The sequence below is a fragment of the Phyllobates terribilis genome, unplaced genomic scaffold (assembly GCF_046119375.1).
Source record: "Phyllobates terribilis strain yellow unplaced genomic scaffold, ASM4611937v1 Scaffold_7__3_contigs__length_470593459, whole genome shotgun sequence".
Classification (NCBI taxonomy): Eukaryota; Metazoa; Chordata; class Amphibia; order Anura; family Dendrobatidae; genus Phyllobates; species Phyllobates terribilis.
Genome location: NW_027362767.1, coordinates 37,561,923 through 38,651,003, shown reverse-complemented (window position 1 = coordinate 38,651,003; position 1,089,081 = coordinate 37,561,923). Strand labels below are relative to the sequence as shown.

General features: G+C 44.6%; 3 protein-coding genes across 6 annotated transcripts; all 3 read left to right on the top strand.

Moving 5' to 3' along the window:
- Window positions 1–159,610: 159,610 nt before the first annotated feature.
- EXOC3L4 (exocyst complex component 3 like 4) lies at window positions 159,611–645,219 on the top strand. 3 transcript variants are annotated; one of them, XM_073638361.1, is made up of 14 exons: window positions 159,659–159,716; window positions 160,407–160,479; window positions 255,466–255,614; window positions 525,256–525,805; window positions 528,959–529,610; window positions 535,805–535,922; window positions 537,033–537,161; window positions 545,304–545,404; window positions 553,674–553,769; window positions 604,052–604,166; window positions 606,127–606,249; window positions 633,829–633,981; window positions 637,259–637,380; window positions 643,912–645,219. In XM_073638361.1, the coding sequence occupies exons 4-14, from the start codon at window positions 525,283–525,285 to the stop codon at window positions 644,093–644,095; spliced, it is 2,316 nt and encodes a 771-aa protein (XP_073494462.1). In that variant the 5' UTR covers window positions 159,659–159,716; window positions 160,407–160,479; window positions 255,466–255,614; window positions 525,256–525,282; the 3' UTR covers window positions 644,096–645,219. The 3 variants fall into 3 exon arrangements, with proteins under 3 accessions (XP_073494461.1, XP_073494464.1, XP_073494462.1); XM_073638360.1 differs by lacking the exon at window positions 160,407–160,479 and having other exon boundaries at window positions 159,611–159,716; XM_073638363.1 differs by lacking the exons at window positions 160,407–160,479; window positions 553,674–553,769 and having other exon boundaries at window positions 159,611–159,716.
- Window positions 645,220–696,012: 50,793 nt separating this feature from the next.
- LOC141153502 (tumor necrosis factor alpha-induced protein 2-like) lies at window positions 696,013–748,268 on the top strand. Of its 2 annotated transcripts, XM_073638359.1 has the most exons (13): window positions 696,013–696,158; window positions 707,397–707,614; window positions 732,215–732,415; window positions 736,563–737,172; window positions 737,330–737,444; window positions 738,119–738,241; window positions 738,835–738,935; window positions 740,226–740,324; window positions 740,470–740,596; window positions 740,688–740,810; window positions 740,968–741,123; window positions 743,194–743,315; window positions 747,173–748,268. In XM_073638359.1, exons 3-13 carry the CDS (start codon window positions 732,229–732,231, stop codon window positions 747,309–747,311), a joined length of 1,902 nt encoding a protein of 633 aa, XP_073494460.1. In that variant the 5' UTR covers window positions 696,013–696,158; window positions 707,397–707,614; window positions 732,215–732,228; the 3' UTR covers window positions 747,312–748,268. The 2 variants fall into 2 exon arrangements, with proteins under 2 accessions (XP_073494460.1, XP_073494459.1); XM_073638358.1 differs by lacking the exons at window positions 696,013–696,158; window positions 707,397–707,614 and adding an exon at window positions 729,197–729,341.
- Window positions 748,269–795,898: 47,630 nt separating this feature from the next.
- LOC141155346 (uncharacterized) lies at window positions 795,899–796,858 on the top strand. Its single transcript, XM_073642226.1, has one exon. It carries the CDS (start codon window positions 795,899–795,901, stop codon window positions 796,856–796,858), a length of 960 nt encoding a protein of 319 aa, XP_073498327.1.
- Window positions 796,859–1,089,081: the final 292,223 nt, after the last annotated feature.

The following is a 1,089,081-nucleotide window of genomic DNA, read 5'->3' as shown; positions in this document are numbered from 1 at the left end:
CATTTTTTTGTTCTTTATTAAAATGAAAAGGTTGAAAACTCTGCTGTGCATAATAATTTGGAACATGCATTTTGAGTGCAGTTTGAGTGTTTTATTTTTTTAAAAATATACTGTTATCATAGGCAGTTTGTACAAAAACCTTTCAATTGTACTCTAATAGTTATTTGACTGGAAAATTACAATGACTGCAATTCATATAGGTAATTTGGGAAAATCTGAGAAAATATTATTTGCATAATAATTTGGAACACAGTGTAGTTTGCTCCTAAAATACTCTGTGCTGCTTTGGGTCCTTTTCACTATACCCACCAGTCTATGATTTCCTATGACTGCCCTGATCGTATACAGCCCTGTACTTATTAATATCACATAAGAGCACAGGTCACATCCCACTATACGAGTAATATAGTCTGCTCCTAAAATACTCTGTGCTGCTGAAGATCCATTTCCCACTTCCTCTCAGTCTGTCACCTCCCACTTGTCTCCTTTCGCTTACTCCCATCACGATTAGTCCCCGGTACTCGGCCCCAAAAACATCAAATGGACGGGAAGAGAGATAATTTGCATATTTTTTCCCCAGGGATCATTGCCTATAAATTGGGGTAACAATGCCCCTTAAAGGATTAAATGTGGGTTTGGTTGGGAGAGCCCTACCTCAGCTTCCTGGCATGGAGGGAGGGATATTGGGGTTCCTGCAGTCAGACCTGGATATTGATGGATCTCCTGGGTAATGGCGGTGCCGTAGACTAAGGCTGCGCTCGACATGATGGGTGACGATCGATCTTCTCCGCTCCTCAACATTGAAGCTGCAGAACAAGGGCGTACATAGGAATCATGGGGCCCCATAGCAGAAGTTCTAATTGGGCCCCCCCCCCCCCCACCAAAAAAAATGTAAATAATTGTCGGGGTCACAGAAGAGCAGATCCCACAAGCTTCCAGCCTTTACATAGTAATTTTCCTCCTGCTGAAGTCCTAGATTCCTTTTTCATTGCCCATTGTGACGGATCAACCCCGTACTCCAAGATTTTGCCACATGGGGGTTGTCGTAGCGCCTATGCAGCTAATGGGACATAATCTTATAAAGTGGGGTGAATATTGTGGATCGCATATTGTTGGACATTCTGTGATGTGACCGAAGCACTCTTGGCCCCCACCTTCCTGTGCTCACTTAGCAGTGGCAAACAGACAATGTGCTGATTAATGGGTTGTTGCATAACTGCTGTCTGGGAGCCTACTGTGGGTATTATCTGGTGAGAACAATGGGTGCTAAAAATAGCCTGTGTGATTTCCTATAAAACCTGCTTGTGAGAATAAAAGTTAAGTTCATCTTGGAGACACTGTGCGATAGTCATATTTTATACATTCCAGTGTAAGAAAAGCCTTTCCATGTCAGGGGCCTGCAGAAGAAGATTGGACATCTGCGGATGGGGTAACTAGCTCCCGTCACACTGGTGTCAGAAGTGGGATGCGGTCCATCTTCTTCAGGAACCAAGGACTGAATGGAAGACATCTACCAGAAGCTAAAGAGGAATACGTTGAAGGACCTTGTGGAAGCTCGAGGGTTAACCGCCAGCAACAAAACAAAAGTGGATTTGATAGCAGCCATTATGGAGCTTGACAACGCAACAACCTCCAACGGGAACGTGGGAGAGACTGAATTCCAGAGGGAGGTAAAGAGCAGACTGGCACTTTATGCTCCCAACCCGGCAGTACAGATCATAGATAAGGTGATGGCTGATGTGCGTACTGATCTGGATAAAAAGATGGAGATGGAGAGGGCAGAGCGGATGGAGCTAGCCAGGATGGAGAGAGCGGAGAGAGAAGATACAGCGAGCAGGGGGAGCCCTGGCTTCCTCCCCGGTACCAGCAGGGGTAAGCCACAAAAAGATCCAATACAATGCCTTCCGACAGTTGAGGGAGGCAGAGGAAGACATCGATGGCTTTCTGCAGGACTTTGAGCGGCAGTGTACCCTTCATAAAGTGGAGCCGGAGGATTGGGTCCAGATTCTGGCCAGCAAGCTGACAGGCCGGGCAGTGGATGCCTATCGCACTGTATCGGATAAGGACTGTATGGACTATAAGCGAGTGAAAGAAGTGATCTTGGCCCGGTATGCACTAACACCAGAGGCATACCGTCAAAAGTTCCGCAAAACCACAAAACGGGAAACGGATACCCACGCTGAATGGGCCTGTAAACTATGGCGGTCACTGCTACAGTGGGTACAAAGTAACAAAGCAGACACGAAGGAGGACGTCCTACAGCTCATCGCGTTAGAACGATTCTTTACTGGGTTAACTCCCGAGACGCAAGAATGGTTTCTGGACCGACGACCAATGACTCTTGAGGAGGCTGCACGGCTGACCGATGAACAATATGATGCCAGGAGGGCCCAATTGTCAGGGTCCAAAACTGTCTCAAGGGGCCCTCCCATGGGTCTGGAGGCCCCTAAACCACAGAAGCTTGGCGGGGGACCCACCAATACCCCGGCCTACCAGAGTCCTCCTGGGGTGCAATGCCACACCTGCCATCAGCTGGGTCACCTGCAGAGACACTGTCCCAACCGTACCCAGCGCACTCAGTGGCCAAAACCGGAAACAGCTACCTTCAACCGGGCCGCTGTACACTGCTACCAAGGCGAAGCCGACCCGGCATCGGTGGTATGGCTAATTATGGGATGGAAGAGATAGAGGGAGTGCTGCATGAAGTGGACCCTGTGCAGGCAGCCCAGGCGGATAATCGACAACAACATCGACAGTCGATGTGGATTAATGGGAAATGGCTGCAGGGATTAAGAGATTCCGGAGCTACTCTGACCCTTGTGAAGTCGCATCTCGCCCAAGACCAAAAGACGGGTCGGACAGTGGCGGTCCGTGTAGCAGGGGGAGCCATACATCGACTGCCCACGGCCAAGATTCACCTGAACCGGGGGGTCGGGGATGGCCTTGTCGAGGTCGGCATGATGAAGGATTTGCCTGCAGATGTCCTGCTGGGAAATGACTTGGGGCCCCCCTGGCTGAGACATATCCTGTGACTACCCGGAGACAAACTCGAGCTGCGGAGGCGGAATCACTCTTGGAGGAGGCCTAGGTAAGACACTACAGCCCTTTGCGTATTCCCATAGCCAGACACATTTCATGGGACACCCCAGCAGAATTTAGGAGAGAGGTACTAGAGGATCCCTCATTGCAGAGGTATCGCGGGAAGGCACAGGAGGGGAGAGGGGTACTGGAAGGTGAACAGTTTATATGGCATCAGGGACTCCTCTACAGGGTTACAGAGCAAACTCACTCAGGGACGAGCCCCACTGTAAAACGACAGCTGGTAGTTCCCAAAAAGTATAGGCAGGAGTTGCTGCGAATCTCTCATGACATACCCTTGGCGGGGCACCTCGGAGTCAGCTGCACCAGGCATCGTCTGACACAAAACTTCTTTTGGCCAGGGTTATCCCATGATGTTCGTCAGTACTGCCAGACCTGTGACAGTTGCCAGTGCATTGGCAAGAGGGGAGATCGCTGCAAGGCCAAATTACACCCCCTTCCCATTGTGGAGGAGCCATTTAGCCGAGTAGCGGTCGATCTGATAGGGCCGTTAGCCAAACCCAGTCCGTCAGGGAAAAGGTATATATTGACAGTGATAGATTATGCCACGTGGTATCCAGAGGCGGTTGCCTTACCTAACATACTGGCAGAGACGGTGGCGGCTGCCCTGCTCCAGGTTTTCTCACGGGTTGGATTTCCCCGGGAGATTATCTCGGATCAGGGCACCCAATTTACAGCAGAGGTGACCAGCCAACTGTGGAGACTGTGTGGTGTAAAGTCCATTAGAAGCGCCCCATACCACCCACAAACCAATGGGTTGTGTGAGCGCTTTAACGGAACGTTAAAACAACTCATTGGGACGTTCACCCGGACCTACAGGGACTGGGAGAAATTCTTGCCGCACCTCCTGTTCGCCTATCGGGAGGTGCCCCAAGAATCTACGGGGTTCTCCCCATTTGAACTGTTATATGGGAGGCGGGTGAGGGGGCCCCTAGACTTAGTGCGAGAACTCTGGGAAGGGGAGGAAACCATAGCAGGAACCCCTATCGTGCCCTTCGTGCTGGAACTCCGGGACCGCCTGCAGGAGTTGACTCAGGCTGTTCGTGTGAACATGCAGGCGGCCCAACGGCGCCAGCGCGTATGGTATGATCGGAGGGCTAGAGAACGCACCTTCGAGATAGGACAGAAGGTCCTGGTACTAGAACCGGTTAGGTAGAACAAATTCCAGGCCGCATGGCAGGGGCCTTACCGGGTAGTGGGGAAAATAACCGACACCACCTACAATGTCTCCGATTGTGACGACCCCAGGGTTATCCGCATGTTCCACGTGAGTATGCTGAAGCCCTACCGGGAGCACCCTGAAGAGGTAGCTGCCATCTGCACTCCCGAAGCAGAGGATTTAGCTGAACTCCCCTTGCCTGATGTCTTAGATGAGAGGACTCAGTCGAAAACCTGGGACTAGGTACACTTAGGAGAAAACCTAGGGGCCCGGGAGGGAGAGCAGGCCAAGACATTGCTGAGGCAGTGGCAGAGGATGTTCTCAGAGAGACCAGGGTTCACCCGACTTGCACAACACAAGGTTGAGACACAAGATCAGACCCCCCTGAGACAACCCTCCTTCCGTATCCCGGAGTCTGTACGAGAAGGGATGCGACAAGAGATACAGGAGATGTTGCGTTTACGGGTCATTGAGGAGTCAGATAGTCCCTGGGCGTCCCCTGTAGTGTTAGTGCCTAAGAAAGATGGGACTACCCGGTTTTGTGTAGACTATCGCAAGCTAAATGAGAAAACTGTGACGGATGCGTATCCCATGCCGCGTGTGGACGAGTTGTTATAGAGGCTGGCTGGGGCAAAGTATTTGACCACCATCGATCTATGCAAAGGCTATTGACAGATCCCCCTAAGTCCTGACGCTATTCCCAAGTCTGCATTTGTCACCCCGTTTGGCTTATTCCAGTTTCGGGTTATGCCATTTGGGATCAAGAATGCCCCCGCGACCTTCCAGAGGCTGGCTGACCGGCTTCTGGATGGTCTCCAGGACTATGCTTGTGCCTACCTGGATGACATCGCCGTCTACAGCACGACATGGGATGAGCATCTAAATTACCTAGAGACAGTATTGGATAGGATCCACAAAGCCGGAATCACCCTGAACCCCAACAAGTGTCACGTAGGCAAAGCAGAGGTGCAGTATTTAGGACATTGGGTGGGGGGTGGAAAACAACGACCGGAACCCGCCAAGATTGAGGCCGTAGCCAAGTGGCCCACCCCACGTACTAAAACCCAAGTCATGGCCTTTCTAGGGACAGCGGGGTATTATAGGAAATTTGTCCCTAATTACAGCAGCATTGCCAAGCCCCTCACTGATCTAACACATAAGAACCTCCCGCGCCAGGTAACCTGGACCCCTGAGTGTGAGGAAGCCTTCCGCCAGCTAAAGGACGCTCTCACAAATACCCCGATATTGACCGCACCCGATCCAACTAAACGTTTCCTGGTTCACACAGACGCATCTATGTTTGGGTTGGGGGCAGTACTGAGCCAAGTCGGGCCGGACGGCCAAGAACACCCAATAGCTTATCTGAGTCGGAAATTACTGCCTCGAGAAGTCAGCTATGCGGCCGTCGAAAAGGAATGCCTGGCGGTAGTATGGGCTGCCAAGAAGCTCCAACCATATTTGTATGGAAGACAGTTTTCCCTCATAACGGACCATAACCCCCTGGTATGGCTTAATCGGGTCTCTGGGGACAATGCCAGACTACTACGGTGGAGTTTGGCGCTGCAACCGTTAGACTTCACCATCCACTATAGACCAGGCAAGCAAAATGGTAACGCCGATGGACTAAGCCGACAAACTGACCTGCTACCAACCTCATAAATCGTGGACCTCCTCAAGCTGATCCGTCTGGGAGCAGACTGGGTAGGCCGATCCTGTCCGGGAAGGGGGAGCATTGTGACGGATCAACCCCACATTGTGACGGATCAACCCCGTACTCCAAGATTTTGCCACATGGGGGTTGTCGTAGCGCCTATGCAGCTAATGGGACATAACGTTATAAAGTGGGGTGAATATTGTGGATCGCATATTGTTGGACATTCTGTAATGTGACCGAAGCACTCTTGGCCCCCACCTTCCTGTGCTCACTTAGCAGTGGCAAACAGACAATGTGCTGATTAATGGGTTGTTGCATTACTGCTGTCTGGGAGCCTACTGTGGGTATTATTTGGTGAGAACAATGGGTGCTAATAATAGCCTGTGTGATTCCCTATAAAACCTGCTTGTGAGAATAAAAGTTAAGTTCATCTTGGAGACACTGTGCGATAGTCATATTTTATATATCCCTGTGTAAGAAAAGCCTTTCCATGTCAGGGGCTTGCAGAAGAAGATTGGACATCTGCGGATGGGGTAACTAGCTCCCGTCACACCCATAAAGTGTGGTGCCAACAAAAGTGCCCCCCAAACACGGTATGATACCCCCATGGTGAATTCCTCCACATGCGCAGTATAATGACCCTACTGTACCCCACCTCAACTCCCAGGGCAAAGTATGTTGACCCCAACACAGTATGATCCCCCAACTGCCTTACACATCCCCACACTCCATAGAGTATAATGCACTCGCCATGGTCCTCCACACAGTATAAGGCACTCGCCATGGTCCTCCACGCAGTATAATGCACTCCCTCGAGGTCCTCCACGCAGTATAATGCACTCCCTCGTGGTCCTCCACGCAGTACAATGCACTCCCCGTGGTCCTCCACACAGTATAATGTACTCCCACATGGTCCTCCACCCAGTACAATGCACTCCACGTGGTCCTCCACACAGTACAATGCACTCCCCCATGGTCCTCCACACAGTACAATGCACTCCCCCATGGTCCTCCACACAGTATAAGACACTCACCATGGTCCTCCACTCGGTATAATGCATTCCCACAGGGTCCTGTACGCAGTATAATGCAGCACCCCATTGGGTAAAATGCAGCCCCCACCATTGGGTAAAATGCAGCCCCCACCATAGGGTAAAATGCTGCCCCAGTCCTCCAGTATTATCAGTACTCACTGATTTATGAATAAATACATACTTACCGCTCCTCGTTCCCTACTGCTTCAGTCTCTGCAGCGCGTCTCTGTCATCACCTCAGCAGCTGCCAGCTCCACTGTCTGACAGAGCGTGGAGCGTCATCACGCCGCTGCATCAGACGCAGAGGAGGAATGATGGGAGAGGGAGTGTCACATGATGCTCCCTCCTCTAGGTTTTCGTGGGCCCCGGGCGAAAGAGTCTCAGTGGCCCCTTTAAGGCTGTGTGCCCACGTTGCGTATTACAAGCGTATATGCTACGGAATTTCCGCAGCGTAAACGCTTGTAAAACGCATGTATATCCGCACCCCATGGTCCCCAATGGCAATCCGCAATGTCAATGCCCATGCTGCGGATTTTTCCGCAGCGTATATGCTGCGGTCAAAAATCCGCAGCATGTTCATTAATTTTGCGGAAGCGCAGCGGAATCAATGTGCGGATGGTACCCAAGTCTGTAGGAGAGGAGACTCTCATCCAGACCTGGGTACCAAAGAACCTGTAAAAAAAAGAAAAAATAAAGTTTATACTTATCTTCTGATGTCTTCCCGGTGTTTTCCCGCCGTCGCGCTGTTGTGTGAAGGACCTGCCAGGTCATTGAGTCATGTGACCCATCACATGACTCAATGATGTCACCGCAGGTCCTGCACACAACAGCGTGAGCCGCTCAAGACTCCGGACGGGGCAGAGAATGCATCGGAAAGTGAGTATAAACTTTATTTTTTTATTTTTTACCATTCTGATTCTTTTTTTTTAACTATTACTTGGTCACACTATATATGCCGGTTGCATGGATTTATATAGTGTGAACAAGTTGTCAAGCACTTTTCCAAGTGATGCTTAAATCACTTGGAGAAGTGCTTGATAACCCGCATGCGGAAATGCATGCAAAGACGCCTCACAAACGCTTCTACCTGGCGGGAAAACCGCATGTAAAATCCGCATGCGATTTTCCCGCCAGGGAGAAGCGGAAAAAATATGCTTCAGTTCCGCAACGTGGGCACATAGCCTAACACATCCAACCATTCATGATGCACAGATACTGCAGAGAAATTATAGATATAGATATTGTACAATGCCAAAAATTTCACTGACTTCTTACATTACATGAGTGATATCTATAGTAAATTCTACAATAGCTCAGAAACCGGTGAATCCTCGCAGCGCACAGTGCAGACCGGACAGTATAGTCCTCCATACAGTATTATGGCACCACTAAGTCCTCCATACAATATTATGGGCACCACATAGTCCTCCATACAGTATTATGAGCCCCATATAATGCTCCATACAAAATACTGGATCCCATATAATGCACCATAGAGAATACTGCCTGGTTCCCATGTAATGCCCCATGCAGGCTGGGCCCCATGTAATGCCATATGCAGGTTGGACCCCATGTAATGCCCCATGCCTCCTGGGCCCCACACAGAGCCCCCACAAGCCCGCTGCATCCCCCCCGGGACCCCCACAAGCCTGCTGCATCCCCCCCGGGGCCCCCACAAGCCTGCTGCTTCCCCCCCGGGGCCCCCACAAGCCTGCAGCACCCCCCAGAGCCCCCACAAGCCTGCAACATCCCCCCCAGAGCACCCACAAGCCCGCAGCATCCCCCCAGGGCCCCACAAGCCCACAGCATCCCCCCCAGGGCCCCCACAAGCCCACAGCATCCCCCCCAGGGCCCCACAAGCCCACAGCATCCCCCTCAGGGCCCCACAAGCCCACAGCATCCCCCCCAGGGCCCCCTCAAGCCCACAGCATCCCCCCCTAGGGCCCCACAAGCCCACAGCATCCCCACAGGGCCCCACAAGCCCACAGCATCCCCCCCAGGGCCCCCACAAGCCCACAGCATACCCCCCAGGGCCCCACAAGCCCGCAGCATCCCGCACCAGAGCACCCACAAGCCTGCACCATCCCCCCCAGAGCACCCACAAGCCCGCAGCATCCCCCCCAGAGCACCCACAAGCCTGCAGCATCCCCCCCCAGAGCCCCCACAAGCCCGCAGCATCCACCCCTGGGCCCCACAAGCCCACAGCATCCCCCCAGGGCCCGACAAGCTCTCAGCATCCCCCCAGAGCCCCTACAAGCTCGCAGAATCCCCCTTAGGGCCCCCACAAGCCCGCAGCATCCCCCACAGAGCCCTCACAAGCCCGCAGCATCCCCTTAGGGCCCCCACAAACACGCATTATCCCTGCATTATTCCCCAGAGCCCCCTAAGATCTCCACAAGCATTAATTAACCCCACCAGACTGCCCTCCAGCATTAACCCCCCCAAATCCCTCACTCGCAAGTATCAAGCCCCCTCACCCCAAAAACAACAAGAAAAAAAGACATCAGACCAGCAATTAATAGAACAATCTCCTGTTTCTCTGCTTAGGATACTGATCTCCTCCTGCAGCTTCACCGGCAGCTCTGTCTCTGCATGAGACTCTGGAGTTTGGTGCTGAACTAGAACACGCCCCCAGAAATGACATGATACCTGGAAGGAGCCCATACATTCTAGCGTCTAGGGCACGGAAAGAGGTAAGTATTGTGCCGGCGGGGGCCCTGAGCAGGCGGGGGGCCCATAGCGCGCCGGGATGCCCGACGACGAGTAAGCGCCCCCCCCCCTGCTCAGGGCCCCGCCACTTGCCTGGGTGCAGGAGGGGGACACGATGCGGGGGTACACAGTACAGGCGACTGCTATGGGGCCCCCCCAGCTCACAGGCCCCATAGCAGTCGCGTGGCCTGCCGCCATTGGCGGGACGCCACTGATGCAGAACCAAGAAGCAAAAGCAATGGAATTACAGAAAGCACCGGATGGAGACGTCACTGATCTGGAAATGATGGAAAAGTGGAAACAAGATTTTCTACACCTCTGTCACTGAGGTTATTAATGATCGTCTGAGGAAGGTTCTGCCTATGGATGTACAAATCATCAAGATCCACTGCTGGCAGTTCCTGTGTAATCACCGACCAATGGCGTCCCAGATGGAGGCTGGAATGGAGGTCCACCTTCACCGATGAGTCATACTTTTGTCTTGGATGCAATGATGGCCAGAGAGTGGACTGGAGACCACGTGGGAACGTCTTAATGTACACTAACCGGACCCCTCTAGTCTTCATTTCAGGTCACTAACAGCTCGGTTTTACATTGATTTGGTGGAACCCGGGGTGTGGCCATTTCTGCAAAGTGTCTCAGGAGCCGTTTTCCAAAACGACAACTCCAGGCCGCTGGTGCTCCTCAGCACATCAGTTGCCAGCATCTCTGGTCTTGTCTCCCATCGAGCACATCGGGGACGTCATTGGTCGGTGATCACAAGGGCGCTGCCAGCAGCGGATTTTGATTATTTGCAGCAGAACCTTCCTCAGATGACCATCAATGACCTCAGTGAGAGCAGCTGAGGGGCCGGGATTTCTGTGCTCATACGACACTGAGTTTCGTTTCCGTTTTTTTTATCATTTACAGATCATCCGGTAATTTCCGTAATTCCACGACTTCTCCTTTTATAATTTACATGTTGAGGAGTTTAATATCTATATGTGCGTGTATCTATATATAATGTATATTCTCACCCAGAGACATCAAGCTCTGGACGCACGGAGAAGGAGCCTGACAGATTTCCCAGCAGCTGTAGGGGTGCGCTCATGAATATTTGAACATGAAGGCAATTCCAGTGTGTGGGCGGAGATGAAAAAGCCAAAATTAGGTTTTCTTTGCACGTGAAAGCCCCTCTCCGGCTCCAGAGACACTGATGCCTCGTCTTATACAGCAATTAATACGCTGTCGAGAGGCGGAAAATTCAGATTGTGGAGGCATAGCATGGGTTAAAGGGACATCCAGCCAGAGATTAATGTCAGGTCTACGACAGCCCCTGTGCATCACATGCCGCGTACACATAGTGCCGTCTTCTTCAGTGGTAGAGGGGCCATCGAGCCTGAAATAGACCCCTGGTGTGCTGGCCTCCTCGAATTTTCTCATGGCTTTGATGTATATTTAGAAAAATTGCCTCAAAATAAAATGGCCATACACCTCCACCAGTGCAGTATAGTGGCCATATAAAAGTGCCATATAGTGCCCATCTACTACTGCAATAGAGAGTCCGTATAATAGTTCCATACATAGCCATCCATGCAATATAGTCACCATATCAATGTACAGGGCAGTGCCCATGTACCACTGCAATATAGTGGCCATATAAAAGTGTTATATAGTGCTCATGTATTACTGCAATATAGTGGCCATATAAAAGTGTCATATCGGCTTAATACTACTGCTGTACATTGTGGCCACATAAAAGTGTTATATAGTGCTTCTGTATTACTGCAATATAGTGTCCATATAAAAGTGACATGTAGTGTACACATACAACTGCAATATAGAGGTTATATAATAGTAGCATACACCACCTTCCATGCAATATAGTTGCCATATAAATGTAGCATAAGTGCCCAGGTACTACTACAATAAAGAGGCATATAAAAGTGTCCTATAGTGCCACGTACTACTGCAATATAGAGGCCATATAAAAGTGTTGTATAGTAGCTTAATGCTACTGTTGTACATTGTGGCTATATAAAAGTGTCATATAGTGCTCAAGTACTAGTGAAATCTAAAGACCATACAAAAGTACAAACAGGAGAAAGTCCAGCTAATGGACTTGTGAACAAACTTCTTTTTTTTATTCACCAAAACTTGCCCCGTAGAGGATAAAACAAAATCAGCGATGTAAGTTACATGATATACGACATCGCCGCTTTTCAGGTGACTGCGCACCCCTAATCGTGATTGATTAATGATACTGAGCACTTTTTGGTGAATAAAGAAAGAAGTTTGTTCACAAGTCCATTGAGCTGGATTTTGTCCTGTTTATGTGATTGCCCTACGCTCTGACGCAGCGTTTTCCTGTGCTCCGAACACCTAAGGATGTTTATTACAGTGAGCTGGACTTATATTTCTACCATATAAAAATGAAATTGCAATGGCAATTCAGAGGTCATATAATAGCAGCATTCACCACCTTCCATGCAATATAGTCACCATATAAATGTAGCATACACTGCCCACATACAGTTGCAATATAGTGGCCATAGAAAAGTGACATATTGTACCCATGTTCTACTGCAATATAGAGGGCATATAAAAGTGTCATAAAGTGCCCACATACTACTGAACTATAGAGGCCATATAAAAGTGTCATACAGTGGCTAGATACTACTGCTGTACAGTGTGGCCATATAAAAGTGTTATATAGTGCCCATGTACTACTGCAATACAGTGTCCTTATAAGAGTGCCGTAATAAAGTGCCCATGTACTACTGCAATACAGTGTCCTTATAAGAGTGCCGTAATAAAGTGCCCATGTACTACTGCAATACAGTATCCTTATAAGAGTGCCATAATAAAGTGCCCATGTACTACTGCAATATAGTGTCCTTATAAGAGTGCCATAATAAAGTGCCCATGTACTACTGCAATACAGTGTCTATATGAGTGCCATAATAAAGTACCCATGTACTACTGCAATACAGTGTCCTTAAAAGAGGGCCATAATAAAGTGCCCATGTACTACTGCAATACAGTGTCTATTTAAGAGTGCCATAATAAAGTACCCATGTACTACTGCAATACAGTGTCCTTAAAAGAGGGCCATAATAAAGTGCCCATGTACTACTGCAATACAGTGTCTATTTAAGAGTGCCATAATAAAGTGCCCATGTACTGCTGCAATACATTGTCCTTATAAGAGTGCCATAATAAAGTGCCCATGTACTGCTGCAATACAGTGTCCTTATAAGAGTGCCATAATAAAGTGCCCTTGTACTACTGCAATACAGTGTCCTTATAAGAGTGCCGTAATAAAGTGCCCATGTACAACTGCAATACAGTTTCCTTATAAGAGTGCCATAATAAAGTACCCATGTACTACTGCAATATAGTGTCCTTAAAAGAGGGCCATAATAAAGTGCTCATGTACTACTGCAATACAGTGTCTATATAAGAGTGCCATAATAAAGTACCCATGTACTGCTGCAATACAGTGTCCTTATAAGAGTGCCATAATAAAGTGCCCATGTACAACTGCAATACAGTTTCCTTATAAGAGTGCCATAATAAAGTACCCATGTACTACTGCAATATAGTGTCCTTAAAAGAGGGCCATAATAAAGTGCTCATGTACTACTGCAATACAGTGTCTATATAAGAGTGCCATAATAAAGTACCCATGTACTGCTGCAATACAGTGTCCTTATAAGAGTGCCATAATAAAGTGCCCATGTACTACTGCAATACAGTGTGCTTAAAAGAGGGCCATAATAAAGTGCCCATGTACTACTGCAATACAGTGTCCTTAAAAGAGGGCCATAATAAAGTGCCCATGTACTGCTGCAATACAGTGTCCTTATAAGAGTGCCATAATAACGTGCCTATGTACTACTGCAATACAGTGTCTATATAAGAGTGCCATAATAAAGTACCCATGTGCTACTGCAATACAGTGTCCTTATAAGAGTGCCATAATAAAGTACCCATGTACTACTGCAATACAGTATCATTATAAGAGTGCCATAATAAAGTGCTCATGTACAACTGCGATACAGTGTCCTCATAAGAGTGCCATAATAAAGTACCCATGTACTACTGCAATACAGTGTCATTATAAGAGTGCCATAATAAAGTACCCATGTACTACTGCAATACAGTGGCATTATAAGAGTGCCATAATAAAGTGCTCATGTACTACTGTGATACAGTGTCCTCATAAGAGTGCCATAATAAAGTACCCATGTACTACTGTAATACAGTGTCATTATAAGAGTGCCATAATAAAGTGCTCATATACTACTGTGATACAGTGTCCTTATAAGAGTGCCATAATAAAGTACCCATGTACCACTGCAATACAGTGTCTATATAAGAGTGCCATAATAAAGTGCCCATGTACTACTGCAATACAGTGTCCTTATAAGAGTGCCATAATAAAGTGCCCATGTACCACTGCAATACAGTGTCCTTTTAAGAGGGCCATAATAAAGTGCCCATGTACTAGTGCAATACAGTGTCCTTATAAGAGTGCCATAATAAAGTACCCATGTACTACTGCAATACAGTGACCTTATAAGAGTGCAATAATAAAGTACCCATGTACTACTGCAATACAGTGACCTTATAAGGGTGCCATAATAAAGTGCCCATGTACTACTGTGATACACTGACCTTATAAGAGTGTCAAAATAAAGTACCCATGTACTACTGCAATACAGTGACCTTATAAGAGTGCCATAATAAAGTGCCCATGTACTACTGCGATACAGTGTCCTCATAAGAGTGCCATAATAAAGTGACCATGTACTACTGCAATACAGTGACCTTATAAGAGTGCCAAAATAAAGTGCCCATGTACTACTGCGATACAGTGTCCTTATAAGAGTGCCACAATAAAGTGCCCATGTACTACTGCAATACAGTGTCCTTATAAGAGTGCCATAATAAAGTGCCCATGTACTACTGCGATACAGTGTCCTCATAAGAGTGCCACAATAAAGTGCCCATGTACTACTGCAATACAGTGTCCTTATAAGAGTGCCATAATAAAGAGCCCATGTACTACTGCGATACAGTGTCCTTATAAGAGGGCCATAATAAAGTGCCCATGTACTACTGCAATACAGTGTGCTTAAAAGAGGGCCATAATAAAGTGCCCATGTACTACTGCAATACAGTGTCCTTAAAAGAGGGCCATAATAAAGTGCCCATGTACTGCTGCAATACAGTGTCCTTATAAGAGTGCCATAATAACGTGCCTATGTACTACTGCAATACAGTGTCTATATAAGAGTGCCATAATAAAGTACCCATGTGCTACTGCAATACAGTGTCCTTATAAGAGTGCCATAATAAAGTACCCATGTACTACTGCAATACAGTATCATTATAAGAGTGCCATAATAAAGTGCTCATGTACTACTGCGATACAGTGTCCTCATAAGAGTGCCATAATAAAGTACCCATGTACTACTGCAATACAGTGTCATTATAAGAGTGCCATAATAAAGTACCCATGTACTACTGCAATACAGTGGCATTATAAGAGTGCCATAATAAAGTGCTCATATACTACTGTGATACAGTGTCCTTATAAGAGTGCCATAATAAAGTACCCATGTACCACTGCAATACAGTGTCCTTTTAAGAGGGCCATAATAAAGTGCCCATGTACTACTGCAATACAGTGTCCTTTTAAGAGGGCCATAATAAAGTGCCCATGTACCACTGCAATACAGTGTCCTTTTAAGAGGGCCATAATAAAGTGCCCATGTACTACTGCAATACAGTGTCCTTATAAGAGTGCCATAATAAAGTGCCCATGTACTACTGCAATACAGTGTCTTTATAAGAGTGCCATAATAAAGTGCCCATGTACTACTGCAATACAGTGACCTTATAAGAGTGCCATAATAAAGTGCCCATGTACTACTGCAATACAGTGTCCTTATAAGAGTGCCGTAATAAAGTGCCCATGTACTACTGCAATACAGTGACCTTATAAGAGTGCCATAATAAAGTGCCCATGTACTACTGCAATACAGTGTCTTTATAAGAGTGCCATAATAAAGTGCCCATGTACTACTGCAATATAGTGTCTTTATAAGAGTGCCATAATAAAGTGCCCATGTACTACTGCAATATAGTGTCTTTATAAGAGTGCCATAATAAAGTGCCCATGTACTACTGCAATACAGTGTCCTTTAAAGAGGGCCATAATAAAGTGCCCATGTACTACTGCAATACAGTGTCCTTTTAAAAGGGCCATAATAAAGTGCCCATGTACTACTGCAATATAGTGTCTTTATAAGAGTGCCATAATAAAGTACCCATGTACTACTGCAATACAGTGTCCTTATAAGAGTGCCATAATAAAGTGCCCATGTACTACTGCGATACAGTGTCTATATAAGAGTGCCATAATAAAGTGCCCATGTACTACTGTGATACAGTGTCCTTATAAGAGAGCCATAATAAAGTACCCATGTACTACTGAAATACTGTGTCCTTATAAGAGTGCCATAATAAAGTACCCATGTACTACTGCAATACTGTGTCCTTATAAGAGTGCCATAATAAAGTACCCATGTACTACTGCAATACAGTGTCCTTATAAGAGTGCCATAATAAAGTACCCATGTACTACTGCGATACAGTGTCCTCATAAGAGTGCCATAATAAAGTGCTCATGTGTTACTGCAATACAGTGACCTTATAAGAGTGCCATAATAAAGTACCCATGTACTACTGCAATACAGTGGCCTTATAAGAGTGCCATAATAAACTACCCATGTACTACTGCAATACAGTGTCCTTATAAGAGTGCCATAATAAAGTACCCATGTACTACTGCGATACAGTGACCTTATAAGAGTGCCGTAATAAAGTGCCCATGTACTGCTGCAATACAGTGTCCTTATAAGACTGCCATAATAAAGTACCCATGTACTACTGCAATACAGTGTCCTTATAAGAGTGCCATAATAAAGTACCCATGTACTACTGCAATACAGTATCATTATAAGAGTGCCATAATAAAGTGCTCATGTACTACTGCGATACAGTGTCCTCATAAGAGTGCCATAATAAAGTACCCATGTACTACTGCAATACAGTGTCATTATAAGAGTGCCATAATAAAGTACCCATGTACTACTGCAATACAGTGGCATTATAAGAGTGCCATAATAAAGTGCTCATGTACTACTGTGATACAGTGTCCTCATAAGAGTGCCATAATAAAGTACCCATGTACTACTGTAATACAGTGTCATTATAAGAGTGCCATAATAAAGTGCTCATATACTACTGTGATACAGTGTCCTTATAAGAGTGCCATAATAAAGTACCCATGTACCACTGCAATACAGTGTCCTTTTAAGAGGGCCATAATAAAGTGCCCATGTACTACTGCAATACAGTGTCCTTTTAAGAGGGCCATAATAAAGTGCCCATGTACCACTGCAATACAGTGTCCTTTTAAGAGGGCCATAATAAAGTGCCCATGTACTACTGCAATACAGTGTCCTTATAAGAGTGCCATAATAAAGTGCCCATGTACTACTGCAATACAGTGTCTTTATAAGAGTGCCATAATAAAGTGCCCATGTACTACTGCAATACAGTGACCTTATAAGAGTGCCATAATAAAGTGCCCATGTACTACTGCAATACAGTGTCCTTATAAGAGTGCCGTAATAAAGTGCCCATGTACTACTGCAATACAGTGACCTTATAAGAGTGCCATAATAAAGTACCCATGTACTACTGCGATACAGTGACCTTATAAGAGTGCCGTAATAAAGTGCCCATGTACTGCTGCAATACAGTGTCCTTATAAGACTGCCATAATAAAGTACCCATGTACTACTGCAATACAGTGTCCTTATAAGAGTGCCATAATAAAGTACCCATGTACTACTGCAATACAGTATCATTATAAGAGTGCCATAATAAAGTGCTCATGTACTACTGCGATACAGTGTCCTCATAAGAGTGCCATAATAAAGTACCCATGTACTACTGCAATACAGTGTCATTATAAGAGTGCCATAATAAAGTACCCATGTACTACTGCAATACAGTGGCATTATAAGAGTGCCATAATAAAGTGCTCATGTACTACTGTGATACAGTGTCCTCATAAGAGTGCCATAATAAAGTACCCATGTACTACTGTAATACAGTGTCATTATAAGAGTGCCATAATAAAGTGCTCATATACTACTGTGATACAGTGTCCTTATAAGAGTGCCATAATAAAGTACCCATGTACCACTGCAATACAGTGTCCTTTTAAGAGGGCCATAATAAAGTGCCCATGTACTACTGCAATACAGTGTCCTTTTAAGAGGGCCATAATAAAGTGCCCATGTACCACTGCAATACAGTGTCCTTTTAAGAGGGCCATAATAAAGTGCCCATGTACTACTGCAATACAGTGTCCTTATAAGAGTGCCATAATAAAGTGCCCATGTACTACTGCAATACAGTGTCTTTATAAGAGTGCCATAATAAAGTGCCCATGTACTACTGCAATACAGTGACCTTATAAGAGTGCCATAATAAAGTGCCCATGTACTACTGCAATACAGTGTCCTTATAAGAGTGCCGTAATAAAGTGCCCATGTACTACTGCAATACAGTGACCTTATAAGAGTGCCATAATAAAGTGCCCATGTACTACTGCAATACAGTGTCTTTATAAGAGTGCCATAATAAAGTGCCCATGTACTACTGCAATATAGTGTCTTTATAAGAGTGCCATAATAAAGTGCCCATGTACTACTGCAATATAGTGTCTTTATAAGAGTGCCATAATAAAGTGCCCATGTACTACTGCAATACAGTGTCCTTTAAAGAGGGCCATAATAAAGTGCCCATGTACTACTGCAATACAGTGTCCTTTTAAAAGGGCCATAATAAAGTGCCCATGTACTACTGCAATATAGTGTCTTTATAAGAGTGCCATAATAAAGTACCCATGTACTACTGCAATACAGTGTCCTTATAAGAGTGCCATAATAAAGTGCCCATGTACTACTGCGATACAGTGTCTATATAAGAGTGCCATAATAAAGTGCCCATGTACTACTGTGATACAGTGTCCTTATAAGAGAGCCATAATAAAGTACCCATGTACTACTGAAATACTGTGTCCTTATAAGAGTGCCATAATAAAGTACCCATGTACTACTGCAATACTGTGTCCTTATAAGAGTGCCATAATAAAGTACCCATGTACTACTGCAATACAGTGTCCTTATAAGAGTGCCATAATAAAGTACCCATGTACTACTGCGATACAGTGTCCTCATAAGAGTGCCATAATAAAGTGCTCATGTGTTACTGCAATACAGTGACCTTATAAGAGTGCCATAATAAAGTACCCATGTACTACTGCAATACAGTGGCCTTATAAGAGTGCCATAATAAACTACCCATGTACTACTGCAATACAGTGTCCTTATAAGAGTGCCATAATAAAGTACCCATGTACTACTGCGATACAGTGACCTTATAAGAGTGCCGTAATAAAGTGCCCATGTACTGCTGCAATACAGTGTCCTTATAAGACTGCCATAATAAAGTACCCATGTACTACTGCAATACAGTGTCCTTATAAGAGTGCCATAATAAAGTACCCATGTACTACTGCAATACAGTGTCTATATAAGAGTGCCATAATAAAGTACCCATGTACTACTGTGATACAGTGTCCTCATAAGAGTGCCATAATAAAGTGCTCATGTATTACTGCAATACAGTGACCTTATAAGAGTGCCATAATAAAGTACCCATGTACTACTGCAATACAGTGACCTTATAAGAGTGCCATAATAAAGTACCCATGTACTACTGCAATACAGTGTCCTTATAAGAGTGCCATAATAAAGTGCCCATGTACTACTGCGATAGAGTGTCTATATAAGAGTGCCATAATAAAGTACCCATGTACTACTGCAATACAGTGTCCTTATAAGAGTGCCATAATAAAGTGCCCATGTACTACTGTGATACAGTGTCCTTATAAGAGTGCCATAATAAAGTGCCCATGTACTACTGCAATACAGTGTCCTTATAAGAGTGCCATAATAAAGTACCCATGTACTACTGCAATACTGTGTCCTTATAAGAGTGCCATAATAAAGTACCCATGTACTACTGCAATACTGTGTCCTTATAAGAGTGCCATAATAAAGTACCCATGTACTACTGCAATACAGTGTCCTTATAAGAGTGCCATAATAAAGTACCCATGTACTACTGCGATACAGTGTCCTCATAAGAGTGCCATAATAAAGTGCTCATGTATTACTGCAATACAGTGACCTTATAAGAGTGCCATAATAAAGTACCCATGTACTACTGCAATACAGTGACCTTATAAGAGTGCCATAATAAAGTACCCATGTACTACTGCAATACAGTGTCCTTATAAGAGTGCCATAATAAAGTACCCATGTACTACTGCGATACAGTGTCCTTATAAGAGTGCCATAATAAAGTACCCATGTACTACTGCGATACAGTGACCTTATAAGAGTGCCGTAATAAAGTACCCATGTACTGCTGAAATACAGTGTCCTTATAAGAGTGCCATAATAAAGTACCCATGTACTACTGCAATACAGTGGCCTTATAAGAGTGCCATAATAAAGTACCCATGTACTACTGCGATACACTGACCTTATAAGAGTGCCATAATAAAGTACCCATGTACTACTGCAATACAGTGGCCTTATAAGAGTGCCATAATAAAGTACCCATGTACTACTGCGATACAGTGACCTTATAAGAGTGCCGTAATAAAGTACCCATGTACTGCTGAAATACAGTGTCCTTATAAGAGTGCCATAATAAAGTACCCATGTACTACTGCGATACAGTGACCTTATAAGAGTGCCGTAATAAAGTACCCATGTACTGCTGAAATACAGTGTCCTTATAAGAGTGCCATAATAAAGTGCCCATGTACTACTGCGATACAGTGTCCTTATAAGAGTGCCGTAATAAAGTACCCATGTACTACTGCAATACAGTGTCCTTATAAGAGTGCCATAATAAAGTGACCATGTACTACTGCGATACAGTGTCCTTATAAGAGTGCCGTAATAAAGTACCCATGTACTACTGCAATAAAGTGTCCTTATAAGAGTGCCATAATAAAGTACCCATGTACTACTGCGATACAGTGTCCTTATAAGAGTGCCATAATAAAGTGCCCATGTACTACTGTGATACAGTGTCCTTATAAGAGTGCCATAATAAAGTGCCCATGTACTACTGCGATACAGTGTCCTTATAAGAGTGCCATAATAAAGTACCCATGTACTACTGCAATACAGTGTCCTTATAAGAGTGCCGTAATAAAGTACCCATGTACTACTGCAATACAGTGTCCTTATAAGAGTGCCATAATAAAGTGCCCATGTACTACTGCAATACAGTGTCCTTATAAGAGTGCCATAATAAAGTGCCCATGTACTACTGCGATACAGTGTCCTTATAAGAGGGCCATAATAAAGTGCCCATGTACTACTGCGATACAGTGTCCTTATAAGAGTGCTGTACTAAAGTGCACACAAGTAACCGCAGTAATGGACACTTCAGAGCCGTCATGGTGCTGGAGGCTCCGGGGTAAGTGCCCATATAATTCAGCCCTGGGAATGTTCTACAATAAATCCTCTCTTCTGGACAATCGGTTCCTGGTACCGGGGGCCCGTGTACTGTTCCTCCACAGGGGCCCCTGCTATGGTGGCAAAACCTCAGAATCTTATATGTATATCCATAATTTACAAAGCAGAGGAAGAGGCAACTTTCCCCAAAGATCCGCTGATGAGGGCAATACGGTCGCCGACAAGTCTCCAAAAGCGAAATCTCCACCCCCACCCGGAGAATAAAGCGGGACCCAAGAAAAATACGGAGTCATTTCTGCGCTCGCTGGCTGCTTCTTTGTAGGAGCCTAATAATGACAGTTTATAATTTCTTGTTATAACCCAGAAATATACCATGCAAAAATAAACCGCTGTGGATCACGCTGCGCTGTTTTTTTTTCGGGCAGCAGAATATGTTCAGCTGCATTTCCAAATTCAGAACAATTAGGAGACTTGAAAAAAAAAAGCAAAAAACAAAACAAAACTAAGAATAAAAGAAAAATAAGAATTTTTCTCAGTAGAATTGGGAAAATGACAGTAGCGCCTAAAGAATGGGCATTTGTTATTTTTCACCCCTCCACAAAGCTCAGACTGGAACAGAGGGGCAGGGGGTCCCCATCTGCCATTGCCATTTATAACACTTGTGTCTATTAATGTGGCAGAGGGGCCCCCAGGAGCCATATGCGACCTCTACACCCCTAGACTAGTCTACCAGGTGATCCTTTGGGGGTCCCAAGCTGTGACCCAATGATGGTCTCCAGTGATCTAGCATAAGACACCCAAAATTAGACCTGACCTGACATTCCATGGAAGGAAGTGCTGTTTGAGAAACTCAACATACATTATGGAGTTCATCTTTACCCCTTCAGGGATCCAAAAAGGGCCGACAATCTCTCTCCCCATGATTCCAGCCCAAAACATTACTCCACCTCCTCCTTGCTAGCGCCGTAGCCGTGTTTGCATGGGGTGTCCCATCAACCAGCCATCCTCCACTCCATCCATCTGGACCATCGAGATCATTTCATGCATGATAATGCCCCGTCTCATGCTGCACATAACACATCTGCATCTCTGGCTGCTATGGGCATAAAAGGGGACAAACTTATGGTGTGGCCCCTATGCTCCCCTGACCTCTACCCCATTGAGAACCTCTGAAGCATCATCAAAAGGAGTGTCTATGATGGCGGGAGGCAGTTCACATCTAAGCAACAGCTCTGGGAGGGTATTCTGTCCTCATGCAAAACAATTGAAGCAGAAACCATCCAAAACCTGACAAATTCAATGGACGAGAGAGTTCAGAAGCTCCTTTCGAACAAGCGGTCCTATGTGCAAATGTAACATCACCTAGAATAAAGTTTTGAGTTGAAAACTGTTTGATTTCAGTTTGTAATAACCTGCTAATGCTTATAATTTCAAAAATGACCATTTTTTTGTTCTTTATTAAAATGAAAAGGTTGAAAACTCTGCTGTGCATAATAATTTGGAACATGCATTTTGAGTGCAGTTTGAGTTTTTTTATTTTTTAAAAAATATACTGTTATCATAGGCAGTTTGTACAAAAACCTTTCAATTGTACTCTAATAGTTATTTGACTGGAAAATTACAATGACTGCAATTCATATAGGTAATTTGGGAAAATCTGAGAAAATATTATTTGCATAATAATTTGGAACCCAGTGTATATACAGTACAGACCAAAAGTTTGGACACACATTCTCATTTAAAGATTTTTCTGTATTTTCATGACTATGAAAATTGTACATTCACACTGAAGGCATCAAAACTATGAATTAACACATGTGGAATTATATACTTAACAAAAAAAAGTGAAACAACTGAAAATATGTCTTATATTCTAGGTTCTTCAAAGTAGCCACCTTTTGCTTTGATGACTGCTTTGCACACTCTTGGCATTCTCTTGATGAGCTTCAAGAGGTAGTCACCATAAATGGTCTTCCAACAATCTTGAAGGAGTTCCCAGAGATGCTTAGCACTTGTTGGCCCTTTTGCCGTCACTCTGCGGTCCAGCTCACCCCAAACCATCTCGATTGGGTTCAGGTCTGGTGACTGTAGAGGCCAGGTCATCTGGCGCAGCCCCCCATCACTCTCATTCTTGGTCAAATAGCCCTTACACAGCCTGGAGGTGTGTTTGGGGTCATTGTCCTGTTGAAAAATAAATGATGGTCCAACTAAGCGCAAACCGGATGGAATAGCATGCCGCTGCAAGATGCTGTGGTAGCCACGCTGGTTCAGTATGCCTTCAATTTTGAATAAATCCCCAACAGTGTCACCAGCAAAGCACCCCCACACCATCACACCTCCTCCTCCATGCTTCACGGTGGGAACCAGGCATGTAGAGTCCATCCGTTCACCTTTTCTGCGTCGCACAAAGACACTGTGGTTGGAACCAAAGATCTCAAATTTGGACTCATCAGACCAAAGCACAGATTTCCACTGGTCTAATGTCCATTCCTTGTGTTCTTTAGCCCAAACAAGTCTCTTCTGCTTGTTGCCTGTCCTTAACAGTGGTTTCCTAGCAGCTATTATACCGTGAAGGCCTGCTGCACAAAGTCTCCTCTTTACAGTTGTTGTAGAGATGTGTCTGCTGCTAGAACTCTGTGTGGCATTGACCTGGTCTCTAATCTGAGCTGCTGTTAACCTGAGATTTCTGAGGCTGGTGACTCGGATAAACTTATCCTCAGAAGCAGAGGTGACTCTTAGTCTTCCTTTCCTGGGGCGGTCCTCATGTGAGCCAGTTTCTTTGTAGCGCTTGATGGTTTTCGCAACTGCACTTGGGGACACTTTCAAAGTTTTCCCAATTTTTCGCACTGACTTTCATTTCTTAAAGTAATCATGGCCACTGTTTTTCTTTACTTAGCTGCTTTTTTCTTGCCATAATACAAATTCTAACAGTCTATTCAGTAGGACTATCAGCTGTGTATCCACCTGACTTCTGCACAACACAACTGATGGTCCCGACCTCATTTATAAGGCAAGAAATCCCACTTATTAAACCTGACAGGGCGCACCTGTGAAGTGAAAACCATTTCCGGTGACTATCTCTTGAAACTCATCAAGATAATGCCAAGAGTGTGCAAAGCAGTCATCAAAGCAATAGGTGGCTACTTTGAGGAACCTAGAATATAAGACATATTGTCAGTTGTTTCACACTTTTTTGTTAAGTATATAATTCCACATGTGTTAATTCATAGTTTTGTTGCCTTCAGTGTGAATGTTCAATTTTCAAAGTCATGAAAAGACAGAAAAATCTTTAAATGAGAAGGTGTGTCCAAACTTTTGGTCTGTACTGTATGTTTATTTAGCTACCCGTAAGGGTATATATAAAGGACTCGGTGGCTGAGGACTGTGAGCAGCCCAAAAACTGTCCTGTACATAGTTGCACTCCCTGGAGTGCCCCTTAAGTGACCACGGAACAAAAACCCATTTGGCGTGACCGAAGACGTGGTCCAGCACCTGGATCACCTATGTCCTGTAGCCACGCCCAGGGCCTACGTTGAGGGTTTTCAGGCGGGTCCCTCATGTTCTTTCTTCGGTGAAGTGGACACCAGGTTACGGGACTTGCTGTAACTTTATTGTTATTATTGTATTATAATGTTACCTGTAACGTTTAAGAAAAGTTCCTCCCATAAAGAGAAGAAATGTTATTGTTAACCTGTTTTGCAAAAAAAAAATGCTTCAGTCCAGGAGTACTGAGTTGTACTAGGGGGGAATGAGGCACCCTGCTGCACATTGGTGCCACAGAACCCAGAGGGGTGCATGGATGGACTTCTCCACAAGAGGCCCTCACACATTCACACATCTCCACCCTACCACCTCAGACCAGCAGAGGAAGCCCGTTAGGCATATATATAGGGAGGGTGGAGCCAGGCAGCTCAGATTAGTCAGTGTTCAGAGATAGAGAGGAACACAGCTCAGAGTTGAGCAGAGAGCGTGCTGACGCTCAGAGAGCCGTGAAGAGAGCAGCACGTTGGCTGCTGTGCTTAGTCGAGCCAAGGCCTACAGCACGTGTAAAGGCCTAGTGAGGGCCTTGAGTGGGCCGAAGGCGAGAGGTGAAGGAAGAAGTAGCGAGGGGGCAGAGGAGCATACCAGGCTCACCCCGATATATATACCGGACACCGGGTCCGCGCCTACAGGGACATTTATACCCAGTAGGAACCACCAGAACCCCTGGAGGACTACAGGTCCCAGGTTCACCAAACGCTGAGTACAGTACCAGGACTAGGAGTCACGGAGGACCCAGCGTCCCGGGAGAGTGATCTCCAAAGAGAAGGCCCTACCACCAGGTCAGCAGGTGCAAAGAGAGACAGTAACCAAGCTAGGCCTAGTTCCAGGCAGGTCGGAAGCTTAGAGAATAAAGCAACGGATCAGGAGGCCCTATACCCGCTCACACAAAAGTGTGCCCTTCGCCTGGAGTACCCTGGACCGTGCCTGCAACATCACCAGTAAAGGTACTGAAGCTTACCCCCGTGTGAGTGTCCGTCTTTCCTCCGGGACCGTCCTTCCGTCTCTCCCCTGCACCAACATCCATTACACCCCACGCTGCCCTGGAGCTAGTTCTACCTGTGTAGAGCCACACCATCCCTGCTGCCGTAACACCAGCTCCAGAGGACTGCTCCGCAGCGGCGGCCCCTTAGCCGCATTCCACAGGTGGCGTCACAAACACAAATCCCCTATAACTATTCCCCTTTTACTGACCGCCCTGGGCCACAGACCGGGCCAGCTACCGTGATATCCCCCAGCAACCAGAGGCCCGGCTGCTGAGTACCCCACGGCCCAGGGGGCACGTCAGTCCCCTATTATTGTAATTGGTGGGGTCCCAGGTGTCAGCTCACTGATGTAACAATTATTCAGTAGATAGGGGATCAGTTTTTATGACAGCAAAGGAGAGGAATTAAGGGGGATCCAGGGCTATGATAATAACCTATCCCTACGATAGGACATCCATATGAATTTGTTGTGGTTTCAACTCCCGACACCACCACGGATGAGCTGCAAAAGGTGACGTCCCTTTAAATTCTTCACCAGCATACATTACGCTGTGCCTGGTATTACAGGTCATAATCGCCCAACCAACTGGTCTCTTTTTTAGTTTCCTTGTGGGCCCTTTAAATCCAAACATAATCTGATTCTCAAGGAGTTCAAGGCACGAAATAAAGGAAGTTTTCTCATTTCCTGTCGACACTTGTGAAAACAGAGTTGTGTTGTGATCCAGATCTCGTTCCTTTCACCTGGATAATAAGTGTGTCCTTGGCTTGGAGGCTTTCGAGAAGAAATGACAACACCTAAAGCAAATACGTATAGATTCCTGCTGTGACATTTGTGGCAGGTCAGTGAAGATTGTTCTGGATCCTTCATCTTCCATCTATTTATATCCGTGCGCTCAACGGCTTCCCATAAAAGTCAATGGCAATTTAATGGGAATGAGTTCGAAATCAATAGGATTTACATTACACATGAAGAGTCATTTATCACACTGCTCGGGTTAGTCTATAGGACGAGGCATCATGGACGATGACCACAAGAATTGTGCAACTTCATGGGTCGTCCTGTGACGTCTCAATGGTCTTGACTATTATTATTGGGGTTGTCTGGTTTGATTATCACCTTTACAAATATTCTTATGGAATTCTTAGCTAATTCTCGACACAACCAATATCATTTTTTTTGCTTTTATATTTTTCTCTGCTTTTGCCAAAAGTTTTTTTTTATTTTTTTACTTTTTTAAGTCCCTTTAGAATAATTGAACCTGCGATTGTTTGGTCACTTGTTCCATATGCCAGCATTGCAGTATATAGAGAAAATCACATTCTTCTATGAAGGCGCTGCTGTCAGAGATTTTAAATGGTCAAACAGCAGCGATCGGAGCCATCTCTGGTCGCTGCTGTTACAGGTGGGTGTCATGTGCAAGGAATGGTGCAGTCAGTTTCTGAGCCCTTTCCATACATGGAAACATACTATTATGTCCCACATGGGAAAAGGGTTAATAGAAAGGGTTCCTAATTCAGGACCCTCATCTATTATGCAGAGGGAAAAGTCTAGGAGGACTGGGCACATCCATTCATTGCATAGTCAGACTATTAATTTCGATAGACACCGTGCGATGCTTCATTTTTCCCTGCGATGATGCTGTAGGAAAAGTTAACACTTCTTCTTGCCAGGACTAGTCCCAACAGATAATTGATTAAAAGGGATTATCCAAAATGGTCAAACACTTTAACAGATCACTAATGGCTGTATAGAGCAGGCTCAAGAGCTGATCCTGCTTCATAAAGGACAGATGCCGGCTGTGTTACATAACCAGTATCTTCCTGTAATAAAAGGGGCTGGATCTAGCTCTGATCGCTGCTGTTAATCATTTAGTTGCTGCTTTCATTAATTGACAATGGCATTTAAAAAAGGCCATTGCCAATGTGCTTGCACACTGGTCTCTATTGGCTTGCTCATGAAATGATCACAGAAACCCAATGGGTCACTATATCAGTTGGGGACCTATCTGGCATCGGATTGGTGATCCTTTTTGATAGGTGGGGGTCTAAGCGCTGGGAGGGAGGGATGGCGCACTTTCTCCCCTCTGAAATGGTTAGACAGCTGCTTCATTCATTTTCTATGGAGCTGCTGGAAAAAGATGAGTGAGGCTCTTGGTAGACCCTTGAGGAATGAATGGAGAGGCGGCCGGGCATACACACGGCTGCTCCATACTCATGAGGGTAAAAGTGACCCATTCTGGCGATCAGTGCCAGACCCAGTGGACAGAACCATACCGATCAATAACTTATTACCTATGCTTTGGAAAGATGAAAAGTTATTTTTGCTGGACAACCCCTGTATTGGAGCAATGGTTACTATGTTAGATGGGAAAAGAGAGATGTGGAAAGGGGCAGCATGGTGGAAAGTGATGAATTTTATTCTCGATGCAACCAGCAATGACAGTGATGACTAAGACAGTAATTGTATGTTATCCCTTAGGCTGCAGAGCAAAGAGCTTTGTTACCACTTTGCACTTTCTTTAGTCATTCCTTTTCCAATACATTTCCATAAGTTACTGGCAGAAATCAAGAGATTCAGCAGCCAAAAAGATAAGTAATGAATCATGAATGCACCTCGGCATCCACTCCCCATGATTGGCACAGTAAATCAAACACGGACACCTCCGGAGATCTGAAATCAAAGGACCACTCATTATTGTGATTGACGCTTCACCGGGCGACAAACTCGCTGCTCCGTAATCAATTAAACCGCAATTCATCAACCGTATATTAGTGGCAGATTCACACAGTGTTTTCCCTTGGATGTTGTTGGAATATAAAAAAGGCTATAATCACCGAATCTCCAGCATCAGTAATATTCATGAAAAGACACAATTTAAAGCCAAGTCTGAGTCTTGCAGAAACACAAACTATGGACGAGCGAGCAAACCGGAGGACGACGGCGGACGAATTTACATGAAAATACTGCAAAGTCTCAGCAATGGAAGGAAGGTGTCCGAAAAACAGAGAATCTCCAGGACCCGAAATAAATCACTGAAGAAGAAAAAAGGCGACTAATAAGTGTCACAAAGACAAACCGCAATTATCTAATAGAGGAAATAATGTAATTATATAGCAATGTAAACAAGTATTATAGCAGTTATATTCTTGTACATAGCAGCAGTATTATAGTAGTTATATTCTTGTACATAGCAGCAGTATTATAGTAGATATATTCTTGTATATAGGGGGCAGTATTATAGTAGTTATATTCTTATACATAGGAGCAGTATTACAGTAGTTATATTCTTGTACATAGAGGGCAGTATTATAGTAGTTATATTCTTGTACATAGGGGGCAGTATTATAGTAGTTATATTCTTGTACATAGCAGCAGTATTATAGTAGATATATTCTTGTATATAGGGGGCAGTATTATAGTAGTTATATTCTTGTACATAGGGGGCAGTATTATAGTAGTTATATTCTTATACATAGGAGCAGTATTACAGTAGTTATATTCTTGTACATAGAGGGCAGTATTATAGTAGTTATATTCTTGTACATAAGAGCAGTATTATAGTAGTTATATTCTTGTACATAGGGGCAGTATTATAGTAGTTATATTCTTGTACATAGGAGCAGTATTATAGTAGTTATATTCTTGTACATAGGGGCAGTATTATAGTAGTTATATGCTTGCACATAGGGGCAGTATTATAGTAGTTATATTCTTGTACATAGGGGCAGTATTATAGTAGTTATATTCTTGTACATTGGGGCAGTATTATAGTAGTTATATTCTTGTACATAGGGGCAGTATTATATTAGTTATATTCTTGTACATAGAGGACAGTATTATAGTAGTTATATTCTTGTACATAGCAGCAGTATTATAGTAGTTATATTCTTGTACATAGGGGCTGTATTATAGTAGTTATATTCTTGTACATAGGGGCAGTATTATAGTAGTTATATTCTTGTACATAGGGGCAGTATTATAGTAGTTATATTCTTGTACATAGGGGCAGTATTATAGTAGTTATATTCTTGTACATAGGAGCAGTATTATAGTAGTTATATTCTTGAACATCGGAGCAGTATTATAGTAGTTATATTCTTGTACATAGGGGCAGTATTATAGTAGTTATATTCTTGTACATAGGAGCAGTATTATAGTAGTTATATTCTTGTACATAGGGGCAGTATTATAGTAGTTATATTCTTGTACATAGGGGCAGTATTCTAGTAGTTATATTCTTGTGCATAGAGGCAGTATTATAGTAGTTATATTCTTGTACATAGGGGGCAGCATTATAGTAGTTATATTCTTGTATATAGGGAGCAGTATTATAGTAATTATATTCTTGTACATAGGGGGCAGTATTATAGTAGATATATTCTTGTACATAGGGGGCAGTATTATAGTAGTTATATTCCTGTACATAGGGGCAGTATTATAGTAGTTATATTCTTGTACATAGGAGCACTGTTATAGTAGTTATATTCTTGTACATAGGAGCAGTATTATAGTAGTTATATTCTTGTACATAGGGGCAGTATTATAGTAGTTATATTCTTGTACATAGGAGCAGTATTATAGTAGTTATATTCTTGTACATAGGAGCAGTATTATAGTAGTTATATTCTTGTACATAGAGGGCAGTATTATAGTAGTTATATTCTTGTACATAGGGGCAGTATTATAGTAGTTATATTCTTGTACATAGGGGGCAGTATTATAGTAGTTATATTCTTGTACATAGGGGCAGTATTATAGTAGTTATATTCTTGTACATAGGAGCAGTATTATAGTAATTATATTCTTGTACATAGGGAGCAGTATTATAGTAGTTATATTCTTGTACATAGGGGACAGTATTATAGTAGTTATAGTCTTGTACATAGGGGGCAGTATTATAGTAGTTATATTCTTGTGCATAGAGGCAGTATTATAGTAGTTATATTCTTGTACATAGGGGACAGTATTATAGTAGCTATATTCTTGTACATAGGGAGCAGTATTATAGTAGTTATATTCTTGTACATAAAGGGCAGTATTATAGTAGTTATATTCTTGTACATAGGAGCAGTATTATAGTAGTTATATTATTGTGCATAGAGGCAGTATTATAGTAGTTATATTCTTGTACATAGGGGACAGTATTATAGTAGTTACAGTTATATGAAAAAGTTTGGGCACCCCTATTAATCTTATGCTTATTGTTTTATAAAAATTTGTGTTTTTGCAACAGCTATTTCAGTTTGATATATGTAATAACTGTTGGACACAGTAATGTTTCTGCCTTGAAATGAGGTTTATTGTACTAACAGAAAATGTGCAATCTGCATTTAAACAAAATTTGACAGGTGCATAAGTATGGGCACCTCACCAGAAAAGTGACATTAATATTTAGTAGATCCTCCTTTTGCAAAAATAACAGCCTCTAGTCGCTTCCTGTAGCTTTTAATGAGTTCCTGGATCCTGGATGAAGTTATTTTTGACCATTCCTCTTTACAAAACAATTCCAGCTCAGTTAAGTTTGATGGTCGCCGAGCATGGACAGCCCTCTTCAAATGATCCCACAGATGTTCAATGATATTCAGGTCTGGGGACTGGGATGGCCATTCCAGAACATTGTAATTGTTCCTCTGCATGAATGCCTGAGTAGATTTGGAGCGGTGTTTTGGATCATTGTCTTGCTGAAAGATCCATCCCCTGCGTAACTTCAACTTTATCACTGATTCTTGAACATTATTGTCAAGAACCTGCTGATACTGAGTGGAATCCATTCGTCCCTCAACTTTAACAAGATTCCCGGTGCCGCATTGGCCACACAGCCCCAAAGCATGATGGAACCTCCACCAAATTTTACTGTGGATAGCAAGTGTTTTTCTTGGAATGCTGTGTTTTTTTGCCGCCATGCATAACGCCTTTTTGTATGACCAAACAACTCAATCTTGGTTTCATCAGTCCACAGGACCTTCATCCAAAAAGAAATTGGCTTCTCCAAATGTGCTTTTGCATACCTCAGCCGACTCTGTTTGTGGCGTGCTTGCAGAAACGGCTTCTTTCGCATCACTCTCCCATACAGCTTCTCCTTGTGCAAAGTGCGTTGTATAGTTGACCGATGCACAGTGACACCATCTGCAGCAAGTTGATGCTGCAGATCTCTGGAGGTGGTCTGAGGATTGTCCTTGACTGATCTCACCATTCTTCTTCTCTGCCTTTCTGATGTTTTTCTTGGCCTGCCACTTCTGGCCTTAACAAGAACTGTCCCTGTGTTCTTCCATTTCCTTACTATGTTCCTCACAGTGGAAACTGACAGGTTATATCGCTGAGACAGCTTTTTGTATCCTTCCCCTGCACAACTATGTTGAATAATCTTTGTTTTCAGATCATTTGACAGTTGTTTTGAGGAGCCCATGATGCCACTCTTCAGAGGAGATTCAAACAGGAGAACAACTTGCAAGTGGCCACTTTAAGTAGCTTTTCTCATGATTGCATACACCTGGCTATGAAGTTCAAAGCTCAATGAGGTTACAAAACCAAAAAAAGTGATTTAGTAAGTCAGTAAAAAGGAGCTAGGAGTATTTAAAACAAGAAAATGATAAGGGTGCCCATACTTATGCACCTGTCAAATTTTGTTTGAATGTGGATTGCACATTTTCTGTTAGTACAATAAACCTCATTTCAAGGCAGAAACATTACTGTGTCCAACAGTTATTACATATATCAAACTGAAATAGCTGTTGCAAAAACACCAATTTTTATAAAACATTAAGCTTAAGATAAATAAGGGTGCCCAAACTTTTTCATATAACTGTATATTCTTGTACATAGGGGGCAGTATTATAGTAGTTATATTCTTGTGCATAGAGGCAGTATTATAGTAGTTATATTCTTGTACATAGAGGGCAGTATTATAGTAGTTATATTCTTGTGCATAGAGGCAGTATTATAGTAGTTATATTCTTGTACATAGGAGCAGTATTATAGTAGTTATATTCTTGTACATAGGGGGCAGTATTATAGTAGTTATATTCTTGTACATGTAGTGCCGGCGTCCCTGCCCTCTGCTAGGCAGGGACGCTGTTCCCCTCACCACTCTGCTCCGTGCCCGGCGTCCCTCTCCCGCTCTGCTGGCAGCGCGCGCTCCTTCCCGGCCACTGTGCTTAGGGCGCGCGCGCTCTCCCTCCCTCTTAAAGGGGCCGCGCGCGCCGTCCTAAGGAGTCCCCGGCCAATGGCCGGAGGACTTTACCATATATAAGGCACCTCCTCCAAAATGGAGGTGCCCGAGCAATGTTGTTTGCACCTGTGTCTCACCTGTGCTTCAGCCCTCAGGTCCCGTTGCCAGTTACCTGCCAGATTCCTGCCTGATTATCTGTTACCTGCCTGCTAGTCTGAGGTCCGACGGTCTGCCTTACTACTCCTGTCAGTCTGTCTAAGGACCAGCTTGCCCGCTCACCTGGGAGCGCACATCAGCTACCTGCCTGCCTGCCTGAGGTCCGACGGTCTGCCTTCCAACTCCTGTCAGTCTGTCTATGGACCAGCTTGCCCGCTCACCTGGGAGCGCACATCTGCTACCTGCCTGCTAGCCTACCTGGAGGCTCCGCCGTCACGTGCTGTGACCACCCGCCTGTCCAGTGACTCCTGCCCGCTCACCTGGGAGCGCTCATCTGTCGCCTGTCCGCTGGTCTTCCTGGAGGCTCCGCCGTCACATGCTGTGACCACCCGTTCATCCAGAGACTCTCGCCTGCTCACCTGGGAGCTCACGTCTATCTTCAGCCGCCACAGGTCGTACCAACCCTATACCTAGAGACTGCCCCGGTCACTCAGAGACTGTCCCGTTCACTCAGAGACTGTCCCGTTCACCTGCTGAGACTTCCAGCCCGTCTTCCCTGGTCGCCACCCGCTCCCTTACAAGGACCGCCCCCTTGTATATTAGCTCAGAGGTTCCGCCTCCCAGACCCGTTACAGTACATAGGGGGCAGTATTATAGTAGTTATATTCTTGTACATAGGAGCAGTAGTATAGTAGTTATATTCTTGTACATAGGGGGCAGTATTATAGTAGTTATATTCTTGTACATAGGGAGCAGTATTATAATAGTTATATTCTTGTACATAGGGAGCAGTATTATAGTAGTTATATTCTTGTACATAGGGGGCAGTATTATAGTAGTTATAGTCTTGTACATAGGGAGCAGTATTATTGTAGTTATATTCTTGTACATAGGGGGCAGTATTATAGTAGTTATATTCTTGTGCATAGAGGCAGTATTATAGTAGTTATATTCTTGTACATAGGGGTCAGTATTATAGTAGTTATATTCTTGTACATTGGGGGCAGTATTATAGTAGTTATATTCTTGTACATAGGAGCAGTATTATAGTAGTTATATTCTTGTATATAGGAGCAGTATTATAGTAGTTATATTCTTGTATATAGGGAGCAGTATTATAGTAATTATATTCTTGTACATAGGGAGCAGTATTATAGTAGTTATATTCCTGTACATAGGGGCAGTATTATAGTAGTTATATTCTTGTACATAGGAGCACTATTATAGTAGTTATATTCTTGTACATAGGAGCAGCATTATAGTAGTTATATTCTTGTACATAGGGGCAGTATTATAGTAGTTATATTCTTGTACATAGGGAGCAGTATTATAGTAGTTATATTCTTGTACATAGGAGCAGTATTATAGTAGTTATATTCTTGTACATAGGAGCAGTATTATAGTAGTTATATTCTTGTACATAGGAGCAGTATTATAGTAGTTATATTCTTGTACATAGAGGGCAGTATTATAGTAGTTATATTCTTGTACATAGGGGCAGTATTATAGTAGTTATATTCTTGTACATAGGAGCAGTATTATAGTAGTTATATTCTTGTACATAGAGGGCAGTATTATAGTAGTTATATTCTTGTACATAGGGGCAGTATTATAGTATTTATATTCTTGTGCATAGAGGGCAGTATTATAGTTGTTATATTCTTGTACACAGGAGCAGTATTATAGTAGTTATATTCTTGTACATAGGAGCAGTATTATAGTAGTTATATTCTTGTACATAGGGGGCAGTATTATAGTAGTTATATTCTTGTACACAGGGAGCAGTATTATAGTAGTTATATTCTTGTACATAGGGGGCAGTATTATAGTAGTTATATTCTTGTACATAGGAGCAGTATTATAGTATTTATATTCTTGTGCATAGAGGGCAGTATTATAGTTGTTATATTCTTGTACACAGGAGCAGTATTATAGTAGTTATATTCTTGTACATAGGAGCAGTATTATAGTAGTTATATTCCTGTACATAGGAGCAGTATTATAGTAGTTATATTCTTGTACATAGGAGCAGTATTATAGTAGTTATATTCTTGTACATAGGAGTAGTATTATAGTAGTTATATTCTTGTACATAGGAGCAGTATTATAGTAGTTATATTCTTGTACATAGGAGCAGTATTATAGTAGTTATATTCTTGTACATGAGGGGCAGTATTATAGTAGTTATATTCTTGTAAATAGGAGCAGTATTATAGTAGTTATATTCTTGTACATAGGAGCAGTATTATAGTAGTTCTATTCTTGTACATAGGGGCAGTATTATAGTAGTTATATTCTTGTACATAGGGGCAGTATTATAGTAGTTATATTCTTGTACATAGGGGGCAGTATTATAGCAGTTATATTCTTGTACATAGGGGCAGTATTATAGTAGTTATATTCTTGTACATAGGGGCAGTATTATAGTAGTTATATTCTTGTACATAGGGGCAGTATTATAGTAGTTATATTCTTGTACATAGGAGCAGTAATATGGTAGGTATATTCTTGCACATAGGAGCAGTATTATAGTAGTTATATTCTTGTACATAGGAGCAGTATTATAGTAGTTATGTTCTTGTACATAGGTGCAGTATTATAGTAGTTATATTCTTGAACATAGGAGCAGTATTATAGTAGTTATATTCTTGTACATAGGGGCAGTATTATAGTAGCTATATTCTTGTACATAGGAGCAGTATTATAGTAGTTATATTCTTGTACATAGGAGCAGTATTATAGTAGTTATATTCTTGTACATAGGAGTAGTATTATAGTAGTTATATTCTTTTACATAGGAGCAGTATTATAGTAGTTATATTCTTGTACATAGGAGCAGTATTATAGTAGTTATATTCTTGTACATAGGAGCAGTATTATAGTAGTTATATTCTTGTACATAGGAGCAGTATTATAGTAGTTATATTATTGTACATAGGAGCAGTATTATAGTAGTTATATTCTTGTACATAGGAGCAGTATTATAGTAGTTATATGCTTGTACATAGGGAGCAGTATTATAGCAGTTATGCTCTTGTACATAGGGGGCAGTATTATAGTAGTTATATTCTTGTACATAGGGGGCAGTATTATAGTAGTTATATTCTTGTACATAGGAGCAGTATTATAGTAGTTATATTCTTGTACATAGGAGCAGTATTATAGTAGTTATATTCTTGTACATAGGAGCAGTATTATAGTAGCTATATTCTTGTACATAGGGGCAGTATTATAGTAGTTATATTCTTGTACATAGGAGCAGTATTATAGTAGTTATATTCTTGTACATAGGGGCAGTATTATAGTAGTTATATTCTTGTAAATAGGAGCAGTATGATATTAGTATAGAGCTCAGAATACAACTGTTTGGAGATGTTTCTTTTTTACTTTCTAAATGTAGGAGTTTTCTTTAATGGAATATTGGACATTTTCTCATCTTGTTTTATAGGTTCCGCTTGAGTTTTATATTGGATTAATCATGTCTGTGACAGGTGATATTGAATCTTATATCAGACTGGAACCAATGTCTCTAATCACTTACTGGTTGAACTTGAAATTAATTGATTTACCACACTGATTTGTGATGTTTCCCGGTTTTTCCAGTTCTATTTAGTATCATTGGCTGCAGTACGATTGTTTTTCATTGATGAGTACAGTGTAATGTTTCCCATTTCACATTATCCAATGGTTGTGCCATAAATGTAAGTTAACATCCTTCCACCAAATGGGTGATATTTTTCTAAGTGTATATTTCCCCTGAAGCCTATGTGGGCTTAGGACCACCCAAGAGGGGCAAGGAACAGCCAGACAGGAGAAGTCTCTAAGCTGATGCCAAACCAGGTGGCCATAGACTTCTCCTGGTGGATCCTTGCCCCTTTCGGGTGGCTAACAGCTCGCCTACCTGGCGCAGGGTGACTGCGGTACCATAATAGGAGGAAACATACACGACGTCCGTCCATTCCATTGTCTTTGCACGGTTCACATTTACCCCCAGCACACGTGGAGTTACAGGAGGCAGCTCGTATCACTAAGCATTAATATACGGAAAGGTTTGCCTAGAGGGCGGCCATTAAATCAGACAAGCTTTTATCTTGGCGCTGACAATTAAATTACTGTATTTAAGTTTTATTTCAATATTCTAGGATTCTTCTCTAATTCTGTTCAGATTTCAGCAACTTAATGTCCAATTACCATCAAAGTATAAAAAAAAAAATAAAAAAAGAAAAGTTGTCATGAAGGATTTTTTCGCTGTGCACTAACATTGGAAAAAATATTTGGTTGGGGGAAGGGGCCATAAAAGTCCAGAAGCTGAAAATTTACACTGTCAAGACCAGTGATGTGGCACATCCCTCCCATGCTGGGTGCCAGGGGATGTCAGGAAACCTTCAATGGCTACAGAAACATCAAAAGTGTACATACGGTATGTTACATGGGGTTTTTCAATGTAATTCGTTTTAACTTTTTAAAAAAAATCATGATTAAAGCACGATCAGTCGATCACTGATGATCCTGCAGTGGCCACTACAGGAAAAATGTGGTATTACATGGGAAAGATGGACTGCTGTAGAGCAATGTGCTATGTAAAGAAGGTCAGTCAGATCAATGTAACACACAGACAGCTCCTGTCCACCAAAGAGGGGTCTGCTCCATTCTGGCTTATACTTTGTGGTCCCAAGCTATAAGACGGCCATATACCCTGTCTTCATGAAATATGGGCACAGGAATAGGGACAGTCCACCGGGGCATCCCCACCAGTTTTTAAGACCACCCTAACATTGTATCTGATCCGAACTGGTTAGACTGGTAGAAGTAAAGACAATGGGTTTGGTAATGGATGTGGCTTATTTGGAAAATTCAGTGTAACTCAGATGATTCACAGATGATTCACTTGTTTTACACCTGAAGTTTCCATCCCCGAGTGTGCGGACAGTGCCTTAGATCAGCAGAGCCGAGTTGGCAGTCAGGTAACAGATTGTAGCAGACCTGAATGTGTGAACAAAGCCCTGGACTAGTGGAGCTGAGAGGACAGTCAGGGAACCTAGTTGCAGTATAGCTGAATGTGTTGTCTGCAAGCTGGAACAGTGGAGCCAAGTTTGCAGTAGTTACCTTGAAGTATCAGAACCCAGCAATGTCAGAGCTAAGTTAGACATGTGGTTAGGAAGGGTCTAGACATGTGGCTTACTTCCTGAATACTCAATTAGCCAACAGACACCTGAGTGTGCCTTCAGTGAGTTTGGGAGATGATGTCAGAGGTGTGCGCCAGATTACTACAGTGACCCAACATCCATGATAGCAGTGAGACTTGACCGGGCCAGATTGTAGACGCGTGGACTGGTTCTGGAGTCATGACAGCTGAGTAACATGAACTGGCAAAACTCTATTCCATCATACTGTGAGTAACCATCATGCTCTGTGACTCAGCTTTGAAATGTAACCAGCAAGCTCTGAGTCTCAAAACTAAAATGTAACCACCGAGCACTGAGCCTCAACTCTAAAATGTAACCAACGAGCACTGAGCCTCAACTCTAAAATGTAACCAACGAGCACTGCGCCTCAACTCTGAAATGTAACCAACAAGCACTGAGCCTCAACTCTAAAATGTAACCAACGAGCACTGAGCCTCAACTCTAAAATGTAACCAACGAGCACTGAGCCTCAACTCTAAAATGTAACCAACGAGCACTGCGCCTCAACTCTGAAATGTAACCAACAAGCACTGAGCCTCAACTCTAAAATGTAACTAACGAGCACTGAGCCTCAACTCTAAAATGTAACCAACGAGCACTGAGCCTCAACTCTAAAATGTAACCAACGAGCACTGAGCCTCAACTCTGAAATGTAACCAACGAGCACTGAGCCTCAACTCTGAAATGTAACTAACGAGCACTGAGCCTCAACTCTGAAATGTAACTAACGAGCACTGAGCCTCAACTCTAAAATGTAACCAACGAGCACTGAACCTCAAATCTAAAATGTAACTAACGAGCACTGAGCCTCAACTCTAAAATGTAACCAACGAGCACTGAGCCTCAACTCAGAAATGTAACTAACGAGCACTGAGCCTCAAATCTGAAATGTAACCAACGAGCACTGAGCCTCAACTCTAAAATGTAACTAACGAGCACTGAGCCTCAAATCTGAAATGTAACCAACGAGCTCTGAGCCTCAAATCTGAAATGTAACTAACGAGCACTGAGCCTCAACTCTAAAATGTAACCAACGAGCACTGAGCCTCAAATCTGAAATGTAACCAACGAGCTCTGAGCCTCAACTCTAAAATGTAACCAACGAGCACTGAGCCTCAAATCTGAAATGTAACCAACGAGCTCTGAGCCTCAACTCTAAAATGTAACCAACGAGCACTGAGCCTCAAATCTGAAATGTAACCAACGAGCACTGAGCCTCAACTCTAAAATGTAACCAACGAGCACTGAGCCTCAACTCTAAAATGTAACCACCGAGCACTGAGCCTCAACTCAGAAATGTAACTAACGAGCACTGAGCCTCAAATCTGAAATGTAACCAACGAGCACTGAGCCTCAAATCTGAAATGTAACTAACGAGCACTGAGCCTCAACTCTAAAATGTAACCAACGAGCACTGAACCTCAACTCTGAAATGTAACTAACGAGCACTGAGCCTCAACTCTGAAATGTAACCAACGAGCACTGAGCCTCAAATCTGAAATGTAACCAACGAGCACTGAGCCTCAACTCTAAAATGTAACCAACGAGCACTGAGCCTCAACTCTGAAATGTAACCACCGAGTACTGAGCCTCAACTCTGAAATGTAACCAACGAGCTCTGAGCCTCAACTCTGAAATGTAACCAACGAGCACTGAGCCTCAACTCTGAAATGTAACCAACGAGCACTGAGCCTCAACTCTGAAATGTAACCACCAAGCACTGAGCCTCAACTCTGAAATGTAACTAACGAGCACTGAGCCTCAAATCTGAAATGTAACCAACGAGCTCTGAGCCTCAACTCTAAAATGTAACCAACGAGCACTGAGCCTCAAATCTGAAATGTAACCAACGAGCACTGAGCCTCAACTCTAAAATGTAACCAACGAGCACTGAGCCTCAACTCTAAAATGTAACCACCGAGCACTGAGCCTCAACTCAGAAATGTAACTAACGAGCACTGAGCCTCAAATCTGAAATGTAACCAACGAGCACTGAGCCTCAAATCTGAAATGTAACTAACGAGCACTGAGCCTCAACTCAGAAATGTAACTAACGAGCACTGAGCCTCAAATCTGAAATGTAACCAACGAGCACTGAGCCTCAAATCTGAAATGTAACTAACGAGCACTGAGCCTCAACTCTAAAATGTAACCAACGAGCACTGAACCTCAACTCTGAAATGTAACTAACGAGCACTGAGCCTCAACTCTGAAATGTAACCAACGAGCTCTGAGCCTCAACTCTGAAATGTAACCAACGAGCACTGAGCCTCAACTCTAAAATGTAACCAACGAGCACTGAGCCTCAACTCTGAAATGTAACCACCAAGCACTGAGCCTCAACTCTGAAATGTAACTAACAAGCACTGAGCCTCAACTCTAAAATGTAACCAACGAGCACTGAGCCTCAACTCAGAAATGTAACTAACGAGCACTGAGCCTCAAATCTGAAATGTAACCAACGAGCACTGAGCCTCAAATCTGAAATGTAACTAACGAGCACTGAGCCTCAACTCTAAAATGTAACCAACGAGCACTGAGCCTCAACTCAGAAATGTAACTAACGAGCACTGAGCCTCAAATCTGAAATGTAACCAACGAGCACTGAGCCTCAAATCTGAAATGTAACTAACAAGCACTGAGCCTCAACTCAGAAATGTAACTAACGAGCACTGAGCCTCAACTCTGAAATGTAACCAACGAGCACTGAGCCTCAAATCTGAAATGTAACTAACGAGCACTGAGCCTCAACTCTAAAATGTAACCAACGAGCACTGAGCCTCAACTTTGAAATGTAACTAACGAGCACTGAGCCTCAACTCTGAAATGTAACCAACGAGCACTGAGCCTCAACTTTGAAATGTAACTAACGAGCTCTGAGCCTCAAATCTGAAATGTAACCAACGAGCACTGAGCCTCAAATCTGAAATGTAACTAACGAGCACTGAGCCTCAACTCTAAAATGTAACCAACGAGCACTGAGCCTCAACTTTGAAATGTAACTAACGAGCACTGAGCCTCAACTCTGAAATGTAACCAACGAGCACTGAGCCTCAAATCTGAAATGTAACCAACGAGCACTGAGCCTCAACTCTAAAATGTAACCAACGAGCACTGAGCCTCAACTCTGAAATGTAACCACCGAGCACTGAGCCTCAACTCTGAAATGTAACCAACGAGCACTGAGCCTCAAATCTGAAATGTAACCACCGAGCACTGAGCCTCAACTCTAAAATGTAACCAACGAGCTCTGAGCCTCAACTCTGAAATGTAACTAACGAGCACTGAGCCTCAAATCTGAAATGTAACCAACGAGCTCTGAGCCTCAAATCTGAAATGTAACCAACGAGCACTGAGCCTCAACTCTAAAATGTAACTAACGAGCACTGAGCCTCAACTCTAAAATGTAACCAACAAGCACTGAGCCTCAACTCTAAAATGTAACTAACGAGCACTGAGCCTCAAATCTGAAATGTAACTAACGAGCACTGAGCCTCAACTCTAAAATGTAACCAACGAGTACTGAGCCTCAACTCTGAAATGTAACCACCGAGCACTGAGCCTCAACTCTAAAATGTAACCAACAAGCACTGAGCCTCAAATCTGAAATGTAACTAGCGAGCACTGAGCCTCAACTCTAAAATGTAACCACCGAGCACTGAGCCTCAACTCTAAAATGTAACCAACGAGCACTGAGCCTCAACTCTAAAATGTAACCAACGAGCACTGAGCCTCAACTCTGAAATGTAACCAACAAGCACTGAGCCTCAACTCTAAAATGTAACCAACGAGCACTGCGCCTCAACTCTGAAATGTAACCAACAAGCACTGAACCTCAACTCTAAAATGTAACCGAGCACTGAGCCTCAACTCTGAAATGTAACTAACGAGCACTGAGCCTCAACTCTAAAATGTAACCAACGAGCACTGAGCCTCAACTCTAAAATGTAACTAACGAGCACTGAGCCTCAACTCTGAAATGTAACTAACGAGCACTGAGCCTCAACTCTGAAATGTAACTAACGAGCACTGAGCCTCAAATCTGAAATGTAACTAACGAGCACTGAGCCTCAATTCTGAAATGTAACCAACGAGCACTGAGCCTCAAATCTGAAATGTAACCACCACGCACTGAGCCTCAACTCTAAAATGTAACCAACGAGCACTGAGCCTCAACTCTGAAATGTAACCACCGAGCACTGAGCCTCAACTCTGAAATGTAACCAGCGAGCACTGAGCCTCAAATCTGAAATGTAACCACCGAGCACTGATCCTCAACTCTAAAATGTAACCAACGAGCTCTGAGCCTCAACTCTGAAATGTAACTAACGAGCACTGAGCCTCAAATCTGAAATGTAACCAACGAGCTCTGAGCCTCAAATCTGAAATGTAACCAACGAGCTCTGAGCCTCAAATCTGAAATGTAACTAACGAGCACTGAGCCTCAACTCTAAAATTTAACTAACGAGCACTGAGCCTCAACTCTAAAATGTAACCAACAAGCACTGAGCCTCAACTCTAAAATGTAACTAACGAGCACTGAGCCTCAAATCTGAAATGTAACTAACGAGCACTGAGCCTCAACTCTAAAATGTAACCAACGAGTACTGAGCCTCAACTCTGAAATGTAACCACCGAGCACTGAGCCTCAACTCTAAAATGTAACCAACAAGCACTGAGCCTCAAATCTGAAATGTAACTAACGAGCACTGAGCCTCAACTGTAAAATGTAACCACCGAGCACTGAGCCTCAACTCTAAAATGTAACCAACGAGCACTGAGCCTCAACTCTAAAATGTAACCACCGAGCACTGAGCCTCAACTCTAAAATGTAACCAACGAGCACTGAGCCTCAAATCTGAAATGTAACCAACGAGCACTGAGCCTCAACTCTAAAATGTAACCAACGAGCACTGAGCCTCAACTCTAAAATGTAACCAACGAGCACTGAGCCTCAACTCAGAAATGTAACTACCGAGCACTCGAGCACTAAGCCTCAAATCTGAAATGTAACCAACGAGCACTGAGCCTCAACTCTAAAATGTAACCACCGAGCACTGAGCCTCAACTCTAAAATGTAACCACCGAGCACTGAGCCTCAACTCTGAAATGTAACCACCGAGCACTGAGCCTCAAATCTGAAATGTAACCAACGAGCACTGAGCCTCAAATCTGAAATGTAACCAACGAGCTCTGAGCCTCAAATCTGAAATGTAACCAACGAGCACTGAGCCTCAACTCTGAAATGTAACCACCGAGCACTGAGCCTCAACTCTGAAATGTAACCAGCGAGCACTGAGCCTCAAATCTGAAATGTAACCACCGAGCACTGAGCCTCAACTCTAAAATGTAACTAACGAGCACTGAGCCTCAAATCTGAAATGTAACCAACGAGCTCTGAGCCTCAAATCTGAAATGTAACTAACGAGCACTGAGCCTCAAATCTGAAATGTAACCAACGAGCTCTGAGCCTCAACTCTGAAATGTAACTAACGAGCACTGAGCCTCAAATCTGAAATGTAACCAACGAGCTCTGAGCCTCAAATCTGAAATGTAACCAACGAGCTCTGAGCCTCAAATCTGAAATGTAACTAACGAGCACTGAGCCTCAACTCTAAAATTTAACTAACGAGCACTGAGCCTCAACTCTAAAATGTAACCAACAAGCACTGAGCCTCAACTCTAAAATGTAACTAACGAGCACTGAGCCTCAAATCTGAAATGTAACTAACGAGCACTGAGCCTCAACTCTAAAATGTAACCAACGAGTACTGAGCCTCAACTCTGAAATGTAACCACCGAGCACTGAGCCTCAACTCTAAAATGTAACCAACAAGCACTGAGCCTCAAATCTGAAATGTAACTAACGAGCACTGAGCCTCAACTGTAAAATGTAACCACCGAGCACTGAGCCTCAACTCTAAAATGTAACCAACGAGCACTGAGCCTCAACTCTAAAATGTAACCACCGAGCACTGAGCCTCAAATCTGAAATGTAACCAACGAGCACTGAGCCTCAACTCTAAAATGTAACCAACGAGCACTGAGCCTCAACTCTAAAATGTAACCACCGAGCACTGAGCCTCAACTCAGAAATGTAACTACCGAGCACTCGAGCACTAAGCCTCAAATCTGAAATATAACCAACGAGCACTGAGCCTCAACTCTAAAATGTAACCACCGAGCACTGAGCCTCAACTCTAAAATGTAACCACCGAGCACTGAGCCTCAACTCTGAAATGTAACCACCGAGCACTGAGCCTCAAATCTGAAATGTAACCAACGAGCACTGAGCCTCAAATCTGAAATGTAACCACCGAGCACTGAGCCTCAAATCTGAAATGTAACCAACGAGCACTGAGCCTCAAATCTGAAATGTAACCAACGAGCTCTGAGCCTCAAATCTGAAATGTAACCACCGAGCACTGAGCCTCAAATCTGAAATGTAACCAACGAGCTCTGAGCCTCAAATCTGAAATGTAACCAACGAGCACTGAGCCTCAAATTTGAAATGTAACCACCGAGCACTGAGCCTCAAATCTGAAATGTAACCACCGAGCACTGAGCCTCAACTCTGAAATGTAGCCACCAAATTCTGAACCTCAACTCTGAAATGTAACCACCAAGCACTGAACCTCAACTCTGAAATGTAACCACCAAATTCTGAGCCTCAACTCTGAAATGTAACCACCAAGCACTGAACCTCAACTCTGAAATGTAACCACCAAATTCTGAGCCTCAACTCTGAAATGTAACCACCAAGCTCATTGCCTCAACTCTGAAATGTAATCACCAAGTTCTCAGCCTCAACTCTGAAACGTAATCACCAAATTCTGAGCCTCAACTCTAAAATGTAATTAATCACCAAATTCTGAGCCTCAAATCCGAAATGTAATTAATTACCAAATTCTGAGCCTCAACTCTAAAATGTAACCACCCAGCACTGAGCCTCAACTCTAAAATGTAACCACCCAGCACTGAGCCTCAACTCTAAAATGTAACTACCCAGCACTGAACCTCAACTCTGTAATGTAATCACCAAATTCTGAGCCTGAAATATAAAATGTAACTACCATGCTCATTGCCTCAACTCTGAAATGTAACTACCGAGGACCGAGCCTCAATTCTGAAATGTAACCACCAAGAGGTATCGACGATAGTGTGTGTAACTACCAAAATTGAGAGACTGTATTCTATGTTGCCTTGTGATGAGTTGAGTATTGTACTGAGTTGAGGGTCGTAGGCAACACATCTATAAGTGACTTTCTGACACGTACAGTCACATCCTATAAAACGGCTAGTTCCACGATGGTGACCTTTAAGAACGTGACCTCCGGTGACTTCCTCTTCCTTGAGAACTTGATGTTGAATATGAATTATCTTTTGCTACATGAACATTAAACAATAATTTGCTTTTTTCGTCATTCTCATTGTCGCGAGCAGCTTGCAGCCCACACAATGTCAGGAAAACTTCCCAATGAATTGATATGAGCAGCCCAGGACATATTCATTAATCCCGGCTCATGGTGGCAGACGTTTCCCCCCGATCCACCCGAAGCCGCTCAGAGTAAATGTGGAGGACGGGGCTCACAGGAAACCTCAACTCCTAATCTTTGCCTATTCCAAGTCTATGGAGGAAGCTGTAATCAATCACCAGAAGAGGGCAATTAGTATTAAAGCCAAGGTCCAGACGCCTCGCCCTCACTGTAAAGCAGTATAAAGCATGGGGGACATCACAGCAGCTTGTGATGAATAGGAGGTTGGATTTCAGATTACGTGAGACTCCCGTGGACAACGCAGCTCGGCTGGAGTCACTGATCACAGCGGGGCCCTGACAGGGGACGTCGGTCAACGGATGGAAAAATCATCAAAAAAAAGCCTAATCTGAGGATATAACAGACACCCCAGCAGCACAGAGTATTTCAGACGTTTTCAGCTTAATCTGCTAATATTGGTGTTAGAGGATCATTATGTGAAGAGGGGACAGGAGACACATAGGGAGTCACATATAAGATTTATTACAGAGAAGCAGCAGCACAGAGTATTTCAGGAGAGCAGTATGATGATCTTGCAGGAGTGTCAGGAGCAAAAAGGAGGCAAGTCAAAGGTCTAAAAGGTCAACTGCAGGATGGGCCTTAGTGGAAGGGGCAGGCTTCACCAGCTGCACAGAGTGTTTCAGGAGAGCAGTGTGCTGATCTTCCTGGAGGGTTATGCTCCACCAGCAGCACAGAGTGTTTCAGGGGAGCGGTGTGCTGATCTTCCTGGAGGGTTATGCTTCACCAGCAGCACAGAGTGTTTCAGGAGAGCAGTGTGCTGATCTTCCTGGAGGGGCAGGCTCCACCAGCAGCACAGAGTGTTTCAGGAGAGCAGGGTGCTGATCTTCCTGGAGGGTTATGCTCCACTAGCAGCACAGAGTGTTTCAGGGGAGCGGTGTGCTGATCTTCCTGGAGGGTTATGCTCCACCAGCAGCACAGAGTGTTTCAGGGGAGCAGTGTGCTGATCTTCCTGGAGGGTTATGCTCCACCAGCAGCACAGAGTGTTTCAGGAGAGCAGTGTGCTGATCTTCCTGGAGAGGTATTCTCCACCAGCAGCACAGAGTGTTTCAGGAGAGCAGTGTGCTGATCTTCCTGGAGAGGTATTCTCCACCAGCAGCACAGAGTGTTTCAGGAGAGCAGTGTGCTGATCTTCCTGGAGAGGTATTCTCCACCAGCAGCACAGAGTGTTTCAGGAGAGCAGGGTGCTGATCTTCCTGGAGAGGTATTCTCCACCAGCAGCACAGAGTGTTTCAGGAGAGCAGGGTGCTGATCTTCCTGGAGAGGTATTCTCCACCAGCAGCACAGAGTGTTTCAGGGGAGCAGTGTGCTGATCTTCCTGGAGGGTTATGCTCCACCAGCAGCACAGAGTGTTTCAGGAGAGCAGTGTGCTGATCTTCCTGGAGGGTTATGCTCCACCAGCAGCACAGAGTGTTTCAGGGGAGCAGTGTGCTGATCTTCCTGGAGGGGCAGGCTCCACCAGCAGCACAGAGTGTTTCAGGGGAGCAGTGTGCTGATCTTCCTGGAGGGGCAGGCTCCACCAGCAGCACAGAGTGTTTCAGGAGAGCAGTGTGCTGATCTTCCTGGAGGGGCAGGCTCCACCAGCAGCACAGAGTGTTTCAGGGGAGCAGTGTGCTGATCTTCCTGGAGGGTTATGCTTCACCAGCAGCACAGAGTGTTTCAGGAGAGCAGTGTGCTGATCTTCCTGGAGGGTTATGCTCCACCAGCTGCACAGAGTGTTTCAGGGGAGCAGTGTGCTGATCTTCCTGGAGGGGCAGGCTCCACCAGCAGCACAGAGTGTTTCAGGGGAGCAGTGTGCTGATCTTCCTGGAGGGGCAGGCTTCACCAGCAGCACAGAGTGTTTCAGGAGAGCAGTGTGCTGATCTTCCTGGAGGGTTATGCTCCACCAGCAGCACAGAGTGTTTCAGGGGAGCAGTGTGCTGATCTTCCTGGAGGGGCAGGCTCCACCAGCTGCACAGAGTGTTTCAGGAGAGCAGTGTGCTGATCTTCCTGGAGGGTTATGCTTCACCAGCTGCACAGAGTGTTTCAGGAGAGCAGTGTGCTGATCTTCTTGGAGGGTTATGCTCCGCCAGCAGCACAGAGTGTTTCAGGGGAGCAGTGTGCTGATCTTCCTGGAGGGTTATGCCCCACCAGCAGCACAGAGTGTTTCAGGAGAGCAGTGTGCTGATCTTCCTGGAGGGGCAGGCTCCACCAGCTGCACAGAGTGTTTCAGGAGAGCAGTGTGCTGATCTTCCTGGAGGGTTATGCTTCACCAGCTGCACAGAGTGTTTCAGGAGAGCAGTGTGCTGATCTTCCTGGAGGGGCAGGCTCCACCAGCAGCACAGAGTGTTTCAGGGGAGCAGTGTGCTGATCTTCCTGGAGGGTTATGCTTCACCAGCTGCACAGAGTGTTTCAGGAGAGCAGTGTGCTGATCTTCCTGGAGAGGTATTCTCCACCAGCAGCACAGAGTGTTTCAGGGGAGCAGTGTGCTGATCTACCCGGAGGGGCAGGCTTCACCAGCAGCACAGAGTGTTTCAGGAGAGCAGTGTGCTGATTTTGCTGGAGGGGTATTCTCCGCCAGCAGCACAGAGTGTTTCAGAGGAGCAGTGTGCTGATCTGGCTTTAGGGTTATGCTCACTAGCAGCACAGAGTGTTTCAGGAGAGCGGTGTGCTGATCTTCCTGGAGGGTATGCTCCACAAGCAGCACAGAGTGTTTCAGGGGAGCAGTTTGCTGATCTGGCTTTAGGGTTATGCTCACTAGCAGCACAGAGTGTTTCAGGGGAGCAGTGTGCTGATCTTCCTGGAGGGTATGCTCCACAAGCAGCACAGAGTGTTTCAGGAGAGCGGTGCGCTGATTTACCCGGAGGGGCAGGCTTCACCAGCTGCACAGAGTGTTTCAGGAGAGCAGGGTGCTGATCTTCCTGGAGAGGTATTCTCCACCAGCAGCACAGAGTGTTTCAGGAGAGCAGTGTGCTGATCTTCCTGGAGAGGTATTCTCCACCAGCAGCACAGAGTGTTTCAGGGGAGCGGTGTGCTGATCTTCCTGGAGGGTTATGCTCCACCAGCAGCACAGAGTGTTTCAGGGGAGCAGTGTGCTGATCTTCCTGGAGGGTTATGCTCCACCAGCAGCACAGAGTGTTTCAGGAGAGCAGTGTGCTGATCTTCCTGGAGGGGCAAGCTCCACCAGCAGCACAGAGTGTTTCAGGAAAGCAGTGTGCTGATCTTCCTGGAGGGGCAGGCTCCACCAGCAGCACAGAGTGTTTCAGGAGAGCAGTGTGCTGATCTTCCTGGAGGGGCAGGCTCCACCAGCAGCACAGAGTGTTTCAGGAGAGCAGTGTGCTGATCTAGCTGGAGGGGCAGGCTCCACCAGCAGCACAGAGTGTTTCAGGGGAGCAGTGTGCTGATCTTCCTGGAGGGGCAGGCTCCACCAGCAGCACAGAGTGTTTCAGGGGAGCGGTGTGCTGATCTTCCTGGAGGGTTATGCTCCACCAGCAGCACAGAGTGTTTCAGGGGAGCGGTGTGCTGATCTAGCTGGAGGGGCAGGCTCCACCAGCAGCACAGAGTGTTTCAGGAGAGCAGTGTGCTGATCTTCCTGGAGGGGCAGGCTCCACCAGCAGCACAGAGTGTTTCAGGGGAGCGGTGTGCTGATCTTCCTGGAGGGTTATGCTCCACCAGCAGCACAGAGTGTTTCAGGGGAGCGGTGTGCTGATCTTCCTGGAGGGTTATGCCCCACCAGCAGCACAGAGTGTTTCAGGGGAGCAGTGTGCTGATCTTCCTGGAGGGGCAGGCTCCACCAGCAGCACAGAGTGTTTCAGGGGAGCAGTGTGCTGATCTTCCTGGAGGGTTATGCTCCACCAGAAGCGCAGAGTGTTTCAGGGGAGCAGTGTGCTGATCTGGCTTTAGGGTTATGCTCACTAGCAGCACAGAGTGTTTCAGGAGAGCAGTGTGCTGATCTTCCTGGAGGGGCAGGCTCCACCAGCAGCACAGAGTGTTTCAGGGGAGCAGTGTGCTGATCTTCCTGGAGGGTTATGCTCCACCAGCAGCACAGAGTGTTTCAGGAGAGCAGTGTGCTGATCTTCCTGGAGGGTATGCTCCACAAGCAGCACAGAGTGTTTCAGGAGAGTGGTGTGCTGATCTAGCCAGAGGGTTCTGCTCCACCAGCAGCACAGAGTGTTTCAGGGGAGCGGTGTGCTGATCTTCCTGGAGGGTTATGCCCCACCAGCAGCACAGAGTGTTTCAGGGGAGCAGAGTGCTGATCTTCCTGGAGGGGCAGGCTCCACCAGCAGCACAGAGTGTTTCAGGAGAGCAGTGTGCTGATCTTCCTGGAGAGGTATTCTCCACCAGCAGCACAGAGTGTTTCAGGGGAGCAGTGTGCTGATCTTCCTGGAGGGTTATGCTCCACCAGCAGCACAGAGTGTTTCAGGAGAGCAGTGTGCTGATCTTCCTGGAGAGGTATTCTCCACCAGCAGCACAGAGTGTTTCAGGGGAGCAGAGTGCTGATCTTCCTGGAGGGTTATGCTCCACCAGCAGCACAGAGTGTTTCAGGAGAGCAGTGTGCTGATCTTCCTGGAGGGGCAGGCTCCACCAGCAGCACAGAGTGTTTCAGGAGAGCAGTGTGCTGATCTTCCTGGAGGGTTATGCTCCACCAGCAGCACAGAGTGTTTCAGGGGAGCAGTGTGCTGATCTTCCTGGAGGGTTATGCTCCACCAGCAGCACAGAGTGTTTCAGGGGAGCAGTGTGCTGATCTTCCTGGAGGGTTGTGCTCCACCAGCAGCACAGAGTGTTTCAGGGGAGCAGTGTGCTGATCTTCCTGGAGGGGCAGGCTCCACCAGCAGCACAGAGTGTTTCAGGAGAGCAGTGTGCTGATCTTCCTGGAGGGGCACGCTCCACCAGCAGCACAGAGTGTTTCAGGGGAGCAGTGTGCTGATCTTCCTGGAGGGTTATGCTCCACCAGCAGCACAGAGTGTTTCAGGGGAGCAGTGTGCTGATTTTCCTGGAGGGTTGTGCTCCACCAGCAGCACAGAGTGTTTCAGGAGAGCAGTGTGCTGATCTTCCTGGAGGGGCAGGCTCCACCAGCAGCACAGAGTGTTTCAGGAGAGCAGTGTGCTGATCTTCCTGGAGGGGCACGCTCCACCAGCAGCACAGAGTGTTTCAGGGGAGCAGTGTGCTGATCTTCCTGGAGGGTTGTGCTCCACGAGCAGCACAGAGTGTTTCAGGAGAGCAGTGTGCTGATCTTCCAGGAGGGTATGCTCTACAAGCAGCACAGAGTGTTTCAGGAGAGCAGTGTGCTGATCTAGCCAGAGGGTTATGCTCCACCAGCAGCACAGAGTGTTTCAGTGGAGCAGTTTGCTGATCTGGCTTTAGGGTTATGCTCACTAGCAGCACAGAGTGTTTCAGGAGAGCGGGGCGCTGATCTTCCTGGAGAGGTATTCTCCACCAGCAGCACAGAGTGTTTCAGGAGAGCAGTGTGCTGATCTTCCTGGAGGGTTATGCTCCACCAGCAGCACAGAGTGTTTCAGGGGAGCGGTGTGCTGATCTTCCTGGAGAGGTATTCTCCACCAGCAGCACAGAGTGTTTCAGGAGAGCAGTGTGCTGATCTTCCTGGAGAGGTATTCTCCACCAGCAGCACAGAGTGTTTCAGGGGAGCGGTGTGCTGATCTTCCTGGAGAGGTATTCTCCACCAGCAGCACAGAGTGTTTCAGGAGAGCAGTGTGCTGATCTTCCTGGAGAGGTATTCTCCACCAGCTGCACAGAGTGTTTCAGGAGAGCAGTGTGCTGATCTTCCTGGAGAGGTATTCTCCACCAGCAGCACAGAGTGCTTCAGGAGAGCGGTGTGCTGATCTACCCGGAGGGGCAGGCTTCACCAGCTGCACAGAGTGTTTCAGGGGAGCGGTGTGCTGATCTTCCTGGAGGGTTATGCTCCACCAGCAGCACAGAGTGTTTCAGGGGAGCGGTGTGCTGATCTTCCTGGAGGGTTATGCCCCACCAGCAGCACAGAGTGTTTCAGGGGAGCAGTGTGCTGATCTTCCTGGAGGGGCAGGCTCCACCAGCAGCACAGAGTGTTTCAGGAGAGCAGTGTGCTGATCTTCCTTGAGAGGTATTCTCCACCAGCAGCACAGAGTGTTTCAGGGGAGCAGTGTGCTGATCTTCCTGGAGAGGTATTCTCCACCAGCAGCACAGAGTGTTTCAGGAGAGCAGTGTGCTGATCTTCCTGGAGGGTTATGCTCCACCAGCAGCACAGAGTGTTTCAGGAGAGCAGTGTGCTGATCTTCCTGGAGGGGCACGCTCCACCAGCAGCACAGAGTGTTTCAGGGGAGCAGTGTGCTGATCTTCCTGGAGGGTTATGCTCCACCAGCAGCGCAGAGTGTTTCAGGGGAGCAGTGTGCTGATCTTCCTGGAGGGTTATGCCCCACCAGCAGCACAGAGTGTTTCAGGGGAGCAGTGTGCTGATCTTCCTGGAGGGGCAGGCTCCACCAGCAGCACAGAGTGTTTCAGGGGAGCGGTGTGCTGATCTTCCTGGAGGGTTATGCTCCACCAGCAGCACAGAGTGTTTCAGGGGAGCGGTGTGCTGATCTTCCTGGAGGGTTATGCCCCACCAGCAGCACAGAGTGTTTCAGGGGAGCAGTGTGCTGATCTTCCTGGAGGGGCAGGCTCCACCAGCAGCACAGAGTGTTTCAGGGGAGCAGTGTGCTGATCTTCCTGGAGGGGCACGCTCCACCAGCAGCACAGAGTGTTTCAGGAGAGCAGTGTGCTGATCTTCCTGGAGAGGTATTCTCCACCAGCAGCACAGAGTGTTTCAGGGGAGCAGTGTGCTGATCTTCCTGGAGGGTTATGCTCCACCAGCAGCACAGAGTGTTTCAGGAGAGCAGTGTGCTGATCTTCCTGGAGGGTTATGCTCCACCAGCAGCACAGAGTGTTTCAGGAGAGCAGTGTGCTGATCTTCCTGGAGGGTTGTGCTCCACCAGCAGCACAGAGTGTTTCAGGAGAGCAGTGTGCTGATCTTCCTGGAGGGTTATGCTCCACCAGCAGCACAGAGTGTTTCAGGAGAGCAGTGTGCTGATCTTCCTGGAGGGTTATGCTCCACCAGCAGCACAGAGTGTTTCAGGAGAGCAGTGTGCTGATCTTCCTGGAGGGGCAGGCTCCACCAGCAGCACAGAGTGTTTCAGGAGAGCAGTGTGCTGATCTTCCTGGAGGGGCAGGCTCCACCAGCAGCACAGAGTGTTTCAGGGGAGCAGTGTGCTGATCTTCCTGGAGGGTTATGCTCCACCAGAAGCGCAGAGTGTTTCAGGGGAGCAGTGTGCTGATCTGGCTTTAGGGTTATGCTCACTAGCAGCACAGAGTGTTTCAGGGGAGCAGTGTGCTGATCTTCCTGGAGGGTTGTGCTCCACCAGCAGCACAGAGTGTTTCAGGGGAGCAGTGTGCTGATCTTCCTGGAGGGTTATGCTCCACCAGCAGCACAGAGTGTTTCAGGAGAGCAGTGTGCTGATCTTCCTGGAGGGTATGCTCCACAAGCAGCACAGAGTGTTTCAGGAGAGTGGTGTGCTGATCTAGCCAGAGGGTTATGCTCCACCAGCAGCACAGAGTGTTTCAGGGGAGCGGTGTGCTGATCTTCCTGGAGGGTTATGCCCCACCAGCAGCACAGAGTGTTTCAGGGGAGCAGTGTGCTGATCTTCCTGGAGGGGCAGGCTCCACCAGCAGCACAGAGTGTTTCAGGGGAGCAGTGTGCTGATCTTCCTGGAGGGTTATGCTCCACCAGCAGCACAGAGTGTTTCAGGAGAGCAGTGTGCTGATCTTCCTGGAGAGGTATTCTCCACCAGCAGCACAGAGTGTTTCAGGGGAGCAGAGTGCTGATCTTCCTGGAGGGTTATGCTCCACCAGCAGCACAGAGTGTTTCAGGAGAGCAGTGTGCTGATCTTCCTGGAGGGGCAGGCTCCACCAGCAGCACAGAGTGTTTCAGGAGAGCAGTGTGCTGATCTTCCTGGAGGGTTATGCTCCACCAGCAGCACAGAGTGTTTCAGGGGAGCAGTGTGCTGATCTTCCTGGAGGGTTATGCTCCACCAGCAGCACAGAGTGTTTCAGGAGAGCAGTGTGCTGATCTTCCTGGAGGGTTGTGCTCCACCAGCAGCACAGAGTGTTTCAGGGGAGCAGTGTGCTGATCTTCCTGGAGGGTTATGCTCCACCAGCAGCACAGAGTGTTTCAGGGGAGCAGTGTGCTGATCTTCCTGGAGGGTTGTGCTCCACCAGCAGCACAGAGTGTTTCAGGAGAGCAGTGTGCTGATCTTCCTGGAGGGTATGCTCTACAAGCAGCACAGAGTGTTTCAGGAGAGCAGTGTGCTGATCTAGCCAGAGGGTTATGCTCCACCAGCAGCACAGAGTGTTTCAGTGGAGCAGTTTGCTGATCTGGCTTTAGGGTTATGCTCACTAGCAGCACAGAGTGTTTCAGGAGAGCGGTGCGCTGATCTACCCGGAGGGGCAGGCTTCACCAGCTGCACAGAGTGTTTCAGAAGAGCAGTGTGCTGATCTTCCTGGAGAGGTATTCTCCACCAGCAGCACAGAGTGTTTCAGGGGAGCGGTGTGCTGATCTTCCTGGAGAGGTATTCTCCACCAGCAGCACAGAGTGTTTCAGGAGAGCAGTGTGCTGATCTTCCTGGAGAGGTATTCTCCACCAGCTGCACAGAGTGTTTCAGGAGAGCAGTGTGCTGATCTTCCTGGAGAGGTATTCTCCACCAGCAGCACAGAGTGTTTCAGGAGAGCAGTGTGCTGATCTTCCTGGAGGGTTATGCCCCACCAGCAGCACAGAGTGTTTCAGGGGAGCGGTGTGCTGATCTTCCTGGAGAGGTATTCTCCGCCAGCAGCACAGAGTGTTTCAGAGGAGCAGTGTGCTGATCTTCCTGGAGGGTTATGCTCCACCAGCAGCACAGAGTGTTTCAGTGGAGCAGTTTGCTGATCTGGCTTTAGGGTTATGCTCACTAGCAGCACAGAGTGTTTCAGGAGAGCGGTGTGCTGATCTTCCTGGAGGGTATGCTCCACAAGCAGCACAGAGTGTTTCAGGAGAGCGGTGTGCTGATCTACCCGGAGGGGCAGGCTTCACCAGCTGCACAGAGTGTTTCAGGGGAGCGGTGTGCTGATCTTCCTGGAGGGGCACGCTCCACCAGCAGCACAGAGTGTTTCAGGGGAGCAGTGTGCTGATCTTCCTGGAGGGTTATGCTCCACCAGCAGCACAGAGTGTTTCAGGGGAGCAGTGTGCTGATCTTCCTGGAGGGTTGTGCTCCACCAGCAGCACAGAGTGTTTCAGGAGAGCAGTGTGCTGATCTTCCTGGAGGGTATGCTCTACAAGCAGCACAGAGTGTTTCAGGAGAGCAGTGTGCTGATCTAGCCAGAGGGTTATGCTCCACCAGCAGCACAGAGTGTTTCAGTGGAGCAGTTTGCTGATCTGGCTTTAGGGTTATGCTCACTAGCAGCACAGAGTGTTTCAGGAGAGCGGGGCGCTGATCTACCCGGAGGGGCAGGCTTCACCAGCTGCTCAGAGTGTTTCAGAAGAGCAGTGTGCTGATCTTCCTGGAGAGGTATTCTCCACCAGCAGCACAGAGTGTTTCAGGAGAGCAGTGTGCTGATCTTCCTGGAGGGTTATGCCCCACCAGCAGCACAGAGTGTTTCAGGGGAGCGGTGTGCTGATCTTCCTGGAGAGGTATTCTCCACCAGCAGCACAGAGTGTTTCAGGAGAGCAGTGTGCTGATCTTCCTGGAGAGGTATTCTCCACCAGCAGCACAGAGTGTTTCAGGGGAGCGGTGTGCTGATCTTCCTGGAGAGGTATTCTCCACCAGCAGCACAGAGTGTTTTAGGAGAGCAGTGTGCTGATCTTCCTGGAGAGGTATTCTCCACCAGCTGCACAGAGTGTTTCAGGAGAGCAGTGTGCTGATCTTCCTGGAGAGGTATTCTCCACCAGCAGCACAGAGTGCTTCAGGAGAGCAGTGTGCTGATCTTCCTGGAGGGTATGCTCTACAAGCAGCACAGAGTGTTTCAGGAGAGCAGTGTGCTGATCTAGCCAGAGGGTTATGCTCCACCAGCAGCACAGAGTGTTTCAGTGGAGCAGTTTGCTGATCTGGCTTTAGGGTTATGCTCACTAGCAGCACAGAGTGTTTCAGGAGAGCGGTGCGCTGATCTACCCGGAGGGGCAGGCTTCACCAGCTGCACAGAGTGTTTCAGAAGAGCAGTGTGCTGATCTTCCTGGAGAGGTATTCTCCACCAGCAGCACAGAGTGTTTCAGGAGAGCAGTGTGCTGATCTTCCTGGAGGGTTATGCTTCACCAGCTGCACAGAGTGTTTCAGGGGAGCGGTGTGCTGATCTTCCTGGAGGGTTATGCTCCACCAGCAGCACAGAGTGTTTCAGGGGAGCAGTGTGCTGATCTTCCTGGAGGGTTATGCTCCACCAGCAGCACAGAGTGTTTCAGGGGAGCGGTGTGCTGATCTTCCTCGAGGGTTATGCCCCACCAGCAGCACAGAGTGTTTCAGGGGAGCAGTGTGCTGATCTTCCTGGAGGGGCAGGCTCCACCAGCAGCACAGAGTGTTTCAGGAGAGCAGTGTGCTGATCTTCCTGGAGAGGTATTCTCCACCAGCAGCACAGAGTGTTTCAGGAGAGCAGTGTGCTGATCTTCCTGGAGGGTTATGCTCCACCAGCAGCACAGAGTGTTTCAGGAGAGCAGTGTGCTGATCTTCCTGGAGGGGCACGCTCCACCAGCAGCACAGAGTGTTTCAGGGGAGCAGTGTGCTGATCTTCCTGGAGGGTTATGCTCCAACAGCAGCGCAGAGTGTTTCAGGGGAGCAGTGTGCTGATCTTCCTGGAGGGTTATGCCCCACCAGCAGCACAGAGTGTTTCAGGGGAGCAGTGTGCTGATCTTCCTGGAGGGGCAGGCTCCACCAGCAGCACAGAGTGTTTCAGGGGAGCGGTGTGCTGATCTAGCTGGAGGGGCAGGCTCCACCAGCAGCACAGAGTGTTTCAGGAGAGCAGTGTGCTGATCTTCCTGGAGGGGCAGGCTCCACCAGCAGCACAGAGTGTTTCAGGGGAGCGGTGTGCTGATCTTCCTGGAGGGTTATGCTCCACCAGCAGCACAGAGTGTTTCAGGGGAGCGGTGTGCTGATCTTCCTGGAGGGTTATGCCCCACCAGCAGCACAGAGTGTTTCAGGGGAGCAGTGTGCTGATCTTCCTGGAGGGGCAGGCTCCACCAGCAGCACAGAGTGTTTCAGGGGAGCAGTGTGCTGATCTTCCTGGAGGGGCACGCTCCACCAGCAGCACAGAGTGTTTCAGGAGAGCAGTGTGCTGATCTTCCTGGAGAGGTATTCTCCACCAGCAGCACAGAGTGTTTCAGGGGAGCAGTGTGCTGATCTTCCTGGAGGGTTATGCTCCACCAGCAGCACAGAGTGTTTCAGGAGAGCAGTGTGCTGATCTTCCTGGAGGGTTGTGCTCCACCAGCAGCACAGAGTGTTTCAGGAGAGCAGTGTGCTGATCTTCCTGGAGGGGCAGGCTCCACCAGCAGCACAGAGTGTTTCAGGAGAGCAGTGTGCTGATCTTCCTGGAGGGGCAGGCTCCACCAGCAGCACAGAGTGTTTCAGGGGAGCAGTGTGCTGATCTTCCTGGAGGGTTATGCTCCACCAGAAGCGCAGAGTGTTTCAGGGGAGCAGTGTGCTGATCTGGCTTTAGGGTTATGCTCACTAGCAGCACAGAGTGTTTCAGGGGAGCAGTGTGCTGATCTTCCTGGAGGGTTGTGCTCCACCAGCAGCACAGAGTGTTTCAGGAGAGCAGTGTGCTGATCTTCCTGGAGGGTATGCTCCACAAGCAGCACAGAGTGTTTCAGGAGAGTGGTGTGCTGATCTAGCCAGAGGGTTATGCTCCACCAGCAGCACAGAGTGTTTCAGGGGAGCGGTGTGCTGATCTTCCTGGAGGGTTATGCCCCACCAGCAGCACAGAGTGTTTCAGGGGAGCAGTGTGCTGATCTTCCTGGAGGGGCAGGCTCCACCAGCAGCACAGAGTGTTTCAGGGGAGCAGTGTGCTGATCTTCCTGGAGGGTTATGCTCCACCAGCAGCACAGAGTGTTTCAGGAGAGCAGTGTGCTGATCTTCCTGGAGAGGTATTCTCCACCAGCAGCACAGAGTGTTTCAGGGGAGCAGAGTGCTGATCTTCCTGGAGGGTTATGCTCCACCAGCAGCACAGAGTGTTTCAGGAGAGCAGTGTGCTGATCTTCCTGGAGGGGCAGGCTCCACCAGCAGCACAGAGTGTTTCAGGAGAGCAGTGTGCTGATCTTCCTGGAGGGTTATGCTCCACCAGCAGCACAGAGTGTTTCAGGGGAGCAGTGTGCTGATCTTCCTGGAGGGTTATGCTCCACCAGCAGCACAGAGTGTTTCAGGAGAGCAGTGTGCTGATCTTCCTGGAGGGTTGTGCTCCACCAGCAGCACAGAGTGTTTCAGGGGAGCAGTGTGCTGATCTTCCTGGAGGGTTATGCTCCACCAGCAGCACAGAGTGTTTCAGGGGAGCAGTGTGCTGATCTTCCTGGAGGGTTGTGCTCCACCAGCAGCACAGAGTGTTTCAGGAGAGCAGTGTGCTGATCTTCCTGGAGGGTATGCTCTACAAGCAGCACAGAGTGTTTCAGGAGAGCAGTGTGCTGATCTAGCCAGAGGGTTATGCTCCACCAGCAGCACAGAGTGTTTCAGTGGAGCAGTTTGCTGATCTGGCTTTAGGGTTATGCTCACTAGCAGCACAGAGTGTTTCAGGAGAGCGGTGCGCTGATCTACCCGGAGGGGCAGGCTTCACCAGCTGCACAGAGTGTTTCAGAAGAGCAGTGTGCTGATCTTCCTGGAGAGGTATTCTCCACCAGCAGCACAGAGTGTTTCAGGGGAGCGGTGTGCTGATCTTCCTGGAGAGGTATTCTCCACCAGCAGCACAGAGTGTTTCAGGAGAGCAGTGTGCTGATCTTCCTGGAGAGGTATTCTCCACCAGCTGCACAGAGTGTTTCAGGAGAGCAGTGTGCTGATCTTCCTGGAGAGGTATTCTCCACCAGCAGCACAGAGTGTTTCAGGAGAGCAGTGTGCTGATCTTCCTGGAGGGTTATGCCCCACCAGCAGCACAGAGTGTTTCAGGGGAGCGGTGTGCTGATCTTCCTGGAGAGGTATTCTCCGCCAGCAGCACAGAGTGTTTCAGAGGAGCAGTGTGCTGATCTTCCTGGAGGGTTATGCTCCACCAGCAGCACAGAGTGTTTCAGTGGAGCAGTTTGCTGATCTGGCTTTAGGGTTATGCTCACTAGCAGCACAGAGTGTTTCAGGAGAGCGGTGTGCTGATCTTCCTGGAGGGTATGCTCCACAAGCAGCACAGAGTGTTTCAGGAGAGCGGTGTGCTGATCTACCCGGAGGGGCAGGCTTCACCAGCTGCACAGAGTGTTTCAGGGGAGCGGTGTGCTGATCTTCCTGGAGGGGCACGCTCCACCAGCAGCACAGAGTGTTTCAGGGGAGCAGTGTGCTGATCTTCCTGGAGGGTTATGCTCCACCAGCAGCACAGAGTGTTTCAGGGGAGCAGTGTGCTGATCTTCCTGGAGGGTTGTGCTCCACCAGCAGCACAGAGTGTTTCAGGAGAGCAGTGTGCTGATCTTCCTGGAGGGTATGCTCTACAAGCAGCACAGAGTGTTTCAGGAGAGCAGTGTGCTGATCTAGCCAGAGGGTTATGCTCCACCAGCAGCACAGAGTGTTTCAGTGGAGCAGTTTGCTGATCTGGCTTTAGGGTTATGCTCACTAGCAGCACAGAGTGTTTCAGGAGAGCGGGGCGCTGATCTACCCGGAGGGGCAGGCTTCACCAGCTGCTCAGAGTGTTTCAGAAGAGCAGTGTGCTGATCTTCCTGGAGAGGTATTCTCCACCAGCAGCACAGAGTGTTTCAGGAGAGCAGTGTGCTGATCTTCCTGGAGGGTTATGCCCCACCAGCAGCACAGAGTGTTTCAGGGGAGCGGTGTGCTGATCTTCCTGGAGAGGTATTCTCCACCAGCAGCACAGAGTGTTTCAGGAGAGCAGTGTGCTGATCTTCCTGGAGAGGTATTCTCCACCAGCAGCACAGAGTGTTTCAGGGGAGCGGTGTGCTGATCTTCCTGGAGAGGTATTCTCCACCAGCAGCACAGAGTGTTTCAGGAGAGCAGTGTGCTGATCTTCCTGGAGAGGTATTCTCCACCAGCTGCACAGAGTGTTTCAGGAGAGCAGTGTGCTGATCTTCCTGGAGAGGTATTCTCCACCAGCAGCACAGAGTGCTTCAGGAGAGCAGTGTGCTGATCTTCCTGGAGGGTATGCTCTACAAGCAGCACAGAGTGTTTCAGGAGAGCAGTGTGCTGATCTAGCCAGAGGGTTATGCTCCACCAGCAGCACAGAGTGTTTCAGTGGAGCAGTTTGCTGATCTGGCTTTAGGGTTATGCTCACTAGCAGCACAGAGTGTTTCAGGAGAGCGGTGCGCTGATCTACCCGGAGGGGCAGGCTTCACCAGCTGCACAGAGTGTTTCAGAAGAGCAGTGTGCTGATCTTCCTGGAGAGGTATTCTCCACCAGCAGCACAGAGTGTTTCAGGAGAGCAGTGTGCTGATCTTCCTGGAGGGTTATGCTTCACCAGCTGCACAGAGTGTTTCAGGGGAGCGGTGTGCTGATCTTCCTGGAGGGTTATGCTCCACCAGCAGCACAGAGTGTTTCAGGGGAGCAGTGTGCTGATCTTCCTGGAGGGTTATGCTCCACCAGCAGCACAGAGTGTTTCAGGGGAGCGGTGTGCTGATCTTCCTCGAGGGTTATGCCCCACCAGCAGCACAGAGTGTTTCAGGGGAGCAGTGTGCTGATCTTCCTGGAGGGGCAGGCTCCACCAGCAGCACAGAGTGTTTCAGGAGAGCAGTGTGCTGATCTTCCTGGAGAGGTATTCTCCACCAGCAGCACAGAGTGTTTCAGGAGAGCAGTGTGCTGATCTTCCTGGAGGGTTATGCTCCACCAGCAGCACAGAGTGTTTCAGGAGAGCAGTGTGCTGATCTTCCTGGAGGGGCACGCTCCACCAGCAGCACAGAGTGTTTCAGGGGAGCAGTGTGCTGATCTTCCTGGAGGGTTATGCTCCAACAGCAGCGCAGAGTGTTTCAGGGGAGCAGTGTGCTGATCTTCCTGGAGGGTTATGCCCCACCAGCAGCACAGAGTGTTTCAGGGGAGCAGTGTGCTGATCTTCCTGGAGGGGCAGGCTCCACCAGCAGCACAGAGTGTTTCAGGGGAGCGGTGTGCTGATCTAGCTGGAGGGGCAGGCTCCACCAGCAGCACAGAGTGTTTCAGGAGAGCAGTGTGCTGATCTTCCTGGAGGGGCAGGCTCCACCAGCAGCACAGAGTGTTTCAGGGGAGCGGTGTGCTGATCTTCCTGGAGGGTTATGCTCCACCAGCAGCACAGAGTGTTTCAGGGGAGCGGTGTGCTGATCTTCCTGGAGGGTTATGCCCCACCAGCAGCACAGAGTGTTTCAGGGGAGCAGTGTGCTGATCTTCCTGGAGGGGCAGGCTCCACCAGCAGCACAGAGTGTTTCAGGGGAGCAGTGTGCTGATCTTCCTGGAGGGGCACGCTCCACCAGCAGCACAGAGTGTTTCAGGAGAGCAGTGTGCTGATCTTCCTGGAGAGGTATTCTCCACCAGCAGCACAGAGTGTTTCAGGGGAGCAGTGTGCTGATCTTCCTGGAGGGTTATGCTCCACCAGCAGCACAGAGTGTTTCAGGAGAGCAGTGTGCTGATCTTCCTGGAGGGTTGTGCTCCACCAGCAGCACAGAGTGTTTCAGGAGAGCAGTGTGCTGATCTTCCTGGAGGGGCAGGCTCCACCAGCAGCACAGAGTGTTTCAGGAGAGCAGTGTGCTGATCTTCCTGGAGGGGCAGGCTCCACCAGCAGCACAGAGTGTTTCAGGGGAGCAGTGTGCTGATCTTCCTGGAGGGTTATGCTCCACCAGAAGCGCAGAGTGTTTCAGGGGAGCAGTGTGCTGATCTGGCTTTAGGGTTATGCTCACTAGCAGCACAGAGTGTTTCAGGGGAGCAGTGTGCTGATCTTCCTGGAGGGTTGTGCTCCACCAGCAGCACAGAGTGTTTCAGGAGAGCAGTGTGCTGATCTTCCTGGAGGGTATGCTCCACAAGCAGCACAGAGTGTTTCAGGAGAGTGGTGTGCTGATCTAGCCAGAGGGTTATGCTCCACCAGCAGCACAGAGTGTTTCAGGGGAGCGGTGTGCTGATCTTCCTGGAGGGTTATGCCCCACCAGCAGCACAGAGTGTTTCAGGGGAGCAGTGTGCTGATCTTCCTGGAGGGGCAGGCTCCACCAGCAGCACAGAGTGTTTCAGGAGAGCAGTGTGCTGATCTTCCTGGAGAGGTATTCTCCACCAGCAGCACAGAGTGTTTCAGGGGAGCAGTGTGCTGATCTTCCTGGAGGGTTATGCTCCACCAGCAGCACAGAGTGTTTCAGGAGAGCAGTGTGCTGATCTTCCTGGAGAGGTATTCTCCACCAGCAGCACAGAGTGTTTCAGGGGAGCAGAGTGCTGATCTTCCTGGAGGGTTATGCTCCACCAGCAGCACAGAGTGTTTCAGGAGAGCAGTGTGCTGATCTTCCTGGAGGGGCAGGCTCCACCAGCAGCACAGAGTGTTTCAGGAGAGCAGTGTGCTGATCTTCCTGGAGGGTTGTGCTCCACCAGCAGCACAGAGTGTTTCAGGAGAGCAGTGTGCTGATCTTCCTGGAGGGTTATGCTCCACCAGCAGCACAGAGTGTTTCAGGAGAGCAGTGTGCTGATCTTCCTGGAGGGTTGTGCTCCACCAGCAGCACAGAGTGTTTCAGGGGAGCAGTGTGCTGATCTTCCTGGAGGGTTATGCTCCACCAGCAGCACAGAGTGTTTCAGGGGAGCAGTGTGCTGATCTTCCTGGAGGGTTGTGCTCCACCAGCAGCACAGAGTGTTTCAGGAGAGCAGTGTGCTGATCTTCCTGGAGGGTATGCTCTACAAGCAGCACAGAGTGTTTCAGGAGAGCAGTGTGCTGATCTAGCCAGAGGGTTATGCTCCACCAGCAGCACAGAGTGTTTCAGTGGAGCAGTTTGCTGATCTGGCTTTAGGGTTATGCTCACTAGCAGCACAGAGTGTTTCAGGAGAGCGGTGCGCTGATCTACCCGGAGGGGCAGGCTTCACCAGCTGCACAGAGTGTTTCAGAAGAGCAGTGTGCTGATCTTCCTGGAGAGGTATTCTCCACCAGCAGCACAGAGTGTTTCAGGAGAGCAGTGTGCTGATCTTCCTGGAGGGTTATGCCCCACCAGCAGCACAGAGTGTTTCAGGGGAGCGGTGTGCTGATCTTCCTGGAGAGGTATTCTCCACCAGCAGCACAGAGTGTTTCAGGAGAGCAGTGTGCTGATCTTCCTGGAGAGGTATTCTCCACCAGCAGCACAGAGTGTTTCAGGGGAGCGGTGTGCTGATCTTCCTGGAGAGGTATTCTCCACCAGCAGCACAGAGTGTTTCAGGAGAGCAGTGTGCTGATCTTCCTGGAGAGGTATTCTCCACCAGCTGCACAGAGTGTTTCAGGAGAGCAGTGTGCTGATCTTCCTGGAGAGGTATTCCCCGCCAGCAGCACAGAGTGTTTCAGGAGAGCAGTGTGCTGATCTTCCTGGAGGGTTATGCTCCACCAGCAGCACAGAGTGTTTCAGTGGAGCAGTTTGCTGATCTGGCTTTAGGGTTATGCTCACTAGCAGCACAGAGTGTTTCAGGAGAGCGGTGTGCTGATCTTCCTGGAGGGTATGCTCCACAAGCAGCACAGAGTGTTTCAGGAGAGCGGTGTGCTGATCTACCCGGAGGGGCAGGCTTCACCAGCTGCACAGAGTGTTTCAGGGGAGCGGTGTGCTGATCTTCCTGGAGGGTTATGCTCCACCAGCAGCACAGAGTGTTTCAGGGGAGCGGTGTGCTGATCTTCCTGGAGGGTTATGCTCCACCAGCAGCACAGAGTGTTTCAGGGGAGCAGTGTGCTGATCTTCCTGGAGGGGCAGGCTCCACCAGCAGCACAGAGTGTTTCAGAAGAGCAGTGTGCTGATCTTCCTGGAGAGGTATTCTCCACCAGCAGCACAGAGTGTTTCAGGGGAGCAGTGTGCTGATCTTCCTGGAGAGGTATTCTCCACCAGCAGCACAGAGTGTTTCAGGAGAGCAGTGTGCTGATCTTCCTGGAGGGTTATGCTCCACCAACAGCACAGAGTGTTTCAGGAGAGCAGTGTGCTGATCTTCCTGGAGGGGCACGCTCCACCAGCAGCACAGAGTGTTTCAGGGGAGCAGTGTGCTGATCTTCCTGGAGGGTTATGCTCCACCAGTAGCGCAGAGTGTTTCAGGGGAGCAGTGTGCTGATCTTCCTGGAGGGTTATGCTCCACTAGCAGCACAGAGTGTTTCAGGAAAGCAGTGTGCTGATCTACCCGGAGGGTTATGCTCCACTAGCAGCACAGAGTGTTTCAGGGGAGCAGTGTGCTGATCTTCCTGGAGGGTTATGCTCACTAGCAGCACAGAGTGTTTCAGGGGAGCAGTATGCTGATCTTCCTGGAGGGTTATGCTCCACCAGCAGCACAGAGTGTTTCAGGGGAGCAGTGTGCTGATCTTCCTGGAGGGTTATGCTCCACTAGCAGCACAGAGTGTTTCAGGAGAGCAGTGTGCTGATCTTCCTGGAGGGTTATGCCCCACCAGCAGCACAGAGTGTTTCAGGGGAGCAGTGTGCTGATCTTCCTGGAGGGTTATGCTCCACTAGCAGCACAGAGTGTTTCAGGAGAGCAGTGTGCTGATCTTCCTGGAGGGGCAGGCTCCACCAGCAGCACAGAGTGTTTCAGGGGAGCAGTGTGCTGATCTTCCTGGAGGGTTATGCTTCACCAGCTGCACAGAGTGTTTCAGGAGAGCAGTGTGCTGATCTTCCTGGAGAGGTATTCTCCACCAGCAGCACAGAGTGTTTCAGGGGAGCGGTGTGCTGATCTTCCTGGAGGGGCAGGCTTCACCAGCTGCACAGAGTGTTTCAGGGGAGCAGTGTGCTGATCTTCCTGGAGAGGTATTCTCCACCAGCAGCACAGAGTGTTTCAGGAGAGCAGTGTGCTGATCTTCCTGGAGGGTTATGCCCCACCAGCAGCACAGAGTGTTTCAGGAGAGCAGTGTGCTGATCTTCCTGGAGAGGTATTCTCCACCAGCAGCACAGAGTGTTTCAGGAGAGCAGTGTGCTGATCTTCCTGGAGGGTTATGCCCCACCAGCAGCACAGAGTGTTTCAGGGGAGCAGTGTGCTGATCTTCCTGGAGAGGTATTCTCCACCAGCAGCACAGAGTGTTTCAGGAGAGCAGTGTGCTGATCTTCCTGAAGAGGTATTCTCCACCAGCAGCACAGAGTGTTTCAGGAGAGCAGTGTGCTGATCTTCCTGGAGAGGTATTCTCCACCAGCAGCACTGAGTGTTTCAGGGGAGCAGTGTGCTGATCTTCCTGGAGGGTTATGCTCCACCAGCAGCACAGAGTGTTTCAGGGGAGCAGTGTGCTGATCTTCCTGGAGGGGCAAGCTCCACCAGCAGCACAGAGTGTTTCAGGAGAGCAGTGTGCTGATCTTCCTGGAGGGTTATGCTCCACCATCAGCACAGAGTGTTTCAGGGGAGCAGTGTGCTGATCTTCCTGGAGGGTTATGCTCCACCAGCAGCACAGAGTGTTTCAGGGGAGCAGTGTGCTGATCTTCCTGGAGGGTTATGCTCCACCAGCAGCACAGAGTGTTTCAGGGGAGCGGTGTGCTGATCTTCCTGGAGGGTTATGCTCCACCAGCAGCACAGAGTGTTTCAGGGGAGCAGTGTGCTGATCTTCCTGGAGGGGCAGGCTCCACCAGCAGCACAGAGTGTTTCAGGAGAGCAGTGTGCTGATCTAGCTGGAGGGGCAGGCTCCACCAGCAGCACAGAGTGTTTCAGGAGAGCAGTGTGCTGATCTTCCTGGAGAGGTATTCTCCACCAGCAGCACAGAGTGTTTCAGGGGAGCGGTGTGCTGATCTTCCTGGAGAGGTATTCTCCACCAGCAGCACAGAGTGTTTCAGGAGAGCAGTGTGCTGATCTTCCTGGAGAGGTATTCTCCACCAGCTGCACAGAGTGTTTCAGGAGAGCAGTGTGCTGATCTTCCTGGAGAGGTATTCTCCACCAGCAGCACAGAGTGTTTCAGGAGAGCAGTGTGCTGATCTTCCTGGAGGGTTATGCCCCACCAGCAGCACAGAGTGTTTCAGGGGAGCGGTGTGCTGATCTTCCTGGAGAGGTATTCTCCACCAGCAGCACAGAGTGTTTCAGGAGAGCAGTGTGCTGATCTTCCTGGAGAGGTATTCTCCGCCAGCAGCACAGAGTGTTTCAGAGGAGCAGTGTGCTGATCTTCCTGGAGGGTTATGCTCCACCAGCAGCACAGAGTGTTTCAGTGGAGCAGTTTGCTGATCTGGCTTTAGGGTTATGCTCACTAGCAGCACAGAGTGTTTCAGGAGAGTGGTGTGCTGATCTTCCTGGAGGGTATGCTCCACAAGCAGCACAGAGTGTTTCAGGAGAGCGGTGTGCTGATCTACCCGGAGGGGCAGGCTTCACCAGCTGCACAGAGTGTTTCAGGGGAGCGGTGTGCTGATCTTCCTGGAGGGTTATGCTCCACCAGCAGCACAGAGTGTTTCAGGGGAGCGGTGTGCTGATCTTCCTGGAGGGTTATGCCCCACCAGCAGCACAGAGTGTTTCAGGGGAGCAGTGTGCTGATCTTCCTGGAGGGGCAGGCTCCACCAGCAGCACAGAGTGTTTCAGGAGAGCAGTGTGCTGATCTTCCTGGAGAGGTATTCTCCACCAGCAGCACAGAGTGTTTCAGGGGAGCAGTGTGCTGATCTTCCTGGAGAGGTATTCTCCACCAGCAGCACAGAGTGTTTCAGGAGAGCAGTGTGCTGATCTTCCTGGAGGGTTATGCTCCACCAGCAGCACAGAGTGTTTCAGGAGAGCAGTGTGCTGATCTTCCTGGAGGGGCACGCTCCACCAGCAGCACAGAGTGTTTCAGGGGAGCAGTGTGCTGATCTTCCTGGAGGGTTATGCTCCACCAGCAGCGCAGAGTGTTTCAGGGGAGCAGTGTGCTGATCTTCCTGGAGGGTTATGCTCCACTAGCAGCACAGAGTGTTTCAGGAAAGCAGTGTGCTGATCTACCCGGAGGGTTATGCTCCACTAGCAGCACAGAGTGTTTCAGGGGAGCAGTGTGCTGATCTTCCTGGAGGGTTATGCTCACTAGCAGCACAGAGTGTTTCAGGGGAGCAGTATGCTGATCTTCCTGGAGGGTTATGCTCCACCAGCAGCACAGAGTGTTTCAGGGGAGCAGTGTGCTGATCTTCCTGGAGGGTTATGCTCCACTAGCAGCACAGAGTGTTTCAGGAGAGCAGTGTGCTGATCTTCCTGGAGGGTTATGCCCCACCAGCAGCACAGAGTGTTTCAGGGGAGCAGTGTGCTGATCTTCCTGGAGGGTTATGCTCCACCAGCAGCACAGAGTGTTTCAGGAGAGCAGTGTGCTGATCTTCCTGGAGGGGCAGGCTCCACCAGCAGCACAGAGTGTTTCAGGGGAGCAGTGTGCTGATCTTCCTGGAGGGTTATGCTTCACCAGCTGCACAGAGTGTTTCAGGAGAGCAGTGTGCTGATCTTCCTGGAGAGGTATTCTCCACCAGCAGCACAGAGTGTTTCAGGGGAGCGGTGTGCTGATCTTCCTGGAGGGGCAGGCTTCACCAGCTGCACAGAGTGTTTCAGGGGAGCAGTGTGCTGATCTTCCTGGAGAGGTATTCTCCACCAGCAGCACAGAGTGTTTCAGGAGAGCAGTGTGCTGATCTTCCTGGAGGGTTATGCCCCACCAGCAGCACAGAGTGTTTCAGGAGAGCAGTGTGCTGATCTTCCTGGAGAGGTATTCTCCACCAGCAGCACAGAGTGTTTCAGGAGAGCAGTGTGCTGATCTTCCTGGAGGGTTATGCCCCACCAGCAGCACAGAGTGTTTCAGGGGAGCAGTGTGCTGATCTTCCTGGAGAGGTATTCTCCACCAGCAGCACAGAGTGTTTCAGGAGAGCAGTGTGCTGATCTTCCTGGAGAGGTATTCTCCGCCAGCAGCACAGAGTGTTTCAGGAGAGCAGTGTGCTGATCTTCCTGGAGAGGTATTCTCCACCAGCAGCACTGAGTGTTTCAGGGGAGCAGTGTGCTGATCTTCCTGGAGGGTTATGCTCCACCAGCAGCACAGAGTGTTTCAGGGGAGCAGTGTGCTGATCTTCCTGGAGGGGCAAGCTCCACCAGCAGCACAGAGTGTTTCAGGAGAGCAGTGTGCTGATCTTCCTGGAGGGTTATGCTCCACCATCAGCACAGAGTGTTTCAGGGGAGCAGTGTGCTGATCTTCCTGGAGGGTTATGCTCCACCAGCAGCACAGAGTGTTTCAGGAGAGCAGTGTGCTGATCTTCCTGGAGGGGCAAGCTCCACCAGCAGCACAGAGTGTTTCAGGAGAGCAGTGTGCTGATCTAGCTGGAGGGGCAGGCTCCACCAGCAGCACAGAGTGTTTCAGGGGAGCAGTGTGCTGATCTTCCTGGAGGGGCAGGCTCCACCAGCAGCACAGAGTGTTTCAGGAGAGCAGTGTGCTGATCTAGCTGGAGGGGCAGGCTCCACCAGCAGCACAGAGTGTTTCAGGAGAGCAGTGTGCTGATCTAGCTGGAGTGGCAGGCTCCACCAGCAGCACAGAGTGTTTCAGGAGAGCAGTGTGCTGATCTTCCTGGAGAGGTATTCTCCACCAGCAGCACAGAGTGTTTCAGGGGAGCGGTGTGCTGATCTTCCTGGAGGGGCAGGCTTCACCAGCTGCACAGAGTGTTTCAGGGGAGCAGTGTGCTGATCTTCCTGGAGAGGTATTCTCCACCAGCAGCACAGAGTGTTTCAGGAGAGCAGTGTGCTGATCTTCCTGGAGGGTTATGCTCCACCAGCAGCACAGAGTGTTTCAGGGGAGCAGTGTGCTGATCTTCCTGGAGGGTTATGCCCCACCAGCAGCACAGAGTGTTTCAGGGGAGCAGTGTGCTGATCTTCCTGGAGGGGCAGGCTCCACCAGCAGCACAGAGTGTTTCAGGAGAGCAGTGTGCTGATCTTCCTGGAGAGGTATTCTCCACCAGCAGCACAGAGTGTTTCAGGGGAACAGTGTGCTGATCTTCCTGGAGGGTTATGCTCCACCAGCAGCACAGAGTGTTTCAGGAGAGCAGTGTGCTGATCTTCCTGGAGGGTTATGCTCCACCAGCAGCACAGAGTGTTTCAGGAGAGCAGTGTGCTGATCTTCCTGGAGGGGCAGGCTCCACCAGCAGCACACAGTGTTTCAGGGGAGCAGTGTGCTGATCTTCCTGGAGGGTTATGCTCCACCAGCAGCGCAGAGTGTTTCAGGGGAGCAGTGTGCTGATCTTCCTGGAGGGTTATGCTCCACTAGCAGCACAGAGTGTTTCAGGAGAGCAGTGTGCTGATCTACCCAGAGGGTTATGCTCCACTAGCAGCACAGAGTGTTTCAGGGGAGCAGTGTGCTGATCTTCCTGGAGGGGCACGCTCCACCAGCAGCACAGAGTGTTTCAGGGGAGCAGTGTGCTGATCTTCCTGGAGGGTTATGCTCCACCAGCAGCACAGAGTGTTTCAGGGGAGCAGTGTGCTGATCTTCCTGGAGGGGCACGCTCCACCAGCAGCACAGAGTGTTTCAGGGGAGCAGTGTGCTGATCTTCCTGGAGGGTTATGCTCCACTAGCAGCACAGAGTGTTTCAGGAGAGCAGTGTGCTGATCTTCCTGGAGGGTTATGCTCCACTAGCAGCACAGAGTGTTTCAGGAGAGCAGGGTGCTGATCTTCCTGGAGGGTTATGCTTCACCAGCAGCACAGAGTGTTTCAGGAGAGCAGTGTGCTGATCTTCCTGGAGGGGCAGGCTCCACCAGCAGCACAGAGTGTTTCAGGGGAGCAGCGTGCTGATCTTCCTGGAGGGTTATGCTCCACTAGCAGCACAGAGTGTTTCAGGAGAGCAGGGTGCTGATCTTCCTGGGGGGTTATGCTCCACCAGCAGCACAGAGTGTTTCAGGGGAGCAGTGTGCTGATCTTCCTGGAGGGTTATGCCCCACCAGCAGCACAGAGTTTTCTGCTTTTCGGGCTCTGCAGAATCTCATGCCCCTCGGATGGCGCTGCAGGTGTCTGGGGGAGCGACGTGCAGTCTTTGGGCGCCAGCACTTAGCGGCCCCCGGTTCTCGTGACTTCTCGGCTCATCTGGAACATATTACAGTCACATCTCATCACTTCTACTCAATTTGCTGTATCCTCAGCGGAGGGCGGCTCATCACCTGCCATCTTCTGGAAGGAAAGTAGAAAATACACGAGAGATATGGCCGGACGGCGAGATACCGACAAAAGCCGGAGCGGACCCTGCCGTGTGCGACCCCAGAACGATGACCCCAGGATCAATGACGACTAATACCGGGGCCGGTCTATGAGATAATCAGTATAGAGGAGCCCCCCACAAACAGTGCTGGTACAGTCAATATCAACAGGGTCCCCAAAATAACAGGGACATCCACAGTGCTCCCATAATAACAGTGATATCCACAGTGCTCCCATAATAACAGGGACATCCACAGTGCCCCCATAATAACAGTGATATCCACAGTGCTCCCATAATAGCAGTGATATCCACAGTGCTCCCATAATAACAGTGATATCCACAGTGCCCCCATAATAACAGTGATATCCACAGTGCCCCCATAATAACAGTGACATCCACAGTGCTCCCATAATAACAGTGACATCCACAGTGCTCCCATAATAACAGTGATATCCACAGTGCTCCCATAATAACAGTGATATCCACAGTGCCCCCATAATAACAGTGACATCCACAGTGCTCCCATAATAACAGTGATATCCACAGTGCCCCCATAATAACAGTGATATCCACAGTGCTCCCATAATAACAGTGATATCCACAGTGCCCCCATAATAACAGTGATATCCACAGTGCCCCATAATAACAGTGATATCCACAGTGCCCCATAATAACAGCGATATCCACATTGCTCCCATAATAACAGTGATATCCACAGTGCCCCATAATAACAGTGACATCCACAGTGCTCCATAATAACAGTGATATCCACAGTGCTCCCATAACAGTGACATCCACAGTGCTCCCATAATAACAGTGATATCCACAGTGCTCCCATAATAACAGTGATATCCACAGTGCTCCCATGATAACAGTGATATCCACAGTGCCCCCATAATAACAGTGACATCCACAGTGCTCCCATAATAACAGTGATATCCACAGTGCTCCATAATAACAGTGATATCCACAGTGCTCCCATAATAACAGTGACATCCACAGTGCTCCCATAATAACAGTGATATCCACAGTGCTCCCATAATAAGAGGGACATCCACAGTGCCCCCATAATAACAGTGATATCCACAGTGCCCCCATAATAACAGTGATATCCACAGTGCCCCTATAGTAACAGTGATATCCACAGTGCCCCCATAATAACAGTGATATCCACAGTGCTCCCATAATAACAGTGATATCCACAGTGCTCCCATAATAACAGTGATATCCACAGTGCCCCTATAATAACAGTGATATCCACAGTGCCCCCATAATAACAGTGATATCCACAGTGCCCCTATAATAACAGTGATATCCACAGTGCCCCCATAATAACAGTGATATCCACAGTGCCCCCATAATAACAGGGACATCCACAGTGCCCCCATAATAACAGTGATATCCACAGTGCCCCCATAATAACAATGACATCCACAGTGCTCCCATAATAACAGTGACATCCACAGTGCTCCCATAATAACAGTGATATCCACAGTGCCCCCATAAGAACAGTGATATCCACAGTGCTCCCATAATAACAGCGATATCCACAGTGCTCCCATAATAAGTGATATTCTCAGTGCCCCCATAATAACAGTGATATCCACAGTGCCCCCATAATAACAGTGATATCCACAGTGCTCCCATAATAACAGCGATATCCACAGTGCCCCCATAATAACAGTGACATCCACAGTGCCCCATAATAACAGCGATATCCACAGTGCCCCCATAATAACAGTGATATCCACAGTGCCCCCATAATAACAGTGATATCCACAGTGCCCCTATAATAACAGCGATATCCACAGTGCTCCCATAATAACAGTGACATCCACAGTGCTCCCATAATAACAGTGATATCCACAGTGCTCCCATAATAACAGTGATATCCACAGTGCTCCCATAATAACAGTGATATCCACAGTGCCCCCATAATAACAGCGATATCCACAGTGCCCCATAATAACAGCGATATCCACAGTGCCCCATAATAACAGTGATATCCACAGTGCCCCCATAATAACAGTGATATCCACAGTGCCCCATAATAACAGCGATATCCACAGTGCCCCATAATAACAGCGATATCCACAGTGCCCCATAATAACAGCGATATCCACAGTGCCCCATAATAACAGCGATATCCACAGTGCCCCATAATAACAGTGATATCCACAGTGCCCCCATAATAACAGCGATATCCACAGTGCCCCATAATAACAGTGATATCCACAGTGCCCCCATAATAACAGTGATATCCACAGTGCCCCCATAATAACCGTGATATCCACAGTGCCCCTATAATAACAGCGATATCCACAGTGCCCCATAATAGCAGTGATATCCACAGTGCCCCCATAATAACCGTGATATCCACAGTGCCCCCATAATAACAGTGATATCCACAGTGCTCCCATAATAACAGCGATATCCACAGTGCTCCCATAATAACAGTGATATCCACAGTGCCCCCATAATAACAGTGATATCCACAGTGCCCCCATAATAACAGTGATATCCACAGTGCTCCCATAATAACAGTGATATCCACAGTGCCCCCATAATAACAGCGACATCCACAGTGCTCCCATAATAACAGTGATATCCACAGTGCTCCCATAATAACAGTGATATCCACAGTGCTCCCATAATAACAGTGATATCCACAGTGCTCCCATAATAACAGTGATATCCACAGTGCTCCCATAATAACAGTGATATCCACAGTGCTCCCATAATAACAGTGACATCCACAGTGCCCCCATAATAACAGTGACATCCACAGTGCCCCCATAATAACAGTGATATCCACAGTGCTCCATAATAACAGTGATATCCTCAGTGCTCCCATAATAACAGTGATATCCACAGTGCTCCCATAATAACAGTGATATCCACAGTGCCCCATAATAACAGTGATATCCACAGTGCCGCCATAATAACAGTGACATCCACAGTGCCCCCATAATAACAGCGATATCCACAGTGCTCCCATAATAACAGTGATATCCACAGTGCCCCATAATAACAGGGACATCCACAGTGCCCCCATAATAACAGCGACATCCACAGTGCTCCCATAATAACAGTGATATCCACAGTGCTCCCATAATAACAGCGATATCCACAGTGCTCCCATAATAACAGTGATATCCACAGTGCTCCCATAATAACAGTGACATCCACAGTGCCCCCATAATAACAGTGACATCCACAGTGCCCCCATAATAACAGTGATATCCACAGTGCTCCCATAATAACAGTGATATCCACAGTGCTCCCATAATAACAGCGACATCCACAGTGCTCCCATAATAACAGTGATATCCACAGTGCTCCCATAATAACAGTGACATCCACAGTGCCCCCATAATAACAGTGACATCCACAGTGCCCCCATAATAACAGTGACATCCACAGTGCTCCCATAATAACAGTGGTATCCACAGTGCTCCCATAATAACAGTGATATCCACAGTGCCCCCATAATAACAGTGACATCCACAGTGCTCCCATAATAACAGTGACATCCACAGTGCTCCCATAATAACAGTGATATCCACAGTGCTCCCATAATAACAGCGATATCCACAGTGCCTCCATAATAACAGTGATATCCACAGTGCCCCCATAATAACAGTGATATCCACAGTGCCCCATAATAACAGTGATATCCACAGTGCCCCCATAATAACAGTGATATCCACAGTGCCCCATAATAACAGTGATATCCACAGTGCCCCCATAATAACAGCGATATCCACAGTGCTCCCATAATAACAGTGATATCCACAGTGCCCCATAATAACAGTGATATCCACAGTGCTCCCATAATAACAGTGATATCCACAGTGCCCCCATAATAACAGCGATATCCACAGTGCTCCCATAATAACAGTGATATCCACAGTGCTCCCATAATAACAGTGACATCCACAGTGCTCCCATAATAACAGTGACATCCACAGTGCCCCTATAATAACAACGATATCCACAGTGCTCCCATAATAACAGTGATATCCACAGTGCTCCCATAATAACAGCGATATCCACAGTGCTCCCATAATAACAGTGATATCCACAGTGCCCCCATAATAACAGTGATATCCACAGTGCTCCCATAATAACAGTGATATCCACAGTGCTCCCATAATAACAGTGACATCCACAGTGCCCCCATAATAACAGTGATATCCACAGTGCTCCCATAATAACAGTGATATCCACAGTGCTCCCATAATAACAGTGACATCCACAGTGCTCCCATAATAACAGTGATATCCACAGTGCCTCCATAATAACAGTGACATCCACAGTGCCCCCATAATAACAGCGATATCCACAGTGCTCCCATAATAACAGTGATATCCACAGTGCTCCCATAATAACAGTGATATCCACAGTGCTCCCATAATAACAGCGATATCCACAGTGCTCCCATAATAACAGTGATATCCACAGTGCTCCCATAATAACAGTGATATCCACAGTGCTCCCATAATAACAGTGATATCCACAGTGCTCCCATAATAACAGCGATATCCACAGTGCTCCCATAATAACAGTGATATCCACAGTGCTCCCATAATAACAGTGATATCCACAGTGCTCCCATAATAACAGTGATATCCACAGTGCTCCCATAATAACAGTGATATCCACAGTGCTCCCATAATAACAGTGATATCCACAGTGCTCCCATAATAACAGTGATATCCACAGTGCTCCCATAATAACAGTGACATCCACAGTGCCCCCATAATAACAGTGATATCCACAGTGCCCCCATAATAACAGCGATATCCACAGTGTCCCCATAATAACAGTGATATCCACAGTGCCCCTATAATAACAGCGACATCCACAGTGCTCCCATAATAACAGTGATATCCACAGTGCTCCCATAATAACAGTGATATCCACAGTGCTCCCATAATAACAGCGATATCCACAGTGCTCCCATAATAACAGTGACATCCACAGTGCCCCATAATAACAGTGATATCCACAGTGCTCCCATAATAACAGTGATATCCACAGTGCTCCCATAATAACAGCGATATCCACAGTGCCTCCATAATAACAGTGACATCCACAATGCTCCCATAATAACAGTGATATCCACAGTGCCCCATAATAACAGTGATATCCACAGTGCCCCCATAATAACAGCGATATCCACAGTGCTCCCATAATAACAGTGATATCCACAGTGCCCCATAATAACAGTGATATCCACAGTGCTCCCATAATAACAGTGATATCCACAGTGCCCCCATAATAACAGCGATATCCACAGTGCTCCCATAATAACAGTGATATCCACAGTGCTCCCATAATAACAGTGACATCCACAGTGCCTCCATAATAACAGTGACATCCACAGTGCTCCCATAATAACAGTGATATCCACAGTGCCCCATAATAACAGTGATATCCACAGTGCTCCCATAATAACAGTGATATCCACAGTGCCCCCATAATAACAGCGATATCCACAGTGCTCCCATAATAACAGTGATATCCACAGTGCTCCCATAATAACAGTGACATCCACAGTGCCCCTATAATAACAACGATATCCACAGTGCCCCATAATAACAGTGATATCCACAGTGCTCCCATAATAACAGCGATATCCACAGTGCCCCCATAATAACAGTGATATCCACAGTGCTCCCATAATAACAGTGATATCCACAGTGATCCCATAATAACAGCGATATCCACAGTGCTCCCATAATAACAGTGATATCCACAGTGCCCCCATAATAACAGTGATATCCACAGTGCTCCCATAATAACAGTGACATCAACAGTGCTCCCATAATAACAGTGATATCCACAGTGCCCCCATAATAACAGTGATATCCACAGTGCTCCCATAATAACAGTGACATCCACAGTGCCCCCATAATAACAGTGATATCCACAGTGCTCCCATAATAACAGTGATATCCACAGTGCTCCCATAATAACAGTGACATCCACAGTGCCCCCATAATAACAGTGATATCCACAGTGCTCCCATAATAACAGTGATATCCACAGTGCTCCCATAATAACAGTGATATCCACAGTGCTCCCATAATAACAGTGATATCCACAGTGCTCCCATAATAACAGTGATATCCACAGTGCTCCCATAATAACAGTGATATCCACAGTGCTCCCATAATAACAGTGATATCCACAGTGCTCCCATAATAACAGTGACATCCACAGTGCCCCCATAATAACAGTGATATCCACAGTGCCCCCATAATAACAGCGATATCCACAGTGTCCCCATAATAACAGTGATATCCACAGTGCCCCTATAATAACAGCGACATCCACAGTGCTCCCATAATAACAGTGATATCCACAGTGCTCCCATAATAACAGTGATATCCACAGTGCTCCCATAATAACAGCGATATCCACAGTGCTCCCATAATAACAGTGACATCCACAGTGCCCCATAATAACAGTGATATCCACAGTGCTCCCATAATAACAGTGATATCCACAGTGCTCCCATAATAACAGCGATATCCACAGTGCCTCCATAATAACAGTGACATCCACAATGCTTCCATAATAACAGTGATATCCACAGTGCCCCCATAATAACAGCGATATCCACAGTGCTCCCATAATAACAGTGATATCCACAGTGCCCCATAATAACAGTGATATCCACAGTGCTCCCATAATAACAGTGATATCCACAGTGCCCCCATAATAACAGCGATATCCACAGTGCTCCCATAATAACAGTGATATCCACAGTGCTCCCATAATAACAGTGACATCCACAGTGCCTCCATAATAACAGTGACATCCACAGTGCTCCCATAATAACAGTGATATCCACAGTGCCCCATAATAACAGTGATATCCACAGTGCTCCCATAATAACAGTGATATCCACAGTGCCCCCATAATAACAGCGACATCCACAGTGCTCCCATAATAATAGTGACATCCACAGTGCCCCCATAATAACAGTGATATCCACAGTGCTCCCATAATAACAGTGACATCCACAGTGCCCCTATAATAACAACGATATCCACAGTGCCCCATAATAACAGTGATATCCACAGTGCTCCCATAATAACAGCGATATCCACAGTGCCCCCATAATAACAGTGATATCCACAGTGCTCCCATAATAACAGTGATATCCACAGTGATCCCATAATAACAGCGATATCCACAGTGCTCCCATAATAACAGTGATATCCACAGTGCCCCCATAATAACAGTGATATCCACAGTGCTCCCATAATAACAGTGATATCCACAGTGCTCCCATAATAACAGTGACATCCACAGTGCCCCCATAATAACAGTGATATCCACAGTGCTCCCATAATAACAGTGATATCCACAGTGCTCCCATAATAACAGTGACATCCACAGTGCCCCCATAATAACAGTGATATCCACAGTGCTCCCATAATAACAGTGACATCCACAGTGCTCCCATAATAACAGTGATATCCACAGTGCCTCCATAATAACAGTGACATCCACAGTGCCCCCATAATAACAGCGATATCCACAGTGCTCCCATAATAACAGCGATATCCACAGTGCTCCCATAATAACAGCGATATCCACAGTGCTCCCATAATAACAGTGATATCCACAGTGCTCCCATAATAACAGTGACATCCACAGTGCTCCCATAATAACAGTGATATCCACAGTGCCTCCATAATAACAGTGACATCCACAGTGCCCCCATAATAACAGCGATATCCACAGTGCTCCCATAATAACAGTGATATCCACAGTGCTCCCATAATAACAGTGATATCCACAGTGCTCCCATAATAACAGTGATATCCACAGTGCTCCCATAATAACAGTGATATCCACAGTGCTCCCATAGTAACAGTGACATCCACAGTGCCCCCATAATAACAGTGATATCCACAGTGCTCCCATAATAACAGTGATTTCCACAGTGCTCCCATAATAACAGTGATATCCACAGTGCTCCCATAATAACAGTGATATCCACAGTGCTCCCATAATAACAGTGATATCCACAGTGCCCCCATAATAACAGTGATATCCACAGTGCTCCCATAATAACAGTGATATCCACAGTGCTCCCATAATAACAGTGATATCCACAGTGCTCCCATAATAACAGTGATATCCACAGTGCTCCATAATAACAGTGATATCCACAGTGCTCCCATAATAACAGTGACATCCACAGTGCTCCCATAATAACAGTGATATCCACAGTGCTCCCATAATAAGAGGGACATCCACAGTGCCCCCATAATAACAGTGATATCCACAGTGCCCCCATAATAACAGTGATATCCACAGTGCCCCTATAGTAACAGTGATATCCACAGTGCCCCCATAATAACAGTGATATCCACAGTGCTCCCATAATAACAGTGATATCCACAGTGCTCCCATAATAACAGTGATATCCACAGTGCCCCTATAATAACAGTGATATCCACAGTGCCCCCATAATAACAGTGATATCCACAGTGCCCCTATAATAACAGTGATATCCACAGTGCCCCCATAATAACAGTGATATCCACAGTGCCCCCATAATAACAGGGACATCCACAGTGCCCCCATAATAACAGTGATATCCACAGTGCCCCCATAATAACAATGACATCCACAGTGCTCCCATAATAACAGTGACATCCACAGTGCTCCCATAATAACAGTGATATCCACAGTGCCCCCATAAGAACAGTGATATCCACAGTGCTCCCATAATAACAGCGATATCCACAGTGCTCCCATAATAAGTGATATTCTCAGTGCCCCCATAATAACAGTGATATCCACAGTGCCCCCATAATAACAGTGATATCCACAGTGCTCCCATAATAACAGCGATATCCACAGTGCCCCCATAATAACAGTGACATCCACAGTGCCCCATAATAACAGCGATATCCACAGTGCCCCCATAATAACAGTGATATCCACAGTGCCCCCATAATAACAGTGATATCCACAGTGCCCCTATAATAACAGCGATATCCACAGTGCTCCCATAATAACAGTGACATCCACAGTGCTCCCATAATAACAGTGATATCCACAGTGCTCCCATAATAACAGTGATATCCACAGTGCTCCCATAATAACAGTGATATCCACAGTGCCCCCATAATAACAGCGATATCCACAGTGCCCCATAATAACAGCGATATCCACAGTGCCCCATAATAACAGTGATATCCACAGTGCCCCCATAATAACAGTGATATCCACAGTGCCCCATAATAACAGCGATATCCACAGTGCCCCATAATAACAGCGATATCCACAGTGCCCCATAATAACAGCGATATCCACAGTGCCCCATAATAACAGCGATATCCACAGTGCCCCATAATAACAGTGATATCCACAGTGCCCCCATAATAACAGCGATATCCACAGTGCCCCATAATAACAGTGATATCCACAGTGCCCCCATAATAACAGTGATATCCACAGTGCCCCCATAATAACCGTGATATCCACAGTGCCCCTATAATAACAGCGATATCCACAGTGCCCCATAATAGCAGTGATATCCACAGTGCCCCCATAATAACCGTGATATCCACAGTGCCCCCATAATAACAGTGATATCCACAGTGCTCCCATAATAACAGCGATATCCACAGTGCTCCCATAATAACAGTGATATCCACAGTGCCCCCATAATAACAGTGATATCCACAGTGCCCCCATAATAACAGTGATATCCACAGTGCTCCCATAATAACAGTGATATCCACAGTGCCCCCATAATAACAGCGACATCCACAGTGCTCCCATAATAACAGTGATATCCACAGTGCTCCCATAATAACAGTGATATCCACAGTGCTCCCATAATAACAGTGATATCCACAGTGCTCCCATAATAACAGTGATATCCACAGTGCTCCCATAATAACAGTGATATCCACAGTGCTCCCATAATAACAGTGACATCCACAGTGCCCCCATAATAACAGTGACATCCACAGTGCCCCCATAATAACAGTGATATCCACAGTGCTCCATAATAACAGTGATATCCTCAGTGCTCCCATAATAACAGTGATATCCACAGTGCTCCCATAATAACAGTGATATCCACAGTGCCCCATAATAACAGTGATATCCACAGTGCCGCCATAATAACAGTGACATCCACAGTGCCCCCATAATAACAGCGATATCCACAGTGCTCCCATAATAACAGTGATATCCACAGTGCCCCATAATAACAGGGACATCCACAGTGCCCCCATAATAACAGCGACATCCACAGTGCTCCCATAATAACAGTGATATCCACAGTGCTCCCATAATAACAGCGATATCCACAGTGCTCCCATAATAACAGTGATATCCACAGTGCTCCCATAATAACAGTGACATCCACAGTGCCCCCATAATAACAGTGACATCCACAGTGCCCCCATAATAACAGTGATATCCACAGTGCTCCCATAATAACAGTGATATCCACAGTGCTCCCATAATAACAGCGACATCCACAGTGCTCCCATAATAACAGTGATATCCACAGTGCTCCCATAATAACAGTGACATCCACAGTGCCCCCATAATAACAGTGACATCCACAGTGCCCCCATAATAACAGTGACATCCACAGTGCTCCCATAATAACAGTGGTATCCACAGTGCTCCCATAATAACAGTGATATCCACAGTGCCCCCATAATAACAGTGACATCCACAGTGCTCCCATAATAACAGTGACATCCACAGTGCTCCCATAATAACAGTGATATCCACAGTGCTCCCATAATAACAGCGATATCCACAGTGCCTCCATAATAACAGTGATATCCACAGTGCCCCCATAATAACAGTGATATCCACAGTGCCCCATAATAACAGTGATATCCACAGTGCCCCCATAATAACAGTGATATCCACAGTGCCCCATAATAACAGTGATATCCACAGTGCCCCCATAATAACAGCGATATCCACAGTGCTCCCATAATAACAGTGATATCCACAGTGCCCCATAATAACAGTGATATCCACAGTGCTCCCATAATAACAGTGATATCCACAGTGCCCCCATAATAACAGCGATATCCACAGTGCTCCCATAATAACAGTGATATCCACAGTGCTCCCATAATAACAGTGACATCCACAGTGCTCCCATAATAACAGTGACATCCACAGTGCCCCTATAATAACAACGATATCCACAGTGCTCCCATAATAACAGTGATATCCACAGTGCTCCCATAATAACAGCGATATCCACAGTGCTCCCATAATAACAGTGATATCCACAGTGCCCCCATAATAACAGTGATATCCACAGTGCTCCCATAATAACAGTGATATCCACAGTGCTCCCATAATAACAGTGACATCCACAGTGCCCCCATAATAACAGTGATATCCACAGTGCTCCCATAATAACAGTGATATCCACAGTGCTCCCATAATAACAGTGACATCCACAGTGCTCCCATAATAACAGTGATATCCACAGTGCCTCCATAATAACAGTGACATCCACAGTGCCCCCATAATAACAGCGATATCCACAGTGCTCCCATAATAACAGTGATATCCACAGTGCTCCCATAATAACAGTGATATCCACAGTGCTCCCATAATAACAGCGATATCCACAGTGCTCCCATAATAACAGTGATATCCACAGTGCTCCCATAATAACAGTGATATCCACAGTGCTCCCATAATAACAGTGATATCCACAGTGCTCCCATAATAACAGCGATATCCACAGTGCTCCCATAATAACAGTGATATCCACAGTGCTCCCATAATAACAGTGATATCCACAGTGCTCCCATAATAACAGTGATATCCACAGTGCTCCCATAATAACAGTGATATCCACAGTGCTCCCATAATAACAGTGATATCCACAGTGCTCCCATAATAACAGTGATATCCACAGTGCTCCCATAATAACAGTGACATCCACAGTGCCCCCATAATAACAGTGATATCCACAGTGCCCCCATAATAACAGCGATATCCACAGTGTCCCCATAATAACAGTGATATCCACAGTGCCCCTATAATAACAGCGACATCCACAGTGCTCCCATAATAACAGTGATATCCACAGTGCTCCCATAATAACAGTGATATCCACAGTGCTCCCATAATAACAGCGATATCCACAGTGCTCCCATAATAACAGTGACATCCACAGTGCCCCATAATAACAGTGATATCCACAGTGCTCCCATAATAACAGTGATATCCACAGTGCTCCCATAATAACAGCGATATCCACAGTGCCTCCATAATAACAGTGACATCCACAATGCTCCCATAATAACAGTGATATCCACAGTGCCCCATAATAACAGTGATATCCACAGTGCCCCCATAATAACAGCGATATCCACAGTGCTCCCATAATAACAGTGATATCCACAGTGCCCCATAATAACAGTGATATCCACAGTGCTCCCATAATAACAGTGATATCCACAGTGCCCCCATAATAACAGCGATATCCACAGTGCTCCCATAATAACAGTGATATCCACAGTGCTCCCATAATAACAGTGACATCCACAGTGCCTCCATAATAACAGTGACATCCACAGTGCTCCCATAATAACAGTGATATCCACAGTGCCCCATAATAACAGTGATATCCACAGTGCTCCCATAATAACAGTGATATCCACAGTGCCCCCATAATAACAGCGATATCCACAGTGCTCCCATAATAACAGTGATATCCACAGTGCTCCCATAATAACAGTGACATCCACAGTGCCCCTATAATAACAACGATATCCACAGTGCCCCATAATAACAGTGATATCCACAGTGCTCCCATAATAACAGCGATATCCACAGTGCCCCCATAATAACAGTGATATCCACAGTGCTCCCATAATAACAGTGATATCCACAGTGATCCCATAATAACAGCGATATCCACAGTGCTCCCATAATAACAGTGATATCCACAGTGCCCCCATAATAACAGTGATATCCACAGTGCTCCCATAATAACAGTGACATCAACAGTGCTCCCATAATAACAGTGATATCCACAGTGCCCCCATAATAACAGTGATATCCACAGTGCTCCCATAATAACAGTGACATCCACAGTGCCCCCATAATAACAGTGATATCCACAGTGCTCCCATAATAACAGTGATATCCACAGTGCTCCCATAATAACAGTGACATCCACAGTGCCCCCATAATAACAGTGATATCCACAGTGCTCCCATAATAACAGTGATATCCACAGTGCTCCCATAATAACAGTGATATCCACAGTGCTCCCATAATAACAGTGATATCCACAGTGCTCCCATAATAACAGTGATATCCACAGTGCTCCCATAATAACAGTGATATCCACAGTGCTCCCATAATAACAGTGATATCCACAGTGCTCCCATAATAACAGTGACATCCACAGTGCCCCCATAATAACAGTGATATCCACAGTGCCCCCATAATAACAGCGATATCCACAGTGTCCCCATAATAACAGTGATATCCACAGTGCCCCTATAATAACAGCGACATCCACAGTGCTCCCATAATAACAGTGATATCCACAGTGCTCCCATAATAACAGTGATATCCACAGTGCTCCCATAATAACAGCGATATCCACAGTGCTCCCATAATAACAGTGACATCCACAGTGCCCCATAATAACAGTGATATCCACAGTGCTCCCATAATAACAGTGATATCCACAGTGCTCCCATAATAACAGCGATATCCACAGTGCCTCCATAATAACAGTGACATCCACAATGCTTCCATAATAACAGTGATATCCACAGTGCCCCCATAATAACAGCGATATCCACAGTGCTCCCATAATAACAGTGATATCCACAGTGCCCCATAATAACAGTGATATCCACAGTGCTCCCATAATAACAGTGATATCCACAGTGCCCCCATAATAACAGCGATATCCACAGTGCTCCCATAATAACAGTGATATCCACAGTGCTCCCATAATAACAGTGACATCCACAGTGCCTCCATAATAACAGTGACATCCACAGTGCTCCCATAATAACAGTGATATCCACAGTGCCCCATAATAACAGTGATATCCACAGTGCTCCCATAATAACAGTGATATCCACAGTGCCCCCATAATAACAGCGATATCCACAGTGCTCCCATAATAACAGTGATATCCACAGTGCTCCCATAATAACAGTGACATCCACAGTGCCCCTATAATAACAACGATATCCACAGTGCCCCATAATAACAGTGATATCCACAGTGCTCCCATAATAACAGCGATATCCACAGTGCCCCCATAATAACAGTGATATCCACAGTGCTCCCATAATAACAGTGATATCCACAGTGATCCCATAATAACAGCGATATCCACAGTGCTCCCATAATAACAGTGATATCCACAGTGCCCCCATAATAACAGTGATATCCACAGTGCTCCCATAATAACAGTGATATCCACAGTGCTCCCATAATAACAGTGACATCCACAGTGCCCCCATAATAACAGTGATATCCACAGTGCTCCCATAATAACAGTGATATCCACAGTGCTCCCATAATAACAGTGACATCCACAGTGCCCCCATAATAACAGTGATATCCACAGTGCTCCCATAATAACAGTGACATCCACAGTGCTCCCATAATAACAGTGATATCCACAGTGCCTCCATAATAACAGTGACATCCACAGTGCCCCCATAATAACAGCGATATCCACAGTGCTCCCATAATAACAGCGATATCCACAGTGCTCCCATAATAACAGCGATATCCACAGTGCTCCCATAATAACAGTGATATCCACAGTGCTCCCATAATAACAGTGACATCCACAGTGCTCCCATAATAACAGTGATATCCACAGTGCCTCCATAATAACAGTGACATCCACAGTGCCCCCATAATAACAGCGATATCCACAGTGCTCCCATAATAACAGTGATATCCACAGTGCTCCCATAATAACAGTGATATCCACAGTGCTCCCATAATAACAGTGATATCCACAGTGCTCCCATAATAACAGTGATATCCACAGTGCTCCCATAGTAACAGTGACATCCACAGTGCCCCCATAATAACAGTGATATCCACAGTGCTCCCATAATAACAGTGATTTCCACAGTGCTCCCATAATAACAGTGATATCCACAGTGCTCCCATAATAACAGTGATATCCACAGTGCTCCCATAATAACAGTGATATCCACAGTGCCCCCATAATAACAGTGATATCCACAGTGCTCCCATAATAACAGTGATATCCACAGTGCTCCCATAATAACAGTGATATCCACAGTGCTCCCATAATAACAGTGACATCCACAGTGCTCCCATAATAACAGCGATATCCACAGTGCTCCCATAATAACATTGACATCCACAGTGCTCCCATAATAACAGCGATATCCACAGTGCTCCCATAATAACAGTGATATCCACAGTGCTCCCATAATAACAGTGACATCCACAGTGCCCCCATAATAACAGTGATATCCACAGTGCCCCCATAATAACAGTGATATCCACAGTGCTCCCATAATAACAGTGACATCCACAGTGCTCCCATAATAACAGTGACATCCACAGTGCCCCCATAATAACAGTGATATCCACAGTGCCCCCATAATAACAGCGATATCCACAGTGTCCCCATAATAACAGTGATATCCACAGTGCCCCTATAATAACAGCGACATCCACAGTGCTCCCATAATAACAGTGATATCCACAGTGCTCCCATAATAACAGCGACATCCACAGTGCTCCCATAATAACAGTGACATCCACAGTGCCCCCATAATAACAGTGACATCCACACTGCCCCCATAATAACAGTGATATCCACAGTGTCCCCATAATAACAGTGATATCCACAGTGCCCCTATAATAACAGCGACATCCACAGTGCCCCCATAATAACAGTGATATCCACAGTGCTCCCATAATAACAGCGATATCCACAGTGCTCCCATAATAACAGTGACATCCACAGTGCTCCCATAATAACAGTGACATCCACAGTGCTCCCATAATAACAGCGACATCCACAGTGCCCCATAATAACAGCGACATCCACAGTGCCCCCATAATAACAGCGACATCCACAGTGCCCCCATAATAACAGTGATATCCACAGTGCCCCATAATAACAGTGATATCCACAGTGCCCCCATAATAACAGTGACATCCACAGTGCCCCATAATAACAGCGATATCCACAGTGCCCCCATAATAACAGTGATATCCACAGTGCTCCCATAATAACAGTGACATCCACAGTGCTCCCATAATAACAGTGATATCCACAGTGCTCCCATAATAACAGTGATATCCACAGTGCCCCCATAATAACAGTGATATTCACAGTGCTCCCATAATAACAGTGATATCCACAGTGCTCCCATAATAACAGTGATATCCACAGTGCTCCCATAATAACAGTGATATCCACAGTGCCCCATAATAACAGGGACATCCACAGTGCCCCCATAATAACAGCGACAACCACGGTGCTCCCATAATAACAGCGACATCCACGGTGCCCCCATAATAACAGTGACATCCACAGTGCCCCCATAATAACAGTGACATCCACAGTGCTCCCATAATAACAGTGACATCCACAGTGCCCCCATAATAACAGTGACATCCACAGTGCCCCCATAATAACAGTGATATCCACAGTGCTCCCATAATAACAGTGATATCCACAGTGCTCCCATAATAACAGCGATATCCACAGTGCCTCCATAATAACAGTGATATCCACAGTGCCCCCATAATAACAGCGATATCCACAGTGCTCCCATAATAACAGTGATATCCACAGTGCCCCCATAATAACAGTGATATCCACAGTGCTCCCATAATAACAGTGACATCCACAGTGCTCCCATAATAACAGTGACATCCACAGTGCTCCCATAATAACAGTGATATCCACAGTGCTCCCATAATAACAGCGATATCCACAGTGCCTCCATAATAACAGTGATATCCACAGTGCCCCCATAATAACAGCGATATCCACAGTGCTCCCATAATAACAGTGATATCCACAGTGCCCCCATAATAACAGTGATATCCACAGTGCTCCCATAATAACAGTGACATCCACAGTGCTCCCATAATAACAGTGATATCCACAGTGCTCCCATAATAACAGTGATATCCACAGTGCTCCCATAATAACAGCGACATCCACAGTGCCCCCATAATAACAGTGATATCCACAGTGCTCCCATAATAACAGTGACATCCACAGTGCCCCTATAATAACAACGATATCCACAGTGCTCCCATAATAACAGTGATATCCACAGTGCTCCCATAATAACAGCGATATCCACAGTGCCCCATAATAACAGTGATATCCACAGTGCTCCCATAATGACAGTGACATCCACAGTGCTCCCATAATAACAGTGATATCCACAGTGCCTCCATAATAACAGTGATATCCACAGTGCCTCCATAATAACAGTGATATCCACAGTGCTCCCATAATAACAGTGACATCCACAGTGCTCCCATAATAACAGCGACATCCACAGTGCCCCCATAATAACAGCGACATCCACAGTGCCCCCATAATAACAGTGATATCCACAGTGCCCCATAATAACAGTGATATCCACAGTGCCCCCATAATAACAGTGACATCCACAGTGCCCCATAATAACAGCGATATCCACAGTGCCCCCATAATAACAGTGATATCCACAGTGCTCCCATAATAACAGTGACATCCATAGTGCTCCCATAATAACAGTGACATCCACAGTGCTCCCATAATAACAGTGATATCCACAGTGCCCCATAATAACAGCGATATCCACAGTGCCCCCATAATAACAGTGACATCCACAGTGCTCCCATAATAACAGTGACATCCACAGTGCTCCCATAATAACAGTGATATCCACAGTGCTCCCATAATAACAGTGATATCCACAGTGCTCCCATAATAACAGTGATATCCACAGTGCCCCATAATAACAGTGATATCCACAGTGCCCCATAATAACAGTGACATCCACAGTGCTCCCATAATAACAGCGACATCCACAGTGCTCCCATAATAACAGTGACATCAACAGTGCTCCCATAATAACAGTGATATCCACAGTGCTCCCATAATAACAGTGACATCCACAGTGCTCCCATAATAACAGTGACATCCACAGTGCTCCCATAATAACAGTGATATCCACAGTGCCCCATAATAACAGTGATATCCACAGTGCCCCATAATAACAGTGATATCCACAGTGCCCCATAATAACAGTGATATCCACAGTGCTCCCATAATAACAGTGATATCCACAGTGCCCCCATAATAACAGTGATATCCACAGTGCCTCCATAATAACAGTGATATCCACAGTGCCCCATAATAACAGTGACATCCACAGTGCTCCCATAATAACAGTGATATCCACAGTGCCCCCATAATAACAGTGATATCCACAGTGCCCCCATAATAACAGTGATATCCACAGTGCCCCATAATAACAGTGATATCCACAGTGCCCCATAATAACAGTGATATCCACAGTGCCCCCATAATAACAGTGATATCCACAGTGCCCCATAATAACAGTGATATCCACAGTGCCCCCATAATAACAGTGACATCCACAGTGCTCCCATAATAACAGCGACATCCACAGTGCTCCCATAATAACAGTGATATCCACAGTGCTCCCATAATAACAGTGACATCCACAGTGCCCCATAATAACAGTGATATCCACAGTGCCCCCATAATAACAGCGACATCCACAGTGCTCCCATAATAACAGTGATATCCACAGTGCTCCCATAATAACAGTGACATCCACAGTGCTCCCATAATAACAGTGACATCCACAGTGCTCCCATAATAACAGTGATATCCACAGTGCTCCCATAATAACAGTGACATCCACAGTGCCCCATAATAACAGTGATATCCACAGTGCCCCCATAATAACAGTGACATCCACAGTGCTCCCATAATAACAGTGATATCCACAGTGCCCCCATAATAACAGTGATATCCACAGTGCCTCCATAATAACAGTGATATCCACAGTGCCCCATAATAACAGTGACATCCACAGTGCTCCCATAATAACAGTGATATCCACAGTGCCCCCATAATAACAGTGATATCCACAGTGCCCCATAATAACAGTGACATCCACAGTGCTCCCATAATAACAGTGATATCCACAGTGCTCCCATAATAACAGTGACATCCACAGTGCTCCCATAACAGTGATATCCACAGTGCCCCATAATAACAGTGATATCCACAGTGCCCCATAATAACAGTGACATCCACAGTGCTCCCATAATAACAGTGACATCCACAGTGCTCCCATAATAACAGTGATATCCACAGTGCTCCCATAATAACAGTGATATCCACAGTGCTCCCATAATAACAGTGATATCCACAGTGCCCCATAATAACAGTGATATCCACAGTGCCCCCATAATAACAGTGATATCCACAGTGCCCCATAATAACAGTGATATCCACAGTGCCCCCATAATAACAGTGACATCCACAGTGCTCCCATAATAACAGCGACATCCACAGTGCTCCCATAATAACAGTGACATCCACAGTGCTCCCATAATAACAGTGATATCCACAGTGCTCCCATAATAACAGTGACATCCACAGTGCCCCATAATAACAGTGATATCCACAGTGCCCCCATAATAACAGTGACATCCACAGTGCTCCCATAATAACAGTGATATCCACAGTGCCCCCATAATAACAGTGATATCCACAGTGCCTCCATAATAACAGTGATATCCACAGTGCCCCATAATAACAGTGACATCCACAGTGCCCCCATAATAACAGTGATATCCACAGTGCCCCATAATAACAGTGACATCCACAGTGCCCCATAATAACAGTGACATCCACAGTGCTCCCATAATAACAGTGATATCCACAGTGCCCCCATAATAACAGTGATATCCACAGTGCCTCCATAATAACAGTGATATCCACAGTGCCCCCATAATAACAGTGATATCCACAGTGCCTCCATAATAACAGTGATATCCACAGTGCCCCATAATAACAGTGATATCCACAGTGCCCCCATAATAACAGTGATATCCACAGTGCCCCATAATAACAGTGACATCCACAGTGCTCCCATAATAACAGTGATATCCACAGTGCTCCCATAATAACAGTGACATCCACAGTGCTCCCATAATAACAGTGATATCCACAGTGCCCCATAATAACAGTGATATCCACAGTGCCCCATAATAACAGTGACATCCACAGTGCTCCCATAATAACAGTGATATCCACAGTGCTCCCATAATAACAGTGATATCCACAGTGCTCCCATAATAACAGTGATATCCACAGTGCCCCATAATAACAGTGATATCCACAGTGCTCCCATAATAACAGTGACATCCACAGCACTCCCATAATAACAGTGATATCCACAGTGCTCCCATAATAACAGTGATATCCACAGTGCTCCCATAATAACAGTGACATCCACAGTGCTCCCATAATAACAGTGATATCCACAGTGCCCCCATAATAACAGTGATATCCACAGTGCTCCCATAATAACAGCGATATCCACAGTGCTCCCATAATAACAGTGACATCCACAGTGCTCCCATAATAACAGTGATATCCACAGTGCTCCCATAATAACAGTGATATCCACAGTGCTCCCATAATAACAGTGATATCCACAGTGCTCCCATAATAACAGCGATATCCACAGTGCTCCCATAATAACAGTGATATCCACAGTGCTCCCATAATAACAGCGATATCCACAGTGCTCCCATAATAACAGTGATATCCACAGTGCTCCCATAATAACAGTGACATCCACAGTGCTCCCATAATAACAGTGATATCCACAGTGCTCCCATAATAACAGTGACATCCACAGTGCTCCCATAATAACAGTGATATCCACAGTGCTCCCATAATAACAGGGACATCCACAGTGCTTCCATAATAACAGTGACATCCACAGTGCTTCCATAATAACAGTGATATCCACAGTGCCCCCATAATAACAGTGATATCCACAGTGCCCCCATAATAACAGTGACATCCACAGTGCTTCCATAATAACAGTGATATCCACAGTGCCCCCATAATAACAGTGATATCCACAGTGCCCCCATAATAACAGTGACATCCACAGTGCTTCCATAATAACAGTGATATCCACAGTGCTTCCATAATAACAGTGACATCCACAGTGCTTCCATAATAACAGTGATATCCACAGTGCCCCCATAATAACAGTGATATCCACAGTGCCCCCATAATAACAGTGACATCCACAGTGCTTCCATAATAACAGTGATATCCACAGTGCCCCCATAATAACAGCGACATCCACAGTGCCCCATAATAACAGTGATATCCACAGTGCCTCCATAATAACAGTGACATCCACAGTGCTCCCATAATAACAGTGATATCCACAGTGCCTCCATAATAACAGTGACATCCACAGTGCTCCCATAATAACAGCGACATCCACAGTGCTCCCATAATAACAGTGACATCCACAGTGCTCCCATAATAACAGTGATATCCACAGTGCTCCCATAATAACAGTGACATCCACAGTGCTCCCATAATAACAGTGATATCCACAGTGCTCCCATAATAACAGTGACATCCACAGTGCTTCCATAATAACAGTGACATCCACAGTGCCTCCATAATAACAGTGACATCCACAGTGCCCCCATAATAACAGTGACATCCACAGTGCCCCCATAATAACAGTGACATCCACAGTGCCCCCATAATAACAGTGACATCCACAGTGCTCCCATAATAACAGCGACATCCACAGTGCTCCCATAATAACAGCGACATCCACAGTGCTCCCATAATAACAGTGACATCCACAGTGCCTCCATAATAACAGTGACATCCACAGTGCCCCCATAATAACAGTGACATCCACAGTGCTCCCATAATAACAGCGACATCCACAGTGCTCCCATAATAACAGTGACATCCACAGTGCTCCCATAATAACAGTGATATCCACAGTGCTCCCATAATAACAGTGATATCCACAGTGCCCCCATAATAACAGTGACATCCACAGTGCTCCCATAATAACAGTGACATCCACAGTGCTCCCATAATAACAGCGATATCCACAGTGCTCCCATAATAACAGTGATATCCACAGTGCCCCATAATAACAGTGATATCCACAGTGCTCCCATAATAACAGTGACATCCACAGTGCCCCCATAATAACAGTGATATCCACAGTGCTCCCATAATAACAGTGACATCCACAGTGCTCCCATAATAACAGTGACATCCACAGTGCCCCCATAATAACAGTGATATCCACAGTGCCTCCATAATAACAGTGACATCCACAGTGCTCCCATAATAACAGTGACATCCACAGTGCTCCCATAATAACAGTGACATCCACAGTGCCCCCATAATAACAGTGATATCCACAGTGCTTCCATAATAACAGTGACATCCACAGTGCCTCCATAATAACAGTGACATCCACAGTGCTCCCATAATAACAGTGATATCCACAGTGCTCCCATAATAACAGTGACATCCACAGTGCTCCCATAATAACAGCGATATCCACAGTGCTCCCATAATAACAGTGATATCCACAGTGCCCCATAATAACAGTGATATCCACAGTGCCCCCATAATAACCGTGATATCCACAGTGCCCCCATAATAACAGTGATATCCACAGTGTTCCCATAATAACAGTGACATCCACAGTGCCCCCATAATAACAGCGACATCCACAGCACTCCCATAATAACAGTGATATCCACAGTGCTCCCATAATAACAGTGATATCCACAGTGCTCCCATAATAACAGTGATGTCCACAGTGCCCCCATAATAACAGTGATATCCACAGTGCTCCCATAATAACAGTGACATCCACAGTGCCCCCATAATAACAGTGATATCCACAGTGCCCCCATAATAACAGTGATATCCACAGTGCTCCCATAATAACAGTGACATCCACAGTGCTCCCATAATAAGAGTGATATCCACAGTGCCCCTATAATAACAGCGATATCCACAGTGCCCCCATAATAACAGTGATATCCACAGTGCCCCCATCATAACAGTGATATCCACAGTGCTCCCATAATAACAGTGATATCCACAGTGCTCCCATAATAACAGTGATATCCACAGTGCTCCCATAATAACAGTGATATCCACAGTGCCTCCATAATAAGTGATATTCTCAGTGCCCCCATAATAAGTGCTATCCTCAGTGCCCCCATAGTGACATCCGCAGGGCTTATTGTGGGGTATTATCTGGAATCCATAATAACGTTCTACACTTCAGGATCTCTGCTTGCTGTCAGTGTCCGCATTGATCTTGCTTATATTCTAGATCTCATTCCTGTCTCAGCTGCTGCTCGTTACAATGTATCAGTAGAGGCCATCAATAGTGATTGAAGCAATAGCATCACAAATCTCTGTCCTAGACCGATACATTGTAACAGAGTGAAGCTGCGTTAGCTGCTGGGTTTGGGGGATTTTATCCCACTATGTATCTATCACAGAGCAGCGCTGCTACATTGTGTCACTTACACACAATATTGGCTGTACACTAAAGTCTGCTCCTCCTGCATAAGAATATAAAGGCTGTCACATCCCAGATCCTCCATGTTTTCAGCCCGCGCCTTCATATTTTTCGGATGTCACTTTGTGTTACCTTTATAATTGCAGGATAATTACAGTTTTAATTTATTCTATTATTAGGTTAGCCGCCACATACGACGCTCTGCTCCCTGACGAGATGATTAAAGATTTGCTATCTAGAGACTTTCCCAGAATCCCATACTGCGTGTCTGCAGACCCGCGCCCGCGTACTGCCAATAATGCATTTAATCCTCCGATTCAAGAACGTATATGACGCTTGATTTTATATACTGCTACATTTATCGCCCTGTGGGTTTTATCACCTAAAGATAAAGAAATGCGTAAAAGTATGTGCCCCCTCTGATGCCTTCTATTATTGTATAATAGATATTGGACAAAAAACCCAAGCAGTCCACCTTCATGACACATGTACAAATGTAACCGTCCCTTTAAATTTAAAGGTGTTGTCCATCTTTGGGGCTTTTTTTTTTACTTTAATTTTAAAAATCTTTCTTACATTTGGGTTACATTAAAAATATGGGCACCGTTTGCCTTTTCTAGCCTCTGTGCTGCACTGTTTATTGCTGGCGGCAGAAAGAGTTAACTGAGGATCCGTCAGTGAGCTCATTCTAATGGGGCATTTGTAAGTCTTATTTGTTGTTTTTGTTATTTGTTTGTCATTTGTCTTTTTCTCAGCTCCAAGCGGATTTATGACCACAGACCACATCAAAGTTGAATGCACAGGGAAACAAAGAGCCTGTAAAAGCCAAACAGTGCAGAACTTTAAAGGATTTTTCCTATATATTTATGCTTTAAAAAGTCTCTCTAGTCAAGGTAACCCCAGAGGACTCAAGACTCAGCGAAACACAGTAGGTCCAGCTTCAGAATCCCCTGATGACCAGCACATACTGCCCAGCCTACATTCCCCATGTTGCAACTTCTGCAGGAAAATATAGGATTACATGCTGCCATTTATTGAATAGCTGACCATGTAATACTTGGACTGGGTGGGAAATGAGTGAGACCCCTCTCTCTCTGATGCCCTCCTATAATAGTGTTGTCCGTGGCTGAGGAGAGGGCAGGATAGTCCATCACTTAAAGAAAGCTGTGAGTTCGACACCCCAGAATTCTTCATTCTCTACTGCAACTTAGCTCCCATTGAAGTAAATAGGAGCTGAGCTGCAGTATCCCAGAATGGCCACCATACAATGTACAGTGCTGTGGTGTTCCGTCAATTGTTGGGGGTGACGAGCGTTGGACCTTAACCCTTGTAAAATTGACGACCTATCCCATGTTCATCAATATTTTATTTTTGGACAACCCCCTTATCCTTATAACAAAAAGTTCTACAAGTTTGCATTTTATTTCAAACTTTTTGCTTGCTGTCAGTGAATGGGGACAGTCCTGCAGATTTCAGGCTGTGCGCTCCATCCACGTACAGATATCCCGCATGACGCGCTCCATTATTAGAGATGAATGTGAAGCCTCTTTCTTTGACTGATTTGTGCAGTGTAACGATCGTGCTGACAACTGACGGCTCAGAAATAGCAATCCTCGGGCATCTGCTCCTATTCTGCGTGATTCATAAAGGCGCACAAGTGCGAGGAGGCCGGGGATGGAGACGTTCCTCACCAGCGTCGCGTACAAAGGCGATTTGTCATCTTCTTTGTTACAATCTGACCACAAATCCAGCGTTTAGTGGATGTAATTATACAAAATCAAGAGGAGGAAGATGAGCAGGGGGTGTAGTAACACATTGTGCTGCGGATTACAGAGGCTTATCCGCAATACCCCAAATCTGTCATGGCACCAATAGCACAAATCTGTGCAGAGTAAGAGAAGATGGTCTCATCAGGGGGGTCAGATCGCAAAAATACACACATTTACCCCGTTCTCTTATGTCTCCGCATCCATTTTGTGGTTTACAGCTCATAGTCTGTGGCTGCACCCGAGCGACTCTACCTAATTTATACCTACAACTTTAACTCTACAGCCTGGCAGCACATGTGCACCACTGCCTATTCCTTTCTCTCCACAGCCTGGCAGCACATGTGCACCACTGCCTATTCCTTTCTCTACAGCCTGTCCACACATGTGCACCACTGCCTATTCCTTTGTCTCCAGAGCCTGGCCACACATGTGCACCACTGCCTATTCATTTGTCTCCACAGCCTGGCCACACATGTGAACCATTGCCTATTCCTTTCTCTCCACAGCCTGGCCGCACATGTGCACCACTGCCTATTCCTTTCTCTACAGCCTGGCCGCACATGTGCACCACTGCCTATTCCTTTCTCTACAGCCTGGCCGCACATGTGCACCACTGCCTATTCCTTTCTCTCCACAGCCTGGCAGCACATGTGCATCACTGACTATTCCTTTGTCTCCACAGGCTGGCCGCACATTTGCACCACTGCCTATTCCTTTCTGTCCACAGCCTGGCAGCACATGTGCATCACTGACTATTCCTTTGTCTCCACAGGCTGGCCGCACATTTGCACCACTGACTATTCCTTTGTCTCCACAGCCTGGCAGCACATATGCACCGCTGTCTATTCCTTTCTCTCTACAGCCTGGCCACACATGTGCACCACTAACTATTCCTTTCTCTCCACAGCCTGGCAGCACATTTGAACCACTGCCTATTCCTTTGTCTCCACAGGCTGGCCGCACATGTGAACCACTGCCTATTCCTTTGTCTCCACAGGCTGGCCGCACATGTGAACCACTGCCTATTCCTTACTCTCCACAGCCTGGCAGCACATGTGCACCGCTGTCTATTCCTTTCTCTCTACAGCCTGGCTGCACATGTGCACCACTGACTATTCCTTTCTCTCCACAGCCTGGCCGCACATGTGAACCACTGCCTATTCCTTTCTCTCTACAGCCTGGCCGCACATGGGCACCACTGCCTATTCCTTTGTCTCCACAGCCTGGCCGCACATGTGAACCACTGCCTATTCCTTTGTCTCTACAGCCTGGCAGCATATTTGCACCACTGCCTATTCCTTTGTCTCTACAGCCTGGCCGCACATGTGCACCACTGCCTATTCCTTTCTCTACAGCCTGTCCACACATGTGCACCACTGCCTATTCCTTTGTCTCCACAGCCTGGCCGCACATGTGCACCACTGACTATTCCTTTCTCTACAGCCTGGCCGCACATGTGCACCACTGACTATTCCTTTCTCTACAGCCTGGCCACACATGTGAACCACTGCCTATTCCTTTGTCTCCACAGCCTGGCCGCACATGTGCACCACTGCCTATTCCTTTCTCTACAGCCTGTCCACACATGTGCACCACTGCCTATTCCTTTCTCTACAGCCTGGCCGCACATGTGCTCCACGGCCTATTCCTTTGTCTCTACAGCCTGGCCGCACATGTGCACCACTGCCTATTCCTTTGTCTCCACAGCCTGGCCACACATGTGCACCACTGCCTATTCCTTTATCTCCACAACCTGGCCGCACATGTGAACCACTGCCTATTCCTTTGTCTCCACAGCCTGGCCGCACATGTGCACCACTGCCTATTCCTTTCTCTACAGCCTGTCCACACATGTGCACCACTGCCTATTCCTTTGTCTCCACAGCCTGGCCACACATGTGAACCACTGCCTATTTCTTTGTCTCCACAGCCTGGCCACACATGGGCACCACTGCCTATTCCTTTATCTCCACAGCCTGGCCACACATGTGAACCACTGCCTATTCCTTTCTCTACAGCCTGGCCGCACATGTGCACCACTGACTATTCCTTTCTCTACAGCCTGGCCACACATGTGAACCACTGCCTATTCCTTTGTCTCCACAGCCTGGCCGCACATGTGCACCACTGCCTATTCCTTTCTCTACAGCCTGTCCACACATGTGCACCACTGCCTATTCCTTTCTCTACAGCCTGGCCGCACATGTGCTCCACGGCCTATTCCTTTGTCTCTACAGCCTGGCCGCACATGTGCACCACTGCCTATTCCTTTGTCTCCACAGCCTGGCCACACATGTGCACCACTGCCTATTCCTTTGTCTCCACAGGCTGGCCGCACATGTGAACCACTGCCTATTCCTTTGTCTCCACAGGCTGGCCGCACATGTGAACCACTGCCTATTCCTTACTCTCCACAGCCTGGCAGCACATGTGCACCGCTGTCTATTCCTTTCTCTCTACAGCCTGGCTGCACATGTGCACCACTGACTATTCCTTTCTCTCCACAGCCTGGCCGCACATGTGAACCACTGCCTATTCCTTTCTCTCTACAGCCTGGCCGCACATGGGCACCACTGCCTATTCCTTTGTCTCCACAGCCTGGCCGCACATGTGAACCACTGCCTATTCCTTTGTCTCTACAGCCTGGCAGCATATTTGCACCACTGCCTATTCCTTTGTCTCTACAGCCTGGCCGCACATGTGCACCACTGCCTATTCCTTTCTCTACAGCCTGTCCACACATGTGCACCACTGCCTATTCCTTTGTCTCCACAGCCTGGCCACACATGTGCACCACTGCCTATTCCTTTCTCTCCACAGCCTGGCCGCACATGTGCACCACTGACTATTCCTTTCTCTACAGCCTGGCCGCACATGTGCACCACTGACTATTCCTTTCTCTACAGCCTGGCCACACATGTGAACCACTGCCTATTCCTTTGTCTCCACAGCCTGGCCGCACATGTGCACCACTGCCTATTCCTTTCTCTACAGCCTGTCCACACATGTGCACCACTGCCTATTCCTTTCTCTACAGCCTGGCCGCACATGTGCTCCACGGCCTATTCCTTTGTCTCTACAGCCTGGCCGCACATGTGCACCACTGCCTATTCCTTTGTCTCCACAGCCTGGCCACACATGTGCACCACTGCCTATTCCTTTATCTCCACAACCTGGCCGCACATGTGAACCACTGCCTATTCCTTTGTCTCCACAGCCTGGCCGCACATGTGCACCACTGCCTATTCCTTTCTCTACAGCCTGTCCACACATGTGCACCACTGCCTATTCCTTTGTCTCCACAGCCTGGCCACACATGTGAACCACTGCCTATTTCTTTGTCTCCACAGCCTGGCCACACATGGGCACCACTGCCTATTCCTTTATCTCCACAGCCTGGCCACACATGTGAACCACTGCCTATTCCTTTCTCTACAGCCTGGCCGCACATGTGCACCACTGACTATTCCTTTCTCTACAGCCTGGCCACACATGTGAACCACTGCCTATTCCTTTGTCTCCACAGCCTGGCCGCACATGTGCACCACTGCCTATTCCTTTCTCTACAGCCTGTCCACACATGTGCACCACTGCCTATTCCTTTCTCTACAGCCTGGCCGCACATGTGCTCCACGGCCTATTCCTTTGTCTCTACAGCCTGGCCGCACATGTGCACCACTGCCTATTCCTTTGTCTCCACAGCCTGGCCACACATGTGCACCACTGCCTATTCCTTTATCTCCACAGCCTGGCCGCACATGTGAACCACTGCCTATTCCTTTGTCTCCACAGCCTGGCCGCACATGTGCACCACTGCCTATTCATTTCTCTACAGCCTGTCCACACATGTGCACCACTGCCTATTGCTTTGTCTCCACAGCCTGGCCACACATGTGAACCACTGCCTATTTCTTTGTCTCCACAGCCTGGCCACACATGTGCACCACTGCCTATTCCTTTGTCTCCACAGCCTGGCCACACATGTGAACCACTGCCTATTCCTTTGTCTCCACAGCCTGGCCGCACATGTGCACCACTGCCGATTCCTTTCTCTCCACAGCCTGTCCAAACATGTGCACCACTGCCTATTCCTTTCTCTACAGCCTGGCCGCACATGTGCACCACTGCCTATTCCTTTCTCTACAGCCTGTCCACACATGTGCACCACTGTCTATTCCTTTCTCTCTACAGCCTGGCCGCACATGTGCACCACTGACTATTACTTTCTCTCCACAGCCTGGCCGCACATGTGCACCACTGCATATTCCTTTCTCTCTACAGCCTGGCCACACATGTGAACCACTGCCTATTCCTTTGTCTCTACAGCCTGGCCGCACATGTGCACCACTGCATATTCCTTTCTCTCTACAGCCTGTCCACACATGTGCACCACTGTCTATTCCTTTCTCTCTACAGCCTGGCCGCACATGTGCACCACTGACTATTCCTTTCTCTCCACAGCCTGGCCGCACATGTGAACCACTGCCTATTCCTTTCTCTCTACAGCCTGGCCACACATGTGAACCACTGCCTATTCCTTTGTCTCTACAGCCTGGCAGCACATTTGCAAGACTGCCTATTCCTTTGTCTCTACAGCCTGGCTGCACATGTGCACCACTGCCTATTCCTTTCTCTCCACAGCCTGGCAGCACATTTGCACCACTGCCTATTCCTTTGTCTCCACAGCCTGGCCGCACATGTGCACCACTGCCTATTCCTTCCTCTACAGCCTGGCCGCACATGTGCACCACTGCCTATTTCTTTCTCTACAGCCTGGCCGCACATGTGCACCACTGCCTATTCCTTTCTCTACAGCCTGGCCACACATGTGCACCACTGCCTATTCCTTTGTCTCCACAGCCTGGCCGCACATGTGCACCACTGCCTATTCCTTTCTCTACAGCCTGGCCACACATGTGAACCACTGCCTATTCCTTTGTCTCCACAGCCTGGCCGCACATGTGCACCACTGCCTATTCCTTTCTCTACAGCCTGTCCACACATGTGCACCACTGCCTATTCCTGTCTCTACAGCCTGGCCGCACATGTGCACCACTGTCTATTCCTTTGTCTCTACAGCCTGGCCGCATATGTGCACCACTGCCTATTCCTTTCTCTACAGCCTGGCCGCACATGTGCAACACTGCCTATTCCTTTCTCTACAGCCTGGCCACACATGTGAACCACTGCCTATTCCTTTGTCTCCACAGCCTGGCCGCACATGTGCACCACTGCCTATTCCTTTCTCTACAGCCTGTCCACACATGTGCACCACTGCCTATTCCTTTGTCTCTACAGCCTGGCCGCACATGTGCACCACTGCCTATTCCTTTGTCTCCACAGCCTGGCCACACATGTGAACCACTGCCTATTTCTTTGTCTCCACAGCCTGGCCACACATGGGCACCACTGCCTATTCCTTTGTCTCCACAGCCTGGCCACACATGTGAACCACTGCCTATTCCTTTCTCTACAGCCTGGCCGCACATGTGCACCACTGACTATTCCTTTCTCTACAGCCTGGCCACACATGTGAACCACTGCCTATTCCTTTGTCTCCACAGCCTGGCCGCACATGTGCACCACTGCCTATTCCTTTCTCTACAGCCTGTCCACACATGTGCACCACTGCCTATTCCTTTGTCTCCACAGCCTGGCCACACATGTGAACCACTGCCGATTTCTTTGTCTCCACAGCCTGGCCATACATGTGCACCACTGCCTATTCGTTTGTCTCCACAGCCTGGCCACACATGTGAACCACTGCCTATTCCTTTGTCTCCACAGCCTGGCCGCACATGTGAACCATTGCCTATTCCTTTCTCTCCACAGCCTGTCCACACATGTGCACCACTGCCTATTCCTTTCTCTACAGTATGGCCGCACATGTGCACCACTGCCTATTCCTTTCTCTACAGCCTGTCCACACATGTGCACCACTGCCTATTCCTTTGTCTCCACAGCCTGGCCACACATGTGAACCACTGCCTATTTCTTTGTCTCCACAGCCTGGCCACACATGGGCACCACTGCCTATTCCTTTGTCTCCACAGCCTGGCCACACATGTGAACCACTGCCTATTCCTTTCTCTACAGCCTGGCCGCACATGTGCACCACTGACTATTCCTTTCTCTACAGCCTGGCCACACATGTGAACCACTGCCTATTCCTTTGTCTCCACAGCCTGGCCGCACATGTGCACCACTGCTTATTCCTTTCTCTACAGCCTGTCCACACATGTGCACCACTGCCTATTCCTTTCTCTACAGCCTGGCCGCACATGTGCTCCACGGCCTATTCCTTTGTCTCTACAGCCTGGCCGCACATGTGCACCACTGCCTATTCCTTTGTCTCCACAGCCTGGCCACACATGTGCACCACTGCCTATTCCTTTATCTCCACAGCCTGGCCGCACATGTGAACCACTGCCTATTCCTTTGTCTCCACAGCCTGGCCGCACATGTGCACCACTGCCTATTCCTTTCTCTAGAGCCTGTCCACACATGTGCACCACTGCCTATTCCTTTGTCTCCACAGCCTGGCCACACATGTGAACCACTGCCTATTTCTTTGTCTTCACAGCCTGGCCACACATGTGCACCACTGCCTATTCCTTTGTCTCCACAGCCTGGCCACACATGTGAACCACTGCCTATTCCTTTGTCTCCACAGCCTGGCCGCACATGTGAACCATTGCCTATTCCTTTCTCTCCACAGCCTGTCCACACATGTGCACCACTGCCTATTCCTTTCTCTACAGCCTGGCCGCACATGTGCACCACTGCCTATTCCTTTCTCTACAGCCTGTCCACACATGTGCACCACTGTCTATTCCTTTCTCTCTACAGCCTGGCTGCACATGTGCACCACTGACTATTCCTTTCTCTCCACAGCCTGGCCGCACATGTGAACCACTGCCTATTCCTTTCTCTCTACAGCCTGGCCACACATGTGAACCACTGCCTATTCCTTTGTCTCTACAGCCTGGCAGCACATTTGCACCACTGCCTATTCCTTTGTCTCTACAGCCTGGCTGCACATGTGCACCACTGCCTATTCCTTTCTCTCCACACCCTGGCAGCACATTTGCACCACTGCCTATTCCTTTGTCTCCACAGCCTGGCCGCACATGTGCACCACTGCCTATTCCTTTCTCTACAGCCTGGCCGCACATGTGCACCACTGCCTATTTCTTTCTCTACAGCCTGGCCGCACATGTGCACCACTGCCTATTCCTTTCTCTACAGCCTGGCCACACATGTGCACCACTGCCTATTCCTTTGTCTCCATAGCCTGGCCGCACATGTGCACCACTGCCTATTCATTTCTCTACAGCCTAGCCACACATGTGAACCACTGCCTATTCCTTTGTCTCCACAGCCTGGCCGCACATGTGCACCACTGCCTATTCCTTTCTCTACAGCCTGTCCACACATGTGCACCACTGCCTATTCCTTTCTCTACAGCCTGGCCGCACATGTGCACCACTGCCTATTCCTTTGTCTCTACAGCCTGGCCGCATATGTGCACCACTGCCTATTCCTTTCTCTACAGCCTGGCCGCACATGTGCAGCACTGCCTATTCCTTTCTCTACAGCCTGGCCACACATGTGAACCACTGCCTATTCCTTTGTCTCCACAGCCTGGACGCACATGTTCACCACTGCCTATTCCTTTCTCTACAGCCTGTCCACACATGTGCACCACTGCCTATTCCTTTGTCTCTACAGCCTGGCCGCACATGTGCACCACTGCCTATTCCTTTGTCTCCACAGCCTGGCCACACATGTGCACCTCTGCCTATTCCTTTATCTCCACAGCCTGGCCGCACATGTGAACCACTGCCTATTCCTTTGTCTCCACAGCCTGGCTGCACATGTGCACCACTGCCTATTCCTTTCTCTACAGCCTGTCCACACATGTGCACCACTGCCTATTCCTTTGTCTCCACAGCCTGGCCACACATGTGAACCACTGCCGATTTCTTTGTCTCCATAGCCTGGCCATACATGTGCACCACTGCCTATTCGTTTGTCTCCACAGCCTGGCCACACATGTGAACCACTGCCTATTCCTTTGTCTCCACAGCCTGGCCGCACATGTGAACCATTGCCTATTCCGTTCTCTCCACAGCCTGTCCACACATGTGCACCACTGCCTATTCCTTTCTCTACAGTATGGCCGCACATGTGCACCACTGCCTATTGCTTTCTCTACAGCCTGTCCACACATGTGCACCACTGCCTATTCCTTTCTCTACAGCCTGTCCACACATGTGCACCACTGCCTATTCCTTTCTCTACAGCCTGGCCGCACATGTGCACCACTGCCTATTCCTTTGTCTCTACAGCCTGTCCGCACATGAGCACCACTGCCTATTCCTTTGTCTCCACAGCCTGGCCGCACATGTGCACCACTGACTATTCCTTTCTCTACAGCCTGGCCGCACATGTGCACCACTGCCTATTCCTTTCTCTACAGCCTGGCCACACATGTGAACCACTGCCTATTCCTTTGTCTCCACAGCCTGGCCGCACATGTGAACCATTGCCTATTCCTTTCTCTCCACAGCCTGTCCACACATGTGCACCACTGCCTATTCCTTTCTCTATAGCCTGGCCGCACATGTGCACCACTGCCTATTCCTTTCTCTACAGCCTGGCTGCACATGTGCACTACTGCCTATTCCTTTCCCTACAGCCTGTCCACACATGTGCACCACTGCCTATTCCTTTCTCTACAGCCTGGCCGCACATGTGCACCACTGCCTATTCCTTTGTCTCTACAGCCTGTCCGCACATGTGCACCACTGCCTATTCCTTTGTCTCTACAGCCTGGCCGCACATGTGCACCACTGCCTATTCCTTTGTCTCCACAGCCTGGCCACACATGTGCACTACTGCCTATTCCTTTATCTCCACAGCCTGGCCGCACATGTGAACCACTCCCTATTCCTTTGTCTCCACAGCCTGGCCGCACATGTGCACCACTGCCTATTCCTTTCTCTACAGCCTGTCCACACATGTGCACCACTGCCTATTCCTTTGTCTCCACAGCCTGGCCACACATGTGCACCACTGCCTATTCCTTTCTCTCCACAGCCTGGCCGCACATGTGCACCACTGACTATTCATTTCTCTACAGCCTGGCCGCACATGTGCACCACTGACTATTCCTTTCTCTACAGCCTGGCCACACATGTGAACCACTGCCTATTCCTTTGTCTCCACAGCCTGGCCGCACATGTGCACCACTGCCTATTCCTTTCTCTACAGCCTGTCCACACATGTGCACCACTGCCTATTCCTTTCTCTACAGCCTGGCCGCACATGTGCTCCACGGCCTATTCCTTTGTCTCTACAGCCTGGCCGCACATGTGCACCACTGCCTATTCCTTTGTCTCCACAGCCTGGCCACACATGTGCACCACTGCCTATTCCTTTATCTCCACAGCCTGGCCGCACATGTGAACCACTGCCTATTCCTTTGTCTCCTCAGCCTGGCCGCACATGTGCACCACTGCCTATTCCTTTCTCTACAGCCTGTCCGCACATGAGCACCACTGCCTATTCCTTTGTCTCCACAGCCTGGCCGCACATGTGCACCACTGACTATTCCTTTCTCTACAGCCTGGCCGCACATGTGCACCACTGCCTATTCCTTTGTCTACAGCCTGGCCACACATGTGAACCACTGCCTATTCCTTTGTCTCCACAGCCTGGCCGCACATGTGCACCACTGTCTATTACTTTCTCTACAGCCTGTCCACACATGTGCACCACTGCCGATTCCTTTCTCTACAGCCTGGCCGCACATGTGCACCACGGCCTATTCCTTTGTCTCTACAGCCGGGCCGCACATGTGCACCACTGCCTATTCCTTTGTCTCCACAGCCTGGCCACACATGTGCACCACTGCCTATTCCTTTATCTCCACAGCCTGGCCACACATGTGCATCACTGCCTATTCCTTTGTCTCCACAGCCTGGCCACACATGTGCACCACTGCCTATTCCTTTGTCTCAACAGCCTGGCCACACATGTGAACCACTGCCTATTCCTTTGTCTCCACAGCCTGGCCGCACATGTGAACCACTGCCTATTCCTTTCTCTCCACAGCCTGTCCACACATGTGCACCACTGCCTATTCCTTTCTCTACAGCCTGGCCGCACATGTGCACCACTGCCTATTCCTTTCTCTACAGCCTGGCCGCACATGTGCACTACTGCCTATTCCTTTCTCTACAGCCTGACCACACATGTGCACCACTGCCTATTCCTTTCTCTACAGCCTGGCCGCACATGTGCACCACTGCCTATTCCTTTGTCTCTACAGCCTGTCCGCACATGTGCACCACTGCCTATTCCTTACTCTCCACAGCCTGGCCGCACATGTGCACCACTGACTATTCCTTTCTCTACAGCCTGGCTGCACATGTGCACCGCTGCCTATTCCTTTGTCTCTATAGCGTGGCTGCACATGTGCACCACTGACTATTCCTTTCTCTACAGCCTGGCAGAACATTTGCACCACTGCCTATTCCTTTGTCTCTACAGCCTGGCCACACATGTGCACCACTGCCTATTCCTTTCTCTACAGCCAGTCCACACATGTGCACCACTGCCTATTCCTTTCTCTACAGCCTGGCTGCACATGTGCACCACTGCCTATTCCTTTGTCTCTACAGCCTGTCCGCACATGTGCACCACTGCCTATTCCTTACTCTCCACAGACTGGCCGCACATGTGCACGACTGACTATTCCTTTCTCTACAGGCTGGCCGCACATGTGCACCACTGCCTATTCCTTTGTCTCTATAGCCTGGCTGCACATGTGCACCACTGACTATTCCTTTCTCTACAGCCTGGCAGAACATTTGCACCACTGCCTATTCCTTTGTCTCTACAGCGTGGCCACACATGTGAACCACTGCCTATTCCTTTGTCTCCACAGCCTGGCCGCACATGTGCAGCACTGCCTATTCCTTTCTCTACAGCCTGGCCGCACATGTGCACCACTGCCTATTCCTTTCTCTACAGCCTGGCCGCACATGTGCACCACTGCCTATTCGTTTCTCTACAGCCTGTCCACACATGTGCACCTCTGCCTATTCCTTTATCTCCACAGCCTGGCCGCACATGTGAACCACTGCCTATTGCTTTGTTTCCACAGCCTGGCCGCACATGTGCACCACTGCCTATTCCTTTCTCTACAGCCTGTCCACACATGTGCACCACTGCCTATTCCTTTGTCTCCACAGCCTGGCCACACATGTGAACCACTGCCTATTTCTTTGTCTCCACAGCCTGGCCATACATGTGCACCACTGCCTATTCCTTTGTCTCCACAGCCTGGCCACACATGTGAACCACTGCCTATTCCTTTATCTCCACAGCCTGGCCGCACATGTCAACCATTGCCTATTCCTTTCTCTCCACAGCCTGTCCACACATGTGCACCACTGCCTATTCCTTTCTCTACAGTATGGCCGCACATGTGCACCACTGCCTATTCCTTTCTCTACAGCCTGGCCGCACATGTGCACCACTGCCTATTGCTTTCTCTACAGCCTGTCCACACATGTGCACCACTGCCTATTCCTTTCTCTACAGCCTGTCCACACATGTGCACCACTGCCTATTCCTTTCTCTACAGCCTGGCCGCACATGTGCACCACTGCCTATTCCTTTGTCTTTACAGCCTGTCCGCACATGAGCACCACTGCCTATTCCTTTGTCTCCACAGCCTGGCCGCACATGTGCACCACTGACTATTCCTTTCTCTACAGCCTGGCCGCACATGTGCACCACTGCCTATTCCTTTGTCTCTACAGCCTGGCCACACATGTGAACCACTGCCTATTCCTTTGTCTCCACAGCCTGGCCGCACATGTGCACCACTGCCTATTCCTTTCTCTACAGCCTGTCCACACATGTGCACCACTGCCTATTCCTTTCTCTACAGCCTGGCCGCACATGTGCACCACGGCCCATTCCTTTGTCTCTACAGCCGGGCCGCACATGTGCACCACTGCCTATTCCTTTGTCTCCACAGCCTGGCCACACATGTGCACCACTGCCTATTCCTTTATCTCCACAGCCTGGCCACACATGTGCATCACTGCCTATTCCTTTGTCTCCACAGCCTGGCCGCACATGTGCACCACTGCCTATTCCTTTGTCTCCACAGCCTGGCCACACATGTGAACCACTTCCTATTCCTTTGTCTCCACAGCCTGGCCGCACATGTGAACCATTGCCTATTCCTTTCTCTCCACAGCCTGTCCACACATGTGCACCACTGCCTATTCCTTTCTCTATAGCCTGGCCGCACATGTGCAACACTGCCTATTCCTTTGTCTCCACAGCCTGGCCACACATGTGCACCACTGCCTATTCCTTTCTCTCCACAGCCTGTCCACACATGTGCACCACTGCCTATTCCTTTCTCTATAGCCTGGCCGCACATGTGCAACACTGCCTATTCCTTTCTCTACAGCCTGGCCGCACATGTGCACTACTGCCTATTCCTTTCTCTACAGCCTGTCCACACATGTGCACCACTGCCTATTCATTTCTCTACAGCCTGGCCGCACATGTGCACCACTGCCTATTCCTTTGTCTCTACAGCCTGTCCGCACATGTGCACCACTGCCTATTCCTTTGTCTCCACAGCCTGGCCACACATGTGCACCACTGCCTATTCCTTTATCTCCACAGCCTGGCCGCACATGTGAACCACTGCCTATTCCTTTGTCTCCACAGCCTGGCCGCACATGTGCACCACTGCCTATTCCTTTCTCTACAGCCTGTCCACACATGTGCACCACTGCCTATTCCTTTGTCTCCACAGCCTGGCCACACATGAGAACCACTGCCTATTTCTTTGTCTCCACAGCCTGGCCATACATGTGCACCACTGCCTATACCTTTGTCTCCACAGCCTGGCCACACATGTGAACCACTGCCTATTCCTTTGTCTCCACAGCCTGGCCGCACATGTGAACCATTGCCTATTCCTTTCTCTCCACAGCCTGTTCACACATGTGCACCACTGCCTATTCCTTTCTCTACAGTATGGCCGCACATGTGCACCACTGCCTATTCCTTTCTTTACAGCCTGGCCGCACATGTGCACCACTGCCTATTGCTTTCTCTACAGCCTGTCCACACATGTGCACCACTGCCTATTCCTTTCTCTACAGCCTGTCCACACATGTGCACCACTGCCTATTCCTTTCTCTACAGCCTGGCCGCACATGTGCACCACTGCCTATTCCTTTGTCTCTACAGCCTGTCCGCACATGAGCACCACTGCCTATTCCTTTGTCTCCACAGCCTGGCCGCACATGTGCACCACTGACTATTCCTTTCTCTACAGCCTGGCCGCACATGTGCACCACTGCCTATTCCTTTCTCTACAGCCTGGCCACACATGTGAACCACTGCCTATTCCTTTGTCTCCACAGCCTGGCCGCACATGTGCACCACTGCCTATTCCTTTCTCTACAGCCTGTCCACACATGTGCACCACTGCCTATTCCTTTCTCTACAGCCTGGCCGCACATGTGCACCACGGCCTATTCCTTTGTCTGTACAGCCGGGCCGCACATGTGCACCACTGTCTATTCCTTTGTCTCCACAGCCTGGCCACACATGTGCACCACTGCCTATTCCTTTATCTCCACAGCCTGGCTACACATGTGCATCACTGCCTATTCCTTTGTCTCCACAGCCTAGCCACACATGTGCACCACTGCCTATTCCTTTCTCTACAGCATGGCCGCACATGTGCACCACTGCCTATTCCTTTCTCTACAGCCTGGCCGCACATGTGCACCACGGCCTATTCCTTTGTCTCTACAGCCGGGCCGCACATGTGCACCACTGCCTATTCCTTTGTCTCCACAGCTTGGCCACACATGTGAACCACTGCCTATTCCTTTGTCTCCACAGCCTGGCCGCACATGTGAACCATTGCCTATTCCTTTCTCTCCACAGCCTGTCCACACATGTGCACCACTGCCTATTCCTTTCTCTACAGCCTGGCCGCACATGTGCACCACTGCCTATTCCTTTCTCTACAGCCTGGCCGCACATGTGCACTACTGCCTATTCCTTTCTCTACAGCCTGTCCACACATGTGCACCACTGCCTATTCCTTTCTCTACAGCCTGGCCGCACATGTGCACCACTGCCTATTCCTTTGTCTCTACAGCCTGTCCGCACATGTGCACCACTGCCTATTCCTTACTCTCCACAGCCTGGCCGCACATGTGCACCACTGACTATTCCTTTCTTTACAGTCTGGCCGCACATGTGCACCACTGCCTATTCCTTTGTCTCTATAGCCTGGCTGCACATGTGCACCACTGACTATTCCTTTCTCTACAGCCTGGCAGAACATTTGCACCACTGCCTATTCCTTTGTCTCTACAGCCTGGCCACACATGTGCACCACTGCCTATTCCTTTCTCTACAGCCGGTCCACACATGTGCACCACTGCCTATTCCTTTCTCTACAGCCTGGCCGCACATGTGCACCACTGCCTATTCCTTTGTCTCTACAGCCTGTCCGCACATGTGCACCACTGCCTATTCCTTACTCTCCACAGCCTGGCCGAACATGTGCACCACTGACTATTCCTTTCTCTACAGGCTGGCCGCACATGTGCACCACTGCCTATTCCTTTGTCTCTATAGCCTGGCTGCACATGTGCACCACTGACTATTCCTTTCTCTACAGCCTGGCAGAACATTTGCACCACTGCCTATTCCTTTGTCTACAGCCTGTCCACACATGTGCACCACTGCCTATTCCTTTGTCTCCACAGCCTGGCCGCACATGTGCACCACTGCCTATTCCTTTCTCTACAGCCTGTCCACACATGTGAACCACTGCCTATTTCTTTGTCTCCACAGCCTGGCCACACATGTGCACCACTGCCTATTCCTTTGTCTCCACAGCCTGGCCGCACATGTGCACCACTGCCTATTCCTTTCTCTACAGCCTGTCCACACATGTGAACCACTGCCTATTTCTTTGTCTCCACAGCCTGGCCACACATGTGCACTACTGCCTATTCCTTTGTCTCCACAGCCTGTCCACACATGTGCACCACTGCCTATTCCTTTCTCTACAGCCTGGCCGCACATGTGCACCACTGCCTATTCCTTTGTCTCTACAGCCTGTCCGCACATGTGCACCACTGCCTATTCCTTACTCTCCACAGCCTGGCCGCACATGTGCACCACTGCCTATTCCTTTGTCTCTATAGCCTGGCCACACATGTGCACCACTGCCTATTCCTTTCTCTACAGCCTGTCAGAACATTTGCACCACTGCCTATTCCTTTGTCTCTACAGCCTGGCCACACATGTGCACCACTGCCTATTCCTTTCTCTACAGCCTGTCCACACATGTGCACCACTGCCTATTCCTTTGTCTACAGCCTGGCCGCACATGTGCACCACTGCCTATTCCTTTGTCTCTACAGCCTGTCCGCACATGTGCACCACTGCATATTCCTTACTCTCCACAGCCTGGCCGCACATGTGCACCACTGACTATTCCTTTCTCTACAGCCTGGCCGCACATGTGCACCACTGCCTATTCCTTTGTCTCTAAAGCCTGTCTGCACATGTGCACCACTGACTATTCCTTTCTCTACAGCCTGGCAGAACATTTGCACCACTGCCTATTCCTTTGTCTCTACAGCCTGGCCACACATGTGAACCACTGCCTATTCCTTTGTCTCCACAGCCTGTCCACACATGTGCACCACTGCCTATTCCTTTCTCTACAGCCTGGCCGCACATGTGCACCACTGCCTATTCCTTTCTCTACAGAATGGCCGCACACGTGCACCACTGCCTATTCCTTTCTCTACAGCCTGGCCGCACAGGTGCACCACTGCCTATTCCTTTGTCTACAGCCTGTCCACAGATGTGCACCACTGCCTATTCCTTTGTCTCCACATCTTGGCCGCACATGTGCACCACTGCCTATTCCTTGCTCTACAGCCTGGCCACACATGTGAACCACTGCCTATTCCTTTGTCTCCACAGCCTGGCCGCACATGTGCACCACTGCCTATTCCTTTCTCTACAGCCTGTCCACACATGTGCACCACTGCCTATTCCTTTCTCTACAGCCTGGCCGCACATGTGCACCACTGCTATTCCTTTGTCTCTACAGCCTGGCCGCACATGTGCACCACTGCCTATTCCTTTGTCTCCACAGCCTGGCCACACATGTGCACCACTGCCTATTCCTTTATCTCCACAGCCTGGCCGCACATGTGAACCACTGCCTATTCCTTTGTCTCCACAGCCAGGCCGCACATGTGCACCACTGCCTATTCCTTTCTCTACAGCCTGTCCACACATGTGCACCACTGCCTATTCCTTAGTCTCCACAGCCTGGCCGCACATGTGCACCACTGCCTATTCCCTTCTCTACAGCCTGTCCACATATGTGAACCACTGCCTATTTCTTTGTCTCCACAGCCTGGCCACACATGTGCACCACTGCCTATTCCTTTGTCTCTACAGCCTGACCACACATGTGCACCACTGCCTATTCCTTTGTCTCCACAGCCTGGCCACACATGTGAACCATTGCCTATTCCTTTTCCACAGCCTTGCCGCACATGTGAACCATTGCCTATTCCTTTCTCTCCACAGCCTGTCCACACATGTGCACCACTGCCTATTCCTTTCTCTACAGCCTGGCCACACATGTGCACCACTGCCTATTCCTTTCTCTACAGCCTGTCCACACATGTGCACCACTGCCTATTCCTTTGTCTCCACAGCCTGGCCTCACATGTGCACCACTGCCTATTCCTTTGTCTCCACAGCCTGGCCGCACATGTGAACCATTGCCTATTCCTTTGTCTCCACAGCCTGGCCGCACATGTGAACCATTGCCTATTCCTTTCTCTCCACAGCCTGGCCACACATGTGCACCACTGCCTATTCCTTTGTCTCCACAGCCTGGCCACACATGTGCACCACTGCCTATTCCTATGTCTCTACAGCCTGGCCGCACATGTGCACCACTGCCTATTTCTTTGTCTCTACAGCCTGGCCGAACATGTCACCACTGTCTATTCCTTTGTCTATACAGCCTGGCTGCACCTGCGCATCATTGCCTATTCCTTTCTCTACAGCCTGGCCGCACATGTGCACCACTGCCTATTCCTTTCTCTCCACAGCCTGGCCGCACATGTGCACCACTGCCTATTCCTTTCTCTACAGCCTGTCCACACATGTGCACCACTGCCTATTCCTTTCTCTACAGCCTGGCCGCACATGTGCACCACTGCCTATTCCTTTGTCTCTACAGCCTGGCTGCACATGTGCACCACTGCCTATTCCTTTGTCTCCACAGCCTGGCCACACATGTGCACCACTGCCTATTCCTTTATCTCCACAGCCTGGCCGTACATGTGCACCACTGCCTATTCCTTTCTCTACAGCCTGTCCACACATGTGCACCACTGCCTATTCCTTTGTTTCCACAGCCTGGCCACACATGTGCACCACTGCCTATTCCTTTGTCTCCACAGCCTGGCCACACATGTGCACCACTGCCTATTCCTTTGTCTCCACAGCCTGGCCACACATGTGAACCATTGCCTATTCCTTTGTCTCCACAGCCTGGCCGCACATGTGAACCATTGCCTATTCCTTTCTCTCCACAGCCAGGCCACACATGTGCATCACTGCCTATTCCTTTCTCTCCACAGCCTGGCCACACATGTGAATCATTGCCTATTCCTTTGTCTCTACAGCCTGGCCACACATGTGCATCACTGCCTATTCCTTTCCCTCCACAGCCTGGCCGCACATGTGCATCACTGCCTATTCCTTTGTCTCTACAGCCTGGCCGCACATGTGCACCACGGCCTATTTCTTTGTCTCTACAGCCTGGCCGAACATGTCACCACTGTCTATTCCTTTGTCTATACAGCCTGGCTGCACCTGCGCATCATTGCCTATTCCTTTCTCTACAGCCTGGCCGCACATGTGCACCACTGACTATTCCTTTCTCTACAGCCTGGCCGCACATGTGCACCACTGCCTATTCCTTTGTCTACAGCCTGTCCACACATGTGCACCACTGCCTATTCCTTTGTCTCCACAGCCTGGCCGCACATGTGCACCACTGCCTATTCCTTTCTCTACAGCCTGGCCACACATGTGAACCACTGCCTATTCCTTTGTCTCCACAGCCTGGCCGCACATGTGCACCACTGCCTATTCCATTCTCTACAGCCTGTCCACACATGTGCACCACTGCCTATTCCTTTCTCTACAGCCTGGCCGCACATGTGCACCACTGCCTATTCCTTTCTCTACAGCCTGTCCGCACATGTGCACCACTGCCTATTCCTTTCTCTACAGCCTGGCCGCACATGTGCACCACTGCCTATTCCTTTGTCTCCACAGCCTGGCCACACATGTGCACCACTGCCTATTCCTTTATCTCCATAGCCTGGCAGCACATGTGCACCACTGCCTATTCCTTTCTCTACAGCCTGTCCACACATGTGCACCACTGCCTATTCCTTTGTCTTCAGAGCCTGGCCACACATGTGCACCACTGCCTATTCATTTGTCTCCACAGCCTGGCCGCACATGTGAACCATTGCCTATTCCTTTATCTCCACAGCCTGGCAGCACATGTGCACCACTGCCTATTCCTTTATCTCCACAGCCTGGCAGCACATGTGCACCACTGCCTATTCCTTTCTTTACAGCCTGTCCACACATGTGCACCACTGCCTATTCCTTTGTCTCCACAGCCTGGCCACACATGTGCACCACTGCCTATTCCTTTATCTCCACAGCCTGGCAGCACATGTGCACCACTGCCTATTCCTTTCTCTACAGCCTGTCCACACATGTGCACCACTGCCTATTCCTTTGTCTCCAGAGCCTGGCCACACATGTGCACCACTGCCTATTCATTTGTCTCCACAGCCTGGCCACACATGTGAACCATTGCCTATTCCTTTCTCTCCACAGCCTGTCCACACATGTGCACCACTGCCTATTCCTTTCTCTCCACAACCTGGCCACACATGTGAATCATTGCCTATTCCTTTCCCTCCACAGCCTGGCCGCACATGTGCACCACTGCCTATTCCTTTGTCTCTACAGCCTGGCCGCACATGTGCACCACTGCCTATTTCTTTGTCTCTACAGCCTGGCCGAACATGTCACCCCTGTCTATTCCTTTGTCTATACAGCCTGGCTGCACCTGCGCATCATTGCCTATTCCTTTCTCTACAGCCTGGCCGCACATGTGCACCACTGCCTATTCCTTTCTCTCCACAGCCTGGCAGCACATGTGCACCACTGACTATTCCTTTCTCTACAGCCTGGCCGCACATGTGCACCACTACCTATTCCTTTCTCTACAGCCTGTCCACACATGTGCACCACTGCCTATTCCTTTGTCTCCACAGCCTGGCCACACATGTGCACCACTGCCTATTCCTTTCTCTACAGCCTGGCCACACATGTGAACCACTGCCTATTCCTTTGTCTCCACAGCCTGGCCGCACATGTGCACCACTGCCTATTCCTTTCTCTACAGCCTGGCCACACATGTGCACCACTGCCTATTCCTTTCTCTGCAGCCTGTCCACACATGTGCACCACTGCCTATTCCTTTCTCTACAGCCTGTCCACACATGTGCACCACTGCCTATTCCTTTCTCTGCAGCCTGGCCGCACATGTGCACCGCTGCCTATTCCTTTCTCTACAGCCTGTCCACTCTTGTGCACCACTGCCTATTCCTTTCTCTACAGCCTGGCCGCACATGTGCACCACTGCCTATTCCTTTGTCTCCACAGCCTGGCCACACATGTGCACCACTGCCTATTCCTTTGTCTCCACAGCCTGGCCACACATGTGCACCACTGCCTATTCATTTGTCTCCACAGCCTGGCCACACATGTGCACCACTGCCTATTCCTTTGTCTCCACAGCCTGGCCACACATGTGCACCACTGCCTATTCCTTTCTCTACAGCCTGGCCGCACATGTGCACCACTGCCTATTCCTTTCTCTACAGCCTGGCCTCACATGTGCACCACTCTCTATTCCTTTGTCTCTACAGCCTGGCCGCCCATATGCACCACTGCCTATTCCTTTGTCTCTACAGCCTGACCACACATGTGCACCACTCTCTATTCCTTTGTCTCTACAGCCTGGCCGCCCATATGCACCACTGCCTATTCCTTTGTCTCTACAGCCTGACCACACATGTGCACCACTGCCTATTCCTTTGTCTACAGCCTGGCCTCACATGTGCACCACTCTCTATTCCTTTGTCTCTACAGCCTGGCCGCCCATATGCACCACTGCCTATTCCTTTGTCTCTACAGCCTGACCACACATGTGCACCACTGCCTATTCCTTTCTCTCTACTGCCTGTCCGCACATGTGCACCACTGCCTATTCCTTTATCTCTACAGCCTGGCCGCACATGTGCACCACTGCCTGTTCCTTTGTCTCTACAGCCTGGCTGCATATGTGCACCACTAACTATTCCTTTCTCTACAGCCTGGCTGCACATGTGCACCACTGCCTATTCCTTTGTCTCCACAGCCTGGCCACACATATGCACCACTGCCTATTCCTTTCTCTACAGCCTGACCACACATGTGCACCACCTCCTATTCCTTTGTCTCCACAGCCTGGCCGCACATATGCACCACTGTCTATTCCTTTGTCTCTACAGCCTGGCCGTCACATGTTCACCACTGCCTATTCCTTTCTCTCCACAGCCTGGCCGCCCATATGCACCACTGCCTATTCCTTTCTCTACAGCCTGTCCACACATGTGCACCACTGCCTATTCCTTTCTCTACAGCCTGGCCGCACATGTGCACCACTGCTATTCCTTTGTCTCAACAGCCTGGACGCACATGTGCACCACTGCCTATTCCTTTGTCTCCACAGCCTGGCCACACATGTGCACCACTGCCTATTCCTTTGTCTCCACAGCCTGGCCACACATGTGCACCACTGCCTATTCCTTTATCTCCACAGCCTGGCCGCACATGTGAACCACTGCCTATTCCTTTGTTTCCACAGCCAGGCCGCACATGTGCACCACTGCCTATTCCTTTCTCTACAGCTTGTCCACACATGTGCACCACTGCCTGTTCCTTTGTCTCCACAGCCTGGCCGCACATGTGCACCACTGCCTATTCCTTTCTCTACAGCCTGTCCACACATGTGAACCACTGCCTATTTCTTTGTCTCCACAGCCTGGCCACACATGTGCACCACTGCCTATTCCTTTGTCTCCACAGCCTGGCCACACATGTGCACCACTGCCTATTCCTTTGTCTCCACAGCCTGGCCACACATGCGAACCATTGCCTATTCCTTTGTCTCCACATCCTGGCCGCACATGTGAACCATTGCCTATTCCTTTCTCTCCACAGCCTGTCCACACATGTGCACCACTGCCTATTCATTTCTTTACAGCCTGGCTGCACATGTGCACCACTGCCTATTCCTTTCTCTACAGCCTGTCCACACATGTGCACCACTGCCTATTCCTTTCTCTACAGCCTGGCCGCACATGTGCACCACTGCCTATTCCTTTGTCTCTACAGCCTGGCCGCATATGTGCACCACTGCCTATTCCTTTGTCTCCACAGCCTGGCTACACATGTGAACCATTGCCTATTCCTTTGTCTCCACAGCCTGGCCGCACATGTGAATCATTGCCTATTCCTTTCCCTCCACAGCCTGGCCCCACATGTGCACCACTGCCTATTCCTTTGTCTCCACAGCCTGGCTACACATGTGAACCATTGCCTATTCCTTTGTCTCCACAGCCTGGCCGCACATGTGAATCATTGCCTATTCCTTTCCCTCCACAGCCTGGCCATACATGTGCACCACTGCCTATTCCTTTGTCTCTACAGCCTGGCCGCACATGGGCACCACTGCCTATTTCTTTGTCTCTACTGCCTGGCCGAACATGTCACCACTGTCTATTCCTTTGTCTATACAGCCTGGCTGCACCTGTGCATCATTGCCTATTCCTTTGTCTCCACAGCCTGGCCATACATGTGCACCACTGCCTATTCCTTTATCTCCACAGCCTGGCCGCACATGTGCACCACTGCCTATTCCTTTATCTCCACAGCCTGGCCATACATGTGCACCACTGCCTATTCCTTTCTCTACAGATTGGCCGCACATGTGCACCACTGCCTATTCCTTTGTCTCCACAGCCTGGCCGCACATGTGCACCACTGCCTATTCCTTTCTCTACAGTCTGGCCGCACATGTGCACCACTGCCTATTCCTTTCTCTACAGCCTGGCCGCACATGTGCACCACTGCCTATTCCTTTCTCTACAGCCTGTCCACACATGTGCACCACTGCCTATTCCTTTCACTACAGCCTGGCCGCACATGTGCACCACTGCCTATTCCTTTCTCTACAGCCTGTCCACACATGTGCACCACTGCCTATTCCTTTGTCTCCACAGCCTGGCCACACATGTGCACCACTGCCTATTCCTTTGTCTCCACAGCCTGGCCTCACATGTGCACCACTGCCTATTCCTTTGTCTCCACAGCCTGGCCGCACATGTGAACCATTGCCTATTCCTTTGTCTCCACAGCCTGGCCGCACATGTGAACCATTGCCTATTCCTTTCTCTCCACAGCCTGGCCACACATGTGCACCACTGCCTATTCCTTTGTCTCCACAGCCTGGCCACACATGTGCACCACTGCCTATTCCTATGTCTCTACAGCCTGGCCGGACATGTGCACCACTGCCTATTTCTTTGTCTCTACAGCCTGGCCGAACATGTCACCACTGTCTATTCCTTTGTCTATACAGCCTGGCTGCACCTGCGCATCATTGCCTATTCCTTTCTCTACAGCCTGGCCGCACATGTGCACCACTGCCTATTCCTTTCTCTCCACAGCCTGGCCGCACATGTGCACCACTGCCTATTCCTTTCTCTACAGCCTGTCCACACATGTGCACCACTGCCTATTCCTTTCTCTACAGCCTGGCCGCACATGTGCACCACTGCCTATTCCTTTGTCTCTACAGCCTGGCTGCACATGTGCACCACTGCCTATTCCTTTGTCTCCACAGCCTGGCCACACATGTGCACCACTGCCTATTCCTTTATCTCCACAGCCTGGCCGTACATGTGCACCACTGCCTATTCCTTTCTCTACAGCCTGTCCACACATGTGCACCACTGCCTATTCCTTTGTTTCTACAGCCTGGCCACACATGTGCACCACTGCCTATTCCTTTCTCTACAGCCTGTCCACACATGTGCACCACTGCCTATTCCTTTCTCTACAGCCTGTCCACACATGTGCACCACTGCCTATTCCTTTGTTTCTACAGCCTGGCCACACATGTGCACCACTGCCTATTCCTTTCTCTACAGCCTGGCCGCACATGTGCACCACTGCCTATTCCTTTGTCTCTACAGCCTGGCTGCACATGTGCACCACTGCCTATTCCTTTGTCTCCACAGCCTGGCCACACATGTGCACCACTGCCTATTCCTTTGTCTCCACAGCCTGGCCACACATGTGCACCACTGCCTATTCCTTTGTCTCCACAGCCTGGCCACACATGTGAACCATTGCCTATTCCTTTGTCTCCACAGCCTGGCCGCACATGTGAACCATTGCCTATTCCTTTCTCTCCACAGCCAGGCCACACATGTGCATCACTGCCTATTCCTTTCTCTCCACAGCCTGGCCACACATGTGAATCATTGCCTATTCCTTTGTCTCTACAGCCTGGCCACACATGTGCATCACTGCCTATTCCTTTCCCTCCACAGCCTGGCCGCACATGTGCATCACTGCCTATTCCTTTGTTTCTACAGCCTGGCCGCACATGTGCACCACGGCCTATTTCTTTGTCTCTACAGCCTGGCCGAACATGTCACCACTGTCTATTCCTTTGTCTATACAGCCTGGCTGCACCTGCGCATCATTGCCTATTCCTTTGTCTCTACAGCCTGGCCACACATGTGCATCACTGCCTATTCCTTTCCCTCCACAGCCTGGCCGCACATGTGCACCACTGCCTATTCCTTTCTCTACAGCCTGGCCGCACATGTGCACCACTGACTATTCCTTTCTCTACAGCCTGGCCGCACATGTGCACCACTGCCTATTCCTGTGTCTACAGCCTGTCCACACATGTGCACCACTGCCTATTCCTTTGTCTCCACAGCCTGGCCGCACATGTGCACCACTGCCTATTCCTTTCTCTACAGCCTGGCCACACATGTGAACCACTGCCTATTCCTTTGTCTCCACAGCCTGGCCGCACATGTGCACCACTGCCTATTCCATTCTCTACAGCCTGTCCACACATGTGCACCACTGCCTATTCCTTTCTCTACAGCCTGGCCGCACATGTGCACCACTGCCTATTCCTTTCTCTACAGCCTGTCCGCACATGTGCACCACTGCCTATTCCTTTCTCTACAGCCTGGCCGCACATGTGCACCACTGCCTATTCCTTTGTCTCCACAGCCTGGCCACACATGTGCACCACTGCCTATTCCTTTATCTCCATAGCCTGGCAGCACATGTGCACCACTGCCTATTCCTTTCTCTACAGCCTGTCCACACATGTGCACCACTGCCTATTCCTTTGTCTTCAGAGCCTGGCCACACATGTGCACCACTGCCTATTCATTTGTCTCCACAGCCTGGCCGCACATGTGAACCATTGCCTATTCCTTTATCTCCACAGCCTGGCAGCACATGTGCACCACTGCCTATTCCTTTATCTCCACAGCCTGGCAGCACATGTGCACCACTGCCTATTCCTTTCTTTACAGCCTGTCCACACATGTGCACCACTGCCTATTCCTTTGTCTCCACAGCCTGGCCACACATGTGCACCACTGCCTATTCCTTTATCTCCACAGCCTGGCAGCACATGTGCACCACTGCCTATTCCTTTCTCTACAGCCTGTCCACACATGTGCACCACTGCCTATTCCTTTGTCTCCAGAGCCTGGCCACACATGTGCACCACTGCCTATTCATTTGTCTCCACAGCCTGGCCACACATGTGAACCATTGCCTATTCCTTTCTCTCCACAGCCTGTCCACACATGTGCACCACTGCCTATTCCTTTCTCTCCACAACCTGGCCACACATGTGAATCATTGCCTATTCCTTTCCCTCCACAGCCTGGCTGCACATGTGCACCACTGCCTATTCCTTTGTCTCTACAGCCTGGCCGCACATGTGCACCACTGCCTATTTCTTTGTCTCTACAGCCTGGCCGAACATGTCACCCCTGTCTATTCCTTTGTCTATACAGCCTGGCTGCACCTGCGCATCATTGCCTATTCCTTTCTCTACAGCCTGGCCGCACATGTGCACCACTGCCTATTCCTTTCTCTCCACAGCCTGGCCGCACATGTGCACCACTGACTATTCCTTTCTCTACAGCCTGGCCGCACATGTGCACCACTACCTATTCCTTTCTCTACAGCCTGTCCACACATGTGCACCACTGCCTATTCCTTTGTCTCCACAGCCTGGCCACACATGTGCACCACTGCCTATTCCTTTCTCTACAGCCTGGCCACACATGTGAACCACTGCCTATTCCTTTGTCTCCACAGCCTGGCTGCACATGTGCACCACTGCCTATTCCTTTCTCTACAGCCTGGCCACACATGTGCACCACTGCCTATTCCTTTCTCTGCAGCCTGTCCACACATGTGCACCACTGCCTATTCCTTTCTCTACAGCCTGTCCACACATGTGCACCACTGCCTATTCCTTTCTCTGCAGCCTGGCCGCACATGTGCACCGCTGCCTATTCCTTTCTCTACAGCCTGTCCACTCTTGTGCACCACTTCCTATTCCTTTCTCTACAGCCTGGCCGCACATGTGCACCACTGCCTATTCCTTTGTCTCCACAGCCTGGCCACACATGTGCACCACTGCCTATTCCTTTGTCTCCACAGCCTGGGCACACATGTGCACCACTGCCTATTCATTTGTCTCCACAGCCTGGCCACACATGTGCACCACTGCCTATTCCTTTGTCTCCACAGCCTGGCCACACATGTGCACCACTGCCTATTCCTTTCTCTACAGCCTGGCCGCACATGTGCACCACTGCCTATTCCTTTCTCTACAGCCTGTCCACACATGTGCACCACTGCCTATTCCTTTGTCTACAGCCTGGCCTCACATGTGCACCACTCTCTATTCCTTTGTCTCTACAGCCTGGCCGCCCATATGCACCACTGCCTATTCCTTTGTCTCTACAGCCTGACCACACATGTGCACCACTGCCTATTCCTTTCTCTCTACTGCCTGTCCGCACATGTGCACCACTGCCTATTCCTTTATCTCTACAGCCTGGCCGCACATGTGCACCACTGCCTGTTCCTTTGTCTCTACAGCCTGGCTGCATATGTGCACCACTAACTATTCCTTTCTCTACAGCCTGGCTGCACATGTGCACCACTGCCTATTCCTTTGTCTCCACAGCCTGGCCACACATATGCACCACTGCCTATTCCTTTCTCTACAGCCTGACCACACATGTGCACCACCTCCTATTCCTTTGTCTCCACAGCCTGGCCGCACATATGCACCACTGTCTATTCCTTTGTCTCTACAGCCTGGCCGTCACATGTTCACCACTGCCTATTCCTTTCTCTCCACAGCCTGGCCGCCCATATGCACCACTGCCTATTCCTTTCTCTACAGCCTGGCCACACATGTGCACCACTGCCTATTCCTTTGTCTCTACAGCTTGACCATCACATGTTCACCATTGCCTATTCCTTTCTCTCTACAGCCTGGCCGCACACGTGCACCACTGCCTATTCCTTTCTCTACAGCCTGGCCGCACACGTGCACCACTACCTATTCCTTTCTCTACAGCCTGGCCGCACATGTGCACCACTGCCTATTCCTTTCTCCACAGCCTGACCGCACACGTGCACCACTGCCTATTCCTTTCTCTACAGCCTGACCACACATGTGCACCACTGCCTATTCCTTTCTCTACAGCCTGGCCGCATACGTGCTCCACTGCCTATTCCTTTCTCTACAGCCTGGCCGCACACGTGCACCACTGCCTATTCCTTAGAAAACAGTTTGACGCATGTGACTCGCCCCCTGGGCCATGGAGCACCCGGAACCGGGCTTCGGTGCAATGTTGGGGGTAGTAATGGCAACCCGATCCCGTGGCTCGGGTGGTCATACCAAATGCTGTGGCAGTCTATTTGTAGGGTTTTGAATGTCCGACTACGCCACCCGTGGATTGCGGCAGGGATGACCGCTGCTGCAAGGCAGACCGTTGAGGCTGATGTTAGTGTGCAGCACAGGGATAGGATAACTCCCCATGGGAAGAGTGTAGCCTCAGGGCAGTGTAATAGGATGCTGGGGGTGATGGTGCAAGCCGCAATAATAAGGGTTCAGAGTCTGCTTCAAACAGTCCAGGGTCTTTATTGTAGGTATTACTACTGACCCAACAGGAGTACCGAGCAGGAATGGGCCTGGGTGTCTGAGAGCATTCGGGCGAGCCCCACTGGTCAGGGTCAGTGGGTAGGCCTACCGTTCTCTCTCTGCCCTTGCTGACTATCCCCCTTTTCGTGGTGTGATAACCCACGTCCCTGAGCTGGCCGTGTACTACGCCTGTATGGCTTGCGACTCGGGCCTTAGGTACCTGTTGCTTCTCCGTGCTGTACTGGTCCCTCTGTGTAGTGGAGCCTCCAGGCTTCTCAGGCCAAGGGACCTGAAATCCCTTGCAGGTTGGTTCTCTGCTGCTGGGCTTGCAACCCTGACAGCCTCGGACCCCAGTGTCTGGTTGTGTAGTTCTCTCTCAGCCAGGACCGGCTCTCGTCGCCTCTGTCCCTGGCTTTCTGCTCCTCCTTTGCCTCCTGGACTCCTCAGCTGCTGCTGACCTGTCCCTCTCTTCTGGGAACCCTTCTGGACACTTCAGAAGTGGGTCCTGGTCTCTAACCCTGCCCTCAGTTCCAGCTTTTATAGGGGCAGCCTGCTCCCCCTACTGGCCTGGGACAGGAGGTGCTGAATGCTAATGGTCCCTGACCAGGGAACCTCCCTCCTGCTCTCAGACACAGCCTTTAATATTTGTGGCATCCAGGCCTGGGGTGACACACATGATAGGATTAGATAGAGCAGCTCAGCAGAGTATCACACATGATAGTATTAGATACACTGTTGAGCAGACAGTATCCCTTGGGATAGGATGTGGGTGTCATCGATACTAGTGACATTCAGGACAGATTAGTAACAATGGGAGAATTCTGCATTTCTGGAGCTTCACTATAAATGTCAGGATTAATCGATTCTGTGATGACTGGATCTCTGGGTAAATGCTGTCTCTGCCTGTATAATGTACTCAGTACCTGCAGCCGTGAGTCATCACTCCTCATAGGAACATTCATCTGAGACAAAGTGCGACACTCAGTGCGGAGGAGGCTGCTCGGTGCGCAGATCCTCTACACTGAGATCCGTCACATGCAGCTGTTTGCAGATCTGCTGCTTCATCCAGAGGAAGCAAAATTCAGTGTTTTCATAATTTCTCTCTGTGGACTTTACTCCTCTTACTGTAAAGAATCCTTTCCTAAAATTGATGCTTGATTTGCTTTTCTAGTACATATGATGTCCGCTGTACACTTCCTGGAAAACTTCAGCATTCACCTTGCGAGTAGTACCAATTTTCCAACTATCCAGCCCTTTTATTAATTTAGCGGAGCTCTTCTCCAGTTCCATTAGATCATTTATAAAGTGCGATGTCAAAATATTCCAGATAAGTCACTAGCAGTGGGGATATATATGTGGATCATAGGTTTTATGTGTTGTTGTTTTTTTTTATAGTAGCCTAAAATATCTCTTGCTTTTGCAGCTGCTGATTGACATTGAGTGCCACTAATAATAACTAGTATTGAACACTGGTCCTTCTCTTCTTGCCTTTGCAAATAAGGACAACTAACAATTGTAAAGATTCAAAATTCTAACATATTAATAAAGAGATTTCCTTTTTCCAAGCCTAACCCAAAAAACAATGGCAAAATTAAATTTCTTCCCACCATTTCACTTCAAACTTTTCCCCACTTTTCAGTACATTATATGGCAAAATGAATGGTATTCTTCAAAACAACAACTTGTCCTGCTAAAAAAATCAAACTATCATTTGGCTAGGTGGATGGAAAAATAAAAAAGTTATAGCTCTTGGAAAAAGGTAAGAAAAAAAAAACAAAAACAAAAATTGGTCACTTCGGTTAGAGGTTAATATAGTAGAGCTGTTCTCTTATATCCTTTATAAGGTGCAGTTCCCAAATATTGTAAATGTGTTACTTATAGTGAAGGGATATATATCTAAACCATAGTCTTTTACCTCTATTTTTTGGTGACCAAAAAACATCACTTGCTTTTGCAGCTGCTGCTTGGCATTGAGCACCATTACTTGTACTGAACAGTATTCTGGGTGTTCTCTTGCTCCCTTTACAAGACAAGACAACTACAACTAATAGTTGGGGAAATTCCAATAATATTGCTGTTATCCTGCAGATGGATTACTAAAACCTTTCCTTTTCCCAAGCCGTACACTCCTAATATCCCAGCACCGAATCCTTTAATTAATATAGTAGAGCTCTTATCCGGTTCCCTTATATCCTTAATAGAGTGTAGTTCCAAAACATTCAAGATAAGTGAGTTGTAGAGAGGGGATGTTGATTGGGTTAGCAGGTTTGTGTTATCTCTCTTTTATAGCAGCCTAAAATGTCACTTACTTTCGCAGCTGCTGCCTGACATTGAGCGCAGTTTCTAGTCATCTTTGCCACCATGCCAGAACAAAAAAATAGAGAAAGTTCCAAAAACAGTCTTGCTGTTGACGTGCAGGTATAATAATAAAAACTTTCCTTTTTCCAAACTTTACATGCCATATTTTCCCATCAACAAGCCCTTTTCATAATCCAGGGGAGCTCTTTTCCATTCTATTCTATCTTTCTGGTTCCCAAATATTCAACTTAAGTGGCTTGTAGTGGAATAATATATATATCTGGATAGATGCTTTTTTTGTTTTCTTTGTCTTTTTTGGAACCTAATTTGCTACTTGCTTTCGCAGCTGCTGCTTGGCATTGAGCGCTGTTACCAGTCATCACTTCTCTGCTGCTGTCCTGCAGACACCTCCTCTACCAGACAGCAGTGATTATTACTTCTGCAGGCTCTATTTTTGCTTTCATGGTTTAGAAAGTAATGAAACGCGTTTCTACAGCTCTCAGTTATTCTCATCATCTAAGCTAAGATTGGATTTATCTGTCCTCAAGAGCCCTTGTTCTAATTACCGGAGAATAAAAGGGAGAACACCTACTGTATGTGCACAACGCGGCCAGTGATAAAAACAGCCTAGATGGCGGAAGATGAGAGCACTTGTCCTTTTATAAGAGCAGCAATAAGCCTGTGCCAAATAATCCCACTCAACCGTCCTCTGAGCCGTCATTGATACTTGGTTGCTCTTCTTAATTGAGCTTGGTTCTAAGTATCTGAGGGTCATAAATAGAGATGAGCGTTGTTCTACTCGAACTGTTCGCCAATCTCAAATTCGAGCTGTTTTGGGCGGTGTTCGAGCCGGTCGGCGAACACGAACAATTTGAGAAAAATTCGGCTGTTCGAGGTTATGTTCGATAACTGTTCGTGCACCAAAATCATAACTGGATTTTTTCTCAGTAATGATGAAAATTAATGTTAATACGCAGTTTGAGTGTACAGCGGGGTGGGGGGAGGGGCAGGGGATGGATCTCTGCAGGAACAATGAAGATCTCCATTTTTTTTTCTCTTTCCCGCATTTGCAGTGGGGAGGTGCAATCTGTCAGTCTATCAGCAGCGCACACACGGAGCGAAGTGCTTTTTTTCACACAAGCAAGGGCATGTGTGATTGGCAGTGTATGTCACATGTCCTTGCCCTATAAGACCAAGCCATTTTCCCCGTCGCCACCATTTTCTCACTGCTGCAGCTGCGTGTTAGACGGCACCGCTGTTGCTGTGTGCGCTATACCTTGTTAATTTCAAGCCAATTTTCGCACAAATATACAGATAGCTTGGGAGTAGGGAATAGTTGTGATTGCAGTCCTTTTAAGGACTAGGTTACAGCATTTCCTACGACTTTTATCAGGCAGGTCTGTGCTCTTAAATAGATAGATTGTGGGAGTAAAGACTAATTGTAATTGGAGTCCTTTTCAGGACTAGGTTACATCAGTTCCTATCAGTTTTTGCCAGGCAGGTCTGTGCCAGTGCTGTGCAAGTTTTTTTTCACAGCATTTGGCTGAATCTAGCAAAGCTAATCCTTTTTGGCCTATTGCAGAGTGTGTTAGTCAGTGGAGTAGCCTATCTGTGTTGCAAGATATACCACCTGTGTATAGAATACCAATTTTTTTACTGCACCTAGTGAAGTAAAATCTTTTGGGCATAGCATCATTCTATTAGTCCATCTATACTGACCTCCATCAGGTTGCAAACTGAATATAATTTTTTTCTTCATTTAGCTCTGAAAAAATATTTGGGCTTCTAGCAGTGTGTGGGACTTGTTCTATTAGTCCATCTATACTGACCTCCAGCAGGTTGCAAATTGAATATAATTTTTTTCTGCATCTAGCTCTGAAAAAATATTTGGGCTTCTAGCAGTGTGTGGGACTTGGTCTATTAGTCCATCTATACTGACCTCCATCAGGTTGCAAATTAAAAATAATTTTTTTCTGCATCTAGCTCTGAAAAAATATTTGGGCTTCTAGCAGTGTGTGGGACTTGGTCTATTAGTCCATCTATACTGACCTCCATCAGGTTGCAAATTGAATAAAAAAATTTTCTGCATCTAGCTCTGAAAAAATATTTGGGCTTCTAGCAGTGTGTGGGACTTGGTCTATTAGTCCATCTATACTGACCTCCATCAGGTTGCAAATTAAAAATAATTTTTTTCTGCATCTAGCTCTGGAAAAATATTTGGGCTTCTAGCTGTGTGTGGGACTTGTTCTATTAGTCCATCTATACTGACCTCCATCAGGTTGCAAATTAAAAATAATTTTTTTCTGCATCTAACCCAGCCAATAGTTTTGGCCTAATACCACAGTTTGGCCACTCAGCTCTACTCGGTTACCATCCATTGTTTTTTTGTGCAAACAACTCCAGAGTTGTGAATTAGTTAACCACCAAAATGAGTGGAAAAAGGCCTGCTGCTGGTGGAAAGGGGAATAGGCGTGTTGGGAAGGGGAAAAAAGGTTGTGTCCGTGGGGTAGGTGTTAAAGCAACAGTAACATCTGCAGAAGAAAGACCATCTTCCAGCCAAACTAAAATGTCTACTTCTTTTAGCGGACAATGTGATAAGATCCCTTTCTTACGGCCACGCCAATCGCTACAAATTCCAGATGAGGCACAAAAACAGCAGGTGCTTCAACGGATATCAAGTGCTCCTTTAAGTGGGCTCTCCTCCACATCAACTTCAACATCACAAATACTCCAGTCCTCAAAGGTGTCACCCAAATCGCACTTGCTTCCTCACAGCTCCCAAATCTCCAGCTGCCCGTCTGAGTATGAGGTAGAACAGATGGTTGAGTCTGCAGAGCTGTTTACTCATACTATAGCCTGGGAATCAGAGGTCGACTCCAGCGCTTCTGTGAATCCAGACGAGGAAATCATCTGCACTGATGCCCAGAATCTTTATGAGTCGGATCCAGGACCAGACGCAGAAGGTTCTGACCATAATGTAGACCCTCATTCCCAAACTGTAACTCCTGTTGGTGGAGACAATGAGGAAGACGATGATAAGACTCAAATACCTGATTGGAGCGACAACTTTAGTTTTTTGTCAGGGCAGGAACAGGTTGGCTCTGAGGACGACGGGTGTGATAACGCACAGGGTGATGATGATGAGGTCGGAGATCCTACTTACTGTCAACCCACAGTCAGCCAAGAGATGAGGTCAGCAGAGGAGGTGGAGGAAGATGCTAGTGACGACGAGGTCAGGTTGCGCCTTCCTGGACAGAGACGTAGTACTGGAAGCACGTCAACAACTGCATCCTCAAACACAACTCTGCCTCTCACCACAAGTCGTGGTGGCTCTTCAGGTCTCATGGGTGCTAAGCCTTGCATAGCCTGGGCATTTTTTCAGATCGATAAAGATGACCCAACTCGTGTTATCTGTAACATTTGTCAGCAAAAGCTAAGTAGAGGCCAAAAAATACATAGTTTGAGTACTTCATGCATGAACCGGCACATGGACATGAAGCATAAGTTGCAGTGGGAAGCTCAGTGTGCTACAATGCGGTCTAGCCGGCCGGGCCAACCACCGTCTGCCATATCTTGTGCATCCGCGGCCTCTTCATCCTCTGTGACTGGGGGGACAGCAGTCACACCTGTTTTGGGGCGCAGACCTGCCACCTCTTTACCCGCAACAGCCAGCGTGATTGGCAGGTCATCATTTTCTTTGGAGGTGGTAACACCAGCTGGTGTTGAGCGCTGTCCGACATCGATAGCACCACCTTTGGATCAAGGCAACCTAACATGTCCGCCTGCATCTTCCTCACAGACCGGCAGTTTGCCGGGGACACCCTTATCAACCCCGTCTAAGCACAATAGCCAGCCCTCGGTCCCTCAGATGTGGACAAGTAAAAGACCATTTCCTCCTAGCCATGAGAAAGCTAAGAGGTTGAATTTCACCATCTGCAAGCTCTTGGCTACAGAAATGCTGCCTTTCCGCCTGGTGGACACAGAGGATTTTCGAGACCTTATGTCCGTCGCAGTGCCCCAGTACCAGATGCCCAGTCGGCACTACTTCTCAAAGAAAGGTGTGCCTGCGCTCCACCAGCATGTCGCACACAACATCACCGCTTCTTTGAGAAACTCTGTGTGTGACAGAGTGCATTTCACCACAGACACTTGGACGAGTAGGCATGGACAGGGGCGTTACATGTCACTGACTGGGCACTGGGTAACTATGGTGACAGCAGGACAAGGGGCTGCTGTCCAAGTCTTGCCGTCCCCACGAGTTGTGCGTCAATCCTCTTTATGTCATTTTTCCTCCACTGCTTCTGCCTCCTCAACCTCCTCTCGGTCTTCCACCTGCACCCAAAGCCTGTCTGGTCATGCCACAAGCTTTCTAACTGCGCAGAAGGGATCCTGCACACCTCCTTACTATGCTGGCAGTAGGGCTCAACGTCATCAGGCGGTTTTTACATTGAAATGTCTGGGAAATGTGAGTCACACAGCTGAGGAGTTGTGGTCAGCTCTGGAGAACCAATTTCATGAATGGTTGTCTCCACTGGACCTGAAACCAGGGAAGGCCGTGTGCGACAATGCTGCAAACCTGGGTGCGGCCCTTCGCCGGGGCAATGTCACACACGTGCCTTGTATGGCTCACGTGTTGAACCTGGTTGTCCAGCAATTTTTAGCCCACTATCCCAGACTAGATGGCCTTCTGCAGAGGACACGGTCGCTGTGTGCTCACTTCCGCCGTTCGCATCCCGCAGCTCAGCGACTTACATCTCTACAGAAGTCGTTGGGCCTGCCACTTCACCGGCTAAAATGCGATGTGCCTACCCGGTGGAATTCAACTCTGCACATGTTGCAGCGACTGTGGCAGCACCGACAAGCCCTGGTGCAATACGTTCTGACGTATAGCCTGGGCCAACGAGATTCAGAGGTGGGGCAAATCACGCTGGAGGAGTGGTCTCAGATCAGGGACCTATGCACCCTTCTGCACAGTTTTGAAATGGCGACGAAGATGTTTAGTGCTGACGATGCCATTATCAGCATGACTATTCCGGTAATTTACATGCTGGAGCACATGTTAAACAGAATTCGGAGTCAGGTGGTGGCACAAGAGGAGGTGGAGGAAGTAGAGGAGGAGGAGTTGTATGCGGAAGGGCTAACATCTGCAAGGTCCAGACGGTCGGCAGCACCAAGGCGGCAGGCATGTGAGGGTGGGGGAGATGATTTTACCAGGGCGCATGGTAGCAGCCAAACTAGTGAGGAAGGTGCAGGAGCCCAGGAAGAAGTGGAGGACGAACTGATGGAAGACTCATCAGATGAGGGAGACCTTGATCACATTTCTGTTGTGCGAGGTTGGGGGGAGAGGACAGAGGAAGGAAGCATGATTGTTACCTCGCCACCAACACAACAGGGACTTGGTGCTCCTGGATGCGCAACACACATGAGTGCCTTCTTGCTGCACTACCTGCAACATGACCCTCGAATTGTGAGAATTAGAAATAATCCTGACTACTGGGTTGCCACACTGTTAGATCCCTGGTACAAAAGTAAATTTGCAGAAATTATTCCTGCCATAGAAAGGGATGCACGCATGCAGGAGTATCAGCAGAGACTGTTGCAGAATCTTACATGTGCTTTTCCACAAAATACCAGTGGTGCACGTAGTGAATCTCACAGTTCCAACTTGCCAACCGTGGGACCGTCAAGTGTTCAGCACTCAAACCGTAACAGAACCACAGTATCTGCTGGTAACATCAATTTTGCGGAATCATTTCACCACTTTTTTAGCCCATCCTTTGCAAGGCCACAGGAGACAAGAAGTCTGACACATAGTCAACGCCTAGAGACGATGGTACAGGAGTATCTCCAAGTAAACATTGAAGCCACGACTGTGTCACTGGACCCTTGCTCTTTTTGGGCTTCCAATCTGGATAAATGGCCGGAGCTAGCCACTTACGCCTTGGAGATCTTGTCATGCCCCGCAGCCAGCATTCTGTCTGAACGTGTGTTCAGCGCTGCTGGTGGTGTGCTGACAGATAAGCGCACGCGGCTCTCCACTGATAATGTAGACAGACTCACGTTCATAAAGATGAACAAATCATGGATCCGAAACGACTTTTCTACCCCTGTGTCATCCTGGGGAGAGTAAAAGCTTGATGATTGTTTAAAAACACCCTACCAACCGTTTTAAGCTTTCAAATTACTAATCATGTTTATCTGTATCTTGACTGGAAAATAATTTGGGCTTTGTAGCAGTGTGCAGCACTGATCCTATTAGGCCATCTATACTAAAGCTTCACCAGATTTAAAATTAAAAATAATTTTTAGCTGCATCTAGCCCGGAAAATAATTTTGGGGCTCCGAGATGCGCAAGACACATAAGTGCCTTCTTGCTGCACTACCTGCAGCATGACCCTCATATTGTCAGAATTCGAAGTAATCATGACTACTGGGTTGCCACACTCTTAGATCCCCCAAACTTTTCGATCAACCTTTTCATTTTAATAAAGACCAAAAAAATGGTCATTTTTGAAATTATAAGCATTAGCAGGATGTTAGAAACTGAAATCAAACAGTTTTCAACTCAAAACTTTATTCTAGGTGATGTTACATTTTCACATAGGACCCCTTGTTCGAAAGGAGCTTCTGAACTCTCTCGTCCATTGAATTTGTCAGGTTTTGGATGGTTTCTGCTTCAATTGTTTTGCATGAGGACAGAATACCCTCCCAGAGCTGTTGCTTAGATGTGAACTGCCTCCCGCCATCATAGACACTCCTTTTAATGATGCTCCAAAGGTTCTGAATGGGGTAGAGGTCAGGGGAGCATGGGGGTCACACCATAAGTTTGTCCCCTTTTATGCCCATATCAGCCAGAGATGCAGATGTTTTATGTGCAGCATGAGATGGTGCATTATCATGCAGAAAAATGATCTTGCTGTGAAATACACGGTTCTTCTTCTTGAACCATGGCAGGAAGTGCTGTTTGAGAAAATCCACATACATTATGGAGTTCATCTTTAGCGCCTTCAGGGATCCTAAAGGGGCCGACAATCTCTCTCCCCATGATTCCAGCCCAAAACATTACTCCACCTCCTCCTTGTTGGCGCTGTAGCCGTGTTTGCGTGGGGTGTCCATCAACCAGCCATCCTCCACTCCATTCATCTGGACCATCGAGCGCTGCACGGCACTCATCCGTGAACAAAACAGTTTTGAAATCAGTCTTCATGTAATGTTTGGCCCACTGGAGCCGTTTCTGCTTGTGTGAAGTGGATAGAGGAGGTCGACAGGATGGCATATGCACAGCTGCAAACCTCTGAAGGACCCTGCATCTTGTTGTTCGGGGGACGTTGGAGGCACAAGCAGCTTCAAAAACTTGTCTGCTGCTATGACAAGGCTTTTTTGCCGCTGCTGTTTCAACCTGACGTAATTGCCTGTAGGAAAGAGTCCTCAATTTGCCCTTATCAGCACGCACACGTGTGTACTGTGAATCAGCTACATACTTCTTGATTGCCAAGACACTTCATCCTGATCATCGCACAATGTTGATTGTAGTCATGGCTTGACCTAAACACTCCACAATTTGTTGCTTCTCAGCAGCCGACACATCCTTTTTCTTTCCCATTTTGGCAGAAAATGTAGGCTGCTTAATAATGTGAGACAGCCTTCTTAAGTAGTCTTGCCTTTCATTGGACACACCTGCCAAACTAATTAGCACAGGTGTCTGCAATTGCTTACAGTGATATAAAGAGCCCTGACACACATCACCATCAATGAGTTTAACTGACAAACAAACAAATTCTTCCCTTATCACTCCTAAACACTTTTTGCATAATAATTTGGAACGCGGTGTACATATGCTTTTCCACAAAACACCAGTGGTTCACGTAGTGAATCTTACAGTTCTAACTTGCCAACCGTGGTCTGTATGGAGTTGTTCAATAAAGGGCCCAAAATTAAGATAACATAGATGGGAGAGGTCTCTATGAATAGGAATTCCTAAGTATTTGATACCCTGTGAGGGCCAGGCAAAGGGAAAGTTGAACTGGATGGAATCCTATATGGATTTAGGGAGGGAGACATCGAGGGCCTCAGACTTCGCTGCATTGATTTTAAAATTTGACCATGTAACAAAGTGATCTATTTCAGCCATAACAGCATGGATGGATATATGTGATTGAGTGATATATACTAGGACATCATCAGCAAATAGAGAGCACTTGTACTCGGTGCCTCCCACCTCAATCCACCTAATATTGGGGTTATGGCGAATTGATGAGAGCAGGTGCTCCGTCACTAGGATGTATAAGAGAGGGGACAGAGGACATCCCTGCCTTGTCCCATTGGTGATTGTGAAAGGTGATGAAAATGTTCTGACGCGCCCCCTGGGCCTTGGGACACCCGGAGCCGGACCCTTTTTGGTGGATGCTGGTGGTTGTAGTCTTCGTGGCGGCGACCCAGTTCCGTGGCTCAGGGCGGTCAAACCAGTGGCGGAACTATTTATGTGGTTTTGATGTTTAAATGTCCGACTACGCCACCCGTGGATTGCGGTCAGAGTGAACCGCCGCTACAGGGCAGACCGCTGAGGCTGGTGTTGTGGGTGCAGCAGAGCGTAGCATAACTCCCCACGGGAGGAGTATAGCCTCAGGGCAGTGTATGCGGAGGATGGGGGTGATGGTGCAGGGCAGCAGCAGTAACGACACGGAGTCAGTGATGCAGTTCAGGGCCTTTACTCACAGTTCTTATTATCCAGACCACGTCTGCAGGTAACGGCTGCCCACGTCGTACTGTGCTCACCAGGTGAGGGGCTCAGACAACTCCCAGATAACTTTGGAGCGCTTCACAGGACCCCCTTTGTGTGTCCTTTGTCTGGCCTTTCTTACCAACACTTCTGTCCGGCTGCCTCGGGCCTCCTCTTGGTAAACTTGGCGCCAGTTTCCCTGACCCTATGTGGTGCCTTCCTAGCGGGTGGAGCAAGGGGCTGCGCCACATAAAATGTCAGAGCCTCCGGTTTCTAGCTGAGGGTCGTTTCCTGCCTCCACTAGTTCGGGGACCGGTCTCCCCCTTTGGCCTGACCCCTCCACGCAGGTGGATTCGGGCGTGCGGTGGCGACTCGCCCGTCCGCACCCCTGGGATCCCTTCATTCCTCGTTCCTGGAGCCTTCTCCGCTCCTCTTCCTTCCTTCTCCCTCTTGCAGGCCTGGGCCTCTGTTACTAGGCCCGCCTCCGGAGCAGAGCTCATGCAGAGCCCCTGCTCCCTGCCACTTCTGCTCAGACTTCTCTGCACTGAACTAAGATGGTGCCCACCTTTTATACTCCCTTCTCAATGCACCCAGGAACTGCTTCCTCCCTGCTCCTGCACTGCAGGGTTCCCCTTCCTCAGTGTTCCCTCCCCCCACTCCAGCCAGGGACAGGGACTGTCGTGCCCATCTCAGGGGCATATTGGTCGCCCTGCCCCACGGCAATGTGGTGTAATGCATGCAGGTGTCGGGTCCTGATCCACACTCCATCCTTATCTGAGAGTGAGATATCACACCTCTGGGTGAGGTGCAATACGTCTGTAGCAACCGAGCCCTCGGTGCTACAGTTCCATTTATCTTCAGCCTAGGTGACGTATTGTGATACAGGGCCGTGATTTTGGCTATAAAAGGGTCCCCTAGACCCCTACCCCAAGCTTTTTAAGAGAATCATATATGGCGTGCCAGGAGACTCTATGGAATGCTTTCTCAGCATCCAACGAGAGTATCTACTTACAAATTTTTAACTGCATCTAGCCCAGGAAATACTTTGTGCCTAGTAGCAGTGTCTGCTAGTCAGTGGATTATCCCGGCTGTTAAGCAAGCTACACCACCTGTAGTTTGGACACTTAATTTTTTCAAAGGAAATGCTTCGGGACCACGGGATACTTAGTGAAGAGCATCAGGAGGCACCCCAAGGCATAGGGGCTGGGACTGGCACTAGGATGCCTTGCGGTGGACAGCCGAGCTCGATCCTTATAAAAGCTTTTTAACTGCAGCAGCTTTAGTGGACGCTACTGGAGCTGGAATTACGCGGCTGCTGGCATGAGACTTGCCCTCCAATAGATCCTTGTAAATGAATTTAAAGTGTATTCATTCAAATTAGAGGGACAATTTAAATTAAAAAGCTTAGAGCTGCCTCCACCACAGGGGGGCTCTCTCGACCCACCAGCGGACAGGCACCAGTATTGGGAGAGGGGGGCTGGCCGTCAGGGTTCACCGCGGCTCTGGCACAAACCCGGCGACACGGAGGTGGCACGGGCAGGAGCGGACTGGCCGTCTCGGCTTCTCACTTTTTGGATTTTAGAAGGGCATGACATGCCTATATCTGTGTCTCCCCCTCCTTTTACTCCTCCACCTCTTTTCTTTTCGCATGACTATATGTACTTGTCACTTTTCCATGTGTTAGTTGTGTCTTCTGAGCAGTTTGTCAGCTTTTGGACACCTTTGAAGGTGTTTTCTATGTGTTTCTATGTGTTTTTGTTTGCCTGCCATTGGTTTTAACGGTGTTCGAAGGTGTTCGACGAACAGTTCGACGAACAGTTCGGCGAACACACGGGTGTTCGACGAACCGAACCGAACTCGAACACTACGGGGGTGGCTCAACACTAGTCATAAACAATTTGGCAGTAATTTCGGGACATGGCGGTCTGATGGTGGATGGTCCCTCCGTAGAGAAGACTTATAATAGGAGGAGATGTGGATGATTCTATCTGGATTGCGCCATCTAGTGGCGGCTGGAGGCTTTCAGAAAATGTGGCAAAAGGTAAAACAACACAGGACTTTAATATTAATGGCCAATTCCATAGACCATCAAGTCCGTGTCATTACATTACCTACACACTTGTAAAGAATTGTTAGCAGAGGGGGTGGAGAAGAGAGCCAAAAAGGATGCAAATAATGGAGTGGCCCCTTTATTGGGCCGATGAGCGGAGGTCCTGCCGATCCTGAGGGTGTCAGTCCCAAGACAACCCCTTTAAATCAAAGTGTTCACTTACAGCCCATGCCATGTGGATTTTAATCTTTTTTTCTATTCCTTATGGAAAAATCAATAATTTATTACCCGAACATTGCGTTCACTGACAACAAGCAGAGATCTTCACTGTAATCAAAACTTTTTATACATGGTGGTTTCCTACCAAAGAACACCATGGCGGGCATACACGGATATATCATAACCACCTGAGTGGTCCCCAGTGGTCAAGCGTCCCCTACTACATGCAAAAACTTAATATGGTGGAAATGCACATTTATAAGGGGTTGCAAATGCAAAGGAACAAGTTCAGATTTTCCCCTAGAAACAGTGCCACTAGTGTCCATGTTTGGTACTGCACTTCAGCGCCATTCAAAATGAGGCTGAGCTGCAATACCAAAAATAAACAGGGGTGGCACTGTTAATAGAAAAACAAATGCCCCTGCCCCCAACGAACCCTGTAATTATGAATGAGGCTGAGCTGCAATACCAGATTTTAACACAGGTGGCGATGTTTATAGGAAAAAAAAAAGCCTTACAACTTCCAAATCCTGACTACAACCTATAATGTATAAGTCTAACCTTCTGCACACTACATGGGGTCTTTAAAGATAACTAAAAATTCATTCCAGACTTAAACAATGCCCCTTGTGTTTAAGTCTGGAACTGCAATCAGCGCCATTTAATTGAAAGCGACTAACTTGCACTACCAGAAATGAACAGAGGTGGCACTGCTTCTGGAAAAAAAAAACTGACAACCCCAAACCTTGTAAATCTGACAACCTCTATAACCCTAACCATCTACTTGCAAACAAAATTAAATGAACCCCTCATTGTCACCGATCAGCCCTATAACACACCCCTCCCCCACCGCATTCGATATCTGTGTTGATGCTTCGTCATCCAGCCGCCGACTTTTGCTTGAAATGTATAAAATCCCTTGGAATGAATGATCCTTTCATCTGGGGGAGCGACACTCATCTCACACAATGTCGACGCTCTGGGGTTTTTTTTCACCTCCTCATTCAACGCTATGAACATGTCAAAATCCTTTTACAACTAGTGTGGGAAATGGATGAGAGTGCAGCAAGTGAACAAGCTAAAAGGAGGAAGCATAGGGCGCATCCAAGGTAAAGCCGAGGAGGAGGCGGCGGAGGGGGCGCAAGAAAAATTACATAATAAAAGGCGGAAATGTGACTCCAACAACGCCATAAATGGTGCCGGCGGACACAGATAATCCACGTCCCTGACCATGATGGGGCTTGTAGTCTCCTAGCAGCAGGTCCTTGCCTTTTTCTCCATGCAAGGCAGGCTTACCTATGGCAGAACATGCTGGGATATGTAGTGCTACGATGGCAGGGGCACCAGTACTGGTCCTACACCTTTGCTTCTAAGCCAAGACCCCCCTCTAAATATCACATAGTACCCCAAGATGATAACCATACATTCCCGCAATGTGAGTACTCGTTAGAGCCAGGGCAGGCACCAAAGGCGTAACGAGAATCTGATGTGCGCAATTTGGACCTGGCCCCCCACCTGCATGTTGGTCAGGTATATGGGCCCCTGTAACGTTCTAGATCCTATAAGGACATACGTGTTGCCTCCCCTCCCCCAGTATGTAGTACTGTACCCCATCCTGTACTAATGTCCTCCATCCTGGGCCCCTTTCTAGTATATATGTCCCCCATCCTGGTATATATGTTCCCCATCCAGGTATATATGTCCCCCATCCTGGTGTATATGTCTCCCATCCTGTATATATGTCCCCAATTCTGGGTATATGTCTCCCATCCTGGTATATATGTCCCCCATCCTGGTATATATGTCTCCTATACTGGTATATATATCCCTTATCCTGGTATATATGTCTCCCATCCTGGTATATATGTCCCCCATTCTGGGTATATGTCTCCCATCCAGGTATATATGTCCCCCATCCTGGTGTATATGTCTCCCATCCTGGTATATATGTCTCCCATCCTGGTATATATGTCTCCTATACTGGTATATATATCCCTTATCCTGGTATATATGTCTCCCATCCTGGTATATATGTCCCCCATTCTGGTATATATATCCCTTATCCTGGTGTATATGTCCCCCATCCTGGTATATATGTCCCTCATTCTGGTATATATGTCCCCCATCCAGGTGTATATGTCCCCCATCCTGTATATATGTCTCCCATCCTAATATATATGTCTCCCATCCTGATATATATGTCTCCCATCCTGGTATATATGTCTCCCATCCTGATATATATGTCTCCCATCCTGGTATATATGTGTCCTATCCTGGTATCTATATCCCTTATCCTGGTATATATGTCTCCCATCCTGGTATATATGTCCCTCATCCTGGTATATATCGCCCATTCTGGTATATATATCCCTTATCCTGGTGTATATGTCCCCCATCCTGGTATATATGTCTCCCATCATGGTATATATGTCCCCCATCCTGGTATATATGTCTCCCATCCTGGTGTATATGTCCCCCATCCTGGTATATATGTCCCCCATCCTGGTATATATGTCTCCCATCTTGGTGTATATGTCCCCCATCCTGGTGTATATGTCCCCCATCCTGGTATATATGTCCCCCATCTTGGTATATATGTCTCCCATCTTGGTATATATGTCCCCCATCCTGGTATATATGTCTCCCATCCTGGGGTATATGTCTCCCATCCTGGTATATAGAATCATAGAATCATAGAATGGTAGAGTTGGAGGGGGCCTCCTGGGTCATCGGGTCCAACCCCCTGCTCAAAGCAGGATTCACTAAATCATCTCAGACAGATGTCTGTCCAGCCGCTGTGTGAAGACTTCCATTGAAGGAGAACTCACCACCTCTCGTGGCAGCCTGTTCCACTCATTGATCACCTCACTGTCAAAAAGTGTCTTCTAATATCTAATCTGTATCTTCTCCCTTTCAGTTTCATCCCATTGCTTCAAGTTTTTCTTTGTGTAAATGAGAATAAAGATGATCCTTCTATAATGTGATAGCCCTTCAGATATTTGTAGACAGCTATTAAGTCTCCTCTCAGTCTTCTTTTTTGCAAGATAAACATTCCCAAATCCTGTAACCGTTCCTCATAGGACATAGTTTGCAGACCGGTCACCATTCTGGTCGCTCTTCTCTGAACTTGCTCCAGTTTGTCTATGTCTTTTTTAAAATGTGGCGCCCTGAACTAGACACAGTATTCCAGATGAGGTCTGACCAGAGAGGAGTAAAGACCGATAATGACTTCACGTGATCTAGACTGTATGCAGGGCCGGCGTCAGCACCCGGCGCACCCGGGCAAGTGCCGGGGCCCTGAGCAGGCAGAGGGGCCCACTGGCGGTCACGCACTCCGCTGGGCTATGGGCAGAGGAGAGCGGTGTCAGCGCCCGCCCTTCCCCCCGCTTGCTCAGGGCCCCGGCAGCCGGATACTTACCTCTCCCCGTGCCTTCGCTGATCCGCTGTCTTCCTGGTCTGCGCTCCCTGTGACGTCTCAGGTCAGAGGGCGCGGTGACGTCTTTACACCGCGCCCTCCCCTGAGCCGTCACAGGGAGCGCAGAGCGGGAAGAAGCCGACAACGCTGGAGTCCGGACCCCAGCAGCTGCAGCAGGTGAGGAGGAGGGAGGTGAGTATTTGATTTTTTTTTTTTTAATGTATGGAGGCATGGGGCATTATAAAGAGGGGGGGGGGCATCCTGCATGGGGCATTATAAAGAGGGGGGGGCATCCTGCATGGGGCATTATAAAGAGAGGGGGGGTGGCATCCTGCATGGGGCATTATAAAGAGAGGGGGGGTGGCATCATGCATGGGGCATTATAAAGAGAGGGGGGGACATCCTGCATGGGGCATTATAAAGAGAGGGGGGGTGGCATCCTGCATGGGGCATTATAAAGAGAGGGGGGGTGGCATCCTGCATGGGGCATTATAAAGAGAGGGGGGTGGCATCCTGCATGGGGCATTATAAAGAGGGGGGGGCATCCTGCATGGGGCATTATAAAGAGAGGGGGGGTGGCATCCTGCATGGGGCATTATAAAGAGAGGGGGGGTGGCATCCTGCATGGGGCATTATAAAGAGAGGGGGGGACATCCTGCATGGGGCATTATAAAGAGGGGGGGGCATCCTGCATGGGGCATTATAAAGAGAGGGGGGGTGGCATCCTGCATGGGGCATTATAAAGAGAGGGGGGTGGCATCCTGCATGGGGCATTATAAAGAGAGGGGGGGTGGCATCCTATCCTACATGGGGCATTATAAAGAGAGGGGGGGTGGCATCCTGCATGGGGCATTATAAAGACAGGGGGGGTGGCATCCTGCATGGGGCATTATAAAGACAGGGGGGGTGGCATCCTGCATGGGGCATTATAAAGAGGGGGGGGCATCTTGCATGGGGCATTATAAAGACAGGGGGGGTGGCATCCTGCATGGGGCATTATAAAGAGAGGGGGGGTGGCATCCTGCATGGGGCATTATAAAGAGAGGGGGGGGTGGCATCCTGCATGGGGCATTATAAACAGAGGGGGGGGTGGCATCCTGCATGGGGCATTAAAAAGAGAGGGGGTGACATCCTGCATGGGGCATTATAAGGTGGGGAAAAGCCTGCATGGGGCATTATAAAGGGGGGGCAGCCTGCATAGTGCATTATGTGGGGGGAACAGCCTGCATGGAGCATTATAAAGGGGGGGCAGCCTGCATAGTGCATTATGTGGGGGGAACAGCCTGCATGGAGCATTATAAAGAGAGGGGGTGACATCCTGCATGGGGCATTATAAAGAGGGGGGGTGACATCCTGCATGGGGCATTATAAAGATAGGGGGTGACATCCTGCATGGGGCATTATAAAGAGAGGGGGTGACATCCTGCATGGGGCATTATAATGTGGGGAACAGCCTGCATGGGGCATTATAAAGGGGGGGGGCTGCCTGCATAGTGCATTATGTGGGGGGAACAGCCTGCATGGAGCATTATAAAGAGAGGGGGTGACATCCTGCATGGGGTATTATAAAGAGGGTGGGGGGTGACATCCTGCATGGGGCATTATAAAGATAGGGGGTGACATCCTGCATGGGGCATTATAGAGAGAGGGGGTGACAGCCTGCATGGGGCATTATAAGGGGGGGGGGGACAGCCTGCATAGTGCATTATGTGGGGGGAACAGCCTGCATGGAGCATTATAAGGGGGGGAAGCCTGTATGGGGCATTATGTGGGGGGTAACAGCCTGCATGGAGCATTAAAAGGGGGGGACAGCCTGTATGGGGCATTATGTGGGGGGTAACAGCCTGCATGGAGCATTATAAGAGGGGGGGCAGCCTGTATGGGGCATTATGTGGGGGGTAACAGCCTGCATGGAGCATTAAAAGGGGGGACAGCCTGTATGGGGCATTATGTGGGGGGTAACAGCCTGCATGCAGCATTATATGGGGGTCAGTATCCTGTATGGAGCGTTATAAGGGGACCGGTATCCTGTATGGAGCGTTATAAGGGGACCGGTATCCTGTATGGAGCGTTATATGGGGGCCAGTATCCTGTATGGAGTTTTATAAGGGGACCAGTATCCTGTATGGAGCGTTATATGGGGGCCAGTATCCTGTATGGAGCTTTATAAGGGGAACAGTATCCTGTATGGAGCGTTATATGGGGGCCAGTATTCTGTATGGAGCCTTATATGGGGGCCAGTATTCCGTATGGAGCCTTATATGGAGGCCAGTATTCCGTATGGAGCCTTATATGGAGGCCAGTATTCCGTATGGAGCCTTATATGGGGGCCAGTATTCCGTATGCAGCCTTATATGGGGGCCAGTATTCCGTATGGAGCCTTATATGGGGGCCAGTATTCCGTATGCGGCCTTATATGGGGGCCAGTATTCCGTATGCAGCTTTATATGGGGGCCAGTATTCCATATGGAGCCTTATATGGGGGCCAGTATTCCGTATGGAGCCTTATATGGGGGCCAGTATTCCGTATGGAGCCTTATATGGGGGCCAGTGTTCCGTATGGAGCCTTATATGGGGGTCAGTATTCCGTATGGAGCCTTATATGGGGGCCAGTATTCCATATGGGGCCTTATATGGGGGCCAGTATTCCTTATGGGGCCTTATATGGGGGCCAATATTCCGTATGGGGCCTTATATGGGGGCCAGTATTCCGTATGAAGCGTTATATGGGGGCCAGTATTCCGTATGGAGCCTTATATGGGGGCCAGTATTCTGTGTGGAGCGATTCACCGGTTTCTGAGCTATTGTGGAATTTACAATAGATATCACTCATGTAATGTAAGAAGTGAAATCTTTGCATTGTACTATATATATATATATATTTCTCCGCCGTATCTCTGCATCATGAATCGTGGTATGTGTTAAAGGGGCCCACTGAGACTCTTTCCCCCGGGGCCCAGAAAAACCTGGAGCCGGCCCTGACTGTATGCTTCTGTTAATACATCCCAGAATTGTATTTGCCTTTTTTGCTGCTGCATCACACTGTTGACTCATGTTCAGTCTATGATCTATTAGTATACCTAAGTCTTTTTCACATGTACTGTTGCTTAGCTCTATTCCTCCCATTCTGTATATGCTTTTTTCATTTTTATTGCCCAGATGTAGTACTTTGCATTTTTCCCTGTTAAAAACCATTCTGTTGATTGCTGCCCACTGCTCCAGTTTATTTAGGTCTTTTTGAATCCTCTCTCTCTCTTCTCTAGTATTAGCTATCCCTCCTAGCTTTGTGTCATCAGCAAATTTAATCAGTTTACCCTCAATTCCTTCATCTAAATCATTGATAAAGATGTTGAACAATACAGGTCCCAGGACGGAGCCCTGTGGTACCCCACTTGAGACATTCATCCAGCTGGATGTGAAGCCATTTACGACCACTCTTTGAGTCCGATCACTAAGCCAGTTATGAATCCACCTAACAGTTGCCTTGTCCATTCCATACTTGGCAATTTTTTCAATGAGGATGGTGTGAGATACTTTGTCAAATGCTTTGCTGAAGTCAAGATATACTATATCTACAGCATTTCCCTGATCCACGAGGTCAGTGATTCTGTCATAGAAGGAAATTAAGTTAGTCTGACATGACTTGTTAGTTACAAACCCATGCTGACTCTGGTTAATCACTTCATTCTTATCCAGGTACTTACATACATGTTGTTTAATAATTTGTTCAAAGATGTTTCCTGGTATAGAAGTCAGACTCACAGGCCTATAGTTCTCTGGGTCCACCTTCTTCCCCTTTTTGAAGATAGGAACAACATTTGCTCTTCTCCAGTCTTCTGGGACTTCTCCTGTTCTCCAAGAATTTTCAAAGATTATGGAGAGTGGTTCTAAAATTTCTTCTACGATCTCCTTCAGTACTCTGGGGTGTAATTCATCTGGACCTGGAGACTTGAACTCATTTATGTTAGCTAAATATTCCCTCACAATCTTTCTGTTTACAGATAACCTGGATTCTTCTATTCCTTTAATAGGACAGAGAAGATCAGTTGATGTTACATTTTCTTTCTGAAAGAAAACAGATGCAAAGTAGGAATTAAAAAGTTCGGCCTTCTCAACATCCTTTCTTACCATTTCACCATTTTCATCCTGTAAAAATCCTATAGCATCTTTGACTTTTCTTTTACTTTTGACATACCCCCAAAATCCTTTTTTATTGCTTTTGACATCTCTTGCAAGCCTTAATTCATTGTCAGCTTTAGCTAACCTGATACGTGCCCTACAGGATCTGCAGACTGCATTATAATCTTCTTTAGATATGCCTCCCTCTTTCCATTTGATAAACATTTCTTTCTTTCTTTTTAGCATGTGTTTAAGTTATGTGTTCATCCATCCTGGTTTCCTTAAATGCTTCCCATTCTTCCTACTTTTCGGGATTGTTAATGATTGTGCTTTGAGAATCTCATTTTTAAAAATTTCCCATCCTTCCTGGACATTTTTGTCCTTAAGGACATCCAGCCATTGGATCTCTCCTATTCTCTTTCTGAGTCGCTTAAAATCTGCCTTTCTGAAATCTAACCTTGAAGTTTGAGTCTTCACAAGTCTTCCTCCTCTAGTTATCCAAAATTCTATAATAGCATGATCGCTGCCTCCTAGGGCCCCAGCCACCTTTACCTCCTCAACCATTTCCTCACTATTTATAAGGATCAGATCCAAAGTAGCAGATCCCCTTGTTTTCTCCCCTACCTTTTGGAAGATAAAGTTGTCAGCAAGAGAGGATAAGAATTTGCTTGACCTGTTAGTTTTACTTGAGAGAGATTCCCAACAAATGTCTGGATAGTTGAAATCTCCCATGACCACTACGTCATATTTTTTGGAGAACTTGGTCATTTGATACATAAAGAGTTCATCCATATCTTCAGCTTGCCCAGGTGGCCTGTAGTAAATGCCTACAATGCAGGGTCGGACTGGGGTGTCTGGGGCCCACAGGGGTAATTGACTCTAGGGGCCCACCTACAGAAATATGCAAATATCTGTTATCCGCTATCCCTGTTATAGTGGAGCATTGACTGGCGGCTCCTGCACATCTACTGTGCGACACTAACCGTGATGTAGAATTACTGTAGTTTGCATTAAAGGGGTTCTTTGGTTAAAATAAGTTATCACCGATCCATGGGCTCTACAGGATAGGTGATAATTTATTGATCGTTTGGGTCAGAACATTGGAAAACACACCTATCGGAAGAATGGGGTAGTTTCATCCCTGACAGGACACTTATCCCCATTTTAAAATGCAGCGACAGCTGGGACGTCTGACCGCAGCTCCATTCATTCTCTTGGGGGCTTCCTAAAAAGAGCAGCGCTCACAGCCACTGAGGGAATGAATGGATCAGTGGTCGCATCTCACATGCCGCTCCAGTCTAATGGGGAGAAAAGCTCCACATTCTGCCGATTGTGTCCCAGCAGTCAGACCCCCATCAATCAATATTATCACTGATCCTGTGCAGAGGTGATTACTTGTTTTCACCGGAGAACCCCTGTAAGTGCATCTCTGCTGCTCTGGTCCAAGTATTTAATCTCTAAAGCCACGGCCCCACTATCAGTATTCGGTCAGTATTTTTTTTTTCAGGAGTGGGAGCCAAAACCAGGTGAGGAACAATCAGAGAAAAGGTAGAATAGAAACAAGTCACCAATTCTGCATTTATCACCCACTACTTGATTTGGCAGCGACTCCTGAGAAAAAATACTAACCAAATACTAATGGTGGGGCTGTGGCCTAATGGAAAAAAATCTTTTCCAAGTTAATATCAGCAAGAACAAAATGACCGCCATACACAACACAGTTCACTATATCAACACCAATAATACCACATACAAAAGGGACAAATATCGCCACACCATGACTAGATCACATATTACCACCACATAGTGACCGAATAATACCACATACAAGGAACAAATATGGCCACACCATGACCAAAAGCATGTTAAAGGTAAAGGTTATAAGATCATCTCCAAGCAGCTTGATGTTCCTGTGACTACACTGTCACATATTATTCAGAAACTTAAGATCCATGGGACTGTAGCCAACCTCCCTGGACGTGGCCACAGGAGGAAAATTGATGACAAATCAAAGAGACGGATAATATGAATGGTAACAGAAGAGTCCAGGATAACTTCTAAAGAGATTAAAGGTGAACTTCAAGCTCAAGGAACATCAGTGTCAGATCGTACTATCCATCGTTGTTTGATCCAAAGTGGACTTCATGGGAGACGGCCAAGGAGAACACCATTGTTGAAAAAAAAAATAATAAAAAAGCCAGACTGGAATTTGACAAACTACATGTTGACAAGCGACAAAGCTTCTGGGAGAATGTATTATGGACAGATGAGACAAAAATGGAAGTTTTTGGCAAGGCACATCAGCTCTATGTTCACAGATGGAAAAATGAAGCATATCAAGAAAAGAACACTGTCCCTACTGTGAAACATGGGGGAGGCTGTTATGTTCTGGGGCTGCTCTGCTGCATCTGGCACAGGGTGTCTTGAATCTGTGCAGGGTACAATGAAATCTCAAGACTATCAAGGGATTCTAGTGAGAAATGTGCTGCCCAGTGTCAGAAAGCTTGGTCTTAGTCGCAGGTCATGGGTCTTGCAACAGGATAATGACCCAGGAATGGCTAAGAGGAAAACATTGGACTATTCTGAAGTGGCTTCTATGAGCCCTGACCTAAATCCTATTGAGCATCTTTGGAAAGAGCTGAAACATGTCGTCTGGAAAAGGCAACCTTCACACACGAGACAACTGGAGCAGTTTGCTCATGAGGAGGGGGCCAAAATACCTGTCGAGAGGTGCAGAAGTCTCATTGACAGTTACAGGAATCGTCTGATTGCCTCAAAAGGTTGTTCAATAAAATATTAAGTTAAGAAGAACCATCATTTCTGTCCAGGCCGATTTCATGAGGTTAATTTTTTTTTAAATTCTGTGGAAGCAGAAAATCAATGTCTGACTTTCATTTGTTCATTTTCAAAAATTTGTAATTTATCAAATTCAAGTTATTTCTGTGACCATTGTGGGTTTTTCTTTCATGAAACGAGGGGTACCAACAATTTTGACCACGTGTGTAGTGTAAGTGTACATGTAATACACTGACTCACCAGTGACGTCTCTAGGTGAAGTCCTTCATCTTCGCTTTTCTTCTTCATCAGGCACAGTCCGCCATCACTTCTTCCAGCCAGGAATCGTCTCTGCAGAAAATAACACACAGTTATTAATAACTGATCTCTTCTAGAGAATATTCCCACTTTTCCTCCCTGACTTCTACACTATACCAGTTGAATAAAAAAAGCAACATAGTGCCGTCCTGCACAGTAACAGGACTCCTCTTTTGTCCCATCCCATGGAAAACAGTTTCCTAAAAAGTAAATTATATTACAGAAGTAATAATGTAATAATAATAATTGGAATATAAAGTAATAATGTTCCCCACTGGCCACCATAAACTAATAAAGTATGTTCCTCAATCTGGCCCCGAAACAGTAATTAAATCCCTTGTCCAGCCAGGCACCCCCATATGTCCCTTCTGGCCCCCATATGTCCAGGGTGGCCTCTCCATATATTTATCCTAGCCCACATGCATCGAGCCTGCCCCCCCCCATATATCCATCTTAGCCCCCCTGTGGCCAGCCTGCCCCCCCCACATATCCATCCTTGCCTCCATGTTTCCAGCCGGCCCCCCCATATATCCATCCTGGACTCCATGTATCCATCCTGACACCCCCCCTACATATATCCCTTCTGGCCCCCATTTGTCCAGTGTGACCCCTCCATATATTTATCCTAGCACACATGTATCGAGCCTGCCCCCTCCCATATACCCATCCTAGCCCCCTATGTGGCCAGCCTGCCCCCTCCCATATCCATCCTTGCCTCCATGTTTCCAGCCTGCCCCCCCATATATCCATCCTGGACTCCATGTGTCCAGCCACCCCCCATATATCCATTCTGCCCTTCCCCCCTGCATATATCCATCCTGACACCCCCCCATATGTCCATCCTGCCCCCCCATATATCAATCCTGGACTCCATGTGTCCAGCCTGCCCCACCCATATATCCATCCTGGCCTCCATGTGTCCAACCTGCTCCCCCTACATATCCATCCTGGCCTCCATGTGTCCAGCCTGCCCCTCCATATATCTATCCTGGGCTCCATGTGTCAAGCCTGCCCCCCCCTACCTATCCATCCTGGCCTCCATGTGTCCAGCCTGCCTCCTCATATATCCATCCTGCCTTTACCCCCTGCATATATCCATCCTGACACCCCCCATATATCCAGCGTGCCCCTCCATATATTTATGTTAGCCTACATGTATCGAGCCTGCCCCTCCACATATCCATCCTAGCCCCCCATGTGTCCAGCCTGTCCCCCCCCATATATCCATCCTGGCCTCCATGTGTTCAACCTGCCCCCAGCATATATCCATCCTGGCCTCCATGTGTTCAGCCTGCCCCCTCTACATATCCATCCTGGCCTCCATGTGTCCAGCCTGCCTCCTCATATATCCATCTTGCCCTTACCCCCTGCATATATCCATCCTGACCTCCATGTGTCCAGCCTGCCCACCCATATATCCGTCCTGGCCTCCATGTGTCCAGCATGCCCCCCCATATATCCATCCTGGCCTCCATGTGTCCAGCCTGCCCCCCCCATATATCCATCCTGGCCTCCATGTGTCCAGCCTGCCCCCCCCCATATATCCATCCTGGCCTCCATGTGTCCAGCCTGCCCCCCATATACCCATCCGGCCCACCCCCCTTTGCCTGGGTCCAGCCAGGGTCCTCCCTTGTGTGTCCAGCCAGGGCCCCCCCTTGTGTGTCCAGCCAGGAACCCCCCCTTGTGTGTCCAGCCAGGGCTCCCCCTTGTGTGTCCAGCCAGGGCCCCCCCTTGTGTGTCCAGCCAGGGCCCCCCCTTGTGTGTCCAGCCAAGGCCCCCCCCTTTGGTGTCCAGCCGGGCCCCCCCTTGTGTGACCGGCCAGGGTTCCCCCTTGCGTGTCCAGCCAGGGTTCCCCCTTGTGTATCCAGCCAGGGCTCCCGCCTCGTGTATCCAGCCAGGGCTCCCGCCTCATGTGTCCAGCTTGGCCCCCCCTCGTGTGTCCAGCTTGGCCCCCCCTCGTGTGCTCAGCCAGGGTTCCCCCTCATGTGTCCAGCCAGGGTTCCCCCTTGTGTGTCCAGCTGGGCCCCCTTGTGTGTCCAGCCAGGGTTCCCCCTTGTGTGTCCATCCAGGGTTCCCCCTTGTGTGTCCAGCCAGGGTTCCCCCTTGTGTGTCCAGCCAGGGCCCCCCCTTGTGTGTCCAGTCGGCTCCCCCCTTGTGTGTCCAGCTGGGCCCCGCCTTGTGTGTCCAGCCAGGGTTCCCCCTTGTGTGTCCAGGCAGGGTCCCCCTTCTGTTTACAGCAAGGGCCCCCCCTTGTATGTCCATTCGGCTTCCCCCTTGTGTGTCCAGCTGGGCCCCCCCTTGTGTGTCCAGCCAGGGTTCCCCCTTGTGTGTCCAGCCAGGGCTCCCGCCTCGTGTATCCAGCCAGGGCTCCCCCCTCGTGTGTCCAGCTTGGCCCCCCCGTGTGTGTCCAGCTTGGCCCCCCCTCGTGTGTCCAGCCAGGGTTCCCCCTCGTGTGTCCTGCCGGGGTTCCCCCTCGTGTGTCCAGCTGGGCCCCCCCTTGTGTGTCCAACCAAGGTTCCCCCTTGTTTGTCCAGCCAGGGTCCCCCCTTGTGTGTCAAGTCATCTCCCTCCTTGTGTGTCCAGTCGGCTCCCCCCTTGTGTGTCCAGCTGGGCCCCCCCTTGTGTGTCCAGCTGGGTCCCCCCTTGTGTGTCCAGCCAGGGTTCCCCCTTGTGTGTACAGCAAGGGCCCCCCCTTGTGTGTCCAGTCGGCTCCCTCCTTGTGTGCCCAGCCAGGGTTCCCCCCTTGTGTGTCCAGCCAGGGTTCCCCCCTTGTGTGTCCAGCCAGGGTTCCCCCATTTTGTGTCCAGTTGGCTCCCCCTTGTGTGTCCAACTGGGCCCCCCTTGTGTGTCCAGCTGGGCCCCGCTTGTGTGTTCAGCCAGGGTTCCCCCCCTGTGTGTCCAGCCAGGACCCCCCCCTTTTGTGTCCAGTCGGCTAACCCCTTGTGTGTCCAGCCAGGCTACCCCCTTGTGTGTCTGTCCAGCTGGGCTTCCCCTTGTGTGTCCAGCTGCGCCCCCCCTTGTGTGTCCAGCCAGGGGCCCAGACCATTACACACACACACACCCCTCTTACCTTCCTGCGCTCCCGTGCGGTGTCCTCCTTCTCCTGAGTTGCGTGCCTCCTTCACAGCAGGCGCATGACGATGACGTCATACGCCGGCAGGCGAAGGGAGACGCGCAGCTTCAGCTGCTTCACAGGGACGTGCGCCGTGGTGGTTCAGGTAATGAACGCCGCGTGCGCGCGTCCCTGCATACACTGTGCCTGCGCTTTTAAAGGGCCCGTGCCCCTTAAAACCGCAGGATTTTTTTTTTGCTCTCTTCTCCCCCCTCTCCTCTGCAGCAGGGGGCGGGGCCCACCGGGAAAATTCCCGGTATCCCGCCAGCCCAGACCGACCCTGCTACAATGGTGTCCTTTCCGTTGTTCTCTCCTTGTATTCTTACCCAAACAGTTTCCACAGAACTCCCAGTCTCTGAAGCTTCAATCTCTGTGCAGATATACGCTTTTCTAACCTACAATGCGACACCTCCTCCTCGTTTATCAAGTCTGTTTCTTGCAAATAAGTTGTATCTGACGCGCCCCCTGGGACATATTCCTTTTTGAGGGGAATACCCGGCACCGGATCAGATGGGGGGTTGTAGTCTCCGAGCGGCTGTGACCCGGCCCCGTGCCCAGGGCGTCAAGCTCAGTGTTATGTGGCAGTCCTACAGATGTTACTAAGTTCTTAATGTCGACTACGCCACCCGTTGTGTTGCGGTCACTATGGCCGCCGCTGCAGCAGGGTCCGCTGAGGCTGATGGTATAGGTGCAGCTTGTGATGGTATAACCCCCAACGGGTGGGGTATAGCCTCAGAGGGGACAGGCGCAGAGGATGGGGGTTGTGGTGGTGTAGTGCAGACGGCAGTGAAGACAGAGTCGGGTTGTGCAGTTAAGGGTGTTTACTTACTGCAGATGTTGTACTGGTCACTCCAGCTGCTAGTGACCACCCGAGCCGTGCTGCGTCCACCAGGTCCTGGATCCAGCCAACCCCCAAACAAGTCCGGAGCGTGGCCCTGAGCTCTCTTTCTGTCCCGTTCTCTGGCCGTCCCCACCAGTAATCCACCTAGGTCCAGCTCCCTCGGGCCTTCTGTTGGGACACCCTTGGCCCTGGGTTCCCTGACCCTTCATGTGGTGTGCCTTCGGGGTGGATGTGATGGGTGACCGTGGCAGACGCTGCCCACGGTCTCCGGTCTCTGGCTGGGGAATGTTTTTACCCCCACCAGCTTGGGTTCCGGTACCCTGATGCCGACTCTTCACCCGGGGATTTTAGTTGGGATCTCAGAGTCCTTTTCTTCTGTGCCTCTGGGTCTCTCTCTTTTCTCCTCTCTCACTCTGGGTCTTTCTTCTCTCCTCTGCTCCTGACTTGTTCTCTGCAACTGACTGACCCTGATCTTAGTTGGTGCCCACCTTATATACACCCTCTATGTGTGAGCTCAGGTGACCAGCACCCAATGAGCTCCTATCTTTACCCAGGCTGCTCCCCCTATCTGCCCCTACACTACTTGGGATGTACCACCCCCCTCCCACTCCAGCCAGGAACAGACTCGGTCGTACCTGCACATTTCTAAGTGGGAGTACCGTCGGCCTGTTCCTCGGAAATGGGATGTATGTAGTGCATGCAGCCTACCGAGCTCAGTTCCACTCTCCATCCTTACCCGGGAGTGGAATATCACACCTCTGGGTTGAGGTGCAATACTCCTGTAGCAGCCGAATCCTCAGGGTGCTACATTCCCCCCTGGTAAATCACAGCACGTCCTCGGGCTGTAAGACATAAAACACCAAACATACATTTTTTTTTCATAAACATAAACATATAAAACATCATATAAAACTTTTCATATAAACATTCTCGTCGTTTCTTGTTTCTGGTTCCTCCTCCGGACACTGTGCAACGTGTGTCCGGGAAAAGTGCGACAGTCTCTTTGAAAAACTGGTTTTCTATAAAACCGGTAGGGGGCGCTTTAGGACGCGCAACTATTTACAGGGGAAGTTGGCCGCTCTCAGTCCTCGGCCAGGTAGAGGGAAGGGAATGGCTGCTCACAGTCCTCAGCCTGTAGGATGAAGGGGTTAATGGGTAAACAGTTCACTGGTCCCAACGGGGACTATTTTAGCAGCAAAGGTTCACTGTGCCCCGACGGGCAACTATATACAGTCTCTACCCCCGTCCTTAACGACGGCTCCCTCCTGCTTTTTCTTGGTGATATGGTGTTACTTCAGACCCGTCCGGGTCCTCTTGCTCCTCCTCCTCGCACCGCAACTCCTCCTCCGTCAAGCGGTGTACGTGGAGGGCGTAAGGTCCTTTGGCACACTTGTGCCGGGTGAAAGTGACCTCGTCTCCTACGTAGAGGTCACGGCCTTTGTGACCTTCCGGCAGGTGGGACTCGACGTCTCTGCGGGTCACAAAAACGTCACCGCGGTTGTTACGGTCCCGAATAAAGCCCCACCCATGCTGCGGGTTGAACTTTATCACCGTCCCGATGGTGCGGGGACAGTGCGCTGCACGGGGGTTCCTCCTAGTCCGGCTCTTCTGCTCCGCGCTCCGGATTTGGGCCTGTTGTTCTCTGACCCGCCTCTCCTCCCGTTCTCTCGCAAACTCTGCTAGCTGCTGACGACAACACTCAGTACGCTCAGCGGCGACTGCCCGAGTTTCTCCGGTGAACCCCATCAAATCTTCTCCCGTGGGGTCCCACACGAATTGGGCTTCTTCTAAAGGAGGCGAGACCCGAGTCACGGGCTTCGGAGCCGGGATCAGGGGCTCACACAAGGGCCCTAGTCTTTGTTGCCGCTCCAGCTCACAAAACTCCTCGGGCCAGATAAAGGGCCGCCCGTCCGGCCATGTGAGCTGGCTGAAGAGGTCCTTTCCCAAACTCGGCACCCTTGGTTTTACGGGTGCGGGCGCGGTGGTGGTGGCGCCCGGGTTGCCCAGGCCTTACGGCCAGGCCTGGGGCACCTGGAAGGTGAAGGGCACCGTTAGGACGGCGGCGCCCTGGGCTACCTGGCCTTGCGGCCAGGCCGGAGGCTCCGCGGAGGTAGGGGGCGCTGTTGGTGATGCGGGGCCCGGGAGTACCGGGCCTTGCGACCAGGCCGGAGGCTCTTCCTGCTTGGTCACGCTCCGGGTCGGTGCGTGTGACGTCACAGGGGTCGCGGCGGCGGCTTCTGGTCGGGGCCTAGTCATTAGCGGTGACATGGCGGTTACTGGCACGGACGGGGGACTTTCGGGCTCTGCGACGGGGAACCGGGGCAGGTGGGCGGTCTCTCGGTATGGGGTATAAGCGTCCCCTTTACCTGCCTTCATACGTTCGGCTCCCTTCTCAGCGCCGTCTCCGACCTTGGGTCCTCCCGCGTCATCCGTAGAGGTAGTTGGTGTCCTCTCCCAGGGGAGCATGCTCCGTGGACGGGTTCCAGCTTGCTGGGCCATCTCCCGGCTCCACTCCGCCAGTATCTCTCGCTGTACCCGGGCCATCCTCCTTGCGAGGCCCTCCAGGGCAGTTTGTGCACACTCCCGGTCTCGGGGGAGCTGCGCTAAGATCTCCGCTAGACCTAGCGGGGTTGTGGACTCTAGCAGGCTCCTGACCATCGGGTCGGTGCTGCTCTGCTCTTCTTCCGGCAGGCTCCTGGCCAGCGGGCCGGTGCTGCTCTGCCCTCCTTCCTCGGTCTCTAGCAGACTCCTGGCCAGCGGGCCGGTGCTGTTCTGCTTTCTCTCCATCTCCGGGTGAGCTCCTCCGCTACTCCTCGTTAGACCTCTTGCCTCCGGGTCCGCTCGCTCCACCCTGCTCCAAGCGGCACCCATCTTTTTTCTTTTCTTTCGTCTCCTCCCACCTCGAGGGCGGTCCCGGGGCAACTCGGTGACTGTCAGCTCCAGGGGTAGTTCTTTCACGCTGACAGACACCTCCAGCATCACAGTCTCTGTTGGTGGGGGCGGTTTCCACTTTTGGCGCCATTTTCTGTCCCGGCCCACGATGGGAGGTGGCCTCTTGCCCTCCTTTGGCACGCCCATAATGGCGTCCGCTGCTCTTCCAAGGCGGGAAATCTGCGGTTTTGGCGGGAAGCGTCGCCCAGTGGCGGGAAACTCTGCAGATGGCGGGAACAAGTTGGAAATGGCGGACAATCGGCGGGAAACGACTGGTGATGGAGTCCGATGGCGTGGACCCTCCGGAACCGGCGGGAGACTTCTTTCTGAGGTAAACTTGCACTTTTCTTCAGGCACGCAGTACCCGGGTGTTGCGGGCACGTAATCCTGCCGACTACGCCAAAGTTGACGCGCCCCCTGGGACATATTCCTTTTTGAGGGGAATACCCGGCACCGGATCAGATGGGGGGTTGTAGTCTCCGAGCGGCTGTGACCCGGCCCCGTGCCCAGGGCGTCAAGCTCAGTGTTATGTGGCAGTCCTACAGATGTTACTAAGTTCTTAATGTCGACTACGCCACCCGTTGTGATGCGGTCACTATGGCCGCCGCTGCAGCAGGGTCCGCTGAGGCTGATGGTATAGGTGCAGCTTGTGATGGTATAACCCCCAACGGGTGGGGTATAGCCTCAGAGGGGACAGGCGCAGAGGATGGGGGTTGTGGTGGTGTAGTGCAGACGGCAGTGAAGACAGAGTCGGGTTGTGCAGTTAAGGGTGTTTACTTACTGCAGATGTTGTACTGGTCACTCCAGCTGCTAGTGACCACCCGAGCCGTGCTGCGTCCACCAGGTCCTGGATCCAGCCAACCCCCAAACAAGTCCGGAGCGTGGCCCTGAGCTCTCTTTCTGTCCCGTTCTCTGGCCGTCCCCACCAGTAATCCACCTAGGTCCAGCTCCCTCGGGCCTTCTGTTGGGACACCCTTGGCCCTGGGTTCCCTGACCCTTCATGTGGTGTGCCTTCGGGGTGGATGTGATGGGTGACCGTGGCAGACGCTGCCCACGGTCTCCGGTCTCTGGCTGGGGAATGTTTTTACCCCCACCAGCTTGGGTTCCGGTACCCTGATGCCGACTCTTCACCCGGGGATTTTAGTTGGGATCTCAGAGTCCTTTTCTTCTGTGCCTCTGGGTCTCTCTCTTTTCTCCTCTCTCATTCTGGGTCTTTCTTCTCTCCTCTGCTCCTGACTTGTTCTCTGCAACTGACTGACCCTGATCTTAGTTGGTGCCCACCTTATATACACCCTCTATGTGTGAGCTCAGGTGACCAGCACCCAATGAACTCCTATCTTTACCCAGGCTGCTCCCCCTATCTGCCCCTACACTACTTGGGATGTACCACCCCCCTCCCACTCCAGCCAGGAACAGACTCGGTCGTACCTGCACATTTCTAAGTGGGAGTACCGTCGGTCTGCTCCTCGGAAATGGGATGTATGTAGTGCATGCAGCCTACCGAGCTCAGTTCCACACTCCATCCTTACCCGGGAGTGGAATATCACACCTCTGGGTTGAGGTGCAATACCCCTGTAGCAGCCGAATCCTCAGGGTGCTACATATCCTTTTAGCCTTGTATTCCAATCATGTGTATCGTCCCACCAAGTTTCAGTGATTCCAATGACATCATATTCCTTTTCCTGCATTAGTAGTTCCAATTCTCCTTGTTTGTTGCCCATGCTTTGTGCATTTGTATAAAAACATTTTAGTTTGTGATTGGTTTCTCTTCCTCCCATATTTTTATTATTTAAATTGTTTTGTCTTTGTTCTTCCTTTCCACTTCCAGTAGCAGAGATCTCAATAGTATTTGTCAGCTGTATGGCTTTTTCTGGCCTTTTGCTTCCCTTCCCACATTGTTCCAGTTTAAAGCTCTCCTGATGAGTGTAGCAAGGCGACTTCCAAATACATGTTTTCCAGTCTTGGTAAGGTGCACCCCATCTCTAGCAAGTAGTCCATCGTATAGGTAATTCATTCCGTGATCCAGAAATCCAAATCCTTGTTGACGGCACCATCGACGTAGCCAGTTGTTCACCTGTAGAATCTTATTCCACCTCCTTGTTCCATGGCCATCCACTGGGAGGATGGATGAGAAGACCACCTGCGCTCCCAATTCTTTCACTTTCTTGCCTAAGGCTGTGTGCCCACGTAGCGTTTTTCAAGCGTTTATGCTATGGAATTTCCGCAGCGGAAACGCTTGTGAAACGCTAGGTAATCCGCACCCCATGGTCCCCAAGGGGATTCCGCATGTTCTATGCACATGCTGCAGATTTTTCCGCAGCGTTTATGCTGCGTACAAAAATCCGCAGCATGTCATTTAATTTTGCGGAAGCGCAGCAGAACTCCCGCCATTGACTTGCATTGAGACGCACAGAAACCGCGACTGTACATTTGTACAAGCAGCTTCTATGCGTCTCTATGTGCGGATGGTACCCAGTTCTGGAGGAGAGGAGACTCTCATCCAGACCTCGGTACCATTGTACCTGTAAAAAAAGAATAAAATAACAAATAAAGTTTATACTCACCTGTCCGGCGGCTTCTCTCTGAACGCCGGCATCGCTTGAGGACCTGCGGTGATGTCACAGTCATGTGACCGCAGGCCCTTCACCGCTCTGTCTCGCGATATGCCGGCAGCCGGGAACCAGACAGGAACGAGCGCTGCAGCCACGCCGGGGCCTCGGGGGTGAGTATAGCTTTATTTGTTTTAATTTTTACGGTTCACACTATATAAATCCATGCCGGTTGCATGGATTTATATAGTGTGACCTAGTTGTCAAGCACTTTCCAAGTGATGCTAAAATCGCCTGGAAAGCGCTTGTCAATCTGCATGCGGAAACACATGTGAATCCGCATGTATTCCGCAGGAAAAACGCATGCACAATCTGCATGTCCAATCTGCATGCGTTTTTTTCTGCCAGGGAGATGCAGAAATGCTGCAGAAATTTTCTGCTTCATTTCTGCATCGTGGGCACATAGCCTAAGGCTTCAAAGTCACTGCAGATGGTTTCCCGGTCCTTTCTTGCAGTGTCGTTTGTCCCCATATGTAGCAGGAACGGATAGTCATCTGTGGGTCTAAAGAATCCTGATATCCTGTCAGACACATCTTTAATTTTTGCTCCTGGAAGACAGCACATTTCTCTGGTCTGCAGATAGCGGCCTCTGTTCCTCTTAGCAGGGAATCCCCCATGACCACCACTCTCCGTTTTTTCTTCACAACATTCTTCTTTCTCCATCCAGGAGGATTCTGAGGGCTTACAAGGTTATTCATTGCTGGCAAAGTCTTATTTAGCTGTATTTCTTCATGGTTCTCCTGTGTGAGAGCCTGGTACTGGTTCCTGAGCAGTATGGGTGCTGACTGCCTCTCGATCCTCCTGCTTCTGTGGGTCACAGGCTTCCATTCCTCTGTTTCCTCAGGTGCAGTTCGAATTTCTTCTCTTTCTGAATCATGAAGAGATAATTCTGCTCTGTCTAAGAACTCTTCACCTTCCTTAATGATTTTCAAGGTAGTTAACCTCTCTTCTAGATTTCGCAACTTTTCCTCCAACAGGGACACAAGCTGCATTTCTGGCATGTGAAGTCTGGCTTTTCCACTGGCAAGTCTGTGAACATGTAGCAGGATATGCAGCTCACCAAATGGCTCCTGGACTCTTCCATGTTCTTATTGTTGATATGTTATGAAAACAGTGAAAAACGCTCCAAAATTCACTTATCCCAAAATGCAGTGAGAATATGCAAATTGTCTCCTCAGGACTCCTCCCCATCGTGGTATATATGTCCCCCATCCTGTATATATGTCTCCCATCCTGGTATATGTGTCCCCCATTCTGGTATATATATCCCTTATCCTGGTGTATATGTCCCCCATCTTGGTATATATGTCTTATATGTCTCCCATCATGGTATATATGTCTCCCATCATGGTATATATGTCTCCCATCATGGTATATATGTCCCCCTTCCTGGTATATATGTCTCCCATCCTGGTATATATGTCCCCCATCCTGGTATATATGTCCCCCATCCTGGTATATACGTCTCCCATCCTGGTGTATATGTCCCCCATCCTGGTGTATATGTCCCCCATCCTGGTGTATATGTCTCCCATCCTGGTTTATATGTCCCTCATCCTGGTTTATATGTCTCCCATCCTGGTATATATGTCCCCCATCCTGGTATATATGTCTCCCATCCTGGTGTATATGTCCCCCATCCTGGTGTATATGTCTCCCATCCTGGTTTATATGTCCCTCATCCTGGTTTATATGTCCCCCATCCTGGACCCATCCTGGTATATATGTCTCCCATCCTGGTATATATGTTCTCCATCTTGGTATATAGGTATCCCTTCCTGGTATATACTGTATGTCCCCCATCCTGGTATATATGTCCCCCATCCTGGTATATATGTCTCCCATCCTGGACCCATCCTGGTATATAGGTATCCCCTCCTGGTATTTATGTCCCCCATCCTGGTATACATGTCTCCCATCCTGGTATATTTGTCCCCCATCCTGGGTTCATCCCTATATATATGTTCCCCGTTCTGGCCGGTGACATGTATTGTGGTGCAGGGACTCGGCAGGTCTCTGCACTGCAATGCATTTCAGTATAATGTGCGTCCTTGGATGCATATCCAGGTGAAATATGCGCTAGCGTCAGCGGGCCTTCATCCCGCGTTGGGCAGGTCACAGAGGGTGTGGCCACGATCATTACGCCCCATACCAGGCACATACATACCACAGGATGGCAACCAAGAACCAATACTGCCCATACCATTTCTTGGCACCCACAGACAATATATTAAAGGGATATTAGAGTAAAAACGCTGAATAATTGCACCCCCTATCGTCAACTTATTCTTCATCTTCCTTAATTTTGGCATCCAAAGTGAAGACCGTCCTTTTTGTGCACTCTGGGGGGAGGTTAGAAACTTTGGAAGATTGGGTCAGGCTTCAGCTCTGTTTTTTATATATTTTATGTAGACCAGGAGGCTGCTTGCTGCAGGAGCAATCTCCTCTCAATCATCTGCTTGGCACCCTAAGACTAGTATTCCACCATTAGCTAAGTTCCTGGCTGAAGGTGCAGGCGATCAGGAGGTGGATGGGTGTTTGCAGTCGGGGGCTTACAGGAACAATTCAGTCTTGCCCGTCTTTAGGTTTAGTGTACATTAGAGAGAACATAAACCCATATGGGTTTCGCGGCCATAGTGCTCTATCAGGTGCATCAGGAGCTATATGATTCAGGTTGTGCCAGGGGCTTAGAGTTGCAGAATTTTCCTTATGGGGTGCAGTGTTGGAAAATGTCATGACAGGTTGTAATGAGACAAGCTGTCCAAAATCCTCCACCTATGCTCCTAGAATAAGGGCTTCATCCCATAGAGGTGGTCTATGGGACCCCTGGGTGAATGCTTCTCCTAAATACTTGAGGCAACAAGGAAGGTGTGAAGACATAAGCCAGCATGAGTGGAAGAACTTGTATCATATGACACCCCACAATGTGTAATATGGATATGAGACGTCTCAGGGAGCAAGACCGGAGGTGCAGGAGATGTCATGTCTATGGTAATTCATCACATATGCACTTAGGCTGATGTTTGCTCTCTGGTGGGACACGACCAGTCTATCATCCTAGAAAATCATCTTCAGTCTCAAAAAGTTGGAAGACACTGGAGGCGGACGGAAAGGTAAGTACATTGTAATTATGCAAATTTGGGGTCGTGTACAATTTTCTAAAATCCTGTAAAACATTGGTGTGCATGGGGGCGCTGCAGGGACTTGTGGTGATGGGTAAAGGGGAGGTTCTTTATTAAACCTACATTTACGTGGTCAGGTTATTTGTCTACAGGGATAGGTCAGCACGCTCAGACTTTGCCCCAACTTAAAGGGAACCTGTCAGGTCCCCCATGCCCTCAGAACCCCATTATATATATATATATACTGTATATATATATATATATATATATATATATATATATATATATATATATCCACCAGGACATCTCCTGTCCGCCTGCATCATCCAGGACCTCTATTATCTGTTCCTGGCTTTCCAGGACCTCTGCTACGTGTCCCCTGTGGCATCCAGGACGTCTCCTGTCCGCCTGTAGCTCCCATGACATCTCTTGTCTGCCTGCGGCTGCCAGGACCTCTACTATCTGTTCCTGGTCTTCCAGGACCTCTGCTACATGTCCACCTGTGGTATCCATGATGTCTCCTGTCTGTCAGCAGTCTTCCAGGATTTTTTTTTCCAGTGGCTTTCAGATATTTAGATGCTATTTCCCTTTAAGAAAAAAAAACACTTGATACTTGGAGGCGACTTTTTTTCTTGCATACATTTTCTGTCTCTGAATCTAAAAGCAATTTGTTTCTTTTAGTCAGGAGAGCCTCTTCTCCAGCTGTGCAAACTGATGTCTACGCTGCAAGATGAGAGCCATTGCCTGACGTTGGGTGCGTTTCGCCGGGGTCATCTATACGGCGGTGGCGGGAGGGTGATTGCATGTGACGTGCATTGCAAAAATGTGTGTAATTAATAAATGGGGTGAGACAGGTTTAAGAACGACATCCAGCTGGAATTCAGATGAGATTTTTTTTCTGTGCAGTCAGATGATGTGACGCTCATCAAGTGTTTCGCTGGCAGGTAATTGCTTGGATTAGCAGGTGCATTAGAAAATAGCAAAAGGCAATGGTACTCACCAGCCAAGGTTTCAAGAAAAAATGCACACCAGGACACGGCCGGCCCCCTTTTGTTAGAAGGAGGTAACACAGGTGCAGAATGCTAATGGACAATCGCCCTCACTCACTCTCACTGGAGGGGCGACTACCCAGCATTAAAACTGCACACAGATAAAACTTGCAGTAGGGTGCAATTCACACACTCGCGGCACTGTGCCTAGCCAGCATCCTATTACATGCCCCTACTATTCGACTAGGCGGGATGCCCGGCACCCTATCCGTGCATCGCAGAGTTGTGAAGCCCCCACTCACAAGATCACCATTACTGGGCCTGGCCGTGCCCTGGCAGATAAAAAAAGAAGGTGCACCAGGATTTTGCATATTAAGGGAAGAGGCGATGAACATGGAGCTGCACGTTGGTTATATATGTCCTAGTTTTGGAGCGGGGGAGGGGCGGAGGAGGTGACGGCCATGTGCTCTATATAAAGAACCTACAGACCTATTTATAAGTATGAGACATAAAGGCGTGAGAGGGAAAATAGAGCAAACGACAAAAGGTGTGGAGTCCCCATACATAATCTGTAACAGGACCCCACCTGCCATGAGCCGTTTATAACACTGGTGTCTCCTGTGGTCTCTGGGGGTTCTTATCTGCCAGGATCTGGGGGCGACACCTGCACCCCATACAGCTACTCTAGCAAACAATGCATCTGTGCAAAGCAAAAATCCATAGCCCTGGTAACAGGAATATTCACATTGCTGTGGTGCACAGGAGAACGGCAGGTGTGATGGCATCAAATGGGCAGGGGTCACCTTTGCATTCAGAATCAACTATTATAATATTCTGTTGCACAAGAAAGTTCCATAATCTCATTGCTCTTACAGTAAAGAATCCATAGTCTCACTGCTCTTACACTAAAGAATCCATAGTCTCACTGCTCTTACACTAAAGAATCCATAGTCTCATGCTCTGACACTAAATAGTCTCACTGCTCTTACAGTAAAGATTCCATAGTCTCACTGCTCTTACAGTAAATACAGTCTCGCTGCTCTTACAGTAAATACATAGTCTCACTGCTCTTACAGTAAAGAATCCATACCATAGTCTCACTGCTCTTACAGTAAGTACAGTCTCACTGCTCTTACAGTAAATAATCCATAGTCTCACTGCTCTTACAGTAAATACAGTCTCACTGCTCTTACAGTAAATAATCCACAGTCTCACTGCTCTTACAGTAAAGAATCCATAGTCTCATGCTCTTACAGTAAAGAATCCATAGTCTCACTGCTCTTACACTAAAGAATCCATGGTCTCATGCTCTTACAGTAAAGAATCCATAGTCTCACTGCTCTTACAGTAAAGAATCCATAGTCTCACTGCTCTTACACTAAAGAATCCATAGTCTCATGCTCTTACAGTAAATAATCCATAGTCTTACTGCTGTTACAGTAAAGAATCCATAGTCTCACTGCTCTTACAGTAAATAATCCATAGTCTCATGCTGTTACAGTAAACACAGTCTCACTGTTCTTACAGTAAAGAATCCATAGTCTCACTGCTCTTACAGTAAAGAATCCATAGTCTCACTGCTCTGACACTAGTCTCACTGCTCTTACAGTAAAGAATCCATAGTCTCACTGCTCTTACAGTAAATACAGTCTCACTGCTCTTACATTAAATACAGTCTCACTGCTCTTACAGTAAATAATCCATAGTCTCACTGCTCTTACAGTAAATAATCCATAGTCTCACTGCTCTTACAGTAAATACAGCCTCACTGCTCTTACAGTAAATACAGTCTCACTGCTCTTATAGTAAAGAATCCATAGTCTCACTGCTCTTATAGTAAAGAATCCATAGTCTCACTGCTCTTACAGTAAATACAGTCTCACTGCTCTAACAATAAATAATCCACAGTCTCACTGCTCTTACAGTAAAGAATCCATAGTCTCACTGCTCTTACAGTAAAGAATCCATAGTCTCATGCTCTTACAGTAAAGAATCCATAGTCTCACTGCTCTTACACTAAAGAATCCATAGTCTCACTGCTCTTACACTAAAGAACCCATGGTCTCATGCTCTTACAGTAAAGAATCCATAGTCTCACTGCTCTTACAGTAAAGAATCCATAGTCTCACTGCTCTTACACTAAAGAATCCATAGTCTCATGCTCTTACAGTAAATAATCCATAGTCTCACTGCTCTTACAGTAAAGAATCCATAGTCTCACTGCTCTTACAGTAAATAATCCATAGTCTCATGCTGTTACAGTAAACACAGTCTCACTGTTCTTACAGTAAAGAATCCATAGTCTCACTGCTCTTACAGTAAAGAATCCATAGTCTCACTGCTCTTACAGTAAAGAATCCATAGTCTCACTGCTCTTATAGTAAAGAATCCATACTCTCACTGCTCTTACAGTAAAGAATCCATAGTCTCACTGCTCTGACACTAGTCTCACTGCTCTTACAGTAAAGAATCCATAGTCTCACTGCTCTTACAGTAAATACAGTCTCACTGCTCTTACATTAAATACAGTCTCACTGCTCTTACAGTAAATAATCCATAGTCTCACTGCTCTTACAGTAAATAATCCATAGTCTCACTGCTCTTACAGTAAATACAGCCTCACTGCTCTTACAGTAAATACAGTCTCACTGCTCTTATAGTAAAGAATCCATAGTCTCACTGCTCTTATAGTAAAGAATCCATAGTCTCACTGCTCTTACAGTAAATACAGTCTCACTGCTCTAACAATAAATAATCCACAGTCTCACTGCTCTTACAGTAAAGAATCCATAGTCTCACTGCTCTTACAGTAAAGAATCCATAGCCTCACTGCTCTTACAGTAAATAATCCATAGTCTCACTGCTCTTACACTAAAGAATCCATAGTCTCACTGCTCTTACACTAAAGAATCCATAGTTTCACTGCTCTTACACTAAAGAATCCATAGTCTCATGCTCTTACAGTAAAGAATCCATAGTCTCACTTCTCTTACAGTAAAGAATCCATAGTCTCACTGCTCTTACACTAAAGAATCCATAGTCTCATGCTCTTACAGTAAAGAATCCATAGTCTCACTGCTCTTACAGTAAAGAATCCATCGTCTCACTGCTCTTACAGTAAATAACACAACGTCTCATTGCTCTTACAGTAAAGAATACATAGTTTCACAATTTTTACAGTAAATAGACTCACTGCTCTTACAGTAAATAGTCTCACTGCTTTTACAGTAAATAGTCTCACTGCTCTTACAGTAAAGAATCCATAGTCTCACTGCTCTTGCAGTAAATAATCCATAGCCTCACTGCTCTTACAGTAAATAATCCACAGTCTTACTGCTCTTACAGTAAATAACACAAAGTCTCATTGCTCTTACAGTAAAGAATACATAGTTTCACAATTTTTACAGTAAATAGACTCACTGCTCTTACAGTAAATAGTCTCACTGCTCTTACAGTAAATAGTCTCACTGCTCTTACAGTAAAGAATCCATAGTCTCACTGCTCTTACAGTAAATAACACAAAGTCTCACTGCTCTTACAGTAAAGAAACCACAGTCCCTCTGCTCTTACAGTAAATGCAAAGTATCACTGCTGTTACAGTAAAGATAGATTCACTGCTCGTACAGTACATACATAATCTTACTGATGTTACTTTACAGAATCCGTAGTCTCACTGCTCTTACAGTAAATACATAGTCTCACTGCTCTTACTGTAAAGAATCCATTATCATTGTTTTTACAGTAAAGAATCCTTTTCTATGATAATGGTGAAACTTTCTTTCCTCTAGGCGTAGAGGGTGCCCCCTTTGTCGTGGTTATTGGAGTAGGTATAAAGAGATGTTTAGAAAGATCTCTCTAAGGTCCATTCTTACATTTGTACTTCGTAATTCGATGGCCCCTTGAATAACCCCATGTTTGATCGCCTGTCTTGACTTTACAGACCAGCCATTTCCCTCAGAGGCGTTTTCTATCATGTAAAATAACATCAGATAGTTCTCAATCTCCTCCGGTCCAGCGCTGCTGTGTTTTAGCTGCAGTGGGGATGGTTTGCTGACAGTGCAATCACCGCTGCGCCAATCACTGAGTTCAGAGGTCTGTGCTGTCTGCTTCGGCATCTGAGCTCTTTAAAAATGATGAACCCCTTTAATAATGTTGGTCGCTCTTCTCTGCACCTGCACTAATTCATAAACCAAGTTGATAAATCAGCGAATTCTACAAGACAAAATAAGAACAGTAAGTTAAAAAAAAATGCAAATGATGAATGGTCCCATATTCTTGTCATCAACATCTCTGCCTCTTTTAATGCATCCCATAATTTGATTGCCTTGGCAGCAGCTGCCTGACACTGGCCACTAAAGTTCAGTTTGCCATCCCAGAACTTTTTCAGTGTTTCCCAGAGTTAAACTACTTTGTATTTAGTTGCAAAGTTTGTTTTCAAAATACAGAAGAAATGTAACAAGCGCTGATGGCTGCAGTTAACCACTTAAATCCCTGACAGTGGCGGCTTAATGGTTGCACAACAATTCCCATCGCCACCCCTCCCTGTCGCTGTGATGTAATTGTTGGGCACTGATGGGTTACAATGGCAGTTAGGGGTCTGCTGTAGACCCCTGTTGCTGCCATCCTGGTTCTCCTATAAAGACGCCATTCTGTGGTATTACACTATATAGTGTAAGTGAATGGATGATTGCAGGATCAAGTCCACTAAAAAAAAACAAAAAAATAAAGTTAAAAATAATAAAAAGTTTTTAAAATAAATAAATGTATATATATGAAATAAAAAATGATACAAGTTTGATTCACTCTTTTTTTCTCCAATTTAAAAGTAAAAAAAAAAATTGATATCAAAATATAAAGTTAACTAACCCATTTCCAAGAGGAAAAAAATCAAAATGTCAGAATTGAGATATTTTGGTCACAACATCTGTGTAAAAATAGGCAAAAGTAACGCTGTGTGTACTCAAAAAAGAAGCCGTCAAACAGCTCCATGGATAGAAAAATAAAAACATTACAGGTCACAAAAATTAGTGATCCAAACCCCAATTTTTTTTTATTTTGTTATTTACAGATTTCTGATTTTTTTTTTCACATCTTAAATGAAAAAATTAACTATGTACATTTGGTAGGGATGGAATCGGAATGACCTGCAGAATCACGACACCAGGTCACTTTTACCGCATAGTGAACGCTGTAAAAACAAAACCCAAAAAACTATGACGCAATTTTTTTTTCACCATTGCATCCCACTTGGATTTTTTTTCCCTGTTTTTTTTTTTTTTTTCCAGTCCATTATACGGTAAAATAAATGGGATCATTAAAATCTACAACTCATCCCGCGAAAAAACAAGCCCTGGTCGTGTCGATGGATGCATGAAAAGAAAGTTATGGCTCTTGGAAGAAGGGAACGGAAATAAGGAAAGTTTAAAAAAAAAAATTAAAATTAAAATTATCTTCGGAGACAGGAAGGGTTTAAAGAAAAACATCCCAAACTGCATAATGTATTGTAGATAAAATGCGGATCGGAAGAAGTGGCCCTTTGGTTTTCCAATTGATGGAGATCCAGAGGGGTCTCCAACCGGCTCCGGCACCTGTCCCAACCTATTTGGGTGCTGCTTGGGATATACACGGAGATCAATTTCCTGCTGATTCCAGAAATCCGCTCATCTTTAGGATATCCTCGAAATGAACTATCCCTTTAATTTGGCACAAACTTGTGAACTCCGACTCTACCGCAGACTATGGAGTTGCACTCTTCCATTGCACACATTTTCCCCCTCTTTTTGCAGCTTTCTTACTATTTACTTATTGATTCGCAGCGGGTGTTTTTTTTATTTTATTTCCACGAGCACAAAAGATCATATTGAGGAATCCTTTGTCTCTTTGGGCCGGGTAGAGCATTAATTATTTTCCGCATGCTAATCCACAATGAACCAATTACCGCGGAGCGTATCCATTTCAGCGCGCTGCGCTGTGCGCACACCCCCTCAGTCACTTCACCTTCCCGAGCTGAATATTCCCTCGCTACAGAAACCCTTCACGCGGGAGGAATTGAGCTGTCGCTCTTTGTTTGCCCGCGCCTCCCCCAGAGATTGGAAAGAGCGTGCACTGGGCGAGGCTGGGGGTCTTTATGTTGGAACAACCTGCATCTGAGCGTGGTTTATTACACATGATGGGAGCAAAAATCTTTTATTTTTCCAGTGACAAAAGGCTTTGAGATCTCACGGCTTGTGGCTCGGAATAGTCACATGGAGCCGCTTACGTGTTCACAAGTTTTAGAAAATTTTATATAGAGAAAAGATAACGAAGAATAACTCAGAAATGACTTATCATAACAGGACTACTGCCCCCCCAGACCCCCGGAGCCAGGAATGTGCTGCACGGTGGGATGTGACAATGTGTAGGGTCAATACAGCCCAACGTATCTGATCACACCGGAGCTGAAATCACCCAGCCTTCCCTGCTGCTTCACAGTCTGCACAGAGATAGCTCCGGAGATTTACATCCCGGAAAGTATTATCTGTACGTAAGAAACTGAGAAAAGAAGTCTGAAAATAAGACGGCAGAATAGTGAGTGCCGCTCTGGAGTATAATACAGGATGTAACTCAGGATCAGTAATGTAATGTATGTACACAGTGACCGCACCAGCAGAATAGTGAGTGCAGCTCTGGAGTATAATACAGGATGTAACTCAGGATCAGTAATGTAATGTATGTACACAGTGACTGCACCAGCAGAATAGTGAGTGCAGCTCTGGAGTATAATACAGGATGTAACTCAGGATCAGTAATGTAATGTATGTACACAGTGACTGCACCAGCAGAATAGTGAGTGCAGCTCTGGAGTATAATACAGGATGTAACTCAGGATCACTAATGTAATGTATGTACACAGTGACTGCACCAGCAGAATAGTGAGTGCAGCTCTGGAGTATAATACAGGATGTAACTCAGGATCAGTACAGGATCAATAATGTAATGTATGTACACAGTGACTGCACCAGCAGAATAGTGAGTGCAGCTCTGGAGTATAATACAGGATGTAACTCAGGATCAGTAATGTAATATATGTACACAGTGACTGCACCAGCAGAATAGTGAGTGCAGCTCTGGAGTATAATACAGGATGTAACTCAGGATCACTAATGTAATGTATGTACACAGTGAATGCACCAGCAGAATAGTGAGTGCCGCTCTGGAGCATAATACAGGATGTAACTCAGGATCACTAATGTAATGTATGTACACAGTGAATGCACCAGCAGAATAGTGAGTGCCGCTCTGGAGCATAATACAGGATGTAACTCAGGATCAGTAATGTAATGTATGTACACAGTGACTGCACCAGCAGAATAGTGAGTGCAGCTCTGGGGTATAATACAGGATGTAACTCAGAATCAGTAATGTAATGTATGTACACAGTGACTGCACCAGCAGAATAGTGAGTGCAGCTCTGGAGTATAATACAGGATGTAACTCAGGATCACTAATGTAATGTATGTACACAGTGAATGCACCAGCAGAATAGTGAGTGCCGCTCTGGAGCATAATACAGGATGTAACTCAGGATCAGTAATGTAATGTATGTACACAGTGACTGCACCAGCAGAATAGTGAGTGCAGCTCTGGAGTATAAAACAGGAGGTAACTCAGGATCAGTAATGTAATGTATGTACACAGTGACTGCACCAGCAGAATAGTGAGTGCAGCTCTGGGGTATAATACAGGATGTAACTCAGGATCAGTACAGGATCAGTAATGTAATGTATGTACACAGTGACTGCACCAGCAGAATAGTGAGTGCAGCTCTGGGGTATAATACAGGATGTAACTCAGGATCAGTAATGTAATGTATGTACACGGTGACTGCACCAGCAGAATAGAGAGTGCAGCTCTGGAGTATAATACAGGAGGTAACTCAGGATCAGTAATGTAATGTATGTACACAGTGACTGCACCAGCAGAATAGTGAGTGCAGCTCTGCAGTATAATACAGGATGTAACCCAGGATCAGTAATGTAATGTATGTACACAGTGACTGCACCAGCACAATAGTGAGTGCAGCTCTGGAGTATAATACAGGAGGTAACTAAGGATCAGTACATGATCAGTAATGTAATGTATGTACACAGTGACTGCACCAGCAGAATAGTGAGTGCAGCTCTGGAGTATAATACAGGATGTAACTCAGGATCATTAATGTAATGTATGTACACAGTGACTGCACCAGCAGAATAGTGAGTGCAGCTCTGGAGTATAATACAGGATGTAACTCAGGATCAGTAATGTAATGTATGTACACAGTGACTGCACCAGCAGAATAGTGAGTGCAGCTCTGGGGTATAATACAGGATGTAACTCAGAATCAGTAATGTAATGTATGTACACAGTGACTGCACCAGTCGAATAGTGAGTGCAGCTCTGGAGTATAATACAGGATGTAACTCAGGATCACTAATGTAATGTATGTACACAGTGAATGCACCAGCAGAATAGTGAGTGCCGCTCTGGAGCATAATACAGGATGTAACTTAGGATCAGTAATGTAATGTATGTACACAGTGACTGCACCAGCAGAATAGTGAGTGCAGCTCTGGAGTATAAAACAGGAGGTAACTCAGGATCAGTAATGTAATGTATGTACACAGTGACTGCACCAGCAGAATAGTGAGTGCAGCTCTGGGGTATAATACAGGATGTAACTCAGGATCAGTACAGGATCAGTAATGTAATGTATGTACACAGTGACTGCACCAGCAGAATAGTGAGTGCAGCTCTGGGGTATAATACAGGATGTAACTCAGGATCAGTAATGTAATGTATGTACACGGTGACTGCACCAGCAGAATAGAGAGTGCAGCTCTGGAGTATAATACAGGAGGTAACTCAGGATCAGTAATGTAATGTATGTACACAGTGACTGCACCAGCAGAATAGTGAGTGCAGCTCTGCAGTATAATACAGGATGTAACCCAGGATCAGTAATGTAATGTATGTACACAGTGACTGCACCAGCAGAATAGTGAGTGCAGCTCTGGAGTATAATACAGGAGGTAACTAAGGATCAGTACATGATCAGTAATGTAATGTATGTACACAGTGACTGCACCAGCAGAATAGTGAGTGCAGCTCTGGAGTATAATACAGGATGTAACTCAGGATCATTAATGTAATGTATGTACACAGTGACTGCACCAGCAGAATAGTGAGTGCAGCTCTGGAGTATAATACAGGATGTAACTCAGGATCAGTAATGTAATGTATGTACACAGTGACTGCACCAGCAGAATAGTGAGTGCAGCTCTGGAGTATAATACAGGATGTAACTCAGGATCAGGACAGGATCAGTAATGTAATGTATGTACACAGTGACTGCACTAGCAGAATAGTGAGTGCAGCTCTGGAGTATAATACAGTAGGTAACTCAGGATCAGTACAGGATCAGTAATGTAATGTATGTACACAGTGACTGCACGAGCAGAATAGTGAGTGCAGCTCTGGAGTATAATACAGGATGTAACTCAGGATCAGTAACGTAATGTGTGTACACAGTGATTGCACCAGCAGAATAGTGAGTGCAGCTCTGGAGTATAATACAGGATGTAACTCAGGATCAGTAATGTAATGTATGTACACAGTGACTGCACTAGCAGAATAGTGAGCGCAGCTCTGGAGTATAATACAGGATGTAACTCAGGATCAGTACAGGATCAGTAATGTACTGTATATACACAGTGACTGCACCAGCAGAATAGTGAGTGCAGCTCTGGAGTATAATACAGGAGGTAACTCAGGATCAGTACAGGATCAGTAATGTAATGTATGTACACAGTGACTGCACCAGCAGAATAGTGAGTGCAGCTCTGGAGTATAATACAGGATGTAACTCAGGATCAGTAATGTAATGTATGTACACAGTGACTGCACCAGCAGAATAGTGAGTGCAGCTCTGGAGTATAATACAGGAGGTAACTCAGGATCAGTAATGTAATGTATGTACACAATGACTGCACCAGCAGAATAGTGAGTGCAGCTCTGGAGTATAATACAGGATGTAACTCAGGATCAGTAATGTAATGTATGTACACAGTGACTGCACCAGCAGAATAGTGAGTGCAGCTCTGGAGTATAATACAGGAGGTAACTCAGGATCAGTAATGTAATGTATGTACACAGTGACTGCACCAGAAGAATAGTGAGTGCAGCTCTGGAGTATAATACAGGATGTAACTCCGGATCAGTACAGGATCAGTAATGTAATGTATGTACACAGTGACTGCACCAGCAGAATAGTGAGTGCCGCTCTGGAGTATAATACAGGAGGTAACTCAGGATCAGTAATGTAATGTATGTACACAGTGACTGCACCAGCAGAATAGTGAGTGCAGCTCTGGAGTATAATACAGGATGTAACTCAGGATCAGTACAGGATCAGTAATGTAATGTATGTACACAATGACTGCACCAGCAGAATAGTGAGTGCAGCTCTGGGGTATAATACAGGATGTAACTCAGGATCAGTAATGTAATGTATGTACACAGTGACTGCACCAGCAGAATAGTGAGTGCAGCTCTGGAGTATAATACAGGATGTAACTCCGGATCAGTACAGGATCAGTAATGTAATGTATGTACACAGTGACTGCACCAGCAGAATAGTGAGTGCCGCACTGGAGTATAATACAGGAGGTAACTCAGGATCAGTAATGTAATGTATGTACACAGTGACTGCACCAGCAGAATAGTGAGTGCAGCTCTGGAGTATAATACAGGATGTAACTCAGGATCAGTAATGTAATGTATGTACACAGTGACTGCACCAGCAGAATAGTGAGTGCCGCACTGGAGTATAATACAGGAGGTAACTCAGGATCAGTAATGTAATGTATGTACACAGTGACTGCACCAGCAGAATAGTGAGTGCAGCTCTGGAGTATAATACAGGATGTAACTCAGGATCAGTAATGTAATGTATGTACATAGTGACTGCACCAGCAGAATAGTGAGTGCAGCTCTGGAGTATAATACAGGATGTAACTCAGGTTCAGTAATGTAATGTATGTACACAGAGACTGCACCAGCAGAATAGTGAGTGCAGCTCTGGGGTATAATACATGATGTAATTCAGGATCAGTACAGGATCAGTAATGTAATATATCTACACAATGACTGCACCAGCAAAATAGTGAGTGCAGCTCTGGGGTATAATACAGGATGTAACTCAGGATCAGTAATGTAATGTATGTACACAGTGACTGCACCAGCAGAATAGTGAGTGCAGCTCTGGGGTATAATACAGGATGTAACTCAGGATCAGTATAGGATCAGTAATGTAATGTATGTACACAATGACTCCGCCAGCAGAATAGTGAGTGCAGCTCTGGAGTATAATACAGGATGTAGCTCAGGATCAGTAATGTAATGTATGTACACAGTGACTGCAACAGCAGAATAGTGAGTGCAGCTCTGGAGTATAATACAGGATGTAGCTCAGGATCAGTAATGTAATGTATGTACACAGTGACTGTACCAGCAGAATAGTGAGTGCAGCTCTGGAGTATAATACAGGATGTAACTCAGGATCAGTAATGTAATGTATGTACACAGTGACTGCACTAGCAGAATAGTGAGCGCAGCTCTGGAGTATAATACAGGATGTAACTCAGGATCAGTACAGGATCAGTAATGTACTGTATATACACAGTGACTGCACCAGAAGAATAGTGAGTGCAGCTCTGGAGTATAATACAGGATGTAACTCAGGATCAGTAATGTAATATATGTACACAGTGACTGCACTAGCAGAATAGTGAGTGCAGCTCTGGAGTATAATACAGTAGGTAACTCAGGATCAGTACAGAATCAGTAATGTAATGTATGTACACAGTGACTGCACGAGCAGAATAGTGAGTGCAGCTCGGGAGTATAATACAGGATGTAACTCAGGATCAGTAATGTAATGTGTGTACACAGTGATTGCACCAGCAGAATAGTGAGTGCAGCTCTGGAGTATAATACAGGATGTAACTCAGGATCAGTAATGTAATGTATGTACACAGTGACTGCACTAGCAGAATAGGGAGCGCAGCTCTGGAGTATAATACAGGATGTAACTCAGGATCAGTACAGGATCAGTAATGTATTGTATATACACAGTGACTGCACCAGCAGAATAGTGAGTGCAGCTCTGGAGTATAATACAGGAGGTAACTCAGGATCAGTACAGGATCAGTAATGTAATGTATGTACACAGTGACTGCACCAGCAGAATAGTGAGTGCAGCTCTGGAGTATAATACAGGATGTAACTCAGGATCAGTACAGGATCAGTAATGTAATGTATGTACACAATGACTGCACCAGCAGAATAGTGAGTGCAGCTCTGGAGTATAATACAGGAGGTAACTCAGGATCAGTAATGTAATGTATGTACACAGTGACTGCACCAGAAGAATAGTGAGTGCAGCTCTGGAGTATAATACAGGATGTAACTCCGGATCAGTACAGGATCAGTAATGTAATGTATGTACACAGTGACTGCACCAGCAGAATAGTGAGTGCCGCTCTGGAGTATAATACAGGAGGTAACTCAGGATCAGTAATGTAATGTATGTACACAGTGACTGCACCAGAAGAATAGTGAGTGCAGCTCTGGAGTATAATACAGGATGTAACTCAGGATCAGTAATGTAATGTATGTACACAGTGACTGTACCAGCAGAATAGTGAGTGCAGTTCTGGAGTATAATACAGGAGGTAACTCAGGATCAGTAATGTAATGTATGTACACAGTGACTGCACCAGCAGAATAGTGAGTGCAGCTCTGGAGTATAATACAGGATGTAACTCAGGATCAGTACAGGATCAGTAATGTAATGTATGTACACAATGACTGCACCAGCAGAATAGTGAGTGCAGCTCTGGAGTATAATACAGGAGGTAACTCAGGATCAGTAATGTAATGTATGTACACAGTGACTGCACCAGCAGAATAGTGAGTGCAGCTCTGGAGTATAATACAGGATGTAACTCAGGATCAGTACAGGATCAGTAATGTAATGTATGTACACAGTGACTGCACCAGCAGAATAGTGAGTGCAGCTCTGGAGTATAATACAGGATGTAACTCAGGATCAGTAATGTAATGCATGTACACAGTGACTGCACCAGCAGAATAGTGAGTGCAGCTCTGGAGTATAATACAGGATGTAACTCAGGATCAGTAATGTAATGTATGTACACAATGACTGCACCAGCAGAATAGTGAGTGCCGCTCTGGAGTATAATACAGGAGGTAACTCAGGATCAGTAATGTAATGTATGTACACAGTGACTGCACCAGCAGAATAGTGAGTGCAGCTCTGGAGTATAATACAGGATGTAACTCAGGATCAGTAATGTAATGTATGTACACAGTGACTGCACCAGCAGAATAGTGAGTGCAGCTCTGGAGTATAATACAGGATGTAACTCAGGTTCAGTAATGTAATGTATGTACACAGAGACTGCACCAGCAGAATAGTGAGTGCAGCTCTGGGGTATAATACATGATGTAATTCAGGATCAGTACAGGATCAGTAATGTAATGTATCTACACAATGACTGCACCAGCAAAATAGTGAGTGCAGCTCTGGGGTATAATACAGGATGTAACTCAGGATCAGTAATGTAATGTATGTACACAGTGACTGCACCAGCAGAATAGTGAGTGCAGCTCTGGGGTATAATACAGGATGTAACTCAGGATCAGTATAGGATCAGTAATGTAATGTATGTACACAATGACTCCGCCAGCAGAATAGTGAGTGCAGCTCTGGAGTATAATACAGGATGTAGCTCAGGATCAGTAATGTAATGTATGTACACAGTGACTGCAACAGCAGAATAGTTAGTGCAGCTCTGGAGTATAATACAGGATGTAGCTCAGGATCAGTAATGTAATGTATGTACACAGTGACTCCGCCAGCAGAATAGTGAGTGCAGCTCTGGAGTATAATACAGGATGTAGCTCAGGATCAGTAATGTAATGTATGTACACAGTGACTGTACCAGCAGAATAGTGAGTGCAGCTCTGGAGTATAATACAGGATGTAACGCAGGATCAGTAATGTAATGTATGTACACAGTGACTGCACCAGCAGAATAGTGAGTGCAGCTCTGGAGTATAATACAGGATGTAACTCAGGATCAGTAATGTAATGTATGTACACAGTGACTGTACCAGCAGAATAGTGAGTGCAGCTCTGGAGTATAATACAGGATGTAACTCAGGATCAGTACAGGATCAGTAATGTAATGTATGTACACAGTGACTGCACCAGCAGAATAGTGAATGCAGCTCTGGAGTATAATACAGGATGTAACTCAGGATCAGTACAGGATCAGTAATGTAATGTATGTACACAGTGACTGGACCAGCAGAATAGTGAGTGCAGCTCTGGAGTATAATACAGGATGTAACTCAGGATCAGTACAGGATCAGTAATGTAATGTATGTACACAATGACTCCGCCAGCAGAATAGTGAGTGCAGCTCTGGAGTATAATACAGGATGTAGCTCAGGATCAGTAATGTAATGTATGTACACAGTGACTGTACCAGCAGAATAGTGAGTGCAGCTCTGGAGTATAATACAGGATGTAACGCAGGATCAGTAATGTAATGTATGTACACAGTGACTGCACCAGCAGAATAGTGAGTGCAGCTCTGGAGTATAATACAGGATGTAACTCAGGATCAGTACAGGATCAGTAATGTAATGTATGTACACAGTGACTGCACCAGTAGAATAGTGAGTGCAGCTCTGGGGTATAATACAGGATGTAACTCAGGATCAGTAATGTAATGTATGTACACAGTGACTGCACCAGCAGAATAGTGAGTACAGCTCTGGAGTATAATACTGGATATAACTCAGGATCAGTAATGTAATGTATGTACACAGTGACTGCACCAGCAGAATAGTGAGTGCAGCTCTGGAGTATAATACAGGATGTAACTCAGGATCAGTAATGTATGTACACAGTGACTGCACCAGTAGAATAGTGAGTGCAGCTCTGGAGTATAATACAGGATGTAACTCAGGATCAGTACAGGATCAGTAATGTAATGTATGTACACTGTGACTGCACCAGTAGAATAGTGAGTGCAGCTCTGGGGTATAATACAGGATGTAGCTCAGGATCAGTAATGTAATGTATGTACACAGTGACTGCACCAGCAGAATAGTGAGTACAGCTCTGGAGTATAATACTGGATATAACTCAGGATCAGTAATGTAATGTATGTACACAGTGACTGCAGCAGCAGAATAGTGAGTGCAGCTCTGGAGTATAATACAGGATGTAACTCAGGATCAGTAATGTAATGTATGTACACAGTGACTGCACCAGTAGAATAGTGAGTGCAGCTCTGGAGTATAATACAGGATGTAACTCAGGATCAGTACAGGATCAGTAATGTAATGTATGTACACAGTGACTGCACCAGTAGAATAGTGAGTGCAGCTCTGGGGTATAATACAGGATGTAGCTCAGGATCAGTACAGGATCAGTAATGTAATGTATGTACACAGTGACTGCACCAGCACAATAGTGAGTGCAGCTCTGGAGTATAATACAGGATGTAATTCAGGATCAGTAATGTAATGTATGTACACAGTGACTGCACCAGTAGAATAGTGAGTGCAGCTCTGGAGTATAATACAGGATGTAGCTCAGGATCAGTAATGTGATGTACAGTTGAAACCAGAAGTTTCCATTCACTATATAATAAGACACATATAATGTTTTTCTCAATATCTGACATGAAATCAGAATAAACCTTTCCCGTTTTAGGTCAATTAGGATTACCATCATTTTTAGTATTTGCCAAATGCCAGAATAATGAGAGAGAGAGAGAATGTTTTAAGGCATTTTTATTACTTACTGCAAAGTTAAAAGTTTCCATACATTTCATTAGTATTTGGTACCATTGCCCTTAAACTGAATGACTTGGGTCAGATGTTTGGGATATCCTTCCACAAGCTTCTCACAATAGTTGTTTGGAATTTGAGCCGATTCCTCCTGACAAAACTGGTGTAACTGATCCAGGTTTGTAGGTCGCCTTGCTCGCAGCCTTTTCAGCTTTGCCCATAAATGTTCAATAGGACCTGGTCTCTAATCTGAGCTGCTGTTAACCTGTGATTTCTGAGGCTGGTGACTTGGATAAACTTATCCTCAGAAGCAGAGGTGACTCTTGGTCTTCCTTTGCTGGGGCTGTCCTCATGTGAGCCAGTTTCTTTGTAGCGCTTGATGGTTTTTGCAACTGCACTTGGAGACACACTCAAAGTTTTCCCAATTTTTCGGACTGACTGACCTTCATTTCTTAAAGTAATGATGGCCACTCGTTTTTCTTTACTTAGCTGCTTTTTTCTTGCCATAATACAAATTCTAACAGTCTATTCAGTAGGACTATCAGCTGTGTATCCACCAGACTTCTGCACAACACAACTGATGGTCCCAACCCCATTTATAAGGCAAGAAATCCCACTTATTAAACCTGACAGGGCACACCTGTGAAGTGAAAACCATTTCCGGTGACTATCTCTTGAAGCTCATCAAGAGAATGCCAAGAGTGTGTAAGCAGTCATCAAAGCAAAAGGTGGCTACTTTGAAGAACCTAGAATATAAGACATATTTTCAGTTGTTTCACACTTTTTTGTTAAGTATATAATTCCACATGTGGTAATTCATAGTTTTGTTGCCTTCAGTGTGAATGTACAATTTTCAAAGTCATGAAAATACAGAAAAATCTTTAAATGAGAAGGTGTGTCCAAACTTTTGGTCTGTACTGTGTATTTTCCTGATCTGCCTGAAAACCAAAAGATACTGATGTCAAAAGCGCCTTTTATAGTGATGCTACAACACATGCATAGGGTTTGATACAGTACCAAATTCTTCTCAAGCTCCAAAAATTCTCAGACACTTTAACTGCAGATGACTGACACTGATCTCTGACAGCAAGATTATCACACACAGAAATCCATGACCATCTTATATGGACTTAATGGTTGTATGCTGCTGATTTATGCTCAATGGACTGTGGCTTATTATAATAGTGGATGTTGTTTTCCACAGGTGTTATACCATGGATAATTAAAGCTACATTCCTATGGCCATTCAAGAAAAACACACAATAGTTCTGGAATTGTATGATTTAAATTACCAGTCATCAGGCAGAGATCCCAACCCAAAACACAGGGAAAATGGGACAGTCCAAAATCTGCCTAAGAATGATATTACCCAGCATGCTGATGTGAAGATGTTATTATATGTAATGGTCAAAAATAACTGCTGACATATGAACAAATGAATCAAGGGCAGTTGTATTATTGTACATAGGGGGCAGTATTATAGTAGTTATATTCTTGTACATAGGAGCAGTATTATAGTAGATATATTCTTGTACATAGCAGCAGTATTATAGTAGTTATATTCTTGTACATAGGGGCAGTATTATAGTAGTTATATTCTTGTACATAGGGGCAGTATTATAGTAGTTATATTCTTGTACATAGGGGGCAGTATTATAGTAGTTATATTCTTGTACATAGGGGCAGTATTATAGTAGTTATATTCTTGTACATAGGAGCAGTATTATAGTAGTTATATTCCTGTACATAGGGGCAGTATTATAGTAGTTATAGTCTTGTACATAGGTGGCCGTATTATAGTAGTTATATTCTTGTACATAGGGGGCAGTATTATAGTAGTTATATTCTTGTACATAGGGGGCAGTATTATAGTAGTTATATTCTTGTACATAGGAGCAGTATTATAGTATTTATATTCTTGTACATAGGAGCAGTATTATAGTAGTTATATTCTTGTACATAGGAATAGTATTATAGTAGCTATATTCTTGTACATAGGAGCAGTATTATAGTAGTTATATTCTTGTACATAGGGGGCAGTATTATAGTAGTTATATTCTTGTACATAGAGGGCAGTATTATAGTAGATATATTATTGTACATAGGAGCAGTATTATAGTATTTATATTCTTGTACATAGGAGCAGTATTATAGTAGTTATATTCTTGTACATAGGGGCAGTATTATAGTAGTTATATTCTTGTACATAGGGGCAGTATTATAGTAGATATATTATTGTACATAGGAGCAGTATTATAGTATTTATATTCTTGTACATAGGGGGCAGTATTATAGTAGATATATTATTGTACATAGGAGCAGTATTATAGTATTTATATTCTTGTACATAGGGGCAGTATTATAGTAGTTATATTCTTGTACATAGGGGGCAGTATTATAGTAGTTATATTCTTGTACATAGGAGCAGTATTATAGTATTTATATTCTTGTACATAGGAGCAGTATTATAGTAGTTATATTCCTGTACATAGGAATAGTATTATAGTAGCTATATTCTTGTACATAGGGGCAGTATTATAGTAGTTATAGTCTTGTACATAGGTGGCCGTATTATAGTAGTTATATTCTTGTACATAGGGGGCAGTATTATAGTAGTTATATTCTTGTACATAGGGGAAGCATTATAGTAGTTATATTCTTGTACATAGGAGCAGTATTATAGTAGTTATATTCTTGTACATAGGAGCAGTATTATAGTAGTTATATTCTTGTACATAGTAACAGTATTATGGTAGTCATATTCTTGTATATGAGGGGCAGTATTATAGTAGTCATATTCTTGTACATGAGGGGCAGTATTATAGTAGTTATATTCTTGTACATAAGAGCAGTATTATAGTAGTTATATTCTTGTACATAGTAACAGTATTATAGTAGTCATATTCTTGTACATGAGGGGCAGTATTATAGTAGTTATATTCTTGTACATAGGGGGCAGTATTATAGTAGTTATATTCTTGTACATAAGAGCAGTATTATAGTAGTTATATTCTTGTACATAGTAACAGTATTATAGTAGTCATATTCTTGTACATGAGGGGCAGTATTATAGTAGTTATATTCTTGTACATAGGAGAAGTATTATAGTAGATATATTCTTGTACATAGGAGCAGTATTATAGTAGTCATATTCTTGTACATGAGGGGCAGTATTATAGTAGTTATATTCTTGTACATAGGAGCAGTATTATAGTAGTTATATTCTTGTACATAGGGAGCAGTATTATAGTAGTTATATTCTTGTACATAGGGGGCAGTATTATAGTAGTTATATTCTTGTACATAAGAGCAGTATTATAGTAGTTATATTCTTGTACATAAGAGCAGTATTATAGTAGTTATATTACATAGTTTATAAGGCCGAAAAAAGACAAGCGTCCATCCAGTTCAGCCTATTTCTTGTGCACTGCAGCTATTCCGCAGCGTTGATTCAGGGGAAGGCAACAAAAAACCATGCGGTATAGGCCAATTTACATCATTGAGGAAAAATTCACTTCCCGACACCAATCTGGCAGTCAGATTAAATCCCTGGATTAATTAACTAAGCATAAGATGTAATTTTATTGTTCTCAAGAAAGGCGTCCAGGCCTCTCTTGAACTCATTAAGTGAGTTGGACATCACCACTTCCTCTCCCAGAGAGTTCCAGAGTCTCACGGCTCTGACCGTAAAGAATCCCCTTCTATGCTGGTGCAGGAACCTCCTTTCCTCCAGACGCATAGTGTGCCCCCTCGTCTTTGTCACCATCCTTGGTATAAACAGGTCATGGGAGAGATCTCTGTACTGCCCCCTGATGTATTTATACATGTTTATGAGGTCTCCCCTAAGCCTTCTATTTTCCAACGTAAATAGGCCTAATTTTGACAACCTCTCTGGGTATTCTAGTCCCTCCATTCCCTTTATTACCTTAGTCGCCCTCCTTTGTACCCTCTCTAGCTCCAATATGTCTTTCCTGAGCACCGGAGCCCAGAACTGTGCACAATATTCTAAGTGCGGCCTTACCAGCGCTTTATACAGAGGAAGAACAATGTTCTCATCATATGCCCCTATTCCTCTTCTGATGCATGCCATGACTCTATTTGCCTTCGCAGCTGCTGCCTGACACTGGGCACTCCAATTTAATTTGCTGTTAACCAAGACGCCCAGGTCCTTCTCCATGTCAGATTTCCCCAACGGTTTCCCATTTAATATGTATGGGTGACTGCTGTTTTTCTTTCCCATGTGCATGACCTTACATTTATCGGCATTGAAGCCCATTTGCCATTTTTTGGCCCAACTCCCCAATTTATCTAAATCCTCCTGTAGCTGTGCCCTATCCTCATCTGTATTAACTACTTTACAAAGTTTAGTATCATCTGCAAATATTGCTATTTTACTATGCCACCCTTCCACTAGATCATTAATAAATATATTAAATAATATAGGGCCCAAGACAGACCCTTGAGGCACCCCGCTAGTAACCCTGACACACCCTGAGCTTACTCCATTGATAACCACCCTCTGCTTTCTATCACTCAGCCAGCTATTTACCCACTTGCACACATTATCCCCCAGACCAAGCATTCTCATTTTATATACCAACCTTTTGTGTGGCACGGTATCAAACGCTTTGGAGAAGTCAAGGTCTACAACATCCACTGACTCTCCCCGGTCCAGCTGTGAGCTCACCTCCTCGTAGAAGGCGATCAGGAGCGATCCCTCATGAATCCATGTTGATATGGAGTTAGACAGTTATTATCATTAAGATATTCTACAATAGCATCTCTAAGAAATCCTTCAAACAATTTACCCACAACAGACGTTAAGCTTACTCGTCTATAGTTCCCAGGGTCACTTTTAGACCCCTTTTTGAATATTGGTACCACATTTGCTTGGCGCCAGTCAAGTGGGACAGTCCCTGTCCATAAAGAGTGCTTGAATATAAGATACAGCGGTCTGTCTATCACATTATTTAATTCTTTTAGTACCCGGGGGTGTATGCCATCTGGGCCTGGTGACTTGTCTATTTTGATATTATTTAGGCGTTTCTGAACTTCCTCCTGGGTTAGGTGGGTGATATTTAGCGGAGGGTTTACTTTATCACTCTGCATTTCCTCCGATAAATTGTTTTCTTTTGTGAAAACAGTGGAGAAGAAGCTATTGAGTAGGTTCGCTTTACCCTCATCGCCCTCTATGATTTTACCCAGGTTATTTTTCAATGGGCCAACGCCATCAGTTTTAATCCTTTTACTGTTTATATAGTTAAAGAACAGTTTGGGATTCGTTTTACTTTCCTTGGCAATTAGTCTCTCTGTCTCCTCTTTTGCTATTCTTATTTGATTCTTACAGATTTTGTTTTTTTCCCTATAAGATATTAGCGCTTCCTCGCTGCCTTCTTGTTTAAGTTTACCGAAAGCCCTTTTTTTGTTTTTCATTGCCCTCTTGACTTCCTTATTTAGCCACATTGGCTTCCTCCTATTCCTAGCCCTTTTATTCCCATAAGGTATGTACCTTCTACAGTGACTATGTAGGACTGTTTTGAAAATTTCCCATTTTCTCTCCGTGCTCCTATTACTGAAGATCCTATCCCAGTCTATAAGGTGAAGGGCATCTCTTAGCTGATCAAACTTTGCCCTCCTGAAGTTCAGTGTTTTTGTGACTCCCTTGCTGGGCACCTACTGAAGCACATGTGGAATTGTATAATGTTGTGGTCACTATTTCCCAGGTGCCCCCCGACCTGCACCTCTGTTATTCTGTCTGGCCTGTTAGTTAATATTAAGTCTAAAAGGGCCGTCCCTCTAGTTGGTTCCTGCACAAGTTGTGACAAATAATTGTCTTTGATAATTGACAGAAACCTGTTTCCTTTCTGAGATCTACAGTTTTCGGTTTCCCAGTCTATATCGGGGTAGTTGAAGTCCCCCATAATAATCACCTCGTTATTTTTTGCTACTTCGTCTATTTGTCTCATTAATAGACTTTCCGTGGCTTCTGCTATATTTGGTGGTTTATAACAGACTCCTATGATAATTTTATTATTGTTTTTTGCCCCATGTATCTCCACCCATAAGGACTCGACCTCCTCATTTCCCTCCCATACATCCTCCCGTATTGTAGGCTTTAGACACGTCTTTACATATAGACAGACTCCACCCCCTTTCCGACTTCTTCGATCCCTTCTAAACAGACTGTAACCCTGTAAGTTAACTGCCCAGTCATAGCTTTCATCTAACCATGTCTCGGTTATTCCCACTATGTCATAGTTACCTGTAGATATTTCTGCTTCCAGTTCATCCATCTTGTTTGTCAGGCTTCTGGCATTTGCTAGCACGCAGTTTACACGATTTTGTTTTGTTCCAATCTTCTCCCTGTGGATTGTATTAGAAATGTTCTTACCTCCCTTCCAAGTATCTTGTCTTGGACCTTCTTTGTCGCACTTCATATCTTTCATTAGTATGTTCTCTGGTTTCATGTTCGTGTCCGGCGTTTTTCTTCCCATCCCCTCTTCTTCTAGTTTAACGCCCTCCTGATGAGTGTTGCGAGTCTCCTGGCGAATGTGTGTTTCCCGGGTTTGTTGAGGTGTAGTCTGTCTCTGGCAAGCAGTCCGTCATAGAGGTAATTCACACCGTGGTCCAGGAATCCAAATCCTTGTTGTCTGCACCATCGTCTCAGCCAGTTGTTCACATCAAGGATCCTGTTCCATCTCCTGACGCCATGCCCGTCTACTGGAAGGATAGAAGAAAAAACTACCTGCGCATCCAGTTCTTTTACTTTCTTCCCCAATGCTTCAAAGTCCTTGCAGATTGTCGGTAGGTCCTTCCTTGCCGTGTCATTGGTGCCAACATGTATCAGAAGAAATGGGTGGACATCCTTGGAACTGATGAGCTTCGGTATCCTATCGGTAACATCCTTGATCTTCGCCCCTGGGAGGCAGCATACTTCTCTTGCGGTTATGTCCGGTCTGCAGATAGCTGCTTCTGTTCCTCTCAGTAGTGAGTCTCCCACCACCACCACTCTTCTTCCCTTCTTGGCTGTCCTTTTTCTTGTCGCTTCTGGGTGTTTCTGGGTACTCTTTTCTTTTTTGCTTGCTGGTAGTTCCTCATCCTTAGGTGTGCCATCTTCGTCCTCCACTAGTCCTTGGAATCTGTTTCTCAGTTGTGTGGTTGGTGGTGTCTCCATGGTCTTCTTGCTTCTTTTGGTCACTTGCCTCCACTTGTCTGCCTCTGGAGGTTCTCTGACGCTTCCTTCACTTTCCGTGACCAGTAGTGACGCTTCTGTTCTGTCCAGGAAGTCTTCATTTTCCTTGATGAGTTTTAATGTCGCAATTCTTTCTTCCAGTCCCCGCACCTTTTCTTCTAAAAGAGCCAGTAGTCTACACTTCTGGCAGGTGAAGTTGGTTTCAGCTTCTGGTTGATCTGTGAACATGTAGCACATGTTGCAGCTCACCATGTAGGTTGTCACATCTGCCATGCTGCTCCTTGTCCCTGCTGACTTGATGTCTGCCTTCTTTCTTGTGATACCCTAGGATAAACAAATGAAACAAATTCAATCCCTGGTTTGGCGATGCTTTCCAAGCAGCTGGTCCCGGCTGTACCCAACGATCTTCTAGCTGAAGGAGACTCTTCGCTTTTCCAAGAAGGCACCTGGAATATGCAAATTGTCCTCTTCAAGCTTCAATCCCTGGTTTTGTTAGTAGTTATATTCTTGTACATAAGAGCAGTATTATAGTAGTTATATTCTTGTACATAGGAGCCGTATTATAGTAGTTATATTCTTGTACATAGGAGCAGTATTATAGTAGTTATATTCTTGTACATAGGAGCAGTATTATAGTAGTTATATTCTTGTACATAGGAGCAGTATTATAGTAGTTATATTCTTGTACATAGGGGAAGTATTATAGTAGTTATATTTTTGTATATAGGAGCAGTATTATAGTAGTCATATTCTTGTATATATGGGGCAGTATTATAGTAGTTATATTCTTGTACATAGGAGCAGTATTATAGTAGTTATATTCTTGTACATAGGAGCAGTATTATAGTAGTTATATTCTTGTACATAGGGGAAGTATTATAGTAGTTATATTTTTGTATATAGGAGCAGTATTATAGTAGTTATATTCTTGTACATTGGGGGCAGTATTATAGTAGTTATATTCTTGTACATAGGGGCAGTATTATAGTAGTTATATTCTTGTACATAGGAGCAGTATTATAGTAGTTATATTCTTGTATATAGGAGCAGTATTATAGTAGTTATATTCTTGTATACAGGGGCAGTATTATAGTAGTTATATTCTTGTACATAGGGGAAGTATTATAGTAGTTATATTCTTGTATATAGGAGCAGTATTATAGTAGTTATATTCTTGTACATAGGAGCAGTATTATAGTAGTTATATTCTTGTACATAGGAGCAGTATTATAGTAGTTATATTCTTGTACATAGGAGCAGTATTATAGTAGTTATATTCTTGTACATAGGAGCAGTATTATAGTAGTTATATTCTTGTACATAGTAACAGTATTATAGTAATTATATTCTTGTACATGAGGGGCAGTATTATAGTAGTTATATTCTTGTACATAAGAGCAGTATTATAGTAGTTATATTCTTGTACATAGGAGCCGTATTATAGTAGTTATATTCTTGTACATAGGAGCAGTATTATAGTAGTTATATTCTTGTACATAGGAGCAGTATTATAGTAGTTATATTCTTGTACATAGGAGCAGTATTATAGTAGTTATATTCTTGTACATAGGGGAAGTATTATAGTAGTTATATTTTTGTATATAGGAGCAGTATTATAGTAGTCATATTCTTGTATATATGGGGCAGTATTATAGTAGTTATATTCTTGTACATAGGAGCAGTATTATAGTAGTTATATTCTTGTACATAGGAGCAGTATTATAGTAGTTATATTCTTGTACATAGGGGAAGTATTATAGTAGTTATATTTTTGTATATAGGAGCAGTATTATAGTAGTTATATTCTTGTACATTGGGGGCAGTATTATAGTAGTTATATTCTTGTACATAGGGGAAGTATTATAGTAGTTATATTCTTGTACATAGGGGAAGTATTATAGTAGTTATATTCTTGTATATAGGAGCAGTATTATAGTAGTTATATTCTTGTACATAGGAGCAGTATTATAGTAGTTATATTCTTGTACATAGGAGCAGTATTATAGTAGTTATATTCTTGTACATAGGAGCAGTATTATAGTAATTATATTCTTGTACATGAGGGGCAGTATTATAGTAGTTATATTCTTGTACATAAGGGGCAGTATTATAGTAGTTATATTCTTGTACATGAGGGGCAGTATTATAGTAGTTATATTCTTGTACATAAGGGGCAGTATTATAGTAGTTATATTCCTGTACATAGGGGCAGTATTATAGTAGTCATATTCTTGTACATAGGGGCAGTATTATAGTAGTTATATTCTTGTATATAAGGGCAGTATTATAGTAGTTATATTCTTGCACATAGGGGGCAGTATTATAGTAGTTATATTCTTGTACATAAGGGGCAGTATTATAGTAGTTATATTCCTGTACATAGGGGCAGTATTATAGTAGTTATATTCTTGTACATAGGAGCAGTATTATAGTAGTTATATTCTTGTACATAGGGGGCAGTATTATAGTAGTTATATTCTTGTACATAGGGGACAGTATTATAGCAGTTATATTGTTATACATAGTGGGAAGTATTATAGTAGTTATATTCTTGTACATAGGGGCAGTATTATAGTAATTATATTCTTGTACATAGGAGCAGTATTATAGTACATATATTCTTGTACATAGTGGGCTGTATTATAGTAGATATATTCTTGTAGATAGGGGCAGTATTATACTAGTTACATGCTGGTATATTAGAGTTGTCTTGTATTTGTTGTCGCCTGTGGAGATCAGATGCTGCAGGATTATGATCTGTGATTCATCCCTCGCCCATTGTCGGCTCGCAGCCTTGGGTCTGTGACTGGACACGTTTTCTCATTGTAATACATTGACATGTAATTCCCGATATCACGAGTCCCCCGGTACACGGGAAGCTCCGGGGGTGGCTCGGGCTCCTCGGCGCTTGCGGTTTCACACCTCGTATTGGCGACATCACAGCTGCGCTACATCTGATGTTTTCCGTCTGACGTTCTGTTCCCCTTCTATTAATACGTCTGCAGGTTTGTCATCCGGCAGATTGATCGCGCGGTGATTACATGGAGATCCCGGAATAGTGGAGGTGAAGCCGCGGGGTGAGCGCAGAAATCACCCAATAAATCACGATTATAAGTGATGAATAATATGAGGATGTAACGCTGCAGTGTCCCGGGAACCGGGGGGATCACAAGTGTAAGGACAGGGGGGATACTGGAAAAGGTGGGTGATCACAGGCTTCGGTACATGGCTCAGCACGGAGTATCACACAGGAGAGGATTAGATACACGGCTCAGCACGGAGTATCACACAGGAGAGGATTAGATATACGGCTCAGCAGACAGTATCACACAGGATAGGATTAGATATACAGCGGTATCACACAGGATAGGATTAGATACACAGCTCAGCAGACAGTATCACACAGTATAGGATTAGATACACGGCTCAGCAGATGGTATCACACCAGAGAGGATTAGATACACAGCTCAGCAGGGAGTATCACACAGAAGAGGATTAGATACACAGCTCAGCAGACGGTATCATACAGGATAGGATTAGATACACGGCTCAGCACGGAGTATCACACAGGATAGGATTAGATACACGGCTCAGCACGGAGTATCACACAGGAGAGGATTAGATATACGGCTCAGCAGATGGTATCACACCAGAGAGATTAGATACACAGCTCAGCAGACAGTATCACACAGGATAGGATTAGATACACAGCTCAGCAGACAGTATCACACAGGAGAGGATTAGATACACAGCTCAGCAGACAGTATCACACAGGATAGGATTAGATACACAGCTCAGCAGACAGTATCACACAAGACAGGCTTAGATACATAGCTCAGCAGTATCACATAGGAGAGGATTACATACACAGCTCAGAAGACAGTATCACACAGGAGAGGATTAGATACACTACTGAGTAGATGGTAATGTGACGCCCAGCTGTGCTTGGTATCACAAATCCTAGAGGGGTGTATTGATGGACTCCTCCACAAGAGGCTCCCATAACCATTCACACATCTCCACCTTCCACCTCAGACCAACAGAGGGAGCCCGTTAGGGATAGATAAATAGGGAAGGTGGAGCCAGGCAGCAGTTAGTTCCTGCAGAGTGAGACGCATAAAAAATTGAGTCTATTCTGGTTTAGCAGTGAGTTCCGTGCAGTCTGAGAAGAGTTACCTCAGAGAACAAAAGCCTGTTCCAGCTCCTGCAATTGCTATCCTGCAGTGGAGCTTATCCAGATCCAGACTCCGTGTAGCTCAGAGAGTTGAACTTTAGGTGTACCGGCGCCATAAGATCGGTGAAGCGCAGCAAGCTGCCGTTAGTGTGAGTAGCCTAGAGAGGGCCCGAGTAGGCCGAAGGCAAAGAGGAGTGTTAGTGTAGCACCCTGAGGATTCGGCTGCTACAGGGGTATTGCACCTCAACCCAGAGGTGTGATATTCCGCTCCCGGGTAAGGATGGAGTGTGGAACTGAGCTCGGTAGGCTGCATGCACTACACACATCCCATTTCCGGGGAACAGACCAACGGTACTCCCACTTAGAAATGTGCAGGTACGACCGAGTCTGTTCCTGGCTGGAGTGGGAGGGGGGTGGTACATCCCAAGTAGTGTAGGGGCAGATAGGGGGAGCAGCCTGGGTAAAGATAGGAGCTCATTGGGTGCTGGTCACCTGAGCTCACACATAGAGGGAGTATTTAAGGTGGGCACCATCAAAGATCAGGGTCAGTCAGTCAGCCTTTGCAGAGGAGTGAAAGAGAGCAGAGGAGCAGAGCGGCCTGAGCCAGAGTGAGAGAGGAGAAGAAAGAGAGAGACCCAGAGGGGGTAAAAAGAAGAGACTCTAAGAACCCAAATTCCATCCCCGGGTGAAGAGTCGGCAGTAGGGTACCGGAGCCCAAACTGGTGGGGGCAAAAGCACACCCTAGCCAGAGACCGGAGGCCGTGGGCAGCGTCTGCCACGGCCACCCACCACATCCACCCCGAAGGCAGACCACGTGGAGGGTCAGGGAACCCAAGGCCAAGGGTCTCCCAACAGAAGGCCCGAGGGAGCTGGACCTAGGTGGATCACTAGTGGGGACGGCCAGAGGAAAGGACAGAAGGAGAGCTCAGGGTCACGCTCCGGACTTGCTTGGGGGTTGGCTGGATCCAGGACCTGGTGGATGCAGCACGGCTCGGGTGGTCACTTGAAGCTGGAGTGACCGGAACATCAGCAGTGAGTAAATACCCTAAACTGCACAACCCGACTCGGTCTTCATTTTACATCTACGCTGCACCACCACAACCCCCATCCTCTGCACCTGACCCCCTGAGGCTATACCCCACCCGTTGGGGGTTATACCATCAAAAGCTGCACCAACACCATCAGCCTCAGCGGACCCTGCTGCAGCGGCGGCCATAGTGACCGCAATACAACGGGTGGCGTAGTCGACATTAAGAACTTAATAACATCTGTAGGACTGCCACATACAACTGAGTTTGACACCCTGGGCACGGAACGGGTCACAGCCACTCGGAAGACTACAACCCCCATCTGATCCGGCTCCGGGTATTCCCCTAAAGAATATGGCCCAGGGGGTGCGTCAACTTTGGCGTAGTCGGCAGGATTACGTGCCCGCAACACCCGGGTACTGCGTGCCTGAAGAACAGAACAAGTTTACCTCAAAAAGAAGTCTCCTGCCGGTTCCGGAGGGTCCCCGCCATCGGACCCCATCACCAGTCGATTCCCGCCGGTTGTCCGCCATTAACAGCTTTTTCCCGCCATCTGCAGAGTTTCCCGCCACTGGGAGACGATTCCCGCCATTTCCAAAGATTTCCCGCCTTGGAAGAGCGGACGCCATTATGGGCGTGCCAGAGGGTGGCAAGAGGCCACCTCCCATCGTGGGCCAGGACCGAAAATGGCGCCAAAAGTGGAAACCGCCCCCACCAACAGAGACTGTGATGCTAGAGGTGTCTGTCAGCGTGAAAGAACAGCCCCTGGAGCTGACAGTCACCAAGTGGCCCCGGGACCGCCCTCGGGGGGGGAGGAGACGAAAGGAGAGAGCAAAGATGGGTGTCGCTTGGAGCAGTCTGGAGAGAGCGCACCCGGAGGCAAGAAGCCTGGAGAAGAAGATCGGAGGAGCTTACCCGGAGATGGCGAGAAAGCAGAGCAGCACCGGCCCGTTGGCCAGGAGCCTGCTAGAAACAGAGGAGGGAGAGCAGAGCAGCACCGGCCCGCTGGCCAGGAGCCTGCTGGAGACAACGGAAGGAGAGCAGAGCAGCACCGACCCGTTGGTCAGGAGCCTGCTGGAAACAACGACCCCACTAGGCCTAGTGGAGGTCCTAGCACAGCTCCCCCGAGACCGGGAGTGTGCACAGACCGCTCTGGAGGGCCTCGCAAGGAGGATGGCCCGGGTGCAGCGAGAGACGTTGGCGGAGTGGAGCCGTGAGATGGCCCAGCAGACCGAGACCTGTCAGCGGAGCACGCCACCCGAGACGAGGAAACAGACCGCCTCTGAGGATGGCGCGGGAGGATTGAAGGCCGGAGACGGCGCCGAGAAGGGAGCCGAACGAGTGGAGGCAGGTAAAGGGGACGTCTATACCCCAAACCGGGAAACCGCGTACCTGCCCCAGCTCCCCGTCGCAGAGCCCGAAGTCTATCCTGCCGTGCCCGTCGCTGCAACGTCACCGCCGCAGACTAGGCCTCAAACGGGAGCCGCGACCCCTGTGACGTCACACGCCCCGACCCCGAGCGTGACCAAGCAGGAAGTACCACCAGCCTGGTCGCAAGGCCTAGTACCCCCGGGCGCCGCAATACCAACAGCGCCCCCTACCTCCGCGGAGCCCCCGGCCTGGTCGCAGGGCCAAGTAGCCCAGGGCGCCGCCGTCCTTACGGTGCCCTTCACCTTCCAGATACCCCAGGCCTGGCCGCAAGGCCCGAACAACCCGGGCGCTAACACCACCGCGCCCATAAGACCAAGAGTGCCGCATCTGGGAGAGGACCTGTACGCCCAGCATACGTGCCCGGATGGGCAGCCATTTATATGGCCACCGGAGTTTCACCATCCCCGACTCCGGAGAGAGAGACCCCTGGATGAACCCCTGATCCCGGCTCCAAAGCCCATCAAGAGGATCTCGCCCCCGCTAGCAGAAGCGCAGTTTGAGTGGGACCCCACCGGAGAAGATCTCATGGGGTTCACTCAGGAGACTCGGGCAGCTGCAGCGGAGCGTGCAGAGTGCTGCCGCCAACAACTCGAGGTCTTCGAGAGGGAGCGGAGAGAGAGGCGGGTCCGGGAACAGCAAGCTCAAATAAGGAGCGCGGAGCAGAAGAGCCGGGCCAGGAGAGACCCCCGTGCAGCGCATAGTCCCCGCACCACCGGGACTGTGATTAAGTTTAATATGCAGCATGGGTGGGGCTTCATCCGAGACCACCGCACCCTAGGCGACGTCTTTGTAACCAGGAGAGACGTTGAGTCCCACCTACCGGAGGGACACAGAGGTCGTGACCTTTACATCGGGGACGAGGTCACCTTCACCCGGCACAAGTGTGCCAAAGGACCCTACGCCCTCCATGTGCATCGCCTGACGGAGGAAGAGCTGCGGTGTGAGGAGGAAGAACAAGAGGACCCGGACGGGTCTGAAACAAGAGTTAGAGGTAACCATAAAGAAAGAGCAGGAGGACGCCGTCGTTAAGTACAGCGGAGCCGAAGCTGTATATAGTTGCCCGTCGGGGCACAGTGAACTGTTACTGTTGCTAATATAGTCCCCGTTGGGACCAGAGAATTGAACTGTTTACCCGTTTAACCCCTAAATCCCACTGACTGAGGACTGAGAGCGGTCATTCCTCCCTTATACCTGGCCGAGGACTGAGAGCGGCCATAGCCCCTGTATATAGTTGCGCGTCCTAAAGCGCCCCCTACCGGTTTTATAGGAAAACCATGTTTTTAAGAAAAGACTGTCGCACTTTTCCTGGGCACACGTTGCACAGTGTCCGGAGGAGGAGCTAGAAGCAAGAAGTGACTACGAGAAAGTTTTATATGAAAAGTTTTATTGATATATATATATATATAATGTTTTATATGTTTATGCAAAAATTTGTATGTTTTGGTGTTGTTTATGTCTTACAGCCCGAGGACGTGCTGTGATTTACCAGGGGGGAATGTAGCACCCTGAGGATTCGGCTGCTACAGGGGTATTGCACCTCAACCCAGAGGTGTGATATTCCACTCCCGGGTAAGGATGGAGTGTGGAACTGAGCTCGGTAGGCTGCATGCACTACACACATCCCATTTCCGGGGAACAGACCAACGGTACTCCCACTTAGAAATGTGCAGGTACGACCGAGTCTGTTCCTGGCTGGAGTGGGAGGGGGGTGGTACATCCCAAGTAGTGTAGGGGCAGATAGGGGGAGCAGCCTGGGTAAAGATAGGAGCTCATTGGGTGCTGGTCACCTGAGCTCACACATAGAGGGAGTATTTAAGGTGGGCACCATCAAAGATCAGGGTCAGTCAGTCAGCCTTTGCAGAGGAGTGAAAGAGAGCAGAGGAGCAGAGCGGCCTGAGCCAGAGTGAGAGAGGAGAAGAAAGAGAGAGACCCAGAGGGGGTAAAAAGAAGAGACTCTAAGAACCCAAATTCCATCCCCGGGTGAAGAGTCGGCAGTAGGGTACCGGAGCCCAAACTGGTGGGGGCAAAAGCACACCCTAGCCAGAGACCGGAGGCCGTGGGCAGCGTCTGCCACGGCCACCCACCACATCCACCCCGAAGGCAGATCACGTGGAGGGTCAGGGAACCCAAGGCCAAGGGTCTCCCAACAGAAGGCCCGAGGGAGCTGGACCTAGGTGGATCACTAGTGGGGACGGCCAGAGGAAAGGACAGAAGGAGAGCTCAGGGTCACGCTCCGGACTTGCTTGGGGGTTGGCTGGATCCAGGACCTGGTGGATGCAGCACGGCTCGGGTGGTCACTTGAAGCTGGAGTGACCGGAACATCAGCAGTGAGTAAATACCCTAAACTGCACAACCCGACTCGGTCTTCATTTTACATCTACGCTGCACCACCACAACCCCCATCCTCTGCACCTGACCCCCTGAGGCTATACCCCACCCGTTGGGGGTTATACCATCAAAAGCTGCACCAACACCATCAGCCTCAGCGGACCCTGCTGCAGCGGCGGCCATAGTGACCGCAATACAACGGGTGGCGTAGTCGACATTAAGAACTTAATAACATCTGTAGGACTGCCACATACAACTGAGTTTGACACCCTGGGCACGGACCGGGTCACAGCCACTCGGAAGACTACAACCCCCATCTGATCCGGCTCCGGGTATTCCCCTAAAGAATATGGCCCAGGGGGTGCGTCATTAGTACATAGAGGGCAAAGGAGCTTAGCTAGCTCACCCCGAAGAAGTTACCGGACACCGGGTCCGAAGCTTACCGGGATCTCCACGACCCAGTAAGATAAACCGGAATCCCTGGAGAGCTACAAGTCCCAGGATCGCTAAAGTGCTGATACGTAACAGAGCCAGGAGACACATAGGCCCCGTAAGTCGGGAGCGTGCACTCCAAGAGAAGGCCCTACCACAAGGTCAGCCAGCGCAGGACAGAGACAAAGTTAGGCCTAGCTCCAGGCAGGTCAGAAACTTATTACGCAGAGGCAAGAAACAGGAGGCCCTACACCTGCTCATTGGGGAGGATCCGGACATACACCCTTCACCCTACAGTGCTCCAGGACGTGCCTGAATTTCCACCAGTAAAAGGTACTGAAGTGACTATCATGTCTGTCCCTGTTCTTGCTCTGACCCGGCTCGGTCTCGCCTGTCCTGCATTCCCCGTCCATGCACTGCCCTGAGGCCTAGCTCCACCTGTGGGGAGCTATTCCACCCAGCTGCCTTGTCACCGGCCTCAGTGGACTGCGCAGCGCTGGTGAATCTCACCAGAAACCACAGGTGGCGTCACAAACTCTTTTATAAACTTAACATCTATCAACGCCTTTTTAAGTAGTGACCCAGGGTACGGGCCCGGGAGCCGACCACCGCGACATCCCTAAGGTAAAGGCCCGGGTACCGAGTCACCCCCAGTCCCCTGGGCGAGTCATCTCCAACTTGGCATCACGAACAGGATCGCGTGCCCACTGCAACGACGAAGTGTTACGCCCGTTGCCACCGGGTACTGTGCGCCTATATTCTGAACTGTGTACATAAAGTTGTGGTGAAGGCTGCCGCCATTGTTGGGCCGCCGAGCGAGAAGAAGGGCGTAACCGCGGGAAAATTAGGGGCATACCTGCAAAAGAGCGCGAAGCCTCGGACACGCCCCACGCCTCAACGTCAAATCAGGAAGCGCCAGGTCCTGTATGGAGCGTCGCTGAACGCTCTGACATAGGACGCAAGCGACACAAGGTCCTGAAGACAACCGTCACCTGCGGAGCTGCGGCCTACCGGAAGAAAAACCAGAAGGTAGGCCACGATTAACTAGGGGGGGCGCCAAGATGTCCGACGAGCAGCAGAACGCCGACCTGCCGGTCAATGTCCCTGAAGTTCAACCCGTGCCCGATGATGAGCAGGCCGAAGCCGCCGCTCCACCAGCAGCGCCTGTAACACCTGTTATTCCTATGACTTTACCGTACATTCCTGGAGCAAAGTGGCTCCCCCAGTACAACGGCAAACCAGATACCCTGTCTGGATTCAAACGGAAGATATGTGGTATCTTAGACATGTACTCTATGACCGGCAAACAAAGAGTGCCGTTGTATTAGGACAACTGACTGGTGCTGCGGAACGGGAAGTGGAAACATGGTCAGCCGCAGACCAGGAGTCAGTGTCCGCAATATTCCAAAAACTACAGACTGTATTTGAGGACCTTACTGAGGCGGACCTCCGGATGAGGTTCTACAGCTGTTCCCAACAACCAGAGGACAATGTTCGGGACTACGCCTGGCGTCTTCAAGGGGCCCTGTGGGCTCTAAACCAGGTTAGTCCAACCAGCGTTGAGAATGAGAACAAAATGCTGAAGGAACAGTTTGTCCGGGGACTGAAGTCTCCAGAGGAGAGCAGGACAGTGCGTTGGTGGTGCCTGGATCATCCAGATGCCACCTTTGACAATCTTAAGGACATGGCTATAAAAGGACTGCAGCCCCTGGAAATAAATGCCATCCAACGTTACCAGGGTGGGGCTACCCCAGTGCCTGCTACACCTACCTTTTCCCCAGTGGCTGCTGAAGCCAAGGTTCCAGCAACGTCCTCTAAAGAACTGGACAGTCTGCGCTCTGAGGTGCGTCAGTTGAGCAAAACTCTGACCACCGTGCTGAGTGCTCTGCAGCGGCGGACGGAGCCCGAGGAAGGAGGGAAGATCCTGCTAGCCGATAGCCCTGAGGATGTCCCCTGGATGCGTAGGAGGAGGAGGCCAACACCGCCCTCGCCAAGGACCAGTGACAAGCGCCGTCCACAGAAGGACCCTGCCTGCTACCGATGCCGCAAGACCGGACACATCGCCCAGAATTGTCTTTTATACGAGAAAACCCTGGGTCCGAGGGCCGACATCCAGGAGTAAACTCACCAGGCCCATCAGACTGGTACAACAGGTTCGTCGGAGGAAGACCTTTCCTGTCCATTGTACTGGACGGGATCCCGACGCATGCCCTGGTGGACACAGGATCTCAGGTAACCATCATGCCTGACATCCTCTACAAGAGGTTCTGGTCCATGGACGATCTACGTCCGCCAGCTCCAAATCTATCTGTATATGCCTCAAATGGACTCCCCCTTAACCTACTCGGGGTTAAGAATGTGACTGTGAAGGTGGGGAGAGTGGAGCTGAAGGACCAGGGACTAATTGTAGTAGAGACTAATCATGATGACACTAATCCGTATATGGTACTTGGCACTAACATTGTTGGTAACTGTTTGGGAGAGGTTGTGTTCTTGCTCCAACAGATCGCCGACACTGCCAGGCCAAGACAGCGGAGGGCACTGCAAAGGGAGATCCGAGTCCTGATGTATCAACAGCAAGTGAGGTTAACAGACGGTGAAATTGGTAACGTGCGGGTAACAGACCCCATACCCATTGTCATCCCCCCAATGAGTGAAATGCTAATCTGGTGTAGAGCTGCCATAGGTCTTAGAGGACAGAGCTACCAGGCGGTAGTAGAACCCCTTTGCTCCGAGCACAGACCCACGCTCTTAACCGCCAGGGGAGTGGTAGATGTACGTAATGGGAGGGTGCCCGTCCATCTTCTCAACTTAGGGGAAGATGAGGTCAGACTGCCACGTTATGCCACTGTTGCCAGATTACATGCTGTCAATAAGAACTGCATCCATGAGGCGGAGTCCTTAACTTCACCAGACGAAGTGGAGGATAATGACCCTGCAACCCAGGTGGAGAATTGGTGTCAACAACTCCATGTTGGGACAGACACCACTCCTGCCCATCAAAAACAGGGTGTACACTGGGTGGTTCAAGAATACTCGCAGGTGTTCAGTAAACATCCACTTGACTTCGGGAGGGTTAAGGGGGTTCAACATCAATCATATCCCCACAGGCAACCATTCCCCAATCAAAGAACGTTATAGGCCTATACCCCCAGCTCACTACCAGAAGGCAAAAGAAATGCTACATGACATGAGAAAGGCGGGGGTAGTAAGGGATAGTTGTAGTCCCTGGGCAGCTCCCCTAGTGCTGGTTAGGAAAAAGGACAGGAGCATGAGGATGTGTGTAGATTACCGTCAAGTAAATCGCATTACACATAAAGATGCATACCCTTTACCACGTATAGAGGAATCCCTGGCTGCCTTAAAGTCTGCAAATTACTTTTCCACCCTTGACCTCACTAGTGGGTACTGGCAAGTCGCTGTGGCTGAGGAGGATCGTGAGAAGACGGCCTTCACCACCCCGATGGGACTCTGCGAGTTCAACAGTATGCCGTTCGGACTCTGCAATGCACCCGGAACGTTCCAGAGATTGATGGAGTGCTGCTTGGGACACCGCAACTTCGAGACTGTGTTACTTTACCTGGAGGACGTAATTGTGTACTCCAGAACGTACGAGGATCCACTTGAAACACCTGGCAGAGGTATTTGAGTCACTGTCCCGGTACGGGATGAAGTTGAAGCCCTCAAAGTGCCACCTGCTCAAGAGAAAGGTACAGTACCTGGGGCACATTGTCAGTCCAGAAGGGGTAGCACCAGACCCGGAGAAAGTCACAGCCATCCAGAAGTGGCCAGAGCCGAAGAACCTCAAGGAGGTGCGTCAGTTTTTGGGACTAGTAGGATACTAGCGGAGGTTCGTAAAGGACTACACAAAGAAAGCAGCTCCTCTGCAAGACCTCCTGGTAGGGCAGTCCCCAAAAGGCAAAAAAACCCCATTCCACTGGGGTAAGGAGCAAGCCGAGTCGTTTCAAGAGATGAAGGAGATCCTGACAGGTGATGAGATCCTATCCTACCCTGACTACAGCCAACCGTTCCTGCTGTATACAGATGCCAGCAACGAAGGGCTGGGCGCTGTCCTAAGTCAGAAGCAGAATGGCCAAGAGAAGGTGATCGCATACGCGAGCAGGAAGCTCCGCCTGACCGAGAGGAACCCAGAGAACTATAGCAGCTTCAAGTTGGAGTTCCTGGCCTGGGTCTGGGCCATCACTGAACGGTTCATGCACTATCTGGCCTCCAGCAAGTTCACTGCCTTTACTGATAACAACCCCTTGACCCATCTTGAAACAGCTAAGTTGGGGGCACTGGAACAACGATGGATGGCTCGGCTGTCAAACTACCAATTTACAATTAAATACCGGGCGGGCCGCAAGAACGCCAACGTCGATGCCCTGTCTAGGATGCCTCACCAGTCAGACACGGAAGAAGAAGTGGATGACTTGGAAGAGATAGAGCTACCTGCCTTTCACCGGAGTGGGATGATCCATGAGCAACGAGCCTCCAGGAAGCAGCGTGGAAAGACGTTAAACCCCTGCCTCACCACAGCTGGAAAGAGACCCAGGACAGCGACCCGGTTGTCAGCCGCATTAAGGAGCTGATAACTCAAGAAGCTGCCTCCCTGGAGAAAGAAGCGTCTCTCCAAGCAAAGCAGCTGTGGAATGAGAGAAGCCGGCTGTTTATCTACCGTGAGAAGCTGTGCCGGAGGTATGTTAATCCAAGAACCCATGAGATGGTATGGCAGATAGTGGTCCCGAAGACAGACATCCAGATGGTATTAGAAGCTTACCATGATCAGGCGGGGCACTTTGGCTGGACAAAGCTAGAGACCCTGCTGAAGTGTCGATTCTACTGGGTAGGAATGAGCAGCTCCATTGAGAGGTGGTGCCGGGACTGTGGACCCTGTGGCCTAAGAAGAAAAGACTTCAGCAGCCAGAAGGCACCCCTGCAACCCATCAAGACGACTCAGCCCCTGGAGATCGTGGCCCTGGACCATGTCAAGCTGTCCCCCAGCAGGTCAGGGTACTCTTATGCTCTGACCATGGTGGATCACTACTCACGTTTCCTGGTGGTCGCCCCCGTCAAAGACCTGACGGCAGAGACAGCAGCAAAGACGTTCCAAGCATATTTCTGTAGACCCCATGGCTACCCTGAGCAGGTGCTGTTGGACCAAGGCCCGGCCTTTGAGGCTGAGTTGTTCAAGGAGTTCTGCCATTTGTATGGTTGTAAAAAAATCAGAACTACACCGTACCATCCACAAACCAACGGTCTACCTGCTAAAAACCATACCACTTGAGGAGAGAAACCAGTGGCCAGACCTACTACCTGATCTAGTGGATCTGTATAATCATATACCAGTAAGTTCCACCAATTGCACTCCGGCATATCTCATGCGGGCAAGGCCAGGAAAGCTGCCCATGGATCTGGAGCTTGGTGTTGTTGAGCCTGAAGCTGATATGACCACTGAAGACTGGGACAAGACCAGACAAGAGCAGTACAGAAGAGTACAAGCTTGTGTCGAGGACAGTCTTACTCGGGTGAGAGAAAAGCAGGAGAGTCAATAAAACAAAAACGTGAATATGAATAGCGGTACCAGAGCGCCAATAACAGGGCAAAAATATTAAAAGGACTGATTTATTAATACACACAACGCGTTTCGGTGGACACAGCCACCTTCATCAGCCACCTTCATTCACTGATTGTCCCTTTCCCCCTGTTGGGGTGCGGTAGAGCTGCCTTTAATCTATTGTTCTTTCACCTGTGGGAGCAATTTAATTAGAATTACTACCCTGGTTTTCCAAGCTGCGCTGCCCTAACCCCTCCGGAACGCTGCCGGGGGTGTTGGTGAAGCTGGGCGTCCATCTCGGCGTTACATGATACTAACCTGACCACGTGATCCACCACCGCGAGATCAGGATCTGTGAACGCCGCTGGAAATAGATGACAGCCACCAACAGAGCGGAGCTTGTGGAGCTTTACACTGGGGTTGTGCAGAGGTGCACAACTTCATAAGGTTAGTAGCCATCCCCACACCCCTCTAACAATTGCAATACTGAGTCACCCATTGCGCCTTGTTCTCTCCTCTCTTTACAAATACAACAAAAACGCACCCGCAGAACCTTTCACACCTGGTAAAACAGTATTGAAAAGGAAAAGACGTAACCACAAACTTGATGACCAGTGGGAGAAAGACCCCTACACTGTGTTACCGTCAAGGTTTGACAACAAGAAGACCTGCATAATCAGTCGAGATGGAAGAAAAACATCTACATCAGTTTCCAGGGACCACCTAAAATTGTGTCCAGATTTACTGAAACCCCAAGAATGTGAAGTGCCTCTCACAATCCAGGAAGAACCTGAAGAAACAGTGATCCACACTGATTTAGGAGACTTCCCAGCAGATTGGCCTCAGATAGGAGGTGCAGTAATTATTCCATTACTCCAATTCTATGAACAGCCAGAAAACCCTCCACAGCAAGTTGTACTTGTAAGTGCTGCAGAAGAGCCAGCTCAAGAAGTATCCCCGGATGAAGGATCCCCGGTAGGAGCGGAGCAAGAGGGCCCAGCCAATGGTAGACTTGCCAGTCCAAGAGAGAGGTTAAGGCAGTTTTACAACATGGTCACACGTAGAACTGGTAGAGTAACTGAGAATGCAGACACTGATACCCCACAGACCACCGCACTACGCAGATCAGCACGTAGCACGAGAGGTAAACCCCCTGCTAGGTACACGCAGTAGATGGTCAAAAGTTCTGAAAGTGTAGATAGTTACCCTTGGGGTATTAAATTGTAATGTACTGTATTACTGTGTATTTTCAGGCATATGTTTATTAATTTGTGCTTTGCCCATTAACTTCATTAATTCCTTTATTCTTTTATGCAGAAGTAAAGAACTGCGTTGCTGAGGACTGAGTGCAGCCCAAAAACTGCTTTGTATATAATTGCACTCCTTGGAGTGCCCTTTTAGGTGACCTCAGAAGAAAAACCTGTCTGGAGTGGCTCTTTTGGAGGTCCAACTTGGGATCTTCATGCCCTGCAGCCACTCCAGGGCCTACGTAGAGGGTTTAGGACAGGTCCCTCAAAACCACCAAGTACTCTGCCTTGTGAGATGGACATCCTTTCTGGGAACCTCACCACAAGAGACTTGGATTCTGAGGACACTCTGCTTTGTTATTGTTATGTAACGTTTAAGATGCGTTCCTCCCATAAAGGGAAGATTGTTCATGCATTGCTTATGTTTCCTAATGTTATTGTTGTTATAAAATGTACTTCAGCCCAGGAGTGCTGAGCTTAACTAGGGGGGAATGTGGAACTAGTTGGAGATGACTCGCCCAGGGGAATGGGAGTGACTCGGTACCTGGGCCTTTACCTTAGGGATGTCGCGGTGGTCGGCTCCCGGGTCCGTACCCTGGGTCACTCCTTAAAAAGGCGTTGATAGATGTTACGTTTATAAAAGAGTTTGTGACGCCACCTGTGGTTTCTGGTGAGATTCACCAGCGCTGCGCAGTCCACTGAGGCCGGTGACAAGGCAGCTGGGTGGAATAGCTCCCCACAGGTGGAGCTAGGCCTCAGGGCAGTGTATGGACGGGGAATGCAGGACAGGCGAGACCCAGCTGAGTCAGAGCAAGAACAGGGACAGACACGATAGTCACTTCAGTACCTTTTACTGATGGAAATTCAGGCACGTCCCGGAGCACTGTAGGGTGAAGGGTGCATATCAGGATCCTCCCCAATGAGCGGGTGTAGGGCCTCCTGTTTCTTGCCTCTGCGTAATAAGTTTCTGACCTGCCTGGAGCTAGCCCTAACTTTGTCTCTGTCCTGCGCTGGCTGACCTTGTGGTAGGGCCTTCTGTTGTAGTGCACGCTCCCGACTTACGGGGCCTATGTGTCTCCTGGCTCTGTTACGTATCAGCACTTTAGCGATCCTGGGACATGTAGTTCTCCAGGGATTCCGGTTTATCTTACTGGGTCGTGGAGATCCCGGTAAGCTTCGGATCCGGTGTCCGGTAACTGCTTCGGGGTGAGCTAGTTAAGCTCCTCTGCCCCCTATGTACTAACTCTCCACTCGCCTTTGGCCTACTCGGGCCCACAATAGGCTACTCACACTAACGGCAGCTTGCCGCGCTTCACCGATCTTATGGTGCCGGCACACCTAAAGCTCACCTCTCTGAACTACACGGAGTCTGGATCTGGATAAGCTCCACTGCAGGATATCAATTGCAGGAGCTGAACTGGCTTTTGTCCTCTGAGGTAACTCTTCTCAGACTGCACTGGACTCACTGCTAAACCAGAATAGACTCAATTTTTTCTGCGTCTCACTCTGCAGGAACTAACTGCTGCCTGGCTCCACCTTCCCTATTTATCTATCCCTAACGGGCTCCCTCTGCTGGTCTGAGGTGGAAGGTGGAGATGTGTGAATGGATATGGGGGCCTCTTGAGGAGGAATCCTTCAATACACCCTTCTAGGATCTGTGATACCAAGCACAGCTGGGCGTCACAGTATCAAGTATGATATGATGGATACAGCAGCTTTTTACATAGTACCACATATTATTGGATTAGATACATTAGCTCATGTGACAGTGTCGCACATAATTAGATACATCTCCAAGGAAGTATCAGATGTGATCGGATTAGATACATAGTACAAGAATCAATATCACACATACTAGGATTAGATACATAAGCAGACAGTATCACAAATAACAGGCTTAGATACTTTTGCTTAGTCTAGTGTCAAATATGCTCGGTACAGTAATATCACACATAATAGGCTTAGATGCAGCAACTCAGCAGATGATATCAAACATTGTAGGCTTGGATACCGTTTCACAACAGGCCGTACAGCACAATATAGGATCAGATACATCAGCACCTGAGCCGGTATCACACATTATAGGATCAGATACATCAGCACCTGAGCCGGTATCACACATTATAGGATCAGATACATCAGCACCTGAGCCGGTATCACTCATTATAGGATCAGATACATGAGCACCTGAGCCGGTATCACACATTATAAGATCAGATACATCATCACCTGAGCCGGTATCACACATTATAGGATCAGATACATCAGCACCTGAGCCGGTATCACACATTATAGGATCAGATACATCAGCACCTGAGCCGGTATCACACATTATAGGATCAGATACATGAGCACCTGAGCCGGTATCACACATTATAAGATCAGATACATCATCACCTGAGCCGGTATCACACATTATAGGATCAGATACATCATCACCTGAGCCGGTATCACACATTATAGAATCAGATACATCAGCACCTGAGCCGGTATCACACATTATAGGATCAGATACATCAGCACCTGAGCCGGTATCACACATTATAGGATCAGATACATCAGCACCTGAGCCGGTATCACACATTATAGGATCAGATACATCAGCACCTGAGCCGGTATCACTCATTATAGGATCAGATACATGAGCACCTGAGCCGGTATCACACATTATAAGATCAGATACATCATCACCTGAGCCGGTATCACACATTATAGGATCAGATACATCAGCACCTGAGCCGGTATCACACATTATAGGATCAGATACATCAGCACCTGAGCCGGTATCACACATTATAGGATCAGATACATGAGCACCTGAGCCGGTATCACACATTATAAGATCAGATACATCATCACCTGAGCCGGTATCACACATTATAGGATCAGATACATCAGCACCTGAGCCGGTATCACACATTATAGAATCAGATACATCAGCACCTGAGCCGGTATCACACATTATAGGATCAGATACATCAGCACCTGAGCCGGTATCACACATTATAGGATCAGATACATCAGCACCTGAGCCGGTATCACACATTATAAGATCAGATACATCATCACCTGAGCCGGTATCACACATTATAGGATCAGATACATCATCACCTGAGCCGGTATCACACATTATAGAATCAGATACATCAGCACCTGAGCCGGTATCACACATTATAGGATCAGATACATCAGCACCTGAGCCGGTATCACACATTATAGGATTAGATACATCAGCACCTGAGCCGGTATCACACATTATAGGATCAGATACATCAGCACCTGAGCCGGTATCACACATTATAGGATCAGATACATCAGCACCTGAGCCGGTATCACACATTACAGAATCAGATACATCAGCACCTGAGCCGGTATCACACATTATAGAATCAGATACATCAGCACCTGAGCCGGTATCACACATATAGGATTAGACATTGTGTCCTATAATAGGCTTAGATACACATTCTCTTAGATACAGTGGTTGGATCTGTGGCTTTCAGTGATGATGGGACGGCTCCTGGTTTTATCGGATTAGCAGAAGGATGTGACCGAAGCTGCAGTTAAAGGGGTTAAACCTGTGTGTGACCAAAGCTGCCCCAAGAGCTGACAATCCGTCCGGCACTCCGGGGTTTCCTTCTCTCCCCGTCGGGCGTTATTCCGCTGGGGATCGCTGTCAGGATCATATCCCGCGTTATATAACGGCTCCTCGTACTTTACTCACTCAACACCGAAGAGAAATTGTGGCGCCCCTGCTGCGCATTCGTGCCACAGATCCTAGAGGGGTGCATGGACGGATTCCTCCACAAAGAGGCCCTCGCTACATGCAAACATCTCCACCTTCCACCTCATACCAGCAGAGGGAGACCTGATAGGGATATATAAAGGGAAGGTGGAGCCAGGCAGCTCAGTCAGTGTTCAGTCTGCAGAGAGACAGAATGTAGCTGCACGCAGGCTGCTGTGTGAGGCAAGCTAGGCCTCCAGCAGCCCTGAAGCCTAGTGAGGGCCCCGAGCGGCCGAGGACGAGTGGAAAGTGAGCAACATTGGGGGCAGAGGAGCTTAACCGGCTCACCCCGAAAGCATATACCGGATACCGGGTCCGAGCTTACAGGGATCTCTATGACCCAGTAAGAAACAACCGGAATCCCTGGTGAACTACAGGTCCCAGGTTCACCAGAAACTGATACGTACCAGAGCCAGGAGACACGGAGGCCCCGCAAGCTGGGAGTGTGTACTCCAAGAGAAGGCCCTACCACAAGGTCAGCAGGTGCAAGACAGAGATTAAGTTAGGCCTAGCTCCAAGCAGGTCAGAAACTTACAACAACAAAGGAAACAGCAGGCCCTACACCCGCTCACTGGGGAGAGTCCTGATGAGCACCCTTCACCCTACAGTGCTCCGGATTGTGCCTTGAATACCACCAGTAAAAGGTACTGAAGTGACTATCGTGTCTGTCCCTGTTCTTACTCTGACCCGGCTGTGTCCTCTCTGTCCTGCATCCCTGCATTCCCTATACCTATGCTGCCCTGAGGCCCAGCTCCACCTGTGGGGAGCTACACCATCTTAGCTGCCGGAACACCGGCCTCAGAGGACTGCTGCAGCGCTGGTGGTCCTCACCAGAAACCGCAGGTGGCGTCACGAACATCTACAAACCTATTATCCCAATATACATTCCCCTCTTTTCAGTTGTCCGCCCTGGGCCACGGACCGGGCCAGCCACCGTGATATCCCCCAAGCATCTGAGGGCCCGGCTGCCGAGTACCCCACGGCCCCGGCGGCGCGACAACTTCTGGCGTCACGAACAGGATTCCGTGCCCGCTGCAACGACGGACAGTTGTGCCCGTTGCCACCGGGTACTGTGCGCCTTTAATAAGAACTGTGTGTTTGACTGTGGCGAAGATCGCCGCCATTACTGTGTTGCCGCGCGGGAAGAAGGGCGTAACCGCTGGAAACTGAGAGGTGTACCTGCTGAAGCGAGCGAAGCCCCGGACACGCCCCACGCATCGACGTCAAACCAGGAAGTGCCAGGTTCTGGAAGGAGCCTCGGTGAGCGCTCTGACGTAGGACGCAAGGTCCTGAAGGAAGACCGTTACCTGCGGAGCTGCGGCCTACCGGAAGAAAAGAAAAGAAGGTAGGCCACGGTTCACTAGGGGGGCGCAACGATGTCCGAAGCCCAGCAGAATGCTATGGCCCTCGACAACGCCCCCGCAGGAATAACTTCGTTCGGTGCTGCTCAGGCAGAAGCAGTCGCCGCACCAGCAGGAGCTGTAGCACGGATGGTGCCCATGGCTCTACAGCATGCCCTAAATGTTCAGAGGGTGAGGGAACTGTTGGAACAGGACACCCTGACTGAACGGGAGGATGACCAGGACGGGTCACCCACCTCCCATAACCAGGCGCAGCCCAGGAGGGGGCGCCCTTGAGCTACTAGTTCCCCAGTAGCTCTCATGTAACCTGAACTTGGAGTCTGTGAACTATGAGCGGTCCCACCATTGTACATAGTATGCACCTCCTGAGGTGCCCCCTGGTGGTTTTCACAAGACCACCACCACTAAAACCTGCTTGGCGTGGCCAAACCAGTGGTCCTATACCAGTCCTGCAGCCCGCCCAGGACCTTCGTTGGGGGTTTGGAGCAAGTCCCCCAAAAGCCAGCTTACCCAGATGAGAGGGACACACCCGAGGAGGGATCTCATCAAAACTGGTCATTGCAGAACGTAAAGTTGTGTTGCTGCTAATGTGCGTGTGCAGCCCACAAACTGTTTCCTTGTACATAATTGCACTCCCTGGAGTGCCTCTAAAGCTACCTATGCAGTGAAATGGACACCCTGTTAGGGGACTCGCTGACATTTGCTCAAAAACTTTAACTATTGTATATATGTGTATTATTGATTATGTTTTTGCAACGTTCAAGAAAAGTGCCTCCCATAAAGGGAAGAAATGTTATTGTTGTTTCAAAATGTACTTCAGCCTGGGAGTGCTGAGCTTTGCTAGGGGGGAATGTGGCGCCCCTGCTGCGAATTCGTGCCACAGATCCTAGAGGGGTGCATGGACGGATTCCTCCACAAGAGTCCCTCGCTACATGCAAACACCTCCACCTTCCACCTCATACCAGCAGAGGGAGCCCTGATAGAGATATATAAAGGGAAGGTGGAGCCAGGCAGCTCAGTCAGTGTTCAGTCTGCAGAGAGACAGGATGTAGCTGCACGCAGGCTGCTGTGTGAGGCAAGCTAGGCCTCCAGCAGCCCTGAAGCCTAGTGAGGGCCCCGAGCGGCCGAGGGCCAGTGGAAAGTGAGCAACATAGAGGGCACAGGAGCTTAACCAGCTCACCCCGAAAGCATATACCGGACACCGGGTCCGAGCTTACAGGGATCTCTATGACCCAGTAAGAAACAACCGGAATCCCTGGTGAACTACAGGTCCCAGGTTCACCAGAAGCTGATACGTACCAGAGCCAGGAGACACGGAGGCCCCGCAAGCTGGGAGTGTGTACTCCAAGAGAAGGCCCTACCACAAAGTCAGCAGGTGCAAGACAGAGATTAAGTTAGGCCTAGCTCCAGGCAGGTCAGAAACTTACTACACAAAGGAAACAGGAGGCCCTACACCCGCTCACTGGGGAGGATCCTGATATGCACCCTTCACCCTACAGTGCTCCGGATTGTGCCTTGAATACCACCAGTAAAAGGTACTGAAGTGACTATCGTGTCTTTCCCTGTTCTTACTCTGACCCGGCTGGTTCCCCTCTGTCCTGCATCCCTGCATTCCCTATACCTATGCTGCCCTGAGGCCCACTCCACCTGTGGGGAGCTACACCATCTTAGCTGCCGGAACACTGGCCTCAGTGGACTGCTGCAGCACTGGTGGTCCTCACCAGACACCACAGGTGGCGTCACAAACATTTACAAACCTATTATCCCAATATACATTCCCCTCTTTTCAGTTGTCCGCCCTGGGCCACGGACCGGGCCAGCCACCGTGATATCCCTCAAGCATCTGAGGGCCCGGCTGCCGAGTACCCCACGGCCCCGGGGGCGCGACAAAATCACCGCCATAAAGTGGCAATTTACGAGCGCTGCTCCGTGCCGCGGGAAATTGTAGGGCGCTGAATGTATCAGACATTAAAGTGCTGCGCTGCGGGGTTTTATAACCGCCTCTTAATGCCCCTGCACATACCGAAAACAGGTACATAATGAATATAGCAGAAATGAGTGTGGCACGTGTGTAAACCTCAGGCCACCCCTATAGGAGGCGCACTGCACTGCTGGCAATGGCATGCACAGGTGTCTCTGTCTGCTCATGGCATCGCCATTGGGGTCACCGTAGGTCAGCTTGATTTAATGCAAAAGTTTCTATCTAATAACTGGCCCCCGTGGCACACACCGTCTCTGTATACACTAAAGCTTCAAGCAAATGCAACGATTAATGGTGGAAAGAAATGATCTCAGAAGCCAAGATGCAACTTAACTCTGACTGCAGTGAAACCCTGCCACCTGCCGGCCAGAGCGTAGTACTGCAACTAGATGAGAATGGCTCCAAGTAACTTGTCGGCCACCAGACTTCTATCACCAGGGGCTTACATAGGATTCATGGGGCCCCATAGCAGAAGTTCAAATTGGGCCCCCCCCCAAAAAAAGTAAATAATTGTCGGGGTCACAGAAGAGCAGATCACACAACCTTCCAGCCTTTACATAGTAATTTTCCTCCTTCTGACGTCCTAGGCCCCTCTTTCATTGTCTCATAAAGTGTGATACCAACAAAAGTGTCCCCAAACACAGTACGATACCCCCATGGTGAATTCCTCCACATGTGCAGTATAATGACCCTACTGTACCTCACCTCAACTCCCAGGGCAAAGTATGGTGACCCCAACACAGTATGATCCCCCAACTGTGAGCCCTAGAGCTAGAGAGGATGGTACATAATAAGGGAGGATGTTATACATAATAAAAGAGGAAACTATATACTAAGGGCGTATGCTATGCATAATAAGTGAGTACACTATGTACTGAGGGACTGTGCTATACATAATATGGTTACATTCCTGCATCTGTGTGCAGTGTCGGTGTGCTGCCCTGTTTTACTGACGCATTGAGCGTGTCCTATTCTAATCCTCAAAATCGGATCAGAACAGGACATTCTCTGACCCTCACAGATCTCATTCTCAGATACGTGATTTTCATGGATGTGTGAATGGATCTATAAAACTCTACGAGTCCGTGGACCAGCCGATAAAAAAATCTGACATTTCACACAAATGTGAGAATGCAGCCTAAGGGATTTTACAGACAACATTATCACTCCATGTCACACAGCGCAGATACAGAATAATATTTACATCCAGGCACTTACCTCTGACGTCTCATCTGATCAGAGACGGTTTCTGCTGCTTCTTCTCCATCTGGTCAGACCTTCATGTCGACATCTCCCAGCCACGACTCGTCTTGTCACGATGATCTCCAGCCTAGATAATAACAAGGTCACATATATTGTATATATACAGTACAGACCAAAAGTTTGGACACACCTTCTCATTTAAAGATTTTTCTGTATTTTCATGACTTTGAAAATTGTACATTCACACTGAAAGCATCAAAACTATGAATTAACACATGTGGAATTATATACTTAACAAAAAAGTGTGAAACAGCTGAAAATATGTCTTATATTCTAGGTTCTTCAAAGTAGCCACCTTTTGCTTTGATGACTGCTTTGCACACTCTTGGCATTCTCTTGATGAGCTTCAAGAGGTAGTCACCGGAAATGGCTTTCACTTCACAGGTGTGCCCTGACAGGTTTAATAAGTGGGATTTCTTGCCTTATAAATGGGGTTGGGACCATCAGTTGTGTTGTGCAGAAGTCAGGTGGATACACAGCTGATAGTCCTACTGAATAGACTGTTAGAATTTGTATTATGGCAAGAAAAAAGCAGCTAAGTAAAGAAAAACGAGTGGCCATCATTACTTTAAGAAATGAAGGTCAGTCAGTCCGAAAAATTGGGCAAACTTTGAAAGTGGTCCCAAGTGCAGTTGCAAAAACCATCAAGCGCTACAAAGAAACTGGCTCACATGAGGACCGCCCCAGGAAAGGAAGACCAAGAGTCACCTCTGCTTCTGAGGATAAGTTTATCCGAGTCACCAGCCTCAGAAATCGCAGGTTAACAGCAGCTCAGATTAGAGACCAGGTCAATGCCACACAGAGTTCTAGCAGCAGACACATCTCTACAACAACTGTTAAAAGGAGACTTTGTGCAGCAGGCCTTCATGGTAAAAGAGCTGCTAGGAAACCACTGCTAAGGACAGGCAACAAGCAGAAGAGACTTGTTTGGGATAAAGAACACAAGGAATGGACATTAGACCAGTGGAAATCTGTGCTTTGGTCTGATGAGTCCAAATTTGAGATCTTTGGTTCCAACCACCGTGTCTTTGTGCGACGCTGAAAAGGTGAACGGATGGACTCTACATGCCTGGTTCCCACCGTGAAGCATGGAGGAGGAGGTGTGATGGTGTGGGGGGGCTTTGCTGGTGACACTGTTGGGGATTTATTCAAAATTGAAGGCATACTGAACCAGCATGGCTACCACAGCATCTTGCAGCGGCATGCTATTCCATCCGGTTTGCGTTTAGTTGGACCATCATTTATTTTTCAACAGGACAATGACCCCAAACACACCTCCAGGCTGTGTAAGGGCTATTTGACCAAGACGGAGAGTGATGGGGTGCTACGCCAGATGACCTGGCCTCCACAGTCACCAGACCTGAACCCAATCGAGATGGTTTGGGGTGAGCTGGACCGCAGAGTGAAGGCAAAAGGGCCAACAAGTGCTAAGCATCTCTGGGAACTCCTTCAAGATTGTTGGAAGACCATTTCCGGTGACTACCTCTTGAAGCTCATCAAGAGAATGCCAAGAACCTAGAACATAAGACATATTTTCAGTTGTTTCACACTTTTTTGTTAAGTATATAATTCCACATGTGTTAATTCATAGTTTTGATGCCTTCAGTGTGAATGTACAATTTTCATACTCATGAAAATACAGAAAAATCTTTAAATGAGAAGGTGTGTCCAAACTTTTGGTCTGTACTGTACATGTGTCTCCCCCGCACTGCGCCCCTGAATAGAGATCAGTAACCCCCCATTAATATACTATTAGCCACTTAGTAATCAAAATATAAAGTGATACACAGCACTGTGCCCCCCATTAACTATAATCTCCACCGGCCAATAATATAAATTATTCAGTCTCTGTGACTCTCCCCAATTAACTGTAAGGCTATGTGCACACAGAAAATATACAAGCACCCCCATCATTGCTCTGTCCCAGCACCTCCATCATTGCTCTCTCCCAACACCCCCGTCATTGCAATGTCCCAGCACCTCCCGTCATTGCACTCTACCAGCACCCCCGTTATTGCTCTCTCCCTGCACCCCCGTTATTGCTCTCTCCCTGCACCCCGTTATTGTTGTCTCCCAGCACCCCCATCATTGCGCTCTCCGAGCACCCCCATTATTGCTCTGTCCCAGCACCACTATCATTGCTCTCTCCCAGCATCCCCATCATTGCTCTCTCCCAGCACCCCCGTCATTGCTCTCTCCCAGCACCCCCGTCATTGCTCTCCCCGAGCACCCCCGTCATTGCTCTCCCCGAGCACCCCCGTCATTGTTTTCTCCCAGCAACCCCCGTCATAACTCTCCCAGCACCTCCATCATTGCTCTCTCCCAGCTACCCGTCATTGCTCTCCCCATCCCCGTCATTGGTCTACTAATCCCCATCATTGCTCTCCCCACCCCATCAGCCCCATCACTGCTCTTCCCAGCCCCACCATTGCTCTCCCCAGACCCATCAGCCCTCTCCCCAGACCCATCAGCCCCACCATTGCTCTCCCCAGCCCCATCATCCCCACTATTGCTCTCCCCAGCCCCATCAGCCCTACCATTGCTCTCTCCAGCCCCATCAGCCCCACTATTGCTCTCTCCAGACCAATGAGCCCCATTATTGCTCTCCCCAGCGTTTCAGTAAAAATAAAAAAAAAACACTTACCTTTCTGCCCGTTTCCCCGCAAGCTGCAGCATCACTGCTCTTCCCAGCCCCACCATTACTCTCCTCAGACCCATCAGCCCAACCATTGCTCTACCCAGCCCCACCATTGCTCTCCCCAGCCCCATCAGCCCCATTATTGCTCTCTCCAGGGTTTCAGTAAAAATAAAAAAAAAAACACTTACCTCTCTGCCCTTTCCCCTGCAGGCCGCAGCATCCTTGTTGTCTACAATTTCCTCCCTCACACAGGCCCGTGCTGCATGATAACGTCATCAAGCAGCGCGTGCCTGTGTGAGGGAGGAAGCAGCGGGCAGGTAGCAGAGGACGGATCTCTGCAGCTCCGCTGCCATTCTGTCCTGTCAGCAGCGGAGCTGCAGGGATCGCTCCCTGCCCGCCATGAGCAGGGAGACGCTGCACCAGCGGGCCCCCTGACACAGCTGCACCAGCAGCGGTATGTCCGCCCCTGGACCGCTATGGGCCTTCCCAGCTCACGGGCCCCATAGCAGTCGCGTGGTCTGCCGCCTTTGGCGGTACGCCACTGTCTATGTTGTCTATTATCAGAAAAACACAACTGCTCTTGTGACATCCTTAAAAAAAAAAACAGTGCCACATGTGGGAGTGCTACTGCGACCCAGCTGTTACTTATTTTCTTACATAATTCACAGACAAGTGCAGCACTGTTACTGAAAAAACGCCATGTTTTCCTAAACTTGGATAACCCATTTAAATTCACACTTTAAGGTGACCTGTTACTTGTTTTTTAATTGCAATAATTTTCATTTTTGTTCTCTCTCCAGCCCAGACTACAACTACAAATATCAGAGACTGACCGTTACTTCCAAACAGCGAACAGGTGCATACTAAGAGTAGCCATCTCCATATATAACTAACAAATAAAGATTGATGTAGCACAACACAAGTGAATGAGGTTGTATTGTGACTCCGAGGGTAGAAGAAACCTAAGATACTTAGCGCAAAAAATTGGCCAATTCATGTATACCTACGAAAGAGGATCGCCTTATTGCAGCTGCTGGGTACACATGAATTGGCCAATTTTTGCGCTAAGTATCCTAGTTTTTTCCTATTTTCTAGAGCAGTAATGCAATTCCGGTTTCATATATTTCATGCTTGCATGCTACAGAGCCACAGAGTGCCACTTTATTTGTTAGACAGACCTCCATGACGACTTCTTCCAGCCACGACTTGTTTCTGTAAAGATTGTTCCCCGGGCATTAGACTATTTCTATTTCAGACATGCTTCTTAGTTCTTTTATTTTGACCGGCCTCCTCTTTTTATCTTCTTACACCTTGTGCCTGTGTAGTAAACACCTCCGTACCCCCAGGAGTTCGGCCTTGAAAGACAATTGTGCAAACTCTAATAACACATAACAAGCAAAGAAGGTAAGCATGGAAAGACAGGGAGCACTAAATATATATACCAACATGATTTTATTATTCATCAAGACCGGACAGACAAGCAAAAATGAAAAGCATTTAAAAAGCACAACGCTTAAATACAGCAATGTACCACATTGAAATATAATAGTGGTCAAGACCTCAAAAAATGTCACCAATAAGCACACTTAACATACTCGTATAAACCCATATAGGTCCATATAAATAGATAAATCCCTCTCCTATCTGAAGCACTGATAATTAGTGCAAGCAATATTTAGTTAAATATATTTTCTTTGATAAAAAAATGCTATCGGTACTAATCATAGAAAAATGCACAATTTACCAAGAGGGGATAGGAGGGAGATGATTATCCCAGTACCAGCATTATAAGCTCCTTAGATAAGACCTGTAGGCTAGAGGTGATAGTATACCCATGTACACCCAAGAAGACCGCAACCCCACGTGTATCGCCACTACCACTGTGGCTTCATCAGGGGAAAGGTGTGGGGTTTAAGCAGCTGATCCAGTCTTATATTTATACCTCAAAGTGTAATTACCTAGATTTGTCCCGGCTGTAGGAAGCTCCTTCCAATCCGACCGCCATGTTAATCCGGCGCGTGCGCACTGAGATGGGCCACGTGACACCGGAAGGTGAATGTTTCCGGATCAAGCCTGCAGGGCATCCAGACCCCGCGCATGCGCGGAAGCGGACCCTATGCAGGCGTGTGCAGACACGTCACTACGGGCATCGCCACTGTGAGTCTTGTCAGTACCTGGGGCGGGACACTCCGAACAACATCTAACACACTGAATTGCGCAAGTTAGCGCATCAGTGTGTGAGATATCTATGAAGCCGCTTGCATCGGCCCATCAGCACACCAGTCATCAAGGTAGGGTATCAAGATCCCAGAAGAGGACACACACACAAAGGTGTAGCCCAAAAATTCTGGATGCACATATCTCAAAAATAAGAAAATAGAGAAGCAACATATTACGCCCCTCAGCGGCCATACATAGCAAAAGTAATATTCTTTTTTCAAAAAGATATATATGTATAGCGACTGAGGGGATGCTTAAGTCACGCATTCAACAATTCACAAACGTGTGCGGCCGCACCATTCATTCAGCACATACCGTCTTTTATAGTTCCCCAGTAATATGGGGCATTATATCTCCCAAAAGAGGTCCCAAAGCTATCCCAAAATCATACTATAAAGGGTATAAGGAAGACATCCCAAATATCTGCTGGGATATATCCATATGCCTGCACATCATGAGTGTATATACAAGGCAGCCTCCAATAATATGGGGGACAAGGGCTGTCTAGGAAAGGAGAAATTAAAAAGAGTTACGGCCGCAATATGCAGGGGATACTGCTAGATGGAAAGCATAAAATCCACTAAGGTCCAATAAGGTCATATAGAGCCACCAGGTAGACAGAAGCCAAAACCAAGTGTGCCGACACAGTAGTAAATTATATTTCCTAAAAAATGTCCATAAATACATAGACACAACATCTTCCCACCGGGGAATTGTGTTAATCACAAGAAGTCCAGCTGGGTCTCAAAAGGTGCGAAGTTGTCACCAACGTCCCCGGGAAGTTATAGGCAGAAAATTTCTTCACATCAGAAAGTTTGTAAAGTGACCAAAACCGGTCGGAATCCATAGGCCCAGAAAAAAACAAAATAAAGGCTGTAGAGAAGGCGATAATCCCAAAATCGTACAGAAGAAATCCTGCAACAAATGGAAAAAGAAAAGGAATATAAGTGGAATATAAATACCAATCCAACAGCATGGTAGCTAGGAGCGAAAAAGATTATGAATCCTAGTCTGACACTCAGCGGGGCTTATAAAACCCGGTAAAAAGAAGTTCTTCATTCAGCCCAAATGGGGCCAAGCTGTTCAACCTGTAAATCCACTTTGATTCTTGACGTAATAATTCCGGGATAATATCCCTATTACGGATGTTCCTCTGGATCGTCTCCAATCCAACTAGACATATCCCATTGCACCTACCATTATGGAAGTTCAAAAAGTGTGCAGCAACCGACGTCAGAGTCTTTTCCTTCTCCTGGTCTTTCTTGGTAGATAAATGTTGAAATCTCCGTCTCAGCTCTTGTGTTGTCTGTCCCATGTAGATTTTTGGACAACCACAGATGATTGCATAAATGAGGTTTCGCGTCTTACAGTTCACATAGTTCTCTAAACAAATCTGTACAGGAAAAACAGAATTAGGAACGTGGTCATTAGCCAACAAGAAGGGACATGTGGTACATTCCCCACATGGATAAGTACCCTTCAGTCTAACACCCCTATTTAAAGTGTGTTTGGGACGTATGAAATGACTGGTCACCAAATGGTCCTTAAGATTACGGGCCCTCCTAGTAATGATCCTTGGTTTGTTCGAGATCAGGTTTTTTAGTTTAGCTTCATTAAGTAAGATCCCCCAGTTCTTGGATAAACATTCTGCCACTGATTGTGGTAGGTGGTTATCAGATTGACGGTTTCCAGATTTTTCCAATGATCCATGTCCCTAGAGAATTGATATGCCCTTGAGATCACTTTTTGGGGATATCCTCTAGACACAAACCTGTGACAGATCCCTTGCCTGAGCTGTAAAGTCTTCCTGGGAGCTGCAGTTTCTTCTTAATCGCAGAAATTGTCCCTTAGGGATTGCTCTTCTGATATGTGTCGGATGGAAGCTGGAAAAATGAAGTAAACTGTTTCTAGCCGTTGGTTTCCTAAACAGGGCTGTGGTAAGAGATGATCCCTCCAAAGAAAGGGCCTACATAGGGTCCGCTTCCGCGCATGCGCGGGGTCTGGATGCCCTGCAGGCTTGATCCGGAAACATTCACCTTCTTCCGGTGTCACGCGGCCAATCTCAGTGCGCCGGATTAACATGGCGGCCGGATCGGAAGGAGCTTCCTACAGCCGGGACAAATCTAGGTAATTACACTTTGAAGTATAAATATAAGACTGGATCAGCTGCTTAAACCCCACACCTTTCCCCTGATGAAGCCACAGTGGTAGTGGCGATACACGTGGGGTTGCGGTCTTCTTGGGTGTACATGGGTATACTATCACCTCTAGCCTACAGGTCTTATCTAAGGAGCTTATAATGCTGGTACTGGGATAATCATCTCCCTCCTATCCCCTCTTGGTAAATTGTGCATTTTTCTATGATTAGTGCCGATAGCATTTTTTTATCAAAGAAAATATATTTAACTAAATATTGCTTGCACTAATTATCAGTGCTTCAGATAGGAGAGGGATTTATCTATTTATATGGACCTATATGGGTTTATACGAGTATGTTAAGTGTGCTTATTGGTGACATTTTTTGAGGTCTTGACCACTATTATATTTCAACTAGCTATTGAACCCGTTCTACGCCCGAGTGGCGAGCATTTTTATTGTTATATGGTCACCCATGCTGGCATGTGCTGCCCCCCTCCTGGTATTTGTGCTGCCCCCATCCTGTCCCCACCATCCTATCCTGGTATGCATGGCACCCCTCACCCCCATCCTGGTATGCATGGCACCCCTCACCCCCAATCCTGGTATGCATGGTACCTCTCACCCCCAATCCTGGTATGCATGGTCCCCTCACCCCCCAATCCTGGCATGCATGGTCCCCTCACCCCCATTCCTGGCATGCATGGTCCCCTCACCCCCAATCCTTGTATGCATGGTCCCCTCACCCCCAATCCTTGTATGCATGGTCCCCTCACCCACCAATTCTGGTAGGCATGGTCCCCTCACCCCGAAATCCTGGTAGGCATGGTCCCCTCACCACCAATCCTGGTATATGTGTAACCCCTCACCCCCCAATCCTTGTATGCATGGTCCCCTCACCCACCAATCCTGGTATGTGTGGTACCCCTCACCCCCCAATCTTGGTATGCATGGTCCCCTGACACCCCAATCCTGGTATGCATGGTCCCCTCACCCCCCAATCCTTGTATGCATGGTCCCCTCACCCACCAATTCTGGTAGGCATGGTCCCCTCACCCCGAAATCCTGGTAGGCATGGTCCCCTCACCACCAATCCTGGTATATGTGTAACCCCTCACCCCCCAATCCTTGTATGCATGGTCCCCTCACCCACCAATCCTGGTATGTGTGGTACCCCTCACCCCCCAATCTTGGTATGCATGGTCCCCTGACACCCCAATCCTGGTATGTGTGGTAGCCCTCACCCCCCAATCCTGGTATGTGTGGTACCCCTCACCCCCCAATCCTGGTATGCGTGGTATCCCTCACCCCCCAATCCTGGTATGCATGGTCCCCTCACCCTCCAATCCTGGTATGTGTGGCCCCCTCACCCTCCAATCCTTGCATGTGTGGCCCCCTCATCCCTTTTTACACTGTACACACATACAAAAAAATAAACACTTATACTCACCTTTCTTCTCTGTACTCCAGCGCTGCAGCGTCCTCTTCTGCTGGAGGCCGGGGGAGGAGTGCGGCGCCGAAGCACCGCGCTGTCCGGCGCCATTTTGCTGAAGACACACTGTAAATGTGTCTTCAATAAAATGGCGATGGATAGCACTATGCGCATGCGCCGATCCGACGCCTCACTCCTGCCCCGGTCTCTGGCGAAGAGAGGCGCCGCAGCAACGCTCCTCCCGGTCAGGTAAGTATGTAAGTATAGCGCTGGAGATCGCGGTATGCATTCAGGGTCTATGCATACCGCGATCTCTGGCGCCATGCACTCATCTTACCTGTAACGGCTGGATGCGTGCTTCTCTCTGGAGCCAGACTGCGTGACGCGCATGAGCAGTCTATAAAGGTTTCAGACAGAGACACGCATCCCCGGTTATATTATAGAGATGGTACATTGCTGTATTTAAGCGTTGTGCTTTTTAAATGCTTTTAATTTTTGCATGTCTGTCCGGTCTTGATGAATAATAAAATCATGTTGGTATATATTTAGTGCTCCCTGTCTTTCCATACATACCTTCTTTGCTTGTTATGTGTTATTAGTCTTGTTTTAGGTATGTGACGGGTTGAGCAATACCCTGCATTTTCGATGGTGCCCTCCTACTTCTTTTGACTTTCACAATTGTGCAAACTCTGATGCAGACCACAGCATTGTACAGTGATGTAGGGTGAAGCCGTGAGCACCTGGGCATGATGCACTGGATGGCAGTCAGGACATTCTTGAAGCAGCAGTGTCAATCAAGCAGATGGAGGAGAGTTTGGACCATGACGTCATGAATATGCCGGACTCTTCCCATGTGGGTGAAATCTAAAGCCCTAATTAACATTCAACACTAGAAAGGTTTCAATGTAATATTCAACCAAAATAAATAATCATGAGCTACATTGTCATAGAGAAACATTAAAATCCAGAGAGGGGACATATCACCCTAACATTGGACATACGGGACTAATTATAACTGAGGCAGAGAAAAACTAATTAATGCAGGGGAAGTAAGAGAGAGAGATCTGACACTTCAATCTCCTGTCACGAGTGTGTCAGATGTAACAGACAGTCGTTCTGCAGCTGGTTGCAGAAGGTCCCTTCGTTTGGCATTACAGACGCCTTCTTAAATCTGTCTTACTTTAGGATCCAGCGGCTACCTCCCTCCTGCTCTGATTGACACCCTGACCTGGGTGTTTAAAGAAGTTGTCCACTACTCTTACATTGATGCCCTATCCATACACGGCACCCCCGGCGATCAGCTGTTATCGGTGCCGGCGGCGGCCGCTGGCCGGAAGTGCTCACCTGCGGGGTTCTGCCGTCAAATGGCAGTGGCCTTCGCAGTCTACTGCACATCCGCCTCCTACTCAATTGAATGGGACGCGGATCTGCAGTACACCACAGGGGCCACTACCACTTGACGGCGGAGCCCCGCAGGCCGCCGGCACCGATAACAGCTGATCGGCGGGGGTGCAACATGCGGGACCCCGGCCGATCATACATTGATGCCTACGGATAGGGCATCAATGTAAAAGTAGTGGACAACCCCTTTAAATACTTTGCTGCAGGGAGGTACTGGTGATATTCACATGTTCCCTTGTGAAGGCTTGGAGCTATTGCAGTTGGGTTACTTCCTCTCTGGTGCTCTGGAGGACGTTTGGTGTAATCGCTCTGAAGTCTGCTCAAGCTAAGTTTCTCCCCCCTATGTTTGTTTCCCTTGTTGTCTTTAGTTTATAGTGGGGACTGACCAGTGCTCACCCCCCTCCCTTCCCTATCCAGGGCCTAGCTCTAGGGATATACAGGACTTAGGTTTCCTGTTCGGCGATTGGTGAGGAATCAATATAGGGATGGTAGGGGAGACAGGATGATATTAGATCAGCCTAGGGGGTCTCCATTTACCCTTTCCCTAGTGTCTGGGCTCCCTTCCCCTCATCCCTTCGTGTTGCACTTTGTCTTCCCTATACTGTGTGGGACATCTCCATTCAAGTAGGAACCCCATGTATCAATCCGATATTTATGGGAGATACATTTTTGGCATTGTAGCAAAGGGACGAACAGAACACATTCACTCACCGTAAAAACGGCAGAACCCATCCAACTTAATAATGTTCCGATGGATGGTGCTATCCATGTCATGTTTCATCTCTATGTAAAGATAAAATCGCAATAAGAAATATGACGACAATATCTACCGCCTGAGAACTCCAGGTGTGAAGATATCCTGTAAGTTGGGGATCTCAAGGAATTACGAACGACCTTGCACATCACACAACCAGCCCCCATGTGAGCTCACCTAGGGGAGGTATATGGGGGTAGCATTGAGCTAATAAAAATGAAAGTTTGGATCTCTGTCTTTGTTCATTCTGGAACTCATAAATTCGCTGTGAGAGTGGTCCATTTTCCCAATCGGAGAACTTCCCTCCAAAAAGATAAGAGCCATACCTGCAACACCAGGTTTAGTAATTCTATTTCGTTATTCCTTTTTATTCTATGTAATTGTATATATCATATTCTTTTGTTCCTATTTTGTATCATCTTGTATATTTTTTAGAAACATGGTCTACCTTTCAGGATTATATATATAAAATGTAATAGCTCTGTTCCTCTTGCTCTACAAACCGCAACCCTGAAGCCATACATAGCGTGGTGTAAAAGGTGTTCAATCGGCCTGTGTAAACGATTTGTGGTGGCAGCTAGTAGTGGTTCAGTTATTTTTGTTATTGTGGAGCTGGCAGTGCCCATATCAGGGTATACAGTGGGGAAAATAAATATTTAATACACTGACGGTTTTGCAAGTTTTCCCACCTACAGAGAATGGAGAGGTCTGTAATTTTTATCATAGGTACACTTCAATTGTGAGAGACAGATTTTTTAAAAAAATCCAGAAAATCACATTGTATGATTTTTACATAATTCATTTGCATTTTATTGCATGAATAAGTATTTGATACTATAGAAAAACAGAAGTTAATATTTGGTCCAGAAACCTTTGTTTGCAATTACAGAGGTCAGATGTTTCCTGTAGTTCTTGACCAGGTTTGCACACACTGCAGCAGGGATTTCAGCCCACTCCTCCATACAGATCTTCTCCAGATAGTTCAGATTTCGTGGCTGTCGCTGGGCAACATTGAGTTTCAGCTCCCTCCAAAGATTTTCTATTGTGTTCAGGTCTGGAGACTGGCTAGGCCACTGCAGCACCTTGAAATGCTTCTTACAGAGCCACTCCTCAGTTGCCCTGGCTGTGTGTTTCGGGTGATTGTCATGCTGAAAGACTCAGGCACGACCCATCTTCAATGCTCTTACTGAGGGAAGGAGGTTGTTGGCCAAAATCTTGCGATACATGACCCCATCCATATTCCCTTCAATACGATGCAGTTGTCCTGTCCCCTTTGCAGAAAAGCACCCCCAAAGTTTGATGCTTCCCCCACCATGCTTCACGGTTGGGACTGTGTTCTTGAGGTTGCACTCATCCTTCTTCTTCCCCCAAACCTGGCGAGTGGAGTTGATACCAAAAAGTTCTATTTTGGTTTCATCTGACCACATGACCTTGTCCCATGCCTCCCTTGGATCATCCAGATGGTCATTGGCGAACCTCAAACGGGTCTGAATATGTGCTGGCGTGAGCAGGCGGACCTTGCGTGGCCTGCAGGATTTTAATCCATAGCGGCATGTAGCGCTGGCGTCTCTGCCTTCTGCCTCCCTCTGCCGACCCACTTAACCGCTGCAGCCCCCGTCCTGCATGTTCGGCTTCTCCTACCTGTTTCTGTTCTGCTGCTGCCCGGGGTGCTTATGTCTTAAAGTGTCCCCAGCCAATGGCTGGGAGACACTTTTTATTTAAGGCCTGATGGGAGGTGCCTGTGCAACTTTGTTTGTTTGTTATTAACACGCTTGCTAGTTCTCAGGTCCCAGTGCTCGTATCCTGCATACCTGCCTGTCCATCACCTGCTCGCCTGCCTGTCTATCAGCTGTGTCCACCTGCACCAGCCTGCTTATACTCCAGTCATGCGGGCCTGTGCCTGCCCGTCTGTGTGTCTGGTGTACCTGTTACTTTACCAGCCTATCTACCATTCCTGGCCATTCCTGCCTCCTGTCCCTTGGGGATCAGCTGCCATCCACCTGAGGTCAGTTCCGAAGTAGCACCTGGTCACACCTCCCTAATCTCTCCTCGGATCATGGTATCGTCAAGCCGCCGTGCATCTGAGGTCAGTCTTAGTGAGGTCCCTAGTCACGCCCCTCTGGGCTTTCCTTGGATCATGGCACAGTAGTTCCACCACCCAGTTCATAACACGGCGTAGTAAGTTACTAACAGTAATGTTTGAGACTGTGGTCCCAGCTCGTAGTTCTGGGCTGATTCCTGACCTTTCTCAGAATCATCCTTACCCCACAAGGCGAGATCTTGCATAGAGCCACAGACCGAGGAAGATTTACAATCATCTTGTGTTTCTTCCATTTCCTAATAATTGTGCCAACAGTTGTTGCCTTCTCACCAAGCTGCTTGCCTTTTGTACTGTAGCTCATCCCAGCATTGTGCAGGTCTACAATTTTGTCCCTGGTGTCCTTAGACAGCTCTTTGGTCTTGGCCATGGTGGAGAGGTTAAAGTGTGATTGATTGAGTGTGTGGACAGGTGTCTTTTATACAGGTAACAAGTTCAAACAGGTGGAATTAATACAGGTAATGAGTGCAGAGTAGGAGGGCTTCTTAAAGAAACACTAACAGGTCTGTGAGAGCCAGAATTCTTGCTGGTTGGTAGGAGATCAAATACTTATTTCATGCAATAAAATGCAATTTAATTATGTAAAAATTAGTGTTGAGCGAGCACTAAAATGCTCGGGTGCTCGAAGCTCGGGCCGAGCTCACCGTGATACTCGGGTGCTCGACCCGAGCAACGAGCCCAATGTTAATCTATGGGAGACCCGAGCATTTTTGCGGCGGCACCCCCGGCAGTCTGTAGAAAGCCTAAAAAGTGCCCAAAACGATAGTGACAGTGCTCAAAAGACATGGGGACAGCATTCAGAGGTATATGACCCCAAGGCTATAGGGTCTAGGAGAGGGGGAAAGACAGAAAACACAGGCGCAGATCTAAGTGCAGATTATTAGGTTCAGCTATTTTTCAGAAGCTAATTTGCTCACCTTTGATGTAGCTTGTGGCATAGCGTATCGACCTCTTAGGTCTGACTGAGATGCCTTGACTCCTTGGTGTGCAGCTATAGTCTGGATACAACGGATCTCTCAGCCAGGAGACCGTGGAATGAAGGTCAGGAGAAAATGAAAGGATTCATCCAGTGAGTTCAGCGCTCCCAGGAGACAGGCACCAGGCAGAGGTATTAAAAGTCTTCAGAAATTTACTTAGATAAAAATCATCATAAAAAAAGATACATAGAACAACGCGTTTCGGCTATATATTGGTACAGAATAGCCTTCCTCAGGTAAGATATTGCTTTACAGTCTGTTAGAGTTATATAGTCTATATAGGTTCACTTGAATAAATTAATTATGTTAAATGGTCAAGACCTGGTGGTTCTTCATTAGCTTAATTGCTGCTTGGTGGTTTTCAGTATGCAGCTTTAGCTTATCCTTGTTTCAAGTATATTTGCAGTACATGATAAAATACATGGTGAAAAACACACACACATAAAAAACATTACAAACATTGATTTGCGTGTATACAGCATGAGTGGGTGTATAAAAAAAAAATGTAAATCTATAACATTATCCACACATACAACATATATTCAATGATCATATTAGGACTATTATATTATACTTCTTTTACTAGAAAAACTTTGCTTATGAGAGAAAACACAACACAAAAGAAAAAAAATAAATAAATAAATAAAAAAAGAAAAGAAAAAATAAAGAAAAAATAAATAAATAAATAAATAAAATAAAAAAAAATAAAATAAAATAAATAAAAAATAAATAAATAAATAAATAAAAAAAATAAAAAATAAAAAAAATAAATAAAATGAGAAAAAAATAATAATAATTATATTACATTAATCTAGTCATATTGTGAGTTCTATATCTTTAATTGCTGTGGGAACTTTTTTGATAAGTTAGTTTTTATTACTGGGATTGAACTCGTGTAGTCCACACTCCAGGGTCTATTGTGTTTCTCTCATGGGTATTTACCTCTATGCTATGGATGTCCTCATGACGCTGGCTTCACTAGTCAGGGGTTTATGGGCAAACCCAAGAGTATATCATAAAAAATATATAATAAAAAATATATCTAGCCTGGGTTACCATATATTCTATTCTTTCTATATATTTCTATTGGTCAGCAGTGCTGTCCTGATCTAATTCGATGTTCTATATGTTCTCCAGTCTATCATTGAGTTTTTTATGTGTGTGTGTTTTTCACCATGTATTTTATCATGTACTGCAAATATACTTGAAACAAGGATAAGCTAAAGCTGCATACTGAAAACCACCAAGCAGCAATTAAGCTAATGAAGAACCACCAGGTTTTGACCATTTAACATAATTAATTTATTCAAGTGAACCTATATAGACTATATAACTCTAACAGACTGTAAAGCAATATCTTACCTGAGGAAGGCTATTCTGTACCAATATATAGCCGAAACGCGTTGTTCTATGTATCTTTTTTTATGATGATTTTTATCTAAGTAAATTTCTGAAGACTTTTAATACCTCTGCCTGGTGCCTGTCTCCTGGGAGCGCTGAACTCACTGGATGAATCCTTTCATTTTCTCCTGACCATGGGGACAGCATTGGGATTGCCCCAGGAAGCATTTCTGACCCCCAGGTCACTGCTGTCAACAACGTGGTCAGAGGTATTAAGCCACTTTTACGGGCTCACAATAAAACGTTCAAAAACGAAAGTGAAACTTTTTTCCTGTGAAATATGTTAAGGAACTTCCTTTCCAGGGTAAAGACTTGTGTATAAGGTAAAATAAATAACTAAAAACAAAAATACTCCTCCACACCTTGGGCTATGTTCACAAGTAGCATTTTTTATGCGTTTTTGCACTTTTGTATTGCTTTCAACCGTGACAAATGCATTCACCGGGAAATGTCATTTTAACATTTTACAATCTTATCTCCCCATGTGCTGTGTGACACATGCATACAGTGCTGAAAAGACATGGGAACAGCATGGGGAAGACCCCTGGAAGCATATCTGACACCCAGGTCACTGCCTAAAAGTGTGCCCATCAGAAGTGATCCTTGCCGCATCAGAAGATGCAGACTTGCAACTATCCCCGTGCAAGTCCTTGTCCCAGGGCAGTGTTCAATTGTACCTCCCCCATTCCTTGCAATGCAAGCGCAAGTATGCAGCCTGCCACCCACCCACCCCCAGGCTGCAATGCCATACTGCTAGCTTGCACTTGAAATGGGGCCTTTTAGTTTGAAGGAGGCCGAAGCTGGCCACTACCTCATGGCTGCTTCGGCAGCGAGGTATCCATACTCAGTCCCCAGCCGCCAGGCGGCCGGGTGTCCACGCTCGGTCCCAGCCGCCTGGGGGCGGCCGGGTGTCCATAAACGGTCCCCAGCCGCCCCTAGTTCTCCTTGGAACTTCCCCCCACACTTTTCTTAACCTGGCCTGCTTTAGGGCAGCATTGGAAGAGCCCACCAGAGAACCAGACTCCTCCGGTGGGCCCTGGCTTCTCCATTAGGGGAGTTGAGAGTGCCAAGGTGAGGAGCATGATGATGATGATTGAAGTTAGCATCTGCTTTGTTTTCTTGGAATGCAAGCGCAAGTATGTAGTAGCGGCTAGGCCTGAGGTGGTCAGCGTTTTGGCGCATATCCTACCTCCTCCGAGGATTGCTGGATGTTTTCCTGCTACTATCCCAGTTCTATGACTCCCGTTAAAACAAAGCTTCTGGTGATGAATGATGGATGTGGTAGTGGCAAAGGAGAAAGAGCAGGAGGAACAGGGACCATTCACATCAATATCAGGCCAGTCATCCAGATATGTCTTGTAGGATATGTTTCGGTACCAAAAGGAGCGGTTCGGCTACACAGTTATAGGGCATGCAGTGAGTACAATGCCTACCAAAAATTTCGAGGCACTCCAATGCCCCTTGGAAGTGACATGGAGGTCATAAGGCCTTAACTAAACCGTTTTTTCCATTTATAGCAACTGGGTCTCCTGTGCACTGTTGGCCTAAGCAGTGAATGGAAGGCTTTCCAAAAATTATGAGGAACTGCAATGCCCCTTGAAACAGACGTGGATTACAGCATACTAAAAACCTTCTACCCATTATTGGGGAGTGGGTCTCCCTTAGTGTTCGCCTATGCATTTAAAAGGAAAAACAGGCTAAAATTAGGAGGAAATGCAATGCCCCTTGGAAGAGACGTGGAGGTTGCAGTAGCTTAACAAGACGGTTTTAATGCCCCTTGGAAGAATGGTGGAGGTCGCAGTGGAATAAAAAGACAATATCAATGCCCCTTGGAAAAGTGGTGGAGGTCGCAGTAGCTTAACAAGACGGTTTTAATGCCCCTTGGAAAAGTGGTGGAGGTCGCAGTAGCTTAACAAGACGGTTTTAATGCCCCTTGGAAGAGACGTGGAGTTCAGAGTAGCTTAACAAGACGGTTTTCATGCCCCTTACAAGAGCCATGCAGTACAGCATATTAAAAACATTATTCCCATTATTGGGGAGTGGGTCTCCCATAGTCTTTGCCTATGCCTTCCAAGCAAAAGCTGCCAAAAATTAGGACGGAGGAACTTGCAACATGGACCATGGTCACCCTGGTGGTATAGTGGTGGTGGAGGTTGAGGATAAGGAGAAAAGCAAAATACAGCCGAAATGAGGAAGCGTATACTCATGTGTGGGTGTGAAGCGGTGCATGGGAATACACCTCCCAAAATAACAGAGTGGATTTGACTTTACGTTTCTCTGCTGTCATTTGGTGGTGATGAGAAGTCTGGCCCAATCCAGCCCTTGTTCATTTTGATAAGGGTCAGCTTGTCAGCATTGTCAGTTGACAGGCGAGTGCGCTTATCAGTTATAATTCCCCCAGCGGCACTAAAAACACGCTCCGATAACACGCTAGCGGAAGGGCAGGCCAGGACCTCCAAGGCGTACAGAGCGAGTTCATTCCAAGTGTCCAGCTTGGATACCAAATAATTAAAAGGCACAGAGGAATCACGGAGGACGCTGGTACGGTCGGCAAGGTACTCCCTCACCATCTTTTGAAACTTTCCACTCCTTGTGAGAGTACCCCACGCCTCAGGGCCTGTAAGCTGGGCGGGTCTCAGAAAAGTGTCCCAGAATGTTGACAGTGTTCCCCTGCCTCTGCTGGATTGGAGTAGCGTCTCACTCGCCTGTACGCCTTGGTTGGTCAACGAACTGTGACCTCTGCCACTGGCGTGTTCAGATGGGAATTTTTTTAACAGTTCTGCAGCAAGGGCCTTCTGGTACTGACCCATTTTTGTAGACCTCTCCACCTCAGGAAAAAGAGAGTGAAAGTTCTCCTTGTAGCGGGGGTCTAAAAGTGTCATCAACCAGTAATGACTGTCACCCAACATTTTGACAACGCGAGGGTCACGGTTAAGGCAGCGTAACATAAAGTCAGCCATGCGTGTGTAGCGTCGGCGTCCCTGCCCCCAGCTAGGCAGGGACGCCGTTCCCCTCACCTCTCCGCTCCGTGCCCGGCGGCTTCCTCCCGCTCTGCTGGCAGCGCGAGCTGCTTCCCGGCCTCTGTGCTTAGGGCGCGCGCGCTCCCCCTCTCTTAAAGGGGCCGCGCGCGCCGTCCTAAGGAGTCCCCGGCCAATGGCCGGAGGACCTCTCCATATATAAGGCACCTCCTCCAAAATGGAGGTGCCCGAGCAATGTTGTTGCAAAGCCTTCACTCTGCTTCAGCCCTCAGGTCCCGTTACCAGTTACCTGCCAGTCACCTGCCAGAATCCTGCTTGTTACCTGCCAGTCACCTGCCAGATTCCTGCCTGTTACCTGCCAGACACCTGCCAGATTCCTGCTTGATACCTGCCTGATATCCGCTTACCTGCTTGCAAGCCTGCGGTCCGGCGGTCTGCCTTCCGACATCTGTCAGTCTGTCTATGGACCAGCCTGCTCGCTCACCTGGGAGCGCTCACCTGCTACCTGCCTGCTAGCCTACCTGGAGGCTCTGCCGTCACTTGCCGTGACCATCTGCCTGTCCAGAGACTCTTGCCCGCTCTCCTGGGAGCGCTCACCTGCTACCTGCCTGCTAGCCTACCTGGAGGCTCTGCCGTCACTTGCCGTGACCACCTGCCTGTCCAGAGACTCTTGCCCGCTCACCTGGGAGCGCTCACCTGCTACCTGCCTGCTAGCCTACCTGGAGGCTCTGCCGTCACTTGCCGTGACCACCTGCCTGTCCAGAGACTCTTGCCCGCTCACCTGGGAGCGTCCACCTGCTACCTGTCTGCTAGTCTACCGGGAGGTTCTGCCGTCACTTGCCGTGACCACCTGCCTGTCCAGAGACTCTCGCCCGCTCACCTGGGAGCGCTCACCAGCCACCTGCCTGCTGTCCCTCTACCTAGAGACTGTCCCTGTCACTTGCCGTGACTACCTGCCCTTCTACCCAGAGACTGTCCCTGTCACTTGCCGTGACTACCTACCCTTCTACCCAGAGACTGTCCCTGTCACTTGCCGTGACTGCCTGCCCTTCTACCCAGAGACTGTCCCTGTCACTTGCCGTGACTACCTGCCCATCTTCCCTGGGAGCCACCCGCTTCCTTACAAGGACCGCCCCCTTGTATAGTTGCTCAGAGGTTCCACCTCCCAGACCCGTTACAGTTTGCTCGGGCCATGGAACCCGGTGGCACCCAAACTCCCTCGCTCTCGGACCTATGCCATGAACTGTCCCGTCAGAGGTCCCAACAGGAGTCCATCCTGAGTCACCTGCGGAATGTCAACTCTCGCCTGGACACTCTGACTGCTCCACCAGCAACCACCGCTAGTGTCATGACTCGCAACCCGGCAGCGCCGCTGCCCACAAATACCATGGCATCCTGCCCCTGTCCCCGGCTTTCTGCACCTCCTCGCCTCGGAGGCAACCCCGCTCAAGCTCGGGGCTTCATAAACCAGTGCACCCTGCACTTTGAACTCCTGGCCCACCAGTTTATCTGCGACCGAGCCAAAGTGGCATTCATCATGTCCCATCTCACTGGGGAGGCACTGGCATGGCTTAACCCTCTGTGGGAGAGAGGGGATCCCCTGGTGTCCGACCTGTCGTCTTTCCTCACTGCTTTCCGACGGGTCTTCGATGAACCGGGACGAAAGACCTCATCTGCCTCCTCTTTGCTACGTCTCCGCCAAGGGAGTCTCACCGTGGGCTAATATGCCATACGGTTCCGCACCATCGCTTCTGAGCTTGCCTGGGATAATGAGGCCCTGGTGTCCGTCTTCTGGGAGGGTCTTTCCGGTCGGATTAAAGATGAGCTCGCCGGTCGGGACATTCCTACCACCCTGAATGACCTGGTGTCTCTGGCTACCCGGATTGACATCCGGTTTCAAGAACGTACTAAAGAGACCACCCGTGAGAGAAGGTTTCCCCGCCTAGCTCCTACTTTCCAGAAACCTGTCTCCTCTTCTGTCACTCCCCGGGCGCACTCATCCGAGTCCATGCAGATCGACCAGACCAAGTTGGTCAAATCTCGCCAAGAGTCACGCCGAGCCGAGGGGAGCTGCTTCTATTGTGGCAGTAAGGAGCACCTGATTCGTTCCTGCCCGGAGAGGCCGGGAAACTCCAGTGTCTAGGACCGCTCGGAGAGGTCGCCCTAGACAAAAGTAAGCCCTCTCCATCCCTGACTTTGTCTGTCTCTATCTCCTGGGGAGAGAATCGTCACTTTGAACTCGCCCACCTGGACTCTGGATCCGCTGGAAACCTCATCTCTCAGTCCCTGGTTGAGAAATACCGTATTCCCACCAAGTCTCTGGCTGAACCTTTGTCAGTCGCCTCCGTGGATGGAAGACTCCTTCCGGTGACCATCCTGCTCGTCACGGAACCCATAACCCTGCAGGTGGGAATGCTGCACTCTGAGGTAATCTCCTTCCATGTGTTGTCCGGACTCTCCCACTCCCTATTGCTAGGTCTACCTTGGCTCCAGACACATGAACCCGTGTTGAACTGGCATTCCGGTGAAGTACTCCGGTGGGGGCCGGCCTGCCATGAGACCTGCCTGGTTCCGGTTCGTCCGGTTCGTCCTCCACCTATCCCAGCTAATTTACCCGGTCTTCCGGCTCCTTACTGGCCCTATGCTGACGTCTTCGGTAAGAAGTAAGCAGAGACATTGCCTCCTCATAGGCCATATGACTGCCCGATCGACCTGGTACCCGGTGCCACTCCACCCCGTGGGCGTATTTATCCGTTGTCTGCGGCAGAAACCCGGGCCATGTCTGAGTACATAGAAGAGAATCTGGCCAGGGGATTCATCCGGAAGTCTACTTCCCCGGCTGGAGCCGGATTCTTCTTTGTCAAAAAAAAAGATGGCTCGCTACGCCCCTGTATTGACTATAGAGGACTCAATCAGATCACGGTTAAAAATAAATACCCTCTTCCGCTCATCTCTGAGTTATTTGATCGTCTTAAAGGCGCCAGGATCTTCTCCAAGCTGGATCTACGCAGAGCATATAACCTGGTCCGTATCCGTCAGGGAGACGAGTGGAAAACAGCATTTAATACCCGGGACGGACACTATGAGTACCGTGTGATGCCCTTCGGTCTCTGCAATGCTCCCGCCGTCTTCCAAGAACTGGTCAACGACATCTTCCGTGACCTTCTTTACTCCTGCGTGGTGGTATACCTGGACGACATCTTGGTCTTCGTTCCGGATCTTCCCACACACCGGAGGGATGTTCGTCAGGTCCTGCTTAGGCTCAGGCAGAACCACCTCTATGCTAAATACGAGAAGTGCCTTTTTGAGCAGACCTCTCTTCCTTTCCTGGGCTATGTTATCTCCCAGACAGGCTTGCGAATGGATCCCGAGAAGCTCTCTGCTGTCCTAAAGTGGCCCCGTCCGGAGGGCTTGAAGGCGATACAGCGATTCCTGGGCTTCGCTAATTACTATCGTCTCTTCATTCCTCACTTCTCGTCACGGACTGCGCCCATATCTGCGCTCACCCGTAAGGGAGAAAATCCCAAGGTATGGTCATCCGAAGCTGAGGAGGCCTTCCTTTCCCTGAAACAAGCCTTCTCCTCTGCCCCTGTGCTGCACCGTCCGGACTGCAACAAACAGTTCTACCTGGAGGTTGATGCCTCCTCCTCTGGAGCCGGAGCGGTGCTCACCCAAAAGTCTTCCTCCGGGAGAATGGTAACCTGCGGCTTTTTCTCTAAAATCTTCTCCTCCTCTGAGCGCAATTACTCCATAGGAGACCGAGAACTGCTTGCCGTTAAATTGGCGCTGGAGGAATGGCGTTACCTGCTTGAAGGGGCTCTATACCCGGTGATCATCTACATGGATCACAAGAACCTGGCATATCTCCAAAATGCCCAGAGACTTAATCCACGTCAGGCCCGGTGGTCTTTGTTTTTTGCCCGCTTCGATTTCATCCTTCATTTCCGCCCGGCGAACAAAAATGTCAAAGCTGATGCCTTGTCCCGATCCTTCCTGTCCTCCGACCAAGAGGAGGAGCCTATGCACATTATCGACCCCTCCAAGATGATGAATGTGGCCCCCTTGGATTTGACTCGTCTTCCACCCGGCAAGACGTTCGTGGCGCCTCCAGACCGTGAGAGGGTTCATCGCTGGGGTCATTCTTCTAAACTAGCTGGCCATGCCGGCCAAAAGAAGACCTTCCTACTCATTTCCCGGCATTATTGGTGGTCTACCCTGCGTAAGGATGTGGTAGACTTCGTCTCTGCCTGTTCATCTTGTGGCCGCAACAAAGTTCCCAGACACTTACCAGCTGGTCATCTCCTGCCGCTTCCCATACCTGTTGCCCCGTGGCAACACATCGCTATTGTTATGCACACGCCCGGGCTAAGCGGCGTGTGCATGTGATTGGTAGTGATTCCACTGGACCGTGCCGGAGAGTGAATGCCTGGAGGGGCGTGACTAAGTATTCACCCGATCCGACCAGGGTCGCACGACGGCATACGACGCCAGTGCACCAAGGAGGAACCGAGCAGAGGGACCAGGTGCTACTCCAGGACAGACCCCGGACACGGCTGTTGACCCACACAGGGGAATACAGGAACAGGCTGGTAGGCTGGCACACAGACTGGTGGGTATAGGCAGGCACGACTGGTATGCAGGCAGGCGGGTATGCAGGCAGGGGGGTAAAGGCAAGCACAGCTAGAGTGCAGACAGGGAGGCACTAGCAGGTAGGAACACAGGCGGGATAGGACCCAGTACACACCGGGACTCAGGAACAATACAGGCAGAGGGTTACAGGCAAGCACAGCTAGAGTGCAGACAAGGCTGAGCAGGGAGGACAGGGCTCTGTTCACACGGAACAGACAGGAAGGGAAAGACAGAGCCAGACACTCACACAGTACTTGCAGAGACAACAAGCAGGAGTTAGGTACGAGTTCAGACTCTGCAGAAAAAGGAAGGGAACGGACATAGAGGCAAAACAGGTAAAGGACAGGAGAGAGTTCAGACTGGAACTGAGTGTACGGAGGAGACCGACACTGCACAGGGATACAGGAGCGGGTCTGGGAATACGGCCCCCAGAGAGGCGGAACGAACAGGCAAGGAGCGTGTTCAGACAGGACAGACCAGACGCAGGAGCGGGTCTAGGAAATCGGCCACTAGAAGGCGGAACGAACAGGCAAGGAGCGTGTTCAGACAGGACAGACCAGAGAACACAAAAAGGACACAGTTCAGACACGGGAGCTGATACCGCAAAGCAGGAGACATACAGGACTCAGTTCAGACACGGGAGCTGAAACCGCAAAGCAGGAGACATACAGGACTCAGTTCAGACACGGGAGCTGATACCGCAAAGCAGGAGACATACAGGACACAGTTCAGACACGGGAGCTGATACCGCAAAGCAGGAGACATACAGGACTCAGTTCAGACACGGGAACTGATACAAAAAGCAGGAGACAAGAGACGGGACCTGGCACCTTCAGAGTGCAAGCACACACTGAAGGAAACACTATGCTCAGGCAGGGATAGAAGGGAGCTGCTGAGCTATATACCAAGTGACAGACAGCAATAGGCTGAGGACGCACAAGGGGTGTGACCCACAGCAGGTACAAAAGGCAGGAAGTGATCGGGCGCCGCCCTTAAGCAGCAGAAACAGACACAAACAGACAGCATGGAGGGAAGCCAGAGAGACATTCTGGACAGGAGATCAAGTGCGCCCTCTTGCACAGTGGGAGATGGACCACCATGCAAGGACGCCGCCAGGTATGTTACAGTACCTCCCCCCTTACGCCCCCTCTTCTTCAGGCCTGCCAGAATCTTCCGCAGGGAATTCGAGGACCAGTCGTTCACTGGGTTGGAGGGGGACAGAGACTTGAGGGTAATCTCTGCTTCGAGGTACATCTTGTCAAGCTCACAGGAAAAAATAGACGGGTTATCAGGTACATAATGAGGAAAAGTCACTGTCTCTTTGTTATCTGGTGGTATCCCGGAGGATTCAGGAAACAACTGGAGGTCCTCCGCCGGGTCAGAAGAGTGCAGAGGCTCAGAGAAAACAACTGCTTCAGAGTACACTAGGTCGGACTCACTGGAGGAAGCAGGCGAGGTATCGGGTACCGAGTATAGGAAAGTCTCTGTCCATTCACCACCAGGTGGCACCCCGAAGGGTTCTGAACACAACTGGAGGTCCTCCGCCTGGTCGGAGGGGTGTAGAGACTCGGGAGTAACCTCTGCTTCGGAGTACACTAGGTCGGACTCACTGGACGAAGCGAGCGAGGTATCAGGTACAGGATATAGGAAAGTCTCTGTCCATTCACCACCAGGTGGCACCCCGAAGGATTCTGAACACAACTGGAGGTCCTCCGCCTGGTCGGAGGGGTGTAGAGACTCAGGAGTAACCTCTGCTTCGGAGTACACTAGGTTGGACTCACTGGACGAAGCGAGCGAGGTATCAGGTACAGAGTATAGGAAAGTCTCTGTCCATTCACCACCAGGTGGCACCCCGAAGGATTCTGAACACAACTGGAGGTCCTCCGCCTGGTCGGAGGGGTGTAGAGACTCAGGAGTAACCTCTGCTTCGGAGTACACGAGGTTGGACTCACTGGACGAAGCGAGCGAGGTATCAGGTACAGGGTATAGGAGAGTCTCTGTCCTTTCGCTACCAGGTAGCACCCCGAAGGGTTCAGGAGACAACTGGAGATCCTCCGCCTGGTCGGAGGGGTGTAGAGACTCGGAGGTAACTACCACTTTGGGGTACCCATTGTCAGGCTCACAGGACGAAGCGGACAAAGTATTGTGTACCGGGTGTAGAGAAGTCTCTCTCCATTTGTCATCGAGTGGTATCCCGGAGGGTTCAGGAGGCAACAGGGGATCCTCCGCCAGGTAGTAGAGGTGCACAGACTCTGAGGTAACCACAGCTTTGGAGCATCCTTGGACATGCACACCGGTTAAAGAGAGAGAAGCATCTGATGCCGGGTGCAGGAAGTTCTCCTGTGTGGAGTCTGGATGGGCAGAAGTCTCTTCAGCCAGGAGAACTGGTGCACTACCCACGCACATTACCCATTGGGGTTTCTCCGGGATACAGGGAGATGAAGCTTCAGTAGGGACTTCAAGGTTGGGGTCAGGAGGTCTCAGGGAGGACAGACCCTGACGTGACGGCTTGCCTCTAAGTCTAGCACGTCTGGACTGCCTCTTGAGGTTGAGAGAAGTATTCCGGAAAGCGTAGTCACCCTGTGAGGATTCTGGGTGGGCAGTAGTCTCATTGGGCTGGAGGACTATTGCGCTACCCACACACATTACCCGTCGGGGCTGCTCCGGGATATTGGGAAGTGAAGCTTCAGCAGGGGCTTCAGAGTTAGGGTCCTCGAAGACCATACGAAAGGCCACCAGGAAGGCCTGCAGGTCAAGGATGACAGGATCCCATGCTTCCCATAGGGGGGTGACCCATTTCAAGGCATCACCCGCTAGGTAGTCAATCATAAAGGCCACTTTAGCCCAATCGGAAGGAAAATAGAGAGGGTAGGCCTTAAAGTGTAGCATGCATTGCTCCACAAATGCACGACACTGTCTTGGATCCCCATAGTAACGTGGCGGATCCGCAGGAACGAGAGCTGATAGATCCATCTGGACGGGTGCGTAATTCGCCTGGAACTCAGCTAAAGGGGGAAAAAAATTTATTTATTTATTTTAATGCATGTATTCGCTGGAAAAACTTCTCAAAGAGCGAAGGCCGTGGGGCTCAACGGGAACCATGGCCTGAGCATGCTGTTATGCACACGCCCGGGCTAAGCGGCGTGTGCGTGTGATTGGTAGTGATTCCACTGGACCGTGCCGGAGAGTGAATGCCTGGAGGGGCGTGACTAAGTATTCACCCGATCCGACCAGGGTCGCACGACGGCATACGACGCCAGTGCACCAAGGAGGAACCGAGCAGAGGGACCAGGTGCTACTCCAGGACAGACCCCGGACACGGCTGTTGACCCACACAGGGGAATACAGGAACAGGCTGGTAGGCTGGCACACAGACTGGTGGGTATAGGCAGGCACGACTGGTATGCAGGCAGGCGGGTATGCAGGCAGGGGGGTAAAGGCAAGCACAGCTAGAGTGCAGACAGGGAGGCACTAGCAGGTAGGAACACAGGCGGGATAGGACCCAGTACACACCGGGACTCAGGAACAATACAGGCAGAGGGTTACAGGCAAGCACAGCTAGAGTGCAGACAAGGCTGAGCAGGGAGGACAGGGCTCTGTTCACACGGAACAGACAGGAAGGGAAAGACAGAGCCAGACACTCACACAGTACTTGCAGAGACAACAAGCAGGAGTTAGGTACGAGTTCAGACTCTGCAGAAAAAGGAAGGGAACGGACATAGAGGCAAAACAGGTAAAGGACAGGAGAGAGTTCAGACTGGAACTGAGTGTACGGAGGAGACCGACACTGCACAGGGATACAGGAGCGGGTCTGGGAATACGGCCCCCAGAGAGGCGGAACGAACAGGCAAGGAGCGTGTTCAGACAGGACAGACCAGACGCAGGAGCGGGTCTAGGAAATCGGCCACTAGAAGGCGGAACGAACAGGCAAGGAGCGTGTTCAGACAGGACAGACCAGAGAAAACAAAAAGGACACAGTTCAGACACGGGAGCTGATACCGCAAAGCAGGAGACATACAGGACTCAGTTCAGACACGGGAGCTGAAACCGCAAAGCAGGAGACATACAGGACTCAGTTCAGACACGGGAGCTGATACCGCAAAGCAGGAGACATACAGGACACAGTTCAGACACGGGAGCTGATACCGCAAAGCAGGAGACATACAGGACTCAGTTCAGACACGGGAACTGATACAAAAAGCAGGAGACAAGAGACGGGACCTGGCACCTTCAGAGTGCAAGCACACACTGAAGGAAACACTATGCTCAGGCAGGGATAGAAGGGAGCTGCTGAGCTATATACCAAGTGACAGACAGCAATAGGCTGAGGACGCACAAGGGGTGTGACCCACAGCAGGTACAAAAGGCAGGAAGTGATCGGGCGCCGCCCTTAAGCAGCAGAAACAGACACAAACAGACAGCATGGAGGGAAGCCAGAGAGACATTCTGGACAGGAGATCAAGTGCGCCCTCTTGCACAGTGGGAGATGGACCACCATGCAAGGACGCCGCCAGGTATGTTACAGCTATGAACTTCATTACCGATCTTCCTGTCTCTGCCGGGTGTACTGTCATTTGGGTGGTCGCTGACCGCTTCTCTAAAATGGCCCACTTCATTCCCCTGCCTGGTCTTCCGTCTGCACCTGTGCTGGCTAAGGACTTTATTCACCATATCTTCCGTCTCCATGGCCTACCCCTCAACATCATGTCGGATCGAGGGGTTCAGTTTACCTCACGCTTCTGGAGAGCCACATGTAAACTGCTGGACGTCACCCTGGACTTCTCCTCCGCTTACCACCCTCAGTCCAATGGTCAAGTGGAGCGGATCAATCAGATCCTTACCAGCTATCTCCGGCACTTTGTTAATGCTCACCATTCTGATTGGGTGGACCTCCTTCCTTGGGCCGAGTTCTCTTATAATAACCACGAGAGCGAATCCTCTTCCAAGTCCCCGTTCTTTATTGTCTATGGCCAGCACCCCTGGATTCCGTTTCCCGTCTCCGCCTCTGTGGACAACCCTGCCGCGCAGTTTCTTGTCAGCGAGTTTTCTACCATTTGGGAGAGTACTAGATCTGCACTTCTTCAGTCCTCCGAGCGGATGAAGCGATATGCTGATAAGAGACGTCTGGATCCGCCTCAATTCCGTCCGGGTTTGGCTCTCTTCCAAACATGTACGGCTCAAGATACCCTCCTACAAGTTAGGTCCTCGCTTCATCGGTCCTTTCGAAATCCTCAGGCAAATTAATCCAGTGGCCTACAAATTAAAACTCCCGGCCACCTTACGGATTCCCAACTCCTTCCACGTATCTCTCCTCAAACCCGTTGTCTTTAACTCTTTTTCCAACAATCCAGGTACTCCTCCTGCTCCGGTTTCCGCTGAAGACGTCTTTGAGGTAGAGAGTATTCTGGCCACTAAGAGGGTAAGAGGAAAGACCTTTTTTTTGGTAGATTGGAAGGGGTTTGGTCCTGAGGAGAGAACGTGGGAGCCCCGGGAGAACATCCATGCCCCTGTCATCCTTGCTAAATTTCTCTCTGGCCTAAAAAAGGGGGGGCCTAAAGGGGGGGGTACTGTAGCGTCGGCGTCCCTGCCCCCTGCTAGGCAGGGACGCCGTTCCCCTCACCTCTCCGCTCCGTGCCCGGCGGCTTCCTCCCGCTCTGCTGGCAGCGCGCGCTGCTTCCCGGCCTCTGTGCTTAGGGCGCGCGCGCGCTCCCCCTCTCTTAAAGGTGCCGCGCGCGCCGTCCTAAGGAGTCCCCGGCCAATGGCCGGAGGACCTCTCCATATATAAGGCACCTCTTCCAAAATGGAGGTGCCCGAGCAATGTTGTTGCAAAGCCTTCACTCTGCTTCAGCCCTCAGGTCCCGTTACCAGTTACCTGCCAGTCACCTGCCAGAATCCTGCTTGTTACCTGCCAGTCACCTGCCAGATTCCTGCCTGTTACCTGCCAGACACCTGCCAGATTCCTGCTTGATACCTGCCTGATATCCGCTTACCTGCTTGCAAGCCTGCGGTCCGGCGGTCTGCCTTCCGACATCTGTCAGTCTGTCTATGGACCAGCCTGCTCGCTCACCTGGGAGCGCTCACTTGCTACCTGCCTGCTAGCCTACCTGGAGGCTCTGCCGTCACTTGCCGTGACCATCTGCCTGTCCAGAGACTCTTGCCCGCTCTCCTGGGAGCGCTCACCTGCTACCTGCCTGCTAGCCTACCTGGAGGCTCTGCCGTCACTTGCCGTGACCACCTGCCTGTCCAGAGACTCTCGCCCGCTCACCTGGGAGCGCTCACCAGCCACCTTCCTGCTGTCCCTCTACCCAGAGACTGTCCCTGTCACTTGCCGTGACTACCTGCCCTTCTACCCAGAGACTGTCCCTGTCACTTGCCGTGACTACCTTCCCTTCTACCCAGAGACTGTCCCTGTCACTTGCCGTGACTGCCTGCCCTTCTACCCAGAGATTGCCCGTCTTCCCTGGGAGCCACCCGCTTCCTTACAAGGACCGCTCCCTTGTATAGTTGCTCAGAGGTTCCACCTCCCAGACCCGTTACAGCGTGCCAGACTGGTAACCGGCAAGACTTCCGTGTCCTCACCAAGATGACGACTGACCATGCTCTCCTCCTCCTCCTCCTCCTCCTCCCCCCTGTCCTCAGGCCACCCACGCTGAACCAACTGTATGACAGTTGTACAGGTACTACCGTCTACAGCGCATGATACCAGCTCCTGTTCTTCCTCCTCCACCTCCTCCTCCTTCTCCCCCTCATTGTCCCCCAATGCACGTTGGGATGAGATGGGGCTGGGCTGTGTGTAATCGCCCATTACGGCTTCTTGATCCATCTCATCATACTCTGGCTGCAATGCCTCCTCTTTAATTCTCTGCAGAGAGCGTTGCAAAAGACAGACAAGTGGGATGCTGACGCTAATGATGGCGTCATCGCCACTCACCATCTTGGTGGACTCCTTAAAGTTTGTCAGGATGGTACATATGTCAGACATCCAGGTCCACTCCTGAGGTCTTATGTGTGGAGTCTGACCTGAATATCGACGGCCTTGTTGCAGCTGGTACTCCACAACTGCTCTCTTCTGCTCACAAATCCTTTGCAACATGTGGAGGGTAGAGTTCCAACGTGTGGGGACATCACACACCAGTCAGTGTGCCAGAAGCTGCAAACGCTGCTGCAAAACAGCAAGGGCGGAGGAAGCTGTAGCCGACTTCCGAAAATGAGCTGACAGGCGGCGTACTTTGACGAGCAGATCTGGCAACTTGGGGTATGATTTAAGAAACCGCTGAACCACGAGGTTAAGCACATGAGCCAAGCATGGTACGTGTGTGATCTCGCCTCGCCTCAGAGCCGCCACCAGGTTACAGCCATTGTCACACGACCATGCCTGGATGTAGGTTCAGCGGTCTCAGCCACAGATCTGCCTGCTCTTTCAAAGCTGTCCACAACTCACAAGCAGTATGAGGTTTATCACCTAAGCTTATGAGTTTCAGCACAGCCTGTTGCCACTTGGCTGAGGCAGTACTGCAATGCTTCCAGCTTGTAACTGATGTGGTGATATCTGAGATGGAGGCTGAACATGAGGAGGAGGAGGATGATGCGCAGGAACTGTACACTGTGGGGCAACTCTGACTGACATAGGGCCCGCAATCCTCCGTGTGGGGAGGATGTGTTCCGTCCCAAGGTCCGACTGGGTCCCGGCTTCCACTATGTTTACCAAGTGTGCCGTCAGGGAGATATACCGTCCCTGGCCACAAGCACTTGTCCACGTGTCCGTTGTCAGGTGGACTCTCCCAGTAACTGCGTTGTTGAGGGCACGGCAGATGTTTTGGGACACGTGCTTGTGTAGTGCGGAGATGACACACTGGGCAAAATAGTGTCGGCTGGGGACCGAGTACCGAGGGACGGTCACCGCCATAAGGCTGCAGAAGGATTCTGTCTCCACCAGCCTAAAAGGCAGCATTTCCAATGCAAGCAGTCGTGAAATGTGCGAATTTAGGACTGTGGCATGTGGGGCGTTGGCTGCGAATTTGCGCTTTCGTTCAAAGCTCTGGGATATGGACAATTGAACGCTGCGGTGGGACATGGACGTGGACATTGATGCTGTTTCTTGTGAAACTGCCATAACAAGTGAAGACTGAGAGGAGGGGGCATCTTTACATGCAGTATGGACAGGGGATTGCCTTGCATGTGACGCGCCCCCTGGGCCAGTGCTGTAGTGCGGCGCACGTGTGCGCGGGGGAATACCCGGAGCCGGATCCGATGGGGGTAGTAGTCTCCGAGTGGCGGGGACCCGGTCCGTGCCCAGGGTGGTCAAACTAAGTGTGTGGCAGTCTTTGTAGATGTTGTTTAAGTGTCGACTACGCCACCCGTTGATTTGCGGTCGCAAGGCCGCCGCTGCAGAACAGTCCGCTGAGGCCGGTGGTATGTGTGCAGCAATGGTGGTATAACCCCCAACGGGAGAGGTATGGCCTCAGGGCAGCTGGTGCGGGTGAAGGGAGTGATAGAAAGGGCGTCCCGGTACCTTTAGTGCTGGCAGTGCGATGGAACACAGAGACTGATTGCAGTTTTCAATGCTTTACTCACAGATGTTATCAGTGTCAGTCCTGCAGGTGATGACGACCCGAGCCATGCTGCGTCCACCAGGTACGGGGCTCAACCAACCCCCAGGCAGTTCCAGAGTGTGACCTTGAACTCCTTTCTCCGTTCCTTTCTCTGGCCGTCCCCACTAGGGACCCACCCATGTCCAGCTTCCTCGGGCCTTCTGGTGGCGAAACCTATCTCCGGTTTCCCTGACCCTATGTGGCGTGCCTTCGTGGTGAGTGTAGTGAGTGGTCGCGCCAAGACGTGGCCACGACCTCCGGTTCCTGGCTGAGGATAAGTGGCCTCCACCAGTTCGGGATCCGGTACCCTGATCTGCCAACCCTTCACCCGCTGACTCCTAGCGTGTTCGGGTTCCCTCTTCCTTCATGTCTCTGGGCCTTTCTCCAGGTTCCATTCCTTCCTTGTTCCTTTCCTCTTGTCTTTCTCTCTCTTGCTCCCTTCAGGAGCAGCACCCAGACAGGGCTGCTGCTCCCTGTCACTACTCTTCTCCTCTTCTTCTGTCTGACTGAACTCAACTCCTAAGATGGTGCCCACCTTTTATACTCCCTCTGACACCCGAGCCCAGGTGACTAGCCACCAATGGGCTCCTTCCTATGCCCAGAGTCCCTCCCCTCTCTGCTCCTGCACCACTGGGATATTCCTCCCCCCCTCCCACTCCAGCCAGGGACAGACGCTGTCGTACCTGCACATCTATCTGGTGGGAGTACCGTTGATCTGTCCCCCGGAAATGGGATGTATGTGGTGCATGCAGCTAACTGAGTTCTAGTCCACACTCCATCCTTACCCGGGAGTGGAATACCACACCTCTGGTTCGAGGTGCAATACCCCTGTAGCAGCCGAGCCCTCGGGGTGCTACATTCCCCCCTGGTAAACCACAGCACGTCCTCGGGCTGAAATAGAGTAAAAACAATTTTTAAAGTGTACGTACACATAAAACACATCAACTTTCATCCATCCCTTTATGGGAGGTTTTCTCAACAGCTGGCTAATGCCACCGGAACTCTTTTACAAAAACACTATGTAAAACTTTGGCATCATATCAAATTTCACATTAAGGCATTCTCAAATAAAACATTCTTGAATTCTCGGGTTCTTGGGATCTTGGGATCTGGCCGCTCTCAGTCTTCGGCCAGGTAGAGGGAAGGGATGACCGCTCTCAGTCCTCGGTCAGGTTAGGGATTAGGGCAAAAATAGGCAACAGTTCTCTTTCTGTCCCAACGGGGACCACACTCTTAGTGGAAACAGTCCCACAACAGTCCTTATACCCGGTCGGGTAACTATTTACATCTCCTCTTTTACCGTTTACGATTAACGGTGTGCTCCACACGCTCCTTTCTCTTCCTCAGGTTCAGACCCATCCGGGCCCTCTTTCTCCTCCTCCTCCTGGTACGATTGCTCCTCTTCTTCCTTGACCCGGTGGACATGAAGGGCGTACCACCCCTTCACTCCCTTATGCCTGGTATAGGTGACGGTATCTCCAGGCACCAGGTCCCGTCCACTGTGCCCCTCCGGTAGGTGGGACTCTACGTCGCTCCTGTTTACAAACACCTGGCTTATGGTCTTCGGGTCTTGGATGATGCCCCAGCCACATGCCATGTGAAACTTAACAACAGTCCCGGTGACTCAGGGACCGTGAGCTGTACGGGGGGGTCCTGGCGGGTCCTTGTCTTCTGCTCCACGTTTTTAATGTGGAGCCACTCCTCCTTCACTTTCCTCTCTCTCCGCTCCCGCTCAAACGTTGCCAGTTGTTGGCGGCAGGTCTCATAGCGCCGGGCGGCGCCCGCCCGGGTCTCCTGAGTGAACCCCATCAGGTCTTCTCCAGTGGGGTCCCCCTCAAATTGGACGTCCTCCAGCGGGGTGAAGAGAGGTCCACGGGCCCCGAAGCTGGGATTATCGGTTCATCTGGGGCCCTTGCTCCTACGGGATGACTCTTCCTGGAGCGGGGGTTGGTGTACTCAGGCGGCCAGACGAATGGTGTCCCATCCGGGCAGGTGTGCTGCTCATACAGGTCTTTCCCCAATGATGGCACGACTGGGGGCCCCGGCTGGGGTGCAGTGCCCGTGGGCACTCGGCCTTTTAACCAGGCCGGTGACTTTCTGATCGTGCCCGGTGTTGGGGAGCACGGTTCAGGGCGAGGCTCCGCTGCAGAGCTTGCTGCTGGAGGGCTGACTACTGGTGGTGGAGGTACGGTGGGCGGTGCGGCACCCAGAGCTTCGGGTCCCGCGGCGGGAGGTAGGGGCAGGTCCGCGGCCTCAGGGCCCGGAGTAACGGCGTTCCCCTTACTTGTCGTTGCGGCCTCCCCCGCGGCGTCGTCCCCGGCCTCCGGTCCGCTTCTGCTGCCTCTCGGGATCGACGCGGTGCTGGATGGTGGCTGCACCTCCGGTTGGCAGGTCAGCGTGCGCCGGGTCAACTCCTCCTTCCACCCGGCGAGCACGTCTCGTTGCGCCCAGATCATCCTCCTGTTCAGCTCTTCCAGCGCGGCCTGCGAATACTCCGGTTCTTCATTCTGGAGCACCGCTAGCAGCTCTGCAATCTGGTATGGCGGCTGTGGCGGTGAAGCTCTCCTCCGTATCCGACATCCCCCTCCCCCCTAGTGGACCGTGGCCTACCTGGCGATGATCCTCTTCCGTAGGCCGCGGCTCCGCAGTGGATAGTCAGGGTTGAGGACCTTCCGTCGCGCTCCTGTGACGTCGGCGTCACTGGGCTCCTTCCAGGACCTTACGCAACGTCCGGACGTGAGGCGGGGCTTCAGTTCTCGCGGGCTTTCGGAGTCCACACCCCTCTTCTTCCCGCGCGGCGTCCTCAAGATGGCGCCCAATGGCGGGAAAACTCCACGGATGGCGGGAAGAAGGCAGAAGATGGCGTCGGATGGCGGGAATCGGCTCCGGATGGCGGGAAACGACTCCGGACAGCGGGAAACTTCACCACAGGTAAGTAAAAAGTCTCTTTTTCAGGCACGCAGTACCCGGTGGTTACGGGCACGAGATCCTGCCGACTACGCCAAAGTTGACGCGCCCCCTGGGCCAGTGCTGTAGTGCGGCGCACGTGTGCGCGGGGGAATACCCGGAGCCGGATCCGATGGGGGTAGTAGTCTCCGAGTGGCGGGGACCCGGTCCGTGCCCAGGGTGGTCAAACTAAGTGTGTGGCAGTCTTTGTAGATGTTGTTTAAGTGTCGACTACGCCACCCGTTGATTTGCGGTCGCAAGGCCGCCGCTGCAGAACAGTCCGCTGAGGCCGGTGGTATGTGTGCAGCAATGGTGGTATAACCCCCAACGGGAGAGGTATGGCCTCAGGGCAGTTGGTGCGGGTGAAGGGAGTGATAGAAAGGGCGTCCCGGTACCTTTAGTGCTGGCAGTGCGATGGAACACAGAGACTGATTGCAGTTTTCAATGCTTTACTCACAGATGTTATCAGTGTCAGTCCTGCAGGTGATGACGACCCGAGCCATGCTGCGTCCACCAGGTACGGGGCTCGACCAACCCCCAGGCAGTTCCAGAGTGTGACCTTGAACTCCTTTCTCCGTTCCTTTCTCTGGCCGTCCCCACTAGGGACCCACCCATGTCCAGCTTCCCCGGGCCTTCTGGTGGCGAAACCTATCTCCGGTTTCCCTGACCCTATGTGGCGTGCCTTCGTGGTGAGTGTAGTGAGTGGTCGCGCCAAGACGTGGCCACGACCTCCGGTTCCTGGCTGAGGATAAGTGGCCTCCACCAGTTCGGGATTCGGTACCCTGATCTGCCAACCCTTCACCCGCTGACTCCTAGCGTGTTCGGGTTCCCTCTTCCTTCATGTCTCTGGGCCTTTCTCCAGGTTCCATTCCTTCCTTGTTCCTTTCCTCTTGTCTTTCTCTCTCTTGCTCCCTTCAGGAGCAGCACCCAGACAGGGCTGCTGCTCCCTGTCACTACTCTTCTCCTCTTCTTCTGTCTGACTGAACTCAACTCCTAAGATGGTGCCCACCTTTTATACTCCCTCTGACACCCGAGCCCAGGTGACTAGCCACCAATGGGCTCCTTCCTATGCCCAGAGTCCCTCCCCTCTCTGCTCCTGCACCACTGGGATATTCCTCCCCCCCTCCCACTCCAGCCAGGGACAGACGCTGTCGTACCTGCACATCTATCTGGTGGGAGTACCGTTGATCTGTCCCCCGGAAATGGGATGTATGTGGTGCATGCAGCTAACTGAGTTCTAGTCCACACTCCATCCTTACCCGGGAGTGGAATACCACACCTCTGGTTCGAGGTGCAATACCCCTGTAGCAGCCGAGCCCTCGGGGTGCTACATTCCCCCCTGGTAAACCACAGCACGTCCTCGGGCTGAAATAGAGTAAAAACAATTTTTAAAGTGTACGTACACATAAAACACATCAACTTTCATCCATCCCTTTATGGGAGGTTTTCTCAACAGCTGGCTAATGCCACCGGAACTCTTTTACAAAAACACTATGTAAAACTTTGGCATCATATCAAATTTCACATTAAGGCATTCTCAAATAAAACATTCTTGAATTCTCGGGTTCTTGGGATCTTGGGATCTGGCCGCTCTCAGTCTTCGGCCAGGTAGAGGGAAGGGATGACCGCTCTCAGTCCTCGGTCAGGTTAGGGATTAGGGCAAAAATAGGCAACAGTTCTCTTTCTGTCCCAACGGGGACCACACTCTTAGTGGAAACAGTCCCACAACAGTCCTTATACCCGGTCGGGTAACTATTTACATCTCCTCTTTTACCGTTTACGATTAACGGTGTGCTCCACACGCTCCTTTCTCTTCCTCAGCTTCAGACCCGTCCGGGCCCTCTTTCTCCTCCTCCTCCTGGTACGATTGCTCCTCTTCTTCCTTGACCCGGTGGATATTGAAGGGTGTACCACCCCTTCACTCCCTTATGCCTGGTATAGGTGACGGTATCTCCAGGCACCAGGTCCCGTCCACTGTGCCCCTCCGGTAGGTGGGACTCTACGTCGCTCCTGTTTACAAACACCTGGCTTATGGTCTTCGGGTCTTGGATGATGCCCCAGCCACATGCCATGTGAAACTTAACAACAGTCCCGGTGACTCAGGGACCGTGAGCTGTACGGGGGGGTCCTGGCGGGTCCTTGTCTTCTGCTCCACGTTTTTAATGTGGAGCCACTCCTCCTTCACTTTCCTCTCTCTCCGCTCCCGCTCAAACGTTGCCAGTTGTTGGCGGCAGGTCTCATAGCGCCGGGCGGCGCCCGCCCGGGTCTCCTGAGTGAACCCCATCAGGTCTTCTCCAGTGGGGTCCCCCTCAAATTGGGCGTCCTCCAGCGGGGTGAAGAGAGGTCCACGGGCCCCGAAGCTGGGATTAGCGGTTCATCTGGGGCCCTTGCTCCTACGGGATGACTCTTCCTGGAGCGGGGGTTGGTGTACTCAGGCGGCCAGACGAATGGTGTCCCATCCGGGCAGGTGTGCTGCTCATACAGGTCTTTCCCCAATGATGGCACGACTGGGGGCCCCGGCTGGGGTGCAGTGCCCGTGGGCACTCGGCCTTTTAACCAGGCCGGTGACTTTCTGATCGTGCCCGGTGTTGGGGAGCACGGTTCAGGGCGAGGCTCCGCTGCAGAGCTTGCTGCTGGAGGGCTGACTACTGGTGGTGGAGGTACGGTGGGCGGTGCGGCACCCAGAGCTTCGGGTCCCGCGGCGGGAGGTAGGGGCAGGTCCGCGGCCTCAGGGCCCGGAGTAACGGCGTTCCCCTTACTTGTCGTTGCGGCCTCCCCCGCGGCGTCGTCCCCGGCCTCCGGTCCGCTTCTGCTGCCTCTCGGGATCGACGCGGTGCTGGATGGTGGCTGCACCTCCGGTTGGCAGGTCAGCGTGCGCCGGGTCAACTCCTCCTTCCACCCGGCGAGCACGTCTCGTTGCGCCCAGATCATCCTCCTGTTCAGCTCTTCCAGCGCGGCCTGCGCGTACTCCGGTTCTTCCTTCTGGAGCACCGCTAGCAGCTCTGCAATCTGGTATGGCGGCTGTGGCGGTGAAGCTCTCCTCCGTATCCGACATCCCCCTCCCCCCTAGTGGACCGTGGCCTACCTGGCGATGATCCTCTTCCGTAGGCCGCGGCTCTGCAGTGGATAGTCAGGGTTGAGGACCTTCCGTCGCGCTCCTGTGACGTCGGCGTCACTGGGCTCCTTCCAGGACCTTACGCAACGTCCGGACGTGAGGCGGGGCTTCAGTTCTCGCGGGCTTTCGGAGTCCACACCCCTCTTCTTCCCGCGCGGCGTCCTCAAGATGGTGCCCAATGGCGGGAAAACTCCACGGATGGCGGGAAGAAGGCAGAAGATGGCGTCGGATGGCGGGAATCGGCTCCGGATGGCGGGAAACGACTCCGGACAGCGGGAAACTTCACCACAGGTAAGTAAAAAGTCTCTTTTTCAGGCACGCAGTACCCGATGGTTACGGGCACGAGATCCTGCCGACTACGCCAAAGTTGACGCGCCCCCTGGGCCAGTGCTGTAGTGCGGCGCACGTGTGCGCGGGGGAATACCCGGAGCCGGATCCGATGGGGGTAGTAGTCTCCGAGTGGCGGGGACCCGGTCCGTGCCCAGGGTGGTCAAACTAAGTGTGTGGCAGTCTTTGTAGATGTTGTTTAAGTGTCGACTACGCCACCCGTTGATTTGCGGTCGCAAGGCCGCCGCTGCAGAACAGTCCGCTGAGGCCGGTGGTATGTGTGCAGCAATGGTGGTATAACCCCCAACGGGAGAGGTATGGCCTCAGGGCAGCTGGTGCGGGTGAAGGGAGTGATAGAAAGGGCGTCCCGGTACCTTTAGTGCTGGCAGTGCGATGGAACACAGAGACTGATTGCAGTTTTCAATGCTTTACTCACAGATGTTATCAGTGTCAGTCCTGCAGGTGATGACGACCCGAGCCATGCTGCGTCCACCAGGTACGGGGCTCGACCAACCCCCAGGCAGTTCCAGAGTGTGACCTTGAACTCCTTTCTCCGTTCCTTTCTCTGGCCGTCCCCACTAGGGACCCACCCATGTCCAGCTTCCTCGGGCCTTCTGGTGGCGAAACCTATCTCCGGTTTCCCTGACCCTATGTGGCGTGCCTTCGTGGTGAGTGTAGTGAGTGGTCGCGCCAAGACGTGGCCACGACCTCCGGTTCCTGGCTGAGGATAAGTGGCCTCCACCAGTTCGGGATCCGGTACCCTGATCTGCCAACCCTTCACCCGCTGACTCCTAGCGTGTTCGGGTTCCCTCTTCCTTCATGTCTCTGGGCCTTTCTCCAGGTTCCATTCCTTCCTTGTTCCTTTCCTCTTGTCTTTCTCTCTCTTGCTCCCTTCAGGAGCAGCACCCAGACAGGGCTGCTGCTCCCTGTCACTACTCTTCTCCTCTTCTTCTGTCTGACTGAACTCAACTCCTAAGATGGTGCCCACCTTTTATACTCCCTCTGACACCCGAGCCCAGGTGACTAGCCACCAATGGGCTCCTTCCTATGCCCAGAGTCCCTCCCCTCTCTGCTCCTGCACCACTGGGATATTCCTCCCCCCCTCCCACTCCAGCCAGGGACAGACGCTGTCGTACCTGCACATCTATCTGGTGGGAGTACCGTTGATCTGTCCCCCGGAAATGGGATGTATGTGGTGCATGCAGCTAACTGAGTTCTAGTCCACACTCCATCCTTACCCGGGAGTGGAATACCACACCTCTGGTTCGAGGTGCAATACCCCTGTAGCAGCCGAGCCCTCGGGGTGCTACATTCCCCCCTGGTAAACCACAGCACGTCCTCGGGCTGAAATAGAGTAAAAACAATTTTTAAAGTGTACGTACACATAAAACACATCAACTTTCATCCATCCCTTTATGGGAGGTTTTCTCAACAGCTGGCTAATGCCACCGGAACTCTTTTACAAAAACACTATGTAAAACTTTGGCATCATATCAAATTTCACATTAAGGCATTCTCAAATAAAACATTCTTGAATTCTCGGGTTCTTGGGATCTTGGGATCTGGCCGCTCTCAGTCTTCGGCCAGGTAGAGGGAAGGGATGACCGCTCTCAGTCCTCGGTCAGGTTAGGGATTAGGGCAAAAATAGGCAACAGTTCTCTTTCTGTCCCAACGGGGACCACACTCTTAGTGGAAACAGTCCCACAACAGTCCTTATACCCGGTCGGGTAACTATTTACATCTCCTCTTTTACCGTTTACGATTAACGGTGTGCTCCACACGCTCCTTTCTCTTCCTCAGGTTCAGACCCGTCCGGGCCCTCTTTCTCCTCCTCCTCCTGGTACGATTGCTCCTCTTCTTCCTTGACCCGGTGGACATGAAGGGCGTACCACCCCTTCACTCCCTTATGCCTGGTATAGGTGACGGTATCTCCAGGCACCAGGTCCCGTCCACTGTGTCCCTCCGGTAGGTGGGACTCTACGTCGCTCATGTTTACAAACACCTGGCTTATGGTCTTCGGGTCTTGGATGATGCCCCAGCCACATGCCATGTGAAACTTAACAACAGTCCCGGTGACTCGGGGGCCGTGAGCTGTACGGGGGGGTCCTGGCGGGTCCTTGTCTTCTGCTCCACGTTTTTAATGTGGAGCCACTCCTCCTTCACTTTCCTCTCTCTCCGCTCCCGCTCAAACGTTGCCAGTTGTTGGCGGCAGGTCTCATAGCGCCGGGCGGCGCCCGCCCGGGTCTCCTGAGTGAACCCCATCAGGTCTTCTCCAGTGGGGTCCCCCTCAAATTGGGCGTCCTCCAGCGGGGTGAAGAGAGGTCCACGGGCCCCGAAGCTGGGATTAGCGGTTCATCTGGGGCCCTTGCTCCTACGGGATGACTCTTCCTGGAGCGGGGGTTGGTGTACTCAGGCGGCCAGACGAATGGTGTCCCATCCGGGCAGGTGTGCTGCTCATACAGGTCTTTCCCCAATGATGGCACGACTGGGGGCCCCGGCTGGGGTGCAGCGCCCGTGGGCACTCGGCCTTTTAACCAGGCCGGTGACTTTCTGATCGTGCCCGGTGTTGGGGAGCACGGTTCAGGGCGAGGCTCCGCTGCAGAGCTTGCTGCTGGAGGGCTGACTACTGGTGGTGGAGGTACGGTGGGCGGTGCGGCACCCAGAGCTTCGGGTCCCGCGGCGGGAGGTAGGGGCAGGTCCGCGGCCTCAGGGCCCGGAGTAACGGCGTTCCCCTTACTTGTCGTTGCGGCCTCCCCCGCGGCGTCGTCCCCGGCCTCCGGTCCGCTTCTGCTGCCTCTCGGGATCGACGCGGTGCTGGATGGTGGCTGCACCTCCGGTTGGCAGGTCAGCGTGCGCCGGGTCAACTCCTCCTTCCACCCGGTGAGCACGTCTCGTTGCGCCCAGATCATCCTCCTGTTCAGCTCTTCCAGCGCGGCCTGCGCGTACTCCGGTTCTTCCTTCTGGAGCACCGCTAGCAGCTCTGCAATCTGGTATGGCGGCTGTGGCGGTGAAGCTCTCCTCCGTATCCGACATCCCCCTCCCCCCTAGTGGACCGTGGCCTACCTGGCGATGATCCTCTTCCGTAGGCCGCGGCTCCGCAGTGGATAGTCAGGGTTGAGGACCTTCCGTCGCGCTCCTGTGACGTCGGCGTCACTGGGCTCCTTCCAGGACCTTACGCAACGTCCGGACGTGAGGCGGGGCTTCAGTTCTCGCGGGCTTTCGGAGTCCACACCCCTCTTCTTCCCGAGCGGCGTCCTCAAGATGGCGCCCAATGGCGGGAAAACTCCACGGATGGCGGGAAGAAGGCAGAAGATGGCGTCGGATGGCGGGAATCGGCTCCGGATGGCGGGAAACGACTCCGGACGGTGGGAAACTTCACCACAGGTAAGTAAAAAGTCTCTTTTTCAGGCACGCAGTACCCGGTGGTTACGGGCACGAGATCCTGCCGACTACGCCAAAGTTGACGCGCCCCCTGGGCCAGTGCTGTAGTGCGGCGCACGTGTGCGCGGGGGAATACCCGGAGCCGGATCCGATGGGGGTAGTAGTCTCCGAGTGGCGGGGACCCGGTCCGTGCCCAGGGTGGTCAAACTAAGTGTGTGGCAGTCTTTGTAGATGTTGTTTAAGTGTCGACTACGCCACCCGTTGATTTGCGGTCGCAAGGCCGCCGCTGCAGAACAGTCCGCTGAGGCCGGTGGTATGTGTGCAGCAATGGTGGTATAACCCCCAACGGGAGAGGTATGGCCTCAGGGCAGCTGGTGCGGGTGAAGGGAGTGATAGAAAGGGCGTCCCGGTACCTTTAGTGCTGGCAGTGCGATGGAACACAGAGACTGATTGCAGTTTTCAATGCTTTACTCACAGATGTTATCAGTGTCAGTCCTGCAGGTGATGACGACCCGAGCCGTGCTGCGTCCACCAGGTACGGGGCTCGACCAACCCCCAGGCAGTTCCAGAGTGTGACCTTGAACTCCTTTCTCCGTTCCTTTCTCTGGCCGTCCCCACTAGGGACCCACCCATGTCCAGCTTCCTCGGGCCTTCTGGTGGCGAAACCTATCTCCGGTTTCCCTGACCCTATGTGGCGTGCCTTCGTGGTGAGTGTAGTGAGTGGTCGCGCCAAGACGTGGCCACGACCTCCGGTTCCTGGCTGAGGATAAGTGGCCTCCACCAGTTCGGGATCCGGTACCCTGATCTGCCAACCCTTCACCCGCTGACTCCTAGCGTGTTCGGGTTCCCTCTTCCTTCATGTCTCTGGGCCTTTCTCCAGGTTCCATTCCTTCCTTGTTCCATGTTCCTTTCCTCTTGTCTTTCTCTCTCTTGCTCCCTTCAGGAGCAGCACCCAGACAGGGCTGCTGCTCCCTGTCACTACTCTTCTCCTCTTCTTCTGTCTGACTGAACTCAACTCCTAAGATGGTGCCCACCTTTTATACTCCCTCTGACACCCGAGCCCAGGTGACTAGCCACCAATGGGCTCCTTCCTATGCCCAGAGTCCCTCCCCTCTCTGCTCCTGCACCACTGGGATATTCCTCCCCCCCTCCCACTCCAGCCAGGGACAGACGCTGTCGTACCTGCACATCTATCTGGTGGGAGTACCGTTGATCTGTCCCCCGGAAATGGGATGTATGTGGTGCATGCAGCTAACTGAGTTCTAGTCCACACTCCATCCTTACCCGGGAGTGGAATACCACACCTCTGGTTCGAGGTGCAATACCCCTGTAGCAGCCGAGCCCTCGGGGTGCTACACATTCAAAACAGGGGGTTCTATTACACGCACAAAAGCGGAAGAAGCAGTGGTGACACCTGCTGACACTGGTCGTGGACCCTGGGGTTCGCCCCACAAAGTCAGGTGCTTTGCTGCCATGTTCCTGATCATGCTGGTGGTGGTCAGGCTGGTAGTTTTGTCACTCCTGCTGATGCTGGCCTGGCAGGTGGTACAAATGGCCTTTTTGGGGTTATCAGCAGAGTCTTAAAAAAAATTCCAGACTCTGGAAGACCTACCGGTTGTACTGGCAACGTCCCTCGTGTTGGTGTTACGGGGAACTGTTGCCCGCCTTCTGTCTGCGGCCACCACACTGCTTCTTCCTGCCTGTTGGGGTACTCTGCCTCCCTCCCCCTATGTGCTGCTGGCCTCGCTCTGCGTGTCCTCCTGCCACGTTGGGTCAGTTACTAGATCATCCACCACCTCCTCCTCTTCCACTTGCGCATCACGATCCTCCTCCTCACTTCGTGGCAATTGTGTCTCGTCATCGTCCACCTCTTGTGACAAATTGCCAGCGGCGACTTCCTGTGGCCGTGGCTGTTCAAATATTTGGGCATCGCTACTTGGGATCTCCTCTTCGACCACTTCAAGCGTATCAGGCGAGGGGCCCAAATCTGGAAATGGACCAGTGAACAGCTCTTCAGAGTGTCCAACTGTGGGATCAGTTGCTGTCTGACGACACTCGGCATTGTGGGAGGAAGGAGCATCAGTGTGAGGAGGAGTATGCGGTCGAGACTCACGGCTACTAACACTTGACCGTGTGGAAGACAGACCGGAGGTGGTGGTGCCCAGGTGACTGTAAGTATTATCTGCTATCCAATTAATAACCTGTTCACACTGATTAGTTCGCAATACTGGTGTTGTTCTGTGCTTCCCTAGTAATTCGGTCAAGAACTGGGAGCGAGAAGATGTGGCTGTTGGTTGTGGCACATTTTCACCTTGGCCACGGCCCCGTCCTCTACACGCACCATCACCAGAACGTCCAGTTCCACGTCCCTTGCCACGCTCCTTGCCCATTGTAAATTAAGTAAAATAGCTTACACTCGCACTATCAATGGAAAAAGGGTAATAAAAAGGAGATTAGAACCGTGGAAGAGGAAAACCACAGTTCTAGTTATCTGGCCTACACCAGAATCTTTTAAACAGATATATTTGTGTCTGACCAGTCAGGGAGACACTATTACTGCTTTTTTTATGGCAAAAAATGCCAAAAGCTGGATAATACAGAGATTTGACCCGTGGAACTGCAAAACCACAGTTCTATTTCTCTGGCCTACACCAGACTCTTTTAAACAGATACAGTACAGACCAAAAGTTTGGACACACCTTCTCATTTAAAGATTTTTCTGTATTTTCATGACTGAAAATTGTACATTCACACTGAAGGCATCAAAACTATGAATTAACACATGTGGAATTATATACTTAACAAAAAAGTGTGAAACAACCGAAAATATGTCTTATATTCTAGGTTCTTCAAAGTAGCCACCTTTTGCTTTGATGGCTGCTTTACACACTCTTGGCATTCTCTTGATGAGCTTCAAGAGGTAGTCACCGGAAATGGTTTTCACTTCACAGGTGTGCCCTGTCAGGTTTAATAAGTGGGATTTCTTGCCTTTTAAATGGGGTTGGGACCATCAGTTGTGTTGTGCAGAAGTCAGGTGGATACACAGCTGATAGTCCTACTGAATAGACTGTTAGAATTTGTATTATGGCAAGAAAAAAGCAGCTAAGTAAAGAAAAACGAGTGGCCATCATTACTTTAAGAAATGAAGGTCAGTCAGTGCGAAAAATTGGGCAAACTTTGAAAGTGTCCCCAACTGCAGTTGCAAAAACCATCAAGCGCTACAAAGAAACTGGCTCACATGAGGACCGCCCCAGGAAAGGAAGACCAAGAGTCACCTCTGCTTCTGAGGATAAATTTATCTGAGTCACCAGCCTCAGAAATCGCAGATTAACAGCAGCTCAGATTAGAGACCAGGTCAATGCCACACAGAGTTCTAGCAGCAGACACATCTCTTCAACAACTGTTAAGAGGAGACTTTGTGCAGCAGGCCTTCATGATAATATAGCTGCTAGGAAACCACTGCTAAGGACAAGCAACAAGCAGAAGAGACTTGTTTGGGCTGAAGAACACAAGGAATGGACATTAGACCAGTGGAAATCTGTGCTTTGGTCTGATGAGTCCAAATTTGAGATCTTTGGTTCCAACCACCATGCTTTGTGCGATGCAGAAAAGGTGAATGGATGGACTCTACATGCCTGGCTCCCACCGTGAAGCATGGAGGAGGAGGTGTGATGGTGTGGGGGGCTTTGCTGGTGACACTGTTGGGGATTTATTCAAAATTGAAGGCACACTGAACCAGCACGGCTACCACAGCATCTTGCAGCGGCATGCTATTCCATCCGGTTTGCGTTTAGTTGGACCATCATTAATTTTTCAACAGTACAATGACCCCAAACACACCTCCAGGCTGTGTAAGGGCTATTTGACCAAGAGGGAGAGTGATGGGGGGCTACGCCAGATGACCTGGCCTCCACAGTCACCAGACCTGAACCCAATCGAGATGGTTTGGGGTGAGCTGGACCGCAGAGTGAAGGCAAAAGGGCCAACAAGTGCTAAGCATCTCTGGGAACTCCTTCAAGACTGTTGAAAGACCATTTCCGGTGACTACCTCTTGAAGCTCATCAAGAGAATGCCAAGAGTGTGCAAAGCAGTCATCAAAGCAAAAGGTGGCTACTTTGAAGAACCTAGAATATAAGACATATTTTCAGTTGTTTCACACTTTTTTGTTAAGTATATAATTCCACATGTGGTAATTCATAGTTTTGATGCCTTCAGTGTGAATGTACAATTTTCATAGTCAAGAAAATACAGAAAAATCTTTAAATCAGAAGGTGTGTCCAAACTTTTGGCCTGTACTGTATATTGGTGTCTGAACACTCACAGACACACTCAATTTTTTTTTTTTGGGGGGGGGGATACCAAAAGGTTAATAAGACGTGTATTTGGACAGTCTGACTGAGGAAAAAAAAAATTACAGGATTTAGATGAAAAAAAAAGATTTTTCCTGGCCCCTGAGACCGGGGGATAAATCTAGCAATTTGACCAGCAGGAGCACACGGGACTGTAATGCAGTGTTTGTTGGTATAACCACTGCGTCTCCTATGCAGCCTGCCTGCCTGGTATACCTGGGATGAATATTAGTCCTGAGAAGGACTGTTTGTTTGATCTGGCAGCCTTTACAGACCCTACACTAACTATTTTGCAGGATATATCTCTCCCTAGCTCAGCAGCGCTGTCCCTACACTGTCTGATCCGGAGCGACTGTGTCCAAGATGGCGGCGCCCGGTTTTAAATACTCGAGGTGACGCTGTGCGGCCAGCCAATCACTGTAATGCCCACAACCAACATGGCTGCAGCATTACAGTGACTGGCTGGCAATCCCTGCATGTTCATTGGCTCTGTAAAGAGCGCCAAACATGCAGGGCGGAGACCCGAGCTCCCGCCCGAGTACCCCGGAAATGCTCGGTGCTCGCCGAACATCCCGAGTAGCGTGGTGCTTGGGCGAGTACCGAGCAGTGTCGAGCATGCTCACTAAACACTAGTAAAAATCCTACAATGTGATTTGCTGATTTTTTTTAGACTCTGTCTCTCACAGGTGAAGTGACGTGCGATAAAAATTACAGACCTTTCCATTCTTTGTAGGTGGGAAAACTTGCAAAATCGGCAGTGGATCAAATACTTATATTCCCCACTGTATATAGCTCCTTACAGAGGGTCTCGCTAAGGCTTCAGAGTTCCCCTTTAGGCTATGGCTACATGGTCAAATATGGAAAGGTGTCTCTGCTATAATGTAGCGCAACACAAGTGAATGAGATCGTATTGTGAATCTGAGGGTACAAGCAAGTCACAAAAATTCAACCTTGTCTGAAGTTTTGAGACTTGCTTGTCCCGATCGCAGTACGCTCGGAGTTACAATGCGACCTCATTCTCTTGCATTGCGATAAGATGTAGCAGCGACACCAATAAATCTTTGGCCTTGCGATGTGTCTTGGCCAAAGTCGTTGTGCAGCCCCAGCCTTAGAGTCAATCCATTACTTCTAGGAGATCTGAATATTTTGATGGTTGAAATAATTGGGGGGGGGGGGGGGGTCTTTTTTTAAAGTGCAAAGTAAACTTATTCCTATTACTAATAGGATGCTCTCACATCTAAAGGAACATTGCTTAAAGGAAAATATATTAGAAAATGGAAAATCAGCAGCAGATACTAAGGAAATAGGAAAATGAAGTCACTAGGGGGCCAATCTGTATGCAGTTCCAGTGCAGCATAATATACAGATCGCCCTCTAGTGGTGCGTTATAGAGACTGCGCCTTTGATCAATTATCATATACAGGTAAAGGTGTTAAAGAGCAATTAACATGTAAAGAAGCTCCAATGATATAATCAGGGAGTAAACAGCAGTACTCACAGGAGTTTCTACCTTTCCTATCTCTCATCTCAATGAAGGACATTGTATTAAACCTCTCTTTATCTAGAAATAGCAGATAGCAGGGAACAATAACATACAGTTAAAGGTACAACATATAGATAAGAGATGGACTTTCTAGTTATTGTCCCTTTAAATTTCCTTGCTTTTAGCAGTTAATGATTGATTCTTCCAGAACCAGTTGGTAACCTGATCTGTGACTCCTAAAACTGAAAGCGCAACTAAAGAGCTTCAGGTTGGAAGCGCTCACTTGTCAAGTCACCTTGTATTTAACTGCGACCTGGGACGAAAGCAATCGCCAAAATCCTTCGCTTCCAGCAAATGGTGAGTAAATGTGATGACGACCCTCAGATCATATTATGCCTTTTGTTACAGCAGTGAGGGGGTTAATAAGGCGGCATTTCCAGGAAATAATATTAGGACTTATGAAAATTACTTGTTGGTCTCTGACGGGTCGTCAGGCACAAAATTCATTCATTTTTTTAACTAATCGGATCATCGTTAAAGCGATTTATGGCTGTAACTTTCTTTGCCAAAGTTTAAATTTATGTAAAAATATCAGTCATCTGTAGTTGCCTCCTGGTGCCCCAGCGCTGCCTCTCTGCTACTGCCCCTGGTCTTTATTGACAGGCTGCAGAGGTGACCTTATGAATGCAGAACGTGACCGCTACAGCCAATCACTGAGCGCAGCAGCAAGATAACATTAGTGCGCTGAGCTCAGTGATTGGCTGCAGGGGTCACATCCTGTATACTTGATGTCATCTTTGCAGCTTGTCAACAAAGACTGGGGGTAATAGCAGAGAGGCAGCGCTGGGAATAAGCATGGATGGCTTTGTTATTAATTCATTGGACCGTAGTTGTGTGGACAGGTCAGTATTCCACCAGCGCTGGACGGGGCAATACGTACCGCCTCCTACTGCCGCCATCCCCAACTCCTCTTTTGATTAGCCACAATGATTTCGCACCAGGCCGGCGAATCAAGAGAGGAGTCAGAGATGGCGGCACGTAGGAGGCGGTACGTATGGCAGTATGTCCAGCGTCTATGGAATACTGACCAGGGTCCTGAGATGCGATCCACTCATCTCTATTAGTTTTGGATACAATAAACAAACAAAGAAAAAATAAATAAATAAATAAAAAAAGAAAACCCCTAAAATTCTAATATTTCTAACAGCTGAGGGTTTGCTACAATGATATAGTCAGACATGTCAACACAATCACCTGGAGTCCAGACTGATACAATGTATCAGATGAAATGGATCAGAATTCTGCAGACGGGGGAATAGTTTGTGTTGTTGGCGGAGAATTATCCTGGATGGTTTCAGCTTCTGGATGTAAACAGGAAAGTTTCCATTTACCGACAGGACGGTAAATCCAGATCCTCCAATCAGTGTAGAGATATTATCTCTGTAGTTCTCGGTGAATTCCTGTTACTGCCGGGGATTTCTCTGTATCCTGATCAGTACACATTATATTTCATCCTCAAGAGTTCAAAGTTACAACATAAAATACAAATTGTAAAAACGTTTGTAACTTTCGGGGGCACAGATTAATATTTTGTGGAATATATTATTGTCTTTTTATGTCACAGAGTTTTGCTAGTTTGTGAAGTATTGTGCATTTCACTAGAACGGTCAATAAACTTTGGACCTACAATTGCATTTCCCAGAAAGCAAAGGTCTAGACTTCTGCCGAAGATAAACCGATACGATCATAGAGGAGAAGGTATTATACAAGAGCTGTCACTGATCCTCCTCTCCTTCTCAACCCTGAAACAATAGGGTCTGCTACAAGGCTGCCCTCTTCTCCTTCACATCACTTTTAGGACATTAATGTGTCATTACTTTGGGACCAGTGAAAAATCTTTTTTTTTTTAAATTAATCTTTTTTAAGACTTTTAATTAGTGATTATATGATTGGAGTAGTTTCCCTTTTTTTCCTCTATCCAGCCCAGACCATTATGACAACTTCTTCCAGCTTTAAGACTTGTGTCTGCAGTCTGTTGCCCAGACATCTTTACTTCCTAATTTTTAAAGCCATCTTCCTACCAAGTCACCGCCCTCTATACAAGTGCCACGTCCTCCATTAAACTTTACTGTCCCCTACAGTAATAGTGCCTAAATAGTGTCCCATACAGTAATAAAGCCTAAATAGTGTCCCCTACAGTAATAATGCCTAAATAGTGTCCCCTACAGTAATAATGCCTAAATAGTGTCCCCTACAGTAATAATGCCTAAATAGTGTCTCCTACAGTAATAATGCCTAAATAGTGTCCCCTACAGTAATAATGCCTAAATAGTGTCCCCTACAGTAATAATGCCTAAATAGTATCCCCTACAGTAATAGTGCCTAAATAGTGTCCCCTACAGTAATAATGCCTAAATAGTATCCCCTACAGTAATAGTGCCTAAATAGTGTCCCCTACAGTAATAATGCCTAAATAGTATCCCCTACAGTAATAATGCCTGAATAGTATCCCCTACAGTAATAGTGCCTAAATAGTGTCCCCTACAGTAATAATGCCTAGTGTCCATACAGTAATAATGCCTAAATAGTGTCCCATACAGTAATAATGCCTAAATAGTATCCCCTACAGTAATAATGCCTAAATAGTATCCCCTACAGTAATAGTGCCTAAATAGTGTCCCCTACAGTAATAATGCCTAGTGTCCATACAGTAATAATGCCTAAATAGTGTCCCATACAGTAATAATGCCTAAATAGTATCCCCTACAGTAATAATACCTGAATAGTATCCCCTACAGTAATAGTGCCTAAATAGTGTCCCCTACAGTAATAATGCCTAAATAGTATCCCCTACAGTAATAGTGCCTAAATAGTGTCCCCTACAGTAATAATGCCTAGTGTCCCATACAGTAATAATGCCTAAATAGTGTCCCCTAAAGTAATAATGCCTAAATAGTGTCCCCTACAGTAATAATGCCTAAATAGTGTCCCCTACAGTAATAATGCCTAAATAGTGTCCCCTACAGTAATAATGCCTAAATAGTATCCCCTACAGTAATAGTGCCTAAATAGTGTCCCCTACAGTAATAATGCCTAAATAGTATCCCCTACAGTAATAGTGCCTAAATAGTGTCCCCTACAGTAATAATGCCTAGTGTCCCATACAGTAATAATGCCTAAATAGTGTCCCCTAAAGTAATAATGCCTAAATAGTGTCCCCTACAGTAATAATGCCTAAATAGTATCCCCTACAGTAATAGTGCCTAAATAGTGTCCCCTACAGTAATAATGCCTAAATAGTATCCCCTACAGTAATAGTGCCTAAATAGTGTCCCCTACAGTAATAATGCCTAGTGTCCCATACAGTAATAATGCCTAAATAGTGTCCTCTACAGTAATAATGCCTAAATAGTGTCCCCTACAGTAATAATGCCTAAATAGTATCCCCTACAGTAATAGTGCCTAAATAGTGTCCCCTACAGTAATAATGCCTAAATAGTATCCCCTACAGTAATAGTGCCTAAATAGTGTCCCCTACAGTAATAATGCCTAGTGTCCCATACAGTAATAATGCCTAAATAGTGTCCCCTAAAGTAATAATGCCTAAATAGTGTCCCCTACAGTAATAATGCCTAAATAGTGTCCCCTACAGTAATAATGCCTAAATAGTGTCCCCTACAGTAATAATGCCTAAATAGTGTCCCCTACAGTAATAATGCCTAAATAGTGTCCTCTACAGTAATAATGCCTAAATAGTGCCCCATTCAGTAATAATGCCTAAATAGTGTCCCCTACAGTAATAATGACTAAATAGTGTTCCCTACAGTAATAGTGCCTAAATAGTGTCCCCTACAGTAATAATGCCTAAATAGTGTCCCCTACAGTAATAATGCCTAAATAGTGTCCCCTACAGTAATAATGCCTAAATAGTGTCCCCTACAGTAATAATGCCTAAATAGTGTCCCCTACAGTAATAATGCCTAAATAGTGTCCTCTACAGTAATAATGCCTAAATAGTGCCCCATTCAGTAATAATGCCTAAATAGTGTCCCCTACAGTAATAATGCCTAAATAGTGTCCATTACAGTAATAATGCCTAAATAGTGTCCCATACAGTAATAATGCCTAAATAGTGTCCATTACAGTAATAATGCCTAAATAGTGCCCCCTACAGTAATAATGCCTAAATAGTGTCCATTACAGTAATAATGCCTAAATAGTGTCCCCTACAGTAATAATGCCTAAATAGTGTCCATTACAGTAATAATGCCTAAATAGTGCCCCCTACAGTAATAATGCCTAAATAGTGTCCATTACAGTAATAATGCCTAAATAGTGCCCCATACAGTAATAATGCCTAAATAGTGTCCCCTACAGTAATAATGCCTAAATAGTGTCCCCTACAGTAATAATGCCTAAATAGTGTCCCCTACAGTAATAATGCCTAAATAGTGTCCCCTACAGTAATAATGCCTAAATAGTGCCCCCTACAGTAATAGTGCCTAAATAATGTCCCATACAGTAATAGTGCCTAAATAGTGTCTCCTACAGTAATAATGCCTAAATAGTGTCCCCTACAGTAATAATGCCTAAATAGTGCCCCATACAGTAATAGTGCCTAAATAGTGTCCCCTACAGTAATAATGCCTAAATAGTGTCCCCTACAGCAATAATGCCTAAATAGTGCCCCATACAGTAATAGTGCCTAAATAGTGTCCCCTACAGTAATAATGCCTAAATAGTGTCCCCTACAGCAATAATGCCTAAATAGTGCCCCATACAGTAATAATGCCTAAATAGTGTCCCCAACAGTAATAGTGCCTAAATAATGTCCCATACAGTAATAGTGCCTAAATAGTGTCTCCTACAGTAATAATGCCTAAATAGTGTCCCCTACAGTAATAATGCCTAAATAGTGTCCCCTACAGTAATAATGCCTAAATAATGTCCCCTACAGTAATAATGCCTAAATAGTGTCCCCTACAGTAATAGTGCCTAAATAGTGTCCCCTACAGTAATAATGCCTAAATAGTGTCCCCTACAGTAATAATGCCTAAATAGTGCCCCATACAGTAATAGTGACTAAATAGTGTCCCCTACAGTAATAGTGCCTAAATAGTGCCCCATACAGTAATAGTGCCTAAATAGTGCCCCATACAGTAATAGTGACTAAATAGTGCCCCCTACAGTAATAATGCCTAAATAGTGTCCCATACAGTAATAATGCCTAAATAGTGCCCCCTACAGTAATAATGCCTAAATAGTGTCCCCTACAGTAATAATGCCTAAATAGTGTCCCCTACAGTAATAATGCCTAAATAGTGTCCCCTACAGTAATAATGCCTAAATAGTGCCCCCTACAGTAATAATGCCTAAATAGTGTCCCCTACAGTAATAATGCCTAAATAGTGTCCCCAACAGTAATAGTGCCTAAATAGTGTCCCCTACAGTAATAATGCCTAAATAGTGCCCCCTACAGTAATAATGCCTAAATAGTGCCCCCTACAGTAATAATGCCTAAATAGTGTCCCCTACAGTAATAATGCCTAAATAGTGCCCCCTACAGTAATAATGCCTAAATAGTGTCCCCTACAGTAATAATGCCTAAATAGTGCCCCCTACAGTAATAATGCCTAAATAGTGTCCCCTACAGTAATAATGCCTAAATAGTGTCCCCAACAGTAATAGTGCCTAAATAGTGCCCCCTACAGTAATAATGTTTAAATAGTATCCCCTACAGTAATAATGCCTAAATAGTGTCCCCTACAGTAATAATGCCTAAATAGTGCCCCCTACAGTAATAATGCCTAAATAGTGTCCCCTACAGTAATAATGCCTAAATAGTGTCCCCAACAGTAATAGTGCCTAAATAGTGTCCCCTACAGTAATAATGCCTAAATAGTGTCCCCTACAGTAATAGTGCCTAAATAGTGTCCCCTACAGTAATAGTGCCTAAATAGTGCCCCATACAGTAATAGTGACTAAATAGTGTCCCCTACAGTAATAATGCCTAAATAGTGTCCCCTACAGTAATAATGCCTAAATAGTGCCCCCTACAGTAATAATGCCTAAATAGTGTCCCCTACAGTAATAGTGCCTAAATAGTGTCCCCTACAGTAATAATGCCTAAATAGTGCCCCCTACAGTAATAATGCCTAAATAGTGTCCCCTACAGTAATAGTGCCTAAATAGTGCCCCATACAGTAATAGTGACTAAATAGTGTCCCCTACAGTAATAATGCCTAAATAGTGCCCCCTACAGTAATAATGCCTAAATAGTGTCCCCTACAGTAATAGTGCCTAAATAGTGTCCCCTACAGTAATAATGCCTAAATAGTGTCCCATACAGTAATAATGCCTAAATAGTGCCCCATACAGTAATAGTGACTAAATAGTGCCCCCTACAGTAATAATGCCTAAATAGTGTCCCATACAGTAATAATGCCTAAATAGTGCCCCCTACAGTAATAATGCCTAAATAGTGTCCCCTACAGTAATAATGCCTAAATAGTGCCCCATACAGTAATAGTGACTAAATAGTGCCCCCTACAGTAATAATGCCTAAATAGTGTCCCATACAGTAATAATGCCTAAATAGTGCCCCATACAGTAATAGTGACTAAATAGTGCCCCCTACTGTAATAATGCCTAAATAGTGCCCCCTACAGTAATAATGCCTAAATAGTGTCCCCAACAGTAATAATGCCTAAATAGTGTCCCATACAGTAATAATGCCTAAATAGTGTCCCCAACAGTAATAATGCCTAAATAGTGTCTCCTACAGTAATAATGCCTAAATAGTGTCCCATACAGTAATAATGCCTAAATAGTGTCCCCTACTGTAATAATGCCTAAATAGTGCCCCCTACAGTAATAGTGCCTAAATAGTGTCCATACAGTAATAATGCCTAAATAGTGTCCCCTACAGTAATAGTGCCTAAATAGTGTCCCCTACAGTAATAGTGCCTAAATAGTGCCCCCTACAGTAATAATGCCTAAATAGTGTCCCCTACAGTAATAGTGCCTAAATAGAGTCCCCTACAGTAATAATGCCTAAATAGTATCCCCTACAGTAATAGCGCCTAAATAGTATCCCCTACAGTAATAATGCCTAAATAGTGTCCCCTACAGTAATAATGCCTAAATAGTGTCCCCTACAGTAATAGTGCCTAAATAGTGTCCCCTACAGTAATAATGCCTAAATAGTGTCCCCTACAGTAATAATGCCTAAATAGTGTCCCCTACAGTAATAATGCCTAAATAGTGTCCCCTACAGTAATAATGCCTAAATAGTGTCCCCTACAGTAATAATGCCTAAATAGTGTCCCCTACAGTAATAGTGCCTAAATAGTGTCCCCTACAGTAATAGTGCCTAAATAGTGCCCCCTACAGTAATAATGCCTAAATAGTGTCCCCTACAGTAATAGTGCCTAAATAGAGTCCCCTACAGTAATAATGCCTAAATAGTGTCCCCTACAGTAATAGTGCCTAAATAGTGTCCCCTACAGTAATAATGCCTAACTAGTGTCCCCTACAGTAATAATGCCTAAATAGTGTCCCCTACAGTAATAGTGCCTAAATAGTGTCCCCTACAGTAATAGTGCCTAAATAGTGCCCCCTACAGTAATAATGCCTAAATAGAGTCCCCTACAGTAATAATGCCTAAATAGTGTCCCCTACAGTAATAATGCCTAAATAGTGTCCCCTACAGTAATAATGCCTAAATAGTGTCCCATACAGTAATAATGCCTAAATAGTGTCCCCTACAGTAATAATGCCTAAATAGTGTCCCCTACAGTAATAGTGCCTAAATAGTGTCCCCTACAGTAATAATGCTTAAATAGTGTCCCCTACAGTAATAGTGCCTAAATAGTGTCCCCTACAGTAATAGTGCCTAAATAGTGCCCCCTACAGTAATAATGCCTAAATAGTGTCCCCTACAGTAATAATGCCTAAATAGTGTCCCCTACAGTAATAATGCCTAAATAGTGCCCCCTACAGTAATAATGCCTAAATAGTGTCCCCTACAGTAATAATGCCTAAATAGTGTCCCCTACAGTAATAGTGCCTAAATAGTGTCCCCTACAGTAATAGTGCCTAAATAGTGCCCCCTACAGTAATAATGCCTAAATAGTGTCCCCTACAGTAATAGTGCCTAAATAGAGTCCCCTACAGTAATAATGCCTAAATAGTGTCCCCTACAGTAATAGTGCCTAAATAGTGCCCCCTACAGTAATAATGCCTAAATAGTGTCCCCAACAGTAATAATGCCTAAATAGTGCCCCCTACAGTAATAATGCCTAAATAGTGTCCATACAGTAATAATGCCTAAATAGTGTCCCCTACAGTAATAATGCCTAAATAGTGTCCCCAACAGTAATAATGCCTAAATAGTGTCCCATACAGTAATAATGCCTGAATAGTGTCCCCTGCAGTAATAGTGCCTAAATAGTGTCCATACAGTAATAGTGCCTAAATAGTGTCCCATACAGTAATAATGCCTAAATAGTGCCCCCTACAGTAATAATGCCTAAATAGTGCCCCATACAGTAATAATGCCTGAATAGTGCCCCATACAGTAATAATGCCTAAATAGTGTCCATACAGTAATAGTGCCTAAATAGTGTCCCATACAGTAATAATGCCTAAATAGTGCCCCCTACAGTAATAATGCCTAAATAGTGCCCCATACAGTAATAATGCCTGAATAGTGCCCCATACAGTAATAATGCCTAAATAGTGTCCATACAGTAATAGTGCCTAAATAGTGTCCCCTACAGTAATAATGCCTAAATAGTGTCCCCTACAGTAATAGTGCCTAAATAGTGTCCCATACAGTAATAATGTCTAAATAGTGCCCCCTACAGTAATAATGCCTAAATAGTGCCCCATACAGTAATAATGCCTGAATAGTGTCCCCTGCAGTAATAGTGCCTAAATAGTGTCCCATACAGTAATAATGCCTAAATAGTGTCCCATACAGTAATAATGCCTAAATAGTGTCCCCTACAGTAATAATGCCTAAATAGTGTCCCATACAGTAATAATGCCTAAATAGTGTCCCCTACAGTAATAGTGCCTAAATAGTGTCCCATACAGTAATAATGTCTAAATAGTGCCCCCTACAGTAATAATGCCTAAATAGTGCCCCATACAGTAATAATGCCTGAATAGTGTCCCCTGCAGTAATAGTGCCTAAATAGTGTCCCATACAGTAATAATGCCTAAATAGTGTCCCATACAGTAATAATGCCTAAATAGTGTCCCCTACAGTAATAGTGCCTAAATAGTGTCCCATACAGTAATAATGTCTAAATAGTGCCCCCTACAGTAATAATGCCTAAATAGTGCCCCATACAGTAATAATGCCTGAATAGTGTCCCCAACAGTAATAGTGCCTAAATAGTGTCCCCTACAGTAATAATGCCTGAATAGTGTCCCCTACTGTAATAATGCCTAAATAGTGCCCCCTACAGTAATAATGCCTAAATAGTGTCCCCTACTGTAATAATGCCTAAATAGTGCCCCCTACAGTAATAATGCCTGAATAGTGTCCCCTACAGTAATAATGCCTAAATAGTGCCCCCTACAGTAATAATGCCTAAATAGTGCCCCCTACAGTAATAGTGCCTAAATAGTGCCCCCTACAGTAATAATGCCTAAATAGTGCCCCCTACAGTAATAATGCCTGAATAGTGTCCCCTACTGTAATAATGCCTAAATAGTGTCCCCTACAGTAATAGTGCCTAAATAGTGCCCCCTACAGTAATAGTGCCTAAATAGTGCCCCCTACAGTAATAATGCCTGAATAGTGTCCCCTACAGTAATAATGCCTAAATAGTGCCCCCTACAGTAATAATGCCTGAATAGTGTCCCCTACAGTAATAATGCCTAAATAGTGCCCCCTACAGTAATAATGCCTAAATAGTGTCCCCAACAGTAATAATGCCTGAATAGTGTCCCCTACAGTAATAATGCCTAAATAGTGTCCCCTACAGTAATAATGCCTAAATAGTGTCCCCAACAGTAATAGTGCCTAAATAGTGTCCCCTACAGTAATAATGCCTAAATAGTGCCCCATACAGTAATAGTGACTAAATAGTGCCCCCTACAGTAATAATGCCTAAATAGTGTCCCATACAGTAATAATGCCTAAATAGTGCCCCCTACAGTAATAATGCCTAAATAGTGTCCCCTACAGTAATAATGCCTAAATAGTGCCCCCTACAGTAATAATGCCTAAATAGTGTCCCCAACAGTAATAATGCCTAAATAGTTTCCCCTACAGTAATAATGCCTAAATAGTGTCCCCTACAGTAATAATGCCTAAATAGTGCCCCCTACAGTAATAATGCCTAAATAGTGTCCATACAGTAATAATGCCTAAATAGTGTCCCCTACAGTAATAATGCCTAAATAGTGTCCCCAACAGTAATAGTGCCTAAATAGTGTCCCCTACTGTAATAATGCCTAAATAGTGCCCCCTACAGTAATAATGCCTGAATAGTGTCCCCAACAGTAATAGTGCCTAAATAGTGTCCCATACAGTAATAGTGCCTAAATAGTGCCCCATACAGTAATAGTGACTAAATAGTGCCCCCTACAGTAATAATGCCTAAATAGTGCCCCCTACAGTAATAATGCCTAAATAGTGTCCCCAACAGTAATAATGCCTAAATAGTGTCCCCTACTGTAATAATGCCTAAATAGTGTCCCCTACTGTAATAATGCCTAAATAGTGCCCCCTACAGTAATAATGCCTAAATAATGTCCCCTACAGTAATAATGCCTAAATAGTGTCCCCTACAGTAATAATGCCTAAATAGTGTCCATACAGTAATAATGCCTAAATAGTGTCCCCTACAGTAATAATGCCTAAATAGTGTCCCCAACAGTAATAGTGCCTAAATAGTGTCCCCTACTGTAATAATGCCTAAATAGTGCCCCCTACAGTAATAATGCCTGAATAGTGTCCCCTACTGTAATAATGCCTAAATAGTGCCCCCTACAGTAATAATGCCTAAATAGTGTCCCCTACTGTAATAATGCCTAAATAGTGTCCCCAACAGTAATAATGCCTAAATAGTGTCCCATACAGTAATAATGCCTGAATAGTGTCCCCTGCAGTAATAGTGCCTAAATAGTGTCCATACAGTAATAATGCCTAAATAGTGTCCATACAGTAATAGTGCCTAAATAGTGTCCCATACAGTAATAATGCCTAAATAGTGCCCCCTACAGTAATAATGCCTAAATAGTGCCCCATACAGTAATAATGCCTGAATAGTGCCCCATACAGTAATAATGCCTAAATAGTGTCCATACAGTAATAGTGCCTAAATAGTGTCCCATACAGTAATAATGCCTAAATAGTGTCCCCTACAGTAATAATGCCTAAATAGTGTCCCATACAGTAATAATGCCTAAATAGTGTCCCCTACAGTAATAGTGCCTAAATAGTGTCCCATACAGTAATAATGTCTAAATAGTGCCCCCTACAGTAATAATGCCTAAATAGTGCCCCATACAGTAATAATGCCTGAATAGTGTCCCCTGCAGTAATAGTGCCTAAATAGTGTCCCATACAGTAATAATGCCTAAATAGTGTCCCATACAGTAATAATGCCTAAATAGTGTCCCCTACAGTAATAGTGCCTAAATAGTGTCCCATACAGTAATAATGTCTAAATAGTGCCCCCTACAGTAATAATGCCTAAATAGTGCCCCATACAGTAATAATGCCTGAATAGTGTCCCCAACAGTAATAGTGCCTAAATAGTGTCCCCTACAGTAATAATGCCTGAATAGTGTCCCCTACTGTAATAATGCCTAAATAGTGCCCCCTACAGTAATAATGCCTAAATAGTGTCCCCTACTGTAATAATGCCTAAATAGTGCCCCCTACAGTAATAATGCCTGAATAGTGTCCCCTACAGTAATAATGCCTAAATAGTGCCCCCTACAGTAATAATGCCTAAATAGTGCCCCCTACAGTAATAGTGCCTAAATAGTGCCCCCTACAGTAATAATGCCTAAATAGTGCCCCCTACAGTAATAATGCCTGAATAGTGTCCCCTACTGTAATAATGCCTAAATAGTGTCCCCTACAGTAATAGTGCCTAAATAGTGCCCCCTACAGTAATAGTGCCTAAATAGTGCCCCCTACAGTAATAATGCCTGAATAGTGTCCCCTACAGTAATAATGCCTAAATAGTGCCCCCTACAGTAATAATGCCTGAATAGTGTCCCCTACAGTAATAATGCCTAAATAGTGTCCCCTACAGTAATAATGCCTAAATAGTGTCCCCAACAGTAATAGTGCCTAAATAGTGTCCCCTACAGTAATAATGCCTAAATAGTGCCCCATACAGTAATAGTGACTAAATAGTGCCCCCTACAGTAATAATGCCTAAATAGTGTCCCATACAGTAATAATGCCTAAATAGTGTCCCCTACAGTAATAATGCCTAAATAGTGCCCCCTACAGTAATAATGCCTAAATAGTGCCCCCTACAGTAATAATGCCTAAATAGTGTCCCCTACAGTAATAATGCCTAAATAGTGCCCCCTACAGTAATAATGCCTAAATAGTGTCCCCAACAGTAATAATGCCTAAATAGTGTCCCCTACAGTAATAATGCCTAAATAGTGTCCCCTACAGTAATAATGCCTAAATAGTGCCCCCTACAGTAATAATGCCTAAATAGTGTCCATACAGTAATAATGCCTAAATAGTGTCCCCTACAGTAATAATGCCTAAATAGTGTCCCCTACTGTAATAATGCCTAAATAGTGCCCCCTACAGTAATAATGCCTGAATAGTGTCCCCAACAGTAATAGTGCCTAAATAGTGTCCCATACAGTAATAGTGCCTAAATAGTGCCCCATACAGTAATAGTGACTAAATAGTGCCCCCTACAGTAATAATGCCTAAATAGTGCCCCCTACAGTAATAATGCCTAAATAGTGTCCCCAACAGTAATAATGCCTAAATAGTGTCCCCTACTGTAATAATGCCTAAATAGTGTCCCCTACTGTAATAATGCCTAAATAGTGCCCCCTACAGTAATAATGCCTAAATAATGTCCCCTACAGTAATAATGCCTAAATAGTGTCCCCTACAGTAATAATGCCTAAATAGTGTCCATACAGTAATAATGCCTAAATAGTGTCCCCTACTGTAATAATGCCTAAATAATGTCCCATACAGTAATAATGCCTAAATAGTGTCCCCAACAGTAATAGTGCCTAAATAGTGTCCCCTACTGTAATAATGCCTAAATAGTGCCCCCTACAGTAATAATGCCTGAATAGTGTCCCCTACTGTAATAATGCCTAAATAGTGCCCCCTACAGTAATAATGCCTAAATAGTGTCCCCTACTGTAATAATGCCTAAATAGTGTCCCCTACTGTAATAATGCCTAAATAGTGCCCCCTACAGTAATAATGCCTAAATAGTGTCCCCTACTGTAATAATGCCTAAATAGTGCCCCCTACAGTAATAATGCCTAAATAGTGTCCCCTACTGTAATAATGCCTAAATAGTGCCCCCTACAGTAATAATGCCTGAATAGTGTCCCCTACAGTAATAATGCCTAAATAGTGCCCCCTACAGTAATAATGCCTGAATAGTGTCCCCTACTGTATTAATGCCTAAATAGTGCCCCCTACAGTAATAGTGCCTAAATAGTGTCCCATACAGTAATAGTGCCTAAATATTGTCCCCTACTGTAATAATGCCTAAATAGTGCCCCCTACAGTAATAATGCCTAAATAGTGCCCCCTACAGTAATAGTGCATAAATAGTGTCCCATACAGTAATAGTGCCTAAATAGTGCCCCCTACAGTAATAGTGCCTAAATAGTGTCCCATACAGTAATAGTGCCTAAATAGTGTCCTCTACTGTAATAATGCCTAAATAGTGCCCCCTACAGTAATAATGCCTAAATATTGTCCCCTACTGTAATAATGCCTAAATAGTGCCCCCTACAGTAATAATGCCTAAATAGTGTCCCCTACTGTAATAATGCCTAAATAGTGTCCCCTACAGTAATAATGCCTAAATAGTATCCCCTACAGTAATAGTGCCTAAATAGTGTCCCCTACAGTAATAATGCCTAAATAGTATCCCCTACAGTAATAATGCCTAAATAGTATCCCCTACAGTAATAGTGCCTAAATAGTGTCCCCTACAGTAATAATGCCTAGTGTCCCATACAGTAATAATGCCTAAATAGTGTCCCCTACAGTAATAATGCCTAAATAGTGTCCCCAACAGTAATAGTGCCTAAATAGTGTCCCCTACAGTAATAATGCCTAAATAGTGCCCCCTACAGTAATAATGCCTAAATAGTGCCCCCTACAGTAATAATGCCTAAATAGTGTCCCCTACAGTAATAATGCCTAAATAGTGCCCCCTACAGTAATAATGCCTAAATAGTGTCCCCTACAGTAATAATGCCTAAATAGTGCCCCCTACAGTAATAATGCCTAAATAGTGTCCCCTACAGTAATAATGCCTAAATAGTGTCCCCAACAGTAATAGTGCCTAAATAGTGCCCCCTACAGTAATAATGTTTAAATAGTATCCCCTACAGTAATAATGCCTAAATAGTGTCCCCTACAGTAATAATGCCTAAATAGTGCCCCCTACAGTAATAATGCCTAAATAGTGTCCCCTACAGTAATAATGCCTAAATAGTGTCCCCTACAGTAATAATGCCTAAATAGTGTCTCCTACAGTAATAATGCCTAAATAGTGTCCCCTACAGTAATAATGCCTAAATAGTGTCCCCTACAGTAATAATGCCTAAATAGTATCCCCTACAGTAATAGTGCCTAAATAGTGTCCCCTACAGTAATAATGCCTAAATAGTATCCCCTACAGTAATAGTGCCTAAATAGTGTCCCCTACAGTAATAATGCCTAAATAGTGTCCCATACAGTAATAATGCCTAAATAGTATCCCCTACAGTAATAATGCCTAAATAGTGTCCCATACAGTAATAATGCCTAAATAGTATCCCCTACAGTAATAATGCCTAAATAGTATCCCCTACAGTAATAATGCCTAAATAGTGTCCCCTACAGTAATAATGCCTAAATAGTGTCCCCTACAGTAATAATGCCTAAATAGTGTCTCCTACAGTAATAATGCCTAAATAGTGTCCCCTACAGTAATAATGCCTAAATAGTGTCCCCTACAGTAATAATGCCTAAATAGTATCCCCTACAGTAATAGTGCCTAAATAGTGTCCCCTACAGTAATAATGCCTAAATAGTATCCCCTACAGTAATAGTGCCTAAATAGTGTCCCCTACAGTAATAATGCCTAAATAGTGTCCCATACAGTAATAATGCCTAAATAGTATCCCCTACAGTAATAATGCCTAAATAGTGTCCCATACAGTAATAATGCCTAAATAGTGTCCCATACAGTAATAATGCCTAAATAGTATCCCCTACAGTAATAATGCCTAAATAGTGTCCCCTACAGTAATAATGCCTAAATAGTATCCCCTACAGTAATAGTGCCTAAATAGTGTCCCCTACAGTAATAATGCCTAGTGTCCATACAGTAATAATGCCTAAATAGTGTCCCATACAGTAATAATGCCTAAATAGTATCCCCTACAGTAATAATGCCTAAATAGTGTCCCCTACAGTAATAATGCCTAAATAGTATCCCCTACAGTAATAGTGCCTAAATAGTGTCCCCTACAGTAATAATGCCTAAATAGTATCCCCTACAGTAATAGTGCCTAAATAGTGTCCCCTACAGTAATAATGCCTAGTGTCCCATACAGTAATAATGCCTAAATAGTGTCCCCTAAAGTAATAATGCCTAAATAGTGTCCCCTACAGTAATAATGCCTAAATAGTGTCCCCTACAGTAATAATGCCTAAATAGTGTCCCCTACAGTAATAATGACTAAATAGTGTTCCCTACAGTAATAGTGCCTAAATAGTGTCCCCTACAGTAATAATGCCTAAATAGTGTCCCCTACAGTAATAATGCCTAAATAGTGTCCCCTACAGTAATAATGCCTAAATAGTGTCCCCTACAGTAATAATGCCTAAATAGTGTCCCCTACAGTAATAATGCCTAAATAGTGTCCTCTACAGTAATAATGCCTAAATAGTGCCCCATTCAGTAATAATGCCTAAATAGTGTCCCCTACAGTAATAATGCCTAAATAGTGTCCATTACAGTAATAATGCCTAAATAGTGTCCCATACAGTAATAATGCCTAAATAGTGTCCATTACAGTAATAATGCCTAAATAGTGCCCCCTACAGTAATAATGCCTAAATAGTGTCCATTACAGTAATAATGCCTAAATAGTGTCCCCTACAGTAATAATGCCTAAATAGTGTCCATTACAGTAATAATGCCTAAATAGTGTCCCATACAGTAATAATGCCTAAATAGTGTCCCCTACAGTAATAATGCCTAAATAGTGTCCATTACAGTAATAATGCCTAAATAGTGCCCCATACAGTAATAATGCCTAAATAGTGTCCCCTACAGTAATAATGCCTAAATAGTGTCCCCTACAGTAATAATGCCTAAATAGTGTCCCCTACAGTAATAATGCCTAAATAGTGTCCCCTACAGTAATAATGCCTAAATAGTGCCCCCTACAGTAATAGTGCCTAAATAATGTCCCATACAGTAATAGTGCCTAAATAGTGTCTCCTACAGTAATAATGCCTAAATAGTGTCCCCTACAGTAATAATGCCTAAATAGTGCCCCATACAGTAATAGTGCCTAAATAGTGTCCCCTACAGTAATAATGCCTAAATAGTGTCCCCTACAGCAATAATGCCTAAATAGTGCCCCATACAGTAATAGTGCCTAAATAGTGTCCCCTACAGTAATAATGCCTAAATAGTGTCCCCTACAGCAATAATGCCTAAATAGTGCCCCATACAGTAATAATGCCTAAATAGTGTCCCCAACAGTAATAGTGCCTAAATAATGTCCCATACAGTAATAGTGCCTAAATAGTGTCTCCTACAGTAATAATGCCTAAATAGTGTCCCCTACAGTAATAATGCCTAAATAGTGTCCCCTACAGTAATAATGCCTAAATAATGTCCCCTACAGTAATAATGCCTAAATAGTGTCCCCTACAGTAATAGTGCCTAAATAGTGTCCCCTACAGTAATAATGCCTAAATAGTGTCCCCTACAGTAATAATGCCTAAATAGTGCCCCATACAGTAATAGTGACTAAATAGTGTCCCCTACAGTAATAGTGCCTAAATAGTGCCCCATACAGTAATAGTGCCTAAATAGTGCCCCATACAGTAATAGTGACTAAATAGTGCCCCCTACAGTAATAATGCCTAAATAGTGTCCCATACAGTAATAATGCCTAAATAGTGCCCCCTACAGTAATAATGCCTAAATAGTGTCCCCTACAGTAATAATGCCTAAATAGTGTCCCCTACAGTAATAATGCCTAAATAGTGCCCCCTACAGTAATAATGCCTAAATAGTGTCCCCTACAGTAATAATGCCTAAATAGTGTCCCCAACAGTAATAATGCCTAAATAGTGCCCCCTACAGTAATAATGCCTAAATAGTGCCCCCTACAGTAATAATGCCTAAATAGTGCCCCCTACAGTAATAATGCCTAAATAGTGTCCCCTACAGTAATAATGCCTAAATAGTGCCCCCTACAGTAATAATGCCTAAATAGTGTCCCCTACAGTAATAATGCCTAAATAGTGCCCCCTACAGTAATAATGCCTAAATAGTGTCCCCTACAGTAATAATGCCTAAATAGTGTCCCCAACAGTAATAGTGCCTAAATAGTGCCCCCTACAGTAATAATGTTTAAATAGTATCCCCTACAGTAATAATGCCTAAATAGTGTCCCCTACAGTAATAATGCCTAAATAGTGCCCCCTACAGTAATAATGCCTAAATAGTGTCCCCTACAGTAATAATGCCTAAATAGTGTCCCCAACAGTAATAGTGCCTAAATAGTGTCCCCTACAGTAATAATGCCTAAATAGTGTCCCCTACAGTAATAGTGCCTAAATAGTGTCCCCTACAGTAATAGTGCCTAAATAGTGCCCCATACAGTAATAGTGACTAAATAGTGTCCCCTACAGTAATAATGCCTAAATAGTGTCCCCTACAGTAATAATGCCTAAATAGTGCCCCCTACAGTAATAATGCCTAAATAGTGTCCCCTACAGTAATAGTGCCTAAATAGTGTCCCCTACAGTAATAATGCCTAAATAGTGCCCCCTACAGTAATAATGCCTAAATAGTGTCCCCTACAGTAATAGTGCCTAAATAGTGCCCCATACAGTAATAGTGACTAAATAGTGTCCCCTACAGTAATAATGCCTAAATAGTGCCCCCTACAGTAATAATGCCTAAATAGTGTCCCCTACAGTAATAGTGCCTAAATAGTGTCCCCTACAGTAATAATGCCTAAATAGTGTCCCATACAGTAATAATGCCTAAATAGTGCCCCATACAGTAATAGTGACTAAATAGTGCCCCCTACAGTAATAATGCCTAAATAGTGTCCTATACAGTAATAATGCCTAAATAGTGCCCCCTACAGTAATAATGCCTAAATAGTGTCCCCTACAGTAATAATGCCTAAATAGTGCCCCATACAGTAATAGTGACTAAATAGTGCCCCCTACAGTAATAATGCCTAAATAGTGTCCCATACAGTAATAATGCCTAAATAGTGCCCCATACAGTAATAGTGACTAAATAGTGCCCCCTACTGTAATAATGCCTAAATAGTGCCCCCTACAGTAATAATGCCTAAATAGTGTCCCCAACAGTAATAATGCCTAAATAGTGTCCCATACAGTAATAATGCCTAAATAGTGTCCCCAACAGTAATAGTGCCTAAATAGTGTCTCCTACAGTAATAATGCCTAAATAGTGTCCCATACAGTAATAATGCCTAAATAGTGTCCCCTACTGTAATAATGCCTAAATAGTGCCCCCTACAGTAATAGTGCCTAAATAGTGTCCATACAGTAATAATGCCTAAATAGTGTCCCCTACAGTAATAGTGCCTAAATAGTGTCCCCTACAGTAATAGTGCCTAAATAGTGCCCCCTACAGTAATAATGCCTAAATAGTGTCCCCTACAGTAATAGTGCCTAAATAGAGTCCCCTACAGTAATAATGCCTAAATAGTATCCCCTACAGTAATAGCGCCTAAATAGTATCCCCTACAGTAATAATGCCTAAATAGTGTCCCCTACAGTAATAATGCCTAAATAGTGTCCCCTACAGTAATAGTGCCTAAATAGTGTCCCCTACAGTAATAATGCCTAAATAGTGTCCCCTACAGTAATAATGCCTAAATAGTGTCCCCTACAGTAATAATGCCTAAATAGTGTCCCCTACAGTAATAGTGCCTAAATAGTGTCCCCTACAGTAATAATGCCTAAATAGTGTCCCCTACAGTAATAGTGCCTAAATAGTGTCCCCTACAGTAATAGTGCCTAAATAGTGCCCCCTACAGTAATAATGCCTAAATAGTGTCCCCTACAGTAATAGTGCCTAAATAGAGTCCCCTACAGTAATAATGCCTAAATAGTGTCCCCTACAGTAATAGTGCCTAAATAGTGTCCCCTACAGTAATAATGCCTAACTAGTGTCCCCTACAGTAATAATGCCTAAATAGTGTCCCCTACAGTAATAGTGCCTAAATAGTGTCCCCTACAGTAATAGTGCCTAAATAGTGCCCCCTACAGTAATAATGCCTAAATAGAGTCCCCTACAGTAATAATGCCTAAATAGTGTCCCCTACAGTAATAATGCCTAAATAGTGTCCCCTACAGTAATAATGCCTAAATAGTGTCCCATACAGTAATAATGCCTAAATAGTGTCCCCTACAGTAATAATGCCTAAATAGTGTCCCCTACAGTAATAGTGCCTAAATAGTGTCCCCTACAGTAATAATGCCTAAATAGTGTCCCCTACAGTAATAGTGCCTAAATAGTGTCCCCTACAGTAATAGTGCCTAAATAGTGCCCCCTACAGTAATAATGCCTAAATAGTGTCCCCTACAGTAATAATGCCTAAATAGTGTCCCCTACAGTAATAATGCCTAAATAGTGCCCCCTACAGTAATAATGCCTAAATAGTGTCCCCTACAGTAATAATGCCTAAATAGTGTCCCCTACAGTAATAGTGCCTAAATAGTGTCCCCTACAGTAATAGTGCCTAAATAGTGCCCCCTACAGTAATAATGCCTAAATAGTGTCCCCTACAGTAATAGTGCCTAAATAGAGTCCCCTACAGTAATAATGCCTAAATAGTGTCCCCTACAGTAATAGTGCCTAAATAGTGCCCCCTACAGTAATAATGCCTAAATAGTGTCCCCAACAGTAATAATGCCTAAATAGTGCCCCCTACAGTAATAATGCCTAAATAGTGTCCATACAGTAATAATGCCTAAATAGTGTCCCCTACAGTAATAATGCCTAAATAGTGTCCCCAACAGTAATAATGCCTAAATAGTGTCCCATACAGTAATAATGCCTGAATAGTGTCCCCTGCAGTAATAGTGCCTAAATAGTGTCCATACAGTAATAGTGCCTAAATAGTGTCCCATACAGTAATAATGCCTAAATAGTGCCCCCTACAGTAATAATGCCTAAATAGTGCCCCATACAGTAATAATGCCTGAATAGTGCCCCATACAGTAATAATGCCTAAATAGTGTCCATACAGTAATAGTGCCTAAATAGTGTCCCATACAGTAATAATGCCTAAATAGTGCCCCCTACAGTAATAATGCCTAAATAGTGCCCCATACAGTAATAATGCCTGAATAGTGCCCCATACAGTAATAATGCCTAAATAGTGTCCATACAGTAATAGTGCCTAAATAGTGTCCCCTACAGTAATAATGCCTAAATAGTGTCCCCTACAGTAATAGTGCCTAAATAGTGTCCCATACAGTAATAATGTCTAAATAGTGCCCCCTACAGTAATAATGCCTAAATAGTGCCCCATACAGTAATAATGCCTGAATAGTGTCCCCTGCAGTAATAGTGCCTAAATAGTGTCCCATACAGTAATAATGCCTAAATAGTGTCCCATACAGTAATAATGCCTAAATAGTGTCCCCTACAGTAATAATGCCTAAATAGTGTCCCATACAGTAATAATGCCTAAATAGTGTCCCCTACAGTAATAGTGCCTAAATAGTGTCCCATACAGTAATAATGTCTAAATAGTGCCCCCTACAGTAATAATGCCTAAATAGTGCCCCATACAGTAATAATGCCTGAATAGTGTCCCCTGCAGTAATAGTGCCTAAATAGTGTCCCATACAGTAATAATGCCTAAATAGTGTCCCATACAGTAATAATGCCTAAATAGTGTCCCCTACAGTAATAGTGCCTAAATAGTGTCCCATACAGTAATAATGTCTAAATAGTGCCCCCTACAGTAATAATGCCTAAATAGTGCCCCATACAGTAATAATGCCTGAATAGTGTCCCCAACAGTAATAGTGCCTAAATAGTGTCCCCTACAGTAATAATGCCTGAATAGTGTCCCCTACTGTAATAATGCCTAAATAGTGCCCCCTACAGTAATAATGCCTAAATAGTGTCCCCTACTGTAATAATGCCTAAATAGTGCCCCCTACAGTAATAATGCCTGAATAGTGTCCCCTACAGTAATAATGCCTAAATAGTGCCCCCTACAGTAATAATGCCTAAATAGTGCCCCCTACAGTAATAGTGCCTAAATAGTGCCCCCTACAGTAATAATGCCTAAATAGTGCCCCCTACAGTAATAATGCCTGAATAGTGTCCCCTACTGTAATAATGCCTAAATAGTGTCCCCTACAGTAATAGTGCCTAAATAGTGCCCCCTACAGTAATAGTGCCTAAATAGTGCCCCCTACAGTAATAATGCCTGAATAGTGTCCCCTACAGTAATAATGCCTAAATAGTGCCCCCTACAGTAATAATGCCTGAATAGTGTCCCCTACAGTAATAATGCCTAAATAGTGCCCCCTACAGTAATAATGCCTAAATAGTGTCCCCAACAGTAATAATGCCTGAATAGTGTCCCCTACAGTAATAATGCCTAAATAGTGTCCCCTACAGTAATAATGCCTAAATAGTGTCCCCAACAGTAATAGTGCCTAAATAGTGTCCCCTACAGTAATAATGCCTAAATAGTGCCCCATACAGTAATAGTGACTAAATAGTGCCCCCTACAGTAATAATGCCTAAATAGTGTCCCATACAGTAATAATGCCTAAATAGTGCCCCCTACAGTAATAATGCCTAAATAGTGTCCCCTACAGTAATAATGCCTAAATAGTGCCCCCTACAGTAATAATGCCTAAATAGTGTCCCCAACAGTAATAATGCCTAAATAGTGTCCCCTACAGTAATAATGCCTAAATAGTGTCCCCTACAGTAATAATGCCTAAATAGTGCCCCCTACAGTAATAATGCCTAAATAGTGTCCATACAGTAATAATGCCTAAATAGTGTCCCCTACAGTAATAATGCCTAAATAGTGTCCCCAACAGTAATAGTGCCTAAATAGTGTCCCCTACTGTAATAATGCCTAAATAGTGCCCCCTACAGTAATAATGCCTGAATAGTGTCCCCAACAGTAATAGTGCCTAAATAGTGTCCCATACAGTAATAGTGCCTAAATAGTGCCCCATACAGTAATAGTGACTAAATAGTGCCCCCTACAGTAATAATGCCTAAATAGTGCCCCCTACAGTAATAATGCCTAAATAGTGTCCCCAACAGTAATAATGCCTAAATAGTGTCCCCTACTGTAATAATGCCTAAATAGTGTCCCCTACTGTAATAATGCCTAAATAGTGCCCCCTACAGTAATAATGCCTAAATAATGTCCCCTACAGTAATAATGCCTAAATAGTGTCCCCTACAGTAATAATGCCTAAATAGTGTCCATACAGTAATAATGCCTAAATAGTGTCCCCTACAGTAATAATGCCTAAATAGTGTCCCCAACAGTAATAGTGCCTAAATAGTGTCCCCTACTGTAATAATGCCTAAATAGTGCCCCCTACAGTAATAATGCCTGAATAGTGTCCCCTACTGTAATAATGCCTAAATAGTGCCCCCTACAGTAATAATGCCTAAATAGTGTCCCCTACTGTAATAATGCCTAAATAGTGTCCCCAACAGTAATAATGCCTAAATAGTGTCCCATACAGTAATAATGCCTGAATAGTGTCCCCTGCAGTAATAGTGCCTAAATAGTGTCCATACAGTAATAATGCCTAAATAGTGTCCATACAGTAATAGTGCCTAAATAGTGTCCCATACAGTAATAATGCCTAAATAGTGCCCCCTACAGTAATAATGCCTAAATAGTGCCCCATACAGTAATAATGCCTGAATAGTGCCCCATACAGTAATAATGCCTAAATAGTGTCCATACAGTAATAGTGCCTAAATAGTGTCCCATACAGTAATAATGCCTAAATAGTGTCCCCTACAGTAATAATGCCTAAATAGTGTCCCATACAGTAATAATGCCTAAATAGTGTCCCCTACAGTAATAGTGCCTAAATAGTGTCCCATACAGTAATAATGTCTAAATAGTGCCCCCTACAGTAATAATGCCTAAATAGTGCCCCATACAGTAATAATGCCTGAATAGTGTCCCCTGCAGTAATAGTGCCTAAATAGTGTCCCATACAGTAATAATGCCTAAATAGTGTCCCATACAGTAATAATGCCTAAATAGTGTCCCCTACAGTAATAGTGCCTAAATAGTGTCCCATACAGTAATAATGTCTAAATAGTGCCCCCTACAGTAATAATGCCTAAATAGTGCCCCATACAGTAATAATGCCTGAATAGTGTCCCCAACAGTAATAGTGCCTAAATAGTGTCCCCTACAGTAATAATGCCTGAATAGTGTCCCCTACTGTAATAATGCCTAAATAGTGCCCCCTACAGTAATAATGCCTAAATAGTGTCCCCTACTGTAATAATGCCTAAATAGTGCCCCCTACAGTAATAATGCCTGAATAGTGTCCCCTACAGTAATAATGCCTAAATAGTGCCCCCTACAGTAATAATGCCTAAATAGTGCCCCCTACAGTAATAGTGCCTAAATAGTGCCCCCTACAGTAATAATGCCTAAATAGTGCCCCCTACAGTAATAATGCCTGAATAGTGTCCCCTACTGTAATAATGCCTAAATAGTGTCCCCTACAGTAATAGTGCCTAAATAGTGCCCCCTACAGTAATAGTGCCTAAATAGTGCCCCCTACAGTAATAATGCCTGAATAGTGTCCCCTACAGTAATAATGCCTAAATAGTGCCCCCTACAGTAATAATGCCTGAATAGTGTCCCCTACAGTAATAATGCCTAAATAGTGTCCCCTACAGTAATAATGCCTAAATAGTGTCCCCAACAGTAATAGTGCCTAAATAGTGTCCCCTACAGTAATAATGCCTAAATAGTGCCCCATACAGTAATAGTGACTAAATAGTGCCCCCTACAGTAATAATGCCTAAATAGTGTCCCATACAGTAATAATGCCTAAATAGTGTCCCCTACAGTAATAATGCCTAAATAGTGCCCCCTACAGTAATAATGCCTAAATAGTGCCCCCTACAGTAATAATGCCTAAATAGTGTCCCCTACAGTAATAATGCCTAAATAGTGCCCCCTACAGTAATAATGCCTAAATAGTGTCCCCAACAGTAATAATGCCTAAATAGTGTCCCCTACAGTAATAATGCCTAAATAGTGTCCCCTACAGTAATAATGCCTAAATAGTGCCCCCTACAGTAATAATGCCTAAATAGTGTCCATACAGTAATAATGCCTAAATAGTGTCCCCTACAGTAATAATGCCTAAATAGTGTCCCCTACTGTAATAATGCCTAAATAGTGCCCCCTACAGTAATAATGCCTGAATAGTGTCCCCAACAGTAATAGTGCCTAAATAGTGTCCCATACAGTAATAGTGCCTAAATAGTGCCCCATACAGTAATAGTGACTAAATAGTGCCCCCTACAGTAATAATGCCTAAATAGTGCCCCCTACAGTAATAATGCCTAAATAGTGTCCCCAACAGTAATAATGCCTAAATAGTGTCCCCTACTGTAATAATGCCTAAATAGTGTCCCCTACTGTAATAATGCCTAAATAGTGCCCCCTACAGTAATAATGCCTAAATAATGTCCCCTACAGTAATAATGCCTAAATAGTGTCCCCTACAGTAATAATGCCTAAATAGTGTCCATACAGTAATAATGCCTAAATAGTGTCCCCTACTGTAATAATGCCTAAATAATGTCCCATACAGTAATAATGCCTAAATAGTGTCCCCAACAGTAATAGTGCCTAAATAGTGTCCCCTACTGTAATAATGCCTAAATAGTGCCCCCTACAGTAATAATGCCTGAATAGTGTCCCCTACTGTAATAATGCCTAAATAGTGCCCCCTACAGTAATAATGCCTAAATAGTGTCCCCTACTGTAATAATGCCTAAATAGTGTCCCCTACTGTAATAATGCCTAAATAGTGCCCCCTACAGTAATAATGCCTAAATAGTGTCCCCTACTGTAATAATGCCTAAATAGTGCCCCCTACAGTAATAATGCCTAAATAGTGTCCCCTACTGTAATAATGCCTAAATAGTGCCCCCTACAGTAATAATGCCTGAATAGTGTCCCCTACAGTAATAATGCCTAAATAGTGCCCCCTACAGTAATAATGCCTGAATAGTGTCCCCTACTGTATTAATGCCTAAATAGTGCCCCCTACAGTAATAGTGCCTAAATAGTGTCCCATACAGTAATAGTGCCTAAATATTGTCCCCTACTGTAATAATGCCTAAATAGTGCCCCCTACAGTAATAATGCCTAAATAGTGCCCCCTACAGTAATAGTGCATAAATAGTGTCCCATACAGTAATAGTGCCTAAATAGTGCCCCCTACAGTAATAGTGCCTAAATAGTGTCCCATACAGTAATAGTGCCTAAATAGTGTCCTCTACTGTAATAATGCCTAAATAGTGCCCCCTACAGTAATAATGCCTAAATATTGTCCCCTACTGTAATAATGCCTAAATAGTGCCCCCTACAGTAATAATGCCTAAATAGTGTCCCCTACTGTAATAATGCCTAAATAGTGTCCCCTACAGTAATAATGCCTGAATAGTGCCCCCTACAGTAATAATGCCTGAATAGTGTCCCCTACAGTAATAATGCCTAAATAGTGCCCCATACAGTAATAATGCCTAAATAGTGTCCCCTACAGTAATAATGCCTAAATAGTGTCCCCTACTGTAATAATGCCTAAATAGTGCCCCCTACAGTAATAATGCCTGAATAGTGCCCCCTACAGTAATAATGCCTAAATAGTGCCCCATACAGTAATAATGCCTGAATAGTGTCCCCTACAGTAATAATGCCTAAATAGTGCCCCATACAGTAATAATGCCTAAATAGTGTCCCCTACAGTAATAATGCCTAAATAGTGCCCCCTACAGTAATAATGCCTGAATAGTGTCCCCTACAGTAATAATGCCTAAATAGTGTCCCCTACAGTAATAGTGCCTAAATAGAGTCCCCTACAGTAATAATGCCTAAATAGTATCCCCTACAGTAATAGCGCCTAAATAGTATCCCCTACAGTAATAATGCCTAAATAGTGTCCCCTACAGTAATAATGCCTAAATAGTGTCCCCTACAGTAATAGTGCCTAAATAGTGTCCCCTACAGTAATAATGCCTAAATAGTGTCCCCTACAGTAATAATGCCTAAATAGTGTCCCCTACAGTAATAATGCCTAAATAGTGTCCCCTACAGTAATAGTGCCTAAATAGTGTCCCCTACAGTAATAATGCCTAAATAGTGTCCCCTACAGTAATAGTGCCTAAATAGTGTCCCCTACAGTAATAGTGCCTAAATAGTGCCCCCTACAGTAATAATGCCTAAATAGTGTCCCCTACAGTAATAGTGCCTAAATAGAGTCCCCTACAGTAATAATGCCTAAATAGTGTCCCCTACAGTAATAGTGCCTAAATAGTGTCCCCTACAGTAATAATGCCTAACTAGTGTCCCCTATAGTAATAATGCCTAAATAGTGTCCCCTACAGTAATAGTGCCTAAATAGTGTCCCCTACAGTAATAGTGCCTAAATAGTGCCCCCTACAGTAATAATGCCTAAATAGAGTCCCCTACAGTAATAATGCCTAAATAGTGTCCCCTACAGTAATAATGCCTAAATAGTGTCCCCTACAGTAATAGTGCCTAAATAGTGTCCCCTACAGTAATAATGCCTAAATAGTGTCCCCTACAGTAATAATGCCTAAATAGTGTCCCATACAGTAATAATGCCTAAATAGTGTCCCCTACAGTAATAATGCCTAAATAGTGTCCCCTACAGTAATAATGCCTAAATAGTGTCCCCTACAGTAATAGTGCCTAAATAGTGTCCCCTACAGTAATAATGCCTAAATAGTGTCCCCTACAGTAATAGTGCCTAAATAGTGTCCCCTACAGTAATAGTGCCTAAATAGTGCCCCCTACAGTAATAATGCCTAAATAGTGTCCCCTACAGTAATAATGCCTAAATAGTGTCCCCTACAGTAATAATGCCTAAATAGTGCCCCCTACAGTAATAATGCCTAAATAGTGTCCCCTACAGTAATAATGCCTAAATAGTGTCCCCTACAGTAATAGTGCCTAAATAGTGTCCCCTACAGTAATAGTGCCTAAATAGTGCCCCCTACAGTAATAATGCCTAAATAGTGTCCCCTACAGTAATAGTGCCTAAATAGAGTCCCCTACAGTAATAATGCCTAAATAGTGTCCCCTACAGTAATAGTGCCTAAATAGTGCCCCCTACAGTAATAATGCCTAAATAGTGTCCCCAACAGTAATAATGCCTAAATAGTGCCCCCTACAGTAATAATGCCTAAATAGTGTCCATACAGTAATAATGCCTAAATAGTGTCCCCTACAGTAATAATGCCTAAATAGTGTCCCCAACAGTAATAATGCCTAAATAGTGTCCCATACAGTAATAATGCCTGAATAGTGTCCCCTGCAGTAATAGTGCCTAAATAGTGTCCATACAGTAATAGTGCCTAAATAGTGTCCCATACAGTAATAATGCCTAAATAGTGCCCCCTACAGTAATAATGCCTAAATAGTGCCCCATACAGTAATAATGCCTGAATAGTGCCCCATACAGTAATAATGCCTAAATAGTGTCCATACAGTAATAGTGCCTAAATAGTGTCCCATACAGTAATAATGCCTAAATAGTGCCCCCTACAGTAATAATGCCTAAATAGTGCCCCATACAGTAATAATGCCTGAATAGTGCCCCATACAGTAATAATGCCTAAATAGTGTCCATACAGTAATAGTGCCTAAATAGTGTCCCATACAGTAATAATGCCTAAATAGTGTCCCCTACAGTAATAATGCCTAAATAGTGTCCCATACAGTAATAATGCCTAAATCGTGTCCCCTACAGTAATAGTGCCTAAATAGTGTCCCATACAGTAATAATGTCTAAATAGTGCCCCCTACAGTAATAATGCCTAAATAGTGCCCCATACAGTAATAATGCCTGAATAGTGTCCCCTGCAGTAATAGTGCCTAAATAGTGTCCCATACAGTAATAATGCCTAAATAGTGTCCCATACAGTAATAATGCCTAAATAGTGTCCCCTACAGTAATAGTGCCTAAATAGTGTCCCATACAGTAATAATCCCTAAATAGTGCCCCATACAGTAATAATGCCTAAATAGTGCCCCATACAGTAATAATGCCTAAATAGTGCCCCATACAGTAATAATGCCTGAATAGTGTCCCCAACAGTAATAGTGCCTAAATAGTGTCCCCTACAGTAATAATGCCTGAATAGTGTCCCCTACTGTAATAATGCCTAAATAGTGCCCCCTACAGTAATAATGCCTGAATAGTGTCCCCTACAGTAATAATGCCTAAATAGTGCCCCCTACAGTAATAATGCCTAAATAGTGCCCCCTACAGTAATAATGCCTAAATAGTGCCCCATACAGTAATAATGCCTGAATAGTGTCCCCAACAGTAATAGTGCCTAAATAGTGTCCCCTACAGTAATAATGCCTGAATAGTGTCCCCTACTGTAATAATGCCTAAATAGTGCCCCCTACAGTAATAATGCCTAAATAGTGTCCCCTACTGTAATAATGCCTAAATAGTGCCCCCTACAGTAATAATGCCTGAATAGTGTCCCCTACAGTAATAATGCCTAAATAGTGCCCCCTACAGTAATAATGCCTAAATAGTGCCCCCTACAGTAATAGTGCCTAAATAGTGCCCCCTACAGTAATAATGCCTAAATAGTGCCCCCTACAGTAATAATGCCTGAATAGTGTCCCCTACTGTAATAATGCCTAAATAGTGTCCCCTACAGTAATAGTGCCTAAATAGTGCCCCCTACAGTAATAGTGCCTAAATAGTGCCCCCTACAGTAATAATGCCTGAATAGTGTCCCCTACAGTAATAATGCCTAAATAGTGCCCCCTACAGTAATAATGCCTGAATAGTGTCCCCTACAGTAATAATGCCTAAATAGTGCCCCCTACAGTAATAATGCCTAAATAGTGTCCCCAACAGTAATAATGCCTGAATAGTGTCCCCTACAGTAATAATGCCTAAATAGTGTCCCCTACAGTAATAATGCCTAAATAGTGTCCCCAACAGTAATAGTGCCTAAATAGTGTCCCCTACAGTAATAATGCCTAAATAGTGCCCCATACAGTAATAGTGACTAAATAGTGCCCCCTACAGTAATAATGCCTAAATAGTGTCCCATACAGTAATAATGCCTAAATAGTGCCCCCTACAGTAATAATGCCTAAATAGTGTCCCCTACAGTAATAATGCCTAAATAGTGCCCCCTACAGTAATAATGCCTAAATAGTGTCCCCAACAGTAATAATGCCTAAATAGTGTCCCCTACAGTAATAATGCCTAAATAGTGTCCCCTACAGTAATAATGCCTAAATAGTGCCCCCTACAGTAATAATGCCTAAATAGTGTCCATACAGTAATAATGCCTAAATAGTGTCCCCTACAGTAATAATGCCTAAATAGTGTCCCCAACAGTAATAGTGCCTAAATAGTGTCCCCTACTGTAATAATGCCTAAATAGTGCCCCCTACAGTAATAATGCCTGAATAGTGTCCCCAACAGTAATAGTGCCTAAATAGTGTCCCATACAGTAATAGTGCCTAAATAGTGCCCCATACAGTAATAGTGACTAAATAGTGCCCCCTACAGTAATAATGCCTAAACAGTGCCCCCTACAGTAATAATGCCTAAATAGTGTCCCCAACAGTAATAATGCCTAAATAGTGTCCCCTACTGTAATAATGCCTAAATAGTGTCCCCTACTGTAATAATGCCTAAATAGTGCCCCCTACAGTAATAATGCCTAAATAATGTCCCCTACAGTAATAATGCCTAAATAGTGTCCCCTACAGTAATAATGCCTAAATAGTGTCCATACAGTAATAATGCCTAAATAGTGTCCCCTACAGTAATAATGCCTAAATAGTGTCCCCAACAGTAATAGTGCCTAAATAGTGTCCCCTACTGTAATAATGCCTAAATAGTGCCCCCTACAGTAATAATGCCTGAATAGTGTCCCCTACTGTAATAATGCCTAAATAGTGCCCCCTACAGTAATAATGCCTAAATAGTGTCCCCTACTGTAATAATGCCTAAATAGTGTCCCCAACAGTAATAATGCCTAAATAGTGTCCCATACAGTAATAATGCCTGAATAGTGTCCCCTGCAGTAATAATGCCTAAATAGTGTCCATACAGTAATAATGCCTAAATAGTGTCCATACAGTAATAGTGCCTAAATAGTGTCCCATACAGTAATAATGCCTAAATAGTGCCCCCTACAGTAATAATGCCTAAATAGTGCCCCATACAGTAATAATGCCTGAATAGTGCCCCATACAGTAATAATGCCTAAATAGTGTCCATACAGTAATAGTGCCTAAATAGTGTCCCATACAGTAATAATGCCTAAATAGTGTCCCCTACAGTAATAATGCCTAAATAGTGTCCCATACAGTAATAATGCCTAAATAGTGTCCCCTACAGTAATAGTGCCTAAATAGTGTCCCATACAGTAATAATGTCTAAATAGTGCCCCCTACAGTAATAATGCCTAAATAGTGCCCCATACAGTAATAATGCCTAAATAGTGTCCCCTGCAGTAATAGTGCCTAAATAGTGTCCCATACAGTAATAATGCCTAAATAGTGTCCCATACAGTAATAATGCCTAAATAGTGTCCCCTACAGTAATAGTGCCTAAATAGTGTCCCATACAGTAATAATGTCTAAATAGTGCCCCCTACAGTAATAATGCCTAAATAGTGCCCCATACAGTAATAATGCCTGAATAGTGTCCCCAACAGTAATAGTGCCTAAATAGTGTCCCCTACAGTAATAATGCCTGAATAGTGTCCCCTACTGTAATAATGCCTAAATAGTGCCCCCTACAGTAATAATGCCTAAATAGTGTCCCCTACTGTAATAATGCCTAAATAGTGCCCCCTACAGTAATAATGCCTGAATAGTGTCCCCTACAGTAATAATGCCTAAATAGTGCCCCCTACAGTAATAATGCCTAAATAGTGCCCCCTACAGTAATAGTGCCTAAATAGTGCCCCCTACAGTAATAATGCCTAAATAGTGCCCCCTACAGTAATAATGCCTGAATAGTGTCCCCTACTGTAATAATGCCTAAATAGTGTCCCCTACAGTAATAGTGCCTAAATAGTGCCCCCTACAGTAATAGTGCCTAAATAGTGCCCCCTACAGTAATAATGCCTGAATAGTGTCCCCTACAGTAATAATGCCTAAATAGTGCCCCCTACAGTAATAATGCCTGAATAGTGTCCCCTACAGTAATAATGCCTAAATAGTGTCCCCTACAGTAATAATGCCTAAATAGTGTCCCCAACAGTAATAGTGCCTAAATAGTGTCCCCTACAGTAATAATGCCTAAATAGTGCCCCATACAGTAATAGTGACTAAATAGTGCCCCCTACAGTAATAATGCCTAAATAGTGTCCCATACAGTAATAATGCCTAAATAGTGTCCCCTACAGTAATAATGCCTAAATAGTGCCCCCTACAGTAATAATGCCTAAATAGTGCCCCCTACAGTAATAATGCCTAAATAGTGTCCCCTACAGTAATAATGCCTAAATAGTGCCCCCTACAGTAATAATGCCTAAATAGTGTCCCCAACAGTAATAATGCCTAAATAGTGTCCCCTACAGTAATAATGCCTAAATAGTGTCCCCTACAGTAATAATGCCTAAATAGTGCCCCCTACAGTAATAATGCCTAAATAGTGTCCATACAGTAATAATGCCTAAATAGTGTCCCCTACAGTAATAATGCCTAAATAGTGTCCCCAACAGTAATAGTGCCTAAATAGTGTCCCCTACTGTAATAATGCCTAAATAGTGCCCCCTACAGTAATAATGCCTGAATAGTGTCCCCAACAGTAATAGTGCCTAAATAGTGTCCCATACAGTAATAGTGCCTAAATAGTGCCCCATACAGTAATAGTGACTAAATAGTGCCCCCTACAGTAATAATGCCTAAATAGTGCCCCCTACAGTAATAATGCCTAAATAGTGTCCCCAACAGTAATAATGCCTAAATAGTGTCCCCTACTGTAATAATGCCTAAATAGTGTCCCCTACTGTAATAATGCCTAAATAGTGCCCCCTACAGTAATAATGCCTAAATAATGTCCCCTACAGTAATAATGCCTAAATAGTGTCCCCTACAGTAATAATGCCTAAATAGTGTCCATACAGTAATAATGCCTAAATAGTGTCCCCTACAGTAATAATGCCTAAATAGTGTCCCCAACAGTAATAGTGCCTAAATAGTGTCCCCTACTGTAATAATGCCTAAATAGTGCCCCCTACAGTAATAATGCCTGAATAGTGTCCCCTACTGTAATAATGCCTAAATAGTGCCCCCTACAGTAATAATGCCTAAATAGTGTCCCCTACTGTAATAATGCCTAAATAGTGTCCCCTACTGTAATAATGCCTAAATAGTGCCCCCTACAGTAATAATGCCTAAATAGTGTCCCCTACTGTAATAATGCCTAAATAGTGCCCCCTACAGTAATAATGCCTAAATAGTGTCCCCTACTGTAATAATGCCTAAATAGTGCCCCCTACAGTAATAATGCCTGAATAGTGTCCCCTACAGTAATAATGCCTAAATAGTGCCCCCTACAGTAATAATGCCTGAATAGTGTCCCCTACTGTATTAATGCCTAAATAGTGCCCCCTACAGTAATAGTGCCTAAATAGTGTCCCATACAGTAATAGTGCCTAAATATTGTCCCCTACTGTAATAATGCCTAAATAGTGCCCCCTACAGTAATAATGCCTAAATAGTGCCCCCTACAGTAATAGTGCCTAAATAGTGTCCCATACAGTAATAGTGCCTAAATAGTGCCCCCTACAGTAATAGTGCCTAAATAGTGTCCCATACAGTAATAGTGCCTAAATAGTGTCCTCTACTGTAATAATGCCTAAATAGTGCCCCCTACAGTAATAATGCCTAAATATTGTCCCCTACTGTAATAATGCCTAAATAGTGCCCCCTACAGTAATAATGCCTAAATAGTGTCCCCTACTGTAATAATGCCTAAATAGTGTCCCCTACAGTAATAATGCCTGAATAGTGCCCCCTACAGTAATAATGCCTGAATAGTGTCCCCTACAGTAATAATGCCTAAATAGTGCCCCATACAGTAATAATGCCTAAATAGTGTCCCCTACAGTAATAATGCCTAAATAGTGTCCCCTACTGTAATAATGCCTAAATAGTGCCCCCTACAGTAATAATGCCTGAATAGTGCCCCCTACAGTAATAATGCCTAAATAGTGCCCCATACAGTAATAATGCCTGAATAGTGTCCCCTACAGTAATAATGCCTAAATAGTGCCCCATACAGTAATAATGCCTAAATAGTGTCCCCTACAGTAATAATGCCTAAATAGTGCCCCCTACAGTAATAATGCCTGAATAGTGTCCCCTACAGTAATAATGCCTAAATAGTGTCCCCTACAGTAATAATGCCTAAATAGTGCCCCATACAGTAATAATGCCTAAATAGTGTCCCCTACAGTAATAATGCCTAAATAGTGCCCCCTACAGTAATAATGCCTGAATAGTGTCCCCTACAGTAATAATGCCTGAATAGTGTCCCCTACAGTAATAATGCCTAAATAGTGTCCCCTACAGTAATAATGCCTAAATAGTGTCCCATACAGTAATAATGCCTAAATAGTGTCCCCTACAGTAATAATGCCTAAATAGTGTCCCATACAGTAATAATGCCTAAATAGTGCCCCATGCAGTAATAATGCCTAAATAGTGTCCCCTACAGTAATAATGCCTAAATAGTGTCCCCTACAGTAATAATGCCTAGTGTCCCCTACAGTAATAATGCCTAAATAGTGTCCCCTACAGTAATAATGCCTAAATAGTGTCCCATACAGTAATAATGCCTAAATAGTGCCCCATACAGTAATAATGCCTAAATAGTGTCCCATGCAGTAATAATGCGTAAATAGTGCCCCATACAGTAATAATGCCTAAATAGTGTCCCCTACAGTAATAATGCCTAAATAGTGTCCCCTAAAGTAATAATGCCTAAATAGTGTCCCCGACAGTAATAATGCCTAAATAGTGTCCCCTACTGTAATAATGCCTAAATAGTGTCCCCTACTGTAATAATGCCTAAATAGTGTCCCCTACAGTAAAAATGCCTAAATAGTGTCCCCTACAGTAATAATGCCTAAATAGTGTCCCATTCAGTAATAATGCCTAAATAGTGTCTCCTACAGTAATAATGCCTAAATAGTGTCCATACAGTAATAATGCCTAAATAGTGTCCCATACAGTAATAGTGCCTAAATAGTGTCCCCTACAGTAATAGTGCCTAAATAGTGTCCCCTACAGTAATAATGCCTAAATAGTGTCTCCTACAGTAATAATGCCTAAATAGTGTCCATACAGTAATAATGCCTAAATAGTGTCCCCTACAGTAATAGTGCCTAAATAGTGTCCCCTACAGTAATAATGCCTAAATAGTGTCTCCTACAGTAATAATGTATAAATAGTGTCCCATACAGTAATAGTGCCTAAATAGTGTCCCCTACAGTAATAGTGCCTAAATAGTGTCCCCTACAGTAATAGTGCCTAAATAGTGTCCCCTACAGTAATAATGCCTAAATAGTGTCTCCTACAGTAATAATGCCTAAATAGTGTCCATACAGTAATAGTGCCTAAATAGTGTCCCCTACAGTAATAGTGCCTAAATAGTGTCCCCTACAGTAATAATGCCTAAATAGTGTCTCCTACAGTAATAATGTATAAATAGTGTCCCATACAGTAATAGTGCCTAAATAGTGTCCCCTACAGTAATAGTGCCTAAATAGTGTCCCCTACTGTAATAATGCCTAAATAGTGTCTCCTACAGTAATAATGCCTAAATAGTGTCCATACAGTAATAATGCCTAAATAGTGTCCCATACAGTAATAGTGCCTAAATAGTGTCCCCTACAGTAATAATGCCTAAATAGTGTCCCCTACAGTAATAATGCCTAAATAGTGTCCCATACAGTAATAATGCCTAAATAGTGTCCCCTACAGTAATAATGCCTAAATAGTGTCCCATACAGTAATAATGCCTAAATAGTGTCCCCTACAGTAATAGTGCCTAAATAGTGTCCCCTACAGTAATAATGCCTAAATAGTGTCCCATACAGTAATAATGCCTAAATAGTGTCCCCTACAGTAATAGTGCCTAAATAGTGTCCCCTACAGTAATAATAACTAAATAGTGTCCCATACAGTAATAATGCCTAAATAGTGCCCCATACAGTAATAATGCCTAAATAATGTCCCATACAGTAATAATGCCTAAATAGTGCCCCATACAGTAATAATGCCTAAATAGTGCCCCATACAGTAATAGTGCCTAAATATTGTCCCCTACAGTAATAATGCCTGAATAGTGTCCCCTACAGTAATAATGCCTGAATAGTGTCCCCTACAGTAATAATGCCTAAATAGTGTCCCCTACAGTAATAATGCCTAAATAGTGTCCCCTACAGTAATAATGCCTGAATAGTGTCCCCTACAGTAATAATGCCTAAATAGTGTCCCCTACAGTAATAATGCCTAAATAGTGCCCCATACAGTAATAGTGCCTAAATAGTGTCCCCTACAGTAATAATGCCTAAATAGTGCCCCATACAGTAATAATGCCTAAATAGTGTCCCCTACAGTAATAATGCCTAAATAGTGCCCCATACAGTAATAGTGCCTAAATAGTGTCCCCTACAGTAATAATGCCTGAATAGTGTCCCCTACAGTAATAGTGCCTAAATAGTGTCCCCTACAGTAATAACGCCTGAATAGTGTCCCCTACAGTAATAGTGCCTAAATAGTGTCCCATACAGTAATAATGCCTAAATAGTGTCCCATACAGTAATAGTGCCTAAATAGTGTCCCCTACAGTAATAATGCCTGAATAGTGTCCCCTACAGTAAAAATGCCTAAATAGTGTCCCCTACAGTAATAATGCCTAAATAGTGTCCCCTACAGTAATAGTGCCTAAATAGTGTCCCCTACAGTAATAACGCCTGAATAGTGTCCCCTACAGTAATAATGCCTAAATAGTGTCCCATACAGTAATAATGCCTAAATAGTGTCCCCTACAGTAATAGTGCCTAAATAGTGTCCCCTACAGTAATAATGCCTGAATAGTGTCCCCTACAGTAAAAATGCCTAAATAGTGTCCCCTACAGTAATAATGCCTAAATAGTGTCCCATACAGTAATAGTGCCTAAATAGTGTCCCCTACAGTAATAATGCCTAAATAGTGTCTCCTACAGTAATAATGCCTAAATAGTGTCCCATACAGTAATAATGCCTAAATAGTGTCCCCTACTGTAATAATGCCTAAATAGTGTCCCATACAGTAATAATGCCTAAATAGTGTCCCCTACTGTAATAGTGCCTAAATAGTGTCTCCTACAGTAATAATGCCTAAATAGTGTCCCATACAGTAATAATGCCTAAATAGTGTCCCCTACTGTAATAGTGCCTAAATAGTGTCTCCTACAGTAATAATGCCTAAATAGTGTCCCATACAGTAATAATGCCTAAATAGTGTCCCATACAGTAATAGTGCCTAAATAGTGTCCCCTACTGTAATAATGCCTAAATAGTGTCTCCTACAGTAATAATGCCTAAATAGTGTCCCATACAGTAATAATGCCTAAATAGTGTCCCCTACTGTAATAATGCCTAAATATTGTCCCATACAGTAATAATGCCTAAATAGTGTCCCCTACTGTAATAGTGCCTAAATAGTGTCTCCTACAGTAATAATGCCTAAATAGTGTCCCATACAGTAATAATGCCTAAATAGTGTCCCCTACTGTAATAGTGCCTAAATAGTGTCTCCTACAGTAATAATGCCTAAATAGTGTCCCATACAGTAATAGTGCCTAAATAGTGTCCCCTACAGTAATAATTCCTAAATAGTGTCCCCTACAGTAATAGTGCCTAAATAGTGTCCCCTACAGTAATAATGCCTAAATAGTGTCCCCTACAGTAATAATGCCTAAATAGTGTCCCCTACAGTAATAATTCCTAAATAGTGTCCCCTACAGTAATAGTGCCTAAATAGTGTCCCCTACAGTAATAATGCCTAAATAGTGTCCCCTACAGTAATAGTGCCTAAATAGTGTCCCCTACTGTAATAGTGCCTAAATAGTGTCCCCTACAGTAATAATGCCTAAATAGTGTCCCCTACAGTAATAATGCCTAAATAGTGTCCCCTACAGTAATAATGCCTAAATAGTGTCCCATACAGTAATAATGCCTAAATAGTGTCCCCTACAGTAATAATGCCTAAATAGTGTCCCATACAGTAATAGTGCCTAAATAGTGCCCCATACAGTAATAATGCCTAAATAGTGTCCCCTACAGTAATAGTGCCTAAATAGTGTCCCCTACAGTAATAATGCCTAAATAGTGTCCCCTACAGTAATAATGCCTAAATAGTGTCTCCTACAGTAATAATGCCTAAATAGTGTCTCCTACAGTAATAGTGCCTAAATAGTGTCCCCTACAGTAATAATGCCTAAATAGTGTCCCCCACACTAATAGTGCCTAAATAGTGTCCCCTACTGTAATAATGCCTAAATAGTGTCCCCAACAGTAATAGTGCCTAAATAGTGTCCCCTACAGTAATAATGCCTAAATAGTGTCCCCTACACTAATAGTGCCTAAATAGTGTCCCCTACTGTAATAATGCCTAAATAGTGTCCCCTACAGTAATAGTGCCTAAATAGTGTCTCCTACAGTAATAGTGCCTAAATAGTGTCCCCTACAGTAATAATGCCTAAATAGTGTCCCCTACAGTAATAGTGCCTAAATAGTGTCTCCTACAGTAATAGTGCCTAAATAGTGTCCCCTACAGTAATAATGCCTAAATAGTGTCCCCTACAGTAATAATGCCTAAATAGTGTCCCCTACAGTAATAATGCCTAAAAAGTGTCTCCTACAGTAATAATGCCTAAATAGTGTCTCCTACAGTAATAATGCCTAAATAGTGTCCCCTACAGTAATAATGCCTAAATAGTGTCTCCTACAGTAATAATGCCTAAATAGTGTCCCCTACAGTAATAATGCCTAAATAGTGTCCCCTACTGTAATAATGCCTAAATAGTGTCCCCTACAGTAATAATGCCTAAATAGTGTCCCCTACTGTAATAATGCCTAAATAGTGTCCCCTACAGTAATAATGCCTAAATAGTGTCCCATACAGTGATAATGCCTAAATAGTGTCTCCTACAGTAATAATGCCTAAATAGTGTCTCCTACAGTAATAATGCCTAAATAGTGTCTCCTACAGTAATAATGCCTAAATAGTGTCCCCTACAGTAATAATGCCTAAATAGTGTCCCCTACAGTGATAATGCCTAAATAGTGTCTCCTACAGTAATAGTGCCTAAATAGTGTCTCCTACAGTAATAATGCCTAAATAGTGTCCCCTACAGTAATAATGCCTAAATAGTGTCCCATACAGTGATAATGCCTAAATAGTGTCCCCTACAGTAATAATGCCTAAATAGTGTCCCCTACAGTGATAATGCCTAAATAGTGTCTCCTACAGTAATAATGCCTAAATAGTGTCTCCTACAGTAATAATGCCTAAATAGTGTCTCCTACAGTAATAATGCCTAAATAGTGTCCCCTACAGTAATAATGCCTAAATAGTGTCTCCTACAGTAATAATGCCTAAATAGTGTCCCCTACAGTAATAATGCCTAAATAGTGTCCCCTACAGTAATAATGCCTAAATAGTGTCTCCTACAGTAATAATGCCTAAATAGTGTCCCCTACAGTAATAATGCCTAAATAGTGTCCCCTACAGTAATAATGCCTAAATAGTGTCCCCTACAGTGATAATGCCTAAATAGTGTCCCCTACAGTAATAATGCCTAAATAGTGTCCCCTACAGTAATAATGCCTAAATAGTGTCCCATACAGTGATAATGCCTAAATAGTGTCTCCTACAGTAATAATGCCTAAATAGTGTCCTCTACAGTAATAATGCCTAAATAGTGTCCCCTACAGTGATAATGCCTAAATAGTGTCCCCTACAGTAATAATGCCTAAATAGTGTCCCCTACAGTAATAATGCCTAAATAGTGTCCCCTACAGTAATAATGCCTAAATAGTGTCCACTACAGTAATATTGCCTAAATAGTGTCCCCTACAATAATAATGCCTAAATAGTGTCCCCTACAGTAATAATGCCTAAATAGTGTCCCCAACAGTAATAATGCCTAAATAGTGTCCCATACAGTAATAATGCCTAAATAGTGTCCCCAACAGTAATAATGCCTAAATAGTGTCCCATACAGTAATAGTGCCTAAATAGTGCCCCATACAGTAATAATGCCTAAATAGTGTCCCATACAGTAATAGTGCCTAAATAGTGCCCCATACAGTAATAATGCCTAAATAGTGTCCCCAACAGTAATAGTGCCTAAATAATGTCCCATACAGTAATAGTGCCTAAATAGTGTCCCCTACAATAATAATGCCTAAATAGTGTCCCCTACAGTAATAATGCCTAAATAGTGTCCCCTACAGTAATAATGCCTAAATAGTGTCCCATACAGTGATAATGCCTAAATAGTGTCTCCTACAGTAATAATGCCTAAATAGTGTCCCCTACAGTAATAATGCCTAAATAGTGTCCCCTACAGTAATAATGCCTAAATAGTGGCTCCTACAGTAATAATGCCTAAATAGTGTCCCATACAGTAATAATGCCTAAATAGTATCCCCTACAGTAATAGTGCCTAAATAGTGTCCCCAACAGTAATAATGCCTAAAAAGTGCCCCATACAGTAATAATGCCTAAATAGTGTCCCATACAGTAATAGTGCCTAAATAGTGCCCCATACAGTAATAATGCCTAAATAGTGTCCACAACAGTAATAATGCCTAAGTAATGTCCCATACAGTAATAGTGCCTAAATAGTGTCCCCTACAGTAATAATGCCTAAATAGTGTCCCATACAGTAATAGTGCCTAAATAGTGCCCCATACAGTAATAATGCCTAAATAATGTCCCATACAGTAATAGTGCCTAAATAGTGTCCCCTACAGTAATAATGCCTAAATAGTGTCCCATACAGTAATAATGCCTAAATAGTGTCCCCAACAGTAATAATGCCTAAATAGTGTCCCATATAGTAATAATGCCTAAATAGTGTCCCATACAGTAATAATGCCTAAATAGTGTCCCCTACAGTAATAATGCCTAAATAGTGTCCCCAACAGTAATAATGCCTAAATAGTGTCCCATACAGTAATAGTGCCTAAATAGTGCCACATACAGTAATAGTGACTAAATAGTGCCCCCTACAGTAATAATGCCTAAATAGTGCCCCCTACAGTAATAATGCCTAAATAGTGTCCCCAACAGTAATAATGCCTAAATAGTGTCCCCTACAGTAATAATGCCTAAATAGTGTCCCATACAGTAATAGTGCCTAAATAGTGCCACATACAGTAATAGTGACTAAATAGTGCCCCCTACAGTAATAATGCCTAAATAGTGCCCCCTACAGTAATAATGCCTAAATAGTGTCCCCAACAGTAATAATGCCTAAATAGTGTCCCATACAGTAATAGTGCCTAAATAGTGCCACATACAGTAATAGTGACTAAATAGTGCCCCCTACAGTAATAATGCCTAAATAGTGCCCCCTACAGTAATAATGCCTAAATAGTGTCCCCAACAGTAATAATGCCTAAATAGTGTCCCATACAGTAATAGTGCCTAAATAGTGCCACATACAGTAATAGTGACTAAATAGTGCCCCCTACAGTAATAATGCCTAAATAGTGTCCCCAACAGTCATAATGCCTAAATAGTGTCCCATACAGTAATAGTGCCTAAATAGTGCCACATACAGTAATAGTGACTAAATAGTGCCCCCTACAGTAATAATGCCTAAATAGTGTCCCCTACAGTAATAATGCCTAAATAGTGTCCCATACAGTAATAGTGCCTAAATAGTGCCCCATACAGTAATAATGCCTAAATAATGTCCCATACAGTAATAGTGCCTAAATAGTGTCCCCTACAGTAATAATGCCTAAATAGTGTCCCATACAGTAATAATGCCTAAATAGTGTCCCCAACAGTAATAATGCCTAAATAGTGTCCCATATAGTAATAATGCCTAAATAGTGTCCCATACAGTAATAATGCCTAAATAGTGTCCCCTACAGTAATAATGCCTAAATAGTGTCCCCAACAGTAATAGTGCCTAAATAGTGTCCCATACAGTAATAGTGCCTAAATAGTGCCCCCTACAGTAATAATGCCTAAATAGTGCCCCCTACAGTAATAATGCCTAAATAGTGTCCCCAACAGTAATAATGCCTAAATAGTGTCCCCTACAGTAATAATGCCTAAATAGTGTCCCATACAGTAATAATGCCTGAATAGTGTCCCATACAGTAATAATGCCTAAATAGTGTCCCATACAGTAATAATGCCTAAATAGTGTCCCCTACAGTAATAATGCCTAAATAGTGTCCCCTACAGTAATAATGCCTAAATAGTGTCTCCTACAGTAATAATGCCTAAATAGTGGCCCCCTACAGTAATAATGCCTAAATAGTGTCCATACAGTAATAATGCCTAAATAGTGTCCCCTACAGTAATAATGCCTAAATAGTGTCCCCAACAGTAATAGTGCCTAAATAGTGTCCCCTACAGTAATAATGCCTAAATAGTGCCCCATACAGTAATAATGCCTAAATAGTGTCCCATACAGTAATAATGCCTAAATAGTGCCCCATACAGTAATAATGCCTAAATAGTGTCCCATACAGTAATAATGCCTAAATAGTGCCCCATACAGTAATAATGCCTAAATAGTGTCCCCTACAGTAATAATGCCTGAATAGTGTCCCCTACAGTAATAATGCCTAAATAGTGTCCCCTACAGTAATAATGCCTAAATAGTGTCCCCTACAGTAATAATGCCTAAATAGTGTCCCCAACAGTAATAGTGCCTAAATAGTGTCCCCTACAGTAATAATGCCTGAATAGTGTCCCCTACAGTAATAATGCCTAAATAGTGTCCCCTACAGTAATAATGCCTAAATAGTGTCCCCTACAGTAATAATGCCTGAATAGTGTCCCCTACAGTAATAATGCCTAAATAGTGTCCCCTACAGTAATAATGCCTAAATAGTGTCCCCAACAGTAATAGTGCCTAAATAGTGTCCCCTACAGTAATAATGCCTAAATAGTGCCCCATACAGTAATAATGCCTAAATAGTGTCCCATACAGTAATAATGCCTAAATAGTGCCCCATACAGTAATAATGCCTAAATAGTGTCCCATACAGTAATAATGCCTAAATAGTGTCCCCTACAGTAATAATGCCTGAATAGTGTCCCCTACAGTAATAATGCCTAAATAGTGTCCCCTACAGTAATAATGCCTAAATAGTGTCCCCTACAGTAATAGCGCCTAAATAGTGTCCCCTACAGTAATAATGCCTAAATAGTGTCCCCTACAGTAATAGTGCCTAAATAGTGTCCCCTACAGTAATAATGCCTAAATAGTGTCCCCTACAGTAATAGCGCCTAAATAGTGTCCCATACAGTAATAATGCCTAAATAGTGTCCCATACAGTAATAGTGCCTAAATAGTGTCCCATACAGTAATAGTGCCTAAATAGTGTCCCCTACAGTAATAATGCCTAAATAGTGTCCCATACAGTAATAGTGCCTAAATAGTGTCCCCTACAGTAATAATGCCTAAATAGTGTCCCACACAGTAATAATGCCTAAATAGTGTCCCCTACAGTAATAATGCCTAAATAGTGTCCCCTACTGTAAGAATGCCTAAATAGTGTCTCCTACAGTAATAATGCCTAAATAGTGTCCCCTACAGTAATAATGCCTAAATAGTGTCCCCTACAGTAATAATGCCTAAATAGTGTCTCCTACAGTAATAATGCCTAAATAGTGTCCCATACAGTAATAGTGCCTAAATAGTGCCACATACAGTAATAGTGACTAAATAGTGCCCCCTACAGTAATAATGCCTAAATAGTGTCCCCAACAGTAATAATGCCTAAATAGTGTCCCCTACAGTAATAATGCCTAAATAGTGTCCCATACAGTAATAGTGCCTAAATAGTGCCCCATACAGTAATAGTGCCTAAATAATGTCCCATACAGTAATAGTGCCTAAATAGTGTCCCCTACAGTAATAATGCCTAAATAGTGTCCCATACAGTAATAATGCCTAAATAGTGTCCCCAACAGTAATAATGCCTAAATAGTGTCCCATATAGTAATAATGCCTAAATAGTGTCCCATACAGTAATAATGCCTAAATAGTGTCCCCTACAGTAATAATGCCTAAATAGTGTCCCCAACAGTAATAGTGCCTAAATAGTGTCCCATACAGTAATAGTGCCTAAATAGTGCCCCCTACAGTAATAATGCCTAAATAGTGCCCCCTACAGTAATAATGCCTAAATAGTGTCCCCAACAGTAATAATGCCTAAATAGTGTCCCCTACAGTAATAATGCCTAAATAGTGTCCCATACAGTAATAATGCCTGAATAGTGTCCCATACAGTAATAATGCCTAAATAGTGTCCCATACAGTAATAATGCCTAAATAGTGTCCCATACAGTAATAATGCCTAAATAGTGTCCCCTACAGTAATAATGCCTAAATAGTGTCCCCTACAGTAATAATGCCTAAATAGTGTCTCCTACAGTAATAATGCCTAAATAGTGGCCCCCTACAGTAATAATGCCTAAATAGTGTCCATACAGTAATAATGCCTAAATAGTGTTCCCTACAGTAATAATGCCTAAATAGTGTCCCCAACAGTAATAGTGCCTAAATAGTGTCCCCTACAGTAATAATGCCTAAATAGTGCCCCATACAGTAATAATGCCTAAATAGTGTCCCATACAGTAATAATGCCTAAATAGTGCCCCATACAGTAATAATGCCTAAATTGTGTCCCATACAGTAATAATGCCTAAATAGTGCCCCATACAGTAATAATGCCTAAATAGTGTACCCTACAGTAATAATGCCTAAATAGTGTCCCCTACAGTAATAATGCCTGAATAGTGTCCCCTACAGTAATAATGCCTAAATAGTGTCCCCTACAGTAATAGTGCCTAAATAGTGTCCCCTACAGTAATAATGCCTAAATAGTGTCCCCTACAGTAATAGCGCCTAAATAGTGTCCCATACAGTAATAATGCCTAAATAGTGTCCCATACAGTAATAGTGCCTAAATAGTGTCCCATACAGTAATAGTGCCTAAATAGTGTCCCCTACAGTAATAATGCCTAAATAGTGTCCCATACAGTAATAGTGCCTAAATAGTGTCCCCTACAGTAATAATGCCTAAATAGTGTCCCCTACAGTAATAATGCCTAAATAGTGTCCCCTACTGTAAGAATGCCTAAATAGTGTCCCACACAGTAATAATGCCTAAATAGTGTCCCCTACAGTAATAATGCCTAAATAGTGTCCCCTACTGTAAGAATGCCTAAATAGTGTCTCCTACAGTAATAATGCCTAAATAGTGTCCCCTACAGTAATAATGCCTGAATAGTGTCCCCTACAGTAATAATGCCTGAATAGTGTCCCCTACAGTAATAATGCCTAAATAGTGTCCCCTACAGTAATAATGCCTGAATAGTGTCCCCTACAGTAATAATGCCTAAATAGTGTCCCCTACAGTAATAATGCCTGAATAGTGTCCCCTACAGTAATAATGCTTAAATAGTGTCCCCTACAGTAATAATGTCTGAATAGTGTCCCCTACAGTAATAATGCCTAAATAGTGTACCCTACAGTAATAATGCCTAAATAGTGTCCCATACAGTAATAGTGCCTAAATAGTGTCCCCTACAGTAATAATGCCTGAATAGTGTCCCCTACAGTAATAATGCCTAAATAGTGTCCCATACAGTAATAATGCCTAAATAGTGTCCCATACAGTAATAGTGCCTAAATAGTGTCCCCTACAGTAATAATGCCTAAATAGTGTCCCATACAGTAATAATGCCTAAATAGTGTCCCCTACAGTAATAATGCCTAAATAGTGTCCCCTACAGTAATAATGCCTAAATAGTGTCCCATACAGTAATAATGCCTAAATAGTGTCCCCTACTGTAATAATGCCTAAATAGTGTTCCCTACAGTAATAATGCCTAAATAGTGTCCCCTACTGTAATAATGCCTAAATAGTGTCTCCTACAGTAATAATGCCTAAATAGTGTCTCCTACAGTAATAATGCCTAAATAGTGTCCCCTACTGTAATAATGCCTAAATAGTGTCCCCTACAGTAATAATGCCTAAATAGTGTCTCCTACAGTAATAATGCCTAAATAGTGTCCCATACAGTAATAGTGCCTAAATAGTGCCACATACAGTAATAGTGACTAAATAGTGCCCCCTACAGTAATAATGCCTAAATAGTGTCCCCAACAGTAATAATGCCTAAATAGTGTCCCCTACAGTAATAATGCCTAAATAGTGTCCCATACAGTAATAGTGCCTAAATAGTGCCCCATACAGTAATAATGCCTAAATAATGTCCCATACAGTAATAGTGCCTAAATAGTGTCCCCTACAGTAATAATGCCTAAATAGTGTCCCATACAGTAATAATGCCTAAATAGTGTCCCCAACAGTAATAATGCCTAAATAGTGTCCCATATAGTAATAATGCCTAAATAGTGTCCCATACAGTAATAATGCCTAAATAGTGTCCCCTACAGTAATAATGCCTAAATAGTGTCCCCAACAGTAATAGTGCCTAAATAGTGTCCCATACAGTAATAGTGCCTAAATAGTGCCCCCTACAGTAATAATGCCTAAATAGTGCCCCCTACAGTAATAATGCCTAAATAGTGTCCCCAACAGTAATAATGCCTAAATAGTGTCCCCTACAGTAATAATGCCTAAATAGTGTCCCATACAGTAATAATGCCTGAATAGTGTCCCATACAGTAATAATGCCTAAATAGTGTCCCCTACAGTAATAATGCCTGAATAGTGTCCCCTACAGTAATAATGCCTAAATAGTGTCCCCTACAGTAATAATGCCTGAATAGTGTCCCCTACAGTAATAATGCCTAAATAGTGTCCCCTACAGTAATAATGCCTAAATAGTGTCTCCTACAGTAATAATGCCTGAATAGTGTCCCCTACAGTAATAATGCTTAAATAGTGTCCCCTACAGTAATAATGTCTGAATAGTGTCCCCTACAGTAATAATGCCTAAATAGTGTACCCTACAGTAATAATGCCTAAATAGTGTCCCATACAGTAATAGTGCCTAAATAGTGTCCCCTACAGTAATAATGCCTGAATAGTGTCCCCTACAGTAATAATGCCTAAATAGTGTCCCATACAGTAATAATGCCTAAATAGTGTCCCATACAGTAATAGTGCCTAAATAGTGTCCCCTACAGTAATAGTGCCTAAATAGTGTCCCCTACAGTAATAATGCCTAAATAGTGTCCCATACAGTAATAATGCCTAAATAGTGTCCCCTACAGTAATAATGCCTAAATAGTGTCCCCTACAGTAATAATGCCTAAATAGTGTCCCATACAGTAATAATGCCTAAATAGTGTCCCCTACTGTAATAATGCCTAAATAGTGTCCCCTACAGTAATAATGCCTAAATAGTGTCCCCTACTGTAATAATGCCTAAATAGTGTCTCCTACAGTAATAATGCCTAAATAGTGTCCCCTACTGTAATAATGCCTAAATAGTGTCCCCTACAGTAATAATGCCTAAATAGTGTCTCCTACAGTAATAATGCCTAAATAGTGTCCCATACAGTAATAGTGCCTAAATAGTGCCACATACAGTAATAGTGACTAAATAGTGCCCCCTACAGTAATAATGCCTAAATAGTGTCCCCAACAGTAATAATGCCTAAATAGTGTCCCCTACAGTAATAATGCCTAAATAGTGTCCCATACAGTAATAGTGCCTAAATAGTGCCCCATACAGTAATAATGCCTAAATAATGTCCCATACAGTAATAGTGCCTAAATAGTGTCCCCTACAGTAATAATGCCTAAATAGTGTCCCATACAGTAATAATGCCTAAATAGTGTCCCCAACAGTAATAATGCCTAAATAGTGTCCCATATAGTAATAATGCCTAAATAGTGTCCCATACAGTAATAATGCCTAAATAGTGTCCCCTACAGTAATAATGCCTAAATAGTGTCCCCAACAGTAATAGTGCCTAAATAGTGTCCCATACAGTAATAGTGCCTAAATAGTGCCCCCTACAGTAATAATGCCTAAATAGTGCCCCCTACAGTAATAATGCCTAAATAGTGTCCCCAACAGTAATAATGCCTAAATAGTGTCCCCTACAGTAATAATGCCTAAATAGTGTCCCATACAGTAATAATGCCTGAATAGTGTCCCATACAGTAATAATGCCTAAATAGTGTCCCATACAGTAATAATGCCTAAATAGTGTCCCATACAGTAATAATGCCTAAATAGTGTCCCATACAGTAATAATGCCTGAATAGTGTCCCATACAGTAATAATGCCTAAATAGTGTCCCCTACAGTAATAATGCCTAAATAGTGTCCCCTACAGTAATAATGCCTAAATAGTGTCTCCTACAGTAATAATGCCTAAATAGTCCCCCTACAGTAATAATGCCTAAATAGTGGCCCCCTACAGTAATAATGCCTAAATAGTGTCCATACAGTAATAATGCCTAAATAGTGTTCCCTACAGTAATAATGCCTAAATAGTGTCCCCAACAGTAATAGTGCCTAAATAGTGTCCCCTACAGTAATAATGCCTAAATAGTGCCCCATACAGTAATAATGCCTAAATAGTGTCCCATACAGTAATAATGCCTAAATAGTGCCCCATACAGTAATAATGCCTAAATAGTGCCCCATACAGTAATAATGCCTAAATAGTGTACCCTACAGTAATAATGCCTAAATAGTGTCCCCTACAGTAATAATGCCTGAATAGTGTCCCCTACAGTAATAATGCCTAAATAGTGTCCCCTACAGTAATAGTGCCTAAATAGTGTCCCCTACAGTAATAATGCCTAAATAGTGTCCCCTACAGTAATAGCGCCTAAATAGTGTCCCATACAGTAATAATGCCTAAATAGTGTCCCATACAGTAATAGTGCCTAAATAGTGTCCCCTACAGTAATAATGCCTAAATAGTGTCCCATACAGTAATAATGCCTAAATAGTGTCCCATACAGTAATAATGCCTAAATAGTGTCCCATACAGTAATAGTGCCTAAATAGTGTCCCCTACAGTAATAATGCCTAAATAGTGTCCCATACAGTAATAGTGCCTAAATAGTGTCCCCTACAGTAATAATGCCTAAATAGTGTCCCCTACAGTAATAATGCCTAAATAGTGTCCCCTACAGTAATAATGCCTAAATAGTGTCCCCTACAGTAATAATGCCTAAATAGTGTCCCCTACTGTAAGAATGCCTAAATAGTGTCCCCTACAGTAATAATGCCTAAATAGTGTCCCCTACTGTAAGAATGCCTAAATAGTGTCCCACACAGTAATAATGCCTAAATAGTGTCCCCTACAGTAATAATGCCTAAATAGTGTCCCCTACTGTAAGAATGCCTAAATAGTGTCTCCTACAGTAATAATGCCTAAATAGTGTCCCCTACAGTAATAATGCCTGAATAGTGTCCCCTACAGTAATAATGCCTGAATAGTGTCCCCTACAGTAATAATGCCTAAATAGTGTCCCCTACAGTAATAATGCCTGAATAGTGTCCCCTACAGTAATAATGCCTAAATAGTGTCCCCTACAGTAATAATGCCTAAATAGTGTCTCCTACAGTAATAATGCCTGAATAGTGTCCCCTACAGTAATAATGCTTAAATAGTGTCCCCTACAGTAATAATGTCTGAATAGTGTCCCCTACAGTAATAATGCCTAAATAGTGTACCCTACAGTAATAATGCCTAAATAGTGTCCCATACAGTAATAGTGCCTAAATAGTGTCCCCTACAGTAATAATGCCTGAATAGTGTCCCCTACAGTAATAATGCCTAAATAGTGTCCCATACAGTAATAATGCCTAAATAGTGTCCCATACAGTAATAGTGCCTAAATAGTGTCCCCTACAGTAATAGTGCCTAAATAGTGTCCCCTACAGTAATAATGCCTAAATAGTGTCCCATACAGTAATAATGCCTAAATAGTGTCCCCTACAGTAATAATGCCTAAATAGTGTCCCCTACAGTAATAATGCCTAAATAGTGTCCCATACAGTAATAATGCCTAAATAGTGTCCCCTACTGTAATAATGCCTAAATAGTGTCCCCTACAGTAATAATGCCTAAATAGTGTCCCCTACTGTAATAATGCCTAAATAGTGTCCCATACAGTAATAATGCCTAAATAGTGTCTCCTACAGTAATAATGCCTGAATAGTGTCCCCTACTGTAATAATGCCTAAATAGTGTCTCCTACAGTAATAATGCCTAAATAGTGTCCCATACAGTAATAATGCCTAAATAGTGTCTCCTACAGTAATAATGCCTGAATAGTGTCCCCTACTGTAATAATGCCTAAATAGTGTCTCCTACAGTAATAATGCCTAAATAGTGTCCCATACAGTAATAATGCCTAAATAGTGTCCCCTACTGTAATAATGCCTAAATAGTGTCCCCTACAGTAATAATGCCTAAATAGTGTCCCCTACTGTAATAATGCCTAAATAGTGTCCCCTACAGTAATAATGCCTAAATAGTGTCCCATACAGTAATAATGCCTAAATAGTGTCCCCTACTGTAATAATGCCTAAATAGTGTCCCCTACAGTAATAATGCCTAAATAGTGTCCCCTACTGTAATAATGCCTAAATAGTGTCCCATACAGTAATAATGCCTAAATAGTGTCTCCTACAGTAATAATGCCTGAATAGTGTCCCCTACTGTAATAATGCCTAAATAGTGTCTCCTACAGTAATAATGCCTAAATAGTGTCCCATACAGTAATAATGCCTAAATAGTGTCTCCTACAGTAATAATGCCTGAATAGTGTCCCCTACTGTAATAATGCCTAAATAGTGTCTCCTACAGTAATAATGCCTAAATAGTGTCCCATACAGTAATAATGCCTAAATAGTGTCTCCTACAGTAATAATGCCTGAATAGTGTCCCATACAGTAATAATGCCTAAATAGTGTCTCCTACAGTAATAATGCCTAAATAGTGTCCCCTACAGTAATAATGCCTAAATAGTGTCTCCTACAGTAATAATGCCTGAATAGTGTCCCCTACAGTAATAATGCTTAAATAGTGTCCCCTACAGTAATAATGTCTGAATAGTGTCCCCTACAGTAATAATGCCTAAATAGTGTCCGCTACTGTAATAATGCCTAAATAGCGTCCCATACAGTAATAATGCCTAAATAGTGCCCCATACAGTAATAATGCCTAAATAGTGTCCCATACAGTAATAATGCCTAAATAGTGCCCCATACAGTAATAGTGCCTAAATAGTGTCCCCTACAGTAATAATGCCTGAATAGTGTCCCCTACAGTAATAGTGCCTAAATAGTGTCCCCTACAGTAATAGTGCCTAAATAGTGTCCCCTACAGTAATAATGCCTAAATAGTGTCCCCTACAGTAATAGTGCCTAAATAGTGTCCCCTACAGTAATAATGCCTGAATAGTGTCCCCTACAGTAATAATGCCTAAATAGTGTCCCATACAGTAATAATGCCTAAATAGTGTCCCCTACAGTAATAGTGCCTAAATAGTGTCCCCTACAGTAATAGTGCCTAAATAGTGTCCCATACAGTAATAATGCCTAAATAGTGTCCCCTACAGTAATAGTGCCTAAATAGTGTCCCCTACAGTAATAATGCCTAAATAGTGTCCCATACAGTAATAATGCCTAAATAGTGTCCCCTACAGTAATAATGCCTAAATAGTGTCCCCTACTGTAATAATGCCTAAATAGTGTCTCCTACAGTAATAATGCCTAAATAGTGTCCCATACAGTAATAATGCCTAAATAGTGTCTCCTACAGTAATAATGCCTAAATAGTGTCCCCTACAGTAATAATGCCTAAATAGTGTCCCCTACAGTAATAGTGCCTAAATAGTGTCCCCTACTGTAATAGTGCCTAAATAGTGTCCCCTACAGTAATAATGCCTAAATAGTGTCCCCTACAGTAATAATGCCTAAATAGTGTCCCATACAGTAATAATGCCTAAATAGTGTCCCATACAGTAATAGTGCCTAAATAGTGTCCATACAGTAATAATGCCTAAATAGTGTCCCCTACAGTAATAATGCCTAAATAGTGTCCCATACAGTAATAATGCCTAAATAGTGTCCCATACAGTAATAGTGCCTAAATAGTGCCCCATACAGTAATAGTGACTAAATAGTGTCCCCTACTGTAATAATGCCTAAATAGTGTCCCCAACAGTAATAATGCCTAAATAGTGTCCCCTACAGTAATAATGCCTAAATAGTGTCCCCTACAGTAATAATGCCTAAATAGTGTCCCCTACAGTAATAATGCCTAAATAGTGTCCCCTACAGTAATAGTGCCTAAATAGTGTCCCCTACTGTAATAATGCCTAAATAGTGTCCCCTACAGTAATAGTGCCTAAATAGTGTCCCCTACTGTAATAATGCCTAAATAGTGTCCCCTACTGTAATAATGCCTAAATAGTGTCCCCTACAGTAATAATGCCTAAATAGTGTCCCCTACAGTAATAGTGCCTAAATAGTGTCCCCTACTGTAATAATGCCTAAATAGTGTCCCTTACAGTAATAGTGCCTAAATAGTGTCCCCTACTGTAATAATGCCTAAATAGTGTCCCCTACAGTAATAATGCCTAAATAGTGTCCCCTACAGTAATAGTGCCTAAATAGTGTCCCCTACTGTAATAATGCCTAAATAGTGTCCCCTACAGTAATAGTGCCTAAATAGTGTCCCCTACTGTAATAATGCCTAAATAGTGTCCCCTACTGTAATAATGCCTAAATAGTGTCCCCTACTGTAATAATGCCTAAATAATGCCCCCTACAGTAATAGTGCCTAAATAGTGTCCCCTACTGTAATAATGCCTAAATAGTGTCCCCTACTGTAATAATGCCTAAATAGTGTCCCCTACAGTAATAATGCGTAAATAGTGTCCCCTACAGTAATAATGCCTAAATAGTGTCTCCTACAGTAATAATGCCTAAATAGTGTCCCCTACTGTAATAATGCCTAAATAGTGTCCCCTACAGTAATAATGCGTAAATAGTGTCCCCTACAGTAATAATGCCTAAATAGTGTCTCCTACTGTAATAATGCCTAAATATTATCCCCTACAGTGATAATGCCTAAATAGTGTCTCCTACAGTAATAATGCCTAAATAGTGTCCCCTACAGTAATAATGCCTAAATAGTGTCTCCTACAGTAATAATGCCTAAATAGTGTCCCCTACTGTAATAATGCCTAAATATTATCCCCTACAGTGATAATGCCTAAATAGTGTCTCCTACAGTAATAGTGCCTAAATAGTGTCCCCTACAGTAATAATGCCTAAATAGTGTCCCCTACAGTAATAATGCCTAAATAGTGTCCCCTACAGTAATAATGCCTAAATAGTGTCCCCTACTGTAATAATGCCTAAATATTATCCCCTACAGTGATAATGCCTAAATAGTGTCCCCTACAGTAATAATGCCTAAATAGTGTCCCCTACAGTAATAATGCCTAAATAGTGTCTCCTACAGTAATAATGCCTAAATAGTGTCCCCTACAGTAATAATGCCTAAATAGTGTCCCCTACAGTAATAATGCCTAAATAGTGTCCCCTACAGTAATAATGCCTAAATAGTGTCTCCTACAGTAATAATGCCTAAATAGTGTCCCCTACTGTAATAATGCCTAAATATTATCCCCTACAGTGATAATGCCTAAATAGTGTCCCCTACTGTAATAATGCCTAAATATTATCCCCTACAGTGATAATGCCTAAATAGTGTCCCCTACTGTAATAATGCCTAAATATTATCCCCTACAGTAATAATGCCTAAATAGTGTCTCCTACAGTAATAATGCCTAAATAGTGTCCCCTACAGTAATAATGCCTAAATAGTGTCCCATACAGTAATAATGCCTAAATAGTGTCCCCTACTGTAATAATGCCTAAATAGTGTCCCCTACAGTAATAATGCCTAAATAGTGTCCCCTACAGTAATAATGCCTAAATAGTGTCTCCTACAGTAATAATGCCTAAATAGTGTCCCCTACAGTAATAATGCCTAAATAGTGTCCCCTACAGTGATAATGCCTAAATAGTGTCTCCTACAGTAATAATGCCTAAATAGTGTCCCCTACAGTAATAATGCCTAAATAGTGTCTCCTACAGTAATAATGCCTAAATAGTGTCCCCTACAGTAATAATGCCTAAATAGTGTCCCCTACAGTAATAATGCCTAAATAGTGTCCCCTACTGTAATAATGCCTAAATAGTGTCCCCTACTGTAATAATGCCTAAATAGTGTCTCCTACAGTAATAATGCCTAAATAGTGTCCCCTACAGTAATAGTGCCTAAATAGTGTCTCCTACAGTAATAATGCCTAAATAGTGTCCCCTACTGTAATAATGCCTAAATAGTGTCCCCTACTGTAATAATGCCTAAATAGTGCCCCCTACTGTAATAATGCCTAAATAGTGTCCCCTACAGTAATAATGCCTAAATATTGTCCCCTACAGTAATAATGCCTAAATAGTGTCCCCTACTGTAATAATGCCTAAATAGTGTCTCCTACAGTAATAATGCCTAAATAGTGTCCCCTACTGTAATAATGCCTAAATAGTGTCCCCTACAGTAATAATGCCTAAATAGTGTCCCCTACAGTAATAATGCCTAAATAGTGTCCCCTACTGTAATAATGCCTAAATAGTGTCCCCTACAGTAATAATGCCTAAATAGTGTCTCCTACAGTAATAATGCCTAAATAGTGTCCCCTACTGTAATAATGCCTAAATAGTGTCCCCTACAGTAATAATGCCTAAATAGTGTCTCCTACAGTAATAATGCCTAAATAGTGTCCCCTACAGTAATAATGCCTAAATAGTGTCCCCTACAGTAATAATGCCTAAATAGTGTCCCCTACAGTAATAATGCCTAAATAGTGTCTCCTACAGTAATAATGCCTAAATAGTGTCCCCTACAGTGATAATGCCTAAATAGTGTCCCCTACTGTAATAATGCCTAAATAGTGTCTCCTACAGTAATAATGCCTAAATAGTGTCCCCTACAGTAATAATGCCTAAATAGTGTCTCATACAGTAATAATGCCTAAATAGTGTCCCCTACAGTGATAATGCCTAAATAGTGTCCCCTACTGTAATAATGCCTAAATAGTGTCTCCTACAGTAATAATGCCTAAATAGTGTCCCCTACAGTAATAATGCCTAAATAGTGTCCCATACAGTAATAATGCCTAAATAGTGTCTCCTACAGTAATAATGCCTAAATAGTGTCCCCTACAGTAATAATGCCTAAATAGTGTCCCCTACAGTAATAGTGCCTAAATAGTGTCTCCTACAGTAATAATGCCTAAATAGTGTCCCCTACAGTAATAATGCCTAAATAGTGTCCCCTACAGTAATAATGCCTAAATAGTGTCCCCTACAGTAATAATGCCTAAATAGTGTCCCCTACAGTAATAGTGCCTAAATAGTGTCTCCTACAGTGATAATGCCTAAATAGTGTCCCCTACTGTAATAATGCCTAAATAATGTCCCCTACAGTAATAGTGCCTAAATAGTGTCTCCTACAGTAATAATGCCTAAATAGTGTCCCATACAGTAATAATGCCTAAATAGTGTCCCATACAGTAATAATGCCTAAATAGTGTCCCCTACAGTGATAATGCCTAAATAGTGTCCCCTACAGTGATAATGCCTAAATAGTGTCTCCTACAGTAATAATGCCTAAATAGTGTCCCCTACAGTAATAATGCCTAAATAGTGTCCCATACAGTAATAATGCCTAAATAGTGTCTCATACAGTAATAATGCCTAAATAGTGTCCCCTACAGTGATAATGCCTAAATAGTGTCCCCTACTGTAATAATGCCTAAATAGTGTCTCCTACAGTAATAATGCCTAAATAGTGTCCCCTACAGTAATAATGCCTAAATAGTGTCCCATACAGTAATAATGCCTAAATAGTGTCTCCTACAGTAATAATGCCTAAATAGTGTCCCCTACAGTAATAATGCCTAAATAGTGTCCCCTACAGTAATAGTGCCTAAATAGTGTCTCCTACAGTAATAATGCCTAAATAGTGTCCCCTACAGTAATAATGCCTAAATAGTGTCCCCTACAGTAATAATGCCTAAATAGTGTCCCCTACAGTAATAATGCCTAAATAGTGTCCCCTACAGTAATAGTGCCTAAATAGTGTCTCCTACAGTGATAATGCCTAAATAGTGTCCCCTACTGTAATAATGCCTAAATAATGTCCCCTACAGTAATAGTGCCTAAATAGTGTCTCCTACAGTAATAATGCCTAAATAGTGTCCCATACAGTAATAATGCCTAAATAGTGTCCCATACAGTAATAGTGCCTAAATAGTGTCCATACAGTAATAATGCCTAAATAGTGTCCCCTACAGTAATAATGCCTAAATAGTGTCCCATACAGTAATAATGCCTAAATAGTGTCCCATACAGTAATAGTGCCTAAATAGTGCCCCATACAGTAATAGTGACTAAATAGTGTCCCCTACAGTAATAATGCCTAAATAGTGTCCCCTACAGTAATAGTGCCTAAATAGTGTCTCCTACAGTAATAATGCCTAAATAGTGTCCCATACAGTAATAATGCCTAAATAGTGTCCCATACAGTAATAGTGCCTAAATAGTGTCCATACAGTAATAATGCCTAAATAGTGTCCCCTACAGTAATAATGCCTAAATAGTGTCCCATACAGTAATAATGCCTAAATAGTGTCCCATACAGTAATAGTGCCTAAATAGTGCCCCATACAGTAATAGTGACTAAATAGTGTCCCCTACAGTAATAATGCCTAAATAGTGTCCCCTACAGTAATAATGCCTAAATAGTGTCTCCTACAGTAATAATGCCTAAATAGTGTCCCATACAGTAATAATGCCTAAATAGTGTCCCATACAGTAATAGTGCCTAAATAGTGTCCATACAGTAATAATGCCTAAATAGTGTCCCCTACAGTAATAATGCTTAAATAGTGTCCCATACAGTAATAATGCCTAAATAGTGCCCCATACAGTAATAGTGCCTAAATAGTGCCCCATACAGTAATAGTGACTAAATAGTGTCCCCTACTGTAATAATGCCTAAATAGTGTCCCCAACAGTAATAGTGCCTAAATAGTGTCCCCTACAGTAATAATGCCTAAATAGTGTCCCCTACAGTAATAGTGCCTAAATAGTGTCCCCTACAGTAATAATGCCTAAATAGTGCCCCATACAGTAATAGTGACTAAATAGTGTCCCCTACTGTAATAATGCCTAAATAGTGTCCCCTACAGTAATAGTGCCTAAATAGTGTCCCCTACTGTAATAATGCCTAAATAGTGTCCCCTACTGTAATAATGCCTAAATAGTGTCCCCTACAGTAATAATGCGTAAATAGTGTCCCCTACAGTAATAATGCCTAAATAGTGTCCCCTACAGTAATCATGCCTAAATAGTGTCTCCTACAGTAATAATGCCTAAATAGTGTCCCCTACTGTAATAATGCCTAAATAGTGTCCCCTACAGTAATAATGCGTAAATAGTGTCCCCTACAGTAATAATGCGTAAATAGTGTCCCCTACAGTAATAATGCCTAAATAGTGTCCCCTACAGTAATAATGCCTAAATAGTGTCTCCTACAGTAATAATGCCTAAATAGTGTCCCCTACTGTAATAATGCCTAAATAGTGTCCCCTACAGTAATAATGCGTAAATAGTGTCCCCTACAGTAATAATGCCTAAATAGTGTCCCCTACAGTAATAATGCCTAAATAGTGTCTCCTACAGTAATAGTGCCTAAATAGTGTCCCCTACAGTAATAATGCCTAAATAGTGCCCCATACAGTAATAGTGACTAAATAGTGTCCCCTACTGTAATAATGCCTAAATAGTGTCCCCTACAGTAATAGTGCCTAAATAGTGTCCCCTACTGTAATAATGCCTAAATAGTGTCCCCTACTGTAATAATGCCTAAATAGTGTCCCCTACAGTAATAATGCGTAAATAGTGTCCCCTACAGTAATAATGCCTAAATAGTGTCTCCTACAGTAATAATGCCTAAATAGTGTCCCCTACTGTAATAATGCCTAAATAGTGTCTCCTACAGTAATAATGCCTAAATAGTGTCCCCTACAGTAATAATGCCTAAATAGTGTCCCCTACAGTAATAATGCCTAAATAGTGTCTCCTACAGTAATAATGCCTAAATAGTGTCCCCTACAGTAATAATGCCTAAATAGTGTCCCATACAGTAATAATGCCTAAATAGTGTCCCCTACAGTAATAATGCCTAAATAGTGTCCCCTACAGTAATAATGCCTAAATAGTGTCTCCTACAGTAATAATGCCTAAATAGTGTCTCCTACAGTAATAATGCCTAAATAGTGTCCCCTACAGTAATAATGCCTAAATAGTGTCTCCTACAGTAATAATGCCTAAATAGTGTCCCCTACTGTAATAATGCCTAAATAGTGCCCCCTACAGTGATAATGCCTAAATAGTGTCTCCTACAGTAATAATGCCTAAATAGTGTCCCCTACTGTAATAATGCCTAAATAGTATCCCCTACAGTGATAATGCCTAAATAGTGTCCCCTACTGTAATAATGCCTAAATAGTGTCTCCTACAGTAATAATGCCTAAATAGTGTCCCCTACAGTAATAATGCCTAAATAGTGTCCCATACAGTAATAATGCCTAAATAGTGCCCCCTACAGTAATAATGCCTAAATAGTGTCCCCTACAGTAATAATGCCTAAATAGTGTCCCCTACAGTAATAATGCCTAAATAGTGTCTCCTACAGTAATAATGCCTAAATAGTGTCCCCTACAGTAATAATGCCTAAATAGTGTCCCCTACAGTAATAATGCCTAAATAGTGTCCCCTACAGTAATAATGCCTAAATAGTGTCTCCTACAGTAATAATGCCTAAATAGTGTCCCCTACTGTAATAATGCCTAAATAGTGTGCCCTACAGTAATAATGCCTAAATAGTGTCTCCTACAGTAATAATGCCTAAATAGTGTCTCCTACAGTAATAATGCCTAAATAGTGTCCCCTACTGTAATAATGCCTAAATAGTGTCCCCTACAGTAATAATGCCTAAATAGTGTCCCCTACTGTAATAATGCCTAAATAGTGTCCCCTACTGTAATAATGCCTAAATAGTGTCTCCTACAGTAATAATGCCTAAATAGTGTCTCCTACAGTAATAATGCCTAAATAGTGTCCCCTACTGTAATAATGCCTAAATAGTGTCCCCTACAGTAATAATGCCTAAATAGTGTCCCCTACTGTAATAATGCCTAAATAGTGTCTCCTACAGTAATAATGCCTAAATAGTGTCCCCTACAGTGATAATGCCTAAATAGTGTCTCCTACAGTAATAATGCCTAAATAGTGTCCCCTACAGTAATAATGCCTAAATAGTGTCTCCTACAGTAATAATGCCTAAATAGTGTCCCCTACAGTGATAATGCCTAAATAGTGTCTCCTACAGTAATAATGCCTAAATAGTGTCCCCTACAGTAATAATACCTAAATAGTGTCTCCTACAGTGATAATGCCTAAATAGTGTCTCCTACAGTAATAATGCCTAAATAGTGTCCCCTACAGTAATAATGCCTAAATAGTGTCCCCTACAGTAATAATGCCTAAATAGTGTCTCCTACAGTAATAATGCCTAAATAGTGTCCCCTACAGTGATAATGCCTAAATAGTGTCCCCTACTGTAATAATGCCTAAATAGTGTCTCCTACAGTAATAATGCCTAAATAGTGTCCCCTACAGTAATAATGCCTAAATAGTGTCCCCTACAGTAATAATGCCTAGTGTCCCCTACAGTAATAATGCCTAAATAGTGTCCCCTACTGTAATAATGCCTAAATAGTGTCTCCTACAGTAATAATGCCTAAATAGTGTCTCCTACAGTGATAATGCCTAAATAGTGTCCCCTACTGTAATAATGCCTAAATAGTGTCCCCTACAGTAATAATGCCTAAATAGTGTCTCCTACAGTAATAATGCCTAAATAGTGTCCCCTACTGTAATAATGCCTAAATAGTGTCCCCTACAGTAATAATGCCTAAATAGTGTCCCCTACAGTAATAATACCTAAATAGTGTCCCCTACAGTAATAATGCCTAAATAGTGTCCCCTACTGTAATAATGCCTAAATAGTGTCCCCTACAGTAATAATGCCTAAATAGTGTCCCCTACAGTGATAATGCCTAAATAGTGTCTCCTACAGTAATAATGCCTAAATAGTGTCCCCTACTGTAATAATGCCTAAATAGTATCCCCTACAGTGATAATGCCTAAATAGTGCCCCATACAGTAATAATGCCTAAATAGTATCCCCTACAGTGATAATGCCTAAATAGTGTCCCCTACAGTAATAATGCCTAAATAGTGTCTCCTACAGTAATAGTGCCTAAATAGTGTCCCCTACAGTAATAATGCCTAAATAGTGTCCCCTACAGTAATAATGCCTAAATAGTGTCTCCTACAGTAATAGTGCCTAAATAGTGTCCCCTACTGTAATAATGCCTAAATAGTATCCCCTACAGTAATAATGCCTAAATAGTGTCCCCTACAGTAATAATGCCTAAATAGTGTCCCCTACAGTAATAGTGCCTAAATAGTGTCCCCTACAGTAATAATGCCTAAATAGTGTCCCCTACAGTAATAATGCCTAAATAGTGTCTCCTACAGTAATAATGCCTAAATAGTGTCCCCTACAGTAATAATGCCTAAATAGTGTCCCCTACAGTAATAATGCCTAAATAGTGTCTCCTACAGTAATAGTGCCTAAATAGTATCCCCTACAGTAATAATGCCTAAATAGTGTCTCCTACAGTAATAATGCCTAAATAGTGTCCCCTACAGTAATAATGCCTAAATAGTGTCCCCTACAGTAATAATGCCTAAATAGTGTCTCCTACAGTAATAATGCCTAAATAGTGTCCCCTACAGTAATAATGCCTAAATAGTGTCCCCTACAGTAATAATGCCTAAATAGTGTCTCCTACAGTAATAGTGCCTAAATAGTGTCCCCTACAGTAATAATGCCTAAATAGTGTCCCCTACAGTAATAATGCCTAAATAGTGTCTCCTACAGTAATAGTGCCTAAATAGTGTCCCCTACAGTAATAATGCCTAAATAGTGTCCCCTACAGTAATAATGCCTAAATAGTGTCCCCTACAGTAATAATGCCTAAATAGTGTCTCCTACAGTAATAGTGCCTAAATAGTGTCCCCTACAGTAATAATGCCTAAATAGTGTCCCCTACAGTAATAATGCCTAAATAGTGTCTCCTACAGTGATAATGCCTAAATAGTGTCTCCTACAGTAATAATGCCTAAATAGTGTCCCCTACAGTAATAGTGCCTAAATAGTGTCCCCTACAGTAATAATGCCTAAATAGTGTCCCCTACAGTAATAATGCCTAAATAGTGTCCCCTACAGTAATAATGCCTAAATAGTGTCCATACAGTAATAATGCCTAAATAGTGTCCATACAGTAATAATGCCTAAATAGTGTCCCATACAGTAATAGTGCCTAAATAGTGTCCCCTACAGTAATAATGCCTAAATAGTGCCCCCTACAGTAATAATGCCTAAATAGTGTCCATACAGTAATAATGCCTAAATAGTGTCTCCTACAGTAATAATGCCTAGTGTCCCATACAGTAATAGTGCCTAAATAGTGTCCCCTACAGTAATAATGCCTAAATAGTGCCCCCTACAGTAATAATGCCTAAATAGTGTCCGCTACAGTAATAATGCCTAAATAGTGTCTCCTACAGTAATAATGCCTAAATAGTGTCCATACAGTAATAATGCCTAAATAGTGTCCCCTACAGTAATAGTGCCTAAATGGTGTCCCCTACAGTAATAGTGCCTAAATAGTGTCCCCTACAGTAATAGTGCCTAAATAGTGTCTCCTACAGTAATAGTGCCTAAATAGTGTCCCATACAGTAATAGTGCCTAAATAGTGTCCCCTACAGTAATAATGCCTAAATAGTGTCCCATACAGTAATAATGCCTAAATAGTGTCTCCTACAGTAATAGTGCCTAAATAGTGTCCCATACAGTAATAGTGCCTAAATAGTGTCCCCTACAGTAATAATGCCTAAATAGTGTCCCATACAGTAATAATGCCTAAATAGTGTCCCCAACAGTAATAATGCCTAAATAGTGCCCCCTACAGTAATAATGCCTAAATAGTGTCCATACAGTAATAATGCCTAAATAGTGTCCCCTACAGTAATAATGCCTAAATAGTGTCCCATACAGTAATAATGCCTAAATAGTGTCCCATACAGTAATAGTGCCTAAATAGTGTACCATACAGTAATAATGCCTAAATAGTTTCCCATACAGTAATAATGCCTAAATCGTGTCCCCTACAGTGATAATGCCTAAATAGTGTCCCCTAAAGTAATAATGCCTAAATAGTGTCCCCTACAGTAATAATGCCTAAATAGTGTCCCCTACAGTAATAATGCCTAAATAGTGTCCCCTAAAGTAATAATGCCTAAATAGTGTCCCCTACAGTAATAATGCCTAAATAGTGTCTCCTACAGTAATAATGCCTGAATAGTGTCTCCTACAGTAATAATGCCTAAATAGTTTCCCATACAGTAATAATGCCTAAATAGTGTCCCCTACAGTAATAATGCCTAAATAGTGTCCCCTACAGTAATAATGCCTAAATAGTGTCCCATACAGTAATAATGCCTGAATAGTGTCCCCTACAGTAATAATGCCTAAATAGTTTCCCATACAGTAATAATGCCTAAATAGTGTCCCCTACAGTAATAATGCCTAAATAGTGTCCCCTACAGTAATAATGCCTAAATAGTTTCCCATACAGTAATAATGCCTAAACAGTGTCCCCTACAGTAATAGTGCCTAAATAGTTTCCCATACAGTAATAATGCCTAAACAGTGTCCCCTACAGTAATAGTGCCTAAATAGTGTCCCCTACAGTAATAATGCCTAAATAGTGTCCCCTACAGTAATAATGCCTAAATAGTGTCCCCTACAGTAATAATGCCTAAATAGTGTCCCATACAGTAATAGTGTCTAAATAGTGTCCCCTACAGTAATAGTGCCTAAATAGTTTCCCATACAGTAATAATGCCTAAATAGTGTCCCCTAAAGTAATAATGCCTAAATAGTGTCCCCTACAGTAATAATGCCTAAATAGTGTCCCCTACAGTAATAATGCCTAAATAGTGTCCCATACAGTAATAATGCCTAACTAGTGTCCCCTACAGTAATAATGCCTAAATAGTTTCCCATACAGTAATAATGCCTAAATAGTGTCCCCTAAAGTAATAATGCCTAAATAGTGTCCCCTACAGTAATAATGCCTAAATAGTGTCCCCTACTGTAATAATGCCTAAATAGTGTCCCCTACAGTAATAGTGCCTAAATAGTGTCCCCTACAGTAATAATGCCTAAATAGTTTCCCATACAGTAATAATGTCTAAATAGTGTCCCCTACAGTAATAATGCCTAAATAGTGTCCCCTACAGTAATAGTGCCTAAATAGTGTCCCATACAGTAATAGTGCCTAAATAGTGTCCCCTACAGTAATAAAGCCTAAATAGTGTCCCCTACAGTAATAATGCCTAAATAGTGTCCCATACAGTAATAATGCCTAAATAGTGTCCCCTACTGTAATAATGCCTAAATAGTGTCCCCTACAGTAATAATGCCTAAATAGTGTCCCCTACAGTAATAATGCCTAAATAGTGTCCCATACAGTAATAGTGTCTAAATAGTGTCCCCTACAGTAATAGTGCCTAAATAGTTTCCCATACAGTAATAATGCCTAAATAGTGTCCCCTAAAGTAATAATGCCTAAATAGTGTCCCCTACAGTAATAATGCCTAAATAGTGTCCCCTACAGTAATAATGCCTAAATAGTGTCCCATACAGTAATAATGCCTAAATAGTGTCCCCTACAGTAATAATGCCTAAATAGTTTCCCATACAGTAATAATGCCTAAATAGTGTCCCCTAAAGTAATAATGCCTAAATAGTGTCCCCTACAGTAATAATGCCTAAATAGTGTCCCCTACTGTAATAATGCCTAAATAGTGTCCCCTACAGTAATAGTGCCTAAATAGTGTCCCCTACAGTAATAATGCCTAAATAGTTTCCCATACAGTAATAATGTCTAAATAGTGTCCCCTACAGTAATAATGCCTAAATAGTGTCCCCTACAGTAATAGTGCCTAAATAGTGTCCCATACAGTAATAGTGCCTAAATAGTGTCCCCTACAGTAATAAAGCCTAAATAGTGTCCCCTACAGTAATAGTGCCTAAATAGTGTCCCCTAGAGTAATAGCGCCTAAATAGTGTCCCCTACAGTAATAGTGCCTAAATAGTGTCCCCTACAGTAATAGTGCCTAAATAGTGTCCCCTACTGTAATAATGCCTAAATAGTGTCCCCTACAGTAATAATGCCTAAATAGTGTCCCCTACAGTAATAGCGCCTAAATAGTGTCCCCTACAGTAATAATGCCTAAATAGTGTCCCCTACAGTAATAGCGCCTAAATAGTGTCCCCTACAGTAATAATGCCTAAATAGTGTCCCCTACAGTAATAGTGCCTAAATAGTGTCCCCTACAGTAATAATGCCTAAATAGTGTCCCCTACAGTAATAGCGCCTAAATAGTGTCCCCTACAGTAATAATGCCTAAATAGTGTCCCCTACAGTAATAATGGCTAAATAGTGTCCCCTACAGTAATAATGCCTAAATAGTGTCCCCTACAGAAATAGCGCCTAAATAGTGTCCCCTACAGTAATAATGCCTAAATAGTGTCCCCTACAGTAATAATGCCTAAATAGTGTCCCCTACAGTAATAGTGCCTAAATAGTGTCTCCTACAGTGATAATGCCTAAATAGTGTCCCCTACTGTAATAATGCCTAAATAATGTCCCCTACAGTAAGAGTGCCTAAATAGTGTCTCCTACAGTAATAATGCCTAAATAGTGTCCCATACAGTAATAATGCCTAAATAGTGTCCCATACAGTAATAGTGCCTAAATAGTGTCCATACAGTAATAATGCCTAAATAGTGTCCCATACAGTAATAATGCCTAAATAGTGTCCCATACAGTAATAGTGCCTAAATAGTGCCCCATACAGTAATAGTGACTAAATAGTGTCCCCTACAGTAATAATGCCTAAATAGTGTCCCCTACAGTAATAGTGCCTAAATAGTGTCTCCTACAGTGATAATGCCTAAATAGTGTCCCCTACAGTAATAATGCCTAAATAGTGTCCCCTACAGTAATAGTGCCTATATAGTGTCTCCTACAGTAATAATGCCTAAATAGTGTCCCATACAGTAATAATGCCTAAATAGTGTCCCATACAGTAATAATGCCTAAATAGTGTCCATACAGTAATAATGCCTAAATAGTGTCCCCTACAGTAATAATGCCTAAATAGTGTCCCATACAGTAATAATGCCTAAATAGTGTCCCATACAGTAATAGTGCCTAAATAGTGCCCCATACAGTAATAGTGACTAAATAGTGTCCCCTACTGTAATAATGCCTAAATAGTGTCCCCAACAGTAATAGTGCCTAAATAGTGTCCCCTACAGTAATAATGCCTAAATAGTGTCCCCTACAGTAATAGTGCCTAAATAGTGTCCCCTACAGTAATAATGCCTAAATAGTGCCCCATACAGTAATAGTGACTAAATAGTGTCCCCTACTGTAATAATGCCTAAATAGTGTCCCCTACAGTAATAGTGCCTAAATAGTGTCCCCTACTGTAATAATGCCTAAATAGTGTCCCCTACTGTAATAATGCCTAAATAGTGTCCCCTACAGTAATAATGCGTAAATAGTGTCCCCTACAGTAATAATGCCTAAATAGTGTCCCCTACAGTAATAATGCCTAAATAGTGTCTCCTACAGTAATAATGCCTAAATAGTGTCCCCTACTGTAATAATGCCTAAATAGTATCCCCTACAGTGATAATGCGTAAATAGTGTCCCCTACAGTAATAATGCCTAAATAGTGTCCCCTACAGTAATAATGCGTAAATAGTGTCCCCTACAGTAATAATGCCTAAATAGTGTCCCCTACAGTAATAATGCCTAAATAGTGTCTCCTACAGTAATAATGCCTAAATAGTGTCCCATACAGTAATAATGCCTAAATAGTGTCTCCTACAGTAATAATGCCTAAATAGTGTCTCCTACAGTAATAATGCCTAAATAGTGTCCCCTACAGTAATAATGCCTAAATAGTGTCTCCTACAGTAATAATGCCTAAATAGTGTCTCCTACAGTAATAATGCCTAAATAGTGTCCCCTACAGTAATAATGCCTAAATAGTGTCTCCTACAGTAATAATGCCTAAATAGTGTCCCCTACAGTAATAATGCCTAAATAGTGTCCCCTACAGTAATAATGCCTAAATAGTGTCTCCTACAGTAATAATGCCTAAATAGTGTCCCCTACAGTAATAATGCCTAAATAGTGTCCCATACAGTAATAATGCCTAAATAGTGTCTCCTACAGTAATAATGCCTAAATAGTGTCCCCTACTGTAATAATGCCTAAATAGTGCCCCCTACAGTGATAATGCCTAAATAGTGTCCCCTACTGTAATAATGCCTAAATAGTGTCTCCTACAGTAATAATGCCTAAATAGTGTCCCCTACAGTAATAATGCCTAAATAGTGTCCCATACAGTAATAATGCCTAAATAGTGTCTCCTACAGTAATAATGCCTAAATAGTGTCCCCTACTGTAATAATGCCTAAATAGTATCCCCTACAGTGATAATGCCTAAATAGTGTCCCCTACTGTAATAATGCCTAAATAGTGTCTCCTACAGTAATAATGCCTAAATAGTGTCCCCTACAGTAATAATGCCTAAATAGTGTCCCATACAGTAATAATGCCTAAATAGTGTCTCCTACAGTAATAATGCCTAAATAGTGTCCCCTACAGTAATAATGCCTAAATAGTGTCCCCTACAGTAATAATGCCTAAATAGTGTCCCCTACAGTAATAATGCCTAAATAGTGTCCCCTACAGTAATAATGCCTAAATAGTGTCCCCTACAGTAATAATGCCTAAATAGTGTCCCCTACAGTAATAATGCCTAAATAGTGTCTCCTACAGTAATAATGCCTAAATAGTGTCCCCTACTGTAATAATGCCTAAATAGTGTCCCCTACAGTAATAATGCCTAAATAGTGTCTCCTACAGTAATAATGCCTAAATAGTGTCCCCTACTGTAATAATGCCTAAATAGTGTCCCCTACAGTAATAATGCCTAAATAGTGTCTCCTACAGTAATAATGCCTAAATAGTGTCTCCTACAGTAATAATGCCTAAATAGTGTCCCCTACTGTAATAATGCCTAAATAGTGTCCCCTACAGTAATAATGCCTAAATAGTGTCCCCTACTGTAATAATGCCTAAATAGTGTCTCCTACAGTAATAATGCCTAAATAGTGTCCCATACAGTAATAATGCCTAAATAGTGTCCCATACAGTAATAATGCCTAAATAGTGTCCCATACAGTAATAATGCCTAAATAGTGTCCCCTACTGTAATAATGCCTAAATAGTGTCTCCTACAGTAATAATGCCTAAATAGTGTCCCCTACAGTGATAATGCCTAAATAGTGTCCCCTACTGTAATAAAGCCTAAATAGTGTCTCCTACAGTAATAATGCCTAAATAGTGTCCCCTACAGTAATAATGCCTAAATAGTGTCCCATACAGTAATAATGCCTAAATAGTGTCCCATACAGTAATAATGCCTAAATAGTGTCTCCTACAGTAATAATGCCTAAATAGTGTCCCCTACAGTAATAATGCCTAAATAGTGTCCCATACAGTAATAATGCCTAAATAGTGTCCCATACAGTAATAATGCCTAAATAGTGTCCCCTACTGTAATAATGCCTAAATAGTGTCCCCTACAGTAATAATGCCTAAATAGTGTCCCCTACAGTAATAATGCCTGAATAGTGTCCCCTACAGTAATAGTGCCTAAATAGTGTCCCCTACAGTAATAATGCCTAAATAGTGTCCCCTACAGTAATAATGCCTAAATAGTGTCCCCTACAGTAATAATGCCTAAATAGTGTCCCCTACAGTAATAATGCCTAAATAGTGTCTCCTACAGTAATAATGCCTAAATAGTGTCCCCTACAGTAATAATGCCTAAATAGTGTCCCCTACAGTAATAATGCCTAAATAGTGTCCCCTACAGTAATAATGCCTAAATAGTGTCCCCTACAGTAATAATGCCTAAATAGTGTCCCCTACTGTAATAATGCCTAAATAGTGTCCCCTACAGTAATAATGCCTAAATAGTGTCCCCTACAGTAATAATGCCTAAATAGTGTCCCCTACTGTAATAGTGCCTAAATAGTGTCTCCTACAGTAATAATGCCTAAATAGTGTCCCCTACTGTAATAGTGCCTAAATAGTGTCTCCTACAGTAATAATGCCTAAATAGTGTCCCCTACTGTAATAGTGCCTAAATAGTGTCCCCTACTGTAATAATGCCTAAATAGTGTCCCCTACAGTAATAATGCCTAAATAGTGTCTCCTACAGTAATAATGCCTAAATAGTGTCCCCTACAGTAATAATGCCTAAATAGTGTCCCCTACAGTAATAATGCCTAAATAGTGTCCCCTACAGTAATAATGCCTAAATAGTGTCCCCTACAGTAATAATGCCTAAATAGTGTCCCCTACAGTAATAATGCCTAAATAGTGTCCCCTACAGTAATAATGCCTAAATAGTGTCCCCTACTGTAATAATGCCTAAATAGTGTCCCCTACAGTAATAATGCCTAAATAGTGTCGCCTACAGTGATAATGCCTAAATAGTGTCTCCTACAGTAATAATGCCTAAATAGTATCCCCTACAGTGATAATGCCTAAATAGTGCCCCCTACAGTAATAATGCCTAAATAGTGTCTCCTACAGTAATAGTGCCTAAATAGTGTCCCCTACAGTAATAATGCCTAAATAGTGTCCCCTACAGTAATAATGCCTAAATAGTGTCTCCTACAGTAATAGTGCCTAAATAGTGTCTCCTACAGTAATAATGCCTAAATAGTGTCCCCTACTGTAATAATGCCTAAATAGTGTCTCCTACAGTAATAATGCCTAAATAGTGTCCCCTACAGTAATAGTGCCTAAATAGTGTCCCCTACAGTAATAATGCCTAAATAGTGTCCCCTACAGTAATAATGCCTAAATAGTGTCCCCTACAGTAATAATGCCTAAATAGTGTCCATACAGTAATAATGCCTAAATAGTGTCCCATACAGTAATAGTGCCTAAATAGTGTCCCCTACAGTAATAATGCCTAAATAGTGCCCCCTACAGTAATAATGCCTAAATAGTGTCCATACAGTAATAATGCCTAAATAGTGTCTCCTACAGTAATAATGCCTAGTGTCCCATACAGTAATAGTGCCTAAATAGTGTCCCCTACAGTAATAATGCCTAAATAGTGCCCCCTACAGTAATAATGCCTAAATAGTGTCCGCTACAGTAATAATGCCTAAATAGTGTCTCCTACAGTAATAATGCCTAAATAGTGTCCCCTACAGTAATAATGCCTAAATAGTGTCCATACAGTAATAATGCCTAAATAGTGTCCCCTACAGTAATAATGCCTAAATAGTGTCTCCTACAGTAATAATGCCTAAATAGTGTCCATACAGTAATAGTGTCTAAATAGTGTCTCCTACAGTAATAATGCCTAAATAGTGTCCATACAGTAATAGTGCCTAAATAGTGTCCCCTACAGTAATAATGCCTAAATAGTGTCCCATACAGTAATAATGCCTAAATAGTGTCTCCTACAGTAATAATGCCTAAATAGTGTCCATACAGTAATAGTGTCTAAATAGTGTCTCCTACAGTAATAGTGCCTAAATAGTGTCCCCTACAGTAATAATGCCTAAATAGTGTCCCATACAGTAATAATGCCTAAATAGTGTCCCCAACAGTAATAATGCCTAAATAGTGCCCCCTACAGTAATAATGCCTAAATAGTGTCCCATACAGTAATAATGCCTAAATAGTGTCCCCAACAGTAATAATGCCTAAATAGTGCCCCCTACAGTAATAATGCCTAAATAGTGTCCCCAACAGTAATAATGCCTAAATAGTGTCCCATACAGTAATAGTGTCTAAATAGTGTCTCCTACAGTAATAGTGCCTAAATAGTGTCCCATACAGTAATAATGCCTAAATAGTGTCCCATACAGTAATAATGCCTAAATAGTGTCCCCAACAGTAATAATGCCTAAATAGTGTCCCATACAGTAATAGTGTCTAAATAGTGTCTCCTACAGTAATAGTGCCTAAATAGTGTCCCCTACAGTAATAATGCCAAAATAGTGTCCCATACAGTAATAATGCCTAAATAGTGTCCCCAACAGTAATAATGCCTAAATAGTGCCCCCTACAGTAATAATGCCTAAATAGTGTCCATACAGTAATAATGCCTAAATAGTGTCCCCTACAGTAATAATGCCTAAATAGTGTCCCATACAGTAATAATGCCTAAATAGTGTCCCATACAGTAATAGTGCCTAAATAGTGTACCATACAGTAATAATGCCTAAATAGTTTCCCATACAGTAATAATGCCTAAAGCGTGTCCCCTACAGTGATAATGCCTAAATAGTGTCCCCTAAAGTAATAATGCCTAAATAGTGTCCCCTACAGTAATAATGCCTGAATAGTGTCCCCTACAGTAATAATGCCTAAATAGTGTCCCCTAAAGTAATAATGCCTAAATAGTGTCCCCTACAGTAATAATGCCTAAATAGTGTCTCCTACAGTAATAATGCCTGAATAGTGTCTCCTACAGTAATAATGCCTAAATAGTGTCCCCTACAGTAATAATGCCTAAATAGTGTCCCCTACAGTAATAATGCCTAAATAGTGTCCCATACAGTAATAGTGTCTAAATAGTGTCCCCTACAGTAATAGTGCCTAAATAGTTTCCCATACAGTAATAATGCCTAAATAGTGTCCCCTAAAGTAATAATGCCTAAATAGTGTCCCCTACAGTAATAATGCCTAAATAGTGTCCCCTACAGTAATAATGCCTAAATAGTGTCCCCTACAGTAATAATGCCTAAATAGTGTCCCCTACAGTAATAATGCCTAAATAGTTTCCCATACAGTAATAATGCCTAAATAGTGTCCCCTAAAGTAATAATGCCTAAATAGTGTCCCCTACAGTAATAATGCCTAAATAGTGTCCCCTACTGTAATAATGCCTAAATAGTGTCCCCTACAGTAATAGTGCCTAAATAGTGTCCCCTACAGTAATAATGCCTAAATAGTTTCCCATACAGTAATAATGTCTAAATAGTGTCCCCTACAGTAATAATGCCTAAATAGTGTCCCCTACAGTAATAGTGCCTAAATAGTGTCCCATACAGTAATAGTGCCTAAATAGTGTCCCCTACAGTAATAAAGCCTAAATAGTGTCCCCTACAGTAATAGTGCCTAAATAGTGTCCACTACTGTAATAATGCCTAAATAGTGTCCCCTACAGTAATAGTGCCTAAATAGTGTCCCCTAGAGTAATAGCGCCTAAATAGTGTCCCCTACAGTAATAGTGCCTAAATAGTGTCCCCTACAGTAATAGTGCCTAAATAGTGTCCCCTACTGTAATAATGCCTAAATAGTGTCCCCTACAGTAATAATGCCTAAATAGTGTCCCCTTCAGTAATAGCGCCTAAATAGTGTCCCCTACAGTAATAATGCCTAAATAGTGTCCCCTACAGTAATAGCGCCTAAATAGTGTCCCCTACAGTAATAATGCCTAAATAGTGTCCCCTACAGTAATAGTGCCTAAATAGTGTCCCCTACAGTAATAATGCCTAATTAGTGTCCCCTACAGTAATAGCGCCTAAATAGTGTCCCCTACAGTAATAATGCCTAAATAGTGTCCCCTACAGAAATAGCGCCTAAATAGTGTCCCCTACAGTAATAATGCCTAAATAGTGTCCCCTACAGTAATAGCGCCTAAATAGTGTCCCCTACAGTAATAGTGCCTAAATAGTGTCCCCTACAGTAATAGTGCCTAAATAGTGTCCCCTACTGTAATAATGCCTAAATAGTGTCCCCTACAGTAATAATGCCTAAATAGTGTCCCCTACAGTAATAGCGCCTAAATAGTGTCCCCTACAGTAATAATGCCTAAATAGTGTCCCCTACAGTAATAGCGCCTAAATAGTGTCCCCTGCAGTAATAATGCCTAAATAGTGTCCCCTACAGTAATAATGCCTAAATAGTGTCCCATACAGTAATAGTGCCTAAATAGTGTCCCCTACAGTAATAATGCCTAAATAGTGTTCTCTAAAGTAATAATGCCTAAATAGTGTCCCCTACAGTAATAATGCCTAAATAGTGTCCCATACAGTAATAATGCCTAAATAGTGTCCCATACAGTAATAATACCTAAATAGTGTCCCCTACAGTAATAATGCCTAAATAGTGTCCCCTACAGTAATAATGCCTATATAGTGTCCCCTACAGTAATAATGCCTAAATAGTGTCCCATACAGTAATAATACCTAAATAGTGTCCCCTACAGTAATAATGCCTAAATAGTGTCCCCTACAGTAATAATGCCTAAATAGTGTCCCCTACTGTAGTAATGCCTAAATAGTGTCCCCTACAGTAATAGCGCCTAAATAGTGTCCCCTACAGTAATAGCGCCTAAATAGTGTCCCCTACAGTAATAGCGCCTAAATAGTGTCCCCTACAGTAATAGCGCCTAAATAGTGTCCCCTACAGTAATAATACCTAAATAGTGTCCCCTACAGTAATAATGCCTAAATAGTGTCCCCTACAGTAATAATACCTAAATAGTGTCCCCTACTGTAGTAATGCCTAAATAGTGTCCCCTACAGTAATAGCGCCTAAATAGTGTCCCCTACAGTAATAGCGCCTAAATAGTGTCCCATACAGTAATAATACCTAAATAGTGTCCCCTACAGTAATAATGCCTAAATAGTGTCCCCTACAGTAATAATGCCTAAATAGTGTCCCCTACTGTAGTAATGCCTAAATAGTGTCCCCTACAGTAATAGCGCCTAAATAGTGTCCCCTACAGTAATAGCGCCTAAATAGTGTCCCCTACAGTAATAGCGCCTAAATAGTGTCCCCTACAGTAATAGCGCCTAAATAGTGTCCCCTACAGTAATAATGCCTAAATAGTGTCCCCTACAGTAATAGCGCCTAAATAGTGTCCCCTGCAGTAATAATGCCTAAATAGTGTCCCCTACAGTAATAATGCCTAAATAGTGTCCCATACAGTAATAGTGCCTAAATAGTGTCCCCTACAGTAATAATGCCTAAATAGTGTTCTCTAAAGTAATAATGACTAAATAGTGTCCCCTACAGTAATAATGCCTAAATAGTGTCCCATACAGTAATAATGCCTAAATAGTGTCCCATACAGTAATAATACCTAAATAGTGTCCACTACAGTAATAATGCCTAAATAGTGTCCCCTACAGTAATAATGCCTAAATAGTGTCCCCTACTGTAGTAATGCCTAAATAGTTTCCCATACAGTAATAATGCCTAAATAGTGTCTCCTACAGTAATAGCGCCTAAATAGTGCCCCCTACAGTAATAGCGCCTAAATAGTGTCCCCTAAAGTAATAATGCCTAGTGTCCCCTACAGTAATAATGCCTAAATAGTGTCCCCTACAGTAATAATGCCTAAATAGTGTCCCATACAGTAATAATACCTAAATAGTGTCCCCTACAGTAATAATGCCTAAATAGTGTCCCCTACAGTAATAATGCCTAAATAGTGTCCCATACAGTAATAATACCTAAATAGTGTCCCCTACAGTAATAATGCCTAAATAGTGTCCCCTACTGTAATAATGCCTAAATAGTTTCCCATACAGTAATAATGCCTAAATAGTGTCTCCTACAGTAATAGCGCCTAAATAGTGCCCCCTACAGTAATAGCGCCTAAATAGTGTCCCCTACAGTAATAATGCCTAAATAGTGTCCCCTACAGTAATAGCGCCTAAATAGTGTCCCCTACTGTAATAATGCCTAAATAGTGCCCCCTACAGTAATAGCGCCTAAATAGTGTCCCCTACTGTAATAATGCCTAAATAGTGTCTCCTACAGTAATAATGCCTAAATAGTGTCCCCTACAGTAATAGTGCCTAAATAGTGTCCCCTACAGTAATAGTGCCTAAATAGTGTCCCCTACAGTAATAGCGCCTCAATAGTGTCCCCTACAGTAATAATGTCTAAATAGTGTCCCCTACTGTAATAATGCCTAAATAGTGTCCCCTACAGTAATAATGCCTAAATAGTGTCCCCTACAGTAATAGCGCCTAAATAGTGTCCCCTACTGTAATAATGCCTAAATAGTGTCTCCTACAGTAATAATGCCTAAATAGTGTCCCCTACAGTAATAGTGCCTAAATAGTGTCCCCTACAGTAATAGCGCCTCAATAGTGTCCCCTACAGTAATAATGCCTAAATAGTGTCCCCTACTGTAATAATGCCTAAATAGTGTCTCCTACAGTAATAATGCCTAAATAGTGTCCCCTACAGTAATAATGCCTAAATATTGCCCCCTACTGTAATAATGCCTAAATAGTGTCCCCTACAGTAATAACGCCTAAATAGTGTCCCCTACAGTAATAATGCCTAAATAGTGTCCCCTACTGTAATAATGCCTAAATAGTGTCCCCTACTGTAATAATGCCTAAATAGTGCCCCCTACAGTAATAGCGCCTAAATAGTGTCCCCTACTGTAATAATGCCTAAATAGTGTCTCCTACAGTAATAATGCCTAAATAGTGTCCCCTACAGTAATAGTGCCTAAATAGTGTCCCCTACAGTAATAGCGCCTCAATAGTGTCCCCTACAGTAATAATGCCTAAATAGTGTCCCCTACTGTAATAATGCCTAAATAGTGTCTCCTACAGTAATAATGCCTAAATAGTGTCCCCTACAGTAATAATGCCTAAATATTGCCCCCTACTGTAATAATGCCTAAATAGTGTCCCCTACAGTAATAACGCCTAAATAGTGTCCCCTACAGTAATAATGCCTAAATAGTGTCCCCTACAGTAATAATGCCTAAATAGTGTCCCCTACAGTAATAATGCCTAAATATTGCCCCCTACTGTAATAATGCCTAAATAGTGTCCCCTACAGTAATAATGCGTAAATAGTGTCCCCTACAGTAATAATGCCTAAATAGTTTCCCATACAGTAATAATGCCTAAATAGTGTCCCCTACAGTAATAATGCCTAAATAGTGTCCCCTACAGTAATAATGCCTAAATAAAGTACCCTACAGTAATAATGCCTAAATAGTGTCCCCTACAGTAATAGTGCCTAAATAGTGTCCCATACAGTAATAATGCCTAAATAGTGTCCCCTACAGTGATAATGCCTAAATAGTGTCCCCTACAGTAATAATGCCTAAATAAAGTACCCTACAGCAATAATGCCTAAATAGTGTCCCCTAAAGTAATAATGCCTAAATAGTGTCCCCTACAGTAATAATGCCTAAATAGTGTCCCCTACAGTAATAGTGCCTAAATAGTGTCCCCTACTGTAATAATGCCTAAATAGTGTCCCCTACAGTAATAATGCCTAAATAGTTTCCCATACAGTAATAATGCCTAAATAGTGTCCCCTACAGTAATAATGCCTAAATAAAGTACCCTACAGTAATAATGCCTAAATAGTGTCCCCTACAGTAATAATGCCTAAATAGTGTCCCCTACAGTAATAATGCCTAAATAGTGTCCCCTACAGTAATAGTGCCTAAATAGTGTCCCATACAGTAATAATGCCTAAATAGTGTCCCCTACAGTAATAATGCCTAAATAGTGTCACCTACAGTAATAATGCCTAAATAGTGTCCCCTACAGTAATAGTGCCTAAATAGTGTCCCCTACAGTAATAATGCCTAAATAGTGTCCCCTACAGTAATAATGCCTAAATAGTGTCCCCTACAGTAATAATGCCTAAATAGTGTCCCCTACAGTAATAGTGCCTAAATAGTGTCCCCTACAGTAATAATGCCTAAATAGTGTCCCCTACAGTAATAGTGCCTAAATAGTGTCCCCTACAGTAATAGTGCCTAAATAGTGTCCCATACAGTAATAATGCCTAAATAGTGTCCCCTACAGTAATAATGCCTAAATAGTGTCCCCTACAGTAATAATGCCTAAATAGTGTCCCCTACAGTAATAATGCCTAAATAGTGTCCCCTACAGTAATAATGCCTAAATAGTGTCCCCTACAGTAATAGTGCCTAAATAGTGTCCCCTACAGTAATAATGCCTAAATAGTGTCCCCTACAGTAATAATGCCTAAATAGTGTCCCCTACAGTAATAATGCCTAAATAGTGTCCCCTACAGTAATAATGCCTAAATAGTGTCCCCTACAGTAATAGTGCCTAAATAGTGTCCCCTACAGTAATAATGCCTAAATAGTGTCCCCTACAGTAATAATGCCTAAATAGTGTCCCCTACAGTAATAATGCCTAAATAGTGTCCCCTACAGTAATAATGCCTGAATAGTGTCCCCTACAGTAATAGTGCCTGAATAGTGTCCCCTACTGTAATAATGCCTAAATAGTGCCCCCTACAGTAATAATGCCTAAATAGTGTCCCCTACAGTAATAGTGCCTGAATAGTGTCCCCTACTGTAATAATGCCTAAATAGTGTCCCCTACAGTAATAGTGCCTAAATAGTGTCCCATACAGTAATAATGCCTAAATAGTGTCCCCTACTGTAATAATGCCTAAATAGTGTCCCCTACTGTAATAATGCCTAAATAGTGTCCCCTACAGTAATAATGCCTAAATAGTGTCCCCTACTGCAATAATGCCTAAATAGTGTCCCCTACAGTAATAATGCCTAAATAGTTTCCCATACAGTAATAATGCCTAAATAGTGTCTCCTACAGTAATAGCGCCTAAATAGTGTCCCCTACAGTAATAATGCCTAAATAGTGTCCCCTACTGTAATAATGCCTAAATAGTGTCCCCTACAGTAATAATGCCTAAATAGTGTCCCCTACTGTAATAGTGCCTAAATAGTGTCCATTACAGTAATAATGCCTAAATAGTGTCCCCTACAGTAATAATGCCTAAATAGTGTGCCATACAGTAATAGTGCCTAAATAGTGTCCCCTACAGTAATAGTGCCTAAATAGTGTCCCCTACAGTAATAGTGCCTAAATAGTGTCCCATACAGCAATAGTGCCTAAATAGTGTCCCCTACAGCAATAATGCCTAAATAGTGTCCCCTACACTAATAATGCCTAAATAGTGTCCCCTACAGTAATAATGCCTAAATAGTGTCCCATACAGTAATAGTGCCTAAATAGTGTCCCCTACAGTAATAATGCCTAAATAGTGTCCCATACAGTAATAGTGCCTAAATAGTGTCCCCTACAGCAATAATGCCTAAATACTGCCCCCTACACTAATAATGCCTAAATAGTGTCCCTTACAGTAATAATGCCTAAATAGTGTCCCATACAGTAATAGTGCCTAAATAGTGTCCCCTACAGTAATAATGCCTAAATAGTGTCCCCTACAGTAATAATGCCTAAATAGTGTCCCATACAGTAATAGTGCCTAAATAGTGTCCCCTACAGTAATAATGCCTAAATAGTGTCCCATACAGTAATAGTTCCTAAATAGTGTCCCCTACAGTAATAATGCCTAAATAGTGTCCCCTACAGTAATAGTGCCTAAATAGTGTCCCCTACAGTAATAGTGCCTAAATAGTGTCCCCTACAGTAATAATGCCTGAATAGTGTCCCCTACAGTAATAATGCCTAAATAGTGTCCCATACAGTAATAATGCCTAAATATGTCCCCTACAGTAATAATGCCTGAATAGTGTCCCCTACTGTAATAATGCCTAAATAGTGTCCCCTACAGTAATAATGCCTAAATATGTCCCCTACAGTAATAATGCCTAAATAGTGTCCCCTACTGTAATAATGCCTAAATAGTGTCCATACAGTAATAGTGCCTAAATAGTGTTCCCTACAGTAATAATGCCTAAATAGTGTCCCCTACAGTAATAATGCCTAAATAGTGTCCCCTACTGTAATAATGCCTAAATAGTGTCCCCTACAGTAATAATGCCTAAATATGTCCCCTACAGTAATAATGCCTAAATAGTGTCCCCTACTGTAATAATGCCTAAATAGTGTTCCCTACAGTAATAATGCCTAAATAGTGTCCCCTACAGTAATAATGCCTAAATAGTGTCCCCTACTGTAATAATGCCTAAATAGTGTCCCCTACAGTAATAGTGCCTAAATAGTGTCCCCTACAGTAATAGCGCCTCAATAGTGTCCCCTACAGTAATAATGCCTAAATAGTGTCCCCTACTGTAATAATGCCTAAATAGTGTCTCCTACAGTAATAATGCCTAAATAGTGTCCCCTACAGTAATAATGCCTAAATATTGCCCCCTACTGTAATAATGCCTAAATAGTGTCCCCTACAGTAATAACGCCTAAATAGTGTCCCCTACAGTAATAATGCCTAAATAGTGTCCCCTACAGTAATAATGCCTAAATAGTGTCCCCTACAGTAATAATGCCTAAATATTGCCCCCTACTGTAATAATGCGTAAATAGTGTCCCCTACAGTAATAATGCGTAAATAGTGTCCCCTACAGTAATAATGCCTAAATAGTTTCCCATACAGTAATAATGCCTAAATAGTGTCCCCTACAGTAATAATGCCTAAATAGTGTCCCCTACAGTAATAATGCCTAAATAAAGTACCCTACAGTAATAATGCCTAAATAGTGTCCCCTACAGTAATAGTGCCTAAATAGTGTCCCATACAGTAATAATGCCTAAATAGTGTCCCCTACAGTGATAATGCCTAAATAGTGTCCCCTACAGTAATAATGCCTAAATAAAGTACCCTACAGCAATAATGCCTAAATAGTGTCCCCTAAAGTAATAATGCCTAAATAGTGTCCCCTACAGTAATAATGCCTAAATAGTGTCCCCTACAGTAATAGTGCCTAAATAGTGTCCCCTACTGTAATAATGCCTAAATAGTGTCCCCTACAGTAATAATGCCTAAATAGTTTCCCATACAGTAATAATGCCTAAATAGTGTCCCCTACAGTAATAATGCCTAAATAAAGTACCCTACAGTAATAATGCCTAAATAGTGTCCCCTACAGTAATAATGCCTAAATAGTGTCCCCTACAGTAATAATGCCTAAATAGTGTCCCCTACAGTAATAGTGCCTAAATAGTGTCCCATACAGTAATAATGCCTAAATAGTGTCCCCTACAGTAATAATGCCTAAATAGTGTCACCTACAGTAATAATGCCTAAATAGTGTCCCCTACAGTAATAGTGCCTAAATAGTGTCCCCTACAGTAATAATGCCTAAATAGTGTCCCCTACAGTAATAATGCCTAAATAGTGTCCCCTACAGTAATAATGCCTAAATAGTGTCCCCTACAGTAATAGTGCCTAAATAGTGTCCCCTACAGTAATAATGCCTAAATAGTGTCCCCTACAGTAATAGTGCCTAAATAGTGTCCCCTACAGTAATAGTGCCTAAATAGTGTCCCATACAGTAATAATGCCTAAATAGTGTCCCCTACAGTAATAATGCCTAAATAGTGTCCCCTACAGTAATAATGCCTAAATAGTGTCCCCTACAGTAATAATGCCTAAATAGTGTCCCCTACAGTAATAATGCCTAAATAGTGTCCCCTACAGTAATAGTGCCTAAATAGTGTCCCCTACAGTAATAATGCCTAAATAGTGTCCCCTACAGTAATAATGCCTAAATAGTGTCCCCTACAGTAATAGTGCCTAAATAGTGTCCCCTACAGTAATAATGCCTAAATAGTGTCCCCTACAGTAATAATGCCTAAATAGTGTCCCCTACAGTAATAGTGCCTAAATAGTGTCCCCTACAGTAATAATGCCTAAATAGTGTCCCCTACAGTAATAATGCCTAAATAGTGTCCCCTACAGTAATAGTGCCTAAATAGTGTCCCCTACAGTAATAATGCCTAAATAGTGTCCCCTACAGTAATAATGCCTAAATAGTGTCCCCTACAGTAATAATGCCTAAATAGTGTCCCCTACAGTAATAATGCCTGAATAGTGTCCCCTACAGTAATAGTGCCTGAATAGTGTCCCCTACTGTAATAATGCCTAAATAGTGCCCCCTACAGTAATAATGCCTAAATAGTGTCCCCTACAGTAATAGTGCCTGAATAGTGTCCCCTACTGTAATAATGCCTAAATAGTGTCCCCTACAGTAATAGTGCCTAAATAGTGTCCCATACAGTAATAATGCCTAAATAGTGTCCCCTACTGTAATAATGCCTAAATAGTGTCCCCTACTGTAATAATGCCTAAATAGTGTCCCCTACAGTAATAATGCCTAAATAGTGTCCCCTACTGCAATAATGCCTAAATAGTGTCCCCTACAGTAATAATGCCTAAATAGTTTCCCATACAGTAATAATGCCTAAATAGTGTCTCCTACAGTAATAGCGCCTAAATAGTGTCCCCTACAGTAATAATGCCTAAATAGTGTCCCCTACTGTAATAATGCCTAAATAGTGTCCCCTACAGTAATAATGCCTAAATAGTGTCCCCTACTGTAATAGTGCCTAAATAGTGTCCATTACAGTAATAATGCCTAAATAGTGTCCCCTACAGTAATAATGCCTAAATAGTGTGCCATACAGTAATAGTGCCTAAATAGTGTCCCCTACAGTAATAGTGCCTAAATAGTGTCCCCTACAGTAATAGTGCCTAAATAGTGTCCCATACAGTAATAGTGCCTAAATAGTGTCCCATACAGCAATAGTGCCTAAATAGTGTCCCCTACAGCAATAATGCCTAAATAGTGTCCCCTACACTAATAATGCCTAAATAGTGTCCCCTACAGTAATAATGCCTAAATAGTGTCCCATACAGTAATAGTGCCTAAATAGTGTCCCCTACAGTAATAATGCCTAAATAGTGTCCCATACAGTAATAGTGCCTAAATAGTGTCCCCTACAGCAATAATGCCTAAATACTGCCCCCTACACTAATAATGCCTAAATAGTGTCCCTTACAGTAATAATGCCTAAATAGTGTCCCATACAGTAATAGTGCCTAAATAGTGTCCCCTACAGTAATAATGCCTAAATAGTGTCCCCTACAGTAATAATGCCTAAATAGTGTCCCATACAGTAATAGTGCCTAAATAGTGTCCCCTACAGTAATAATGCCTAAATAGTGTCCCATACAGTAATAGTTCCTAAATAGTGTCCCCTACAGTAATAATGCCTAAATAGTGTCCCCTACAGTAATAGTGCCTAAATAGTGTCCCCTACAGTAATAATGCCTAAATAGTGTCCCCTACAGTAATAATGCCTGAATAGTGTCCCCTACAGTAATAATGCCTAAATAGTGTCCCATACAGTAATAATGCCTAAATATGTCCCCTACAGTAATAATGCCTGAATAGTGTCCCCTACTGTAATAATGCCTAAATAGTGTCCCCTACAGTAATAATGCCTAAATATGTCCCCTACAGTAATAATGCCTAAATAGTGTCCCCTACTGTAATAATGCCTAAATAGTGTCCATACAGTAATAGTGCCTAAATAGTGTTCCCTACAGTAATAATGCCTAAATAGTGTCCCCTACAGTAATAATGCCTAAATAGTGTCCCCTACTGTAATAATGCCTAAATAGTGTCCCCTACAGTAATAATGCCTAAATATGTCCCCTACAGTAATAATGCCTAAATAGTGTCCCCTACTGTAATAATGCCTAAATAGTGTTCCCTACAGTAATAATGCCTAAATAGTGTCCCCTACAGTAATAATGCCTAAATAGTGTCCCCTACTGTAATAATGCCTAAATAGTGTCCCCTACAGTAATAATGCCTAAATATGTCCCCTACAGTAATAATGCCTAAATAGTGTCCCCTACAGTAATAATGCCTAAATATGTCCCCTACAGTAACAATGCCTAAATAGTGTCCCATACAGTAATAATGCCTAAATAGTGTCTCCTACAGTAATAATGCCTAAATAGTGTCCATACAGTAATAATGCCTAAATAGTGTCCCCTACTGTAATAATGCCTAAATAGTGTCCCCTACAGTAATAATGCCTAAATAGTGTCCCCTACAGTAATAATGCCTAAATAGTGTCCATACAGTAATAACGCCTAAATAGTGTCCCATACAGTAATAATGCCTAAATAGTGTCCATACAGTAATAATGCCTAAATAGTGTCCCCTACAGTAATAATGCCTAAATAGTGTCCCCTACAGTAATAATGCCTAAATAGTGTCCATACAGTAATAACGCCTAAATAGTGTCCCATACAGTAATAATGCCTAAATAGTGTCCATACAGTAATAATGCCTAAATAGTGTCCCCTACAGTAATAATGCCTAAATAGTGTCCTCTACAGTAATAATGCCTAAATAGTGTCCCATACAGTAATAGTGCCTAAATAGTGTCCCATACAGTAATAGTGCCTAAATAGTGTCCCCTACAGTAATAATGCCTAAATAGTGTCCCCTACAGTAATAATGCCTAAATAGTGTCCCATACAGTAATAGTGCCTAAAAAGTGTCCCCTACAGTAATAATGCCTAAATAGTGTCCATACAGTAATAATGCCTAAATAGTGTCCCCTACAGTAATAATGCCTAAATAGTGTCCTCTACAGTAATAATGCCTAAATAGTGTCCATACAGTAATAACGCCTAAATAGTGTCCCATACAGTAATAATGCCTAAATAGTGTCCATACAGTAATAATGCCTAAATAGTGTCCCCTACAGTAATAACGCCTAAATAGTGTCCCCTACAGTAATAATGCCTAAATAGTGTCCATACAGTAATAACGCCTAAATAGTGTCCCATACAGTAATAATGCCTAAATAGTGTCCATACAGTAATAATGCCTAAATAGTGTCCCCTACAGTAATAATGCCTAAATAGTGTCCCCTACAGTAATAATGCCTAAATAGTGTCCATACAGTAATAACGCCTAAATAGTGTCCCATACAGTAATAATGCCTAAATAGTGTCCATACAGTAATAATGCCTAAATAGTGTCCCCTACAGTAATAATGCCTAAATAGTGTCCTCTACAGTAATAATGCCTAAATAGTGTCCCATACAGTAATAGTGCCTAAATAGTGTCCCATACAGTAATAGTGCCTAAATAGTGTCCCCTACAGTAATAATGCCTAAATAGTGTCCCCTACAGTAATAATGCCTAAATAGTGTCCCATACAGTAATAGTGCCTAAAAAGTGTCCCCTACAGTAATAATGCCTAAATAGTGTCCATACAGTAATAATGCCTAAATAGTGTCCCCTACAGTAATAATGCCTAAATAGTGTCCTCTACAGTAATAATGCCTAAATAGTGTCCCATACAGTAATAGTGCCTAAATAGTGTCCCATACAGTAATAGTGCCTAAATAGTGTCCCCTACAGTAATAATGCCTAAATAGTGTCCCCTACAGTAATAATGCCTAAATAGTGTCCCATACAGTAATAGTGCCTAAATAGTGTCCGCTACAGTAATAATGCCTAAATAGTGTCCCCTACTGTAATAATGCCTAAATAGTGTCCCCTACAGTAATAATGCCTGAATAGTGTCCCCTACAGTAATAATGCCTAAATAGTGTCCCATACAGTAATAATGCCTAAATATGTCCCCTACAGTAATAATGCCTGAATAGTGTCCCCTACAGTAATAATGCCTAAATATGTCCCCTACAGTAATAATGCCTAAATAGTGTCCCCTACTGTAATAATGCCTAAATAGTGTCCCCTACTGTAATAATGCCTAAATAGTGTTCCCTACAGTAATAATGCCTAAATAGTGTCCCCTACAGTAATAATGCCTAAATAGTGTCCCCTACTGTAATAATGCCTAAATAGTGTTCCCTACAGTAATAATGCCTAAATATGTCCCCTACAGTAATAATGCCTAAATAGTGTCCCCTACAGTAATAATGCCTAAATAGTGTCCCATACAGTAATAATGCCTAAATAGTGTCTCCTACAGTAATAATGCCTAAATAGTGTCCATACAGTAATAATGCCTAAATAGTGTCCCCTACAGTAATAATGCCTAAATAGTGTCCCATACAGTAATAATGCCTAAATAGTGTCTCCTACAGTAATAATGCCTAAATAGTGTCCATACAGTAATAATGCCTAAATAGTGTCCCCTACTGTAATAATGCCTAAATAGTGTCCCCTACAGTAATAACGCCTGAATAGTGTCCCCTACAGTAATAACGCCTAAATAGTGTCCCATACAGTAATAGCCTAAATAGTGCCCCATACAGTAATAATGCCTAAATAGTGTCCATACAGTAATAATGCCTAAATAGTGTCCATACAGTAATAACGCCTAAATAGTGTCCCATACAGTAATAGCCTAAATAGTGCCCCATACAGTAATAATGCCTAAATAGTGTCCCATACAGTAATAATGCCTAAATAGTGTCCATACAGTAATAATGCCTAAATAGTGTCCCCTACAGTAATAATGCCTAAATAGTGTCTCCTACAGTAATAATGCCTAAATAGTGTCCCATACAGTAATAATGCCTAAATAGTGTCCATACAGTAATAATGCCTAAATAGTGTCCCCTACAGTAATAATGCCTAAATAGTGTCCCCTACTGTAATAATGCCTAAATAGTGTCCATTCAGTAATAATGCCTAAATAGTGTCCCCTACAGTAATAATGCCTGACTAGTGTCCCCTACAGTAATAGTGCCTAAATAGTGTCCCCTACAGTAATAATGCCTAAATAGTGTCCCCTACTGTAATAATGCCTAAATAGTGTCCCCTACAGTGATAATGCCTAAATAGTGTCCATTCAGTAATAATGCCTAAATAGTGTCTCCTACAGTAATAATGCCTAAATAGTGTCTCATACAGTAATAATGCCTAAATAGTGTCCATTCAGTAATAATGCCTAAATAGTGTCCCCTACAGTAATAATGCCTAAATAGTGTCCATACAGTAATAATGCCTAAATAGTGTCCCATACAGTAATAATGCCTAAATAGTGTCCCCTACAGTAATAATGCCTAAATAGTGTCCCCTACAGTAATAATGCCTAAATAGTGTCCCCTACAGTAATAGTGCCTAAATAGTGTCTCCTACAGTAATAATGCCTAAATAGTGTCCCATACAGTAATAATGCCTAAATAGTGTCCCCTACAGTAATAATGCCTAAATAGTGTCCCCTACAGTAATAATGCCTAAATAGTGTCCCCTACAGTAATAGTGCCTAAATAGTGTCCCCTACTGTAATAATGCCTAAATAGTGTCCATTCAGTAATAATGCCTAAATAGTGTCCCCTACAGTAATAATGCCTGACTAGTGTCCCCTACAGTAATAATGCCTAAATAGTGTCTCCTACAGTAATAATGCCTAAATAGTGTCCCCTACAGTAATAATGCCTAAATAGTGTCCATACAGTAATAATGCCTAAATAGTGTCCCATACAGTAATAATGCCTAAATAGTGTCCCCTACAGTAATAATGCCTAAATAGTGTCCCCTACAGTAATAATGCCTAAATAGTGTCTCCTACAGTAATAATGCCTAAATAGTGTCCCCTACAGTAATAATGCCTAAATAGTGTCTCCTACAGTAATAATGCCTAAATAGTGCCCCCTACAGTAATAATGCCTAAATAGTGTCCCCTACAGTAATAATGCCTAAATAGTGTCCATACAGTAATAATGCCTAAATAGTGTCCCATACAGTAATAATGCCTAAATAGTGTCCCCTACAGTAATAATGCCTAAATAGTGTCCCCTACAGTAATAATGCCTAAATAGTGTCCCCTACAGTAATAATGCCTAAATAGTGTCTCCTACAGTAATAATGCCTAAATAGTGTCCCCTACAGTAATAATGCATAAATAGTGTCTCCTACAGTAATAATGCCTAAATAGTGTCCCATACAGTAATAATGCCTAAATAGTGTCCATACAGTAATAATGCCTAAATAGTGTCCCCTACAGTAATAATGCCTAAATAGTGTCTCCTACAGTAATAATGCCTAAATAGTGTCCCATACAGTAATAATGCCTAAATAGTGTCCCCTACTGTAATAATGCCTAAATAGTGTCCATTCAGTAATAATGCCTAAATAGTGTCCCCTACAGTAATAATGCCTGACTAGTGTCTCATACAGTAATAATGCCTAAATAGTGTCTCCTACAGTAATAATGCCTAAATAGTGTCCCCTACAGTAATAATGCCTAAATAGTGTCCCCTACAGTAATAATGCCTAAATAGTGTCCCATACAGTAATAATGCCTAAATAGTGTCCCCTACAGTAATAATGCCTAAATAGTGTCCCCTACAGTAATAATGCCTAAATAGTGTCCCCTACAGTAATAATGCCTAAATAGTGTCTCCTACAGTAATAATGCCTAAATAGTGTCCATACAGTAATAATGCCTAAATAGTGTCTCCTACAGTAATAATGCCTAAATAGTGCCCCCTACAGTAATAATGCCTAAATAGTGCCCCCTACAGTAATAATGCCTAAATAGTGTCTATACAGTAATAATGCCTAAATAGTGTCCCCTACAGTAATAATGCCTAAATAGTGTCCCATACAGTAATAATGCCTAAATAGTGTCCCCTACAGTAATAATGCCTAAATAGTGTCCCATACAGTAATAATGGCTAAATAGTGTCCCCTACAGTAATAGTGCCTAAATAGTGTCCATACAGTAATAATGCCTAAATAGTGTCCCCTACAGTAATAGTGCCTAAATAGTGTCCCATACAGTAATAATGCCTAAATAGTGTCCCATACAGTAATGATGCCTAAATAGTGTCCATACAGTAATAATGCCTAAATAGTGTCTCCTACAGTAATAATGCCTAAATATTGTCCCCTACAGTAATAATGCCTAAATAGTGTCCCCTACAGTAATAGTGCCTAAATAGTGTCCATACAGTAATAATGCCTAAATAGTGTCCCCTACAGTAATAGTGCCTAAATAGTGTCCCATACAGTAATAATGCCTAAATAGTGTCCCATACAGTAATGATGCCTAAATAGTGTCTCCTACAGTAATAATGCCTAAATAGTGTCCCATACAGTAATAATGCCTAAATAGTGTCCCATACAGTAATGATGCCTAAATAGTGTCCATACAGTAATAATGCCTAAATAGTGTCTCCTACAGTAATAATGCCTAAATAGTGTCCCATACAGTAATAATGCCTAAATAGTGTCCCCTACAGTAATAATGCCTAAATAGTGTCCCCTACAGTAATAATGCCTAAATAGTGTCCCCTACAGTAATAATGCCTAAATAGTGTCCCATACAGTAATGATGCCTAAATAGTGTCCATACAGTAATAATGCCTAAATAGTGTCTCCTACAGTAATAATGCCTAAATAGTGTCCCCTACAGTAATAATGCCTAAATAGTGTCCCCTACAGTAATAGTGCCTAAATAGTGTCCCATACAGTAATAATGCCTAAATAGTGTCCCCTACAGTAATAATGCCTAAATAGTGTCCCATACAGTAATAATGCCTAAATAGTGTCCATACAGTAATAAAGCCTAAATAGTGCCCCCTACAGTAATAATGCCTAAATAGTGTCCCCTACAGTAATAATGCCTAAATAGTGTCCCATACAGTAATGATGCCTAAATAGTGTCCATACAGTAATAATGCCTAAATAGTGTCTCCTACAGTAATAATGCCTAAATAGTGTCCCATACAGTAATAATGCCTAAATAGTGTCCCCTACAGTAATAATGCCTAAATAGTGTCCCCTACAGTAATAATGCCTAAATAGTGTCCCATACAGTAATAATGCCTAAATAGTGTCCCATACAGTAATGATGCCTAAATAGTGTCCATACAGTAATAATGCCTAAATAGTGTCTCCTACAGTAATAATGCCTAAATAGTGTCCCCTACAGTAATAATGCCTAAATAGTGTCCCCTACAGTAATAGTGCCTAAATAGTGTCCCATACAGTAATAATGCCTAAATAGTGTCCCCTACAGTAATAATGCCTAAATAGTGTCCCATACAGTAATAATGCCTAAATAGTGTCCCATACAGTAATGATGCCTAAATAGTGTCCATACAGTAATAATGCCTAAATAGTGTCTCCTACAGTAATAATGCCTAAATAGTGTCTCCTACAGTAATAATGCCTAAATAGTGTCCCCTACAGTAATAATGCTTAAATAGTGTCCCCTACAGTAATAATGCCTAAATAGTGTCCCCTACAGTAATAATGCCTAAATAGTGTCCCATACAGTAATAATGCCTAAATAGTGTCCCATACAGTAATAATGCCTAAATAGTGTCTCCTACAGTAATAATGCCTAAATAGTGTCCCATACAGTAATAATGCCTAAATAGTGTCCCCTACAGTAATAATGCCTAAATAGTGTCCCCTACAGTAATAGTGCCTAAATAGTGTCCCCTACAGTAATAATGCCTAAATAGTGTCCCCTACAGTAATAATGCCTAAATAGTGTCCCATACAGTAATAATGCCTAAATAGTGTCCCATACAGTAATGATGCCTAAATAGTGTCCATACAGTAATAATGCCTAAATAGTGTCTCCTACAGTAATAATGCCTAAATAGTGTCCCCTACAGTAATAATGCCTAAATAGTGTCCCCTACAGTAATAGTGCCTAAATAGTGTCCCCTACAGTAATAATGCCTAAATAGTGTCCCCTACAGTAATAATGCCTGAATAGTGTCCCCTACAGTAATAATGCCTAAATAGTGTCCCCTACAGTAATAATGCCTAAATAGTGTCCCATACAGTAATAATGCCTAAATAGTGTCCCCTACAGTAATAATGCCTAAATAGTGTCTCCTACAGTAATAATGCCTAAATAGTGTCCCCTACAGTAATAATGCCTAAATAGTGTCCCCTACTGTAATAATGCCTAAATAGTGTCCATTCAGTAATAATGCCTAAATAGTGTCTCCTACAGTAATAATGCCTAAATAGTGTCTCCTACAGTAATAATGCCTAAATAGTGTCCCCTACAGTAATAGTGCCTAAATAGTGTCCCCTACAGTAATAATGCCTAAATAGTGTCCCCTACAGTAATAATGCCTGAATAGTGTCCCCTACAGTAATAATGCCTAAATAGTGTCCCATACAGTAATAATGCCTAAATAGTGTCCCCTACAGTAATAATGCCTAAATAGTGTCTCCTACAGTAATAATGCCTAAATAGTGTCCCATACAGTAATAATGCCTAAATAGTGTCCCCTACTGTAATAATGCCTAAATAGTGTCCATTCAGTAATAATGCCTAAATAGTGTCCCCTACAGTAATAATGCCTGAATAGTGTCCCCTACAGTAATAATGCCTAAATAGTGTCTCCTACAGTAATAATGCCTAAATAGTGTCCCCTACAGTAATAGTGCCTAAATAGTGTCCCCTACAGTAATAATGCCTAAATAGTGTCCCCTACAGTAATAATGCCTAAATAGTGTCCCCTACAGTAATAATGCCTAAATAGTGTCCCCTACAGTAATAATGCCTAAATAGTGTCCATACAGTAATAATGCCTAAATAGTGTCCCCTACAGTAATAATGCCTAAATAGTGTCTCCTACAGTAATAATGCCTAAATAGTGTCCCCTACAGTAATAGTGCCTAAATAGTGTCTCCTACAGTAATAGTGCCTAAATAGTGTCTCCTACAGTAATAATGCCTAAATAGTGTCCCATACAGTAATAATGCCTAAATAGTGTCCCCTACAGTAATAATGCCTAAATAGTGTCTCCTACAGTAATAATGCCTAAATAGTGTCCCCTACAGTAATAGTGCCTAAATAGTGTCCCCTACAGTAATAATGCCTAAATAGTGTCTCCTACAGTAATAATGCCTAAATAGTGTCCCATACAGTAATAATGCCTAAATAGTGTCCCCTACAGTAATAATGCCTAAATAGTGTCCCATACAGTAATGATGCCTAAATAGTGTCCCCTACAGTAATAGTGCCTAAATAGTGTCTCCTACAGTAATAATGCCTAAATAGTGTCCCATACAGTAATAATGCCTAAATAGTGTCCCCTACAGTAATAATGCCTAAATAGTGTCCCCTACAGTAATAATGCCTAAATAGTGTCCCATACAGTAATGATGCCTAAATAGTGTCCCCTACAGTAATAGTGCCTAAATAGTGTCTCCTACAGTAATAATGCCTAAATAGTGTCCCATACAGTAATAATGCCTAAATAGTGTCTCCTACAGTAATAATGCCTAAATAGTGTCCCCTACAGTAATAATGCCTAAATAGTGTCCCCTACAGTAATAATGCCTGAATAGTGTCCCCTACAGTAATAATGCCTAAATAGTGTCCCCTACAGTAATAATGCCTAAATAGTGTCCCCTACAGTAATAATGCCTGAATAGTGTCCCCTACAGTAATAATGCCTAAATAGTGTCCCCTACAGTAATAATGCCTAAATAGTGTCTCCTACAGTAATAATGCCTAAATAGTGTCTCCTACAGTAATAATCCCTAAATAGTGTCCCCTACAGTAATAATGCCTAAATAGTGTCCCCTACAGTAATAGTGCCTAAATAGTGTCTCCTACAGTAATAATGCCTAAATAGTGTCCCCTACAGTAATAGTGCCTAAATAGTGTCTCCTACAGTAATAATGCCTAAATAGTGTCTCCTACAGTAATAATGCCTAAATAGTGTCCCCTACAGCAATAATGCCTAAATAGTGTCCCCTACAGTAATAGTGCCTAAATAGTGTCTCCTACAGTAATAATGCCTAAATAGTGTCTCCTACAGTAATAATGCCTAAATAGTGTCCCCTACAGTAATAATGCCTAAATAGTGTCCCCTACAGTAATAGTGCCTAAATAGTGTCCCATACAGTAATAATGCCTAAATAGTGTCCCATACAGTAATAATGCCTAAATAGTGTCCCCTACAGTAATAATGCCTAAATAGTGTCCCCTACAGTAATAATGCCTAAATAGTGTCTTATACAGTAATAGTGCCTAAATAGTGTCCCATACAGTAATAATGCCTAAATAGTGTCCCCTACAGTAATAATGCCTAAATAGTGTCCCCTACAGTAATAGTGCCTAAATAGTGTCCCCTACAGTAATAGTGCCTAAATAGTGTCCCCTACAGTAATAATGCCTAAATAGTGTCTCCTACAGTAATAATGCCTAAACAGTGTCCCCTACAATAATAATGCCTAAATAGTGTCCCCTACAGTAATAGTGCCTAAATAGTGTCCCCTACAGTAATAATGCCTAAATAGTGTCCCATACAGTAATAGTGCCTAAATAGTGTCCCCTACAGTAATAATGCCTAAATAGTGTCTCCTACAGTAATAATGCCTAAATAGTGTCCCCTACAGTAATAATGCCTAAATAGTGTCTCCTACAGTAATAATGCCTAAACAGTGTCCCCTACAGTAATAATGCCTAAATAGTGTCCCCTACAGTAATAGTGCCTAAATAGTGTCCCCTACAGTAATAGTGCCTAAATAGTGTCCCCTACAGTAATAATGCCTAAATAGTGTCTCCTACAGTAATAATGCCTAAACAGTGTCCCCTACAATAATAATGCCTAAATAGTGTCCCCTACAGTAATAGTGCCTAAATAGTGTCTCCTACAGTAATAATGCCTAAATAGTGTCCCCTACAGTAATAATGCCTAAATAGTGTCCCCTACAGTAATAATGCCTAAATAGTGTCCCCTACAGTAATAATGCCTAAATAGTGTCCCCTACAGTAATAATGCCTAAATAGTGTCCCCTACAGTAATAATGCCTAAATAGTGTCTCATACAGTAATAGTGCCTAAATAGTGTCCCCTACAGTAATAATGCCTAAATAGTGTCTCCTACAGTAATAGTGCCTAAATAGTGTCTCCTACAGTAATAATGCCTAAATAGTGTCCCCTACAGTAATAATGCCTAAATAGTGTCTCCTACAGTAATAATGCCTAAATAGTGTCCCCTACAGTAATAATGCCTAAATAGTGTCCCCTACAGTAATAATGCCTAAATAGTGTCTCCTACAGTAATAATGCCTAAATAGTGTCCTCTACAGTAATAGTGCCTAAATAGTGTCCCCTACAGTAATAATGCCTAAATAGTGTCTCCTACAGTAATAATGCCTAAACAGTGTCCCCTACAATAATAATGCCTAAATAGTGTCCCCTACAGTAATAGTGCCTAAATAGTGTCTCCTACAGTAATAATGCCTAAATAGTGTCCCCTACAGTAATAATGCCTAAATAGTGTCCCCTACAGTAATAATGCCTAAATAGTGTCCCCTACAGTAATAATGCCTAAATAGTGTCCCCTACAGTAATAATGCCTAAATAGTGTCTCATACAGTAATAGTGCCTAAATAGTGTCCCCTACAGTAATAATGCCTAAATAGTGTCTCCTACAGTAATAGTGCCTAAATAGTGTCTCCTACAGTAATAATGCCTAAATAGTGTCCCCTACAGTAATAATGCCTAAATAGTGTCTCCTACAGTAATAATGCCTAAATAGTGTCCCCTACAGTAATAATGCCTAAATAGTGTCCCCTACAGTAATAATGCCTAAATAGTGTCTCCTACAGTAATAATGCCTAAATAGTGTCCCCTACAGTAATAGTGCCTAAATAGTGTCCCCTACAGTAATAATGCCTAAATAGTGTCTCATACAGTAATAGTGCCTAAATGGTGTCCCCTACAGTAATAATGCCTAAATAGTGTCCCCTACAGTAATAGTGCCTAAATAGTGTCCCCTACAGTAATAGTGCCTAAATAGTGTCCCCTACAGTAATAATGCCTAAATAGTGTCCCCTACAGTAATAGTGCCTAAATAGTGTCTCCTACAGTAATAATGCCTAAATAGTGTCCCCTACAGTAATAGTGCCTAAATAGTGTCTCCTACAATAATAATGCCTAAATAGTGTCCCCTACAGTAATAGTGCCTAAATAGTGTCCCCTACAGTAATAATGCCTAAATAGTGTCCCCTACAGTAATAGTGCCTAAATAGTGTCTCCTACAGTAATAATGCCTAAATAGTGTCCCCTACAGTAATAATGCCTAAATAGTGTCTCCTACAGTAATAATGCCTAAACAGTGTCCCCTACAATAATAATGCCTAAATAGTGTCCCCTACAGTAATAGTGCCTAAATAGTGTCTCCTACAGTAATAATGCCTAAATAGTGTCCCCTACAGTAATAGTGCCTAAATAGTGTCCCCTACAATAATAATGCCTAAATAGTGTCCCCTACAGTAATAGTGCCTAAATAGTGTCCCCTACAGTAATAATGCCTAAATAGTGTCCCCTACAGTAATAGTGCCTAAATAGTGTCTCCTACAGTAATAATGCCTAAATAGTGTCCCCTACAGTAATAATGCCTAAATAGTGTCCCCTACAGTAATAGTGCCTAAATAGTGTCTCCTACAGTAATAATGCCTAAATAGTGTCCCCTACAGTAATAATGCCTAAATAGTGTCCCATACAGTAATAATGCCTAAATAGTGTCCCCTACAGTAATAATGCCTAAATAGTGTCCCCTACTGTAATAATGCCTAAATAGTGTCCCCTACAGTAATAGTGCCTAAATAGTGTTCCCTACAGTAATAATGCCTAAATAGTGTCCATACAGTAATAATGCCTAAATAGTGTCCCATACAGTAATAATGCCTAAATAGTGTCCCCTACAGTAATAATGCCTAAATAGTGTCCCCTACAGTAATAGTGCCTAAATAGTGTCCCATACAGTAATAATGCCTAAATAGTGTCCCATACAGTAATAATGCCTAAATAGTGTCCCCTACTGTAATAATGCCTAAATAGTGTCCCCTACAGTAATAATGCCTAAATAGTGTCCCATACAGTAATAATGCCTAAATAGTGTCCATACAGTAATAATGCCTAAATAGTGTCCCATACAGTAATAATGCCTAAATAGTGTCCCCTACAGTAATAATGCCTAAATAGTGTCCCCTACAGTAATAATGCCTAAATAGTGTCCCATACAGTAATAATGCCTAAATAGTGTCCCCTACTGTAATAATGCCTAAATAGTGTCCCCTACAGTAATAATGCCTAAATAGTGTCCCCTACTGTAATAATGCCTAAATAGTGTCCATACAGTAATAATGCCTAAATAGTGTCCCCTACAGTAATAGCGCCTAAATAGTGTCCCCTACTGTAATAATGCCTAAATAGTGTCCATACAGTAATAATGACTAAATAGTGTCCCCTACAGTAATAGTGCCTAAATAGTGTCCCCTACAGTAATAGCACCTAAATAGTGTCCATACAGTAATAATGACTAAATAGTGTCCCCTACAGTAATAATGCCTAAATAATGTCCCCTACTGTAATAATGCCTAAATAGTGTCCCCTACAGTAATAATGCCTAAATAGTGTCCCCTACAGTAATAATGCCTAAATAGTGTCCCCTACTGTAATAATGCCTAAATAGTATCCCCTACAGTAATAATGACTAAATAGTGTCCCCTACAGTAATAATGACTAAATAGTGTCCCCTACAGTAATAATGCCTAAATAGTGTCCCCCACAGTAATAATGCCTAAATAGTGTCCCCTACTGTAATAATGACTAAATAGTGTCCCCTACAGTAATAATGACTAAATAGTGTCCCCTACAGTAATAATGACTAAATAGTGTCCCCTACAGTAATAATGCCTAAATAGTGTCCCCTACAGTAATAATGCCTAAATAGTGTCCCCTACTGTAATAATGCCTAAATAGTATCCCCTACAGTAATAATGCCTAAATAGTGTCCCCTACAGTAATAATGACTAAATAGTGTCCCCTACAGTAATAATGACTAAATAGTGTCCCCTACAGTAATAATGACTAAATAGTGTCCCCTACAGTAATAATGCCTAAATAGTGTCCCCTACAGTAATAATGCCTAAATAGTATCCCCTACAGTAATAATGCCTAAATAGTGTCCCCTACAGTAATAATGCCTAAATAGTGTCCCCTACAGTAATAATGCCTAAATAGTGTCCCCTACTGTAATAATGCCTAAATAGTGTCCCCTACTGTAATAATGCCTAAATAGTGTCCCCTACTGTAATAATGCCTAAATAGTATCCCCTACAGTAATAATGACTAAATAGTGTCCCCTACAGTAATAGTGCCTAAATAGTGTCCCCTACTGTAATAATGCCTAAATAGTGTCCCATACAGTAATTATGCCTAAATAGTGTCCCCTACTGTAATAATGCCTAAATAGTGTCCCATACAGTAATTATGCCTAAATAGTATCCCCTACAGTAATAGTGCCTAAATAGTGTCCCCTACTGTAATAATGCCTAAATAGTGTTCCCTACAGGAATAATGCCTAAATAGTGCCCCCTACAGTAATAATGCCAAAATAGTGCACCCTACTGTAATAATGCCTAAATAGTGTCCCATACAGTAATAGTGCCTAAATAGTGTCCCCTACTGTAATAATGCCTAAATAGTGTCCCCTACTGTAATAATGCCTAAATAGTGTCTCCTACAGTAATAGCGCCTAAATAGTGTCCCCTACAGTAATAATGCCTAAATAGTGTCCCCTACTGTAATAATGCCTAAATAGTGTCCCCTACTGTAATAATGCCTAAATAGTGTCTCCTACAGTAATAATGCCTAAATAGTGTCCCCTACAGTAATAATGCCTAAATAGTGTCCCCTACAGTAATAATGCCTAAATAGTGTCCCCTACTGTAATAATGCCTAAATAGTGTCCCCTACTGTAATAATGCCTAAATAGTGTCCCATACAGTAATAGTGCCTAAATAGTGTCCCCTACTGTAATAATGCCTAAATAGTGTCCCCTACTGTAATAATGCCTAAATAGTGTCCCCTACTGTAATAATGACTAAATAGTGTCCCCTACAGTAATAATGCCTAAATAGTGTCCCCTACTGTAATAATGCCTAAATAGTGTCCCATACAGTAATAGTGCCTAAATAGTGCCCCCTACAGTAATAGTGCCTAAATAGTGTCCCCTACAGTAATAATGCCTAAATAGTGTCCCCTACAGTAATAGTGCCTAAATAGTGTCTCCTACAGTAATAATGCCTAAACAGTGTCCCCTACAATAATAATGCCTAAATAGTGTCCCCACAGTAATAGTGCCTAAATAGTGTCTCCTACAGTAATAATGCCTAAATAGTGTCCCCTACAGTAATAATGCCTAAATAGTGTCCCATACAGTAATAATGCCTAAATAGTGTCTCCTACAGTAATAATGCCTAAACAGTGTCCCCTACAGTAATAGTGCCTAAATAGTGTCCCCTACAGTAATAGTGCCTAAATAGTGTCTCCTACAGTAATAATGCCTAAATAGTGTCCCCTACAGTAATAATGCCTAAATAGTGTCCCCTACAGTAATAGTGCCTAAATAGTGTCTCCTACAGTAATAATGCCTAAATAGTGTCCCCTACAGTAATAATGCCTAAATAGTGTCCCATACAGTAATAATGCCTAAATAGTGTCTCCTACAGTAATAATGCCTAAACAGTGTCCCCTACAATAATAATGCCTAAATAGTGTCCATACAGTAATAATGCCTAAATAGTGTCTCCTACAGTAATAATGCCTAAATAGTGTCCCCTACAGTAATAATGACTAAATAGTGTCCCCTACAGTAATAATGCCTAAATAGTGTCCCCTACAGTAATAATGCCTAAATAGTGTCCCCTACTGTAATAATGACTAAATAGTGTCCCCTACTGTAATAATGACTAAATAGTGTCCCCTACAGTAATAATGCCTAAATAGTGTCCCCTACAGTAATAATGCTTAAATAGTGTCCATACACTAATAATGCCTAAATAGTGTCATCTACAGTAATAGTGCCTAAATAGTGTCCCCTACTGTAATAATGCCTAAATAGTGTCCCCTACTGTAATAATGACTAAATAGTGTCCCCTACAGTAATAATGCCTAAATAGTGTCCCCTACAGTAATAATGCCTAAATAGTGTCCATACACTAATAATGCCTAAATAGTGTCCCCTACAGTAATAGTGCCTAAATAGTGTCCCCTACTGTAATAATGCCTAAATAGTGTCCCCTACAGTAATAATGCCTAAATAGTGTCCATACAGTAATAATGCCTAAATAGTGTCCCCTACAGTAATAATGCCTAAATAGTGTCCCCTACAGTAATAATGCCTAAATAGTGTCCATACACTAATAATGCCTAAATAGTGTCCCCTACAGTAATAGTGCCTAAATAGTGTCCCCTACTGTAATAATGCCTAAATAGTGTCCCCTACAGTAATAATGCCTAAATAGTGTCCATACAGTAATAATGCCTAAATAGTGTCCCCTACAGTAATAATGCCTAAATAGTGTCCATACAGTAATAATGCCTAAATAGTGTCCCCTACAGTAATAATGCCTAAATAGTGTCCCATACAGTAATAATGCCTAAATAGTGTCCATACAGTAATAGCGCCTAAATAGTGTCCCCTACAGTAATAATGCCTAAATAGTTTCCCATACAGTAATAATGCCTAAATAGTGTCCCCTACAGTAATAATGCCTAAATAGTGTCCCCTACAGTAATAGCGCCTAAATAGTGTCCCCTACAGTAATAATGCCTAAATAGTGTCCATACAGTAATAATGCCTAAATAGTGTCCCCTACAGTAATAATGCCTAAATAGTGTCCATACAGTAATAATGCCTAAATAGTGTCCCCTACAGTAATAATGCCTAAATAGTGTCCCCTACAGTAATAATGCCTAAATAGTGTCCATACAGTAATAATGCCTAAATAGTGTCCCCTACAGTAATAATGCCTAAATAGTGTCCCCTACAGTAATAATGCCTAAATAGTGTCCATACAGTAATAATGCCTAAATAGTGTCCCATACAGTAATAGTGCCTAAATAGTGTCCCCTACAGTAATAATGCCTAAATAGTGTCCCCTACAGTAATAATGCCTAAATAGTGTCCCCTACAGTAATAATGCCTAAATAGTGTCCCATACAGTAATAGTGCCTAAATAGTGTCCCCTACAGTAATAATGCCTAAATAGTGTCCCCTACAGTAATAATGCCTAAATAGTGTCCCATACAGTAATAATGCCTAAATAGTGTCCCCTACAGTAATAATGCCTAAATAGTGTCCCATACAGTAATAGTGCCTAAATAGTGTCCCCTACAGTAATAATGCCTAAATAGTGTCCCCTACAGTAATAATGCCTAAATAGTGTCCCCTACAGTAATAATGCCTAAATAGTGTCCATACAGTAATAATGCCTAAATAGTGTCCCATACAGTAATAGTGCCTAAATAGTGTCCCCTACAGTAATAATGCCTAAATAGTGCCCCCTACAGTAATAATGCCTAAATAGTGTCCCCTACAGTAATAATGCCTAAATAGTGTCCATACAGTAATAATGCCTAAATAGTGTCCCCTACAGTAATAATGCCTAAATAGTGTCCCCTACAGTAATAATGCCTAAATAGTGTCCCATACAGTAATAGTGCCTAAATAGTGCCCCCTACAGTAATAATGCCTAAATAGTGTCCCCTACAGTAATAATGCCTAAATAGTGTCCCATACAGTAATAGTGCCTAAATAGTGCCCCCTACAGTAATAATGCCTAAATAGTGTCCCCTACTGTAATAATGCCTAAATAGTGTCCATACACTAATAATGCCTAAATAGTGTCCCCTACTGTAATAATGCCTAAATAGTGTCCATACACTAATAATGCCTAAATAGTGTCCCCTACTGTAATAATGCCTAAATAGTGTCCCCTACAGTAATAATGCCTAAATAGTGTCCATACAGTAATAATGCCTAAATAGTGTCCCCTACAGTAATAATGCCTAAATAGTGTCCCCTACAGTAATAATGCCTAAATAGTGTCCATACAGTAATAATGTCTAAATAGTGTCCCCTACAGTAATAATGCCTAAATAGTGTCCATACAGTAATAATGCCTAAATAGTGTCCCCTACAGTAATAATGCCTAAATAGTGTCTCCTACAGTAATAATGCCTAAACAGTGTCCCCTACAGTAATAATGCCTAAATAGTGTCCCCTACAGTAATAATGCCTAAACAGTGTCCCCTACAATAATAATGCCTAAATAGTGTCCATACAGTAATAATGCCTAAATAGTGTCTCCTACAGTAATAATGCCTAAATAGTGTCCCCTACAGTAATAATGCCTAAATAGTGTCCCCTACAGTAATAATGCCTAAACAGTGTCCCCTACAATAATAATGCCTAAATAGTGTCCATACAGTAATAATGCCTATATAGTGTCCCCTACAGTAATAATGCCTAAATAGTGTCCCCTACAGTAATAATGACTAAATAGTGTCCCCTACAGTAATAATGCCTAAATAGTGTCCCCTACTGTAATAATGCCTAAATAGTGTCCCATACAGTAATAGTGCCTAAATAGTGTCCCCTACAGTAATAATGCCTAAATAGTGTCCCCTACTGTAATAATGCCTAAATAGTGTCCCATACAGTAATAGTGCCTAAATAGTGCCCCCTACAGTAATAATGCCTAAATAGTGTCCCCTACAGTAATAGTGCCTAAATAGTGTCCCCTACTGTAATAATGCCTAAATAGTGTCCCCTACAGTAATAATGCCTAAATAGTGTCCATACAGTAATAATGCCTAAATAGTGTCCCCTACAGTAATAATGCCTAAATAGTGTCCATACAGTAATAATGCCTAAATAGTGTCCCCTACAGTAATAATGCCTAAATAGTGTCCCCTACAGTAATAATGCCTAAATAGTGTCCATACAGTAATAATGCCTAAATAGTGTCCCCTACAGTAATAATGCCTAAATAGTGTCCCCTACAGTAATAATGCCTAAATAGTGTCCCCTACAGTAATAATGCCTAAATAGTGTCCCCTACAGTAATAGTGCCTAAATAGTTTCCCATACAGTAATAATGCCTAAATAGTGTCCCCTACAGTAATAATGCCTAAATAGTGTCCCCTACTGTAATAATGCCTAAATAGTGTCCCATACAGTAATAGTGCCTAAATAGTGTCCCCTACTGTAATAATGCCTAAATAGTGTCCCCTACTGTAATAATGCCTAAATAGTGTCCCATACAGTAATAGTGCCTAAATAGTGTCCCCTACAGTAATAATGCCTAAATAGTGTCCCCTACTGTAATAATGCCTAAATAGTGTCCCATACAGTAATAGTGCCTAAATAGTGCCCCCTACAGTAATAATGCCTAAATAGTGTCCCCTACAGTAATAATGCCTAAATAGTGTCCATACACTAATAATGCCTAAATAGTGTCCCCTACAGTAATAGTGCCTAAATAGTGTCCCCTACTGTAATAATGCCTAAATAGTGTCCCCTACAGTAATAATGCCTAAATAGTGTCCATACAGTAATAATGCCTAAATAGTGTCCCCTACAGTAATAATGCCTAAATAGTGTCCCCTACAGTAATAATGCCTAAATAGTGTCCCCTACAGTAATAATGCCTAAATAGTGTCCCATACAGTAATAGTGCCTAAATAGTGCCCCCTACAGTAATAATGCCTAAATAGTGTCCCCTACAGTAATAATGCCTAAATAGTGTCCCATACAGTAATAGTGCCTAAATAGTGCCCCCTACAGTAATAATGCCTAAATAGTGTCCCCTACTGTAATAATGCCTAAATAGTGTCCATACACTAATAATGCCTAAATAGTGTCCCCTACAGTAATAGTGCCTAAATAGTGTCCCCTACAGTAATAATGCCTAAATAGTGTCCCCTACAGTAATAATGCCTAAATAGTGTCCCCTACAGTAATAATGCCTAAATAGTGTCCATACAGTAATAATGCCTAAATAGTGTCCCCTACAGTAATAATGCCTAAATAGTGTCCATACAGTAATAATGTCTAAATAGTGTCCCCTACAGTAATAATGCCTAAATAGTGTCCCCTACAGTAATAATGCCTAAATAGTGTCCATACAGTAATAATGCCTAAATAGTGTCCCCTACAGTAATAATGCCTAAATAGTGTCCATACAGTAATAATGCCTAAATAGTGTCCCCTACAGTAATAATGCCTAAATAGTTTCCCATACAGTAATAATGCCTAAATAGTGTCCCCTACAGTAATAATGCCTAAATAGTGTCCCCTACAGTAATAATGCCTAAATAGTGTCCCCTACAGTAATAGCGCCTAAATAGTGTCCCCTACAGTAATAATGCCTAAATAGTGTCCATACAGTAATAATGTCTAAATAGTGTCCCCTACAGTAATAATGCCTAAATAGTGTCCCCTACAGTAATAATGCCTAAATAGTGTCCATACAGTAATAATGCCTAAATAGTGTCCCCTACAGTAATAATGCCTAAATAGTGTCCATACAGTAATAATGCCTAAATAGTGTCCCCTACAGTAATAATGCCTAAATAGTGTCCCCTACAGTAATAATGCCTAAATAGTGTCCCCTACAGTAATAATGCCTAAATAGTGTCCCCTACAGTAATAATGCCTAAATAGTGTCCCCTACAGTAATAATGCCTAGTGTCCCATACAGTAATAATGCCTAAATAGTGTCCCCTACAGTAATAATGCCTAAATAGTGTCCCCTACAGTAATAATGCCTAAATAGTGTCCATACAGTAATAATGCCTAAATAGTGTCCCCTACAGTAATAATGCCTAAATAGTGTCTCCTACAGTAAAAATGCCTAAATAGTGTCCCCTACAGTAATAATGCCTAAATAGTGTCCCATACAGTAATAGCGCCTAAATAGTGTCCCCTACAGTAATAATGCCTAAATAGTGTCCCCTACAGTAATAATGCCTAAATAGTGCCCCCTACAGTAATAATGCCTAAATAGTGTCCCATACAGTAATAATGCCTAAATAGTGTCCCCTACAGTAATAATGCCTAAATAGTGTCCCCTACAGTAATAATGCCTAAATAGTGTCCCATACAGTAATAATGCCTAAATAGTGTCCATACAGTAATAATGCCTAAATAGTGTCCCCTACAGTAATAATTCCTAAATAGTGTCCCCTACAGTAATAATGCCTAAATAGTGTCCCCTACAGTAATAGCGCCTAAATAGTGTCCCCTACAGTAATAATGCCTAAATAGTGTCCCCTACAGTAATAATGCCTAAATAGTGTCCCCTACAGTAATAATGCCTAAATAGTGTCCCCTACAGTAATAGCGCCTAAATAGTGTCCCCTACAGTAATAATGCCTAAATAGTGTCCCCTACAGTAATAATGCCTAAATAGTATCCCCTACAGTAATAATGCCTAAATAGTGTCCCATACAGTAATAATGCCTAAATAGTGTCCATACAGTAATAATGCATAAATATTGTCCCCTACAGTAATAATGCCTAAATAGTGTCCCCTACAGTAATAATGCCTAAATAGTGTCCCCTACAGTAATAATGCCTAAATAGTGTCCCCTACAGTAATAATGCCTAAATAGTGTCCCCTACAGTAATAATGCATAAATATTGTCCCCTACAGTAATAATGCCTAAATAGTGTCTCCTACAGTAATAATGCCTAAATAGTGTCCCCTACAGTAATAATGCCTAAATAGTGTCCCCTACAGTAATAATGCCTAAATAGTGTCCCATACAGTAATAATGCCTAAATAGTGTCCCCTACAGTAATAATGCCTAAATAGTGTCCCATACAGTAATAATGCCTAAATAGTGTCCCCTACAGTAATAATGCCTAAATAGTGTCCCCTACAGTAATAATGCATAAATATTGTCCCCTACAGTAATGGCGCCTAAATAGTGCCCCATACAGTAATAATGCCTAAATAGTGTCCCCTACAGTAATAATGCCTAAATAGTGTCTCCTACAGTAATAATGCCTAAATAGTGTCCCCTACAGTAATAGTGCCTAAATAGTGTCCCATACAGTAATAATGCCTAAATAGTGTCCCCTACAGTAATAATGCCTAAATAGTGTCTCCTACAGTAATAATGCCTAAATAGTGTCCATACAGTAATAATGCCTAAATAGTGTCCCCTACAGTAATAATGCCTAAATAGTGTCCCATACAGTAATAATGCCTAAATAGTGTCCCCTACAGTAATAATGCCTAAATAGTGTCCCCTACAGTAATAGTGCCTAAATAGTGTCCCCTACAGTAATAATGCCTAAATAGTGTCCATACAGTAATAATGCCTAAATAGTGTCCCCTACAGTAATAATGCCTAAATAGTGTCCCCTACAGTAATAATGCCTAAATAGTGTCCATACAGAAATAATGCCTAAATAGTGTCCCATACAGTAATAATGCCTAAATAGTGTCCCCTACAGTAATAATGCCTAAATAGTGTCCCCTACAGTAATAGCGCCTAAATAGTGTCCCATACAGTAATAATGCCTAAATAGTGTCCATACAGTAATAATGCCTAAATAGTGTCCCCTACAGTAATAATGCCTAAATAGTGTCCCCTACAGTAATAATGCCTAAATAGTGTCCCCTACAGTAATAATGCCTAAATAGTGTCCCCTACAGTAATAGCGCCTAAATAGTGTCCCATACAGTAATAATGCCTAAATAGTGTCCATACAGTAATAATGCCTAAATAGTGTCCCCTACAGTAATAATGCCTAAATAGTGTCCATACAGTAATAATGCCTAAATAGTGTCCCCTACTGTAATAATGCCTAAATAGTGTCCATACAGTAATAATGCCTAAATAGTGTCCCCTACAGTAATAATGCCTAAATAGTGTCCCATACAGTAATAATGCCTAAATAGTGTCCATACAGTAATAATGCCTAAATAGTGTCCCATACAGTAATAATGCCTAAATAGTGTCCCCTACTGTAATAATGCCTAAATAGTGTCCCCTACAGTAATAATGCCTAAATAGTGTCCCCTACAGTAATAATGCCTAAATAGTGTCCCATACAGTAATAATGCCTAAATAGTGTCCCCTACAGTAATAATGCCTAAATAGTGTCCCATACAGTAATAATGCCTAAATAGTGTCCCCTACAGTAATAGTGCCTAAATAGTGTCCCCTACTGTAATAATGCCTAAATAGTGTCCCCTACTGTAATAATGCCTAAATAGTGTCCCCTACAGTAATAGTGCCTAAATAGTATCCCCTACAGTAATAGCACCTAAATAGTGTCCATACAGTAATAATGACTAAATAGTGTCCCCTACAGTAATAATGCCTAAATAGTGTCCCCTACAGTAATAGTGCCTAAATAGTGTCCCCTACTGTAATAATGCCTAAATAGTGTCCCATACAGTAATAATGCCTAAATAGTATCCCCTACAGTAATAATGACTAAATAGTGTCCATACAGTAATAATGACTAAATAGTGTCCCCTACAGTAATAATGCCTAAATAGTGTCCCCTACAGTAATAATGCCTAAATAGTGTCCCCTACAGTAATAGCGCCTAAATAGTGTCCCCTACAGTAATAATGCCTAAATAGTGTCCCCTACAGTAATAATGCCTAAATAGTGTCCCCTACAGTAATAATGCCTAAATAGTGTCCCATACAGTAATAATGCCTAAATAGTGTCCATACAGTAATAATGCATAAATATTGTCCCCTACAGTAATAATGCCTAAATAGTGTCCCCTACAGTAATAATGCCTAAATAGTGTCCCCTACAGTAATAATGCCTAAATAGTGTCCCCTACAGTAATAATGCATAAATATTGTCCCCTACAGTAATAATGCCTAAATAGTGTCTCCTACAGTAATAATGCCTAAATAGTGTCCCCTACAGTAATAATGCCTAAATAGTGTCCCCTACAGTAATAATGCCTAAATAGTGTCCCATACAGTAATAATGCCTAAATAGTGTCCCCTACAGTAATAATGCCTAAATAGTGTCCCATACAGTAATAATGCCTAAATAGTGTCCCCTACAGTAATAATGCCTAAATAGTGTCCCATACAGTAATAATGCCTAAATAGTGTCCCCTACAGTAATAATGCCTAAATAGTGTCCCCTACAGTAATAATGCCTAAATAGTGTCCCCTACAGTAATAATGCCTAAATAGTGTCCCATACAGTAATAATGCCTAAATAGTGTCCCCTACAGTAATAATGCCTAAATAGTGTCCCCTACAGTAATAGTGCCTAAACAGTGTCCCCTACAATAATAATGCCTAAATAGTGTCCCCTACAGTAATAATGCCTAAATAGTGTCCATACAGTAATAATGCCTAAATAGTGTCCCCTACAGTAATAATGCCTAAATAGTGTCCCCTACAGTAATAATGCCTAAATAGTGTCCATACAGAAATAATGCCTAAATAGTGTCCCATACAGTAATAATGCCTAAATAGTGTCCCCTACAGTAATAATGCCTAAATAGTGTCCCCTACAGTAATAGCGCCTAAATAGTGCCCCATACAGTAATAATGCCTAAATAGTGTCCCCTACAGTAATAATGCCTAAATAGTGTCTCCTACAGTAATAATGCCTAAATAGTGTCCCCTACAGTAATAATGCCTAAATAGTGTCCCCTACAGTAATAATGCCTAAATAGTGTCCCATACAGTAATAATGCCTAAATAGTGTCCCCTACAGTAATAATGCCTAAATAGTGTCCCCTACAGTAATAGTGCCTAAACAGTGTCCCCTACAATAATAATGCCTAAATAGTGTCCATACAGTAATAATGCCTAAATAGTGTCCCCTACAGTAATAATGCCTAAATAGTGTCCATACAGAAATAATGCCTAAATAGTGTCCCCTACAGTAATAATGCCTAAATAGTGTCCATACAGTAATAGTGCCTAAATAGTGTCCCCTACAGTAATAATGCCTAAATAGTGTCCATACAGAAATAATGCCTAAATAGTGTCCCATACAGTAATAATGCCTAAATAGTGTCCCCTACAGTAATAATGCCTAAATAGTGTCCCCTACAGTAATAGCGCCTAAATAGTGTCCCATACAGTAATAATGCCTAAATAGTGTCCATACAGTAATAATGCCTAAATAGTGTCCCCTACAGTAATAATGCCTAAATAGTGTCCATACAGTTATAATGCCTAAATAGTGTCCCCTACTGTAATAATGCCTAAATAGTGTCCATACAGTAATAATGCCTAAATAGTGTCCATACAGTAATAATGCCTAAATAGTGTCCCCTACTGTAATAATGCCTAAATAGTGTCCATACAGTAATAATGCCTAAATAGTGTCCCCTACAGTAATAATGCCTAAATAGTGTCCCATACAGTAATAATGCCTAAATAGTGTCCCATACAGTAATAATGCCTAAATAGTGTCCCCTACTGTAATAATGCCTAAATAGTGTCCATACAGTAATAATGCCTAAATAGTGTCCCATACAGTAATAATGCCTAAATAGTGTCCCCTACAGTAATAATGCCTAAATAGTGTCCCCTACAGTAATAATGCCTAAATAGTGTCCCATACAGTAATAATGCCTAAATAGTGTCCCCTACAGTAATAATGCCTAAATAGTGTCCCATACAGTAATAATGCCTAAATAGTGTCCCCTACAGTAATAATGCCTAAATAGTGTCCCCTACTGTAATAATGCCTAAATAGTGTCCCCTACAGTAATAATACCTAAATAGTGTCCATACAGTAATAATGCCTAAATAGTGTCCCATACAGTAATAATGCCTAAATAGTGTCCCCTACTGTAATAATGCCTAAATAGTGTCCCCTACTGTAATAATGCCTAAATAGTGTCCCCTACAGTAATAATACCTAAATAGTGTCCATACAGTAATAATGCCTAAATAGTGTCCCATACAGTAATAATGCCTAAATAGTGTCCCCTACAGTAATAGTGCCTAAATAGTGTCCCCTACTGTAATAATGCCTAAATAGTGTCCCCTACTGTAATAATGCCTAAATAGTGTCCCCTACAGTAATAATGCCTAAATAGTGTCCCATACAGTAATAATGCCTAAATAGTGTCCCATACAGTAATAATGCCTAAATAGTGTCCCCTACTGTAATAATGCCTAAATAGTGTCCATACAGTAATAATGCCTAAATAGTGTCCCATACAGTAATAATGCCTAAATAGTGTCCCCTACAGTAATAATGCCTAAATAGTGTCCCATACAGTAATAATGCCTAAATAGTGTCCCCTACAGTAATAATGCCTAAATAGTGTCCCATACAGTAATAATGCCTAAATAGTGTCCCCTACAGTAATAGTGCCTAAATAGTGTCCCCTACTGTAATAATGCCTAAATAGTGTCCCCTACTGTAATAATGCCTAAATAGTGTCCCCTACAGTAATAGTGCCTAAATAGTGTCCCCTACTGTAATAATGCCTAAATAGTGTCCCCTACTGTAATAATGCCTAAATAGTGTCCCCTACAGTAATAATACCTAAATAGTGTCCATACAGTAATAATGCCTAAATAGTATCCCCTACAGTAATAGCACCTAAATAGTGTCCATACAGTAATAATGACTAAATAGTGTCCCCTACAGTAATAATGCCTAAATAGTGTCCCCTACAGTAATAGTGCCTAAATAGTGTCCCCTACTGTAATAATGCCTAAATAGTGTCCCATACAGTAATAATGCCTAAATAGTATCCCCTACAGTAATAATGACTAAATAGTGTCCATACAGTAATAATGACTAAATAGTGTCCCCTACTGTAATAATGCCTAAATAGTGTTGCCTACAGGAATAGTGCCTAAATAGTGTCCCCTACTGTAATAATGCCTAAATAGTGTCTCCTACAGTAATAATGCCTAAATAGTGTCCCCTACAGTAATAATGCCTAAATAGTGTCCCCTACAGTAATAATGCCTAAATAGTGTCCCCTACAGTAATAATGCCTAAATAGTGTCCCCTACTGTAATAATGCCTAAATAGTGTCCCATACAGTAATAATGCCTAAATAGTGTCTCCTACAGTAATAGCGCCTAAATAGTGTCCCCTACTGTAATAATGCCTAAATAGTGTCTCCTACAGTAATAATGCCTAAATAGTGCCCCCTACAGTAATAGCGCCTAAATAGTGTCCCCTACAGTAATAATGCCTAAATAGTGTCCCCTACAGTAATAATGACTAAATAGTGTCCCCTACAGTAATAATGACTAAATAGTTTCCCCTACTGTAATAATGCCTAAATAGTGTCCCATACAGTAATAGTGCCTAAACAGTGTCCCCTACTGTAATAATGCCTAAATAGTGTCCCCTACTGTAATAATGCCTAAATAGTGTCCCCTACTGTAATAATGCCTAAATAGTGTCCCCTACTGTAATAATGACTAAATAGTGTCCCCTACAGTAATAATGCCTAAATAGTGTCCCCTACAGTAATAATGCCTAAATAGTGTCCCCTACAGTAATAATGCCTAAATAGTGTCCATACAGTAATAATGCCTAAATAGTGTCCCCTACAGTAATAATGCCTAAATAGTGTCCCCTACAGTAATAATGCCTAAATAGTTTCCCATACAGTAATAATGCCTAAATAGTGTCCCCTACAGTAATAATGCCTAAATAGTGTCCCCTACAGTAATAATGCCTAAATAGTGTCCCCTACAGTAATAATGCCTAAATAGTGTCCCCTAAAGTAATAATGCCTAAATAGTGTCCCCTACAGTAATAGTGCCTAAATAGTGTCCCATACAGTAATAATGCCTATATAGTGTCCCCTACAGTAATAGTGCCTAAATAGTGTCTCCTACAGTAATAATGCCTAAATAGTGTCCCCTACAGTAATAGTGCCTAAATAGTGTCCCCTACAGTAATAGTGCCTAAATAGTGTCCCATACAGTAATAATGCCTAAATAGTGTCCCCTACAGTAATAATGCCTAAATAGTGTCCCCTACAGTAATAGTGCCTAAATAGTGTCCCATACAGTAATAATGCCTAAATAGTGTCCCCTACTGTAATAATGCCTAAATAGTGTCCCCTACAGTAATAGTGCCTAAATAGTGTCCCCTACAGTAATAATGCCTAAATAGTGTCCCCTACAGTAATAATGCCTAAATAGTGTCCCCTACAGTAATAGTGCCTAAATAGTGTCCCATACAGTAATAATGCCTAAATAGTGTCCCCTACAGTAATAATGCCTAAATAGTGTCCCCTACAGTAATAGCGCCTAAATAGTGTCCCCTACAGTAATAGTGCCTAAATAGTGTCCCATACAGTAATAATGCCTAAATAGTGTCTCCTACAGTAATAATGCCTAAATAGTGTCCCCTACAGTAATAATGCCTAAATAGTGTCCCATACAGTAATAATGCCTAAATAGTGTCCCCTACAGTAATAATGCCTAAATAGTGTCCCCTACAGTAATAGCGCCTAAATAGTGTCCCCTACAGTAATAATGCCTAAATAGTGTCCCATACAGTAATAATGCCTAAATAGTGTCCATACAGTAATAATGCCTAAATAGTGTCCATACAGTAATAGTGCCTAAATAGTGTCCCCTACAGTAATAATGCCTAAATAGTGTCCCATACAGTAATAATGCCTAAATAGTGTCTCCTACAGTAATAATGCCTAAATAGGGTCCCCTACAGTAATAATGCCTAAATAGTGTCCCCTACAGTAATAATGCCTAAATAGTGTCCCCTACAGTAATAATGCCTAAATAGTGTCCCCTACAGTAATAGCGCCTAAATAGTGTCTCCTACAGTAATAATGCCTAAATAGTGTCTCCTACAGTAATAGTGCCTAAATAGTGTCCCATACAGTAATAGCGCCTAAATAGTGTCCCCTACAGTAATAATGCCTAAATAGTGTCCCCTACAGTAATAGCGCCTAAATAGTGTCCCCTACAGTAATAATGCCTAAATAGTGTCCCCTACAGTAATAGTGCCTAAATAGTGTCCCATACAGTAATAATGCCTAAATAGTGTCCCCTACAGTAATAATGCCTAAATAGTGTCTCCTATAGTAATAATGCCTAAATAGTGTCCCATACAGTAATAGTGCCTAAATAGTGTCCCCTACAGTAATAATGCCTAAATAGTGTCCCCTACAGTAATAATGCCTAAATAGTGTCCCATACAGTAATAGTGCCTAAATAGTGTCCCCTACAGTAATAATGCCTAAATAGTGTCTCCTACAGTAATAATGCCTAAATAGTGTCCCCTACAGTAATAATGCCTAAATAGTGTCTCCTACAGTAATAATGCCTAAATAGTGTCCCCTACAGTAATAGTGCCTAAATAGTGTCCCCTACAGTAATAATGCCTAAATAGTGTCCCCTACAGTAATAATGCCTAAATAGTGTCCCCTACAGTAATAATGCCTAAATAGTGTCCCCTACAGTAATAATGCCTAAATAGTGTCCCCTACAGTAATAATGCCTAAATAGTGTCTCCTACAGTAATAATGCCTAAATAGTGTCTCCTACAGTAATAATGCCTAAATAGTGTCCCCTACAGTAATAATGCCTAAATAGTGTCCCCTACAGTAATAATGCCTAAATAGTGCCCCCTACAGTAATAATGCCTAAATAGTGTCCCATACAGTAATAATGCCTAAATAGTGTCCCCTACAGTAATAATGCCTAAATAGTGTCACCTACAGTAATAATGCCTAAATAGTGTCCCCTACAGTAATAGCGCCTAAATAGTGTCCTCTACAGTAATAATGCCTAAATAGTGTCCCATACAGTAATAATGCCTAAATAGTGTCCCATACAGTAATAATGCCTAAATAGTGTCTCCTACAGTAATAATGCCTAAATAGTGTCCCCTACAGTAATAATGCCTAAATAGTGTCTCCTACAGTAATAATGCCTAAATAGTGTCCCCTACAGTAATAGTGCCTAAATAGTGTCCCCTACAGTAATAATGCCTAAATAGTGTCCCCTACAGTAATAATGCCTAAATAGTGTCTCCTACAGTAATAATGCCTAAATAGTGTCCCCTACAGTAATAATGCCTAAATAGTGTCCCCTACAGTAATAATGCCTAAATAGTGTCCCCTACAGTAATAATGCCTAAATAGTGTCCCCTACAGTAATAATGCCTAAATAGTGTCCCCTACAGTAATAATGCCTAAATAGTGTCCCCTACAGTAATAATGCCTAAATAGTGTCCCCTACAGTAATAGTGCCTAAATAGTATCCCATACAGTAATAATGCCTAAACAGTGCCCCCTACAGTAATAATGCCTAAATAGTGCCCCCTACAGTAATAATGCCTAAATAGTGTCACCTACAGTAATAATGCCTAAATAGTGTCCCATACAGTAATAATGCCTAAATAGTGCCCCCTACAGTAATAATGCCTAAATAGTGTCGCCTACAGTAATAATGCCTAAATAGTGTCCCCTACAGTAATAATGCCTAAATAGTGCCCCCTACAGTAATAATGCCTAAATAGTGTCACCTACAGTAATAATGCCTAAATAGTGTCCCATACAGTAATAATGCCTAAATAGTGCCCCCTACAGTAATAATGCCTAAATAGTGTCCCCTACAGTAATAGTGCCTAAATAGTGTCCCCTACAGTAATAATGCCTAAATAGTGCCCCCTACAGTAATAATGCCTAAATAGTGTCACCTACAGTAATAATGCCTAAATAGTGTCCCATACAGTAATAATGCCTAAATAGTGCCCCCTACAGTAATAGTGCCTAAATAGTGTCCCATACAGTAATAGTGCCTAAATAGTGTCCCCTACAGTAATAGTGCCTAAATAGTGTCCCCTACAGTAATAGTGCCTAAATAGTGTCCCCTACTGTAATAGTGCCTAAATAGTGTCCCCTACAGTAATAATGCCTAAATAGTGTCCCCTACAGTAATAGTGCCTAAATAGTGTCCCCTAAAGTAATAGTGCCTAAATAGTGTCCATACAGTAATAATGCCTAAATAGTGTCCCCTACAGTAATAATGCCTAAATAGTGTCCCATACAGTAATAGTGCCTAAATAGTGTCCCCTACAGTAATAATGCATAAATAGTGTCCCCTACAGTAATAGTGCCTAAATAGTTTCCCATACAGTAATAATGCCTAAATAGTGTCCCATACAGTAATAGTGCCTAAATAGTGTCCCCTACAGTAATAATGCATAAATAGTGTCCCCTACTGTAATAATGCCTAAATAGTGTCCCCTACAGTAATAGTGCCTAAATAGTATCCCCTACAGTAATAGCACCTAAATAGTGTCCCCTACAGTAATAATGCCTAAATAGTGTCCCCTACAGTAATAGTGCCTAAATAGTGTCCCCTACTGTAATAATGCCTAAATAGTGTCCCATACAGTAATAATGCCTAAATAGTATCCCCTACAGTAATAATGACTAAATAGTGTCCATACAGTAATAATGACTAAATAGTGTCCCCTACTGTAATAATGCCTAAATAGTGTTGCCTACAGGAATAGTGCCTAAATAGTGTCCCCTACTGTAATAATGCCTAAATAGTGTCTCCTACAGTAATAATGCCTAAATAGTGTCTCCTACAGTAATAATGCCTAAATAGTGCCCCCTACAGTAATAGCGCCTAAATAGTGTCCCCTACAGTAATAATGCCTAAATAGTGTCCCCTACAGTAATAATGCCTAAATAGTGTCCCCTACAGTAATAATGCCTAAATAGTGTCCCCTACAGTAATAATGCCTAAATAGTGTCCCCTACTGTAATAATGCCTAAATAGTGTCCCATACAGTAATAATGCCTAAATAGTGTCCCCTACAGTAATAATGCCTAAATAGTGTCCCCTACAGTAATAATGCCTAAATAGTGTCCCCTACAGTAATAATGCCTAAATAGTGTCCCCTACTGTAATAATGCCTAAATAGTGTCCCCTACTGTAATAATGCCTAAATAGTGTCCCCTACTGTAATAATGCCTAAATAGTGTCTCCTACAGTAATAGCGCCTAAATAGTGTCCCCTACTGTAATAATGCCTAAATAGTGTCTCCTACAGTAATAATGCCTAAATAGTGCCCCCTACAGTAATAGCGCCTAAATAGTGTCCCCTACAGTAATAATGCCTAAATAGTGTCCCCTACAGTAATAATGACTAAATAGTGTCCCCTACAGTAATAATGCCTAAATAGTGTCCCCTACTGTAATAGTGCCTAAATAGTGTCCCATACAGTAATAGTGCCTAAACAGTGTCCCCTACTGTAATAATGCCTAAATAGTGTCCCCTACTGTAATAATGCCTAAACAGTGTCCCCTACTGTAATAATGACTAAATAGTGTCCCCTACTGTAATAATGACTAAATAGTGTCCCCTACAGTAATAATGCCTAAATAGTGTCCCCTACAGTAATAATGCCTAAATAGTGTCCCCTACAGTAATAATGCCTAAATAGTGTCCATTCAGTAATAGTGCCTAAATAGTGTCCATACAGTAATAATGCCTAAATAGTGTCCCCTACAGTAATAATGCCTAAATAGTGTCCCCTACAGTAATAATGCCTAAATAGTGTCCATACAGTAATAATGCCTAAATAGTGTCCCCTACAGTAATAATGCCTAAATAGTGTCCCCTACAGTAATAATGCCTAAATAGTTTCCCATACAGTAATAATGCCTAAATAGTGTCCCCTACAGTAATAATGCCTAAATAGTGTCCCCTACAGTAATAATGCCTAAATAGTGTCCCCTACAGTAATAATGCCTAAATAGTGTCCCCTAAAGTAATAATGCCTAAATAGTGTCCCCTACAGTAATAGTGCCTAAATAGTGTCCCATACAGTAATAATGCCTATATAGTGTCCCCTACAGTAATAGTGCCTAAATAGTGTCTCCTACAGTAATAATGCCTAAATAGTGTCCCCTACAGTAATAGTGCCTAAATAGTGTCCCCTACAGTAATAGTGCCTAAATAGTGTCCCATACAGTAATAATGCCTAAATAGTGTCCCCTACAGTAATAATGCCTAAATAGTGTCCCCTACAGTAATAGTGCCTAAATAGTGTCCCATACAGTAATAATGCCTAAATAGTGTCCCCTACAGTAATAATGCCTAAATAGTGTCCCCTACAGTAATAGTGCCTAAATAGTGTCCCCTACAGTAATAATGCCTAAATAGTGTCCCCTACAGTAATAATGCCTAAATAGTGTCCCCTACAGTAATAGTGCCTAAATAGTGTCCCATACAGTAATAATGCCTAAATAGTGTCCCCTACAGTAATAATGCCTAAATAGTGTCCCCTACAGTAATAGCGCCTAAATAGTGTCCCCTACAGTAATAGTGCCTAAATAGTGTCCCATACAGTAATAATGCCTAAATAGTGTCTCCTACAGTAATAATGCCTAAATAGTGTCCCCTACAGTAATAATGCCTAAATAGTGTCCCATACAGTAATAATGCCTAAATAGTGTCCCCTACAGTAATAATGCCTAAATAGTGTCCCCTACAGTAATAGCGCCTAAATAGTGTCCCCTACAGTAATAATGCCTAAATAGTGTCCCATACAGTAATAATGCCTAAATAGTGTCCATACAGTAATAATGCCTAAATAGTGTCCATACAGTAATAGTGCCTAAATAGTGTCCCCTACAGTAATAATGCCTAAATAGTGTCCCATACAGTAATAATGCCTAAATAGTGTCTCCTACAGTAATAATGCCTAAATAGTGTCCCCTACAGTAATAATGCCTAAATAGTGTCCCCTACAGTAATAATGCCTAAATAGTGTCCCCTACAGTAATAGCGCCTAAATAGTGTCTCCTACAGTAATAATGCCTAAATAGTGTCTCCTACAGTAATAGTGCCTAAATAGTGTCCCATACAGTAATAGCGCCTAAATAGTGTCCCCTACAGTAATAATGCCTAAATAGTGTCCCCTACAGTAATAGCGCCTAAATAGTGTCCCCTACAGTAATAATGCCTAAATAGTGTCCCCTACAGTAATAGTGCCTAAATAGTGTCCCATACAGTAATAATGCCTAAATAGTGTCCCCTACAGTAATAATGCCTAAATAGTGTCTCCTATAGTAATAATGCCTAAATAGTGTCCCATACAGTAATAGTGCCTAAATAGTGTCCCCTACAGTAATAATGCCTAAATAGTGTCCCCTACAGTAATAATGCCTAAATAGTGTCCCATACAGTAATAGTGCCTAAATAGTGTCCCCTACAGTAATAATGCCTAAATAGTGTCTCCTACAGTAATAATGCCTAAATAGTGTCCCCTACAGTAATAATGCCTAAATAGTGTCTCCTACAGTAATAATGCCTAAATAGTGTCCCCTACAGTAATAGTGCCTAAATAGTGTCCCCTACAGTAATAATGCCTAAATAGTGTCCCCTACAGTAATAATGCCTAAATAGTGTCTCCTACAGTAATAATGCCTAAATAGTGTCCCCTACAGTAATAATGCCTAAATAGTGTCCCCTACAGTAATAATGCCTAAATAGTGTCCCCTACAGTAATAATGCCTAAATAGTGCCCCCTACAGTAATAATGCCTAAATAGTGTCCCATACAGTAATAATGCCTAAATAGTGTCCCCTACAGTAATAATGCCTAAATAGTGTCACCTACAGTAATAATGCCTAAATAGTGTCCCCTACAGTAATAGCGCCTAAATAGTGTCCTCTACAGTAATAATGCCTAAATAGTGTCCCATACAGTAATAATGCCTAAATAGTGTCCCATACAGTAATAATGCCTAAATAGTGTCCCATACAGTAATAATGCCTAAATAGTGTCTCCTACAGTAATAATGCCTAAATAGTGTCCCCTACAGTAATAATGCCTAAATAGTGTCTCCTACAGTAATAATGCCTAAATAGTGTCCCCTACAGTAATAGTGCCTAAATAGTGTCCCCTACAGTAATAATGCCTAAATAGTGTCCCCTACAGTAATAATGCCTAAATAGTGTCTCCTACAGTAATAATGCCTAAATAGTGTCCCCTACAGTAATAATGCCTAAATAGTGTCCCCTACAGTAATAATGCCTAAATAGTGTCCCCTACAGTAATAATGCCTAAATAGTGTCCCCTACAGTAATAATGCCTAAATAGTGTCCCCTACAGTAATAGTGCCTAAATAGTATCCCATACAGTAATAATGCCTAAACAGTGCCCCCTACAGTAATAATGCCTAAATAGTGCCCCCTACAGTAATAATGCCTAAATAGTGTCACCTACAGTAATAATGCCTAAATAGTGTCCCATACAGTAATAATGCCTAAATAGTGCCCCCTACAGTAATAATGCCTAAATAGTGTCGCCTACAGTAATAATGCCTAAATAGTGTCCCCTACAGTAATAATGCCTAAATAGTGCCCCCTACAGTAATAATGCCTAAATAGTGTCACCTACAGTAATAATGCCTAAATAGTGTCCCATACAGTAATAATGCCTAAATAGTGCCCCCTACAGTAATAATGCCTAAATAGTGTCCCCTACAGTAATAGTGCCTAAATAGTGTCCCCTACAGTAATAATGCCTAAATAGTGCCCCCTACAGTAATAATGCCTAAATAGTGTCACCTACAGTAATAATGCCTAAATAGTGTCCCATACAGTAATAATGCCTAAATAGTGCCCCCTACAGTAATAGTGCCTAAATAGTGTCCCATACAGTAATAGTGCCTAAATAGTGTCCCCTACAGTAATAGTGCCTAAATAGTGTCCCCTACAGTAATAGTGCCTAAATAGTGTCCCCTACTGTAATAGTGCCTAAATAGTGTCCCCTACAGTAATAATGCCTAAATAGTGTCCCCTACAGTAATAGTGCCTAAATAGTGTCCCCTAAAGTAATAGTGCCTAAATAGTGTCCATACAGTAATAATGCCTAAATAGTGTCCCCTACAGTAATAATGCCTAAATAGTGTCCCATACAGTAATAGTGCCTAAATAGTGTCCCCTACAGTAATAATGCATAAATAGTGTCCCCTACAGTAATAGTGCCTAAATAGTTTCCCATACAGTAATAATGCCTAAATAGTGTCCCATACAGTAATAGTGCCTAAATAGTGTCCCCTACAGTAATAATGCATAAATAGTGTCCCCTACAGTAATAATGCCTAAATAGTTTCCCATACAGTAATAATGCCTAAATAGTGTCCCCTACAGTAATAGTGCCTAAATAGTGTCCCCTAAAGTAATAATGCCTAAATAGTGTCCCCTACAGTAATAATGCCTAAATAGTGTCCCCTACAGTAATAATGCCTAAATAGTGTCCCATACAGTAATAATGCCTAAATAGTGTCCCCTACAGTAATAATGCCTAAATAGTTTCCCATACAGTAATAATGCCTAAATAGTGTCCCCTACAGTAATAGTGCCTAAATAGTGTCCCCTACAGTAATAATGCCTAAATAGTTTCCCATACAGTAATAATGCCTAAATAGTGTCCCCTACAGTAATAATGCATAAATAGTGTCCCCTACAGTAATAGTGCCTAAATAGTGTCCCCTCCTGTAATAATGCCTAAATAGTGTCCCCTACAGTGATAATGCCTAAATAGTGTCCCCTCCAGTAATAGTGCCTAAATAGTGTCCCCTAAAGTAATAGTGCCTAAATAGTGTCCCCTAAAGTAATAGTGCCTAAATAGTGTCCCATACAGTAATAATGCCTAAATAGTGTCCCCTACAGTAATAATGCCTAAATAGTGTCCCCTAAAGTAATAGTGCCTAAATAGTGTCCCATACAGTAATAATGCCTAAATAGTGTCCCCTAAAGTAATAGTGCCTAAATAGTGTCCCCTACAGTAATAATGCCTAAATAGTTTCCCATACAGTAATAATGCCTAAATAGTGTCCCCTACAGTAATAGTGCCTAAATAGTGTCCCCTAAAGTAATAATGCCTAAATAGTGTCCCCTAAAGTAATAATGCCTAAATAGTGTCCCCTACAGTAATAGTGCCTAAATAGTGTCCCCTACAGTAATAATGCCTAAATAGTGTCCCATACAGTAATAGTGCCTAAATAGTGTCCCCTACAGTAATAATGCATAAATAGTGTCCCCTACAGTAATAGTGCCTAAATAGTGTCCCCTCCTGTAATAATGCCTAAATAGTGTCCCCTACAGTGATAATGCCTAAATAGTGTCCCCTACAGTAATAAAGCCTAAATAGTTTCCCATACAATAATAATGCCTAAATAGTGTCCCCTACAGTAATAATGCCTAAATAAAGTACCCTACAGTAATAATGCCTAAATAGTGTCCCCTACAGTAATAATGCCTAAATAGTGTCACATACAGTAATAGTTCCTAAATAGTGTCCCCTACAGTAATAATGCCTAAATAGTGTCCCTTACAGTAATAATGCCTAAATAGTGTCCCATACAGTAATAGTGCCTAAATAGTGTCCCCTACAGTAATAATGCCTAAATAGTGTCCCCTACAGTAATAATGCCTAAATAGTGTCCCATACGGTAATAATGCCTAAATAGTGTCGCCTACAGTAATAATGCCTAAATAGTGTCCCATACAGTAATAATGCCTAAATAGTGTCCCCTACAGTAATAATGCCTAAATAGTGTCCCCTACAGTAATAATGCCTCAATAGTGTCACCTACAGTAATAATCCCTAAATAGTGTCCCCCACAGTAATAATGCCTAAATAGTGTCCCCTACAGTAATAATGCCTAAATAGTGTCCCATACAGTAATAATGCCTAAATAGTGTCCCCTACAGTAATAATGCCTAAATAGTGTCCCCTACAGTAATAATGCCTAAATAGTGTCCCCTACAGTAATAATGCCTAAATAGTGTCCCATACAGTAATAATGCCTAAATAGTGCCCCCTACAGTAATAATGCCTAAATAGTGTCCCCTACAGTAATAATGCCTAAATAGTGTCCCATACAGTAATAATGCCTAAATAGTGTCCCCTACAGTAATAATGCCTAAATAGTGTCCCCTACAGTAATAATGCCTAAATAGTGTCCCCTACAGTAATAATGCCTAAATAGTGCCCCCTACAGTAATAATGCCTAAATAGTGTCACCTACAGTAATAATGCCTAAATAGTGTCCCATACAGTAATAATGCCTAAATAGTGTCCCCTACAGTAATAATGCCTAAATAGTGCCCCCTACAGTAATAATGCCTAAATAGTGTCCCCTACAGTAATAGTGCCTAAATAGTGTCCCCTACAGTAATAATGCCTAAATAGTGTCTCCTACAGTAATAATGCCTAAATAGTGTCCCCTACAGTAATAGTGCCTAAATAGTGCCCCCTACAGTAATAATGCCTAAATAGTGTCCCCTACAGTAATAATCCCTAAATAGTGTCCCCTACAGTAATAATGCCTAAATAGTGTCTCCTACAGTAATAATGCCTAAATAGTGCCCCCTACAGTAATAATGCCTAAATAGTGTCCCCTACAGTAATAATCCCTAAATAGTGTCCCCTACAGTAATAATGCCTAAATAGTGTCCCCTACAGTAATAGTGCCTAAATAGTGTCCCCTACAGTAATAATGCCTAAATAGTGTCCCCTACAGTAATAATGCCTAAATAGTGTCCCCTACAGTAATAATCCCTAAATAGTGTCCCCTACAGTAATAATGCCTAAATAGTGTCCCATACAGTAATAATCCCTAAATAGTGTCCCCTACAGTAATAATGCCTAAATAGTGTCCCCTACAGTAATAATGCCTAAATAGTGTCCCATACAGTAATAATCCCTAAATAGTGTCCCCTACAGTAATAATCCCTAAATAGTGTCCCCTACAGTAATAATGCCTAAATAGTGTCCCCTACAGTAATAATCCCTAAATAGTGTCCCCTACAGTAATAATGCCTAAATAGTGTCCCATACAGTAATAATGCCTAAATAGTGTCCCCTACAGTAATAATGCCTAAATAGTGCCCCCTACAGTAATAGTGCCTAAATAGTGTTCCCTACAGTAATAATGCCTAAATAGTGTCCCCTACAGTAATAATGCCTAAATAGTGTCCCATACAGTAATAATGCCTAAATAGTGTCCCCTACAGTAATAATGCCTAAATAGTGTCCCATACAGTAATAATGCCTAAATAGTGTCCCCTACAGTAATAATGCCTAAATAGTGTCCCCTACAGTAATAATGCCTAAATAGTGTCCCATACAGTAATAATGCCTAAATAGTGTCCCCTACAGTAATAATGCCTAAATAGTGTCCCCTACAGTAATAATGCCTAAATAGTGTCCCCTACAGTAATAATGCCTAAATAGTTTCCCATACAGTAATAATGCCTAAATAGTGTCCCCTACAGTAATAAAGCCTAAATAGTGTCCCCTACAGTAATAATGCCTAAATAGTGTCCCCTAAAGTAATAGTGCCTAAATAGTGTCCCATACAGTAATAATGCCTAAATAGTGTCCCCTACAGTAATAATGCCTAAATAGTGTCCCCTAAAGTAGTAGTGCCTAAATAGTTTCCCATACAGTAATAATGCCTAGTGTCCCCTACAGTAATAAATCCTAAATAGTGTCCCCTACAGTAATAATGCCTAAATAGTGTCCCCTAAAGTAACAGTGCCTAAATAGTGTCCCCTACAGTAATAAAGCCTAAATAGTGTCCCCTACAGTAATAATGCCTAAATAGTGTCCCCTAAAGTAATAGTGCCTAAATAGTGTCCCCTACAGTAATAAAGCCTAAATAGTGTCCCCTACAGTAATAATGCCTAAATAGTGTCCCCTACAGTAATAATGCCTAAATAGTGTCCCCTACAGTAATAATGCCTAAATAGTTTCCCATACAGTAATAATGCCTAAATAGTGTCCCCTACAGTAATAAAGCCTAAATAGTGTCCCCTACAGTAATAATGCCTAAATAGTGTCCCCTAAAGTAATAGTGCCTAAATAGTGTCCCATACAGTAATAATGCCTAAATAGTGTCCCCTAAAGTAATAATGCCTAAATAGTGTCCCCTAGAGTAATAGTGCCTAAATAGTGTCCCATACAGTAATAATGCCTAAATAGTGTCCCCTACAGTAATAGTGCCTAAATAGTGTCCCATACAGTAATAGTGCCTAAATAGTGTCCCCTACAGTAATAATGCCTAAATAGTGTCCACTACAGTAATAATGCCTAAATAGTGTCCCATACAGTAATAATGCCTAAATAGTGTCCCATACAGTAATAGTGCCTAAATAGTGTCCCATACAGTAATAGTGCCTAAATAGTGTCCCCTACAGTAATAATGCCTAAATAGTGTCCCCTAAAGTAATAATGCCTAAATAGTGTCCCCTACAGTAATAGTGCCTAAATAGTGTCCCCTAAAGTAATAATGCCTAAATAGTGTCCCATACAGTAATAATGCCTAAATAGTGTCCCATACAGTAATAGTGCCTAAATAGTGTCCCATACAGTAATAGTGCCTAAATAGTGTCCCCTACAGTAATAATGCCTAAATAGTGTCCCCTACAGTAATAATGCCTAAATAGTGTCCCATACAGTAATAATGCCTAAATAGTGTCCCATACAGTAATAGTGCCTAAATAGTGTCCCATACAGTAATAGTGCCTAAATAGTGTCCCCTACAGTAATAATGCCTAAATAGTGTCCCCTACAGTAATAATGCCTAAATAGTGTCCCCTACAGTAATAATGCCTAAATAGTTTCCCATACAGTAATAATGCCTAAATAGTGTCCCCTACAGTAATAAAGCCTAAATAGTGTCCCCTACAGTAATAATGCCTAAATAGTGTCCCCTAAAGTAATAGTGCCTAAATAGTGTCCCATACAGTAATAATGCCTAAATAGTGTCCCCTAAAGTAATAGTGCCTAAATAGTGTCCCCTACAGTAATAATGCCTAAATAGTGTCCCCTACAGTAATAATGCCTAAATAGTGTCCCCTACAGTAATAGTGCCTAAATAGTGTCCCCTAAAGTAATAGTGCCTAAATAGTGTCCCATACAGTAATAATGCCTAAATAGTGTCCCATACAGTAATAATGCCTAAATAGTGTCCCCTACAGTAATAATGCCTAAATAGTGTCCCTTACAGTAATAATGCCTAAATAGTGTCCCCTACAGTAATAGTGCCTAAATAGTGTCCCCTACAGTAATAATGCCTAAATAGTGTCCCATACAGTAATAATGCCTAAATAGTGTCCCCTAAAGTAATAGTGCCTAAATAGTGTCCCATACAGTAATAATGCCTAAATAGTGTCCCCTACAGTAATAGTGCCTAAATAGTGTCCCCTACAGTAATAATGCCTAAATAGTGTCCCATACAGTAATAATGCCTAAATAGTGTCCCCTACAGTAATAGTGCCTAAATAGTGTCACCTACAGTAATAATGCCTAAATAGTGTCCCCTACAGTAATAATGCCTAAATAGTGTCCCCTACAGTAATAATGCCTAAATAGTGTCCCCTAAAGTAATAATGCCTAAATAGTGTCCCCTACAGTAATAGTGCCTAAATAGTGTCCCATACAGTAATAATGCCTAAATAGTGTCCCCTACAGTAATAATGCCTAGTGTCCCCTACAGTAATAATGCCTAAATAGTGTCCCCTAAAGTAATAATGCCTAAATAGTGTCCCCTACAGTAATAATGCCTAAATAGTGTCCCATACAGTAATAATGCCTAAATAGTGTCCCATACAGTAATAGTGCCTAAATAGTGTCCCCTACAGTAATAGTGCCTAAATAGTGTCCCCTACAGTAATAATGCCTAAATAGTGTCCCCTACAGTAATAATACCTAAATAGTGTCCCATACAGTAATAGTGCCTAAATAGTGTCCCCTACAGTAATAATGCCTAAATAGTGTCCCCTACAGTAATAATGCCTAAATAGTGTCCCCTACAGTAATAATGCCTAAATATTGTCCCCTACAGTAATAGTGCCTAAATAGTGTCCCCTACAGTAATAATGCCTAAATAGTGTCCCCTACAGTAATAATGCCTAAATAGTGTCCCATACAGTAATAATGCCTAAATAGTGTCCCCTACAGTAATAATGCCTAAATAGTGTCCCCTACAGTAATAATGCCTAAATAGTGTCGCCTACAGTAATAATACCTAAATAGTGCCCCCTACAGTAATAATGCCTAAATAGTGTCCCCTACAGTAATAGTGCCTAAATAGTGTCCCCTACTGTAATGATGCCTAAATAGTTTCCCCTACAGTAATAGTGCCTAAATAGTGCCCCATACAGTAATAGTGCCTAAATAGTTTCCCCTACAGTAATAGTGCCTAAATAGTTTCCCCTACAGTAATAATGCCTAAATAGTGTCTCCTACAGTAATAATGCCTAAATAGTGTCCCCTACAGTAATAATGCCTAAATAGTGTCCCCTACAGTAATAGTGCCTAAATAGTGTCCCCTACAGTAATAATGCCTAAATAGTTTACCCTACAGTAATAGTGCCTAAATAGTGCCCCATACAGTAATAGTGCCTAAATAGTTTCCCCTACAGTAATAGTGCCTAAATAGTTTCCCCTACAGTAATATTGCCTAAATAGTGTCCCCTACAGTAATAGTGCCTAAATAGTGTCCATACAGTAATAGTGCCTAAATAGTGTCCCCTACAGTAATAATGCCTAAATAGTGTCCCCTACAGTAATAGTGCCTAAATAGTTTCCCCCTACAGTAATAGTGCCTAAATAGTGCCCCATACAGTAATAGTGCCTAAATAGTTTCCCCTACAGTAATAATGCCTAAATAGTGTCCCCTACAGTAATAGTGCCTAAATAGTTTCCCCCTACAGTAATAGTGCCTAAATAGTGCCCCATACAGTAATAGTGCCTAAATAGTTTCCCCTACAGTAATAATGCCTAAATAGTGTCCCCTACAGTAATAGTGCCTAAATAGTGTCCCCTACAGTAATAATGCCTAAATAGTTTCCCATACAGTAATAATGCCTAAATAGTTTCCCCTACAGTAATAATGCCTAAATAGTGCCCCCTACAGTAATAGTGCCTAAATAGTGTCCCATACAGTAATAATGCCTAAATAGTGTCCCCTACAGTAATAGCGCCTAAATAGTGTCCCCTACAGTAATAATACCTAAACAGTGCCCCATACAGTAATAATGTCTAAATAGTTTCCCATACAGTAATAGTGCCTAAATAGTGCCCCCTACAGTAATAGTGCCTAAATAGTGTCCCATACAGTAATAATGCCTAAATAGTTTCCCATACAGTAATAGTGCCTAAATAGTGCCCCCTACAGTAATAGTGCCTAAATAGTGTCCCATACAGTAATAATGCCTAAATAGTGTCCCCTACAGTAATAATGCCTAAATAGTGTCCCATACAGTAATAATGCCTAAATAGTGTCCCATACAGTAATAATGCCTAAATAGTGTCCCCTACAGTAATAATGCCTGAATAGTGTCCCATACAGTAATAATGCCTAAATAGTGTCCCATACAGTAATAATGCCTAAATAGTGTCCCATACAGTAATAATGCCTAAATAGTGTCCCCTACAGTAATAATGCCTAAATAGTGTCCCATACAGTAATAATGCCTAAATAGTGTCCCATACAGTAATAATGCCTAAATAGTTTCCCCTACAGTAATAATGCCTAAATAGTGTCTCCTACAGTAATAATGCCTAAATAGTGTCCCCTACAGTAATAATGCCTAAATAGTGTCCCCTACAGTAATAGTGCCTAAATAGTGTCCCCTACAGTAATAATGCCTAAATAGTTTCCCCTACAGTAATAATGCCTAAATAGTGCCCCATACAGTAATAGTGCCTAAATAGTTTCCCCTACAGTAATAGTGCCTAAATAGTTTCCCCTACAGTAATATTGCCTAAATAGTGTCCCCTACAGTAATAGTGCCTAAATAGTGTCCATACAGTAATAGTGCCTAAATAGTGTCTCCTACAGTAATAATGCCTAAATAGTGTCTCCTACAGTAATAGTGCCTAAATAGTGTCCCCTACAGTAATAATGCCTAAATAGTTTCCCCTACAGTAATAGTGCCTAAATAGTGCCCCATACAGTAATAGTGCCTAAATAGTTTCCCCTACAGTAATAATGCCTAAATAGTGTCTCCTACAGTAATAATGCCTAAATAGTGTCCCCTACAGTAATAGTGCCTAAATAGTGTCCCCTACAGTAATAGTGCCTAAATAGTTTCCCCCTACAGTAATAGTGCCTAAATAGTGCCCCATACAGTAATAGTGCCTAAATAGTTTCCCCTACAGTAATAATGCCTAAATAGTGTCCCCTACAGTAATAATGCCTAAATAGTTTCCCATACAGTAATAATGCCTATATAGTGTCCCCTACAGTAATAATGCCTAAATAGTTTCCCCTACAGTAATAGTGCCTAAATAGTGTCCCCTACAGTAATAGTGCCTAAATAGTGTCCATACAGTAATAGTGCCTAAATAGTGTCTCCTACAGTAATAATGCCTAAATAGTGTCTCCTACAGTAATAATGCCTAAATAGTGTCCCCTACAGTAATAATGCCTAAATAGTTTCCCCTACAGTAATAGTGCCTAAATAGTGCCCCATACAGTAATAGTGCCTAAATAGTTTTCCCTACAGTAATAATGCCTAAATAGTGTCCCCTACAGTAATAATGCCTAAATAGTGTCCCCTACAGTAATAATGCCTAAATAGTGTTCCCTACAGTAATAGTGCCTAAATAGTTTCCCCCTACAGTAATAGTGCCTAAATAGTGCCCCATACAGTAATAGTGCCTAAATAGTTTCCCCTACAGTAATAATGCCTAAATAGTGTCCCCTACAGTAATAATGCCTAAATAGTTTCCCATACAGTAATAATGCCTAAATAGTGTCCCCTACAGTAATAATGCCTAAATAGTGTCCCCTACAGTAATAGTGCCTAAATAGTTTCCCATACAGTAATAATGCCTAAATAGTGTCCCCTACAGTAATAGTGCCTAAATAGTGTCCCATACAGTAATAATGCCTAAATAGTGTCCCCTACAGTAATAGCGCCTAAATAGTGTCCCCTACAGTAATAATACCTAAACAGTGCCCCATACAGTAATAATGTCTAAATAGTTTCCCATACAGTAATAGTGCCTATATAGTACCCCCTACAGTAATAGTGCCTAAATAGTGTCCCATACAGTAATAATGCCTAAATAGTTTCCCATACAGTAATAGTGCCTAAATAGTGCCCCCTACAGTAATAATGCCTAAATAGTGTCCCATACAGTAATAATGCCTAAATAGTGTCCCCTACAGTAATAATGCCTAAATAGTGTCCCATACAGTAATAATGCCTAAATAGTGTCCACTACAGTAATAATGCCTAAATAGTGTCCCATTCAGTAATAATGCCTAAATAGTGTCCCATACAGTAATAATGCCTAAATAGTGCCCCCTACAGTAATAATGCCTAAATAGCGTCCCCTACAGTAATAGTGCCTAAATAGTGTCCCATACAGTAATAATGCCTAAATAGTGTCCCATACAGTAATAATGCCTAAATAGTGCCCCCTACAGTAATAATGCCTAAATAGTGTCCCCTAAAGTAATAATGCCTAAATAGTGTCCCATACAGTAATAATGCCTAAATAGTGTCCCCTACAGTAATTATGCCTAAATAGTGTCCCCTACAGTGATAATGCTTAAATAGTGTCCCCTACAGTAATAATGCCTAAATAGTGTCCCATACAGTAATAATGCCTAAATAGTGTCCCATACAGTAATAATGCCTAAATAGTGTCCCCTACAGTAATTATGCCTAAATAGTGTCCCCTACAGTAATAGTGCCTAAATAGTGTCCCATACAGTAATAATGCCTAAATAGTGCCCCCTACAGTGATAATGCCTAAATAGTGTCCCCTACAGTAATAATGCCTAAATAGTGTCCCCTAAAGTAATAATGCCTAAATAGTGTCCCCTACAGTAATAATGCCTAAATAAAGTACCCTACAGCAATAATGCCTAAATAGTGTCCCCTACAGTAATAATGCCTAAATAGTGTCCCCTACAGTAATAGTGCCTAAATAGTGTCCCCTACTGTAATAATGCCTAAATAGTGTCCCCTACAGTAATAATGCCTAAATAGTGTCCCCTACAGTAATAGTGCCTAAATAGTGTCCCCTACTGTAATAATGCCTAAATAGTGTCCCCTACAGTAATAATGCCTAAATAAAGTACCCTAAAGTAATAATGCCTAAATAGTGTCCCCTATAGTAATAGTGCCTAAATAGTGTCCCCTACAGTAATAGTGCCTAAATAGTGTCCCCTATAGTAATAATGCCTAAATAGTGTCCCATACAGTAATAATGCCTAAATAGTGTCCCCTACAGTAATAATGCCTAAATAGTGTCCCCTACAGTAATAGTGCCTAAATAGTGTCCCCTACTGTAATAATGCCTAAATAGTGTCCCCTACAGTAATAATGCCTAAATAGTGTCCCCTACAGTAATAGTGCCTAAATAGTGTCCCCTACTGTAATAATGCCTAAATAGTGTCCCCTACAGTAATAATGCCTAAATAAAGTACCCTAAAGTAATAATGCCTAAATAGTGTCCCCTATAGTAATAGTTCCTAAATAGTGTCCCCTACAGTAATAGTGCCTAAATAGTGTCCCCTATAGTAATAATGCCTAAATAGTGTCCCCTACAGTAATAGTGCCTAAATAGTGTCCCCTAAAGTAATAATGCCTAAATAGTGTCCCCTACAGTAATAATGCCTAAATAGTGTCCCCTACAGTAATAGTGCCTAAATAGTGTCCCCTACAGTAATAATGCCTAAATAGTTTCCCATACAGTAATAATGCCTAAATAGTGTCCCCTACAGTAATAATGCCTAAATAAAGTACCCTACAGTAATAATGCCTAAATAGTGTCCCCTACAGTAATAATGCCTAAATAGTGTACCCTACAGTAATAGTGCCTAAATAGTGTACCCTACAGTAATAGTGCCTAAATAGTGTCCCATACAGTAATAGTGTCTAAATAGTGTCCCTTACAGTAATAGTGCCTAAATAGTGTCCCCTACTGTAATAATGCCTAAATAGTGTCCCCTACAGTAATAATGCCTAAATAGTGTCCCCTACAGTAATAGTGCCTAAATAGTGTCCCCTACTGTAATAATGCCTAAATAGTGTCCCCTACAGTAATAATGCCTAAATAAAGTACCCTAAAGTAATAATGCCTAAATAGTGTCCCCTATAGTAATAGTTCCTAAATAGTGTCCCCTACAGTAATAGTGCCTAAATAGTGTCCCCTATAGTAATAATGCCTAAATAGTGTCCCCTACAGTAATAGTGCCTAAATAGTGTCCCCTAAAGTAATAATGCCTAAATAGTGTCCCCTACAGTAATAATGCCTAAATAGTGTCCCCTACAGTAATAGTGCCTAAATAGTGTCCCCTACAGTAATAATGCCTAAATAGTTTCCCATACAGTAATAATGCCTAAATAGTGTCCCCTACAGTAATAATGCCTAAATAAAGTACCCTACAGTAATAATGCCTAAATAGTGTCCCCTACAGTAATAATGCCTAAATAGTGTACCCTACAGTAATAGTGCCTAAATAGTGTACCCTACAGTAATAGTGCCTAAATAGTGTCCCATACAGTAATAGTGTCTAAATAGTGTCCCTTACAGTAATAGTGCCTAAATAGTGTCCCCTACTGTAATAATGCCTAAATAGTGTCCCCTACAGTAATAATGCCTAAATAGTGTCCCCTACAGTAATAATGCCTAAATAGTGTCCCATACAGTAATAGTGTCTAAATAGTGTCCCTTACAGTAATAATGCCTAAATAGTGTCCCCTACAGTAATAATGGCTAAATAGTTTCCCATACAGTAATAATGCCTAAATAGTGTCCCATACAGTAATAATGCCTAAATAATGTCCCATACAGTAATAATGCCTAAATAGTGTCCATACAGTAATAATGCCTAAATAGTGTCCCATACAGTAATAGTGCCTAAATAGTGTCCCCTACAGTAATAATGCCTAAATAGTGTCCCATACAGTAATAATGCCTAAATAGTGTCCCCTACAGTAATAATGCCTAAATAGTGTCCCCTACAGTAATAATGCCTAAATAGTGTCCCCTACAGTAATAGTGCCTAAATAGTGTCCCATACAGTAATAGTGCCTAAATAGTGTCCCCTACAGTAATAATGCCTAAATAATGTCCCCCACAGTAATAGTGCCTAAATAGTGTCCCCTACAGTAATAATGCCTAAATAGTGTCGCCTACAGTAATAATGCCTAAATAGTGTCGCCTACAGTAATAATGCCTAAATAGTGTCCCATACAGTAATAATGCCTAAATAGTGTCACCTACAGTAATAATGCCTAAATAGTGTCCCATACAGTAATAATGCCTAAATAGTGTCGCCTACAGTAATAATGCCTAAATAGTGCCCCCTACAGTAATAATGCCTAAATAGTGTCCATACAGTAATAATGCCTAAATAGTGTCCCCTACAGTAATAATGCCTTAATAGTGTCCCCTACAGTAATAATGCCTAAATAGTGTCCCCTACAGTAATAATGCCTAAATAGTGTCCCATACAGTAATAATGCCTAAATAGTGTCCCCTACAGTAATAATGCCTAAATAGTGTCACCTACAGTAATAATGCCTAAATAGTGTCCATACAGTAATAGTGCCTAAATAGTGTCCCCTACAGTAATAATGCCTAAATAGTGTCCCTTACAGTAATAGTGCCTAAATAGTGTCCCCTACAGTAATAATGCCTAAATAATGTCCCATACAGTAATAATGCCTAAATAGTGTCCCCTACAGTAATAATGCCTAAATAGTGTCCCATACAGTAATAATGCCTAAATAGTGTCCCCTACAGTAATAGTGCCTAAATAGTGTCCCATACAGTAATAATGCCTAAATAGTGTCACCTACAGTAATAATGCCTAAATAGTGTCCATACAGTAATAGTGCCTAAATAGTGTCCCCTACAGTAATAATGCCTAAATAGTGTCCCATACAGTAATAATGCCTAAATAGTGTCCCCTACAGTAATAATGCCTAAATAGTGTCCATACAGTAATAGTGCCTAAATAGTGTCCCCTACAGTAATAATGCCTAAATAGTGTCCCATACAGTAATAGTGCCTAAATAGTGTCCCCTACAGTAATAATGCCTAAATAATGTCCCCTACAGTAATAATGCCTAAATAGTGTCCCATACAGTAATAATGCCTAAATAGTGTACCCTAAAGTAATAATGCCTAAAGAGTGTCCCATACAGTAATAATGCCTAAATAGTGCCCCCTACAGTAATAATGCCTAAATAGTGTCACCTACAGTAATAATGCCTAAATAGTGTCCCCTACAGTAATAATGCCTAAATAGTGCCCCCTACAGTAATAGTGCCTAAATAGTGTCCCCTACAGTAATAATGCCTAAATAGTGTCCCATACAGTAATAATGCCTAAATAGTGTCCCCTAAAGTAATAATGCCTAAATAGTGTCCCCTACAGTAATATTGCCTAAATAGTGTCCCCTACTGTAATAATGCCTAAATAGTGTCCCCTACAGTAATAATGCCTAAATAATGTCCCATACAGTAATAATGCCTAAATAGTGTCCCATACAGTAATAGTGCCTAAATAGTGTCCCATACAGTAATAGTGCCTAAATAGTGTCACCTACAGTAATAATGCCTAAATAGTGTCCCATACAGTAATAGTGCCTAAATAGTGTCCCATACAGTAATAATGCCTAAATAGTGTCCCATACAGTAATAGTGCCTAAATAGTGTCCCATACAGTAATAATGCCTAAATAGTGTCTCCTACAGTAATAATGCCTAAATAGTGTCCCATACAGTAATAATGCCTAAATAGTGTCACCTACAGTAATAATGCCTAAATAGTGTCCCATACAGTAATAATGCCTAAATAGTGTCACCTACAGTAATAATGCCTAAATAGTGTCCCATACAGTAATAATGCCTAAATAGTGTCCCATACAGTAATAATGCCTAAATAGTGCCCCCTACAGTAATAATGCCTAAATAGTGTCTCCTACAGTAATAATGCCTAAATAGTGTCCCATACAGTAATAATGCCTAAATAGTGTCACCTACAGTAATAATGCCTAAATAGTGTCCCATACAGTAATAATGCCTAAATAGTGTCCCATACAGTAATAATGCCTAAATAGTGCCCCCTACAGTAATAATGCCTAAATAGTGTCTCCTACAGTAATAATGCCTAAATAGTGCCCCCTACAGTAATAGTGCCTAAATAGTGTCCCCTACAGTAATAATGCCTAAATAGTGCCCCCTACAGTAATAATGCCTAAATAATGTCCCATACAGTAATAGTGCCTAAATAGTGTCCCATAGAGTAATAATGCCTAAATAGTGTCTCCTACAGTAATAATGCCTAAATAGTGTCCCCTACAGTAATAGTGCCTAAATAGTGCCCCCTACAGTAATAATGCCTAAATAGTGCCCCCTACAGTAATAATGCCTAAATAATGTCCCATACAGTAATAGTGCCTAAATAGTGCCCCCTACAGTAATAGTGCCTAAATAGTGTCCCCTAGAGTAATAATGCCTAAATAGTGCCCCCTACAGTAATAATGCCTAAATAGTGTCCCCTACAGTAATAATTCCTAAATAGTGCCCCCTACAGTAATAATGCCTAAATAGTGTCACCTACAGTAATAATGCCTAAATAGTGTCCCATACAGTAATAATGCCTAAATAGTGTCCCCTACAGTAATAATGCCTAACTAGTGCCCCCTACAGTAATAATGCCTAAATAGTGTCCCCTACTGTAATAATGCCTAAATAGTGTCCCCTACAGTAATAGTGCCTAAATAGTGTCCCCTACAGTAATAATGCCTAAATAGTGTCCCATACAGTAATAATGCCTAAATAGTGTCCCCTAAAGTAATAATGCCTAAATAGTGTCCCCTACAGTAATATTGCCTAAATAGTGTCCCCTACTGTAATAATGCCTAAATAGTGTCCCCTACAGTAATAGTGCCTAAATAGTGTCCCCTACAGTAATAATGCCTAAATAGTGTCCCCTACTGTAATAGTGCCTAAATAGTGTCCCCTACAGTAATAATGCCTAAATAGTGTCCCCTACTGTAATAATGCCTAAATAGTGTCCCATACAGTAATAATGCCTAAATAGTGTCCCATACAGTAATAATGCCTAAATAGTGTCCCCTACAGTAATAATGCCTAAATAGTGTCCCATACAGTAATAATGCCTAAATAGTGTCCCCTAAAGTAATAATGCCTAAATAGTGTCCCCTACAGTAATATTGCCTAAATAGTGTCCCCTACTGTAATAATGCCTAAATAGTGTCCCCTACAGTAATAGTGCCTAAATAGTGTCCCCTACAGTAATAATGCCTAAATAGTGTCCCATACAGTAATAGTGCCTAAATAGTGTCCCCTACAGTAATAATGCCTAAATAGTGTCCCCTACTGTAATAATGCCTAAATAGTGTCCCCTACAGTAATAATGCCTAAATAGTGTCCCATACAGTAATAATGCCTAAATAGTGTCCCCTAAAGTAATAATGCCTAAATAGTGTCCCCTACAGTAATATTGCCTAAATAGTGTCCCCTACTGTAATAATGCCTAAATAGTGTCCCCTACAGTAATAGTGCCTAAATAGTGTCCCCTACAGTAATAATGCCTAAATAGTGTCCCATATAGTAATAGTGCCTAAATAGTGTCCCCTACAGTAATAATGCCTAAATAGTGTCCCCTACTGTAATAATGCCTAAATAGTGTCCCCTACAGTAATAATGCCTAAATAGTGTCCCCTACAGTAATAGTGCCTAAATAGTGTCCCCTACAGTAATATTGCCTAAATAGTGTCCCCTACTGTAATAATGCCTAAATAGTGTCCCCTACAGTAATAGTGCCTAAATAGTGTCCCCTACAGTAATATTGCCTAAATAGTGTCCCCTACTGTAATAATGCCTAAATAGTGTCCCCTACAGTAATAGTGCCTAAATAGTGTCCCCTACAGTAATAATGCCTAAATAGTGTCCCCTACAGTAATAGTGCCTAAATAGTGTCCCCTACAGTAATAATGCCTAAATAGTGTCCCATACAGTAATAGTGCCTAAATAGTGTCCCCTACAGTAATAATGCCTAAATAGTGTCTCCTACAGTAATAATGACTAAATAGTGTCCCCTAAAGTAATAATGCCTAAATAGTGTCCCCTACAGTAATAATGCCTAAATAGTGTCCCCTAAAGTAATAATGCCTAAATAGTGTCCCCTACAGTAATAATGCCTAAATAGTGTCCCCTAAAGTAATAATGCCTAAATAGTGTCCCCTACAGTAATAGTGCCTAAATAGTGTCCCCTAGAGTAATAATGCCTAAATAGTGTCCCCTACAGTAATATTACCTAAATAGTGTCCCATACAGTAATAGTGCCTAAATAGTGTCCCCTACAGTAATAGTGCCTAAATAGTGTCCCCTACTGTAATAATGCCTAAATAGTGTCCCCTACAGTAATAGTGCCTAAATAGTGTCCCCTACAGTAATAATGCCTAAATAGTGTCCCATACAGTAATAGTGACTAAATAGTGTCCCCTACAGTAATAGTGCCTAAATAGTGTCCCCTACTGTAATAATGCCTAAATAGTGTCCCCTACAGTAATAGTGCCTAAATAGTGTCCCCTACAGTAATAATGCCTAAATAGTTTCCCATACAGTAATAATGCCTAAATAGTGTCCCCTACAGTAATAATGCCTAAATAAAGTACCCTACAGTAATAATGCCTAAATAGTGTCCCCTACAGTAATAATGCCTAAATAGTGTCCCATACAGTAATAATGCCTAAATAGTGTCCCCTACAGTAATAGTGCCTAAATTGTTTCCCATACAGTAATAGTGCCTAAATAGTGTCCCCTACAGTAATAATGCCGAAATAGTGTCCCCTACAGTAATAATGCCTAAATAATGTCCCCTACAGTAATAATGCCTAAATAGTGTCCCCTACAGTAATAGTGCCTAAATTGTTTCCCATACAGTAATAGTGCCTAAATAGTGTCCCCAACAGTAATAATGCCGAAATAGTGTCCCATACAGTAATAGTGACTAAATAGTGTCCCCTACAGTAATAGTGCCTAAATAGTGTCCCCTACTGTAATAATGCCTAAATAGTGTCCCCTACAGTAATAGTGCCTAAATAGTGTCCCCTACAGTAATAATGCCTAAATAGTTTCCCATACAGTAATAATGCCTAAATAGTGTCCCCTACAGTAATAATGCCTAAATAAAGTACCCTACAGTAATAATGCCTAAATAGTGTCCCCTACAGTAATAATGCCTAAATAGTGTCCCATACAGTAATAATGCCTAAATAGTGTCCCCTACAGTAATAGTGCCTAAATTGTTTCCCATACAGTAATAGTGCCTAAATAGTGTCCCCTACAGTAATAATGCCGAAATAGTGTCCCCTACAGTAATAATGCCTAAATAATGTCCCCTACAGTAATAATGCCTAAATAGTGTCCCCTACAGTAATAGTGCCTAAATTGTTTCCCATACAGTAATAGTGCCTAAATAGTGTCCCCAACAGTAATAATGCCGAAATAGTGTCCCCTACAGTAATAATGCCTAAATAATGTCCCCTACAGTAATAATGCCTAAATAGTGTCCCCTACAGTAATAATGCCTAAATAGTGTCGCCTACAGAAATAATGCCTAAATAGTGCCCCCTACAGTAATAATGCCTAAATAGTGTCCATACAGTAATAATGCCTAAATAGTGTCCCATACAGTAATAGTGCCTAAATAGTGTCGCCTACAGTAATAATGCCTAAATAGTGTCCCATACAGTAATAGTGCCTAAATAGTGTCCCATACAGTAATAATGCCTAAATAGTGTCGCCTACAGTAATAATGCCTAAATAGTGTCCCATACAGTAATAGTGCCTAAATAGTGTCCCCTACAGTAATAATGCCTAAATAGTGTCCCCTACAGTAATAATGCCTAAATAGTGTCCCATACAGTAATAATGCCTAAATAGTGTCTCCTACAGTAATAGTGCCTAAATAGTGTCCCCTACAGTAATAATGCCTAAATAGTGTCCCCTACAGTAATAATGCCTAAATAATGTCCCCTACAGTAATCATGCCTAAATAGTGTCCCCTACAGTAATAATGCCTAAATAATGTCCCCTACAGTAATAATGCCTAAATAGTGTCCCCTACAGTAATAATGCCTAAATAGTGTCCCCTAAAGTAATAATGCCTAAATAGTGTCCCCTACAGTAATAATGCCTAAATAGTGTCCCCTACAGTAATAATGCCTAAATAATGTCCCCTACAGTAATCATGCCTAAATAGTGTCCCCTACAGTAATAATGCCTAAATAATGTCCCCTACAGTAATAATGCCTAAATAGTGTCCCCTACAGTAATAATGCCTAAATAGTGTCCCCTAAAGTAATAATGCCTAAATAGTGTCCCCTAAAGTAATAATGCCTAAATAGTGTCCCCTACTGTAATAATGCCTAAATAGTGCCCCCTACAGTAATAGTGCCTAAATAGTGTCCATACAGTAATAATGCCTAAATAGTGTCCCCTACAGTAATAATGCCTAAATAGTGTCCCCAACAGTAATAATGCCTAAATAGTGTCCCCTACAGTAATAGTGCCTAAATAGTGCCCCCTACAGTAATAATGCCTAAATAGTGTCCCCAACAGTAATAATGCCTAAATAGTGTCCCCTACAGTAATAATGCCTAAATAGTGTCCCCTACAGTAATAATGCGTAAATAGTGTCCCATACAGTAATAATGCCTAAATAGTGTCCCATACAGTAATAATGCCTAAATAGTGCCCCCTACAGTAATAATGCCTAAATAGTGTCACCTACAGTAATAATGCCTAAATAGTGTCCATACAGTAATAATGCCTAAATAGTATCCCCTACAGTAATAATGCCTAAATAGTGTCCCCAACAGTAATAATGCCTAAATAGTGTCCCCTACAGTAATAATGCCTAAATAGTGTCCCCTACAGTAATAATGCCTAAATAGTGTCCCATACAGTAATAATGCCTAAATAGTGCCCCCTACAGTAATAATGCCTAAATAGTGTCACCTACAGTAATAATGCCTAAATAGTGTCCCCTACAGTAATAATGCCTAAATAGTGTCCCCTACAGTAATAATGCCTAAATAGTGCCCCCTACAGTAATAGTGCCTAAATAGTGTCCCCTATAGTAATAATGCCTAAATAGTGTCCCCTACAGTAATAATGCCTAAATAGTGTCCCCTACAGTAATAATGCCTAAATAGTGTCCCCTACAGTAATAATGCCTAAATAGTGCCCCCTACAGTAATAGTGCCTAAATAGTGTCCCCTATAGTAATAATGCCTAAATAGTGTCCCCTACAGTAATAATGCCTAAATAGTGTCCCCTACATTAATAATGCCTAAATAGTGTCCCCTACAGTAATAGTGCCTAAATAGTGTCCCATACAGTAATAGTGCCTAAATAGTGTCCCCTACAGTAATAGTGCCTAAATAGTGTCCCATACAGTAATAATGCCTAAATAGTGTCTCCTACAGTAATAATGCCTAAATAGTGTCCCCTAAAGTAATAATGCCTAAATAATGTCCCCTACAGTAATAATGCCTAAATAATGTCCCATACAGTAATAATGCCTAAATAGTGTCCCCTACAGTAATAGTGCCTAAATAGTGTCCCCTACAGTAATAATGCCTAAATAGTGTCCCCTACTGTAATAATGCCTAAATAGTGTCCCATACAGTAATAATGCCTAAATAGTGTCCCCTACAGTAATAATGCCTAAATAGTGTCCCCTACTGTAATAATGCCTAAATAGTGTCCCATACAGTAATAATGCCTAAATAGTGTCCCATACAGTAATAATGCCTAAATAGTGTCCCCTAAAGTAATAATGCCTAAATAGTGTCCCATACAGTAATAGTGCCTAAATAGTGTCCCCTACAGTAATAATGCCTAAATAGTGTCCCCTACTGTAATAATGCCTAAATAGTGTCCCATACAGTAATAATGCCTAAATAGTGTCCCCTAAAGTAATAATGCCTAAATAGTGTCCCATACAGTAATAGTGCCTAAATAGTGTCCCCTACAGTAATAATGCCTAAATAGTGTCCCCTAGAGTAATAGTGCCTAAATAGTGTCCCCTACAGTAATAATGCCTAAATAGTGTCCCATACAGTAATAATGCCTAAATAGTGTCCCCTAAAGTAATAATGCCTAAATAGTGTCCCCTACAGTAATATTGCCTAAATAGTGTCCCCTACTGTAATAATGCCTAAATAGTGTCCCCTACAGTAATAGTGCCTAAATAGTGTCCCCTACAGTAATAATGCCTAAATAGTGTCCCCTACAGTAATAGTGCCTAAATAGTGTCCCCTACAGTAATAATGCCTAAATAGTGTCCCATACAGTAATAGCGCCTAAATAGTGTCTCCTACAGTAATAATGACTAAATAGTGTCCCCTAAAGTAATAATGCCTAAATAGTGTCCCCTACAGTAATAATGCCTAAATAGTGTCCCCTACTGTAATAATGCCTAAATAGTGTCCCCTAAAGTAATAATGCCTAAATAGTGTCCCCTACAGTAATAATGCCTAAATAGTGTCCCCTAAAGTAATAATGCCTAAATAGTGTCCCCTACAGTAATAGTGCCTAAATAGTGTCCCCTACAGTAATAATGCCTAAATAGTGTCCCCTACAGTAATATTACCTAAATAGTGTCCCATACAGTAATAGTGCCTAAATAGTGTCCCCTACAGTAATAGTGCCTAAATAGTGTCCCCTACTGTAATAATGCCTAAATAGTGTCCCCTACAGTAATAATGCCTAAATAGTGTCCCATACAGTAATAGTGACTAAATAGTGTCCCCTACAGTAATAGTGCCTAAATAGTGTCCCCTACTGTAATAATGCCTAAATAGTGTCCCCTACAGTAATAGTGCCTAAATAGTGTCCCCTACAGTAATAATGCCTAAATAGTTTCCCATACAGTAATAATGCCTAAATAGTGTCCCCTACAGTAATAATGCCTAAATAAAGTACCCTACAGTAATAATGCCTAAATAGTGTCCCCTACAGTAATAATGCCTAAATAGTGTCCCATACAGTAATAATGCCTAAATAGTGTCCCCTACAGTAATAATGCCTAAATAAAGTACCCTACAGTAATAATGCCTAAATAGTGTCCCTTACAGTAATAGTGCCTAAATTGTGTCCCATACAGTAATAGTGCCTAAATAGTGTCCCCTACAGTAATAATGCCGAAATAGTGTCCCCTACAGTAATAATGCCTAAATAATGTCCCATACAGTAATAATGCCTAAATAAAGTACCCTACAGTAGTAATGCCTAAATAGTGTCCCTTACAGTAATAGTGCCTAAATTGTGTCCCATACAGTAATAATGCCTAAATAGTGTCCCCTACAGTAATAATGCCTAAATAGTGTCCCCTACAGTAATAATGCCTAAATAGTGTCCCCTACAGTAATAATGCCTAAATAGTGCCCCCTACAGTAATAGTGCCTAAATAGTGTCCCCTACAGTAATAATGCCTAAATAGTGTCCCATACAGTAATAGTGACTAAATAGTGTCCCCTACAGTAATAGTGCCTAAATAGTGTCCCCTACTGTAATAATGCCTAAATAGTGTCCCCTACAGTAATAGTGCCTAAATAGTGTCCCCTACAGTAATAATGCCTAAATAGTTTCCCATACAGTAATAATGCCTAAATAGTGTCCCCTACAGTAATAATGCCTAAATAAAGTAACCTACAGTAATAATGCCTAAATAGTGTCCCCTACAGTAATAATGCCTAAATAAAGTACCCTACTGTAATAATGCCTAAATAGTGTCCCCTACAGTAATAGTGCCTAAATAGTGTCCCCTACAGTAATAATGCCTAAATAGTGTCCCCTACAGTAATAGTGCCTAAATAGTGTCCCCTACAGTAATAATGCCTAAATAGTGTCCCCTACAGTAATAATGCCTAAATAGTGTCCCCTACAGTAATAGCGCCTAAATAGTGTCCCCTACTGTAATAATGCCTAAATAGTGTCCCATACAGTAATAATGCCTAAATAGTGTGCCCTACAGTAATAATGCCTAAATAAAGTACCCTACAGTAATAATGCCTAAATAGTGTCCCTTACTGTAATAATGCCTAAATTGTGTCCCATACAGTAATAGTGCCTAAATAGTGTCCCCTACAGTAATAATGCCGAAATAGTGTCCCCTACAGTAATAATGCCTAAATAATGTCCCCTACAGTAATAATGCCTAAATAGTGTCCCCTACAGTAATAATGCCTAAATAGTGTCGCCTACAGTAATAATGCCTAAATAGTGTCGCCTACAGTAATAATGCCTAAATAGTGTCCCATACAGTAATAGTGCCTAAATAGTGTCCCCTACAGTAATAATGCCTAAATAGTGTCCCCTACAGTAATAATGCCTAAATAGTGTCCCATACAGTAATAATGCCTAAATAGTGTCTCCTACAGTAATAGTGCCTAAATAGTGTCCCCTACAGTAATAATGCCTAAATAGTGTCCCCTACAGTAATAATGCCTAAATAATGTCCCCTACAGTAATCATGCCTAAATAGTGTCCCCTACAGTAATAATGCCTAAATAATGTCCCCTACAGTAATAATGCCTAAATAGTGTCCCCTACAGTAATAATGCCTAAATAGTGTCCCCTAAAGTAATAATGCCTAAATAGTGTCCCCTACAGTAATAATGCCTAAATAGTGTCCCCTACAGTAATAATGCCTAAATAGTGTCCCCTACAGTAATAATGCCTAAATAGTGTCCCCTAAAGTAATAATGCCTAAATAGTGTCCCCTAAAGTAATAATGCCTAAATAGTGTCCCCTACAGTAATCATGCCTAAATAGTGTCCCCTACAGTAATAATGCCTAAATAATGTCCCCTACAGTAATAATGCCTAAATAGTGTCCCCTACAGTAATAATGCCTAAATAGTGTCCCCTAAAGTAATAATGCCTAAATAGTGTCCCCTAAAGTAATAATGCCTAAATAGTGTCCCCTACTGTAATAATGCCTAAATAGTGCCCCCTACAGTAATAGTGCCTAAATAGTGTCCATACAGTAATAATGCCTAAATAGTATCCCCTACAGTAATAATGCCTAAATAGTGTCCCCAACAGTAATAATGCCTAAATAGTGTCCCCTACAGTAATAATGCCTAAATAGTGTCCCCTACAGTAATAATGCCTAAATAGTGTCCCATACAGTAATAATGCCTAAATAGTGCCCCCTACAGTAATAATGCCTAAATAGTGTCCCCAACAGTAATAATGCCTAAATAGTGTCCCCTACAGTAATAATGCCTAAATAGTGTCCCCTACAGTAATAATGCGTAAATAGTGTTCCATACAGTAATAATGCCTAAATAGTGTCCCATACAGTAATAATGCCTAAATAGTGCCCCCTACAGTAATAATGCCTAAATAGTGTCACCTACAGTAATAATGCCTAAATAGTGTCCATACAGTAATAATGCCTAAATAGTATCCCCTACAGTAATAATGCCTAAATAGTGTCCCCAACAGTAATAATGCCTAAATAGTGTCCCATACAGTAATAATGCCTAAATAGTGCCCCCTACAGTAATAATGCCTAAATAGTGTCACCTACAGTAATAATGCCTAAATAGTGTCCCCTACAGTAATAATGCCTAAATAGTGTCCCCTACAGTAATAATGCCTAAATAGTGCCCCCTACAGTAATAGTGCCTAAATAGTGTCCCCTATAGTAATAATGCCTAAATAGTGTCCCCTACAGTAATAATGCCTAAATAGTGTCCCCTACATTAATAATGCCTAAATAGTGTCCCCTACAGTAATAGTGCCTAAATAGTGTCCCATACAGTAATAGTGCCTAAATAGTGTCCCCTACAGTAATAGTGCCTAAATAGTGTCCCATACAGTAATAATGCCTAAATAGTGTCTCCTACAGTAATAATGCCTAAATAGTGTCCCCTAAAGTAATAATGCCTAAATAATGTCCCCTACTGTAATAATGCCTAAATAGTGTCCCCTACAGTAATAATGCCTAAATAGTGTCCCATACAGTAATAATGCCTAAATAGTGTCCCCTACAGTAATAATGCCTAAATAGTGCCCCCTACAGTAATAATGCCTAAATAGTGTCCCCTACAGTAATAATGCCTAAATAGTGCCCCCTACAGTAATAATCCCTAAATAGTGCCCCCTACAGTAATAATGCCTAAATAGTGTCCCATACAGTAATAATGCCTAAATAGTGCCCCCTACAGTAATAATGCCTAAATAGTGTCCCATACAGTAATAATGCCTAAATAGTGTCCCCTACAGTAATAATGCCTAAATAGTGCCCCCTACAGTAATAGTGCCTAAATAGTGTCCCCTACAGTAATAATGCCTAAATCGTGTCCCCTACAGTAATAAAGCCTAAATAGTGTCCCCTACAGTAATAATGCCTAAATAGTGTCCCCTACAGTAATAGTGCCTAAATAGTGTCCCCTACAGTAATAATGCCTAAATAGTGTCCCCTACAGTAATAATGCCTAAATAATGTCCCCTACAGTAATCATGCCTAAATAGTGTCCCCTACAGTAATAATGCCTAAATAATGTCCCCTACAGTAATAATGCCTAAATAGTGTCCCCTACAGTAATAATGCCTAAATAGTGTCCCCTAAAGTAATAATGCCTAAATAGTGTCCCCTACAGTAATAATGCCTAAATAGTGTCCCCTACAGTAATCATGCCTAAATAGTGTCCCCTACAGTAATAATGCCTAAATAATGTCCCCTACAGTAATAATGCCTAAATAGTGTCCCCTACAGTAATAATGCCTAAATAGTGTCCCCTAAAGTAATAATGCCTAAATAGTGTCCCCTAAAGTAATAATGCCTAAATAGTGTCCCCTACAGTAATCATGCCTAAATAGTGTCCCCTACAGTAATAATGCCTAAATAATGTCCCCTACAGTAATAATGCCTAAATAGTGTCCCCTACAGTAATAATGCCTAAATAGTGTCCCCTAAAGTAATAATGCCTAAATAGTGTCCCCTAAAGTAATAATGCCTAAATAGTGTCCCCTACTGTAATAATGCCTAAATAGTGCCCCCTACAGTAATAGTGCCTAAATAGTGTCCATACAGTAATAATGCCTAAATAGTATCCCCTACAGTAATAATGCCTAAATAGTGTCCCCAACAGTAATAATGCCTAAATAGTGTCCCCTACAGTAATAATGCCTAAATAGTGTCCCCTACAGTAATAATGCCTAAATAGTGTCCCATACAGTAATAATGCCTAAATAGTGCCCCCTACAGTAATAATGCCTAAATAGTGTCCCCAACAGTAATAATGCCTAAATAGTGTCCCCTACAGTAATAATGCCTAAATAGTGTCCCCTACAGTAATAATGCGTAAATAGTGTTCCATACAGTAATAATGCCTAAATAGTGTCCCATACAGTAATAATGCCTAAATAGTGCCCCCTACAGTAATAATGCCTAAATAGTGCCCCCTACAGTAATAATGCCTAAATAGTGTCACCTACAGTAATAATGCCTAAATAGTGTCCATACAGTAATAATGCCTAAATAGTATCCCCTACAGTAATAATGCCTAAATAGTGTCCCCAACAGTAATAATGCCTAAATAGTGTCCCATACAGTAATAATGCCTAAATAGTGCCCCCTACAGTAATAATGCCTAAATAGTGTCACCTACAGTAATAATGCCTAAATAGTGTCCCCTACAGTAATAATGCCTAAATAGTGTCCCCTACAGTAATAATGCCTAAATAGTGCCCCCTACAGTAATAGTGCCTAAATAGTGTCCCCTATAGTAATAATGCCTAAATAGTGTCCCCTACAGTAATAATGCCTAAATAGTGTCCCCTACATTAATAATGCCTAAATAGTGTCCCCTACAGTAATAGTGCCTAAATAGTGTCCCATACAGTAATAGTGCCTAAATAGTGTCCCCTACAGTAATAGTGCCTAAATAGTGTCCCATACAGTAATAATGCCTAAATAGTGTCTCCTACAGTAATAATGCCTAAATAGTGTCCCCTAAAGTAATAATGCCTAAATAATGTCCCCTACTGTAATAATGCCTAAATAGTGTCCCCTACAGTAATAATGCCTAAATAGTGTCCCATACAGTAATAATGCCTAAATAGTGTCCCCTACAGTAATAATGCCTAAATAGTGCCCCCTACAGTAATAATGCCTAAATAGTGTCCCCTACAGTAATAATGCCTAAATAGTGCCCCCTACAGTAATAATCCCTAAATAGTGCCCCCTACAGTAATAATGCCTAAATAGTGTCCCATACAGTAATAATGCCTAAATAGTGCCCCCTACAGTAATAATGCCTAAATAGTGTCCCATACAGTAATAATGCCTAAATAGTGTCCCCTACAGTAATAATGCCTAAATAGTGCCCCCTACAGTAATAGTGCCTAAATAGTGTCCCCTACAGTAATAATGCCTAAATCGTGTCCCCTACAGTAATAAAGCCTAAATAGTGTCCCCTACAGTAATAATGCCTAAATAGTGTCCCCTACAGTAATAGTGCCTAAATAGTGTCCCATACAGTAATAATGCCTAAATAGTGTCCCATACAGTAATAATGCCTAAATAGTGTCCCCAACAGTAATAATGCCTAAATAATGTCCCCTACAGTAATAATGCCTAAATAGTGTCCCCTACAGTAATAATGCCTAAATATTGTCCCCTACTGTAATAATGCCTAAATAGTGTCCCCTACAGTAATAATGCCTAAATAGTGTCCCCTACAGTAATAGTGCCTAAATAGTGTCCCATACAGTAATAATGCCTAAATAGTGTCCCATACAGTAATAATGCCTAAATAGTGTCCCCAACAGTAATAATGCCTAAATAATGTCCCCTACAGTAATAATGCCTAAATAGTGTCCCATACAGTAATAATGCCTAAATAGTGTCTCCTACAGTAATAATGCCTAAATAGTGTCCCCTACAGTAATAATGCCTAAATAGTGTCCCATACAGTAATAATGCCTAAATAGTGTCCCATACAGTAATAATGCCTAAATAGTGTCTCCTACAGTAATAATGCCTAAATAGTGTCCCCTACAGTAATAATGCCTAAATAATGTCCCCTACAGTAATAATGCCTAAATAGTGTCCCCTACAGTAATAATGCCTAAATAGTGTACCCTACTGTAATAATGCCTAAATAGTGTCCCATACAGTAATAATGCCTAAATAGTGTCCCCAACAGTAATAATGCCTAAATAATGTCCCCTACAGTAATAATGCCTAAATAGTGTCCCCTACAGTAATAATGCCTAAATAGTGTCCCATACAGTAATAATGCCTAAATAGTGTCCCATACAGTAATAATGCCTAAATAGTGTCTCCTACAGTAATAATGCCTAAATAGTGTCCCCAACAGTAATAATGCCTAAATAATGTCCCCTACAGTAATAATGCCTAAATAGTGTCCCCTACAGTAATAATGCCTAAATAGTGTCCCATACAGTAATAATGCCTAAATAGTGTCCCCAACAGTAATAATGCCTAAATAGTATCCCCTACAGTAATAATGCCTAAATAGTGTCCCCAACAGTAATAATGCCTAAATAGTGTCCCCTACAGTAATAATGCCTAAATAGTGTCCCCTACAGTAATAATGCCTAAATAGTGTCCCCTACTGTAATAATGCCTAAATAGTGTCCCCTACAGTAATAATGCCTAAATAGTGTCTCCTACAGTAATAATGCCTAAATAGTGTCCCATACAGTAATAATGCCTAAATAGTGTCTCCTACAGTAATAATGCCTAAATAGTGTCCCCAACAGTAATAATGCCTAAATAATGTCCCCTACAGTAATAATGCCTAAATAGTGTCCCCTACAGTAATAATGCCTAAATAGTGTCCATACAGTAATAATGCCTGAATAGTGTCCCCTACAGTAATAATGCCTAAATAGTGTCCCCTACTGTAATAATGCCTAAATAGTGTCCCCTACAGTAATAATGCCTAAATAGTGTCCCATACAGTAATAATGCCTAAATAGTGTCTCCTACAGTAATAATGCCTAAATAGTGTCCCCAACAGTAATAATGCCTAAATAATGTCCCCTACAGTAATAATGCCTAAATAGTGTCCCCTACAGTAATAATGCCTAAATAGTGTCCCATACAGTAATAATGCCTAAATAGTGTCCCCAACAGTAATAATGCCTAAATAGTATCCCCTACAGTAATAATGCCTAAATAGTGTCCCCAACAGTAATAATGCCTAAATAGTGTCCCCTACAGTAATAATGCCTAAATAGTGTCCCCAACAGTAATAATGCCTAAATAGTGTCCCCTACAGTAATAATGCCTAAATAGTGTCCCATACAGTAATAATGCCTAAATAGTGCCTCCTACAGTAATAATGCCTAAATAGTGTCACCTACAGTAATAATGCCTAAATAGTGTCCCATACAGTAATAATGCCTAAATAGTGTCCCCAACAGTAATAATGCCTAAATAGTGTCCCCAACAGTAATAATGCCTAAATAATGTCCCCTACAGTAATAATGCCTAAATAGTGTCCCCAACAGTAATAATGCCTAAATAGTGTCCCCTACAGTAATAATGCCTAAATAGTGTCCCATACAGTAATAATGCCTAAATAGTGCCCCCTACAGTAATAATGCCTAAATAGTGTCACCTACAATAATAATGCCTAAACAGTGTCCCCTACAGTAATAATGCCTAAATAGTGTCCCATACAGTAATAGTGCCTAAATAGTGTCCCCTACAGTAATAATGCCTAAACAGTGCCCCCTACAGTAATAATGCCTAAATAGTGCCCCCTACAGTAATAATGCCTAAATAGTGCCCCCTACAGTAATAATGCCTAAATAGTGTCCCATACAGTAATAATGCCTAAATAGTGTCCCCTACAGTAATAATGCCTAAATAGTGTCCATACAGTAATAATACCTAAATAGTTTCCCATACAGTAATAATGCCTAAATAGTGTCCCCAACAGTAATAATGCCTAAATAGTGTCCCATACAGTAATAATGCCTAAATAGTGCCCCCTACAGTAATAATGCCTAAATAGCGTCCCATACAGTAATAGTGCCTAAATAGTGTCCCCTACAGTAATAATGCCTAAATAGTGTCCCATACAGTAATAGTGCCTAAATAGTGTCCCCTACAGTAATAATGCCTAAATAGTGTCTCCTACAGTAATAGTGCCTAAATAGTGTCCCCTACAGTAATAATGCCTAAATAGTGTCCCATACAGTAATAGTGCCTAAATAGTGTCCCCTACAGTAATAATGCCTAAATAGTGTCCCCTACAGTAATAGTGCCTAAATAGTGTCCCATACAGTAATAGTGCCTAAATAGTGTCCCCTACAGTAATAGTGCCTAAATAGTGTCCCATACAGTAATAATGCCTAAATAGTGTCTCCTACAGTAATAGTGCCTAAATAGTGTCCCATACAGTAATAGTGCCTAAATAGTGTCCCCTACAGTAATAATCCCTAAATAGTGTCCCCTACAGTAATAGTGCCTAAATAGTGTCCCATACAGTAATAGTGCCTAAATAGTGTCCCCTACAGTAATAATGCCTAAATAGTGTCCCCTACAGTAATAGTGCCTAAATAGTGTCCCATACAGTAATAATGCCTAAATAGTGTCTCCTACAGTAATAGTGCCTAAATAGTGTCCCGTACAGTAATAGTGCCTAAATAGTGTCCCCTACAGTAATAATGCCTAAATAGTGTCCCCTACAGTAATAATGCCTAAATAGTGTCCCCTACAGTAATAATGCCTAAATAGTGTCCCCTACAGTAATAATGCCTAAATAGTGTCCCCTACAGTAATAATGCCTAAATAATGTCCCCTACAGTAATAATGCCTAAATAGTGTCCCCTAAAGTAATAATGCCTAAATAATGTCCCCTACAGTAATAATGCCTAAATAGTGTCCCATACAGTAATAATGCCTAAATAGTGTCCCCTACAGTAATAATGCCTAAATAGTGTCCCACACAGTAATAATGCCTAAATAGTGTCCCGTACAGTAATAATGCCTAAATAGTGCCCCCTACAGTAATAATGCCTAAATAGTGTCACCTACAGTAATAATGCCTAAATAGTGTCCCCTACAGTAATAATGCCTAAATAGTGTCCCCTACAGTAATAATGCCTAAATAGTGCCCCCTACAGTAATAATGCCTAAATAGTGTCCCCTAAAGTAATAATGCCTAAATAATGTCCCCTACAGTAATAATGCCTAAATAGTGTCCCCTACAGTAATAATGCCTAAATAATGTCCCCTACAGTAATAATGCCTAAATAGTGTCCCCTAAAGTAATAATGCCTAAATAATGTCCCCTACAGTAATAATGCCTAAATAGTGTCCCCTACAGTAATAATGCCTAAATAGTGTCCCATACAGTAATAATGCCTAAATAGTGTCCCCTACAGTAATAATGCCTAAATAGTGTCCCCTACAGTAATAATGCCTAAATAGTGCCCCCTACAGTAATAATGCCTAAATAGTGTCACCTACAGTAATAATGCCTAAATAGTGTCCCCTACAGTAATAATGCCTAAATAGTGCCCCCTACAGTAATAATGCCTAAATAGTGTCCCATACAGTAATAGTGCCTAAATAGTGTCCCCTACAGTAATAATGCCTAAATAGTGTCCCATACAGTAATAATCCCTAAATAGTGCCCCCTACAGTAATAATGCCTAAATAGTGTCCCATACAGTAATAATGCCTAAATAGTGTCCCCTACAGTAATAATGCCTAAATAGTGCCCCCTACAGTAATAGTGCCTAAATAGTGTCCCCTATAGTAATAATGCCTAAATAGTGTCCCCTACAGTAATAATGCCTAAATAGTGTCCCCTACAGTAATAATGCCTAAATAGTGTCCCATACAGTAATAGTGCCTAAATAGTGTCCCCTACAGTAATAATGCCTAAATAGTGTCCCCTACAGTAATAAAGCCTAAATAGTGTCCCCTACAGTAATAATGCCTAAATAGTGTCCCCTACAGTAATAGTGCCTAAATAGTGTCCCATACAGTAATAATGCCTAAATTGTGTTCCCTAAAGTAATAATGCCTAAATAGTGTCCCCTACAGTAATAGTGCCTAAATAGTGTCACCTACAGTAATAATGCCTAAATAGTGTCCCATACAGTAATAATGCCTAAATAGTGTCCCGTACAGTAATAATGCCTAAATATTGTCCCCTACAGTAATAATGCCTAAATAGTGTCCCATACAGTAATAGTGCCTAAATAGTGTCCCCTAAAGTAATAATGCCTAAATAGTGTCCCATACAGTAATACTGCCTAAATAGTGTCCCCTAAAGTAATAATGCCTAAATAGTGTCCCCTAAAGTAATAATGCCTAAATAGTGTCTCATACAGTAATAGTGCCTAAATAGTTTCCCATACAGTAATAATGCCTAAATAGTGTCCCATACAGTAATAATGCCTAAATAGTGTCCCATACAGTAATAATGCCTAAATAGTGTCCCCTACAGTAATAATGCCTAAATAGTGCCCCCTACAGTAATAATGCCTAAATAGTGCCCCCTACAGTAATAATGCCTAAATAGTGCCCCCTACAGTAATAATGCCTAAATAGTGTCACCTACAGTAATAATGCCTAAATAGTGTCCCATACAGTAATAATGCCTAAACAGTGCCCCCTACAGTAATAATGCCTAAATAGTGCCCCCTACAGTAATAATGCCTAAATAGTGCCCCCTACAGTAATAATGCCTAAATAGTGTCCCCTACAGTAATAATGCCTAAATAGTGTCCCATACAGTAATAATGCCTAAATAGTGTCCCCTACAGTAATAATGCCTAAATAGTGTCCCCTACAGTAATAATGCCTAAATAGTGTCCCCTACAGTAATAATGCCTAAATAGTGTCCCCTACAGTAATAATGCCTAAATAGTGTCCCATACAGTAATAATGCCTAAATAGTGCCCCCTACAGTAATAATGCCTAAATAGTGCCCCCTACAGTAATAATGCCTAAATAGTGTCCCCTACAGTAATAATGCCTAAATAGTGTCCCATACAGTAATAATGCCTAAATAGTGTCCCCTACAGTAATAATGCCTAAATAGTTTCCCATACAGTAATAGTGCCTAAATAGTGTCCCCTACAGTAATAATGCCTAAATAGTGCCCCCTACAGTAATAATGCCTAAATAGTGTCCCCTACAGTAATAATGCCTAAATAGCGTCCCATACAGTAATAGTGCCTAAATAGCGTCCCCTACAGTAATAATGCCTAAATAGTGTCTCCTACAGTAATAGTGCCTAAATAGTGTCCCCTACAGTAATAATGCCTAAATAGTGTCCCATACAGTAATAGTGCCTAAATAGTGTCCCCTACAGTAATAATGCCTAAATAGTGTCCCCTACAGTAATAGTGCCTAAATAGTGTCCCCTACAGTAATAGTGCCTAAATAGTGTCCCCTACAGTAATAATGCCTAAATAGTGTCCCCTACAGTAATAGTGCCTAAATAGTGTCCCCTACAGTAATAGTGCCTAAATAGTGTCCCCTACAGTAATAATGCCTAAATAGTGTCCCCTACAGTAATAATGCCTAAATAGTGTCTCCTACAGTAATAGTGCCTAAATAGTGTCCCCTACAGTAATAGTGCCTAAATAGTGTCCCATACAGTAATAATGCCTAAATAGTGTCTCCTACAGTAATAGTGCCTAAATAGTGTCCCCTACAGTAATAATGCCTAAATAGTGTCCCATACAGTAATAGTGCCTAAATAGTGTCCCCTACAGTAATAATGCCTAAATAGTGTCCCCTACAGTAATAGTGCCTAAATAGTGTCCCATACAGTAATAGTGCCTAAATAGTGTCCCCTACAGTAATAATGCCTAAATAGTGCCCCCTACAGTAATAATGCCTAAATAGTGTCCCGTAAAGTAATAATGCCTAAATAATGTCCCCTACAGTAATAATGCCTAAATAGTGTCCCCTACAGTAATAATGCCTAAATAGTGTCCCCTACAGTAATAATGCCTAAATAATGTCCCCTACAGTAATAATGCCTAAATAGTGTCCCCTACAGTAATAATGCCTAAATAGTGTCCCCTAAAGTAATAATGCCTAAATAATGTCCCCTACAGTAATAATGCCTAAATAGTGTCCCCTACAGTAATAATGCCTAAATAGTGTCCCATACAGTAATAATGCCTAAATAGTGTCCCCTACAGTAATAATGCCTAAATAGTGTCCCCTACAGTAATAATGCCTAAATAGTGTCCTCTACAGTAATAATGCCTAAATAATGTCCCCTACAGTAATAATGCCTAAATAGTGTCCCCTACAGTAATAATGCCTAAATAGTGTCCCCTACAGTAATAATGCCTAAATAATGTCCCCTACAGTAATAATGCCTAAATAGTGTCCCCTACAGTAATAATGCCTAAATAGTGTCCCCTAAAGTAATAATGCCTAAATAATGTCCCCTACAGTAATAATGCCTAAATAGTGTCCCCTACAGTAATAATGCCTAAATAGTGTCCCATACAGTAATAATGCCTAAATAATGTCCTCTACAGAAATAATGCCTAAATAGTGTCCCCTAAAGTAATAATGCCTAAATAATGTCCCCTACAGTAATAATGCCTAAATAGTGCCCCCTACAGTAATAATGCCTAAATAGTGTCCCCTAAAGTAATAATGCCTAAATAATGTCCCCTACAGTAATAATGCCTAAATAATGTCCCCTACAGTAATAATGCCTAAATAGTGTCCCCTACAGTAATAATGCCTAAATAGTGTCCCCTAAAGTAATAATGCCTAAATAGTGTCCCCTACAGTAATAATGCCTAAATAGTGTCCCCTACAGTAATAATGCCTAAATAGTGTCCCACACAGTAATAATGCCTAAATAGTGTCCCGTACAGTAATAATGCCTAAATAGTGCCCCCTACAGTAATAATGCCTAAATAGTGTCACCTACAGTAATAATGCCTAAATAGTGTCCCCTACAGTAATAATGCCTAAATAGTGCCCCCTACAGTAATAATGCCTAAATAGTGTCCCATACAGTAATAGTGCCTAAATAGTGTCCCCTACAGTAATAATGCCTAAATAGTGTCCCCTACAGTAATAATGCCTAAATAGTGTCCCATACAGTAATAATGCCTAAATAGTGTCCCCTACAGTAATAATGCCTAAATAGTGTCCCATACAGTAATAATGCCTAAATAGTGTCCCCTACAGTAATAATGCCTAAATAGTGCCCCCTACAGTAATAGTGCCTAAATAGTGTCCCCTATAGTAATAATGCCTAAAGAGTGTCCCCTACAGTAATAATGCCTAAATAGTGTCCCCTACAGTAATAATGCCTAAATAGTGTCCCCTACAGTAATAATGCCTAAATAGTGCCCCCTACAGTAATAGTGCCTAAATAGTGTCCCCTATAGTAATAATGCCTAAATAGTGTCCCCTACAGTAATAATGCCATACAGTAATAGTGCCTAAATAGTGTCCCCTACAGTAATAATGCCTAAATAGTGTCCCCTACAGTAATAAAGCCTAAATAGTGTCCCCTACAGTAATAATGCCTAAATAGTGTCCCCTACAGTAATAGTGCCTAAATAGTGTCCCATACAGTAATAATGCCTAAATTGTGTTCCCTAAAGTAATAATGCCTAAATAGTGTCCCCTACAGTAATAGTGCCTAAATAGTGTCACCTACAGTAATAATGCCTAAATAGTGTCCCATACAGTAATAATGCCTAAATAGTGTCCCGTACAGTAATAATGCCTAAATATTGTCCCCTACAGTAATAATGCCTAAATAGTGTCCCATACAGTAATAATGCCTAAATAGTGTCCCATACAGTAATAATGCCTAAATAGTGTCCCATACAGTAATAGTGCCTAAATAGTGTCCCCTAAAGTAATAATGCCTAAATAGTGTCCCATACAGTAATACTGCCTAAATAGTGTCCCCTAAAGTAATAATGCCTAAATAGTGTCCCCTAAAGTAATAATGCCTAAATAGTGTCTCATACAGTAATAGTGCCTAAATAGTTTCCCATACAGTAATAATGCCTAAATAGTGTCCCATACAGTAATAATGCCTAAATAGTGTCCCATACAGTAATAGTGCCTAAATAGTGTCCCATACAGTAATAATGCCTAAATAGTGTCCCATACAGTAATAGTGCCTAAATAGTGTCCCATACAGTAATAGTGACTAAATAGTGTCTCATTCAGTAATAATGCCTAAATAGTGTCCCATACAGTAATAGTGCCTAAATAGTGCCCCATACAGTAATAGTGACTAAATAGTGTCTCATTCAGTAATAGTGCCTAAATAGTGTCTCCTACAGTAATAATGCCTAAATAGTGTCCCCTACACTAATAGTGCCTAAATAGTTTCCCATACAGTAATAATGCCTAAATAGTGCCCCCTACAGTAATAATGCCTAAATAGTGTCGCCTACAGTAATAATGCCTAAATAGTGTCCCATACAGTAATAATGCCTAAATAGTGTCGCCTACAGTAATAATGCCTAAATAGTGTCCCCTAAAGTAATAATGCATAAATAGTGTCCCCTACAGTAATAATGCCTAAATAGTGTCCCCTACAGTAATAATGCCTAAATAGTGTCCCCTACAGTAATAGTGCCTAAATAGTGTCCCATACAGTAATAATGCCTAAATAGTGTCGCCTACAGTAATAATGCCTAAATAGTGTCCCCTACAGTAATAATGCCTAAATAGTGTCCCCTACAGTAATAGTGCCTAAATAGTGTCCCCTACAGTAATAGTGCCTAAATAGTGTCCCCTACAGTAATAATGCCTAAATAGTGTCCCCTAAAGTAATAATGCCTAAATAGTGACCCCTACAGTAATAGTGCCTAAATAGTGTCCCCTACAGTAATAGTGCCTAAATAGTGTCCCCTACAGTAATAATGCCTAAATAGTGTCCCCTACAGTAATAGTGCCTAAATAGTGTCCCCTACAGTAATAATGCCTAAATAGTGTCCCCTACAGTAATAGTGCCTAAATAGTGTCCCCTACAGTAATAGTGCCTAAATAGTGTCCCCTACAGTAATAATGCCTAAATAGTGTCCCCTAAAGTAATAATGCCTAAATAGTGTCCCCTACAGTAATAATGCCTAAATAGTGTCCCCTACAGTAATAGTGCCTAAATAGTGTCCCCTACAGTAATAATGCCTAAATAGTGTCCCCTACAGTAATAGTGCCTAAATAGTGTCCCCTACAGTAATAATGCCTAAATAGTGTCCCCTAAAGTAATAATGCCTAAATAGTGTCCCCTACAGTAATAATGCCTAAATAGTGTCCCATACAGTAATAGTGCCTAGTGTCCCCTAAAGTAATAATGCCTAAATAGTGTCCCCTACAGTAATAATGCCTAAATAGTGTCCCCTAAAGTAATAATGCCTAAATAGTGTCCCCTACAGTAATAGTGCCTAAATAGTGTCCCCTACAGTAATAGTGCCTAAATAGTGTCCCCTACAGTAATAATGCCTAAATAGTGTCCCCTACAGTAATAGTGCCTAAATAGTGTCCCCTACAGTAATAATGCCTAAATAGTGTCCCCTACAGTAATAGTGCCTAAATAGTGTCCCCTACAGTAATAGTGCCTAAATAGTGTCCCCTACAGTAATAATGCCTAAATAGTGTCCCCTAAAGTAATAATGCCTAAATAGTGTCCCCTACAGTAATAATGCCTAAATAGTGTCCCCTACAGTAATAGTGCCTAAATAGTGTCCCCTACAGTAATAATGCCTAAATAGTGTCCCCTACAGTAATAGTGCCTAAATAGTGTCCCCTACAGTAATAATGCCTAAATAGTGTCCCCTAAAGTAATAATGCCTAAATAGTGTCCCCTACAGTAATAATGCCTAAATAGTGTCCCATACAGTAATAGTGCCTAGTGTCCCCTAAAGTAATAATGCCTAAATAGTGTCCCCTACAGTAATAGCGCCTAAATAGTGTCCCCTACAGTAATAATGCCTAAATAGTGTCCCCTACAGTAATAATGCCTAAATAGTTTCCCATACAGTAATAATGCCTAAATAGTGCCCCCTACAGTAATAATGGCTAAATAGTGTCCCATACAGTAATAATGCCTAAATAGTGTCCCCTACAGTGATAATGCCTAAATAGTGTCCCCTACAGTAATAATGCCTAAATAGTGCCCCCTACAGTAATAATGCCTAAATAGTGTCACCTACAGTAATAATGCCTAAATAGTGTCCCCTACAGTAATAATGCCTAAATAGTGTCCCGTACAGTAATAATGCCTAAATAGTGTCCCGTACAGTAATAATGCCTAAATAGTGCCCCCTACAGTAATAATGCCTAAATAGTGTCACCTACAGTAATAATGCCTAAATAGTGTCCCCTACAGTAATAATGCCTAAATAGTGCCCCCTACAGTAATAATGCCTAAATAGTGTCCCATACAGTAATAGTGCCTAAATAGTGTCCCCTACAGTAATAATGCCTAAATAGTGTCCCCTACAGTAATAATGCCTAAATAGTGTCCCCTACAGTAATAATGCCTAAATAGTGTCCCATACAGTAATAATGCCTAAATAGTGTCCCCTACAGTAATAATGCCTAAATAGTGTCCCATACAGTAACAATGCCTAAATAGTGTCCCCTACAGTAATAATGCCTAAATAGTGCCCCCTACAGTAATAGTGCCTAAATAGTGTCCCCTATAGTAATAATGCCTAAAGAGTGTCCCCTACAGTAATAATGCCTAAATAGTGTCCCCTACAGTAATAATGCCTAAATAGTGTCCCCTACAGTAATAATGCCTAAATAGTGCCCCCTACAGTAATAGTGCCTAAATAGTGTCCCCTATAGTAATAATGCCTAAATAGTGTCCCCTACAGTAATAATGCCATACAGTAATAGTGCCTAAATAGTGTCCCCTACAGTAATAATGCCTAAATAGTGTCCCCTACAGTAATAAAGCCTAAATAGTGTCCCGTACAGTAATAATGCCTAAATAGTGTCCCCTACAGTAATAGTGCCTAAATAGTGTCCCATACAGTAATAATGCCTAAATTGTGTTCCCTAAAGTAATAATGCCTAAATAGTGTCCCCTACAGTAATAGTGCCTAAATAGTGTCACCTACAGTAATAATGCCTAAATAGTGTCCCATACAGTAATAATGCCTAAATAGTGTCCCGTACAGTAATAATGCCTAAATATTGTCCCCTACAGTAATAATGCCTAAATAGTGTCCCATACAGTAATAATGCCTAAATAGTGTCCCATACAGTAATAATGCCTAAATAGTGTCCCATACAGTAATAGTGCCTAAATAGTGTCCCCTAAAGTAATAATGCCTAAATAGTGTCCCATACAGTAATACTGCCTAAATAGTGTCCCCTAAAGTAATAATGCCTAAATAGTGTCCCCTAAAGTAATAATGCCTAAATAGTGTCTCATACAGTAATAGTGCCTAAATAGTTTCCCATACAGTAATAATGCCTAAATAGTGTCCCATACAGTAATAATGCCTAAATAGTGTCCCATACAGTAATAGTGCCTAAATAGTGTCCCATACAGTAATAATGCCTAAATAGTGTCCCATACAGTAATAGTGCCTAAATAGTGTCCCATACAGTAATAGTGACTAAATAGTGTCTCATTCAGTAATAATGCCTAAATAGTGTCCCATACAGTAATAGTGCCTAAATAGTGCCCCATACAGTAATAGTGACTAAATAGTGTCTCATTCAGTAATAGTGCCTAAATAGTGTCCCCTACAGTAATAATGCCTAAATAGTGTCCCCTACACTAATAGTGCCTAAATAGTTTCCCATACAGTAATAATGCCTAAATAGTGCCCCCTACAGTAATAATGCCTAAATAGTGTCGCCTACAGTAATAATGCCTAAATAGTGTCCCATACAGTAATAATGCCTAAATAGTGTCGCCTACAGTAATAATGCCTAAATAGTGTCCCCTAAAGTAATAATGCCTAAATAGTGTCCCCTACAGTAATAATGCCTAAATAGTGTCCCCTACAGTAATAATGCCTAAATAGTGTCCCCTACAGTAATAGTGCCTAAATAGTGTCCCATACAGTAATAATGCCTAAATAGTGTCGCCTACAGTAATAATGCCTAAATAGTGTCCCCTACAGTAATAATGCCTAAATAGTGTCCCCTACAGTAATAGTGCCTAAATAGTGTCCCCTACAGTAATAGTGCCTAAATAGTGTCCCCTACAGTAATAATGCCTAAATAGTGTCCCCTAAAGTAATAATGCCTAAATAGTGACCCCTACAGTAATAGTGCCTAAATAGTGTCCCCTACAGTAATAGTGCCTAAATAGTGTCCCCTACAGTAATAATGCCTAAATAGTGTCCCCTACAGTAATAGTGCCTAAATAGTGTCCCCTACAGTAATAATGCCTAAATAGTGTCCCCTACAGTAATAGTGCCTAAATAGTGTCCCCTACAGTAATAGTGCCTAAATAGTGTCCCCTACAGTAATAATGCCTAAATAGTGTCCCCTAAAGTAATAATGCCTAAATAGTGTCCCCTACAGTAATAATGCCTAAATAGTGTCCCCTACAGTAATAGTGCCTAAATAGTGTCCCCTACAGTAATAATGCCTAAATAGTGTCCCCTACAGTAATAGTGCCTAAATAGTGTCCCCTACAGTAATAATGCCTAAATAGTGTCCCCTAAAGTAATAATGCCTAAATAGTGTCCCCTACAGTAATAATGCCTAAATAGTGTCCCATACAGTAATAGTGCCTAGTGTCCCCTAAAGTAATAATGCCTAAATAGTGTCCCCTACAGTAATAATGCCTAAATAGTGTCCCCTAAAGTAATAATGCCTAAATAGTGTCCCCTACAGTAATAGTGCCTAAATAGTGTCCCCTACAGTAATAGTGCCTAAATAGTGTCCCCTACAGTAATAATGCCTAAATAGTGTCCCCTACAGTAATAGTGCCTAAATAGTGTCCCCTACAGTAATAATGCCTAAATAGTGTCCCCTACAGTAATAGTGCCTAAATAGTGTCCCCTACAGTAATAGTGCCTAAATAGTGTCCCCTACAGTAATAATGCCTAAATAGTGTCCCCTAAAGTAATAATGCCTAAATAGTGTCCCCTACAGTAATAATGCCTAAATAGTGTCCCCTACAGTAATAGTGCCTAAATAGTGTCCCCTACAGTAATAATGCCTAAATAGTGTCCCCTACAGTAATAGTGCCTAAATAGTGTCCCCTACAGTAATAATGCCTAAATAGTGTCCCCTAAAGTAATAATGCCTAAATAGTGTCCCCTACAGTAATAATGCCTAAATAGTGTCCCATACAGTAATAGTGCCTAGTGTCCCCTAAAGTAATAATGCCTAAATAGTGTCCCCTACAGTAATAGCGCCTAAATAGTGTCCCCTACAGTAATAATGCCTAAATAGTGTCCCCTACAGTAATAATGCCTAAATAGTTTCCCATACAGTAATAATGCCTAAATAGTGCCCCCTACAGTAATAATGGCTAAATAGTGTCCCATACAGTAATAATGCCTAAATAGTGTCCCCTACAGTGATAATGCCTAAATAGTGTCCCCTACAGTAATAATGCCTAAATAGTGTCCCACACAGTAATAATGCCTAAATAGTGTCCCGTACAGTAATAATGCCTAAATAGTGCCCCCTACAGTAATAATGCCTAAATAGTGTCACCTACAGTAATAATGCCTAAATAGTGTCCCCTACAGTAATAATGCCTAAATAGTGCCCCCTACAGTAATAATGCCTAAATAGTGTCCCATACAGTAATAGTGCCTAAATAGTGTCCCCTACAGTAATAATGCCTAAATAGTGTCCCCTACAGTAATAATGCCTAAATAGTGTCCCCTACAGTAATAATGCCTAAATAGTGTCCCATACAGTAATAATGCCTAAATAGTGTCCCCTACAGTAATAATGCCTAAATAGTGTCCCATACAGTAATAATGCCTAAATAGTGTCCCCTACAGTAATAATGCCTAAATAGTGCCCCCTACAGTAATAGTGCCTAAATAGTGTCCCCTATAGTAATAATGCCTAAAGAGTGTCCCCTACAGTAATAATGCCTAAATAGTGTCCCCTACAGTAATAATGCCTAAATAGTGTCCCCTACAGTAATAATGCCTAAATAGTGCCCCCTACAGTAATAGTGCCTAAATAGTGTCCCCTATAGTAATAATGCCTAAATAGTGTCCCCTACAGTAATAATGCCATACAGTAATAGTGCCTAAATAGTGTCCCCTACAGTAATAATGCCTAAATAGTGTCCCCTACAGTAATAAAGCCTAAATAGTGTCCCCTACAGTAATAATGCCTAAATAGTGTCCCCTACAGTAATAGTGCCTAAATAGTGTCCCATACAGTAATAATGCCTAAATTGTGTTCCCTAAAGTAATAATGCCTAAATAGTGTCCCCTACAGTAATAGTGCCTAAATAGTGTCACCTACAGTAATAATGCCTAAATAGTGTCCCATACAGTAATAATGCCTAAATAGTGTCCCGTACAGTAATAATGCCTAAATATTGTCCCCTACAGTAATAATGCCTAAATAGTGTCCCATACAGTAATAATGCCTAAATAGTGTCCCATACAGTAATAATGCCTAAATAGTGTCCCATACAGTAATAGTGCCTAAATAGTGTCCCCTAAAGTAATAATGCCTAAATAGTGTCCCATACAGTAATACTGCCTAAATAGTGTCCCCTAAAGTAATAATGCCTAAATAGTGTCCCCTAAAGTAATAATGCCTAAATAGTGTCTCATACAGTAATAATGCCTAAATAGTGTCCCATACAGTAATAATGCCTAAATAGTGTCCCATACAGTAATAATGCCTAAATAGTGTCCCATACAGTAATAGTGCCTAAATAGTGTCCCATACAGTAATAATGCCTAAATAGTGTCCCATACAGTAATAGTGCCTAAATAGTGTCCCATACAGTAATAGTGACTAAATAGTGTCTCATTCAGTAATAATGCCTAAATAGTGTCCCATACAGTAATAGTGCCTAAATAGTGCCCCATACAGTAATAGTGACTAAATAGTGTCTCATTCAGTAATAGTGCCTAAATAGTGTCCCCTACAGTAATAATGCCTAAATAGTGTCCCCTACACTAATAGTGCCTAAATAGTTTCCCATACAGTAATAATGCCTAAATAGTGCCCCCTACAGTAATAATGCCTAAATAGTGTCGCCTACAGTAATAATGCCTAAATAGTGTCCCATACAGTAATAATGCCTAAATAGTGTCGCCTACAGTAATAATGCCTAAATAGTGTCCCCTAAAGTAATAATGCCTAAATAGTGTCCCCTACAGTAATAATGCCTAAATAGTGTCCCCTACAGTAATAATGCCTAAATAGTGTCCCCTACAGTAATAGTGCCTAAATAGTGTCCCATACAGTAATAATGCCTAAATAGTGTCGCCTACAGTAATAATGCCTAAATAGTGTCCCCTACAGTAATAATGCCTAAATAGTGTCCCCTACAGTAATAGTGCCTAAATAGTGTCCCCTACAGTAATAGTGCCTAAATAGTGTCCCCTACAGTAATAATGCCTAAATAGTGTCCCCTAAAGTAATAATGCCTAAATAGTGACCCCTACAGTAATAGTGCCTAAATAGTGTCCCCTACAGTAATAGTGCCTAAATAGTGTCCCCTACAGTAATAATGCCTAAATAGTGTCCCCTACAGTAATAGTGCCTAAATAGTGTCCCCTACAGTAATAATGCCTAAATAGTGTCCCCTACAGTAATAGTGCCTAAATAGTGTCCCCTACAGTAATAGTGCCTAAATAGTGTCCCCTACAGTAATAATGCCTAAATAGTGTCCCCTAAAGTAATAATGCCTAAATAGTGTCCCCTACAGTAATAATGCCTAAATAGTGTCCCCTACAGTAATAGTGCCTAAATAGTGTCCCCTACAGTAATAATGCCTAAATAGTGTCCCCTACAGTAATAGTGCCTAAATAGTGTCCCCTACAGTAATAATGCCTAAATAGTGTCCCCTAAAGTAATAATGCCTAAATAGTGTCCCCTACAGTAATAATGCCTAAATAGTGTCCCATACAGTAATAGTGCCTAGTGTCCCCTAAAGTAATAATGCCTAAATAGTGTCCCCTACAGTAATAATGCCTAAATAGTGTCCCCTAAAGTAATAATGCCTAAATAGTGTCCCCTACAGTAATAGTGCCTAAATAGTGTCCCCTACAGTAATAGTGCCTAAATAGTGTCCCCTACAGTAATAATGCCTAAATAGTGTCCCCTACAGTAATAGTGCCTAAATAGTGTCCCCTACAGTAATAATGCCTAAATAGTGTCCCCTACAGTAATAGTGCCTAAATAGTGTCCCCTACAGTAATAGTGCCTAAATAGTGTCCCCTACAGTAATAATGCCTAAATAGTGTCCCCTAAAGTAATAATGCCTAAATAGTGTCCCCTACAGTAATAATGCCTAAATAGTGTCCCCTACAGTAATAGTGCCTAAATAGTGTCCCCTACAGTAATAATGCCTAAATAGTGTCCCCTACAGTAATAGTGCCTAAATAGTGTCCCCTACAGTAATAATGCCTAAATAGTGTCCCCTAAAGTAATAATGCCTAAATAGTGTCCCGTACAGTAATAATGCCTAAATAGTGTCCCATACAGTAATAGTGCCTAGTGTCCCCTAAAGTAATAATGCCTAAATAGTGTCCCCTACAGTAATAGCGCCTAAATAGTGTCCCCTACAGTAATAATGCCTAAATAGTGTCCCCTACAGTAATAATGCCTAAATAGTTTCCCATACAGTAATAATGCCTAAATAGTGCCCCCTACAGTAATAATGGCTAAATAGTGTCCCATACAGTAATAATGCCTAAATAGTGTCCCCTACAGTGATAATGCCTAAATAGTGTCCCCTACAGTAATAATGCCTAAATAGTGTCCCCTACAGTAATAATGCCTAAATAAAGTACCCTACAGTAATAATGCCTAAATAGTGTCCCCTACAGTAATAATGCCTAAATAGTGTCCCCTACAGTAATAATGCCTAAATAGTGTCCCATACAGTAATAGTGCCTAAATAGTGTCCCATACAGTAATAATGCCTAAATAGTGTCCCATACAGTAATAATGCCTAAATAGTGTCCCCTACAGTGATAATGCCTAAACAGTGTCCCCTACAGTAATAATGCCTAAATAGTGTCCCCTAAAGTAATAATGCCTAAATAGTGTCCCCTACAGTAATAGTGCCTAAATAGTGTCCCCTACTGTAATAATGCCTAAATAGTGTCCCCTACAGTAATAATGCCTAAATAGTTTCCCATACAGTAATAGTGCCTAAATAGTGTCCCCTACTGTAATAATGCCTAAATAGTGTCCCCTACAGTAATAGTGCCTAAATAGTGTCCCCTACAGTAATAATGCCTAAATAGTTTCCCATACAGTAATAATGCCTAAATAGTGTCCCCTACAGTAATAATGCCTAAATAGTGTCCCCTACAGTAATAGTGCCTAAATAGTGTCCCCTACTGTAATAATGCCTAAATAGTGTCCCCTACAGTAATAGTGCCTAAATAGTGTCCCCTACAGTAATAATGCCTAAATAGTTTCCCATACAGTAATAATGCCTAAATAGTGTCCCCAACAGTAATAATGCCTAAATAGTGTCCCCTACAGTAATAATGCCTAAATAGTGTCCCCTACAGTAATAATGCCTAAATAAAGTACCCTGCAGTAATAATGCCTAAATAGTGTCCCCTACAGTAATAATGCCTAAATAGTTTCCCCTACAGTAATAATGCCTAAATAGTGTCCCATACAGTAATAGTGCCTAAATAGTGTCCCCTACAGTAATAGTGCCTAAATAGTTTCCCATACAGTAATAATGCCTAAATAGTGTCCCCTACAGTAATAATGCCTAAATAGTTTCCCATACAGTAATAATGCCTAAATAGTGTCCCCTACAGTAATAATGCCTAAATAGTGTCTCCTACAGTAATAATGCCTAAATAGTGTCTCCTACAGTAATAATGCCTAAATAGTGTCCCCTACAGTAATAATGCCTAAATAGTGTCTCCTACAGTAATAATGCCTAAATAGTGTCTCCTACAGTAATAATGCCTAAATAGTGTCCTCTACAGTAATAATGCCTAAATAGTGTCCCATACAGTAATAATGCCTAAATAGTGTCCCCTACAGTAATAATGCCTAAATAGTGTCCCCTACAGTAATAATGCCTAAATAGTGTCCCCTACAGTAATAATGCCTAAATAGTGTCCCTTACAGTAATATTGCCTAAATAGTGTCCCATACAGTAATAATGCCTAAATAGTGTCTCCTACAGTAATATTGCCTAAATAGTGTCCCATACAGTAATAATGCCTAAATAGTGTCCCCTACAGTAATAATGCCTAAATAGTGTCTCCTACAGTAATAATGCCTAAATAGTGTCCCATACAGTAATAATGCCTAAATAGTGTCCCCTACAGTAATAATGCCTAAATAGTGTCCCCTACAGTAATATTGCCTAAATAGTGTCCCATACAGTAATAATGCCTAAATAGTGTCCCATACAGTAATAATGCCTAAATAGTGTCCCCTACAGTAATAATGCCTAAATAGTGTCCCATACAGTAATAATGCCTAAATAGTGTCCCATACAGTAATAATGCCTAAATAGTGTCCCCTACAGTAATAATGCCTAAATAGTGTCCCATACAGTAATAATGCCTAAATAGTGTCCCCTACAGTAATAATGCCTAAATAGTGTCCCCTACAGTAATATTGCCTAAATAGTGTCCCATACAGTAATAATGCCTAAATAGTGTCCTCTACAGTAATAATGCCTAAATAGTGTCCCATACAGTAATAATGCCTAAATAGTGTCCCCTACAGTAATAATGCCTAAATAGTGTCCCATACAGTAATAATGCCTAAATAGTGTCCCCTACAGTAATAATGCCTAAATAGTGTCTCCTACAGTAATATTGCCTAAATAGTGTCCCATACAGTAATAATGCCTAAATAGTGTCCCCTACAGTAATAATGCCTAAATAGTGTCTCCTACAGTAATATTGCCTAAATAGTGTCCCATACAGTAATAATGCCTAAATAGTGTCCCCTACAGTAATAATGCCTAAATAGTGTTCCATACAGTAATAATGCCTAAATAGTGTCCCCTACAGTAATAATGCCTAAATAGTGTCCCCTACAGTAATAATGCCTAAATAGTGTCCCCTACAGTAATAATGCCTAAATAGTGTCCCCTACAGTAATAATGCCTAAATAGTGTCCCATACAGTAATAATGCCTAAATAGTGTCTCCTACAGTAATATTGCCTAAATAGTGTCTCCTACAGTAATATTGCCTAAATAGTGTCCCATACAGTAATAGTGCCTAAATAGTGTCCTCTACAGTAATAATGCCTAAATAGTGTCCTCTACAGTAATAATGCCTAAATAGTTTCCCATACAGTAATAATGCCTAAATAGTGTCCCCTACAGTAATAATGCCTAAATAGTGTCTCCTACAGTAATAATGCCTAAATAGTGTCCCCTACAGTAATAATGCCTAAATAGTGTCTCCTACAGTAATAATGCCTAAATAGTTTCCCATACAGTAATAATGCCTAAATAGTGTCCTCTACAGTAATAACGCCTAAATAGTGTCCTCTACAGTAATAATGCCTAAATAGTTTCCCATACAGTAATAATGCCTAAATAGTGTCCCCTACAGTAATAATGCCTAAATAGTGTCTCCTACAGTAATAATGCCTAAATAGTGTCTCCTACAGTAATAATGCCTAAATAGTGTCTCCTACAGTAATAATGCCTAAATAGTGCCCCCTACAGTAATAATGCCTAAATAGTGTCCCATACAGTAATAGTGCCTAAATAGTGTCCCCTACAGTAATAATGCCTAAATAGTGTCCCCTACAGTAATAGTGCCTAAATAGTGTCCCCTACAGTAATAATGCCTAAATAGTGTCGCATACAGTAATAATGCCTAAATAGTGTCCCATACAGTAATAATGCCTAAATAGTGTCCCCTACAGTAATAATACCTAAATAGTGCCCCCTACAGTAATAATGCCTAAATAGTGTCACCTACAGTAATAATGCCTAAATAGTGTCCCCTACAGTAATAATACCTAAATAGTGCCCCCTACAGTAATAATGCCTAAATAGTGTCCCATACAGTAATAGTGCCTAAATAGTGTCCCCTACAGTAATAATGCCTAAATAGTGTCCCCTACAGTAATAATGCCTAAATAGTGTCCCCTACAGTAATAATGCCTAAATAGTGTCCCCTACAGTAATAGTGCCTAAATAGTGTCCCATACAGTAATAATGCCTAAATAGTGTCCCCTACAGTAATAATGCCTAAATAGTGTCCCCTACAGTAATAGTGCCTAAATAGTGTCCCATACAGTAATAATGCCTAAATAGTGTCCCCTACAGTAATAGTGCCTAAATAGTGTCCCCTACAGTAATAATGCCTAAATAGTTTCCCATACAGTAATAATGCCTAAATAGTGTCCCCTACAGTAATAATGCCTAAATAGTGTCCCCTACAGTAATAATGCCTAAATAGTGTCCCCTACAGTAATAGTGCCTAAATAGTGTCCCCTACAGTAATAATGCCTAAATAGTTTCCCATACAGTAATAATGCCTAAATAGTGTCCCCTACAGTAATAATGCCTAAATAGTGTCCCATACAGTAATAGTGCCTAAATAGTGTCCCCTACAGTAATAATGCCTAAATAGTGTCCCCTAAAGTAATAATGCCTAAATAGTGTCCTCTACAGTAATAATGCCTAAATAGTGTCCCCTAAAGTAATAATGCCTAAATAGTGTCCCCTACAGTAATAGTGCCTAAATAGTGTCCCCTACAGTAATAGTGCCTAAATAGTGCCCCATACAGTAATAATGCCTAAATAGTGTCCCCTACAGTAATAATGCCTAAATAGTGTCCCATACAGTAATACTGAATAAATAGTGTCCCCTACAGTAATAGTGCCTAAATAGTTTCCCATACAGTAATAGTGCCTAAATAATGTCCCCTACAGTAATAGTGCCTAAATAGTGTCCCCTACAGTAATAATGCCTAAATAGTTTCCCATACAGTAATAATGCCTAAATAGTGTCTCCTACAGTAATAATGCCTAAATAGTGTCCCCTACAGTAATAGTGCCTAAATAGTGTCCCCTACTGTAATAATGCCTAAATAGTGTCCCCTACAGTAATAGTGCCTAAATAGTGTCCCCTACAGTAATAATGCCTAAATAGTTTCCCATACAGTAATAATGCCTAAATAGTGTCCCCTACAGTAATAATGCCTAAATAGTGTCCCATACAGTAATAATGCCTAAATAGTTTCCCCTACAGTAATAGTGCCTAAATAGTGTCCCCTACAGTAATAGTGCCTAAATAGTGTCCCCTACAGTAATAATGCCTAAATAGTGTCCCCTACTGTAATAATGCCTAAATAGTGTCCCCTACAGTAATAGTGCCTAAATAGTGTCCCCTACAGTAATAATGCCTAAATAGTTTCCCATACAGTAATAATGCCTAAATAGTGTCCCCTACAGTAATAATGCCTAAATAGTGTCCCATACAGTAATAGTGCCTAAATAGTGTCCCCTACAGTAATAATGCCTAAATAAAGTACCCTGCAGTAATAATGCCTAAATAGTGTCCCCTACAGTAATAATGCCTAAATAGTTTCCCCTACAGTAATAGTGCCTAAATAGTGTCCCCTACTGTAATAATGCCTAAATAGTGTCCCCTACAGTAATAATGCCTAAATAGTGTCCCCTACAGTAATAGTGCCTAAATAGTGTCCCCTACTGTAATAATGCCTAAATAGTGTCCCCTACAGTAATAGTGCCTAAATAGTGTCCCCTACAGTAATAATGCCTAAATAGTTTCCCATACAGTAATATTGCCTAAATAGTGTCCCCTACAGTAATAATGCCTAAATAGTGTCCCATACAGTAATAGTGCCTAAATAGTGTCCCCTACAGTAATAATGCCTAAATAAAGTACCCTGCAGTAATAATGCCTAAATAGTGTCCCCTACAGTAATAGCGCCTAAATAGTGTCCCCTACAGTAATAATGCCTAAATAGTGTCCCCTACAGTAATAATGCCTAAATAGTTTCCCATACAGTAATAATGCCTAAATAGTGCCCCCTACAGTAATAATGGCTAAATAGTGTCCCATACAGTAATAATGCCTAAATAGTGTCCCCTACAGTGATAATGCCTAAATAGTGTCCCCTACAGTAATAATGCCTAAATAAAGTACCCTACAGTAATAATGCCTAAATAGTGTCCCCTACAGTAATAATGCCTAAATAGTGTCCCATACAGTAATAGTGCCTAAATAGTGTCCCATACAGTAATAATGCCTAAATAGTGTCCCATACAGTAATAATGCCTAAATAGTGTCCCCTACAGTGATAATGCCTAAACAGTGTCCCCTACAGTAATAATGCCTAAATAGTGTCCCCTAAAGTAATAATGCCTAAATAGTGTCCCCTACAGTAATAGTGCCTAAATAGTGTCCCCTACTGTAATAATGCCTAAATAGTGTCCCCTACAGTAATAATGCCTAAATAGTTTCCCATACAGTAATAGTGCCTAAATAGTGTCCCCTACTGTAATAATGCCTAAATAGTGTCCCCTACAGTAATAGTGCCTAAATAGTTTCCCATACAGTAATAATGCCTAAATAGTGTCCCCTACAGTAATAATGCCTAAATAGTGTTCCCTACAGTAATAGTGCCTAAATAGTGTCCCCTACTGTAATAATGCCTAAATAGTGTCCCCTACAGTAATAGTGCCTAAATAGTGTCCCCTACAGTAATAATGCCTAAATAGTTTCCCATACAGTAATAATGCCTAAATAGTGTCCCCTACAGTAATAATGCCTAAATAGTGTCCCCTACAGTAATAGTGCCTAAATAGTTTCCCCTACAGTAATAATGCCTAAATAGTGTCCCATACAGTAATAGTGCCTAAATAGTGTCCCCTACAGTAATAGTGCCTAAATAGTGTCCCCTACAGTAATAATGCCTAAATAGTTTCCCATACAGTAATAATGCCTAAATAGTGTCTCCTACAGTAATAATGCCTAAATAGTGTCTCCTACAGTAATAATGCCTAAATAGTGTCCCCTACAGTAATAATGCCTAAATAGTGTCTCCTACAGTAATAATGCCTAAATAGTGTCTCCTACAGTAATAATGCCTAAATAGTGTCCTCTACAGTAATAATGCCTAAATAGTGTCCCATACAGTAATAATGCCTAAATAGTGTCCCCTACAGTAATAATGCCTAAATAGTGTCCCCTACAGTAATAATGCCTAAATAGTGTCCCCTACAGTAATAATGCCTAAATAGTGTCCCTTACAGTAATATTGCCTAAATAGTGTCCCATACAGTAATAATGCCTAAATAGTGTCTCCTACAGTAATATTGCCTAAATAGTGTCCCCTACAGTAATAATGCCTAAATAGTGTCCCCTACAGTAATAATGCCTAAATAGTGTCCCATACAGTAATAATGCCTAAATAGTGTCCCATACAGTAATAATGCCTAAATAGTGTCCCCTACAGTAATAATGCCTAAATAGTGTCCCCTACAGTAATAATGCCTAAATAGTGTCCCCTACAGTAATAATGCCTAAATAGTGTCCCATACAGTAATAATGCCTAAATAGTGTCCCCTACAGTAATAATGCCTAAATAGTGTCCCATACAGTAATAATGCCTAAATAGTGTCCCATACAGTAATAATGCCTAAATAGTGTCCCCTACAGTAATAATGCCTAAATAGTGTCCCATACAGTAATAATGCCTAAATAGTGTCCCCTACAGTAATAATGCCTAAATAGTGTCCCCTACAGTAATATTGCCTAAATAGTGTCCCATACAGTAATAATGCCTAAATAGTGTCCTCTACAGTAATAATGCCTAAATAGTGTCCCCTACAGTAATAATGCCTAAATAGTGTCCCCTACAGTAATAATGCCTAAATAGTGTCCCATACAGTAATAATGCCTAAATAGTGTCCCCTACAGTAATAATGCCTAAATAGTGTCTCCTACAGTAATATTGCCTAAATAGTGTCCCATACAGTAATAATGCCTAAATAGTGTCCCCTACAGTAATAATGCCTAAATAGTGTTCCATACAGTAATAATGCCTAAATAGTGTCCCCTACAGTAATAATGCCTAAATAGTGTCCCCTACAGTAATAATGCCTAAATAGTGTCCCCTACAGTAATAATGCCTAAATAGTGTCCCCTACAGTAATAATGCCTAAATAGTGTCCCCTACAGTAATAATGCCTAAATAGTGTCTCCTACAGTAATATTGCCTAAATAGTGTCCCATACAGTAATAATGCCTAAATAGTGTCCCCTACAGTAATAATGCCTAAATAGTGTTCCATACAGTAATAATGCCTAAATAGTGTCCCCTACAGTAATAATGCCTAAATAGTGTCCCCTACAGTAATAATGCCTAAATAGTGTCCCCTACAGTAATAATGCCTAAATAGTGTCCCATACAGTAATAATGCCTAAATAGTGTCTCCTACAGTAATATTGCCTAAATAGTGTCTCCTACAGTAATATTGCCTAAATAGTGTCCCATACAGTAATAGTGCCTAAATAGTGTCCTCTACAGTAATAATGCCTAAATAGTGTCCTCTACAGTAATAATGCCTAAATAGTTTCCCATACAGTAATAATGCCTAAATAGTGTCCCCTACAGTAATAATGCCTAAATAGTGTCTCCTACAGTAATAATGCCTAAATAGTGTCCCCTACAGTAATAATGCCTAAATAGTGTCTCCTACAGTAATAATGCCTAAATAGTTTCCCATACAGTAATAATGCCTAAATAGTGTCCTCTACAGTAATAACGCCTAAATAGTGTCCTCTACAGTAATAATGCCTAAATAGTTTCCCATACAGTAATAATGCCTAAATAGTGTCCCCTACAGTAATAATGCCTAAATAGTGTCTCCTACAGTAATAATGCCTAAATAGTGTCTCCTATAGTAATAATGCCTAAATAGTGTCTCCTACAGTAATAATGCCTAAATAGTGCCCCCTACAGTAATAATGCCTAAATAGTGTCCCATACAGTAATAGTGCTTAAATAGTGTCCCCTACAGTAATAATGCCTAAATAGTGTCCCCTACAGTAATAGTGCCTAAATAGTGTCCCCTACAGTAATAATGCCTAAATAGTGTCGCATACAGTAATAATGCCTAAATAGTGTCCCATACAGTAATAATGCCTAAATAGTGTCCCCTACAGTAATAATACCTAAATAGTGCCCCCTACAGTAATAATGCCTAAATAGTGTCACCTACAGTAATAATGCCTAAATAGTGTCCCCTACAGTAATAATACCTAAATAGTGCCCCCTACAGTAATAATGCCTAAATAGTGTCCCATACAGTAATAGTGCCTAAATAGTGTCCCCTACAGTAATAATGCCTAAATAGTGTCCCCTACAGTAATAATGCCTAAATAGTGTCCCCTACAGTAATAGTGCCTAAATAGTGTCCCATACAGTAATAATGCCTAAATAGTGTCCCCTACAGTAATAATGCCTAAATAGTGTCCCCTACAGTAATAGTGCCTAAATAGTGTCCCATACAGTAATAATGCCTAAATAGTGTCCCCTACAGTAATAGTGCCTAAATAGTGTCCCCTACAGTAATAATGCCTAAATAGTTTCCCATACAGTAATAATGCCTAAATAGTGTCCCCTACAGTAATAGTGCCTAAATAGTGTCCCATACAGTAATAATGCCTAAATAGTGTCACCTACAGTAATAATGCCTAAATAGTGTCCCCTACAGTAATAGTGCCTAAATAGTGTCCCCTACAGTAATAATGCCTAAATAGTTTCCCATACAGTAATAATGCCTAAATAGTGTCCCCTACAGTAATAATGCCTAAATAGTGTCCCATACAGTAATAGTGCCTAAATAGTGTCCCCTACAGTAATAATGCCTAAATAGTGTCCCCTAAAGTAATAATGCCTAATTAGTGTCCTCTACAGTAATAATGCCTAAATAGTGTCCCCTAAAGTAATAATGCCTAAATAGTATCCCCTACAGTAATAGTGCCTAAATAGTGTCCCCTACAGTAATAGTGCCTAAATAGTGCCCCATACAGTAATAATGCCTAAATAGTGTCCCCTACAGTAATAATGCCTAAATAGTGTCCCATACAGTAATACTGAATAAATAGTGTCCCCTACAGTAATAGTGCCTAAATAGTTTCCCATACAGTAATAGTGCCTAAATAATGTCCCCTACAGTAATAGTGCCTAAATAGTGTCCCATACAGTAATAGTGCCTAGTTTCCCATACAGTAATAATGCCTAAATAGTGTCCCCTACAGTAATAATGCCTAAATAGTGTCCCCTACAGTAATAGTGCCTAAATAGTTTCCCCTACAGTAATAGTGCCTAAATAGTTTCCCATACAGTAATAATGCCTAAATAGTGTCCCCTACAGTAATAATGCCTAAATAGTGTCCCCTACAGTAATAGTGCCTAAATAGTGTCCCCTACAGTAATAGTGCCTAAATAGTTTCCCATACAGTAATAATGCCTAAATAGTGTCCCCTACAGTAATAATGCCTAAATAGTGTCCCCTACAGTAATAGTGCCTAAATAGTGTCCCCTACTGTAATAATGCCTAAATAGTGTCCCCTACAGTAATAGTGCCTAAATAGTGTCCCCTACAGTAATAATGCCTAAATAGTTTCCCATACAGTAATAATGCCTAAATAGTGTCCCCTACATTAATAATGCCTAAATAGTGTCCCATACAGTAATAATGCCTAAATAGTTTCCCCTACAGTAATAGTGCCTAAATAGTGTCCCCTACAGTAATAGTGCCTAAATAGTGTCCCCTACAGTAATAATGCCTAAATAGTGTCCCCTACTGTAATAATGCCTAAATAGTGTCCCCTACAGTAATAGTGCCTAAATAGTGTCCCCTACAGTAATAATGCCTAAATAGTTTCCCATACAGTAATAATGCCTAAATAGTGTCCCCTACAGTAATAATGCCTAAATAGTGTCCCATACAGTAATAGTGCCTAAATAGTGTCCCCTACAGTAATAATGCCTAAATAAAGTACCCTGCAGTAATAATGCCTAAATAGTGTCCCCTACAGTAATAATGCCTAAATAGTTTCCCCTACAGTAATAGTGCCTAAATAGTGTCCCCTACTGTAATAATGCCTAAATAGTGTCCCCTACAGTAATAGTGCCTAAATAGTGTCCCCTACTGTAATAATGCCTAAATAGTGTCCCCTACAGTAATAGTGCCTAAATAGTGTCCCCTACAGTAATAATGCCTAAATAGTTTCCCATACAGTAATAATGCCTAAATAGTGTCCCCTACAGTAATAATGCCTAAATAGTGTCCCATACAGTAATAGTGCCTAAATAGTGTCCCCTACAGTAATAATGCCTAAATAAAGTACCCTGCAGTAATAATGCCTAAATAGTTTCCCCTACAGTAATAATGCCTAAATAGTGTCCCCTACAGTAATAATGCCTAAATAGTTTCCCCTACAGTAATAATGCCTAAATAGTGTCCCCTACAGTAATAGTGCCTAAATAGTGTCCCCTACAGTAATAATGCCTAAATAGTTTCCCATACAGTAATAATGCCTAAATAGTGTCCCCTACAGTAATAATGCCTAAATAGTGTCCCCTACAGTAATAATGCCTAAATAGTTTCCCCTACAGTAATAATGCCTAAATAGTGTCCCCTACAGTAATAGTGCCTAAATAGTGTCCCCTACAGTAATAATGCCTAAATAGTTTCCCATACAGTAATAATGCCTAAATAGTGTCCCCTACAGTAATAATGCCTAAATAGTGTCTCCTACAGTAATAATGCCTAAATAGTGTCCCATACAGTAATAATGCCTAAAGAGTGTCCCCTACAGTAATAATGCCTAAATAGTGTCTCCTACAGTAATAATGCCTAAATAGTGTCCCCTACAGTAATAATGCCTAAATAGTGTCCCATACAGTAAGAATGCCTAAATAGTGTCCCCTACAGTAATAATGCCTAAATAGTGTCCCCTACAGTAATAATGCCTAAATAGTGTCCTCTACAGTAATAATGCCTAAATAGTTTCCCATACAGTAATAATGCCTAAATAGTGTCCCCTACAGTAATAATGCCTAAATAGTGTCCTCTACAGTAATAATGCCTAAATAGTTTCCCATACAGTAATAATGCCTAAATAGTGTCCCCTACAGTAATAATGCCTAAATAGTGTCTCCTACAGTAATAATGCCTAAATAGTGTCTCCTACAGTAATAATGCCTAAATAGTGTCTCCTACAGTAATAATGCCTAAATAGTGTCTCCTACAGTAATAATGCCTAAATAGTGTCCCATACAGTAATAATGCCTAAATAGTGTCCCCTACAGTAATAATGCCTAAATAGTGTCCCCTACAGTAATAATGCCTAAATAGTTTCCCATACAGTAATAATGCCTAAATAGTGTCCCCTACAGTAATAATGCCTAAATAGTGTCTCCTACAGTAATAATGCCTAAATAGTGTCCATACAGTAATAATGCCTAAATAGTGTCTCCTACAGTAATAATGCCTAAATAGTGTCCCCTACAGTAATAATGCCTAAATAGTTTCCCATACAGTAATAATGCCTAAATAGTGTCCCCTACAGTAATAATGCCTAAATAGTGTCTCCTACAGTAATAATGCCTAAATAGTGTCCCCTACAGTAATAATGCCTAAATAGTTTCCCATACAGTAATAATGCCTAAATAGTGTCTCCTACAGTAATAATGCCTAAATAGTTTCCCATACAGTAATAATGCCTAAATAGTGTCCCCTACAGTAATAATGCCTAAATAGTGTCTCCTACAGTAATAATGCCTAAATAGTGTCCTCTACAGTAATAATGCCTAAATAGTTTCCCATACAGTAATAATGCCTAAATAGTGTCCCATACAGTAATAATGCCTAAATAGTGTCTCCTACAGTAATAATGCCTAAATAGTGTCCTCTACAGTAATAATGCCTAAATAGTTTCCCATACAGTAATAATGCCTAAATAGTGTCCCCTACAGTAATAATGCCTAAATAGTGTCTCCTACAGTAATAATGCCTAAATAGTGTCCATACAGTAATAATGCCTAAATAGTGTCCCCTACAGTAATAATGCCTAAATAGTGTCTCCTACAGTAATAGTGCCTAAATAGTGTCCCCTACAGTAATAATGCCTAAATAGTTTCCCATACAGTAATAATGCCTAAATAGTGTCCTCTACAGTAATAATGCCTAAATAGTGTCCCATACAGTAATAATGCCTAAATAGTGTCCCCTACAGTAATAATGCCTAAATAGTGTCCCATACAGTAATAATGCCTAAATAGTGTCGCCTACAGTAATAATGCCTAAATAGTGTCTCCTACAGTAATATTGCCTAAATAGTGTCCTCTACAGTAATAATGCCTAAATAGTGTCCCATACAGTAATAATGCCTAAATAGTGTCCCCTACAGTAATAATGCCTAAATAGTGTCCCATACAGTAATAATGCCTAAATAGTGTCCCCTACAGTAATAATGCCTAAATAGTGTCTCCTACAGTAATAATGCCTAAATAGTGTCTCCTACTGTAATAATGCCTAAATAGTGTCCCCTACAGTAATAATGCCTAAATAGTGTCCCATACAGTAATGGTGCCTAAATAGTGTCTCCTACAGTAATATTGCCTAAATAGTGTCCCATACAGTAATAATGCCTAAATAGTGTCCCCTACAGTAATAATGCCTAAATAGTGTCTCCTACAGTAATAATGCCTAAATAGTGTCCCCTACAGTAATAATGCCTAAATAGTGTCCCATACAGTAATGGTGCCTAAATAGTGTCTCCTACAGTAATAATGCCTAAATAGTGTCCCATACAGTAATAATGCCTAAATAGTGTCCCATACAGTAATAATGCCTAAATAGTGTCCCCTACAGTAATAATGCCTAAATAGTGTCCCATACAGTAATAATGCCTAAATAGTGTCCTCTACAGTAATAATGCCTAAATAGTGTCCCCTACAGTAATAGTGCCTAAATAGTGTCCCATACAGTAATAATGCTTAAATAGTGTCCCCTACAGTAATAATGCCTAAATAGTGTCCTCTACAGTAATAATGCCTAAATAGTGTCCTCTACAGTAATAATGCCTAAATAGTGTCCCCTACAGTAATAGTGCCTAAATAGTGTCCCCTACAGTAATAATGCCTAAATAGTTTCCCATACAGTAATAGTGCCTAAATAGTGTCCCCTACAGTAATAATGCCTAAATAGTGTCCTCTACAGTAATAATGCCTAAATAGTTTCCCATACAGTAATAATGCCTAAATAGTGTCCCCTACAGTAATAATGCCTAAATAGTGCCCCCTACAGTAATAGTGCCTAAATAGTGTCCCCTACAGTAATAATGCCTAAATAGTGTCCTCTACAGTAATAATGCCTAAATAGTTTCCCATACAGTAATAATGCCTAAATAGTGTCTCCTACAGTAATAATGCCTAAATAGTGTCCCATACAGTAATAGTGCCTAAATAGTGTCCCCTACAGTAATAATGCCTAAATAGTGTCCCCTACAGTAATAGTGCCTAAATAGTGTCCCCTACATTAATAATGCCTAAATAGTGTCGCCTACAGTAATAATGCCTAAATAGTGTCCCATACAGTAATAATGCCTAAATAGTGTCCCCTACAGTAATAATACCTAAATAGTGCCCCCTACAGTAATAATGTCTAAATAGTGTCACCTACAGTAATAATGCCTAAATAGTGTCCCCTACAGTAATAATACCTAAATAGTGCCCCCTACAGTAATAATGCCTAAATAGTGTCCCATACAGTAATAGTGCCTAAATAGTGTCCCCTACAGTAATAATGCCTAAATAGTGTCCCCTACAGTAATAATGCCTAAATAGTGTCCCCTACAGTAATAATGCCTAAATAGTGTCCCCTACAGTAATAGTGCCTAAATAGTGTCCCATACAGTAATAATGCCTAAATAGTGTCCCCTACAGTAATAATGCCTAAATAGTGTCCCCTACAGTAATAGTGCCTAAATAGTGTCCCCTACAGTAATAATGCCTAAATAGTTTCCCATACAGTAATAATGCCTAAATAGTGTCCCCTACAGTAATAATGCCTAAATAGTGTCCCATACAGTAATAGTGCCTAAATAGTGTCCCCTACAGTAATAATGCCTAAATAGTGTCCCCTACAGTAATAGTGCCTAAATAGTGTCCCCTAAAGTAATAATGCCTAAATAGTGTCCCCTACAGTAATAGTGCCTAAATAGTGTCCCATACAGTAATAGTGCCTAAATAGTGTCCCATACAGTAATAATGCCTAAATAGTGTCCCCTACAGTAATAGTGCCTAAATAGTGTCCCCTAAAGTAATAATGCCTAAATAGTGTCCCCTACAGTAATAGTGCCTAAATAGTGTCCCCTACAGTAATAATGCCTAAATAGTGTCCCCTAAAGTAGTAATGCCTAAATAGTGTCCCCTACAGTAATAGTGCCTAAATAGTGTCCCCTACAGTAATAATGCCTAAATAGTGTCCCATACAGTAATAATGCCTAAATAGTGTCCCATACAGTAATAGTGCCTAAATAGTGTCCCCTACAGTAATAATGCCTAAATAGTGTCCCCTAAAGTAATAATGCCTAAATAGTGTCCTCTACAGTAATAATGCCTAAATAGTGTCCCCTACAGTAATAATGCCTAAATAGTGTCCCCAAAAGTAATAATGCCTAAATAGTGTCCCCTACAGTAATAGTGCCTAAATAGTGTCCCCTACAGTAATAATGCCTAAATAGTGTCCCCTACAGTAATAATGCCTAAATAGTGTCCCCTAAAGTAGTAATGCCTAAATAGTGTCCCCTACAGTAATAGTGCCTAAATAGTGTCCCCTACAGTAATAATGCCTAAATAGTGTCCCCTACAGTAATAATGCCTAAATAGTGTCCCCAAAAGTAATAATGCCTAAATAGTGTCCCCTACAGTAATAGTGCCTAAATAGTGTCCCCTACAGTAATAGTGCCTAAATAGTGTCCCCTAAAGTAATAATGCCTAAATAGTGTCCCCTACAGTAATAGTGCCTAAATAGTGTCCCCTACAGTAATAATGCCTAAATAGTGTCCCCAAAAGTAATAATGCCTAAATAGTGTCCCCTACAGTAATAATGCCTAAATAGTGTCCCATACAGTAATAGTGCCTAAATAGTGTCCCCTAAAGTAATAATGCCTAAATAGTGTCCCCTACAGTAATAGCGCCTAAATAGTGTCCCCTACAGTAATAATGCCTAAATAGTGTCCCCTACAGTAATAATGCCTAAATAGTTTCCCATACAGTAATAATGCCTAAATAGTGCCCCCTACAGTAATAATGCCTAAATAGTGTCCCATACAGTAATAATGCCTAAATAGTGTCCCCTACAGTGATAATGCCTAAATAGTGTCCCCTACAGTAATAATGCCTAAATAGTGTCCCCTACAGTAATAATGCCTAAATAAAGTACCCTACAGTAATAATGCCTAAATAGTGTCCCCTACAGTAATAATGCCTAAATAGTGTCCCATACAGTAATAATGCCTAAATAGTGTCCCATACAGTAATAGTGCCTAAATAGTGTCCCATACAGTAATAATGCCTAAATAGTGTCCCATACAATAATAATGCCTAAATAGTGTCCCCTACAGTGATAATGCCTAAATAGTGTCCCCTACAGTAATAATGCCTAAATAGTGTCCCCTAAAGTAATAATGCCTAAATAGTGTCCCCTACAGTAATAGTGCCTAAATAGTGTCCCCTACTGTAATAATGCCTAAATAGTGTCCCCTACAGTAATAGTGCCTAAATAGTGCCCCATACAGTAATAATGCCTAAATAGTGTCCCCTACAGTAATAATGCCTAAATAGTGTCCCCTACAGTAATAGTGCCTAAATAGTTTCCCATACAGTAATAGTGCCTAAATAGTGTCCCCTACTGTAATAATGCCTAAATAGTGTCCCCTACAGTAATAGTGCCTAAATAGTGTCCCCTACAGTAATAATGCCTAAATAGTTTCCCATACAGTAATAATGCCTAAATTGTGTCCCCTACAGTAATAATGCCTAAATAGTGTCCCCTACAGTAATAATGCCTAAATAGTGTCCCCTACAGTAATAATGCCTAAATAGTTTCCCATACAGTAATAATGCCTAAATAGTGTCCCCTACAGTAATAATGCCTAAATAGTGTCCCCTACTGTAATAATGCCTAAATAGTGTCCCCTACAGTAATAGTGCCTAAATAGTGTCCCCTACAGTAATAATGCCTAAATAGTTTCCCATACAGTAATAATGCCTAAATAGTGTCCCCTACAGTAATAGTGCCTAAATAGTGTCCCATACAGTAATAATGCCTAAATAGTGTCCCCTACAGTAATAATGCCTAAATAGTGTCCCCTACAGTAATAGTGCCTAAATAGTGTCCCCTACAGTAATAATGCCTAAATAGTTTCCCATACAGTAATAATGCCTAAATAGTGTCCCCTACAGTAATAATGCCTAAATAGTTTCCCATACAGTAATAATGCCTAAATAGTGTCCCCTACAGTAATAATGCCTAAATAGTGTCCCATACAGTAATAGTGCCTAAATAGTGTCCCCTAAAGTAATAATGCCTAAATAGTGTCCCCTACAGTAATAGTGCCTAAATAGTGTCCCCTACAGTAATAATGCCTAAATAGTGTCCCATACAGTAATAGTGCCTAAATAGTGTCCCCTACAGTAATAGTGCCTAAATAGTGTCCCCTACTGTAATAATGCCAAAATAGTGTCCCCTACAGTAATAGTGCCAAAATAGTGTCCCATACAGTAATAATGCCTAAATAGTTTCCATAGAATAATAATGCCTAAATAGTGTCCCCTACAGTAATAATGCCTAAATAGTTTCCATAGAGTAATAATGCCTAAATAGTGTCCCCTACAGTAATAATGCCTAAATAGTGTCCCCTACAGTAATAATGCCTAAATAGTGTCCCCTACAGTAATAGTGCCTAAATAGTGTCTCCTACAGTAATAATGCCTAAATAGTGCCCCCTACAGTAAAAGCGCCTAAATAGTGTCCCCTACAGTAATAATGCCTAAATAGTGTCCCCTACTGTAATAATGCCTAAATAGTGTCCCCTACAGTAATAATGCCTAAATAGTGCCCCCTACAGTAAAAGCGCCTAAATAGTGTCCCCTACAGTAATAATGCCTAAATAGTGTCCCCTACTGTAATAATGCCTAAATAGTGTCCCCTACAGTAATAATGCCTAAATAGTGTCCCCTACAGTAATAGCGCCTAAATAGTGTCCCCTACTGTAATAATGCCTAAATAGTGCCCCCTACAGTAATAGCGCCTAAATAGTGTCCCCTACTGTAATAATGCCTAAATAGTGTCTCCTACAGTAATAGTGCCTAAATATTGCCCCCTACAGTAATAGCGCCTAAATAGTGTCCCCTACAGTAATAATGCCTAAATAGTGTCCCCTACAGTAATAATGCCTAAATAGTGCCCCCTACTGTAATAATGCCTAAATAGTGTCCCCTACAGTAATAATGCCTAAATAGTGTCCCATACAGTAATAATGCCTAAATAGTGTCCCCTACAGTAATAGCGCCCAAATAGTGTCCCCTACAGTAATAATGCCTAAATATTGCCCCCTACAGTAATAGCGCCTAAATAGTGTCCCCTACAGTAATAATGCTTAAATAGTGTCCCCTACAGTAATAATGCCTAAATAGTGTCCCCTACAGTAATAATGCCTAAATAGTGCCCCCTACTGTAATAATGCCTAAATAGTGTCCCATACAGTAATAATGCCTAAATAGTGTCCCCTACAGTAATAATGCCTAAATAGTGTCCCCTACAGTGATAATGCCTAAATAGTGTCCCCTACAGTAATAATGCCTAAATAGTGTCCCATACAGTAATAATGCCTAAATAGTGTCCCCTACAGTAATAATGCCTAAATAGTGTCCCCTACAGTAATAGTGCCTAAATAGTGTCCCATACAGTAATAATGCCTAAATAGTGTCCCCTACAGTAATAGTGCCTAAATAGTGTCCCATACAGTAATAATGCCTAAATAGTGTCTCCTACAGTAATATTGCCTAAATAGTGTCCTCTACAGTAATAATGCCTAAATAGTGTCCCCTACAGTAATAATGCCTAAATAGTGTCCCATACAGTAATAATGCCTAAATAGTGTCCCCTACAGTAATAATGCCTAAATAGTGTCCCCTACAGTAATAGTGCCTAAATAGTGTCCCATACAGTAATAATGCCTAAATAGTGTCCCCTACAGTAATAGTGCCTAAATAGTGTCCCATACAGTAATAATGCCTAAATAGTGTCCCATACAGTAATAGTGCCTAAATAGTGTCCCATACAGTAATAATGCCTAAATAGTTTCCATAGAATAATAATGCCTAAATAGTGTCCCCTACAGTAATAATGCCTAAATAGTTTCCATAGAGTAATAATGCCTAAATAGTGTCCCCTACAGTAATAATGCCTAAATAGTGTCCCCTACAGTAATAATGCCTAAATAGTGTCCCCTACAGTAATAGTGCCTAAATAGTGTCTCCTACAGTAATAATGCCTAAATAGTGCCCCCTACAGTAAAAGCGCCTAAATAGTGTCCCCTACAGTAATAATGCCTAAATAGTGTCCCCTACTGTAATAATGCCTAAATAGTGTCCCCTACAGTAATAATGCCTAAATAGTGCCCCCTACAGTAAAAGCGCCTAAATAGTGTCCCCTACAGTAATAATGCCTAAATAGTGTCCCCTACTGTAATAATGCCTAAATAGTGTCCCCTACAGTAATAATGCCTAAATAGTGTCCCCTACAGTAATAGCGCCTAAATAGTGTCCCCTACTGTAATAATGCCTAAATAGTGCCCCCTACAGTAATAGCGCCTAAATAGTGTCCCCTACTGTAATAATGCCTAAATAGTGTCTCCTACAGTAATAGTGCCTAAATATTGCCCCCTACAGTAATAGCGCCTAAATAGTGTCCCCTACAGTAATAATGCCTAAATAGTGTCCCCTACAGTAATAATGCCTAAATAGTGCCCCCTACTGTAATAATGCCTAAATAGTGTCCCCTACAGTAATAATGCCTAAATAGTGTCCCATACAGTAATAATGCCTAAATAGTGTCCCCTACAGTAATAGCGCCCAAATAGTGTCCCCTACAGTAATAATGCCTAAATATTGCCCCCTACAGTAATAGCGCCTAAATAGTGTCCCCTACAGTAATAATGCTTAAATAGTGTCCCCTACAGTAATAATGCCTAAATAGTGTCCCCTACAGTAATAATGCCTAAATAGTGCCCCCTACTGTAATAATGCCTAAATAGTGTCCCATACAGTAATAATGCCTAAATAGTGTCCCCTACAGTAATAATGCCTAAATAGTGTCCCCTACAGTGATAATGCCTAAATAGTGTCCCCTACAGTAATAATGCCTAAATAGTGTCCCATACAGTAATAATGCCTAAATAGTGTCCCCTACAGTAATAATGCCTAAATAGTGTCCCCTACAGTAATAGTGCCTAAATAGTGTCCCATACAGTAATAATGCCTAAATAGTGTCCCCTACAGTAATAGTGCCTAAATAGTGTCCCATACAGTAATAATGCCTAAATAGTGTCTCCTACAGTAATATTGCCTAAATAGTGTCCTCTACAGTAATAATGCCTAAATAGTGTCCCCTACAGTAATAATGCCTAAATAGTGTCCCATACAGTAATAATGCCTAAATAGTGTCCCCTACAGTAATAATGCCTAAATAGTGTCCCCTACAGTAATAGTGCCTAAATAGTGTCCCATACAGTAATAATGCCTAAATAGTGTCCCCTACAGTAATAGTGCCTAAATAGTGTCCCATACAGTAATAATGCCTAAATAGTGTCCCATACAGTAATAATGCCTAAATAGTGTCCCCTACAGTAATAATGCCTAAATAGTGTCCCATACAGTAATAATGCCTAAATAGTGTCCTCTACAGTAATAATGCCTAAATAGTGTCCCCTACAGTAATAGTGCCTAAATAGTGTCCCATACAGTAATAATGCTTAAATAGTGTCCCCTACAGTAATAATGCCTAAATAGTGTCCTCTACAGTAATAATGCCTAAATAGTGTCCTCTACAGTAATAATGGCTAAATAGTTTCCCATACAGTAATAGTGCCTAAATAGTTTCCCATACAGTAATAATGCCTAAATAGTGTCCCCTACAGTAATAATGCCTAAATAGTTTCCCATACAGTAATAGTGCCTAAATAGTGTCCCCTACAGTAATAATGCCTAAATAGTGTCCTCTACAGTAATAATGCCTAAATAGTTTCCCATACAGTAATAGTGCCTAAATAGTGTCCCCTACAGTAATAATGCCTAAATAGTGTCCTCTACAGTAATAATGCCTAAATAGTGTCCTCTACAGTAATAATGCCTAAATAGTTTCCCATACAGTAATAATGCCTAAATAGTGTCCCCTACAGTAATAATGCCTAAATAGTGTCTCCTACAGTAATAATGCCTAAATAGTGTCCCATACAGTAATAGTGCCTAAATAGTGTCCCCTACAGTAATAATGCCTAAATAGTGTCCCCTACAGTAATAGTGCCTAAATAGTGTCCCCTACATTAATAATGCCTAAATAGTGTCGCCTACAGTAATAATGCCTAAATAGTGTCCCATACAGTAATAATGCCTAAATAGTGTCCCCTACAGTAATAATACCTAAATAGTGCCCCCTACAGTAATAATGTCTAAATAGCGTCACCTACAGTAATAATGCCTAAATAGTGTCCCCTACAGTAATAATACCTAAATAGTGCCCCCTACAGTAATAATGCCTAAATAGTGTCCCATACAGTAATAGTGCCTAAATAGTGTCCCCTACAGTAATAATGCCTAAATAGTGTCCCCTACAGTAATAATGCCTAAATAGTGTCCCCTACAGTAATAATGCCTAAATAGTGTCCCCTACAGTAATAGTGCCTAAATAGTGTCCCATACAGTAATAATGCCTAAATAGTGTCCCCTACAGTAATAATGCCTAAATAGTGTCCCCTACAGTAATAGTGCCTAAATAGTGTCCCCTACAGTAATAATGCCTAAATAGTTTCCCATACAGTAATAATGCCTAAATAGTGTCCCCTACAGTAATAATGCCTAAATAGTGTCCCATACAGTAATAGTGCCTAAATAGTGTCCCCTACAGTAATAATGCCTAAATAGTGTCCCCTACAGTAATAGTGCCTAAATAGTGTCCCCTAAAGTAATAATGCCTAAATAGTGTCCCCTACAGTAATAGTGCCTAAATAGTGTCCCATACAGTAATAGTGCCTAAATAGTGTCCCATACAGTAATAATGCCTAAATAGTGTCCCCTACAGTAATAGTGCCTAAATAGTGTCCCCTAAAGTAATAATGCCTAAATAGTGTCCCCTACAGTAATAGTGCCTAAATAGTGTCCCCTACAGTAATAATGCCTAAATAGTGTCCCCTAAAGTAGTAATGCCTAAATAGTGTCCCCTACAGTAATAGTGCCTAAATAGTGTCCCCTACAGTAATAATGCCTAAATAGTGTCCCATACAGTAATAATGCCTAAATAGTGTCCCCTACAGTAATAATGCCTAAATAGTGTCCCATACAGTAATAGTGCCTAAATAGTGTCCCCTACAGTAATAATGCCTAAATAGTGTCCCCTAAAGTAATAATGCCTAAATAGTGTCCTCTACAGTAATAATGCCTAAATAGTGTCCCCTAAAGTAATAATGCCTAAATAGTGTCCCCTACAGTAATAGTGCCTAAATAGTGTCCCCTACAGTAATAATGCCTAAATAGTGTCCCCTACAGTAATAATGCCTAAATAGTGTCCCCAAAAGTAATAATGCCTAAATAGTGTCCCCTACAGTAATAATGCCTAAATAGTGTCCCATACAGTAATAGTGCCTAAATAGTGTCCCCTAAAGTAATAATGCCTAAATAGTGTCCCCTACAGTAATAGCGCCTAAATAGTGTCCCCTACAGTAATAATGCCTAAATAGTGTCCCCTACAGTAATAATGCCTAAATAGTTTCCCATACAGTAATAATGCCTAAATAGTGCCCCCTACAGTAATAATGCCTAAATAGTGTCCCATACAGTAATAATGCCTAAATAGTGTCCCCTACAGTGATAATGCCTAAATAGTGTCCCCTACAGTAATAATGCCTAAATAGTGTCCCCTACAGTAATAATGCCTAAATAAAGTACCCTACAGTAATAATGCCTAAATAGTGTCCCCTACAGTAATAATGCCTAAATAGTGTCCCATACAGTAATAATGCCTAAATAGTGTCCCATACAGTAATAGTGCCTAAATAGTGTCCCATACAGTAATAATGCCTAAATAGTGTCCCATACAATAATAATGCCTAAATAGTGTCCCCTACAGTGATAATGCCTAAATAGTGTCCCCTACAGTAATAATGCCTAAATAGTGTCCCCTAAAGTAATAATGCCTAAATAGTGTCCCCTACAGTAATAGTGCCTAAATAGTGTCCCCTACTGTAATAATGCCTAAATAGTGTCCCCTACAGTAATAGTGCCTAAATAGTGCCCCATACAGTAATAATGCCTAAATAGTGTCCCCTACAGTAATAATGCCTAAATAGTGTCCCCTACAGTAATAGTGCCTAAATAGTTTCCCATACAGTAATAGTGCCTAAATAGTGTCCCCTACTGTAATAATGCCTAAATAGTGTCCCCTACAGTAATAGTGCCTAAATAGTGTCCCCTACAGTAATAATGCCTAAATAGTTTCCCATACAGTAATAATGCCTAAATTGTGTCCCCTACAGTAATAATGCCTAAATAGTGTCCCCTACAGTAATAATGCCTAAATAGTGTCCCCTACAGTAATAATGCCTAAATAGTTTCCCATACAGTAATAATGCCTAAATAGTGTCCCCTACAGTAATAATGCCTAAATAGTGTCCCCTACTGTAATAATGCCTAAATAGTGTCCCCTACAGTAATAGTGCCTAAATAGTGTCCCCTACAGTAATAATGCCTAAATAGTTTCCCATACAGTAATAATGCCTAAATAGTGTCCCCTACAGTAATAATGCCTAAATAGTGTCCCCTACAGTAATAGTGCCTAAATAGTGTCCCATACAGTAATAATGCCTAAATAGTGTCCCCTACAGTAATAATGCCTAAATAGTGTCCCCTACAGTAATAATGCCTAAATAGTGTCCCCTACAGTAATAATGCCTAAATAGTGTCCCCTACTGTAATAATGCCTAAATAGTGTCCCCTACAGTAATAGTGCCTAAATAGTGTCCCCTACAGTAATAATGCCTAAATAGTTTCCCATACAGTAATAATGCCTAAATAGTGTCCCCTACAGTAATAATGCCTAAATAGTGTCCCCTACAGTAATAGTGCCTAAATAGTGTCCCCTACAGTAATAATGCCTAAATAGTGTCCCCTACAGTAATAGTGCCTAAATAGTGTCCCCTACAGTAATAATGCCTAAATAGTTTCCCATACAGTAATAATGCCTAAATAGTGTCCCCTACAGTAATAATGCCTAAATAGTTTCCCATACAGTAATAATGCCTAAATAGTGTCCCCTACAGTAATAATGCCTAAATAGTGTCCCATACAGTAATAGTGCCTAAATAGTGTCCCCTAAAGTAATAATGCCTAAATAGTGTCCCCTACAGTAATAGTGCCTAAATAGTGTCCCCTACAGTAATAATGCCTAAATAGTGTCCCATACAGTAATAGTGCCTAAATAGTGTCCCCTACAGTAATAGTGCCTAAATAGTGTCCCCTACTGTAATAATGCCAAAATAGTGTCCCCTACAGTAATAGTGCCAAAATAGTGTCCCATACAGTAATAATGCCTAAATAGTTTCCATAGAATAATAATGCCTAAATAGTGTCCCCTACAGTAATAATGCCTAAATAGTTTCCATAGAGTAATAATGCCTAAATAGTGTCCCCTACAGTAATAATGCCTAAATAGTGTCCCCTACAGTAATAATGCCTAAATAGTGTCCCCTACAGTAATAGTGCCTAAATAGTGTCTCCTACAGTAATAATGCCTAAATAGTGCCCCCTACAGTAAAAGCGCCTAAATAGTGTCCCCTACAGTAATAATGCCTAAATAGTGTCCCCTACTGTAATAATGCCTAAATAGTGTCCCCTACAGTAATAATGCCTAAATAGTGCCCCCTACAGTAAAAGCGCCTAAATAGTGTCCCCTACAGTAATAATGCCTAAATAGTGTCCCCTACTGTAATAATGCCTAAATAGTGTCCCCTACAGTAATAATGCCTAAATAGTGTCCCCTACAGTAATAGCGCCTAAATAGTGTCCCCTACTGTAATAATGCCTAAATAGTGTCCCCTACTGTAATAATGCCTAAATAGTGTCTCCTACAGTAATAGTGCCTAAATATTGCCCCCTACAGTAATAGCGCCTAAATAGTGTCCCCTACAGTAATAATGCCTAAATAGTGTCCCCTACAGTAATAATGCCTAAATAGTGCCCCCTACTGTAATAATGCCTAAATAGTGTCCCCTACAGTAATAATGCCTAAATAGTGTCCCATACAGTAATAGCGCCCAAATAGTGTCCCCTACAGTAATAATGCCTAAATAGTGTCCCCTACAGTAATAGCGCCCAAATAGTGTCCCCTACAGTAATAATGCCTAAATATTGCCCCCTACAGTAATAGCGCCTAAATAGTGTCCCCTACAGTAATAATGCTTAAATAGTGTCCCCTACAGTAATAATGCCTAAATAGTGTCCCCTACAGTAATAATGCCTAAATAGTGCCCCCTACTGTAATAATGCCTAAATAGTGTCCCATACAGTAATAATGCCTAAATAGTGTCCCCTACAGTAATAATGCCTAAATAGTGTCCCCTACAGTGATAATGCCTAAATAGTGTCCCCTACAGTAATAATGCCTAAATAGTGTCCCATACAGTAATAATGCCTAAATAGTGTCCCCTACAGTAATAATGCCTAAATAGTGTCCCCTACAGTAATAGTGCCTAAATAGTGTCCCATACAGTAATAATGCCTAAATAGTGTCCCCTACAGTGATAATGCCTAAATAGTGTCCCCTACAGTAATAATGCCTAAATAGTGTCCCCTACAGTAATAGTGCCTAAATAGTGTCCCCTACAGTAATAGTGCCTAAATAGTGTCCCCTACTGTACTAATGCCTAAATAGTGTCCCCTAAAGTAATAATGCCTAAATAGTGTCCCCTACAGTAATAATGCCTAAATAGTGTCCCCTACAGTAATAGTGCCTAAATAGTGTCCCCTACTGTAATAATGCCTAAATAGTGTCCCCTACAGTAATAATGCCTAAATAGTGTCCCCTACAGTAATAGTGCCTAAATAGTGTCCCCTACAGTAATAGTGCCTAAATAGTGTCCCCTACTGTAATAATGCCTAAATAGTGTCCCATACAGTAATAATGCCTAAATAGTGTCCCCTACAGTAATAGTGCCTAAATAGTGTCCCATACAGTAATAATGCCTAAATAGTGTCCCCTACAGTAATAATACCTAAATAGTGTCCCCTACAGTAATAGCGCCTAAATAGTGTACCCTACAGTAATAATGCCTAAACAGTGCCCCATACAGTAATAATGCCTAAATAGTGCCCCCTACAGTAATAGTGCCTAAATAGTGTCCCATACAGTAGTAATGCCTAAATAGTGTCCCCTACAGTAATAATACCTAAATAGTGTCCCCTACAGTAATAGCGCCTAAATAGTGTCCCCTACAGTAATAATGCCTAAACAGTGCCCCATACAGTAATAATGCCTAAATAGTTTCCCATACAGTAATAATGCCTAAATAGTGCCCCCTACAGTAATAGTGCCTAAATAGTGTCCCATACAGTAATAATGCCTAAATAGTGTCCCCTACAGTAATAATGCCTAAATAGTGTCCCCTACAGTAATAATGCCTAAATAGTTTCCCCTACAGTGATAATGCCTAAATAGTGTCCCCTACAGTAATAATGCCTAAATAGTGTCCCATACAGTAATAATGCCTAAATAGTGTCCCCTACAGTAATAATGCCTAAATAGTGCCCACTACAGTAATAATGCCTAAATAGTGTCCCATACAGTAATAGTGCCTAAATAGTGTCCCATACAGTAATAATGCCTAAATAGTGTCCCCTACAGTGATAATGCCTAAATAGTGTCCCCTACAGTAATAATGCCTAAATAGTGTCCCCTACAGTAATAGTGCCTAAATAGTGTCCCCTACAGTAATAGTGCCTAAATAGTGTCCCCTACTGTAATAATGCCTAAATAGTGTCCCCTAAAGTAATAATGCCTAAATAGTGTCCCCTACAGTAATAATGCCTAAATAGTGTCCCCTACAGTAATAGTGCCTAAATAGTGTCCCCTACAGTAATAGTGCCTAAATAGTGTCCCCTACTGTAATAATGCCTAAATAGTGTCCCCTAAAGTAATAATGCCTAAATAGTGTCCCCTACAGTAATAGTGCCTAAATAGTGTCCCCTACTGTAATAATGCCTAAATAGTGTCCCCTACAGTAATAATGCCTATATAGTGTCCCCTACAGTAATAGTGCCTAAATAGTGTCCCCTACAGTAATAATGCCTAAATAGTTTCCCATACAGTAATAATGCCTAAATAGTGTCCGCTACAGTAATAATGCCTAAATAGTGTCCCCTACAGTAATAATGCCTAAATAGTGTCCCCTACAGTAATAATGCCTAAATAGTGTCCCCTACAGTAATAATGCCTAAATAGTGTCCCATACAGTAATAGTGCCTAAATAGTGTCCCATACAGTAATAATGCCTAAATAGTGTCCCCTACAGTAATAATGCCTAAATAGTGTCCCCTACAGTAATAGCGCCTAAATAGTGTCCCCTACAGTAATAATGCCTAAATAGTGTCCCCTACAGTAATAATGCCTAAATAGTGTCCCCTACAGTAATAGTGCCTAAATAGTGTCCCATACAGTAATAATGCCTAAATAGTGTCCCCTACAGTAATAGTGCCTAAATAGTGTCCCATACAGTAATAATGCCTAAATAGTGTCCCCTACAGTAATAATGCCTAAATCGTGTCCCCTACAGTAATAGTGCCTAAATAGTGTCCCATACAGTAATAATGCCTAATTAGTGTCCCCTACAGTAATAGTGCCTAAATAGTGTCCCCTACAGTAATAATGCCTAAATAGTGTCCCCTACAGTAATAGTGCCTAAATAGTGTCCCCTACAGTAATAGTGCCTAAATAGTGTCTCCTACAGTAATAATGCCTAAATAGTGTCCCCTAAAGTAATAATGCCTAAATAGTGTCCCCTACAGTAATAATGCCTAAATAGTGTCCCCTACAGTAATAATGCCTAAATAGTGCCCCCTACAGTAATAATGCCTAAATAGTGCCCCCTACAGTAATAATGCCTAAATAGTGTCCCCTACTGTAATAATGCCTAAATAGTGTCCCCTACAGTAATAGTGCCTAAATAGTGTCCCCTACAGTAATAATGCCTAAATAGTTTCCCATACAGTAATAATGCCTAAATAGTGTCCCCTACAGTAATAGTGCCTAAATAGTGTCTCCTACAGTAATAATGCCTAAATAGTGTCCCCTATAGTAATAATGCCTAAATAGTGTCTCCTACAGTAATAATGCCTAAATAGTTTCCCATACAGTAATAATGCCTAAATAGTGTCCCCTACAGTAATAATGCCTAAATAGTGTCCCCTACAGTAATAATGCCTAAATAGTGTCTCCTACAGTAATAATGCCTAAATAGTTTCCCATACAGTAATAATGCCTAAATAGTGTCTCCTACAGTAATAATGCCTAAATAGTGTCCCCTACAGTAATAATGCCTAAATAGTGTCCCCTACAGTAATAGTGCCTAAATAGTGTCCCCTGCAGTAATAATGCCTAAATAGTGTCCCCTACAGTAATAATGCCTAAATAGTGCCCCCTACAGTAATAATGCCTAAATAGTGCCCCCTACAGTAATAATGCCTAAATAGTGCCCCCTACAGTAATAATGCCTAAATAGTGTCCCCTACAGTAATAATGCCTAAATAGTGCCCCCTACAGTAATAATGCCTAAATAGTGTCCCCTACAGTAATAATGCCTAGTGTCCCCTACAGTAATAATGCCTAAATAGTGTCCCATACAGTAATAGTGCCTAAATAGTGTCCCCTACAGTAATAATGCCTAAATAGTGCCCCCTACAGTAATAATGCCTAAATAGTGTCCCATACAGTAATAGTGCCTAAATAGTGTCCCCTACAGTAATAATGCCTAAATAGTGCCCCCTACAGTAATAATGCCTAAATAGTGTCCCCTACTGTAATAATGCCTAGATAGTGTCCCATACAGTAATAGTGCCTAAATAGTGTCCCCTACAGTAATAATGCCTAGATAGTGTCCCATACAGTAATAGTGCCTAAATAGTGCCCCCTACAGTAATAATGCCTAGATAGTGTCCCATACAGTAATAGTGCCTAAATAGTGTCCCCTACAGTAATAATGCCTAAATAGTGTCCCCTACAGTAATAGTGCCTAAATAGTGCCCCCTACAGTAATAATGCCTAAATAGTGCCCCCTACAGTAATAATGCCTAAATAGTGTCCCCTACAGTAATAGTGCCTAAATAGTGCCCCCTACAGTAATAGTGCCTAAATAGTGTCCCCTACAGTAATAGTGCCTAAATAGTGTCCCCTACAGTAATAATGCCTAAATAGTGCCCCCTACAGTAATAATGCCTAAATAGTGTCCCATACAGTAATAGTGCCTAAATAGTGTCCCCTACAGTAATAATGCCTAAATAGTGCCCCCTACAGTAATAATGCCTAAATAGTGTCCCCTACTGTAATAATGCCTAGATAGTGTCCCATACAGTAATAGTGCCTAAATAGTGTCCCCTACAGTAATAATGCCTAGATAGTGTCCCATACAGTAATAGTGCCTAAATAGTGCCCCCTACAGTAATAATGCCTAGATAGTGTCCCATACAGTAATAGTGCCTAAATAGTGTCCCCTACAGTAATAATGCCTAAATAGTGTCCCCTACAGTAATAGTGCCTAAATAGTGCCCCCTACAGTAATAATGCCTAAATAGTGCCCCCTACAGTAATAATGCCTAAATAGTGTCCCCTACAGTAATAGTGCCTAAATAGTGCCCCCTACAGTAATAGTGCCTAAATAGTGTCCCCTACAGTAATAGTGCCTAAATAGTGTCCCCTACAGTAATAATGCCTAAAGAGTGTCCCATACAGTAATAGTGCCTAAATAGTGTCCCATACAGTAATAATGCCTAAATAGTGTCTCCTACAGTAATAATGCCTAAATAGTGTCCCCTAAAGTAATAATGCCTAAATAGTGTCCCCTACAGTAATAATGCCTAAATAGTGTCCCATACAGTAATAATGCCTAAATAGTGTCTCCTACAGTAATAATGCCTAAATAGTGTCCCCTAAAGTAATAGTGCCTAAATAGTGTCCCATACAGTAATAATGCCTAAATAGTGTCCCCTACAGTAATAGTGCCTAAATAGTGTCCCCTACAGTAATAAAGCCTAAATAGTGTCCCATACAGTAATAATGCCTAAATAGTGTCCCCTACAGTAATAGTGCCTAAATAGTGTCCCCTACAGTAATAGTGCCTAAATAGTGTCCCCTACTGTAATAATGCCTAAATAGTGTCCCCTACAGTAATAGTGCCTAAATAGTGTCCCCTACAGTAATAATGCCTAAATAGTTTCCCATACAGTAATAATGCCTAAATAGTGTCCCCTACAGTAATAGTGCCTAAATAGTGTCCCCTACAGAAATAATGCCTAAATAGTTTCCCATACAGTAATAATGCCTAAATAGTGTCCCCTACAGTAATAATGCCTAAATAGTTTCCCATACTGTAATAATGCCTAAATAGTGTCCCCTACAGTAATAAAGCCTAAATATTGTCCCCTACAGTAATAATGCCTAAATAGTGTCCCATACAGTAATAATGCCTAAATAGTGTCCCCTACAGTAATAATGCCTAAATAGTGTCCCCTAAAGTAATAATGCCTAAATATTGTCCCCTACAGTAATAATGCCTAAATAGTGTCCCCTACAGTAATAATGCCTAAATAGTGTCCCATACAGTAATAATGCCTAAATAGTGTCCCCTAAAGTAATAATGCCTAAATATTGTCCCCTACAGTAATAATGCCTAAATAGTGTCCCCTACAGTAATAGTGCCTAAATAGTGTCCCATACAGTAATAATGCCTAAATAGTGTCCCCTACAGTAATAATGCCTAAATAGTGTCCCCTAAAGTAATAATGCCTAAATATTGTCCCCTACAGTAATAATGCCTAAATAGTGTCCCCTACAGTAATAATGCCTAAATAGTGTCCCCTACAGTAATAATGCCTAAATAGTGTCCCCTAAAGTAATAATGCCTAAATAGTGTCCCCTACAGTAATAATGCCTAAATAGTGTCCCCTAAAGTAATAATGCCTAAATAGTGTCCCCTACAGTAATAGTGCCTAAATAGTGTCCCCTACAGTAATAATGCCTAAATAGTTTCCCATACAGTAATAATGCCTAAATAGTGTCCGCTACAGTAATAATGCCTAAATAAAGTACCCTACAGTAATAATGCCTAAATAAAGTACCCTACAGTAATAATGCCTAAATAGTGTCCCCTACAGTAATAATGCCTAAATAGTGTCCCATACAGTAATAGTGCCTAAATAGTGTCCCATACAGTAATAATGCCTAAATAGTGTCCCCTACAGTAATAGCGCCTAAATAGTGTCCCCTACAGTAATAGTGCCTAAATAGTGTCCCCTACAGTAATAATGCCTAAATAGTGTCCCCTACAGGAATAGTGCCTAAATAGTGTCCCATACAGTAATAATGCCTAAATAGTGTCCCCTACAGTAATAGTGCCTAAATAGTGTCCCATACAGTAATAATGCCTAAATAGTGTCCCCTACAGTAATAATGCCTAAATCGTGTCCCCTACAGTAATAGTGCCTAAATAGTGTCCCATACAGTAATAATGCCTAAATAGTGTCCCCTACAGTAATAATGCCTAAATAGTGTCCCCTACAGTAATAGTGCCTAAATAGTGTCTCCTACAGTAATAATGCCTAAATAGTGTCCCCTACAGTAATAGTGCCTAAATAGTTTCCCATACAGTAATAATGCCTAAATAGTGTCCCCTAAAGTAATAATGCCTAAATAGTGTCCCCTACAGTAATAGTGCCTAAATAGTTTCCCATACAGTAATAATGCCTAAATAGTGTCCCCTAAAGTAATAATGCCTACATAGTGTCCCCTACTGTAATAATGCCTAAATAGTGTCCCCTACAGTAATAGTGCCTAAATAGTGTCCCCTACAGTAATAATGCCTAAATAGTGTCCCCTACAGTAATAATGCCTAAATAGTTTCCCATACAGTAATAATGCCTAAATAGTGTCCCCTACAGTAATAATGCCTAAATAAAGTACCCTACAGTAATAATGCCTAAATAGTGTCCCTTACAGTAATAATGCCTAAATAGTGTCCCCTACAGTAATAATGCCTAAATAATGTCCCCTACAGTAATAATGCCTAAATAGTTTCCCATACAGTAATAATGCCCAAATAGTGTCCCCTACAGTAATAATGCCTAAATAGTGTCCCCTACAGTAATAATGCCTAAATAGTGTCCCCTACAGTAATAATGCCTAAATAGTGTCCCCTACAGTAATAGTGCCTAAATAGTGTCCCCTACAGTAATAATGCCTAAATAGTGTCCCCTACAGTAATAATGCCTAAATAGTGTCGCCTACATTAATAATGCCTAAATAGTGTCCCCTACAGTAATAATGCCTAAATAGTGTCGCCTACAGTAATAGTGCCTAAATAATGTCTCCTACAGTAATAATGCCTAAATAGTGTCCCCTACAGTAATAATGCCTAAATAGTGTCGCCTACAGTAATAATGCCTAAATAGTGTCCCCTAAAGTAATAATGCCTAAATAGTGTCCCCTACAGTAATAATGCCTAAATAGTGTCCCCTACAGTAATAATGCCTAAATAGTGTCTCCTACAGTAATAATGCCTAAATAGTGTCCCCTACAGTAATAATGCCTAAATAGTGTCTCCTACAGTAATAATGCCTAAATAGTGTCCCCTACAGTAATAATGCCTAAATAGTGTCTCCTACAGTAATAATGCCTAAATAAAGTACCCTACAGTAATAATGCCTAAATAGTGTCCCTTACAGTAATAATGCCTAAATAGTGTCCCCTACAGTAATAATGCCTAAATAATGTCCCCTACAGTAATAATGCCTAAATAGTTTCCCATACAGTAATAATGCCTAAATAGTGTCCCCTACAGTAATAATGCCTAAATAGTGTCCCCTACAGTAATAGTGCCTAAATAGTGTCCCCTACAGTAATAGTGCCTAAACAGTGTCCCCTACAGTAATAATGCCTAAATAGTGTCCCCTACAGTAATAATGCCTAAATAGTGTCCCCTAAAGTAATAATGCCTAAATAGTGTCCCCTACAGTAATAATGCCTAAATAGTGTCCCATAAAGTAATAATGCCTAAATAGTGTCCCATACAGTAATAATGCCTAAATAGTGTCACCTACAGTAATAATGCCTAAATAGTGTCACCTACAGTAATAGTGCCTAAATAGTGTCCCCTACAGTAATAATGCCTAAATAGTGTCCCCTAAAGTAATAATGCCTAAATAGTGTCCCCTACAGTAATAATGCCTAAATAGTGTCCCATACAGTAATAATGCCTAAATAGTGTCCCCTAAAGTAATAATGCCTAAATAGTGTCCCATACAGTAATAATGCCTAAATAGTGTCCCCTACAGTAATAATGCCTAAATAGTGTCCCCTAAAGTAATAATGCCTAAATAGTGTCCCCTACAGTAATAATGCCTAAATAGTGCCCCATACAGTAATAATGCCTAAATAGTGCCCCCTACAGTAATAATGCCTAAATAGTGTCCCCTACAGTAATAGTGCCTAAATAGTGTCCCCTACAGTAATAATGCCTAAATAGTGTCCCATACAGTAATAATGCCTAAATAGTGCCCCCTACAGTAATAATGCCTAAATAGTGCCCCCTACAGTAATAATGCCTAAATAGTGTCACCTACAGTAATAATGCCTAAATAGTGCCCCCTACAGTAATAATGCCTAAATAGTGTCCCCTACAGTAATAATGCCTAAATAGTGCCCCCTACAGTAATAATGCCTAAATAGTGTCACCTACAGTAATAATGCCTAAATAGTGTCCCCTACAGTAATAATGCCTAAATAGTGTCCCCTACAGTAATAATGCCTAAATAGTGTCCCATACAGTAATAGTGCCTAAATAGTGTCCCCTACAGTAATAATGCCTAAATAGTGCCCCCTACAGTAATAATGCCTAAATAGTGTCCCATACAGTAATAGTGCCTAAATAGTGTCCCCTACAGTAATAATGCCTAAATAGTGCCCCCTACAGTAATAATGCCTAAATAGTGTCCCCTACAGTAATAGTGCCTAAATAGTGTCCCCTACAGTAATAATGCCTAAAGAGTGTCCCATACAGTAATAGTGCCTAAATAGTGTCCCATACAGTAATAATGCCTAAAGAGTGTCCCATACAGTAATAGTGCCTAAATAGTGTCCCCTACAGTAATAATGCCTAAATAGTGCCCCCTAAAGTAATAATGCCTAAATAGTGTCCCCTACAGTAATAATGCCTAAATAGTGTCCCCTACAGTAATAATGCCTAAATAGTGTCCCCTACAGTAATAGTGCCTAAATAGTGTCCCATACAGTAATAATGCCTAAATAGTGTCCCCTACAGTAATAATGCCTAAATAGTGTCCCCTACAGTAATAGTGCCTAAATAGTGTCCCATACAGTAATAATGCCTAAATAGTGTCCCCTACAGTAATAATGCCTAAATAGTGTCCCCTACAGTAATAGTGCCTAAATAGTGTCTCCTACAGTAATAATGCCTAAATAGTGTCCCCTAAAGTAATAATGCCTAAATAGTGTCCCCTACAGTAATAATGCCTAAATAGTGTCCCCTACAGTAATAGTGCCTAAATAGTGTCTCCTACAGTAATAATGCCTAAATAGTGTCCCCTAAAGTAATAATGCCTAAATAGTGTCCCCTACAGTAATAATGCCTAAATAGTGTCCCCTACAGTAATAGTGCCTAAATAGTGTCCCATACAGTAATAATGCCTAAATAGTGTCCCCTACAGTAATAATGCCTAAATAGTGTCCCCTACAGTAATAATGCCTAAATAGTGTCCCCTACAGTAATAGTGCCTAAATAGTGTCCCATACAGTAATAATGCCTAAATAGTGTCCCCTACAGTAATAATGCCTAAATAGTGTCCCCTACAGTAATAGTGCCTAAATAGTGTCCCATACAGTAATAATGCCTAAATAGTGTCCCCTACAGTAATAAAGCCTAAATAGTGTCCCCTACAGTAATAATGCCTAAATAGTGTCCCCTACAGTAATAGTGCGTAAATAGTGTCCCCTACAGTAATAGTGCCTAAATAGTGTCCCCTACTGTAATAATGCCTAAATAGTGTCCCCTACAGTAATAGTGCCTAAATAGTGTCCCCTACAGTAATAATGCCTAAATAGTTTCCCATACAGTAATAATGCCTAAATAGTGTCCCCTACAGTAATAGTGCCTAAATAGTGTCCCCTACAGTAATAAAGCCTAAATATTGTCCCCTACAGTAATAATGCCTAAATAGTGTCCCATACAGTAATAATGCCTAAATAGTGTCCCCTACAGGAATAATGCCTAAATAGTGTCCCCTAAAGTAATAATGCCTAAATAGTGTCCCCTACAGTAATAATGCCTAAATAGTGTCCCCTAAAGTAATAATGCCTAAATAGTGTCCCCTACAGTAATAATGCCTAAATAGTGTCCCATACAGTAATAGTGCCTAAATAGTGTCCCCTACAGTAATAGTGCCTAAATAGTGTCCCCTACTGTAATAATGCCTAAATAGTGTCCCCTACAGTAATAGTGCCTAAATAGTGTCCCCTACAGTAATAATGCCTAAATAGTTTCCCATACAGTAATAATGCCTAAATAGTGTCCCCTACAGTAATAATGCCTAAATAGTGTCCCCTACAGTAATAATGCCTAAATAGTGTCCCATACAGTAATAGTGCCTAAATAGTGTCCCCTAAAGTAATAATGCCTAAATAGTGTCCCCTACAGTAATAGTGCCTAAATAGTGTCCCCTACAGTAATAATGCCTAAATAGTGTCCCATACAGTAATAGTGCCTAAATAGTGTCCCCTACAGTAATAGTGCCTAAATAGTGTCCCCTACTGTAATAATGCCTAAATAAAGTACCCTACAGTAATAATGCCTAAATAGTGTCCCCTACAGTAATAATGCCTAAATAGTGTCCCATACAGTAATAGTGCCTAAATAGTGTCCCCTACAGTAATAATGCCTAAATAGTGTCCCTTACAGTAATAGTGCCTAAATAGTGTCCCCTACAGTAATAATGCCTAAATAGTGTCCCTTACAGTAATAGTGCCTAAATAGTGTCCCCTACAGTAATAATGCCTAAATAGTGTCCCCTACAGTAATAGTGCCTAAATAGTGTCCCTTACAGTAATAATGCCTAAATAGTGTCCCCTACAGTAATAATGCCTAAATAGTGTCCCCTACAGTAATAGTGCCTAAATAGTGTCCCTTACAGTAATAATGCCTAAATAGTGTCCCCTACAGTAATAATGCCTAAATAGTGTCCCCTACAGTAATAATGCCTAAATAGTGTCCCATACAGTAATAGTGCCTAAATAGTGTCCCCTACAGTAATAATGCCTAAATAGTGTCCCATACAGTAATAGTGCCTAAATAGTGTCCCCTACAGTAATAATGCCTAAATAGTTTCCCCTACAGTAATAATGCCTAAATAGTGTCCCCTACTGTAATAATGCCTAAATAGTGTCCTCTACAGTAATAATGCCTAAATAGTGTCCCATACAGTAATAGTGCCTAAATAGTGTCCCCTACAGTAATAATGCCTAAGTAATGTCCCCTACAGTAATAATGCCTAAATAGTGTCCCCTACAGTAATAATGCCTAAATAGTGCCCCCTACAGTAATAGTGCCTAAATAGTGTCCAATACAGTAATAATGGCTAAATAGTGTCCCCTACAGTAATAATGCCTAAATAGTGCCCCCTACAGTAATAATGCCTAAATAGTGTCCCCTACAGTAATAATGCCTAAATAGTGCCCCCTACAGTAATAGTGCCTAAATAGTGTCCCATACAGTAATAATGCCTAAATAGTGTCCAATACAGTAATAATGCCTAAATAGTGTCCCCTACAGTAATAATGCCTAAGTAATGTCCCCTACAGTAATAATGCCTAAATAGTGTCCCCTACAGTAATAATGCCTAAATAGTGTCCCATACAGTAATAATGCCTAAATAGTGTCCAATACAGTAATAATGCCTAAATAGTGTCCCCTACAGTAATAATGCCTAAATAGTGTCCCCTACAGTAATATTGCCTAAATAGTGCCCCCTACAGTAATAGTGCCTAAATAGTGTCCCATACAGTAATAATGCCTAAATAGTGTCCAATACAGTAATAATGCCTAAATAGTGTCCCCTACAGTAATAATGCCTAAATAGTGTCCCATACAGTAATAATGCCTAAATAGTGTCCCCTACAGTAATAATGCCTAAATAGTGTCCCATACAGTAATAATGCCTAAATAGTGTCCCATACAGTAATAATGCCTAAATAGTGCCCCCTACAGTAATAATGCCTAAATAGTGTCCCCTACAGTAATAATGCCTAAATAGTGCCCCCTACAGTAATAATGCCTAAATAGTGCCCCCTACAGTAATAATGCCTAAATAGTGTCCCCTACAGTAATAATGCCTAAATAGTGTCCCATACAGTAATAATGCCTAAATAGTGTCCCATACAGTAATAATGCCTAAATAGTGTCCCCTACAGTAATAATGCCTAAATAGTGTCCCATACAGTAATAATGCCTAAATAGTGCCCCCTACAGTAATAATGCCTAAATAGTGTCACCTACAGTAATAATGCCTAAATAGTGTCCCATACAGTAATAATGCCTAAATAGTGCCCCCTACAGTAATAATGCCTAAATAGTGTCCCATACAGTAATAATGCCTAAATAGTGTCCCATACAGTAATAATGCCTAAATAGTGTCCCCTACAGTAATAATACCTAAATAGTGTCCCATACAGTAATAGTGCCTAAATAGTGTCCCCTACAGTAATAATGCCTAAATAGTGTCCCCTACAGTAATAATGCCTAAATAGTGCCCCCTACAGTAATAATGCCTAAATAGTGTCCCCTACAGAAATAATGCCTAAATAGTGTCCCATACAGTAATAATGCCTAAATAGTGTCCCCTACAGTAATAGTGCCTAAATAGTGTCCCATACAGTAATAATGCCTAAATAGTGTCCCCTACAGTAATAATGCCTAAATAGTGCCCCCTACAGTAATAATGCCTAAATAGTGTCACCTACAGTAATAATGCCTAAATAGTGTCCCATACAGTAGTAATGCCTAAATAGTGCCCCCTACAGTAATAATGCCTAAATAGTGTCCCATACAGTAATAATGCCTAAATAGTGTCCCATACAGTAATAATGCCTAAATAGTGCCCCCTACAGTAATAATGCCTAAATAGTGTCCCATACAGTAATAATACCTAAATAGTGTCCCCTACAGTAATAATACCTAAATAGTGTCCCATACAGTAATAGTGCCTAAATAGTGTCCCCTACAGTAATAATGCCTAAATAGTGCCCCCTACAGTAATAATGCCTAAATAGTGTCCCCTACAGAAATAATGCCTAAATAGTGTCCCATACAGTAATAATGCCTAAATAGTGTCCCCTACAGTAATAGTGCCTAAATAGTGTCCCATACAGTAATAATGCCTAAATAGTGTCCCATACACTAATAATGCCTAAATAGTGTCCCCTACAGTAATAATGCCTAAATAGTGCCCCCTACAGTAATAATGCCTAAATAGTGTCACCTACAGTAATAATGCCTAAATAGTGTCCCATACAGTAATAATGCCTAAATAGTGCCCCCTACAGTAATAATGCCTAAATAGTGTCCCCTACAGTAATAGTGCCTAAATAGTGTCCCCTACAGTAATAATGCCTAAATAGTGTCCCCTACAGTAATAGTGCCTAAATAGTGTCCCATACAGTAATAGTGCCTAAATAGTGTCCCATACAGTAATAATGCCTAAATAGTGTCCCATACAGTAATAATGCCTAAATAGTGTCCCCTACAGTAATAATGCCTAAACAGTTCCCCTACAGTAATAATGCCTAAATAGTGTCCCATACAGTAATAATGCCCAAATAGTGTCCCCTACAGTAATAATGCCTAAATAGTGCCCCCTACAGTAATAATGCCTAAATAGTGCCCCCTACAGTAATAATGCCTAAATAGTGTCACCTACAGTAATAATGCCTAAATAGTGTCCCATACAGTAATAATGCCTAAATAGTGCCCCCTACAGTAATAATGCCTAAATAGTGTCCCATACAGTAATAATGCCTAAATAGTGTCCCATACAGTAATAATGCCTAAATAGTGTCCCCTACAGTAATAGTGCCTAAATAGTGTCCCCTACAGTAATAATGCCTAAATAGTGTCCCCTACAGTAATAATGCCTAAATAGTGTCCCATACAGTAATAATGCCTAAATAGTGTCCCCTACAGTAATAATGCCTAAATAGTGTCCCATACAGTAATAATGCCTAAATAGTGCCCCCTACAGTAATAATGCCTAAATAGTGTCCCCTACAGAAATAATGCCTAAATAGTGTCCCATACAGTAATAATGCCTAAATAGTGTCCCCTACAGTAATAGTGCCTAAATAGTGTCCCATACAGTAATAATGCCTAAATAGTGTCCCATACAGTAATAATGCCTAAATAGTGCCCCCTACAGTAATAATGCCTAAATAGTGTCACCTACAGTAATAATGCCTAAATAGTGTCCCATACAGTAATAATGCCTAAATAGTGCCCCCTACAGTAATAATGCCTAAATAGTGTCCCCTACAGTAATAATGCCTAAATAGTGTCCCATACAGTAATAATGCCTAAATAGTGTCTCCTACAGTAATAGTGCCTAAATAGTGTCCCCTACAGTAATAATACCTAAATAGTGTCCCATACAGTAATAATGCCTAAATAGTGTCCCCTACAGTAATAATGCCTAAATAGTGTCCCATACAGTAATAATGCCTAAATAGTGTCCCCTACAGTAATAATGCCTAAATAGTGTCCCATACAGTAATAATGCCTAAATAGTGTCCCATACAGTAATAGCCTAAATAGTGTCCCATACAGTAATAATGGCTAAATAGTGTCCCATACAGTAATAATGGCTAAATAGTGTCCCATACAGTAATAATGCCTAAATAGTGTCCCCTACAGTAATAATGCCTAAATAGTGTCCCATACAGTAATAGCCTAAATAGTGTCCCCTACAGTAATAGTGCCTAAATAGTGTCCCATACAGTAATAGCCTAAATAGTGTCCCATACAGTAATAATGGCTAAATAGTGTCCCATACAGTAATAATGGCTAAATAGTGTCCCATACAGTAATAATGCCTAAATAGTGTCCCCTACAGTAATAATGCCTAAATAGTGTCCCATACAGTAATAGCCTAAATAGTGTCCCCTACAGTAATAGTGCCTAAATAGTGTCCCATACAGTAATAATGCCTAAATAATGTCCCCTACAGTAATAATGCCTAAATAGTGCCCCCTACAATAATAATGCCTAAATAGTGTCCCATACAGTAATAATGCCTAAATAGTGTCCCCTACAGTAATAATGCCTAAATAGTGCCCCCTACAGTAATAATGCCTAAATAGTGTCCCATACAGTAATAGTGCCTAAATAGTGTCCCATACAGTAATAATGCCTAAATAGTGTCTCCTACAGTCATAGTGCCTAAATAGTGTCCCCTACAGTAATAATGCCTAAATAGTGTCCCATACAGTAATAATGCCTAAATAGTGTCTCCTACAGTCATAGTGCCTAAATAGTGTCCCCTACAGTAATAATGCCTAAATAGTGTCCCCTACAGTAATAATGCCTAAATAGTGTCCCCTACAGTAATAATGCCTAAATAGTGTCCCATACAGTAATAATGCCTAAATAGTGTCCCATACAGTAATAATGCCTAAATAGTGTCCATACAGTAATAATGGCTAAATAGTGCCCCCTACAGTAATAATGCCTAAATAGTGTCCCATACAGTAATAGTGCCTAAATAGTGTCCCATACAGTAATAATGGCTAAATAGTGTCCCCTACAGTAATAATGCCTAAATAGTGTCCCCTACTGTAATAATGCCGAAATAGTGCCCCCTACAGTAATAATGCCTAAATAGTGTCCCCTACAGTAATAATGCCTAAATAGTGTCCCCTACAGTAATAGTGCCTAAATAGTGTCCCATACAGTAATAGTGCCTAAATAGTGTCCCCTAAAGTAATAATGCCTAAATAGTGTCCCCTACAGTAATAGTGCCTAAATAGTGTCCCCTACAGTAATAATGCCTAAATAGTGTCCCCTACAGTAATAATGCCTAAATAGTGTCCCCTACTGTAATAATGCCTAAATAGTGTCCCATACAGTAATAATGCCTAAATAGTGTCTCCTACAGTAATAGTACCTAAATAGTGTCCCCTACAGTAATAATGCCTAAATAGTGTCCATACAGTAATAATGCCTAAATAGTGTCCATACAGTAATAGTGCCTAAATAGTGTCCCCTACAGTAATAATGCCTAAATAGTTTCCCCTACAGTAATAGTGCCTAAATAGTGTCCCATACAGTAATAATGCCTAAATAGTGTCCCCTACAGTAATAGTGCCTAAATAGTGTCCCCTACAGTAATAGTGCCTAAATAGTGTCCCATACAGTAATAATGCCTAAATAGTGTCTCCTACAGTAATAGTGCCTAAATAGTGTCCCCTACAGTAATAATGCCTAAATAGTGTCCATACAGTAATAATGCCTAAATAGTGTCCATACAGTAATAGTGCCTAAATAGTGTCCCCTACAGTAATAATGCCTAAATAGTTTCCCCTACAGTAATAGTGCCTAAATAGTGTCCCATACAGTAATAATGCCTAAATAGTGTCCCCTACAGTAATAGTGCCTAAATAGTGTCCCCTACAGTAATAGTGCCTAAATAGTATCCCCTACAGTAATAATGCCTAAATAGTGTCTCCTACAGTAATAATGCCTAAATAGTGTCTCCTACAGTAATAATGCCTAAATAGTGTCTCCTACAGTAATAATGCCTAAATAGTGTCCCATACAGTAATAATGCCTAAATAGTGTCCCCTACAGTAATAATGCCTAAATAGTGTCCCCTACTGTAATAATGCCTAAATAGTGTCCCATACAGTAATAATGCCTAAATAGTGTCTCCTACAGTAATAGTGCCTAAATAGTGTCCCCTACAGTAATAATGCCTAAATAGTGTCCATACAGTAATAATGCCTAAATAGTGTCCATACAGTAATAGTGCCTAAATAGTGTCCCCTACAGTAATAATGCCTAAATAGTTTCCCCTACAGTAATAATGCCTAAATAGTGCCCCCTACAGTAATAATGCCTAAATAGTGTCCCCTACAGTAATAGTGCCTAAATAGTGTCCCCTACAGTAATAGTGCCTAAATAGTGTCCCCTACAGTAATAATGCCTAAATAGTGTCTCCTACAGTAATAATGCCTAAATAGTGTCCCCTACAGTAATAGTGCCTAAATAGTGTCCCCTACAGTAATAATGCCTAAATAGTGTCCCCTACAGTAATAATGCCTAAATAGTGTCCCATACAGTAATAATGCCTAAATAGTGTCTCCTACAGTAATAGTGCCTAAATAGTGTCTCCTACAGTAATAATGCCTAAATAGTGTCCCCTACAGTAATAGTGCCTAAATAGTGTCCCCTACAGTAATAATGCCTAAATAGTGTCTCCTACAGTAATAATGCCTAAATAGTGTCCCATACAGTAATAATGCCTAAATAGTGTCTCCTACAGTAATAGTGCCTAAATAGTGTCTCCTACAGTAATAATGCCTAAATAGTGTCCCCTACAGTAATAATGCCTAAATAGTGTCCCATACAGTAATAATGCCTAAATAGTGTCTCCTACAGTAATAATGCCTAAATAGTGTCTCCTACAGTAATAATGCCTAAATAGTGTCCCCTACAGTAATAGTGCCTAAATAGTGTCCCCTACAGTAATAGTGCCTAAATAGTGTCCCCTACAGTAATAGTGCCTAAATAGTGTCCCCTACAGTAATAGTGCCTAAATAGTGTCCCCTACAGTAATAGTGCCTAAATAGTGTCCCCTACAGTAATAGTGCCTAAATAGTGTCCCCTACAGTAATAGTGCCTAAATAGTGTCCCATACAGTAATAATGCCTAAATAGTGTCTCCTACAGTAATAATGCCTAAATAGTGTCTCCTACAGTAATAATGCCTAAATAGTGTCCCCTACAGTAATAATGCCTAAATAGTGTCCCCTACAGTAATAATGCCTAAATAGTGTCCCATACAGTAATGGTGCCTAAATAGTATCCCCTACAGTAATAATGCCTAAATAGTGTCCCCTACAGTAATAATGCCTAAATAGTGTCCCCTACAGTAATAATGCCTAAATAGTATCCCCTACAGTAATAATGCCTAAATAGTGTCCCATACAGTAATGGTGCCTAAATAGTATCCCCTACAGTAATAATGCCTAAATAGTGTCCCCTACAGTAATAATGCCTAAATAGTTTCCCCTACAGTAATAATGCCTAAATAGTGTCCCATACAGTAATGGTGCCTAAATAGTGTCCCATACAGTAATAATGCCTAAATAGTGTCTCCTACAGTAATAGTGCCTAAATAGTGTCCCCTACAGTAATAATGCCTAAATAGTGTCCCATACAGTAATAGTGCCTAAATAGTGTCCCCTACAGTAATAATGCCTAAATAGTGTCCCCTACAGTAATAATGCCTAAATAGTGTCCCATACAGTAATAATGCCTAAATAGTGTCCCCTACAGTAATAATGCCTAAATAGTGTCCCATACAGTAATAGTGCCTAAATAGTGTCCCCTACAGTAATAATGCCTAAATAGTGTCCCCTACAGTAATAATGCCTAAATAGTGTCCCCTACAGTAATAGTGCCTAAATAGTGTCCCATACAGTAATAATGCCTAAATAGTGTCCCATACAGTAATAATGCCTAAATAGTGTCCCCTACAGTAATAATGCCTAAATAGTGTCCCCTACAGTAATAGTGCCTAAATAGTGTCCCATACAGTAATAATGCCTAAATAGTGTCCCCTACAGTAATAGCGCCTAAATAGTGTCCCATACAGTAATAATGCCTAAATAGTGTCCCATACAGTAATAATGCCTAATTAGTGTCCCCTACAGTAATAGTGCCTAAATATTGTCCCCTACAGTAATAATGCCTAAATAGTGTCCCATACAGTAATAGTGCCTAAATAGTGTCCCCTAAAGTAATAATGCCTAAATAGTGTCCCCTACAGTAATACTGCCTAAATAGTGTCCCCTACAGTAATAATGCCTAAATAGTGTCCCCTACAGTAATAATGTCTAAATAGTGTCCCATACAGTAATAATGCCTAAATAGTGTCCCATACAGTAATAATGCCTAAATAGTATCCCCTACAGTAATAATGCCTAAATAGTGTCCCCTACAGTAATAATGCCTAAATAGTGTCTCCTACAGTATTAATACCTAAATAGTGTCCCCTACAGTAATAATGCCTAAATAGTGTCCCCTACAGTATTAATACCTAAATAGTGTCCCCTACAGTAATAATGCCTAAATAGTATCCCCTACAGTAATAATGCCTAAATAGTGTCTCCTACAGTAATAATGCCTAAATAGTGTCCCATACAGTAATAATACCTAAATAGTGTCCCCTACAGTAATAATGCCTAAATAGTATCCCCTACAGTAATAATGCCTAAATAGTGTCCCCTACAGTAATAATGCCTAAATAGTGTCTCCTACAGTAATAATGCCTAAATAGTGTCCCCTACAGTAATAATGCCTAAATAGTGTCTCCTACAGTAATAATGCCTAAATAGTGTCCCCTACAGTAATAATGTCTAAATAGTGTCCTCTACAGTAATAATGCCTAAATAGTGTCTCCTACAGTAATAATGCCTAAATAGTGTCCCATACAGTAATAATACCTAAATAGTGTCCCCTACAGTAATAATGCCTGAATAGTATCCCCTACAGTAATAATGCCTAAATAGTGTCCCATACAGTAATAATACCTAAATAGTGTCCCCTACAGTAATAATGCCTGAATAGTATCCCCTACAGTAATAATGCCTAAATAGTGTCCCCTACAGTAATAGTGCCTAAATAGTGTCTCCTACAGTAATAATGCCTAAATAGTGTCCCATACAGTAATAATACCTAAATAGTGTCCCCTACAGTAATAATGCCTGAATAGTATCCCCTACAGTAATAATGCCTAAATAGTGTCCCCTACAGTAATAATGCCTAAATAGTGTCTCCTACAGTAATAATGCCTAAATAGTGTCCCATACAGTAATAATACCTAAATAGTGTCCCATACAGTAATAATACCTAAATAGTGCCCCCTACAGTAATAATGCCTAAATAGTGTCCCCTACAGTAATAATGCCTAAATAGTGTCCCCTACAGTAATAATGCCTAAATAGTGCCCCCTACAGTAATAATGCGTAAATAGTGCCCCCTACAGTAATAGTGCCTAAATAGTGTCCCATACAGTAATAGTGCCTAAATAGTGTCCCCTACAGTAATAGTGCCTAAATAGTGTCCCCTACAGTAATAATGCCTAAATAGTGTCCCCTACAGTAATAATACCTAAATAGTGTCCCCTACAGTAATAATGCCTAAATAGTGTCGCCTACAGTAATAGTGCCTAAATAGTGTCCCATACATTAATAATGCCTAAATAGTGTCCCATACAGTAATAGTGCCTAAATAGTATCCCCTACAGTAATAATGCCTAAATAGTGTCCCATACAGTAATAGTGCCTAAATAGTATCCCCTACAGTAATAATGCCTAAATAGTGTCCCATACAGTAATAGTGCCTAAATAGTGTCCCATACATTAATAATGCCTAAATAGTGTCCCATACAGTAATAGTGCCTAAATAGTATCCCCTACAGTAATAATGCCTAAATAGTGTCCCCTACAGTAATAGTGCCTAAATAGTATCCCATACATTAATAATGCCTAAATAGTGTCCCATACAGTAATAGTGCCTAAATAGTATCCCCTACAGTAATAATGCCTAAATAGTGTCCCATACAGTAATAGTGCCTAAATAGTATCCCCTACAGTAATAATGCCTAAATAGTGTCCCATACAGTAATAGTGCCTAAATAGTGTCCCATACATTAATAATGCCTAAATAGTGTCCCATACAGTAATAGTGCCTAAATAGTATCCCCTACAGTAATAATGCCTAAATAGTGTCCCCTACAGTAATAGTGCCTAAATAGTGTCCCCTAAAGTAATAATGCCTAAATAGTGTCCCCTACAGTAATACTGCCTAAATAGTGTCCCCTACAGTAATAATGCCTAAATAGTGTCCCCTACAGTAATAATGTCTAAATAGTGTCCCATACAGTAATAGTGCCTAAATAGTGTCCCATACAGTAATAATGCCTAAATAGTATCCCCTACAGTAATAATGCCTAAATAGTGTCTCCTACAGTATTAATACCTAAATAGTGTCCCCTACAGTAATAATGCCTAAATAGTGTCCCCTACAGTATTAATACCTAAATAGTGTCCCCTACAGTAATAATGCCTAAATAGTGTCTCCTACAGTAATAATGCCTAAATAGTGTCCCCTACAGTATTAATACCTAAATAGTGCCCCCTACAGTAATAATGCCTAAATAGTGTCTCCTACAGTAATAATGCCTAAATAGTGTCCCATACAGTAATAATGCCTAAATAGTGTCCCCTACAGTAATAATGCCTAAATAGTGTCTCCTACAGTAATAATGCCTAAATAGTGTCCCCTACAGTAATAATGCCTAAATAGTGTCACCTACAGTAATAATGCCTAAATAGTGTCTCCTACAGTAATAGTGCCTAAATAGTGTCCCCTACAGTAATAATGTCTAAATAGTGTCCTCTACAGTAATAATGCCTAAATAGTGTCCCCTACAGTAATAATGTCTAAATAGTGTCCTCTACAGTAATAATGCCTAAATAGTGTCCCCTACAGTAATAATGCCTAAATAGTGTCCCATACAGTAATAATACCTAAATAGTGTCCCCTACAGTAATAATGCCTAAATAGTGTCTCCTACAGTAATAATGCCTAAATAGTGTCCCATACAGTAATAATACCTAAATAGTGTCCCCTACAGTAATAGTGCCTAAATAGTGTCTCCTACAGTAATAATGCCTAAATAGTGTCCCCTACAGTAATAATGCCTAAATAGTGTCCCATACAGTAATAATACCTAAATAGTGTCCCCTACAGTAATAATGCCTAAATAGTGTCCCCTACAGTAATAATGCCTAAATAGTGTCTCCTACAGTAATAATGCCTAAATAGTGTCCCATACAGTAATAGTGCCTAAATAGTGTCTCCTACAGTAATAATGCCTAAATAGTGTCCCCTACAGTAATAATGCCAAAATAGTGTCTCCTACAGTAATAATGCCTAAATAGTGTCTCCTACAGTAATAATGCCTAAATAGTGTCCCATACAGTAATAATACCTAAATAGTGTCCCCTACAGTAATAATGCCTAAATAGTGTCTCCTACAGTAATAATGCCTAAATAGTGTCTCCTACAGTAATAATGCCTAAATAGTGTCTCCTACAGTAATAATGCCTAAATAGTGTCCCCTACAGTAATAATGCCTAAATAGTGTCTCCTACAGTAATAATGCCTAAATAGTGTCCCCTACAGTAATAATGTCTAAATAGTGTCCTCTACAGTAATAATGCCTAAATAGTGTCCCCTACAGTAATAATGCCTAAATAGTGTCTCCTACAGTAATAATGCCTAAATAGTGTCTCCTACAGTAATAATGCCTAAATAGTGTCTCCTACAGTAATAATGCCTAAATAGTGTCCCCTACAGTAATAATGCCTAAATAGTGTCTCCTACAGTAATAATGCCTAAATAGTGTCCCCTACAGTAATAATGTCTAAATAGTGTCCTCTACAGTAATAGTGCCTAAATAGTGTCTCCTACAGTAATAATGCCTAAATAGTGTCCCATACAGTAATAATACCTAAATAGTGTCCCCTACAGTAATAATGCCTAAATAGTGTCCCCTACAGTAATAATGCCTAAATAGTGTCCCCTACAGTAATAATGCCTAAATAGTGCCCCCTACAGTAATAATGCCTAAATAGTGTCCCCTACAGTAATAATGCGTAAATAGTGCCCCCTACAGTAATAGTGCCTAAATAGTGTCCCATACAGTAATAGTGCCTAAATAGTGTCCCCTACAGTAATAGTGCCTAAATAGTGTCCCCTACAGTAATAATGCCTAAATAGTGTCCCCTACAGTAATAATACCTAAATAGTGTCCCCTACAGTAATAATGCCTAAATAGTGTCGCCTACAGTAATAGTGCCTAAATAGTGTCCCATACATTAATAATGCCTAAATAGTGTCCCATACAGTAATAGTGCCTAAATAGTGTCCCATACAGTAATAATGCCTAAATAGTGTCCCATACAGTAATAGTGCCTAAATAGTGTCCCATACAGTAATAATGCCTAAATAGTGTCCCATACAGTAATAGTGCCTAAATAGTGTCCCATACAGTAATAATGCCTAAATAGTGTCCCATACAGTAATAGTGCCTAAATAGTGTCCCATACAGTAATAGTGCCTAAATAGTGTCCCCTACAGTAATAATGCCTAAATAGTGCCCCATACAGTAATAGTGCCTAAATAGTGTCCCATACAGTAATAATGCCTAAATAGTGTCCCCTACAGTAATAATGCCTAAATAGTGTCCATACAGTAATAATGCCTAAATAGTGTCCCATACAGTAATAATGCCTAAATAGTGTCCCATACAGTAATAATGCCTAAATAGTGTCCCCTACAGTAATAATGCCTAAATAGTGTCTCCTACAGTAATAATGCCTAAATAGTGTCCCATACAGTAATAATACCTAAATAGTGTCCCCTACAGTAATAATGCCTAAATAGTGCCCCCTACAGTAATAATGCCTAAATAGTGTCCCATACAGTAATAATACCTAAATAGTGTCCCCTACAGTAATAATGCCTAAATAGTGTCCATACAGTAATAATGCCTAAATAGTGTCCCCTACAGTATTAATACCTAAATAGTATCCCCTACAGTAATAATGCCTAAATAGTGTCCCCTACAGTAATAATGCCTAAATAGTGTCCCCTACAGTAATAGCGCCTAAATAGTGTCCCCTACAGTAATAATGCCTAAATAGTGTCTCCTACAGTAATAATGCCTAAATAGTGTCCCCTACAGTAATAATGCCTAAATAGTGTCCATACAGTAATAATGCCTAAATAGTGTCCCCTACAGTAATAATGCCTAAATAGTGTCCCATACAGTAATAATACCTAAATAGTGTCCCCTACAGTAATAATGCCTAAATAGTGTCCATACAGTAATAATGCCTAAATAGTGTCCCCTACAGTATTAATACCTAAATAGTATCCCCTACAGTAATAATGCCTAAATAGTGTCCCCTACAGTAATAATGCCTAAATAGTGTCCCCTACAGTAATAGCGCCTAAATAGTGTCCATACAGTAATAATGCCTAAATAGTGTCCCATACAGTAATAATGCCTAAATAGTGTCCCATACAGTAATAATACCTAAATAGTGTCCATACAGTAATAATGCCTAAATAGTGTCCATACAGTAATAATGCCTAAATAGTGTCCCATACAGTAATAATACCTAAATAGTGTCCCCTACAGTAATAATGCCTAAATAGTGTCCATACAGTAATAATGCCTAAATAGTGTCCCCTACAGTAATAATGGCTAAACAGTGTCCCCTACAGTATTAATACCTAAATAGTGTCCCCTACAGTAATAATGCCTAAATAGTGTCCCCTACAGTAATAATGCCTAAATAGTGTCCATACAGTAATAATGCCTAAATAGTGTCCCCTACAGTAATAATGCCTAAATAGTGTCCATACAGTAATAATGCCTAAATAGTGTCCCCTACAGTAATAATGCCTAAATAGTGTCCCCTACAGTATTAATACCTAAATAGTATCCCCTACAGTAATAATGCCTAAATAGTGTCCCCTACAGTAATAATGCCTAAATAGTGTCCCCTACAGTAATAGCGCCTAAATAGTGTCCCCTACAGTATTAATACCTAAATAGTATCCCCTACAGTAATAATGCCTAAATAGTGTCCCCTACAGTATTAATACCTAAATAGTATCCCCTACAGTAATAATGCCTAAATAGTGTCCCCTACAGTAATAATGCCTAAATAGTGTCCCCTACAGTAATAGCGCCTAAATAGTGTCCATACAGTAATAATGCCTAAATAGTGTCCCATACAGTAATAATACCTAAATAGTGTCCCCTACAGTAATAATGCCTAAATAGTGTCCATACAGTAATAATGCCTAAATAGTGTCCCCTACAGTAATAATGGCTAAACAGTGTCCCCTACAGTATTAATACCTAAATAGTGTCCCCTACAGTAATAATGCCTAAATAGTGTCCATACAGTAATAATGCCTAAATAGTGTCCCCTACAGTAATAATGCCTAAATAGTGTCCCCTACAGTAATAATGGCTAAACAGTGTCCCCTACAGTAATAATGCCTAAATAGTGTCCCCTTAATTAATAATGCCTAAATAGTGTCCCCTACAGTAATAATGCCTAAATAGTGTCCCCTACAGTAATAGCGCCTAAATAGTGTCCCCTACAGTAATAGTGCCTAAATAGTGTCCCCTACAGTAATAATGCCTAAATAGTGTCCCCTACAGTAATAGCGCCTAAATAGTGTCCCCTACAGTAATAATGCCTAAATAGTGTCACCTACAGTAATAATACCTAAATAGTGTCCCATACAGTAATAATGCCTAAATAGTGTCCATACAGTAATAATGCCTAAATAGTGTCCCCTACAGTAATAATGCCTAAATAGTGTCCCCTACAGTAATAATGCCTAAATAGTGTCCATACAGTAATAGTGCCTAAATAGTGTCCCCTACAGTAATAATGCCTAAATAGTGTCCATACAGTAATAATGCCTAAATAGTGTCCCCTACAGTAATAATGCCTAAATAGTGTCCCCTACAGTAATAATGCCTAAATAGTGTCCATACAGTAATAATGCCTAAATAGTGTCCCCTACAGTAATAATGCCTAAATAGTGTCCATACAGTAATAATGCCTAAATAGTGTCCCCTACAGTAATAATGCCTAAATAGTGTCCCCTACAGTAATAATGCCTAAATAGTGTCCATACAGTAATAGTGCCTAAATAGTGTCCCCTACAGTAATAATGCCTAAATAGTGTCCCCTACAGTAATAATGCCTAAATAGTGTCCATACAGTAATAATGCCTAAATAGTGTCCCCTACAGTAATAATGCCTAAATAGTGTCCATACAGTAATAATGCCTAAATAGTGTCCATACAGTAATAATGCCTAAATAGTGTCCCCTACAGTAATAATGCCTAAATAGTATCCCCTGCAGTAATAATGCCTAAATAGTGTCCCCTACAGTATTAATACCTAAATAGTGTCCCCTACAGTAATAATGCCTAAATAGTGTCCCCTACAGTAATAATGCCTAAATAGTGTCACCTACAGTAATAATGCCTAAATAGTGTCCCCTACAGTAATAATGCCTAAATAGTGTCCCCTACAGTATTAATACCTAAATAGTGTCCCCTACAGTAATAATGCCTAAATAGTGTCCCCTACAGTAATAATGCCTAAATAGTGTCACCTACAGTAATAATGCCGAAATAGTGTCCCCTACAGTAATAATGCCGAAATAGTGTCCCCTACAGTAATAGTGCCTAAATAGTGCCCCCTACAGTAATAGTGCCTAAATAGTGTCTCCTACAGTAATAATGCCTAAATAGTGTCCCCTACAGTAATAATGCCTAAATAGTGTCCCCTACAGTAATAATGCCTAAATAGTGTCCCCTACAGTATTAATGCCTAAATAGTGTCACCTACAGTAATAATGCCTAAATAGTGTCCCCTACAGTAATAATGCCGAAATAGTGTCCCCTACAGTAATAATGCCGAAATAGTGTCCCCTACAGTAATAGTGCCTAAATAGTGCCCCCTACAGTAATAGTGCCTAAATAGTGTCCCCTACAAGTGCCTAAATAGTGTCTCCTACAGTAATAATGCCTAAATAGTGTCCCCTACAGTAAAAATATCTAAATAGTGCCCCCTACAGTAATAATGCCTAAATAGTGTCCCCTACAGTAATAATGCCTAAATAGTGTCCCATACAGTAATAATGCCTAAATAGTGTCCCCTACAGTAAAAATACCTAAATAGTGCCCCCTACAGTAATAATGCCTAAATAGTGTCCCCTACAGTAATAATGCCTAAATAGTGTCCCCTACAGTAATAATGCCTAAATAGTGCCCCATACAGTAATAATGCCTAAATAGTGTCCCCTACAGTAAAAATACCTAAATAGTGCCCCCTACAGTAATAATGCCTAAATAGTGTCCCCTACAGTAATAATGCCTAAATAGTGTCCCCTACAGTAATAATGCCTAAATAGTGTCCCATACAGTAATAATACCTAAATAGTGCCCCATACAGTAATAATGCCTAAATAGTGTCCCATACAGTAATAGTGCCTAAATAGTGTCCCCTACAGTAATAATGCCTAAATAGTGCCCCCTACAGTAATAGTGCCTAAATAGTGTCCCCTACAGTAATAATGCCTAAATAGTGTCCCATACAGTAATATTGCCTAAATAGTGTCTCCTACAGTAATAATGCCTAAATAGTGTCCCATACAGTAATAATGCCTAAATATTGTCCCCTATAGTAATAATGCCTAAATAGTATCCCCTACAGTAATAATGCCTAAATAGTGTCCCCTACAGTAATAATGTCTAAATAGTGTCCCATACAGTAATAATGCCTAAATAGTATCCCCTACAGTAATAATGCCTAAATAGTGTCCCCTACAGTAATAATGCCTAAATAGTGTCCCATACAGTAATAATGCCTAAATAGTGTCCCCTACAGTAATAATGCCTAAATAGTGTCTCCTACAGTAAAAATGCCTAAATAGTGTCCCATACAGTAATAATGCCTAAATAGTGTCCCCTACAGTAATAATGCCTAAATAGTGTCCCATACAGTAATAATTCCTAAATAGTATCCCCTACAGTAATAATGCCTAAATAGTGTCCCCTACAGTAATAATGCCTAAATAGTGTCCCATACAGCAATAATGCTTAAATAGTGTCCCCTACACTAATAATGCCTAAATAGTGTCTCCTACAGTAATAATGCCTAAATAGTGTCCCCTACAGTAATAATACCTAAATAGTGTCCCATACAGTAATAATGCCTAAATAGTGTCCCCTACAGTAATAATGCCTAAATAGTGTCCCATACAGTAATAATGCCTAAATAGTGTCCCCTACAGTAATAATACCTAAATATTGTCCCATACAGTAATAATGCCTAAATAGTGTCCCATACAGTAATAATACCTGAATAGTGGTCCATACAGTAATAATGCCTAAATAGTGTCCCCTACAGTAATAATGCCTAAATAGTGCCCCCTACAGTAATAATGCCTAAATAGTGTCCCCTAAAGTAATAATGCCTAAATAGTGTCCCCTACACTAATAGTGCCTAAATAGTGTCCCCTACAGTAATAATGCCTAAATAGTGTCCCCTACAGTAATAATCCCTAAATAGTGTCCACTAAAGTAATAATGCCTAAATAGTGTCCCCTACAGTAATAATGCCTAAATAGTGTCCCCTACACTAATAGTGCCTAAATAGTGTCCCCTACAGTAATAATGCCTAAATAGTGTCCCCTACAGTAATAATGCCTAAATAGTGTCCCATACAGCAATAGTGCCTAAATAGTGTCCCATACAGTAATAATGCCTAAATAGTGTCCCATACAGCAATAATGCCTAAATAGTGTCCCCTACAGTAATAATGCCTAAATAGTGTCCCATACAGCAATAATGCCTAAATAGTGTCCCCTACAGTAATAGTGCCTAAATAGTGTCCCATACAGTAATAATGCCTAAATAGTGTCCCATACAGCAATAATGCCTAAATAGTGTCCCCTACAGTAATAATGCCTAAATAGTGTCCCATACAGCAATAATGCCTAAATAGTGTCCCCTACAGTAATAATGCCTAAATAGTGTCCCCTACAGTAATAGTGCCTAAATAGTGTCCCATACAGCAATAATGCCTAAATAGTGTCCCCTACAGTAATAATGCCTAAATAGTGTCCCCTACAGTAATAGTGCCTAAATAGTGTCCCCTACAGTAATAATGCCTAAATAGTGTCCCATACAGCAATAATGCCTAAATAGTGTCCCCTACGGTAATAATGCCTAAATAGTGTCCCCTACAGTAATAATGCCTAAATAGTGTCCCATACAGCAATAATGCCTAAATAGTGTCCCCTACGGTAATAATGCCTAAATAGTGTCCCCTACAGTAATAATGCCTAAATAGTGTCTCCTACAGTAAAAATGCCTAAATAGTGTCCCATACAGTAATAATGCCTAAATAGTGTCCCCTACAGTAATAATGCCTAAATAGTGTCCCCTACAGTAATAGTGCCTAAATAGTGTCCCCTACAGTAATAATGCCTAAATAGTGTCCCCTACAGTAATAATGCCTAAATAGTGTCCCCTACAGTAATAATGCCTAAATAGTGTCTCCTACAGTAAAAATGCCTAAATAGTGTCCCATACAGTAATAATGCCTAAATAGTGTCCCCTACAGTAATAATGCCTAAATAGTGTCCCATACAGTAATAATTCCTAAATAGTATCCCCTACAGTAATAATGCCTAAATAGTGTCCCCTACAGTAATAATGCCTAAATAGTGTCCCATACAGCAATTATGCTTAAATAGTGTCCCCTACACTAATAATGCCTAAATAGTGTCTCCTACAGTAATAATGCCTAAATAGTGTCCCCTACAGTAATAATACCTAAATAGTGTCCCATACAGTAATAATGCCTAAATAGTGTCCCCTACAGTAATAATGCCTAAATAGTGTCCCATACAGTAATAATGCCTAAATAGTGTCCCCTACAGTAATAATACCTAAATAGTGTCCCATACAGTAATAATGCCTAAATAGTGTCCCCTACAGTAATAATGCCTAAATAGTGTCCCATACAGTAATAATGCCTAAATAGTATCCCCTACAGTAATAATGCCTAAATAGTGTCCCCTAAAGTAATAATGCCTAAATAGTGTCCCCTACACTAATAGTGCCTAAATAGTGTCCCCTACAGTAATAATGCCTAAATAGTGTCCCCTACAGTAATAATGCCTAAATAGTGTCCACTAAAGTAATAATGCCTAAATAGTGTCCCCTACAGTAATAATGCCTAAATAGTGTCCCATACAGTAATAATGCCTAAATAGTGTCCCCTAAAGTAATAATGCCTAAATAGTGTCCCCTACACTAATAGTGCCTAAATAGTGTCCCCTACAGTAATAATGCCTAAATAGTGTCCCCTACAGTAATAATACCTAAATAGTGCCCCCTACAGTAATAATGCCTAAATAGTGTCCCATACAGCAATAGTGCCTAAATAGTGTTCCATACAGTAATAATGCCTAAATAGTGTCCCATACAGCAATAATGCCTAAATAGTGTCCCCTACAGTAATAATGCCTAAATAGTGTCCCATACAGCAATAATGCCTAAATAGTGTCCCCTACAGTAATAATGCCTAAATAGTGTCCCCTACAGTAATAGTGCCTAAATAGTGTCCCCTACAGTAATAATGCCTAAATAGTGTCCCATACAGCAATAATGCCTAAATAGTGTCCCCTGCAGTAATAGTGCCTAAATAGTGTCCCCTACAGTAATAATGCCTAAATAGTGTCCCCTACAGTAATAGTGCCTAAATAGTGTCCCCTACAGTAATAATGCCTAAATAGTGTCCCATACAGCAATAATGCCTAAATAGTGTCCCCTACAGTAATAATGCCTAAATAGTGTCCCCTACAGTAATAGCGCCTAAATAGTGTCCCATACAGTAATAATGCCTAAATAGTGTCTCCTACAGTAATAATGCCTAAATAGTGTCCCCTACAGTAATAATGCCTAAATAGTGTCCCATACAGTAATAATGCCTAAATAGTGTCTCCTACAGTAATAATGCCTAAATAGTGTCTCCTACAGTAATAATGCCTAAATAGTGTCCCCTACACTAATAGTGCCTAAATAGTGTCCACTAAAGTAATAATGCCTAAATAGTGTCCCATACAGTAATAATGCCTAAATAGTGTCTCCTACAGTAATAATGCCTAAATAGTGTCTCCTACAGTAATAATGCCTAAATAGTGTCCCCTACACTAATAGTGCCTAAATAGTGTCCCCTACAGTAATAATGCCTAAATAGTGTCCCATACAGTAATAATGCCTAAATAGTGTCCCCTACAGTAATAATGCCTAAATAGTGTCCCATACAGCAATAATGCCTAAATAGTGTCCCCTACAGTAATAATGCCTAAATAGTGTCCCCTACAGTAATAGCGCCTAAATAGTGTCCCCTACAGTAATAATGCCTAAATAGTGTCCCATACAGTAATAATGCCTAAATAGTGTCCCATACAGCAATAATGCCTAAATAGTGTCCCCTACAGTAATAATGCCTAAATAGTGTCCCATACAGCAATAATGCCTAAATAGTGTCCCCTACAGTAATAATGCCTAAATAGTGTCCCCTACAGTAATAGTGCCTAAATAGTGTCCCATACAGCAATAATGCCTAAATAGTGTCCCCTACAGTAATAGTGCCTAAATAGTGTCCCATACAGTAATAATGCCTAAATAGTGTCCCATACAGCAATAAAGCCTAAATAGTGTCCCCTACAGTAATAATGCCTAAATAGTGTCCCCTACAGTAATAGTGCCTAAATAGTGTCCCATACAGCAATAATGCCTAAATAGTGTCCCCTACAGTAATAGTGCCTAAATAGTGTCCCCTACAGTAATAATGCCTAAATAGTGTCCCCTACAGTAATAGCGCCTAAATAGTGTCCCCTACAGTAATAATGCCTAAATAGTGTCCCCTACAGTAATAGCGCCTAAATAGTGTCCCATACAGTAATAATGCCTAAATAGTGTCTCCTACAGTAATAATGCCTAAATAGTGTCCCCTACAGTAATAATGCCTAAATAGTGTCCCATACAGTAATAATGCCTAAATAGTGTCCATACAGTAATAATGCCTAAATAGTGTCTCCTACAGTAATAATGCCTAAATAGTGTCTCCTACAGTAATAATGCCTAAATAGTGTCTCCTACTGTAATAATGCCTAAATAGTGTCCCCTACAGTAATAATGCCTAAATAGTGTCCCATACAGCAATAATGCCTAAATAGTGTCCCCTACAGTAATAGCGCCTAAATAGTGTCCCATACAGTAATAATGCCTAAATAGTGTCCCATACAGCAATAATGCCTAAATAGTGTCCCCTACAGTAATAATGCCTAAATAGTGTCCCATACAGCAATAAAGCCTAAATAGTGTCCCCTACAGTAATAATGCCTAAATAGTGTCCCATACAGCAATAATGCCTAAATAGTGTTCCCTACAGTAATAGTGCCTAAATAGTGTCCCCTACAGTAATAATGCCTAAATAGTGTCCCCTACAGTAATAGTGCCTAAATAGTGTCCCCTACAGTAATAATGCCTAAATAGTGTCCCCTACAGTAATAATGCCTAAATAGTGTCCCCTACAGTAATAATGCCTAAATAGTGTCTCCTACAGTAATAGTGCCTAAATAGTGTCCCCTACAGTAATAATGCCTAAATAGTGTCCCCTACAGTAATAATACCTGAATAGTGGTCCATACAGTAATAATGCCTAAATAGTGTCCCCTACAGTAATAATGCCTAAATAGTGTCCCATACAGTAATGATACCTGAATAGTGGTCCATACAGTAATAATGCCTAAATAGTGTCCCCTACAGTAATAATACCTGAATAGTGGTCCATACAGTAATAATGCCTAAATAGTGTCCCCTACAGTAATAATGCCTAAATAGTGCCCCCTACAGTAATAATGCCTAAATAGTGTCCCCTAAAGTAATAATGCCTAAATAGTGTCCCCTACACTAATAATGCCTAAATAGTGTCCACTAAAGTAATAATGCCTAAATAGTGTCCCCTACAGAAATAATGCCTAAATAGTGTTCCCTACAGTAATAATGCCTAAATAATGTCCCCTACAGTAATAATGCCTAAATAGTGTCCCCTAAAGTAATAATGCCTAAATAGTGTCCCATACAGCAATAATGCCTAAATAGTGTCCCCTACAGTAATAATGCCTAAATAGTGTCTCCTACAGTAATAATGCCTAAATAGTGTCCCCTACAGTAATAATGCCTAAATAATGTCCCCTACAGTAATAATGCCTAAATAGTGTCACCTACAGTAATAATGCCTAAATAGTGTCCCCTACAGTAATAATGCCTAAATAGTGTCCCCTACAGTAATAGTGCCTAAATAGTGTCCCATACAGTAATAATGCCTAAATAGTGTCCCCTACAGTAATAATGCCTAAATAGTGTCCCATACAGTAATAATGCCTAAATAGTATCCCCTACAGTAATAATGCCTAAATAGTGTCCCATACAGTAATAATGCCTAAATAGTGTCCCCTACAGTAATAGTGCCTAAATAGTGTCCCATACAGTAATAATGCCTAAATAGTGTCCCCTACAGTAATAATGCCTAAATAGTGTCCCATACAGTAATAATGCCTAAATAGTGCCCCCTACAGTAATAATGCCTAAATAGTGTCCCATACAGTAATAATGCCTAAATAGTGTCCCCTACAGTAATAATGCCTAAATAGTGTCCCATACAGTAATAATGCCTAAATAGTGTCCCCTACAGTAATAATGCCTAAATAGTGTCCCATACAGTAATAATGCCTAAATAGTGTCTCCTACAGTAATAATGCCTAAATAGTGTCCCCTACAGTAATAATGCCTAAATAGTGTCCCATACAGCAATAATGCCTAAATAGTGTCCCCTACAGTAATAGCGCCTAAATAGTGTCCCATACAGTAATAATGCCTAAATAGTGTCCCATACAGCAATAATGCCTAAATAGTGTCCCCTACAGTAATAATGCCTAAATAGTGTCCCATACAGCAATAAAGTATAAATAGTGTCCCCTACAGTAATAATGCCTAAATAGTGTCCCATACAGCAATAATGCCTAAATAGTGTTCCCTACAGTAATAGTGCCTAAATAGTGTCCCCTACAGTAATAATGCCTAAATAGTGTCCCCTACAGTAATAGTGCCTAAATAGTGTCCCCTACAGTAATAATGCCTAAATAGTGTCCCCTACAGTAATAATGCCTAAATAGTGTCCCCTACAGTAATAATGCCTAAATAGTGTCCCCTACAGTAATAGTGCCTAAATAGTGTCCCCTACAGTAATAATGCCTAAATAGTGTCCCCTACAGTAATAATACCTGAATAGTGGTCCATACAGTAATAATGCCTAAATAGTGTCCCCTACAGTAATAATGCCTAAATAGTGTCCCATACAGTAATGATACCTGAATAGTGGTCCATACAGTAATAATGCCTAAATAGTGTCCCCTACAGTAATAATGCCTAAATAGTGCCCCCTACAGTAATAATGCCTAAATAGTGTCCCCTAAAGTAATAATGCCTAAATAGTGTCCCATACAGTAATAATACCTGAATAGTGGTCCATACAGTAATAATGCCTAAATAGTGTCCCCTACAGTAATAATGCCTAAATAGTGCCCCCTACAGTAATAATGCCTAAATAGTGTCCCCTAAAGTAATAATGCCTAAATAGTGTCCCCTACAGAAATAATGCCTAAATAGTGTTCCCTACAGTAATAATGCCTAAATAATGTCCCCTACAGTAATAATGCCTAAATAGTGTCCCCTAAAGTAATAATGCCTAAATAGTGTCCCATACAGCAATAATGCCTAAATAGTGTCCCCTACAGTAATAATGCCTAAATAGTGTCCCCTACAGTAATAATGCCTAAATAATGTCCCCTACAGTAATAATGCCTAAATAGTGTCACCTACAGTAATAATGCCTAAATAGTGTCCCCTACAGTAATAATGCCTAAATAGTGTCCCCTACAGTAATAGTGCCTAAATAGTGTCCCATACAGTAATAATGCCTAAATAGTGTCCCCTACAGTAATAATGCCTAAATAGTGTCCCATACAGTAATAATGCCTAAATAGTATCCCCTACAGTAATAATGCCTAAATAGTGTCCCATACAGTAATAATGCCTAAATAGTGTCCCCTACAGTAATAGTGCCTAAATAGTGTCCCATACAGTAATAATGCCTAAATAGTGTCCCCTACAGTAATAATGCCTAAATAGTGTCCCATACAGTAATAATGCCTAAATAGTGCCCCCTACAGTAATAATGCCTAAATAGTGTCCCATACAGTAATAATGCCTAAATAGTGTCCCCTACAGTAATAATGCCTAAATAGTGTCCCATACAGTAATAATGCCTAAATAGTGTCCCCTACAGTAATAATGCCTAAATAGTGTCCCATACAGTAATAATGCCTAAATAGTGTCTCCTACAGTAATAATGCCTAAATAGTGTCTCCTACAGTAATAATGCCTAAATAGTGTCTCCTACAGTAATAATGCCTAAATAGTGTCCCCTACAGTAATAATGCCTAAATAGTGTCCCATACAGCAATAATGCCTAAATAGTGTCCCCTACAGTAATAGCGCCTAAATAGTGTCCCATACAGTAATAATGCCTAAATAGTGTCCCATACAGCAATAATGCCTAAATAGTGTCCCCTACAGTAATAATGCCTAAATAGTGTCCCATACAGCAATAAAGCCTAAATAGTGTCCCCTACAGTAATAATGCCTAAATAGTGTCCCATACAGCAATAATGCCTAAATAGTGTTCCCTACAGTAATAGTGCCTAAATAGTGTCCCCTACAGTAATAATGCCTAAATAGTGTCCCCTACAGTAATAGTGCCTAAATAGTGTCCCCTACAGTAATAATGCCTAAATAGTGTCCCCTACAGTAATAATGCCTAAATAGTGTCCCCTACAGTAATAGTGCCTAAATAGTGTCCCCTACAGTAATAATGCCTAAATAGTGTCCCCTACAGTAATAATACCTGAATAGTGGTCCATACAGTAATAATGCCTAAATAGTGTCCCCTACAGTAATAATGCCTAAATAGTGTCCCATACAGTAATGATACCTGAATAGTGGTCCATACAGTAATAATGCCTAAATAGTGTCCCCTACAGTAATAATGCCTAAATAGTGCCCCCTACAGTAATAATGCCTAAATAGTGTCCCCTAAAGTAATAATGCCTAAATAGTGTCCCATACAGTAATAATACCTGAATAGTGGTCCATACAGTAATAATGCCTAAATAGTGTCCCCTACAGTAATAATGCCTAAATAGTGCCCCCTACAGTAATAATGCCTAAATAGTGTCCCCTAAAGTAATAATGCCTAAATAGTGTCCCCTACACTAATAATGCCTAAATAGTGTCCACTAAAGTAATAATGCCTAAATAGTGTCCCCTACAGAAATAATGCCTAAATAGTGTTCCCTACAGTAATAATGCCTAAATAATGTCCCCTACAGTAATAATGCCTAAATAGTGTCCCCTAAAGTAATAATGCCTAAATAGTGTCCCATACAGCAATAATGCCTAAATAGTGTCCCCTACAGTAATAATGCCTAAATAGTGTCTCCTACAGTAATAATGCCTAAATAGTGTCCCCTACAGTAATAATGCCTAAATAATGTCCCCTACAGTAATAATGCCTAAATAGTGTCACCTACAGTAATAATGCCTAAATAGTGTCCCCTACAGTAATAATGCCTAAATAGTGTCCCCTACAGTAATAGTGCCTAAATAGTGTCCCATACAGTAATAATGCCTAAATAGTGTCCCCTACAGTAATAATGCCTAAATAGTGTCCCATACAGTAATAATGCCTAAATAGTATCCCCTACAGTAATAATGCCTAAATAGTGTCCCATACAGTAATAATGCCTAAATAGTGTCCCCTACAGTAATAGTGCCTAAATAGTGTCCCATACAGTAATAATGCCTAAATAGTGTCCCCTACAGTAATAATGCCTAAATAGTGTCCCATACAGTAATAATGCCTAAATAGTGCCCCCTACAGTAATAATGCCTAAATAGTGTCCCATACAGTAATAATGCCTAAATAGTGTCCCCTACAGTAATAATGCCTAAATAGTGTCCCATACAGTAATAATGCCTAAATAGTGTCCCCTACAGTAATAATGCCTAAATAGTGTCCCATACAGTAATAATGCCTAAATAGTGCCCCCTACAGTAATAATGCCTAAATAGTGTCCCCTACAGTAATAGTGCCTAAATAGTGTCCCCTAAAGTAATAATGCCTAAATAGTGTCCCCTACAGTAATAGTGCCTAAATAGTGTCCCATACAGTAATAATGCCTAAATAGTGTCCCCTACAGTAATAATGCCTAAATAGTGTCCCCTACAGTAATAGTGCCTAAATAGTGTCCCCTACAGTAATAATGCCTAAATAGTGTCCCATACAGTAATAATGCCTAAATAGTGCCCCCTACAGTAATAATGCCTAAATAGTGTCCCCTACAGTAATAGTGCCTAAATAGTGTCCCCTAAAGTAATAATGCCTAAATAGTGTCCCCTACAGTAATAGTGCCTAAATAGTGTCCCATACAGTAATAATGCCTAAATAGTGTCCCCTACAGTAATAATGCCTAAATAGTGTCTCCTACAGTAATAGTGCCTAAATAGTGTCCCCTACAGTAATAATGCCTAAATAGTGTCCCCTACAGTAATAGTGCCTAAATAGTGTCCCATACAGTAATAATGCCTAAATAGTGTCCCCTACAGTAATAATGCCTAAATAGTGTCCCATACAGTAATAATGCCTAAATAGTGTCCCCTACAGTAATAGTGCCTAAATAGTGTCCCCTACAGTAATAATGCCTAAATAGTGTCCAATACAGTAATAATGCCTAAATAGTGTCCCCTACAGTAATAGCGCCTAAATAGTGTCCCCTAAAGTAATAATGCCTAAATAGTGTCCCCAACAGTAATAATGCCTAAATAGTGTCCCATACAGTAATAATGCCTAAATAGTATCCCCTACAGGAATAATGCCTAAATAGTGTCCCATACAGTAATAATGCCTAAATAGTGTCTCCTACAGTAATAGCGCCTAAATAGTGCCCCCTACAGTAATAATGCCTAAATAGTGTCCCATACAGTAATAATGCCTAAATAGTGTCCCCTACAGTAATAGTGCCTAAATAGTGTCCCATACAGTAATAATGCCTAAATAGTGTCCCCTACAGTAATAATGCCTAAATAGTGTCCCATACAGTAATAATGCCTAAATAGTGTCCCCTACAGTAATAGTGCCTAAATAGTGTCCCCTACAGTAATAATGCCTAAATAGTGTCCCCTACAGTAATAGTGCCTAAATAGTGTCCCCTACAGTAATAATGCCTAAATAGTGTCCAATACAGTAATAATGCCTAAATAGTGTCCCCTACAGTAATAGTGCCTAAATAGTGTCCCCTAAAGTAATAATGCCTAAATAGTGTCCCCTACAGTAATAGTGCCTAAATAGTGTCCCATACAGTAATAATGCCTAAATAGTGTCCCCTACAGTAATAATGCCTAAATAGTGTCTCCTACAGTAATAGTGCCTAAATAGTGTCCCCTACAGTAATAATGCCTAAATAGTGTCCCCTACAGTAATAGTGCCTAAATAGTGTCCCATACAGTAATAATGCCTAAATAGTGTCCCCTACAGTAATAATGCCTAAATAGTGTCCCATACAGTAATAATGCCTAAATAGTGTCCCCTACAGTAATAGTGCCTAAATAGTGTCCCCTACAGTAATAATGCCTAAATAGTGTCCAATACAGTAATAATGCCTAAATAGTGTCCCCTACAGTAATAGCGCCTAAATAGTGTCCCCTAAAGTAATAATGCCTAAATAGTGTCCCCAACAGTAATAATGCCTAAATAGTGTCCCATACAGTAATAATGCCTAAATAGTATCCCCTACAGTAATAATGCCTAAATAGTGTCCCATACAGTAATAATGCCTAAATAGTGTCTCCTACAGTAATAGCGCCTAAATAGTGCCCCCTACAGTAATAATGCCTAAATAGTGTCCCATACAGTAATAATGCCTAAATAGTGTCCCATACAGTAATAATGCCTAAATAGTGTCTCCTACAGTAATAGCGCCTAAATAGTGTCCCCTACAGTAATAATGCCTAAATAGTGTCCCATACAGTAATAATGCCTAAATAGTGTCCCATACAGTAATAATGCCTAAATAGTGTCTCCTACAGTAATAGCGCCTAAATAGTGCCCCCTACAGTAATAGCGCCTAAATAGTGCCCCCTACAGTAATAATGCCTAAATAGTGTCCCCTACAGTAATAGTGCCTAAATAGTGTCCCCTACAGTAATAATGCCTAAATAGTGTCCCATACAGTAATAATGCCTAAATAGTGCCCCCTACAGTAATAATGCCTAAATAGTGTCCCCTACAGTAATAGTGCCTAAATAGTGTCCCCTAAAGTAATAATGCCTAAATAGTGTCTCCTACAGTAATAGTGCCTAAATAGTGTCCCCTACAGTAATAGTGCCTAAATAGTGTCCCCTACAGTAATAATGCCTAAATAGTGTCCCCTACAGTAATAATGCCTAAATAGTGTCCCATACAGTAATAATGCCTAAATAGTGCCCCCTACAGTAATAATGCCTAAATAGTGTCCCATACAGTAATAATGCCTAAATAGTGTCCCCTACAGTAATAATGCCTAAATAGTGTCCCATACAGTAATAATGCCTAAATAGTGTCCCCTACAGTAATAATGCCTAAATAGTGTCCCATACAGTAATAATGCCTAAATAGTGCCCCCTACAGTAATAATGCCTAAATAGTGTCCCCTACAGTAATAGTGCCTAAATAGTGTCCCCTAAAGTAATAATGCCTAAATAGTGTCCCCTACAGTAATAGTGCCTAAATAGTGTCCCATACAGTAATAATGCCTAAATAGTGTCCCCTACAGTAATAATGCCTAAATAGTGTCCCCTACAGTAATAGTGCCTAAATAGTGTCCCCTACAGTAATAATGCCTAAATAGTGTCCCATACAGTAATAATGCCTAAATAGTGCCCCCTACAGTAATAATGCCTAAATAGTGTCCCCTACAGTAATAGTGCCTAAATAGTGTCCCCTAAAGTAATAATGCCTAAATAGTGTCCCCTACAGTAATAGTGCCTAAATAGTGTCCCATACAGTAATAATGCCTAAATAGTGTCCCCTACAGTAATAATGCCTAAATAGTGTCTCCTACAGTAATAGTGCCTAAATAGTGTCCCCTACAGTAATAATGCCTAAATAGTGTCCCCTACAGTAATAGTGCCTAAATAGTGTCCCATACAGTAATAATGCCTAAATAGTGTCCCCTACAGTAATAATGCCTAAATAGTGTCCCATACAGTAATAATGCCTAAATAGTGTCCCCTACAGTAATAGTGCCTAAATAGTGTCCCCTACAGTAATAATGCCTAAATAGTGTCCAATACAGTAATAATGCCTAAATAGTGTCCCCTACAGTAATAGCGCCTAAATAGTGTCCCCTAAAGTAATAATGCCTAAATAGTGTCCCCAACAGTAATAATGCCTAAATAGTGTCCCATACAGTAATAATGCCTAAATAGTATCCCCTACAGTAATAATGCCTAAATAGTGTCCCATACAGTAATAATGCCTAAATAGTATCCCCTACAGTAATAATGCCTAAATAGTGTCCCATACAGTAATAATGCCTAAATAGTGTCTCCTACAGTAATAGCGCCTAAATAGTGCCCCCTACAGTAATAATGCCTAAATAGTGTCCCATACAGTAATAATGCCTAAATAGTGTCCCCTACAGTAATAATGCCTAAATAGTGTCCCCTACAGTAATAATGCCTAAATAGTGTCCCATACAGTAATAATGCCTAAATAGTGTCCCCTACAGTAATAGTGCCTAAATAGTGTCCCCTACAGTAATAATGCCTAAATAGTGTCCCCTACAGTAATAGTGCCTAAATAGTGTCCCCTACAGTAATAATGCCTAAATAGTGTCCAATACAGTAATAATGCCTAAATAGTGTCCCCTACAGTAATAGTGCCTAAATAGTGTCCCATACAGTAATAATGCCTAAATAGTGTCCCCTACAGTAATAATGCCTAAATAGTGTCCCATACAGTAATAATGCCTAAATAGTGTCCCCTACAGTAATAGTGCCTAAATAGTGTCCCCTACAGTAATAATGCCTAAATAGTGTCCCCTACAGTAATAGTGCCTAAATAGTGTCCCCTACAGTAATAATGCCTAAATAGTGTCCAATACAGTAATAATGCCTAAATAGTGTCCCCTACAGTAATAGTGCCTAAATAGTGTCCCCTAAAGTAATAATGCCTAAATAGTGTCCCCTACAGTAATAGTGCCTAAATAGTGTCCCATACAGTAATAATGCCTAAATAGTGTCCCCTACAGTAATAATGCCTAAATAGTGTCTCCTACAGTAATAGTGCCTAAATAGTGTCCCCTACAGTAATAATGCCTAAATAGTGTCCCCTACAGTAATAGTGCCTAAATAGTGTCCCATACAGTAATAATGCCTAAATAGTGTCCCCTACAGTAATAATGCCTAAATAGTGTCCCATACAGTAATAATGCCTAAATAGTGTCCCCTACAGTAATAGTGCCTAAATAGTGTCCCCTACAGTAATAATGCCTAAATAGTGTCCAATACAGTAATAATGCCTAAATAGTGTCCCCTACAGTAATAGCGCCTAAATAGTGTCCCCTAAAGTAATAATGCCTAAATAGTGTCCCCAACAGTAATAATGCCTAAATAGTGTCCCATACAGTAATAATGCCTAAATAGTATCCCCTACAGTAATAATGCCTAAATAGTGTCCCATACAGTAATAATGCCTAAATAGTGTCTCCTACAGTAATAGCGCCTAAATAGTGCCCCCTACAGTAATAATGCCTAAATAGTGTCCCATACAGTAATAATGCCTAAATAGTGTCCCATACAGTAATAATGCCTAAATAGTGTCTCCTACAGTAATAGCGCCTAAATAGTGTCCCCTACAGTAATAATGCCTAAATAGTGTCCCCTACAGTAATAATGCCTAAATAGTGTCCCATACAGTAATAATGCCTAAATAGTGTCTCCTACAGTAATAGCGCCTAAATAGTGCCCCCTACAGTAATAGCGCCTAAATAGTGCCCCCTACAGTAATAATGCCTAAATAGTGTCCCCTACAGTAATAGTGCCTAAATAGTGTCCCCTACAGTAATAATGCCTAAATAGTGTCCCATACAGTAATAATGCCTAAATAGTGTCCCCTACAGTAATAATGCCTAAATAGTGTCCCATACAGTAATAATGCCTAAATAGTGCCCCCTACAGTAATAATGCCTAAATAGTGTCCCCTACAGTAATAGTGCCTAAATAGTGTCCCCTAAAGTAATAATGCCTAAATAGTGTCTCCTACAGTAATAGTGCCTAAATAGTGTCCCCTACAGTAATAGTGCCTAAATAGTGTCCCCTACAGTAATAATGCCTAAATAGTGTCCCCTACAGTAATAGTGCCTAAATAGTGTCCCATACAGTAATAATGCCTAAATAGTGTCCCCTACAGTAGTAGTGCCTAAATAGTGTCCCATACAGTAATAATGCCTAAATAGTATCCCCTACAGTAATAATGCCTAAATAGTGTCCCCTACAGTAATAATGCCTAAATAGTGTCCCATACAGTAATAATGCCTAAATAGTGTCCCCTACAGTAATAATGCCTAAATAGTGTCCCATACAGTAATAATGCCTAAATAGTGTCCCCTACAGTAATAGTGCCTAAATAGTGTCCCATACAGTAATAATGCCTAAATAGTGTCCCCTACAGTAATAGTGCCTAAATAGTGTCCCCTACAGTAATAATGCCTAAATAGTGTCCCCTACAGTAATAATGCTTAAATAGTGTCCCCTACAGTAATAATGCCTGAATAGTGTCCCCTGCAGTAATAGTGCCTAAATAGTGTCCCCTACAGTAATAGTGCCTAAATAGTGTCCCCTACAGTAATAATGCCTAAATAGTGTCCCCTACAGTAATAGCGCCTAAATAGTGTCCCCTACAGTAATAATGCCTAAATAGTGTCCCCTACAGTAATATTGCTTAAATAGTATCCCCTACAGTAATTATGCCTAAATAGTGTCCCCTACAGTAATAATGCCTAAATAGTGTCCCCTACAGTAATAATGCCTAAATAGTGTCCCCTACAGTAATAATGCCTAAATAGTATCCCCTACAGTAATAATGCCTAAATAGTGTCCCCTACAGTAATAGTGCCTAAATAGTGTCCCCTACAGTAATAACGCCTAAATAGTGTCCCCTACAGTAATAGTGCCTAAATAGTATCCCCTACAGTAATTATGCCTAAATAGTGTCCCCTACAGTAATAGTGCCTAAATAGTGTCCCCTACAGTAATAGTGCCTAAATAGTGTCCCCTACAGTAATAACGCCTAAATAGTGTCCCCTACAGTAATAATGCCTAAATAGTGTCTCCTACAGTAATAATGCCTAAATAGTGTCCCCTACAGTAATAGTGCCTAAATAGTGTCCCCTACAGTAATAACGCCTAAATAGTGTCCCCTACAGTAATAATGCCTAAATAGTGTCTCCTACAGTAATAATGCCTAAATAGTGTCCCCTACAGTAATAGTGCCTAAATAGTGTCCCCTACAGTAATAACGCCTAAATAGTGTCCCCTACAGTAATAATGCCTAAATAGTGTCTCCTACAGTAATAATGCCGAAATAGTGTCCCCTAAAGTAATAATGCCTAAATAGTGTCTCCTACAGTAATAATGCCTAAATAGTGTCCCTTACAGTAATAATGCCTAAATAGTGTCCCCTACAGTAATAATGCCTAAATAGTGTCCATACAGTAATAATACCTAAATAGTGTCCCATACAGTAATAATACCTGAATAGTGGTCCATACAGTAATAATGCCTAAATAGTGTCCCTTACAGAAATAATGCCTAAATAGTGTCCCCTACAGTAATAATGCCTAAATAGTGTCCCATACAGTAATAGTGCCTAAATAGTGTCCCCTACAGTAATAATGCCTAAATAGTGTCCCCTACAGTAATAGTGCCTAAATAGTGTCCCCTACAGTAATAGCGCCTAAATAGTGTCCCCTACAGTAATAATGCCTAAATAGTGTCCCCTACAGTAATAGCGCCTAAATAGTGTCCCATACAGTAATAATGCCTAAATAGTGTCCCATACAGTAATAGTGCCTAAATAGTGTCCCCTACAGTAATAATGCCTAAATAGTGTCCCATACAGTAATAGTGCCTAAATAGTGTCCCCTACAGTAATAATGCCTAAATAGTGTCCCCTACAGTAATAGCGCCTAAATAGTGTCCCATACAGTAATAATGCCTAAATAGTGTCCCATACAGTAATAGTGCCTAAATAGTGTCCCATACAGTAATAGTGCCTAAATAGTGTCCCCTACAGTAATAATGCCTAAATAGTGTCCCATACAGTAATAGTGCCTAAATAGTGTCCCATAAAGTAATAGTGCCTAAATAGTGTCCCATACAGTAATAGTGCCTAAATAGTGTCGCCTACAGTAATAATGCCTAGTGTCCCATACAGTAATAGTGCCTAAATAGTGTCCCCTACAGTAATAGTGCCTAAATAGTGTCCCCTACAGTAATAGCGCCTAAATAGTGTCCCATACAGCAATAATGCCTAAATAGTGTCCCCTAAAGTAATAATGCCTAAATAGTGTCTCCTACAGTAATAATGCCTAAATAGTGTCCCCTACAGTAATAGTGCCTAAATAGTGTCCCTTACAGTAATAATGCCTAAATAGTGTCCCATACAGTAATAATGCCTAAATAGTGTCCCATACAGTAATAGTGCCTAAATAGTGTCCCCTACAGTAATAATGCCTAAATAGTGTCCCCTACAGTAATAGCGCCTAAATAGTGTCCCATACAGTAATAATGCCTAAATAGTGTCCCATACAGTAATAGTGCCTAAATAGTGTCCCCTACAGTAATAATGCCTAAATAGTGTCCCCTACAGTAATAGCGCCTAAATAGTGTCCCATACAGTAATAATGCCTAAATAGTGTCCCATACAGTAATAGTGCCTAAATAGTGTCCCATACAGTAATAGTGCCTAAATAGTGTCCCCTACAGTAATAATGCCTAAATAGTGTCCCCTACAGTAATAGCGCCTAAATAGTGTCCCATACAGTAATAATGCCTAAATAGTGTCCCATACAGTAATAGTGCCTAAATAGTGTCCCATACAGTAATAGTGCCTAAATAGTGTCCCCTACAGTAATAATGCCTAAATAGTGTCCCATACAGTAATAATGCCTAAATAGTGTCCCCTACAGTAATAATGCCTAAATAGTGTCGCCTACAGTAATAATGCCTAAATAGTGTCCCATACAGTAATAGTGCCTAAATAGTGTCCCCTACAGTAATAGCGCCTAAATAGTGTCCCATACAGTAATAATGCCTAAATAGTGTCTCCTACAGTAATAATGCCTAAATAGTGTCCCCTACAGTAATAGTGCCTAAATAGTGTCCCTTACAGTAATAATGCCTAAATAGTGTCCCATACAGTAATAATGCCTAAATAGTGTCCCATACAGTAATAGTGCCTAAATAGTGTCCCCTACAGTAATAATGCCTAAATAGTGTCCCCTACAGTAATAGCGCCTAAATAGTGTCCCATACAGTAATAATGCCTAAATAGTGTCCCATACAGTAATAGTGCCTAAATAGTGTCCCCTACAGTAATAATGCCTAAATAGTGTCCCCTACAGTAATAGCGCCTAAATAGTGTCCCATACAGTAATAATGCCTAAATAGTGTCCCATACAGTAATAGTGCCTAAATAGTGTCCCATACAGTAATAGTGCCTAAATAGTGTCCCCTACAGTAATAATGCCTAAATAGTGTCCCCTACAGTAATAGCGCCTAAATAGTGTCCCATACAGTAATAATGCCTAAATAGTGTCCCATACAGTAATAGTGCCTAAATAGTGTCCCCTACAGTAATAATGCCTAAATAGTGTCCCATACAGTAATAATGCCTAAATAGTGTCCCCTACAGTAATAATGCCTAAATAGTGTCGCCTACAGTAATAATGCCTAAATAGTGTCCCATACAGTAATAGTGCCTAAATAGTGTCCCCTACAGTAATAGCGCCTAAATAGTGTCCCATACAGTAATAATGCCTAAATAGTGTCCCATACAGTAATAGTGCCTAAATAGTGTCCCCTACAGTAATAATGCCTAAATAGTGTACCATACAGTAATAGTGCCTAAATAGTGTCGCCTACAGTAATAATGCCTAAATAGTGTCCCATACAGTAATAATGCCTAAATAGTGTCCCCTACAGTAATAATGCCTAAATAGTGTCCCCTACAGTAATAGTGCCTAAATAGTGTCCCCTACAGTAATAGCGCCTAAATAGTGTCCCATACAGCAATAATGCCTAAATAGTGTCCCCTAAAGTAATAATGCCTAAATAGTGTCTCCTACAGTAATAATGCCTAAATAGTGTCCCCTACAGTAATAGTGCCTAAATAGTGTCCCTTACAGTAATAATGCCTAAATAGTGTCCCCTACAGTAATAATGCCTAAATAGTGTCCCTTACAGTAATAATGCCTAAATAGTGTCCTCTACAGTAATAGTGCCTAAATAGTGTCGCCTACAGTAATAATGCCTAAATAGTGTCCCATACAGTAATAATGCCTAAATAGTGTCCCCTACAGTAATAATGCCTAAATAGTGTCCCATACAGTAATAGTGCCTAAATAGTGTCCCCTACAGTAATAATGCCTAAATAGTGTCCCCTACAGTAATAATGCCTAAATAGTGTCCCCTACAGTAATAGCGCCTAAATAGTGTCCCATACAGTAATAATGCTTAAATAGTGTCCCATACAGTAATAGTGCCTAAATAGTGTCCCATGCAGTAATAGTGCCTAAATAGTGTCCCCTACAGTAATAATGCCTAAATAGTGTCCCATACAGTAATAGTGCCTAAATAGTGTCGCCTACAGTAATAATGCCTAAATAGTGTCCCATACAGTAATAATGCCTAAATAGTGTCCCATACAGTAATAGTGCCTAAATAGTGTCCCATGCAGTAATAGTGCCTAAATAGTGTCCCCTACAGTAATAATGCCTAAATAGTGTCCCATACAGTAATAGTGCCTAAATAGTGTCGCCTACAGTAATAATGCCTAAATAGTGTCCCCTACAGTAATAGTGCCTAAATAGTGTCCCCTACAGTAATAGCGCCTAAATAGTGTCCCATACAGCAATAATGCCTAAATAGTGTCCCCTAAAGTAATAATGCCTAAATAGTATCTCCTACAGTAATAATGCCTAAATAGTGTCCCCTACAGTAATAGTGCCTAAATAGTGTCCCTTACAGTAATAATGCCTAAATAGTGTCCCCTACAGTAATAATGCCTAAATAGTGTCCCTTACAGTAATAATGCCTAAATAGTGTCCTCTACAGTAATAGTGCCTAAATAGTGTCGCCTACAGTAATAATGCCTAAATAGTGTCCCATACAGTAATAATGCCTAAATAGTGTCCCCTACAGTAATAATGCCTAAATAGTGTCCCATACAGTAATAGTGCCTAAATAGTGTCCCCTACAGTAATAATGCCTAAATAGTGTCCCCTACAGTAATAGCGCCTAAATAGTGTCCCATACAGTAATAATGCCTAAATAGTGTCCCCTAAAGTAATAATGCCTAAATAGTGTCTCCTACAGTAATAATGCCTAAATAGTGTCCCCTACAGTAATAATGCCTAAATAGTGTCCCATACAGTAATAGTGCCTAAATAGTGTCCCCTACAGTAATAGTGCCTAAATAGTGTCCCATACAGTAATAGTGCCTAAATAGTGTCCCCTACAGTAATAATGCCTAAATAGTGTCCCATACAGTAATAGTGCCTAAATAGTGTCGCCTACAGTAATAATGCCTAAATAGTGTCCCATACAGTAATAGTGCCTAAATAGTGTCCCCTACAGTAATAGTGCCTAAATAGTGTCCCCTACAGTAATAGCGCCTAAATAGTGTCCCATACAGCAATAATGCCTAAATAGTGTCCCCTAAAGTAATAATGCCTAAATAGTGTCTCCTACAGTAATAATGCCTAAATAGTGTCCCCTACAATAATAGTGCCTAAATAGTGTCCCTTACAGTAATAATGCCTAAATAGTGTCCCCTACAGTAATAATGCCTAAATAGTGTCCCTTACAGTAATAATGCCTAAATAGTGTCCCCTACAGTAATAGCGCCTAAATAGTGTCCCATACAGTAATAATGCCTAAATAGTGTCCCATACAGTAATAGTGCCTAAATAGTGCCCCCTACAGTAATAATGCCTAAATAGTGTCCCATACAGTAATAGTGCCTAAATAGTGTCCCCTACAGTAATAATGCCTAAATAGTGTCCCCTACAGTAATAATGCCTAAATAGTGTCCCCTACAGTAATAGCGCCTAAATAGTGTCCCATACAGTAATAATGCCTAAATAGTGTCCCATACAGTAATAGTGCCTAAATAGTGTCCCCTACAGTAATAATGCCTAAATAGTGTCCCATACAGTAATAGTGCCTAAATAGTGTCCCCTACAGTAATAATGCCTAAATAGTGTCCCCTACAGTAATAGCGCCTAAATAGTGTCCCATACAGTAATAATGCCTAAATAGTGTCCCATACAGTAATAATGCCTAAATAGTGTCCCCTACAGTAATAATGCCTAAATAGTGTCCCATACAGTAATAGTGCCTAAATAGTGTCCCCTACAGTAATAATGCCTAAATAGTGTCCCCTACAGTAATAATGCCTAAATAGTGTCCCATACAGTAATAGTGCCTAAATAGTGTCCCCTACAGTAATAATGCCTAAATAGTGTCCCATACAGTAATAATGCCTAAATAGTGTCCCCTACAGTAATAATGCCTAAATAGTGTCGCCTACAGTAATAATGCCTAAATAGTGTCCCCTACAGTAATAATGCCTAAATAGTGTCCCATACAGTAATAGTGCCTAAATAGTGTCCCCTACAGTAATAATGCCTAAATAGTGTCCCATACAGTAATAGTGCCTAAATAGTGTCCCCTACAGTAATAATGCCTAAATAGTGTCCCCTACAGTAATAGCGCCTAAATAGTGTCCCATACAGTAATAATGCCTAAATAGTGTCCCATACAGTAATAGTGCCTAAATAGTGTCCCATACAGTAATAGTGCCTAAATAGTGTCCCCTACAGTAATAATGCCTAAATAGTGTCCCATACAGTAATAGTGCCTAAATAGTGTCGCCTACAGTAATAATGCCTAAATAGTGTCCCATACAGTAATAGTGCCTAAATAGTGTCCCCTACAGTAATAGTGCCTAAATAGTGTCCCCTACAGTAATAGCGCCTAAATAGTGTCCCATACAGTAATAATGCCTAAATAGTGTCCCCTAAAGTAATAATGCCTAAATAGTGTCTCCTACAGTAATAATGCCTAAATAGTGTCCCCTACAGTAATAGTGCCTAAATAGTGTCCCTTACAGTAATAATGCCTAAATAGTGTCCCCTACAGTAATAATGCCTAAATAGTGTCCCTTACAGTAATAATGCCTAAATAGTGTCCTCTACAGTAATAGTGCCTAAATAGTGTCGCCTACAGTAATAATGCCTAAATAGTGTCCCATACAGTAATAATGCCTAAATAGTGTCCCCTACAGTAATAATGCCTAAATAGTGTCCCATACAGTAATAGTGCCTAAATAGTGTCCCCTACAGTAATAATGCCTAAATAGTGTCCCCTACAGTAATAGCGCCTAAATAGTGTCCCATACAGTAATAATGCCTAAATAGTGTCCCATACAGTAATAGTGCCTAAATAGTGTCCCATACAGTAATAGTGCCTAAATAGTGTCCCCTACAGTAATAATGCCTAAATAGTGTCCCATACAGTAATAGTGCCTAAATAGTGTCGCCTACAGTAATAATGCCTAAATAGTGTCCCATACAGTAATAGTGCCTAAATAGTGTCCCCTACAGTAATAGTGCCTAAATAGTGTCCCCTACAGTAATAGCGCCTAAATAGTGTCCCATACAGCAATAATGAATAAAAATAGTGTCCCCTAAAGTAATAATGCCTAAATAGTGTCTCCTACAGTAATAATGCCTAAATAGTGTCCCCTACAGTAATAGTGCCTAAATAGTGTCCCTTACAGTAATAATGCCTAAATAGTGTCCCCTACAGTAATAATGCCTAAATAGTGTCCCTTACAGTAATAATGCCTAAATAGTGTCCTCTACAGTAATAGTGCCTAAATAGTGTCGCCTACAGTAATAATGCCTAAATAGTGTCCCATACAGTAATAATGCCTAAATAGTGTCCCCTACAGTAATAATGCCTAAATAGTGTCCCATACAGTAATAGTGCCTAAATAGTGTCCCCTACAGTAATAATGCCTAAATAGTGTCCCCTACAGTAATAGCGCCTAAATAGTGTCCCATACAGTAATAATGCCTAAATAGTGTCCCATACAGTAATAGTGCCTAAATAGTGTCCCATACAGTAATAGTGCCTAAATAGTGTCCCCTACAGTAATAATGCCTAAATAGTGTCCCATACAGTAATAGTGCCTAAATAGTGTCGCCTACAGTAATAATGCCTAAATAGTGTCCCATACAGTAATAGTGCCTAAATAGTGTCCCCTACAGTAATAGTGCCAAAATAGTGTCCCCTACAGTAATAGCGCCTAAATAGTGTCCCATACAGCAATAATGCCTAAATAGTGTCCCCTAAAGTAATAATGCCTAAATAGTGTCTCCTACAGTAATAATGCCTAAATAGTGTCCCCTACAGTAATAGTGCCTAAATAGTGTCCCTTACAGTAATAATGCCTAAATAGTGTCCCCTACAGTAATAATGCCTAAATAGTGTCCCTTACAGTAATAATGCCTAAATAGTGTCCTCTACAGTAATAGTGCCTAAATAGTGTCCCCTACAGTAATAATGCCTAAATAGTGTCCCCTACAGTAATAGCGCCTAAATAGTGTCCCATACAGTAATAATGCCTAAATAGTGTCCCATACAGTAATAGTGCCTAAATAGTGTCCCCTACAGTAATAATGCCTAAATAGTGTCCCATACAGTAATAGTGCCTAAATAGTGTCCCCTACAGTAATAATGCCTAAATAGTGTCCCCTACAGTAATAATGCCTAAATAGTGTCCCCTACAGTAATAGCGCCTAAATAGTGTCCCCTACAGTAATAATGCCTAAATAGTGTCCCCTACAGTAATAGTGCCTAAATAGTGTCCCCTACTGTAATAATGCCTAAATAGTGTCCCCTACAGTAATAGCGCCTAAATAGTGTCCCCTACAGTAATAATGCCTAAATAGTGTCCCCTACAGTAATAGCGCCTAAATAGTGTCCCTTACAGTAATAATGCCTAAATAGTGTCCCCTACAGTAATAATGCCTAAATAGTGTCCCCTAAAGTAATAGTGCCTAAATAGTGTCCCTTACAGTAATAATGCCTAAATAGTGTCCCCTACAGTAATAATGCCTAAATAGTGTCCCTTACAGTAATAATGCCTAAATAGTGTCCCCTACAGTAATAATGCCTAAATAGTGTCTCATACAGTAATAATGCCTAAATAGTGCCCCTTACAGTAATAATGCCTAAATAGTGTCCCCTACAGTAATAATGCCTAAATAGTGTCCCTTACAGTAATAATGTCTAAATAGTGTCCCCTACAGTAATAATGCCTAAATAGTGTCCCCTACAGTAATAGTGCCTAAATAGTGTCCCCTACAGTAATAATGCCTAAATAGTGTCTCATACAGTAATAATGCCTAAATAGTGTCCCTTACAGTAATAATGCCTAAATAGTGTCTCCTACAGTAATAATGCCTAAATAGTGTCCCTTACAGTAATAATGCCTAAATAGTGCCCCCCTACAGTAATAATGCCTAAATAGTGTCCCATACAGTAATAATGCCTAAATAGTGTCCCTTACAGTAATAATACCTAAATAGTGTCCCATACAGTAATAATGCCTAAATAGTGTCCCCTACAGTAATAATGCCTAAATAGTGTCCCCTACAGTAATAATGCGTAAATAGTGTCCCTTACAGTAATAATGTCTAAATAGTGTCCCTTACAGTAATAATACCTAAATAGTGTCTCCTACAGTAATAATGCCTAAATAGTGTCCCTTACAGTAATAATGCCTAAATAGTGCCCCCCTACAGTAATAATGCCTAAATAGTGTCCCATACAGTAATAATACCTAAATAGTGTCCCATACAGTAATAATGCCTAAATAGTGTCCCTTACAGTAATAATACCTAAATAGTGTCCCATACAGTAATAATGCCTAAATAGTGTCCCCTACAGTAATAATGCCTAAATAGTGTCCCCTACAGTAATAATGCCTAAATAGTGTCTCATACAGTAATAATGCCTAAATAGTGTCCCCTACAGTAATAATGCCTAAATAGTGTCCCTTACAGTAATAATGCCTAAATAGTGTCCATACAGTAATAATACCTAAATAGTGTCCCATACAGTAATAATGCCTAAATAGTGTCTCATACAGTAATAATGCCTAAATAGTGTCCCCTACAGTAATAATGCCTAAATAGTGTCCATACAGTAATAATACCTAAATAGTGTCCCATACAGTAATAGTGCCTAAATAGTGTCCCATACAGTAATAATACCTGAATAGTGGTCCATACAGTAATACTGCCTAAATAGTGTCCCTTACAGAAATAATGCCTAAATAGTGTCCCCTACAGTAATAATGCATAAATAGTGTCCCATACAGTAATAGTGCCTAAATAGTGTCCCCTACAGTAATAATGCCTAAATAGTGTCCCCTACAGTAATAGTGCCTAAATAGTGTCCCCTACAGTAATAGCGCCTAAATAGTGTCCCCTACAGTAATAATGCCTAAATAGTGTCCCCTACAGTAATAATGCCTAAATAGTGCCCCCTACAGTAATAATGCCTAAATAGTGTCCCCTACAGTAATAATGCCTAAATAGTGTCCCCTACAGTAATAATGCCTAAATAGTGCCCCCTACAGTAATAATGCCTAAATAGTGTCCCCTACAGTAATAATGCCTAAATAGTGTCCCCTACAGTAATAGTGCCTAAATAGTGTCCCCTACAGTAATAATGCCTAAATAGTGTCCCCTACAGTAATAGTGCCTAAATAGTGTCCCCTACAGTAATAATGCCTAAATAGTGTCCCCTACAGTAATAATGCCTAAATAGTGTCCCCTACAGTAATAATGCCTAAATAGTGTCCCCTACAGTAATAGTGCCTAAATAGTGTCCCCTACAGTAATAATGCCTAAATAGTGTCCCCTACAGTAATAATGCCTAAATAGTGTCCCCTACAGTAATAATGCCTAAATAGTGTCCCCTACAGTAATAGTGCCTAAATAGTGTCCCCTACAGTAATAGTGCCTAAATAGTGTCCCCTACAGTAATAATGCCTAAATAGTGTCCCCTACAGTAATAGTGCCTAAATAGTGTCCCCTACAGTAATAATGCCTAAATAGTGTCCCCTACAGTAATAATGCCTAAATAGTGTCCCCTACAGTAATAGCGCCTAAATAGTGTCCCCTACAGTAATAATGCCTAAATAGTGTCCCCTACAGTAATAGTGCCTAAATAGTGTCCCCTACAGTAATAATGCCTAAATAGTGTCCCCTACAGTAATAATGCCTAAATAGTGTCCCCTACAGTAATAATGCCTAAATAGTGTCCCCTACAGTAATAGTGCCTAAATAGTGTCCCCTACAGTAATAATGCCTAAATAGTGTCCCCTACAGTAATAGTGCCTAAATAGTGTCCCCTACAGTAATAATGCCTAAATAGTGTCCCCTACAGTAATAATGCCTAAATAGTGTCCCCTACAGTAATAGTGCCTAAATAGTGTCCCCTACAGTAATAATGCCTAAATAGTGTCCCCTACAGTAATAGTGCCTAAATAGTGTCCCCTACAGTAATAATGCCTAAATAGTGTCCCCTACAGTAATAATGCCTAGATAGTGTCCCATACAGTAATAATGCCTAAATAGTGTCCCCTACAGTAATAATGCCTAAATAGTGTCCCCTACAGTAATAGTGCCTAAATAGTGTCCCCTACAGTAATAGCGCCTAAATAGTGTCCCCTACAGTAATAATGCCTAAATAGTGTCCCCTACAGTAATAGTGCCTAAATAGTGTCCCCTACAGTAATAATGCCTAAATAGTGTCCCCTACAGTAATAATGCCTAAATAGTGTCCCCTACAGTAATAATGCCTAAATAGTGTCCCCTACAGTAATAATACCTATATAGTGTCCATACAGTAATAATGCCTAAATAGTGTCCCCTACAGTAATAGTGCCTAAATAGTGTCCCCTACAGTAATAATGCGTAAATAGTGTCCCCTACAGTAATAATGCCTAAATAGTGTCCCCTACAGTAATAATGCCTAAATAGTGTCCCCTACAGTAATAGTGCCTAAATAGTGTCCCCTACAGTAATAACGCCTAAATAGTGTCCCCTACAGTAATAGTGCCTAAATAGTGTCCCATACAGCAATAATGCCTAAATAGTGTCCCCTAAAGTAATAATGCCTAAATAGTGTCTCCTACAGTAATAATGCCTAAATAGTGTCCCTTACAGTAATAATGCCTAAATAGTGTCCCCTACAGTAATAATGCCTAAATAGTGTCCCATACAGTAATAATGCCTAAATAGTGTCCCCTACAGTAATAATGCCTAAATAGTGTCCCATACAGTAATAATGACTAAATAGTGTCTCCTACAGTAATAGTGCCTAAATAGTGTCCCATACAGTAATAGTGCCTAAATAGTGTCCCATACAGTAATTATGCCTAAATAGTGTCCCCTACAGTAATTATGCCTAAATAGTGTCCCCTACAGTAATAATCCCTAAATAGTGTCCCATACAGTAATAATGCCTAAATAGTGCCCCCTACAGTAATAATGCCTAAATAGTGTCCCCTACAGTAATTATGCCTAAATAGTGTCCCATACAGTAATAGTGCCTAAATAGTGTCCCCTACAGTAATAATGCCTAAATAGTGTCCCATACAGTAATAATGCCTAAATAGTGTCCATTACAGTAATTATGCCTAAATAGTGTCCCATACAGTAATAATGCCTAAATAGTGTCCCCTACATTAGTAATGCCTAAATAGTGTCCCATACAGTAATAATGCCTGAATAGTGGTTCATACAGTAATAATGCCTAAATAGTGTTCCATACAGTAATAATGCTTAAATAGTGTCCCCTACAGGAATAATGCCTAAATAGTGTCCCATATAGTAATAATGCCTAAATAGTGTCCCATTTAGTAATAATGCCTAAATAGTGCCCCCTATAGTAATAATGCCTAAATAGTGTCCCCTACAGTAATAATGCCTAAATAGTGTCCCCTACAGTAATAATGCCTAAATAGTGTCCCCTACAGTAATAATGCCTAAATAGTGTCCCCTACAGTAATAGTGCCTAAATAGTGTCCCCTACAGTAATAGCGCCTAAATAGTGTCCCCTACAGTAATAATGCCTAAATAGTGTCCCCTACAGTAATAGTGCCTAAATAGTGTCCCCTACAGTAATAATGCCTAAATAGTGTCCCCTACAGTAATAATGCCTAAATAGTGTCCCATACAGTAATAATGACTAAATAGTGCCCCCTACAGTAATAATGCCTAAATAGTGTCCCCTACAGTAATAGTGCCTAAATAGTATCCCCTACAGTAATTATGCCTAAATAGTGTCCCCTACAGTAATAGTGCCTAAATAGTATCCCCTACAGTAATAATGCCTAAATAGTGTCCCCTACAGTAATAGTGCCTAAATAGTGTCCTCTACAGTAATAGTGCCTAAATAGTGTCCCCTACAGTAATAATGCCTAAATAGTGTCCCCTACAGTAATAGCGCCTAAATAGTGTCCCATACAGTAATAATGCCTAAATAGTGTCCCATACAGTAATAGTGCCTAAATAGTGTCCCCTACAGTAATAATGCCTAAATAGTGTCCCATACAGTAATAGTGCCTAAATAGTGTCCCCTACAGTAATAATGCCTAAATAGTGTCCCCTACAGTAATAATGCCTAAATAGTGTCCCCTACAGTAATAGCGCCTAAATAGTGTCCCCTACAGTAATAATGCCTAAATAGTGTCCCCTACAGTAATAGTGCCTAAATAGTGTCCCCTACTGTAATAATGCCTAAATAGTGTCCCCTACAGTAATAGCGCCTAAATAGTGTCCCCTACAGTAATAATGCCTAAATAGTGTCCCCTACAGTAATAGCGCCTAAATAGTGTCCCTTACAGTAATAATGCCTAAATAGTGTCCCCTACAGTAATAATGCCTAAATAGTGTCCCCTAAAGTAATAGTGCCTAAATAGTGTCCCTTACAGTAATAATGCCTAAATAGTGTCCCCTACAGTAATAATGCCTAAATAGTGTCCCTTACAGTAATAATGCCTAAATAGTGTCCCCTACAGTAATAATGCCTAAATAGTGTCTCATACAGTAATAATGCCTAAATAGTGCCCCTTACAGTAATAATGCCTAAATAGTGTCCCCTACAGTAATAATGCCTAAATAGTGTCCCTTACAGTAATAATGTCTAAATAGTGTCCCCTACAGTAATAATGCCTAAATAGTGTCCCCTACAGTAATAGTGCCTAAATAGTGTCCCCTACAGTAATAATGCCTAAATAGTGTCTCATACAGTAATAATGCCTAAATAGTGTCCCTTACAGTAATAATGCCTAAATAGTGTCTCCTACAGTAATAATGCCTAAATAGTGTCCCTTACAGTAATAATGCCTAAATAGTGCCCCCCTACAGTAATAATGCCTAAATAGTGTCCCATACAGTAATAATGCCTAAATAGTGTCCCTTACAGTAATAATACCTAAATAGTGTCCCATACAGTAATAATGCCTAAATAGTGTCCCCTACAGTAATAATGCCTAAATAGTGTCCCCTACAGTAATAATGCGTAAATAGTGTCCCTTACAGTAATAATGTCTAAATAGTGTCCCTTACAGTAATAATACCTAAATAGTGTCTCCTACAGTAATAATGCCTAAATAGTGTCCCTTACAGTAATAATGCCTAAATAGTGCCCCCCTACAGTAATAATGCCTAAATAGTGTCCCATACAGTAATAATACCTAAATAGTGTCCCATACAGTAATAATGCCTAAATAGTGTCCCTTACAGTAATAATACCTAAATAGTGTCCCATACAGTAATAATGCCTAAATAGTGTCCCCTACAGTAATAATGCCTAAATAGTGTCCCCTACAGTAATAATGCCTAAATAGTGTCTCATACAGTAATAATGCCTAAATAGTGTCCCCTACAGTAATAATGCCTAAATAGTGTCCCTTACAGTAATAATGCCTAGTGTCCATACAGTAATAATACCTAAATAGTGTCCCTTACAGTAATAATGCCTAAATAGTGTCCCTTACAGTAATAATGCCTAAATAGTGTCCATACAGTAATAATACCTAAATAGTGTCCCATACAGTAATAATGCCTAAATAGTGTCTCATACAGTAATAATGCCTAAATAGTGTCCCCTACAGTAATAATGCCTAAATAGTGTCCATACAGTAATAATACCTAAATAGTGTCCCATACAGTAATAGTGCCTAAATAGTGTCCCATACAGTAATAATACCTGAATAGTGGTCCATACAGTAATACTGCCTAAATAGTGTCCCTTACAGAAATAATGCCTAAATAGTGTCCCCTACAGTAATAATGCATAAATAGTGTCCCATACAGTAATAGTGCCTAAATAGTGTCCCCTACAGTAATAATGCCTAAATAGTGTCCCCTACAGTAATAGTGCCTAAATAGTGTCCCCTACAGTAATAGCGCCTAAATAGTGTCCCCTACAGTAATAATGCCTAAATAGTGTCCCCTACAGTAATAATGCCTAAATAGTGCCCCCTACAGTAATAATGCCTAAATAGTGTCCCCTACAGTAATAATGCCTAAATAGTGTCCCCTACAGTAATAATGCCTAAATAGTGCCCCCTACAGTAATAATGCCTAAATAGTGTCCCCTACAGTAATAATGCCTAAATAGTGTCCCCTACAGTAATAGTGCCTAAATAGTGTCCCCTACAGTAATAATGCCTAAATAGTGTCCCCTACAGTAATAGTGCCTAAATAGTGTCCCCTACAGTAATAATGCCTAAATAGTGTCCCCTACAGTAATAATGCCTAAATAGTGTCCCCTACAGTAATAATGCCTAAATAGTGTCCCCTACAGTAATAGTGCCTAAATAGTGTCCCCTACAGTAATAATGCCTAAATAGTGTCCCCTACAGTAATAATGCCTAAATAGTGTCCCCTACAGTAATAATGCCTAAATAGTGTCCCCTACAGTAATAGTGCCTAAATAGTGTCCCCTACAGTAATAGTGCCTAAATAGTGTCCCCTACAGTAATAATGCCTAAATAGTGTCCCCTACAGTAATAGTGCCTAAATAGTGTCCCCTACAGTAATAATGCCTAAATAGTGTCCCCTACAGTAATAATGCCTAAATAGTGTCCCCTACAGTAATAGCGCCTAAATAGTGTCCCCTACAGTAATAATGCCTAAATAGTGTCCCCTACAGTAATAGTGCCTAAATAGTGTCCCCTACAGTAATAATGCCTAAATAGTGTCCCCTACAGTAATAATGCCTAAATAGTGTCCCCTACAGTAATAATGCCTAAATAGTGTCCCCTACAGTAATAGTGCCTAAATAGTGTCCCCTACAGTAATAATGCCTAAATAGTGTCCCCTACAGTAATAGTGCCTAAATAGTGTCCCCTACAGTAATAATGCCTAAATAGTGTCCCCTACAGTAATAATGCCTAAATAGTGTCCCCTACAGTAATAGTGCCTAAATAGTGTCCCCTACAGTAATAATGCCTAAATAGTGTCCCCTACAGTAATAGTGCCTAAATAGTGTCCCCTACAGTAATAATGCCTAAATAGTGTCCCCTACAGTAATAATGCCTAGATAGTGTCCCATACAGTAATAATGCCTAAATAGTGTCCCCTACAGTAATAATGCCTAAATAGTGTCCCCTACAGTAATAGTGCCTAAATAGTGTCCCCTACAGTAATAGCGCCTAAATAGTGTCCCCTACAGTAATAATGCCTAAATAGTGTCCCCTACAGTAATAGTGCCTAAATAGTGTCCCCTACAGTAATAATGCCTAAATAGTGTCCCCTACAGTAATAATGCCTAAATAGTGTCCCCTACAGTAATAATACCTATATAGTGTCCATACAGTAATAATGCCTAAATAGTGTCCCCTACAGTAATAGTGCCTAAATAGTGTCCCCTACAGTAATAATGCGTAAATAGTGTCCCCTACAGTAATAATGCCTAAATAGTGTCCCCTACAGTAATAATGCCTAAATAGTGTCCCCTACAGTAATAGTGCCTAAATAGTGTCCCCTACAGTAATAACGCCTAAATAGTGTCCCCTACAGTAATAGTGCCTAAATAGTGTCCCATACAGCAATAATGCCTAAATAGTGTCCCCTAAAGTAATAATGCCTAAATAGTGTCTCCTACAGTAATAATGCCTAAATAGTGTCCCTTACAGTAATAATGCCTAAATAGTGTCCCCTACAGTAATAATGCCTAAATAGTGTCCCATACAGTAATAATGCCTAAATAGTGTCCCCTACAGTAATAATGCCTAAATAGTGTCCCATACAGTAATAATGACTAAATAGTGTCTCCTACAGTAATAGTGCCTAAATAGTGTCCCATACAGTAATAGTGCCTAAATAGTGTCCCATACAGTAATTATGCCTAAATAGTGTCCCCTACAGTAATTATGCCTAAATAGTGTCCCCTACAGTAATAATCCCTAAATAGTGTCCCATACAGTAATAATGCCTAAATAGTGCCCCCTACAGTAATAATGCCTAAATAGTGTCCCCTACAGTAATTATGCCTAAATAGTGTCCCATACAGTAATAGTGCCTAAATAGTGTCCCCTACAGTAATAATGCCTAAATAGTGTCCCATACAGTAATAATGCCTAAATAGTGTCCATTACAGTAATTATGCCTAAATAGTGTCCCATACAGTAATAATGCCTAAATAGTGTCCCCTACATTAGTAATGCCTAAATAGTGTCCCATACAGTAATAATGCCTGAATAGTGGTTCATACAGTAATAATGCCTAAATAGTGTTCCATACAGTAATAATGCTTAAATAGTGTCCCCTACAGGAATAATGCCTAAATAGTGTCCCATATAGTAATAATGCCTAAATAGTGTCCCATTTAGTAATAATGCCTAAATAGTGCCCCCTATAGTAATAATGCCTAAATAGTGTCCCCTACAGTAATAATGCCTAAATAGTGTCCCCTACAGTAATAATGCCTAAATAGTGTCCCCTACAGTAATAATGCCTAAATAGTGTCCCCTACAGTAATAGTGCCTAAATAGTGTCCCCTACAGTAATAGCGCCTAAATAGTGTCCCCTACAGTAATAATGCCTAAATAGTGTCCCCTACAGTAATAGTGCCTAAATAGTGTCCCCTACAGTAATAATGCCTAAATAGTGTCCCCTACAGTAATAATGCCTAAATAGTGTCCCATACAGTAATAATGACTAAATAGTGCCCCCTACAGTAATAATGCCTAAATAGTGTCCCCTACAGTAATAGTGCCTAAATAGTATCCCCTACAGTAATTATGCCTAAATAGTGTCCCCTACAGTAATAGTGCCTAAATAGTATCCCCTACAGTAATAATGCCTAAATAGTGTCCCCTACAGTAATAGTGCCTAAATAGTGTCCCCTACAGTAATAACGCCTAAATAGTGTCCCCTACAGTAATAACGCCTAAATAGTGTCTCCTACAGTAATAGTGCCTAAATAGTGTCCCCTAAAGTAATAGTGCCTAAATAGTGTCCCTTACAGTAATAATGCCTAAATAGTGTCCCCTACAGTAATAACGCCTAAATAGTGTCTCCTACAGTAATAGTGCCTAAATAGTGTCCCCTAAAGTAATAGTGCCTAAATAGTGTCCCTTACAGTAATAATGCCTAAATAGTGTCCCATACAGTAATAATGCCTAAATAGTGTCCATACAGTAATAATACCTAAATAGTGTCCCATACAGTAATAGTGCCTAAATAGTGTCCCATACAGTAATAATACCTGAATAGTGGTCCATACAGTAATAATGCCTAAATAGTGTCCCCTACAGTAATAATGCCTAAATAGTGTCCCCTACAGTAATAGTGCCTAAATAGTGTCCCATACAGTAATAATGCCTAAATAGTGTCCATACAGTAATAATACCTAAATAGTGTCCCATACAGTAATAGTGCCTAAATAGTGTCCCATACAGTAATAATACCTGAATAGTGGTCCATACAGTAATAATGCCTAAATAGTGTCCCCTACAGTAATAATGCCTAAATAGTGTCCCATACAGTAATAGTGCCTAAATAGTGTCCCCTACATTAATAATGCCTAAATAGTGTCCCCTACAGTAATAATGCCTAAATAGTGTCCCATACAGTAATAGTGCCTAAATAGTGTCCCCTACAGTAATAATGCCTAAATAGTGTCCCCTACAGTAATAGTGCCTAAATAGTGTCCCCTACAGTAATAGTGCCTAAATAGTGTCCCCTACAGTAATAATGCCTAAATAGTGTCCCCTACAGTAATAGCGCCTAAATAGTGTCCCATACAGTAATAATGCCTAAATAGTGTCCCCTACAGTAATAGTGCCTAAATAGTGTCCCCTACAGTAATAATGCCTAAATAGTGTCCCCTACAGTAATAGTGCCTAAATAGTGTCCCTTACAGTAATAATGCCTAAATAGTGTCCCCTACAGTAATAATGCCTAAATAGTGTCCCTTACAGTAATAATGCCTAAATAGTGTCCCCTACAGTAATAGTGCCTAAATAGTGTCCCCTACAGTAATAATGCCTAAATAGTGTCCCCTACAGTAATAGCGCCTAAATAGTGTCCCATACAGCAATAATGCCTAAATAGTGTCCCCTAAAGTAATAATGCCTAAATAGTGTCTCCTACAGTAATAATGCCTAAATAGTGTCCCCTACAGTAATAGTGCCTAAATAGTGTCCCTTACAGTAATAATGCCTAAATAGTGTCCCCTACAGTAATAATGCCTAAATAGTGTCCCTTACAGTAATAATGCCTAAATAGTGTCCCCTACAGTAATAGTGCCTAAATAGTGTCCCCTACAGTAATAATGCCTAAATAGTGTCCCCTATAGTAATAGCGCCTAAATAGTGTCCCATACAGTAATTACGCCTAAATAGTGTCCCATACAGTAATAGTGCCTAAATAGTGTCCCCTACAGTAATAATGCCTAAATAGTGTCCCATACAGTAATAGTGCCTAAATAGTGTCCCCTACAGTAATAATGCCTAAATAGTGTCCCCTACAGTAATAATGCCTAAATAGTGTCCCCTACAGTAATAGCGCCTAAATAGTGTCCCATACAGCAATAATGCCTAAATAGTGTCCCCTAAAGTAATAGTGCCTAAATAGTGTCCCTTACAGTAATAATGCCTAAATAGTGTCCCCTACAGTAATAATGCCTAAATAGTGTCCCTTACAGTAATAATGCCTAAATAGTGTCTCCTACAGTAATAATGCCTAAATAGTGTCCCTTACAGTAATAATGCCTAAATAGTGTCCCATACAGCAATAATGCCTAAATAGTGTCCACTAAAGTAATAGTGCCTAAATAGTGTCCCTTACAGTAATAATGCCTAAATAGTGTCCCCTACAGCAATAATGCCTAAATAGTGTCCCCTAAAGTAATAATGCCTAAATAGTGTCCCATACAGTAATAGTGCCTAAATAGTGTCCCCTACAGTAATAATGCCTAAATAGTGTCCTCTACAGTAATAATGCCTAAATAGTGTCCCATACAGTAATAATGCCTAAATAGTGTCCCCTACAGTAATAGTGCCTAAATAGTGTCCCCTACAGTAATAGTGCCTAAATAGTGTCCCCTACAGTAATAATGCCTAAATAGTGTCCCCTACAGTAATAGTGCCTAAATAGTGTCCCCTACAGTAATAGTGCCTAAATAGTGTCCCCTACAGTAATAGTGCCTAAATAGTGTCCCCTACAGTAATAATGCCTAAATAGTGTCCCCTACAGTAATAGTGCCTAAATAGTGTCCCCTACAGTAATAGTGCCTAAATAGTGTCCCCTACAGTAATAGTGCCTAAATAGTGTCCCCTAAAGTAATAATGCCTAAATAGTGTCTCCTACAGTAATAATGCCTAAATAGTGTCCCTTACAGTAATAATGCCTAAATAGTGTCCCCTACAGTAATAGTGCCTAAATAGTGTCCCATACAGTAATAATGCCTAAATAGTGTCCCCTACAGTAATAATGCCTAAATAGTGTCCCATACAGTAATAGTGCCTAAATAGTGTCCCCTACAGTAATAATGCCTAAATAGTGTCCCCTACAGTAATAATGCCTAAATAGTGTCCCCTACAGTAATAGTGCCTAAATAGTGTCCCCTACAGTAATAGTGCCTAAATAGTGTCCCCTACAGTAATAATGCCTAAATAGTGTCCCCTACAGTAATAGCGCCTAAATAGTGTCCCATACAGTAATAATGCCTAAATAGTGTCCCATACAGTAATAGTGCCTAAATAGTGTCCCCTACAGTAATAATGCCTAAATAGTGTCCCATACAGTAATAGTGCCTAAATAGTGTCCCCTACAGTAATAATGCCTAAATAGTGTCCCCTACAGTAATAGTGCCTAAATAGTGTCCCCTACAGTAATAGCGCCTAAATAGTGTCCCATACAGCAATAATGCCTAAATAGTGTCCCCTAAAGTAATAATGCCTAAATAGTGTCTCCTACAGTAATAATGCCTAAATAGTGTCCCCTACAGTAATAGTGCCTAAATAGTGTCCCTTACAGTAATAATGCCTAAATAGTGTCCCCTACAGTAATAATGCCTAAATAGTGTCCCTTACAGTAATAATGCCTAAATAGTGTCCCCTACAGTAATAGTGCCTAAATAGTGTCCCCTACAGTAATAATGCCTAAATAGTGTCCCCTACAGTAATAGCGCCTAAATAGTGTCCCATACAGTAATAATGCCTAAATAGTGTCCCATACAGTAATAGTGCCTAAATAGTGTCCCCTACAGTAATAATGCCTAAATAGTGTCCCATACAGTAATAGTGCCTAAATAGTGTCCCCTAAAGTAATAATGCCTAAATAGTGTCCCTTACAGTAATAATGCCTAAATAGTGTCCCCTACAGTAATAATGCCTAAATAGTGTCCCCTACAGTAATAATGCCTAAAGAGTGTCCCATACAGCAATAATGCCTAAATAGTGTCCCCTAAAGTAATAGTGCCTAAATAGTGTCCCTTACAGTAATAATGCCTAAATAGTTTCCCCTACAGTAATAATGCCTAAATAGTGTCCCCTACAGTAATAGTGCCTAAATAGTGTCCCCTACAGTAATAGCGCCTAAAGAGTGTCCCATACAGCAATAATGCCTAAATAGTGTCCCCTACAGTAATAATGCCTAAATAGTGTCCCTTACAGTAATAATGCCTAAATAGTTTCCCCTACAGTAATAATGCCTAAATAGTGTCCCCTACAGTAATAGTGCCTAAATAGTGTCCCTTACAGTAATAATGCCTAAATAGTGTCCCCTAAAGTAATAATGCCTAAATAGTGTCCCCTAAAGTAATAATGCCTAAATAGTGTCCCTTACAGTAATAATGCCTAAATAGTGTCCCCTACAGTAATAATGCCTAAATAGTGTCCCCTAAAGTAATAATGCCTAAATAGTGTCCCTTACAGTAATAATGCCTAAATAGTTTCCCCTACAGTAATAATGCCTAAATAGTGTCCCCTACAGTAATAGTGCCTAAATAGTGTCCCCTACAGTAATAGCGCCTAAAGAGTGTCCCATACAGCAATAATGCCTAAATAGTGTCCCCTAAAGTAATAGTGCCTAAATAGTGTCCCTTACAGTAATAATGCCTAAATAGTTTCCCCAACAGTAATAATGCCTAAATAGTGTCCCTTACAGTAATAATGCCTAAATAGTGTCCCTTACAGTAATAATGTCTAAATAGTGTCCATACAGTAATAATACCTAAATAGTGTCCCATACAGTAATAATGCCTAAATAGTGTCTCATACAGTAATAATGCCTAAATAGTGTCTCCTACAGTAATAATGCCTAAATAGTGTCCCTTACAGTAATAATGCCTAAATAGTGTCCCCTACAGTAATAATGCCTAAATAGTGTCCCATACAGTAATAATGCCTAAATAGTGTCCATACAGTAATAATACCTAAATAGTGTCCCATACAGTAATAATGCCTAAATAGTGTCTCATACAGTAATAATGCCTAAATAGTGTCCCCTACAGTAATAATGCCTAAATAGTGTCCCCTACAGTAATAATGCCTAAATAGTGTCCCCTACAGTAATAATGCCTAAATAGTGTCCCCTACAGTAATAGTGCCTAAATAGTGTCCCCTACAGTAATAATGCCTAAATAGTGTCCCCTACAGTAATAGTGCCTAAATAGTGTCCCCTACAGTAATAATGCCTAAATAGTGTCCCCTACAGTAATAATGCCTAAATAGTGTCCCCTACAGTAATAATGCCTAAATAGTGTCCCCTACAGTAATAGTGCCTAAATAGTGTCCCCTACAGTAATAATGCCTAAATAGTGTCCCCTACAGTAATAATGCCTAAATAGTGTCCCCTACAGTAATAATGCCTAAATAGTGTCCCCTACAGTAATAGTGCCTAAATAGTGTCCCCTACAGTAATAGTGCCTAAATAGTGTCCCCTACAGTAATAATGCCTAAATAGTGTCCCCTACAGTAATAATGCCTAAATAGTGTCCCCTACAGTAATAGTGCCTAAATAGTGTCCCCTACAGTAATAATGCCTAAATAGTGTCCCCTACAGTAATAATGCCTAAATAGTGTCCCCTACAGTAATAATGCCTAAATAGTGTCCCCTACAGTAATAGCGCCTAAATAGTGTCCCATACAGCAATAATGCCTAAATAGTGTCCCCTAAAGTAATAATGCCTAAATAGTGTCTCCTACAGTAATAATGCCTAAATAGTGTCCCCTACAGTAATAGTGCCTAAATAGTGTCCCTTACAGTAATAATGCCTAAATAGTGTCCCCTACAGTAATAATGCCTAAATAGTGTCCCTTACAGTAATAATGCCTAAATAGTGTCCCCTACAGTAATAGTGCCTAAATAGTGTCCCCTACAGTAATAATGCCTAAATAGTGTCCCCTATAGTAATAGCGCCTAAATAGTGTCCCATACAGTAATTACGCCTAAATAGTGTCCCATACAGTAATAGTGCCTAAATAGTGTCCCCTACAGTAATAATGCCTAAATAGTGTCCCATACAGTAATAGTGCCTAAATAGTGTCCCCTACAGTAATAATGCCTAAATAGTGTCCCCTACAGTAATAATGCCTAAATAGTGTCCCCTACAGTAATAGCGCCTAAATAGTGTCCCATACAGCAATAATGCCTAAATAGTGTCCCCTAAAGTATTAGTGCCTAAATAGTGTCCCTTACAGTAATAATGCCTAAATAGTGTCCCCTACAGTAATAATGCCTAAATAGTGTCCCTTACAGTAATAATGCCTAAATAGTGTCTCCTACAGTAATAATGCCTAAATAGTGTCCCTTACAGTAATAATGCCTAAATAGTGTCCCATACAGCAATAATGCCTAAATAGTGTCCACTAAAGTAATAGTGCCTAAATAGTGTCCCTTACAGTAATAATGCCTAAATAGTGTCCCCTACAGCAATAATGCCTAAATAGTGTCCCCTAAAGTAATAATGCCTAAATAGTGTCCCATACAGTAATAGTGCCTAAATAGTGTCCCCTACAGTAATAATGCCTAAATAGTGTCCCCTACAGTAATAATGCCTAAATAGTGTCCCATACAGTAATAATGCCTAAATAGTGTCCCCTACAGTAATAGTGCCTAAATAGTGTCCCCTACAGTAATAGTGCCTAAATAGTGTCCCCTACAGTAATAATGCCTAAATAGTGTCCCCTACAGTAATAGTGCCTAAATAGTGTCCCCTACAGTAATAGTGCCTAAATAGTGTCCCCTACAGTAATAGTGCCTAAATAGTGTCCCCTACAGTAATAATGCCTAAATAGTGTCCCCTACAGTAATAGTGCCTAAATAGTGTCCCCTACAGTAATAGTGCCTAAATAGTGTCCCCTACAGTAATAGTGCCTAAATAGTGTCCCCTAAAGTAATAATGCCTAAATAGTGTCTCCTACAGTAATAATGCCTAAATAGTGTCCCTTACAGTAATAATGCCTAAATAGTGTCCCCTACAGTAATAGTGCCTAAATAGTGTCCCATACAGTAATAATGCCTAAATAGTGTCCCCTACAGTAATAATGCCTAAATAGTGTCCCATACAGTAATAGTGCCTAAATAGTGTCCCCTACAGTAATAATGCCTAAATAGTGTCCCCTACAGTAATAATGCCTAAATAGTGTCCCCTACAGTAATAGTGCCTAAATAGTGTCCCCTACAGTAATAGTGCCTAAATAGTGTCCCCTACAGTAATAATGCCTAAATAGTGTCCCCTACAGCAATAGCGCCTAAATAGTGTCCCATACAGTAATAATGCCTAAATAGTGTCCCATACAGTAATAGTGCCTAAATAGTGTCCCCTACAGTAATAATGCCTAAATAGTGTCCCATACAGTAATAGTGCCTAAATAGTGTCCCCTACAGTAATAATGCCTAAATAGTGTCCCCTACAGTAATAGTGCCTAAATAGTGTCCCCTACAGTAATAGCGCCTAAATAGTGTCCCATACAGCAATAATGCCTAAATAGTGTCCCCTAAAGTAATAATGCCTAAATAGTGTCTCCTACAGTAATAATGCCTAAATAGTGTCCCCTACAGTAATAGTGCCTAAATAGTGTCCCTTACAGTAATAATGCCTAAATAGTGTCCCCTACAGTAATAATGCCTAAATAGTGTCCCTTACAGTAATAATGCCTAAATAGTGTCCCCTACAGTAATAGTGCCTAAATAGTGTCCCCTACAGTAATAATGCCTAAATAGTGTCCCCTACAGTAATAGCGCCTAAATAGTGTCCCATACAGTAATAATGCCTAAATAGTGTCCCATACAGTAATAGTGCCTAAATAGTGTCCCCTACAGTAATAATGCCTAAATAGTGTCCCATACAGTAATAGTGCCTAAATAGTGTCCCCTAAAGTAATAATGCCTAAATAGTGTCCCTTACAGTAATAATGCCTAAATAGTGTCCCCTACAGTAATAATGCCTAAATAGTGTCCCCTACAGTAATAATGCCTAAATAGTGTCCCCTACAGTAATAGTGCCTAAATAGTGTCCCCTACAGTAATAATGCCTAAAGAGTGTCCCATACAGCAATAATGCCTAAATAGTGTCCCCTAAAGTAATAGTGCCTAAATAGTGTCCCTTACAGTAATAATGCCTAAATAGTTTCCCCTACAGTAATAATGCCTAAATAGTGTCCCCTACAGTAATAGTGCCTAAATAGTGTCCCCTACAGTAATAATGCCTAAATAGTGTCCCCTACAGTAATAATGCCTAGATAGTGTCCCATACAGTAATAATGCCTAAATAGTGTCCCCTACAGTAATAATGCCTAAATAGTGTCCCCTACAGTAATAGTGCCTAAATAGTGTCCCCTACAGTAATAGCGCCTAAATAGTGTCCCCTACAGTAATAATGCCTAAATAGTGTCCCCTACAGTAATAGTGCCTAAATAGTGTCCCCTACAGTAATAATGCCTAAATAGTGTCCCCTACAGTAATAATGCCTAAATAGTGTCCCCTACAGTAATAATGCCTAAATAGTGTCCCCTACAGTAATAATACCTATATAGTGTCCATACAGTAATAATGCCTAAATAGTGTCCCCTACAGTAATAGTGCCTAAATAGTGTCCCCTACAGTAATAATGCGTAAATAGTGTCCCCTACAGTAATAATGCCTAAATAGTGTCCCCTACAGTAATAATGCCTAAATAGTGTCCCCTACAGTAATAGTGCCTAAATAGTGTCCCCTACAGTAATAACGCCTAAATAGTGTCCCCTACAGTAATAGTGCCTAAATAGTGTCCCATACAGCAATAATGCCTAAATAGTGTCCCCTAAAGTAATAATGCCTAAATAGTGTCTCCTACAGTAATAATGCCTAAATAGTGTCCCTTACAGTAATAATGCCTAAATAGTGTCCCCTACAGTAATAATGCCTAAATAGTGTCCCATACAGTAATAATGCCTAAATAGTGTCCCCTACAGTAATAATGCCTAAATAGTGTCCCATACAGTAATAATGACTAAATAGTGTCTCCTACAGTAATAGTGCCTAAATAGTGTCCCATACAGTAATAGTGCCTAAATAGTGTCCCATACAGTAATTATGCCTAAATAGTGTCCCCTACAGTAATTATGCCTAAATAGTGTCCCCTACAGTAATAATCCCTAAATAGTGTCCCATACAGTAATAATGCCTAAATAGTGCCCCCTACAGTAATAATGCCTAAATAGTGTCCCCTACAGTAATTATGCCTAAATAGTGTCCCATACAGTAATAGTGCCTAAATAGTGTCTCCTACAGTAATAATGCCTAAATAGTGTCCCATACAGTAATAGTGCCTAAATAGTGTCTCCTACAGTAATAATCCCTAAATAGTGTCCCATACAGTAATAATGCCTAAATAGTGCCCCCTACAGTAATAATGCCTAAATAGTGTCCCCTACAGTAATTATGCCTAAATAGTGTCCCATACAGTAATAGTGCCTAAATAGTGTCCCCTACAGTAATAATGCCTAAATAGTGTCCCCTACAGTAATAATGCCTAAATAGTGTCCCATACAGTAATAATGCCTAAATAGTGTCCATTACAGTAATTATGCCTAAATAGTGTCCCATACAGTAATAATGCCTAAATAGTGTCCCCTACATTAGTAATGCCTAAATAGTGTCCCATACAGTAATAATGCCTGAATAGTGGTTCATACAGTAATAATGCCTAAATAGTGTTCCATACAGTAATAATGCTTAAATAGTGTCCCCTACAGTAATAATGCCTAAATAGTGTCCCATATAGTAATAATGCCTAAATAGTGTCCCATTTAGTAATAATGCCTAAATAGTGCCCCCTATAGTAATAATGCCTAAATAGTGTCCCCTACAGTAATAATGCCTAAATAGTGTCCCCTACAGTAATAATGCCTAAATAGTGTCTCCTACAGTAATAATGCCTAAATAGTGTCCCCTACAGTAATAGTGCCTAAATAGTGTCCCCTACAGTAATAGCGCCTAAATAGTGTCCCCTACAGTAATAATGCCTAAATAGTGTCCCCTACAGTAATAGTGCCTAAATAGTGTCCCCTACAGTAATAATGCCTAAATAGTGTCCCCTACAGTAATAATGCCTAAATAGTGTCCCATACAGTAATAATGACTAAATAGTGCCCCCTACAGTAATAATGCCTAAATAGTGTCCCCTACAGTAATAGTGCCTAAATAGTATCCCCTACAGTAATTATGCCTAAATAGTGTCCCCTACAGTAATAGTGCCTAAATAGTATCCCCTACAGTAATAATGCCTAAATAGTGTCCCCTACAGTAATAGTGCCTAAATAGTGTCCCCTACAGTAATAACGCCTAAATAGTGTCCCCTACAGTAATAACGCCTAAATAGTGTCCCCTACAGTAATAGTGCCTAAATAGTGTCCCATACAGTAATAATGCCTAAATAGTGTCCCCTACAGTAATAGTGCCTAAATAGTGTCCCATACAGTAATAACGCCTAAATAGTGTCTCCTACAGTAATAGTGCCTAAATAGTGTCCCCTAAAGTAATAGTGCCTAAATAGTGTCCCTTACAGTAATAATGCCTAAATAGTGTCCCCTACAGTAATAGTGCCTAAATAGTGTCCCATACAGTAATAATGCCTAAATAGTGTCCATACAATAATAATACCTAAATAGTGTCCCATACAGTAATAATACCTGAATAGTGGTCTATACAGTAATAATGCCTAAATAGTGTCCCCTACAGTAATAATGCCTAAATAGTGTCCCCTACAGTAATAGTGCCTAAATAGTGTCCCATACAGTAATAATGCCTAAATAGTGTCCATACAGTAATAATACCTAAATAGTGTCCCATACAGTAATAGTGCCTAAATAGTGTCCCATACAGTAATAATACCTGAATAGTGGTCCATACAGTAATAATGCCTAAATAGTGTCCCCTACAGTAATAATGCCTAAATAGTGTCCCATACAGTAATAGTGCCTAAATAGTGTCCCCTACATTAATAATGCCTAAATAGTGTCCCCTACAGTAATAATGCCTAAATAGTGTCCCATACAGTAATAGTGCCTAAATAGTGTCCCCTACAGTAATAATGCCTAAATAGTGTCCCCTACAGTAATAGTGCCTAAATAGTGTCCCCTACAGTAATAGTGCCTAAATAGTGTCCCCTACAGTAATAATGCCTAAATAGTGTCCCCTACAGTAATAGCGCCTAAATAGTGTCCCATACAGTAATAATGCCTAAATAGTGTCCCCTACAGTAATAGTGCCTAAATAGTGTCCCCTACAGTAATAATGCCTAAATAGTGTCCCCTAAAGTAATAATGCCTAAATAGTGTCTCCTACAGTAATAATGCCTAAATAGTGTCCCCTACAGTAATAGTGCCTAAATAGTGTCCCTTACAGTAATAATGCCTAAATAGTGTCCCCTACAGTAATAATGCCTAAATAGTGTCCCTTACAGTAATAATGCCTAAATAGTGTCCCCTACAGTAATAGTGCCTAAATAGTGTCCCCTACAGTAATAATGCCTAAATAGTGTCCCCTACAGTAATAGCGCCTAAATAGTGTCCCATACAGCAATAATGCCTAAATAGTGTCCCCTAAAGTAATAATGCCTAAATAGTGTCTCCTACAGTAATAATGCCTAAATAGTGTCCCCTACAGTAATAGTGCCTAAATAGTGTCCCTTACAGTAATAATGCCTAAATAGTGTCCCCTACAGTAATAATGCCTAAATAGTGTCCCTTACAGTAATAATGCCTAAATAGTGTCCCCTACAGTAATAGTGCCTAAATAGTGTCCCCTACAGTAATAATGCCTAAATAGTGTCCCCTATAGTAATAGCGCCTAAATAGTGTCCCATACAGTAATTACGCCTAAATAGTGTCCCATACAGTAATAGTGCCTAAATAGTGTCCCCTACAGTAATAATGCCTAAATAGTGTCCCATACAGTAATAGTGCCTAAATAGTGTCCCCTACAGTAATAATGCCTAAATAGTGTCCCCTACAGTAATAATGCCTAAATAGTGTCCCCTACAGTAATAGCGCCTAAATAGTGTCCCATACAGCAATAATGCCTAAATAGTGTCCCCTAAAGTAATAGTGCCTAAATAGTGTCCCTTACAGTAATAATGCCTAAATAGTGTCCCCTACAGTAATAATGCCTAAATAGTGTCCCTTACAGTAATAATGCCTAAATAGTGTCTCCTACAGTAATAATGCCTAAATAGTGTCCCTTACAGTAATAATGCCTAAATAGTGTCCCATACAGCAATAATGCCTAAATAGTGTCCACTAAAGTAATAGTGCCTAAATAGTGTCCCTTACAGTAATAATGCCTAAATAGTGTCCCCTACAGCAATAATGCCTAAATAGTGTCCCCTAAAGTAATAATGCCTAAATAGTGTCCCATACAGTAATAGTGCCTAAATAGTGTCCCCTACAGTAATAATGCCTAAATAGTGTCCCCTACAGTAATAATGCCTAAATAGTGTCCCATACAGTAATAATGCCTAAATAGTGTCCCCTACAGTAATAGTGCCTAAATAGTGTCCCCTACAGTAATAGTGCCTAAATAGTGTCCCCTACAGTAATAATGCCTAAATAGTGTCCCCTACAGTAATAGTGCCTAAATAGTGTCCCCTACAGTAATAGTGCCTAAATAGTGTCCCCTACAGTAATAGTGCCTAAATAGTGTCCCCTACAGTAATAATGCCTAAATAGTGTCCCCTACAGTAATAGTGCCTAAATAGTGTCCCCTACAGTAATAGTGCCTAAATAGTGTCCCCTACAGTAATAGTGCCTAAATAGTGTCCCCTAAAGTAATAATGCCTAAATAGTGTCTCCTACAGTAATAATGCCTAAATAGTGTCCCTTACAGTAATAATGCCTAAATAGTGTCCCCTACAGTAATAGTGCCTAAATAGTGTCCCATACAGTAATAATGCCTAAATAGTGTCCCCTACAGTAATAATGCCTAAATAGTGTCCCATACAGTAATAGTGCCTAAATAGTGTCCCCTACAGTAATAATGCCTAAATAGTGTCCCCTACAGTAATAATGCCTAAATAGTGTCCCCTACAGTAATAGTGCCTAAATAGTGTCCCCTACAGTAATAGTGCCTAAATAGTGTCCCCTACAGTAATAATGCCTAAATAGTGTCCCCTACAGTAATAGCGCCTAAATAGTGTCCCATACAGTAATAATGCCTAAATAGTGTCCCATACAGTAATAGTGCCTAAATAGTGTCCCCTACAGTAATAATGCCTAAATAGTGTCCCCTACAGTAATAATGCCTAAATAGTGTCCCATACAGTAATAGTGCCTAAATAGTGTCCCCTACAGTAATAATGCCTAAATAGTGTCCCCTACAGTAATAGTGCCTAAATAGTGTCCCCTACAGTAATAGCGCCTAAATAGTGTCCCATACAGCAATAATGCCTAAATAGTGTCCCCTAAAGTAATAATGCCTAAATAGTGTCTCCTACAGTAATAATGCCTAAATAGTGTCCCCTACAGTAATAGTGCCTAAATAGTGTCCCCTACAGTAATAATGCCTAAATAGTGTCCCTTACAGTAATAATGCCTAAATAGTGTCCCCTACAGTAATAGTGCCTAAATAGTGTCCCCTACAGTAATAATGCCTAAATAGTGTCCCCTACAGTAATAGCGCCTAAATAGTGTCCCATACAGTAATAATGCCTAAATAGTGTCCCATACAGTAATAATGCCTAAATAGTGTCCCATACAGTAATAGTGCCTAAATAGTGTCCCCTACAGTAATAATGCCTAAATAGTGTCCCATACAGTAATAGTGCCTAAATAGTGTCCCCTAAAGTAATAATGCCTAAATAGTGTCCCTTACAGTAATAATGCCTAAAGAGTGTCCCATACAGCAATAATGCCTAAATAGTGTCCCATACAGTAATAATGCCTAAATAGTGTCCCATACAGTAATAATGCCTAAATAGTGTCCCCTAAAGTAATAGTGCCTAAATAGTGTCCCTTACAGTAATAATGCCTAAATAGTGTCCCATACAGTAATAATGCCTAAATAGTGTCCCATACAGTAATAATGCCTAAATAGTGTCCCATACAGTAATAATGCCTAAATAGTGTCCCCTAAAGTAATAGTGCCTAAATAGTGTCCCATACAGCAATAATGCCTAAATAGTGTCCCATACAGTAATAATGCCTAAAGAGTGTCCCATACAGCAATAATGCCTAAATAGTGTCCCCTAAAGTAATAGTGCCTAAATAGTGTCCCTTACAGTAATAATGCCTAAATAGTTTCCCCTACAGTAATAATGCCTAAATAGTGTCCCCTACAGTAATAGTGCCTAAATAGTGTCCCCTACAGTAATAGCGCCTAAAGAGTGTCCCATACAGCAATAATGCCTAAATAGTGTCCCCTAAAGTAATAATGCCTAAATAGTGTCCCTTACAGTAATAATGCCTAAATAGTTTCCCCTACAGTAATAATGCCTAAATAGTGTCCCCTACAGTAATAGTGCCTAAATAGTGTCCCCTACAGTAATAGCGCCTAAAGAGTGTCCCATACAGCAATAATGCCTAAATAGTGTCCCCTAAAGTAATAGTGCCTAAATAGTGTCCCTTACAGTAATAATGCCTAAATAGTTTCCCCTACAGTAATAATGCCTAAATAGTGTCCCTTACAGTAATAATGCCTAAATAGTGTCCCCTACAGTAATAATGCCTAAATAGTGTCCCTTACAGTAATAATGTCTAAATAGTGTCCATACAGTAATAATACCTAAATAGTGTCCCATACAGTAATAATGCCTAAATAGTGTCTCATACAGTAATAATGCCTAAATAGTGTCTCCTACAGTAATAATGCCTAAATAGTGTCCCTTACAGTAATAATGCCTAAATAGTGTCCCCTACAGTAATAATGCCTAAATAGTGTCCCCTACAGTAATAATGCCTAAATAGTGTCCATACAGTAATAATACCTAAATAGTGTCCCATACAGTAATAATGCCTAAATAGTGTCCCCTACAGTAATAATGCCTAAATAGTGTCCCCTACAGTAATAATGCCTAAATAGTGTCCCTTACAGTAATAATGCCTAAATAGTGTCCATACAGTAATAATGCCTAAATAGTGTCTCATACAGTAATAATGCCTAAATAGTGTCCCCTACAGTAATAATGCCTAAATAGTGTCCCCTACAGTAATAATGCCTAAATAGTGTCCCTTACAGTAATAATGCCTAAATAGTGTCCATACAGTAATAATGCCTAAATAGTGTCCCTTACAGTAATAATGCCTAAATAGTGTCCATACAGTAATAATGCCTAAATAGTGTCCCTTACAGTAATAATGCCTAAATAGTGTCCATACAGTAATAATGCCTAAATAGTGTCCCTTACAGTAATAATGCCTAAATAGTGTCCCATACAGTAATAATGCCTAAATAGTGTCCCATACAGTAATAATGCCTAAATAGTGTCCCCTACAGTAATAATGCCTAAATAGTGTCCCATACAGTAATAGTGCCTAAATAGTGTCCCCTAAAGTAATAATGCCTAAATAGTGTCCCTTACAGTAATAATGCCTAAATAGTGTCCCCTACAGTAATAATGCCTAAATAGTGTCCCCTACAGTAATAATGCCTAAAGAGTGTCCCATACAGCAATAATGCCTAAATAGTGTCCCCTAAAGTAATAGTGCCTAAATAGTGTCCCTTACAGTAATAATGCCTAAATAGTTTCCCCTACAGTAATAATGCCTAAATAGTGTCCCCTACAGTAATAGTGCCTAAATAGTGTCCCCTACAGTAATAGCGCCTAAAGAGTGTCCCATACAGCAATAATGCCTAAATAGTGTCCCCTAAAGTAATAGTGCCTAAATAGTGTCCCTTACAGTAATAATGCCTAAATAGTTTCCCCTACAGTAATAATGCCTAAATAGTGTCCCTTACAGTAATAATGCCTAAATAGTGTCCCCTACAGTAATAATGCCTAAATAGTGTCCCTTACAGTAATAATGTCTAAATAGTGTCCATACAGTAATAATACCTAAATAGTGTCCCATACAGTAATAATGCCTAAATAGTGTCTCATACAGTAATAATGCCTAAATAGTGTCTCCTACAGTAATAATGCCTAAATAGTGTCCCTTACAGTAATAATGCCTAAATAGTGTCCCCTACAGTAATAATGCCTAAATAGTGTCCCCTACAGTAATAATGCCTAAATAGTGTCCATACAGTAATAATACCTAAATAGTGTCCCATACAGTAATAATGCCTAAATAGTGTCTCATACAGTAATAATGCCTAAATAGTGTCCCCTACAGTAATAATGCCTAAATAGTGTCCCCTACAGTAATAATGCCTAAATAGTGTCCCTTACAGTAATAATGCCTAAATAGTGTCCATACAGTAATAATGCCTAAATAGTGTCCCATACAGTAATAATGCCTAAATAGTGTCTCATACAGTAATAATGCCTAAATAGTGTCCCCTACAGTAATAATGCCTAAATAGTGTCCCCTACAGTAATAATGCCTAAATAGTGTCCCTTACAGTAATAATGCCTAAATAGTGTCCATACAGTAATAATGCCTAAATAGTGTCCCTTACAGTAATAATGCCTAAATAGTGTCCATACAGTAATAATGCCTAAATAGTGTCCCTTACAGTAATAATGCCTAAATAGTGTCCATACAGTAATAATGCCTAAATAGTGTCCCTTACAGTAATAATGCCTAAATAGTGTCCCATACAGTAATAATGCCTAAATAGTGTCCATACAGTAATAATACCTAAATAGTGTCCCATACAGTAATAATGCCTAAATAGTGTCTCATACAGTAATAATGCCTAAATAGTGTCCCCTACAGTAATAATGCCTAAATAGTGTCCCCTACAGTAATAATGCCTAAATAGTGTCCCTTACAGTAATAATGCCTAAATAGTGTCCATACAGTAATAATGCCTAAATAGTGTCCCTTACAGTAATAATGCCTAAATAGTGTCCATACAGTAATAATGCCTAAATAGTGTCCCTTACAGTAATAATGCCTAAATAGTGTCCATACAGTAATAATGCCTAAATAGTGTCCCTTACAGTAATAATGCCTAAATAGTGTCCATACAGTAATAATGCCTAAATAGTGTCTCATACAGCAATAATGCCTAAATAGTGTCCCCTACAGTAATAATGTCTAAATAGTGTCCCTTACAGTAATAATGCCTAAATAGTGTCCATACAGTAATAATACCTAAATAGTGTCCCATACAGTAATAGTGCCTAAATAGTGTCCCATACAGTAATAATACCTGAATAGTGGTCCATACAGTAATAATGCCTAAATAGTGTCCCTTACAGAAATAATGCCTAAATAGTGTCCCCTACAGTAATAATGCCTAAATAGTGTCCCCTACAGTAATAGTGCCTAAATAGTGTCCCCTACAGTAATAGCGCCTAAATAGTGTCCCCTACAGTAATAATGCCTAGATAGTGTCCCATACAGTAATAATGCCTAAATAGTGTCCCCTACAGTAATAATGCCTAAATAGTGCCCCCTACAGTAATAATGCCTAAATAGTGTCCCCTACAGTAATAATGCCTAAATAGTGTCCCCTACAGTAATAGTGCCTAAATAGTGTCCCCTACAGTAATAATGCCTAAATAGTGTCCCCTACAGTAATAGTGCCTAAATAGTGTCCCCTACAGTAATAATGCCTAAATAGTGTCCCCTACAGTAATAGTGCCTAAATAGTGTCCCCTACAGTAATAATGCCTAGATAGTGTCCCATACAGTAATAATGCCTAAATAGTGTCGCCTACAGTAATAATGCCTAAATAGTGTCCCCTACAGTAATAGCGCCTAAATAGTGTCCCCTACAGTAATAGCGCCTAAATAGTGTCCCCTACAGTAATAATGCCTAAATAGTGTCCCCTACAGTAATAGTGCCTAAATAGTGTCCCCTACAGTAATAATGCCTAAATAGTGTCCCCTACAGTAATAATGCCTAAATAGTGTCCCCTACAGTAATAGTGCCTAAATAGTGTCCCCTACAGTAATAATGCCTAAATAGTGTCCCCTACAGTAATAGTGCCTAAATAGTGTCCCCTACAGTAATAATGCCTAAATAGTGTACCCTACAGTAATAGTGCCTAAATAGTGTCCCCTACAGTAATAATGCCTAAATAGTGTCCCCTACAGTAATAATGCCTAGATAGTGTCCCATACAGTAATAAAGCCTAAATAGTGTCCCCTACAGTAATAATGCCTAAATAGTGTCCCCTACAGTAATAGTGCCTAAATAGTGTCCCCTACAGTAATAGCGCCTAAATAGTGTCCCCTACAGTAATAATGCCTAAATAGTGTCCCCTACAGTAATAGTGCCTAAATAGTGTCCCCTACAGTAATAATGCCTAAATAGTGTCCATACAGTAATAATGCCTAAATAGTGTCCCCTACAGTAATAGTGCCTAAATAGTGTCCCCTACAGTAATAATGCATAAATAGTGTCCCCTACAGTAATAATGCCTAAATAGTGTCCCCTACAGTAATAATGCCTAAATAGTGTCCCCTACAGTAATAGTGCCTAAATAGTGTCCCCTACAGTAATAATGCCTAAATAGTGTCACCTACAGTAATAATGCCTAAATAGTGTCCCCTACAGTAATAGCGCCTAAATAGTGTCCCCTACAGTAATAATGCCTAAATAGTGTCCACTACAGTAATAGCGCCTAAATAGTGTCCCCTACAGTAATAATGCCTAAATAGTGTCACCTACAGTAATAATGCCTAAATAGTGTCCCCTACAGTAATAGCGCCTAAATAGTGTCCCCTACAGTAATAATGCCTAAATAGTGTCACCTACAGTAATAATGCCTAAATAGTGTCCCCTACAGTAATAGCGCCTAAATAGTGTCCCCTACAGTAATAATGCCTAAATAGTGTCCACTACAGTAATAGCGCCTAAATAGTGTCCCCTACAGTAATAGTGCCTAAATAGTGTCCCCTACAGTAATAATGCCTAAATAGTGTCACCTACAGTAATAATGCCTAAATAGTGTCACCTACAGTAATAATGCCTAAATAGTGTCCCCTACAGTAATAGCGCCTAAATAGTGTCCCCTACAGTAATAATGCCTAAATAGTGTCCACTACAGTAATAGCGCCTAAATAGTGTCCCCTACAGTAATAGTGCCTAAATAGTGTCCCCTACAGTAATAGTGCCTAAATAGTGTCACCTACAGTAATAATGCCTAAATAGTGTCCCCTACAGAAATAGTGCCTAAATAGTGTCCCCTACAGTAATAATGCCTAAATAGTGTCCCCTACAGTAATAGTGCCTAAATAGTGTCCCATACAGTAATAATGCCTAAATAGTGTCCCCTACAGTAATAATGCCTAAATAGTGTCCCCTACAGTAATAGTGCCTAAATAGTGTCCCCTACAGTAATAATGCCTAAATAGTGTCCCCTACAGTAATAGTGCCTAAATAGTGTCTCCTACAGTAATAATGCCTAAATAGTGTCCCATACAGTAATAATGCCTAAATAGTGTCCCCTACAGTAATAATGCCTAAATAGTGTCCCCTACAGTAATAGTGCCTAAATAGTATCCCCTACAGTAATTATGCCTAAATAGTGTCCCCTACTGTAATAATGCCTAAATAGTGCCCCCTACAGTAATAATGCCTAAATAGTGTCCCCTACAGTAATTATGCCTAAATAGTGCCCCCTACAGTAATAATGCCTAAATGGTGTCCCCTACAGTAATAATGCCTAAATAGTGTCCCCTACAGTAATAATGCCTAAATAGTGTCCCCTACAGTAATTATGCCTAAATAGTGTCCCCTACAGTAATAATGCCTAAATAGTTACCCCTACAGTAATTATGCCTAAATAGTGTCCCATACAGTAATAATGCCTAAATAGTGTCCCCTACAGTAATAATGCCTAAATAGTGCCCCCTACAGTAATAATGCCTAAATAGTGTCCCCTACAGTAATAATGCCTAAATAGTGTCCCCTACAGTAATAATGCCTAAATAGTGTCCCATACAGTAATAATGCCTAAATAGTGTCCCCTACAGTAATAATGCCTAAATAGTGTCCCATACAGTAATAATGCCTAAATAGTGTCCCCTACAGTAATAATGCCTAAATAGTGTCCCCTACAGTAATAATGCCTAAATAGTGTCCCCTACAGTAATAGTGCCTAAATAGTGTCCCCTACAGTAATAATGCCTAAATAGTGTCCCCTACAGTAATAGTGACTAAATAGTGTCTCCTACAGTAATAATGCCTAAATAGTGTCCCATACAGTAATAATGCCTAAATAGTGTCCCCTACAGTAATAATGCCTAAATAGTGTCCCCTACAGTAATAGTGCCTAAATAGTATCCCCTACAGTAATTATGCCTAAATAGTGTCCCCTACTGTAATAATGCCTAAATAGTGCCCCCTACAGTAATAATGCCTAAATAGTGTCCCCTACAGTAATTATGCCTAAATAGTGCCCCCTACAGTAATAATGCCTAAATGGTGTCCCCTACAGTAATAATGCCTAAATAGTGTCCCCTACAGTAATAATGCCTAAATAGTGTCCCCTACAGTAATTATGCCTAAATAGTGTCCCCTACAGTAATAATGCCTAAATAGTTACCCCTACAGTAATTATGCCTAAATAGTGTCCCATACAGTAATAATGCCTAAATAGTGTCCCTTACAGTAATAATGCCTAAATAGTGCCCCCTACAGTAATAATGCCTAAATAGTGTCCCCTACAGTAATAATGCCTAAATAGTGTCCCCTACAGTAATAATGCCTAAATAGTGTCCCATACAGTAATAATGCCTAAATAGTGTCCCCTACAGTAATAATGCCTAAATAGTGTCCCATACAGTAATAATGCCTAAATAGTGTCCCCTACAGTAATAATGCCTAAATAGTGTCCCATACAGTAATAATGCCTAAATAGTGCCCCCTACAGTAATAATGCCTAAATAGTGTCCCCTACAGTAATTATGCCTAAATAGTGCCCCCTACAGTAATAATGCCTAAATAGTGTCCCCTACAGTAATAATGCCTAAATAGTGTCCCCTACAGTAATAATGCCTAAATAGTGCCCCCTACAGTAATAATGCCTAAATAGTGTCCCCTACAGTAATTATGCCTAAATAGTGCCCCCTACAGTAATAATGCCTAAATAGTGTCCCCTACAGTAATTATGCCTAAATAGTGTCCCCTACAGTAATAATGCCTAAATAGTGTCCCCTACAGTAATTATGCCTAAATAGTGTCCCATACAGTAATAATGCCTAAATAGTGTCCCCTACAGTAATAATGCCTAAATAGTATCCCCTACAGTAATAATGCCTAAATAGTGTCCCCTACAGTAATAATGCCTAAATAGTGTCCCCTACAGTAATAATGCCTAAATAGTGTCCCCTACAGTAATAATGCCTAAATAGTGTCCCCTACAGTAATAATGCCTAAATAGTGTCCCCTACAGTAATAGTGCCTAAATAGTGTCCCATACAGTAATTATGCCTAAATAGTGTCCCCTACAGTAATAATCCCTAAATAGTGTCCCCTACAGTAATAATGCCTAAATAGTGTCCCCTACAGTAATTATGCCTAAATAGTGTCCCATACAGTAATAGTGCCTAAATAGTGTCCCCTACAGTAATAATGCCTAAATAGTGTCCCATACAGTAATAATGCCTAAATAGTGTCCATTACAGTAATTATGCCTAAATAGTGTCCCATACAGTAATAATGCCTAAATAGTGTCCCATATAGTAATAATGCCTAAATAGTGTCCCATTTAGTAATAATGCCTAAATAGTGCCCCCTATAGTTATAATGCCTAAATAGTGTCCCCTACAGTAATAATGCCTAAATAGTGTCCCATACAGTAATAATGCCTGAATAGTGGTCCATACAGTAATAATGCCTAAATAGTGTCCCATACAGTAATAATATCTGAATAGTGGTCCATACAGTAATAGTGCCTAAATAGTGTCCCATACAGTAATAATGCCTAAATAGTGTCCCATACAGTAATAATGCCTGAATAGTGGTCCATACAGTAATAATGCCTAAATAGTGTCCCATACAGTAATAATACCTGAATAGTGGTCTATACAGTAATAATGCCTAAATAGTGTCCCCTACAGTAATAATACCTAAATAGTGTCCCATACAGTAATAATGCCTAAATAGTGTCCCCTACAGTAATAGTGCCTAAATAGTGTCCCCTACTGTAATAATGCCTAAATAGTGTCCCCTACAGTAATAATGCCTAAATAGTGTCCCCTACAGTAATAGTGCCTAAATAGTGTCCTCTACAGTAATAATGCCTAAATAGTGTCCCCTACAGTAATAATGCCTAAATAGTGTCCCCTACTGTAATAGTGCCTAAATAGTGTCCCATACAGTAATAATGCCTGAATAGTGGTCCATACAGTAATAGTGCCTAAATAGTGTCCCCTACAGTAATAATGCCTAAATAGTGTCCATACAGTAATAATGCCCAAATAGTGTCCCCTACAGTAATAATGCCTAAATAGTGCCCCATACAGTAATAATACCTGAATAGTGGTCCATACAGTAATAATGCCTAAATAGTGTCCCCTACAGTAATAATGCCTAAATAGTGTCCATACAGTAATAATGCCCAAATAGTGTCCCCTACAGTAATAATGCCTAAATAGTGTCCCCTACAGTAATAATGCCTGAATAGTGGTCCATACAGTAATAATGCCTAAATAGTGTCCCCTACAGTAATAATGCCTGAATAGTGGTCCATACAGTAATAGTGCCTGAATAGTGGTCCATACAGTAATAATGCCTAAATAGTGTCCCCTACAGTAATAATGCCTGAATAGTGTCCCCTACAGTAATAATGCCTGAATAGTGGTCCATACAGTAATAATGCCTAAATAGTGTCCCCTACAGTAATAATACCTGAATAGTGGTCCATACAGTAATAATGCCTAAATAGTGTCCCCTACAGTAATAATGCCTGAATAGTGGTCCATACAGTAATAGTGCCTGAATAGTGGTCCATACAGTAATAATGCCTAAATAGTGTCCCCTACAGTAATAATGCCTGAATAGTGTCCCCTACAGTAATAATGCCTGAATAGTGGTCCATACAGTAATAATGCCTAAATAGTGTCCCCTACAGTAATAATACCTGAATAGTGGTCCATACAGTAATAATGCCTAAATAGTGTCCCCTACAGTAATAATGCCTAAATAGTGTCCATACAGTAATAATGCCCAAATAGTGTCCCCTACAGTAATAATGCCTAAATAGTGTCCCCTACAGTAATAATGCCCAAATAGTGTCCCCTACAGTAATAATGCCTAAATAGTGTCCCCTACAGTAATAATGCCTGAATAGTGGTCCATACAGTAATAGTGCCTAAATAGTGTCCCATACAGTAATAATACCTGAATAGTGGTCCATACAGTAATAATGCCTAAATAGTGTCCCATTTAGTAATAGTGACTGAGTCTTGTTCCAGGCAATAAAAAGTGCTCTCCCTATTGCTCCATCTATGGACCCCAGAGGAGCTGAAGTGGCGGCTTACATGGTGGACCTACCCATGTCCTGGCGTTTACCAGCTCACATAACGTAACACTAGAGATACACCTAAACATTTACGATGAGTTCTGGCTCTGACAACACTCGGGGGATCTTGACATTCCCCCCACTGTCTTGATAGCATCAAACACTTGTATGTTTTATATCATCAGGTACAGGCCCAGGGATAGTAGACCACTATGGAGTCCTCGGCAAATGGATCCTACCCAAAACCTACAGAAGACGGTCAACTGCACAAAGTAGACAATGGGAATCTCCAGAAGCCCTTGCAGAAAAATCAAAGCTTTCTGAAAAAAATTGACAATTTTCGAAAGAGTAAAAGAAATCAGAAATTGAGTGAAGAAAAAGAACCAAATTCTCCAGAAAAGCTGGAACCGCAACTCGGAAAAGATCAGAATGCGAGATCCAGTAAACGTTCCATAAAAAGACAGAGCTGCGTAGACGAACCTGGCTCTCCAGACAAGGTGGAAGGTTTTGGGTCATTGGTATCCAGATTAAGCAAGAAGAGCCCAAACAAACTGGAGAAAAAAGAAGAACCCAGCTCTCCAGAAAGTAAAGGACCCGAAGAAACGAGTTCTCTGGTGGACAAACTGAGGAGAAGCGTGAGAGCGAAGAAGAAGGTGGACTACAACGGAGCTGAGAAGAATGCTACGTCAGAGGAACCAAAGCGTGAAGACAAGGAGGAACCTCAGATGTTGTCAGGTAAGGTGGTCCAATGCTGGTGCTGGCATCTACTATCAAAATGGGATGGTTCCTGAAATAATTGGTTCATTTTTGGTGACTTTTTTAGGTAGGACAGAGGTAACCTTTTGTGGAAGCCAACCTATAAAAGGGGTCAAATAAGTAGGATGTGTCTAGGATATTGTCACTCCAATGTTGGCTTTGGGAAGTCCCTCTTAGAAAAGTCCCATAACTATAATTTAATCACATTTTCCCCTAGTGATCAGTTATGATTGTGACTGAACTAGACAGCAAGTGTTGTATTTTAATGCAGCACCCCCAGTGGAGAAACGGAGCATTACACAGTTCTCATTTAAATCAATTTGTGTGTGGCATGGACCTGTTGGGTCCTCCAGAGAGAGACATAATTTTTGTAGTTGCACTTTGGTATCACTTTTATAGATGAGGATCCTGGAATGGGGGAACCTTCTCTATTAATTCAGAATTCTCGGGATGAGCGAATCTGCAAAAATTCATATTTTCTGATTCGCTATATTTCTTCCCAGAAATTCAATTTGAGTTAAATGAGTAGAAAATAAACTCTGGGGTCTCTCAAAAGAATTATGAATGTAGGGTAAAAAAAACTATATTCCCTTGGTCGTCACCTATTTCGTCGATAAGCTGTGCTCCGGTCTGGGGTTTTCTGGCGGCCGCCATCTTTGGTGTCTCTTGCGCTGACTAGGTTCCACAACGGCTTCATGAATGCCAAAGATGGTGAGTGCCATAGGATGCCGAAAATGGCGAAAAAGTAGAGACTGGACTGAAGAACATGACTGGATTGGAGAGAGGCTGCCCGGTGGGACAGGTGACGGCCGGGTGGGCAGATTTTTTTTTTGACCCCTTTTTCTTCCTGTGATATAGCAGCCAGCATCAATTTTGCCAAAAGTGAAAACACAAAAAAAAATTCAGATATGGCCGAATCCAAAGTTGTGGATTTTTTCAACAGATTATACGCACATCCGGAGCAAAATCTGTACCTGCAAAATAGGTATAAAATAAAAACAAAGTGTATTCTCACTTTACCAATTTTCTGCCGCTCCGCTGCCGGGGTTTGTTACAGGAGCGGCAGAAAATTGGTAAAGTGAGAATACACTTTGTTTTTATTTTATACCTATTTTGCAGGTAAAACAAACACAACAAAGTGATTTCTCACTTTACCAATTTTCTGCCGCTCCTGTGACAAATCCTGGCAGCAGAGCGGCAGATAATTACCAAGGTGAGAATACAGATCTTTATTATTTTTTACACTGTTTTCTATACGTGGATTTTACTAAGGATCCACAATAAAATGGGACATTTGCTGCAGGATCAGGGACAGGGTCATCAGAAGGTGAATGTTATCGACTTCTGTTTCAGTGTAAATTATTATTATTATTATAGCGCCATTTATTCCATGGCGTTTTACATGTGAGAAAGGGGTATACATTCATGAACTATTACAAAGATCTTTAACAAAACGTGACAGCGACTGGTACAGGAGGAGCGAGGACCCTGCCCGCGAGGGCTCACAGTCTACAAGGGATGGGTGAGGATACAGTAGGTGAGGGTAGAGCTGGTCGTGCAGCGGTATGGTGGAGCGAGGGTGAGTGCAGGTTGTACGCTGGGTCGGAAGAGGTAGGTCCTCAGGTTTCTTTTGAAGGTTTCCACGGTAGGCGAGAGTATGATGTGTTGGAGTAGAGAGTTCCAGAGTAGGGGGGATGCACGGGAGAAATCTTGTATGCGATTGTATAAAGAGGAGATGAGAGGGGAGTAGAGAAGGAGATCTTGTGAGGATCGGAGGCTGCGTGCAGGTATGTACCGGGAGACTAGGTGTACAGTACAGTCAATACACTTCATTGTATCTTATGGTCCCCGGATAACTGTATAGACTTGTGTGGAATGCAAAGTATGTGCAAAGAAGTCATAGTCAAGGTCTGCAGCCACCCGGAATTCAGCGCAAGACACATGATGCAATCTGAAGGAGGATTGAGACCAAACCTCAGGGCAACAAAATGCAAAAGCAAATCATGGCTTACAGTTAGGTTCTCACGGGTCGGGCTTGCAGATGAAAATCTGTATGGAAATCTGCACCAAATCACATGGATTTTGGTGCAGATTTTCTTGCTGTTTTGCCAAAGGATAAAAACTGATCTAGGGTACGTTCACACAGAGTTTTTTTTAATGTGTTTTTTTGTGCAGATTCTGCACAAAAATCAAAATAAAAAACTCTTCTAATCCACCTACAACAAACTTCATGAGAAAATACTTCTATAATGCCCCTTTTGCTTTTCACTATTTTGATGTGATATTGTGTATTGTTTGGTGATCAAGTGATTGCCGGTTCCGGTCTCCGAGGAGAACTAATAACAATTACAAGAAATATAAAAAAAACTATTAGAGAATAATTAGAAAAGCATAAAATAAAGTTTAAATCACTCTGCTTTTCATCAAATGTAAAAAGAATCCCCCCCAAAAAAACAAAAAGGAAGGATTTTTTTCTTTAATAAGATATAAAAATATTTATTCTACAAGGTGAACGCTTAAATCCCCAGAATTGACGTTGATTGGTTGCTGCCGTTATCCAAAAAGTCCAATATAAAGTGAGTTTTGATTGGTTGCTGTAAAACCAAAACCCCCAAAATAAGTTCAGAACTGTGTTTTTTGTTTTTGTTTTTTTTTTAACAATTTTACTACATTTGGAATCTTTTTCCCCAAGGGCCAAAATTCCTCCAGAATGATGTGAGAGACTGATAAAGTCACACAAAAAAAAAGTTACTTTTGGTTATTGTTACTAAAGACGGTTCTATAAAATGTTGATTCATGGGGGTGTACCTATTTTTTATACACGGCTTTCTGCATTTTCGCTTAGTTTTTGGCAATTTGTCATGTTTTACGTCTCATCTGAGGTTGGATTTACCTAATTTTAAGGCAGATTTTTATTATGACCTGATACGTAAAACCATAGAGTTCAAAGGGGGTGTACTTACTTTCTTATACGCTGATTTCTGCATTTTTGGTTAATTTTTGGCAATTGGTCATGTTTTACTCCTCATCTGACCTGATGCGTAAAACCATAAAATTTCAAAAGGGGTGTACTTATTTTTTTTCTCATCACCCCATATCATGTTGTTACATATCGATGTTCTCCTCTCCTAGTGATGGAAATAAATGGTCTTATACAAAGCCAAGAACTGATAAAAGCCTTCGAAAACGTAAAACTGATGGAAGATAAACTCCTGGAGGAATGTGGCGCCAACGACTTCCATGAGAACGTGACCGAGTTCACCATACGGGGCAGAGACGTGGACTTGCTCTACGGATCCCTCTTCAATATGATGAGGTCCATCGTGAAGGACTCTCTTGGCCAAGACCAGGTGGATGAACCATTGATCTGCTCCGTGCTCTCTGTCATTAAGAAAGAAGCAGAAGCCCACAAAAATCCAATAAAGACCCCTGTAAATTCTGAAATCCCCCTCCTCGGCCAACCAAGGGGGTGGAAAAAGTTATGGAAAGAGGCAGTAAAGGACAGCGTGAGCAAAAGGGTAGAGTCGCTGCCCCTGAAGGACGAAGAGAAGGGTTGGCTGATGACTCATCTGGAGACTCTCAAGTCAACTACTATGGAAGACTTGAAGAAAGTGAAGAATTCCCTGAGAGCCCTGTACCCCGAGGAGTACGACGTGTGCGGGACCTACGTGAGGAGTTATCAGGACGCTCTGACCTCACACCTACAGAAAAATCTCCTACCTGCCGCCTCGGAGTTCAGTCAACTGTACGGTCTGCTGGACTGGATAATGAATCAGTACGAAAGGTAGGAGACTAACAACACCGGTCATGCAGGGGTTAAAATAAAATAACGATCTGTTGTTCCGTAAAAGATACAAAATAAAAAAACAGAATAGATAAAGGAAATGTGTCATCATAAAACGACTTAATGTTTTATCAGGATTTTATATTAAATTTATTTTCCCCACAATCTTTATAAAAATAACAGTAACAAGTCTTGCAATTCTCACACCGGCCACCGGGGCATTTTTAGACTCTAACGTCCTGTTTCAGGAAATTCACACATACATTAACAGCAATTATCAGACTCAGACCATATATTATGTATCAAAGCATCTAATGAGCATGTGCAAAGATCATTGGGAAGGGGAGGGGAGGAGGTGAGCTGTGACATCACCTATAGTGAATGGTGCATCCTGTGTTATCTACTGTATATAGAGGTGTTATCAGTCATTGTACAGGAGGAGGAGGTGAGCTGTGACATCACCTATTGTGAATGGTTGATCCTGTGTTACAATCTGTATAAAGAGGGGTTATCAGTCATTGTCCAGGAGAAGGAGGAGAGCTGTGACATCACCTATTGTGAATGGCAGATCCTGTGTTATCTACTGTATATAGAGGTGTTATCAGTCATTGTACAGGAGGAGGAGGTGAGCTGTAACATCACCTATTGTGAATGGTTGATCCTGTGTTATCTACTGTATATAGAGGTGTTATCAGTCAGTGTGAAGGGAGGAGGAGGAGGTGAGCTGTGACATCATCTATTGTGATTGGTGGATCCTATGTTATCTACTGTATATAGAGATGTTATCAGTCATTGTACAGGAGGAGGAAAGGTGAGCTGTGACATCACCTATTGTGAATGGTGGATACTGTGTTACAATCTGTATATAGAGATGTTATCAGTCATTGTTATCCTGACTGTGATGATAATGAGACTTCTGAAAACTCTTCCTGAAACAACATAACATTAGATTCTAAAAAAGCACTATTTGCTAATTTGAAAATTGCAAAAATACTCATTTTGTTTTTTTAATAGAGCTCATGATATATAAAAAAAAAGATTTCCAAAAATATTTAAAAAAATACATGAAACACAAAAACTTGATTTAAAGAACGGTTGTTTTCAGATGATACATTTCCTTTAGGATCCTGAGCAGAGAGACCCCCTGACATGGAGTACATAGATCTCCAGTGGGGGCTGTAGAGATACTGGTCGCACCTATAGGGTGACCCTATAGCACTTTTGCCTGATAAGATGTGAACAGTGACCTATGGCAGGTGCGGCTCGTGACAGATTTTGCGCTGGGGATCAGATGCTTCACGTTCCACCTCTGCTAAGGGAACAGTCACTTATGTAACATTTGCCAATAGGTCTTTTCTCCAGGATCAGGGCTCAGCCATATATGACAGAGGAGGAATGGAGCGAGCGCAGCATGCACGGTCACGTCTTCAATCACAGTTCCCATTCCTGAGATTCTATCAATATCCCTTATAAAATAAATCAGTAGTAGAAAACCTTGCCATATCTCCTATTAGGGAAAAGTGTCCTTGTCCTCACTTCCCATCAGCCTGTAAATCCCCTTTCCCTGTAGGATCCCTATAGATATTCAGAAAGCTTCCAAGTTACTAGAAAATCCATCTACAGTAATATAGTAACAAAAAAAAGGGGAGAGGAGGGGGATGCAGCTGCAGGTTACAGCTCGCTGTGGTCCTCACACTGTAGAGCTGCATAGTTGTCCCTTTAGTTTTCTATAAAAGATACTTTTCTATCATTTTTACCAATGTGACCAGACTCAACTTTACTGGACAGTTTTGAGTTAAAGTGGATTTTTTTTGTATGATCTAAGTTAAGGGTCATTTAATTTGCCTTTTGCAGAATGCTGGGTCTGAAGCCTTCCCATCATGCATCACACTGTAGACAAAGCTCAAATCCCCTCCATCCACCCAAATCATCCATAGAGTTACATAATAAAATTCTGCTTATCTGCAGTCACCACTGGGGGGAGCTAACTGCATACAGTAATTCATTTGCTAGGAGCTCCCTCAGGTGGTGGTTGTGAGGAGCTGCAGTTTTATATTAAACTAAGAAAAATAGCAGATCATGTTCTGCAACCCAAAACCAGTGCTGTAAAGGGTTACACGGCGCAGATCACGTGTCAGGTGCAGTTTGGAGTCTTATATGGAGCAAATGGACCTTTTAAGCCTAGGACAAAGGGGCAACTTTCACTTCTGCACCCTTATAGCTCTGCCCCTGACTAATCCCTACAGGGAGCAGAGTATTCCCATACTGTATCCCCCGCACATGTCTCCGGGGTCCGGCCTGCAGCTTCTCCTTTATGTTCCTGCACTTATCATTTCACATCTATTTAGCGGCTGCGTTCGCTTCTTGTTTCCCCATCGCAGCCACAAATAACACAAAGGTCGGGAAACGCTGCGAATCCTATCAGCCGCGGCTGCTGCAAATAAAGAAACTTCCCCATCACTTTACTTGTTTTTCACGTTGTTACCAGCGTCAGCGCCGCGATGTCACCGGGTATAAATAATCTATATACTGTCTATATACTCAGTGTATCCACGAGGAGCCAGACAAAGGGCTGAAAATGCCACCGGAGTCCATCTGCTTATCTGTCTCCTGTCTGTACATTATCTATATAATATCTATCATCTATCTATCTATCTATCTATCATCTATCTATCTATTATCTATCTATTATCTATCTATCATCTATCTATCTATCATCTATCTATCTATTATCTATCTATCTATTATCTATCTATCATCTATCTATCTATCATCTATCTATCATCTATCTATCTATTATCTATCTATCATCTATCTATCATCTATCTATCTATCATCTATCTATCTATCTATCATCTATCTATCTATCATCTATCTATCTATCATCTATCTATTATCTATCTATCTATTATCTATCTATTATGTATCTATTATCTATCTATCTATTATCTATCTATCTATTATCTATCTATCATCTATCTATCTATCTATTATCTATCTATCTATTATCTATCTATCTATCTATCTATTATCTATCATCTATCTATCTATCTATCTATTATCTATCTATTATCTATCTATTATCTATCTATCATCTATCTATTATCCATTATCTATCTATTATCTATCTATTATCTATCTATCTATTATCTATCTATCTATTATCTATCTATCTATCTATTATCTATCATCTATCTATTATCTATCTATTATCTATCTATTATCTATCTATCTATTATCTATCTATCTATCTATTATCTATCTATCTATTATCGATCATCTATCTATTATCTATCTATCTATTATCTATCTATTATCTATCTATTATCTATCATCTATTATCTATCTATTATCTATCTATCTATCATCTATCTATTATCTATCTATCTATTATCTATCTATCTATCTATCTATTATCTATCTATTATCTATCTATTATCTATCATCTATTATCTATATATCTATTATCTATCTATTATCTATCTATTATCTATCTATCTATCTATTATCTATCTATCATCTATCTATCTATTATCTATCTATCATCTATCTATTATCTATCTATCTATCTATTATCTATCTATCTATTATCTATCTATCTATTATCTATCTATCTATCTATTATCTATCTATTATCTATCTATCATCTATCTATATATCATCTATCTATTATCTATCTATTATCTATCATCTATCTATTATCTATCTATCTATTATCTATCTATCTTTCTATTATCTATCTATCTATCTATTATCTATCTATCTATTATCTATCTATCTATCTATTATCTATCTATTATCTATCTATCATCTATCTATATATCATCTATCTATTATCTATCTATTATCTATCTATTATCTATCATCTATCTATTATCTATCTATCTATTATCTATCTATTATCTATCTATTATCTATCTATCTATCTATTATCTATCTATCTATCATCTATCTATCTATCTATCTATCTATCTATCTATCTATTATCTATCTATTATCTATCTATTATCTATCTATTATCTATCATCTATCTATTATCTATCTATCTATTATCTATCTATTATCTATCTATCATCTATCTATTATCTATCTATCTATTATCTATCTATCTATTATCTATCATCTATCTATTATCTATCTATCTATTATCTATCATCTATCTATTATCTATCTATCTATTATCTATCATCTATTATCTATCTATTATCTAACTTATTGCAGATGTATATGTCATTGGTATTATACTCGGGATGTTTTTCTTTTTCTCCTGCGCCTCTCTGTCCCTGAGTTATGACCTTTTCTTCCCTGTGGGCGTGTCCTGACGAAGAGTTGAGAACCACACCCAATTGGCTAACAAGACTAGATTTATATACAGGGAAGAAGATGCCGTATCTCAGGAACAGAGAGGCGTAGAAACAAAAGAAAAACATCGCCGGATTCAGGAGAACAGCGGCGTTTACACCAGGTAAAATAATACAGATTTATGGAAAGTTATTTTACTCTTCTCCTGTACCCGGATGGTTAATATCCATGGGTTAGATAGATTTACATTAGAAATCCAGGAATGATTAATCCGCCGGCGGCACACTGTGACGACACGCGTCCTCGTGCTGCATTAAGTGCTTTCTCCGCACCTGTAATCACGGCTCGGGCGCTCGGCGTTTATGAGCCTCCGTCGGGAGGAAAGTGCATTTATCAGCACGGAGCCGAGTCAGGGGGATAAGAGGGAACCGTGAGAGCCACTTCCCATATTGGTTGAGGGTCCTTCTGTCAGAGCGTCACCCCCGAGCCGTCACCGTGGCAACAGATCTGCCGCCATCTCTGACAATCTGATATCTGAAGAGGGTAAAACACTGACGCGAAAACGAGTGCAGTCATCTGCGATCACCTCTGAGGTGGAGAATCTATTACAATCCCCAGAAAATGTAAACCCCTGACTCATCTACGTCTGCCAGCGACACCATCGCTCTCGCTGCTCGTCTATCCATAATGACTCTTCAGCTTTCAGAAAACTACAACTCCCAGCATGCCCTGCCTGCTAATAGTCACAGAAACACCACCAGTCCACGGAATTCATTGCATCCATTCTAGCTGCTACCAAGAGATCTGCAACCATCCAGCTATTGCAAAACAACAACTCCCAGCATGCCCTGACAGTGAGCGGCTGCTATGGCATGCTGGGGGTTGTAGTTATGCAATAATTGGACGGTCATAAATTATTTGAATGGCTGCCCTTTACTCCCCCCCCCCCAGGGAGCTAATTCACAACCATTGGCAATACAGCTTGCGAAACTACAACTCCCTGCATATTCTGATAGTTTTCCGCTGCGCTGGGATGCTGGGAGTTGTAGTTTTGCTGCAGCTGGATGGTCACAGATTAATGACCACTCAACCAGCATGTTTGTCTTTATGTACAACCCGTGACCCTCCATCTTTTGCAAAACTACAGTTCCCAACTTTCCGCTGCAATGGGATGCTGGGAGTTGTAGTTTTGCTGTAGCTGGGTGGTCACAGATTAAAGACCTCTGGACCATTATGCCTGAGATTAATCTCCTGGAATGGCAGTGTAAAACCAGTGACTCTTCACCTTTTGAAAAACTACAACTCCCAGCCCTCCAGTGTCATGGCATGCTGGGAGCTGTAGTTTTACTATAGCTGGATGGTCACAGATTAAACATCCCTCTGGGTAGTGACTGGTATTGCTGTCCCAGAGTGGCAGCTTCCAATGTAAGACACTCCAGCTTTCGCAAAACCACAACTCCCAGTTTCCAGCTGTCAGTGGATGCTGAGAGTTATAGTTTTTGCCATAGCTGGAGGGTCACAGATTAAAGACCCCGTCTGATCATCAACCAGTATAGTTGTCGTTAATCTCCCAGAATGGTAGTTTACAATTTGTAACTCATAAGATTTTGTAAAACTACAACCCTCAACCTTCAGCGGTCATTGCAATACTACAACTCTCAGCAATGCCCTCTCAGGACTTGATCCTTCAATCCTCCTCTTCTGTCCAGTAGGAATTCCTTATTCTATCTGGGTTTCGGAAAGCTGGGTGGCAACCATTGTAGCAATCTCCTGGAGCAGCGTTGTGAAACTACAACTCCCAGCATGTCCTCGGAGTTGTATCCCCTGCTTTTCCTGGTACAGATGCAGAAAAGCCTCATTATGACTCATTTTGCCTGTTTAACCCCTTGCAGTGATAAGTTTATGGGAAATCCGGAACTTCACAAAGAAATTAACCCCTTCAGTCTTCGCCCTCTGCTGGAAGGAGAAGGTCTTGAAAAACTGAAAAAAGATTATAACCGCACTTTGCAGGTAATGTTGAAGAATATTATCTGTCCTTTCTGTAATGCAAATATTAAAGGGGTTGTCCAGGATTACAAAAAATATGGCTGCTTTATTCCCAAAACAGCGCCACCCCTGCCCACAGGTTATGTGTGGTATTGCAGCTTATCCATCATTCACTTCAATGGAGCAGAACTGTAAGGCCAGATTGAACAAGTGGAAAACATGTGGGGCTGCTTTTGGAAGTAAAGTATTTTTTTAACCCTTGGTGTAATTAAGGTTTCAGATCACCACAAACCCCAACAGACAAAGCAGCTGAGCTGGAGCCAGAGACCAGAGCAGTTTTCTAATGGAGTGTAACCAAAAACTCTAAAAACTAGAAATAAAAGTTTTAGCTGGAGAAATCCTTCAGAAAATAAAGGGTTAATCTCCTGCTGATCAGTGATCACTGGGAGGTCCGCCACTGATTCTGAGAATGGAGGAGGGGAGGCAGATTTTGGGATCTACCATCAGGATCTACCATGGATCCTGTAAATGCAGGAATCAGCGTTTCTTCAGCACTGCATCCTCTTCACACTTTGTTTTTTTTAATCAGTACAGCGTCAGGAAAATCAGTAAAGAGGATGCAACAATGAAGCAGAGATGTGGCCCCTTCAATCTCAGAATTTTTGGATTCCCATAGATTGGACCTCCAGCAATCACTAAATGATGCCGTATTTACTTACGGAGATGGCAGTACCCTTTTAACTAAAAAAGGATTTTTTGCTGCCACCACTAGGGGGAGCTCACTGCATATGAGTTTGTACTGCATCCCAATGTAATAATCAGTATGTAATAAGTTGCCCCTAGTGGTGGCTACAGGAATAAGCTATGACGATGTAATGGGGAGTAATGGCAGCAGTTCAGAGCTTAGACCCTCTTACCAGGGATCATCTCACCGGTGTGCTGATTGACCAGTGTGATCGCCTACTGAGTCCACTGATGCTGGTCTATACTACATCCACTTCTTACTGATAAAGAAAAGTCTATATAGAAACCACTTCTTCCCCATATAGAGCTCTGGACACAACTTCCGCATCACCTTATGTCATACACAATGGGGCTTTCATATACGGTGACTCCTAGCATCCTTCCTTCTAGGAAACAATCAGGACGTATCTGAACAACATCATAGAAATGGAGAAGAAGAACTGGGAGAATGGAGAAGAGGTGGAGAAACTAATATTGACAGACAGCTGCCACCTCCCCATCTACACGGACATTGAGGAGGTGAGTGTGCCGGGGTCTAATCATGCATGCTCCTCTCGACTAGGACGGGCCGTCACCCCCGTGTGATCTGGTTGGCATGAAACAATTGTCTTGGGAACAAAGACTAAAAGCTTGAAGACATCTTTAAGTCAATGGTATCTGGTTTCTGTTACCATTGAATGTCGTAAGACGTTCAGCCACAACTCAAACCTATGCTATTCCAGAGGACAAATATTATATCACGGCTCTTTCCTTGTACTAGATTATTATTACATATGGACTGCTATAATGATTATGAGATGACTCTGCCAACAATGTCCCATTCTAAAGATAATGAGATGACTCTGCCGACAATGTCCCATTCTAAAGATAATGAGATGACTCTGCCAACAATGTCTCCTCTAAAGATAATGAGATGACTCTGCCGACAATGTCTCCTCTAAAGATAATGAGATGACTCTGCCGACAATGTCTCCTCTAAAGATAATGAGATGACTCTGCCAACAATGTCCCATTCTAAAGAAAATGAGATGACTCTGCCGACAATGTCCCATTCTAAAGATAATGAGATGGCTCTGCCGACAATGTCCCATTCTAATGATAATAAGATGACTCTGCCATCAATGTCACATTCTAACGATAGTGAGATGACTCTGCCGACAATGTCCCTTTCTAATGATAATGAGATGACTCTGCCAACAATTTCCCATTCTAAAGATAATGAGATGACTCTGCCGACAATGTCCCATTCTAAAGATAGTGAGATGACTCTGCCGACAATGTCCCATTCTAATGATAATAAGATGACTCTGCAGACAATGTCCCATTCTAATGATAATGAGATGACTCAGAAAATGTCCTCCTCTGCTGATAATGAGCTGACTCTGTTGACAATGTCCTCCTCTAATAATATTGAGATGACTGAGAACAATGTTTTCCTCTACTGGTAATGAGATGACTCTGCCGACAATGTCCCATTTTACTGATGAGATGACTCTGCAGACAATGTCCCATTCTAATGATAATGAGATGACTCTGCCGACAATGTCCCATTCTAAAGATAATGAGATGACTCTGCCGACAATGACCCATTTTACTGATGAGATGACTCTGCAGACAATGTCCCATTCTAATGATAATGAGATGACTCTGCCCGTAATGTCCTATTCTACTGATAATTAGATGACACTGCCAATAATGTCCCATTCTAAAGATAATGAGATGACTCTGCCGACAATGTCCCATTTTGCTGATAATAAAATGACTCAGAAAATATCCTCCTCTGCTGATAATGAGATGACTCTGTTGACAATGTCCCATTTTACTGATGAGATGACTCTGCAGCAATGTCCCATTCTAAAGATAATGAGATGACTCTGCCGACAATGTCCCATTCTAAAGATAATGAGATGACTCTGCAGACAAAGTCTCATTCTAAAGATAATGAGATGACTCTGCCGACAATTTCCCATTCTAAAGCTAATGAGATGACTCTGCCGACAATGTCTCATTCTAAAGATAATGAGATGACTCTGCCAACAATGTTCCATTCTAAACATAATAAGGTGACTCTACCGACAATGTCTCATTCTAAAGCTAATGAGATGACTCTGCCGACAATGTCTCATTCTAAAGATAATGAGATGACTCTGCCGACAATGTCTCATTCTAAAAATAATGAGATGACTCTGCCGACAATGTTCCATTCTAAACATAATAAGGTGACTCTACCGACAATGTCTCATTCTAAAGCTAATGAGATGACTCTGCCGACAATGTCTCATTCTAAAGATAATGAGATGACTCTGCCAACAATGTCTCATTCTAAATATAATGAGATGACTCTGCCGACAATGTCCCATTCTAAAGATAATGAGATGGCTCTGCCGACAGTGTCTCATTCTAAAGATAATGAGATGGCTCTGCCGACAATGTCACATTCTAAAGATAGTGAGATGACTCTGCAGACAATGTCCCATTCTAATGATAATGAGATGACTCAGAAAATGTCCTCCTCTGCTGATAATGAGATGACTCTGACAATGTCCTCCTTCAATAATAATGAGATGACTCTGAGAACAATGTTTTCCTCTACTGGTAATGAGATGACTCTGCAGCAATGTCCCATTCTAAAGATAATGAAATGACTTTACCGACAATGTCCCATTCTATTGATAATGAGATGACTCTGCTGATACAATCACAGTCTACACAGTAAACCTGACAAGTAATCTGCAGAAAACAGAAAATGTCTACTGAATTTACACTCTAAAGGCCAGTGTGAAAATTGGAATTTTTCAGTATTTCTCTTAAAATGGATGACCTGATCAAATCTGAAAAAAATATCCAATTCTGATGGAATAACCCTTTAAGTACCGGTCTAGTTTTCGTTGTTCACCTCGAAGCCGGGTCTCGTTACGTTCATGAAACTCCAGTTTACCAGTCTTCTTGCACTTTGATACCTGAAAACAATTTATGTTCCTGAAGGTTTTCTCCGGTATTAAATATTTTGGCGTTTACCTTGTTGAATAAAGCGAAGCTGGCGGTTAATATTTTACTACTTCCGCCCAGAGACTCTTGCGGATGATGGGGGTATTTACAGCCGCTAAGTGGCAGAGCGCGAGAGATGGGGGGTTTGGAAACTGCAATTTCAGACCCATTTGCATTTCAATGGCCGGTACGTTGGCATCACAATAGCGGATCCGCCAGCGGACAAAGCGTTTTAATTGTTGGAGTCAAGAAATTTAAATATCTGACGCCACACAAACACTTTACCCTCTCACTGCCAGGCTGGATTTAAAGGGGAGATGTAAAAGAAAATACTTTCTAAAGAGAGTGAACGCAACTTGATTTTTATTTCTTCTAGGTATTAAAAATCAATGCATGAAATAAATCTTAATTAAGGTTACCGTTCTGTGTATGTGACGCGCCCCCTGGGCCTGTGCTGGGAACCCGGAACCGGGCCTTTTTATAGTATGCTGGGGGTTGTAGTCTTCCGTGGCTGGGACCCGGTCCGTGCCCAGGGCGGTCAAAACAGTGGCAGTCTTGATGTAATAGCAAATGTCCGACTATGCCACCCGTGGGTTGCGGTCAGTGGGGATCGCCGCTGCGCTGCCGACCGCTGAGGCTGATGTTGTTTGCACAGCCGAGTATGGGATAACTCCCCACAGGAGAAGAATTGCCTCAGGGCAGCTAATGTGGATAGTGGGAGTGATGGTGAGAGTGTCCCAGTACTAATGGTGCTGGTGCGGCTATGAAACACAGAGACGTGGGGTGCAGTTTCCAATGCTTTACTCACAGTTGTCATCCAGGTCACTTGTGCACATGAAGGACCGCCTGAGCCATGCTGCGTTCACCAGGCAAGGGACTCGACCAACTCCCAGGCAATTCCAGAGCGCGGCACAGGGCTCCCTTCCTTTCCTTTCTCTGGCCGTCCCCACCAGTGACCCACCTTTGTCCAGCTCCCTCGGGCCTTCTCTGGGCACGCTGATCTCTGCGTCCCTGACCCTATATGGTATGCCTTCCTGGTGGATGTAGTGAGGGGTCGCACCAAGATGTGGTAACAACCTCCGGTCTTTGGCTGAGGAATCTGTTGCCTCCACCAATTTGGGTTCCGGTACCCTGCTCTGCCAACCCTTCACCCTGTCTCTCCTGGGCATATGGGGCTCCTTCGGTCCTCGTGTCTCTGGGCCTTTCTCTGTGTTCCTTGCTTCCTTTCTCCTCTGTTCCAGTTCCTTTCATACTTTTCTTTCCGTTCCTTCTCTTCTCTCTTTCTGCTGTTTCTGGCCTCCACTCCAGGCCTGCCTCTGGAGCTGGGCCCAGACTGAGCCACAGCTCCCTGTCAGCCCTCTCTGGCTGAACTCCTCTCTGAACTGGCTCAACTTCTAAGATGGTGCCCACCTTATATACCTCCTTCTAACACCCGAGCCCAGGTGACTAGCAACCAATGGGCTCCTACCTATGCCCAGAGACCCACCCCTATCTGCTCCTACACCACTGGGTGTACTTTCCCCTCCCCACTCCAGCCAGGGACAGATGCTGTCGTGCCTGCACTTCTGTCTTGTGGGAGCACCGTTGAGCTGTCCCTCGGAAATGGGGTGTGTGTGGTGCATGCAGCCTACCGAGTCCTGGTCCACACTCCATCCTTACCCGGGAGTGGAATATCACACCTCTGGTCTGAGGTGCAATACCCCTGTAGCAGCCGAGCCCTCGGGGTGTTACATTCTCCCCTGGTAAATCGCAGCTCGTCCTCGGGCTGGAAAAGAGCAAAACAATTTTCAACATACAAAATTTTTAGAATGCATTCGCATATAAGACATTCAACTATTAACCCATCCCTTTATGGGAGGTACTCTTTTCCTTTTAAACATTACTGGTATAAACACCGTAAAACATTATAAGACTTTCTTCACACACATATAGAATACTATAAACTCCTTTAGCAGCATATGAAACTTTTTCAGTATAAGACATTCTTAAACAAAAACATTTTCAAGTAAAACATTTTCAAGCTGATTCTTGAACTCTGGCCGCTGTGCAACTTGCGACCAGGTAAAGGTGCAACAGTCCAGTTAATCTTGAGGTAGACGTTGCAGTTTTTGTATAAAACCAGTAGGGGGCGCTTTAAGAAGCGCAACTATTTACAGGGGTGGCCGCTCTCAGTCCTCGGCCAGTGGGGATAGGAGAATGGCTGCTCACAGTCCTCAGCCTGGTTAGGGATTAGGTGCAATTTTTAAACAGTCAACAGTTCACTATTTGTCCCAGCGGGGACCACACTTTCACAAACGGGAACAGTTCCATTTTACCGTTTACTGGTAACGGTGTCCTCCTCGCTCTTCCGGGTAGTCTTCAGGTCCGTCCGGACCCTCTTGGCACTCGGCCTTGCGACCAGGCCGGTGGTCGCTTGTTGGTCGCGCCCGGGGGTGGCACCGCCAAGGTAGCGGGCGCTGGTGAGGCAGCGGCGCCTCGGTGTGCTGGGCCTTGCGTCCTGGCCTGTGACGTCTCCCGCTTTACGGCGCCCGGGTTCAGAGGGCACAGCGTGGGGCGGGGCGTGATGACGGTTCTCGCTGCCTGAGGCCTAGCTGGCGGCGGTGGAGGCGTGGTGTCAGGGACGGTCCCCGGGGCTTCGGGTCCCGCAGCGGAGGGTGAGGGCAGGCTGGTGTTCCCAGGGCTTGGGGTGGTGGCGTCTCCATTACCTGCCTCGGTCTCCGTGGCCTCCTCCGCGGCGTCGTCTGCAGCTGCCGGTCCCTCTTCTCCGTGCCCAGCGGTAAGCGCGCTGCCCGGTCCCTGCGGGGTCCTCCACTGGCTGCCTTCGTGCTGCCGGGCCATCTCCTCTCTCCACCCGGCAAACACATCCCGCTGCGCCCGGACCATCCTCCTGTTCAGGTCTTCAAGCGCTGCGCGCTATCCGGGTCTTTAGGCAGCTGGGCCAGCAATTCTGTCAGGCTGCAAGGTGGCTCCGCTTGCAGCAGGCTGCGGGCCAGGGTGCCGGTGGAGTTCTCTGCTCCCTCCATCTCCGGGTGCAGCAGGTCCAGACTGATCCAGGCCGCACCCAGCCCCTCAGTTTTCTTTCCTATCCGCCCCCATGGGGGTTGGTCTTGGGGGCATCTGCTGACAATCACCTTCAGGGGCAGCCCCCCACGTTGATGGACATCTCCACTGCTGCATTCATGGCTGGTGGGGGCGGGCTCCTTCTTTGGCGCCATTCTGGGACCTGGCCCACGATGGGAGGTGACTTCCTGCTGTCTTTTGGTGCGCACATAATGGCGTCCGCTCTGCCAGGGCGGGAAAAGCGGATGAAGATGGCGGGAAACAGTCCAAGATGGCGTCTGATGGCGGGAATCGGCTCCGGATGGCGGGAAGCATCTCCGGACGGCGGGAAACTTCTGGAAATGGCGGGAGACTTCCTTTTAAGGTACATGTGCTGTTTTCTTCAGGCACGCAATACCCGCTTGTGGCGGGTTGGTCACGATCCTGCCGACTACGCCAAAAGTTGACGCGCCCCCTGGGCCTGTGCTGGGAACCCGGAACCGGGCCTTTTTGTAGTATGCTGGGGGTTGTAGTCTTCCGTGGCTGGGACCCGGTCCGTGCCCAGGGCGGTCAAAACGGTGGCAGTCTTGATGTAATAGCAAATGTCCGACTACGCCACCCGTGGGTTGCGGTCAGTGGGGACCGCTGCTGCGCTGCCGACCGCTGAGGCTGATGTTGTTTGCGCAGCCGAGTATGGGATAACTCCCCACGGGAGAAGTATTGCCTCAGGGCAGCTAATGTGGATAGTGGGAGTTGGTGCGGCTATGAAACACAGAGACGTGGGGTGCAGTTTCCAAAGCTTTACTCACAGTTGTCATCCAGGTCACTTGTGCACATGAGGGACCGCCTGAGCCGTGCTGCGTTCACCAGGCAAGGGACTCGACCAACTCCCAGGCAATTCCAGAGCGTGGCACAGGGCTCCCTTCCTTTCCTTTCTCTGGCCGTCCCCACCAGGGATCCACCTTTGTCCAGCTCCCTCGGGCCTTCTCTTGGCGAAACCTATCTCCGGTCTCCCTGACCCTATATGGTATGCCTTCCTGGTGGATGTAGTGAGGGGTCGCACCAAGATGTGGTAACAACCTCCGGTCTTTGGCTGAGGAATCTGTTGCCTCCACCAATTTGGGTTCCGGTACCCTGCTCTGCCAACCCTTCACCCTGTATCTCCTGGGCATATGGGGTTCCTTCTGTCCTCGTGTCTCTGGGCCTTTCTCTGTGTTCCTTGCTTCCTTTCTCCTCTGTTCCAGTTCCTTTCTTACTTTCCTTTGCGCTCCTTCTCCTCTCTCTTTCTGCTGTTTCTGGCCTCCACTCCAGGCCTGCCTCTGGAGCTGGGCCCAGACTGAGCCACAGCTCCCTGTCAGCCCTCTCTGGCTGAGCTCCTCTCCTTTTCTCCTCCTGACTTAACTGGCTCCCTGGACTGAACTGGCTAAGATGGTGCCCACCTTTTATACCTCCTTCTGACACCCGAGCCCAGGTGACTAGCAACCAATGGGCCCCTACCTATTCCCAGAGACCCACCCCTATCTGCCCCTACAGCACTGGGTGTTCCACCCCCCCTCCCCACTCCAGGCAGGGAGATAGTCGGTCGTGCCTGCACTTCTGTCTAGTGGGAGCACCGTTGAGCTGTTCCTCGGAAATGGGGTGTGTGTGGTGCATGCAGCTTACTGAGTCCTGGTCCACACTCCATCCTTACCCGGGAGTGGAATATCACACCTCTGGTTTGAGGTGCAATACCCCTGTAGCAGCCGAGCCCTCGGGGCGCTACATTTGCAGCTCCAATGCAGATTTATGTATCTAAATGGTTATAGCTTACATACAATCCCGGTGTAGTTGTCTTCCTCTTCCCTCTGTAGTCTGTTACCGTAGAGACACATAGGTGTGCACAGGAGCTGTATGCACAAGGCAAAAGGAGAATTCCAGTCATAACTTGCCTTTTTTATGGAGTATTAGGAATAAAAATGCTTAAAAATAATCCACATACCCTTTAAAATGAACAATATTAATAATAATTTGTAAATTCAGCTAAAATAATAATTTTTTTGTAGGAAATGCAAAACCGCCACACATTTTATAATAAGTCAGATAGAGCTTGCAAATACCAGCAATTTTGCAATTTATAAAAAAAATTCAGTTATTCTTGATATTAACACTTCCTTTTGCTTACAGTTCGTTGCCTTGGACACCGACCACCGCTGTTAGAAAGCGGGACATGCGCAGCTCTTACAATCTATTTTCTATTATGCTTGTAAGTGCTGCTCTGAAGCCAGGATCACTGGAGCCCCCTGATACCTCCTAATCCCAGGCAGCTTCAGTGCAATGCTTACAACCTAGACAGCTGTGGTGGTCGGTCTCCTAGGCAACAAAGTGTAAAGGAAAGTTAATATCTCAACAATGGCTGCAAATTTTAATAAGGAGTAAATTGTAAAATTGCTTCTTTTCGCAAGAACTAAGCAACAACATCCATTTAGGAAGATGGGAATATCCCTTTTATTCCCTAAGAGCACCGGAGACTTTTTTTTGGCACTGTATGGCAATATATGGGTAGACATATCTGTCCTTACAGCGAGCTGCAGTCTTTGTCCTTTTATCACGCAGCATTCAGGCATTAACCCCGTGTGCATATTCTATCTTCTGCAGATTATAGGAACTCATGTCCGAAACTCGGCGACGCTATGCGAGGAGCTTGAGATTTCAGCGTCCAACGCCTGTATAGAGGAGCTGGGGACATTCACCACAAGGTTTGTGATTACACCCAAAGCTTCCATGTTCTCCTAGATGGGGCATCAGTCTATCACTTTTAGAACAGCACTATGAGCAGCTCATCATAATCTAAATGTAGATAGCAAAAAACAATCAGACTGCTCATAAAAAACTGTCTTTGGTCTCCCAGAATTCACAGCACCCATATATAAAATAATATGTAGTGAACTCCCCCTAGTGGTGGCCGTATTATATAACCAGCTACAGTGAGCTCCCCCTAGTGGTGACTGTATAAAGCTGTATGTAGTAAACTCTTTTATTATAAAAATACAAAACTTACAATAAATAAATACCAAAATCCAAACCCCAGTAAATGCAAAAGTCCGAGTCCAGCACTACCCCTCCCCCAGTCAAAGCAAAAATCCGAGTCAAGCGCTACCCCTCCCCCAGTCAAAGCAAAAGTCCGAGTCCAGCACTACCCCTCCCCCAGTCAAAGCAAAAGTCCGAGTCCAGAATTACCCCTCCCCTAGTCAAAGCAAAAGTCCGAGTCCAGCACTACCCCTCCCCCCGTCAAAGCAAAAGTCCGAGTCCAGCATTACCCCTCCCCCAGTCAAAGCAAAAGTCCGAGTCCAGCACTACCCCTCCCCCAGTCAAAGCAAAAGTCCGAGTCCAGCACTACCCCTCCCCCAGTCAAAGCAAAAGTCCGAGTCCAACACTACCCTTCCCCCAGTCAAAGCAAAAGTCCGAGTCCAGCACTACCCCTCCCCCAGTCAAAGCAAAAGTCCGAGTCCAGCATTACCCCTCCCCCAGTCAAAGCAAAAGTCCGAGTCCAGCACTACCCCTCCCCCAGTCAAAGCAAAAGTCCGAGTCCAGCACTACCCCTCCCCCAGTCAAAGCAAAAGTCCAAGTCCAGCACTACCCCTCCCCCAGTCAAAACAAAAGTCCGAGTCCAGCACTACCCCTCCCCCAGTCAAAGCAAAAGTCCGAGTCCAACACTACCCCTCCCCCAGTCAAAGCAAAAGTCCGAGTCCAGCACTACCCCTCCCCCAGTCAAAGCAAAAGTCCGAGTCCAGCACTACCCCTCCCCCAGTCAAAGCAAAAGTCCGAGTCCAGCACTACCCCTCCCCCAGTCAAAGCAAAAGTCCAAGTCCAGCACTACCCCTCCCCCAGTCAAAGCAAAAGTCCGAGTCCAGCACTACCCCTCCCCCAGTCAAAGCAAAAGTCCGAGTCCAACACTACCCTTCCCCCAGTCAAAGCAAAAGTCCGAGTCCAGCACTACCCCTCCCCCAGTCAAAGCAAAAGTCCGAGTCCAGCATTACCCCTCCCCCAGTCAAAGCAAAAGTCCGAGTCCAGCACTACCCCTCCCCCAGTCAAAGCAAAAGTCCGAGTCCAGCACTACCCCTCCCCCAGTCAAAGCAAAAGTCCAAGTCCAGCACTACCCCTCCCCCAGTCAAAACAAAAGTCCGAGTCCAGCACTACCCCTCCCCCAGTCAAAGCAAAAGTCCGAGTCCAACACTACCCCTCCCCCAGTCAAAGCAAAAGTCCGAGTCCAGCACTACCCCTCCCCCAGTCAAAGCAAAAGTCCGAGTCCAGCACTACCCCTCCCCCAGTCAAAGCAAAAGTCCGAGTCCAGCATTACCCCTCCCCCAGTCAAAGCAAAAGTCCGAGTCCAGCACTACCCCTCCCCCAGTCAAAGCAAAAGTCCGAGTCCAGCACTACCTCTCCCCCAGTCAAAGCAAAAGTCCGAGTCCAGCACTACCCCTCCCCCAGTCAAAGCAAAAGTCCAAGTCCAGCACTACCCCTCCCCCAGTCAAAGCAAAAGTCCGAGTCCAGCATTACCCCTCCCCCAGTCAAAGCAAAAGTCCGAGTCCAGCACTACCCCTCCCCCAGTCAAAACAAAAGTCCGAGTCCAGCGCTACCCCTCCCCCAGTCAAAGCAAAAGTCCGAGTCCAGCAGTACCCCTCCCCCAGTCAAAACAAAAGTCCGAGTCCAGCACTACCCCTCCCCCAGTCAAAGCAAAAGTCCGAGTCCAGCACTACCCCTCCCCCAGTCAAAACAAAAGTCCGAGTCCAGCACTACCCCTCCCCCAGTCAAAGCAAAAGTCCGAGTCCAGCATTACCCCTCCCCCAGTCAAGGCAAAAGTCCGAGTCCAGCACTACCCCTCCCCCAGTCAAAGCAAAAGTCCGAGTTCAGCATTACCCCTCCCCCAGTCAAAGCAAAAGTCCGAGTCCAGCACTACCCCTCCCCCAGTCAAAGCAAAAGTCCGAGTCCAGCATTACCCCTCCCCCAGTCAAAGCAAAAGTCCGAGTCCAGCAGTACCCCTCCCCCAGTCAAAGCAAAAGTCCGAGTCCAGCACTACCCCTCCCCCAGTCAAAACAAAAGTCCGAGTCCAGCACTACCCCTCCCCCAGTCAAAGCAAAAGTCCGAGTCCAGCAGTACCCCTCCCCCAGTCAAAACAAAAGTCCGAGTCCAGCACTACCCCTCCCCCAGTCAAAGCAAAAGTCCGAGTCCAGCATTACCCCTCCCCCAGTCAAAGCAAAAGTCCGAGTCAAGCGCTACCCCTCCCCCAGTCAAAGCAAAAGTCCGAGTCCAGCACTACCCCTCCCCCAGCCAAAGCAAAAGTCCGAGTCCAGCATTACCCCTCCCCCAGTCAAAGCAAAAGTCCGAGTCCAGCACTGCCCCTCCCCCAGTCAAAGCAAAAGTCCGAGTCCAGCACTACCCCTCCCCCAGTCAAGGCAAAAGTCCGAGTCCAGCACTACCCCTCCCCCAGTCAAGGCAAAAGTCCGAGTCCAACACTACCCCTCCCCCAGTCAAAGCAAAAGTCCGAGTCCAGCACTACCCCTCCCCCAGTCAAAGCAAAAGTCCGAGTCCAGCAGTACCCCTCCCCCAGTCAAAACAAAAGTCCGAGTCCAGCACTACCCCTCCCCCAGTCAAAGCAAAAGTCCGAGTCCAGCACTACCCCTCCCCCAGTCAAAGCAAAAGTCCGAGTCCAGCATTACCCCTCCCCCAGTCAAAGCAAAAGTCCGAGTCCAGCATTACCCCTCCCCCAGTCAAGGCAAAAGTCCGAGTCCAGCATTACCCTTCCCCCAGTCAAAGCAAAAGTCCGAGTCCAGCACTACCCCTCCCCCAGTCAAAGCAAAAGTCCGAGTCCAGCATTACCCCTCCCCCAGTCAAAACAAAAGTCCGAGTCCAGCACTACCCCTCCCCCAGTCAAAGCAAAAGTCCGAGTCCAGCACTACCCCTCCCCCAGTCAAAGCAAAAGTCCGAGTCCAGCACTACCCCTCCCCCAGTCAAAACAAAAGTCCGAGTCCAGCACTACCCCTCCCCCAGTCAAAGCAAAAGTCTGAGTCCAGCACTACCCCTCCCCCAGTCAAAGCAAAAGTCCGAGTCCAGCACTACCCCTCCCCCAGTCAAAGCAAAAGTCCGAGTCCAGCACTACCCCTCCCCCAGTCAAAGCAAAAGTCCGAGTCGAGCAGTACCCCTCCCCCAGTCAAAACAAAAGTCCGAGTCCAGCACTACCCCTCCCCCAGTCAAAGCAAAAGTCCGAGTCCAGCACTACCCCTCCCCCAGTCAAAGCAAAAGTCCGAGTCCAGCACTACCCCTCCCCCAGTCAAAGCAAAAGTCCGAGTCCAGCATTACCCCTCCCCCAGTCAAAGCAAAAGTCCGAGTCCAGCACTACCCCTCCCCCAGTCAAAGCAAAAGTCCGAGTCCAGCATTACCCCTCCCCCAGTCAAAACAAAAGTCCGAGTCCAGCACTACCCCTCCCCCAGTCAAAGCAAAAGTCCGAGTCCAGCACTACCCCTCCCCCAGTCAAAGCAAAAGTCCGAGTCCAGCACTACCCCTCCCCCAGTCAAAACAAAAGTCCGAGTCCAGCACTACCCCTCCCCCAGTCAAAGCAAAAGTCCGAGTCCAGCACTACCCCTCCCCCAGTCAAAGCAAAAGTCCGAGTCCAGCACTACCCCTCCCCCAGTCAAAGCAAAAGTCCGAGTCCAGCATTACCCCTCCCCCAGTCAAAGCAAAAGTCCGAGTCCAGCAGTACCCCTCCCCCAGTCAAAACAAAAGTCCGAGTCCAGCACTACCCCTCCCCCAGTCAAAGCAAAAGTCCGAGTCCAGCAGTACCCCTCCCCCAGTCAAAACAAAAGTCCGAGTCCAGCACTACCCCTCCCCCAGTCAAAGCAAAAGTCCGAGTCCAGCACTACCCCTCCCCCAGTCAAAGCAAAAGTCCGAGTCCAGCATTACCCCTCCCCCAGTCAAAGCAAAAGTCCGAGTCAAGCGCTACCCCTCCCCCAGTCAAAGCAAAAGTCCGAGTCAAGCGCTACCCCTCCCCCAGTCAAAGCAAAAGTCCGAGTCCAGCGCTACCCCTCCCCCAGCCAAAGCAAAAGTCCGAGTCCAGCATTACCCCTCCCCCAGTCAAAGCAAAAGTCCGAGTCCAGCACTACCCCTCCCCCAGTCAAGGCAAAAGTCCGAGTCCAACACTACCCCTCCCCCAGTCAAAGCAAAAGTCCGAGTCCAGCATTACCCCTCCCCCAGTCAAAGCAAAAGTCCGAGTCCAGCACTACCCCTCCCCCAGTCAAAGCAAAAGTCCGAGTCCAGCACTACCCCTCCCCCAGTCAAAGCAAAAGTCCGAGTCCAGCACTACCCCTCCCCCAGTCAAAGCAAAAGTCCGAGTCCAGCATTACCCCTCCCCCAGTCAAAGCAAAAGTCCGAGTCCAGCACTACCCCTCCCCCAGTCAAAGCAAAAGTCCGAGTCCAGCATTACCCCTCCCCCAGTCAAAACAAAAGTCCGAGTCCAGCACTACCCCTCCCCCAGTCAAAGCAAAAGTCCGAGTCCAGCACTACCCCTCCCCCAGTCAAAGCAAAAGTCCGAGTCCAGCACTACCCCTCCCCCAGTCAAAACAAAAGTCCGAGTCCAGCACTACCCCTCCCCCAGTCAAAGCAAAAGTCCGAGTCCAGCACTACCCCTCCCCCAGTCAAAGCAAAAGTCCGAGTCCAGCACTACCCCTCCCCCAGTCAAAGCAAAAGTCCGAGTCCAGCATTACCCCTCCCCCAGTCAAAGCAAAAGTCCGAGTCCAGCAGTACCCCTCCCCCAGTCAAAACAAAAGTCCGAGTCCAGCACTACCCCTCCCCCAGTCAAAGCAAAAGTCCGAGTCCAGCAGTACCCCTCCCCCAGTCAAAACAAAAGTCCGAGTCCAGCACTACCCCTCCCCCAGTCAAAGCAAAAGTCCGAGTCCAGCACTACCCCTCCCCCAGTCAAAGCAAAAGTCCGAGTCCAGCATTACCCCTCCCCCAGTCAAAGCAAAAGTCCGAGTCAAGCGCTACCCCTCCCCCAGTCAAAGCAAAAGTCCGAGTCAAGCGCTACCCCTCCCCCAGTCAAAGCAAAAGTCCGAGTCCAGCGCTACCCCTCCCCCAGCCAAAGCAAAAGTCCGAGTCCAGCATTACCCCTCCCCCAGTCAAAGCAAAAGTCCGAGTCCAGCACTACCCCTCCCCCAGTCAAGGCAAAAGTCCGAGTCCAACACTACCCCTCCCCCAGTCAAAGCAAAAGTCCGAGTCCAGCATTACCCCTCCCCCAGTCAAAGCAAAAGTCCGAGTCCAGCACTACCCCTCCCCCAGTCAAAGCAAAAGTCCGAGTCCAGCACTACCCCTCCCCCAGTCAAAGCAAAAGTCCGAGTCCAGCACTACCCCTCCCCTAGTCAAAGCAAAAGTCCGAGTCCAGCATTACCCCTCCCCTAGTCAAAGCAAAAGTCCGAGTCCAGCATTACCCCTCCCCCAGTCAAAGCAAAAGTCCGAGTCCAGCATTACCCCTCCCCCAGTCAAGGCAAAAGTCCGAGTCCAACACTACCCCTCCCCCAGTCAAAGCAAAAGTCCGAGTCCAGCACTACCCCTCCCCCAGTCAAAGCAATAGTCCGAGTCCAGCACTACCCCTCCCCCAGTCAAAGCAAAAGTCCGAGTCCAGCACTACCCCTCCCCCAGTCAAAGCAAAAGTCCGAGTCCAGCACTACCCCTCCCCTAGTCAAAGCAAAAGTCCGAGTCCAGCACTACCCCTCCCCCAGTCAAAGCAAAAGTCCGAGTCCAGCACTACCCCTCCCCCAGTCAAAGCAAAAGTCCGAGTCCAGCACTACCCCTCCCCCAGTCAAAGCAAAAGTCAGAGTCCAGCACTACCCCTCCCCCAGCCAAAGCAAAAGTCCGAGTCCAGCACTACCCCTCCCCCAGTCAAAGCAAAAGTCCGAGTCCAGCACTACCCCTCCCCCAGTCAAAGCAAAAGTCCGAGTCCAGCACTACCCCTCCCCCAGTCAAAGCAAAAGTCCGAGTCCAGCACTACCCCTCCCCCAGTCAAAGCAAAAGTCCGAGTCCAGCACTACCCCTCCCCCAGTCAAAGCAAAAGTCCGAGTCCAGCATTACCCCTCCCCTAGTAAAAGCAAAAGTCCGAGTCCAGCACTACCCCTCCCCCAGTCAAAGCAAAAGTCCGAGTCCAGCACTACCCCTCCCCCAGTCAAAGCAAAAGTCCGAGTCCAGCACTACCCCTCCCCCAGTCAAAGCAAAAGTCCGAGTCCAGCACTACCCCTCCCCCAGTCAAAGCAAAAGTCCGAGTCCAGCACTACCCCTCCCCCAGTCAAAGCAAAAGTCCGAGTCCAGCACTACCCCTCCCCCAGTCAAAGCAAAAGTCCGAGTCCAGCACTACCCCTCCCCCAGTCAAAGCAAAAGTCCGAGTCCAACACTACCCCTCCCCCAGTCAAAGCAAAAGTCCGAGTCCAGCATTACCCCTCCCCTAGTCAAAGCAAAAGTCCGAGTCCAGCACTACCCCTCCCCCAGTCAGAGCAAAAGTCCGAGTCCAGCATTACCCCTCCCCCAGTCAAAGCAAAAGTCCGAGTCCAGCACTACCCCTCCCCCAGTCAAAGCAAAAGTCCGAGTCCAGCACTACCCCTCCCCCAGTCAAAGCAAAAGTCCGAGTCCAGCACTACCCCTCCCCCAGTCAAAGCAAAAGTCCGAGTCCAGCATTACCCCTCCCCCAGTCAAAGCAAAAGTCCGAGTCCAGCATTACCCCTCCCCCAGTCAAAGCAAAAGTCCGAGTCCAGCACTACCCCTCCCCCAGTCAAAGCAAAAGTCCGAGTCCAGCATTACCCTTCCCCCAGTCAAAGCAAAAGTCCGAGTCCAGCACTACCCCTCCCCCAGTCAAGGCAAAAGTCCGAGTCCAGCATTACCCTTCCCCCAGTCAAAGCAAAAGTCCGAGTCCAGCACTACCCCTCCCCCAGTCAAAGCAAAAGTCCGAGTCCAGCATTACCCCTCCCCCAGTCAAAACAAAAGTCCGAGTCCAGCACTACCCCTCCCCCAGTCAAAGCAAAAGTCCGAGTCCAGCACTACCCCTCCCCCAGTCAAAGCAAAAGTCCGAGTCCAGCACTACCCCTCCCCCAGTCAAAGCAAAAGTCCGAGTCCAGCACTACCCCTCCCCCAGTCAAAGCAAAAGTCCGAGTCCAGCACTACCCCTCCCCCAGTCAAAGCAAAAGTCCGAGTCCAGCACTACCCCTCCCCCAGTCAAAGCAAAAGTCCGAGTCCAGCACTACCCCTCCCCCAGTCAAAGCAAAAGTCCGAGTCCAGCACTACCCCTCCCCCAGTCAAAGCAAAAGTCCGAGTCCAGCATTACCCCTCCCCCAGTCAAAGCAAAAGTCCGAGTCCAACACTACCCTTCCCCCAGTCAAAGCAAAAGTCCGAGTCCAGCACTACCCCTCCCCCAGTCAAAGCAAAAGTCCAAGTCCAGCATTACCCCTCCCCCAGTCAAAACAAAAGTCCGAGTCCAGCACTACCCCTCCCCCAGTCAAAGCAAAAGTCCGAGTCCAGCGCTACCCCTCCCCCAGTCAAAGCAAAAGTCCGAGTCCAGCACTACCCCTCCCCCAGTCAAAGCAAAAGTCCGAGTCCAGCACTACCCCTCCCCCAGTCAAAGCAAAAGTCCAAGTCCAGCACTACCCCTCCCCCAGTCAAAACAAAAGTCCGAGTCCAGCATTACCCCTCCCCCAGTCAAAGCAAAAGTCCGAGTCCAGCACTACCCCTCCCCCAGTCAAAGCAAAAGTCCGAGTCCAGCACTACCCCTCCCCCAGTCAAAGCAAAAGTCCAAGTCCAGCACTACCCCTCCCCCAGTCAAAACAAAAGTCCGAGTCCAGCATTACCCCTCCCCCAGTCAAAGCAACCCCCCCATAAAACCTCTCTCTCTCTTCTTGTTTCCTCCTTCCATCTTTCTCTCTTATCATAGTTCTCTGCTGTGTATATAGGATATAATGTCACAGTGATTACAGCATAGATCTGTTATGTCCTCAGACTGCAGGCGGCCTTCCAGGATGGTGTCGGCACCAGTTTCACCGACTTATTTGTTCAGTACACTGTTGTCTATGTGAACAGTTTAACAAAACTCAGGTGAGTGACTAATGCAGCGATATCCAACCTGTGACTCTCCTGTTGGTGCGAAACAAGTCCTGACAGCCGCGGGGCACAGGGTTGGGGCTTTCCATTGGGCAGATGCAGAGGCGTAGTTAGGGTTTTGCTCCAGGGGGGGGCGGTGAAACTTCTGAGTGGGCCCCTAACCAGGTAACCCTGATTACAACTATGGTGGCGCACCCAGATAGTGGATGTAGGAGAACCTCAGCAGATGACTGCGCTGTTACTGAAAATAATCTCTATACAAACACCGACACTGATATTACCGCCATAAAGTGACCATATAGTGATAGATGCCAGTCCTGCAGAACATATAAGAAACTACAGTACAATTATATATAGTACCTTACAGCTGACCTTCTTTCTGATTAAATTGTTCACTTTTCCCGTCTTTTCCATCTGGCCCAGACCGACACGACTACTTCTCCATCCAGGGCTCAGAGTCTCAGGTCTGCAGAGATCACAACAAAGACACATTTGACTCCTTACATTTCAGGCACCGTCCCCATCTAATCCCAACCTGCACAAACTCCTCATCCTGCTGATACCCCAATACTGACGCTCTGCTGTATGTGTCCCTATTACTGCACCTGCTGTGTGCCCTCTAGATGGTAAAACAAACCTCTAGAATATAGTAATGCCCTGTGCAAGTGCCCTAGAAAACAGTGCCCACATTGTGCCCCATAGAAAGTAATAGTACCCTCTGTGTGCCCCTCTGACAGTCACAATAACCTTAGTTCCCCTATAACAATAAGTGCCCACTTAAGATTTAATAATGTCCTTAGTCTCCCCCCATGTACAGCTCCCCTCTAACCAGTATGATGTTCTCCTATACACAATATAATTCCCCCTCACTGTATAGTACCCCCACAGTATACTGGCCCCTTAGTAGCCTCCAAACTGATGGCCCCCACACTGTATGATGGCCCCCATACTATGCAAAGACCCCACATTATTTCCCACAATGTATGATGGCCCCCACACTGTGCAAAGACCCCACATTATCTCCCACACTGTATGATGGCCCCCACACTGTGCAAAGACCCCACATTATCTCCCACACTGTATGATTGCCCCCACACTATACAAAGACCCCACATTATCTCCCACACTGTATGATGGCCTACACACTGTTCAAATACCCCACATTATCTCCCACACTGTATAAATAGCCTACATGTAGTATAATGAACCAAATAGTCCTCAATATAGTATAATGCTCTCCCCATAGTCCTTTGTATAGTATAATGCACGCCCCATAGGCAGAGTCTGTAGTAAAATGCTCCCCCCCATAGACAGAGTCTGTAGTATAATGCTCCCCCATAGGCAGAGTCTGTAGTATAATGCTCCCCCCTCCTCATAGGCAGAGTCTGTAGTATAATGCTCCCCCATAGGCAGAGTCTGTAGTATAATGCTCCCCACCTCCTTATAGGCAGAGTCTGTAGTATAATGCTCCCCCCTCCTCATAGGCAGAGTCTGTAGTATAATGCTCCCCCATAGGCAGAGTCTGTAGTATAATGCTCCCCACCTCCTTATAGGCAGAGTCTGTAGTATAATGCTCCCCCATAGGCAGAGTCTGTAGTATAATGCTCCACCCCTCCTCATAGGCAGAGTCTGTATAGTATAATGCCCCCCCCATAGGCAGAGTCTGTATAGTATAATGCCCCCCCGTAGGCAGAGTCTTTAGTATAATACTTCCCCCCTCTCCCCATAGGCAGAGTCTTTAGTATAATGCTCCCCCCTCTCCCCATAGGCAGAGTCTTTAGTATAATGCTCCCCCCTATCCCCATAGGCAGAGTCTTTAGTATAATGCTCCCCCCTATCCCCATAGGCAGAGTCTTTAGTGTAATGCTCCCCCCCTCCCATAGGCAGAATCTTTAGTATAATGCTCCCCCCTATCCCCATAGGCAGAGTCTTTAGTGTAATGCTCCCCCCCTCCCATAGGCAGAATCTTTAGTATAATGCTCCTCCTCATCCCTATAGGCAGAGTCTTTAGTATAATGCCCCCCCTCCCCATAGCCAGAGCCTTTAGTATAATGCCCCCCTCCCTATAGGCAGAATCTTTAGGATAATGACCCCCTCCCTCCCCATAGGCAGAGTCTGTAGTATAATGCCCCCCCCCCTCCCCATAGGCAGAGTCTGGAATATAATGCCGCCCCCCACCCGGCAAAAAATAAATAAACAGTACTCACCTCTCCTCCTGGTTCCCTCACTGCTCAGAGCGCCCGGCCCGCACACATCTTTAGCACAGCTGGCCGGGCACCAAGTGATGACGTCAGAGACATCAGTCACAGAGAGGGGACTGATGGGAGAAGGAGCGTCGCTCCCTCTCTCATCAGTAAACTTGTGGCGGTGACGGGCGGGGGTTCATGATTCTGGCACCAGGGGCCCCCCTTCTGCTCAAGGGCCCCATAGCGGCCGCCGGGCAGTGCAGGGACATAGTCTCCCTGCTCTGCCCGGAGTGCAACTGTATCCGGCGTGCTGCACATGCCGGATGCAGTTACCCTAGTGTAGCCCCGGGTGGGCCCCCTCAGAGCGCGGGGCCCTGGGCCTTTGCCCCCTCGGTAGCTCGCTACTGGGCAGATGATGTGATACAGTTTGGTATATTATTCGGTATAGCATAGCAAAGTTATAGCTCTACTGTAGGATGCAGAATTAGGTGCAGTGTCATGTACAGTGTTGGGTGCAGAGTTGCGTGTAGTGTTGGGTGCAGAGTTGGATGTAGTGTTGGGTGCAGAGATGGGTGTAGTGTTAGGTGCAGAGTTGGTGGTAGTGTTAGGTACAGAAGTGTGTGTAGTGTTGGTAGTTGTGTTGGGTGTAGAGTTTGGTGGGAGTGTTGGGTACTGAGCTGTGTGCAGTGTTGGTGGTACTGTTGGGTGTAGTGTTGGTGGTAGTGTTGGGTGCAGTGTTGGGTGTAGTTTTAGCTGCAGTGTTGGGTGCAGAGCTGGGTGTAGTGTTGGTGGCAATGTTGTTGTAGTGTTGGGTGTAGTGTTGGGTACAGAGCTGTGTGTAGTGTTGGATGCAGAGCTGGGGGTAGTGTTGGGTGTAGTGTTGGTAGAGTTGGGTGCAGACCTGGGGGTAGTGTTGGGTGCAGAGCTGGGTGTAATGTTGGTTGTAGTGTTGGGTGCAGAGCTGGATGTAGTGTTGGATGTATTGTTGGGTGTAGTGTTGGGTGCCGGGTTGGGTGTAGTGTTGGGTGCAGAGTTGGTGGTAGTGTTGGGTACCGAAGTGTGTGTAGTGTTGGTGGTTGTGCTGGGTGTAGAGTTTGGGGGGAGTGTTGGTGGTATTGTTGTTGTAGTGTTGGGTTTAATGTTGGGTGTAGTGTTGGGTACAGAGCTGTGTGTAGTGTTGGTTGCAGATCTGGGGGTAGTGTTGGGTGCAGAGCTGGGTGTAATGTTGGCTGTAGTGTTGGGTGCAGAGCTGGATGTAGTGTTGGATGTATTGTTGGGTGTCGGGTTGGGTGTAGTGTTGGGTGCAGAGCTGTGAGTAGCGTTGGGTGCAGAGTTGGGTGTAGTGTTGGGTGCTGAGCTGTGTGTAGTGTTGGTGGTAGTGTTGGGTGCAGAGTTGGATATAGTGTTGGGTGCAGAGCTGGATGTAGTGTTGGGTGCAGAGCTGGATGTAGTGTTGGTTGCAGAGCTGGATGTAGTGTTGGGTGCAGAGCTGGATGTAGTGTTGGTTGCAGAGCTGGATGTAGTGTTGGTTGCAGAGCTGGATGTAGTGTTGGTTGCAGAGCTGGATGTAGTGTTTGTTGCAGAGCTGGATGTAGTGTTGGTTGCAGAGCTGGATGTAGTGTTGGTTGCAGAGCTGGATGTAGTGTTGGTTGCAGAGCTGGATGTAGTGTTGGTTGCAGAGCTGGATGTAGTGTTGGTTGCAGAGCTGGATGTAGTGTTGGTTGCAGAGCTGGATGTAGTGTTGGTTGCAGAGCTGGATGTAGTGTTGGGTGCAGAGCTGGATGTAGTGTTGGGTGCAGAGCTGGATGTAGTGTTGGGTGCAGAGCTGGATGTAGTGTTGGGTGTAGTGTTGGGTGGAGAGCTGTGGGTAGTGTTGGGTGCAGAGCTGGATGTAGTGTTGGCTGCAGAGCAGGATGTAGTGTTGGGTGCAGAGCTGGATGTAGTGTTGGGTGCAGAGCTGGATGTAGTGTTGGGTGCAGAGCTGGATGTAGTGTTGGGTGCAGAGCTGGATGTAGTGTTGGGTGCAGAGCTGGATGGAGTGTTGGTTGCAGAGCTGGATGGAGTGTTGGTTGCAGAGCTGGATGGAGTGTTGGTTGCAGAGCTGGATGGAGTGTTGGTTGCAGAGCTGGATGGAGTGTTGGTTGCAGAGCTGGATGGAGTGTTGGGTGCAGAGCTGGATGGAGTGTTGGGTGCAGAGCTGGATGGAGTGTTGGGTGCAGAGCTGGATGGATTATTGGGTGCAGAGCTGGATGTAGTGTTGGTTGCAGAGCTGGATGGAGTGTTGGGTGCAGAGCTGGATGGAGTGTTGGGTGCAGAGCTGGATGGAGTGTTGGGTGCAGAGCTGGATGGAGTGTTGGGTGCAGAGCTGGATGGAGTGTTGGGTGCAGAGCTGGATGGAGTGTTGGGTGCAGAGCTGGATGGAGTGTTGGGTGCAGAGCTGGATGTAGTGTTGGGTGCAGAGCTGGATGTAGTGTTGGGTGCAGAGCTGGATGTAGTGTTGGGTGCAGAGCTGGATGTAGTGTTGGGTGCAGAGCTGGATGTAGTGTTGGGTGCAGAGCAGGATGTAGTGTTGGGTGCAGAGCTGGATGTAGTGTTGGGTGCAGAGCTGGATGTAGTGTTGGGTGCAGAGCTGGATGTAGTGTTGGGTGCAGAGCTGGATGTAGTGTTGGGTGCAGAGCTGGATGTAGTGTTGGGTGCAGAGCTGGATGTAGTGTTGGGTGCAGAGCTGGATGTAGTGTTGGGTGCAGAGCTGGATGTAGTGTTGGGTGGAGAGCTGTGGGTAGTGTTGGGTGCAGAGCTGGGTGTAATGTTAAGTTTAGTGTTGGATGCAGAGGTGCGTGTAGTGTTGGGTGTAGTTTGGTGATAGTGTTGGGTGCAGAGCTGGATGTAGTGTTGGGTATAGTGTTGGGTACAGTGTTGGGTGCCGAGCTGTGGGTAGTGTTGGGTGCAGAGCTGCGTGTAGTGTTGGGTGTAGTGTTGGATGCAGAGCTGCGTGTAGTGTTGGGTGTAGTTTGGTGATAGTGTTGGGTGCAGAGCTGGATGTAGTGTTGGGTGTAGTGTTGGGTACAGTGTTGGGTGCCGAGCTGTGGGTAGTGTTGGGTGCAGAGCTGGGTGTAGTGTTGGATGCAGAGCTGCGTGTAGTGTTGGGTGTAGTTTGGTGGTAGTGTTGGGTGCAGAGCTGGATGTAGTGTTGGGTGTAGTGTTGGGTACAGTGTTGGGTGCCGAGCTGTGGGTAGTGTTGGGTGCAGAGCTGGGTGTAGTGTTGGGTGTAGTGTTGGATGAAGAGCTGTGTGTAGTGTTGGGTGTAGTTTGGTGATAGTGTTGGGTGCAGAGCTGGATGTAGTGTTGGGTGCAGAGCTGGATGTAGAGTTGGGTGTAGTGTTCGGTGCAGAGCTGTGGGTAGTGTTGGGTGCAGAGCTGGGTGTAGTGTTGAGTGTAGTGTTGGATGCAGAGCTGCGTGTAGTGTTGGGTGTAGTTTGGTGGTAGTGTTGGGTGCAGAGCTGGATGTAGTGTTGGGTGTAGTGTTGGGTACAGTGTTGGGTGCCGAGCTGTGGGTAGTGTTGGGTGCAGAGCTGGGTGTAGTGTTGGGTGTAGTGTTGGATGAAGAGCTGTGTATAGTGTTGGGTGTAGTTTGGTTATAGTGTTGGGTGCAGAGCTGGATGTAGTGTTGGGTGCAGAGCTGGATGGAGTGTTGGTTGCAGAGCTGGATGGAGTGTTGGGTGCAGAGCTGGATGGAGTGTTGGGTGCAGAGCTGGATGGAGTGTTGGGTGCAGAGCTGGATGGAGTGTTGGGTGCAGAGCTGGATGTAGTGTTGGTTGCAGAGCTGGATGGAGTGTTGGGTGCAGAGCTGGATGGAGTGTTGGGTGCAGAGCTGGATGGAGTGTTGGGTGCAGAGCTGGATGGAGTGTTGGGTGCAGAGCTGGATGGAGTGTTGGGTGCAGAGCTGGATGGAGTGTTGGGTGCAGAGCTGGATGTAGTGTTGGGTGCAGAGCTGGATGTAGTGTTGGGTGCAGAGCTGGATGTAGTGTTGGGTGCAGAGCTGGATGTAGTGTTGGGTGCAGAGCTGGATGTAGTGTTGGGTGCAGAGCAGGATGTAGTGTTGGGTGCAGAGCTGGATGTAGTGTTGGGTGCAGAGCTGGATATAGTGTTGGGTGCAGAGCTGGATGTAGTGTTGGGTGCAGAGCTGGATGTAGTGTTGGGTGCAGAGCTGGATGTAGTGTTGGGTGCAGAGCTGGATGTAGTGTTGGGTGCAGAGCTGGATGTAGTGTTGGGTGCAGAGCTGGATGTAGTGTTGGGTGCAGAGCTGGATGTAGTGTTGGGTGGAGAGCTGTGGGTAGTGTTGGGTGCAGAGCTGGGTGTAATGTTAAGTTTAGTGTTGGATGCAGAGGTGCGTGTAGTGTTGGGTGTAGTTTGGTGATAGTGTTGGGTGCAGAGCTGGATGTAGTGTTGGGTATAGTGTTGGGTACAGTGTTGGGTGCCGAGCTGTGGGTAGTGTTGGGTGCAGAGCTGCGTGTAGTGTTGGGTGTAGTGTTGGATGCAGAGCTGCGTGTAGTGTTGGGTGTAGTTTGGTGATAGTGTTGGGTGCAGAGCTGGATGTAGTGTTGGGTGTAGTGTTGGGTACAGTGTTGGGTGCCGAGCTGTGGGTAGTGTTGGGTGCAGAGCTGGGTGTAGTGTTGGATGCAGAGCTGCGTGTAGTGTTGGGTGTAGTTTGGTGGTAGTGTTGGGTGCAGAGCTGGATGTAGTGTTGGGTGTAGTGTTGGGTACAGTGTTGGGTGCCGAGCTGTGGGTAGTGTTGGGTGCAGAGCTGGGTGTAGTGTTGGATGAAGAGCTGTGTGTAGTGTTGGGTGTAGTTTGGTGATAGTGTTGGGTGCAGAGCTGGATGTAGTGTTGGGTGCAGAGCTGGATGTAGAGTTTGGTGTAGTGTTCGGTGCAGAGCTGTGGGTAGTGTTGGGTGCAGAGCTGGGTGTAGTGTTGAGTGTAGTGTTGGATGCAGAGCTGCGTGTAGTGTTGGGTGTAGTTTGGTGGTAGTGTTGGGTGCAGAGCTGGATGTAGTGTTGGGTGTAGTGTTGGGTACAGTGTTGGGTGCCGAGCTGTGGGTAGTGTTGGGTGCAGAGCTGGGTGTAGTGTTGGGTGTAGTGTTGGATGAAGAGCTGTGTGTAGTGTTGGGTGTAGTTTGGTTATAGTGTTGGGTGCAGAGCTGGATGTAGTGTTGGGTGCAGAGCTGGATGTAGAGTTGGGTGTAGTGTTCGGTGCAGAGCTGTGGGTAGTGTTGGGTGCAGAGCTGGGTGTAGTGTTGAGTGTAGTGTTGGATGCAGAGCTGCGTGTAGTGTTGGGTGTAGTTTGGTGGTAGTGTTGGGTGCAGAGCTGGATGTAGTGTTGGGTGTAGTGTTGGGTACAGTGTTGGGTGCCGAGCTGTGGGTAGTGTTGGGTGCAGAGCTGGGTGTAGTGTTGGGTGTAGTGTTGGATGAAGAGCTGTGTGTAGTGTTGGGTGTAGTTTGGTGATAGTGTTGGGTGCAGAGCTGGATGTAGTGTTGGGTGCAGAGCTGGATGTAGAGTTGGGTGTAGTGTTCGGTGCAGAGCTGTGGGTAGTGTTGGGTGCAGAGCTGGGTGTAGTGTTGGGTGCAGAGCTGGATGTATTGTTGGGTGCAGTGTTGGGTACAGTGTTCGGTGAAGAGCTGTGGGTAGTGTTGGGTGCAGAGCTGGGTGTAGTGGTAGGTGTAGTGTTGGATGCAGAGCTGCGTGTAGTTTTGGGTGTAGTTTGGTGGTAGTGTTGGGTGCAGAGCTGGATGTAGTGTTGGGTGCAGAGCTGGATGTAGTGTTGGGTGCTGAGATGGTGTCACGAAAAACCAATTGGTCAGACCTTGCAGCTCTCTGGCGCTCCCTTATCCCGCTGGTCAAACACGGTATTGACCGAGGATAAGCACGGGTGCAGCTGCTCTAATTTATGTTGACTATTGCGGCACGTGATGTGACAGGACGTATATATACCACCAGTTCCTTCCAGGAACGTATATATACCTCCGACCAGCCACCCTCAAACCACAATATCACATAAATACTGGTATACTGCCACCACTGATCACTTAACAGGTGGATCGGGTACCCGTTAGGTAACGTGAATTAGCGGGTGAGGAACGTGTTTGCTCGACATAGGACAAGAAGAACGAAGCTGGTAAATAATAATGATTTACTCCCAAAAGTGGGCAGTGTTTACAAAAGATATACAAGATATTATAAAAGAGACAATGTACATATATGCATAAACAGTTATTAAAATAAAAGGGATAAGTAATAGCAAAACCTGCTTCACAAGGTGATGGTCTCAGATTCTGTGGGGGGGACGGCTCCCCGGAAAGTAGATGTGATTTTTCCACGCAGCGAGCAGCATGCGTCTGATGTCCCTGGCAAGAATGACTTAAAAAATGGCCGTTCTGGTTTTTAGTACGGGGCCAAAACATTAGGAGACACCTATGGTGTTTACCTCACACGGGGGCTCGGTTTTGTGAACCCACCCAGCTGCATAGGACATAGAAATCCTTCAGATTTCATATCTTAGGCTGGGGGGGTCCCACATCCAAGATGAAGACATCATGTTTGCCGTCATCAATATTCATGAAGATGGATATTAAATATGATATCTCTATGTCGCTCAGAAGCTCAGAATCCATTTCCCGGGCTTCCGGTGGTTTCTCAGTTATGCAAGATATACTATTATAATTGGAAAAAGGTGAGCATTCCAAAAAGGTGGTCCCTGTGTTTGTGACCGTCATGTGCATTATTAAAATCGACATTAAACGTTTGTACACTTGAACAATAGGATTGGAGGGAAAAATCCAGGGTATTAGAAGGCTTGCTCTGGGCTGAGGCTTTATGGCGCTCATAAAAATTCCTGAGGTTTGGGGGAAAGCAACAGTGAGTTCTATGTAAAACTCTTACAAATGGACTGGGGGTGGAGATTTAAGACCTCTCTCATTTTTCAAACTAGGACAAAAATAAATTTTGCCTGAGACCTCCCCCTTTTAGACTGCGCTATGGAGGTAGGACCTTCTGGTACTCCTCCAAGCATATCTCTGGAGGCTCCCCTCGCCGGGACAACCCATCGGCATTGCCATGCTCACTGCCTTTGCGGTGTTGAACGGTAAAGTCGTACTGCTGGAGGGTGAGGCTCCAGCGTAACAACCTACCGTTGGCACTGGACATGGTGTGCAGCCAACTCAGGGGGTTGTGGTCAGTCACGACAGTGAAGGGGCACCCGTACAAGTAAGGCTGTAAACGGTTGAGGGCCCATACAATGGCCAGGCACTCCTTCTCTATGGTGGAATAGGCCACTTCCCTCAGCAGCAGTTTCCGACTTAGGTACAACATGGGGTGTTCTTGGTTCCCCGAGTCGACCTGGCTGAGTACAGCACCGAGGCCAAACTCACTGGCGTCGGTCTGTACGAAGAGTAGCCGTGTGCCGTCGACCGCCTTTAGCACAGGAGATCTGCTCAGGGCAGTCTTCAAAGCCCGAAAGGCCACCTCGCATTCATCTGTCCATTTGACTGAATGGGGTAGGCTCCTCCTGGTGAGGTCTGTCAAGGGCTTCGCAAGGCTACTATAGTCTTGTGCAAAGCGTCTATAGTACCCTGCGGTGCCCAAGAAGGACTGCACCTGCATCTTGGTCCTGGGGGTTTGCCAGGACACGATAGCGTCCACTTTCCCAGGCTCTGACTTCAGAGTACCCCCACCTACCCGGTGCCCCAGGTAGTGGACCTCGTTCATGCCCATCTGGCACTTTCCTGGCTTAATGGTCAAGCCCGCCTGGTGAATGCACCCGAGCACCTGCTGCAGATGCTCGAGGTGATCCTCCCAGGTGGGACTGAAGACGGAAATATCATCCAGGTACGCCACTGCTTACCTCTCCAGTCCATGGAGCAGGTGGTTGACCATTCGCTGGAACGTGGCAGGGGCATTTTTCATGCCAAAAGGCATGACCGTGGATTCATACAATCCGAAGGGGGTGATAAAGGCGGACTTCTCCTGGGCCCCGGGGCTCAAGGGAATCTGCCAATATCCCCGACTCAGATCCATAATGGAGAGATAGCTCGCGCTGGCTAACCGCTCCAGCAGCTCCTCAATGCGTGGCATTGGTTGTGCGTCAGAGGCTGTGATAGCGTTGAGCCCCCTGTAGTCCACATAGAACCGGGTGGTCCGGTCCTTCTTTGGCACCAGGACTACAGGTGAGGCCCACGTGCTTTTGGACCGCTTAATCACCCCCAACTTCAGCATCTCCTCGACCTCCTGGCGCATGACATGCTGCACCTCGTCGGAGATTCGATAGGCTGTCCGCCGGAGTGGGGCATGATTCCCGGTGTCCACTTCATGGACCGCCGCCTCAGTCCTGCCAGGCATGTTGGTGAACACTGCTTGGAAGGGTTTCAGCACTGCTCGCAGCTGAGACCTCTGGTCTGCGGATAGCAAGGCGCTTATCTCTACATCCTCTAGGGACCCGTTGGCCTTCGCTTGGGCCAGCATGTCCAAGAGGGGGTCGTCCTCCCCATCCTCGGGCAGGCTGCAGACCGGTAGGACGCAGGCTCCACGTTCTTGATGAGCCTTCATCATATTAACGTGGAAAGCCTTCCGCCTACCCCGCGCGTGGTCAAGAGTGATCACGTAGGTGACCGGGTTGAGCTGTTGGTGAATGACGTACGGGCCTTCCCAGGCCGCCTGAAGCTTGTCCTTTGGTACGGGGACCAGCACCCACACCTTCTGACCCACCTGGTAGGTCCGCTCTCGGGCGTTCTGGTCGTACCAATGCTTCTGGTCAGCCTGGGCTTGCGCCATGTTGTTATGCACCAACTGCGTCAAGGTCTGCATCTTGTCACCGAAGCGCATGACATACTCCACGATGGACACTCCTGGGGAGTTCGGCTCTTCTTCCCAGAATTCACGCCTCCCGAAGAAGCTACGGCTAAACGTGCGCGTCGGGGCAGGAAGCAGGAGCCTTTATGTTAGTGTGGACCACTTGATACAGGTGAATATAATTAGTTAAGAGCTTTATCCCTTATGTTAATTAGAGATTATAGCTGATACCTACTATTATTAGTCAGTGTCAGAGTCACTATTAAGCAGGAGGTGTTTATTTAATGATACTACTTATAGAGATAATTAAGTGCTGGATTTATGTGTCTTTTATGACCTACAGCACTATTATCATCTGATGTGTCACTTTGACCATACCTCTTACTGTATTAAGCTCTGACATAGTTTTGACTATAATGCAGTGTTAGCCATATCTGGGGTGTTTTTTGTCAGAATAATCAAGATGAAATGCCATGTTGAAATTTTCTTGTACCTCTAATGGACTGAGTATTTTTATTATATACCTACTTGATGTTAATCAAGATTCATTTTTTGAATATATGAATTAATTTTGAAATATTAAAATTATGGCAGCTGACAAGTGAAACACATTTTGTGTGTAAAAAGCTTTACAGTTTCACCTTTTTTGTCTCTGAATATAAAAAGGTTCAATTTTGTCTTCCTCTGTATTGGTACCTTTTCCTATTTTAATTATTTTTTATCATGTTCAAAATAAAATATTTATTTTAACACAATTTTGTTACTTCCATTTTTTTGCTTGGTGACTATCGTGCACCGTGTAAAAGTCTTGTGTGTAAATAGCAGGTGTGGGAGGTAACGCTCCCAGTTGCATCCCTGGGTTTCAACCAGCATTTTTAACATCTGTTTGAGGGTACCGTTGAATCGCTCACACAAACCATTGGTTTGGGGATGATACGCGCTCGATACCAGATGCTGCACCTGCATTTTCTTACATAGAGCCTCCATTAAGCGTGACATGAACTGGGTCCCCTTGTCGGTAAGCATCTCCCTGGGAAAGCCTACTCACGAAAAGATGGCCAAGAGGGCGTCCGCCAACTTATCCGCCCTAATTGAGGACAGGGCTACTGCCTCCGGATACCGGGTAGCATAGTCTACCATGGTAAGGATGAAACGTTTTCCAGAGCTGCTGGGTATGGCCAGTGGTCCCACAATGTCCACAGCAATCCTCTGGAAGGGCTCCTCTATCACTGGCAAAGAGATCAGGGGGGCTTTGGGAGCCGGCCCTGACTTTCCCACTCTTTGACATGTGGTACAGGAGCGACAGTAGTTCACCACATCCGTCCTCATTTTGGGCCAATAAAAGTGGTGAGACAGCCGGGCCTTGGTTTTGTTGACCCCCAAGTGTCCAGCGAGTGGAATCTCATGGGCAATCCGCAACAACTCATCCCTGAATTGATAGGGGACGACCAGCTGTCTTTCCCTCAGCCACTCCTGTTGGGGTGTACAGGGAACTGTCTCCCGGTACAACCTTCCTTGGTCCCAGAACACCCTCTCCTTATCAGACTCAGAGGTGGGCTTCTCAGCGAGGCTCCTTAACGTCCCTAGGCTAGCATCTGAGTGCAGAGCTGCCTGAAACTCCTGGCTGGAGGAAGCCAGAAGTGAGGTTAAGGCCTCGTCCTCACTGGGACCCTCTGGGAATAAGCGCTTCAGCGGACACCAGTTCGGGTCGGATGAGGGTTCGTTCGGCCCCAGTATCCTTGAGGCCTACAGTGACAGTGTCCCCCACCCTGACAGACTGCAAGTTTTCACAGGCCCTCCCAACCGGCCCACCCACCAAAAGAACTGAGGCATTAGGCCCTGGGGCCTTGGATGGGGGGTTCTATCTCTGCTTCTCTGGGCAAGTGGCGCTGAGATGACCAGTCTGGTTGCAGAAATAACACCTGCGGGCATCAGATGCAGGCCGGGCATTGGTAACGGGAAAAAGGCCTCCGGAAGGACGGCTGGCAGGGGCAGGGATGGTGGTTGATGGCTTACCCCCTTTCCAGCTGGCGACGACCGGCTTCCGCACCTCCGGTCTCCGGTTGCCTCGTAGGTGTCTGCGATCTGCGCTGCTTTATTGGCATCTGGTGGCTCCCGATCCATTACGAACTGCCGTACCTCAGTCGGACACAGATGCAGGAACTGGTCTTTCACCATCAGATCCTTTAGCTGCTCAAAGGTGGTCGCTGACAGTCCTTGGATCCACTGTTCAAAGTTGGTTCGGAGCCCATGCACCACATCGCTGTAACTGTCGTGCGGTCCACGTTGGAGGTTCCGGAACTTTTTACGGTACACCTCAGGAGTCAGTTGGAACCTCTGGATTAGGGCCTGCTTAATGGCATCACAGTTCCCATCGAGGCTCTGAGGAAGAGCCACAAACACATCCAGAGCTTTGCCTCGCAGCCCTGCAGTTAAGTATCGCACCCACTGTTCCTCAGGCAGCTGGTACTGTCTGCAAGTCTTTTCAAAACCCCTCAGAAAGGTGTCGAGGTCGCCGTCCTTTTCCATCACAGGAAAATGCTCTGGACGGGGCTTAAACAGGGTCGCATTGTTGGTCTCACCGTTCCGTTAGGTGGATGCTGGGATCCCTAGTTGGGCCATCTGCAGTTCATGGGCCCTCTGGGCTTGGGCCTCTCGCTCGGCTCTCTCTTCATGATCCTCTGCTGTAGAGCCATCTGCAGATAGGGGTCCACGCTGCCCTGGTCGCTGACGCGGCGTGCGTCTACAGGGGGGACCCCTGCAGCAGTACTGTCTATGTCTCGGCTGACCCCTGGCCCTGCTGAGGTCTGGAGAAGGGCTTGCTCGGTCTCCAGTTGCGCCAGTGCAGCAGCCATTTGTTCTCTGTTTTTGCCGTGGTGGTCAATGCCTCTGGAAATACATATTCCAATAAGAGTGTCCTTTTTCTGCTGGCGGTACCAGGACTCCCCAACTACGACCATGATCCCCAAAATAAAAATAGAAAAGAAAAAACGAAGAAGAGTAGGGGTAACTGCTACACATACAGTATTGTCTCAGATCTAATAAACACTGAGTTCGATCTTCAAAACTTTCGTGCAGGGTCCAGGTAAGAACCGTGCTAGTTTTTAGTGAGAGGAATGATTGCTCAAACCAGATCACTAATGTCCTATGATCCCACCGCTGCCACCAATTGTCACGAAAACACACTTGGTCAGACCTTGCAGCTCTCTGGTGCCCCCTTATCCTGCTGGTCAAACACGGTATTGACTGAGGATAAGCACAGGTGCAGCTGCTCTAATTTATGTCGACTATTGCGGCACGTGATGTGACAGGACATATATATACCACAGTTCCTTCCAGGAACGTATATATACCTCCGACCAGCCACCCTCAAACCACAATATCACATAAATACTGGTATACTGCCACCACCGATCGCTTAACAAGTGGATCGGGTACCCGTTAGGTAACGTGAATTAGTGGGTGAGGAACGTGTTTGCTCGACATAGGACAAGAAGAACGAAGCTGGTAAATAATAATGATTTACTCCCGAAAGTGGGCAGTGTTTACAAAAGATATACAAGATATTATAAAAGAGACAATGTATATATATGCATAAACGGTTATTAAAATAAAAGGGATAAGTAATAGCAAAACCTGCTTCACAAGGTGATGGTCTCAGATTCTGTGGGGGGGACGGCTCCCCGGAAAGTAGATGTGATTCTTCCACGCAGCGAGGAGCATGCGTCTGACGTCCCTGGCAAGCAAGAATGACTTAAAAAATGGCCTTTCTGGTTTTTAGTACGGGGCCAAAACATTAGGAGACACCCATGGTGTTTACCTCACATGGGGGCTCGGCTTTGTGAACCCACCCAGCTGCATAGGACATAGAAATCCTTCAGATTTCATATCTTAGGGTGGGGGGTCCCACATCCAAGATGGAGACATCATGTTTGCCGTCATCAATATTCATGAAGATGGATATTAAATATGATATCTCTATGACGCTCAGAAGCTCAGAATCCATTTCCCGGGCTTCCGGTGGTTTCTCAGTTATGCAAGATATACTATTATAATTGGAAAAAGGTGAGCATTCCAAAAAGGTGGTCCCTGTGTTTGTGACCGTCATGTGCATTATTAAAATCGACATTAAACGTTTATACACTTAAACAATAGGATTGGAGGGAAAAATCCAGGGTATTAGAAGGCTTGCTCAGGGCTGAGGCTTTATGGCGCTCATAAAAATTCCTGAGGTTTGGGGGAAAGCAACAGTGAGTTCTATGTAAAACTCTTACAAATGGACCGGGGGTGGAGATTTAAGACCTCTCTCATTTTTCAAAAAAGGACAAAAATACATTTTGCCTGACAGATGGGTGTAGTGTTGGGTGCAGAGCTGTGTGTAGTGTTGGATGCAGAGCTGGGTGTAGTGTTGGGTGCAGAGCTGGGGGTAGTGTTGGTGGTAGTGTTGGGTGCAGAGCTGGATGTAGTATTGGGTGTAGTTTGGTGGTAGTGTTGGGTGCAGAGCTGGGGTAGTGTAGGGTGCACAGCCAGGTGTATTGCTGGGTGTAATGTTGGTTGTAGTGTTGGGTGCAGAACTGGATGTTGTGTTGGCTGCAGTGCATTATATGGGGGGGAGTGACATCCTGCATGGGGCATTATATTGGGGGGGAGTGACATCCTGCATGGGGCATTATATTGGGGGGAGTGACATCCTGCATGGGGCATTATGTAGGGGGGAAAGCCTGCATGGGGCATTATGTGGAGGGGGGGGCAGCCTGCATGGGGCACTTTGTGGGGGCCAGTATTCTGTATGGGGTGTTATAAGGAGGCCAGTATCCTGTATGGAGCATTATAAGGGGGCCAGTATCCTGTATGGAGTGTTATATGGGGGCCAGTATCCTGTATGGAGCGTTATATGGGGGCCAGTATTCTGTATGGAGTATTATATGGGGGCCAGTATCCTGTATGGAGCGTTATATGGGGGCCAGTATCCTTTATGGAGCGTTATATGGGGGCCAGTATCCTGTATTGAGTGTTATATGGGGGCCAGTATCCTGTATTGAGCGTTATATGGGGGCCAGTATCCTGTATGGAGCGTTATATGAGGGCCAGTATCCTGTATGGAGCATTATATGCGGGCCAGTATCCTGTATGGAACATTATATGAGGACCTGTATTCTTCATGGAGCGTTATATGGAGTCCATTATTCTGTGTGTAGTGTTGGGTGTAGTTTGGTTGTAGAGTTAGCTGTAGTGTTGGGTGCAGAGCTGTGTGTAGTGTTGGTGGTACTGTTGGGTGTAGTGTTAGTGATAGTGTTGGGTGCAGAGTTAGATGTAGTGTTGGATGTAGTGTTGGCTGCTGTACTGGGTGCAGAGCTGGGTGTAGTGTTGGGTGTAGTGTTGCTGGTAGTTTTGGGTGCAGAGTTATGTGTAGTGCTGGGTGTAGTTTGGTAGTGTTGGCTGCTGAGCTGTGTGCAGTGTTGGGTGTAGTTTGGCGGTAGCGTTGGGTGCAGAGCTGGATGTAATGTTGGGTGTAGTGATGCAGGTAGTTTTGGATGCAGAGTTGGGTGTAGTTTGGTGGGAGTGTTGGGTGCAGATTTGAGAGTAGTGTTGGGTGCACAGCCAGGTGTATTGCTGGGTGTAATGTTGGTTGTAGTGTTGGATGCAGAGCTGGATGTTGTGTTGGGTGCCGAGCTGTGGGTAGTGTTGGGTGTAGTGTTGGGTGTAGTGTTGGGTGTAGTGTTGGGTGTAGTGTTGGGTGTAGTGTTGGGTGTAGTGTTGGGTGTAGTGTTGGGTGTAGTGTTGGGTACAGTGTTGGGTGCAAAGCTGTGGGTAGTGTTGGGTGCAGAGCTGGGTGTAGTGTTGGATGCAGAGCTGCATGTAGTGTTGGGTGTAGCTTGGTGGTAGTGCTGGGTGCAGAGCTGGATGTTGTGTTGGGTGCAGAACTGGATGTAGTGTTGGGTGTAGTGTTGGGTGAAGAGCTGTGGGCAGTGTTGGGTGCAGAGCTGGGTGTAGTGTTGGGTGTAATGTTGGATGCAGAGCTGCGTGTAGTGTTGGGTGTAGTTTGGTGGTAGTGTTGGGTGCAGAGCTGGATGTAGTGTTGGGTGCAGAACTGGATGTAGTGTTGGGTGCAGAACTGGATGTAGTGTTGGGTGCAGAGCTGGATGTAGTGTTGGGTGCAGAACTGGATGTAGTGTTGGGTGTAGTGTTGGGTACAGTGTTGGGTGCAAAGCTGTGGGTAGTGTTGGGTGCAGAGCTGGGTGTAGTGTTGGATGCAGAGCTGCATGTAGTGTTGGGTGTAGCTTGGTGGTAGTGCTGGGTGCAGAGCTGGATGTTGTGTTGGGTGCAGAACTGGATGTAGTGTTGGGTGTAGTGTTGGGTGAAGAGCTGTGGGCAGTGTTGGGTGCAGAGCTGGGTGTAGTGTTGGGTGTAATGTTGGATGCAGAGCTGCGTGTAGTGTTGGGTGTAGTTTGGTGGTAGTGTTGGGTGCAGAGCTGGATGTAGTGTTGGGTGCAGAACTGGATGTAGTGTTGGGTGCAGAACTGGATGTAGTGTTGGGTGCAGAGCTGGATGTAGTGTTGGGTGCAGAACTGGATGTAGTGTTGGGTGTAGTGTTGGGTACAGTGTTGGGTGCAAAGCTGTGGGTAGTGTTGGGTGCAGAGCTGGGTGTAGTGTTGGATGCAGAGCTGCATGTAGTGTTGGGTGTAGCTTGGTGGTAGTGCTGGGTGCAGAGCTGGATGTTGTGTTGGGTGCAGAACTGGATGTAGTGTTGGGTGTAGTGTTGGGTGAAGAGCTGTGGGCAGTGTTGGGTGCAGAGCTGGGTGTAGTGTTGGGTGTAATGTTGGATGCAGAGCTGTGTGTAGTGTTGGGTGTAGTTTGGTGGTAGTGTTGGGTGCAGAGCTGGATGTAGTGTTGGGTGCAGAACTGGATGTAGTGTTGGGTGCAGAACTGGATGTAGTGTTGGGTGCAGAGCTGGATGTAGTGTTGGGTGCAGAACTGGATGTAGTGTTGGGTGTAGTGTTGGGTACAGTGTTGGGTGAAGAGCTGTGGGCAGTGTTGGGTGCACAGCTGGGTGTAGTGTTGGGTGTAATGTTGGATGCAGAGCTGCGTGTAGTGTTGGGTGTAGTTTGGTGGTAGTGTTGGGTGCAGAGCTGGATGTAGTGTTGGGTGCAGAGCTGGATGTAGTGTTGGGTGCAGAACTGGATGTAGTGTTGGGTGCAGAGCTGGATGTAGTGTTGGGTGCAGAGCTGGATGTAGTGTTGGGTGCAGAGCTGGATGTAGTGTTGGGTGCAGAACTGGATGTAGTGTTGGGTACAGTGTTGGGTGAAGAGCTGTGGGCAGTGTTGGGTGCAGAGCTGGGTGTAGTGTTGGGTGTAATCTTGGATGCAGAGCTGCGTGTAGTGTTGGGTGTAGTTTGGTGGTAGTGTTGGGTGCAGAGCTGGATGTAGTGTTGGGTGCAGAACTGGATGTAGTGTTGGGTGCAGAACTGGATGTAGTGTTGGGTGCAGAGCTGGATGTAGTGTTGGATGCAGAGCTGGATGTAGTGTTGGGTGCAGAGCTGGATGTAGTGTTGGGTGCAGAGCTGGATGTAGTGTTGGGTGCAGAACTGGATGTAGTGTTGGGTGTAGTGTTGGGTACAGTGTTGGGTGAAGAGCTGTGGGCAGTGTTGGGTGCAGAGCTGGATGTAGTGTTGGGTGTAATGTTGGATGCAGAGCTGCGTGTAGTGTTGGGTGTAGTTTGGTGGTAGTGTTGGGTGCAGAGCTGGATGTAGTGTTGGGTGCAGAGCTGGATGTAGTGTTGGGTGCAGAGCTGGATGTAGTGTTGGGTGCAGAACTGGATGTAGTGTTGGGTGCAGAACTGGATGTAGTGTTGGGAGCAGAACTGGATGTAGTGTTGGGTGCAGAGCTGGATGTAGTGTTCGGTGCGGAGCTGGATGTAGTGTTGGGTGTAGTGTTGGGTACAGAGCTGTGGGTAGTTTTGGGTGCAGAGCTGGGTGTAATGTTAGGTGTAGTGTTGGATGTAGAGCTGCGTGTAGTGTTGGGTGTAGTTTGGTGGTAGTGTTGGGTGCAGAGCTGAATGTAGTGTTGGGTGCAGAGCTGGATGTAGTGTTGGGTGTAGTGTTGGGTACAGTTTTGGGTGCCGAGCTGTGGATAGTGTTGGGTGCAGAGCTGGGTGTAGTGTTGGATGCAGAGCTGCGTGTAATGTTGGGATGCAGTTTGGTAGTAGTGTTGGGTGCAGAGCTGGATGTAGTGTTAGGTGCAGAGCTGGATGTAGTGTTGGGTGCAGAGCTGGATGTAGAGTTGGTGGTAGTGTTGGGTGCAGAGCTGTGGGTAGTGTTGGGTGCAGAGCTGGGTGTAGTGTTGGGTGCAGAGCTGGATGTAGTGTTGGGTGTAGTGTTGGGTGCAGTGTTGGGTGAAGAGCTGTGGGTAGTGTAGGTTGCAGAGCTGCGTGTAGTGTTGGATGCAGAGCTGCGTGTAGTGTTGGGTGTAGTTTGGTGGTAGTGTTGGGTGCAGAGCTGGATGTAGTGTTGGGTGCAGAGCTGGATGTAGTGTTGGGTGCAGAGTTGGATGTAGTGTTGGGTGCAGAGCTGGATGTAGTGTTGGGTGTAGTGTTGGGTACAGTGTTGGGTGAAGAGCTGTGGGTAGTGTTGGTTGCAGAGCTGGGTGTAGTGTTGAGTGTAGTGTTGGCTGCAGAGCTGCGTGTAGTGTTGGGTGTAGTTTGGTGGTAGTGTTGGGTGCAGAACTGGATGTAGTGTTGGGTGCAGAGCTGGATGTAGTGTTGGGTGCAGAGCTGGATGTAGTGTTGGGTGCAGAGCTGGATGTAGTGTTGGGTGCAGAGATGGGTGTAGTATTAGGTACAGAGCTGTGTGTAGTGTTGGATGCAGAGCTGGGTGTAGTGTTGGGTGCAGAGCTGGGGGTAGTGTTGGTGGTAGTGTTGGGTGCAGAGCTGGATGTAGTATTGGGTGTAGTTTGGTGGTAGTGTTGGGTGCAGAGCTGGGGTAGTGTAGGGTTCACAGCCAGGTGTATTGCTGGGTGTAATGTTGGTTGTAGTGTTGGGTGCAGAACTGGATGTTGTGTTGGCTGCAGTGCATTATATTGGTGGGGGGGAGTGACCTCCTGCATGGGGCATTATATTGGGGGGGGGAGTGACATCTTGCATGGGGCATTATATTGGGGGGGAGTGACATCCTGCATGGGGCAGTATGTAGGGCGGAAAGCCTGCATGGGGCTTTATGTGGGGGGCGACAGCCTGCATGGGGCACTATATGGGGGCCAGTATTCTGTATGGGGCATTATAAGGGGGCCAGTATCCTGTATGGAGCATTATATGGGGGCCAGTATCCTGTATGGAGCGTTATATGGGGGCCAGTATCCTGTATGGAGCATTATATGGGGGCCAGTATCCTGTATGGAATGTTATATGGGGGCCAGTATCCTGTATGGAGTGTTATATGGGGGCCAGTATCCTGTATGGAGCGTTATGTGGGGGCCAGTATTCTGTAAAGAGCATTATATGGGGGCCAGTATCCTGTATAGAGCATTATGGGAGGGCCAGTATCCTGTATGGAGCATTATATGCGGGCCAGTATCCTGTATGGAACATTATATGAGGACCAGTATTCTTCATGGAGCATTATATGGAGTCCATAATACTGTATGGAGGACTATACTGTCCGGTCCGCACTGTGCGCTGCGAGAATTCGCTGGTTTCTGAGCTATTGTAGAATTTACAATAGATATCGCTCATGTAATGTAAGAAGTAAGAAGTGAAATCTTCGGCATTGTACTATACCTATATTTCTCTGCGGTATCTGTGCATCATGAATCATGGTATGTGTTAAAGGGGATCTGAGACTCTTTCGCCCAGGGCCCACAAAAACCTGGAGCCAGCCCTGGGTGCAGAGTTGGATGTAGTGTTGGGTGCAGAGCTGTGTGTAGTGTTGGGTGTAGTTTGGTGGTAGTTTTGGGTGCAGAGTTACTGTAGTGTTGGGTGCATAGCTGGATGTGGTGTTAGGCCACGGCAACAATATCAGTATTTGGTCAGTATTCGGTCAGTATTTTTTCTCAGGAGTGGGTGATAAATGCAGAATTGGTGACTTGTTTCTATTACACCTTTTCTCTGTTTGTTTCTCACCTGGTTTTGTCTCCCACTCCTGGTTTTGTCTCCCACTCCTGAGAAAAAATACTGACTGAATACTGATAGTGGGGCCGTAGCCTTAGCTGTAGTGTTGGGTGCAGAGCTGGGTGTAGTGTTGGGCGTAGTGTTGGGTGCAGAGCTGTGTGTAGTGTTGGGTGTAGTGTTGGATGCAGAGCTGGGTGTAGTGTAGGGTGCAGAGCTGGGTGTAGTGTTGGGCGTAGTGTTGGGTGCAGACCTGGGTGTAGTATTGGGCGTAGTGTTGGGTGCAGAGCTGGGTGTAGTGTTGGGCGTAGTGTTGGGTGCAGAGCTGGGTGTAGTGTTGGGCGTAGTGTTGGGTGCAGACCTGGGCGTAGTGTTGGGCGTAGTGTTGGGTGCAGAGCTGGGTGTAGTGTTGGGTGTAGTGTTGGGTGTAGTGTTGGGCGTAGTGTTGGGTGCAGAGCTGGGTGTAGTGTTGGGCGTAGTGTTGGGTGCAGAGCTGGGTGTAGTGTTGGGCGTAGTGTTGGGTGCAGAGCTGGGTGTAGTGTTGGGCGTAGTGTTGGGTGCAGAGCTGGGTGTAGTGTTGGGTGCAGAGCTGGGTGTAGTGTTGGGTGCAGAGCTGGGTGTAGTGTTGGGTGCAGAGCTGGGTGTAGTGTTGGGTGCAGAGCTGGGTGTAGTGTTGGGCGTAGTGTTGGGTGCAGAGCTGGGTGTAGTGTTGGGCGCAGTGTTGGGTGCAGAGCTGGATGTAGTGTTGGGTGCAGAGTTGGATGTAGTGTTGGGTGCAGAGCTAGATGTAGTGTTCGGTGTAGTGTTGGGTACAGTGTTGGGTGAAGAGCTGTGGGTAGTGTTGGTTGCAGAGCTGGGTGTAGTGTTGAGTGTAGTGTTGGATGCAGAGCTGCGTGTAGTGTTGGGTGTAGTTTGGTGGTAGTGTTGGGTGCAGAGCTGGATGTAGTGTTGGGTGCAGAGCTGGATGTAGTGTTGGGTGCAGAGCTGGATGTAGTGTTGGGTGCAGAGCTGGATGTAGTGTTGGGTGCAGAGCTGGATGTAGTGTTGGGTGCAGAGCTGGATGTAGTGTTGGGTGCAGAGCTGGATGTAGTGTTGGGTGCAGAGCTGGATGTAGTGTTGGGTGCAGAGCTGGATGTAGTGTTGGGTGCAGAGATGGGTGTAGTGTTAGGTACAGAGCTGTGTGTAGTGTTGCATGCAGAGCTGGGTGTAGTGTTAGGTGTAGAGATTGGTATAGTGTTGGGTGCAGAGCTGGGGGTAGTGTTGGTGGTAGTGTTGGGTGCAGAGCTGGATGTAGTATTGGGTATAGTTTGGTGGTAGTGTTGGGTGCAGAGCTGGGGTAGTGTAGGGTGCACAGCCAGGTGTATTGCTGGGTGTAATGTTGGTTGTAGTGTTGGGTGCAGAACTGGATGTTGTGTTGGCTGCAGTGCATTATATGGGGGGGAGTGACATCCTGCATTGGGGCATTATATTGGGGGGGTAGTGACATCCTGCATGGGGCATTATGTAGGGCGGAAAGCCTGCATGGGGCTTTATGTGGGGGGCGACAGCCTGCATGGGGCATTATATGGAGGCCAGTATTCTGTATGGGGCATTATAAGGGGGCCAGTATCCTGTATGGAGTGTTATATGGGGGCCAGTATCCTGTATGGAGCAATATATGGCGGCCAGTATCCTGTAGGGAATGTTATATAGGGGCCAGTATCCTGTATGGAGTGTTATATGGGGGCCAGTATCCTGTATGGAGCATTATATGGGGGCCAGTATCCTGTATAGAGCATTATGGGAGGGCCAGTATCCTGTATGGAGCATTATATGCGGGCCAGTATCATGTATGGAACATTATATGAGGACCAGTATTCTTCATGGAGCATTATATGAAGTCCATAATACTGTATGGAGGACTATACTGTCGGGTCCGCACTGTGCGCTGCGAGAATTCGCTGGTTTCTGAGCTATTGTAGAATTTACAATAGATATCGCTCATGTAATGTAAGAAGTGAAATCTTCGGCATTGTACTATACCTATATTTCTCTGCGGTATCTGTGCATCATGAATCATGGTATGTGTTAAAGGGGCTCTGAGACTCTTTCGCCCAGGGCCCAGAAAAACCTGGAGCCAGCCCTGTGTGCAGAGTTGGATGTAGTGTTGGGTGCAGAGCTGTGTGTAGTGTTGGGTGTAGTTTGGTAGTAGTTTTGGGTGCAGAGTTACTGTAGTGTTGGGTGCATAGCTGGATGTGGTGTTAGGCCACGGTAACACTATCAGTATTTGGTCAGTATTCGGTCAGTATTTTTTCTCAGGAGTGGGTGATGAATGCAGAATTGGTGACTTGTTTCTATTACACCTTTTCTCTGATTGTTGCTCACCTGGTTTTGTCTCCCACTCCTGAGAAAAAATACTGACTGAATACTGATAGTGGGGCCGTAGCCTTAGCTGTAGTGTTGGGCATAGTGTTGGATGCAGAGCTGGGTGTAGTGTTGGGTGTAGTGTTGGGTGCAGAGCTGGGTGTAGTGTTGGGTGCAGAGCTGGGTGTAGTGTTGGGCGTAGTGTAGGGTGCAGAGCTGGGTGTAGTGTTGGGCGTAGTGTTGGGTGCAGAGCTGGGTGTAGTGTTGGGCGTAGTGTAGGGTGCAGAGCTGGGTGTAGTGTTGGGCGTAGTGTTGGGTGCAGAGCTGGGTGTAGTGTTGGGCGTAGTGTTGGGTGCAGACCTGGGCGTAGTGTTGGGCGTAGTGTTGGGTGCAGAGCTGGGTGTAGTGTTGGGCGTAGTGTTGGGTGCAGAGCTGGGTGTAGTGTTAGGCCTAGTGTTGGGTGCAGAGCTGGGGGTGCAGAGCTGGGTGTAGTGTTGGGCGTAGTGTTGGGTGCAGAGCTGGGTGTAGTGTTGGGCGAAGTGTTGGGTGCAGAGCTGGGTGTAGTGTTGGGCGTAGTGTTGGGTGCAGAGCTGGGTGTAGTGTTGGGCGTAGTGTTGGGTGCAGAGCTGGGTGTAGTGTTCGGTGCAGAGCTGGATGTAGTGTTGGGTGTAGTGTTGGGTGCAAAGCTGGGTGTAGTGTTGGGTGCAGAGCTGGGTGTAGTGTTGGGCGTAGTGTAGGGTGCAGAGCTGGGTGTAGTGTTGGGCGTAGTGTTGGGTGCAGAGCTGGGTGTAGTGTTGGGCGTAGTGTAGGGTGCAGAGCTGGGTGTAGTGTTGGGCGTAGTGTTGGGTGCAGAGATGGGCGTAGTGTTGGGCGTAGTGTTGGGCATAGTGTTGGGCGTAGTGTTGGGTGCAGAGCTGGGTGTAGTGTTGGGCGTAGTGTTGGGTGCAGAGCTGGGTGTAGTGTTAGGCCTAGTGTTGGGTGCAGAGCTGGGTGTAGTGTTGGGCGTAGTGTTGGGTGCAGAGCTGGGTGTAGTGTTGGGCGTAGTGTTTGGTGCAGAGCTGGGTGTAGTGTTGGGTGCAGAGCTGGGTGTAGTGTTGGGCGTAGTGTTGGGTGCAGAGCTGGGTGTAGTGTTGGGTGCAGATCTGGGTGTAGTGTTGGGCGTAGTGTTGGGTTCAGAGCTGGGTGTAGTGTTGGGCGTAGTGTTGGGTGCAGAGCTGGATGTAGCGTTGGGTGCAGAGTTGGATGTAGTGTTGGAGCAGAGCTGGATGTAGTGTTGGGTGTAGTGTTGGGTACAGTGTTGGGTGAAGAGCTGTGGGTAGTGTTGGTTGCAGAGCTGGGTGTAGTGTTGAGTGTAGTGTTGGATGCAGAGCTGCGTGTAGTGTTGGGTGTAGTTTGGTGGTAGTGTTGGGTGCAGAGCTGGATGTAGTGTTGGGTGCAGAGCTGGATGTAGTGTTGGGTGCAGAGCTGGATGTAGTGTTGGGTGCAGAGTTGGATGTAGTGTTGGGTGCAGAGTTGGATGTAGTGTTGTGTGCAGAGCTGGATGTAGTGTTGGGTGCAGAGATGGGTGTAGTGTTAGGTACAGAGCTGTGTGTAGTGTTGGATGCAGAGCTGGGTGTAGTGTTAGGTGTAGAGATTGGTATAGTGTTGGGTGCAGAGCTGGGGGTAGTGTTGGTGGTAATGTTGGGTGCAGAGCTGGATGTAGTATTGGGTGTAGTTTGGTGGTAGTGTTGGGTGCAGAGCTGGGGTAGTGTAGGGTGCACAGCCAGGTGTATTGCTGGGTGTAATGTTGGTTGTAGTGTTGGGTGCAGAACTGGATGTTGTGTTGGCTGCAGTGCATTATATGGGGGGGGGAGTGACATCCTGCATGGGGCATAATATTGGGGGGGGGAGTGACATCCTGCATGGGGCATTATGTAGGGCGGAATGCCTGCATGGGGCTTTATGTGGGGGGCGACAGCCTGCATGGGGCACTACATGGGGGCCAGTATTCTGTATGGGGCATTATAAGGGGGCCAGTATCCTGTATGGAGCATTATATGGGGGCCAGTATCCTGTATGGAGTGTTATATGGGGGCCAGTATCCTGTATGGAGCATTATATGGGGGCCAGTATCCTGTATGGAATGTTATATGGGTGCCAGTATCCTGTATGGAGTGTTATATGAGGGCCAGTATCCTGTATGGAGAGTTATTTGGGGGCCAGTATCCTGTAAAGAGCATTATATGAGGGCCAGTATCCTGTATAGAGCATTATGGGAGGGCCAGTATCCTGTATGGAGCATTATATGGGGGCCAGTATCCTGTATGGAATGTTATATGGGGGGCCAGTATCCTGTATGGAGTGTTATATGGGGGCCAGTATCCTGTATGGAGTGTTATATGAGGGCCAGTATCCTGTATGGAGCGTTATTTGGGGGCCAGTATCCTGTAAAGAGCATTATATGCGGGCCAGTATCCTGTATGGAACATTATATGGGGACCAGTATTCTTCATGGAGCATTATATGGAGTCCATAATACTGTATGGAGGACTATACTGTCCGGTCCGCACTGTGCGCTGCGAGAATTCGCTGGTTTCTGAGCTATTGTAGAATTTACAATAGATATCACTCATGTAATGTAAGAAGTGAAATCTTCGGCATTGTACTATACCTATATTTCTCTGCGGTATCTGTGCATCATGAATCATGGTATGTGTTAAAGGGGCTCTGAGACTCTTTCGCCCAGGGCCCACAAAAACCTGGAGCCAGCCCTGTGTGCAGAGTTGGATGTAGTGTTGGGTGCAGAGCTGTGTGTAGTGTTGGGTGTAGTTTGGTGGTAGTTTTGGGTGCAGAGTTACTGTAGTGTTGGGTGCATAGCTGGATGTGGTGTTAGGCCACGGCAACACTATCAGTATTTGGTCAGTATTCGGTCAGTATTTTTTCTCATGAGTGGGTGATAAATGCAGAATTGGTGACTTGTTTCTATTACACCTTTTCTCTGATTGTTCCTCACCTGGTTTTGTCTCCCACTCCTGGTTTTGTCTCCCACTCCTGAGAAAAAATACTGACTGACTACTAATAGTGGGGCCGTAGCCTTAGCCGTAGTGTTGGGCGTAGTGTTGGGTGCAGAGCTGGGTGTAGTGTTGGGCGTAGTGTAGGGTGCAGAGCTGGGTGTAGTGTTGGGCGTAGTGTTGCGTGCAGAGCTGGGTGTAGTGTTGGGCGTAGTGTTGGGTGCAGACCTGGGTGTAGTGTTGGGCGTAGTGTTGGGTGCAGAGCTGGGTGTAGTGTTGGGTGTAGTGTTGGGTGCAGAGCTGTGTGTAGTGTTGGGTGCAGAGCTGGGTGTAGTGTTGGGCGTAGTGTTGGGTGCAGAGCTGGGTGTAGTGTTGGGTGCAGAGCTGGGTGTAGTGTTGGGCTTAGTTTTGGGTGCAGAGCTGGGTGTAGTGTTGGGCGTAGTGTTGGGTGAAGAGCTGGGGGTAGTGTTGGGTGCAGAGCTGGGTGTAGTGTTGGGTGCAGAGCTGGGTGTAGTGTTGGGTGCAGAGCTGGGTGTAGTGTTGGGTGCAGAGCTGGGTATAGTGTTGGGCGTAGTGTTGGGTGCAGACCTGGGTGTAGTGTTGGGCGTAGTGTTTAGTGCAGAGCTGGGTGTAGTGTTGGGCGTAGTGTTGGGTGCAGAGCTGGGTGCAGAGCTGGGTGTAGTGTTGGGTGCAGAGCTGGGTGTAGTGTTGGGTGCAGAGCTGGGTGTAGTGTTGGGCGTAGTGTTGGGTGCAGAACTGGGTGTAGTGTTGGGCGTAGTGTTGGGTGCAGAGCTGGGTGTAGTTTTGGGCTTAGTGTTGGGTGCAGAGCTGGGTGTAGTGTTGGGCGTAGTGTTGGGTGTAGTGTTGGGTGCAGAGCTGGGTGTAGTGTTGGGCGTAGTGTAGGGTGCAGAGCTGAGTGTAGTGTTGGGTGCAGAGCTGGGTGTAGTGTTGGGCGCAGTGTTGGGTGCAGAGCTGGGTGTAGTGTTGGGCGTAGTGTTGGGTGCAGAGCTGGGTGTAGTGTTGGGCGTAGTGTTGGGTGCAGAGCTGGGTGTAGTGTTCGGTGCAGAGCTGGATGTAGTGTTGGGTGTAGTGTTGGGTGCAGAGCTGGGTGTAGTGTTGGGTGTAGTGTTGGGTGCAGAGCTGGGTGTAGTTTTGGGCGTAGTGTAGGGTGCAGAGCTGAGTGTAGTGTTGGGCTTAGTGTTGGGTGCAGAGCTGAGTGTAGTGTTGGGCGTAGTGTTGGGTGCAGACCTGGGTGTAGCGTTGGGCGAAGTGTTGGGTGCAGACCTGGGTGTAGCGTTGGGCGTAGTGTTGGGTGCAGAGCTGGGTGTAGTGTTGGGCGTAGTGTTGGGTGCAGAGCTGGGTGTAGTGTTAGGCCTAGTGTTGAGTGCAGAGCTGGGTGTAGTGTTGGGCGTAGTGTTGGGTGCAGAGCTGGGTGTAGTGTTGGGTGTGGTGTTGGGTGCAGAGCTGGGTGTAGTGTTGGGTGCAGAGCTGGGTGTAGTGTTGAGTGCAGAGCTGGGTGTAGTGTTGGGCGTAGTGTTGGGTGCAGAGCTGGGTGTAGTGTTGGGCGTAGTGTTGGGTGCAGAGCTGGATGTAGTGTTGGGTGCAGAGTTGGATGTAGTGTTGGGTGCAGAACTGGATGTAGTGTTGGGTGTAGTGTTGGGTACAGTGTTGGGTGAAGAGCTGTGGGTAGTGTTGGTTGCAGAGCTGGGTGTAGTGTTGAGTGTAGTGTTGGATGCAGAGCTGCGTGTAGTGTTGGGTGTAGTTTGGTGGTAGTGTTGGGTGCAGAGCTGGATGTAGTGTTGGGTGCAGAGCTGGATGTAGTGTTGGGTGCAGAGCTGGATGTAGTGTTGGGTGTAGTTTGGTGGTAGTGTTGGGTGCAGAGCTGGATGTAGTGTTGGGTGCAGAGCTGGATGTAGTGTTGGGTGCAGAGTTGGATGTAGTGTTGGGTGCAGAGTTGGATGTAGTGTTGGGTGCAGAGTTGGATGTAGTGTTGGGTGCAGAGTTGGATGTAGTGTCGGGTGCAGAGTTGGATGTAGTGTCGGGTGCAGAGTTGGATGTAGTGTCGGGTGCAGAGTTGGATGTAGTGTCGGGTGCAGAGTTGGATGTAGTGTTGGGTGCAGAGTTGGATGTAGTGTTGGGTGCAGAGTTGGATGTAGTGTTGGGTGCAGAGTTGGATGTAGTGTTGGATGCAGAGCTGGATGTAGTGTTGGGTGTAGTTTGGTGGTAGTGTTGGGTGCAGAGCTGGATGTAGTGTTGGGTGCAGAGCTGGATGTAGTGTTGGGTGCAGAGCTGGATGTAGTGTTGGGTGCAGAGTTGGATGTAGTGTTGGGTGCAGAGTTGGATGTAGTGTTGGGTGCAGATTTGGATGTAGTGTCGGGTGCAGAGTTGGATGTAGTGTTGGGTGCAGAGTTGGATGTAGTGTTGGGTGCAGAGCTGGATGTAGTGTTGGGTGCAGAGTTGGATGTAGTGTTGGGTGCAGAGTTGGATGTAGTGTTGGGTGCAGAGTTGGATGTAGTGTTGGGTGCAGAGTTGGATGTAGTGTTGGGTGCAGAGTTGGATGTAGTGTTGGGTGCAGAGTTGGATGTAGTGTTGGGTGCAGAGTTGGATGTAGTGTTGGGTGCAGAGTTGGATGTAGTGTTGGGTGCAGAGCTGGATGTAGTGTTGGGTGCAGAGATGGGTGTAGTGTTGGATGCAAAGCTGGGTGTAGTGTTAGGTGTAGAGATTGGTATAGTGTTGGGTGCAGAGCTGGGGGTAGTGTTGGTGGTAGTGTTGGGTGCAGAGCTGGATGTAGTATTGGGTGTAGTTTGGTGGTAGTGTTGGGTGCAGATCTGGGGTAGTGTAGGGTGCACAGCCAGGTGTATTGCTGGGTGTAATGTTGGTTGTAGTGTTGGGTGCAGAACTGGATGTTGTGTTGGCTGCAGTGCATTATATGGGGGGGGGGAGTGACATCCTGCATGGGGCATTATATTGGGGGGGAGTGACATCCTGCATGGGGCATTATGTAGGGCGGAAAGCCTGCATGGGGCTTTATGTGGGGGGCGACAGCCTGCATGGGGCACTATATGGGGGCCAGTATTCTGTATGGGGCATTATAAGGGGGCCAGTATCCTGTATGGAGTGTTATATGTGGGCCAGTATCCTGTATGGAGCATTATATGGGGGTCAGTATCCTGTATGGAATGTTATATGGGGGCCAGTATCCTGTATGGAGTGTTATATGGGGGCCAGTATCCTGTGTGGAGCATTATATGGGGGCCAGTATCCTGTATAGAGCATTATGGGAGGGCCAGTATCCTGTATGGAGCATTATATGCGGGCCAGTATCCTGTATGGAACATTATATGAGGACCAGTATTCTTCATGGAGCATTATATGGAGTCCATAATACTGTATGGAGGACTATACTGTCCGGTCTGCACTGTGCGCTGCGAGAATTTGCTGGTTTCTGAGCTATTGTAGAATTTACAATAGATATCGCTCATGTAATGTAAGAAGTAAGAAGTGAAATCTTCGGCATTGTACTATACCTATATTTCTCTGCGGTATCTGTGCATCATGAATCATGGTATGTGTTAAAGGGGCTCTGAGACTCTTTCGCCAAGGGCCCACAAAAACCTGGAGCCAGCCCTGGGTGCAGAGTTGGATGTAGTGTTGGGTGTAGTTTGGTGGTAGTTTTGGGTGCAGAGTTACTGTAGTGTTGGGTGCGTAGCTGGATGTGGAGTTAGGCCACGGCAACACTATCAGTATTTGGTCAGTATTTTTTCTCAGGAGTGGGTGATAAATGCAGAATTGGTGACTTGTTTCTATTACACCTTTTCTCTGATTGTTCCTCACCTGGTTTTGTCTCCCACTCCTGGTTTTGTCTCCCGCTCCTGAGAAAAAATACTGACTGAATACTGATAGTGGGGCCGTAGCCTTAGCTGTAGTGTTGGGCGTAGTGTTGGGTGCAGAGCTGGGTGTAGTGTTGGGCGTAGTGTTAGGTGCAGAGCTGGGTGTAGTGTTGGGCGTAGTGTAGGGTGCAGAGCTGGGTGTAGTGTTGGGCGTAGTGTTGGGTGCAGAGCTGGGTGTAGTGTTGGGCGTAGTGTAGGGTGCAGAGCTGGGTGTAGTGTTGGGTGTAGTGTTGGGTGCAGAGCTGGGTGTAGTGTTGGGCGTAGTGTTGGGTGCAGACCTGGGCGTAGTGTTGGGCGTAGTGTTGGGTGCAGAGCTGGGTGTAGTGTTGGGTGTAGTGTTGGGTGCAGAGCTGGGTGTAGTGTTAGGCCTAGTGTTGGGTGCAGAGCTGGGTGTAGTGTTGGGCGTAGTGTTGGGTGCAGAGCTGGGTGTAGTGTTGGGCGTAGTGTTGGGTGCAGAGCTGGGTGTAGTGTTGGGTGCAGAGCTGGGCGTAGTGTTGGGCGTAGTGTTGGGTGCAGAGCTGGGTGTAGTGTTGGGCGTAGTGTTGGGTGCAGAGCTGGGTGTAGTGTTGGGCGTAGTGTTGGGTGCAGAGCTGGGTGTAGTGTTGGGCTTAGTGTTGGGTGCAGAGCTGGGTGTAGTGTTGGGCGTAGCGTTGGGTGCAGAGCTGGGTGCAGAGCTGGGTGTAGTGTTGGGCGTAGTGTTGGGTGCAGAGCTGGATGTAGTTTTGGGTGTAGTGTTGGGTGCAGAGCTGAGTGTAGTGTTGGGTGTAGTGTTGGGTGCAGAGCTGGGTGTAGTGTTTGGTGTAGTGCTGGGTGTAGTGCTGGGTGTAGAGCTGGGTGTAGTGTTGGGTGTAGTGTTGGGTGCAGAGCTCGGTGTAGTGTTGGGTGTAGTGTTGGGTGCAGAGCTCGGTGTAGTGCTGGGTGCAGAGCTGGGTGTAGTTTTGGGCGTAGTGTAGGGTGCAGAGCTAAGTGTAGTGTTGGGCGTAGTGTTGGGTGCAGAGCTGAGTGTAGTATTGGGCGTAGTGTTGGGTGCAGACCTGGGTGTAGCGTTGGGCGTAGTGTTGGGTGCAGACCTGGGTGTAGCGTTGGGCGTAGTGTTGGGTGCAGAGCTGGGTGTAGTGTTGGGCGTAGTGTTGGGTGCAGAGCTGGGTGTAGTGTTAGGCCTAGTGTTGGGTGCAGAGCTGGGTGTAGTGTTGGGCGTAGTGTTGGGTGCAGAGCTGGGTGTAGTGTTGGGTGTGGTGTTGGGTGCAGAGCTGGGTGTAGTGTTGGGTGCAGAGCTGGGTGTAGTGTTGGGTGCAGAGCTGTGTGTAGTGTTGGGCGTAGTGTTGGGTGCAGAGCTGGGTATAGTGTTGGGTGCAGAGCTGGGTGTAGTGTTGGGCGTAGTGTTGGGTGCAGAGCTGGGTGTAGTGTTGGGCGTAGTGTTGGGTGCAGAGTTGGATGTAGTGTTGGGTGCAGAGTTGGATGTAGTGTTGGGTGCAGAACTGGATGTAGTGTTGGGTGTAGTGTTGGGTACAGTGTTGGGTGAAGAGCTGTGGGTAGTGTTGGTTGCAGAGCTGGGTGTAGTGTTGAGTGTAGTGTTGGATGCAGAGCTGCGTGTAGTGTTGGGTGTAGTTTGGTGGTAGTGTTGGGTGCAGAGCTGGATGTAGTGTTGGGTGCAGAGCTGGATGTAGTGTTGGGTGCAGAGTTGGATGTAGTGTTGGGTGCAGAGTTGGATGTAGTGTTGGGTGCAGAGTTGGATGTAGTGTTGGGTGCAGAGTTGGATGTAGTGTTGGGTGCAGAGTTGGATGTAGTGTTGGGTGCAGAGTTGGATGTAGTGTTGGGTGCAGAGTTGGATGTAGTGTTGGGTGCAGAGTTGGATGTAGTGTTGGGTGCAGAGTTGGATGTAGTGTTGGGTGCAGAGTTGGATGTAGTGTTGGGTGCAGAGTTGGATGTAGTGTTGGGTGCAGAGTTGGATGTAGTGTTGGGTGCAGAGTTGGATGTAGTGTTGGGTGCAGAGTTGGATGTAGTGTTGGGTGCAGAGTTGGATGTAGTGTTGGGTGCAGAGTTGGATGTAGTGTTGGGTGCAGAGTTGGATGTAGTGTTGGGTGCAGAGTTGGATGTAGTGTTGGGTGCAGAGTTGGATGTAGTGTTGGGTGCAGAGTTGGATGTAGTGTTGGGTGCAGAGTTGGATGTAGTGTTGGGTGCAGAGTTGGATGTAGTGTTGGGTGCAGAGTTGGATGTAGTGTTGGGTGCAGAGTTGGATGTAGTGTTGGGTGCAGAGTTGGATGTAGTGTTGGGTGCAGAGTTGGATGTAGTGTTGGGTGCAGAGTTGGATGTAGTGTTGGGTGCAGAGTTGGATGTAGTGTTGGGTGCAGAGTTGGATGTAGTGTTGGGTGCAGAGCTGGATGTAGTGTTGGGTGCAGAGATGGGTGTAGTGTTGGATGCAAAGCTGGGTGTAGTGTTGGATGCAAAGCTGGGTGTAGTGTTAGGTGTAGAGATTGGTATAGTGTTGGGTGCAGAGCTGGGGGTAGTGTTGGTGGTAGTGTTGGGTGCAGAGCTGGATGTAGTATTGGGTGTAGTTTGGTGGTAGTGTTGGGTGCAGAGCTGGGGTAGTGTAGGGTGCACAGCCAGGTGTATTGCTGGGTGTAATGTTGGTTGTAGTGTTGGGTGCAGAACTGGATGTTGTGTTGGCTCCAGTGCATTATATGGGGGGGGGAGTGACATCCTGCATGCGGCATTATATTGGGGGGGAGTGACATCCTGCATGGGGCATTATGTAGGGCGGAAAGCCTGCATGGGGCTTTATGTGGGGGGCGACAGCCTGCATGGGGCACTATATGGGGGCCAGTATTCTGTATGGGGCATTATAAGGGGGCCAGTATCCTGTATGGAGTGTTATATGTGGGCCAGTATCCTGTATGGAGCATTATATGGGGGTCAGTATCCTGTATGGAATGTTATATGGGGGCCAGTATCCTGTATGGAGTGTTATATGGGGGCCAGTATCCTGTGTGGAGCATTATATGGGGGCCAGTATCCTGTATACAGCATTATGTAAGGGCCAGTATCCTGTATGGAGCATTATATGCGGGCCAGTATCCTGTATGGAACATTATATGAGGACCAGTATTCTTCATGGAGCATTATATGGAGTCCATAATACTGTATGGAGGACTATACTGTCTGGTCTGCACTGTGCGCTGCGAGAATTTGCTGGTTTCTGAGCTATTGTAGAATTTACAATAGATATCGCTCATGTAATGTAAGAAGTAAGAAGTGAAATCTTCGGCATTGTACTATACCTATATTTCTCTGCGGTATCTGTGCATCATGAATCATGGTATGTGTTAAAGGGGCTCTGAGACTCTTTCGCCCAGGGCCCACAAAAACCTGGAGCCAGCCCTGGGTGCAGAGTTGGATGTAGTGTTGGGTGCAGAACTGTGTGTAGTGTTGGGTGTAGTTTGGTGGTAGTTTTGGGTGCAGAGTTACTGTAGTGTTGGGTGCATAGCTGGATGTGGTGTTAGGCCACGGCAACACTATCAGTATTTGGTCAGTATTTTTTCTCAGGAGTGGGTGATAAATGCAGAATTGGTGACTTGTTTCTATTACACCTTTTCTCTGATTGTTCCTCACCTGGTTTTGTCTCCCACTCCTGGTTTTGTCTCCCGCTCCTGAGAAAAAATACTGACTGAATACTGATAGTGGGGCCGTAGCCTTAGCGGTAGTGTTGGGCGTAGTGTTGGGTGCAGAGCTGGGTGTAGTGTTGGGCGTAGTGTTGGGTGCAGAGCTGGGTGTAGTGTTGGGCGTAGTGTAGGGTGCAGAGCTGGGTGTAGTGTTGGGCGTAGTGTTGGGTGCAGAGCTGGGTGTAGTGTTGGGCGTAGTGTAGGGTGCAGAGCTGGGTGTAGTGTTGGGCGTAGTGTTGGGTGCAGAGCTGGGTGTAGTGTTGGGCGTAGTGTTGGGTGCAGACCTGGGCGTAGTGTTGGGCGTAGTGTTGGGTGCAGAGCTGGGTGTAGTGTTGGGTGTAGTGTTGGGTGCAGAGCTGGGTGTAGTGTTAGGCCTAGTGTTGGGCGTAGTGTTGGGTGCAGAGCTGGGTGTAGTGTTGGGTGCAGAGCTGGGTGTAGTGTTGGGTGCAGAGCTGGGTGTAGTGTTGGGTGCAGAGCTGGGTGTAGTGTTGGGCGTAGTGTTGGGTGCAGAGCTGGGTGTAGTGTTGGGCGTAGTGTTGGGTGCAGAGCTGGGTGTAGTGTTGGGCGTAGTGTTGGGTGCAGAGCTGGGTGTAGTGTTAGGCTTAGTGTTGGGTGCAGAGCTGGGTGTAGTGTTGGGCGTAGCGTTGGGTGCAGAGCTGGGTGCAGAGCTGGGTGTAGTGTTGGGCGTAGTGTTGGGTGCAGAGCTGGGTGTAGTGTTGGGCGTAGTGTTGGGTGCAGAGCTGGGTGTAGTGTTGGGCGTAGTGTTGGGTGCAGAGCTGGATGTAGTGTTGGGTGTAGTGTTGGGTGCAGAGCTGAGTGTAGTGTTGGGTGTAGTGTTGGGTGCAGAGCTGGGTGTAGTGTTGGGTGTAGTGTTGGGTGCAGAGCTGGGTGTAGTGTTAGGTGTAGTGCTGGGTGTAGTGCTGGGTGTAGAGCTGGGTGTAGTGTTGGGTGCAGAGCTCGGTGTAGTGTTGGGTGCAGAGCTCGGTGTAGTGCTGGGTGCAGAGCTGGGTGTAGTTTTGGGCGTAGTGTAGGGTGCAGAGCTGAGTGTAGTGTTGGGCTTAGTGTTGGGTGCAGAGCTGAGTGTAGTGTTGGGCGTAGTGTTGGGTGCAGACCTGGGTGTAGCGTTGGGCGTAGTGTTGGGTGCAGACCTGGGTGTAGCGTTGGGCGTAGTGTTGGGTGCAGAGCTGGGTGTAGTGTTGGGCGTAGTGTTGGGTGCAGAGCTGGGTGTAGTGTTAGGCCTAGTGTTGGGTGCAGAGCTGGGTGTAGTGTTGGGCGTAGTGTTGGGTGCAGAGCTGGGTGTAGTGTTGGGTGTGGTGTTGGGTGCAGAGCTGGGTGTAGTGTTGGGTGCAGAGCTGGGTGTAGTGTTGGGTGCAGAGCTGGGTGTAGTGTTGGGTGCAGAGCTGGGTGTAGTGTTGGGCGTAGTGTTGGGTGCAGAGCTGGGTGTAGTGTTGGGTGCAGAGCTGGGTGTAGTGTTGGGCGTAGTGTTGGGTGCAGAGCTGGGTGTAGTGTTGGGCGTAGTGTTGGGTGCAGAGTTGGATGTAGTGTTGGGTGCAGAGTTGGATGTAGTGTTGGGTGCAGAACTGGATGTAGTGTTGGGTGTAGTGTTGGGTACAGTGTTGGGTGAAGAGCTGTGGGTAGTGTTGGTTGCAGAGCTGGGTGTAGTGTTGAGTGTAGTGTTGGATGCAGAGCTGCGTGTAGTGTTGGGTGTAGTTTGGTGGTAGTGTTGGGTGCAGAGCTGGATGTAGTGTTGGGTGCAGAGCTGGATGTAGTGTTGGGTGCAGAGTTGGATGTAGTGTTGGGTGCAGAGTTGGATGTAGTGTTGGGTGCAGAGTTGGATGTAGTGTTGGGTGCAGAGTTGGATGTAGTGTTGGGTGCAGAGTTGGATGTAGTGTTGGGTGCAGAGTTGGATGTAGTGTTGGGTGCAGAGTTGGATGTAGTGTTGGGTGCAGAGTTGGATGTAGTGTTGGGTGCAGAGCTGGATGTAGTGTTGGGTGCAGAGATGGGTGTAGTGTTGGATGCAAAGCTGGATGTAGTGTTGGGTGCAGAGTTGGATGTAGTGTTGGGTGCAGAGCTGGATGTAGTGTTGGGTGCAGAGATGGGTGTAGTGTTGGATGCAAAGCTGGGTGTAGTGTTGGATGCAAAGCTGGGTGTAGTGTTAGGTGTAGAGATTGGTATAGTGTTGGGTGCAGAGCTGGGTGTAGTGTTGGGTGCAGAGCTGGGTGTAGTGTTGGGCGTAGTGTTGGGTGCAGAGCTGGGTGTAGTGTTGGGCGTAGTGTTGGGTGCAGAGCTGGGTGTAGTGTTGGGTGCAGAGCTGGGTGTAGTGTTGGGTGCAGAGCTGGGTGTAGTGTTGGGCGTAGTGTTGGGTGCAGAGCTGGGTGTAGTGTTGGGTGCAGAGATGGGTGTAGTGTTGGATGCAAAGCTGGGTGTAGTGTTGGGTGCAGAGCTGGGTGTAGTGTTGGGTGCAGAGCTGGGTGTAGTGTTGGGTGCAGAGCTGGGTGTAGTGTTGGGTGCAGAGCTGGGTGTAGTGTTGGGTGCAGAGCTGGGTGTAGTGTTGGGCGTAGTGTTGGGTGCAGAGCTGGGTGTAGTGTTGGGTGCAGAGATGGGTGTAGTGTTGGATGCAAAGCTGGGTGTAGTGTTGGATGCAAAGCTGGGTGTAGTGTTAGGTGTAGAGATTGGTATAGTGTTGGGTGCAGAGCTGGGGGTAGTGTTGGTGGTAGTGTTGGGTGCAGAGCTGGATGTAGTATTGGGTGTAGTTTGGTGGTAGTGTTGGGTGCAGAGCTGGGGTAGTGTAGGGTGCACAGCCAGGTGTATTGCTGGGTGTAATGTTGGTTGTAGTGTTGGGTGCAGAACTGGATGTTGTGTTGGCTCCAGTGCATTATATGGGGGGGGGGAGTGACATCCTGCATGGGGCATTATATTGGGGGGGAGTGACATCCTGCATGGGGCATTATGTAGGGCGGAAAGCCTGCATGGGGCTTTATGTGGGGGGCGACAGCCTGCATGGGGCACTATATGGGGGCCAGTATTCTGCATGGGGCATTATAAGGGGGCCAGTATCCTGTATGGAGTGTTATATGTGGGCCAGTATCCTGTATGGAGCATTATATGGGGGTCAGTATCCTGTATGGAATGTTATATGGGGGCCAGTATCCTGTATGGAGTGTTATATGGGGGCCAGTATCCTGTGTGGAGCATTATATGGGGGCCAGTATCCTGTATAGAGCATTATGTAAGGGCCAGCATCCTGTATGGAGCATTATATGCGGGCCAGTATCCTGTATGGAACATTATATGAGGACCAGTATTCTTCATGGAGCATTATATGGAGTCCATAATACTGTATGGAGGACTATACTGTCCGGTCTGCACTGTGCGCTGCGAGAATTTGCTGGTTTCTGAGCTATTGTAGAATTTACAATAGATATCGCTCATGTAATGTAAGAAGTATGAAGTGAAATCTTCGGAATTGTACTATACCCATATTTCTCTGCGGTATCTGTGCATCATGATTCATGGTATGTGTTAAAGGGGCTCTGAGACTCTTTCGCCAAGGGCCCACAAAAACCTGGAGCCAGCCCTGGGTGCAGAGTTGGATGTAGTGTTGGGTGTAGTTTGGTGGTAGTTTTGGGTGCAGAGTTACTGTAGTGTTGGGTGCATAGCTGGATGTGGAGTTAGGCCACGGCAACAATATCAGTATTTGGTCAGTATTTTTTCTCAGGAGTGGGTGATAAATGCAGAATTGGTGACTTGTTTCTATTACACCTTTTCTCTGATTGTTCCTCACCTGGTTTTGTCTCCCACTCCTGGTTTTGTCTCCCGCTCCTGAGAAAAAATACTGACTGAATACTGATAGTGGGGCCGTAGCCTTAGCTGTAGTGTTGGGCGTAGTGTTGGGTGCAGAGCTGGGTGTAGTGTTGGGCGTAGTGTTGGGTGCAGAGCTGGGTGTAGTGTTGGGCGTAGTGTTGGGTGCAGAGCTGGGTGTAGTGTTGGGCGTAGTGTTGGGTGCAGAGCTGGGTGTAGTGTTGGGCATAGTGTAGGGTGCAGAGCTGGGTGTAGTGTTGGGCGTAGCGTTGGGTGCAGACCTGGGCGTAGTGTTGGGCGTAGTGTTGGGTGCAGAGCTGGGTGTAGTGTTGGGTGTAGTGTTGGGTGCAGAGCTGGGTGTAGTGTTAGGCCTAGTGTTGGGTGCAGAGCTGGGTGTAGTGTTGGGCGTAGTGTTGGGTGCAGAGCTGGGTGTAGTGTTGGGTGCAGAGCTGGGTGTAGTGTTGGGCGTAGTGTTGGGTGCAGAGCTGGGTGTAGTGTTGGGCGTAGTGTTGGGTGCAGAGCTGGGTGTAGTGTTGGGCGTAGTGTTGGGTGCAGAGCTGGGTGTAGTGTTGGGCTTAGTGTTGGGTGCAGAGCTGGGTGTAGTGTTGGGCGTAGCGTTGGGTGCAGAGCTGGGTGTAGTGTTGGGCGTAGTGTTGGGTGCAGAGCTGGGTGTAGTGTTGGGCGTAGTGTTGGGTGCAGAGCTGGGTGTAGTGTTGGGCGTAGTGTTGGGTGCAGAGCTGGATGTAGTGTTGGGTGTAGTGTTGGGTGCAGAGCTGAGTGTAGTGTTGGGTGTAGTGTTGGGTGCAGAGCTCGGTGTAGTGTTGGGTGTAGTGTTGGGTGCAGAGCTGGGTGTAGTGTTAGGTGTAGTGCTGGGTGTAGTGCTGGGTGTAGAGCTGGGTGTAGTGTTGGGTGTAGTGTTGGGTGCAGAGCTCGGTGTAGTGCTGGGTGTAGTGCTGGGTGTAGAGCTGGGTGTAGTGTTGGGTGCAGACTTGGGTGTAGTGTTGGGCGTAGTGTTGGGTGCAGAGCTGGGTGTAGTGTTGCGTGTAGTGTTGGGTGCAGAGCTGGGTGTAGTGTTAGGCCTAGTGTTGGGTGCAGAGCTGGGTGTAGTGTTGGGCGTAGTGTTGGGTGCAGAGCTGGGTGTAGTGTTGGGCGTAGTGTTGGGTGCAGAGCTGGGTGTAGTGTTGGGTGCAGAGCTGGGTGTAGTGTTGGGCGTAGCGTTGGGTGCAGAGCTGGGTGTAGTGTTGGGCGTAGTGTTGGGTGCAGAGCTGGGTGTAGTGTTGGGCGCAGTGTTGGGTGCAGAGCTGGGTGTAGTGTTGGGCGTAGTGTTGGGTGCAGAGCTGAGTGTAGTGTTGGGTGTAGTGTTGGGTGCAGAGCTGGGTGTAGTGTTGGGTGTAGTGTTGGGTGCAGAGCTGGGTGTAGTGTTGGGTGTAGTGCTGGGTGCAGAGCTGGGTGTAGTGTTGGGTGTAGTGTTGGGTGCAGAGCTCGGTGTAGTGCTGGGTGTAGTGCTGGGTGTAGAGCTCGGTGTAGTGTTGGGTGTAGTGCTGGGTGCAGAGCTGGGTGTAGTGTTGGGTGTAGTGTTGGGTGCAGAGCTCGGTGTAGTGCTGGGTGTAGTGCTGGGTGTAGAGCTCGGTGTAGTGTTGGGTGTAGTGCTGGGTGCAGAGCTGGGTGTAGTGTTGGGTGTAGTGTTGGGTGCAGAGCTGGGTGTAGTGTTAGGTGTAGTGCTGAGTGTAGAGCCGGCTGTATTGCTGGTGTAGTGTTGGGTGTAGTGCTGGGTGCAGAGCTGGATGTAGTGCTGGGTGTAGAGCTGGGTGCAGAGCTAGATGTAGTGTTGGGTGCAGAGCTCGGTGTAGTGCTGGGTGCAGAGCTGGGTGTAGTGTTGGGTGCAGAGCTGGGTGTAGTGTTAGGTGTAGTGCTGGGTGTAGAGCCGGCTGTATTGCTGGTGTAGTGTTGGGTGTAGTGCTGGGTGCAGAGCTGGATGTAGTGCTGGGTGTAGAGCTGGGTGTAGTGTTGGGTGTAGTGTTGGGTGCAGAGCTCGGTGTAGTGCTGGGTGTAGAGCTGGGTGTAGTGTTGGGTGTAGTGCTGGGTGCAGAGCTGGATGTAGTGTTGGGTGTAGTGTTGGGTGCAGACCTGGGTGTAGTGTTGGGTGCAGAGCTCGGTGTAGTGCTGGGTGCAGAGCTGGGTGTAGAGCTGGGTGCAGAGCTGGATGTAGTGTTGGGTGTAGTGTTGGGTGCAGAGCTGGGTGTAGTGTTAGGTGTAGTGCTGGGTGTAGAGCCGGCTGTATTGCTGGTGTAGTGTTGGGTGTAGTGTTGGGTGCAGAGCTGGGTGTAGTGTTGGGCATAGTGTTGGGTGTAGAGCCGGCTGTATTGCTGGTGTAGTGTTGGGGTTCATGTTGCATGTAGTATGGAGTTAAGAGTTTCAAGAATTCTTCGGCCTCTTCTTATCGCTGCACATTTATTGGTTTCTTTCATTAGAAATATAAGTGAATGTCAGAGAGGTCGCACAATATCTGAATACATACAGCAGAGATTAGTTGTGACTGAGAACAATCTGACCTCAGATATCCAACTAGTGAAACAATCTAACAAAAAAGTAGCAGGTGAAGAGGACGGAGAAAAGAAAACAAACAGAAAACGATCCAGGATTTTGCCTCCTGTGATTATATTAGTTGATGTTGTTTGGTGGCGTCTGGACCCTGGATTGTCAGCCAGGACTATCACTCCCATCTTAAGAACACCTGGAGCGCTGGATCTTCCAGAGCTGGAAAAGGGGAAGTCTCAATGTGATCAATGGGGAAAATGACAAAGAGCTTGTAAAACAATCTACGGTGTCTTGTTACAAATCCTCCAGGTTCTCAAAAACAGAGAGTTTCAGTTCTGTTAGCTTGTAAGTGCTGTCCAGAGGACTGGGGCGCCTGCTTTAGTGCTCCTGCACTTCTCCAGTCCTGGAGAGCCTGGTGCCTCTACTTGCAGCATCATAGTGAGCGCAAAACTCTGACCAGAGTCTCAGCCATGCCGCCGACCCAAAGTGTCAGTTATTAGGAGCACAGTTCCTACCGGGAAGAAGGAACCTGGGAGGGAAGGGATCATGAGAAAACCCCTTTAATGCTATTAAAAAGGAAAATTCAAAAGTGTAATTATGAGAATAGCCACTAGGTGGTGCAATCAAGCAAATGTTGATCGTAACCATGAATCCACTAAAAAAGCAAAAAAACAAACAATTAATGTTGATATAAATGCAAAACATGAATCATCATAAAATGTAACAGCACAATAAATAACACAATTCATCTACTATACAATGAATACCATTATAGAAGTAATACACAGTGTGATGCAAATAACACAATCTCAATGCATCTGGATACAATGTATCAGGCTGCACCTCCATACAACACTAGGGGGCACTGCGAGATGAATATGAGACAAAAGTGTTGGAACAACATTATCTGATAAATCAGGGTCCGCTCCAGATGTTTTCTGGAGACCCCCAACTACCAAACGCTCAAATTGGCAAGTATTGAGAAAACTGACCCAGATGGTCAAGGGACCCCCCAATCACAGAGGACTTGGTGGCCTTTCATCACCCTCTTTGTGGAGAGAGAATCCTTCCCATCTCTGTCCCTTCTAGGTTAGAATTCTATTTTGATACTTTGTAACAAGTTCTAAAACAAGGAATTTGGGGAAAGTTAATTCTCTGATGACATAATAGAAGGTGGAGGTAGCAACCTACTCATTAAAGTAGTTGTCCACCTCTGAATAAAATTGTTTTACTTAAATTAATGTATTTCAGGTTAATTTTTTTTTATTCAATTTCATTAAAAATAAAAAACTGAGCACCGTTTTGATTTTACGGGCTCTTTGTTTCCCTGCACATTCAACTATAATGTTGTCATTAGCTGAGAGGAGTCATAAAAAAAGACAGATAAAAGATTAAAAAATTAGATCACCCGAATGAGCTCACTGATGGATCCTCAGTTAACTCATTCTGCAGCCAGCGAATGACAGTGCATCACAGAAGCTATAGAAAGCAAATGGTGTCTTTATCTCTCCTGTTCTTGTATCTAGGTCAGGAGACTGGAGAATTTAGATTTTTTTTACACAGATCTCAGCAAATAAAGAAAAGCCCGAGAGATGTGAACTCAGAATTATTATGTTACAACTTTTTCTATTGTCGGGAATTTTAAGAATTTAGGATCTACTCAAAAAAATATTATCCTCTCCATCCGCACAAAGTCTGGGCCTGTTATAGCCATTGTCACTAGATATGGAGATCTCGTTCAGAGAGTGACCTCAGCTTCCTAGAAAGCCACAGCCACAAATTCAATGTTGTACCCAATCTGGAAAAAACAGTGTTCAGTGGATTATCTGGGGACACCAGAGCCGCCCCTGCCACCCATGCTGCTCCCCTGCACACCATGCTGCTCCCCTGCACCTCATGCTGCTCCCCTGCTTCCCATTCTGCTTCCCTGCCACCCTCTGCTGCTCCCCTGCTGGTCCCCTGCCGCACCCCTGCTGGTCCCCTGCCGCCCCTCTCCCGCCCCCCTGCTGCTCCTCGGCAACCCCCCTGCTGCTCCTCCACCGTCCCCCTGCTGCTCCCCTGCTGGTCCGCTGCTGCCTCCCTGCTGCTCCTCGGCAACCCCCCTGCTGCTCCCCTGACGTCTCCCTGCTGCTCCCCTGCCGCCCCCTGCTGCTCCCCTGCCGCTCCCTGCTGGTCCCCTTCTGCCCCCCTGCTGCTCCTCGGCAACCCCCCTGCTGCTCCCCTGACGTCTCCCTGCTGCTCCACTGCCACCCCCTGCTGCTCCCCTGCAGCCCCTCTGCTGCTCCCCTGCCATCCCCTGTCGCTCCCTGCTGTTCCCTTGCCGCCCCTGCTGCTCCCCTGCTGCCCCCTGTTGCTCCCCTGTTGCTCCCTGCCGCCCATGCTGCTAGCCTGCACCACATGCTTCTCTACTGCTGCTCCACTGCCACCCATGCTGCTCCCCTGCCGCCCCCTGCTGTTCCCTTGCCGCCCCCTGCTGTTCCCTTGCTGCCCCCTGCTGCTCCCCTGCTGCCCCGTGCTGCCGCGCTCCTCGTTTCTAGCTTTGCTGACCCTTCGCTGACCCCCTGCCGCCCCTGTTGCTCCCCTGCCACTCCCTGCTGCCGACCCCTGCTGCTCTCCTGCCACCCCCTGCTGTTCACTTGCTGCCCCTGCTGCTCCCCTGCCGCCCCCTGCTGATCCCCTGCCGCCCCCTGCTGCTCCCCTGCTGTTCCCTTGCTGCCCCCTTCTGCTCCCCTGATGCCCCCTTCTGCTCCCCTGCCGCTCCCTGCTGTTCCCTTGCTGCTTCCTGCTGCTCCCCTGCCGCCCCCTTCTGCTTCCCTGACGCCCCCTTCTGCTCCCCTGCCGCTCCCTTCTGCTCCTCTGACGCCCCCTTCTGCTCCGCTGCCGCTCCCTGCTGCTCCCTTGCTGCTTCCTGCTGCTCCCCTGCTGCCCCCTGCCGCCCCCTGCTGCTCCCTGATGTTCCCTTGTTGCTTCTTGCTGCTCCCCTGCTGCTCCTGCTGCTGCCCTGCCACCCCCTGCTGCTCCCCTCATTTCTAATTTCGCTGACCCTTGTAAATCTCCTGTTGTCTTACTTCATCAGAGAGGATGTAAAAGTCTGATGAAAGTTCATAAATACGGAAGTTAGGTTTTTTTTTTCTTCGAATTATTTCTAAATCCCGAGATCCCCTTTATTCTATCAAAAACAAAGTGTGAACACTTTTGCATTGAGCCAACTGGGGTCATACACTACTGGGTCAATGGGAATGAGGCATTTTTTTTCTTCTGAGCCATTATACAGGCATGGCCGAAAGTGTTGGCACCCTTGAAATTGTTCCAGAAAATGAAGTATTTCTCCCAGAAAATTATTGCAATTACACATTTTTTGTTATACATAGTTAAGTAGGTTGAAACAAGACCTCAGTCCACCAAGTTTATCCTTCCTCCCCCAATTGTACATTTTGTCACTATTATCTATAACCCACAATGTTATGTGCTGAGGAAACCATCCAGACCTTGTATAAAAGCTGTTATAATGTCGGCCATCACTACTGTTATTGTGGTCGGCATTCCGCAGTCCGACTGCTCTGACTGTAAAGAACCCTTTCCTGTTTAGATTTCCTTTGTGTGAATTGGAACAACACAAAATAAAACAGAGCAAACAGGCAAATTGGACATAATTTCACTCAAAACCTCAAAAATGGGCCGGACAAAATTGTTGGCCTCCTCCACTTAATATTTGGTTGCACATCCTTTGGAATAAATAACTGCAATCAGTCGCTTCCTATAACCTTCAGCTTCTTACACCTCTCAGCTGGAATCTTGGACTCTTCTTACAAACTGCTCCAGGTCTCTCATATGTGAAGGCGCTATCTCTCCACCGGTGATCAATGGGATTTAGGTCCGGACTCATTGCTGCCACTTCAGAACTCTCCTTTGGTTGTTTCCATCCATTTCTGGGGTCGTCTTGAAGTATGTTTGGGGTCATTGTCCTGCTGGAAGACCCATGATCTAGGGTGCAAACCCAGCTTTCTGACACTGGGCACTACATTATGACCCAAAATCTTTTGGTAATCTTCAGATTTCATGATGCCTTGCACACATTCCAGCACCCAGTGCCAGAGACAGCAAAACAACCCAATACATGTTTGAACCTCCACCATATCTGACTGTAGGTACTGTGTTCTCTTCTTTGTAGGCCTCATTCCGTTGTTGGTATGCAGTATAATGATGTGCTTTACCAAAAAGTTCTATCTTGGTCTCATCTGTCCACAAGACATTTTCCCAGAAGGATTTTGGCTTACTCATGTACATTTTGGCTAATTGCAGTCTAGATTTTTTATATTTTTGTGTCAGCAGTGGGGTCCTCCTGGGTCTCCTGCCATAGTGTTTCATTTAATTCAAATGTTGACAATTAGTTCGTGCTGACACTGATGAACCCTGAGCCTGCAGGACAACTGGAATTTCTTTGGAACCTGATTGGGGCTGCTTATCCACCATCCGGACTATCCTGTGTTCCAAACTTTCATCAATTTTTCTCTGCCGTCCACGTCCAAGGAGATTAGCTACAGTGCCATGGGTTGTAAACTTCTTGATTATGCTGCGCACTATGGACAAAGGAACATCAAGATCTCTGGAGATGGACTTGTAACCTTCAGATTGCTGATATAGATCAACAATTTTGGTTCTCAAGTCCTCAGACAGTTCTCTTCTCTTTCTGTTCTCCATGCTTAGTGTGGCACACAGACATACCATGACTGTAGATAAAATTGTGTTTTTTTATATAACTTTCCCACCAGGGATCATACTGATTTTTTTTCTTTCACTGACCCATTACTAAATGAATCAGACACTGTATTTTCTAATAGGCCACCAGAGACCACGTTATGTTTTATCTGTCTACTAGACCATTAGGGATTAGGTTTTACTTCCTCTTGTCTTTTCTACTAGACCATCAGAGACTATATTGTGTTTTTATCAATGAATCAACAAGAATCACACTGTTTTTCGGATTAATAAGCCAAACACTTTTTTTTGCCACTGACTATCAAGTATCTCACGTTTTTTTCTTCTACTGGACCATCAGGGATAATTTCATGTTTTTTTTCACAGAGCTATTGTGTAGGACTCATGTATTTGTTCCACTAGCCCATCAGGGATTATACACTGTTTCTTCTATCGGACCACCATGGATCCAACACTATTTTCTCTTCTAGACCATCAGGAATCGCACACTGATTCTTATACTGAACCATCAGCGATCACATCATGTTTTTTCTGTATTGTGATTGCACACTCACACTCTTATTTTATCTACTAGTCTATCAGAGATTATACACTTTATTCTACTGGACCACTAGGGATTTTACACTAGACTATCAGGGATAAAATCAAGTTTTTTCCAATGGGTTATTGGGTATAAATCACTCCAATTTATTCCACTAGCCCATCAGGGATTACACATTATTTCTTCTATCAGACCATCACTGATTAGATCATATAGAGTGATTGTATAATCCCTGATGGGTTTGTGGACAGAAATAAAAGAGTGATATTCAGGTTCTTCTGTTGGACCACCAGGGATTACAATATATCTCCTCTATGAATAATGGATAAGATGAGTTTTTCTGGGCTATCAGATATCAGTCACTCTTATTTTTACCACATGCCCATCAGGAATTACACATTATTTATTTTATTGAACCATTTTAGATCCCACATTGTTTCTTCAACTGGACCATCATGGATCAGATTATGTTTTCTTTTACATGACTATCTGGTATTAATCTCTTTTTTACTACTAGTCCATTAGGGCGTATACATTTCCTCAAGATGTTTTTTTTGTTCCACTAGCCCATCAGGGATCATACTTTGTTTTTCTATTATACCATCAGGGATTAGATTTTATTTCTTCCTCATGCCATTTTTTGTCCCACTAGCCCATCAGGGATCATACATGTTTTTTCTATTGTATCATCAGTGATCAATTTTTTATTTTTTTCTTGTGACGTTTTTTGTTCCACTAGCCCATCAGGGATCATACTTTTGTTTTTCTATTGTACCATCATGGACTAGATTTTATTTTTTCTCATGCCCTTTTTTGTTCCACTAACCCATCAGGGATCATACATGTTTTTTTCATTGTACTATGCGGGATTAGTGTATTTTTTTGGAACTGATATGAATGTACATGAGATTTTTTGACAAACTATCATGGCTGAACACTGAACATAGTATATCGCTTGCCACGAAACATGGCATATAATAAGTTACTGACTACTGTATGTGCCAAAGGCTGATTAGCACCGGAGGGTACAGAATATCAGGAGCTCTCGGTGAAGGGAAGAAGTTCTAGGATCTCTCGGTTTCTTATCATCTAGATTGTCTGCAGAATATAAAATTCCTTCTCTAATCCCCCGTAGATGAGGACAGGAGCGGCCTCGCAGCTCTTTTCTCACTTTTCCCCAGTGATATTTGCATTTCCTTGTATTCTCTGGGTTCCTGGCACGCTCCTTGGGCCTCTTGTAATTGCTTAGCTCTCTTTGATAAAAACAATAGTAAGTGTCTTAAATCATGAGTCACGGGGAGGAACGACTCCATAATAAACCTTCGCTGCCAGAACAAAGCTCAGCTCCTGAGAACAGATTTTAATAAGTAAAATGGGAAAACACGCTGAGCCGGAATTCCCTGCATTTGCAAATCGGCTTTTCCGAGTCTGGATGCCGCAACTGATCACTGAAAGTCACTCTCTCCTTGTTATAGACGTTCCGGGATTTCTGGAAATGGCATTAAAAATAGAAGATTTGCATAATTTTCCCATTGTTGTTACGCTGGTTTATGTCTGGAAGACCACCTGTCGGCTCCCACCTACCGGCATTCATGTTTTGTCTATGAGTCGATAAGTGTAGACATCACCTAGAGAGATACCGGACAGGACCCCTGAATGATAAGAGTGTTGCCAAGGTTCAACAGCAAATAATACATGTAACATCAGGGTTCATATCTGAGGGGTCCCACCACCCCCATTATCAGCTTCTGTAGAAGACAAGTGAAAAGTTGTAGTAAGAAATACTGAAGGGTAAAGATTAGGACCTGCTGATGACTAGTTCTCCACTCTCCTGGTCCCCCCAACCACACAACTGCGCTGAATGATACAATGGTTTCCCTTATGTGCAGACATTCTGTTCAATAAGAGGAACATTGTGAAAGCTCCTCCCATAGAATAATAGAAGCTCCTCCCATAAAAGAAAAGCTCCTCCCATAGAATAATAAATAGAAGCTCCTCCCATAGAATAATAGAAGCTCCTCCCATAAAAGAAAAGCTCCTCCCATAGAATAATAAATAGAAGCTCCTCCCATAGAATAATAGAAGCTCCTCCCATAGAATAAATAGAAGCTTCTCCCATGGTATAATAGAAGATCCTCCCATGGAATAATAGAAGCTCCTCACATAGAACAAAGCTCCTCTCAGAATAAAAGCTCCTCCCTTAGAATAATAGAAGCTCCTCCCATAGACTAATAGATAGAAGCTCCTCCAATAAAATAAATAGAAGCTCCTCCCATAGAACAACAGAAGTTCCTCCCATAAAAAATAGAAATTTCTCCCATGGAATAATAGAAGCTCCTCCCATAGAATAAATAGAAGCTCCTCCCATAGAATAAATAGAAGCTTCTCCCATGGTATAATAGAAGATCCTCCCATGGAATAATAGAAGCTCCTCACATAGAACAAAGCTCCTCTCAGAATAAAAGCTCCTCCCTTAGAATAATAGAAGCTCCTCCCATAGACTAATAGATAGAATCTCCGCCAATAAAATAAATAGAAGCTCCTCCCATAGAACAACAGAAGTTCCTCCCATAAAAAATAGAAATTTCTCCCATGGAATAATAGAAGCTCCTCCCATAGAATAAATAGAAGCTCCTCCCATAGACTAAAAGCTTCTCCCATAGACTAATAAATAGAAGCTCCTCCCGTAGAATAATAGAAGCTCCTCCCATAGAATAAATAGCAGCTTCTACCATAGAATAATAGACGCTCCTCCCATAGAATAAATCGAAACTCTTCCCATGGAATAATAGGAGCTCCTTCCATAGAATAATATATAGAAATTCCTCCCATAGAATAAATAGAATCTCCACCCATAGAATTATAAATAGAAGCTCCTGCCATAGAATAAATAGAAGCTCCTCCCATAGAATAATAAACAGAAGCTCTTCCCACAGAATAATAAATAGAGGCTCCTCCCATAAAATAAATAGAAGCTCCTCCCATAGAATAATAAATAGCTGCTCCTCCTATAGAGTAATACATAGAAGCTCCTCCCATAGAATAGAAGCTCCACCCATAGAATAATAAATAGAAGCTCCTACCATAGACTAAATAGAAAATCTTCCCATGGAATAATAGGAGCTCCACCCATAGAATAATAAAGAGAAGCTCCTCCCATAGAATAATAGAAGCTCCTCCCATAGAATAATAAATAGAAACTCCACCCATAGAGTAATAAATAGAAGCTCGTCCCATAGAATAGAAGCTCCTCCCATAGAATTATTATTCTGCTTTCTACCATAAAGCATGATGGGATTTGAAAACATGATACAATTTTTTCATTTTTCCAAGTAATTTAGGGATTTACTGCATCCTAAATATTCTAAAAAGAGAAAACTGCAAATTTAGAGTAATTAAAGGGACTGTGTCACGAGTTTATGCTCCCTAATCTGATCGTAGCATAATGTAAGGGCAGAGACCCTGATTCCATCAATGAGTCATTTACTGGGCTACTTACTGTAGTTTTTATAAAATCACAGCTTCAGCACCAGGAGATTATCACTAGAGGACTGGTAAACCTACTGCCAGGTACCCTGCTCCCACCACTGATTGGCTGCTTTCTATGCACAGTGAACACAGAAAGCTGTGGGCGGGGTTATACGGAGCTCAGCAGTCAGAGAACTGGGAGATCTGCAGAAAACAGAGATTTTATCACAAGCAAGCAGTAAAGTAAGTGACACATCGCTGGAATCAGGGTCTCTGCCTCGTTACGGGCTGCTCGCAGTTGGGGGAGCGAAAGTATGATGACAAATTCCCTTTATGAAATTATGGTGGAGGGTGGACTTCATTGTTGACTTTCCACTTTCATTGCCTTGTCCAGAAAGGGGCCACAAAATCAGAAAATCCAGGGCTTAGGTATAGTGGATGCAGAACTAATAATTACATGGACCCCCGCGATGTAGTAAGACCCATGATAAGTGGGATCCCTGGGACTCATTTGGAGTTTCGAGATTCACCGTTGCCGAGGACCAAACAGCGATTCTAGTAATCTGTTACTTTGTTTCCACTGATGACTGATATTAATACTACAGAGCTTGTGGCTTCCGACAGGAGTGAGATGACTATTTCCTGCCCCCATGTCTGATCAGACTAGTTACATATCCCCCTCCTCTGCACAAATGTGTATGGTTCATCCAGCATGATGTTTCACATACAGCTCATCTCCCCTAGGGGTCCCGAACCCTCATGATGGAGGTCTAGTGACCCTAGTTTGTCCAGTACTACACTGTAACTCATGCACGGACCCGCACGTATGGTCTGCAGCTCGTCTCTGTTGCTGACAGATTTGCTCATCCGCCTTCCTCAGCGTCCTGCACGTTATTTTCCATCACATTACGGGTTTTCCTGTCCCGTCAAGCTACAAAATCATCGTGCCCCCAAACATCGGAGCAGCTGTTATCTGCTATTGTATTATTTCCTTTTTGCACCAGGTGGTCACGTTTTCCGTTGCAGCAAGTTTTACTTTTTTTTTCCATATTTTCAGACTTCCGTTTTGTGTCTTGTCTACATGTCCATTAGTTTCCCATCATTATATAGGGTCGCGATTCCCTTTTTCCAGATCTTATTTGCAATTTTTGATCTATTTTTTTCTAATTGATTCCAATTTTATTAAATATTTTCTCACCCAGACACAACACAACGCAGTCGGATGCAGAACAATGCAGATGTGCGGAGATCAACCTGAACAATGCCATCAAAAGTCTGAAACAGAATTTTATCCAGCTCTTTAAGAAGGACACAAAGGTGAGGGCAAGATATCAAAGTGAACGATCAGCCTTTAATACCAAAGTCCAACATTTCTGTAGAGTCATTACTGGATTTTTCCTGATACAGAGTTCAAAATCCACAGCAAAGAGCCAGAATCATTGTAAAATGATGTCTTCCTCCTTCCACCACTAGAGGGAGCTGATGAGCTTATTGCAGACTTATACATAAAACTCAATAATAAAGCTGTATACTGTTAGCTCCTCAGCTCCCTCTAGTGGTGGCTGAAAGTTATCCACATTTTATGTTTATGCCTATAATTTGGAGCTATGTATAAAAAGGATGAGCTCCGATCACTGTAAGTATATATCAATTCAGAAAGACCATAGCTGGAGGGGAGGAAGTAGCATTCAAGGAATTTAGTCAGGGTCACCACAGTGAGAGGAGCGATAAGGGAGGTATGTAGTTAAGATTAGCTGAGAGCAAGAACTAGAAGGTATGCGAGCCAAAGTGTCCACCTGATAAACTAGGACTGGGGGCTATGCTAACGCTAGGACCATGAACTAGAACTCACAGGAGAGCAAGGATGCTAGAGTCAGGGCAAACGGGGAAGTCCAGGCAAAGGATGTCCAAGCTGGGAAGATTACATGTTATGCCAAGTAGAAGACCTTAAAGGGAGTATGTCATCAGACAATGACCTATTGATTGTCACGTTTTTGTGTTTATTTTTGCTTAAAAATGTGAAATCTTTCAATTTTCACACTGGCCACTGGAGCTATTTTAGAATCATACTTCCTGTTCTTTTAGGAGCAGTTCACAGCAGTTTCCTTATCAGCACAGGTAGGATTACAATAACAGGTAATATTACTAATACATAACAAAGGATCCACCATTCACAATAGGTGATGTCACAGCTCACCTCCTCCTCCTGGACAATGACTGATAACACCTCTATATACAGTAGATAACACAGGATCCACCATTCACAATAGGTGATGTGACAGCTCACCTTCTCCTCCTCATGTACAATGACTGATAACACCTCTATATACAGTAGATAACACATGATCCATCATTCACAATAGGTGATGTTACAGGTCACCTCCTCCCCCTCCTGTACAATGTCTGATAACACATCTATATACAGTAGATAACACAGGATCTATTATTCACAATAGGTGATGTCACAGCTCACCTCCTCCTCCTCATGTACAATGACTGATAACAATTCTATATAGAGGTGTTATCACAGCGCACCTCCTCCCTTTGCAATGACCTTTACGCATGCTCATTAGCTGCTTTAGCTGCTTCAGTACAAGATAACGGATGTGAATCTATTCATTGCTGCTAAGATGAACTGCAGCCCAGCGACAGGAGCCCAGCGACAGGAGCCCAGCGACAGGAGCCCAGCGACAGGAACCCAGCGACAGGAGCCCAGCGACAGGAGCCCAGCGACAGGAGCCAGGAGCCCAGCGACAGGAGCCCAGCGACAGGAGCCCAGCGACAGGAACCCAGCGACAGGAGCCCAGCGACAGGAGCCCAGCGACAGGAGCCAGGAACCCAGCGACAGGAGCCCAGCGACAGGAGCCCAGCGACAGGAGCCCAGCGACAGGAGCCCAGCGACAGGAACCCAGCGACAGGAGCCCAGCGACAGTAGCCCAGCGACAGGAGCCCAGCGACAGGAGCCCAGCGACAGGAGCCAGGAGCCCAGCGACAGGAGCCCATGGTCTTGGACCGTGATCATGTGGCTGTGTGTGCTGGACGCCATAGTTGCCATCTTAGTAGGTTATAGCTTATAGCTTGCCAGAGACAGAGGAAAAAGCAATGCGTCACCCATGACCACCTGAGAAGATGGTGGTCCATGTACCATGCAAAGTTCAGGGTCTCTGTTGGTCTTTGCCAGGAGTCACATTTGCAGATCACTGTCCGGTACGGCTGCGTCTATTGGTCACATTCCAACACAATCCTCTTCCCTTACATGTGTCTCTGTCTTCCACAGCCACAATTTCATAAGATAATCACCAAAAACTGGCTGATGAAGAATACAGCGTTCAACGCCATCATGAAGTCTACAGGAATCCTGTGCCGATGTCTGAAATATTTACTTCCTCCGCACGATAAGGTACATTTGGCTTCTGTCCCTGCGGATCAGCTGCCCCATACGTTACGGGAAATCCTGTACAGGAAGAGAGTTACATAATGTTATGACCCCATCAGGACATTCTGTGTGAGGGTCCGTGAGCAGGAAGCCCCGCGGACACCATTGATTGGCGGGAGGGTATAGTGGACACTAGGGACCATCATCAATGCTTCTGACTTTCTCAATGACAAGTACAAAGATAACAAAAAGTCTTAAAACTTTTTCAAAACTTTTCATAGTGGAGAAGGTGCAATTATCTCACAGTTTCCAAACGTGTCCGTCTCTAGTAGGGGGCTTTTATATTTAGAAAGCTGGATCATTAAAGAACAGCAGCTGGCACTGCTATAGGAATGTCGAGCCCAGGGGATGGGGAGAACTCGGCGCCCAGGCCTTGTTGTTAGTCTTGGGGGACGTCGCGGTGGTCGGCTCCCGGGCCCATACCCTGGGCCTCTCTTTAAAAGGGTGGATGATTATTTAAAAGCTTGGGACGCCACCTGTGGTGTCTGGTGAGGATCACCAGCGCTGCGGCAGCCCACTGAGGCCGGTGTTAAGGCAGCTTGCGTGGTATAGCTCCCCACAGGTGGAGCTAGGCCTCAGGGCAGCGTAGATGAAAGGATGCAGGGACAGAAGGGACCCAGCCGGGTCAGAGTAAGAACAGGGACAGACACGATAATCACTTCAGTACCTTTTACTGATGGTATTCAAGGCACAATCAGAAGCACTGTAGGGTGAGGGGTGCACATTAGGATTCTCCTCAGTGAGCGGGTATAGGGCCTCCTGTTTCTTGCCTTTGTGTAGTAAGTTTCTGACCTGCCTGGAGCTAGGCCTAACTTTGTTTCTGTCCTGCACCGGCTGACTTTGTGGTAGGGCCTTCTCTTGGAGTACACACTCCCAGCTTGCGGGGCCTCCGTGACTCCTGGCTCTGTTACGTATCAGCTCTTGGGTGATCCTGGGACTTGAAGTCTTCCAGGGGTCTCCGGTTGTCTCTACAGGGGGATATACGACCCTGAAGACGCGGACCCGGTGTCCGGTATTTGTTTTCTGGGGTGAGCTTGTACAGCTCCTCTGCCCCCAATGCTACTCTCTCCTCTAGCCTTCGGCCTCACTCAAGGCCCTAACTAGGCTACACACACTAGCGGCAGCTTTCCGCGCTTCACCGCTCTTATGGCGTCGGCACACCTTAAGCTCACTATCCTGAGCTGCAACTGAGTCTGGACTGGGCTCCACTGCAAGCTGACCTCTCTCAGGCTTAACTACTGCAGGACTCTCTCAACAGACTTGACTCTCTGTCGACTCCAGACTGAACTGCCTAGCTCCACCTTCCCTTTTTATATCCCTAACGGGCTCCCTCTGGTGGTCTGAGGTGGAAGGTGGAGGTGTGTGTGTGCTGTGGGGGCCTCTTGTGGAGGAATCCATTCATGCACCCCTCTAGGATCTGTGGCTCCAAGCGCAGCAGGGTGCCACATTCCCCCCTAGCAAAGCTCAGCACTCCCGGGCTGAAGTACATTTTGAATAAACATGAACCATAACAATCTTCCCTTTATGGGAGGCACATTCTTAAATGTTGCATATAACATTATAAATAGCAAATATATACATATTGACCATAAGCAACCCCAGAATTTAAGTCTCTTTTGGTGAGGTTCCCTGAAAGGATGTCCATCTCACAGTGCAGAGTACCTGGTAGCTTGAGGGACCTGTCCCAAACCCTCAACGTAGGCCCTGGGGTGGCTGCAGGGCATGAAGATCCCGAGCTGGACCTCGAGAAGAGCCACTCCAGACAGGTTTTACTTCTGAGGTCACCTAGAGGAGCACTCCAGGGAATGCAAATATTTACAAGAAATAGTTTTTGGGCTGCACATAGTCCTCAGTCACAAAGTTCTGTATGTAACAAGGGAAGTGTCCGTATCACTTAAATTGTCCATTGCAAGGCAAAAATATAAGTTAAATGCATATAAAAGGCAATGAATACATGGCAATATACAATACAATGCTATATAATACCCCAGGGGTAACTATCTACACTTGTCAGAAGTTTAACTATTTTACTCAGTGTATCTGACAGGGATCTGACCTTTGGTACTACGTATGGATCTGCGTGGTACTGGGATGCGTGAGGCACTAGTATTTGCACTACTTCCCATTCTGTCAGTACTAGGCGTGGAGGGGCTGCTAGACTGCCTTGGCCTCTCTGCGGGACTGGCAAGTATACCATTAGCTGGGCCTTCTTGCTCTGCACCAGCCGGGGATCCTTCGTCTGGGAATTCTTCTTGAGCAGGCTCTTCCGCAGCACTTACAGGTTCTTCTTGCTTTGGGTAGAAGGTGATTACAGGGATGACTACTGCTCCTCTTAGTTGGGGCCAATCTGCCGGGAAATCTCCTAAGTCAGTGTGTATTACTGCTTCTTTAGGCTCCTCCGGTACGGTGAGAGGCACTTCCTCTTGGGCTTTAGCAGACCTGGACACAACTTCAGATGGTCCCTGGATACTGTTGCAGTCGTTCTTCCTCCATCTCTACTAATTAAGCAGGTCTTTCTGTTATCAAATCTTGAATTCAACACAGTGTAGGGTTCTCTCTCCCACTGGTCATCAAGTTTGTGGTTTCTTCTCTTCCTTTTTAACACTACTTCAATAGGTGTCAAGGGTTCTGCTTGGGCACCTCTGTTGTATTGAGCTTCTTGCTTGTCTCTTGCCCGAGTGAGACTGTCTTCAACACAGGCTTGTACTCGTCTGTACTGCTCCTGTCTGGCCGTGTCCCAGTCCTCAGTGGTCACATCCGCTTCTGGTTCTACAACACCAAGCTGCAGGTCCATGGGCAGCTTTCCTGGTCTTGCCCACATGAGATATGCCGGAGTGCAGTTGGTGGAACTTACTGGTATGTGATTGTACAGATCTACTAGTTCAGGTAGCTGGTCTGGCCACTGGTTTCTCTCCTCTAGTGGTATGGTCTTCAGCAGGTCGATGATGATGTTATTCATCTTTTCACAGAGACCGTTGGTTTGTGGGTGGTATGGTGTAGTTCTTATCTTCTTACACCCGTAGAGATGGCAGGACTCCTTGAACAACTCAGCCTCGAAGGCCGGGCCTTGGTCTGTCAGCACCTGCTCAGGGTATCCATGGGGTCTACAGAAACACGCCTGGAACGTTTTTGCTGCTGTCTCTGCCGTCAGGTCTTTGACAGGGGCGACCGCCAGGAACCTGGAGTAGTGACCCACTATGGTCAGGGCATAGGAGTACCCTGACCTGCTGGGGGAAAGCTTGACATGGTCCAGGGCCACGATCTCCAGGGGTCGAGTCGTCTTGATGGGTTGCAGGGGTGCCTTCTGGCTGCTGTAGTCTTTTCTTCTGAGACTACAGGTCCACAGTTTCGTCACCACTGCTCAATGGAGCTGCGCATTCCTACCCAGTAGAATCGACACTTCAGCAGGGTCTCTAGCTTCTTCCAGCCAAAGTGCCCCGCCTGATCATGGTAGGCCTCCAACACCATTTGGATGTCTGTCTTGGGGACCACTATCTGCCATACCATCTCATGGGTTTTCGGATTGACGTACCTCCGGCACAGCTTCTCACGGTAGATAAACAGCCCGCTTCTCTCGTTCCACAGCTGCTTCGCTTGCAGAGACGCATCCTTTTCCAGGGAGGAACCTTCTTAGGTTATCAGCTCCTTGATACGGCTGACAACCGGGTCACTGTCCTGGGTCTCCTTCCAGCTGTGGTGAGGCAAAGGGTTTAACGACTTCCCACGCTGCCTCCTGGAGGCTCGTTGCTCGTGGATCATCCCATTCCGGTGAAAGGCAGGTAGCTCAATCTCTTCCATGTCATCCACTTCTTCCTCTGTGTCTGACTGGTGAGGCATCCTGGACAGGGCATCAGCATTGGCGTTCTTGCGGCCCGCCCGGTATTTAATTGTAAATTGGTAGTTTGACAGCCGAGCCATCCATCGTTGCTCCAAGGCTCCTAACTTGGCTGTTTCAAGATGAGTCAAAGGGTTGTTATCAGTGAAGGCAGTGAACTTACTGGAGGCTAGATAGTGCTTGAACCTTTCAGTGATGGCCCAGGAACTCTAACTTGAAGCTGCTATAGTTCCTGTCGGTCAGGCGGAGCTTCCTGCTCGCGTATGCGATCACTTTCTCTTAGCCATTCTGCTTCTGACTTAGGACAGCTCGCAGTCCTTCGTTGCTGGCATCAGTATACAGCAGGAACGGTTGGCTGTAGTCAGGGTAGGCTAGGATCTCATCGCCTGTCAGGATCTCCTTCATCTCCTGAAATGACTCTGCTTGCTCCTTACCCCAGTGGAATGGGGGATTTCTGCCTTTGGGGGACTGTCCTACCAGGAGGTCTTGCAGAGGGGCTGCTTTCTTAGTGTAGTCTTTTACAAACCTCCGGTAGTATCCTACTAGTCCCAGAAACTGACGCACCTCCTTGAGGCTCTTCGGCTCCAGCCATTTCTGGATGGCAGTGACTTTCTCCGGGTCTGGTGCTACCCTTTCTGGGCTGACAATGTGACGCAGGTACTGTACCTTTCTCTTGAGCAGGTGGCACTTTGAGTGCTTCAGCTTCATCCCGTATCGGGACAGTGACTCAAATACCTCTGCCAGGTGCTTCAAGTGGTCCTCATACGTCTTGGAGTACACTATCACGTCATCTAGGTATAGTAACACAGTCTCGAAGTTGTGGTGTCCCAGGCAGCACTCCATCAATCTCTGGAACGTTCCGGGGGCGTTGCAGAGTCCAAACGGCATACTATTGAACTCGCAGAGTCCCATCGGGGTAGTGAAGGCCGTCTTCTCCCGATCCTCCTCAGCCACAGCTACTTGCCAGTACCCACTAGTGAGGTCAAGGGTGGAAAAGTAATTTGCAGACTTTAAGGCAGACAGGGATTCCTCTATACGTGGTAAAGGGTATGCATCTTTATGTGTAATGCGATTTACTTGTCTGTAATCTACACACATTCTCATGCTTCCATCCTTTTTCTTGACTAGCACTAGGGGAGCTGCTCAGGGACTACAACTATCCCTCACTACCCCTGCCCTCTTCATGTCGTGCAACCTTTCCTTGGCTTTCTGGTAGTGTGCTGGTGGTATAGGCCTGTAATGTTCTTTGATGGGTGGATGGTCACCTGTGGGGATATGGTGTTGAACCCCCTTAATCCTCCCAAAGTCAAGTGGGTGCTTACTGAATACCTGCGTGTATTCCTGAACCACCCGGTGTACACCCTGTTTTTGATGGGCAGGAGTGGTGTCTGTCCCAACATGGAGCTGTTGACACCACTCCTCCACCTGGGTTGCAGGGTCATTATCCTCCACTTCGTCTGGTGAGGTTAAGGACTCCGCCGTGTGAATGGAGTTGTTATTTACAGCATGTAACTTGGCAACCTTGTCTTCCCCATAGTTGAGAAGACGGACGGGCACCCTCCCATTGCGTACATCCACTACCCCTCTGGCAGTTAAGAGTGTAGGTCTGTGCTCTGATCTAAGGAGTTCTACTACCGCCTGGTAGCTCCGTCCTTTAAGACCTATTGCTGCTCTACACCAGATAAGCATTTCACTCATTGGGGGAATCACAATGGGTATGGGGTCTGTTACCCGCACATTACCAATCTCACCACCGGATAGCTTTACTTGCTGCTGGTACATCAGGACTCGGATCTCCTTCTGCAGCGCCCTCCTCTTCCCTGGTCTGGCGGTGTCAGCTATCTATTGGAGCAAGAACACAACTTCTCCCAAACAGTTACCAACAATATTAGTGCCAAGTACCATATACAAATTGGTATCATCAGGATTAGTCTCTACTACAATTAGTCCCTGGTCCTTCAGTTCCACTCTCCCCATCTTCACTGCCACATCCTTAACCCTGACTAGGTTAAGGGGGAGGCCGTTTGAGGCATAAATGGAAAGATTTGAGCTGGAGGGCGTAGATGGTCCATGGACCAGAACCTTCTGTAGAGGACATCAGGCATGATGGTTACCTGAGATCCTGTGTCTAGGAGAGCATGTGTCGGGATGCCGTCCAGCACAATGGACAGGAAAGGTCTTCCTCCCACGAACCTGCTGTACCAGTCTGAGGGGCCTGGGGAATTTACTCCTGGGTGTCGGACCTTGGCCCCAGGGTTTTCTCGTTTAAAGGACAGCTCTGGATGGTGTGGCCGGACTTGTGGCAGTGGTGGCAGACAGGGTCCCTCGTTGGACGGCGTTGGTTGCTGATCCTCCCAGGGGGTGGCGTTGTCCTCTTCCTCCTTCTCATCCAGGCGACATCCTCAGGGCTGTCGGCTAGCAGGATCCTTCCTTCTTCCTCGGGCTCCGACCGCAGCTGCAGGGCATTCAGTACAGTGGTCAGAGTTTTGCTCAACTGATGCACTTCAGAGCGCAGGCTGTCCAGCTCACTAGGGGACGTTGCTTGCACCTTAGCCTCAGCAGCCACCGGGGAAAAGGTGGATGCTGCGGGTACTGGGGTGGCCGCACCCTGGTAACATTGGATAGCAGTTGTTTCCAGGGGCTGCAGTCCTTTTATAGCCATTTCCTTAAGGGTGTCAAAGGTGGCATCTGGATCATCCAGGGACCACCAACGCACTGTCCTGCTCTTCTCTTGGGACCTCAGTCCCCGGATGAACTGTTCTTTCAGCATTTTATTTTCATCATTGATGCTGGTTGGACTAACCTGTTTCAGAGCTCGCAGGGCCCCTTGTAAACGCCAGGCATAGTCCTGAACACTGTCCTCCGGTTGCTGAGAGCAGTTGTAGAACCTCATCCGGAGGTCTGTCTCAGTACGATTCTCAAAGACAGTCTGTAACTTTTTAAAGATTGCGGACACTGACTCCTGGGCTGCGGCCGACCAGGTTTCTACTTCTCGTTCCGCAGCACCAGTCAATTGTCCTAATACCACAGCGGCTCTTTGCTTGCCTGTCATAGAGTACATGTCCAGTATACCGTATATTTTCCGTTTAAATCCAGACAGGGTATCTGGTTTGACGCTGTACTGGGGGAGCCACTTCGCTCCAGGGATGTACGGTAGGGCCATGGGTATGACAGGGATTACAGGCCCTGCTGGTGGAGCGGCTGCTTCGGCCTGCTCGGTGTCGAGCTCGGGTTGAACATCAGGGCCGTTAACCGGTATTCCGGTATTGTGCTGCTCTTCGGACATTCTGACGCCCCCCTAGCGAACCGTGGCCTACCTTCTTTTCTTTTCTTCCGGTAGGCCGCAGCTCCGCAGATGACAGTCTTCTTCAGGACCTTATGTCACTTGCGTCCTACGTCAGATCGTTCAGCGACGCTCCTTCCAGGACCTCGCGCTTCCTGGTTTGACGTCGAGGCGTGGGGCGTGTCCGGGGCTTCGCGCGCTTTTGCAAGTACGCCCCTCAGTTTCCCGCGATTATGCCCTTCTTCCCGCTCGGCGGCCCAACAATGGCGGCAATCTTCCCCACAGTTTAATACACAGTTTTTGATTAAAGGCAGTACCCGGTGGCAACGGGCATAACACTCCGTCGTTGCAGCGGGCACGGAATCCTGTTTGTGAATCCAGGGAAGAGAACTGTTGCGCCCAGGGGATGGGGAGAACTCGGCGCCCGGGCCTTATTGTTAGTCTTGGGGGACGTCGCGGTGGTCGGCTCCCGGGCCCATACCCTGGGCCTCTCTTTAAAAGGGTGGATGATTATATAAAAGTTTGTGACGCCACCTGTGGTGTCTGGTGAGGATCACCAGCGCTGCGGCAGCCCACTGAGGCCGGTGTTAAGGCAGCTTGCGTGGTATAGCTCCCCAAAGGTGGAGCTAGGCCTCAGGGCAGCGTAGATGAAAGGGTGCAGGGACAGAAGGGACCCAGCCGGGTCAGAGTAAGAACAGGGACAGACACGATAGTCACTTCAGTACCTTTTACTGATGGTATTCAAGGCACAATCCGAAGCACTGTAGGGTGAGGGGTGCACATTAGGATTCTCCCCAGTGAGCGGGCATAGGGCCTCCTGTTTCTTGCCTTTGTGTAGTAAGTTTCTGACCTGCCTGGAGCTAGGCCTAACTTTGTTTCTGTCCTGCACTGGCTGCCTTTGTGGTAGGGCCTTCTCTTGGAGTACACACTCCCAGCTTGCGGGGCCTCCGTGACTCCTGGCTCTGTTACGTATCAGCTCTTGGGTGATCCTGGGACTTGAAGTCTTCCAGGGGTCTCCGGTTGTCTCTACAGGGGGATATACAACCCTGTAGACGTGGACCCGGTGTCCGGTATTTGTTTTCTGGGGTGAGCTTGTACAGCTCCTCTGCCCCCAATGCTACTCTCTCCTCTAGCCTTCGGCCTCGCTCAAGGCCCTAGCTAGGCTACAGATACTAGCGCCAGCTTGCCGCGCTTCACCGCTTTTATGGCGTCGGCACACCTTAAGCTCACTATCCTGAGCTGCAACTGAGTCTGGACTGGGCTCCACTGCAGGCTGACCTCTCTCAGGCTTAACTACTGTAGGACTCTCTCAACAGACTTGACTCTCTGTCCACTCCAGACTGAACTGCCTAGCTCCACCTTCCCTTTTTATATCCCTAACGGGCTCCCTCTGGTGGTCTGAGGTGGAAGGTGGAGGTGTGTGTGTGCTGTGGGGGCCTCTTGTGGAGGAATCCATTCATGCACCCCTCTAGGATCTGTGGCTCCAAGCGCAGCAGGGCGCCACAGGAACACTTTGAATGGCACTGGTACAGGTGGCATTGTGTCAGGGTACATTGTTGATGGGAATGCCCTCTTTGTGTATACCTCAAGTATGGCACTGTTATAGGAAAATTATGATAGGCACTGCTATGTGGACAAGGCAAGGACTGATGTGAGGGTGCTGTATCTGGCACTGTTATACGGTCATTATAGGCACTGCTATGTGGACAAGGCAAGGACTGATGTGAGGGTGCGATATCTGGCACTGTTATAGGGTAATTATAGGCACTGCTATGGGGACAAGGCAAGGACTGCTGTGAGGAAACTGTATCTGGCACTGTTATAGGGTCACTATAGGAACTGCAATGGTGACAAGCCAAGGACTGCTGTGCGGGTGCTGCATCTGGCACTATTATAGGGTAGTTATGATAGATACTGCTATGGGGACAAGGCAAGGACTGCTGTGAGGGCACTATCTGGCACTGTTATAGGGTAATTATCATAGGCACTGCTATGGGGGAAAGGCAAGGACTACTGTAAGGGGGCTGCACCTGGCACTGTTATAGGATAATTATGATAGGCACTGGTATGGGAACAAGGAAAGGACTTCTGTGAGGGCACTATATCTGGCACTGTTATAGGGTAATTATCATAGGCATTGCTATGGGAGCAGAGCAAGAAATGGCGTGAGGGCGCTGCATCTGGCACTGTTATAGGGTAATTATGATAGGCACTGCTATGGGTACAAACCAAGGACTGCTGTGAGGACGCTGTATCTAGCACTGTTATGGGGTAAATATGATAAGCACTGCTATGGGGATAAGGCAAGGACTGCTGTGAGGGTGCTGCTTCTGGCACTGTTTTAGGGTAATTATCATAGGCACTGCTATGGAGGCAAGGCAAGGATTGCTGTGAGGACACTGTATCTGGCACTGTTATAGGGTAATTATCATAGGCACTGCTATTTGGACAAGGCAAGGACTGCTGTGAGGACACTGTATCTGGTACTGTTATAGGGTAATTATCATAGGCATTGCTATGTGGGAAAGGCAAGGACTGCTGTGAGGACACTGTATCTGGCACTGTTATAGGGTAATTATCATAGACACTGCTATTTGGACAAGGCAACGACTGCTGTGAGGACACTGTATCTGGCACTGTTATAAGGTAATTATCATAGGCACTGCTATATGGACAAGGCAAGGACTGCTGTGAGGACACTGTATCTGGCACTGTTATAGGGTAATTATCATAGGCATTGCTATGTGGGAAAGGCAAGGACTGCTGTGAGGACACTGTATCTGGTACTGTTATAAGGTAATTATCATAGACACTGCTATTTGGACAAGGCAAGGACTGCTGTGAGGACACTGTATCTGGCACTGTTATAAGGTAATTATCATAGACACTGCTATTTGGACAAGGCAAGGACTGCTGTGAGGACACTGTATCTGGCACTGTTATAAGGTAATTATCATAGGCACTGCTATATGGACAAGGCAAGGATTGCTGTGAGGACACTGTATCTAGCAGTGTTATAGGTAGAGATGAGCGGTGTTCGACTAGAACTGTTCGCCAATCTCAAATTCGAGCTGTTTTGGGCGGTGTTCGAGTTGTTCGACGAACCCGAATGATTTGCAAAAAATTCGGCTGTTCGAGGTTATGTTCGATAACTGTTCGTGCACCAAAAGCGTGTCCTGCATGTCTGGCACTATTTAGAGCACCAATCATGCAGGGATTGTCTGCCACTCACTGTAATGCCACAGCCATGGTGGTTGTGGCATTACAGTGGTTGCCCAAATCGATGGGAACAGTGCCAACAGTGAAACATGAAAAGCCGGCAATTCAGCAGCGGCATACACCGGTATCCGACCATATAGAACAGAAAGAATAGAGCATCACACATAGATTAGATAGATAGAAACATGTCAGTCACATATATAATAAGTACAGTGACAGTGTTGATTACTGTACTTGTCATTTAGTGTTAAAATAAAGGATTTATTAAAAAAAAAATTGGCGTGGGGTTCCCTGTAATTATAGGCTCTAGCGGAGGTTAAGCAGACGGCTGGGGCAGATGTTTGAAGCCTGGGAAGGGGGTAATACCCACGGAGCTTCCCAGGCTACTAATATCAGCCCCCAGCTAAATACCTAGCCTTTACTAGCTATTAAAATGGGGGACCCGCCCAAAAAAATGACGTGGGGTCCCCCCTATTTAAATAGCTAGCAAAGGCTAGGCAGACAGCTGGGGGCTGATATTAATAGCCCAGGAAGGGTGCCATGAATATTGGCCCCCTCCCAGGCTAGAAACACCAGCCGTCAGCCGCCCCAGAAATGGCGTCCATAGGATGCGCCAATTCTGGCACTTAGCCTCGCTCTTCCCACAGCCCTGTAGCGGTGGCAGTGGGGTAATAGGGCTGGGGTTGATGTCAGCTTATAATGCCAGCTGACATCAAGCCCAGGTTAGTAATGGAGAGGCGTCTATAAGACACCCCCATTACTAACCCCATAGTCAAAGTTAAAAAAAAACACAAACACCCAGAATAGTCCTTTAATTGAAATAAACACACAATTCTTTATTGTTCTAAATGAAACCATACTTACCATCACGCCCATTCCAGCTGAAGCCATTGTCTTCTGCAATAAAAATAAAATAATAAAGCAACATCATCCTTACCTTTCCATGGTTCCCACGACGGCTTCAGCTCTGCTACATTCACATAACAGGCTGGATCGCAGCAGAAAGCTGCCATCCAGCTTCCCATGCCGCACACACTGAGAAGCGCAGGCATGCTTGCGCTCCTCAGTGTCTCGCTGTGACGGCATCCAGATGAGCCGAGGTCATGTCCAATTAACTCGGCTCACCTCATGCACGTCACTGACAGCGTGGGAAAATTCTCCTGCTCTTGCAGTGAGCGTGAGAGAATTCTCACGCTGAAGCGCTGAGTGCAGGAGAATTTTCCCACGCTGTCAGTGACGTCCATGAAGTGAGCTGAGTTCATTGGACATGAGCTCACCTCATGCACGTCACTGACAGCGTGGGAGAATTCTCACGCTGAAGCGCTGAGTGCAGGAGAATTTTCCCACGCTGTCAGTGACGTGCATGAGGTGAGCTGAGTTCATTGGACATGAACTCACCTCATGCACGTCACTGACAGCGTGGGAAAATTCTCACACTGAAGCGCTGAGTGCAGGAGAATTTTCCCACGCTGTCAGTGACGTGCATGAGGTGAGCTGAGTTCATTGGACATGACCTCGGCTCATCTGGATGCCGTCACAGCCTGACACTGAGGAGCGCAAGCATGCCTGCGCTTCTCAGTGTCTGCGGGATGACAGGCTGGATGGCAGCTTTCTGCTGCGATCCAGCCTTCATCTTGATGTAGCAGAGCTGGAGCTGTCCTGGGAACCATCGAAAGGTAAGGATGATGTTGCTTTATTATTTTTCTTTTATTGCAGGAGATCGTTGGCTTCAGCTGGAATGGGCGTGATGGTGAGTATGGTTTAATTTAGAACAATAAAGAATTGTGTGCTTATTTCAATTAAAGGACTTTATTCTGGGTGTTTGTGTTTTTTTTAACTTTGACTATAGGGTTAGTAATGGGGGTGTCTTATAGACGCCTCTCCATTACTAACCTGGGCTTGATGTCAGCTGGCATTACAAGCTGACATCAACCCCAACCCTATTACCCCACTGCCACCGCTACAGGTCAGTGGGAAGAGCGAGGCTAAGTGCCAGAATTGGCGCATCCTATGGATGCGCCATTTCTGGGATGGCTGACGGCTGGTGTTTCTAGCCTGGGAGGGGGCCAATATTCATGGCACCCTTCCTGGGCTATTAATATCAGCCCCCAGCTGTCTGCCTAGCCTTTGCTAGCTATTAAAATAGGGGGGACCCCACGTCAATTTTTTGGGGTCCCCCATTTTAATAGGTAGTAAAGGCTAGGTATTCAGCTGGGGGCTGATATTAGTAGCCTGGGAAGCTCCGTGGGTATTACCCCCTTCCCAGGCTTCAAACATCTGCCCCAGCCGTCTGCTTAACCTCCGCTAGAGACTAAAATTACGGGGAACCACACGCCAATTTTTTTTTTTTTAATAAATCCTTTATTTTAACACTAAATGACAAGTACAGTAATCAACACTATCACTGTACTTGATATATATGTGACTGACATGTTTCTATCTATCTAATCTATGTGTGATGCTCTATCTTTCTGTTCTAAATTGTCGGGTACCGATGCCGAATTGCCGGCCGGCTTTTTTAAAGAGACGGTGCATGAAAACACTATTATTTTTTTAAATAAATCCTTTACACTAAATGAAAAGTACAGTAACCAACACTGTCACTGTACTTCATATATATGTGACTGACATGTTTCTATCTATCTAATCTATGTGTGAAGCTCTATTCATTCTGTTCTAAATTGTCGGGTACCGGTGTATGCCGCTGATGAATTGCCGGCCGGATTTTTAAAGAGAGCGTCTTCTGAGCAGTTTGTCAGCTTTTGGACACCTTTGAAGGTGTTTTCTATGTATTTCTATGTGTTTTTGTTTGCCTGCCATTGGTTTTAACGGTGTTCGACGGTGTTCTAAGGTGTTCGACGAACCGAACCGAACCTGAACACTACGAGGGTGGCTCAACACTAGTTATAGGGTAATTATGATAGGCACGGCTATGGGGACAAGGCAAGGACTGCGGTGAGGACAATGTAACTGGCATTGTTATGGGGTAATTAGGATAGGCACTGCTATGGGGACAAGGCAAGGACTGCTGTGAGGACACTGTATCTGGCACTGTTATAGGGTAATTATCAAAGGCACTGCTATAGGAACAAGGCAAGGACTGCTGTGAGAACGCTGTATCTAGCACTGTTATAGGGTAATTATAGGCACTGCTATAGGGGAAAGGCAAAGACTGCTGTCGGGACACTATCCGGCAGTGCTATGGGGTAATTATGATAAGCACTGCTATGGGACCAAGGCAAGGACTACTGTGAGGATGCTGCCTCTGGCACTGTTTTAGGGCAATTATGATAGGCACTGCTATGGGGGCAAGGCAAGGACTGCTGTGAGGACACTGTATCTGGCACTGTTATGCGGTAATTATGATAGGCACTGCTATGGGGACAAGGAATAACTGCTGTGAGGACAATGTATCTGGCACTGTTATGGTGTTATTTTGATAGGCACTGCTATGGGGCAAGGCAAGGACTGCTGTGAGGAAACTGTATCTGGCACAGTTATAGGGTAATTATGATAGGCACTGCTATGGGGACAAGGCAAGTGCTGCTGTGGGGTCACTGTATCTGGCACTGTTATAGGGTAATTATCATAGGCACTGCTATGGGGACAAGACAAGGACTGCAGTGGGAACACGGTATCATACACTGTTATAGGTTAATTATGATAGGCAATGCTATGGGGGCAAGGCAAGGACTGCTGTGAGGACACTACCTGGCACTGTTATGGGGTAATTATGATAAGCACTGCTATGGGGACAAGGCATGGACTTCTGTGAGGACACTGTATCTGGCACTGTTATAGTGTAATTATGATAGGCACTGCTATGGGGACAAGGCAAGGACTGCTGTGGGGACGCTGCATCTGAAACTATTATAGGGTAATTATGATAAGCAATGCTATGGGGACAAGGCAAGGACAGCTGTGAGGGCACTATCTGGCACTGCTATAGGGTAATTATCATAGGCACTGCTATGGGGGAAAGGCAAGGACTACTGTAAGGGGGCTGCACCTGGCACTGTTATAGGATAATTATGATAGGCACTGCTATGGGGACAAGGAAAGGACTTCTGTGAGGGCACTATATCTGGCACTGTTATAGGGTAATTATCATAGGCATTGCTAAGGGATCAGGGCAAGGACTGGCGTGAGGGCACTACATCTGGCATTGTTATAGGGTAATTATGATAGGCACTGCTATGGGTACAAGCCAAGGACTGCTGTGAGGACACTGTATCTGGCACTTTTATAGGGTAATCATGATAGGCACTGCTATGGGGACAAGGCAAGGACTGCTGTGAGGACACTGTATCTGGTACTGTTACAGGGTAATTATCATAGGCACTGCTATGTGGGAAAGGCAAGGACTGCTGTGAGGACACTGTATCTGGCACTGTTATGGGGTAAATATGATAATCACTGCTCTGGGGACAAGGCAAGGACTGCTGTGAGGGTGCTGCTTCTGGCACTGTTTTAGGGTAATTATGATAGGCACTACAATGCAGACAAGGCAAGGACTGCTGTGAGGACACTGTATCTGGCACTGTTATAGAGTAATTATGATAGGCACTGCTATGGGGAGAAGGCAAGTGCTGCTGTGGGGACACTGTATCTGGCACTGTTATAGGGTAATTATCATAGGAATTGCTATGGGGACAAGGCAAGGACTGCTGTGGGAACACTGTATCTGACACTGTTATAGGGTAATTATGATAGGCAATGCTCTGGGGGCAAGGCTAGGACTGCTGTGAGGGTGCTGCTTCTGGCACTGTTTTAGGGTAATTATGATAGGCACTACAATGCGGACAAGGCAAGGACTGCTGTGAGGACACTGTGTCTGGCACTGTTATAAGGTAATTATGATAGGCCCTGCTATGGGGACAAGCCAAGGACTGCTGTGAGGACACTGTATCTGGCACTTTTATAGGGTAATCATGATAGGCACTGCTATGGGGACAAGGCAAGGACTGCTGTGAGGACGCTGTATCTAGCACTGTTAAAGGGTAATTATCATAGGCATTGCTATGTGGGAAAGGCAAGGACTGCTGTGAGGACACTGTATCTGGCACTGTTATGGGGTAAATATGATAATCACTGCTCTGGGGACAAGGCAAGGACTGCTGTGAGGGTGCTGCTTCTGGCACTGTTTTAGGGTAATTATGATAGGCACTACAATGCAGACAAGGCAAGGACTGCTGTGAGGACACTGTATCTGGCACTGTTATAGAGTAATTATGATAGGCACTGCTATGGGGAGAAGGCAAGTGCTGCTGTGGGGACACTGTATCTGGCACTGTTATAGGGTAATTATCATAGGAATTGCTATGGGGACAAGGCAAGGACTGCTGTGGGAACACTGTATCTGACACTGTTATAGGGTAATTATGATAGGCAATGCTCTGGGGGCAAGGCTAGGACTGCTGTGAGGGTGCTGCTTCTGGCACTGTTTTAGGGTAATTATGATAGGCACTACAATGCGGACAAGGCAAGGACTGCTGTGAGGACACTGTGTCTGGCACTGTTATAAGGTAATTATGATAGGCCCTGCTATGGGGACAAGGCAAGGACTGCTGTAAAGGACACTATCTGGCACTGTTATGATGTTAATTATCATAGTTACTGCTATGGGGACAAGGCAAGGACTGCGGTAAGGACAATGTATCTGGCGCTGTTATAGGGTTATCATGATAGGCACTGCTATGAGGACAAGGCTAGGACTGCTGAGGGGATGCAGTTTCTAGCACTGTTATATGGTAATTATCATAGGCACCGCTACGGGCACAAGGCAAACACTGCTGTGAGGACACTATATATGGCACTGTTATAGGGTAATTATCATAGGCACTGCTATGGGGGCAAGGCAAGGACTGCCGTGAGGGCACTGCAACTGGCACTGTTATAGGATAATTATGATAGGCACTGCTATGGGGACAAGGCAAGTGCTGCTGTGGGGACACTGTATCTGACACTGTTATAGAGTAATTATGATAGGCACTGCTATGGGGACAAGGCAAGGACTGCGGTGAGAACACTGTATCTAGCACTGTTATAGGGTAATTATGATAGGCACGGCTATGGGGACAAGGCAAGGACTGCGGTGAGGACAATGTATCTGGCATTGTTATGGGGTAATTTTGATAGGCACTGCTATTGGGACAAGGCAAGGACTGCTGTGAGGACACTGTATCTGGCACTGTTAAGGGGTTAATTATCATAGGTACTGCTATGGGGACAAGGCAAGGACAGCTGTGAGGACACTGTATCTGGCAATGTTATAGGATAATTATGATAGGCACGGCTATGGGTACAAGGCAAGGACTGCTGTGAGGACACTGCATCTGGCACTGTTATAGGGTAATGATCATAGGCACTGCTATTTGGACAAGGCAAGGACTACAGTGAGGACATTGTATCTGGCACTGTTATAGGGTAAATATGATAGACACTGCTATGGGGACAAGTCAAGGACTGCTGTGAGTACACTGTATCTGGCACTTTTATAGGGTAATTATCATAGGCACCGCTACGGGGACAAGGCAAGCTCTGCTGTGAGGGCACTACCTGGCACTGTTATAGGGTAATTATCATAGGTACTGCTATGGGGACAAGGCAAGGACTGCCGTGAGGGCACTGCATCTGGCACTGTTATAGGTTAATTATCATAGACACTGCTATGGGGACAAGGCAAGGACTGCTGTGAGTACACTGTATCTGGCACTTTTATAGGGTAATTATCATAGGCACTGCTATGGGGGAAGGCAAGGACTGCTGTGAGGACACTGTATCTGGCACTGTTATAGGGTAATTATCATAGGCACTGCTATGGGTACAAGGCAAGGACTGCTGTGAGGACACTGTATCTGGCACAGTTAAAGCGAAAATATGATAGGTACTTCTATGGGGACAAGGCAAGGACTGCTGTGAGGACACTGTATCTAGCACTGTTATAGGGTAATTATGATAGACACTGTTATGAGGACAAGGCAAGGACTGCTGTGAGTACACTGTATCTGGCACTTTTATAGGGTAATTATCATAGGCACTGCTACGGGGACAAGGCAAGCTCTGCTGTGAGGGCACTATATCTGGCACTGTTATAGGGTAATTATCATAGGTACTGCTATGGGGACAAGGCTCGGACTGCTGTGAGGACACTGTATCTAGCACAGTTATAGGGTAATTATCATAGGCACTGCTATGGGGGCAAGGCAAGGACTGCTGTGATGACACTGTATCTGGCACTGTTATAGAATAATTATGATAGGCATAGCTATGGGGACAAGGCTCGGACTGCTGTGAGGACACTGTATCTAGCACAGTTATAGGGTAATTATCATAGGCACTGCTATGGGGGCAAGGCAAGGACTGCTATGATGACACTGTATCTGGCACTGTTATAGAGTAATTATGATAGGCATGGCTATGGGGACAAGGCAAGGACTGCTGTGAGGACACTATCTGGCACTTTTATAGGGTAATTATGATAGGCACTGCTATGGGGACAAGGCAAGCACTGCTGTGAGGACACTGTATCTGGCACTGTTATACAGTAATTATGATAGGCACTGCTATGGGAACAAGGCAAGGACTGCTGTGACAACACTGTATCTAGCACTGTTATAGGGTAATTATCATAGGCACTGCTATGGGGGAAAGGCAAGGGCTGCTGTGAGTCTGGCACAGTTATAGGGTAATTATGATAGGCACTGCTATGGGGACAAAGCAAGGACTGCTGTGAGGACACTACCTGGCACTGTTATAGTGTAATTATCATAGGCAATGCTAAGGGGGCAAGGCAAGGACTGCTGTGAGGACACTGTATCTAGCACTGTTATGGGGTAATTATGATAAGCACTGCTATGGGGACAAGGCAAGGACTTCTGTGAGGACACTGTATCTGGCATTGTTATGGGGTAATTATGATAGGCACTGCTATGGGAACAAGGCAAGGACTGCTGTGAGAATGCTGTATCTAGCACTGTTATAGAGTAATTATCATAGGCACTGCTCTGGGGGAAAGGCAAGGACTGCTGTGGGGACACTATCCGGCAATCATATGGGGTAATTATGATAGGCACTGCTATGGGGACAAGGCAAGGACTGCTGTGAGGATGCTGCCTTTGGCACTGTTTTAGGGCAATTATGATAGGCACTGCTATGGGGGAAAGGCAATGACTGCTGTGAGGAAACTGTATCTGGCACTGTCATAGGGTAATTATGATAGGCACTGCTATGGGGACAGGTCAATGACTGCTGTGGGGACGCAGTATCTGAAACTATTATAGGGTAATCATGATAGGCACTGCTATGGGGACAAAGCAAGGACTGCTGTGAGGACACTACTTGGCACTGTTACGGGGTAATTATGATAAGCACTGCTATGGGGACAAGGGAAGCACTTCTGTGAGGACACTGTCTGGCACTGTTATAGTGTAATTATGATAGGCACTGCTATGAGGACAAGTCAATGACTGCTGTGGGGACACTGTATCTTGCACTGTTATAGGGTAATTATGATAGGCACTGCTATGGGGACAAGGCAAGGACTGCTGTGAGGACAATGTATCTGGCATTGTTATGGGGTAATTATAATAGGCACTGCTATGGGAACAAGGCAAGGACTGCTGTGAGAACGCTGTATCTAGCACTGTTATAGGGTAATTATCATAGGCACTGCTATGGGGGAAAGGCAAGGACTGCTGTGAGGACACTACCTGGCACTGTTATGTGGTAATTATGATAGGCACTGCTATGGGGACAAGGAATAACTGCTGTGAGGACACTGTATCTGGCACTATTACAGGATTATTATGATAGGCACTGCTATGGGGACAAGTCTCGGACTGCTGTGAGGACACTGTATCTAGCACTGTTATAGGGGAATTATGATAGGCATGGCTATGGGAACAAGGCAAGGACTGCGGTGAGGACAATGTATTTGGCATTGTTATGAGGCAATTATGATAGGCACTGCTATGGGGACAAGGCAAGGACTGCTGTGAGGACACTGTATCTAGCACTGTTATAGCGTAATTATGATAGGCACTGCTATGGGGACAAGGCAAGCACTGCTGTGGGGACACTGTATCTGGCACTGTTATAGTGTAATTATAATAGGCACTGCTATGGGGACAAGGCAAGGACTGCTGTGAGGACACTGTATCTAGCACTATTATAGCGTAATCATAGAATCATAGAATGGTAGAGTTGGAAGGGACCTCCTGGGTCATCTGGTCCAACCCCCTGCTCAAAGCAGGATTCACTAAATCATCTCAGACAGATGTCTGTCCAGCCTCTGTTTGAAGACGTCCATTGAAGGGGAACTCACCACCTCTCGTGGCAGCCTGTTCCACTCATTAATCACCCTAACTGTCAAAAAGTTTTTTCTAATATCTAATCTGTGTCTCCTCCCATTTAGTTTCATCCCATTGCTTCTAGTCTTTCCTTGTGCAAATGAGAATAAAGATGATCCTTCTACAATGTGACAGCCCTTGACATATTTGTAGACAGCTATTAAGTCTCCTCTCAGTCTTCTTTTTTGCAGCTAAACATTCCCAGATCCTGCAACCGTTCCTCATAGGACATGGTTTGCAGACCAGTCACCATTCTGGTCGCTCTTCTCTGAACTTGCTCCAGTTTGTCTATGTCTTTTTTAAAATGTGGTGCCCAAAACTGTACACAGTATTCCAGATGAGGTCTGACCAAAGAGGAGAAAAGACCGATAATGACTTCACGTGATCTAGACTGTATGCTTCTGTTAATACATCCCAGAATTGTATTTGCCTTTTTTGCTGCTGCATCACACTGTTGACTCATGTTCAGTCTATGATCTATTAGTATACCTAAGTCTTTTTCACATGTACTGTTGCTTAGCTCTATTCCTCCCATTCTGTATATGCTTTTTTCATTTTTATTGCCCAGATGTAGTACTTTGCATTTTTCCCTGTTAAAAACCATTCTGTTGGTTGCTGCCCACTGCTCCAGTTTATTTAGGTCTTTTTGAATCCTCTCTCTCTCTTCTCTAGTATTAGCTATCCCTCCTAGCTTTGTGTCATCAGCAAATTTAATCAGTTTACCCTCAATTCCTTCATCTAAATCATTGATAAAGATGTTGAACAATACAGGTCCCAGGACGGAGCCCTGTGGTGCCCCACTTGAGACATTCATCCAGCTGGATGTGAAGCCATTTACAACCACCCTTTGAGTCCGATCACTAAGCCAGTTATGAATCCACCTAACAGTTGCCTGGTCCATTGCATACTTGGTCATTTTTTCAATAAGGATGGTGTGAGATACTTTGTCAAATGCTTTGCTGAAGTCAAGATATACTATATCTACAGCATTTCCCTGATCCACCCAGTCAGTGATTCTGTCATAGAAGGAAATTAAGTTAGTCTGACATGACTTGCTAGTTACAAACCCATGCTGACTCTGGTTAATCACTTCATTCTTATCCATGTACTTACATACATGTTGTTTAATAATTTGTTCAAATATCTTTCCTGGTATAGAAGTCAGACTCACCGGCCTATAGTTCCCTGGGTCCACCTTCTTCCCCTTTTTGAAGATAGGAACAACATTTGCTCTTCTCCAGTCTTCTGGGACTTCTCCTGTTCTCCAAGAATTTTCAAAGATTATGGAGAGTGGTTCTAAAATTTCTTCTACGATCTCCTTCAGTACTCTGGGGTGTAATTCATCTGGACCTGGAGACTTGAACTCATTTATGTTAGCTAAATATTCCCTCACAATCTTTCTGTTTACAGATAACTTGGATTCCTCTATTCCTTTAAAAGGACAGTGAAGATCAGTTGATGTTACATTTTCTTTCTGAGAGAAAACAGATGCAAAATAGGAATTAAAAAGTTCGGCCTTCTCAACATCCTCTCTTACCATTTCTCCATTTTCATCCTGTAAAAATCCTATAGCATCTTTGACTTTTCTTTTACTTTTGACATACCCCCAAAATCCTTTTTTATTGCTTTTGACATCTCTTGCAAGCCTTAATTCATTGTCAGCTTTAGCTAACCTGATACGTGCCCTGCAGGATCTGCAGACTGCATTATAATCTTCTTTAGATATGCCTCCCTCTTTCCATTTAATAAACATTTCTTTCTTTCTTTTTAGCATGTGTTTAAGTTCTGTGTTCATCCATCCTGGTTTCCTTAAATGCTTCCCATTCTTCCTACTTTTCGGGATTGTTAACGATTGTGCTTTGAGAATCTCATTTTTAAAAATTTCCCATCCTTCCTGGACATTTTTGTCCTTAAGGACATCCAGCCATTGGATCCCTCCTATTCTCTTTCTGAGTCTCTTAAAATCTGCCTTTCTAAAATCTAACCTTGAAGTCTGAGTCTTCACATGTCTTCCTCCTCTAGTTATCCAAAATTCTATAATAGCATGATCGCTGCCTCTTAGGGTCCCAGCCACCTTTACCTCCTCAACCATTTCCTCCCTGTTTATAAGGATTAGATCCAAAGTAGCAGATCCCCTTGTTTTCTCCCCTACCTTTTGGAAGATAAAGTTGTCAGCAAGAGAGGCACTGCTATGGGTACAAGGCAAGGACTGCTGTGGGGACACTGTATCTGGCACTGTTATAGTGTAATTATAATAGGCACTGCTATGGGTACAAGGCAAGGACTGCTGTGGGGACACTGTATCTGGCACTGTTATAGTGTAATTATAATAGGCACTGCTATGGGTACAAGGCAAGGACTGCTGTGGGGACACTGCATCTGGCACTGTTATAGTGTAATTATGATAAGCACTGCTATGGGGACAAGGCAAGGACAGCTGTGAGGACACTGTATCTGGCACTGTTATAGGGTAATGATCATAGGCACTGCTATGGGGACGAGGCAAGCACTGCTGTGGGGACACTGTATCTGGCACTCCTTATAGGGTAATTATGATAGGCACTGCTATGGGGACAAGGCAAGGACTGCTGTGGGGACACTGTATCTGGCTCTGTTATAGTGTAATTATAATAGGCACTGCTATGGGTACAAGGCAAGGACTGCTGTGGGGACACTGTATCTGGCACTGTTATAGTGTAATTATAATAGGCACTGCTATGGGTACAAGGCAAGGACTGCTGTGGGGACACTGTATCTGGCACTGTTATAGTGTAATTATGATAAGCACTGCTATGGGGACAAGGCAAGGACAGCTGTGAGGACACTGTATCTAGCACTGTTATAGCGTAATTATGATAGGCACTGCTATGGGTACAAGGCAAGGACTGCTGTGGGGACACTGTATCTGGCACTGTTATAGTGTAATTATAATAGGCACTGCTATGGGTACAAGGCAAGGACTGCTGTGGGGACACTGTATCTGGCACTGTTATAGGGTAATTATGATAGGCACTGCTATGGGGACAAGGCAAGGACAGCTGTGAGGACACTGTATCTGGCACTGTTATAGGGTAATGATCATAGGCACTGCTATGGGGACGAGGCAAGCACTGCCGTGAGGGCACTGCATCTGGCACTGTTATAGTGTAATTATGATAAGCACTGCTATGGGGACAAGGCAAGGACAGCTGTGAGGACACTGTATCTGGCACTGTTATAGTGTAATTATGATAAGCACTGCTATGGGGACAAGGCAAGGACAGCTGTGAGGACACTGTATCTGGCACTGTTATAGTGTAATTATGATAAGCACTGCTATGGGGACGAGGCAAGCACTGCCGTGAGGGCACTGCATCTGGCACTGTTATACGGTAATTATGATAGGCACTGCTATGGGGACGAGGCAAGCACTGCTGTGGGGACATTGTATCTGGCACTGTTATAGGGTAATGATCATAGGCACTGCTATGGGGACGAGGCAAGGACTGCTGTGGGGACACTGTATCTGGCACTGTTATAGGGTAATGATCATAGGCACTGCTATGGGGACGAGGCAAGCACTGCTGTGGGGACACTGTATCTGGCACTGTTATAGGGTAATTATGATAGGCACTGCTATGGGGACAAGGCAAGGACTGCTGTGGGGACACTGTATCTGGCTCTGTTATAGGGTAATGATCATAGGCACTGCTATGGGGACGAGGCAAGGACTGCCGTGAGGGCACTGCATCTGGCACTGTTATAGTGTAATTCTGATAAGTACTACTATGGGGACGAGGCAAGCACTGCCGTGAGGGCACTGCATCTGGCACTGTTATAGGGTAATGATCATAGGCACTGCTATGGGGGCAAGGCAAGGACTGCCGTGAGGGCACTGCATCTGGCACTGTTATAGGGTAATGATCATAGGCACTGCTATGGGGACGAGGCAAGGACTGCCGTGAGGGCACTGCATCTGGCACTGTTATAGGGTAATGATCATAGGCACTGCTATGGGGACTAGGCAAGGACTGCTCTGGGGATACTGTATCTGGCACGGTTATGTAGACATTGCAGCTGGCCATTTCTTAGTAACGAGTGGCGTTGCATGGAGGTGGTGGCCTTGGGCGCAAAAAATAGCTGTGGCATTGCTGATGCCCCGGATCTTCATGGGAGCGCCGCTTTGAAATGTATCAGTGTCAGCACGATGCTGATGTGGTTGGATCCCGTAATTCTGCACACGATGCGCATTAATGCTCAGGAATCATACACTTGGTGCCACCATTATTATTCTCAGTCACTGCTGTGATATAGTAATGCCCCCTCCCCCGTCAGCTCCATCCATGTGCAATGAGGCAGAGAATACATGGCGGGTGACGGTTTTACAGGTGCGCTGCCATCATTTCCTCTCCCCTGTACAGAGCGCTGGGGTGCGGGGTGCAGAGGATGCAGCTGTGCGAGGGCGGAATAACCCACAGAAAAGCGTCTTAATAACTTAATAAATGTACATTTATGGCCCTGCGAGGCTCCTTTCAAATTCTGATAGCTTTTTTTGTTTTTTTTTTCTCTTTTTTATTGTTAGCTTCACGGTGAAAGGATAAAAAATTATTGTAAATTAAGGAATGAAAAATTCTCTAAAATCCCATTAATCCGGAATCAGTGGGATCTGATTAGCGCAAGATTATCAGATCATTTTGTATGAAAGAAAAGACTGAAAACTGCTTTAACTTCCATTTTTTTAAGGTGTTGCCTCATATGCCCAAGTGGAGCATATAAATATCACCGAAGAGGGATTCCTCCTGTATTAAAGGGGCTCTATTAAAGTGTTATTCCCAAAATACGAAGTTATCCCCTCCATAAAATAGAGGATAACTTGCTGATCACTTGGGGTCTGACTGATGGGACCCTCACAGATCCCGAAAATGAGGGTCTGAAAATGAGACCCTGTAGCCCCACCCTGATTGGAGGGGGATCCACTCCATTTATTGTGTCTGGAGCTCCCAAAAAAAGCGATAAACCCTAGTTTCTCTGGCAGCCCCATTAACAATGAATGGAACACATTTACCAAATTGTCACCTACCAACTGGTAGATAACTATTAGATCTGTAGAATTAGACCATTGGGACCCCCATTGATTGCCAGAATGGGGGTCCCAAATTCCCTTATGATAATTGAATTAAGCCTTCAGCTCTTTCCAGCATCCCATAGACAGTGATGAATGCTCAACCACTACACCATGAACACCAGGGATATGGGAACCCTTTGTTCTTGTGATCAGTGGGAGTCCCAATGGTCAGACCCCCACCAATCTACTAGCATTAGATTGGTAAGGATTATTACAAAAAAACTTCACCAGATCAGAGTTCAGCTCCCAGTTCAGGTGGAGGGACACTGGGTGGGCAGCAAGGACTATGGTGGGAGCCTTCTTCCGTCTAGGACTCTCACTTCTTCACTTCTTACCATTGTTGTGTACATTTTGTAACATTGAGGTTTCTGAAATTTGTGAAACACCTTCCTGGAGCTTCCTTTTTAATGGGTTTTGTACTTTTATTCTTAGAACTTGTGTTGCTTTTACTTTTGCAACTAAAGATCTAGAATGAGTCACGAGACGGATAGTTGGGCATGAAATGGTTTGTGGTCGTCTCTGGCTTCTCTCTGAAGGTCTGAATAAGGGGCTTAGTTTTTTTAAGGTCAGGAGTTGCAGTCATATAAATTGTAGTCTCAATAAATGTAATTTATCAGTATAATAAATATCTTATTCCCCCAAAAGGTCTGATATTATAAGGATTAATTGGCCCCTCTGTTGTCTTGGTGTCCAAATATCTATCTATTATCTATCATGTATTATTTATATACAGTGGGGGAAATAAGTATTTGATCCCTTGCTGTGTTTGTAAGTTTGCTCACTGACAAAGACATGAACAGTCTATAATTTTAAGGGTAGGTTAATTTTAACATTGTGAGATAGAATATCCAAAACAAAATCAAGAAAATTACATTGTATAAATTATATATATATTTTTTGCATTTTGCAGTGAGAAATAAGTATTTGATCCCCTACAAACCATTATGAGTTCTGGCTCCTACAGACCAGTTAGACGCTCCTAATCAATTCGTTACTTGCATTAAAGACAGCCGTCTTACATAGTCACCTGTATAAAAGACTCCTGTCCACAGACTCAATTAATCAGTCAGACTCTGACCTCTACAACATGGGCAAGACCAAAGAGGTTTCTTAGGATGTCGGGGACAAGATCATAGACCTGCACAAAGCTGGAATGGGCTACAAAACCATAAGTAAGACGCTGGGTGAGAAGGAGACAACTGTTGGTGCAATAGTAAGAAAATGGAAGAAATACAAAATGACTGTCAATCAACATCGATCTGGGGCACCGTGCAAAATCTCACCTCGTGGGGTATCCTTAATCATGAGGAAGGTGAGAGATCAGCCTAAAACTACACGGGGGGAACTTGTTAATGATCTCAAGGCAGCTGGGACCACAGTCACCAAGAAAACCATTGGTAATACATTACGCCTTAAAGGTTTAAAATCCTGCAGTGCCCGCGAGGTCCCCCTGCTCAAGAAGGCACATGCGCAGGCCCGTCTGAAGTTTACCAATGAACACCTGGTTGATTCTGTGAGTTATTGGGAGAAGGTGCTGTGGTCAGATGAGACAAAAATTTAGCTCTTTGGCATTAACTCAACTCGACGTGTTTGGAGGGAGAAGAAGGATGAGTACAACCCTAAGAACATCGTCCCAACCATGAAGCATGGTGGGGGAAACATTATACTTTGGGGGTGCTTTTCTGCAAAGGGGACAAGACGACTGCACCGCATTGAAGGGAAGATGGATGGGGTCATGTATCGCGAGATTTTGGCCAACAACCTCCTTCCCTCAGTAAGAGCATTGAAGATGGGTCGTGGCTGGGTCTTCCAGCAAGAGAATGACCCAAAACATACAGCCAAGGTAACAAAGGAGTGGCTCAAAAAGAAGCACAGTAAGGTCATGGAGTGGCCTAGTCAGTCTCCAGAACTTAATCGCATAGAAAACTTATGGAGGGAGTTGAAGCTCCGAGTTGCCAAGCGACAGCCTCAAAATCTGAATGATTGAGAGATGATCTGCAAAGAGGAGTGGACCAAAACTCCTCCTGACATGTGCGCAACCCTCATCATCAACTACAAAAAACATCTGACTGCTGTGCTGCCAACGGTTTTGCCACCAAGTATTAAGTGTTGTTTGCCAGAGGAATCAAATACTTATTTCTCGCTGCAAAATGCAAAAAACATTATCTAATTTATACAATGTGATTTTCTTGATTTTTTTGGGGATATTCTATCTCTAAATGTTAAAATTAACCTACCCTTAAAATTATGGACTGTTCATGTCTTTTTCAGTGGGCAAACTTACAAAAACAGCAAGGTATAAAATAATTATTTCCCCCACTGTATCATCTATCTATCTATCTATCTATCTATCTATCTATCTATCTATCTATCTATCTATCTATCTATCTATCTATCTATCTATCTATCTATTATCTATTATCTATCTATCTATTATCTATCTATTATCTATCTACCTATCTATCTATTATCTATCTATCTATTATCTATCATCTATTATCTATCATCTATTATCTATCATCTATCTATTATCTATCTATCTATCATCTATCTATCATCTATCTGTCATCTATCTATCTATCATCTATCTATTATCTATCTATCTATCTATCTATTATCTATCTATCTATCATCTATCTATTATCTATCTATCTATCTATTATCTATCTATCTATCTATCTATCTATCTATCTATTATCTATCTATCCTTATATCTATCCAAGTGTTAATTCCAGTATCTTGCTTTTCACAGGACTTTGCACATGAGATTCATCAATATCTGGTGACAGAATACATTTCTCAGACAATGAAGAGGAAACTGAGCCTGAATCATTCAGAAAGGAAAAAAGCTGCTCAGAAAATGAATGAAGAGGCCGGCCTAATAAACAAGGCGGCGGACGACATGGTATGTGTCAGGGTTCCCATATTGTGGTTAGGTGCAGGTGCGGGCATGTGCAGCTGTGTCAGGGTTCCCATATTGTGTTTAGGTGCAGGTACGGGCATGTGCAGCTGTGTCAGGGTTCCCATATTGTGTTTAGGTGCAGGTGCGGGCATGTGCAGCTGTGTCAGGGTTCCCATATTGTGGTTAGGTGCAGATGCGGGCATGTGCAGCTGTGTCAGGTTTCCCATATTGTGTTTAGGTGCAGATGCGGGCATGTGCAGCTGTGTCAGGGTTCCCATATTGTGGTTTGGTGCAAGTGCGGGCATGTGCAGCTGTGTCAGGTTTCCCATATTGTGGTTAGGTGCAGATGCGGGCATGTGCAGCTGTGTCAGGTTTCCCATATTGTGTTTAGGTGCAGATGCGGGCATGTGCAGCTGTGTCAGGGTCCCCATATTGTGGTTAGGTGTAGATGCGGGCATGTGCAGCTGTGTCAGGTTTCCAATATTGTGGTTAGGTGCAGATGCGGGCATGTGCAGCTGTGTCAGGGTCCCCATATTGTGGTTTGGTGCAGGTGCGGGCATGTGCAGCTGTGTCAGGTTTCCCATATTGTGCTTAGATGCAGATGCGGGCATGTGCAGCTGTGTCAGGGTTCCCATGTTGTGATTAGGTGCAGGTACGGGCATGTGCAGCTGTGTCAGGGTTCCCATGTTGTGATTAGGTGCAGGTGCGGGCATGTGCAGCTGTGTCAGGGTTCTCATATTGTGGTTAGGTGCAGGTGAGGGCATGTGCAGCTGTGTCAGGTTTCCCATATTGTGGTTAGGTGCAGATGCGGGCATGTGCAGCTGTGTCAGGGTCCCCATATTGTGGTTTGGTGCAGGTGCGGGCATGTGCAGCTGTGTCAGGTTCCCCATATTGTGGTTAGGTGCAGAAGCGGGCATGTGCAGCTGTGTCAGGGTTCCCATGTTGTGATTAGGTGCAGGTACGGGCATGTGCAGCTGTGTCAGGGTTCCCATATTGTGGTTAGGTGCAGGTGCGGGCATGTGCAGCTGTGTCAGGGTTCCCATATTGTGTTTAGGTGCAGGTGCGGGCATGTGCAGCTGTGTCAGGGTTCCCATATTGTGTTTAGGTGCAGGTACGGGCATGTGCAGCTGTGTCAGGGTTCCCATATTGTGTTTAGGTGCAGGTGCGGGCATGTGCAGCTGTGTCAGGGTTCCCATATTGTGGTTAGGTGCAGGTGCGGGCATGTGCAGCTGTGTCAGGTTTCCCATATTGTGTTTAGGTGCAGATGCGGGCATGTGCAGCTGTGTCAGGTTTCCCATATTGTGTTTAGGTGCAGATGCGGGCATGTGCAGCTGTGTCAGGGTTCCCATATTGTGGTTAGGTGCAGGTGCGGGCATGTGCAGCTGTGTCAGGGTTCCCATATTGTGGTTTGGTGCAAGTGCGGGCATGTGCAGCTGTGTCAGGTTTCCCATATTGAGGTTAGGTGCAGATGCGGGCATGTGAAGCTGTGTCAGGTTTCCCATATTGTGTTTAGGTGCAGATGCGGGCATGTGCAGCTGTGTCAGGGTCCCCATATTGTGGTTAGGTGTAGATGCGGGCATGTGCAGCTATGTCAGGTTTCCCATATTGTGGTTAGGTGCAGATGCGGGCATGTGCAGCTGTGTCAGAGTCCCCATATTGTGGTTTGGTGCAGGTGCGGGCATGTGCAGCTGTGTCAGGTTTCCCATATTGTGCTTAGATGCAGATGCGGGCATGTGCAGCTGTGTCAGGTTTCCATGTTGTGATTAGGTGCAGGTACGGGCATGTGCAGCTGTGTCAGGGTTCCCATGTTGTGATTAGGTGCAGGTGCGGGCATGTGCAGCTGTGTCAGGGTTCTCATATTGTGGTTAGGTGCAGGTGAGGGCATGTGCAGCTGTGTCAGGTTTCCCATATTGTGGTTAGGTGCAGATGCGGGCATGTGCAGCTGGGTCAGGGTTCCCATATTGTGGTTTGGTGCAGGTGCGGGCATGTGCAGCTGTGTCAGGTTTCCCATATTGTGGTTAGGTGCAGATGCGGGCATGTGCAGCTGTGTCAGGGTTCCCATGTTGTGATTAGGTGCAGGTACGGGCATGTGCAGCTGTGTCAGGGTTCCCATATTGTGTTTAGGTGCAGGTGCGGGCATGTGCAGCTGTGTCAGGGTTCCCATATTGTGGTTAGGTGCAGGTGCGGGCATGTGCAGCTGTGTCAGGGTTCCCATATTGTGGTTAGGTGCAGATGCGGGCATGTGCAGCTGTGTCAGGGTTCCCATATTGTGGTTAGGTGCAGGTACGGGCATGTGCAGCTGTGTCAGGGTTCCCATATTGTGTTTAGGTGCAGGTGCGGGCATTTGCTGCTGTGTCAGGGTTCCCATATTGTGGTTAGGTGCAGGTGCGGGCATGTGCAGCTATGTCAGGGTCCCCATATTGTGGTTTGGTGCAGGTACGGGCATGTGCAGCTGTGTCAGGGTTCCCATATTGTGGTTAGGTGCAGGTACCGGCATGTGCAGCTATGTCAGGTTTCCCATATTGTGGTTAGGTGCAGATGCGGGCATGTGCAGCTGTGTCAGGGTTCCCATGTTGTGATTAGGTGCAGGAACGGGCATGTGCAGCTGTGTCAGGGTTCCCATGTTGTGATTAGGTGCAGGTACAGGCATGTGCAGCTGTGTCAGGGTTCCCATGTTGTGATTAGGTGCAGGTACGGGCATGTGCAGCTGTGTCAGGGTTCCCATGTTGTGATTAGGTGCAGGTACAGGCATGTGCAGCTGTGTGCAGAAATGCTACATTTAAGATATAAATTAACAAAAAGCCTTACAGCAAATTCATGTCACTGATACTTGTTATCCCCCCGGACCTGTGATGACAAAGACATGGAGGTCACACAACACCACGGTCTTCGAGCGCCAAACAGAAGTGCTGCGTTATGTGCTACCTTGTACCTTGACTTCATCACATGACCCATTTCAGAGCTGCTGATTGGATTAGAGAGATCATATGATGCACCCGGTGACTCTATATAGAGGATGTAATTGTATCCAGCAGGATAACGCTGTAATTAATAGATCTGCCAGATTTACTTTAAAAGGGTTTGTCCGAAAATGGACAACACCTTTAAGGCAACAGAGTCCAGTGTACTCAACCACAAGACTGCATAATCCCAATATCCTAGGTGCTCATCCTGGTGATGCATACCCCAGGGGCACATGCCACATTTGTGGAGGTTACTTATGTGCCATTTGTAATGCTGGCACCCTCTATAGCTACTACCCTGTAATTTTTATTTAAAGGGCTCTCATCTGGATAATTTGCATCGTGCAATTCACTGTATTTCTGAAATCATTGGTGCCAAGAAAAAAGATGACATCAAAGCCAAACTGGAGCAATTGTTTCGCTTGTACCCAGATGTCAGGTATTGTAAATGTGATATATAATCTGCAGACCATGTTCTTACTTATATTTTTCCTTTACTGGTTTCCACGATTATTCATTTAGAAAATATGTTAGAGGAAGTTTGAGCTTTTTAGGATTCACATTCATATTGCAAGAAATTCCCTCTTATTTGTTAGGGCTTACTTATTTGTAGACTACAGCACACTACATCTTAAGGGGAAAAACACCTGACGCGCCCCCTGGGCCGTGTGTGGGGGAATACCCGGAGCCGGGTCTCTGTGTAATGTCAGGGGTTGTAGTCTCCGTGGCGGCGACCCGGTCCCGTGGCTCAGGGTGGTCAAACCAGTGGCGAATCTGTTTATCTGGTTTTGTAATGTTTAAATGTCCGACTACGCCACCCGTGGATTGCGGTCACTGAGAACCGGGCCTGTAGCTGCTCCTGCTTTTGGCGCCGCGCCTGCTTCTCCCTCTCCAGCTGCACTATCTCCCGGCGGCAGAATTATCGCCTGCGGGCTGCGTCCGCCCGCGTCTCTTGCGAGAACCCCATCAAGTCCTCCCCGGTCTGATCCCACTCTATCTGGACCTCTTCATCCGGGAGCTGGGGAATGGTGGTTGGCTGCGGAGCGGGCAGGGGCGGAGGAAGCGGGGCTTTGGCCTCCGCGGATGGGTCCCTCCAATGGCAAGGGCGAACCCATCCTCGTAGCAGGGGGGACCGGCTCTCCATCAGGACCGGTTATCTGACTATATAAGTCCGTGCCCAGGGGTGGTAGTGTTGGGACCGGGAGCTCTAGCTGGTGGAAAGTGCCTGGGGGCATCAGGCCTTGCGACCTGGCCTGGAGCGGTCCGCTTCCGATCGCACCCGGGATCCAGGGGCACGGCGTGGGGCGTGGTCCGGCAGCTGCGCTCAGGGCTTGGGGCCTAGGTGTAGGCGGCGGGAGCGGAGGAGGTGCAGCGACTCCGCGATGGGGTCCAGGGGCAGGCCAGTGGCGTCAGGGCTTGTAGCAGGGGTGTCCCCCTTACCTGCTCCCGCTGCAGCGCTGCTCTCGACCTCCGGTGGTTCTTCTCTGTCCTCAGGGGCAGGCACGCTGTCGGGTGCTGGCAACGCCACTTGCTGCCGGGTCGCGACCAGCCGGTCCATCTCTTCTTTCCATCCCGCAATTGCCTCCCGCTGCGCCTGGACCATCCTCCGGTCTAAATCCTCCAGTCCAGCCTGGAGGAATTCAGGGTCCTCTCCGGGTAGCTGGGCCATCAGCTCCGCGAGGCCGCACGGAGCCATTCGGCCTGCAGCAGGCCACTTTTGAGGGTACCGGGGCTGGCGCTCCTCGCCATCTCCGGGTGTGGTCCGCCAAGACTGATTCAAACCACACCCTGCCCTTCGGTTTTCTTTCCCTTCTGCCCCTGTTGGGGGTGGTCCTGGGGCAATCTGCTGACAATCACTCTCAGGGGCAGCCCCCCCACGTTGATGGACATCTCTACAGCCGCACTCATGGCTGTTGGGAGTGGGCTCCGTCTTTGGCGCCATTCTGGGACCAGGCCCACGATGGGAGGTGGCTTCTTGTTGTCTTTTGGCGCGCTCATAATGGCGTCCGTTCTGCTGGGGCGGGCGCCACATTCAATACAGTGAAACAGTCTCTAGGCACACAATACCCGATGATAATGGGTTGGTTTCGATCCTGCCGACTACGCCAAAGTTGACACGCCCCCTGGGCCGTGTGTGGGGGAATACCCGGAGCCGGGTCTCTGTGTAATGTCAGGGGTTGTAGTCTCCGTGGTGGCGACCCGGTCCCGTGGCTCAGGGTGGTCAAACCAGTGGCGGATCTGTTTATCTGGTTTTGTAATGTTTAAATGTCCGACTACGCCACCCGTGGATTGCGGTCACTGAGAACCGCCGCTGCGGGGCAGACCGCTGAGGCTGATATTGTGTGCGCAGCAGAGGGTAGTATAACTCCCCACGGGAGGAGTATAGCCTCAGGGCAGTGAGTGCAGATGATGGGGGTGATGGTGCGCGGGAGCAACAGTAATGACTCAGAGTCCAGTGATGCAGTCCAGGGTCTTTACTCACAGTTTTACACTCCAAGCCACTTCTGCAGGTAATGGCTGTCCACGTCGTACTGTGCTCACCAGGTGAGGGGCTCGGCCAACCCCCAGGTACCTTTGGAATGCTTTCCAGGACCCCCTTCGTGTGTCCTTTCTCTGGCCTGTCGTACCCCACAATTGACCACGTTTCTGTCCAGCTGCCTCGGGCCTTGGCGGGCAAACGTATGTTCTGTTTCCCTGGGTCCTATATGGTGCCTTCCTAACGGGTGTAGTGAGGGGCCATGCATGTACAATGCCACGGCCTCCGGTTACTAGCTGAGGGTAGTTGCTCTCCTCCACTAGATGAGGGATCCGGTTCCCTTTCTTGACCTGACCCCCCTACTCTGGTAGCGGCGGGAGTACGGTGGCGACTAGCCGGTCCGCACCCCTGGGGTCCCTTCACTCCACTCCTGGAGCCTCCTCCGTTCCTGTCCTTTCTGTTTTCTCCATCCAGGCTCAGGCCTTGAGACTTGGCCTGCCTGTGGAGCAGAGCCCCTGCTCCCAGTCTCCTTCTCTCTCTGCTCTCCCCTCTCTCTCCTACTACTACAGGTGGTGCCCACCTTATATACTCCTCCTTCCAGTGCACCCTGGATCTACTCTCCCCACCCACACACTACCGGGTTCCCCCTTTCTAGGTGTTCCCTCCCCCACTCCAGCCAGGGACAGGGGCAGTTGTGCTCACTCTTGGGAGCATTGTCGCCCTGTCCCCCGGAAATGTGGTGTAGTGCATGTGGGTGTTAGGGTCCTGAGCCACACTCCATCCTTACCTGGAAGTGAGATATCACACCTCTGGGTGAGATGCAATACCTCTGTAGCGACCGAACCCTCGGGGCGCTACACACCAGCACCATGAAAGCAGCAAGCTTTTTAGTTTGGTTGTGTTTTCCATGTGACACCACAGTGGGTTTTCCATGAATGCATTTGATGGTCACCTGTGGCATTCACAATATGAAGCCCATAAGAAGATGGATAAATTGAAACTATGCCATCGTCATTAAATACAGGTGCTTCTCACAAAATTAGAATATAATCAAAAAGTTAATTTATTTCAGTTCTTCAATACAAAAAGTGAACCTCCTATATTATATAGAGTCATTACAAACAGAGTGATCTATTTCAAGTGTTTATTTCTGATAATGTTGATGATTATGGCTTACAGACAATGGAAACACAAAAGTCATTATCTCAGTAAATTAGAATAATTAACAAAAAACACCTGCAAAGGCTTCCTAAGCATTTAAAAAGGTCCCTTAGTCTGTTTTAGTAGGCTCCACAATCATGGGGAAGACTGCTGACTTGACAGATGTCCAGGAGGCAGTCATTGACACACGCCACAAGGAGGGTAAGCGACAAAAGGTTATTGCTAAAGAAGCTGGCTGTTCACAGAGTGCTGTATCCCAAGCATATTAATGGAAAGTTGTATAATGGAAATGGGCTTCCATAACACCTCAGCAGTTCCACAGGCTGATCACCTCCATGCCACGCGGCATTGATGCAGTACTTGATGCAAAAGGGGCCCCGACCAAGTATTGAGGGCATTTACTGAGCATACATTTCAGTAGGACAACATTTCGGATTTTAAAAATATTTTTCAAGCTGTTATAAAGTATTCTAATTTACTGAGATAATGACTTTTGTGTTTTCATTGGCTGTAAGCCATAATCATCAACATTAACAGAAATAAACACTTGACATAGATCACTCTGTAATGACTCTGTATAATATATGAGTTTCACTTTTTGTATTGAAGAACTGAAATAAATTAACTTTTTGATGATATTCTAATTTAGAGAGAAGCACCTGTAGCAAGCCAGAGTTTGGTTGGGTTTCCACTGATGAGATTAATGGTGAGATGTGACAATTACAATGTGACACTCTTAATGAGATGGTTTCATTGTTATGTGTCATAGAAATGGAGGAAAATGCCACCCTATAAAAACTGCAAGCCAGAAGTTTGTTGCAGTTTCCATGTGGTACCGCGATGGGGTTTCCCTTGATGCAATTAAAGGGAACCTGTCAGGTCCCCCATGCCCTCCAACCCACCAGCATTTACATATGTATTGCTAAATTCCTTGCCTAACAAGCCCTTTATACCCCTTAAGTAACCTAGACACATGTTTAAAAAAAGTATTTAGAAACTCACTTTTTCGTATGAAAGTTAACCTTTTGACTAGTCGATGGGGTGTTCGTTTCCACAGACTAGTCGCCCCCTCTGCATGGTATCACACCCCTTTGAGCCTGATAACATGATTTGCAAGAGCCAGCATCATCTCCAGCTCTCTGAAAATCTGGCGCATGCGCACAGGATTTCTTAGTCCACATCATTGTGTCTCTGAAGCCGAGAGTACTCTTCCCGACTCCAGAGGTGCACTGTGCATGACTGGAAGTCCAGAAGAGGGCTCACATGCACTGAGGAGCTGAAGTTCAGCAGGAACAAGAAGAGTTATCTGTAAGAACTACTGTAGAAAGCTGTGCACATGTGTGAAATTTGCAGAGAGCTGGCAATTGTGCCAGCTCATGCAAATCATGTTATCATGCCCACAGGTGTGTGATAACATGCAGAGAGGAGAGACTAGTCTGGGGAAACTAATGCCCCATCAACTGGTCAAAATCTTCATTTGCATAAGAAAAACAGAGTCTCTAAATACTTTTTTTTTTAAACTTGTTTAGGTGACTATGGGTATAAAGGGCTTGTAAGGCAGGAAATGCAGCAATACGTATACAAATCCTGGTGGGTTGGAGAGCATGGGAGACCTTTCATGCTCCCTTTAATGGGGAAAGATTTCAATCCCAATGTGACACTCTTAATGAGATGGTTACATTGTTATACTACTATCACAATAAAAATTGATAGTCAGAATTTGGTTGTGGTTTCCATGCGACAGCATAGTGGAGTTTTCATGGATGCATTTGATGGTCACATGTGAAAATAACAGTGTAATGCTTATAATGGGATGTTTACATTGAAATAGGGAAATACCACCACTTTAATAACAGAAAGGCAGCAAGTGTGATTTTATTTTCAATGTGGCACCGCAATGGGGTTTCCATTGATGCATTTAATAGTGATATGTGGCAGTCACAATGTGACACTCTTAATAACATGGTTGCATTGTTATATGGCAAAAACATATGCAAAAATAACACTAGTATCAATACTGCAGGCCAGAGCTTGGTGGTGGTTACCACATCTATGAATGCATTTGATATTGACATGTAAAAATCCAAATCTGACATTCATGAGGTGATGGCTCCATTAAAATGAGGAAAAATACTACTATGAAAACAGTAAATCAGTTTGGTTATGGTTTTTATCTGTTACTGCAATGGGGTTTCCATATATGCAATTGATGGTGACATGAGACATTTACAATGTGACACTTCTAATGGGATGGTTTCATTGATATGTGACTAAAAATTAGGGGAAAATACCAGAAGCATGAAAAATGCAGGTATGAGTTTGATTGCCATTTTCATTCAGTAATGCAGTGGGATTTCCATTGATGCATTTAGTGGTCACACATAGCAATCACAATGTGACGCTCATAACAGAATGGTAACATTGATATGGGGAAAATACTAGCACTATGAAAATTGTAAGTCACAGTTTGGTTGTGGCTTCCATGTCATACCACAATAGGGCTTACAATTATGCAATTAATGATGGTATATGACAATCACAATGTGACACTTTTAATGGGATGGTTACATTGCTATGTGACAAATAAATTAGGAAGATATCACCACTAGGATAAATGCAAACCAGAGTTTGATTTTGGTTTCCATGTGGAATTACTATGGGGTTTTAATTAATACGTTTGATGGTCATAGAAAATAGGAGAAAATACCACAAGTATGAAAACTGCAAGTCTGAGTTTGGCTGTGGTGTCGATGTGGTACTGCAATGGGGTTTCCATTCACCCAATCGGTGGTAAAATTTGACAATCACATTGTGATGCTCATAATGAAATGGTTACAGTAAATTGGTGGAATATACCATGACTATGAAAATTGCAAGCCAGCATTTGGTTGCGGTTTCAATGTGGAACCACAATGGGGTTTTCCTTGGTTTTATAATGGACTTGAAGATGCAAGATAAATGTATTCACACAATGGCTAAAGGAAGTAAGAGTTTGCAGAAATGGTAATGAAAAATACACACAAGAGAACAGAGAAAAAAATATAGAAAATAGGCAAAAAGTTATACAACATATATCGAAAGATAAGCAATACACATATATTATACTCAGAGCCTATATCTGGGGAATCGTCCCACTCTAGAGGACCTTGAGCTAATAGCAGATTTAATGCCCCAGCATCATCATCATCATGGGAGAAGATGGCCCATCCAAAATCCAGTCTTAAAAAAATTCATAATAAATTTCCTCCTCTGCCCTTTACACCAAATATTAATGCAGGAAACATGGTGACCATTCCAGTATGTGAATTAATTTCTGTCTTTTTTTTCTTGCAGTAAGGATCACATTTTATGCCTTTTACATCTTCACGGAGTTAGGAATAGTTCTAGTCTCCTTGCACATTTCCAGAAACTGCAGGAGGGTCAGCAACAGAATTTATCATTGCAAGACAATCAGCAGCCAAGAATATTCTCAGGAATTGACTGCACACCACAAGTGGCTTGTTTTGTTTGCTTCTGAGATGATGGCAGCTTCCAAAACTGCACAAATGTGCCATGACAATGACTATGAATATGGACCGTGCACCAGCAAGTATGGACTGGATATTAATTAACTTTTTAAAGGTCGAGCTGCAATAAAGTGCCTGAAGTCTAGTATGAAAGACGCAGAGCAATTTTTACTGCATTTCTTAATTTCTGTATAAGAATCCTCTACAGTCGAATGGTTAGAAGTTTCTATTTAAGTCATCAGTGCAGCTCCTGTATGAACAGTCGTGCTACATTCCCAGACCCTTAAATGTGAAATCCCATACACAAGTTCCATAGGGTATCAGAACTGAGTACTCCTTGTCATGATGGGTACACCTTGTCGTGGTGGGATCGTCCCTATGGGTGCACCTTGTCGTGGTGGGATCGTCCCTATGGGTGCACCTTGTCGTGGTGGGGTCGTCCCTATAGGTACATCTTGTCGTGGTGAGACCGTCCCTATGGGTACACCTTGTCGTGGTGGGATCGTCCCTATGGGTACACCTTGTCATGGTGGGATCGTCCCTATGGGTGCACCTTGTCGTGGTGGGATCATCCCTATGGGTACACCTTGTCGTGGTGAGATTGTCCCTATGGGTACACCTCGTCGTGGTGGGATCGTCCCTATGGGTACACCTTGTCGTGGTGGGACCGTGCCGATGGGTACACCTTGCCGTGGTGGAATTGCTTTTGTGCTTTTTTGATCAAATTAACATTCACTAAGTGCCCTGTATTATTTACATGTACTATTACCATTTACTTGCTGTAGGGAATAGGCTATTTTTTTTTTCTTGGGTCTTGTCTATGAAATGGCCACAGTGTGAACCTGCTCTTACACATTGCACGTAAACCAACTTATTGTCCAGCTCAGTTTTTTTTTTTTTTTTCATTTTATAAATTTAGCTGCATGATCTTACCATAGAGATGCACCGACTGTGAAAATAAAGTATCCAAGCTGCTACAATGTGACCAAAGATGGGACCTGTAATTCACTGCCAAAATGTATAGAATGTGTTGCCAATATGAGATATGGATATAGTTACGTTCCATCACAAAACTACATGGGGAATAATAATAATCTGTCTGTGAAATGATTAGGTGTGAATATAAATATTATTATAAATAATTCAGAAACCAGAGGCTTATGTCTTGTTACAATTATTTATTCCAATCAATATTTATGCTTCACAAGGAGAAAAAAGTTTTTTTTTCTTTACATTTCATCTATTTATTTTTGTAGAACAATTTTGTAATCAGGTTTTAACCCCTTTACCCCCGAGGGTGGTTTGCACGTTAATGACCAGGCCAATTTGTACAATTCTGACCACTGTCACTTTATGAGGTAATAACTCTGGAACGCTTCAACGAATCCCACTGATTCTGAGACTGTTTGTTTCATGACTTCATGACAGTGGTAAAATTTATTCGATATCACTTGCGTTTATTTGTGAAAAAAATGGAAATTTGGCGAAAAATGTAGAAAATTTCGCAATTTTCAAAATTTGAATTTTCATGCTCTTAACTCAGAGAGATATGCCACACAAAATAGTTAATAAATAACATTTCCCACATGTCTACTTTATATCAACACAATTTTGGAATCAATTTTTTTTTTTTGTTAGGAAGTTATATGGGTTAAAAGTTGACCAGCGATTTCTCATTTTTCCAACAAAATTTACAAAATCATTTTTTTAGGGACCACATCAAATTTGAAGTCACTTTGAGGGGTCTTTGACAGAAAGTACCCAAAAGTGGCACCATTCTAAAAACTGCACTCCTCAAGGTGCTCAAAACCTTATTCAAGAAGTTTATTAACCCTTCTGGTGCTTCACAGGAATTTTTTGAATGTGGAAGAAAACAATGAACATTTAACTTTTTTTTTGCAAAAATGTTACTGTGAAGACCCGGGGTCTTCCGTGGGCATAATACTACTCAGACAACACAGGGTGAGGGTAAAACAGCGTGGCAATACTTTATTGAACCAAAAAGAAGACAATATAAACATAGAATAGTCCCAGCAAATGCACGAGATGGTACAACATTACACAGTCTCACCCTTCTGCTCCGCCCACCTGGGATAGAACAGCTGCGACTTTGGGACTTCCAGGGCCAACTACCTCACGCTTCTGGCAGGCCCCCACAGAGAGAAGGTAGCGGCAAGCTTAGGAAGCTAGCAGTCCATCGAGGTACAAAGCCAGGAGACCCGAGGATCCCACCCTGGCCTCTCCAAGAGTTTTCATGGGGCCAGATGACTGGCGAGTCCCAATCTGGCTTCTCCGAATGTCTCCATGGGTCCCAGGCAACCGGAGGGTCCCAACTGGCAACCCCAAACAACATATCCATGGGGCCAGGTGACTTTATCATCCCAACCTGGTCTACCCAAATGTATCCGTGGGTTCTCTGATGGTCAATGGAGCAGATCCATATCTTTCAAGTCAGGGCCATATACCCTTAGCCCGTAATCATGTAGAATCCAAATCTGTGTCTGTTTGGATGAAGCCGCCATGCTATCCATCTACTGTCCTGAAAGATGTCTCTCATTCTCCTTGTAAAGTTTTTCTGATTCTCCTTGATTCTGCTTGCAGAACTACAGACATCATTGTTTATATTTACATCTGTGTAAGGTCATCAGTCACAGGTTGGGGGGAAAGGGCAGCGCTCAGGTCTTATTGTTTGAGTATTTAATGAATTTGCGTAGTTTGTCCTCTTGTCTTGTGAGTCAACAAGCCACAGTGTTCACACAAAGCTTAATCAACATATTTAGAAAACATTCATTGTTCCACGCTGAGTCACTGTCCTTCTTGACTAGCCACAGAAATACACATACATTCACAAGTCAGTATAAACACAATAGTGTATTTCTCTTGGCTTAACAAATCTAATCATCTGGCTGATTAAGATTATAACCTGTATCGTCACAGTTACTTTAGACCCATTTTTTTTTATTTTTGCAAGAGTAACAGGAAAAAATGGACCACAAATTTTGTTGTGCAATTTCTCCTGAGCACGTCGATATCCCATATGTGGGGGAAAACCACTGTTTGGGCGCACGGCAGGGCTCGGAAGGGAAGGTGCACCATTTGACTTTTTTAATGTAAAATTTGCTTGAATAATTAGCGGATGCCACGTTGCATTTGGGGAGCCCTTGATATGCCTAAACAGTGGAAACCCCCCACAAGTGACACCATTTTGGAAACTAGACCCCTCAGGGAAATTATCTAGATGTGTGGTGAGCACCTTGAACCCCCAGGTGCTTCACAGACGTTTATAGCATTGAGCCATACAAATAAAATTTTCACATTTTTCCCACAAAAATGTGTTTCAGCCTCCAATTTTGCATTTTCATAAAGGTAACAGGAGAAATTGCACCATGCAATTTATTGTGCAATTTCTCCTAAGTAAACCGATACCCAATATGTTGGAAAAAAAACACTGTTTGGGCGCACGGCAGGGTTCAGAACGAACAGAATTTTGACTTTTTGAATGTAAAATTTGCTTGAATAATTAGCGGACACCATGTCGCGTTTGGGGAGCCCCTGATGTGCCTAAACAGTGGAAACCACCCATAACTGACCCCATTTTGGAAACTAGACCCCTCAAGAAACTTATCTAGATGTGTGGTGAGCATCCTGAACCCCCAGGTGCTTCACAGAAGTTTATAACCTAGAGCCGTGAAAATAAACAAATCAAACTTTTTCCACAAAAAAATGATCTTTTAGCCCCAAATTTTTTAATTTCACAAGGGCAAGAGGAGAAAATGGACCCCAAAAACTGTTAAGGAATTTCTCCTGAGTATGCAGATATATGACCTAGAGTTATATGTGTGGGGAAAAAACACTATTTGGGCACACGGCATGGTTCAGAAGGGAAGAAGCACTGTGTGACTTTTTGAACACAAAATTGGCAGGAATCGAAAGCGGAGGCCATGTCACGAGTGGAGAGCTCCTGATGCGCCTAAACAGTGGAAACCCCCCACAAGTGACCCCATTTGATAACATTTGGTCATCATACTAAGTTATCATTAGTCTTGAGCGCAAGTGCTCGCTACTTGAGCTTGCATTGGATACTCAGATATGTACCAAGTATCGCGTGTGCTCGAGTGACATGCTCAAGTCTCCACCCCGCATGTTTCACGGTTGTTAGACACGCAAAAAAAAAACATGCGGGGATTGGTCGTGCATTGCAGGCAATCCCCGCATATTTTTTTTTGGCTGTATAACAGCCGCGAAACATATGGGGCGGAGACTCGAGCATGTCACTCGAGCACCAGCGATACCCAAGCACCTGATGCAAACTCAAGTAGTGAGCAATTGTGCTCAACACTAGTCTCCATATCGTAATTTTTTTTCTTTAATTTACTTTTGAACAAAATCCAAACCCCAACACCACCCTCGCACAACCCTGACCCTAGAGTTTATTTTTTACGTTGTTCCTCGTGTGGTATAAGTGATTAGACGACGTTATTCTTCGGGTCGTTGCGATTACAGCGATACTAGATTTGTATCTGGTTTTTATGTTTGGCAGCTGTTATACACTAAAATACGCTTTTTTTTTTGCAAAGACTAGTTTTTGCAATCACTTTTCCATATTTCGGCCGACAGAGTCATGTAAGGGCTTGTTTTTTGCGGGACAAGTTGACGTTTTTATTGGTACAATTCTCGGGCAAATTACATTTTTTGATCGCTTTCAATTCCGATTTTTGGGAGGCAGAATAAACAAAAAACAACAATTCAGGAATTTTTTTTATGCCGTTCTGCGTGTGGTAAAATTGATAAGGCAGCTTTATTCTTTGCGTCAGTACGTTTACAGCGGTACCACATTTATAGCTTTTTTTATGTTTTGGCACTTTTACACAATAAAAACTATTTTATAGTAGAATTTTTTTTTTGCATCGCTTTATTCTTAGAGCTATAACTTTTTTATTTTTCGGCTCATGGAGCTGTATGGCGGCTTGTTTTTTTGCGAGACAAGATGATGTTTTCAGCGGTACCATTTTTATTTACATTTGAATTTTTGATTGTGTTTTATTACATTTTTTGTTTGGCGATATGATGATAAAGCATCGTTTTTTTGTTTAGCTTTTTTTTTACCGTGTTCACCAAAGGGTTTAACTACTGGGACAGTTTTATAGGTCAGGTCGTTTTGGACGTGGCAATACCAAATATGGTACTTTCATTGTTTGTTTTTTTTCATAATAATATTTATTTATTTTTACAGTATATTTTTTATATGGATTATTTTTTCATTTTTTTTAAATACTTTTAAAAAGTTTTTTTTCACTTTCTGACACTTTTTTTTCACTTTTACACTTTGTCCCACTATGGGACTTTCATTTTTTGCAGGCTGATCGCTTTCATAGCATAGGGATGCAGCAGAATCCTTATGCTATGCAGACTGTCAGCTCTGCACTGGCACAAGTTAGATAGATCGTGAACTGAGCACGATCTATCTAAGTTCCTGATGCCTGGTGACCCGGATGTCGACATACATCGGGTTGCCATGACAACGATTGAGACCCAGAGCTGACTGCGGGGTCTCCGATCCAAGGTAAGAGCTGTGCTCTTACCTCTGCCTGCCCCGGAAATGCTGCAATCACATTCGATCGCAGAATTTCGGAGGTTAATGTGCCGGGAGTGGTGCGGGACTGCTCCTGGCACATAGTACCCGGTGTCAGCTGTCAGAATCGGCTGACACCCGGCAGCGATTGCGCCCGCACAGCTTCTATGCGGGCGCGGTTTGTGAGGCATAATAATACATACCTGGTCATTAAGGCCCAGGTTACAAGTACATATTATTACGCCCCACGTCAGAAAGGGGTTAATGGTTACCATTGTTTCAACAGACTTTGCATAAATTGATAGTACAAGTGAACATAAGAAACTTTGCAATATATCTTATCAGAGAAATCTGCTTATTTCTCCACTTATTATCCACTTCTCCGCCCGCCTCCTGAACTCATCATTTCCCTTGAACTACAGCCAAAATCTGTCATGCTCAAGACAAGACTGACTGCGAGCTCACTGAGGGATCAGATCACAACTGCCTGTCTATGAACAAAGAATAATAAAGATAGTGTTGTAGCTTTTTAGTAAGTGTTTATCTCATCTCAGAGCTGGATTTATCGCTACTAGAAATGAGTGAATTCGCTGAGATTCAAATTTGGCATATTCGCTTATATTTGGCAGGGAAATTAGATTTAGATCGAGAAAAATTGGTACAAATTGAATCAGCTTGAAAGGGGTTAAAAAATAATAAATTCTTATACTGCTCTCCTTGGTCCTCCCCATAGTCCTCCTATCATCCTCCTATCAACCCTGATTTTTCTCTTTTATCTTTTACTCTTTTTCCTTCTGAACCTCAGGCTGCTGAACTTCACTAAACCCCACACAGAAAAGCATCCCCAAAGCATGATGTTGCTACCATCATGTGTGATGGTGGGGATGGTGTTTTCAGGGTCATGTGCAGTATTAGTTTTCCACCCCACAGTGTTTTGCATTTAACCCCCAAAATTGTCCTTTGGTCTCTTCTGACAGGAGCACCTTCCTCCACATACTTGCTATATCCTCTACATGACTTTTTGCAAACAGGACTTCTTATGGCATTGATAATGTCTTCCTTCTTTCCACACTTCCATAAAGGCCAGATTTGTGGAGTATACGACTAATAGTTGTCCTTTGGACAGATTCTTCCACCTGAGCTGTTGATCTTTGCAGCTCCTCCAGAATAACCATGGGCCTCTTGGCTATTCCTCTAATTAGTGCTCTCCTTGCTTGGGATGTCAGTGTAGGTGGACGGCCATGTCTTGGTAGGTTTGCAGTTTTGCCATACTCCTTCCATTTTTGGATGATGGATTGAACAGCGCTCTGTGAGATGTTCAGAGCTTCGACTATTTTTTATAACCTAACTCTGCTTACTCCTCTCCACAACTTTATCCCTGACCTGTCTGATGTGTTCCTCCGTTTTTATGATGCTGTTTCATCCCTAATGTTCTCACACAAACCTCTGAGGCCTTCACAAGACAGCTGTAGTTATACGGAGAAGAAATCACACCCAGGGTGGACTCACTTACTAATTATGTGACTTCTGAAGGTAATTGGTCACTCAGGATTTTATTTAGAGGTATCAGATTACAGGGGGCTGAATACAAATGCACCTCACAAGTCTCAGATTTACATCTTTAAAATAATTAGTAAACCATGTATGTAGGTGCTAGTTACCTACAAAAGGTCACGTAAATATGTACATGAGACTAGCTGCACTAGTATCAATGCTCCACATGAGGTTCGGGTGAATATTGATGGCAGCCACGAGGAAAAGAATTGCGTGCCACACACTGCCCCAATTATATCCAGTGTACCATTTTGATAACCCTGTCGTAATCTGCACCATTATTCCTTGTGCATTCACTCATCTTACACCCTTATTGTTTGTAAATCAATTGACTAATTACGTCTCAGTTCTGGAACCCTGGATGTGGCTTGGCTCCACAGCTCTCGCCGCTGCCTCCTGGCATTTATTTGCACTCAGCTGATTTTCCGGAATCGGAGCGGTTGGCTCTTGTACATGCACCATCAGCTGCAGGATGCTCCTGGGAGTTTTGTAGTGACAGCTTCATTTTTTTTCCTCGTTGCTGAGTTGGTATTTTCCTGTGCCCAAGACTGACAAACGTGTAGGGGTGGAGAGGATGAGCTGAAAGAGCAATAAGTCAACCTCCAGCCAGATCAGCTGTGCACTTCTGCAAGGGATTAATTGTAAATTCTTGGGCCAAAATGCAAAATCTGTACCAGGTCTCTATATCTACTACATGCCGGTGTCTTATATGGCAGTGGGGGTCTTGGTGAAACTGCTACTTCTGCACCTAAAGAGTGCCCCACCGGAGAACCAGAGGGTCTCGCCTTCTCCCTTCTAAAGCCAGACATGATTGTAGAGGATGGATAGCACCCGGAAATCCCTTCCCCACATCATGTGCTGTGGGGATATTTAAAAAAAAAAGGAAGCACATGGACAACTTTCTGCAGAGCATGCTCCAAGCGGAGGAAGTCAGTGATCACGCAATATAAGGAAGAACTCCTCAATGTGTCAGGACATATAATTGCAATGTATCCAAAAGTTCATAAACTTGGCAAGTGTTGCTGTAGGGGGTCAGTGGGTGTAAAGGACACATTGATATGTTATAGACCCCCGAGTAAGCGGGTGTTATATATATATTGTTTGGATGATTATATATATTTTTTGCTTTTATTCTTCTCTATTTCTTGTAAGACATTTGCAGGATGAAGTTATTGTGATGTGTCCTGACTCCCCGCACTTATATCTGTAATGCAGACCGGCGTAATAACATTATGGAGAAATGGAAAACGGAAGAAAGTCTTAGAGGAAATCACGTGCTGCGTGCTACTGCCAAGATGAGGATCTGGAAGACTATAAATAACTTGTAAATTAGCTCCGACATGAGAAATCCAATATTCTACTTGTGTGATGGAGATCTGCAACCGGTGACTTTCAAATGCTGGTATGAGACGATAACTCCTAGGGTGCAATCCATTGTCAGGGCACAGAGACCCAGGTCTTATTGAAATCTTGTGGTATAAAACAATATTTAATTGGCATGGTATGGCAGTAATATGGATCCCAGGAGGTGGAGCATAGCTTTAATAAGGATCCCAGGAGGTGGAGCATAGAAGTAATCTGGATCCAAGGAGGTGAAACATATAAGTAATATGGATCTAAGTAGGTGGAGTATAGCATTAATAAAGATCCTAGAAGGTGGAGTATAGCATTAATAAAGATCCTAGAAGGTGGAGTATAGCATTAATAAAGATCTCTAGAGGTGGATCATAGCAGCAATCTGGAACCTGGAAGGTGGAGCATAGCAATAATATGGATCAAAGGATGTGGAGTATAACAATCCTGATTCCAGGAGGTGGAGCATAGGAGTAATTTGGATCAAAGGAGGTGGAGCATAGCATTACTAAAGATCCCTGGAGGTGGAGCATAGCAGTAATCTGGATCCTAGAAGGTGGAGCATAGCATTTTTATGAATCCCAGAAGGTGGAGCATAGCATTAATAAGGTTCCCAGGAGGTGGAGCATAGAATTAATCTGGATCCCTGGAGGTGGAGCATAGCATTACTAAAGATCCCTGGAGGTGGGGCATAGCAGTAATCTGGATCCTAGAAGATGGAGCATAGCAGCAATCTGGATCCCAGGAGGTGGAGCATAGCATTATTATGAATCTCAGGAGGTAGAGAATAGCATTACTAAAGATCCCTGGAGGTGGAGCATAGAATTAATCTGGATCTCTTAAGGTGGGACACAGCATTACTGAAGATCCCTGGAGGTGGGGCATAGCAGTAATCTGGATCCTAGAAGGTGGAGCATAACATTAATAAAGATCTTCAGAGGTGGAGCATAACAGTAATCTGGATCCTATAAAGTGGAGCATAGCAGTAATCTGGATCCAAGGAGGTGGACTATAATATTATTATGAATCCCAGGAGGTGGAGCATAGCATTCATAAAGATCCCTGGAGGGGGGGGGTATAGCATTAATCTGGATCTCGAAAGGTGGAGTATAGCAGTGATCTGGATCCCTGAAGTTGGGGCATAGAATGAATCAGGATCCCCGGAGGTGGAGTGTCAGGGGAACAGCTGGGAGATTCCACAGATATCCCACCACTTTTATTGTCATGAGCATCGCTCCGCTACCTCCAATCGTCAGGAGAGTTACGCAATTGACTGGCGATTGATGGTTGAGGCCATGGCTGCTTTTGCTACTAGGCAGAATATTGGGCAGCTCACAGTGAATGCATAGTATATACACCTCCGATTACAACACATGTAATAAATATATATATCCCAGTACAGTCACTGCCAACTCCACAATAACAAAAAGGGAACCACTACTAGCTGCCACCACCAATTGTTCATACAGGCTGATTGGATACCAGTTACAGGTAGCGTATGGCTTCAGGGGTGCTGTTCATACAGCAAGAGGAACAAAGCTATTACATTTTATATATTTAATCCAAAAAGTAGACTGTGTTTATAAAAAATATGCAAAATATATTACAAAAGGGGACAAAACAATACACTGTATAAAATCACATAAAATATAAAGGAATAACAAGAAAAGTTCTAGACCTGATGTCACAGAAATGGTGCAGATCTTGGTGAAGGGAAGCTTTCTTTTTAGAGAAACGGTACAGCACCACAGCGCACTGTGCCTTCCAGGACTGACAATGAAATTCAAAATCTGTATTTATTAGATAAAAATCACACCAACATACCTGTCATGGATGACCTCAGATTGGGGCTGCTCAATGGGATGCAGCTAGATTCCAAAAAATGATGTGATCCCCAATTTTCTGGGTATCTCCCCACCTGGAGGTCCCAGGCGAGAGATATTAATGCCATATTTGCTATCATGATTTTAGCTTTCCATAAATAGGAAACATGGAATATATATCATTATCCATCTGTCCAAAATTAATTTGGAGCTGATGCGGCAACCTCCCAGTAATGTAAGAAAATATGTTAATTTCACCACTTTATCACACCGAAAATATGTGTCCCATAACCGCAGGACCTATGCTGTTCACTAAAAAAACAATATTCACAACTGGAATCCGGCTCTACAAATTCTGCTATAATTCTAATTGAAGACCTGAACAGTTTTCTCTGGAGGTGATAGACTTGTAGCTCCTCAGCCTCTTGTATATACTGAGCCCAGTAAGACATTTGCAGGATGAGGTCATTGTGATGTGTCCTGACTTGCTGTATTTATATCTGTAATGCAGACCTGCGTAATAATTACATTATGGAGAAATGGAGCACGAAAGAAAGTCTTAGAGGAAATCACGTGGTGCGTGCTACTCCAAAGATGAGGATCTGGGAGACTATGAATAAGCCGTACATTAGCCCTCAGATGAGAAATCCAATATACTACTTGTGTGATGGAGATTTGCAACCTGTGACTTTCTAATGCTGGTATGATACTATAAGTTCTAGCATTCAATCCATTGTCAGGACACAGAGACCCCGATCCTACTGAAATCTTATGGTATAAAACATTATTTAATGGGCATTAATAAGGATCCCAGGAGGTGGAGCATAGCGTTAATAAGGATCCCAGGAGGTGGAGAACAGCATTAATAGGGATCCCAGGAGGTGGAGCACAGCATTACTAGGGATCCCAGGAGGTGGAGCATAGCAGTAATAAGGATCCCAGGAGGTGGAGCATAGCATTAATAAGGACCCCAGGAGGTGGAGCATAGCAGTAATAAGGATCCCAGGAGGTGGAGCATAGCATTAATAAGGACCCCAGGAGGTGGAGCACAGCATTAATAAGGATCCCAGGAGGTGGAGCACAGCATTAATAAGGATCCCAGGAGCTGGAGCATAGCAGTAATAAGGATCCCAGGAGGTGGAGCATAGCAGTAATAAGGATCCCAGGAGGTGGAGCATAGCATTAATAAGGATCCCAGGAGGTGGAGCATAGCAGTAATAAGGATCCCAGGAGGTGGAGCATAGCATTAATAAGGACCACAGGAGGTGGAGCATAGCAGTAATAAGGATCCCAAGAGGTGGAGCTTAGCATTAATAAGGACCCCAGGAGGTGGAGCATAGCAATAATAAGGACCCCAGGAGGTGGAGCACAGCATTAATAAGGATCCCAGGAGGTGGAACATAGCATTAATAAGGACCCCAGGAGGTGGAGAATAGCAGTAATAAGGATCCAAGGAGGTGGAGCATAGCATTAATAAGGACGCCAGGAGGTGGAGCACAGCATTAATAAGGACCCCAGGAGGTGGAGAATAGCAGTAATAAGGACCCCAGGAGGTGGAGCATAGCAGTAATAAGGATCCAAGGAGGTGGAGCATAGCATTAATAAGGACCCCAGGAGGTGGAGCATAGCATTAATAAGGACCCCAGGAGGTGGAGCACAGCATTAATAAGGATCCCAGGAGGTGGAGCATAGCATTAATAAGGACCCCAGGAGGTGGAGAATAGCAGTAATAAGGATCCAAGGAGGTGGAGCATAGCATTAATAAGGACCCCAGGAGGTGGAGCATAGCGTTAATAAGGACCCCAGGAGGTGGAGCATGGCAGTAATAAGGATCCCAGGAGGTGGAGCATAGCATTCATAAGGATCCCAGGAGGTGGAGCATAGCTTTAATAAGGACCCCAAGAGGTGGAGCATAGCAGTAATAAGGATCCCAGTAGGTGGAGCATAGCAGTACTAAGGATCCCAGGAGGTGGAGCATAGCATTAATAAGGATCCCAGGAGGTGAAGTATAGCATTAATAAGGATCCCAGGAGGTGGAGCATAGCATTAATAAGGACCCCAGGAGGTGGAGCACAGCATTAATAAGGATCCCAGGAGGTGGAGCATAGCATTAATAAGGACCCCAGGAGGTGGAGCACAGCATTAATAAGGATCCCAGGAGGTGGAGCATAGCATTAATAAGGACCCCAGGAGGTGGAGCACAGCATTAATAAGGATCCCAGGAGGTGGAGCATAGCATTAATAAGGACCCCAGGAGGTGGAGCACAGCATTAATAAGGATCCCAGAAGGTGGAGCATAGCATTAATAAGGACCCCAGGAGTTGGAGCATAGCATTAATAAGGATCCCAGGAGGTGGATCATAGCATTAATAAGGATCCCAGGAGGTGGGGCATAGTCTTCATCCTAGAAGGTAGAGTATAACAATCTGGATTCCAGGAGGTGGAGCATAGAACTAATCTGGATCTAAGGAGATGGAGCATAGCAGTAGTCTGGATTCCAGAAGGGGGGATAGCATTAATCTGAATCCTAGGAGGTGGAGTATAGCATTAATAGAGATTCAATGAGTTTGAGCAAAGCAGTGATCTGAATCCCACAAGATGGGGCATATAATTAATCTGGATCCCAGGAGGTGGAACATAGCAGTAATCTGGATCCCTGGAGGTGGGGCATAACATTAATCTGAATCATAGAAGGAGGAGTATAACATTAATCTGCATCCCTTGAGGAGGAGCATAGCAATATTAAAGATCCCAGGAGGTGGAGCATAGCAGTAATAAGGATCCCAGGAGGTGGAGCATAGCAGTAATAAGGATCCCAGGAGGTGGAGCATAGCATTAATAAGGACCCCAGGAGGTGGAGCATAGCATTAATAAGGATCCCAGGAGGTGGAGCATAGCAGTAATAAGGATCCCAAGAGGTGGAGCATAGCAGTAATAAGGATCCCAGGAGGTGGAGCACAGCATTAATAAGGATCCCAGGAGGTGGAGCATAGCAGTAATAAGGATCCCAGGAGGTGGAGCACAGCATTAATAAGGATCCCAGGAGGTGGAGCACAGCATTAATAAGGATCCCAGGAGCTGGAGCATAGCATTAATAAGGATCGCAGGAGGTGGAGCATAGCAGTAATAAGGATCCCAGGAGGTGGAGCATAGCATTAATAAGGATCCCAGGAGGTGGAGCATAGCAGTAATAAGGATCCCAGGAGGTGGAGCATAGCATTAATAAGGACCACAGGAGGTGGAGCATAGCAGTAATAAGGATCCCAAGAGGTGGAGCTTAGCATTAATAAGGACCCCAGGAGGTGGAGCATAGCATTAATAAGGACCCCAGGAGGTGGAGCACAGCATTAATAAGGATCCCTGGAATGGAACATAGCATTAATAAGGACCCCAGGAGGTGGAGAATAGCAGTAATAAGGATCCAAGGAGGTGGAGCATAGCATTAATAAGGACCCCAGGAGGTGGAGCATAGCATTAATAAGGACCCCAGGAGGTGGAGCACAGCACTAATAAGGATCCCAGGAGGTGGAGCATAGCATTAATAAGGACCCCAGGAGGTGGAGAATAGCAGTAATAAGGATCCAAGGAGGTGGAGCATAGCATTAATAAGGACCCCAGGAGGTGGAGCATAGCATTAATAAGGACCCCAGGAGGTGGAGCATAGCAGTAATAAGGATCCCAGGAGGTGGAGCATGGCAGTAATAAGGATCCCAGGAGGTGGAGCATAGCATTAATAAGGATCCCAGAAGGTGGAGCATAGCATTAATAAGGACCCCAGGAGTTGGAGCATAGCATTAATAAGGACCCCAGGAGGTGGAGCACATCATTAATAAGGATCCCAGGAGGTGGAGCATAGCATTAATAAGGACCCCAGGAGGTGGAGCACAGCATTAATAAGGATCCCAGGAGGTGGAGCATAGCATTAATAAGGACCCCAGGAGGTGGAGCACAGCATTAATAAGGATCCCAGGAGGTGGAGCATAGCATTAATAAGGACCCCAGGAGGTGGAGCACAGCATTAATAAGGATCCCAGAAGGTGGAGCATAGCATTAATAAGGACCCCAGGAGTTGGAGCATAGCATTAATAAGGATCCCAGGAGGTGGATCATAGCATTAATAAGGATCCCAGGAGGTGGAGCATAGCATTAATAAGGATCCCAGGAGGTGGGGCATAGTCTTCATCCTAGAAAGTAGAGTATACCAATCTGGATTCCAGGAGGTGGAGCATAGAACTAATCTGGATCTAAGGAGATGGAGCATAGCAGTAGTCTGGATTCCAGAAGGGGGGATAGCATTAATCTGAATCCTAGGAGGTGGAGTATAGCATTAATAGAGATTCAATGAGTTTGAGCAAAGCAGTGATCTGAATCCCACAAGATGGGGCATATAATTAATCTGGATACCAGGAGGTGGAACATAGCAGTAATCTGGATCCCTGGAGGTGGGGCATAACATTAATCTGAATCATAGAAAGAGGAGTATAACATTAATCTGCATCCCTTGAGGTGGAGCATAGCAATATTAAAGATCCCAGGAGATTACGCAAAGCAGTGATCTGGATTCTAGAAGATGGGGCATAGAATTAAACTGGATTTCAGGAGGTTGAGCATGGCATTAATAAGGATCCCAAGAGGAGAGCATAGCATTTATCTGGAACCTAGATGGTAGAGTATAGCAGTAATCTGGATCCTAGAAGATGGGGAATAGCATTAATATGGATTCTAGAAGGTGGAGTATAGCATTAATATGTATGCCAGGCGGTCTGACATAGCAGTAATCTGGATACAAGGAGGTGGGCTGTAGGGGTTTTTAATGTTCCTCACCTGGATTTTCTAAAATTAACATATAGAGAGTTTCTGCCCGGGTTCCTCACTGTATATGGTCTGTGGTCTCCTCCAGCCTCAGATGAATCAATGAAAGAGCTCAATCAATGAAGGTCTCTTCTTCCATATGGCGCGCCCCCTGGGCCTGTGCTGTGCAGGGGGATACTCGGAGCCGGATCGCTGGGGGTTGTAGTCCTCCGTGGCAGTGACCCGGTCCGTGCCCAGGGCGGTCAAACCAGTGGCAGTCTATTTGTGTTGTAATAAGTGTCCGACTACGCCACCCGTGGATTGCGGTCAGTGGGGACCGCCGCTGCGCTGCAGACCGCTGAGGCTGATGTTATATGCGCAGCCAAGAATGGGATAACTCCCCACGGGAGAAGTATTGCCTCAGGGCAGCTAGAGTAGATGATGGTAGTGATGGTGTGAGCGTCCCAGTACTAATGGTGCTGGTACGGCGATGAAACACAGAGACGTGTGGTTGCAGTTTCCAATGCTTTACTCACAGTTCTTTACTGGTCCTAGTCACCTCGGTACCGGCGGTGACTGCCCAAGCCGTGCTGCGTCCACCAGGCAAGGGGCTCGACCAACTCCCAGGTAATTCCAGAGCGTGGCACAGGGCTCCCTTCCTTTCCTTTCTCTGGCCGTCCTCACCAGTGACCCACCTTTGTCCAGCTTCCTCGGGCCTTCTGTTGGCGAAACCTCTCTCCGGTTTCCCTGACCCTATGTGGTATGCTTTCCTGGTGGATGTAGTGAGGGGTCGCACCAAGATGTGGTCACAACCTCCGGTTTTGGCTGAGGATTAGTCGCCTCCACCAATTTGGGTTCCGGTACCCTGCTCTGCCAACCCTTCACTCGTTATCTCGTGGGTTCTTAGGGTTCCTTCTTCACTCGTGTCTCTGGGCCTTTCTCTGTGTTCCTGTTCCTTGCTTCCTTTCTTACTGTCCTTTCTGTTCATTCTCCTTTCTCTCTCTCTCAGGCTCCAGCCTCCTGACAAGGCCTGCCTGCGGAGCAGAGCCCATGCAGGGGCTCTGCTTCCTGTCTTCTCCTCTCACTCTTAGCTTCTTCTCTGCACTGCACTGACTGCTGTCCTAAGAAGGTGCCCACCTTATATACCTCCTTCTAACACCCGAGCCCAGGTGACTAGCAACCAATGGGCTCCTGCCTATGCCCAGAGACCCACCCCTATCTGCTCCTACACCACTGGGTTTTCCTCCCCCTCCCCACTCCAGCCAGGGACAGATGCTGTCGTGCCTGCACTCTGTCTCGTGGGAGCACCGTTGAGCTGTCCCTCGGAAATGGGGTGTGTGTGGTGCATGCAGCTTACTGAGTCCTGGTCCACACTCCATCCTTACCCGGGAGTGGAATATCACACCTCTGGTTTGAGGTGCAATACCCCTGTAGCAGCCGAGCCCTCGGGGTGCTACACATAGACCGGGCTCTGATTTGTCCATCCTTGTATTGGACTTTACACATAATATATTTATATAACCCAGGCCACTTCGGAACTCCTGTAAAAAACAAGTCTCTTTAGCGTCAGTGGGCTCCTGCCCCTGTGGGCCCAGAAACCCTCCTTTTATAACAGAGAAGTCCACTGCGTGGGACATCGGCTGCACTAAAATGAATGGCTGAACTAAGCTCTTCTGACGCGCCCCCTGGGACATATTCCTTTTTGAGGGGAATACCCGGCACCGGATCAGATGGGGGGTTGTAGTCTCCGAGCGGCTGTGACCCGGTCCCGTGCCCAGGGCGTCAAGCTCAGTGTTATGTGGCAGCTTTACAGATGTTACTAAAGTTCTTTTGTGTCGACTACGCCACCCGTTGTGATGCGGTCACTGTGGCCGCCGCTGCAGCAGGGTCCGCTGAGGCTGATGGTGGATGCGCAGCTTGGTGGGATAACCCCCAACGGGAGGGGTATAGCCTCAGAGGGGACAGGCGCAGAGGATGGGGGTTGTGGTGGTGCGGTGCAGCCGGCAATGAAGACAGACTCGGGTTGTGCAGTTAAGGGTGTTTACTTACTGCTGATGTCCCGGTCACTCCAGCTGCTAGTGACCACCCGAGCCGTGCTGCGTCCACCAGGTCCTGGATCCAGCCAACCCCCAAACAAGTCCGGAGCGTGGCCCTGAGCTCTCCCTCTGTCCTTTCTTCAGCCGTCCCCACCAGTGATTCACCTAGGTCCAGCTCCCTCGGGCCTTCTTTTGGGACACCCTTGGCCCTGGGTTCCCTGACCCTTCATGTGGTGTGCCTTCGGGGTGAATGTGGTGGGTGACCGTGACAGACACTGCCCACGGTCTCCGGTCTCTGGCTGGGGAATGTCTTTGCCCCCACCAGCTTGGGTTCCGGTACCCTCTTGCTGACTCCTCACCCGGTGCTCTAATTTGGGTTCTTGGGTCCCTTCAGTCTTCCCCCTCTGGGTCTTTCTCTGCTCCACTCTCTCTCTCTCCAGGGCTGCTGTTTCCTTCTCTCTCCTCTCCAACTGACTTGTTCTCAGCGTCTGACCCTGATCTAAGTTGGTGCCCTCCTTATATATCCCTCTATGTGTGAGCTCAGGTGACCAGCACCCAATGAGCTCCTATCACTACCCAGACTGCTCCCCCTATCTGCCCCTACACTACATGGGATGTACCACCCCCCTCCCACTCCAGCCAGGAACAGGCTCGGTTGTACCTGCACATTTCTAAGTGGGAGTACCGTCGGCCTGCTCCTCTGGAATGGGATGTATGTAGTGCATGCAGTCTATCTGAGCTCAGTTCCACACTCCTTCCTTACCCGGGAGTGGAATATCACACCTCTGGGTTGAGGTGCAATACCCCTGTAGCAGCCGAATCCTCAGGGTGCTACATTCCCCCCTGGTAAATCACAGCACGTCCTCGGGCTGTAAGACATAAAACACCAAAACATACAAAATTTTCATATAAACATATAAAACATATAAACATTATATATATATAAAACTTTTTATATAAACATTCTCGTAGACTTCTCTTGTCTCTGGTTCCTCCTCCGGACACTGTGCAACGTGTGTCCGGGAAAAGTGCGACAGTCTCTTAGAAAATACTGGTTTTCTATAAAACCGGTAGGGGGCGCTTTAGGACGCGCAACTATATACAGGGAAAGTTGGCCGCTCTCAGTCCTCGGCCAGGTAGAGGGAAGGGAATGGCTGCTCACAGTCCTCAGCCTGTAGGATGAAGGGGTTAACGGGTAACAGTTCACTGGTCCCAACGGGGACTATTTTAGCAGCAACAGTTTCAGTTTCTATATACCCCGATTGGGTAACTATTTACAGCTCCTGCTCTGCCGCACTCAACGGCGTCTTCCTCCTGCTCTTTCTTGATATGATGTTTCTTCAGACCCGTCCGGGTCCTCTGGCTCCTCCTCCCCGTACCGCAACTCCTCCTCCGTCAAGCGGTGTACATGGAGGGCGTAAGGTCCTTTGGCACACTTGTGCCGGGTGAAAGTGACCTCGTCTCCGACGTAGAGGTCACGGCCTTTGTGACCTTCCGGCAGGTGGGACTCGACGTCTCTGCGGGTCACAAAAACGTCACCGCGGTTGTTATGGTCCCGAATAAAGCCCCACCCATGCTGCGGGTTGAACTTTATCACTGTCCCGATGGTGCGGGGACAATGCGCTGCACGGGGGTTCCTCCTAGTCCGGCTCTTCTGCTCCGCGCTCTGGATTTGGGCCTGTTGTTCTCTGACCCGCCTCTCCTCCCGTTCTCTCTTAAACTCTGCCAGCTGTTGACGGCAACACTCTGTACGTTCAGCTGCGGCTGCCCGAGTTTCTCCGGTGAACCCCATCAAATCTTCTCCCGTGGGGTCCCACACGAATTGGGCTTCTGCTAGAGGAGGCGAGACCCGAGCCACGGGCTTCGGAGCCGGAATTAGGGGCTCACACAAGGGCCCTAGTCTTTGCTGCCGCTCCAGCTCAGGGTACCCTTCGGGCCAGATGAAGGGCCGCCCGTCCGGCCATGTGAGCTGGCCGAAGAGGTCCTCCCCCAGGTGTGGCACCCTAGGTATTGCGGGCGCGGGCGCGGTGGTGGTGGCGCCCGGGTTGCCCAGGCCTTGCGGCCAGGCCTGGGGCACCTGGAAGGTGAAGGGCACCGTTAGGACGGCGGCGCCCTGGGCTACCTGGCCTTGCGGCCAGGCCGGAGGCTCCGCGGAGGTAGGGGGCGCTGTTGGTGGTGCGGCGCCCGGGGGTACTGGGCCTTGCGACCAGGCTGGTGGTAATTCCTGCTTTGTCACGCTCCGGGTCGGTGCGTGTGACGTCACAGGGGTCGCGGCGGCGGCTTCCGGTCGGGGCCTAGTCCATGGCGGTGACCTGGCGGCTACGGGCACAGCAGGGGGACTTTCGGGCTCTGCGACGGGGAGCTGGGGCAGGTAAGCGGTGTCACGGCTTGGGGTATAGGCGTCCCCTTTACCTGCCTCCATGCGTTCGGCTCCCTCCTCAGCGCCGTCTCCGGCCTTGGGTCCTCCCGCGCCATCCTCAGAGGCGGTCTGCTTCCTCTTCCAGGGTAGCGTGCTCCGTTGACTGGTCTCTGCTTGCTGGGCCATCTCCCGGCTCCACTCCGCCAGTATCTCGCGCTGTACCCGGGCCATCCTCCGTGCGAGGCCCTCCAGGGCAGTTTGTGCACACTCCCGGTCTCGGGGGAGCTGCGCTAGGATCTCCGCTAGACCTAGCGGGGTTGTGGACTCTAGCAGGCTCCTGACCATCGGGTCGGTGCTGCTCTGCTCGGCTTCCGGCAGGCTCCTGGCCAGCGGGCCGGTGCTGCTCTGCCCTCCTTCCTCGGTCTCTAGCAGACTCCTGGCCAGCGGGCCGGTGCTGTTCTGCTTTCTTTCCATCTCCGGGTGAGCTCCTCCGCTACTCCTTGTTAGACCTCTTGCCTCCGGGTGCGCTCGCTCCAGACTGCTCCAAGCGACACCCATCTTTTCTCTTCTCTTTCGTCTCCTCCCACTTAGAGGGCGGTCCCGGGGCAACTCGGTGACTGTCAGCTCCAGGGGGAGTTCTTTCACGCTGACAGACACCTCCAGCATCACAGTCTCTGTTGGTGGGGGCGGTTTCCACTTTTGGCGCCATTTTCTGTCCTGGCCCACGATGGGAGGTGGCCTCTTGCCCTCCTTTGGCACGCCCATAATGGCGTCCGCTGCTCTTCCAAGGCGGGAAATCTGCGGTTTTGGCGGGAAGCGTCGCCCAGTGGCGGGAAACTCTGCAGATGGCGGGAACAAGCTGGAAATGGCGGACAATCGGCGGGAAACGACTGGTGATGGAGTCCGATGGCGTGGACCCTCCGGAACCGGCGGGAGACTTCTTTCTGAGGTACACTTGCACTTTTCTTCAGGCACGCAGTACCCGGGTGTTGCGGGCACGTAATCCTGCCGACTACGCCAAAGTTGACGCGCCCCCTGGGACATATTCCTTTTTGAGGGGAATACCCGGCACCGGATCAGATGGGGGGTTGTAGTCTCCGAGCGGCTGTGACCCGGTCCCGTGCCCAGGGCGTCAAGCTCAGTGTTATGTGGCAGCTTTACAGATGTTACTAAAGTTCTTTTGTGTCGACTACGCCACCCGTTGTGATGCGGTCACTGTGGCCGCCGCTGCAGCAGGGTCTGCTGAGGCTGATGGTGGATGCGCAGCTTGGTGGGATAACCCCCAACGGGAGGGGTATAGCCTCAGAGGGGACAGGCGCAGAGGATGGGGGTTGTGGTGGTGCGGTGCAGCCGGCAATGAAGACAGACTCGGGTTGTGCAGTTAAGGGTGTTTACTTACTGCTGATGTCCCGGTCACTCCAGCTGCTAGTGACCACCCGAGCCGTGCTGCGTCCACCAGGTCCTGGATCCAGCCAACCCCCAAACAAGTCCGGAGCGTGGCCCTGAGCTCTCCCTCTGTCCTTTCTTCAGCCGTCCCCACCAGTGATTCACCTAGGTCCAGCTCCCTCGGGCCTTCTTTTGGGACACCCTTGGCCCTGGGTTCCCTGACCCTTCATGTGGTGTGCCTTCGGGGTGAATGTGGTGGGTGACCGTGACAGACACTGCCCACGGTCTCCGGTCTCTGGCTGGGGAATGTCTTTGCCCCCACCAGCTTGGGTTCCGGTACCCTCTTGCTGACTCCTCACCCGGTGCTCTAATTTGGGTTCTTGGGTCCCTTCAGTCTTCCCCCTCTGGGTCTTTCTCTGCTCCACTCTCTCTCTCTCCAGGGCTGCTGTTTCCTTCTCTCTCCTCTCCAACTGACTTGTTCTCAGCGTCTGACCCTGATCTAAGTTGGTGCCCTCCTTATATATCCCTCTATGTGTGAGCTCAGGTGACCAGCACCCAATGAGCTCCTATCACTACCCAGACTGCTCCCCCTATCTGCCCCTACACTACATGGGATGTACCACCCCCCTCCCACTCCAGCCAGGAACAGGCTCGGTTGTACCTGCACATTTCTAAGTGGGAGTACCGTCGGCCTGCTCCTCTGGAATGGGATGTATGTAGTGCATGCAGTCTATCTGAGCTCAGTTCCACACTCCTTCCTTACCCGGGAGTGGAATATCACACCTCTGGGTTGAGGTGCAATACCCCTGTAGCAGCCGAATCCTCAGGGTGCTACACTTCCATCTGAGATGCCTTAGCCTGTGCGCCATCCATGGACCAGTAAAGTGATTTAGGGTATGTGCACACAAAGCGTTTTTGCCCCATTGCTGCGGCGGTTTTTCTTTTTGATAACAGCGAGGGCGGCTGGGGGGAGCAGTAGTCTGCTCAGCCGAGCTGGCGCGCCCACGGTAAAAAAAAAGAAAAAAAAAAAGTTAAAAAATCCACTATACTCACCTGTCCGGCGCCCCCCTGTGTCCTCCTGGTCCTCAGTCCCCGGCTATGCTCTCCTCCCGGTGGCCGGCAGTACACTGATCAGCTGATCGCTCATATGACCTCACCGTGGGAACATTCTTCAGAATGTTCCCATGGTGGTGAGCTCACCGGGGCTGATCAACTGATCTTCAGCTGATGAACTCCAGTGACCTCACTCCAGCAGCAATGTATACTGGATTGCCAATGACACTGCTGTAGAAGTGACACGGATCACCGAGGGACAATCGTTGGCGGTAATCGTGGACTGGGTCGTGTCGGCGGACCTGTTGGATATGGTTGTTTGCTATTTTATTTTTTTCAGGGTAGAGAGTACAATAAAATTTGAAAAAAAATAAACGTGTATTTTTTATTTCGTTAACATACTTTATTCTGGCTGTGTATTTTATTGGAAAGGTGGCGATAACTTTACTACGCAATTAGTAATGTGGGCATCTTATAGACGCCCTCCATTACTAACCTGGGCTTCACATCAGCCGCCAACGCAAGGCTGACGTGAACCCCAACCCCATTACCCCACTCGCCACTGCTACAGGGCAGTGGGAAGAGCGGAGGCTAAGTGCCAGATTAGGCGCATCTTATGGATAAGCCATTTCTGGGACTGCTGAAGGGTGATAATAATAGCCGCGAAGGGGGCTAGTATCCATTGCCCCTACCTGGCTATTAATATCAGCCCACAGCAGTCTGTTTAGCCTTTTCTGTTTAGATTTTATAGGAGGACCCCAAGTCAATTTTTTTCTGGGGTCCCCATGTAATCTAGCCGGTAAAGGCTAAACAAACAGCTGTGGGCTGATATTAATAACCAGGGAACATTTTTGGCTAATGGCCCCTTCCCCGGCTACTAATATCAGCCCCCAGCAGTCGGCTTTCCCTCTGCTGATTATAAAAATGACGCAGGAGCCCACGGCATTTTTTTTTAAATTTTGGGCTCTGTGCCCACGATCCGGATGTAGCAGTGCTTTGGTCGCATATTTTTTGCTGCGTCCAAAACATTGCATTCTATTGAATGCAGGTAAATCCACATGTGTTCACTGAACCATGCGTATTTACCGTATTCAATACATTCTAGTGGTCAAATTTCTGTTGCGGTGACTAGCGACTCCGCAAGAGACTTTGACTGCTGCGGTCCTGAAAGACGCACCGCGTGTCAGTGTCCACTGGTGATCCGCAGCCTCAGATGCACTCATAGTGGACATGTGATTTCTAGAAATACCATCCACTGTTCTGTAACATCTGAACGCTGCGGGTTTCAGGCTGTATAAACTCGTAGCGTCAAACCTGCCGCAGCTCCTGACCGTGGCCACGTACCCTAACTCACCCGCAGCATGTCAGTTTCTGTAGCGGACACGCTAATCTCCGCTGCAGATTTTGACTGATTGAAGTATCATTATATGCGGTGGATTCACATGTACCGACAACAAAAGTGCGACATTAGAACACCGCGTTTTGGACGCAGAAAAAATACGTATTTTTTCTGCGTCCAAAGCGATGTTGAGTGCTGATCGGGGGGATGAAGCGGCTAACGAAGCAGCTGTGAGCTGTTAATAATGGCCAGAGACCATGTTAATGGTACCTTCCTAGGCTAAAAATAGCAGCTCACATCTGCCCCAGTAATTACATGAATGGAAATGCTAATGAGATTGAGTGAATGGGATTAGCTGACACCTAGCTCTTTTGTTTGGTGATGACAGGGTGTCAATCAGACCCTTTCATCACCAAACCTAATTAAAGAAAAGTAAAGAGTTAAATAAACACTACGGGCACAGAGCAAACTCTTTATTTGAAATACAACAGACACATTCTTTAATCATTTAAATTAACCAATATACTCACTCCAGTTCTGATGGTAATCCAAGGTTTAAGCAATGTCCCACCAAATAACTTTATTTAGCGCCAAAAAGCATTCATTGATGTACAAAAACGCTTCAAAAACCACATTAAAAAAAATGTATCAAAAATGCAGCAAAACCGCACGTTTTTTCTGAAGCATTTTTCCTGCGAAGGAGAAGCAGAAACGCTCAGGAAATTTCTGCTTCAAATCCTGAACGTGCGCACATAGCCTTACAACAAGGGAGTACATAGGAATCATGGGGCCCCATAGCAGAGGTTCTAATTGGGCCACCCCCACCCCCCAAAAAAATGTAAATAATTGTCGGGGTCAAAGAAGAGCAGATCCCACATGCTTCCAGCCTTTACATAGTAATTTTCCTCCTGCTGAAGTCCTAGATTCCTTTTTCATTGCCCATAAAGTGTGGTGCCAACAAAAGTGCCCCCCAAACACGGTATGAAACCCCCATGGTGAATTCCTCCACATGAACAGTATAATGACCCTACTGTACCCCACCTCAACTCCCAGGGTAAAGTATGATGACACCAACAGAGTATGATCCCCCAACTGCCTCACACCTCTCCACACTCCATAGAGTATAATGCACTCACCATGGTCCTCCACACAGTATAAGACTCTCGCCATGGTCCTCCACGCAGTATAAGGCACTTGCCATGGTCCTCCACGCAGTATAATGCACTCCCTCGAGGTCCTCCACGCAGTATAATGCACTCCCTCGTGGTCCTCCACGCAGTACAATGCACTCCCCGTGGTCCTCCACACAGTATAATGCACTCCCCGTGGTCCTCCACACAGTACAATGCACTCCCCAATGGTCCTCCACACAATACAATGCACTCCCCCATGGTCCTCCACTCAGTATAATGCATTCCCCCAGGGTCCTGTACGCAGTATAATGCAGCCCCCCATAGGGTAAAATGCAGCCCCCCCACCATAGGGTAAAATGCAGCCCCCAGTCCTCCAGTATTATCAGTACTCACTGATTTATGAATAAATACATACTTACCGCTCCTCATTCCCCGCTGCTTCAGTCTCTGCAGCTGATCACCTCAGCAGCTGCCAGCTCCACTGTCTGACACAGCGTGGCGCGTCATCATGTCGCTGCGTCAGATGCAGAGGAGGAATGATGGGAAAGGGAGTATCATATGACGTTCCCTCCTCCTGGTTTTCGTGGGCCCCGGGCGAAAGAGTCTCAGTGGCCCCTTTAACACATCCAACCATTCATGATGCACAGATACTGCAGAGAAATTATAGATATAGATATTGTACAATGCCAAAAATTCCACTGACTTCTTACATTACATGAGTGATATCTATAGTAAATTCTACAATAGCTCAGAAACCGGTGAATCCTCACAGTGCACAGTGCAGACCGGACAGTATAGTCCTCCATACAGTATTATGGCACCACTAAGTCCTCCATACAATATTATGGGCACCACATAGTCCTCCATACAGTATTATGAGCCCCATATAATGCTCCATACAAAATACTGGATCCCATATAATGCACCATAGAGAATACTGCCTGGTCCCCATGTAATGCCCCATGCAGGCTGGGCCCCATGTAATGCCACATGCAGGCTGGACCCCATGTAATGGCCCAGGAGGCCTCCTGGGCCCCACACAGAGCCCCCACAAGCCCACTGCATCCCCCCCGGGGCCCCCACAGGCCTGCTGCACCCCCCCCCCGGGGTCTCCACAAGCCTGCAGCATCCCCCCCAGAGCCCCCACAAGCCCACTGCATCCCCCCCGGGGCCCCCACAAGCCTGCTGCATCCCCCCCCCGGGGCCTCCACAAGCCTGCAGCATCCCCCCCAGAGCACCAAGCCCGCAGCATCCCCCCAGAGCACCCACAAGCCAGCAGCATCCCCCCCCAGTCTAGAGCACCCACAAGCCCGCAGAATCCCCCCCAGAACCCTCACAAGCCCGAAGCATCCCCTTAGGGCCCCCACAAGCACTCATTATCCCTGTATTATTCCCCAGAGCCCCCTAAGATCTCCACAAGCATTAATTAACCCCACCAGACTGCCCTCCAGCATTAACCCCCCAAATCCCTCACTCCCAAGTATCAAGCCCCCTCACCCCAAAAACAACAAGAAAAAAAGACATCAGACCAGCAATTAATAGAACAATCTCCAGTTTCTCAGCTTAGGATACTGACCTCCTCCTGCAGCTTCACCGGCAGCTCTGTCTCTGCATGAGACTCTGCGGTCTGGTGCTGAACTAGAACACACCCCCGGAAATGACATCATACCTGGAAGGATCCCATACATTCTAGCGTCTAGGGCACGGGAAGAGGTAAGTATTGTGCTGGCCGGGGGCCCTGAGCAGGCAGGGGGCACATAGCGCGCCGGGATGCCCGACAATGAGTAAGCCCCCCGCCTGCTCAGGGTCCCGCCACTTGCCTGGGTGCAGGAGGGGGACACGATGCGGGGGTACACAGTGCGGGCGACTGCTATGGGGCCCCCCCAGCTCATGGGCCCCATAGCAGTCGCGTGGCCTGCCGCCATTGGCGGGACGCCACTGCCTTAAGGCCCCGTCACACATAACGAGATCGCTATTGAAGCCAAGCCCTCCCTCCCTGAAGAGCAATGATAGCAGATAATTGGTAGATGTCCTATAAATGAATTAAAAATGGAAACTCATTTGAGACCCCAAACAATACCTACTTCGCTAAAGATGTCTGATTTGTTCAAAGTGGCGTCACAGCCGGAGAACGCTGGTGGGATCTGAAAAAACAAGGACGCAGTAGCGACCACCAATCGGGGACGAGGGGCGTCGAAAAGTCCAATTTATGCACCTCTACGTGTCTCAGTTCTGAATCGCTAGCGAGGTCGTTGACAAGGTGTCAAATACAGCGATGCACCCTGCCCAGCGGGAGCGCAACGACCCAGGAATGGTCCAGGAAGCTTTGTAACGATCAGCGATCTCACAGCAGGGGCCTGATCGTTGCTACCTGTCAGACATAACGAGATCACTAGCGAGATCGCTATTGCGTCACCAAAACGTGACTCATCAGCGATCTCGCTAGCGATCTCGTTATGTGTGATGGGGTCTTTACAATACTCGTACAAACTGCAATAAAGAGCAGGTGTAACATGAGAAGTTAAAAACAAATGCAACAACGGTGAAGCAAAAGGGGAAAGCACAGAGTCCCCCCGACTCCTTAGACAAGCTCATTTTCTGCATCCCATGTGGGTGTCCAGGAAACACTCAGGCTGTAACTTAAATGACCTACAGTTCTGCATAGTCATCACTTAAAGGGAATATCAGGCACTTAGATAAATGACCTTAGGAAATGTCATCAGTATCAGATCTGTGGGGGTCCGACATCTGACACCCCCACTGATCAGCAGTAGGCAGGTACGGAAGCCAATGAAAGAACACAGTGCCCAGAGCCAGAACACCACAGCACTGTCAATAGTCAAAGGCCGTTCTTAGTACTGCAGTTCAGATCACATTCACTTCATTAGGAGCTGAGCTGCAGTACTGAGAACGGCCATTACACAGTGCACGGCGCTGTGCTGTTCCACCTCTGAACGCTGTATGCATCCAGCAGATCGGTGGAGGTGCGGGGGCCAGAATAGGTCATCAATATCTCAGTCATGTACAATCCCTTCAATGAGAGATGCTGAAGCACAAGGATACACTGACTTTTGAGCTGCTTGAACTTTGAAGCCACATGGCCGGTCACTTGCAGAATCCATTAATGAGATCCTCCAACAATAGGCTCCTGTAGCCTATCCCATAAGAAGAGTAATCAGGTCCCAAGCTCGGAAAAAGAGGAAAGTTCACCATTATTTAATTAAAGGTTATTCATTATAATATAATATTTTAGCTCAACCTAAGGAGATCTAGAAGCTGGAAAAGGATCCGGGGCGCAGATCACTTGGTCCACTTCCAAGTTCTCACAAAGTGTCTGTATGCGATCATAGTAATCATATGGAGATACCTCATGTACACTGCAGTCACTAGTGTGTGACTGTGATTATTATGTATGAAATATGTGTAACATTTATATTGCTAAAGGTAAAACCCAAGAAAAATTCTCATTTACAATCACATTAATCAAATTAGCATATGTTACATTATACTCCAGAGCTGCACTCACTATTCTGCTGGTGCAGTCACTATGTACATACATTACATTACTGATCGTGAGTTACATCCTGTATTATACTCCAGAGCTGCATTCACTATTCTGCTGGTGCAGTCACTATGTACATACATTACATTACTGATCGTGAGTTACATTCTGTATTATACTCCAGAGCTGCACTCACTATTCTGCTGGTGCAGTTACTGAATACATACATTACATTACTGATCCTGTACTGATCCTGAGTTACATCCTGTATTATACTCCAGAGCTGCACTCACTATTCTGCTGGTGCAGTCAATGTGTACATACATTACATTACATTACTGATCCTGAGTTACCTCCTGTATTATACTCTAGAGCTGCACTCACTATTCTGCCGGTGCAGTCACTGTGTACATACATTACATTACTGATCCTGAGTTACCTCCTGTATTATACTCCAGAGCTGCACTCACTATTTTGCTGGTGAAGTCACTGTGTACATACATTACATTACTGATCCTGAGTTACCTCCTGTATTATACTCCAGAGCTGCACTCACTATTCTGCTGGTGCAGTCACTGTGTATATACATTACATTACTGATCCTGAGTTACCTCCTGTATTATACTCCAGAGCTGCCCTCACTATTCTGCTGGTGCAGTCACTGTGTACATACATTACATTACAGATCCTGAGTTACATCCTGTATTATACTCCAGAGCTGCACTCACTATTCTGCTGGTGCAGTCACTGTGTATATACATTACATTACTGATCCTGAGTTACATCCTGTATTATACTCCAGAGCTGCACTCACTATTCTGCGGTGCAGTCACTGTGTACATACATTACATTACTGATCCTGAGTTACATCCTGTATTATACTCCAGAGCTGCACTCACTATTCTGCTGGTGCAGTCACTGTGTATATACATTACATTACTGATCCTGAGTTACATCCTGTATTATACTCCAGAGCTGCACTCACTATTCTGCGGTGCAGTCACTGTGTACATACATTACATTACTGATCCTGATTTACCTCCTATATTATACTCCAGAGCTGCACTCACTATTCTGCTGGTGCAGTCACCTCGTATATACATTACGGATCCTGAGTTACCTCCTGTATTATACCCCAGAGCTGCACTCACTATTCTGCTGGTGCAATCACTATGTACATACATTACATTATGGATCCTGAGTTACATCCTGTATTATACCCCAGAGCTGCACTCACTATTCTGCTGGTGTAGTCACTGTGTACATACATTACATTACTGATCCTGTACTGATCCTGAGTTACATCCTGTATTATACTCCAGAGCTGCACTCACTATTCTGCTGGTGCAATCACTATGTACATACATTACATTACGGATCCTGAGTTACATCCTGTATTATACCCCAGAGCTGCACTCACTATTCTGCTGGTGAAGTCACTGTGTACATACATTACATTACTGATCCTAAGTTACATCCTGTATTATACTCCAGAGCTGCACTCACTATTCTGCTGGTGCAGTCACTGCGTATATACATTACGGATCCTGAGTTACCTCCTGTATTATACTCCAGAGCTGCACTCACTATTCTGCTGGTGCAGTCACTGTGTAAATACATTACATTACTGATCCTGAGTTACCTCCTGTATTATACTCCAGAGCTGCACTCACTATTCTGCTGGTGCAGTCGCTGTGTAGATACATTACATTACTGATCCTGAGTTACATCCTGTATTATACCCCAGAGCTGCACTCACTATTCTGCTGATGCAGTCACTGTGTACATACATTACATTACTGATACTGAGTTACCTCCTGTATTATACTCCAGAGCTGCACTCACTATTCTGCTGGTGCAGTCACTGTGTACATACATTACATTACTGATCCTGAGTTACATCCTGTATTATACTCCAGAGCTGCACTCACTATTCTGTTGGTGCAGTCACTGTGTACATACATTACATTACTGATCCTGAGTTACATCCTGTATTATACCCCAGAGCTGCACTCACTATTCTGCTGGTGCAGTCACTGTGTACATACATTACATTACTGATCCTGAGTTACATCCTGTATTATACTCCAGAGCTGCACTCACTATTCTGCTGGTGCAGTCACTGTGTACATACATTACATTACTGATCCTGAGTTACCTCCTGTATTATACTCTAGAGCTGCACTCACTATTCTGCTGGAGCAGTCACTGTGTACATACATTACATTACTGATCCTGAGTTACCTCCTGTATTATACTCCAGAGCTGCACTCACTATTTTGCTGGTGAAGTCACTGTGTACATACATTACATTACTGATCCTGAGTTACCTCCTGTATTATACACATGAGCTGCACTCACTATTCTGCTGGTGCTGTCACTGTGTATATACATTACATTACTGATCCTGAGTTACCTCCTGTATTATACTCCAGAGCTGCCCTCACTATTCTGCTGGTGTAGTCACTGTGTACATACATTACATTACTGATCCTGAGTTACATCCTGTATTATACTCCAGAGCTGCACTCACTATTCTGCTGGTGCAGTCACTGTGTATATACATTACATTACTGATCCTGAGTTACATCCTGTATTATACTCCAGAGCTGCACTCACTATTCTGCGGTGCAGTCACTGTGTACATACATTACATTGCTGATCCTGATTTACCTCCTATATTATACTCCAGAGCTGCACTCACTATTCTGCTGGTGCAGTCACCTCGTATATACATTACGGATCCTGAGTTACCTCCTGTATTATACTCCAGAGCTGCACTCACTATTCTGCTGGTGGAGTCACTGTGTACATACATTACATTACTGATCCTGAGTTACCTCCTGTATTATACTCCAGAGCTGCACTCACTATTCTGCTGGTGCAGTCACTGTGTACATACATTACATTACTGATCCTGTACTGATCCTGAGTTACATCCTGTATTATACTCCAGAGCTGCACTCACTATTCTGCTGGTGCAATCACTATGTACATACATTACATTACGGATCCTGAGTTACATCCTGTATTATACCCCAGAGCTGCACTCACTATTCTGCTGGTGAAGTCACTGTGTACATACATTACATTACTGATCCTAAGTTACATCCTGTATTATACTCCAGAGCTGCACTCACTATTCTGCTGGTGCAGTCACTGCGTATATACATTACGGATCCTGAGTTACCTCCTGTATTATACTCCAGAGCTGCACTCACTATTCTGCTGGTGCAGTCACTGTGTAAATACATTACATTACTGATCCTGAGTTACATCCTGTATTATACCCCAGAGCTGCACTCACTATTCTGCTGGTGCAGTCACTGTGTACATACATTACATTACTGATCCTAAGTTACATCCTGTATTATACTCCAGAGCTGCATTCACTATTCTGCTGGTGCAGTCACTATGTACATACATTACATTACTGATCGTGAGTTACATTCTGTATTATACTCCAGAGCTGCACTCACTATTCTGCTGGTGCAGTTACTGAATACATACATTACATTACTGATCCTGTACTGATCCTGAGTTACATCCTGTATTATACTCCAGAGCTGCACTCACTATTCTGCTGGTGCAGTCAATGTGTACATACATTACATTACATTACTGATCCTGAGTTACCTCCTGTATTATACTCTAGAGCTGCACTCACTATTCTGCCGGTGCAGTCACTGTGTACATACATTACATTACTGATCCTGAGTTACCTCCTGTATTATACTCCAGAGCTGCACTCACTATTTTGCTGGTGAAGTCACTGTGTACATACATTACATTACTGATCCTGAGTTACCTCCTGTATTATACTCCAGAGCTGCACTCACTATTCTGCTGGTGCAGTCACTGTGTATATACATTACATTACTGATCCTGAGTTACCTCCTGTATTATACTCCAGAGCTGCCCTCACTATTCTGCTGGTGCAGTCACTGTGTACATACATTACATTACAGATCCTGAGTTACATCCTGTATTATACTCCAGAGCTGCACTCACTATTCTGCTGGTGCAGTCACTGTGTATATACATTACATTACTGATCCTGAGTTACATCCTGTATTATACTCCAGAGCTGCACTCACTATTCTGCGGTGCAGTCACTGTGTACATACATTACATTACTGATCCTGAGTTACATCCTGTATTATACTCCAGAGCTGCACTCACTATTCTGCTGGTGCAGTCACTGTGTATATACATTACATTACTGATCCTGAGTTACATCCTGTATTATACTCCAGAGCTGCACTCACTATTCTGCGGTGCAGTCACTGTGTACATACATTACATTACTGATCCTGATTTACCTCCTATATTATACTCCAGAGCTGCACTCACTATTCTGCTGGTGCAGTCACCTCGTATATACATTACGGATCCTGAGTTACCTCCTGTATTATACCCCAGAGCTGCACTCACTATTCTGCTGGTGCAATCACTATGTACATACATTACATTATGGATCCTGAGTTACATCCTGTATTATACCCCAGAGCTGCACTCACTATTCTGCTGGTGTAGTCACTGTGTACATACATTACATTACTGATCCTGTACTGATCCTGAGTTACATCCTGTATTATACTCCAGAGCTGCACTCACTATTCTGCTGGTGCAATCACTATGTACATACATTACATTACGGATCCTGAGTTACATCCTGTATTATACCCCAGAGCTGCACTCACTATTCTGCTGGTGAAGTCACTGTGTACATACATTACATTACTGATCCTAAGTTACATCCTGTATTATACTCCAGAGCTGCACTCACTATTCTGCTGGTGCAGTCACTGCGTATATACATTACGGATCCTGAGTTACCTCCTGTATTATACTCCAGAGCTGCACTCACTATTCTGCTGGTGCAGTCACTGTGTAAATACATTACATTACTGATCCTGAGTTACCTCCTGTATTATACTCCAGAGCTGCACTCACTATTCTGCTGGTGCAGTCGCTGTGTAGATACATTACATTACTGATCCTGAGTTACATCCTGTATTATACCCCAGAGCTGCACTCACTATTCTGCTGATGCAGTCACTGTGTACATACATTACATTACTGATACTGAGTTACCTCCTGTATTATACTCCAGAGCTGCACTCACTATTCTGCTGGTGCAGTCACTGTGTACATACATTACATTACTGATCCTGAGTTACATCCTGTATTATACTCCAGAGCTGCACTCACTATTCTGTTGGTGCAGTCACTGTGTACATACATTACATTACTGATCCTGAGTTACATCCTGTATTATACCCCAGAGCTGCACTCACTATTCTGCTGGTGCAGTCACTGTGTACATACATTACATTACTGATCCTGAGTTACATCCTGTATTATACTCCAGAGCTGCACTCACTATTCTGCTGGTGCAGTCACTGTGTACATACATTACATTACTGATCCTGAGTTACATCCTGTATTATACTCCAGAGCTGCACTCACTATTCTGCTGGTGCAGTCACTGTGTACATACATTACATTACTGATCCTGAGTTACCTCCTGTATTATACTCTAGAGCTGCACTCACTATTCTGCTGGAGCAGTCACTGTGTACATACATTACATTACTGATCCTGAGTTACCTCCTGTATTATACTCCAGAGCTGCACTCACTATTTTGCTGGTGAAGTCACTGTGTACATACATTACATTACTGATCCTGAGTTACCTCCTGTATTATACACATGAGCTGCACTCACTATTCTGCTGGTGCTGTCACTGTGTATATACATTACATTACTGATCCTGAGTTACCTCCTGTATTATACTCCAGAGCTGCCCTCACTATTCTGCTGGTGTAGTCACTGTGTACATACATTACATTACTGATCCTGAGTTACATCCTGTATTATACTCCAGAGCTGCACTCACTATTCTGCTGGTGCAGTCACTGTGTATATACATTACATTACTGATCCTGAGTTACATCCTGTATTATACTCCAGAGCTGCACTCACTATTCTGCGGTGCAGTCACTGTGTACATACATTACATTGCTGATCCTGATTTACCTCCTATATTATACTCCAGAGCTGCACTCACTATTCTGCTGGTGCAGTCACCTCGTATATACATTACGGATCCTGAGTTACCTCCTGTATTATACTCCAGAGCTGCACTCACTATTCTGCTGGTGGAGTCACTGTGTACATACATTACATTACTGATCCTGAGTTACCTCCTGTATTATACTCCAGAGCTGCACTCACTATTCTGCTGGTGCAGTCACTGTGTACATACATTACATTACTGATCCTGTACTGATCCTGAGTTACATCCTGTATTATACTCCAGAGCTGCACTCACTATTCTGCTGGTGCAATCACTATGTACATACATTACATTACGGATCCTGAGTTACATCCTGTATTATACCCCAGAGCTGCACTCACTATTCTGCTGGTGAAGTCACTGTGTACATACATTACATTACTGATCCTAAGTTACATCCTGTATTATACTCCAGAGCTGCACTCACTATTCTGCTGGTGCAGTCACTGCGTATATACATTACGGATCCTGAGTTACCTCCTGTATTATACTCCAGAGCTGCACTCACTATTCTGCTGGTGCAGTCACTGTGTAAATACATTACATTACTGATCCTGAGTTACATCCTGTATTATACCCCAGAGCTGCACTCACTATTCTGCTGGTGCAGTCACTGTGTACATACATTACATTACTGATCCTAAGTTACATCCTGTATTATACTCCAGAGCTGCATTCACTATTCTGCTGGTGCAGTCACTATGTACATACATTACATTACTGATCGTGAGTTACATTCTGTATTATACTCCAGAGCTGCACTCACTATTCTGCTGGTGCAGTTACTGAATACATACATTACATTACTGATCCTGTACTGATCCTGAGTTACATCCTGTATTATACTCCAGAGCTGCACTCACTATTCTGCTGGTGCAGTCAATGTGTACATACATTACATTACATTACTGATCCTGAGTTACCTCCTGTATTATACTCTAGAGCTGCACTCACTATTCTGCCGGTGCAGTCACTGTGTACATACATTACATTACTGATCCTGAGTTACCTCCTGTATTATACTCCAGAGCTGCACTCACTATTTTGCTGGTGAAGTCACTGTGTACATACATTACATTACTGATCCTGAGTTACCTCCTGTATTATACTCCAGAGCTGCACTCACTATTCTGCTGGTGCAGTCACTGTGTATATACATTACATTACTGATCCTGAGTTACCTCCTGTATTATACTCCAGAGCTGCCCTCACTATTCTGCTGGTGCAGTCACTGTGTACATACATTACATTACAGATCCTGAGTTACATCCTGTATTATACTCCAGAGCTGCACTCACTATTCTGCTGGTGCAGTCACTGTGTATATACATTACATTACTGATCCTGAGTTACATCCTGTATTATACTCCAGAGCTGCACTCACTATTCTGCGGTGCAGTCACTGTGTACATACATTACATTACTGATCCTGAGTTACATCCTGTATTATACTCCAGAGCTGCACTCACTATTCTGCTGGTGCAGTCACTGTGTATATACATTACATTACTGATCCTGAGTTACATCCTGTATTATACTCCAGAGCTGCACTCACTATTCTGCGGTGCAGTCACTGTGTACATACATTACATTACTGATCCTGATTTACCTCCTATATTATACTCCAGAGCTGCACTCACTATTCTGCTGGTGCAGTCACCTCGTATATACATTACGGATCCTGAGTTACCTCCTGTATTATACCCCAGAGCTGCACTCACTATTCTGCTGGTGCAATCACTATGTACATACATTACATTATGGATCCTGAGTTACATCCTGTATTATACCCCAGAGCTGCACTCACTATTCTGCTGGTGTAGTCACTGTGTACATACATTACATTACTGATCCTGTACTGATCCTGAGTTACATCCTGTATTATACTCCAGAGCTGCACTCACTATTCTGCTGGTGCAATCACTATGTACATACATTACATTACGGATCCTGAGTTACATCCTGTATTATACCCCAGAGCTGCACTCACTATTCTGCTGGTGAAGTCACTGTGTACATACATTACATTACTGATCCTAAGTTACATCCTGTATTATACTCCAGAGCTGCACTCACTATTCTGCTGGTGCAGTCACTGCGTATATACATTACGGATCCTGAGTTACCTCCTGTATTATACTCCAGAGCTGCACTCACTATTCTGCTGGTGCAGTCACTGTGTAAATACATTACATTACTGATCCTGAGTTACCTCCTGTATTATACTCCAGAGCTGCACTCACTATTCTGCTGGTGCAGTCGCTGTGTAGATACATTACATTACTGATCCTGAGTTACATCCTGTATTATACCCCAGAGCTGCACTCACTATTCTGCTGATGCAGTCACTGTGTACATACATTACATTACTGATACTGAGTTACCTCCTGTATTATACTCCAGAGCTGCACTCACTATTCTGCTGGTGCAGTCACTGTGTACATACATTACATTACTGATCCTGAGTTACATCCTGTATTATACTCCAGAGCTGCACTCACTATTCTGTTGGTGCAGTCACTGTGTACATACATTACATTACTGATCCTGAGTTACATCCTGTATTATACCCCAGAGCTGCACTCACTATTCTGCTGGTGCAGTCACTGTGTACATACATTACATTACTGATCCTGAGTTACATCCTGTATTATACTCCAGAGCTGCACTCACTATTCTGCTGGTGCAGTCACTGTGTACATACATTACATTACTGATCCTGAGTTACATCCTGTATTATACTCCAGAGCTGCACTCACTATTCTGCTGGTGCAGTCACTGTGTACATACATTACATTACTGATCCTGAGTTACCTCCTGTATTATACTCTAGAGCTGCACTCACTATTCTGCTGGAGCAGTCACTGTGTACATACATTACATTACTGATCCTGAGTTACCTCCTGTATTATACTCCAGAGCTGCACTCACTATTTTGCTGGTGAAGTCACTGTGTACATACATTACATTACTGATCCTGAGTTACCTCCTGTATTATACACATGAGCTGCACTCACTATTCTGCTGGTGCTGTCACTGTGTATATACATTACATTACTGATCCTGAGTTACCTCCTGTATTATACTCCAGAGCTGCCCTCACTATTCTGCTGGTGTAGTCACTGTGTACATACATTACATTACTGATCCTGAGTTACATCCTGTATTATACTCCAGAGCTGCACTCACTATTCTGCTGGTGCAGTCACTGTGTATATACATTACATTACTGATCCTGAGTTACATCCTGTATTATACTCCAGAGCTGCACTCACTATTCTGCGGTGCAGTCACTGTGTACATACATTACATTGCTGATCCTGATTTACCTCCTATATTATACTCCAGAGCTGCACTCACTATTCTGCTGGTGCAGTCACCTCGTATATACAGTACGGATCCTGAGTTACCTCCTGTATTATACTCCAGAGCTGCACTCACTATTCTGCTGGTGGAGTCACTGTGTACATACATTACATTACTGATCCTGAGTTACCTCCTGTATTATACTCCAGAGCTGCACTCACTATTCTGCTGGTGCAGTCACTGTGTACATACATTACATTACTGATCCTGTACTGATCCTGAGTTACATCCTGTATTATACTCCAGAGCTGCACTCACTATTCTGCTGGTGCAATCACTATGTACATACATTACATTACGGATCCTGAGTTACATCCTGTATTATACTCCAGAGCTGCATTCACTATTCTGCTGGTGAAGTCACTGTGTACATACATTACATTACGGATCCTGAGTTACATCCTGTATTATACCCCAGAGCTGCACTCACTATTCTGCTGGTGAAGTCACTGTGTACATACATTACATTACTGATCCTAAGTTACATCCTGTATTATACTCCAGAGCTGCACTCACTATTCTGCTGGTGCAGTCACTGCGTATATACATTACGGATCCTGAGTTACCTCCTGTATTATACTCCAGAGCTGCACTCACTATTCTGCTGGTGCAGTCACTGTGTAAATACATTACATTACTGATCCTGAGTTCCATCCTGTATTATACTCCAGAGCTGCACTCACTATTCTGTTGGTGCAGTCACTGTGTACATACATTACATTACTGATCCTGTACTGATCCTGAGTTACATCCTGTATTATACTCCAGAGCTGCACTCACTATTCTGCTGGTGCAGTCACTGTGTACATACATTACATTACTGATCCTGAGTTACATCCTGTATTATACCCCAGAGCTGCACTCACTATTCTGCTTGTGCAGTCACTGTGTACATACATTACATTACTGATACTGAGTTACATCCTGTATTATACTCCAGAGCTGCACTCACTATTCTGCTGGTGCAGTCACTGTGTACATACATTACATTACTGATCCTGAGTTACATCCTGTATTATACCCCAGAGCTGCACTCACTATTTTGCTGGTGCAGTCACTGTGTACATACATAACATTACTGATCCTGTACTGATCCTGAGTTATATCCTGTATTATACTCCAGAGCTGCACTCACTATTCTGCTGGTGCAGTCACTGTGTACATACATTACATTACTGATCCTGAGTTACCTCTTGTATTATACTCCAGAGCTGCACTCACTATTCTGCTGGTGCAGTCACTGTGTACATACATTACATTACTGATACTGAGTTACATCCTGTATTATACTCCAGAGCTGCACTCACTATTCTGCTGGTGCAGTCACTGTGTACATACATTACATTACTGATCCTGAGTTACATCCTGTATTATACTCCAGAGCTGCACTCACTATTCTGCTGGTGCAGTCACTGTGTACATACATTACATTACTGATCCTGAGTTATATCCTGTATTATACTCCAGAGCTGCACTCACTATATGTACATACCCTTTAAAGAGGTTTTATGTCATTTTGAATGATCAGATGCCTTCCTTTTGTACCCTATTTGGAGGAATAGAGTTTTAAGTACTTGAGTGATAGCCATGTAATACTTTGACATTTTAACAATAATTTATACTTCTGCAGCAGCTTCCCTCAATAGGATATCTTCTTCTTAGGTAAGTAAAACAACAAACTGATAAAAAAAAAGTTTGGCAGCCCTATGAGAGAGTAACTAAAAGGCAGCCATGTTAATAAATTAAAGTGGTAGTTTTGTATAAACAAAACTGTTTATACTGGCACATCACAGACACAAGCGACATAGTAAAGTCTTCACTGCAGAGAATTACTGATGAACTGAAAAACTATAATACTGCTCCCTGCGTACAATAATATAACTACTATAATACTGCACCTATGTGCAAGAATATAACTACTATAATACTGCCCCCTATGTACAAGAATATAACTACTATAATACTGCCCCTATGTACAAAAATATAACTTTTATAATACTGCTCCTATGTACAAGAATATAACTACCATAATACTGCTCCTATATACAGGAATATAACTACTATAATACTGACCCCTATGTGCAAGAATATAACTACTATAATACTGCCCCCTATGTACAAGAATATAACTAATACAATACTGCCCTTATGTACAAGAATATAACTACTATAATACTGCTCCTATATACAAGAATATAACTACTATAATACTGCCCTTATGTACAAGAATATAACTACCATAATACTGCTCCTATATACAAGAATATAACTACTATAATACTGCCATTATGTACAAGAATATAACTACAATAATACTGCCCTTATGTACAAGAATATAACTACTATAATACTGCTCCCATGCACAAGAATATAACTACTATAATACTGCTCCCTATGTACAAGAATATAACTACTACAATACTGCCCTTATGTACAAGAATATAACTACTATAATACTGCTCCTATATACAAGAATATAACTACTATAATACTGCCCTTATGTACAAGAATATAACTACTATAATACTGCTCCTATATACAAGAATATAACTACTATAATACTGCCCTTATGTACAAGAATATAACTACTATAATACTGCTCCTATATACAAGAATATAACTACTATAATACTGCCCCTATGTGCAAGAATATAACTACTATAATACTGCTCCCTAAGTACAAGAATATATGACTCGCCCCCTGGGCCGTGGGGCACTCGGATCCGGGCAATAGGGAGCGATGGGTGTAGTAGTGGCAACCCGGTTCCGTGGCTCAGGGTGGTCAGGCCAGTGGTAGTCCGTTATGTGTTATTGATAATGTCCGACTACGCCACCCGTGGATTGCGGTTATTAGGAACCGCCGCTGCATGCAGACCGCTGGGGCTGATGAGGTGTGCAGCTAGGGTAGTGTGACTCCCCACGGGAAGAGTGCGGCCCCAGGGCAGTATAGTGGATGGTGGGAGTGATGGTAGTGAGAGTCCCAGTGATGATAGTGCTGGAGGAGCAAGGAGCACACAGACAACAGGTTGCAGTCCAGGGTCTTTACTTGAACAGGTAAACTGACCCACAAACAGTCCCAGCTAGGAGGGGACCTGGATGTCTGAGAGCAACGGGGAAATTGGCCCTGGTCAGGGTGAGGGTGTAGGCCTACCGTGCTTTCTGTGCTCCTTCTGGCTATCTCCTCGTTATAGGGTAACAGCCCACGTTTCCGAGCTTTCCGTGTATTCTCGCCTGTATGGCCTGCGACGTGGGTTCCTTTCTGCTCCCAGCCTTGTACGGCTTTACTGGTCCCTTCGGTTGTGGCAGGGCCTCCAGGCTTCTTAGGCCAAGGAAAGTACAGTCCCTTGCGGACTGGTTCTCTGCTGGGGGATGTGGAATCCTTCCAGCCTCAGACACCAAAGTCTGGTAAAGTTAAGTCTTTTCTCTGCCAAGACAGGCTCTCTTCGCCTCTTGTCTCTGGCTTGTGGCTCTCTTCTACTGCCACACTTCCTCTTAGGTGCAATCAACTTTCTGTCCCTGCTCCACTCTGGGACACGTCTCAGCGTTGAGACAGGCAATCCAGTTCTCTCTAACCCTGTCCCCAGTACCAGCTTTTATAGGGGCAGCCTGCTCCCCCTACTGGCCTGAGACAGGAGGCATTGCATGCTAATGTTCCCCTGACTAGAGAACCTCCCCCTTGCTCTCAGACACAGCTTTAATTACACTTGTGGCATCCAGGCCAGGGTGACACATTCCCCCCTAGTGAAATTTAGTACTCCGGGACTAAACAGTAAACAAAGACAATATGCATAACAATAAAACATTAATAGACAGGCGGCGCACAAATTGAGTTCTTTAGGTCACAGTGTGGCCTGTGACCGGGTGTCCATATCACCAACACAACGAGAGCCTTAACCAGGTGGGGGTCTGTCCTACCCCAAGTCCTTCACAGTCTTAGTTCATTCCTGGGTTAGGCTCAGAATGCAGTCCATACAAGGTCCCGGTTATAAAAAGTCCATAACCTGTGAGTCCTTACGGTAGCTGCAAGAGACTGAAACACAGAATTACCGAACATGCATGTAACTTGGCAAACAATTCAACATTTGGCAACAGGGTTATTTACAATTTTAGTGCGCTCTATATTCTCCAGCGAGCGGGTATCTGTCCCTTTGTGCTCCTGGTTGACCTACGTAGCCCACTGTCTGGTGGTGGACCAACCTGGCTTTCCCCACTAGCGTTAGGGGTACAGCTACCAGCTGGGTGTACAGGTAAGGCAGGCAGCTGTCTGCGGGTTCTTTGGCTTACCGCAGGCATGGCAGGCTCACTGTCAGCAGAGGGTTGACTCTCCTGGGCTGCTGGAACAGGCTCTTCTGCCTCTGGAACCGCTTGCTCCTCTTCACCTTCCGGCTCTGGTGTTGGTTGTTGCTGTGCCGGTTGCAGGAAATGCAGGACGGGTACCACTATGGCATCATTTATGCGAGTCCAGGACTGAGGGAACTCTCCGTGAACGGTGCTGATCATTTCTTCCTTGTCCTCTGCGGGTTCAAGGTCACTCTGATCCTCTTCTGCACTACGGAGTTGCTCGGGGCACCTTTTGAGGTGGTCTCTGGAGACGACACTAGTGGTTTCTCCTCCGTCCTTGGTGATTACGCACACCTTTGGGTTGTCGTGGTCAGACTGCAGTACGGTGTAGGGTTCCCTTTCCCACTGGTCGTCCAACTTATGTAGCCTTCTTTTTCGCTTTAGGACTTGCTCACAAGGTTCTAGGGGACTAGCAGGGGCGTGTTGATTGAAGAGTCTTTCTTGCTTCTCTCTCACCTGGGCCAGGCTCTTCTCCACACTCTCCTGTACCTTCTTGTACTGCAGTTGCCTTTCCGTATCCCAGTCCGCATCCGGGGAGGTGTCCTCAGGTATTAGGACTCCCATCTCCAGGTCTACGGGCAGCTTACCTGGTCTAGCTCGCATCAGGTAAGCCGGGGTGCAGTTTGTAGCGTTCACCGGGATATTGTTGTACATGTCTACCAGGTCCAGCAGTTTTTCTGGCCACAGGCTGCGTTCCTCTAGGGGCAACGTCTTCAGGAGATCAATGACTATATTATTCATCTTCTCACACATCCCGTTGGTTTGGGGGTGGTAAGGCGTCGTCCGAATCTTCTTACAGCCATAGAGGTTGCAGAACTCCTGGAAGATTTCAGCCTCGAACGCTGGACCCTGGTCTGTCAGGACCTGTTCCGGATACCCGTGTGGACGGCAGAAGTATTGCTGGAAGGCTCTGGCCGCTGTTTGGGCTGTCAAGTCCTTTACCGGGACCACCACTAGAAAACGGGAATAGTGGTCCACGATTGTCAGGGCATAGATGTATCCGGACCGGCTTGGAGCCAACTTGACATGGTCCAGAGCTACCAGCTCAAGAGGCTGCGTGGTGACGATGGGCCTCAAGGGTGTCTTCTGGCTGGTACGGTCCTTCCTCCTTAGGTGACAAGGGCCACAGTCTCTGCACCACTTTTCTACTGCTCCTCTCATGCCGACCCAAAAGAACCTTCCTCTTAGTAGGAACTCCAGTTTCTTCCAACCGAAGTGTCCCGCTCTGTCATGGTAAGCTCCCAGGACCATAGCTGCATCTCGCCTTGGGACCACGACTTGCCAGGTCAGCTCGTGCGTCCGGTGGTTGACAATCCTTCTGCACAACTTGCCTTCGTAGAGGAACAGCTTGCTCTTCTCCTTCCATAGCTGCTTGGCTTCCTCTGGGGCATCTGGATCTAGGCGGGCGTCTTCCCGGGTCAGCAGATCTTTCACCAGGCGGACAGCAGGGTCACTATCTTGGGTTTCGGCCCAGCTGTGGTGAGGTAGGGGATTCATCATCACAGTTGTTAGATCCTCCTCCTTCACGCGGTGAGAGTGTTGAGCGGCTCCATACCGGTGAAACGCGGGGAGTTCTACCTCTTCCAGCTCTTCTGGGTCTTCGTCACCTTCAGGTAAGTGAGGCATTCTTGATAGGGCGTCCGCGTTGGCGTTGGTTTTGCCTGCCCGGTACTTGATCACGAAGTCATAGTTGGAGAGACGGGCCATCCACCGCTGTTCCAGGGCACCCAGTCTTGCATTGTCCAGGTGTGTCAACGGGTTGTTGTCCGTGTACACGGTGAACTTTGCGGAGGCCAGGTAATGCTTGAAGCGTTCCGTCACGGCCCACACCACCGCCAAGAATTCTAGCTTGAAGGAGCTGTAATTCTCCGGGTTCCTTTCGGTGGGCCTCAGCTTCCGGCTGGCGTATGCGATCACCCGTTCTCTGCCCAGTTGGTTTTGGGACAGTACGGCTCCCAGTCCCACATTACTGGCATCTGTGTGGAGAATGAAAGGCTGGCCATAATCAGGGTAGGCCAGGATCTCATCCCCCGTGAGGGCCATCTTTAGCTGGCGGAAGGACTCCTCTTCCGGTTTATCCCACTTGAAGGGTGGCTTTTGACTTCTGGACTTGGACTGTCCGATCAGGAGGTCCTGCATAGGAGCTGCCATCTTAGTGAACCCGGGGATGAACCTTCGGTAGTAGCCTACCAACCCGAGAAACTGTCTCACCTCTTTGATGTTCGAGGGGCTTGGCCAGCTCTTGATTGCCGTGACCTTGTCAGGGTCGGGGGCCACTCCTTCCGCGCTTACCACGTGCCCTAGGTACTGGACCTTTGGTTTCAGCAGGTGGCACTTCGATGGTTTCACCTTCAGGCCATAGCCTGCCAGGGCTTCGAACACCTCAGCCAGGTGCTTGAGATGGTCCTCGTAGGTCTTCGAATAGACGATCACGTCGTCCAGGTAAAGGAGGACCGTCTCGAAGTTTCGGTGCCCTAGACAGCATTCCATCAGCCGCTGGAAGGTCCCTGGTGCGTTGCAGAGCCCGAAAGGCATACAGTTGAATTCGCTCAGTCCCATCGAGGTGGTGAAGGCAGTCTTCTCCTTGTCAGCCTCTGCCACAGGAACCTGCCAGTACCCGCTAGTAAGGTCCAAAGTAGAAAAGAAGTTAGCAGATTTTAGTGCGGCTAAAGACTCTTCTATTCTAGGCAGCGGATATGCATCTTTGTGGGTAATACGGTTGATTTGTCTATAGTCCACGCACATTCTCATGGTGCCGTCTTTCTTTTTGACCAGAACCAAGGGGGCTGCCCAGGGGCTACAGCTGTCTCTAATGACCCCAGCTTCTTTCATCTCTCCTAGCATGCCCTTGGCGTTCTGATAATGTGCAGGGGGTACAGGTCTGTGCCTCTCTTTTATTGGTGGATGGCTCCCTGTGGGGATGTGGTGTTCTATCCCTTTTACTCTGCCGAAGTCTAGCGGGTGCTTACTAAAGACTCTCTCGTACTTCCGTACCACCCGGTAGACTCCTTGTTTTTGGTGCAGGGGAGTGGAGTCAGCACCCACGTGGAGTTTCTGGCACCAGTCCTCCTTTTGTTTCTGGGAGCCATTACCCTCCGCCTGAGGAGATGGAGGCAAGGGTTCCATGGCCCTGATAGCTTTGTGTTCGACGACAAACAGTTTGGCGAGTGTAGCGTACCTGGGTAAGTGTACTTCCCTCTCCCCAATGTTGAGGATGCGGACGGGCACCCTCCCATGACGGACATCAACCACCCCCCGGGCTGTCAAAATGGTGGGCCTGCTGTCTGAGTACACGGGTTCTACCATGGCTTGGTAGTCTCTACCTCTCAACCCGATTGCAGTCCGACACCAGATCATCATTTCACTTTTGGGAGGCATGGAAATGGGGAATGGATCACTGAGTCTTACGCTACCGATCTCACCACCAGACAGTTCTACCTGCTGCCGTCTCATCAGGGCTTTTATCTCCTTGTTGAGGACTCTCTTTTGGCTGGAACTAGCATTCACCGCCACCTGTTGTAGAATTACAATTACTTCTGAAAGACAATTTTCAATGATGTTAGTACCCACAGTTATTTTAGGGTGACTTTCATGACGGTCAATGTCCACAATAATCACTCCCTGTGCCGGCAGTTCAACTTTACCAATTTTAATGGTCATCTCCTTGAACCCCATCTGCGGTACGGGTAAGCCATTACTGGCGATGATGCTCAAGTTACTGTCTGGATACCGTGTGATATCAGCATCAGTCCAATACTGCTTAAAAAGTACATAAGGGATAGTGGTTACTTGCGACCTAGTATCCAGCAAGGCGCTCATGGGGATACCGTCCAGCACCACGGGTAAAACCGGGCGCCCCCCAACGTACTTATCACGCCAATTATAAGGGCCTGGTGATCTTATGCCTGGGGTTCGGCCCTCTGCCCCAGGTTGGACCTGTTTAAATTACAGTACCTGGAAATGTGTCCGGGCTGGTTGCATCGACGGCAAATGGGCTGTCCATCCTCTGCGTAGCGGTCTGTGGGCCTCCCTCGGAACGACGGGATCCTCCTCTGTCGACGCCACGGGACATCCTCCGGACTTGAAGCCAGCTCGATGGGTTTTGACGGGTCCACTTGCAACGCCTGGACGGTCCTGGTCAACGCCGCGACGCTCCTGGTCAGCTCCTGGACTTGGTGGTGCAGGCCTTTCGACGGGGGTTGGTTCAGGGCCTGTGCATCAGCCTCCACGGAGTCCATAGAGGAGGGCGCCGCCTCCTGGTGGTAGGTGATAGCAGGGCGCCGGGGGTTTGTAGCGCCACTGGTTGCAGATTCACGGAGCACCCTTATGGCCCTGTCCTTAAATTGAGCAAAGGTTAGGTCGGGGTTCTGGAAGAACATGAGGCGCAGCTGGGCCCTGTGGGCGCTGGACAGCAGACCCTCTATGAATTGTTCTGTTAGCAGCTTATCGGTTTCCTACACACTGCCAGGGTCAGTTTGTTGAATAGCCCTCAAGGCTTCCTGTAAATTTAAGGCATAGTCTCTGATGCTGTCCTGTGCCCGCTGCTTACATCCATAGAACCTCATTTTAATCTCAGCGGAGGTATGTGTATCAAAGGTACCCCGCAGCCGGGCCAGAATACCCTTCACAGTCCCTTTCTCCTCAATGGGCCATGATTTTACCTCCCTTTGGGCTGCGCCAGTTAACTGCCCTGTCAATATGCTGACCTTCTGTTCCTCTGTCAGGGGGTAAACTTGGAACAAACTATACAGTCTTTCCTTGAAGTCAGTTAGGGCATGGGGCTCCCCTGAGTATTTGGGCAGCCAGGCCGCTCCCGGGATGTAGGGTAAGGAAAAGGGCATAACCGCTGCTGCAGCTGCGTTGGTGGTAGTGGGCGCCTCTGTGTCCGACATCTTCCTTCCCCCCTAGTGAAGTGTGGCCTACCTTCCGACGATCCTCTTCTGTAGGCCGCGGCTCCGCTGCTGCTCTGGACGAGGACCTGGCGTCGCGTCCTGGTGACGTCAGCGTCGCTCTCTCTCCCTTCCAGGACCTTGCGCAGCGTCGGTGCGTGGGGCGGAGCTTCAGATCTCGCGCGGTTTTGACGTCCACGCCCCTCTTCTTCCCGTGCGGCGTCCTGAAGATGGCGTCCGATGGCAGGAAGCAGCTGCGGATGGCGGGAATAAGGCAGAAGACGGCGGGAAACGGTCCAAGATGGCGTCTGATGGCGGGAATCGGCTCTGGATGGCGGGAAACGACTCCGGACGGCGGGAAACTTCTCCACAGGTAAGTTTACAACAGTCTTTTTCAGGCACGCAGTACCCGGTGGTTGCGGGCACGAAATCCTGCCGACTACGCCAAAGCTGACTCGCCCCCTGGGCCGTGGGGCACTCGGATCCGGGCAATAGGGAGCGATGGGTGTAGTAGTGGCAACCCGGTTCCGTGGGTCAGGGTGGTCAGGCCAGTGGTAGTCCGTTATGTGTTATTGATAATGTCCGACTACGCCACCCGTGGATTGCGGTTATTAGGAACCGCCGCTGCATGCAGACCGCTGGGGCTGATGAGGTGTGCAGCTAGGGTAGTGTGACTCCCCACGGGAAGAGTGCGGCCCCAGGGCAGTATAGTGGATGGTGGGAGTGATGGTAGTGAGAGTCCCAGTGATGATAGTGCTGGAGGAGCAAGGAGCACACAGACAACAGGTTGCAGTCCAGGGTCTTTACTTGAACAGGTAAACTGACCCACAAACAGTCCCAGCTAGGAGGGGACCTGGATGTCTGAGAGCAACGGGGAAATTGGCCCTGGTCAGGGTGAGGGTGTAGGCCTACCGTGCTTTCTGCGCTCCTTCTGGCTATCTCCTCGTTATAGGGTAACAGCCCACGTTTCCGAGCTTTCCGTGTATTCTCGCCTGTATGGCCTGCGACATGGGTTCCTTTCTGCTCCCAGCCTTGTACGGCTTTACTGGTCCCTTCGGTTGTGGCAGGGCCTCCAGGCTTCTTAGGCCAAGGAAAGTACAGTCCCTTGCGAATTGGTTCTCTGCTGGGGGATGTGGAATCCTTCCAGCCTCAGACACCAAAGTCTGGTAAAGTTAAGTCTTTTCTCTGCCAAGACAGGCTCTCTTCGCCTCTTGTCTCTGGCTTGTGGCTCTCTTCTACTGCCACACTTCCTCTTAGGTGCAATCAACTGTCTGTCCCTGCTCTGCTCTGGGACACGTCTCAGCGTTGAGACAGGCAATCCAGTTCTCCCTAACCCTGCCCCCAGCACCAGCTTTTATAGGGGCAGCCTGCTCCCCCTACTGGCCTGAGACAGGAGGCATTGCATGCTAATGTTCCCCTAACCAGAGAGCCTCCCCCTTGCTCTCAGACACAGCTTTAATTACACTTGTGGCATCCAGGCCTGGGTGACACATATAACTACTATAATACTGCTCCTATGTACAAGACTATAACTAATATAATACTGCTCCTATGTACAAGAATATAACTACTATAATACTGCTCTTGTGTGCAAGAATATAACTGCTATAATACTGCCCCTATGTGCAAGAATATAACTACTATAATACTGCTCCCTAAGTACAAGAATATAACTACTATACTACTGCCTCCTATATACAAGACTATAACTAATATAATACTGCTCCTATGTACAAGAATATAATTAATATAATACTGTCTCCTATGTACAAGAATATAACTACTATAATACTGCTCCTATGTACAGGAATATAACTGCTATAATACTGCCCCTATGTACAAGAATATAACTACTATAATACTGCTACTATGTACAAGAATATAACTGCTATAATACTGCCCCTATGTACAAGAATATAACTACTATAATACTGCTCCTATATACAAGAATATAACTACTATAATACTGCTCCTATGTACAAGAATATAACTACTATAATACTGCTCCCTAAGTACAAGAATATAACTACTATAATACTGCTCCTATGTACAAGAATATAACTACTATAATACTGCCCCTATGTACAAGAATATAACTACTATAATACTGCCCCCTATGTACAATAATATAACTACTATAATACTGCCCCCTATGTACAAGAATATAACTACTATAATACTGCCCCTATGTACAAGAATATAACTAATATAATACTGCCCCTATGTACAAGAATATAACTACTATAATACTGCCCCTATGTACAAGAATATAACTACTATAATACTGCTCCTATATACAAGAATATAACTACTATAATACTGCTCCCTATGTACAAGAATATAACTAATATAATACTGCTCCCTATGTACAAGAATATAACTAATATAATACTGCTCCTATGTACAAGAATATAACTACTATAATACTGCTCCTATGTACAAGAATATAACTACTATAATACTGCTCCTATGTACAAGAATATAACTACTATAATACTGCTCCTATGTACAAGAATATAACTAATATAATACTGCCCCTATGTACAAGAATATAACTACTATAATACTGCCCCTATGTACAAGAATATAACTACTATAATACTGACCCCTATGTACAAGAATATAACTACTATAATACTGCTCCCTATGTACAAGAATATAACTAATATAATACTGCTCCCTATGTACAAGAATATAACTAATATAATACTGCTCCTATGTACAAGAATATAACTACTATAATACTGCTCCTATGTACAAGAATATAACTACTATAATACTGCTCCTATGTACAAGAATATAACTAATATAATACTGCTCCCTATGTACAAGAATATAACTAATATAATACTGCTCCTATGTACAAGAATATAACTACTATAATACTGCTCCCTAAGTACAAGAAAATAAGTAATATAATACTGCCCCTATGTACAAGAATATAACTACTATAATACTGCCCCTATGTACAAGAATATAACTACTATAATACTGCCCCTATGTACAAGAATATAACTAATATAATACTGCTCCTATGTACAAGAATATAACTACTATAATACTGCTCCCTAAGTACAAGAAAATAAGTAATATAATACTGCCCCTATGTACAAGAATATAACTACTATAATACTGCCCCTATGTACAAGAATATAACTACTATAATACTGCCCCCTATGTACAAGAATATAACTACTGTAATACGGCCCCTATGTACAAGAATATAACTACTATAATACTGCCGATATGTACAAGAATATAACTACTATAATACTGCCCCTATGTACAAGAATATAACTACTATAATACTGCCCCCTATGTACAAGAATATAACTACTATAATACTGCCGATATGTACAAGAATATAACTACTATAATACTGCTCCTATGTACAAGAATATAACTACTATAATACTGCTCCTATGTACAAGAAGTTACTTAGTTCTAAGTGTTTCCTATTTAAATTATTGTCTCATATTGCTTTCGTCAGTGCTTCACCCCTCTGTCTATTGGCTTTCGTTGTGCTTGGGGTCGCACTCTCTGATTGAGGACAATGTGGATTAGCAGGAATGTTAAGGCCCCGTCACACATAACGATATCGCTAATGAGTCCCGGTTTTTGTGACGCAATAGCGATCTCGTTATGTCTGACAGGTAGCAACGATCAGGCCCCTGCTGTGAGATCGTTGATCGTTACAAAGCTTCCTGGACCATTCCTGGGTCGTTGCGCTCCCGCTGGGCAGTGTGCATCGCTGTATTTGACACCTTGTCAACGACCTCGCTAGCGATTCAGAACTGAGACACGTAGAGGTGCATAAATTGGACTTTTCCGCGCCCCTCGTCCCCGATTGGTGGTCGCTACAGCGTTCTCATTTTCCGCCGTGCATAAAGAAGACAACAGAATAGCGATTCCATCCTTTGTTTCTGACCTCGTGCTGGATTGCAGATCCTAGCAGAATTCTCCGGGCTGTTGATATCCGTTCATTCGACTGAGTCCTGATTTTGTGGATCGTTGTAGCGACCAAGGCCGCCCAATCAGAATGCAGTAACGTCCACCAAAAAGTAATTTTATGCGCACCTTTGTGACACAGTACAGTCCCTATCAAGGTGTGGATCGTTGAAATAGCTGCTGTGTGAAAGCGTCCCAACGACCGCCGAGATCGTTAGTTAGATCGCTGGGGCGGCCGAAATCGTTGGGAAGTTGTACATGTTTGACAGCTCCCCAGCGATCACGAAACGACTCTCCAGCGATCCCAAAACCGTGACGCACTAACGATCTCGCTAGCGATCTCGTTATGTGTGACGGGGCCTTTACACTGCTGATATAAACTGTGCAAACAGATGAGGAGCGATCAATCAGCTCCATCTTTCCTGGCTGGGATTAGAGCGGTGCTTGTAAGTTCTATTGGAAATAGCTTGTAAGCGATTTGCATTTTCGGCCACCAATAGACGACAGCTGGTAATCGAGACATCGAGCGCTAAAAAAAAAATTCTGTTCCTGAGAAATAAGAGGTTTCTTTTATAAACAAGTTACTTGCACAGTTTCTTGTTTCACAAGTACTATTTTTCTGGTACAGCGCTCCAAATTCCCTACATAGGTATAGAAATTAAAGGGCTGTTCAGGATTGAAGGATTGATGACCCGTCCTTGCCATATTTCATCTATATCTCATCTATATTCTGTTATCAGCGTTAACTCTTATTCAAGTGAATGAAGTCTGAGCTGCAAGACCAGGGAGCGGACACTGCACAGTATATAGGGTCCTGCACTTTACATCCAGGGAGTGTCAGACTCCCACCTATCTGATATTCTATGGATAAGTTATCAATATCACAGTCCTGGAAACTCCTCTTAATGATAAAATTCTGTCTTTCTGCAGTCACCACTAGAGGGAGCTCAGAAGAGCACAGTATACTGTGATACTATTGATTTCTATGCTCCCTCTAGTGGTGGCTGCAGGAAGAACAACACACAACTTAAGACCTGCTGCTGACCTGTACCTGTCTTCTTCCCCTCCAGCAATGCTGATGCACCTGGTTCCGTTAGGTACATTGCATAGGAGTAGTGGAGAAGAGCCGATCAGGACGAGAAGCCAGAACAGTCTCTTGTGGGTGGTTTATTGTGACACTGGACTTTATACTTTGGGAACTCTGTGTCCTGCATTTTATGATGCCAGAATAAAGCGGTTTTACATTTTTTAGGATAGGTGGTTGATTCTGCTGTGGCTCCCACTTTCTTCTTGCTCTCTTGTTGGTGTAAACATTGTATCACGTGGTGTCCAGTAAGTTGTCTGAGTTCTTCTACACTCCTAGACTTCTGACAGATGTGTAACTGGAGCCCCTGACCTTAAGAGGGGCTAATGAAGAGCGGGGAGCAGTCAGTGCTTCTTACACTTCAGACTGCACCAAAGGTCACTTAGATTGTCCCAGGATTTGGTGACTTCGGTCTGTGAATCATTTACCTGCTGCAGATGACTTGGAGAAGGTTGTAGAGCAGGTAAGAAAAATCACACCAGGTTGTGCACATATTCCTCTTAAGCTGCAGCCTTCAGTTTATCAATAAGTGGGGGTCCGATTGCTAGGACCCTCTCACATCCTGAGAATGGGGCTTTGTAAGGCACATTGGAATTGGCGAAGAGACCACACATTCATTCTCTATAGGACGGATGGAAAACGTCAAGTGCTGTACTCCAATCTATGGGGGATTTGAGAGCCCCGTTCTTTGGTTTGATGGGGGTCCCAGCGGGCAGACAATTACTAATCAGAAAGTTATCACTTGGGCACTGATGTGAGGGATGAAAATAAACATGTGCCAGAGAAATATAATGACACACTAGATCTTTTAAGTGGAGCAGAAAATAATAATTGAGATTATGAAGTGACCCAATATAAAACCGTGAAAGCTCCGCAGATGAGCGGAGGGAAATCATAGAGCTACATTATAGCATCAATGGTTCTTGCAGTTGTCTGTGCCGCTGCTAATCCCGAGCCCCGCTGACTCATTGGAAAACCATAAAGGAAAAGGGTGAAAGCAAGAGTAATGTATAAGAAAGAGTTCAAAATCTAGGAAATTCCTCTCTGTGTCCATAAATAAGGAACATAAAAGAAAAAATACTCATGGATTAGATGAAAAGTGCTGGAAAAGGCGACATCGGCACTCGGGGAAATTCCACAGCGTTTAAGACTACGGCTATTAACTAGGATGCAAATGTTTAGTAATAGTTAACTGGAAGGTTTCCTAATAACCATTAAAAAAGGCATGGCTGCTCTCTGCCAGAAATAGCGCCACCTTTGTCCATTGGTTGTGTGCGGTCTTGCACTTCAGCTTCATTAAAGTGAATAGGGCTGCGCTGTAGTGCCAGATACAAGCACGAGTGTCAGTAGCACTGTTAGGCTTTGTGCACACTGAGTCTTTTTGCTGAGTTTTTGGAGTGGAAACTCCAAGGAAGATTTGAAAAGTTTATGCTCAGATTCTGATCCAAAAACTCAAAATATAGGTGTGAACAAACACCTCACCCCATTCTCAGGATTAGTAACTCTTCAATGAAAATCTGTGGTATATACAGTACAGACCAAAAGTTTGGACACACCTTTTCATTTAAAGATTTTTCTGTATTTTCATGACTATGAAAATTGTACATTCACACTGAAGGCATCAAAACTATGAATTAACACATGTGGAATTATATACTTATCAAAAAAGTGTGAAACAACTGAAAATATGTCTTATATTCTAGGTTCTTCAAAGTAGCCACCTTTTGCTTTGATGACTGCTTTGCACACTCTTGGTGTAACATACCTGGCGGCATCCTTGCATGGTGGTCCATCTCCCACTGTGCAAGAGGGCGCACTTGATCTCCTGTCCAGAATGTCTCTCTGGCTTCCCTCCATGCTGTCTGTTTGTGTCTGTCTCTGCTGCTTAAGGGCGGCGCCCGATCACTTCCTGTCTTTTGTACCTGCTGTGGGTCACACCCCTTGTGCGTCCTCAGCCTATTGCTGTCTGACACTTGGTATATAGCTCAGCAGCTCCCTTCTATCCCTGCCTGAGCATAAGTGTTTCTTTCAGTGTGTGCTTGCACTCTGAAGGTGCCAGGTCCGTTCCTGTTTCCCTGTCCGCCTTTCCTGGAGGCTGTATTTCCAGGCCTGTCTGAACTGTGTCCTGTATTTCTCCTGCCTTGCGGTGTCAGCTCCCGTGTCTGAACTAAGTCCTGTATGTCTCCTGCTTTACGGTATTAGTTCCCGTGTCTGAACTAAGTCCTGTATGTCTCCTGCCTTGCGGTGTCAGCTCCCGTGTCTGAACTGTGTCCTGTATGTCTCCTGCTTTACGGTATTAGTTCCCGTGTCTGAACTAAGTCCTGTATGTCTCCTGCTTTACGGTATTAGTTCCCGTGTCTGAACTAAGTCCTGTATTTCTCCTGCCTTGCGGTGTCAGCTCCCGTGTCTGAACTGTGTCCTGTATGTCTCCTGCTTTACGGTATTAGTTCCCGAGTCTGAACTGAGTCTTTTCTGTGTTCTCTTGTCTGTCCTGTCTGAACACGCTCCTAGCCTGTTCCTCCCGCCTTCTAGGGGCCGATTACCTAGACCCGCTCCTGTATCCCGCTGCAGTGTCGGTCTCCTCCGTACACTCAGTTCCAGTCTGAACTCTCTCCTATCCTTTACCTGTTTTGTCTATGTCCATTCCCTTCCTTTTCCTGCAGAGTCTGAACTCGTACCTAACTCCTGCCAGTTGTCTCTGTACTTCCGTTTGTGAGTTTGTGGTCCACTCGCTACTTCACTGCAAGTACCCTGTGGGTGTCTGGCTCTGTCTTTCCCTTCCTGTCTGTTCCGTGTGAACAGAGTCCTGTCCTGCCCTGCTTCTGCCCGCTGCTCCGGCAGTCCTGTCCTGCCCTGCTTCTGCCCGCTGCTCCGGCAGTCCTGTCCTGCCCTGCCTGTACCCCTCTGCCTGTAATGTTCCTGAGTCCCAGTGTGTACTGGGCCCTATCCTGCCTGTATTGTTCCTGAGTCCCAGTGTGTACTGGGCCCTATCCTGCCTGTATTGTTCCTGAGTCCCGGTGTGTACTGGGTTCTATCCCGCCTGTGTTCCTACCTGCTAGTGCCTCCTGTCTGCACTCTAGCTGTGCTTGCCTTTACCCCCCTGCCTGCATACCCGCCTGCCTGCATACCAGTCTGTGTGCCAGCCTACCAGCCTGTTCCTGTATTCCCTGTGTGGGTCAACAGCCGTGTCCGGGGTCTGTCCTGGAGTAGCACCTGGTCCCTCTGCTCGGTTCCTCCTTGGTGCACTGGCGTCGTATGCCGTCGTGCGACCCTGGTCGGATCGGGTGAATACTTAGTCACGCCCCTCCAGGCATACACTCTCCGGCACGGTCCAGTGGAATCACTACCAATCACCCGCACACGCCGCTTAGCCCGGGCGTGTGCATAACAGCATGCTCAGGCCATGGTTCCCGTTGAGCCCCACGGCCTTCGCTCTTTGAGAAGTTTTTCCAGCGAATATATGCATTAAAATAAATAAATAATTTTTTTCCCCCTTTAGCTGAGTTCCAGGCGAATTACGCACCGTCCAGATGGATCTATCAGCTCTCGTTCCTGCGGATCCGCCACGTTACTATGGGGATCCAAGACAGTGTCGTGCATTTGTGGAGCAATGCATGCTACACTTTAAGGCCTACCCTCTTTATTTTCCTTCCGATTGGGCTAAAGTGGCCTTTATGATGTCTTACCTGGCGGGGGATGCCTTGGAATGGATCAACCCCCTATATGAGACACAGGATCCGATCCTCCGGGACCTAATGGCCTTCCTGGTGGCCTTTCTAATGGTCTTCGATGATCCTAACCCGGAGGCTCCTGCTGAAGCTTCACTTCCCAATATCCCGGAGCAGCCCCAATGGGTAATGTGTGTGGGTAGCGTAATAGTTCTCCAGCCCAATGAGACTACTGCCCACCCAGAATCCTCACAGGGTGACTACGCTTTCCGGAATACTTCTCCCAACCTCAAGAGGCAGTCCAGACGTGCTAGACTTAGAGGCAAGCAGTCACGCCTGGGTCTGTCCTCCCTGAGACCTCCTGAACCCTTCGGGGTGCTACCTGGTAACGAAAGGACAGAGACTCTCCTATACTCTGTACCTGATACCTCGCTCGCTTCGTCCAGTGAGTCCAACCTAGTGTACTCCGAAGCAGAGGTTACTCCCGAGTCTCTACACCCCTCCGACCAGGCGGAGGACCTCCAGTTGTGTTCAGAACCCTTCGGGGTGCCACCTGGTGGTGAATGGACAGAGACTTTCCTATACTCGGTACCCGATACCTCGCCTGCTTCCTCCAGTGAGTCCGACCTAGTGTTCTCCGAAGCAGAAGTTACTCCCGAGTCTCTACACCCCTCCGACCAGGCGGAGGACCTCCAGTTGTGTTTAGAACCCTTCGGGGTGCCACCTGGTGGTGAATGGACAGAGACTTTCCTATTTCCTGTACCTGATACCTCGCCTGCTTCCTCCAGTGAGTCCGACCTAGTGTTCTCCGAAGCAGAAGCTACTCCCGAGTCTCTACACCCCTCCGACCAGGCGGAGGACCTCCAGTTGTGTTTAGAACCCTTCGGGGTGCCACCTGGTGGTGAATGGACAGAGACTTTCCTATTTCCTGTACCTGATACCTCGCCTGCTTCCTCCAGTGAGTCCGACCTAGTGTTCTCCGAAGCAGAAGTTACTCCCGAGTCTCTACACCCCTCCGACCAGGCGGAGGACCTCCAGTTGTGTTTAGAACCCTTCGGGGTGCCACCTGGTGGTGAATGGACAGAGACTTTCCTATTTCCTGTACCTGATACCTCGCCTGCTTCCTTCAGTGAGTCCGACCTAGTGTTCTCCGAAGCAGAAGTTACTCCCGAGTCTCTACACCCCTCCGACCAGGCGGAGGACCTCCAGTTGTGTTTAGAACCCTTCGGGGTGCCACCTGGTGGTGAATGGACAGAGACTTTCCTATTTCCTGTACCTGATACCTCGCCGGCTTCCTCCAGTGAGTCCGACCTAGTGTACTCTGAAGCAGATGTTTTCTCTGAGCCTCTGTACTCTTCTGACCCGGCGGAGGACCTCCAGTTGTTTCCTGAATCCTCCGGGGTACCACCAGATAACAAAGAGACAGTGACTTTTCCTCATTATGTACCTGATAACCCGTCTATTTCTTCCTGTGAGCTTGACAAGATGTACCTCGAAGCAGAGATTACCCTCAAGTCTCTGTTCCCCTCCAACCCAGTGAACGACTGGTCCTCGAATTCCCTGCGGAAGATTCTGGCAGGCCTGAAGAAGAGGGGGCGTAAGGGGGGAGGTACTGTAACATACCTGGCGGCATCCTTGCATGGTGGTCCATCTCCCACTGTGCAAGAGGGCGCACTTGATCTCCTGTCCAGAATGTCTCTCTGGCTTCCCTCCATGCTGTCTGTTTGTGTCTGTCTCTGCTGCTTAAGGGCGGCGCCCGATCACTTCCTGTCTTTTGTACCTGCTGTGGGTCACACCCCTTGTGCGTCCTCAGCCTATTGCTGTCTGACACTTGGTATATAGCTCAGCAGCTCCCTTCTATCCCTGCCTGAGCATAAGTGTTTCTTTCAGTGTGTGCTTGCACTCTGAAGGTGCCAGGTCCGTTCCTGTTTCCCTGTCCGCCTTTCCTGGAGGCTGTATTTCCAGGCCTGTCTGAACTGTGTCCTGTATTTCTCCTGCCTTGCGGTGTCAGCTCCCGTGTCTGAACTAAGTCCTGTATGTCTCCTGCTTTACGGTATTAGTTCCCGTGTCTGAACTAAGTCCTGTATGTCTCCTGCCTTGCGGTGTCAGCTCCCGTGTCTGAACTGTGTCCTGTATGTCTCCTGCTTTACGGTATTAGTTCCCGTGTCTGAACTAAGTCCTGTATGTCTCCTGCTTTACGGTATTAGTTCCCGTGTCTGAACTAAGTCCTGTATTTCTCCTGCCTTGCGGTGTCAGCTCCCGTGTCTGAACTGTGTCCTGTATGTCTCCTGCTTTACGGTATTAGTTCCCGAGTCTGAACTGAGTCTTTTCTGTGTTCTCTTGTCTGTCCTGTCTGAACACGCTCCTAGCCTGTTCCTCCCGCCTTCTAGGGGCCGATTACCTAGACCCGCTCCTGTATCCCGCTGCAGTGTCGGTCTCCTCCGTACACTCAGTTCCAGTCTGAACTCTCTCCTATCCTTTACCTGTTTTGTCTATGTCCATTCCCTTCCTTTTCCTGCAGAGTCTGAACTCGTACCTAACTCCTGCCAGTTGTCTCTGTACTTCCGTTTGTGAGTTTGTGGTCCACTCGCTACTTCACTGCAAGTACCCTGTGGGTGTCTGGCTCTGTCTTTCCCTTCCTGTCTGTTCCGTGTGAACAGAGTCCTGTCCTGCCCTGCTTCTGCCCGCTGCTCCGGCAGTCCTGTCCTGCCCTGCTTCTGCCCGCTGCTCCGGCAGTCCTGTCCTGCCCTGCCTGTACCCCTCTGCCTGTAATGTTCCTGAGTCCCAGTGTGTACTGGGCCCTATCCTGCCTGTATTGTTCCTGAGTCCCAGTGTGTACTGGGCCCTATCCTGCCTGTATTGTTCCTGAGTCCCGGTGTGTACTGGGTTCTATCCCGCCTGTGTTCCTACCTGCTAGTGCCTCCTGTCTGCACTCTAGCTGTGCTTGCCTTTACCCCCCTGCCTGCATACCCGCCTGCCTGCATACCAGTCTGTGTGCCAGCCTACCAGCCTGTTCCTGTATTCCCTGTGTGGGTCAACAGCCGTGTCCGGGGTCTGTCCTGGAGTAGCACCTGGTCCCTCTGCTCGGTTCCTCCTTGGTGCACTGGCGTCGTATGCCGTCGTGCGACCCTGGTCGGATCGGGTGAATACTTAGTCACGCCCCTCCAGGCATACACTCTCCGGCACGGTCCAGTGGAATCACTACCAATCACCCGCACACGCCGCTTAGCCCGGGCGTGTGCATAACACTTGGCATATGTGTGCACATGGCATCATTTAGACCCCGGCACAGCCGTCAAGTTTTTCCTGAAGCAGCTTTGAGGACAGTCTTGCCGTTGTCCTTGTGGCAGTTTTTATTCTACACTGTAAATACATAAGGGACACCAAGACTGCTGTATACATCACATAGGAGATGCTAAGACTGCTGTATACATCACATAGGAAACACAGACTGTTGTATATACATCACATAGGATACACTGAGACTGCTGTATATACATCACATAGGAGACACCGAGACTGCTGTGTATATATCACATTGGAGACACTGAGACTGCTGTATATACATCACTACATCACATAAGAGACACTGAGAATGTTGTACACATCACATAGGAGACACAGAGACTGCTGTATACATCACATACCAGATACTGAAACTGCTGTATACAACACATACCAGACATCAAGACTGCTGTATACATCCTATAGGAGATGCAGAGACTGCTGTATATATCACATACCAGACACTGAAACTGCTGTATACATCATATACCAGACACTCAGACTGCTGGATAATCACATATCAGACACCGAGACTGCTCTGTATACATCACATACGAGACACCAAGACTTTTGCATACATCACACAGGAGACACCAAGACTGCTGTATCCATCACATAAGAGACACCGAGAATGTTGTATACATCAGATAGGAGACACTGAGACTGTTGTATACATCTCAAAGGGGACGCAGAGACTGCTGTATACATCACATGTCAGATACTCGGACTGCTGTATACATCACATATGATACACCAAGACTGCTGTATATACATCACATAGGAGACACCAAGACTGCTGAATACATCCCATAGTAAACACTGAGACTGCTGTATACATCACCCAGAATACGACAAAATTGCTGAATATACCCTGCCCACAAAGAACGTCCGGACACTGGCACTGGCCAGCATCAGGACGGAAACCTCCATTGCATATGCCACAGTGTTTACTAGTGAATTCTGCGTGTATGTGCTCACAGTGTAAGGGGGAATTAAAGGGCCGGCAGCTGGTATAACTGGGCTGCCAGCCGAACCACTGTGGTCCCCGGGAAGGTTCTCCACCCCTACCTTAAGCAGTTAAAAGAAGTCAGCTAATTCATAACATGTGCACAGCAAGGTAGTATTGACAATGTTGTGCATTATGTTCATTTTCTTGCGGCAGAAACTTTCTATTAATTTCTACGAGGAGGCGCTATGGAGCGATGAAGTTGTTGGAGAGAAGTGGGAATGAGAAGTCAGGACAAAGCCCTGACCTGCTGGGACAGCGGGACTTAGCTCTCAAATTGGGACAGTCTATGTCATTATACATATAATAGCTTCTATGTCATAGGACCAGAGTCGGACTGAAGTGACTGGGGCCCACAGGGAAAATTGACTCTAGGGGCCCACCTACAGCAATATGCAAATATCTGTTAGCCGTTATCCCCATTATAGTGGAGTGTCGGCACAGGCGGCTCCTGCACATCTACAGTGTGTCACCATAACTGGGATGTACAATTACGGTAGTTTGCATTAAAGGGCTTTTTTTTGGTTAAAATAAGTTATCACCGATTCATGGGCTCCACAGGTAAGGTGGGTGATAACTCATTGATTGTTTAGGTCCGACCTTTGGAAACCGCACCAATCGGATGAATGGGGAAGCTTTATCCCTGTCAGGACACTTATCCCCATTTTAAAACGCAGCAGCAGGTGGGATGTCTGACTGCAGCCTCATTCATTCTCTTGGGGGCTTCCAAAAAAAACAAGAACAGCCACTGAGGGAATGAATGGATCAGTGGTCAAGTCACACATGAGCTCCAGTCTAATGGGGATAAAATCTCCACATTCTACCAAGTGGATCCCAGCAATCAGACTCCTCCAATCAATAACTTATCACTTATACTGTGGAGAGGTGATTACTTGTTTTCCCCAGAGAACCCCTGTAAGTGCATCTCTGCTGCTGTGTTCCATGTATTTAATCTCTAATGGAAATAAATAATCTTCCCTAATTAATATCAGGGAGAACAAATGACCGCCATACACAACACAATCCACTATACCAAGACCAATAATACCACATACAAGGGAGAAATACAGCCACACCATGATCAGACCACATATTACCACCACATAGTGACCGAATAATACCACATACAAGGAACAAATACTACTACTCCATGAACAGACCACATATTACCACCACATAGTGACCAAATAACGCCACATACAAGGAACAAATACCGCCACACCATGACCAGATCACATTAGCACCACATAGTGACCAAATAATATGACACAGTAGAAACAAATACCACTACACCATGACCAAATTACATATTACCACCACATAGTGACCAAATACTACAATATTGATCATGAATACAAACCACAATACTAACAACACTAATACCATCAGTGACATTATACGCAAGAGCTCTGTATATAGTATACAGTGTATAGTGTCAGTATACAGGTAATGCAGTAATCACCAGTGACATTATACACAGAAGATCTGTATATAGTGTATAGTGTACAGGTAATACAGTGATCACCAGTGACATTATACACAGGAGCTCTGTATAGAGTGTATAGTATACAGGAAATACAGTAATAACCAGTGACATTATACATAAGAGCTCAGTATATAGTATACAGTGTATAGTGTAAGTGTACAAGTAATACAGTGATCACCAGTGACATTATACACCGGAGCCCTGTATATATGTTTTGCTAGTTTTTAACACTAATGTTCGGATACGGCTTTAAAGAAGGCAACCACTTGTGATAGAACGCAATTTTATTTATAATAGTTAATTTAAAAGATAAAATACAAAATTAAAGGAATAGTATGATATCATGATATTATGATATTGCGTACACTTTTGTATATGTTAACATACAAAGGTTAAGTACATATACTCACGTCATCACCCAGGAGCTTTTTAAACATCATCCGTCTGGAATATCAGAGAAGCAAATACCAACACAGAGAACCCCTGGACAAATCACAATACTGCATGGGCATCCCACTTATGCAGGTATTACAACACTGTACACATAAGTACAGGTACACAACTTTTATGCTTCTGTCTTAGTAATATTTCTCTGGCTTATATATAGTGAATCTACACTGGTAAGTCTATTTCACCTTTACCCAATGGTGGCCAGCCTTTGGGAATAGATGAATCAGAGACACAAGGGACTCATCAGACAATGGTTGGCAATAAACTCACACAATTCAAAAGCTCTCAAGAATCACATAAATTAACAGCAAACAAAGGTTAAACAAATCGAAATGTTTTAGAATAACAAACAATAAACATTGGGCTATCTGAGAGGTGAACCTTCAGACAATGTGAGTAATCAGCTCTCAAGATTTTGTTACTATGAATATTGTCTGCGTGTAAACATCAGGCAAGACTTTGTCAGAATGAGCCATATCTATCTGTGAATGTATAACCAGTGATGCTGGTTTGTCATTGTTTGAATGCATTCTGTATATTTCAATGTGGACTCAAAATATCCATTTTTATGTTCACACTACAATATAGTGTCAGTGTACAGGTAATACAGTGATCACCAGTGACATTATACACAGGAGCTCTGTATACAGTGTATAGTGTACATGTAATACAGTGATCACCAGTGACATTATACACAGGAGCTCTGTATATAGTATATAGGTAATACAGTAACCACTAGTGACATTATACACAGGAGCTCTGTATATAGTGTATACTGTACAAGTAATACAGTGAACATCAGTGATATTATACACAAGAGCTCTGTATATAGTGTAAGTGTACAGGTAATATAGTGATCACCAGTGACATTATACACAGGAGCTCTGTATACAGTGTATAGTGTACAGGTAATACAGTGATCACCAGTGATATTATAAACAGGAGCTCTGTATATACTATATAGTGTAAGTGTAATTATAATACAGAAGTAATAATGTGCCTAATTTGACCCTAAAGTAATTATGTTCCTCCCTTGCCATCATAAACTAATAATGTATGCTCCTCAATCTGGCCCCCAAACGGTAATTAAGTTCCCCAGTCTGATCCCACATGTCCCTTGTCCAGCCTGGGCCCCCATGTCCCTTGTCCAGCCTGGCCCTCATGTGCCCAGTCTGGCTCCCTCCACCATATATTCATCTTGGACGCCCGCATATATCCACCCTGGTCTCCCCCATATATCCATCCTGACCCCCTTATATCCCTTGTACTGCCCCCCCATGTATCCATCCTGGCCCTCATGTGTCCATCCTGCCCCCCCATATATCCATCCTGGCCCCTCAATGTGTCCAGCCAGCCCCCCCATATATCCATCCTGGCCCCCAATGTGTCCACCCTGCCCCCCCATATATCTATCCTCGCCCCCATGTGTCAAGCATGCCCCCCCCATAAAACCATCCATGCCCCCATGTGTACAACCTGCCCCCCCATATATCCATCCTGGCCCCCATGTGTCCAGCCTGCCCCCCGATATATCCATCCTGGCCCCCATGTGTCCAGCCTGCCTCCCATATATCCTTCCTGACCCCATGTGTCCAGCCTCCCCCCCCATATATCCATCCTGGCCCCCATGTGCCTAGCCTGCCCCCCCATATATCCTTCCTGACCCCATGTGTCCAGCCCCCCCCATATATTCTTCCTCGTCCCCATGAGTCCATCTCCCCCCCCATATATCCTTCGTGGCCCCCATGTGTCCAGCCTGCCCCCCCATGAATTTTTTAATCATCTTCTTCCCCCTCTTGTCTGCAGGAAGGGCCCACCAGGGATTTCCCTGATACCACGCCAGGCCAGTCCGACCCTGCTGGAGACTGATGGTCTGATCCATCCACAACAAACAGCTCATTGTGTGATAAGTAAATATCGCAACATTGTATCACTGATCACAAGAGGAAGCGATGGTCGCCCTTCTGCGGAAGTAACTGATTATTCTACGACAGCGGGCTTTGTGGAGTTCTGATGAAACAATGGTAATAATTATCATTCATGTTAATTACGTCTGCGCTCATTCTGCCATCTTTAGTGAACAGTCGCTATATCGGTTATGACCTTTTGGACTATGGAGCTCCAGTCTATAGTTAATCCTGCATAAATATGTACAAGCATGACTAGTTCAATCAGATCCCCCTGGCCCCTATGTTACTAGCCTTTATTATCCTCTATTGAGCTTGTGTTTATACACAGCAGCCTATCTAACAGACAGGGCTGCAGTGTAAAGCATGGGGGAGTTATAGACTGACAAACCTGAGTGTTTGATGAGACAAAAGGTGGATTTTAATACTATTATAGATTTCAATAGAGACATGGAGAAGGGGAGGGGGTTCCCATGGATACTGCAGTAGTCTGTAGTACTGCTAGGACACAAGAGTGATGACAATTTGCTTTCTGGTGCAATTTTGGGTGTATTCTCCAACTATAGGATTAAAGTAGCTATCCAGGATTAGAAAAACAACTTTATTACAAGAACACTGCCACACCTGTCTACAGGTTGCGTGTGGTATTGCAGCTCAGGTGAATTAAAGGGAATGTGATACCACAATACCTGGAGACAGGGGGGCTGCGGCTTTTGGTAGAAATTGGGATCTATTAATAGATATTAGTAAGAGAGTGGAGACATGTTTACTGCAATGCAGCGTTACATGGTCATATGCTATCAATAGAGCTTCTCTGAGCTTGTTTCAGATGTGATTGTGATGGGTCACGTTGCGGCTCTGCCTCCTGTCTTCACTGTGCAGTTTTATACTGTGTTCCCTTGTGTGTAAACATTGCATTTTTTCCATTACGTTTTTTTTTTTCCAGCACTAAAATACACACTAGCTTTTGCAATATTTATTGCATTTTTGTACATTTTGCATGCGATTTCCTATTGTTTTGATGCATTTTTGGTACAGACTTGAAGCAGCATTTTTTATTCTCCGTGCATTTTTTTTAGCGTAAAAAAAGCTGGGATTTCTGCACTTAAAGGGGCTGTCCAGTCTTGTGGGGTAAATCTGCAAACTTCTGAATCCTCACAGCGCACCCACAGCACGGGATGCCGGGTGTGACACGAGGGGTAACCCCGCCCACAACCCAGCAGCCACCGCGGGGACCCCAGCGCTGAGTCGCGCCTCACTTGTTGTGACGTCAGCGCGGGGTCATGTGATGCCTGTGAGCGTCCAAGGATAGCGCCACTCACTGGCAGAAACAGCAACGTAAGGTAATTACAAATATACTTATGCCCACATGCTGAATACATTGGGCAATTTAAAAAAGTACCAGACAACTTCTTTAAGGAGAAGCCTCTGCCCTTGTGTAAGACAATTTCTTCATCCCTGATCTATTTCCTTACAACATCATAATCACGATATATATGTACATATCACTGCAGTTACTCAACCGTGGAAAGAAAATGCTTCTGTTTTCTGGTTTTGTATCTTGGAAAAATTTAGAAAAATAATGGAAACCCCACAGCAAGGAATTCCTTACATAATGTGCAAAGCGTCTGTGAGATGCCCTCGCCCAGCCGTCCTCGAGTGTCCTGGAGAATCCCCTGCTCAACAATGTGACAATATTATTACTATTACAACTATTCCTGCCTCCCTGGTAGATACAATGTAACAATATTATTAATTATTATTATTATTATTATTATTACTACTATTATTGCCTCCCGGGTATATACAATGTAACAATATAAATTATTATTATTATATTATTAACATTACTACTAATATTGCCTCCCTGATAGATACAATGTAAAATATTATTATGTATTATTAATTATTATTATTGTTATTACTGCCTCCCTGGTAAATACAATGTAACAATATTATTATTATTATTAATTATTATTATATTATTAATATTAACATTACTACTATTATTGCCTCCCTGGTAGATACAATGTAACATTATTATTCATTATTATTATTATATTAACATTACTACTATTATTGCCTCCCTGGTAGATACAATGTAACATTATTATTATTATTCATTATTATTATTATTATATTATGAATATTAACATTACTACTATTATTGCCTCCCTGGTAGATACAATGTAACATTATTATTATTATTATTCATTATTATTATTATTATTATATTATGAATATTAACATTACTACTATTATTGCCTCCCTGGTAGATACAATGTAACAATATTATTATGTATTATTATTACTATTGCTGCCTCCCTGGTAGATACAATGTAACAATATTATTATTGATTATTATTATAGGATTAATATTAACATTACTACTATTATTGCCTCCCTGGTAGATACAATGTAGCATTATTATTATTATTAATTATTATTATTACTACTGCCTCCCTGGTAGATACAATGTAACAGACAGTGCCACCGTGCATGGGTCGGATCTATGTAGAAACCTCCTTGTGCTCCAGGACTTGGGCGACCCTCATGACTCCCCTTATGCCCGGGCACAGGTCTGCCATTACCTCTTGCATGCACGGACATTGGCTTTCTGTTTGGTGGCGTTTCACCTTCATGGAGGTCAGAGACAATGCTCCTGGCACAAGCTCAGCATTCGAGCTGCCAACAATACTGCACATAAGTAGGTCACTAGCAGTAAGGACAGACAGTGTCGGTGCCAAGCCTGCGCTCAAGGGCAAATTCCCAGCACCTTTTTCCCGAACACCCAAAACATCCTGAATCGGAAATGAGCACGTTAACTTTAAAAGCGTCAATGACACGTGGGCATTGTGCCTGACACAGGAGGCATGGGGGCTCTCATGGGGGCTCTCATGGGGGCTCTCATGGGGGCTCTAGGAATATTGAGGTTACTTTGACCGGCATAGAGGGCATGATGGCGGTCTTTGCTGTCGACATAGAGGCATTGAGGGCACTGTGGCCGATATGGAGGGTCATGTGATCTGGTACTTGGAGGGGGGGGGGGGACATTGTGGTTGACATAGGTAGCATTAAAGGGACCAAGGCTGGCTGCACGGGAGAAGTGGGACTGGTATAGGGACTTTTTAAAGGAATTTCATCTGGCATGGAGGACGCAATACCAGCCATAATGGTGTGGATGATGACATGAGGACATTGATGACAACCCTATCATTAGCATGGGGGGCACTGTGGCTTCAATGGAGGGTAGGAGGGCATTGTGGTTGGCATAGTAAGCATTGAGAGAACTGTGATTGGCAAAGGGAGGATTGAGGGCACTGAGGCTGGCACAGGGGCACAGCGAGCACCATACGACTTTATAGTTCAAGTGTGAATAGGCTCGTAGAGTTCATGGCAGGAAGAGCAGGAAGGGCCCACGCTCTCTTATGTTCCCCACCCAGGGCTCTCCTTCCAATGTCTCTCTCCCTGGGCCTCTCTGCACAGATTATTTAACCCCTTCTTGCCACAATGAACCATTAAACAAACATTCCTGAACTCCGGACAAGTGTAAAGTGCTAAGAAAACATTCAAGAATTCAGCGAGAGCCCCCTAGAAGAAAAACAATCAAATTCATTGAGACATCTGTGCGTGAAGTTAGCAGTAATAGTTGTATTTGCCTGGTTAGATATTAGATTGTACGCTCAACTGACAACGAAAACTAGGACAAGATATTATTATTATTATTATTTATTATTATAGTGCAATTTATTCCATGGCGCTTTACATATGAAAGGGGTATACATACATGAAGAATTACAATAATTTTGAACAATACAAGTCAGCGACTGGTACAGGAGGAGTGAGGACCCTGCCCGCGAGGGCTCACAGTCTACAAGGGATGGGTGAGGATACAGTAGGTGAGGGTAGAGCTGGTCGTGCAGCGGTATGGTGGAGCGGTGGTTACTGCAGGTTGTAGGCTTGTCGGAAGAGGTGGGTCTTCAGGTTCCTTTTGAAGGTTTCCACGGTCGGCGAGAGTCTGATATGTTGGGGTAGAAAGTTCCAGACTTGGGCGGAAGCACGGGAGAAATCTTGTATGCGATTGTGGGAAGAGGAGATAAGAGGGGAGCAGAGAAGGAGATCTTGTGAGGATCGGAGGTTGCGTGCAGGTAAGTACCGGGAGACTAGGTCACAGATGTATGGAGGAGACAGGTTGTGGATGGCTTTGTATGTCATGGTTAGGGTTTTGAACTGGAGTCTCTGGGCAATGGGGAGCCAGTGAAGGGATTGAGAGAGAGGAGAGGCCGGGGAATAGCGGGGGGACAGGTGGATTAGTCGGGCAGCAGAGTTTAGAATAGATTGGAGAGGTGCAAGAGTGTTGGAAGGGAGGCCACAGAGCAGGAGGTTGCGTTAGTCGAGGCGGGAGATGATGAGGGCGTGCACTAGTGTTTTTGCAGATTCGTGGTTGAGGAATGTGCGGATCCGGGAGATATTTTTGAGTTGGAGTCGGCAGGAAGTGGAAAGGGCTTGGATATGTGGTTTGAAGGAGAGATCAGAGTCAAGGGTTACCCCGATGCCAGGGGCGGACACAGACTGTAGTGGGCCCCTGTGCAAGAAATTTTTGGGGGCCCCCCCCTGCGCTTCGTAAGGCAACAAAGTTATGTAAACATAACCCCGCCATGTGCAGCTCTCATCCCCCCCATGTGCAGCTCACCCCCCGGATGCATCTCTCATCCCCCCCCCCGTGCATCTCTCACCCCCCCCGTGCATCTCTCACCCCCCCATGTGCATCTCTCACCCCCCCATGTGCATCTCTCACCCCCCCCCATGTGCATCTCTCACCCCCCCCCATGTGCATCTCTCATCCCCCCCATGTGCATCTCTCATCCCCCCCATGTGCATCTCTCATCCCCCCATGTGCATCTCTCACCCCCCCATGTGCATCTCTCACCCCCTCATGTGCATCTCTCACCCCCCCATGTGCATCTCTCACCCCCCCATGTGCATCTCTCACCCCCTCATGTGCATCTCTCATCCCCCCCATGTGCATCTCTCATCCCCCCCCATGTGCATCTCTCATCCCCCCATGTGCATCTCTCATCCCCCCCCCATGTGCATCTCTCATCCCCCCCACTCCTAGTTAATTAATTGTATTTAAGAAAAATAAAACTTGTTATACTTACCCCCATGCGATCCCTGCAGAATCCTGGCGCTTGTCCACGTCGCTGCCACCAGGCTCTCCTGACGTTCGGCCATGTGACGGTGCCACATACATAGCCAACAGCTTTTGTTTTGGCCAAAAGATTTTTAAAGCCGCCACCACGATAAGGTAGACTCTTCTGGCTGGGCCCTACTCTAACCTATTAAAATTTTCTTAAAATATCCAATACTCTTTTTAGATATATTTTTATTTAGTTTTCTTTAAGGGAATGTGTCATATACATTTTTTTTTAAAATGACCAATAATACCACATACAGGGAATACCGCCACACCATGACCAGACCACATATTACCACAACATAGTGACCGAATAATACCACACAGAAGGGAGAAAAACTGCCACACCATGACCAGACCACATATTACCACCACATTACTAATATTACCACCACATTACTAATATTACCATAAGTGTCATTATACACGGGAGCTCTATACATGGTATGTATAATGTAAGTGTCCAGGTAATCTAGTGATCACCAGTGACATTATACACAGGAGCTCTGTATATAGTGTCAGTGTACAGGTAATACAGTGATCACCAGTGACATTATACACAGGAGCTCTGTATATAGTGTACAGGTAATACAGGGATCACCAGTGACATTATACACAGGAGCTCTGTATATAGTGTACAGGTAATACAGGGATCACCAGTGACATTATACACAGGAGCTCCGTATATATTGTCAGTGTACAGGTAATACAGTGATCACCAGTGACATTATACACAGGAGCTCTGTATATAGTGTACAGGTAATACAGGGATCACCAGTGACATTATACACAGGAGCTCTGTATATATTGTCAGTGTACAGGTAATACAGTGATCACCAGTGACATTATACACAGGAGCTCTGTATATAGTGTCAGTGTACAGGTAATACAGTGATCACCAGTGACATTATACACAGGAGCTCTGTATATAGTGTACAGGTAATACAGTGATCACCAGTGACATTATACACAGGAGCCCGGTACATAGTATATAGTGTAAGTGTACATGTAATGCACTGACTCACTGGTGACGTCTCTAGGTGAAGTCCTTCAGCTACGCTTTTCTCCTTCATCCAGCACAGACCGCCATCACGTCTTCCAGCCAGGACTCGTCTCTGCATAAAATAACACAGTTATCTAGAGCACATTCCCCAACTTCTACATTACGCAGCTGAATACAGACGTGCATCCACCATCAATATATGGTTAGTTATTATGCAACCTACCATTCCAAATATAAATTGTAATCCACCACGGTGCCCCCATTAACTGTAAATAGGCACTTAATATATAATTTAATTAGAACCTCTACTCTATACTTCCTGCTCCCTGCATTCATTATTTACATGCACCCCCTGCCCCAATTCATTATATCATGTCCGTGCTCTCCCCACCCCATCGTCATTTATCATTTACTCTCCCCCACCCCACATTCATTATGTGCAGCTCATTATCCCCCTACTCCCAATTCCCCCATGTGCAGCTCATTTTCTCCCAATTCCCCCATGTGCAGCTCTCATCCCCCCATGAGCAGCTCTCACCACCCCCCATGTGCACATCTCTCATCCCCCTCCCCCACATGTGCCCCTCTCTCATCCCCCTCCCCCCACATGTGCCCCTCTCTCATCCCCCCCATGTGCAGCTCTCACCACCCCCCCATGTGCCCCTCTCTCATCCCCCTCCCCCACATGTGCCCCTCTCTCATCCCCCTCCCCCCCATGTGCCCCTCTCTCATCCCCCCATGTGCATCTCTCATCCCCCCCATGTGCATCTCTCATCCCCCCATGTGCATCTCTCATCCCCCCATGTGCATCTCTCATCCCCCCATGTGCATCTCTCACCCCCCCATGTGCATGTCTCATCCCCCCACATGTGCACATCTCTCATACCCCTCCCCCACATGTGCACCTCTCTCATCCCCCCATGTGCATCTCTTATCTCCCCCCATGTGCATCTCTTATCCCCCCCCCATGTGCATCTCTTATCCCCCCCCCCCATGTGCATCTCTCATCCCCCCCATGTGCATCTCTCATCCCCCCCATGTGCATGTCTCATCCCCCCACATGTGCACATCTCTCATACCCCTCCCCCACATGTGCACCTCTCTCATCCCCCCATGTGCATCTCTTATCTCCCCCCATGTGCATCTCTTATCCCCCCCCCATGTGCATCTCTTATCCCCCCCCACATGTGCACCTCTCTCATCCCCCCCACCCCATGTGCATCTTTTATCATCTCCCCCCCACGTGCACCTCTCTCATCCCCCTCCCCCCACGTGCACCTCTCTCATCCCCCTCCCCCCACGTGCACCTCTCTCATCCCCCTCCCCCCACGTGCACCTCTCTCATCCCCCCCACCCCATGTGCACCTCTCTCATCCCCCCCACCCCATGTGCATCTTTTATCATCTCCCCCCCCCCCCCATGTGCATCTCTTATCACACACACACACACACACACACCTCCCATTCCCCCCACTCCTAGTAAATTGTATTTTGAAAAAAACAAAACTTGTTATACTTACCCCCATGCGATCCCTGCAGAATCCTGGCGCTCGTCCAAATCGCTGACACCAGGTTCTCCTGACTTCCGGCCATGTGACGGCGCCGTCACATGACCGGAAATCAGGGGAATCATGAAGGCGCTGCCGCAGGAGCGCAGCGCAGCGCTGAGATGTCCCGGACCCGGCGCTTAGCATGGGGCCGGGGGCCCCATGAGGAGAGAGACTAACAAGAGGGGTCCCCCAACGGGGCTCCAAAGGGGCCCCTACCGGCTGGGCCCCACACTGGAGTCAGGGCAGACATGCCCTGATGGCGGCCCTGCTGGAGGCTGGAGGGGCCCCCTCTCCCTCGGGGCCCCCGTTCAATGAACCGGCTGCACGGGCGGTAGTTCCGCCCCTGCCCGATGCAGCGAGCTTGGGGGACTAGAGAGAGTGGACAGCCATTGACTATGAAAGATAGATAGGTCAGGTGGGGGGGGATGAATGAGATGGTGGAAAGATGATGAATTCAGTTTTATCCATGTTACTGTAAGTTTTAGAAATCTAGCAGAGAAGAATGATGAAATAGCGCACAGACATTGTGGGATTCTGGTTAGTAAGGAGGAGATATCAGGTCCAGAGAGGTAGATCTGTGTGTCATTAGCATAGAGGTGATACGTATGAGCTGTCTCAGGCCGAAGGCGTAGATGGAGAAGAGCAGGGGTCCTAAGACTGAACCTTGGGGGACACCGACAGATAGGGGGCGAGATGAGGAGGTGGTGTGTGAGTGGGAGACACTGAATTCCCTGTCTGTTAGGTATGAGGAGATCCAAGATAGGGCCAATTCTGTGATGCCGAGAGATGAGTCTGTAGTAAGAGAGAATGGTCCACTGTGTCGAAGGCAGATGACAGGTCCAGGAGGAGGAGGACAAAGTAGTGTTGCTTGGATTTTGCGGTTAGTAGGTTGTTAGTGACTTTAGTCAGAGCAGTTTCAGTGGAGTGATGCGGTCGGAAGCCAGATTGGAGGCGGTCAAAGAGAGACCAGAAAGAGAGGTGGGAGGACAGTTCAGAATGGACATGTTGTTCCAGTAGTTTTGAGGCGTAAGGGAGACGTGATATGGGGTGATAGCTAGTCAGAGAGGATGGGTCAAGGGAGGGCTTTTTGAGAATGGGTGTAATCAAGGCGTGTTTGAAGCATGAGGGGAAGACACCAGTTGTTAGTGACAGGTTGAAAAGGTGGGTTAGGGTTAGGATGAAGACTGGTGAGGTTAGGGATGAGGTGGGACGGGCTAAGGTCAATTTCACAGGTGTGTCATTTGGAGCGTAAAGAGTGAGGGATTGTTTGAATGCGATGAAATGCTCGTTGGAGTGGAACCTTTTCCATCTCCGCTCAGCAACCCTGGAGGCCCTTCGCAGTTCTTTAGTCAGGTTGGTGTGCTAGAGTTGCCTGTTGAGTGTGTGAGCTTTGGTATGTGTGAGGGGGGCGACCAAATTGAGAGCTTCAGCTGTTGTGGTGTTATATAAATTGGCAGCAACATCTACATCATGTAAGGACCTAATGTCTGTAAGAGGGAGAAGGGATTCAGAGAGTGAGTGCAGGTCAAGGTGTTTGAGATTTCTGTGAGGGTATGCAAGATTGTGAAGTGTGGATTGTTGCCCTGGAGAGGAGAGGGTAGAGAATGTAAGTAGGTTGTGGTCAGACAGGGGGAGAGGAGAGTTACAGAAGTTAGATGGGGAACAGAGGCGGGTGAAGATGAGGTCCAGTGTGTGGCCATCTATGTGAGTGGGGGCAGAAGACCATTGAACAAGGCTGAAGGAGGAAGTGGGGGATAGAAGCTTAGAGGCAGCTGAGAGAGAAGTGTCAATGGGGATGGTGAAGTCGCCCATGATGATAGTGGAGATGTCAGCGGAAAGGAAGTGAAGTAGCCAAGTGCTGAAGTGGTCAAAGAAGGTGGTGGCTGGTCCTGGGGGGCAGTAGATGACAGTCAGTTGGAGGTTGGACGGGGAGTAGATGTGCACACAGTACACCTCAAAGGAGGGGAGAGTAACGGAGGGTGGCAATGGGATTTGGGTGAAGGAGCAGTTATCTGACAGGAGAAAACCAACCCCTCCACCATGCTTGCTGCTGGGGGGGGAGGTGAGAAAGATGGAATCCACCGTAAGAATGTGCAGCGGGAGAGGCCGTGTCAGAGGGGGTGAGCCAGGTTTTTGTGATGCCGAAGAAGGAAAGTTTGTTAGTAATGAAAAGATCATGGATGTAGGAAAGTTTGTTGCAGACGGAGTGAGTGTTCCATAGAGCTCCTGTTAGTGGGACTGGGGAAGCGGTAGAAGGGTTACATGAGTTTGTGATAGATCGTGGCTAGGAGGTGGAAGCAACTGTGGGGATGTGGCGAGGAGGGCCAGGATTTGGAAAGATAACGACGGCAGTGAGGCGAAGCAGAGAAAGTGTTAGTAGGTGTGAGCAGGAGAGAGCATGAGGTGACTGTTTGGAGACACAGGATTGAATATTGAGGAATAGTTCCGAGGAGGAGGTGAGATGAATGGGGAGGATGGAGGGAGAGATGACCAGTTCCTTACTAAGTGTAGGGATTAGGGGGGTTAGTAGAAAGTGGAGGATTACAGGGGAGATAGTGAAAGCAAACAGAAACATTGTTTATTTTACCTGGGTATCCAGTTTCTTTCAGGTTCAATTCAGGTCTAATTCAATATCTCCCACTTGTATGATTCACACTTGGTTATACACACTGCCAGACTTAGTCTTCACAATATATATGCTAGCAAATGCATTTAGGTGTTAAGGAGAGGGGAGAAGCCTCTGACCCAGGTTTATCAGATAAGTACAAATTGGCCCAGATGCAGGATATAACACAAGCAAAGTTAAACAGGCTGGTCATAAAGAAAAGTGTCGAACAAGGGTCACGCAGTGGTCATCTAAGAAACATGCAGAGTTGTTAGTGAACACAGTAGAGGTAAGATGTATCACACATATGGAAAGTTGGGTGTTGTACCTGCAAGAAGAATAGACAATTAGACATGCTAATTAGAGTGCGATGATCATAGATGACATATGTAAGAAAGATAGGAAATCTGAGGTTATTAAAGGGGATATCCAACATTGGAAAAAAAAGTCTGCTTTTTCAAATAAACAGCACCACCCCTGTCCACAGGTTGTGTCTGGTATTGCATCTCTACCCCATTCATTTCAATGGAGCGGAAGTGCAATACCAAGCGCATCCCTTGTACAGGATGGAAAGGAAGGAAACAGACAAGTTTTTCCAATTCTAGACATCCTTTAAAAGCCATAAAGGTTTTTTTTGTACAAAGATAATTCCTGTCCACATGTCGTATGAGGCCACATGAGCTGTAAAGAAGAGAATCCCTCATGTCTGATGGAACTGAGCTGCCAATGCTGGCAAGAGGAGATCTTCTGATAAGACTACTTCTTTAAGAAGCTTTTTTATAGAGACTTTCTAGTTTCTTATCTTTTTTCATATCTTGAGTCCTGAGACTCAATTTTCTAGAATTTTAACTCTTTTTATCACAGATTTTCATATTTCTAACACTTTGCTTCTTCCCAACCTTTAAAGTGAATCTGGGTTTTTGCTATATAATCTGAGAGCAGCATGATGTAGGGGCAGAGACCCTGATGCCAGCGATGTGTCACTTAGTTTACTGGGTGCAACAGTTGTGATACAATCCCTGTTTTCTCTGTTGCAGATCTAGCAGAGCTCAGAATACTGAGCTGTGTATAACTCCGTCCCTACACAACTGATTGGCCGCTTCCTGTGTACAGTGTGCGTAAGCAGAAAGCGGCCAATCAGTGGTGGGGTTGTGGTTGGACCAGGAGGCACAAGACACCTAGTCTGGCAGTGAATCTCCTGCTGATAAAACACTGATTTTATTGAAAAATCAAAACACAGAACAGTAAGTAACACATTGCTGGAATCAGGGTCTCTGCCCCTACATAATGCGTCTTTCAGATCGCAGAGCAAACAACCCTGCTGACAGATTCCCTTTAAAACCATATTGGACTGTGACATTCAGAAGTAGTGCTGTTGCTTTAAAAGCATTCAGCAACTATTAGAAGTAACACAAGCACAGGAGACAGGAAGTATTGTGCTCCAGAAGCATCCAGCAACTAGAGGGGTTAACACAGTCACAGGAGAAGGGGAGTGTTTTAGCAGAGCCCAAGGAGGATTGTGGGGAAGTTGTTTTCTGTCAGGCTGGAGCCAAAGAGAAAGGTGGCTTATGATCTGTATCTCACAGAAGGCAAGGGAACAGAATTCAGGTCAGGAGGGAAGCTAAACAAAGGTCAGTTAGACTCCCTGAGCTAACAGTGTGGAGTATTATCGGGCAGGAAGATAAGGACTGGAAGGAATCCTGTCATAGGGATCATCTCCCTCATCAAACCCCCCACCCCCCTCCATCTCCATGCAGGATAAAGAATGCTATGTACTATTGAGTCCTTGTGAAGGAAAAGCCTGTGATTGTGTATGTATTAAAACTGTGCTGTACTGTGCTACCGGATAATAGACTGTGTACTGCTGTGCTGCAAAGGAGACTGTACTGTTATTGTGGCGCCCCTGAGGGTTCGACCGCCACAGGGATACTGCACTTCTCTAATGGAGTGTAGTGTTCCTCCTTTGAGGTAAGAACAGTGCGATGGTCAGGACCCTTCCTCCACATCCAACACCACACTTCTCCCACCAGAGGGGGCTAGTATGCACCAGGTGCTGCCCCTACTGGAAGTTGGGAGACTGGGGAACCAAAAGATAGGGGAACCAATTAGTGGGTGAGGGTGGAGGATTCACATTTTAGTGACACTTTAAATTTCATATTTAATACACAGCCATCTTGGTTCATGGTCCTTTTGATGGTTCTTTAATCATTCTTCCATCTTGACCTTCCTCCCTGATAGTGGATCCTGTATGGACCTGCAGAGGATGGAGGCACGGCCCTCGTACCCTGGCCTTGGGTCGAGGGGCAGGTTGCAGATAATGAATGTCTCAGCCCGGTCAAGGACCATGAGCAAGAAGGCCCGGAGCTTAGGAGTGTAGCTCCACCGCAAATGGATCCCGGAGAGGATGCAGACGGAGCGGTATACGCCACCTGTCCTCGCCTATCTGATCTATTCAGAGGGATTCCGGCTGCAAGAGGGGTACCGGCCCCCGACACCTGACCTTGATACTCTACGTCCTGGTCAGGGAAGTCCGGTAGGCCCTGAGGATCCCACCGGGTATCGGAAGGAGCGGAGCTGCCACCCGTACCCTTTTTCTGAGTGAAGTTGAGAGGGAGACCCGGCCTATCTACACACACACAGACAGGAAAGGACCCGGTCTGAAGTCTAGGAACACACTGGTGCGGGGTCCTGATTGAACACTGGACTTACTCGGAGGTTGTCGGACCCCCCCATCTCTGGTGACCGCAGAACTCCGCGAGGAGCAGGGAGAAGCCTTTCAACTGCAATCTCCACCGTGAGTAAAAACCCTGGAAGTTAACCCCTATGGCCTCCAGACTCTTTATTCTGCATTACACCGCACTACGCAGCACCAGACCTTCTAGACTACAACCCTCTTCATCCTGCCTCTCTGCCCTGATGCCCTGCTTCGCCTGTGGGGAGTAGTAACAACGATGGCTGCAATAACACCCTGCCTCAGCGGACTGCAGCAGCGCTGGTGGCCTTCACCAGGTGCCACAGGTGGCGTAGTCGAGATCAGCCACTCAACCTGGATAATCCAATACCATCCTTTATAGTGCGACGGCCATGGGCACGTAGCGGGTCCGGGCCACGGCTGCACCCCATCAACAACACAGGACCCTGCTCCGAGTCCCCCATCTCCCAGGGTAGGGCTTCAGGCGTCACACATTATTACTGGAGCCTGTTGCTCAAAGAGGCATGTACATTGCACTGGCTGTGCCTCATTAAATGTTTCTGTTCTACCGTTTATGAAGACTCTTGTCAGATGTGTCTGGTCAGCAATTGAATCTATCGTGTGCCTGAGAGAAGCTGCAGCCTATGGTCGTCCTGAGTAACGGTTCCCCCAGGATTCCAACGAATTAATGTAACCGGTCTCGCCCCTATCTGAACTTAGGCGGCGTGCATGTAACAGGACCAATAATGCTAAGTGAAGACCTCAGGTCAGGGCCATACAACCTCTGATACAATCTTCTGACATGTCATTATGGAGATAATTAAACATGGACTGGCCCTTGAAGTAGCTGAACTCTGGACCTGCACTTTAATTGTATCCATCTGCTCCTTCCCCGTGGTCCTGCAGCCGGAAGAAAAAATCCTGTAGATGTACTGTAGTGTGCCGTGAGCAATCACATCCCCAGCGCTTTCTCTGGAGAACTGGAAATTCCTAGTAAATTCTCTTAAAGAGTCCAAGTTGGCTTCTGTTACATGGTGACGGCCAATGACCCCTGGCTGCTGTCTGTGCCTGAGGAATCTGATGGCTGCTGAACTCCAACCAGATATGAGGGCCGGTCCCATATGACGCGCTCGACTCCAAGGACAACTGTGCATTGTGATTGCTGCATGTGGTGAATATTATGTGATCTGTCTGCAGATGAATGTAATGTGAGATATCGGAACCGATAAGCAGGTCCGAGGCCGTTTCTACGCTCCTGGCCAGACTCTGCCTTTACCAGGTGCAAAGGATGTTGGTTGCTCTTCTACCACCCAGCTTCTGTGGCATATGCCCCACCATGTTCCCAGCCGTGCCCTGGTTACTTCACCAATACAAAAGATATTTGGTTATCCTGTTGACACCTATTTATCTTGATTTCCCTCTCCCATGAAACCTCTGTCCTTCTCCTCCAGGCCCTTCTCCCTCTGTCCTCCTCCTCCAGCCATATCTGTTCTCCTCCAAACCCCTATCCTTCTACTGACCACACTGTCCTCCTCCTTCAGAACCCACTGTCCCCAGTCTGACCCCTCTGTCCTCCACCTTCAGTTCCCTCTGTGCTCTGCAGACCCCTTTCTCTTTTAGAACCCTCTGTCGTCTTCTAGATCCCACTGTCCCCTCCAGACTCCTCTGTCCCCTCCAGACTCCTCTGTTCCCCTCCAGGCCCCTCTGTCCTCTTCTAGATCCCACTGTCCCCTCCAGACTCCTCTGTTCCCCTCCAGACCCTTCTGTCCTCCTATAGACCCCTCTATCCTCTGCAGACCCCTTTCTCCCCTTCTAGACCCCTCTGTCCTCTTTTAGATCCCACTGTCCCCTCCGGACTCCTCTGTTCCCCTCCAGACCCCTCTGTCATCTTCTAGATCCCACTGTCCCTTCCAGACTCCACTGTTCCCCTCCAGACCCCTCTGTCCTCCTACAGACCCCTTTCTCCCCTTCTAGACCCCACTGTCCTCTTTTAGATCCCACTGTCCCCTCCAGACTCCTCTGCCCTCCTTCAGACCCAACTGTCCTCCTACCGACTCGTTCATCCCCCTCCAGACCCCTCTGTCTCCTCCTTTGTCCTCCGTGCTCCTCCTCTGCCCCCCTCCAGATGTCACTTTCAGGCCCCCTTTTCTTTTCCCTCTAGACACATATTTGCTGCTACTAATATCACCTGGCGATAACTTATGTGTGAGGCCAACATGAGTCTTATTGTGGTGAAGGAGGCAAAGCCTTGAGGACCTAGAGAAGCCATGATTGTACTTCCCTGACTCCACACCAGGTGCATGAACCTATGGACAGAAAGCTTCTTAATAATCAGCTACACGCCTTAGTTATTAGCAAGCCCTGTATATATTGTATGTGTTATCTGAGCACTATAGGGTACAGCATAGGGGGGGGGGGGGCATCCTAAACCTATGGCCAGCCCTGCTCCTCACTATCTGCTGTTATCTAGCACCACGTGCTGCTCCTTGGCCTCACACGTATATACACAGCTTCCATCCATACATTCTGCATCCTGGAATTCCCATTCTGGAGTAAGGTGAATGAAGTCAGCTATTACCTTAAGAGGAGTTGTGAGGTCGACCTCGTCCTCCGCTCCTGCGGTCACGGAACAAAAGCGATAAAAGAAATTCCATTGTATGAATATATTACCAGCTAGTACATGACCGCAGACATATCTGGTGGCGGCTCCAGATCACATTCCGTCTTGTTCTCACCCACCGCTCGTTCCATTTAGGAAATGTCCCAATGAGATATGTGAAGGTGTCGGGAGGCGACATGTACGGTGATAGCGGATTCATAGCGTGCAATATGGCCGGATACACTCAACACTTGGATGTGTAACACAAGAGAGTCGTCTCAGCAGATACTTCCATGTTTAGGAATCATTGATTATAAGTAACTCATTTTGGCTTTTATAGACATTTACATACTGTATATAGCGGCTTCTGTACTTCTGTATACAGTGAATGCATTAGTCATATTGAGGATGCCCTACATAGACTTCTGCAATCCAAGAGACATAATCTGAGCCCAAGCGGTCATATATCCTTGTCATTTTATCCCTGAGCGAGGGCGGACATATCGCTGGTGCAACCGGTGCAGCCGCAGAGGAGCCATTGCCATGAGTAAAGCAAAAAGCAGACACTGTGCCCCTAAATGCAGTGTATGGATATAGTACTGACACAATGTGCCCCTGAAATATTAATGTTCTCTGCAGAGGCGACAGGATTGCGGTAGTGCCAGGCCAGTGTGGGAGGGGAACCCACCAACGCTAGCAGCTATTTCAGTGAGATTTACATCCAAGGGGGTCTACATTCAGCTGAAATGTATTGCGGTGCGGAGATCCACCGGGTCCTGGCACAGCTATACACACTGCCGGCCAATCAGATGAGGCGCATGGCAGTGAAGTCATATGTTGCCCATAGCAAGGACGCTGATGTCAGCTGCCGGCCTCTGTGCCGACTGCAGAAGAGGACGCCACGCGACGTGGGAGCGAGGGAAGGGGAGTAGAAGGTTTATTTGTTTCTTTATTATTATGCAGCAAAACGGGAGACATAAATACCAGGAAGGAACCCTGGATGGGGGACCTACAGTCATGAGAGTGTTGACAACTTTGAAATTGTTCCAGAAAATGAAGTATTTCTCCCACAACATTATTGCAATTACACACATGTTTATTTCCTTTGTGTGTATTGGAACAACACACAAAAAATAAACAGAGAAAACAAGGCAAATTGGACATAGTTTCACACAAAACCGGACAAAATTGTGCTTAAACAACTTTGTTTCAAGCATATGATGCTCGTTCAGACTCACCTGTGGCAAGTAACAGGTGTGGGCAATATGAAAATCACACCTGAAACCATATAAAAAGGGGAGAAGTTGACTCTGTCTTTGTATTGTGTGTCTGTGGGTGCCACACTAAGCTTGGAGAACACAAAGAGGGGAAGAGAACTGTCTGAGGACTTGAAAAATATGAACAATCTCAAGGTTGCAAGTCCATCTCCAGAGATCTTGATGTTCCTTTGTCCACAGTGCGCAGCATAATCAAGAAGTTTACAACCCATGGCACGGTAGCTCATCTCCCTGGACGTGGACAGCATAGAAACATTGATTAAAGGTTGCAACGCTGGATAGTCCGAATGGTCGATAAGCAGCCCCAATCAGGTTCCAAAGAAATTCCAGCTGTGCTTCAGGCTCAGGGTGCATCAGTGTCAGCGTGAACTATCCGTCCACATGCAAATGAAATAAAACCCAGGAGGACCCCACTGCTGACACAGACATAAAAAAGCTAGACTGCAGTCTGCCAAAATGTACTCTGGGTGTCTAGACTGTGTGCAAGGCATCATGAAATCTGAATATTGCCAACAGATTTTGGATTGCAATGTAGTGCCCAGTGTCAGGAAGCTGGCTTCTTCCTCTGTTTTTTTTTGTGTTGTTCCAATACACACAGGAAATAAACACATGTATAACAAAATGTGTGTAACTGCAATCATTTTCTGGGAGAAATACTTCATTTTCCAGAACAATTTCAAGGATGCCAACACTTTCGGCCATGACTGTATATACAAGGATGGTGGGCATATATACCAGGAAGGGGTCCAGGATAGGTGACATTACTACATAATGGGTGGAAAGGGGGTAACACGTATGTCCTTATATGATTTAGAACTCTACAGGGGCCCATACACCTGACCAACATGCAGGGGTGGGGGAGGCAGGTCCAAATTTTGCACCAGGACCATCGGAATCCAGTTACCCCACTGGTTCTCTGAAGCCCCAGAATAGATAATAAGACCCTCTCCGTACCCCGGAATTAATAGCTTTGACCATGGTGCAACCTCACAAGGACACAGGAGCAAAGAATCAGCGTCAGCCGGATCTCTCCGCCCCAGATCATAACAGACAGGAATTTTTACAGCAATTTATAGACATTAATTCTTTTCAGCTCCTAACTATAATGAATCTGTAAAAATTGTTGCCGACTGTTGAATATAATAAACTTCAGTCTGCAGGTCTGACCGCTGAGAAAGGGGAATAAAAGCTGCCCATGGAGCGTACGTGCTGCCAGTACAGGCATTACTCTGCATTCACACATCGGGCCGCGGGGCTCCCGACTCAACAAACCCAAAATCAACAGCTCAAAACATCATGAGACTGTCAGGTTCGGGTCCGGAGAGACGCGGCCAGTCCGTACATTGCAATCTGTACCCAGACCATGCCACACGGAAATGTGAATCCATAGTGGACAGCCCCTTTAACCAACAACTAAATATACTGTAGTTTCTACCCAGAGGTTGCATTTGGCTACCAGGGGTCCATAATTATTTTAATGGTGGTGTCCCAGCAGGCTGAGCCCTTCCTTTATACTCTGCTTTGCTAGGGTCCAGCTCGGTGTCCACGTCTATGAGCCAAAACCAGGAGCACTTTGGTGAATCAATGGTTTGGGAATCGCAGCATCAAGACTCTGTAATTGTAACCTTTCGCTATGGAGAAGCCGAATGTTGGAGAACCCCTTTAATAAGGATCTGATTGCACGGCTGGCAGTGGTTGGTGCAGAGCGGTTGGATCCGTGTCACACTGGATTAAGCATGGTTCCCCTTCCCTAGGGTAACATTGTTCAGGAGCAGGAGTGGACGTCCTCAGCCGGGGAATGAATCACTTGCTGCCTTTCTGTTTTATAAGTCATTTCACATTTCTTTATCAGCGCAGTGATAATAATGGAAACTTCTCAGCAATTTTGCAACACATTGATAAAAAAAAATAGGGAGGATAATGACAGGCAAGCACATGGAGGGGTGTACCTCCAAGCACACTGAGCCTGAGCATATCACTGCCACACACTGTGTAATGCTGCCATAGATGGCGCCCCTGAAAAAAATATAGGAATGCTATACACTGTCTTTCCCCTGAATTTATCAGTGTCACATAGTACACCTCCTGAAAATAATACTGCCACACATTATTTCATCTGAATATAGTACTGCAACTCACTATGCCCCTGAGCATTGTACTGTGTCACATCAGCATAGTAATATCATGTCCTCTGACCCTGAATATAATACTGCCACATATTGTGTCATCTGTATCTAATACTGCAGCACCCTGTGCCCCTATATACATACTACTGCCACAGTGTCCTCTTTATAGAATACTGCCACACACTGTGCCGCTGTACATAATCTGCATATAATACTGCCGCACCCTGTGCCCTTATATATATCACTGCCATACATTGTCCACTGGAAATATAATACTGCCACACACTATGTGCTCGTATATAACGCTGCCACACGCTGTGTCCCCGTAAATAACGCTGCCACACGCTGTGTCCCCGTAAATAACGCTGCCACACGCTGTGTCCCCGTATATAACGCTGCCACACGCTGTGTCCCCGTATATAACGCTGCCACACACTGTGTCCCCGTATATAATACTGCCACACACCGTCACTGTATATAATACTGCCACTGCATATAATACTGCCACACAGTTTCCCCGTATATAACACTGCCACACACTGTGTCCCCGTATATAATACTGCCACTGTATATAATACTGCCACACACTGTCACTGTATATAACGCTGCCACACACTGTGTCCCCATATATAACGCTGCCACACACTGTGTCCCCGTATATAATACTGCCACACACCGTCACTGTATATAACTGTCACGCTGTCTCTGTATACTGGAGGTAGGGGGCCTAAGCTGACCCTAAGCTGGGGCCCTGACTAATCCCTCAACCTGGAGGTACTGTTAAAGGTACAGAGGTCCAGGCCGCCAGCGTAACCCCTACCTCCTGAGGATCCCTGCACCTAAGTAATCTAGTCCTGAGAAGGACCCCGATCACAACAAAAGGGGACAAGTAATAATATGCCCACACACAGTACTTAGACGAACGAGACAGTACAAGGGAAAAACCAAAACCACCTTGCATACAAAAACTACACAACTACAACAGAGGGAACACGAACGGGAAAGGAGATAAATGATAAAGCGAGGAAGGGAAAAACCACTCCAAATACACTTATCTCAGCAACTCCAAATACCACAATCCGCTCTGTAAGTCTGTATGAAATGCTTTCACCGACACTTCCCAAACAGACCAGCAGGTATATGAAGGAGACTCACTACAGCAGCATTGATTGCAGCTGGGCGAGGCTGGACCTCGTCTAGCACAGAGAGAGAGAGAATTAACTCCCTCACTGCTGAAAACACAAAGCACCAAAAAGTCAGCTGCGAGAAGTCAGGCTGTGTAATCGTGACGATCTTCGTGGCGACACACCCGTGACAATAACACTACCACACACTGTGTCCCCGTATATAACACTGCCACACACTGTGTCCCTGTATATAATACTGCCACACACTGTGTCCCCGTATATTTTCATTTTTCATTTTTTCACCCATAGAAACGCAATGATTAGGTGCAAAAAAGCAGAAAAAAATGCAACGTTTTTGGTGAAAAAAATGCAGGAGCAGTAGGATGTGAAACTCATTTATTTTTGTTATTTTCCCAAGTTTAAACCATAATGTCTTGGTGTCCTCACATGAGCATGGCTGTTAGTATTAGTAGTTTAATTAAATTAGTGATATGGGTGAAAGTAACAATGTCTGACCAATGTGTGAAAGTAAACCATGCCCTACCAATGTGTGAAAATGAACAATGCCCTACCAACTCAATGCCCTACCAATGTGTAAAAGTAAACAATGCCCTACAGCTCAATGTCCTACCAATATGTGAAAGCAAATAATGCTAGACTAACGTGCGAAAGTAAGCAATGCCTTACCAGTGTGTGAAATTGGACAATGCCCTAACAACTCGATTCCCTACCAATATGTGAAAGTGAAAAATGCCCTACCAAGAAATGCCCTACCAAGAAAGTAAACAATGCTTGACTAATGTGTAAAAGTAAGCAATGCCATACCAATGTGTAAAACCTAACAATGTACTACCAACTTAATGCCCTACCAATTTGTGAAAGTAAACAGTGCCCTACCAGCTCAATGCCCTACCAATGTGTTATGTAAACAATGCCTAACCAATTAAATTTTCCACTTCTGATTTTATATAAAAAATGTTATGGTTTCACATAGGTCTTGCATTGGTGGCCTAACACCTTGTACACCTTGCTGAACTTTGGTATCCTGAAAAACGCAACAAGAAAAGCAGCAAAAAAAGCAGTCTGTAGTTTGGCTGCAGCTTTTTTTTTACTGCCAAAAATATATGTGTGAACATAGCCGTCTTCTTCGATTCCTGACCACTTGCTCACAAGCAGACAGGAGCTTCTATGTGCAGATTGCATATCCTGTAATATAATGTATGCTTGTCAGCTAAGGAGTCAGAACCATAAAAAAATGTATAGAAACTCGTCACCTCCTGAATATGTGAAATCTGCAGATCTGACCCCTTCACTAACCAGAAAATATGTAGCAGAGCCCAGTGTGTGATTATGGACAGTGACAGCTGGAGGACAGGCGGCAGCGGTACGGGTTTCAATTTCACTTGTTACGTTGTGTCTAGGGCAGATGTTCTATAAATTTGCTCTTAATGACATTTAGAATCCCCTAGAAGGTAGGGCTTTGAGGGGCTGCAGTGTGGTTGTGCAGGGGTTTTCCAGGCAGATGGGAAGATTTGCTAGTGATTCTGCAATGGGGTGGGAGTGGCTGCAGCTTGAGGATGACATACATAAGAGCCAGTGATGCAATAAGCTCAGTCAGTACCAACCCAAGAGCCAGACACAGCCAGGGCTTCACCCAGCAGCCTCACAGGTAAGGAAACAATGGATCATGTAGCACAGCTGGAACAGAAGTGTTGCCAATACTGCAATGCAGCAATGACATAGTCAGCTCTGCTACATCCAGGGTATAATGTATCCACAAAGCCATATAGGATTGCTGCTGATATAAGACAGCAGCATATTTCCTTGGATGATTTGCAGAGTTGTGCCTGATACAAACCAGGTAAAAAAATGTATCTGATCTCCATTTTCTGTGCAGTTGAATGCAATTTATTGCTCCCTGTTATCAGCCATGAGAGAGACTTTCTGTATGTAGTGGATGACTGGTAATACATGACTTGCACTATATGTCAGCTCTGCAGACATTGACACGTGTAAGCTTTAGCTGCGCTTTTTATGAGGCAATGACTATTGTTTCCAAAATCTTTCCCCTTGTAAAATCTTGTATATTTAGGGAACAAAGGTCATGTGTCTGAGGGTAGCCGCAGCTTCTGAAGGTTGGGAATAACGGGGAAGTTGTGTCTGAATTGTATCTTGTCCTTTATTTAAAGGGTTTTGGTAAATATTTCCATTCTGATGAATGTATCTATAATTCAGGGTGTTTTTTTTTCTGTTCCTCTTGGAAATGTATAAATAAGGTGAAACAATTCCCACGTCAAAGTAAGTCCATACACCGTGTCGGACAGGCACCGGTAACGCCCAGTTGTCAATTTATTAATACTTTTAATGGAAGAATAAGAGAGGAATAAAATCACTCAGAATTACAAGAATCTAGAATTATTATTTTATGGGTGGGGAGTTACAATTATTTACTGGAACAGAAATGTCCAAGTCTTTTTTTTAACAAAGGATTGTGGAAAATATCTTCTGTCACCTGGAAACCATCAACAAGCAGGCTGCTGTTGACGGATCCTGTAAAGGTGTCGGCTTTATCAATATAACATATTGACACCTTTTAGAACTTGTTTTAAGTATTAAGATGTGAATGGACCACTAGTCATTCACAGAATAACAGTATTACCCACTCAGGAGGCCAGAAACAGCAGCATGTTGATGGTTTCCGGGTGACAAAGCAATATTTTTATGAAAACTGAGCAGAATATAACAGAGGTTTACGATAAGCTTCCCTCCTTAAACTACCAGACTGTATTGGCTTTATTATGTGGTCAGTTTTTGCTTTGTGGATACATTGTATCTGTGATGATTATTTGTAGGTCACCTTATGTTGTGACCTCTGACTCAGCACATGCAGGAGGTATCACAGATTTTTTGGATTAATTGGTTTCCAATAATTGATATTTTCTAATCGAAATACATTGTGGCAAATTTGGCATCTTAATCACATGATACAAGTCGGATGGTGGAATTGGCAAACTGTCAGGATCAGGACCGTCAGGGTCACGACTGTCAGGATCTAGGCAGCCTCAGGTGATCACTGCTGTCAGGGTCACGACTGTCAGGGTCATGACTGCCTCAGGTGATCGCTGATGTCAGGCAGTGCTGTTGATGCTTCAGGGAGAAAGCACAAGACTTGCAGATTTATCTCTGTGTATAAGTAAAATATATGGTGCAATTAAAGTATGGTGTTGGCAAGGACCACCTACCACCACCACGCGTCCTGTATCCTGGAGCAGAACGGTCCTATCCTATGGGATGGTTTTTCACGCTCGTATCTGCTATTCTCGTGGAGAAGAAGAAACCCACTGGATGGAGAATGGGATCAATATCAGCTGAAATTTCCCATTACATTAAAAAGGGAATGCTTCTTACATTCTTTGGACTTGGTCCAGAGAAGCCTTTAGATAAGAGCACAGCGATGTGCAGGGGTTTATTCCTGGCTGAATTTATTTTTTTCTTTTTCTCTTATCACGCAACAGCCAGGAAAAATCACAGTTGCATAGCGCGCTCTTGTCCTGTAAGGAATCCATAAAAAATCAGAATGGCCTGATGGAAAATAAATGCATAAAGGCCTTCTGTAGCCTCAGATATGTTTTCGAAGGAGAGGGGTTTTGTCCGAGGTCTTATAGTGTAATTGCTCATTTGTAAGATCAGTCCCCCGAAGAAGAAACTGATCTCATTCCCTTCTCCACAAATGTTACAATGGTGGAGAAAAGAATGGAGCTGGAAAGTTTTGGCACAATCATTAAAGGGGTTCTCCCGGGGGTGTAACTACAATAGGTGCAGGGGTTGCAATCCCCTTCCGGACTCTGGAGCCTAAAGGGCCCCAAAAAGTCCCATTGGTCTATATGAGAAGACCAATACTACTAAAAACTTGCAATAATTGGGGGCCCCATTGGAGCTTTTGCATTGGGATCTAAGAGCTTCAAGTTATGCCGCTGGTTTCTCCAGTGCAGTCTATCTGTAGGATGGGTGATAACTTACAGATCGGTGGGGATCCGTCCACTGGGACCTGCAGAATAGGACCTCTTATCCCTGTTAGAGTGGAGCAACAGTGCGCATGCTCGACCAGCGCTCCAATCATTCCTTACGGTGCTGCCGGAAAACCAGCGCCAAAGGAAATGGATAGAGATAAAAGTGCCCCGATCTGTTTATTGGAGTCGGTCTCACCCCCACCGATCTATACGTTACCACCTATGCTGTGGAGCACTCCTTTAAGGGACTCAAAACCCTACTGGGTTGTCAGCAACCCTACTAATATTCACCTTCCTACCTGGGTGTGTATAACAGGCTAATTATGGAAGAGGAACCTAATAACAGTTATTATCAGGGAGTATAGAGGTAAAAGTCTAACGCTTGGGATTGCTCAATGAGCTGCAGAAATCTAAACAGGAAAGGCAGATTTTAATTTTTTTTTCGTTCTACTGATATATTTACATACAGGAGGAAGACTCTGTTTAGACGACTATAACCCGTCCTCGCTACTTTTGTTTCCTTTCTTTGTAGCTGCCTTCTGATACATGAAGAATATTAAATCCAGAATGGCTGCGGTGGCGCAACTGGCCACAACGGAGAACATCACCGGGAAGAAAAGGAACAGCGCGGACAATGGTCACAAGAAGAAAGGCATCTTCAAGGGCATGATCAAAGCCTTTACACCCCGTAAATCAAAAGAGCACCATCAAGAAACCAAGAAAGAGCCCACAGGTAGGACTGGTCAGCGGGGTCTCCGGAGCCCTTTGGAGGCAGATTCTTTACTGTTTAGGGTGACTGGTTCATTGATGTTAATTAGTCATTAATATTTGATGATAATTAGTGGTTGTAAAGACCTGGGGTCTTCCATGGGCATAATACTACTCAGACAACATAGGGTGAGGGTAAAACAGCGTGGCAATATTTTATTGAACCACCAAATGGACAATAAACACATAGAACAGTCCCAGCTAATATGCAAAATGACACAGTCTCACCCTTCCACTGGCCTACTGAGAATAGATCAGCTGCGACTTTGGGAATTCCAGGGCTGACTACCTCAACCAGTGGCCCCATGCTTTTGGCGGGCCCCTACAGAGAGAAGGTAGCGGCAAGCTTACGAAGCTGACAGTCATTCGAGGTTCAAGGCCAGGAGGAGACCCAAGGGTCCCACTCTGGCCTCTCCGAATGTCTCCATGAGTTCCAGGCGACTGAAGGGTCCCACTTGGCAACCTCAAACATATCCATGGGGCCAGGTGACCGGCCGGTCCCAATTTGGCTTTTCCGAATGTCTCCATGGGAATTCCAGGGCTGACTACCTCAACCAGTGGCCCCATGCTTTTGGCGGGCCCCTACAGAGAGAAGGTAGCGGCAAGCTTACGAAGCTGACAGTCATTCGAGGTTCAAGGCCAGGAGGAGACCCAAGGGTCCCACTCTGGCCTCTCCGAATGTCTCCATGAGTTCCAGGCGACTGGAGGGTCCCACTTGGCAACCCCAAACAACATATCCATGTGGTCAGGTGACTTCATCATCCCAACCTGGTCTCCCCAAATGTATCCATGGGTTCTCCGATGGTCAATGGAGTAGATTTGTATCCTTTCAGTCAGGGTTGTGTACCCTTAGGCCGGAATCATGTAGAATCCAAATTTGTGTCTCTCTGGATAAAGCCATACTACCAAGCTGATGTCCTGAAGAGTCTGACTGATGTTTGATCCTCTCTTTCAATTCTGACTGCTACAGAGGCATACAGTACAGACCAAAAGTTTGGACACACTTTCTCATTTAAAGATTTTTCTGTATTTTCTTGACTATAAAAATTGTACATTCACACTGAAGGCATCAAAACTATGAATTACCACATGTGGAATTATATACTTAACAAAAAAGTGTGAAACAGCTGAAAATATGTCTTATATTCTTGGTTCTTCACAGTAGCCACCTTTTGCTTTGATGACTGCTTTGCACACTCTTGGCATTCTCTTGATGAGCTTCAAGAGGTAGTCACCGGAAATGGTCTTCCAACAATCTTGAAGGAGTTCCCAGAGATGCTTAGTACTTGTTGGCCCTTTTGACTTCACTCTGCGGTCCAGCTCACCCCAAACCATCTCGATTGGGGTCAGGTCTGGTGACTGTGGAGGCCAGGTCATTTGGCGTAGCCCCCCATCACTCTCCTTCTTGGTCAAATAGCCCTTACACAGCCTGGAGGTGTTTGGGGTCATTGTCCTGTTGAAAAATAAATGATGGTCCAACTAAACGCAAACCGGATGGAATAGCATGCCGCTGCAAGATGCTGTGGTAGCCATGCTGGTTCAGTATGCCTTCAATTTTGAATAAATCCCCAACAGTGTCACCAGCAAAGCCCTCCCACACCATCACACCTCCTCCTCCATGCTTCACGGTGGGAACCAGGCATGTAGAGTCCATCCGTTCACCTTTTCTGCGTCGCACAAATACACGGTGGTTGGAACCAAAGATCTCAAATTTGGACTCATCAGACCAAAGCACAGATTTCCACTGGTCTAATGTCCATTCCTTGTGTTCTTTAGCCCAAACAAGTCTCTTCTGCTTGTTGCCTGTCCTTAGCAGTGGTTTCCTAGCAGCTATTTTACCATGAAGGCCTGCTGCACAAAGTCTCCTCTTAACAGTTGTTGTAGAGATGTGTCTGCTGCTAGAACTCTGTGTGGCATTGACCTGGTCTCTAATCTGAGCTGCTGTTAACCTGCGATTTCTGAGGCTGGTGACTCGGATAAACTTATCCTCAGAAGCAGAGGTGACTCTTAGTCTTCCTTTCCTGGGGCGGTCCTCATGTGAGCCAGTTTCTTTGTAGCGCTTGATGGTTTTTGCAACTGCACTTGGGGACACTTTCAAAGTTTTCCCAATTTTTCGCACTGACTGACCTTCATTTCTTAAAGTAATGATGGCCACTCGTTTTTCTTTACTTAACTGCTTTTTTCTTGCCATAATACAAATTCTAACAGTCTATTCAGTAGGACTATGAGCTGTGTATCCACCAGACTTCTGCACAACACAACTGATGGTCCCAATCCCATTTATAAGGCAAGAAATCCCACTTATTAAACCTGACAGGGCACACCTGTGAAGTGTAGACCATTTCCGGTGACTACCTCTTGAAGCTCATCAAGAGAATGCCAAGAGTGTGCAAAGCAGTCATCAAAGCAAAAGGTGGCTACTTTGAAGAACCTAGAATATAAGACATATTTTCAGTTGTTTCACACTTTTTTGTTAAGTATATAATTCCACATGTGGTAATTCATAGTTTTGATGCCTTCAGTGTGAATGTACAATTTTCATAGTCATGAAAATACAGAAAAATCTTTAAATGAGAAGGCGTGTCCAAACTTTTGGTCTGTACTGTATGTCCCTTAAATAATTACAATTGTTCCTCCAAGTACACATCCACAGGTCAAGGATTAGGGAGGGTATTATTCCACAGGGCTGAGGTCTCATTGTTTGTGCATTTAATCAATTTACATAGTTGGCATAGCAGGGGGCTCTTGTAAATCAACATCTAGCTGGCTTTAGTATAATATGTAATTAGCATAGTGACAAACATTATTGTTTCCAAACTAAGAGAAGTCAACATTCAGGTTTATACACATAATAGTATGTCCTTCTTGACCAGCCACACAAAAACACATACATTCACAAGTCAACACAAACACAATAGTGTATTTCTCTTGGCTTACCAAATCTAGACGTTTGGCTGATTAAGATTAGAAGCTGTTTCGTCACAGTGGTACTATGATATGGTAGGTTCTTGTAGGCAAAGCCATATTTCTAAGGTCGTGGTAGAAAATGTGGTGTGATTGGTTCCATCAGTTGGAGCATATTTGTCATTGTCATCATCATAGGTCTTGGCAGGTACTGTGCTATGGCCGATTTCTTTACTCTAATTGTTACGGTCATGGCACTATACTATGGTTGGTATTATATTTGTTTTAGTCATGGTATGATTGAACGATGTGCTTGATTGCTTTAGTAAAAACCTTATTGTCACTGTAGGTACGATGATATCGTTGGTCAAACTGGTCAGAACATATCAGCATCTTCTAGGGTTCGGTTGATTTCTTTACTTAAAACTTAACAGTTATGATCATCATAGGCACTGTAGTGTGTCTGGTTCCTATAGTCAAAACCAATGTGCTACAGTCATGGATGGTACTGTGGTGCAAGTGGTCCCAGCAATTGGAACATAATGGTCATGGTCAGGGGACTATGGTATGGTTGATTATTTTAAGATATGGTCATGTTACTACGGTATGATTGGTGCCATCAGTCAGGACATAAGTGTCACCGTCATGGTACTATGATATGTATCACTCATTGTTGTCATGGTGATAGAACCATGATGTTATCGGTCTCATCACTCAAAACTATTTTTTGTCATGGTCATGAGACTATGATGATACAATTAGTCCCATAAGTAGGATATTTGTCATAGTCATGGTACTGTTGTATGACTGATCTCCTTACATAAAACCTAGTTGTTATTGCCATGATATGGGGGGAGTCCCATCAACTGGGGACATACACTTCACAGTACCATGACTATGACGGTTATCAGCCATGGTACTGTTACAATATATTTGTAAGGGTAATGGACTATGGTCCCATTGTCCTGCTATGTGGGTACTAATATATAGGTGATTCTATAAGAAGTGAGGAGGGCTGAGTTGTAATACCAGTTACAACCTACAGACAAGTGTGGCTCAGGCTTTTTTTTTTTTTAAGGATCAACTATAATTATTATAATCTCAAAAAATATGAAAGAAGTGACCCATTCTGAATAATTGTCTGGTCTTGGTTCTGTGCCCCTGAAATTCGCAAAAAAATGTTGTTTCTTTTTTGTTTTTTTTTTCAGTTGAAGACATAGAAGAACAAATTGACAAAAAGCAATTATTAGATGCAGCCAAAAACCTGATTGATCTAGAAGACAAGATCCTCCAGGATCCTCTTCTGCAGGACAAGATCGAGAAAGTTAATGCCCTTTATGGAAAGTTAGAGAAAGTTGTATTTCAAGTAGTCGTGGACTCAGTCACCCAAACAAATGGAGATTTGCTTTCTCAGGCTGTAAATGTGATTGTGGAACTAGAGAAAGAAGATGCTCAACATGTTCCCCACAGGGACTACTCCAACAGTCCATGGCCGAGGGGCTGGAGATTGAAGTGGGAGCAGTGCGTTGAGAATACTGTGACTGATCGCTTCTGTGACTTGACCAATTTTTTACTGGATGAATCTACTTCTTCATTGTCACAAAATCTTGCTACTTTGGGAAAAATTTTAAAACAAGACTTAGTCCAGGTGGTCACCCATCTGAAGGATCATTATCCCAAGGACTTTGATGTTTGCAACATTTATGCAAAAAATTGCTATTGGTATGTGGTGTCACAGATGGAGCTTATAACAGGGTTTCAACTGGCAGACGAAGACACTTACCTGCTCCTGTGTTGGGTGAACAACTATTATCCAAAGTAAGTATCTCGGTGAGGTTCTCTACCACTGTCCATGTGAGGAGTACCATCTGAACCACCCTCGTGTCGTAAATGGAGGGGTGTACCAACTATTCCCAAATAATGCATGGTGTAATATATGTAGTAATGCGTTATAATTGGACCTTCTCTATTGCAGCTTGATTTTGAAGGACCCAGTCTTGATTGGACATATCGATGACTCAAAACTGCAAGACCTTCTCTCACCTCAAGTGATCAGGCAATTAGAAGCCACTTATGTTGCCTATGAAATAGTGAGTACTTCTACAGGATCTTTATTTTGGCCAAATCCACCTATTTCAGTGGGAGTGGTCAACCATTTTGGGGGGGGGGGGGGTTCTGATTCTCCTCCGACAGATGATGTTGGCAGAGATAGGAATCGGCATTCATACTCCTGATCCTTTTGCTCTCCCAGAGATCAGCTGCAGCCAGAGGTGTCATCCTCTACTTCTGAAATCACATGAATGTGCACAGACATGAATATGGTTTGATCTAAACCATCCATTCTAGATATGGCCTTATGTTTAGTGTCGTTGTCCTGCTGGAAGGTGAATCTACTCCCCAGGTTTTCCTCCAGGATTGCCCTGTAATTCGCTCCATCCATCTTCCCATCAATTCTAACCAGCTTCCCCGCCCTGCTGAAGAAAAGCCTCCCCACTGCATGATGCTGCCACCACCATGTGTGACGGTCGGGATGGTGTTTTCAGGGTGATGTGCACTGTAATGTTTTCCACCACACAGAACACTTTGCATGTAGCACAAATAGTTCTCTGGTCTCACCTGACCAGAGCCCCTTCTTCCATGTGTTCGCTTTGTCTCCTACATGTCATATGGAAGAAGGTGCTCTGTTCAGTTGATGCTGTATGATTATCTATACATTCTGCACGGCAAAAAGAAGGTAACTGTGATTTCTATTCCACTCTGACAGGAGTCTGTGAGATCATACATGAACAGAAGTTTGGACGTGGAAATGGATCGCTGGAAAAGCGAGAAAGAACCGGATATTCTTGGAAATTGTCACCACACTGAGCTACACATTGATATAATCCAGGTAAATGGCGCCCATGTGTCTTTATGTTGCATGTTATCAGTGTTGCAATCGCCAACATCTACCTTTTGAAAATTAAACCCACTTAGCGACCTCATCCCATAAAGTCTTAACGAGTGAAGAAATTTTGGGAAATCTCATGATCTGCTATATTGTATCCATTGTAGGCAGAAGTAGGAAGTGCAAGTTTCTCAACCAGATGGAAAACCCTTAGAGAAAGTTGGGTCAGATGTTACATAGATAAGAAGAACCGGGGGCGTACAATGGTCACCAGTCCTTTTCAACTCAATGGTCTTTAAAGGGCTTGTCCTCTTCCACGAGTCCTTCTCAACTGCACAGATTTTACAGGGGTTTGTTCTTTGTACAACACATAACATATACTAATGTAATGGAGATGGAGCTTGGTGGATCTCACATACAGGACCATTGGCAGAGCGAGGCACAACTCTTCTCTTGTAGGACTCATGAAGTGGGTCAATGTGAGCCGTGACGTGCATCAATTAAAATCAATCTTTAAATATCCATGCTCCTATCCAATCTGTCACATTGGATCATGTAACGAAATTACTAATCCATTGCATGTATTTAATTTGCAGATTTACATTGGAATAATTAAGAAAGCGGGAGAAATAAATAAGGAGATGGTGGACAAAGTATCTCGCTTTCTTCCTCATGAGATGGGGGAGTTTTTCAAGAGGTAAAGGAATCATTTATTAAAAGGATTCGATATCTGACAAGTTGAGTTAACTGGCAAGGCATGCTGAGATTTGTGGTGTTGGAAGGTAGAGAATGTTTAACTTCTGGGACCATCAGAGAATGAGCGGGTGCAGTGGGGTATGATTGAGCTTTGTGGCAGATCCCTGATCGGACACCAATGTGGACAGGAGATAAAGTGACAACATATCCTAGTGATATACCACCACTTTATAAAATGCAAACACCCCTTTAAAGAGGACGTGTCGCTTGCCATAAATATATATTGCTTTACCTGGTGTAAATGCCGCTGTTCTCCTGAATCCGGCGCCGTTTTTCTTTTCTTCCTGCCCCTCTCCGTTCTTGAGATATGGCCCTCTATTTCCAGTCTAATCTTGTTAGCCAACTGGGCGTAGTCTTCAAAAAGATGCCCACGCAAAGAGTTGATGACCACACCCACTTGGCTAAAAAGACCAGATTTATATGCAGGGAAGAATGAGCCATATCTCAGGAATGGGGAGGCTCAGGAATAAAAGAAAAACATCGCCGGATTCAGGAGAACGGAGGCATTTACACCAGATTAAAGAAATACATATTCATGACAAGTGTCTGGTATTGTTTAAAGGGACTGTCAGCACGGAATGACTGTTCAAACCAAGTACAGGCGCTCTGTGCACCCTTAGTGTGACCAAACATATAAGTGCACTGTCCCACCTCTATCTCCACCCTCTTCTTGTTTGATTGACAGCTCTGGCTTCATAAAGCCAGAGAAGGGCTAAGACAGATGGAAACTACATAGGTGGTAAACAGCTCAGTGCTCCTTCCCACCGGCTTGTTTTGCATCCATCTCCATCATTCTCTATGAAGCCAGAGCTGTCAATCAAAGACGAGGAGGGTGGAGATAGAGGGAAAACATGCGGGTGGGAACGGGGCACTTGTGGATGTTTGGCCGCACCGAGGGTGCACTGAGCGCCTTCAAAGGGGTTTTGTGCTTCAGCCTCTGAGTGTACAATTATTTAATTAGAGCCACTGGGGTAATGAATGAGGGTCCATTGTATTAAATAGCATTTTCTTTACGTATTGCCCCCCCAAAAAAATTCTAACTGACCCCACAAGATCCCAATGATGGTGACATCACTCCCTAATCTAGGGGTGTAAAATGTCAGGAAAACTATTTTTCTGGCAAAAAAAAAAATCAAGACCCGATAATCTTATCACACAGTGGCCAAAGTTTCACAAATCACAGAAATGATATTATGTATCAATAAATCATCAGAAATATCTTCTGTTATAGATACAAGAGCAGCGTGGAGGAATTCCTGGAGAAAAACAAGACGCATTCCTTCTACAAAGAGATCGGGGTCACCAACCTGAACTGCTGCTTACACTTCAGGTGAAACATCGCTGACATGATCATCGATTATATTGATAGGACTTTAGATTTTATAGGAAAAACTTTGCTTTTTCTTAACTACGCTTGTTCACAGCTACTTAATTTCTACTGCCAGTTTAATGTTGGGTTTTTATTCTTTTTTCAGGAAATTTATAGATAATAAAGACACGGCATTTGACGTGGGGATGCGGCAGCAGATGCTGTCCACCATTCTCCAGTGCGAGGACCTGACGTACGACGCTTTGTTCCAGGAGCTTTATCGAGATCTGAAGGTAAAATCACGACAAAAATAAAAGTATAAAAATAAAGTAAATTGTAATTTTTCTTTTTACCGTTTTACATTGAACTTCTAATGTGTTCCAGGCGCAATTCAAGAGAATGTCGCAAGGCAGCAACCTGTGCAGCTACCAGATCATGCAGGACATTGTGAAGACGGCGGAGAGATTCGTGTCCGGCTTTACGACCCTGTGCCCACCCTGCTACAAGGTGAGCGCTGCTATCTGAGGTCCTGCAGCCCCTCTTAATTATTCCCTGGGGGCTCGGAGCAGTGGTTGGGTCATTTGTGGTCCTAGCAGTGCATTCTGCAGCAATGTCCACCGTGCTGCCACAAATTAACAATTTTCTTCCAAATTTTTTTTTTTAGGATATGATCGCGAGGATTCATTTGTATCTGGTGAAAGAATATCTTATAAAACTCCTAAAGAAAAAAGTCCGCCATAATAACGCGCTGCAGCTGCAGACACTGGCCGTTCAGATCAACGAGAACGCCAATCTCATCAATGACTTCTGTGCCGCTCATGTGAGTACTGCGTCCAGCACTGGAACACCATACATACTACTGCAATCAGCTTTACTCCAAACCCTCTACATCTGACTACAGTTTGTTTGTAGTCTGTCACCTTGGAAACACATAGCTGCGCACAGGAGCTGTGTACACATCTTCAAGCTTCAACATTTTTCTAGCATTTCCCACAGTTGGTAAAATAAAATCCGTCATGCATAAAAGTTTTTACAACTTTCTGGTAACTTTTCCACATAAAGTTCCAACAGTCAGCGCAGCGTGGGACGATCTTTACTATCCCCGTGTGTTTAGGGGACTCCCACTAATCCACTAATCAGCTCTGCAGTTTTTTGGTGTCATCCAAGATCTCATGGAGCAGAGTCACCAGATTACCCGAGTCCCATGGTGCCATTCCACCATCAATATGCAAGTATGTCTCTCTGTATTATTAGATGGTGGGGTAGTGACTTTCTCCACCCTTTGGAGGCTCATCTACAAGTGGACAATCAGCAGCCACTTGACTCAGTCACTGAGAGCGACAACAAACAAGGTTTTTTAGGGATAACATGTCTGAGTTTCCACTTTAAGATCCTCCTTCATCCCCTTTAAGTTATGAATGGTCTTACCTAGTTCAGAGGCCTTCTGGCTCCTTGGGGTTGGCCTGGTGGGACAGATGTCCTGTAGATGGTCCTCAGTACTCCACCATTACAAATAGCTTCCTTGGTGTCCGCTTGTCCTACATGACGCATCCAAACTGGCAGGTCTCGAATAAATGGGTCCAAGACCCCTCTTTGCAGTTGAGACCTCAGGCTGCAGCCACATTTTAGAGAAGTGGAAAAGATCCTACATTTGTGACCTCGCAGGTTTATCCAGCTACGACGTCCCGATGTGAACCCCGCTGGGATCTAACATCAAGTGTAACAACCATGGGAGCAAGAACTTATATGGTTTTGTTTGGATTCTTGATGACTTAAATCATAGTAGACTTTCTGGGGGCTTCTCAATGAGAAATGGAGCATCAGTATCCGCCCAGTGGTCTACTGGGAGCTTCCTTCTCTCAGAAGTTCTATAAAATAGTGAGAAATACATCCACATCTTCAGAAGGTGCAATGAAGCCTGTATCCTCCACTGAGTAGAGACCGGTTCCACTTGGAGTTGAGACCTCTCTGTCATCACTTTTATTATTAGACTATGAATGAAACACTAGTCTCTCTCTGGTTAGCACTAGTCTCTCTCTGGTTAGCACTAGTCTCTCTCTGGTTGGCACTAGTTTCTCTCTGGTTGGCACTAGTCTCTCGCTGGTTGGCACTAGTCTCTCGCTGGTTGGCACTAGTCTCTCGCTGGTTGGCACTAGTCTCTCGCTGGTTGGCACTAGTCTCTCTCTGGTTGGCACTAGTCTCTCTCTGGTTGGCACTAGTCTCTCTCTGGTTGGCACTAGTCTCTCTCTGGTTGGCACTAGTCTCTCGCTGGTCGGCACTAGTCTCTCTCTGGTTGGCACTAGTTTTCTGCAGCTGAATGTTGGCTTGTCAGATATTTAACAGCTTCCTCCATGTCCACAGTGTTTGGTTTTGCAAAAGCAGCAGGTTAAACCCATGAAGTAAAATATTCTGTACTTTCGTGCCCGCGTCCTCCACCATATGAAAAGGTATTGGGAATTAGCTCATGGGATCACACCGGAACAGATGGGCAATTCTGGCACTAGAAGAATACAGTCCATCTCAAACAAGTTTGATGGAACTGGCCGCAGCGTTATTTGCTTTTTTTACTGTTCAGGAAAATAAAATAAAAACAATTCACAAGAAAATCCTAAAGTGACTGACAGCTAAGTACACATGTAGATGCTCAACAAGGGAGCGGACCGTGTGCACTGCGCCCAAACAGGACATTTGCTTTACTCCCAGCAGTTTTCCGAAGCGTGAACTCTGCTGTTTTCCATCACACCTGAACAACACATGGAGCAGGGGAATGCTCAGATCTCTTGGTACAAATCTTCCCATATAAGACATGTTCACACTATCAGCACGTTTCCACTGCTCCTTTCACAATGTATCTAGTAGAATAATGGATATTTCTTTCTATCGTTTACAGAAGTCAGAAGCGGAATGGTTAAACCATGTAATATCCAAAATAGCAGAAATTATTCGTCTCCAGGACTTGAGCGCCATTCAGCTTGAAGTGGCTACGATGGTGGAAGACTATCCAGACATTGGGTGAGAATAAAAACCTTGTTGCTCTTAATGACGTAGTTTTTAGATTCGCAGCACAGAGTGTTTCAGAAGAAGAGAAGAGTGCTAGTTTTCAAGCCAGTCCCAGTAATACCAGGGCTTGTCATAGAAAGAACAATGTTCACAGCAGCACAGAGTATTTAATAAGAGAAGTGCGCTGATTTATTTAGAAGGTCATAGATTGAGAATTGAGATTAAAACTGTAGTAGCAGGATCCCAGTAGCACAGAGGATTTCAGGAGGAGAGCGTACACACCTTTTAGGACTTAAAGTCACATAGGGCAAGGAGCAAGGTCTTCAGCAGCACAGAGTATTTCAGGTGAGAAGAGTGCATTGATTTTGTGAAAAGTTACAGACCAAAAAGTTAAATAATAATAGTGGGTTCCCAATAGCACAGAGTATTTCAGGACAGGGGTGTCCAGATCTTGTAAGATTAACCAGATAGAGTAAGGATCTGGGTCTGCAGTAGCACAGAGTATTTCAGGAGAGGAGTGGGCTTTTTTTTTTTTTGAAAGGTTATAGACAAAGAGTTACATAGTACAACCAGGCTCCCAACAGCACAGAGTATTTAAGGAGAGAAGTGTCCAGAACTTTTAGGATTTAACAAATGAGAAGTTACTTAGTGCAAAAAGCAGAGTCTCCAGCAGCACAGAGCACTTCAGGAAACAAGGGTGAAGATTTTGTGAGACGTGAAAGACAAAGATAACATATGAAGAACATAGTTCCCAGCAGCACAGAGTATTTAATCATATAACAGTGCCTATCTTGCAGGAGGGTTACATAGTGGGAAAAGTATAATCTCCAGCAGCACAGAGTATTTAATAAAAGGAGTGTGCTATTATTGTGGGAGGTCACAAACTGTGAATTGCAAGAAGCAGCCCCCTGCAGCACAGAGCATTTCAGGAGAGATGTGTTAAACTGTTGCAGTGATCTTTGCACTGATGATATTGTTACTGCGGATGGCGCTACAGAACAGTGTGAACAATGAAAGGTTGGGGATCACAAACAAAGGAGCACAGAGTATTTAAGGAGATAAATTTGTTGACTAAGGAGAAATACCCTAAAGTAAACTGTGGTCATTCCAGTGACGTGAATGAGAATATTTGGCATGCCTCAAACTTTTTCAGATGGCCCTGCAGCCATACAAAGCAGAGCCTCGGTATTCCCCGAAATCGACTATTTGCTGAAAATAAAACAAGAGCTTAAATTCCCCAGAATTCACCAATGACAGATGAGATATTACATTCAGGCTTTTTGTATCACATCCAGGATCCTAATTCTCACTTTTTTCTGGCTCCGTCCTCTCTTGAGATTTTCTAAGGAAGTGCCCCTCCAAGACAAACACTGGAAGAAGTCTTAATTAACTGCAGAAAGTCGCCCAGATTAACAGCAAGTAACCAATGAATTGCCAGAGAAGGTTAACAAACTGCATTTAAAGGGGCCGTCTTTGGCAATTCTTACTATCAATGATCTACTAATTAAAAAAGGCATTGAAAAATGTGCTATTCCCAAATCCTGCTTACAAATATGGAATTTATCCTCCCAAAGGTATTAATGTCAGGGATTGGAGTAAATGCTTCTATACAGTTCACCATTCTGCCGGTAAATACAGCAGAAGGCGGCACTGAACATCCAGCCAATCAATATAATAGCAGGCGGTGACATCACTAAACAATGCGGCCAATCAAAACAATGGGAGGTGGATACATGTTTGAATATTCACCCAATCAAAACATAGGAGGAAGTGACATCAGTAAAGAATGCATCCAATCAAAAGAATGGCAGGTGGTTACACTCTTTAAATATTCAAAAAATAGGAGTCAGTGACATCACTGAATATTTAGTCAATCAATACAATAGAAGCCAGTGACATCATAGCATATTTCACTGCTCTCATTACACCATCGCATATCCTTTCTGTGTATTGTGACTATTGGTGTAATAGGAACTAATGATATAACTTTGTCTGCTGCCTAAAAGTATAAGAGGAGGCAATGACATCACTGAAAATTTAAGCCAATCAGCACAAAAGGAACCAATGACATCATAGAATATATCACCAATCCATACACCAGTATATAACCTCATGTGACTATTGATGCAATAGAAATTACTAAACGTTCAGCCTTTCAATGCAATAGGAGGTAGTGACATCACTGATTATTCAGCCAATGACATCACGGAATATTCAATAATATTCAATTTAAATATTTACAATCCTCACCACTAAGTTATCCAGTTATTTGCTAAGAACCATTAACACCCACCTACGAAAGAAACAGCAACCAGTGATGTCCATAAGTACTCGGGGACAGTACACTCCCTCTATATTGTCATTATTCATAAAGTAGTAACTGATTATGTCATACCATATACAGACAATCAGTAGAATAGCAACCATTTACATCACTGATGTACCAAACTTGGGAACCAGTGATGTCACTATATACTCTGCCTATCAATGCAACAGGAACCAGTGATGTCACTATATACTCTGCCTATCAATGCAACAGGAACCAGTGATGTCACTATATACTCTGCCTATCAATGCAACAGGAACCAGTGATGTCACTGCATGCTCTGCCTATCAATGCAACAGGAACCAGTGATGTCACTGCATGCTCTGCCTATCAATGCAACAGGAACCAGTGATGTCACTGCATGCTCTGCCTATCAATGCAACAGGAACCAGTGATGTCACTATATCCTCTGCCTATCAATGCAACAGGAACCAGTGATGTCACTATATACTCTGCCTATCAATGCAAGAGGAACCAGTGATGTCACTATATACTCTGCCTATCAATGCAACAGGAACCAGTGATGTCACCTTATACTCTGCCTATCAATGCAACAGGAACCAGTGATGTCACTGCATGCTCTGCCTATCAATGCAACAGGAACCAGTGATGTCACTGTATACTCTGCCTATCAATGCAACAGGAACCAGTGATGTCACTATATACTCTGCCTATCAATGCAACAGGAACCAGTGATGTCACTGCATGCTCTGCCTATCAATGCAACAGGAACCAGTGATGTCACTGTATACTCTGCCTATCAATGCAACAGGAACCAGTGATGTCACTATATACTCTGCCTATCAATGCAACAGGAACCAGTGATGTCACTGCATGCTCTGCCTATCAATGCAACAGGAACCAGTGATGTCACTGTATACTCTGCCTATCAATGCAACAGGAACCAGTGATGTCACTGTATACTCTGCCTATCAATGCAACAGGAACCAGTGATGTCACTGCATGCTCTGCCTATCAATGCAACAGGAACCAGTGATGTCACCTTATACTCTGCCTATCAATGCAACAGGAACCAGTGATGTCACTGCATGCTCTGCCTATCAATGCAACAGGAACCAGTGATGTCACTATATACTCTGCCTATCAATGCAACAGGAACCAGTGATGTCACTGTATACTCTGCCTATCAATGCAACAGGAACCAGTGATGTCACTGCATGCTCTGCCTATCAATGCAACAGGAACCAGTGATGTCACCTTATACTCTGCCTATCAATGCAACAGGAACCAGTGATGTCACTGAGTATTCTTGAGCTCAAATCCTATGAGATTACTTTTTATTCAGCCAATCACCACATGTAGCATTGGCCATTTCACACTCTGGGACAGCTGAATGACAAGTCACGGGGATGAGAGGGGTGGGCACACTGGTAGTCACCCAGCTTTCTTAGAAATGATTATAACTTCAAAAAAATCCACACAGAACCAGACACCTCAAAGACTAATGGATATTTTTGTTTTCTGAAACACTTTTTTTTAGTCTCTTTAGTTATATATTACAATGATTTTCTCTTATTTACAGGAACAAGCAAATCGAATACATACTGTACATTAAAGGGAACCTTTCCAGCAAAGACATCAAGTCCATCCTGAAGGTGGCCAACACCGTCGAAAGAAGAACATCTAGTAAACCTAAACTTTTTGAATTAATCAAAACTTAACAAACGTCTGGGAATACTACTAGATATCCAGTTTACATTGGACAACCGTCCTTCTCACTTTTGTGGTCAGAATTTCAAGTTCCGGTACAGACCATTAACAAGGTCTTTTTAACCAAAAACCTCTAGATTTCATTGCACTTTCGCTGGCCTCTGTCAAGAGGGGCCTTACTCCATATAGATGTACTATAGATTGCATTGTATCAATGGAGCTTTTTTCTTTGGCATTTTTATTGTCTACTAATGTCATTTTCTACTTTGTTTTTAATTTAATTTTTGTATATGATATGTACTGTATAAAGGTGCATAATAAGGATGAAAGAATGTATGCAGTGTACAAAAATTGGATGTATAACGGGCACCCCGACTTGAAATAATGCTAGATTCCTGATTGCTTATTTTTTAAATCCTGTCACCTGAGTGATGTTTTTCATGTTTCAAGATGGAATATCCAATAGGTGATTAAACCATGCATATGTATAATGAAATACTCATTTAAGAGTCTTGTTTAATTTTTGCTTGCTATTAAAATAAATGTTCCTGTTTCTGAAAAGTTTTATGCACCACTAATGTGCAGTAAACCATAGCATTCAAAGAACTGTTAGATGCAATTTATCTAGTACTTTGTAAGCAGAAGTTAAAATAGTCAATGCACTATGAGACAGTATTAAGCTAGGCATAGACAATGAGGAACCGCCATGGGCTTTACAGCTGGCCCATCCACTGTAATTGACTGGTAACATAAGCTGATCCAGACCATAGGCTATAAAATAAGATTTCATTATCTTAAAGGGATTTATATAATAACATTGTATTTTATTGAATGGATAATACAAGTATGGTTAATACAAGTATGGTTATATTATGCAGGTGTGTTTTTCTGTGTGTTTGTTTTTTTTTCATTTACAGTTTTGTATCTTTTTGAATATTTTGTAATAAAACATTACTTTTTTACTATAATTTGTGTTTTTTTGTTTATTAGAACTAGTTTATATTTCACACAAAGGTGGAGAAATGCAAGGTAAAAATTACAGTTTTATACATAATGGTTCATTGGGAACTGCTATGGGCTTCACTGCTAGGTCATTCCCTGTAATTGACTGACTGGCAGTACACTCTGAAATTAGTGTCAGCTACATGGTTTTGGGCATCTTATATTTTCATGATAAAGAATAGGTCTATTACTATGGCAGTTTTGCACAATTGTTGCTTTTTATGGAAGTTTATGCATAATGGATAGGTAATGGGGACAATGCCACCTTCTAGAGATGAGCGGATTGATCCGCGGAGGATGGAATTTGAGTTGAATTTCATGAAATTCGCGATTTCTCGTAAATTTGAACATTCGGAGATTCTATTTAGGGATTGCAAAATAAAAAAAAACTTGCCTGGCGCTATTTCCCACACTGCCGAAAATCAGAGAGCAGGCAAATGTAATTTTGCATTGTCGTACAGCTTTGACATTTTACGGATTATCATACCTTGTACAGTGGTGGTCAGTACCTGGGTCATCACAAATCAGTGGTTCCTAGTGAAGCATAGTTTGTATGTCTGAGTTGTTTTCCATCTCCAGTGACACTGGGTAAATCTCTATCCTGTAGAATGTAAGCTCTTATGGTCAACAGGGCCCAGTCTATCTCTTGCCTGTAAAGAGTAAGCTCTTATGATAATCGGGGTCCTCTCTCTCTCTCCTGTAGACTGTGTCATAGATGAAATGGTAAGAGAGAATTTAGCACCCTCATATTGAGGATTGAAGCATGACTTAATTATAACTTGGAAAGGGAACAAAAGTTCACACTCTAAACCTGTGAACCCTGTTCAGTTATGACCTCCTGCTGTGAACAGGTAATTTAAATGGGTTATCTGCTGGAGACCAGACACAAAGTCTGGACTCGATGTATAGCAGAGGCTGGGAGGCGACAAATTTATCACCTCTGGAGAAAATCCTTCTGGTCTTCAAAGGAATTATATCAGACACTCTGGCACCGAAGTCCAGTTATGAATATTGTGGTTTTTGTGACATGCATAGGTCCTATATTTATGGGAGACATATTTTCAGGATTGTGATCCCGAGACAAACGCAATGCATGTAATTGCATTGCAGTGAGGCCTGCTAATCAGCACTTAATTAATATCAGACAGATGGATGATGATTAGTGTTGAGCGAGCACTAAAATGCTCGGGTGCTTGAAGCTCGGGCCGAGCTCACCGTGATACTCGGGTGCTCGACCCGAGCAACGAGCCCAATGTTAGTCTATGGGAGACACGAGCATTTTTGCGGCGGCACCCCCGGCAGTCTGTAGAAAGCCTAAAAAGTGCCCAAAACGATAGTGACAGTGCTCAAAAGACATGGGGACAGCATGGGCATCGCCCCAGGAAGCATTTCTGACCCCCAGGTCACTGCTGTCAACAACGTGGTCAGAGGTATTAAGCCACTTTTACGGGCTCACAATAAAACGTTCAAAAACGAAAGTGAAACTGCTTTCCTGTGAAATATGTTAAGGAACTTCCTTTCCAGGGTAAAGACTTGTGTATAAGGTAAAATAAATAACTAAAAACAAAAATACTCCTCCACACCTTGGGCTATGTTCACAAGTAGCATTTTGTATGCGTTTTTCCACTTTTGTATTGCTTTCAACCTTGACAAATGCATTCACCGGGAAATGTCATTTTAACATTTTACAACCTTATCTGGCCATGTGCTGTGTGACACATGCATACAGTGCTGAAAAGACATGGGATCAGCATGGGGAAGACCCCTGGAAGCATCTCTGACACCCAGGTCACTGCCTAAAAGTGTGTCCATCAGAAGTGATCCTTGCCGCATCAGAAGATGCAGACTTGCAACTATCCCCGTGCAAGTCCTTGTCCCAGGGCAGAGTTCAATTGTACCTCCCCCATTCCTTGCAATGCAAGCGCAAGTATGCAGCCTGCCACCCACCCACCCCCAGGCTGCAATAACATACTGCTAGCTTGCTTAGGCATGTGGAGGCAGACGCCGGCCACCATGTCATGGCTGAGTCGGCGGCCTGATATCTATATTCAGTCCCCAGCCGCCCCTATTTCTCCGCTGAACTTCCCCCACACTTTTCTTAGCCTGGCCTGCTTTAGGGCAGCATTGGACGAGCCCACCAGAGAACCAGACTCCTCCGGTGGGCCCTGGCTTCTCCATCAGGGGAGTTGAGAGTGCCAAGGTGAGGAGCATGATGATGATAGAAGTTAGCATCTGCTTTGCTTTCTTCGAATGCAAGCGTAAGTGTGCAGCCTGCCACCTACCCACCCCCAGGCTGCAATACCATACTGCTAGCTTGCTTGCACTTCAAATTGGGCCTTTTAGGCATGTGGAGGCGGAATCTGGCCACCACGTCATGGCTGCGTCAGCGGCCTGGTATCCATACTCAGTCCCCATCCGCCCGGCGGCCGGGTGTTCACGCTCGGTCCCCAGCCGCCTGGGGGCGGCCGAGTGTCCATAAACGGTCCCCAGCCGCCCCTATTTGAAGGACAGCCTAACCACAAACACGTGGACAAGTGAATGTGGCCAGGGATGATCAATCTTACTGACGCCTTCACACTGGGTTAATATTGTGGAAGCCGGGACACAGTTGGACACTGGGATGCAACACGTCCTCCAGACAGAGGATTGCGGGTCCTGGGTCAATCAGGCTTCAACACAAAGTTCAAAAGGTAAACAGCAGCAGTGGTCGGCCTCCTACACAACGAGTAAATTATTCATGATCATGAGGCCATCCATCTCCTTAGCTTTCTGTTCCTTGGAATGCAAGCGCATGTGTAGCGCCCCGAGGGTTCGGCCGCTGCAGGGGTATTGCACCTCTGCCAGAGATGTGATATTCCACTCCCAGGTAAGGATGGAGTATGGACCAGGGCTCAGTTAGCTGCATACAGCACACTCACCCCATTTCCGAGGGACAGCTCAACGGTGCTCCCACTAGACAGAAGTGCAGGCACGACCGACTATGTCCCTGTCTGGAGTGGGGAGGGGGGTGTAACACCCAGTGCTGTAGGGGCAGATAGGGGTTGGTTCCTGAGCGTAGGTAGGAGCCCATTGGTTGCTGGTCACCTGGGCTCATGGCTAGAGGGAAGTATAAAAGGGAGGAGCCATCTTAGATCTAGGTTCAGTCTGTGAGGAGAGCTGACAGGGAGCAGCAGCTCAGGCTGAGTGCTGCTCCAGAGGCAGGCCTAAAGAAGAGGCCGGAGCCTTAGAGGAGAAGGAGAAGTGGGCCTGGAGAAGAGGCCAAGGGAAGGAGGAGAAGACAGAACAGGAAAGAAGGAGAAGAGAGAGAGAGAAACAGAAGGGCTCAGGAACAAGAAGGTGGAAGGGACCCTAAGAACCCACGAGAATCCAGGGTGAAGGGTCAGGCAGATTAAGGGTACCGGATCCCAAGTTGTTGGAGGAGAAACTACCCTCAGCCAAAGACCGGAGGTCGTGATCATTTATTGGTGCGACACCTCATCAAACCTGCTAGGAAGGCACCATATAGGACAGCGGAGGACGGGGCCCACGTTTAACCGCACAGGTCCGCGGCAGCTGGACAAAAGTGGGTCACTGGTGAGGCAGGCCAGAGAAAGGACAAAAGGGGGTCCTGAGCCATACTTCTGAACTGCCTGGGAGTTGACCGAGCCCCACACCTGGTGGACGCAGCACGGCTCGGGCGGTCACTACTGGTGCCAAAGTGACCCGGAGCACATGAACTGTGAGTAAAGACCCTGGACTGTAACTTGTTGTCTGTGTGCTCCTTCGCGCCTCCAGCACTACCGGTACTGGGACTCTTACCACCATCACTCCCACCATCCACTACACTGCCCTGGGGCCGCACTCTTCCCGTGGGGAGTCACACCACCTCAGCTGCAGCCACCATCAGCCCCAGCGGTCTGCCCTGCAGCGGCGGTTCCTAATGACCGCAAATCCACGGGTGGCGTAGTCGGACATTATCTAAAGCACGTAGCAGACTACCATTGGCCTGACCACCCTGAGCCGCGGGACCGGGCCGCCACTACTACCCCCTCATCGTTTCCCTATTGCCCGGATCCGCGTGCCCCACGGCCCAGGGGGCGAGTCACATGTATGTAGTAGCGGCTAGGCCTGAGGTGGTCAGCGTTTGGCGCATATCCATATCCATATCCACAGACAGACGGGTCTGGCTTTTAAAGGGTCGCTTTTTAAGGGGCTAGATATGAAATATGCCAGAAATGGGCCAGAAGTGACCAGAAGGTACAAAGAACTATTTACTACTTGTACTTAGATTCTCTTTCTCATTCTCCCTTATACTTTCAACATGCTTATATATGCTTTTACTGTTTTTGCCCCCCTAATCCTCACTCTCCTTCGCTATCCCCACACCCTAGCACCCTCTAACCAAATCATCATCTCTCCTTCCCTCCTTCCTCCCCTCCTTCCTCCCCACCTAACTTCATCTACAGACCTGCTCCTCAACCTCAGATCAATCCTCCCAAAACATAAAACAAGCCGGACACTCTCTTTCTCCCACCTGCTGTCCCTCTCTCTGCTTCTCCTCACTGCTGGCGACATATCTCCCAATCCTGGACCCCCACAGCTAGCACCTTCCACCAACTCCCCCACCTGTCGCACCAAACCAACTGCAAACTACCGCAACCCCACTTACGCAAAACCTGTCCCCCTGACGCCCACCCCGCTGCTCCCTCTCTCTGGAGCACTGTGGAATGCACGCTCTGTCTGCAACAAGCTCCATTTTGTCCACGACCTCTTTACTTCTCGTCATCTCTCCTTCCTGGGCATCACAGAGACATGGTTGACACCCTCTGACACTGCCTTCCCTGCTGCGCTGTGTTACGGCGGCCTCCACTTCACCCACACTCCTCGCCCTGGAAACAGATGTAAAGCAGGTGCCGGAATGCAACGCACAGAGACACAAGGCGAGAACAGTAAGAGTTGAATATAAACAGTTTATAACAGGTATGCTGAACAAGGGATTGCAACAAGGGTAATAAACAGTAATTTGAAGTATTATCAAAATGCGAAGTCTCTCAAGGTAATGTGGTGCCCTAGATCATGGGAGACACCACGTGAGTTCCTTAACTGTGAATATGGCCCTAGCGGGGGTCACCGGTTATTCCCGCTAGGCCTAAAGTCTTTTCCGGACAAATTCAATTAGATCACATTGAAGCTCTTTAACCCCAACCATTCCCCTCCCAACCTGAGTACCTAAACCCAATTGTCCCCGGTACCGTGAGTGAACAGTAGAAGGCCCTGTTCATGTATGCAGCTCCTCTGCTTTCGCTGGCGTGACTTTCCTGGGGCAGCCGTCTCTCAAGTCCTCTCTGCTTGGCCATTGGAGGCAATCTCTCGAGCCTTGGGTAGGGGGGTCCAGACCTCGTCTGTCGGCGGGCGACGTCGGGTTCCGCGAACTCACTCAGCACCGCAAGCAGGTTCCGAGTCTCCTCAGCAGGCACAAGACTCGGGTCACATCTGTGAGGGATCCGGAGCTCTTCTGCCGGTGTCCGGCTGTGGAACCTCACAGGCCTCTGGCTTAGGCCTGTCACGTGGGGCTTCTCCGCACGCAGAGAACACGTCTGCTCCTTTCTGATGCTTGGCACCAAACACTCCTCAGGTTTGGAGCGCTGGCCTCTTATCTCCCGGAACTCCTTCCTGGAAGTCACCTGATGGGGTCCAGCGTCTAAATCTGCTCTCCCTTCAACTTCCCTTGCATATCTTTGTTCCGCTTGACTGTGTTTGTCCAGCAGATGGCAGTCTCTCTCCATCTTTGAGACATCATGTAAGAGTTCCCTTACAAGCTCTCTTGTCTCTGCTACACTGACATGGTGGAGGAGTGGGTCTTCTCCTCTCTAACAATTGCACCTTTAGCCCTACTCCTCCTCTTCCCTCCCTTATTCTCCCTTCTTTTGAAGTCCACTCTGTCCACATTTACTCTCCCTCCAACCTCCAAGTGGCTGTCATATACCGACCCCCGGGCCCGATCACTGCCTTTATCGACCAATTCTCCACCTGGCTTCTTTACTTTCTCTCGGCTGACATTCCCACAATCATCATGGGCGATTTCAACATCCCCACTGACACTCGCCAGTCAGCAGCATCAAAATTCCTGTCGCTTACTTCATCCTTTGGACTTACTCAGTGGTCCTCCTCAGCCACCCACACAGACGGACACACACTAGACCTCATCTTCACCTGACTCTGCTCCCCATCTAACCTCACAACCTTCCCCCTACCCCTATCTGACCACCATCTACTCACCTTCTCATCCCTGTCCTCCTCATCTGTCACCCATGTCTGGCAGCTAGCACACCCCCGCAGAAACCTTGCACATCTAGACACTCACACACTCTCTGACTCTGTTCTACCACTGACATCCATATCCTCACTCCATGACACAGACAGCGCCACTGCTTTCTACAATGCCACTCTCGCATCAGCTATTGACTCGGTCGCCCCTCTTATGCATGGCAGAGTGAGACGAGCCAACAGGCAACCCTGGCACAACAACCTCAGTAAACAGGTCGCAAGCGTCCAGGGTTGCAGAGCAGCATTGGAAGAAAACACATACTCAAGATGACTTCACTGCATTCAAACAAGCAACGCTCGCATTCAAATCAGCACTCACCTCTGCTAAACAGGCCTACTTCACAACCCTCATATCCTCCATATCCTACAACCCCAAACAGCTATTCAATACTTTTAACTCTCTCCTCTGCCCTCCACTGCCCCCTCCGACCTCCCTCATCTCTGCTGAGGAGTTTGCCACACACTTCAAAAACAAGATTGACCAAACACGGCAAGTCTTTACTGTCCGACCACCACAACCCCTTTGTCTTCCACACCATTTCCCTACCCATATAACCTCCCTTCCCAACATCACGGAAAGAGACCTTACTCGTCTCCTCTCCAAATCACACCTCACCACATGTGCACTCGACCCCATCCCATCCCACCTCCTCCCCAACCTCACCCCCACACTCGTCCCATTCCTAACCCATCTCTTCAACCTATCACTATCCTCTGGTACCTTCCCTGCTGCCTTCAAACATGCCACAATCACGCTCATCCTCAAAAAGCCATCCCTCGACCCAACCGCCTTGTCCAGCTATCGCCCCATATCGCTGCTCCCATTTGCCTCCAAACTCCTTGAACAACACGTTCACGCCGAACTTTCCTCCCACTTTTCATCTAACTCTCTCTTCGACAACCGCCCCCACCATTCCACCGGAACTGCCCTTACCAAAATCACCAATGACCTACTCACAGCCAAAGCTAACAGACAGTTCTCTGTACTCCTTCTTCTCGACCTGTCCTCTGCTTTCGATACAGTCGACCACTGCCTCCTACTACAGATCCTCTCTTCCTTTGGCGTCAAAAACCTTGCCCTATCCTGGATCTCCTCATACCTTTCTAACTGCACATTTAGCGTCTCCCTCTCCCACGCTACCTCCTCACCCCGCCCCCTCTCTGTTGGAGTCCCTCAAGGCTCTGTCCTAGGACACCTACTCTTCTCAATCTATACTCTTGGCCTGGGACAGCTCATAAAATCCTATGGCTTCCAGTACCATCTGTACGCTGATGACACCCAGATCTACCTCTCTTGCCCAGACGTCACCTCTCTGCTGTCCAGAATCCCAGCATGTCTATCAGTCATATCCTCCTTCTTCTCCTCCCGCTACCTCAAGCTCAATGTGGACAAAACTGAACTCATTATCTTTCCCCCATCTCGCATATCCTTCCCACCTGATCATTCTATCACAATAAATGACATCACTCTTTCCGCTGTACCGACAATCCGCTGCCTCGGAGTAACCCTTGACTCTGCCCTGTCCTTCAAACCCCACATCCAAGCTCTCGCCACCTCCTGTCGCCTCCAGCTCAAAAATATTTCCAGAATCCGTCCTTTCCTCAACCCTAACTCTACTAAACTGCTTGTGCATACCCTCATCATCTCCCGCCTCGACTACTGCAACATCCTCCTCTGTGGCCTCCCTGCTAACACTCTCGCACCCCTCCAGTCTATCCTCAACTCTGCTGCACGACTTGTTCATCTCTCGCCTCGCTACTCCTCTGCTAAGCCCCTTTGCAAATCGCTCCACTGGCTCCCATTCCCCCAGCGTATCCAGTTAAAACTACTAACACTGACCTACAAAGCCATCCATAACCTCTCTCCTCCGTACATCTCTGAACTAATCTCCCGATATATTCCCTCACGTAACCTCCGGTCCTCCCAAGACCTCCTTCTCTCCTCCACACTTATCCGTTCCTCACCCAATCGCCTCCCAGATTTCTCCCGAATATCCCCCATCCTCTGAAATTCTGTGCCTCAACACGTCCGATTATCCACCACATCCGGATCCTTCAGACGGAACCTGAAAACCCATCTCTTCAAGAAAGCCTACAGCCTGCAATGACCCTGCTGCCTCCTCAACAACACCGAAGCTACTGCAACCCCCCCAACCTACTGTATCCTCCCCATTCCTGTAGAATGTAAGCCTGCAAGGGCAGGGTCCTCTTCCCTCCGTACCAGTCTATTCATTGTTAGTTTAGTTCTATGACTCCCGTTAAAACAAAGCTTCAGGTGACGAATGATGGATGAGGTGGTGGCAAAGGAGAAAGAGCAGGAGGAACAGGGACCATTCACGTCAATATCAGGCCAGTCAACCACATATGTCTTGTAGGATATGTTTCTGTAACAAAAGGAGCGTTTCGGCTAAAGAGTTATAGGGCATGCAGTGAGTGCAATGCCTACTAAAAATTTTGAGGCACTCCAATGCCCCTTGGAAGTGACAAGGAGGTCAGAGGGCCTTAACTAAACCGTTTTTTCCATTTATAGCAACTGGGGCTCCTGTACACTGTTGGCCTAAGCAGTGAATGGAAGGCTTTCCAAAAATTATGAGGAACTGCAATGCTCCTTGAAAAAGACGTGGATTACAGCATACTAAAAACCTTCTACCCATTATTGGGGAGTGGGTCTTAGTGTTCGCCTATGCATTGAAAAGCAAAAGCTGACTAAAATTAGGAGGAAATGCAATGCCCGTTGGAAGAGTCATGGAGGTTAGAGTTAATTAAAAACAACATTTGAATGCCCCTTGGAAGAGCTGTGGAGTTCAGAATGGTTCAGAATGGTTTAACAAGACAGTTTTAATGCCCCATGGAAGAGTGGTGGAGGTCGCAGTGGAATAAAAAGACAATATCAATGCCCCTTGAAAGAGACGTGGAGGTCACAGTAGCTTAACAAGATGGTTTTAATGCCCCTTGGAAGAGACGTGGAGGTCACAGTAGCTTAACAAGATGGTTTTAATGCCCCTTGGAAGAGTGGTGGAGGTCGCAGTGGAATAAAAAGACAATATCAATGCCCCTTGAAAGAGACGTGGAGGTCACAGTAGCTTAACAAGATGGTTTTAATGCCCCTTGGAAGAGACGTGGAGGTCACAGTAGCTTAACAAGATGGTTTTAATGCCCCTTGGAAGAGTGTTGGAGGTTGCAGTGGAATAAAAAGACAATATCAATGCCCCCTGGAAGAGACGTGGAGGTCACAGTAGCTTAACAAGACGGTTTTAATGCCCCTTGGAAGAGTGGTGGAGGTCGCAGTGGAATAAAAAGACAATATCAATGCCCCTTGAAAGAGACGTGGAGGTCACAGTAGCTTAACAAGATGGTTTTAATGCCCCTTACAAGAGCCATACAGTACAGCATCTTAAAAACATTATTCCCATTATTGGGGAGTGGGTCTCCCATAGTCTTTGCTTATGTCTTCCAAGCAAAAGCTGCCAAAAATTAGGACGGAGGAACTTGCAATGCCCCTTACAAGAGCCATGCAGTACAGCATATTAAAAACATTATTCCCATTATTGGGGAATGGGTCTCCCATAGTCTTTGCCTATGCCTTCCAAGCAAAAGCTGCCAAAAATTAGGAGGAAATGCAATGCCCAATTGAAGAGTCGTGGAGGTTAGAGTTAATTAAAAACAACATTTCAATGCCCCTTGGAAGAGCTGTGGAGTTCAGAGTGGTTTAACAAGATGCTTTTAATGCCCCTCGGAAGAGACGTGGAGGTCCCAGTAGCTTACCAGGACGTTTTTAATGCCCCTCGGAAGAGACGTGGAGGTCGCAGTAGCTTAACCAGATGGTTTTAATGCCCCTTGGAAAAGTGGTGGAGGTCACAGTAGCTTAACAAGACGGTTTTAATGCCCCTTGGAAAAGTGGTGGAGGTCACAGTAGCTTAACAAGACGGTTTTAATGCCCCTTGGAGAAGTGGTGGAGGTCGCAGTAGCTTGACAAGACGGTTTTAATGCCCCTTGGAAAAGTGGTGGAGGTCACAGTAGCTTAACAAGACGGTTTTAATGCCCCTTGGAAAAGTGGTGGAAGTCACAGTAGCTTAACAAGACGGTTTTAATGCCCCTTGGAAAAGTGGTGGAGGTCGCAGTAGCTTAACAAGACGGTTTTAATGCCCCTTACAAGAGCCATCCAGTACAGTATCTTAAAAATATTATTCCCATTATTGGGGAGTGGGTCTCCCACAGTCTTTGCTTATGCCTTCCAAGCAAAAGCTGACAAAAATAAGGATGGAGGAACTTTCAATAATGGCAACACGAACCACGGTCATCCTGGTGGTATAGTGGTGGTGGAGGCTGAGGATAAGGAGAAGTACATAAAATAGCCGAAATGAGGAAGCGTATACCCATGTGTGGGTGTGAAGCGGTGCATGTGAATACACCTCCCGAAATAACACAGTGGATTTGACTTTATGTTACTCTGCTGTCATTTGGTGGTGATGAGAAGTCTGGCCCAATCCAGCCCTTGTTCATTTTGATAAGGGTCAGCTTGTCAGCATTGTCAGTTGACAGGCGAGTGCACTTATCAGTTATAATTCCCCCAGCGGCACTAAAAACATACTCCGATAACACGCTAGCGGCAGGGCAGGCCAGGACCTCCAAGGCGTACAGAGCGAGTTCATTCCAAGTGTCCAGCTTGGATACCCAATAATTAAAAGGCACAGAGGAATCACGGAAGACGCTGGTACGGTCGGCAAGGTACTCCCTCACCATCTTTTGAAACTTTCCACTCCTTGTGAGAGTACCCCACGCCTCAGGGTCTGTCCGAAGGGAGGGTCTGAGAAAACTGTCCCAGAACATTGACAGTGTTCCCCTGCCTCTGCTGGACTGGAGTTGCGTCTCTCTCGCATGTACGCCTTGGTTGGGCAACAAACTGTGACCTCTACCGCTAGCGTGTTCAGATGGGAATTTTTTTAACAGTTCTGCAGCAAGGGCCTTCTGGTACTGCCCCATTTTTGTAGACCTCTCCATCTCAGGAATAAGAGAGTGAAAGTTCTCCTTGTAGCCGGGGTCTAAAAGTATCACCAACCAGTAATGACTGTCACCCAACATTTTGACAACGCGAAGGTCACGGTTAAGGCAGCGTAACATAAAGTCAGCCATGCGTGCCAGACTGGTAACGGGCAAGACTTCCGTGTCCTCACCAAGATGACGACTGAGCATGCTCTCCTCCTCCTCCTCCCCCTTGTCCTCAGGCCACCCACGCTGAACCGACGGTATGACAGTTGTACAGGTACTACCGTCTACAGTGCATGATACAAGCTCCTGTTCTTCCTCCTCCTCCTCTCCCTCATTGTCCCCCAATGCACGTTGGGATGAGATGAGGCTGGGCTGTGTGTAATCGACCGCTACGGCTTCTTGATCCATCTCATCATACTCTGGCTGCAATGCCTCCTCTTTAATTCTCTGTAGAGAGCGTTGCAAAAGAAAGACAAGTGGAATGCTGACGCTAATGATGGCGTCATCGCCACTCACCATCTTGGTGGACTCCTCAAAGTTTGTCAAGATGGTACATATGTCAGACATCCAGGTCCACTCCTGAGGTCTTATGTGTGGAGTCTGACCTGATTATCGACGGCCTTGTTGCAGCTGGTACTCCATAACTGCTCTCTTCTGCTCACAAATCCTTTGCAACATGTGGAGGGTAGAGTTCCAACGTGTGGGGACATCACACACCAGCCGGAAGCTGCAAACGCTGCTGCAACACAGCAAGGGTGGCTGAAGCTGTAGCCGACTTGCGAAAATGAGCTGACAGGCGGCGTACTTTGACGAGCAGATCTGGCAACTCGGGGTACGATTTAAGAAACCGCTGAACCACGAGGTTAAGCACATGAGCCAGGCATGGTACGTGTGTGATCTCGCCTCGCCTCAGAGCCGCCACCAGGTTACGGCCATTGTCACACACGACCATGCCTGGATGTAGGTTCAGCGGTCTCAGCCACAGATCTGCCTGCTCTTTCACAGCTGTCCACAACTCACAAGCAGTGTGAGGTTTATCACCTAAGCTTATGAGTTTCAGCACAGCCTGTTGCCGCTTGGCTGAGGCAGTACTGCAATGCTTCCAGCTTGTAACTGATGTGGTGATATCTGAGATGGAGGCTGAACATGAGGAGGAGGAGGATGATGCGCAGGAGCTGTACACTGTGGGGGCAACTCTGACTGACATAGGGCCCGCAATCCTCGGTGTGGGGAGGATGTGTTCCGTCCCAAGGTCCCATTGTGCCGTCAGGGAGATGTACCGTCCCTGGCCACAAGCACTTGTCCACGTGTCCGTTATCAGGTGGACTCTCCCAGTAACTGCGTTGTTGAGGGCACGGCAGATGTTTTGGGACACGTGCTTGTGTAGTGCGGTGATGGCACACCGGGCAAAATAGTGTCGGCTGGGGACCGAGTACCGAGGGACGGCCACCGCCATAAGGTTGCGGAAGGATTCTGTCTCCATCAGCCTAAAAGGCAGCATTTCCAATGCAAGCAGTCGGGAAATGGGTGAATTTAGGACTGTGGCCTGTGGGGCATTGGCTGCGAATTTCCGCTTTCGTTCAAAGGTCTGGGATATGGACAATTGAACGCTGCGGTGGGACGTGGACGTTGATGCCGTTTCTTGAGAAACTGCCATAACAAGTGAAGACTGAGAGGAGGGGGCATCTTTGCATACAGTATGGACAGGGGATTGCCTTGCACACACAACAGGGGGTTCTATTGCACGCACAACAGCGGAAGAAGCAGTGGTGACCCCCGCTGACACTGGTCGTGGACCCTGGGGTTCAACCCCACAAAGTTGGGTGCTTTGCTGCCATGTGCCTGATCATGCTGGTGGTGGTCAGGCTGGTAGTTTTGTCACCCCTGCTGATGCTGGCATGGCAGGTGGTACAAATGGCCTTTTTGGGGTTATCAGCAGAGTCTTAAAAAAAATTCCAGACTCTGGAAGACCTACATCTTGTACTGGCAACGTCCCTCGTGTTGGTGTTACGGGGAACTGTTGCCCGCCTTCTGTGTGCGGCCACCACAATGCTTCTTCCTGCCTGTTGGGGTGCTCTGCCTCCCTCCCCCTGTGTGCTGCTGGCCTCGCTCTGCGTGTCCTCCTGCCACGTTGGGTCAGTTACTAGATCATCCACCGCCTCCTCCTCTTCCACTTGCACACCACGATCCTCCTCCTCACTTCCTGGCAATTGTGTCTCATCGTCCACCTCTTGTGACAAATTGCCAGCGTCGACTTTCTGTGGCCGTGGCTGTTCAAATATTAGGGCATCACTACATGGGATCTCCTCTTCCACCACTTCAAGTGGAGCAGGCGAGGGGCACAAATCTGGAAATGGACCGGTGAACAGCTCTTCAGAGTGTCCAAGTGTGGGATCAGTTGCTGTCTGACGACACTCGGCATGGTGGGAGGAAGGAGCATCAGGGTGAGGAGGAGTATGCGGTCGAGACTCACGGCTACTAAGAGTCGACCGTGTGGAAGACAGACCGGAGGTGGTGGTGCCCAGGTAACTGGAAGTATTATCTGCTATCCAATTAATAACCTGTTCACACTGATCAGTTCGCAATACTGGTGTTGTTCTGTGCTTCCCTAGTAATTCTGTCAAGAAGTGGGAGCGAGAAGATGTGGCTGTTGGTTGTGGCACATTTTCACCTTGGCCATGGCCCCATCCTCTGCACGAACCATCACCAGAACGTCCACTTCCACGTCCCTTGCCACGCGCCTTGCCCATTGTAAATGAAGTAAAATAGCTTACACTCGCACTATCAATGGAAAAAGGGTAATAAAAAGTAGATTAGAACCGTGGAAGAGGAAAACCACAGTTCTATTTCTCTGGCCTACACCCGACTCTTAAACAATCTGAACAATCAAGGAGAAACGATTACTGTTTTTCTTTACGGAAAAAATAACAAAAGCTGAATAATAGAGATTTCTTACCGTGGAACAGCAAAACCACAGTTATAATTTACTGGTGTATACCAGACTTTTTTAAATATATATATTTGCGGCTGAACAGTGAGCGACACACTCAAACTGCTTTTTTTTTAGATACAAATGGCCCAAAACTGGATAATACAGAGGTTTGAACCGTGGAACTGCAAAACCACACTTCTGTTTCTCTGGCCTACACCAGACTATTTTCAACAGATATATTTGTGTCTGAACTGTCACAGACACACTTTTTTTTTTTTTTGGGGGGGGACACCAAAAGGTTAATAAGACGGGTATTTGTACAGTGTGAAGGAGGAAAAAAAAGAGGATTTAGATGAAAACAAAAGGATTTTTCCTGTCCCCTGAGACCTGGAGCTAAGTCCAGCAATTTCAGCAACAGGAGCACACAGGACTGTAATGCAGCGCTTGTTGGTATAACCACTGCGTCTCCTATACAGCCTGCCTGCCTGGTATCTGGGATGGATATTAGTCCTGAGAAGGACTGTTTGTTTGATCTGGCAGCCTTTACAGACCCTACACTAACTATTTCGCACTATATATCTCTCCCTAACTCAGCAGCGCTGTCCCTACACTGTCTGATCCGGAGCAACTGTGTCCAAGATGGCGGCGCCCGGTTTTAAATACTCGAGGTGACGCTGTGCGGCCAGCCAATCACTGTAATGCCCACAACCAACATGGCTGCGGCATTACAGTGACTGGCTGGCAATCCCTGCATGTTCATTGGCTCTGTAAAGAGCGCCAAACATGCAGGGCGGAGACCCGAGCTCCCGCCCGAGTAACCCGGAAATGCTCGGTGCTCGCCGAACATCCCGAGTAGCGTGATGCTCGGGCGAGTACCGAGCAGTGTCGAGCATGTTCGCTCAACACTAATGATGATATGTATGCCATGTTTCCTATGGAAATATGGAAAGCTAAAATCATGATAGGAAGTATGACATTAATATCTACTGGCTGGGACATCCAATTGGGCCGACATCCTGAAAATTGAGGATCTCATCATTTTTTGAGACGCTAGCCGTATCCCATTGACCAGCCCCCCTATGAGCTCACCAAGGGGAGGTATGTGGAAGTGACTGTTATCTAATAAATACAGATTCTGAAGTTTAGTCACGTTCAGGCCTGAAAGATATTGTTTACTGTAGTTCTGTACTGTTTTCAAAGGAGAGCATCCCTCCGCTAAGAACTGGTTATTTCTGTGACATCGGGTTTAGTACTTTTCTTTTGTTATCCTATTTTACTGTACAGTATGTAATTCTATATAACGTATTGTTTTTTCCCCTTTTGTAGTATCTTTAATATATTTTTAAAACCTCTGACTACTTTTCGGATTAAATATTTAAAATGTAATAGCTTCTTCTCTTGCTCTATAAATTGCATCCTTGAAGCCATATGCTACCTGTAACGGGTGTCCAAACGGCCTGTGTAAACAATTGGTGGTGACCATACTGAAGTGTATGTGTATATATATATTTTCCATGTGTTGGAACCGGATGTGTATATACTATATGTTCACTGGGATGTGCACATTAACCAGCTTAGTAATGGAAGCAGCAGTGGCCTTGTCTACCACTCATCACTCAATTGCGTAATTGTCCTGATGATTGGAGGCGAAGGAGTGCTGGTTCCTGATAACTGGGTGACAGCTCTTATGGTCAGTGGGGTCCTCTTTCTCCTGTAGAGTGTAAGCTTTTATGCTCAGCAGGATCCTCTCTCTCCTGTAGAGTGTAAGCTCTTATGGTCAGTCGGGTCCTCTCTCTCTCCTGCAGAGTGTAAGCTCTTATGGTCAGTGGGGTCCTCTTTCTCCTGTAGAGTGTAAGCTTTTATGCTCAGCAGGATCCTCTCTCTCCTGTAGAGTGTAAGCTCTTATGGTCAGTCGGGTCCTCTCTATCTCCTGCAGAGTGTAAGCTCTTATGGTCAGTGGGGTCCTCTTTCTCCTGTAGAGTGTAAGCTTTTATGCTCAGCAGGATCCTCTCTCTCCTGTAGAGTGTAAGCTCTTATGGTCAGTCGGGTCCTCTCTCTCTCCTGCAGAGTGTAAGCTCTTATGGTCAGCAGGGTCCTCTTTCTCATGTAGAGTGTAAGCTTTTATGCTCAGCAGGATACTCTCTCTCCTGTAGAGTGTAAGCTCTTATGGTTAGCAGGGTCCTCTTTCTCCTGTAGAGTGTAAGCTTTTATGCTCAGCAGGATCCTCTCTCTCCTGTAGAGTGTAAGCTCTTATGGTCAGTAGGGTCCTCTCTCTCTCCAGTAGAGTGTAAGCTCTTATGGCCAGTGGGGTCCTCTCTCTCTCCTGCAGAGTGTAAGCTCTTATGGTCAGTGGGGTCCTCTCTCTCTCCTGTAGAGTGTAAGCTCTTATGGTCAGTGAGGTCCCCTCTCTCTCCTGTAGAGTGTAAGCTCTTATGGCCAGTGGGGTCCTCTCTCTCTCCTGCAGAGTGTAAGCTCTTATGGTCAGTGGGGTCCTCTCTCTCTCCTGCAGAGTGTAAGCTCTTATGGTCAGTGGGGTCCTCTCTCTCTGCTGCAGAGGGTAAGCTCTTATGCTCAGCAGGATCCTCTTTCTGCTGTAGAGTGTAAGCTCTTACGGTCAGCGGGGTTCTCTCCTGTAGAGTGTAAGCTCTTATGGCCAGTGGGGTCCTCTCCCTCTCCTGTAGAGTGTAAGATCTTATGGTCAGTGGGGTCATCTCTCTTTCCTGTAGAGTGTAAGCTCTTATGGTCACCAGGGTCCTCTCTCTCCTGTAGAGTGTAAGCTCTTATGGTCAGAGGGTCCTCTCTGCTCTGTAGTGTGTAAGGTTTTATGGTCAGTGGGGTCTTCTCCTCTTTAGAGTGTCAGCTCTTATGACCAGTGGGGTCCTTTCTCTCCTGTAGAGTATAAGCTCTTATGATTAGTGGGGTCCTCACTCTCTTGTAAAGTGTCAGCTCTTATGATCAGCGGGGTCATCTCTGTCACTCTCCTGTAGAGTGTAAGCTCTTATGATCAGTGAGTTCCTCTCTCTACTGTAGAGTGTAAGCTCTTATGATCAGCGGGGTCCTCTTTCTCTTCTGTAGAGTGTAAGCTCTTATGATCAGTGGGGTCCTCACTCTCCTGTAGTGCGTAAGCTCTTATGATCAGCGGGGTCATCTCTGTCACTCTCCTGTAGAGTGTAAGCTCTTATGATCAGTGAGTTCCTCTCTCTACTGTAGAGTGTAAGCTCTTATGATCAGTGGGGTCCTCACTCTCCCGTAGAGTGTAAGCCCTAATGATCAGTGGGGTCCTCACTCTCCCATAGAGTGTAAGCTCTTATGATCAGTGGGGTCCTCACTCTCCCGTAGAGTGTAAGCTCTTATGGTCAGTGGGGTCCTCTCTCTCCCGTAGAGTGTAAGTTCTTATGATCAGTGGGTTCCTCAATCTCTTGTAGAGTGTAAGCTCTTATGGTCAGTGGGGTCCTCACTCTCCCGTAGAGTGTAAGTTCTTATGATCAGTGGGTTCCTCTCTCTACAGTAGAGTGTAAGCTCTTATGATCAGCGGGGTCCTCTTTCTCTTCTGTAGAGTGTAAGCTCTTATGATCAGTGGGGTCCTCACTCTCCTGTAGAGTGTAAGCTCTTATGATCAGTGGGGTCCTCTCTCTCTCTCTCTCCTGTAGAGTGTAAACTCTTATGATCAGTGGGATCCTCACTCTCCTGTAAAGTGTCAGCTCTTATGGTCAGCGGGGTCTAGTGATGAGCGAGTATGTTCTATTAACCCTTTCGCCGAGTATGCTTGGGCCGAGCTCCGAGTATTTACAGCTGCTCGGTGATGAGGTTAAATCGCTCCCGTGTGCATGATTTACAACTGTTTGACAGCTTTATTACATGTGAGGAATGTGTAAGAAATAGACATTCCTCGCATGTAATAAAACTGTCAAACAGTCCGAAATCATGCACACGGGAGCGAGTCAACCATATCACCGAGCAGCTGTAAATACTTGGAGCTCGGCCGGAGCATACTCGGACAGAACATACTCGCTCAACCCTAGCGGGGTCATCTCTATCACTGTCCTGTAGAGTGTAAGCTCTTATGATCAGTGGGTTCCTCTCTCTCCTGTAGGGTGTAAGCTCTTATGATCAGTGGGGTCCTCACTCTCCCGTAGAGTGTAAGCTCTTATGATCAGTGGGGTCCTCACTCTCATGTAGAGTGTAAGCTATTATGATCAGTGGGGTCCTCACTCTCCCGTAGAGTGTAAGCTCTTATGATCAGTCGGGTCCTCTCTCTCTTCTGTATAGTGTAAGCTCTTATGGTCAGCGGGGTCCTCTCTCTCTTGTAGAGTGTAAGTTCTTATGGTCAGCAGGGTTCTCTCTCTCTTGTAGAGTGTAAGCTCTTATGATCAGTGGGGTCCTCACTCTCCCGTAGAGTGTAAGCTCTTATGATCAGTGGGGTCCTCACTCTCCCGTAGAGTGTAAGCTCTTATGATCAGTGGGGTCCTCACTCTCCCGTAGAGTGTAGGCTCTTATGGTCAGTGGGGTCCTCACTCTCCTGTAGAGTGTAAGCTCTTATGATCAGTGGGTTCCTCACTCTCCTGTAGAGTGTCAGCTCTTATGATCAGTGGGGTCCTCACTCTCCCGTAGAGTGTAAGCTCTTATGATCAGTGGGGTCCTCTCTCTCCTGTAGAGTGTAAGCTCTTATGATCAGTGGGGTCCTCACTCTCCAGTAGATTGTAGGCTCTTATGGTCAGTGGGTTCCTCACTCTCCTGTAGACTGTAAGCTCTTATGATCAGTGGGGTCCTCACTCTCCCGTAGATTGTAGGCTCTTATGGTCAGTGGGGTCCTCACTCTCCTGTAGAGTGTCAGCTCTTATGATCAGTGGGGTCCTTTCTCTCCTGTAGACTGTAAGCTCTTATGATCAGTGGGGTCCTCTCTCTCCTGTAGAGTGTAAGCTCTTATGATCAGTGGGGTTCTCATCTCCCGTAGAGTGTAAGCTCTTATGATCAGTGGGGTCCTCACTCTCCCGTAGAGTGTAAGCTCTTATGATCAGTGGGGTCCTCACTCTCCCGTAGAGTGTAGGCTCTTATGGTCAGTGGGGTCCTCACTCTCCTGTAGACTGTAAGCTCTTATGATCAGTGGGGTCCTCTCTCTCCTGTAGAGTGTAAGCTCTTATGATCAGTGGGATCCTCTCTCTCCTGTAGAGTGTAAGCTCTTATGATCAGTGGGATCCTCTCTCTCCTGTAGAGTGTCAGCTCTTATGATCAGTGGGGTCCTCACTCTCCCGTAGAGTGTAAGTTCTTATGATCAGTGGGATCCTCTCTCTCCAGTAGAGTGTCAGCTCTTATGCTCAGTGGGGTCCTTTCTCTCCTGTAGACTGTAAGCTCTTATGATCAGTGGGGTCCTCTCTCTCCTGTAGAGTGTAAGCTCTTATGATCAGTGGGGTCCTTTCTCTCCTGTAGACTGTAAGCTCTTATGGTCAGCAGGGTCCTCTATCTCTCCTGTAGAGTGTAAGCTCTTATGATCAGTGGGGTCCTATCTCTCCTGTAGACTGTAAGCTCTTATGATCAGTTGGGTCCTCTCCCTCTCCTGTAGAGTGTAAGCTCTTATGATCAGTTGGGTCCTCTCCCTCTCCTGTAGAGTGTAAGCTCTTATGGTCAGCAGGGTTCTCTCACTCCTGTAGAGTGTAAGCTCTTATGGTCAGCAGGGTCCTCTCTCTCCTGTAGAGTGTAAGCTCTTATGGTCAGCAGGGTCCTCTATCTCTCCTGTAGAGTGTAAGCTCTTATGATCAGTGGGTTCCTCTCTCTCCTGTAGGGTGTAAGCTCTTATGATCAGTGGGGTCCTCTCTCTCCTGTAGAGTGTAAGCTCTTATGATCAGTTGGGTCCTCTCCCTCTCCTGTAGAGCGTAAGCTCTTATGATCAGTTGGGTCCTCTCCCTCTCCTGTAGAGTGTAAGCTCTTATGGTCAGCAGGGTTCTCTCTCTCCTGTAGAGTGTAAGCTCTTATGGTCAGCAGGGTCCTCTCTCTCCTGTAGATTGTAAGCTCTTATGGTCAGCAGGGTCCTCTCTCTCCTGTAGAGTGTAAGCTCTTATGATCAGTGGGTTCCTCTCTCTCCTGTAGATTGTAAGCTCTTATGGTCAGCAGGGTCCTCTCTCTCTCCTGTAGAGTGTAAGCTCTTATGGTCAGCAGGGTCCTCTCTCTCTCATGTAGAGTGTAAGCTCTTATGGTCAGCAGGGTCCTCTCTCTCCTGTAGAGTGTAAGCTCTTATGATCAGTGGGTTCCTCTCTCTCCTGTAGATTGTAAGCTCTTATGATCAGTGGGGTCCTCTCTCTCCTGTAGATTGTAAGCTCTTATGATCAGTGGGGTCCTCACTCTCCTGTAGAGTGTAAGCTCTTATGATCAGTGGGATCCTCTCTCTCCTGTAGATTGTAAGCTCTTATGATCAGTGGGGTCCTCTCTCTCCTGTAGAGTGTAAGCTCTTATGATTAGTGGGGTCCTCACTCTCTTGTAAAGTGTCAGCTCTTATGATCAGCGGGGTCATCTCTGTCACTCTCCTGTAGAGTGTAAGCTCTTATGATCAGTGAGTTCCTCTCTCTACTGTAGAGTGTAAGCTCTTATGATCAGCGGGGTCCTCTTTCTCTTCTGTAGACTGTAAGCTCTTATGATCAGTGGGGTCCTCACTCTCCTGTAGTGCGTAAGCTCTTATGATCAGCGGGGTCATCTCTGTCACTCTCCTGTAGAGTGTAAGCTCTTATGATCAGTGAGTTCCTCTCTCTACTGTAGAGTGTAGGCTCTTATGGTCAGTGGGGTCCTCACTCTCCTGTAGAGTGTAAGCTCTTATGATCAGTGGGGTCCTCACTCTCCCGTAGAGTGTAAGCTCTTATGATCAGTGGGGTCCTCACTCTCCCGTAGAGTGTAAGCTCTTATGGTCAGTGGGGTCCTCTCTCTCCCGTAGAGTGTAAGTTCTTATGATCAGTGGGTTCCTCACTCTCTTGTAGAGTGTAAGCTCTTATGGTCAGTGGGGTCCTCTCTCTCCCGTAGAGTGTAAGTTCTTATGATCAGTGGGTTCCTCTCTCTACAGTAGAGTGTAAGCTCTTATGATCAGCGGGGTCCTCTTTCTCTTCTGTAGAGTGTAAGCTCTTATGATCAGTGGGGTCCTCACTCTCCTGTAGAGTGTAAGCTCTTATGATCAGTGGGGTCCTCTCTCTCTCTCTCTCCTGTAGAGTGTAAACTCTTATGATCAGTGGGATCCTCACTCTCCTGTAAAGTGTCAGCTCTTATGGTCAGCGGGGTCTAGTGATGAGCGAGTATGTTCTATTAACCCTTTCACCGAGTATGCTCGGGCCGAGCTCCGAGTATTTACAGCTGCTCGGTGATATGGTTGAATCGCTCCCGTGTGCATGATTTACAACTGTTTGACAGCTTTATTACATGTGAGGAATGTGTAAGAAATAGACATTCCTCACATGTAATAAAACTGTCAAACAGTCCGAAATCATGCACACGGGAGCGATTCAACCATATCACCGAGCAGCTGTAAATACTTGGAGCTCGGCCGGAGCATACTCGGACAGAACATACTCGCTCAACCCTAGCGGGGTCATCTCTATCACTGTCCTGTAGAGTGTAAGCTCTTATGATCAGTGGGTTCCTCTCTCTCCTGTAGGGTATAAGCTCTTATGATCAGTGGGGTCCTCACTCTCCCGTAGAGTGTAAGCTCTTATGATCAGTGGGGTCCTCACTCTCATGTAGAGTGTAAGCTATTATGATCAGTGGGGTCCTCACTCTCCCGTAGAGTGTAAGCTCTTATGATCAGTCGGGTCCTCTCTCTCTTCTGTATAGTGTAAGCTCTTATGGTCAGCGGGGTCCTCTCTCTCTTGTAGAGTGTAAGTTCTTATGGTCAGCAGGGTTCTCTCTCTCTTGTAGAGTGTAAGCTCTTATGATCAGTGGGGTCCTCACTCTCCCGTAGAGTGTAAGCTCTTATGATCAGTGGGGTCCTCACTCTCCCGTAGAGTGTAAGCTCTTATGATCAGTGGGGTCCTCGCTCTCCCGTAGAGTGTAGGCTCTTATGGTCAGTGGGGTCCTCACTCTCCTGTAGAGTGTAAGCTCTTATGATCAGTGGGTTCCTCCCTCTCCCGTAGAGTGTAAGCTCTTATGATTAGTGGGGTCCTCTCTCTCCTGTAGAGTGTAAGCTCTTATGATCAGTGGGGTCCTCACTCTCCCGTAGATTGTAGGCTCTTATGGTCAGTGGGTTCCTCACTCTCCTGTAGACTGTAAGCTCTTATGATCAGTGGGGTCCTCACTCTCCCGTAGATTGTAGGCTCTTATGGTCAGTGGGGTCCTCACTCTCCTGTAGAGTGTCAGCTCTTATGATCAGTGGGGTCCTCTCTCTCCTGTAGAGTGTAAGCTCTTATGATCAGTGGGGTTCTCATCTCCCGTAGAGTGTAAGCTCTTATGATCAGTGGGGTCCTCACTCTCCCGTAGAGTGTAAGCTCTTATGATCAGTGGGGTCCTCACTCTCCCGTAGAGTGTAGGCTCTTATGGTCAGTGGGGTCCTCACTCTCCTGTAGACTGTAAGCTCTTATGATCAGTGGGGTCCTCTCTCTCCTGTAGAGTGTAAGCTCTTATGATCAGTGGGATCCTCTCTCTCCTGTAGAGTGTAAGCTCTTATGATCAGTGGGGTCCTCACTCTCCCGTAGAGTGTAAGCTCTTATGATCAGTGGGGTCCTTTCTCTCCTGTAGACTGTAAGCTCTTATGGTCAGCAGGGTCCTCTATCTCTCCTGTAGAGTGTAAGCTCTTATGATCAGTGGGGTCCTATCTCTCCTGTAGACTGTAAGCTCTTATGATCAGTTGGGTCCTCTCCCTCTCCTGTAGAGTGTAAGCTCTTATGATCAGTTGGGTCCTCTCCCTCTCCTGTAGAGTGTAAGCTCTTATGGTCAGCAGGGTTCTCTCACTCCTGTAGAGTGTAAGCTCTTATGGTCAGCAGGGTCCTCTCTCTCCTGTAGAGTGTAAGCTCTTATGGTCAGCAGGGTCCTCTATCTCTCCTGTAGAGTGTAAGCTCTTATGATCAGTGGGGTCCTCTCTCTCCTGTAGAGTGTAAGCTCTTATGATCAGTTGGGTCTTCTCCCTCTCCTGTAGAGTGTAAGCTCTTATGGTCAACAGGGTTCTCTCTCTCCTGTAGAGTGTAAGCTCTTATGGTCAGCAGGGTCCTCTCTCTCCTGTAGATTGTAAGCTCTTATGGTCAGCAGGGTCCTCTCTCTCCTGTAGAGTGTAAGCTCTTATGATCAGTGGGTTCCTCTCTCTCCTGTAGATTGTAAGCTCTTATGGTCAGCAGGGTCCTCTCTCTCTCCTGTAGAGTGTAAGCTCTTATGGTCAGCAGGGTCCTCTATCTCTCCTGTAGAGTGTAAGCTCTTATGGTCAGCAGGGTCCTCTATCTCTCCTGTAGAGTGTAAGCTCTTATGATCAGTGGGGTCCTCTCTCTCCTGTAGAGTGTAAGCTCTTATGATCAGTTGGGTCCTCTCCCTCTCCTGTAGAGTGTAAGCTCTTATGATCAGTTGGGTCCTCTCCCTCTCCTGTAGAGTGTAAGCTCTTATGGTCAGCAGGGTTCTCTCTCTCCTGTAGAGTGTAAGCTCTTATGGTCAGCAGGGTCCTCTCTCTCCTGTAGATTGTAAGCTCTTATGGTCAGCAGGGTCCTCTCTCTCCTGTAGAGTGTAAGCTCTTATGATCAGTGGGTTCCTCTCTCTCCTGTAGATTGTAAGCTCTTATGGTCAGCAGGGTCCTCTCTCTCCTGTAGAGTGTAAGCTCTTATGATCAGTGGGTTCCTCTCTCTCCTGTAGAGTGTAAGCTCTTATGGTCAGCAGGGTCCTCTCTCTCTCATGTAGAGTGTAAGCTCTTATGGTCAGCAGGGTCCTCTCTCTCCTGTAGAGTGTAAGCTCTTATGATCAGTGGGTTCCTCTCTCTCCTGTAGATTGTAAGCTCTTATGATCAGTGGGGTCCTCTCTCTCCTGTAGATTGTAAGCTCTTATGATCAGTGGGGTCCTCACTCTCCTGTAGAGTGTAAGCTCTTATGATTAGTGGGATCCTCTCTCTCCTGTAGATTGTAAGCTCTTATGATCAGTGGGGTCCTCTCTCTCCTGTAGAGTGTAAGCTCTTATGATCAGTGGGGTCCTCTCTCTCCTGTAGATTGTAAGCTCTTATGATCAGTGGGGTCCTCTCTCTCCTGTAGAGTGTAAGCTCTTATGATCAGTGGGGTCCTCTCTCTCCTGTAGAGTGTAAGCTCTTATGATCAGTTGGGTCCTCTCCCTCTCCTGTAGAGTGTAAGCTCTTATGATCAGTTGGGTCCTCTCCCTCTCCTGTAGAGTGTAAGCTCTTATGGTCAGCAGGGTTCTCTCTCTCCTGTAGAGTGTAAGCTCTTATGGTCAGCAGGGTCCTCTCTCTCCTGTAGATTGTAAGCTCTTATGGTCAGCAGGGTCCTCTCTCTCCTGTAGAGTGTAAGCTCTTATGATCAGTGGGTTCCTCTCTCTCCTGTAGATTGTAAGCTCTTATGGTCAGCAGGGTCCTCTCTCTCTCCTGTAGAGTGTAAGCTCTTATGGTCAGCAGGGTCCTCTCTCTCTCATGTAGAGTGTAAGCTCTTATGGTCAGCAGGGTCCTCTCTCTCCTGTAGAGTGTAAGCTCTTATGATCAGTGGGTTCCTCTCTCTCCTGTAGATTGTAAGCTCTTATGATCAGTGGGGTCCTCTCTCTCCTGTAGATTGTAAGCTCTTATGATCAGTGGGGTCCTCACTCTCCTGTAGAGTGTAAGCTCTTATGATTAGTGGGATCCTCTCTCTCCTGTAGATTGTAAGCTCTTATGATCAGTGGGGTCCTCTCTCTCCTGTAGAGTGTAAGCTCTTATGATCAGTGGGATCCTCTCTCTCCTGTAGAGTGTAAGCTCTTATGATCAGTGGGGTCCTCTCTCTCCTGTAGATTGTAAGCTCTTATGATCAGTGGGGTCCTCTCTCTCCTGTAGAGTGTAAGCTCTTATGGTCAACAGGATTCTCTCTTCTCTCCCCCATGTATATTTTACAAACAATTACAAGCTTTCCAGTATAGAAATTTGTGCAAATATATTCGTTCCAAATGGAATTTTGGGAGAAAATTAGGCGAATTTCAAAAAAATCAACGTCTCTTTACTCAGAGCCCATTGTAGCTTAATTCTCCAGTGTCTGAACCAAACGATTATATTATAATCCTATTATACATCGTACTCATAGAACAATAGTTATTATTTTTCTCCTGGGAGGAAGTAGAAATGGCTTCTGTGTAACCGGTAATGTTGGACTTTGCATCCTCATGTTGTAAACTGACCTCTTTATGACAAAGTATTTTGTAAATTCAGTTCCCCAGAATTCTTTTTAGGAAATCTCTGGGACTTTTTTTTGGCAACCATCATTATTAACTTTCTTATAAAAGTGGTAAGAACCAATGAACGGAGCGCAGTTTATTTACATTGCTGCTTGTAGGAAATGATTTCCACTTCCTCTGACAGCATAATGTTACTAATACAACATCTTATAGCGGCTCATTCAGCTCGGATACACAATGCCAGGATGGAGGTGCGAAAAGTCAATTAATAGAAGGAGAATTTCTTGAGTCATTTCCTTAAAATTACTGTAAACTTCCCACTCAGTTGAAGACATCAGATCACATTCATGGAAAATTAATTAGAGCAAGGAAGCTTGAAGTGTTTCCAGAAAGATACACAAGACTACAATACGGGAACTGGTAGAATTCAGAAGGAATTGTGGATTGTAATCGGGGACATGACAAGGTCCATGACTGTGTCATCATATATTCATAATCCCAATGCAAAAGCAGTTATGTTGCATCTTTTCTTAGAATCTCGGCTTTCACTGTTCATATTTTATATCTCCTGGAAATGAATGATTAAATTGACAACTGCATATCACCATAACTTTGTCCATAGAAAATGACCTTACACAGATTGTTACTTTCAATACTTACTGGACAATATCAGTGTGAGAACCACATCAAAATCCAAAATGGCGAAAACAAATTTATGTATACATTTAAAAAGATGAAGTCATTATGTATATAAATGACATCACTTATATGGTACAGATGCTGAGATACATCCTCCAGAGCTGCACTCACTATTCTGCTGGTGCAGTCACTGTGTACATACATTACATTACTGATCCTGTACTGATCCTGAGTTACATCCTGTATTATACTCCAGAGCTGCACTCACTATTCTGCTGGTGCAGTCACTGTGTACATACATTACTGATCCTGAGTTACATCCTGTATTATACTCCAGAGCTGCACTCACTATTCTGCTGGTGCAGTCACTATGTACATACATTACATTACTGATCCTGTACTGATCCTGAGTTACCTCCTGTATTATACTCCAGAGCTGCACTCACTATTCTGCTGGTGCAGTCACTGTGTACACACATTACATCACTGATCCTGTACTGATCCTGAGTTACATCCCGTGTTATACTCCAGAGCTGCACTCACTATTCTGCTGGTGCAGTCACTGTGTATATAAATTACATTACTGATCCTGTACTGATCCTGAGTTAACTCCTGTATTATACTCCAGAGCTGCACTCACTATTCTGCTGGTGCAGTCACTGTGTACATACATTACATTACTGATCCTGTACTGATCCTGAGTTACATCCTGTGTTATACTCCAGAGCTGCACTCACTATTCTGCTGGTGCAGTCACTGTGTACATACATTACATTACTGATCCTGATTTACATCCTGTATTATACCCCAGAGCTGCACTCACTATTCTGCTGGTGCAGTCACTGTGTACATACATTACATTACTGATCCTGTACTGATCCTGAGTTACCTCCTGTATTATACTCCAGAGCTGCACTCACTATTCTGCTGGTGCAGTCACTGTATACATACATTACATTACTGATCCTGTACTGATCCTGAGTTACCTCCTGTATTATACTCCAGAGCTGCACTCACTATTCTGCTGGTGCAGTCACTGTGTACATACATTACATTACTGATCCTGTACTGATCCTGAGTTACCTCCTGTATTATACTCCAGAGCTGCACTCACTATTCTGCTGGTGCAGTCACTATGTACATACATTACATTACTGATCCTGAGTTACATCCTGTATTATACCCCAGAGCTGCACTCACTATTCTGCTGGTGCAGTCACTGTGTACATACATTACATAACTGATCCTGAGTTACATCCTGTATTATACTCCAGAGCTGCACTCACTATTCTGCTGGTGCAGTCACTGTGTGCATACATTACATTACTGATCCTGAGTTACATCCTGTATTATACTCCAGAGCTGCACTCACTATTATGCTGGTGCAGTCACTGTGTACATACATTACATTACTGATCCGGAGTTACATTCTGTATTATACTCCAGAGCTGCACTCACTATTCTGTTGGTGCAGTCACTGTGTACATACATTACATTACTGATCCTGTACTGATCCTGAGTTACCTCCTGTATTATACTCCAGAGCTGCACTCATTATTCTGCTGGTGCAGTCACTGTGTACATACATTACATTACTGATCCTATACTGATCCTGAGTTACCTCCTGTATTATACTCCAGAGCTGCACTCACTATTCTGCTGGTGCAGTCACTGTGTACATACATTACATTACTGATCCTGTACTGATCCTGAGTTACATTCTGTATTATACTCCAGAGCTGCACTCACTATTCTGCTGGTGGAGTCACTGTGTACATACATTACATTACTGATCCTGAGTTACCTCCTGTATTATACTCCAGAGCTGCACTCACTATTCTGCTGGTGCAGTCACTGTGTACATACATTACATTACTGATCCTGAGTTACATCCTGTATTATACTCCAGAGCTGCACTCACTATTCTGCTGGTGCAGTCACTGTGTACATACACTTTTTATAGTATGATGGAGACCAGGTCACAAGGCAAAAGTCAGCAGTAAGTGGCTCAGGAAACGAAACTTAGACATTTTGGGTCCACGGCTGGAAACTCCCCAGATCTCTTCCCAGTGAGAACCTGCGGTCAATCCTCAAACAGTAACAAAACTCAGAAATTGTGATAACTCCGAGCCCTGATGAGATAAGAACGGGCGGCCATCAGTCAGGATCTGCCCAGAAGCCGATATCCAGCTGCCGGGGGAAGGGCAGAAGTCTGGAGAATAAGGGGCAGAAGTCTGGAGAATAAGGGGCAGAAGTCTGGAGAATAAGGGGCAGAAGTCTGGAGAATAAGGGGCAGAAGTCTGGAGAAGAAGGAGCAGAAGTCTGGAGAAGAAGGAGCAGAAGTCTGGAGAATAAGGGGCAGAAGTCTGGAGAATAAGCGGCAGAAGTCTGGAGAAGAAGGAGCAGAAGTCTGGAGAATAAGGGGCAGAAGTCTGGAGAAGAAGGGGCAGAAGTCTGGAGAAGAAGGGGCAGAAGTCTGGAGAAGAAGGGGCAGAAGTCTGGAGAAGAAGGGGCCGAAGTCTGGAGAATAAGGGGCAGAAGTCTGGAGAAGAAGGGGCAGAAGTCTGGAGAAGAAGGGGCAGAAGTCTGGAGAAGAAGGGGCAGAAGTCTGGAGAAGAAGGGGCAGAAGTCTGGAGAATAAGGGGCAGAAGTCTGAAGAATAAAGGGTTGAAGTCTGGAGAATAAGGGGCAGAAGTCTGGAGAATAAGGGGCAGAAGTCTGAAGAATAAGGGGCAGAAGTCTGAAGAATAAGGGGCAGAAGTCTGGAGAAGAAGGGGCAGAAGTCTGGAGAAGAAGGGGCAGAAGCCTGGAGAATAAGGGGCAGAAGTCTGGAGAATAAGGGGCAGAAGTCTGGAGAATAAGGGGCAGAAGTCTGGAGAATAAGGGGCAGAAGTCTGCAGAATAAGGGGCAGAAGTCTGCAGAATAAGGGATTGAAGTCTGGAGAATAAGGGGCAGAAGTCTGGAGAATAAGGGGCAGAAGTCTGAAGAATAAGGGGCAGAAGTCTGAAGAATAAGGGGTTGAAGTCTGGAGAATAAGGGGCAGAAGTCTGGAGAATAAGGGGTTGAAGTCTGGAGAATAAGGGGCAGAAGTCTGGAGAAGAAGGGGCAGAAGTCTGGAGAAGAAGGGGCAGAAGTCTGGAGAATAAGGGGCAGAAGTCTGGAGAATAAGGGGTTGAAGTCTGGAGAATAAGGGGCAGAAGTCTGGAGAATAAGGGGCAGAAGTCTGGAGAATAAGGGGCAGAAGTCTGGAGAATAAGGGGCAGAAGTCTGGAGAAGAAGGGGCAGAAGTCTGGAGAAGAAGGGGCAGAAGTCTGGAGAATAAGGGGCAGAAGTCTGAAGAATAAAGGGTTGAAGTCTGGAGAATAAGGGGCAGAAGTCTGGAGAATAAGGGGCAGAAGTCTGAAGAATAAGGGGCAGAAGTCTGAAGAATAAGGGGCAGAAGTCTGAAGAATAAGGGGCAGAAGTCTGGAGAAGAAGGGGCAGAAGTCTGGAGAAGAAGGGGCAGAAGTCTGGAGAAGAAGGGGCAGAAGTCTGGAGAATAAGGGGTTGAAGTCTGGAGAATAAGGGGCAGAAGTCTGGAGAATAAGGGGCAGAAGTCTGGAGAATAAGGGGTTGAAGTCTGGAGAAGAAGGGGCAGAAGTCTGGAGAATAAGGGGCAGAAGTCTAGAGAATAAGGGGCAGAAGTGTGGAGAATAAGGGGCAGAAGTCTAGAGAATAAGGGGCAGAAGTCTGGAGAATAAGGGGCAGAAGTCTGGAGAATAAGGGGCAGAAGTCTGGAGAATAAGGGGCAGAAGTCTGGAGAATAAGGGGTTGAAGTCTGGAGAATAAGGGGCAGAAGTCTGGAGAATAAGGGGCAGAAGTCTGGAGAATAAGGGGCAGAAGTCTGGAGAATAAGGGGCAGAAGTCTGGAGAATAAGGGGTTGAAGTCTGGAGAATAAGGGGCAGAAGTCTGGAGAATAAGGGGCAGAAGTCTAGAGAATAAGGGGCAGAAGTGTGGAGAATAAGGGGCAGAAGTCTAGAGAATAAGGGGCAGAAGTCTGGAGAATAAGGGGTTGAAGTCTGGAGAATAAGGGGCAGAAGTGTGGAGAATAAGGGGCAGAAGTCTGGAGAATAAGGGGCAGAAGTCTGGAGAATAAGGGGCAGAAGTCTGAAGAATAAGGGGCAGAAGTCTAGAGAATAAGGGGCAGAAGTCTGGAGAATAAGGGGCAGAAGTCTAGAGAATAAGGGGCAGAAGTGTGGAGAATAAGGGGCAGAAGTCTAGAGAATAAGGGGCAGAAGTCTGGAGAATAAGGGGTTGAAGTCTGGAGAATAAGGGGCAGAAGTGTGGAGAATAAGGGGCAGAAGTCTGGAGAATAAGGGGCAGAAGTCTGGAGAATAAGGGGCAGAAGTCTGGAGAATAAGGGGCAGAAGTCTAGAGAATAAGGGGCAGAAGTCTAGAGAATAAGGGGCAGTGCTGCCGGGAATATTGAGGCTTCATAGACTCTTCATGGATTTGTCAATAAAAGTGTAAAAACTAACGGAATGTTTATAATTGTTCGTCAGTAACCTTAGAAACAGCGACTAAAGGAGCGAAAACACTGAAGAGGCAAAACGTGAAAACCAAAATGTGTGTCAGACTCAAAACTTTTGACCACACCTGTATACTCCTTTAGCAGAGTCTGGTGCTTTCCCAAAAATATGCGGTAGAATACCAAGTGTGATCATCTCAAGTATATCTGGAGCTCATTATTGGTGTCTTTGGCTAATTTTAGGGTTTGATCATCTAGACTTCTGTCCAAGGTCCCTATTTTATAGGGTGTCCTAAAAACTTGACCCTCAAGAGCAAAACAAGATTGAAACAAGCAAATCTAAAAGTGCAACAACATTTTTTTTTCTATTGAATTATTCTCCAGACATTGCACAATGATGATTTGCTCTGGAAATATTTACTTCCTTTAATTTTGCCTCCTTCTCTTCCAAACATTCTGCTGCGGTGCTGATTCAATGCCAAGTTCATGCTCCTTCGGCAACTGCCTTCAACTGCTGCTGATTCAATGCCAAGTTCATGCTCCTTCGGCAACTGCTTTCAACTGCTGCTGAGCACCGTCTTGGGCACCGATGAGGTACAGAGACAGCAGGGTGAATGCTGAAGGCGTCCATCACTGCTATCTTGGTACTTCTGTGAAGCTCCGCCATAAGCTGAGCTTCATAGAAGACTGAAATTTTCACTATATACTGCAATACAGCAGTAATATTAAATATTAAGAAATAAAAAAAGTAAACATTTTTGGTATCAACGTACCTGTAAAACACCAGTCTATAAAAAAAGATAAAAAGCCTTAACAAGAGGAAAAATCTAGACCGCAGAATTACATTTTTTAAGTCACTACTTCATGCTAAAAAAATGTAATAAAAATTTTTCAAAATGTTGTGTATAACACAAACCAGTATCAATAAAATCAGCTCATTCCGAAAAAAACCCTGCTCCACCAGCTCCACCCAGATGGAAAACTCATAATGTTACGAGTTTTGTGAAAATGGTGATACAAACATTTCTTTTATTTTTTCTATAGTAGAGGTGGTCGCACTCGCTCACTACCTCTTCAGTCACTGTCTATAGTAGAGGTGGTCGCACTCGCTCACTACCTCTTCAGTCACTGTCTATAGTAGAGGTGGTCGCACTCGCTCACTACCTCTTCAGTCACTGTCTATAGTAGAGGTGGTCGCACTCGCTCACTACCTCTTCAGTCACTGTCTATAGTAGAGGTGGTCGCACTCGCTCACTACCGCTCCAGTCACCGTCTATAGAAGTGGTGGTCACACTTGCTCACTACCTCTCCAGTCACCGTCTATAGAAGAGGTGGTCGCACTCGCTCACTACCTCTCCTGTCACCGTCTATAGAAGAGGTGGTCACACTCGCTCACTACCTCTCCAGTCACCGTCTATAGTAGAGGTGGTCGCACTCGCGCACTACCTCTCCAGTCACTGTCTATAGTAGAGGTGGTGGCTCTCGCTCACTACCTCTCCAGTCACAGTCTATAGTAGAGGTGGTGGCTCTCGCTCACTACCTCGCCAGTCACTGTCTATAGTAGAGGTGGTCGCACTCGCTCACTACCTCTCCAGTCACTGTCTATAGTATAGGTGGTCGCACACGCTCACTACCTCTCCAGTCACTGTCTATAGTAGAGGTGGTCGCACTCGCTCACTACCTCTCCAGTCACTGTCTATAGTAGAGGTGGTTGCACTCGCTCACGACCTCTCCAGTCACTGTCTATAGAAGAGGTGGTCGCACTCGCTCACTACCTCTCCAGTCACCGTCTATAGAAGAGGTGGTCGCACTCGCTCACTACCGCTCCAGTCACTGTCTATAGTAGAGGTGGTTGCACTCGCTCACTACCTCTCCAGTCACTGTCTATAGTAGAGGTGGTCGCACTCGCTCACTACCTCTCCAGTCACTGTCTATAGTAGAGGTGGTCTCACTCGCTCACTACCTCTCCAGTCACTGTCTATAGTAGAGGTGGTCGCACTTGCTCACTACCTCTCCAGTCACTGTCTATAGTAGAGGTGGTCGCACACGCTCACTACCGCTCCCGTCACTGTCTATAGAAGAGGTGGTCACACTCGCTCACTACCTCTCCAGTCACCGTCTATAGAAGAGGTGGTCACACTCGCACTACCTCTCCAGTCACCGTCTATAGAAGAGGTGGTCACACTCGCTCACTACCTCTCCAGTCACCGTCTATAGAAGAGGTGGCCACACTCGCTCACTACCTCTCCAGTCACCGTCTATAGAAGAGGTGGTCGCACTCGCTCACTACCTCTCCAGTCACTGTCTATAGTAGAGGTGGTCGCACTCGCTCACTACCTCTCCAGTCACTGTCTATAGTAGAGGAGGTCGCACTCGCTCACTACCTCTCCAGTCAACGTCTATAGTAGAGGTGGTCGCACTCGCTCACTACCTCTCCAGTCACCGTCTATAGAAGAGGTGGTCGCACTCGCTCACTACCTCTCCAGTCACCGTCTATAGAAGAGGTGGTCACACTTGCTCACTACCTCTCCAGTCACCGTCTATAGAAGAGGTGGTCACACTCGCTCACTACCTCTCCAGTCACCGTCTATAGTAGAGGTGGTCGCACTCGCGCACTACCTCTCCAGTCACTGTCTATAGTAGAGGTGGTCGCACTCGCTCACTACCTCTCCAGTCACTGTCTATAGTAGAGGTGGTCACACTTGCTCACTACCTCTCCAGTCACCGTCTATAGAAGAGGTGGTCACACTCGCTCACTACCTCTCCAGTCACCGTCTATAGTAGAGGTGGTCGCACTCGCGCACTACCTCTCCAGTCACTGTCTATAGTAGAGGTGGTCGCACTCGCGCACTACCTCTCCAGTCACTGTCTATAGTAGAGGTGGTCGCACTCGCTCACTACCTCTCCAGTCACTGTCTATACTAGAGGTGGTGGTTCTCGCTCACTACCTCGCCAGTCACTGTCTATAGTAGAGGTGGTCGCACTCGCTCACTACCTCTCCAGTCACTGTCTATAGTAGAGGTGGTCGCACTCGCTCACTACCTCTCCAGTCACTGTCTATAGTTGAGGTGGTCTCACTCGCTCACTACCTCTCCAGTCACTGTCTATAGTAGAGGTGGTCGCACTCGCTCACTACCTCTCCAGTCACTGTCTATAGTAGAGGTGGTCGCACTCGCTCACTACCTCTCCAGTCACTGTCTATAGTAGAAGTGGTCGCACACGCTCACTACCGCTCCAGTCACTGTCTATAGTAGAGGTGGTCGCACTCGCTCACTACCTCTCCAATCACTGTCTATAGTAGAGGTGGTCGCACTCGCTCACTACCTCTCCAGTCACTGTCTATAGTAGAGGTGGTCGCACTGGCGCACTACCTCTCCAGTCATTGTCTATAGTAGAGGTGGTTGCACTCGCTCACTACCTCTCCAGTCACTGTCTATAGTAGAGGTGGTCGCACTCGCTCACTACCTCTCCAGTCACTGTATATAGTAGAGGTGGTCGCACTCGCTCACTACCTCTCCCATCACTGTCTATAGTAGAGGTGGTCGCACACGCTCACTACCGCTCTAGTCACTGTCTATAGTAGAGGTGGTCGCACTCACTCACTACCGCTCCAGTCACTGTCTATAGTAGAGGTGGTCGCACTCGCTCACTACCTCTCCAGTCACTGTCTATAGTAGAGGTGGTCGCAGTCGCTCACTACCTCTCCAGTCACTGTCTATATTAGAGGTGGTCACACTCGCTCACTACCTCTCCAGTCACTGTCTATAGTAGAGGTGGTCGCACTCGCTCACTACCTCTTCAGTCACTGTCTATAGTAGAGGTGGTCGCACTCGCTCACTACCTCTCCAGTCACTGTCTATAGTAGAGGTGGTCGCACACGCTCACTACCGCTCCAGTCACTGTCTATAGAAGTAGTGGTCGCATTCGCTCACTACAGCTCCATTGACTGTCTATAGTAGAGGTGGTCGCACTCAATCACTCCTGCTTCAGTCTATGTCTATAATAGAGGTGGTCGCACACGCTCACTACCGCTCCATTCACTGTCTATAGGAGAGGTGGTCGCACTCGCTCACTACCGCTCCAGCCACTGTCTATAGTAGAGGTGGTCGCACTCGCTCACTACCACTCCAGTCACTGTCTATAGTAGAGGCAGTCGCGTTCATTCACTCCTGCTCCTGTCACTGTCTGTAGTAAAGGTGGTCGCACTCGCTCACTACCGTTCCATTCACCGTCTATAGGAGAGGTGGTCGCACTCGCTCACTACCGCTCCATTCATTGTCTATAGCAGAGGTGGTCGCACATGCTCTCAACCACTCCAGTCACTGTCTATAGTAGAGGTGGTCGCACACGCTCACTACCGCTCCATTCACTGTCTATAGGAGAGGTGATCGCACTCGCTCACTACCGCTCCAGCCACTGTCTGTAGTAGAGGTGGTCGCATTCATTCACCCCTGCTCCAGTCTATGTCTATAGTAGAGGTGGTCGCATTTGCTCACTACCGCTCCATTCACTGTCTATAGTAGAGGTGGTCGCACTCATTCACTCCTGCTCCAGTCTATGTCTATAGTAGTGGCGGTCGAACATGCTCACTACCGCTCCATTCATTGTCTATAGAAGTGGTGGTCGCACTCGCTCACTACCACTCCAGTCACTGTCTATAGTAGTGGTGGTCGGAGATGCTCACTACAGCTCCATTCATTGTCTATAGTAGTGGCGTTCGCACATGCTCACTGCCACTCCAGTCACTGTCTATAGAAGTGGTGGTCGCACTCGCTCACTACCGCTCCAGTCACTGTCTATAGTAGAGGTGGTTGCACTCGCTCACTACAGCTCCATTCACTGTCTATAGTAGAGGTGGTCGCACTCATTCTCTCCTGCTCCAGTCACTGTCTGTAGTAGAGGTGGTCGCACTCGCTCACTACCGCTCCAGTCACTGTCTGTAGTAGAGGTGGTCGCACTTACTCACTACCGATCCATTCACTGTCTGTAGTAGAGGTGGTCGCACTCATTCACTCCTGCTCCAGTCACTGTCTGTAGTAGAGGTGGTCGCACTCGCTCACTACCGCTCCAGTCACTCTCTATAGTAGTGGTGGTCGCACACGCTCACTACCGCTCCAGTCACTGTCTATAGGAGTGGTGGTCGCACAAGCTCACCACCTCTCCAGTCACTGTCTATAGTAGAGGTGGTCGCACACGCTCACTACCGCTCCAGTCACTGTCTATAGGAGTGGCTGTCACACACGCTCACTACCGCTCCAGTCACTGTGTATAGTAGTGGTGCTCGCACTCGCTTACTACCGCTCCAGTCACTGTCTATAGTAGAGGTGGTCGCACACGCTCACTACCGCTCCAGTTACTGTCTATAGTAGAGGTGGTCGCACACGCTCACTACCGCTCCAGTCACTGTCTATAGTAGAGGTGGTCGCACACGCTCACTACCGCTCCAGTCACTGTCTATAGGAGTGGCTGTCACACACGCTCACTACCGCTCCAGTCACTGTGTATAGTAGTGGTGCTCGCACTCGCTTACTACCGCTCCAGTCACTGTCTATAGGAGTGGTGGTCACACTCGCTCACTACCGCTCCAGTCACTGTCTATAGTAGAGGTGGTCACACTCGCTTACTACCGCTCCAGTCACTGTCTATATTAGAGGTGGTCGCACACGGTCACGACTGCTCCAGTCACTGTCTATAGTAGACATGGTCGCACACGCTCACTACCGCTCCAGTCACTGTCTATAGTAGTGGTGGTCGCACTCGCTCACTACCGCTCCAGTCACTGTCTATAGGAGTGGCTGTCACACACGCTCACTACCGCTCCAGTCAGTGTGTATAGTAGTGGTGCTCGCACTCGCTTACTACCGCTCCAGTCACTGTCTATAGTAGAGGTGGTCACACTCGCTTACTACCGCTCCAGTTACTGTCTATAGTAGAGGTGGTCGCACATGCTCACTACCGCTCCAGTCACTGTCTGTAGTAGAGGTGGTCGCACACGCTCACTACCGCTCCAGTCACTGTCTATAGGAGTGGTGGTCGCACTCGCTCACTACCGCTCCAGTCACTGTCTATAGTAGAGGTGGTCACACTCGCTTACTACCGCTCCAGTCACTGTCTATAGGAGTGGTGGTCGCACTCGCTCACTACCGCTCCAGTCACTGTCTATAGTAGAGGTGGTCACACTCGCTTACTACCGCTCCAGTCACTCTCTATAGTAGTGGTGGTCGCACCCGCTCACTACCGCTCCAGTCACTCTCTATAGTAGTGGTGGTCGCACACGCTCACTACCGCTCCAGTCACTGTCTATAGGAGTGGTGGTCGCACATGCTCACCAGCTCTCCAGACACTGTCTATAGTAGAGGTGGTCGCACACGCTCACTACCGCTCCAGTCACTGTCTATAGGAGTGGCTGTCACACACGCTCACTACCGCTCCAGTCACTGTGTATAGTATTGGTGCTCGCACTCGCTTACTACCGCTCCAGTCACTGTCTATAGTAGTGGTGGTCGCACACGCTCACTACCGCTCCAGTCACTGTCTATAGTAGAGGTGGTCGCACACGTTCACTACCGCTCCAGTCACTGTCTATAGGAGTTGTGGTCACACTCGCTCACTACCGCTCCAGTCACTGTCTATAGTAGAGGTGGTCACACTCGCTTACTACCGCTCCAGTCACTGTCTATATTAGAGGTGGTCGCACACGGTCACTACCGCTCCAGTCACTGTCTATAGTAGACATGGTCGCACACGCTCACTACCGCTCCAGTCACTGTCTATAGTAGTGGTGGTCGCACTCGCTCACTACCGCTCCAGTCACTGTCTATAGTAGAGGTGGTCGCACACGCTCACTACCGCTCCAGTTACTGTCTATAGTAGACGTGGTCGCACTCGCTCACTACCGCTCCAGTCACTGTGTATAGTAGTGGTGCTCGCACTCGCTTACTACCGCTCCAGTCACTGTCTATAGTAGAGGTGGTCGAACACGCTCACTACCGCTCCAGTCACTGTCTATAGTAGAGGTGGTCGCACACGCTCACTACCGCTCCAGTCACTGTCTATAGTAGAGGTGGTCGCACACGCTCACTACCGCTTCATTCACTGTCTATAGGAGTGGTGGTCGCACTCGCTCACTACCGCTCCAGTCACTGTCTATAGTAGAGGTGGTCGCACACGCTCACTACCTCTCCAGTCACTGGCTATAGTAGACGTGGTCGCACACGCTCACTAACGCTCCAGTCACTGTCCATAGTAGAGGTGGTAGCACTCGCTCATTACTACTCCAGTCACTGTCTATAGTAGTGGTGGTCGCACTCGCTCACTACCGCTCCAGTCACTGTCTATAGTAGAGGTGGTCGCACATGCTCACTACCGCTACAGTCACTGTCTATAGTAGAGGTGGTCGCACTCGCTCACTACCGCTCCAGTCACTGTCTATAGTAGAGGTGGTCGCACTCGCTCACTACCGCTCCAGTCACTGTCTATAGTAGAGGTGGTTGCACTCGCTCACTACCGCTCCATTCACTGTCTATAGTAGAGGTGGTCGCACTCATCCTCTCCTGCTCCAGTCACTGTCTGTAGTAGAGGTGGTCGCACTCGCTCACTACCGCTCCAGTCACTGTCTGTAGTAGAGGTGGTCGCACTCACTCACTACCGATCCATTCACTGTCTATAGTAGAGGTGGTCGCACTCATTCACTCCTGCTCCAGTCACTGTCTGTAGTAGTGGTGGTCGCACTCGCTCACTACCGCTCCAGTCACTCTCTATAGTAGTGGCGGTCGCACACGCTCACTACCGCTCCAGTCACTGTCTATAGGAGTGGTGGTCTCACACGCTCACCGCCTCTCCAGTCACTGTCTATAGTAGAGGTGGTCGCACACACGCTCACTACCGCTCCAGTCACTGTATATAGGAGTGGCTGTCACACACTCTCACTACCGCTCCAGTCACTGTGTATAGTAGTGGTGCTCGCACTCGCTTACTACCGCTCCAGTCACTGTCTATAGTAGAGGTGGTCACACTCGCTTACTACCGCTCCAGTTACTGTCTATAGTAGAGGTGGTCGCACATGCTCACTACCGCTCCAGTCACTGTGTATAGTAGTGGTGCTCGCACTCGCTTACTACCGCTCCAGTCACTGTCTATAGTAGAGGTGGTCACACTCGCTTACTACCGCTCCAGTTACTGTCTATAGTAGAGGTGGTCGCACATGCTCACTACCGCTCCAGTCACTGTCTGTAGTAGAGGTGGTCGCACTCGCTCACTACCGCTCCAGTCACTGTCTGTAGTAGAGGTGGTCGCACTCACTCACTACCGATCCATTCACTGTCTATAGTAGAGGTGGTCGCACTCATTCACTCCTGCTCCAGTCACTGTCTGTAGTAGTGGTGGTCGCACTCGCTCACTACCGCTCCAGTCACTCTCTATAGTAGTGGCGGTCGCACACGCTCACTACCGCTCCAGTCACTGTCTATAGGAGTGGTGGTCTCACACGCTCACCGCCTCTCCAGTCACTGTCTATAGTAGAGGTGGTCGCACACACGCTCACTACCGCTCCAGTCACTGTATATAGGAGTGGCTGTCACACACTCTCACTACCGCTCCAGTCACTGTGTATAGTAGTGGTGCTCGCACTCGCTTACTACCGCTCCAGTCACTGTCTATAGTAGAGGTGGTCACACTCGCTTACTACCGCTCCAGTTACTGTCTATAGTAGAGGTGGTCGCACATGCTCACTACCGCTCCAGTCACTGTCTGTAGTAGAGGTGGTCGCACACGCTCACAACCGCTCCAGTCACTGTCAATAGGAGTGGTGGTCGCACTCGCTCACTACCGCTCCAGTCACTGTCTATAGTAGAGGTGGTCACACTCGCTTACTACCGCTCCAGTCACTGTCTATAGTAGAGGTGGTCGCACACGGTCACTACCGCTCCAGTCACTGTCTATAGTAGAGGTGGTCGCACATGCTCACTACCGCTCCAGTCACTGTCTATAGTAGACGTGGTCGCACTCGCTCACTACCGCTCCAGTCACTGTGTATAGTAGTGGTGCTCGCACTCGCTTACTACCGCTCCAGTCACTGTCTATAGTAGAGGTGGTCGCACACGCTCACTACCGCTCCAGTCACTGTCTATAGTAGAGGTGGTCGCACACGCTCACTACCGCTTCATTCACTATCTATAGGAGTGGTGGTCGCACTCGCTCACTACCGCTCCAGTCACTGTCTATAGTAGAGGTGGTCGCACACGCTCACTACCTCTCCAGTCACTGTCTATAGTAGACGTGGTCGCACACGCTCACTAACGCTCCAGTCACTGTCCATAGTAGAGGTGGTAGCACTCGCTCATTACCACTCCAGTCACTGTCTATAGTAGTGGTGGTCGCACTCGCTCACTAGCGCTCCAGTCACTGTCTATAGTAGAGGTGGTCGCACATGCTCACTACCGCTCCAGTCACTGTCTATAGTAGAGGTGGTCGCACTCGCTCACTACCACTCCAGTCACTGTCTATAGTAGAGGTGGTCGCACTCGCTTACTACCGCTCCAGTCACTGTCTATAGTAGAGGTGGTTGCACTCGCTCACTACCGCTCCATTCACTGTCTATAGTAGAGGTGGTCGCACTCATCCTCTCCTGCTCCAGTCACTGTCTGTAGTAGAGGTGGTCGCACTCGCTCACTACCGCTCCAGTCACTGTCTGTAGTAGAGGTGGTCGCACTCACTCACTACCGATCCATTCACTGTCTATAGTAGAGGTGGTCGCACTCATTCACTCCTGCTCCAGTCACTGTCTGTAGTAGTGGTGGTCACACTCGCTCACTACCGCTCCAGTCACTCTCTATAGTAGTGGCGGTCGCACACGCTCACTACCGCTCCAGTCACTGTCTATAGGAGTGGTGGTCTCACACGCTCACCACCTCTCCAGTCACTGTCTATAGTAGAGGTGGTCGCACACACGCTCACTACCGCTCCAGTCACTGTCTATAGGAGTGGCTGTCACACACGCTCACTACCGCTCCAGTCACTGTGTATAGTAGTGGTGCTCGCACTCGCTTACTACCGCTCCAGTCACTGTCTATAGTAGAGGTGGTCACACTCGCTTACTACCGCTCCAGTTACAGTCTATAGTAGAGGTGGTCGCACATGCTCACTACCGCTCCAGTCACTGTCTGTAGTAGAGGTGGTCGCACACGCTCACTACCGCTCCAGTCACTGTCTATAGGAGTGGTGGTCGCACTCGCTCACTACCGCTCCAGTCACTGTCTATAGTAGAGGTGGTCACACTCGCTTACTACCGCTCCAGTCACTGTCTATAGGAGTGGTGGTCGCACTCGCTCACTACCGCTCCAGTCACTGTCTATAGTAGATTTGGTCACACTCGCTTACTACCGCTCCAGTCACTCTCTATAGTAGTGGTGGTCGCACCCGCTCACTACCGCTCCAGTCACTCTCTATAGTAGTGGTGGTCGCACACGCTCACTACCGCTCCAGTCACTGTCTATAGGAGTGGTGGTCGCACATGCTCACCAGCTCTCCAGACACTGTCTATAGTAGAGGAGGTCGCACACGCTCACTACCGCTCCAGTCACTGTCTATAGGAGTGGCTGTCACACACGCTCACTACCGCTCCAGTCACTGTGTATAGTAGTGGTGCTCGCACTCGCTTACTACCGCTCCAGTCACTGTCTATAGTAGAGGTGGTCGCACACGCTCACTACCGCTCCAGTCACTGTCTATAGTAGAGGTGGTCGCACACGTTCACTACCGCTCCAGTCACTGTCTATAGGAGTTGTGGTCACACTCGCTCACTACCGCTCCAGTCACTGTCTATAGTAGAGGTGGTCACACTCGCTTACTACCGCTCCAGTCACTGTCTATAGGAGTGGTGGTCGCACTCGCTCACTACCGCTCCAGTCACTGTCTATAGTAGAGGTGGTCACACTCGCTTACTACCGCTCCAGTCACTCTCTATAGTAGTGGTGGTCGCACCCGCTCACTACCGCTCCAGTCACTCTCTATAGTAGTGGTGGTCGCACACGCTCACTACCGCTCCAGTCACTGTCTATAGGAGTGGTGGTCGCACATGCTCACCAGCTCTCCAGACACTGTCTATAGTAGAGGAGGTCGCACATGCTCACTACCGCTCCAGTCACTGTCTATAGGAGTGGCTGTCACACACGCTCACTACCGCTCCAGTCACTGTGTATAGTAGTGGTGCTCGCACTCGCTTACTACCGCTCCAGTCACTGTCTATAGTAGAGGTGGTCGCACACGCTCACTACCGCTCCAGTCACTGTCTATAGTAGAGGTGGTCGCACACGTTCACTACCGCTCCAGTCACTGTCTATAGGAGTTGTGGTCACACTCGCTCACTACCGCTCCAGTCACTGTCTATAGTAGAGGTGGTCACACTCGCTTACTACCGCTCCAGTCACTGTCTATATTAGAGGTGGTCGCACACGGTCACTACCGCTCCAGTCACTGTCTATAGTAGACATGGTCGCACACGCTCACTACCGCTCCAGTCACTGTCTATAGTAGTGGTGGTCGCACTCGCTCACTACCGCTCCAGTCACTGTCTATAGTAGAGGTGGTCGCACACGCTCACTACCGCTCCAGTTACTGTCTATAGTAGACGTGGTCGCACTCGCTCACTACCGCTCCAGTCACTGTGTAAAGTAGTGGTGCTCGCACTCGCTTACTACCGCTCCAGTCATTGTCTATAGTAGAGGTGGTCGCACACGCTCACTACCGCTCCAGTCACTGTCTATAGTTGAGGTGGTCGCACACGCTCACTACCGCTCCAGTCACTGTCTATAGTAGAGGTGGTCGCACACGCTCACTACCGCTTCATTCACTGTCTATAGGAGTGGTGGTCGCACTCTCTCACTACCGCTCCAGTCACTGTCTATCGTAGAGGTGGTCGCACACGCTCACTACCTCTCCAGTCACTGTCTATAGTAGACGTGGTCGCACACGCTCACTAACGCTCCAGTCACTGTCCATAGTAGAGGTGGTAGCACTCGCTCATTACCACTCCAGTCACTGTCTATAGTAGTGGTGGTCGCACTCGCTCACTACCGCTCCAGTCACTGTCTATAGTAGAGGTGGTCGCACATGCTCACTACCGCTACAGTCACTGTCTATAGTAGAGGTGGTCGCACTCGCTCACTACCGCTCCAGTCACTGTCTATAGTAGAGGTGGTCGCACTCGCTCACTACCGCTCCAGTCACTGTCTATAGTAGAGGTGGTTGCACTCGCTCACTACCGCTCCATTCACTGTCTATAGTAGAGGTGGTCGCACTCATCCTCTCCTGCTCCAGTCACTGTCTGTAGTAGAGGTGGTCGCACTCGCTCACTACCGCTCCAGTCACTGTCTGTAGTAGAGGTGGTCGCACTCACTCACTACCGATCCATTCACTGTCTATAGTAGAGGTGGTCGCACTCATTCACTCCTGCTCCAGTCACTGTCTGTAGTAGTGGTGGTCGCACTCGCTCACTACCGCTCCAGTCACTGTCTATAGGAGTGGCTGTCACACACGCTCACTACCGCTCCAGTCACTGTGTATAGTAGTGGTGCTCGCACTCGCTTACTACCGCTCCAGTCACTGTCTATAGTAGAGGTGGTCACACTCGCTTACTACCGCTCCAGTTACTGTCTATAGTAGAGGTGGTCGCACATGCTCACTACCGCTCCAGTCACTGTCTGTAGTAGAGGTGGTCGCACACGCTCACAACCGCTCCAGTCACTGTCTATAGGAGTGGTGGTCGAACTCGCTCACTACCGCTCCAGTCACTGTCTATAGTAGAGGTGGTCACACTCGCTTACTACCGCTCCAGTCACTGTCTATAGTAGAGGTGGTCGCACACGCTCACTACCTCTCCAGTCACTGTCTATAGTAGAGGTGGTCGCACACGCTCACTACCGCTCCAGTCACTGTCTATAGTAGACGTGGTCGCACTCGCTCACTACCACTCCAGTCACTGTGTATAGTAGTGGTGCTCGCACTCGCTTACTACCGCTCCAGTCACTGTCTATAGTAGAGGTGGTCGCACACGCTCACTATCGCTCCAGTCACTGTCTATAGTAGAGGTGGTCGCACACGCTCACTACCGCTCCAGTCACTGTCTATAGTAGAGGTGGTCGCACACGCTCACTACCTCTCCAGTCACTGTCTATAGGAGTGGTGGTCGCACTCGCTCACTACCGCTCCAGTCACTGTCTATAGTAGAGGTGGTCGCACACGCTCACTACCTCTCCAGTCACTGTCTATAGTAGAGGTGGTCGCACATGCTCACTACCGCTACAGTCACTGTCTATAGTAGAGGTGGTCGCACTCGCTCACTACCGCTCCAGTCACTGTCTATAGTAGAGGTGGTCGCACTCGCTCACTACCGCTCCAGTCACTGTCTATAGAAGAGGTGGTTGCACTCGCTCACTACCGCTCCATTCACTGTCTATAGTAGAGGTGGTCGCACTCATCCTCTCCTGCTCCAGTCACTGTCTGTAGTAGAGGTGGTCGCACTCGCTCACTACCGCTCCAGTCACTGTCTGTAGTAGAGGTGGTCGCACTCACTCACTACCGATCCATTCACTGTCTATAGTAGAGGTGGTCGCACTCATTCACTCCTGCTCCAGTCACTGTCTGTAGTAGTGGTGGTCGCACTCGCTCACTACCGCTCCAGTCACTCTCTATAGTAGTGGCGGTCGCACACGCTCACTACCGCTCCAGTCACTGTCTATAGGAGTGGTGGTCTCACACGCTCACCACCTCTCCAGTCACTGTCTATAGTAGAGGTGGTCGCACACACGCTCACTACCGCTCCAGTCACTGTCTATAGGAGTGGCTGTCACACACGCTCACTACCGCTCCAGTCACTGTGTATAGTAGTGGTGCTCGCACTCGCTTACTACCGCTCCAGTCACTGTCTATAGTAGAGGTGGTCACACTCGCTTACTACCGCTCCAGTTACTGTCTATAGTAGAGGTGGTCGCACATGCTCACTACCGCTCCAGTCACTGTCTGTAGTAGAGGTGGTCGCACACGCTCACTACCGCTCCAGTCACTGTCTATAGGAGTGGTGGTCGCACTCGCTCACTACCGCTCCAGTCACTGTCTATAGTAGAGGTGGTCACACTCGCTTACTACCGCTCCAGTCACTGTCTATAGTAGAGGTGGTCGCACACGGTCACTACCGCTCCAGTCACTGTCTATAGTAAACGTGGTCGCACACGCTGACTACCGCTCCAGTCACTGTCTATAGTAGTTGTGGTCGCACTCGCTCACTACCTCTCCAGTCACTGTCTATAGTAGAGGTGGTCGCACACGCTCACTACCGCTCCAGTCACTGTCTATAGTAGACGTGGTCGCACTCGCTCACTACCACTCCAGTCACTGTGTATAGTAGTGGTGCTCGCACTCGCTTACTACCGCTCCAGTCACTGTCTATAGTAGAGGTGGTCGCACACGCTCACTATCGCTCCAGTCACTGTCTATAGTAGAGGTGGTAGCACTCTCTCATTACCACTCCAGTCACTGTCTATAGTAGTGGTGGTCGCACTCGCTCACTACCGCTCCAGTCACTGTCTATAGGAGTGGTGGTCGCACTCGCTCACTACCGCTCCAGTAACTGTCTATAGTAGAGGTGGTCGCACTCGCTCACTACCGCTCCAGTCACTGTCTATAGCAGAGGTGGTCGCACTCGCTCACTACCGCTCCAGTCACTGTCTATAGCAGAGGTGGTCGCACTCGCTCACTACCGCTCCAGTCACTGTCTATAGCAGAGGTGGTCGCACTCGCTCACTACCGCTCCAGTCACTGTCTATAGAAGTGGTGGTCGCACTCGCTTACTACCGCTCCAGTCACTGTCTATAGAAGTTGTGGTCGCACTCGCTTACTACCGCTCCAGTCACTGTCTATAGCAGAGGTGGTCGCACTCGCTCACTACCGCTCCAGTCACTGTCTATAGAAGTGGTGGTCGCACTCGCTTACTACCGCTCCAGTCACAGAGATGAGTTTGGGTTTCCCCTTCCTGGGATTGTTGGTGGTCTCACCAACCAGACCCTCAATGATCACACATTCCTCATCTATCCTGTGAATCGGTCATACGTACCATTTATACGATAAGCTCTTTGAACAGACACTATCAGTAGCCCCTTCCTTATCCTGACTTTCCATGGCACTACTTACTATATGGGGACAGAATAGCAGTTTTATTTTGGCATTGACTGGCGCTTTTTAAAAGGAACATATGGCAGAGTAGCAGTGATGACAGCAATGCCATAGTATAGCTAAGGCAATGTTCACATCTACACCCGAGCTTCTGCAGCAAATACTTTCACACAGTGCTATACTAGGTGGTATATATGGCGGTATGTGGGTATAAACATTTTATTCAAAGGGTATAATAGTACCGCCTTGTCCAGCTCCTCCCATGTAATACTGAACGTGCCAGTTCACCAGTCGTATTTGGCAGCGCCCATCTCCTTCCACCTTGCGTTTTCCTCCTGCTCGTGGGCACATAACCTTCTTATATTGCTTCATCCCACAGATTATTACATTATTATAATAGGTACAATTTTAATACTGGTGAATCCTGTTTTAGGGCCGTCATCCCCAAGTTACCTGAATACCTGACTATGAGAATCCGCCTCCACCAGACTCTATAGCGCGTTCTAGTCCGGACATTCTATGGACTTTTTCTGCCATCTAGTGGTCATATGATGGAAGTGACAATGAAATAGTCCAGAAAATCAGAATTCCTTAAATTACCAGAAATTGTTTCCTTTTTTTTGTCTGCACACAGCGCCACGCTTCATGTCCAGTCTGTATCTGGTACTGCTGCTCAGTACCAGTCACTTGACTCCAATGCAGAATCTGCACCAGGGCTCCTTTGCCATTTATTATGTTAGTGTTTTCTTATGTAGCAGAGGGGTCTTTAGAAAATCTGACCACTTTGCACTACTGTGACGGCTACCCCCGCACACCTATAGCTGTCCATTGGGTGCCAAGGTGCCACATACCTATCAGCACCCAACTTTCCCAAACTTCTGAATGGAACTAACTCTGCTATGCTTCTGTACACTACTAGATTTTGCATTTTTGGGCCTTTTATGGCTTATTAGTAACCCCTAGTAAACTTTGTTCGTCTATCATAGTCCCTAATGGAGGGATTTTAGGAATTGTGCTTATTAGAATCCTTGGAGCTATTCTAAAGTCATAGTGGCATTATTACAGTCAGTGCAAGGGGGACAGGAAGTGTTGACATAGGGACATTGTTGCAGACCTTTTTCCACAAGACAACCATAGCTTTAAATTCTGATACAGGAATAAGAAAGCTATCCTTTTGCATTGACTATTCCAAGGACAAGAATAGTTGTCATGGGGACACTGGGATAGCATAGTCTTTCCACACTGGAGGCCTCTATCTGCAAAAATCGTAAAAACTTAACAAAATCAATGTTTTTGTGCAAGTTATAGCTTCTAGTGCATGGGGTCAGGAAGTGTTGTCATAGGAACCTGTACAAAAACTTTTCTTACAGGAGAACTAAAAAAAATTAAATTCTAATAATGAAATGAGAGGACTAAACGACGTGAAGTTATGAATGGTGAAAATCACAGCTCTAGGTGCTGGGGCACAGGAAGTGTTATCATGGGGACACAAACTTTTTTTGAAATGTTTTTGATTCTAATACCGGAAAACATTCATTGGGACATCAAATGGATATCAAAAACATCACTCACGTGGGCATAGAATATGGATGGGTTTGTGGGGGGCTGAAAAAAAGCCAAGGACCACTGAGCAAAAACATGTAAGGACATGGGTCTATAGTTCAAAGGACACAAAATCCATTAATTAGGAGTTATTTTTTAGGTAGCATGGAGACCCTTTCCTACTAGCCCCCTGCGTTGGTAGCCCCCATGCATGAGCAGTTAGATATATCAGAAGGTGACATATCAGAAGGTGACAAAACAGAAGGCGACAAATCAGAAGGCGACCAATCAGAAGGTGACAAATCAGAAGGCGACAAATCAGAAGGTGACAAATCAGAAGGCGACCAATCAGAAGGTGACAAATCAGAAGGCGACAAATCAGAAGGCGACAAATCAGAAGGTGACAAATCAGAAGGCGACAAATCAGAAGGCGACAAATCAGAAGGCGACAAATCAGAAGGTGACAAATCAGAAGGCGACAAATCAGAAGGTAACAAATCAGAAGGTGACAAATCAGAAGGCGACAAATCAGAAGGTGACCAATCAGAAGGTGACAAAGCAGAAGGCGACAAATCAGAAGGTAACAAATCAGAAGGTGACAAATCAGAAGGCGACAAATCAGATAGTGACCAATCAGAAGGTGACCAATCAGAAGGTGACAAATCAGGAGGTGACAAATCAGAAGGTGACAAATCAGAAGGTGACCAATCAGAAGGTAACAAATCAGAAGGTGACAAATCAGAAGGTGACCAATCAGAAGGTGACCAATCAGGAGGTGACAAATCAGAAGGTGACCAATCAGAAGGTGACAAATCAGAAGGTGACAAATCAGAAGGCGACAAATCAGAAGGCGACAAATCAGAAGGCGACAAATCAGAAAGCGACAAATCAGAAGGTGACAAATCAGAAGGCGACAAATCAGAAGGTGACCAATCAGAAGGTGACCAATCAGAAGGTGACAAATCAGAAGGTGACAAATCAGAAGGTGACCAATCAGAAGGTGACCAATCAGAAGGTGACCAATCAGGAGGTGACAAATCAGAAGGTGACAAATCAGGAGGTGACAAATCAGAAGGTGACAAATCAGGAGGTGACAAATCAGAAGGCGACAAATCAGAAGGTGACAAATCAGAAGGTGACATAGATAGTTTTCCACCAGGGTTCTGAATAAGGGGTCCTAAATGGTGATAGGGTTGATATAGCAGGAGGGACCACAAAATCGTTTCCGCTCGTCCTCCTCTGGACGCACACAACGTGGTGACCTCACTGTGGATTTACAATGTATCACATCGGAGAAATGTTACGTTATATCAAGATCCAAGTGGCTGCAGTGAAGCTTCCCAGCACCGGGTGTCAGTGTCGGCTCAGGATTCAGGGTCCGTTTCCACAATTACCAGCGACATAAAAGAGTTTCTGATGAATAATTCATCTCATCTCTCCTTCTTCTACTGGAAGAAATTGATTGAAGGTCCTAAACCATGAGCAAGAATGGAAAATGATGCATATTGAAATAATACCCAAATAACGAGTATGACATCACAATGAAGTTACTGGGATATCGGGTCCATTCTTGACCATAGGGCCAAAAAGTTAGGCAAAGTCACCTCCATTTACAGGACTGTTCTCTGAACCTATGGTGATCCTCATGTGAATCCAGGGTAAGAATATTCTTCTAGCGGTGTCATCTATATGAGCTCCATACTGTACGACTGGTGATCAACCCAAACATTTGTTAATGGATCTCAGAAATTTGAAATGATCTGCCGTCAATTTGGTAATATCACAATTTGTTCCGACAAGTTGGATCTTTGTTTGTCCAAGCCTTTGCCTCTCTCCTACAGTGAAAATGTCAACTAGGCTATGATTTTGGTGGACATAGTGTTGGTGGGATTTTCTACTCTTAGATTTTGGTGGATCTTTTAGTTTTGAATTTTAATTGTTATGAATCTTCAAATCTTGGATTTTGGTATACATGAAATAGAAGGGATCATCTAGTCTTTGATTTTGGTGGAGATGGAGTTGGTGGAATCATCTATTCTTGTATTTTGGTATACCTGCAGATGTGGAAAACTCCTAATTTTGGAATTTTGAGGACATGGAGTTGGTTGGATCATTTAGTCCTGGATTTTGGTGGACATGGAGTTGGCGGGATCATCTAGTTTTAGATTTTGGTGGACATGAATATGGTGGGATGATCGAGTGTTGGATTGTGGTGGACATAGAGTTGACGGGATCATCTAGTCTTGAATGCTGGTGGACATGGAGATGGGAAAATATAGTGCTGGATTTTGGTGGACATGCAGTTGGCGGGATCATCTAATCTTGGATTTTGATGGACATGGAGATGGGGAAATATAATTATGGATTTTGAATATCGAGTTGGTGGGATCATGTAGGCTTGGATTTTGGTGGACGTGAAGATGAGGAAATATGGTGTTGGATTTTGGTGGACATGGAGTTGGCGGGATCATCTAATCTTGGATTTTGGTGGACATGGAGATGGGGAAATATCATTATGGATTTTGAATATCGAGTTGGTGGGATCATCTAGGCTTGGATTTTGGTGGACGTGAAGATGAGGAAATATGGTGTTGAATTTTGGTGGACATGGAGTTGGCAGGATCATCTAATCTTGGATTGTGGGGTGCATGGAGCTGGAGGCATCCTATAGTTTTGAATTTTGCTGTATATAGAGTTGGTGGGAATATTCTAATCTTGGATTTTCATGTACATTTGTGTTGATAAGATCTTCAAGTTTTATTTTTATTTTAGTTAACATGGAAATCTTCTAATCTTGGATTTTGGTGAATATAAAGCACAGGGATTTAGTGGTTTTGGAATCGGAGGATCTTCTAATATAAGATATTGTATAGTCAGTTTCTTCTACTTTTGCCTTTGGGGATCCTTTAGTGTTGGATTTTGGCTGACATGAAGTTGAGCGTACCTCCTAGTGTAGAAGTTTGGTGGACATGGGATTGGTAGCGGGGGGGATCATCTATGTGTGGATTTTGATATAGACAATGAGTCGAGATTATCTTTAACCTGTATCTAAAATTGATAATTGCCGATGTGAAATAGTGATGATCATCCATAAGTGATGTGGCCATAGAACGAAAGACTTGGTGGCCCACCATCACATTGGTGGCCTCTTCCTTACCTCCATACAAATGCTGTCTTTGCCTAAACCTATTTTTATATTCCAGAAAATATATTTCAGGAATTCTGAAGCTAACTTTTCTTGAACCATTTCCAAGAATGGGTCTAATTGCCGTCACACATAAATACCTCCGTCTATTATCTCCAGTCTTACTGGGGTTCCCAGTCCCCTATAGCAAATGTTTCATTACCGAGTTTAGTAATACACACTAATTATGTTGTCTTTAATGTGTTTGCATCACCATGGGCTCCTTGTGCTGCGTAATCTGCTGGAAGGAGCCTTTTAATGAAATGCCGAACATTTGCTCGCGCATATGGAAGATTTTTTTTTTGGCTTTGGTTTTGTAGACACAAAGTCTGCGGGCATCAACAGCAGCCCCAAAGCCAAAATCTGTGAAATCTGTGTTCATAGAAGATAGGAAGGACCCAAGTATCCAGGATCTCAGTAAATGACAGCTAGAATTAGCAGCGCGGATATAAGCCTATTTGTTGCTAAACGTATCACGTCCCAGCGGCCACGTTGCCGCTGCAAGGTAATGCGGGTCCTGACTGTCTGCAGATGCTACATTTGTCTGACTGCAGGAAAAGCGGATTTCCAGCTGTTCATTATATCACTGCGATTATTATCAGCATTAACACGTATTTGCCAATCGGCATGGAAGAAGCTGTAACTCCGAAGACGATCCGGCAGAAGAATATTCATTAGATGGAACGCTTCCCCCTCCCGACTCTATTCACTTATTGTGTCAGGAAGGTTCATTGCATTGTCATCGGAGATCCTAAAAAACATATCATCTTATACTTAAAAGGGACAATAAAAAGCCACCAGTAGTCAAAGCTGTGTTATACAGCCGGCACCTGCATCTAACAGCAGCGACTGGAGCCAGCTCTCATTGCTGCTGTTTTATCCCTCAAATTATTGATCGCAGGTTCGAGTTCTTTTAGGCTTTAAAAAATAAAATTATTTTAAAATAAATACAAAGTTTAAAATCTTTCTTTTCTCCCATTAAAAATGAAGTGATAAAAAAATAAAGAAAAATTTGGTTTGGCTTCAAACGCAAAAGTTCTATCTATCAAAATATACATTTTTTTAATAAATTCTGTAAAGGAAAAAAAAAAAGTAAAACTACAAAGTTGCCGTCCCCCCCCCCGCCCCCTAAAAAGAAAAAATAATAAAAAGTGATCTTGGTTTGTACCCTATAATGTCACCATTAAAAAACAACTGGTCCTGCAAAGACAAACCCTCACACTGCTCCATCGATGGCAAAAGAAGAATGTGATGGATCTCAGAAAAAGCAGCAAATTTTATATAAATACACATGTACAGTACAGACCAAAAGTTTGGACACACCTTCTCATTTAAAGATTTTTCTGTATTTTCATGAGTATGAAAATTGTACATTCACACTGAAGGCATCAAAACTATGAATTAACACATGTGGAATTATATACTTAACAAAAAAGTGTGAAACAACTGAAAATATGTCTTATATTCTAGGTTCTTCAAAGTAGCCACCTTTTGCTTTGATGACTGCTTTGCACACTCTTGGCATTCTCTTGATGAGCTTCAAGAGGTAGTCACCGGAAATGGTCTTCCAACAATCTTGAAGGAGTTCCCAGAGATGCTTAGCACTTGTTGGCCCTTTTGCCTTCACTCGGCGGTCCAGCTCACCCCAAACCATCTCGATTGGGTTCAGGTCTGGTGACTGTGGAGGCCAGGTCATCTGGTGTAGCCCCCCATCACTCTCCTTCTTGGTCAAATAGTCCTTACACAGCCTGGAGGTGTGTTTGGGGTCATTGTCCTGTTGAAAAATAAATGATGGTCCAACTAAACGCAAACCGGATGGAATAGCATGCCGCTGCAAGATGCTGTGGTAGCCATGCTGGTTCAGTATACCTTCAATTTTGAATAAATCCCCAACAGTGTCACCAGCAAAGCACCCCCACACCATCACACCTCCTCCTCCATGCTTCACGGTGGGAACCAGGCATGTAGAGTCCATCCGTTCACCTTTTCTGCGTCGCACAAAGACACTGTGGTTGGAACCAAAGATCTCAAATTTGGACTCATTAGACCAAAGCACAGATTTCCACTGGTCTAATGTCCATTCCTTGTGTTCTTTAGCCCAAACAAGTCTCTTCTGCTTGTTGCCTGTCCTTAGCAGTGGTTTCCTAGCAGCTATTTTACTATGAAGGCCTGCTGCACAAAGTCTCCTCTTAACAGTTGTTGTAGAGATGTGTCTGCTGCTAGAACTCTGTGTGGCATTGACCTGGTCTCTAATCTGAGCTGCTGTTAACCTGCGATTTCTGAGGCTGGTGACTCGGATAAACTTATCCTCAGAAGCAGAGGTGACTCTTGGTCTTCCTTTCCTGGGGCGGTCCTCATATGAGCCAGTTTCTTTGTAGCGCTTGATGGTTTTTGCAACTGCACTTGGGGACACTTTCAAAGTTTTCCCAATTTTTCGGACTGACTGACCTTCATTTCTTAAGGTAATGATGGCCACTCGTTTTTCTTTACTTAGAATTTGTATTATGGCAAGAAAAAAGCAGCTAACAGTCTATTCAGTAGGACTATCAGCTGTGTATCCACCAGACTTCTGCACAACACAACTGATGGTCCCAACCCCATTTATAAGGCAAGAAATCCCACTTATTAAACCTGACAGGGCACGCCTGTGAAGTGAAAACCATTTCCGGTGACTACCTCTTGAAGCTCATCAAGAGAATGCCAAGAGTGTGCACAGCAGTCATCAAAGCAAAAGGTGGCTACTTTGAGGAACCTAGAATATAAGACATATTTTCAGTTGTTTCACACTTTTTTGTTAAGTATATAATTCCACATGTGGTAATTCATAGTTTTGATGCCTTCAGTGTGAATGTACAATTTTCATAGTCATGAAAATACAGAAAAATCTTTAAATGAGACGGTGTGTCCAAACTTTTGGTCTGTACTGTATGCTTAGCAATTTATGATTTTTTTTACTACCTAAATAATAAAACCTTACAAGTATGATATCGCCATAATCAAAGAATCCTGTTGCCAGGTCACATTTACTGCATAATGAAAACCATGAAGACAAAGCCCCCCCAAAATATCTGCATGTTATCTATCTTCTTAGAGCAATTACGGCTGTAGTTTTGCCTTTATGCGAGTGACAGCAATAGGTAAGAATGAATGGCCACACTGCCTGACCGGGAGGGGGCACATACTTTTAGCCTTGTCTTCTATATCAGCGCAAGCATTGATACAAGCACTGATATAACCGATCTTGTTTTGCTGCAGAAGATAATGCGGCCACTTGTCGCGGCACAAAGTTATTACAGCAGATTGCACTGTGCAAATGGACTGTATTATTATCAACAGAGTATTAAAATGTAATCTCAGCTTCAGCGTAAGCTCCGCTCCTCATCTGCCATAGAACATCGAGCGCAGACGGTTATCACTGCTCCATTACATGGACGACGGTGGAGGAGTCTGCGGAAATAGCCGTTTATATAAAGGGACAAGTGATGTAATGTGTGTACACAGTGACTGCACCAGCAGAATAGTGAGTGCAGCTCTAGAGTATAATACAGGAGGTAACTCAGGATCAGTAATGTAATGTATGTACACAGTGACTGCACCAGCAGAATAGTGAGTGCAGCTCTGGAGTATAATACAGGAGGTAACTCAGGATCAGTAATGTAATGTATGTACACAGTGACTGCACCAGCAGAATAGTGAGTGCAGCTCTGGAGTATAATACAGGATGTAACTCAGGATCAGTAATGTATGTACACAGTGACTGCACCAGCAGAATAGTGAGTGCAGCTCTGGAGTATAATACAGGAGGTAACTCAGGATCAGTAATGTAATATATGTACACAGTGACTGCACCAGCAGAATAGTGAGTGCAGCTCTGGAGTATAATACAGGAGGTAACTCAGGATCAGTACAGGATCAGTAATGTAATGTATGTACACAGTGACTGCACCAGCAGAATAGTGAGTGCAGCTCTGGAGTATAATACAGGATGTAACTCAGGATCAGTAATGTAATGTATGTACACAGTGACTGCACCAGCAGAATAGTGAGTGCAGCTCTGGAGTATAATACAGGATGTAACTCAGGATCAGTAATGTAATATATGTACACAGTGACTGCACCAGCAGAATAGTGAGTGCAGCTCTGGAGTATAATACAGGATGTAACTCAGGATCAGTAATGTAATGTCTGTACACAGTGACTACACCAGCAGAATAGTGAGTGCAGCTCTAGAGTATAATACAGGAGGTAACTCAGGATCAGTACAGGATCAGTAATGTAATGTATGTACACAGTGACTGCACCAGCAGAATAGTGAGTGCAGCTCTGGAGTATAATACAGGATGTAACTCAGGATCAGTAATGTAATATATGTACACAGTGACTGCACCAGCAGAATAGTGAGTGCAGCTCTGGAGTATAATACAGGATGTAACTCAGGATCAGTAATGTAATGTCTGTACACAGTGACTACACCAGCAGAATAGTGAGTGCAGCTCTAGAGTATAATACAGGAGGTAACTCAGGATCAGTACAGGATCAGTAATGTAATGTATGTACACAGTGACTGCACCAGCAGAATAGTGAGTGCAGCTCTGGAGTATAATACAGGATGTAACTCAGGATCAGTACAGGATCAGTAATGTAATGTATGTACACAGTGACTGCACCAGCAGAATAGTGAGTGCAGCTCTGGAGTATAATACAGGATGTAACTCAGGATCAGTACAGGATCAGTTATGTAATGTATGTACACAGTGACTGCACCAGCAGAATAGTGAGTGCAGCTCTGGAGTATAATACAGGATGTAACTCAGGATCAGTAATGTATGTACACAGTGACTGCACCAGCAGAATAGTGAGTGCAGCTCTGGAGTAGAATACAGGATGTAACTCAGGATCAGTAATGTAATGTATGTACACAGTGACTGCACCAGCAGAATAGTGAGTGCAGCTCTGGAGTATAATACAGGATGTAACTCAGGATCAGTAATGTAATGTATGTACACAGTGACTGCACCAGCAGAATAGTGAGTGCAGCTCTGGAGTATAATACAGGATGTAACTCAGGATCAGTACAGGATCAGTAATGTAATGTATGTACACAGTGACTGCACCAGCAGAATAGTGAGTGCAGCTCTGGAGTATAATACAGGATGTAACTCAGGATCAGTAATGTAATGTATGTACACAGTGACTGCACCAGCAGAATAGTGAGTGCAGCTCTGGAGTATAATACAGGATGTAACTCAGGATCAGTAATGTAATGTATGTACACAGTGACTGCACCAGCAGAATAGTGAGTGCAGCTCTGGAGTATAATACAAGATGTAACTCAGGATCAGTACAGGATCAGTAATGTAATGTATGTACACAGTGACTGCATCAGCAGAATAGTGAGTGCAGCTCTGGAGTATAATACAGGATGTAACTCAGGATCAGTACAGGATCAGTAATGTAATGTATGTACACAGTGACTGCACCTGCAGAATAGTGAGTGCAGCTCCGGAGTATAATACAGGATGTAACTCAGGATCAGTACTGGATCAGTAATGTAATGTATGTATACAGTGACTGCACCAGCAGAATAGTGAGTGCAGCTCTGGGGTATAATACTGGATGTAACTCAGGATCAGTAATGTAATGTATGTACACAGTGACTGCACCAGCAGAATAGTGAGCGCAGCTCTGTAGTATAATACAGGATGTAACTCAGGATCAGTACAGGATCAGTAATGTAATGTATGTACACAGTGACTGCACCTGCAGAATAGTGAGTGCAGCTCTGGGGTATAATACAGGATGTAACTCGGGATCAGTAATGTAATGTATGTACACAGTGACTGCACCAGCAGAATAGTGAGCGAAGCTCTGTAGTATAATACAGGATGTAACTCAGGATCAGTAATGTAATGTATGTACACAGTGACTGCACCTGCAGAATAGTGAGTGCAGCTCTGGGGTATAATACAGGATGTAACTTGGGATCAGTAATGTAATGTATGTATACAGTGACTGCACCAGCAGAATAGTGAGTGTAGCTCTGGGGTATAATACTGGATGTAACTCAGGATCAGTAATGTAATGTATGTACACAGTGACTGCACCAGCAGAATAGTGAGCGCAGCTCCGGAGTATAATACAGGATGTAACTCGGGATCAGTAATGTAATGTATGTACACAGTGACTGCACCAGCAGAATAGTGAGCGCAGCTCCGGAGTATAATACAGGATGTAACTCAGGATCAGTACAGGATCAGTAATATAATGTATGTACACAGTGACTGCATCAGCAGAATAGTGAGTGCAGCTCTGGAGTATAATACAGGATGTAACTCAGGATCAGTAATGTAATGTATGTACACAGTGACTGCACCAGCAGAATAGTGAGTACAGCTCCGGAGTATAATACAGGATGTAACTCAGGATCAGTAATGTAATGTATGTACACAGTGTCTGCACCAGCAGAATAGTGAGCGCAGCTCCGGAGTATAATACAGGATGTAACTCAGGATCAGTACAGGATCAGTAATATAATGTATGTACACCGTGACTGCACCAGCAGAATAGTGAGTGCAGCTCTGGAGTATCATACAGAATGTAACTCAGGATCAGTAATGTAATGTATGTACACAGTGACTGCACCAGCAGAATAGTGAGTGCAGCTCTGGAGTATAATACAGGATATAATTCAGGATCAGTACAGGATCAGTAATGTAATGTATGTACACAGTGACTGCACCTGCAGAATAGTGAGCGCAGCTCCGGAGTATAATACAGGAGGTAACTCAGGATCAGTAATGTAATGTATGTACACAGTGACTGCACCTGCAGAATAGTGAGTGCAGCTCTGGAGTATAATACAGGATGTAACTCAGGATTAGTAATGTAATGTATGTACACCGTGACTGCACCAGCAGAATAGCGAGTGCAGCTCTGGAGTATAATACAGGATGTAACTCAGGATCAGTAATGTAATGTATGTACACAATGACTGTATCAGCAGAATAGTGAGTGCAGCTCTGGAGTATAATACAGGATGTAACTCAGGATCAGTACAGGATCAGTAACGTAATGTATGTACACAGTGACTGCACCAGCAGAATAGTGAGTGCAGCTCTGGGGTATAATACAGGATGTAACTCAGGATCAGTAATGTAATGTATGTACACAGTGACTGCACCAGCAGAATAGTGAGTGCTGCTCTGGGGTATAATACAGGATGTAACTCAGGATCAGTAATGTAATGTATGTACACAGTGACTGCACCAGCAGAATAGTGAGTGCAGCTCTGGAGTATAATACAGGATGTAACTCAGGATCAGTAATGTAATGTATGTACACAGTGACTGCACCAGCAGAATAGTGAGTGCAGCTCTGTAATATAATACAGGATGGAACTCAGGATCAGTAATGTAATGTATGTACACAGTGACTGCACCAGCATAATAGTGAGTGCAGCTCTGGAGTATAATACAGGATGTAACTCAGGATCAGTACAGGATCAGTAATTTTCCTGTTTTTGGCTGCCCATCTTACATGTATAAGGACCAGCTGTGTATTTGCGCTTGTGTTCAAAGGACTGGGGTGGGGACAACTGAACGCTGCGCTGGCACAAGGACATGGACGTCGTTGCTGATGGTGGTGGTTGCAAGTGTGAAACGACAGGTGCAGGGCGGGAGGCATCTTCACCTGCACCATGGACAGAGGATTGGCGTGCATGCACAACAGCGGAACAGGCAGTGGTGTCACCCGCAGACACTGTTTCTGGACCCTGGCGTTCGGCCCAACTAGTCGGGTGCTTTGCTGTCATGTGCCTGAGCATGCTGGTGGTGGTCAGGCTTCTAGTTTTGCTGCCCCTGCTGATGCTGGAAAGGCAGATGTTGCAAATGGCCTTTTTGGAATTAACTTGACAGTCTTTAAAAAATAGGCAGACTTCAGTAGACCTACCAGTTGTACTAGCAACTTCTGTCATGTTGGTGTTCCGGGGAACCAGGGCCGGCTCCAGGTTTTTCTGGGCCCCGGGCGAACGAGTCTCAGTGGGCCCCTTTAATACATACCACGATTCATGATGCACAGATACCGCAGAGAAATATATATATATAGTACAGTGCAAAGATTTCACTTCTTACATTACATGAGCGATATCTATTGTAAATTCCACAATAGCTCAGAAACCAGCGAATCGCTCCACACAGTATACTGGCCCCCATATAAGGCCCCATACGGAATACTGGTCCCCATATAACGCCTCATATGGAATACTGGCCCCCATATAAGGCCCCATATGGAATACTGGCCCCCATATAAGGCCCCATACGGAATACTGGCCCCCATATAAGGCCCCATACGGAATACTGGCCCCCATATAAGGCTCCATACGGAATACTGGCCCCCATATAAGGCCCCATACGGAATACTGGCCCCCATATAAGGCTCCATACGGAATACTTGGCCCCCATATAAGGCTCCATGCAGAATACTGGCCTCCATACGGAATACTGGCCCCCATATAAGGCTCCATACAGAATACTGGCCCCCATATAACGCTCCATACAGGATACTGGTCCCCTTATAAAGCTCCATACAGGATACTGGCCCCCATATAACGCTCCATACAGGATATTGGTCCCCTTATAAAGCTCCATACAGGATACTGGCCCCCATATAACGCTCCATACAGGATACTGGTCCCCTTATAATGCTCCATACAGGATACTGGCCCCCATATAATGCTGCATGCAGGCTGTTACCCCCACATAATGCCCCATACAGGCTGTCCCCCCCCTTATAATGCTCCATGCAGGCTGTTACCCCCCACATAATGCCCCATACAGGCTGTCCCCCCTTATAATGCCCCATGCAGGCTGTTCCCCACCTTATAATGCCCCATGCAGGCTGTCACCCCTCCTCTTTATAAGGCCCCATGCAGGATGTACCCCCCCCTCTTTAAAAGGCCCCATGCAGGATGTCACCCCCCTCTTTATAATGCCCCATGCAGGATGTCACCCCCTCTCTTTATAATGCCCCATGCAGGATGTCACCCGCCCTCTCTCTTTATAATGCCCCATGTAGGATGTCACCCCCCCTCTCTTCATAATGGCCCATGCAAGATGTCACCCCCCCATCTTTATAATGCCCAATGCAAGATGTCACCCCCCCCATATTATGCCCCATGCAGGATGTCACCCCCCCCCATATTATGCCCCATGCCTCCATACATGCTCGGGTCCGGACTCCATCGTTGCCGGCGTCTTCCCGCTCTGCGCTCCCTGTGACGGCTCAGGGGAGCGCGTGGTGGAAAGACGTTACCGCACCCTCTGACCCGAGACGTCACAGGGAGCGCAGAGCAGGAAGACAGCGGATCTGCAGAGGCACGGGGAGAGGTAAGTATCCGGCTGCCGGGGCCCTGAGCAAGCGGCGGAGAAGGGTGGGCGCTGACACCGCTCTCCTCTGCCCATAGCACCAGCAGGGTGCTCGACCGCCAGTGGGCCCCTCTGTCTGCTCAGGGCCTCGGCACTTGCCCGGGTGCTGACGCCGGCCCTGCGGGGAACAGTTGCCCACCTTGTATCTGTGGCTACCACACTGCTTGTTCCTGCTTGTTGTGGTGCTATGCCTCCCTCCCCCTTTGTGCTGCTGTCCCCGCTTTGCATGTCACCTTGCCAGGTTGGGTCAGTGACTTCATCGTCCACCACCTCGTCTTCCACGTACGTGCCCTGGGCCTCCTCCTGACTTGCTTGCAATTGTGTCTCATCATCATCATCCACCTCTTGCAACAGTAATTGCATTTTCCCACCATTGCCTTCGTGTGACCGTGGCTTCTCAAATATTTGGACATTGCTACACGCGATCTCCTCTTGCCCCGCTTGAAGCTGGCCGGGTGAGAGGCCCGAATCTATAAATGGAAAAGTGAACAGCTCTTCAGAGTGTCCAAGTGTGGGATCAGTTGTCTCTGGGTGCTCGGCATGGTGGGAGGAAGGAGGATCAGGGTGATGAATATGCGGTCCAGACTCATGGCTACTGAGACTTGACCATGTGGAAGACAGGGTGGTGGTGGTGGTGGCAAAGTGACTGGAAGCATTATCTGCTATCCAACCAACAACCTTTACACACTGCTCTGGCTTCAATGGTGGTGTTCCTTGGCCCCCTACAAAGTGGGACAGGAAGTTGGGCGACATGTTGTGGGTGCTTGTTGTGCTCCCTCAGCAGCCACAATTTAAGCTTGCCCACGGCCTCGGCCTCTGCGTGCACCATCATAATCACGTCCACTTCCCAGTCCCTTGCCACGCGCCTTTACCATTTTAAATGGAGTATAATATTTGTCACATTCCCAAAAATGTCAGGATTATTACCGCAGTAATATTGGATCCCGTCTGATGACCACGGTTTTAGCAAGTGGCGTTATAGATATGGTATTGGTCAGCGACCAAGTGTGAATAGGTTTGAACAACACACAACTGGCCGACTTTAAATGGAGTGTAATATTTGTCATGTTCCCAATAATGTCTGTATTATTATCACAGTAATATTGGATCACCTGAGATTAAAGACAAGTTTTTCTGCTTCCACAATACAGCAATGCTATTAAAATTAAAATAAAAGAAATCTGGCTGTATGTTGCTAACAAGCAAATGGAGCAGTAAAATGGTGTACTCTGGATTGTTTTTCAAGCAAATAATCAGGATTAAGAGCAAAAAGAATATTAGCCCTAATATCTAGGGCTATGGATATCAGTAACAGCAGCAGACAGAGCAGTGCAATGGACCCTATTGTGCTCTTTACAGTGTCCACAAACCCTGCCTAACTGCTGCTATCACCAGTTATAAATATATGCATCTAAATTAGTCCTTAGTAGGACTGTTAGTTTAGATGTATATTGCTGTATAACACCTCTACTTCACTAAATAAACCGCCAATTCTGTCACTCACTCAGCAGCAGCTCTCCCTACACTGTCTGATCCGGAGTGACTGTGACGAGCATGGCGGCGCCAGGTCTGATATAGACCTGATGACACTGTGCGGCCAGCCAATCACTGTAATGCCCACAACCAACATGGCTGCGGCATTACAGTGACTGGCAGACAATCCCCGCATGTTGATTCGAAGTCTAAACAGCGCCAAACATGCGGGGAGGGGACCCGAGCTCCCGCCAGAGCATCCTGGAAGTAATCGCCGAGCGCCGAGCAGTGAGATGCTCGAGCTCCGAGAAGTTGCTCGCTCATCACTAGTAAGAAGTATCAGGTGAGGAGGAAGTTTTGGGTCAAGAGATAAAAAAAAAAAAGGTTTCCATTCACTGATGGCAAGCAGAGATCTGGAAAGGTTTAGAACCTGAAACATTCACAGGTCTGGAAGCCGGCAACGTTCCCTCATCGCCTCCATAGGCCTCTAGATGTTCTTTCTCCAAATTCACTGTCAGCAGCAGAGTTCTTGGTAATAGTGAAGTATTGAAAAGTAAAGATTTTTTTCTATAGAAATTTGTGAAAATTTTCCTTATACTGCGATTCTGCTTGACCCCTTCAGGGTGAGGCTGCATTGTGTTTTTTTGGGGGCCAGACTGGATTTGATCTTTACAATACCAAAGAGTTTTTGATACTTTAATTATTTATTTTTTATCTGAAAAACTGTAGTTAAAATGTGAAAATTTCCATCATTTCTGCGGATAGACGGGCTTTTGTTACTCTGATGAGGTTCAGCCGCCAATCTGCCGATTAGTATTCAGCGAGCACCAGGCAAACATCTCAAGTTTAACTTCATCGGCCCTTTCTAATGGATCTTTTTCAGCCTCCGCTCCTATAAACTCCCCATTATATGCTTATCCCTGATTTACTTCCTCTGCCTAATACTAGCAGGCTTGTTTAAGGCTCGGCTTTATTCAGAACACGACATTTGCCGCGCCGGCCCCGTATTCATCTGCTGAAACTATCTATTGTATGGATGAATGGCTGAACTTTAATGAGGATACTGAGGAGCGCCAACTTCTTACTCTGCAAATAGCCTCGAAATGTGTCTGTATCCCTGCAGAACTATACATGACATCATACCTGACACCTAAAGTGAATGTGCAGAAGAGGCTGTCGTGTGGATACATGAGGAATGACACTACTTATGGCCATTATGTGACTTGTATCCTGCATTTTCACCAGTTTTCCCCTCTGCAGACTGTATTTTATTTTCAGTTGTCACTGAGCTAGTGGAGACGAGCTGCTATGATGTCTCCCATACACGGCACACACAGACATGAGGGATTCCTGCTCTCTTCTTTCTATATTCTCATCCACACTTGTTACTTGTTTCCTCCATTTTGGTTCCTTAAAGGGATATCTTGGTTTCAGTAAATTAAAAAATGTATTCTTGTATTATAAAAAAAGTACAGAGTATCCCAAAGTAGTTTCTGTATTCATTCTTCATGCTTACGGCCATTGACTGTATGTAGTTAACTTATTTAATTAATGCAGATGTCCGTTTATATGGCTCTGATAACTGTAAACTGTGTGATCCTCACATGACCAGGACAGACTTATCTAATAGACTAAAACAGGAGAAACATCTCCTTTCTCCACTTATGAGCCGCTTTTTCTCTTCCTCCTGCCTCCTGAGCTCACCCCATAGTTGGATTCATGGTTACATGGCTCAGTACTGCTCAATAATGTCCTGCATGTTGCTGCTGCTTTCCAGAAAGTGTTTATCTCACAACGCTGAATTCACAGCCACACTACTCAATACAGCTTTATTATGACCTTCATGTTGCTGCTACTTTCTAGTAAGTGTTTATCTCACCCCAGTTCTGAATTCCTAGGTACACTGCTCATTTCTGCTGTATAATAGTGTGCTGCCCTGGCCGGGGGTGGATGACAGTCTTTGTCAATTGTGGGGTTAATAATAAAATAATTAAAAGGTTCATGACACCAGTTGGCATGTTCAGCCTGGTATGGCCGGGCACTGATGATGGTCCCTGGGAGTTCGGTGGTAATGAACAGTCCCAGATGATTCACCATTCCTAACCAGGGCTGGCTCCCAGGGGAGTTGGAGCAGGAATGGCGCAGCAGAGAATAATCAGCATTAGACGGGGTGATAATCAGTTTGTACCTTTTACTGAAGTTCTGCAAACATTTCCAGAAGATTCCATACAACTCTCACATAGGCTTTTGGTCGGACCTACACGGTGAGGGTTCAGTTTCTTTCCTGTGATGTAATGTAGCCTTCCTGCTGCTAATCATATCTCTGGTAAAAGACTTCTTGGATCCCAGGGATCCAGGACAGACAGGTACTGGATCCGCGATCCCTTCCAGCCAGCAGGCAGCTCGAATCCTGTGGGAAAACACTTACTTTCTCTTTCAGCAGTGTCCCTGATTCTATGCGGTGCTGAGCTCCAGGGCAAAGCACTTCACTGCTTGTTATATGAAGACCGAGCAGTCTCTCAGTTTCACCACGAACTCTGGAAGTCTCTGTGGCTCTAGGGACTGATACCCTGCCTCAAGCAGCTTGTCCTTGAAGAGAGCACGCTGCTCCTCTGCATCTGGACCTCCATGTTGCCACCACTTCTCACATCTTCACTGTTCTTCTGAAGCACCTCCTCCCCTCTGAGGGATCATGTACACTTGCTGGTTCAGACAAAAGTGCACAATCCTCCAGTAAGGGATCTGTTACAATGCGAGGATGCAGTTTTCCCAACAGAGAAACCAGCCCTCACCATAGCTGGCAATACATATCAAAGTATATCACACATGCAGGCATTTTGAGGTGCTACAGACACGGGCACCACAATAGCATCCATGTTGCTGCTATTTTCTAGTAAGTGTTTATCTCACCTCAGTTTTGGATTCACAGATCTACTGCTCAATACTGCTGTATAATAACCTCCATGCTGCTGCTGTTTTCTAGTAAGTGTTTATCTCACCTCAGTTTTGGATTCACAGGTCTACTGCTCAATTCTGCTGTATAATAGCCTCTATGTTGCTGCTATTTTCTAGTAAGTGTTTATCTCACCTCAGTTTTGGATTCACAGATATACTGCTCAATACTGCTGTATAATAACCTCCATGCTGCTGCTGTTTTCTAGTAAGTGTTTATCTTACCTTGACGTTGGATTCCCAGCCACACTAATCAGTATTACTCTATATAAGGCGGGATGCGTGTCTCTGTCTGAAGCCTCGATAGACTGCGCATGCGTGACGCGCAGTCTGGCTCCACAGAGAAGCACGCATCCAGCCGTTACAGGTAAGAGGAGGTGTATGGCACCGGAGATCGCGGTATGTGTAGACACTGAACGCATACCGCGATCTCCGGCGCCATACTTACATACTTACCTGACCGGGAGGAGCGTTGCCGCGGTGCCTCTCTTCGCTGAAGACCAGGGGCGGAGTGAAGGCATCGGATCGGCGCGTGTGCATTGCGCTATCCGGCGCCATTTTACTGAAGACACATTTACAGTGTGTCTTCAGCAAAATGGCGCCGGACAGCGCGGTGCTCCGGCACCGCACTCCTTCCCCGGCCTCCGGCAGAAGAGGACGCAGCAGCGCTGGAGTACAGAGAAGAAAGGTGAGTATAAGTGGTTATATTTTTTTTATGTGTGTACAGTGTGAAAGGGATGAGGGGGCCACACATAACAGGATTGGGGGTGAGGGGTGCCACGCATACCGGGATTGGGGGGTGAGGGGACCATGCATACCGGGATTGAGGGTGAGGTGTGCCACGCATACCGGGATTGGGGATGAGGGGCGCCACGCATACCGGGATTGGGGGTGAGGGGCGCCACGAATGCCGGGATTGGGGATGAGGGGCGCCACGCATGCCGGGATTGGGGATGAGGGGCACCACGCATGCCGGGATTGGGGATGAGGGGCGCCACGCATGCCGGGATTGGGGATGAGGGGCGCCTCGCATACCGGGATTGGGGATGAGGGGCGCCACGCATACCGGGATTGGGGATGAGGGGCGCCACGCATACCGGGATTGGGGATTGGGGATGAGGGGCGCCACGCATGCCGGGATTGGGGATGAGGGGTGCCACTCATGCCGGGATTGGGGATGGGGTACCATGCATACCAGGATGAGGTATACCATACACACCAGGATAGTGATGAGGGATGGGGTACCATGCATACCAGGATAGGGATGAGGGGTGCCACGCATGCTGGGATTGGGGATGGGGTACCATGCATACCAGGATGAGGGATACCATACACACCAGGATAGTGATGAGGGGTGCCATACATACCAGGATAGGGATGAGGGGAGCCACGCATACCAGGATGAGGGGTGAGGGATGCCAAGCATAACGGGATTGGGGGTGAGGGGTGCCACGCATACCGGGATTGGGGGTGAGGGGTGCCACGCATACCGGGATTGGGGGTGAGGGGTGCCACGCATACCAGGATTGGGGATGATGGGTGCCACGCATACCAGGATTGGGAATGAGGGATGGGGTGCCATGCATACCAGACTGAGGGATACCATACACACCAGGATAGGGATGAGGGATGGGGTACCATGCATACCAGGATGAGGGATACCATACACACCAGGATAAGAATGAGGGGTGCCACGCCTACCGGGATTGGGGGTGAGGGGTGCCACGCATACTGGGATTGGGGGTGAGGGGTGTCACGCATACTGGGATGAGGGGTGTCACGCATACCGGGATTGGGGGTGAGGGGTACCACACATACCAGGATTGGATGGTGGGGACAGGATGGGGGCAGCACAAATACAAGGAGGGGGGCAGCACATACCAGCATGGGAGACCATATACCAATAAAAATGCTCGCCACCCGGGCATAGAACGGGTTCAATAGCTAGTTACTCTATAGCACCGTTAATGTTGCTCCTGCTTTCTAGTAAATGTTTATCTTACCTTGATGCTGGATTCGCAGCCACACCAATCAGTACTGCTCTATTGCATAGTTGCTGCTGCTTTCTAGTAAGTGTTTATCACCCTCCCATTCACAGATACACTGCTCATTAATGCTGTATAATAGCCTCCATGCTGCTGCTATTTTCTAGCAAGTGTTTATCTTACCTTGATGCTGGATTCTTATCTACACCGCTTAGTACTGCTCTAAAATATCCTACACGCTGCTGTTAATTTCTAATAAGAGTTTTATCTCATCTCAGTGCTGGATTCACCACTACGTTGCTCTGTACTGTCGTATAATTTCCTCCATGCTGATGACGCTTTTTATTAAGAGTTTTATCTCACCCCAGTGCTGGATTCACTGCTACATTGTGCAGTACTGATTCTTTAGGGTCCTCCATGATGCTGTTTCTTCTGAACATGTGTTAATAACAGGTATTAAAAGGGAAACTCCACACAATCTAATTTTATTCTTCAGTTTTTTCAAGGTGTCACAAGTCCTATTATTATTTTAGCTTATTAGTTAGAGGAACCCTACCTTAAAGGGGTTATCCTAAGTGGATAATCCATGGTCTATGAAGTCATATATATGCCATGTAGGACTTTCAGGTCTATATCTACAAACGCTGCTTCCATTCAGTGTGACTGTGGATAGAAGCATCAGCCTGGGCACTGAATAGTTAATCGCGGGGGGAGAATTCTTTCTACTTTAGCCTTTAGAGTATTTCCTTTTCTATGTGACTGTATCGGCAGGTAAGTGATCCCCCCCGTACCCGTTGCTTAGCAGTGCTCAACCTTAAAAGGGTTTTATAAATATATGCCATTGTCTTATAGCGATGTACCCGCAGCAGCGACCCGGCTCGCGACTACCCTGCAGTGACTCTGAAAAGCCTGCAACGTACATTAAAGGCAATGTAATCAACCACCAGCTAAATCTGCTGCCCCCGGTGCCAGTATGCGCCTCTGCGCACCGTCCGCTCACCCACTGATTAACCCTTCGGTGCTACAGTTGTTCGCTGGTAATGCATTTTTTCATCTTCTTTAATCTGTTCTCAGCCGGAAGTTCCCGGGTCCTGATATTTCTTTTGCTCCGGTGTTTGTGCCGCTGGTTCCATAACAAGAAAAAAAATTCATGTTTTTTAGTATTAATGATTAACGTCATCGCCTTGTTCGATTATATTTGTGTTAAATCGATGAAACTTTCTCTACAGAACTTTTTATCTGTTAGAGAGGATCGAATCTTTTGAAAATTGAATTTGCAGGGTTCGACAAATTTTTCTCCAAAAATTTGATTTCCTGTGGATTGCAATGCTACAAAGTTTCCAATTGCTCTGAAATGAAGAGTGTAACACTCTGTGGTTTCCTATAACTGTATCCAACACCTATCAAGCTCTTTGATACAAACATTCTTAGTAACCTCACCATAGAAATGGATGACATCCAGTGATCACCATAAGCTTAGTTAATAACACAGCGAAAGAACAGATAGTCAAAAAATATTCCTCTTGCTCATTTGTGATCAGGCAGAACAGTCTGTGTAGAAGATTAACTCAAACTGACGGTGTCGCTGTCAGAGGTGACATCATCCTACTTTGACTGAGACAAGTGATGTGCCATATATTACATAATGCCCACTGCTTCCTCCTAAGTAATCCATTGAGGCAAGTTGTGGACTGAGTTTGCTAGTCATACTGCCCGTACTGGTGCCCGTACTTCGCTTCTTGCTGCCTGTACTGGTGCCAGTGGTGCTGCTTCTGCTAGCTGTGCTATATTTTTCTTCTTTTACACCATCCCGTCCAATGCCATTTTTTCTTTAACCATACATTGTGTGCAACACTATAATTAACTTTTTAAAAGACATTGTGTACATGATCTTGGAATAAATACTATTTGTTCACCTTTTTGACAGGGCAGTGCTGCCATTTATTATCTATAATATAATCAGCTAAGCGTGTCTCTGTCTGAATCCTCTATAGACTGCACATGCGCGACGCGCAGTCTGGCTCCAGACAGAAGCAGGCATCCAGCCGTTACAGGTAAGAGGAGTGTAGACACTGAACGCATACCGCGATCTCCGGCGCCATACTTAGATACTTTCCTGACCGGGAGGAGCGTTGCTGCGGCGCCTCTCTTCGCCGGAGACCGGGGCAGGAGTGAGGCGTCGGATCAGCGCATGCGCATAGCGCTATCCGGCGCCATTTTACTGAAGACACATTTACAGTGTTGTCTTCAGCAAAATGGCGCTGGACAGCGCGGTGCTCCGGTGCCGCACTCCTCCCCCGGCCTCCGGCAGAACAGGACACAGCAGCGCTGGAGCACAGAGAAGAAAGGTGAGTATAAGTAGTTATTTTTTTGTATGTGTGTACAGCATGAAAGGGATGAGGGGGCCACACATACCAGGATTGTGGGGTGAGGGGATCATGCATACCAGGATTGGGGGGTGAGGGGTACCACACATACCAGGATTGTGGGGTGAGGGGACCATGCATACCAGGATTGGGGGTGAGGGGTGCCATACATATCAGGATGAGAGATGGGGTGCCATGCATACCAGGATTTGGGGATGAGGGGTACCACGCATACCAGGATTGGGGGGTGAGGGGTACCACGCATACCAGGATTGTGGGGTGAGGGGACCATGCATACCAGGATTGGGGGTGAGGGGTGCCATACATATCAGGATGAGAGATGGGGTGCCAAGCATACCAGGATTTGGGGATGAGGGGTGCCATGCATACCAGGATGAGAGATGGGGTGCCATGCATACCAGGATTGGGGGATGAGGGGTGCCATGCATACCAGGATTGGGGGTGAGGGGACCATGCATACCAGAATAGGGATGAGGGGTAGCATGCATACCAGAATAGGGATGAGGGGTACCATAAATACCAGAATAGGGATGAGGGGTACCATGCATTCCAGGCTGAGTGGTGCCATGCATACCAGGATTGGGGATGTGGGGTGCCATGCATACCGGGATTGGGGATGAGGAGTGCCATGCATACCGGGATTGGGGATGAGGAGTGCCATGCATACCGGGATTGGGGATGAGGAGTGCCATGCATATCGGGATTGGGGATGAGGGGTGCCATGCATACCAGGATTGGGGATGAGGGGTGCCATGCATACCAGGATTGGGGATGAGGGGTGCCGTGCATACCGGGACTGGGGGTGAGGGGTGCCATGCATACCAGAATGAGAGATGGGGTGCAATGCATACCAGGATTGGGGAAGAGGGGTACCATGTATATCAGGATAGGGATGAGGAGTGCCATGCATACCAGGATGGGGGTGAGGGAGCTATACATACCAGGATTGGGGATCAGGGGTGCCATGCATAACAGGATTGTGGATGAGGGGTGCCATGCATACCAGGATGAGAGATGGGTTGCCACGCATACAGGGATGGGGGTGAGGGAGCCATACATAGCAGGATTGGGGATGAGGGGTGCCATGCATAACAGGATTGGGGATGAGGGGTGCCATGCATACCAAGGTTGGGGATGAGGGGCCTATGCATACCAGGATGGGGGTGAGGGGTGCCATGCATATCAGGATTGGGGATGAGGGAGCCATACATATCAGGATTGGGGATGAGGGGTACCATGCATACCAGGATTGGGGGTGATGGGTGCCATGCATACCAGGATAGGGATGAGGGGTGCCATGCATAACAGGATTGGGGATGAGGGGTGCCATGCATACCAGGATTGGGGATGAGGGGTGCCATGCATACCAGGGTTGGGGATGAGGGGTGCCATGCATACCAGGGTTGGGGATGAGGGGTGCCATGCATACCAGGATAGGGGATGAGGGAGCCATACATATCAGGATTGGGGGTGAGGGGTGCCATGCATACCAGGATTGGGGGTGAGGGGTGCCATGCATACCAGGATAGAGATGAGGGGTGCCATGCATACCAGGATAGGGATGAGGGGTGCCATGCATACCAGGATAAGATGGTGGGGACAGGAGGGGAGCAGCACAAATACCAGTATGGGGGCAGCACATACCAGCATGGGAGACCATATACCAATAAAATTGCTTGCCACCCGGGCGTAGAACGGGTTCAATAGCTAGTTTTATATATATTCAGACTGAATTGAATTTGCCCAAAACTCAAGATTTGCTTCTCTCCAGTCCCAAACTTAAAGTTATTGTGTTTCTGTGCCCCTTCTTCAGTCGTACAGATAGGACTTTAGTGTAAGTAATGGATCTCCCACACACTGTATGAGAAGTGATCGGTGAAGGGCAGCACAAAGACTTGTCGCACAGGGGAAGGTTTGTGACAATGTGTCGGGGGGCTCACGTGGACTCAGGATGCTTGAGATTCTCAGAACACTATTTTAAGTCTCTCAATCTGTGACCTCCCATAAAATCAGCACACCACCTCTACTGAAATACTCTGTGCTGCTGTGGAACACCCCATGTCTTTGAGCCTGTGACCTCCCAATTATTTAGCACACCTCTTTCCTGAAACACTCTGTTCTGCTGGGTACCCTGTTTATTCTATTTAACTCTCAATATGCGATTTATCACAAGATCAAGACACACCTCTGCTGAAATACTCTGTGCTGCTGGGTGACCTTGTTCTTTCGAGTATGTCTCTCACCTTCATTACTGGAACACATCTTTTTCCTTAAATACTCTGTTCTGTTAGGGATCTTCCCCTGTCAACATTGCAGTTCTCAGTCTTGACCATCTATAGATCATCACATTCCTCTTCTGAAATACTCTGTGCTGCTGGGGGACATTCCTCCTTCCATCATATCTCTCAGTTTGTGGCCTCCTGAAATAATTTGCGCTGCCCGGAGACCCTATTCCTTCTACTATCTAACTCTCAGTCCTTGACCTCTCACAACACAAACAGACTACTCTCCTGAAACACTCTGTGCTGCTGTGCTGTCTACCCTACACCTTCCATTATTTAATCAACATTCTATTAGTTTCCAATTATCTCCATTCCCTCCTGACATAAAGACACTGAACCAGTCACAAGTTTACATAAGCGGACAGATCACTGGTCCCCCACGATCCGCTCTCCTGAAATACTCTGTGAAGCTGTGATTATAGCTACGACTTATTTATCTGCACAATGTACTGTTGTCTTCTGCTGCTCCTTAGGAGAATGAAGTGGTTGGGCAGCTGTGGTCATTTGGACACTTTCTGGCTAAAACATTCCCTCCTGCACCTCAATCAGGTAGCCAGGTTAACAAATTAGTATAATGAATGAGCAATATGTGGTTCTACCACTAGGTGGCGCTTCAGAGAGCTGTTCTATATACATATATAAATGAAGGCGGCTTGTTGGAATATTACCTCTGCTCAGCGCCCCGTGTGGTGGGACGTGGCATTAAAAAGGTATTTAAACAGCTTCAGCTGTGATCAGGAAAGATCAGAGCCCAGTCCTCCAGCAGGTTATCCATACGGAAAGTACAATCTTTTCATTACCTGTAGTTATTTTCTTTCCTTCTTTCCTCATTCTCTCTGTTATCAGTTGGTCGCAGTTTCACAAATTGCTTTTAGCAAAAACCAACCCAGAGCTTGTCCTGACCCGACCCGCTCATCCTCGTAACATGATAATGGAAAGCATGGGAGTTTATTGTATCACCTGGGAATAAAGAACAAAAGGGAAAAGAAATCAGTAAATTGGGCTATTAAAGTCTAAGTAGTATGTGCCTCCTCTGAAAGAGCAATATCATATCTCATAAGACATAAAAGAGCAGGTATTTATCTTGTAAGGAGGCCACACAGAAAGCAACACACCCCCAGTTGTAGGACTTATTGCCCCCCTCATGGGTGGAGCTTAAGCAAGGGCTGGGACCCTCACATAGTGTAGTAGCTGTGTAGAAGAAGCATCTTTTACAGGTTAATAACCCACATGTGCAGCTAGGGTGCATCAAACCTGCCATGGTACTCTCATAACTTTTGATGAGTGTGCAGAGGAGCCTATTTCATAATAATACCGCCCATGAGGAGCTAGTACATATTAAAACTGCTGCAGTACCCCGGCAGCTTCTAATGTTTAAAAGCAGGAGCATTTTATAGGCTCAAGAGGTTGTCCACTACTCAAACTACTCCTTCTGAATCCCTACGTTTTTCCCAGTAAAATAATAACACTTTTACTCACCTCTGGTGCCGACGCTGTTCCAGCGGTGTCGATGCTGTTCCAGCGGTATCATCATTGCCCTTCCTGTGGCTCGCATGACATTGTTATGTCACACGATCATGCAGCCAACCAGTGCTGGCTTCATTCTCTTCTCTTACAGACGTAATTGACATCCATAGGAAGTGAAAGCTCTCTCATTTCCTCTGGATGTCTTGATGTGTCTGAAGGAGGGGAGAGTGGAGCCAGTGCTGATTGGCCACAGTGATCGCGTGACATACCAATGTCACATGAGCCCTGGGAGAGCCAGTGCTGACACTGCTGGAATGGCGCCGGCATTGGAGGTCAGTATATGTGTAATTATTTTTCTGGTGGACATCCCCTTTAACCTGTAAAATGCTCTTCTTTTGCGAAAACATCATAACTTTTTTTTTTCACAAGTTCTTACCACCCATGAGGAGCTAGGATGCATCCAAAATATTCAAAAAGTGTTATGGCTGTGCAAAAGGAGGATCGAATTACATGTTATCACCTATTACCCATGAGGAGCTAAGATGCATTAAAGCACCTGCTATAACCTCATTAATGGTCATTTAAAATGCATCAAAACTACAGCAATGTTCTGTTACTTTGTGAAGGTTGTGATAGCTTTTGATGAATAAAAGAGGAGCCTATCCCACGTTAATACCGCATTTGAAGAGTTATGGTGCATTGGAAATGCTGCAGTGATCTCACATATTGTTATGGCTGTACAGAAAAGGAGCCCTTCACAGGTGATTATGCCCATGATAAACCAGTGTGAATAAAAGCTAAGGGGCCTCCTGCATTTTGAATAGGAGGGGCCTTTAATAAGTTAATACCACCCATGAAGAGCAAGGATGCATCAAAACTACTGCTATACTCTCATATATACAATGTCTGGGCAGAGGAGGAGTTCTTCATAGGTGATTACTGCTCTAGAGCAGCTAGGATACATCCAATATGTTCACTGCCCTCACATATTGTGATGGCTGTTCAAAGGAGAAGCCTATTATATGTGATTACCTCCAATGAGGTGTTAGAGATCATCAAAACTGCAGAACCAACACACATTGTGATGGCTGTGCGGAGGAGTAGTTTTGACAGCGGATTACCACCCGTTAGGAACAAGGAGGCATCAATGCATATTATGAAGCCTCCAATCCTGTGCAATTAAGGAGTATTTTACAGGTTAATACTGCCCACGAGGAGCTAAGATGCACTGGCAGATAGTGATGTCTGTGGAAATGAGGAGACTTTCACATTTTAATACCACCCAAGAGAAGCTAGGATGCATCAAAGCCGCCATAATACCCTTGAATGTTGCATAAAGGAGGAACCTTTCAAAGATGATTACTGCCCATAAGGAGCTAGGATGTACTTTGAACTTCTGCATTACCCTGGCACATTGTAATGCTTTGCAAAGGAGGAGCATTTTAAAGGTGGTTACCACCTATGAGGAGCAAGGATGCATTTGAACTTCTGCATTACCCTGACACATTGTAATGCTTTGCAAAGGAGGAGCATTTTAAAGGTGGTTACCACCTATGAGGAGCAAGGATGCATTTGAACTTCTGCATTACCCTGACACATTGTAATGCTTTGCAAAGGAGGAGTGTTTTAAAGGTGATTACTGCCCATGAGGAGAGAGGATGCATCCAAAATGTATCGCGCCCTTACATATAGTGACAGCTTTAGAAGGATTGGCTCATGGAACTATGATGGCACAAATCTTACCGGGTGCCCTCCATATTGTCACATCTATCAATAGGATTCTTTACATGTTGATAACCCTGTTAGGAAAATGGTATAAGCCAGTGCTGAGCTGGTACCTTCCCACACTGTGAGAGGTGAAGCATGTGTCTTCTCCATAATCATCACTATGATACAAATGCCTTTAAGATTTCTTGTTTGCAAATATCACCATACATTATATCTCCAATATCTCCATACATTATATCTCCAATATCTCCATACATTATATCTCCAATATCTCCATACATTATAGCACATTAGCAATGCCTGGCACTTTATGAATGTAGAGCTTCACTAATCTCAGGTGCATGCTGAAGGACCTGAATACGTGCCTTCTTGGCTATGAACCAGACATGGACACCTGGAGCTATGGAGAAGGCTATAGACAGGAGCAGCACCATCCTGCAATCATTGGTATCGTAGATGCGGCTGGTTACAATGTATTTCAGAGTAGTTGAAGACTCTCTGGTGCCAGTTTAGCGTTACGCGTTAGGTCACAGATACAGGGAATTATATTTCCAGCTTAATCCATTTACATTCCTGCTCTAATAAGCTTTTTATAATACCGGTGTTTAGGGCATAGGATTTATTCTTCTCGACTAAAATGCAATAAACCCTGTAGACTGATTACATTCATCTTTAAGGAGGGCATATAGATCCTTTCATCTGGACTGCCAGGATTGCTATTCTAATTAAGAACAGATTTGTTTGTAAAAACTCCTGAATGTAACGCACATTAAAATCATTTACATGAATGATAGAAAAGCCGCCATTGTATGTTGTTACTCACTGCACTCATTAGAAGCTAATTAGCCGAATTGCCGGCTAAAAACAGCCGCACCGCATGCAATAAACCGACGTCATTGACTCTCGTACAAATGGTAATTACATTGTAAATAATGACACTAATAGGTGGCGGAGCTGAACCTCTGCGAAAGAGACCATTGAGAAAAAACGAAAGGTTGATGTGATCGTAGCGATGTGGATGTCGGGGGCATCTCCGCACGCTCACCACTCCGGGGACTGGGAATTCGGTCAAATATTCAGCTGAAGAGGTAGGACGGCTGTGGGCCGGGGATATACTAAGGGGGAAATTATAGAGCAACTTATGGTGTAAACCAAGCACAATAGGTAGAAATCCTCTTCTAGATGACCTCTCCATCTTTCCTCTGAGTTTACCAATACTGTGAATTAACCCCACAGACCCATTGATCATTTTTGGTCTTCTTCCGAGTAGCAATTTCAGAGTCAAGTGATTGGAGAAGATCAGGTCAACAATAGTCCTCCACCAACCAGGAGCAAAATTATAATAGGTGCAGGGTTTGCACCTGGACCCCAGTCCTTTTGGCCCATATGAAGAGACAAATCCTGTTAAGGAGCCATGATAATTGGGGGCCATGTTGGAGATATTGCATTAGGACCCAAGAGGTTGATGTTATGCCACTGCCACCAACCCTATGCAAGGTTGGTCAGAAATGGCCCTCTGCCACTTAGGGTTCTCCACCACCCTCTATGGAATCTACTCCAACATTGTCCTCTCCATTAGACTATCACATCGATAACTGCAGTATTTTTCTAAAGCCTAAAAGCCCTAAAATGTGAACTTTTCCCACAAACCTGCGACTTGATCTTGCAGGACTGTCCTGGAGAAATTGGGACTGTTATTTGTGAACTGTATGGCACTGTTATGTAGGAATTGCGGGGCCATATTATGTGGGCAATATATTTGTTTGCACTTTTTTGGGGAACTGAATCATGGCCTTATTCTATATTTTTGCTCCTTCCCAGCTGTCTTCCACCAATCTAGTTCGGTTCTGATAACCATGTCAGCGGAGAATTATTAGGATGTTTTGTGCATTCTGCACCAAATCACAGACCGTGTGTCGGCACGGCACCGTACAGATGGAGCAGATATTATTGCAATCTGATACTTTGTGACAACATTTAGAATTGTAAAATTTTGTATTGGGGAGCCAAGAACTTCAAGCAGCGAGCACCAAGCATCCTAATAATTCTCTGATGGCTCGGTCGTCATACGGAGATTGGATCGTTGACAAGAGCAGATTCCGTCTCCATTTGGTTGATGAAGACCTCGCTGATGCTCCTCGGCCGCTTTGCTTTTTTTTTGCGTATACGGTTGATTTTGCCTCCGGAGCTGCAGAATTATATTTTCTGATATGATTATCCCGGTATGAAAGGTGCAAGATTGAAATCAACCAACGTAATAAAGAATCAGCAGATATAAATATAAATACAGAACGAGAAGAGACATCTGACCTTGTTACTTTACTACCGGAGCATTCTGCGGAGCAATGGAAAAGTTGTAAAATTGTATGGAAAAATCAACAAACGGCATGGAAAAATGTGTACTCTTCAGTTCTCGGGATTTAACAGGTTAATAGCACCCAAGATAATGTAAATCTACTATTGATTAGTCTTTCCCTTTCGTCTTGATTACCGCGTGTCAGAAATTACAAGGAGTGCTGAACCGGAAAATTACAGTGCCATGTACTTTGCTGGCTGTTCGGGATACTACAAGTCAGCTTCTATGGAAATGAATGTGATCTGAGCTGCAATACCAAGAATGGCCACTACACAGTGTACGGAGCTGAGCTGCAGTACTGAGAACGGCCACTACACGGTGCATTGAGCTGAGCTACAGAACTGAGATCAGCCACTACACAGTGCACAGAGCTGAGCTGCAGTACTGAGAATGGCCACTACATGGTGCACGGAGCTGAGCTGCAGTACAAAGATCGGCCACTACACAGTGCACAGAGCTGAGCTGCAGTACTGAGATTGGCCACTATACAGTGCACAGCGCTGAACTGTAGTACTTAGAATGGCCACTACACGGTGCACGTAGCTGGGCTGCAGTACTGAGAACAGCCACTACAGGGTGCACGGAGCTGAGCAGCAGTACCAAGAACGGCCACTACACGGTGCACGTAGCTGGGCTGCAGTACTGAGAATGGCCACTACATGGTGCACGGAGCTGAGCTGCAGTACAAAGATCGGCCACTACACAGTGCACAGAGCTGAGCTGCAGTACCAAGAATGGCCACTACATGGTGAACGGAGGTAAGCTGCAGTACTGAGAACGGCCACTACATGGTGCACAAAACTCAGCTGCAGTACTGAGATCAGCCACTACACAGTGCACAGAGCTGAGCTGCAGTACCAAGAACCGCAACTACACAGTGCACGGAGCTGAGCTGCAGTACCAAGAGCGGCCACTACACAGCGTACGGAGCTGAGCTGCAGTACTGAGAACGGCCACTACACGGTGCATCGAGCTCAGCTGCAGTACCAAAAACAGCCACTACACAGTGCACAGAGCTGAGCTGCAGTACTGAGAATGGCCACTACACACTGCACAGAGCTGAGCTACAGAACCAAGAACAACGACTACACAGTGCACGGAGCTGAGCTGCAGTACTTAGAATCACCACTATGTAACACGGGTACTTTAGATGCAGTGACACGGAAACACAGAGCAGCCAATACAGGGTTAATAAACAGGGGAGGTTTATGATAACAGGGTCAATCTCCACGCAGGGAGTAACAGGGGAAAATATGGGGAAAAACAAGGGAAGTAGAGGTAAAAGTCTATCACTGACAGTTCACAATTTAACTAGAGTCAAACCGGTTGTAATCGACAGTTTTTACACTTAGCTGACTCTTATCCTCCACAAGGCAGTTGCCAGCTGATGCCGGTGTTGCTTTCTTCAGGCTTCCCCGCCCAAACAATGCTCCGTCTTCTGGCGGCAGCAGGCGGTCTCCGGTTTTACCCGCTGAGCCCCTAGTTCATAACACGGCACCTCACGTGCCCGGCTCCACGGAACCAGTGTCTCTTCTCCCTCTAGTCGGCTTGACTCCTCTGGTCCACTGCTCTCGGATCTTGCTCCAAGTACTGGAGCCAAGAGCCTGGACCCTCTCACACTGCTCTCCTGAGCGTGACTCTCCTGCCGCTTTCCCGCGCAAAAGTCCTCGTCTCCCCCTCTGTCTAGCCACGCCACCAGTTTCCTGGTCACCTGGCCTCCCAGCTCTCACTCTGGACACGCCCCCAGCTTCCCAGTCACCTGACTCCTGTGCTCGCAGTCTGTCTTCCCCCTGCAACCAGAGGTATGGCCCCGGCAGTTCAGGATCCCTTGTTCTGAAAGTACTTACACCCTGGTCTTCCCCCTTACAACTACACAGTGCACGGAGATGATCTGCAGTACTGAGAACGGCCTTTATACGGTGCACGGAGCTGAGCTGCATTACTGAGAACGGCCAATACAGGGTGCATGGAGCTCAGCTGCAGTACCAAGAACGGCCACTACACGGTGCACAGAGCTGAGCTGCAGTACTGAGAATGGCCACTACACAGTGTACATAGCGGAGTCACAGACTTCACCCCTGGCAGTATTTCTGTATCCCATCTCACTCCGCCTCTAAGAGTTTGAGTCCTATATCTCTTCTGCAGCCCCGCAGACAGAATGTGCCCCCAGGCCCCGACGTTTATCTTGAGGTTCCCAGGCTGGCAAAGGGGACCCATGCAGAGGGGTTCTCTGGCAATCCACTGCCAGGGGATTCTAGGCCCACGTCGTCCCTAGCAGCCCTTAACTAAAGCCTGCTGCTTGTCACTATACTGCTCAACACTGACTGTCACTTCCTGCACTTGATACTAGCAGTCAGTTCCCCCTCCCTTTACCGGGTCGGCCGCTACAGTTAACCCTACCCAGACCAAACTGCAGCCGGAGGGTTCTATTTTAAGAAACACACATTTAACCCTTTAGCGTGTCAAGGGGGGCAGACCTTCGTCTTCACCACTACTACAGATGTTGGTGGAGATAATACCCAATTCTTTTGTTTTTATGATAAGCCACTTCCAGAAATGTCTGTAGAGGACAGAGGAGTCTGGAGGAGAAGGACAGGATAGTCTGTAGGAGAAGAATAGAAGAATCTGGAGGAGGAGGAAAGAAGAGAATGGAGGAGGTCAGAGGAGTCTGGAGAGGCCAAAGAGTTCTGGAGAGAACAAATGAGTTTGGAAGGGACAGAGGAGTTTGAAGGAGGAGGACAAAGGAGTCTGGAGGGGGCAGAGGACTCTGAAGGAAAAGAGGTGTCTAGAGAGGACAGAAGGAGTCTAAAAGGGAAAGATGAGAGGAAAACGAAGTCTGGAGGAGAAATAGGTGTCTGGAGAGGACAGATGAGCCTGGTGGAGGATAATGGAGTCTGAAGGAGGACAGTTGAGTTTGGAGGAGCACAGTGCAGTCTGGAGGAGACAGAGATGTGACTGGAGGGGACAGAGATGTGACTGGAGGGGACAGGGAAATCTACAGAGGACAGTGCAGTCTGGAGGGCACAGAGTAGCCTTGATGGAGCAGAAAAGTCTGGAGGGGACAGGAAGATCTGAAGGGGACAGATGTTTCTCCCCATTCAAAAAACATAATCACTCAGCCAAGTCAAATATTCATAGGGCAGAAGAGAGAATATACATTACTGTGGGCGAATTGAGACAGAAATATAACAAGCGTCGGCCATTTCCAAAATAAGATAATATAGTAGAGTCACGGGTATTTTGACCACCATGAGGCATGAGGAGCTTCTGTGTGACCACTATCAGATCATGAGTTACTTCTGTAGTAGACTTGTAGCTTTCTTTCCTTTGAGTCATATCCGGTTTTGTTCTTGGTCTCCAGAGTGATTTATTTCAAGGTCGTCTTCCAGAACGTGTTCTCTTTCTTTGAGGGATTTCCCGGTTCTCCAATTGAGTTGTCAAGACTCCACCGCCTCTCAGGCCAATGCCCGTTACACGTGAGACGAGATACAATAATGTTCATTGGGAAGGTCTAGCGCTAGGACGGTGTATTGTAATTATAACGTGGTAATTGGCTGTCAGAGTTATCGCCCGTGTTATTGCCGTTATTAAACACAAGACAAGCCTTAAAAAAATGGAGGACATTGATCTGTTTATTGTGATGCACTAATTAACACCAAACTGACAGAAACAGAAGTTTATAACGAGATTAGGTGGGTTGTGATTTTCAATTATCTTTGTGTTCGCGGAAAATAGCTGAGAAGTGAGGATAGATAAATCCTTCTAGAGAATCGTGTAAGCTATAAAAAAGGAGGAGGAAATTACATTACCTCGTGAAAACCAATCTGGGTAGAAAAGGGAGATAAAGAATCCATTATTCCATCATTCTGCAATCCCTGGCACACTAGGCTTCCTGGATCTTCTAGGAAGAATTTTCTGGGGATTCCCAATAGGAATAATGGAGGAAAATATCTCCAATTCTTCTGTGTTATTGGGTGTAGATGTCCCACTTTGTCTCTCCTGCGAGACCCACTATGGCTGACTATGACCACTAAAGATTGAGGCTTGTGACTGTTCAATTAATGTTATGGCTTAGGCAACAGTGAAGAACACAAACCTCGAGACAGAGAGCCGACACCACCAAAATAATCCATATACTAACAAGGTGCATGGTCTACATAGAGAGTCCATACCTAGGACCCAGTAATGGCTCACTTGGACGGAGCAGCATCTTCCTTAGCTTACCTATAGCCGTGGTCAAAAGAGAAATCAGAACAGAATCATCAGGAACAGGCAAGAAGGTAATGGCGAAGGCTTGATAAAATAATATCCTACTCAATATTTACTATCATGGTCTTTGCCGTTGTATGAGAGAGATGGAACAACTGGCTTTATGTAGAGTGATGGTGAGAGGGGCATGGATTTAGTAAAACCAGACTTTGGAAATTCCTATAATTTATATATTTAATTACATATTAACACACTAATCCACTAATCAATACCCACCATCTATTAATTTCTCCATATATCCATCTATACCCCTTTTACCAATCCACCCATCCATCACCCATTGATCCATGCATCTCTCTTAAATGGATATATGGCTCTTCTCATCTGTCCATTCACACACCCTGATCCATTCACCCAATGACCAGTCCACCTTTCTGCTCCTCCCCTATTAACTACCCACTATCTGTATGTCCATTTATCTATCATCCATCCATCCACTCACCATCAACCGTCCATCCATTGTTTCATTATTCCACACACCCTTGCTTTCATTTATCCAACAACCAGTGTACCTTCAAACTCCCCATCCAATGTGCGTCCATCCATCTATCCATCCACTATTCATTCATCAACCCTTTTGACCATCAACCAATCCTTTCATCCAAACATCCATCCATTTGTTCATTCACCCATCCACTCCCCAACATATCCATCAATTCACTTACCATCAACCCATCCATCCAACCACCATAACAACCATCCATTCATATATTACCCATGAACTCAGTTATTTTTGCATCCATTCATCCATCCACTCCCCATCCACCCATCCTTCATTTAACTATCAACTCATCATTTACCATCCATTTCTCATCAACCCATCCATCCTTTGACCATCAACCCATCCATCCACTCACTTATCATCCACCATATACACCATCCATCTACTCCCCATTAACCCATTCATTCATTTATAATCAACCCATCCATCTATTTATCCAACTAACCATCCATTCTTCCACTTACCCATCTATTTACCATTAACTCATCCAACCATTCTCAGTCCATCCATCCATGGCTCTGTGAATTGATTTGTTGAAAACCCCAAGTCCCAGCCTGTATGCCACCCAGAGGGTCCTGTAAACGACCTGGAGGGGCCTGTACACCAACGAGAGGGGTCTGTACACCACCTGGGAGGGCCTATATACCATCTGGAAGGGCTTGTACAGCACCTGGATGGGCCTGTACACCACCTAGAGGTTCCTGTACACCACAGAAATGAGCCTGTACACCACCTGGAGCGGCCTGTACACCACCTGGGAGGGCCTATATACCATCTGGAAGGACCTGCACAACACCTGGAGGGGCCTATATACCATCTGGAAGGGCCTGTACAACACCTGGAGGGGCCTATATACAATCTGGAAAGGCCTGTACACCAGACAGAGGAGTCTGTACACCACCTGGAGGGGCCTGTACACCACCTGGAGGGGCCTGTACGCCTCCTGGAGGGGTCTATATACAGTCAGGAAGGGACTGTACACCACCTGAAGGGACCTTTATAGCATCTGGAAGGGCCTGTACAGCACCCAGAGGCTCATCACGTAGATTAAGATCTTCAGGACGAGTCTCCTTCTTGGCCGGCGTTGCATGTTCTGTCTGCTCATTATTACAGACACAAACCTCCAGGCATTTATAACATTTAGAGATAATAATTAATTTTTGTTTTGCATTTTTCAGAAAAAACAAGTCGTTTCTGCCTAGATAAAAATAAATATGAATTAATCTCTTGCTTCAAATACTAAAAGCCCCCGGAGGACTCTCTGCCGCAATCTGATTGTCTGCGTGGACACGTCTCTGCGGGTCGCCCTTGATATGGAAATAGGATTTATTTTACTGGGTACATATTGTGTTCTTCTTAACCACCTTCTTTTGTTCTGCTGAGTAGAAGATCAGAGAGTTTCCCGCTTTCACAATTTCCAGCAAAGATTCTTTGTGTTACGAAATAAGAAAAGATCTCAGATTTATAAATGGATTAATCAGCGAAGAGCAGAAGAAATGTGAGAATATTTACCAGATGTGTAAGTGATGTACAGGGTCAGCGGCCGCCCCGCAGTATAACGAGCGCCTGCGGGACCGCCACGGATCAGGGCAACGCGTCACCGTCTGAGGGCTACAAACCAATGGGGAGAAGGAAAATGTGTCCCGGGGACCCGAAATATCAGCTCTGATCCGTAATGTGCCACGACCCTGGTAAAGACGCCACTACAGTCACCAAGGAAGCGCTCGCTGCATGGCAGATCTATACAATATCCACACAAGTATCAGATATCCATCTGTCTAATTATCTATTATCTATCTATTATCTATCTATCTATTTATTATCTATCTATCATCTATTATCTATCATCTATCTATCTATTATCTATCTATCATCTATTATCTATCATCTATCTATCTATTATCTATCTAACATCTATCTAACATCTATCTATTATCTATCTATCTATCATCTATCTATCTATCATCTATCTATTATCTATTATCTATCTATCTATTATCTATCTATCATCTATCTATTATCTATCTATTATCTATCTATTATCTATCATCTATCTATCTATTATCTATCTATTATCTATCTATCTATCATCTATTATCTATCTATCATCTATCTATTATCTATCATCTATCTATTATCTATCTATCATCTATTATCTATCTATCATCTATCTATTATCTATCATCTATTATCTATCTATCTATTATCTATCTATTATCTATCTATCTATTATCTATCTATCTATCTATTATCTATCTATCATCTATCTATTATTTATCTATCTATCATCTATCTATTATCTATCTATCTATTATCTATCTATTATCTATCTATCTATCTATTATCTATCTATTATCTATCTATCTATCTATTATCTATCTATTATCTATCTATTATCTATCTATTATCTATCTATCTATCTATTATCTACCTATTATCTATCTATTATCTATCTATTATTATCTATCTATCTATCATTTATATATCTATCTATTATCTATCTATATATTATCTATCTATTATCTATCCATTATCTATCTATTACCTATCTATTATCTATCTATTATCTATCTATTACCTATCTATTATCTATCTATTATCGATTATCTATCTATCATCTATCTATTATCTATCTATTATCTATCTATCTATTATCTATCATCTATCTATTATCTATCGATTATCTATCTATTATCTATCTATCTATCTATTATCTATCTATCATCTATCTATTATCTATCTATTATCTATCTATCTATCATCTATCTATTATCTATATATTATCTATCTATTATCTACCTATTATCTATCTATTATCTATCTATTATTATCTATCTATCTATCATTTATATATCTATCTATTATCTATCTATCTATTATCTATTATCTATCTATTTATCTATCTATCTATCTAGTATCCCTCTATCTATCTATTATCTACCTATTATCTATCTATTGTCTATCTATTATTATCTATCTATCTATCTATCATTTATATATCTATCTATTATGTATCTATTATGTATCTATTATCTATCTATCTATCTATTATCTATCTATCTATTATCTATCTATTATCTATCTATTACCTATCTATTATCTATCTATTACCTATCTATTATCTAGCTATTATCTATCTATTACCTATCTATTATCTATTTATTATCGATTATCTATCATCTATCTATTACCTATCTATCATCTATCTATTATCTATCTATTATCTATCTATCTATATATCATCTATCTATTATCTATAAATTATCTATCTATTATCTACCTATTATCTATCTATTATCTATCTATTATTATCTATCTATCTATCATTTATATATCTATCTATTATCTATCTATTATCTATCGATCTATTATCTATCTATCTATCTATTATCTATCTATCATCTATCTATTATCTATCTATCTATCATCTATCTATTATCTATCTATTATCTATCTATCATCTATCTATTATCTATCTATCTATCTATTATCTATCTATTATCTATCTATCTATTATCTATCTATCTATCATCTATCTATTATCTATCTATCTATCTATTATCTATCTATCATCTATCTATTATCAATCTATCTATTATCTATCTATCTATTATCTATCTATTATCATCTATCTATCTGTTATCTATCTATTATCTATCTATTATCTATCATCTATCTATCTATTATCTATCTATTATCATCTATCTATCTATCTATTATCTATCTATCATCTATCTATTATCTATCTATTATCTATCTATCTATCTATTATCTATATATTATCTATCTATTATCTACCTATTATCTATCTATTATCTATCTATTATTATCTATCTATCTATCATTTATATATCTATCTATTATCTATCTATCTATTATCTATCTATTATCTATCTATTACCTATCTATTATCTATCTATTATCTATCTATTACCTATCTATTATCTATTTATTATCGATTATCTATCATCTATCTATTACCTATCTATCATCTATCTATTATCTATCTATTATCTATCTATCTATCATCTATCTATTATCTATATATTATCTATTATCTACCTATTATCTATCTATTATCTATCTATTATTATCTATCTATCTATCTATCATTTATATATCTATCTATTATCTATCTATCTATTATCTATCTATCTATCTATTATCTATCTATCATCTATCTATTATCTATCTATCTATCTATCATCTATCTATTATCTATCTATCTATTATCTATCTATCATCTATCTATTATCTATCTATCTATCTATTATCTATCTATCTATTATCTATCTATCTATCATCTATCTATTATCTATCTATCTATCTATTATCTATCTATCTATTATCTATCTATCATCTATTATCTATCTAATATCTATCTATTATCTATCTATCTATCTATCATCTATTATCTATCTATCATCTATCTATTATCCATCTATCTATCTATCATCTATCTATTATCTATCTATCTATTATCTATATATTATCTATCTATTATCATCTATCTATCTATCTATTATCTATCTATTATCTATCTCTTATCTATCATCTATCTATCTATTATCTATCTATTATCATCTATCTATCTATTATCTATCTATTATCTATCTATTATCTATCTGTCATCTATCTATTATCTATCTATCTATTATCTATCATCTATCTATTATCTATCTATCTATTATCTATCTATTATCTATCATCTATCTATTATCTATCTATCAATCTATCTATCTATTATCTATCTATCTATTATCTACCTATTATCTATCTATTATCTATCTATCTATTATCTATCTATCTATCTATCTATTATCTACCTATTATCTATCTATTATCTATCTATCTATTATTATCTATCTATCTATCATTTATATATCTATCTATTATCTATCTATATATTATCTATCTATTATCTATCCATTATCTATCTATTACCTATCTATTATCTATCTATTATCTATCTATTACCTATCTATTATCTATCTATTATCGATTATCTATTATCTATCTATTATCTATCTATCTATCATCTATCTATCTATCTATCATCTATCTATTATCTATCTATTATCTATCTATCTATCATCTATCTATTATCTATATATTATCTATCTATTATCTACCTATTATCTATCTATTATCTATCTATTATTATCTATCTATCTATCTATCATTTATATATCTATCTATTATCTATCTATCTATTATCTATCTATCTATTATCTATCTATTATCTATCTATTACCTATCTATTATCTAGCTATTATCTATCTATTACCTATCTATTATCTATTTATTATCGATTATCTATCATCTATCTATTACCTATCTATTATCTATCTATCTATCTATTATCTATCTATCTATCATCTATCTATTATCTATCTATCATCTATATATCTATCAATCATCTATCTATTATCTATCTATCATCTATATATCTATCTATTATCTATCTATTATCTATCTATCATCTATCTATTATCTATCTATCTATCTATTATCTATCTATTATCTATTATCCCTCTATCTATTATCTATCTGTTATCTATCTAATATATATTATCATCTATCTATCTATTTATCTATCTATCTATTATATATATAAATAATCTATCTATCTATCTATCTATCTATCTATCTATCTATCTATCTATCTATCTAACCACCAGTCCATCCATCTGTCTATCTACAGTATTTATCCATATCTGTCCATCTGTCTATCTACCTACAGTGGTTTGTGAAAGTATTCACCCACTTGGCATTTTTTGTGTTTTTCCACCTCACAACCTGGAATTTCACTGTTTTTTTGAGGGTTTGCATCAGTTCATGTAAAGAACATGCCGACAACTCTGAACATTTGGTTTTATTTTTATTGTGAAGCAAACAACAAATAGGACAAAATAACTGAAAACTTCAGTGTGCATAACTATTCACCCCCTAAAGTCAGTACTTTGTAGAGCCTCCTGTTGCAGCAATTACAGCTGCACGTCGCTTTGGATAAGTCTCTATGAGCTTTTCACATCTGAGCACTGGGATTTTCCTGCTCCTTCACATTAGATGGTTTCCTCTGGTAAACAGCAATCTTCATGTCTGACCACAGATTCTCCATTGGATTAAGGTCCGGAATGTGACTCGGCCACCCCAGAACATTTACACGTTTCCTATTAACCACTCGAGTGTTGCTTTAGCAGTTTGCTTTGGGTCATTGTCTTGTTGGAAGGTGAACCTCTGTCCCAGTCTCAGATCACTGACCGACTGAAACAGGTTTTGCTCAAGAATATCCCTGTATTTTGCACCATCTATCGTCCCCTCAACTCTGTCTATTTTTCCTGTCCCTGCTACTGAAAAACACCCCCACAGCATGATGCTGCCACCGCAATGTTTCACTGTGGGGATGGTGTTCTTGGGGTGATGAGCTGTGTTGGTTTGGTGCCAGATATAGTGTTTACCTTGGTGGCTAAAAAGTTCAGTTTTGGTCTCATCTGACCACAGCACCTTCCTTATATATCAGGGGAGTCTCCCACATGTCTTTTGGCAAATTCAAAACGAACCTTACAATTTTTTTGTGTGTATGTAAATGCTTTTTTCTGCTCACTCTTTCATAAAGGCCACCTGTACGACTTATTGTGGTCGTATGGACAGATTCTCCAGTCTCTGCTTGGGAAACTCTGCAGATCTGCAGTCTCTGTGCTGCCTCTCTGATTAATGAAGGCAGTTGATCAAGCACTTCCAATAAAATGTATGTTTTTATTAAGAAAATTTCATCCATAAAAAATATATAATTCCATAAGGAATCCACAGAAACATATGGAAAAGTGTATCATCTGAGGAAATAGTCCCAAGGGAGATGAATACAAGGTGTTGGTTGACGCGTTTCAAAGTGACACTTCTTATTCATAACCTACTATGGGAATAAAGCTCAAACAGAATAAAAACTAATAAAAACTCGTGAGCTGGTGCATTTAAAGACGTTGCTAATCTGTGCGGTTTTGGTGTTTTTTTCCTATATAGCCTATGTAGCATCTAAAAAATGCATGTAAAAAAAAAATGCCGTTGCACTTTTAAGTGCCGAATCAAAGCTTTTCTGTACTATAAAAAATAATTGAAAATGTGGCTTCATATCTGCCCCAAAAATGCACAAAATAAGGAGAAAAACGCATAAAAGAAATTCAGCAAACATACAATAATCAGAGGAGATTTTTATTGTGTAGTGTGGTGCAGAAAAGAAAAGCAGTATAAAAAATATGTTGCACTTATGCTGCGTGTGAACACAGCCTCAACGTTACATTTTTATTAATTTTTTTTATGGGATCGATGTAGAAAAAAGATCAATGACGTCATTACAGGGAAAATATGTATTTTTGTACCGTATTTGCCAGTAGATAGAAAAATATTAAGATTTGAGAGTCCTCAGTGGTTGATACCTTTTAATGGCTAACTGAGGTCATCATAACCCTGGACCAGACCTCAATCACCGGACAATAAAACTTTCACACTTTTTATCTATGGACTAATCCAATATTTACGGCCAGAACTGTTTATCTTCCTCCCACAGTAATAGCTCTGCTTTATGTCACCTGTCTCATCTATTACATTATTCCTGTGTCCCATTGTGTATGAGGCTGGGTGCCCACGTAGCGTTTTTCAAGCGTTTATGCTATGGAATTTCCGCAGTATAAACGCTTGTGAAACGCTAGGTAATCCGCACCCCATGGTCCCCAAGGGGATTCCGCATGTTCTATGCACATGCTGTGGATTTTTCCGCAGCGTTTATGCTGCGTACAAAAATCCGCAGCATGTCATTTAATTTTGCGGAAGCGCAGCGGAACTCCCGCCATTGACTTGCATTGAGACGCATAGAAATTGCGACTGTACATTTGTACAAGCGGCTTCTATGCGTCTCTATGTGCGGATGGTACCCAGTTCTGGAGGAGAGGAGACTCTCATCCAGACCTGGGTACCATTGTACCTGTAAAAAAAAGAATAAAATAATAAATAAAGTTTATACTCACCTTTCTGAAGGCTTCTCTCTGAATGCCGGCATCGCTTGAGGACCTGCGGTGACGTCACAGTCATGTGACCGCAGGCCATTCACCGCTCTGTCTCGCGATATGCCGGCAGCCGGGAACCAGACAGGAACGAGCGCTGCTGCACACGCCGGGGCCTCGGGGGTGAGTATAGCTTTATTTGTTTTCATTTTTACGGTTCACACTATATAAATCCATGCCGGTTACATGGATTTATATAGTGTGACCTAGTTGTCAAGCACTTTCCAAGTGATGCTAAAATCGCCTGGAAAGCGCTTGTCAATCTGCATGCGGAAACACATGTGAATCCGCATGTATTCCGCAGGAAAAACGCATGCACAATCTGCATGTCCAATCTGCATGCGTTTTTTTCTGCCAGGGAGATGCAGAAATGCTGCAGAAATTTTCTGCTTCATTTCTGCATCGTGGGCACATAGCCTGAATATGTGACTCTTCAGATTTTGTGATATACTAGCCTGATGAAGAGACATCAGTAGTCTCAAAAGCTAGCAACTTGTTACCATCTTTTCAGTTAGCCATTAAAAGGTACAGGTGCATCTTGCAAACTTAGAATATCATCAAAAAGTTAATTTATTTCAGTTCTTCAATACAAAAAGTGAAACTCATATATTATATAGAGTCATTACACACAGAGGGATCTATTATATAGAGTCATTACACACAGAGGGATCTATTATATAGAGTCATTACACACAGAGGGATCTATTATATAGAGTCATTACACACAGAGGGATCTATTATATACAGTCATTACACACAGAGGGATCTATTATATAGAGTCATTACACACAGAGGGATCTATTATATAGAGTCATTACACACAGAGGGATCTATTATATAGAGCCATTACACACAGAGGGATCTATTATATAGAGTCATTACACGCAGAGGGATCTATTATATAGAGTCATTACACACAGAGGGATCTATTATATAGAGTCATTACACGCAGAGGGATCTATTATATAGAGTCATTACACGCAGAGGGATCTATTATATAGAGTCATTACACACAGAGTGATCTATTATATAGAGTCATTACACACAGAGGGATCTATTTCACGTGTATATTTCTGTTAATGTTGATGATTATGGCTTACAGCCAATGAAAACACAAAAGTCATTATCTCAGTAAATTAGAATACTTTATAACAACAGCTTGAAAAATGTTTTTAAAATCCAAAATGTCCTACTGAAATGTCTGTTCAGTAAATGCCCTCAATACTTGGTCGGGCTCCTTCTGCATCAATTACTGCATCAATGTGGCATGGAGGCGATCGGCCTGTGGCCCTGCTGAGGGGTTATGGAAGCCCAGGTGGCTTTGATAGCCGCCTTCAGCTCGTCTGCATTGTTGGGTCTGGGGTCTCTCATCTTCCTCTTGACAATACCCCATAGATTCTCTATAATAGATTCTCTATGGAATTAAGGTTTTTATTTTATCTATTATCTATCTGTCTGTCTATTATCTATCATCCCTCTATCTATTATCTATAATAATAATCTTTATTTTTATATAGCGCTAACATATTCCGCAGCGCTATACATACATTATTGTCGCTGTCCCCATTGGGGCTCACAATCTACATTCCCTATCAGTCTTTGGAGTGTGGGAGGAAACCGGAGAACCCAGAGGAAACCCACACAAACACTGGGAGAACATACAAACTCCTTGCAGATGTTGGCCTTGATGGGATATGAACCCAGGACCCCAGTGCTGCAAGGCTGCCGAGCTAACAACTGCGCCACCGTGCTGCCCACAACTATCTATTATCCCTCTATTATCCATCTATTATCTATCTAGCTATCTCTAACTAAATGTTCATCTACTAGAAGAAAAAAAAATACAGCAACCTAACACACGTGTAGATGAAGCCATCATACACATGTGCTGACCCCCTGATGGTCTACAAATAACGAGACCGGCAGTAGAAGATTGCTAATATCCACAGAACAGAATAAGGGGATCTTCCCATTAATATCCCCGGAAACCTCATAAGCACGAAAATTAAACCAGCAACAACAAACAACGCTAAATAATTTACAGGCGAGGTATGAAGCCATATTTAATTTTAATGGTGTCACCTATAAGCATTAAAGTGGTAATGTACAGAGATGTTATAGCCGCGCGTCTTAATTAAAATAATAATTCAAATGTTTTTGAAACATTATATTATAGGAAGGCGATGTGTGTTATTTAGTGGGAATATTATACATGCGTCATAAGCTTTTAATTATTTTAACATTGAACTAAATACTACGGTGTTATCAAAAGCAGGGACTGAAGTACATGGCGGAGCGGATGGAGGAGAGATTATTCTGAATATTGAAAACGACACTAAATCCATAAAAATTATAAAGCATGTATAAATCATCTAAGAACGGATTGTAAAAGTTTCATTTGTGTTTCTGGAACTTGAGAAATATCACAGGTTCATAAAATAAAAAGTGTGGTTACAATGGTAAGTTGCTATCGATCAGATATGTCAGTAATAAAGTAGTTATATTCTTGTACATAGGAGCAGTATTATAGTAGTTATATTCTTGTACATAGGGGGCAGCATTATAGTAGTTATATTCTTGTATATAGGGGCAGTATTATAGTAGTTATATTCTTGTATATAGGGGCAGTATTATAGTAGTTATATTCTTGTACATACGGGGCAGTATTATAGTAGTTATATTCTTGTATATAGGGGCAGTATTATAGTAGTTATATTCTTGTATATAGGGGCAGTATTATAGTAGTTATATTCTTGTACATACGGGGCAGTATTATAGTAGTTATATTCTTGTATATAGGGGCAGTATTATAGTAGTTATATTCTTGTACATACGGGGCAGGATTATAGTAGTTATATTCTTGTATATAGGGGCAGTATTATAGTAGTTATATTCTTGTACATAGGAGCAGTATTATAGTAGTTATATTCTTGTATATAGGGGCAGTATTATAGTAGTTATATTCTTGTACATACGGGGCAGTATTATAGTAGTTATATTCTTGTACATAGGGGCAGTATTATAGTAGTTATATTCTTGTACATAGGAGCAGTATTATAGTAGTTATATTCCTGTACATAGGGGGCAGTATTATAGTAGTTATATTCTTGTACATAGAGGGCAGTATTATAGTAGTTATATTCTTGTACATAGGGGGCAGTGTTATAGTAGTTATATTCTTGTACATAGGGGGCAGTATTATAGTAGTTATATTCTTGTACATACGGGGCAGTATTATAGTAGTTATATTCTTGTACATAGGGGCAGTATTATAGTAGTTATATTCTTGTACATAGGAGCAGTATTATAGTAGTTATATTCCTGTACATAGGGGGCAGTATTATAGTAGTTATATTCTTGTACATAGAGGGCAGTATTATAGTAGTTATATTCTTGTACATAGGGGGCAGTGTTATAGTAGTTATATTCTTGTACATGGAGGGCAGTATTATAGTAGTTATATTCTACTGTATAGGGGGCAGTATTATAGTAGTTATATTCTTGTACATAGGGGCAGTATTATAGTAGTTATATTCTTGTACATAGGGGCAGTATTATAGTAGTTATATTCTTGTACATAGGGGCAGTATTATAGTAGTTATATTCTTGTACATAGGGAGCAGTATTATAGTAGTTATATTCTTGTACATAGCAGCAGTATTATAGTAGTTATATTCTTGTACATAGGGGCAGTATTATAGTAGTTATATTCTTGTACATAGGGGCAGTATTATAGTAGTTATATTCTTGTACATAGGGAGCAGTATTATAGTAATTATATTCTTGTACATAGGAGCAGTATTATAGTAGTTATATTCTTGTACATAGGGGCAGTATTATAGTAGTTATATTCTTGTACATAGGGAGCAGTATTATAGTAGTTATATTCTTGTACATAGGAGCAGTATTATAGTAGTTATATTCTTGTACATAGAGTAGTATTATAGTAGCTATATTCTTGTACATAGGGGGCAGTATTATAGTAGTTATATTCTTGTACATAGGGGGCAGTATTATAGTAGTTATATTCTTGTACATAGAGGGCAGTAATATAGTAGTTATATTCTTGTACATAGCAGCAGTATTATAGTAGTTATATTCTTGTACATAGGAGCAGTATTATAGTAGTTATATTCTTGTACATAGGAGCAGTATTATAGTAGTTATATTCTTGTACATAGAGGGCAGTATTATAGTAGTTATATTCTTGTACATAGGAGCAGTATTATAGTAGTTATATTCTTGTACATAGAGGGCAGTATTATAGTAGTTATATTCTTGTACATAGCAGCAGTATTATAGTAGTTATATTCTTGTACATAGGAGGCAGTATTATAGTAGTTACAGTACAGATCAAAAGTTTGGACACACCTTCTCATTTAAAGATTTTTCTGTATTTTCATGACTATGAAAATTGTACATTCACACTGAAGGCATCAAAGCTATGAATTAACACATGTGGAATTATATACTTAACAAAAAAGTGTGAAACAACTGAAAATATGTCTTATATTCTAGGTTCTTCAAAGTAGCCACCTTTTGCTTTGATGACTGCTTTGCACACTCTTGGCATTCTCTTGATGAGCTTCAAGAGGTAGTCACCAGAAATGGTCTTCCAACAATCTTGAAGGAGTTCCCAGAGATGCTTAGCACTTGTTGGCCCTTTTGCCGTCACTCTGCGGTCCAGCTCACCCCAAACCATCTCGATTGGGTTCAGGTCTGGTGACTGTGGAGGCCAGGTCATCTGGCACAGCACCCCATCACTCTCCTTCTTGGTCAAATAGCCCTTACACAGCCTGGAGGTTGAAAAATAAATGATGGTCCAACTAAACGCAAACCGGATGGAATAGCATGCCGCTGCAAGATGCTGTGGTAGCCATGCTGGTTCAGTATGCCTTCAATTTTGAATAAATCCCCAACAGTGTCACCAGCAAAGCCCCCCCACACCATCACACCTCCTCCTCCATGCTTCACGGTGGGAACCAGGCATGTAGAGTCCATCCGTTCACCTTTTCTGCGTTGCACAAAGACACGGTGGTTGGAACCAAAGATCTCAAATTTGGACTCATCAGACCAAAGCACAGATTTCCACTGGTCTAATGTCCATTCCTTGTGTTCTTCAGCCCAAACAAGTCTCTTCTGCTTGTTGCCTGTCCTTAGCAGTGGTTTCCTAGCAGCTATTTTACCATGAAGGCCTGCTGCACAAAGTCTCCTCTTAACAGTTGTTGTAGAGATGTGTCTGCTGCTAGAACTCTGTGTGGCATTGACCTGGTCTCTAATCTGAGCTGCTGTTAACCTGCGATTTCTGAGGCTGGTTTGATGCCTTCAGCGTGAACGTACAATTTTCATAGTCATGAAAATATAGAAAAATCTTTAAATGAGTAGGTGTGTCCAAACTTTTGGTCTGTACTGTATATTGTTGTGCAGAGGAACAGTATTATAGTAGTTATATTCTTGCACAAGAATATAACTACTATAATACTGCTCCTATGTACAAGACTATAACTACTATAATACTGCTCTCTATGTAAGAGAATACAACTACTATAATACTGCCCCTATGTACAAGAATATAATTACTATAATACTGCCCCCTATGTACAAGAATATAACTACTATAATACTGCTCCTATGTATAAGAATATAACTACAATGATACGGCTCCTCTGCACAAGAATATTACTAACATAATACTGCTCATATGTACAAGAATATAACTACTATAATACTGCACGTATGTACAAGAATGTAACTACTATAATACTGCCCCCTATATACAAGAATATAACTACTATAATACTGCTCCTATGTACAAGAATATAACTACTATAATACTGCCCCTATGTACAAGAATATAACTACTATAATACTGCCCCTATGTACAAGAATATAACTAACATAATACTGCTCATATGTACAAGAATATAACTACTATAATACTGCCCCCTATGTACAAGAATATAACTACTATAATACTGCTCCTATGTACAAGAATATAACTACTATAATACTGCCACTACCTACAAGAATATAACTACTAGAATACTGCCCTCTATGTAGAAGAATATAACTGCTATAATACTGCTCCTCTGTGCATGAAAATAACTACTATAATACTGCTCATATGTACAAGAAAATAACTACTATAATACTGCTCCTATGTAGAAGAATATAACTACTATAATACTAATCCTTTGTGCAAGAATATAACTACTATAATACTGCCCCCCCATGTGCAGGAATATAACTACTATAATACTGCTGCTATGTGCAAGAATATAACTACTATAATACAGCCCTTATGTACAAGAATATAACTACTATAATACTGCTCCTATGTACAAGAATATAACTACTATAATACTGCTCCTATGTAAAAGAATATAACTACTATAATACTGTCCCATATGTACAAGAATATAACTACTATAATACTGCTCCTATGTACAGGAATATAATTACTATAATAATGCCCCTATCTACAAGAATATAACTACAATAATACGGCTCCTCTGCACAAGAATATTACTAACATAATACTGCTCATATGTACAAGAATATAACTACTATAATACTGCCCCTTATGTGCAAGAATATAACTACTATAATACTGCCCCTATGTACAAGAATACAACTACTATAATACTGCCCCTACCTACAAGAATATAACTACTATAATACTACTCCTATGTACAAGAATATAACTACTATAATACTGCTCCTATGTACAAGAATATAACTACTATAATACTGCTCCCTATCTACAAGAATATAACTACTATAATACTGCTCCTATGTACAAGAATATAGCTACTATAATACTGCTCCTATGTACAAGAATATAACTACTATAATACTGCCCCTATATACAAGAATATAACTACTATAATACTGCCCCTATGTACAAGAATATAACTAACATAATACTGCTCATATGTACAAGAATATAGCTACTATAATACTGCCCCTATGTACAAGAATATAACTACTATAATACTGCCTCTATGTACAAGAATATAACTACTATAAAACTGCTGCTACCTACAAGAATATAACTACTAGAATACTGCCCTCTATGTAGAAGAATATAACTGCTATAATACTGCTCCTCTGTACATGAATATAACTGCTATAATACTGCTCATATGTACAAGAATATAACTACTATAATACTGCTCCTATATACAAGAATATAACTACTATAATACTGCTCCTATGCACAAGAATATAACTACTATAATACTGCTCCTATGCACAAGAATATAGCTACTATAATACTGCTCCTATGTACAAGAATATAAATACTATAATACTGCTCCTATCTACAAGAATATTACTACTATAATACTGCTCCTATATACAAGAATATAGCTACTATAATACTGCTCCTATGTACAAGAATATAACTACTATAATACTGCTCCTATGTACAAGAATATAACTACTATAATACTGCTCCCTATCTACAAGAATATAACGACTAAAATAATGCTCCTCTGTACATGAATATAACTACTATAATACTTCTCATATGTAAAAGAATATATCTACTATAATACTGCTCCTATGTACAAGAATATAACTACTATAATACTGCTCCTATGTACAAGAATATAAGTACTATAATACTGCTCCCTATCTACAAGAATATAACGACTATAATACTGCTACTATGTACAAGAATATAACTACTATAATACTGCTCCTATGTACAAGAATATAACTACTATAATACTGCTCCTATGTACAAGAATATAACTACTATAATACTGCCCCTATGTACAAGAATATAACTACTATAATACTGCCCCTATGTACAAGAATATAACTACTATAATACTGCCCCTATGTACAAGAATATAACTACTATAATACTGCCCCCTATGTACAAGAATATAACTACTATAATACTGCCCCCTATGTACAAGAATATAACTACTATAATACTGCCCCCTATGTACAAGAATATAACTACTATAATACTGCCCCTATGTACAAGAATATAACTACTATAATACTGCTCCCTATGTACAGGAATATAACTACGATAATACTACTAATATGTACAAGAATATAACTACTATAATACTGCTCCTATGTACAAGAATATAACTACTATAATACTACTCCTATGTACAAGAATATAACTACTATAATACTGCCCCTATATACAAGAATATAACTACTATAATTCTGCCCACTATGTACAAGAATATAACTACTATAACACTGCTCCCTATGTACAGGAATATAACTACTATAATACTGCTCCTATGTACAAGAATATAACTGCTATGATACTGCTCCTATGTACAAGAATATAACTACTATAATACTGCTCCTATGTACAAGAATATAACTACTATAATACTGCCCCTATGTACAAGAATATAACTACTATAATACTGCCCCTATGTACAAGAATATAACTACTATAATACTGCCCCCTATGTACAAGAATATAACTACTATAATACTTCCCCTATGTACAAGAATATAACTACTATAATACTGCTCCTATGTACAAGAATATAACTACTATAATACTGCTCTTATGTACAAGAATATAACTACTATAATACTGCTCTTATGTACAAGTATATAACTACTATAATACTTCTCCTATGTACCAGAATATAACTACTATAAAACTGCCCCTATGTACAAGAATATAACTAGTATAATACTGCCCCTATATACAGGAATATATCTATTATGATACTGCCCCTATGTACAGAATATAAATACTATTATACTGCCCCTTTGTACAAGAATATAACTACTATAATACTGCTCCTGTTTACAATAATATAACTTCTATAATACTGCCCCTATGTATAAGAATATAACTATTATAATACTGCCCCATATGCACAAGAATATAAGTACTATAATACTGGCTCTATGTACAGGAATATTACTACTATAATACTGTCCCTATGTACAAGGATATAACTACTGTAATACTTCCCCTATGTACAAGAATATAACTACTATACTACTGCTCCTATGTACGAGAATATAACTACTTTAATACTGCTCTTATGTGCAAGAATATAACTACTATAATACTGCCCCTATGTACATGAATATAACTACTATAGTACTACTCTATGTACAAGAATATTCTATAATACTTTCCCTATGTACAAGGATTTAACTACTATAATACTGCTCCTAGGTAAAAGAATATAACTAATATAATACTGCTCCTATGTACAAGAATATAACTACTATAATACTGCTCCTATGTACAAGAATATAACTACTATAATACGGCTCCTATTTACAAGAATATAGCTACTATAATACTGCCCCTATGTACAGGAATTTAACAACTATAATACTGCTCCTATGTACAAGAATATAACTACTATAATACTGCTCCTATGTAGAAGAATATAGCTGCTATAATACTGCCCCATTGTACAAGAATATAACTACTATAATACTGCACCCATGTACAAGAATATAACTACTATAACACTGCTCCTATATACAAGAATATAACTACTATAATACTGCTCCCATGTACAAGAATATAACTACTATAACACTGCTCCTATATACAAGAATTTAACTGCTATAATACTGCCCCCTATGTACAAGAATATAACTACTATAAAACTGCTCCTGTGTACAAGAATATAACTTCTATAATACTGCCTCTATGTACAAGAATAAAACTATTATAATACTGCCCGCTATGTACAAGAATATAACTATTATAATACTGGCCCTATGTACAGGAATATAACTACTATAATACTGTCCCTATGTACAAGGATATAACTACTATACTACCGCTGCTATGTACAAGAATATAACTACTAAACTACTGCACCTATGTACAAGAATATAACTGCTATAATACTGCTATTATGTACAAGAATATATCTACTATAATACTGCCCCTATGTACAAGAATATAACAACCATAATACTACTCTATATAGAAGAATATACTATAATACTGTCCCTATGTACAAGGATAAAACTACTATAATAATGCTCCTATGTAGAAGAATATAACTACTATACTACTGCTCCTATGTACAAGAATATAACTACTATAATAATGCTCTTATGTACAAGAATATAACTACTTCAATACGGCTCCTATGTACAGCAATATAACTACTATAATACTGCTCCTATATACAAGAATATAACTACTATAATACTGCCCCCTATGTACAAAAATTTAACTACTATAATACTGCCCCCTATGTACAAGAATATAACTATTATAATACTGCCCCTATGTACAGAATATAAATACTATTATACTGCCCCTATGTACAAAAATATAACTACTATAATGCTACCCCTTTGTAGAAGAATATAACTACTATAATACTGCTCCTGTCTGCAAGAATATAACTTCTATAATACTGCCCCTATGTACAAGAATATAACTATTATAATACTGCCCCCTATGTACGAGAATATAAGAACTATAATACTGGCTCTTTGTACAGGAATATAGCTACTATAATACTGTCCCTATGTACAAGGATATAACTACTATACTACCGCTGCTATGTACAAGAATATAACTACTATACTACTGATCCTTTGTACAAGAATATAACTACTATAATACTACTCTATGTACAAGAATATTCTATAATACTTTCCCTATGTACAAGGATTTAACTACTATAATACTGCTCCTATGTACAAGAATGTAACTACTATAATACTGCTCGTATGTACAAAAATATAACTACTATAATACTGCCCCTATGTGCAGGAATATAACAGCTATAATACTGCTCCTATGTACTAGAATATAACAACTATAATACTGCTCCTCTGTAGAAGAATATAGCTACTTTAATACTGCCCCTATATACAAGAATATAACTACTATAATACTGCTCCTATGTACAAGAATTTAACTATTATAATACTGCTCCATATCTACAAGAATATAACTACCATAATACTGCTCTTATGTACAAGAATATAACTACTATAATACTGCTCCTATGTACAAGAATATAACTACTATAATACTGCTCCTATGTACAAGAATATAACTACTATAATACTGCCCCTATGTACAATAATATAACTACTATAATACTGCCCCCTATGTACAAGAATATAACTACTATAATACTTCCCCTATGTACAAGAATATAACTACTATAATACTGCTCCTATGTACAAGAATATAACTACTATAATACTGCTCTTATGTACAAGAATATAACTACTATAATACTGCTCTTATGTACAAGTATATAACTACTATAATACTTCTCCTATGTACCAGAATATAACTACTATAAAACTGCCCCTATGTACAAGAATATAACTAGTATAATACTGCCCCTATATACAGGAATATATCTATTATGATACTGCCCCTATGTACAGAATATAAATACTATTATACTGCCCCTTTGTACAAGAATATAACTACTATAATACTGCTCCTGTTTACAAGAATATAACTTCTATAATACTGCCCCTATGTATAAGAATATAACTATTATAATACTGCCCCCTATGCACAAGAATATAAGTACTATAATACTGGCTCTATGTACAGGAATATTACTACAATAATACTGTCCCTATGTACAAGGATATAACTACTGTAATACTTCCCCTATGTACAAGATTATAACTACTATACTACTGCTCCTATGTACAAGAATATAACTACTTTAATACTGCTCTTATGTGCAAGAATATAACTACTATACTACTGCCCCTATGTACATGAATATAACTACTATAGTACTACTCTATGTACAAGAATATTCTATAATACTTTCCCTATGTACAAGGATTTAACTACTATAATACTGCTCCTAGGTAAAAGAATATAACTAATATAATACTGCTCCTATGTACAAGAATATAACTACTATAATACTGCTCCTATGTACAAGAATATAACTACTATAATACAGCTCCTATGTACAAGAATATAGCTACTATAATACTGCCCCTATGTACAGGAATTTAACAACTATAATACTGCTCCTATGTACAAGAATATAACTACTATAATACTGCTCCTATGTAGAAGAATATAGCTGCTATAATACTGCCCCATTGTACAAGAATATAACTACTATAATACTGCACCCATGTACAAGAATATAGCTACTATAACACTGCTCCTATATACAAGAATATAACTACTATAATACTGCTCCCATGTACAAGAATATAACTACTATAACACTGCTCCTATATACAAGAATTTAACTGCTATAATACTGCCCCCTATGTTCAAGAATATAACTACTATAAAACTGCTCCTGTGTACAAGAATATAACTTCTATAATACTGCCTCTATGTACAAGAATAAAACTATTATAATACTGCCCGCTATGTTCAAGAATATAACTATTATAATACTGGCCCTATGTACAGGAATATAACTACTATAATACTGTCCCTATGTACAAGGATATAACTACTATACTACCGCTGCTATGTACAAGAATATAACTACTAAACTACTGCACCTATGTACAAGAATATAACTGCTATAATACTGCTATTATGTACAAGAATATAACTACTATAATACTGCCCCTATGTACAAGAATATAACAACCATAATACTACTCTATATAGAAGAATATACTATAATACTGTCCCTATGTACAAGGATAAAACTACTATAATAATGCTCCTATGTAGAAGAATATAACTACTATACTACTGCTCCTATGTACAAGAATATAACTACTATAATAATGCTCTTATGTACAAGAATATAACTACTTTAATACTGCTCCTATGTACAGCAATATAACTACTATAATACTGCTCCTATATACAAGAATATAACTACTATAATACTGCCCCCTATGTACAAAAATTTAACTACTATAATACTGCCCCCTATATACAAGAATATAACTATTATAATACTGCCCCTATGTACAGAATATAAATACTATTATACTGCCCCTATGTACAAAAATATAACTACTATAATGCTACCCCTTTGTAGAAGAATATATCTGCTATAATACTGCTCCTGTCTGCAAGAATATAACTTCTATAATACTGCCCCTATGTACAAGAATATAACTATTATAATACTGCCCCCTATGTACGAGAATATAAGTACTATAATACTGGCTCTTTGTACAGGAATATAGCTACTATAATACTGTCCCTATGTACAAGGATATAACTACTATACTACCGCTGCTATGTACAAGAATATAACTACTATACTACTGCTCCTACGTACAAGAAGATAACTACTATAATTCTACTCTATGTACAAGAATATTCTATAATACTTTCCTAATGTACAAGGATTTAACTACTATAATACTGCTCCTATGTAGAAGAATATAGCTACTTTAATACTGCCCCTATATACAAGAATATAACTACTATAATACTGCTCCTATATACAAAAATATAACTACTATAATACTGCCCCCTATGTACAAGAATTTAACTACTATAATACTGCCCCCTATGTACAAGAATATATCTATTATAATACTGGCCATATGTACAGAATATAACTGCTATAATACTGCCCCTATGTACAAAAATATAACTACTATTATACTGCCCCTTTCTACAGGAATATAACCACTATAATACTGCTCCTATGTACAAGAGTATAACTACTATAATACTACTTCTATGTACAAGAATATAGCTACTATAATACTGTCGCTATGTACAAGAATATAACTACTATAATACTGCTTCTATATACAAGAATATAACTACTATAATACTGCCCCTATGTACAAGAATTTAACTACTATAATAGCACCCCCTATGTACAAGAATATAACTATTATAATACTGACCCTATGTACAGAATATAACTACTATAATACTGCCCCCTATGTACAAGAATATAACTACCATAATACTGTCCTTTATATACAAGACTATAACTACTATAATACTGCTCCTATGTACAAGAATATAATTACTATAATACTGCCCCCTATGTACAAGAAAATAACTACTATAATGCTAGCCCCTTTGTACAAGAATATAACTACTATAATGCTGCTCCTGTGTACAAGAATATAACTTCTATAATACTGCCCCTATGTACAAGAATATAACTATTATAATACTGCCCCCTATGTACAAGAATATAACTACTATAATTCTTTCCCTATGTACAAGAATATAACTACTATAATACTGCTCCTATGTACAAGAATATAACTACTATAATACTGCCTCTATGTACAGGAAAATAACTACTATAATACTGCTCCTATGTACAAGAATATAACTATTATAATACTGCCTCCTATGTACAAGACTATAACTACTATAATACTGCCCCCTATGTACAAGAATATAACTACTATAATACTTCCCCTATGTACAAGAATATAACTACTATAATACTGGCCCTATGTACAAGAATGTAACTACTATAATACTGCTCCTATGTACAAGAATATAACTACTATAATACTGCTCCTATGTACAGCAATATAACTACTATAGTACTGCTCCCATGTACAAGAATATAACTACTATAATGCTGGCCCTATGTACAGGAATATGACTACTATAAAACTGCTCCTATGTCCAAGAATATAACTACTATAATACTGCTCCTATGTACAAGAATATAGCTACTATAACACTGCTCCTATATACAAGAATATAACTACTATAATACTGCCCCCTATGTAGAAGAATTTAACAGCTATAATACTGCCCCCATGTACAAGAATATAACTACTATAATACTGCTCCTGTGTACAAGAATATAACTTCTATAATACTGCCCCTATGGACAAGAATATAACTATTATAATACTGCCCCGTATGTACAAGAATATAACTACTATAATACTGGCCCTATGTATAGGAATATAACTACTATAATACTGTTCTCTATGTACAAGAATATAACTACTATAATACTACCCCCTATGTACAAGAATATAGTTACTATAATACTGCTCCCTATGTACAAGGATATAACTACTATAACACTGTCCCTATGTACAAGGATATGTCTACTATAATACTGCTGCTATGTACAAGAATATAAATATTATAATACTGCCCCGTATGTACAAGAATATAACTACTATAATACTGCCCCCTATGTACAAGAATTTAACTACTATAATACTGCCCCCTATGTACAAGAATATAACTATTATGATACTGTCCCTATGTACAAGGATATAACTACTATAATACTTCCCCTATGTGCAAGAATATAATTACTATAATACTGCTCTTATGTTCAAGAATATAACTACTATAATAGTGCCCCTATGTACATGAATATAACTACTATAATACTACTCTATGTACAAGAATATTCTATAATACTTTCTCTATGTACAAGGAGTTAACTATTATAATACTGCTCCTATGTACAAGAATATAACTACTATAATATTGCTCCTATGTACAAGAATATAACAACTATACTACTGTTCCTATGTACAAGAATATAACTACTATAATAGTGCAACTATGTACAAGAATATAACTACTATAACACTGCTCCAATATGCAAGAATATAACTACTATAATACTGCCCCTATGTACAAGAATTTAACTACTATTATACTGCCCCCTATGTACAAGAATATAACTACTATAATACTGGCCCTATGTACAGGAATATAACTACTATAATACTGTCCCTATGTACAAGGATATAACTACTATACTACCGCTGCTATGTACAATAATATAACTACTATACTGCTCCTATATGCAAGAATATAACTGCTATAATACTGCTCTTATGTACAAGAATATAACTACTATAATACTGCCCCTATGTAAAAGAATATAACAACCATAATACTACTCTATATAGAAGAATATAACTACTATAATACTGTCCCTATGTACAAGGATATAACTACTATAATACTGCTCCTATGTACAAGAATATAAGTACTATACTACTGCTCCTATGTACAAGAATATAACTACTATAATAATGCTCTTATGTACAAGAAAATAACTACTTTAATACTGCTCCTATGTACAGCAATATAACTACTATAATACTGCTCCCATATACAAGAATATAACTTCTATAATGCTGCCCCTATGTACATAATATAAATACTATTATACTGCCCCTATGTACAAAAATATAACTACTATAATGCTACCCCTTTTGTACAAGAATATAACTACTATAATACTGCTCCTGTGTACAAGAATATAACTACTATAATACTGCCCCTATGTACAAGAATATAACTATTATAATACTGCCCCCTATGTACGAGAATATAAGTACTATAACACTGGCCCTATGTACAGGAATATAACTACTATAATACTGTCCCTATGTACAAGGATATAACTACTACAATACTTCCCCTATGTACAAGAATATAACTACTATAATACTGCTCTTATGTACAAGATTATAACAACTATAATATTGCCCCTATGTACATGAATAAAACTACTATAATACTACTCTATGTACAAGAAAATTCTATAATACTTTCCCTTTGTACAAGGATTTAACTACTATAATACTGCTCCTATGTACAAGAATGTAGCTACTATAATACTGCTCATATGTACAAGAATATAACTATTATTATACGGCACCTATATACAAGAATATAACTACTATAATACTGCCCTCTATGTACAAGAATATAACTACTATAATACTGCCCCTATGTACAAGAATATAACAACTATAATACTGCTCCTATGTACAAGAATATAACTACTAAACTACTGCTCCTATGTACAAGAATATAACTACTATAATAATGCTCTTATGTACAAGAATATAACTACTGTAATACTGCTGTCATGTACAAAAATATAACTACTATAATACTGCTCCTATGTACAAGAATATAACATCTATAATTCTGCTCCTATGTACAAGAATATAACTACTAAAATACTGCTCCTATATACAAGAATATAACTGCTATAATACTGCCCTCTATGTACAAGAATATAACTACTATAATACTGCCCCTATGTACAAGAATATAACAACTATAATACTACTCTATATAGAAGAATATACTATAATACTGTCCCTATGTTCAAGGATATAACTACTATAATACTGCTCCTATGTACAAGAATATAACTACTATACTACTTCTACTATGTACAAGAATATAACTACTATAATAATGCTCTTATGTACAAGAATATAACTACTTTACTACTGCTCCTATGTACAGCAATATAACTACTATAATACTGCTCCTATATACAAGAATATAACTACTATAATACTGCCCCTATGTACAGAATATAAATACTTTCATACTGTCCCTATGTACAAAAATATAACTACTACAATACTGCTCCTGTGTACAAGAATATAACTTCCATAATACTGCCCCAATGTACAAGAATATAACTATTATAATACTGCCCCCTATGTACGAGAATATAAGTACTATAATACTGTCCCTATGTACAGGAATATACAGTTATATGAAAAAGTTTGGGCACCCCTATTAATCTTATGCTTATTGTTTTATAAAAATTGGTGTTTTTGCAACAGCTATTTCAGTTTGATATATGTAATAACATTTTGGACACAGTAATGTTTCTGCCTTGAAATGAGGTTTATTGTACTAACAGAAAATGTGCAATCTGCATTCAAACACAATTTGACAGGTGCATAAGTATGGGCACCTCACCAGAAAAGTGACATTAATATTTAGTAGATCCTCCTTTTGCAAAAATAACAGCCTCTAGTCGCTTCCTGTAGCTTTTAATGACTTCCTGGATCCGGGATGAAGGTATTTTTGACCATTCCTCTTTACAAAACAATTCCAGTTCAGTTAAGTTTGATGGTCGCCGAGCATGGACAGTCCTCTTCAAATGATCCCACAGATGTTCAATGATATTCAGGTCTGGGGACTGGGATGGCCATTCCAGAACATTGTAATTGTTCCTCTGCATGAATGCCTGAGTAGATTTGGAGCGGTGTTTTGGATCATTGTCTTGCTGAAAGATCCATCCCCTGCGTAACTTCAACTTTATCACTGATTCTTGAACATTATTGTCAAGAATCTGCTGATACTGAGTGGAATCCATGCGTCCCTCAACTTTAACAAGATTCCCGGTGCCGGCATTGGCCACACAGCCCCAAAGCATGATGGAACCTCCACCAAATTTTACTGTGGGTAGCAAGTGTTTTTCTTGGAATGCTGTGTTTTTTTGCCGCCATGCATAATGCCTTTTTGTATGACCAAACAACTCAATCTTGGTTTCATCAGTCCACAGGACCTTCTTCCAAAAAGAAATTGGCTTCTCCAAATGTGCTTTTGCATACCTCAGCCGACTCTGTTTGTGGCGTGCTTGCAGAAACGGCTTCTTTCGTATCACTCTCCCATACAGCTTCTCCTTGTGCAAAGTGCGTTGTATAGTTGACCGATGCACAGTGACACCATCTGCAGCAAGTTGATGCTGCAGCTCTCTGGAGGTGGTCTAAGGATTGTCCTTGATTGATCTCACCATTCTTCTTCTCTGCCTTTCTGATGTTTTTCTTGGCCTGCCACTTCTGGCCTTAACAAGAACTGTCCCTGTGTTCTTCCATTTCCTTACTATGTTCCTCACAGTGGAAACTGGCAGGTTAAATCTCTGAGACAGCTTTTTGTATCCTTCCCCTGAACAACTATGTTGAATAATCTTTGTTTTCAGATCATTTGACGGTTGTTTTGAGGAGCCCATGATGCCACTCTTCAGAGGAGATTCAAACAGGAGAACAACTTGCAAGTGGCCACTTTAAGTAGCTTTTCTCATGATTGCATACACCTGGCTCTAAAGTTCAAAGCTCAATGAGGTTACAAAACCAAAAAAAGTGCTTTAGTAAGTCAGTAAAAAGTAGGTAGGAGTATTTAAAACAAGAAAATGATAAGGGTGCCCATACTTATGCACCTGTCAAATTTTGTTTGAATGCTGATTGCACATTTTCTGTTAGTACAATAAACCTCATTTCAAGGCAGAAACATTACTGTGTCCAACAGTTATTACATATATCAAACTTAAATAGCTGTTGCAAAACCACCAATTTTTAAAAAACTTTAAGCTTAAGATTAATAGGGGTGCCCAAACTTTTTCATATAACTGTAACTACTATAATACTGTCCCTATGTACAAAGATATAACTACTACAATACTTCCCCTATGTACAAGAATATAACTACTATACTACTGCTCCTATGTACAAGAATATAACTACTATAATACTGCTCTTATGTACAAGAATATAACTACTATACTACTGCTCCTATGTACAAGAATATAACTACTATAATACTGTTCTTATGTACAAGAATATAACTACTATAATACTGCCCCTATGTACATGAATATAACTACAATAATACTACTCTATGTACAAGAATATTCTATAATACTTTCCCTATGTACAAGGATTTAACTACTATAATACTGCTCCTATGTACAAAAATATAACTACTATAATACTGCCCCTATGTACAGGAATATAACTACTATAATACTGCTCCTATGTACAAGAAAGTAACTACTATAATACTGCTCCTATGTACAAAAATATAACTACTATAATACTGCCCCTATGTACAGGAATATAACTACTATAATACTGCTCCTATGTACAAGAATATAACTACTATAATACTGCTCCTATGTAGAAGAATATAGCTACTATCATACTGCCCCTATGTGCAAGAATATAACTGCTATAATACTGCTCCTATATACAAAAAAATAACTACTATAATACTGCCCCCTATGTACAAGAATTTAAGTACTATAATACTGCCCCCTATGTACAAGAATATAACTACTATAATACTGCTCATTTGTACAAGAATATAACTACTGTAAAACTGCTCCTATGTACAGCAATATAACTACTATAATACTGCCACTATGTACAAAAATATAACTACTATAATACTGCCCCTATGTACAGGAATATAACTACTATAATACTGCTCCTATGTACAAGAATATAGCTACTATAATACTGCTTCTATGTACAAGAATATAGCTACTATAATACTGCCCCTATGTACAAGAATATAACTACTATAATACTGCCCCTATGTACAAGAATATAACTACTATAATACTGCCCCCTATGTAAAAGAATTTAACTACTATAATACTGCCCCCTATGTACAAGAATATAACTATTTTAATACTGTCCCTATGTACAGAATATAACTACTATAATACTGCCCCCTATGTACAAGAATATAACTACTATAATGCTGTCCCCTACATACAAGAATATAACTACTATAATACTGCTCCTATGTACAAGAATATACAGTACAGACCAAAAGTTTGGACACATCTTCTCATTTAAAGATTTTTCTGTATTTTCATGACTATGAAAATTGTACATTCACACTGAAGGCATCAAAACTATGAATTAACACATGTGGAATTATATACTTAACAAAAAAGTGTGAAACAACTGAAAATATGTCTTATATTCTAGGTTCTTCAAAGTAGCCACCTTTTGTTTTAATGTCTACTTTGCACACTCTTGGCATTCTCTTGATGAGCTTCAAGAGGTAGTCATCGGAAATGGTCTTCCAACAATCTTGAAGGAGTTCCCAGAGATGCTTAGCACTTGTTGGCCCTTTTGCCTTCACTCTGCGGTCCAGCTCACCCCAAACCATCTCGATTGGGTTCAGGTCTGGTGATTGTGGAGGCTAGGTCATCTGGCGTAGTACCCCATTACTCTCCTTCTTGGTCAAATAGCCCTTACACAGCCTGGAGGTGTGTTTGGGGTCATTGTCCTGTTGAAAAATAAATGATGGTCCAACTAAACGCAAACCGGATGGAATAGCATGCCGCTGCAAGATGCTGTGGTAGCCATGCTGGTTCAGTATGCCTTCAATTTTGAATAAATCCCCAACAGTGTCACCAGCAAAAGCACCCCCACACCATCACACCTTCTCCTCCATGCTTCACGGTGGGAATCAGGCATGTAGAGTCCATCCGTTCACCTTTTCTGCGTCACACAAAGACACGGTGGTTGGAACCAAAGATCTCAAATTTGGATTCATCAGACCAAAGCACAGATTTCCACTGGTCTAATGTCCATTCCTTGTGTTCTTTAGCCCAAACAAGTCTCTTCTGCTTGTTTCCTGTCCTTAGCAGTGGTTTCCTAGCAGCTATTTTACCATGAAGGCCTGCTGCACAAAGTCTCCTCATAACAGTTGTTGTAGAGATGTGTCTGCTGCTAGAACTCTGTGTGGCATTGACCTGGTCACTAATCTGAGCTGCTGTTAACCTGCGATTTCTGAGGCTGGTGACTCGGTTAAACTTATCCTCAGAAGCAGAGGGGACTCTTGGTCTTCCTTTCCTGGGGCGGTCCTCATGTGAGCCAGTTTCTTTGTAGCGCTTGATGGTTTTTGCAACTGCACTTGGGGACACTTTCAAAGTTTTCGGACTGACTGACCTTCATTTCTTAAAGTAATGATGGCCACTCGTTTTTCTTTACTTAGCTGCTTTTTTCTTGCCATAATACAAATTCTAACAGTCTATTCAGTAGGACTATCAGCTGTGTATCCACCAGACTTCAGCACAACACAACTGATGGTCCCAACCCCATTTATAAGGCAAGAAATCCCACTTATTAAACCTGACAGGGCACACCTGTGAAGTGAAAACCATTTCCGGTGACTACCTCTTGAAGCTCATCAAGAGAATGCCAAGAGTGTGCAAAGCAGTCATCAAAGCAAAAGGTGGTTACTTTGAAGAACCTAGAATATAAGACATATTTTCAGTTGTTTCACACTTTTTTGTTAAGTATATAATTCCACATGTGTTAATTCATAGTTTTGATGCCTTCAGTGTGAATGTACAATTTTCATAGTCATGAAAATACAGAGAAATCTTTAAATGAGAAGGTGTGTCCAAACTTTTGGTCTGTACTGTAATTACTATAATACTGCCCCCTATGTATGAGAAAATAACTACTATAATGCTAGCCCCTTTGTACAAGAATATAATTACTATAATGCTGCTCTTATGTACAAGAATATAACTACTATAATACTGCCCCTATATACAAGAATATAACAACTATAATACTACTGTAGCGCTGGCGTCCCTGCCCTCTGCTAGGCAGGGACGCTGCTCCCCTCACCGCTCTGCTCCGTGCCCGGCGTCCTCTCCCCGCTCTGCTGTCAGCGCGCGCTCCTTCCCGGCGTCCTCCTCCCGCTCTGCTCTCTGCGCGCGCTCCTTCCCGGCCCCTGTGCTTAGGGCGCGCGCGCGCGCGCTCCCCTCCTCTTAAAGGGGCCGCGCGCGCCGTCCTAAGGAGTCCCCGGCCAATGGCCGGAGGACTTCATCATATATAAGGCACCTCCTCCAAAATGGAGGTGCCCGAGCAATGTTGTTTGCACCTGTGTCTCACCTGTGCTTCAGCCCTCAGGTCCCGTTGCCAGTTACCTGCCAGTTTCCTGCCAGTTTCCTGCTAGTTACCTGCCAGTTACCTGCCTGATTCCTGCCTGAATACTTGTTACCTGTCTGCCAGTCTGAGGTCCGACGGTCTGCCTTACTACTCCTGTCAGTCTGTCTAAAGGACCAGCCTGCCCGCTCTCCTGGGAGCGCATATCAGCTACCTGCCTGCTTGCCTGAGGTCCGACGGTCTGCCTTACTACTCCGGTCAGTCTGTCTATGGACCAGCTTGCCCGCTCACCTGGGAGCGCTTCTCCGTTATCTGCCTGCTTGCCAGCCCGGAGGCTCCGTTGTCACGTGCTGTGACCACCAGCTATCTCAGAGACTCTTGCCCGCTCACCTGGGAGCGCATCTCCATTACCTGCCTGCTTGCCAGCCCGGAGGTCCCGTTGTCACGTGCGGTGACCACCAGCTATTCCAGAGACTCTTGCCCGCTCACCTGGGAGCGCTTCTCCGTTACCTACCTGCCTGCCAGCCCGGAGGTTCCGCCGTCACGTGCCGTGACCACCTGCTATTCCAGAGACTCTCGCTTGCTCACCTGGGAGCACACTTCTTCCATCTGCCTGCTAGCCTACCCGGAGGCTCTGCCATCACAGGTCGTACCTACCCCTTACCCAGAGACTGCCCTGATCACTTGCCGTAACTCCCTGTCCGTTCACCCAGAGACTGCCACCCGCTCCCTTACAAGGGCCGCCCCCTTGTATAGTAGCTCAGAGGTTCCGCCTCCCGGACCCGTTACAGTTTGCTCGGGCCATGGAACCCGGTGGCACCCAAGCTCCCTCGCTCACGGACCTGTGTCATGAACTGTCCCGTCAAAGGTCCCAACAGGAGTCCATCCTGGGTCACCTGCGGAATGTCAATACTCGCCTGGACACTCTGACTGCACCACCTGCAGCCACTGCCAGTACCATGACTCGCAACCCGGCAGCTCCGCTACCCACTAATACCATGGTAACCTATCCCGGTCCCCGGCTGTCTGCACCTCCTCGCTTCGGAGGCGACTCCGTCCAGGCTCGGGGCTTCATAAATCAGTGCACCCTGCACTTTGAACTTTTGTCCCATCAGTTTAATTCCGACCGGGCCAAAATTGCCTTTATCATGTCCCATCTCACCGGGGAGGCCCTGGCCTGGCTAAATCCTCTATGGGAGAGAGGAGACCCCCTGGTGTCCAACTTGCCTGCTTTTCTCTCGGCTTTCCGGAAAGTCTTCGACGAACCCGGACGGAAGACCTCATCCGCATCCTCTCTGCTACGCCTCCGTCAGGAGGGTCTCACCGTGGGCCAATATGCCATACGGTTCCGCACCCTTGCCTCGGAGCTGGCCTGGGATAACGACGCTCTGGTATCCGTCTTCTGGGAGGGTCTGTCCGGTTGTATTAAAGATGAACTTGCTGGTCGGGACATTCCTACCTCTCTCGATGATCTAATAACCCTTGCCACCCGGATTGACCTACGGTTCCAGGAGCGTGCCAAAGAGGTCACCCGTGAGAGAAGGATTCCACGTTTAGCTCCTACTTTCCAGAAACCCGTCATTCCCTCCATCTCTTCCCAGGTACACTCTCCTGAGCCTATGCAGGTCGACCAGACCAAGATGGTCAAAACCCGTCAGGACTCACGCCGTGCCGAGGGGAGCTGCTTCTACTGTGGCAGTAAGGAGCACCGGATCCGTGCCTGCGCGGAGAGGTCGGGAAACGCCTGTGTCTAGGTTCGCTCAGAGAGGTCCACCTAGACAAGAATAAATCCTCTCCATCCCTGCTGTTGTCAGTTTCGATCATCTACGGGGAGAACCGTTATTTCGAACTAGCCCAACTTGACTCTGGAGCAGCCGGGAACCTTATTTCACAGTTCCTGGTTGAGAAATACCGCATCCCCACCAAACCTCTGGCTGTACCCTTGTCTGTCGCTGCCGTGGATGGGGGCCTCTTACCTCGCCCCATTCAACTCATCACCGAATCCATTACCCTGCAGGTGGGAATGCTGCATTCTGAAAGTATCTCCTTTCATGTTCTGCCTGGACTCTCTCACGCCCTCTTGCTAGGTCTGCCCTGGCTCCAGAGACATGCACCCGTGCTAGACTGGCAAACCGGAGAGGTCCTTCGCTGGGGACAAGACTGTCATAAAACCTGCCTGGTTCCCGTCCATCCCGTCCGTCCCTCTCCTACCCCAGCTAATCTACCTGGACTTCCGATTCCTTATTGGTCTTATGCAGATGTCTTTAATAAAAAGGAGGCAGAGACATTACCACCACATAGACCATACGACTGTCCCATCGATCTGCTACCCGGTACTACTCCTCCCCGTGGGCGTATCTATCCTTTATCCGCTGCTGAGACCCGGTCAATGTCCGAATATATTGAGGAGAATCTGGCCAGAGGATTCATCCGGAAATCTACCTCCCCGGCGGGAGCAGGCTTCTTTTTCGTCAAAAAGAAGGACGGCTCTCTCCGTCCCTGTATAGACTATAGAGGCCTAAACCTGATCACGGTGAAGAATAAGTACCCCCTTCCGCTCATTCCAGAATTATTTGATCGCCTGAGGGGGGCTAGGATCTTCACCAAACTGGACCTTCGTGGGGCGTACAACCTGGTTCGTATTCGTCAGGGGGATGAATGGAAGACGGCATTCAACACCCGGGATGGCCACTATGAATACCTGGTAATGCCCTTTGGTCTCTGTAACGCTCCTGCCGTCTTTCAAGAGTTGGTCAATGACATCTTCCGGGACCTTCTCTACTCCTGCGTAGTGGTGTACCTGGACGACATCTTGGTCTTCTCTCCGGATCTCCAGACTCACCGGAGGGACGTTCGTCAGGTCCTGCTCAGGCTAAGGCAGAACCATCTCTACGCTAAATTTGAGAAGTGCCTCTTTGAGCAGACCTCGCTTCCGTTTCTGGGCTACATTATCTCTCAGACCGGCCTACAAATGGATCCTGAGAAACTGTCTGCCATCGAGAAATGGCCCCGACCGGAGGGGTTGAAGGCCATTCAGCGATTCCTGGGCTTCGCCAACTACTACCGCCTCTTCATACCACACTTCTCTTCCCGGACGGCCCCAATTTCTGCGCTCACCCGTAAAGGTACTAATCCCAAAGAGTGGCCACCCGAAGCAGAGGAGGCCTTTCTTTCCCTTAAACAGGCCTTCTCTTCCGCCCCGGTGCTGCATCGCCCAGATGGCAACAAGCAGTTCTTCCTGGAAGTTGACGCCTCCTCCTCTGGTGCCGGAGCGGTACTTACTCAAAAATCATCTTCCGGGAGGATGGTAACTTGTGGCTTCTTCTCTAAACTCTTCTCCTCCTCTGAGCGCAACTATTCCATAGGAGACCGAGAGTTATTGGCCATCAAACTGGCATTGGAGGAGTGGCGTTACCTGCTCGAGGGGGCTCTTCACCCGGTAATAATTTACACTGACCACAAGAACTTGGCTTACCTCCAGCATGCCCAGAGACTTAACCCGCGCCAAGCCCGGTGGTCCTTGTTTTTTGCTCGTTTTGATTTTGTCCTTCATTTTCGCCCGGCTGACAAAAACGTCAAGGCGGACGCCTTGTCTCGGTCCTTTCTGGTGTCTGATCTCGAGGAGGATCCGAAACATATCATCGATCCCGCCAGAGTAATGCAGGTGGCTCCCGTGAGTCTAAATCGTCTTCCTCCTGGTAAGACGTTCGTACCAGTACCTGATCGGGAGAAGATCCTACACTGGGGTCATTCGTCTAAACTAGCTGGCCACGCCGGTCAGAGAAAGACCCTCCAGCTTATTACCCGGCACTACTGGTGGCCTAACCTGCACAAGGATGTAATAGACTTTGTTTCTGCCTGTGTGTCCTGCGCCCGCAACAAAGTTCCGAGACACCTGCCGGCCGGCCGCCTCCTACCTCTGCCAGTACCTGCTGCCCCCTGGCAGCATATAGCGATGGACTTCATTACTGATCTACCCGTCTCTGCCGGTTGTACGGTCATTTGGGTGGTCGCTGACCGCTTCTCCAAGATGGCTCACTTCATTCCACTGCCAGGTCTTCCGTCTGCACCCGAGCTGGCTAAAGACTTTATCCGCCACATCTTCCGTCTTCATGGCCTGCCCTGTCACATCGTGTCGGATCGTGGGGTACAGTTCACTTCCCGTTTCTGGAGAGCCACTTGTAAATTGCTGGACGTCACCCTGGACTTCTCCTCCGCTTACCACCCACAGTCTAATGGTCAAGTGGAGCGGATCAATCAGAACCTGACCAGTTACCTTCGGCACTTCGCTAATGCCCACCATTCTGACTGGGTGGATCTCCTGCCATGGGCCGAATTCTCGTACAACAATCACGAGAGCGAGTCTTCCTCCAAATCCCCGTTTTTTGTAGTCTACGGTCAGCATCCTCGGATCCCGTTTCCCGTCTCCACCTCGGCGGACAATCCGGCTGCGGAATCTCTTGTTAACAAATTTTCCTCCATATGGGAGAGTACCCGGTCCGCACTCCTTCTGTCATCCGAGCGTATGAAAAGACACGCTGACAAAAAACGTCTGGACCCTCCTCAATTCCGCCCTGGGGATAAAGTCTGGCTCTCGTCCAAATATGTCCGGCTCAAGATCCCTTCCTATAAGTTAGGGCCTCGGTTCATCGGCCCACTGGAGGTCATCAGTCAGATCAACCCGGTGGCCTATAAATTGAAACTCCCGGCCAACTTACGGATCCCTAACTCCTTCCATGTGTCTCTCCTCAAACCTGTGGTGCTTAACTCTTTTTCCAAGTCTACAGGTACGCCTCCTGCTCCGGTTTCTGCTGAGGACGAGTTTGAGGTAGAGAACATTCTTGCCACCAAAAGGGTAAGAGGAAAGACCTTTTTTCTGGTAGATTGGAAGGGGTTTGGTCCTGAGGAGAGAACGTGGGAGCCCCGGGAGAACATCCATGCCCCTCTCATCCTAGCTAAATTTCTGTCTGGCCTAAAAAAGGGGGGGCCTAAAGGGGGGGGTACTGTAGCGCTGGCGTCCCTGCCCTCTGCTAGGCAGGGACGCTGCTCCCCTCACCGCTCTGCTCCGTGCCCGGCGTCCTCTCCCCGCTCTGCTGTCAGCGCGCGCTCCTTCCCGGCGTCCTCCTCCCGCTCTGCTCTCTGCGCGCGCTCCTTCCCGGCCCCTGTGCTTAGGGCGCGCGCGCGCGCGCTCCCCTCCTCTTAAAGGGGCCGCGCGCGCCGTCCTAAGGAGTCCCCGGCCAATGGCCGGAGGACTTCATCATATATAAGGCACCTCCTCCAAAATGGAGGTGCCCGAGCAATGTTGTTTGCACCTGTGTCTCACCTGTGCTTCAGCCCTCAGGTCCCGTTGCCAGTTACCTGCCAGTTTCCTGCCAGTTTCCTGCTAGTTACCTGCCAGTTACCTGCCTGATTCCTGCCTGAATACTTGTTACCTGTCTGCCAGTCTGAGGTCCGACGGTCTGCCTTACTACTCCTGTCAGTCTGTCTAAAGGACCAGCCTGCCCGCTCTCCTGGGAGCGCATATCAGCTACCTGCCTGCTTGCCTGAGGTCCGACGGTCTGCCTTACTACTCCGGTCAGTCTGTCTATGGACCAGCTTGCCCGCTCACCTGGGAGCGCTTCTCCGTTATCTGCCTGCTTGCCAGCCCGGAGGCTCCGTTGTCACGTGCTGTGACCACCAGCTATCTCAGAGACTCTTGCCCGCTCACCTGGGAGCGCATCTCCGTTACCTGCCTGCTTGCCAGCCCGGAGGTCCCGTTGTCACGTGCGGTGACCACCAGCTATTCCAGAGACTCTTGCCCGCTCACCTGGGAGCGCTTCTCCGTTACCTACCTGCCTGCCAGCCCGGAGGTTCCGCCGTCACGTGCCGTGACCACCTGCTATTCCAGAGACTCTCGCTTGCTCACCTGGGAGCACACTTCTTCCATCTGCCTGCTAGCCTACCCGGAGGCTCTGCCATCACAGGTCGTACCTACCCCTTACCCAGAGACTGCCCTGATCACTTGCCGTAACTCCCTGTCCGTTCACCCAGAGACTGCCACCCGCTCCCTTACAAGGGCCGCCCCCTTGTATAGTAGCTCAGAGGTTCCGCCTCCCGGACCCGTTACAACTACTCTATGTAGAAGAATATACTATAATACTGTCCCTATGTACAAGGATATAACTACTATAATACTGCTCTTATGTACAAGAATATAACTACTATAATACTGCTCCTATGTTCAAGAATGTAACTACTATACTGCTGCTCCTATGTACAAGAATATAACTACTATAATACTGCTCTTACGTACAGGAATATAACTGCTTTAATACTGCCCCTATGTACAAGAATATAACTACTATAATACTGCTCCTATGAACAAGAATATAACTACTATAATACTGCTCCTATGTATAGCAATATAACTACTACAATACTGCTCCTATGTACAAGAATATAACTACTATAATACTGCCCCTATGTACAAGAATATAAATACTATAATACTGCCCCCTATGAAGAAGAATATAACTACTATAATACTGGCCCTATGTACAAGAATGTAACTACTATAATACTGCTCTTATGTACAAGAATAAAACTACTATAATACTGCTCCTTTGTACAAGAATATAGCTACTATAATACTGCTCCTATGTACAAGAATATAGCTGCTATAACACTGCATATAACTACTATAATATTGCCCCCTATGTACAAGAATTTAACAGCTATAATACTGCCCCCATGTACAAGAATATAACTACTATAATGCTGCTCCTGTGTACAAGAATATAACTTCTATAATACTGCCCCTATGTACAAGAATATAACTATTATAACACTGCCCCATATGTACAATAATATAACTACTATAATACTGGCCTTTGTACAGGAATATAACTACTATAATACTGTTCCCTATGTACAAGAATATAACTACTATAATACTGCCCCCTATGTACAAGAATATAACTACTATAATACTGCTCCCTATGTACAAGGAAATAACTACTATTATACTGTCCCTATGTAAAAGGATATATCTACTATAATACTGCTGCTATGTACAAGAATATAACTGCTATAATACTGCTCTTATGTATAAGAATATAACTACTATAATACTGCCCCTATGTACAAGAATATAACTACTATAATACTACTCTATGTAGAAGAGTATACTATAACACTGTCCCTATTTACAAGGATATAACTACTATAATACTGCTCCTATGTATAACAATATAACTACTACAATACTGCTTCTATGTACAAGAATATAACTACTATAATACTGCCCCCTATGTACAAGAATTTAACTACTATAATACTGCTCCTATGTACAAGAATATAACTACTATAATACTGCTCCTATGTACAGCAATATAACTACTATAATACTGCTCGTATGTACAAGAATATAACTACTATAATACTGCCCCTATGTACAGGAATATAACAACTATAATACTGCTCCTATGTACAAGAATATAGCTACCATAATACTGCTCCTATGTACAAGAATATAGCTGCTATAACACTGCTCCTATATACAAAAATATAGCTACTATAATATTGCCCCCTATGTACAAGAATTTAACAGCTATAATACTGCCCCCATGTACAGGAATATAACTACTATAATACTGCTCCTGTGTACAAGAATATAACTTCTATAATACTGCCCCTATGTACAAGAATATATCTATTATAATACTGCCCCGTATGTACAAGAATATAACTACTATAATACTGGCCCTTTGTACAGGAATATAACTACTATAATACTGTTCCCTATGTGCAAGAATATAACTACTATAATACTGCCCCCTATGTACAAGAATATAACTACTATAATACTGCTCCCTATGTACAAGGATATAACTACTATTATACTGTCCCTATGTATAAGGATATATCTACTATAATACTGCTGCTATGTACAAGAATATAACTATTATAATACTGCCCCGTATGTTCAAGAATATAAGTACTATAATACTGTCCCTATGTACAAGGATATATCTACTATAATACTGCTCCTATGTACAAGAATATAACTGCTATAATACTGCTCTTATGTACAAGAATATAACTACTATAATACTGCCCCTATGCACAAGAATATAACTACTATAATACTGCTCCTATGTATAGCAATATAACTACTACAATACTTCTCCAATGTACAAGAATATAACTACTATAATACTGCCCCGTATGTACAAGAATTTAACTACTATAAAACTGCCCCCTATGTACAAGAATATTACTATTATAATACTGCCCCTATGTACAGAATATAACTACTATTATACTGCCTCTATGTACAAAAATATAACTACTATAATGCTACCCCCTTTGTACAAGAATATAACTACTATAATACTGCCCCTATGTAGAGGAATATAACTATTATAATACTGCCCCTATGTACAAGAATATAACTACTATAATACAGCCCCTATGTACAAGAATGTAACTACTATAATACTGCTTCTATGTACAAGAATATAACTACTATAATACTGCTCCTATGTACAAAAATATAACTACTATAATACTGCCCCTATGTACAGGAATATAACTACTATAATACTGCTCCTGTGTACAAGAATATAACTACTATAATACTGCTCCTATGTAGAAGAATATGGCTACTGTAATACTGCCCCTATGTACAAGAATATAACTACTATAATACTGCTCCTATATACAATAATATAACTACTATAATACTGCCCCCTATGTACAAGAATTTAACTACTATAATACTGCCCCCTGTGTACAAGAATATAACTATTATAATACTGCCCCTATGTACAGAATATAACTACTATAATACTGCCGCTATGTATAGGAATATAACTACTATAATACTGCTCCTATGTACAAGAATATAACTACTATAATACTGCTTCTATGTACAAGAATATAGCTACTATAATACTGCCCGTATGTACAAGAATATAACTACTATAATACCGCTCCTATATACAACAATATAACTACTATAATTCTGCCCCTATGTACAAAAATTTAACTACTATAAAACTGCCCCCTATGTACAAGAATATTACTATTATAATACTGCCCCTATGTACAGAATATAACTACTATTATACTGCCCCTATGTACAGAATATAACTGCTATTATACTGCCCCTATGTACAAGAATATAAGTACTATAATACTGGCCCTATGTACAGGAATATAACTACTATAATACTTCTCCTGTGTACAAGAATATAACTTCTATAATACTGCCCCTATGTACAAGAATATAACTATTATAATACTGCCCCTATGTACAAGAATATAACTACTATAATACTGCCCCTATGTACAAGAATATAAGTACTATAATACTGGCCCTATGTACAAGAATATAACTACTATAATACTGTCCCTATGTACAAGGATATAACTACTATAATACTTCCCCTATGTACAAGAATATAACTACTATACTACTGCTGCTATGTACAAGAATATAACTACTATAATACTGCTCTTATGTACAAGAATATAACTGCTAAAATACTGCCCCTATGTACAAGAATATAACTACTATAATACTACTCTGTGTACTAGAATATACTATAATACTGTCGCTATGTACAAGGATATAACTACTATAATACTGCCCCTATGTACAAGAATATAACTACTATAATACTGTCCCTATGTACAAGGATATAACTACTATAATACTTCCCCTATGTACAAGAATATAACTACTATACTAATGCTGCTATGTACAAGAATATAACTACTATAATACTGCTCTTATGTACAAGAATATAACTGCTAAAATACTGCCCCTATGTACAAGAATATAACTACTATAATACTACTCTGTGTACTAGAATATACTATAATACTGTCGCTATGTACAAGGATATAACTACTATAATACTGCCCCTATGTACAAGAATATAACTACTATAATACTGCTCCTATGTACAAGAATATAACTACTATAATACTGCTCTTATGTACAAGAATATAACTACTATAATATTGCCCCCTACATATTATAGCAGTTATATTCTTGTACATAGGAGCAGTATTATAATACTGATATTATTATACATAGGGGCAGTATTATAGTAGGTATATTCATATACATAGGAGCAGTATTATAGTAGCTATATTCTTGTACATATGAGCAGTATTATAGTAGTTATATTCTTGTACATAGGAGCAGTATTATAGTAGTTATATTCTTGTACATAGGGGGCAGTATTATAGTAGTTATATTCTTGTACATAGGAGCAGTATTATAGTAGTTATATTCTTGTACATAGGGGCAGTATTATAGTAGTTACATTCTTATACATAGGGGGCAGTTGTATAATAGTTATATTCTTGCACATATGGGCTGTATTATAGTAGTTATATTTTTGTACATAGGGGCGGTATTATAGTAGTTATATTCTTGTACATAGGAGCAGTATTATAGTAGTTATATTCTTGTATATAGGAGCAGTATTATAGTAGTTATATTCTTGTACATAGGGGCACTATTATAGTAGTTATATTCTTTTAAATAGGAGCAGTATTAGAGTAGTTATATTCTTGTACATAGGGGCAGTATTATAGTAGATATATTCTTGCACATAGGTTCCAGTTGTATAATAGTTATATTCTTGTACATAGAGGTCAGTGTTATAGTAGTTATATTCTTGCACATATGGGCAGTATTATAGTATTTATATTCTTTTACCTAGGAGCAGTATTATAGTAGTTATATTCTTGTACATAAGAGCAGTATTGTAGTAGTTATATTTTTGTACATAGGGGGCAGTAGTATAATAGTTATATACTTGTACATAGGGGCGGTATTATAGTAGTTATATTCTTGCACACAGGGGGCAGTATTATAGTAGTTATATTCTTGTACATAGGAGCAGTATTATAGTAGTTATATTCTTGCACACAGGGGGCAGTATTATAGTAGTTATATTCTTGTACATAGGGGACAGTATTATAGTAGTTATATTCTTGTAAATAGGAGCAGTATTATAGTAGTTATATTCTTGTTCAGACTAGCAGTATTATAGTAGTTATATTCTTGTACACAGGGGCAATATTATAGCACTTATAGTCTTGTACATAGGGGCAGTATTATAGTAGTTATATTCTTGTACATAGGAGACAGTATTATAGTATTTATATTCTTGTACATAGGAGCAGTATTATAGTAGTTATATTCTTGTACATAGGGAGCAGTATTATAGTAGTTATATTCTTGTAAATAGGAGCAGTATTATAGTAGTTATATTCTTGTTCAGACTAGCAGTATTATAGTAGTTATATTCTTGTACACAGGGGCAATATTATAGCACTTATAGTCTTGTACATAGGGGCAGTATTATAGTAGTTATATTCTTGTACATAGGAGACAGTATTATAGTATTTATATTCTTGTACATAGGGGCAGTATTATAGTAGTTATATCCTTGTACATAGAGGGCAGTATTATAGTAGTTATACCCTTGTACATAGGGGCAGTATTATAGTAGTTATATTCTTGTATATAGGGAGCAGTATCATAATAGTTATATTCTTGTACATAGGGAGCAGTATTATAGTAGTTATATTCTTGTATATAGGGAGCAGTATTATAGTAGTTATATTCTTGTACATAGGAGCAGTATTATAGTAGTTATATTCTTGTACATAGGAGCAGTATTATAGTAGTTATATTCTTGTACATGACAGCAGTATTATAGTAGTTATATTCTTGTACATAGGAAACAGTATTATAGTACTTACTAGATGGTGGCTCGATTCTAACGCATCGGGTATTCTAGCATATGTCTCCCGACCCTCCTTTATAATGCCCCATGCAGGAAGTCACATCCCCCTTATATAATACCCCATGCAGGATGTCACATCCCCCGTATATAATACCCTATGCAGGATGTCACATCCCCCCTATATTATGCCCCATGCAGGAAGTGACATCCCACTATAGTGCCCCATGCAGGATGTCACTACCCCCCTATATAATACCCCATGCAGGATGTCACCTCTCCCCCATATAATGCCCCATGTAGGATGTCACCTCTCCCCCCATATAATGGCCCATGCAGGATGACGCCTCTCCCCCCATATAATGCCCCATGCAGGCTGTCACATCCCCCCTATATAATACCCCATGCAGGATGTCCCATCCCCCCATAGTGCCCCATGCAAGTCCCCTATGGCCCCATACAAAAAAATAAATAAATACAATACTCACCTCACTGCTTCTCTGGACTCCAGCGTAGCCGGCATCTTCCCGCTGTGTGCTGTGACCGCTCAGGAGAGAGCGCGGTGTAAAGACGTCATCGCGCCCTCTGACCTGAGACGTCACAGAGCTGCCGCGGAAGACACAGGAGCTGCTGCGGAGGCACGGGGAGGGGTAAGTATGACGCCGGGTGCCAGGGTTCTGATCGAGCGGGGGGAGGGACTTGAGGAGAGGAGAGGGGAGGGGAGAGGAGGGGAGGGGAGGGGTAAGTATGACGCCGGGTGCCGGGGTCCTGATCGAGCGGGGGGAGGGACGGGAGGAGAGGGGAGGGGAGAGGAGAGGAGGGGAAAGGAGGGGAAAGGAGGGGAGGGGAGAGGAGGGGAGGAGCGTCACACTTGTCCTCGGGAGATAAGCGGCAGTAGCCGCTGATCTTCCGACGATAGCCGCATGTAGGTCAGCGGCGCCTGCGGTCGGGGGACTTATGCTGCGAGCAGCCGGCTGCATCTCCCGGCTGCATCGCCGCTGACCTCCGTGCCACACATGAGCCGCTAACGGCCGCCATGTTTTTCTGAAATGCCGCGTCGCTGATTGGCCGCGGCTGGACCAATCAGCGACCCGGGATTTCCAGGACAGACAGACAGACGGGATAAGACAATTATATAGATAGATATTCTTGTACATAGGAGCAGTATTATAGTAGTTATATTCTTGTACATAGTGGCAGTATTATAGTAGTTATATTCTTGTATATAGGGGGTAGTATTATAGTAGTTATATTCTTGTACATAGGATCAGTATTATAGTAGTTATATTCTTGTACATAGGGAGCAGTATTATAGTAGTTATATTCTTGTACATAGGAGCAGTATTATAGTAGTTATATTCTTGTATATAGGGGGCAGTATTATAGTAGCTATATTCTTGTACATAGGGGGCAGTATTATAGTAGTTATATTCTTGTATATAGGAGCAGTATTATAGTAGTTATATTCTTGTACATAGGGGCAGTATTATAGTAGTTATATTCTTGTACATAGGAGCAGTATTATAGTAGTTATATTCTTGTACATAGGGGCAGTATTATAGTAGTTATATTCTTGTACATAGGAGCAGTATTATAGTAGTTATATTCTTGTACATAGGAGCAGTATTATAGTAGTTATATTCTTGTACATAAAGGGCAGTATTATAGTAGTTTATTCTTGTACATAGGAGCAGTATTATAGTAGTTATATTCTTGTACATAGGAGCATTATTATAGTAGTTATATTCTTGTACATAGGGGGCAGTATTATAGTAGTTATATTCTTGTACATAGGGGCAGTATTATAGTAGTTATATTCTTGTGCATAGGAGCAGTATTATAGTAGTTATATTCTTGTATATAGGAGCAGTATTATAGTAGTTATATTCTTGTACATAGGGGCAGTATTATAGTAGTTATATTCTTGTACATAGGGGGCAGTATTATAGTAGTTATATTCTTGTACATAGGAGCATTATTATAGTAGTTATATTCTTGTACATAGGAGCAGTATTATAGTAGTTATATTCTTGTACATAGGGGGCAGTATTATAGTAGTTATATTCTTGTACATAGGGGGCAGTATTATAGTAGTTATATTCTTGTACATAGGAGCATTATTATAGTAGTTATATTCTTGTACATAGGAGCATTATTATAGTAGTTATATTCTTGTACATAGGGGGCAGTATTATAGTAGTTATATTCTTGTACATAGGGGCAGTATTATAGTAGTTATATTCTTGTGCATAGGAGCAGTATTATAGTAGTTATATTCTTGTATATAGGAGCAGTATTATAGTAGTTATATTCTTGTACATAGGGGCAGTATTATAGTAGTTATATTCTTGTACATAGGAGCAGTATTATAGTAGTTATATTCTTGTACATAGGAGCAGTATTATAGTAGTTATATTCTTGTACATAAAGGGCAGTATTATAGTAGTTTATTCTTGTACATAGGAGCAGTATTATAGTAGTTATATTCTTGTACATAGGAGCAGTATTATAGTAGTTATATTCTTGTACATAGGAGCAGTATTATAGTAGTTTATTCTTGTACATAGAGGGCAGTATGATAGTAGCTATATTCTTGTACATAGGAGCAATATTACAATAGTTATATTCTTGTACAAGGGGCAGTATTATAGTAGTTTATTCTTGTACATATGGCGCAGTATTATAGTAGTTATATTCTTGTACATAGGAGCAGTATTATAGTAGTTATATTCTTGTACATAGGGGCAGTATTATAGTAGTTATATTCTTGTAGATAGGGCGCAGTATTATAATAGTTATATTCTTGTACATAGGAGCAGTATTATAGTAGTTATATTCTTGTACATAGGGGCAGTATTGTAGTAGTTATATTCTTGTACATAGGGGCAGTATTATAGTAGGTATATTCTTGTACATAGGGGCAGTATTATAGTAGTTATATTCTTGTACATAGGGGGCAGTATTATAGTAGCTATATTCTTGTACATAGGAGCAGTATTATAGTAGTTATATTCTTGTACATAAAGGGCAGTATTATAGTAGTTTATTCTTGTACATAGGAGCAGTATTATAGTAGTTATATTCTTGTACATAGGAGCAGTATTATAGTAGTTTATTCTTGTACATAGGAGCAGTATTATAGTAGTTTATTCTTGTACATAGGACGCAGTATTATAGTAGTTATATTCTTGTACATAGGAGCAGTATTATAGTAGTTATATTCTTGTACATAGGAGCAGTATTATAGTAGTTATATTCTTGTACATGACAGCAGTATTATAGTAGTTATATTCTTGTACATAGGAAACAGTATTATAGTACTTACTAGATGGTGGCTCGATTCTAACGCATCGGGTATTCTAGCATATGTCTCCCGACCCTCCTTTATAATGCCCCATGCAGGAAGTCACATCCCCCTTATATAATACCCCATGCAGGATGTCACATCCCCCGTATATAATACCCTATGCAGGATGTCACATCCCCCCTATATTATGCCCCATGCAGGAAGTGACATCCCACTATAGTGCCCCATGCAGGATGTCACTACCCCCCTATATAATACCCCATGCAGGATGTCACCTCTCCCCCATATAATGCCCCATGTAGGATGTCACCTCTCCCCCCATATAATGGCCCATGCAGGATGACGCCTCTCCCCCCATATAATGCCCCATGCAGGCTGTCACATCCCCCCTATATAATACCCCATGCAGGATGTCCCATCCCCCCATAGTGCCCCATGCAAGTCCCCTATGGCCCCATACAAAAAAATAAATAAATACAATACTCACCTCACTGCTTCTCTGGACTCCAGCGTAGCCGGCATCTTCCCGCTGTGTGCTGTGACCGCTCAGGAGAGAGCGCGGTGTAAAGACGTCATCGCGCCCTCTGACCTGAGACGTCACAGAGCTGCCGCGGAAGACACAGGAGCTGCTGCGGAGGCACGGGGAGGGGTAAGTATGACGCCGGGTGCCAGGGTTCTGATCGAGCGGGGGGAGGGACTTGAGGAGAGGAGAGGGGAGGGGAGAGGAGGGGAGGGGAGGGGTAAGTATGACGCCGGGTGCCGGGGTCCTGATCGAGCGGGGGGAGGGACGGGAGGAGAGGGGAGGGGAGAGGAGAGGAGGGGAAAGGAGGGGAAAGGAGGGGAGGGGAGAGGAGGGGAGGAGCGTCACACTTGTCCTCGGGAGATAAGCGGCAGTAGCCGCTGATCTTCCGACGATAGCCGCATGTAGGTCAGCGGCGCCTGCGGTCGGGGGACTTATGCTGCGAGCAGCCGGCTGCATCTCCCGGCTGCATCGCCGCTGACCTCCGTGCCACACATGAGCCGCTAACGGCCGCCATGTTTTTCTGAAATGCCGCGTCGCTGATTGGCCGCGGCTGGACCAATCAGCGACCCGGGATTTCCAGGACAGACAGACAGACGGGATAAGACAATTATATAGATAGATATTCTTGTACATAGGAGCAGTATTATAGTAGTTATATTCTTGTACATAGTGGCAGTATTATAGTAGTTATATTCTTGTATATAGGGGGTAGTATTATAGTAGTTATATTCTTGTACATAGGATCAGTATTATAGTAGTTATATTCTTGTACATAGGGAGCAGTATTATAGTAGTTATATTCTTGTACATAGGAGCAGTATTATAGTAGTTATATTCTTGTATATAGGGGGCAGTATTATAGTAGCTATATTCTTGTACATAGGGGGCAGTATTATAGTAGTTATATTCTTGTATATAGGAGCAGTATTATAGTAGTTATATTCTTGTACATAGGGGCAGTATTATAGTAGTTATATTCTTGTACATAGGAGCAGTATTATAGTAGTTATATTCTTGTACATAGGGGCAGTATTATAGTAGTTATATTCTTGTACATAGGAGCAGTATTATAGTAGTTATATTCTTGTACATAGGAGCAGTATTATAGTAGTTATATTCTTGTACATAAAGGGCAGTATTATAGTAGTTTATTCTTGTACATAGGAGCAGTATTATAGTAGTTATATTCTTGTACATAGGAGCATTATTATAGTAGTTTATTCTTGTACATAGGAGCAGTATTATAGTAGTTATATTCTTGTACATAGGGGGCAGTATTATAGTAGTTATATTCTTGTACATAGGAGCATTATTATAGTAGTTATATTCTTGTACATAGGAGCAGTATTATAGTAGTTATATTCTTGTACATAGGGGGCAGTATTATAGTAGTTATATTCTTGTACATAGGGGGCAGTATTATAGTAGTTATATTCTTGTACATAGGAGCATTATTATAGTAGTTATATTCTTGTACATAGGAGCATTATTATAGTAGTTATATTCTTGTACATAGGGGGCAGTATTATAGTAGTTATATTCTTGTACATAGGGGCAGTATTATAGTAGTTATATTCTTGTGCATAGGAGCAGTATTATAGTAGTTATATTCTTGTATATAGGAGCAGTATTATAGTAGTTATATTCTTGTACATAGGGGCAGTATTATAGTAGTTATATTCTTGTACATAGGAGCAGTATTATAGTAGTTATATTCTTGTACATAAAGGGCAGTATTATAGTAGTTTATTCTTGTACATAGGAGCAGTATTATAGTAGTTATATTCTTGTACATAGGAGCAGTATTATAGTAGTTATATTCTTGTACATAGGAGCAGTATTATAGTAGTTTATTCTTGTACATAGAGGGCAGTATGATAGTAGCTATATTCTTGTACATAGGAGCAATATTACAATAGTTATATTCTTGTACAAGGGGCAGTATTATAGTAGTTTATTCTTGTACATATGGCGCAGTATTATAGTAGTTATATTCTTGTACATAGGAGCAGTATTATAGTAGTTATATTCTTGTACATAGGGGCAGTATTATAGTAGTTATATTCTTGTAGATAGGGCGCAGTATTATAATAGTTATATTCTTGTACATAGGAGCAGTATTATAGTAGTTATATTCTTGTACATAGGGGCAGTATTGTAGTAGTTATATTCTTGTACATAGGGGCAGTATTATAGTAGGTATATTCTTGTACATAGGGGCAGTATTATAGTAGTTATATTCTTGTACATAGGGGGCAGTATTATAGTAGCTATATTCTTGTACATAGGAGCAGTATTATAGTAGTTATATTCTTGTACATAAAGGGCAGTATTATAGTAGTTTATTCTTGTACATAGGAGCAGTATTATAGTAGTTATATTCTTGTACATAGGAGCAGTATTATAGTAGTTTATTCTTGTACATAGGAGCAGTATTATAGTAGTTTATTCTTGTACATAGGACGCAGTATTATAGTAGTTATATTCTTGTACATAGGAGCAGTATTATAGTAGTTATATTCTTGTACATAGGGAGCAGTATTATAGTAGTTATATTCTTGTACATAGGAGCAGTGTTATAATAGTTATATTCTTGTATATAGGGAGCAGTATTATAGTAGTTATATTCTTGTACATAGGAGCAGTATTATAGTAGTTATATTCTTGTATATAGGGGCAGTATTATAGTAGTTATACCCTTGTACATAGGGGCAGTATTATAGTAGTTATATTCTTGTATATAGGGAGCAGTATCATAATAGTTATATTCTTGTACATAGGGAGCAGTATTATAGTAGTTATATTCTTGTACATAGGGAGCAGTATTATAGTAGTTATATTCTTGTACATAGGGGCAGTATTATAGTAGTTATATTCTTGTACATAGGGGCAGTATTGTAGTAGTTATATTCTTGTACATAGGGGCAGTGTTATAATAGTTATATTCTTGTATATAGGGAGCAGTATTATAGTAGTTATATTCTTGTACATAGGAGCAGTATTATAGTAGTTATATTCTTGTACATAGGAGCAGTGTTATAATAGTTATATTCTTGTATATAGGGAGCAGTATTATAGTAGTTATATTCTTGTACATAGGGGCAGTATTATAGTAGTTATATTCTTGTACATAGGGGCAGTATTGTAGTAGTTATATTCTTGTACATAGGGGCAGTATTATAGTAGTTATATTCTTGTACATAGGGGCAGTATTATAGTAGTTATATTCTTGTACATAGGGGGCAGTATTATAGTAGCTATATTCTTGTACATAGGAGCAGTATTATAGTAGTTATATTCTTGTACATAGGGAGCAGTATTATAGTAGTTATATTCTTGTACATAGGAGCAGTATTATAGTAGTTATATTCTTGTACATAGGGAGCAGTATTATAGTAGTTATATTCTTGTACATAGGAGCAGTGTTATAATAGTTATATTCTTGTATATAGGGAGCAGTATTATAGTAGTTATATTCTTGTACATAGGAGCAGTATTATAGTAGTTATATTCTTGTACATAGGAGCAGTACTATAGTAGTTATATTCTTGTACATAGGGAGCAGTATTATAGTAGTTATATTCTTGTACATAGGAGCAGTGTTATAATAGTTATATTCTTGTATATAGGGAGCAGTATTATAGTAGTTATATTCTTGTACATACGGGCAGTATTATAGTAGTTATATTCTTGTACATAGGGGCAGTATTGTAGTAGTTATATTCTTGTACATAGGGGCAGTATTGTAGTAGTTATATTCTTGTACATAGGGGCAGTATTATAGTAGTTATATTCTTGTACATAGGGAGCAGTATTATAATAGTTATATTCTTGTACATAGGAGCAGTATTATAATAGTTATATTCTTGTACATGGGGCAGTATTATAGTAGTTTATTCTTGTACATAGGGGCAGTATTATAGTAGTTATATTCTTGTACATAGGGGCAGTATTATAGTAGTTATATTCTTGTACATAGGGAGCAGTATTATAATAGTTATATTCTTGTACATAGGAGCAGTATTATAATAGTTATATTCTTGTACATGGGGCAGTATTATAGTAGTTTATTCTTGTACATAGGGGCAGTATTATAGTAGTTATATTCTTGTACATAGGAGCAGTATTATAGTAGTTATATTCTTGTACATGGGGCAGTATTATAGTAGTTTATTCTTGTACATAGGAGCAGTATTATAATAGTTATATTCTTGTACATGGGGCAGTATTATAGTAGTTTATTCTTGTACATAGGGGCAGTATTATAGTAGTTTATTCTTGTACATAGGGGCAGTATTATAGTAGTTTATTCTTGTACGTAGGGGCAGTATTATAATAGTTATATTCTTGTACATGGGGCAGTATTATAGTAGTTATATTCTTGTACATAGGAGCAGTATTATAGTAGTTATATTCTTGTGCATAGGAGCAGTATTATAGTAGTTATATTCTTGTACATGGGGCAGTATTATAATAGTTATATTCTTGTACATAGGAGCAGTATTATAGTAGTTATATTCTTGTACATAGGGGCAGTATTATAGTAGTTATATTCTTGTACATAGGGGCAGTATTATAGTAGTTATATTCTCGTACTTAGGAGCAGTATTATAGTAGTTATATTCTTGTACATAGGAGCAGTATTATAGTAGTTTATTCTTGTACATAGAGGGCAGTATTATAGCAGTTATGTACCAAACAAGAGAAGGATAATCTTTGTCTGTTTCTTTTCCGTTTTATTTTTATTTCTCTAATTTCTATCAATAAAGCTTTGTAGTTTATGCTGTTTCTTCAGTTTGTTACTTTGCTCCTGGGAGATTTTCTCTCATTTATACGGCATTAGGTGGAGACAGCATCATAATATTTGCATTTACATTTTAATTCCCAGATTAAAAAAGTAGTAATACCGCAGGATCTAGCATGATATTTCCCCATACTTCGATAGTTGGAAACACTAAGCCGTGTTTAAGTGAAGGTATAAACCTAGGTGATGTTTCGGGACTCTATTGCACTGACTTTCCCTGCACGATCCCACACAATGCAATGTGGATATGTAACGCATGCGCCGCATCTTCGAGCCATACGACTGCATCAGGACAAAAGCCCTAAATATTCATTGGAAGTAAATGTGATTATAGCCTATCATCTCCAAACTATTATACAAGAATTGCACCTTATATCTGACAAATATAGGATACATTTACATCTACAGGCCTAAATTCTCATTCCATCTCTGAATTTAATCGGATGTACTTGAGCGCTCATTTGAAACCCTCATCTGGTGATAATCAACCAGAATTATTCATTGAGATGAAGCTTTAATTTATTTGCAACTTGGACTTGCGCCAAAATGGATGTGATCTCTTTTTTTTTTTTTTTTTACTTTGCCAAGCAAACATTTGCCTGCAGTTTGCAGACCGTGCAGCAGAGGGCAGCAGAGAACCACACAAAAGAAGCTTTAAAAAAAAAAAAAAAAAAAACACAAAATTTTTATATACAATTTTTTTTTTTTTTGCTATGGTGAACCCAATAATTACCTGCTTTATAGATTTTACTTGGATTCAGCTCAACCAGTGGTAAAACTCACCAATATTTAAGCCAAGTCCGGATTAGTCGGCTTTGTTTCCTCTTCGGTGTATATTTAATGACTGAATTAAGGATTTTTTTTTTTTTAAATCCCTTCGTTAATGATGGGCTGTGTGAAGCTACATTGAGAATCTCGTGCTTCCGAGCTCATTCACACATTCACAAAAATGATAATACGCTATAGCACACCTCAGGGTGAAATCTTTTTTTTTTTTTAGTGATACATAGCATTCTAGTGTTATTTAGGAAATATTCTTCTGTGGAATAATTTTCAGGGATGGCATCATCATTAAAAATTAGAAAAAAATGCCTAAATTAGCTGAAAATGAAAAAAAAAAAAATTAATTAATGACCAGTTAAGTTAAAAAACCTGTTGCTGCTGCTCTCTCTTTCCCCTTCACATTCACATTGATACAGTTTGTAAATATTATGACTAAATGTAACAACAATTTCTGTTTTTTTTTAGTTTTCGTTTCTTTCCTTCCCTTCTTCCAAGAGACATAACTTTTTTATTTTTCTGTTCACTTAGCCATATGAGGGCTTGTTTTTTGGAGGACAAATTGTACACTGCTCAAAAGAATAAAGAGAACACTCAAATCCCCCCTCCTAGATCAGAATGAATGAAATATTCTCATTGAATACTTTGTTCTGTAGAAAGTTGAATGTGCTGACAACAAAATCACACAAAAATCATCAATGGAAATCACATTTATTAACCAATGGAGGCCTGGATTTGGAGTCACCCCCAAAATTAAAGTGGAAAAACACACTACAGGCTGATCCAACTTTGATGTAATGTCCTTAAAACAAGTCAAAATGAGACTCAGTATTGTGTGTGGCCTCCACGTGCCTGTATGACCTCCCTACAATGCCTGGGCATACTCCTGATGAGGCTGAGTATTGTGTGTGGCCTCCACGTGCCTGTATGACCTCCCTACAACGCCTGGGCATGCTCCTGATGAGGCTGAGTATTGTGTGTGGCCTCCACGTGCCTGTATGACCTCCCTACAACGCCTGGGCATACTCCTGATGAGGCTCAGTATTGTGTGTGGCCTCCACGTGCCTGTATGACCTCCCTACAACGCCTGGGCATGCTCCTGATGAGGCTGAGTATTGTGTGTGGCCTCCACGTGCCTGTATGACCTCCCTACAACGCCTGGGCGTGCTCCTGATGAGGCTCAGTATTGTGTGTCCTCCACATGGCTGTATGACCTCCCTACAATGCCGGGGCATGCTCCTGATGAGGCTGAGTATTGTGTGTGGCCTCCACGTGCCTGTATGACCTCCCTACAATGCCTGGGCATGCTCCTGATGAGGCTCAGTATTGTGTGTCCTCCACATGGCTGTATGACCTCCCTACAATGCCGGGGCATGCTCCTGATGAGGCTGAGTATTGTGTGTGGCCTCCACGTGCCTGTATGTCCTCCCTACAACGCCTAGGCATGCTCCTGATGAGGCTGAGTATTGTGTGTGGCCTCCACATGCCTGTATGACCTCCCTACAACGCCCGGGCATGCTCCTGATGAGGCTGAGTATTGTGTGTGGCCTCCACGTGCCTGTATGTCCTCCCTACAACGCCTAGGCATGCTCCTGATGAGGCTGAGTATTGTGTGTGGCCTCCACGTGCCTGTATGACCTCCCTACAACGCCTGGGCATGCTCCTGATGAGGGTGTGGATGGTCTCCTGTGGGATCTCCTCCCAGACCTGGACTAAAGCATCCGCCAACTCCTGGACAGTCTGTGGTGCAACGTGACGTTGGTGGATGGAGCGAGACATGATGTCCCAGATGTGCTCAGTCAGATTCAGGTCTGGGGAACGGGCGGCCAGTCCATAGCTTCAATGCCTTCATCTTTCAGGAACTGCTGACACACTCCAGCCACATGAGGTCTGGCATTGTCCTGCATTAGGAGGAACCCAGGGCCAACCGCACCAGCATCTGGTCTCACAAGGGGTCTGAGGGTCTCATCTCGGTACCTAATGGCAGTCAGGCTACCTCTGGCGAGCACATGGAGGGCTGTGTGGCCCTACAAAGAAATGCCACCCCACACCATTACTGACCCACTGCCAAACTGGTCATGCTGAAGGATGTTGCAGGCAGCGGATCGCTCTCCACGGCGTCTCCAGAGTCTGTCACGTCTGTCACATGTGCTCAGTGTGAACCTGCTTTCATCTGTGAAGAGCACAGGGCGCCAGTGGTGACTTTACCAATCCGGGTGTTCTGTGGCAAATGCCAAGCGTCCTGCACGGTGTTGGGCTGTGAGCACAACCCCCATCTGTGGACGTTGGCCCCTCATACCACCCTCATGGAGTCGGTTTCTAACCGTTTGTGCAGACACATGCACATTTGTGGTCTGCTGGAGGTCATTTTGCAGGGCTCTGGCAGTGCTCTTCCTGTTCCTCTTTGCACAAAGGTGGAGGTAGCGGACCTGCTGCTGGGTTGTTGCCCTCCTGCGGCCCCCTCCACGTCTCCTGGTGTACTGGCCTGTCTCCTGGTAGCGCCTCCAGCCTCTGGACACTACGCTGACAGACACAGCAAACCTTCTTGCCACAGCTCGCATTGATGTGCCATCCTGGATGAGCTGCACTACCTGAGCAACTTCTGTGGGTTGTAGAGTCCGTCTCATGCTACCTCGAGTGTGAAAGCACAACCAACATTCAAAAGTGACCAAAACATCAACCAGAAAGCATTGGTACTGAGATGTGGTCTGTGGTCCCCACCTGCAGCACCACTCCTTTATTGAGGGTGTCTTGATAATTGCCAATAATTTCCATCTATTGTCTATTCCATTTGCACAACAGCATGTGAAATTGATTGTCAATCAGTGTTGCTCCCTAAGTGGACAGTTTGATTTCACAGAAGTTTGATTTACTTGGAGTTATATTCTGTTGCTTAAATGTTCCCTTTATTTTTTGAGCAGTGTATATTTGAATAACACCATTTATTTTATGATTTGATGCACTGGATAGCAGGAAAAAAAATCAAAGTGCAATTTCACAATTGTTTTATGTTCTTTTTTATTTACCATGTTCAATATACAGTATGGCAAAACTGACCTAGCAATATGATACTCCAGGTCAGTACGAGTTTGCAGATATCAAACATGTATATATATATTTTTTTACTTAAGTGCTAAAAATTATTTGGGAAATTTGTAAAAAAAAATATAGTTTTGCTTGTGTCGCCATTTCCAAGACCCATAGCGTCTCCATTTTTCGGGATCATGGGCCAGGTGAGAACTTATTTCTTGCACGCCGGCCTGACATTTTTTGCGCCCTGAGTTGTTGTTTTTACTGATACCATTTTGGGGTAGATACGATGTTTTGATCGCGTCTTATTGCATTTTATTGCAATGTTGTGGCGGCCCAAAAAACTGTAATTCTGGAGTTCTGATCTCTTATCTTTTGTTTACCCGACTCGGACATCTTTGGTGCCCTCCTGAAGAAAGAACATGGGGCAACCCCTTTAATATCTTCCTTTTTCTCACTAGGGGTTTAGTTAGCGCTCACCTCTGCATGTACTGAAGAAGCAGAGCTGCAGTGCAAAGCAAAGTGGAGGGATAGAACAGATAATGAAGCAGAGTTTTTGACTCCATTAGACTCCATTAGAGAATGCAGTTACAGCTGAATTAACGGATTCTACATGGAAGGTTTTGTGCACATGAACACGGAAAGATGTGGCACATGGAGTCACTATTACACAAAGCAAAAGTATTCATCAGCTATGAATATACTCGTACTTTTACAAGTGGCTCGATATGACCAGCGTTAAAAAAAGGCAACAAAACAAAATAGCTTGATTTTGCAATATTCTGTTGGGAGTTGTTAATGCTAAATGTATCTACGTGCGCCCCCCCCCCCTCCAGTGGTTAGGATGTGAATTGCACCCTGTTGAAGATTTTGCAAGCATCTCATCACATGATATCAATACTGCATTGTGAGATATTAGAGAACAGGATGAATTTGTGCAAAGTAAAGCACGGACACATTTCTATTAATTGTGCTGAAGTCTGTGTTAGATCTGTCGCCTTTCACTCGAAAAAACTCCAAAGTCTGGCTGGGTGAATGCATGTTACTAAGGCTTCGATCTATGTCATTACTTGTGCCGTGCTGAACCTTCAGAGTACACCAAGAACATACTGTGACAAAGTCACTGGCAAAGTACTAGAGGAGAGACGTGTAGCACTGAGATTGATAGCTGCAGTCATTATGCATAGGGAAAAGGTTCCAGCACACAAGTGGGTTAATCAGCCATCTTGGTGCTGGGCTGATTGAATACATGTAGAAAGGGAGGAACTCAGAGGATAATATTCACAGCCTTTCAGAGTATGTGTCTGTGGGGTGGGCCGGAGGTGAAAGCTCTGAGCTGTTTGTTGGATATATGGAGATTGCAGGTCTCCTGGTGAGAATCCCTTTGTTAAAGGACATGTAAGCTGGACTCTAAGCCAGGAGGGCTAATCAGCACTATTGTACGGACTTGTTATTTTATGTTTTACCTTCTGCCATATAAAGGCTGTATTTACATTTTCTGGTGATGTCATTTGTGAGGACTGCAATAAATCATCTTTAAATAGAAACTGTTCCTGTGTCTGCCTCTTTAAGAAGCCGAGTGAGTCGATCTACCACAATACACAGAGAGCGACATTGGACTGAATGCCCCAAAAAATTATCCTTTTTCCGCACAGGTGTATTTCCTTCTCCGCACTTTTTCCTTTGGTGCACGGATTAGCATAGTTGGCACGTCTTTGTGCAATGAGGCATTTTCAACCAACATGAAAGCATGAGCAGAGCGCGTCCTGCGAGGGGGGCCAAAACGCAGTTGTGCAAATAAAAGGAGATTGAGAGGCGTCTCCGATCCCCTCGTAGGGTAAACACGACGCAGATTCGCTGCTTTATTAGCGTAATTGCATGTCATTGTCATGTTGAAATTGAACCTTTTTAGTTCCTTTCTGCTGGAAAACACTTCAGTGCCATGTGAGCACTTACAAGGACATTACGCTATGCAGGAATTATGCTAAGCGCCATTATTGAATTTTCAATAGCGGAATTTGAGACGGAGACACGCTGGCGTCGTGCGTTTGCAGTAATAAGTAAAGCAGTTTTTGTTTGTAATTAAGATCCTCGTTTGCACCATGTGACTGGGATTTTGCACTGAGCGAGGCGTCTGGCATTCCAAAACGTAAAAATATCAGCTATTAACACTAGAACTACTGATGGAGTTTGACTCCTTTCGTTTTTTATTTCTCTTCTGTGACTACATTTTTCAGAATTCCGGCTTGAAACTCGGTGACTTTTCCTCAAATATGATGTGAAAAAAGATTTTGTGAGAATAAATAATTTTGGTGAAAAATTTGCGCGTTTTTTTCAAAATTTACCAAGAACTACTGAAGGGAGTCATTTTGACTCCCTACTATATTTTAAGGTCCTTTTGTCACTAAATGTTGCTATAAAGTTTTGTGCATAATTTTTTCACTCTGTCTTATTTACCCTGATGTTCATATAGATGTAGTTCAATTTACATGTCAACTTTTCACATTTTCCTTGTGTTTTACCTGCTTGTATTACTGTGTAATGCTGAACAAACTCTATCTGATGAGGAGCTAGATGCATTCATTGCGATATTCTATGCTCGTGGAATATCTGGCACGAACCGTCACTCGATTAGCAGTATTTGGTGTAATGACTGGGGAGTACCGTTTTGCAAAGCGACAATGTCTAGGGACCGCTTTGTTGAAATTATGAGGTTTCTCAGATTTGATGAGAAATCTACTCGATCGGAGAGACTGCAAACGGACAAGTTTGCTCTATTTTCTACTGTGTGGGACAGGTTTATTGAAAATTGTATTGCGTGTTACAAACCTGGCCCATACATAACGGTGGATGAGCAACTTTTCCCAAGCAAAACTAGGTGTCCATTCACGCAGTACATGCCTTCCAAACCAGATAAATATGGTCACAAATATTGGCTAGCTGTTGATAAGAGGAGCAAATATCTGGCAAATGGTTTCCCTTATCTAGGCAAAGATGACACACGCCGTGCTGAGGACCGTTTAGCTGACCATGTGGTAATGAAGTTATTGGACCCGTTTTTGAAAAAAGGTCGCAATGTTACAACCGATAATTATTTTACTTCAGTAAAATTAGCTAAACAGCTAAAAAGCAAAGGAACAACCATCGTGGGAACACTGAACAAGATAAGGCGAGAAGTGCCTAAAGAAATAAAATCCATGAAAGAGGAATTGTACAACACTAAAGTGTTTAGAAATGAAGACAATTTTACACTTACAGTATATCAAGGAAAGCCCAACAAAAATGTTGTCATTTTGAGTTCCGTCCATCCAGATGTTGTTGTTGCGTCTGATTCCGCTAAAAAAACTCCAGAAACGGTAAAGTTTTACAATGAAACAAAATATGGAGTAGATGTAGTGGATCAGATGGCACGAAAATATACCACACGAACATGCACAAGGAGATGGCCTGTTCATGCATTTGAAAATGCCTTAGACTTTGCGGGTATAAATGCATGGATAATATTCAAGGAGATTACCCACCAAAAAATGTCACGCAAGGCATTTTTGCAAACGCTTGTGAGAGAGTTGAGTGGTCCTTATGTCACAGATAGGGAAAAGGGTTCCACGTCCCAAGTTTCTACATGCTCAGAAGTGATGGTTCAAACAAAATTTTGCCAGATCAAAGAAAAGTGCAAGAAAAATAGATCTGTCGGAAATTGTAAGACTTGTGGTAAGTCTTTGTGTGGGCAATGTACTGCCATAAATCAAAGGCAATGCCTAAAATGCGAAACACCAAATGTTTAGAAGGTGAATTCTGCGCCATATTTTCATTTTTATGCTCCTCCACCTACATTTTCTCTACTATTTGTTCTTCAGTTGTTGTTTATATGTGTGCACTTGAATAAAAAAAAATGTTTGAAAACCGTCTATTATAATTATTGTTATTTTCTGTAGAAAAATAAGAAAAGCAGAAAAAAAACAATCAAAAGCATTACTGTTGGATCTCACAATAATAATACATTACAAAAAATATAATTATTAATAAATAACCACAAATGAAACTCTAAAAATAAACGAAAACAAGCAAGGAGTCAAAATGACTCCTTTCAGTAGTTCTAGGCGGGGTCACGAGTCCAGTAGTCCTAGTGTTAAGGGAATCGAGGATCGTGATCAAAAGGGAGATATCCAGGTGAAAGTCTTGCTGGGTTTGGCCGCATTTTTTTTTTTTTTACAAAATGTATTAAAAGTGATACAAGATTGACAGGAGACAGGAGAGTTGTCAGATTCATGTCAAGGGTTCGTTGCTATGAAACGTCTGCAGAACTCGGCGCACAATTTGTACAGGAGGAGTTTTGGATTTGGAGATTTTGCTCCTCGTGTGGAGAATTTACTACATGGAAAGGAGCGGGAACGCACGGGATAAAGACAGATATTCTCAGCATTGTGATACGGACAAGCAGATAGTAAGTAGGGATTTATTTAATCTGTCTGTTTACATTGATACATAATGATAGATAAATAAATAAATAGATAATAGATAGATAATGATAGACAGACAGATATACAAAAAGAAAACAAAGCAGCACTCTGTAAGGGCCAAAACATATGAAAACACTGGAGACATTAAATCTAGACTGTATAGTTATTCAAAAAATGAAGGTTATTAGCACATAAATTGGCCTATTCATGTGTGCCCATCAACCACGGCAAGGTGACCACCCTCTGATGGATCCCAACCTACTAAATATGCCACTCCTGGGCTATGAGCCTACAGTTAAATGGGCAAGAGATGAAATTAATAGGAACAATAGTAGAGAAAACAATATATATCATATATCAGCCACAATCGTTCAATAGTAAACTCCTACCATATATTAGGACTAAATGTCATGGCCAATCGCCGTAACAACAATAACAAGCGGAGAAACCGAAGAAAAACGATCCAGAGGCCATAATAATATGTAAAACTACAATAATCTTTATTAGTATAAATAATCAATCACAGGAAATGGAAGTGAACAAAGCACAGTGCAAATGGCTATGCATAAGGACGCTCAGCAGTGAAGATACGTAGTAAAATCAGTAGGTTTAACAGTGTAAATTATATCTATATACACCCTCTACATATCAAAGAATCAATGAATATAAGAATCAAAATGAGAAATGTATAAATATGCTTTAATATGATATGTAATATAATATGATATGCAATTTGTACCCACACACTAGCCTACAATTATAGGGTGAATTGATACCACAAACATTGGTCCACATGTACAGTACAGACCAAAAGTTTGGACACACCTTCTCATTTAAAGATTTTTCGGTATTTTCATGACTATGAAAATTGTACATTCACACTGAAGGCATCAAAACTATGAATTAACACATGTGGAATTATATACTTAACAAAAAAGTGTGAAACACCTGAAAATATGTCTTATATTCTAGGGTCTTCACAGTAGCCCCCTTTTGCTTTGATGACTGCTTTGCACACTCTTGGCATTCTCTTGATGAGCTTCAAGAGGTAGTCACCGGAAATGGTCTTCCAACAATCTTGAAGGAGTTCCCAGAGATGCTTAGCACTTGTTGGCCGTTTTGCCTTCACTCTGCGGTCCAGCTCACCCCAAACCATCTCGATTGAGTTCAGGTCTGGTGACTGTGGAGGCCAGGTCATCTGGCGTAGCACCCCATCACTCTCATTCTTGGTCAAATAGCCCTTACACAGCCTGGAGGTGTGTTTGGGGTCATTGTCCTGTTGAAAAATAAATGCTGGTCCAACTAAACGCAAACCGGATGGAATAGCATGCCGCTGCAAGATGCTGTGGTAGCCATGCTGGTTCAGTATGCCTTCAATTTTGAATAAGTCCCCAACAGTGTCACCAGCAAAGCACCCCCACACCATCACACCTCCCCCTCCATGCTTCACGGTGGGAACCAGGCATGTAGAGTCCATCCATTCACCTTTTCTGCGTCGCACAAAGACATGGTGGTTGGAACCAAAGATCTCAAATTTGGACTCATCAGACCAAAGCACAGATTTCCACTGGTCTAATGTTCATTCCTTGTGTTCTTTAGCCCAAACAAGTCTCTTCTGCTTGTTGCCTGTCCTTAGCAGTGGTTTCCTGGCAGCTATTTTACCATGAAGGCCTGCTGCACAAAGTCTCCTCTTAACAGTTGTTGTAGAGATGTGTCTGCTGCTAGAACTCTGTGTGGCATTGACCTGGTCTCTAATCTGAGCTGCTGTTAACCTGCGATTTCTGAGGCTGGTGACTCGGATAAACTTATCCCCAGAAGCAGAGGTGACTCTTGGTCTTCCTTTCCTGGGGCGGTCCTCATGTGAGCCAGTTTCTTTGTAGCGCTTGATGGTTTTTGCAACTGCACTTGGGGACACTTTCAAAGTTTTCCCAATTTTTCGCACTGACTGACCTTCATTTCTTAAAGCAATGATGGCCACTCGTTTTTCTTTACTTAGCTGCTTTTTTCTTGCCATAATACAAATTCTAACAGTCTATTCAGTAGGACTATCAGCTGTGTATCCACCAGACTTTTGCACAACACAACTGATGGTCCCAACCCCATTTATAAGGCAAGAAATCCCACTTATTAAACCTGACAGGGCACACCTGTGAAGTGAAAACCATTTCCGGTGACTACCTCTTGAAGCTCATCAAGAGAATGCCAAGAGTGTGCAAAGCAGTCATCAAAGCAAAAGGTGGCTACTTTGAAGAACCTAGAATATAAGACATATTTTCAGTTGTTTCACACTTTTTTTGTTAAGTATATAATTCCACATGTGTTAATTCATAGTTTTGATGCCTTCAGTGTGAATGTACAATTTTCATAGTCATAAAAATACAGAAAAATCTTTAAATGAGACGGTGTGTCCAAACTTTTGGTCTGTACTGTATATCCATGTAAGAAAAAGCTTATCTATGTCAAACAGACACCTGAAAGCTGTGACCAAGTAGAGGGGATGGACGTATAGTCCAAGCTGTCGTGTGGCCTCCCCAACGCGTGTTTTGGAAAACACCTTTCATCAGGGGGCATATGGGGTGAAAATAGCAGCTGTTTAAGTAGGGAAAGTACATGACGTCTCAGCCCGTAACTGACGCATGCGTCACCGCGGTAACAGCGATGCCCGATGTCAGAAGGCACAAAGAGATACGGAGAGCTGGTGGGGGCCGCGATACCACAGCGCGCATGCGTACAAGGCTGTGAGGTATAGGACCTAATTCAAATAAGAATAACAGTATATTTATATATTTGTGCACCACTTACAATCAATGGTCATGAGTAAGGCACTGCTAGAATAGCAAAAAACAGAAATAAAAAGATAAACGAAAAAGAAAAAAAGAAAGAAGAGTAAAAATAAAAATACCATATAGACACATATATATCACATCAAGTAAGAAGAGGGATGCACATAGCATGCAGATGGTATGATTAGTATATAGATTATAGTAATATCATTTCCCATCTATATATACCATCAACATCCCAATACAACAGACTATATTCAAGGAGTAAACATGTACATAGATATCAATGCTATATATAGCAAACACTGATCAATACAATTGCGGGATAACCGATACAGAGAAACAATATACAACACTAAGTTGAAAATATACAAAAACGTGGCCATAGACAACATAGTGTGCACATATAGATATAACATAGATGTCAGTAACAGCTCAGAAGTCCAAATTCGATGTAGTGGAACCACTCATAATCTAAGGGCCTAAACGTACACATGATATCCTTACAAGAAAGTATGATAAATGTAATGAATATAAAAAATAATAATAAAAACAAACACAATAAAAACAATATTTGCATCGCCAGGAGGGCATGTGCAAAGCAGAAGATGTCATAACCACAGTGATGGGCAGTCAAAGTGAGGGAACAAAGCTGATATTCTCGTTTAAGCCGTTGGCATGAAGTGTATTAAGTGTCCATATCCAACAGGATTCCAATTGCGCCAATTTTTGACTTATTTTACCTCCCCATATATTAGTCGTTATGGAATCGATCCCTCTGACTCTAAGGAGAGAGCTATCACAATTATGATGAATCTTGAAATGACGTGACGTAGTGTACTTCGCCACTTGCCCATGTGGGCTTATTTATGTGGGCCTTACCACTCAACAATTTAAGGTGCGCATCCGTGAGCACATACTGGGCATCAATGCAGCATCAGACCACGCGGACACATCCACGCTTAAAACCCTGCCACGTCATTTCAAGATTCATCATAACTGTGATAGCTCTCTCCTTAGAGTCAGAGGGAAAACTGTTCTCACCTCATTGTCACGCTTCTGACCTAAGGTTTCCCATTTCCGTAGCTTCGCTAACTTAGGATCGAACTGGTGCAGCTGTACCTACTTGTCTATAGGTCGCCCCAGGATCTAGGTGGGTTTGAGATCTTCTCTTGATTCTTAGGCAGCTACCATGGTTGCTGCAAATCGCTTGAAATTTGAAGTTTCATCACCTTCCAGATCTTCGTCTACATCTTGCTGATGGTCCACCTGTGTTACCCAGGTCAGCGCATCTACATAAGTGTACTCGGACTTCGACCAGTAAAGATCTTGTACTTGAACATTCTTGCAACTGATCTCTGCTTCAGAGCTCCCAACTTTGAGTTCTCCAAGTGAGCGAGGGGATTGTTGTCAGTTCGTACATACACTTCTGATCACGACAAGTATTCTGCAAATTTTTCAGTCATGGCCACACCACTGCCAGCAATTCCAACTTGAACAAACTATAATTATCGGGATTCTTTTTGGAGTTCCTCAGTGACCGGCTGGCATAGGCAATTACCCTCTCACTGTCTTCTTGCACCTGAGCCAGCACCGCCCGCAACCTATACAGTGTAGTGAGATAGACAAGAGAAACTAAGTAACTGTAAGCAAACACCACCCTCTGCTGGAACAAAATGAAAATTAAAGTAAACAAAGAATTGTGCTAGCAGGAACCAAATGTTCCTAGCAGTGTTTGCAGGGGGAGAGACTTTTGTCTGCTTGTCCTGAGACTACCATCGTAGCCAAGAAGAGCTTAGAGAGGACTGTGACAGGAAAGACGTGCCAGCCGCAGCGGAGGAACCTCGCAAGTGAACAGAGCCATCACTTACAACTCTCACCTACGGTACAGGGGACAGTTGGGATTAGGATCTCAGGTTGGGTGGGGGCCGTTTGGTGCATGTGAGGCTAAACGGGATCTGATAGACTTTATCTGGAAGAGACTTGCGGCCTAGCGGGAAGAACCGGTGACCCCCGCTAGGGCCATATAAAGAGAAAGAGAACTCATGTGGTGTCTCCCACGACTGGGTGCATCACACTGTTGCAAAGGACTGTACTGTTATTCACTGAAATATTTCTCATTCTTATTCCAAGTTGCTGTTTATTACCCTTGCTACTAACCCCCTTTGTAGAATAGTTGTTATACATATAAAGTGGTTATATCAACCCCTGACTGTTCTCGTCTTGTGTTTCTGTGCGTTGCATTCCGGCACCTGCATTACAACAGCACAAAGGGTTGTGAGAAGTCAGCGTAGGCCAAGACGGAGACATCAGTCAGCGCCATCTTCAGAGCTTGGAAAGCCTCCTGTTGCCTGGGGCCCCACTGGATTGACTGGCGGTTGATCTCTCCTGCTGTCCATCTTAATAGCTCATGTAGGAGTGCTGCAGTTTTAGCGAAGTTCATGATAAACCTCCAGTAATACCCGGTCAGCACCAGGAACGCTCTCAGTTCTCTCAATGTAATAGGTGTAGGCCATTTTTGCATGACGGCCATTTTCTCCATGGTGGGGAAACTTTTTGCCCAAGGTACTCAGTTTGTCTCTGAAACAAATGGCACTTCCAAGGTTTGATCTTCAGTCCATGTCTCTGAAGCCATACCAACACCTGCCCCCACCTGGTAAGATGTTCTTCAAAGGAGGGAGAGTAGTTAATGATGTCATCAAGATACATCAGGGTGACTTCAAAGTTCAGGTCTCCAAGGCATCTTTCCATCAACCACTGCAACATCCCCGGTGCATTTCTCAACCTGAAAGGCATCCAGTTGAACTCGAAGAGCCCCATGGGAAGGATGAAGGCAGTCTTCGGGCACTCCTTTGCTGTTACGGGGACCGGCCAGTAGCCGCTGGCCAGATCAAGAGATGAGAAATACTTATATTTCCCTAAGGCAAACAAGGATTCTTCAATCTTGGAAAGGGGTATGTGTCCCACACGGTACAGGCATTCAGTCATCAATAGTCCACACAGAACCTCACATCCTGCCCTTCCATCCTAGTATGTGAGTGCAGTCCAGGGCCTTTGGCTCTCCCATATTACCTCATTACGCAGTATGTGTGAAAACAAATCCTTTACTTCCTGGTATATTTGAGGCGGGATCTGTCGATACCCTTCTCGGATGGGGGCTGTAATTCCTGTAGGGATCTCTTGTTGAATGGCCTTAGAGCACCTGAAGTCATCATCGTGCTGAGCGAACACTCCTTGATACCATTGTAATAGGTTTTATATCTGTCACATTTGTTAGGGAGTGAATTCTGTGAGGTTTGCTTTCATTTGTTTCAAAAAGTCATGGACAGTCCGGGCTCCACCTCTATCTTCCCTTGTGTTGGACAGGGTCCACGGATCTCCTTTCACAGGGGTCAGTTCAATGGCATCGGACCTGGTGAGATCTTCCAGCATCAAATACATCCGAACTACCTCCTTTCAGGGGATTAATTGTAAACTTGTACCACTCAGGTTAATACAGCACACGGGTATGCGTCTTTCCCGGACGGTGACTGAGGTAGGGCAATCAGCAATCACAGAGTTATTTCGTCCCCTTCAATCTGCACTTCTACTCCAGTGACACATGAGCCGGCACCGGCATGATGAGTATGGTTTGTCCCGCGGGTAGGGTCACCATAGCTTCTGGGGGTACCACCACCTTGCTGAGGTGCCGGGATGCGGTTGGCAGCTTCTGAATCTGACTGACTTGTATTAACTGCTGGAAGACTCAAACTACAGCAAAGTGAATGAATCCAACAAAGTCTATCACCAGCTGGAAACACCAGTATGGGAAGGTATATAAAGCTGCACCCGAAAGATGATAGCACAGACAAACAGAGTAAATGAAAAACACCTGTTGCCCAAAACTGACAGAAGCAAAGATAACAGAACTAAAACACCCAAAGAAAAGGTGTATCTGCTGAGGCTCAGCGGAAAGAGACGCCAACTACAGAATCAAGGGTTTGAATCCAGAAGGATAACAGATATACAGTGGAGGAAATAAGTATTTGATCCCTTGCTGTTTTTGTAAGTTTGCCCACTGACAAAGACATGAACAGTCTATAATTTTAAGGGTAGGTTAATTTTAACATTGAGAGCTAGAATATCCCAAAATAATCAAAAAAAATCACATTGTATCAATTAGATTAATTTCTTTGCATTTTGCAGTGAGAAAAAAGTATTGGATCCCTCTGGCAAACAACACTTAATACTTGGTGGCAAAACCCTTGTTGGCAAGCACAGCAGCCAAAATCTTGTGATACATGACCCTATCTATCTTCCCTTCAGTACGGTGCAGTCGTCATGTCCTCTTTGCAGAAAATCACCCACAATGTATAATATTTCCCCCACCATGCTTCACGGTTGGGACGATGTTCTTAGGGCTGTACTCATCTGTCTTCTTCCTCCAAACATGGCGAGTTGAGTTAATGCCAAAGAGCTCACTTTTTGTCTCATCTGACCACAGCACCTTCTTCCAATAACTCAAAGAATCATTCAGGTGTTCATTGGCAAACTTCAGATGTGCCTGTACATGTGCCTTCTTGAGCAGGGGGACCTCGCGGGCACTGCAGGATTTTAAACCTTTAAGGCGTAATGTGTTACCAATGGTTTTCTTGGTGACTCTGGTCCCAGCTGCCTTGAGATCATTAACAAGTTCCCCGCGTGTAGTTTTAGGCTGATCTCTCACCTTCCTCATGATCAAGGATACCCCACGAGGTGAGATTTTGCATGGTGCCCCAGATCGATGTTGATTGACAGTCATTTTGTATTTCTTCCATTTTCTTACTATTGCACCAACAGTTGTCTCCTTCTCACCCAGCGTCTTTCTTACTTATGGTTTTGTAGCCCATTCCAGCTTTGTGCAGTTCTATGATCTTGTCCCCGACATCCTTAGAAAGCTCTTTGGTCTTGCCCATGTTGTGGAGGTCAGAGTCTAACTGATTAATTGAGTCTGTGGACAGGAGTCTTTTATACAGGTGACTATGTAAGACAGCTGTCTTTAATGCAGGTAACAAGTTGATTAGGAGCATCTAACTGGTCTGTAGGAGCCAGAACTCATAATGGTTTGTAGGGGATCAAATACTTATTTCTCACTGCAAAATGCAAAAAAAATTATCTAATTTATGCAATGTGATTTTCTTTATTTATTTGGATATTCTATCTCACAATGTTAAAATTAACCTACTCTTAAAATTAGAGACTGTTCATGTCTTTGTCAGTGGGCAAACTTCCAAAAACAGCAAGGGATCAAATACTTATTTCCCCCACTGTATATATATATATATTTATATATATATATATATATATATATATATACACATATTTTTTCAAATTTTGGTGGAAAATAAGTATTTGGTCAATTACAAAAGTTCATCTCAATACTTTGTTATATATCCGTTGTTGGCAATGACAGAGGTCAAGCGTTTTCTGTAAGTCTTCACAAGGTTGGCACACACTGTTGCTGGTATGTTGGCCCATTCCTCCATGCATATCACCTCTAGAGCAGTGATGTTTTGGGGCTGTCGCTGGGCAACACGGACTTTCAACTCCCTCCAAAAGTTTTCTATAGGGTTTAGATCTGGAGACTGGCTAGGCCACTCCAGGACGTTGAAATGCTTCTTACGAAGCCACTCCTTCGTTCATGTACATGGATCAGTCGTCCTGGTCCCTTGGCAGAGAAACAGCCCCAAAGCATGATGTTGCCACCCCCATGCTTCACAGTAGGTATGGTGTTCTTTGGATGCAACTCAGCATTCTTTCTCATCCAAACACGACGAGTTGTGTTTCTACCAAACAGCTCTTCTTTGGTTTCATCTGACCATATGACATTCTCCCAATACTCTTCGGGATCATCCAAATGCTCTCTAGCAAACTTCAGACGGGCCCGGACATGCAATGGCTTAAGCAGGGGGACACGTCTGGCACTGCAGGATCTGAGTCCCTGGCGGCGCAGTGTGTTACTGATGATAGCCTGTGTAACGTTGGTCCCAGCTCCCTGCAGGTCATTCACTAGGTCCCTCCGTGTGGTCCTGGGATTTTTGCTCACCGTTCTTGAGATCACTTTGACCCCACGGGGTGAGATCTTGTGTGGAGCCCCAGATCGAGGGAGATTATCAGTGGTCTTGTATGTCTTCCATTTTCTAATCATTGCTTCCACAGTTGATTTCTTCACACCAAGCTGCTTGCCTATTGCACATTCAGTCTTCCCAGCCTGGTGCAGGGCTACAATTTTGTTTCTGGTGTCCTTCGACAGCTCTTTGGTCTTCACCATAGTGGAGTTTGGAGTGTGACTGTTTGAGGTGGCGGACAGGTGTCTTTTATACTGATAACAAGTTCAAACACGTGCCAGTACTACAGGTAATGAGTAGAGGACCGAGGAGCCTCTTAAAGAAGAAGTTACAGGTCTGTGAGAGACAGACATCTTGCTTGTTTGTAATTGACCAAATACTTATTTTCCACCAAAATTTTTAAAAAAATTCTTTCCAAATCAGACAATGTGATTTTCAGGATTTGTTTTCTCATTTTGTCTCTCATAGTTGAGGTCTACCTATGATGTCAATTACAGGTCTTTCAAGTGGGAGAACTTGCACAATTGGTGGCTGACTAAATACTTTTTTTCCGCACTGTATATAAAAATCTTGCACCATGACCCATCAGATTCTAGTTATGCGTCTGGCTGTATGACACTATTTACATGGGTTCTGCATGGCATTATGTATGTATGGGGACACTGTGGGGCGATGTTTCACTGGGTACTGTATGTCGCTGTCTATCTCTTTGTTATGGGGCACAATTGTTCTGAATTCTGAATGCATTTCACCTTTATATCTAGAATGAGAATCATCCCACATTTCTTTTCCTGCATCTGTTCGCAGGTTATTGTCCTTTTACACATTTTCAAAGCAAATGTCCTTCATTTCCTAGCAGAGGGTAATAAAGCTTTTAATAAAAGGAAAATGTGAACTCAACTTATTTAGTTGATGGCAAGAGCAAAATTCCACTCTGGCCGAACGCTATAATTTTAATCACAAAAATACACGGATTGCCGCACAGTCTCCAAGTAGCCGTCGCTTCCGTCTCCATTTTGAGGATAATGCAGTATCAACATCATCCGCCATTATCATAATCAACTTGATTTCTACCAACTGATTTTCTCTGCAATTTCTTGTCTGGTAAACAAAAGGAGGTTTTTGGAGGAACGCGCGTCCGTCAATCACATTAACTTTTTGATAACAGTAATTACATATGTGATTTGCCGCTTTGATTGCTTTCCAAGTCTGTGATAAGATGTTCAGATCTGCGAAATCTTTAAGGAGCTTCTTCAAGAACAGATCAGATGGACTTCATGTTTTATTGAAAGCCTTGAAGCATAACGTGTTGCAGAGACAGTGGATATAAAAAGTCTACACACCCCTGTTAATATGGTAGGTTTTTGTCATGCAAAAAAAATCCTATGAAGAAGGGTCATTTCAGGACCTTTTCCACCTTTAATGTAGTCCAAGATCTGTACAAATCCACTGAGGAACAATCGTTTTGGGTGGGAAAAGAAAATTAAAGAACTAAAATAATAGAGTTGCAAAAATCTGTACAACCTTACACTAATACTTTGTTGCAGTCCCCTGTGATTTTCTGGTAGCATTTAGTATTTTTGGATTGGAGTCTATCACATGCCAGATCTAGAATTGGCGATCTTTGCCCGCTCCTCCTTGCAATAGCTCCATATCTGTCAGATTCCAAAACTTTTATCTTCTTCTAGTAAAGCCGTTCTCTTGCTGATTTGGAGGTTGCTTAGGGTTGTTGTTGCACTGAAAGGTGAAATTCCTCTTCATCTTCAGATTTTTAGCAGAGGCCTGAAGGTTTTGTTGTAGAACTGACTTATATAGAACTGATCATAATTACCTCCACCATGACTAAAGCCCTATTTCCTGATGCTGAAAAACAGCCCCAAAGCACAATGCTGCCTCAACCATGCCTCACTGTGGGTATGATAATCTTCTGGCGATGCACAGTGTTGGCTTTGCACCAAACATACCTTTTAGAAATATGGGCAAAATGTCCAACCATGGTCTCCATCAGACCATAACATGTTTCCCACATGCTTTTGGCAGTCTTTAGGTAGGTTTTGGCAAAACATATCTGGGCTTGGATGTTTTTCTTTTTAAGAAAAGGCTCCCATCTTTCCATCCTCTCACATGGGCCGGACATAGGAAGAATACGGGGATTGTTGTCACATTCAGGACACAACCAGTACTGGTCAGAAATTGCTGCAGCTCCTTTAATGTTGCTGTTTGCCTTTTGGCAGCCAATTTCCTTCTTGTCTTTTCATCAGTTTTTCAGGACTTCCAGTTCTAGGTGATGTCACTGTTGTGGTACATTTAAGCCACTTCTTTATGACGTCATCACAATGCTCCATGTTATATCTAATGCCTTTGAAAAAATTTGTATCCTTCTACTCAATGATAAGTTTCCACAATGAGATCCTTTGCTTTGTTGTCAGCTGTTTACGGACTGCTTAGCTATAAAATGAAACTAAGAAAATGGCAGGAAAATCCTCCTAAAACAGTGAAACTTTCTATGAGCTTAATCAGAATCTCTGTAAATGACGGCAGCCATGCACTGAGTACTATGCAGCATGGGGGTAAATGTGATTGGCTAATTGTGAACACAACCACATAGAAAATTATAAGAGGGTGTTCAAACTTAAGCAACCACATAAAATTTTGTTTTGTTATTATTTTGTATATGAATATACAGTATATTATGTATATGATACAGTATATGAATAAAGACCACAGTTTTTTTCACTATGTCCAGTCTGGAGTCCTGCCATTTTTGCCATATATACAGTATTGTGAAAAAGTGTTAGGCAGGTGTGAAAAAAATGCTCAAATGTAAGAAGCTTTCGAATTTTTTAGCAACTAACAAAATACAAAGTGAATGAATAAAAGGGAAATGTAAATAAAATCCAGGCAGACACCCATCATGTAACACCATCAAGATGCATCTGACTGGCTCCAAATTTATTCTGCAGTCGGACAACGACTCCCAACATCCAGCAAAAGTTATTAAGAAGGAGGAGTCCTGGCATTTATGGTCCGGCCCCGGAGTCCTGATCTCACATCATCCAGTCTGTCTGGGATCACATGAAGACACAGAAGGATCCTCACAAGCCTCATATACAGGAGATATGGGGTCAGGTCTCCAAGATGTTTAGAACAACCACCTGCCGAGATCCTCTATACCTGTGTACAATAGACAAGAAGAAGTGATGGAGGCAACGGGCGGTCATCAGATACTGATGATGGAGGTGAGGGGCAGTCACCAGATACTGATGATGTAGGCGACAGGCGGTCACCAGATACTGATGATGTAGGCGACGGGCAGTCACCAGATACTGATGATGGAGGCGACGGGCAGTCACCAGATACTGATGATGGAGGCGATGGGCGGTCACCAGATACTGATGATGGAGGCGACGGGCAGTCACCAGATACTGATGATGGAGGCAATGGGCAGTCACCAGATACTGATGATGGAGGCGACGGGCGGTCACCAGATACTAATGATGAAGGAGATGGGCAGTCAAAAGATACTGATGATGGAGATGAAGGGTGGTCACCAGATACTGATGAAGGAGGCGAAGGGTGGTCACCAGATACTGATGATGGAGGTGATGGGCAGTCACCAGATACTGATGATGGAGGCGACAGGTGGTCACCAGATACTGATGATGGAGGCGGCGGGCAATCACTGGTTACTGATTATGGAGGCGATGGGTGGTCACCAGATACTGATGATGGAGGTGATGGATAGTCACCAGATACTGATAATGGAGGCGACGGGAGGTCACCAGATACTGATGATGGAGGTGATGGATGGTCACCAGATACTGATGATGGACGTGATAAGCAGTCACCAGATACTGATGATGGAGGCGACGGGAGGTCACCAGATACTGATGATGGAGGCGACGGGCAGTCACCAGATACTGATGATGAAGGAGATGGGTGGTCACTGGTCACCAGAAACTGATAATAGAGGTGACAGGCGATCACCAGATACTGATGATGGAGGCGATGGGCGGGCACTGGATACTGATGATGGAGGCGATGGGTGGTCACCAGATACTGATGATGGAGGCAATGGGAGATCACCAGATACCAATGATAGAGGCAACATGTGATCACCATATACTGATGATGGAGATGATGGGCGGTCACCAGATACTAATGATGGAGGTGACGGGCGGTCACCAGATACTGATGATGAAGGAGATAGGCGGTTACCAGATACTGATGATGGAGGTGACGGGCGATCATCAGATACTGATGATGGAGGCCACAGACTGACACCCAGTACTCTTGATGGATAAACTATTAACAAAAAAGTGAGGGACAGACATGTCCCATGGCCCATGGCTTTCAGTATCACCTCTATGCTGATGACACACAGATCTACCTCTCTGGATCCAATATCTCCTCCCTACTAACCAAAATCTCACAATGTCTGTGCGCTATTTCATCCTTCTTCTCTGACAGATTTCTAAAACTTAACATGGATAAAACTGAATTCATCATCTTTCCACCGTCTCACTCAACCCCCCCAACTGACCTATCCATCAAAGTCAATGGCTGCCCACTCTCCCCAGTCCCGCAAGCCCGCTGCCTTAGGGTAACCCTGGACTCTCCTTTAAACCACATATTCAAGCCCTTTCCACTTCCTGCCGACTCCAACTCAAAAATATCTCCCTATCTCCCGGATCCACACATTCCTCAACCATGAATCTGCAAAAACACTAGTGCACGCCCTCATCATCTCCCGCCTCGACTACTGCAACCTCCTGCTCTGTGGCCTCCCTTCTACCACTCTCGCACCCCTCCAATCTGCTGCCCGACTAATCCACCTGTCCCCCCGCTATTCCCCGGCCTCTCCTCTCTGTCAATCCCTTCACTGGCTCCCCATTGCCCAGATACTCCAGTTCAAAACCCTAACCATGGCATACAAAGCCATCCACAACCTGTCTCCTCCATACATCTGTGACCTAGTCTCCCAGTACTTACCTGCACGCAGCCTCCGATCCTCACAAGATCTCCTTCTCTACTCCCATTTTATCACCTCTGCCCACAATCGTATACAAGATTTCTCCCATGCATCCCCCCTACTCTACCCCAACACATCAGACTCTCGCCTACCGTGGAAACCTTCAAAAGGAACCTGAAGCCCCACCTCTTCCAACAAGTCTACAACCTGCAGTAACCCTCGCTCCACCATTCGCTGCACAACCAGCTCTACCCTCACCTACTTTTCCTCCCCCATCCCCTGTAGATTGTGAGCCCTCGTGGGCAGGGTCCTCGCTCCTCCTGTACCAGTCACCGACTTGTATTGTTCAAATTTATTGTAATTGTTTGTGCTATGTATATCCCTTTAACATGCAAAGCGCCATGAAATGAATGGCGCTATAATAATAAATAATAATAATAATAATAATAACAGGAAGTATCAGTCTAATATTGCGCTTCCTAGCCAGAATGATTCTAAAATTTTAGGATATTATTTTCATCATTGATACCTTATAGTGATGCACTTTACAGAACGATATATATGCTCTCCACAGTGCTGTTCTGTGCCCCATTTCCTCCTTCATCTCAGTCTTTCACCCTACCCCTTGTCTCCACTCTTCTGATCTGAAACTTTCACCTTCCTTAATCTAACCATTCCATTTTAATTTCCAAAACTTTTCTTGTGCTGCACCAGATCTCTGGAATGCGCTACCTTGGACAATCAGATTAATTTCCAATTTCCACAGTTTTAAACCTGCCCTAAGTACATATTTTTTTAGACATATCTATCACATTCCCTAATCCCACTCTTTTCCTTTTACCTTCCTCCTTGCACAAGGTTCTCAGTGACGACTATATCAGTAGATCACATCCCAGAGAACATTTCTGCTTGGAGTTCCTCCATTTGTTTACTTCTCTCTATACATTTTTTAATAAAGAGCAAGAAGAAACTTTTCAGCTGGTTAAAAGTTCTTAGCATTTACTCGTTGCTTCTTGAAAGTGATGATTGCCAGGACGTTTCCTTGTTTAAGACGCTTTTTCTATTTGTGTTCTGTTAAATGTCTTTGAAATAGTTTGTATCTAAGTCTACAAAGTGACATGAAGATCGAACCTCTCCGCAGGGAACATTTCTTGTCTAGCAATTTTGGCTAGACTAAGAAGTCAGAAAAGTATAGTGTAGAAACCTTTCCACTCTCCGCGAATCCGCCTTCTGAAGTCTTTCAGTACTTTGTTACAAACACATTACAACCTCACCTGTGTCGGAGAAGAGTCACTCTCACCAGATATAAATAAATAATGGGGGTAGAGCATCACTGCATGAGAGCCGGCGCCCCCCGTACTCTGCAGGGCATCTGCGGGTACTACTCTAGTGCTGCATCTATATCACGAAATCGCTAAAATTGCAACTGTGAGCTACAAGACTAGTGCAGACCAGACTCAAAAATAAATTTAGACCCTTAACCTCTTCACCTCAAAGCCTGTTTTCGTCTTCCTGACCAGGCCAATTTTTTTAAATCTGCCCAGTGTCATTTTATGACACAAAAATTTACTTTAGAACCAATTTTGTTTACTTTCACAAGGGTAACAGGAGAACATATACCCACAATTTGTTGTGCAACTTCTCCTGAGCACACCGATACCCAATATGTGGGGGAAAACCACTTTTTGGGCGCACAGCAGGGCTAGGAAAGGAACGAGCGCCATTTGACTTTTGGAATGTAAAATTTGCTGGCATAATTAGCGGACGTCATGTCGCGTTTGGATGGCTACTGATGTGCCTAAACAGTAGAAACCCCCCGCAAGTGACACCATTCTGGAAACTAGACCCCTCAGAGAACTTATATAGATGTGTGGTGAGCACTTTAAACCCCAAGTTATTTCACAGAAGTTTATAATATTGAGCCGTGAAAATAAAGAAATCACATTTTTCCACAAAAATGTTTTTTTTAGCCCCAAATTTTGCATTTTCACTAGGGTAACAGGAAAAATTTCACCATACAATTTATTTGGCAATTTCTCCTGAATATGCAGATACACAATATGTGGAGGAAAACTTCTGTTTGGGTGCACGGCAGGGCTCGGAAGGGAAGGAGCGCCATTTGACTTTTTGAATGTAAAATTTACTGGAATAATTAGCGGACGCCATGTCGCGTTTGGAGAGCCCCTGATGTGCCTAAATAGTAGAAACCTCCCACAAGTGTCACCATTTTGGAAACTAGACCCCCTCACGGAACTCGTCTACAGGTGTGGTGAGCACTTTCAACCCCCAGGTGTCTCACAGAAATTTATAACAATGAGCTGTGAAAATAAAGAAAAATCACATTTTTCCCTCAAGAATGTTTTTTAGCCCAAAATGTTGCTTTTTTACAGGGGTAACAGGAGAAAATGGACCCCAAAATGTGTTGTGCAAATTCTTCTGGGGGGGGAGGGGCTTGAACAGACAAAAAGATGTAGCACCCTGAGGATTCGGCTGCTACAGGGGTATTGCACCTCAACCCAGAGGTGTGATATTCCACTCCCGGGTAAGGATGGAGTGTGGATCTGAGCTCGGTAGGCTGCATGCACTACACACATCCCATTTCCGAGGAGCAGACCGACGGTACTCCCACTTAGAAATGTGCAGGTACGACCGAGTCTGTTCCTGGCTGGAGTGGGAGGGGGGTGGTACATCCCAAGTAGTGTAGGGGCAGATAGGGGGAGCAGCCTGGGTAAAGTTAGGAGCTCATTGGGTGCTGGTCACCTGAGCTCACACATAGAGGGTGTATATAAGGTGGGCACCAACTAAGAACAGAGTCAGATGCAGAGAACAAGTCAGGAGCAGAGGAGAAGGAAAGACCCAGAGTGAGAGAGGAGAGAGAGAGACCCAGAGGCACAGAAGAACAGGACTCTAAGATCCCAAATTAAAACCCCGGGTGAAGAGTCGGCATCAGGGTACCGGAACCCAAGCTGGTGGGGGTAAAAACATTCCCCAGCCAGAGACCGGAGACCGTGGGCAGCGTTTGCCACGGTCACCCACCACATCCACCCCGAAGGCACACCACATGAAGGGTCAGGGAACCCAAGGCCAAGGGTGTCCCAACAGAAGGCCCGAGGGAGCTGGACCTAGGTGGATCACTGGTGGGGACGGCCAGAGAACGGGACAGAAGGAGAGCTCAGGGCCACGCTCCGGACTTGTTTGGGGGTTGGCTGGATCCAGGACCTGGTGGACGCAGCACGGCTCGGGTGGTCACTCGGAGCTGGAGTGACCAGTACAACATCTGCAGTAAGTAAACACCCTTAACTGCACAACCCGACTCTGTCTTCACTGCCGTCTGCACTGCACCACCACAACCCCCATCCTCTGCACCTGTCCCCCCTGAGGCTATACCCCACCCGTTGGGGGTTATACCATCACAAGCTGCACCTGCACCATCAGCCTCAGCGGACCCTGCTGCAGCGGCGGCCACAGTGACCGCATCACAACGGGTGGCGTAGTCGACACAAAATAACTCTTAATAACATCTGTAGGACTGCCACATAACACTGAGCTTGACGCCCTGGGCACGGGGCCGGGTCACAGCCGCTCGGAGACTACAACCCCCCATCTGATCCGGTGCCGGGTATTCCCCTCAAAAAGGAATATGTCCCAGGGGGCGCGTCAACTTTGGCGTAGTCGGCAGGATAACGTGCCCGCAACAACCGGGTACTGCGTGCCTGAAGAAAAGTTCATCGTTACCTTAGAAAGAAGTCTCCTGCCGGTTCCGGAGGGTCCCCGCCATCGGGCCCCATCACAGGTCGTTTCCCGCCGGTTGTCCGCCATTTGCAGCTTTTTCCCGCCATCCATGGAGTTTCCCGCCACTGGGAGACGATTCCCGCCATTTCCGAAGATTTCCCGCCTTGGAAGAGCGGACGCCATTATGGGCGTGCCAGAGGGTGGCAAGAGGTCACCTCCCATCGTGGGCCAGGTCGAAGAATGGCGCCAAAAGCGGAAACCGCCCCCACCAACAGAGACTGTGATGCTGGAAGTGTCCATCAGCGTAAGAGAACTGCCCCTGGAGCTGACAGTCACCGAGTTGCCCCGGGACCGCCCTCGAAGTGGGAGGAGACGAAAGAAAAGAGCGAAGATGGGTGCCGCCTGGAGCAGTCTGGAGCGAGCGCACCCGGAGGCAAGAAGTCTAACGAGGAGTAGCGGAGAAGCTTACCCGGATATGGAGAGAAAGCAGAACAGCACCGGCCCGCTGGCCAGGAGTCTGCTAAAGACCGAGGAAGGAGAGCAGAGCAGCACCGGCCCGCTGGCCAGGAGCCTGCTGGAAGAAGAGCAGAGCAGCACCGACCCGTTGGTCAGGAGCCTGCTAGACACCACGACCCCACTAGGCCTAGTGGAGGTCCTTGCACAGCTCCCCCGAGACCGGGAGTGTGCACAGACTGCCCTGGAGGGCCTCGCACGGAGGATGGCCCGGGTACAGCGCGAGATACTGGCGGAGTGGAGCCGGGAGATGACCCAGCAAGCTGAGACCAGTCAACGGAGCACGCTACCCTGGAAGAGGAAGCAGACCGCCTCTGAGGATGGCGCGGGAGGACCCAAGGCCGGAGACGGCGCCGAGAAGGGAGCCGAACGCATGGAGGCAGGTAAAGGGGACGCCTATACCCCAAGCCGAGAAACCGCCCACCTGCCCCAGCTCCCCGTCGCAGAGCCCGAAAGTCCCCCTGCTGTGCCCGTAGCCGCCATGTCACCGCTATGGACTAGGCCCCGACCGGAAGCCGCCGCAGCAACCCCTGTGACGTCACGCGCCTCGACCCGGAGCGTGACAAAGCAGGAAATACCACCAGCCTGGTCGCAAGGCCTAGTACCCCCGGGCGCCGCATCACCAACAGCGCCCCCTACCTCCGCGGAGCCTCCGGCCTGGCCGCAAGGCCAGGTAGCCCAGGGTGCCGCCGTCCTGACGGTGCCCTTCACCTTCCAGGTGCCCCAGGCCTGGCCGCAAGGCCTGGGCAACCCGGGCGCCACCACCACCGCGCCCGCACCCGTAAAACCAAGGGTGCCGCGTCTGGGAGAGGACTTGTTTGCCCAGCACACGTGGCCGGACGGGCAGCCTTTCATCTGGCCCCAGAAATATTATGAACTGGAGCACCAGAGGAGGGTTGGGGCCATGTGTGCACCCCTGATTCCGGCTCCGAAGCCCGTGATAAGGATCTCGCCTCCTCTGGAAGAAGCCCAATTTGAGTGGGACCCCACCGGAGAAGACCTAATGGGGTTCACTCAGGAAACCAGGGCAGCTGCAGCGGAGCGTGCTGAGTGTTGCCGACAGCAGCTCGAAGAGTTTGCGAGGGAGCGGAGAGAGAGGCGGGTCCGGGAGCAACAGGCCCAAGTACGGAGCGCCGAGCAGAAGAGCTGAGCCAGGAGGGACCCCCGTGCAGCGCATTGTCCCCGCACCATCGGGACAGTGATCAAGTTCAACCAGCAGCATGGGTGGGGCTTCATCAGAGACCACAACACCCCCGGCGACGTTTTTGTAACGCGCAGAGACGTTGAGTCCCATCTGCCGGAGGGGCACAGAGGTCGTGACCTCTACATCGGAGACGAGGTCACCTTTACCCGGCACAAGTGTGCCAAAGGACCTTACGCCCTCCACGTACACCGCCTGACGGAGGAGGAGTTGCGGTGCGAGGAGGAGGAGCAAGAGGACCCGGACGGGTCTGAAGTTACCACCAGCTATAAGCAAAGAGCAGGAGGAAGACGCCGTTGAGTGCGGCAGAGCAGGTGCTGTAAATAAGTTACGCAATCGGGGTATAAAAAAAACTGTTACTGCAAATATAGTCCCCGTTGGGACCAGCTGAGTGAACTGTTACCCGTTTAACCCCTAAATCCCACTGACCGAGGACTGAGAGCGGTCATTCCTCCCCAATACCTGGCCGAGGACTGAGAGCGGCCAACTTCCCCTGTATATAGTTGCGCTTCCTAAAGCGCCCCCTACCGGTTTTATAGGAAAACCAGTTTTTCTAAGAGACTGTCGCACTTTTCCCGGACACACGTTGCACAGTGTCCGGAGGAGGAACCTGAAACAAGAAACGACTACGAGAATGTTTATATGAAAAGTTTTATATGATGTTTTATATGTTTATGTTTATAAAAAAAAAAAAAATGTATGTTTTGGTGTTTTTGTCTTTACAGCCCGAGGACGTGCTGTGATTTACCAGGGGGGAATGTAGCACCCTGAGGATTCGGCTGCTACAGGGGTATTGCACCTCAACCCAGAGGTGTGATATTCCACTCCCGGGTAAGGATGGAGTGTGGATCTGAGCTCGGTAGGCTGCATGCACTACACACATCCCATTTCCGAGGAGCAGACCGACGGTACTCCCACTTAGAAATGTGCAGGTACGACCGAGTCTGTTCCTGGCTGGAGTGGGAGGGGGGTGGTACATCCCAAGTAGTGTAGGGGCAGATAGGGGGAGCAGCCTGGGTAAAGTTAGGAGCTCATTGGGTGCTGGTCACCTGAGCTCACACATAGAGGGTGTATATAAGGTGGGCACCAACTAAGAACAGAGTCAGATGCAGAGAACAAGTCAGGAGCAGAGGAGAAGGAAAGACCCAGAGTGAGAGAGGAGAGAGAGAGACCCAGAGGCACAGAAGAACAGGACTCTAAGATCCCAAATTAAAACCCCGGGTGAAGAGTCGGCATCAGGGTACCGGAACCCAAGCTGGTGGGGGTAAAAACATTCCCCAGCCAGAGACCGGAGACCGTGGGCAGCGTTTGCCACGGTCACCCACCACATCCACCCCGAAGGCACACCACATGAAGGGTCAGGGAACCCAAGGCCAAGGGTGTCCCAACAGAAGGCCCGAGGGAGCTGGACCTAGGTGGATCACTGGTGGGGACGGCCAGAGAACGGGACAGAAGGAGAGCTCAGGGCCACGCTCCGGACTTGTTTGGGGGTTGGCTGGATCCAGGACCTGGTGGACGCAGCACGGCTCGGGTGGTCACTCGGAGCTGGAGTGACCAGTACAACATCTGCAGTAAGTAAACACCCTTAACTGCACAACCCGACTCTGTCTTCACTGCCGTCTGCACTGCACCACCACAACCCCCATCCTCTGCACCTGTCCCCCCTGAGGCTATACCCCACCCGTTGGGGGTTATACCATCACAAGCTGCACCTGCACCATCAGCCTCAGCGGACCCTGCTGCAGCGGCGGCCACAGTGACCGCATCACAACGGGTGGCGTAGTCGACACAAAAGAACTCTTAATAACATCTGTAGGACTGCCACATAACACTGAGCTTGACGCCCTGGGCACGGGGCCGGGTCACAGCCGCTCGGAGACTACAACCCCCCATCTGATCCGGTGCCGGGTATTCCCCTCAAAAAGGAATATGTCCCAGGGGGCGCGTCAAAGACATGACAAAATAAGCATAACTCAGATATTAAAAGGAGTGAGGGCCCTGCTAGCAAACTTACAGTCTATGAGGAAATAGGGTGGTCAGGGGGGGGGGGCAGAAAAGGTGATATGTACAAATATTGTATAATACAGCCATAATATGCTAAATAGGGTAAGCACATAGCACTACAGGAACTGGTCACCAGCCAGTATGTGTACAGTACAGACAGAGGCTAATCAGTACATGGATGGTATGAACATGGTTTTGAAGAAAATTTTGATATGGGTCAAACTGGGACAGTTAGACAATTGTGTTAAGGTGATAGGCCAGTCTAAAGAAATGAGTTTTTAGGGCGCGTTTAAAGCTGTGGGTATTGGGATTTAATTGAATTGTCCCGGGTAGTGCATTCCAAAGATTTGGCGCAGCACGCGAGAAATCGTAGAGAAGGGAGTGGGAAGTTCGGATTATGGAGGATTTTAATTTGAAGTCATTAGCAGAACGGAGGGCATGGTTCGGGTGGTAGACTGAGACGAGGGAGGAGATGTATGGCGGTGCTGAATCGTGGAGAGCTTTATGGGTAAGCGTGATAAGTTTATATTGAACTCTGTATTGGATGGGCAACCAGTGCAATGACTGGCACAGGGAAGAGGCATCGGTGTATCGATTGGCGAGGAATATGATCCTGGCTGCTGGATTCAGGATGAATTGGAGCGGAGAGAGTTTAGTAAGAGGTAGACCGATAAGTAAAGAGTTGCAATAGTCCAGACGAGAATGAATAAGAGCTACAGTAAAATTTTTGGCCGAGTCAAAGGTAAGAAAAGTCCTGATTCTTGAGATATTTTTGAAGTGTAGATGACACGAGCGAGTGAGTGATTTCATGTGAGGAGTGAAGGAAAGATCTGAATCGAGTATGACCCCGAGACAGCGGGCTTGTTGCTGGGGAGTAATGGTGGAGCCACAAACGGGAATGGCAATATCGGGCATAGGTAGGTTAATGGAGGGAGGAAATACGAGTAGTTCAGTTTTTGACAGATTCAGTTTTAGATAGAGGGAGGACATAATGTTAGAGACAGCGGAAAGACAATCACTGGTCTTTTGTAGTAATGCAGGGGTGATGTCCGGAGAAGAGGTGTATAATTGGGTGTCATCAGCATAGAGATGGTAGTAAAAACCAAATCTGCTGATTATTTGTCCAATAGGAGTGGTGTATAAGGAGAAAAGAAGGGGGCCTAGGACTGATCCTTGAGGGGAAATACGGGGAAAGGGAGAGGAAGAGGAGTCGGCAAAAGGCACAGTGAAGGAGTGGTCAGAGAGGTAGGAGGAGAACCAGGATAGAACAGTGTCCTTGAGCCCGTTAGAGCGGAGCATAGTGAGCAGGAGCTGGTGATCCACAGTGTCGAATGCTGCAGAGAGATCCAGTAGAATTAGCAGGGAGCAGGGACCATTGGATTTAGCTGTTAGTAGATCATTAGAGACTTTGGTGAGGGCAGTTTCAGTAGAGTGTAAGGAACGGAAACCAGATTGTAGAAGGTCAAGAAGAGAATAATCTGAGAGATAGCGGATTGGATGGGAGTGGACCAGGCCTTCCAGGAGTTTAGAGATAAAGGGAAGATTGGAAACAGATCTTTAGTTTGCAGCACAGTTCTGGTAGAGGGATGATTTTTCAAGTAATGGATGTATGCTGGTGTGTTTAAAAGAGGAGGGAAAGATACCAGATGAGAGGGAGAGGTTGAATATTTTAGTTAGGTGAGTGGTGACAGTTGGAGAAAGGGACTTAAGGAGATGTGAGGAAATAGGGTCACTGGTGCAGGTGGCAGGGTGAGAGGAATCCAGGAGCCTGGTTACTTCTTCTTCTGTGACTGGTTCAAAGTCAAAAAGTGAGCAAGATGCACTGTGGAAGAGAGGAGCATGCATAACATTTGGAGATTGGGAGAAAATTTCCTTTCGGATATGGTCAATTTTTTCTTTGAAATAATTGGTCAGATCGTCAGCCCTGAGGTCGGTGGTCGGGACCTGTGCTGTTTGATTAAGGAGAGAGTGAAAAGTGTCACAGAGCCATTTAGGATTAATGGACAGTGAGATGATGAGGTTGTTAAAGTAGGTTTGTTTGGAGAGGTGAAGGGCGGAGTTATAGATTTTAAGCATAAATTTATAATGGAAGAAATCTTCGGGCAGATTTGATTTTCTCCACAGCTGTTCGGCACATCTAGAGCACCGCTGGAGAAAACATGTTTGCGGCGTGTGCCAGGGTTGTTGCCGTCTTTGCCGAGTTGTTCTCTGTGTAGGAGGTGCGGCTTCATCCAGGGCGCATAGCAATGTTTCGTTATAATGCTTCAGTGCAGAGTCATGACATGAGAGGGAGGCGATCGGGGCCAATGATGATTGCAACGTTTTCATACATTTTTGGATGTTAATGGCGGGTATATTTCTATAGGTGTGGAAAGAGGGGGTGTCTGGAGAAGGGAGACAGTTCATGATAGAAAAAGAAAGAAGGTTGTGGTCAGAGCGAGGAAGAGGAGAGTTAGTAAAGTCATGTATTGAACAGAGCCAGGCAAAGATCAGGTCAAGAGTATTTCCATCTTCATGTGTAGGAGAGTTAGTAAGCTGTGAAAGGCTGAAGGAGGAAGTTAGTGATAAAAGGTGCGTGGCAGATGGGGAGAGAGGATCGCCAATTGGGATGTTAAAGGGTGGGGATGTCACAGGATAGAAAGTTTGGAAGCCAAGTGGCAAAGTGATCCAGAAACAGATGGGAGGGGGCCAGAGGGCGATACATAACCACCATTCGCAGGGAGAAGGACTGGAAGAATCTGACTGTGTGGGCCTCAAAAGAAGGGAAGATAAGTGAGGGAAATGGGGCAGTGAAGAAAAAATAATTACATTTTTACCACCAAATTTTTTTTTTAGTCCCACATTTTACATTTTCACACTGGGAAATGGGTAAAAATGGCACCAAAATTTGTCCCACAATTTCTGCTGAATGTAGAAATACCCCATATGTGCCTGTGCAGTGCTGCTTAGCCATACGGCAAGACTCGGGAGGGATGGAGCACAGAATAGTTTTCAGACTCCATATACAGAGCCCCTACGTGCTAGAAGAGCAGAATCCCCCTCAAGTGACCCAATTTTTGGAAATTATACCCTTTGTAAATTTATTTACAGGTGTAGTGACGATTTTGACTCCATGGGTGTTTTCCAGAAACTAGCAGCAGTGGATGTGTGGCGCCCCTGCGGGTCCAGTTGCCACAGCGGTACTGCACCTCACCCAGAGGTGTGGTACCCCACTCCCGGGTAAGGAAGGAACACTACCCGGGACCCAACCACTCACATCCAACACTACATCACTCCATAAGGGAAGGTCCAGATAGCTCCTAAGGGAGAGCACAGGCCTGGTCCCTGTCAGGAGGATGGAACTAAGTAGAGGAGGTGGGTGGAGGAAGTAGTTTAGGGGAGTTCTGAGGGGAGTTGGGAGCTCAGGAGGAGCTCTGCTCAGGAGAGCAAGGAAGGAGTGAGAGAGGAGTCGGGCCTAGTGAGAGAGGCCCATGAGGAGGAAAGTGAGGGAAGAAGACAGGAGCAGTGAGGAGGGCTCCAGAGAGACAGAAAGGATCCCAGGGGCACGGCAAGTGCAGGATGCCACCCGTGCGCCTGAATTCACGCTGACATGGAGGGATCAGGCCGCAGTAGGGCATCGGCCCCAGCCTAGTGGAGTACTTTTGGTCTCAGCTAGCAAACCGGAGGTTGCAGCATTTCAGGTGCTGTAGCCACACTCCATACTTAATCGCTGAAAAGGTGGCCATAGAGGACCAAGGGGACTCAGAGGACGTCGCCCGACAAAGTCCGCGGCTTGGGACACTGGGTGTGAGGCGCAGGGCAGGAGGGCAAGAGCCAGCGCAGAGAGACAACCTGGAGAGGTACACAGAAAGGGGTCCCGTTCAAGTGCTACCAAGATACCTGAGAGTTGGCTGGATCACTTCCCAGGAGGACACAGGATGACGTGGGCGGTTATAATCTGGCCATTGTAACATGGAGCAGCTTAACAACAGTAAGTAAAGCCTGAAGACTGCACCCCACTGTGTCCTTGACTAATTACTGCGTCTCCAGCCCTGCATTACACCGTGCCAACAACATTTACTTCCACAATTCTTCATATACTGCCCTGGAGCTTAGGTCTGCCTGTGGAGAGCTGAACCAACTCTGCTGCGTCACCATCAGCTCGAGTGGATGTGTACCGCAGCGGTGGCCCCATATAGCCGCATACCACAGGTGGCGCCACAAACATTATCTCCAAAAACTTTATTCCCCTTTTTCTTTACTTATTTGACCACCCGGGGCCACGGACCAGGTCACTGCCACCGTGACTACCCCAGAAAAGGACCAGTCCGGCTACCGAGTACCCCACGGCCCCAGGGGGCGCGTCAGATGTTGCTAAGTGAAGATTGCAAACTGCCATTGTAGTGACTAGTATGTTGCAGTGACCAATAAGTTGTAGTGACCAGTACGTTGTGCCTAGCTCATGCTTCTTGAGACACGCACCCGTAAATTAGGCGGGCTCACATCGCTACAGAAATGCCATGTGGATGCTAACTGCGGTTTAGGCACACTGTGGCGCTCAGAAGGAAGGGGGGCAATTGGATTTGGGAGAGCAGAATTCGCTGGATTTCTTTTGGAAAGCGAGGAGCCATTTCGTTTTGCAGAGCTTTTGTGCTACCAGTGACGTGGAAGCCCTATATTTTCGTTAACAGATGACGGACCTGAGTGGGGACTTGCTTTTTTGTGAATAACATCACATTTATCCTGTGCTCTACGCTGAGCACTTATATCGGGGTTTCCATGTAAATCTCTGAGTGACGTGATTCAGGTGAAATCCCAAAGGGATCCGTTCACTATAATGAGGCAGCAGATTTACTCTGGACTCCATCTGGCCTCTGTTCAGCGTCATTCTTCTTTTCAGAAGTTCACAAAATTGTTGCTGACGTCTGTAGCATCAGCGTCTCTGCCTCCTGCCCGGCAGAGACGCCGTCCCCCTTACCGCCGCGGTCCTGCTCCGGTGTCTTCTGGCCTCCCTGCAGCTGCTGCTGGTGCACGCAGCTTCCTCGGCTCTTTGCTTAGGGCGCGCACGCTCCCTCCCTCTTAATGGGGCCGCGTGCGCCGTCTTAAAATGTCCCCGGCCAATGGCCGGAGGACTTCCCCTATAAAAGGCACCTCCTCCAATATGGAGGTGCCCGTGCAAGGTTGTAGCTTTGTGCTTGATTCTCTGCTTCAGCCCTCAGGTCCCGCTGCTAGCCTGACTACTAGTCCAGTCCCCCAGCCTGACTTCAAGTCCAGCCCGCCAGCCTGACTACAAGTCCAGTCCATCTGCTTGTCTACTCTCCAGCCCGACAGTCTGTCTACAGTCCAGTCTGCCAGCCTGACTTCAAGTCCAGCCCGCCAGCCTGACTACAAGTCCAGTCCGTCTGCTTGTCTACTCTCCAGCTCGACAGTCTGTCTATAGTCCAGTCCGCCAGTCTGTCTATGGGCTCTGTCCGCCTGCTTACCTGGAGGCTCCCGCCTGTCACTTGCCGTGACCACCTGACAGCCTACCTAGAGGCTCCCGCCTGTCACTTGCTGTGACCACCTGACAGCCTACCTAGAGGCTCCTGCCTGTCACTTGCCGTGACTACCTGACAGCCTACCTAGAGGCTCCTGCCTGTCACTTGCCGTGACCACCTGACAGCCTACCTAGAGGCTCCTGCCTGTCACTTGCCATGACCACCTGACTGCCTACCTAGAGGCTCCTGCTCGTTACTTGCCTTGCCTGCCTGACAGCCTACCTAGAGGCTCTCGCCTGTTACCTGCCATGCCTACCTGTCAGCCTACCTGGAGGCTCCTGCTTGTTCCTGCCGTGTCTGCCAGTCCGTCTGTCCGGACCACCCGTCAGCCTGCTTGCCGTGCTCATCTGCTGAATCGGTCAGTCCTTGCCATCTGACCTGTGGGAGTCACCTGCTCTCTTACAAGGTCGTCCCCAGAGTAGCACCTGGTCCCTCTGCTCGGTCTCTCCCTGGTCACGGAGTCGATTGTGCCGCCGTACGACCCTGGTCGGTCCGAGTTGATACCTAGTTACGCCCCTCTGGGTCACTCCTTGCACCGCAGCACAGAGGTTCCACCACCCGGATCCGTAACAACGTCACTTTTATGCACGCCTAAAAAGACGGACACCTCCCGATCATAGGCCAGACGGCGTCCACAGTGCCCCCATCTGCCTCATTATAGGGAATCTTCTGCCAGGGGTTCTGTCTGAATCACGTATTTCAGAGATTTACACAGAAACCCCGATGTAAGTGCTCGGCGCCGAGTGCAGGTTACATGTGAGCCGAGCCTTACTGCGATCTTTGGTAGGCAGAATGAACAAATCAATAGCAGGTGAAGAATTGGTTTTATTTATTTTTTACATTTCTCATGCAGTATAAGTGATTAGATGACTTTATTCTTCGGGTTGGTGCAATTACAGCGATACCAGATTTCATACCTCCCAACTTTTGAAGAACTCTGGTAACTTTTGGCCACGCCCATTTACCATTTCTTTCTCCCATGGCAGGAGGAGTTGTCAGAGGGGAGCTGGTAATAAGGGGCATTCAGCAGACGCCTGAGACTGCAGGACGTAGATCCAAATCCAGGACTGTCCGCTGTATCCGGGACAGTTGGGACTAGAGATAAGTGGATGGATTCCCGGGTCTCTGGTCTAGCGGCCAGGTCAGTGCTACCTGGCAGCTAGACAGGAGGCCGTGAATCTCTAACCATCCGGTGTCCCTGGCGGCTTTTGATCACCCCGGGCAGCGTGACGTCATCTGTGCGTCCTGCTCGTCTCTAGTTGGGACCTGTGGAGTATTTTTTGTTCCCTCATTCACAGTCGGAGCCGCCAGAACTTTCTCATCTTTATGTAGCTTCATTATACGACATCTGGCTTTTTTGTGTCTATAAGGCCATGTTCACATGTTGCAGAAATACAGTGTTTTTTGTTTTCTAAAGGATCTGCACCAAACTACACAATAAGAATCAAAGCTTTTCTGTACTGTTAAAAAGTGTTAAAAACTCTGCTTCATATATTCCCCAAAATCGCATCAAACAAGGAGGAAAACACATAAAAGAAATGCAGCAAGCAGCAATAATCAGAGAAGATTGTTACTTTGTCGTGTGGTGCGTACATCAGCAGAAAGAACGCAGCAGTTACGCTATGTGTGAACACGGCCTCAGCATTACCGTTTTATTACATTTTTATGGATTTAATAGAGAAAAATATAAATGATGCCATTTTTTTTTACGTCCTTTACCGATCCCCGTAAATAATCTGATCGCTGTGTTGTGCGGGTCGTTACGATTACAGGGATACCAAATATGTCCATGCTATTTTCTGATTTGTGATCTTTATTATTTTAAAATAAACGCATTAAAAATAACTTTTTTTCATTATCAAGTGTTTTTCATTATTATTTTTTTAGTAATTTTATAAGATGAAAAAATCTCTTTCGAGCCGCTGCGGGTTTGACGCTGTGTGCTTATGCAGTGCGGCCAGATATTACAGCAGTGGATGGATTTCTAGAAATCCCATGCCCACTATGCGTCTCCGTTCACCTGCAGATCACCTGCGGAAACTGACATGCAGCACGTCTTTCCAGACCGCAGCATGTCAATTTCTCTTGCGGGTCCACATGCGGACTTTCTCCATAGACCTAACCTCTATGAGGAAAGTCCGCAGGTGAAAAAAAAAAAAAAAATTTGCTCATTTGCATCTTGAACGGAAGCCGCCGACGGCTACTCTACAGCGTCGCGGCGCAGGCTGGTACGCATCGCGGGCACATACCCTGATTCTCTATATTGTACACAGCAGTGTATTTCTATCAGCCTAGTCATATTCTGCAGTACAGATCAAGTACATGAAATTCTCCTCACTACTCCACTAGAGCTCGTGGTTCAGCACACTAAAGCTCCCATTAATCTGTAATAATGAAAGTTGTGAGTTCAAGACATGAGTAGACACTAAAAAAAAATATTTTTTTTTAATTGCTCATTATTTTTAATACTTTTAGGCTACATTACCACAATCAGGAACAGCAGCGCTTTGGACGCAGCGTATTCTCGCTGCATCCAAAACGCTGTGTTATAATCACGCAGGTAAATCCACTTGTGTTCACATTACAGGATGGACCCGGTCTCGTCGCTCCGGATTCTCCCTCCGCTTTATCTGTCATTTTCTGGATGACGATTGCGACATTTCCAATACATATATAGAGCATCAAATATAGGAACCTGCCGGCCGGGAGAGGATGCACATGACTGTATCTGCCGCCTCTTATCGCCACCATCGACCTCGGCAATTTACTGCCTCCTAATACAAAACCTTCAACAGAAAATCTCATCTGAGCCGCAGGCGGGAAGATGGCAAAGCTGAAATCAACACACGGAAACTGTGATCCACCGTCTGCTGCTCGGTCTGTGTCACCTACAATAATCTTCTCTGCTCATCATATGGAATCTACCTGCACTATATGGAGAAAACGATGTGCCCCCTCCGCCTCCCAGAGCTTTTCTGACCTTCTTCTCCATCCATAGTCATTAATATGGAGCTGTCTGCAGATATAACAGCTCCTGCGCTTCTGGGAAGACTATCGATAAGATTTTGGTGGAGTTTGTGGGGATTTTTGCCCCTTCATCCAGAAGAGCATTTGTGGGGTCAGACCCTGATATTGGGGGGAGGTTCACAGTCTCCATTAAAGGTGTAGGATGGGGCTGAGGTCCGGGATCTGTGCGGCCGCTCATGTTCTCCTCCATGTCTGTATGGGGCTCTGTGCGTCCCCTCATGTTCTCCTCCATGTCTGTATGGGGCTCTGTGCGTCCCCTCATGTTCTCCTCCATGTCAGTATGGGGCTCTGTGCGGCCCCTCATGTTCTCCTCCATGTCTGTATGGGGCTCTGTGCGGCCCCTCATGTTCTCCTCCATGTCTGTATGGGGCTCTGTGCGTCCCCTCATGTTCTCCTCCATGTCAGTATGGGGCTCTGTGCGGCCCCTCATGTTCTCCTCCATGTCTGTATGGGGCTCTGTGCGGCCCCTCATGTTCTCCTCCATGTCTGTATGGGGCTCTGTGCGGCCGCTCATGTTCTCCTCCATGTCTGTATGGGGCTCTGTGCGGCCAATCATGTTCTCCTCCATGTCTGTATGGGGCTCTGTGCGGCCCCTCATGTTCTCCTCCATGTCTGTATGGGGCTCTGTGCGTCCCCTCATGTTCTCCTCCATGTCTGTATCGGGCTCTGTGCGTCCCCTCATGTTCTCCTCCATGTCTGTATGGGGCTCTGTGCGGCTGCTCATGTTCTCCTCCATGTCTGTATGGGGCTCTGTGCGTCCCCTCATGTTCTCCTCCATGTCTGTATGGGGCTCTGTGCGGCCCCTCATGTTCTCCTCCATGTCTGTATGGGGTTCTGTGCGGCCCCTCATGTTCTCCTCCATGTCTGTATGGGGCTCTGTGCGTCCCCTCATGTTCTCCTTCATGTCTGTATGGGGCTCTGTGCGTCCCCTCATGTTCTCCTCCATGTCAGTATGAGGCTCTGTGCGGCCGCTCATGTTCTCCTCCATGTCTGTATGGGGCTTTGTGCGGCCGCTCATGTTCTCCTCCATGTCTGTATGGCGCTCTGTGCGGCGCTCATGTTCTCCTCCATGTCTGTATGGGGCTCTGTGCGGCCCCTCATGTTCTCCTCCATGTCTGTATGGGGCTCTGTGCGGCCCCTCATGTTCTCCTCCATGTCTGTATGGGGCTCTGTGCGGCCACTCATGTTCTCCTCCATGTCTGTATGGGGCTCTGTGCGGCCGCTCATGTTCTCCTCCATGTCTGTATGGGGATCTGTGCGGCCGCTCATGTTCTCCTCCATGTCTGTATGGGGCTCTGTGCGGCGCTCATGTTCTCCTCCATGTCTGTATGGGGCTCTGTGCGGCCGCTCATGTTCTCCTCCATGTCTGTATGGGGCTCTGTGCGGCCCCTCGTGTTCTCCTCCATGTCTGTATGGGGCTCTGTGCGGCCCCTCATGTTCTCCTCCATGTCTGTATTGGGCTCTGTGCGTCCCCTCATGTTCTCCTCTATGTCTGTATGGGGCTCTGTGCGTCCCCTCATGTTCTCCTCCATGTCTGTATGGGGCTCTGTGCGGCCCCTCATGTTCTCCTCCATGTCTGTATGGAGCTCTGTGCGGCCGCTCATGTTCTCCTCCATGTCTGTATGGGACTGTGTGCGGCCCCTCATGTTCTCCTCCATGTCTGTATTGGGCTCTGTGCGGCCGCTCATGTTCTCCTCCATGTCTGTATGGGGCTCTGTGCGGCCGCTCATGTTCTCCTCCATGTCTGTATGGGGCTCTATGCGGCGCTCATGTTCTCCTCCATGTCTGTATGGGGCTCTGTGCGGCCGCTCATGTTCTCCTCCATGTCTGTATGGGGCTCTGTGCGGCCCCTCATGTTCTCCTCCATGTCTGTATGGGGCTCTGTGCGTCCCCTCATCTTCTCCTCCATGTCTGTATGGGGCTCTGTGCGGCTGCTCATGTTCTCCTCCATGTCTGTATGGGGCTCTGTGCGGCCCCTCATGTTCTCCTCCATGTCTGTATGGGGCTCTGTGCGGCCCCTCATGTTCTCCTCCATGTCTGTATGGGGCTCTGTACGTCCCCTCATGTTCTCCTCCATGTCTGTATGGGGCTCTGTGCGGCCCCTCATGTTCTCCTCCATGTCTGTATGGGGCTCTGTGCGGCCCCTCATGTTCTCCTCCATGTCTGTATGGGGCTCTGTGCGGCCCCTCATGTTCTCCTCCATGTCTGTATGGGGCTCTGTGCGTCCCCTCATGTTCTCCTCCATGTCTGTATGGGGCTCTGTGCGGCCCCTCATGTTCTCCTCCATGTCTGTATGGGGCTCTGTGCGGCCGCTCATGTTCTCCTCCATGTCTGTATGGGGCTCTGTGCGTCCCCTCATGTTCTCCTCCATGTCTGTATGGGGCTCTGTGCGGCCGCTCATGTTCTCCTCCATGTCTGTATGGGGCTCTGTGCGGCGCTCATGTTCTCCTCCATGTCTGTATGGGGCTCTGTGCGGCCGCTCATGTTCTCCTCCATGTCTGTATGGGGCTCTGTGCGGCCGCTCATGTTCTCCTCCATGTCTGTATGGGGCTCTGTGTGGCCGCTCATGTTCTCCATGTCTGTATGGGGCTCTGTGCGGCCCCTCATGTTCTCCTCCATGTCTGTGCGGGGCTCTGTGCGGCCGCTCATGTTCTCCTCCATGTCTGTATGGGGCTCTGTGTGGCCGCTCATGTTCTCCATGTCTGTATGGGGCTCTGTGCGGCCCCTCATGTTCTCCTCCATGTCTGTATGGGGCTCTGTGCGGCCCCTCATGTTCTCCTCCATGTCTGTATGGGGCTCTGTGCGTCCCCTCATGTTCTCCTCTATGTCTGTATGGGGCTCTGTGCGTCCCCTCATGTTATCCTCCATGTCTGTATGGGGCTCTGTGCGGCCCCTCATGTTCTCCTCCATGTCTGTATGGAGCTCTGTGCGGCCGCTCATGTTCTCCTCCATGTCTGTATGGGACTCTGTGCGGCCCCTCATGTTCTTCTCCATGTCTGTATGGGGCTCTGTGCGGCCGCTCATGTTCTCCTCCATGTCTGTATGGGGCTCTGTGCGGCTGCTCATGTTCTCCTCCATGTCTGTATGGGGCTCTATGCGGCGCTCATGTTCTCCTCCATGTCTGTATGGGGCTCTGTGCGGCCGCTCATGTTCTCCTCCATGTCTGTATGGGGCTCTGTGCGGCCCCTCATGTTCTCCTCCATGTCTGTATGGGGCTCTGTGCGTCCCCTCATCTTCTCCTCCATGTCTGTATGGGGCTCTGTGCGGCTGCTCATGTTCTCCTCCATGTCTGTATGGGGCTCTGTGCGGCCCCTCATGTTCTCCTCCATGTCTGTATGGGGCTCTGTGCGGCCCCTCATGTTCTCCTCCATGTCTGTATGGGGCTCTGTGCGTCCCCTCATGTTCTCCTCCATGTCTGTATGGGGCTCTGTGCGGCCCCTCATGTTCTCCTCCATGTCTGTATGGGGCTCTGTGCGGCCGCTCATGTTCTCCTCCATGTCTGTATGGGGCTCTGTGCGTCCCCTCATGTTCTCCTCCATGTCTGTATGGGGCTCTGTGCGGCCGCTCATGTTCTCCTCCATGTGTGTATGGGGCTCTGTGCGGCCGCTCATGTTCTCCTCCATGTCTGTATGGGGCTCTGTGCGGCGCTCATGTTCTCCTCCATGTCTGTATGGGGCTCTGTGCGGCCGCTCATGTTCTCCTCCATGTCTGTGCGGGGCTCTGTGCGGCCGCTCATGTTCTCCTCCATGTCTGTATGGGGCTCTGTGTGGCCGCTCATGTTCTCCATGTCTGTATGGGGCTCTGTGCGGCCCCTCATGTTCTCCTCCATGTCTGTATGGGGCTCTGTGCGGCCCCTCATGTTCTCCTCCATGTCTGTATGGGGCTCTGTGCGTCCCCTCATGTTCTCCTCTATGTCTGTATGGGGCTCTGTGCGTCCCCTCATGTTCTCCTCCATGTCTGTATGGGGCTCTGTGCGGCCCCTCATGTTCTCCTCCATGTCTGTATGGAGCTCTGTGCGGCCGCTCATGTTCTCCTCCATGTCTGTATGGGACTCTGTGCGGCCCCTCATGTTCTCCTCCATGTCTGTATGGGGCTCTGTGCGGCCGCTCATGTTCTCCTCCATGTCTGTATGGGGCTCTGTGCGTCCCCTCATGTTCTCCTCCATGTCTGTATGGGGCTCTGTGCGGCCGCTCATGTTCTCCTCCATGTCTGTATGGGGCTCTATGCGGCGCTCATGTTCTCCTCCATGTCTGTATGGGGCTCTGTGCGGCCGCTCATGTTCTCCTCCATGTCTGTATGGGGCTCTGTGCGGCCCCTCATGTTCTCCTCCATGTCTGTATGGGGCTCTGTGCGTCCCCTCATCTTCTCCTCCATGTCTGTATGGGGCTCTGTGCGGCTGCTCATGTTCTCCTCCATGTCTGTATGGGGCTCTGTGCGGCCCCTCATGTTCTCCTCCATGTCTGTATGGGGCTCTGTGCGGCCCCTCATGTTCTCCTCCATGTCTGTATGGGGCTCTGTGCGTCCCCTCATGTTCTCCTCCATGTGTGTATGGGGCTCTGTGCGTCCTCTCATGTTCTCCTCCATGTCTGTATGGGGCTCTGTGCGGCTGCTCATGTTCTCCTCCATGTGTGTATGGGGCTCTGTGCGGCTGCTCATGTTCTCCTCCATGTCTGTATGGGGCTCTGTGCGGCGCTCATGTTCTCCTCCATGTCTGTATGGGGCTCTGTGCGGCCGCTCATGTTCTCCTCCATGTCTGTATGGGGTTCTGTGCGGCCCCTCATGTTCTCCTCCATGTCTGTATGGGGCTCTGTGCGTCCCCTCATGTTCTCCTCCATGTCTGTATGGGGCTCTGTGCGGCCCCTCATGTTCTCCTCCATGTCTGTATGGAGCTCTGTGCGGCCGCTCATGTTCTCCTCCATGTCTGTATGGGGCTCTGTGCGGCCGCTCATGTTCTCCTCTATGTCTGTATGGGGCTCTGTGCGGCCGCTCATGTTCTCCTCCATGTCTGTATGGGGCTCTGTGTGGCCGCTCATGTTCTCCATGTCTGTATGGGGCTCTGTGCGGCCCCTCATGTTCTCCTCCATGTCTGTGCGGGGCTCTGTGCGGCCGCTCATGTTCTCCTCCATGTCTGTATGGGGCTCTGTGTGGCCGCTCATGTTCTCCATGTCTGTATGGGGCTCTGTGCGGCCCCTCATGTTCTCCTCCATGTCTGTATGGGGCTCTGTGCGGCCGCTCATGTTCTCCTCCATGTCTGTATGGGGCTCTGTGCGGCCGCTCATGTTCTCCTCCATGTCTGTATGGGGCTCTGTGCGGCCCCTCATGTTCTCCTCCATGTCTGTATGGAGCTCTGTGCGGCCGCTCATGTTCTCCTCCATGTCTGTATGGGACTGTGTGCGGCCCCTCATGTTCTCCTCCATGTCTGTATGGGGCTCTGTGCGGCCGCTCATGTTCTCCTCCATGTCTGTATGGGGCTCTGTGCGGCCGCTCATGTTCTCCTCCATGTCTGTATGGGGCTCTATGCGGCGCTCATGTTCTCCTCCATGTCTGTATGGGGCTCTGTGCGGCCGCTCATGTTCTCCTCCATGTCTGTATGGGGCTCTGTGCGGCCCCTCATGTTCTCCTCCATGTCTGTATGGGGCTCTGTGCGTCCCCTGATCTTCTCCTCCATGTCTGTATGGGGCTCTGTGCGGCTGCTCATGTTCTCCTCCATGTCTGTATGGGGCTCTGTGCGGCCCCTCATGTTCTCCTCCATGTCTGTATGGGGCTCTGTGCGGCCCCTCATGTTCTCCTCCATGTCTGTATGGGGCTCTGTGCGTCCCCTCATGTTCTCCTCCATGTCTGTATGGGGCTCTGTGCGGCCCCTCATGTTCTCCTCCATGTCTGTATGGGGCTCTGTGCGGCCCCTCATGTTCTCCTCCATGTCTGTATGGGGCTCTGTGCGGCCCCTCATGTTCTCCTCCATGTCTGTATGGGGCTCTGTGCGTCCCCTCATGTTCTCCTCCATGTCTGTATGGGGCTCTGTGCGGCCCCTCATGTTCTCCTCCATGTCTGTATGGGGCTCTGTGCGGCCGCTCATGTTCTCCTCCATGTCTGTATGGGGCTCTGTGCGTCCCCTCATGTTCTCCTCCATGTCTGTATGGGGCTCTGTGCGGCCGCTCATGTTCTCCTCCATGTCTGTATGGGGCTCTGTGCGGCGCTCATGTTCTCCTCCATGTCTGTATGGGGCTCTGTGCGGCCGCTCATGTTCTCCTCCATGTCTGTATGGGGCTCTGTGCGGCCGCTCATGTTCTCCTCCATGTCTGTATGGGGCTCTGTGTGGCCGCTCATGTTCTCCATGTCTGTATGGGGCTCTGTGCGGCCCCTCATGTTCTCCTCCATGTCTGTGCGGGGCTCTGTGCGGCCGCTCATGTTCTCCTCCATGTCTGTATGGGGCTCTGTGTGGCCGCTCATGTTCTCCATGTCTGTATGGGGCTCTGTGCGGCCCCTCATGTTCTCCTCCATGTCTGTATGGGGCTCTGTGCGGCCCCTCATGTTCTCCTCCATGTCTGTATGGGGCTCTGTGCGTCCCCTCATGTTCTCCTCTATGTCTGTATGGGGCTCTGTGCGTCCCCTCATGTTCTCCTCCATGTCTGTATGGGGCTCTGTGCGGCCCCTCATGTTCTCCTCCATGTCTGTATGGAGCTCTGTGCGGCCGCTCATGTTCTCCTCCATGTCTGTATGGGACTCTGTGCGGCCCCTCATGTTCTCCTCCATGTCTGTATGGGGCTCTGTGCGGCCGCTCATGTTCTCCTCCATGTCTGTATGGGGCTCTGTGCGGCCGCTCATGTTCTCCTCCATGTCTGTATGGGGCTCTATGCGGCGCTCATGTTCTCCTCCATGTCTGTATGGGGCTCTGTGCGGCCGCTCATGTTCTCCTCCATGTCTGTATGGGGCTCTGTGCGGCCCCTCATGTTCTCCTCCATGTCTGTATGGGGCTCTGTGCGTCCCCTCATCTTCTCCTCCATGTCTGTATGGGGCTCTGTGCGGCTGCTCATGTTCTCCTCCATGTCTGTATGGGGCTCTGTGCGGCCCCTCATGTTCTCCTCCATGTCTGTATGGGGCTCTGTGCGGCCCCTCATGTTCTCCTCCATGTCTGTATGGGACTCTGTGCGTCCCCTCATGTTCTCCTCCATGTCTGTATGGGGCTCTGTGCGGCCCCTCATGTTCTCCTCCATGTCTGTATGGGGCTCTGTGCGGCCGCTCATGTTCTCCTCCATGTCTGTATGGGGCTCTGTGCGTCCCCTCATGTTCTCCTCCATGTCTGTATGGGGCTCTGTGCGGCCGCTCATGTTCTCCTCCATGTGTGTATGGGGCTCTGTGCGGCCGCTCATGTTCTCCTCCATGTCTGTATGGGGCTCTGTGCGGCCGCTCATGTTCTCCTCCATGTCTGTGCGGGGCTCTGTGCGGCCGCTCATGTTCTCCTCCATGTCTGTATGGGGCTCTGTGTGGCCGCTCATGTTCTCCATGTCTGTATGGGGCTCTGTGCGGCCCCTCATGTTCTCCTCCATGTCTGTATGGGGCTCTGTGCGGCCCCTCATGTTCTCCTCCATGTCTGTATGGGGCTCTGTGCGTCCCCTCATGTTCTCCTCTATGTCTGTATGGGGCTCTGTGCGTCCCCTCATGTTCTCCTCCATGTCTGTATGGGGCTCTGTGCGGCCCCTCATGTTCTCCTCCATGTCTGTATGGAGCTCTGTGCGGCCGCTCATGTTCTCCTCCATGTCTGTATGGGACTCTGTGCGGCCGCTCATGTTCTCCTCCATGTCTGTATGGGGCTCTGTGCGGCCGCTCATGTTCTCCTCCATGTCTGTATGGGGCTCTATGCGGCGCTCATGTTCTCCTCCATGTCTGTATGGGGCTCTGTGCGGCCGCTCATGTTCTCCTCCATGTCTGTATGGGGCTCTGTGCGGCCCCTCATGTTCTCCTCCATGTCTGTATGGGGCTCTGTGCGTCCCCTCATCTTCTCCTCCATGTCTGTATGGGGCTCTGTGCGGCTGCTCATGTTCTCCTCCATGTCTGTATGGGGCTCTGTGCGGCCCCTCATGTTCTCCTCCATGTCTGTATGGGGCTCTGTGCGGCCCCTCATGTTCTCCTCCATGTCTGTATGGGACTCTGTGCGTCCCCTCATGTTCTCCTCCATGTCTGTATGGGGCTCTGTGCGGCCCCTCATGTTCTCCTCCATGTCTGTATGGGGCTCTGTGCGGCCGCTCATGTTCTCCTCCATGTCTGTATGGGGCTCTGTGCGTCCCCTCATTTTCTCCTCCATGTCTGTATGGGGCTCTGTGCGGCCGCTCATGTTCTCCTCCATGTGTGTATGGGGCTCTGTGCGGCCGCTCATGTTCTCCTCCATGTCTGTATGGGGCTCTGTGCGGCGCTCATGTTCTCCTCCATGTCTGTATGGGGCTCTGTGCGGCCGCTCATGTTCTCCTCCATGTCTGTGCGGGGCTCTGTGCGGCCGCACATGTTCTCCTTCATGTCTGTATGGGGCTCTGTGTGGCCGCTCATGTTCTCCATGTCTGTATGGGGCTCTGTGCGGCCCCTCATGTTCTCCTCCATGTCTGTATGGGGCTCTGTGCGGCCCCTCATGTTCTCCTCCATGTCTGTATGGGGCTCTGTGCGTCCCCTCATGTTCTCCTCTATGTCTGTATGGGGCTCTGTGCGTCCCCTCATGTTCTCCTCCATGTCTGTATGGGGCTCTGTGCGGCCCCTCATGTTCTCCTCCATGTCTGTATGGAGCTCTGTGCGGCCGCTCATGTTCTCCTCCATGTCTGTATGGGACTCTGTGCGGCCCCTCATGTTCTCCTCCATGTCTGTATGGGGCTCTGTGCGGCCGCTCATGTTCTCCTCCATGTCTGTATGGGGCTCTGTGCGTCCCCTCATGTTCTCCTCCATGTCTGTATGGGGCTCTGTGCGGCCGCTCATGTTCTCCTCCATGTCTGTATGGGGCTCTATGCGGCGCTCATGTTCTCCTCCATGTCTGTATGGGGCTCTGTGCGGCCGCTCATGTTCTCCTCCATGTCTGTATGGGGCTCTGTGCGGCCCCTCATGTTCTCCTCCATGTCTGTATGGGGCTCTGTGCGTCCCCTCATCTTCTCCTCCATGTCTGTATGGGGCTCTGTGCGGCTGCTCATGTTCTCCTCCATGTCTGTATGGGGCTCTGTGCGGCCCCTCATGTTCTCCTCCATGTCTGTATGGGGCTCTGTGCGGCCCCTCATGTTCTCCTCCATGTCTGTATGGGGCTCTGTGCGTCCCCTCATGTTCTCCTCCATGTGTGTATGGGGCTCTGTGCGTCCTCTCATGTTCTCCTCCATGTCTGTATGGGGCTCTGTGCGGCTGCTCATGTTCTCCTCCATGTGTGTATGGGGCTCTGTGCGGCCGCTCATGTTCTCCTCCATGTCTGTATGGGGCTCTGTGCGGCGCTCATGTTCTCCTCCATGTCTGTATGGGGCTCTGTGCGGCCGCTCATGTTCTCCTCCATGTCTGTATGGGGTTCTGTGCGGCCCCTCATGTTCTCCTCCATGTCTGTATGGGGCTCTGTGCGTCCCCTCATGTTCTCCTCCATGTCTGTATGGGGCTCTGTGCGGCCCCTCATGTTCTCCTCCATGTCTGTATGGAGCTCTGTGCGGCCGCTCATGTTCTCCTCCATGTCTGTATGGGGCTCTGTGCGGCCGCTCATGTTCTCCTCTATGTCTGTATGGGGCTCTGTGCGGCCGCTCATGTTCTCCTCCATGTCTGTATGGGGCTCTGTGTGGCCGCTCATGTTCTCCATGTCTGTATGGGGCTCTGTGCGGCCCCTCATGTTCTCCTCCATGTCTGTGCGGGGCTCTGTGCGGCCGCTCATGTTCTCCTCCATGTCTGTATGGGGCTCTGTGCGGCCGCTCATGTTCTCCTCCATGTCTGTATGGGGCTCTGTGTGGCCGCTCATGTTCTCCATGTCTGTATGGGGCTCTGTGCGGCCCCTCATGTTCTCCTCCATGTCTGTATGGGGCTCTGTGCGGCCGCTCATGTTCTCCTCCATGTCTGTATGGGGCTCTGTGCGGCCGCTCATGTTCTCCTCCATGTCTCTATGGGGCTCTGTGCGGCCGCTCATGTTCTCCTCCATGTCTGTATGGGGCTCTGTACGGCCGCTCATGTTCTCCTCCATGTCTGTATGGGGCTCCATGCGGCGCTCATGTTCTCCTCCATGTCTGTATGGGGCTCTGTGCGGCCGCTCATGTTCTCCTCCATGTCTGTATGGGGCTCTGTGCGGCCCCTCATGTTCTCCTCCATGTCTGTATGGGGCTCTGTGCGGCCGCTCATGTTCTCCTCCATGTCTGTATGGGGCTCTGTGCGTCCCCTCATGTTCTCCTCCATGTCTGTATGGGGCTCTGTGCGGCCGCTCATGTTCTCCTCCATGTCTGTATGGGGCTCTGTACGGCCGCTCATGTTCTCCTCCATGTCTGTATGGGGTTCTGTGCGTCCCCTCATGTTCTCCTCCATGTCTGTATGGGGCTCTGTGCGGCCCCTCATGTTCTCCTCCATGTCTGTATGGGGCTCTGTGCGGCCCCTCATGTTCTCCTCCATGTCTGTATGGGGCTCTGTGCGGCCGCTCATGTTCTCCTCCATGTCTGTATGGGGCTCTGTACGGCCGCTCATGTTCTCCTCCATGTCTGTATGGGGTTCTGTGTGTCCCCTCATGTTCTCCTCCATGTCTGTATGGGGCTCCGTGCGGTCGCTCATGTTCTCCTCCATGTCTGTATGGGGCTCTGTGCGTCCCCTCATGTTCTCCTCCATGTCTGTATGGGGCTCCGTGCGGTCGCTCATGTTCTCCTCCATGTCTGTATGGGGCTCTGTGCGGCCGCTCATGTTCTCCTCCATGTCTGTATGGGGCTCTGTGCGGCCGCTCATGTCCCCCTCCATGTCTGTATGGACCTTGTGCACTGGGCACAGTGATGGGGAACAGAAAAGGGTGAACCCCAAACTGTTCCCACGGAGCTGAAGCTACAATTCTCCACAATGTCTTGTGCTGAAGATTAAGATTCCCCATCACTGGAGCTGAGGGTCCACGGCCGCCCCCTGATAACAGTCCATAGCGTCATCCTCCTCCCCCATCTGTACAGCGGGCACAATGCAGTCAGGGGGTAACGTCCTCCTGGAATCACCAAACCCAGACTCCTCCATCAGACGCAGATAGAGAAGCGCGATCCGCCAGCGCACAGAACACATCCAGTGGTGGCAGCTTTACACCACTCCATCCGACGTTCAGCATTGTGCTTGGTGATGTATGGCTGCATGCAGCTGCTCCGCCATGAAGCTCCTGGTGGGGGCGCAGAGTTTGTGCTCGTGTTAATACCAGAGGGTGTTTGTACTTTGCAGTTATGGGGTTAGCAAAGCCATGGTGACTTTTCTGTCCTCTGCTCCTCCACTGGTATCAGTGAGATCTGCACCACCAGCCATTCTGTTACACTTTTTATAAGTTCACTTGGTGAGGTGGACTTGCTGAGTCGTAGGTCAGGGTGAGTAGTAAGGACCGGAGGCATTGATGCAGTGGAGCAGGACTGACAGTACTTGGAACAGTGAGGATCAGAAGAACTGTATATGTACAGTATAACGGCAGGTGGTTTGGCAGAGCAGGTAGTACTAGATGAAGCAGTGCCAAATGTGCAGGCAGTACACAAGTGAAGCAGAGTTGAGCATGCAGACACCTTGCTGCAGGAGTATGGGAAGCATACAGGAATAGCAGAGCCTGACAGGTTCCCTGATACATTAGAGTCAGTGGTTCGGACAACACATTGGAATAGCAGAGGCAAGAAGGTTGGCGGATACCTTCATTCAGTGCGGGTAGCAGCAGGTAAAGCAGAGATAAGTTGGTTGTAGGGGGTTGATGGGAGATAACCCTCAGGAGCAGGTGACTGGATAATCAGACAGAGTAAAGTGATCATTGGGGTAAGACTCCTGGAGAGCGCATGGTTCTGGTGAATCTCAATATTTTTGTGAATTTTCTCATCTCTATCAACGACAGATTAGAACATTTCACGCTCCGTCCCCCGACTGTGACTCATGCTTTACGAATTTGACGTTAATTACTGAACGCTCCAATACAAAAATGTAAAAAAAAAAAAAATCTGAATTTTAGTTTTGCCCTATGCTGCAAAACTAACGAGTGCAATTAATCCCAATGTTAATGAGAGTAAACCGGAGACTGTTTGACCCGCTAAGTGGAAATATCAATGGCTTCTAACACATGTTGCACCTTGTTACTGGTCTCTTTACGGAAGCGCTAGACGGCCCTTTATAATTTTACATTTCGTTAATTAGTCTCTAGACACACGAGGACTATGTGTCGTCCTCGGCTTGGAGACGTTCTCCACTCAGCCAGATTCGCTATTTGAAGTTTTGTATTTGCATTTTACATAAAGACAGAAAAAAAAGTAACCAAAAAAGTCCCAAAAAACAAAAGTAACTTTTAATCGCAAAAATATAACTTTTTCCGCCCCAGTTTTTGAATTGTTTATTTCGTCGACTAATTAATAGTCGCATCCATAGAGCTGAACGACAATAAAAAAAAATCTGAGGATTCTTCAAGTACTAAACGCGTCACGCTCGCAGATTGCCGGTAGGATCATTAATATTTTAAAGTTGACATCATAAAATATTTACAACCTGTGAAATTAATGTAAACATTTTTATGTATCTGCATCTCCGACATGATTATCCGCGTTTCATAGGCCCGGTTTTAATTAAAGCCATAAACAAAGCTATTTTGTTTAACTTGTGCAGTCTATAAAAGTCGCCCGCTTTGGGCATTTATTGAATTTTACTTTTCGGAGTTAGTGAATATGCAAAAACCAAGAGTAATAACACGGCAAAAAGGAAATCCATCATGGCCGACCGACTTTACAGTGTTACTAGGGAAAGCTGAGTTTTACATGTGATCACTGGATTATGTTCATTTTTACCCAGATTTGCATAGTGTGACAAAGGGGAGGAGCTTACCATTTCCGCTCTTCTATAGCAGTGGAAGAGATGACACAGGCAGCCGCCCACCTCTCATACTCACCTCTCCTCAGCCCATCACATATGTGTCCGGTCGCCACCCAATCGCTCCTCTTTGGACTTCCTTTCCTTTCAGATCTCCGGTGCTGCTGTTTTATACAGCCTCAAATAATATCATCATACAGTGCTCAAATAATATCATCAAACAGTGCTCAAATAATATCATCAAACAGTGCTCGAATAATATCATCATACAGTGCTCGAATAATATCATACAGTGCTCTAATAATATCATCATACAGTGCTCAAATAATACCATCATACAGTGCTCAAATAATATCATCATACAGTGCTCTAATAATATCATACAGTGCTCAAATAATACCATCATACAGTGCTCGAATAATACCATCATACAGTGCTCGAATAATATCATACAGTGCTCGAATAATATCATACAGTGCTCAAATAATACCATCATACAGTGCTCGAATAATATCATCATACAGTGCTCTAATAATATCATCATACGGTGCTCAAATAATATCATCATACAGTGCTCGAATAATATCATCATACAGTGCTCAAATAATACCATCATACAGTGCTCGAATAATACCATCATACAGTGCTCAAATAATACCATCATACAGTGCTCGAATAATATCATACAGTGCTCGAATAATGCCATCATACAGCGCTCGAATAATATCATCATACAGTGCTCAAAGAGTACCATCATACAGTGCTCTAATAATATCATCATACGGTGCTCAAATAATATCATCATACAGTGCTCGAATAATATCATCATACAGTGCTCGAATAATATCATACAGTGCTCAAATAATACCATCATACAGTGCTCGAATAATACCATCATACAGTGCTCGAATAATATCATACAGTGCTCGAATAATGCCATCATACAGCGCTCGAATAATATCATCATACGGTGCTCAAATAATATCATCATACGGTGCTCAAATAATATCATCATACAGTGCTCGAATAATATCATCATACAGTGCTCGAATAATATCATACAGTGCTCGAATAATACCATCATACAGTGCTCGAATAATATCATCATACGGTGCTCAAATAATACCATCATATATTGCTCTAATAATATCATCATACGGTGCTCAAATAATACCATCATACAGTGCTCAAATAATATCATCATACAGTGCTCGAATAATATCATCATACAGTGCTCGAATAATATCATACAGTGCTCTAATAATATCATCATACAGTGCTCAAATAATACCATCATACAGTGCTCAAATAATATCATCATACAGTGCTCTAATAATATCATACAGTGCTCAAATAATACCATCATACAGTGCTCAAATAATATCATCATACAGTGCTCAAATAATACCATCATACAGTGCTCGAATAATATCATACAGTGCTCGAATAATATCATACAGTTCTCAAATAATATCATACAGTTCTCAAATATCATCATACAGTGCTCTAATAATATCATACAGTGCTCAAATAGTACCATCATACAGTGCTCAAATAATATCATCATACAGTGATCGAATAATATCATCATACAGTGCTCAAATAATATCATACAGTTCTCAAATAATATCATCATACAGTGCTCTAATAATATCATACAGTGCTCAAATAATACCATCATACAGTGCTCGAATAATATCATCATACAGTGCTCAAATAATATCATACAGTTCTCAAATAATATCATCATACAGTGCTCGAATAATATCATACAGTGCTCAAATAATATCATCATCATACAGTGCTTGAATAATATCATCATACAGTGCTCTAATAATATCATACAGTGCTCAAATAATACCATCATACAGTGATCGAATAATATCATCATACAGTGCTCAAATAATATCATACAGTTCTCAAATAATATCATCATACAGTGCTCGAATAATATCATACAGTGCTCAAATAATATCATCATCATACAGTGCTCGAATAATATCATCATACAATGCTCAAATAATATCATCATACAGTGCTCAAATAATATCATACAGTGCTCAAATAATACCATCATACAGTGCTCGAATAATATCATACAGTGCTCAAATAATATCATCATACAGTGCTAAAATAATACCTTCATACAGTGCTAAAATAATATCATCATACAGTGCTCAAATAATATCATCATACAGTGCTCTAATAATATCATACAGTGCTCAAATAGTACCATCATACAGTGCTCAAATAATATCATCATACAGTGATCGAATAATATCATCATACAGTGCTCAAATAATATACAGTTCTCAAATAATATCATCATACAGTGCTCTAATAATATCATACAGTGCTCAAATAATACCATCATACAGTGCTCGAATAATATCATACAGTGCTCAAATAATATCATCATCATACAGTGCTCGAATAATATCATCATACAGTGCTCAAATAATACCATCATACAGTGCTCGAATAATATCATACAGTGCTCAAATAATATCATCATACAGTGCTCAAATAATACCTACATACAGTGCTAAAATAATATCATCATACAGTGCTCAAATAATATCATACAGTGCTCAAATAATATCATACAGTGCTCGAATAATATCATCATACAGTGCTCAAATAATATCATCATACAGTGCTCGAATAATGTCATCATACGGTGCTCAAATATTATCATCATACAGTGCTCGAATAATATCATACAGTGCTCAAATAATATCATCATACAGTGCTCAAATAATACCATCATACAGTGCTCTAATAATATCATCATACGGTGCTCAAATAATATCATCATACAGTGCTCGAATAGTATCATCATACAGTGCTCGAATAATATCATACAGTGCTCGAATAATACCATCATACAGTGCTTGAATAATATCATCATACAGTGCTCGAATAATATCATCATACAGTGCTCACATAATACCATCATACAGTGCTCTAATAATATCATTATACAGTGCTCGAATAATATCATCATACAGTGCTCGAATAATATCATCATACAGTGCTCGAATAATATCATCATACAGTGCTCGAATAATATCATACAGTGCTCAAATAATATCATACAGTGCTCGAATAATATCATCATACAGTGCTCAAATAATATCATCATACAGTGCTCGAATAATGTCATCATACGGTGCTCAAATATTATCATCATACAGTGCTCGAATAATATCATACAGTGCTCAAATAATATCATCATACAGTGCTCAAATAATACCATCATACAGTGCTCTAATAATATCATCATATGGTGCTCAAATAATATCATCATACAGTGCTCGAATAGTATCATCATACAGTGCTCGAATAATATCATACAGTGCTTGAATAATACCATCATACAGTGCTTGAATAATATCATCATACAGTGCTCGAATAATATCATCATACAGTGCTCACATAATACCATCATACAGTGCTCTAATAATACCATCATACAGTGCTCAAATAATATCATCATACAGTGCTCGAATAATATCATCATACAGTGCTCGAATAATATCATACAGTGCTCTAATAATATCATACAGTGCTCAAATAATACCATCATACAGTGCTTGAATAATATCATGCAGTGCTCAAATAATATCATCATCATACAGTGCTCGAATAATATCATCATACAGTGCTCAAATAATATCATCATACAGTGCTCAAATAATATCATACAGTGCTCAAATAATACCATCATACAGTGCTCGAATAATATCATACAGTGCTCAAATAATATCATCATACAGTGCTCAAATAATACCTTCATACAGTGCTAAAATAATATCATCATACAGTGCTCAAATAATATCATACAGTGCTCGAATAATATCATCATACAGTGCTCAAATAATGTCATCATGTAGTTCCCAATTTATACCACTATATAATGCTCAAATAGTGTCATCATCCAGTGCTCAAATAATATCACAATATAGTGCTTAATTAATATCACCATACAATGCTCAAATGATATCATCATACAATGCTGAAATTATATTATTCACCATATAATGCTCAAATGATACCATAATACAGTGGTAGAACAATATCACAATATGATGCTTAAATAATACCACAATAGAATCCTCAAATAATACCACCATATAGTGCTCATTTAATACTGCCATACAATGCTCAAAATACCACCAAACAATGCTCAGATAATATCACCATACCATGCTCACATAATATCACCATACAATGCTGAAATGATATCACCATAAAGTGCTCAAATAATACCATCATACAGTAGTCAAATAATATAACCATATACTGCTCAAAAAATACCACCATACATTGCTCAAATAATTTCACAACATGGTGCTTAAATAATACCACCACAGAATGCTCAAATAATACAAATAATATTGCTTACATAAAACTGCCACACAATGCTCAAAAAGATACCATCATACAATGCTGAAATAATATCACCAAACAATGCTCAAAGAATACCGTCATGCAATGATTAAATAATACCATCATAGAGTTCTCTAATAATGCTGCTACACTACACAGTGACTAAATATCCAATAATAATACTGATAGTATAAGATTAGGCCACCCAAGACAACTACTGTAATAGGAATGACCACGGAAGGCAAAGGTGACAACTCCTAGGAGTTACGGTAATGCTGCCATATTGGGCACAACCAGTTGAATATAATTGTTAACAATTTGTTACTTTCATCTTCCTTTGCCCTCTTCATTGTTTTTTTTTTCTACCGCCAACCTCTATGACGTGTTACCATCTGCCAGCTGTGAGCTCCACAACACCCCACTGTTTTACACCCAGCCGAGCCAAGTACGAGGCTCCCGATTCGTCAGCGCGTTTCCAGTATAGATGGTAATTGATTACAACTGCAAACATTTACATTTTCATTAGTATATTACACAACAACTAACAAGACTGCGTAATTGACTTTGTCTGATCGTCAGTGCATGACGGCTTGTTCAATACCGCTATATAACGAGCGTACGGTCTGAGCCACTCGGAGAAAAGCGGCCATTGCTGCCCCAAGTCCTTCTTGATCCTATTATCTTATAAATAAACCATTATAAACTCCACTTTACTTTCCCTCGTACCCATAAAACTTTTCTCATATAGAAATACATTCAGGAATACAATCAGCAAAGCAGAGAGTGGCCATCTGGCTCAGCATTTGCAAACATCGATTTAGCCGGAGAAGGTTTTGTGGGACTCATTTAGTTTTATTCATTTAATTTGAAATGCATTAGATGGGATCAAGGCGTCTGCGAGAAGAACAGATGATTTGTGCATTTGTGAAACGGGGAGGCAGCGAACGTCAGTGCAAGGAGATGAGTCTAACATCAATGAAAGGACATCCATGTCATAGAAATGTGGTGCGAAGGAAACTTGTCCGGCTGCCGCGGCAGATGTGGCATCTTGGAATTCACCACCATGAAGAAGGACTTGATTTTAGAAGATATCACTAATACAGTCACATACTGGAAAGGGGGATTTTCTAAGCCATTGGCTAAATTGGGCTACAATGTCTAAGTGATCCCCTGGTTTTCATCCTTAACCCCCTTAGAAAGGTTTGATGTTGGGTTGGCTGCAGTAACGATGATGAAGTAGCCAGAAGTGGAGTCAAGGGTTGTCACCAGTCAAGTAATATTGATGGAACAGGATGAGATAGAAGTGTAGTCCGTGTCAGGCAGTCTGTGGCTAAGATGTGGACCCTTGTAGCTTTTGTTCCAGATCCTCTGGTGCTGCTGTTCTTCACAAGGTGCCATGCAGTCACTTAAGGTATGAGCACGTCTGATGTTATTGGTGTGATTCACAACCTATTTGACCGCGAGTGGCGCACATCATTAATTGGGTTGGGTTTGACAACATGACAAGACTGGAGCAAGATCAGACTGAGCCAAGGTTCAGTGCCAACAGAGAACCTCTATATGTCCTAGTTTTGATCTCTGAAGGGCCAGGCAGCAGAGTAGTCAGTGGTAGGGTGAGGTCAGGATCAAGGAGGAGATCAACAAGTCACAGCAGACAAATCCAAAGATGTAAAGACAGAAGGCAGAATTCAGAAACAGAGCTCGGTCGAAAACAGGTGATCCAAAAAGAAGGTGACAGACTAACGGCAGAGACTAAACTGAACTGACACTCAGGCAACTCATGAATGAACTGCAATCTACGACGACGTAAGGAGAGCAGCATTGAGGAGTTAATAGACTCAAGATGAAAGAGAAGGGTGTGGACACATGCCCAAGATAAAGTAGGCTTCATAATATTCTCTCAAGAAGCTAGAAAGTCCAAGTCTGTCAATGTCATCTGTGGTGCACACCCAGAATGGTGAGTAACTACACAGCTTGTGAAAGGAAGGAATGGGTCAGAACAAGGAGATGAACAAAAGTCAAAGAACAAGCTTGAGATCAAGATAAGGAAAAAAGTCAACAGATAAAGCCAGGAAGGCACCTCAACCTCCAAGCAAAGAATGATAGAACGGTTTCGTGTTCAATGAGCAATATGTCCTGGTGTCATTCTCTTGTGCAGATGATTGTCTTGGTAGGTAAGTTGTTGCCTGATTGAGCAGCTCCAAGGTGGAAACCAGGAGCTGGAACAGGGGCAGAGGAAAAGTTCAATAGTTGAGAAAAAATCACACTCACAAACTTGATCTGGCACATCAACTGAGGGATACTTCAATTATGAGGACCAAAGGAAGGTTAAGAAGGTTAAGTATCCACCACCTTGTTAGAAGAGTCGTCCAGTTTAGTTCACTCACGAGTAAAATTACAAAGTCCAAGACTACATGGCTAATGACCATCTATAGGGCTTTATAGATGCAGACTGATTGGGGGCGATTATTATATAGAAGTCCAGATGTGTGTAGGCTTCGCCATTGGTCTTCTCTTGACAGCTGATCCAACAATGTCTCCTTTTACGACATAAAACTTGTATTTTGTAATGCCTGTGCCATTTTAAGTAATTGAATCACATATAAAAAAATGATTAAAGCGGCAAAGAGATGAAAGGTTATATCACCAGAGACGGAGAAACACTGCCGGTTATTTTATAGCGCGGAGTAAAGGTCCTACGCGTCTCACTGCGGAGTCCGAAGGAGATGGTGAAAGAAAATAACACCAGATGATCCATCTCATCTGATTTACTCCTCAGCAGTAAGTTTCCGTAATGTTCTTTTAGAACTCAATGCATTTATAGTTAGGAAATAGCAATATTCATAACTCTGGGAGAGACCCCAGATGCTGCAGGACCTACATTTGGTTAATCAAGTGATCATCTGTAGATGCCAATAGAAGTTGAAAAGCCACTGATTGATTGTCTGGTCAATACTTGTCCACCGACGCAACTATAAACCAATGTAGTTGATATTGGCGGTGGTTCTAAGTAGTCACATAGATGTGTCCACTCTTACCTTTTCTTGAATTTGGTGAAGGACTCCTGTGGCGCCCCTGCGGGTTCAGTCGCCACAGAGGTACTGCCTCAGTCTCTGGTAAGGAAAGGGTACAGCCCGGGACCCTGTCACGAAAAACACTTGATCAGACCTTGCAGCCCTCTGGCGCCCCCTTATCCTGCTGGTCAAACATGATATTGACCGAGGATAAGCACGGGCGCAGCTGCTCTAATTTATGTCGCCTATTGTGGCACGTGATGTGACAGGACGTATATATACCACCAGTTCCTTCCAGGAACGTATATATACCTCCGTCCAGCCACCCTCAACCACAATATCACATAAATACACCGTATGCTGCCACCACCGATCGCTTAACAGGTGGATCGGGTACCCGTTAGGTAACGTGAATTAGCAGGTGAGGAACGTGTTTGCTCGACATAGGACAAGAAGAACGAAGCTGGTAAATAATAATAATTTACTCCCGAAAGTGGGCAGTGTTTACAAAAGATATACAAGATATTATAAAAGAGACAATTTACATATATACATAAAACAGTTATTAAAATAAAAGGGGTAAATAATAGCAAAACCTGCACCACGAGGTGATGGTCTCAGATTGTGTGTGGGGGGGGGGCAGCTCCCCGGAAATTAGATGTGATTCCTCCACGCAGCGAGGAGTGCATGCGTCTGACGTCCCTGGGTAAGAATGAGCTAAAATGGCCGTTCTGATTTCTAGTAAGGGGCCAAAACACTAGGAGACACCCAGGTTGTTTAGCTCACACGGGGGCTTGGTTTTGTGATCCCACCCAGCTGCACAAGACATAAAAATCCTTCATATTTCATATCTTGGTATGGGGTGGTCCCACATCCAAGATGGAGACATCATGTTTGCCGTCACGAATATTCATGAAGATGGATATCAAATATGATATTTCTATGACGTTCAGAAGCTCAGAACCCATTTCCTGGGTTTCCGGTGGTTTCTCAGTTATGCAAGATATACCGTCATAATTGGAAAAAGGTGAACATCCCAAAAATGTGGTCCCTGTGTTTGTGACAGTCATGTGCATTATTAAACTTGACATTAAAAGTTTGTACCATTACACAATAGGATTGCAGGGAATTCCAGTTTAGACCAGCATGCTTGTTCTTTGGCTGAGGTTTATGGCGGTAATAAAAATTCCTTGTTTGGGGGAAGCAAGAGTGAGTTCTATGTAGGACCCTTCTAAATGGACAGGGGGCAGAGATTGAAGACATCTCTGGCTGTCCTTCCAACATTTTTAAACTAGGCCAAAAATACATTTTGCCTGACAGACCCGAACACCTGCATCCAACACTACACTGCTCCAGGCCGGCTGGAAGGGCAAGATGCACTGTGTTCTGCTGAGCCCTTTTCCTGGCTGGAGTGGGGGGAACCAGAGTGAGGGGGAACCAAGTAGTGGGTGTGGGTGGAGGAAGGAGTTTAGGGGAGCATTTGTTAGGAGTATAAATAGGGGATCCATCTTAGTTAGAGAGAGTGAAAAGTAGTGAGTCTGAAAGAGAGGTGTCTGTGTCTAGTAAGAGGAGCAGGTGCTCTGCAGGAGCTCTGCTCCAGAGTGGGCCTGGTGAATGAGGCCCAGCGGAGGAGAGAAGAGGAGGGGAGCAGAGGAGGAAGGCTCCGGTAACTGAAGGGGTCCCAGGGGTGCGGAACGAGCAGGAAGCCACCCGTACGCTCTAATCTGTCAAGTGTCAGAGGGACCAGGCCGCAAGAAGGGAACCGGTTCCTGGGCAAGTTGTGTCGCTTCAAACCTCGGCTAGGAAACTGGAGGCTTCTGACCTTTATGGTGCAGTTGCCATACTCACATCTGAGTAGCCAAGAAAGGTAGCCGTGTAGGATCAGGGAACTCCAGGTGACCCTGAGGGATCCGAGGACGCCATCTTGGGGCTCAGTTTGTGAGGCGCAGGGCGTGAGGGAGAGACCCAGCGCGGAAAGTCGGCTGAGGAAAGGACCATATAGAAAGGGGATCCCGATAAGTACTCTCGAATTGCCGGAGGGACTTCTGAACCCCTGCATGGTGAACGCAGCGCGACGCGGGAAGCGGTAACCTGTACAGTGTACCTGAGGAATCTAAAAAGAACTGTGAGTAAAATTGGACGACTGCACTCCACTGTCTCTGTCGGTTATTGCCGCTGCGCCATCATCCCTCCTACGTTACAACGCCCTGCATCCCATCCGCCAACCCTGCCCTGGGGGCCCACTCCGCCTGTGGGGAGCAGAAACATCCCAGCTGCCATCCCATCACCCCCCGGAGGTCTGCAGCAGCGCTGGTAACTATTACCAGAAGCCACAGGTGGCGTCACGAGACAAACTGTTAACAAAAACACTTAAACCCCTTTTAAAGAGTGACCCAGAGGACGGGCCCGGGAGCCGACTGCCGCGACATCCCAATGAGGTAAAGGCCCGGGTACCGAGTTTCCCCCATATATCCCCCCTGGGCTAGTCACTCCCAAGTTTTCAAACTAGAAATTCTATCAATTATTAGATTAGGTTAGAAAAACCCTCATCAGGCAGCAGTCTACATCACAACCACTAGGTGGCTACATAGAGACACATATAGCATAAACATCTCCTGACAGAGTATTGTGAAATCATGTTTCCTTTTGAATATAGCATAAACATCTCCTGACAGAGTATTGTGAAGTTATGTTTCTTTTTTAAAGCTCTCTATCTATCTATCTATCTATCTATCTATCTTTTTTTATATAAAGTTGGCATTGTGGTATATAACACAGATTTGGAGAATTTCTTCATACCTTTGAACTTTGCTCATTTCTCACTGTATACACAAGTAGTAGAACTGTTAGAAACTTCTACATTATTATTGATTTTAGCCATTTATCCTTGTTTTTGCTCCGTCCCCCTCCACCAGCTTCCAGCCCGGGCTGATCACTGACGTCTATGTGTTTCTCTCTTCTTTATTTCACCAGATTATAGTGGTAAATGACCATATAAATCTTAACTAGGCATCTAATAAGCATGAAGAAAGGAACCTCTACAGTCTGTCATAAAACATGTCTACCTGACTGATAAAGCTGTTTTTTTTCCGAGTCGCTGCATGCAATTGCATTTTTCTTCATTAAGCTAAGTAACGCGGCATGGCAGAAGCAGAAAAACAAGTGAAAAATGACTTTCTTGAATAGTATATCAAGTATAGAATTAGTGCAGAAACCATCCAGGTAATTTCCAGATGGACGGTTACTCCGGAATATTCTCTCGTCTTATCTAATGAGCGGGTAACATGATCACTTAATAAAGTGTAATACTTCAGGAAACATGAGCCATTTGTCAATTTTAAGCTACAGTATTTCACCGCTGACCGGGTTATGGCTGACGGGACAACGCAAATCATTGTCGTGAGGGTCGAACTTCTCCAGTATAGTGGTAGAAGGGAGAAACTGGTCAGTTTGGAAGAAGTGGAACAATATTACAGCTTAAGTAACAGAGCCGAGCAGCAGTAGACATCGTTTGAATAAGCAAGGAGCAGGCTGTGCACCAACTACGTGATTACTCAGGCGGCGAGCAGCTGTCTGAGCTGGCCATAAGAGGCTTAGGAAGATAATGGAGGAGTGTGCATCAGGGTGGGATTCTCTACGTTGTCTTCTTTTTGCACTGGCTATGTGTTGGGACCTGCTGCAGGACGCACTCCTGTTAGAGTAAGGAAGAGATGACAATCTTCAAGACTGCAAAATCTCAGAGTGTCATAATTCCCATGAGAACATGCCGAAACAAAGACTTCCAGAGGGGCGTGGCGTTATTAAGCTGGGTGGATTCTGGGAGTGTTTTTCTGTCCACATAGCCGTATGAGGGCTTGCTCTTTTGTAGGACAAGTTATAGCTTTACTATTCAATGTACAGTATACATTTCATTTTCAAATGGTAAAAAAAGCTCAATTCTGGATTTTTGTTTATTTTTACCAAAGTCTTTTTTTATATTTTAGTGGTTAAAAAAATTCAAAGCCTTGTAATAAAAAAAAAATGGGTTTGTGTCGCCATTTTCTCAGACCAGTATTGGCTTTATCTTCCAGTAATGGAGCTCTCTGAGTGATTGGTTCTTACAAGGGAGCTATCTTCATCAGTGATGAATTGTTGGGTTCTTCTATAGTATATACATTTTTTTAATTGTTTTTCATTTCCTCTTTTTGATGGGGGGAGGGAGTGCGATGACCAAAGAAAAAGTCAGTTTTGGCTTTTCATTTTTTTTATAGTGTTCACAGTGCGCTTTAAATAATTGTACATTTTATTTGGACTTTTTCAGACGTGGCGATACCATTTGTGTTTATTACTTACCTTTTTTACTTTATTGGTACTATTGGGATGAGGGGTGTGAGGATGATTCAAACTTTTATGTTTTCTTTATATTTCAAAAACTTTTTATTTTATTTTACTCTCCTTAGGAGACTTCAACACTGCGAAGCCATAATCGATCCTATCAACCAAAAATATCTGTATCAATTCTTTCTGTCCCACCGGATACATTTACTAGAGACGCGTAGATTTTATTAACTTTTTTTTGGGCCAAATTGATTGAAAATTTTGTTGTTTTTTTTCCTTCAGGGGGCTATAAAATTTATAGGCGTAGGTGTAAAAGACATTAAAAAGGACACAAGCTCACATGGGAAAAGTTACCGCGGAATCTCTAGCAAAGCGTACAGATGCAAAATGAGGGAGGATTATGCATCGGGAGAGGAGGGAATGCAAAGTTATAACTGAATTAAGGCAGAAAGAAATACTGGGAAATGGTCTTTACACAAGTAGAGTTTTAATAATCATTTTGTTAAAGCTACTCCAGAGAATTTTTCTGTTACTGAGGATTAGGAAACTATTAGTGATAATGAGAGCAGAGACGGTTTCCAAAGTCACTACATCATAAAACAGATGTAGGGAGAGGCATAACTTAGGAGAGCGCCATGCTATAATTATTCTTATGTAGGCTGGCAATTTTTATAGGTTTATCTGTAGCCTACACTACAGGATGAGAGATGGAAGTATATTAGGATAGCATTAAGGAGAATTATCGCGGTTGTTTGTTTCAGCTTAGGCTTTGCGAAGGAATTTATTGGATGCAGCGTTAGCGAAAAATACTAATGTGGCTATTGGAGTCAAGTTGGCCAAGCTGAAGTGAAAAGTCTGTTCTTCATCCTAGAATCTAAAGTGCATTCTTCTCCAATTACAGCTCCAGGTCATGGTCCAGATGTTCTGGAGTATTGTCGAGAGAGGCTAAATTAAGCTAAAGAAGTCTGAGTCTAAAAGTGGTGTCACACTGGTAAGCTGAGGTGCGTAGTCTGTTCTTCATCCTAGAATCTAAAGTATGTTTCTCCAGTTAGAACTCCAGCTTGTGGTCCAGATGTTCTGTTGTATTGACTAGAGAGGCTAAGGGAAGCTGGAGGTTGGCTTCATGAGATAAATACATACCCCGATGAACGGCTAAGGGTTGAAACCAGGTGGCCAAACTACAAGTCCTTGGCTAGAAGTTTGAGTCTGCAATTGGCGTCACATTGGCTAAGCTGAGGTGCAGAGTCTGTTCTTCACCCTAGAACCCAAAGCATGATCATTTATGGTCAGGACTCCAGTTCGTAGCCCAGATGCTGTGTAGTATTGTCTAGAGAGGATATATCTATAGGCTGGCTTCCTAAGAGAACAATATAACCAGATGATTGAAACCAGGTAGCCAAAATACAAGTCCTAAGCAAAGAGTTTGAGTTTTCAATTGGCATCATTTTGGCCAAGCTGAGGTATTTAGTATGTTCTTAACCCTAGAACCTTAAAGTGTGGTCTTTTTTGGTCAGAATTAAAGGTGTTGTTCTTGGTGCTCTAAAGAATTTTGTTTAAATAGTATAAATTAAGCCAGGGGTTGATTTCACGAGCAGATAAAGATATAACCAGTTGATTAAGCCACAGTGTGAAACCAGGTAGCTAAAGTCCCACGCAGCAAGTTTCAAAACGCAAGTCGAAGGCAAAATCCAGACTGCGAGGCTGAGGTGAGGGTCAAAACACAAACAAAGTAGTCAGACAGAATGTATCTGATCATTTTTTTAAACTTTTACTATATGATATCTCAGAGTGGAACATTTGGGTCACAAAAACCCAAAACAGCCCATGGCTACATCTCTAGATGGGGTGACAATGAGCAGGAGATCAGTGATGGTAGGGACAAGATGGGTAACAGGTTGATGGATATACAAAAATAGTTAGTTACTTGTTTCCAAACAGAAAATAGCAGTAGTTGTGTTTTGTAAGTACTTGGTTGATGACGAGAATGATCTACGAAACTTCCACCATTCTTAAGCTACTGGTCAAGTCCCATGGAGCATAAACTAGAGATATCCAGAGAAGTGACCATTAATGAGAGTGATGGGCTTAGCTGTATGTACACTGTAAATTACAGATCACAGGTTTGCCAGTGTCGGAGTGGAGAACATTGGACCCATCAGACTAAACTATCCTGAGGGTCCATACTCTGTCTGTACAGATTATGAGGATGTCATCAATATCTAGAAATATTGTTAATCTCGTCTAAAATATATTTACAATTTTATCTATATAAAAAAAGTTTGGTAAAATGTTCTTGACTTCTACTTCATGTGTTCTAGCAGACCTTTGGGCTCCTGTGTTTTTGGGTTCTCGTCTTATGTCAGAACCTAGACCCTTCAGAGAAATCTCTTGCGTTGCGACCCAGCAGTCTAGTCTGTCCTGGGCTTGCCCATTTAGTAAAGGCTGTAATAAAAATACATTGACAAGGCACAGTGGCAATATAGATCGGGGGAAACATTTTTGGAACTTAGTACCAAGTACTGTAGCAAAAAGTGGAGTAGATTATAGTGCATTCAAGTAGCATGGGACTAAACCATGCCAGGAGTTAGGGCCATTAGAAGCCCTTGGACCCCAAAAGAAAGGACCTAATGAGAAAACGGTGACCTACAAGAAATTTCTTGATGCGTCCTCTACTTCATCAATTTCCAAACACAATACTAAAGAATGTCTTTGAAAACTCTAAGGAAATTAGAAGGATAATTCATTGATTACATGTTCCCTTGAGAAATAAATATTCAGCATGAAAATGAATATTTTGCCTCATTCGGGTTATAATTATTTTAGAAGTGTAATAATTATCACGTAGTAACTTATAATAGGCGTGAGCCTGATAATTATAGATTTCATTTCATGCAAAAGATATTAATGATAATTAAAGTGTTCGCTGACCCGCTGTAGAGCAGTTCTTAAGGTTGTAGAAAGAGACCATGAAGAGGAACTTTTTACATTGTATCTTAGCTTGAATGATATCAAGATATTAGAGGAGCTTGATAAGACGTGTTATTGAATTTACAAGGGAGGGAAAATGGTGCAAAATAAAGTAAACTTTTTATTTATGGTGACTTTTCAGAATAAGCTGTTGTGTGTGCACATGAGGCATAACACTATTTCTGGACATTATATTTGTATCCTGAATTTTTCAACAGCTTCCCCTCAACAGAGTCTCTCTCTAATTTTCAGTTATCTCTGAGCTAGTGGGAGGAGAATAGCTGGAGTATATTATTCTGTGTTACTGAGAAGTGTGGAACATTATACATGGAGTACATTGTACATCAGTACTGAGAAGTGTATGTGTGAATCCTGCTCTGGAGTGAGATAAAACACTTGCAAGAAAACTGGAAAATGGAGCATATTATAAAGCAGTGCTGAAAGATGATGCTGTGGAGTGAGATAAACACTTACTAGAAAGTTGTAGGCGTATTAAAGAAGTTGTGCACTACATTATATTACCCCGCCAATGTATCCCCCCGAGGCCCCTAAGACTTTATGTAAATACCTTACGTTGCAGGTTCTGCCTGTGAGTGGCGCTATCGGTGGCCGCTCACAGGCATCACATGACCACGTGCTAGTGTCACGACAAGTGACGCGTGACTCAGCGCTGGGGTCGCCGATGTGGCTGCTGGGTTGTGGGCTGGGTTACCCCCGCGTCACACCCAGCATTCACCGCGCTCTTTACAAATGAATGGGGAGAGGAAGAGCGCGCGGTGGATGCCGGCTTTGACGTGGGGGGTAACCCCGCCCACAGCCTGGCATCCATTGTGGAACCAGGAAGACAAAGACCCCCGGCTGCTGCCAGCACTTGTTGTGACATCAGCGGATGTCAGAGCTGGCTGCACAGGCATTATCTGCAACACAAGGTGTTTACAAAAAGTCTTAGGAGCCCTGGGGGGATACATGGGGGGGGGGGTAATCTAAAGTAGCAGACAACCCCTTTAAGGACATTATTCAACAGCAATGAGCAGTTTAGCTGTGAAAGCAGCTGAAGGGTGAGATGAACACTTACTTGAAAACAACAGCATGAAGGAGATTATACAGCAGTACTGAGTATTATAGCTGTTAATCCAGCAGCAAAAGGAAATAAATCATACCACAGCAATAAGCAATGTACAGTGGGGAAAAAGTATATCTCTAGAGGGGATCTGCATGGAGGAATGGGCCAACATACCAGCCACAGTGTGTGCCAACCTTGTGAAGACTTACAGAAAACGTTTGACCTCTGGCATTGCCAACAAAGGATACATAAGAAAGTATTGAGATGAACTTTTGTAATTGACCAAATACTTATTTTCCACCAAAATTTGAAAAAAAATTCTTTCCAGATCGGACAATGTGATTTTCAGGATTTGTTTTCTCATTTTGTCGCTCATAGTTCAGGTCTAACTATGATGTCAATTACAGGCCGACCTCATCCTTTTAAGTGGGAGAACTTGCACAATTGGTGGCTGGCTAAATACTTTTTTTTGCCCCACTGTAGCTGTGTATCCAGCTGTATGGTGAGATAAACAATTACTAAAAAGCAACAGCACAAGTCTGTATGTCTGCAGCAAGAACATTGAGAAAATTATACAACAGCACTGAGCAATGTAGCTGTGAATTCAGCAGCAACAAGGAGGACATTATCTTACAGTACTGAGCAGGGCAATTGTGGGGTGAGATAAACACTTACAAGAAAGTAGCAGCAGTGTTGATAACAGTGTACAACAGCAATGAGCCATGTAGTTGTGAATTCAGCTGCAACATTGAGGACATTGTAGCTGTAAATTCAGCTAGACTTAGTGAGAAAAACATTTACTAGAAAGCAGCAGCTCGGGTCTGCATGTGTCTCCTCCGTTATCCTTTCTTTTCCATAAACTTCAGAAGGAATCTGTAATCTGATCCCTTTTAGCAGTTTTTCACAGTGAATAATGAGCTCAGGAGGCAGGGAGAGGAGAAGAGATGGCTCATAAGTGGAGAAAGAAGCAAATTTCTCTGTTAAGTTATATTACAAAGTTTTTTTTTTAGATTTACTGTACTTGTATTATTGTTTATGCAGCGATTGCTGAAATCAAATATACTATGCTAAATGCAACACAATCCTGCACATGGCATAATATAGTATGTGGTGCAGCTCACTATATGTTTATAGTCACGCTCGGCTAATAAATGAGGGTCCTAAAATGCACCTAGTGACATTATTACGACACTGCTGGAATATCAGATATATCCACGTACAATAAAATAAGCGCGGTGACATTTATTCCCGTCCTGATGACTATGGTTTCTGTACTAAACATATAAAGAGCACAATAAAAAGCAGAACTTGTAGTGCACCATAAAGCAGTTCATGGAAATACGGTCGACGGAGTTCAAGAGTTCCGCGGTAATAAAGGGCAGCTCTCACACAATGTATGTAACGCTACGGTCTTGAATTGATACGTTGGGTCCTTCGTGGTCTCCCTTTAGGACGAAAAATGGAGAATGGCAACAGAAAAGTCTTAAAACATCTCAACTAATGCAAAACATGACAGCCCGACACATGAGCACAAAAGGATATAAAGACGTCTCGTTATACAGCGGCAGCAATATTTCCAGTTAAAGGGTAACTCCATTGTAAAATTGTGAGGTCCAGTTATTTGCTAAACAATAGCCAATATGCTCACACCATACACTTACAGCAGAATAGTGAGTGCAGCTCTGGAGGATAATACAGAATGCAACTCAGGATCAGTACAGGATCAGTAATGTAATGTATGTAGACAGTGACTGCACCAGCAGAATAGTGAGTGCAGCTCTGGAGTATAATACAGGATGTAACTCAGGATCAGTACAGGATCAGTAATGTAATGTATGTACACAGTGACTGCACCAGCAGAATAGTGAGTGCAGCTCTGGAGTATAATACAGGATGTAACTCAGGATCAGTAATGTAATGTATGTACACAGTGACTGCACCAGCAGAATAGTGAGTGCAGCTCTGGAGTATAACACAGGATGTAACTCAGGATCAGTAATGTAATGTATGTACACAGTGACTGCACCAGCAGAATAGTGAGTGCAGCTCTGGAGTATAATACAGGATGTAACTCAGGATCAGTACAGGATCAGTAATGTAATGTATGTACACAATGACTGCATCAGCAGAATTGTGAGTGCAGCTCTGGAGTATAATACAGGATGTAATTTTGGATTGGTACAAATGCATTTTGGAGCTAATATTAGAGATAAGACAGTTAATATACAGTTTTGACCACAAAAACCTCAGTATGAAATATCTACTGTCAATTCACAACAGCATTAAAATACCATTGAAGGATATTGCTGCCGCTTGACTCAGGCAATTAACTTCTGAGCCTCGAACAAACACAATCAATTGTTTGTGCAGCTTTGGAGAAGATAATTCATATTTTGTCTCTTTTTATGGCTAGACCCACAGTCACCTCTCACAGCCCCTCATGCTAATCCTATATGATTCTCCAAGGCAATAAAATTAAGAGCAGATTAGGTTCAACCTTTTTTTAAAGATATGATTAGAATAAATTTGCATAAGCAAAAGCCTGAATTTTAATTGTCTTCACTATTCACCTGCGGTCTTACAAAAGTTTCTTAAGCAAATGATAACACATGTTGCTTTCTTCTTACTTTGGCATCCAATTATCCCATTAATTTCACTTTTTTTTCTTGACGAGGCAAAATTTTTGTATTGATTGACTCCATTACATATAATTACAGATGTCAGGGCTCTGTTTTCTGATACAAAGTTTCAGATGCACCGACTGCTTTCATGGCAGGCTCTCGGTAAATGTTTGGGAATGTTTTCAGTTTCCACCAAAACTTGAGAAAAATGGTAAAGAGGGAGAGGGGGAAGTGGGTGATGCAGCTGCAGGGCTATCTTCATCTCTCCTTGGGGGAGCTTATGTGAGAGAGGAGGAAAAGTGAAAGGGGTCATATACTTGTTCTTGACCTCCACTGTAACTTTGGGGTCTGTCTGCTCCTTTACATTTTGAGTCTGTTAGCCCCTCTGGCATCTACTTGTAGTTTTGTTATTGCTCTATTAAATCCATTGCTCCTAGAAGTGACACTAATCAGTGGAAACGTTGCTCTATGCCAAGAAAAAGTGGTTTCATAGCTTCCGGCAAAATGTAGGAGCAATATGTCCATGCATAACCCCATGTCAATGTGGCGCCCCTGCGGGTTCAGTCGCCACAGAGGTACTGCATCTCACCCAGAGGTGTGGTACCCCACTCTCAGGTAAGGAGGGAGTACTACCCGGGAACCACACACCCGCATCCAACACACTCTGCTTCAGTGGGGAAGGGCGAGATTGCTCCTAAGGGAGAGCACAGTCCCTGGTCCCTAGCTGGAGGGTGGAATCATGTAGTGGGTGTGGGTGGAGGAAGCAGTCCGGGGAGCACCATCAGGAAGAGTATACGAGGGGGAACCATCTAGAAGCAGTGAGACAGTTGAGGAGAGTACAGAGGAGAGAGAGTTGGGAGCAGTCTGAGAGGCCCAGGAGGAAAGACTGAGAGAGAGGACGGGAGCAGAGGGAAGGCTCCAGATTCAGAGGGGATCCCAGGGGCACGGTGAGTGCAGGAAGCCACCCATGTGTCCGAATCTACACGGAAGTGGAGGGATATGGCCACAGTGGGGACCGGCCCCTAAACTAGTGGAGAATAATCAGGCTCAGCTAGGTAACCGGAGGCTGCTGTATTTGCAAGGTGCAGTAGCCAACCGCCACGATTATATCGCCGAAAAGGTGGCCGCATAGGGTCCAGGGGACTGCACGTCGTCCGACAAGACCCGAGGCTTGGGACACTGATTGTGAGGCGCAGGGCAGGAGGGTGAGAGCCAGCGCAGGAAGATGACTGTGAAAGGAACATAGAACGAGGTCCCGTTTAAGTACTCCTGAGAGACTTGAGAGTTGCTGAACCCCTTCCTTGGTGAACACAGGACGACGTGGGAGGTTACACACTGGCCCTGGTAACCTGGAGTCTTGAACAACTGTGAGTAAACCTTGAAGACTGCACCCACTGTGTCCTAGAATTATTGCTGTGCCATCACCAGCCCTGCACTACACAGCACCAGCAACATTTACCTCTTAAAATCACTATATCATGCCCTGGATCTAAGCTCTGCCTGTGGAGAGCTGCACCAACTCTGCTGCGTCACCATCAGCTCCAGAGGATCTGCACCGCAGTGGCGGCCCCATATAGCCACATACCACAGGTGGCGTCACAAACATTATCTCTAAAAACTTAATTCCCCTTAAACTTTTCCCCCTTTAACCCCTTAAGCCCCGCGGGTGGTTTGCACGTTAATGACAAGGCCAATTTTTACAATTCTGACCACTGTCACTTTATGAGGTAATTACTCTGGAACGCTTCAACGGATCCCCCTGATTCTGAGATTGTTTTTTCGTGACATATTGTACTTCATGATAGTGGTAAAATGTCTTCGATATCACTTGCGTTTATTTGTGAAAAAAATGGAAATTTGGCGAAAATTTTGAAAATTTTGCAATTTTCAAAATTTTAATTTTTAAGCCCTGAAATCAGAGCGATATGTCACACAAAAGAGTTAATAAATAACATTTCCCACATGTCTACTTTACATCAGCACAATTTTGGAACCAAAATTTTTTTTTGTTAGGGAGCTATAAGGGTTAAAAGTTGACCAGCGATTTCTCATTTTTCCAACAAAATTTATAAAACCATTTTTTTAGGGACCACATCACATTTGAAGTCACTTGGAGAGGTCTTTATGACAGAAAATACACAAAAGTGACACCATTCTAAAAACTGCACCCCTCAAGGTGCTCAAAACCACATTCAAGAACTTTATTAACCCTTCAGGTGCTTCACAGGAATTTTTTGAATGTGGAAGAAAAAAATGAACATTTAACTTTTTTCACAAAAATGTTACTTTAGACCCAATTTTTTTTATTTTCACTGGGGTAACAAGAAAAAATGGACCCCAAAATTTGTTGTGCAATTTCCCCTGGGCACGCAGATACCCAATATTTGGGGAAGAAACACTGTTTGGGCGCACGGCAGGGCTCGGAAGGGAAGGAGCGCCATTTGACTTTTTGATTGTAAAATTTGCTTGAATAATTAGCGGACGCCATGTTGTGTTTGGAGAGCCCCTGTGTGCCCAAACTTTGGAGCTCCCCCACAAGTGACCCCATTTTTGGAAACTAGACCCCCCAAGGCACCTTTATAGATGCATAGTGAGCACTTGGAACCCCCAGGTGCTTCACAAATTGATTCGTAAAAATGAAAAAGTGAAAAAAAAACACTTTTTCATTTTTACGAATCAATTTGTGAAGCACCTAGGGGTTCCAAGTGCTCACTATGCATCTAGATAGGTGCCTTGGGGGGTCTAGTTTCCAAAATGGGGTCACTTGTGGGGGAGCTCCAATGTTTGGGCACACAGGGACTCTCTAAATACAACATGGTATCCGCTAACAAATTGAATGGAAAATCGGCTCAAATTGTTAGCGGACACCACATTGCGTTTGGAGAGCCCCTCTGTGCCCAAACTTTGGAGCCGACAATTTGTTAGCGGATATCATGTTGCATTTGGAGAGTCCCTGTGTGCCCAAACATTGGAGCTCCCCCACAAGTGACCCCATTTTGGAAACTAGACCCCCCAAGGCACCTATCTAGATGCATAGTGAGCACTTGGAACCCCAGGTGCTTCACAAATTGATTCATAAAAATGAAAAAGTGTTTTTTTTTCACTTTTTCATTTTTACGAATCAATTTGTGAAGCACCTGGGGGTTCCAAGTGCTCACTATGCATCTAGATAGGTGCCTTGGGGGGTCTAGTTTCCAAAATGGGGTCACTTGTGGGGGAGCTCCAATGTTTGGGCACACAGGGGCTCTCCAAATGCAACATGGCGTCCGCTAACAATTTGAGCCGATTTTCCATTCAATTTGTTAGCGGACACCATGTCGCGTTTGGAGAGCCCGTGATGTGCCTAAACAGTGGAGCTCCCCCACAAGTGTCCCCATTTTGGAAACTATACCCCTCAAGGATTTTATTAAGGTGTATTATTTTTTTTATTTTTTTATAATATTTTTGCACATTTTTTTTTTTTTCCCACTTTCACACAGTTTATACACTTTATTACTTTGTCCCACTCTGGGACTTTCACTTTTTTTTTCTGATCACCTGCATGGCACAGGAATGGAGCACCATCCCTATGCCATGAAGGCTGTTAGAAGTGCACAGTGTGAAGATTGCTTGGAGATGCACTGCGCATGTCCAAGCAATCTTCCTGCTCTCTGGCGACCCGGATGTTGTCATGACGACATCGGGTCGTCATGGCAACACCCGGGAAGCCTTTGCAGACTGCGCTGGAAGCCGGAAGAGGAGGTGAGTATCGCCGATCACCTCCCCTTGACCCCGCAATGCCGCGATCGACTTCGATCGCAGCATCGCGGGGGTTAATGTGCTGGGAGCGGTGCACATAGTACCGGGTGTCAGCTGTGACAATCAGGTAGACGAGGACAGGTGGCGTGCTCCCCTCTGTCTGCATCCTCCCCGGGACCCATTTGCTTGGGAGCCACACTCTAAAGCTCCCGGGCCTTCTTGATCCTGGTCCTCGGCCGGGTTGAGACATTCCTTGTCTGCAACCTACCTCTCGTCCCATAGATCGGGGTACGAGGGCTGTGTCCCATGCCGGTGCAGGCCCACACAGGATCTGCGCTCCCGGAGGGAAGTCACATTACACACAGTATTTTGACAGCACAGTGACAGCCGACAGACTAGCGAAGGCTAGACTGATGAACCAGAGAAGAACCCGACTAACTAGGACCACAAGACCCAGATCAAAGAAGGCATTCTATTAAATATGAAATCTAAAGTGTCACTATCTAGTTGTTCCTCCACCCACACCCACTAACTGGTTCCTACCATTTTGTGCTCCCCCAGTCTCCCTGTAACCAGGGGAGCAGCACCTAGTGCATAATAGCTCCCTCTGGTGGAAATGTGGTGCTGGATGCAAAAGGTTAGGTCACTACCATCACACTGGCCTTACCTCAGAGGAAGAACACCACACCCCATTGAAGAAGTGCAGCATTCCTGTGGCGGTCGAACCCTCAGGGGCGCCACATCTGCAACAGCGCTGGTAAACCTTACCAGGTACCACAGGTGGCGTCAAGAACTATAAACCCCATATAAACTTTATTCCCCCTTTTAGTTGACTGCCCTGGGCCACGGACTGGGCCAGCCACTGTGACATATCCCTTTCCCCCAGCATCTATCGGCCCGGACTCCGAGTACCCAATTGCCCTGGAGGCGCGACAGCTTCTGCCATCACGAACAGGATTGTGTGCCCGTTGCCAGCAGGTACTGTGTGCCTTATATGAACTGTGTTATTTTACTGAATGTGGCACCCACCCCAGAAGAACGGGCGCCATTATGTGCGTGATCAAAGACAACAATATGGAACCTCCCATCGTGGGCCGGGTCCCAGAATGGCGCCAAAGGCACAACCTGCCCCTTGCAACTGTGACTGTCCGCATAGATGTGTCCGTCAAGGCAGGGAGGACGTCTCAGGGAGTGACCGACAACAGGCTGCCATGGGACCGCCCCCGAAAGGGGAGTGGAGGAGGAGAGAAGGATATGAGACAGGGTGTGGTCTTAACGAGTCTAGACAGACCGCACCCGGCAGCATGGACGGAAGCAAGGATCAAGCCTCCGCCTCTGGCCTGCAGCAGAAAGTGCCTTCCCTCACCCTAGAGGGAGCGACAAATGAACTTTCCTCGGAGGATGCAGAATTCCTCCAGAGCGAGATCCTGGAGCTGAGGCAGCAGGTGGAACGGGCCCAGCGAGCAGCGGTCACCAGGTGGAAAAGAGAGCTGCTAGAGAAGTTAGCAGCTCGACGGCAGCCAGCACCGGGTACCATCAGCGGCACCCCAGCCCCGGCGGAGCTCGATGAACACCAGGAGGCCGTGTGCAGCACAGGAGCAGGTAGGAAGAGTTCCCCTGTCCCGGGCGCTGCAAGCGCTGACCTGCTCCTGGGCCTCCTACACCAGCACTCCCAGTACCCCGCCATGTACCCCCTGGAGCAGCTGCTAAGCCTGGAACCTCCACCCCCGGGCGCTGACTCTGAGGACCTCCTGCTCGGCTCCCTCCCGGAACCGCCACCTTCAGCACCCGAATGGGTGTACAGCGCGCCCTCCTTTGATTGGTCCGCGAGGTTTGAGGACCAGCAGCAGCACCCGCTACTCCCAACATCAGCGCCCCCGGTTGCCTGCCCCGGCGGAGAAGAGTTTAGTTGGGACAACCGGGGGGGACCTGATGGGGTTCCCGCAGGAGACCCAAGCCCAAGCCCTGCAGAGAAAGGAGTTCTGTAGGCGGGAGCTCCTACAGCTGGGGAAGGAGCGACGCACCCGGCAGGCGCACTGCGAGCGGATGGAGGCCCGGAGCAAGGCCGCAAAAGCTCAGGTCCGTCAAGCGGAATTGGCCCATCTTAGTCCCCAGGAAGAGGGACTGGTCGTGAAGTTTGATTTAAAAGCAGGATGGGGCTTTATCCGCGATCCCAACTTCAGCAGGGATATCTTCGTGAACCGGCGGGATGTTGAGCCCTATCTGGAGCAGGGCCATCCCAACCGGAACTTGTACCCCGGTGACCGTGTCACCTACACTCAACACCACGGGGAACGCGGGTGGTATGCCCTCCAGGTGTACCGCGTGATTGAGGAAGGAGAGGACACGCCCCCGCAGTTCATGGCTGATGACCCGGCTGGGTCAAGCAAAAGTCAGAAGTACCCCAGGCGGGGACCCCACTACTAGGGACCAGTAAGTGGGACTGAACATTGTATATAAGTTACCCATAAGGGTACCAATAGAAACTCAAGTTTTGTGTGCATAATTACCCGTTAGGGTATACAGACTTCAGGCTGAGGACTGTGAGCAGCCAAAGACTGACCTTGTACATAGTTTGCGCTTCTTAACCCCTTACTTACCGGGGACGTATAAGTACGCATATTTGCGTACTGCCCGTTCAGTGAGGGCTGCTGCGCTGAGCCCTCACTGAACGGAGCACATGTCAGCTGATTCTTACAGCGGACATGTGCCCGCAACAGCCGCGGGTGGAATCGCGATCCACCTGCGGCTGTTAACATGTTAAATGCTGCTGTCAATCTCCGACAGCAGCATTTAACGCGCGCTTCCGGGTAGCGCGTCATAAGCCCCGCCCACCGGCGACACCGTCACGTGATCGCGGGTCGCCGATGGTAGTGCATGACAACCCAGGGTCTGCAGCAGACGCCTGTGGTTGTCATGATCTTGTCGCTATGAGCGCCACCTAGTGGTCGGCGCTCATAGCACAGGACCATTTCTGCTGCATGCAGGGGACCTGCTCGTCCCCTGTATGTAGCAGAGGCGATCGGATAGTTGCTGCTTCTAGTCTCCTATGGAGACTATAGAAGCATGCAAAAAGTAAAAAAAAAAAGTTTTTAAAAATATAAAAAAAAAATAAAAAAATATAAAAGTTTAAATCACCCCCCTTTCGCCCCATTCAAAATAAAATATATATATAAAAAAAAAACCACATACACATATTTGGTATCGCCGCATTCAGAATCGCCCGATCTATCAATATAAAAAAAGAATTAATCCGATCGGTAAACGGCATAATTAGAAAAAAATTCTAAACGCCAGAATTACGTTTTTTGGTCGCCACAAAATTGCAATAAAATGCAATAACGGGCGATCAAAACATCGGATCTACCCCAAATTTTATCAATAAAAACGTCAGCCCGGCACGCAAAAAATAAGCCATCAACCAGCCCCAGATCACGAAAAATGGAGACGCTACGGGTCTTAGAAAATGGCGCTATTTTTTTTTTTTTTTTTTACCAAATTTTGGAATTTTTTTTCACCACTTAAATATAAAAGAACCTATACATGTTTGGTGTCTATGAACTCGTAATGACCTGTAGAATGAGAAGAGCAGGTCAGTTTTAGCATTCAGTGAACGTGGTAAAAAAAATAAATAAAAAACAACTGTGGTATTGCCCTTTTTTTGCAATTTTATCGCACTTGGAATTTTTTTCCCGTTTTTCCGTACAGGATATGGTAAAATTAGTAATGGCGTTGAAAAGTACAACTCGTCCCGCAAAAAATAAGCCCTCACATGGCAATATTGACCAAAAAATAAAAACGCTATGGCTCTGGGAACAAGGGGAGCAAAAACGAAAATGCAAAAACGAAAAATGCTCCGGGGCTTAAGGGGTTAAAGTCCTCTCTATTGGTTTTATAAAAATGCAACCAAGTGACCTCAGAACAAAAACCCGTTTGGCGTGGCGGAAGACGTGGTCCAGGACCTGGATCGTCTATGCCCTGCAGCCACGCCCAGGGCGTTTTCGGACGGGTCCCTCATGCTGCTTGATTTTGCACCTTTTACCAGTAAGATGGACACCCTGTTTATGATCTTACTGCAAGATGTTTGAAAAATGTATATGCCAGTGAAAAGTGTTTTATAATGTTATGATAACCTGTAACGTTTAAAGGAAGTGCCTCCCATAAAGGGAAGAAATGTTTTTGTTTATAATCTTATATGCCAATGCATTCTTAAAATTTTTGTATGTCTAATATACCGTGTTTTTGCTCAGTTCCAGCCCGCGGACGTGCTGTGTTTTACCAGGGGGGAGTGTGGAGCCCCTGAGGGTTCAGTCACCACAGAGGTACTGCACCTCATCCAGAGGTGTGGTGTCTCCTTCTCTCAGGTAAGGAGGGAGTGCTGCCCGGAACCCCAACACCCACATTCAACACTACACTGCTCCAGGCCGGCTGGAAGGGCAAGATGCACTGTGTTTCCTGCTGAGCCCTGTCCCTGGCTGGAGTGGGGGGAACCAAAGGTAGGGGGAACCAGTAGTGGGTGGGGGTGGAGGAAGTAGAGTAGGGGAGCATCATAGTAGGAGGTATATAAAAATGGAAGCCATCTTAGGGTGACAGATTAGAGAGTGAGGACAGTCAGTCGGGGAGAAGAGTCTCTTCAGGAGCTCTGCTCCACAAGTGGGGCCTAGTGATAGAGGCCCAGGAGGGAAGCTGAGGAGGAAGGCTCCGTTCTATAGAAGGGATCCCAGGGGGTACGGCGAGTGCAGGACGGCACCCGTACGCCCCGAATCTGCCAGGTGTCAGAGGGATCAGGCTGCAAGAAGGGGATCGGCCCCAGGACCAGCCGTGTTACTCCAGGTCTCGACTGGAAAAACCGGAAGCTTCTGACTTTTATGGTGCAGTTGCCACAGCCTCATCTTAGTCACCGTGAGGGTCAACTAGGTCCGGGTACTCCAGGTTGCCCAGAGGGACTTCAGAGCAGGAGGGAGAAGACCCAGCGTGAGAAGTCGGTCTAGCAAGGAACAAAGGAAAGCGGGGTTCCGTCAAGCACGCTTGACACATCTGAGTAAGAGCTGAACTCCCGGTCTGGTGAACGCAGCGCAACGTGGGAGGCTGACACCCGTACAGTGTACCTGTGGAACTTACATAAGAACTGTGAGTAAAAACTAGGATGACTGCACTGCATTGCCTCCGTCAATTATTTCAGCTGCGCCATCTCTCCCTCTGCACTACAAGTCCCAGCATCACAACCCACCATCAAACTCCACACTGCCCCGGGGGCTCGCTACACCTGTGGGGAGCAGAAACACCTCAGCTGCCATCCCATCACCCCCCGGAGGTCTGCAACAGTGCTGGTAAACCTTACCAGGTACCACTGGTGGCGTCACAAACTATAAACCCCATATAAACTTTATCCCCCCTTTTAGTTGACCGCCCTGGGCCACGGACCAGGCCAGCCACTGTGACCTATCCCTTTCCCCCAGCATCTATCGGCCCGGACTCCGAGTACCCCATTGCCCTGGGGGCGCGACACCACCGTGACATCCCCCAGCATTGACCGGCCCAGCTACCTAGTACCCCACGGCCCAGGTGGCGCATCATCAACATACTGGCAGGTGTTGGATGTTCTACCATGTGGAAGGAGAGGTGGTATAAGGGGGAAGAAGGTGACAAAGCACTTAGTGCGGCTGTGACCACATGGCTGCGCCAAGGAGCCTGCCCTGAGTCTGTAAGAAAGAAGCTAGCCTGTATAGTGTATGAAAGACAAACAATGCCAGTTCTTGGAGGGCAGAAAATGGAGAACGAGTTTTGTCCATACATTTTTTGTAAATGTTATACAAGCTGTACACTGACTACTTTACATTGCATCAAAGAGCCGGCCCTTCAGTGTTGTCCCATGAAAATATATAATAAAAAAATTTACAAAAATGTGAGGGGTGTACTCACTTTTGTGAGATACTGTAATTGCTTTGCTCTTTCTAGATGGTAGAAATATTGGTTACAGGGAGTTCTGCTGAGAACCTTGTTGATTGTTCAGATGGCATGAAACTTATACTGTGGCACTGAATAAAATATCTTGGACCTTAATGAAGTTGTCCACTACTTGGACAACCCTTTCTCATACCCCAGCTTGGCCCCAATAAAATAAAATAGCTTATACTCACCTCCCATGCTGGTACTGTGCCAGTGGTGTCGGCACTCGCGTTCCTGGGGCTCACGTGTGGTTGTTATGACACGTGAGCCCAGTGCCCAAGCCGTCACTGTCTCCGCCTTTGTACGAATCGAACATCAACACAAAGTCAGGGCTGCAGCTGCTCTCTGACTTCCACTTCATGATCGATTTGTATAAAGGCGGAGACAGTGGAGGCTTGGGCACTGGGCTCACGTGTCATAACAACCACACGTGAGCTCCAGGAATGCAAGTGCCGACACCACTGGAATGGCGCCAGCACGGAGGTGAGTATAGGTTTTTTTATAGTATCGGGGCCAAACATTTAAATCAATAAGGGATTGTCCTAGTAGTGGACAACCAGTTTAAGTTAGGAGAATTTCCCTTACAGAGACATTACCCCTTGGACAGAAACTGGACTTATCATTCTAGGGCCTGGGAATTAATAATGTTAGCGGTAATGAAGCATGCAATATATACGCTCCTCATCTCAGCTAAAATAAATATGAAGGTTAAGGAGCTGGGAGTCATGAAAAGTAGTGGTGTAATAGCCACCATGATCCATGAAGACTCAAAACACCCTTTTCAAGATGTTTGGTGTACGTCTGCAGTCTCCACATTGAGTTACGTAGGCTGTAGTAGAAAGTAGCTCCAAAGTGATCCATAGTGGCATAGTGGGAGAGGCTGAGGAGTCTGATATTGCTTAGTACAATCCAAAGGGCCATCTAAAAGACAGTACTTATTTACCAGGACTTGGACTTAGTATGCAGCTTAAGAAATTAGTCTTCATGAGAAGTAGTGGTGCATTGGCCATTGTGAATTCTGGAGGTACAAAGCATGATGTCTGGTCCACCTTTTTACTATCCACATTGAGGGAGGTAGGATGTGCTAGAGGCTTGCCCCTCCAAGTCCAAGACCAATAGTGGCACAATAGGTCGGCTGATCTTGCCTTGGTGCAACCGATGTGGCCTTGCAAGAGAAATTATCTTATTATAAGAACTTGGACTGAGACTGGAGTCACCCTCTTGGGGTCCTTGAGTGTACACTCTTAGCTGCGAGGATGGAGGTGACCTACACTTTTCTCATCAAATCAACCAGAGTATGTGGCAAAAAAAACTGGGATTTATCTATGCTAGTAGTGAAGAGGTCACTTTCACCTAGGGAGACACAGAGCACCCTTGGTGGTGCCCACATTGTAACAGGAAGGCTGTGGCAGAAGATACATTACTGGAGACCCTTTTAGGAACAGACAGACAAGTTGCAGAGTCAGAAAGGTAAGGATCCAGCTTCAGTCCATAAAATCCATAAAGGTTTATTTTTTCTTTTAAAATATAGCAAGCACTACTAAATACACCTTTGCATGGGTGTGAGTTGGGGATAAGGGGTGTGAGGAAAACGCCTGGGCCTTACCTCTCTTGTAAGTATAATTGACATCTGGCATAGACATGATCCTGTGCTTCCAACACTGAAACTCACAGGGAGTTTCCACCAACGGAGAGCTTTTTCTAAACCGTGTAAGAGTTTAATGTCACCCTAGTCCAATGCAACATCCAACCTGGACATTCACGTCCAACATCAAGCCTGGACATCCATGACCAACATCCAGCCTGGACATCAATGACCAACATTCAATCTGGACATCAATGACCAACATCCAACCTGGACCTCCATGACCAAAATCCAACCTGGACATCCATGACCAAAATCCAACCTGGACCTCCATGACCAACAACCAACCTGGACATCCATGACCATCATCTAACCTGAACATCCATGACCAACATCCAACCTGGACCTCCATGATCAACATCCAACCTGGACCTCCATCACCAACATCCAACCTGGACATCCATGACCATCATCTAACCTGAACATCCATGACCAATATCCAACCTGGACATCCATGACCAACATCCAACCTGGACCTTAATGACCAACATCCAAACTGGACATTCATGACCGAGACTATGGGACCTCTTCATTTATTTGAGAAACAAGCATAAATAAAGTCTGCTGAATATGTGGCATCTTTAGATCCGATTACAAGAAGAGATAAAAAAAAAAACCCTAACAATCTGCCCCTATCTATTTTTCTTTTTTTTTGCACAAAGAAGCAATACGGGTGGGATGAAACAGGACAAAGATTTAAGCAATTAAAGAAATATTCCAAATGAAATGACCTCGTTTGTAACAAAATCCCGAGAGTCATCTCGCCCTAGAGGAAAAAAAATGGTGAACGTTACATAAAATACAAGTTCATCAGTTAATGGGTCGAATGTTACCAAATTGTAATAGGAGGTTAATGCTGAAGGAAACGGAGCAGAAGTGCAACGAACAGAACGGACAAAAGAAGGTGAATTACCGGGTAACTAGCGAACAGGACTACATGAAAGGAGGTGATGGGGTCTAAAGTGTCTATTGATAGCTGAAGAGTTGTATTGAGGTAGTAGGAGTGTGCCTGACAAACTGCTCCCATAATTGGTTTTTATACTGAAGACTAGATTTTATGAGATTTTTATATCTGCTTTTAACTATCGTAACATTGTGAAAACATGGTAAGAAGAATCCATTCAGCAGTTGTAAGAGTAAACAAGCTTAATTTAATGGCTAATTAATACTGCCATACTGTACCCAAATAATACTGTATAGTGCCTAAACAACAAAGCCATGTATTTATCAGTCAGTTGTTACCTTCTTCTGATGGACCAGATTCTGCCAATGAATTCTAACTTCTGTTCCACATAGTAGTAGCTAAATCCTAATTAATACTGCCATACCGTGCCCATATAATGCCATTTAGTTGTCAAACAATAGAGCCACTTATTTATTCGTCTGTAGTTACGTTTAGTAAAATTGACCACATTTTGCCAAAGAATGAAAGATAATGGTCATATCATACTGCCAAATGGCTCATTTATACTGTTATACAGTCCCCAAATAACAATATACGATAGAGCCATTTATCTACAGTATACGTAGTCACCTTCAATAGATTGACTAGATTCTGCCAAAGAATGCCAGATAATGGTCATATAATACTGCTGGACATCCAATTAATACTGCTATACAGTAGGCAAATAACATCATATAGTGCCCAAACAATAGACCCATGTAGCTATGAGTAGTCAGCTTCATTATACTGATCAGAGTCTGAAAAAGAAATTACAGGTAATGCCCAATGAATACTGTCTTAAAACAGCAAGATAACACCATACAGTACATAAATAATGCCGTCACACATCCAGCAAGAAATAGTAACCAGTGGTAAGTTCTGCCAAAGACTGGCAGATAATTGTCACATAATACTGCCCAATAGCAAATTAATACTGCTATACAGTGCCCAAATACACCAAACAGTGCCCAAACAATACCATAAAATGCCGAAACAAGAGCCATGTGTCTATCAGTAATCACCTGCATTAGACTTACCAGATTTTTCCAAATAATGGCAGAAAATGGTCAAAAAATACTGCAAAATATGCAATTAATGCTGCTATACAGTGTCCGAGCAATTGAATCATTTATCTATCTATCTATCTATCTATCTACATACAAAAATGAATGCAGCACTCCCAAAATAGAAAATTAGAAAGTTTAATAGCGACGGCAACGTTTCGGTCCAATTGAGGACCTTTGTCAAGCAGTGTCAAGGTGCATGTGGCAGAATATCAATCAATTTATTAATTACGTTTAATATCCATAATTCATAAAGAATACAATAGATTAATTATATACAGAGTAGTCACTATCATACGATGGCCCAAATTATGCCAAAGAATGTCAGCTGCTCAGCATAACACTACCCAAAAGATGATTAACACTGCCATTCAGTGCCTAAATAAAACCATATAGTGCATGGCCGTACAAGGGCTTTATTTCTAGAATGATTAGAGGTTGAAATGATTTAAATGCATTCAACATGTGAATTAAAAATGTACTTTAAAGGGTTATGATCATGACCAAAGAGTCGGGTTTTTCAGGTGCTGAAAATGTCCCTAGTAGTGATGGGCGAGCACTAAAATGCTTGGGTGCTCGATACTCGGGTCAAGCACATTGGAATACTGGGGTGCTTGACCCGAGCAACGAGCCCAATGTAAGTCTATGGGAGACCCGAGCATTTTTCAGGGGGCTCCCCCCGGCGGTCTGTAGAGGCCTAAAAATTGCCCAAATCGATGAGAACAGTGCTCAAATGACATAGGGACAGCATGGGGAAGACCCCTAGAAGCATTTCTGACCCCCAGGTCACTGCTGTCAACAACATTGTCAGAGTATTACTCCACTTTTACCGACTCGCAATAAAACATACAAAAAGGAACATCCTTTTCAGGTTAATGACTTGTATATAAGGCAAACTAAATATATAAAAACAAACATACTCCTCCACACCTTGGGCTATGTTCACATGTAGCGTTATTGATGCGTTTTTGCACTTTTGCTTTGCTTTCACCAGTGAAAAATACATTCACCAGTAAATGTCATTTTAACATTTTACTACCTTATCTGGCAATGTGGTGTGTGAGATATCATCAGACACATCGTGTTTCATTTATGAAGGAGGGACTCTGAAAGTCTCAAAGACTATTTTTATAGGGCCCTTACTATTCTTAAAGGGCCAGCAGTCGGCTATGCTTTGTTGTTCCCGTTATTAAAAAGTGTATCTCCTATACTGTTATTGCGTATGCAGTGATTGCAAGGGCTGCCAAAAATTTGGACACACCCCAATACCCCTTTGAAGAGACATAGAGGAGGGTCTCAGTAAAAAATGTTCCCAATATAAAGGAGTGGGTCTCCTATAGTTGTAATGCCCATGCAGTGACTGCAGGGCTGCCAACATTTGGGAAAAACCCCAATAACAATTTAAAGACACATGGGTAGGCCTCAGTAACCACATGTTCTCATTAGAAAGGAGCAGGTCTGCTATCCAGTTATAGGATATGCAGTTAGTCCAACGGCTGCCAAAATTTAGAAAAAAAAGCAATACCAATTTAAAGACACATAGAGCTGGGCCACAGTAACAACATGTTCCCATCAGAAAGGAGAGAGTCTTCTATACAGTTCTAGGGTACACAGTGAGTCCAACGGCTGCCAAAATTTAGGAAATACCCCAATAACAATTTAAAGACACATAGAGCTGGGCCACAGTAATGATATGTTCCCATCAGAAAGGAGTGGGTCTCCCATACCATTATTGCTTATGCAGTGACTGCAATGGCTGCCAAAACTTTGGAGGCACTCCAATGCCCCTTGCAAGAGATGTAGAGGAGGGCCTCCTGAAAAAAATGTTCCCATTATTAGGAAGTGGGTCTCCCATACTCTTTGCCTATGCATTGAATACAACGGCTGCCAAAATTTTTTAGGAACTCCAATGCCCCTTGATAGAGACGTAGATATAGTGCAATGGAAGATATGGTGGTGATATGATGGTGGAGGATGAGGAGAAGGAGGAGGACAAGAGCAAATAGACAAAATCAGGAAGCGTATACCCATGTCTGGGTGTGAAGACAGAGGTGCATGGGAATAGAGTTAGACCTCCCAAAAAAATCCCATTGTATTTGAGTTTATGTTACGCTGCTATCATTCGGTGGTGTTGAGAAGTCTGGCCCAATCCAGCCCTTGTTCATTTTTATAAGAGTCAGCCTGTCAGAATTTTCAGTTGACAGGCGGATGCGCCTATCGGTTATAATTCCACCAGCGGCACTAAAAACCCGCTCTGACAAAACTGGCAGGGCAGGCCAGGACCTCCAAGGCATAGAGAGCCAGTTCATAACACGTGTCCAGCTTGAATACCCAATAATTATAAGGCACAGAGGAATCATGGAGGACGTTGGTGCGATCAGCAAGGTACTCCCTCAGCATCTTTTGAAACTTTTCCCTCCTTGTGACAGTACCCCGTGCCTCAGGGCCTGTACAATGGGAGGGTCTGAGAAGACTGTCCCAGAACTTTGACAGTGTTCCTCTGCCTCTGCTGGATTGCATTTGTAGCTCTCTCGTCTGTACGCCTTGGTTGTCCAATGAACTGTGACCTCTGCCACCAGCGTTTTCAGATGGGAATTTTTCTAATAATTCCGCAACAAGGGGATTCTGGTACTGCCCCATTTTATTAGGCCTGTCTGGCGTGGGAATAGGAGACAGAAAGTTCTCCTTGTAGTGTGGGTCTAGAAGTGTCACCAACCAATAATGACTGTCACCCAAAATTTGAACAATGCGAGGGTCACGGGAAAAGCAGCATAACATAAACTCAGCCATATGTGCAGACTGCTAACAGGCAAGACTTCCGTGTCCTCATCAAGAGGATGACTGATCTTGTTCTCCTCCTTATCCTCCTCCTCCCTGTCCTCAGGCCATTCACGCTGAACAGACGGTATGACAGTTGTGCAGGTAGTACCGTCTATAGCGCTGGAAACTAGCTCCTGTTCTTTCTCCTCCTCCTCTTCCTCATTGCCACCCAATCCACTTTGGGATGAGATGAAGCTGGGCTATGTGGAATCACCCTGTATGATTCCTTGCTCCATCTCATCGTGCTCCGCCTGCAATGCATCCTCTTTAATTGTGAGCAGAGAGCGTTTCAGAAGACAGAGAAGCGGGATTGTGATGCTAATTATGGCGTCATTGACGCGTCCCCTGGGCCGTGTGTGTGTGGGGATACCCGGAACCGGACCTTTTGTGGATGCTGGGGGTTGTAGTCCTTGCGTGGCGGGGACCCGGTCCCGTGGCTCAGGGTGGTCAACCCAAATGGCAGTCTATTTATAGGGTTTTGTGATTAAGTGTCCGACTACGCCACCCGTGGATTGCGGTCAGAGTGAACCGCCGCTGCAGGACAGACCGCTGAGGCTGGTGTTGTGGGTGCAGCTGACGGTAGTATAACTCCCCACGGGAGGAGTATAGCCTCAGGGCAGTAAATAGGGATGTTGGTGGTGATGGTGCGCGGGAGCAGCAGTAACCACACAGAGTCTGTCATGCAATTCAGGGTCTTTACTGTTGGTGGTATTAAGGGACCCGTCCGGGATACAGGTTAACAATGGATGCCTGGTCAGTCTGAGAGCAACTGGGAAATCCCGCTGGTCAGGGGGCGTTTGTAGGCCTACCGTGCTGACTTCACTCTTTCTTGGCTATCCCGCTGTAGTGTAGTGTAGTGGTAGCCCACGTCTCTGAGTGTACCGTGTTGTTCTCACCCCTATGACTGGCGACTCGGGCCTTCCGTGCTTCTCACCCCTCCAGGGCAGTAGTGGTCCCTCTCGTGTGGCTGAGCCTCCGGGCTTCCTTGGGCCAGAGGACTTGAAGTCCCCTGCGTGGTGGTTTTCTGCTGCTGGGCTTATAACCCTCACAGCCTCGAACTCCACTGTCCGGCTTTGTAAGTCTCTGGCCAGGACGAACTCTGCTAGCTCCCCTCCTGGCCTCGTGTTCCTCCTCTGCCTACAGGACTCCTCAGCCTGCTGCTGACCTGTCCCTATCTGCAACTTGCTGGAACTTGTCTCTGGCTTGTCTCCCTAACCCCGCCCTAGATCCAGTTTATAAAGGGCAGGTTTCTCCCCTCCCTGGACTGAGGCAGGAGGTGCTGCATGCTAATTGTCCCCAACCAGGGAACCTCCCACCTGCTCTCAGACATGACATTGCTGCCACTGTGGCGACCAGACCTGGAGTGTCACATCATCGCCGCTCACAATCTTGGTGGAGTCATCAAAGTTTTGGAGGATGGTACAGATGTCTGACATCCATGTTCACTCCTGAGGTCTTATGTGTGGAGTCTGACCTTACTACCTATGGCCTTGTTGATGCTGGTAGTCAACAACTGCCCTCTTCTGCTCACAAATCCTTCCCAACATCTGGAATGTAGAGTTCTAACATGTGGGGACATTGCACACCAGTCGGTGAGCTGGAAGCTGCAGATGCTGCTGAAGAACAGCAAGGGTGACGGAAGCTGTAGCTGACTTTATAAAATTGGCACACACACTGTGTACTTTGAAAAGCAGATCAAGCAGATCCGGGTAGGTTTTGAGAAACCGCTGAGCCAGGAGATTAAGCATATGGGCGAGGCATGGTATGTGTGTGAGCTCACCTCGCCTCAGAGCCGCCACCAGGTTCCGGCCATTGTCATGACCATGCCTGGCTGTAGGGTAAGCGGTTTCAGCCACAGATCTGCCTGCTCTTTCAAAGCTGTCCACAACACTTCAGTGTTGTGCGGTTTGTCGTCTAAGCATATTAGCTTCAGCACAGCCTGTTGCAGCTTAGCCGAGGCAGTGCTGCAGTGCTTCCAGCTTCTAACTGATGTGGTCATTTTGGAGATGGAGGCTGAAGAGGAGGAGGAGGAGGAAGTGCAGGAGCTGTAGAATGTGGGGGCAACCCTGATTGACCCAGGGCCAATCCTCGATGTCAGGAGGACATGTTCCGTCCCAAGATCTTACTGGGTCCTGGCTTCCACTATATTAAGCCAGTGTGCCATCAGCGTGGTTAGGTGGACTTTCCCAGTAACTGCCTTGTTGAGGGCATGGGTAATGTTTTGGGACACGTGCTCATGTAATGCGGATACGGTAAACCGGGAGAAATAATGGCGGCTGGGGACTGAGTCCTGAAGGATGGCCGCCGCCATCAGGTTGCGGAAAGCTTCCGTCTCCATGAGCCTAAAGGGCACCATTTCGAGCGCAAGCAGTCGCAAAATGTGGGAATTTAGTAGTGTGGCCTTTGGGATGTTGGCTGCGTATTTGTGTTTGTGTTCCAAGGACTGGGGTTGGGACAACTGAATGCTGCACTGGGACAGGGACATGGACGTGCTTGCTGATGGTGCTAGTTGAGAGTGTGTAAAGACACGTGCAGGGCAGGAGGCATCTTGGCATGTGCCATAGACAGGGGATTGGCGTGCACGCACAACAGCAGAAGAAGGTTTGGTATCACCCGCCGACACTGTTTCTGGATCCAGGGGTTCGGCCCACTTAGTCGGGTGCTTTGCTGCCATGTGCCTGATCATGCTGGTGGTGGTCAGGCTGCTAGTTTTGTTACCCGTGCTTATGGTGGCCTGGCAGGTGGTGCAAATGGCCTTTTTGGGGTTATCTGTAGAGTCTTTAAAAAACAACCAGACTTGGGAAGACCTAACAGTTATACTGGCAACTTCCGTTGTGCTGGGGTTAAGGCAAATGCTTTCCCCCCTTATGTCTGCGGCCACCACACTGCTTATTTCTGCCTGTTGGGGTGCTCTGCCTCCCTCCCCCTGTGTGCTGCTGTCCTCGCTCTGCATGTCCCTCTGCCAGGTTGGGTCAGTTACTATATCATTCACCACCTTGTCTTCCACTTCCACACCCTTGTCCTCCTCCTGACTTTCTGGCAATTGTGTCTCATCATCATCATTCACCTCTTGCGACAGTAATTGCACTTTCTCACCGTTGCCTTTGTGTGATCATGGTTGCTCAAATATTTGGGCATCGTTACATGCATTCTCCTCTTGACTCGCTTGAAGCTGGCTGAGAGGCCTGAATCTACAAATGGAAAAGTGAACAGCTCTTCTGAGTGTCCAATTGTGGGATCAGTTGTCTCCGGGCACTTGGCATGGTGGGAGGAAGGAGGATCAGGGTGAGGAATATGTGGTCCAGACTCCCCGCTACTGAGACTTGACCGTGTGAAAGACAGGGTGGTGGTGGTGGTGGTAAAGTGACTGGAAGCATTATCTGGTATCCAACCCTTTGACACTGCTCTGTGTTCAATAGTGCTTTTGTAATTGGGACAGGAAGATCGAGTGACAAGATGTTGGTGTTTGTTGTGACACAATTTCAGCTTGCCCGCGGCCATAGCCTTTGCATGCACCATCACCATCACGTCCACTTCCTCGTCCCTTGACAATGCACCTTGCCCATTTTCAATTGAGGACAATATTTTCCATGTTCCCTAGAAATAGCTGATCTTGGAACGCAGTTATATGTGATACGTCTGACAGAGAACCACGGTTTTAAATAGCAGGCCTGTAGTTTACTAATACTATTCTTCACAGAGACCTCATGTGAATAGCTTGACCAACACGCTGCAACGAAATGAATATGGAAGCCAGAAATGGCTGATTTTGGAGCACAGTTATATGTGATACGTCTGACAGAGAACCACGGTTTTTAATTTCAGGCCTGTGTGAATAGCTTGACCGACACACAGCAACAAAATTAAAATGGAGGCCAATATTTTCCATGTTCAGTTCAAATTTCTGGATTTTTATCGCTGTAATATGGAAAAGATCTGGCTGTATTCTGTAGTGCTAACAAGCAAATGGAGCAGAAAAATGGTGTACTCTGGATTACTTTTTAAGCCAATAACCAGGATTAAGATAAAAAAATTACCCCTGGCCCCTGATACCTGGGGCTATATCTACAAATATTTGTCACAGCAGGATCAGTCAATAGGTGAACATTAGTGTTGAGCGAGTATGTTCTGTTAACCCTTTCGCCGAGTATGCTCTGACCGAGCTCCGAGTATTTATAGCTGCTCGGTGATATGGTTAAATCGCTCCCGTGCGCATGATTTGCAACTGTTTGACAGCTTTATTACATGGGAGGAATGTCTATTTCTTACACACTTCTCACGTGTAATAAAGCTGTAAAACAGTTGCAAATCATGCACACGGGAGCGATTTAACCTTATCACCGAGCAGCTGTAAATACTCGGAGCTCGGCCCGAGCGTACTCGGCGAAAGGGTTAATAGAACATACTCACTCAACCCTATTGAACATGCAATGAACCCTCTTGTGCTTTATCATATGTAGCGCCCCGAGGGTTCGGTTGCTACAGGGGTATTGCACCTCAACCAGAGGTGTGATATTCCACTCCCGGGTAAGGATGGAGTATGGACCAGGGCTCAGTTAGCTGCATACACACACTCCTCATTTCCGGGGGACACTTTGCAGGTGCTCCCATTTATTACAGGCATAACTGACCATGTCCCTGGCTGGAGTGGGGAGGGGGGAGAGAACCCTGTGATGTAGGAGCAGAAGGGGACGGTTTCTGGAGCATAGGAAGGAGCTCATTGGTTGCAGGTCACCTGAGCTCAGACACAGTAAAGTAGATAAAAGGTGGGGGCCATCTTAGAAGTCAGGTCAGTTCAGTCAGAGAAGAAGTTCAGCCAGAGAGGGCTGACAGGGAGCTGAGGCTCAGTCTGAGCTCAGCTCCACAAGGCAGGCCTAGGGTGAAGGCCGGAGCCCGAAGGGAGAAGAGGAGAAGGAGAAGGAAGGAAGAAAGGTGGAGAGAAAGAGGAGTAAGAAAGGCTCCAGAAACAAGAAGGCAGAAAGGACCCTAAGAACCCACGAGATATCGGGTGAAGGGTCAGGCCGCAGAAAGGTACCGGATTCCCAAGTTGGTAGAGGTAAATTATCCCTCAGCCAAAGACCGAAGGTCGTGATCATCTATTGGTGCGACCCCCAGCTACACCCACTAGGAAGGCACCACATAGGGTCAGGGAAACCGGCGACAGGTTTCACCAAGAGAAGGCCCGAGGCAGCTGGACAGAAGTGTGGTCACTGGTGGGGCACGAGAGGCAAGAGAAAGGATAAAAGGGGGTCCTGTGCCATACTCCTGAATTGCCTGGGGGCTGACCGAGCTCCTCACCTGGTGGACGCAGCACGGCTCGGGCAGTCATTGCCGGCAGAAGTGACTCGGATAACAACTGTGAGTAAAAGACCCTGGACTGCATCACTGTGTGATTTATGCTGCGTCTGCACCATCACCCCCAGCATCCACCTACACTGCCCTGAGGCTACACTCTTCCCGTGGGGAGTTATACTATCTCAGCTGCACACACCATCAGCCTCAGCGGTCTGCCTTGCAATGGCGGCTCATAATAGCCGCAATCCAAGGGTGGCGTAGTCGGACATTCAAAACCCTATAAATAGACTGCCACAGCATTTGGTCTGACCACCCTGAGCCACAGGATCGGGTTGCCACTACTACTCCCAGCATTGCACTGAAGCCCGGTTCCGAGTGCCCCACGGCCCAGGGGGCGAGTCACATGCACTGCAGTCTGTCATATACCCTGCCTGCCTAACTCCTGCTATCACCTTCACCACTGAAAATATGCAGCTGGATTACTCCTCAGAAGGACTGTTAGTTCAGTTGGATATATACATATATATATGTTGTGGAATATCTATACTAACTATAAACAATCAAATCTCTCCCTGACGCAGCAGCACCTCTCCCTACTCTGCCTGATTACGGGGTAGACTGTGACGAGCATGGCGGCGCCCGGTCTTATATACACCTGATGATGCTGTGCAGCCAGCCAATCACTGTAATGCCCACAACCAACATGGCTACGGCATTACAGTCAGTGGCAGGCAATCCCTGCATGTTCATTGGCACTCTAAAGAGCGCCAAACATGCAGGGCGGGGACCCGAGGTCCCGCCCGAGCAACCCCGGAAATACTCGCCGAGCTTGTCGAGCATCGTGATCCTCGGGCGAGTACCGAGTAGTGGCGAGCACGTTCGCTCATCACTAGTCCCTAGTTGTCTGAAGCGGAGAGAGATGAGAGAAGAGGGAGAGAGAGAGATACAGTATTGTGCATTCTTATACATTTCAAAAGACCAGAGTGAGAAAACTTTTGAGAGTAAATTACAGAGCGCACACATCTGAGAAGACAACAAGCAACATCGTAACAGAACAAGATGAAACCTGTGGAGCTGGAAAGGCCAGGAACTGTAATTTCATCACTCAAGTGTTCTCTTTTTTTCAGAAAGATAGCACTATCTTTAATTTCACTACAACTTCAAACAAAGTTTATCTTTCAGAAAACATTTTGAACCCAGTGGAAGAGAAAATATTGAGCACACCAAAACCATTCTGTACACAGGAGCAGTATTATAGTAGTTATATTCTTGTACATAGGGGGCAGTATTATAGTAGTTATATTCTTGTACATAGGGGGCAGTATTATAGTAGTTATATTCTTCTACATAGCAGCAGTATTATAGTAGTTATATTCTTGTACATAGGAGCAGTATTATAGTAGTTATATTCTTGTATATAGGGGGCAGTATTATAGTAGTTATATTCTTGTACATAGGGGGCAGTATTATAGTAGTTATATTCTTCTACATAGCAGCAGTATTATAGTAGTTATATTCTTGCACATAGGAGCAGTATTATAGTAGTTATATTCTTGTACATAGGGAGCAGTATTATAATAGTTATATTCTTGTACATAGGAGCAGTATTATAGTGGTTATATTCTTGTACATAGGGGCAGTATTATAGTAGTTATATTCTTGTACATAGGGGGCAGTATTATAATAGTTATATTCTTGTATATGGGGCAGTATTATAGTAGTTATATTCTTGTACATGGGGGCAGTATTATAGTAGTTATATTCTTGTACATAGGAGCAGTATTATAGTAGTTATATTCTTGTATATAGGGGCAGTATTATAGTAGTTATATGCTTGTACATAGGAGCAGTATTATAGTAGTTATATTCTTGTACATAGGAGCACTATTATAGTAGTTATATTCTTGTACATAGGAGCAGTATTATAGCAGTTATATTCTTGTACATAGGGGCAGTATTATAGTAGTTATATTCTTATACATAGGGGCAGTATTATAGTAGTTATATTCTTATACATAGGGGCAGTATTATAGTAGTTATATTTTTGTACATAGGGGCAGTATTATAATAGTTATATTCTTGTACATAGGGGGCAGTATTATAGTAGTTATATTCTTGTATATAGGAGCACTATTATAGTAGCTATATTCTTGTACATAGGGGCAGTATTATAGTAGTTATATTCTTGTACATAGGGAGCAGTATTATAGTAGTTATATTCTTGTACATAGGAGCAGTATTATAGTACTTATATTCTTGTACATAGGGGCAGTATTATAGTAGTTATATTCTTGTACACAGGAGCAGTATTATAGTAGTTACAATCTTGTACATAGGGGCAGTATTATAGTAGTTATATTCTTGTACATAGGAGCAGTATTTTAGTACTTATATTCCTGTACATAGGAGCAGTATTATAGTAGTTATATTCTTGAACATATGAGCAGTATTATAGTAGTTATATTCTTATACATAGGGGGCAGTATTATAGTTGTTATAATCTTGTACATAGGAGCAGTATTATAGTAGTTATATTTTTGTACATAAGAGCAGTATTACAGTAGTTATATTCTTGTACATAGGAGCAGTATTTTAGTACTTATATTCCTGTACATAGGAGCAGTTATATAGTAGTTATATTCTTGTACATATGGGCAGTGTTATAGTAGTTATATTCTTGTACATAGGGGCAGTATTATAGTAGTTATATTCTTGTACATAGGAGCAGTATTTTAGTACTTATATTCCTGTACATATGGGCAGTATTATAGTAGTTATATTCTTGTACATAGGAGCAGTATTATAGTAGTTATATTCTTGTACATATGGGCAGTATTATAGTAGTTATATTCTTGTACATAGGGGGCAGTATTATAGTAGTTATATTCTTGTACATAGGGGGCAGTATTATAGTAGTTATATTCTTGTACATAGGATGCAGTATGATAGCAGTTATATTCTTGTACATAGGGGGCAGTATTATAGTAGTTATATTCTTATACATAGGGAGCAGTATTATAGTAGTTATATTCATCTACATAGGGGGCAGTATTATAGTAGTTATATTCTTATACATAGGGAGCAGTATTATAGTTGTTATATTCTTGTACATAGGGGTCAGTATTATAGTAGTTATATTCATGTACATAGGGGGCAGTATTATAGTAGTTATATTCTTGCACATAGGGGCAGTATTATGGCAGTTATATTCTTGTACATAGGGAGCAGTATTATAGTAGTTATATTCTTGTACATAGGGGTCAGTATTATAGTAGTTATATTCATGTACATAGGGGGCAGTATTATAGTAGTTATATTCTTGCACATAGGGGCAGTATTATGGCAGTTATATTCTTGTACATAGGGGCAGTATTATAGTAGTTATATTCCTGTACACAGGGGCAGTATTATAGTAGTTATATTCTTGTACATAGGGGCGGAATTATTGTAGTTATATTCTTGTACATAGGAGGCAGTATGATAGCAGTTATATTCTTGTACATAGGGGCAGTATTATAGTAGTTATATTCTTGTACATAGTGGGCAGTATTATAGTAGTTATATTCTTGTACATAGGGGGCAGTATTATAGTAGTTATATTCTTGTACATAGGGGGCAGTATTATAGTAGTTATATTCTTCTACATAGGGAGCAGTATTATAGTTGTTATATTCTTGTACATAGGGGGCAGTATTATAGTAGTTATATTCGTGTACATAGGGGGCAGTATTATAGTAGTTATATTCGTGTTCATAGGGGGCAGTATTATAGTAGCTATACTCTGGTTGCCTCCCCCTTACCTAATCTTTTAATAGATTGGAAAACAAATCTTTATGATACAAGGTTTTGCTATTATCTTTAATCTGATCTATAATAAAAACTTATATTTCCACAGGTTATTTTGTGTGAACTCTTCATTAAATTCTGTGTTTTAATTACAGCTACACTGTTTGGTGATGAAGTGTGACATCCATATTATTTATGCAATTAGGTCATTTTATTTATATCTGAAGACAGAAGCTCCCAAGGGTCCTTTTTGAGCCATAAAAATACATCGCTTCTGCTCACAGTGACCTCCTCAGCGGAAATAATTGTTAAAACACTGCGAAATATGTCATGTAGATGGATGGTCAGAGCCAACAATAGAAAATATATTCTTCTGATTATCTTTCAATCTGTGTATTAAAAAAAATCCCTTTACAATTCATTTAACTATATTTGATCGCCATTTTGGCTTTTAACACATGAGCCTGCCTCCTCCTTTACCAGAGTGCTGCTTGATCTATTATCTATCTTTCTATCTATTTACAGTGGGGAAAATAAGTATTTGATACTCTGCCGATTTTGCAAGTTTTCCCACCTACAAAGAATGGAGAGATCTGTAATTTTTATCGTAGGTACACTTCACCTGTGAGAGACAGAATCTAAAAACAAAAAGCAGAAAATCACATTCTATGATTTTTACATAATTAATTTGTATTTTATTGCATGAAATAAGTATTTGGTCTCCTACCAACCAGTAAAAATTCTGGCTCTCACAGACCTGTTCGTTTTTCTTTAAGAAGCCCTCCTACTCTGCACTCATTACCTGTATTACCTGCACCTGTTTGAACTCGTTACCTGTATAAAAGACTCACACACACACTCAATCACACTCCAACCTCTCCACCATGGCCAAGACCAAAGAGCTGTCTAAGGACACTAGGGACAAAATTGTAGACCTGCTCAAGGCTGGGATGGGCTACAGGACAATAGGTAAGCAGCTTGGTGAGAAGGAAACAACGGTTGGCACATGACTGTCAATCTTCCTCGGTCTGGGGCTCCATGCAAGATCTCGCCTCATGAGGTAAGGATAATTCTGAGAAAGGTCAGGAATCAGCCCAGAACTACACAGGAGGACCTGGTCAATGACCTGAAGATAGCTGAGACCACAGTCTCAAACATTGCCATTAGTAACACAGTACACTGTCATGGATTAAAATCCTGCAGGGCGCGAAAGGTCCCACTGCTCACACCAGCACATGTCCAGGCCCGTTTGAAGTTTGCCAATGACCATCTGGATGACACAGAGGAGGTATGGGAGAAGGTCATGTCGTCAGATGAAACCAAAATATAACTTTTTGGTATCAACTCCACTCGCCGTGTTTAGAGGAAGAAGGATGAGTACAACCCCAAGAACACCGTCCCAACCGTAAAGCATGGTGGAGGGAACATCATACTTTGGGGGTGCTGTTCTACAAAGGGGACAGGACAACTGCACCGTATTGAAGGGAGGATGGATGGGGTCATGTATAAAGATGAGCGAATTTGTTCGGCGAACGATCGCAAGTTTCAAATTCGGCACGTTTGGATTCGTGTTTGAGTTACTGAGCTTTTGCGCAAAAATTGGCAAAAGTCGGTCCCGAACACGAACATCCCTGGCTTCCCACAGTGTCATCTGCGTGACAGCATGGGAATCAGGGGCTGTGACCAGCGGTAAGATCGCTGTAACATCCCTGGCGGCGTGCTTGCATAGTGCACCACCTCCCACTATGCAAGACTACAATCTTACCTGTCAGTCCAGCCTACAAACCTTGCTCCAGTTCATGCTGTGTGCATGTCTCTTGCCTGACTGCTTAGGGCGGCGGCCCGGTTACTTCTTGATTCTTATAGCTGCTGTGGGCGCACCCCTAATGCGTCTCCAGCCTATTGCTGTGAGTCACTGGATATTTAAACCCCCTCCACCCAGAAGGAGGGGCCTGAGCAACACCTACACTCAGTTAGTCTTTGCTACTGAATTGCCAGGTCCTGTCCTGTTTCTAGTCTGTTTCCGCCACTCTGGGGGCTGCATACCCAGACCTGTTATCTCTGACTTCTAGTCTGTTTCCGCCACTCTGGGGGCTGTATACCCAGGCTCGTTCTTGTATCACATTGCAGTAGCAGTTCCTGTTTGAACTGTATCCTAGCCTGTTACCTGTTTGTCTCTATGTCCATACCTTCCCTTTTTCTACAGTATCTGAACCTGCACCTAACTCCAACTCGTTGTCTCTGTACTTCTGTTTGTGAATTTTGTGTCCACTCGCTACTTCATAGGTAGTACCTTGTGTGTATCTGGTTCTGCTTGTCCCTTTTCCCTTCCTCCGTATATTCCTCCTGTGTTCTAGCCATCTTCCTGTATTTTCCAGTCTGTTTCATGTGAACAGAGCCCTGTCCTCTCTGCCTTGTCCACCACACCTGCGGTTTCGCTCCGCTCTGTCTTGCCCACCGCTCCGGCGGTTTCTCTCTGCTCTGACTTGCCCACCGCTCCAGCGGCTTCTCTCTGCTCTGCCTTACCCACCGCTCTGGCAGTTTCTCTCTGCTCTGACTTGCCCACCGCTCCAGCGGCTTCTCTCTGCTCTGCCTTGACCACTGCTCCGGCTGTTTCTCTCTGCTCTGACTTACCCACCGCTCCGGCGGCTTCTCTCTGCTCTGACTTGTCCACCGCTCCGGCGGCTCCTCTCTGCTCTGCCTTGCCCACCGCTCCGGCGGTTCCGCTCTGCTCTGCCTTGTCCACCGCATCTGCGGTTTCTCTCTGCTCTGCCTTGTCCACCGCTCCGGCGGTTCCGCTCTGCTCTGCCTTGCCCACCGCACCTGCGGTTTTCGCTCCGCTCTGCTTGCTCACCGCACCAGCAGTTCCTCTCTGCTCTGCCTTGTCCTCTGCTCCGGCGGTTTCACTTTACTCTGCTTGTCTACCGCATCTGCGGCTCTGTACCTGTCTCCCAGTCTGTACTGGACCCTATCTAGCCTGCGCTCCAACCTGCTAGTACCTCCCTGTCTGCACTCCAGCCATGCCTGCCAGTATCTCCCTGTCTGCATACCAGCCGTGCTTGCCAGTGCCCACCTGTCTGCATACCAGCTGTGCTTGCCAGTGCCCACCTGTCTGCATACCAGCCGTACTTGCCAGTACCCACCTGTCTGCATACCAGCCGTACTTGTCAATACCCACTTGCCTGTATGCCAGTCTAACCTGCCTGTTCCTGCATTCCCCGGTGTGGGTCAACAACTGTGACCGGGGTCTGACCTGGAGTCGCACCTGGTCCCTCTGCTCGGTTCCTCCTTGGTCCACGGAGTCGACTAAGCCGCCGTGCGACCTTGGTCGGATCGGGTTGATACTTAGTTACGCCCCTCCAGGCACTCCTCAGTTCATGGTACAGTGGGATCACTAATCACGCTCACGTCAGTCAGTCCGGGCGCGAGCGTAAAAATCGCTACCGCCGGTAACAGCGCTGTGGGGATCATGCTGTCAGCATGATCCCTGCAGCTGTGACAGTCACCCATGGTAAAAAGCTTACCGCAGGTGACAGGCACTGGCAGAGGGGGCTACTACCTCCATCATCTGGCGCCTGCTGTCACAGTACACACGCTGCCCAAACGCTGCTGATGGGAGTAGTAATCTCTCATCAGCGTGCTTGTGCAGTGAAATTAAAAAAAAAAAGTTAAAATAAATATTTTAAGAAAAATAATAAACACATCATACTCACCTAACACTTACCTGCACTTGACCCCGATGTTCTCGTCCCCTGTAAAAAATAAAAAATAAAAAAACACCATGTACTCATCTTACAGCTAATCCCCAAAGTCCATGGTCACCTGCAATAAAGGTAAAATAATAAACCAACCTCATCCTTACATGTCTGCCACAGTCCATATAATGAGCATCCCACGACGATCTCACTGATAGCACGGTCACATCCAGAGATGTGACCATCCTATCAGGCAGCTGGTGATACACTGACAGGAGCGCTATGGCTCCCGCAGTGTATCACGAAAAGCTGCAGGGGTGAGGCCACTGGAGATCAGCTGTTTGAACTCTAGTGACCTCACCCCTGCAGCGCAGCACTATACACTGACAGGAGTGATTTCAGTGTTTTTTGTGCCAAAATCTGATGGGATTTTTTTTTCACTGAACTTTAAGTACATTCATAAAGTGACAAAAGGATAGTGAAAAAAAACGCAACAAAAAAGCAAGAAAAATCCTGAACAAACCTTCCTAGCAAGACATCAGGATTTGCTGCAGAAAAAAAACGCAGCAAAAATGCAATGTGTGAGCCCAGCTCTAGTCTGCAAAAAAACATGCTAAGCACAAAATCCTGATAAAAAAAAACAAGATGTGTACATGAGATTTCTGGAATATCATAGACTTTGCTGGTGCTGTAAAATGCAGCAGAAAATTTGCATTAAAAAAAGCCTTAAAAATGCTGAAAAAAGGCAAAGTGAGAACATGTCACTTCTTCCAGCGTTTTTCCAGTGTTTTTCACCCATTGGAAATAACGGGTGGTGAAAAAAACCTGAAAAAAAGCACCAAAAATGCAGGCAGGTGTCACTTTTTTCAGTGTTTTTTTCAGAGTTTTTAGCGCCAAAACCTGATGAGTTTTTTTTTTCACTGAACTTTAAGTACATGCATAATGAAACAAAAGGACAGTGAAAAAAACGCACCAAAAAGGCAGCAAAAAAGCAAGATAAAACCTGAACAAACCTTCCTGGCAAGACATCAGGATTTGCTGCAGAAAAAAAATGCTTTTTTCTTTCCATTTTTTTAATGCTCGTTTGCAGCTGCATTTTACAGCACCAGCAAAGTCTATGAGATTCCAGAAATCTCATGCACACATCTTGTTTTTTTTATCAGGATTTTGTGCATTGCATGTTTTTTTGCAGAATAGGGCTATGTTCACACATACCGCAATTTTGCGTTTTTTCAGTGCATTTAATGCACAGAGAATTGACATGCTGAAGATTATTTTCTATTTTGTCATTTGGTGCATTTTTGTCCCGTTTTTCACCCATGCACTGAAAAAACGCAGGCAAAAAACGCAGCAAAAACACACAGAGAATTGACATGCTGATGATTATTTTCTACACCAAATCTGCAAGTCAAAAAATACTCAACGTATGAGTGACACTTCACGTTTCTCATTCACTTTGCTGCAGAGTTTTTGGTGCGTTTATGAATGCGCTTTTTGCATGCGTTTTTGTACAGTAATGAATGGTTTTGGAGCTAAATAAAGATATTTGAAAAAAGAAACGTGGGACATCGCTTTAAGGGTATGTGCACACGATCAGGAGCCACTGCAGGTTTGACGCTGCTTGCTTATGCAACTTCAAATCCGCAGCGCCAGATGTTACAGCATAGTGGATGAGATTTGTAGAAATCCCATATCCACTATGCGTTCATCTGTGCCTGTGGATCACCCGCGGACACGGACATGCGACGCGTCTTTCAAGACCACACCATGTCAATTTCTCCTGTTGCTAGTTTCCGCAAGAGAAATCTGATCAGTACAATGTATTGAATGCGGGGAATCCACATGGTTCAATGAACACATGCGGATTCACCTGCGTTCAATACAACGCAGCACTTTGGACGTAGCATAAAGTATGCTGTGTCCAAAACCCTGCCTGTCCGGATTGTGTGCACATACCTTAACCCTTGGATTATCTTCGGACCAGGGGTGAGCATTTTCGCTGCATCCAAAATGCTGCATTCTAATGCCGCACTTGTTTTGTCAGTACATGCGGATCCACTGCATGTAATGACATTTAATCTGTCAAAATCTGCAGCGGAGAGTTGCGTCTCCGCTACAGAAGTTGACATGCTGCGGGTGAGTTTATGCAGCATGAAAAAAAACAAGCACAGTGGGCATGGAATTTCTTATCAATGAAATAAAATGAAGAATTAATTTCATTTTGATAACCAGCAGAGGGAAAGCCGATTGCTGGGGGCTGATATTACTAGCCAGAGAAAGGGCTATTAGTCAAAGATGTTCCCTGGCTATTAATAACAGCTCACAGCTGTTTGCTTAGCCTTTGCTAGCTAGATTACAGGGGAACCCCAGAAAAAAATTGAAGTAGGGTCCCCCTATAAAATCTAACCAACAAAGGCTAAACAGACAGCTGTGAGCTGATATTAATAGCCAGGGAAAGGACCATGGATCCTGGCCCCCTCCAAGGCTAATAACATCAGCCCTCAGCAGACCCAGAAACGGTGCAATACCCACACAGCACTAATGGAAGAAGTGAGATCACCAAAGCTCTCAGCTGATCATCAGCTTTTTGAACTCCAGTGACCTCAGCTGGCATCTTCTCGCGATACACTGCGGGAGCCAAAGAGCTCCTGCCAGTGGCTGCCATCTCTGGATGTGACCGTGCTATGACTGAGATCATCATGGGACACTCCGTTATATGGACTGCGGCGGACAGGTGAGGATGAGGTTGGTTTATTATTTTACCTTTATTGCAGGTGACCATGGGCTTCAGGGGTTAGCTCTAAGGTGAGTATATGGTGTTTTTTTTTATTTTTTACAGGGGACAAGAACATCGTGGTCAAGGTGCAGGTAAGTGTTAGGTGAGTATGATGTGTTTATTATTTTTATTTAAATATTTATTTATTTTAACTTTTTTTTAACTTTCACTGCGCAAGTGCGCTGATGAGAGATTACTTCTCCCATCAGCGGCATTTGGCAGCACGTGTACTGTGACAGCAGGCGCCGGATGATGGAGGTAGTAGCCCCATCAGCCGGCACCTGCCACCCGCGGTAAGCTTTTTACCGCGGATGACTGTCACAGCTGTGGGGATCATGCTAACAGCATGATCCCCGTAGCGCTGTTACCGGTGGTAGCGATATTACCGCCAGTCTCAGCCCCTGTCAGATGTTCGGGGCCATGTTCTTGTTCGGGTTCGTGATCGGAAGCCCAAACACAAACATTTTTTTGATGTTCGGGTTTATTCGCCAAACCCGAACATCAAAACATTTGTTTATCTCTAGTCATGTATCGCGAGATTTTTGCCAACGACCTCCTTCCCCAGGAAGAGCATTGAAGATGGGCTGTGGTTGGGTCTTCCAGCATGACAATGACCCAATACACACAGCCAGGGCATATCTATCTATCTAGATGCAAAAATATGAAGACAGCTCCTTATGAGCTAATAAATCACTTTTTTCAAAGAGGAGTGCTGTCTTCATATTTTTGCATCTACAGTGGGTACGGAAAGTACTGAGACCCCTTTACATTTTTCACTCTTTATTTCATTGCAGCCATTTGGTAAATTCTAAAAAGTTCATTTTTTTGTCATTAAAGTCCACTCTGCACCCCATCTTGACTGAAAAAATACAGGAATGTAGGAATTTTTGCAAATTTATTAAAAAAGAAAAATTTAAATATCACATGGTCATAAGTATTCAGACCCTTTGCTCAGACACTCATATTTAAATCACATGCTGTCCATTTCCTTGTGATCCTCCTTGAGATGGTTCTACTCCTTCATTGGAGTCCAGCTGTGTTTAATTAAACTAATAGGACTTGATTTGGAAAGGCACACACCTGTCTATATAAGACCTCACAGCTCACAGTGCATGTCAGACCAAATGAGAATCATGAGCTCAAAGGAACTGCCCAAGGAGCTAAGAGACAGAATTGTGGCAAGGCACAGATCTGGCCAAGGTTATAAAAGAATTTCTGCATTACTCAAGATTCCTAAGAGCACAGCGGCCTCCATAATCCTTAAAAGGAAGAAGTTTGGGACCTCCAGAAGTCTTCCTAGACCTGGCCGTCCAGCCAAACTGAGTAATCGTGGGAGAAGAGCTTTGGTGAGAGAGGTAAAGAAGAACCCCAAGATCACTGTGGCTGAGCTCCAGAGATGCAGTAGGCAGTTGAGAGAAAGTTCCACAAAGTCAACTATCACTGCAGCCCTCCACCAGTCGGGTCTTTATGGCCCGCATAGAGTTTGCTCAAAAACACATGAAGGACTCCCAGACTATGAGAAATAAGATTCTCTGGTCTGATGAGACGAAGATAGAACTTTTTGGTGATAATTCTAAGCGGTATGTGTGGAGAAAACCAGGCACTGCTCATCACCTGCCCAATACAATCCCAACAGTGAAACATGGTGGTGGCAGGATCATGCTATGGGGGTGTTTTTCAGCTGCAGGGACAAGACGACTGGTTGCAATTGAAGGAAACATGAATGCGGCCAAGTACAGAGATATCCTGGATGAAAACCTCTTCCAGAGTGCTCTGGACCTGAGACTTGGCCGAAGGTTCACCTTCCAACAAGACCATGACCCTAAGTACACAGCTAAAATAACAAAGGAGTGGCTTCAGAACAACTCTGTGACCATTCTTGACTGGCCCTGCCAGAGCCCTGACCTAAACCCAATTGAGCATCTCTGGAGAGACCTGAAAATGGCTGTCCACCAACGTTCACCATCCAACCTGATGGAACTGGAGAGGATCTGCAAGGAAGAATGGGAGAGGACCCCCAAATCCAGGTGTGAAAAACTTGTTGCATCATTCCCAAGAAGACTCATGACTGTACTAGCTCAAAAGGGGGCTTCTACTCAATACTGAGCAAAGGCTCTGAATACTTATGACCATGTGATATTTCAGTTTTTCTTTTTTAACAAATTTGCAAAAATTTCTACATTTCTGTTTTTTTTCAGACATCCAGACAAGATGGGGCGCAGAGTGTACTTTAATGAGAAATAATATGAACTTTTTAGAATTTACCTAATGGCTGCAATGAAACAAAGAGTGAAAAATATAAAGGGGTCTGAATACTTTCCGTACCCAATGTATTTAAAAGGTTTGGTATTTGCCCGGAGGACTTGCACCCTTTTTATTATTAAGGCTGGTTAATTGTTTGTACCTTGTCGTGAACCCCGTGTATTTGTTTTCATGAAGTCTTCTCTTTATGGTAGACTTATATACTGAAACACCGACTTCCTGGAGAATGTTCTTCACTTGGGTGGATATTGTGAAGGGATTTACTTCACAATGGAAAGGATTCTGCAATCATCCAGCTCTGTTGTCTTCCATGGATGTCCAGGCCTTTTTGAATTCCAAGCTCATCAGTGCGGTCTGTTTTTTTGCAGAATGTATCAAACTGTTGATTTGGCCGCTCCTAACATTTCTGCCATCTCTCTGATGGATTTCTTCTTTTTTTCAGCCTAATGATGGTCTGTTTCTCTTTCATTGAGAGCTCCTTTGACTGCATGTTGTGGGTGTGGCGCCCTGCTGAGCATTGGTGCCACAGATCCTAGAGGGGTGCATGGACGGATTCCCCCACAAGAGGCCCTCATAGCATCCACACACCTCCACCTTCCACCTCAGACCACCAGAGGGAGCCCGATAGGGATATAAAAAGGGAAGGTGGAGCTAGGCAGTCAGTCTAAGTCTGGAATCCACACAGAGTGAAGTCTGTGAGAAAGTTAGCCTGCTGCAGCCAGAGAGGTTGGCAATCCAGCCCAGACTCAGGTAGCTCAGTTAGTGAGCCTAGGGCTTGCCGACGCCATAAGAGCGGTGAAGAGTAGCGAGGCCTACTGCACATGTGAAGCCTAGCGAGGGCCCCAAGCGTGGCCAAAGGCGAGTGGAGTAAGCAAGCTACATAGGGGGCAGAGGAGCTTAGCAAGATCACCCCAAGACCGTTTACCGGACACTGGGTCCGCGTCTGCAGGGATCTCTATGCCCAGCAGAAACAACCGGAACCCCTGGCGAACTATATGTCCCAGGAACACCAAAAGCTGACTGTCATACCAGGGTCAGGAGTCACGGAGGCCCAAGAGTCCGGGGAGTGTGAACTCCAACAGAAGGCCCTACCACCAGGTCAGCAGGTGCGAGACAGAGACCAAGTTAGGCCTAGCTCCAGGCAGGTCATAAACTTATCAGGAAAAGGCAAGAAACAGGAGGCCCCACACCCGTTCACTGGGGAGAGTCCTGATATGCACCCTTCACCCTGAAGTACCCTGGACCGTGCCAGAAACACCACCAGTAAAGGTACCGAAGTGAACTGTCGTGTGTGTGCCTATTCTTCCTCTGACCTGGCTGGGTCCCCTCTGGCCTGCATCCCTACACTTACGCTGCCCTGAGGCCCTGCTCCACCTGTGGGGAGCCGCACCAACTAAGCTGCCTGAACACTGGCCTCAGAGGGCTGTCGCAGCGCTGGTGATCCTCACCATACACCACGGGTGGCGTCACGAACTTTCCCCTTTCCCATACACCTTTTCCCCCCATTCCTTGCTTTTAAGAGTGACCCCAGGGTACGGCCCCGGGAGGCGGCCACCGCGGCATCCCCAAAACCAACAACAAGGCCCGGGCGCCGAGTCGTCCCCATCCCCTGGGCACGTCATCTCTTCTTGGCATCATGAACAGGATTCCGTGCCCACTGCAACGACGAAGTGTTGTGCCCGTTACCACCGGGTACTGTGCGCCTTTAATCAAAAACTGTGTATTTAACTGTGGCGAAGATTGCCGCCATTGTTGTGCCGCCGAGCGGGAAGAAGGGCGTAACCGCGGGAAACTGAGAGGCGTACCTGCTGAAGCGCGCGAAGCCCCGGACACGCCCCACGCCTCGACGTCAAACCAGGAAGCGCCAGGTCCTGGAAGGAGCACCAGTGAGCGCTCTGACGTAGGACGCAAGCGACGCAAGGTCCTGAAAGAAGACCGTCACCTGCGGAGCTGCGGCCTACCGGAAGAAATGAAAATAAGGTAGGCCACGGTTCGCTAGGGGGGCGCCAGAATGTCCGAAGAACAGCACAACGCCGGAGTACCGGTTAACCGCCCTCAAGTGCAACCCGCGCTCGGCGCCGAGCAGGCCGAAGCAGCCGCTCCACCAGCAGGGCTTGTAACCCCTGTCATACCCATGGCACTACCGTACATCCCTGGAGCGAAGTGGCTCCCCCAGTACAGCGGCAAACCAGATACCCTTTCTGGATTTAAAAGGAAAATATACGGTATACTGGACACGTACTCTATGACAGGCAAGCAAAGAGCCGCTGTTATATTGGGACAATTGACTGGTGCTGCGGAGCGAGAAGTAGAAACCTGGTCGGCCGCAGCCCAGGAGTCAGTGTCCGCAATCTTTAAAAAGTTACAGACTGTCTTTGAGAATCGTACTGAGACAGACCTCTGGATGAGGTTCTACAACTGCTCCCAGCAACCGGAGGACAGTGTTCGGGACTATGCCTGGCGTTTACAAGGGGCCCTGCGAGCTCTGAAACAGGTTAGTCCAACCAGCATCGATAATGAAAATAGAATGCTGAAGGAACAGTTTATCCGGGGACTGAGGTCTAAAGAGGAGAGCAGGACTGTGCGTTGGTGGTCCCTGGATCATCCAGATGCCACCTTTGACACCCTTAAGAACATGGCTATAAAAAAACTGCAGCCCCTGGAAACAACAGCTATCCAATATTACCAGGGTGGGGCCACCCCAGTACCCGCAGCATCCACCTTTTCCCCGGTGGCTGCTGAAGCCAAGGTTCCAGCAACGTCCCCTAGTGAGCTGGACAGCTTGCGCTCTGAAGTGTGTCAGTTGAGCAAAGCCCTGATCACTGTACTGAGTGCCCTGCAGCTGCGGACGGAGCCTGAGGAGGAAGGAATGATCCTGCTAGCCGACAGCCCTGAGGATGTCCCCTGGATGAGAAGGAAGAGGAGGACAACGCCACCCCCTGGGAGGACCAGCGACCAACGCCGCCTGCCGAAAGACCCTGTCTGGCACTGGTGCCACAAGACAGGTCACGCCGTCCGGAGTTGTCCTTTAAATGAGCAAACCCTGGGGCCGAGGGCCGACACCCAGGAGTAGACCCCTCAGGCCCATCAAACTGGTACCGCAGGTTCGTGGGAGGAAGACCTTTCCTGTCCATCGTGCTGGACGGTATCGCGACACCCGCTCTGCTGGACACAGGATCTCAGGTAACCATCATGCCTGATGTCCTCTACAAAAGGTTCTGGTCCATAGACGAACTGCACCCACCAGATCCAAATCTTTCCGTTTATACCTCAAACGCCCTCCCCCTTAACCTAGTCGGGGTTAAGGATGTGGCAGTAAAGGTGGAAAGAGTGGAACTGAAGGACCAGGGACTAATTGTAGTAGAGACTAATCCTGATGATACAGACTTGTATATGGTACTTGGCACAAATATTGTTAGTAACTGTTTGGGAGAAGTGGTGTTCTTGCTCCAACAGATAGCTGACACAGCCAGACCAGGACAGAGGAGGGCGGTGCAGAAGGAGATCCGGGCCCTTATGTACCAGCAACAGGTAAAGCTAACAGGCGATGAAATTGGTAACGTACGGGTGACAGACCCCATACCCATTGTGATTCCCCCGATGAGTGAAATGCTGATTTGGTGTAGAGCAGCAATAGGTCTCAAAGGACGGAGCTACCAGGCGGTAGTAGAGCCCCTTAGCTCAGAGCACAGACCTACACTCTTAACTGCCAGAGGGGTAGTGGATGTACGCAATGGGAGGGTGCCCGTACGCCTCCTAAACTATGGGGAGGACGAGGTTAGATTACCACGCTATGCCACTTGTGCCACATTTTTACACAGTAAATAACAACTCCATACACACAGCGGAGTCCTTAACCTCACCAGACAAAGTAGAGGATAATGACCCGGCAACCCAGGTGGAGGATTGGTGTCAACAGCTCCATGTTGGGACAGACACCACTCCTGCCCATCAGAAGCAGGGTGTACACACCGGTGGTTCAGGAATACGAGCAGGTATTCAGTAAACACCCACTTGACTTTGGGAGGATTAAGGGGGTTCAACACCATATCCCCACAGGTGACCATCCACCCATCAAAGAACGTTACAGGCCTATACCACCAGCACACTACCAGTAGGCGAAGGAGATGTTGCACGACATGAAGAAGGCAGGGGTAGTAAGAGATAGTTGTAGTCCCTGGGCAGTTCCCCTAGTTCTAGTCAGGAAAAAGGACGGAAGCATGAGAATATGTGTACATTACAGACAAGTAAATCGCATTACACATAATAATAATAATCTTTTTATTTATATAGCGCCAACATATTCCACAGCGCTTTACAATTCAGACAATTTACAGACATTATGGGCACTGTCCCCATTGGGGCTCACAATCTACATTCCCTAGCAGTATGTCTTTGGAGTGTGGGAGGAAACTGGAGAACCCAGAAGAAACTCACACAAACATGGGGAGAACATACAAACTCCTTGCAGATGTTGTCCTTGGTGGGATTTGAACCCAGGACCCCAGCGCTGCAAGGCTGCAGTGCTAACCACTGAGCCACCGTGCTTCCCTAAAGTTGCATACCCTTTACCCCGTATAGAGGAATCCCTGGCTGCCTTAAAGTCTGCAAATTACTTCTCCACCCTTGACCTCACTAGTGGGTACTGGCAAGTAGCTGTTGCTGAGGAGGATCGGGAGAAGACGGCCTTTACCACCCCGATGGGACTCTACAAGTTCAATAGTATGCCGTTTGGACTCTGCAACGCCCCCGGAACGTTCCAGAGATTGATGGAGTGCTGCCTGGGACACCGCAACTTCGAGACTGTACTACTATACCTGGACGACGTGATAGTGTACTCCAAAACGTATGAGGACCACTTGAAGCACCTGGCGGAGGTTTTTGAGTCGCTGTCCCGGTATGGGATGAAGCTGAAGCCCTCAAAGTGCCACCTGCTCAAGCGAAAGTTACAGTACCTGGGGCACATCGTTAGTCCAGAGGGAGTAGCACCAGACCCGGAGAAGGTCACTGCCATCCAGAAATGGCCGGAGCCGAAGAGCCTCAAGGAGGTGCTTCAGTTCCTGGGACTAGTCGGGTATTACCGGAGGTTTGTGAAGGACTATACCAAGAAAGCGGCGCCTTTGCAAGATCTCCTGGTAGGACAGTCCGGGAGAGGCAGAAATCCCCCGTTTCAGTGGGGTAAGGAGCACTCTCCTTTGAGGAGATGAAGGGGATCATGACCGGCGAAGAGATCCTAGCCCACCCTGACTACAGCCAACCGTTCTTGCTGTACACTGATGCCAGCAACGAAGGATTAGGAGCTGTACTGAGTCAGAAGCAGGATGGCCGAGAGAAGGTGATCGCCTATGCAAGCAGGAAGCTCCGCACGACCGAGAGGAACCCAGAGAACTATAACAGCTTCAAGTTGGAGTTCCTGGCCCTGGTCTGGGCCATCACCAAGCGGTTCAAGCACTACCTAGCCTCCAGTAAGTTCACTGCCTTCACTGATAATAACCCCTTGACTCATCTGGAAACAGCCAAGTTAGGAGCCATGGAACAACAGAAGGCCCTACCACCAGGTCAGCAGGTGCAAGACAGAGACCAAGTTAGGCCTAGCTCCAGGCAGGTCATAAACTTATCAGAAAAAGGCAAGAAACAGGAGGCTCCACACCCGCTCACTGGGGAGAGTCCTGATATGCACCCTTCACCCTGAAGTACCCTGGACCGTGCCAGAAACACCACCAGTAAAGGTACCGAAGTGAACTGTCGTGTGTGTGCCTATTCTTCCTCTGACCCGGCTGGGTCCCCTCTGTCCTGCATCCCTACACTTATGCTGCCCTGAGGCCCCGTTCCACCTGTGGGGAGCCGCACCAACTAAGCTGCCTGAACACCGGCCTCAGAGGACTGTTGTAGCGCTGGTGATCCTTACCAGACACCACGGGTGGCGTCACGAACTTTCCCTTTTCCCATACACCTTTTCCCCCCATTCCTTGCTTTTAAGAGTGACCCCAGGGTATGACCCCGGGAGCCAGCCACTGCGGCATCCCCAAAACCAACAACAAGGCTCGGGCGCCGAGTCGTCCCCATCCCCTGGGCGCGTCATGGGCTCACAGCAACAGCTTACAAATGCAAAGGCAACACCAGGATCAAGTTCCAGACCTTCTACCTTCTTAACTGACTATGGATTAATTAGGGAAAAGCCTATGCAGTCATTAAATAGCTTTTGAAATAATTGTCCAATTACATTTGGTCCCTTGAAAAATATTGTCACTGCCAAATATTTTTGGACCTAACTGTAGATATTCAGAAATATTCTTGACCGTGGACAAAGGAACATCAAAATCTTTGGAAGTGGACTTGGAACCTTGAAATTATTGATATTTTTCAACAATTTTGGATCTCAAGTCCTCAGACAGTTCTCTTCTCCTCTTTCTATTCTCCATGCTTATTGTGGCACACACAAAGGAAATAAACATGTGTATAACAAAACATATGTAATTGCAATAATTTTCTGGAAAAAATATTTCATTTTCTGGAACAGTTTAAAGGGTGTCAACACTTTTGGCTATTAATCTATCTATCTACCTATCCCTTCTGTTCCTCAAGCTAATCACTGCTTACGGACAAGCTTGAAGTGGGGAAGTCAGGGAGTCCTTGGTCAAAAGCCAGGAGGGTACATCATAAACAGAGGGGTGAGGAAAAAGTGGAGTCACGTCACAGTCCTGAGGCAGAATTCCAAGAAGGTTGTGGATCAAGACAAAAGGGCTAGGCAAAAGGATGGTCAAAGCAAAATCCAAGGTTGGTTAACAAAGATCAAAATACAAAAACTCAAACCACAAAGCAAACACACACCAAACTGAGCAAAGCTACAACTGGTAGAAACAAGGGGCAGAAAGCCAACTAAATAGCCTGGGAATCATCTTGAACAGGAGACACCTGTAGGAAATCCAGCACGCCCTGTCGGTGATTGGGTGACAGTACTGTCACTCATTACACTGACAGCTCTGCACACCTAAGCCTCAGATTGGACGGCTGAGCTGCCAGTCACCTTACCACACTAAGAGGAGGAATTGTGATACTGTGGAATATTCTCACCAATGTAGGTGAGCTTTACAAACACTTGGAAAATACTGTCACTAGTGTTTGTAAAGCACTAAAATGCTCGGGTGCTCGAAGCTCGGGCCGAGCTCACCGTGATACTCGGGTGCTCGACCCGAGCAACAAGCCCAATGTTAGTCTATGGGAGACCAGAGCATTTTTGAAGCGCCACCCCCGGCAGTCTGTAGAAAGCCTAAAAAGTGCCCAAAACCATAGTAACCGTGCTCAAAAGACATGGGGACAACAGCATGGGGATCGCCCCAGGAAGCATTTCTGACCCCCAGGTCACTGCTGTCAACAACGTGGTCAGAGGTATTAAGCCACTTTAACGGGCTCACAATAAAACGTTCAAAAACGAAACTGAAACGGTTTTCCTGTGAAATATGTTAAGGAACTTCCTTTCCAGGGTAAAGACTTGTGTATAAGGTAAAATAAATAACCAAAAACAAAAATACTCCTCCACTCCTTGGGCTATGTTCACAAGTAGCATTTTTTATGCGTTTTTGCACTTTTGTATTGCTTTCAACCGTGGCAAATGCATTCACCGGGAAATGTCATTTTAACATTTTACAATCTTATCTGGCCATGTGCTGTGTGACACATGCATACAGTGCTGGAAAGACATGGGAACAGCATGGGGAAGACCCCTGGAAGCATCTCTGACACCCAGGTCACTGCCTAAAAGTGTGCCCATCAGAAGCAATCCTTTCCGCTTCAGAAGATGCAGACTTGCAACTATCCCCGTGCAAGTCCTTGTCCCAGGGCAGTGTTCAATTGTACCTCCCCCATTCCTTGCAATGCAAGTGCAAGTATGCAGCCTGCCACCCACCCCCAGGCTGCAATACCATACTGCTAGCTTTCTTGCATTTGAAATGGGGCCTTTTAGTTTGGAGGAGGCTGAAGCTGGCCACTACCTCATGGCTGCTTCGGCATACTCAGTACCCAGCCGCCCGGCGGCCGGGTGTCCATGCTTGGTCCCCAATCGCCAGGGGGTGGCCGGGTGTCCATACTCAGTCCCCAGCCATCCCGCGGCCGGGTGTCCACACACGGTCCCCAGCCACCTGGGGGCGGCGGGGTGTCATTAAACGGTCCCCAGCCACCCCTATTTCTCCTTCAAACTTCCCCCACACTTTTCTTTGCTTGGCCTGCTTTAGGGCAGCATTGGACGAGCCCACCAGAGAACCAGACTCCTCCGGTGGGCCCTGGCTTCTCCATCAGGGGAGTTGAGAGTGCCAAGGTGAGGAGCATGATGATGATCATAGAAGTTAGCATCTGCTTTGTTTTCTTGAAATATAAGCGTAAGTGTGCAACTAAACACCCACCCCCAGGCTGCAATACCATACTGCTAGCTTGCACTTGAAATGGGGCCTTTTAGTTTGGAGGAGGCCGAAGCTGGTCACTACCTCATGGCTGCTTCGGCAGCGAGGTATCCATACTCAGTCCCCAGCGGCCCGGTGGCCGGGTGTCCACGCTCGGTCCCCATCCGACCCACGGCCGGGTGTCCACACACTGTCCCCAGCCGCCTGGGGGTGGCCGGGTGTCCATAAACTGTCCCCAGCCGCCCCTATTTCTCCTTCAAACTTCCTCCACACTTTTCTTAGCCTGGCCTGCTTTAGGGCAGCATTGGACGAGCCCACCAGAGAACCAGACTCCTCCGGTGGGCCCTGGCTTCTCCATCAGGGGAGTTGAGAGTGCCAAGATGAGGAGCATGATGGTGATGATAGAAGTTAGCGTCTGCTTTGTTTTCTTGGAATGCAAGCGTATGTATGTAGTAGAGGCTAGGCCTGAGGTGGTCAGCGTCTTGGCTCTTATCCTACCTCCTCCGAGGATTGCTGGATGTTTTCCTGCAACTATCTCAGTTCTATGACTCCCGATAAAACAAAGCTTCAGGTGATGAATGATGGATGAGGTGGTGGCAAAGAAGAAAGAGCAGGAGGAACAGGGACCATTCACATCAACATCAGGCCAGTAAACCACACATGTCTTGTAGGATATGTTTCTGTACCAAATGGAGCGGTTCGGCTACACAGTTAAAGGGCATGCAGTGAGTGCAATGCCTAACAAAAATTTCGAGGCACGCCAATGCCCCTTGGTAGTGACATTGAGGTCAGAGGGCCTTAACTAAACCGTTTTTTCCATTAATAGCAACTGAGTCTCCTGTGCACTGTTGGCCTAAGCAGTGAATGGAAGGCTTTCCAAAAATTATGAGGAACTGCAATGCCCCTTGAAACAGACGTGAATTACAGCATACTAAAAACCTTCTACCAATTATTGGGGAGTGGGTCTCCCTTAGTGTTCGCCTATGCATTGAAAAGCAAAAGCTGACTAAAATTAGGAGGAAATGCAATGCCCGTTGGAAGAATGGTGGAGGTCGCAGTGGAATAAAAAGACAATATTAATGCCCCTTGGAAAAGTGGTGGAGGTCGCAGTAGCTTAACAAGACGGTTTTAATGCCCCTTGGAAGAATGGTGGAGGTCGCAGTAACTTAACAAGACGGTTTTAATGCCCCTGGGGAAAGTGGTGGAGGTCGCAGTAGCTTAACAAGACGGTTTTAATGCCCCTTGGAAGAGACGTGGAGGTTGCAGTAGCTTAACAAGATGGTTTTAATGCCCCTTGGAAGAGACGTGGAGGTTGCAGTAGCTTAACAAGACGGTTTTAATGCCCCTTGGAAGAGACGTGGAGGTTGAAGTAGCTTAACAAGATGGTTTTAATGCCCCTTGGAAGAATGGTGGAGGTCGCAGTAGCTTAACAAGACGGTTTTAATGCCCCTTGGAAGAGCGGTGGAGGTCGCAATAGCTTAGCAAGACGGTTTAAATGCCCCTTGGAAGAGTGGTGGAGGTCACAGTAGCTTAAAAAGACAGTTTAAATGCCCCTTGGAAGAGACGTGGAGGGCATGGAAGGCACAGTGGAATAAAAAGACAATATCAATGCCACTTGGAAGAGTGGTGGAGGTCACAGTAGCTAAACAAGACGGTTTTAATGCCCCTTGGAAGAACGGTGGAGGTCGCAGTGGAATAAAAAGAGAATATCAATGCCCCTTGGAAAAGTGGTTGAGGTCGCAGTAGCTTAACAAGATGGTTTTAATGCACCTTGGAAGAATGGTGGAGGACGCAGTAGCTTAACAAGACGGTTTTAATGCCCCTGGGGAAAGTGGTGGAGGTCGCAGTAGCTTAACAAGACGGTTTTAATGCCCCTTGGAAGAGATGTGGAGGTTGCAGTAGCTTAACAAGACGGTTTTAATGCCCCTTGGATGAGACGTCGAGGTCGCAGTGGAATAAAAAGACAATATCAGCGCCCCTGGGAAAAGTGGTGGAGGTCGCAGTAGCTTAATAAGACGGTTTTAATGCCCCTTGGAAGAGACGTGGAGGTCGCAGTAGCTTAAATAGACGGTTTTAATGCCCCTTGGAAGAGACGTGGAGATTGCAGTAGCTTAACAAGACGTTTTAATGTCACTTGGAAGAGACGTGGAGGTTGCAGTAGCTTAACAAGACTGTTTTAATGCCCATTGTAAGAGACGTGGAGGTTGCAGTAGCTTAACAAGACGGTTTTAATGCCCCTTATAAGAGACGTGGAGGTTGCAGTAGCTTAACAAGACGGTTTTAATGCCCCTTGGAAGAGACGTGGAGGTTGCAGTAGCTTAACAAGATGGTTTTAATGCCCTTTGGAAGAGACGTGGAGGTTGCAGTAGCTTAACAAGACGGTTTTAATGCCCCTTGGAAGAGACGTGGAGGTTGCAGTATCTTAGCAAGACGGTTTTAATGTCCCTTGGAAGAGACATGGAGGTTGCAGCAGCTTAACAAGATGCTTTTAATGCCCCTTGGAAGAATGGTGGAGGTTGCAGTAGCTTAACAAGATGGTTTTCATGCCCCTTGGAAGAGCGGTGGAGGTCGCAGTAGCTTAACAAGACGGTTTTAATGCCCCTTGGAAGAATGGTGGAGGTTGCAGTAGCTTAACAAGATGGTTTTAATGCCCCTTGGAAGAGACGTGGAGTTCGCAGTAGCTTAACAAGACGGTTTTAATGCCCCTTGGAAGAATGGTGGAGGTCGCAGTGGAATAAAAAGACAATATCAATGACCCTGGGAAAAGTGGTGGAGGTCGCAGTAGCTTAACAAGACGGTTTTCATGCCCCTTGGAAGAGACATGGAGGTTGCAGCAGCTTAACAAGATGCTTTTAATGCCCCTTGGAAGAATGGTGGAGGTTGCAGTAGCTTAACAAGATGGTTTTCATGCCCCTTGGAAGAGCGGTGGAGGTCGCAGTAGCTTAACAAGACGGTTTTAATGCCCCTTGGAAGAATGGTGGAGGTTGCAGTAGCTTAACAAGATGGTTTTAATGCCCCTTGGAAGAGACGTGGAGTTCGCAGTAGCTTAACAAGACGGTTTTAATGCCCCTTGGAAGAATGGTGGAGGTCGCAGTGGAATAAAAAGACAATATCAATGACCCTGGGAAAAGTGGTGGAGGTCGCAGTAGCTTAACAAGACGGTTTTAATGCCCCTTGGAAGAGACGTGGAGGTTGCAGTATCTTAGCAAGACGGTTTTAATGTCCCTTGGAAGAGACATGGAGGTTGCAGCAGCTTAACAAGATGCTTTTAATGCCCCTTGGAAGAATGGTGGAGGTTGCAGTAGCTTAACAAGATGGTTTTCATGCCCCTTGGAAGAGCGGTGGAGGTCGCAGTAGCTTAACAAGACGGTTTTAATGCCCCTTGGAAGAATGGTGGAGGTTGCAGTAGCTTAACAAGATGGTTTTAATGCCCCTTGGAAGAGACGTGGAGTTCGCAGTAGCTTAACAAGACGGTTTTAATGCCCCTTGGAAGAATGGTGGAGGTCGCAGTGGAATAAAAAGACAATATCAATGACCCTGGGAAAAGTGGTGGAGGTCGCAGTAGCTTAACAAGACGGTTTTCATGCCCCTTGGAAGAGACGTGGAGGTCGCAGTAGCTTAAATTGACGGTTTTAATGCCCCTTGGAAGAGACGTGGAGATTGCAGTAGCTTAACAAGACGTTTTAATGTCACTTGGAAGAGACGTGGAGGTTGCAGAAGCTTAACAAGACAGTTTTAATGCCCCTTGTAAGAGACGTGGAGGTTGCAGTAGCTTAACAAGACGGTTTTAATGCCCCTTGGAAGAGACGTGGAGGTTGCAGTAGCTTAACAAGACGGTTTTAATGCCCCTTGGAAGAGACGTGGAGGTTGCAGTAGCTTAACAAGATGGTTTTAATGCCCTTTGGAAGAGACGTGGAGGTTGCAGTAGCTTAACAAGACGGTTTTAATGCCCCTTGGAAGAGACGTGGAGGTTGCAGTATCTTAGCAAGACGGTTTTAATGCCCCTTGGAAGAGACATGGAGGTTGCAGCAGCTTAACAAGATGCTTTTAATGCCCCTTGGAAGAATGGTGGAGGTTGCAGTAGCTTAACAAGATGGTTTTAATGCCCCTTGGAAGAGCGGTGGAGGTCGCAGTAGCTTAACAAGACGGTTTTAATGCCCCTTAGAAGAATGGTGGAGGTTGCAGTAGCTTAACAAGATGGTTTTAATGCCCCTTGGAAGAGACGTGGAGTTCGCAGTAGCTTAACAAGACGGTTTTAATGCCGCTTGGAAGAGTGGTGGAGGTCGCAGTAGCTTAACAAGACGGTTTTAATGCCCCTTGGAAGAATGGTGGAGGTCGCAGTGGAATAAAAAGACAATATCAATGACCCTGGGAAAAGTGGTGGAGGTCGCAGTAGCTTAACAAGACGGTTTTCATGCCCCTTGGAAGAGACGTGGAGGTCGCAGTAGCTTAACAAGATGGTTTTAATGCCCCTTGGAAGAGACGTGGAGGTTGCAGTAGCTTAACAAGACGATTTTAATGCCCCTTGGAAGAGACGTGGAGGTTGCAGTAGCTTAACAAGACGGTTTTAATGCCCCTTGGAAGAATGGTGGAGGTCGCAGTGGAATAAAAAGACAATATCAATGCCCCTGGGAAAAGTGGTGGAGGTCGCAGTAGCTTAACAAGACGGTTTTAATGCCCCTTGGAAGAGACGTGGAGGTTGCAGTAGCTTAACAAGACGGTTTAAATGCCCCTTGGAAGAGCCATGCAGTACAGCATCTTAAAAACATTATTCCCATTATTGGGTAGTGGGTCTCCCATAGTCTTTGCCTATGCCTTCCAAGCAAAAGCTGCCAAAAATTAGGACGGAGGAACTTGCAATGCTGGCAAACAAGAGCCATGCAGTACAGCATCTTAAAACATTATTCCCATTATTGGGGAGTGGGTCTCCCATAGTCTTTGCCTATGCTTGCCAAGAAAAAAGCTGCCAAAAATTAGGACGGAGGAACTTGCAATGCTGGCAACACGGTCCAAGGTCACCCTGGTGGTATAGCGGTGGTGGAGGCTGAGGATAAGGAAAAGAGCAAAATACAGCTGAAATGAGGAAGCGTATACCCATGTGTGGGTGTGAAGCGGTGCGTGGGAATACACCTCCTGAAATAACACAGTGGATTTGACTTTATGTTACTCTGCTGTCATTTGGTGGTGATGAGAAGTCTGGCCAAATCCAGCCCTTGTTCATTTTGATAAGGGTCAGCTTGTCAGCATTGTCAGTTGACAGGCGAGTGCGCTTATCTGTTATAATTCCCCCAGCGGCACTAAAAACACGCTCCGATAACACGCTAGCGGCAGGGCAGGCCAGGACCTCCAAGGCGTACAGACCGAGTTCATTCCAAGTGTCCAGCTTGGATACCCAATAATTAAAAGGCACAGAGGAATCACGGAGGACGCTGGTACGGTCGTCAAGATACTTCCTCACCATCTTTTCAAACTTTTCACTCCTTGTGAGAGTACCCCGCGCCTCAGGGCCTGTAAGCTGAGCGGGTCTCAGAAAACTGTCCCAGAACGTTGACAGTGTTCCCCTGCCTCTGCTGGATTGGAGTTGCGTCTCTCTCGCCTGTACACCTTGGTTGGGCAACGAACTGTGACCTCTGCCGCTAGCGTGTTCAGATGGGAATTTTTTTAACAGTTCTACAGCAAAGGCCTTCTGGTACTGCCCCATTTTTGTAGACCTCTCCACCTCAGGAATAAGAGAGTGAAAGTTCTCCTTGTAGCAGGGGTGCAAAAGTGTCACCAACCAGTAATGACTGTCACCCAACATTTTGACAATGCAAGGGTCACGGTTAAGGCAGCGTAACATAAAGTCAGCCATGCGTGTCAGACTGGTAACAGGCAAGACTTCCGTGTCCTCACCAAGATGATGACTGACCATGCTCTCCTCCTCCTCCTCCTCCCCCCTGTCCTCAGGCCACCCACGCTGAACCGACGGTATGACAGTTGTACAGGTACTGCCGTCTACAGTGCATGATACCAGCTCCTGTTCTTCCTCCTCCTCCTCCTCTCCCTCATTGTCCCCCAATGCACGTTGGGATGAGATGAGGATGGGCTGTGTGTAATCGCCCGCTACGGCTTCTTGATCCATCTCATTATACTCTGGCTGCAATGCCTCCTCTTTAATTCTCTGCAGAGAGCATTGTGAAAGACAGACAAGTGGGATGCTGACGCTAATGATGGCGTCATCGCCACTCACCATCTTGGTGGACTCCTCAAAGTTTGTCAGGATGGTACATATGTCAGACATTCAGGTCCACTCCTGAGGTCTTATGTGTGGAGTCTGAAATGAATATCGACGGCCTTGTTGCAGCTGGTACTCCACAACTGCTCTCTTCTATTCACAAATCCTTTGCAACATGTGGAGGGTAGAGTTCCAACGTGTGGGGACATCACACACCAGTCGGTGTGCCGGAAGCTGCAAAAGCTGTTGCAACACAGCAAGGGCGGCGGAAGCTGTAGCCGACTTGCAAAAATGAGCTGACAGGCGGCGTACTTTGACGAGTAGATCTGGCAACTCGGGGTACGATTTAAGAAACCGCTGAACCACGAGGTTAAGCACATGAGCCAGGCATGGTACGTGTGTGATCTCGCCTCGCCTCAGAGCCGCCACCAGATTACGGCCATTGTCACACCCGACCATGCCTGGATGTGGGTTCAGCGGTCTCAGCCACAGATCTGCCTGATCTTTCACAGCTGTTCACAACTCACAAGCAGTGTGAGGTTCATCACCTAAGCTTATGAGTTTCAGCACAGCCTGTCACCGCTTGACTGAGGCAGTACTGCAGTACTTCCAGCTTGTAACTGATGTGGTGATTAGTGTTGAGCCATCCCCGTAGTGTTCGAGTTCGGTTCGGTTCGTCGAACACCCGTGTGTTCGCCGAACTGTTCGTCGAACACCTTCGAACACCGTTAAAACCAATGGCAGGCAAACAAAAACACATAGAAACACATAGAAAACACCTTCAAAGGTGTCCAAAAGCTGACAAACTGCTCAGAAGACATAACTAACACATGGAAAAGTGACAAGTACATATAGTCATGCGAAAATAAAAGAGGTGGAGGAGTAAAAGGAGGGGGAGACACAGATATAGGCATGTCATGCCCTTCTAAAATCCAAAAAGTGAGAAGCCGACACGGCCAGTCCGCTCCTGCCCGTGCCACCTCCGTGTCGCCGGGTTTGTGCCAGAGCCGCGGTGAACCCTGACGGCCAGCCCCCCTCTCCCAATACTGGTGCCTGTCCGCTGGTGGGTCGAGCGAGCCCCCCTGTGGTGGAGGCAGCTCTAAGCTTTTTAATTTAAATTGTCTCTCTAATTTGAATGAATACACTTTAAATCCATTTACAAGGATCTATTGGAGGGCAAGTCTCATGCCAGCAGCCGCGGTAATTCCAGCTCCAGTAGCGTCCACTAAAGCTGCTGCAGTTAAAAAGCTTTTATAAGGATCGAGCTCGGCTGTCCACCGCAAGGCATCCTACTGCCAGTCCCAGCCCCTATGCCTTGGGGTGCCTCCTGATGCTCTTCACTAAGTATCCCATGGTCCCGAAGCATTTCCTTTGAAAAAATTAAGTGTCTAAACTACAGGTGGTGCAGCTTGCTTAACAGCCGGGATAATCCGCTCACTAGCAGACACTGCTACTAGGCACAAAGTATTTCCTGGGCTAGATGCAGTTAAAAATTTGTAATTAGATACTCTCGTTGGATGCTGAGAAAGCATTCCATAGAGTCTCCTGGCACGCCATATATGATTCTCTTAAAAAGCTTGGGGTAGGGGTCTAGGGGACTCTTTTATAGCCAAAATCACGGCCCTGTATCGCAATACGTCACCTAGGCTGAAGATAAATGGAACTGTAGCACACTGAGGGCTCGGTTGCTACAGACGTATTGCACCTCACCCAGAGGTGTGATATCTCACTCTCAGGTAAGGATGGAGTGTGGATCAGGACCCGACACCTGCATGCATTACACCACATTGCCGTGGGGCAGGGCGACCAATATGCCCCTGAGATGGGCACGACAGTCCCTGTCCCTGGCTGGAGTGGGGGGAGGGAACACTGAGGAAGGGGAACCCTGTAGTGCAGGAGCAGGGAGGAAGCAGTTCCTGGGTGCATTGAGAAGGGAGTATAAAAGGTGAGCACCATCTTAGTTCAGTGCAGAGAAGTCTGAGCAGAAGTGGCAGGGAGCAGGGGCTCTGCATGAGCTCTGCTCCGGAGGCGGGCCTAGTAACAGAGGCCCAGGCCTGGAAGAGGGAGAAGGAAGGAAGAGGAGCGGAGAAGGCTCCAGGAATGAGGAATGAAGGGATCCCAGGGGTGCGGACGGGCGAGTCGCCACCGCACGCCCGAATCCACCTGCGTGGAGGGGTCAGGCCAAAGGGGGAGACCGGTCCCCGAACTAGTGGAGGCAGGAAACGACCCTCAGCTAGAAACCGGAGGCTCTGACATTTTATGTGGCGCAGCCCCTCGCTACACCCGCTAGGAAGGCACCACATAGGGTCAGGGAAACTGGCGCCAAGTTTACCAAGAGGAGGCCCGAGGCAGCCGGACAGAAGTGTTGGTAAGAAAGGCCAGACAAAGGACACACAAAGGGGGTCCTGTGAAGTGCTCCAAAGTTATCTGGGAGTTGTCTGAGCCCCTCACCTGGTGAGCACAGTACGACGTGGGCAGCCGTTACCTGCAGACGTGGTCTGGATAATAAGAACTGTGAGTAAAGGCCCTGAACTGCATCACTGACTCCGTGTCGTTACTGCTGCTGCCCTGCACCATCACCCCCATCCTCCGCATACACTGCCCTGAGGCTATACTCCTCCCGTGGGGAGTTATGCTACGCTCTGCTGCACCCACAACACCAGCCTCAGCGGTCTGCCCTGTAGCGGCGGTTCACTCTGACCGCAATCCACGGGTGGCGTAGTCGGACATTTAAACATCAAAACCACATAAATAGTTCCGCCACTGGTTTGACCGCCCTGAGCCACGGAACCGGGTCGCCGCCACGAAGACTACAACCACCAGCATCCACCAAAAAGGGTCCGGCTCCGGGTGTCCCAAGGCCCAGGGGGTGCGTCAGAACATTTTCATCACCTTTCACAATCACCAATGGGACAAGGCAGTGATGTCCTCTGTCCCCTCTCTTATACATCCTAGTGACGGAGCACCTGCTCTCATCAATTCGCCATAACCCCAATATTAGGTGGATTGAGGTGGGAGGCACCGAGTACAAGTGCTCTCTATTTGCTGATGATGTCCTAGTATATATCACTCAATCACATATATCCATCCATGCTGTTATGGCTGAAATAGATCACTTTGTTACATGGTAAAATTTTAAAATCAATGCAGCGAAGTCTGAGGCCCTCGATGTCTCCCTCCCCAAATCCATATAGGATTCCATCCAGTCCAACTTTCCCTTTGCCTGGCCCTCACAGGGTATCAAATACTTAGGAATTCCTATTCATAGAGACCTCTCCCATCTATGTTATCTTAATTTTGGGCCCTTTATTGAACAATTCCATACAGACCACGGTTGGCAAGTTAGAACTGTAAGATTCACTACGTGAACCGCTGGTGTTTTGTGGAAAAGCACATGTACACCGCGTTCCAAATTATTATGCAAAAAGTGTTTAGGAGTGATAAGGGAAGAATTTGTTTGTTTGTCAGTTAAACTCATTGATGGTGATGTGTGTCAGGGCTCTTTATATCACTGTAAGCAATTGCAGACACCTGTGCTAATTAGTTTGGCAGGTGTGTCCAATGAAAGGCAAGACTACTTAAGAAGGCTCTCTCACATTATTAAGCAGCCTACATTTTCTGCCAAAATGGGAAAGAAAAAGGATGTGTCGGCTGCTGAGAAGCAACAAATTGTGGAGTGTTTAGGTCAAGGCATGACTACAATCAACATTGTGCGATGATCAGGATGAAGTGTCTTGGCAATCAAGAAGTATGTAGCTGATTCACAGTACACACGTGTGCGTGCTGATAAGGGCAAATTGAGGACTCTTTCCTACAGGCAATTACGTCAGGTTGAAAGAGCAGCGGCAAAAAAGCCTTGTCATAGCAGCAGACAAGTTTTTGAAGCTGCTTGTGCCTCCAACGTCCCCCGAACAACAAGATGCAGGGTCCTTCAGAGGTTTGCAGCTGTGCATGCGCCATCCTGTCGACCTCCTCTATCCACTTCACACAAGCAGAAACGGCTCCAGTGGGCCAAACATTACATGAAGACTGATTTCAAAACTGTTTTGTTCACGGATGAGTGCCGTGCAGCGCTCGATGGTCCAGATGGATGGAGTGGAGGATGGCTGGTTGATGGACACCCCACGCAAACACGGCTACAGCGCCAACAAGGAGGAGGTGGAGTAATGTTTTGGGCTGGAATCATGGGGAGAGAGATTGTCGGCCCCTTTAGGATCCCTGAAGGCGCTAAAGATGAACTCCATAATGTATGTGGATTTTCTCAAACAGCACTTCCTGCCATGGTTCAAGAAGAAGAACCGTGTATTTCACAGCAAGATCATTTTTCTGCATGATAATGCACCATCTCATGCTGCACATAAAACATCTGCATCTCTGGCTGATATGGGCATAAAAGGGGACAAACTTATGGTGTGACCCCCATGCTGCCCTGACCTCTACCCCATTCAGAACCTTTGGAGCATCATTAAAAGGAGTGTCTATGATGGCGGGAGGCAGTTCACATCTAAGCAACAGCTCTGGGAGGGTATTCTGTCCTCATGCAAAACAATTGAAGCAGAAACCATCCAAAACCTGACAAATTCAATGGACGAGAGAGTTCAGAAGCTCCTTTCGAACAAGGGGTCCTATGTGAAAATGTAACATCACCTAGAATAAAGTTTTGAGTTGAAAACTGTTTGATTTCAGTTTCTAACAACCTGCTAATGCTTATAATTTCAAAAATGACCATTTTTTTGGTCTTTATTAAAATGAAAAGGTTGATCGAAAAGTTTGGGGGATCTAAGAGTGTGGCAACCCAGTAGTCATGATTACTTCGAATTCTGACAATATGAGGGTCATGCTGCAGGTAGTGCAGCAAGAAGGCACTTATGTGCCTTGCGCATCTCGGAGCCCCAAAATTATTTTCCGGGCTAGATGCAGCTAAAAATTATTTTTAATTTTAAATCTGGTGAAGCTTTAGTATAGATGGCCTAATAGGATCAGTGCTGCACACTGCTACAAAGCCCAAATTATTTTCCAGTCAAGATACAGATAAACATGATTAGTAATTTGAAAGCTTAAAACGGTTGGTAGGGTGATTTTAACCAATCATCAAGCTTTTACTCTCCCCAGGATGACACAGGGGTAGAAAAGTCGTTTCGGATCCATGATTTGTTCATCTTTATGAACGTGAGTCTGTCTACATTATCAGTGGAGAGCCGCGTGCGCTTATCTGTCAGCACACCACCAGCAGCGCTGAACACACGTTCAGACAGAACGCTGGCTGCGGGGCATGACAAGATCTCCAAGGCGTAAGTGGCTAGCTCCGGCCATTTATCCAGATTGGAAGCCCAAAAAGAGCAAGGGTCCAGTGACACAGTCGTGGCTTCAATGTTTACTTGGAGATACTCCTGTACCATCGTCTCTAGGCGTTGACTATGTGTCAGACTTCTTGTCTCCTGTGGCCTTGCAAAGGATGGGCTAAAAAAGTGGTGAAATGATTCCGCAAAATTGATGTTACCAGCAGATACTGTGGTTCTGTTACGGTTTGAGTGCTGAACACTTGACGGTCCCACGGTTGGCAAGTTGGAACTGTGAGATTCACTACGTGCACCACTGGTATTTTGTGGAAAAGCACATGTAAGATTCTGCAACAGTCTCTGCTGATACTCCTGCATGCATGCATCCCTTTCTATGGCAGGAATAATTTCTGCAAATTTACTTTTGTACCGGGGATCTAACAGTGTGGCAACCCAGTAGTCAGGATTATTTCTAATTCTCACAATTCGAGGGTCATGTTGCAGGTAGCGCAGCAAGAAGGCACTCATGTGTGTTGCGCATCCAGGAGCACCAAGTCCCTGTTGTGTTGGTGGCGAGGTAACAATCATGCTTCCTTCCTCTGTCCTCTCCCCCCAACCTCGCACAACAGAAATGTGATCAAGGTCTCCCTCATCTGATGAGTCTTCCATCAGTTCGTCCTCCACTTCTTCCTGGGCTCCTGCACCTTCCTCACTAGTTTGGCTGCTACCATGCGCCCTGGTAAAACCATCTCCCCCACCCTCACATGCCTGCCGCCTTGGTGCTGCCGACCGTCTGGACCTTGCAGATGTTAGCCCTTCCGCATACAACTCCTCCTCCTCTACTTCCTCCACCTCCTCTTGTGCCACCACCTGACTCCGAATTCTGTTTAACATGTGCTCCAGCATGTAAATCACCGGAATAGTCATGCTGATAATGGCATCGTCAGCACTAAACATCTTCGTCGCCATTTCAAAACTGTGCAGAAGGGTGCATAGGTCCCTGATCTGAGACCACTCCTCCAGCGTGATTTGCCCCACCTCTGAATCTCGTTGGCCCAGGCTATACGTCAGAACGTATTGCACCAGGGCTTGTCGGTGCTGCCACAGTCGCTGCAACATGTGCAGAGTTGAATTCCACCGGGTAGGCACATCGCATTTTAGCCGGTGAAGTGGCAGGCCCAACGACTTCTGTAGAGATGTAAGTCGCTGAGCTGCGGGATGCGAACGGCGGAAGTGAGCACACAGCGACCGTGCCCTCTGCAGAAGGCCATCTAGTCTGGGATAGTGGGCTAAAAATTGCTGGACAACCAGGTTCAACACGTGAGCCATACAAGGCACGTGTGTGACATTGCCCCGGCGAAGGGCCGCACCCAGGTTTGCAGCATTGTCGCACACGGCCTTCCCTGGTTTCAGGTCCAGTGGAGACAACCATTCATGAAATTGGTTTTCCAGAGCTGACCACAACTCCTCAGCTGTGTGACTCACATTTCCCAGACATTTCAATGTAAAAACCGCCTGATGACGTTGAGCCCTACTGCCAGCATAGTAAGGAGGTGTGCAGGATCCCTTCTGCGCAGTTAGAAAGCTTGTGGCATGACCAGACAGGCTTTGGGTGCAGGTGGAAGACCGAGAGGAGGTTGAGGAGGCAGAAGCAGTGGAGGAACTTTGACATAAAGAGGATTGACGCACAACTCGTGGGGACGGCAAGACTTGGACAGCAGCCCCTTGTCCTGCTGTCACCATAGTTACCCAGTGCCCAGTCAGCGACATGTAACGCCCCTGTCCATGCCTACTCGTCCAAGTGTCTGTGGTGAAATGCACCCTGTCACACACAGAGTTTCTCAAAGAAGCGGTGATGTTATGTGCAACATGCTGGTGGAGCGCAGGCACACCTTTCTTTGAGAAGTAGTGCCGACTGGGCATCTGGTACTGGGGCACTGCGACGGACATAAGGTCTCGAAAATCCTCTGTGTCCACCAGGCGGAAAGGCAGCATTTCTGTAGCCAAGAGCTTGCAGATGGTGAAATTCAACCTCTTAGCTTTCTCATGGCTAGGAGGAAATGGTCTTTTACTTGTCCACATCTGAGGGACCGAGGGCTGGCTATTGTGCTTAGACGGGGTTGATAAGGGTGTCCCCGGCAAACTGCCGGTCTGTGAGGAAGATGCAGGCGGACATGTTAGGTTGCCTTGATCCAAAGGTGGTGCTATCGATGTCGGACAGCGCTCAACACCAGCTGGTGTTACCACCTCCAAAGAAAATGATGACCTGCCAATCACGCTGGCTGTTGCGGGTAAAGAGGTGGCAGGTCTGCGCCCCAAAACAGGTGTGACTGCTGTCCCCCCAGTCACAGAGGATGAAGAGGCCGCGGATGCACAAGATATGGCAGACGGTGGTTGGCCCGGCCGGCTAGGCCGCATTGTAGCACACTGAGCTTCCCACTGCAACTTATGCTTCATGTCCATGTGCCGGTTCATGCATGAAGTACTCAAACTATGTATTTTTTGGCCTCTACTTAGCTTTTGCTGACAAATGTTACAGATAACACGAGTTGGGTCATCTTTATCGATCTGAAAAAATGCCCAGGCTATGCAAGGTTTAGCACCCATGCGACCTGAAGAGCCAACACGACTTGTGGTGAGAGGCAGAGTTGTGTTTGAGGATGCAGTTGTTGACGTGCTTCCAGTACTACGTCTCTGTCCAGGAAGGCGCAACCTGACCTCGTCGTCACTAGCATCTTCCTCCACCTCCTCTGCTGACCTCATCTCTTGGCTGACTGTGGGTTGACAGTAAGTGGGATCTCCGACCTCATCATCATCACCCTGTGCGTTATCACACCCGTCGTCCTCAGAGCCAACCTGTTCCTGCCCTGACAAAAAACTAAAGTTGTCGCTCCAATCAGGTATTTGAGTCTCATCATCGTCTTCCTCATTGTCTCCACCAACAGGAGTTACAGTTTGGGAATGAGGGTCTACATTATGGTCAGAACCTTCTGCGTCTGGTCCTGGATCCGACTCATAAAGATTCTGGGCATCAGTGCAGATCATTTCCTCGTCTGGATTCACAGAAGCGCTGGAGTCGACCTCTGATTCCCAGGCTATAGTATGAGTAAACAGCTCTGCAGACTCAACCATCTGTTCTACCTCATACTCAGACGGGCAGCTGGAGATTTGGGAGCTGTGAGGAAGCAAGTGCGATTTGGGTGACACCTTTGAGGACTGGAGTATTTGTGATGTTGAAGTTGATGTGGAGGAGAGCCCACTTAAAGGAGCACTTGATATCCGTTGAAGCACCTGCTGTTTTTGTGACTCATCTGGAATTTGTAGCGATTGGCGTGGCCGTAAGAAAGGGATCTTATCACATTGTCCGCTAAAAGAAGTAGACATTTTAGTTTGGCTGGAAGATGGTCTTTCTTCTGCAGATGTTACTGTTGCTTTAACACCTACCCCACGGACACAACCTTTTTTCCCCTTCCCAAGACGCCTATTCCCCTTTCCACCAGCAGCAGGCCTTTTTCCACTCATTTTGGTGGTTAACTAATTCACAACTCTGGAGTTGTTTGCACAAAAAAACAATGGATGGTAACCGAGCAGAGCTGAGTGGCCAAACTGTGGTATTAGGCCAAAACTATTGGCTGGGTTAGATGCAGAAAAAAATTATTTTGAATTTGCAACCTGATGGAGGTCAGTATAGATGGATTAATAGAACAAGACCCACACACAGCTAGAAGCCCAATATTTTTTCAGAGGTAGATGCAGAAAAAAATATATTCAGTTTGCAACCTGATGGAGGTCAGTATAGATGGACTAATACAACAAGTCCCACACACAGCTAGAAGCCCAATATTTTTTCAGAGGTAGATGCAGAAAAAAATATATTCAGTTTGCAACCTGATGGAGGTCAGTATAGATGGACTAATACAACAAGTCCCACACACTGCTAGAAGCCCAAATATTTTTTCAGAGGTACTGTAGATGCAGATAAAAATTAGTTTTAATTTGCAACCTGATGGAGGTCAGTATAGATGGACTAATAGAATGATGCTATGCCCAAAAGATTTTACTTCACTAGGTGCAGTAAAAAAATTGGTATTCTATACACAGGTGGTATATCTTGCAACACAGATAGGCTACTCCACTGACTAACACACTCTGCAATAGGCCAAAAAGGATTAGCTTTGCTAGATTCAGCCAAATGCTGTGAAAAAAACTTGCACAGCACTGGCACAGACCTGCCTGGCAAAAACTGATAGGAATTGATGTAACCTAGTCCTGAAAAGGACTCCAATTACAATTAGTCTTTACTCCCACAACCTATCTATTTAAGAGCACAGACCTGCCTGATAAAAGTCGTAGGAAATGCTGTAACCTAGTCCTTAAAAGGACTGCAATCACAACTATTCCCTACTCCCAAGCTATCTGTAGATTTGTGCGAAAATTGGCTTGAAATTAACAAGGTATAGCGCACACAGCAACAGCGGTGCCGTCTAACACGCAGCTGCAGCAGTGAGAAAATGGTGGCGACGGGGAAAATGGCTTGGTCTTATAGGGCAAGGACATGTGACATACACTGCCAATGACACATGCCCTTGCTTGTGTGAAAAAAAGCACTTCGCTCCGTGTGTGCGCTGCTGATAGGCTGACAGATTGCACCTCCCCACTGCAAATGCGGGAAAGAGAAAAAAAAATGGAGATCTTCATTGTTCCTGCAGAGAACCATCCCCTGCCCCTCCCCCACCCCGCTGTACACTCAAACTGCGTATTAACATTAATTTTCATCATTACTGAGAAAAAATCCAGTTATGATTTTGGTGCACGAACAGTTATCGAACATAACCTCGAACAGCCGAATTTTTCTCAAATTGTTCGTGTTCGCCGAACGGCTCGAACACCGCCCAAAACAGCTCGAATTTGAGATTGGCGAACAGTTCGAGTAGAACAACGCTCATCTCTAGTGGTGATATCTGAGATGGAGGCTGAACATGAGGAGGAGGAGGATGCGCAGGAGCTGTACACTGTGGGGGCAACTCTTACTGACATAGAGCCCGCAATCCTCGGTGTGGGGAGGATGTGTTCCGTACCAAGGTCTGACTGGGTCCACTATGTTTACCCAGTGTGCCATCAGGGAGATGTACTGTCCCTGGCCACAAGCACTTGTCCACGTGTCTGTTGTCAGGTGGACTCTCCCAGTAACTGCATTGTTGAGGGCACGGCCGATGTTTTGGGACACGTGCTTGTGTAGTTGGGGGAATGACACACCGGGCAAAATAGTGTGGGCTGGGGACCGAGTACCGAGGGACGGCCACTGCCATAAGGTTGTGGAAGGATTCCCTCTCCACCAGCCTAAAAGGCAGCATTTCCAACACAAGCAGTCGTGAAATGTGCGAATTTAGGACTGTGGCCTGTGGGGCGTTGGCTGCGAATTTGCGCTTTCATTCAAAGCTCTGGGACATGGACAATTGAACGCTGTGGTGGGGCGTGGACGTTGATGCTGTTTCTTGAGAAACTGCCATAACAAGTGAAGACTGAGAGGAGGGGGCATCTTTGCATGCAGTATGGACAGGGGATTGCCTTGCACACACAACAGGGGGTTCTATCACACGCACAACAGCGGAAGAAGCAGTGGTGACACCCGCTGACACTGGTCATGGACCCTGGGGTTCGCCCCACAAAGTCGGGTGCTTTGCTGCCATGTGTCTGATCATGCTGGTGGTGGTCAGGCTGGTAGTTTTGTCACCCCTGCTGATGCTGGCATGGCAGGTGGTACAAATGGCCATTTTGGGGTTATCAACAGAGTCTTTAAAAAAATTCCAGACTCTGGAAGACCTACCGGTTGTACTGGCAACGTCCCTCGTGTTGGTGTTACGGGGAACTCTTGCCTGCCTTCTGTCTGCGGCCACCACACTGCTTCATCCTGCCTGTTGGGGTACTCTGCCTCCCTCCCCCTGTGTGCTGCTGGCCTCGCTCTGCGTGTCCTCCTGCCACGTTGGGTCAGTTACTAGATCATCCACCACCTCCTCCTCTTCCACTTGCACACCACGATCCTCCTCCTCACTTCGTGGCAATTGTGTCTCATAATCGTCCACCTGTTGTGACAAATTGGCAGCGTCGACTTCCTGTGGCCGTGTTCAAATATTTGGGCATCGCTACATGGGATCTCCTCTTCCACCACTTCAAGCAGAGCAGGCGAGGGGCACAAATATGGAAATGGACCAGTGAACAGCTATTCAGAGTGTCCAACTGTGGGATCACTTGCTGTCTGACGACACTCGGCATGGTGGGAGGAAGGAGCATCAGGGTGAGGAGGAGTATGAGGTCGAGACTCACGGCTACTAAAACTTGACCATGTGGAAGACAGACCGGAGGTGGTGGTGCCCAGGTAACTGGAAGTATTATCTGCTATCCAATTAATAACCTGTTCACACTGATCAGTTCTCAATACTGGTGTTGTTCTGTGCTTCTCTAGTAATTCGGTCAAGAAGTGGGAGCGAGAAGATGTGGCTGTTGGTTGTGGCACATTTTCACCTTGGCCACGGCCCCGTCCTCTACACGCACCATCACCAGAACGTCCAGTTCCACGTCCCTTGCCACGCGCCTTGCCCATTGTAAATGAAGCAAAATAGCTTACACTCGCACTATCAATGGAAAAAGGGTAATAAAAAGGAGATTAGAACCGTGGAAGAGGAAAACCACAGTTCTATTTCTCTGGCCTACACCAGAATCTTTTAAACAGATATATTTGTGTCTGAACAGTCAGGGAGACACTATTATGTTTTTTTATTAGGTAAAACAGGCCAAAAGCTGGATAGTACAGAGATTTGAACCGTGGAAGAGGAAAACCACAGTTCTATTTTTCTGGCCTACACCAGACTCTTTTAAACAGATATATTGGTGTCTGAACAGTCACAGACACACTCAATTTTTTTTTTTTTTTTGGGGGGGGGGGGGGGATGCCAAAAGGTTAATAAGACGCGTATTTGGACAGTCTGACTGAGGAAAAAAAAATACAGGATTTAGATGAAAAAATTTTTTTTTCCTGGCCCCTGAGACCGGGGGATAAGTCTAGCAATTTGACCAGCAGGAGCACACAGGACTGTAATGCAGCGTTTGCTGGTATAACCACTGCGTCTCCTATACAGCCTGCCTGCCTGATATCTGGGAAGGATATTAGTCCTGAGAAGGACTGTTTGTTTGATCTGGCAGCCTTTACAGACCCTACACTAACTATTTCGCACTATATATCTCTCCCTAACTCAGCAGCACTGACCCTACACTGTCTGATCCGGAGCGACTGTGTCCAAGATGGCGGCGCCCGGTTTTAAATATGTAAGGTGCCCCAGCGAGGTAGTCGTGAGCGAGTTGTAGCCCCCTCTCGCTATGGCACCCTACAGACAATACGTGTCCTCCCTCTGAAGTGTGGCTGTGTATGTAGTGCTCTTCACTTACTTCAAGCCATCCGATCGCGGCTGTCTCCAGGCAATTTTCTTCTGGGACCAGGGCAGCAATAATTTCAGAGGACACGAGGTTCTTAACCAGAACTTGGACTTTACTTGGGGAAGAGGAATATATACAATATTTACAGTCAGATATAATGGATAAGGCCCGACAGGCAACCCTCTCTCTCACAGGCGCTGTTAACTGCTTCAGCCCTGGTTCCCTCTTTAAGCGGAGCATCTCTGTGGCTATAATTCCTGGCCCAAGAGACTCCTCTGTATTGACAGTGACCGGATCCGATATCTCTCCCCCACGTCTTAGCTTGGAGTCCTATTTAGCTTCCTCTGCTTCCTGCAGACTAGAAGTGCCCCGTGTCCTCGCTACGCTTTGATGAGTTTCTCCGGCGAGCGAACAGGACTCGTGCTCTTGTGTGGGGAGAATTGCGCACTGGGATCTCACTGTCTGAGGGTTCGGAGCTCCCGTCTACCCTAGCAGCCACTATAGTCAGGCTGTCTGATCAACTTGAGGTCTTAACTCGTACTAAAGAATCACTTCCTGATTCTGGAAACTAAACAGAGACTTTCCTAATATGCCCACCCTCAGTGAGCTGTCATCACAGAACTTTAACCCATCACTGTCTATAACTTTGCTGGCAGACTCAACCTGACATCTGCACCCAGCACAGTGGCATCTTGTGGCTGTTTTCAGGTACTACAGCCCAGAAGGAATTATACCAAAAACAAGCTCTATATCTCTCTAGGCTTGATAAGGGCACTAAGTTCCTCCTCTACTCTACTAACTGGACCACTAAAGCTAACCCCCTTAGCTTGGTCTACCACAGTTAGGGAGGTCTGACCTCAGGAACACTTCCTTTAACTATCTCAGTACCAAGGGAAGGCTACACCCTTCCCCACTATTACAAATACTCGAGGTGACGTTGTGCGGCCAGCCAATCACTGTAATGCCCACAACCAACATGGCTGCGGCATTACAGTGACTGGCTGGCAATCCCTGCATGTTCATTGGCTCTGTAAAAAGCGCCAAACATGCAGACCGGAGACCCAAGCTCCCGCCCGAGTAACCCGGAAATGCTCGGTGCTCGCCGAACATCCCGAGTAGTGAGATGCTCGGGCGAGTACCGAGCAGTGTCGAGCAGGTTCGCTCAACACTAACTGTTACCCATCAGGGTTATGAAGGATTCATAGTTATCACAAAGAACATGAGGATGTGCGGGGAAAGGTATAAAATCTCCAGGAAGGTGTTGTATGCACAACTGAACAGTTCTCCAGCACGACACGTCCTTATGAGAAGCGACCAAATACACTCAGGGGCTGAGCACAGAAGGACGTGAAATTCCTGAGAATTGACTGAGACCTATTTTATAGAACAATTCTCCTCTGACTCCAAAGAGAGAATCTCAAGTGTGTAAGGAAATATTACAGGTATATTGGAGAAGGAAACCCAACAGCTGCGCCAGAAGATTGAATGAGATTTACTGCAAACTCTTAGGACCAATTCTGAAACAAAAATAGAAAAAAAGTGGAAAAAAAAAAAAAGAAAATGAAAGATAGAAATCCCAACATCACACATCTTCCCCTCTTATGGCGGATGCGCAGGTCACCAGCTCCAACACAAGCACATCTGTGCTGAAAAGTTTATTGTGCCCTCAGGGAACGCAGCGTATTCTGCACAGCCCGATAATGGCAATACTTTTATACCGTCTTTGTGAGCGTTGTGACCTCGATGTTTTGGCTTCAGATTCATGCCATGTTTTTATTTTATAGGAGAATATCATGCCACTGATGTATCAAATTAATTACTTTGCAGCACAGGACATCATTTTGCCCTTGAAAAGCCCTTGTCCATTGTGGCCAATTTTTTTTTATTTTTTGCATTTTTGTTTTTTCCTCCTAAACTTCAATGGATGAAACCAAGTCCTTAAGATCCTCTCCCAATATTCATCATGATTAGCTGATGAGAGCGCTAATCAGATATGTAGCATGACTGACCATTTAGGACATCACTCACATCTATTAGGGAAGTATCATCTCAGCAGAAGACCTAATTTATCAAAGCAATTGGAAGGTTTTAGTAAGTCGTTAAAACTGCTTTTTCTCCCACTCATAGAGAAGGCCATTGAGTGACGCTTCCCTCACTCTGTAATAAAAATTATTTTAGCCCCACTTCCCCTGTTCACTCAAGTAGAAAGCCTGTGAGTCCCACTTCCCCACCCATTCATAGACAAAACTTGTGAGTACAACTTCTCCCATTCACTAAAAAAGAAAGCCTGTAAGTCCTCCTGCCCATTCCCAGTCATATAAAGCCTGTGCGTTTTGCTTTATCAACCTACTTATACTGAAAACCTGGGGCCATTGCTCCCCTTCCCACACATAGAGAAAGCATGTAAGCCCTTCTCCTTCCCCATGCTCATAAATAAAGCCTGGGAGACTTGCTTCCCCAACCCTTGAGCAGAGAAAGCCTGTGAGTCCTGCTCCCTCCCCAGTCATAAAGGAAGCTTGTGAGTCCGGCTTTTCTCATCCACTCATAGAGGAAGCCTGTGAGTCCTGTTTTCCCAGCCCTCTCATAGAGAAAACCTGTGTGTCCAGTTTCACTCACCCACTCATAGAGGAAGCCTGTGAGTCCAGCTTCTTTCACTCACTCATAGAGGAAGCCTGTGAGTCCAGCTTCTTTCACTCACTCATAGAGGAAGCCTGTGAGTCCAGCTTCTTTCACTCACTCATAGAGGAAGCCTGCAAGCCCTGCTTCCCTTATCCACTCATAGAGAAAGCCTGTGAGTCCAGCTTCTCTCATCCACTCATACAGGAAGCCTGTAAGTTGTGCTTCCCCCACCCACTCATAGAGGAAGCCTGTGAGTCCAGCTTCTTTCACCCGCTCATAGAGGAAGCCTGTGAGTCCTATTTTTCCATCCAACTCTTATAGAAAGCATGTGAATCCTGTTTTCCCCGCCCACTCATAGAGAAAGCCTGTGAGTCGAACTTCCCCCACTCACTCATGGAGGAAACCTGTGAGTCCTGCTTCCCCGGCCCATTCATAGAGAAAGGCTGTGAGTCCATCTTCCACAGCCATATAGGAAGCTTGTAATCTTTTCTCTTTAGCTTTTGCTAAATATATCATCAAGTAGAAACTCTAAAATATTTCTGCCTAAATTGTAGATTTTTTTAATTATTCGTTTGATTAATTGGAGGATTTGGGTTCTATTTTGGGTGTCCGTCTGCCTGAGAATGATGTTGTCATGTAAATCAAAGAAAATCAGGACACACTTTGAAAATTTTGCAGCCACACGAGGCGTCCAGATCAGCTGGAGATCATGAATAATTCACTAGTCTCTAGGTACAATGATCACTAATGTTAATCATCTGATTATATCCTTAAATGAACTTTGTTTTCCCTTCATCATTATACTTTTGCTAAAATAAAAAAGAAAAATAAGAAAAGAAAAAAGAAAGTGAAGGAAGTTTTAGAACATTTCCAACAATAGCAATAAAATAATCAAAAATATGTTATAATAGTAATAGAAGCCGAATTAAAAAAAAATTAACAACCAGTATAGGTTATAAATGTATGATCGCTGGGAGCCCCCTTTGAGCCTAAGAATGGGGGTCCCAAAGTTCCAAAGGGAGTGATGGTGTGCATGCTCGACCACCACTCCATTCACTCCAATGAAACTCAGAGAATGGCTGTCTTCAGCCTCATAGAAGTTAATGGACTGGCAGCTGAGTTTGCGCGCCACCTCTAGCTTTGATAGGACGACTCTTCATCTGTCCTATTGAAGTAAATGGAGCAGTGTTTGAGCATGAGAACCGCCACTCCATTCATACAGACCTCCATTCTCAGGCTGTAACTTGGTGGTGGGGGGGAAGGTTCCCACAGTTGGACCCCTATTGATCATACGTTTATCACTTATCTTTGGCATACAGTAGGTGTTAAATAAGTTTAGTGGGAAAACCTGTCAAGTATATTAAACTTTTGCCCATAGACTCAGTTTTGTATGAAAAAACAAGCTGATGTTAATTTGACCTCCCCGGGTGCTGCGCTGTGCATATCCGTTGCTGTCTCCCCAGTCTCTATTGATCAGCGGCAGTGGTGACCAAGGCTGCCATCAAGGTATCACTGCCCTTACTGGTGTATGGGTCCGGTGAGCAGAAGCAAGAAGGTGGGGCCCGGACTGGGCCCTCCCTCTTTTTGCTCCTGCTCACTGGGCCCCAGGGACAGGATTTGGCCGGTTCAGCAACTCAATGTGCGTTCGAGGATGCACATTCCGTTCAAATCTATTGCCAGTGACTTCCTGCATGGCAACGCTTAACAGACAGCAGCCAATCAGAGGCCGGCCGTTGACGACATTGCACATGTTGCCGGTGTATAATGTCACTATCATGTGTCGGCGAGTCTGCCCTTTAAACTAATGAGAAAGAGGCCACTGCTGGACTGCAGCCAGGTAAGGAAAAACTTTTTTTTTTTTTTTTGTACTGAAAGCTGCTATAGGGGGGCAGGATGGAGACACCTGGGGCAAGATGGTAGATCATATGGGGCAAGATGAAGACACCAGGGGCCAGGATGAAGACACCCGAGCGAGGTTAGAAGGACACCTGGGGCCAGGATGGGAGGACTCCTGGGGTCAGTATGGAAGGATTCCTGGGGCAAGGATGGAAGGACTCCTGGGTCCAGTATGGGAGGACTCATAGGGCCAGTATGGAAGAACTCCTGGGGCCAGGATTGAAGGATACCTGGGGCCAGAATGGAAGGACACCTGAGGCCAGAATGGAAGGATACCCAGGGCCAGAATGGAAGGACACCTGGGGCCAGAATGGGAGGACACCTGGGGCCAGAATGGAAGGACACCTGGGGCCAGGATGGAAAGACACATGGGGCAAGGATGGAAGGGCACATCCGTGCCTCAAATGATTGAAGAAGAGGACGCCGCTAGACTGAGGCCAGGAAAGGAGAAACTTTTTTTTTCTTTTGTCCTGAAAGACATATGGGGGCAGGATGGAGACACCTGGGGCAGGATGGAGACACATGGGGCAGGATGGAGACACATGGGGCAGGATGGGAGATCATCTGGGGCAGGATGGAGACACCTGTTGCAGGAGGGGAGATCATATGGGCCAGGATGGAGAGACCTGCGGCAGGATGGAGACACCTGGAGCAGGATGGAGACACTTGGGGCAGGATGGAGACACCTGGTGCCAAGATGGAGACACCTGGGGCCAGGATAGAGACACTTGGGGCCAGGATGGAAGGACGCCTGGGGCCAAGATGGAAGGACACCTGGGGCCAGGATGGGAAGACACCTGGGGCAAGGATGGGAGGACACCTGGGGCCAGGGTGGGAGGACACCTGGGGCCAGGATGGAAGGACACTTGGGGCCAGGATGGAAGGACACATAGGGCCAGGAAGGGAGGACACATGAGGGCAGGATAGGAGGACACATGGGGGCATTATGGAAGAACATATGAGGCAGGAATGTAACACAAGGGTCCAGGAATGAGACACATGGGGTCAGGATGGTGGATATTATTACTGAAGGGGCTAATTAAGGGATATTATTACTGATGTGATGTATTTTATTTTTGAGGATACTGTTTTCAGTGGAGGAATCCTGCTACTGTGCAGGGAGGCACTATGTCGCTTTTTTTTCTTCATCTGGTGTAGTGTAGAAGTTGAGGAAAAATTGTGGAATGTGCTCTGTAAGAGATCAACTATAGATAACTGCTATTTTCTGCAGAGATAAGTCCTGGCTGGAAGAAGTGATGACGGTCTGCACTGGATGAAGAAGAAAAGCGAAGATGAAGGACCTCAACTAGAGACATCAGTGGTGAGTCAGTGTGTTACCTGTACACTGACACTATACACTATATACTATATACAGAGCTCCTGTGTATAATGTCACTGGTGATCACTGTATTATCTATACACTGACACTATATATAGAGCTCCTGTGTATAATGGTACTGGTGATCACTGTATTACCTGTTCACTATACACTATATATAGAGCTCCTGTGTATAATGTCACTGGTGGTCACTGTATTACCTATATACTATATACAGAGCCCCTGTGTATAATGTCACTGGTGATCACTGTATTACCTGTACACTATACACTGTATACAGAGCTCCTGTGTATAATGTTGTAGCACCCCGAGGGCTCGGCTGCTACAGGGGTATTGCATCTCAGACCAGAGGTGTGATATTCCACTCCCGGGTAAGGATGGAGTGTGGACCAGGACTCGTTTAGCTGCATGCACCACACACACCCCATTTCCGAGGGACAGCTCAACGGTGCTCCCACAGAAGTGCAGGCACGACAGCTTCTGTCCCTGGCTGGAGTGGGGCGGGGAAAGGAAAACCCAGTGGTGTAGGAGCAGATAGTGGTGGGTCTCTGGGCATAGGCAGGAGCCCATTGGTTGCTAGTCACCTGGGCTCGGGTGTCAGAAGGAGGTATAAAAGGTGGGCACCATCTTAGAACAGGGTTCAGTCCAGTTCAGTTCAGTGGAGAGTCTGAGGAGAAGACAGGAAGCAGAGCCCCTGCATGGGCTCTGCTCTGCAGGCAGGCCTTGTCAGGAGGCTGGAGCCTGAGAGAGAGAGAGAGAAGAAGGAACAGAAAGGAAAGTAGGAAAGGAACTGGAACAGAGGAGAAAGGAAGCAAGGAACACAGAGAAAGGCCCAGAGACACGAGGACAGAAGGAACCCCATATGCCCAGAGGAGATACAGGGTGAAGGGTTGGCAGAACAGGGTACCGGAACCCAAATTGGTGGAGGCAACAGATTCCTCAGCCAAAGACCGGAGGTTGTTACCACATCTTGGTGCGACCCCTCACTACATCCACCAGAAAGGCATACCGTATAGGGTCAGGGAAACCGGAGAGAGGTTTCGCCAACAGAAGGCCCGAGGAAGCTGGACAAAGGTGGGTCACTGGTGGGGACGGCCAGAGAAAGGAAAGAGAAGGGAGCTCTGAACCACACTCTGGAATTGCCTGGGAGTTGACCGAGTCCCTCACCTGGTGGACGCAGCATGACTCGGGCGGTCCTAACTGCGCACAAGTGACCTGATAAAGAACTGTGAGTAAAGCATTGAAAACTGCAACTGCACGTCTCTGTGGTTCCTCGCCGCACCAGCACCATCAGTACTGGGACACTCACACCATCACCACCATCATCCACATTAGCTGCCCTGAGGCAATACTTCTCCCGTGGGGAGTCATCCCATACTCAGCTGCGCAAACAACATCAGCCTCAGCGGTCTGCAGCGCAGCGGCGGTCCCCACTGACCGCAATCCACGGGTGGCGTAGTCGGACACTTATTACAATACAAATAGACTGCCACCGGTTTGACCACCCTGGGCACGGACCGGGTCACCGCCACACGGAGACTACAACCCCCAGCATCCTACAACAGGCCCGGTTCCGGGTTCCCCTGCACAGCACAGGCCCAGGGGGCGCGTCAACTTTGGCGTAGTCGGCAGGATCATTACCAACCCGCCACAAGCGGGTATTGCGTGCCTGAAGAAAACTGCACATGTACCTTAAAAAGAAGTCTCCCGCCATTTCCAGAAGTTTCCCGCTGTCCGGAGTCGTTTCCCGCCATCCGGAGCCGATTCCCGCCATCGGACGCCATCACGGACCGTTTCCCGCCATCTTCATCCGTTTTTCCCGCCCTGGCAGAGCGGACGCCATTATTTGCGCACCAAAGGACAGCAGGAAGCCACCTCCCATCGTGGGCCAGGTTCCAGAGTGGCGCCAAAGAAGGAGCCCGCCCCCACCAGCCATGAATGCAGCAGTGGAGATGTCCATAAGCGTGGGAGGGCTGCCCTTGAAACTGACTGTCACCAAGTTGCCCCAGGACCACCCCCAATGGGGGCGGGAAGTGAAGAAAACTGTGGGGCAGGGCGCGGTCTGGATCAGTCTGGACAGACCGCACCCGGAAATGGAGGAAGCGTCCAGCAGTGCCAACACCTTGGTCCGGAGCCTGCTACAGGCCGCACCGCCGGACAGCCTGGTGGAGATCCTGGCGCAGCTCCCCAGAGACCCGGAGCGTGCACAGGCTGCGCTGGAGGACTTGGACCGGAGGATGGTCCGGGCACAGCAGGATGCGCTGGCCGAGTGGAGAAGGGAGATGGCCCGGCAGGCTGGAACCCGCCAGCAGGAGGCGCCACTCGCAACCTGGAGCACGCCTGCCTCTGAGGATGGTGCAGGAGGGACGAAGGCTGGAGACGACGCCGCGGAGGGAGCCGCGAGGATTGAGGCAGGTAATGGGGACGTCATCACCCCGAGCCCAGCAGCTGTAAGCCTGCCCCAGCCTCCCGTCGCAGAGCCCGAAGCCCTACTCACCACACCCGTTGCCGCGCCGCCACTGCTCCCAACTAGGCCTCAAGCGACAGGAGCCGCGGTCACGCCCCGTTCCGCGCCACGCCCCTCGACCCTGGGCGCGGCAAAAGAGGAAGTACCACCGGCCTGGTCGCAAGGCCTGGTGAACCCGGGCGCCGCTGCCCCTCCAGCGCCCTCTTCCTCAACAGTGCCACCCCCAGACCCAACCGAAAATTCCCCGGCCTGGTCGCAAGGCCGAGTGCCCCCGGGCGCTGCTCCCCGACCGAGGCCCGTGGTGCCACCCCTGGGCGCAGACCTCTTTGCGCAACATACCAGCCCGGACGGGCTGCCCTTCGTGTGGCCACCGGAGTACGTCAACCCCCGTCTCCGGCGGGAACGACCCCTGTGTGAGCCTCTGATCCCGGCTCCGGAGCCCGCCAAAATCGCTCCGCTCCCGCTGGAGGACACTCAATTCGCATGGGATCCCACCGGTGAGAATCTCATGGGGTTCACCCAGGAGACCCGGGCGGACGCAGCCCGGCGTGAGGAGAGCTGCCGTCAACAGCTGGAGGTATTTGAAAGGGAACGGCGGGAGAGGCGAATCCGAGAGGAACAGCTGCAGGCCCGGAGCGCGGAGCAGAAGCGCAGGGCCCGACAAGACCCCCGAGCCGCCCGCGGTCCCCGAGTCAACGGGACCGTAATAAAGTTCCAGCTGGAGCATGGCTGGGGCTTTATCCGAGACCATCGAACCCCCGGCGACGTCTTTGTCACCCGCAGGGACGTCGAGAGCCACCTGCCAGAGGGACACCGCGGACGCGATCTCTACCCGGGTGATGTGGTCACCTTCACCCAGCACAAGGGTGCCAAGGGACCGTACGCCCTCCACGTTCACCGGCTCACGGAAGAGGAACTACAGTACTGCCCAGAAACTGAGTACACCGAGGGTCCGGACGGACCAGAAGATTACCCGGAAGAGCGAGGAGGACACCGTTACCAGTAAACAGTAAAATGGAACTGTATATAGTTACCCGTCAGGGTACAAGAACTCTTGCTGATTGAAGTGTGGTCCCCGTTGGGACTAGTATGGAACTGTTAAAGAACTGTTACCTGTGTGCCCCTAATCCCTAACCAGGCTGAGGACTGTGAGCAGCCATTCCCCTATCCCCACTGGCCGAGGACTGAGAGCGGCCATCCCTTGTATATAGTTGCACTTCTTAAAGCGCCCCCCACTGGTTTTATACAAAAACTGCAACGCCTACCTCGGAATTAAATGGACTGTTGCACCTTTACCTGGTCGCAAGTTGCACAGTGGCCAGTGAAGAAGAGAATCTACTAAAATGTTTTACCAGAAAAAGTTTGATATGCTGAATAGTTTTATATGCTGCTAGAAAATGTTATATGACAAAAGAGTTCCAGTAATATTAAAAGTGCAGTATAATGTGTAACGGGTCTGGGAGGCGGAACCTCTGAGCTACTATACAAGGGGGCGGTCCTTGTAAGGGAGCGGGTGGCGACCAGGGAAGACGGGCAGGCAGTCACAGCAGGTGACCGGGACAGTCTCTGGGTGAACGGGCTGGAGGTCACGGCAAGTGACCGGGGCAGTCTCTGGATGAACGGGCAGGAGGTCACGGCAAGTGACCGGGGCAGTCTCTGGGTAAAGGGTAGGTACGACCTGTGATGGCTGAGCCTCCAGGTAGGCTAGCAGGCAGATGGTAGATGTGTGCTCCCAGGTGAGCAAGCGAGAGTCTCTGGATAAACGGGTGGTCACAGCATGTGACGGCGGGGCCTCCAGGTAGGCCAACAGACAGGCAGCAGATGAGCGCTCCCAGGTGAGCGGGCAGGAGTCTCTGGAATGGCAGGTGGTCACAGCACGTGACGGCGGAGCCTCCAGGTAGGCCAACAGACAGGCAGCAGATGAGCGCTCCCAGGTGAGCGGGCAGGAGTCTCTGGAATGGCAGGTGGTCACAGCACGTGACGGCGGAGCCTCCAGGTAGGCTAGCAGGCAGGTAGCAGATGTGTGCTCCCAGGTGAGCGGGCAGGAGTCTCTGGAATGGCAGGTGGTCACAGCACGTGACGGCGGAGCCTCCAGGTAGGCTAGCAGGCAGGTAGCAGATGTGCGCTCCCAGGTGAGCGGGCAAGCTGGTCCATAGACAGACTGACAGGAGTAGGAAGGCAGACCGTCGGACCTCAGGCTAGCAAGCAGGTAGGAGGAATGTCAGGCAGGAAACAGACAGCAAACTAGCAGGTTTCTGGCAGGTAACTGGCAGGTAACTGGCAACGGGACCTGAGGGCTGAAGCAGAGTAGTGAACAGTGCAACAACATTGCTCGGGCACCTCCATTTTGGAGGAGGTGCCTTATATATGGTGAAGTCCTCCGGCCATTGGCCGGGGACTCCTTAGGACGGCGCGCGCGGCCCCTTTAAGAGGGAGGGAGCGCGCGCGCACCCTAAGCACAGTGGCCGGGAAGGAGCGCGCACTGCCAGCAGAGCGGGAGGAGGACGCCGGGCTCGGAGCAGAGGGGTGAGGGGAACAGCGTCCCTGCCTAGCAGAGGGCAGGGACGCCGGCGCTACATAATGTCTAGTAAAGAGAAAGTGTTTCCCATAAAGGGAAGTTGAATAATGCCGGCCGGTTTCTAATGTGAAAAGTTTTGAAAAAGTATTGCATGTTTTTGAATTGTCTTTGCTCTTTTCCAGCCCGAGGGTGTGCTGTGATTTACCAGGGGGGAATGTAGCACCCCGAGGGCTCGGCTGCTACAGGGGTATTGCACCTCAGACCAGAGGTGTGATATTCCACTCCCGGGTAAGGATGGAGTGTGGACCAGGACTTGTTTAGCTGCATGCACCACACACACCCCATTTCCGAGGGACAGCTCAACGGTGCTCCCACAGAAGTGCAGGCACAACAGCTTCTGTCCCTGGCTGGAGTGGGGCGGGGAAAGGAAAACCCAGTGGTGTAGGAGCAGATAGGGGTGGGTCTCTGGGCATAGGCAGGAGCCCATTGGTTGCTAGTCACCTGGGCTCGGGTGTCAGAAGGAGGTATAAAAGGTGGGCACCATCTTAGAACAGGGTTCAGTCCAGTTCAGTTCAGTGGAGAGTCTGAGGAGAAGACAGGAAGCAGAGCCTTGTCAGGAGGCTGGAGCCTGAGAGAGAGAGAGAGAAGAAGGAACAGAAAGGAAAGTAGGAAAGGAACTGGAACAGAGGAGAAAGGAAGCAAGGAACACAGAGAAAGGCCCAGAGACACGAGGACAGAAGGAACCCCATATGCCCAGAGGAGATACAGGGTGAAGGGTTGGCAGAACAGGGTACCGGAACCCAAATTGGTGGAGGCAACAGATTCCTCAGCCAAAGACCGGAGGTTGTTACCACATCCTGGTGCGACCCCTCACTACATCCACCAGAAAGGCATACCGTATAGGGTCAGGGAAACCGGAGAGAGGTTTCGCCAACAGAAGGCCCGAGGAAGCTGGACAAAGGTGGGTCACTGGTGGGGACGGCCAGAGAAAGGAAAGAGAAGGGAGCTCTGAACCACACTCAGGAATTGCCTGGGAGTTGACCGAGTCCCTCACCTGGTGGACGCAGCATGACTCGGGCGGTCCTAACTGCGCACAAGTGACCTGATAAAGAACTGTGAGTAAAGCATTGAAAACTGCAACTGCACGTCTCTGTGGTTCCTCGCCGCACCAACACCATCAGTACTGGGACACTCACACCATCACCACCATCATCCACATTAGCTGCCCTGAGGCAATACTTCTCCCGTGGGGAGTCATCCCATACTCAGCTGCGCAAACAACATCAGCCTCAGCGGTCTGCAGCGCAGCGGCGGTCCCCACTGACCGCAATCCACGGGTGGCGTAGTCGGACACGTATTACAATACAAATAGACTGCCACCGGTTTGACCACCCTGGGCACGGACCGGGTCACCGCCACACGGAGACTACAACCCCCAGCATCCTACAACAGGCCCGGTTCCGGGTTCCCCTGCACAGCACAGGCCCAGGGGGCGCGTCAATGTCACTGGTGATCACTGTATTACCTGTACACTATACACTGTATACAGAGCTCCTGTGTATAATGTTACTGGTGATCCCTGTACTACCTGTACACTGACACTATATATAGAGCTCCTGTGTATAATGTCACTGGTGGTCACTGTATTACCTATATACTATATACAGAGCCCCTGTGTATAATGTCACTGGTGATCACTGTATTACCTGTACACTATACACTGTATACAGAGCTCCTGTGTATAATGTCACTGCTGAGTCCCTGAATTACTTGTACACTTACACTATATACAGAGCTAAATAAACAAAAAAGCAGCCTCACCGTGTCCTATTTATATGACTCAGTCCGTCTTACAATTTTGTGGGTCTCCAACCAGTAGCCGTGACTTATGGATTCACATAAGAAGCTCTTATTCACTCAGTGAATAAGGGCTTTTTGCCAGAAACGCATTGAGATATATTCCCAACCTGTATGATCGTTTAAATTATTTTGTAATAGATTGAGGATTTAAATTAATTTTGGGACTCACCAAAATTATTTTCTTATATACAGAGCTACTGTGTATAATCTTACTGGTAGTGGCGTACCGCCAATGGCGCCAGGCCACGCGACTGCTATGGGGCCCGTGAGCCGTGGGGGCCCCATAGCAGTCCAGGGGCGGACATACCGCTGCCGGTGCAGCGGCGCCGGGGGGCCCGCCAGTGCTGCTGCTCCCTGCCAGCGGCGGGCAGGGAGTGATCCCTGCAGCTCCGCTGCTGACAGGAGGAGAATGGCAGCGGAGCTGAAGGGATTCCTCCTCTGCTTCCTCCCTGACCCAGGCGCGCGCAGCTTGATGACGTCATCATGCTGCGTGCGCCTGGGTCAGGTAGGAAGCTGCCGGCAACCAGGAGGATGCTGCAGGGGAGAGAACTGAGGTAAGTTGTTGTTATTTGTTTTTTTTACCGCTGGGGAGCGGAGGTGGGGAGAGCAATGATGTGATGGTGGGGCTGAGGAGAGCAATAATGGGTCTGGGGAGAGAAATTATGGGATGGTGGGGCTGGGGAGAGCAATTATGGGGCTGGGGAGAGGAATAATGGGGCTGGGGAGAGGAATGATGGGGCTGGGAAGAGCAATAATGGGGCTCATGGGGCTGGGGAGAGCAATGATGGGGCTGGGGAGAACAATGATGGGGCTTATGGGGCTTGGGAGAGCAATGATGGGGATAGTGGGGCTGCGGAGAGAAATGATGGGGCTGGAGAGAGCAATGATAGGGATGGTGGGGCTGGTGAGAGCAATGATGGGGATGGTGGGGCTGGGGAGAGAATGATGGGGCTGGGGAGAGCAATGATGGGGATGGTGGGGCTGGGGAGAGAAATGATGGGGCTGGAGAGAGCAATGATAGGGATGGTGGGGCTGGGGAGAGCAATGATGGTGATGGGGGGCTGGGGAGAGAATTGATAGGGATGTGGGGAAGGAGAGAGCAATGACGGGTTGCTGGGAGAGAGCAATGATGGGAGTGCTGGGAGAGAGCAATGATGGGGGTGCTGTGAGAGCAATGATGGTGCTGTGAGAGAGCAATGATGGGGTGCTCAGAAAGAGCAATGACAGGGTGCTGGGACAGAGCAATGATGGGGGTGCTGGGAGAGAGCAATGACGGGGGTGCTGGGACAGAGCAATGATGGAAGTGCTGTGAGAGAGCAATGATGGGGGTGCTGGGAGAGATCAATGACAGGGGTGCTGGGAGAGAGCAATGACGGGGGTGCTGGGAGAGAGCAATGACGGGAGTGCTGGGAGAGAGCAATGATCGGGGGTGCTGGGAGAGAGCAATGATCGGGGTGCTGGGACAGAACAATGATGGAGGTGCTGGGACAGAGCAATGATGAGGGTGCTGGGAGAGAGCAATAATGGGGTGCTCGGACAGAGCAATGATCGGGGTGCTGGGAGAGAGCAATGATCGGGGTGCTGGGACAGAGCAATGACGGGAGTGCTGGGAGAGAGCAATGATCGGGGTGCTGGGAGAGAGCAATGATCGGGGTGCTGGGACAGAGCAATGATGGAGGTGCTGGGACAGAGCAATGATGAGGGTGCTGGGAGAGAGCAATAATGGGGTGCTGGGACAGAGCAATGATCGGGGTGCTGGGACAGAGCAATGATCGGGGTGCTGGGAGAGAGCAATGATCGGGGTGCTGGGACAGAGCAATGATGGGGGTGCTGGGACAGAGCAATGATGGGGGTGCTGGGAGAGAGCAATGATGGGGGTGCTGGGAGAGAGCCATGATGGGGGTGCTGGGAGAGAGCAATGACGGGGGTGCTGGGAGAGAGCAATGATCGGGGTGCTGGGACAGAGCAATGATGGGGGTGCTGGGACAGAGCAATGATGGAGGTGCTGGGACAGAGCAATGATGAGGGTGCTGGGAGAGAGCAATGACGGGGGTGCTGGGAGAGAGCCATGATGGGGGTGCTGGGAGAGAGCAATGACGGGGGTGCTGGGAGAGAGCAATGATCGGGGTGCTGGGACAGAGCAATGATGGAGGTGCTGGGACAGAGCAATGATGAGGGTGCTGGGAGAGAGCAATAATGAGGGTGCTAGGAGAGAGCAATGATTGGGTGCTGGGAGAGAGCAATGACAGGGGGGCTGGGACAGACCAATGATGGAGGTGCTGGGACAGAGCAATGATGGAGGTGGTGGGAGAGAGCAATGATGGGGGTTTCACTTTGCTTGTACTGTAAAGCCTTGTATATTTTCCGTGTGCACATAGCATTACAGTTAATTGCAGAGAGTCACAGAGACTGAATAATTTATATTATTGGCAGGTGGAGATTATAATTAATGGGGGGCACAGTGCTGCTTATCACTTTATATTTTGATTACTAAGTGGCTAATAGTATATTAATGGGGGGGTTACATATCTGTAGTCAGTTGCACAGTGTGGGGGAGATGTATGTATACAATATATGTGACCTTGTTATTTTCTAGGCTGGAGATCATCGTGACAAGACGAGTCGTGGCTGGGAGATGTCGACATGAAGGTCTGACCAGATGGAGAAAAAGCAGCAGAAACCGTCTCTGATCAGATGAGACGTCAGCGGTAAGTGCCTGGATGTAGATATTATTCTGTATCTGCACTGTGTGACTTGGAGTGATAATGTTGTCTGTAAAATCCCTTAGGCTGCATTCTCACATTTGTGTGAAATGTCAGATTTTTTTATCGGATGGTCCACGGACTCGTACAGTTTTATAGATCCATTCACACATCCATGAAAATCACGGATCTGAGAATGAGATCTGTGAGGGTCAGAGAATGTCCTGTTCTGATCTGATTTTGAGGATTAGAATAGGACATGCTCAATGCGTCTGTAAAAGCGGGCAGCACACCGACACTGCACACAGATGCAGGAATGTAGCCTTATTATGTATAGCACAGTCCCTTAGTATATAGTGTACTCACTTATTATGTAAAGCATACTCCCTTAGCATATAGTGAACTCACTTATTATGTATAGCGCCATCCTTAGTTATATAGTTTCCTCTTTTATTATGTATAACACTCTCCCTTATTATGTACCATCCTCTCTAGCGGCTCACAGTTGGGGGATCATACTGTGTTGGGGTCAGCATACTTCGCCCTGGGAGTTGAGGTGAGGTACAGTAGGGTCATTACACTGCGCATGTGGAGGAATTCACCATGGTGGTATCACACTGGGTTTGGGGGCACTTTTGTTGGCATCACACTTTATGGGGCAATGAAAGAGGAATCTAGGACTTCAGCAGGAGGAAAATTCTATCTATCATCTATGTAAAGGATGAAAAGTTGTGAGATCTGCTCTTCTGTGACCCCGCCAATTATTTACATTTTTTTGTTGGGGGGGGGCCCATTTAGAACTTCTGCTATGGGGCCCCATGATTCCTATGTACGCCCCTGGTTACTGGTGATCACTGTATTACCTGTACACTTACACTATACACTGTGTACTATGTACATAGCTCCTGTGTATGTGCACTTATGGTAATATTAGTATTGTGTTTTTTTTATTAATGATTAGTATTGCAGTATTCAATCACTATGTGGTGGTAATATGTGGTCTGATCATGGTGTGGTGGTATTTGTTCTTTGTATGTGGTATTATTCGGTCAATATGTGGTGGTAATATGTGGTCTGGTCATAGTGTGGCCATATTTGTCCCTTGTATGTGGTATTATTCAGTCACTATGTGGTGGTAATATGTGGTCCGGGCACGGTGTGGCAGTATTTGTTCTTTGTATGTGGTAATATTCAGTCACTATGTGGTAGTAATATTTGATCTAGTCATGGTGTGGTGGTATTTGTCCCCTGTATATGGTATTATTCAGTCACTATGTGGTGGTAATATGTGATCTGGTCATGGTGTGGTTGCATTTGTTCCTTGTATGTGGTATTATTCGGTCACTATGTGGTGGTAATATGTGGTCCAGTCATGGTGTGGCGGTATTTGTCCCTTGTATGTGGTATTATTTGGTCACTATGTGGTAATATGTGGTCCGGTCATGGTGTGGCGGTATTTGTCCCTTGTATGTGGTATTATTTGGTCACTATGTGGTGGTAATATGTGGTCCAGTCACGGTGTGGCGGTATTTGTTCTTTGTATTTGGTATTATTCAGTCACTGTGTGGTGGTAATATGTGGTCCGGCCATGGTGTGACGGTATTTGTTGCTTATATGTGGTATTATTGATCATTTTAAAAAATGTATGTGACACATTTCCTTAAAGAAAAATGAATGAAAATATAACTATATATACCTGGTGTTCCATGTAAACTGTTAATGTGTGATTGGTGAGGATGTGGTGGAGAAGTGGAGTTTTTCCAGGATGGTGGGACTGTGGAAGGTCCGAGGGGTGGAGACGGAGCTGCGGTGGAGCCTGGGAGGAAGCCCCAAATTTTTTTTGCCCGTATGGGGCCCTGAAATTTCTGCTGGCAGCCCTAGTGGTGACGTCATATCGACAGCGCTGCAGTCAATTACTGCACTCAACAGTCTATGGCAGAGTCATTGAGCTTGGTGATTGGCTGCAGCGCTGTTGATGTGATATCACTACTTCATAGAGATCAGGGGCTTCGGCAGACACACAGCAGTAGAACCGGGGAGTTGAAAGTATATACTGAATTATACTATCATCATATCTGAGAATCCTCCGGAGGGCACAGACTCCGATACAATGTTTTCCCCAATCCTCCAGTAGAAGTCATTCCCTTTTTGACGTGAAAACCACAACTGTTACAAATAACTTATTAGATCTTCTTGATGATACATCCTGTATATACGATGATGAGATCCAATCATAAATGGATTTCACCCGGCGGGTCCAAGGTTCCCCAGTAAGACAACGATTACTAAGTGATAATATATTCTGATGCTAACCGCTTCACACATTCGTCCTGTAATATTTATTGCTTCTCATTTATTGGGTGAGATCTGTGACCATTAAAAATGGACTTCATTTATTATCCTACAATTCCTGTGTGATTTGAGAGACTATCATGTTGAATTATTAGATAAAGGACTGATAGTAGTAATAATGATAATAATGCAATAACATTAATAGCCAATGACAAAATATTTCTTAAAACATGCGAATAATAATATACAATACATAGTTAAATACATAAATAATACAAATTTAAAGCATAATCTGTCCTGTGTATATACATGAGGAATAACTTTATTTCTGGCTATTACATGACTGGTATCTAGCATTTCTCACCAGTTTCACCTCGGCAGACTCTATGTCTAGTTTTCAATTGTCTCTGAGCTAGTGGGTACAGACTAACTGATATGATGTCTCCCATACACAGCACACACAGACATGAGGGATTCCTTATTTCCTGTCTTTATGTAGCACATATTCAGAAGCGGCAGCATGGAGGACATTATACAGCAGTACTGAGCAGTGTAGCTGTGAATCTAGGTGTGGGGTGAGATGAAACACTTACTAGAAAGCAGCAGAATGGAGGACATTATATAGCAGTACTGAGCAAAGTGTCTGTGAATCTAACAAATACTCGGTAGAAAGAAGCTGGATGTCTCACTATCTCTGCTCCTACTTTCCCCTTTTCCCTCTCCATAGACCTCAATGGGCAGCTGTAATATGATCCATGATTGAGCTGGCAGTTGTTTTGAATCTTAATTAAATCCTAATTTATCAATTGATTTATGCAACATTTGTTAAAATGACAGCGACAATTTAAAGTAATAAAAAAATATAATAAAAAATAAATTATTAAAATGCCCCTACTAGTATTAATTTTGCAACCACTATTACAAATTAATAATGATGCATAATAATAATAATGCATAATAATAATAGCTATTAATAGTACAACTATTATCTATAATACTACTACTACTGCTACTACTACTACTAATAATAATAACTAAACCAGTAATAATAATAATAATAACAATAGCTTAATTGTATAATCAATAATAATTATTATTATTGATAAATTATACATATTAATATGTATTAGAATTATCAGGTAATATTATCACCTATTAGTAGGTATTATCAATAATAGTATAATAATAACTATTAACACTATTATCTATAATACCAATACTACTGCTTCTAATAATAATAATAATAATAGTAGTAATAATAATTTTGATGCTATTAATAGGTATTATTATTCTTGCCTATACTTGTACTATTAAGTTATTATTATTGCTATTAACTTAATAGTACAAGTACAAGCAAGAATAATAATACCTATTAATAGCATCAGAATTATTATTAATACTATTATTATTATTATTTATTATTATAGCGCCATTAATTCCATGACGCTTTACATGTGAAATGGGGTATACATAGCAGACAACAAGTACGCGAGGGCTCATAATTGAGAAAATATTACTAGCAATATTATTATTAGTAGTAGTATTAATAATACAAACAGTACTAGAACTAAAAACAATAATACAAATATTCATAACAATAAGATAACACTAGTAATAATAATGTGCTCCAATCCCACTATATTCCTAAGGGTTTCATCTTGTCTCTTTGAATCAGAAACCCTCGTTGTGCCCATGGGACCATCTATGTTAGGTGCCTTGGTGATATAGCACTCGGCGCCTCCAGAGCAGCCGGCGTCATCGCCTCCTACTTCATCCCCTTTGGGAGCCGTGGAGCCAACTTCAAAGTGTTTAGCAATATATATTGCAGTAAAGCGAGACGCGGCGGAGCATATGGTGGCAGTGGCTTTCTTTGAAGGTTCTGCATGTGAAGTGAATGACTGTGAAGCCATGCAATTAATTCAGCTACTGCAGACTGATCAAGAAGGATGGAGAGAAAACCCCCGGCTGGAAAACCCCATAAAGCATGTCTTATCCATTGTAAATGGCTGTGCGGATCTCATTCACCACGACGGCTGCTTACAACCTCTCCTGGCTCGGAGAACCTTCCCTCCCCGCACCCTGTACTTTAGGTCTATATTTAGTTGCTTTCGATCAGGCGGCGGCTCCCGGTGTGTAATGTTGTGCAAACAATGTCGTACTTTGCATAGTTAATAAAGCATGCTGATGTTAAGTGGAAAGAGAAGTTTTCATGGAATGCTACTCTTTTCATTATGGCATACATCTTCGATTTAATTTGGCAAGGGGAACATCAACCTTGGCTTTTGAAGACAAGGTTGGTTCCCGTGAAGCATGAAAATGAGTTCTTCCAAACACGGATCTTTTCCTTTTGCTGCAGTATCTGCTCCAAAAGAAAAGACGCCAAAAAAAAAAAAGAAAAATCCTCCCCGTTATCTCTTCCCTTGCAATAATCCCTCCACCCCATATAATAAAGGGCTCGGTGTTTTGCAGAGAATGTAGATAAGACGAGTTCTTCACGGTGAAGCATTTCCAATGTGAATAGAACAATTCTTCTCTTGTTTTTTTTTATAGAGCGACCGAATTAAATGCTTCCCTAATTAGCGATGATTACAGCGTTGTGACTGCAGCATGAATCTGCTCTTCTGATTGGCTGAATGGCACAATTGGCAGCTCCGTGTATCCGAATCCTCGACAATGTATCCTTTACAGCAGATAGAAATAGAGAGGATATCTCATTCAACGTGTCCACAACGGGAGGGGAGAAGACAAACTATCGGTAGGAGATTGTGCCGGATCTTCTAGAACAAGGGGCTATAATATCGGAAGTAATTTACTGATTAAGGATCCATTGTAACTTTTGGACACATGCTCAAAATTTGGCATTTTTGCAGATTATTTTGGCTAAATTTGCTGCAATATGATAAACCATTGACCCGCCAATACCAAGTCATATCAGAAATACCATAGCCAAGGTGAACTTTTTACATTTCTGATTGCCTAACCCTTCATAGCTATTCAAGGAACTAATAGTGTCCCCTTTACAGAAGAGTATGTCTTCCTATGGTTCCACCTATGGTCTAAAGGTGTTATGTTTCTCCTTGTGGAGAGGACCAAGTTGACGTAAGAAGACTTTTAAGCTTTTTAAACCTTAGAAGACCCTATCAGAGGCTTCTCTCCCAGCTAACTAGTTTTCCTGCTTTGCACTGATGAGGATCAAAAATCTCGAAACATGTTTCTGCAAATGGAAGTTGTGGTCTGGCTGTATATCCTAAGTCATGTGACAATGTTCTTTAAAAAATCAATATTGCATTTTAGGTTTGCTAATTCCAAAAAGTGGCACTAAAGTCCCCAGTCTCTGTCCATGTGATATTTGTTGAGAACAGGGCGCTAGTCAGGGTCTCTTATTCATGGTTGTCCAGACTATAGGTCAGACTAATTCTCTCTTCCTAACAGTCCTAGGACAGCTGGGGGCACTGTTATTCTTATTTTAAAGTAGCAATGGTCAATTAAATAAATGGTATATGGTCCCCTAATCCTTACTCCCTTGAGGTGGAATTCAGTCGTCTCAGAGACATCAGTCTGTGTGTGGACCGGGATGTACAGATTGGCCTCCGGACTCCTGACTCCATGACCTGTGAGGACACCCAGTCCAGGTTAGGACACCCGAGTCAGGTCCGTGCATCTGGACCGTGCTTCACTGAGATCGAAATAAGGCTTAAAGATGCAGTGAGACGGCCATATAAATCAGACCAAGATTGGAACGCAGTGCATGGACTGGCTGTCAGCTCTCCCGACCCAAGTGTGACGTCTTCTTTCTATGAAGCTGTCATGCTCGGGTAGGTAAAGCCGCCGGCCAGTCTGTACACTGCGTTCCAATCTTGGTCCGATTTATATGGCCGTCTGACGTCACCCTTATATGCAGAATAACTGGGAAGATTTGAGGAAGAAGCATTGAGGAAACGGATTTTAGGCATCCAATAACCATCACAGCTAAGCAGGGATTACTGATTGTCACTTTCCCGCCATCCTGACAGGCTGGGGATAACACTTTCCCATTACCCTGACAGGCTGGGGATAACACTTTTCTGCCATCCTGACAGGCTGGGGATAACACTTTCCCATCACCCTGACAGGCTGGGGATAACACTTTCCCGTCACCCTGACAGGCTGGGGATAACACTTTCCTGTCACTCTGACAGGCTGGGGATAACACTTTCCCATCACCCTGACAGGCTGGGGATAACACTTTCCCATCACCCTGACAGGCTGGGGATAACACTTTCCCGTCACTCTGACAGGCTGGGGATAACACTTTCCTGTCACTCTGACAGGCTGGGGATAACACTTTCCCATTACCCTGACAGGCTGGGGATAACACTTTTCTGCCATCCTGACAGGCTTAGGATAACACTTTCCCATCACCCTGACAGGCTGGGGATAACACTTTCCCATCACCCTGACAGGCTGGGGATAACACTTTCCTGTCACTCTGACAGGCTGGGGATAACACTTTCCCATCACCCTGACAGGCTGGGGATAACACTTTCCTGTCACTCTGACAGGCTGGGGATAACACTTTCCCATCACCCTGACAGGCTGGGGATAACACTTTCCCATCACCCTGACAGGCTGGGGATAACACTTTCCCATCACCCTGACAGGCTGGGGATAACACTTTCCCATCACCCTGACAGGCTGGGGATAACACTTTCCTGTCACTCTGACAGGCTGGGGATAACACTTTCCCGTCACTCTGACAGGCTGGGGATAACACTTTCCCATCACCCTGACAGGCTGGGGATAACACTTTCCCATCACCCTGACAGGCTGGGGATAACACTTTCCCATCACCCTGACAGGCTGGGGATAACACTTTCCCGTCACCCTGACAGGCTGGGAATAACACTTTCCCGTCACCCTGACAGGCTGGGGATAACACTTTCCCGTCACTCTGACAGGCTGGGGATAACACTTTCCCATCACACTGACATGCTGCGGATAACACTTTCCCATCACCCTGACAGGCTGGTGATAACACTTTCCCGCCATCCTGACAGGCTGGGGATAACACTTTCCCATCACCCTGACAGGCTGGGGATAACACTTTTCCATCACCCTGACAGGCTGGGGATAACACTTTCCCGTCACTCTGACAGGCTGGGGATAACACTTTCCCATCACCCTGACAGGCTGGGGATAACACTTTCCCTTCACCCTGACAGGCTGTGGAAAACACTTTCCCGCCATCCTGACAGGCTGGGGATAACACTTTCCCATCACCCTGACAGGCAGGGGATAACACTTTCCCCTCATCACCTAATACCTCAGGAGCAGCTACCATCAACCATGTCACCTTTCATCGTGACACTGATCATAACTGTGACCAAATAGAGCAGAGTTGCAGTGAAAAGCTGAGACCTGTATCAACAGCCTGAGTCTCTGAGAAGTGAGAAGATCTGAGCACAGACTCCTTCCGACTCCAATAGACGATGGAGCCAAGCTGGAGTCTCCCATTATAACTCTACGCCCGGGCACTTACATCTAGTAAATGTAAGATGTAATATTGTGTAATGTAAGAAGTCAAGTGTTTTTGCTTTTATATGAATATAAGTAGCAACAAAGCCTTTCCCATCAATCTTATTGACTTTTTGTACCATCATATGAATACTGTGCAAGGAGCATAGACGAAAGGATTCAATATCAGACTACAATGAATGTTTATTTTTAAGTTTCTACAAGTTAAAGCAAAGAGGAAAATCCAATATCACAAACACCTTGAGACACGGTATCTCCTTGTGTTTCTCCTCTATGTGGGCAGATAAAGATAATACAATTCCTGAGATGACATTTCTTTATAAATATTCACTCCTTTTATGTCTGTTCGCACATTAATTGGATCCATCACTAGTATCTATCTGAAAATAATTGTTCATCTGGCATGGAACCAGTATGAACAGAGCCCTAGGGAATGTATCAGTCATAGAAATGTTTCCATTTAGAAGAAAAATGCTACAATGTAAAAAAAAACAGATCTGAGGTTGTTGTTAATTGATTTGTAAACCTCCAGCCATTAGGATACATGGGGAGAATGAGTTTGTTCTTAGGTGGAACAATTGGCTAATGGACCTATTTGTATTGCGTGTACGGATCATCCAAGAAAAGTGTCTCCTACTGACTACTATATATTGGAATTGGCTAATGATAGCCATAGGCTGGAAAAGTAGAGAATCACATTGGAGAATTTCTAAACCTCACATGCTGATAGGTCAATGATATTTAAAGTGACAACACAGCACAATCGTGTTTTGAAGAGATATGAAAATGCAAACTCCTAGATGTTCAATGAATATTCATTAACAATCTACAGGGAAATGTTTATAGCAGGAGCAAGGAAGAATGGGAGGGAAGAAGAAGAAATGGAAGGTAAGGAGGAAAAGAAAGAAGCAAGGAAGTGAGATAGGGAGGAAAGAATGGAGGGAGGAGAGAAGGAAATAAGTTAGGAAGAAAGAAGGAAAGATGGAAGAAAGAAGTAAGGGAGGGAAGGAAGAAGGAAGTAAAGAAGAGAGGGAGGAAACAAAGGAAAGAATAATGGAGGGAAGGAAGGATGGGAGAAAGGAAGGAAAGAAGAAAGGACAAAGGAAGGAAGAAAGAAAGGAAAGAAAGAAAGAAAAAAGGAAGGGAGGAACGAAGAAAGTAAAGAAGTAGAGAATGAAGGAAAGGAAGGAAGGAAGAAAGGAAAGAAGGAAGGAAGGAAAGAAAGAAAAAAGGAAGGGAGGAACAAAGGAAGTAAAGAAGTAGAGAAGGAAGAAAAGGAAGGAAGAAAGAAAGAAAGAAAGGAAGGAAAGAAAGAAAGAAAGAAAGAAAGAAAGAATAAGAAGGGAGGAACAAAGGAAGTAAAGAAGTAGAGAAGGACGGAAAGGAAGAAAGAAAGTAAAGAAAGAAAAAAGGAAGGTAGGAACAAAGGAAGTAAAGAAGTAGAGAAGGAAGGAAAGGAAGGAATGATGGAAGACAGGTAAGACGAGAAAAAAGGAGGCTAGTGGGGAAAGAAAGAATGAATAAAGAATGGAAGGAAGGAGGTGAGTAGGAAGGATTTGAGGAGAAGTGAAGGAAAGAAGAAAGGAAGGGAGGAAGGGAAAGAGGAAAAAAAGAGAGACAAAAAAAAGGAAAAGAAAGACAGATGAAAGAAAAAAATAAAGAAATAAGCAAAGAAAGAAAGGGAAGGCATGGAGGAAGGAAGGAAGAGTGGGTTGGGAGGAAAGAAGGAAAGAGTGAGGGGAGTAGGAAGGAAAGAAAGAAAAAAGGGAGGAGAAAAGGATGGAAAGGAAAAAAGAAAGAGGTGAGGATGGAAGAAAAGACAGAAGGAAAGAAAGGAAGGAGAAAAGGAAGGAAGGGATGAATGAGAAGTGAATGGATGAGATGGAAATGATCAGAGAATGAAGAAAAGAAGGAAAGAAAGGAAATAAAGAAATGAAAAGAAGAAAGAAACAAGTAAAGAAAGAAAAGAAGGGAAGGAGGAAGGAAGAATCTAAGAAGGTTTCATATCAATGAGTACTACGTTAAACAAAGGTAGGATGTAAGAATAGAAGGAGGTGGGAATGGTAGATGCGGATGCACAGAAAACTCAGTGGCATGTAAAAGTTTGGGAACCCCTGGTCAAAATTACTGTTATTGTGAACAGTTAAGCAAGTTGAAGTTGAAATGATCTCTAAAAGGCATAAATGTAATTAGGAAATGTCGTTAACAGGAACAGTGGAGGTCAAGATAAGGTCTGGAAGACCATGCAAAATTTCACTGAGAGCTGCTCATAGGATTGCTAGACAGGCAAATCAGAACTCCCGCTTGACTGCAAAAGACCTTCAGAAAGATTTAGCAGACTCTGGAGTTGTGGTACATTGTTCTACTGTTCAGAGACACCTGCACAAATATGGTCTTCATGGAAGAGTCATCAGAAGAAAACCTCTCCTGTGTCCTCACCATAAAATTCAGAGTCAGAAATATTCAAAAGAACATCTTAGCAAGCCTGATGCTTTTTGGAAACAAGTCCTGTGGACCAACGAGGTTAAAAAAAGAAGTCTTTGGCCACAATGATCAGAGGTATGTATGGAGAAAAAAGGGCACAGAATTCCAGGAAAAGAACATCTCGCCAACCATTAAGCATGGGGGTGGCCCAATCATGCTTTGGGGTTGTGATGCAGCCAATCACAACATTGGGGAACATGGGGGTAGAGGGAAGAATGGATTCAATGAAATTTCAATAAAATGTCAACAAATTCTTTATGCAAACATAACACCATCTGTAAAAAAAAGCTGAAGGTAAAAAGAGGATCATTCTACAAATGGATAATGATCCTAAACACGCGTCAGAATCCAGAGCTGACAACTTCAAGAGGCGCAAGCTGAAGGTTTCACAATGGTCCTCACAGTCCCCTGATTTAAACATCATTGAAAATCTGTGGCTAGACCTCAAAATAGCAGCGCATGCAAGACGACCCAGGAATCTCACAGAACAGGAAGAATTGTCCAAGGAAGAATGGCTGAAAATCCCTCAAACAAGAATTGAAAGACTCTTGGCTGGCTACAAAAAGCGTTTACAAGCTGTGATACTTTCAAAAGGGGGTGCTACTAGGTACTAACCATTGCTTGGTTTTTTGTCTTGTTTGCATTCTGTGCAATTTAAGGGTGTGGCATCCCCTTTGTTGAGCTGATTAGTATATATGTAGCTTACCACGGGCTTAGGTGGTCTGATATTGGGACCCGGTTCTATTTGTCTACCCTTTTTTATGCATTACTTCAACTTTGATACACAGTAAGGTTTTTAATATAGACAGTGTAGGTACCGTCCCAATTTAGGGTCACCTTGTCGCTGGTGGGACGGCTTGTATACTTTTTTTGATCAAAAATAGTTCACTAAGTACCCTATATTTATTATGCAACTTTGCTTTACATTTATATATAATGATGGTAGGGTATGAGATATTTTTTGTCTTTTGTAGGTTTTGCATCTTTTTGCTAGTGTGAACATGCTCCTATTTCTTGCATGTGTACCATCTTAGACCTCAGTTCACATTGCTTGGTTTTTAGGTACTAACCATGCAGGATGCCCAAACTTTATCATTAGTCCATTTTCCTTTTTGTAATTTTTAAAATGTAAAAGATTAAAAAAAAATACTAAAATAATATATAATATACAGTGCTGCTCACCATTATTGGCACCCCTTCATTTTTTGCATAGACTGTACAATATCTTCAGAAATAAATGGAAATTATCATATGGCCCATTGTATTGAAAGTATGAAACAACTTTATTCAAAATATTAACACAGAAAATCTGGGGAGAAAACACAAATGCCAAAAATACATACATTTAAAACATCATTAAAAGCAAGCAAATATCATGCAAGATGCAGGTATCCCACCTCTCCAAAATTCTCTTACTCCATAATTATCATATGATGGAGAGAGTGTGCTAATAAGTAAGGGAAAATGAACAACCTGTGTATATAGTATAAATGATCACATCCAAATACTCATGTCACTTTCCATCCAACCATCATAATTGACCACCATCTGCCATCATTACCTTAGTGGGAGAAGCGGAGAATGCACCATGCGTGATTCCCCAACGCGCGTTTCGGCGCTTGTGCCTTCCTCAAGGGGACTGCTCTGGTTAAATAGCTGATCACTTAAATATTGAATCGCGTGAACCGCCGACCAACGGGGCAGCGGTAACGCCCCCGACAGAAGTTGTAAATCATGTGTACATTGCCATGGCAGCAATGGATACTACCCAGTGATGCACCGCGACTCACCGGAAGTGACGCAGGGTGCGTCGCCGTAACTAGGACACCAGACTGCGTAGGCATCGCAGCAGCAAGAGCCACCCTGGGATGCCGAAAAAGTCAGGCGTGCAAGGACGGCGATACCCCTGCGTACTGAGTCTCACGGTATGTGTGCAAGTACAAATAGAACATCCATACACATCAGTGCCAAAGACAATAGAACCCAACAATGTCGGAAGGAATCATTAGGAGTTTGTACCCTACAACCCTTATAGAAAGATTTGGACCCTATCTCACAGTATAGTCATATGATCATTGGGATAGACCCATATTGATAAATTGACACAGATACATATATATGGGATATATATCGTTCACCATTACCCGCATAAAATTTAGGGATACCCCATATGTATGTCCCACATAAAGAGATATATTGACTTGCCACTATATAGATACCAATATGGATCCCATCCCACGTGAGAACTTAAGAATGGGCCCATATCTTAAATAGAACTGGATTTTACACCTAAATCTCCTCCCCACCCTATGGGACAATTAATCATGACTACACATATGCATAGAAAATTGTTACATAAAAGAACACCAATGAGCTGAATCTCTCTATGGTGAGGTGACACCAAAAATATATATATCACACATAATGCAACAAAAATATATACAACAAAAAAATAATCCAATAATGAAAGATGAACTCAATAACGTGTGTATATTCTTGCTTTCATCGTTCACATCATCCCAGGTGAAGTCTTATGGTGTGTACACATTCAGAGGAGAATATAACATTGTGTTCCAACGGGGATATCATAAAGCTGGCTCATAAATGACCATACGTACAACCAGAGCAGAGAAACCATTAAACCTGCTGAAAAAAATATAATTAAAAACTCACTAACAAACACACAGTTAAAAATAACAATGCATGTATTAATCGCACAGGCACAGCGATGTACCTGCAGGACTAGGTTCCAAAAACGGGGCAAAACTATTGTTCTCTTTGAGACCGTTTGGGTGTAATGTTTTCAAAGTCCAAATCCACCTCGTCTCAATCCGAGCGAGTCTCTGGGACACCGGGCCACCCCGTATCCCTGCAACCACCATATCAATCCCCCTCACCTCCAATAACTTGGCATTACAGTCATGATGTAATTTAAAGTGTCTTGGTATAGTTTTTAGCATGGATATATCATTTTTTTCCACAGCTGCCAATATCCCCAATACATGTTCCCTAACACGTGTTTTAAACAACGTGTGGTCATCCCAACGAAAATAAGACCACAAGGACATGTAGCATAGTATATCACATTACGTGACGTACATGTGATATATTTTTTGATCTCAAACGGGCGCTTGCCCGTAGAATCCACAAATGTGGTTCTTCTAATCATGTTGGGAAAGGCCACACATCGGCCACACGGTGTACATTCAAGACGAATTTTTGCCTTATCCATAAATGTATGTACTACACCACCCTCATAATGGCTACGGACCAAATGGTCACGGAGATTTTTGGCACGCCGGAATACAATCGTAGGTTTCACAGAAACATATTTAGACAGTACTGGATCAGTTCTCAAGACAGGCCATGCTTTAGTGAGGGCATTTCTGACTGCTGGAATCTGAGTATGAAATGTGGTGATGAACCTCACTACATCATTCTCTTGCCTATCATGAGGCTTATACAGTAGATCCTGTCGAGAAGCATATTTGGCTCAATTATAAGCCCTTTTCACCATTCTGTGACTGTATCCACGTTCATAGAAACGTTCCCTTAATTCCACTGACTGCGCCTCAAAATCTTGTTCAGTGGAGCAGATTCTGCGGAGCCACAGAAACTGCCCCACTGGAACAGATTGAATCATATATAATGGGTGATAAGAAGAGGCGTGGAGGAGAGTATTGGTTGATGTCGGTTTCCTGAAAATGTTTGTTTGGACGGCATTGTCATCAAACAATTCACACATACGTATGTTCAATATATTTGTATTTAAGCCTTGCATAAATTTCTCAAGGTGATCACGTGATCCCTGCCAGATCAGCAAAATGTCGTCGATGTACCGCGTCCAAGACAGGACGCGGCCCATCGACAACCCCTGATCCGGCAGGGAGAGGTCCCTCTCCCACAGCCCCAGGAAGAGGTTGGCATAGGAGGGGAAAAAAGCCACCCCCATGGCCGTCCCCTGGAGCTGCAGGTAAAAGGACCCCTTAAACACAAAAAAATTATGAGTTAGCGTGAATTCCAATAATTCCATAACCAATGCTTGTATATCATTAGGTAAAGAAGATCCCTCCAAGAAATATTGAATGGCATTTAGACCATCAGCATGTCTAATGCTTGTGTACAGCGACTCAATGTCAGCTGTCACCAATATAGAATCGGATTCCAGATACAGACCATCTACCCTTCTCAGCAGGTCACCCGTATCCCTTAGAAACGAGGGGAGGCTTTCAATTAGTGGATTTAATTAATCTATTGATGGGCTCCAAGTAGTTCCCCCTGCCCGATATTATCGGCCGTCCAGGGGGTTTATCCAAATTTTTGTGTAATTTGGGAAGGAGATACAGAGTGGGAACTGTTGGCTCGGCCACAGCTAATGCAGATGCCAACTCTCTTGTAATAACCCCCCTATTGGTGGCTTTAACTAGAATATTACTCAATTCTTCCTTAAAAGTAAGAAGGGGGTTATATGTGAGCTTCTTATAGCACGTTTTGTCACGTAGTTGGCGAAAAGCTTCGGATTCATACATCTGCTGCGGCCACACCACCAAATTCCCACCCTTATCCGCCGGCTTGATTACCACATCTGGTAAATTCTTAAGAATCTTTAATCTCTGTCTCTCATCTCTGCTTAAATTATCACATGAGATTTGTCTAGGTATTTTACAGAGTTCATTAGACACTATTCGAACAAACATGTCCATATTGGTGTTACTAAAGAGAGGGGGGAAATGCTTGGAGCACTTTCTAATAGATGGAGGTGTCTTACCACTGTCCAAAGTGTTGTGTTCCACTGCTAATTCCTCCAAAGTCCTCAATGCCAGTTGTTCCTCCTCTAAGGGAAATAATTTCCATAGATTATCATCATGAAAACGGCATTTAAAGATTAAAGCCCTAGCAAAAATATGCAAATCCTTAATTAAAGTAAACTCATCAAACCCTGCAGCAGGTGAAAAGGACAGGCCCCTGCTGAGAAGGCCCCTGTTCAGATGGAGTTTTCTCCCACTCTTCCTTTGCAGTTTGTTCAAGCTCTTGAATGTTTGCAGGGTTCTTTTTGGCAGTTTTCAGCTCACCTCAAAGATTTTCAATGGGACTGAGGTCAGGACTCACTGCTGGCCATTTTAAAACAGTCCATTTTTTCTTTTTCACCCATTCCTGTGTACTTTTGGATGTGTTCTTTGAGTCATCGTCTTGCTGGATGACCCATGATCTTTGACTCAAACCAAGTTTTCTTACACTGGGTAGGACATTTTGCTCTAAAATCTCTTGATTATTCTCTGAATTCATAATATCTGTGATACGGTCAAGGCCTCCAGTACCAGACGCATCAAAACAACCCCACAGCATTATGAATCCTCCACCATGCTTAACTGTTGGTAAGGTGTTCTTTTCCTTATAAGCTTCATTGCGCCGTCTGTAAACAAACTGTTGCTTTGCATAGCCAAAAAGCTCTCTTTTTGTTTCATCTGTCCACAAAACATTTTCCCAGAAGGATTGTGGTATGTCAAGGTACTCTTTGACAAAGATCAGTCGTTCCATTTTTATGTTTTTCTTCAGCAATGGTTTCTTCCTTGGCCTTTGCCCATAAAGCTCTGCTTGGTTAGTGTGCGGCGTATGGTACTTGTTGAAACCATGACCCCAGACTGTTCCAGGTTGGCCTTCAAGTCTTTGGATATTTGACTTGGTGTTTTTTTCACCATTTTCACCAAGATATCTCTTGTCAATTTTCCTCTTTTCCCCACATCCCGGGAGGTTCTTGATGGTTCCATGCTTGACAAACTTCTTCATAACATTGCACACTCTTGAAACTGAGATACCAAGGTCTTTGGAGATGGCCTTATGCCCTTTGGAAATGTTGTGTTTGCTAATAATAGCAGTTCTGATGTCCACGGACAGCTCCTTTGTCTTCACCATTGTGACAAAGGAACAGGGCCTACCATGTGGCTTTTTAAAACACTGAAGTCATCATTCATTGGCTAATTCATGTCACATGGGCACCGACAATTATTCACAGGTGAATCTCTTGTGAAATGTCTAAATGTGTTTCCACACTAAATTAATGTAAACGGTGCTAATACCAGTGACACAGCAGCTTTAGTTTTTTCTATTTTTCCCTCCCATTGTTTTTTTGTTTCTAATTATTGTTTATCATTTGCTCTTTTGTATTTTACGTGAGTCTCTATACAAAAAAAACTGTTTCACTTGATTCATTTTATTTCAGGAGATATTCTACATTATGTACTTAAACTTCATGGGTGCCAATAATGATGAGCAGGACTGTATATAGGCCTTTTAGAGATCATTTCATCTTCAACTTGCTTAACTCTTCACAATAACAGTAATTTTGACCAGGGGCGCCTAAACTTTTACATGTCACTGTAATTATGTAGGAAGTAAAGGAAGGAAGAGAATGTAGGTAATAGTTGTCAGGAAAGGTAGAGAAGAAAAAAGAGAAGGATTTATGTTTGCAAACAAAAAATATAGCAAGGAGGAAAGAAAGAAACGAGAGGAGAGTTGGAAAAAAATCCTATAGGCATTAATGAAAAAAAATCGAGGCTCCATGTAAAGAAAAGGAATATAGGTCTGCGTGCACATGACAGGAACGTGCAGATTTCAGTGCTGATAATGCAAGCGCTGTCTAGGAATATACTTAGCGCTGTCTGTTTTGCTTTTTTTTTCTACAGCTGAGGAAAGAACTCACAAACATTATTTTTTGAAGAAAGGTCAAACCCAAAACTAATCAGTTTGTATGCATTCCCCTCCCTAAGTTTAATTTCCTATCACTCCCAGGTAATGCTGAACAGGAGATGCAGGTGCTTAGAAAATAATTATGTGATACCGTGGAAATTGCTGTCACACACCTGGATCCAAATGCAAATAATAATGGAGGATGAGATTGTCACATTTCATTTATCAGGATGTGTGAAACGGCAGTGAATTTATTGTTCTGCTTGGATCATTGACACCATCAGTTCCCTTATCATAAATCATTTATAAATATTCTGTGTTCTGCTGTTTCTGAACGATAATATTTCAGGCTTATTGTGCACATTTTACATTGTTGTAAATGTCCAAGCAATACATGTAACAATTATCTCATAATCTTATTTTCCTCTCTGGTGGTGAAATTTAGTTCAATTCTTCATGCACTGACTCCAGATGAGCATGTGTTTAATAGAACAAGCAGAACTGCAGTGTAGAGCATGGAAAATCGAAAAATAACACCATTAGTTTGTGATGTAAAAGTACAGATTAGTGATGAACGAGCATGCTCGTTACTCGAGATTTACGAGCATGCTCGGGTGTTTTCTGAGTATTTTCAGCGTGCTCGGGTGTTATGTTTGAGTCATACCGTGTGCACGATTTGCGACTGTTTGACAGCTTTAATTCATGTGAGGAATGCCTGTTTTTAAGGCATTGCTCACATGTATTAAAGCTGTCAAACAGTCGCAAATCATGCACAGGAAGTGACTAAAACATAACGGCCGAGCACGCTGAAGACACTCGGCGAGCACCCGAGCATCCTCGCCGAAAGGGTTAACAGAACATACTCGCTCATCACTAGTAGTGTTGAGCCACCCCCGTAGTGTTCGAGTTTGGTTCGGTTCGTCGAACACCCATATGTTCGCCAAACTGTTCGTCGAACTGTTCGTCGAACACCTTCGAACACAGTTAAAACCAATGGCAGGCAAACAAAAGCACATAGAAACGCATAGAAAACACCTTCAAAGGTGTCCAAAACATGACAAACTGCTCAGAAGACACAACTAACACATGGAAAAGTGACAAGTACATATAGTCATGCGAAAAGAAAAGAGGTGGAGGAGTAAAAGGAGGGGGAGACACAGATATAGGCATGTCATGCCCTTCTAAAATGAAAAAAGTGAGAAGCCGACACGTTCAGTCCGCTCCTGCCCGTGCCACCTCCGTGTCGCCGGGTTTGTGCCAGAGCTGCGGTGGACCCTGACGGCCAGCCCCCCTCTCCCAATACTGGTGCCTGTCCGCTGGTGGGTCGAGCGAGCCCCCCTGTGGTGGAGGCAGCTCTAAGCTTTTTAATTTAAATTGTCTCTCTAATTTGAATGAATACACTTTAAATCCATTTACAAGAATCTATTGAAGGGCAAGTCTCATGCCAGCAGCCGCGTAATTCCAGCTCCAGTAGCGTCCACTAAAGCTGCTGCAGTTAAAAAGCTTTTATAAGGATCGAGCTTGGCGGTCCACCGCAAGGCGTCCTACCGCCAGTCCCAGCCCCTGTGCCTTGGGGTGCCTCCCCGATGCTCTTCACTGAGTGTCCCGGGGGCCCGAACCATTTCCTTTGAAAAAATTAAGTGTCCAAACTACAGGTGGTGTAGCTTGCTTAACAGCCGGGATAATCCGCTGACTAGCAGACACTGTTACTAGGCACAAAGTATTTCCTGGGCTAGATGCAGTTAAAAATTTGTAATTAGATACTCTCGTTGGATGCTGAGAAAGCATTCCATAGAGTCTCCTGGCACACCATATATTATTCTCTTAAAAAGTTTGGGGTAGGGGTCTAGGGGACCCTTTTATAGGCAAAATCACGGCCCTGTATCGCAATACGTCACCTAGGCTGAAGATAAATGGAACATTTTCAGCACCTTTCATAATCACCAATGGGACAAGGCAGGGATGTCCTCTGTCCCCTCTCTTATACATCCTAGTGACGGAGCACCTGCTCTCATCAATTCGCCATAACCCCAATATTAGGTGGATTGAGGTGGGAGGCACCGAGTACAAGTGCTCTCTATTTGCTGATGATGTCCTAGTATATATCACTCAATCACATATATCCATCCCTGCCGTTATGGCTGAAATAGATCACTTTGTTACATGGTCAAATTTTAAAATCAATGCAGCGAAGTCTGAGGCCCTCGATGTCTCCCTCCCCAAATCCATACAGGATTCCAGCCAGTCCAACTTTCCCTTTGCCTGGCCCTCACAGGGTATCAAATACTTAGGAATTCCTATTCATAGAGACCTCTCCCGTCTATGTTATCTTAATTTTGGGCCCTTTATTGAACAACTCCATACAGACCACGGTTGGCAAGTTAGAACTGTAAGATTCACTACGTGAACCACTGGTGTTTTGTGGAAAAGCACATGTACACTGTGTTCCAAATTATTATGCAAAAAGTGTTTAGGAGTGATAAGGGAAGAATTTGTTTGTCAGTTAAACTCATTGATGGTGATGTGTGTCAGGGCTCTTTATATCACTGTAAGCAATTGCAGACACCTGTGCTAATTAGTTTGGCAGGTGTGTCCAATGAAAGGCAAGACTACTTAAGAAGGCTGTCCCACATTATTAAGCAGCCTACATTTTCTGCCAAAATGGGAAAGAAAAAGGATGTGTCGGCTGCTGAGAAGCAACAAATTGTGGAGTGTTTAGGTCAAGGCATGACTACAATCAACATTGCCAAGACACTTCATCCTGATCATCGCACAATCAAGAAGTATGTAGCTGATTCACAGTACACACGTGTGCGTGCTGATAAGGGAAAATTGAGGACTCTTTCCTACAGGCAATTACGTCAGGTTAAAAGAGCAGCGGCAAAAAAGCCTTGTCATAGCAGCAGACAAGTTTTTGAAGCTGCTGGTGCCGCCAACGTCCCCCGAACAACAAGATGCAGGGTCCTTCAGAGGTTTGCAGCTGTGCGTAAGCCATCCTGTCGACCTCCTCTATCCACTGTAAACAAGCAGAAACGGCTCCAGTGGGCCAAACAATACATGAAGACTGACTTCAAAACTGTTTTGTTCACCGATGAGTGCCGTGCAACGCTCGATGGTCCAGATGGATGGAGTGGAGAATGGCTGGTTGATGGACACCCCATGCAAACACGGCTACGACGCCAACAAGAAGGAGGTGGAGTAATGTTTTGGGCTGGAATCATGGGGAGAGAGATTGTCGGCCCCTTTAGGATCCCTGAAGGGGTAAAGATGAACTCCATAATGTATGTTGGGTTTCTCAAACAGCACTTCCTGCTATGGTTCAAGAAGAAGAACCGTGTATTCCGCAGCAATATCATTTTCATGCATGATAATGCACCGTCTCATGCTGCACATAACACATCTGCATCTCTGGCTGCTATGGGCATAAAAGGGGACAAACTTATGGTGTGACCCCCATGCTCCCCTGACATCAACCCCATTCAGAACCTCTGGAGCATTATCAAAAGAAGTGTCTATGATGGCGGGAGGCAGTTCACATCTAAGCAACAGCTCTGGGAGTGTATTCTGTCCTCATGCAAAACAATTAAAGCAGAAACCATCCAAAACCTGACAAATTCAATGGACGAGAGAGTTCAGAAGCTCCTTTCGAACAAGGGGTCCTATGTGCAAATGTAACATCACCTAGAATAAAGTTTTGAGTTGAAAACTGTTTGATTTCAGTTTCTAATAACCTGCTAATGCTTATAATTTCAAAAATGACCATTTTTTTGTTCTTTATTAAAATGAAAAGGTTGATCGAAGAGTGTGGGGGATCTAAGAGTGTGGCAACCCAGTAGTCAGGATTATTTCAAATTCTGACAATCTGAGGGTCATGTTGCAGGTAGTGCAGCAAGAAGGCACTCATGTGTCTTGCGCATCTAGGAGCCCCAAAATTATTTTCCGGGCTAGATGCAGCTAAAAATTATTATTAATTTGAAAGCTGGTGGAGCTTAGTATAGATGGCCTAATAGAATCAGTACTGCAAACTGATACAAGGCCCAAATTATTTTCCAGCCAAGATACAGATAAACATGATTAGTAATTTTAAATCTGGTGGAGTTTAGTATAGATGGCCTAATAGAATCAGTACTGCAAACTGCTACAAGGCCCAAATTATTTTCCAGCCAAGATACAGATAAACATGATTAGTAATTTTAAATCTGGTGGAGTTTAGTATAGATGGCCTAATAGAATCAGTACTGCACACTGCTACAAGGCCCAACTTATTTTCCAGCCAAGATACAGATAAACATGATTAGTAATTTGAAAGCTTAAAACGGTTGGTGAGGTGATTTTAACAAATCATCAAGCTTTTACTCTCCCCAGGATGACACAGGGGTAGAAAAGTCCTTTTGGATCCATGATTTGTTCAACTTTATGAACGTGAGTCTGTATCAGTGGAGAGCCGCGTGCGCTTATCTGTCAGCACACCACCAGCAGCGCTGAACACACGTTCAGACAGAACGCTGGCTGCCGGGCATGACAAGATCTCCAAGGCGTAAGTGGCGAGCTCCGGCCATTTATCCAGATTGGAAGCCCAAAAAGAACAAGGGTCCAGTGACACAGTCATGGCTTCAATGTTTACTTGGAGATACTCCTGTACCATCTTCTGTAGGCGTTGACTATGTGTCAGACTTCTTGTCTCCTGTGGCCGTGCAAAGGATGGGCTAAAAAAGTGGTGAAATGATTCCGCAAAATTGATGTTACCAGCAGATACTGTGGTTCTGTTACGTTTTCAGTGCTGAACACTCGACGGTCCCACGCTTGGCAAGTTAGAACTGTGAGATTCACTACGTGCACCACTGGTGTTTTGTGGAAAAGCACATGTAAGATTCTGCAACAGTCTCTGCTGATACTCATGCATGCGTGCATCCCTTTCTATGTCAGGAATAATTTCTGCAAATGTACTTTTGTACCGGGGATCTAACAGTGTGGCAACCCAGTAGTCAGGATTATTTCTAATTCTGACAATTCGAGGGTCATGTTGCAGGTAGTGCAGCAAGAAGGCACTCATGTGTGTTGCGCATCCAGGAGCACCAAGTCCCTATTGTGTTGGTGGCGAGGTAACAATCATGCTTCCTTCCTCTGCCCTCTCCCCCCAACCTCGCACAACAGAAATGTGATCAAGGTCTCCCTCATCTGATGAGACTTCCATCAGTTCATCCTCCACTTCTTCCTGGGCTCCTGCACCTTCCTCAACAGTTTGGCTGCTACCATGCGCCCTGGTAAAACCATCTCCCCCACCCTCACATGCCTGCCGCCTTGGTGCTGCCGATCGTTTGGACATTGCAGATGTTAGCCCTTCCGCATACAACTCCTCCTCCTCTACTTCCTCCACCTCCTCTTATGCCACCACCTGACTCCGAATTCTGTTTAACATGTGCTCCAGCATGTAAATCACCGGAATAGTCATGCTGATAATGGCATCGTCAGCACTAAACATCTTCGTCGCCATTTCAAAACTGTGCAGAAGGGTGCATAGGTCCCTGATCTGAGACCACTCCTCCAGCGTGATTTGCCCCACCTCTGGATCTCGTTGGCCCAGGCTATACGTCAGAACGTATTCCACCAGGGCTTGTCGGTGCTGCCACAGTCGCTGCAACATGTGCAGAGTTGAATTCCACCGGGTAGGCACATCGCATTTTAGCCGGTGAAGTGGCAGGCCCAATGACTTCTGTAGAGATGTAAGTCGCTGAGCTGCGGGATGCGAACGGCGGAAGTGAGCACACAGCGACCGTGCCCTCTACAGAAGGCCATGTAGTGCGGGATAGTGGGCTAAAAATTGCTGGACAGCCAGGTTCAATACGTGAGCCATACAAGGCACGTGTGTGACATTTCCCCGGCGAAGGGCCGCACCCAGGTTTGCAGCATTGTCGCACCCGGCCTTCCCTGGTTTCAGGTCCAGTGGAGACAACCATTCATGAAACTGATTCTCCAGAGCTGACCACAACTCCTCAGCTGTGTGACTCACATTTCCCAGACATTTCAAAGTAAAAACCGCCTGATGACGTTGAGCCCTGCTGCCAGCATAGTAAGGAGGTGTGCAGGATCCCTTCTGCGCAGTTTGAAAGCTTGTGGCATGACCAGACAGGCTTTGGGTGCAGGTGGAGGACCGAGAGGAGGTTGAGGAGGCAGAAGCAGTGGAGGAACTTTGAGATAAAGAGGATTGATGCACAACTCGTGGGGACGGCAAGACTTGGACAGCAGCCCCTTGTGCTGCTGTCACCATAGTTACCCAGTGCCCAGTCAGTGACATGTAACGCCCCTGTCCATGCCTACTCGTCCAAGTGTCTGTGGTGAAATACACCTTGTCACACACAGAGTTTCTCAAAGAAGCGGTGATGTTGTGTGCGACATGCTGGTGGAGCGCAGGCACACCTTTCTTTGAGAAGTAGTGCTGACTGGGCATCTGGTACTGGGGCACTGCGACGGACATAAGGTCTCGAAAATCCTCTGTGTCCACCAGGCGGAAAGGCAGCATTTCTGTAGCCAAGAGCTTGCAGATGGTGAAATTCAACCTCTTAGCTTTCTCATGGCTAGGAGGAAATGGTCTTTTACTTGTCCACATCTGAGGGACCGAGGGCTGGCTGTTGTGCTTAGACGGGGTTGAGAAGGGTGTCCCCGGCAAACTGCCGGTCTGTGAGGAAGATGCAGGCGGACATGTTAGGTTGCCTTGATCCAAAGGTGGTGCTATCGATGTTGGACAGCGCTCAACACCAGCTGGTGTTTCCACCTCCAAAGAAAATGATGACCTGCCAATCACGCTGGCTGTTGCGGGTAAAGAGGTGGCAGGTCTGCGTCCCAAAACAGGTGTGACTGCTGTCCCCCCAGTCACAGAGGATGAAGAGGCCGCGGATGCACAAGATGTGGCAGACGGTGGATGGCCCGGCCGGCTAGGCCGCATTGTAGCACAGTGAGCTTCCCACTGCAACTTATGCTTGATATCCATGTGCCGGTTCATGCATGAAGTACTCAAACTATGTATTTTTTGGCCTCTACTTAGCTTTTGCTGAAAAATGTTACAGATAACACGAGTTGGGTCATCCTTATCGATCTGAAAAAATGCCTAGGCTATGCAAGGCTTAGCACCCATGCGAGCTGAAGAGCCACCACGACTTGTGGTCAGAGGCAGAGTTGTGTTTGAGGATGCAGTTGTTGACGTGCTTCCAGTACTACGTCTCTGTCCAGGAAGGCGCAACCTGACCTCGTCGTCACTAGCATCCTCCTCCACCTCCTCTGCTGACCTCATCGACTGGCTGACTGTGGGTTGACAGTAAGTGGGATCTCCAACCTCGTCATCATCACCCTGTGTGTTATCACACCCGTCGTCCTCAGAGCCAACCTCTTCCTGTCATGACAAAAAACTCAAGTTGTCATTCCAATCTGGTATTTGAGTCTCATCATCGTCTTCCTCATTGTCTCCACCAACAGGAGTTACAGTTTGGGAATGAGGGTCTACATTATGGTCAGAACCTTCTGCGTCTGGTCCTGGATCCGACTCATAAAGATTCTGGGCATCAGTGCAGATCATTTCCTTGTCTGGATTCACAGAAGCACTGGAGCCGACCTCTGATTCCCAGGCTATAGTATGAGTAAACAGCTCTGCAGACTCAACCATCTGTTCTACTCCATACTCAGACGGGCAGCTGGAGACTTGGGAGCTGTGAGGAAGCAAGTGCGATTGGGGTGACACCTCTGAGGACTGGAGTATTTGTGATGTTGAAGTTGAAGTGGAGGACAGCCCACTTAAAGGAGCACTTGACATCCGTTGAAGCACCTGCTGTTTTTGTGCCTCATCTGGAATTTGTAGCAATTGGCGTGGCCGTAAGAAAGGGATCTTATCACATTGTCCGCTAAAAGAAGTAGACATCTTAGTTTGGCTGGAAGATGGTCTTTCTTCTGCAGATGTTACTGTTGCTTTAACACCTACCCCACGGACACAACCTTTTTTCCCTTCCCAACATGCCTATTCCCCTTTCCACCAGCAGCAGGCCCTTTTCCACTCATTTTGGTGGTTAGCTAATTGACAACTCTGGAGTTGTTTGCACACAAAACAATGGATGGGAACCGAGCAGAGCTGAGTGGCCAAACTGTGGTATTAGCCCAAAAGTATTGGCTGGGTTAGATGCAGAAAAACTATTTTATTACATACACAGGTGGTGGAGGTTAGTATAGATGGACTAATAGAACTAGTCCCACACACTGCTACAAAGCCCAAATATTTTTTCAGAGATAGATGCAGATAAAAATTATTTTGAATTTGCAACCTGGTGGAGGTTAGTATAGATGGACTAATAGAACAAGTCCCACACACTGCTACAAGCCCAAATATTTTTTCAGAGCTAGATGCAGATAAAAATTATTTTGAATTTGCAACCTGGTGGAGGTTAGTATAGATGGACTAATAGAACAAGTCCCACACACTGCTACATGCCCAAATATTTTTTCAGAGCTAGATGCAGGTAAAAATTATTTTGAATTTGCAACCTGGTGGAGGTTAGTATAGATGGACTAATAGAAAAAAGTCCCACACACTGCTACAAGCCCAAATATTTTTTCAGAGCTAGATGCAGATAAAAATTATTTTGAATTTGCAACCTGGTGGAGGTTAGTATAGATGGACTAATAGAACAAGTCCCACACACTGCTACAAGCCCAAATATTTTTTCAGAGCTAGATGCAGATAAAAATTATTTTGAATTTGCAACCTGGTGGAGGTCAGTATAGATGGACTAATAGAACAAGTCCCACACACTGCTACAAGCCGAAATATTTTTTTCAGAGCTAGATGCAGATAAAAATTATTTTAAATTTGCAACCTGGTGGAGGTTAGTATAGATGGACTAATAGAATGATGCTATGCCCAAAAGATTTTACTTGGCTAGGTGCAGTAAAAAAATTGTATTCTATACACAGGTGGTGTAGCTTGCAACACAGATAGGCTACTCCACTGACTAACACACACTGCAAGAGGCCAAAAAGGATTTGCTTAGCTAGATTTAGCCAAATGCTGTGAAAAAAACTTGCACAGCACTGGCACAGACCTGCCTGGCAAAAAGTGATAGGAACTGATGTAACCTAGCCCTCAAAAGGACTTCAATTACAATTAGTCTTTACTCCCAACCTATCTATTTAAGAGCATAGACCTGCTTGATAAAAGTCATAGAAAATTATGTAACCTAGTCCTCAAAAGGACTGCAATCACAACTATTCCCTACTCCCAAGCTATCTGTAGATTTGTGCGAAAATTGGCTTGAAATTAACAAGGTATAGCGCACACAGCAACAGCGGTGCCGTCTAACACGCAGCTGCAGCAGTGAGAAAATGGTGGCGACGGGGAAAATGGCTGGGTCTTATAGGGCAAGGACGTGTGACATACACTGCCAATGACACATGCCCTTGCTTGTGTGAAAAAAAGCACTTCGCTCCGTGTGTGCGCTGCTGGTAGGCTGACAGATTGCACTTCCCCACTGTAAATGCGGGAAAGAGAAAAAAAAAAGGAGATCTTCATTATTTTTGCAGAGATCCATCCGCTGCCCCTCCCCCCGCCCCGCTGTACACTCAAACTGCGTATTAACATTAATTTTCATCATTACTGAGAAAAAAATCCAGTTATGATTTTGGTGCACGAACAGTTATCGAACATAACCTCGAACAGCTGAATTTTTTTCAAATTGTTCGTGTTCGCCGAACGGCTCGAACACCGCCCAAAACAGCTCGAATTTGAGATTGGCGAACAGTTCGAGTCGAACACCGCTCATCTCTAATCACTAGTACAGATCTATTATAACAGTTTAATCTGTTAGAACCCTCCTGTTAGTTTTTGCTATGTTGTGTTTTGCAGTCACGTGACCAGCTGCCTATATATTCCAGCTCCGCCCTTCTGGCTTTGCTGGACTTCAGTGTTGTTTTGACTGTCTCTCTAGCCAGGTGCTTCGGTGCCTATCTCTGTCAGTTCTTGGTCCTCTGGGACCTTTAGTACTTTTTGTCAGTTTGTCCTTTTTGCTCTGCAACAACTTCTGTTTAGGAGGTGTCCCTTTTTTGTCCTAGTCCTTAGTTCTTTTAGGGACCCCTTCCTTTATTCTATAGGTCTCCGTTCAGACTAGTCTTGGACGAAGGCGGGTCTGTTCACAAGGAACAGCTACATCGTAGGGATTCAGCTTAGTCTTATTGTAGTGACAGCTTTTCCTTATCTTTCCTTAGTTTATGTTGCAGATCATAACAGTAAGTCCGGCCCTAAAAAAAAAAACTAAAAGGAAAGAAAATTCGGGGATCAGTATGGTTTCCGTCCAGGATTTGGCCTAACACCTGCAGGGATTGTCTCTGGAGGTGGCCGAGCTTCAGCAACACGTGAGTAGCTGTCCTGGAGCGCATTTGTTGAACCCAAAGTAGGACTGCCTGATGTTATGTTCTGCTACCAAAGCTAAGGAAAGAGAGGAGATCTGTCCCTACTATAGGACTCAGCTGAATCCCTACGATGTAACAGGGAACCTGATCCTGCGATCAGACCTGCTAAAGTCCTAATCTAGTCTGTACGGAGACCTATAGATGTGGGGAGGGAATCCCTACAAGTACTAAGGACTGGGAGGAATATGGGACACCTCCTAACAGAAATAGTAGCAGACAGACGAACAAACAAAATAGATAGAACATAGAGGTCCGTAGACCAAGCAAACTAACAGAGTTAGATACAGAGCACAGGCTAGCTAGAAAGTAGATATACAATGAAGTCCAGCAAAGCCAGAAGGGCGGAGCAGGACTAAATAGGCCAACAAGGTCATGTGACCAGCAAAGGAAAAAAAACCTAACAGCAAGGTTCTAACAGTACCCCCCCTTCTAAGAGGATCCTCCGGATCCCCTAGGACCAGGCTTATCAGGAAATCTCCTGTGAAACGCTCTGATAAGTCTGGACGCGGAAACATCATCTGACCTCACCCAAGAGTTATCCTCGGGTCCGAAACCTTTCCAGGCCACAAGATACTGCAAACTACCTCTATACCGTCTAGAGTCAAGGATGCGAGAAATTTCATATTCCCCGTCCTCCACCACCGGAGGAACAGAGGCAGAGGCGTCACCATCCGACACAACAGCTTTTTTTAACAGAGAGACATGAAAGACCGGATTAATTCTCCAGGAGGTAGGAACCTCCAACCTAACAGCAGATTGGTTGACAACCTGAAGCACCTTAAAGGGCCCTACAAACTTGGGACCCAATTTCTTAGAAGGAATCCTCAACCGCAGATTCCTAGAGGACAACCAAACCATGTCACCAACAGCGAACAAAACCTCCTGTCGTTTCCTATCAAAGTAGTCTTTAGATTTTCTGTTGGCCTCCTGAAGATTACCACGCACATCCGTCCAAACTCTTTCCAAATCACCGGAAAAATTCTCCTCCTCAGGCACGGCAGATCCCAACTTGGAGAACGATCCAAACGACGGATGTCTCCCAGAACAACAAAAAAAAGGCGAACAACCAGCAGAAGAAGATGTATGATTGTTCAGAGCAAATTCGGCAAGTGGCAGAAACTCAGACCACCCCTCTTGATTGTCTGCCACAAAACAACGCAAGAACTGCTCAACATCCTGGTTTTTCCTTTCTGTCTGGCCATTAGATTCAGGATGATATCCGGACGAAAACGACAAATGAATTCCCAACCTGTCACAAAAGGCACGCCAAAAACGAGCCACGAACTGAGGACCCCTATCAGAAACAATGTCAGTAGGAACGCCATGAAGTCTGACAATTTCCTTGACAAAGGCCTTAGCGAGAGTTTTAGCGCAGGGCAGTTTGACGAAGGGAACCAAGTGACACATCTTGCTAAAACGGTCCACGACCACCCAGATGACAGTAAAACCCTCAGAGGGGGGAAGGTCAGTTATAAAGTCCATAGCCAAATGTGTCCAAGGAGCACTGGGGACCTCCAAAGGACAAAGCAACCCCGCAGCAGGAGTATGTGAGGACTTAGATCTAGCACATATAGTACATTGGCGCACCCACTTAATGACTTCCTTCTGCCATCCAGGCCACCAAAAACTGCGACCCACCAGTCTCTTGGTCTCAGAGATTCCGGGATGACCTGCCAACCGAGATTCGTGACACTCAACAAACAAATCTCTCCTAAAGGTCCCAGGCACAAACAACCTCCCATGAGGAGTGTTAGATGGGGCATTCTCCTGAGCTTTAAGAATCTCATCTTCCAAAACGGAGTCTAAAGCAGCTATCACAACACCTTCTTGTAAAATGTTTTCCTCTTTCTCAGCACCGACTATGGGAGAAAAACTGCGAGACAAGGCATCCGCCTTAACATTCTTAGTACCAGGGATGTAAGTAACGGAGAAATTAAACCGCGAGAAAAACAGTGCCCACCTAGCCTGACGGGCATTCAAGCGCTTGGCAGCATCAAGATATATCAGATTTTTATGATCCGTAAGAACCTGAACGGGAAATTCCGCACCTTCCAAGAAGTGGCGCCAGTGTTCAAATGCGAGTTTAATAGCCAATAATTCCCGATTACCAATATCGTAATTCAATTCAGTCTCCGAAAATTTTTTTGAAAAAAAGGCACAGGGATGTAATCCATCCCCGTTATCCTGAGACAATACTGCGCCAACCCCCACAGAGGAAGCATCAACCTCAACCAAAAACGGCCTAGTAACATCAGGCTGCATAAGGATGGGAGCAGAGGTGAACCTCTCCTTGAGATACACAAAAGCTTCAATGGCCTCAGAAGACCACTGAACCGCATCAGCACCTTTCCTGGTGAGATCAGTCAGAGGTTTGACAATACTAGAAAAATTTTTATGAACTTTCTATAGTAATTGGCGAAACCCAAAAACCTCTGTATCGATTTCAAACCAATATGCCTAGGCCATTCCTGCACAGCCTGAACCTTAACCGGATCCATCTCAAAACCTTTGCTGGAGACAATGTAGCCCAAAAAACTAATTCTCTGTACAGCGAACTCACATTTCTCCAGCTTAGCAAAAAGCGAATTGTCCATTAATAACTGTAATACCTCACGCACGCTCCGCCAATGAGACTCCAGATCTGGCGAATAAATCAAAATGTCATCCAAATACACAACCACATTTTTACCGATCAAAGGTCTAAGGATGTCATTAATCAGATTCTGAAAAAATGCAGGAGCATTAGTGAGACCAAAAGGCATAACCAGATTCTCAAAATGACCCACAGGAGTGTTAAAAGCAGTCTTCCATTCATCACCCTCCTTCATGCGCAACAGATTGTATGCCCCCTTAAGGTCAATTTTAGAGAACCACTTGGCCCCCAATAACTGGTTAAACAGATCAGGAATCAATGGCAGTGGGTAAGGATTGCGTACCGTAATTTTGTTAATCTCACGAAAATCCAGACAAGGACGTAAACCGCCGTCCTTTTTTTTTACAAAAAAAAATCCAACCGCCACAGGAGACTTAGAGGGCCTAATGTGACCGGCGGCCAAGCTTGTCTGTATGTATTCCTCCAAAGCCTTCTTCTCAGGAATAGTAAGGTTAAATAAACGACTCTTAGGAAGAGTCGCTCCAGGGACAAATTCAATAGAACAATCATAGTCTCTATGGGGAGGCAAAACCTGCGATTCTTTCTCAGAAAAAACTCTCCAAAAATCCTGAATAGGAACAGGCAATTCTCCCCTATCCAAAGCTGCAATACGCCCGTTACAACACTTGTCATAACATTTATGGCTCCAGGATTTAATTTCACTGGTAGACCAATCCAGTACAGGATTGTGAAATTTTAACCAGGGCAAACCCAATATTACTGGAGAAGGCAAGTTATTCAACACTACCAAATCCAATTTCTCATGGTGAACACCATTAATAGTGAGAAGAAATTCACTGACCTTGAGAGTAATATTCTTCAAAGGGGAGCCATCCACAGAAACCACAGCAATGGGGGATGATAAAGGTTCAGGTTTTAAATTGAGTTTTTCCACGAATCCCCCATCAATTACATTCAGTGTAGACCCGCAATCAACAAACACCCGAAATTCCATCAATTTTTTCTGAGCAATCGTGGAAGCAGCTAAAAATACACCCTTGGAATTTAAACAGGTAATACGGGCATGACTGACCATTTTTTTTTCTTTCTTCATACGAAGCTCACAGCCTTTAATCAAATGACCAGATTTTCCGCAATAGAAACACAAGCCTTCCGAAAAACGACGGTCTTTTTCTTGAGAGCGAGGTGCCACCGATCCAATCTCCATCGGTTCACCACTGTTAGTACACACATTATCATAACCAGAAACTGACATAGCAGAGGATTTGCTCTCATTAACCCTAGCACGCAGTCTTCTATCCACCCGTATAGCTAATTGCATAGCCTGTTGCAAATCCTCAGGTGTAGGATAAGCAATTAGCAGGTCTTTAACCCTTTCACTGAGCCCAGCAAGAAATAGACTTTTCAGAGCAGAATCGTTCCACCTTGTTTGAGTGGACCAACGACGAAAATGTGTACAATATTTTTCCACATTACCCGATCCTTGTTTTAAACGTCTCAACTCAGTCTCAGCTGATGCGACACGGTCAGGATCATCATATAATAGTCCCAAAGCAGAAAAAAAACTATCCACTGATCTGAAGCATGAATCACTAGGTTGCAAAGAAAAGCCCCACTCCTGAGGCTCTTTGCGCAAAAGTGACATTATGAACCCTACGCGCTGGGATTCATCTCCAGAGGACTTAGGTCTCAAATGAAAATACAATAAGCAAGCATTTTTAAATGAAAAAAATTCTCGGTGTTCACCAAAAAATAAATCCGGCAAACATACCTTAGGCTCCAAGAAATGTGCTCCAGGACAGTTACTCACGTGCTGACGGAGCTCGGCCACCTCCAGAGAGAGTCCCTGCAGGCGATGAGCCAAATCCTGAACCGACACCATGATGGAACAGAAAAATCTTTCCTTAGAGAATTTGCTGGCTGGACTTACTGTTATGTTCTGCTACCAAAGCTAAGGAAAGAGAGGAGATCTGTCCCTACTATAGGACTCAGCTGAATCCCTACGATGTAACAGGGAACCTGATCCTGCGATCAGACCTGCTAAAGTCCTAATCTAGTCTGTACGGAGACCTATAGATGTGGGGAGGGAATCCCTACAAGTACTAAGGACTGGGAGGAATATGGGACACCTCCTAACAGAAATAGTAGCAGACAGACGAACAAACAAAATAGATAGAACATAGAGGTCCGTAGACCAAGCAAACTAACAGAGTTAGATACAGAGCACAGGCTAGCTAGAAAGTAGATATACAATGAAGTCCAGCAAAGCCAGAAGGGCGGAGCAGGACTAAATAGGCCAACAAGGTCATGTGACCAGCAAAGGAAAAAAAACCTAACAGCAAGGTTCTAACACCTGATGTTTTTTATGGTAAACAGCAAGATTTTTTTTCCTTTAAAAATGCTTGTTTGTTATATTTTTGTTTGAGACCCAGATCCTCTGGGAATGAATCACAGCGCATTGGTTTTATTATGTCACTGTTGCGCAAAGAACCACAGGGTTGGGCCTTTTCTCTCCAGCCTAATGATCCGTGTTTAAGTTCTGTTGAAGAATTTTTTTCTGCTATGGGGCTATTATATGACGATCCTGATCGAATCTCATCTGCTGAATCAGAACTTAGACGTTTGAATCAGGGGTCAGATGATGTTGAAAATTATTGCACACACTTCAGGAGATGGGCTTCAGAAGTTAAGTGGAATGATCCTGCGCTGAGATGTTTATTTCTTGCTGGTCTGAGTGAAAGGGTTAAGGATTTGCTAATTGCTTTCCCTGCAACTGAGACTCTGGTCCAGGTTTAATGATGTAAAGACTCCTGTAACTTCAGGTCCTAGTTTCCAGAAAAGCTGCTCTGACAGTGGAGAACCAATGAAGGTTCAGGCGATGTCACTCGCTCTCAGGAGAGAGATTGGAGATTCGCCGAGGGTTTATGTCTTTATTATGGTAAAGATGATCATTTGATTAAGTATTGTGAGCGTCGTTTAAGTAAAGAAAAAAAAAAGGTCAGTTACGCCCGTATAGCTTGTTTACGCTCTGCAGGAGTGTTCCTTTCTGGGAGTACTATTCTGCAGGGAGAATTGATTGAATTTTAGGTATTTGTGGATTGTGGTTCAACACTTAATGTGATTGATAAAGGGTTTTTGGAAAACCTTAAATTGAAATCCAAACCTTTGTCATCTCCTATTTCTGTGGTTGCAATTGATAACACTCCCATGAAATATATTACTCACAAGGTTGCAGCATTTCCCCTCACTATCAATGGAGTTCAAGAAATTTTGGACTTGGTTGTTTTGGATAATTTGCCCTCTCCAGTTGTTCTAGGATTGCCTTGGTTAAGACTGCACAATACTTTATTGGACTGGTCTACTAATGTGATTAAGTCTTGGAGTCCGAAGTGCTATGATAAATGTTGTAATGGTTGCATTGCGGCTGTGGAAAAAGGAGAATTACCTGTACCTATTCAAGATTTTTGGAGGGTTTTTTCAGAGGAGGAGTCGCAAGTTTTACCTCCTCATAGGGATTATGATTGCGCCATTGAGTTTGTTCCGGGTGCTACTCTTCCCAAAAGTCGTTTGTTTAATCTGACTATCCCTGAGAGAAAGGCCTTGGAGGAGTACATAGAGACTAGCCTGGCTGCTGGTCACATTAGACCTTCTAAGTCGCCTGTGGCAGTCGGATTCTTCTTTGTTAAAAAAAAGGACGGCGGTTTACGTCCATGTCTGGATTTTCGTGAAATTAATAAGATTACCGTATGCAATTCCTACCCATTACCATTAATTCCTGACTTGTTTAACCAGTTAGTGGGGGCCAAGTGGTTCTCTAAAATTGATCTCCGGGGGGCATACAATTTGCTACGATTGAAGGAGGGTGATGAATGGAAAACTGCTTTTAACACTCCGGTAGGTCATTTTGAGAATCTGGTGATGTCTTTTGGTCTTACCAATGCACCTGCATTTTTTCAGAACCTTATTAATGACATCCTGAGACCTTTGATTGGTAAGAATGTGGTTGTGTATTTGGATGACATTTTGATTTGTTCACCAGATCTCGAGTCCCATTGGCAGAGTGTACGTGAAGTTTTGCAGTTATTGAGTGATAATTCACTCTTTGCTAAGATGGAGAAACGTGAGTTCGCTGTGCAGAAAATTTGTTTTTTGGGCTACATTGTCTCCAGCGAGGGCTTTGAGATGGACCCTGTGAAGGTTCAGGCGGTTCAGGAATGGCCTAGGCCTATTGGTTTGAAATCTATACAGAGATTTTTGGGTTTTGCCAATTATTACAGTAAATTCATTAAGAATTTTTCTGTAATTGTTAAACCTCTAACCGATCTCATCTGGAAAGGTGCGAATACGGTCCAGTGGACTGCTGAGGCCATTGAAGCGTTTGAGTATCTCAAAGAGAGGTTCAGTTCTGCCCCTATCCTTATGCAGCCTGATGAGACCAAGACTTTTTTGGTCGAGGTCGATGCTTCATCGGTGGGGGTCGGAGCAGTTTTGTCTCAGGAGAATAAGGGTGGAGTACATCCTTGTGCCTTCTTTTCTAAAAAATTTTCGGAACCGAACTAAATTATGATGTTGGAAATCGGGAGTTGCTGGCTATTAAATTCGTGTTTGAACACTGGCGTCATTTTTTGGAAGGCGCTAGATTTCCTATTCAGGTTTTCACAGATCATAAGAATTCGATCTATCTGGATGCTGCCAAGCGTTTGAATGCCCGTCAAGCTAGGTGGGCACTTTTTTTTCTCTGTTTCATTTTTCTGTTACCTATATCCCTGGTACTAAGAATGTTAAAGCCGATGCTTTCTCTCGCAGCTTCTCTCCTACGGTCGGTGCCGAGGAGGAGAGCATTTTGTAGAAAGGCGTTGTGGTGGCGGCTTTGGACTCCGTTTTGGAGAATGGGATTCTGAATGCTCAAGATGATGCTCCATCTAACACTCCCCATGGGAGGTTGTCCGTGCCTATAGCCTTTAGGAGAGATTTGTTTGTGAAGTGTCATGAGTCTCGGTTGGCAGGTCATCCAGGAGTTTCAGAGACTAAGAGACTTATCAGTTTTTGGTGGCCTTGATGGCAGAAGGAAGTCATCAAGTGGGTGCGTCAGTGTACTGTGTGTGCTAGGTCAAAGGCTTCACATACTCCGGCTGCGGGGTTGCTTTGCCCTTTTGAGGTTCCTAGTGCGCCTTGGATGCATCTCACTATGGATTTTATTACTGATCTTCCGGTGTCCAAGGGTTTTACTGTCATCTGGGTGGTCGTGGACCTTTTTAGTAAGATGTGTCATTTGGTTCCATTCGTTAAGTTGCCCTGCGCCAAGACACTCGCTAAGGCGTTTGTTAAGGAGATTGTCAAGCTCCATGGCGTTCCCACGGATATTGTTTCTGATAGAGGACCTCAGTTTGTGGCTCGCTTTTGGCGTGCTTTTTGTGACAGTTTGGGAGTCCATTTGTCATTTTCGTCTGGTTATCATCCTGAGTTGAATGGACAGACTGAAACACAGAACCAGGATGTAGAACAGTTTTTGCGTTGTTTTGTGGCGGACAATCAAGAGGTGTGGTCTGAGTTTCTGCCTCTCGCAGAATTTGCTCTTAACAATCATACATCCTCCTCTGCTGGGTGTTCTCCTTTTTTTTTGTTGTACTGGGAGACATCCGTCTTTTGGTTCATTCTCCAAATTGGGGTCGGCGGTGCCGGAGGAGGAGAATTTTTCCGGTGATTTGGAGAGAGTTTGGACTAATGTACGTTGTAACCTGCAAGAGGCTAACAAGAAGTCCAAGAAGTATTTTGACAGGAAACATAAAGAGGTTTTGTTTACTGTGGGTGACATGGTTTGGTTGTCCTCGAAGAACCTGCGGTTGAGGATTCCCTCTAAAAAACTGGGTGCTAAGTTTGTGGGTCCATTTAAAGTGCTTCAGGTTGTTAACCCGTCTGCTGATAGGTTGGATGTCCCTACTTCCTGGAAGATTAATCCTGTGTTTCATGTTTCCTTGTTGAAAAAGGCTGACGTATCTGATAGGGACTCCACTGTCACAGTTCCTCCTGTGGTGGAAGACGGCGAATATGAAATTTCTCGTATCTTGAATTCTGGATGGCATAGAGGGAGATTACAGTATCTTGTCTCCTGGAAGGGTTTCGGTCCCGAAGACAACTCCTGGGTAAGGACGGATTATGTCTCTTCTCCTAGGCTTGTTAAAGCTTTCCACAGGAGGTTTCCGGATTGGCCTGGGCCTAGAGGATCCGGAGGATCCTCATAGAAGAGGGGGTACTGTTAGAACCTTCCTGTTAGTTTTTGCTATCTTGTGTTTTGGGGTCACGTGACCATCTGCCTTTATATTCCAGCTCCGCCCTTCTGGCTTTGCTTGACTTTAGTGTTGTTTGACTGTCTTTCTAGCCAGGTGCTTCGGTGCCTATCTCTGTCAGTTCTTGGTCCTCTGGGACCTTTAGTACTTTTTGTCAGTTTGTCCTTTTTGCTCTGCAACAACTTCTGTTTAGGAGGTGTCCCTTTTTGTCCCAGTTCTTAGCTCTTTTAGGGACCCCTCCCTTAATTCTATAGGTCTCCGTTCAGAGTAGCCGAGGACGAAGGCGGGTCTGTTCACAAGGAACAGGCAGCCCGCTACATCGTAGGGATTCAGATTAGTCTTACTGTAGGGACAGCTTTTCCTTATCTTTCCTTAGTTTATGTTGCAGATCATAACATAATCACTCATTCTACAATTCAGAATACAAATTGTCTTTTTCCGAGTTATAGAAAGATTGATCAAGCTCAAGGTATCCTGTAAATGTGGATCTGGCAAAGATAAGGGATCCGATAAAGAAACCATTATCAGTTATGATAACAGGTGTCCTTTATTTTATTTTGTAATCTAGTATAGTTTCCTCATCTTTACTAAGTCCAGGGAACCTCAGGGGAGTGTCCAATAGGGAGGAAGTTGTCTTATTCATTTTCCAACATAAATCAGACCCACTGGGCCTGTAACAAATTATCTTTCCAAAATGATGTGTTCCCTTACTTGTAATTAAGTATCACCCCACTCCTCCTAGGATGGGTAGCACTGATTGGGTAGTGTCTTCTAATCATGCCCATGCTTTACATTATACATTGAACACCTCTATTGGAGGCAAGTATAGAACTACAGCGTAAAACATGGAAAGTCGAAAAATAACACCCTTATTCTGTGACATAAATTACAGATCTATCAAAACACTTTAAACACACATTAGATCATTTAGAATACAAATTGTCTTTTCTGAGTTACAGAAAGATAGCTTAATTAACATAATTCTGTTAACATGAATCTGGCAAAGATGAGGGTCCCGATAAAGAAACCGTTATTAATTACAATAAATGTGTGAATATTTTATTTTACATTTCAGAAAAGTTAAGCCTTACCCCATTTTTACAATGTCCAGGGATCCTCAGGGGAGTGTCTTGTAGAGAGAGGAGCTACTGGCAAACTCAAAATCAACCCCTGAAGTAAGTCTATTTGTTTTCTATCATAAATCCCTTCTACTGGGACTGGAATCAATTATCTCTTCAGTATAAGGTGTTCCCTTCATTGTTATTAAGCATTACCCCACTTCTCCTAGGATGGGTAGCACTGACTGGGTAGTGTCTTCTAGTCATGCCAATACTGTTTATAGTATACAGTGGTGTGAAAAAGTGTTTGCCCCCTTCTTGATTTCTTATTGTTTTGCATGTTTGTCACACTTAAATGTTTCAGATCACAAAACAAATTTAAATATTAGACAAAGATAACAGAAGTAACACAAAATGCAGTTTTTAAATGAAGGTCTTTATTATTAAGGGAAAAAGAAATCCAAACCTACAGGGCCCTGTGTGAAAAAGTGATTCCCCCCCTCCTCCTTAAAACATAAATTAAATGTAGTTTATCACATCTTTGGGAAGCTGAGTTCAATTCCCCTAGCCACACACAGGCCTGATTACTGCCACACCTGTTCTCAGTCAAGAAATCACTTAAATAGGACCTGCCTGACAAAGTAAAGTAGACCAAAAGTTCCTCAAAAGCTAGACATCATGCTGCGATCCAAAGAAATTCTGGAACTATGATAAACATGCAAAAGAATAAGAAATGAGGAAGGGGCAAACACTTTTTCATACCGCTGTATGTAGTACATTGAAAACCTCTATTAGAGGCAAGTATAGAAATGCAGTGTACAGCATGGAGAGTCGACAAATAATACCCTTAGTCTCTGATGGAAAAGTTCAGATATATGAAAACTATTTAAAAACACATTAGACAATTTAGAAAACAAATTTTCTTAGTTATAGAAAGATCAATAAAGCTATCAGAATTCTGTGAACTTGTATCTGGCAAAGGTGAGGGTCCCGAAAAATTGTTAATTATGATAAGTGTCCTTTATTTTGTTTTACATTTTGGTATAGCTGAGCCTATCCTCTTCTTTACTATGCCCAGGGGTCCTCAAGGGAGTGTCCAATAGGGGGAGGAGCTATTGGCAAATTCAAAAGTCAACCCCTGAAGTAAGCCAATTTATTTTCTATCATAAATCCCACTGGGACTGGAATAAATTAGTTTTTCAGTAAAAGATGTTCCCTTAATTGTTGTTAAGCATCATCCCACTCTCCCTTGGTGGAATAGCACTGCAGGGGTTGGGTAGTGTGTTCAACCCCATATTATGCTGTATATTCTACATTGAAAAATTGTAACATAGGAAAGTACAGAGTTCTAGAACAGTTCAGTACTTGACCTTGAGGCTATAGCGTATTCTAACTCTCAGGTGGGAAATCCAATAAAATGGTTGGGGCTGCAATAGTAAAGTCAGAATGGAGAGAATCCTATTCTAGTCATGTCTGGCAGCAACTTCATGTTAGAGGTCGTTATTAGTGTTGAGCCACCCCCGTAGTGTTCGAGTTCGGTTCGGTTCGTCGAACACCCGTGTGTTCGCCGAACAGTTCGTCGAACTGTTCGTCGAACACCTTCGAACACCGTTAAAACCAATGGCAGGCAAACAAAAACACATAGAAACACATAGAAAACACCTTCAAAGGTGTCCAAAAGCTGACAAACTGCTCAGAAGACATAACTAACACATGGAAAAGTGACAAGTACATATAGTCATGCGAAAAGAAAAGAGGTGGAGGAGTAAAAGGAGGGGGAGACACAGATATAGGCATGTCATGCCCTTCTAAAATCCAAAAAGTGAGAAGCCGAGACGGCCAGTCCGCTCCTGCCCGTGCCACCTCCGTGTCGCCGGGTTTGTGCCAGAGCCGCGGTGAACCCTGACGGCCAGCCCCCCTCTCCCAATACTGGTGCCTGTCCGCTGGTGGGTCGAGAGAGCCCCCCTGTGGTGGAGGCAGCTCTAAGCTTTTTAATTTAAATTGTCCCTCTAATTTGAATGAATACACTTTAAATCCATTTACAAGGATCTATTGGAGGGCAAGTCTCATGCCAGCAGCCGCGTAATTCCAGCTCCAGTAGCGTCCACTAAAGCTGCTGCAGTTAAAAAGCTTTTATAAGGATCGAGCTCGGCTGTCCACCGCAAGGCATCCTAGTGCCAGTCCCAGCCCCTATGCCTTGGGGTGCCTCCTGATGCTCTTCACTAAGTATCCCGTGGTCCCGAAGCATTTCCTTTGAAAAAATTAAGTGTCCAAACTACAGGTGGTGTAGCTTGCTTAACAGCCGGGATAATCCGCTGACTAGCAGACACTGCTACTAGGCACAAAGTATTTCCTGGGCTAGATGCAGTTAAAAATTTGTAAGTAGATACTCTCGTTGGATGCTGAGAAAGCATTCCATAGAGTCTCCTGGCACGCCATATATGATTCTCTTAAAAAGCTTGGGGTAGGGGTCTAGGGGACCCTTTTATAGCCAAAATCACGGCCCTGTATCACAATACGTCACCTAGGCTGAAGATAAATGGAACTGTAGCACCGAGGGCTCGGTTGCTACAGACGTATTGCACCTCACCCAGAGGTGTGATATCTCACTCTCAGATAAGGATGGAGTGTGGATCAGGACCCGACACCTGCATGCATTACACCACATTGCCGTGGGGCAGGGCGACCAATATGCCCCTGAGATGGGCACGACAGTCCCTGTCCCTGGCTGGAGTGGGGGGAGGGAACACTGAGGAAGGGGAACCCTGCAGTGCAGGAGCAGGGAGGAAGCAGTTCCTGGGTGCATTGAGAAGGGAGTATAAAAGGTGGGCACCATCTTAGTTCAGTGCAGAGAAGTCTGAGCAGAAGTGGCAGGGAGCAGGGGCTCTGCATGAGCTCTGCTCCGGAGGCGGGCCTAGTAACAGAGGCCCAGGCCTGCAAGAGGGAGAAGGAAGGAAGAGGAGCGGAGAAGGCTCCAGGAACGAGGAATGAAGGGATCCCAGGGGTGCGGACGGGCGAGTCGCCACCGCACGCCCGAATCCACCTGCGTGGAGGGGTCAGGCCAAAGGGGGAGACCGGTCCCCGAACTAGTGGAGGCAGGAAACGACCCTCAGCTAGAAACCGGAGGCTCTGACATTTTATGTGGCGCAGCCCCTTGCTCCACCCGCTAGGAAGGCACCACATAGGGTCAGGGAAACTGGCGCCAAGTTTACCAAGAGGAGGCCCGAGGCAGCCGGACAGAAGTGTTGGTAAGAAAGGCCAGACAAAGGACACACAAAGGGGGTCCTGTGAAGCGCTCCAAAGTTATCTGGGAGTTGTCTGAGCCCCTCACCTGGTGAGCACAGTACGACGTGGGCAGCCGTTACCTGCAGACGTGGTCTGGATAATAAGAACTGTGAGTAAAGGCCCTGAACTGCATCACTGACTCCGTGTCGTTACTGCTGCTGCCCTGCACCATCACCCCCATCCTCCGCATACACTGCCCTGAGGCTATACTCCTCCCGTGGGGAGTTATGCTACGCTCTGCTGCACCCACAACACCAGCCTTAGCGGTCTGCCCTGTAGCGGCGGTTCACTCTGACCGCAATCCACGGGTGGCGTAGTCGGACATTTAAACATCAAAACCACATAAATAGTTCCGCCACTGGTTTGACCGCCCTGAGACACGGAACCGGATCGCCGCCACGAAGACTACAACCACCAGCATCCACCAAAAAGGGTCCGGCTCCGGGTGTCCCAAGGCCCAGGGGGTGCGTCAGAACATTTTCATCACCTTTCACAATCACCAATGGGACAAGGCAGGGATGTCCTCTGTCCCCTCTCTTATACATCCTAGTGACGGAGCACCTGCTCTCATCAATTCGCCATAACCCCAATATTAGGTGGATTGAGGTGGGAGGCACCGAGTACAAGTGCTCTCTATTTGCTGATGATGTCCTAGTATATATCACTCAATCACATATATCCATCCCTGCTGTTATGGCTGAAATAGATCACTTTGTTACATGGTAAAATTTTAAAATCAATGCAGCGAAGTCTGAGGCCCTCGATGTCTCCCTCCCTAAATCCATATAGGATTCCATCCAGTCCAACTTTCCCTTTGCCTGGCCCTCACAGGGTATCAAATACTTAGGAATTCCTATTCATAGAGACCTCTCCCATCTATGTTATCTTAATTTTGGGCCCTTTATTGAACAATTCCATACAGACCACGGTTGGCAAGTTAGAACTGTAAGATTCACTACGTGAACCACTGGTGTTTTGTGGAAAAGCACATGTACACCGCGTTCCAAATTATTATGCAAAAAGTGTTTAGGAGTGATAAGGGAAGAATTTGTTTGTTTGTCAGTTAAACTCATTGATGGTGATGTGTGTCAGGGCTCTTTATATCACTGTAAGCAATTGCAGACACCTGTGCTAATTAGTTTGGCAGGTGTGTCCAATGAAAGGCAAGACTACTTAAGAAGGCTGTCTCACGTTATTAAGCAGCCTACATTTTCTGCCAAAATGGGAAAGAAAAAGGATGTGTCGGCTGCTGAGAAGCAACAAATTGTGGAGTGTTTAGGTCAAGGCATGACTACAATCAACATTGTGCGATGATCAGGATGAAGTGTCTTGGCAATCAAGAAGTATGTAGCTGATTCACAGTACACACGTGTGCGTGCTGATAAGGGCAAATTGAGGACTCTTTCCTACAGGCAATTACGTCAGGTTGAAACAGCAGCGGCAAAAAAGCCTTGTCATAGCAGCAGACAAGTTTTTGAAGCTGCTTGTGCCTCCAACGTCCCCCGAACAACAAGATGCAGGGTCCTTCAGAGGTTTGCAGCTGTGCATATGCCATCCTGTCGACCTCCTCTATCCACTTCACACAAGCAGAAACGGCTCCAGTGGGCCAAACATTACATGAAGACTGATTTCAAAACTGTTTTGTTCACGGATGAGTGCCGTGCAGCGCTCGATGGTCCAGATGAATGGAGTGGAGGATGGCTGGTTGATGGACACCCCACGCAAACACGGCTACAGCGCCAACAAGGAGGAGGTGGAGTAATGTTTTGGGCTGGAATCATGGGGAGAGAGATTGTCGGCCCCTTTAGGATCCCTGAAGGCGCTAAAGATGAACTCCATAATGTATGTGGATTTTCTCAAACAGCACTTCCTGCCATGGTTCAAGAAGAAGAACCGTGTATTTCACAGCAAGATCATTTTTCTGCATGATAATGCACCATCTCATGCTGCACATAAAACATCTGCATCTCTGGCTGATATGGGCATAAAAGGGGACAAACTTATGGTGTGACCCCCATGCTCCCCTGACCTCTACCCCATTCAGAACCTTTGGAGCATCATTAAAAGGAGTGTCTATGATGGCGGGAGGCAGTTCACATCTAAGCAACAGCTCTGGGAGGGTATTCTGTCCTCATGCAAAACAATTGAAGCAGAAACCATCCAAAACCAGACAAATTAAATGGACGAGAGAGTTCAGAAGCTCCTTTCGAACAAGGGGTCCTATGTGAAAATGTAACATCACCTAGAATAAAGTTTTGAGTTGAAAACTGTTTGATTTCAGTTTCTAACAACCTGCTAATGCTTATAATTTCAAAAATGACCATTTTTTTGGTCTTTATTAAAATGAAAAGGTTGATCGAAAAGTTTGGGGGATCTAAGAGTGTGGCAACCCAGTAGTCATGATTACTTCGAATTCTGACAATATGAGGGTCATGCTGCAGGTAGTGCAGCAAGAAGGCACTTATGTGTCTTGCGCATCTCGGAGCCCCAAAATTATTTTCCGGGCTAGATGCAGCTAAAAATTATTTTTAATTTTAAATCTGGTGAAGCTTATTATAGATGGCCTAATAGGATCACTGCTGCACACTGCTACAAAGCCCAAATTATTTTCCAGTCAAGATACAGATAAACATGATTAGTAATTTGAAAGCTTAAAACGGTTGGTAGGGTGATTTTAACCAATCATCAAGCTTTTACTCTCCCCAGGATGACACAGGGGTAGAAAAGTCGTTTCGGATCCATGATTTGTTCATCTTTATGAACGTGAGTCTGTCTACATTATCAGTGGAGAGCCGCGTGCGCTTATCTGTCAGCACACCACCAGCAGCGCTGAACACACGTTCAGACAGAACGCTGGCTGCGGGGCATGACAAGATCTCCAAGGCGTAAGTGGCTAGATCCGGCCATTTATCCAGATTGGAAGCCCAAAAGAGCAAGGGTCCAGTGACACAGTCGTGGCTTCAATGTTTACTTGGAGATACTCCTGTACCATCGTCTCTAGGCGTTGACTATGTGTCAGACTTCTTGTCTCCTGTGGCCTTGCAAAGGATGGGCTAAAAAAGTGGTGAAATGATTCCGCAAAATTGATGTTACCAGCAGATACTGTGGTTCTGTTACGGTTTGAGTGCTGAACACTTGACGGTCCCACGGTTGGCAAGTTGTAACTGTGAGATTCACTACGTGCACCACTGGTATTTTGTGGAAAAGCACATGTAAGATTCTGCAACAGTCTCTGCTGATACTCTTGCATGCGTGCATCCCTTTCTATGGCAGGAATAATTTCTGCAAATTTACTTTTGTACCGGGGATCTAACAGTGTGGCAACCCAGTAGTCAGGATTATTTCTAATTCTCACAATTCGAGGGTCATGTTGCAGGTAGTGCAGCAAGAAGGCACTCATGTGTGTTGCGCATCCAGGAGCACCAAGTCCCTGTTGTGTTGGTGGCGAGGTAGCAATCATGCTTCCTTCCTCTGTCCTCTCCCCCCAACCTCGCACAACAGAAATGTGATCAAGGTCTCCCTCATCTGATGAGTCTTCCATCAGTTCGTCCTCCACTTCTTCCTGGGCTCCTGCACCTTCCTCACTAGTTTGGCTGCTACCATGCGCCCTGGTAAAATCATCTCCCCCACCCTCACATGCCTGCCGCCTTGGTGCTGCCGACCGTCTGGACCTTGCAGATGTTAGCCCTTCCGCATACAACTCCTCCTCCTCTACTTCCTCCACCTCCTCTTGTGCCACCACCTGACTCCGAATTCTGTTTAACATGTGCTCCAGCATGTAAATCACCGGAATAGTCATGCTGATAATGGCATCTTCAGCACTAAACATCTTCGTCGCCATTTCAAAACTGTGCAGAAGGGTGCATAGGTCCCTGATCTGAGACCACTCCTCCAGCGTGATTTGCCCCACCTCTGAATCTCGTTGGCCCAGGCTATACGTCAGAACGTATTGCACCAGGGCTTGTCGGTGCTGCCACAGTCGCTGCAACATGTGCAGAGTTGAATTCCACCGGGTAGGCACATCGCATTTTAGCCGGTGAAGTGGCAGGCCCAACGACTTCTGTAGAGATGTAAGTCGCTGAGCTGCGGGATGCGAACGGCGGAAGTGAGCACACAGCGACCGTGCCCTCTGCAGAAGGCCATCTAGTCTGGGATAGTGGGCTAAAAATTGCTGGACAACCAGGTTCAACACGTGAGCCATACAAGGCACGTGTGTGACATTGCCCCGGCGAAGGGCCGCACCCAGGTTTGCAGCATTGTCGCACACGGCCTTCCCTGGTTTCAGGTCCAGTGGAGACAACCATTCATGAAATTGGTTCTCCAGAGCTGACCACAACTCCTCAGCTGTGTGACTCACATTTCCCAGACATTTCAATGTAAAAACCGCCTGATGACGTTGAGCCCTACTGCCAGCATAGTAAGGAGGTGTGCAGGATCCCTTCTGCGCAGTTAGAAAGCTTGTGGCATGACCAGACAGCCTTTGGGTGCAGGTGGAAGACCGAGAGGAGGTTGAGGAGGCAGAAGCAGTGGAGGAAAAATGACATAAAGAGGATTGACGCACAACTCGTGGGGACGGCAAGACTTGGACAGCAGCCCCTTGTCCTGCTGTCACCATAGTTACCCAGTGCCCAGTCAGCGACATGTAACGCCCCTGTCCATGCCTACTCGTCCAAGTGTCTGTGGTGAAATGCACCCTGTCACACACAGAGTTTCTCAAAGAAGCGGTGATGTTGTGTGCGACATGCTGGTGGAGCGCAGGCACACCTTTCTTTGAGAAGTAGTGCCGACTGGGCATCTGGTACTGGGGCACTGCGACGGACATAAGGTCTCGAAAATCCTCTGTGTCCACCAGGCGGAAAGGCAGCATTTCTGTAGCCAAGAGCTTGCAGATGGTGAAATTCAACCTCTTAGCTTTCTCATGGCTAGGAGGAAATGGTCTTTTACTTGTCCACATCTGAGGGACCGAGGGCTGGCTATTGTGCTTAGACGGGGTTGATAAGGGTGTCCCCGGCAAACTGCCGGTCTGTGAGGAAGATGCAGGCGGACATGTTAGGTTGCCTTGATCCAAAGGTGGTGCTATCGATGTCGGACAGCGCTCAAGACCAGCTGGTGTTACCACCTCCAAAGAAAATGATGACCTGCCAATCACGCTGGCTGTTGCGGGTAAAGAGGTGGCAGGTCTGCGCCCCAAAACAGGTGTGACTGCTGTCCCCCCAGTCACAGAGGATGAAGAGGCCGCGGATGCACAAGATATGGCAGACGGTGGTTGGCCCGGCCGGCTAGACCGCACTGTAGCACACTGAGCTTCCCACTGCAACTTATGCTTCATGTCCATGTGCCGGTTCATGCATGAAGTACTCAAACTATGTATTTTTTGGCCTCTACTTAGCTTTTGCTGACAAATGTTACAGATAACACGAGTTGGGTCATCTTTATCGATCTGAAAAAATGCCCAGGCTATGCAAGGCTTAGCACCCATGCGACCTGAAGAGCCACCACGACTTGTGGTGAGAGGCAGAGTTGTGTTTGAGGATGCAGTTGTTGACGTGCTTCCAGTACTACGTCTCTGTCCAGGAAGGCGCAACCTGACCTCGTCGTCACTAGCATCTTCCTCCACCTCCTCTGCTGACCTCATCTCTTGGCTGACTGTGGGTTGACAGTAAGTGGGATCTCCGACCTCATCATCATCACCCTGTGCGTTATCACACCCGTCGTCCTCAGAGCCAACCTGTTCCTGCCCTGACAAAAAACTAAAGTTGTCGCTCCAATCAGGTATTTGAGTCTTATCATCGTCTTCCTCATTGTCTCCACCAACAGGAGTTACAGTTTGGGAATGAGGGTCTACATTATGGTCAGAACCTTCTGCGTCTGGTCCTGGATCCGACTCATAAAGATTCTGGGCATCAGTGCAGATCATTTCCTCGTCTGGATTCACAGAAGCGCTGGAGTCGACCTCTGATTCCCAGGCTATAGTATGAGTAAACAGCTCTGCAGACTCAACCATCTGTTCTACCTCATACTCAGACGGGCAGCTGGAGATTTGGGAGCTGTGAGGAAGCAAGTGCGATTTGGGTGACACCTTTGAGGACTGGAGTATTTGTGATGTTGAAGTTGATGTGGAGGAGAGCCCACTTAAAGGAGCACTTGATATCCGTTGAAGCACCTGCTGTTTTTGTGCCTCATCTGGAATTTGTAGCGATTGGCGTGGCCGTAAGAAAGGGATCTTATCACATTGTCCGCTAAAAGAAGTAGACATTTTAGTTTGGCTGGAAGATGGTCTTTCTTCTGCACCTACCCCACGGACACAACCTTTTTTCCCCTTCCCAACACGCCTATTCCCCTTTCCACCAGCAGCAGGCCTTTTTCCACTCATTTTGGTGGTTAACTAATTCACAACTCTGGAGTTGTTTGCACAAAAAAACAATGGATGGTAACCGAGCAGAGCTGAGTGGCCAAACTGTGGTATTAGGCCAAAACTATTGGCTGGGTTAGATGCAGAAAAAAATTATTTTTAATTTGCAACCTGATGGAGGTCAGTATAGATGGACTAATAGACCAAGTCCCACACACCGCTAGAAGCCCAAATATTTTTTCAGAGCTAGATGCAGAAATTTTTTTTATTCAATTTGCAACCTGATGGAGGTCAGTATAGATGGACTAATAGACCAAGTCCCACACACTGCTAGAAGCCCAAATATTTTTTCAGAGCTAGATGCAGAAAAAAATTATTTTTAATTTGCAACCTGATGGAGGTCAGTATAGATGGACTAATAGACCAAGTCCCACACACCGCTAGAAGCCCAAATATTTTTTCAGAGCTAGATGCAGAAAAAAATTATTTTTAATTTGCAACCTGATGGAGGTCAGTATAGATGGACTAATAGACCAAGTCCCACACACCGCTAGAAGCCCAAATATTTTTTCAGAGCTAGATGCAGAAATTTTTTTTATTCAATTTGCAACCTGATGGAGGTCAGTATAGATGGACTAATAGACCAAGTCCCACACACTGCTAGAAGCCCAAATATTTTTTCAGAGCTAGATGCAGAAAAAAATTATTTTTAATTTGCAACCTGATGGAGGTCAGTATAGATGGACTAATAGACCAAGTCCCACACACCGCTAGAAGCCCAAATATTTTTTCAGAGCTAGATGCAGAAAAAAATTATTTTTAATTTGCAACCTGATGGAGGTCAGTATAGATGGACTAATAGACCAAGTCCCACACACTGCTAGAAGCCCAAATATTTTTTCAGAGCTAGATGCAGAAAAAAATTATATTCAATTTGCAACCTGCTGGAGGTCAGTATAGAAGGACTAATAGAACAAGTCCCACACACTGCTAGAAGCCCAAATATTTTTTCAGAGCTAAATGAAGAAAAAAATTATTTTTAATTTGCAACCTGATGGAGGTCAGTATAGATGGACTAATAGACCAAGTCCCACACACTGCTAGAAGCCCAAATATTTTTTCAGAGCTAGATGCAGAAAAAAATTATTTTTAATTTGCAACCTGATGGAGGTCAGTATAGATGGACTAATAGACCAAGTCCCACACACTGCTAGAAGCCCAAATATTTTTTCAGAGCTAGATGCAGAAAAAAATTATTTTTAATTTGCAACCTGATGGAGGTCAGTATAGATGGACTAATAGACCAAGTCCCACACACCGCTAGAAGCCCAAATATTTTTTCAGAGCTAGATGCAGAAAAAAATTATTTTTAATTTGCAACCTGATGGAGGTCAGTATAGATGGACTAATAGACCAAGTCCCACACACCGCTAGAAGCCCAAATATTTTTTCAGAGCTAGATGCAGAAATTTTTTTTATTCAATTTGCAACCTGATGGAGGTCAGTATAGATGGACTAATAGACCAAGTCCCACACACTGCTAGAAGCCCAAATATTTTTTCAGAGCTAGATGCAGAAAAAAATTATTTTTAATTTGCAACCTGATGGAGGTCAGTATAGATGGACTAATAGACCAAGTCCCACACACCGCTAGAAGCCCAAATATTTTTTCAGAGCTAGATGCAGAAAAAAATTATATTCAATTTGCAACCTGCTGGACGTCAGTATAGAAGGACTAATAGAACAAGTCCCACACACTGCTAGAAGCCCAAATATTTTTTCAGAGCTAAATGAAGAAAAAAATTATTTTTAATTTGCAACCTGATGGAGGTCAGTATAGATGGACTAATAGACCAAGTCCCACACACCGCTAGAAGCCCAAATATTTTTTCAGAGCTAGATGCAGAAATTTTTTTTATTCAATTTGCAACCTGATGGAGGTCAGTATAGATGGACTAATAGACCAAGTCCCACACACTGCTAGAAGCCCAAATATTTTTTCAGAGCTAGATGCAGAAAAAAATTATTTTTAATTTGCAACCTGATGGAGGTCAGTATAGATGGACTAATAGACCAAGTCCCACACACTGCTAGAAGCCCAAATATTTTTTCAGAGCTAGATGCAGAAAAAAATTATTTTTAATTTGCAACCTGATGGAGGTCAGTATAGATGGACTAATAGACCAAGTCCCACACACTGCTAGAAGCCCAAATATTTTTTCAGAGCTAGATGCAGAAAAAAATTATATTCAGTTTGCAACCTGATGGAGGTCAGTATAGATGGACTAATAGAATGATGCTATGCCCAAAAGAATTTACTTCACTAGGTGCAGTAAAAAAATTGGTATTCTATACACAGGTGGTATATCTTGCAACACAGATAGGCTACTCCACTGACTAACACACTCTGCAATAGGCCAAAAAGGATTAGCTTTGCTAGATTCAGCCAAATGCTGTGAAAAAAACTTGCACAGCACTGGCACAGACCTGCCTGGCAAAAACTGATAGGAACTGATGTAACCTAGTCCTGAAAAGGACTCCAATTACAATTAGTCTTTACTCCCACAATCTATCTATTTAAGAGCACAGACCTGCCTGATAAAAGTCGTAGGAAATGCTGTAACCTAGTCCTTAAAAGGACTGCAATCACAACTATTCCCTACTCCCAAGCTATCTGTATATTTGTGCGAAAATTGGCTTGAAATTAACAAGGTATAGCGCACACAGCAACAGCGGTGCCGTCTAACACGCAGCTGCAGCAGTGAGAAAATGGTGGCGACGGGGAAAATGGCTTGGTCTTATAGGGCAAGGACATGTGACATACACTGCCAATCACACATGCCCTTGCTTGTGTGAAAAAAAGCACTTCGCTCCGTGTGTGCGCTGCTGATAGGCTGACAGATTGCACCTCCCCACTGCAAAGGCGGGAAAGAGAAAAAAAAATGGAGATCTTCATTGTTCCTGCAGAGATCCATCCCCTGCCCCTCCCCCCGCCCCGCTGTACACTCAAACTGCGTATTAACATTAATTTTCATCATTACTGAGAAAAAATCCAGTTATGATTTTGGTGCACGAACAGTTATCGAACATAACCTCGAACAGCCGAATTTTTCTCAAATTGTTCGTGTTCGCCGACCGGCTCGAACACCGCCCAAAACAGCTCGAATTTGAGATTGGCGAACAGTTCGAGTAGAACAACGCTCATCTCTAGTCGTTATTTGGTAAAATAGAGCGATGCACAGGGAACGTCTTCTGAGCAATACCTGGTACAGGAATGTGCAATCAACTGCTGAGAGGATTCGTAGTGTTGTCTGTGGGATAATAGCCCAAGAACAGTGTCCTTTCTATAAACCATGTTTCTATGAATTCTGTTCACCCAGCACAAGTTGCAGAATGTTCTTCCAAATATAAAGTCATGGTACGTTGAGCAGTTTCCTTTTTGGTAGCCAGTAGTGATGAGTGAGCACTAAAATGCTCGGGTGCTCGAAGCTCGGGTCGAGCACATTGGAATACTCGGGTGCTCGACCCGAGCAACGAGACCAATGTAAGTCTATGGGAAACTGGAGCATTTTTCAGGCGGTCTCCCCTGGCGGTCTGCAGAAGGTCAAAAATTGCCTAAATCGATGGGAACGGTGCTCAATTAAACGTCAGGCAGGCAGAATATATAGGCAGACAGGCAGGCAGGGTATATAGGAGGGTGCATGAAAAACATAGCAGGGCACTTGGAACACACTAGTGCCCTCCGATTTTCATGCACCTGTCTCTTTAAAAAAGTCGGCCGGCAATTCAGCAGCGGCATACACCGGTACCCGACAATTTAGAACAGAAAGAATAGAGCATCACACATAGATTAGATAGATAAAAACATGTCAGTCACATATATAATAAGTACAGTGATAGTGTTGATTACTGTACTTGTCATTTAGTGTTAAAATAAAGGATTTATTAAAAAAAAATTGGCGTGGGGTTCCCCGTAATTTTAGTCTCTAGCGGAGGTTAAGCTGACGGCTGGGGCAGATGTTTGGAGCCTGGGAAGGGGGTAATACCCATGGAGCTTCCCAGGCTACTAATATCAGCCCCCAGCTGAATACCTTTACTAGCTATTAAAATGGGGGACCCACCAAAAAATGACGTGGGGTCCCCCCTATTTTAATAGCTAGCAAAGGCTAGGCAGACAGCTGGGGGCTGATATTAATAGCCCAGGAAGGGTGCCATGAATATTGGCCCCCTCCCAGGCTAGAAACATCAGCCGCCCCAGAAATGGCGCATCCATAGGATGCGCCAATTCTGGCACTTAGCCTCGCTCTTCCACGCTGCCCTGTAGCGGTGGCAGTGGGGTTATAGGGCTGGGGTTGATGTCAGCTTATGGTCGGATACCGGTGTATGCCGCTGCTGAATTGCCGCTTTTCATGTTTCACTGTGAGCACTGTTCCCATCGATTTGGGCAATCACTGTAATGCTACAACCACCATGGCTGTGGCATTACAGTCAGTGGCAGACAATCCCTGCATGATTGGTGCTCTAAATAGCCCCAGACATGCAGGACGGGGACCCGAGCTCCCGCCCGAGCACCTTGAAAGTACTCGGCGAGCTCCGAGCATTTCGAGTACTGAGATGCTCGGGCGAGTACCGAGCAGTGCGAGCATGCTCGCTCATCACTAGTAGCCAGCCTTATAATTGATCACCCAGACAGGATCACAATTTTTTTTTTTCTGAAAGGTCTGGCGGAGAAAATGCTTCTCTGCTCATGTGATGGAAGGATGTGCTGCTCTTCATATATTTAAATATAAATAGATAACATTTTTCCAAGATTTCATTTAACAACTTCTGGCCTTTGTGTTTGCTGATCTGTATCTTGCTGATTTTTGAGCATAGGTTCTTCAATGACATTTATTCATTGCCATAGGAACCGTACGAGCTGTGTGCCATTACTCTGCTGCCTTTCTATTCTTCAATGCTTGGCATAAAGCATCAACCATCCACCGTAGCTAGGTAAGTAAAATAATGGAATTTATTTAGTAGAAAGACTTCGTTCCTTATAATTTGTTAGGATTGGTGGGATCGTCATTATCAAAACATACCTACAATAGAAAATGAAAAAGCCGCACTGGGAATTGAATTACTTACAAAGGATCTACAGGATCTTTCGCCTCTCCCGTGTGGTTAAGTATATAGGGGATCTCTCCTGTGTGGTGTAGTATATAGAGGATGTGTCCTATGTGGTGTAGTATATAGAGGATCTGTCAGCTCTCCTGTGTGGTGTAGTATATAGAGGATCTCTCCTGTGTGGTGTAGTATATAGAGGATCTGTCAGCTCTCCTGTGTGGTGTAGTATATAGAGGATCTGTCAGCTCTCCTGTGTGGTGTAGTATATAGAGGATCTGTCAGCTCTCCTGTGTGGTGTAGTATATAGAGGATCTCTCAGCTCTCCTGTGTGGTGTAGTATATAGAGGATCTGTCAGCTCTCCTGTGTGGTGTAGTATATAGAGGATCTCTCCTGTGTGGTGTAGTATATAGAGGATCTGTCAGCTCTCCTGTGTGGTGTAGTATATAGAGGATCTGTCAGCTCTCCCGTGTGGTGTAGTATATAGAGGATCTGTCAGCTCTCCCGTGTGGTGTAGTATATAGAGGATCTGTCAGCTCTCCTGTGTGGTGTAGTATATAGAGGATCTGTCAGCTCTCCTGTGTGGTGTAGTATATAGAGGATCTGTCAGCTCTCCTGTGTGGTGTAGTATATAGAGGATCTGTCAGCTCTCCTGTGTGGTGTAGTATATAGAGGATCTGTCAGCTCTCCTGTGTGGTGTAGTATATAGAGGATCTGTCAGCTCTCCTGTGTGGTGTAGTATATAGAGGATCTATCAGCTCTCCTGTGTGGTGTAGGATATAGAGGATCTGTCAGCTCTCCTGTGTGGTGTAGTATATAGAGGATCTGTCAGATCTCCTGTGTGGTGTAGTATATAGAGTATCTGTCAGCTCTCCTGTGTGGTGCAGTATATAGAGGATCTGTCAGCTCTCCTGTGTGGTGTAGTATATAGAGGATCTGTCAGCTCTTCTGTGTGGTGTAGTATATAGAGGATCTGTCAGCTCTCCTGTGTGGTGTAGGATATAGAGGATCTGTCAGCTCTCCTGTGTGGTGTAGTATATAGAGGATCTGTCAGCTCTCCTGTGTGGTGTAGTATATAGAGGATCTGTCAGCTCTCCTGTGTGGTGTAGTATATTGAGGATCTGTCAGCTCTCCTGTGTGGTGTAGTATATAGAGGATCTGTCAGCTCTCCTGTGTGGTGTAGTATATAGAGGATCTCTCCTGTGTGGTGTAGTATATAGAGGATCTGTCAGCTCTCCTGTGTGGTGTAGTATATAGAGGATCTGTCAGCTCTCCTGTGTGGTGTAGTATATAGAGGATCTGTCAGCTCTCCTGTGTGGTGTAGTATATAGAGGATCTGTCAGCTCTCCCGTGTGGTGTAGTATATAGAGGATCTCTCCTGTGTGGTGTAGTATATAGAGGATCTGTCAGCTCTCCTGTGTGGTGTAGTATATAGAAGATCTGTCAGCTCTCCTGTGTGGTGTAGTATATAGAGGATCTGTCCTGTGTGGTGTAGTATATAGAGGATCTGTCAGCTCTCCTGTGTGGTGTAGTATATAGAGGATCTGTCAGCTCTCCCATGTGGTGTAGTATATAGAGGATCTGTCAGCTCTCCTGTGTGGTGTAGGATATAGAGGATCTGTCAGCTCTCCTGTGTGGTATAGTATATAGAGGATCTGTCTGCTCTCCTGTGTGGTATAGTATATAGAGGATCTGTCAGATCTCCTGTGTGGTGTAGTATATAGAGTATCTGTCAGCTCTCCTGTGTGGTGCAGTATATAGAGGATCTGTCAGCTCTCCTGTGTGGTGTAGTATATAGAGGATCTGTCAGCTCTCCTGTGTGGTGTAGTATATAGAGGATCTGTCAGCTCTCCTGTGTGGTGTAGTATATAGAGGATCTGTCAGCTCTCCTGTGTGGTGTAGTATATAGAGCATCTCTCCTGTGTGGTGTAGTATATAGAGGATCTGTCAGCTCTCCTGTGTGGTGTAGTATATAGATGATCTGTCAGCTCTCCTGTGTGGTGTAGTATATAGAGGATCTGTCAGCTCTCCCGTGTGGTGTAGTATATAGAGGATCTCTCCTGTGTGGTGTAGTATATAGAGGATCTGTCAGCTCTCCTGTGTGGTGTAGTATATAGATGATCTGTCAGCTCTCCTGTGTGGTGTAGTATATAGAGGATCTGTCCTGTGTGGTGTAGTATATAGAGGATCTGTCAGCTCTCCTGTGTGGTGTAGTATATAGAGGATCTGTCAGCTCTCCCGTGTGGTGTAGTATATAGAGGATCTGTCAGCTCTCTTGTGTGGTGTAGTATATAGAGGATCTGTCAGATCTCCTGTGTGGTGTAGTATATAGAGTATCTGTCAGCTCTCCTGTGTGGTGCAGTATATAGAGGATCTGTCAGCTCTCCTGTGTGGTGTAGTATATAGAGGATCTGTCAGCTCTCTTGTGTGGTGTAGTATATAGAGGATCTGTCAGCTCTCCTGTGTGGTGTAGTATATAGAGGATCTGTCTGCTCTCCTGTGGGGTATAGTATATAGAGGATCTGTCAGATCTCCTGTGTGGTGTAGTATATAGAGTATCTGTCAGCTCTCCTGTGTGGTGCAGTATATAGAGGATCTGTCAGCTCTCCTGTGTGGTGTAGTATATAGAGGATCTGTCAGCTCTCCTGTGTGGTGTAGTATATAGAGGATCTGTCAGCTCTCCTGTGTGGTGTAGTATATAGAGGATCTCTCCTGTGTGGTGTAGTATATAGAGGATCTGTCAGCTCTCCTGTGTGGTGTAGTATATAGATGATCTGTCAGCTCTCCTGTGTGGTGTAGTATATAGAGGATCTGTCAGCTCTCCTGTGTGGTGTAGTATATAGAGGATCTGTCAGCTCTCCCGTGTGGTGTAGTATATAGAGGATCTCTCCTGTGTGGTGTAGTATATAGATGATCTGTCAGCTCTCCTGTGTGGTGTAGTATATAGAGGATCTGTCCTGTGTGGTGTAGTATATAGAGGATCTGTCAGCTCTCCTGTGTGGTGTAGTATATAGAGGATCTGTCAGCTCTCCCGTGTGGTGTAGTATATAGAGGATCTGTCAGCTCTCCTATGTGGTGTAGTATATAGAGGATCTGTCTGCTCTCCTGTGTGGTATAGTATATAGAGGATCTGTCAGATCTCCTGTGTGGTGTAGTATATAGAGTATCTGTCAGCTCTCCTGTGTGGTGCAGTATATAGAGGATCTGTCAGTTCTCCTGTGTGGTGTAGTATATAGAGGATCTGTCAGCTCTCCTGTGTGGTGTAGTATATAGAGGATCTGTCAGCTCTCCTGTGTGTTGTAGTATATAGAGGATCTGTCTGCTCTCCTGTGTGGTATAGTATATAGAGGATCTGTCAGATCTCCTGTGTGGTGTAGTATATAGAGTATCTGTCAGCTCTCCTGTGTGGTGCAGTATATAGAGGATCTGTCAGCTCTCCTGTGTGGTGTAGTATATAGAGGATCTGTCAGCTCTCCTGTGTGGTGTAGTATATAGAGGATCTGTCAGCTCTCCTGTGTGGTGTAGTATATAGAAGATCTGTCAGCTCTCCTGTGTGGTGTAGTATATAGAGGATCTGTCTGCTCTCCTGTGTGCTGTAGTATATAGAGGATCTGTCAGCTCTCCTGTGTGGTGTAGTATATAGAGGATCTGTCAGCTCTCCTGTGTGGTGTAGTACATAGAGGATCTGTCAGCTCTCCTGTGTGGTGTAGTATATAGAGGATCTGTCAGCTCTCCTGTGTGGTGTAGTATATAGAGGATCTGTCAGCTCTCCTGTGTGGTGTAGTATATATAGGATCTGTCAGCTCTCCAGTGTGGTGTAGTATATCGAGGATCTGTCAGCTATCCTGTGTGGTGAAGTATATAGAGGATCTCTCCTGTGTGGTGTAGTATATAGAGGATCTGTCAGCTCTCCTGTGTGGTGTAGTATATAGAGGATGTGTCAGCTCTCCTGTGTGGTGTAGTATATAGAGGATCTGTCAGCTCTCCTGTGTGGTGTAGTATATAGAGGATCTGTCACCTCTCCTGTGTGGTGTAGGTTATAGAGGATCTGTCAGCTCTCCTGTGTGGTGTAGTATATAGAGGATCTGTCAGCTCTCCTGTGTGGTGTAGTATATAGAGGATCTGTCACCTCTCCTGTGTGGTGTAGCTTATAGAGGATCTGTCAGCTCTCCTGTGTGGTGTAGGTTATAGAGGATCTGTCAGCTCTCCTGTGGGGTGTAGTATATAGAGGATCTGTCAGCTCTCCTGTGTGGTGTAGTATATAGAGGATCTGTCAGCACTCCTGTGTGGTGTAGTATATAGAGGATCTGTCAGCACTCCTGTGTGGTGTAGTATATAGAGGATCTGTCAGCTCTCCTGTGTGGTGTAGCATATAGAGGATCTGTCATCTCTCCTGTGTGGTGTAGCATATAGAGGATCTACCAGCTCTCCTGTGTGGTGTAGTATATAGAGGTTCTGTCAGCTCTCCTTTGTAGTGTAGTATATAGAGGATCTGTCAGCTCTCCTGTGTGGTGTAGTATATAGAGGATCTGTCACCACTCCTCTGTGGTGTAGTTTATAGAGGATCTGTCAGCTCTCCTGTGTGGTGTAGTATATAGAAGATCTGTCTGCTCTCCTGTGTAGTGTAGTATATAGAGTATCTGTCAGCTCTCCTGTGTGGTGTAGTATATAGAGGATCTGTCAGCTCTACTGTGTGGTGCAGTATATAGGGAATCTGTCAGCTCTCCTGTGTTGTGTAGGAAATAGAGGATCTGTCAGCTCTCATGTGTGGTGTAGGAAATAGAGGATCTGTCAGCTCTCCTGTGTGGTGTAGTATATAGAGGATCTGTCAGCTCTCCTGTGTGGTGTAGGATATAGAGGATCTGTGAGCTCTCCTGTGTGGTGTAGGATATAGAGGATCTGTCAGCTCTCCTGTGTGGTGTAGCATATAGAGGATCTGTCAGCTCTCCTGTGTGGTGTAGGATATAGAGGATCTGTCAGCTCTCCCGTGTGGTGTAGTATATAGAGGACCTTTCCTGTGTGGTGTAGCATATAGAGGATCTGTCAGCTCTCCTGTGTGGTGTAGTATATAGAGGATGTGTCAGCTCTCCTGTGTGGTATAGTATATAGAGGATCTGTCCGCTCTCCTGTGTGGTGTAGTATATAGAGGATCTCTCCTGTGTGGTGTAGTATATAGAGGATCTGTCAGCCCTCCTGTGTGGTGTAGTATATAGAGGATCTGTCAGCACTCCTGTGTGATGTAGCATATAGAGGATCTGTCAGCTCTCCTGTGTGGTGTAGTATATAGAGGATCTCTCAGCTCTCCTGTGTGGTGTAGTATATAGAGGATCTGTCAGCTCTCCTGTGTGGTGTAGTATATAGAGGATCTGTCAGCTCTCCTGTGTGGTGTAGTATATAGAGGATCTGTCAGCTCTCCTGTGTGGTGTAGTATATAGAGGATCTGTCAGCTCTCCTGTGTGGTATAATATATAGAGGATCTATCAGCTCTCTTGTGTGGTGTACTATATAGAGGATCTGTCAGCTCTCCTGTGTGGTGTAGTATATAGAGTATCTGTCAGCTCTCCTGTGTGGTGTAGTATATAAAGGATCTGTCAGCTCTCCTGTGTGGTGTAGTATATAAAGGATCTGTCAGCTGTCCTGTGTGATGTAGTATATAGAGGATCTGTCAGCTCTCCTGTGTGGTGTAGTATATAAAGGATCTATCAGCTCTCCTGTGTGGTGTAGTATATAGAGGATCTGTCAGCTCTCCTGTGTGGTGTAGTATATAAAGGATTTGTCAGCTCTCCTGTGTGGTGTAGTATATAGAGGATTTGTCAGCTCTCCTGTGTGGTGTAGTATATAGAGGATCTGTCAGCTCTCCTGTGTGGTGCAGTATATAGGGGATCTGTCAGCTCTCCTGTGTGATGCAATATACAGGGGATCTGTCAGCTCTCCTCTGTGGTGTAGTATATAGAGGATCTGTCAGCTCTCCTGTGTGGTGTAGTATATAGAGGATCTGTCAGCTCTCCTGTGTGGTGTAGTATATAGAAGATCTGTCAACTCTCCTGTGTGGTGTAGGATATAGAGGATCTGTCGGCTCTCCTGTGTGGTGTAGTATATAGAGGATCTGTCAGCACTCCTGTGTGGTGTAGTATATAGAGGATCTGTCAGCTCTCCTGTGTGGTGTAGTATAGAGAGGATCTGTCAGCTCTCCTGTGTGGTGTAGTATATGGAGGATCTGTCAGCTCTCCTGTGTGGTGCAGTATATAGGGGATCTGTCATCTCTCCTGTGTGGTGTATTATATAGAGGATCTGTCAGCTCTCCTGTGTGGTGTAGTATATAGAGGATCTGTCAGCTCTCCTGTGTGGTGTAGGATATAGAGGATCTGTCAACTCTCCTGTGTGGTGTAGTATATAGAGGATCTGTCAGCTCTCCTGTATGGTGTAGGATATAGAGGATCTGTCAGCTCTCCTGTGTGGTGTAGTATATAGAGGATCTGTCAGGTCTCCTGTGTGGTGTAGTATATAGAGGATCTGTCAGCCCTCCTGTGTGGTGTAGTATATAGAGGATCTGTCAGCTCTCCTGTGTGGTGTAGTATATAGAGGATCTGTCAGCTCTCCTGTGTGGTGTAGTATGTAGAGGATCTGTCAGCTCTCCTGTGTGGTGTTGTATATAGATGATCTGTCAGCTCTCCTGTGTGATGTAGTATATAGAGGATCTGTCAGCTCTCCTGTGTGGTGTAGTATATAGAGGATCTGTCAGCTCTCCTGTGTGGTGTAGGATATAGAGGATCTGTCAACTCTCCTGTGTGGTGTAGTATATAGAGGATCTGTCAGCACTCCTGTGTGGTGTAGTATATAGAGGATCTGTCAGCTCTCCTGTGTGGTGTAGTTTATGGAGGATCTGTCAGTTCTCCTGTGTGGTGTAGTATATAGAGGATCTGTCAGCTCTCCTGTGTGGTGTAGCATATAGAGGATCTGTCAGCTCTCCTGTGTGGTGTAGCATATAGAGGATCTGTCAACTCTCCTGTGTGGTGTAGTATATAGAGGATCTGTCAGCACTCCTGTGTGGTGTAGTATATAGAGGATCTGTCAGCTCTCCTGTGTGGTGTAGTATATAGAGGATCTGTCAGCTCTCCTGTGTGGTGTAGTATATAGAGGATCTGTCACCACTCCTGTGTGATGTAGTATATGGAGGATCTGTCAGCTCTCCTGTGTGGTGTAGTATATAGAGGATCTGTTAGCTCTCCTGTGTGGTGTAGTATATAGAGTATCTGTCAGCTCTCCTGTGTGGTTTAGTATATAGAGGATCTGTCAGCTCTACTGTGTGGTACAGTATATAGGGGATCTGTCAGCTCTCCTGTGTGGTGTAGTATATAGAGGATCTGTCAGCTCTCATGTGTGGTGTAGGAAATAGAGGATCTGTCAGCTCTCCTGTGAGGTGTAGTATAAAGAGGATCTGTCAGCTCTCCTGTGTGGTGCATTATATAGGGGATCTGTCAGCTCTCCTGTGTGGTGTAGTATATAGAGGATCTGTCAGCTCTCCTGTGTGGTGTAGGATATAGAGGATCTGTGAGCTCTCCTGTGTGGTGTAGTATATAGAGGATCTGTCAGCTCTCCTGTGTGGTGTAGTATATAGAGGATCTGTCAGCTCTCATGTGTGGTGTAGGAAATAGAGGATCTGTCAGCTCTCCTGTGAGGTGTAGTATAAAGAGGATCTGTCAGCTCTCCTGTGTGGTGCATTATATAGGGGATCTGTCAGCTCTCCTGTGTGGTGTAGTATATAGAGGATCTGTTAGCTCTCCTGTGTGGTGTAGGATATAGAGGATCTGTCAGCTCTCCTGTGTGGTGTAGTATATAGAGGATCTGTCAGCTCTCCTGTGTGGTGTAGTATATAGAGGATCTGTCACCTCTCCTGTGTGGTGTAGGTTATAGAGGATCTGTCTGCTCTCCTGTGTGGTGTAGTATATAGAGGATCTGTCAGCACTCCTGTGTGGTGTAGTATATAGAGGATCTGTCAGCTCTCCTGTGTGGTGTAGCATATAGAGGATCTGTCATCTCTCCTGTGTGGTGTAGCATATAGAGGATCTATCAGCTCTCCTGTGTGGTGTAGTATATAGAGGTTCTCTCAGCTCTCCTTTGTAGTGTAGTATATAGATGATCTGTCAGCTCTCCTGTGTGGTGTAGTATATAGAGGATCTGTCAGCTCTCCTTTGTAGTGTAGTATATAGATGATCTGTCAGCTTTCCTGTGTGGTGTAGTATATAGAGGATCTGTCACCACTCCTCTGTGGTGTAGTATATAGAGTATCTGTCAGCTCTCCTGTGTGGTGTAGGATATAGAGGATCTGTCAGCTCTCCTGTGTGGTGTAGCATATAGAGGATCTGTCAGCTCTCCTGTGTGGTGTAGGATATAGAGGATCTGTCAGCTCTCCCGTGTGGTGTAGTATATAGAGGACCTTTCCTGTGTGGTGTAGTATATAGAGGATCTGTCAGCTCTCCTGTGTGGTGTAGTATATAGAGGATCTGTCAGCTCTCCTGTGTGGTATAGTATATAGAGGATCTATCAGCTCTCTTGTGTGGTGTAGTATATAGAGGATCTGTCAGCTCTCCTGTGTGGTGTAGTATATAGAGGATCTGTCAGCTCTCCTGTGTGGGGTAGTATATAAAGGATCTGTCAGCTCTCCTGTGTGGTGTAGTATATAAAGGATCTGTCATCTCTCCTGTGTGGCGTAGTATATAGAGGATCTGTCAGCTCTCCTTTGTGGTGTAGTATATAGAGGAGCTGTCAGCTCTCCTGTGTGGTGTAGTATATAGAGGATCTGTCAGCTCTCCTGTGTGGTGTAGTATATAGAGGATCTGTCAGCTCTCCTGTGTGGTGTAGTATATAGAGGATCTGCCAGCTCTCCTGTGTGATGTAGTATATAGAGGATCTGTCAGCTCTCCTGTGTGGTGTAGTATATAGAGTATCTTTCAGCTCTCCTGTGTGGTGTAGTATATAGAGGATCTGTCAGCTCTACTGTGTGGTGCAGTATATAGAGGATCTGTCAGCTCTCCTGTGTGGTGGAGTATATAGAGGATCTGTCAGCTCTCCTGTGTGGTGAAAGAAATAGAGGATCTGTCAGCTCTCCTGTGGGGTGTAGGATATAGAGGATCTGTCAGCTCTCCTGTGTGGTGTAGTATATAGAGGATCTGTCAGCTCTCCTGTGTGGTGTAGTATAGAGAGGATCTGTCAGCTCTCCTGTGTGGTGTAGTATATGGAGGATCTGTCAGCTCTCCTGTGTGGTGCAGTATATAGGGGATCTGTCAGCTCTCCTGTGTGGTGTATTATATAGAGGATCTGTCAGCTCTCCTGTATGTTGTAGGATATAGAGGATCTGTCAGCTCTCCTGTGTGGTGTAGTATATAGAGGATCTGTCAGCTCTCCTGTGTGGTGTAGTATATAGAGGATCTGTCAGCTCTCCTGTGTGGTGTAGTATATAGAGGATCTGTCAGCTCTCCTGTGTGGTGTAGTATATAGAGGATCTGTCAGCTCTCCTGTGTGGTGTTGTATATAGATGATCTGTTAGCTCTCCTGTGTGATGTAGTATATAGAGGATCTGTCAGCTCTCCTGTGTGGTGTAGTATATAGAGGATCTGTCAGCTCTCCTGTGTGGTGTAGGATATAGAGGATCTGTCAACTCTCCTGTGTGGTGTAGTATATAGAGGATCTGTCAGCACTCCTGTGTGGTGTAGTATATAGAGGATCTGTCACCACTCCTGTGTGATGTAGTATATAGAGGATCTGTCAGCTCTCCTGTGTGGTGTAGTATATAGAGGATCTGTTAGCTCTCCTGTGTGGTGTAGTATATAGAGTATCTGTCAGCTCTCCTGTGTGGTTTAGTATATAGAGGATCTGTCAGCTCTACTGTGTGGTACAGTATATAGGGGATCTGTCAGCTCTCCTGTGTGGTGTAGTATATAGAGGATCTGTCAGCTCTCATGTGTGGTGTAGGAAATAGAGGATCTGTCAGCTCTCCTGTGAGGTGTAGAATAAAGAGGATCTGTCAGCTCTCCTGTGTGGTGCATTATATAGGGGATCTGTCAGCTCTCCTGTGTGGTGTAGTATATAGAGGATCTGTCAGCTCTCCTGTGTGGTGTAGGATATAGAGGATCTGTCAGCTCTCCTGTGTGGTGTAGTATATAGAGGATCTGTCAGCTCTCCTGTGTGGTGTAGTATATAGAGGATCTGTCACCTCTCCTGTGTGGTGTAGGTTATAGAGGATCTGTCAGCTCTCCTGTGTGGTGTAGTATATA

Coding starts and splice junctions, on each gene's coding strand:
- EXOC3L4 (XM_073638360.1), top strand. CDS start 525,283: ATGGAGTCCTCGGCAAATGGATCCTACCCAAAACCTACAGAAGACGGT. Junction 537,162..545,303: donor TCTACACGGACATTGAGGAG/GTGAGTGTGCCG, acceptor TATCTTCTGCAG/ATTATAGGAACTCATGTCCG. Junction 637,381..643,911: donor CGCTTGTACCCAGATGTCAG/GTATTGTAAATG, acceptor TTTTTCTTGCAG/TAAGGATCACATTTTATGCC.
- LOC141153502 (XM_073638359.1), top strand. CDS start 732,229: ATGAAGAATATTAAATCCAGAATGGCTGCGGTGGCGCAACTGGCCACA. Junction 738,242..738,834: donor TACACATTGATATAATCCAG/GTAAATGGCGCC, acceptor TTTAATTTGCAG/ATTTACATTGGAATAATTAA. Junction 740,325..740,469: donor AACTGCTGCTTACACTTCAG/GTGAAACATCGC, acceptor TTCTTTTTTCAG/GAAATTTATAGATAATAAAG.
- LOC141155346 (XM_073642226.1), top strand. CDS start 795,899: ATGCATGAGCAGTTAGATATATCAGAAGGTGACATATCAGAAGGTGAC.